The sequence below is a fragment of the Balaenoptera borealis genome (genome assembly GCF_965194805.1).
Source record: "Balaenoptera borealis genome assembly, chromosome: 7".
Taxonomy (NCBI): domain Eukaryota; kingdom Metazoa; phylum Chordata; class Mammalia; order Artiodactyla; family Balaenopteridae; genus Balaenoptera; species Balaenoptera borealis.
In genome coordinates this window covers 23,845,322-24,998,754 of record NC_138864.1, presented here as the reverse complement: position 1 = coordinate 24,998,754, position 1,153,433 = coordinate 23,845,322, and the positions used below count along the sequence as shown (strand labels likewise).

The window sequence follows — 1,153,433 nt, the reverse complement described above, 5'->3', positions numbered from 1 at the left end:
TATTGCTTGTAGATTTTTTGATGATGGTGTGAGGTGATACCTCATTGTAGTTTTGATTTGCGTTTCTCTAGTGATTAGTGAAGTTGAGCATTCTTTCATGTGTTTGTTGGCAATCTGTATATCTTCTTTGGAGAAATGTCTATTTAGGTCTTCTGCCCATTTTTGGATTGGGTTGTTTGTTTTTTGATATTGAGCTGCATGAGCTGCTTGTAAATTTTGGAGATGATAATCCTTTGTCAGTTGCTTCATTTGCAAATATTTTCTCCCATTCTGAGGGTTGTCTTTTCGTCTTGTTTATGGTTTCCTTTGTTGTGCAAAAGCTTTTAAGTTTCATTAGGTCCCATTTGTTTGTTTTCGTTTTTATTTCCATTTCTCTAGGAGGTGGGTCAAAAAGGATCTTGCTGTGATTTATGTCATAGAGTGTTCTGCCTATGTTTTCCTCTAAGAGTTTTATAGTGTCTGGCCTTACATTTAGGTCTTTAATCCATTTTTAGTTTATTTTTGTGTATGGTGTTAGGGAGTGTTCAAATTTCATGCTTTTACATGTAGCTGTCCGGTTTTCCCAGCACCACTTATTGAAGAGGCTGTCTTTTCTCCACTGTATATACTCTTGCCTCCTTTATCAAAGATAAGGTGACCATATGTGCATGGGTTTATCTCTGGGCTTTCTATCCTGTTCCATTGATCTATATTTCTGTTTTTGTGTCAGTACCATACTGTCTTGAATGTGTGTTGTTTTAATGTGCTAAGTTTGTAGTAACTTGTTATACAGAAAAATAGAAAACCAGTACAGCCCCCAAATGCTCCTTGTTACCTTTTTCTGTTTATTTTTTTGCCTTAGCACTTACAACCACTGAACATTTTCTGTTTTACTGATTTACCTTTGCTTATAGTCTGTGCCGCCTCCACTCTTGAATACAAGTTTCACTAAGACAGGGATTTTTGTCTGTTTTTCTCCCACCATTATATTCTCGGTGCCTTGAACAGTCTCAGTAAATGTTTGTTGAGTGAATGAATACTGAACAAATGCTAACTCTTATTACCTGAGCAGAGGAATTCACTAAGCTCACATATATCTCAGAGAGGTAGGACATGAGAGGAAAGGTTTGTATTGTTTTAAACTTGTTATCATGGAAATGTTCTAGCACTGCTTCAAGAGCCACTGTGATGTGTCCAGGCAACAGTTTCTTACTAGTCTGGCTTATTCCAGCGGTAAATTATACATTCCGAGAGCAGCATTCTTCAAGGCCTTTTGACTTGGCTCACATTTAAAAATACATTTCACATTATGTCTCAGTACACATATATACCTACATAAATAATTGAAACAAAGGTTTCACAAAATAGTACTTATTGTTATCACATGCTCTGATGGTTCCCCATTCCATTTCACCCTGTTGTATTTCATTTTTTAGAAACTGGAGAAGACCCACTGGTAGGTCCTAGACAAACCCTCCAGGCAATTCTCCAGGAAGACTGATCTTCTCAGCTGTCAAGCATCTCCCAGGTTTAGACTGCTACCGGTTCTTCCTGGAGAGTACGTGAGGGCATCTTCTGTGATGCCTGGGAAGCAGAAGCATTTGCCTTAGCAGATAGGAGAGGTGAGGGACGGGGTCGGCAGTGAGTATGCCCGGACTGGAAGCCACCACCCTCTGGCCACAGCTGAGCCACAGGAAGAGCCCAGGGCTGACGCTCATCTTCACTAGTTTAATGAGTGTTCATATGTTTCAAAGACTCTAAAATATCCAAATACTGTTACAGCTAATCTTTAGTCATGGTCATGTCTCAGATGTCTAATGGTCCCTGGGTCACTGGCATTTGGTGCTTGAATTTCTTGACTGAAAAGTGTTTTTGAAAACCACTGAAACATTAGCCACCTTACATGGTTCCAAATGGCATAACTTGTGAAGCTAATGAAAAATTATGGCAAAGCACTTTCCACATAGCATGAACTAATCAGCGAGCCCAGAAAATCCAATGTTGATAAAGTGCCATTAAGTTATGGCATGAAATGCCACCTGTAAATTACACCTGGGTAAATCTGGGTGTAATGTGCCTCTTTGCAAGTAGTTTTCTATTTATTTGAATGTGAAATGAATCCCAAGGATGGCAGATGATAAAGACGCTGCCTCTTCAAAACTGATTTGATTTTAAATGTATTTGTCCTTTTTTAAAAGCATGTGGTTCAAGAGAAATACTTTTTTTAAAAAAATTGCTTAAGTGTTAGCTCGACAGTGCAACCAGAAGGGGGAAAATGTCCCTGACACCTACCCCCACCACTCTGCCTGAGGGTTAAGGTGCCAGGGTAAGGAAGGGGAGGTGCTGGAAGACAAAGAACTCAGAAATCAGGAGTAAATAAAGCTTATCTAGAGTGTTTCTTCTGGGCTCTCCTCTCCTTTTCAGCCCCCATTTCCCTCACCTTCCCTGTGGGCTGTGCCCCTGTTTACTGTGATTCCTTTCCTCTGATCAGATGGCTCATTTCTCTTCCCTCTTGTTTCCACTAAAACATTCCTGACCCGTGTATCACTCCTGTAGGATAATATCTGAGTTTAACGGATTTCTCTGCTAAGGTAATACTTTTTGTCACCATGAGGAAGCAACAGCCAAATCCACAATGTGGGAAGTTCTGCAGGACAAAAGACCCAGTTTCTCTACCACATGAATAGCAAGGAGGGGGAAGTGGAGATAAGGCGGGTTGGGGGGAGACAGGAGGAGCTGTTATAACAGACAAGAAACACATGAATCAGATTCAATCTTGTCTCAAAGTAGACAAGAGTTTAATGAATTCCTAATTGCCCATCACCCAGCTCCAATATTTATCAATATTTTGCTCCTTTTGCTTTGATTATTCACTTCAACAGAGGTTTGTTTATTCTTTTGTTTTGTGGAGAATTTTAAAACAAGTCCCAGAGTTCATATTATTTCACCCACAAACACTTCAATATGTGTCTCTTACAGAAATACACTTTGGGGCTTCCCTGGTGGCTCAGTAGTTAAGAATCCGCCTGCCAATGCAGGGGACACGGGTTTGTGCCCTGGTCCGGGAAGATCCCACATGCCGCGGAGCAACTAAGCCGTGTGCCACAACTACTGAGCCTGCGCTCTAGAGCCCGCGAGCCACAACTACTGACCCCATGTGCCACAACTACTAAAGCCCACGAGCCTAGAGCCCCTGCTCCGCAACAAGAGAAACCACTGCAATGAGAAGCCAGTGCACTGCAGAGATGAGTAGCCCCTGCTCGCCACAACTAGAGAAAGCCTGCGCACAGCAACGAAGACCCAACACAGCCAAAAATAAATAAATAAAATAAATAAATATATTAAAAAAAAAAAAAGAAATACACTTTGGCAAGAATTTTTCAGCCTTCAGAGAGGGGCTCTCCCGGAAGCATCCCTGTGACTCTAAATGAGGGTTTGCTTTAAGGACATTATTGATATTTATAAAAATACACTGTTCCTCTACACACACCCTCAGGATAAAATTCCTTCTGGACCTGGCTTAGGAAAAACGCCACAACTTCTGACCCAAACACTGAAGATTCAGTACGCGATCAAATTTTCCTTTATATAAGATGTGCTAGGAAGCTTAGAGGCAAATCTGTGGCCTACCATAGCCTACGTCTGCCCTCTGTAATATGAAATTGTCTATTAGCATCATTTCCAGCTCTAGTGGGGCCCTCTCCTTGCTGTTCCTTTTTCTTTCTCATCTACTTCTTCAAATCTTACCTTATTGTATCTGTACATCCCTATGAGCAGAGGTGTGCTGGTGAATGTTCCACAACTGGTTCTCTGAAAAGAATGTACATGTATATGACAAATTTGCTGCTATAAATGACGTATAATGCACAGTAAACAAAAGGAAAATACACAATACTTCTTACTGTAAATTCCTTGCAGCCAGTTGATTCTCACAGAATGCTTTTGTTGATTTTTGTCAAACCCTTTATCCACAGCTAACCTATGGTTGCAACCAATAATCAAGAATAGTTTAGACATGAATGTTGGTTGGTATTTCCATTTACTTTAACAAGGAAGACAACAGTGAAACAACAAAGATCTATGTCATGTGTCAGAAATCCACTCATTCCTCATGACGTAAGCAACTTTTTTGCTAAATTCATTAACTGCTTCCAAATACTGGAAGAATATTTCCTCAACTTTTTGTGCTATTCATAATGCAACTACTATGGACATGACACACTTTTAGTGTTTACTCTGCACTGTTATCATTCTCTCCATCACAATATGAAGTCTAGACGATCAATAAAGCAATAAATAAAGAGTTGATTTGTAGCGTGTGCCCATTTCCCTGGTGTAAATACTCCCACTGTGGCCAATTTCAAGATACCAACATGAGGTTGCTCGAAGTGGATTTAGGAGGAGATGTGCAGTAGTACGCCTTTCTGTAGCATTTTCACCACACAGATACGATGGACATAAATAACCTCAACAGTATAAGTAATAGTGAAACATAATTAGAAAGTGATGAATTTGAGTATTTATTTTTAATATAATTTATTTAATTGTAAGTTTATATAATTTAATTTTTAATGATGGCTATGTTTAACAAACGACTTGCAAGATTCCTAAAAGTTTAACAATAAATTTCTCATAAGCCAGTACATGATGACTCTAGCATACCACTGTCTGTAAGCCACCTAAGATAATTTTGGAATTAGGTCGGGTATGAAAAATCATACACTTGTGGGGACTGTGCTTCTGGTAGGATTATGGATTGCAATTATGAAAATCCCTCCCTGAGAATACTAGATCCTGGATTAATTATAACAAACATACTCTTTAAAGTACTGTTGAATTATTTACAATAGCTAAGACATGGAAACAACTTAAGTGTCCATCAGTGGATGAATGGATAAAGAATATGTGGCATACATATCTGGTGGAATATTATTCAGCCATTAAAAAGAAGGAAATCATCTCAATTTGTGACAATATGGATGGACCTTGAAGGCATTATGCTAAGTGAAATTAGTCATACAGAAAAAGACAACTACTCTATGATCTCACTTATATGTGGAATCTAAAAAAAATGAAACCCACAGAAACAGAGACCAGATTGGTAGTTGCCAGAGGCAGGGGCTGACGGTGGGAGAAATGGGTGAAGGTGGTCAAAAGGTACAAACTCCGAGTTATAAGATAAGTAAGTTCTGGGGATTTAATGTAAAACACGATGACTATAGTTAACAATGCTATATTGTATATTTGAAAGATATACAATACAGTATTTGTATATTGCTAAGAGAGTAAATCTTAAAAGTTCTCATCACAAGGAAAAAAAATCTCTGTACCTATATAAGGTGATGAATGTTAACTTAGTGTGGCAAACATTTCGCAATATGTACATATATCAAATCATGTTATACACCTTAAACTTATACAATGTTATATGTCAATTATATTGCAATAACACTGTGAAACAATAAAATAAAGTATTGCTGAGCTCAAATGAAAATATGGGAAATCACTGAAGTTCAAGGGGCAAAATAGGAGCAGTGAGCTAAAACCAGGTCTGTAGACAGTAAATGGAAAACAAAACCAAAAATAACCCAAAAATCAAGACCAAACAAACAAGCTTGGTTTGCCCTGAAGGTCAATGCTTCTGTCACACAGAGAACCAGAGAAAACAACTTGGACTATGCAAAGCAGGAGGTGCACCTCAGACTCTCACACTGAGCCAGGACCCTCAAGAGGGGTACACCCTTTGTGAGACCTCAGGGCAGAAAAATAATTCACCTCCCAGCAGAGGAAGCCTATCTCCATCATAACCCCGGGTGGAAAAAAATGAACTATAATTTTTTTTCTCAGAATTTGCATCCTTAGGCTTTATTTCACCCTTGTGTGGAGGTTACATTTACACTACTCATGCTATCAAGCTCTACTATAAAAATTAAAACAAGAGAATGAGCTGGGGACAGCCACCACGGGCACTCTGCTCTCTGCTCTTAGCCCTGGAGCTGGTGAGGCCCAGTCCCCTCCAGACGAGAACCCGCGCCCAGATCCCAGGGCCAGGCCGCGGTCACCTCCTGAGGCTGCCAGGACCCCCGCCTCACTGCAGCTACTGTGCCTCCCTGGCCTCCCTTTGCCCCCGAGCAAGACCAAGATCCAGAGACAGGCCGAGTGGAGGCCGCCCTGGGACCTGGTCCATCCAGGTCTTCAGGGGCCTGCGGGGGCGGGGCACTATCCCGGAAGGCTTCCTGGAGGAGCGAAGCGCGAAGGATGGAAACAGTACTCCCTCTAGGCGGAGTTTAGTATCTTCATTTGACATGCCTTTTTCCTTCATAATGATTTATTTTCTTATTAATCACATGGACACCCTTTCCTCCACCTCATGTCATTTGGCTATAACTCTCCTCTCCTCTAGAACAACCTGTGGCTCCTCATGGCCAGTACGACTACATCCAAAGCCCTCAGGTCTCGCACAGGTACGGTGCCTTTCTGGCTTCTTTCACACCCCCTCCATCTGCTGCAAGCTCCATGTACAGATGGTTTCATCACTACAGCCTGAGCCCAGCAAACAGCGTGAAGAATTGCTCAAAGCAGCAGCAGGATCACGTGGTGCCACTACCTGCCTAGCTGCAGACCTACTCCCTGAACTATTTTGCAGCTCACAGCATCTCTGTCCCCCCAGAAAAACAAAAACTGATATAACATTTAAGAGCTTCAGATTTAATTTTTGATTTTTCCACTCTACACTTCCTCCGCGAGCATCAGTATCCTGTAAGGGCACTACTGCTCACATGGTTAAATGCACACTGCATGAACTCTTATAACGCAGGAAGGACCCGCCCAAGTGTGCCCAGTGTTCTTGCCAGACTGGTCTCTTCTCTTTCCTTATTCCCTCTCCCTCCCCCTTACGGTCTGTAAAAGTAAAATGAATGAATGAATAAATAAGTAAATAAATAAATATTTTTAAAATATAAATATAAATTAAAACAAAGTGGTGAAAGTGGTGTCAGGTTGGTAGCACTACCTAACGCCCAAGCAGAAGCAAGCACAAATTCTCTGGAGAAACAAAGTAAGTTCAATCAAATGTTATTCCTCAGTAAAAAATTACCAAATATAGAAGGAAATAAATCAACATGGGTGGGAGTCAGGAAAAACAAAACACAATAGATTTACATCTCCAAGAACCTCAGATGTTAGAACTACTAGGAACAAAATTACTATGTATAAAATGTTTAAAGAAGATGGAATCAGAAAAGGATCAAGGAACAGAGAACCAGAAAGATTTGAAAATGATTCATGTGAAAATTTTAGAAAGGAAAAATATCAAAACTAAAAATGATGAGTGGATTAAACAGTAGATTAGATACACTGTTAAAAAAAAAAAAAAAAAAAAAAAAGGCAGCAAACTGGAAGATAGATCCAAAGAAATTACCCAAAATTAAGCAAATAGAGGCATGGAAATAGAAAATATGAAAGTAAGGAGAGATGGAAGATAGAATGAGGTTTAACAGATGTGTGATTCAAAAGGAAATAATAGAGAAAATGTAAAGAAATATCAGCAGAGAGTTTTTTTTAAATTCATGAGATATTACTACACAGACAAGAAGCACATAGATAAATGAAAAGAAAAAGTCCTCACTTAGACCTGTTGCAGTAAAACCACAAAACAAGAAAGATAAAGATGATCCCAAAAGCACCCAGAGAAGAAAGACATCTTGGTTACAAGTAATGACAAATAGACCAATAGCCAACTTGCCTACAGTTACACAGGAAGCCATGAAAGGGTGGAAAAATCTCTGTTGAGAGAAAATAACTGTCAACAAAGAATTATGTAACCTTTCAAGAAGACAGGTGAAACAATCAAACTGAGGGAGTTTACCACCAACAGGACCTGCACCCAAAGGGAGGATATACTTCAGAAGAAAAGACAGGGCTGAGAAAAGACTGCGAATAAAGAAATTGGTAAACATGGAAGTAAATATAAATGCTAAGTATATAAAATAATAACAATTTCTAATTTTTAGGGTTTAAAAAAGACATTAAAACACTCAACAATAGCTTGGAAGTAAGGAGAGGGGTTCTGAGTTAAAAGTGGTGGAATGTCCTTATTTTTACAGAAAAGGAATTAAGATATTGATTAAATTTGTACTGATAAATATGCATATAAAAGTTTCAAGGACAAACACTAAAAAAAGTAGAAATAGAGGGTCTAACTTCCCGATCAGTAAAAAGAGGGAAATGGAATAAGAAAACAAGCAAGCGAACAAGCAAGGAAAGGCAATCCATTCAAAAGACAGTAAGAAAGATGAGAAAAAGGAGCTGTGTATTTAAATGGTGAAATGAAGGATGGTCACCAGGAGGAATGGACTGATTAGGGGGCGCTCCTTCCCTTGACTAACGTGCACCCATCCCTTCGCCCCCTTAAGCCAGGTTGTCTCCAAGTTCGGTAGCTGCCTGGGTGGGCAGTTGGGAGCAAAGGGTGGGCAAGCAGGTGCCCAAGCTCTAGACACCCTTTTTCAGAGGAGAGGGAGGCTTTGCCCTTTGGGTTCCAAATCCATAGCCTTTCAGGATCTCCTGAGCAACCCTGGCTCAGCCCGATTCTCCCTCTGCCAGCTACCTCCCCGAAGTCTGTTTAGTTGCAGTGCAGAAACGTGAAGTGTCCATTTTACAGCTAAGGTCTCCTGCAGCACAATTAATGATGAAGTGGATGGGCCTGGACAGAGTGGTGTGGCCTAATGCTAATCCCTGCTGCACCCCTCATGGCGGTGTAAACTCAGGACACCCGAGTCCTGCGTTTATTTTCGTCTGCGCAAATGAGGAGGCTGAACTAGATAACTGGCTAGGTCCTTTATAGCTCTAATATCCCTTGATTACGCTCTTCATTAAATGTGCATCAGGTATATTCACTTGTAAGCTTTATTTTCTGATAATATTATACTCTGCTCTTTGTGCACAGCCCTTATAACTTGCTGCTTATATGACATGTTCATTTGCTCACAAAACACGATAGCAATATTCCCTCTAATAACCTTGTATTCAGTTACTATCTTTCTTAATATCACTTTTCTAGGACCTCAAGTAAGAAGACATTTAAAAAATAAAAAATAAAAGAAGTAAAAAACCCTCCGTGACTCCGCTTCACTATGATATATGTCCTTTGCCTTTTCTCATCTATTCAGGTGCTTCAGGTCTGCTGAGTTGGCTCAGATCTTAAGTCCTCCACTCTGGGGACCTAATGGACCTTTATCTGCCTGGATTCAGAAGCCAAGTCCTCCTGACAGCGCACTGTTCCAAATGTCCCTTAAGTAGCTAAATTAAATGGTCATTGTCCACCATGATCCTCCTTGACTGAAGTGATGCTTCTGAAGTGATTAATCATAGGGTATTGCTTCACTAACCGATCTCATTAAACTTTCAAGGTTCTGGACTCCAGTCTCCGATGTGTTTACTCCTTTCCACACCTTTGCCTCAGACAGGGTTAGTGCCCATCACTCTCATGCAGAGGGCACCCCAAAGCCTAATGCTCCTCCCCTCCTACCTCTCGGGCTCAAATTCATCCACCTGCTCCACTAGAACAGCAGCTGGGAAGTGGAGCAGCCTCCTCCCCGACTGAGCACTCAAACCCCACCTGGCCCTCCGTCTTGTGTGTGGGCCTTGTGCTCAGTGGACAGCCAGATGCAGGAGTCCAAGACCAGGGTGCCGACCTCTCACCCCCACCACCCCCAGTTTCTGCTCTAACTCTGTGAGAGCATTCACTCTTCGTTAAGGTGTTGGGGGTATTCGCAGAATTCCCACCTCAGTCTAACCGCTGGCACCTTGTGTAATCTCAGTCAAACCAGGCAAGCTCTAGGCATCCAGGACCATCAGGATAACCCCTGCCACTTGGCATTGCTGTGCCAAGCTCATTTAATTCCTGTAATACTGTCAAGAGGGTTGATATTCAGCTGGTTGGCACCAGTAAGTCCTAATGAGTGATTTACAATCCACATCCATTATCACTGAGCTGTGCCTATGCCACACCAGTTGTGAAATGTACTAAATACACCCTGGGGGTAGACGGCACTCACAGTTTATAGATGAGGAGACTGAGGCTCTGAGTTGCCTGGGAAGAGGGGTAGGGCACAAGGCATCCATTTTGCTGGTGCGGACCATGGCAGAGGCAGGATGGTCCTGGAGCTAGAGATGTGCAGCGGCTTTCTGGTCATGGTTAAGACAGCAGCTCTTTGGCCGCCCAGGTCTATAATGTGGTCTGGAAGGTTGTTCCTGGAAGCCTGAGCTACAGTCCATTTCTTCAAACCCTCCGAATTCTATAAAATACCCCCCTTAATAAATGCCTTTGTGCAATACCTACATGTCAGAACTAAAAGTATAAAACTCTTAAAAGAGAACATAGGCATAACTCTTTGTGACCCTGATGGTTTCTTCGTACCAAAATAATACCAAAAGAACAAGCAACAAAAGGAACAAATAGATAAATTGGACATCACTGGATTATTAATAGGTAGGGCTTTGGTGACCCTGATAAGAGCAGTTTTGGAGGAAAGGAAGAGGAGAAAGGTAACAAGATTTGTACATGGAAGTAGCAACGGGCATAGAGAGACTGTAAGAGATACAGAAGGGGATGAATCAGCAAGACTTGGCAAGAGAAAAGATCTTTCCTTGTAGTACAAGAAAGAATGAAAAGTCAAATATGGCAATAGTTAGCTAATTAACAAAAATGCTTTGTATTCTGAATTGGCTTAACAAGTGTGCAACCTCTTTAGTGCCATTGAAAGAAAAGTGGCTCAGTAATAAAAAATAAGAGAAAGTACACAAAAAAATTTTACAGTGTTTCTTCCTGATTGAGGGATAATAGATCATTTTAATTTTCTTCTTTATATTTTTAAATCAGAAAAAAATTTTTAAGAAAATAAATTCAAAGAGTTTTTCAAATGTCATGATATACCATAGGAATAGAAAAAGGTCAGCTTTTCCTCTCTTATCATCTTCCCTCACTTGCCACCCTGCCTAGGTCCTTCCTTTGCTGAAAATTCGCAGGTAGGCCAAACCTCCAGAGGTTAAGCAGTTTCTACAGAGTTGGTTCTGTTTAAATCAGGAAAGAAAACTCCCAGACACAAAGTAAGAAGGTGTCATTCCACACTTTTCCGAGGGAGGTAGGACTGTGTAAGGGTTACGAGCAAACCCAGAGATCCTGAGAAGGCACCGCCCCTTACCTGTGAGTGGCCTAGAGCACGTATGTAATCTTCCTAACTGCGCCTCCTTGGGAGAAACAGGGTAATTCTATAAGGGTCTTTTGAGATAAAATGAGGTAATGCCCATAGATGGGTTATGAGTTTGACAGCTTTCAAAGGGCAGCAAAAACCTCTGAATGTTAGAGTATCTATGCCCAGAGACAGAGTACCAGAATTTAGAGTTTTAACAATATGCTGTGCTGATCTTACCTGAACTACAGAAGACTAATCAAGCCCTTCAAATATTACTCCCCGCCTGCTCTCTCCCTGATGTCCACATCCCTTTAACTATCCAACGTAATAGCAGACTTGATGATCAACGTCAGCAATGAGGCTAGGGAGCTGAAATTACAGAATTACAGCCTCTAAGATGACTTGAGGTTTTAAACCTTGCTATTTAAAAAACTGCTCAAATTTTTAAAATTCAAGCAATCCAGAGAAACAAAAAAAGAAATGTGATTTTTCATATTAGCAAAGGAGCTCAGCAAACCGTAGCCTGTAGATCTGCAAAACCTATGCCAAATGAGACAGGGGCTCCCCACCAAAATGACAAATGCAGGGTAGACTAAAGCATGGAAAGAAGGCATCCCAGGGATAAGGAAGTTCAACTCCTTCACTTGACGGAAAGGTCGGGGGCATCTCCCCGCTGGCCCATGCCCCGTTCTGCTCATGACTTTTCTCCCATCGTTGACCCACAATGACAAGCAGCACGAGGGCTGCCGTGTGGTCAGACCTCAACCACACAGGCTCTCCGCACAGGAAGCCTCCCCTCAGGGACGCTCTGGCTCCACAGGCTCCTGACGGTGGAAGTTTCCAGAGCTTATCAAAGGCCGAGAAGGTGGAAGGGGGAGAATCCAACAGCAAGCTCTCTAGTTTTTCATGAACCAAGCCCATCAACTGAAAAGCAGAGAAGCAATTCCTACAGGAAGGTTCAAGGACAGAAAAGAAAACTAGGGCTTCCCTGCCCCAACTTCTCCAGAACAAAATTATGTTCTCTATTCAAGGGCCTCCACTGGGCAGTTCCACACTACTCTTCTCATCTTACTCCAAAGGACTCTCTTCCTGAGTAAATATTACTGGAATCTCCCAGATGCTTATCCCCATTCTCCCCTCTCCCCTGAAGTGCCTTTGTCCTGCCCATTTCCACCTATCAGAATCTTACCCTTGAAAACCCAGTTCAAATCACTGCTCCCCATGAATTCATCCCTGATTACCCCGACAGGAAGCAGTGACTCTCCTTTGAAATTCAAAGAGAACCACGAGTTAAGCATCTTCTTTAGCCATCAAATGAAGAATAAGTATGACAAGAGGCACCATTCTTAAATACTGAAGAAAACTTCCTGAAGAGTAGGAGCTGTTCTTGTGTTAATATCCTTCCTCAGTACCAGGCAGAGAAGGGGCTTCATGATGAACAAATGAATGAACAAACGAACAAAAGAAAGAAAAATCAAACCTTCATGTTCCCATCTCCTCAGCTCAAGAGACAATCAACCCCTCCAAATAAGATAACTCTCCTTTTAATGACAGTTTTAACCCAGGTGCAGCTCAGACAATATACTGATGGACTAGACAGATGATCATCAAAAATGTAAAGCATGTTTGTCCTCAATATTAAGTACTAATTTTATTACTTCTGTTTTTTCCCTTCCTTTTCAATAATGAAATAAACCTCAGCCCCAGCAAATGGCAAATCTCTATTCTTAAAGTACATTTAGATTTTACTAATTTACTTTGCTTATGCATAATTCAAAGGGGGATTTTATTTCAGTGCTTTATTTGTGGCTTCTAGTTATTATTCCCTCTGGAAAAGGCCCTTCACATATATTAGGTCTAAAGTTCCACTAAAGGTTTTTGGGGTCTGTGTTTTTAACTTCATTTTCTTAAGGTTGTAAAGTGGAAGAATGAGTTTAGGTGATTATTTCATGGTGGTGTTCAATTTCTAGGACCCTATGAACCCTAGAGAGGACTGATGGGAGGACGAGGGATGAAATGTTGAATACCAGAATATGGGCCTATGGTTTCCTGGAAAAGGTCTTGTTCGGGCCAAAGTCTCTAATTGCAGAGGAAATGGCCTTATTCAGAGTCCAACAGGCACCTTCTCTTAAAAGCCAGGAACTATATTCCTCAATGCCTGAGTAAGCATGGTTTTAAAAAAAAAAAAAGAAAGAAAGAAATCCATCTTACACCAGCACTGTGATATACGGCACTCTCTATACTGTGGAGAAACTGCAAAAAAATCTCAGAGACTTAAGAGATAAGCATTGAAACCCCCTGGCAGGGCAGGCAAGAGAGCTGCCCTGTCCATCTCAACTTCCCAGGCTGCCCCCATCAAGTGGGGTGTAATCAGTGTGCTGTCAGAGTTTCCTGCACCTCTGTGAGAGCAGAGATAACCCATAAGATGCTTAGATAAAAGCTGATTTTAAAAATAGTACCCAATTGCATGCCTGGGGTATTGGGAAGGGTTTACAGACAGAGGGGACAAGGGAAAAAAGGCAGATGGTCAGACTTACTATCTACCAGTCGGATGGCTCCTCGAGAAGAGCTTTCTAAGCCACTCCAGGTGTCCTTCCATGCTGCCTTACCCAGAAGCACCCTCCCGGCCACCTCTATGCTTAGGCCCTTATCTCTGGAATTCCTGAGCTGAGTAAAGACCTGCCCTTGACAGAGAGCAGGGAGTCAGACTTCTTAGTGGCAGACAGCGGGAAGTCGTGGAGACCATGGAGAGCTTTAATGAGAATCTGTGGGAAGGTGGAAAACAGGCTCCAAGAGTGGGCAAGAACAAAGGGAGGCTACCCAGTGAGAGCACAGCCAGACTCTGGTCCCAGAACCGTCTGACCGAACACTGCCATGGAATGCCAGACGGTGTGTTGCTCCAGGCTCACCTCTACTACTGGGGCCACCGTAGGAAGCTCTACCTCTCCCCGTGTCTTCGTGCCTGTGGCTCTGCTTGGCTAAGCCCTGGCACATGCCCACGTCCTGGCTGGCCCTTGTGCTCCACCTAATCTGGGGTTGTCCCCCAGTAGGAAGGGTGTTTGGATACCCAACAGTCAAAACAACAATCTCAGGAACAGCTCTGCAAGGTCCAGGAACCTGGAGTCTGAGGTCCTGTGGGCCAAGCTGATGCCAGAAGTCCTTGGCACCATGGCAGTTACTCAGTCCTAACCTCCTTCATGGGGAGGCTGACCCAGGGCTTGCTTTTGCTGTTCAACGATGACCTCTGGCTAGACCACAGCATCATGGACTAAAAGGGGCTTGGAGACCACCTCGTCCAAGAGCATAGATGAGGAAACTGAGGCTTCCAGAGATCAAGCCCCTACCTCCTGTCCTCTGACTCTTGAAAGTCAGAGTGTGGACGCACTGCACCTCAGTGGGAGTGTGCACCTCTGGCTTTAACTTCCATGGCCATTGGCTATGAATCAGTCTGAACCTGAATGCATTAAAATGTAATGGTTTTACTATCCTCAAAATAGAAACCCAATTTCCCACCCAACATTTTCCATCTACCATTCTCCTTGCTGAGTTTTTTCTTAGTCTTCTGCTACCAAAATCTCTTGCTGAAATAACTCTGCCTGTTTGCCTGTTATACTCTTAAGGAATATGTCATAACTGCCTGGGGTCAACTGATTAATATTAGCCAAAATCTGAAGCTCTTCTGTGACTGGTTCAGAAAAAAAAAAAAAAGGGCAGGGGGATCTGGTGTTATCCCAAGGACTTGTTAGGAACAAGTGCTCAAGATGGTAGGAATGACAAAATGGCATTTCTGTTTACAAATCCTGTGAACACTGTAAGATCCAGCCAGTCCTCCTGGTGATGCCTGTCTTGATCTGCCTGATGACTGAGCCTTTATCTTATTTAATCAATTCAAGAAATATAAACTAGCTCCATTTCATTAGTGCTTAAAATGCCATTATGATTAGGGCATTCAGCGGTGAACGGCTGTATCTGTGTTGTATAACGTGGAACATCTATTTTAATTGTGATGAATTCTCTCAAACTAGTCAACTAATGTCTTTAAGTATTAACGGGAGCAGGGAGACACAAAGGATGTAAAAAAGAACTCATCAAACATAGAAGTATATACCATCTTTGACTGATTTCAAGACTCACTTTTTCAGATTTAACATCTCTCAATCAATGGCAGTGCTCTTTCTTAGTGATTACACAGAATAATGATATATTTTACAATAGACAGCATCTTAGATTCAATAAAACACTGAACAAGCTACTTTTTCAGATGAAATTACTGGTTTATGATATGGGAAAAAACAGAATGTAGCCATTTCCTTATCCTAACATCTGCATGTGGAAAATAAGATTATGCATAGCGTCTATGAAGTAATGAAAACTGCAAAGGTTATGCTTTCTTTGCTCCAGTCCACTGTGGCCCACGTTACATTTAGTTTCTGGTAAAACCAGATACTCAAAAGCTTCCGTTATCTCTAACATGATTTACTGTATTAGAGAAACACACTGATTTGGTGACCATGACTTTGTCAAGGATCGTCTTATTAGCAGAGAAGAGTAAAATATCAAAGTTAACCTAGTTACAGAAGAATATACAAAAAAGTGAGGACCTGACTTCCACCACAGGATCAGTAGACTCAGTAGGGTTGCTTTTTCTTTTCTTTCTCCTTATTAAAACAAACAAACAAAGAAACCAAAAAAACCTGATATGTTCTGAACACTATGGATAATGGTCTGACCTATTAATAGCACTTCCTATGAGTAACATGCCTAAGCCTTCCAAGGTGATAAAAGTCATCCCTGGAATCCAAAAGATGGATGCCAAGCTGTTTCCAGCTTGTGCGTTGTAGCTGAAGCATGATAAAGACAATTTATAGCTGGTTCAGAGATGAGCAACAAATGGTTCTTGGTTTTACTAACAGGTTTGATGGGAAACTTAAAGAATGGGGTTTTGAGTCTGAAAGAAATGGCTGGAAGGGGACTGATTTTGTAAACATGATTTAGCATATAATTATAACCAGAGTTGTCATTTATTAAGCAATTTCTATTGCCAACATTTCACCCCCATCTTATTTCTGGTAACCTTTCTAATAAACTACCCACACTTCTATATAAGAAATTTGTCTCAGAGCGGGTAAGTTCTGCCCCAAGATCTCACCTCTGCTGGGTAAGAGCCAGGACTCACATCAGGCCTGTTACCTCCAAGACCCATTCACGGTCGTCTTAACCTGGGCCTTATGCTACTGCTCGATGGTCAGGATTCTCTGCAGGCTTCTACCTGTGACTTTGCTCTTGAACAAGTGTACTGTGAGTCAGACTGGGTCTCAGATTTCAGTGCTACTGCGCTGCACTCCTCGTCAACGGGACTCTGTGTGCTGGACAGACCCTTCCCAAACCTGACACCTGAGCTTACAGGCACTTGGAAGAGATGAGCCAGTGATCCTGCTGGCACGTGGTGAGCACAGACGAGGTAAATGCTTGAGGAGAGGGCTTGGGAGTGAAGGGTCTTCTTTCATGGCAGTGTGCCTATGGCTCTCCCTCCCCACTTAAAGGGATATGCTCCCTCTCCCACCCCGGCCCTTACTCTCAGAAGTTGGGGAAAATTTCACTTCTTTTCGATGCACTCTGAAACCTTGAGAACTGGAGACCTGAACTTAAGCTCTAGAGTACCCTCTGGGTTTGTCCTAAGAGGCCTTATGGGGTTCGTGCAGATAGGTCTCCTGCAGCCCCAATGGCACAGCAAAGGATCCTGAGGTGGGTACACATGCCAGACCTCACTGGGACCTGTCCTGCAGAGTCAAGGCAGAATCAGAGTGCCCAGATCGGGGTTCAAGCCACAGTTTTCTGAGTGTCACTCAGTTTCATTAAGTAGCTATATCTTGCTTAAACTTAATTCGGTATATTCCAAGAACTTTCACAATTCAGCATAGATGTAATTTTTTAAAAATTATTTTTGTAAAAAAAAAGTCATCTCATTAACATAGCAAAAGACACCCTTATGGCTCTCAATACCTAAGAAATTCCAAGGGTTTAAGAGCTCTGTGCTAGGAATAGTGGATGAAGACCAAACATACATTTCTTATCATAAATCACAGCATCACACTACCTAAAAAACATGCCTTTGTAAAACTTATTTTAACTGTTGGAGGACCTGATATTGACGGACTCAATGTGAAGACGTCCTTAGAAATAATAATGCATGACAGAGAAACGGCAGTCAATGAGAAGGGCAGTCAGCGCCACCGGGTGAGAAACTGAATATACAAACAGACAATTACGAAACCGTGTATAAAAACAGAACTCTGACCCACAACTTACAGCAACCTGCCCAGGAAACCAACCCCCTTATTATACAATAATCAGCCCATGAAGCCAGCCTGCTATAAATCAGCCTTGCAGGAGACTGGATTGCTATCTCTAATAATAATCCAAGAAGCCAAACAGTAACTTCTATGATAACTGGCTCAAAATGACAAGGACTTGACTAATAACTGACAGCTTCTCTAATTTTTATCCCCACTTCCAATTTAGGAACAGTCAGAGAGACCCAAATATGTACACCATAAAATACCTTGCTTTTAGGCTTCTAGTTAGCCCACCTATGGCTTCCTCGTGCAAACAGCTTCCAATCAGGGCATACCTGAAGCCTTCCCTTTTTTCCACTATAAGCTTTCCCACTTTCCTACTTGTCTTTGAGTCTCTGCTAAAATGCAAGTGACAGTGGCTGACCCCCTTGATATATCAAGATCTGAATAAATAGCCTTTGCTTGTTCTTAAAAATAAAAATTATTTTTATTGTGAAAGGGGCATGTGCTCATTACAGAAAACTTGGACAGTAGAGAAGAGCAGAGAAAAGAATATTAATACCACCTGTTTTCACCTCTAGAGACAACCTCTGCTAGCTTTTTGGAGTATTTCTTTCCAGCAACCCACCCATTTAAATGCATACAAGTGAAGGCCAGATTCTTGTCTCTAACTGAACTGTGAGCCTTAGCTGGATCTATGGAAGACCAAGGATCTTATATTTAATTCCAAATGCAAATTTCTTTGCTTGAATATTCTAGAATATAATAACCACCTGGCAAGTTGCCTTTTCATTTTGATAGTACCAATCTAGATACAACATGTAGGTGATAAGCTACATTCTGAAATATGACTAAAATGACACTACAGATCTTATTTTTATGAGTAAACAAATTCAGACTTTACATTTTTGTTCAGTTCTTCTAGGCTGAAAAACACAGGAATGAGATTCCAAAGTGGATTAGTAGAGAGAGCTTGTTATTAAAGGCTGCCACTTCAGAGAAAACAGAGTATGTCTTGCATACTAAGCACTTCTGGCACTGTGAATAAATCCTTCACCTATGTGTTCACTCTACTTTGCCCTCCCAAAGAGCCTGGAGGTGATTACTCAACTAAACATTAAATTTGATGAGGACTCTGTATTAAGAGATCATCCTCTTTGATTTTTTATTGATTTGTAGACTTTTAATACCAACTCTGATTCTACATGTCTGTTACACATCAGGGTTAAAGAAAAGATTCAGGTAGAAAAGATTTAGAATTAAAAGGAAGCATGAATGTGTTGGCAGGAATGAAAATCACTGAGTGGGAATGCTCTGGGTGCAGCTGACTCTATTCTTGACATAACAAAAGTTGGTAAAAAGCCTCAGAGCAAAGATGAAATCTAAACCATGCAGATGAAATGCTTGAAAAGCAATAGGAAAAGAAACTGTTGCTAAGAAGAGAACTGGGGGACTCAGAAGAAAATGTCAAATTCCCAACAATGCTGTAATAGCCACATGATTGTATTTCTTTTTAAATCATAAACACATAATAGGCATAGTTTGCTTCACTTCATGACACTTTAAGGGTGCAGGCTGCAGTCTGCCCAGCACCCTTCCAGTCACCAAGCTGCCTCCGTCTCATTCCATGTGGTTCTGATGGGACTGCCAATACCAATTTATCCTCTTCTCCCTGCCAAAGGAGTGGGCACATAACCAGTCTGGCTAACCGAGGTTCTTCACAGCCCTGTCTAAGGTCATTGGTTCAAAGGATGGGCATATGGCCCAAGTCAAGTCAATGAAAGAGTCTCCAAAGGACTGGTCGGTGGATGCTGGGAGAGAGTGCATCTTTGGTTTCTATCTCTGGGCTCATGAGCTCAAAGGTCCATATGAGCTTAGAGCTTCTGGTGGCAATTCTGTGGCTGAATGGAGAACAAAGCAAACAGAGGTAAGCAGAAGGGAATGGGCAGAAAATGGGAAGGAACAGAAAGAGGGAAGAGAACTTAGAGTGAAGCCACAATGGCAGTTTGAACACTTGGCTCCAACTGTGTCACAGCCAGTACTAGCTCAGCTTGGCTTCCCAATTATATGAGTCAATAAATGCTCCTTTGTGCTTAAGCCAGTTTGATGTAGGTTTCTGTTACTTGCAGACAAAGACCTAGAAAGGCTTCTGACTCCCACTCTGTAATTGTGGAGAAACAAAGTCCCAGAGAGGTGTTACCAAGATTAGACAGTAAGGTGAGGGAAGGTCCTGGTTCTCTAGTGTGTGCCAATGAACTAACCAGTATACTAACCACAGAATCACAAAACTATAGATTCCTTTTCTACAGGCCAGACATGCAATCTGCTGGCCTCCACATGGAGCATCGTGAACGGTATCAGCCTTTGTCATAGCACTGTAATTTCTGGACTCCAAAAGAACCCTGGACTCCGAAAATGTCTTCCTTTTAAGTCTACCATAGTGTTTTAATTTTCTCCTCTAGTTTCTTTTTCCTCCTTAAGGAAAAAAAAAGATGGAATTTACTTTTAGTACTATCTCAAAAATCCTAAGTGCCGGAGGGATAACTGGGCCTTACAAATGTCAAGACAGAAGCTGAAAAATGAGGAATCTACATTACTCTGTGTCTCTTGGGAGCCAGGTGGCTTAACTTTTGCTTGATTGTTCTTCTTCCTTCTTCTATCTGCTTATGGGTCTTCTCATTCTTGTAACCGTGCCCTCCCCAGCACCAGGGTTACCCAACTTCTAAGTTCAAGCAACCCACAGTAAACACTTTAGTACATTTACATCAATTGTTCTCAGATTTTTTGGTCTCAGAATCACTTTACACTCTTAAAAATTATTGAGGAACCCAAAGACCTTTTGTTTGCATAGGTTATATCTATCAATATTTACCATGTTCAAAATTAAAACAGAAAAATTTTAAACACTTATTTAATTCATTTAAAGATAATGATAATAAATGTTATCCTCAAAATTTTTTATAAAAACCATATTTTCCACAGGAAACAAAAAAATAGCTTAAGGTGTAGAACTGTTTTAAATCTCTACAAGTCTGTTTAATTTCTGGCTTCTGGAAAATGGATGAGATTTCTGCTTCCAAACGAGACGGAAATAACAGGAATCAGATTTACCATCCTCCTTGAAACAACTAAGAAACTGGATAAGATATATAATGGTAGATTAGACATGGGAAAAGAAAAGATTAGTAAACTTGAAGATCTCACAATTAAAACCATACAAAATGAAACACAGAGAGACAAAAAGCTGAAAAAAAAGTGAACAGAATATCACTGATACTTAGGAAAGCTTTGAGAAGACTAATATACATGTATTTGGAGTCCCTAAAGCAGATGAGGGACAGAAAATAATTTTTTAAGAAATAATGGCCAAGATTTTAACAAATCCAAATTTGATGAAATTAATAAACCCATAGAAACAAGAGTCTTAATGAGTTCCAAGCACAGGAAACACAAACAAAGCCACACCAAGTCACTTCATAATCAAATTGCTTAAAACTAGTTGTCCAAAAACAAAGGCAAAATAAAGACTTTTTCAGATATAGAAAAGCTGAAAGAATTTATCACTAGCAGATCTACATTAAAATAAATATTAAAGGAAGTCCTTCAAGCAAAAGGAAATCTAGATCTAAACAAACAGATAAAGCAGACCAGAACTGGTAATTATGTCAAAAAATATAAAGGTTTCTTTTTATTGTTTAAATACCTTTAAAAGACAACCAATTATTCAGAGTAAAAACAACTACAATGCACTGTGGAATTTATAACATGTGGAAACAAAATGTATGACACAACAGCACAAATTCTCAGAGGGAAGAAATGGAAGCATATTATTACAGAGTTCTTCTGTATGTCAAGTGATATAACATCAATTGAGAGTAGAATGTGGTAAGTTTAAGATGTATATTACAAACCCTAAAACAACTAATGAAACAAAACAAACAGCTATAAGCCAACAAAAATGATAAAAAGGATCATGAAAAATGCACAACCCAAAAGCAGGCAGAAAAAAGATAAAAGGGAACAAGGAACTGTTGGGACAAATGGAAAACAAATGTCAACATTGTAGGCTTAAATCCAGCCATATCAATAATCACATTTTATGTAAATGGTCTAAACATCCTAATGAAAAGACAGAGATTCGGAGACTGGATAACAAAGTAAGACCTAACTATATCCTGGCTACAAAAAAACTCACTTTAAAAATGAAGACACAAATTGGCTGAAAGTAAAAGGATGGGAAAATATATGCCATGCTAATACTAACCAAAAGAAAGCCAAAGTGGCTACATTGATATTAGACAAATAGATTTCAGAGCAGAGTATCTTAACAGGGATAAAGAGGGTCATTTCATAATATAAAGGGATCAATTTATCAAAAGTTCATAACAAGGCTAAACATGTATGCACCTAATAAGAGGACTTCAAAATAAATGAAGCAAAAACTGATACTAATGAAAAGAGAAACAGCTAAATAACAATTATATTTGGAGATTTCAATACCCCTTCCTCAATAACTGATAGAAAAAGTAGACAGAGAATCCGTAAGTACACAGAAAACTTGAACAACACTATCAACCAATTTGACCTGATTGATATTTATCATACACTCCACCAAACAACAGCAGAATACACATTCTTTTCAAGTGTACATGGATTATTTAAAGGTGACATCACTGGGTGGAATCTGAAACCATACCTTATATATTTTAAACTGTTACATTAAAATACATTGATCCTTGGGGCTTCCCTGGTGGCGCAGTGGTTGAGAATCTGCCTGCCAATGCAGGGGACACAGGTTCGAGCCCTGGTCTGGGAGGATCCCAAATGCCACGGAGCAACTAGGCCCGTGTGCCACAACTACTGAGCCTGCGCGTCTGGAGCCTGTGCTCCGCAACAAGAGAGGCCGCAATAGTGAGAGGCCCACGCACCGCGATGGGCCTCAACTAGAGAAAGCCCTTGCACAGAAACGAAGACCCAACACAGCCAAAAAGAAAGAAAGAAAGAAAGAAAGAAAGAAAGAAAGAAAGAAAGAAAGAAAGAAAGAAAGGAAGGAAGGAAGGAAGGAAGGAAGGAAGGAAGGAAGGAAGGAAGGAAGGAAGTGAAATGCTAAAAAAAAAAAAAAAAATACATTGGTCCATATTATGCTTTGACGGATCTCTCACCCATGAAAGACCCATCACCTTGCACACCCCTGAAAGAGTCTTGGCAATCCCCAGAAGGCCCTGAAGCACACTTTGACAACTACAGATTTAGATTATTCAACTTTTTAAAAGAGTTAAATTATCAGCTGAGTTGTAGGCAACTCTTGTGGCCTAGCTGACCGTAAAGAATCTGTTACTGGGCTTCCCTGGCGGCGTAGTGGTTGAGAATCCGCCTGCCAATGCAGGGGACACGGGTTCGAGCCCTGGTCTGGGAAGATCCCACATGCTGCAGAGCAACTGGGCCCATGAGCCACAACTACTGAGCCTGCGCGTCTGGAGCCTGTGCTCCGCAACAAGAGAGGCCGCGATAGTGAGAGGCCCGCGCACCGCGATGAAGAGTGGCCCCCGGACTTTCCTGGTGGCACAATGGTTAAGAATCTGCCTGCCAATGTAGGGGACACGGGTTCGAGCCCTGGTCTGGGAAGATCCCACATGCCGCGGAGCAACTGGGCTCGTGAGCCACAACTACTGAGCCTGCGCGTCTGGAGCTTGTGCTCCGCAACAAGAGAGGCAGCGATAGTGAGGGGCCCGCGCACCGCGATGAAGAGTGGCCCCCGCTTAGAAACGAAGACCCAACACAGCCAAAGATAAATACATACATATATAAATTAAAAAAAAAAAAAAAGAATCTGTTACAAAGTGAGAAAGGCAATCCTCATGCTGATTTAAAGGCTAGATTTGGTGGGTCGTTTCGATTAGTTCAACTTCTGCAACAAACTACTATGCTTTCCTCTTTAAATATCCTCTTGGGGGCTTCCCTGGTGGTGCAGTGGTTGAGAATCTGCCTGCTAATGCAGGGGACACGGGTTCGAGCCCTGGTCTGGGAGGATCCCACATGTCACGGAGCAACTGGGCCCATGAGCCACAACTACTGAGCCTGCACGTCTGGAGCCTGTGCTCTGCAACAAGAGAGGCCGCAATAGTGAGAGGTCCACGCACCGTGATGAAGAGTGGCCCCCGCTTGCCACAACTAGAGAAAGCCCTCGCACAGAAACGAAGACCCAACACAGCCAAAAATAAATACATACATATATAAATTAAAAAAAAAAAAAAAAAGAATCTGTTACAAAGTGAGGAAGGCAATCCTCATGCTGATTTAAAGGCTAGATTTGGTGGGTAGTTTGGATTAGTTCAGCTTCTGCAACAAACTGCTATGCTTTCCTCTTTAAATATCCTCTTGGGGGCTTCGCTGCTGGTGCAGTGGTTGAGAATCTGCCTGCTAATGCAGGGGACACGGGTTCGAGCCCTGGTCTGGGAAGATCCCACATGCCGCGGAGCAACTGGGCCCATGAGCCACAACTACTGAGCCTGCGCGTCTGGAGCCTGTGCTCCGCAACAAGAGAGGCGGCGATAGTGAGAGGCCCGCGCACCGCGATGAAGAGTGGCCCCCGCTTGCCACAACTAGAGAAAGCCCTCGTACAGAAACGAAGACCCAACACAGCCAAAAATAAATAAATTAATTAATTAATTAAAAAAAAAATAAAAAGGAAAAAAAAAATATCCTCTTGAAGTACCTAAAAGACTTGCTGTATCTGTGCACCACAGATGAGCACTCAGGGGAGCAGAGAGGGGCTAAACGTCACTGACACCACTCAGCTGACATGTTCTGTCTGAACATATTGTCAATCTTTAAGTCCTTGAGGCAGGAGCAGTACTACTTACACGTGCTGTCAGCATGTAACAAGGATCAACAGGGTCTCCGGGTACGAGAAGCGCCAAGAAACTAATAAATAAAAAAAGAGAAAACAGTGGCACATCATTTAGGGCACAAAATTTTAAGTTGTCAACATAGCAGACACATTTGTTCTAGCCTCTGCAATCATGTACCCACTAACAATGTCTTCATCACTGTCTAAATGTTTTTGATAATGTAGACCAATGTTTTAATAATGACAATACTGGCTCCCTAAGAGTAACTGGTGACAGGGGGCAGAGCTAAAAAATCCTCCTCTCCTCAGAATCTCTGGGGGTGGGACAAATATGTCAGTTTTTTTATAAGTGCCCAGGTCATTCTAACAGGCAGCCAGGGTTGAGCCCATCATGAAGACATCACACTCTTAGTAAACCTTACGGTCTCCCTCTGCTGCTCCCTCTTTATTCACCCCTCAGGGAGAATGTATGTTCAAAGACCTATATTACATGTTTGGGAACATATAAAAATTGTAAGACAGACTTTGTTTCGAAGAGCTCTTATAATCTTATAATAAACACAAAGATGTTACGTTCTGTTATGGCGGCAGAATTAAGCTGGTTTACATTATGTGCCTACCTAACCTTTTAATAAGATGCTTAAAGAGGATAGAAAAAGTAAGTTGCAAACAGAAGGTCAAACCAAACAATGCACAGAGTCAAGTACAGAGGTTCTGTCGCTCTCTGGCAACATGGCATTCAGAGTTCAGTACCGTGTAGGGACTGGAGCATGGAGGGAAAAAGGAAATGGAAATCAATCAAGGATCCCATCTCACAATCTTGGGATTCACCTATTTAGAATGAGACAAGCCCATAGAAAATAAGAAAGGAGTTGCCACCATGAGCTACATTTTAGGTATGGTGGAAGATCACTGGAAGAAGAAATTTCTGTTCCCAGAGTTTTAAAATAAGGCCTACTAATGAGATGTGATCTGATTAACTCCTTGGGCAGATAGTAAAATGGCTGAATCAAGACAAACTGATTGCAAAAAATTAGTAAAACCTAAAACTGAAGAGGATCTTGTCTTAATACCAAGGCTCTGTTGAAAAGTGTGATTGCTTAATCCCACAACACCAAAACAAACGAAAGGTCACTTGGGAGCAGTGAAAAGACTAATTTGCTAAACAGAAGGGCCACAGTAAGAAACAAAAGGGTTCCAAATTACCTGCCCCATGGAAAACAGGTTCCCTTAAATTAGAACGACAGATGAAAACAGACTTCTGTTAGAATAGTGGAGCAGCTAAACTTCTCCACAAGAAAACCTTTTTAATTTCCATTTAGAAACTAGATGCTTGTAAATTAAGTATTTATATTAGGAAATTACAACCACAGTCTACTCTCTGAGAATAAAAGGAGTCTTAATTCTACTGCTCATTAGCAGTAAAGAAAGAAAATGTAAAGAAAAAAAGTCTCAGAATGGTAAAGTTCAATGGGAACAGATCAAGTTATTTTAATTCTGTCCCATCTTTATTCAGATAGAGAGTAAATGGCTACTACAGGTCACCTAGGAAATCAGCCTAAAAGCAAAGATACAAACCTAGGTTCCTGATACTCAGAGCAGGGCCTTCCTTCTATGCCGCATCTCCTGCATATTCAACTGAGATGAAAAATATTCCACTGGAGATGAGAAAATATGATTTTCAGGATCACCCACTAAATGACAATGTACTCTACACAGTATCATTCTATACGGATATGAGGAGGACCCAATGCATCAACTAAACCAGTCCCTGTTTCCAAGCAGGTGAACCCCACAGCTGCCTGAAGCGTCTCTAGAGTTGGGGTAGCCACAGTTTCTACTAACATTCTGTGTTGAATAAGATGCTTGATGCTTTTTGTTTCATACTTTTTGTGCGTGTGACTAGCCAAAATCTCACAATACAATTCAAGTTACTATCTGCTGCTTTAAATTCTGGTGTTGATGAAGAACAGCTGATTAGGGCCTTCCCTGTAAGCTGTCACATGCTCAAAGACAAATGTGAGCCTTCCATTTCCTTCATTTCCATATTGAGTAATCCAAGTGCTTTCTCCCAAAGCCTGATTTTTCATCCCTTTAACAATTTAGATTTCTTTCTTTAGACAGCTTCAGTTTCTCTAGTTCATTTTCCAGTTGGATAATTTCTTTAATTTACTGAGATCACTCTGAATCCTTGCCTCTTATCCAAAAGGGATGCTAATAAAAATAATAATGCTAATATTTAACAGTTGTGAGATGACTACATACCAGGTACCAAACTAAGCACTTCCCTTAAGTGGCAGGATTATTTGGGATATTTGCTGCTGGAAGAGACTCAAAAGAATGAGTGACGTCTTTCCCTCCCCTATTCCAAGAAGACAGCCACACAATTCTATTTTGAGCTTGAGTCCCTCCCCTCCATGGGTATCATTACCTTTGGAGCTTCTGGGCTGAAAACAGAAGTTCTCAAGGTCCACAAGGCAACTCCTCAGCCAGGCTTTGGCTTGGAAGTCTGGTGGATTGAGAGCATCTGGTGGAAAATGAGAGGGTGAGGGTTGCTGGGAGAGGGGCACATCCCCCAGACAGGCTGCAGATGTGCAATGGAGTACAGCTGTGAGGCATCTGTGGAAGGAGATGGGCACTAATATCCGAGGCCTTGAAGCAGAGGTGAGGATCCTGAAGCTGAGCCTGGGGTCAGCGGGGGGAGGACCTCTGTGGGGAGCATCTCTGAGTTGGCTGGAGCATCCATGCCCAACAGACACAGGAAGCGCTGGCCAGGCAGAAGCATCAGAATGGAGGGATAGCTACCACCAGAGAATAAGGACCAGGCCTCTTCCATCTTTTCCAGGTAGTAGCTGAATCCCCTGGGTTTTGTGTCAATCTAGGGAGGCGAGGCTCCTCCAAATATAACATACTGAATTCTTGATAGTATTCTGAGTAGGTGCTCAATGCCAGATTTAGTTTGATTGAGGACAAATAAATTGATGTTTTGCTGCATAGGAGGGTGGTGGACCAGGTCCATGCCCATCACACAGACGTTTTCTAATTTTATACTCACAAGAACCATTTTAGGCTCCAGCAGCAGCTCTCCACCTCATTTTACAGATGGGGCTTAGGGAGGTTAAGTAACTTGCCCAAGGCCATACACATGCTGCAAAGAATCCCAGCTCTGCCTGATTCCAGAACCCATGATCCTTATCATACTGCAGACGATTTGGGCTACTCTGTAATTAAAAAAAAAAAAAAAGACAGACAGATTTAACTTTGCAAATAATTATAAATTAACTACATCATCCAAACGTGGAGAAAGAAACCAAAGTCAATTTAATTTTATATATTCTTAGATACAAATTTGTGCTGTGTCAGTTTTTTTAATGACATAAAAATTCTAGCATAGATTTAACATGGACTAAAATTTTAAGTTAAAAAACTTAATTCTCAGCCTGGAGCTGTTCACTAAGTATCCAAGTGAAGAATGTGGTACCTTAGTTTAGTATTCACCAAGCAACTATGACATGCCAGAACTGTACTAGGCAGTCCTAATCTCTGAGGATAAAATTCAAATTCCTTGGTTTCACAAAGTCACCTGCTAGCATCATCTTCATCCCTTGTCAACAAACATCATCTTCTCCAGCTATACTAAACTGCTTGCATGTGACACTTACACTGGCAACTCCATTACAGCACATACCCTCCACAAGCTAAAAATTTTTTGCATGACTATCACCTCCTTGCCTCCAGGTTTAATGAAAAGAGGGACTATATTTTAATATCTATATCCCTAGTACCTAGCTCGGTGCCTAGCACATAATATTCAAATACTATTCATAGAATGGATGAAAGAAAAACTGAATAAAATTGCAATTTTAAAAGTACTTGGTCTGTTTCCCATATTTGCAAGACTAACCTCTTACCCTAAGGTCTTTCCCCAAACAGTAGATTCATATTATGAGAATCTTTCAGCACCACTAATCTGACCCAGTAAATTCTGGCTGAGAGCAAGAGTAAGGGGATAAATAGAAGGCAGGAAAGCTGCCAGCTCAAAGTCTGCATTTCCAGGCAAAATCAAGTAAATGCATTTGCAAAACTGGGTATATATCCCAAGGGATGCAAACTGGTCATAGGCTTTGGCAACAAGCCTATTTTGCTTTAAAGCACACCTCTTAGTACAAGGTTAGGAAAACCAGAAATTCCCATATATAAATAATTGATCAAAACTTGTAAGAGAATTTGACAAAAACAACCCCAAACTCTTAGAAACCAGTCAAGGAGACTATTAAACAACTACAGAAAGTAAATGATTACATTTAGCACAAGAGTCAGATTTAATTTTAAAAGACAAAAAAGAAAAGCAAGTCACTAATTTTAATTTCGATCATTGTTGAAAACACAGAATTGAATAACATTATAAAAAGGAGGGAACAAGCAAAACTTTTAGTCCTGAGATTGTTAACTATTTTGTAGACACAGGAGGCATAAATATGTTGGAAGGGTAGATAGCATAGATAGCCAAGTACTATACTTAGATAGGAGTAGAAAGATACAGGGAGAGAGCCAATTAGGGAAGAAAAATGGCTTAAGATTAAACAGCCAGCCAAATGTATGAGGCTTGTCCAGGCTGACAGTCATCCTTTGGTTACTGCAGGTGATGAGTTTATCATAGGGATAAATGGGGACATCTGAACTCACAATTCAGGACACAAGATGAAGCTACCACAGTCTGAGACCAGCTCTAATGATCCAACAGCACAGCTGGCCATGCTATCACTCAGTCTCTCTGCCTCTTGACAGTTTGGGGCAGTTGCTGCTTGTTTCTTCTCCCTTCTCCACTATGACTACTTTCTCTCTGCTTTAGGGCTTTGTTAATTCATGGTTTCTTTTGGGCCTCTGCTTTTCTAGCAACTCTTCCTGCTTACACTCTGTCCTGACTCAAACTTGCAGTAACAGAGATTCTGACTGGGTCAGCAACTCACCGTCAAGGATGCAAAGCCTCTACAGGGCAAAGCTCTTGTGCCAGCTGGTTTCATGGATTCCTCAAGGCCTATAAAATGGCTGGCTGCTTTAGGGCCAGGCACCAATTACTGACCCATTCAGCTGTGGCTGAGAAAGAAAAGTGAAATAATCCAACCAAGCTTGACCAACTTCCTGCTTTGTTCAGACGAGGGCTGAGAGTGTAGCAAGCCCTCACAGAGCCATCTAGTATACAGTGGTCCCAGCCAATCTACAACCATCAAATTTCATACTCTAGATTCAAGCACCTCTCATTGAAATATAAATGGTTTATAACATAAAATTGGAAAAGGAAAGACTGAAGATGATGACAGGGGGAAAACTGAGGAGATATTCTATATAGGAGGGCAAGGACAGAATCCTGAGCACTGATGGAGAGCTGGGCTCAGAGAGCAACATCTCTTTCACATAACTGAAGAAGGGAGAAAAAGAATTCATGCGTGATGATTTTTACCTCTTTGGTAAAGTTAGAGGAATAAAATGCCTATAGTTATAGGATGAGAGGGATTAGGAGCTTGAGGATAATAAAGGAGCTTTGGAAGAACCATTGTAGGGGACACACAAGTAGACAAAAGATTGATTAAAGAAAAAACATTGCCAAATATAGGACTCAGAATTTCCAGTAATATCTTGATAAGCACCATTTGCAGAAAGTCAAGTCAGATGTTCTCCAGCAACTCAAAGTTGAGCAGACAACTTAAGGTTAAGGGTTGAGACCAGGTAAAAGACAAAAAGTCTCTAGGATGTTACCAGTGAGGGAATCTACCATATACATGAGACAGAGATCTAATAATGAAAAGATATGAATGGAATATGCACCTGAGAATTCAGCAAAGTCGTTCATAATTGGATATAATATGTAGGCAAACAAAAGAATGAGAACACTTCCCCTTCCACATTTTAGCATGCCTGCTTATGAAGAAAAGAAATTAAACGTCAACTCCTTGTAAAAGAATTCTTCATGTATGATAATTTATATGAAGCATGATTCTTAGTTATATCTCATATTTGGCAGGGATGCTTATAATATCTTATGTAATATGAATGCTTTAGCTTGCAAATTTTTGTTAATTGTCCTAGGCCATTACTTATTTGGAAGGGGAAGAGAACCAATCTTTCTTCACACCCAATACATGTCAGTTCCAGTGCCAGGTGCTTTACATATGTTATCTTATTAATCTTCCTAATAGTCCTGTAAAATAGGTATAACTGTGAGTAAGTTACAGCTGAGAAAACCAAAGTTCACAGAGGTTAAGTAATTTGCCCAAAAATGTAAAACAAGTTTGACTCCTAAGCATGTGTTCTTTCCAAGAGGTTACACTGCAGACAGCTGAATAGGGAGCTGTCAAATGAATTCTGACTTTCTCCTATTGCCAAAAGCTTAGTAGTTTATATATGACCTTACTACAAATATGGACTGATTTAAAAATATCTTTGTTCTCTCCAGAATATTTTTCTATGTTTTAATTATTTTGATCCGTCAAGAGGTACAGAGGTGCTGTTACAGAACACACCTTCAAAGGGAATAAAGGAGTGTGGGTCCTAGTCGTGGAACCTTAGGCAAGCTTTTTAACCTCTTTTGTGGCCTCAGTTTTTTTATCTAGTAAAATGAGGACTTTGGACTAGGTGGTGTCTGGGTTGTATTTGACTCAAGTCGTCATTCATTCTTTCATTCATTCAGTAAATAGACTGAGATTAGGCACTATTTTATGTGCTGGGAAAACAGTGGTGAATGTAGTTACATTCTCATGGAATTTACACTCTCTAAAATTCCTGATCTTAAGACAGTAATTCTCAAGGTGGTGAGGAATCATAGGTGGAACAAATTTTCAAAGTCACTTAGGGAATACTTTTTTGAAAGTATACCTATACCACATCCTAGATCCACAGCCTACTCCTCACAAAGTAAGCACTGTGGGGAGCCAGTGCTATTGATAAGCATTTGTGGAATCTTTCTTAAAGGCTAGGTAGAAAAAAGGTTGAGAATTAGTGCTCTAAGTGATACAGCAAATTGAAGAGATGCAAGTCATATTGCTCTATTTGTAAGGGAGACTCATTAAGAGAGCCAATTCTAAGCTGAAAGTAAGTTGGAAAGTGCACTTGAATTAACAGTCCCTGATTAATTTAAGTCCTATGAACACTTGTACCAATCACATAACAGGAATATTAGAATGCTTACCCATGTTATTATTGGCCATAATCTCTCGCGCTGAATTCACGTGCAAAATCACTTGATTAAAAACACCACTATCCTTCTGGCAATTAATTTTAATATCCCAGGCTACAGCCAGTTTTCTGTTTTTAAATACAAACAAACAAGCAAACAAACATTAATGATGTCATAGCATTTGGGTGATGAAAAGCCTGCGCACATATTCTTCTTTCATGTTCTGAGAATCAACAAAAACTGAAATGTTGGAAAGTTTTTAAAAAAGTATTCCCACTCCTCTCAAATCTAACAGTTATACCTAAAGTTTATGCCACAGTAAATATAAAATTACCATAGAAATGTGCATGACTTGAAAATTAGAAAAAAAGAAAACACTTCTAGTTTAATACTGTCAGTCATAGAATGTTTTATTTTAAACTTGCTGTTCAAACTTTCAAATACGACATGTGTGGCAAAGAAACAACAGTTAACACACAACATCTGCCACAATTCTATCTTCGAACTGCCTTTTCTATATTATGTGATATGTTACAATTTCTTTCAATTTCTTAAATTCATTGTATTCTTAAAGGCAGCAATGTCAATTTTTCTGCTTTGAAAACAGTTCCATTAATGTTCTGAAATTACTTAAAATGACAACTTTTTCCTTTCAGTATTCTACTGCTGCCCACATTAATGACATAATTCAACATATTAATATGTTGTTGAGAGGTACACTGTACTCAATAAATCAACTCCCAACTCTAAGTTAAATGAACTTCAATCAAAACCAAGCATCTTCCTAAATCAGTTTACTCAGCTACTTTTCTCAAAAATATTTCCATTCTGAAATAAGTTTTTCTGTGAGATACAATAGTTTCATTTTTATTCCTAACAGAACTCATGCTGTACTTTTTTTTCTCAAAATATATTCGATATATTCTGTGCAAAATGTTAAGTTCTGTATAGGTATGTACCTTATTCTGAAAAAGTTTATAAAATATAATTCCTAGAAACAACCTCAACATTAGACAATAGAGGAAGAAGAAACATATCAGAGAAAGCCTAATTTTTCACAGGAGAAAATAAGTATGTTCTTAAAGCTCCAGTAATACATTCCTTGAAAAAACTCAGAATGCACTTTGGTCATTATTAAACATATTAGAACACAGGCAAATAAAACAAAATACTTTTGTTGTTTTCTACATAAAGAAAATATACTACACAATGGCTGAATTGAGGCTGATCAAAAGGAATGGTGAGAGCAAAGTGATATTACCATATGGCTCTGTTCTCTACACATTCCTGATCTTAAAATTATGATTTGGGGATTAGAACTGCACCAATCAAATAAATAATTTACAATTAATTATTTTAAATTCCCGAAAACATGGTAAAAAATGTGAGGATATTCAACATGATACACCTTGCACCAAGAAAATTCTAGACTGTCTCAAATAAATTCTTTTAGAAACTAGATACCTAGTTTTAAAAAAAAGTTTGCTAAAACATTTCATGTTTCACATAACTCCTAAAATTTCTTGATTGTACAAACATAACAACTTAAAATCAAGGCCCAATGTAAGATACCATCATATTCGCCCTATTTACCTAACATGCCAACAGGATAAGTTCTCATTTGGAAACTTGGCAAATCATTTAGGGGGGAGGGGGTTAACTTTCTAGGTTAAAAGCATCTAAAATAGCCCTTATATAATTGGGGGTTGAGGGGGCAGATGTACCAGACTAAGTTTAGAAGGTAGAATTTGCAAGCTATAGCTATTTTTCCTGAAAATTCAGATACAGTTTTACAACTAACAATCAGAAGAATATTTAACTGGTTCTTAACCTTATTCTTAAGTTGTTCATTTGAGTGTGGTATGAATAGCATATACTATAGTGTACCATAGGGAGAAAATTATTTTACTTGAGTAAACATAATGTACTTTAGTAATATCAATAGGCACTTCACTTGTGAGATGAGCATATACCTCACTCAAAAGGATACCATATCATGCCCTAGTACACTATAACATACCCCATATAAAGATACGCATTAAAAGTAACAATTTTAAAAAGTGCACATTTTGAGCATGCACAGTTGGAGCTGTGCAAACAGCCCAGTGTTTCAAATAAATACAATTATTACTAGTTAATTTTTATCAAAATATCTTACAGTATGGTAACCATTTACAATTATTGCTCTATTAAGAGTTTTATCATCAAAGAGCACTTGTTGACCTGTTGTGTAATACCATATATATTAATACTGAAGGGTGCTTAAACTGCAGCTTAATCAGTTTAGATCCTGGCATTGTTCCAAAATAATTCAAAAGAAACCCTGACTGGATCTTGATTTACTGAAGAAAATGCTTTATGTGTTTAGCTGAGTCCAATGCTAGGTTAAAAAGTTAAAGAAGTTTTCCTCAAGTAAGGCAAGTCACGGCATTGACGGAGAAACAGTGCTTAGCAATGGCTTCTCTTCTCACGATTTGTTATTTTGTCATTATTTATGAGCAATTACCAGGATCTCAAGTATCTGGATATCAGTTTTATCACCCTTTCAACAAGTAAGTACATCAAAGCTAAAAATAAAATATAAAGACTAAAATAAATGTAAAAAACAGTGAACAAGTGAAATAAATATAAGAATTGCACAGGACAGTCTGATGTAAACACTTCAATTTCCCAGCTGAGACTCCTGAAGCAAAGAGTCAGTGACTGCTTTCAGGCAGCTTAGTTGGTACTCTTATTCTGGAAAAGAGGCTACATCTTCTTTTCTCTGAATTGTCATGATTTAATCTTCCAAAGCTAGTGAAAAAATAATAGAAATAGTGACCATCAGAGCCAGTTTTGATATTGCAACTTATTAAATTATATCGCATAATACTGTTTTTATCTAAATTTCATTCATAAACAAGTGTAGGTTCTACTATTTTAAATTCTTTTATCCTTTTATTTTCAAGAAGAATTCACCTTAAACAAATAAAAACGTGAAAATCAGATTTCTCTTGCTTTTTTTTACTAGGAAGTGGCAATATACATATACTACTTGTTAATATGAATATACTACACCTTACTCACTAGCAGCTTTGCACATGTTGGAGGATGTATGCATTGCTATACAGATAAATAATATAACTTATGGCCAAAACCAGAAATAGAGCTCTTTTTTTTCTTTTTTATCACCTAAATTAGATTCAGATTATAGATGAGTAAAAATAAATACTTCCACTTATCCTATACAAGAGTCGCATTTGTAATGAATACTGTTCCAAATTAGGAGTTCCATCCGTATTATAAACCAAGAATATTTATCATTCTTTGAAATTAAATGTGAAATTATTTAATTAATACTTAATATTATACAATATAATCAAAATGACTCCCTTACTGTACATGTGAGATCTCAAGAGTGCTGGGGTAAAATAAATGTCACAAAAATGTAATAAGGCATTAAGAAATTTAAAAATACCTGCAGGCTCTTACCTTTAAATTAAATCCAAGTAAGTCACTGATAACACCAGAAACAGCTGACAGGATGACAACCTGGGTGATGTTATAAAGCAGTGGATTCATTGTAAGCCCATATAATCTAAAGGGACTGTCCAATTCCTAGCAAAAGAGGAAAAAACCACGAGCCCAGATTCATTAAGAATTATCAGTTAAATTAATTCAGAACAATATGCAAAGAGAATTTTTAGAAACACTGTTTCAAAAAAAAGTTACAAATTATGATAGTTTTAGAAAGAATAAACTTGGTTGAACTTGAAATAAGTAAATATACTTTTAGGTTTTCTTAGGAGAAAATGACTTTCATTTAAAAGAACTCTGTAACCTAAATTTGTAACTCCAATTTCTGTCCCAAATGAATGACTACTAAAGTATCAGTCTAGTAGGTACAAGGTTAAAGAATATTTTTTATTATAAGAATAGAAACTGAAAGAGAACAATGTCTTTTTGCAGAAGATTTAGAAATTTAGTTAGCCAAATTTTCAGCCAATATTAATACATATAGTAAAAACTCCCCCTTGAAACAATTTTCAAATACATGGATTCATTAATTAAGTGACTGATTCAAACATTTAACGTTCTATATGTGCCAGGCACTGTGCTAGACTCTGGGAAGTTAAGATTCAGTCCCCATGCTGAAGGACTTTGCAGTCTAATAGACATGCAAATAAATAATTCAACTACAAGAGTCCACAAAAGAGATATGCATAAAAGGCAGAGGGCCATAGAGGAAGGTGCTCCTGAAACTTAGTGCATGGGGGGAAAGCGGGTATTCCCTAAGACACACGAGAACATGGCACCTTTGAATTACTACAGGTTGTGCAAGGGAAGACGTACCTTACATACTACTTAGGTAAGGGTCATTCTTTGGGCAAACTGTGCCTAAAGACTGGCACTAAAGGAATTTAATTGGGGGAGTAGCATATCAGATGTGTGTGTGAGAAATACGGATTAGAGAGCAGCGAGACCAGAAGGAGGAACACACTAAGAGCTCAGTGTACCGAAAGCTCAAGTGAGATACGATGAGGGTCTGACTTAGAGCAGTACTGAGAGGGAAGAGGGGACGAATTGGAAGATTTTGAGAGGCTGAATCAATGGGCCCGAGAATTTCTTGGCTGTGAAAAGTGAGAGAGAAGACGCAACCTATATATTAAGTCCCAGGTTCTGACTAGAAGACTGTTGTGCTTTGTATTTTAGTTATTCTTATATTTCTTTCTACTTTGCAACTGAAGCTACTCACAAGTGTCATCTTTATAGCCTCCTCCCGTCTAGCATAGTGCCTACACTATCAAGATACTCAATATTTACTTATCAAAAAACCCACCCACCTCTTCTGAACTCTTTCAATGCCTTATACTGTGATGCGCAATCTATACCCACTTAATGCATTTTAAGACTGAAGAACTGACTGAAGAATTAACCATAGCACTGAGACACAACTAATTTCATACCATTCTATGAACACTTAAAAACAACTTTAAGAATTACATTCAATTTGTTACAGAAACTGAGATTTTAAAAAAATATTTTCCTTTTAAGAAGAAAAAGCATTACTAACATTGCAGTGATAAAGATACTTTATTAAATTACCTCCGAAGAGTTATTATTATGAGATCAGATATACTGAAATTATATTCTTTTTGATTGTTACCAAAATGCTTTGAAAATTTAAATATTTATTGGTGATACCTATTTATTATAATGATTATGTATAACTACTTTTTAAACCAACTCAGGCAGAGCAAGCAGAAGACTGCTCTGAGAAATACAAAATGAAAAAAATTTGCAAAATAACATCAAATCTTCTTTTTTAAAATCCATTTTAAGTTCTAGGATGCAAAAATTTCCAAAGATGCCAACCTCTACAATATTCTAAACATTATTAAAAGTCTTAAAATTTCAAAAGTGAATAAAATTTCAAAATGCACTGATTTGGATTACTTTGATTAGTTTTTCAATGAGAAATAAAATGTATATTGCATGAATGTGCTCAAAAATAATTTGGAAAACAGTTTCGATAATCATGAAAACCAAACACCAAGTAGGATCTACAAACAAAAAACTAAGATATAATGTTAGAGCAGCATTTTCTACATCATGTCCATTTTCAATTTCGTTTTTACCTTTAGCAGTTTAGTAGCCAGTTTTAAAACATTATTCACTAGTGTCAGTTCCTCCTTTTTGTTAGGTTTCTTCTCCATTTTCAAGTAGAGGTTTATCTTTTATTGAAAAAGAATAAATAATTAAATATACTTAAAATTACAACAAATACTTTGTTTTTAAAAGGAATTTAGAGATATCTGCTAAAATAGTAGTAGTAGTTCTCTGGCTATTATTGAGATCATAGGTGATATTAATATTCTTCTTCATACTTAACCGTATATTCCAAATTTCCTACAGTGAACATATTATTTTATAATAAGAAAATAATAACTGTTATTTAAACTTTTCAAATGTAACTAAAAGCTGAAAGAAGGAAAACTGGATGTCATTATTTAAAATGCAAAACACCTTAGTCACAGAGTCAAATCAACCCTGAGAATAAATAATAACTGGAGTAAGTAAATCAATTGGTTTGTTTGCTACTTTCCCCTTTCCCTCTAATTGACTTGGTCTGACATGGTTACCAATTTTTAAAAATCAAACTATCCCTGACAAAATTACTCAATAAGTTCACTAGAAATAAGTTTGTTTAAATAATTCCTATGAAATGATAAGGAAAACGTTTAAACAAATTCATTCAAAATAATGTTAAGCATCAAAATTACTATCCTTTATACTTTCTATTGAATGAAAGTTTATGCTTATTCAAATATGGCTCTGCTACACTGCAAAGCAAACATACCCCACTAATGGTTTAAAATCCATCATTTCTACAAATGCTACTTCCTTCTTATCAAATGAATATGCGACATAAAAACAGTAGATTAGACTTGAAGTCTGCATCAAGGCAGAAACACTGAAGAAAGGCTTGTGCCCTATCAAATTTCAAGTTTTGCTCTATAACACAAATGGTCTTAATCTAATAACATAGGTTCCTGAAAATTTTAAAGTAAGTATGGGACTTCCCTGGTGGTGCAGTGGATAAGAATCCGCCTGCTAATGCTGGGGACATGGGTTCGATCCCTGGTCCGGGAAGATCCTACATGCCGCGGCGCAACTAAGCCCGTGCACCACAACTACTGAGCCTGCGCTCTAGAGCCCGCGAGCCACAACCACTGAGCCCACGTGCCACAACTACTGAAGCTCCACGTGCCTAGAGCCTGTGTTCCGCAACAAGAGAAGCCACCGCAATGAGAAGCCTGCACACCACAACAAAGAATAGCCCCCACTCACTGCAACTAGAAAAACCCCGCGCGCGGCAACAAAAACCCAACACAGACAAAAATAAATAAATAAATAAATTTTTTAAAAATTGAAGTAAATGTAAACATTTTAGTTTAATATGTAGACTATAGACATTAATTTATAACATAATAAACATGCATTCTCACCTGTTCAGTAAGTAATATTGAGGTATTGCTATATTTTTTACTTGTTTCTGATCCAAGGGTAACAAATCTTAGGAGAAAAAGTGTTAACGAGATGCACCAGATTACCAGTTCCCAATTGTAGTGACAATCAAGGAAGATCTCATGTACATGAAGCAACTAAAAGTGTATGAAAAAGGCAATACGAAGAAACAATATGATTCAAACAATTTCTTTTAAAAAAAAATAACATTTTACTTCATACAGATAGATCATGGATATAGAATTACATTTTTAAAACATTCCACATTTATTAGGAAATATTTCAAGCACGTAAAAGGTATAATGTAATCAAAACCCATCTAGTTACTTTTGTCAAATCTTAATATTTTGCAATATTCTTTCAGATTTTTGAAAAATAGAAGATTAAAGATTCAGTTGAAGCCCCTTTAAACTTTTCCTTTCATCATTCCCCTTCTTCCCCACCCTTCTGTAAGGGTAATGAATTTTGCATTTACCTTTTCCACGCAGTTTTTATAGTTTAGCTACATATTTATCCTTAAACTATGTTATTTTATATATATTTTAGAATTTATATTTTGTTTTCAAAGATTATCCACTTATCCATGATACATTTAGCTCAAATTCATTCACTCTAACTCCTACAAAGGTATTACAGTAAAAGAATCAACCACAGTGGATTGGCCTACTCTACCAATTAACATTTATTGTGTTGCCAAGTTCCTTATTACAAACAATGTTGCAATAAATATTCTCTCATGCATCTCGTCTCCTTGTGCACATATATAAGACTTTCTCGAGGAGTTAATATCTAGGAGTAAAACTGCTGAGTCCTTGGATATTCACACATTCAACTTTAGTAGATATTACAAACTTGTCTCTGAAAACAGCTATGCCAATTTATACTCTCAGCAATGTATCAGTCTTCCCTTTGCCCTCATATTTGTCTACACTTGGTATTATTCAACTTGGTATTATTCAACTTCTTAACATCTGCAAATCTGATGAGTATAAATTGTTCTCTTACTGTTTTAATTTTACTTTTCCTGATTACTTAGGGAGAATGAATATGTTTCATGTGCTTATTAGTTATTGGGCTTCCTCTTCTGTAAGTTATCTTTCTATATTCTGTATCTGATTTTTTTCTATTACGTTGTCTGGTATTTTTTTTTATTGATTTGTAGACGTTATATATTCTGAATAACAAAGCTATTTAAATCATGTATTTTGCCAATATCTCTTCCCAGACTCTCTTTTGTTGTTTATGGTGCCTTTTGTAGTACTTACAATTTTTAGGGAAGGGCACGACAGAAGAAGAATATATGAGAGACTGCAGGTATCAGGCAAAAGTCTAAAATATTTACTGTCTGGCCCTTTACAGAGGAAGTTTGCTGATCTCTGGCTTATAGGAACAAAATTGATTCTTTTATGTTGATGTTATATCCATTTTTGTTGATCTTGAACTTCTAAAAAATGTATATTTTTAATAATTTGTCCATAAAGTTACTTGAATATTCTACAAAATCATACAGTCTACAATGCTTTCTTTTCCAATCTTTATACAATTTCTTTCTTTTTCCTATCTTCATTGGTTAGTACCCTCCATTAAAATGCTGTCTAGAAGTTATAGAGAGGGTACCCGTCTCACTCCTGATTTTAAAGTAAATATCTTGAAGATAATAAATATCATATGTATAATGTTTGCTCCAGTTTTTGAAAGATATACTTTTATCAAACTAAGAACAGTACTTTCCAGTCATTGTATGAATCCCCACTGAAATTTACCAATTTGTTTTCGGTATATATGTAGATGATTTCTCCTTCTTTAATCAATTAAAGGAGTCCAAACTAGATAAATGGCTTTTCTAAAGGTGAAAATCTTTGCATCCCAGGGATAGACTGTCTTGGTCATGGCATATTTATTGTTATTAAATTGCTGGCTTCATGTTTCTAGTATCTTTGCATCTAAGTTAGGTCACTGTTTCCTATTTTCATACTATCTGTCTGGTATTGGTAACAAGGTTATACTAAGTACATAAATGAGTTGGGGGAATATTCCTTCTTTTTCTACTCTCTAGATCTTCTGTGTAGGATTAGGATTACTTGTTTATTCGAACATTTGGCAAAATTCATCTGTAAAAACCACATGGGTCTAGATGATTTTTGTTGCTAGCAGATTTTCAAACTACTGAATCAATACTGCTTTATGGTTATAGGTTTTCTCAGCTTTTCAGTTACTTTTTGAGTCAGTTTTAATTAATAAATTATGCATTTCTACAAAATAGTCCACTTAAGCTTTTAACTTCAATGACAAAAGTAATTTATACTAGTATTCTTAAAAAAAAATTCTCAACTGTTTCAGTTTAATACTGTGATTTTTCTTTTTAAAAATGTGTTATTTGTAAGTATGTTTTGAAATTTTCAAACGTATGGTTTTCTTGTTGCTGTCGTTGTTTTCTACTTTTAACTGCATACAGCTAGTGGTCTGTATGGTATCAGCTGAGAATCACTTTGTCGCCTAGTACATGAAAAAGTTTTACAAACTATTCTGTGCCTGAAAAGAATATGTATTGTCCAATTACAGAACAAAATTTTTAACCATCTTGTTTAGATACGTGTCTCCATTGTATTTTTGTCTGCTTAATCTATCAATTATGAAAGAAATGCATTAAATCTTCCCAATGTGGTATTCTGTCAATTTCTCACTACAGTGCTATTGATTTTGACTGTATATAGGTATGTTTGAAGTTATGTGATCACATGCATACAAATTTGGAATTATTAGATCTTCCTGATGAATAATTCTCTAAATTTTTGTCAGGTTTCTCTTTATTCCCAATAACGCTTCTTAGATTACAGTCTCCTTCATCTGATATTAATGTAAGTTCACCAGCTTTCTCTTGGCTAGTATTTATCTGCAATATATTTTTCTATCTTTTTACATTCAAAACTTTTCAATGTTATTACGTTTCATGTGTCTTTTGTTGATAGCAATCGATAGATTTTATGTTCATTAGAGACAGAACTACTACAGCATGTACTTCAGGAACATGGAAATTAAACCTTGAAGAAAAGACTGAAATGCAATAAGCAATTGTGAGTATAGAAATCAGTTTTTTTCCTTTTGGTTGCTTTTAGATTTTTCTCTCTGTTTTGGTGTTCTGCAGCTTCTCTATAACGGGTCTAAGTGTCGATTTATTTTTATTGTGGCTTCTTGTTCTTGTTGTGCCTCCTAAACCTGAAAATTAATGTCTTCCACCAATTCAGAAAAACCCTTAGCCATTACCTCTCCGAATATTGCTCTCCCTCTTCTTTCCATCCGAAATTCCTATTATATATATGTTGGATCTCCCAACTGTCTCAATCTCCTTTTCATATTTCCATCTCTTCATCTCTGTCCTATATTCTGGGTAATTTCTTCCATCTCCCAGTTCACTAATTATCTTTAGCTGTCTTAAATCTGCTATTTATTCTCTTTGTTGTGTTTTAATAATAATGTCAGTGACTGTATTTTTTTACCTCTATGAAGCAATGCTTGGTTCTTTTTCAAATCTGTTTTTTCTTAGTGTTATCTACATCGTCAATCATTTTAAACAACCTTATAGTTTATCTGACCAGATCTGAAGTAGCTGGAGATGTACTCCTGCTGTGTGTTAATCTGTTGACTCACTCACGTTGGATTGTTTTTTCATGTGTTCTGAAACCTGAAGGGGCTTTATCTGTGGAAATCCTGTGAGGCCTAGGGTTGATGTCACATCTCCAAGAACAGTCTTGGTTTTGCTTCTTCCAGGTACCCAGGAGTCTAGGATTACTTTTTATATTAACTTCTTGACACAGGTGTTACAGGACAAGATCTGTAATGTACATTTGAACCCTGAACCTGTGTGAAAGGCAGACCTACAGTTATATATTCTTAGGAAAGACTTTCCCTGCCTCCTTGCCAAAATCCAGGCAGAATCAGACAAGCTTCCTTATTGTCTTTCTGTGCTGTTGGGCACACTGTTTTTCTTATTCCACCTTTTCACTCAGACTATAGCCCTTTGAGGATTCTGGCCTTATAGTGTATGTATAAGGAGGTATGGCAGGTCAAGGCCTCATCTTCTTGTCCTCATATGGGCATAAAATCTCAAGTCTCTCAGATACTAACACTGGCAATGTACCTCACCATAACATTAACACATATAATTAATTGCTGTTTTTCAGTTTTAGCTTCATTTTTGGCCCCTTACTGTCTTATAAACTCAGACATATATGTAATATGTATATAAAAAAGCTCACTTATGTATATTAAAAGGCTGTGTTTTTTCCCAGAATTGTATGATGTTCTAAAGCAGAAGAATTTTCAGGTAATCTAGTATGTCTTATTACTTGAAATGGAAGTTTAAATTTCATAGCATAGAATATATCCTGAGATATTTTTGTGCTTCCTGACTAATCTTGGTCAATGAGAATTCTTTTTCAGAGCATGAGGCAGTCAACTCACAGTGACAATTCAGATACAAAATAACAGAATTAATATTAAATGTGAAGAAAGCAGAGATTCATGGAAAATTGTCTGAAAATTTTCTTAACTCTAACTCATAAGTTCGTTTTGGGAAATAAAGATAACCAGGTGAATTATAGACAAAAACTAATTATTATATGTTCAATCAATAGACACCTGCAAATAAGCTAACCGCTGTTCATGACATAGATGAGTAACATGCATTTATTTATTCTACAGAAAAAAACCTGTAAAAAGTCAATGTCAAATTACTTATTACTTTGTTTATTATTAGAAAGCTGAATATTTATAGATCTGATTATCTAATTTCTACAGAACAAGTTAACTCACCTGGGCACAACAGATAAATACCACTGAGATAGTTAACAAGAAAGCAGATGAAACTATGACATCAACTGATCGCTGAGGACCTCGACGCTGGGGAAAAAAGGGAAAACACTTTTAAATATATTTACTAATTAGCAGCTAATTCCATGCTTTCAATTTAGGTATTGATCCATCACTGCACGTTGATCATAGCTTACAGCACTGAAAATATACCTAATTTGTGAGATGAATTTTAATTATAAAGTGTTACTATTTCCTGAGGGTTTGCAACACAGTGAAAATGGTGAATATACAGCCTAGAATTCTTAGGTTAACTTCCAAACATTCCATTTTGTCAAACACGAATCATTTATTCAACATGTGTTTTTGAGCATCTGCTCAGAATGAGGCACAGTGCTAGGAGCTGGGAACACAGCAGAGGACAAAACAGACATGGACTCTATCATCACAGGAACTTGTTGGGAGTCAGACATCAAGCTCATAGTCACAGATGTATATATAAGTTGTGAGGAGTGCTACGAAGGAAAGGTATAGAATGCTTTGAGAAAACTGGTAGGGAGTTTGGTGTAATTATCACTTCCTTAGGGAGATCTTCCCAGACCCATACTCTTAACTCCCAAAAAGATTATGTAGGCCTGGGAAGAGCTCTCCAAGGAAGTGATATTTACACCAAACTAAGGTGCAGGAGCATGATGGCACATGGCAGTGTTGTTGTTAGAAGGGAGAGCATGTGCAAGAGTATAAAACAGAAAAGATCATAGTGCATTCAAAGAATTGAGGCAGTGTAGTATGGCTGGAATGCAGGGAAGAAAGTGTTTCAAAACGAGACAAGAGGGACAGGCTATCCGCAGGAGCTAGGTCATCAAGGGCGTTATAAGCCCTGCTAAGATCTTGTTCTTCATCCTAAGATCAATGGAGAACCTTCAGAAAGATTTAAGAATATGTTCAAATATACATTTTTAAGACATCTCTGGTAGCAAACTGAAGAAAATATTAGAAGGAGAAAATAGGAATGCTGTGAGGCCAGTTAAAAGGCAGCTGCAGTAGTCCAATGCAGAAGATGATGGGTGGCTGCAATAAGGGTGGTGGAAATGGGAAAAAAAAAAAAGAGAAGTAAATGGATTCAAGATACATTTTGGAAGCAGAAAGGGTGGGAAATGGTGATAAACTGAATGTTGGAAATCCAAGAGAGGACGTCAGTACTGAGGATAATTCCTAGGTCTGGAGTTACGTATTTCCCTCACTGAAGTGTAAGCTCCTAAGGGTAGGGATTTTCATCTCGTCAACAGTGAATGGAACATGGTTAACATTAAATAAATGTTTATTGAATAAAATAATCAATGCATAAAAGAATGCAATACCTACTTAGGGTTGATAATGAGGGGAAATTTTAGGTGGCTTCTCACTGAGACAGGGAACAAAGATCATATCTATCCTTCCAGAAGTGTCACAGTGAGGAAAAAATAATCTACACCAATCTGTAGCATCTCCCAGTGGAGACTAACTTAGCTGAATTTAACAAGTTAAATAAATAAACAGAATAATGAATTTTTAAAATAGAAGTGTAGACAGTACAAATTTTTTCTACTTCTTTCCTTGTTAGTTCAAAATAAAAAGCATTAAAGACCTAAGTATGTCAGAGGATAGTTGGCCTTTAGGTCAATTTTATTAAGACGTGATTACTCCATACATAATGAAATTCACTGCTAATGCAACAAATAATCCTCAGAAGCGTTTTCCTAAAACTAATTCAGATGTTTCCCATTTCCCTCCTGAGTTTTTATATCTTAATTCCATAATTAGGAAAGTTATTTAAAAAGATTAAGGAAAAAGAATGGCATGAAAAGGATGGCTTAGAATTGCAAGCTAAAATTTCCAAATAGTAATAGGCCACTTCAGCGACTCACTGACAGATTTTTTTTTTTTATTCTTTTTTTAAGCAGTGGGCTCCCTCTGCTGGCTTGTGATAATCATTCTAGGTAGAAACAAAATCTTTAATCTAGCTTTTGAATGAGTAGAAGTTGGTAAGATTTATGAACAAAGATAAATTTAGGACAATCTGATCTTGAACCATCTACCTAAAATGCATTTAAGCCTTTCAGACTTCAGATGTTTTACTGTAAAGAACCAGTTTAACATTTATTTTGAATTTCTGTATATGGATCAAAATGAACACTAAGTATGGCCATATAGCACCATATGAGTACAAATCTGACTATAAATCTAGACATACATACATAATGACAAAGAAACTGGAACTATGAGAGGGAGCCAGCACGTTAAGAGTACTTTTATCACTACCATTCTACCTTAAGATAGGACCGGAGAGAGAGCCACATTTTTATATTCTGTACTTTCTTCAATCGGAAATGGGGAACCTCAGATTTTCGAGCCCTCCTTGCCGATGTTAAATGTCCAAAGAGTTTTGCAAAAAGTAATCGCTAAAAAAGATTAAAATAAAAATTAATTTTCAAGTAGATTACCATATAAAAACAAAAATCAACAAAATAACGATTATTAAGATTTTATTTGGCTACGTATTACAAAAACAAAATAGGAAAATAATTAGCAGCTCAAAATGATTTAATGAAATTCTAAAATACTTCAGGAATACCTTGAATATTATGAAAAGGATGAAATATTCTCTATTCAGAAGTCTATATTATACCCACCTGTTTATAAGTTCTTTCTGCTACACAGAGCAAAAAAAAGAAAATCCACACAAGAGACACACGAACCACAAAACTTATTATAACCATAGAAAGAACTATGACATCTTCATTAGAACCAAATGCAATCACATAAAGTTCTGAAGCAGAATGTGCTGTGAGTTGATCTAAGTCTGTAGCTTGGGAGAGTCGGAAAACAAATGGAGTTAAACCCAGGATTAGAGAGATTGCGTTTCCAAAAATCTGGTATCCTATTCCTGGTATATGGCTGTTTACCTTTATAGAGAGAGAGGAAAAAAGAAAAAAAAAAAAAAAAAAACTTACATAAGTTTTATCTACAGTAAAATAGATTCCTAATGAAGCATTATTTTATTTATAGCAATATGAAATAATTTTGTTAAAATATATTAGTTTTAATACATGAATAATGAAATTTAAATTTACTCAAAGTTTATAGGTCATTATTTTTTCAATTTTTAAAAACACTTCATTATCAGATCTCTAATTCACTAAGTAGATGCAAAAGGATTTACTAACCCGGTCTTACCGGGATCTTGAAAAAAATTCTATTTATCTCATTGAAAAGTCAGAAATACTTACAAATACTGCAATATTGAAAAGAATGAGGAGATCTCATATACACTTAAATTCAGCTACAGAAAAAATCTAGAATTATACTTACTCAATAAATTTATAATTTGTGTTTTTCTTCAAAGAGTTCAATATACAAATGGATATCTCCTTAAACTCTAAAACCATTTTCTTTTATATATATATATACACATATATATATATTTTTCTGAAACCATTTCAGAAGAAAGACTATGCTAGAGGGGTAAAAATTAAATAAGGGGGGGGGGAAGGGCGGGGGAATTATTAAAAAAGGAAGTTGGAAATTAAATAATGGGAAAATATAAAATTGGTAGGACTGGGAGGGATCTGAAATATCATCTAGCTACCTTTTTATCATGATATTACAGAGTATGTAAAAATTCCCAGATAGTTAAGGTACAGAATATCAACTAGATCCAAGTCTTTAGGGACTCCTTGTCAATAGCTTTTTATAGCTCACACTGAGATATGTAACAGGACATGAAGTAGATCAATTTCTGAAACCAGTTATTTTAATTCCTGTCCCACATAATGTGTGCACAAAAGTTCTAGTTAACAATACACAAGAAATTTAAAATTGCAACTTAAATCTTGCTTAGTTGTCCAGAGGAATCAGGTAAAATTTAAAAAGTAGTAATGATCTAATAAGAGAAATAATAATAGAAAGTGAAATTAAAATCCATAGTATTTGTACTCTACATCTTCAAATAACTCAAGATTTTTACTAGTTGCATTACTTCTATATATTTAAGTAGGCAAGCATCAATACAAATTTTCCAGTTTTTTTTTTTAATGTTTTGGGTAGTAATAAATAAATGAACCATGATAAATGATACAGAAAAATAAGTTTTCATCAACACTTGTATTTATCTAGCAGCTCCTAAATTTGACCCATTGAAAGCAAAAATAATAACATAAAAGTAGAAAATTTTAGACTGTATCATCTCTTCTTAATCAGAATATGAAATACATTAAAAGATGAGAGTGATTTGGTAACAAATCACTGTTTAAATCACCGTTTAAATACAAGTTAACTTTTTCAGGTTGAAGAAATGAGGTGAGTAGGTTATATAGTATTTCAGTCATCATTTAGTATATTAATAATCACTGTCTAAACAAATAAAATTTAAAAACTCACTCTGTTCATTATCATCCCACTGATCTCAAGCACAGACATGTCTGCTTTCTTGCAGTCGTTGCCTTCCCATACGATAGCGCTTATTTTTTCTAATCCCGGGTGGGAACTATGGAGCCAGGGCAAATGACTCTATAAAAAAAAAAGAAATTGGTGAATATATTAACTGCATTTCATAAATAAGATATATATGTGTGTATATATCTGTATACACACCCAATTTTATCTACACTAATAGAAACTGGTGAATGCATTTACATTTTATTTATAGAACAAATACATGTATCTGTACAAAGCTATATCGTGTACAATTTCAATGACACTAAAATTCTATCTTAAAATCAGTTAGTATATACACTGAACAGATGGCATAAGAAATTACGTTTATAAAAATGCATAAGTTTAGAACTTTCTGTAACATCTATTAGGCAACCTACTGTTCAAAAATACTTTAAAATTTGTCAGCAAAAGCACCTAGCTGTCAATCTGTCTACATAATTCTTAATATACAAGTGTTCAAAGACAAATGCACATTAAATTCATATTATTAACTGTTCATACTGACTGTCCAACTTATGATCACTCAATACGAAAGAATATGATAGCTGAGATATGAACCTCTTTGAAGGACTAAACAGTGATACAATCTCATTCAGAAAGAGATATAAACTTACCCTTAATATTTGATTTAGTTACTTTTCTGATATTTTAATCTAGCAATTCTCCAAAGGATCAATTTAACTTTTTTCCCCCTTGGAGCAAATATTGTGAACTGAAGCACCTAGAGATAGAAGGACTCTCCCAACTAGAATAACATATCTCTCGAAGTTTCAAGGAATACAAAAAGGTAAAAAGAAAAAGTGAAAGCTTTAATACAAAAAAAATCAGATACTTAAAGTTGGGGGTTTTTTTTTGTTTGTTTCAGATCTATAATTAAAAGAATAAAACTTCAAAATAGGATAGTTGGGGGTTAAAGATGGCAACAAAATTAATAAAACACTAACATTTACATTATCAGATATTGATAGAAATAACACTAAAAGATTAGCCCCAGAATGGGATAAATTTGTTTTATTACATTACATTATTTCTAAGTTATTTTTATAACATATTTCATTGAAACAACTTCTAACAATGAACAGAAGAATCTACTTCAGAATATTCTTTGAGGACAAAAACGTGATTGAAATATGGTAAAGATATGCTTCTGTAAACTTAAGGAATATATTTTCCTCTAGGGGAAGTAAAGTTGCATTGATTCATTTCAGTTAAAGATATAAAATAATAATACAATAATATGTAATAAAATAGACATGGGAAATTATTATTTTGACCTCATACATTAATTTTCTTTATGAACAATTATATAGGCAAACCATAATGCCAGTAGTTATGCTACTGGCAAAGCTCTTTTACATTTAGTTATTTGGCTATCAAGAGGTTTTCTCTAAAAATTTATCTGTTCCAAAGATATAGTATTTTAATATACATTAACCTTCACAGTATATATTTCACTACTGGAGAGCCTTAAGAGCTATGAGATACTAGTTATTAACTATCCACTTATTTCCTCAAATTATGTTTTATAATTTTTCCCCAAACAAAATACTCTAGTTTGGGATAAAAATAATTTGCACCAAAATATGTATCAAAATTTCCCTGGAACTTTAATAACTATGAAACATAATGGAACTAAAAAGCTAAGAACAAATATGAAAAGCTGAATGGAAAGAGTGTTAAGTCACAGAGGTAACAGATTAAAACACCGATATACAGGCTTTTTTTTTTTAAAGCCTCAGTCTGTAACAGTGAATTACATGAAACAAGACATACAATACCAAGAATGTACATCTAGAGACAGAAATAGGAAATCAAAAAGTTCTTCACTCTGCTTCCAAAAGTACTCATTTTGCCCCGGTACCTTCTAACTAGCATTTGATAGCATTTTCCTATTTCCAGAAAGGCAAAAGGCCAAGAGAGTAGAGAGCAACTAGAAACTGGAGAATTTTAAAAGAATTCATTAAAAGATACAGGGGCGTGTGTGTGTGAAATGTACTCAAAAATAGGGGATATGGGGATAGGTGTATAAGTATAGCTGATTCACTTTGTTATAAAGCAGAAACTAACACACCATTGTAAAGCAATTATACTCCAATAAAGATGTTAAAAAAATTTTAAAAATATTGTACAAATATGTACTGCCTTCAGTACATGAGATTTTTTTTAAAAGTTTCAAAGAAAACATCAGAGCAAATCATTCCATTTTATAATTTTATCACATAGATTCTTCTTAGTTACGTTTTTCAAACTAAAATTTGGAACTCTTTCAATGGTTGCTCTTTATCCTCATCAAAATCTCAACTGCTTTGCTCCCTGTTCATTCACAACTGCCTGGAAACCTTAACACTTTAAATGGCAGCATGTTTTATTTCAGATAAATTCACCATGACAATTGTTTTCCTGAAGTTTCCACCTGTGGGAACTGTAGCCATTAAAATACGGCTTTACCCACTGAAGAATTAATTTCACTTGAATGTGGCTTTATATTTTATTATATATTCAGCCGTGACTACAGGAGAAAAATTTTCTCTTTTAGATATGTTTCAGTAACTATTTACCAAGAAAATAAAACAAAACTACAAATTTGGTGACATACTGACTAGAACACACTGATTCAAATACTCAGTGCTTCTTCACATGAGGAGGAATTTTTCAGTCTTCATGCTAGGCAGAAAAGGGTCCTCCAAACCTAATACAGACCTTAGTCAAACAAGAAAAAAAGCAGGCAGCTTTTCATTAAAAGGAGCTAATTTCAGCTAAAACTGAAAACATGAGCTTATTTTTTAGGAGCCTGAGAATACAAAATGTGCGTATAATCAAGTATATAATCCAAAAGCAAAACCAAAGTAAACCTAGAATACTATAATTAATATGCAGAGCAGAACATTAAAAAATGTTTATTTTACCAAAAAAAGATGCAGAGTAGTGTGACAGATTTAGGACCAATTTATTCTGTAGAGCATTCATTAAAACAAATTTTTTAATCATTTAAGAAAGCCCTAATTGGCATGTTTTGAAAATTTTTGTTTCATTCATTCACTCAACTAATATTAAACACCTACTATGTACCAGGCACTGTGTGATACAACAATGAGCAAAACAACACACGGTCCCTGCCTCTGTGCCACTTATGGGATTGCTGGGAAAATAGCTCACAGGCATTTTCCTAAACCTCAATTCCAGTTATTATTCTCTGTGACTTAGATGAATACACAGATGACTCATCCAACACCCTTTTCTCATGCACTGTTCATTGTTTTTTTCACTTCTTAAATTCCAGGGAGCTTCGGCTATACCCATGGCCACGCCCTGGACCCTGTCACCACACAGAATTGCTCTACATCTGAAATGAGTCTCCAGCCACAACCTCTCATCTTACCAGGTCTCTCAAACCTTCAATTCAAAGCACACTCTTCCCTGAACATACCTATTCTTCAACCTATCAGTCCCTTCTTGGTTTCATTTCCTTCTCAATCTAACATGTCTAGATTTTTACCATATCCATTATTTCAACCAGCATATCATCCCCTCTCCTGTCCCTTGAATAGCAACTATTTAGCACCTACACTGTATGACTTTGGGTGCATTATTTAATTCTGAGCCTCCATTTTCTCATTTACAAAACAAAAAATAACCTACATTGTTATAGGTCATGTGGATTGTATGAGACAATGCATCTAGATTACTTTGCACAGTGGAAGATATATAATAAATGCTTATTAAATGTTTGCTACTATTATAATTATTACAACTATATTCCAGAGAATAGCATACAACTGTGTAGAACGGGCAACTACAAATTCATAGTTTCAGATTGCAATTGGACCCTCAACCACGTGGCAGTGTGACTCTTTTTAATGTGTTACTTGGCTTGAACACAAGCAAACACAAACTCTCTCCCCACCATCTCCGTTTCCCACAAATGAAAATGTCAAGCCTTCACCACCATCCACAAGCCCCTTATCCTATCATCTCACTTCTTTACTGTTAATAGACCACCTGGCCTCCTGCACTTCAAAGAACAGAGATCATCAGGCAGTAACTCCCTCGTGGTCTTACCTGCTTCGTGCACTCTTCCTCCTCCTATTTCAGCAGAGGACGGGTTCCTCGTCCTGCAGGAGGCTAAGCTTCCTAATCATGCCTCCCCTCCAGAACCCTAATCATTCAACAACTTCTCCTGTACCTCTTCGATTCTTCCCTACTGTTTTTTCTCCTATGCACATAAGTGCTCAAGTATCTCACATCTTCACATTTAGGAGGTGGGGACCAAAACATTCCTTCAGTTTCTCCAACCTGTCAGGGCCATGCTTCTTAAACCTCATTCCTCACTTTCACCCCTCAACCCTCTGTAGCAAAGCTTCTTTCCCCTAACAGTTTTCCTGAAGCTGAAGCCAAAATGAATGGATATATTTCTAAGAGAAACATTTCAATCAGATCGAGAATAATAATACTTGGCTTTATCATATATTTATTTTACCCCCATTTCCTCCAGGTATTTTAATTTACAAAAATTACAGGTAAAATTGAAACTTACTTTGTACCCTTCCCTGCTCTCATTCCCTTTTTAATTCCCCAGATCTATTATCCTAAATTTGGTGTTCATTATTCCCTTGCATGTTTTTATATGCTTACTGCATATGCTTTTATTCATAAACAATATATAACCTTGCATGTTTTAAAACTTCATTATAAATGGTATATTGTACGTATAATTCTGCAACTTGTTTTTATTCAAAGTTACATTCACAAGATTTATTCTTTTTGCTATATGTAACTGAGTTCATTCAATTTCACTGCTGTATATAGTTTTATCATATGCCATGATTTATTAATTCTACTATTGTTGGCTATTGCATTATTTTCCATCTTTCACTATCACATACAATGCAATGAACATTTTTTAATATGTCTCCTTGTGCCCATCTTCTAAAGTATCCTTGGAGTGAGAAGAAAGGGTCTTATAGTATGTAGACCTTCAATTTTATTATAAAGTAACAAAGTGCTCTCCAAAGTAGTTGTGCAGATTTATATTAACATCAGCTTTGAATAAGAGCATTAGAAAATTCTTTTCTTAAAAGAGCAAAAAACAAACCAGTATTTTTTGCAAGGAATGGATATTCCAGCTAGCTCAAATAAAGGTAGTGATTGGATGATGGTGTTTCTCATCAGAAACATTTTGTGGCATCCAAGGGAAATTTTACTCTAACTAGGACTTAGGACAGAGGAATCAGCAGCCCTGGGGACCCTCTGTGCCTTGTAGACCTTCAGTCAATTATTCTGCCATTAATGTGTCTCAGCTGAACCCCATGTGTCTGTTTCTCTTCTATTGAACTTTAGTTACATGTAACTTTAGTTACATGTACAGACACACATGTGTTACAATCTCATTACACATACTCTCTCACAACCCTTTTTCTGATGATAAGAAAAGAATTCATTTTGTTCCTTGGAAGGAGGAGGAAGCAGAGATAAAGAGAGAACTGTTCAACACCAAGTCTTCAGTAGAACTGACTAAAAATAAGATGTTTGATATGAGAATATTTTTTCCTAAAAATGTGTCAAGTAGTAGCATTTCAAATTTGGGTTGGTGTGAGATGAAACAGAAGTAGTACTTGCCTGGAGATTAGCCAGAGCAGGGGACCATGAATACACAAACCCGGAGAAAATAACAGATGTTATGCAGCGAGCTTTGGGCTTTGGGAGAGCTTAAGTCATGTTTTCCTAAATCTGATTAGCACTAGCCCAGATGGAGGGAGCCAGGTTCCCTCTTCTGGGCTCTGCACTTCAGAGGTCCCCTTTCTGGCTCTGCTCCAGCGGTGCCCCTCCCTGTGAAGTAAGGAGTTTGCAGAGTTGGGGATATGCATACCTGGAACCCATACCCTTCTGGATCCATGGGACCTAGAATCCCCTATCCTACTGGTCCCAAGCTGGCTTCCTAGGCCTGCACAGGCCTCTTGCCCAGGTCCCTCTGGAGAGTAGATCACCCCACCAGTGTGTATATATCTGGGCCAGAGGAGTGGCCAAGGAATTTGGTTTGGAAGGATGTGGAAGGAAGTTGGGTGTTGGACCCTAGGATGTCCATATTCACACGTGAGTCCCTCCTGATGCTGGATGAAGCTTGGGATGAAAAGACAAAAGGCTTAGTCCAAGAGCCTCCATTGGTACTTTTACCCTAGTACCTGAAAATCTGAGAAGAAAGCTTATCTACGAAGGACAGGGTGGCCCGAGCTGACATTCCATGTAGCGTAATTTGAGGGGCATCGCAAAACCCTGCTTATAATACAAGGTATGCCTTGGGTAAACCTGTCCTGAGAATCAACCATGAACCTCCTCCCTAACTGATATAGTAATGAAGCAGCGAGAAAAATTCACCTACAATTTTAATTTTCAAAAGCTCATTATGCATTATGATCTTGTAAGAAGAATATTTCATACGCAGCCACCTGTAAAGTGAAATAGGCTAAAGGCTTGGTTCTCATACAAGGCAATAATTTCTCCATTTGGAATGCTAGCAATGTTCTCTCTTCGGAAAGTTTATAGAGCTTATATCCTGCCTGTTCTCCTTTAATAAAGAAATATTAAATATTTTAAAATAAACTTTCTTTAATGAGCTAGAAAAAAAATTATTTTCTTACCTAAAGTAACAAGTATTTTTTTCCTATAATTTCTTCTAAATATTTTAAAATTTTATTTCTTCACACTTAGGAACTATCTGGAATAAATTTTTGCCTTTGGATAATTATTTGACCCACAACCATATACTGAACAGTCCATCCTTTTTCTACTCATTAGTAATGTCACTTATATCATACATTAGGGATCCATACAAACAGGTATCTATTTCTGGGTTTTCTATTCTGTCCCGTTGGTCTATCTGTTTACACACTGAGTCTGTCTGGCCTGCTATAACAAAATACCAAGGACTAAACGGCTTACAGACAACAGAAATCTGTTTCTCGCAGTTCTGGAGGATGGGAAGTCCAAGATCAAGGTGCTGGCATATTTGGTGTCTGGTGAGATCTCACTTCCTGGTTCACAGACTACTCTCTTTTTGTTGTAACCTCACATGATGAAAGAGAAAAGGGAGCTCTCTAAGGCACCTCTTTTACAGGGGCAGTAATCCTATTCATGAGGGCTCTACCCTCATGATCTAATCACTTCCCAAAGGCCCCATCTCCAAATACTATCACATTTGGGATTAGGCTTTGACATATCAATTTTGGGGGGACATAATATTCAGTCTATAGCATACAGCTGTACCATACCATCTTAATTACTACACCTTTAAAGTAAACTTTTATACTCAGTAAGAAAAGTCCTCTGTTCTTCAAAATTATTTTTGCTATTCTTGACATTTTGCTCTTTAATGTGGACGTTAAATCAGTCTAAGTTCAACTAAAACACAAACAAACAAACATGCTGGTAGGATTTTGATAGAAAAAGCAGTGATAATGAGTATCCCTTTCTTGTTCCTGACATTAATAAAAATGATCCTAAAATTTCATCATGAAGTATGATAGGTTTTTAGAAGGTTCTTTGAGTTACCTTTTATCAGATTAAGGAAGTTTCCTTCCATCTCTAGTTGCCTAAGAGTTTACTTGTTGGTTTTATTATTAAGATTTGATGAGAAGTTGGATAAGAGAGAGAAGGTAAGGAAGAGTAACCCCCACGTTTCTGAACTGGCGAGTGAGTGGATGGAGATGTCATTCATAAGAAAAACAGATTTATGAAGGAAGATGGAGTATTTGGTAACTATGAAGTACTGGGGGGACATTCAAATGAAGGTATCCTATAGACCTGTGCTGTCCAATACGGTATCCTACTCACATGTGGCTATTGATTACTTGAAATGTGGCTAGTCCAAATGAGATGTGCTGTAAGTGTTCACAACAGATATTGAAGAAAGTATTAAAAATGTAACATATTTCATTAATATTTCTCATACTAGTTATAGGTTGAAATGATAATATTTTGAATATACTGGGTTAAACAAAACATACTTAAATTAATTCCACCTTTTTAAATGTTTTTAAATGAGACTACCAGAAAATTTTGAATTACATATGTAACTCTCATTATACTTCTGTTGGATAGCATTACTATAGGCACTTGGAGATACAAATCTGATACTCATGAGGTGTGAATTTGTGAATTATAATCTTATAGATGGAGTCAAGGCCACAGGTATAGATGAATCTGACCGTGAAGTATGCTGAGTGAGAAAAGGACTAATGCATCTAAAGTACAATTTGACTTACAAAACTCTATTTACTGACAGTTTCTCAGGAATATATGTTTGCAAGGTGAGTGACACAATCATCATACAAATATTGAGATTCTATGTTCCAGTGAAGCGAGACCGCAGCTCACATGAAAATAAAAATAATATAGGAACATTATTTTAATTGTAAGTTTTTTCTTCACCTCTGTAAAATCTGTACATACATTCAAAGGAGCTGGACTTACAGCCCCACATAATCCAACACTGTAAACCAACCTGATGAAAAGGGTCGTCTCTATATTCTTTTTTCACACATGGATTAATCTGAGGATTTTCCACATCTGTCTCACTGGTACAAGATGATCGGCATTCTGCACAATGTAACAAGTCTTCCCATAATACATCTTCTGTTTCAGATTCTGGCCTTGTGCTCTCAGAATCCTGTCTGGAACTTGAACAGCGAGAGCTGCAACTAGTACCCGATTTAGGGGCATCCTGAAATCAAGATATTCTTTGACATTAATACAATTTATGTACCCTTTCCAACTCAAAGGATTCTATCAGAAACATATATTGCTACTTTTTGCTAAAACAACACACACACTGTCAAATGACAGTGAAATAAATAGCAAAGCATTAAAATACATAATATTTTTTAAGGAGAAACAAAATTTCCTCATCAAAATCTGATTTCACATCTCAGCTCAAGTGTTATTTTGCAGGCAAAGGTTGTGCCTGTTTTCTCTTAAAGTTTATACAAAGTTCAGAATTCAGAGACTAGTCTAAATCCATACGGACTGCATAGTCAGTGAATGTTAACCCACTTTAATTGATGTGTTTAATGGAGTTCTTTTCTTAGTTTTTTTTTTCTTTTTTTTATAGCAACAATAGATTTCATGTATCTACTGTTTTTGTTTTTCAAACAGAAGTTCAATAAATTGATATAAAATTAACAAATAATCTATATCAGGAAGATAACTGCCAACTCATGTTTCTTAATCTATTGTAAAAAAGTGAAAAACTAAAAGGCACAAGTTAAATAATTTCTGACCAATTTACTTTTTTCCTAAGAGTTTTTAATGTACAAAATAAATACCTTTGACTACACTTTAATTTAAATTAATTCCAAATAACCCTTCCTAAATAAAGAATGGTAATAGCCATCCTTATGTAGTCAAGTATGCTGAAATTTTTGGATTTGTTTTTAGCTATCCTCTGTCACTAAGATTTTGTCAATTCTACTTTAAAATATTTTATATTTACCCCTCTCTATTTCCCATGTTATCACCACAGTTCAGACTTCATCATTCACACCTTGTTTGCTCTAAGACCTTCCTGCCTGACCCCTATCTAAAAGGTCTTCCCCTCTTTCCAGATTAACCTTCCCACAGTGAAGCTATTCTTTCATTCCTCAGACAAAAATCTTTCTGTGGCTTCCCACTGCTCTCCTGCATAAAGTTCACATTCCTTCACCCAGCATGCTTGTCTTCAAATGTGCTACTTCGGACCCTGTTCTCCACTTCTCCTCCAGTGACACTGGGCTACGTCTTAGCCTCTAAACACAGCTTGCTCTTTGCCACTCTAGCCTCTGATCATGTTCCTACCTCTTACTGTAATCCTACTCTCCTTTAAAGCCTACTCAACAAAGTGTCAGGAAAATACCATCTCTACCCCTTTCCAGCTGTCTTACCTTGTTTCTGAGTCTTAGTTTAGCCACCTACCAATGGGGAATAAAACTACCTACCTTAAAATAGATATTAAAACTTAAATGAGCACTGTAGCTTTTAATACAAACCTAGTACAAAGGCGCTCGACAAATGTTAAAGGTACTCTCTATTTAGAACAATTACTTTGTCCCTGAAGTGAGTTATTATTATTTATATTCATTTGATGATAAATTTTGCATTGTTGTCTGGCATCTGTAATATTGTCTGTGTTAGATGTTCATGTATTTCATATTCTCAAATAAATCCTAACTCTCAAATACACTATAAGTCTAGGAAAGACAGAAACCAAACACTACTTTTTTTTGCCATCATTAGCACAGGTAACAAAATGTCTTAAATGAATGAGATATATTATTGATAATTAACTTATTGATATTAGAGTGAGATACTAAATATATATTTAGTGTACTGATAGAGTATTTGTGGGAGGAGGGTTGTTTGAGGGAGAAGTAAAAATTTTCCAAAAGAGTTGAGCAGGAAAATGAAAAAAGAAAGAAAAATAATACAGAAAGAGAAAAGGGTAAAAATTAGTCAGCTTTTTTTCATGAAAAGCACTCCAAAAATACTTCCGATTCACTAATGTCAACCAGAATATTTGAAGCATAAGCAGTTTTCATCACAACAGTTTTCATTAGATAGCAAGACACAGACTGTATTAAGTAATCAGTAATTGCTAATCCAAAATTTTTGATAAAACTAGCTTATTATCTATAACTAATTTCTGATGCAGACTTGTCAATCAGATACAGAAATAAGTAATAGGATTAAAGGCCTGATGACTGTTTAAGTGAAACTAATGGGTGATTTCAGGGATAAAGAAATACCTATAATTCTTTATAAATGTATGTTGTCAAATACTGATTAATAAGTGGACCATTTTACAAATGTAAAATCTAAAAATTATTGCCTATAATTGTTTACATTTCAAACAGAATTTTATCTGCAGTATTTAAGTAGTTAGTGGCCACTTTAAATTTCACTACAAATTGCTGAATTAAGCTAAAAAATAGGAAATTTTAGAACTGAAGAAAATAGCTCAAGTTAATAGCTCATTTAATACAATTTGTTCTGCTTATTTCAAATCTTTAGACAGACAGCTAAAACTGAGGATACAATCATATTAAGAAAGTTTATTTATTTGAACTGAAATAGATGAAGGGAATAAGCATTTATAACGTAAATGCTTTGTGCCTGGCAATTATGCATAATCTTATTTAAACTTAACAATCTGATGAGGCCAGTCTCCTTCCCTCCCCACTGTACAGAGGCAGAAACTGAGACTCAGGTAAGTTAAATAATTTTTCCAAAGTCACTTAAGTAGTCTGACTCCATGCCCATGGTTTCTTCACTATGCTTCCCATCAAATGCTGCCTTCATCAGATGAAAGGCTAATCCACAATAGGGAATAAAAATTGAAAGATACCTGCAGAGTTAAACAAAGCAAGACAGAGCTAGGAAACAGGACAAATGCTTAAACAGAGCTACCGGTTCCCCAGGACACCTCCTATATCTCAGATAACCAAGTAATTCAACCACCATCTTCCCAACAAGAGACTGGAAGAAGCCAATCAGATATAGTAGATAGTAGAAAAAGGCAAGAAGCCAGGGTGGGGGTAGGGTTTGGGGGTTGAGGGGTAAGAGGGAGGAGGGTTAGGTGAAAGTCCAACACACTGAATGGCAAGATCACTACCTCATCCCCAACGCCCTTGGTGCCAAACACCATGACAGCATGGTATAATATCTACCACCCCCATTCCACCAGAAGATTGGATGATTCTTCCTGAAAAACTAAATGCCCCTAAAAAGTGTATCTATAGATGCCGACATCTGGGAGGCTTACAACAAATGGCTGGGTCCCTGACCAGTACTCTTAAAGTGAGGCCCACCAGTCTTACCCCTGCAAAAAGTGCTTCCCCAAATGATTTCTTTGTGCCTCACCCTAAAAGAAAACAGTATCACCAGTAATTTGAAGAGTATAGTAATAAATACATATAGATGCAAAACAACGCTACAAATCCTCTGTCTGAATCTTACTTATTCAAAGGAGGTTGTGTTTTGCTTTTTCAATAAAAAATAAGAACAACTTTGAAGGTGGTTTGACTTGAGAGTAAAAAAATTTGGAACCGAAATACAGCTTTTTAAATATTTTCTAGTCTAAAGTTCCTCACTTCACAGATGAAAAATTTGAAGACCAGATTTTATTTTTATGTAATCTTTTATACCACTTTTAAAAAGATTTAAAACAACCAATGCCTACTAGCTAATTATCAGCCTTACTTAGCTTGGAATCTGGAAGATTTTAAGAAACATTTATTTAAAAGTTAAGATTAGTAGAATAATGTTCTGCCCTTCAAGAATCTCAATATTTCAAAATATAGCTGCAAACCAAGAAAAGTAAAGATTAGGGGAGAGAAAAGTACCTCTGAAGCGAAGTAATTTATTCTATAGGAGAGTGGAGACCTCCTTCTATAGGAGGTCCTGAATTCTTTCCAGGACCAACAGACTTCTACCTGTGCATGGAATAAGACTTTGAATTTCACAAGCATGGTTAACTGGCTTAGGAACACTAAACGGTACATCAGATAATGTGGATGAAGAGGCAATGAGTAGACATACTGGCATTAGTGTCTTTCTAATGGCAGCCACTGAGCGAAGAAACAGCCAGAGTCACGTAGAAAGATTAACTAGAGATAAAACCACAAAGAAGAGTGTACAAAGAACAAGTAACTCTTCTAATCTTAAAACTCTCAAGCTATTCATATTCCAGCACAGCATTAGATTTTTCGCAAGTTTGACCCTAAATCATCAATAAAAAAATATATATATTCTAATACAGTACAAAAAGAGTAGAAGGTAATGTTTATCAAAAAGTGACGTAAAAAGTAATTCATGTGCCTTCAAGCAAGACAATGTATTGTCCTTAGAATAAAATGTGAAAATACAATTGAATGAAATTTTTTTTCTATTTAAATATTTCAAGAGATATAATAACTTCAAGAGATGTGATAAAGTTGGAAAAGGGTTTGGAGAAAAACAGACATTAATAAAGAAAAACAGAATCAAAGAAGAAAAAGGAATTGAATTTTATAGGCTGGGCGACTTAACTGGTGACAGTAACATGAAGGAAGTCACTTAGAATAATAACTTTGCTACAATCTAGAAGTTATAAAGCCTTTCAAATCGTGGAAAAGACTAACACAGGAGTTCACAGATTGTGTCTCCAGGATCTTCTTTAAAAGGAAACAACAAACTCAATGTATGAGTCTTCAGAGATAACACACAAAATGAATACAAGTGTGTGGCTATTTATCATGTATGAAATACATTAATCTAAAACTGCTCCTCTGTAAGTCCAGATCATGTAACAGTAAGATATCAAGACTGATGGGAAATATCTGTTATTTCAATAATCATAAATTTGTTGAAAAAAGTTGTAAATTAAAAACATACAAAATAGATATATATGTACAGATGCAAGGCTAAAGTATATACCTCATTAGGGTAATGTTTCTTATAATGGTGTGACTTTCTATTCCGAAGAATGCTCTCAGAAGTCCTGTCTGCATGACGGCGCAATGGGTATCCTGTTTCTGGACCTTCTTCACTGGAGACTTCATCAGAGACATTTGTTACTGTCCTTTGGGTATCCTAAGTTAGGAGTATAAAAAGAGAGTTGTTGGTAATTTCTGACTAACCTTGCAGCTTTAAAACTGCAAAATTTTAAATTGTACATACATATACACATATACTTTCAAATACCTCTAAAGATCTCAGAGTAATTGATTAGTACTACCTGATTTTCTAAAAAATGTCTTAAATCAGTGACTAAAGAAACTCAATAGTCATTTGTCAAATATTGTTCTATAACATTTCTGTTCACAAAAGGATTTGAAATGGCTTACAAAATTGAGAACGTAAAATAGTATAAAAGCAGAACAGAGACCCTTTGAAGGAAGCTTGAGAGACCTAAAATGAATTACATTATTCTCACAAACCGAAAATGCTATCAATCTTAAGACCAGCACTGATTTAAATAATGGGTTATGAGGCAATGAGGAGGTGATTGGTAGCTGAATGAAACACATATCAGGCAGACAACACCATGTAAATATTGATTTTTTAGAGATAACCAGATTCCAGAAGTTCTGAAACTGAGAGACTCCAGAGCAGATATTTTACTGATACTTTCATGTTCCTCTTATATGACGTTAGTAGGTAATACATACCTGGAAATGTGTTTGAAAACTGCATGACTAAAAACTTAATTTATTTGTTGACTGATGCTAGTGATGTGAGGCTCACATTACCAGAGAGTTAAATGCCTCAAAAATCTAAAATCAGAGTAAGGGACTCTGATTCATTGCTGCCCCATGCTATTTATTATATAGCTACAGGTACTGAAAATACATGTACTGTCAAGCAATAACACATACTTCACTCAAAATAGAGAATCCTCTTTTCTTCCTTCACTTTCCTCAACACACATGTTCATGCTTACGTTCCTAAATGTAACAAAGGTAACATCTTTTAATTTGACCATATATATATATTTTTTTTACTGTAACGGCTTTTAAAGAATAAATTATTTGGGCTTCCCTGGTGGCGCAGTGGTTAAGAATCCGCCTGCCATCGCAGGGGACACGAGTCCGATCCCTGGCCCGGGAAGATCCCGCATGCCACGGAGCAGCTAAGCCCATGCGCCACAACTACTGAGCCTGCGCTCTAGAGCCCGTGCTCTGCAACAAGAGAAGCCACAATGAGAAGCCCGCCCCCCGCAAAGAAGAGTAGCCCCTGCTTGCCTCAACTAGAGAAAGCCCATGTGCAGCAACAAAGACCCAACACAGCCAAAAATTAAGAACAAACAAATAAATAAATAAAATTTAAAAAAAAAAGAACAGATTATTTAACCAAAAAACTTCAGGGAAACAAAGAGAAAGAAGATATTACATTAAGCTTTGTTACAATAAACCCAGGGTTTCTTCTGGAAAAGTAAACAAACAATTGTTATCCTTAACAAATTTCCTCAGTAAGAATTTTTTGCAAATTAAAAACAAAACAAATGTGCTGACACCAAAGGTAACAAAGGTAGGAAAAATAAGGTACTATTTTCTTATAGAGAACATTAATGGAAAACCAGGGTCCTAGTTCAGTGTCTAGAATAATTTAGATGTTCCATTTGAAATAAATTCTTACACACACACAGAAATGGGGAAATAAAAAGTAACGTTTAACAAATATCAACTATAAATTATAAAGTGCTTTAACATTTCAAAACAACTGGAGCCATCAATCAATTCAGAAGGTGCCAAGTTATACTGGAAATCAGGTTTATTCACACTACTTTATCTGATTTTCAGCTTCATCAGTGTGATTTGTAAAGGCTCACAGAATAAATTCTGGAGAAAATACATACACTCAAGGGCAACTACTATGTCAAAGTCACTTCCCATTAACTAATATAAAATCACACAAATTACTTTTAAAAATCACACTTACTTTGCTGGGAATGTTCCTCAGTGTTCCTGTGTTCCAGGTTGCCTCTTCTGGTCGAAGAGTTTCACACTGAGGTTCATGGCTTTGTACTCCATCTTCACTGCTTTTAACAGTCTTTTTCCCATCAAGGGATACATAGCCATTGTCAGTCTCAGTTGATTTATCAATTGAATTCTTTGCTTTCTTTGATCTAAAAAGGAAAATATGTGAAGCATGTTATGTGGATTTAGCTTATTTTGGATAGGTTACCAGCAGAAATTATGATCTGTTAATAATTAAATCTGGTAGTTATTTCTCAGCATTTTAATCACTACCTTATTTTTACAATAAATAATTCAGAAATATAATATCTATCATAAAATATAAACATGTAAATCAAAGTCCTACTTCAGCTTATTTTATAAGTTTTAAGGTCTTACAAATAGCAATTCTAAGAGACATGCCCTAACTTACCAAACAATTCTTGGTCAAAATCACCTGGTCTGGACTTCCCTGGTGGCACAGTGGTTAAGAATCTGCCTGCCAATGCAGGGGACACGGGTTTGAGCCCTGGTCCGGGAAGATCCCACATGCCATGGAGCAACTAAGCCCATGCGCCACAACTACTGAGCCTGCGCTCTAGAGCCCGCGAACCACAACTACTGAGCCCACGTGCCACAACTACTGAAGCCCATGCGCCTAGAGCCCGTGCTCTGCAACAAGAGAAGCCACCGCAACAAGAAGCCGGCGCACCACAACGAAGACTAGCCTCCGTTTGCCGCCAACTAGAGAAAGCCCGCGCGCAGCAACGAAGACCCAACGCAGCCAAAATAAATAAATAAATAAACTTATTAAAAACATGATTAAAAAAAAATCACCTGGTCTTTGAGCAAAATCTAGGATCAAAATTTTGCCAATTTTATTATGGTTAATAATATATTTTTAAGGTCTTATTTTTTTAAGAACTACCTCAGTAATTATTAAGTTGCAATTAGTGGTTTAACTTAGTTTTAGTACTCTCCTTTACCCAAATACTTTACCATTAGTATGGATACATAAATATCTCTGATAAATTCATTTTAATATACAATGGAGACACAGGACCTTTTGTAACACAAAAGCACACGAAAAAAGGGAAAATTTTGTACAAGATTCTACATAATGGAAGAAGTAAAAACAAAGAACACAAAGAAAAAGAAGTAACCTCTTTCACCCACTGAAATACTCTAGAAAAAATGTTCGTAATCATGTAGCTTACAAGTACCTAAAAGACTACAATTGAGGTTCTTCGTTTATAGGTATTAAGTTTTTCTCAATACAAAAAATATAACATGGAAAATAATAAACCATTTGATTAATAGGCAAATGCTTGAAGAGTCCTCTTCAGAGACTGCAGTGGGTGAAAGAATGGCTATCCAAAAGAAATATTAGTAGAAACATAATGTAAATCCCACATAAAATTAAAATGTGCTCAATGCAGATTAAGTCTGTCATAAAACATTACTAAAGAGCAATTGTATTTAATTATATTTAAATAAATTCCCTTGAATTTTCTCCAAAGTATCAGTTTTGCAAGACAGGAAAAATAAAACTAGTATATTGCCTTCAGGCAGGTCAAAAAACAAAAGGACTTTCAAATGGGGAAAAAATGTTATCTTTAACACTACAGTTACTCAGTTCTATTGGAATCTATCAGAACTGTGCAGGACCTTAGAATTCATCTACGCTAAATATTCATTTTGGAAACAAAGAATCAGAAATATAAAGAGGTCTAAGCGACTTATTTAAGGTCACACAGCCAGTTAGAGGCAAAGCTGACATGAGAACACAGACCTTCTGACTATGAGGTTAATCATATCCCCCACACTACCTCCAAACACCCACTCTCTGAGAAACTTCCTGTTAGGATTTCTTCTTAACACACTCATCAAAGCCTAGACAATTTCTGTCTCGTACAAACAGGCCCCTTTCCTTCCTGACCTTCTCCTGCAAGACTACTAAAGGGGACAGACAGGCCATACCTCCCATATGCTCTACAGAGCTCTGATGCTTTCTGGTCATGAAGAACACACCTCAGCAGAGCTGCAAGACTCAAAAGTCTAATCTTCTGACCCTTTTCTTTCTATATTACCCTAAGAGGCATGCAGAGACTAAGGGAATGAGCCATAGAACAGAGATCATTTAAGAGTGGCAGAGGGAGGGAGGAAAATGAATTACAGTAGAGAGGAGAAAGGGCAAAAGAGAAAATAAAAGGTGCAGAGGAAACCTGTGACCTTCTCTGCCTAGAGAAGAGACAGAAATGCCAGTTATTAACTGTTCCCTTTACCTCTCCCTTGAATATTGTGCAATATGTAGATGTGGAAAAAGACCAAGGGAAGTGAAGTTACTTGATATCTTAAAAATGTGAAAAACTCAAAGACAGTGAAAGTGTGTGCTGGAAAGGTATTTATGAAGCTTCATGGAAACTGTACTGGGCTGGAAAGGGAGGGGGAAGGCAGTGAATAAGGTGAAGGAAGACTGAAAAGTTGATAGAACAGAACCATTAATCAGCCAGGATATGCAAGAAGAGAAACTTATTTGGGAAGAAAGAATGTTGGACCTGAAGTGCCTGGGAACATCCTGAGAAAGATCAGTAGGCAGTTGTAACACAGGCCTAGAAGCCAATGGTCAAAGCAAAAAAAAAGTAGCTGTCAACTTGCAGAGTGAACCAGAGGGCCACTAGAACCCTAGAGGGTCAAAAGATACGGGCCTACTGAAAAGGGCTTTGACTCAGTAATAACGGCTGCTTTAAGAATTTTTCTAAGGGGAATGTATTCTTTCCTTACCAGGACAGAGTAAAGACCATGTTAAGCCAGGGGAAAGAGTACTAGTAGCACTCGTTCCATATATCGTTCGGCCATCTCCTACTTCCTCCCTACTTCCTCTCTTCCTTATCTCTGCCTCCTTCCAATCTTCTCTGGGTTGTTTCTCTCTCCCAGTATCTCCTCGAAGTACAAGTAACACTATCAGAAGATATGAACAGCAAGTTACTAAGCTACCGTAGCTATCTGATACTTCTCTTCTGCTAAGTGCAGATAACTTGCAAACCAAGCTGAAATAACAAAGAAAACACTAAATGTAAGTACCAACCTCAGAGTTTACAAAGCAGCTCAAAATACAAATCGAGGCAGCTTGGCAGTGGCTGGTAATAACAGCACTTGCAAAAGCATTGTTGGAATGGAACAGCAGGAGCAGCCCAACAACAGCCAGTAATGGCAACTCATTTGAAGGCAATTTTAGGGCAGGGGGCCAGGTACAGCCCAGAGGGGTTGGGAGATGGGATACATACAGAAGATTAATTGAATAAGTATATTGAGGACAATAGGAACCAGATTCTTCAGTGATAGAGAAGGAAGATATAGAGAGGAGAAAAGATAAAATGAACTCTGCGGTATTGTATCTGAATTGGAACTACCACTGCAAATTCATGGCTTATATCGAAAGAAATAAATATAAATGTAAAAGGACACACACACACACACACACACACACTTTCTAGCTCTGTCCACTGAGAAGGCCCCAGGGTAGCAACACCACAATAGCAATGAGCGTATCCAGCATTCAGATCCTGGTTTCTATATACCACTCTCCTTGAAGAAGTGACTCATTCCAGGCCTGAGGCAGAGGAAGTACAAGTTGAAGCTGGAAACATTTTGTTGTGCCAGAACGTAAGGAAGGGTTCAGAGAATGATAAGGACATGTCAAAAAGACAAAGAAACTGCTCAAAGGGGCTCCCCTGGCCAAATTGAAGCCAATCTAATATCAAAATAAATAATGACAGCAACAAATTAAAATAAATAGAAATCCATAAGTAAATAATTAAGGGAAAGCTCTTCCGTAAAGTAGAATGCCAAGTAATAAATGTAGAAGGAATGACAGAGTTAGAAAAATTACCATTTGGCAACCACCATAATAATAATTCAAGCAAGAATCATCAATGGATGCTAAAACCAGAAGGTGAAGGTGGGATGAGAAATAGGTTATTTTTATAGTTAATGTATCTCCACATAGGACATTTGTTGATTATAAAGGAAAAAATAAATAAATTTACAATGGAGAAATATAGCAGACACTATCTTAATCGAGTGATTCATATAAATATCATTACCAAGGGAACAAATCTACATAGTTTGCCACCTGACAGGATGCAATGATATTGCTGCCAAAAATGCATAACTGAGTTTAATTATGAAGAAATATCACACTACTAACTCAGTGGTATGCTGCTAAATGTTGAACAACCAGCTATCCAGGGGTAAAAAGCTCTTGTTTATGGTGTTCCCTTATTTCCATGGTGTAAATAATCCTACCACGGCCAATTTCAAGTACCAACTGACAACGCTGAAGACAGCATTGGGAAAAGATACACATATTCAGCTCTCACAAGTCACTTGGAGCTAGATCCAGAAAACCACCTGCACAAACCCAAATTAATAGACATTCTACAAAGTGACTGCCCTGTATCTTCAAAACTGTGAAAAACATGAAACTTGAGGAAAGACTGAAGTCTGTCCCACAATGGAGACAAGACATGACCCCTGGTGTGCTGTAAAGGATATTAATAGGGACAATTAACAGAACTGAACTGAGTCTCTGGGGGAAAGATACATGGGAGTTCTTTGCACTGTTCTCTCAACATTTCTGTAAGTTTGAAATTGTTTCAAAATAAAATTATATATTTTTAAAAGTACAAACTGATTACTTTAGATCTGAGCATCAGGGACATGCTGACAGGAGAAAATGTAGGAGAGTTAAGTTCCAATAAAGCAGGTTAGAGGGTCAAAAATTGTGACTGCTCCAGGCAAGGTTTAGTTTTACCACTGATTGCTATATCATTCATATTGTCATTAATTGCTGAAAGTAAGAACTTCACAGAATTATATTAATTTCTCAAAAGGAACATAGGTTACCAAGACTCATATGTTTAAGTAATTCTTCCCATTCCCTTACAAAAGGGGGTAAAATTATTAGGGAAAGACAGTGGGAGTGAGAGATTTATTTTTTAAATATATATATATTGTGAAATTCTACTTAGAGTATATTTTTTAAAGGGAAGTTACTTCTATTTAAGTGAACTTAAAAATATGTAAAAAAAAAAAAACTGAAGCGAGCTAAGTATTTTGATTTTTTTCCTTTCTTTTTTTTGGGGGCAGGGGATCAGTTAATAGAATTTCCTCCTTCTCAGGGGAGAGTTTAGTGGGGTTTTTTTTTGTAATTGCATTTTTTTTTTGTAATTGTATTTTTTTTTTTTTTTTTACAGCATAGTGATTCAATATTAACAGCACTTTGATTTTAAAATAAACACATGATTCTAAATCATCATTCCCTATCAAAAACAAAAGCAGGATAGAAAGAAGCTGGTTAGGAATTATTGTCCTACAATATAGAAAGAAATGGTGCTTTTTAGTATTATTCACAGAAAGATCTTACCTTCTGACAGCTACACTTTATGCATATAACACACTCACTTAATAAAACCAGAGTTAACAATAGTTTCTTAGACCAACCCAAACACTGTGAGTCACAGGCATCTGGGCAGTGAGGTTAGTAGTATGTTGAAAATGGAGACACACAAGCCTACACTGATTTTATGTATTCCATGATAGAAGCAGTATTTCCTGCATTTGGATTTTTTTAAATTGAGTTAGAGTTGATATACAATATTATATTAGTTTCAGGTGTACAACATAGTGGTTCAGCATTTATATACTGCTGCATTGGATTCAGAACAAAGAGCATTTGCAAAGATACAATGTGCAATTTCACTGCCATGGTCATGGCTTAGAGTTTTATAACCAGCTAATAACTAAGTAACACTTGAATCTTTGGATGGCATGACCTGTGTAAAATTTTCTGTAAAGTATTATGCTTGACATTCAAGAAGATTAGCTCTATGTCAAAAATACTCTTAGGAGGACATGACTTTACAAGTAGTATAATTACCCTAGTTCCTTTGTGAGATATAGTGAGAGACAATTTGATTCTTTTCTAAAAAAATACAAATAAATGTACAATCTACACCATAAGTAAATCATAAAACTGAATTTTTTCACATAAAAACTTTAGCCATAAAGTTAACACAACTTTTAAAAACTTACTAGCTTATAAAATATCAAATGTATTGTGTCAAACATGAAAACCACTGTGTTTCTATATTAAAAAACCTAGCCAGGTAATCAAGAACACTCATGATACTCTGTCCTGCCATGGAAAAAACGTTGGAAGTATTTGTTGGTGCTCTCAAAAATATTCAGAGGTATACAAATTGAGCCAACTGAAGATCATCCTTTCAGTATTAAAGGACATTAGAGTTGCTAGGGGGAAGTTAACAGTAGCAGATAACTCTTGTTCTAGAACATAGTATGAAATTTCTGGCCTTGCTCTCATTTGCACAAGGTTAGGAATCAAGGAGGAGAGGAGGTTAGAGAAACAGAATGCATAAAATCTCAGATATAAGAAAATGACACAGGGGCCTACATATAACCATCACTGCTATCTGGAGCTATGCATACACCTTGATTACATGCTAACATAGCCCTTCAAAGACTTTTGGGACCCTATGTTTCTCTAGGTATCCTCTACCACACATAAGTTTGAGAGGTGTGTACCAAATTGGGTTTATTTATAGTACCTGTAATTTTTCTAGGACCAGTCCAACTCTAAAATACAGTGACTCTAGCAAATTTAATAAGTTATCTAGTTGTGGTCATAAGATATTCTTAAAAATCTGGGATATACTGGCATTTACACGGTCTTCATCCTTGTCTGTGGAAGACATCCAATAGACCTTCACCCAGTCTATAGCTTAAATGACTGAACTTTTTAAACTACAGTCAGTAAAAACCAAATTTTAATCCCTATATCAAAAATTTCTGATGGAACTGCATACCATTTTAACTTATATTATGCAGTATACTCCATTCTGTGAAGAAAATCAATTTATTGAATCTAATTTTCTAGTGTTAAAAACAGCAAATATGGAAGCTAAACAGAACAGAATCTTCAAGGTAGGTCAGTCACGCATAGGAATTAACAAGTAACCTGGTTTTATTCTGATATCTGTCTCTAATTCACTAAGTCAATTTATATGTTACTTTTTCTACTCAAAAAAGAGCATAATTTCTACTGACTTTGTTTTAATGATATTGTGATCATCAAATGAATCTTAAAAGACATGAAAGAGTACTTAGGATCCATCTGAATTTTGAAATAGGTATTATGCTGAAGAGCTGTAAAATCTACTCTTTTAAAAATTTATTTATTTATTTTTGGCTGTGTTGGGTCTTCGTTGCTGTGCGTGGGCTTTCTCTAGTTGCACGAGCGAGGGCTACTCTTCATTGAGGTGCACGGGCTTCTCACTGCGGTGGCTTCTCTTGTTGCAGAGCACGGGCTCTAGGCGCGTGGGCTTCAGTAGTTGTGTCTCGAGGGCTCTAGAGTGCAGGCTCAGTGGTTGCGGTGCATGGGCTTCAGTAGTTGTGTCTCGAGGGTTCTAGAGTGCAGGCTCAGTGGTTGCGGTGCATGGGCTTAGTTGCTCCGTGGCATGTGGGATCTTCCCAGACCAGGGCGTGAACCTGTGTCCCCTGCATTGGCAGGCGGATTCTTAACCAGCAGGGAAGCCCCACAATCTAGATGTAATTCTTCCTATTTAATCTTTCTAGTAGCAACTATAATTATGCTAATTTAAGACAATTAACTGATATTAAAGTGTTAAATCCTTAGGAAATACGGTTGATTTCTACATCTTTTCTAATCGATACTTTGTTTGCCTTAGTTTTCTTAGGTTTGTAGAATTCTTTTACAATAATTCCCAATTTTTTTCAAATAAGAAATACTATGCCTTATTTTAAAAAGAATAGTTTTATCTTGAGAATGAAATGTACTTAGAGATGATAATAAGTAGGGCCTTTCTAACATATAAATACAGGATGTTAAAAATAGTAGTTTTCATTCTAACATCTAAAAGACCATCAAGTCACCAAATACAAAGCTTAGATATTTGTGTGGTTATGCATTTATTTTCTCATCAGTTATGCTAATTCAGATACCTTAATGGAAGTATCCAGCTTTTCAACTTGTTATCACCAGAAACAATTTTAAGTCTCAGTTGATATTTCAGTTTAAGCCCTTTCTGATTTATCAAAGCCTGAAACACCAAGACATCATCAAGATTCCAGAACTCAGTTTAGAACTTCTAAAACTAACATTTTTCTTAAGAACTTTTTGTACCCAATATTTAAAACAGTCTCATTCATATGCTGGCAAACTAGGTCCCAAATGAGACAGCTGAAAATACTGCATCTTTAAAAACATTTAGATTATAGTTGTCATGATTAAAGGGAATAAAACCAAAGGGATTTAGCCATTATAATATCAACTACTAGTAGTCAAGGTCATGCTACAGCCCCGAAAGAGGAAAATTAAAGTCTGAAACTCATTTGACTAGAGAAACATGGTAGAATTCTAAAGGCACCAACCTATTAATTTAGGAGGATTCTGAATACTACATAATAATACAACACCAGTTTCAGACAACGAAAACAACTAAATGATCCCCCCAAAGCAAAACATATCCACTATGCTATTTATAATTGCTTAACAGAAAGTCTTGAGAAATGTTTAAGAAATTGACTCTGCAGTGATAAAACTATCATATCTTTACTGTCAGAAAGTAGAGCTATTTATATACATTTTTTAAAAAGACTAACAGAGAGAGAGAGAGAGAGAGACAGAATCCAACCCAAGTTAAAAACAAAACAAAACAGGGATTTCCCTGGCCGTCCAGTAGTTAAGACTCTGTGCTTCCAATGCAGGGGGTGCAGGTACGATCTCTGGTTGGGGAACGAAGATCCCACATGCCAGCGCAGTGCGGCCAAAAAAACCCCACAAAAAGCAAAAAACAAAACCAAACCTGTATCTTCTCTGGAAGAAGACTAAGTGGCTGAAAAAGTCAGAGAATCAACTTAATGCGACATTACTGCAAACTATCAATATTAAAATTTGGGAAAATTTCCCCCAAAATTACAATCAGTAAGAATATGCCATGATAAAACTGCTTAATTGTATAATGCATGATAAACTTGATCATAAGAGCACAATCACAAACTGATAAAACAATGATATTAGTAGAGAAGTTAACAAAAGTGACCGTAAATAAGTTACTTGCAGTATCCCTTTTCTTGATTTATTAACTTAGCAACTTTCATCAGTTTTGGTAAATTTTTATTATGGTACAAACTAAACAAAAAACCCAAAGTACAAAAACAGAATTTCATATTATAGTATATATTTTATTCTTTCAAATAACAATACCTATATGTTTTATTTTAGATAATTGAGGCTAAAAAAAGTCATACAACTCACATGCCATATTAAGAAAGCCAATTTTACCTAAGTGCCGATAAAAATTAAATACCCAATTTAACAGAAATAAAATAGTGCTTGAGAAATCACAAAAGAAACTAAAATCAAAAAATCCTAACTGAATATACTCTGATGGTATATATTCATTCTCATATAGATGTATTTACATATATATCAAAGTAAACTTTATGGTCTCTATTTTTTCATTACCTAGAGCATTATAACTTATCAAAATAAAATCCATAATAGGGCTGTCATATTTAGTCATTAGTACTCATTACCTGAGACTCGAGTGCCAGAAAAGGGATAGTGCATTTCTGCCATATGAAGTCTTGAATAAATACAAACCCTGATAAAAAGAAAGCAGCATGCCAGAGATCTCTGAAGACAGCGCCAACGCTGTAAGCGGTGCTTGTACCGTGGCTCTGAACTGCTCCCTCCTGTGTGTTATCTGTGGTACTAGAACCATCTCCTTCCCTATGTACTTCCAAATGGGCTGCTTTTCTTAATTTCCTTCATTAGAAAAGATTAAGAGTGGAAGGTAACTTTAAAATTTTAACAACCACTTTCTCGGTAGTACATTTAAAAGTTTGGTAAACATAAACACAGGAACTTTAATACATAGTAAAATTCAGATTGCTGGATAAAAGTGATGCCAAATATTAAGTATATATTCAAGACCAATTTCTATAAATGTTAAGGTACTGTTCCTTGCTCATACTGACAGGTCAGTGGACATTAGGCTGTAAGGACAGCATTGGACAGATATTTACAAAAGCAGTCCTTCCCTATTTGAATGCCACCTATTGGCAGATGAAGAAAGAAGAAAATTTAAATTGGAGAGAATTGTAATCTGTGTGATCAGCAGTGCTATTTATCTAATGAGGTATTATTATTTTCAAAATAAAGAGGGCTTAAATCTCAATATCCCAAAACTGCAAATGTCGCAATCTCTTAGCAACAATATTCAAAAGAGGAATTGCTCCCAAAGACCGTTAAAACATAACTCCATTGTGCTAAGTGGCCAGTAAGACTTGCTATGCTTACTTAGTCAAAGGGCAATATTAAACAGCTTCAAATGACATTTAATAAATGGAATTTAGCTGAAAAATTTCCCTGACTTTTGTTTTTGCCAAAGTACAAGATTTTGTAAACAGTGGGAATTATTAGCAATGCCAGTTAACGTGTATTCCCTACATTGATATTAAGTGCCTCAGCAATGAGCTTCAAGAAAGAAAACAAAAACAAAAACAGGTATGGGGTCTCAAAATGGCTCTGAAGCAAATAACAGAAGCTAAATCATTCAGTCGCTGATTCTGAAGCTCACTGCTTTATTTGAAAAAGCAACTTTACAAGATAACATTTTATTCAAGTCAAGAACAAGCCTGGATTCAAATTACAAAAATCTACAAAAAACATCACTTTTAGACAGACAGTACCTTCTTCTTTTACCTCCTGTACTTAGCGGAGGTTTGGGTGTTCTCGTTGAAACAATCTGGCAGTGCACAGTTCCCAGGAGCAGCATCAGCCATGTCGGCCCAATCACTTCAGTCAGAGGTACGCTATGTGGGCTAGAAGCGGAACAGAATAATACTATTGCGGCAACTACAAAAAGGGAAAGAAAATACATTTAATTATAGATCTGACAGTCACTTCCTAAAAACTTTAAAAATTGCTCTAACATTGTTCCTTGCCAGATAATTTGTCTAAATTTAAATGAGTCTAAAAGTTACTCCAGACAAGCTCTTTCAGACTATTTTACTGTTTGCCCCTGGCTAACCATGCCATTCAGAAATAAATTCTTGGAACAGGGTAACAGCCAACATGATCTCTAAAGTACACACCTTAAGACTGCAATGAAAACTAGACACATAAATCTAAAGGCATTCTTGGTAAGATCACAGACACCCTCCTCAGTTTAGAGGAAACGGGGGACATAGAAAGAAATAATTAAAACACCTGTAATGGACTGAATTGTGCCCCCCACCTCCATTCCAAATGTTTAAGTCCTGACCCCCAATGTGACTATCTTAACAGATAGGGCCTATATGATGTAATAAAGGTTGAATGAAATCATAAGGGTAGGGCCTTAATCCAAAAGGACCAGTGTCCCTATAAGAGAAAAGAGATACCAGAAATCTCTCCCAGCTCATGCACAGAAGAAAGGCCATGTGAGGATACGGCAAGAAAGTGGCCGTCTACAAGTCAGTAAAAGAAACCTCCAACAGACACCAATCCTGACAGCACCCTGATCTTGGACCTCCAGTCTCCAGAACTGTGAGAAAATAAATTTCTGTTGTTTAAGTCCCCCAGTCTGTAGTATTTTGTTATAGTAGCCTGAGTAGACTAATAGAGTATGATAGATAGGAAAGATATGTAATTAAACTGGAGGTTTACGAAGGAATTCTGATGACTAACTCTCAGAGTTAATGTAACTCTGAGAGAATAAGTAGTTGACCAAGTACGTAGAAGGAAAAAAGGGCTACCCAGGCAAAGAGAGTTACCCCAAAAGCATAAAGGTTACAAAAAAAGGCACAGAATGTTTAAGAAAGAGTGAAGAGCTAATTTAGTCTGGTTAAAATTGGGGAGAAATTCAATAAGAGACTGACTGAAAACTTGGCTTTTTATCTTGAAGGCAATGATAATTAGGAAAATTTAGAACCTAAGAGGCTGGTTTGGATTTGTAATTTAAAAGGTAAATGGACAGAAGGTAAAAGACATAAGGGCATGATAGAAGCAAGAAGTAGGGATGGAGCTGAGAATACATAGTTGAGATACTTAAAAGGCATGTGACTGAAGTGAAAAACTTAAGTAGTTATATAAAACCCAGTCTGACTGCAAATGATTCTTTCTACTCTTCAGGAGATGAAGGTGGGACAGAGAATGAGGACATAACTCAGAGCACTATACCCTACTCAACATGCAAGGAGATGGAAGCACAGGGGTTTCTAAAAGCACTAGCAGACTGCTGAGGGTCATCAGGGTCATATCACGGCTTTGTCACTGGCTACGTAACTTGGAACAGATTAAGTCACTTTTTATTTTTAATATTTATTTATTTAGGCCGCACCTGGTCTTAGTTGTGGCACACGGGATCTTTGTTGCGGCATGCAGGATCTTTAGTTGCGGCATGCGGGATTTTTAGTTGCAGCACGCAGGCTCTTTTTTTGTCGTTGTTGTTGTGGCATGCAGGCTCTTAGTTGCGGCATGCGGAATCTAGTTCCCTGACCAGGGTTCGAACCCAGGCCCCCTGCATTGGGAGTGCAGAGTCGTAACCATTGGACCACCAGGGAAGTCCCTAAGTCACTTTTTAAACTCAGATTTACTAGGAGAGTGTTCAGTGTTCAATCCTTATAAACACTAATAATGTTAAACTTCGGTTTGGAACTGAAAATACCTCTTTTTCATGGCTGATCTAAGCTGTGTTCCCTAACCGTAACCCTATTTAATTTAGGCAAGCCAGTAAGTGAATTTCAGCCACAATATGTGAACTAGTTACACTGCACACTTGTTTGCCTTCAAATACTAGAAAGCAACAATATCAAAAAAGCACAATGCACAGTGGTTACAATGAATGGTACTGATTAATTATCACTCTAATAAGCAATTGCAATTTCTGACCACTTTAGAAGAAAGTGTTCTCCTCTAGGTAAACTAGAGAGCCTTAGAAGATAACTACAAGTTCACTCCCTCTTATGTATATGATATACCCTGGTTTAAAAAAAACAACTTTACCTAAATAGAAGTCTTTCATTTTTATTGTATTTTCATTTACTTAAAAGATATTATCTTTTACTTAGTGTTTGTTGATAAAACATATTTAAATAATCATTCAGGATTATGACTGTTTTTTAAAAAAATAAAAGACATTAAAGAGACTGAAAGGGTACCACCAAACTAAAATCGTTGCTTTGTTAGAGTGATGGAATGTGAGCGGCCTCTTCTTTTAGGCTGCAAGCTCTCAGGAGCGCTGGGCATTTTGCGCTGCGGGCTGCTGTGATGGGAGGCAGCGTCCCAGAGGTGTGACGCATGTGGCTCGAGGTCAGACTGCCTGGGCTCGACCTGGACTCTGCTACCCTTGGTGACTGTGTGGCTTTGGGCTCTTGGGTCCTTCAGGTCCTGCGTCTATAAGCTAGGCATAATAATAGTACCCATTCTTCACCGCGTTGTTGTTAAGTATTAAATGAGTGTCTGTGAAACGCACTTAGAACAGTAAATGGCACGTAGAATTCCAACACAGAATGAGGACAGTCTCAGAACACAAAGGTTAAGAGGAAAAACAAAAACACGGCTGAGAAAGGAAAAATGAACTTCAAGGCTGCATAAAAAAAAGACTGGTGTGCAGTCAGAATGGCCATCATCAAAAAATCTACAAACAATAAATGCTGGAGAGGGTGTGCAGAAAAGGGAACCCTCTTGCACTGTTGGTGGGAATGTAAATTGATACAGCCACTAAAGAGAACAGTATGGAGGTTCCTTAAAAAACTAAAAATAGAACTACCATATGACCCAGCAATCCCACTACTGGGCATATACCCTGAGAAAACCATAATTCAAAAAGAGTCATGTACCACAATGTTCACTGCAGCTTTATTTACAATTGCCAGGACATGAAAGCAACCTAAGTATCCATCGACAGATGAATGGATAAAGAAGATATGGCATATATATACAATGGAATATTACTCAGCCATAAAATTGAGTTATTTGTAGTGAGGTGGATGGACCTAGAGTCTGTCATACAGAGTGAAGTAAGTCCGAAAGAGAAAAACAAATACCGTATGCTAACACATATATATGGAATCTAAAAAAAAAAATAAAAGGTCATGAAGAACCTAGGGGCAGGACGGGAATAAAGACAGACCTACTAGAGAATGGACTTGAGGACACGGGGAGGGGGAAGGGGAAGCTGGGACGAAGTGAGCGAGTGGCATGGACATATATACACTACCAAATGTAAAATAGATAGCTAGTGGGAAGCAGCCACATAGCACAGGGAGATCAGCTCGGTGCTCTGTGACCACCTAGAGGGGTGGGATAGGGAGCGGGGGAGGGAAGGAGACGCAAGAGGGAAGAGATATGGGGATATATGTATATGTATAGCTGATTCACTTTGTTATAAAGCAGAAACTAACACACCATTGTAAAGCAATTATACTCCAATAAAGATGTTTAAAAAAAAAAAAAAAAAAAGACTGGTGTGTATGTATATGTCGGGCTGCATTTGGAAGAGACTGTAATTTTTAAAAATCCTCTCAATTTGTATTTTTCTTTAGCCATCCACAGATTCAAATTTTCATAAAATTATTTTAGAAAATAACTGCTTTGTTTTCTCCATTTTTAATACCAAACTAGTTGTGTCTTATTAAATGAAATATCACAATAAATGTTTATTTTCATACTCAGTAGTAGTTTGCATATGTTAGAAATAAAAAAGCCTTAGTAATCCTAAGAACAAAATATGCTGAAAGTTAAAAGCAAAATGCATTTCTATCAATTATACCTTGAAGAAGATAAAGGACTAGAAGCCAGAAAAAGATGACTTTTGATGTTACTTGTAACCACCACCGGAAGAAAAAGGGAAAAAATACAACTCGAACAATTCCCTTTCTAGTCAGAGAAGTCCATGGACTTTCAGGTTTTGCCTTAGCAAATGCAGACCCTGAGAAAAGTAACAAAATGACAGAGAACATTTATGACTCTTTAATTTCCTTAAAGAAAAAATTTCAACATTTGAAGAACAATAAAACATGAAATTTTATTTTGTACTATGAGTGGGAAACGTCCAATTTTGGGTAGGAGACGCTTTTAAAAACATTATTCATGTTATCATATTAACTCAGGTACTTTGAAAAAAAAACTATTTTTAACTGAGTAACAGCAAAATTTCTCCCACATATTTTATAAATACAAGACAATGTTCAAATGTCAGTTCCAGTTAGGAATTAGAAATACCACTTTAATTTTTATAACAAGCCTTATAGTTTGCTAGGCAAATACGAGCTGCTTTTCCTTTACACTTGTTAGTTCTTGGAATGATTCTTAGTGGGAGAAAAGACTAGTCAGTGATATTTAAATGCTTCCATCCTCTCTTTTTTTTATACTATTTCTGACTTCATTTAGACTCACATTGCTTCTATTTCTACAAACATATATATCTAACCCATTTTGAATTCTGTTTCTTCAAGGTCAATTTCTAACTTCATTAAACATTTGTTTATTCAAGACTCACCTCTTACAAGATCGACATCTATGAGATCTGGTTTCACATGTGCTGTTTTCTTTGGTTTATTCCTTAACCCCTGTAATATATTAAAAGTAGTACCGATAAGAGAGTAGATCTTTAAAGTCCTCATCACAAGGAAAAAAAAAACTGTAACTATGTATGGGGACAATTATTTAAACTAGACTTACTGTGGGGATCATTTCTCAATACATAAAATATCAAATTATTATGGTTTACACCTGAAACTAATATGTCAATTATAACTCAATAAAAAAGTAGTAATGAAATTCATTATACATACATATATTTTTAAAACCCAGAATCAACGCTTAAAAATTTCAATTAAGAAGGAAAACTTTAAGTAATATAATGGACAAAAACTAACACGTTATATATTTGTTACAAATGGAACACAACTGTAGTATTGTAATAAATTTTATTACCTTCCCAAAGGGTAAATTTAGGCACATATGCAACACGTCAGGCCTACTTATTACTAAAAGCATCATTCTAAAACAAAGACTATTGCTACCAATCAATTTGGATTACAGCCTGAGATGGTCCAGGAGACTGTGGTGACCCCAGTGTTGCACAGGAAAGTGTTGAAGCTGGCTAGGAGAGCAGTGGCCCTGAAGGGCCCTTAAGGTGTGATGCTGGGGGCATTCCTGCAGAAAGCAACGGATCACAGAGCTGAGAACAGACAGGGATGCAGACTTCTTAGCAGATGTCAGCATGTAGGGGTGAGACCCAGAGAGGATGATGCACATCTCATGGTTGCCACTATCTTCACATGCCAACCACTAACCAGACCACAATGCAACCTTATCACCTCATAACTTAGATGCCATGCCCAGTAGGAGGAGGAGGGAGAAGGCAGAAATCATGAATTGAATTAGTTTCAACTTGGAATTATTGAACACCTTTAAGATTAAGTTTCTGCCATCAGTGTACAGAGTTAGAGTAGGGGTAGAGATCAAAATCAATGAAAAAACTATCAAAAAACAAATTACACTTTATAACTTAAGACTAGGATGTTAAGAATTGGAGGAGCTTAGGCTAAACTCCTTGGAATCCAAGTGCTGAGCGATGACACAGTGTTGCAATGATTTGCTTATTGTTCATTCAATCAACCAAGTAACTGGGCAGTAAATCCTTTGTTTAGCCCTAATCCAAGTAACAATGACCCCTTAAATTAAAAATTTGATCAAGTACTGCTTTTATCTAAAACAAAGAATAAGACAGCATTTGAGCTCAGAATTAACTAAGATGTTTAAACCAAAAATGTACCCTAAAATCAAGATGCAATTAACCTCTGAACTCCTTCAAATAGTCTGTCCATGTGAAGTTGCAAACTACCCATAGATACAAAAACAAAAGAGAAAGAAGGGTGAGGGTTGAAGACATAGCCATGATAATCTTATATACAGTCAATCCTCATATTCATAGATTCCATATTTGCAAATTCACCTATTCACTAAAATTTATTGGTCCCTAAAATCAATACCCGCTGTGATTTTGCAGTCATTTGTAGACATGCAGAGAGTGAGAGTGGCAAAAAATTTGAGTCACTCAATGTTCACCTTCCCAGCTGAGGTCAAACAAGGCAACACTCTGCCTTCTTGTTTCAGCTCTCGTTTAAGTTCCTTTTCACAGTCTATTTAACGTCAAATCTTTTGCATTTTTTGTGTTTTGTCGGTAATTTTGTGGTTTAAAATGGTTCCCTAGATAGTGTTGACATGCGGTCCAGTGTTCCTACGTACAAGAAGGCTGTGACGTGCCTCACTGAGAAAATGTGTTAGGTAAGCTCTGTTCAGGCATGAGCTGTTGGCCATGAGTTCAGTGTTAATGGATCAACAACATATATTAAATAAGGTGTCATAAAACAAGGTTATGTATTGATCAGTTGACGAAAGTGTTGTGACTAGGGACTCGCAGGAACTTAACTCTGTATTTCTCCTAAGAGCAACAGTCAATATTCACTAATTCAGTGTTCATGGCGACTTGAAAGAACATAACTAATGCAAATAATAAGAAACAACTCTATCTGTACTTCATTTCCCATTTTAATGTCATGACAGAGTGGCTGATAGACTACAAATCATTCCCAATATTTTACAAATTGGAAAGGCAATATTAATAATACATATATTTAAACAAAAATTCATTAATCAAGCACTATTCAAATTTGGCATCAAGTTTATTATGATATTTTACCTTTATTAGTGCCAACAAATTTGAAAACAGTAACATTTTAATTTACTTCTGTCTTTTATATATTATTTTTCTAGCACTTTGAAAATAAACTTACTGCCAATGTTTATAACAAATCTGAAGCTTAATTTACTGCTGTATACCTAAAATTTTCATCAAGATTGTTTTAAGAACTTAAAGCCCTTATAAAAGGAATAGTAAATTGTTTTGATTTATGCAATTATGTTGTTTTTCAACATGCTCATTCTACTTGACCTTTTTAATATGTGGTTCATTTCCTATTTTATATTTTATTAAAACATTTATTTTGAGCTACATTGTAAAGTCATAGCATAATTGCCAATTTTGACAAAACTTCCCCCTCAAGGTAGCCTATCAGAATATGTAAAAGGTTTAAAGAAAGATAAAGAAAAATTTCACTGACAAATCTTCTAACATTAGTGACTTTATTCACAAAAATAAAAGATATTAGTACCGAGGTGTCAGCCTTCATAAAATGTGATTTTATTTAAGTAGATATTTTAAGTTGGACAATTTTTAAATTGGTTTAAACTACGTTCACACAAAACAGCATAGCTTTCAGTACTAAATATAATTATGAACCTTCAAGAAGTTTAAGTGAGTGAACAAACAAAAAAGGAAAACTAACTTAGTTTCAGAAAAAGATTTTTTAAACTACTGGTTTAACTAGAAAGTAGAAATTATCAAGTACTATGAATACAATTAATCTCCAAGAATCCAAATAATATAGTCTTTATTGCATATACACTTACACTCCTGTAGTACATTCCTAAAGGGCAATGACACAAATAGTATGAAGTTTTGAATTTTTAAAAATATCTGGGGCTTCCCTGGTGGCGCAGTGGTTGAGAGTCTGCCTGCCGATGCAGGGGACACGGGTTCAAGCCCTGGTCTGGGAAGATCCCACATGCCACGGAGTAACTAAGCCCGTGAGCCACAATTGCTGAGCCTGCGCGTCTGGAGCCTGTGCTCCGCAACAAGAGGGGCCATGATAGTGAGAGGCCCGCGCACCGCGATGAAGAGTGGCCCCCACTTGCCGCGACTGGAGAGAGCCCTCACGCAGAAGCGAAGACCCAACACAGCCGTAAATAAATAAATAAATAAATAAAAATTAAAAAAAAAAAAAAAAGAGCTTAAGCTTTAAAAAAAAAAAAAAAAAAAATATCTAAGCACACAGATAATGTTGAGCCAAAAAGCTTACAAGTTCTGTTTAAGTTTAGAAAGTACTTCTGGTCAACGATCCAGACTTCACATGCATGGAGCTATTATAATACGGAGACTCTATCAAAGGACATAACCATCAGTTTCACTTTCCGGAAATCCTGTTTAGTTTCCCCCATCCCTTTTTTCCTTTACAATGACTTTAAATAACATAGTTTGTTTTGTTGAAGCTTTACAACTCTAGTACCTACTAAAACACGGGGAAAGTCCACATTTACTTTTAAATTTGGGTCAAGGTGATCAGAAAACTGCAGTTTTCAGTTATAGTTTCTAAAACGTTTAAGAAAAAATCACTTGCAACTCACAAAAGACTTTACACTTTAGCAATATCAACTAGGGTCTTTAACATAAAAAAAAATTCCAAGAAATATATTTTCATGGTTTTCTTTGATTTCTTTAGTTGTTGCTCACTGCTTTGACAGATAATAAAAGAATCGATTACCTAAAAGGACAAACTCAATACGTTTGTTAGTGTTCTCTAAGCAACAGGTACAGTGTTTTTGTTCTTTTAAATCAAATATTAACATTAATACACCACAGTTACACACTTCCCTACCTTCCTTAGAATAAATACAAAATTATTTTACACTATAAATAATTTGCTTCCACTAGAATGTTACGCTTGTCAACAAATTAACCTTTTTAATTCAAAATAACAAAAGTAAGTTTTTATACTGTTTTTAATTCTTCAATTACTATTACAAAGTACTATCTTTAAAGGAAGGACAAATTTCAGAAACAAGTTATAAGTCTTAGCTATATATATATATATTTATATTTATATTTATATTTTGGGGAGGGGGTTAAATTTCAAAACACATCCAAATGTGCCAACTGGTAACACAATCTCTCAAGGTACTTAACATTCCCTGTCCAACAAGTTGAAGACTGTCAAAGAAAATAAAAGATTTCAAGGCATCTTACTAGACCTCTCTGCTGCTCTTTATTTGTTTAACTATTCCAGCTCTTCGTGATAGTCTCAGACCGTTGTCTCATGGATCTCTCACTTGCCTTTCCTCCTTCACTTACATCTCTTTTTTTTAACCTATCCATTAAATGTTGTTTCCCAGTGTTCTGTTCTCAGCCTTTTTCTCTCATCATTCAGTGTAAATCCACTCACTCCTATAGCTGTATCTGTATAATGTGTATAATACATAAAACACCCATATATATATATGGGTAGATGAAATACATAATTACAAATGAGATAAATTCAATTAAGAGAGGGATGTATAGTTCTCTATTGGGATGCAAAGTGGGGAAGCAGCCCTGGGGAGGTTAGGAAAGATTTCACAGAGGAAGTGACTCATGAACTGAGTTTGACAGACATTAGAGAGAATGAAGAAAACATTCCAGACAGAATGTTTTATACACACACACACTCACACACTTTACATATTGAGGACTCCCCAGTCTCTCTCCCAAGTATCACCTGGATATTTCTAAAACAGAATTCTGTATCTGCTCCTCTTCTAATATTTCCCACCATACTTAGTGCTGCCTTAGTGAAGCTGTTAAAATAGAAATTTAATCAGGTAACTTTTTCTGCTTAAAATCCTTCAGTGTCTCTCCCATTGTTCCCCAGATTATGCCTAGACTCCTGAGTAAAGCAGTTAAGCCCCTTCAAGATCTGACTTCCATTTCCTTTCATGTTTTACTCCTAATCACTCTAATCGCCCTCCTCCATCCAACCTATTAGCCATCAAGTCCCTTGAGGATTCTAAGTCAGTCATGCTCCTTCCTTCCTTCATGTATATTTTCATATGCTCTTCATTCTGTCTGGAATGTTTTCCTCATTCTCTCTAATGTCTGTCAAACTCAGCTCATGAGTCACTTCCTCTGTGAAATCTTTCCTAACCTCCCCAGGGCTGCTTCCCCACTTTGCATCCCAAGAGAGAACTACACATCCCTCTCTTAATTGAATTGATCTCATTTGTAATTATGTATCTCATCTACAAAATTATAATCTATTTTATCTTTTTGTCCCCATGATTTAATCTTATATTTAAGACATAGTAGGTGCTCACTGCAACTTTGTTAACTGTATTAATTCTTCACGAAAATAGTTCAAAGATTAAAATTAACAAATGGCAAAGAATCTTCCTCTTCATTCTAGATGATTAAGTTGTCTAAACACTGAAATTTTTAAGTAACTATAGACATTGGTTTTCAATCTAATATAAACCTTTCTGCACAAAATATAAACTGTCAAGCAACCAAAGTAACATTCTCTGGGCCAATATTAAGTTTAGCTCGTGCAGAAACACACTGATTAGTATCATCTATGCAAATGAAAAATATAAATCTTATTACTGAAAAGGTGTGATTGCTGAGAAACAGAACAAATTTAGTTAAAAAATAGTTTCCATGTTAGCAAGGTAGCCTAAGAGAATGTCTTATCAGCGTTAAATGATTACATGTTCATGAAGAAACTATGAACTACAAAAACATTTCAATTAATGCTTTACTTTCCTAAATTCTTTCAAAAAATGACCAACTTTTCAGCAACTCTATTTGCGTTCAAGTCATTCTGTTAGTAGCACCAAAAAGCAGATCTCAATTAAGCAGAGCAGCGTTTGCACAGGATCACTCAGGCGGGAAAAATCCTGAAACACTTACCAGTTTAATAAACTGTACAGAGCAATGACAGCATCAAAAGGGAGGAAAAGCAAACTAGAAGTATAAGGTGACAAGTGAAAGGGAAAAAGAGCTGACATAAAATAATCATTAGAAATTAAATTTTAAAAGAACAGAAAGATGCTGAAGAGCAAAAAAAGAAAAATCATCAGAGGTAAAGACACATGAATATGCCCTCATAATAGAGTTTACCTCTTTATTTAAAAGTTTGGATAGCATAAGTAATACTAATTTGTACCTTTAAAGGTCGACAGAGAGATATTAAATAAACTGTGGTTAATAATCAATTTATAGAATATACAAAATGAAATAAACTTGTTACCTTGATTTCTCTTTGTTCAACAGATTTTTCCCATATTTGTTGATCATATGCTCCAATCTATGAAAATAAATTAAAAATAATACTACATTAAATGATCATTGTTGGAACCCATCCAACAGGTATAACTTCATTGAATTACAAGCAACTTAATGTTTATTCAGCACAGATTAGATCCAGCGCTGTCTCAGACTTCTGTGATCAATACTGTACGGCAGTGGTTCTCAAAGTATGCTTGCAGGACCAGCAGTTTTAGCATCGTCTTGAAACTTGATAGAAATGGCAACTCTCTGGTTTCAGCCCAGAATTACTCAATCAGAAATAGGGATGTGATACTCAACAATGTTTGTAAAAAACCCTCTAGATTATTCTGATACACTACTAAAGTTTAAAAGCCTAGGGCAGTGACCCTAGGGAATTTTTATTTTGAATAAACATAATTGCTACAGCCCTGGTACATTCAAGAAAAAACTCCCAAGTGATTAATTCTTTATGGAGTTATTTTTAAAGAAAAAAATATCAATATTCTACAGAAGTAAAAATTCATAAGCAGGTAGACCACAATTACCAACTAGATTAAGGTTTAAATTGAAAAATACAGTCAGGAAAGCAATTGAAGACACAGGGAAAGCATCAAGAAGTAGAATTCCTTGTACCTTCTGTGCCGATTACTCTTAGATGCTGGGAAGGTCTCTGAACTATACCTTCACCTGGGCAGGATGAACAAACCATTCTTACTGTTCCTAACCAAGTTCTTCTCTGTTACCTCCTATTGTCTCCAGTTTCCACTTTATTTCCTATATCCAATAGGATACTGAAGTGGGTCAACAGCCTATAGTTTAAACTGAGAGTCTTCATTATTACCATTAATTGAAAATTAGAATCCTGAGACATTCAAATTACTTCAGATAATTACAATTTAGACACTGGAGACAGAGACCAGAGATAGGCAAAGATATGAGTAAGTTCAGGAAAATATTTTCTGACTCACAAAACCTTTCTACCCAAAAGTCCTCTTAGCTACATGTTATTTTTAAAATCTCATTTCAAGAAATGAGAAATTGAGAATATGAGAAGGGTTTAAAGATAGATATAAAGGAGCTAAAAAGTGATTTATTAAATCATTTTTTAAAGGTGTGACTTGTTATAAAGACTTTTTAAGGATGTACATGTGTTTGTACATTTTCTAGCAGAGAGAAAGCAACACCCAGACACCCAGTGTGGATCCGGGGATGTTCCATAACAGCCCGTCATTTCTATTATCTCTCCTACACATTACCTTATTCATTCTAATTTCTCTGGTCCTTTAAATACTGTTCTTTTTCATCACATTCCTGTGACTCCTTTCTTATTTTAAAAATCACTTTATGATATAATAATACCCTGCAAAATAAAATCTTATAATACCTAGACCAAGCCACATAGACTGAACAAGTGACTTATACTTAACCAAAGCTGCCATCAGTCTCTATAAAGCACGATTAATAAGTCCTAGGTAAGCAATAACCAAATGGTTAGACCTAATGGCAGAGCTGACCTGCGGTGACTAACTGCCCCTCAATTATCTTCCTTAAAATCAGAAAAGAAGTATGGGAACATAGATTCCACAGGAGTAATTCTGCTCTAACTTGATAATTCAGAATGACTGGGCTTGATTCAATTAAAAGTTATTTTTTAAATGTGTAACGATTTCAATGCACTGCATACTCTTCAGTGAAACAATAATCAAAACTAATAAAGAATAGGTACCAATACGTTTAATAATTATTTTGGCAGTATTTTGTTTTCATATACAAAACAACTACACTAGGTTCTCTTTTAAAAGAACTGTGGTTTTTTTTTTTTTTAATTAATTAATTAATTTATTGGTCACGCTGTACAGCATGTGGGATCCTAGTTCCCCGACCAGGGATTGAACCTGTGCCCACTGCAATGGAAGCGTGGAGTCTTAACCACTGGCCCACCAGGAAAGTCCAAGAACTGTGTTTTTATTTCAAGATGACTCAAGAATATGGACATGGAAATATATATCCCACAGTCCTAAAGTCAGGGAAAATAAAATAATGCATGTGCAATAGACCAAGTCAGAAAAGCATGCCAGTACAACCACAGCATGGTACTGAATAGCTCCAGGTTTTTAAAAAGGTATAGAAAGTCTAATAAACCTTGCAGTGAAGCAGTGACTAAAAGTGGAAAAGTTTTTTGAAGGCTGAGGTTCTTGCAAACAGCAGAATGGTGATGGGGAATATTCCTATAAAAAGGATATAAAAAGGAAAATGATGGCTTGTTTTACTGGCTAATCAACTTTTCTTCAAAGATTTGATGTGTGAGAGGAAGGACAACTTTTACTGTAATAGAATACCTTGTGGGATCTTAATTTTGTTTTTAACCAGATAAGTGTCATTTTCAATTACAAGCAATTAAATGTCTCAAAAAGTGAAAACATCAGTTCTCCTTTGCAGCAGACTTTTTTTGTTTTTAAAATACTACCAGAATGGACCCTTTAGTTACATATGCAAATTGACTACTTTACTGAAGAAAACTGTGAGGGTGCCTTTAAAGCTAAACACAGGTGCTTCAGGAGGTGTTCAGGGTTCTGCTTAGTGATGCATATGCCATTAACAAACTACCCTCACATATGAATTCAGACTGAATTGTCTCTGAAAACTGCTTCTTGGGATATGTGTGTAGTACCTCAGAGGCATCATGAAATCAGAGTGGTGGCAGGATACTAGGAGGGACAGGGAAGGAATTCAGAAGGGAAGGCTCCTTTCTGACCTAAAGCCTCACTTTCCTTCACTCTGAAAGCTAGCAAGATAGAAGATTAGAACATCTGCAGCTGGGGTCAAGCTTTTCCCTTGAAAGAAACATAATCTTATGGTCAATCATAATTGAGCAAGAAAAGAAGTGAAACAGACTGAAGAGGAGAAGAACCATCTTCTCAAGGCTTAGGGTCATGGATCAAGAATAATTTGCAGGCAGTGTTAAAAAAAAAAATTAAAAAACAAACAACTTGACAAGTTTTCCAAAGGTTCTATACTATTTCGGACACACACATACTTGGCAGACTTGACTAAATCACCTAAACTTGATAGCTGTTTCTTTTTTGTATTTCTTCTACAAAAAAATTAAATAACAAGGCCAAGTTCAAATATAGTTCTCTGTGAAAAATCAGGAAGAAAATAACTACATTATTTTTTTAATGTCATACAAAAGATTAAAGGAAGCTCAGTAGTAACATTTGTCTAACAGAAGAGGAATTTTAATCAGATAATATGTTCTTTAATTGGGAAAAAATATTATGTAACATTTTGGCCACTTTCAAATTTCAGCTACCTCCTAACTGCTCCTTCCTGACCCACAAAATGCCTCCACTGTTTGGGTGTTTAGAAACGTGCCTAACATTCTATGGGAACAAAAGGATATATATGCAAACAATGTTTTGTTGGTAGACAGAAATACCTAGGTAATTAATGTATGAGTAGTTCTATGAATTTTCAACCATATTCTTCACGTGATAATGCGTTACAAGGAGGGAAAAACATTGTTTCTACTGTATTATATAAGAGAGGACTCTGAAATCCTGATTTACATTTGATGTGCAGCGAACTGTTTTGTACATGTTAAGAAAGTAAAGTTCATTTTCTGGTGCCTGGTTACGGTAAGCAAAGTTTATCAATGCTCTGGTTATTACTCTCACAGATGCCCTGAACACCTTAAGCCTCAGGCGTACTCTTACCCAACCAGAGCTGATCTACAGTCAGCTTTTCTCACCTGGTCCCAGAAGACCAAACACTGCCCTCTACAGACTCATCCTGTATCTTCAACAACAGGTCTGGCAATCCTATATGGATCACTTACACTACTCCCTATAATGACAGCAAGGATAATTCTGAATTTTCTTTTCACAGGCTTTAATTCCTAATTACTCTGAACATAACACTTCAATTACTTCCACTTCTAAGATCGAAGCCATAAGATGCAAATGTTAAAATTGGTTTAAAAAAAAATACAAACAGAAAATATCTGAGGGACCAGTGTCCTGAAAGTGGTAAAAAAAAAAAAAAATTTTTTAAGAAAAAGATGAGAAAAGAAATTGAGATACTATAAGTTAGTAATATCAAGTGGATTAAAATTGAACTAAATAGATGCTTTCTGACCTACTTATAAAAGGCAAGTGGCTGTAGCTAATATGCTACAGTAAGTATGTATGTAAATATATATAGCAGACATTTTAGAAGGATACATGAAAGCCATTAATAGTGAAGACAGCTCTTTTACTTTCTGCTTTATATTCACTGATCCTATATCACTTTTTCTCCCTACAATGGATAAATACTATTTTTATAAAGCAGGATTCTAACCCAGGTCTGATGAACTGCAAAGTAATTTGAATTAGTTATCTAAGAAATTAACATGTTTCTGTCAATGAATACTAACTTTACAAGGAATTATCTACCTCCACCTATCATCATTCTTATTTTTTATCTTTCTATATACTGAGACAAACAAAATGGGGAAGGGGAAAAAGAGGGGTGGGACAAGGAGAGGGGAACGAGGGAGGGGCAGTCAGGGATGGAGGGATAGAGAGGGATGAGAGAAGGAGAGAACTGGGAGGTAGAGAAAAAGATTGTCTTTGTCTAGGAGTCTGCCGGAGTCAGCTGACTTTTAAGGGAAAAAAAATTGTAACGAAAATGAAGGTATCAGGAATACAAATATTAAAACCCAGGTAATTAGATGGTGAAGTGCGAAAGATGTATCACTTATGATCCTAGAAAAGAAGTATCTTTGAAAAACAATTTAAAAAGCTACTCTTGGGTGATCTGATTACTACTTAGGTCATCACATTCAGAAGAGCAGTGCTTCAGATGTCAAGAGGCTAAAGAGAAGGTGTCGCTTCAAAAAGGTAGTTACCAATAGTTAATTAGATTAAGTGCTTAGATAAGAGATTTAGAGTTCACGAATAAATATAAGCAGGGCAAATGGAGGCCCAGATTTGCACGCATATTTTAAACACTTAGTTCTTTAACTAATGAATAGACATGCCATAATACTATATGTTAAAGCCCTAATTTGTCCTTCTATTTCCATGCTCAGTTCCATTTTTTGGAATCTCATTCCAGAAACTCTGAAAAGCAGGCTATTAATTCTCACAAACACCAAACTGAATTTAAAAAGGTAACACAGAGCCCAAATCCACTCCTAGCTTGTCCCCACTCCACAAACATCAAAGGCCAATCATGTGCCAGGACAAAAGGAGACTACCTCTGTCAGCAAAAGTGTGTCTGTTAAAAGCATAAGAATACCCTCAAGGCAAAAGGTTAAAGAATCTCTTGAGACAATTTCGAAAGAAAGAAAAGAAGGGAGGGAGGAAGGAAGGAAGGAGGAAAAAGAAAGAAAAGAAAAAGAAAGAGAAGAAAAGAAAAAGTAAAAGAAAGATAACCGTCCCCTTGGTGATCCTTTCTATCCCTAAATTGATAGTAAATATATTACCTTTTCTGTGACTGTTTTTTGTACATGCATCATCAACCTTTTTAAGACCCTAATAAGCAAAGGTAATGTTGCTTTTATACCTATGATGGTCCCACATTTTAATAGTGATTTAATACCAGTACAACCCAGGATAATTAACTTTTATCTTTGAGTCTTTTTATAAAAATAAAAGTTGTGAATCAGAAAATACCCTTTGTTATATTTAGTGTGTTGGTTTCTTAATCCTTTGTTTTCTCCACTGGCTTAGTTGAACAGCTCTTAATGTTTGCTGACAGAAGTGGAAAAGACCCTAGACTGCGCAAGAGAACTGGATAGTCTTATGGTCTTGGGCAAGTTTCTTGACCTCTGAGATTCTGTAAAATGGGGATAACAGAACATACTTCACAGAACTGGAATATAAAATGATAGTGTCTGGTATACAGTCAGTGCTCTGTAAATGTTAGTTCTTTCCTTTCTTGGCAAATCTCAACCGCTCCAGGCCTCAATTACCTCATTTCTAAATTGATGAAGTTAACTATATTTAAATTAATTTATGACACCATTTATACTCACTAATGATGAGTTGGATGGCTATAGATAATTTCTTTATGTACCAGTATGGGGAGAGAAAAGATTCAGTGCTACTATGGAAAAAAGTAGAACCAAAAGTGTAGCTAGAAATATCTGGGCAGAAGGTACCAAGAAGAAAGCAAAAACAACGGTGTAAGGATAAGTGTCCTTTTCTTAATTAAAAACCAATATAATAGGTTTTTAGAATTACTTACAGTTTATTAATGAAACCAGAGCTGTCAACACCCAAAATCTCATTTGCCCGGACAACTAAACTATATGGTTTTTCACTCTCACAATGATCTACCTACAAGCATGATAAGAAACAGAGACTGAGGGGTTGAGCAAACTAACAAAATTAAAGTTACTGAACAAAATAGTAGATCTGAGAATACTGATCACCAATGAAACATATCTATAATCCAAAAAATTATGTTGTCATGGTGGACATGCTGAAATTATATGGGACTTCTGTTCATATTACTAAAACATACTGAAGAAACAATTAGGGCCATTTAAAATCATTAGGATTACTGATTAATTTTCAGACAAATCTCTTCCCAGAATTAGAAACTAATTCTTCTGACTTTTTAAAACTTTTTAAAATTTATTTTTATAATCATTTTTTAATTGAAGTATGGTTAATTTCCAATGTTGTGTTAGTTTCAGGTATACAGAAAAGTGATTCAGTTTTTTTATTTATATATATATATACACACACACACACACACACACACACACACACACACATATTCTTTTTAAGATTCTTTTTCATTATAAGTTATTACAAGATATTGAATATAGTTCCCTGTGCTATACAGTAGGTCCTTGCTGTGTGTCTACTTTATATAGAGTGTGTATATGTTAATCCCAACCTCCTAATTTATCCCGCCCCCCCCTTTCCCCTTTGGTAACCGTTTATTTTCTATGTCAGTGAGTCTATTTCTGTTTTATAAATAAGTTCATTTGTATCGTTTTAGATTCCACATATAAGTGATATCATATGATATTTGTCTCTGTCTGACTTCATTTAATATGATAATCTCTAGGTCCATCCATGTTGCTGCAAATGGCATTATTTCATTCTTTTTTTTTATGGCTGAGTAATATATCCCATTGTGTAAATATACACCACATCTTCTTTATCCATTCATCTGTCGATGTACATTGAGGTTGACTTTTTTTTTTTTTTTGAGGTTGACTTTTTTAAACTTTTAATTTCAAAGTAAAGCTCTCAACACTTTGAATATCAAATAGGTTTTCATTGTTTTTTGCTCATAACTACTGCCTCTCAAACAAATTTGGCTGTTGAATGCCTAGGAGGACTATCTGAGTCCTTGTGACTGCTCCTATGTAAAGCCTTGTTTCTAACCTACTATGTATCTTGAATAGCTCTCCTATCCTATTCTCTTGCTTTTACACAATTCCTATTTTAATCAACATATTGTCCAATGTTTCTGATTCTCCATTACACACGCGCACACACACACACACACACACAAACATTCCTATAATAGTCAGACACTCAGGTAACTTTAATGATGAGGATCAAGTAAGGAAGTTGAATCATTTAATTACACAATATAAACTATGAATGATGATGATGTCAGACAAAAAGGTATGGTCTGAAGACATGGCAAAAGCTAGTAACTCTTTTGAATGTATAACAACTACCAAATTATTTTACCAAATCTTTAGCTCTTCTGAATCCGTCTTTTCTTAGAACTCTAAAAAACATATGAGAAGCCAAACCACAGAAGCCTTCTAATCCAATAATTAAAATATTGCCCTATAATTCTAGTTACTGGGGGAAGGGAAGGACCTAAAATGGGTAAGTATTCAAAGTTAAGATACGGTTTCTCCCACTATCCGAAATTAGAGCATTCCTGTGAAACTGTTCGTAGGCCAAACTGGCGTAAAGTGAAGCATCAGTTACCTTAAGACACATCTTGCTAACAGATGCACAAAATAAATCGAGATAAATCACAGATGCTCAAAGACCTAGTTCAAAGCTACGGCAGCTGGGATGCTTCATGTAGTTCCTAGGGAAGGAGCTTGGCGATGCCACTCTTGCTGCTTGGGGTGCACGCTGCCGCTTGAACAGCTCACTCACTGCAAAACAAACGCTGAAGGCTATTTTCACTTTCACCTTTTTTCATAAAAGCAAAAATCCTCTTTGGATTTTTTTCTGGTAGCAAAAACAGGTACCAACGTAGGCTTTTCATAAAAGCAAAGTGGTGTGAAACAAATTTTCAAAAAGCCGGGGATACCTGTACCCTAACTGGGGAAAGAAGTGTAAGTCATGGAAAAAAATATGAATAATTATAAGCAAAGAGGTTTCTTTGCAATCTCTTTGCTTCAACTGTCATTTATTTCTTCTGCTATCAATTATTAGCAGAATCATATCATAACCAAAAGTATTACTACAGAAAAGCAAAGCTGCTTAAGTAGAAGGCAAATTAAAAAAAAAAAAACTTTTTAAAGATTAAGATCTTTTTGGGTGGAGAATATAATTTTTAAAGGAAGAAAACAGTTTTCTGGAATTCAATCCATTTTAAAATACTACATATCTAGCTGGCCTCTGGCATTTGGATCAAAACATCAAAGTTTGAAAACACATCCTCATCTACAGATACTAAAATCTTGTTAATTAGCAAAGATTCCATTCATTAAAAGTAATAACGGCTAAGGCCATTTAATCTCTTCCCACAGATTGTGTCAGGCTATGCATCATCTAAAACCACACTCTTCCCTGCATTAACCCTAAGAATAGTGTTTTACAGGCCACATACATATAATCAAATCATGAATCATGACCAAGTTCCTATTGCCTAAGGAAAGCCAGTTAATGATATAGTAAAACACTGATTCAAGTTTAGAAAAAAAGAAGAGTATTCTTTAATTCAACAAAGAGAGATGATCATGGTAGAATCTGCTTCTAAGAAATTATAAATCCAAAGAAAAAATATTCAGTTACTTATAATTCAAAGCAGAATGAAGTAAGGACTATTGCACTATACATCAGCAAGAGTTGGTGTGAAAATGAGCAGTATTTGTGAGGTAAAATGTACAAGAATAGGAAACTTACTGGATATGGGGACATGGGAAAGAGATAAAGATGACCATTTCTGGCTTAAGTACCTGGAGCTTCATGGGGATCATTAACCATGACATGGAATAAAAAAACAGGTTTGAGAAAAGCTGTTGGAGCTCTAAGACAGCTAGGAATTATGTCTGAGTTCAGAGAGTTGGGAAGGTAAAAAATTTGGAACTCAGCAGCATAAACTAGGTGTTTTGATATTATGTGGTCAATTTGATAATCTAGGGAAAGAGAATAACTTAATGAGATAAGAACAAAATGTTAAGAAGGATAAATATTCAACTGGAGGGGAGAAGTATCAAAGTCAGGTAAGGAGACTTAGAAAAATTAGGTAGGGAGAGACTGTATAGTATATTAATATATATGATAATTAAAGCATTATATATACTTATGTATATAAAAGCAATATAGTGTATATCTATAATAAATAGCAAACAAGGAAAGAGTTTCAAGAAAGAAGGTAAAGAGAGCTAAAAATACTGAAACATTGTGAAGTCATTATGTAGTTAAACATATTCATGTCAAATAATCTTAATCTCATTTAAATAGCAGGCAAAGTCCTTAGCTGAGATATGGAAGCTGGGGAGTTTGGGAAATGGGTGACAATAAAGAAGGTAAGAAACAACCACTCGGGGAGACAGAATACAGTACCAACTAGAGTGACTTAGAGTAAGGATTCCAGGAAGAGCAAATGCAGCTGAGTTGGTATTTAGAAGCAGTCAGCTGGGAGTCAGCTGAGTTATGTTTGTATTTTCTCTTTCACCACCAAGGCTCAACAGCCCAGGATCAGGAGGGGAAGAATTAGATACACACACACACACACACACACACCCTGCCACCAAATACCTACAATATGCCAAGCATGATGCTACGCGCTTGGCAAGGCCCGTCAGTATGTCTTCAAACCGTATAGCTTCCTTTCTCTTTCTCCCTGCTTCTCCCAAACAATTCAGTACTACAGCCATTAGATGGGGCAGTCATGGGGGACCCAAAGCAGGGTGTCAGAGAGTCTGACACATAGGGGTGACAAGGGCAGGGTATCAGCCAAAGTGGAGTGTAGAGGGGGACCTTGTGGGGTGAGGGGAATCACAGCCTAAGCAGGATAAGGAGGGTGACCACATGTGGGAGTGACCCAGAGCAGCAGGGCGAGGAGGTCATCCTCTTGGAGGATATGCTCATGTGGGGTGTCAGAGCCCAAGAAAGACGAAGAAGGTCTAGAATAAAGAGCTTGAATGGGATGGTATGCCAGCTGAGATGGGAGACTGGTTACATATATAAGGACTGATGTCTCAAAAGCCTGAAAATGTTCCTCTCTGTTTACTCAAAAATCTCTGTCTATAAAGCTATTAAAGAAGTAAGAGATTATTAGTTCAATGACATGAATGCTATATGTAAATAGGAGAAGGGTTTAATAAATAAATTATGGCATATTTATATAACAGAATATTATACTCTTTAAAATTATGTTTTAAAAGGATATTTAGTGACATGGGAAAGTACTTTTACATGAAAACAGTATATAAAAAAACTAAATACAATATAATCCTAATTTTGTTGGGGAAAATTCACAATGTTAACAGTAGGGTAATTGTGTGACTTTATTACACTTACTGCATTTTCCACTTTTCGTATTGTAGACATGTATTACTTTTAAACTATGATTGAAACATCATTAAAAAAAAATCAAGAGGAAATGGAAGCTAATATCATCTGAGTAGCATCACATATTAGGCACTGGGCTAGGTGGTTTTGAATACATTTTCTCATGGAAAAGTACTGTGATAGAGGGGGCAAGTCGTTAAGAAAGCAACTGCCACTTCTCAAAATCAATTTAAGTGTCATTATAAAAATAAATAAGGCTTTTCCTATGAGTTATATAACAGAAATTTTCTGCTAAAAAGTTATATCTTAATAACAAAACTGTCAGAAATTCTAGTACTATAAAAGGGCAGATAGATATCTACATCCTAGAATATCAAGGGAAAAAATGAGTTAAAGAGGCAAAATGCTAAAATATTTGAAGTGCCCAAGAAAACAACAACATTCCATACAGGACTCTTGTGGCAGACGGGTAACTTAAATTGCATTAGGCTGTGATGAATGAATTCAACTGATTCACACAGGAAAGGGAGGGAATGGAAGGAAGGGAACCTGGCAAACAGCTCTGTGGTAGAACTGGGAGAACTCCAAGTTCTGGAAGAAGCCAAGGAGAGAAGGCCCTCATCAGCTCTGGCCTCTGTAGCAACAAGTAGGGGCTAGCCATATGGCAGAAGGAAGCAGCCATGGACTGTCTCTTCTGAATGCTCTCTTGGTATTCCCTTTTAGTCCTCAAGAGATTAAAAAGATTAACCCTTAGAGCTAGTGATACAGTGTAATATCAGGGGTCCTCAATAGCCCCCAAGTGTCAAGCCCCCATCTTTAATTAGCAGCTGTAATCTGTAACCTAAAGATTAAAAAGCAAGTATATAGTTGATTTAACACCTCTCATTTATACTTAAGAAAAATCATTAAATCACTAAGAATAAAGGACTGAAGTCCTGCTATACTCTGAGGAGGACTTTAAAGGACCATATCTGTGTAATTTGATCCTATACATACCCCTCCTCCACAGTGATCCCAGGCTAGACAGCTGACTCAAACTGAGCCAGTCAAATTCTCTTTCCATTCCAATGTGAGGTGAACAGGAGAAACAGAGATGGATGACTAATAGAGGTGAATAAAATTAATATAACAGAGCCCTACAGAGAAGTTTCTAGAAATTCTGAGGGGCCCAACATAGTCCTGGTTTGTCTTTCCTTCCCAGGTCTTGGCTGTCTGCTGTTGGCACAGTTTACGTGTGTAGTGAAAAGTAGAAGCAGAACACAGTGGTGTTTTTTCCTGGCCCAACTTTAACGAGAACATTGCTGTTAATGCAAACCAACACCACGCTGCATAATTTATGAAGATTGTTTATTTTCCAACTTGCTGGTACATGGCAGTGTGTTCTCAGTGAATTTATTAATCAAGGTACTGTCCAATTAAAAACTTTCCCCAAGAAGTCATCTTGGCAAAGATAATTTAACTTCTACTTTTCTACTTAACCTAACCTTGCATCATGAATTGTGAGAAGATCCTGCTAGTGAGGAAAAAAAGATTATCAGTTGCTATTATTAATCATAGGAAAATAATTCAAATATGCCTTACTTTATCAATCAGAGGGTCAAAAACACATTACTCAGGGTGAATACTACAGTTCTATTTAACAATCCGATAACATTAATTCCCAGGTGTTAAAGTTTTTACAGCCAAAACCATAAAATTTAACATTACGCAAATAATAATTATTTGAATTTTTCAATAAATGTTACTTCAACAATTAGAATGGAAATTATTAAAAATAGTTTAAAGAAATTATTAAACGATTTAAAATAGCTTTTTAAAAGCTATTCATTACTTAAAATAAACAGCTTAGTTAAAAAAAAAAAAGGATTCATTTCTTTAGCTTCTAAATCATCAAAATACAGTGAAAGGCCAAATGTAAACTCTACTTTGTCTTCACTTTACCACTAACAGTGCTGCACATATTTTATACATCAAGCTTAAGGAAAAAAAAAAACTACCCCCTCCCTAAAAAAAAAACTTCATCTTCTCACCTAGTCCAAGACAAGGCATTCAGCGACAACACAGATCATAATTCTCCTAGTCAAACACGCATTTATAAAAATTAACTTACTTAAATAACAATGGCCAAAACCAAGCTAGTCAGGATACATACAAGACTTCCAATAGACTAAGCAAATACATTTAAGCTAAAATGAGAGTTGTACGAATAAACAGTAACTGCTGCTCCACTTATTGAGCGGTTGTTGCTCTGTCATGGATTACAGTCCAAGCAGGAGACAAGACGCACAGGACATATTTAAGCCACCACCCACAACCACCTGAGAGCCCACAGAAAAGGGAAAGAAAAGTGGCAGAAGAAATAGGCCAGATTTGGATATCATGTTGGGAGCAGAATCACTCTCAGTTAAGGGAGTGCAGATTCTGTAGCCTATTCCAACTGGGTTTAAATTCTGGCTCCATCATGCATTCTCTATGTGACTGTGGGTAAACCACTAGATTTCTCTGAATCTTAGTTTCCTCAGTTATAAATTCAGGATAATGGCAGTAATGCCTATTTCATAAGGTTGTTGTGATAATTAAATGCAGGTAACGTACTTAGGACAGTATGTAGCACATAGTAAGCATTCAATGAATGTCACCTGCTATTATTATTCAACTAGTTCAACAACCATGATATAGGAAGACTTGGGCCAATTATTTTACTTATACAATATCATTTAATCCTCATTTGTTAAAGAAAATTAAACAGACATAGAAAAGTTCAATAATTTTCCCAAAGTCACAAGACAGCAAATGAAAGAACCAGACTCAAACATAGCATGTCTGACCACAAGGGCCCTGCTTTTTGTTTTTTTCTCCTGGTTGATTTTCAAGTTATTAAGACTCAGAGTATCTGTATGTGGTACAAATTCAAATTGTGCCAAAGTGAAAGGGAATGTTTATTTTTAAAACTCTCAGACTCTGTGTGCGAGAACTTTCTCAAAAAACATTCAAACTTACGGTTACCAATGGGGAGGGGGGATGAGGGAGGGATGGACTGGGAGTCTGGGGTTAGGAGATGCAAACTATGACATTTAAAATGGATAAACAACAAGGTCCTACTGTATAGCACAGGAAACTATATTCAATATCCTGTGATAAACCATAAGGGAAAAGAATATAAAAAGAATATATATATAACTGAATCACTTCACTATACAACAGAAATTAACACACTGTAAATCAACTATACTTCAATAAAAAAAAATTTTTTTAAGTCAACATTTTTACCCCCATTTTGAAGATGAGGAAATTTAGTCTCCCAGGGGTTGAAATAACTTGCCCATGTCAGACAGCTTTTAAGATACAGAGTTTGGATCTCATTTACAGATACAGATACCCACAGGCTGGCATTCCATTACACAGTGCTACCTTCCAAGATAAATCTTAATTTTCTTTTCTCAAAATAACAGCAATCTGTGGAAACTACTATCTCTTAGTAGCAAAAACAATTTCAAATTACTTGTTTAGATAAGTAAACATACCACCTATTTCAGATATATCCATTCTTTGACTTGCCAAGATTTGGGTTTTTTAATATTTATTTATTCATTCATTCATTCATTTCATTTATATATTTATTATTATCAATTTATTTATTTTGGCCCTGCCGGGTCCCAGTTGTGGCATGCGGAATCTTAGTTGCGGCATGAACGCGGGATCTAGTTCCCAGACCAGGGATCAAACCCGGGCCCCCTGCACTGGGAGCGTGGAGTCTTACCCACTGGACCACCAGGGAAGTCCCAAGATTTGTTTCTAATCAATCACATTCCCAAGAATACCTATCACTTTTCCTTTGTATTCATGATTGTAGTTTTTAAAAGTCCAATTTTATTGCTTTCTTTGCATGTAAGACTTAACGCAACCTGGAAGAATGAGAAAAGATCCCACACCAAGGCACTTCGCGCAGGGTGAGGAAAAAAAGAAATGTTTTTTAAACATAAATGTATATATTTAAAATACCTTCTCAACTGTATTGTTAACTACTTTACTACTTTATAAGAGGTATGGGGTATGATTTACCCCCTAAACACAACTTGTTTTAGGTTTAAAGGTTCTGCCAACCTTGTAAATTCCCTGAACAGGGTTTCATCAGTCTAGTAAAACCATAAAACTAAAGGAGCACATGAATAGGATAATTCCATAGATGTTTTACTGTATCAAACTGTAGATTAAAATTATAATACCAAAATAATCAATTAAAAGAAATAACTATGCAAATTAAACCACCAAGAGATGGCACTTCACAACCACTAAAACGTCTATAATTAAAAAAGACATGGGACTTCCCTGGAGGTCCACTGGTTAAGATTCTGTGCTTCCACTGCTGGGAGCACAGATTCGATCCCGTTCAGGGAATTAAGATCCCACATGCCACATGGCACGGGCAAAAAAACAAATAAAAAGACAGACAATAACAGGTTTTGGCAAGGATGTGGAGAAAGTAAAATCCTCATATAATGCTTGTGGGAATGTAAAATGAAGCAGTCACTTTGGAAAACAGTTTGGCAGTTATGACCTGGTAATTCCACTCCTAGTTATTATCCCAAGATAAATGAAAATGTATGTCCATATGAAGATATGTATGTGAATGTTTATACCTGCACCATTCATAATAGTCAAAAAGTGGAAACAATCCAAATGTCCATCAACTGTGAATAAATAAAATCTGGTACACCTATACAATGGGTTTCTACTCAGCAATAAAAAGGAATGGAGTACTCACATATGCTACAACAGGAGTGAAACTCAGAAACAGCATGTTAAGTAAAGAAGCCAGACACAAAAGACACTAAAGGCAGAAAAGGCAAATCTATAAGATACAAAAAGTAGATTAGTGGCTTCGTGGTGGTGGGGATGGGAAGGAGGAGTGACTACAAATGAGCAATACATTTCTTTTGGGAATGATAGAAATGTTCTGAAATCAGACTATGGTGATGGTTGTACAATACCATAAATTTAGTAAGAATTATTAAATTGTACACTTAAAACAAGTGAATTTTATCACTTTTAAGTTACATGTCAATAAAGCTCTTTTGTAAAAAAGGAATAGCTATGTGTTTGTAAAATTTCTTTAAATAAAATAATATGACAAGCATTTAAAGGAAAAAAATATATATAGATAGTCAGAATTTGGAATGAAAAGAATTTTCCATTAAGTTTTGACTCCTAGCAGGCTTTCCATCCCTATACCTAGAAGACTGCTTCTGCTTTGTGTGTGTTTGTGTGTGTGTGTATATTCTAGATGATTAATTTTAATATTGCCCTCATATTAACTTGAATATTTACAGGATTTACTTTCCAAAGGATTTGAGATATCAAAACATTATGTAGTGAAAATTATAGTTCACTGCAACTAAGAAAATGTTAATATAAAGAAATTGTCTATGCTGTACAAATACCTGTTAAATTTATATTATTTGGAATTTCAGGATTCCTCTGAAAATATGTATATGTATATGAAACTTGTTTGAAATTATTAAATTTCCCATTTTCTAGAAATCTCTCCCCCAATCCTTCCACTCAGGAAATCATGTGATAAAAACATCAGTATCAGGAGTATTGTTTGAAAAATAATACACGTATGAAAATTATGGGAAACTTGAAAGTAAAAGTGAAGAAAGTGTTGGTATTGGGTCATATTCATTGAAAAAAACCTTTTACATCACGCAAGACGTCAATAAGAGGTATCTATCTTTAAAATAACACCTACACTGTAGCATGAACTGACTGAGACCCTAACATGGATGGAAGGCCCCACCCCTGGTTACTAAAAGATATTAACTGCCAGTTGAGGCAGTTAATGCTGTTAATAATAATAATAATAACAAGAAATAGCATTTGATATTATTTATCAAATGCCGGACACACTTTCCATGTACTAACTTAATAAATCCTCACAATTCTATGAAGTAGATATTATTGCTATCCCTATTTTATAGTTATAAAAATTTAGGTTGTACAAATTTTAACAGTAAGTAGCAGAATATAGGAATTCAAAACCACATGGACTGGCTCCACAAATGAGGCCTTACCCATCAGTAATTTCATTCACACCCTTACACAAAAACCACCCTATATTCTTTTGCCTTGGCTCTGATCACTAAGAAGTGTCTGGGAAGGGTGGCATTTAACCCCTAATCATTGTCAGATACTTCTGTCTCTACTGACTCTCCATGGCTGCCTTGCCAGCTGGGAAGCTGTCAGGCCTATTAAGAAAGCAAATGAGCCCAAGCACCAATGGTCAGCTAATCTGTGGCAAAGGAGGCAAGAATATACACTGGAGAAAAGACAGTCTCTTCAGTAAGTGGTGCTGGGAAAACTAGACAGCTACATGGAAAAGAATGAAATTAGAACACTCCCTAACACCACACACAAAAATAAACTCAAAATGGATTAAAGACACAAATATAAGGCCAAACTCTATAAAACTCTTAGAGGAAAAACATAAGCAGAACACTCTTTGACATAAATTGCAGCAAGACCTTTTTTGACCCACCTCCTAGAGTAATGAAAATAAAAACAAAAATAAACAAATGAGACCTAATTAACTTAAAAGCTTTTGCACAGCAAAGGAAACCATAAGCAAGATGAAAAGACAACCCTCAGAATGGGAGAAAATATTTGCAAATGAAGTAACGGACAAGGGATTAATCTCCAAAATATACAAACAGCTCATGCAGCTCAATATCAAAAAAACACAACTCAATCAAAAACTGGGTGGAAGACCTAAACAGACATTTCTCCAAAGAAGACATACAGATGGCCAAGAGAGACATGAAAAGATGCTCAACATCACTAATTATTAGAGAAATGCAGATCAAAACAACAATGAAGTATCACCTCACACCGGTCAGAATGGCCATCGTCAAAAAATCTACAAACAATGAATGCTGGAGAGGATTCCCTCCTACTATGTTGGTGGGAATGTAAGTTGGTACAGCCACTATGAAAAACAGTATGGAAGCTCCTCAAAAAACTAAAAATAGAACTACCATATGACCCAGCAATCCCACTCCTGGGCATATACCTGGAGAAAACCATAATTCAAAAAGACACATGCACCCCAATGCTCATTGCAGCACTATTTATAATAGCCAGGACTGGAAGCAACCTAAATGTCCATCAACAGAGGAATGGATAAAGAAGATGTGGTACATATATACAATGGAATATTACTCAGCCATAAAAAGGAATGAAATAGTGCCATTTGCAGAGACGTGGATAGACCTAGAGACTGTCATACAGAGTGAAGTCAGAAAGAGAAAAACAAATATCGTATAATATCACTTATATGTGGAATCTAGAAAAATCATACAGATGAACTTATTTGCAAAGGAGAAAAAGAGACACAGATGTAGAGAACAAACTTATGGATACCAAGGGGGGAAGGGGAGGAATGAATTGGGAGACTGGGATTGACATATATACACTACTATGTATAAAATAGATAACTAAAGAGAACCTACTGTATAGCACAGGGAACTCTACTCAATGCTCTGTGGTGACCTAAATGGGAAGGAAATCTAAAAAAGAGGGGATATATGTATACATATAACTGATGCACTTTGATGTACAGCAGAAACTAACACAACACTGTAAAGCAACTATACTCCAATAAAAATTAAATAAATAAATTAAATATTGATTTCTCAACACAAAAAAAGGAAATGAGAATATACAAAACTCCTCCTGAAGTACAAATCTACTCAGCTCTAAAAATATGTAAAATAGTTAATATTATTAGTAACCACAGGGTAACCGTAAGGATTAAATGTGCTAATACATATTGAGCTAACAACAGTAACAGACATATAAGAGCTCAATAAAGGTTAGCTATTATGTCATTTTGATGAATTACCTAATGCTTCCCTTTCCTTAATAACGCAGCACGAGACAAGGAAGGAAGGTATATGCCTTATTTGCATTCTTTTAATACTTATCATAAGATATACTCTGGTTTATTATTCTAAAACATAACCCCGACTAAATGATGCATACATATTATGAATCAAGACTACGATACCTTCCTTGTTTACATATTTCTAACAGTTTACTATAAATAGCATGAAAAGCTGTATCATATTTTTAAAGCAATTTAAATGCCAAGAGTATTAACATATCTTGGTTATATAAATACATTTGTATTTTAGAAAATACCTGAGACTTCCCTGGTGGCGCAGTGGTTAAGAATCCACCTGCCAATGCAGAGGACATGGGTTCGAGCCCTGGTCCGGGAAGATCCCACATGCCGCGGAGCAACTAAGTCCGTGCACCACAACTACTGAGCCTGCGCTCTAGAGCCTGCGAGCCACAATTACTAAGCCCGTATGCCTAGAGTCCGTGCTCAGCAACAAGAGAAGCCATCCCAACGAGAAGCCCATACACCACAAAGAAGAGTAGCTCCCACTCGCTGCAACTAGAGAAAGCCCGCGTGTAGCAACAAAGACCCAGCACAGCCAAAAATAAAAAATTTTTTAAAAATTAAAAAAAAAAAGAAAATACCTAACATATTATTGCTGCTCATTCAATCATTTGAAATAAAAAATGAGATCATGAAACATATAAGTTATTCAAAATCAAACACATTAAACTGTTTAGCTTCCTTCCACTTACCTATATAAGGTAAAATCAATATGGAGAAAAAGTTAAGATAACTTGCTCCTGGGTGCTCAGTCCAGATTCCCCAGAATTAGAATCTGAGGGACCTGGACCACTATCATCATTGGGCAAGAAAAGGTTTGCTGTAATTGCAAGAATCCAGGTAGCCAAAATTGCTACTGAAGAGTGGCTACAGGTATGCCTACAGAAGTTATACTGTTCATCTTCACTATGTAGAATTAGGAAAAACTGTGCAGAGAAAGAAATGAACCATTTATCCAGATAGTACTTTAGACTGTGCTAAAGTACTAATCTTTGGTAAGCGCTTTGGAAAGCATCTGCAATCTTATACTGTACATACTAGTACTATATATATTCTTATACTGATGAGACAACTGAGGCTGTCAGAAAGTTCTGCACCTAGTATTTGGGGGCAGAAACCCAAGTTCTGACTTACAACGCCATGCCTTTTCCACTGCACGACACTCTTTTATATAACTTGACCAGTATTTTCCTAAGTATGTTCCACAGATACTCAGGGGGAAAAAATTAAGTCAAATAAATTGAGAAATGATGTTTCTTCTATTTGCCTCATAGGCAATAACACTGCACATTATTCAAACTATGAAATTCTGTAATCATTAAACTTGTTTACCTTTGTCTAACTCAATATTTCCCAAACTAATTTGACCATAAAAATCCCTCTATTCTAATAACACCTATTAACATCATGCAGAAAACACTTTGGGAAATGTTACTATAGGCTAAAGTATTATGTTTAATACTTAATGCAAAAGATATTCAGCATACAGAGACTTTCATATTTACTACTAAATAAATTAAATCAAGTTACTCAAAATAAGTGTCTACCTTGGTACATGGCACATCATAGGCATTCAATATAATAATGAATAACTACATAAACCAAAAGTTTAATGTAAGTATTGTTTCCTGACAGCACTGTTATCAAAGCAGCAAAATTTACCAAGTACTAAATATAAGGTAAGGCACTGAAATAAATAATGGAGATACAAAGATAACAATTCCTTCCCTTACCGATTAGCAGGGGGAATTAATTATACTGCAAGTAAAACTGTGATAAGCGCTAGAATAAACAAACTACCACTGCAACACAGAGGTAGAAAAATAACTGAATTTATACAAATACTACTAGTCATGCCAAAGAGACTCAGAAGCCAACCTGAATAAGCTCCTACTGGCAAGACAACAATCTGAGAATCAATAACTGCAACAGGTTGAAACACATCCAATATCTTTAAAGCCAAGAGTTCACAATGATAATTAAAAACAGACAGACAAAGAACAGTGTTGACTTCTGGAAGATGTTAGGTAACTATCACATTACTTTGTAAAGTTGTAAAAAGAAAGAAGAAAATAAAAAGCACTATACTACTGCCATGAAGAGAGCACACACAACTTTTCTATATGAGCTCTGGCAGCAGACACCTAATCCAGTCTCCACAGGATTATGAAAGATGTCCTTGAGAGGAAGATACTAGCTTTGCCTTTTAAGGACCAACTTGAGTTAGTTTAAAAGAAAAAAAAAAAAAAAAGAGCACAAGTGGGCACCCAAGCAGTAAGTTGAAAAACAGCATGGGGAGACTTCAAAAAGTTTTATTTGTTGGAGAGGTAGAATTAGTTCAGTAAAAGTTGAAGGCTGGAAGAGGTTAGAAAGGTAACTGAAATTAGACTTTTTTTAAAATCCTTAAAAGTTTTGTGAAGAAATGTGAGTTTATACCATATGTGAGAAGTCTCTGAAGAGTGTTATTAAATATGTAAGTCAAAAAATCAAATTTTTATTTAAGATAAATCACTGGTGGCTGTGAGGAGGAAATATTTAACTGGAACAAGAATTAAGAAACAATGAAGGGGGGCTTCCCTGGTGGCACAGTGGTTAAGAATCCGCCTGCCAATGCAGGGGACACGGGTTCGAGCCCTGGTCCGGGAAGATCCCACATGCCGCGGAGGAACTAACCCATGTGCCACAACTACTGAGCCTGTGCTCTAGAGCCCACAAGCCACAATTACTGAAGCCTGCATGCCTAGAGCCTGTGCTCCTCAACAAAGAGAAGCCACCGCAATAAGAAACCCACGCACCGCAACAAAGAGTAGCCCCCGCTCGCCACAACTAGAGAAAGTCCGCGCTCAGCAAGACCCAACGCAGCCAAAAATAAAATAATTAAAAAAAAAAAAAAAGAAACAATGAAGGAAGGGAGATTACAGTAAATTTGAGAAATATTTAGGAAATCAAAGTAGTAACAGAATGGTAACTGAAAGAACAAATTTATTTTTTTTTGTTTGTTTAGAGCCTAGAGATCTTTTTTTTTTTTTTTTGTATGTTGAAGGAATCATCTTTATTGAAAAAACCTAAAACTATGCAGTGTGAAAACCACTCTTGGAAATCCTGAGCTAGGAGTAGCCATAAACCTAAAGTGTGAAATTACAGCCTTTCAGAACTGAGAAAAACCTTAGTGACCTTGAACTCAGACTCCATCCCTTCTTTGAGGTTAAACGATGTGCTAATTATTTGCACAATTAAAAGCCAGTTTTAAAATTCCTGTCTTGACTTCCCTGGTGGCGCAGTAGCTAAGAATCTGCCTGCCAATGCAGGGGACACGGGTTCGAGCCCTGGTCCAAGAAGATCCCACATGCCACGGAGCAACTAAGCCCGTGGGCCACAACTACTGAGCCTGCGCTCTAGAGCCTGCGAGCCACAACTACTAAGCCCATGTGCTACAACTACTGAAGCCCACGCGCCTAGAGCCTGTGCTCTGCAACAAGATAAGCCACGGCGATGAGAAGTGCCTGCAACAATACGAAGAGTAGCCCCCGCTATCCGTAACTAGAGAAAGCCTGCGCGCAGCAATGAAGACCCAATGCAGCCAAATAAATAAATTTAAAAAAAATTCCTGTCTTTAATTTCTCAGTTGTTTTCTAATCTTTTACTATGGTAATTTACTTTTAATGCTTATGAAAAAAAAAAGCCTCTAACATTTTATAGCCACCACTGCAACCCTGCCTTGGATTGCAGGATATCCTGAGATACACTGTTACATAGCTAATGATACAATTTATATCTTTCATTTTTTTTTCCCCACATCTTTATTGAAGTATAAATGCTTTACAATGTTGTGTTAGTTTCTGCTGTACAACAAAGTGAATCAGCTATATGTATACATATATCCCCATATCCCCTCCCTCTTGAGCCTCCCTCCCACCCTCCCTATCCCATTGTTATAGGTCGTTGTCACAAAGCACCAAGCTGATCTCCCTGTGCTATGCAGCAGCTTCCCACTAGCCATCCATTTTACATTTGGTAGTGTATATATGTCCATGCCACTCTCACTTCATCCCAGCTTCCCCCCATCCCCGCATCACGTGCCCTCAAGTCTGTTCTCTATGTCTATGTCTTTATTCCTGCCTTGCCACTAGGTTCATCAGTACCACTTTTTTAAATTCTATATATATGCGTTAGAATATAGTATTTGTTTTTCTCTTTCTGACTTATTTCGCTCTGTATGACAGATCCTAGGTCCATCCACCTCACTACAAATAACTCAATTTCATTCATTTTTATGGCTAATATGCCATTGTATATATGTGCCACATCTTCTTTATCCAGTCATTTGTTGATGGACATTTAGGTTGCTTCCATGTCCTGGCTATTGTAAATAATGCTGCAATGAACACCGTGGTACATGTATCTTTTTGAATTATGGTTTTCTCAGGGTATATGCCCAGTAGTGGGATTGCTGGGTCATATGGTAGTTCTATTTTTAGCTTTTTAAGGAACCTCCATACTGTTCTCCACAGTGGCTGTAACAACTTACATTCCCACCAACAGTGCAGGAGGGTTCCCTTTTCTCCACACCCTCTCTAGCCATTTATTGTTTGTAGATTTTTTGATGATGGCCATTCTGACCAGTGTGAGGTGATACCTCACTGTGGTTTTGCTTTGCATTTGAAAGAACAAATTTAGATGGAACTTTACATGAGCTCCCGTAGTACTTTAAAGATAACTTTGTTGTAGCACTTACCATAAAGTATAACCATTTTTTGTTTGAATTTTGGTTTCCCCATGATGCAGAGTTGCTTTAAGATAAGCACTCAGTGTCCAAATAATAGGTCCATCATAAATGTTATTTAAATGTAGATGGGTGCAAATTGTAAGAGGAAATTATTTTTTGTGGAGAGAGGGGAAGTCTTGGTTTAAAAAAAAAAAAGCCTTTAATTCTAAAAGTCAAACTGTACTGATAAAACTAAGTGTATTGAGTTTTCCCTGTATGAAGTCAATGTAATGAGGCTTCACTAACAATTTTTCCTAGTTTTCTACCAGTAAATAAAAATGAACCACATAAAGTGTTAAGTGGCCACAAAGCAGTAATTAAAAATATATCCTTCTGTCTACCATTTTGAGATTGGAAAAATAAGACTTCATTCTCTGATTCCCCAAAACTCTAAAAGAATTAAATTTTAATAAGGCTACCTTACTAACTTCTTCTTTATATACTGTCTTTTACCTGTTTAGAGTTATGCACCAATCCACTTCTCCACAAACTAGGTAAACCAGAACTCTTTATAATTCTAATCCCATCATAGGGAGTGGAGGGAAAAGACACCAAACACAGAAAGCAAACTAAAGCAATATTTCACTTTAAATGACCAAGTATAATATCTCCTAATAAGGATATTAATTTGGGGCAAAAATTCAAATAGGAAATTTTTAGACTATATACCCTCTCAGCATTTTATTCTTGTGAATCAATCCTTGGTATTGAGTTAACAGCTTTCTTTTGAAAAACTCTATGGGCCATTTGGCAAAAAGCAATTTAGTTTTTAAGTTACCCTGTTAAATAGCATTTATAAATGTCATTCTTTGTGGAACTACAAACATACAGCAGGTTAACACCAGTGTTGTAGATACTCTCAGGCCTTGTAAAAGCTGGTACATTTGCCTAATTTTAGGCTGCCAATGGCAACCTACCAACTTATTTCACCACTATGTCTGTTACCATGGTTGAAGATATACTGACTGCAAGATATTTGTAATACAACTGGCAAACATTATATCCTTGACTAACATTTCTATTTTAAATCTATTCATCAGAAAATGAAAAAGATTAGAGACTAGTTTTCCAGTATGTCATAAAATATTTTTCTTCCCAACTCCTAACAGGTATAAGAAGCTTTATTTATTGAAGAACTTCAACTCTCTTCAAGTAACATTGCTTCTTGGCTCTCCTCATAACCTGTTGTAAACAACTACTTTAATCTTTAGGCACTGTATCTAGCAACTGCTATAGGCAAATGAATGCTTCCTTTTAAAGGAATAACTAATGTATCAAAAAAAAAAAGTCATAAGCAAATAAGAGAACTGCAGCATTTCAAAGAAGTTATGTACTATGTAGATATTCCTAGTTCTAGCATACCAAAATATCTGCAAAACAAAACCAAAAACCTTCTATCGCCAAATAACTTTTAAAGAGGACAAACATAAAATACTAAGCATTTGGCTGTTTAAGTAGTCACAGTGTCTGAACACGGTGAAAGATACCTCAAAAACTTTAATAATAAAGAATTTTCTACTAATACTGTTTTTGTGAACCCAGTACTTTTATGCTCAGGAGTACTAAATATGGATCTGCTTGGAGTCTGTAAACATTACTGTGTAGCAGCCTGGGAGGACTTTGCCAAGGAACAGCGCAGGGTATTTTTTCTATTTTTCCATTTTCTTTACCCAGGGGAGTTGACTCTACTATCTCAATTAAGTACAGGTACAGCTTGTTCAAAAAGTGAAATTCTATTAACTCATGGTACAGTTTACAAATCTCTAGACTAGGTAAAGACAAACAAATAACAACAAGGCCTGCTGAGTTCCCTTATTTCTCAGGGTCTCAGTTTCCCCATATGTGTAATAAAGATACTAGAAAGGTTAATTTCTAAGGTACCTTTCCCTCTCTACATTTCTGATTCCTTAGTAATAAGATTCTAGCACAAGGCAACCTCAAATGACAGCCTCAGGCAAAAAAAAAAAAAAAAAAAAGAAAGAAATGAGGGTTTCTGAGTCACTGAAAGAGCTGTCAGCAAAATCAGTTCATTGGAATACTTGAATTTTTACCCAAGGAGAAATTTCCTTGAGCCTTCCCTCAGGTTTTGCTTCAGAGCAATCATCCTTCGGTATCCACAGGGGATTGGTCAAAGCAATTTGGGGGTCAAGCACCCCCAAATCCATGGATGCAATGGTCAAAAAGTTGGGTTGGTCAAAAAGTGCCTTTAGTTTTTTTAAAAAATAATTTTATTTATTTATTTGTTTATTTATTTATTTTTGGCTGTGTTGTGTCTTTGTTGCTGCGGGAGGGCTTTCTCTAGTTGCAGTACGCAGGCTTCTCATTGCAGTGGCTTCTCTTGTTGCAGAGCACCGGCTCTAGGCGCGCAGGCTTCAGTTGTGGCTGTGGGCTCAGTAGTTCTGGCTCGCAGGCTTAGTTGCTCCGCGGCATGTGGGATCTTCCCTGACCAGGGATCGAACCTGTCTCCCCTGCATTGGCAGGCGGATTCTTAACCACTGCACCACCAGGGAAGTCCCTAGTTTTTAAGTAAAGATAAAAGACACATTTTTCGTTTTCACCAAGAACTTCACTGCACAAGGTATTCACCGTTTTGTTCCACTACCTTCTGCCATTTTTCAGGCAACTTCATAATTCCATCTTCCCAAAACTTTTTATCTTTTTGAGCAAAGAACTGTTCCAGGTGCCTTTTACAGTCTTCCAGGGAACTGAATTTTTTTCCATTAAGAGAATTTTGTAAAGAATGAAATAAATGGAAATCCCAAGGTGCAAGGCTGGTGAATACGGTGATGAATCAGAACTTCCCAGCCAAGCTGTTAACAGTTTTTGCCTGGTCATCAAACAAACACGCGGTCTTGCGTTATCCTGATGGAAGATGATGCGCTTTCTGTTGACTAATTCTGGATGCTTTCGTTGAGTGCTGCTTTCAGTTGGTCTAATTAGGAGCAATACTTGTTGGCATTAATTGTTTGGTTTTCCAGAAGGAGCTCATAATAGAGGACTCCCTTCCAACCCCACCATATACACAACATCACCTTCCTTGGATGAAGACGGACCTTTGGTGTGATTGGTGGTGGTTCATTTCGCTTGCCCCACAATCTCTTCCGTTCCATATTATTATACAGTATCCACTTTTCATTGCCCGTCACGATTTTTTTTAAAAAACGGAATGTTTTCGTTATGTTTAAGTAGAGAAGTGCATGTGGAAATATGGTCAAGGTTTTTTTCGCTTAACTTATGTGGAACCCAAACATCAAAGCGATTCACGTAACTAAGCTGGGGCAAATGATTTTCAACGCTTGATTTGGATATTTTGAGTATGTTGGCTATTTCCCGCATGGTATAACGTTGATTGTTCTCAATTAATGTCTCAATTTGATCGCTATCAACTTCAGCTGGTGTACCGAGCGTGGAGCATGACATTTCGCAAACCACTTTTGACACGTTCGATCGGTCACGGCACCTTCTCCACGCACTGCACAAATCTTTTTTTGCATTTCAGTTGCATTTTTACCTTTCTTGAAATAATAAAGTATAATATGCCAAAAACATTGCTTTTTCTCTTCCATCTTCAACATTAAAATAGCTACACAACAATTCACCAATTTTGATGTTTTTTTTAAATGCACACTGATATGACAGCTGTCACAATACAATCTAACAAAACTGTTTCAAATGAAGTTAAAGACAACTAAGCGCTACTAGAGCCATCTTACGGAAAAAATGGGACGAACTTTTTGGCCAACCCAATATTTGCATATAACCTATGCACATCCTCCCGTATACTTTAAATCCTCTCTAGGTTACTTACAATACCTAATACAATGTGAACTGCTACGTAAGTCGTTGCTGGTGCTTGGCAAAATCACATTTTGCTTTTCGGAATTTTCTGAAGTTTTTTTTCTGAACATCTTTGATCAGAGGTTGGTTGAATCCGTGGATGCACAACCTGGGGATGTGGAGAGCCCACAGTAATTAATTTACCTACAATTTTACTAACTGATTAAACAAATGGGGATAAGGCCAAAGAAGTGAAAATTCACGGCAAAGAAGCACAGGTAAACCACAATGTATTAGAAACCAAAGCCACTATTAATAGACAATAACAACTACGGATCAGGAAAATATTAGAAAATGGTCATTTCTATTCCATTTGCAGTTAAAGAACTTTTGGAAAGAGTCAAAATTTTTTTAAAGTTTGGTTATTTAAAGAAAGATACCCAGAAAATTCATCAAATAGCATTGTGCATTCCTCACAATCACTATGTAAAATTTTAGGTGGTATTAAACTTAAGAAACTCTCTGTCCTTCTACTTATTTATTCTATCCACTTTTTAATGCATCATTTATTTTGTTCCTTCCTAAAATACCTCTCCTTAACCATGAAAAAAAGTACTTCAATTGATCTCAGATAAAGAATGACATTTTCTGAGAAAATAAAAATTATTTGTGCTAGAAATTAAAGCAAAGGGTGAAGGAGAGAGCAACTAAATGCAAATATAGAATTATCAAATATACAGAAGAAAACTGACCACTTCTTCTGATGGTGTTTTTCTATTTTAACAGATACAGAAATGTTCAATTTAGAAGAGCTATTCACCAAAACCTTTAATTATCCTAATTTTTATTAATAACAATGCTCCATATTTAGCAAGAGGGAAAAGAGAAAGCACAGAAACAGAGTGAAGAAGGCAATGTGAAGTTGAAGGCAGAGGCTGCAATAATGCATCTACAAGCCAAGGAACACTAAGGATTGTGTTTCCACAGAAGCTAGAAGAGAAGCACGGGACAGTTTCTCCCCAGGAGCCTCCCTACAGAAGGAACCAACCATGCTGACACTGTGATTTTGGACTGCTGGCCACCTGAACCATGGGAAAAAATACATCTCTGTTGTTTTAAGCCACCCAGTTTGTGGTCATTTGTTATAAAAGCCCTAGAAATCTTATACAACTTCTTATAATATCTTGACATAGCCACCAAGTTAATCCATTTCATTACCGCAATAAATCAAACCATGAAAATATATATGGAAGCACTCTGAAAAATAGATGCTATTTAAATATGTGGTGGTACTAAACATCTTAATTATCATCATCATCATCTTATCATTAATGCTGTTAAATCAACCCCTATGTACATATAATACTAATTATATCTTTCTTTAAAAAAAGAGGTAGGGACTTCCCTGGTGGCACAGTGCTTAAGACTCCACTCTCCCAATGCAGGGGCCCCGGGTTCAGTCCCTGGTCAGGGAACTAGATCCCACATGCATGCCGCAACTAAGAGTTCACATGCCACAACTAAGGAGTCGGCAAGCCGCAACTAAGGAGTCAGCAAGCCGCAACTAAGGAGCCCCTGAGTTGCAACTAAGGAGCACACATGCCACAACTAAGGAGCCCATGCGCCACAATTAAGGAGCCTGCCTGCCTGCTGCAACTAAGACCCAGTGTAACCAAATAAATTAATTAAATATATATTTTTAAAAAAAGATGTATACCCCTCCAAACACTCTCACATCAGAAATCATCTTTAAAAAAAAAAAAAAAAAACCTCTGAATATCCATGTAAAGTGCAGACAGTAAACCATGTTCCTATAGGGGTCAGACAGGCGACATAAATGTGAGGTGAGGTTGGTCCAAGTGCACATGTCCTTACCTTTAGGAATGTAGCAAACTAGACAGCACGTCCCCCAAATTCAGATTTTTGTCTGAAATGTTCTGATCTTTCAATGCTGACTTGACTTTTAAAAACTGAGCCAACTAAGCCAAAACCATCTCCAAGTCCTGTATGGCCCTATGGTTCTCCAGGTTTCTCCCTCCAATGTAAATAAAGCGCTAAGCCCAGTGTTTGACACCCAGTAAATCCACAAGAAGCACTAGGTGCTATTATAATAATGGTCTATTATCACTGCTGACGTTTGTGAGAGCACTTCCAGTAGGGCAGAGGCAGAAGCCAAACTACAGCGACTTGAGGACCGATGGCTAAAGTGGCAGTAGAGACAATGGCATAGTCTTTTCTAATTGGAAGTTGAGGAGTAGTAAGAGGGGATGAGCAAGGACAGAAGCTGAAAGAGGAATATGGGAACATAAACATTCTTCATTAAGGTTTATCTACAGATTAAATGAAGAGCTCTTTTAAACAGTCAAAAAAAAAAAACCTTTCAAATTAAACAAGTGAATTTTATAAAAGTTTCTTCAGTGTGTTTTTCAAAGCAACTTTAGTATAGGAAAAAAGAGTGGCCTAAAAGTCAGCAGATCTGAGTTTTGGTTTTATCATTAATTCATGACTATGATCAAGTTATTAGATCTACAGGCATCAGGTTTCTCATTTGTAAAGCAAAATGTTTAACAGGAACTAGATGATCTCTAAAGTCAAACTATCTTGACTACTGCATAGCATAGTTTCTTTCTTCCTTGTAAATAAAATTCAAACTCAAATTATTTATTTTAGAAATACCCAAACTGGAGAGAGGGTGAGGGTGGAAAATTTTAAGAACTTCATGACCAAAATGAGGGAGAAAAATCTTAGGTGAAAAGGTACATATTTCAGTAACTAAACTAACCAATGTATTTCTGCTAGGAAAAGACTTATTTTTGGCAAGTAAGTGACATTGAAAAGGAAATGGTGGAAAACATGAGCAGTGACTGAAGCAAAGAAAGTTGAGGCTTATAAATTACACTTAATCATGTCTCTGCTGTACGAGTGATAGACAACAAACATCAACTAAATACCCACTGTTCTAATACTGGATGGATATTAGAAGACTGACATTTTAGGTTTCTCACTTACAAGTAAGAATCTTTTTAGCCTCATGAGAATTTTTAGAATCCATGAAATAAAGCACTCTGATAAGTTTGGGGAACAATTCCTCTGATAAGTGTATGAATATGAGGTAAAAATAATAGAAATAACTCAGTTATTGAAGGCTTACCCTGTGTAGAGCACTTTGTGAACACTTTGCATATATCATCATTTTAAATATAAAAGTCAGTGTTTATATGTATGAAGAAAGTGAAATTCAGACACCATCTGTCCAGAATTATACAGGCTTTCAAGAACAAGGATTCAAATCTCTGCTTTCCAACCCCAAAAACCTATGTTCTGGTTACCATGAAGATATACTGCCTCCTACAGTGGTCACTCTCAAAGGGGTCAGGCTGTGACTAAAAGGGAGCCTGAAGGTTTTGTAAAGCCGGTAACATTCTATTTCTTGATCTGAGTCCTATTTTATAAACAGGATACAAACAGTTCTGAACACAAGCAGTTGTTCAGTTTGTAAATATATGTGTAAATATGTAAATATATTATATATAATAAATAATAATCTGTGTGGTTTTGAGTATATATTATATACCACAATAAAACTTATATATTCTCTATGCATTAGTCGGGACTTTTATAAGTAAAAGTCCAATTCAAACTACCTTCAACAAGAAGGGGAAATTTAGGGACTTCCCTGGTGGCACAGTGGTTAAGAATCTGCCTGCCAATGCAGGGGACACAGGTTTGAGTCCTGGTCCAGGAAAATCCCACATGCCGCGGAGCAACTAAGCCCGTGTGCCACAGCTACTGAGCCTGCGCTCTAGAGCCCGTGAGCCACAACTACTGAGCCTGCGCTCTAGAGACCGCGAGCCACAACTACTGAAGCCCCTGTGCCAAGAGAAGCCACCGCAATGAGAAGCCCGTGCACCACAATGAAGAGTAGCCCCTGCTCGCCACAACTAGAGAAAGCCCACACGCAGCAACGAAGACCCAGTGCAGCCAAAAATAAATAAATAATTTTCTTTTTTTTTTTTTTAAAAAGGGAAATTTATTGGCTAAACAACTCAAAGGTCAGGAGTGAAGCTAATCTCAGGGTGGAATGAATTCAGGGACCAGAGCACCTGCTGGCCTGTGGTTGTCTGCTTTTTCCCTATTCCTGACCACTCTCTGTGCTCTCTCATCCTCTTCTTCTTCTAAAACTTCTTCCATATTGTGGTAACATGCTTAGACTTGCATCCTTCTAAATGAAAGTTCCTAAATGAAAGAAGCAAAAGAGTCTTTTCCAGCAGCTCTAATTAAAAACAAAACAGAGGGGAGAAGAAGATGGCGGAAGAGTAAGACACAGAGATCACCTTCCTTCCCACAGATACATTAGAAATACATATACACGTGGAACTGCTCCTACAGAACACCCACTGAACACTGGCAGAAAACGTCAGACCTCCCAAAAGGCAAGAAACTCCCCACGTACTTGGGTAGGGCAAAAGAAAAAAGAAATAACAGAGACAAAAGAATAGGGACGGGCCCTGCACCAGTGGGAGGGAGCCGTGAAGGAGGAAAGGTTTCCACGCACTAGGAAGCCCCTTCGCGGGCAGAGACTGCGGGTGGCGGAGGGGGGAAGCTTCGGAGCCATGGAAGAGAGCACAGCCACAGGGGTGCGGAGAGCAAAGCGGAGAGACTCCCGCACAGAGGCTCGGCACTGAGCAGCACTCACCAGTCCGAGATGCTTGTCTGCTCACCCGCTGGGGCGGGCAGGGGCTGGGAGCTGAGGCTCGGGCTTCGGTCGGATCGCAGGGAGAGGACTGTGGTTGGCGGCGTGAACACAGCCTGAAGGGGTTAGCTCACCACAGCTGGCTGGGAGGGAGTCCGGGAAAAAGTCTGCAGCTGCTGAAGAGGCAAGAGACTTTTTCTTGCCTCTTTGTTTCGCGGCGCGCAAGGAGAGGGGATTCAGAGCGCCGCCTAAACGAGCTCCAGAGACGGGCGCGAGCCGTGGCGATCAGCGCGGACCCCAGAGACGGGCATGAGATGCTAAGGCTGCTGCTGCCGCCACCAAGAAGCCTGTGTGCGAGCACAAGTCACTATCCACACCGCCCCTCCCGGGAGCCTGTGCAGCCCGCCACTGCCAGGCTCCCGTGATCCGGGGACAACTTCCCCGGGAGAATGCACGGCGTGCCTCGGGCTGGTGCAACGTTACGCTGGCCTCTGCCGCCGCAGGCTCGCCCCGCATCCGTATCCCTCCCTCCCCCCTGGCCTGAGTGAGCCAGAGCCCCCGAAGCAGCTGCTCCTTTAACCCCGTTCTGCCTGGGCGGGGAACAGATGCCCTCAGGCGACCTACACGCAGAGGTGGGTCCAAATCCAAAGCTGAACCCCAGGAGCTGTGCGAACAGGGAAGAGAAGGGGAAATCTCTCCCAGCAGCCTCAGAAGCAGCGGATTAAAACTCCACAAACAACTTGATGTGCCTGCATCTGTTGAATACCTGAATAGACAACGAATCATCCCAAATTCAGGAGGTGGACTTTGGGAGCAGGATATATTAATTTTTCTCCTTTTCCTTTTTTTTGTGAGTGTATATGTATATGCTTCTGGGTGAGATTTTGTCTGTATAGCTTTGCTTTACAATAGCTTTATTTTACTTCACTATATTATAGCCTCTTTCTTTCTTTCTTTCTTTCTTTCTATTTTTTCTCCCTTTTACTCTGAGCCGTGTGGACGAAAGGCTCTTGGTGCTCCAGCCAGGCATCAGGGCTGTGCCTCTGAGGTGGGAGAGCCAACTTCAGGACACTGGTCCACAAGAGACCTCCCAGCTCCATGTAATACCAAACGGCAAAAATCTCTCAAGAGATCTCCATCTCAACATCAAGACCCAGCTTCACTCAACGACCAGCAAGCTACAGGGCTGGACACCCTATGCCAAACAACTAGCAAGACAGGAACACAGCCCCATCCATTAGCAGAGAGGCTGCCTAAAATCATAATAAGGCCACAGACACCCCAAAATACACCACCAGACGTGGACGTGCCCACCAGAAAGACAAGATCCAGCCTCATCCACCAGAGCTCAGGCACTAGTTCCCTCCACCAGGAAGCCTACACAACCCACTGAACCAACCTTAGCCACTGGGGACAGATACCAAAAACAACGGGAACTACAAACCTGCAGCCTGTGAAAAGGAGACCCCAAACACAGTAAGATAAGCAAAATGAGACGACAGAAAAACACACAGCAGATGAAGGAGCAGGGTCAAAACACACCAGACTTAACAAATGAAGAGGAAATAGGTAGTCTACCTGAAAAAGAATTCAGAATAATGATAGTAAGGATGATCCAAAATCTTGGAAATAGAATAGACAAAATGCAAGAAACATTTAACAAGGATGAAGAAGAACTAAAGAGGAATCAAGCAACGATGAAAAACACAATAAATGAAATTAAAAATACTCTAGACGGGATCAATAGCAGAATAACTGAGGCAGAAGAACAGATAAGTGACCTGGAAGATAAAATGGTGGAAATAACTACTGCAGAGCAGGATAAAGAAAAAAGAATGAAAAGAACTGAGGACAGTCTCAGAGACCTCTGGGACAACATTAAACACACCAACATTCGAATTATAGGGGTCCCAGAAGAAGAAGAGAAAAAGAAAGGGACTGAGAAAATATTTGAAGAGATTATAGTTGAAAACCTCCCTAATATGGGAAAGGAAATAGTTAATCAAGTCCTGGAAGCACAGAGAGTCCCATACAGGATAAATTGAAGGAGAAACATGCCAAGACACATGTTAATCAAACTGTCAAAAATTAAATATAAAGAAAACATATTAAAAGCAGCAAGGGAAAAACAACAAATAACACACAAGGGAATCCCCATAAGGTTAACAGCTGATCTTTCAGCAGAAACTCTGCAAGCCAGAAGGGAGTGGCAGGATATACTTAAAGTGATGAAGGAGAAAAACCTACAACCAAGATTAATCTACCCAGCAAGGATCTCATTCAGATTTGATGGAGAAATTAAAACCTTTACAGACAAGCAAAAGCTGAGAGAGTTCAGCACCACCAAACCAGCTTTACAACAAATGCTAAAGGAACTTCTCTAGGCAAGAAACACAAGAGAAGGAAAACACCAAAACATTTAAGAAAATGGGAATAGGAACATACATATCGATAATTACCTTAAATGTAAATGGATTAAATGCTCCCACCAAAAGACACAGACTGGCTGAATGGATACAAAAACAAGACCCATATATATGCTGTCTACAAGAGACCCACTTCAGACCTAGAGACACTTACAGACTGAAAGTGAGGGGATGGAAAAAGATATTCCATGCAAATGGAAATCAAAAGAAAGCTGGAGTAGCAATTCTCATATCAGACAAAATAGACTTTAAAATAAAGAATATTATAAGAGACAAAGAAGGACACTATATAATGATCAAGGGATCGGTCCAAGAGGAAGGTATAACAACTGTAAATATTTATGCACCCAACATAAGAGCACCTCAATACATAAGGCAAATACTAACAGCCATAAAAGGGGAAATCGACAGCAACACAATCATAGTAGGAGACTTTAACACCCCACTTTCACCAATGGACAGATCATCCAAAATGAAAATAAATAAGGAAACACAAGCTTTAAATGATACATTAAACAAGATGGACTTAATTGATATTTATAGGACATTCCACCCAAAAACAACAGAATACACATTTTTCTCAAGTGCTCATGGAACATTCTCCAGGATAGAACATATCTTGAGTCACAAATCAAGCCTTGGTAAATTTAAGAAAATTGAAATCGTATCAAGTATCTTTTCCGACCACAATGCTATGAGACTAGATATCAATTACAGGAAAAGATCTGTAAAAAATACAAACACATGGAGGCTACACTACTTAATAACGAAGTGATCACTGAAGAAATCAAAAGGGAAATCAAAAAATACCTAGAAACAAATGACAATGGAGACACGACGACCCAAAACCTATGGGACGCAGCAAAAGCAGTGCTAAGAGGGAAGTTTATAGCAATACAAGCCTACCTCAAGAAACAGGAAACATCTCGAATAAACAACCTAACCTTGCACCTGAAGCAATTAGAGAAAGAAGAACAAAAAAACCCCAAAGCTAGCAGAAGGAAAGAAATCATAAAGATCAGGTCAGAAATAAATGAAAAAGGAATGAAGGAAACAATAGCAAAAATCAATGAAACTAAAAGCTGGTTCTTTGAGAAGATAAACGAAACTGATAAACCATTAGCCAGACTCATCAAGAGAAAAAGGGAGAAGACTCAAATCAATAGAATTAGAAATGAAAAAGGAGAAGTAACCACTGACGCTGCAGAAATACAAACGATCATGAGAGATTACTACAAGCAACTCTATGCCAATAAAATGGACAACCCGGAAGAAATGGGCAGATTCTTAGAAATGCACAACCTGCCGAGACTGAACCAGGAAGAAATAGAAAATATGAACAGACTAATCACAAGCACTGAAAATGAAACTGTGATTAAAAATCTTCCAACAAACAAAAGCCCAGGACCAAATGGCTTCACAGGCGAATTCTATCAAACATTTAGAGAAGAGCTAACACCTATCCTTCTCAAACTCTTCCAAAATAGTGCAGAGGGAGGAACACTCCCAAACTCATTCTACGAGGCCACCATCACCCTGATACCAAAACCAGACAAAGATGTCACAAAGAAAGAAAACTACAGGCCAATATCACTGATGAACATAGATGCAAAAATCCTCAACAAAATACTAGCAAACAGAATCCAACAGCACATTTAAAGGATCATACACCATGATCAAGTGGGGTTTATCCCAGGAATGCAAGGATTCTTCAATATACGCAAATCAATCAACATGATACACCATATTAACAAATTGAAGGAGAAAAACCATATGATCATCTCAGTAGATGCAGAGAAAGCTTTCGACAAAATTCAACACCCATTTATGATAAAAGCCCTGCAGAAAGTAGGCATAGAGGGAACTTTCCTCAACATAATAAAGGCCATATATGACAAACCCACAGCCAACATTGTCCTCAATGGTGAAAAACTGAAACCATTTCCACTAAGATCAGGAACAAGACAAGGTTGCCCACTCTCACCACTATTATTCAACATAGTTTTAGAAGTGTTAGCCACAGCAATCAGAGAAGAAAAAGAAATAAAAGGAATCCAAATCGGAAAAGAAGAAGTAAAGCTGTCACTGTTTGCAGATGACATGATACTATACATAGAGAATCCTAAAGATGCTACCAGAAAACTACTAGAGCTAATTAATGAATGTGGTAAAGTAGCAGGATACAAAATTAATGCACAGAAATCTCTTGCATTTCTATACACTAATGACGAAAAATCTGAAAGTGAAATTAAGAAAACACTCCCGTTTACCATTGCAACAAAAAGAATAAAATATCTAGGAATAAACCTACCTAAGGAGACAAAAGACCTGTATGCAGAAAATTATAAGACACTGATGAAAGAAATTAAAGATGATACAAATAGATGGAGAGATATACCATGTTCCTGGATTGGAAGAATCAACATTGTGAAAATGACTCTACTACCCAAAGCAATCTACAGATTCAATGCAATCCCTATCAAACTACCACTGGCATTTTTCACAGAACTAGAACAAAAAATTTCACAATTTGTATGGAAACACAAAAGACCCCGAATAGCCAAAGCAATCTTGAGAACAAAAAATGGAGCTGGAGGAATCAGGCTCCCTGACTTCAGACTATATTACAAAGCTACAGTAATCAAGACAGTTTGGTACTGGCACAAAAACAGAAATATAGATCAATGGAACAGGATAGAAAGCCCAGAGATAAACCCACGCACATATGATCACCTTATATTTGATAAAGGAGACAAGCATATACAGTGGAGAAAAGACAGCCTCTTCAATAAGTGGTGCTGGGAAAATTGCACAGATACATGTAAAAGTATGAAATTAGAACACTCCCTGACACCATGCACAAAAATAAACTCAAAATGGATTAAAGACCTAAGTGTAAGGCCAGACACTATCAAACTCTTAGAGGAAAACATAGGCAGAACACTCTATGACATACATCACAGCAAGATTCTTTTTGACCCAGCTCCTAGAGAAATGGAAATAAAACCAAAAATAAACAAATGGGACCTAATGAAACTTAAAAGCTTTTGCACAGCAAAGGAAACCATAAACAAGACCAAAAGACAACCCTCAGAATGGGAGAAAATATTTGCAAATGAAGCAACTGACAAAGGATTAATCTCCAAGATTTACAAGCAGCTCATGCAGCTCAATAACAAAAAAACGAACAACCCAATCCAAAAATGGGCAGAAGACCTAAATAGACATTTCTCCAAAGAAGATATACAGATTGCCAACAGACACATGAAAGAATGCTCAACATCATTAATCATTAGAGAAATGCAAATCAAACTACAATGAGATATCATCTCACACCGGTCAGAATGGCCATCATCAAAAAATCTACAAACAATAAATGCTGGAGAGGGTGTGGAGGAAAGGGAACACTCTTGCACTGTTGGTGGGAATGTAAATTGATACAGCCACTATGGAGAACATTATGGAGGTTCCTTAAAAAACTACAAATAGAACTACCATACGACCCAGCAATCCCACTACTGGGCATATACCCTGAGAAAACCATAGTTCAAAAAGAGTCATGTACCAAAATGTTCATTGCAGCTCTATTTACAATAGCCAGGACATGGAAGCAACCTAAGTGTCCATCATCGGATGAATGGATAAAGAAGATGTGGCACATATATACAATGGAATATTACTCAGCCATAAAAAGAAATGAAATGGAGGTATTTGTAATGAGGTGGATGGAGTGAGAGTCTGTCATACAGAGTGAAGTAAGTCAGAAAGAGAAAAACAAATACAGTATGCTAACACATATATATGGAATCTAAGGGGAAAAAAAAAAAGGCCATGAAGAACCTAGTGGCAAGACGGGAATAAAGACACAGACCTACTAGAGAATGGACTTGAGGATATGGGGAGGGGGAGGGGTGAGATGTGACAGAGTGAGAGAGTGTCATGGACATATATACACTACCAAATGTAAAATAGATAGCTAGTGGGAAGCAGCCACATAGCACAGGCAGATCAGCTTGGTGCTTTGTGACCACCTAGAGCGGTGGGATGGGGAGGGTGGGAGGGAGGGAGATGCAAAAGGGAAGAGATATGGGAACATATGTATATGTATAACTGATTCACTTTGTTATAAAGCAGAAACTAACACACACACAAAAAAAACAAACAAAAAAAACAAAACAAAGGGGCTTCCCTGGTGGCGCAGTGGTTGAGAATCTGCCTGCCAATGCAGGGGACACGGGTTCGAGCCCTGGTCTGGGAAGATCCCACATGCCACGGAGCAACTAGGCCCGTGAGCCACAACTACTGAGCCCGCGCGTCTGGAGCTTGCGCTCCTCAACAAGAGAGGCCGCGACAGTGAGAGGCCCGCGCACCGCGATGAAGAGTGGCCCCCACTTGCCACAACTTGAGAAAGCCCACACACAGAAACGAAGACCCAACACAGCCAAAAATAAATAAATAAATAATTAATTAATTAAAAAAAATTTAAAAAAAAAAAAACAACAACAAAACAAAAACAAAAACTATAGGACAGTTTGGGTCGTCACATTTACCTGGACCCATCACTGTGGCCAAGGGAATGAGGTACCACTTCTGGTCTGGTCTTAGTCACATACCCACCCTCTTTGGTCAGATGGAAGAAGTATGTGCAGCACATACTCCTGTTGGTCATTAAAGAAACTGCAGAGTACTGACCGCCACTCTAATGTCTCATCTACTATATTCCAAGTCATAAGATGCATTACTAGTATTATTTTTAAGAGTGATACTTCATATTTATTCAACAATTCATAAACCAATTTAAAAACCTTTTCAAAAACTATACTTAAAGTTGATTCACTCCTTCATAACCCTGTGAGGCACAGAGAGGAAGCACTACCATCCTCAGATTACAAAAGAAGGAACTGAGGCTCAGAGAGATTGAGTAACACATTCAATATTACAAGCTGATAAATGTCACAAAATCGAATACAAGTGCTCTTTCAACCATATCATACTATAAGGCACAGTAGTTTAAAATTACATTAAAGATTTAATGGTACCTATGAGAATATGGTTCAAGGGAAAAAAAAGCTTAAAAGAGAAAATGTGATAAACCCATTTGTCTGAGGCTCAGTACTTCTATTTGGTAGATCTTAATTTTATATCTACTACTATAAGCATTCAGAGGCAAAAGAGCACCATACAGGAAACCACATACCATCAGAAAGCATTTCTTGTTTATCACTTAGCATGCCTTCAGCTGCAAGGAAATAAAATTAAACTTCAAGTGACTGAAAACATAAGGGGATTTATTATCTCATACAGTAAGAATTCCCAAGATAAGATATTTCCAGAGTTAATTAATTCCATGGCTCAAAAAGTCCTGAAAAACTCAGGATCTTTCCATCTTTCAACTCTGCCAGACTTGGCCTGTTGTCAAGCTCCCTTCTGGGGAGCAAGTTCATTACAACAGCTTCAGGCAACAGAGCTTCACCCATTAATGTCCAGAGACAGGAAACAGACCCTCTATCTCATTTCATTCATTTACCTATGTTAAATTAGTTAATATATGTAAAGCATCTAGAAAATGCCCGGCACATAATAAATGTTATATAACTGTTAGGGGAAACACTGACTGAAACCACCCACCCTGGCCAGGCACCACAATAACCATTTGCATGAGTTATTTTACAACAGGAGGTCCTGGTAAGGAACACGGAACTAACAAGCCACCACCAACTGGAAGAATTCGGGAAAGGTCAATAGGAGACGCCAGTCCATATGTCCTACCAACCTCCCAGAATCCTCCTCACTGGAATCCATCTTGGCTGAGTGATGCGTGCGCCACCAGAAAGGACCCTGAGTCAGAATGATTGGCCAGAGACAACCTGGAAACTAATCCCATCACCATAAAACCCGAGACTGCAATCCATGTGGCAGAGCAGTCCTCCTGAGTTCCCTTACCCTCCTGCTCTCCACCCAGGTGACCCTTCCTAATAAAGTCTCTTGCTTTGTCAGCATGTGTGTCCCCTCAGACAATTCATTTAAGAGTGTTGGACAAGAGCCCACTCTCGGGCCCTGGAAGGGGTCCCCCCTGCAAGAAAAGGACTTTTTTTTTTTTTATAAGCCTATATTTAAGAGGAGCACAAATCTATATGACCAAAGAGCAGTGAAAGGAACTCTCAGGCTGATGATAAAAGGAAATACCAAGATGGCAGATGAGAGGCATGACTTGAGAACAATCCATCCAAGAATGGAGCGGGAGGACAGAGAGTTCTAGGAGGGTTATTCCCAAGAAAGAAAAAAAAGAAATTGGTAGAATACCTGAATGTGACTGACTACAACAAAAGTTGTTCAGTTCTGTCAGAGACTTTCAAGAACTAGAAAAACAAAGCAAAACATAAAAACTGTTGCACAGACAGGAAATATTATCACAGATACTACATGATGTTGCTCTAAATACTGCATACACAAACATAAGCCCCGAATACTGATTTAACCAAAATTTTAGTCACTGGGAGGATGGGGTAGGGGGATTGGAAAGAAATCATAAAAAAGCTAAATCCTTACCATACAGTCAAAAATCAACAAAAAACATCTATAATGACATAATCAAGAAAAGGCAAGGGCCCCTTGCCCACTACTTTCTGGAGACAACTGAGTAGATTCTAAATAACAGTTACCACTCAGATCGCTAAACTGTATAACTATTTAGTGACAATTAATTGTTTTGTGGCAAAGGCTAATAATCATCTTAAATTTTAAGGCTGCCTCAGTGACCCAGATTTTCCATGGTTCTTTCTCCCTCTTGTTCCCTCATGGCGTTTTAGCATGGAACTAGCAGGGAGAACAGAGAGGAAGTTATGGTATAAATATGGGTATCTGGTCACTGATTTTGGTTGTATGACTTAATTTCTTTTGCACCTTTATAACTTGGGCAAAGTAGGTATGTATAAAAAAAAAAAAGTAAATACCATAAAAAAAACTAAACAGTGTTATCCAACAGGGCATTATTCCATTTTTAGCAGGGCAGTTCTTTTTGGTGCCCTAAGATAGCTCTATGAGGCTATCTTAGAGCACAGGTATGCAAACTAAGGGCTGTGGGCCAAATCTAACACACTGCTGGTTTCTGTAAATTAAATTTTATTGAAACACAGTCATGCCATTCACTTCATTCATTTACATATTGTCTATGGCTGCTTTTGTCCTGTAACAGCAGAGTTGAGTAGTTCCACAGAGACCTATGGCCCTCAAAGCCTAAAACACTTAACCACCTGATCCTTTATAGAAAGTTTGCCAACTCTAATTTAGAATATTGCATGATATTTTGTATCCGATTCCTACCCACAAATGTCCGTATTCCCCAAAAAGTAATTATGAAAACCCAAACTTCACACCCTATATTTGCAACCCACCCTCCCCTACTCCCTACCAGGATGAAGAGTAGCAGAACTTTGAAACACCGACTGCCTCCAGGGAGCAGAACTCAGAGATTGGATAAGGATAGGAAAGGGTACCAATAGGGGCTGTTATTTTTGTTTTCAAAAAGTCTTGAAATACTAAATCTTTCAAAGTATTCACACGTGTTCTTTAAGAAAATTAAATTTAAAAGCAAAAGAAAACAAGAGAGCAAATCAAATCTGGTTAATGGTTCTGGTGACTAACATAATATGTGATTATATTTGCTAGATATAATTTGTTTTATCTGTTAGGGTTGCTCTGGAGAATTTTTTGGTTGCACATATCCAAAGCTGCTAGATAGACGATCCTCAGATAAGAAGGGTGTTACTGTGCTAAAACTGAATGTGAGTATAATACTTCAAACTCTCCGATCTCAAGAAAGGTCAATTAATCTAACACATCCTACAAATGATCTTCAGTGAAGTTTGAAATATTTAAACATAAAAAGTCCGATAGATAAAATGTTTAATAAATATTACTAACTCTCATAAGTAGAAATTAAGAGAAAAGCTTTCAAAGATCTATGTAGGAAAAAAAAGTTTTCTTTAATTCAGCTTTCTTTTAAGTTGACTGGAAATTTAAAAGTAAAGATGACACTAATATAAAAACACAAAAGATTGAATTCATAGTATGATCAACATCAATACTTCCAATTTATTACTTTACGAGAAAAATGTGATACTGTATATCTGTGGTATGTTCTACCCAGAAAGGAAATGACACATCCAAACACAGACTGTATTCTTAGGTATGTCTAATCTTTAAAGTGTGCTAATTTACCATGTATTTACAATTCAACTAAATTTTAAAATTGTCTGATTTTCCCATACATAGGAAAAGCTTTAAATATATAATTATCTTTGTTAATAGGGACCTAATGAATAAGGCATCAAAACGTTTTAAAATGTGAAAACAAACGTAATTCACTATATAAGCTAAAAATCTAAGATACCACATAAAACAACAATACATTTTAAAGAGTGTAAACAACACTCTTCAGGAATAAACAGCTTACTGTATCTTCAAAAAAGGCATCAGAATTTGTACTTTATAAAGAAAACATTACATTGGTAAAACTTATTTTGAAACGTAGGATGACACAGCTAGTTAAGTAGTTATGACGACTATTCCTAAAACATCAAAATAAACATTTTAATATTTCAGTTTGGAAAATACAGTCTCCAAAGGTTTATTCTACTGAAAAGATTCAGCTGTTGAATTGTAACTTACAAGAAATAGATTTAAACTATAGTTTCCCTTGTTATAAAATTATAACAGCTCTGTTAACCTAGCTTTCTTCAAAAGAAATTAATGTAAGAAAAAATTTAATGCTTTCATAAAATGCTAACTGTATTCATAATCCTGGATATTTGGTTTATATTTTAACTGAAAATAATCTAGCTACTTTGATAATGTGGAGTAAAAAGTAGAGAAAAATATTTCTAAGCACCACCTTTCTTATTTTAGGTAACACTTGACATAAATCCATCGTATTAAAAAAAAAGCGTGCGTTTTTAGAATAAAAACACTTAAAAGGTTAAAAGCTTTTGACTATCAACTTACCTTCTTTTGATACCACACTATAGCATCTGTGACTTTGGACGCCATTTATTCCACTGAGATCACACATTCGTCATTTTAGGCTGTGCAAGAGAGAAAAACATACAAAGGACTTGACTTCCACCTTCTAAAAGGAGACTGAACAACATGTGTACATAGCACTCTGGTTACTTGCACAGCAAGGGGTGTATGACTATACTTATATTACACCCTTCCTCATTACTATTTTAGCAACAGGTTCCCTTAAGTAAACAAAAATCAGTTGCCGTAAGAAAAGATCCTTCTACATGAATATAACACTTAAATTTTCTTACAAAATAGTTGAATTGTTTTTTAAAAAATAAGTCTTTTAAATATATTTCAGAATTTTCCAGGTTATACTGGAAATTTTTCATTTATAAATTCTCATATGATAGGAATCAATCCATTCACTCAGTAACAGATCAGTTTTGCTTCAGCTTCTATCTAGGAACTAGCATCAATTACTGTTGCTAAAGGATGGCTTGATAGAGATTCCAAAATTTATAATCAGATTTAATTTTCCCTGATACTCAGTAAACACAAAGTTGAACTAAAATCAAATAGCTGGAGAAACCTAATTAATGTATGTTAAATACTAAGCTAATATTAAAGTTAATTACACAGGAATAACTACTATTAAGGACTTCTCAGATATCACAGTTTGCTAATATTTAGAAATTTACCACAGACTACTTCATAAGCATCTTTCTGGATACTAAACTTAATGGTTCCTTACTCCTAGAGAAAATTAATTTCAGATTGATTCCAGTTACCTCTGGAATACTTTTCTAGTCTTAATACTACACCGGCATGGAGGGCATCTCTGGCAGGTGTTAAGGATGAGCTTAAACAGGTTCAAACGCAGAATTCATTGCAGAACTCATTACAAATTAGAATCATCCAAGGCCAAACAGGATCTCAAGAAAATTCTGAGAGTAGAGCACCCTGCTCAGCCAATCCTAGCACATGCAGATCTGCAACCGGCGAGATGCTAACATTACAGAGTTTGCCCAGAGTAAACAAAATACCAGAGGTTTTATACTCCATTCTTGGGAGCATATAAGGATTCAAATATAATGACAATTATTACCAGCAAGTTCAAATATTCAGATCAACTTCTAAAATTTAAGGCAGAATTTACTTACTGCCTGTATTTTTTTAACTTTTATTGAAATATAGTTGATTTACCATGTTGTGACTGCATATATTTTTGACAGTGTTAGAGACCAGATTATTTATTACCTTTCCTAAGATACTGATTGCATCTTTAACTGATCAAATTCAAGTAAACCATGTTTTGAAAACCTCATAAATTCCCTGGCATCATGGAAAGAGGAGGAGCATAGAGTCAAAAGATGAGGATTCAAATGGTTCCACTAACTAATATGCAATATTGAAGAAGTCACTTCACCTCTATGATCTAGTTTCTTTCACTTATAAAACAGGAGTAACTGTACCTATCTATCCCTTATAGAGTTTTTGTGACTAATAAATAAGACAATATACATAAAATGCTTACCAAAGTCTAGTACATATAGATGGTCAATTATAATTATTTTATTATTAATTTTATATTTAAAAATTCCCCAATTCAGGAACTGGGAAATATTTATATTTCCTTTTTTAAACATGGCAAACAGGTAGAGAAGGAAAACGTGCAATCAGTTTTTGATGACAGTTAAAATAAAAATAGTTCCCTGATTATCCTAAGATTGCAACGTCAATTCTCAACTATATACACATGGATTATTTAGAGATTTCAAAGTTCACCTCCTCTGAAGTTTCTCAGTCAGATGTGGCTACCTTTATTTCTCTTACCAGGGTTCTGGGGGGAAGCTTGTCCTCACTGACTTAAAATCTCCCATTTTTTGTTTTTCTGTCCTGGAGGCCTTTGGGAGTAATTCATTAACTTTAACCACATTTTGTCCTAGAGGTTTTACCTTGATTCGTTCAGCAGACTATTCTTTACAACATTACACCTTCATTATAATTGTCTGTGAAGACTATTGTGTATGTTTTCCAAACTGGTTATAACTCTCCTCCCTCTCCTGTCCCCACCTTGCCAAATGCAAACTACAAAAAAATGCTACAAAAAGTATGAAAATATCAATTTTTCACTTTACTGTCCTTTAATCTCACCGAATCTTTACTGACAAAAATTCCAGCTTATCTACCAAAATAAAGTTCCTCTTTCTAATCCCCAGTGGTATAAATAATATGCATTTCATATAGAAAATGTGAAAGGATTTTTTATTCACCCAATCTATTAAATATATAAGATATTTAATATATTTGGGGACTATTTAAATGGTCACATATAAATAGTATTTATTTATTTATTTATTCATTTATTTATTTTTAAGAAAAAGCTTCAGTGGAAGTGAGGAAAACAGTACCTGGTTCAAATAAAATAATCTCAAAGTTTTTTTTGTATACTTTGGTTTACACCAAGCTACACTAAGAAATAAATTTCGAAAATCAACTCTAACAGTACACTAGGTACATAAAATGTTCTAAATATTTTAATTATATTCATTTGGATTTACGGACATAAAATTTCAATCAATTTTGTTTAAAAAAAAGAAACACAACCTTTCTTCAGGTAGTGGTAAGTTTTGCTCTACAAACTCATTTAACAGTTTTTCCACTGTGTCAACAACCTTTCAGTGACACGGAGTGGCTCATATCTATTTTTAAAACAGGTTTTACAGCATGCTAAGACAGATTCCTGAATCAGACATCTGACAAAGCACAGACACATGAGTATAAACAACAAGAAATAATAAATCAACAAATGATTTCATGAATAATAAAGATTATTTCTAAAGCTTTTCCAACTTCTTTGATTCTAACGGTCCAGGAATACAGGTTTATAGTCTCTTTTATCATGATAGTTCATGATAAATACTTTTTATGCTAAATTGACACTAAAATTAATTTACAGAGAAAAGTAGAATATTAAGCTTATTGGGTACCTTAAACAGAGGATCTTCATCTTTTTTGATCAACTAATTTGATAGAAAGATGATATTAAGATATAAAAATAATCCAATTGTGAAAACACAGAGCTAACCATAGGCATAACATTTAAATATTGCCACAGACAGTTACTCTGAGCTAATTCTCTCGATGCTGCTTTAGTCATCATACTTGTCAAAACATCTGAAATTACTCTTTACTATGTCAAGGTCTACACAAAATGCATTTATAATGCCAAAGACTAGGATAGAGGAAAAAGATGACTATGAAGAGACAGTATATTAAGTCTGCTTTTATCGAATCTCACTATCAGGGACTTGCCTGGTGGCGCAGTGGTTAAGAATCCACCTGCCAATGAAGGGGACACAGGTTTGAGCCCTGGTCTGGGAAGATCCCACATGTTGCGGAGCAACTAAGCCCATGCACCACAACTACTGAGCCTGTGCTCTAGAGCCCGCGAGCCACAACTACTGAAGCCCGCGCCTAGAGCCCATTCTCTGCAACAAGAGAAGCCACCGCAATGAGAAGCCCGTGCACCGCGACGAAGAGTAGCCCCCGCTCGCCACAACTAGAGAAAGCCCGCGCGCAGCAACGAACACCCAAAGCAGCCAAAAATAAATAAAATAAAATAAAATTCTAAAAAAAAAGAAAAAAAAATAATCTCACTATCAAATTCCCACAAGTATTCTTTGCACAGATATAGCCAAAGAAAAAGCAAGTTTTTAACCATTCCCTATGTTAGAAAAAAAAAAAAATCAGTCTATGGAATACTACATAATGTTACAATGTACTTCTCTCATAATTCTAAAACAAATTTCTCTGTTCCAGCATGACTCTCACTACTCTCAGAAAATAATTTATGCACACCTCTGACACTTCACTTGTGCTGTAATTCTCATTCGTTTTCTCCACTCATCCATCCTTCTAAATCAGTTCAAATCCTACTTCCTCTAAGATGAAGCTAGCTTTCTGTAAGGGTTCATTTGGACTAAAAAATGTTGAAGCTGGATGTCTCTTCCAGCACTAATTTGTACTAATAAATCTGGTATATAAATAAAAATGCAAAGCAATATAGCCACACATGTCATTCAATCATATGTAAACACTCTTAAGGAAAAAAAGAGGCATCCTTCTTCCTTTGTGTCTCACTAAGTACCCAACACATTATAATATGCAGAAGAGGAAGGAGAGCAGAGAAAAAGCAATGACTAAGCATCAGGAGAACTGGGTTCTAGATTCAAGTTCTGACACTAAGAGCTAGGGCTTTTGAATTAGTTACTGAATTCTCTGGGCCTTCGTTTCTCACCAGTGCCATCTAGTCAAATATTCCACAACTCAATAAAGGTTAAATAAAAATTCGAATAATGTACAGGAGTTCCTCTGAATTCCTTTACTAATACACCCAAAAATATTAACATTAGTTAAATCAGTGATACATATTTGGAATCTCATTATTACGCTATTCAGCAACCTTGTGTCACTCCCCACCGCACTTAGAATTGTATTTAGACCCTCTAAAGTCTCACACTAACCTACTTACCCAACATTATTGCTCACCGTCTTCTCATACATGTTTCAATCATACCACACTTCCTACACTTTTCTACCTCTGTGCCAAAATTAACACTTCTTCTCTTTCCAAAACAAGGAAGATTTCAAGAAGGCCTCCTAAATTCTACTTTCTCTGTAAGTTTGTCCCAAATTCCTCCATTAAATACTTCTCATCCTGTTCTGTATTCCCATTACACTTAATGTGTTCTGTTTTGTACAGACTTTTGTATACTTGTCTGTATATGTGCCCCTACCACTATCCATAAGTTCTTTGAGAGCAGTCCAGTGTCTTTGCTACCTCGGAACTCTCCGATAGCTTTTTGTATATATTAAGCACAAATGTTTACAAACCAAATTAAACAGCTGCCAACCAAAGTATTGGTACCATCACAGATGAATGAATTTAAATTTTCTATCGACTGAAAAAAAAAAGAAAAATGCACAACAATGAGAGTGGTCAGTTAAGTTTTATTTGGGGTAAAATGAGGACTACAGCCTGGAAGACTAGCCTTTCACAAAGCTCTGAGGAACTGCTCCGAAGAGGTAGGGGGTGAGGTCAGTATATATGTGATTTTAGTAAAGGTGGGGATACATGCAATTAATCACACATTTTGGCAGAAGGTTGCTACTAGTCACAAGAAGACCGCTGCTAGTCACGAGGAGCAGATGTCTCCCTGAATGATTTTAGTGCTTTTCCAGATATGAAAGTATACAAGAAATTGGGCTCATAAAATCTTCTGAAAATATCTAACTATATGAAGGCCTGTACTGCCAGTTTTTCCGAGAGCACAGAGTGCCTCATTCCTGATCTCCACAATCTCCACCCTGAACTCCTTTCAGGGTGTGTTGAAGGTCAGCGACCACAGTGGCTAACAACTTCACTCTTGTAGTGCCAGATGGAGAGTGACAATTTTTAGCTGGCAGGCCAGAAATTAAAAATTCTACCTGTCAAACTCCTGCACTACCCTGACATGCATATAAACATAGAAACATACTCTTTCCTAATACTAAAAGGTACAAAAACATTGTGAAGTATAATTAGTATGGCTGGTTTATTTGCTGACATGTCACTCAATCAACCAATATATAAGGATTTGCAGACCTATAAAGTACAATGAACAGGAGTAAAAGTCAAACCTGCCAAGTCTCGTCTGCCTCTATTCCTAAATGCTAAAGTTATATATAACTCAGTTGCCTCCTCCAAGGCTAAAATAAGCAATTTTTAGACTTCAGAAACTAGGAACAAAGCTATTCTGTCCTTAAAAAGGCAATAAACACTAAGGTTCAAACCAAATTTTTTCATACTGATATTGAAGTTAAAAAAAAAGTGAAATTCTGGTAGGAGGAGCCTGGTGTGGACAGACAGAAACCTTCTACTAGTTTCAGGGTTGCTATTTTCTAATCATATGACCTATAAATTGTTACAATTTCTTGAAAACTTACAAAATTCTTCATCTGGAACAGGATTTTATTTCATGGAAATGTTGTGAAGAATAAATACCACAAACTATATGTTTAAAGTCGTTTCCAATCTTAGAAAAATCAAATGCAAAATGAGGTCCAAGAGGTGTACACTTTCTATTACACCAGTTCATAAAAGGAATATTTGTAATTCTTATTTTCCTTCATGGAACCAACACATAGTCTGTGTATTTAAGGGCTAGAAGATAACACCTAACCTAAGAAGAAAAATTACAGCCAAGTAACTTCTGTGTAAATCTGTATTTACAAAAACATGTTGTACTATTGTGAAATCTAAGAGAATAACTAGAGTTATAATCTTAATACCCACAAAACCCTCTGTAGAACTTCCTGATGTGTACAGCCAACCCACCCCGTATGTCCTTTAAAAGCAGCTCTTTGAATTTCAAGTTTCTTAACTTTAGCATGTACCCACAAAACCTCTACTAATAGCATTCCTTTGGGCTTTTTTTTTTTTTAAATACTTAAAAGGTCCTTCAAATACTTAATTGATAGTGTATTGTGTAAGTGATTCTTGTTTTGACTGTTGTGCCATTTGGAAAAATCAATAATGAATACAATCTAAATGGTTTAACTTCCTCATTTACTCACAAGAAATTTTTTACATCAACTCTTCAGTCATCATTCAAATATGGATATGTTATTAGAGGCCTCTAGTAAAAACATTAACTAAATTAGTGTTCCAGGTACTCCATAACAAAATGATAATGCATGAAATGATAATCAAATGGTTTAAAGATTTAATAGATCGTCAAAATGAATTTATTTAGATTAAAAATTGCTACCTATACCTCATTAAAAATACCATGAACAAAATTTGAAAAACACTACTTTAGAGATGTTTCAGCCAGTATCTGATAAATACATTAATAAATATTAATTAAAATTAATGTATTAATTAAAATATTTATTTACTGAACACTTCCTAATATTGCACTGTTGTAGGCACTAAGGTCACAACAGTGAACAAGAAACAAGGTCCCTGCTGTGACAAAACTTACAATGCAGAAAGAGAAGATAGAAAATGAACAGCACACAATATAATTTTGTGTTGAGGTGGTGCTATCAAGGAAATAAACAGGGAGATATAGTTGGGATGGAGTGAGGTACTTTTGGAAAAGATAGCCAAAGAAGTCCCGTCTGAGATGACACATGAATTGAGATCTGAAGGATGAGAACAGCCAGCTATGTTAAGAATTGAGGGAGGACATTCTGAGCAGAGGGAACAGTAAACACCAAGACCTTGAAGTGAGAATGAGCTCAGAATTTTTAAGGAACAGAAAGGAAGCTTATTTATGCGTAAAATCAACAAGATCTAGAAATGGACTAGGATGGGGCAGGTTGGGGGAGGGATTAGGGAGAAGAATCTAGGTTTGGGGTTTGAACCATTTTTCTGAGAAGGACGCATTTATTTTAAAAAAATGGTTTATGAACAACATTGTAAAGTAACTATACGCCAATAAAAATTAACTTAAAACAACATTTATGAAAGTAATACAAAAAAATAGTTTTAGACCTGTTAAGGTGACAATACCTATTTGACATAAAAATAAAGATGTCAAACAAGTAGTTAGATACTTGAGTCTGAGCTCAAGATAAAGATAGAGATATGAGTATAGAAGCCATGAACACATAGTCAATATTTAAAATCAGAGGTGGGTTACACAGATATATGCATTTGTCAAAACTAAAGTATACTTAAGACCTGTGCTCAGAGATGACTTCAATAAAATCATGTGACTGACATATCAACTAAGAAGAGTATAATTAGAGAAGAAAAGGGTTCAGCCTCAAGTCGACTACTATTCAGAGAAGTGAAATAAGAGAGGCCAAGAACAGAAAATGAGTAGAAAGAAAGCAGGTGAGTGTGATGTCACAGAATCCAAGAGAGGAGGGTCTTTTACAAAGGAGTAGGCCGCTAACAGATCACTGGATTAAACAAAACAGAGGTTAGAATGAACTTGGGAGGAGCAATTTAAATGGAGTGGAGGAGATAGAAGTCAAGGTGAAATGAGAAGAAGAAAGGGCTGATAAAGAAGAGGACACCTGTAAAAAAATCACCAAAGATCGCTAATTGACTCCCATTATTCCATCCTCCTTTTCCTTTTGCAAACATTTTGCTGGACACATTGTTGCCCAAAATGAAGACCTTTCCTAAGCCAGGTGTGGCTGTGACTATGTTCTGGTCCAGATCCAGCGGTGTTAGGTGGAACTTCCAAGTTAGGCCCCTTAAAAGAATCTCACTCAGTTGGAGAAAGCCCTTGGTTCTTTCCCCCCTTTCCATTTCCTGCTCCCTGGAATGCTGTTTTAATGGCCAAAGTTCCAGCAGCCACCATGGACAGTGATATTGAGACCAGAAGCCAGGTGTATTCATAGATAGGAAGGAACCTAGGTTGCCGGATGAAGCCACCTTACCAGTTCTGACTGCCTACCTCCATATTTCTTGTATCCAAGATTATAAATCCTTATAGTTTTAGCCACTGTTATTAGCAGCCAAACCAAATCTGATACTGCTGAGTATAACACCTTTGATATATACTTTTTTGCCATCAAAACTTTGTAAATATTGCTCGAATGTCTTTTGGAATTGTACGTAACTGAGAAGTTTGCAGTCAGCTAGATTCCCCCCCACACCACATATAGCTCAGGTTTTCTTTTTGGCCAGGATGCCAAAATAATTCTCTGCTTATTTCTGAAGTTACTAACTACTAGGGTGTAGTCATTTTTCAACATTTCACAATTTTTTTTCCTGGTGTTCAGAGCCTTTCAACCTGCAAACATAATTTTTGCATGATATTTCTGAAATATTTTTCTGTTCCATTTGGTGGAGTCTCTATTCCAGGGATACAAGTTATGCTTAGGTAGGATAGTCTTATTGTTTTTTCATGGTCATTTCTTTCATTTATTTTTTTCCTGTAGTGTATTTGTAGAGTTGCCATGCCATCTTTTAAAAAAATCTTGATCGTGTTTAACATGGGGAGTGCTACACTGAGCTCCTACTTATTTTGATATCTAATGGGTTCTCCTTGACAACTTCAACATCCTTTTTACCTTAGCTGGGAACATTTTTATTTCTATGCACACATGTGCATGCACACACCACACACAAACTTCAATTTGAGATCTAGATACTGCTTTTAATCTATTTTTCTATAACCCATCAATGCAGGAAATGTAGAAAGAAAGCTAAGTTTGGACTGAGTATAGCCACTGCTGAAACGTCATTAAGTGTCCTATACCAGGATCCATCCCCCAAGTCAGAGGGCTATCCTACCTTCATGGGCTTTGGTTCTTGCCCTTAACGAGAGTACCTTTCAAAATGTCAATGTTCCCTGACAGCGTGAGGTTCAGCATTAGTATTCGGGGTCTTCTCAAGGATTTTTCGTTGACTTTTTGCTTCCTACTCATCTGTTAGATCTGCTTCCCTGCAGAGTGTTAGTGAGGATACTTCCTGTTTTGCAGGCCTCATCTTTCCTTAGTCTGGCTTCTGGGATATGGGGCTGGAATTATAACCTTGACAGATACACTCAGTATCTTCTCATTCTTTCCTGGCCTCCACTTTTTGAAGTATTTGGCATAAGGTTGTACATACCCCTTTCTCGTCCGCTTCTATTCCATTTTTTTGCCCTCTCCTTCCCCCACCTACTTTTTCCTATTTTCATTTGGTTTTTAGTGAAGGGAAAATTCTGTGATTCTACTTCATTTTTACTCATAAATACCTAAATTTATTTTTTAACACTTATTTTTTAAGTGCTAATGACAATCTTTTGAGTTACTGACTCAACTGAAAAGCAAAATTTAAATATTCTAAAATAGGATTCTAAACTAACAACAGCTGCAATTTTACTTCTGTTATTTCTAACAGAGGGAAGTAAAGGGAAGACACCCAGTTTCAATTCTTTTTATAAATTCAAGATACTAAACAAAATACAGAACCAAGCTTAAGCTCTTCTGTGAACCTGTTACAACTACCTCCAGGGAAAACAAAGCTAAAATGCATTTTTCCTCCTCAAATCTACTATTCTTTTACTATCTACTCAATTTGGTACTTAAGCAAGGAACCCTAGAATCTTTGTCTCCCTCCCCTTCCCAACACCACCAATTCTCTACCTGGCACACAGGAACCATCAATAAATATGAAGGAATAAATCAATGCATCTACCTGGCACACTGCCAAAACATCTCTCATATAATCCCTCCCTGGCCCCACTACCACAGACCTGGTGCAAGCCCATATTATCTATTACCAGGACTACTCTGACAGTCTCTTATTATTTCTTCACTTTCACCATTTATCTTTCTAAAATACTGACCTCATCATGTTTCTCTCCTTCTTAAAAATCTCTAATGATTTCCTATTACCTAAGAAAAGAGTTTAATCAGCATAGTATACAAAAGACCCTTCTTTTACAACCTTATCATAGATTCACTGCTTTTATAATCAGTAGCATCCATCATCTCTACCTTCTTCCACACACAACCTACCCACTCCAATCTGCCATCCATATACATATCCTACAGTCAGGCCATGTGGGTTACCAAATATATTTTCATGCCTGCTTTCTAGACCTGGTGATAATTCCTCTGTCTAAAATGACTTTCTCCTTTTTCTGACCTATTTGACAAGTTACTTTGGATTCTTCCAGGTCCAGATCATCACAGGAAATTAAATTGTAAGAACATATAACGAATGGTGTGCAAGTGACTTAATTACTTAAAGAGTAATTTAAGATTTAAATATTTCAAACCACCAGGAAAAAAATGGTAGACTAAACACAGGCGTCTAACAACGTCACTCCCTTATAATAAGTAACTGAAACTACAGCAAAAGCATACACATATGAGAAATGAGCTTGGAATTAGTTCTAAGAAGGTGGATGGAGGGTTAATGGTGAAATAGAAATAAGAACCAAATTGTGTCCCCTGGGTTTTCTTTCCCCATAGTTATAGTGGCCAATTTAAAATTAGGACATATGGCTTTAAATATACCAGATAACTTCTTATGGGACAAGTGAACTATTCTTGGAAACTGAGTCATTTTTAAAATAATGAACATATGGTTGGTCATCAAATCTCACTATTTCATGTAATACCATTGTTAATATGTCCAGATCATCAATTCAACGCTAATAAAAATGAAGTTTGGGGGTTGGGCTTCATATTACTACTAACTACCAAGCCAACTGGCCCAAACTGCCTGGAAACTCAGGAATGCAACACAATTTAATAGCCACTACACTTATAACATTCTTCTAACCTGAGGGAATTTTCTATAAATCAGGAAACCAACACTTCAATTTCTAGCCCATTCAAATCCATACCACAGAGGAAAGTACTTTCTAAACGTACTACAACTACTATTTAACCAGAATCATGAGCTCAACTATGTATAGCTTCTTCTTTTGATTGTTGCCTAATCTCTTCAACTATACAGTACTATGCCATTTTATATAAAGGACTTGAGCACCAGAGGATTTTGGTATCCCCAGTGGGGGGTCCCAGAACCAATCCCTGCAGGTACCGAGGGATGACTGTATAAGACACAAGGTATGTGCTCAGCAAATGCAACTATTCCATTTCTCTTCTCCCCTTCACAGCAAAATTTTGCTATCTCCTCCAATTTCTCCACTTCCTCTCTTCAATCCAATCATGCCTTTACTCCCCGCACTCTACTGAAAGTTCTCTTTAAGGACACGAATAAATTCAGGTTGCTAAATCCAATGGTCAGGTCTCAGTTGCTCATCTTATCAGCAGTATACGACACAGCTGACTATGCTTCCTCCTCCTGGAACACTATTCACTTAGCTTCTAGGAGACCACTCTCTTGGGTTTGCTCCTAACTTTCTGGCTACTCCTCAGTTTCTTTGCTGGCTCCCGTCTTCTCCCTGAGCTCAGTCCCTGATATCTTCTCTTCTTCACTCAGTCCCTTGGTGATCGCTTCAAAATATCTCAGTTTAAATACCATGTGTATGTAATGACCACTATATATGTAGATTACATCTCTAGTCTAACCTGTCCCCTAAATCCACTACATTAGAAAAAGTCAAACAAGTTTTCTTTGGACTTCCCACAGCCTACTATGTTGCTGTGCATTATAAATATACAAGAGGAAACTACGTATACATTATTTCTTACATATATTTAGACTAGAACCCTTTCCTCATGATGCATCTCATGAGACATACAATTAACTAAGCCACTAAATACAGCATACTGAGACATCTTTCAAGTAGTTCCAACTTCTCACAGCACAAATTAACTATACAAAAATGGGCAAACTTTTCTTCTGATTGAAGAGAGGTAATAACTGAGTTTGAGGCTTTTTTCAAGGCAGTTCACTCCATTAGAAGAGAGCTTGCCTCAAAAATTTCCTTATTCAGAGATAAATTGGTGTCTCTTAAATTCCATTCACCTGTATTAGTTATATACTCTAAATGGGCACAGAATAAATTTACATCTTCTACCTTCACATAAAATAATATAGTAAGTAGATGCTGTTGTAATCTCTTCTTTTTCCAGATTAAATATTCCTAGCTCCTTCAACTGTTCTTCACATAACATGCCTTTCAAACCTCTCACTATCCAGGTCATCTTCCTTATCAGATAAGATCTAAATTCCTGGAATCTAGTTGGCCAACAAAACAACCTATTTGAAGAATGCAAAACACTGTGGACTTATAACTTCTACTAATAGGGACATGATCACTTGGTCATGCAGCCTAAGAATATATTCACTTTTTAAATTTTTAGCAGCCATGACACTGGTTAACTCAATAATCCTTTCTAAAAAATATAGGTGTATTACACACATCCACACACATAGATGCTCACATATACAATGCACTTAGCTATATCCACTAAGAGGGCCTAGACACAATGATTCCTCAGTAGCAATAAGCACATCTAACAACCAAATCTCTAAATACTATTCTACAGTAAAGAATCAAGGCTCCTTAGAGAAATGTCTGATTCCAGGGCTGGCATAGAGACAGTGCAAGGTGATCCTGGAACCACTTGTTGGGTCAGAAATTAAAGTGCTCAAAGAATAATAGGGACAGTGCCAGAAGAATAAAATAAGAATCAGGGCTTCCCTGGTGGCGCAGTGGTTAAGAATCCGCCTGCCAATGCAGGGGACATGAGTTCTTTCCTGGTCCGGGAAGATCCCGCATGCCACAGAGTAACTAAACCCATGCGCCACCACTACTGAGCCTGTGCTCTAGAGCCCGCGAGCCACAACTACTGAGCCTGTGTGCCGCAATTACTGAAGCCTGCGCACTTAGAGCTCATGCTCTGTGACAAAAGAAGCCACCGCAATGAGAAGCTTGCACACTGCAACGAAGAGTAGCCCCCGCTTGCTGCAACTAGAGAAAGCCCGCACACAGCAACGAAGACCCAATGCAGCGAAAAATAAAATAAATAAATTTTTTAAAAAAGAATTAAAAAAAAATCAATGAGCCTATACTGATACAAATGAATGAATGAATGAATGAATGAATAAATAAATAAGAGAAGGAAGCTTTCTTTGTAGCAGGAAGCCTTCTTTGTACCAGGAAGCCAGCTAATAAAAACAGAAGAAATTGGTGAACTGGAAAAAAAAAAAAAAATCACTATTTGGGAACCATCATTTTTCCCCAGTGTTAGTGAGATGTAATTGACATAACATTGCATAAGTTTAAGTCGTAGAACATAATGATTTGACATATGTATATACTGCAAAATGATTACCGCAATAAGTTAACAACCATCACCTCACATAGTTACATAGTTTTTCCCTTGTGATGAGAACTTTTAAGCAACCATCTTGAAAACTGATTTGTACAATAATCATCAATAGATATTACAGCCAATGGGTAAGTTTGAGAGTAATAGGATATTTACATAATCAAAGTATCTCTCCACAAGGTACTTAATAGTTACAAGGAGTGAAATAATGACTTAGCTTTGGAGAAACCTGGCAGATACCTTAACTAAATGATCAAAGTTATCATCATCAGTAATAGGAGAAACTGCAGCATTTGCTTCTTGATATAATGTACTGGAAAGAATATTATGTCTGTGATATTCCTGCCAAAAGTATATAACCTGACTCTAGTCTTGAGAAAAAAATCAACCGAACTAAAATTGAAGGACATTCAGCAAAATAACTGGCCTCAACACTTTAAAAAATGTCAATATCATGACATATAAACATAGCTCTACAACTATTCCAGCTTAAAGTAAATTACAGAGACATGACAACTAAAGGCAGGATGTGATCCTGGATTTTCTCTTGCCATAATGGACAGTATTGTGACAATTGGTGAAATGTGAATAATATTTGAAGATTAGATAATACTATTGTATCAAAGTTAATTTCCTGATTTTTGATCATCATACTTTGCTTACGCAGGAGAATGACCTTGTTTTTAGGAAATAAAACTGAGGTTCACATAGTTAAAGGAGTATCAAGACTCAAATGAGTCAGGAAAAAAGTAACGTATATCTGTATATATAAAAATAAGGATAAAGCAAATGTAGTAAAATGTTTAATATTTGGTTAATCTCTGAAGCGTACACAGAAATTCTTGTAACTTTTCAAAGTCAAATTTGTCAAAATAAAAAAAGAAGAAAATAACTATAGTAATTTTTAATTCAGTTTTAAAATACCTCCTTTCTCATGTTAATTTTCTACATACACACTATCAACTTAATACACATAAAGCCTTCCTTTTATAATTAAGTTTATTTTCTCATGTAGTGTGGTTGCAGTGAAAGGGATGTACAGGGTAGACAAAAGAAAACTGACTATGTTTTGATTTTACCAATTTACATAATTCACCTCCATCAAAAGAAAAAGGCCATTTCAGTTGCCTATGATCAATGAGGAGACATTTTTAGACATACTCTTCTAACATCTTAACTCCATTTCCTCTACAGAGATTTTTAACAACCTTTAATACCTATTATTTCCAAAGTTAAGTTACACTGACCTCTCAAAATATAAAAGGTATTTTTGGATCATAGCAGTATTTTTAGTCTTTGTGGCAAATATTTTCCAATGATGATAAAATCTGAATTATTACACCTTTAGAGAAATATTAATACTTACGTCTCATTAATTTGCCCTAGTAATAATATAGCCATGTTTTTCACTCTCTCACATTTTCTTTCAATGAGAATTGGGTTTTAAAAAGAAGAAAATGCAATTAGTTGCTTTCCTTTTGACTCACCATACATTCCTACATTTGTTTCAAGGGCAACAGGAATGCTGAGGAAGCTGAACATAAACACGTTTATCCCGTCAAAACATATGGTATACTTTGGTTCTTGCTATCCAAAGCTAATACATTCTAAAATCATGGGTTTTAATTAAAACAATACTAAAAATGGTACTTTATGTATTTTAAAGTATTACTTTAAAATTTAACGAAGAGGGGTTTCCACTTCTAGCAACGATGGAGTATCAGGGACCAGATTAATCCTCCCACCTTTTATTTTTATTTTTTGGCTGTACCATGCATCTTGCAGGATCTTAGTTCCCCCACCAGGGATCGAATCCAGCCCTCCGCAGTGGAAGCACAGAGTCCTCACCACTGGACCGTCAGGGAATTCCCCCTCCCACCTTTAAAACTAAAAAAGGACAAAATATGTGAAATCTTTTCAGACACTGGACAACAGGCTGTGCAAGACAATAATCTTTGAAAAAGGAAACAAAAAAGTGAGCCCTATTATTTCCTAGTAGTACTGCCTGTAGAGTTTCCAGGACACAGTGCTAGGAGGGGAAAACCAGAGCCTGACAGTCTCCCCAAGTTGAGAGGACGGATTTGAGCGTTCAAGGACACCAAAACAACTAGAGTTCTCAGGGCAAAGTACCAGAGAGGAGAGAAGAGCACAAGAAGAGCTCTGGAGCTTTGCATGGGATTCCCACTGAGTCTTCAGCTGAGTATTGTTGATCAGCACACTTATGAAGAGAAACTACCTAAAGCCAGGAATAGAACCACCAGAAAGGAGCAGGCATAACAATTACCAAAGTTCACACAGGGATGGTAAGAGTTCACAGCCAGAGTGGAGAAATCCTGTAATAATGGGCAATAGCTAGAATACTGAGAAGGGCAGTGCCCCAGTAATAAGGCTAAATTAGCCTTGTACTAAAGGATGCTCAGGACTCATCTAACAAAGCTTTAAAAGCATGCCTTGAAGAACTGTTTCAAAGTAACATAACTGTGTCCCAAAACAAAGGTCAAAATATTTATAAGAATACAAAGAAAAGACAGCCCCAAACAACAAAATTCACAATGTCTGGCATCCAAACAAAACTTAGCAGGCATTCAAAGAAAAAGGAAAATACGATCCATAATGAGGAGAAAAATCAGTTACAAGAAGCGAACCCAGAAATGACAAAAGTGCTATGATTAAAACAGCTATTATATACAAAATACTGTGCATGTGTACATACACCTTATGTGTATGTATATGTATGTATATGTATACATTCACACACATGCGTGCACACACACACAAATGGAAAGAAACCCATGTTCATGATTGGAAGACTTAATATTATTAAGATGTCCATACCCAAAGCAATCTACAGATTCAATGCAATCTCTATCAAAATTCCAATGGCATTTTTTGAAGAAACAGAAAAATTCATCCTGAAATTCATATGGAATCTTGAGGGACCCCAGGTAGCCAAAATAATTTTGTAAAAGAACAACAGATTGGAGGAGTCACACTTTCTGATGTCAAAACATATTACAAAGCTATGGTAATCAAAACAGCATAGTACTGGCATAAGGACAAATAGACCAATGGGACAGAACAGAGTACAGGAATAAACCCTTGCATATATGGTCAAATAATCTTTGACAAGAATGCTAAGACCCCACTCAATGGGGAAAGGACAGCCTCTTCAACAACTTGTGTGCAGAAAAATGGATATCCACATGCAAAAGAATGAAGGTGGATCCTTATCTTATACCACATACAAAAATTAACTCAAAATGGATTAAAGACCTAAGAGTAAAACCTAAAACTATAAAACTCATAGGAGAAAATGTAGGGTTAAACTTCATGACACTGTACTTGGCAGTGATTTATTTGGTTGTGACACCTAAAGCACAGAAAATAAAAGCAAAAATACACAAACGGGACTAAATCAAACTTAAAAACTTTTGTGCATCAAAGGATACAATCAATAGAGTGAAAAGGTAACCTATGGAATGGGAGAAAATATCTGCAAACTATGTATGTGATAAGGGGTTAATATCCAGAATGTATAAAGAACTACAACTTAACAACAAAATATCAAATACCTCAATTTAAAAAAGGGCAAATGACTTGAATAGACATTTCTCCAAAAATGATGTACAAATGGTCAGCAAGCACATGAAAAGATGCTCAACATTGCTAATCATTAGGAAAATGCAAATTAAAACAATAATGAGATATCACTTTATACCCATTATGACAGCTACTATCAACAAAACAGAAAATAACGAGTGTTAACAATGATGTGAAAAAATTGGAACCCTTGTGCACTGTTAGTGCAATGGTGAAGTGGTGCAATCTCTACAGAAAATAATACGGAAGTTTCTCAAAAAATTGAAAATAGAACTACAATATGATCCAGCAATCTCACTTCTGGGTATATACCCAAAAGGAGTGAAAGCATGGTCTTGCAGACATATCTGCATACCCATGTTCACAGAAGCACTATTCACAATAGCAAAGAGATTAAAGTAACCCACATGTCCACCAATGGGTGAATGAATAAAGAAAATTATACAATAGAATATTACTCAGCCTTAAAGGAAATCCTGCCACATGCCACAACATGGATGAATCTTGAGGATATTACACTAAGTGAAATAAGCCAGTCACAAAAAGACCAAGGCTGTATTATTCCATTTATTTGAGGTACCTAGCATAGTTGAATTCATAGAGACAGAAAACAGAAGAATGTCTTCCAGGGAATGGGCAAAGGAGTAAAGAGTAGTTGTTGTTGAACGGATACAGAGTTTCAGATTTGCAAGATGAAGAAGTTCTGGAGAGCTGTTTCACAACAATATTAATGTAATTAACACTACTGAACTATATACTTAAAAAATTATTAAGATGGTAAATTTTGTTATGTATTTTTTACCACAAATTTTTGAAAACTCAGCTAGTATAGACTCTACATATACAGCTGACCCTTGAACAACAGTCTGAACTGTGCAGTTCCACTTATACACAGATTTTTTAAAAAATAAAAACATACTACAGTACTACATGATCTATGATTGGTTGAATCTGCAGATGCAGAACGGGGGATGTGGAGGGCCAACTATAAAGTTACACACAGATTTTCGACTGTGTGAACGGTCAGCACCCCTAACGCCCACATCATTCAAAGTTCAACAGTATTCAAGAAAGGAGAAGAGGGACTTCCCTGGTGGCACAGTGGATAAGACTCCATGCTCCCAATGCAGGGGGCCCGGGTTCAATCCTTGGTCAGGGAACTAGATCCCACATACATGCCACGACTAAGAGTTTGCATGCCACAACTAAAAAGCCCATGTGCTGCAACTAAGAAGCCAGCGAGCCACAACTAAGGAGCCTGCCTGCCACAACCAAGACCGGGCGCAACCAGATAAATAAATAAATATTTTTTTAAGAAGACAGAAGAAAGATTGAACATGTAAAGGAGAAATATGTAAGATACAGACAAAATTCAAATCAAACTTACAGAAATGAAAAATAAAATGTCTAAAAAGAAAAATACACTGGATGAGATAACAGCAGATCAGAAACTGAAAAGAAGAAAAGATTACTAATCTTGAGGACAGAGCAGGAGACATTATCCAAGTTGAAACAAGGAGTGAAAAAAAGATTTTAAAAAAATGAACAAAGCATCAGTTAGCTGTGGGACAATATCAAGTGGCATAATATATGCGTAACTGGAGTACCAGAATGAGAGGAGAGAGTGAAGAAACAGAAAAACTATTTGAAGAAATAATGGACAAATTTTTTCTACATCTGATGAAAATGGTAAATCAACAAACCAAGAAGCTCAACAAACCCCAAGCATAAGAAGCATAAAACACATTGTAGGCACATCATAATAAAAGTGCTTAAAACCAATGGTAAAGAGATCATCTTAAAAAGCAGCCAGGGGGGAAAAAAAAACCACTTTCAATATAAAGAAATAAGGATAACAGTAGATTTCATATTGGAAAAATGCAATGAGAAGGCAGTGGTGCAGTATCATTAAAGTCCTGAAAGAAAAAAAGTGTCAATCTAAAATTCTATACCCAGCAAAAATATATTTCAAAAATAAAGTCAAAAAATATTTTTTCAACTCTCTGCTTCTCCATCTGCCCCACAGGTCCCGTGCACCCTGAAGATGGCGGCCATGGCAGGAAGGTTGCTCCGGACTTCGCTTGTCCAACATGTGAGTCCCATTCCTTGGGGCATTTCTGCTGCATCCCTTAGGCCTGCTGCTTCTTGAAGAACATGCTTGACAAATGCATTGTGTCTGGCTCTGGTCAAGCAAAATTCGCCTTTAGCACCAGTTCCTCATACCATGCCGCTGCCGTCACCCAGCATGTGCCCTATTTTAAGGGTACAGCTGTTGTCAATGGAGAGTTCAAAGAAATAAGCCTTGATGACTTTAAGGGGAAATATTTAGGGCTCTTCTTCTATCCTTTGGATTTCAGCTTTGTGTGTCCTACAGAAATTATTGCTTTCAGTGACAAAGCAAATGAATTTCACGATGTGAACTGTGAAATCGTTACAGTGTCAGTGGATTCCCACTTCGCCCACCTGGCCTGGATAAACACACCAAGGAAGAATGGCGGTTTAGGCCACATACAAATCACGCTCTTGTCAGATTTGACTAAACAGATTTCCCAAGACTACGGTGTGCTTTTAGCAGGTCCCGGCCTTGCACTACGACGTCTCTTCATAATTGACCCCAACGAGTCATCAAGCATTTGAGCGTCAATGATCTCCCAGTGGGCTGAAGCATGGAAGAGACCCTCCGCTTGGTGAAGGCATTTTAGTTTGTGGAAACCCATGGAGAAGTCTTCCCAGCCAACTGGACACCAGATTCTCCTACAATCAAGCCCCATCCGACGGCTTCCAAAGAATACTTTGAGAAGGTAAATCAATAGACCATCCCATGTGCACCTGCAGCTCCCCACGCCAGAAAATAACCACAGCTGGAACTCATTTTTAGCATTTCAAAGATTATTATTTAGAGAAGGCAAAAAAACAATTATGCTTGTATTCGTAAATATTACTCTAAATGTTCTGTTTTTGTAACATTGGCCAAGGCTTTTAAAACGTGGTTAGTTACTAACGTAAGGAGTCATTTATTGGCAGTGTATGGCTGGATAGCTAGTTGCTATAGAATGTGCAATTCCTCTATTTCTTGGATCATGTCTTCAAAGGGAAAAGGAAACAATTCTTCTTTCTCAGCCTTACTTGAACCTTTGTGTACACCAGAGTAGTATGACAGGCATCAAAACTTCTGATCAAGGGTCCTGAGATTTTCTTCTTGAGTTTCTTTGTATTAAACTGAATTTTCTTTTAAGATCATAGTTTTAAGTTGTCAGCATCAATGGTCTAATTTAACACTTGCAGGACTTCCCTGGTGGTCCAGTGGTTAAGACTCTGTGCTTCCAATGCAGGGGGCGCAGGTTCAATCCCTGGTCAGGGAACTAAGATCCCACATGCCGCAGAGCAACTATGCCCATGCGCTGCAACTACTGAGCCTGCGTGTCACAACTACAGAGCCCACACGCTCTGGAGCCTGTGCACCACAACTACAGAGCCTGTGCACCGCAACTACTGAGCCCGCACGTTCTGGAACACACCACAACTAGAGAGAAGCCCGCCTGCCGCAACAAAGATCCCACGTGCCACGACTCAGACCTGACACAGCCATAAATAAATAAATAAATAAAATTATTTTAAAAAATTGAGAGAACGAGCAGACATAAAATATGTAAGGATAGAGAAGATCTGAAAAACTCTATCAATCAACTTAATCTGACATTTATAGAACACTCCACCCAACATTCTTTTCAAGTACACATGAATCATTTACCAAGAGAGACTATATTCTGGGCCATAAAACAAGTCTCAATAAATTCAAAACGATTCAAATCACACAACGTATGTTCTCTGACCACAGTGAAATTAAATCAGAAATCAACATCTGAAAAATCCCCAAATATTGGGAGACTTGTGTACATACCTTTAAATAACCAATAGAGTCAACAAAGAAATCACAAAATCAGCAAGGATTTTTGAATTGAACAAAAATGTGAACACGACATATCAACACTTGTGAGATGCCACCAAAGCACTATTTAGAAGGGAATTTTATAGCATTAAACATTTATACTAGAAGACAATAAATTAACAAATTAAGTTTACATTTTAAGATTCTAGCAAATCACGAGCAAATAAAATGCAAAGTAAATAGCAAAATAGAAATAATAAAGAATAGAAATCATTGAAATTGAGAACACAAAATCAATAAAGAAAACCAAAACCTGGTTCTTTGAGAATATCAATAAAACAGACAAACTTCTTGTCAGACTGAACAGGAAAAAAATGAGAAAATACACAAATTTACAGTCAGGAATGAGAAAGGGGGACATTGCTACAAATCTTACAGATATTAAAAAGATAATAAAGGAACATTATGAACAATTTTATGCCCATGAATTTAACAACTTAGATTATATTGACAAATTCCTTGAAAGATACAAATGATAGATGCTCACTCAAAAAGAAATAAATAAAAAGCCCTTTGTCTATTAAAGAAATGGAATTTGTAGTTAAAATCTTTCCCATAAAGAAAACTCCAGGCATAAGTATGCAAGTCATTTAATATTGTCTTAAGTTTAAGGTACATGGAGAGATCAAGTATTTATTAACTATCATGTGCAGGCACTACGGATATATAAGTTTGATATGGTCATGTTAGTATTTCAACAAAATCATTCTGGAAGGAAGCTGTGTAGAGAACTGGTTAGTACAAGGCTAAATTAAAAGTAAAGAGACCTGGGACTTCCCTGAAGGGCCAGTGGTTAAGACTCTATGCTTCCACTGCAGGGGGCACACATTCCATCCCTGGTGCGGGAACTAAGATCCCATATGCTGTACGGCCGAAAAAAAAAGTAGAGACTAGTGACAATAATGAAATGATGAGGGCATGAAATAAGTCAGTGGCAATGAGCATTTTTAAAATTTATTTATTTATTAATTTAATTTTTTCTTTGGCTGCATTGGGTCTTCGTTGCTGCACGCGGGCTTTCTCTAGTTGTGGGCAATGAGCATTTTTATTTTGACTTGGGATAGGTGTTGGGATAGGGCATGATTAAAAGATAGATAACTAGTAGAGAGAATAACCAGATGCAGTGATGGACTGTACATGAAAGGTATGGGGAGTAAAAGAGTAAGGATGTTCCATGATTCTTGGCTTGAACATCAGAAGAACCATTCATTAGAACAGGAAATGCAAGAGGAGAACAAGAAGATATGTTTAATTTTTCAACATATGGTACATTTAGACATTCAGTGACCAAAAGGTAGATTGGTAGGCAATGGGATAATACATAGAATCAACATTTAGGGAATCTGTGTAAATTAAGCTGCTCTATCTACCAGGATTACCTGCAATTAAAGCCTTCTCTATAACTGTACAATTAACTGCACAATGGCTTTTCTCTGGTAAAAGAACTTGAGGAGTAAGAAGGTAGTTAAAAGAGTTGAGAAGATAAGTCTCTTTCCCCATATACTTAATTCACAGTACAAGAGACCCAATTTCAGTGATCTTTTTACTGTCATTTAGAAGAGCAAAACCCCATTTATTTGCTCTATTTGGTTTAAAGAGTCTGACCTCCTTTCTTCAGAAAACAATTTGAGAATGTGAAGCTCTCTCCCTATCTTTTCCCTTTTTTTGTTGTATGTGGCTGCAATGATTCAATTCTTTATTCAACACTCCCTGTTACCTATATAACATCCATTGCCTCCTTTTAAGGTTTTCTTTGTTTGCCATTTTCTGCCTTTCCTTACTCTATTTGAGAATTGTATTTTTTAAAAAGTATACCTGTTCAACTTAGTTGAACAATTCCAGCAACCTTTTTTTTTTTTGAGCAAGTCTTATAAGCCAGGCAATGAATCAAGTGCTTCACATATATTAGCTCATTTAGTTTTCAAAATCTTGCAAAGTAGATATCCCATTTTATGATTAAATAAAACTGAACATCAAAAAGATTACATAATGAGGGGCCTCCCTGGTGGCGCAATGGTTAAGAATCCGCCTGCCAATGCAGGGGACACAGGTTCGAGCCCTGGTCCGGGAAGATCCCACATGCCGCGGAGCAACTAAGCCCGTGCGCCACACCTACTGAGCCTGCGCGCTAGAGCCCGCGAGCCACAACTACTGAGCTTGCCCTCTAGAGCCCAAGAGCCAGAACTACTGAAGCCTGCGTGCCACAACTACTGAAGCCCACGCGCCTAGAGCCCATGCTCCTCAACAAGAAAAGCCACCGCAATGAGAAGCCCACGCACCACAACAAAGAGTAGCCCAGTGCGCAGCAACAAAGACCCAACGCAGCCAAAAATAATAAATAAATAAAATTTTAAAAGATTACATAATGAGCCCAAAGTTAGAAAACTGGTGGACTGTAGAATTGAAACTTGAACCTAGGTCTGTAGAGCACCAAAACTTGTGCCACGTAACTTTCATAAGCTTTTTGTTACCTGTAAGAGACCTTTTACTGAATATACGACTAAGGTGCTTTCATTCATGCAACAAACATGTATGCCTACTACATGTCTTCAAACTTTCTGTAGATACACTTTTAATAGTCCCTTCCCCTACTGTTTCTGAAACTGGAAAGCTGCATACAGTACACTTTTTTGCCTTTACTTCCTCTCATTAAATGTCAAATTTAATCATGTTACGATTATTATCAGGTTGTGGTTCAGCCACGGCCATTTCCTGCTTCAGTTCCTGTTCAAAATGAAGTCCAGCATATTTTCTTTCCGAGTCCTCTAAAATTACCTGTTCTAGGAAGCAATTTTTTTTTCTCATCTGAAAACTCACCTCTATTATTTTGTGTCATTTTAGCAATTTACATGAAGCTAACAAGTTGGACTAAAAATGCAGCTTTCCTAAATGTCATTTAATATTTTCAACTTAGTCATATGATTCTGGTTATAAAGTGATCCACATTTATAAATCCAATGTGATATATATGGAATCTAAAAAAAAATGGTTCTGATGAACCTAAGGGCAGGACAGGAATAAAGTCGCAAACGTAGAGAATAGACTTGAGGACATGGGGAGAGGGAAGGGTAAGCTGGGACAAAGTGAAAGAGTAGCACTGACATATACACAGTACCAAATGTAAAACCGATAGCTAGTGGGAAGCAGCTGCATAGCACAGGGAGATCAGCTTGGTGCTTTGTGACCACCTAGAGGGGTGGGATAGGGAGGGTGGGAGGGAAACGCAAGAGGGAGGAGATATGGCAATATATGTATACGTATAGCTGATTCACTTTGTTATACAGCAGAAACTAATGAAACATTGTAAAGCAATTATACTCCAATAAAGATGTTAAAAATAAATAAATAAATAGATAAATCCAATGTGAGTATTTACGGTTCTGTGCTAACCTGAGGGGAAGACATAACCATGGGACTTTTTCTCAGATTTTTCAAGTACAGTCCCGATTTAAAACATTCTGTCCAACAGTCACATCTCAAGTTTCAGTTCAGAAAAGACAGTCAAAGGGTATACATATGCAAAGGGTAGTTTGAAATATTGACTCTATATGGCAACAGAGTAGGTAAGGGGGGGTGGTTAAGGGAAGGCAATCAATCACCTAAGACTCTTTTTCTTTACTTTACCTTACTTTATTTTATCTTTATTTTTATTTTTTTGGCCAAGCCATGCGTCCTGCAGATCTTAGTTCTCAACTAGGGATTGAACCCAGGGCCCCTGCAGTGGAAGCGCAGAGTCCTAACCATTGGACCTCCAGGGAATTCCCAAGATTCTTCTTCTTTTTTAAATAATCCCAAAATACATCCCACAAATTTGGTGCAATTGCCTTACTCTTCTTTTACAGCTTAGAATGAAGTATCCCAATGAAATAATGAAATAGTTGCTTGCCTGAACATGTTTGGAAATGAAGTTGTAACTGACAGTAGGGAAAATAAGTATTCAAAGGTAAATATTAAATAAAAATGTAACAATGCACAAACTCTTGAGCTATTCCTATAATTTCAGTATCTAAGTATGTAATTTATAACCACTAAAATTGCCCAGCCACATTTCTATACAATTATCATTTAAATTTGGCCTTCAAAACTACTTTCTATACAGAGCCACAAATACTCGCCATTCCCTCAACAATCCATATTCCGGTTCTCCTGCCTCCAGTTCTGTGTGTTCTGTGTTTGATGCCTTCCCTCCCCACTAATCAAAATTATCAGTCACACTTTTAGGTTCCAAAGATAGCTCCCTGCTAAACCTCCAACCCCTTCTCAACTCTGTTCAATTTATTTGTTCCTTCTTCTTTATTCAGGGCTTACCAATGTGACAATACTTTACATATTTTGTTTAATACTAATACTCCCCTTTGAAGCATTATTCTCTCCACTTAACAGATAAGGAAACTAAAGATGAAAAAGGTTTGGTATCACGTTCAAGGTCACAAAGCAAAACAGGAATTCAAACGCTGGTCTGTCTGAAATTCAACTGAATTCTCTTTCCGTGAAACCACACACTCTACGGCACGCTCTTATAGTATATATTGCATTGTGTTACCATTATTCGTTCAAATATCTCTCTCTCCCTCTAAAGGGATGTTCCTCAAAGACAGGGAAGGTGACTCCATCCTTACATCCCAGCAACACTCAACAGGGCCTATTATACAATGATCTCAAAGTGTTACTGAATATTCAGTTTATGGTTTTGCAGCATTATTTTCCATTGATTAGTCTCCTTCAACCAAATCTCTACAAAGCCATTTTTACTGTGATGGGAAAGCACAACAGCTTGGAATACAGGCTTTGTATTCAGATTGATTAGATGTGAATTCCACCTCCACCAACTTATTAGCTGAGAAATCTTGAACACATGAGTTAACCTACATTAACTCATGGGATGACAGTAATCACAGTAGCTACCTCCTAGGATTAAAAGGATTAAATGAGGTAACATAGACAATCCTAATCTTTTCCTACATGCTACCCTAAATTTTCTTTGGCTCAGTCTAGTGTAGCCTTTTTCAATACAAATTCCTTATAATTTTGATATTACTCAGCCATAATAAAGAATGAAGTAATGCCATTTGCAGCGACATGCATGGACCTAGAGATTATCGTACTTAGTGAAGTTAAGTCAGACAAAGAAAGACAAATATCACATGATATCGCTTATATGTGGAATCTTAAAAAAGGGTACAAATGAACTTATCTACAAAAGAGAAACAGAGTTACAGATGTAGAAAACAAACTTATGGTTACCAGGGGGGTGGGGGGGTGTATATTGGAAGATTGGGATTGACATATACACACTACTATATATAAAATAGATAACTAATAAGGACCTATTATGTACCACAGGGAACTCTACTCAATACTCTGTAATGGTCTATATGGGAAAAGAATCTAAAAAAGAGTGGATATATGTATAACTGATTCACTTTGCTGTACACCTGAAACTAACACAACACTGCAAATCAACTATATTCCAATAAAAACTTAAAAAAAAATTTCCTGGCAATTTTCAATGAAATGGACTAGCCAAAAAGGTACATGTTTTAAAAACTGCTCAGGTCGCTTACTTGACTTTTAGGGCCAACTGTCCAGTGCCAGTTTGGACTCAAAAAAAGTTTATTCTTGGAGGCTTGACTATGCAAGAGTGCCCCCACTGTATACTATATTTTATTTGCTCACCACATTTTCAAGCCCTACCAGCAAGTTTGAAAATTGGAACACAGACACTTCCTACTTTACTACCACCTAACTTAATACTACCTGATGCAGGAAGACAACTAACCTGTGTGGGAGGCAGGCTATTTCCCCTGCAAGAAAACACTCCTCGAACCACCTGTGTCTGGTCTCAGGCATGGCTCATTCTCCCCACACCTCCATATTCGTCTGGAATCTAGAGGCTAAGCCACTACACCTGACAGAGGATACCCATTTCCTTAAACTTAGCAACCCTTACTCCAAAAAGTTAGGATTTTATAGTGTTATGCTATTTTATGGCTCTTTAGGCTAAAGTGCCTAGTTTCCAAATTATCAGAATTTCCCCTTAAAATTTTAAAAATCTACGAAAAATCCCAGTTTTGGAGAAAAAAAGTTTTTAAAAATACATTATCCCTAGAAACAAGAGCAAACACTAAGGCTATAGCCACAGTCTCAAAGGGGAAAAAAAAAGAAAAATCTTCAAATGCCTAGTTGGCTAAAGCTAAACAAAAGCTATAAAATCAAAGTACCATAAATAACAAACTAATCTCAAAGTAAGCAGAATATACCATTCACAAAGTGAGCAAGTGTGAATAACAAAATACCTAACACATTGACCACGAATTTTAAAATTACTTGGTATGTAGATACAGAGATTAATAAACTGTTTCAGATTCTGTACTTCCCTAGACAGTATATGTTGTTATAAAGCAGGTCCTTCTTTTATTTTTATTTTTTTTTTGGCCAGGCTAAAAATTAAAAGGGTGACAGATTAGTGACAGAATAATCTCTGAAGTTCTACAAGGAGGTGTTGCTTTAGAAAGCCATGACTCGAAGGAACAATACCAGAACACTGGCTGTCAACATCAGGCAGATAAAAATAAGAAAAGGTGAAGCACGCTGATGGACCGCGGCATTGTTTCCAGACAAGAAATATCCCTTTAAGGCCCATGCCAAGGATTTCAGCGCCAGCTCCGCAGTCAGTGCTGGAATCAGAAAACTAAACTGTTGCCCGCTCAGTGGGAGCAGGGCAGCGACCCCCTCCAGTCGGCGTCCAGCGCGCGCAGAGTCGCCCCCTCCTCCCGAGCCCGCTCCTCCGGCTGCTAGCTGGCCGCTCCCCGCCGACCCCGGCTCGGCCACCCGATGACCCCGCACTCCCTCCAGGACCCGACGCGCCCAAAAAAGAGCGCTAGGGGAAGGAAGCGAAGGAGAGGGGCCTTGGGAGGGGACGGAGGGGCGGGAGGCGGCGCTGGGCTTCGGCCCATCACCATCAAGGCTCGAGGACAGCGCGGGTTCGGGAGGAGGGAGGCTGAGCCTCCGCCACCGGCCAAATGATAGTATCCCGGAGCGCAGGTGCCGGCGGCTGCCGAGGAAGTCACAGGCGGGGAGGACGACGCGTTGCCCCCAGACCCCCCACCTCCATCCCACGCGCCGCTCTTCTCCTCCCTCGTCCAGCTTCATCCTCCGCTTCTGTCAGAACCCAACGACCTCCACGCGGCCCGCCTCAGCGCGGAGGTGATGCCGGCTCTTACCGTAGGAAAGGGCGCCGCGCCGCTAGGAGGCGGCTGGAGTGCGCGCGGGAGACACCGAGGCAAACGCCGCCGCCGCCACGGGAGCCTGACGAGCCACAACGAAGCAACCCTCCGGCGCGCTACCTCCAGAACCGTCGCCCCACCCCCTCTCCCGCAGGATTTTGCGCCGGAGCCTGCAGTCTCCGCGCGCTGGCTGGGAGAGCGAGAGGAGGGGTAGGGCGCCCCGCGGAGGCGGGGCCCAACGCTGGCAAGTCTGATTGGCATCTGTGGACCCAATGGAACCACGGACACTCCCGGCTATGCTTAGACTGACTTTCCTCCTAGCCCGTAGCGGTAGAGAGGCGGGCCTACTGGCTTTTTTTATTGCCGCCTTTTTGACAAACCCGATCGCACGGAAAAGTCGGTTGGTTTGCACTGGCGGCCAAATGGTCCAATTACCGCAGGGAAGGGGGCCTCTGAACACAGATTGGCGTTCTCTCTACCTATAGGATAGGCCCAGGGCGGTGAGACCCTGCCCCGGATGTGGGCGCGGCCCCGAGGTAGACCTGAGAGCGCTTCCACTGTGGTTGTTGGGAGAGGCGGAACTGAGATCTTCTTCTTGATTATCATGTGACGGGTTCTGGATTTAATGGGGGAAAAAGCGTGGAAAAGGCCAAGGATCCAAACTGGCGAATTTCCTAATCTTCGCGCCCCTCTGCGCTCTCCAGCCAGCGGCGCTGCCAGGTGAGTCCGGGGCTCCAATGAGCCGGCATCCTCCGAAGTGCACTCGCCCCCCGCGCCTCCCACCCCCCGGTGCCCTGGCCTCCCGATGCTTCCGTGGGCCGTGTCGCCGCCCCTCATCCCCTCACCCCCTCACACTCCCGGTCCCAAACGCACATACACCTCTTGGCACCAGGATTCTGTTTGCATTGTGGATCATATCGTACAAGAACTGCGTTCAACGCCAGAATATACTGGTCCCACAGTGCAGAATGGGGGGAGTCCGGATAGGGCACCGCTGGCGGACCATCGGCATTCGAAGACGAAGGGCAAGGATAGTTTAGGAACGCCCTGAAGTTCTGAGACAAGTAGGCCCGATAATCAGGTAAGTGTAAGCAGAACGCTATTCCTTTGAAGGATGGTCAGGTTGGCCAAGGCTGTTGCAGCAGGAACCTTTAGAAAGTGACTCATTGTTTAGAATAGTTCTGTATTGGGGGCCAATTAAGCAAAACTGTCTTCGGGATGGGGCGAGTTCACTGGGAAGTGTACTGGCAGTCGCGAGAGAAGGGAAATGGGAGATGGTGTGGCAAGCACCATGGACAAATGATCGAGTCCACACACCTGGTACCGAGACGGTGAACTGTGGGCAGGGGCCTTTAGATTGCCATTTAGGGGAAGCGCAGGTTTTAACAATGGATAAGGAAGCATATACTTAACTATCTTGCAGGTGCAAGAAATAACCACCTCAAATGAGAAATACTTTAGTTGAACAAATTTTTGTTTTGGAGTATGCAGCTCCCTCCACCCTGCCCCCCACCCCACCGCCCTTCTTTAAGAAGAAAGAAGAGTACTAGTAGGAAACAAATATAATAAGTTAACGGAGATTTATTAATAAATTAATGAAATCGGAGTTGTAGGTCATCACTGAATCCCAGCATCCATAATCCTTCAAGTGTCATTTAAATATCAACAGAGTGCTTCCCAATCGAGGGCATTTTAGTAAAAGTGCATACAAAAGTTTGTTGCATCCCACATAATAGAACTTGTAGCCACAAGACTGTGTTCTTTGCAGCCTTTTCACCTCCAGTCTTCAAGTACCTGTGTTGAATGCAGCTCCCTTCCTATGACCAATTGCTACTCAGTTCTTTACAGAAAAAATGAAGCTTGACTCATCCAGTGGCTGGCTGATGGAAAAGTTACGTTTAAGCAACTGTATTATTGTAAACCTTTTAAAAGTCCATAAACATAGCCAGATCGATTGGAAATGGGAATTGAGCAAATTCAATTTACAGTGTGAAACCCATCTGTAGTTACTAATCAGTATGTACCTCTCCACCTCTTCTTCCAAAGTCAGTCCCACATTCCACTATGGCAGCCTCTGGCCGGGAAAGGAGACCAGCACGGAAAATGCCTTCCTGGGAGCAAAAGCATCTGTTTTTCATACTGCAGTATGAAGTATCTGCCAGCCAAGTAAACAAGTTGAGTGCAGGCAGATGGGTATAAGGGAAAGAAGGGAGCTAGGAGACTCATAGGTCACTATTGAAATAAAACAGATATATACTCTTGCACCATGACAGCCACCCACTGTTTGAAGTAGTAGAGATGTAGCAATCAAAGTTAGTTCTAAAATATAATTACTTAAACATGATAGTCTAGGGCATTTGATTTATCTAGCCAGTTTCCTCACCTTTTCCCTGTTTCTTATCTTCCTGCATTTTTACTCCTATCACCCATGCTTTTGTTACCATCCCCATTACCTTCTGATCTTTTCCTGTTGCCATCAAGTGTCCTCTCTCATCCTCAGTCTGTCACTGCCCAGTGGCTTATTTCCCTCTGTTTATAATCATACTTAGATTCCTCCTTTACTGAAAATTTCTTCTTGATCCTTCCTTTGTCATCCTTATTGTATGTCTGACCTTTCATCTTCTTTTCTCCAAATGCTTCAAAGGGATAAAATGTTGTCAACTTTGCATTTCATTATCTTCTGTTAACTCCTCACCCAACTTCGTGCAGCCTGGCTTCTGATTTCCCATTCTATTTACCCTTTTCCAAATGGTCACAAGGTTGATAAAAAAAACTTGAGTAAGTATGGAACATACTGTAAACTTATATGTGAAGATTAAATAAGTGCTTATACCTAAGTATTATAGATGAATGCATTCCTATCAAAATTCCAAGTTTTTAAGAATTAGTGATTTTAGCATTGAAAAACATGGAAGGTCAAAATAGTAGAAAATATTCTGGAAAAGAAAATGGTAAATAGGTACTAGACCTCTCAGATATTAGAACATATCCAGTAACAGTCATACAGTACTAGTACAAAACAGAAATATAGATCAGTAAGACAAAATAGGACTATAAGAAATAGCCCCAATTAAATCACAAAACATCAAAAGTTTTTAAAGTGGTTTTGATTATTGGATAGCAAGTAATAAAAAAGCATGATCGATACCACAAACCAAAAATATAAGTATTATTAAAAAACAAATTTTTAGACTAAGAAAACAGGTATTTGTAAGACCTTTGAGAAAATTTGATTTAAAATATCCAAGACCCATAGATTAAGCTATGTGAAAATCCAGTGTTATCAATGTGTTCTATATTATTTAACCCAATGACCTCTTTAAAATCATAATTCTACTTAATGTCTTAATTTTTTATTAACTGTTTCCTTCCTATTAATACTCTCCTCTCTTGGCTTGATACCACCCCTTCCTTTTTCACTTTGATTTTGAATGCTTTTTCTTAGTATTCCTTGAAATTGAATGAAAATGCATAGGTGTGCAAGTGTACAAAAAGGGGTTAAGAACATCTCTTAGGTGCAGGAAAAAGATCATGAGTGTCTGGACTTGTGTGACAGCAATGAAAAAGAGCAGACTGTTCTTGAGACATTTTGAATAGAGCTTACACCCAGTGGATATACTAAAAATTGTATTTTGTCACAGCTACAAGGGGTGATGGATATGTTGTCAAAGATGGCTACAGGTTTTATAGATGATGAAAGTAAGACTGGTAGAATGTTTTCAAAATTAGGAAATCTGTAAGTGGGAAAGAGCCAGCTTTGTAAACCAGGAATAGAAATTTTTTTTTCTGGTATCAAAACAATCTTGACTTTTTTTCCTTCTCTTAGGGTATATTTCCCTTCTTTCGACTCTGCAACAGCCTCTTTAAACTGTTTAAATGAGAATGTCCTTGGCTCAGAGAGTACTACTCACCTGGCTTTTCACATTACTCTTCTTGATCATGTTGGTGTTGAAACTGGATGAGAAGGCACCTTGGAACTGGTTCCTCATATTTATTCCAGTCTGGATATTTGATACTATCCTTCTTGTCATGCTGATTGTGAAAATGGCTGGGCGATGTAAGTCTGGCTTTGACCCTCGACATGGATCGCACAATATTAAAAAAAAAGCCTGGTACCTCATTGCAATGTTACTTAAATTAGCCTTCTGCCTTGCACTCTGTGCTAAACTGGAACAGTTTACTACCATGAATCTGTCCTATGTCTTCATTCCTTTATGGGCCTTACTGGCTGGGGCTTTGATAGAGCTTGGATATAACGTCTTTTTTGTGAGAGACTGACTGCTAAGGACATCATCTCATTTTATTGCTGTTCAACAAGCTATCATTAAAGTGTTCTGAATCCTTGCAAGCTTGAAGAGTGCCAGAGAACTGAGAAAAATATCAAATGTAATTTTATACTGCTTCCATAAAGTAGTCTTGGTGAATCGTGGACTTCTAGTCAACCCAAAACTTAATTATTCAATATTTGAGTTATTAGTACCCTTATTGTCCTATGTAAATAAAGTTTGTTTTGGATCTTATTTTTCTACTTGACTATTGAATAATCTGTTTTAAGTATGTGATCAACATTTAAAGTAAATATAAAGCCTTTAATCTACATATTTGGGTAGAAGTTTAATATATCATGGCCCCACTACTACCAAAGTAAATAGTGCTTCTCGATTATGAAGGAAAAACACAGTTACTGAAATAATTAGGGGTGCCACTTCATGTTTACATTCAGAAAGAATCTGAGAGTTCGACAGTTTTTAGTTTTTTTTTTTTTTTGACTGCTTTGGGTCTTCGTTGCTGTGCGCGAGCTTTCTCTAGTTGCGGCGAGCGGGGGCTACTCTGCGTTGCAGTGCGCGGGCTTCTCATTGCGGTGGCTTCTCTTGTTGCGGAGCACAGGCTCTAGGCCTGCGGGCTTCAGTAGTTGTGGCTCGCGGGCTCTAGAGCGCAGGCTCAGTAGTTGTGCACGGGCTTAGTTGCTCCGCAGCATGTGGGATCTTCCCGGACCAGGGCTCGAACCCATGTTTCCCGCATTGGCAGGCAGATTCTTAACCACTGCACCATCAGGGAAGCCCTCGACAGTTTTTTATCTAGGCTGAGTTCATTGTTACCTCTGCCTTCAATTTGAAACAAATAAATTAGAGGTAGCATATTAAAACAGAGCAGAAGCTTGCCTCTTTCTAATGTTAGGGGAACTATACATCCCAGTTATGTCAGGAAAGTCCAGTTTATGCCTATTGTCCTGGGGTCTCAGGGAGTTAGTTCCCCTTGCATTCTTAGAAGTGTCCTGGTTTGAAAAATTATAGATCACCCTACGAGGGTACTTAACCAATTCCAGTGAAGTGTAGGTGGCAGTACTTACAAGAATTCCAAAGGGTCTTAAGTGTCTTATAACCCTAAAGCAGGGTCAGGGTGATGTTCTTGCCCTATACAGCCCTCACTTAGCTTTGGGAGTATCTAAAGTACTATTTTGTTCATTTAAAAAATATCTAACAAAAAAGTGGTTTCTGGTTGCTAATACTTGAGAGGATTGCTTAAATATAGCATTTTGGTCTAGTTCTCCTTTGTAAAGACAGATAATATGACAAAGTTTCAGCCACAACACTACAAATTAATACTGCTTAACTCTTTGTTTGAAACTACAGAGGTAGGGTAAATAAGTAACAAACTGATCAGTTACAAATATTTCCCTGTCTTATAATTGGTATATATTAGTATTTGGGGTATGTAAAAATAGGATTAAGAAGGATAGTTAATATGGGGAACATAATGTTCCAAGACTTGATCAGGTATTCCTAATTTAATTGAGAGATCTAAACTATTTGGTCACTGGAATCTATTATTAATACATTCAAAGCAGAAGAAAGCTGTAATCTCTGTGAGAAACCAGATAGGAGGGTTTTGTAGTTTAGGAAAACCTGTATTTGTGAAAGTATCATCTAAGTATAATCTCTCACAGAGAAAAGAAGGAACAGCACCACATGTAAACAATCAGCTAGGCCAGGAGTGAGCAAAATACTTCTGTAAAGGGCTGTATAGTAAATACTTAAAGTTTTGTGGGCCATATGGTTTCTGTCACAACTCGGCTATTGTGGTGAGAAAGCAGCCATAGACTATGGCTATGTCCCAATAAAACTATTTGTGGACAATGAAATTTAAATTTTGTATGATTGCCACATATCACAACATATTATTCTTTTGATTTTTGTTTCAACCATTTAAAACTGTAAAAACCTTTCTTGCCTTACAGGCTATAAAAAAAGCAGGTAGTGGCCTAAATATGGCCTATTGGCAGTAGTTTCCTGACCCCTGAGCTAGGCCATGAAACAAGCAAAAGCAGAAATTCTATATGACATTACTAAGAGGAAATGTGGGACTGGTCTCCAAGGAAAAGAGAGAGAAGTTCGGTAAGAATTATATGTAAAAGGCAACACAATAACCAACTTGTTCACACATGAGGATCAATCAATTGTAATAGTATCTGAAAGAGTCCCAGGAAGTAGAACTCTTCTTACTTAACTTGGTATACTGCCACACTAAATAAACAACCTGAAGCAGCAGTAAGTTACTGATGCGCGCCTCCCCGATTCGGACACCAGAGGTGTATGTTTTTTCCCTACATCACCAAGGAATTAACTCAGTTCTGACACTATCTGGAGATAGCATCAGATCACAAGTTAAGGGTTCAATCCCAGAAAACTGCACGTGCCCCCCACCCCCTCTGCAACTTCAGATGCCAGGCACAAATTCAGGTTGTCACCTTGCTTCTGACCTACCGCCTCTAGAATGGAGGTTCCCATGACCCTCTCCTTGAATTTGATTAATTTGCTAGAGCAGCTCACATAACTCAGAGAAACATTTTACTTACTAGAACACCAGTTTATTATAAGAGGATATTAACTCAGGAACAGCCAGATGGAAGAGATTCATAAGGCAAGGTATGAGGAAGGGGTGCAGAGCTTCCATGCTCTCTGGGTACACCACTCTTTCCCCATCTCCTCATGTTCACCAACCTAGAAGCTTTCTGAACCTTGTCCTTTTGGTATTTTATGGAAACTTGATTACATAGGCATGATTAATTAAATCATTAGCCATTGGTGATTGAATTCAATCTCCAGCCCTGGTGGGGAGAGGGGGACTGAAAGTTTCAACTCTTTAATCACTAGGTTGGTTCCCCTGGCAACCAGCCCCAATCCGTAGGTTACCTAGCTTTCCAAGAGCCTCCTCATTAACATAAGCTCAAAAGACACCTTAATCACACTTATCACTTAGGAAATTCCAAGGGTGTCTGATTCCTAGGCCAGGAACAGGGATGAAGATTAGATACATATTTCTTATTATAAATCACAATATCACAGCCTACTTTAGAACAGTAAGTAATGAGAGAGAGACATAAGAGAAATTATGCTTACAGACGGAAAAAGCAAAACTAATGTAATAATACATAAACAATAAGTATTGCAGAAAAATATCTTCCCCTTGGTTTTAGCTATAGGATACCTCCTTTATAATAGAGATGTTTACTGATGGTGTTTATAAAAAGAACACATTCTGCCTTAAGAAAGAAACTTAAAAAAAAAAAAAAGAAAGAAACTTAAATTTGAAAGGTTTTAGTGAAGTCATTAATTTCCAGGTCAACACAGAGAAGAAGTAACTTAAACTGGTTTGGGCAAATACTTATCAAAAAGTCTGAGTAAGGGCTTTCCTGGTGGCGCAGTGGTTAAGAATCTGCCTGCCCGTGCAGGGGACACAGGTTCAAGCCCTGGTTCGGGAAGATCCCACATGCCACGGAACAACTAAGCCTGTGCGCCACAACTACTGAGCCTGCACTCTAGAGCCTGCGAGCCACAACTACTGAGCCCACGTGCCACAACTACTGAAGACTGCATGCCTAGAGCCTGCGCACCGCAACAAAGAGGAGCCCCGCTCGCTGCAACTAGAGAAAGCCCACATGCAGCAACAAAGACCCAACGCAGCCAAAAATAAACAAATTTATAAAAAAAAAAATTGAGTAAAAGCAACATGTGGACAAAATCACTTTTTATAGCAATTAAAAATATGAAAAGTAGGAAATATTGAAAGGAACCATGACTTATTCAACATTTCATGAACACAGAGACCAGATGTGGTGGCACCATCCATTACCACATGAAACATGACCACAAATCCACCAACGGAGCGCTTCCAAGCATTAAGAAAAATAGTTGCATAAAGCTTCAAGGAGTAGAGATCCATCCGTGGCTACAGCTTACTGTAATTTTAAGAGTTATTAACCTTAGAATTTGGTCGTCTGGTTTCTACTTTGCTTGTTCACAGTGCAGCAAATAAGAGGAACTGATATTGATTAATGAACAGAAGTGATGGCAAAAAAAGGAGAGGAAACCATAGAGCCATTTTCAGATAGGGGCAGGCATATTACTATGCACCTGCATCATAAAGAAAAGTTATTTCTCTCTATTGAGAGGAAAATTATCAGAGTTCTTTTAGCATTACATTAAACAAAGGGGTTTCCTTTAACCTTGATTGATCATGTTTGCAGAGTAAGCATCACTCCTCCTCAAAGTATTATTGGTGTCCTTAGAATTCATGACTTAGATAAAGAAGGTACACAGGAAAAAAACAAAAAACCTCCTCATGATAGAAAAACTAAAGCCCAGGTAAATGAAATGAAATTAGCCCATGGTCACTGGTAAGTGGAGAAGTTTAACTCCAAATGCTATTTCCACAAATAGGTTTCCTATAGAAGAAAAAAAAAAAAAAAACAGCATCAACAGAAGATACCAGTTATCAGATGCTAGATAAAGACAACACTGGATTAAAAGCTTGAGAGGGATCTGCACTTCAATATTTTACTTTCATTTTGCTTGCCCTGTATTAAAGTTAGCCAATCATACTGTAACCATACTGGTAATCCTATACCATAAAGCAAATTTACTACCACTATAATCTATATACTACAAACACAAATTTGTAATTCACTTATATAAGGAAAAGAGTCAGTGACATGATTTTGAATTGCCATCCCTGAGCAAAATAGTGAACTAGAAAGAAGTCCGTTTTTGATGTCCTACCTCCACCATACCTCGCCTTTGACCCCTTGATGCAACTTTTTCCTCTTGCCAGATGCCTATCCTGTGCCCAAAATTAGAGACAGGAATACATAGAAGTGATGTGAAGAAGATGTGAAATGATTAGAGTGACCCAGCACACAGCTCTTCTAACTCTTCTTTTTACTATGTTAATTCCAGGATCAGAAGCTAACATTTGTAGTGTCTATGATATGCCAAGCAATGTGCTAGATAAGCATTTGGCATGTGCTGTCATTAATTTTCACCACCAATTAACAGAATAGGTATTACCCCCTATTTTATAGATGAGAAATACAGACTAGTGAAGAAATTTCTCAACATTATACAAGTGTACTATCCCCCTTTAATGACCCACAGCTGTACTGCTACAAATGCCCTCAGCATATCATCCCAGTGAAGTGGCTTTACAGAACTTTGTCTGTGAAAATATGCCACCTGTATGTCCTTGTCCCACTCCAGTAACAGAATAAAGACAAAGAAAACTAGTGCATGTTATCATCTTGCTTCAATATTTTCAATTTTTGAATGTTTATTTATAGTATCAATAGGGAGAACAACACAAGCTTAATCAGAATGTCTCTCTGACAACCAGATAACCAGACTTTATCTTGCCAAATATGACTTAGGAATAGTTAAATTCTGCTTCAGACTATGAGATATTAAGATGCTTCTTACATTATATTTGCTGGGCTTCCCTGGTGGCGCAGTGGTTAAGAATCCGCCTGCCAATGCAGGGGACCCAGGTTCGAGCCCACAAGCCACGGAGCAACTAAGCCCGTGTGCCACAACTACTGAGCCCATGCTCTAGAGCCCGCGAGCCACAACTACTGAGCCCATGAGCCACAGATACTGAAGCCCACGCGCCTAGAGCCTGTGCTCTGCAACAAGAGAGGCCACCACAATGAGAAACCCACGCACCACAACGAAGAGTAGCCCCCGCTAGCCGCAACTAGAGAAAGCCCATGTGCAGCAACAAAGACCCAACACAGCCAAAAATAAAAAATAATTTAAAAATTATATTTGCTATTTTTATCATTTTAGGTATAGTTAAAATTTATCCTTAATTTGTAATAATTTTCAGTGTCTCTCTAGTTGAAGGGAAAAAAGTTGAACAAGTTTTATAGGTATAATTATCTTTACAAAACTTACTCTCTCCACATTGCCCAATGGGCCTAGATATCTAGTAGGTAGCTTCTTAAACTTTATATATAAGGCTGTAGTAAGTACAAAATAGAAACTTTCTCTCTTTATAGTGCCCACTGATCTAATTTTTTCCACTTTTTTCTGTTGCAATTCTAGAATTACATTACGAATTAAGTCAGAGATGGACTTTTTAAATTATAGAAACCTACATAATTTGTTTTTCCACCCCAATAAAGTTAAGGTTCAACTTTTGTTCCTTCAAATATTTACTGAACACCAAGTGTGCTATATATTAGGTATTGGGGACACAAAGGGATAAAGAAAATTTGTAACTTCTAACTCATGGTTTAGCTAGAACCTGACATACACTTAACAAATATGTTGATGATGTGAAGAAAGGACACAAGAAGCAGAGGAAATAATTGGATCTATATCAGCTGTGAGGTGAGGGGACAGTTGGAGCAGATGAGGTCAGTAAAAGATACACAGAAGAGATGATGTTTAACTGGAGTTTTGAAGAGAGAAGTAAGATTTCACCATGTTGTATACGAGGCAGAGATTTTCCCCAGCAAAGGCAAAGCATTTTAAAAGTACACAAAGGAAATGGCAAGTACTGCCATCTGGTAAAGCTGAAAATTGAGTACATCAAATGGAAGAGATTATAGTAGATAAGGCTGGAAAGGAAGGGCCACATCTTAAAGGCTCTTTGGAGCCATGGAATATTTCTAAGAAGAGTAGCAACCATATGTGTCTTAGAAAGGTTAACCTGGTGGTAACAAAATGGGCTGGAATTGGGGGTAGGGGCAGAGGACTGCAGGCAGCCTAGAACATTTTATGCTATTGTAAGAGTCTAGGTGAGATGAACATCTACTATGACTGTGAACATCTACTGTAACAAGAGGAGTAGACAAACACTTCTGGGGTCAACTCAAGAAAATCTCATGATATATTGTAGAGTTCATGCGTGAACAACATGGGGGTTAGAAGCGCTGACCTCCACGCTGGTGAAAATCCACTTGTAACTTTACACTTGGCCCTCCGGCCCTCCATATGAAAGGTTCCACACTCTTAGATTCAACCAACAACGGATTGTATAGTACTGTGGTACGTATTTGTTGAAAAATATGTGTGTAAGTGGACCCTTGCAGTTCAAGCCCATGTTGTTCAAGGGTCAACTGTACACAGAGGAAAAGACAGAGAAATCAGATTACCATGAGATGACTGCACAGAGAGAGTGATGCAATAACAAAATTAGGAAGGAATGGAACAGCTAATTCTTGGGGGCAAGGGAGAAGAATTTAGATTTGATTACATGGGTTATTAGAGATTAAGTGAGAAACCAAGGCTGATTGAAGTCATGGGGTCACGAAGATAGTTCAGGGACAAAGCCTAGAGACCTAAGGGGAAGAACCATAGGGACTGCCTTAAACAATGGTGGAGAGGTAAAAGAAGCCATCCGAAGAAAAAGAGAACAACAACAACAAAAAACCCCACAACAGGTCATGTAGAGTTTTAATGAGTAAATGATTGATAACAAGTGTTACAGGGGTTAAACAGAAGTATTAAGAAACACACCCACTGGATTTGGTAGTCAAAAGGTGACCACTGAGAGAATCACTTCAGCTAAAAGGTTAAATTTGAGGATTAAAGTGAAATTGTAGTGAGATGAGGAAGTGAAGCAGACAGATTTCTAAGAACTTTGTCAGTCAGGAAGACGGATGGAACAAGAGCATAAAAGTCATACTCAAGGTTTTTTGGTTTTTTTTCAGACAGACTTGAGATTTTTCACGTAACAAAATTTCATCTGAAGAAGAAACTTGACAGAGCGGGGTGGGACTGAACTGTCTAAATAAAATTTTAAACACTATTATGCAAAATATTTGCAACTATGTTGACTTGCGAGTCTGCACACTTAGTAGTAATCAGTAGTACAATAGCAATGAACTTTATAGGAAAGTATAAGGATTTAACATTTTCAAGACATAAATGCATAAATTCTAAACTTCAAAATGTACCGAAGGGTCCAAAGTTCTCATATTTTAATAGTGCAGTTCTTGGAAGGTAGATAATGGTAATAAAGCATACGAGTAGTAAGTTTTAATTTCTAGTTAACACAATTCTGTTTCCCACATTTTGTTCTCAGGTCATTCACATTCCCTGATTGGGTCTGAAATCCCGAAGGGAAGATAACCTAAAATGCAAGATGTTTTCCCCCTCCTTTCCCTGCTCTCCCAGTAGAAATATGATATACAATGCCTGTAAACTTAAAAAGGAAAGACATCTCTGCTTTTAGGTTCCTTGTGCTTAACATTTTAGAAAGCCGTCACTCCCATCTGCAATATGCAGTGGGTTACAGGAAAAACTGAACAGAAAAGTCAGGACAGAGATAAAGGATGTTATACCTCTCCTGAGTTGTCCTCTTAATTTTCTTATCTGAGGTATATTGCCAGAGCCAATCATATCAAACAGAACTCTTCAATGAAATAGCACCTTCTAAAACCAGTAAAATTTTGTTTACATATCAAAGTAGTTAAACAGAAGGAAGAAAGATTAAGAAAGAGCTGTTCTACCACTCTAAAGATAAAACGCATCATGTCACTTTTTACCAGCCTAGAAGTATTTTGAAAACAATGGTACTTTTGTCCTCTCCTCCTGGGATAAAAATAGTCATATCTAGAGGGAAGGGAGGCAATTTATCATGCCATCCCAGCACCCATACCTTACTAGTTTAGCGACCTTGTTTAAGGTGATCTTTAATATTCTTCTCTGTTGGCATAAGTCAATTTTTGATATTTTTAAGAGTAAAAACGATTTTCAGATTGGAATCACTTTCAAGATCTTATGGTTTCTGTTGAAGATAGAGAAACAAGAATTTTTAAATATGACAAGATGAAGGTAAAATGTCAAATATAAGAAAATAATTACAAAACATGGAAAAAGATTATGGTTATCAATTTTAGTATTTATTGAAAGGTGGAAGACAAGGAAAATTCCTCTCAAACTCCAAAAATAAATCCTGCACCTTCGCTAAAAATGCAAAATGAACTGAGATATTTGCTTTACATGACAATGAAACTATCCAAAAAATGACTGAATCCAAATTTACCAAAACAGTGCTAATCTATTATTTACAAAGATGATCCTACCTGCCATAAGTATTTGGGAAAAACCTATTTTACACTCAGGAACACTAATGAAATACCTTGAAGACTTAATCCAAGAAATAAAATATTTCCTACCCTCCATGACCACCCCCCCCACAGAATTAAAGAATGGATTAAAAATGAATATATGCGGAAACAAACAGTATTTCCAATAACCTTATACACACACGCGCGCACAGGCACATGCACACACACACAGAGTGTTGTGCTAGATCAACCTAATCTTTATTTAAGGTCAACAGCTGTAGTGACAAAGACGATAATGAATATGGCTTTAGTAAAGTTTTCAACCAAATATCACAAATGCTTAATTCTTTTGATAGCTAACCAGCTAACCTGAGTATGGAATATATATTACTTAGCTAAAAGGATATGAACAAAAATAATTAAAAAGAAAAAAATCACTGTAGCAGACACCACTGAGGTACCTTAGTTTTTTTTTTTTTGTAAAGGTCTGTATGGCAATTTAATAATTTACATAACAACTATTTATTCTATATAGTATAAGTTCACATAGAAACTGTATCTTAAGTGCTTCATTATTCTGGTCCAAGAAACTGGAAATAACAGAAAAAAAGTCGTGTTCAGATAAGAACTGGAATGTACTAACTAGGAAACCATTAATATAATACAATATTGAAATAAAAATTATTTGTATGTAACAAACGTAGCCAACAACTTCTCAGATTGCATCTGAAGAGAATTTTAAAATTATAACCCATAAGACAGGAACATAAGCATTACTCAAGGTGACAAGGCTGTAACTTGAAATCTGTGTTCACTGACTTGTATTTCACCTCCACAGAGATGTATGCATTTTACAAAACAATTAAAATGTCAAAGTATGGAGAATTTTGACTATAGGTTATATAGGAAACTACACTTAAAAGCGACCACTCTGGTTGTTTTAAGTATGTCTTTAAGTTAAAAATTTAAGGCTCATATATTTTGGAGGGATACCCTAAAGACATTTTATTACAGTATGGTCTCATGCATCTATGTGTATGACACTGGAAAACTGGAGCTAAAACGAACCTTGTTAAATATGTTACCCTTCACTTAAAGAAAGAAAAACCTAAACATTTTTACCACATTCTCTCTCAATTTTCAATACTGGTTTGTTATAAACTTTTGTCTCCCAAAAAGGCAGGTGAAAATACATAAATTTAGCTAAAAATAGAAGATAAAGGTGGTGAGGAGCAGGATACGTAATATATAAAACAAAATCCCTATTTACATTTGCATGATTTATACTTTCCTTACGTCATGAAAATTCCTATGTTGCAAATATACTGATATTCTACAAACCACTGAGATTTCCTTACAATATTTGCCTACCCTTTTAAACTGGAGGCCACAAATGACATCATTGCTGCAATTTATTTTTTCTGGTGAAATGCCTCTAAGTAAGCTTCTCCCTAACCAGAGAGATAAGCAGTTTTATGGGTACCACAAAAGAGGCTGGAGCAGAAGCCACTGAAAGTGAAATAGCAACACTAGCTCAAAAGGCAGTACAAAGAACCCCATTTGAAAGTAATCAACCGAAGTATGAGCCCAGAAAAATACCAAATTCAAGTAAAAGAAAATAGATTTGCAACCAGCAGAGTTCCTAACATCAAAGCATACACTGAAGACATTTGTTTGACTTTTAATTACAGTAGTGGAAGCAATCTGAAACAGTGCTGAAGTCCATTATTGAAGAGATTTGTTTTAATCATCTTTAGCTAGGCACTGGCAATCCTGTTTCCTATCCCAATTTTACTTTCTAGAGCTTCTTTTGAAAAAAGAAAAAAGTACTCTAAGTTGTTTACCTTGCTAGGGTAGGGAGAGGGATGCTTAGAAAGATGAGGTAACAAACCTTATTTTGTTAGTTATCTCTCTGTATATGGCAGTTGAGTCACTGCCCTTATTTTAATATTTTGTATTTGCCGTATTTTCCTCCTGTTCCTCAAGAAAAATGTAATAGAGGATTTTAACTGCTCAGAATTAAACTTTCTGTAACTGAACATTTTTTCTCAGCTACTATTAGGTATAGTATGGGTGCTGATTAGTAAGAAAATTTTCTCAACTTCTTATTCCATACACTACAAAGAAAATTCACGTTATAGGGCTACATAATCAGGTCACATAACTTCATTAGTTAAAGGGTTAAATATCACTAACTGACCTTGTTTCTCCCAACTTATAAAATTGTTTCTATTACCTAAACTGCTCTCTTAATGTTGAATATAAATATTTAAAAATGTATTCCAGGGAGTATAGGAAGTTTCACATATTCATCTTATTCAGCAATTTAAGAAGTTATGCAAAATATGATAACATATATATATATCCCCATACATACACACACACATATAAATATGCTTTCATAACTGAATCTTGGTTTTAAAAATGCTTGCACAGTGTGGGGAATTTAAATATTCACAAGATTTGAATACATACATTTGCACTCCATTAGCACTCTAAGTGGATATACCAGCAGAAACATAATAGATCAAATAAATGATTTAACTGAATTGTCAGTTTGGTGGGGTTTTTTTGCAGACCCAACAGAAAACATATTATTATGAACCTTTATTAAGTGGCTCACATTTCAGTATAAATCACACTAAAAAGATTTTTTAAAAGCTATTTACACTACAGTGCTGACACATTTAAAATGAAAAAAAAAATCAGTATAAATAAGCTCTATGGAAAAGCCTTAAATTGTCAAAAAAGAATTCTGGCTCATATTACAAAATATATATATATGTTAATGTCAGCTCAATTCTAAAACCTACAACTCCAACTCAAATGATTTCCTTAAAGACTCCTTTTGTTTAAACCTGCAATGCTTACAGTGCATCTGGCCCTAAGTGCTTTGATACTTCACAGTTATGGACAGGCACTGAGGAATGTTACAAAGCTACATAAACTATAATTTGTAACAGACTTGGGAGCAAGTTCTTGGCTTGCTTTCAGAATTCATGAATCTTTATTACATTATTAAGTTTAAGAAAAAAAACAATTTTAAATGGTATATACAAATTTAGCACAAAATGTTATCATCTTTTCTCTCTTGATTTGAATGTGTTGAACTATGTTGCCTTGTATCAACTAGACTTATGAGACTTCCAGGACACATTTCTTCCTTTAAATCTTTGTTGCTATTTTCAAATTTAGAGTCCACATCAATCTTAAATTCTGTAAATTGAACATGATCCAATTTTGCTTTAACATTCTTGCCATCCATATTATTTGGTGCTCCAGTCTTTTCAGGAATATAAACATTCACAGGTTCTTCCTTGATTCTTACAGATGCAATAGGTTCATGTTTAATCTGCTGTAATTCATATTTAGAATGAAGTTTGTCTGAAAAAACAGAATCCAAGGAGGTTTTGCTTACAGCACAAATCATGCTGTCAGTGTGAGGTCCAAGAACTGATGATGTGGAATCTGGTGACGTGCGTGTTTCATGAGTAACTGTATTCTGAGCAGTGTCCTCCTCTGAGTGATATAACTTGAGACGAACATGCCATGCTAAACTGCATACAGCTGAAACTGTCTTGAACTGATGAACAACATTCCTCGGAATAAAATAAATGTCATTATCATACAGCTGAATCCTGGCATAGCGAATGCCTTCCCTCCTCAGTTGATTAAGTTTTGCATCATCAACCCACTGGACACACTAAAATAAAACAAAACAAAACAAGAAATACCAATAAGTCTTTTCCACAATAAAAATTAAATTGAAGATAATAATAGTTTAAAATATACCTGGGACAGTGGAGGTTCATGTAAATCTAACTGCATTCGCTGAACTACTTCTAAGAAATCTTCAGCATGGAAACAAATTACATCTTTGGTTATTCGGGGTTGATCAGGCCTAAAAAAGAACATGAGATAATGAAGAGTCTGCCATTAATGTTTCACTCTGCTAAGTCCTTATTAAATTCAAAGCAAAAATAGTTTATGGTCAAAACCGAAGTATTATCTTAGAAGTAAACTGTAATTAGAAGACCACTTTACATATTTAAACGAAGGGATAACACCATGATTTTCAATCTAAATATGGATAGAAACAACTCATTTTATTATTTATACACACACACACACACACACACACACACACACACACACTACACACACATTTTGGTATAGCAGAGCAGAAACTTTATTCATTAATCAAGGAATGGAGAAGGGAGAGCTCATGCTCTAAAAACACCTTCTCCCTGAAGGGAGAAGAGTAAGGGAATTTTAAGGGGTAGGAGGCAGACATATCATTAGGGCTCTTGCAAAGAGGTGGGGATTTCTAGGAGCAGCCTCACCTCATTTTATTATAGCTATGTGTAATCATATTTTAAAAAATTAAATTGACTTGAATTGATTAATTATGCAAATCAAAAAACTAAGTGTTTAGTCTTAAAGTTAAGACTTTAACTTAAAGTCTTTAATTTGTTGTCAATACTTCAACAAATTAAGTGCTAAATTAAAAATACTACATAATATAAAATTTAGAGGTAAATATAGGGGGAAAGGAATACATTCTTTCAATACAGACATATATAACTGCAATGACACCAAAAATCCCTAAATAACTCTTAAAAATTAAGAGACATGCATTAGAAAAGTACTTATAAAATAAACTGTTACCATCCTACTTGCTGAGGTTAATAGAGTCTTTAAATATAATACTAAAAAAAATCCCCCAATTCTTCAATTAAGAATATACAAATACATGTTTATAAAAGATGCTCAAAATGGATTTTGGAATAAAATCCCAAGCAACATAAATACCAACCCCCCCCCGCCCCAAAATCATACCAAGGCAAATCATAACCAAATTTTAAAAGACCAGTGATAAAATCTAAAACTCATGCATCACATTAATATACAGGGAAGGAGGGTAAGAATGATTGCAGGCTTCTCATCAGAAACAATGCAAGCCAGAAGAGAGCACACTATCTTTAAAGTACTGAAAGAAAAAGTCAGTCTAGAATTCTATAACCCCCAAAATATCCTTAAGAAAGTGTGAAATAAAAACATTTTCAGACAAACAAAAACTGAGAGAATCTGTCACCAGAAGACCAGTACAACAAAGAATGTTAAAGAACTTCTTCAGGCTGAAGGAAAATGATATTTAGATGAAAATGTAGATCTATTCAAAGGAATGTAGCGTGCAAGTAATAGTAAATATGAAAGATATTTTATTCTCATCTTAAAAATCTCTTCAGAACTAATTCCTTAATGCCAAAGAAAGCAACATATTTGCGGCAGATGGTTATAGCATACATAAAGCAAAATGTATTAATAATAATTAGCACAAAGGCCATAAATGGGAGCAGGGAGAGATGGCAGTATACTATTGAAAGTTCTTACACATTACATAGCAGGTATAATATTATTTGAAGGTACACTATGATAACTTTAGAGTAACCACTAGTAAACAAATAGTGGAGGTATAATGAAACGCTAAAAAAGGTAAGAAAGAAAAGTGGGGATATTATAAAGCAGAAACTAACACACCATTGTAAAGCAATTATACTCCAATAAAGATGTTAAAAAAAAAAAAAAGTTAACCTGAAAAAAAAAAAAAAGTGGGGAAAAGGAATGAACTGACATATTAATAATACTGAGTCTTTCAATCCATAAACAAGGTATATCTCTAACATTTCTGTAAGTCTTATTTAATTTTTCTCATTGGTGTTTTGTAGTTTCCAGTATGTCATTTATTTAAAAAATATATCTCTAAGTATTTCATAATTTTTATGTTTTTATAAGTTGGCATTATTTTTCTTTTCATTTTCAAAATGTTTCAAAGTGTTTATTGCTAATATATAGAATTAAAATATATACAAGTGACTTTTCAATATTGTCTTATCTTGTGACTTAGACAAATCCTAGTACTTCTTTTGTAGACTTAGAACTATCCCTATACACAATTATTTTGTCTTACTCTAAGACCCTGTAATTCCATTTCTATGCATTTACTGAAATGAAATGAAATTATATGTGCACACAAAGGCTTGAAAGGGAATGTTCTTAAGAGCTTTATTCATAAAAACCCCAAACTGGAAAGAATTCAAATGTCTATCATCAGGTGAATGGATAAATCAATTGTGATGTATCCATACAATGACATACCACTCAGCAACAAGAAGGAATGAACTACTACTAATACACATAACAATATAGATGAATGTCAAAAACATTATGCTGAGTGAAAGAAGTCAGGCAACATACGATTCTATTTAAATGAGATTCTAGACTAGGCAATACTAACCTATAAAGACAGAAAATAGATTTATAGATGTCTGGAGCTGGGGTAAGAATGGGGGGAGATTAACTGCCAAGGTATATGAAGGAAACAAAATGTTCTATATTTTAGTTGTGGTAATGGTAACATGGCTGTATAAATGTGTCAAAACACATCAAACTGTACACTTATAACAAGTGTATTACTGAATACAAATTATACTTCAATAGTTGATTTTTCAAAAAACTGGATTTCAAGAAGCAACCTTAAATATATAAATCTATGTGAATTCTATCTTCCTAATACTAAAAAGTGATATAAAATTGATCAACACTTCACAAGTCTATCTAGTTTAAGATTTCTTTGTAGTCTCTATCAATCCCAGTCCTTTATCTCAAATTGGTGTTAAGCCTGGCTCTAAGATAAAGTCAAGAGTCTTGGACTTCCCTGGTGGCGCAGTGGTTAAGAATCTGCCTGCCAATGCAGGGGACATGGGTTCAAGCCCTGGTCTGGGAAGATTCCACACACCATGGAGCAATGAGCCCGTGTGCCACAACTACTGAGCCTGTGCTCTAGAGCCGGTGAGCCACAACTACTGAAGCCCGCACGCCTAGAGCCCGTGCTCCACAACAAGAGAAGCCACTGCAATGAGAAGCCCACGTGCCGCAATGAAGAGTAGCCCCCACTCACTGCAACTAGAGAAAGCCTGCGTGCAGCAATGAAGACCCAACAGAGCCAAAAATAATAAATAAAAAAATTAATTAATTAATTAAAAAAAAGAATCTAATACTCTAATGCCTAATGTCTCCCTGAGAAAAAGAGTAGAACTCAAAACACTAAGATAAGGAGAACACTAAGAGAAAGCACCAATTTCCTTAATATAGCTTAATTTAACAGCAAGAAATAACAATAAAGGGATCATAGACCACGTTTGCATCAGAGCCATGAAACCCTCTTAAAGCATCAACGAAATTATTTTCTTAACATCTTTAATACTAAGAGATTAAAGCAGCATTGGTATAGAAAGCAAACTGTATTTTACAATACTGAGAAAACTCATAGCTAGCAACATCTCATTCCAAAATCTGTCTCAAATTAAATCTGGCCACCTAATATATTCATACTTTGACAACAGTCTTTTTCACTGTGAAATTGCTAGCTTCAAGTGTTTTTTCATTCAGTAACTATTTATAGGGAACTATGATGGGCCTGTGAAGGACAGGACACAATCTCTAACATCAAATCACATATAAAGTGGAGAAGAAAGCATATACCAACAATAATTTAAAGGAGCTTAAGAGAGATTTAAACAAAGTTAAGGCCAAGAAGCAAGAATATTTATCTCTGAAAAAAAAAAATGTAACTATGTGGCTAACTTTAACAAATACTATCTATAAATCAGAGTTCACCCTAAATAAATTTTGATGCCACTCTTAAATCCTTTATACCAAACATTCAAGAAAAATCTCATTAATTTGAAACAGGGGTTTGTTGTAATGATTTCCAAAGAGATAAATTTGCCCTTACTCTTTGACAAAATTAGTTATTTTAAACCAGATTATAGTAAGGAATTAGAAACTATATGGGAACAACCACAGATATTTGATAATTACCATTTAACTTAAACACAATTATAAATTATTATTATTGAATTATAAGCTATTAATGTCATTTTCCTAAGGACCTCTTAGGGTTAGTTCAGTACTAGTTACTTTGTATATCTGAAGTTGATAAAGCTTCATTTATGTTAAGAAAGAAGGTCAGTTTACAGTGGCCTCCCCACTCGGTATTAATTTATAAAATATTACTTTAAATTTTCCCTTTTGAATAAAGGGTCAATCTTGTATTCACAGCCTCTGAAAAAATTTCCTCGTATAGAAAATACAGGCAATATTTTTCACATCATCTTAGGAATCTATGCAACAATACTGACATTTTATACTTTCAGAATTAAAAACAGTTTCTTTTTACTTAGAAAAATTTCTTGCATACTTAGTATCTAATTCAACTGCTTTAATAAGCAAAACAGCATATTCCATCTTAAGTTTCATACCCAAACAATACTCAATTTGAAAACAAAAACCTAATTGAGCAAAGTTATCTTACAGTATAAATACAGCTTTGCTCTATGATAAATGGAAATTTTTTAATGTATGGGATGACCACCTCTAAGTATATTATCCATTTTCATTAAGAAAATTATTCATTCTTCTAATCTATCAAAAGAGTCAGTGAAACTTCCAAGCAAAGCCAGAAAAAATTAATATAGTAAGGTAAACAAACACTTAGTAGATACCAAACCTTAGAAAGATAGCAAGTTAAAACAGTATAAAGAAAAAACACAAGAATTTGGAGTCAGTTCTGAAATCAGACTCAGCCCTACCACTTATTAACTATATGACTATGACAACATTACTTGATAGTCCTGAGCCTCAGTCTCCTTGTGCAATAAATACGGGCCTAAAAGTAGAGAAAATTAACTGAACATTTGTAAATGGGCATACAATAAGCACCAAGTGAACCTTACGTTTTCCATTACCTTAGATAAGTGTTCAACTCTAGTCACGTAGAAAATGAAACTACTTCAGTCAAGCCCAAAAGGTAAAATCTAGATTCTAGCAATTGAAAATCTTCTTTAGTACAATTATACAACTAGGATATCCAAATACAGGGGAAAATGAAACTTTTCCCCCCACAGTAAGAAGAATTACTGAAAAACTTCCCAAGAAAAATTTTAGAAGCCATTAAATAGCAGTAGTTAATATATACCACTCTCCACAGTGCACAGCCTTCAACACTCCAACAGCAGCTGTAGTCTGTCGTTCAAAACCTTGTCCTATATGATCTGCATGAGCTCTTGTTCTGTCTTCAAAGAGCATCTCACGAGGCTCACTAGTTCGAGGTAGGTACTGCAGGTTTTTTATCTCATTGGTAGTTCTGTTAAAACAAAATTATATATATAAAGAGACAGAGAGAGGCAGGCTTATGTATATTAAGGCTTAATTGCCTTCAAACATTTGTATTCATGTACTGACAGGTTTAACTTTTTTATATGCATTAATAGTTACAGAACACCTACTCTGTGTCAGGCACTATCTAGGCACTGGAGCTACTGAACAAGACAGGAGTGAGTAAGACAGACAAGTTCCTTACTCTCGTAGGAGTTTATATTCTAGTGAGAGATAGACCAAAAAATAAACAGCAAGAAAACACTAGGCAATAAGTGCTTCCATAAAACATGCACGGTTCACTGAAGGTAAGGAGAAAAAAAACACTTTAGCTCCACCCTGGAGGACAGACATCTCCCACTGGGCCTCTCCTCCACTGCTCACCTTCTAGAATCCATATGCATACAGAAGCTGCTGACTACCTGGCCTCACTCACTGCAGAAACCCTCTCCAATTTTGCTGCAGAAGGGGAACTGGGTGAGAAGAATTTATTTTGGGAGTCATCATCTTATTTATCTCCCTGTATGATTTTTCTGTTGCTTCCAGAGACAAATCAGGATTGCCCCCATTGTTTTCTCGTCTCATCCTAGTCTATCCCCTAGGGTCACTCTTCCTTTTTGGTTCTCTAACTTCCCACCCTCAATCTCTACTACTTTACTACTCTTTGTGCACTCGTTTTTTTTAAATTTATTTATTTATTTTTGGCTGTGTTGGGTCTTCGTTGCTGTGCGTGGGCTTCCTCTAGTTGCGGCGAGCGGGAGCTACTACTCTTCATTGCAGTGCACAGGCTTCTCATTGCGGTGGCTTCTCTTGTTGCAGAGCACGGGCTCTAGGCGTGCGGGCTTCAGTAGCTGTGGCTCGCGGGCTCTAGAGCGCAGGCTCAGTAGTTGTGGAGCATGGGCTTCGTTGCTCCACGGCACATGGGATCTTCCCGGACCAGGGCTCGAACCCGTGTCCCCTGCATTGGCAGGCGGATTCTTAGCCACTGCGCCAGCAGGGAAGCCCCTCTTTGTGCACTCTTGTCTTACAGTTTTATATAAACTTTCACACAGACACACACACAATGCTTTAACATACTTTTTTGCTGTTTGTGATTAATGTTTTACAGGTATTAGAAAGCTAGATGATGATGTTGCTTTCTGTGGAAAGCTAACAGGCTTTCAAACCAAGTCTGGTCTCATTATACCACATTCTAATGAATTAAGACTTTATTAAAGCATTTGGCACAGTGCCTAGGGCAGTGTTGTCATTAGTTGGTCAGACTATAACGTGATGTGAAACGACCACATATACCATGGATTGTAATCCCTGAGGATTACAAGTTCCTCAAGGGGCTGGTGAACTCCCTTAAATTACATGTAAAAGTTTGTATATATCTGCATTATTCTAGGGAGAGTCTTTCAGATTCTCAAAATGATTTGTAAATCCAAATTAAGAATCACTGAGATACACACCAAGTTTACCATTTACTACCAACTTAAAAATTAACTTGTAAAAATTTCATTGAACCAAAATTTATTTATTAAACAGGCACTCTGTTTAGGTGCTAGAGACACATTAGTAACAAGCACAACATTGTCCCTGCCCTCATATAACCTACATTTTACTCTGTGACCATTTCTCCCTGTTCTGTTTTTTCTTTTTAAATTTATAACCAGTGAGACCATCTTTAAACATCTAAAAAATGTATTATCTCCCCCAGGATCACCCACTCCATTCCCATCAATGTTAAGCTAGTGTACATTCTTCTACACTTTCCTCTGTGCTTACATAAATATACTCTTATACATGTTTTTTTAATTTATTTTCATAAAAATAGAATCATACTGGACATATACTCTACATTTTGCTCTTTTCAAGTGTCATGGATATCCAGCTCAACAGACAAAATTTCATATTATGAAATTAACTATTTCACCACATTCTTTAACAGGAATGTACCAAAATGTATTCAACCATTCTCCTGTTAATGGACATTCAGACCATTTTAAAATTTATCTCAATATAATAAATGCTGCAATTAACATTCTTATACATTTACCTTTAGTGCTTTTATTTCTTGGGACAAATTCCCAAAAGTAGGGGTCCTGGTTCAAGGAGTATATATATGTTAAACTTTATGAGCTATTTTAGATTACTTCTAAAAAATGATTACAGAAGCTCACCCATCGACCAATAATATATATTACCCTGTTTTCTCACGTACCTACCAGCCTGTAATATACTCGCTCTGTTAATAATTTTTGCCAATGTAATGGGTAAAAATAATATCTCATAATTCTTTTAATATATACTTAATATACAATCGACTACCTGGGGCCTATTTTTCTATTGGGTTGTTTTACATTTTTCTTCTCAATTTAGAAATGCTCTTTGTATATTAACTTTAGTCTGTCACATGTTACAAATGTTTTAGTCCAGTCTATCATAGTTTTGAACTTTGTTGTTTATGTCTTTTCTCTCACAAATAGTATTATCATTGTATTTTTTAATCTTTGCTTAGGAAGATCTCTCCTAAGCTTAAGCATTTTATTCTAATATTTTTATTTTTTACTTATTATGTTCAAATCCCTTACTTCTTGTATAACATTGGGGTTATGGCTTTGTTTTCCTTCAAATGGACTCCCATTTATGCCAGCATTATTCATTAAATAAATTTTTCTTTTCCCACTTATCTCATTAAGCTCCCAATATACTTTGATCTGTTTGTGTACTCTATCCTATTCCAATGATCTTTTTGAGCTTTACAGTACTTTTTAATATCAAGTAAGACAAGGTCCCCCTCACACTTATCTTCTTTTTCACAGTTTTCTAGACTGACTTTATTTATTCTTCCTTATGAACTTTAAAATTATTTTATCCAGTGCTGGAAGTGTGAGTCCATTTGTAATGCTAAAAATTCCAAAGGACTATCATTTTTGTCCAATCCATAACATAGATCTAAACATTTGTTTAGATCTTATTCTATATCTTTTATAAGATGTTTTAGTTTTCTTAAAATGAATATTATTTAAATTTATTTCTGAATATTTATTAAATTTATTCCAAAGCAGTTTATGCCTCTGTTGTGAATGATATTTTTTCCATTCCTAGTTACAATTTATTGTCATTTGCCTACATTTTTCATGTTTTATTTATATTTGATACTTATAAGAAATTATATCAGCATGTGTAACCATTTTTGAACTTACATTTCAATTACACTCTAAATTTTCCCTTCCTTCTTCCTCCAAATTTCAACAAATATACACATACCAATGTACAAATACCCATCCCCAGCAAAAAACATTTATATCCAACATACCTTTTCCTTTTGAAAGGTGACTTTGGCATATCAGCCACAGGGATCATTTGTTCTCCCGGGCGTACCCACATGATGGGACCATCATCACTATCTTTTCGACTCTCTAATTTTAGACTAGATAGTGTCCCCCATGGCAGTGTACACTAGAGGCAAATAATTACAGAGAAATTAATTATTTTTAAAATGTATCTTCAAATATACATTAAAGACTATTGTCCCCTTGACAAAATTTCATATATACATTTAAAATACATACCTATTTTAAATATATTCATACATATTCATAAATTTTCCTTCATAATGTTCTATTTCAAACACAACAAAAGAGTAATTATTCTTGGATGGTTTCCCCCACTTCCCCAACCCTGCCAGAGGTATGATTCACTGTATTTATCATTTACTATTCTTCCTTCTACCAAATATATGGGTCATATGATGTTAATTAGTTGGCAAAATAAGTGTCTTCCCTGAGAATCTATAAAAATGAACAACTGAGTTTAAAAAATGGATACCTCAAAAAAAAGGGGGGGGGATATACCTCTGATTAGTTATAATCAAAACCTAACAAAACAAAAAGGAAAACTAAACCAAAATCAAAATTTATTTCTGTGTAGTAGTTTCTTGAAAAGGTTGCTGGTCTAAAAGCAGGAATTAACATCTTTGAAAAGAAAAGAGAAATGACCAAGGGCCACTATCCATGGAATGGTGACAAAATGGGTATTTTTTTAAAAACCATACCCCCTTTTCAAAAAGGGGAGCTTGTCAAATTAAATTTCTCCAGAAAGAATGCATTTAGCTCATTTGCTTTTAAAATTAACATCTGAAACATAAATATTTAAATGACGGTGTTTTTAAAATAGCACTCAAAATAAATGCAACCAAATTCCATGTCACTAGTTGGGAGAAACAGACAAGGAACCAAAGGTTTAAAAGGAACAAAAAAGGAAATAAAAGGGGAATGGAGTAGGGTGAAAAAGAAAAGGAAGAAAAAGATATATATACACACATATAGACTAGAAAATTGAGCATGCAGAAGTGAAAAAAGAAGAGATGTTTAACAGATTATGTGGCAAATACTAAACTGATCTTGTCACATTTTGACCTTTGAATTACTGATTAAATAACTGACCTAACTACATAGATCAGAGATTTTTCTCTCAATAGGATAGCCCCAGCCGCCCATAAGAAGAAATATTTTCTGGAAAAAAATATGGAAAAATATTGGGAAAAAAAAAAGAGGACAGAATCTGGCTAAAAATCATTTAAAGAATTTAAAGGGGCCTTAAAGCTGCATAGTTTAAATACCTTATTTTATGGATGAGGAAACTGAAGCCCAGAAAGTTTAAACGGCTTGCCCAACCCAGCTAGGATCTCCAAGATTGAAATACAGTTATATAACTTCCCAGGCCAGTTTTCCACAAACCCAAACTGCCATTCCCTTGTCCTGAACACTTTAATTTAGTAGGCATCCTTCCTGTACCTCTTAAATCCTCTGGCACTCAGTTTATAAAAAGCTGATAAACGGATGGAACTTATTTTCCTAAAGTGGCAGCTACAGGCAAGTGTTATTTTCTGGTCCACCACTTAGCTCTGTCATTAAAATTAGTACCTGAGAAGTCACACACACACACTACACAAGAATTACTTCTACTTTGTCATCTCTTCCTTTCCTTCCTTATAATTCAAATGAAATTAAAGTTTTTATAATTCTGAAACAGCCATGATCTGTTATCACTTGTAGCATGAAAGTAACTCCCACAACTTAGACTGCTTGATATTGTTTTCTCTTACTTTTAAAAATGGTGAATCTTCCAACATGTCAAGGAACTCAGGGAAGTAATCTCCCACTTCTTCATCTACCGCTCCCACCAAGCTGATTTGTCGCATTGGGCCAGCTCTATAAGTACCGTGAGAATACGTTCTTTTTACCTGAAGGATATGGATTTAATTAAGTTAAACATAAGATAATGCCTGTTATCATTGGATAACACTAAATTATGTTGTCTGAAAATATTAGAACATAATGTGTGGCAAGCAAAACAACAAAAAAAAAGCCTTTCACAAACAGTAAAAAAAATAAGGCACTTAAAAAAAAAGAAAAGATCAGCACAAAATCAAGCTATTTTACCTTCTCTAGCTATTCCTACACACTGCTTATGAAAACACAGTTGAGATAAACAGCGTAATTCCAGACAACTAACTATAATTTATCCTTATAACAGAGGAGTTTATTATTTGATCTACAGTGCCACTGAAATTATATTCAAAAGTTCCTGTACCTATATTTTCCTAAATGGTTCATATCTTTTTGTCAGAATTTTCAAAAGTAGACCCTCTGAAAACTTTGCATTTAACCATCACCAGTAGTTTGTATGCCCAAAAGGCCACCAGGAATGATCTTCCCTTCTAGATCTTAGCATGTTAACTAGGATCCAGTTTACATTTTTCTGATGAAAATCTACTAGAGCTTGAGAACCAAAAGTCCTAGGTCCCAAATCTATCTACCTTTGCTATCTACCAGCTATGTGACCTCCAGAAATCACTTAAATTCCTTGAGTTTGAGTTTCCTTAACTGTAAAGATTTACCTCGGATTGCTGAAGAAAACAATAATTGTACAGTGTGAGCAAATGGGTATCATTTGAATATCAACCAAAATAAAACAACCTATATACCTCAAGAATCATTAGTACCTAAGTTTTCAAAAGCACATTTAAATCTTGCAAAGAAACCTCATATACTAACAGTAGTAAACAAGAGTATTTTTAAAGCTAAACAACTTCCTTTCATAAACAAACTTCAAGCAAAATCCTAATTATTTTTTTCTCTGGATTAGCCTTTGTGGCCACTAACTGTAGGGAAACTACACTGTCTCAGTTTGCCTGGGTCTATCCCAGTTTTAAAATGGAAAGTCCCATACCAGGCAAACCCAGATGGATGAGCTTTCATCACATCAGAGACACAGACTCTAAAATATTTTCATATCACAAGGTGAATTCCCACAATTGCAGCTGATACAGATAGTATTCTGTATCAATGTATTTAAGCCCCCACCCACATCAAAAACATGACAATAAAAGTTCTATCATAATAGAACATTTGACTAAAACATTAGAGAATTTTATTTTTTAGCATAATAAGCAAAACAGTATAACAATGATACATTAATTCCTTAATAAATTTACCAGAATTCCAAGGTTAAGTTTTCATGAACTATCACAAATTCACTTCTCAGAACCATAAAACCTTGCTCCAATCCCCAAGTTACAAAAAAAAGTTGGGGTCTGTGTCCCCATTTTGTACTCATGATCTGACCTTTTTCTTGTCTCCCAAAAGTTCCTAGCATCTCCAGTACTGTGAGAGCTAAAAGTTAAAATCTGACTCTACAACAATATTTAGGCTTTAGATGTTTAGATATACTAAGAGTACCGCAACAGGAAAATTAGTCATCACTACGCATTTCTGTAATTCAGTCTAACAAAGCTAAAAATATCAAGTTGAAGTTTAGCAAATTTATAAGAATTGATATCAATTCTGTTAAGTGACTCTGAGTTTGTGGCTTCAGTTTTGGATCTGCAAATGGTCATGAGTTTTTGAGAGACCTCAAGACCATTCAGTGAAATCGAACACCTTCTATTGTAAAACACAAATTTACAAGTGCTTTGAAATATTCATTTGACTTACAAGTCACATTAGGTAATATTTCCACTTCATACAAATAAGTAAATTTTCTGTGCCTCAATCTTCTCTGTCTTGTTTAAACTTAGATAACTCATCTAAATTGTTAACCAGTTCTAACAAAGCCAGAATCAAGAAAGTCTTTGCCATCCAGCTGGTTCATTCTACTACATCAACTGAAAAATTTGGGCAGTGACTCAATTATCAACATCAACAAGGATCAGCTGAATAATTTGGGCAGTGACTCAATTATCAACGAAATAATTAGGGCAGGGAGGAATGTTCAGTGAGGGAATCCTAAAATACTAAGCACAACTGAATTTATGAGTTCTCGCAAAGAAATGGGTACTTTAAACATACTTTTAAAGCAAAAGTCAAACGCATATATGGTCTACTGGACTCTTTTTTTCCAAGAGAGTATGTGCAAGAACTAAATACATGCATACAAAAGATACACCAATAAAGAAAGAATGCTCTTTAATATGAATGTTAGGATTTAGGAGTCAGAGACAATGTACTCTGAGGAAATGTAAAGTCTGAAATTATAACAGTTTATTTAATAGGCAAAAACATGAAATAACTCATTTCTCAAATAACTGAAATAGATTTTGGAGTTCTACCTAGTGGTTGCCATGCAATTCAAATAACTACTTCCATTCTTAAAAAAAACAAACAAAAACCCTACTATAACAGTATTTAACTATAGAGAAGGGATAAATACAATTAATAATCAAAAAACCAGAACTAGTAGGACTTCCCCGGTGGCGCAGTGGTTAAGATTGCTCACTTCCAATGCAGGGGGCCTGGGTTCGATCCCTGGTCAGGGAACTAGATCTCACATGCATGCCACAACTAAGAGTTTGCATGCCACAACTGAGGAGTCCACGTGCTACAACTAAGGAGCTGGCAAGCTGCAACTGAAGAGCCCACCTGCCACAACTAAGGAACCTGCCTGCTGCAACTAAGGAGGAGGCAAACCGCAACTAAGGAGCCCTCAAGCCGCAACTAAAGGAGCCTGCGTGCCGCAACTAAGACCTGACACAACCAAATAAATAAATAAATATTTTTTTAAAAAAACAAACCAGAACTAGTTATTAACAAGTTTAACATTCAGCCCTCTTAGAGTAAAATTTCTGTGTTTAAATGTTAAGTAAAAACATGTATCGTTTAGTAACAGAAAAAATGGGTAAAGCTTCTTGGGTGGTAATATTAAAGACAAATGACTTATAACTTAAGTACTTAACTAACTTTGATTTAACCAGATGTTGCTATTTTAGGTAGGAATGATCATTTCATTGATTGAAGAGAACATTACTGACCTAGCCATCTCATTTCATTCAAATTACACCTTTACATTAATTTCCAAGTTTACAAATGTTGTTCTTTGTTTACAAGTAAAATAAAATGAAACACGTCTAAATATTAGAAATTTTAACACAATAGACTAAATTAAAACAAATTTGACTTTTCCTCCTCTCCTATGTCTGTTTTGAGGCTACCTAAAAGGAGGCTATATCTTTTGATGATTTTTTTTAAAGTATATCCTATTAAAATTCATAAATATTTCAAAGGACATTTGGGAGAAACTGAATTTTAAAGAGTAAAGTAATACAGACTCTATTTGTTGGATTATAACCTTAAATATGGTATTTGAATCTTCATAGTTCTGGTCACCTCATGGCAAAATACATATATACTATATGTAAATTCACTTACACATATAATTTGCTATAATAAAATAAAAGCACAATTCTCTCCCCTTTTCACCAAAATGTGCTAGAAATGTAAAGTACATTCTGTTTGTCCACTATTAAAACCACAGATAGGGAATTCCCTGGCGGTCCAGTGGTTAGGACTCCACGCTCTCTCACTGGCAAGGGCCTGGGTTCAATCCCTGGCCAGGGAACTAAGATCTCACAAGCCACGCAGTGCAGGAAAAAAAAAAAAAAAACCCACAACACAGATATATTCCACTAAGTATGGTCTCTATATAAATTACATATACTTAGCTATCAGGTTTAAAACAAAACAGCAATTTTCTTCTAAGACATTCATTCTCCAAATATTAAAGATAATAATCTGATGACTCAATAGGATGGATATAAATAAATTTAAAACTAAATTTTAAAAATTAATCAAAATCTTAGCTTGTGAAAGTAATTTGAATTTTAAAATACAGTATAACTCAATTATAAAACGGGCAGACCTGAATAGACACTTTTCCAAAGAAGACATACAGATGGCCAACAGGTACATGAAAAGATGCTCAACATCACTAATCATCAGGGAAACGCAAATCAAAACCACAAGGAAATATCACCTCACACCCGTCAAAATGGCTATCATCAAAAAGATCAAAAATAACAAATGTTGGAGAGGATGTGAAGAAAAGGGAACCCTTGTACACTGTTGATGGGAATGTAAATTGGTACAGCCGCTATGGAGAACAGTATGGAGTTTCCTCAAAAAACTAAAAACAGAACTACCATACGATCCAGCAATTTCACTCCTAGGTATGTATCAGAAGAAAATGAAAACACTAATTCAAAAAGATATATGCACCCCAATGTTCATAGCAGCATTATTTACAATGGCCAAGATATAAAAGCAATCCAAGTGTCCATCAACAGATGAATGGATAACAAAGATGTGGTATATACATACAATGGAATACTATTCAGCCATAAAAAAAAATGAGGGCTTCCCTGGTGGCGCAGTGGTTGAGAATCTGCCTGCCAATGCAGGGGACACGGGTTCGAGCCCTGGTCTGGGAGGATCCCACATGCCGTGGAGCAACTGGGCCCGTGAGCCACGATTACTGAGCCTGCGCGTCTGGAGCCTGTGCTCCGCAACAAGAGAGGCCGTGATAGTGAGAGGCCCGCGCACCGCGATGAAGAGTGGCCCCCGCTTGCCACAACTAGAGAAAGCCCTCGCACAGAAACTAAGACCCAACACAGCCAAAAATAAATTAATTAATTAATTAAAAAAAAGAATGAAATTTTGCTATTTGCAACAACATGGGTGGACCTGGAGAATACTGTGCTAAGTGAAATAAGTCAGACAAAGAAAGATTAATACTGTATATTATTACTTACATATGGAATCTAAAAAGTAAAATGAATGAATATAACAAAAGAGAAACAGACTCACAGATACAGAAACAAACTAGTGGTTACCTGTACGGAGGGGGAGGGGGGAGGAGGGAGGAGCAAGACAGGGGCAGGGAGTTAAGAAGTACAAACTACTATGTATAAAATAAATAAGGTACAAGGATATAATGTACAGCACAGGGAATATAGCCAATATTTTTTTTTAAATTTTATTTATTTATTTATTTATGGTTGTGTTGGGTCTTTGTTTCTGTGCAAGGGCTTTCTCTAGTTGCGCCAAGTGGGGGCCACTCTTCATCGCGGTGCGCGGGCCTGTCACTATCGTGGCCTCTCTTGTTGCGGAGCACAGGCTCCAGACGCGCAGGCTCGGCAATTGTGGCTCACGGGCCTAGTCACTACGCGGCATGCGGGATCTTCCCAGACCAGGGCTCGAACCCGTGTCCCCTGCATTGGCAGGCAGATTCTCAACCACTGCGCCACCAGGGAAGCCTGCCAATATTTTTTAACAACTTTATATGGAGTATAACCTATAAAAATTCTGAAGCACTACTTTGTCACCTGAAACTAATATATTATAAATCAACTATCCCCCAATTAAAATAAACAAGCACACTGTAATGTAACTTTTAATTATATACCATTTAACACAACTTTCTAGATTAATAACCCAATACTTGAAACATGTACTAAATCAGTTTGAACCATTAATTTAATGTTTCAAAAATGGAAAACTACACATAACAATGTATTCAAATTCAAAAAGTATATACTTCTTGATGAAACATATAGATACCACTTAAGTTGTTAAAAAAAATTACAAGAATATAATCCACACATTTTTCACAAAAAAGTAAATAGTACTCCTTGATTTATGTGATACCTATTATACGGCAATATTATATAACAAATAATCCAGTTTCCTCTATTACATGGAATAAAGGTAAATCTATAATAATCATAAGGAAAAAAACCTCAATTCTCCAAAAATAATCTATCCAACAATTACAACTCAACAGCAGTGGGATGGGAGAAGGAAACAGATAAGAGTTGAAAGAATCTCTAAATAGTCAAAATTACTGTCACAAAGGCCATGATTCACAGAAGGATACTCTTCTTACATATATGTTTCTACACTAGGCATAATTCTAACTAACATCTAAAATCATAAAGGATAAGAAGCCACAAGTTTAGAAGAGGAAGGAGGGGCAAGAGGTAAGCACAGTTGCAGCTCCCCTAGGTCATCAATATTATAATATCATAATGACAAGCCTAGACCTAAAATAAAGAGATAAGTTATGTTGTATATGCTCAGGAAAAGGATAAATCTTGGTCCTTACAACTGTATGCTTCCATTATCTAGAAAAACCACTAATCTGGAAAATCTCACATCCTGATGACGCTTGACATGAAATTACTGTATTTGCTTCAGTAAACATTCATCACACTATCAGTTTTCTGATGCAGTTAAAAAATTAAATTGGAAATACCAAAAAATGTCACTGCTTTAAAACATATCCTATATGCTTCCTAAAAGGGAAATGTAGAGTTTCAAAGAGGACACATATTGTTCCTCCCAATTTAGGTATACTTCTCAAAAAACACAATAAAAGACAGAAATGATACTTATTCATATATTTGCAAAAGCTGTTGACAGATGTAACATTTTTAATCTAAACCTCCCCTAGAGTCTCCCTACCCAGCAAAAACCCTACCACCATCATGACTGTATTTTCACATTTCCCTTCATTTATTCTCTATAAATGTTTTAAAGGGGGGGTGGGGGAGACTGCAGAGCAGGAAATAAAAGACTTCTTGAACCCTCTGCCAGTAAATGTCAATAACAAAATCTCAGAAGTTTTGGTTAATGGGAAAAGAACTGTTACATTACATTTAAACCAAACCCTATTCATTTTTCTTCATGTAAATAATCTTTAAAAAACAAAAACAAAAAACACAACCTTATGATTCTGAGTTTGGCTTGCTACAAAGAAAAAAGTAGCCTTTATGACAGGAAATACATTGCCAAAAGTAAATCTATAAGTCTCAGTACTGCTTTCTCTTATTTTACTTATAAAAACTGCTGCAACAAGGGAAGCAAATATGGACACATGTAATTCAAAAAACCATGAGGAATGACTCACTTGAAATAATGCTGTTTCCCAAAATGTATTCCCTGAAGAGAGGATTCTATAGTCCAGCAAGTTTGGAAAACTCTTCCTGTTTGAGAGGTTCACCACACACTATTAAAGGCTAGGTTCTGAGAAGTCTCACAGTAAACAAACATAACTTATTCAGCCCAGTATTAGACAAACTATTTTGACTTCAAAACCTGTTTTTCTTATTTACTTGTTTTCTTTTAGTGTACCTATCAACATCCCAAGATAGTAAAAATTCCACAGAATACGTTATAAATACTTTATACTTTATACAGTATAGTTATCTGTAATAAATATAGAAGATATTATAGATGCTTCTAGCTAATATCATCATTAATCCAAAGGAAACACAAAAACAGGACAGTTATTACAGCAAAAAATTGAGGGGGTGAGGGCAGAAGAGGCTATTGGTTCAATTCTGGTGAGTTTTTTTGGGGGAGGGCAAGAGGAAAGAAGGGAGTCTCGTATTTTAAAAAACAAGACCAGCTCGCCACATTCCTACTGAGGCAATCTGAACATCTAACAAAAATAAGTGTGCCACAAGGGGGAGCCATTCCCCATCACATCTAGCATATCCTTTCAAATTAAAACATATAACAAGAAATAACATATAATCAACATTTCAAAAATATCCATATAACTATAACTAAAATAAGAATAAAATTGTTCTTAATCATTTTTAAACTAGTACAAAAAGGAAAAAGTCTCTCAATTAGAACATCTGGTACCTGCCAGAATAGATCAGTTCAAAAGCATTCAAGGAGGACATGACAAGCACAACTGGTCAAAATGAAAATTCAGTACAAAGGCTGGCAGTGGTCAAAGATGGTATGTCAAAACATCTTTACTGGCCTAGCATGGTGAACGACACCAGCATGAATTCAATAAATGTTAGTTCTCTCCCCTCATTTTGCAGACAGGCAAGGCTGACAGATCCAATCAGATTTAATTACTGTTTCACTATTAAAATATTAGCCATTTAATTATGAGTTAACACTTGACATAAGTTATTTGCTACAAGCAACTCAGAACCAGGCTAAAATAAAAAATAAGATTTAGAGTTTGGGGGAGGGAAAAGGGTGATTAGAAGATAATTGCCCCAGTTTTCATATTCTCACAGTTCTTACTACAGAGTTTGGAGTGCATGCTGATTAAATATTGCATGGCAAGACAGAAATCTCTATTGTTTCTTGACAGATAAAACTCCTGTCTTACTTGCCTTTCTGTTTCCCTACCATCAAAGGCACAGGAGAATGATCAATGTCCAAATGAGTATTTGAAGAAAATAGAGATGGTAGAAAAACTAAGACAGACGTGGATGAGTGCAAACGGCCAAAAACTCTTCCCAAGCATGTATGCTCACTTCTGAGCAATGTGACTGTGTCACTCCCATCATCAAGAAGTGAATCTGGGTTTGGCCTCATGACTTCCTTTGGCCAGTGGGACATCAGCAAACACAAAACAAGCAGAGGCTTGCCCTCTTTCTGCTCTATGAACCCTGCAACTATCAACATGTGTACAAGCCCAGGCTAACCTGCTAAATGATGAGAAAAATGTGTTTATCACCCCAATCGACGTTGCATCAAACCACCAGACAAATAAGCGAGGTCTCCTAAGACCAACTGATCGGCAAACCATTAGACATGAATGAGGCCATCCAGCCCCCAGCTGAGCTGACGAAGACTGTCCAGAGAGTCCAACAGATTGTGAGAAAAATCTTTAAGCCACTTAGTTTTGAGGGTTTTGGTTTGATTTGCAGCAAAACAACTGATATAGATGGGTTACAAACTTTCTACGAAAATCCATTTCTATTCTCAAATAGAATTTTATTTCATACAGTTTGACTGATATTATACCACTAACATCAGAAAAATGACATGACCTACAAGACAATATATAATTCTACCATGTCTTCAGATTTTTCAGGCAAGCGGCAGGGATATAGATGAAGACGAAAAATAGAATTATGCAAGTAAAAAGAATTCCAAAATCAAAGAACAGGATGTCTTGATCCTTTTGTCAGTATTGTGTGTGTGTGCGTGTGCACGTGCATGTGTGTATACATATATACATCCATACCCGCACAAAAAAACTCAAGTTAACATGTTTCAAGGATAAAGGCTAAACAGATGCAAAAATGAATTTCTGTGAAAACTACAGAGTATTATCACAAAGATAAGCATTATCACTATAAAGATCATAGAAACAGCTACATCTTAACCTATATTGTCATCTTTTAGTTTCTACAGAATTTAGGGCAAATTGTTTTCGCTGCTCTGGTTTTAATTAAACAAACAAACAAAAAAACTGGTCTGCAGAAAACAACTTCCTCAGTCTTCTAAGCTCTTAAAATAACAAGCAAAGTAAAAATCCAGTTTGGGGAAATATCAAATGACCAGTTCAGGAAAGCTTTTCGCTAGATACTCCTCTTCATACCATAGGAATGGCTGGATCTGGAGGATACTGAGGTAAAGGCACAGGGACCGTGCACAGGCAGCTTCCTGCCACGAAATCTAAAGCTGCAGAACTAAAAGCAGTCCTTGGGCTTCCCTGGTGGCGCAGTGGTTAAGAATCCACCTGCCAATGCAGGGGCCACGGGTTCGAGCCCTGGTCCGGGAAGATCCCACATGCCGCGGAGCAGCTAAGCCCATGTGCCACAACTACTGAGCCTGTGCTCTAGAGCCCGTGAGCCAGAACTACTGAGCCCGTGTGCCACAAAGACTGAAACCCGCAGGTCTAGAGCCCATGCTCCACAACAAGAGAAGCCGCCGCAATGAGAAGCCCGTGCACCGCAACGAAGAGTAGCCCCCGCTCACCACAACTAGGGAGAAGCCTGCATGCAGCAGCGAAGACCCAACACAGCCATATTTATTTATTTATTTATTTATTTATTTAAGCAGTCCTTGCAGCAGATCACATAGATACGGGGCCAGAGCCACAACTGGTAACAAAGAGGATGCATCTGCCTAGAGTTTCCTCTGTGCCATATGTATTATCCAAGAACCCTAAGAGGTAATGGCAACCAGGGTAGGTGGCTCTTCAAGGACTTGAGACCCACAACCTAGCCACACACTGGCATGATTAACAAGTCCCAGCATCATGTTGTATTTAATAAAAGGAAGCATGGTTTTCATGTTGTACATACTGCACAAGTTAGGATGAAAATTATCATTTAATAAAAAATTAATAATTCCTAACCTTAAAAGCTATCTGAAAAGCAAATATAAGTATTGTGACATTTAAAAGATGACAGAAATAACTTGCATAGTATGGCAGCAGAAAGTTTATGATACAGTGGAAACAAATCACATTGGAATTCAAGAGGCCTACCATAAAACCTAGCACTTAGCAGACATAATAAATAAAAAACAAATGAATGATCTAATACCAAAGGACTTTGGGTAATTATTTCTTCTCTCCCTGCTTCCTCATTGCTAAAATTAAATTGTAATGAAGAGTAAATGAGTTATTACACATAAAGTGCTTAGAATAGTTCCTGGCAGTCAGCACTCAATAAATAGTAGATACTATCACTAGATGCCAGTCTAGTTCTACCACTGAACACAGGTGTAATCTCAGACAAATTACTAACCATTCTGAAATTCTATAAAATGACAGGGCTAGTGACAGATGCTCTACAGCTCCCTTTCGGCTCTAAAAAATATTTAAATTCCAATTCTCAAACATGTTACATAGGCAATAAGTACCCCATACACACACATTAAAATTTTAAATACCAGCATATTTTCCAGACTTCAGTATATTACACAATATACACCAAACATACTGTGGGGTTGGGGGGGTTGGTATGAGTGGATGTTATTGCATGTCCAGACTATCAGTTAAGGTGGAGACTATAACTTGAACACATCAAAAAAAGAAATATACTCAAAATAAGGAAAAGAGACCTGGATGAAGTTTAAGGAAATTTTGTTCTATTCCTGGCACTGCTGCCAACCTTAAAACCCTAAGTTACTCCTATCTACGTTTGTTTAAGTTCAGAAAGGTCGGGATAGATGATCACTAAAAGATCCCTTTGAAACTTTCTTCATTTTTTTCCTCTTTCCAAACTAGAATGTCAATTATTACTTACAATACCGGAAGTTTAGCACAAATAAATGTGAAAATTGGCTGATCTTTGACCTAAGCAGTCTCTGATCTGAGAATGAGTAACAGTGCACCAGACTTAGATGGGCCTACATACACTTCCAAGAGCCAGTGCACTGGATTCTGCCTCTGCTTTTAAAATAATCCGTATTCTACAACGCAGAGAAGGGCAGGAAATAGAAAGTAGCTCAATATATGCACTGGTCTGCTCATTTTCTCACGTAATCACATATTTAACCGATGACTCCTTTGTATCACAATATATTTAACAGCCAACATTTATTCAGCACCTTCCACATGATGAATCCAATGCTAAGCATTAAAGCATTACTGCATAAAGCAAGAAGACAATTTTAAATGATGTTCAAGTAAGAGAACTGTTGTATGGACTGGAAAAATACATAGCGAAATTCATTTCACTTCCAAAATAAATCCACAGTAAAAAAGACAACAGAATCTTAATTATTTCACTGATTTTCTTTAAAAAAAAAAAACAAAAACACAGATAAATAGAAGCTGAAATTTAACCTCTAGCATTCAGATCAAGAAAGTAATTTATTCTTAATATTCCCAAGAGGTTTCATTATATTCTTATCTTTTTATTTCAAACCTATAGCAAAATGAGGAACAAAGAACAGAAACTTGCCTAAAACATATAATTAAAAGTTAAAATAAAAAAACTAAAAACCTCTTACCTGAGCATGAAAATTGGACATAGTTGTTGTCTCTATATCCTTCTTTCCCAATATCTCCATTTTCACTGGTGAATTGGGAAAATTAAATGAAAAGTAGTCTAAAAAATCAGGTAAATAAGTAGCTGCCCCATGAACAATACCCATTACATAGAAAGCTGCAGAGTTCTCGTTTTCACTGAACACCAGACCCACAAACTCTTCTGCAAACCTCTCCATCTCCACAGGAGACAGGTGGGAGAGTTCATTGCTGTAGGCGTGGATAACTGATGCACCTCCATTAGGCTGGTGCTCAATATGAATGAGCTGTTTGAACTCCAAAGTGTCCAACCTTTTGAGGTTGTTCTGAACCCGTGGCTCCTTTAATGACACAAATGGAAACTCACTGTTCTCTGGAATTTTGGAATCATAGTTCTTGGTATCCAAATTCTTTCCACTGTAATCCTTTATGTTATCATTTAGGATGCCTTTGGCTTCTTGATCTTCAACATCAGACAGCAATCCTGAGCAGATGGTTTGAATAGATTTGCTATACATTTTTGGACGCTTCCGTTTTTCATTCTCTTTGTGTTTCTTTTTCTTCTTCTTCTTTGCCTTCTTAATTTGTAAGTCTTCTACACTTGTTTTTGGTTTCTCCTTCCCACCTGTTGGAAAAAATTTTTTTGAAACTCTGTATTTTAGTTTCTTTAAAAACCATGCTTTAGGAATTGTTTTATAATAAATAAGCAAAATTCACTCAGAATGAAGTTTATATTTGGGACTTGTTTTACACAGTATTGATAATCATAATTTAGTCAGGTTCTTTCCCTCTCTCTCCACACACACAGGCACACACACACAGAGGAAGGCTTAAGACAAAGTTATGCCCAGAGTGCATGGTACCATTCTGACATGTAGCAGATGCTCAATCAGTATTTACTGAAGTAACGAAACGAATGTTTTAGAAAGCATAATCTTCAAATTCTAAATATAGAAAGTCAGAAATGGAAAGTTGAACAAAAGTCAATATGAACAATGCCCTGCAGATGTTTCCCATCGATATATATCATTTTTACTTTAAATTCTTAAAAATTGCATATAGGTGTCAAGAGTTACAAATCATAAAAGGAGAAAAATACTTGCATAGTGTATCAGCAACAAACATAGCAATTCCTTAGCTTTTTACCATATGTCCTCCTTGGTAAAGTACTCTTTCATCCAAAATGGGCTATGTTAGATCTACTAGAGTCTACAAAGTTTCCAGTGAAGACCTAACAAGGTACCATAAGAGATGACAAAATTAGAATCACTTATCATGTCCTAAGTACAAATGATATCCATGTACTGGTAAAGAGAGAAATTTAAAAAAGAAAGAAGGAAAGAAAGAAAAAGACATGGGTCATAGTAAGTTTATATATTAATAAGTTTCTGTAACCAAAGGCAAGTAGACCCTAGGCTCAGTAATTCAGAAATCCAAAGAATAAAAGATTAATCCACAGAGGCTATACAGCTATAGAATTTAAGCGTACACATATAAACACAACATTATCACAGTATACTTATTTCTATACAATAAGAAAAATAGAAAACAGTAAACATCCTCACAAGAAAATATTATGCTTCCTAAGATAATATGAAAAAAGCCATTAAGATAACAGTTGAGGAAAGAAGGTATTCACTGTTTCCATCTGTTATTTCACTTTTATAGATAACCTGTCATGAATTAAGTTTTCTCAACCTGCTTCTTTAGCTTAATTTTTCCATCCTCACATATCTCTATTATTCTTTTCTGCCTCTGGTGAATGAGATGTCCTGCCTACTTCCCCAAAATAAGTCCATCCCACCAACTCCAAAACCCTTGCTTAAAGTTCTCTATCCTCTTCTTTTGACCACCAAACTTCTTATAAAAAACTGCAATGCCCAATGCCTTCCCTTTATTAACTGACCATTCTTATCCCTTAAATTCTGGGTCTGCTTCCAGCCAACTCAAATTTACTTTCCCAGAATGTTCATATATCAAATCCAATGATATTCTCTCAAATCACTCTTCCTGATCTCTCCAATGTTTTATGTAATTACCCAACTCATCCTTGATTATTTTTTACTTCCATGATACTACTGCCTTAATTTTTGGTCTAAAAGCCTCATGACTATCTCTCATCCTTAATGCAGGAGCCATATTAATCATTCTACACGTTTTATATATTGCTTTGATCATGTTCATTCCTTGACTCAACTGCTTTCAAGGGTTCTCAAATACAACCTCTTCAGTCTGGAATCCAGAGTCAATGCCCTCAAGTACGCCATGCTCTGGTCCAATTTGCACTACTTACAATTTCTTATGAAACATACCTAGTCCTACTTTATCTTTCTACTACTGGCAAAGGTATTTCCTTTCCCTAAAATATCCTTGCCCTGCCTAGTACTTACTACTGAACTCTTTCTTACCCATCCTTTAAAGACTACTCTTACATCATCTTCTTCATTTTGTTTTCCCTCATCTTTGTAGTTGGAACTGAAATCACTTCACTCTAAATTCATGTTATTATATATTCTATATCTATGAATATATATGATATGGTCATATAAAGTTATTATTTTTTCATTCATAGGATGCCTGTATAACATATGTCCTTCAGGATACTGTACGAGTGAAACAAATAACTTTGATGAATTCAGAGTGAAACACTTTTCTTCACCAATCATCAAATCCCTCCTGGCATCTAGTACATTGCTACAGATGAACATTTAATGACTCCATGAATGCAAAGATTTCTCTCACCAACAGACTACCTGAAGTTTATAGGTTTTTTCCCTTGTCTCCCTTTCAGTCAGTTCTTCACCATATGAATACTATCACTAAATCCTAACCCTGAAACAACAACCATAAAAATTCTCTCCAGTTCACAGCAATTCTTGAAAAAGGAAAGTTTAATGTTAATAATAAACTACCTCTTCTAAAAATTCGTAAGTATGCAATGGAGACCAAATTGCTATCATTATGAAAAGCAAAACTAAAAATCTGTCAACATTATTGATTATGCAGGTTTGCAAAGTCATAAAATGCAACACTTAATAAAGTGTTAATTTTCTTGAGTCTACATGTAAGTAGTTTTAAAATATATTAACAAATTCATACTTGCTACCCAGGTATAAACTATCAAAACATCAGATTCAGGTTAAAATCTTAGGAAAAATTAATAATAAAAAGTTAAAACAGGGAGTTAATCAAAATGAAAGATAAAAGAGGTTTATATTCAATATATGTAAGTAAAATCCAAATGAGTCAAGCAAAAAAGACAGTAGTATATTAAAAAACAGGACTTAAAAGTTTAACGGGCTTACATATAATTAATAACTAAACTGGAAATACATGTAAAATTGTACAAATTAAATCGTTTGCCAAAATAAACAGAATTTCATTTGAATGAAAATATAAGCTTAATATCCTATTATATTTACAACTAACACATTTTTTAAAGTTAAAATAGTAAATATCCAGTCATGTTACTTTAAAATAAAATAGGTACAACAGTCTATCTATTTCTTAGTCACAAGGATGGATGAAAACAGTAGTAGTATAATAGAAACTGAAAAATACAAACTAATAAGAAATTAGTCAAGAGACTGTTATATTGAGCATCAAGTAATTAAACTTCCATGACAAACTACTCTGTAATTAAATACTAAAGTGAGCACAGTGTGCAGAAAAGAGTTAAACATAACACACCTGAGACTGCTATCCTTAGGCCTGCTTGCAAGGGTGGCCTTTGGCTGGCATCTGAGAACTTGTATTTTGGGAAGGTTACTACCATTCCCTGATTAAGAGTGGCTCACTGTACCTAAACTGTTTGTGCAAACAATATGGTTTACGTTGAACACCTGTTTTCCTTCTGGAATTTTGCTACATGCTACACAGGGCATGCCTATGTGACCAGCTCCCAGTAGAAACCCTGACTATTGAGTTTCTAATGAGCGTCCCTGGTAGACAACATTTCACATATGTTATCACAATTCACTGCTGGAAGAATTAAGTGCATCCTTTGTGACTCCACTAGGAGAGGACTCTTGGAAGCTTGTGCCTAGCTTCCTCCAGAAATCGCCACATGTGCCTTTTCTCATTACTAATTTTACTTTGTATCCTCCACTATAATAAATCATAGCCATGAGTACAAATTTATGCTGAGTCTTGTGAGTCCTCCCAGCAAATCATCAAACCTGGGGGTAGTCTTGGGGATTCCCCCCTCCATGGGTACAGGTAAAATGCATTCTTTACATTTAAATCAAATCAAGGCACTAGCCTTTACTAGGTAATTTTTTTAAAGTTTTATACAATCTCTCACTCATTTAATGTCTTGGAATGATACATGAAATGCAACAGATACATATGTAGGAAATTTTTAAATACTTGAGATAAGATCATTTTGAATGTTTTTCTCTTATACTAAAAGGTCTTTAAAGTACATATTTACTCTAAATTCATAATTCTTCAAACGGAGCCCAATAAATCAGAACTGTAGTGTTTTTTTTAAAGGATCCTGGTAAATACCCATAACGGAAAGAACTGCTAAGTAATTTGGACCCTCAAAAAGTATAAAAGTATAAGGTTGATGGGAGACCCTCCCCCCAAAGATCCACAGACATATGCACAGTGGACCTCAAACACACACATACACACACACACCAAGTAGACACACACATGCACAGATAGCCAAAGAGAGAATCTGACACAGAGAGAAATGGAGACACACACACAGTCAGAAGAAAGAGGCACTCATACAGAAACAGAAAAAACCACACACACAAACAGATAAAAAAAAAACCAGCATGTGTTGTTAATGGCAAATTATTTTTTAAAAATCTTTAAAAATCACAAAATCACTGGAATTAATTTCCACTCCTAACCTTAGTATATTTTTAGTGTTAATAAAGGAAAAATAAAGGTTGCCCAGAAATACTGGCTATGATTTCATAGCTAATATGGGAAGTAATATATATATATATATATATATATATTTTTATATATATATATAGAATTCCATTATCATACACAGAAACAAAGCAGTAATTAGCTTAGCTATTTTCAACCTTTGGTCTTTGGGGAATGACTTTCCTTTTTTGGCACAGCAACATCTTTGCTCCTCCTGTCATGAATTACCTACCTGTGACCTTTAGTACACTACCAATAACCTTGAACACCGGCTTCTTTTCATCCCCTTTCTACCTGCTCGCCAGCAAGCTTTGCTGATATGCTATAATGATAAGATTTACTCTCAAGAATACTATAGTCATAACATCCATGTTCTCACACCTTATCAATGAACAACATAAAATGGCTGAAACACATAAGTGTACTCAGAAAAAGTAGTTGGTAGACATTAGATATAAAAGGATGAGCTAAATAAGCTTATGTTTCAAATTTATTTGTTCTTTTAAACTGTTTCTAATAAAGCAAACTCCTATTTTATCAGTGAAAAACATTTACAAGATTTCTGCATTAATAAAACATTTCTGGCATGTATATAATCATGTATATATTTCTAGTCATAACACAGTTTTTAATGAAAATGTGGAAGAAATAAGACTGGTGTGGAGTAAGAGTTAGTTACTTTATTTTTTTCCCCCTTTTTAAAAAAAATGTTTTTTTTGGCCATGCCCTGCAGCATGCGGTATCTCAGTTCCTGGACTAGGATCAAAGCGTGCCCCCTGCAATGGAGGCACAGACTCTTAACCACTGGGCCACCAGGGAGGGCCCATGGAGTAAGAGTTAGCATCTACTGTCAGATATTCAAGTGTCATCACCAATCAATCAATGCCTGCGTCTGCCATAGCTTGCAATGTTAGCATTATCAGAAGGAGAAAATTTTAAGGAGAGAATAAAAGTTGAAAGCCATAAAAGGAAAAGGGACACAAAGTAGTACATAATAGGATACTTACCGCCCCCACCTAACTGATTCTCTTGTTGCTCCAGGACACCAATAACAAAGGATGCCTTTCCCTGATCATAAGGCTCACTTGGGAAATGGCCGGCCACACAAGCAGAACAAATTGTTTTTGCCGGGTAATAAGAATAGCTAACACTTACTCAGTGCTTACCATGGGACAGGCACAATTTCTCAAATTAATCATGTTTTTATTCATTTAATTATCTATATACTACCTACTAGGAGGGGAGATAGTTCTGTCACTGTTTTTAATCACAAGAGTTAATCTTTCATATGTGTTTATAAGTAACATTCATAGCTACTTATTGAATATCTGTGGGCTAGACAACTGTACTTGGCACTTCCACCTTACTTTACCTCATTTAATCTCTGCAACCCTGTAAGACAGTAATTAAATTATTATTTACCTCCATTTTACAGTAAATAGATTTTGCTATGGTCATCCCAGAGGTCACCAATTTATTTCCAAATCTATCTCTTTTTTTTCCCCTCTATCATCACTAGGTTTCAGTTTAGCTCGGTTCAAAATACCTCTTAAATTTTTCATTTACTTCAAAGTCAAGGTTACCACTGTATATTACTCGAAAATCTCCACTTTTTAGGCTATTTAAAATTCTGCTCGCATATGTAATTTCTAGGTTCACATACTTCACATTAATGGTATGTTAGGAATCTAACATTCAACCAAGTGACAGGAATTTACATCACTGTACAAACGGATAACAAAATGACTATGTGACTAAACCAATAAAAAATGACTATTTGACTAAACCAAGAGGGTAAAGATAAGAAAACATTTCAAGTGTTAATCATTAGCTGCTGTAGAGCACTAGTGTGATTATATTCAACTCCTGCCTCAAAGGCTTACAATCTATTTAGACAACACAGATAAAACACACTGGCAAAAAAAATAGAACAAAAGGACCATGAGCATTCACCAAGTAGCCATCAACTTAAGCTCTGACATGTTTCTTCAAGGTCAAAAGAATTTTATAGAAAATAAAGTTCTGACAAGCAGAAAATAGAGCTTAGACGAAGTGCCACCAAAGAACATCTGGAAACGTGACACAGAATGAAATGAAATTATAGAATCTAATATTGTTTACCTTAAATAATATAAATTAACCAGTAATTTCATTGCACCTATAGTGCTATGGCCTTTTCTCCCTTATGTAGATAGAAAGGCTTATCCACACATAAATTCAATATGAAATTAATCAAAGTCAACGTGTTCTGATCCACAACTTGTTAACTTGATGAGGCAGCAATTGAATTTGCTAGCTGTCTAGCAACCAAATGCCACTGATTCTTCTTACCTTGCTATCTGAGTGAATTTAAAACTATCCTTCTATCACAAATTCTCTCTGGAAAAGTTCAGATTTATTGACAGGATTTATATTATTACCTCACCATCCACCCCCATGTATAAACAACAACTAGAAATAGTTGCAATGAGAAAAAACAGGAAACAAAAAGAGGATATTCTTAAGCATGCAAGAAACATACAGTAAAACAGTACACCTTCTTATTTAGCTCAGAGTAAAATGCTGCCTCTAAATCCTAGACTATGCTATGGTGATTATCATCAAATATTGGTAAGATCACTTCCTCCACCATACCTATCATGCTAAAAATTTCTTTAGCCTTTTATTTTAGATTATCTAAATATGGATAAAGACTAGTAATATAAACACAGAGTTAGATAACTTATTTTCAAATAATTTAAGGAACCTAATAATTACCTTTACTACTTTCTAATAACTCACTAAATAAATATACTAAAGACATATTACTACACAAATTAGAAAACCCCACTATTTACTTTTCATAGTCTGACCACAAATGTTTATTTCCAGCAAAATTCAGCACCAAATAACATTTCTTATTTTAATCACTAAGCCAATACATACATACTGAACAATATAACACAGTACAACTGAAATCACTTAATATAAACTTACTTTTCAGCAAAATCTTTACTTCTCCATTTTCTTTCTTGATCTCATTCATTATTTTATGCTTCTTTTTTTCTCTCTCCTTTTCTTTATCTCTTTCTTTAATTTTGTCTTTGATTTTATCTAAAAGACAAAATAAACATTTAAAACTATTTTAAAATTTTATTTTTTTCATGAACTACAGTGAAATTTCTAGAATTACAACACAACAAGAAAATCAGAATGAAAAACAAACATGCCTTTTTTTCTTTCTCTAAGGTTTTAGTTATTTATAAATTTCCTTTCATATACTGAACACTGGAATACATAATACATCATAAACTACCAAAATTTATCACTACACATTTTTTTTTTAAATTAAAGGTAGTACTCTTTTTTTTAAATTTTATTTATTTATTTATTTATGGCTGTGTTGGGTCTTCGTTTCTGTGCGAGGGCTTTCTCTAGTTGCGCCAAGTGGGGGCCACTCTTCATCGCGGTGCACGGGCCTCTCACTATTGTGGCCTCTCTTATTGCGGAGCACAGGCTCCAGACGCGCAGGCTCAGCAATTGTGGCTCACGGGCCTAGTCGCTCCGCAGCATGTGGGATCTTCCCAGACCAGGGCTCGAACCCATGTCCCCCGCATTGCCAGGCAGATTCTCAACCACGGCGTCACCAGGGAAGCCCTATCATCACACATTTTATTCTAAAGATTATTCTTCACATACTTCATGTCCAACACAACATCAAACTAACTTCAAATCACTTAAAATAAGTGGCTAACTTTAATCGAGAGAGTAAACTACAGCGGAAAACGGGCTAATTTTGAAGCTGGGCATATCTGGATTGGTTAACATAACACTGGAAAAAATACTCATTCTCAATATCCTAATATGTAAAATAATGATTGATATCTTTCTCATGGGTAACTACAAGGACTAAATGAAGAAAGATATAAAATGACTACCCAGAGCCTGGTATATATATAAGACTAGATGTTAGTTCCCTTATCCTTGCACCTTTTAAAAAAGATATGACTGAGATGGCTAACTGGTGATATTATGATATTAAAATAAAGGGTATAGGAACTCTAAGAATCATTAACCTGCATTCTAAAAATTCAAACTTTGTGTGTATAAAATTATTCGATGTCCTTTTAATTACTGTTGTTCAATCAAGCTCCTATGCACCCAGCAAAAGACGAAATGTAGAGGAGAATTTTAAAATAGTGATGAAATCCTTGTCTTCAAAAAGCTTACTACTGATTACAAAGCTATGATGGAAAAACACAAAACTGCAAAAAGCCTGTAATGTAACACCCGAGATTATATAACATATATGCCAATTGCATAATTTCTTAAAATCCCTCCTTACTTCTCTTTCTATAAACACTATCCTAAGTTCAGGCCCTAGTCACCTCATGTTTAGATTACTGTCTTGATCAGCTCTGTCAAACAGAAATATAATGGTTACCACATACGTAAATTTAAATTTTCTGGTAGTCACATCAGAAACAAAACAAAACTAGTGAAGTTAATTTTAATAATAATTTATTTAGCCAATGTATCTAAAACGTCATTTCAACATGGAACCAATACTAAAAAATTACTGAGATATTTTACATTCTTTTTTTCATAATAAGATTTCAAAATCCAGTCTATATTTTACACTTATGGCACATCTCAATTCAAAGTAGCTCAACTTTAACTGTTCAAAGGCCACATGAGGACTTCCCTGGTGGCGCAGTGGTTAAGAATCCGCCTGCCAATGCAGGAGACACGGGTTCGAGCCCTGGTCTGGGTCGATCCCACATGCTGTGGAGCAACTAAGTCCGTGCGCCACAACTACTGAGCCTGCGCTCTAGAGCCGGCAAGCCACAACTACTGAGCCCACGTGCCACAACTACTGAAGCCCGCGCGCCCAGAGCCCATGCTCCGCAACAAGAGAAGCCACCGCAATGAGAAGCCCGCGCACTGCAACGAAGAGTAGCCCCCGCTCGCTACAACTAGAGAAAACCCGCGTGCAGCAACGAAGGCCCAACGCAGCCAATAAATAAATAAATAAATAAATAAATAAATAAATAAATAAATAAATAAATAAATAAAAAAGCCACGAGTCTAGGGGCTACCGTACTTAACGACTCTCCAAACTACTTAACTAGATAATTCTCAAAAAAGTTAAATCTATGTATTTAATAAACATTTTAAAACTTATTAATTTAAAAAACACAAATTCAAATAAGATATTTTCACCTATCAAACTGACAAAGTGCTTTTTTTAAAGTCATAATACTCAAAGCAGATGAGAGGACAGTTGATGGCTGAGCAAACCAAAACAGGGATTCACTGACTTAACAAATACGCATTGCTGAGTATAAGAAAAAGTTAGGGATACAGAGGTGAAAAAGCTAGATAAAGTCCTCATATGTTCATATACAACTTATTCTAAAATTCTAGAATAGATTAAGCTGTTCTCACACTTCAGATTAGCTCACTACTCTTACTTTTTGGTCTTTTAAAGTCCTTGAAAACATGTCATAGGCTGTCATCCAGCCATAAAATGTCAGTAAAAATAGCTGGAGCTCAGACATATATAAGTTAATATTGCCTAAGTAACTACACATTTTTAAGTGAACTAGTTACATATCATTTACAATCACAACTGAAGAAAATAGTCATCTGAAATGTCTCCGCATTTCTTCTCCCAATTATCCCTATTAATCTTATTAACCTAAAAGTATTATTTCAATAATTAAACTTTTAAAAGTTTATTAAAGTATAATATACATACAGAAAAAAGCACGTAAGTATACAGCTCAATTTTCACAAAAATGAACAGCACCCGGAACCCATCTCAGGTCCCCCCTTCCAGTCTTTATTATGCAGCACTGCTAAGGGTAACCACGATCCTGACTTCTTAACCCCACAGATTAAAATAACTATAGAATTTTAATGACATATATAAAGAATATGATACACTATAAACCTACCATAGTCATAAAACAAATTTTTTTCAGAATAAAATTAAACTAGTTTCTCATGAAATAAAACTACAATATAATATGACCCAATTTTTATAGACTTTATTTATAAATATACTTATTTATAGACAGTCAAGACTTTATTTTTTAGAGTAGTTTTAGGTTCCCAGGAAAATGAAACAGAAAACAGAGATTTCTCATATATACCTCCTGCCTCTACACATCACAATTTTTAAAGATTTATAATTAATATACACATTCAGAAAACAGACTGAAAGATAATAGTGCAAATCATTAAAAGCCATTACTTTTATTTTTTTAACATCTTTATTGGAGTATAATTGCTTTACAATGGTGTGTTAGTTTCTGCTATATAACAAAGTGAATCAGCTATACGTATACATATATCTCCATATACCCTCCCTCTTGCGTCTCCCTCCCACCCTCCCTATCCCACCCCTCTAGGTGGTCACAAAGCACAGAGCTGATCTCTCTGTGCTATGAGGCTGTTTCCCACTAGCTATCTATTTTACATTTGGTAGTGTGTATATATCAACGCCACTCTCGCACTTCGTCCCAGCTTATCCTTCCCCCTCACCGTGTCCTCAAGTCCATTCTCTATGTCTGCGTCTTTACTCCTGTCCTGCCTCTAGGTTCTTCAGAACCTTCTTTTTTTTAGATTCCATATATATGTGTTAGCATACGGTATTTGTTTTTCTCTTTCTGACTTACTTCACTCTGTATGACAGACTCTAGGTCCATCCACCTCACTACAAATAACTCAATTTCATTTCTTTTTGTAAGCCATTACTTTTAAGTGGCAAAAAGTTTCTAAGTTTCTGCAATAGGAGCATATTAGTTTTGTAATACAGGAAAAGGGGTCTTGAAATATGCCTTCAAGTATGGTATTAAATAGTTCAAGCAAAAATAAGTTGAAGGTGTGAAGTCATTATACAAAAAACACCTATGGAAACAAAAACAATGGCATAGCCAAGACTATAAGAGTGACTGACGACAAAACTACATTTACCTCCTACCCTATACTACAACCAAAACCTTCAAAGCAAAGGAAGCAAAAACAAATCAGTCTATATATACATAGTAGAAAAGCATTTCTTTCTCTTTTTTTTTTAAATAAAGACTTTATACCACACTGTCATGCATTCATATTTATAAGAGCCACTTCGAGGTCTTTTCACAAGGAAAAGACTCCCTGGCATCAGGTTTACAGTTATACATTGTTCTTTAACAACTGTCATTCTTAGTTTTTACTTCTTTTCATGACCATGAATTTGTACAGTTTTATCCTTCATGATTTAATCTAAAGCTTGGAAAGAATTTCTAGCTCATCTTCCCATCACAATTCTTAGAATAAAAGTGAGAATTATTCTACCGTAAGAACAACAAATTATCTGTTTTGAAAAGTCCAATTTAACATAAGGACACTTTTTATTTGAAAATAAAAAGGGGGCTAGGGGACAGACGGAACACAGATGCTAAGAGACCCATGATACGGTTGGAATTTAAAGATGCAAAAGGAATCTAAGAATGGAGGGAAAGAGAAGAAATAAATAAGTCATTATCAACTCACAACATACTTTAAATTATATATGTGGAAAAACACACATGGGCTAAAGACATACCTTATATGTAGAAGTTAAGATATAAAAAAGAAAGCTGATGAAAATAATTTCAAACAAAATATAAATGGGATTTTCAAACATATGGTCAACTTATGATTTAGCAGTATGTCACATATGCATCAATGTAACATGTATTTCACTCACCCAATACATTTCTATTGAGCATATACGTGTATGAGATAAAAATGAGTAAGAGCACTGCACTAAAGAATCTTAAAATCGACAAGGTATCAGTTGATTCTTATTATAAGTACCACTTTGGAAACCAGTTCTTAAATAACAAAATAAATTTTTTCATCTGATTATAATAAAATTCACTTGTCTCCACAAGTATTAATGTCATTATAATAATGTAGGGATGAAAACACACACACACACAAGTATTATATGAACTGCTCCAGTAAGAAAGCAAAACAAAAAGCTTTGTGAATACTTTTAAGAGACTGATCAAATAATACATCAACAAACCGTTCATCTGGAATCTTCAGAATTAATTCACAGATTTCCAGGTAACAGGAGATTGCCACCCATTTTTTAACAGTTCTAATTACTTTAAAAAATGTACTACATACATCCCTGCTTTCAAAAATATAAGAAATATAATTTACTCTTTTCATTTTGACAAAAAATTTAACTCTCACTGTCATACTCATATTGACCTCAAAAACAGAAGAAAAAATTAACTGTTCAAAACTAAATAGCAGCTGAATCATTTCATTTTTATTGTCTCAGCTGTCTCATCACTCCAGGTAAAAGAGGTGACAGCTCTAACTTCTGGCAGTCACTGATAGGCTCATTCTCATTTGTTCTGTGCTAAGAAACTAGACCAGGTCCATTGTGCTATAATATAGCAAGCAGGTTCTCTATCTCACACCGTATTCTAGTTAGTTACAAACATATCTTTCTTCTTAGCATCATTCCTAACCCCACCAGTGTACATTCCCTGAGGGTAGAGAAGGCTCTCCCTCAATAAATGCTTGTTTGATGCATAAAACAAGTCCTGTAATAAAGTAAGAAATTACTGTTATTTTCTACAGTACATCATGAGTTTCTCTCCGGTAAGGTGCTCTAGGTTGATCTTTGTTAATCCTTCCTTCTTTTCCACGGCAAAGAAGGGAATTCTTAGTCCTGAAAGCCTTTCAGTAGTAGTTCTTCAAATGTATATCCCTTTTCTAACTGACCTGGTCATTTCTGACAAACAGTTCTAAGATTTAATAAAGCTATTCCTCCAACAACAGTAGGGATCCAAAATTTTTCTGGGTAAGTCTCAATAAAGACAGTAATTTTCCCCAAAAGACAATGGGCTGATTTCTTTTTTATGCAGAGCTCTTTTTATATAAAGAACTTTCACAATTTACCACCAAAAAAAAGAAAAATTAAAAATAGAAAAAGAAAATTTTAAAAAGAAAATAAAAAATAGTAAATAGGAAAAGATACAAAGGACATAAAACAGGCAAATTTCAAAGAATGCTAATGTCAAACATGAAGAAAAGCTCAATTAAAATAACATGAAATCATTTCTTCATCTATCAAATTGACCATTTTTATTGAGATATCACTGACAAACAGCACTGAATAAGTTTAACGTGTATACAGCATAATGATCTGACTTACATATATGACGAACTGATTACCACAGTAAGTTTAGTGAATATCCATCATCTTATATGGACACAAAATTTTTAAAAAGACCATTTTTCTTAAAAATAACAGTAACCAGTGCTGCTTGGCAAAGGTGAAGCGAAATAGGCACTTCTACACAGTGATGAGCATAAGCTGATAGTCTTTACTGGAGAGCAATTTAACAATATGTTGGAAAAATATTAAAAGTCATCATTCCTTTGATCCCACAATTCCACAACTAATATTAATAAAAAGAAAACCAAGCCTGCACAAAAATACACATACAAGGGTCTTCATCGCACATTATTTTTAACAGTGAAAAACTGTATAACAAATGTTTAATAATGGAGATCGGTTAGATAAAATTGGTTATATTCAGAAATGGAAAATTATGAAGCCATTAAAAATCATGTTTAAATAACAGTTAACATCATGGGGGAAATGTTCATGATATGTTAGACGAAAACTGCAAGTTGATATATGTAAATGTAAATCTATAAAAGGATCCCAAGTCTGACATATATATGTATACTGCGTGTATATATATAAACACATATACACTCATTTATGTGTATACATCTGTATATGTATATGTATGTATACACGCACACATACACACATACAGGGATCTTAAAACAAGGGAAATTGTTTAAAAGTTTATATAAGAAAGAGTTGGACTTCCCAGTTCTCCCACCTTCACCCCAAACATTCAAGTGATCATTTCAATCTCACCCTTTAAGACAAACACTGAAACTTTCATTTTCTGGAGGAACTGAACAGGTCTCAAGACTCAGGTACCCTAGGCAAGGCAAAGACAAGCTGATTGTACTTCCCTAAAATACTCAAGCTAAATTGAATCAGGAAATTTAAAAAACGAGAACTTTTAAAAATTAAAAATACAATAGCAAAACTGAAAGGCTTAATTAAAAGGTTGGAAGAGATAAAGTTTAGATAATCTTCCAAAAAGCAGAGCAACAAGACAAAGAAGTGAAAAATTGCAAAAAATAAGGCAACACAAAGGATCTATTCAGGAGATCTAATATCAAATTAACTGAAATTTCAGAAAAAGAAAACAATTGCATGAGGAAGAAAAATATAAATAAATAAATAAATATTTCCCATAAAAGATCAGTCTCCAGAATGAAGATTCTTCAAGGGATGAGTACAAAGAATGGACTTCACCATTGTAGCCCCTCTGGCCCCAAACACACCAGGCAAACCCTCATGAAATTTCAGTACACTGGGGATAAAGAAAAGATCTTAAAAGCCTCCAGAAGAAGGGGGAAAAAAAAAAAAGATCACATATAAAAGATCAGGTAACAGTGTGGAACTGGACTCCGTCAATGCAACAGTAGACGCTAGAAAGTAATACAGCAGTAACTTCAAAATTCGTAATGAAAATATTTTTTAACCTAGAATTCTAAAATCTGCCAAATTATCAATCAAGCATGATGGAAGACATTTTCAGACAAGCAAAAGTTCAAAATTTTTACCACACATGCATCCTTTCTGAGGAAGTTACATGAGGGCATGCTAAGTAAAGGAGTAAACAAAGAAGGAAGAAGACATGAGACCCAGGAAACAAGGGACCCAGAGCACAGGAGAGCAACACAAGAAAATATCAGTACGAAAGCTGTGCAGCTGGCTTAAAGGGTAACAGTTCAGGTCGAAACACAGGAATGGAGAACTGCAGAAACAAGGCCCCCCAGGAATAAAGGGGAATTGCCAGATTACCTCTTATCACACAACAGAGAATAAGACAGAAAATGAAGCAATAAGTATATATGTAAATGAAAAAGAGAGGCAATTTTTAGCTACATGAAAACCAAGAAAGCCATAGAGAAAAGGATCTCTGATCTGCACTGAACAGTATTTGCAAAGTCACAATAAGCCCTGATAATTGCTTCAACTAAGGTTTATGAAATTATTAGAGATAGGAAAGAAGCTAAATTATAAAAGTGCTAAATTCTTATTTAACAAGAATGCAATATATGTCTAAAACTGATCGATTCAAAAATAAAAGGCAGTATGAGCATTTTATTTAGAAATTTGGAATTAAAAGGAGATGAGAATTAAGAATTACAGCCAAGGGAGAGATGGACAGGGAGTTTGGATTAGCAGATGCAAATTATCATAAATAGAATGGATAAACAACAAGGTCCTACTGTATAGCACAGGGAACTATATTCAATATCCTGTAATAAACCATAATGGAAAAGAATATGAAAAAGAATATATGTATATATATATTTATGTATACCTGAATCACTTTGCTGTACAGCAGAAATTAACAAAACATTGTAAATCAACTATACTTCAATAAAATAAATTTTTTTAAAAAGAGTTACAGGGCTTCCCTGGTGGTGCATTGGTTAAGAATCCTCCTGCCAGTGCCGGAGACACGGGTTCGAGCCCTGGTCCGGGAGGATCGCACATGCCGTGGAGCAACTAAGCCTGTGCGCCACAACTACTGAGCCTGCGCTCTAGAGCCCGCAAGCCACAACTACTGAGCCCACGTGCCACAACTACTGAAGCCCGTGAGCCTAGAGGCCATGCACCGCAACAAGAGAAGCCACCACAATGAGAAGCCCACGCACTGCAACGAAGAGCAGCCACCGCTCACCGCAACCAGAGAAAGCCCACGCACAGCAACAAAGACCCAACGCAGCCAAAAATAAATAAATAAATTTATTTTTTTTAAAAAAAGAGTTACAGCTGGACAGGTGGCTGGAGACAGGAATGGAGAGTGTTACGGCCATTTTTCACTATAAACCTTTCAGTATTATTTGATTTTTTAAATTAAATTTTATTTTTAAAATTTACAAAGCAATGGTCTTCCTCCCAAATACCCATAACCCCAGTCTAATCATGAGAAAAACATTAGACAAATCCCAATTGAGGGACATTTTACAAAATACCGGACTAGTGTTCCTCAAACTGTCAAGGTCATCTAAAGCAAGAAAAGTCTAAGAAACTACCATAGCCAAGAAGAGCCTAAACAGACATGATGACTAAATATAATGTGGTATCCTCATGCACCCCAATGTTCACTGCAGCGCTGTTTACAATAGCCAAGTCATGGAAGCAACCTAAATGTCCATCAATAGATGAATGGATAAAGAAGATGTGGTACATATATACTATGGAATATCACTCAGCCATTAAAAAGAATGAATTAATGCCATTTGCAGCAACATGGGTGGACCTGGAGATTATCATGCTAAGTGAAGTAAGTCAGACAGAGAAAGACAAGTATCATATGACATTGTTTATATGCGGAATCTAAAAACATGATACAAATGAACTTATTTACAAAACAGAAACAGACTCATAGACTTAGAGAAGGAACTTATGGTTACCAGCGAGGGAGGGTCGGGGAAGGGGAAAGACTGGGAATTTGACATTGACACGTACACACTGCTATTTTAAAATAAATAACCAACAAGGACCTACTGTATAGCACAGGGAACTCTGCTCAGTACTCTGTAATAACCTAAATGGGAAAAGAATTTGAAAAAGAATACATACATGTGTATGTGTAACTGGAAAAAATTAAATTAAAAAATAAAAATCATCTCTACAGAGCAATAATTAATTAATTAATTAATTAAAAATGTGGTATCCTCAATAGGATCCTTGAACGGAAAAGGGAAATTAGGTAAAAACTAAGGAAATGTGAATAAAAGATGGACTTTAGTTAATGATAATATATCAATACTGGTTCATTAAGTGTGACAAATGTACTATACAAGTTTAAGATTTTTAATAATAGGAGAAAGTGAGTATAGTATATATAGGAACTCTGTACAAAGTTCCCAACTTTTCTGTAAATCTAAAACTATTCTAAAATTAAAAGCTTACTGAAATCTATACTTTATATAAATTTATAAAGGCAAAACTTAGTTAATTAAAAGAAAAACATACACACAGACACATACTGGTTGGTACATGTGTATATAAATTTAACACTACGTAATGGACAGAACTCCAAGACACACTGTTAAGTTAAAAAGTACAAGTTACAGAAAAATGCATATAGGATATTTAGGTTTTAAAAAATAAACTGAATATTCTTTTCTGTGAGTGTATACATGTAAACATGTATATATGTAAATGCATAGCAAAAGGTCTGGAAGGACAGACACAAACACCTAAGGAACAAAGGGAGCTCTTGGTTTTTAATTCATGTACTTCTAAATTATTTAAAATTTCTGCAACAGAAAGGGATACATATTTATGTATTACATGTGTAAATAAGTTGTTAGCCTAAATCTTCTCCCTGAAAGAATTGGTAATTATTTTCAGACAAATATTTTTTTAAGAAAGAATTAGAATCACTTAAGCCATATTAGAAGGAAAGAGATGAGAAAAAAACACTTCAAAGTAAAACACTGAATTAATATACTAGAAACTAACAAACACACACAAATAATCTTACTTCTTCCAAAGTCCTCCCTTCATTTACAACTATTCAAATGCATTCCTGCCTCACTTTACACACATTATCTCAAGGTTATGTTATAATTAAAAAAGAGAAGAACAAAATAAAAAAAGAAAATATAACACAATTATATATGTATTCTGAATATGTATACATATATACATTTGTTAGATTTAATAGTTTTTAAGAGAAACATAGAAATCCCATACAATATTAAGACTCATTAAACCACAGATTTTGTTATAAAGAAGGATATTCATACAGGCTCATTAGGTTTTTTTTAATATTTATTTTTATTTATTTATTTATTTGGCTGCGCCGTGTATTTAGTTGCAGCACACAGGCTCTTCATTGCCTTGTGCGGGATCTTCCTTGTGTCATGTGGGATCTTCAGCTGTGGTATGCGGGATCTTTACTTGCATGTGAACTCTTAGTTGTGGCATGAGGGATCTAGTTCCTGACCAGGGATTGAACCCGGGCCCCCTGCGTTGGGAGCACAGAGTCTTAGCCACTGGACCACCATGGAAGTCCCCAGATTTTTTTTTTTTTTAAAATAGAAGTGTCATAAAAATCCACACTGGCAGTTCTTAAGAAATGTTGGTAGAATTTCATGCTAAAGCTTTCAGCTGCAATACATTCATGTAGCACAAACCTCAAAGAGGCTTCATGTGATCACAGTTTTACTTGCTTTGTTATATGTGCCATAATTCACGCTGCAATAATGCAGTCCATGAAACTAATCGGTCTGAGCAACAACACTGATATCCTCCCCTGTTATCCTTCCCCACCCAGGAATAAGTACAGCTGGAAATAGATCTGACAACAAGCAGGAAGCAGGAGAATAAGAGAAATGATACAGAATTTAAGTGGGGAGGCAGAAGGGAAAGTAAATTACAAAAATAAGAACATCAAAGGAAAGAAAAAGATGAAGGATACAATAAAAAGAGAAAGGACTGCACATACAGTGGATGGGGGTAGAAGACACTTATCACACCTACTCCCCAACAAAGCTAATCAAGACCACCAAATCCAATGTTTTCTCAGCCCTTTTTCCTCAGTCCTTAGTGCAACAGACATTACTGACCTCCAACTCAAAATTCTCCCTAAGTAGCAGTGAAACTGCACTGTCCTGCGTAACTACTCAATAACTCACAATTTATCATCCCAAACCTGCACATTCCCCTAGGGTATATCCTAGGCATGCTTCCTCTCTTCTTTCTATTTCCTCTAAAAATGCAATCCTATGATTTAAACTATAACTTTAGGCAAATGAATCCCCAAACTAATGTCTCAACCCAACCCTTCTACCCAGTTCCACACCTTCATCTCCATAAGATATATTTAACACCAAAATCATCATCTTTATCATATAACTAAGGTTCAAGCTCTCCTTTTAATTCTCTTTATGTTAATGGCACAACATCCTAACATTCAAATTCAAAAAATTCTCAAAAACCTTTATAATACTTCCTTCTTCCATTTCCCCATAACATTAAGTCACCTGCTCAGTTCAGTCTATTTTTCCATTAAAATATGTCTATCTTCCTTTCGCTTTCCATAGCTACCACCACCACTGATTCATTACCTTTTGAAAAAAAGTGATCTTCCTACCTAGAGTTTCTCTCCTCCCCACCAGTCCACTAAGCATAGAATGACCAAATATTCCTTGAAAGTATAGTTTATCATGGCACTCTCTTCTGCTTTAAACAAACCCCACCAAAAAAAGAAAATTCCCATAGTATGCCATTCAAGAATCTTAGTCAAGACTCACCTTATCTTTTAATAATTTCTTCTACTACTCATCCACATGTATACATACACAAAATTCCAGAATGTTTGATCCATTATTATTCAAATGTCTTACTCCAGTACTTTTGCTAATACCATTGAGCTGGAATGTCTTGCTCATCCCAACTCTGCCTACCAAAATCCTACACATCCTGAAAGATCTAGGTGAAATTCAGCTTCTTTCATTAAGCACTCCTAGATCCCTACAACTAGAAATGATCACTACCTCTCTCTCTTAAGATTTGAATTCTGATTGTGTAGCTGCTCCATCTGCCCTACTGGATTATAAACTCTTTTGTAGTTATCATATCTTACTCATCTTTGTTATCTTCTACAGAACCTAGAAGAGTGTTTTGCATATAAATGATGTTCAATATGAATGCAGTTTCCAGGGGAAAAAGAAGAAAATGGTTCAAGTAAATAGAAACAAATTGCTAGTGATAAGCATCTAAAGTGTCAGCAGTCACAGAAAACAAAAAAAAAGGTCAATATGCAGAAAAAAGAAACAAGATGAGCAACAATACAGAGCCTTGCTTACACTGCAGCTAATTATCTCTCCAATTAAATTATAAATACTCTAAAAGCAAGAAATATAAATAGGGCTTCTCTGGTGGCGCAGTGGTTGGGAGTCTGCCTGCCATTGCAGGGGACACGGGTTTGAGCCCTGGTCTGGGAGGATCCCACATGCCGCAGAGCAACTAAGCCCGTGAGCCACAACTACTGAGCCTGCATGCCACAACTACTGAAGCCAGCGCACCTAGAGCCCGTGCTCGCAACAAGAGAAGCCACCGCAACGAGAAGCCCCCACTCGACGCAACTAAAGAAAGACCGCGTGCAGCAACGAAGACCCAACACAGCCATAAATTAATTAATTTAAAAAATGCTCCTTTCAGAAAAAGAAAGAAATATAAATAGCTTTCCTCCTTGCATTCCCCCCACAGTGCCAAGTGTACAGCAGGCAGTAAATGCTTGTTGAATCCACATAAGAAAGAAGTACAGGACAAATTAGAGAAATCATGACATAATATAAGAAAGTACATAAATTATTTTATAAAACTCCAGAAATAAGCAGGGTATCATGGAGATACAACAAGAGAAGAATAAGATAGTGTTGGAGTGGGGCAGCTGTCAGAAAAGTTTCCACAGAATTTGTTTCTTCATAGGAACAACTTAGAAATCTCACCTACTATCCTCATTTTACAGAGGAAAAAGTTGGGTCTCAGTGCACTTAAAAGATTTTCCCAGGAACAGACACTAAGTGGCAGAACCAGGACAACTCCTAATCAGGTCCCCTTGTTTCTAGTTAAAAACTCTTATACCACACATTAGGAAAGAAAACCAATAACTATAAAGAGAATTATTTACCACGAATGTTTTTTGATATTTAAAAATAAGAGACAGTTTATAACTTATAACCTGCACATATATAAGCACTACTTCTGGCTCTTCTGCATCAAGTCTTGCCCAGTAAATAGAGTTGTATGATAGGGGAAGAAATAATGTATAAACAGGCTACAGAAACTTGGAAGGAAAGAAGAAAACTTTTCCTTCCTATTTAAGGGATGGCTGAGATCTGACAGGCATGAGGCAGACGGTATTCAAAACACCTGACTCTTCCTCCTCTAGAGTTGTTTACCCATCCACACTGAGGCAAACTGCTGAAATCAGGGGTGAATTGTCCTTATGGACATAACTGTAAAAACTGATACATTAAGAACCCCGAGATCGGAAAGATCTATGCAGACCCAGTCGACTAAGAACACAAGGACTTGTGAACTGCTGAAATGAGGGAGTGTCACGGAGCTTCTGCTGCTTGTGCTTATATAATCAGGGGCAATAATAACTGATCTCTGAAGACTCCTTTTCTAGTATTCCTTAATTTTATGTTTCTTTTTTTTTTTTTTATAAAAGGGAAATACTTAGTACAATGACTCATACAGTAACAACATCCTATGTTTTGTACAGCAGTGCAAAAAATGGTTCTGCCTCAAGATATGAAGAGGAAGTTCAAACTGTACAATTCTTATGTCTCCTACTATTCAGGAATAGGCCAAAAAAAAAAAAAAGAAAGAAAAAAAAAAGGAATAGGCAGGTTGCTTTGGCTAACATATTAGAGGCCAAAAGAAAAGAAAAGAAAAAAAAAAAAAGGAACAGAATGTTGAAAATGAGACAGTTTAAGACAGCTGGAGATTAAGAAACTTTAAATGGATTGTAATTCAGTAGGCTCCCCTTACCCTGGGGGGATATATTCTCAAACCGGTTGGATGCCTGAAATCACAAATAGTACTGAACCCTATGTATACAATGTTTTTCCTATACATACATACGATAAAGTTTAATTTATAAATTAGGCACAGCAAGAGAATATTCAAATTGCCAGCGTCACTACTCCTATGCTTTGGGGCCATTATTAAGTAAAATAAGGGTACATGAATACGACAGTAGATCTGGTAACTGAGATGGCTGCTAAGTGACTAACAGGTGGGTAGCGCATGCAGTGTGTGGATGTGCTGGGCAAAGGCATGACTAACTACCTGGGAGGGATGGAGCAGGACAGTGCAAGATTTCATCACGCTACTCAGAAGAGCACGCAATTTACAACTTATGAATTGTTTATTTCTGGAATTTTCCATTTAATATTTTCAGACAGTGGTTAACCCCAAGTACCTGAAACCACAGAAAATGAAACCTCGGACAGGTGGTCTACTGTACGGTGGAAATAACTCAGGCTTTGCAGTTAGACATATTAAGTTCAAATTTCAGCTCTACCAACAACTGACCAACTGACACAAACAAGCTACTGAATTGTGTTGTGCCTCAGCATTCTCATCTGTCAAAGACAACAGCATTTATCTTTTAGATTTTTTTTTTAGAAGAATTAAAGGCAACATATGCATTATTTCCAACACATGCCCAGTATACTAAAGGCACTTGATAAATGTAGCCATTATTATTAAAAACAATTAGTAGAATTTTATTAGTAAAGCCTCTAGTAATATGCTTAGAGTGACAAAATGGTATAGCAATAGTAGTCCCAAGAACACCAAAAATAAGTAACAGGAAAACAAAAATACTTATATACCTACATGAAAGCCAAGCCAGGCATATCATGGAAAAGTGGTTTGGGCTCCCTCTCCTGCCATAACAAAAGATTTCAAGTCAGGTTTTCTTCATTGACCTAGCAGGAAAAATTTGCCTCTAAAGCAGAAGTACAATTACTTCTTTTTTCAATATATTGTAAAACAAAGATATTAAGTAGTGAGATATTATAATTGGTATCTAGGTTACAGAATTAAACCACTCAGTCACTGAATCTTACACTATAGTTGTTATACAAAATGTGATACATATTGGGCTTCCCTGGTGGCGCAGTGGTTAATAATCCACCTGCCAATGCAGGGGACACGGGTTCGAGCCCTGGTCTGGGAAGATCCCACATGTCACGGAGCAAGTGAGCCCATGTGCCACAACTACTAAGCCTGCACTCTAGAGCCCGCGAGACACAACTACTGCAGCCCACGTGCCGGAACAACTGAAGCCCACGTGCCTAGAGCCTGTGCTCCACAACAAGAGAAGCCACTGCAATGAGAAGCCCGAGCACCGCAATGAAGAGTAGCTCCCACTCACCTAACTAGAGAAAGCCTACACGCAACAATGAAGACCCAACACAGCCAAAAATAATAAATAAATTAAATAAATTAATTAATTTTTTCAAAAAAGAAATGCATAATAAAAGACCCTTCACTATCCAGCCCCAATTTCCCTTTAAAAAAAAAAAAAAAGTGACACATAAAACCTGGGACATTCTAGACCTGTTAAGTTGACATTATACAATTATTTAGTTAAAATTATACTCTATAATGCAAACAGTAAATCATATAGTTCTTTCCGGTTAATGTAATAACATAAGTGGAAACAAATGCTCTTTTTATACACTCCTAATTATACTTTTTCATACAACCAATTAAGGTTCTAAATTTTTAAAAGTTATGTATTTAGCTAATACCACTAAATAACTCTCCTATAGGTGCTTTATCTATTTCAGTTCAATGCAGAATATGCTCTTAATAAAATTTTACAGAACAAATATACCTATTAAGGCCCTAATAAGTATACAGGGAGGAACTGTTTCAAGCTTCCAAAGCTAGGTTAGAAAAAGCCTTGCTGTTTCCACCCAGGTCTCTTGGTCTCCTTCTGCCATGTAAGAAATCCTACTATCCTGATGAGGAAGAGATCATGTAAAAAGGCGCTGAGATGACAGGAGAGAGAGGGGACCAGCTCAGCATCTCATCATCCCTGCCAAGGCAACAGGCACATGAGTAAAGTCATCATGGACTCACCAGACAAGACTAGCCACCAAATGAACACCACTGAGTAACCCCAGTCAGCCCCAAATGAAGCAAAATTACCTCGCCAATCCTACTGAACTCCTGACCCAGAACATCATTAGATACAATAAAATGGTTGTTGTTTTAAGCCTCCAAGTTTTAGGTTAGTTTGTTACACAGCAATACCTAATGCAGCCTTCACAAAATCTTCTTATACTCAAAGAAGTTGGGCTAAGTTATGTATGTGTACAAGACATGCAATGACTTCAGAGAAATGTTAAAACAGAGTATCTTATAAAAACAACTGATATTTTAAAATCTAAGATGAACGGCTAGAATAAAGATGCTTAGCAATATATAATGTCAAAGCTATAAAGAGAATCAAACATCTATAAATTACTTCCTGCCTCAGTATCTGTGACACTGCATAGCTCAGTTTTCCTGTATAGTTCCCATGAATGTTACACTTCATATAATGCTCTAACTAGAACTTCTTTAACTCTTTATTGAAATCCTACCACACTGTCTTTCAAAGTTTCTCTCAAAACACTCTCTCCTTCCTCCTGCATCCCTTCTCCCTTTCTTAACATCTACCTGCGCCCACTCCCACTAGCTACCACCACTACTTTCCATTTGCCTTGTGGTATTTAACTTACTGTACTAAATACTATAACTACTTTTTCTAGTACCCTGCTAGATTGTTTAAGTTACTTGAAGGCATGGACTGCAAATTACTGATTTAGTCATTTTTGTTAACACCTACCACAGCACCTAAGTACTAAAAATGTTTAAGTTGAATAATCATACACTCTGCTACTAGAGATCTCAGATTTTAAAGACAAACACAATGCTTGATGTACCACAAACAAATCACTTCCTGAACGTTACAAAGTAATCTTACTGTAATTCAATCTGTTCCTGATTATAAATAATTGATAACCTTTCACTGTTATAAAATTATATACACAATTATCAAGTACATGTAGAAAAACCAAAAGCTTTCTTATATACCAGTAATAATCTGGAAAAAAACCTCCCAAAAATAAAACAAAATACAAGAAAACTCATAATATGTATTAAATATCAATAAATTTTACAGAGATATAAAAGAATAGGTAAAGATATACATGTAGCTTTTAAGTACAAAGATAATTCTGTAACAAGTACAGTTTGCCCCTAATTCAATAAATATATTTAACAAAAATCTCTATTGGATGGGGGGAGGGGGTTCTTTACAAAATAACTCTTAAGTTAATCAAAAAGGAAAAATAAGGGTAAAGGAACCTTGATCCAAAACTCATATACAAAAATTTTCCGAATGCATCACAGACCTAAATGTAAAACCTAAAACTACAGAGTATCTAAAAGAAAACATAAGAGAAAACCTGTATGACCTTGGGTTAGGCAAAGCTCCCTTAGTTCAAACACAAAAAGCACAAACCATAAAAGAAATAAATTATAAAGTGGACCTAATCCAAATTAAAATTTTCTGCTGTTAAAAAGTGTAAAGGACAATATTAAGAGAAAGAAAAGCCAAGGAATTGGAGAATACATTTGCAAAAATACGTATCTCATATGGAACTTGTTCACAGAATATGTAGAGAACTTTCACAATTTCCTAATAATAAGAAAACACCCAATAATAGACAATTTGAACAGACACTGCACAAAAAAGAGATAGGGATGGAAAATAGGCACATGAAAAGATGTTCAACATCGCTAATCATTAGGAATTGCAAATTAAAACCACAGTGAAATACTACTACATGTCCACTAGGATGGCTAAAATTTAGTAAACTGACAATATCAAAGGGCTAGTGGGAATGAAAAATGGTACAGCCACTTTAGAAAAGTTTGACAGTTTCTTACGAAGTTAAACATGCACTTAACCATACAACCCAGCAATTCTACTTCTAGGTATTTACTGAAGAGAAATGAAAACATATATCCATCCGAAGATTTTAAGTAAATGTTTGTAGCAGGCTTTTTAATAATTATCAAAAACTAGAAACAATCCAAATGTCCATCAACTGGCAAACGAAAAAACAAAGTGTGGTGTCTCCATACAATAAACTAAGACTAGAAATAGAAAAGAATGAACTGATTAATGTAACAACTCAAAAGCAACATGCTAAGTGAAAGAAGCCAAACATGAAAAAAGTTAGACAGTTCAACTTAAAAGACATTCTGAAAAAGGCAAAACCATTGGGACATAAAACAGATCACCCCCAGAGTGGAAGTAGTGGGAGAGCACTAAGTGGCAAGAGGGAACTTTATTCTTAATTTTATTGGACTATAGTTGATTTACAACATTGTGTTTATTTCTGCTGTACAGCAAAGTGACCCAGTTACATATATTCTTTCTCATATCTTTTCCCATTATGGTTTATCACAGAATACTGAATACAGTTCCCTGTGCTATACGGTAGGACCTTGTTTATCCATCCTATATATAATAGCTTGCATCTGCTAATCCCAAATTCCCAGTCTTCCCTCCCCCATCCCCCCTTCCCCTTGGCAACCACAAGTTTGTTCTCTATGTCTGTGAGTCTGTTTCTATTTTGTTATGTTCATTTGTGTCGTATTTTAGATTCCACTTATATAAGTGATATCATATGCTATTTGTTTTTCTCTTTCTGATTTACTTTGATTACTATGATAATCTCTAGGTCCATCCATGTTGCTGCAAATGGCATTATTTCATGCTTTTTTAATGGCTGAGTAATATTCCACTGTATATATACACCACATCTTCTTTATCCAGCCATCTGTTGATGGACATTTAGGTTGTTTCCCAGCCTTAGCTATTGTGAACAGTGCTTCTATGAACATAGGGGTGCATGTGTCTTTTCAAATTATAGTCTTGTCTAGGTATATGCCTAGGAGTATATATGGCAACTCTATTTTTAGTTTTTTTAAGGAACCTCCATACTGTTTTCCATAGTGGCTGCACCAATTTACATGGGTGGCTGCACCCAATTAAACCAACAGTGCAGGTGGGTTCCCTTTTCTCCTCACCCTCTCCAGCATTTATTATTTGTACTTTTTTAAATTAATTAATTAATTAATTAATTTGTTTGTTTGTTTTTGGCTGCGCTCGGTCTTCATTGCTGCACGCACACTTTCTCTAGTTGCAGCGAGCGGGGGCTACTCTTCGTTGCGGTGTGCGGGCTTCTCATTGCGGTGGCTTCTCTTATTGCAGAGCACGGGCTCTAGGCATGCGGGCTTCAGTAGCTGTGGCTTGCAGGCTCTAGAGTGCAGGCTCAGTAGTTGTGGCGCACAGGCTTAGTTGCTCCGCGACATGTGGGATCTTCCTGGACCAGGGCTCGAACCCGTGGCCCTGCGCTGGCAGGCGGATTTTTAACCACTGTGCCACCAGGGAAGTCCCTATTTGTAGACTTTTTAATGATGGCCATTCTGACTAGTGTGAGGTGGTACCTCATTGTAGTTTTGATTTGCATTTCAAAGAGGGAACTTTTTGATTTTTAGTAGTACGTGATAAAAGCTGGCATTCTATATCTGTGTGGAAAGGAAAAACTATTCAGTAAATGGTATTAAAAACTAATTACTGGAAAAAAATTAATTATGATTCCTAATTTTATGTCTAAATAAATTCCAAATAGAGCAAAGGTTTTCATTTATAATTCCATTACAGATTTTGTAAACAAGCTCAGATTAAAAATATAAAATATCCTGTTTGTACAATGTGTAGTAAGTTTAATCTTTTGAGGTTAGAATATATAAAATAGCAATTGTGATAATTCAAGATTAGTCAAACATTCAATTATTATTATCCACACAGTTCATTTTCTTTCTAGTTATCATGCCATTAATACCTGCCTCTTGTGCTCACCTGACAATCTGCCCATTGTTGGTGAGCAGCTGGTCAACTTCTCATCCCATTATCACCTTCTGCTATTTTCACATTTGAAATAACCTGCCAAGATTTTCCTGAACAACAATCAGACATCTCTTCTGAGGAGGCAAAAACAGCCATAACATAGTGCAACTTATTCATTGCTCAAAGTTATCAAGTACCCAGAAGTTGAAGGCCTGACCTGAAACAAGATAATCACAGCCCCAGATTCCAGAGAGCTTACAGTCTGGTGAAGAAGACAACTAAACATGTGATTAAAATGAAGTGAAGAAAATGAAAAGACAACCCTCAGAATGGGAGAAAATATTTGCAAACAAAGCAATCGACAAGGGATTAATCTCCAAAACACAGACAGCTCATGCAGCTCAATATCACAAACAACCCAATCAAAAAATGGGCAGAGGATCTAAATAGACATTTCTCCAAAGACGACATACAGATGGTTAAAAAGCACATGAAAAGATGCTCAACATCACTAATTATTAGAGAAATGCAACTCAAAACTACAACGAGGTATCACCTCACACCGGTCAGAATGGCCATCATTTAAAAGTCTACAAACAATAAATGCTGGAGAGGGTGTGGAGAAAAGGGAACCCTCCTACACTGTTGGTGGGAATGTAAATTGATACAGCCACTATGGAGAATATGGAGGTTCCTTAAAAAACTAAAAATAGAGCTACCATATGATCCAGCAATCCCACTCCTGGGCATATATCTGGAGAAAACCATAATTCGAAAAGATACATTCACCCCATTGTTCACTGCAATGCTATTTACAGTAGCCAGGACATGGAAGCCACCTAAATGTCCATCAACAGAGGAATGGATAAAGAAGATGCGGTACATATATACAATGGAATATTATTCAGCCATGAAAAAGAACGAAATAATGCCATTTGCAGCAACATGGATGGACCTAGAGATTATCATACTAAGTGAAGGAAGTCAGAGAAAGACAGATATCATATGATATTGCTTATATGTGGAATCTAAAAAAAGGCTATAAATGAACTTATCTACAAAACAGAAATAGAGTTACAGATGTAGAAAATAAACTTACGGTTACCAGGGGGTAAGTGGGGGGGGATAAATTGGAAGATTGGGACTGACATATACACACTAGTATATATAAAATAGATAACTAATGAGGACCTACTGTATAGTACAGGGAACTCTACTCAATACTCTGTAATGGCCTATATGGGAAAAGAATCTAAAAAAGAGTGGATATATGTATAATAGATGCACTTTGCTGTACACCTGAAACTAACACAACATTGTAAATCAACTATACCCCAATAAAAATTAAAAAAAAAAAAAAATGAAGTGAAGAAAGTCAGGATATGGCAAAGTGATATGGTAAGAGACAGCAAGGGGACCTAATCTAGTCCAGGGAGTAGCAAAGGCCTCCCTTTCAAGTTCAGTCCTAAAAGATGAGTAAGTTCAGTGAAGTAGAAGTGTGGAACTAGAGATGGAAGGATAATGGATGGACAAAGTTCTAGGCAGCAAAAAGCAGTGAGGAGAAGCTGAAGAGCTAAACGAGGATATGATCATCCAGAACCTTCGGGGACATTTTAAGGAATTTGAACATCATCTCATGAACAGAAGAGTGACATCAAATAGGCATTTAGATCTCTAGTTATCACTAAGGCTGTAGAATGAAGAATGAAATGAAAGATCATAGATGTGAAGTAGAGAGCCCAATAAGGAAGCAGTTATACAATAATTGAGGTTAGAGATAATTAGGCTAGAGATAATTAGCTTTCAACTAATACTAAGAGAAAGGAAGGCATAAAAGTAGATAGATGTGAAAGACAGTGGCTAGAAGCGAAAAGATCTGGCTACAGGTGTGATAAAGTTAAAGTGGAGAATTCAGTTTTCAAACTTGAGCGCTGAGATAAGGAGCATACATGGAAAGACAAATTTGGGTAAGGAAGACAATGAGTTGTGAACATATTACTCTTACGGTTCTATGGACCACCTAATAGTGGTCATGTCAAGGAGGCAACTGAATACACAGATCTAAACCTCTGGACTAAGCTAAGATTTGAGGAGTGCTAACAACAGACATAAGAAAACTAACAGGGTCATTAGCAAAGCCAGAGAGACTACTACTGTAAAAGGGCCCCAAACTAAACCAAATGCTAAAATAGCTGCAGCAGAGATAAGGAAAATGGCAGGGGATGCTAAAAGGGGAAGGACAAATGGAATGTAAATTTTTAAACTGTTGAGTGGAATGAAGGCTAAGGGACCATGCCTAATCTTGGGGTTTTTAGAGACCTTTTCAAGACTGTGAACAGCTGGTTACCTAAGAATTAATGATCTGAGATTATTTGCTCCTCACAGAAAAAGCCCTCCACATACACACACTGAAGCACACATGTTAACTGAACAGAATCTCCTACATACAGAGCAACATTTTTAAACCTCACCCTTGGACTCACTACTAATTTGACATGCATCTGATAACAGGACTTTAATAAGGTACTTGCCTGAATCTCAAACTCACATCCATCTTTTTGAACCAGTTCTCTTACAGGCATACCCACATTTTTTCAAAAAATGCTTATTCTCTCCATCTGAAAGCATAAAATAACATGTAAGTCCTCCTTTCTTGCTATATATTTGAAAACCATGATGCCCTATCATATAATCCCTCTTAAAATCTTCCCTTTCATGTCCAGGAGTACCAATCATTTCACCACTAAAATCACTTCATTTCACTACTACAGTAGTCTCCAATACCCCTGACTCTACAATTTTCTCAGCCAATCTCTCCTATACAATGCTACTAAAGTAATATTCCTAAAATACCAGTTTGAATATATTATCACCCTACTAAAAAACTGTGCCTTGCTGTTGCCCACAGAATGAAGTCTGAACTCCTTATCCAGACAAATAGAAAGCAGATTATGGCAGACTTTCAACTGCCATGCAGTCCTATCTCACAACTTTGTACAAAATCATCAATCCCAGCCAAATGGCTCTTCTCACAGACCACTGAACACGCCAGACACACTCCTGTCTCTACAATCCTGCTCACACCATCCCTCCTGCCTAACAAGCCTGTCTCCATCATCTCCATTTACATAAGTTCTAATTTTCCATCAAAGCCCAGTTCATTTACTTGGCAAACTATCTCACAATGCAAGGTACAATTCTGGATGAAGGAGATTTAAAAATATTAACATGGTTTGCACAGTAGTTTAGAGAGAGAGCTCTGAGGTCAAACTATCTAAAGATCCGAAACCTAGATTTACTACTTATTTCATATCCTTCAGCAAGTCACTTAAATTATTCTGAGCTTCCATAAAGCACTTTCAAAGGTCTACTATCTAAACTTTAAAGAAGTTGTGAAAATTAAATAAAAATCTATATAAAGTGCTGAGTATATAATTCTATAAATGTTAACCCTTGTTCTTATTTTTGTTGTTTCTGTCCTCAAGAAGCTTATATTCTAGCTCAAATTGCCCCTAAGTACTCACTGCATCAGCTTGTGGCCCATCTCAAAAAAGCTTGACAGAATTTACTAATTCTGACATTTTCATTATCCTCAAAGGAGAAAACCAAAATTATACTGTTCTGGTTTCTACTGTATTAATTAAATTTTTTTCATGATAAAAAGTTAAATATTTTCAAAAAAAAAAAGTTAAATATTTTAAATCTACAATTCAAAAAAAAGTACAAATTTTAATGTACCTTCAGAAATAAAAATGTTTAAAGTGATAAAAAAATTAGTTTAGTTGGTAAGAGTGTACATTTATTATTAATTCTCCTTAATAACACACACACAAAGATTTTATATAAGCCACAATTATTTCATCAGAATGCTTTTTACTCTTAACACTCTAACTGAAAAAGTATCATTATTTTTTCAATATCCTATTTTAAGTAGTTTATCCATAATTTGAAACTTTAATTCATTTGAGGATGGTGAAAAATTAATGACATTTACTATAATAACTGTAAACCTCTGACATATAAACTTCTTTCAACAAGTTAGTATTGTTCATACAAATACCAAAAATTCTCAGAAACCAGGATACCAATGGGAAAACTACACAGGTTATACCTACCCATGAATTCAGTGAAACTAAATGTGTCCAATGTGTTATACAGGAAAGAATGGCTAGGAACTAATATCCCTACAAATGTCTACCATACACCAGGCTCATGTAATTCTAACAACCGTGCTGTGGATACCTATAATAACAGATGAGTATGAGCTCAAAAAGATTAAGTGATTTCACCAGTGTCCCACAAATAGGAACAAATCAAAATAAGGCTAAAATTTAAGATCTCTTCTTGAAAAACATACCACAACAATAGGGAGAAAAAGAACTAGAAACATAAATTCCACCTTTAATGTAACTAGGAGATACTGTAACTGTAACCTGAAATACAATTTATAAAGACAGAACGTTGATGGTGGAACAGTAAATGACCTGGCATAAATGGAAGAAGGTAAAGGTAAATCCCTGTAGAAAGAAATAATGACAAACAACCCTGTTTACTCTGCAGCCCCCCAGAAGGGTTTAGAAATGGGAGGTGCTGGGAGAGGCAAGATGACAGAACCACACTGCTTCACCCCCTGCCCCCACTCCCACCCCCTCACTCCTAAGGGAATGAGAGGTGTTCAGCAAAACTGAATCAGAGCGTGGCTCCAGCCTCAGGGGCGACACACACAGAAAAAGGGAGAAGCAAGTGCTGGTATGAAAACAAGGAGACTAAGTGAAAATTTAGAAACTGGTGAGACTTGTAGTAGCTTTCTTCCTCCACCCAGCACTAGAACTCTGCCATCAATACTCATTACTTCTGCCAATCCTCTCCTCGCTCCATTATTCCACTTATACAGACGGACAGAAAAATGAAGGACCATTATCTGAAGAAACTGAAAGCCTTCTTACCCACCACCCAGAGAAAAAAAAAAAAGATAAAAACAAGGGAGTTCATTAGTCACTAAGCTATGCTCATGCATGCCCAGAGAGCTTTCAATCAGTTTTGCAACATTCTCTTGAATATGAAGGAACGGCTGAGGATCACACAGATCTGAAGAAAGCCTTCAACAACAAAAAAAAGAGACCAAAACAAACAGAAAAAAAGTTAGAGGAACCAAAAACAATGCAAGGCACGGAAGAAAATGTCAAAGAAACTGTAATTAATATCCTTGAAGAGATAACAGAAGATGCTGTCCCATGAAAAAGAAACAAGATGCTATAATACAGAAATAGAGAAGAGCTCATAAAACATTTTTTTAAAAAAGATACCTGAAATTTTAAAATTCAGTGAAAGGATTGAAATCTCCCAGATAGGACAAAAGACAGTTTTTTGGAGATCAAATTTTTCAGCATCAACATTGGAAGCCAAGCAATAAAGGAACACCTCCAAACTTTTAAGGAAAAATGATTTCCAATACAGAAATCTCTCAACAGCCCAACAGTCAAGCGTGAGGGTAAAAACGAAACCCCCCAAAATATCTCATGCACTCTTTCACAGTAATAGTAAAGAAACCAAAAAGAAGGAATAAACTAAAAGGAAGGCATGGGATCCAGGAAAAAAGGGACTCAACAAAAGTGAAAAAAATTCCCAGAATGTCCCAAGATAACAGCTTTGCAGCAGGCCTAAACAGAAAACAATCCAGAATAAAGCAGGAAGGACAGCTACAGAAGGGATGACTACAGGAATAAGTGGAAGTGGTAAGTTTATGTGACAGATTTGACCATGTGGAAAATTGTACTGAGAAGCATTTTACCGAGCTGCTGGAGGATATAGAAAGACAACACTAAGCAAATGAAAAAACAAGGCATGAAAAGCAAAAGGTTACACGAGAAAACGAAATCATAGTAAACTACTATCTCAGCAGTGACAAATATTTGGTTGGAATGATGAAAACTCTCAACATGAATTTAACCTGAAATTGCAGAATAACAGTATTAGAAAGATGGAGGAAAAGCCTAGCTTGAAAAATCTTTGAACATCTATCCCTTTAAAATCATTGATAATTACATACCTCAAATTATTCAATTCTAAGGAAAGCCTCTATTTTCATTAAATTCTGTAACTACACTTTCAAGGCAAAAATTTAGTGAAATGCACTGGTTTTGTCTTGGGATACTTCACAGGGTCATTTTAAGGAAATAAGGTAATAAATGCAAAGCAAAAATGCTAACAAAAATTATAAGATCTATACAAGTTTTATTGGTTACTGGAATCAGTTAAGGCAGCTTATTATCTAGTAATATGTTTGTTCTATTGTTTGCTATAATTCTTTTTTTTTAATATTTATGTATTTATTTCTATTTATTTTGGCTATGCCTGGTCTCAGCTGCGGCACACGGGGTCTTCGTTGCAGCACGTGGGATCTTTAGTTGATCTTTACTGCAGCATGCAGGATCTTCTAGTTGCAGCATGTGGACTTCTTAGTCGCAGCATGCATGCAGGACCTAGTTCCCCGATCAGGGATCGAACCTGGGCCCCCTGCACTAGGAACACGGAGTCTTACCCACTGGACTGCCACACAAGTCCCTGTTTGTTGTAATTCTAAATGTTGGACACCTTCAGCACATGTCCACCTTTACCTTCCACATTTACCAGTTAATAATTTATTCAGTCTTACAGGAAAATGGGCTGCGAACTCTTTAGTAGTTTACCTCTTTATACACCAAAACTTTTATTTCATAGTTTTAAAAATCTAGGACTTCCCCGGTGGCGCACTCGTTGGGAGTCCGCCTGCCAATGCAGGGGACACGGGTTCGAGCCCTGGTCCGGGAGGATCCCACATGCCGTGGAGCAACTGGGCCCGGGCACCACAGCTGCTGAGCCTGTGCTCTAGAGCCCATGAGCCACAAGGGCTTAAGCCCGGGCACCTGGAGCCTGTGCTCTGCAACAAGAGAGGCCACCATAATGAGAAGTCTGCACACAGCGGCGAGGAGTAGCCCCTGCTGGCGCAACTGGAGAGAGCCCGTGCGCAACAATGAAGACCCAATGCAGACAAAAATAAATAAATAAATTTTAAAAATAAAATAAAAAATAAATTAAAAAATAAAACTAATTTTTAAAAAAATCTAAAATGTTTTGCACTTTTTCTTTTTATAAGAAATAAATTTAACTTTTACTTGATGACTCAGGCTGTCATACAAGTCGGCTACAGTACTATGACTAGATGGCCTCAGAGGTTTTAGGTCTGTAAGGCATCAGCCCTTATGCTAAATGGACCTAGACTGGTATGCTTTTATAACCTTCCTGTTCATCACTCTTAACTTTCAGATCCACTGTCAACGATCCTTCCTCTATCTGGATTGACCCATCTTTTATTTACTATGGGGTTAAAAAAAAATCATCATGCTTCTGACTCAAATAACATTTACTAAATGCCCTGCCTTTCATACACACACTTTCATTTAATCCAAATAACTTGTTAGAATGGTAGTCAATGTAAAAATTTAGCAGTTCTGACTAAAGACTTTAAAAAAAACTATTACAAATAAATACAGGAGTTTAACTGCTTAATGGAGTTTGGGGGCTGCATCTTTTGGATGGTTTTGGGGGTTTTGTTTGCTTTTTGAGAGAAGGATTTATTTTCCTTGCTTTGGTGTCTTTATAACCAATTTCCAGTTCCGATCAAAATTGGTCAATCAATGATCTATGGGATAATTGTGGGAGTCACTGAACTATCCTATGTGCTATCCTATCAGCTATTCAACTTAGAGCAATACCAAAAAGAGGTACATATTTAAAACTACAGACACGTGGTCATCCATTCACTAAGACTTTCACAAAAAACGCAGAAAAATTAGAAGTGTATTGCAAATTAGGACTTTTATATTTGCAATTATATCTATATTAAATGCATGTATATAATTTTGTTATTTTAATACTTCTGTTGCTTAAAAATTTTCTTAGTTGAATAAAACAGAACCTCAATTCAGTTAAATCTGAACTTCAGAAGGATATGAGTACTTCCCAAATTAAGAGGTAAAGATTTTCACCATTAAATGTATCACCAAGACACTGAAAAGCAATCCTTCTCATTGATTTTGTTATTCCTCTATAAAATAGCAGCATTTCCATAAAAAAAAGAAAAAAGAAAGAAAAGAAGATCTTACCATAGTGTTACTATCTAGTCACTACTCAAAAAACCTACATAAATCATGGAATAAAAGCTATCATTGCTTATATTCAGGCTTAATAATGTAAGCTGTAGCCTTCAAAAGGAGGATTCTAAATGTAGTTTAAAAGACTAGAAAACTTTCTCTTTAACAGCCATTTCACTTTAAAAGCAATTTATGTGCTGCAGAGAATTGTTAAAGAATGCTTACTTATTTATTTTCAGCCATTCCAATACATCAACAATGTTATACCCATATTCACGTTCTCATTCAAAGAACTTTGAAGAGCAAATACACTGTTTACACATCACAAGTAAGACTGATATTGAGCTGCAAATGCTGAGTTCCAGGCACTTTCAAATTTTAAATGTAATTATTAAAACAAAATTGCTTTAAAATACTAATCACCTAAAATCCCAGACTAAAAGTAGTATAAATTCCATCCTCAAAACCACTTTCCTAGAAACAACACTTTCCAAAGCTGAGAGATCCTTTACCTTGTGCCAGAGTACCTGATGCCTATGCTTAGATGTCAAAGCTTTGCTACAGGCAAAATATCAAAAAAGTAACACTGCTGCTACATACTCGTGCACAACATTTTTAAAAATTGCGAAAATATGCCATTCTAGTTCAAACATACAGATTAGTTTTCATGATCTAAGCTACCATTAGATCAGCAACGCTAAAACTGCTTGACATTTCATTTTTCCTAAAACAAGCAAAAATACTTTCACAATACTGTGTATCAACGTACATTTATAATAAAGATCACTACGTGCTTTAAGCTTTTGATCACATAAAGATCTAATTTTCAACCAGTCTCCACGTTGTACCACTGTCAAAACTACGTATCAAACATCTAAATAGGTAGGACCACCTATTTTATAGAAATACTTCCTGAAAATTATATGACTAGCCTACTTTTTAAAAGAAAACCGCGCAGTCGTGTCTGAAAAGAACGCTTAAGAATTTGCCTTTCTCTGATGCTAAAACATTTTGCAGCAAGTACTTGGTCTGGCCAAAAAAACGTCAATGCTCCTGATTTTATCATTTGCTGCAGGAAAAAAAGAATATGGCTGAAAATTCTTTCTTAAGGGTGGTATTTCAAACAGGACCACTCACAACACTTAAGAATACGGAGTGGAGAGGAGGGTGGAGGGAGGGTACCTTATGAAACAGCACACTCCGGGCCCTGCACACTACCTCATTTCCCTAATAGGGATGAAAAGCTCAGGCCTCTGGTAGCTTCCAGCTGACGCCAATGCTCTCCACACCCCTTTTTTTGACAGGATTTTCTGGCGTTGGAGCCTGTGTCACAAATACAAATTCCGTGATCACGTCTAAACGGTCTAATAATCAAGCATCTTTTACAGGACCAAACCCTTCGCGATCCCATTCCCTCCCATCTCCCTCCGTAGCGAAACACACCTAGGCGGGTTCTCTACATCGAATTCTACAAATCCTGCCGCGCATTATCGAGGCAGAAAAGATACAGAAAATAGATTTCAGCCATCCCCCTCGGTGCTACCGAAATTACAGGCTCCATTTCCTGTCCCCATGGGGACCGCAAAATCTCCGGCGGAGAACCGGACGCCTCCCGCCCCCTCCAGGCTGGCGCACGCGGCCCCCGCGCTCCCCCTGCCTGGGCCCCGCGGGCGCGAGCGGGTGGCGGGGACCCGGGGCGCCCTCCCCTCCCCCCACCCGGCGCCGGCACCCACCTCTCGGCAGCGGCTTCATCTCCCCGTTCTCCTCGCGGGCTGCCCCGCCGGCCTCGCCCGCCCCGCCGAGGGCGTGCCTCCTCCTTTCCTTCTCTCGCTTCTCCTTGGGTCTGCGCGGCTTGGCGTTGGCGGAGGAGGCGGCGGCCGGCAGCAGGAGATGGTGAGGCTGAGCGTGCAGCAGCGTAGGAGGGACCAGCAGTTTGCGCGGCACCGGCTGGGACGAGGAAGCAGAGGCTGAGGAGGGGACGGCCGTGCCAGCGGAGAAAGAGAAATTGCTCCGAGCAGAGGACGGGGAGGGGGCAGCAGACACAGCGGCGAAGCTCCAAGACCCAGGGCTGCCATAGCTCTGAGGCGAAGGTGCCGCGGAAGACTGCAGCTGCCTGCTGTTGCCGCCGCTGCCTCCTTCTCCGTTCAGTCTCCGCGGCGTCTTCTTCTCCTCAGTCCGGATCTTCTTGGCGGAAAGAGGACCCGGCGGGTCCCGGGAGGGGGGCTGTAGCTTGGAAAACGGTTCTTTCTCCGAGACGGCGGCGGGGGCGCAGTGCACTAGGCTCGGCGGTTCCGCCATTTTGCGCTCCTGTTGTATTTACTCTCCTCCGCTCCCAGGCGCGGGGCAGGGGCGGGCTCTCCTCAGGGGGCGGGGAAGGGGCGGAGCGGCCGGGCCCTCCATTGGGCGAGCCACGCTGAGGGATATCTTAAGAACCAATCAAAAGCGCAAGTCTGGAGCCGAAGTTGTGGGGGGAATCGCCAAGCGTACCAGTTTTGGAGGTCACAGGTCCGCGGGGCGCAGCTAATGGCGGAGCAAGCTGTGAGGGGAGGGTCGTCCAATTGTCGTCAGCGTGAACGCGGGCGCCCAGTGAGTGTCTGAGAGAACCCCAACTCCAGACCCCAAAGTCTGCCCCGGCCCCGCGCCCGTCTCTGCCTCGTCGACTTTGTCTTATACCACTTTCCCTTCCTTTTTCCCTGGGGAGTCCTTTTGGTCCCTCCCCTGCCTTTTCCCGCTCAGAAAGCCGAATTTCGCAGATTCTCAGCTCCGAGGAGAAAATTTTGCCGGAAATTAAATCCTTCCTTCTGTTAGGCAGTAGTCGACTGATGGGAGGAGCTAAAAGTCGCTTGGTGTCCTGACAAGATGTGTTACTCTTTTGCTAAGATCGTCATCTCTAATGCTTTGAGGGAGATAACTTCTGCACACCTAGAACTTTCGGATTACTACCGAGCTTGAAGGTAAGACTCTCCTGGAGAATTTTTTTTTTTTTTAAGCTCTTGTGATTAGACCGTTAAAGATTTTAATTTTATTATCATTATTATAACAGATTTGCTAAGAAAAATTAATTAGCGATATTTATAGATGTTTGAAAAGCAAGTTTTTTTTTTTTTTAAGTGTGTATTTTAGCGTTTAGTTAGCAGTCTGAGTGTTCGATGTTTTGTAAGCGCCGTGCTTTGGTTTGTAGCTTAGAAGATAAGGAATTTGAGGAGATGGGTTACAGTAATTGCAACCAAGTGAAGAGTACGATTATAATTTTACTCTAAGGTCTTACATGAGACCAAGAAGGCAAAGGAATAGATGTAAAAATAAAAGTAGTCAAATGAGGAGATGACCAGTCAGAGGATTTTTTGAGTCCCAAAAGGTGCCCTAAGTTGCCTATAACTTTGTGGAAAACAATTAAAAGTAACTTTCCAGAATTACCAGTTCTCGTCACCTCATGAAGTTGGAATTCTTTATTTTGTTTTCACTTTTGAGGGGTAAAGGGGATTGGTTTTAAGAATATTTTGGGGTCAAAATTTAATATTAGTTTATAGACTTTTTTTGAGGTGCGTCAGATTTTCAAAGTAATGAAAACTATTCACTGTACTTTAATGCATAGCAATGAAACCAAGTGTAAGCTGTGTAGTTGGAATTGACTGACAGTAGATGTCTTACTGAAAAGTGTGGACAGAGATTATGCGGCTGGAAATCATCTGCTACTGACTAGCTTTGTGACCTCAGTCAGGGTGCTCTTTATCTGTCTGAATTTCTGTTTTATTTATTAAATGAGTATATTTGATTACATGATTACTAAGATCCCTTCTGCGCTCTAAACTTCAGCTGTATTTAAGAAGCTTTTCAAAATCACATGGAAATCATTACAATTAAAATAACTTCTTAATTGTTGGCCCTCCAGATGTAAGAGAGTGTCTCTTATATACATAATATAGTGCCTGTAAATTTGCACCATTTATACCCTTATCTTCCCTGCAGAAGTCTGGAAGATCTGACTTCTTAAGGGCCCAGCTAAAGTGGACTCTCACCTGAATTCGTTACTAATTGCACTATATTCTTCTATACACTCTTATCAAGGCAGACCCTAAATTTATAGAGCCTGAGCAAGAGTGTGGTTATGGAGGTTCACAGACCATGTGTCTAAATATTTAAGTTATAAATCAAGATAACAAACTATTATTAAAAATATATTCTACTCTCCTACCTTGGCAAATCTACTTAAATGATGATCTGGAAGGCCAGGTTTAAATTTAGAATTCTCAGACTTCTAGAGTCCTCAGACTGACCCTGTTCTCTTCCCACTCCCAACGTCGTCACCCACCTCACCCAGCATGTCCAAGCTATGTCCACATCTTGAGCCCCCTGCAAATAGTGATATGTAATCAGCTGCTCCATCTGCCCTCAGATCTAGCCACTCTGAAAGAGGAGTGCAGGCTCAAGGGGCAGACATGGCCCCTTGACCTCATGGACTCAATGTCCTTTGCAGCAGGAGGAGGGTACTCACTCAGGTCTAAGGGCAGTACTGTTACAAAACATGCTCAATTATCTGTCTTTTCTCCCATGTAATCAGCCATTCCCTTAAAACTAGGTCATTCCTAACAACATTGAACTGGGAGAGAATTCCCACTACGGTCACCAGTTCCTACTGGCTTAATCTCTACTAGCACTAACACCATCCACTTCTCTCCATGTCCATTGTTGGTACCCTATTCCAAGTACCACCCCTCTCACCTGGATGACTACAGTAGCCTTTTTTCTGGTCTTCTTATACTCCAGTTTTCTCCAGTCTGCCTGCCATTCTACCCAGAATGCACTTTTCAAAAGATAAATCTGATCTTGTCACTTTCCTTGCTTCGGACCCATCAATGACTTCCATTTCTCTTAGGATGAAGAACAAAATCCTTAACTTTAGACCAACAAAACCCATCATGATCTAGCCCCTTCCTCTTCTATCTCAAAGTAAAAGGTCTTCAATTTCCAGAATGCACCATACTGTCTTTCAATTTAGGAATATTATATATGTTGTTTCCTCTACCCGACTGCTTTTCTCTTTACCTGATGCTTATGTGATGATTTGGATAATGGGCATAAGGGAGGCAGATGTCATTAATACCTCCTACATTTCTAACCTGCGTGACTTGATGGACAGTGGGACCATTCACTGAGCTAGGAAACCCTGGAAGAATGACAAGTTTGGGATGCTCTTTGATCTTGGACCTGATGAACATGAGGTACCTATGAGACGTCACATCCTTTGGATCTCAGCTCAAGCTAAGCCTCACTTCCTTGGAGAAGCCTTCTCTCCCTGTCAAGACTAGATTCCTAACTTGCTGGTTCCTTTTCTTCTCGTCCCCGTTTCTTTTCGCTTGTTGTTGTTGTTTACTCACTTATTATCTCTCCCACCTCTTTTCATTCCTCCTCTAACAGCTAACAGCTCTATTGAAAACATACTACCCTGTACTCTGGTTCTCCATCTTCTTGTCTGACACCTGGCTGCCCTCTGAGGACACAGACTGCACTTTTTTTTTCTCTCTCTCATATGCTCTTTTATTTTTTTAATTAATTTTTATTGGGGAGTTGGGGATTCTTAGGGATATGTCATTGCTCTTTATCTGACTCTAAATACCTCTATGTGGTATTACGCATCGCATTGTCTTCTGATTTATCAGAAATGCTGTCAATTCCCAAGTCTTTCTGTCCTGCCTTGACCTTCCGCCTGATTCCTGACTCTTATCCAGATGCCAAATGTATGTTGCCGCTTTTGTAGCCACTTACACCTCAGATTTTATACCATCCATTCTCATCCTCCCATGTATCATTCTCCGGCATTTTTTATCCACCTTATCATTCAAGCTACAAGGCTGGGAGTCTTCTTTGACTTCTTTTTTTCTCTCACCCTCTGCGTTAGTCAGTCACTGTCTCTAACCAGTTTCTCTTCTCCATTCCCTCTGCTGCCTCTTGCCTTCAGGCCTCCAGCCAGCTTGGATTTTGTCAATGATCCCTTCCTAACTGTAAGTCTTCCATCTTCTAAACTATCCTCCATGCTGCTTCCAAAATTATATTTCTAAAATATTAACCTGATTATGCCTCAGTCTCTTCACTAATTCCCTTTGGCATATGGGATAAAAGTCACACTTTCCAGTGTAAATACAAGCCATTCTTGATATAACCCCAGCACTCCTTTCTCTCTCACTCTCCTACAGCTTTCCTCTGTTTCATCTATTCTGAACTATGTGTAGTTGTCAAAAGAGTGGCACTCTTTGTCGCTCTGTGCATTCTACCTGTCATACCCCTCCAGGATTGGGTTCAAGCATCTCCCTAGTACTGCGCTTCCTGACCTGCCAAATCAGAGTTGATCGTTCCTTTGTGCCATCATCATTCTGCCTAGGAGCATTTAACTCATTGATCTCTGCTTCTAGCTTGAGAGCCTCCTTAAGAGCAGGAATGATGCATTATTTATATTTGTATGCATAGTATCTGGGACATGGTTAGAAAACAAATGTTGAAAAGAAGTATATAAAGAGCAGTTTGTGATCTTTATGATAAGATGAGGATCAGAGGTTACAATCAAATGGTCTTGATAGGTTAAAAAAATAATAAGGCAGGTTGACTATAATATAATAGGAAGTGGTGAGGACTGTGGAAACTGGGAATTATATGCCTTATCTACAAGGTACATTGCTGATTGTTCCTGTATGGAAATGAAGCAGGCCTACTTGCTAAATGTCTAGATTTTTTTAATGTGAGGTTTCCTAAGAAACTACGCAAGCCAGACAAAACATACCTGTGGGTCACATAACCCAGTCTGACTTCTGATCTAGAAAAAAGTGACTTAACCTTGGATAATGTAGCCTTTGAGAGTTTTGTTTGTTAACTCAGGGCCCTACCTTTGTCAATTGCTAGAATAGATACTAAGCAAATATATGTGAACTTGTAGCCATGATAAATGTGTGTTAGCAGTGTTTAGAGCTGTCCTCCTAGAATCTGGTTTTCTCTGTGTATAGCGTCCTCCAATATTCCTGAGCCTAACTGCATTTTTGCTCTGCAGTATACTATCCTCTGGCCTTGTCCAGGTTCCTGACCCCCGTGCTTTTTTTATTTATTTTTTTTAGATTAATTAATTAATTAATTTATTTATTTATGGCTGTGTTGGGTCTTCATTGCTGCGCGCGGTCTTTCTCTAGTTGCGGTGAGTGGGGGCTACTCTTCCTTGCGGTGCGCGGGCTTCTCATTGCAGTGGCTTCTCTTGTTGCAGAGCATGGGCTCTAGGCGCGCAGACTTCAGTAGTTGCAGCACGCAGGCTCAGGAGTTGTGGATTGCAGGCCCTAGAGCGTGGGCTCAGTAGGTGTGGCGCATGGGCTGTTATTCCGCGGCATGTGGGATCTTCCCGGACCAGGGCTCGAACCCGTGTCCCCTGCACTGGCAGGCGGATTCTTAACCACTGCGCAACCAGGGAAGTCCCCCCCTGTGCTTTATGAAATTTAACCTTAAAGACATCCCTTCTACCCTTCTGGCATGGAAATCTCAAAGTCCTACCTCTGTCACACTTACCTGCACATCTTTATGTGTCTTTCTTTTGTGAATCAACGTTGACCAGTTATAAAGGGTGGTTCTATGCTTTAGGAAAGCCTGATCTTTTCAACTTTCATGTTGTCAGTTCTAATTTAGTCCACACTTAGTACAGGAGCCAGCAAACTTGTTCTGTAAAGAGCCAGATAGTAAATATTTTAGGCTTTGCAGACCACATGTCTCTCTAGCAACTACTGCTTGTAGCACAAAAGCAGCCATAGACAGTATATTAATGAGTGGGCATGGTTGTGTTCCAGTAAAACTATAAAAATAGGCAGGATAGATTTGGACTGCAATATATAGTTTGCTGACTCTTGCTCTAGGATTTTGATTTCTACCTTTATACCATGTGAAAAGATAGTTGAACATCTCTTCCACACTCCCCTTTGCTCCTGCTGCATCAGTCACATGGCTTTCTCTCTGTTCCCTGATCATGCCCAGTCCTGCCTAAGACCCTTGGCCCAGGCTAGTTCCCTGCCTGGAACGCTTCTTCCCTCCCACCTCTAACTCTTCTTTCAGATGTCATTACAGGCCTTCCTCTTTTCATTATTCTCTGTCACAGCATTCTCTTTCTTTCAGAGCACCTATCACAGTTTATAATTATTTTACAATTATTTCCTTACTTTTTATCTTTTGTCTCCCTTAGTAAATAGTAAGCTCCATGGGGACAGGGACCACATCTTTCTTAGTCACTCTTATTCACCACTGTATCTCTGGAATCTAGCAAATGCCTTGTATAAATTAGACACCCACCAAATGGTTATTAAATGGATAAATCAATTAATGACTCAGCCTGAATTTTGATTAACTAATTTAGTTGTTTTTCACCAGAAACTAATAGAATAGTTCTATAGTGATGCAATAGTATATCCACAAAACAATCAATGGACTTCCCTGGCAGTCCAGTGGTTAAGACTCTGTGCTTCCACTGCAGGGGGTGAGGTTTCAATCCCTGGTCAGGGAACTAAGATCCCACATGCCACGTGGTGCAGCCAAAAAAAAAAAAAAAAAAGTCAAAATTTTAGCTTTCTGATGAATCTAGTTATACCTACATGTGCATTTCGGCCATAGTGACTGTTTCTTAGTTTATTAGTTTCACTCTTTCTTAATGTATTGATATTAGTACAGTGATGCATTGAAAATTCATACAACTCAGAATACATTTCTATAACTCTTTTCCAAAAGTGCAGAATAGCTCTAGCTGCAGATCTGAATAGTGAAACAATGCCAGGTTTATAGCATGAGATTTTATGGGTGTCTCCCTCATACAGGGATGGTCAGAGCTGTAAGAAAAACACTGACATAATCTTGTCCTGTAGGAAGAAAGGTCTATTTAGATAACAGAGTAGTAACAGGAGTAAGAGGGTCAATTTTGATTTTTCCATAGCTGTCTTCAGAATCTTGGAGTTAAGCAACTCTGAATAAACTTCAAAAAGAACTCTATCAAACTGGAAAAAAATGTAATATCTAGGACCAGTTTCTTTGTATTCATCTGAAAACTTTCTGTTTTACAGTTGAAGTAAAAAACCTATTGACCAGCATTGCATCCATCCACACCTAACCTGTTAAAAGAACTATTGGAATTAACTATAGAAAAGGAAACTTATTAACGTGCATAACATTATATTTTTGCCCTTTCTGCTGACAAATAAGACCCCTCTCAAGTTTGAATCCATGTATACATATATGACAAAAGAACCCACTGAACCATAGATTGACCATTAATTTCTCTGGCATCCACCAACTTTGGGCTCTGTGATGATTATGTAAATCTTTTCCCTCACCCTGGTTATAATCATTCTTAAATTTAAGAGGTAAAAAACAACCTATTTGAGGTCCCAGAGTTGAGATATACTCTGTGTTGTAAGTAGAGGTGTTGCATACAGAAATAATTAAAGTAACTCCGGTTAAAAAAATAAAAGGCAATTAATTATTATGAGATCAAGTTACAAGAAAAAGTTAAAGTACCCAAATAGCATTTGTTTAGCCATATAGTATCCAAAATAAAAATTTTTAATAAATAAAGGATGGATGTGGGGACACCAGGAGAAAATTATCATTCAAATTCAAGTGCCACTATTCACTTGAATATCTCAAAAACATTTCAGACTCATCATATCAGCTCCTTCTCACAATATTTTATAGGCTCCTCCTCTGGAGACTCAAGTTTCAATTTAAGGGCATTTTTTCCCTCACATTATTCCTTTTCTTGGCCAATCTCAGAAATGCCCATAATGTCAGTAAATTGTTTTTATAGTGACAGCTCCCCAGCGTATATCTGTAAACCTGGCTGGTCCTCTGTGTTTGTGACCTATCCACTCAGCATCTTCCACAGATATATCAAAAGCACCTCAAACTCAATATGTCTGTGGCAGAGATGTCTAGTATCTGTTTTCCCCCTTCTTCCTACTACCTGAACTTTATTTCATTCAGGTGCAATGTGCCTAGGTAAAAAAATACAAACAAACAAAAATGTAGACTGCCCAACCTCCCTCATTCCTAGGGATGGCAGTGATGTCATGGAAGTCTGGGTGAGGCTTTCAGGACAGCTCCTTTCAGGGTGGGAGGGGGCACTTAACCCCTTTGCCCTTCCCCCTTTCTCTCCTGCCTGGAACTTGGGTAAGGGGGAAAAGAAAGGGCCTTAACTATCAAGGTGTGAAACTTTCAGCCCATATTTTTTTAATTCAACAATGCAGGTGAGTTGAACTCTCACCTCTTAACCACTGATACTTTACAACAAATATGACTTAACTGCTTGCTCAATCACAGTCTTTCCAGTTCGCGTAGGTACTCAAGTCTGGGGGAAGTTGCAAATTGTAGGTGAGGGAGTGGCTGCTGCTTAACGGCTTCGCTGGAGAGTCAGCAGCCACCGCGGAGCAGGAAGAAGGCAGAAAGAATAAAAGGGACCAAACAGAGTAAATAGAAACCATCTGTAACATCTCTTGGCAGGTTAATTTTGCTGCCAGAATTCTTGTATGGAAGGACATCAGATCTTTTTGATACTTATTTATTTATTTGGTTGTGCTGGGTCTTAGTTGTGGCAGGCGGGCTCCTTAGTTGCGGCTTGAGGGCTCCTTAGTTGCAGCATGCATGTGGCATCTAGTTCCCTGACCAGGGATCGAACCCGGGCCCCCTGCATTGGGAGCATGGAGTCTTACCCACTGTGCCACCAGGGAAATCCTTTGATACTTATTTTTAAGAAAGGGATAGGAAGCCTGTAAAATGTATGACAGGAGCCTTACTCAGTGTTGTAAATCTCTAAAAAGACAAGCGTAAGTTTTATGGTACTAGTCAGTTTTCTGGAAAGAGGGAACTATTTTAGCTAAGAATTGGTGGGTAGAGGGTAAAGTATATATTATGACTTTGAAACCTAAGTGTGGCAAAGAGGTGTAAAGAAAGATGATAAATTCATAGCATTTCTAGATTGAAAACCCAGCCCTGTACCCAATTTGTGAATTTCCTTTGCCGCTTATACTTTACTTTGTTCTTGAACAGGAAAACTTCACCTCCAGAATAACTGTTCTCTGCTTCATTGTTTCAGCCACACTTTGAGACCATCACTGTGGGTAGGGGGATAATGTTTACTGAGTGCCTTGTGTAAGCCTCATGTTTGTAGACATTTTACCTCATCCTATGCTTTGAAAAGCCTTACAAGGAATTTTTCACAAATGAACTGGAATTCCATGTTCATCCGGACACTAAACTAATTTTCTAATGTAGCCTATCTTGCAAGAGGAAGCAGAAGTCTAAAGTGTCAAAATTTTAAATCTAAACATTGATCATGCCTTTTTAGAAATTTCAGTTAATTAAATTATGTTTCAAAAATACACATTCAGAAAAGATGCAGTGTTTCTTAGGGTGCTGGTAGACACAAGTGCTTTTATCTCATACTAGGCCAAGAGTATTTTTAGGGGAAGGAGTGAGAGTGGGAGAGGGTGAGGACAGGCAGACCTATATAAGCAGTGGCTTGAACTTCTCAAGACACTTTATAATGCAGTTGCCCAAAGTCTGGGTAACCTGAATATCCTGAAGCCGGTCTAACAGATTCCCAGAAGGGATGACCCACAGAAGAACAATTTTGTGCAAATGCTGCACTTGTCAGTAGAGCCAGGAAATTACAAAACTATGACTGTCACAAAGTTATCATTTCAATTTTTTGGTTTCACAGATTCTAATTTGAAAAGCTTGTCTGAATAATTAATGAACAGTGCCATGAAGTAACATGTATCTTGCCTCAGGTGCAAGTGCTGGCTTTTCTTGATTCCCGTTGGATGAACGACTACTTCTGTGTACCATTAGATTGAAAAATAGATGTATAACTAAAACAGCTAAACTAAAAAACCATCAAATAAATACCCACTTTTTAAGTTAACTTTTAAATCCAAGCCAAGCTCTGATTAAGTCTATTTACATTGTAATTTCTATTTTTCGGATTTTAATCCTAGTCTTTGCCCCGTTTTATCCCTATGTTTGATTTCAATGAGTAGAAAACACGAAATTCTAGAATAAAGTCACTGGGAGTTTTACATCTGTTAGTGATAGAGGACAGAAAAAGGAGGTACAAATCAGGTACCTGGAAACCTTGACTACCATGGCATGAAACGTGGGGTCAAGCGTTGCCACATCCAACCTTGTCAGCACAGATGGGCAATTCCAAGTGCCAAGCAAAGAGGGTAAGCTTTCTATGTGTAGAATTCTTATAACCTTGGGTGGAGTTTGCCCTGAAGTCTTAATCTTGCCATCTGAGTTTACAAATACTACCAGTGTACCTTGACCATCACCTTGATCTAGGTCAAAAGTGTGAGTGGTATAGGGACTTCCCTGGTGGTCCAGTGGTTAAGACTCTGCACTTCCACTGCAGGGGGCATGGGTTCCATCCCTGGTCAGGGAACTAAGATCCCACATGCTGCGTGGCACGACCAAAAAAAAAAAAGTGTGAGTGGAATGGACATTTAGAGATTTCAGCTTCTTCATAGTGAACTGTAAGTACATGGGCATAAGTATTAGAGGCACACAGGTCCTCTTAAATATTGTTTGATGATGATACCAAGTTAAGTGCTTCAGTGTATCATAGGAAAGCAAGCCTAAAATAATGCAGCACCAATATAAATTACAGGTATGCAGTCATAATGTGGTATGCTTGTAAATGAATAACTCCATTTGGAGATTAAATACCACTTTTGATGCCCCAGGTAGAGGTATTAAACAGGAAAACATAAATGCATAGTGGCAAATGACAGTGGCAGAATCTTTTGCAGATGTGAAGGACGTTGTTATTTTTATTTCTGTGGTCAGGCTAATGTCTATGACCACTCTGACTAACTGAAAGCATAAATCATATTTACATGAACTTATATTGCCTCTCCCCCCCAGTATTCTTTCATGTTTATAATATGTTTAGTAATTTTTAAAAAAATTTTTTGCTAATCAATGATCTTATTGTTTTCTACAGTTTCTTTTTTCCTTGATATACTACCTCTTATGCTAGAGATGCTTCTCTTATTACCTCTTTATGGATGCCTTTCTTCAGTTTATCTTCAATTAATATGCAGTCTGTTTTTCCTTATTTTCCATATACATTAAGTATTTAGTTAGTAAATATTTATAGGATGTGAGGGTGATCTGGCTGCAACATCTGTCACCCCATTAATCAACAGGCTTGATCTGGCCAATCTGGCTGGCTAGGCAGGTATCCCCTTCCTCCCTCACTACTCCATGTGTGTCCCTCCCAAAGCTGTGCGCTCGGTCGAAGAGGACAACCGTCCTCAATAGAGGTGGGCCATTCTTAGGTCAAGGGTATAGGAGTAGCTGTGCGCCCCTGCTAGAACCTCCAAACAAGCTCTCAAGTAAATACTTACAAAGCATCCACATGCTACCAGACAGTAGACCAAGTGCTAGGAATATAGCAGTAGACAAGGCAGACATGGTCTCTGTCCTCGTGGAACAGACTTTACTCTGTAGTCACAATTTCTGTTTCCAAATAAGCTTTTCATTAGTGCTTTGTTATTCAAGACTGTCATTTCATTTCTTACTGATTTATTTGTATAACAAATGGAATTGAGTATCTGTGGTGTACCCAGCACTGTGTGATAATATAATTGAGAAGATAGATGTCAACAGGTGAATTATAGCACTATGGTTAAAATAATGCAGTGGTGGCATGAACTATGTACAGTGAAAATGCAAAAGGCAGGTCAACAACAGTAGCAGGAGAAATGAGGAAGAAAATCCCAGAGAAGATGATATTTGAGCTGACTTTTTAAAAATTAGAAGGCAAAAAGATGGAAACAGATTTTTGAGGCTGAGGAAAGAGCATTTAGAAAAAGATATGTAATAACGACATGTTTAATGTGGTTTTCTCTGTGAGAAGTTCATTGTAGTTCAAGTATAAGGGGCATGAAATGCCGTAAAAGGAGAGGAGTCTCTAAAATAGACAAGAACCAGATTGTGAAAGGTGTTGCTCATGACTGCCTTGGTATGCTGAAGACTCAGTGCATGCATTTTGTTAATTTAAGGGCTTAATGAGGAAGAGTGGAAAATGTTCACGTAACTGTGTTTCACTTCCTGCTAATTTCTCGCAGGGTTCACCAAGTATTGCGTCCTAACTCTAGCTGAATACTTCTGCAGGCCATGCTTTTTAACTCTCCGTGTAATACTTAAATGTTATCTCAGTTATCACAGCTTTTCTACAAACTGAATAAAATTAGGAAAAATTTGACATTCTAAAATTAGATTTACATTAGCTCTCTAAAATATTGTTGGAATTTAAAATATCATATTCATCTTATACAACTAATCTCTTTATTTAGCTCTCCTGTTTATATTCCTTATGATTACCTGTATTTTTTGTTCAAAAGCATAAAAATATTTTGAAAGTGAAACAGTAAAATTGTAAAATATATTTATATTGATTACAAAATGATACTTACATAGCTTCTTCCTGCTTTTTCTCTGTTTTTAAAAAACGAGTGTCTCTTTTGAAGAGATTTTACCACAGACACAGAGATACAAAAGCAAGGTAAAGTAATTTAAAATACTATTGAACTACATAAAGCCAATGAAGCTTAAACCAATGGTTTATTTTATAGGAAGGATCAAGTCAATATTTATCCATTCTTGAAAAGGAAAATCTGAAAGTGGAAGGTATATGTGTAAGCCTTTCCTTAATTTCAAGAAGCATATATTACGGACTTTATGTCAAACTCCATTTTAGTCACTGGAAATATAAAAATGAATAAGACCGTCCGTGCTCTTGATGGACTTGTTGTTTAGTGAAATGTTAAGTTGAACCACGTGAAATTACATCGGTTTTTAGATCAAAAATAGTCACATTATCAGTTCAGCCTAAATATATATGTAAACAGAAACTTGCAATAATAGAGATATGAACAAGGTGCTGCGTGCCCTGCAAAAGTGCTTTGTGCTGCCTAGAGCAGTCTGTGAAGGCTTTCCAGAGATGACATTTGAGCTGAGTTTCAGAAAATGGTTGAGAGTTCACTATGTGTTCACGGGAAGCAAAGAGAATGAGCACATTCCAGTAATAGGAAAGAGCAAGTGCAGAGTTGCTGAACCGAGAAAGAGCCTGGCACATGTGGGAAACTGCAGATACTTCAGATTGGTTGGAATGCCAGGTATGTGGTGGGTGACAGAAGAGGCAGGCGAAGTAAGCAGAGGGCAGACGTTAGAAGGTAGGATATACCAAGCCAAAGAGCTTGATTTTATCCTTGAAATTGGTGAGATGTGTATAATCCAGAGTGTGTGCAAGGCAACCTGTTATGGTTCATAAAGAAAATATTACTACTTCTAGTATATTTACCTTTGTATTGTTTTTTTAAAAATTTCTAATTGTGTAGGGGTTAACAGTATATATAATTTTTTACAGTACTGGATGTAAATAATTTATAAATAAATAAATATACATGTATTATGGTGTGTTATGGGCTGAATTGTGTCCCCCCACAGAATTTATGTTGAAATCCTAACTTCTGGTATTTCAAAGTATGACCTTAATTGGAAATAGGGTCATTACAGATGTAACTGGTTAAGATGAGGTCATATTGGAGTAGAGTGGACCCTAAGCCAATATGACTGGTGTTCTTGAAGATAAAGGCAGATTTTGGGGTAATGCTTCTACAAGCCAGGGAACTCCAAGATTGCCAGCATACCATTAGGAGCTAGGGGAGAGGCATGGAACAGATCCTTCCCTCACAGCCCTTAGAAGGAACCATCCATGTTGGCATCTTGATCTTGGACTCCTAGTCTCCAAAACTGTAAGACAATTTTCTGTTGTTTAAGCCACCCAGTTTGTAGTACCTGGTTACAGCAGCCCTAGAAAACGAGCACATGCTACGGGATCGGAAAGTTTAGAGACCCTGATTAGATGATGGGGAGCAATAGAAGAGTTGGTTTATGTTTAAGAGTCCAAATTATTTATGTCCTGTAATTATTCAGGCTCAGAATTCAGTAATTTACTTAACTTGAATTGATTTCTTGACTCCCCAGTTCTTACTCTCCTTCTTTAAAACATTATAGTTTGCAAATAACTTGTTTGCATTTGTGTTTGGTATAGTTTATGGTAAAGGAAGAAGGAATTAGGAAATACCTTTAGTTCAAAACAGACGGTGATAATAATATGCAACAGTTTTAGGGAAAAAGAATTACATTTAAGAAAAAAAAGTATCATTTAATCCCATTAGGTAGAAATGGAACTAAGAAACAGGATCCTATCAACAGAAGTCATAGCTGTAAAGAGTTTAATCAGTGCAAGGAGAATTGTAGGTAAAACATGCATTATTCTAGCTATATAATCTTCAAGTATTAAGCACAACCAGTCCTTTTTATATAAGTCATATGTTAGTCACTTGCCTGAGGTTCCAAAACAGAGTGACTGAGAGAGTTTTAAAGGCCAGGAATAATATCCTAAATTCAGATGTACTTATTTGAAGCCCGTTTTTAGGTCAGCAAAATCCAGAAGTCAGCAATACATTAATTAATTAATTAAAATACAAAGTATATTTTGTGTATTATATTTTGGGCATTTTAGATCTCTGTGGGCCATGGAATATTTGATAAGTTTTGGCCTTACTTATGCAAATCAACTAAAGCATTTTGAGATACTACCTTTTAAAAAATCCACATGTATTGTAATAGTTCTGCCATCCTTTAGACTAGTAGTTTTCAGACTTTCTAAAAGAATCCACTCTTCAAATGAATTCTTATGTGGAAGCCCAATATGTAATAACTACATTCGGCAGTTTACTCCATCACAGAAGACCATATTTAGACCCTTGATGTTTTAAATCTTTGTTTCTTATATCTAGCCTGGAAGTTCTGTATTTTGTGAATATATATTCTGTATTCACTGTTTAATATGTTAGCAGAATGAAAAGAAATTTACGTGATAGGAATAGCAAATATGCTACTGACCTGTGATCGTAGGGCCTATGCTTGGAGTTGCTTTCCCATAGTGGGGTTGGATTTATAAGAATCCATCCATCGTCTCTAATTTGGTCCCCTTTGTGACCAGCACAGCACTGTGACCTATATCTACTTGGTCAAGAATATAATGTCCACTGTTCTCATTAAGGGACCTCCCTTTCTCTGCTTTTACCCCATTCTTTTAACAATTTTTGGTTTTGCTCTATTCGTTTAACTACAGCTTTGCTACCTTTGGACTCTAATAAACTCAAAAACCTGTTTGTCCAGTTTAGAACATGGTTATTTTTTCCCTCACCCATGACTTATAATCATATTGCTGTAAGCTGATAAATATTTTGAACTATGTATACTTTTTATATGCTTAGATTATTATAAAAAGTAGCACCATATGGAGAGGAGATAGCAGTGGAGACTCAGAATTAGAGTTTTCACATTCATGGTATTTATTAGATGAGTAACTTTTTTAAGATCAAGATAGGTCAGGTGGCCAATCTGACAGCCCATAAATCACAGTTTAGAGACTCACCTACCTTTTTCTGAAGTGTACTTATAAAAGGATATAAATAACAGGCTTTTTAGATAATTGGTCATCAGTGATTCTTTTCAATAAAAATATAATCAGAGTCTTTATTCTTTTAGCAAATGTTTATTGAGCCCTTACCATGTGCTAACAGTCATTATGCTAAGCTTTAAGTATAAAGTGGCAGAGTAAATGAACATGATCCCGGCCTTAGAGAATAGATGTATTACACAAAAAACTCTTTATATATATGTATACACACACACACACACACACACACACACACACACACACACACTCTCTCTCTCTCTCCCTGGTATGAGTTATGAAGGAAATAAATGGAGTTCCACAGCAGGAGTAGAAGAAACTACTTTAAACTACTTTTTTTCTTTTTTTGGGCCGCGCCCACGTGGCTTGCCAGGATCTTAGTTCCCCAAGCTGGGATTGAACCCGGGGCCACCACAGTGACAGCACCGAGTCCTAATCACTGGACCTCCAGGGAAGCCATAAGCTACTTTAAATAGAATAGTCAGAAAAGGAACGGGAAGTGTAAAGAAAAGCATTCTAGGTAGAGAATAGCCTGTGCAAAGACCCTGAGGGAGGAGGAAGGTGGGCTTGTTCAAGGAACAAGAAGAAAGTTAAGTTCCACGAGGAAAAGATTTTTCTCTTTTGTCTAGAACAATATTTTAAATAGTAGACACTACAGAAATATTTGTGTATGACTGAAGGAATATTTGTATACCTAGGATGTAGTGAGTACAAGCTGAAGTTGGAAAAGGAGGCAAGATCTAGAAGACAACAAGCCCTGTTAAAAAAAACTGGGGGATCTAATTTACATTTTATAAAGATCACTCACAACTGTGTGAGGTATTGTTTGGTGGGGAGCAAAAATGGAAGAAGGGAAACCCAGGTTCGTGAGTGCAGTAGAGGTGGAGACAAGTAGATCAAAGAAATCACTAAATGACTGTATGTTAGAGCCAAGATCAATGGGTTTAACTTCCTGCGCATTTCACCTCTTCAGCATCTTAGCAAAGTGAATGTATCTGATTTATCTTTGTATCCCTAGAACTACCACTGCCCCTCAACCCTCAGACCAAGCCCCAAAAGAAATTAACCTTTGGCAAAGAATTTAATCGAGCCCTTGAAGAAAATAATTTCAAAGTTTCTCCTGGGTCTTCGTATTATTGAGGGAGTGACCATCCTAAATGAAGTCACAAGGAAAATCAGAAATGTGGGTTATTCTGCAAGATTACAGACTTGGTTTTGTAAAAAAGTCAATGCCATGGAGGAAAAAAGGCAGAGAAACGTTCTGGTTATCTACTACTGTATAGCAACTTATGCCCAGTGAGTATCCCTTTTGAAGAGATTTTACCACACATACAGAAGCAAAAGCAAGGGAAAATCATTTTTTAAATGTTGTTGTGCTCAATAAACCCATGCAACTTAAACTAATGGTGATTTTTATAGAAGGCTTGCCCCTCTCACACCTCCTCTGGCACTATTGTAAGGGGATAGCTTGTTTTGTGGGGCCTCTACCCATAGTTCTAGGGAGTGACCAGCAGAGTTGAGTCTTGGTACTAGCAGAGAAGTCTTTGGGAAGTTAAGGAGTGATTGCTTGATGGAGAACTCAGAGGGACATTAAGACAAAACTCTCTTTTTCCCAACATATACTAAAAATAACCTTGAGTGGAGCTGCAAAGCTAATGGTTGTTTTATAACACTGATCAGCACATAGGTTCTCAGTGAATGGGGATTTGCTACCTCTCAGAGTAGTCTGTTCTACTTTTGAATTGCCCTAGTTGTTAGGAAGTTATTTCTTTCATTGAGCCAAACATTCTTCCCCTCTTATTCCCACCCATTGTATGTGGTTTTACTCTCTAAAACCTTAGCAAGTAAGGCTGACCTCTACTCTTGGAATTTTAAGATTTAATTTAATTTAATTTGGAATGGCTGCCTGGACCACTTTCAATCTTTTAATCTGTAAGAGAAAGTGAAGCTGTAGCAAAAGTTAAATTTAGTTGATGCAGTAGACAAAGTTCCCCATGTGAAGGCAAGTTTTGTCTTAAGATTTGCCAGTCTCTACAGCCTTTTTAATGAGGCAACTCAGTCTGCTCCTGTATAACTGCCAATTTATTCTCCTGGATCTTAAAGGAATCCCAGCTCCAGGTGGGCAGGCCTCTGCTGGAATAATAATAATAATAACCGAAATAATTAAAAGCCAGATCACTGCCCTATTCCCTTCCCTCTCCCCCTTTCCTAAGCCATCTACATAACTGGTAGAATAGTGTCAAGATCCTCCTTTTGAGTTCTAGGGTCCTCATCCTCTCACTACCTTGCTCTTGGTATGACCTGGTGCTTCCCATTCCTGAGATACTGCCAGGTTCTGCAGAAAGGAGTGACTGTCCCCTCGGCCACACTCTCTGCATTTCTCTACTGCGCTGTTCCCTGCCCTCTTCATTAGCTATTCCTCCACCAGATTTCCTTCTTCCAGAAGTGTAATCTCTCAGCCAGGTATAGCCTCTACCATTCTCTTCATTTTGTGGTTTTACAGATGCTTCATTATCATTGTATTGGGGCCTCTTGGGGAAGAAGAGATACATATGCATTGTCAGTCAGCCAACTTGAACCAGAGTTGTAGTTAAAATCATATTTTAATATAACTAAATCATACTCCAGTGATTTTTTAAACAATTCAGTGATTTTTAGCATATTCACAATGTTGTGCAACCATCACCACAGTCTAACTGCAGAACATTTTCATCAGCCCAGAGAAGCCACATACCATTAGCAGTCACCCCCTATTTCCTCTACTCTCCTGCCAGCCCTAGTCAATCACTAATCTACCTTCTGTCTAGAGATTTGTCATTAGGGCTGTTTGTAGAGGGGACAGGTGCAGATGGGGAGAAAGGTGAGCTCTGGTCTGGAGGGGAGCTTCTACTTCTGATCTCTGCTTATCTGCCATCCCAGAATTTGAAGTGAAAACTCCTTGCTTCTTTGAAGATTAATTTCATTCCAAAGATTCCATCTGATCTCCTAAGGTATTTACATACAGTATCTATAAACATAAATAGATACATAGATACATAGACAGATACCTAAATTTAATCTTATTTCATAACTTTAGTCTTTATTTCTTGGGAATGAGTAACCCTAGTACACACACATGCACACACACATGCACACACTCCCACCTTGTGCTGAGTTATATTTCAAAGCCTTCTTGTCTAAACGGACAATGAAGGACACCATGCCTCAAACACTTTCCTCTAATTCCCTAATTCCTAGGTTTTTCAGATCAGGCTGCCATACCTCTATCTTGTTGATTTTAGGTAAGATATCCGCAATACTAGGTGACAGTGAAGAGTGGGAGACAGTATAATGAACCATGGGGAATGACTTAGGGGAAACACCCTCTCTGCCTTGTGTACAACCAGAACTGAACATGGGGAGATGAGGAGGGGAGCAGGTCAGTGTGGGAAGGCTCTTTAGTGGGTACTTTTTCTAGCCAGGGCATCTGGGCCTCCCCAGCACCCCCAGCCCTCAGGAGTGGTTCTTTGTGATGTATCAGCCCCCCATAGCCACCATTGGCTGTCGGGAGTGCCCTGATGACCAAACAAAGCAGAACAGGTGTGACTCATCATTGTCCTGGGGAGAGGTATATATACAGAGGGCAGGCCTGGCACACAGGTAGACAACTGAGTGGCTTCAACATGGCAAAACTGTCCAAGAAATCATGGAAGCCACAAACTACAAGCATCAAGCGGGGGAAGAAGAGGAAGACCCCCTCTCAGCCTGGATCAGGAGGCAAGGTCAGATGACCCTACCCAAGCTCCTCTTCTTTCCCTTTGATGCCCTCTATCCCCCAACCCACCCCAGATAATCCTGCCCCTGCCTGGCACAAACCTCCTCCTTAGCTACCCCCTTTCCACCCAGCCCCCTTCTCTTCTCCCAACCAGTGACGTCTGGGCTCACCTTGTTGCCTTAACAGGTGGTGAAGATATATAAGAAGGTAAAAAGACCACTTCATGTGTGTTCAAGAAAAAAATACTCTTCTAAAGTTTTAGCTACTTCAAGAAGGCAGAAGAGAGCGAGAGGGGCCAAAAAACTTCAGCCAATCCCATAGACTGAGCCAAAAGCAGCCAGGCCAGGCCCAGCGGCCCCTGTAGAACGACACCACTCTGAGATAAGACCCAAGCAAACATCACCTGCAGAGCAAACTTGAGAAACCTCAGACAATCTGCTGTTTCTAGAGTCCTGGCTGCAGAGAAATGGCCAACTGCGTAGAGACTGGCTCAGACGCTAACGTGGAACATGGAACGCAAATGGTGGTTATTAAAATAAAGTCAGCAAGATGTGAGAAGCCCCTCGAAAAAATAAAATTAGACACTGTGCACAGAAATGAATCGTGTTGCGCTGGCGTTGTCTGATATTGTTTCTCAAAGTAAGAGAGTGAGATGACAGAGAAGCTTAGCATCTTTGATCCCCCCATATCCACCTGAGGAGAAAATGTACACGCATCTCACCAAGGGTGGAAAATATCCTTTCCACCAGGTTCCTCAGCTCTGGCAGACCAATTTCACCATTTCTGTACTTGGTGGTCAGCACTCATTTTAAGTGTGAGTGAAGTCAGCAGAGCACAGCAGTGCCAAGTACACTCTAATAGATTTAAAGGCAACGGAGAAGGGAAAGGGGGAGAAAGAACAAGGAGAAAGCTCTGACTTTCTCAGTCATAACGCAGAACTGAGCAGCGCTGGTCACTTGGGATAATTCAGTTGTGAGTTGAAGGCCCCTGAGCCTCATGACTCCCTCATCCTTTGTTGACCTTGTGGTGAGTTTTGTAACAAAGGAAAGGGCAGCACCAGGCCCAGCCACCAGGAGAGGATAATCACGAGGCCACACTGAGCAGAGACCTTACCAGATACTCGTTGCTGGTCTGATTATGCCCGCCTTTCCCAGTCTCACCCTCCCCATCATTCATTCTTCCCCTTTAAAGCCCAGAATGGAGCGCTCACTCAGAGTCCCCCACAGAGGCAGAAATGGTTGGGAGTCCAATATTTATAGGTTAGAACAGTGATCCTCAAAAATTTGTTTTGTGTCTCTCCAAGAATTTGAAAAACTATGCACCTCCTTACGCAGTTTTAAGTTGACGTTCAAAATTTTTAACATGAGTTTAAATATTTACTAAGGACATAATTTCTAATTTATTGTAAATACTGCTATTAAAAGTAAAACTATTACATCAGTCTTTTTTTTTCTTTTTTTAATTTATAGTCTGATGTATATTTTTATCTGGATAAATTCCACCCCAGTTTGCTATGGAATTAGGCTAGAGGGGTGCCACCAGACAGGGTTATTATTTGGCGTGTATTTTTCTCTCAAAGCTTTGAATCTTTGAACATGCACATGGTTGAGACTCAGTTCTTTGCCATGCCATATAAATGAGATGATTTTTTTTCTGTACATTTTTAAAGGCTGCTATTATGTGATATTGGCCTGAACCGTAAGTGCCTATCTGACTGCTGTGTGCTCTGTGCCCGTGGAACATGTTAGCTGCAGGCTGCACACCAGCAGTGGAGCCAGTGAACTGATTGTAGGCGGTTGTTTAGGAGTAGTCACATAAAAACCAGATGTCCAGTGTTGTACAGCATCTTTTGTGAACAGGAATGTCCTGACCATATTTTGCTAGTGAAAAATATAACAGGTATATTTCTATAGATTTGCTGAAATTTAGAATGCTTACAGCATAACACCGAAAACAGTCCCCTGTATTACCTTTTGGCTTTTTCTATGTCTTTTTATTAAATTTAAAACACGTTTCTTTGTCCCTGGGAAGATGGGTCCACAGAAGATGATAGCATTAGTTGTCTCTGGAAACGGGAACTGAGTGGCCTGGACAGGCATGAGAGGGAAACTTCTATTGTATGTCCTCTTGTATCTATTGAATATTAAGCCATGTGAATGCATTGCATGTTCATATTTAAAATCTAAAAAATAAGATTTAACTATGTGATAACTTAAAAAAAGACTTTGCTTGCCTGAATTGTAGTAAGATGTATTTATTTTGGTTTTCAATCATTAAAACATTTGTCTAGTTCTTGAAGATTTATCTAATTTATCCAGCAAGCATACATAGTAATAACATAATGGCAACAAGAGAATTACTGTCAAGAAGACATCAAAACAGTATAATGAAGCCAGATTAGGAAAAAGGGGCCCAAATAAGAAATTAAGACTCAGTACCCCAACTTTTTTTTTTTTAAACTGGGAAGGAATTCCCTGGCGGGCCAGTGGTTAGGACTCCGTGCTCTCACTGCCAAGGGCCTGGGTTCGATCCCTGGTCTGGAAACTAAGATCCCATGAGCTTTGCGGTGCAGCCAAAAAAAATAAGATTATATAAAATAATTAATTAAATAAAAAACTGAGAGATTAGTACAATGAACATCCGTATTAACACTCTTCATTTCGGTTTCACCAGTTGTTAAATATATTACAAATACCATGTTTGCATTATCACTAATCGTTATTGGTCTTCCACAGGCCCAACAGACCCCAGTGCTGTCTGGGACCTTTTTGATCTTGTTAACAGCTTCGTCAGACTGTCCTATCAGGACTTTGCCCTGTGAACTGTAGAGCATATTATTCTCCTATCACCAGAGCTGCTGGTCTGGTATCCTCAAAGATACTGCAGACCTGAGGTGCTACCTACTTTCACAACTTGGATCTAGGCCCATTTATGGTCTAAGAAAATCGTGAGAACTTGGCATTAACTGAATTGATAATTAACTTTTGTGAGGTGTGTTGTAGGCAGGTGCTGTGGAACTGGCATAGGGAAGGAAAGAATTAGGGCTCCTTGGAGAAGTTAAATCCCTTCATGGTAAACCAGTGACCTAGGAATAAAATTATTCTCTGAGTTCTGTGAACCACTCTAGCAAATTAATCAAACTGCGGGAGGGCGTTGTGGGAACCTGCTCTTTATAGCCAGTCGGTTAGAAGCACAGGTAACCACCTGGACCTGTGATTAGTGTCTGAAGTAGAGGGCAGCCTGGTGGGACTGAACCTTAACCTGTGGGATCTGATGCTATCTCCAGGTAAATAGTGTCAGAACTGAGTTGAATTATAGGACACCCAGCTGGTGACTGAGAATTGGTCGGTGTGGGGAGAAAACCCACACATTTTCATTGGTGTCAGAATAGTAACAAACAGACAACTAGATGCAGGATTCAGGTGCCAAACCTAAAGAGAGAACTAGGACACTTAAGTGAGATTTCTGTTAGAACATCTACATCTAAGTTAAAAACAAATTATGAGGCTAATAAAACAACTTTAAAGTAAAAGTGGTACAAACTTCCTGGTTTCATCTCTCTCCCTCTGCATTTAAGAAATAAAGAGTGTAAACTGGAGAAGAAATATTTGTCTACATGCTTTGCCCAACAAGACCTCCAAATAGCAGAAGTGGGGACTTCCCTGGTGGTCCAGTGGTTAAGAATCCGCCTTACAATGGGGTTGCAGGTTCAATCCCTGGTCAGGGAACTAAGATCCCACATGCTGCAGGGCAACTAAGTCCACACGCTGCAACTACTGAGCCCTCGAGCTCTGGAGCCCACGCACCACAACTAGAGAGAAGCCCGCATGTTGCAACGAAGACCCAACACAGCCAAAAATAAATAAAATAAATAATAAATAAATAAATATTTTTAAAAATAGCAGAAGTTACTTCAGAGAAGGAACTGTTTCTGTTGGACAAAGAGAAAGGATAATTAACAGGGACCATTCTGGAGAGTATCATGTATCTCATGGTGGGGATTTCTGGGGAGTCTTTAATGAGGGTTGAACCTCAAGAAACCAGACAAGCTGCTCATGACACTGCCCCCCACCCCGCACCAACACAAAGGAATTACCCTCATTCAGGAACTGAGAGACTTAATCTCAGAGCTCCTCTCTGTTCTCGCAAACCTCGGTCCCAAAGAAGGCCCCCAGATAGACCATTTTTTCTTAAAAACATTCTTCATACTTGATCTGATATTTTTTACTTTTTAAATGCAATCCATCAAAATATTTTTCTATTTTCTAGGTTATTTCTATTTAAGTATAAAATTAAATTTATTTTAATAATAGTATATGCAGAATTCTAACTTACAGATACCTCCATTCATCAATTTCTTAAAAGCTTTTTAGTTTAAGGTTTTCACAATATTTAATCCATACTTCCATGGACTTTTATGTTCTTAATCCCATGATTTTTAACTTTCTGTTTAACCTAAACCTCAAACTTGGGAACCATCTCTTCACATACTTGTACTTAATTGTTCATCCTGCCCAAATGTCTTGCATTTGACTGAACATGCCCAGTTCTTCTGACAATTTTTCATAGGTCTAATTTAACAAACCTTTAATCAGTTGCTGTTCTCTGAACACTCTCCAAGTTTTTTTTTCTGTATATAGCATGGCATGTAAAATTGAATATAGTTTGATCCAACTGAAGCCTGGCCAGTGCCAAATAAAGCAAAAGTAATTGCTTTTCTCCTTTTTCTCATATATGCCTTAATACAGTCCTATTAAGTATTTGTCTCATTTCAACATAGAGAAGACTCATCCAACTTGACACCAATCATAATTGTTGGATCTCACTTGGCTTTGTTTCACCTATGGCTGTCTTACCCGGTATTTCCACATGTTTGTTGCAACTCAATAGCATATTAAAAGTTAAATGTTAAATCCATAAGAGGATTCCATGTATTTTTCCTTCAAAGATTGTTCCATGAACAATTGGTGTAAATGTGGAATTTAGTGCTTGGGGTCTCAAGGACCCCAAGGCTTGAATAATTCAGAGCATTTCTGTGATGTGAACTGGAAAGGATTCAGATGGCTAGATACCAGGAGAGGTTGCTGAAACCTGCAGAAGCAGCAGGCTGCCTTTGCTTTCTCCTATCAGAGTTCAGCTGTAAGCATTATAAACCAATTTCAGCCAACTTAAGCAAAGGGGAATTTATTGGAAAGATATCAGTATTTTCAGTAGGCTGAAGAACCATGCTTAGAAACTAGCAAACACCAAGAATGCTCCAAAAAGCAAGAATCTCAGCCATGCTCTGAAGAAGAACATTAGCATCTGCATGTTGAGACTGTTGTTTGGTTCTTCCCTAGTCCTTCAGGGTTCTAAACCCTGGTGTTGCAGGAAAAATGCAGTGCAAGAGGATGGTCATGTCCCAGGTCTCAGGTGAGTCCCTGGGATGGGCCGCCAAGTGAGGGTCCTTGGCTTCACACAGGGAAGAATTCAAGAGCAAGCCACAGTGAAGTGGAAGCAAGTGAATTTAGAGAGATACATATTCCACAGACAGAATGTGGTCTGTCTCAGAAAGGAGACTGGCCCCGAAATATGGGGTGGTTCGTTTTTATGGGCTGGGTAGTTTCATAGGCTAACAAGTGGGAGGAGTATTCCAACTATTTGGGGGAAGGGACAGGGATTTCCAGGAATTGGGCCACCATCCACTTTTTGGCCTTTTATGGTCAGCCTCAGAACTGTCCTGTTGCTGGTGGGTGTGTCATTTAGCATGCTAATGTATTACAGTGAGGCTCAAGTTCTACTGGAAGTCAAATCTTCTACCATTTTGGGCCTAATTGGTTCTAACCAGTTTATGTCCTATCCTCGACGGCTATGTCATTCCTTTAAAGGTTGTGCCCTGCCCCCTGTTTCACTGGGCCCTGATCTTAGACACTGTGGGGATCCTAGAAGACTCAATCAGTGCCCTTTAGGACATTACAGTCTAGACAGGAGAGAAAGATATACAAATAACGAAATATAAAGCCAAGTATTTTGGGTCTTCTCTCGTGGTCCAGTCGTTAAGACACTGTATTCCCAATGCAGGGGGTTCTATCCTTTGTCAGGGAACTAAGATCCCACATGCTGCACGGTGCAGCCTGAAAAACAACAACAACAACAACAACAAAGAAAAAAACACCAAGTGTTTAACTTGCTATAAGAAAATTATAATGTGTTAAAATCGAAGTCTGGGAAGGTCCTGGACACGGAGCTTTCACTCCCTCTACCCGTAGAATCAGGGCATGTCACCCTCTCAGCATGTCAGTGTGTTCATCAACCAGGAAACTCCACTGAGCCTTAGCTTACAGAGTTTTTACTGGGGTTTCATTACTTAGGAACTAACATTGGCCATATGATTGAACTCCATCTCCAGCATTCCTCCCCTTTCTGGAGGTCTGGCTGACTCAAAGCCCCAGCCTGCTAAACACAGGGTTGGTCTTCCTGGTAACCAGGCCCCATCCTGAGCCATGTCATTAGCATAAAATCAGATGTGATCCAAGGGACTCATGAATAACAAAGATACTCTTATCATTCAGAAAATTCCAAAAGCTTTAGAGGCCAGGTGATGGGAACTCAGAACAAAGACCAGAGAAATTGTTTATTGTACAACAGAGTAGAATGAGAAAACTAAGACATTTTTTCATAATAATGAGTTAGCCAGGGGCAAGTTAAATAGCAATGATTGTGGTATATTATTGGGTTGGCCAAAAAAGTTTGTTCAGTTTTTTGTAATATCTTATGGAAAAACCCAAATGAACTTTTTGGCCAACCCAATACTTACTCCCTAAGAAGTTATGTAATGGTCATGTTACTTTCCGCTTGAACTTCATACTATCTCTGTACCCCTTATGCTAATAATTACATCCAGATAAATCTCACTTCTGTCTATAGAGATGGAGAACTGCATGTTCTCTCCTTCATTTAGCTGATTATTACTTTTCACAGTGAAGTAGAAATGTGTGATATTCCTCATTCTGGTACGATTTTAACATTTTTAGAACTCTGCTTCATTCATCCTTTAGCTCTTGCCATTCTTAAAAAAAATATTTTTTTTGTAATCTTTGGGTGATGATATACATTTGATATTTGTTGAATACATAATCTAAGAATCACATCCTTCGCATTTTTTCATCCTTTTTTTTTTTCTTTTTTCCCCTTTCCATGGACCTGTCTTTCCAACTTCAATACCAGAAATCAGTCTAGTATTAGAATTCTCTTTGGAAGTTAAGATTGATCTGTGTCAATTAGGATGCTTTCAGCTGCAAGTGATATGAATAAGTAAACACACCAACTGGCCTAAACCATAGGATTTTTATTGGCTAACATAAGTTCCGTGGAGCTGGAAATTTGGCTAGCATCTCTAAATCTCTTGAGATACAAGGACAAGGGGTAGGTATTTGAACAAAGGAGCTGTTAGGAAGGAGGAGGAGCAAAATGGACACTGGGTGGGCAGCCAGCATTTTTCATTGTACCTGAAATAACTGAACTGACAAATTGATAATAACAAAAACTACATTTACACAGTCATACAGTGCATAAATTTATACAGTACTTACTATTCTAGGTGCTTTGCATGTATTATAACAGCCCTATAAAGCAGATACCTGTATTGTTCTTCTCTGGCGGTCCAGTGGTTGGGGCTTTCGCTGCGGTGTCCTGGGATCAATCCCTGGTCGGGGAACTGAGATCTTGCAAGACGCATGGCGTGGCCAAAAAAGAATTTAAAAAGCAGTTCACCCATTTCTTTCACCTCCCACTCCCCTACCTCTGGCAACCACCAATCTATTCTCTGTATCTATAAGCTTAGCTTTATATACATATTTTAGATTCCATTTAGATTTAGATTTAGATTTAGATTCTTTTAAAAAGATCATACAGTATTTGTCTTCTTCTGTCTGACATCTCACTATTTCACTTAGCATAATGCACTAGAAGTCCATCCATGTTGTTGCAAATGGTACAATTCCATTCTTTTCTTAGGGCTGAATAATATTCCATTGTGTGTGTGTGTGTGTGTGTGTGTGTATACATATATATCTATATACCACAATTTCTTTATCCATTCATCCATCAGTGGACACTCAGGTTGTTTCCATATCTTGGTTATTGTAAATAAGGCTGCAGTGAATGGGGTGCCTTTATCTTTTTGAATTAGTCCATTTTCTCTAGATAAATGCCCAGAAGTAGAATTTCTGTATTATATGATAGTTTTATTCTTAATTTTTTTAGGAATCTAAATACTGTTTTCCATAGCAGTTGCACCAATTTACATTCCCCTGAACAATGCAGAAGGGTTCCCTTTTCTCTACATCTTCTTTGAGTCCTTTTGATAATACCCATTCTGACATGTGTGAGGTGATATCTCATTGTGGTTTTGATTTGCATTCGCCTGATAATTAATGATGTAGAGCATCTTTTCATGTACCTGCTGACCATCCGTATGTCTTTGGAAAAATGCTTGTTCATATCATCTACCCAGTTTTTAATTGGATTATTTGTTTTCTGATATATGAGTTCATTATATATTTTGGATATTAACCCCTTATCTGATACATGATTTGCAAATATATTCTCCCATTCAGTAGGTTGCCTTTTCATTTTGTTGATGGTTTCCTTTGCTGTGCAGAAGTTTTTTAGTTTGATGTAGTCCCACTTGAATTTATTTTTGCTTTTGTTGCTTTTGCTTTTGGTGTCTATTGTTCTTATTCTACAAATGATGAAATTGAGAGAGCTTAAGTGACTTGCAATGATATTGCACAAAGATGAATTACTAAGAGCTATCACAGTAATTTTATCAGCACAATCCAATTACTTGGGGGTGATGAGATGTGAAACTCAGAGTAAATTCTTGCTTGAGTTTGTGGCTTGCATATAAGATCCTCCCAAAAGTAGTAAATTATAACTTAATAAATAATTCAAGTAATTTATTAAGAATATGTAATGTGACAATAGCCAAAAGGTAGAAACAACCTAAATGTTTATTGATAAATGAATGGACGAACAAAATGTGGTATTTCCATAGAAGTGAGTATTATTAACCTTAAAAAGGAGTGAAGTTCTGATACATGCTACAACATGAGTAAACCTTGGAAACTTTGTGCTAAGTGAAATAAGCCAGGCACAAAAGGCAAATACTGTATGACTTCACTTACATAAGGTGCCTGGATTAGTCAAATTCATAGAGATGAAAAGTAGAATAGTGTTCACCGGGGGCTGGGGGGAAGGGGTAATGGGTAGTTATTGTTTAATAGGTACAGAATTTCAGTTTAGGATGATGAAAAAGTGATGATGAAATCTTTACATGGATTACCTGATTTAATCTTCACAACAGCCCTATGATGTAGATACCATTATTATCTCCGTTCTGTGAATAAGGAAATCAAGGCACAGAGTGGGTTAAGTAATTTGACCAAGATAATACAGTTGGTAAATGTTAGAGCTAAGAATTAAACTTAGGCAGTTGACTTCAGAAGCTATCTTGTATTAGTTAATTTTATTACATTCCTTGAGGGAATTTGAGATGCTTTAGGGGGCTGAGAATGGGGGAATTCCTGCCCTACCAACCAATATTTTCAACTTGTTCAGTTTCATGTCCAACACCTGAATAGGGAAAATGAATTCATAGAGTTGTTGATTATTTTATTTATTTTTTGCATTGCAGAATCTTATTTTGGAAGAGACTTTTTGGTTTTTCTAGACATTGGACTTTCATGTACAGTTAAATTTTCAAGATAATTTTGGAGACTAACATGGAGTTTCTTACTTTCATTTTTGCCAAGGTAAGTGCAAGAAAATATAAAACTATCATTCATCACCACTACTAACAAAAAGGACATCTTAACACCAAAATAAATAGGAAAGTCATAAAGACAGAGAAAAAGAAAATTCAATTCAATTGGGTACATTTACCCTTATGAAAGTGTCGCTCACTGCATGTTTCTTATTTATCTGAATGTACCAGTGGCTAGTGGAAACCTTGACATAGAGAAGCAACATTCTGAGAAAAAGCAAATGAATATTTGGTCTCAGTCGACCACCTTACACCAATATCCAGTGCTTGAATTCATCACATTCTACCAAGTGGCAGGGAGCCTCTGATGTCTCACTTGGAAGAATGTGATTTCTCTTAGGTATGTTTTAATGACAGTCATCACTGGGCTGTTTGAAAGTCTTGTGGGGACCTGCAGAGCATATGTTTATTTAGTGAGAGGGTAGCACTAGCTGTAGCAGGACATTGCTTTGGACATTTAACCTTTTATAGCTTATGGCATAAAAATTTCTCTCTATACCTATGTTGAGTATAAAATACAAGGTGTTCTTCTGGTTTTTAAATCTTTCTAATTTGCTGGTCCCTTGATTCCCATCTAGGTAGGCCGCCATTGTGATCTCTAACAGGAAAACTGATAGATTTGAAATTATTGTTTATGTTGCTCTCTATACAGACACAATAAAAAATAATTTGTCTCTCATTCTCTTGAAGAGACAAAAATATATTTTAAAAAAATCTCACAGTAGCTGTTGAGATGTGTGCTAGCTTGATGAACTTGTGCTGAATATGGAAATGCTCTTCCAGGCCAAGGAAATCTCAAAGAAAATTATCACCTTAAAAAGGTAATTTTAACATTGTAGCACATTTAAATTTCCTCAGGTATCACCAGTCTGAAAGTACAAGAGGAGAGTAACATCAACAGTAATAATTCAAATTCCACTGACTCTTGCCCCCACTGATTTACAGACAAACTTCGCATTTGTTTCTGGGCAGTCCCAGGGTGTGTTTGCAAAGTGCCCGAACAGTTCTGGGAAGTTTTCCTGTGGTCCCCATCAGAAGGCAGGGCTGGGACTTCCCCGGCCGTCCCGTGGTTAAGACATCGCCTTCCAGTGCAGGGGCTGCAGGTTCGATCCCTGGTCGGGGAGCTAAGATCCCACATGCCTCAGGGCCAAAAAACCAAAACAGAAAACAGAAGCAATATTGTAATAAATTCAGTAAAGACTAAAAAGTAAAAAAAACGAAAAGAAGGCAGTGCTGCTTCTGCCCAGCCACGGGCTTTGGCACAACCTGCCCCACAAGTCAGCTGAGCCTCAGCGGCGGGTGCACGGTAGGCTGGTGCTGAGGTTCCTGCTGCACGTATGGAAAACATGGTCCCTTCTGTGTAATTGCAGCTCCAGCTCTAGGTAACCAACCCATGCTCTTATTTTTATGTTAAGACTTATTTTTATTTTAGAAAAACTTCTTTCATTAGTAATGGCATGAAATATGTGAAGATTATGTTTGGAATCAAGCACTTGAATTCCCTCCTTCCTTCAGTGAATATGTATTGAACACTAACTAGTATGTGCCAGGCAGTGTTCTACGTGCTGGGGATATATAATAAAACACACTAAGCCCCTGCCCTCATGGAGAGTAACAATAACCAAATTAACATTGAGTTCATGAAGCCAGCTCATTTCTGCAAATATAACATCTTGATTTCCATCAAGTTTTCTGAGATTCTGATCTAAATTTAGAATTGCTACCTTCAATAGCACAAATCATTTGAGGGGGAGAGGGGCCAATTATGTATTTTATCTTTTATAATTAAAGTAACTGTAAAATGAGGAGGAGAGTTCTGAAGGTAAAGGCAGAGAGTGTTGCAATCTTGCTAGATTTCAGATTGAGTCTCTCACTCTGATTGATGCCATTTACACTCCGTGCAACTCCTTCCCTAGATCTTCGCCAGGACTTGACAATTCAGGACACTATAGACTAGTTTACTTTCTAATGCATTTTATGTCATTTGGAAGCCCTTCAGTGGCCAAATACTATATCTGGAAAAAAAAATCCTTTTGTTATGCCGAAGTATTTAGGCCTGAAGTGTACTCATGTTTGCAGCTTACTTTGAAATGTATCAAAAAATAAGATGGATTAATGTATGATAGAGGGATGCCTAGATGGTTAGGTATGTAATAAAGCAAATATAACAATGTTAACTGTAGAGTCCAGGTGACAGGTATACGTATAATTAGGTTACTGGATAGGTCATGGTATAATTCTTTCAACTTCTCTGTGTTTGAACATTTATGTAGTAAAATATTGAATAAAAATCTCTTTACTAGACTCTGAAGATTTATACTTTTTAGTTCACATTATGGAATTAAAATTTTGTGAAGACAATATTTAAATTACCTTTCAATAAAATTGTCTTCATTAATGGACATGGATTAATTTTCTTAACATGGATTAATTTTTAAATGTTTTTTAAAAACACTGGGGGGAGGGAGAATTTGAGGAAGGTGGTCAAAAGGTACAAACTTTCAGTTATAAGATAACTAAGTACTAGGGATGCGCTGTACAACATGATGACTATAGATGACACTGCTGTATGACATACAGGAAAGTTGTTACGAGAGTCTCATCTAAGAGCTCTCCTAAGAGCTCTCATCTCAAGGAGAAAATTTTTTTCTTTTTATTGAATCTATGAGGTGATAGATGTCACTTGAACCTATTGTGGTGATCGTTTCACAATATATGTAAATCAAGCCATCATGCTGTATGCCTTAAACTGGTACAGCAAGGTATGTCAATTATTTCTCAATAAAGCTGGGGGGGAAAAGCACTTCCGTGTTTCTTTTTAGAAAGTTTATACAATGGGAATGTGAAATTGCTATATGATTTTTTTGTTTTAAAAAGGTATATCTTCCTAGAATATCTATTTTACATACTCAGGCAATTATTAACAAGTTTAACTATTAATAAATTCACTTTTTAAAATAAAATCAGAGAGGCAACTGTTTGACAACTGCTGAAAATACTTTTTCTTAGAGGAGCTGTATTGGTCAGGGTTCAAAGCAGAGAACAAAATCCACTCTTCAGTAATTTAAGCCAAAAGGGATTTATTACATGGTCTATTACAAATGGTTGGCAGGGTTGAAAAAACAGCCTGCAGGCTAAGCTTCAGGAGTGACTCACAAATCCAGGCTATAGAACCGAGCTGTCAAGGGACTGTTGTTCAGGCCATTCTCGAAGGCCACCTGTTGAATGGGGAAGCCACTGGTTCCACAGCCACATGTCCTTCACTACAATACACCCTGTCACGAAGATGCCTCATAACCTGCCCCTCCCCTACTTCGTTCACTATACACAAGTGCCTCTAGTGGTGGAATTTATATCACATCAATAGCTCTAGCTGCAAGGGAATTTGAGAAATGCATTTTTAGCCTTCTAGATACTAAAGCCCAAGAAGGCATGTTAAGAAGAGGGTGGCGTTAAATGAAAGACTGTTGGAGACTTTTTGATGAACAAATCAGCCTGACAGCACTCACTGATCAACATTACCATTGAGTGTCTACATTACTAAACACTATAGCCCTTCTGCTGGGTGTGATGAGTAAATGGCAGCACCTATGAAGCCTTCTTGCCCAAAACATCAAACCTGAATCTGAGAAAGCCACCAGATCCAACTATCAAGTTTACAAGAAATAGAGGGATAGAGGCACATGTTAACACCACCACAGGGATGCAGTTAGCAAAGTCCAGTGTGGGAAACTTCATAGGACAAATGACACAGTTCAACAAATAAGTGGCAAGGGGAAAAAAAGGGAGGGGAACCTAAAATTAAGAAATTTAATAGGTGTATCAAGTAAATGCAGTGTGTGAATCTTGTATGGCTCTTGATTCAAACAAAACAATTGTCAAAAACATTTTATGAGACTCTCAGGGAAATTTGAACATGTATAATATGTGGAAAATTGATCATATTAAAGAACTGTTAATTTTTTTAGATGCGATAATGGTATTGTGGTTATGTCAACAATAGTTTCAGTCACTTAGACAATAAGCTGTTTGCTTTTCAGTTGGTTATATATTGTTTCTTTCATAATTTATGGCTTCGTGTTTTATTTATTTATTTATTTACTTATTTATTTGCTGTATTGGGTCTTCGTTGCTGCATGGGGGCTTTCTCTAGTTGCAGCGAGCAGGGGCTACTCTTCGTTGCGGTGCGCGGGCTTCTCATTGTTGTGGCTTCTCTTTGTTGCGGAGCACGGGCTCTAGGCGCGCGGGCTCAGCAGTTGTGGCGCACGGACTTAGTTGCTCCGCGGCATGTGGGACCTTACCGAACCAGGGCTCGAACCCGTGTCTCTGCATTGGCAGGCGGATTCTTAACCACTGTGCCACCAGGGGAAGTCCGTGTGTTTTATACTAAAGAGAAAGTTTATTGTGCTAGGCATTTTATGTACGTTAAATAATTTAATCCTTGTAACAATCCTTTGGTAAAAGGAAATTATGGTGTTCATTAAGGGAAACACCTATTACAGCCTTTCTGGAAGTGGATAAAAACAAATATCTATTTTAAAGTACACTTAGTATGTTTAAGAAGGAACAAGGAGGCAGAGAGTCTTTCAAGGAAGGAACACCATTAGGCATCTCAGCTAATTAATGGGTAAGGCAAATTATCAGATATCTCCTTTCAAGAAAACAGATTTGTTAGATTCCATAAAGTAAACATTAGATTGAATGTTCAAAATATTTTCAAATTTTTCCCTTGTCCCTAAAACTATGAGAGAGCGTGAAACTACTGTCTCATTTTAAAGATGAGGAAAAACCCAAAACACACTCCCAGCAGGGTGAGCTAAGGGTGAGAAGCACATTGAGAGTCTTGATATTTTCAGACATAGCCAAGGGGATGACACCTGGCCCATCAGTGCGTCTAAAACTAGTTGGGCAGAATCTTGAATTTACAGTTTTCTGTTAATGGGCTTATACCATGCATTCTGAAACTTTGTTCTTGGAGGCAAAAAGACCCTTAGATATGGCAGTGGCTTGTGCCCCTTCAAAACTCAACTCTACCCAACAAAATCTTATTCCTTATTTCTCTCACTAGGGAGAATTTAAATTTAATTTAAATTTTCTCCTGTACAGGGAGGGCAATAATAAAAAAAAGTTTCAGAAACACTGCCTTAGGCCAAAAGATATTTTATTTAGAATACAGTGATTTTTTTTTAAAACTGTCATTGATTTGCAATGTTTCAAGTATATAGCAAAGTGATTCAGTCATGTGTGTGTGTATATATATATATATATGTATATTCTTTTTCAGCTTATTTTCCATTATAGGCTATTACAAGATATTGAATATAATTCCTTGTGCTATAGTGCTATACAGTAGGTCCTTGTTGTTTATCTATTTTATATATAGTAGTGTGTATTGGTTAATCCCAAATTCCTAATTATCCCTCCCTCCACTTTCCCCTTTGGTAACAAGAAGTTTGTTTTCTATGTCTGTGAGTCTATTTTTGTTTTGTAAATAAGTTCATTTGCATCCTTTTTTTAGATTCCACATATAAGTGATGTCATATACTTGTCTTTCTCTGTCTGACTTGCTTCACTTAGAATGATTATCTCTAGGTTCATCCATGTTGCTGCAAATGACATTATTTCATTCTTTCTTCTGGCTAATATTCCATTGTAGAATACAGTGATTTTTAAATCATGTTTTCATGTTCTTAGAAATGGATATCATTGCATTTTTTAACACCTTTATTAGAGTATAATTGCTTTACAATGGTGTCTTTTTTTCTGCTTTATAACAAAGTGAATCAGCTATACATATACATATATCCCCATATCTCCTCCCTCTTGCATCTCCCTCCCACCCTCCCTATCCCACCCCCTCTAGGTGGTCACAAAGCACAGAGCTGATCTCCCTGTGCTATGCGGCTGCTTCCCACTAGCTATCTATTTTACATTTGGTAGTGTATATATGTCCATGCCACTCTCTCACTTCGTCCCAGCTTACCCTTCCCCCTCCCCGTGTCCTCAAGTCCATTCTCTACGTCTGCGTCTTTATTCCTGTCCTGCCCCTAGGTTCTTCAGAACCACTTTCTTTCCCTTTAGATTCCATATATATGTGTTAGCATACGGTATTTGTTTTTCTCTTTCTGACTTACTTCACTCTGTATGACAGTCTCTAGGTCCATCCACCTCACTACAAATAACTCAATTTCATTTCTTTTCATGGCTGAGTAATATTCCATTGTATATATGTGCCACATTTCTTTATCCATTCATCTGTCGATGGACACTTAGGTTGCTTCCATGTCCTGGCTATTGTAAATAGAGCTGCAGTGAACATTGTGGTACATGACTCTTTGAATTATGGTTTTCTCAGGGTATATGCCCACTAGTGGGATTGCTGGGTCATATGGTAGTTCTATTTTTAGTTTTTTAAGGAACCTCCATACTGTTCTCCATAGTGGCTGTATCAATTTACATTCCCACCAACAGTGCAAGAGGGTTCCCTTTTCTCCACATCCTCTCCAGCATGTATTGTTTGTAGATTTTTTGATGATGGCCATTCTGACCGGTGTGAGATGATACCTCATTGTAGTTTTGATTTGCATTTCACTAATGATTAGTGATGTTGAGCATTCTCTCATGTGTTTGTTGGCAATCTGTATATCTTCTTTGGAGAAATGTCTATTTAGGTCTTCTGCCCATTTTTGGATTGAGTTGTTTGTTTTATTGCTATTGAGCTGCATGAGCTGCTTGTAAATTTTGGAGATTAATCCTTTGTCAGTTGCTTCATTTGCAAATATTTTCTCCCATTCTGAGGGTTGTCTTTTCGTCTTGTTTATGGTTTCCTTTGCTGTGCAAAAACTTTTAAGTTTCATTGGTCCTATTTGTTTATTTTTGTTTTTATTTCCATTTCTCCAGGAGGTGGGTTAAAAAGGATCTTGCTGTGATGTATGTCATAGAGTGTTCTGCCTATGTTTTCCTCTATGAGTTTTATAGTGTCTGGCCTTATTACATTTAGGTCTTTAATCCATTTTGAGTTTATTTTTGTATATGGTGTTAGGAAGTGTTCTAATTTCATTCTTTTACATGTAGCTGTCCAGTTTTCCCAGCACCACTTATTGAAGAGACTGTCTTTTCTCCATGTATATTCTTGCCTCCTTTATCAAAAATAAGGTGACCATATGTGCATGGGTTTATCTCTGGGCTTTCTATCCTGTTCCATTCATCTATATTTCTGTTTTTGTGCCAGTACCATACTGTCTTCATTACTGTAGCTTTTGTAGTATAGTCTGAAATCCAGGAACCTGATTCCTCCAGCTCCGTTTTTTTTTTCTCAAGATTGCCTTGGCTATTCGGAGTCTTTTGTGTTTCCAAACAAATTGTGAAGTTTTTTGTTCTAGTTCTGTGAAAAACGCCATTGGTAGTTTGATAGGGATTGCATTGAATCTGTAGATTGCTTTGGGTAGTATAGTCATTTTCACAATGTTGATTCTTCCATCCAAAAACATGGTATATCTCTCCATCTGTTTGTATCATCTTTAATTTCTTTCATCATTGTCTTATAGTTTTCTGCATACAGGTCTTTTGTCTCCTTAGGTAGGTTTATTCCTAGGTATTTTATTCTTTTTGTTGCAATGGTAAATTGGGGTGTTTCCTTAATTTCTCTTTCAGATTTTTCATCATTAGTGTATAGGAATGCAAAAGATTTCTGTGCATTAATTTTGTATCCTGCTACTTTACATGCCAGCAGGGACCCAAGAGACTGAAGCAGCCTGTCCTCTTAAGGTCTACACAAAGAGTCAGCCTAGAAACACATCTGCTGCATTTGATTGGTCAAAGCAAAGCAGAAGGCCAGCCCAGATACTAGAAAACAAACTCCACCTTGATGGGAGGAGCTGAAAATATTGTGGCCATGATTTCCAACCTGCCACAATAGCTTACCAAGTTTTAACTATAAAATTAAAATTGACCAAGTTGGTAAAATTCCGATTCTGACTTCTGTCCCATACTTGTGCCCTAGAAATTTACTGCAGGATAGGAAGTAAACAGAGATACCAAGGAAAAGCATGCAGATGGCCTTCATCAGTTTTCTTTAGCATTTATTTTTCCTCTTTTTTTGTCTACGCCATGTGCCACATGGGATCTTCGCTCCCCGACCAGGGATTGCACCCACGCCCCCTGCAGTGGAAGCACGGAGTCCCACCCACTGGACCGCCAGGGAAGTTCCCTTCATCAGTTTTCAAGCCATGTATTTTAAAGCATATTAGTGACATTTGACTTAAGTAACTAGTCAGTTAACTAGCACACACGTTTCTTGCCTGCTAAAGCCTACACTCCTAGCTTCTCTGAAAACTAGGGCATATAGTAGTGTCAGTAATTAAGTGCAAGGATTTTGTAACAGGAGCTAGGTTTAAATTCTGGCTTTGCTACTTTGTGTGAGTTTAAATTATCTGAAGTCTGTATTCTGCAGATTCATCCATAAAACAGGGATGTCCATCTGGCAAAGTTTTTGTGAAGATTAAGAAAGATAATGTATTCAGAGATAAGCAGAAGGCTTGGCACTTGGTAAGCATTCCGCAAGGTTAATAATTTTTATTAGATAGGCCTGAGTCTGCATGAGGTGTATTGATGCCTTAAGATTTGCATATGACTCTTGCAAAGGGGGGCACTTGGCATTAGGGACTTCACAAACACTCTAAAATAGTGAAGCCACCCCAAGAAGCTTTTGGGCTATAGCTTTCTAAATTTTCTTGAGTGCCTTTCCGACTTTTTTTTTTTTTTTTTTTTTTTTTTTTTTGGTACCTATAAATTTCCTCTTGGCTTGCTTTGCTGCCCCCTTCTGACAGAATGGGGAAGAGTTCCATGATGTCCCACCTCTACAGCCACTGAAACTGCTAAAAGCTATCAATGTCAAAGAATCCAACTTTCAAAAGCCTTTGGCCCTAAATTCAACTGAATTCACATGAAAGCAAAGTCTAAATGTAAAATTTCTACATATAAATTTTACTTTATTTCTGTTACATGGAAATCGATATTGACAGATGAAATAATATTAAAATGGATCAATCCATTTTCAATCTTTGGATTGAAAAGATGCCAAGAATACTTTGTTATTCTGAATGGCAATAGTCAACTTCCTATAAACTTCATTTTACCTTTCTGAAACAATAAAATGTGTACATATATAATTTTAATTTAAAAAATGTTTTTCTAGGGAATTCCCTGGTGGTTAGGACTCAGTGCTTTCACTGTGGAGGCCCGGGTTCAGTCCCTGGTCGGGGAACTAAGATCCTGCAAGCCGCAAGGCGCAGTGTGGTCAGAAAAAGAAATAAAAATGGCTTTCTAATGTTAATCTCAGCTAATCTCTACATATTTCAAATTATACAATATATGTAGTGTGCCCAGATTGGTATTTAAAATTTTTTGCATAGAAGCTGCATGAAAATGTTATTATATAATTAATTCAAATACAATGAGAAATGCTAAATACTTAGATTTTATATTTAATACAGTAAATTATTTAATGCTTTCTCACATTTTAGTTTTAGAAAGTATTGGAAATATTCTAACAGGTTTACATATAAGTTGATAAAGCTAAAATTTAAAAACCACAATACTTTAAAATATCACAGATGTATTGTACATTTGTGTACTTACTATAAACTTAATCCTACTAAAATTTTTTTCAGTCAGGAAAACAATGTTAAGGAGAAATTTAGAACTACTTTTCTGTTTAATGTTTGGCTATTTGGGTATAAATCTGTAGTAGCCAAAGAATATGTTCTTGCTGAAATGTTGGCAAGAGTTAAGTCACAAATACTATTACATTAAATCACGATTATAGTACATAGGCCATCTTATCTCTAAAAAATGAAAAATGGTTGGAATCTTTGGAATTCCCTTCCCCCACTAACTCAACAAAGCCCAGATTTGTTGTAGTTTAAAACACTGAGACACATCTTCTTGAGCTACCCAATCGTAGCTGCTTTTCACTGATTAAATTGTTCACGATCTAATTGGTCATCTGCATATCATGGAAGATTTGTGCACCTTAAAGACAAATAGCGGGGGAAACAGACTGCAGCAAATCTGTTAAGAAAATACAGTTTATATTCAAAACTAGAGCTACTTTTAGCACAATATATTGAATGGTTATGTGCCAAAATTTTTGTTAAAGTTTTCGCAATTCCCTATCTGCCAGAATTGAAAATACGAGCTTCTGGCCTTTAAGAGCTGTGTAACAAAGATCTAAAATTGGAGAATAGAGTATTAAAAAACTGAAATTAATTCACATCTGATTATTTAGAAAGCTATTAAATGTGAATGTGAACTTTTGATACCTAAAATAACGTCACTAAAAGCAGGCAATTAGGAGACATCTGTGTAAGAAAACAAAAACAGCAAAAACTTTTCCAAAACTAGCACAACAGTGATTTAATTAAATTTAATTCTATATTTAGGATTAAATTAGAATGACTTCACAGATTGCAATCAAGGCCACCAGAAATGTACTTCAACAAAAATATTATAATCAGAACACATTTTAAGACTAAGTATACTTAAGATGTCATTCTTCACTTGAATTTCTCTCAAAAGCTTCAGATTGCAAATTGCATTATTTTTATTGCTTCCCTTCTCATTTAACACAAAATCGTCTCTTTTTAGTTTAACTATGTGCCCATTAATAGACAAATGGATAAAGAAGATGTGGCATATACATATGATGAATATATATTACTCGGCCATGAAAAAGAATGAAAATTTGCCATTTGCAACAACATGCATGGAACTAGAGTGTATTATGCTAAGTCAGACAGAGAAAAACAAATCCTGTACAACTTCACTTATATGTGGAATCTAAAAAACAAAACAAACGAACAAACCTAACAAAACAGAAACAGATTCATAGATAGAACAAACTGGTGGTTGCCAGAGGGAAAGGGGGTTGGGGGGGATGACTGAAATCGGTGGAGATTAAGAGGTACAAACTTCCAGTTATAAATGAGTCACAGGGATGTCATGTACAGCACAGGGAATACAGTTCAATAATATTGTAGTAACTTGGTATGATTACAGATGGTAACTAGACTTATCGTGGTGATAATTTTATAATGTATAATAATATTGGATCACTATGTTGTACACCTGAAACTAATATAATATTGTAAGTCAATTATACTTAAGTTAAAAATTGACACAGGCAATGGCATTAAAAAATGTTTTAAACAATAAAATTAAAAGAAGAATTTCATAGTTTCAGCTATTTGAAGTGACCACAGGGGTTTAGGACATACAGTTATGTAAATTTGCTCAGGCAAAAACTTAACCACATGTCCTACGAGGCTGTTACCTGAGAGGAAGTCACTTAGCTTATGACTGAGCCTAGCTCAGCAATGACATATGACTATGGCTTTACTGCTCTCTGTTTACCAATATTAGGAGAAAATGTCCATAAAGTGAAAACTACTAGAGTAAAAAATACTATTTGTGAAAAATTGCTTCCAAAAGAAAGGTAACTGATAGTGTTAGGATGGAAAAGTAAAGATTAAAGGTCTTTGTAGCATTAGCTGTAAGGGAGAGGATTTGGATAAAGTAGGATAAATTTGCCAGTGGTTTATCTCAGATACAAATGACCTTATTTATTATATGCTTTATATAGAAAAATAAAAATGAGTAACTTTATTGATTGTTCTAGGCAATACAAAAATCACTGGGAGAAAGCTAAAGGTGGAAAAAGGCAGAATTTAAAACATTATAAAGATAGGCAATGGAACAGAAAGAAAAAAAAATCTAATAATTGACTCAGATCAATGAATATATAACATATGACAAGACTATATATTTAATGGAGGAAGGACATTAACTGGTGATTCATAAAAGGAAAAAGAAATCTACCTCACACTCTATACAAAAAAATTAATTCTGTAGCTTTAGATAAAAACATAACATAAAAATATAAATAAAAAATAAAGCTTCTAGAAAACTAAAGAATATCTTTGTGATCTTGGGGTGGGCAAAGATTTCTAAAAGAGGACACCAAAAAGGAGTAATTATAAAAGATTGATAAATTGGATTTAATTAAATTCAGGAACTTCAGTTTATCAAAACAAACAAACAAAAAAACACCATTAGTAAAGTGAAAAGGCAAAGCACAGGCAAACACACATGGAATATATAAATAATTCCAACAAATCAATAAGAAAAAGACAAACAACTAAATAGAAAAACAGGTGCAAAGTTGCCGGATGATAGGATATGTGCATACTCAGCTTTAGTAGATACTGCCAAACAGTATATGCTTGAGACTTGAACAGGTCCTTCACAAAAATGAATATCCACATGGTCATAAGCACATGAGAATGTGCTCAACCTCATTAGTCAGGAGGGAAATATGTTAACAATCAGAACCACCACTTTGGAAAATTGTTTGGCAATATCTACAAAGCTGAATGTATATGTGCATACTCTATAATCCAAAAATTGCACTCCTGGATATATACCCAACAGATTTATATATATAAGTGTACCAAAACACATTTTAAAATGTTTGTAGCAACAAAATTTGTAATTTTCCCAAGCCAAAAACAACCCAAATGTCTATTAGTAGCAGAATGAACAAACTGTGGTATATTCATACAATGCAAAACTCTAGCAATGAAAAATGAACAAGCAACTGCTACACATATAATAATGAACAAATCTTAGAAGCCCAAGGGGAAGCTTCTCAGTGGCTGGTCCTGTTCTACTGCTTGACCTAGGGGTGGTCACACTCAGAGGACTGTATACTTTGTGATGGTTAATATGCTTTTTGCACCCTTCTGAATACATGTATACTTCAATGAAGGAGTTCCAAAGCAACTCCTTACCAAGAAAAAAAATCTTTACAAATGATTTTAGTGCCATATTATACAAATCATAAAGTGTATGGAGACTAAATTTTTTTTCAATTATACTTTATTTCAGTTTAAATTTTATTAAGAAAATGATATGCTGTAGAGGTGTTTGTATCTTATGACTGTCCAGGGTCCACTGTATTCACATTTTTTGAACAAATATATGAGAAAAATGTGAAATTCTAAGACCAATGAGCTTTATAAATTTTTCAACATGAAATCACAGTATTATTTTCTCTTCCACAACAATCCTCTTTCTATTCATATACGATTACTTTATCTCACTTTAGTCTCATAATTTCTTCCCTCTTTTATAGGCAGAGGGAAAATACAGATGTCTATCAGCTTTGATCAATGATGTCAAAATTCAAACTTGGTACTTACGGAAAGGACCTCTGCTCCAGGGCAGGATGGGAAGAAACCAGTTCCCTTTTCCCAGCTGCACCTTTGTTTGGTGTTTTCCTGGCATCCCAGTAGGCAATAACGAGAAGGCTAAGAAGGATGCCTCGGGCTGACTCCAGGATAAGTATTTAGGACTGCAAAGCCGTATTTCTGCAGAAGGTGCTCCCTATTCTATAATTAAGAAATTAAACCCCATTCATACTCATGACTTAAAGATAAGACTGAGCTGGGAGGAAGGTGGATATTAAGTCTAATTTCCCACAAAAGAGGAATTGAAAAACCAAAACAAGTAGGCACTGTAAAATTGTTTTTGTCTTTTTAATGGCAGGTCAAATATCCTGAAACATACATATATTCTGATAGTCTTCTAATCCCAGTTGAGTTCAAATATTAAAGTAACACACACGAGCTAAGAGAATTCAATATTGTTCCAAGGCACTTACTGAATCTCCATAACTAGATGAAAACAAGGACAATTAGGATGGACAATTAGACAGTATATAATATAAAAATAACTTTTTGCTTACAATTTACAAAATGTATTATTATTACAATCTTTGATCTCTGATAACCTGTAATGCTGGCTGCATGAATCCAGCAATTTTAAAATTCAGAAACTATTTTCTAAAACTTCAGGGCAAATAATTTACAAATAAGGTACACAAAGATTTAGACCATGCAGAAATTTCTTACATCTTCTGTTAATAATATTTTATGACTGTAACTTTATCAAATTATATACCTACTTGCCCTGTACATATACAAAATAATGCATACATGATAAAACATTAGCAAAAGAGTAGTCCTTAAACTCAATTTATCATAAAAGTATTACTATATTAACATGTCTACAAGCAGCGTGTAACAGGGTTAAGAGACATTAAGGCAATAATACTTGAAGTTACAAAATAAACCGTATGTAATACTTTTTCCTAAGTGTAATATAAGGCAGGTAGATGGTCCCAGCAAAAAACACTAAGGTAACAATCTACACTGCTGTTAGTCCCACATTTTTAAGATGGAATACTATAAATCTGGCTTTCAGTGGCACTTGAATTTTCCAGTATAATTTAAAGTGTCTTTTAGTTCCCTGAATCATGTCCATTCTGAAGGTGGATCTCTTGGTCCTTTGGGTTTTCCACAGCGATTACCAAAACCTATAATCAAAATACCACAATAATTCTCTAGTGTTCAGAAATATTTTTACACTATTAAGCTCATGTCTGTAGACATTCTTATTTTCTGGAACAAATAAATTTCCATATGGAAATTTAGAACTTAAACTAAACAAATCTCTACAAACACAAACCAACTCTTAATTTGTTCTGGGTAGTTGAAAATAATTGCTTCTTTTATAAAAATAAAATCAATTCTATCAAAATGTAAGAAAAACAGCTAAGATATTTTAGTCTTTCCAACTCAAAAGAAAGATTTGTTTACACGCTGAAGTTTTTTATATTTTAGTTTTTAACCTCAGTATGAAACAGAATAAATTAGTTCATTTGTTTCATAATTCCAAGCAACTTGGACAGTACATGTTTTATTCTTGGCAAGTGCCATTTAAGAACCTGAATAAATCATAGCACAAAGATAAACTTTGCCTTAAGGAAATTCTGGAATGATGGCAAATAACTTTTTTTCATTCTTGCCAGCATTAACTACACAATTACACTGTTAAAATTATCTAATAAATTACCAATCTCTGTGGCTTCTGTTGGACTTTCTGATATTTGATCTTTCTTGTTACTGAAAGTAGGTGGACATTCTGTACAAGTCTCTGTATGAATACCTCGTGCTGGATGGTCTAAAATGCAAATCAAAGCCATTGTTAGTCATAATCATGTGTAGCATCATAGGTAGAAGAATCCTCTAATTGTTTTAATGTGGGCAGTTAGTTAAAAGAGCAAGTTTTTTCTTGAGCATAATTTTAGAAGCCCAGATAAATATAAATGCAAAGGTAATGAACAGGGGCTTCCCTGGTGGCGCAGTGGTTGAGAATCTGCCTGCCAATGCAGGGGACACGGGTTCGAGCCCTGGTCTGGGAAGATCCCACATGCCGCGGAGCAACTGGGCCCGTGAGCCACAATTACTGAGCCTGCGCGTCTGGAGCCTGTGCTCCGCAACAAGAGAGGCCGCGACAGTGAGAGGCCCGCGCACCGTGATGAAGAGTGGCCCCCGCTTGCCACAACTAGAGAAAGCCCTCACACAGAAACGAAGACCCAACACAGACATAAATAAATAAATAAATAAATAAATTTAAAAAATAAAAAATAAAAGGAGCTTTTAAAAAAAAAAAAAAATCAATTACTTAAAAAAAAAGAAAAAAAAAAAAAAGGTAATGAACACAGGAAATTATATTAGGTGTTCTTGCAGACGCCTAGAAATCTGCAGTGAGTACTTCTGCTGTGTGACGATTCTCCTTATGCTCCTACTTTAACTGCAACTGAAATGCCTTTATATGGAAATCAATGGCAAACAAGTTCATAGTTTATTAATGGACTTAATACTTGTGCTTAAAAGTAGTAATTCTTTTCTTTTAAGATTTAGCATTGCTTAAATTTTAGTTAGTTTACATATTTAACTGCCAATGCATAAGATTAGTAACAAAAGAAATCAACTACTATGATTCAGGCATTCTTTCACCACCTTCGTCACATCTCCTACACCCCCTGTAAGGAACTTTTCTGGAAACTTGGAATACACATCAAATAACAGACAATCCTTGTCCTCAGGTGCTTATAGTCTAGACAGGGGTCGGCAAACGTTTTCTGTAAAGGGCTAGAGAATATTTTAGGCTTTGCAAGCCACGTACGGTCTCTGTCGCACATTCTTCATTGATTTTTGTTTCTTTGTTTTTATTTTTAAATACCTCTTTAAAATGTAAAAATAATTCATTCAGCTCAAGGGCAGAATAAGAAAACAAGCCACGGGCAGGATTAGGCCTGTGGGATACAGTTTGCTAACCCCTGGTCTAGTAGGAGAGCCAGACAAGTACATTACTTATTATAGTAGTGTGATAAGGTTTATAATAAACAGGGACAGAAAGGAGAGGCATGTAGACGAAACAAGTGGCGGAGGGGTATTCCTCATATTTCTATGAGGAAATGATGATTTAGGCTAAAAGCCTCAATGAAGTAAAGGGCCTACTACTGAGTAAGAGTTAGTGGGATTCATGAAGAAAATAAAGATTTGGAAAATTCAGGGGAAATAAAAAGGGTATAAACTAGAGCAGGTAAGATAACCAAGCAACGCTGAGGGCTCAGCTGTGGATCAATCCTAGAACTGTATGCTCACTCTGTAAAACTGAGCCAAGTTCCCCAGCAGTATTCCGTAATCCTGAGGGATAAAGTAAAATGGTATGGGAATTAGGGGCAAGAAAGTTAAGGATAACTGTGCGTGTGACTAGAGTGATGGATGGTGGTATCTAGACTGAATAGAGAAGGAAGAGAAACCAGAAAGAAGGAGTTAACAGATAATAAGAAAATAAAAGACCCAGGGATCTAGCCATAGCAGCAGTACTAATATAACATAGGTAATAATAACAGCATTGCTACCATTTCAGTGCCTACCGTGTGCCGGGCACTGTCTAATACTCTCCATATATGATTTAATTTAATTAAATCTTCGCAACAATCCTCTAGGGTAGGTTACTACTATTATCTGCATTTCACAGAGAAGAAAACTGAAGCCTAGAAAGATGAGGTAACTTGCCCAAATCCACATAGTAAGTAAAATGGCAAAAATGGGACTCCAATCCAGGTGGGCTTGACGCTAAAGCTTCTGCTCTTTTCCTTATAATATGTTGCTGCAGGAAAGTAAACAGAGGGTAATAAAGAGTTTATGAGATGGAATGGAGCCCCATTAGGCAAAGATCCAGGAAGAGAGCAGCTGAAGCAGAATGGAGGGTAAGGGCAGAGGTGATAGATAAATTGAGGGAACTGTATAAGCTAGGATGTTTGATGAGCTGTTTACGTAGTTACTGATTTATAAGAATTAACAAATAACTTGACCTATTTTACTATGATCGTAAAAGTAATGTAGTAGAAAAATTTTCTAACTTGGCATTATAACACTGGGTTGAGCTAACATAACCTTACTAGCCTTCACAAATGTAAAAGTCCTAAAAGGAAGATTTCCAAAACAATTGATTTTTAGGCACCCAATTCAATCATCTAGGTTAATTTGGGGCATTTATTCAAATCATTGTCAGATCTAGATTCTAAGTGTTTTTATAAACAACAGAAATAAAATACAGGAAAATATTTTAAAAATAATTTCCTTCCCATCAGCCTGTAACTACTGATAATAAATGCTGTTATCCTCCTGATCAATAATAATATCTGGTATAATAACAAATTTAAAAGAATTATACTACATAATTCAGGTTCTAGAAGAGTTGTCCTACATATTTTCACATACTGAAATAACCAAATAAATAGCATACACCATGAGACATGCTATTTTATGGAAATTAATCTATATAATCTATAGCAAAAAGGAACACAATCCAACTTACCACATGTTTCACTTCCAGAGGTTATCAAGCCCTATAAGGAAGACATTCAATAGCTATTACAGTACATCCCTTTCAGGTACAAATCATAGAAAATTTGGTCTGTTACGAGTATATATCCCAATAAATCAAGATCTATCAAGATTCTCGTGTCAAAGGAAAAGAAAACAATGGTGTTTTCAATTAGGGTTAAAAATTTTTAATGTTGTGGTGTTTTATACTGGGAGTAAAAGGATAGGGGAATTCCTTTTCCTTCTGGATGAAAACTGAAAATGCAGAAGTTACTACATAAGAGAACATACACACAACTGCATTTTGCCAGCCCTCTACTGTATTCATCAAGTTGTGATATCACTGATTGTAAGACATAGCATCATTATTAGGTTACCAATACTTTATTTACCAATTAAAGTATATCACAATGCTTTTTTAATCAATTTTAAGATATACGCCAATTTCAGAGATATTCAAATATGAGAGAAATAATAATGTTGATGAAAAATGGCATTTCCCGTGGCTAAAATACTTAGCTACCAAAACATTTCCTGAATATGAAAGGAAGTCTCACATGACCAGAAAAACCAAAGGGAGAGACAATATACCTGGTTTTATAATGGAAAGAACAAAATCTAGGAAAGCACTAGGACCCTGAAAATAGTAACTCCTGTTCTATTCATACCTCCAAAATGATTTGAAACAAGGCATAATTTACAAATTTCAAAAGCAGCTTGGGAAAATTTCAAAAGCAGCTTGGGAATATGACCATCACTCTGAAGTGATGGTCATATGTAGATCATAATGCTCTTTAAAAAAATTTTAGGGCTTCCCTGGTGGCGCAGTGGTTGAGAATATGCCTGCCAATGCAGGGGACATGGGTTCGAGCCCTGGTCTGGGAAGATCCCACATGCCACGGAGCAACTAGGTCCGTGAGCCACAACTACTGAGCCTGCGTGTCTGGAGCCTGTGCTCCGCAACAAGAGAGGCCACGATAGTGAGAGGCCCGCGCACCGCGATGAAGAGTGGCCCCTGCTTGCCGCAACTAGCGAAAGCCCTTGCACAGAAACAAAGACCCAACACAGCCAAAAAAAATTAAAATAAATTAATTAATTTAAAAAAAATTTTAGATCTCACATTTTATACACTTTTCATGTGAAATTATAGCATAAGAAATAATTATCAAAAATTATATTTAATAGTCTTAAGGTAAGTTATTATAACAACTGTAAGATAAATTAATAAAACAAAAGAACAAAATATTGAGCTATAGCTGTTCCAATCCCAAAAGGACTCACTTCAGGTTTTCTTTGTTCACACTGTTCCTGATTTTGAAGTTCACTCCACTCAGATCTTACAGGTGTATCTGAGAAAAATGAAATCTTACCATTAAAATTAACATCTTTAATTCTTAAAATTTCTTGCTTTAAGGTAATATACAAAAACAGATACTATAGATTTTTAGAAACTATCACTTCCACTAAAAAATTTCTAGCTTCTATTAATTGAAGAATATGCCCTTAAGCTTTCTTCCTTAAAATTTAAAGAATTGAGTTATCAGAGTTTATTACAAGTGCATTGTAATCTACAGGTATGACAGACTTAGACTTATTTATTTAATATTAGTGAAGTATACAGCTTCACTGTTTTTTAACATTCTTAAAATCAGTTAAAATGAATAAAATATTTGTAAAATGCAGCTCAGATAAGACTAGTAGTGTGCACCTCCACTGAGCACAAGACACTGTAAATATATTAAAGCTGTTTCTATACTCTTTTTCAGGATGGGAAGGATGAGGAATATATTATCAATACTCTGAAATATCACTTTCTCCCTCACTGATACTCTTGTGGCCTTAAGAGTCCTCAGTTAACATCAACTGAGTGATGCCTGCCTACAACAGAATTTAAATGTTTACTTACCTAAACTGGTACCAAGTGAAGCAGTTAATGTCTTTTCATAAGTAAGTGCCATTTTTAATGAATGAAAAGACAATAAACTGTATACAGTTATAGTTGCATTTAACTGGATTATAGTGTTTGATATAAATGCAGCCATTTTATTAGCAGTCTTAGCAAATAAAAAATACCATTATAAGTATTTTTCATACAAGGAATTAAAAACATTTGTCAGTATAAATTCAAACCTGTTTTTCAATTTAATTGTGTAGCTCAACAGCAACAGACTGTAATCAGCCATGTTTTTCAGAGCTTATTATTAAAGCATGAAATAGGTAAAATCAGAAGATACACTCACTATGTTCACTGGCCAATACAAAAGACTCAGGAGTTCTTTCAGGTAGGGGAGGAGGCGAATCTTCACTAACATCAACATCTAAATCAAATACATAAAATTTAGACAAATTATGAACTTGTTAAAAAATGTTAACTCATTTAAAAGTGAACTTTTTATCTAAACAAAATAAGACAGCTTTCTTGACATTCTTAAAAATCACTGCCACAAGTATCTAAGAGAACCAGTTTTTAAAAATGCAAAAATAAACAAGATATCGTTATCACTCGACTTGTTATCAAAAACAATTATAAAGCTTATTGAGCAAAGACTGAACTCCATCACTATTGCACAGAGAAAGTGACTCTCCCATGACTTTCCTGACACCGTGTAGGCATTAATCACACTGTCCTCTGAGTCTGAAGGCATCTTCAGCAGAGAAGCCAGCAGGCGAGTGCCTTCTCTACTGGGTTTGCCGATAATGCTTTGAGTCCACAAAGGAAAGCTTCAGTCATTTGACTTAAGTCAGTGTTTCCCAAACTGTAATCGATTGCTTTACTCCTTTTATGAGTTTTGCCATACTGTGGACCATATGTCCTATTTTTTTAAATCCCACTCATTTTAAACTTAACTATGTACTTCAGTCATGTTTTAAATAGTAATGACTAAAATAACAGATTAAAAGTGCTAGTTATTTTTCTAATACACAAAAATATAACCATTAAAATTTCTGGATGTTCATTTATTTATTGCCTAAAATCTTGTGAACAGTGGCATATGACCATACTTTGAGAATACTGACTGAAGCCATATAAAAGCTTTTCACCAGTAAAAACAAAATTAGCTCTTGGAAAAGATAATGCATTAAGTAAGCCTTGTCAGTTATGCCGTAATAAGGTGAAATGAGAGTATTAGATCCTTTGAGGTTTCACTGGAGGTAGAAAAAGAAATATGAGCATACAATTCTGTGTGTGGACTCTCAGGTTAGAAAAGATGGGACAAAGAAAGGAAGATGTGAGGATCCTATATTGTCTGGGCCTTGACAACTGTTTTCTTAAAACTGTGAACAACTGTGCCATGATACTTTGCTGTTTTACCACATTTGATAAGCTATGCATTAAAAAGAGAGTGAAAATCAAAAAAAGCCTTTTCAATTTTCAACGTGCATGAGCCAGGTATGACTGCTCTGGTTCCTCCTACAATTATTTAGCTGAAGACACAAGAAAATACAGCCCCTGGATCCTGCTGAGAGAAGAGTTCCAGTCCAATACTTTGTATATATATATGTGTGTGTGTATATATATAAAAATCTGTATATATATATACACACACACACACACACACATATACACATATATATAAAACATGAGTACTGGAACTCTCTCTTGCACATAAAGTTAAGCTACTAAAGAACTATCTACCCTGTCTGGTAGTAACAGTCTAAGCAATCATCGTATTTCCCCTTGCTCTTTTGTTACTAAGAGCTCACAGTGAAGAGATGGCTGTTGGAAGGAAGAGATGCATAATCTTGACATTGTGGTGCCATTTCACAATTACGTGAACAAATCAGGAAGGACAGTATGGCTTGTTTACATCAAGTATCAAGTATCTTTTGGAAACTCTATACCTCTTCTGTTACAACAGTCCTCACTCTTGAAAGACTTTATTTTCTAACTGTGGCCTTGGCTTCTCAACTGCATGTTTCTCCCTGGATCTCTGGATTGCCTTTTCTGTGTTATAAATTTGTGTTTTAGAGGTTAACCAACCAGAGCCTGCACATTTTTCATAGGCTTTTGTAAATCATACACTTTATGGGAGCCTAGTGTAGCCATGTCTGAGAAATCTTTCAGGAGGCCTGAGTCAATATTAAAATCAGAATGATAGCCAGGAATTTTTTTTCAGGCAGTAACTTATGCAAAAGTTTGTTTTAGGTATCAAAACAAAATTATTCCATAGCAAATTTTAAAACAAACAAGCAAACAGTAATCTAATCCTTGTGCCAAAGGTTCATCTACAAGGTAAATAATTACTAACATTAAAAATAGGACTGCTTGTAGTTATGCTGCAACACAGAATACTTACACAGGAAAACCATCTGTTAATACCAAACTCATTTAGCATAGTTAAGGTAGGGTGAAAAGAAACCAGAAATCACATTTACAGCTATCTTTGCTTTGAAATACAAATAAAATGGAGAGAAAGGAAGTGAGCTGGTATACAGAAGAGTGCTTTCAACTATTCTGTGCAGTATGTTGTATTCTAAAGGAACTCTTTCTGTTATCACCAAAACACTGGTCATATGGCAGTAACTTTTAATAAGCGTGTCATATCATGCATCCTTCCTGCCCTCACCAAACTCTATTTCTAGTAATGGTTTAAAAAAATTTATTTCCTAGGTACAAAACACATGCCTGATATGCTAAAAAAAACCCAAAACGACAATTTCTTATCTACATATTTTCTTGTGTAGTTATAACTTAGCAGTTATTTTTCAAACTCTGAAGTCGAGGGGAAAAAATATATTAACAATTTTAAATTATGCCAAACTGGTGAAGTAGTTTTTATTGTGGTAACCATTATCTTCTGAAGATCCTTGAAATAAACCACAAAAGAATCAAGAACATAGAAGATCATGTAAATTTAAGAAACTAGCTTAGACTCTCATTTACTCTACCAGATACATCCCCAAGATAAAAAAAAAGAAAAAAAAGTATGTGTGAGTTGAGGAAAATAGAGGCACCACAGTATGGGTGGTACTTACTGGGTCGGAATTAGAAAAAGTCATCTTTCAAGTTCACAGTACTTAATTTGGCTGCACAAATTTGGCTGCACATGTAACTACCAGTCTATGTGTGTCACTATCAAAGTTCACCAACAAGTAAAAGAGCACTGATAATCAACCTATCAATAAATAGCTTTTGTGTTTATATATTTGCTGTCAACTTCATGGTCTGTTTAAGATGGCAGCCGTGGTAATTTTTAGCGGATTAAAGAGGAGTTTCAAGACCCAATAATACATCTTGGGAACTTAGGGCATGCGTTATCTTGAAATGCTTAGACTGCTTAAAGAAGAGAGTCATTAATTAAATAGTAGTAGCACTGATGACTAGACATGGAAATATCCCACTTTCTACTGACTGAATTAAACTTCCTATATTCTGAGCAGCTACAATATTGCTCCTTGGTTAATAAACTCATTGTTGAAAGGAGCCTTTTTTGCAAGCATTTGTGAGGAGGTTTAAAATTTTAAAAAGGTATTTTGTAGTTAAAAGATCATAAAGATAATAAAATAGATATCTGTAATATACATGGGTGAAATTAAATGGCCAATCAAGCCATTCTACAGTATTTGTGTCACTGTCACTTTAAGTAATTCTATCTTCCCTAAATTATTTCTAATTATTCAGTCATATAAAATTTTGACCCATATAAATACTGAGAGTTGTAAGATATAAGAAGAGAAAATTTTCAGTTACAACAATTTAAATATTTTGGAAACAAAAAGTCCAGTAATGCAATGTGATCAAACTAAGGTAACAATAAATAAAGGCTTACTTAAAAATAAAATTAGTATCAAAAATAATGAAATTTTGCATAGGTTCTGGAGTAAAGTGTGGAATAAAACAATGAATTAATATAGCTAAAGTGCTTAGAACAGTGACTGGCACATAGTAAAAATATTATAAGTGTTAGATACGATTATCATTACCTTTTTCAGCACCTGAATGTATTGTTCCTGCTATATCATGTCTAGCAATGGACATTGATAATACTTTCCTTGTAGAAATGCTTTCAGTACTAGCGGCAGCAGAAACAGTGGCACTTGCTGTTGAAATACTGGTTTTATTCTTGGTCACAGCACCATCAGAGTTCCTTTCATCAGAGTCCGAGTCATCAGAGTGAAGAGGATTAGTAAAACTGAGGGGTGCTCTGAATAGAGGGGAACTGTTGTGATGATCTGTGAGATCATGGGTTGCAAGTTGTGTCGTGGGGCTTGGTGTTGAACTCCCAGTTTTCATTGTTTGACAGTGGGTACCTGAGGATTTGCCTTCAGAGGAATCAGGCATGGGTAGAGTATTCTCAGGTCCATGAAATGACCACGGTGCATGTCCTTTCTCATCAAGAGGTAAGCGGTCTGGCCTTGGAGGTGTGTCTGAACTCTTCTGTGATTCTTCTGGTAGGATAACTGGAGCTTTATTTGACTGTGTTGCATTGCAGTCCACACAGGAATTCTGGGAAATATCATCAATTTTTAGATCTCTTGAATTCAATTCCTGTGATTTAAAGATTTTATCAATTGTACATGGTGAAGCCGAAGCCGATTTAATTTTAATTGCATGTCCCCTATTCAAGAGTGTGTTCCCTTCAAAACTTTTTGGTCCTTCTTGAAGAGGGACCTTCTTAATCTCAAAACTTAAATTTCGCTCCAATTTTTTATCTATTTGTTCAACAGTTGATTCATTTTTCCCTGTAAGTTCTGTTGATTTATTATAGTTTCTGTTGAGGTCTGTTGAATGTTGTTCTGATGAAACCACGTGCAACACTGGCTTTGGATGGTATCTGTCATTGTCCTGCCACACAGTAGTGACTGTTGGAAAAGCTGAAGGGGGAGAAGGTGTCAAGATGGGTGGCACTGGGTGAGGTTCTGGAGGCTGCAGTATTTCTTCCTTAGCATCCCCTTCTACAAGGCAACTGGAAAATATTAAGAAAAGGGTATTAGAATGTTCATCCTTTTAAAAAATAAGTTGATAGGTAACAGTTATGTAGCTAAGCCTCTTTAAATTAAAAGTCAGTAGAGTCTGTGGTTATGAATAAAAAATTAAAATTTGCCAAACTAAGAAAAGTTAATGTTTAACAAGGTAGTAATGTATGTACATTGCTTAAAAAGGTCAAATAACACAAGAATTTTAATAAAAAACCAGCAGTCCCCTCCCACAGCCCTCCATTTACCCTGAGACATCAGGTTTCAACTTTTTAAAAACAGCTACTTCGAAGATTTGCCTCCGTGTTTCAAAATATTTCAAAATGCAGAAACGTTATTACTTGATCTTTCTATTTCACACATACTCTACTGTCTTCCTACTATGGAAATGTCTTCTCCATCTTCCTAATACTGCTAATTTTTGGTTAGTTCAATCTTATGACTACAGTTATTATTCATACCAATGACAGCATGATTTCCTATTTTTTCTTATATAACTCTTATTTTTTCCCTAATAATTGGCTTGGGTTTCCTGTGTACCATCAGTAATTCAGCCCTTCTTCAAACTTTCCTGCAGATTTGTACACCTCCTCTCAATTGGTCAAGCATACCAGGTAGCTATCAATATCACAGACATCCCTCTTAGAAACCTTGAGCCTTGCGTTCCAGTGTGGCCCCCTGGCCCCCGAGGCTACCATAGAGCTGAGACTCTCTCTTGTGTTAGACTCTCCTGTTTCCCAGGTCCCATCTTCGTTTTTCTAGGTACACTTGCTCAATTTAGTGGGTTATACCCTCCAATTGCTTCTTAAAAACTATACATAGGAAACAGATTTCCTGAGGTCTACGTAATTATTATGTTTTCAAGGTTACTGACTTTTGGAAAAGGTGTGTTATTCTAGACTAGAAATAACTTTCCTTCAGACTTTTATAACTGTGATTCCCGTTCTTTGATTGTGAGCTGTTTTTTCTCTTTTGAGCTTTTAGTTTCTTTTTTTTTTTTAAGTCTTCATGTTCTACAATCTCATGGTGTAACTTCTTTTAATCCACTATATTGAGACCTTTCTCTGCAAAAATTCATGTTACTACTAGGAACTTCTTTCCTAATTTCTTCTCTTCCAGTCTCCTTCCAGACTATGATTAGTTTTAGTTATAATTATTATTATTACTATGATTATGTGACATACCTCCTGGTTTGATTCTCTAATTTCTTTATCATCTCTCTCCTATTTTCTCTCTTTCTATTTGTTCATTTTCTTGGGAGATTTCCTTGACTGTCTTCTAGCCTTCTTTAGTTAAAATTAAATTTTAATTTTTAAAATTTATGCCATTATATTTTTAATTTCCAAGAGCTTCTTATTTATTATGACCTGGTTCTTGTTCATGGTTGCAATATTTCCTAATTACTGAGAAAACAGACAGTTGCCACCCCCCCATCTTTTTTCTATTCTGTGTTGTCTCCATTCCATCCATTTTTTCCTGCTTATTTGATTATGTCTTTCATGTTAGGGGCTTTGTCAAGTGTCTGATAATTCCTGGTTCTGTCCATTTTGAGAGAATGGAATATTTTAAATGACTGGGTAATGTGTATGTAAATGTAAGGGGGAGGGCTTGTGGCTTAGTGGCCATCTTACTGCTTGGTGACTGAATACAGTCCTTGCAACATCATTGGTGGGCCACAACCATCAATAACTATCGATTTCCTCTCTTGGGCTGGTTAGTTTTTCAAGAGAGGGATTCTGTCTCCCACCAGAAGTGGCTATCAGTATTCTGGGAGCCAAATAAGGGGTGGGAGCAATCTCACTATTCAGCATGCAGATTCCTGCTTTCAGCAAGGAACTAACAACCCCACCATCAGTTGGACCTGATATACTGAACCCAGAGACTTCCAGGTTCAACCACACCAAAGTAAATCCCTCCCTACTGTGTTCCCAGGTGTGTGTGAAGCTGTCATCTGTCTGCTCAATTTGATGGAAGGCATCTGGGGTTCTAAACACTCTTTATAGAGATATTCAAGTACTCTTCTTGTTTTCAGTCCCATCCTACACACCAGGCTTAAGGGGGACCTCCAATTTCTGGGCCTTTCTGGGGGTTCTTTGAAGACAATCATCTTGATTCTTATTGGCTTCCCTCACCTACAGGAAAGCAAGTTTTAGCTTTCTCTGTTCTAAGTCCCTTTTCACATTGGTCAATGTGTTTTCCACTTCCCAAAATTCTGTCAAAATCTCATTTACTACCACCTTCTCTTCAGTTTTTTGGTTTTTAATCTTTATATATTTTTATGTTCCTCCACTATAATTTTAGGAAGTTTAGGGAGGGACCAGAGTTAAATGTCCTTAAACTGCCTATTTAACCAACAATCCTGTAAATGTTTTTAGAAGCAGTAGCCTTACATGATGTTGATATGTACATAGTAATGAAATTCTTAGCTACTCACATTTTTAAAATAGCTTTAAGTGAGGTACAGTTGATATACAAAAACCTGAACATATATTTTTTTTAATTTATTTAATTTATTTATTTATTTTTGGCCGTGTTGGGTCTTTGTTGCTGCGCACGGGCTTTCTCTCGCAAGAGTGGTTGCGGCGAGCGGGGGCTACTCTTCAGTGTGGTGTGTGGGCTCCTCATTGCGGTGGCTTCTCTTGTTGCGGAGCACGGGCTCTAGGCACGCGGGCTTTAGTAGTTGTGGCATGTGGGTTCAGTAGTTGTGGCTCGCGGGCTCTAGAGCACAGGCTCAGCAGTTGTGGTGCATGGGCTTAGTTGCTCCGTGACATGTGGGATCTTCCCAGACCAGGGCTCAAACCCGTGTCCCCTGCATTGGCAGGCGGATTCTTAACCACTGTGCCACCAGGGAAGCTCTGAATATATTTTTTTAATATATATATTTATTTATTTATTAATTTATTTATGGCTGTGTTGGGTCTTAGTCGTGGCATGCGGGATCTTTTGTTGCGGCGCGCACGGGCTTCTCTCTAGTTGTGGCACGTGGGCTTCTATTTGTGGCGCACGGGCTCCAGAGCACGTGGGCTCTGTAGTTGCAGCATGCAGGCTCTCTAGCTGTTGCGTGCAGGCTCAGTAGTTGCAGCATGCGGTCGTAGTTGTCCCGCAGCATGTGGGATCTTAGCTCCCTGACCAGGAATTGAACCCGCGTCCCCTGCGCTGGAAGGTGGATTCTTAACCACTGGACCACCACGGAAGTCCCAGAACATATTTAATGTATACAATTTGATGAGTTTGGACATATGCATATATTGGGTTGGCCAAAAAGTGCTTTTGCTTTCTAAGTAAAAATAAAAGACACATTTTTCATTTTTACCAAGAACGTTATTGAACAATGTATTCACCCTTTTGTTCCACTACCTTTTGCCATTTTTCAGGCAAGTTCATAATTCCGTCTTCCCAAAACTTTTCATCTTTTTGAGCAAAGAACTGTTATAGGTGCCTTTTACAGTCTTCCAGGGAATTGAATTTTTTTTCCATTAAGAGAATTTTGTAAAGACTGAAATAAATGGAAATCCCAAGGTGCAATGTCTGGTGAATACGATGGATGAATCAGAACTTCCCAGCCGAGCTGTAACAGTTTTTGCCTGGTCATCAAAGAAACATGCAGTCTTGTGTTCTCCTGATGGGAGATTATGCATTTTCTGTTGACTAATTCTGGACGCTTTTTGTCAAGTGCTGCTTTCAGTTGGCTTACTTGGGAGCAGTACTTGTTGGAATTAATCGTTTGGTTTTCCGGAAGGAGCTCATAATAGAGGACTCCACATACACAACATCCAATCCCACCACATATGCAACATCACCTTCTTTGGATAAAGAGCAGCCTTTGGTGTGGTTGGTGGTGGTTCATTTCACTTGCCCCACGATATCTTCCATTCCACATTATTGTACAGTATCCACTTTTCATTGCCCATCACAATTTGTTTTAAAAACAGAACATTTTCATTATGTTTCAGTAGAGAATCACATGCAGAAATACGGTCAAGAAGGTTTTTCTCGCTTAACTTATATGTAACCCAAACATCAAAGCGATTCACACAACCAAGCTGGTGCAAATGATTTTCAACGCTTGATTAGTATATTTTGAGAATGTCGGCTATCTCCCACGTGGTATAACATTGAATGTTCTCAATTAATGTCTCAATTTGAGCACTATCAACTTCAACTGGTCTACCTGACCGTGGAGGATCGTCCAGCGAGAAATCTCCAGCACGAAACTTCACAAACCACTTTTGAAACATTCGATCAGTCACAGCACATTCTCCATATACTGCACAAATCTTTTTTTGCATTTCACTTGCGTTTTTACCTTTCTTGAAATGAAGCATAATATGCCAAAAATGTTGCTTTTTTTCTTCCATCTTCAATATTAAAATGGCTACACAAAAATTCACCAATTTTGATGTCTTTTTTTAAATGCACGCTGATATGACAGCTGTCACAATACAATCAAACAAAATTGTTTCGAATGAAGTTAAAGATAACTAAGTGGTACTAGAACCATCGTATGGAAAAAACCAAATGAACCTTTTGGCCAGCCCAATACATCCATGATAGTATCACCACAATGAAGGTAATAAACATATCCATCACCTCCAAAAGTTTCCTTGTATCCCTTTGCGGTTCTTTTTGTTACTCAAATTTAACTGATAATTACACTAACAGACTTTCCCCTTATCCTTCCTTAATCTAAGGCTTGTTGAAATAAGGCTTAATACACTTTTATAGTACTTTCATATGCACAAAAATAATATAAGCCCCATCACAAAAAAATATATGCTACATACTGACTTTCCACTATGGTATTCAGCATTCATATTTTCACGAGGTATTCTGATGGAAAAAAATTCCACTGGTGATAATGACTTGCATCATTCTTATTGTAAATATTGTTCTTAATTTCATCTGTCCTGAGGAATGCATTTTTTACTTCTCAAAAACAAAACAAAACATTCAGGACCTACCACTTGCTAGGTATTACACCAGTACCAGAAGACAGAACAATGAACACAACAGTTTGGGTCCCTAAGGAGTAAAAGTAAGCTAAAAAGGTAAGTTGGAGACATACTATGAAGGCCCAGAATTTCACAGTAAGAAGTTTGGTCTTTATAATATGGAAATATTACATTTAATTGGTGTGACAAAGTCTTAAAATGAGTAACTCTATAACTTTTATTTCAAATTGATGTGTTATAGAAACTCAGAAAATTATTTTCCTTATAATAAATTAGGCTGGATTCCATACGAGATGGAAAGATTATAGAGGTGAAGGAAATGACAACCAAAATATTAGAACATAACATTATAAAAACAAAAAACCTTCACTACTACCCTTTCTTCTAGAGAGTTAATACTATATAATGAAAAGAGTATTGGACTAGAAGATAACAGATGTGTGTTCTTAGTTGAACTCTGCTAGTCTATGCAGGTCAACACCTTTGGGAACTAGCTATATTAACATCCATGTGATCAAGATTACTGTAAAAATCACTGGGTTCACTATATCACTTAACACTTTGACATATCATTGACTATCTACAGAATGAATAAAGAATACATGTGATCTAAAAAAGATGAGAAAACATATATAATAGATGCTATACAGTGCTAATGATTACTTTTTAACCAAATGATATCTCCTAAACACCTTACACTTTGGCGTTGAGGAAGATGCTCCACTTGTGTTTAACCTTTATTTCTTGGTTTTATTATGTATTCTAATATCTATCAATAACTTTAAAAATACATCTGAGATTAAAGGTATTTCTGAACAGTGAAAAGGAACAAAACAAGAATTAGAAAAGCAGTAAAGCACAGAGAGCATAGGAAATTAGAGAACTACAGTAAGCATGCATAGCAGTGTGTTTTGCCAAAATCTACCCTCATTTATCTTAAAAAAATGCCAATTTGGATAATTCAATTAGAACTTTAAATTTTCGGTAGTCAAATAAATCAATCTTGTCCTTTGTGATTTCCTTTATCCCTTCTATTATATCCCCCTCTACAAGTCTGTCAAACATTAAACTATATTCTATGTTTCAATGATTTGACTTTTTATATTTAATTAATTTAACTATCTAAAGCTTACTTTGGTGTGTGGTGTGATATAAAGATCTAAATATATTTTTTTCCCTGAATGGTCAATAATATAATATGACTTAATAAATAACCCCTTTCTTTTTCCTTGTTTAATATATGTTAAATTAATTCATAACACAATCTATAATATTTCCTAGTTGCTTATTCAAGTCCATCAACTAACTGGTGTGTATGTATGTGTATGTGTATATATACACACACACACTTTTTTTTTTTTTTTTTTGGGGGGCCACTACATGCAGCATGCAGGATTTTAGGTCCCTGACCAGGGATTGAACCCGTGCCCCCTGCATTGGGAGTGTGGAGTCTTAACCACTGGACTGCCAAGGAAGTCCTAACTGGTATATTCTTATACCACTAACAGATTATAATGCATTTTATTTATTTGTTTGTTTGTTTATTTTGGCTGCACTGGGTCTTAGTTGCGGCATGCAGGATCTTTTAGTTTTGGCATGTGGGCTCATGGTTGAGGCATGCAGACTCTTAGCTGCAGCATGCATGTGGCATCTAGTTCCCTGACCAGGAATCGAACCCAGCCCCCCTGCATTGGGAGCATGGAGTCCTACCCACTGGAGCACCAGGGAAGTCCCACTAACAGATTGTTTTAAATATAGTTTTATAATTTTTAAAAGGGTTGGTTCTCACTCATCACTACTTTCATCCTAAATTTTCTTTGGTATTTTTGTCTCTTTATTCTTACAAGTGAACTTTAACATTATATTGGAAAGTTCAGAGACGATTCCTTTGGTATTTTGATGAGAACTGCATCAAATTTGAAAATAAATGATATTTTAAGTATCACTGAGAAAAGCTAAATTACATTTAACTTTTCCAACCAAGAACACTTAATTTTTTTCACTAATGCAAATGAATACATTTCTACTTCAGGTTCTACTTTCTACTTACGGTTATTTCCAGGTATTTATATTTTGAAAGGGATCTCTTTAAAAATTTTTTCTTCTCCTATTTGGCTGGTCTATAGGACCACTTTCTACTTTTATTCAACCACTTTGCTCCTCTTTCTTATAAATTAGTCATTTTAAGGAAATATATTTGGTTTTAATGTAATTATTTTTTAAATCAACAAAAGGAAAATAACATTTCAAAGAAGAACCAAAGGGCTTCCCTGGTGGTGCAGTGGTTAAGAATCCGCCTGCCAAGCCAGGGGACATGGGTTCAAGCCCTGGTCCAGGAAGATCCCACATGCTGTGGAGTGGCTAAGCCCATGCGCCACAACTACTGAGCCTGCGCTCTAGAGCCCACGAGCCACAACTACTGAGCCCACATGTTGCAACTACTGAAGCCCATGAGCCTAGAGCCTGTGCTCCACAACAAGAAGCTGGTGCACCGCAACGAAGAGCAGCCCCTGCTTGCCGCAAAAGCCTGCATGCAGCAACGAAAACCCAACACTGGCAAAAATAAATAAATAAATAAATTTATTTTAAAAAAAGAAAAAACAGTCAAGTAGAGTAATAGCTGTTTTATGTATATGGATTTCTCCCATCACCCAAATTTCTACTTGCCTTTTTCCCAGGGCCCTTGGTCACCTGAATCCCACCACATCCTATGCTTGATCAGAGTTCCCAAATGCCTCTATTTGAGCATACCTCAGCTCCTTGTTTTGATCCCAGAAATACCCTCACCTATCCAGGATATTGTAAGTGCCACAGATGTTTAAAAGTCCAGTTCATCCTCCCAGGCAGCCTTTAAAGGAAGTAGATAGATATTCATGTATTTCTGCCAGATATAAAACTCTCTCATTCTTGGCCTCTATAATGCCACTGTTTCCTGGTTTTCCTTTATCCCTTGATTGTTCATTTCTTTTTTTACAGCTTTCTTTTAGTTTGCTCTTCACAAATTTTGGTGCTTACCAGGGTTCCCTCCTTGGTACTTTGAGATATTGTACCCAGAATCTGAAAGATCTTATTCATGCCCAAGTCTTCTACATCAGCTATATACAGAGTCCTCAGTATATCTTTACTTCCAGCCTAGATATCAAAATGTCTAAAACAGAACCACTTTCTGTCTTTCTCCAGTCCTATTCTAACTTAAGTTTGTTTGAATTGAGAGGCATTAGAAGCATCAAGTATATTGTTTTTGTCTCTGAAATATTTATAAATTAAGAAAAATTTACTAAGGCATACTTTTGTGTCTCTGTAGTAAATTTGTTGACAGTTTATAGAAATAACTAACAATGTATACTTCCAGAGTGTTGGTGTTAGTGAAAAAATATCGAGAATATTATTAGTTTAACAACATATATATTGAAAAGAGAAAATGAAATCTGCTATTCAAAATCTACAATTTGATTTCTTTAAGTATTTATAAACCAGAATCATATGACTGACTAAATCTAATACAACAAACATAAGCCTTCCTCTCTAGATCTGTCTCCAAAAACTGCAATGTACTCTAAACAACTGATTAACTTGCTTACTGTAGCCATACTGAAAAAACAAAGTATACTATTTTTATCAATCTTATGCTCTTGGGATTTTATTTTCAGTTAATGAAGTATTCTTTGTGGAACACAATGAAATTCTGCCAATTACCTCTATTTCATGAATAAGAAAGAAGATGGACTAAGCATGTAATACAAACTCACATGCATATAAAAACTTGAGCACATATCCCGAAATAAAACCCTGACATAAGCTGAATGAACATTTTTCTGTTAACACTCATTTACCACTTTTTAGAATTATTTTTTCATTTACCGAAGAAAAATAGGAGCCAAACTTTTAAAAAGGTATATGAGAAAGGTTTAAAATTCAGAACACTGTACACTCATTTTTTTCCTTCAAAATTAGGAAAAGGCTACCACGGTTTGTTGTTGGAGGTAGATGACCATATAAATCACAAATATTAGTGTACACTTTGAGGGCCTCTACCTTGGCTCACTCTCAAAATCCAAATTAAAAGATATCTGTGTAGCAAAAGTTTCTTAATTTCCTTTAAGGTCATTACAGTTTCTTTAGGACTCTACAGAACTGATATGGGAGACAAAAAAATTAGAGAACTAACAGTTTATAGGTTTTAACTGGCTGCCTTCCACAGTAAATACCAAAATGGAAATCAAACAGGAAGGAACTGCTGAGAAGTGTTGGTGTACAGTTAACATCCTGAGCATTTAAACACTGAGACCTAAACCCACCTATATAGGCTTTCTGATCTTCCTTAGAGAAGTGTGCAAAGGCATTCCAGAGACTATAATAGCTACCACATCTTGCCTTAGTTGTTGTAAGCTTTTACTTTTGTAAAGAAGGATCTCATTAAGGTACAGCAACTCAATGCCAAGACACAACCATAGTCACCTCACCCAACTTTATTCAACTTCTATCAAACTTTTAAGGGGAAAAAATTGGTGAATCCTATACAAAGGAAGTCCTACTTTGAGGGAAGGTCAATCAGTTTGGGCAGATCTATGCTCGGGACAAGACACAGTATAAGTCATTCTAACAGTTTTATTACTGATCTTCCACTGTGTCTCCTTTTAAAAATAATTCAGTAACTCAATCTTAACTCCACATTGTAATGGGAAAACCAACATTTAGTGAAGACCAAGTATGTGCCAGGTCCTATATGTAGCATTTTCACATACTTTATTTCATTTAATTCTTAGGACAATACTTAAACAAACAAAAAAACCCCCAAGATCAAATAAATTAAGTGGCTTACTCACGACTTCAGAGCTAGTAAGTGGATGAAAAGGATTTGAAACTAAATCATTCTGACTCTATCTGTAGTCTTTCCATACTACCATCTAACTGACCTAGCTACCCTGAAAGAAAAGAGGGAAAAAGGGGGATAGGAATATATATTGATTTTAACTATTATAAATGAGAGCTTGGTATGAAAGTAAGAAAATCTAGAAAGAAATAAACTCATCTTTGCCAGTGATGTTATTAAACATCTTCACATAACCTCTTCAACATGCATACAATTTTTGACAATCATATTACCTGTTCAGTCATTAGAAAACTGAAATAAATCTTAGGAATAGCTAAAATTTTAGTTGTACCACATACCAAAAGATGAGCTATAGTCAATTCATGGTTATGCTGACTGTTCTGGTATAGTATACTACTGAAATTTTATCTATATTGAAAAGAATTTTTTATAGTACACCATTAAAAAAGTCAGTTGCCATACATATGCTACATCCTAAACAAAAGAATATAAGAAAAGTTATTAAAAAAAACTTAGAAATATTCAGAATTATTTTGTTTTAGTAACAATGAGTAAAAGATAAGTATCCTTTCAAAGAAAATGTGACGTACAATACCTGCGGGTCCTTGGTGGTTTTGGAGGGGGAGAATCTTGTTTGTCAGGATCTATGGAGCTGACCATATTTTCAGTGTTAATTTCATTCTGCCAAGAAAAAAAAAATGCTTCATTAAAGTTAGGGGAAAAATAATTTTCCTTCCTCATGTTTCAAATAAATTGTTATTGGGCTTGTGAATTTTTAAAACAATGAGAATTTTGCCAAATAATAAAATAGGTGTTATGTCCTCTATGTTTTAAGCCCGAAAGACCAAATTCAATGAGAAAAACTAATATCAAAAAACCAGTCCATATCCAGTTACCAAGAAAATCAACCGTGTAGAGCAGCATTTCAACATATTTCAAATGCTACTGTAAAGAAACAGATTTCCCAAGAAGATCTTTTTTTCAGGCATTACTACCACAAGATTTGTAATGTGCACATAGGGGGAAAAAAACAAGGTAAGTCTTATATCCTTCACCTTTCCCAGACTTTTTTGGGACTCCTATTGCTACCTACTACTCTAAAAGGGATGATCCTGAGTCAATACAGTTCTTATACAACCTGTAAGAACCTCAGGTTGTATTTAGGATTGTGAATAGAGGAGATGTGAAATTATTATATAAAACATTGTCTTGAATTAGTTTCAGCCTCAGAAAGTACCTCATTTTTATATAGCTAGGCTTTGTTAATTCTGGGCCAGAAGACAAGAATGGTTTCCACCCTTGCCTACATCTCAGATAATTTTAGGAAAAAAGCCATCTTTGCATATACTATAATCAATTAAGGAACTCTGAAACTGTAGTTGACTTTTTTTTTGTTTTAAAGTCAAAAGACACTTCTACCATGTCCATCATGGCATCTTCTTTGTCTATATAACTGTTTCTTGCCAGTGTCCTTTTTTAATAAGTACTCCCAACAATAGGAAACAGAGACCTCAAGTTTACAGCAATTTTTAATGGACCCTGTTTCCTAATATCAGATGCATTAGAAGTGTCTTACTATGCATCTTGTTCTGACCAAAACAAGAGTTACATTATGAGACTGAAAGCTTGCATCCTTAATTACAGCTACCTGTCAAATCAGAGGCATCTGTTGCAGGGATATCTGCTATAGATAGGATAACCACATAATCTATTGTCCAAATCAGGGCTTTTACACCTAGACAGCAAGCATAAACTGGTTTTGCCTCGAGTAAATCAGGACTTTGTTACCACACTTTTAGATCCTCAGATATTACCAGAATTTAAAGACTCCTCTCATCATAAAGATTCCTCTCACATATTAGTGACTCATTTGCTTATTATTTCTATTAATTAAACAATCATATTCCCATAACACTCATTAATATTTTTGTACCAGAATCTATAAATATTCTTATTAAGTAGGCTAAATAAAGATTAGTGAACCATATGAAACTGCTTCGACTGAACTGTTGTTTCTAACCTACAAAAACACATCAATTTTTTACAATTTCAACATAAATAGCCTCGTGTCACGTCAAGTCAGGTTTTGCTGACACACACACACACACACACACACACACACGCACAAACCAACTGTAGGTTTTCAGTGCATTTTAGATTTTGGAACAGCAGGTAAGGCATTGTGGATCTATATGTGAAAGGCAATGAACAGTAAGCACTGGAAAGGATACAAAAATGGACATAGCCCTTAACTTCAAGAACTGTACTGTCATCAAACAAAAAAGTGAAAGGGTAATAATAAAACCATAAAGTGGTAAAATCAGTACAATGAAGCTATGAAATAAGAGAAAGGAGATGTTATAGGTGAGAATATTAAGAATATACTTGGGAAAATATTAAGGTAGCATGTCGAATGGCATTAAGGGGTGGATAAGACACTGACAAATAAAAGAGAACAGAGGATGGAAGTATGGAACAGGTAGGAATGGAACAGGAAGAGAAAGTAAGGGTATATGTAGGCAAATAACTAACTACATGTGACAAAGGAAAGAAGGTGTCATGAAGGATTCCTCATTCTGGGTGAATGAAAGCTATTAACAGAAAGGGACAAGACAGGAAAAGAACTTCTGGGGGAGGTAAGCTTTTTGAGCATGTTGAATTTCATATGATTAAAGGAATCCATGTGGCAATGCAGAACTGCAGCTCAGAGAGCCACTGCCCACACAACATGAACAAAACCTCCTAGTCACTGGACTTGAGAATAAAACAATGTTCTTCTTGGATTCCTAGTTTTTACCTACAATAATGTTTGCTGTACTTTTATATCTTCTGATCCTCTTATATGTACAGCTTTTGTCCCCACATTTGTCCTAATGTATACAGCTCTCTTTGGCTATTTTTATTACCAGTTAGAACAATCACCAACTTTTGAAATTGAAAGGAATTTTAGAAATTAAAGAATCTACTGGAGATTAGGTTCTAGTGTGTTCTTTTGTTTCAAGCAGAGCTTGCTAAAGCTATTTTTTTTTTAACTTTTGACCACCTTTACCCATTTTGCTAAAGTGTATTAATATTTTTTCTGTATTAATATTTCCACATAACAGAGCTTTATCAAGGGCCACAAAAGAAAAAAATCAGAACCTAATTATCAAATATATAAGGTATATTATCAGCTGCAGAACAAAATAAATATTAAAACAAGGTACTTTAAATAAAAAAACTTTACATAGGAAAAAAATTTAGAATTCAATAATATCACATCTAAAATGTACAACACAAGCAAAACAGAAGGACCATAACACAAACTATTGTTGCTGTTAATCACCCTAGAACTGAAAATCCTGGTGTCAACTGGTGGTAGTATCTTTTATATACAAGATAAAAAGGCATGTGCGCATACCTTAGAGATGCTTGCTTACTGAGGTGTTTCTAAATCCCAAGTCAAATGCTACTGGATTCCAAAATAAATTTTCTCTTTACATCTTCTACTCTGAGAAATGATTTTAGTTGTAAATACCTCTAACAAATAACATTTATCATAAAGTCATATTGCTGATTAGCATTTCAAACTAAAATCTCTACAAAAATAATTTGGGGACATAGAGCTTTAAGAAGCTTTTTAAAAAAATTCCTTAACTTTACTTCTAAATTAAGTTGTCAGAGAAATAATAAATGGAGATTTATGATTGTTTTTCAGAGCATAGGTTCAGAAAGATAAGTAACATATTTCAAATCATTTTACTCAACCACATAGCTCTAAGATAATTTTCCCGAATTTTTTAGATCCTACATTTTCTCTAACTGGGATTTATGGTTTCCAACCATATATAAACATGTTATAAAAACAGTCATTTATATTTTAAAGTACCTAGAAAATAAGATTCCTTAAGAGGAAAACATTAAAAATTTATCTAGGACGATATGCTATCTTTTCTCCTATCCACTTGTCCTTCCACCTTTTTATCCATTCATGCATTGAGATACATAGTACCAGACATTATGGTACACAACCTTTGGCAAAATATTTATTCTCATAAACTATAGTTTCTCAGAATGGATTCTATAGAAAATTGTTTTTCCCTTTTGCAAAATAGGAAAAAACATCTTGTACAAATGGCAAATTCAGCAGTCATCATGTCAGCTTTAACAAAACACAAGGACATAATCTAATATTTTAAGTTCAGTTAGCAAGCAAACATGTAGTGTGTGTCTCCTATATAACCAGTCAATGAGATAAGAAAGTAGGATTGAAGTAACCGCTATCTGCTGTTGGATGCTATTTCATCTAATCTCATGTAATGTATGATTTTTCTTGTATTCCTTAGGGATTTGTAAACCTTTGACCTATCAGACATAAACAATCTATAACAAAATTGTAATTGTAGTGTGGAGTTCAGGCTAGTAAAAAGGAAGTTTATGAATAAAACCTAAAAAAATAAAAATCAGGTAATGAGAAAAACAAAGATGAGAGAGTAATGCAATATTTTTCACATATTTTTTTGGAAATAAATATAGTTAAAACCTTTAAAAATACAACATTGAACATTGCCTTAAAATTTTTTTCTAGCAAAGGCAACAAAAGTAAATTTAAGCAAGTGGTATTATATCACACTAAAAAGCTTCTGCATAGCAAAGGAAACCTCAAGAAAATGAAAAGGCAACCTACCAAATGGGAAAAAATATTTGCATATCATATATCTGATAAGGGGTTAATATCCAAAAAAAATAAGGAATTCATATAATTCAGTAGCCAAAAAAAAAAAAAAAACTCACAAACAAGTCGATTAAAAAGTGAGAAGATGGGCTTCCCTGGTGGCGCAGTGGTTGAGAGTCCACCTGCCAATGCAGGTGACACGGGTTCGAGCCCTGGTCCGGGAGGATCCCACATGCCGCGGAGCAACTGGGCCCGTGTGCCACAACTGCTGAGCCTGCGCTCTGGAGCCTGCGAGCCACAACTACTGAGCCAGCGTGCTGCAACTGCTGAAGCCCCACGTCTAGGGCCCGTGCTCCGCAACAGGAGAAGCCACCGCAATGAGAGGCCCATGCACCGCGACGAGGAGTGGCCCCCACTCGCCGCAACTAGAGAAAGCCCATGTGCAGTGGTGAAGACCCAGCGCAGCCAAAAATAAATTTAAAAAAAAAAAAAAAAGTGAGAAGATCATTTGAATAGACATTTTTCCAAAAAGACATCCAGATGGCCAACAGGTACATGAAAAGGTGCACAACATTACTAACCTTCAGGGAAATGCAAATCAAAACCACAATGAGACCTCACACCTGTCAAAATGGCTATTATCAAAAAGACAAGAAAAAAGTGTTGAAGAGGATGTAAAGAAAAGGGAACCTTTGTGTATTGTTGGTGGAAATGCAAATTGGTGCAGCCACTATACAAAACAGCATGGAGGTTCCTCAAAAAATTAAAAATAGAACTACCATATGATCCAGCAATTCCATTTATGCATATTTATCTGAAGAAAACAAAAACACTAACTCGAAAAGATACATGTACCCCCATGTTCACTGCAGCATCATTTACAACCTAACTGTGCACTGATGAACAGATAAAGAAAATGTATTAAAAAAAAGAAAGAAAATGTAGTGTGTACACACACACACACACACACACACACACACACACACACACACACACAGAGGAATATTATTCAGCCATAAAAAAGAATAAAACCTTGCCATTTGCAACAACATGAATGGAACTTGAGGGCATTACACCAAGTGAACTAAGTCAGAGAAAAGACAAATGCTGTATGATCTCATATGTGGAATCAAAAAACAAAAAAAGGGGGCTTCCCTGGCGGCGCAGTGGTTGAGAATCTGCCTGCCAATGCAGGGGACACGGGTTCGATCCCTGGTCTGGGAAGATCCCACATGCCGCGGAGCAACTAGGCCCGTGAGCCAAAACTACTGAGCCTGCGCGTCTGGAGCCTGTGCTCCGCAACAAGAGAGGCCACGACAGTGAGAGGCCCGCGCACCACGATGAAGAGTGGCCCCCGCTCGCCGCAACTAGAGAAAGCCCTCACACAGAAATGAAGACCCAACACAGCCATAAATAAATAAATAAAATTTAAAAAACAAAAAAAACAAAAAACGGAACTCGTATATACAGAGAACAGATTGGTGCTTGCCAGAGGTGGTATTGGTGGTGGGGCCCAAAGTGGGTGAAACAGGGTCAAAAGTTGCAAACTTCCAGTTATAAAATAGGTAAGTCACAGGCTATAATGTACAGTTTGGTGACTACAGTTAATAATACTGTATTTTATATTTGAAGATTCCTAAGAGTAAATCTTAAAAGTTCTCTCCACAAGAAAAAAAAAATTCTGTAACTATGTATGATGATGGATGTTAACTAGACTTATTGTAGTGATAACTGCACAATATATGCAAATATTGAATCACTATGTTGTACACCTGAAAGTAACATGTTACATGTCAATTATATCTCAATAAAAATTAATTAAAAAATTTTCTAGCTGATTCACTTTGCTGTACAGCAGAAACACAACATTGTAAAGCAACTATACTCCAATAAAAATTAATTTAAAAAAAAGAATAAATTTTCTACACATTAAAAAACTTTTTCACTTCTAGAAATAAGGAAATGGTATAACTCTGAAGTATAAAAACCTTAACTTTGAAATTAATATTGCATTTATGGAAAAAAACAGAAATATTTTTCAATTAACGTTTAAAGAAAAAGTAGCCTATTTAGCTTTTTGAAACATTAAAGGAGTCTCAATTTAGATAAAATTATACACAGTAATATATATGCATTCTATTCTATATTATAAAATACTTGGCTTCATTGAGCACAGGTTATAACAGGCTTTAGTTAAACTAAAGGGAAAACAGAGGTGATAATATATGAGGCATAGTTGCAAAATGATTTCTGTGTTAACAAAGGAAATAAGAATGAGGTCACATATATGAATCTTAAAAATCTGAAACTATCACCTGTCTAATAAAGGAAATACACTGTCCCAAAAACCCATGGATTAATATTAGATTATTTTAACACACTGATGTAAGCATTTGGTTAACAAATCTCTCATTTGTAACACCAAGAAATTTCAAATAGTCTGGGAAATTACCAAAACCATACAAAGGGGGAAAAGAAAAACAGCGGTTATAAATTTTGCCACTAATTTCCTCATTTTACTTCAGTTATTGGAGCTAAATTTGTTTATCATGCGATAGTCATCTTAGATTCAATAATAAAGATGTAAAGAAATTCATCCAAAAAAACAGCCCGATACCTTCAAGGATAAGAAGATATATAGAGGAGATAAGAGAAATACTTTAAAAAGAGACAGAAATGAGAACGCTGTGAGAAAAGAGTATTTTTGTCAGGTCAAAACTTTGAATATCCAATAAATTCTAACGCTAAAATAACAGTGAACTAAAACAAGCCCCAAAGGGACTTAATTATGGTCCTATATTTCTACATAATTAAAAAGCATGTACAAAATAATGACAAAGCTTTATATCATCATGACCAAGAACAAAATAAAATTCATGTAGAATCAACTCAATTACTTTGGTTGGATGGAAGGGGAGAGAGAAAAATGCAGTTGATTTGTTAAAAGTAATTTACACTTGAAACAATATTGAATTATATAACTTTTGACTGAGATCTACATTCATAACTATATTTTACTTAGAATATTATTTAACTTGTACTGGAGTCATTATATATCACAATAGAGATTCAAAGAGGAAGAAGGAAAGGAGTTAAAAAATCAAAGTTAAATAAAAATAATTACTGTAACGGATATTCTCAGATAAAACACAAGATGGCAATTAAAAAGCTAAATATCACATCTTGGTAAAAAGTAAAAGTTTTCTAAAATTAATAGGTGAAGAATACCTACCACTCCATCAGCAATTTTCTGGGCTCCATGAATTTCATATAGTTGTAGCTGTTTTTCAAACAGTTGGGCGATAGCTCTATGAACAAGCTCATACTGCTCCTATTAGGGAGATGAAATGATAAACAAGGGAAAAGACATTAAAAAAATAAGAAGGCATTTATAAAAATATAGTTTATAAAGTGAAACAAAAAACTATACCTTAGTTTGTACTGCAGAATGCCTCTGTGTTCTCATTTCTTGTATTAAGTTGAAAACATTAAATTCCTCTGGTATTTTCTAAAACAAAGAATTTAAAACATGAACTCTGGACAACTGTTCAGAAAAAACAGTAAAATAGTCTTCAACTCAGCTTTTCACACAGAGCTTATATACGTGCTGGGTAACTGAAAATTTATTGAGCACTATCTATCATATATCAGAGACTGTGCTTAGTCAAGAACTAATCTTGACACTCAGCACTCAAGCTAGTGAGCTAGATATGTGAACAAATAAATATGTCCAGCCAACGTATGGTTGCAGTACAGTGGGAATAAACATGCTGTGACTAACTCTGGTGTGTGAGTGAAAAGTGAAATATACATAAGCATGGCGGATTAAATGTATAATCTATTTGGGGAATTGAGAACCTTGATGTAGATAAAACTGACTAAAAGACTGAAAGAAGGAGAGCAATTCAAAGGAGGAGAAAAGATAAGGCTACTTGGCATCAGACTGCAAACATAATAGAGTCTGAACTCATTCTATAGGCCAGTGTTTCCTGGGCTGGCTACTTAATGACCAGCTAAGAGAGCTACATCTCTGGAGACTGTGAAACATCCTAGACAATTCGTTTGTACATCTGGAATTACAACTACTGCAATAGGCAGCCATGACATGAGCAGATCTGATATTTGGGTAACTTTTGTAGCAGGGAAGATGACAGAGTGAAAAGGGGAGAAACTGGTGGAGGCTTACTGAAGCAGTCCAGAAAAACAGAAAGGTAGATTTAAGGCACATTTCTGAGGCAGAATTACTAGAACTTGGTGATCAACAAGAATATTTTGGAGTGATAAAGAAGAGAGAAGAGTTAAACATGATTTCCAGGTTCACCGCTTGGGAGTCTTTATATACACCAGAAGAGTTTTATATCAATTCCTAAACTAAGGCTTAAGATTATATTTATGTTACGTCAAACTCAATCAAATGGGGACTGTGTTCAAAATACACAGCTTTCGAAATGACAAGATGTTTCTTTGCTAGTATTCAACCAAATGCCTCTTCCCACCCCAATTTTAATCTTTGACTTTTATGTTAAAATGTGTTAAAATCTAGCATTTTTGTTCACTTAAAAATTTTCACACGAGTGTTAGGAGATGATTTGTTTAGGGGGAATACAAAAATAAAATTTAACAGAGGGCTTTTTGAAAAACTATTTAAAATTTAAATATTCCGGGGCTTCCCTGGTGGCACAGTGGTTGGGAGTCCGCCTGCCAATGCAGGGGACACGGGTTCGAGCCCTGCTCCAGGAAGATCCCACATGCCGCAGAGCAACTAAGCCCGTGCGCCACAACTACTGAGCCTGCGCTCTAGAGCTCTAGAGCCCACGAGCCACAACTACTGAAGCCCACATGCCTAGAGCCCGTGCTCCGCAACAAGAGAAGCCACTGCAATGAGAAGCCCGCGCACTGCAACGCAGAGTAGCCCCTGCTCACTGCAACTAGAGAAAGCCCGCGTGCAGCGATGAAGACCCAACGCAGCCAAAAGTAAATAAATAAAATAAATAAATTTTAAAAACAATTAAATATTCCCTAAGTGAAAAATGGAACGAAGGCAGGGAAATAAAGGATAGAAGGAAGAAAGAAGGAAAAAGAAACTAAATATTTTATTATTCCTATTTTATATGACATAGATTGACAAATTCATAGAAACTATAAAGCTATGAAGAATAAAAGCTTCTCCCTAATGCATAGAAAATAAACATACTATAGAACCAGCAAATAAACCAAATCTACATACAATGAGGAGACTTGTGCTTTTCAAATCTGTAATGAGGGCTATGTCTTTATATCCTCCATAGTATCAAACCCAATTTCTTGGAAATAGTACTGGTAGCAACAATAATACCAGGGATAGTAAGAGAAACGAACATTAAATTTAGCACTTGCTACATGTCACACATAGTACTGAGGAACTTTACAAACTTTCTTAAGAACTTATTTAATTCTTTGAGTTATTAACATTATGATTCCCATTTTCAGATAAAGAAATTGTGGCACAATGAGATTAAGTAAATCAACCAAGATCCCACAGCTAGTAAATGAGAGAGCCAGAATTTTAACCTGGGAAGTTTGGCTGCAGTTAGCATTCTTAACCACCATACTATATAATGTTTCCAGTTAGGCATAAATATTTACTGAATTGACTATACTTATACATAGAATAAATATAAAAGGCAACAAGAGTGCTGTATTTGGAAAAGTCAATGCAGAGTTTACATGCCTAATGTAGGTATTAATTCATCCAGAACAAATGGATGACAATATGTTTATCTTGCTGCCCAGTGTATTACCTCAAGGTAATATGCATCATTTATACCTTTCACTGCCTTTATCTCTTACATAGCAAAGCTACTTCTAAAAAAGTAACATGTATAACAAAACATATGCTATAATTTACTGCAATTAATCATCAAGTTTGAAAATCATAACAGATCAATTAGATATAATGATACATAAAAATTATTCTTACCCCAGCTTTTAGTAAATTCCACGTATAATCTATGGCACAAATGGCACCTGTTCTTCCACAGCCTGCACTATAGATATAAAATTTGAAAAAACAATTTGATTTTTGTGATAAAAGAACCGTTAAGTAAATGTGGGTGGACATGTTAATATTCAGAAGCAAAAAATCATTTAAGAAATCTGACAAAATTCTACTTATTTAGTAAACAAACTACAACTTATAGCGTGTGCATGGCAAACATCCTTAACATTAAGATTTATATCTTGTTTTCATTTAATTTAAGGAACTTCCAAAAGTAACTCACAGAATACCTAGAAGCCTTCACTTTGTAAGTCTGTCTACCTCAGAAAACCTTGTCTAGCTAACAAAATACCTTGCAGATATAAATTTATACTATGTTCTAGATGGCTCTGGTAAGCTTTAGAGTAGAGGAGAAAACTACATCATTTCAATTGCAAAAGGTATAGGAAAGACGAAGAATGCTACAAGCCCTAGAAACTGGTTTGAACACCAGCAGTGATTTCACCAAAGAAACAAAAGCCACTAATGCTCTCTAATCTCCTGAAGAACTAATAGAACCTGGAGAATGTAAAGTAAAATACCACAGGTTAGTTATTTTAAAATATGACAGAAATACTTTAAAGCAACTGATTTTCAGCTAGAGGGAGGCATATGCACCTAAGGATTGAGAATCACTATGAGTAATTAAAGATGTTCCTGACATCACTGGAATAATTTTAGGCAGAAAAAAAGTTGGGCAGCACTTTAATGCATATTTTGAAACTTTTAGAAGTATCAGTAGTTTGTTAAACATGTAATCTAAGAATTCCTGATAAAGTACATTATAAGCAACTTAGTATGGTTTTTAAAAAGCTCTTAACAATAAACAATAATATTAATTTTAAACCACTGATACATTTGTCAATTCCACACATCAGAACGTTTCTAAAATTTTGGAGTTAACAGTTACTAGGGCTAAATGATATATATTTAAAACTTGATGGTTAAAAGTGTGATATTACAGAGACACAGAAAACCAGATCAATGCAACACAATGAAAATTCAGAAACAGATTTGAGTATATTTAAGTATTTATTACATAATGGTGGATTCTCCAATTAAAGCGGAAAGACTAGACCATTCAATAAATAGTACAGGGAAAGTTAGTTAAAGCAAAAATTAGATTCTTACCTTTTATCTTAATCACAAAAATATTCCAGATGCATTAAAAATATAATGTTTAAAAAAACCTACAAGTGTATTTTTACACGCTACTGTGTTAGGGAAGGACTTTCTAAGCATATGTCAAGGGACACAAATCGTTAATGAAGATATTCACAATTACGTATGGTAAAACATAGGCAGAATAAAAACCATGAAAAACCAGAGCACTTACAACAAGACTACACGTTAACATCTTCAACATATAAAGATATATAAAGAATTCATAACGTATAATTATTGAGATGAAAATCACTGGCAAAGTAAACAAGCAATTCACAAAAGAATATAAATGGCCAAGAAAAAAAAAGCTTGCCTGTCACACTGACACTGAAACAAAAAGATAAAAGTATTGGGAAGAATATGGGGAAATGGGCATTCCCACAAACAAACCAGCAGTGGTATGCTTAATTATAATGAGCATCAAATTTATGGATAACAAATTTTAAAATATACACTAAAAGTATGGAAAAGTTCATGTCCTTTAACTTAGAAATCCCACTTTTAGATATCTATTCTAATGAATTACAGATGTGTTCAAAGATTTCACCAGAAGATTGGCCACTGGATATTTAAATTGTTGTTTAAAATAGCTGAAAATGAATGGGGTAATAAATGAAATGCCAAGAAATGGAGGTTAAATATAAAATACAGTGCAGTCATAATGTATTCCAGAAGAAAATTTATATGACTTAGAAAGATGTACATAATATATGAAATGGGGAAACATTCTTAAAAAAAATACTATACACACATTGAAAGCACAAACACTAAAATTTTAACAATGGTCATCTCTAGTGGGATTGTGAGTGACTCCTTCCTTTTATGTTTGTGCTATCTAAGTCACTACAGTTGCCATACTATTTTGGTTGTTCAAAAATATTAAATGATCAATTTATTTTTTTAAAGGAAAATCTTCCTGTCAAATTGGATTTATAAACTATGTACATGGACCGGACAATATTAATAGAACAGGAAATAATTTCAACTAACTTGTAAAGAAGTTAAGCCAAAGCAATTTCTTTATCTTTTAGTTCTACAATTAAATAGATCTTTTTCTTTTTAACCAGTTAACTACTTAATTAAAAAGTCAACTAACCACAGAATTAACTACAGAAAAATAATTTTAATTAACCAGATTGTTAACTTATTCCCACATCTCCATCAGCAAGGCACCTTTCTGGCCCATAAATAAAAACCAGCCCTTTCACTTCACTAATATAGGCATCACAATCCAACCAACTGGCTAAGAAAACTATCTTTGGTGTTCCATTTCCACTAATATCTTTTAACTATTTAATTAACCAGTAAATCTCTGAGTCTGAAAAATTTCATTTATTGATGCTTTTTGTAACAAATGTGAATGCAGATATAAGTCACTTAAAAAGATAAATTGTAGTTTTATAAGTACTATGGTTTTAAGTTTTTTAGAAGCATCGAACGTAAAATAAAAATTAAGAGAAGAAAAGCTGCCTCAGGATTCAAATAGATTTTACTATTTGGAAACCCATATAATGACCTATCTAATGAAATTCCAAAATTTAGGTTTCAAAATACCATACATTACCCATATTATAATGCCACCTATATTTCAAAGTATTTAATTTAAATATTTAGAAAATTCTTTTGTACCTGCAATGAATACAAATAGGCACATCTTCATGTTCTTGGTATTTCCTCATTAAGCTTATCATGTCCAGAATAGAATCAAATGATGAGGGAACATCATGGTCTGGCCAGTTCACATAATGAAACTGATATAGCCTACGAGATTCCTTCAAGAATAACAGAAATTCAGCCATTATGAAAATACACTTGCAAATTTTAAAGCATACAGAAAAGCTGCAAATCTCACTTTTCTGCCATTTCTAAGATATGTAAGTCATATTTAGCACTCCGTTAAAAAAAGATAGCCTACATTTATCACATATAAAGTATTGATCTAAGGGGTTCACATGTAACAATTTACTTAATCCCCATGTAACACCATGGGGAAGGTATTGTTAATACTATCCTCATTTTATAGGTAAGGAAATTGAGACAGAAAGAATAACATGCACAATGTTTCACAGCAAGTGACAGATATGGGATCTGAAAGCAGGCAGTCTTACTTCCAAAACCTACACTTTATTATACTATGTATACTACTTAATTAATCTACAGTATTAAGTGGATGAGCAATATACCATAAGCATTATTTTAGAATCTATTGTAATCAGAAGACTAATAGACTATTTAAATCAAAAAGAAAATTAGAAATGAACTTGTCCAAACCCAAACCTACTCAAATTATGGTGTGGGCTGCCACCCATCTCCCTACCCTTCAAGGGATCTGTGAGTTTCACACTATTTTTATAATAATACTAAGGTGTTATTTGCCGTTTTCATTCTCATTCTCTCATGAGTGTACAGCAGTCTTTTCAAGGCTATATGCTTTAGGATGATATCATCACTTTGAAAGGTAATGGAATGTCTGCTTGTGTATTCATGCTTTTAAAAATACTTCTCAGTTTTAATTTCAAATATAGTAAATATTAAAAGATATAACCCACAGAAACAAGAGCTCTTTGGAATCTTCAACAATTTTTAAGAATGTAAGAGTCCTGACATCAGAATGTTTTGAGAATGGCTATTCTGATGTTTAATAGAAAGAGCACCGCTTGGAATTCAGGTAAAATGTATTCAAATTCTACTTCTGCCATTAACTGAATAACTTCAGGTAAGCTACCTAACTTCTCAAAGATTCTTTATCTTCATCTATGGGCAATAGAGATAACAGTACCTACCACTATGAAGCTAGGAGGATTGAAATGCCTGATACAATACTGAAACTCAGTAAGGTACCTATCATTATTACTATAGATTAAAAAATAGCAACCAAATGATAATAATTGACTCAACTAAAGGGAAATGATTAGTCAGGTCAGGGGTTGCTAAGAGTACTGGAACCATGTCTACTTATAAACAGTAAGGAGTTGTTAAGTATGCTTACAATGCACTGTTTGGGGAAGAATGATGAGCTTCATGGCCAAGCTTAATTACTTATAGTGATTTAAAATTTAAGATAATAACAAAGAAATTGAGGAAGAATTGATAGCCATTCTCTAATGTCATCAGATTTTTCTTTGATTCCTTCCTGGAGAAATTATCATTTTATATAGCTCTGAAACTAAACTCATGGGCCTCTAGTGAAAACAAATTATATCTAAATGAAGACAGCATTAATAGTGGCTTGTCTCTTTCTAAAAAATTGTAAACTAGTAAAAGTGGGTAATAATTATGTAAATAATACTATAATCTGTTTACTGCAATAGAGGAAAAATATTTGCAGCAAAGAAACCAACTATTCCAAATACAGTAAATTTAATTTAGGGTAAGTTGTTCTAAGTAAGTAATTATATTACTTTAATTGATAAACATAAGGCTCAAGATAATAAAATATTACATCTGATTTTCTTCTTCATTATTTTATATAACTAAAAAAATCAACAAACCTCCTTAACTATGTAAGGTAAGATAGTATATTATTTATATATATCCTCTCTTTAAAAACTATCCTTAGAATCTGTCTCTAAATGGAAAATACTTACATTTTGAAATTCAAGTAAGAGTGTCCTAATGAAGTAGTCTGTTCTTGCTTGTTCAGCTTCCTAAGTAAAGGGAAACACTTGTGAGTCAGTAGAACATTAAAACAAAACATACCAAAACAAACAATAACCTCATATTTAAAGTCCACAATATGAAATTAATCTTTAAAATTGCAGGTATGCCTGATAATTATAAAAACAATTCTAGAAGTCATCAATTTATCTAAGTTTTATTTATTTATTTATTTATAAACAGAAGTATCTGTTAACCAATTACTTAGCTAGGAGTCTATCATCCAACAAAATATTTGCAAAGTGACAACCATCCCCAGAATCATGTAACAGAAATAACACCTACAAACAAAATGTCACTCCTTAGTACTTACAAACATCTTCAACCATTTTATCTTTCCATTAAGCTTGATTTTCTCTACCTAACACTCAACTCTGAATTAACTGGATGCCTAACGTGGAAGGAAAAGGATGCACTCACAAAATCCCAAATTATTATTTTGGTTGATGACAACATAATCACTTTAAAAGTCTCTTACTATCATTTGTCTATATATTAGAAAGCTAACTATTCTTTTTGCCTTTTTAATTAAAACTACAGATAGGGTAGGACAGCGATTGTCAAGAGCAACAGGGTATGCTGCTTTATTAATTTAAAAAAATTCAATATTATCCCTGCTTTAATTTTTTAAACCATAGTAATTTATTTTGAACTTTTCAAGTAACATTGCAAGGGGACTTCCCTGGTGGTCCGATGGGTAAGACTCCACGCTCCCAATGCAGGGGGCCCGGGTTTGATCCCTGGTCAGGGAACTAGATCCCGCATGCATGTTGCAACTAAGAAGTCTGCATGCCACAACTAAGAAGCCTGCATGATGCAATGAAGGTCCCACGTGCCTCAACTAAGACCCGGCACAGCCAGAATAAATAAATATTAAAAAAAAAAAAATAACATTAAGAGGAAAGTATGTTTTTATTTTCATCGTAACAAGAGTACGAATGAAAACATTGGTCCAAGACTTAACCTTTTCTCACCTATAAAGGGTGAGATAAATACTTTTGGCTTTGTGGGCCATAAAGTCTCTGTCTACTTTATGTTGCTGTTGTGATAGGCAAATATATAAATAAATGGGTGTGGTTGTACTCCAATAAAACTTCACTCACAAAACAGGCAATGAGCTAGAGTGACCCATGGACATTGTGCTGCTATCTGATCTAAGTGGTTACACGCAGCAACATGCTACTGAGCTCCAGCCTGCCCGTTGTCCACTGTTCACCAACACTTTACCCTCCTTCTCATCCCCGAACCAAGAGAGCTACTGATACTGTCCTGTCTCAGTCTCAAACCCTCTGATTGCCAAGTATAGTCAAGTCACGTACTATGGTTATTTTCACTACCTTGCTTTCTACTTATAAATTTGATTTTTTGTTTGCAACAGTGATAATGAATCCTGAGTTGTCTGAAACAACCACATGACATACAAATTACTTTCCATTTTGAAAGAAAAATTTTGCTTCTTCAGCATGAATTCCATCATTGACAAATCAAACCAGCTGTTACAAATCAAATCAAACCTCTTATCAAGAGGACTTTTTAAAATTACCTTTTAGTGCAACTGAAAAACCAACCCAAAAAGTCAATTCATCTTTTTCCAAATTATAAACTATTTCTTACTTTTCTCTATTCATTATTATAAGTTGCTTACTATTTCTGATCCCCGACTGTTAAAAAATTTTAAGTTGTTTTGTTGTTGACTATTAATCACTATATGTGGTCTCTTGAACTGTGACATTCATTACAATTATCGTATTACATTTAAATTTACAAATGTTGAACACAACCATGCTGCACAGAACTAGGTTTCCTGGACTGTCCAGGGACTTAATATTGTAGAATACTTTCTGAACTGGTGAGGGGGTAGTGTTCCCTCACAGGAGTACAATATGGTTATGCATTGGTTTTTATTCATTCCAAACAATATGAAATGCAGTAGGATTTTTAAATTTTTAAAATTTAATCCACAAACAGTTAATTCTAACCAGGACTTTAGAGTATTGACTACACTTTAAATCCAGGCCATTTAACTATGAGTTACAGTTAACATTACAAAAATCACACTGTATTTATAAAGGAGACTGTGTAAAACAGTCTGAGTCCTTTTCTACATAAACCTAGAAAGCACTAAATTTCTGGTAGCATCAGAGGAATTCATAAGTCCTAAGTACAAATAAGTCATAAAATTAAGGACTTCTTGAATTCACCAATGACGAGTAAAATCATAGAAATTATATTTCACTTAACCATGGAAAACAAAGTCAAAAACAAGCAATTATGAGATGGGTAATGTAATGGTTAATTTTATGTGTCAACCTGACTGGGCCATGGTGTGCTCAGATACTTGGTCATACGTTATTCTTGGTGTTCCTGTGAGGGAGTTTTGGGGTGAGATTAACATTTAAATCCGTGGACTTTGAGTAGTGCAGACTGCTCTCTCTAAGGTGGCTGGCCCTCATCCAATCAGTTAAGCCTTGAATAGAAAAAAAGGACCAGCCTCCTCCAAGTAAGAGAATTCTCCAGGAGACTGCTTTCATCTGTAACACTAGCTCTTCTTGGTTCTACAGCAGACTGTCTTTGGACTGGAGCTGAACACCAGTTTGCCTGGGTCTCAGCCTGCCCACCTTCAGATCAGAACTATTTTATCAGCTCTCGGTCTCCAGGCTGATACTCTTCAGCGTGAAACTGAAGCATCAGCTCCTCGTGGGTCTCCAGCTTGCCCACCCTCCCCTGCAGATTTTGTACTTGCCAGCCTCCATAATCATGTGAGCCAATTCCTTATGATAAACCTCTTTCTCTATATATGTAAACATCCTACTGCTTCCGTTTCTCTGGAAAACCGTGACTAATATAGGGAAGTTATTTAATTTTCATGTATGTTTAATCATGGTATTTTGAGTTGAGTAAATAAGACAATGTATTTCTTTCAAGTGATTAAAAAAGACACCATCATGTGTCACCCAAAGCAAATTGTTGGTTCTATTCTAAAGCTTATATTTTACTTCTTTTTTGTTGTTCCTTCACTGTTTTTGTTCTTTAATTCATTTTCTCAGATTTGTGTTGTTAGTTTTAGAACTTGCATTTAATTCACTTCCACAGCTCATCAAATAGGTATATATTTTAAGTTTCAAATCAACTTTTCTGCCATAAAAGATCAATCTCTACTTTCAGGATGGAAGTTCTCAAACCCATCTTTGTACATAATTATAACAATTCTGGGGAGAGTAACATAGATATGAAAGATTAGCATAATAAACTATACTTCAGTCATCAAGGATCTTTCTCATTTGTTGAATTTGAAACTAATACTTTATACCACTTTTCAAATAGATCACTCAAAGCAGTTATTTGTTTATTCTTAGATACATAACACTTATGATCAACTTATATACAAAGACTAACACAGAATTAACAAAATAAGGTACAAGGAAATTATACGTTTATGAAGTCATTCTCAAAGCTTCTTAATTTAAAAGCAGTATAAAAACAAACATTATTATTAATGTTTGTTTATTAAGTGTAGATTTACATGAAAACACTGAAGGCTTGGCTTATATAAAACCAGGTTCATACCATATTATAATTTAATTACTCATCAGTCTAACATACTCATTACCTGATTAAATAATATATATAAAAATAGGTACTTACACAAGAAATTTTAAATGGTGCAAATGTTATAGGGTCTTCTCCATACAAAGGCCAATAGCGCTCACATTTTTTCTGTTTTCCAAAAAAAAGTTAGTAAATAATTGACAATTTGTTTTACTTGAACTTTAACAAATATTTTGTGTTCAGGGTGTTCTTCCTTCCCAGAAAACAGAAAAACTGCCATCAATAGGCAAAGAGCTAGGAGCTCTCAGACTTACCCAACTAACCATAAAGGTGGGCTACCATGACCTCTCCAAGACTAGTCATAAGAACCTTATTAACGTAAGTGTATAAACTGTTCATTGCTACCAGCTTGGTATATAGAGTAGACTCCAAAGATCCTCCTCTAGAAAAGAAAAATCGCTTAAAAAAAAAGTGCCTGGCACAAGGAGGTCCATTCAGTATAAAAAGTTGCCAGGCAAGTTTTAATGCTTGTAAAATGACAATCTCTATAATAACTGGCTGAATTCTTGTTAAGTGTAAAATCTGTGGCATCGTGGAAAGAGCACTCCACTTGGTATCAGAAGAATTTTGCAAGTAGCAATTTTACTGTTTGGTTGACCTTTAGTTCCTTTACCTGTAAAAAATGGGAATAATAATCCTTATCTTATATGATTGTTTCAAGTACTAAATAAGATTATATTTCAAATGTTCCACTGGTGGAACGCTATACAAGAATAATGTATTATTTAAACTATCCACTTTTGAGATTCTAGAAAGTGTAATCGAACAGTTTCCCCTTTTACTTTCCCATTTTAAACAGGTATAGATATAGTAGAATATTCAATTTTCATTGGTTTCTAATATCAAGCCCCATCATTTTAGAAACTTAGGTAAGTGAATGAAAGCCTAACTTTACAGAAGATCCAGTGATTCTGATGCAAGAAATGATGCAATTTTACCAAGACCCAATAAAATGAGACCCTTTAAGTGACAATTTAACTTAAAATAAACCTTTGGCAGTGGGAAATACATCAGTTCTTACTAAATTCTCGTAGTTCCGTATATATAGTAAGTGGAATTGTTACCTATAGGCTAGAATTAACTGTAAGCTGACAATACTGCTCTCAGGGCAACAAAGTAGAACTGCCTAGTATGTCAGTTTAGCTTAGAGTAAATACTATTAACACTTTAGAAGCCTTAAAGCCACAAACTTCATTTCCCAGTAGAAGTTTATAGAAAATGATAAAATTAAATTATTTTGAAGGGTTTTTTTTTCTTGTTGTTTTGCCTAGTAAAGTTTTAACATCTTGAAACAGAAAACAAGTTTATAGAAGATTAACTTAGTAAGAATGAAAGCTTGTGACTAACATGCCCCTCATTCAGACGAGCAATAACTGAGTAATGATTATATTGATATTTATATTTCAGGTATGAACTAATTACAATTGATACCAAAAATTATGTGTTAAACATCATATATACATAATCTATAATAATTTATCATTCGTTTCAGAGATGAGGAAGCTGAAGCTCAGAGGGGACAGTTCAATATACCATGCTCCAACTGCTAGTAAAGTGTAGGTCTGTTTGATTTTATTACCTGTGCTCTTTCCATTAGGTCACATTCTAAGTCAAAGTCAAGGTTATCAAATAAATTCATAGTCCTAACTGACAAAACAACAAAACTGACTACTAACAAAACACTATGAATCAAAAAAAATTAGCTTCAAATATTTCTGCATGCAATACAACTTAATTTTTCAAGTATTATTACTGATATACAGTGTGAGCTTATTAATAGAATGAAGAGAAACAAAGCCTAAATCTTAAAAGTAACTGTAAAAAAATTAGGAAGGTGAAATTTAAATTTCCTAACCACTGATTAATAGTAATGGTACTGAAGTACATACTGACAATACTTAAACAGATAACTTAATTACTTAACAGTTTGTACTGTAATTACAATTACTTAATTACTTTCTCAGTTTGTTCATTTTCTAATCTTAGACTGTTCATTTTCTGTCCAATATTGCTAATACTTCCACTATTTGTAAATGATATGGTTGGGCGGAATGACAAAAATTACTAGTAAAAATAAAGTTTTCCAATGATTTATACATCATAACATCTCACATAACTGAAAGATGTATTAACTTGTTTTATGCAACATATCCTTTACTGAAAATTTTAGTAAGAAGTTTTACAACTTTAAAATGACTTTTTACTTTAACTAATGAACTACCTTTGTATAAGGAAACTTCAAGTCATCACATAATTTGTTTGATTTGTTTCTCACATGTATAGAAGCCCACACTTAAAAATGAAGACTTAGGAATTGATGCTGCAGGAGATCACAACGGTTTTGAAACTAATTTCACTTGGACAGAGTTTTTACCAATGTTAAAAATTTCAGATTAAGGAATTTTCTTCTCTTTGGAGATAAATTACAAAGATGTAGTGGTATTGGCAGACAGAAATTAGAATATTCAAGCTGTAAATTGATGAAAATTAATCAGAATTATTGAATTCATTTTTATTGCTCAATTTTATTCAATCCATAAAAAGTGTTCTACTTACACCACCATTAAATATTTGAAGACTACTAAGTAACAGTACAAAATCTATTAAATGTATTTATAAAATATAAAAGTTTATGGGCTTGGAGATTATGTGGCTCCTTTTGATGAAATAAAAGCAACTGCAGAACACAAAAAAAGAAAAGAAGTAACTATTTTAAAAACTAGGGCTAAGAGTATAATAAAAGACCAGGAATATATATCCCTAGAAATGAAGTAATAAAAAGAATACTCCACAATTATTTTAAGTGTTAATAGTTATACATACCCTTCCCATCTCAAATTCACGACAGGCCATTACAATGATCTAAAAAGAAGTCAGGGTGGGATGAGATAAAGAATATATCAGTTAAACACAATTTTGTTTTTTCAATAAAATATACATTTCAAGAATTATTTTTTATTCTGAGCAAAAGTATGCCTGGCCCGTCAAAAAAAAACAGTAGGTTTAATATTAAAGTATGAGTTAAAGAAATGATCAAGATCATTCCTTCTAAGTAAAGGGCTAACTAACTAAATATCAACAAATTAAATTGGCTTCAAATAACATGATGTATTTGATTTGAATTAAATTTTTTGAAGCTTAGAGACTTATTTCTGTCTTTTGAAATAATGTTAAAATAACGCATTCAGGATATTTACCCAAAAAAATAGCAATACTTTATATACATTTAATAAAATTATCAAGGTTGAATGTATTTAACTGTCTTTGATCATAAAGGTTATTACATTTGCTTACCCATCCCAACATTTTATAATGTAATATTTCAAACATACAGCAAAGTTGAAATAATTTTACAGTAAACTCTGTATAGGTACCATCTATTCTCTACCATTAACATTTCACAATAATTGTTTTTATCACATAGCTCTCCCTCCACTCATCTATCAGTCTATCTTATTTGGTAGTTGTCTTACTAGTACTGACATAGGACAAGATTCAAAGTATTATCACACCCTATTCTTGAAATATTTCAACAAGTTTGTCAAAATTTAATGAGAAATCCTAGCCATCAGTTGCTGTTTTTTAATAAACATTAGCTTTAATTAACATATCATTATGGCTCAAAAGTCATGTCATTACATGTAATACTTACTACAACATTGTACTCCCATATCATCCTCCAAAAATCTATTACTGTATTTGCTAAAGGTCCTTGGGTTGCCACATATGCTTTTGGCCCATAAACACCCTAAAAGGGTTAAAAGCAAATTTCATATTTATTATGATTAACAAAAATATTTCCTTACCTAAATTTTAAGTTTTCAAATTTTATTAGTAATACTGCTGTTTTCACCTAAACCATTTCCAAATAATTTTTCTTTAATAGTACATAAAAGCATGGCGAAATATATTTCACTTCAGCTTCTGATGAAATGTTAACTACTTTTGTGTAATTATTAGATGTGATGCACAGTATTCATAATTAAACCTCCTTGTGCTAATTTTAAAATTATTGGTTACCTAGGAATTAAAAACAAAAGCCTTAGTACCTAGTCAACAAAGCTAACTCTAGCAGAAACATAAAAGCATGCATCAATTCTAAAAGATAATACTAGAACTAGCTAATAGTTCTTTCTTACCTAGATTCTTCCATAACTGCCTTTAGTTACTTATTCAACTTAAAGTGTTTTAAGCACCTACTATGTATACTCTAATAGTAAACCCAAGAATATATCAAACAAAATAGTGGACTAAAATACTAAACCAGCACATAATTGAATCATACAGTGAGTCAGTGTTATTAAGTGCAATTAAAAACTAGAACTTTTAACAGATGTCCTTATGAAAGAACATAAACATCAATAATATCTGAAAGAACGAACTACCTACGTGTTAATTTTTGTTTAACCTATTCGTTTTGGGTTTTGCCATAACTGTAGTAAAATTGACTTTTTAGTAAAAACAGTTTTTATTTGAAACCATGACTGTTCAATGTTGACATAGATATTAATTTTACCATATAACTCTTACCACCTTAATATTTTTCTCAACAAAATATTATATTAAGATATGTATAGGGGCTTCCCTGGTGGTGCAGTGGTTAAGAATCTGCCTGCCAGTGCAGGGGACACGGGTTCGAGCCCTGGTCCGGGAAGATCCCACATGCCGCAGAGCAACTAAGCCCGTGCGCCACAACTACTGAGCCTGCACTCTAGAGCCCGCGAGCCACAACTACTGAACCTGCATGCCACAACTACTGAAGCCAGAGTGCCTAGAGCCCATGCTCCACAACAAGAGAAGCCACCGCAATGAGAAGCCTGCACACCTCAAGGAAGAGTAGCCCCCGCTCACCGCAACTAGAGAAAGCTTGCGCGCAGCAACGAAGACCGAACACAGCCAAAATTAAATAAATAAAATAAATTTTTTTAAAAATTAAAAAAAAAGAACCTTAAAAAAAGTATAAATACCATATATAAAATAATTGAAATTATACTGCCATATAACTAGAAAGATTCAAAAGCAGAGTAACAGAACAAAATAGTCTTTTATTTACTCAAGTAGCAGTTTGAATCTCTCTTTGCTGATAAATATGTAAAAAACTTGACTGCTTTTGATCAAAGAGTATCCAAAAAAGGTTATCTATAAAGACTATATTTAATCTTGCATTTCAGCTGTCACTTGAAACATAGTGACAATTGCCAAAAGTTTTTAATCTAAGTTTATATTCTGTAATTTTAAATCAGTATTACCCAGTAATTCCAGCCCTGGTAATTTATTCTAAGAAATTATTCAAAAGAATAACAATGTTCAGGGCTTCCCTGGTGGTACAGTGGTTAAGAATACGCCTGCCTAATGCAGGGGACACAGGTTCGAGCCCTGGTCCAGGAAGATCCCACATGCTGCGGAGCAGCTAAGCCCGTGTGCCACAACTACTGAGCCTGCGCTCTAGAGCCCGCGTGCCACAACTACTGAAGCCTGCGTGCCTAGAGCCCGTGCTCCACAACGAGAGAAGCCACCACAACGAGAAGCACACGCACCACAACGAAGAGTAGCCCCCACTCGCTGCAACTAGAGAAAGCCCGTGGGCAACAATGAAGACCCAACACAGCCAAAAATAAATAAATAAAATAAATAAATTTTTTTAAAAAACTTAAAAAAAAAAAAGAATAACAACGTTCACTGCAATATTACTATCAAGAAAAACTGGAAACAACCTATACGGTTCAACAACAGAAATGACCAATGTACATTTATGTACCTAAACTCAAAGGGAAAAATGACAAGATTTAGCAATCAGTAAGGTGTTTATAAGTCTTCAATGTAAAAGAAGAAACAAAAATAGAAAAACTTTATCTCCACTGTCATAAAACCAAGCAAAACTCTTTATGAATAAGGAAGCTAGAAGGAAAGCCCATAAACATATGTCATGGCTGTGCTTTTATTTTTACTTCTTTTACTGTTGGTATCATGTTAGGCAATTTTAAAATTTTTTAATAGAATTAGTATGTAGGAAGACATTAAATATGGCAGAGAAACACCATTTAAAGTTAATACATACCTTAATAAAATTTGCATTGATATAGTCTGAATCTTGAGAAGGTGTCTTTAAAGTCAACTTAACTCGGCTGTGATCAACTACAAGAAAAAAAAAAAGGATTTCATAAATTATGACCCATTGGCAGACAGGTTTTTTTTCTAACAAACCATAAACAAGATTAAATAAATAACTAAAATTATTTACTTTAAAAAATAATGAATGGGACTTCCCTGGTGGCGCAGTGGTTAAGAATCCGCCTGCCAATGCAGGGGACACAGGTTCAAGCCCTGGTCTGGGAAGATCCCACATGCCGCAGAGCAACTAAGCCCGTGAGCCACAACTACTGAGCCTACTCTCTAGAGCCCACGAGCCACAACTACTGAAGCCCATGCACCTAGAGCCTGTGCTCCGCAACAAGAGAAGCCTCGGCAATGAGAAGCCAGCGCATCGCCACGAAGAGGAGCCCTGGCTTGCCACAACTAGAGAAAGCCCGTGCGCAGCAACAAAGACCCAACGCAGCCAAAAATAAATAAATAAATTAAAAAAAAAAAAAAAAAACAATGAATGAAAATTGACTCTAGGTACCAGCAGGGTAATTTCTAACATATTGACAGGAAGTCTGATTGTAAAGCTGTGTTTTAAAGTTGGAATCAGAATAAATCTCAGGAGCTCTTTTAAAATACAAACTCCTGGGCATCGTCCTAGATTTACTATACAAGAGTCTGAGGTTTAAGTGTCTACAGTTTTTAACAAGCATACTAGGTGATGAACACTAACCATTTATACACAAATACATTTGCCAAAGTTCTTGTAAGGAAATCTAACTTTCATATTTCCCAAGAAATTAGAAAAATTAAGTAAACTGTGACAAATAAATGAATTAAGATGATGTATGAAAAGTGCTCAATACTGCACTTCACCAGTGATACTTATTATTAGGTAATCTCCACTTAGGGTAAAAAAAATCTTTACAAGAAAGTCTCAAAATATAAATTTTATTAATTTTATAAAATTATGTAGTTTTATTTTTAAAATAAAGGTAATATCACTATGATTTTTAAAAATTAGATCTTAAAGAAAGATACAAGATGAGACTTCCCTGGTGGTCCAGTGGTTAAGAATCCATGCTCCCAATGCAGGGGGCCCAGGTTCGATCCCTGGTTAGGGAACTAGATCCCACATGCCGCAACTAAGAGCCCACATGCCGCAACTAAAGATCCCGTGTGCCGCAACTAAGACCTCGCGCAGCCAAATAAATAAATAAATAATATTTAAAAAAAAGATACAAGATGAAAAGTGAACTGCCCCTGTCCTTGAATTCCAGGGCTCTCTCTTTTCCAAAAAAGACACTATTAAAGTTCTTTTTTCATTCCGAAATTTTTATGCATATACCTATATACTTTGAAAAAGCAGACAAATACAATCATACTAAACATGTTGTTCTGAACCTTGTTACTTTTCAGTTATCAATATATCCTAGAACTCTTCCCAGAGCAAAAACAGATCACCTTACTCTTTTTTAATGTTACATGGAATCCACTATATGGACGTTTCATTATTTATTTAACTAGCTACACTACTGTTGGGCCATTTTTTCTTACTAGACACACTACTACAATGAACACTGCAGTACTTGTATCTGTTACCGGCAGTACGAGAGGGTAAGTTCCTAACAGAGGAATTGCTACTTGCCTTCTAAAAGGTATATACCAACTTATGCAAGTGTTATTAGTAAGAGTAACTAACTGGGTGTTATCATACATTTTAATAGTTGACAATCTAAAAAATAAGACATCAGACTTGCATTTCTTGAATTATGCAAATGGTTGCATATTTTCATATAGTTGTTTGTATTTCTTTTACCAAAACTGCTTGTTTATACCCTTTGAACATTATCCCCATATGTCTATGTTTTCCTACCGATTTATATGAAATCTATATAAAGAGAGAAAAATCAGCCCTTGGTCATAGGTAGTGCAGATAGATGTTTTTAAAAATTATTTATTTATTTATTTTTATTTTTAGCTGTGTTGGGTCTTCGTTTCTGTGCAAGGGCTTTCTCTAGTTGCAGCAAGCGGGGGCCACTCTTCATCACGGTGCGCGGGCCTCTCACTATCGCGGCCTCTGTTGTTGCGGAGCACAGGCTCCAGACACGCAGGCTCAGTAGTTGTGGCTCACGGGCCCAGTTGCTCCGCGGCACGTGGGATCTTCCCAGACCAGGGCTCGAACCCGCGTCCCCTGCATTGGCAAGCAGACTCTCAACCACCGCGCCACCAGGGAAGCCCAGATAGATTTTTTTAAAACTTTTCATTTAGAACTAATTTTAGATTTATAGAAAAATTACAAAAATAGTATAGAGAATTCTCATACATCCCTCACTCATCTTCCCTTAATGTTAACATCTTACTTACATAACCATAGTACAGTTATCAAAATGAGAAAACTAACATTGTTACAATACTATTAATTACACAACAGACTGTATACAAATTTTACCAGTTAAAAAAAAGTATATTTTTTCTTTCCAGGATCCCACAATACACTTTGTTATTATTTCTCCTTACTCTCTTCCAATCTATAAAAGTTCCTTTGACTGATTTTTTTCTTCTGACTGGAATGAGGTTATGCATTTTCTCCAGAACAGCAGAGAACAATCATGTGTCCTCAGTGAGAAGACACACCAAGGGGTTCATGATGTCAATATGTCATGTTACTTGTGAGGTTAACCTTGGTCTTGGTTAATTTGGTGTCAGCTGGTGTCTCCACTGTGAAGTTACTATTTTTCCCTTTGTAGTAAATAAATATTTGGGGACATACTTTGGGCCTATGAAACCCTAAAGTAGTAGGATTATCTAAGATTCATGGTCTCCAGATTAGAAAGGGCCATAACATGTAACATGCCACTATTATTTTGGTCCTTTCTAATCCAGGGACAATGACTACTAAAGGCAATTAAAATACAAAAAGACATACAGAAATGGTAACAGATACAAATAAACTTCTTAGCAAACTTTTTAAAAGGACAACTAATGAATAACTAATTTATTTGCCAATGACCCGAATTTTATACATTAGTACAAAGGCCCAGTTCTGCCGATTTCATTTATTTATTTTTGGTGAAATTTTCTTTGGAAATTTGTAGGAAGAGATATATAAGAATGACACAGTAGCTTCCAATTAAAATTATGTATCTCCTTACCATGTTTCCAGGAAGGAGAATGTTTACATGTTTATCAATGCTTTGTTTCTTATTTCACTCCATCCTACATGTCTTTTTTAAAAGCCATTTGGGATAAGAAATATAAAAAATCCTATGCTTTGGGTAAATGACAATAGAATAATTCAGTAGTTAGGACAATGACAGTTAAGTAACTGTACGAAGCTTCCTCTCAACCATGTTTGCCAGAAATGATGAGTCCCAATTAATTACCCTTATTCATGTGGCATGTTAGCCTCTATTCAAAGTATCTCAAAGCCAGAGACTTTGTACAACAGTTGGTTTACCATTGGATCCTTAGTAAATGTTTTGAGGATTGTGAATACAAATGAGAACAGTGGCTCCCAAATGATAGTCAAGACTTGTGCCAAGCTGCTTGCTACATGAAAGCTGGGAATTTTTTTCGAATTTTCTGTGATGGAAAATTTTATGCATATACAAAAATATGATAGTATAATGAATCCCCATCTATCCATTACCCAACTTCAGTAATTAACAGTATTTTGCCAATCTTATTTCACCTATGGCTAATCATACAGCAGCTGGGGACTGGGAAAAGCAAATTAAAATGCAAGATTTCCAAGTTGCATATTCTGCAGTAAGTTTGATTCAGTCAGTTCAAGATGGGGCACAGAAATGGCTTTTTTTTTTAAATGAAATAATGCCCTTTGCACGCAGCAACATGGATGGACCTAGAGATTCTCATACGAAGTGAAGTTAAGTCAGAAAGAGAAAGACAAATACCATATGATATCACTTATATGTGGAATCTGAAATACGACACAAATGAACACATCTATGAAACAGAAACAGACTCACAGACATAGGTTACAGACTTGTGGTTGCCAAGGGGGAGGGTGGCAGGGGGAGAGAAGGACTGGGAGTTTGGCATTAGCAAATGCAAACTATTACATACAGGATGGATAAACAACAAGGTCCTACTGTATAGAACAGGAAACTGTATTCAATATCCTGTGATAAGCCATAATGGAAAGGAATATGAAAAAGAATATATAAGTATAACTGAATGACTTTGCTGTACAGCAAAAATTAACACAACATTGTAAATCAACAATGCTTCAATAAAAATTTTTTAAAAAGAAATGGCTTTTTTTAAAACTCTAAAGCACAGGCAAATTTTGTAGTCACTACTTCATACTATATAATCATAGTATATATATATTTTTATAATTTTTTAAAATTTTATTTATTTATTTTTCATTTATTTATTTATTAGGCTGCGCTGGGTCTTTGTTGCAGCACAGGCTTAATTGTGGTATGTGGGATCTTAGTTCCCCGACCTATTTATTTATTTATTTATTTAGGCTGTGCCAGGTCTTTGTTGCGGTATGTGGGATCTTAGTTCCCCAACCAGGGTCCCCAGCAATTGAACCTGGGCCCCCGGCATTGGGAGCACGGAGTCTTAACCACTGGACTGCGAGGGAAGTCCCAATCATAGTACATTATTGAGAATTTAAAAATCAATATTATGCTGTGTATAACACATAATGCATATTTTAATATTCTTCATTGGTGCTGTTATATTAAGCATAAACATGAATAGAAATAATTTAAAGAATATTAAAGAAATGTAAACAATCATTCCTCTCCATGGTTTTGCAGACTGCCTCTACAATCTCCCAAGAGCCCAATTCCAAATAGATAAAACCAATATTCACTACACAAGAGGCTCTTTAAAGTAGCCACATTTTTTTCTTGAACAAACATCAACACCTATTGCAACAACAAAAATATATATTGTCGCCTCCAAGGAAACACACACCTATTGATAAATCCTAGGTCTGAGAAATAAAAGGATCTCCATAATTAATATTGGGATAGGCAGAACACCCTGATCCATCACTTCTAAAGGCTAGCCAACTCAGTTTTAGCCCTTTTCAACAGACAAAAGCACAGGTCATCCTTGACACAAGAGTACCTAGAAATTTCTTAATTGTAGGACTAGCCTCAGTGTTCTACCATAAAATAAACCAAATCTCCAAGAAGATGGCTTGAGAAAAAACTAAGTGATCTCTGAATAGTGATGAAATTACTTTTAATGGATCAAAAGCAAGGATGTCTGCTCTTGCCACTTCAAGCTAACATTATACTAGAGGTTCTAGCCAGAGCAATAAGGCAAAAAAGACACTCAGATTGGAAAGGGAGTAGTAAAATGGTCATTAGTTGCAAATGACAAGATTCTGATATGTAAAAAATCCTAGTTTTCACAAAAAAATACTAAACTAAATACTAAAATAAATGAGTCCAGGGCTTCCCTGGTGGCGCAGTGGTTGAGAATCTGCCTGCCAATGCAGGGGACGCGGGTTCGAGCCCTGGTCTGGGAAGATCCCACAGGCCGTGGAGCAACTAGGCCCGTGAGCCACAACTACTGAGCCTGCGCGTCTGGAGCCTGTGCTCTGCAATAAGAGAGGCCGCGACAGTGAGAGGCCCGCGCACCGCGATGAAGAGTGGCCCCCGCTTGCCACAACTAGAGAAAGCCCTCGCACAGAAACGAAGACCCAACACAGCCAAAAATACAGAAATAAATTAATTTAAAAAAATGAGCCCAGGGAGGTCAGTGGATTAAAAAAAAAAAAAAATCAACATGCAAATGTAAATTGTATTTCTATATACTAGTAATAAAGAACTTGAAAATACAATTAAAATAATTCCATTCACAATACCATAAAGACTTTTTAAAAAGAAATACAAGACTTGTACACTGAAAACCATAAAACATTGCTGAGAGAAATAAAGAAGATCTAAATAAATGGAGAGAGACATTCTATATATATATTTCACACCTTCTTTATCCATTCATCTGTTGATGGACATTTAGATTGGAAGAGTCAATATGGTTTAAGATGGCAGTTCTCCCTAAATTGATCCACAGATTCATCAGAACTCTTATCAAAATTCCAGTAGGATTTTTTGCAGAAATTGACAAGCTTATCTCACAATTTATATGGAAATGCAAAGGACTCAGAAGAACCAAACCAATTTTTTAAAAATAAGAACACAGAAAATGTAACACTTCTTGCTTTTAAAACTTACTATAAAGCTATAATCATCAAGACAGTGTGATATTGGCTGAAGAATAAGTCAATGAAATAGAATTAGGGGTCCAGAAATAAACCCTTACATTTACAGTCAGATGATTTCCAACAAAGGAAAGAAGGCAATTCAATGGAGAAAGGATAATGTTCAACAAATAGTGCTGGAACAATGGCACATGCTCAAAGATTATTTTAGACCCTTACCTCACACCATATTAAAAATTAACTCAGAACGAATTATAGACTTAAATGTAGGAGCTAAAACTATAATACTTCTAGGAATGAAATGAGAAAACATAGGAGAAAATCTTTGTGAGTTTGGATTAGGCAAAGAGTTCTTGGATTGAATATCAAAAACATGATCCATAAAACTGATAAACTGGACTTCATCATGAAAATTAAAAGCTTGCACACTTTAAAAAACACCATTAAGAAAAGACAAGCTATAAACTGGGAAAAAAATTTGCAAATCGTAATATCTGAAAAAATACTTGTATCTAGGGTATATAAAAAACTATTATAACTCAACTTTATAAAACTTTATAACTTTATAAAAGTTATGAACTTTTATAACTTTTATAAAAAATCAATTTTAAAAGACTACAAATGACTTGAAGGGACTGTTCACCAAAGACAGTATACAGTGGCTAACAGAACATGAAAAGATGCTCAACATCACTAGTCATTAGGGAAATGCAAACTGGAACCATAAGGAGATACCTCTATTATTCTAGTGGATGTGTAGAGATACCTCTACACATCCACTAGAATAATTATAATCAAAAAGACTGTCAATAATAAGTGTTAGCAAGGATGTAGAGAAACTAGAACCCTCATACACTGCTGGTGTAAAATGGTACACAGCTACTTTGAAAAACAATTTAGCAGTCCCTTAAAATGTTAAACATAAGCTTCTGGGACTTCCCTGGAGGCACAGTGGTTAAGACCCCATGTTCCTAATGCAGGGGGCCAGGGTTCGATCCCTTGTCAGGGAACTAGATCCCACATGCATGCCACAACTAAGAGTTCACATGTCACAACTAAGGAGCCGGCGAGCTGCAACTAAGGAGCCCGCGAGCCACAACTAAGGAGACTGCAAGCCATAACTAAGACCAAATAGACCCAGGGCAACCAAATAAAATTAATTAATTAATTTAAAAAAATAATTTAATAAAATAAACATAAGCTTCCACAGACCCAGAAATTCCATTCCTAAGTATCTACCCAAGAAAAATAAAACCATATGTCCATACAAAGATTTACCTAGAAATGTTCATAGCAGCATTATTTATAATGTTCATCAACTACTGAATGGATAAACAAAATGTGATAGCCATACAATGGAATACTAGTGAACAATAAAAAGGAATGAACTACATACTAATATATTATACAACATGGATGAATCTCAAAAACATGCTAAGTGAAAAAAGCCAGACACAAAAGACTACATATTGTATGATTACATTTATATGAGATTTCCAGGAAAGGAAAATCTAGAGATGGAAAGCAGATTAGTGGTTGCCTGAGGCTGAAGATTACAAACTGGCATAAGTGACCTTTTTGGTGTGATGGAAATATTCTAAAACTGTATTGTGTTGATGATTGTACAACTCTATAAACTTTTTTTAAAGATTGCTTTCCATTTATAGTTATTACAAAATATTGGCTATATTCCCCATGTTGTATAATACATCCTTGATCATATCATACACCAATAGTTTATCCTTCCCACCCCCGCCCCCATATTGCCACTCCCACTCCCCGTAGCCACTAGTTTGTTCACTATATCTGTGAGCCTGCTTCTTTTTTTGTTAGATTCACTAGTTTGCTGTATTTTTTTTAATTCCACATATAAGTGATATCATACAGTATTTGTCTTTGTCTGACTTATTTCACTTAGCATAACGCCCTCCAAGTCCATCCATGTCGCTGCAAATGGCAAAATTTCCTTCTTTTTCATAGTTCAGTGGTATTCCACTATATCTATATCTATATTTAAAATACCCCTTTATCCATTCATCTGTTGATGGACACTTAGGTTGCTTCCATATCTTGGCAATTGTAAATAATGCTGCTATGAATACTGGGGTGCTTGCATCTCTTCAAATTAGTGTTTTTGTTTTTTGTGGATATATACCCAGAAGTGGAATTGCTGGGTCATATGGTAGTTATATTTTTTGTTTTTTGGGAAAGCTCCATACTGTTTTCCACAGTGGCTGCACCAATTTACATTCCCGTCAACAGTGTACAAGAGTTCCCTTTTCTTAAAATGGGTAAATTTTATGGTATGTAAATTATACCTCAACAAAGCTGTTTTTAAAAATATACCGTACCTGCAAGCACTGGGCATGCTAAATACTCAAAGGAAATTGACAATTTACATTATTCTTATGATAGTAAGAAAACATTATCTCTAAATACTATTACTTTCAATATAGTTTTCCAAATTAAAATGACTAGAAATTTATGGGAAACTGACTTATCAAACCTTAAATAACTTAAAGGGAAAAAGGCACTGCTACTCTGCCTATAGCGCTGTAATTAAGAGCTCAGGCTCTAGGGCAAGGTTTCCCAGCCCCAGCACTACTGATATTTGGGCCTTGCACAGTTCTTTGTTGCGGGGAGGCTGAAGCCTCTGTATAGCAGGATGCAGTAGCGTCCCTGTCCTCTACCCACTAGATGCCAGTAGCAGCCTGCTCACCCCACATCCTAGTCGTGACAACCAAACCACCTCCGGACATTGCTAAATGTCCCTTCAGGAGCAAAATCACTGTAGTTGAAAACCAGTGCTCTGGGTACAAACTGCCTGGGTTTAACTTCTCACCACCCTATTAGCTGTGTGACAAGGTATTTAACCTCTCTCTGTCTCAGTTTTTCATCTGCAAAATGGCATATAATAGTACCTACCTCATAGTTTTGTTGTGATGACTATGGTAAATAGTCCATTTACTATGGAAATTGGCAAGCAATACAAACCAAGGCTTTTATTTTTCAGAGGGGCAGTTGAACAGCATACCACTGACCTTCCCCCTCTATCTCTATTTAAAATCACAAAGCTTCCCCCTTCTATTCTCAATTTTCTCTATGTACCTCCTACTATATTATTCTCAATAGCACTAATTACTATGAGAGAACATAATATGTTATTTGAATTAATTGTCCATCACCTTGACTAGAATATAAGCTCCACGGGGGCAGGGAATTTTGTCAGTTTGTTTCCTGCTGTATCTGCAGCACATAGTATATGCTCAAAGTTTTTTATAAAATTAATGAATGAAACACAACATATGAAAACAGAAACCTGAAGCTATTTGAGATTCATTTCCCCAGATGATAGAAAAAGAAGGTGGAGAAACTGTCTCTTTAAGAGTATGTGCATTAATTACAGAGCACAGTAAGAGGACCTTAAGACTATATTGCTTAATTTTAAAAAAACTGTCCAGAAACCTATACTATTCACTATTCTGAAGTGGACTGGTAAGAAAAGTAGAGTATATTTTCCAAAAGCTTAATGAATGGTTACTATATACCAGGGATAATTGTAAGCATTTTACATGCACAAAATAATCTTTAAAAGTATTATTATTTTAATCTCCATTTTGAAGATGAAGAAACAAAGGCACAGAGAGGATGAGTCCAAAGTCACAGACAGCAAGTGACAGAACCAGGATTTGAACTTCCAGAGTCAGAACTCTTCACCATTATGCTATGCTGCCGCTTTGTAATAATTTTGCTACTACCAGCCACCCGCAGATCCCACAGCTGAGAGTAAAGCTGAACAACAATAGAAAGATGAAGGATTAAATTTATGCAAAGAAGACAGTAAGAAAGAGAGGGAAGGAGACAAGAGAGAGAGGAGGCAATTTGAAAAAGGGATATTAAGGAAGAAGAAAATTTCAAAACTAGGGACTGGTCAATGACATCAAAATAGTTAACAGAAAGGAATAAGCACTAAAAAAAGACTACCAAATATGGCAATTAAAGTCATTGGGAAATTTTTCAAGGACATTTTAGAAGAACAAGCTTTAGGAAAGAATGACATTTTGTCAATTGTATCTCAATAAAGCTAGGGAAAAAAGGATGAATGGAGAGTTGAGGGAATGGTGTCATGGAATGTATATATTTCAAGATACTTGAAGGAAAAGAGAAAGACTACTGGTAGCTTTAACAGATAGCAGGTATGATATAAATTTTTACTTTATAAAATGGGGACCCTTATATATGCATGCTTTTAGAGGTAAAGGTATTTTGCTAGAAAACTATGCTATTTAAGAATATAATTAGGGCTTCCCTGGTGGCGCAGTGGTTGAGAATCTGCCTGCCAATGCAGGGGACACGGGTTCGAGCCCTGGTCTGGGAAGATCCCGCATGCCACGGAGCAACTGGGCCCGTGAGCCACAGTTACTGAGCCTGCGCGTCTGGAGCCTGTGCTCCGCAACAAGAGAGGCCGCGATAGTGAGAGGCCCGCGCACCGCGATGAGGAGTGGTCCCCGCTTGCCGCAACTAGAAGAAAGCCCTCGCACAGAAACGAAGACCCAACACAGCCATAAATAAATAAATTAAAAAAAAAAAAAAGAATATAATTATATTATCGTTATTAGAATATGATGTTATCAGTCTTAGGCATGCCCTCAGAGATATCCTCAGATATCATATTTAGACTACTAAGAACAGCAGACACACAGGCATGAATCATCTTATGGTTCATTTTTAATGCATAATTAATCAATTAAGGTTCTTATTGTTAATAGACAATAGGTAAGAGTTAATATTTTTAGCATTTTACAAAATGTATTCAATTATACTTATTGAATTATGTCTGTATTATTTTATTTTAACAAAATAACTTCTTTGAATAGGGAGTCCACAAAAGGTATTTTTACTTGGATTTTTCAGTATTTAAAAGTAAGTTAGTATCAGAGTAATTGTGATGCTTAAAGAAAAATTAAACAATAAAACAACTACAACAACAAAACTATTATCAGAAGGAAAGGCAAGCACAATCACAAATTATTATCATTTATTTATTTAGAATAAAGCAAGTTTAGGCTATAAAACTGCTAATTAGCATTTCCATTTGTTCCATTAATGGCATTTCAAACTTACATGGCAGTATGTCCTTATATCTGTTCTTTTTAACATTTTCTTCTTTTTCTCCAGTGGCTGTGGGATAAATCTTTTCTGTTCTATACTTGGTTGACAATCTTCTTAGTCGCTTAAAATCAAAAAAAGAAAATTCAAGTTCAGAAAAACATTAGTATTTCAAAATTTTAATGAAAATTTTAATGATAAATAGCTCTTCATTGAATTTTGCTAACCCTGATTCCTCACAACTCATTTTCTTGTTTTTCTAAGTTCACAATATCTCCCTACCCCTTAATAATTAACCCTAAGATAATTTCATTTTTAGCATAAGTGCAAACATAAGATTAATACTCCAAACAGTAGTAAAAAACAAAAGGGGGGGGGGGGAAACACTAGAATAAAAGTAATTTTATTTAAATAAATCATTAATACACTGAATAAGAATATTTAACTCAGGGTCTCAAAAAGCAAATTTGAAAATCATGCCTAAAAGATTATGTACAAGTTTCTTTATTTCTTCTCTCAATAAACCGTGAGCACCCATGATGTGCAAGCCTCCTTCCAAGGCATAAGCTAACAGTTACTTATAAGACACTGCAAAACAAAGTTCTCTGATATTGAATTGGAAATGTCTAACAAAGACCAATTCTGCTTATTCACTGCATTACAGAAGTGGTTTGTGAGTTAGTGACAAATTCTTACCACATATGGCGATAGGGATGTTCTTTGGGCTGGAATATTTCTGCATGTCAGTAATACACTTCCTGCTTTCAGAAGCACTGAAAGTCAGCATTGTGAATTGTTTAAATTCACTACTCAACTACATTGCTGAAATTTAATTTCAAAGGAGCCTACTTTCTTCCAGGCTTAAAGACATATTGAAGGCATTCTAGTTTTACTATTCAACAAAATTATTAAATACAAATGAAAAAGAAATCTGGTAATGTTTAACTTTTTCACCATTTTATTTTTGTTCCTTGTGATGCTAATAATTAAGCAACTAAGAATATTATGTCTATATTTTTTAAAAATCACAGATAGAACTTTAATTCAAGATCCTTATTCTTGTATTGACATACTTTAACATATAACACTTGAAATAATCTTAAAATAGACCCTTACACATAGAATAGTAAGCTTTCTGTTCTTCTCTGAAAAACTACTAAACTTTATCATCACAATCTTAGAGATCTAAAGCAGGAATATTCATTTTTAAGATGAAAAGACTTAACTAGAATCTTGTTCTGTACTGGCACAATGCCAAAGCAAAATTCTCCACATTTATGATGTTACTTCCTGTAGTAATAAAGTTCTCAAAGTATGTAGGTGTACTGGGGGTAAAAATTGTATTTACAAAGTAAATGGGCTGTTCGTGAGGGTGAGGGAAAACCAGAACGTTGATGCAATACTGGTAGAAAAGAACATTAGCACAACCCCTAAGGAGGGTAATTTGTCAACTACAAATACACATAACCCTTTAACCGAGGAACTGCACTTCTACAAATTTGTTCTCTAGATAAATGGCACACACTCATGAAATGATGTACACACTAAGTTATTTATTGCGGAATTGTTTATAACAGCAAAAGACTGCAAAAATTGGAAAAGACTATTAATAGAGGACTGGCTAAAAAGATGTTTCATTTATACAATCAAATATGACATATGTTGAAAACAAATGAGGAAGCTCTTGATATACTGTGATATGGAAAGATCTCAAAAATATATATTAAGTGTAAAAAAGCAGAGAACACAGTAGTGTATAACTATTGGTGTTAAAAAGAAAAAAAATGCATTTGTATTTGCTTGTACATGTGCATAAAACATCTCTGAAACTATTAACAAAAGTTGTTGTCTATGGGAAAGAGAATGAGTTGCTATAGGAAATGGATGGGAAGGAAACATTACTATACGTCCTTTCATACTTTTTGGATTACATGAATGCATTACCTATTCAAAAATAAAATGTTAAAAAAAGTAAAAGAAAAGATTATTCATAATTTCATTATTCCACATTAACAAAGATCCTCCCAGTTACTAACATATATATCTCACATATTTAACCAGAATTTTTGCATTTTCTCTGCTCAAAGATTTTCATCTTTAAATATAGTACCTTAAAGTATTACAAAATATTCTATGTGAATGTGACTAACAGAAGGATATCAATCCAAACAGTTGCAGAAACACAGGGGGAAAGGAATATAACTTAGGTAACTGTCACTGAAAACACACACACACACACACATACACACATATAAAAAAACTACAAAGCAAAGGGAAGAGGGGATGAATTTAATTATAAAATGTAAATGCACTTCTGGAATACCTGCTGCAAACACTCCAAGCATTTCTTCTTTTACAAAACAAATTATGTTATTGAGAAATGTGCAAAACAAAGTTTTTATAGAAAATGACTTCTCATTTCTCATATAATGAAACTTAAGAACACTTTTGTGTACAAATAAATATCTAATTTGAGTTTGAATTTTTATACATTCAGTTTTCTTAAAGACCAGCACAGCATGGGATGCCTTCTACTGGCACGGTTCCAATGAAGAATGTTCTATTAAAATAAGTCTACATAAGTAGTGTACTTAGAAATTTTCATACCCCTTAGAGATACTAATCTATGATGTAGTATGAATAAAACAATGGTGGCCTATTAAACATAAAAACTGTTTTGTACTTTTTAAAAAATTGGCATCAAAAAAAATTCTACCCAACTGTATTGAAAAGATATCCTCCAATAGGAACTTATTTCCTAACAAAAAGATCAGCTTTATAGTTAGTTGCTTGAATTAAAATTCTTGATCTGACACTCTCTGGCTATAAGACACTGAATTAATTTAACCTGTGTCTCATCCTCTGTGATCTGAGGATAATGCCTACTACTCTCACCAAAGAGCCTGGCATGAAAAAATGGGCTCAATAAATGTTAACTATTACTACTGAGTAATTACTGAAACTCTTTAAATGTTATTTGCTACTACAGATTTCTTTCTTTCTTTAAATAAAACCTTTCTTAGATCAGAGATCAAAAGGAGTCACATATTCTAGGCCAATTTGTTTGCTTGGGAGTGTTGAGTATTTTAAAGCAGGCTTCATTCATATTGTCAAATTTGCGCATGCTTCAGAATCACCTGGAGGGCTTGTTAAAAGCAGGATTGCAGAGCCCCACCCTCAGAGTTTCTGATTCGGTAGGTCTAGGATGCAGCCTGGGAATTTGTATTTAATGAGTTTCCAGGTGATGCTGCGGCTGTGTCTGGGGGCTGTGTCTGGGGGCTGTGCCTGGGGGCTGTGTCTGGGGGCTGTGCGTAAGAACCGCTGGCATAAGGTATGTTCAAGAGGAAGGAGTATGGTGATGGACTGCATGGAGGAATGGATGTTGATTTTCAACAATTCTTAGATTCCTCTGGATTTTATGTACAGATTGGCAGCATTGACAATTTCTGAAAAGTGATTAGGGATTTTTCTTGGGAGGAGGAGCACGGATTAGTGATGAAGAAGGAAAAATGTAATTATCAAGTAGCAAAAAAAAGGGATGGGGAGGAGATCACTGTTCAGCAGCAAGTGGGAGCAAAAAAACCACACCACCTATAAACAAAAGTACTTAAATGAAAGAATTAAAAGGTTCTGAGGGAATTCCCTGGAGGTCCAGTGGTTAGGACGTGGCACTTTCACTGCCAGGACCTCAGGTTCGATCCCTGGTCGGGGAACTAAGATCCCACAAGCCGCCGCGGCGTGGCCAAAAAAAAAAAAAAGTTTTGAGATTAAATTCTAGATAAACTGGGAGGTACAGCAAACCAAAACTCCTTCCTAAATCTCTTAAAACATCAGAATAATACAACAATGTACAGATCTGGTAGCCCTTGACACCAGCAGCATGTAATTGGTAAACAAAACAAAACACCATAAAAAGATGCTTTCGAGATTTGACTTTTAAAAATTATCATGATGATCATCTTTCTGTGTCTTTGTGTATGCTCTTTCTTTGCTTCTTAGTGGTCATTCCACTCACCTCCAAATCTTATACATCTTTTAAGTCCTAGCTCCTTCAGAGTTTCTTACTCCCCTCATGCAACAATAACCTTTCCCTTCTGAGTTCTTCTTAGACTGTATATGTACTCTTGAAACACCATTTCCTTCTCTTCATGATAAATATATAAAGAGAATACATCTTATTTCCTCTACTAAACGCTAAACTCTATGAGTACCAGATTACTGTCAGATTAAACTGTGTAATGCCCTGCATCCCTGGAGCATATTTAATGCTTATATGTTAAATAAATTAATCTTAGAATAAGATTTGAATGCTGGCCTAAACGAAAGAAGACGGGTTTGTTCTTTGAATACCACACCAAATTTAATGTCCCAATAGTACTTGGGAGGAGACGTAGCCCCACCAAAGTTCATTAACTATGAAATGGAAAGTACCTACACATATCATTTCATTTTAACTTCTGACCACCATTTCCATTGCCTGTAGTGAAGTTGCCAATATGAAATTGAGAAACATGCCATAATATACTAAGGAACATTATTCGTAACTACAGTGCTACGTGACAGTTTGTATGAGAACAGCACTGAACTAAACACTAATAAAATAATTCATTTATTAAGCTACACATAATTACACTAAAGCAAGAAAATATTTTGAATCATTTACTGTCCTAACTGGCAAAAATATAGCTAAATGGTGTATTTACATAAACTTATAGGTACTATTCACACCCCTTATCATGTGTGGCTTTTTTTTTTTTAACTAAGCAAACAAAAAACCTTTAAGAAAGACATTTTCAACTACCCTTAAAAGTCTTGAGAAAGTCACATAATAAACTCATATAATTCCATTCTTATCTCAGAGTTTCTATTCTAAAAAGCAAGCCTGATTATTTTAATTTGCCCCACGCTTAAAAACCCTCCAATGGGTCTATCACCTCCTAGATAAATTACCAAATCCTTTCATTTTAACATATTTTGAAAGCTGCCTGTCTGATTTCCCAGCTTCTTCTTTTTATAACACTCTCTTACTCAGAGTATGACGCTTCAGCCATATAGAATTATTTACCACCACCAGCAGAAGCACCCTTCCACCCCTCATCATCACAGTTCTACAATTTTTCCTCTTGCTGGTGAGTTAATATAAGGACTCTGGCTAGAGTGTTATTTCCTTTCTGAAGCCTTTCTTTCTTTTTTAAAATAAATTTATCTATTTTTGTGTCTTTGTTGCGGTGCGCGGGCTTCTCGTTGCGGTGCGAAGCACGGGCTCCAGGCACGCGGGCTTCAGTAGTTGTGGCGCAGGGGCTTAGTTGCTCTGCGGCATGTGGGATCTTCCCGGACCAGGGCTCGAACCCGTGTCCCCTGCATTGGCAGGCGGATTCTCAACCACTGTGCCACGAGGGAAGTCACCTGCATTGGCAGGCAGATTCTTAACCACTGTGCCACGAGGGAAGTCCCTAAGTCTTTCTTGAACACTCCCTTCCTCATTGCTCCCAGTTCCCAGCACTTAGTAGTCAATAATATTGTTTTATTACCACTTTGGAAAAGTATTTACAGTCTAATGTCTCACCCATTAGACTATAAAACTGAAAGAGAGACTGGACTATCTTATTGTGCTTTATAGCTAGTGCAATGCAAATCACATTAAAATGGGTGATTTCAAGAATTGTTTAATTAGCCTTCTCAGATAAGTCACAGAGATGTCTCTAATACATTAGAATTTGTGATGCAAACAAAAATGGAGTTTAATATTCACTGTTTTAAAGTTCCAAACAAATTACTTTCTCTTTATTTCTTAAAAACACATAAGTTTTATTCCCCAATCCTAAATCAATAACTGATTCTCAGAGGCCCCTAAAGTCACATGCAATATGACTATCCTCTTTAAGGTATCCAGTGTGTGTCAAATTTGGTTCTTTAAAAGGGTAGAACAGTTCCCTTGTTTATCTAAGGACCAAAGCTAGTGACAATGTGTTTGTGACACTTGTTGAATCTCTCCAGTCAAAGAGCGAACTGTCTACTCAATTGTCCACTGGGTGTCTCACAGGCATCACAACCATGTCCAAAGAGCACCACCATTCATTCAATACGTGCTAAAGCCTCAAAGCTGGGAATCATCGTGATTCCTACCTCCGCCTCCCCTCACCCCCAACATCCAGTCAATCCATCAGCAAGCTGTGTTAGCTCCACCGCTAATCTAATTCTCTTCACACTCACCAAACAAGACTTAGAATTCAGAATAAATGTAGACAGGAACAAGTGTTAAATTTACTTGTTGGCTGGATTTTCAATCAGGACAATTAAGAAAACAAATGGACAGAAAAGTAGTAGAGCTAAAATAAAATTAAGCTAACTCAAATTCCTTTTGTATAAGATGGCCTATAAATAAATTAAATATTGGAGCTCAAGCCTTCTCATATTCTGTTACTAGGTCACACACTACTGCCCCAAATTCCTGAATGTCATTAACACTTAAAAAACAGCTTCATAAGACACTAATTTTAGTAAATATGCACACACTATACACATCCAAACAACGTTACCTTAAAGTGAAATAAAACGGAATTACTTCAAGCTTCAGAGTTACACTGCTAGCAAAATATATGAATACCTATATAGTACTGCTTTTGGCATTGCTCTGAAATATTTCTGAGGCAAATACTGGAAAATCCATCTGAATTTTAAAAGGCAGGGCGTTTGGCACATAGTTGGCACAGGGTAATAACTGTTAAATGAAAAAATTCATCTGGTTTTATGCCTGAAATGTTAATGCCATCAGTCACAAAAGCCCCTCAATCGTAATACTGAGCTAATCCAACCACACAACGTGGATGATTATTACTAAGACAAAATAATTTTTTTTAAAACCTCAAATACAAAGTAACAGCAGCAAGTAGTAAAATCAGAGTATAATTTCCACCAAACATATACTATCTCTAACTTAACTGGCTGTTCCTAAATCTTTACAAATATATTTATATAAAAATGTGTATGCCTCTAATAATAACTGTTACAAGCAACTAAAATAACTAACGGGTCTTTCAACTACACAACTGCAACGTTTACCTTTAGGTGCAAAATATGAAACTCTGGGGACTTCCCTGGTGGCGCAGTGGTTGAGAGTCTGCCTGCTGATGCAGGGGACACGGGTTCGAGCCCTGGTCTGGGAGGATCCCACATGCCGCGGAGCAACTGGGCCCGTGAGCCACAACTACTGAGCCTGCGCGTCTGGAGCCTGTGCTCCGCAACGAGAGGCCGCAACAGTGAGAGGCCCGCGCACCGCAATGAAGAGTGGCCCCCGCTCGCCACAACTGGAGAAAGCCCTTTCACAGAAACGAAGACCCAACACAGCCAAAAATAAATAAATTAATTAAAAAAAATATATATGAAACTCTGCCTTTCAAAATTTAACGGTTCTTTCAACTACACAACTGCAACATTTACCTTTAGGTGCAAAATATGAAACTCTGCCTTTCAAAATTCATCTTCCTATCTTTGCTCATGCTTTACCTACTGCTGCATGACAGACTAAACTGTCTGCCGTTCTTCTTCAGAAATGCATAGCTATGCCTTCTCATTAAAGCTAAGTCAGGGCTGATACTAAAAGGACATACTTTGAAGTAAACAGGGGCCAATCTTACCAGTCTTTGGGTATTAATAAGAGTAATGATTTTTACTCTTTGATCATCCTGATTTCGATGCTTCAGTTATTTTCGTAGTAGTCTACCAAGCAAACTCCTTGCTTCTTTCTAGCTCAGTACAGATATCATCTTGCTGAAACATCCCCTGAGAACAGTCCTGGCACTCACCCCCATCTTCCACTTCCTCCCATACTGCTTCCTCATCTCTACCCGCAGCACTTGATATATACCTCTCATCTAGGACATCTCCCAATGTACAATAATTATTTATATGTGCACATATACCATCCCTGATAGAACATGAGTTCCCTGAAGATGCAGACCATATCTTCTTACTCTATTAATACCAGCTACTACAAGCATAACCTGTGACAAACTGCAGCAAGTCAATATACTCTTTAGGTCTTCTCAGGTGGTTAGGTTCAGAAGAAATGGATGCAAATCAGAATTGACCAGTAAACTTAGGAAACGATTTTCTCTCACTACTTAAATTTCATTACCACTTCACAATGAGACAGCTTTGAGTCAGAGAAGCTGGGGTTCAATTCCTAGTTCCATCAAATAACAGCAAAGGAGATCTCCTCAACATAGTAGCTTTATAATCCTCCCTGAATGGATGAAGCAATGGATCTTCATTTTGAGAATTCGTTTTTAAATAAAACTTTGTACTACAGACTTCATATTTTAAAACAATATGGCAAAACATAAAAGTTTTTAAGAAAAAAGGTAATAAAAAAATTTCACAGCAAGACTATAATCGTTTTTTGCACACCCTAGACAAGCAAATGGTTTCCTTTTCTTAAAGGAAAGGCTCCTGTTCTCTGGTTTGAAAAGAAAATACAGTACTTTCTCAAGATCAAAATATTAGGAGGATATAATCCAAGTTTATCCCCTCCCTACCTCTGGGCTATATTTTTTATGGAAAAAAAGGTAGAATCCTATTTGAACTAAGAGGACAATACAATTGTTTTAATACAGCAAATGGGGAAAAAAAAAAAAGTGTTCCCAGGTTTACTTTATTTTGTTTCTACTCACAAAGCCCTCAACTTCTCTTTCATCTGCTTCATCATCCTTTATCTCATGTCCCTCTATTTAATTCACGTAACCACTGGTTCCACATTTTCCAGGTCAATCCCAACTTCAAATATTTTGTCCCACTGTCCCCACAGCAAATTGCTCAAAAATTCCAAAACCTGGGTATTAATACTATGGCTTCCGACTATGCCTCCCTTTATCTAGTTATGTGTCTTGATTTAAGGAAACATGATCACTATAGTGCTCTTTACCCTTTAGTCTCCACTGAGGAATACTCTGCCAAGCCCAGACTCTCAAAGTATTCCAAAGCAATCCGTCACTAATATCATTATTCCAAAATATATAATATAAACATACAGTGAGCTTGAGAATATTGAGTCCCAAGTTTAACACATTAAGTTACAATAACATCGACTGTCCAACTAAAAAATAAAGAAGACCCCTCAAATTAATAGCATGGACGCAGAATTCGTATTTTCATCTTTGCAAAGATGTAGCATAGGAAGAGTCACCTTTGCAGTTTAAGAAAGCTCAATTCATATCTACCACTATATGGAAATAAATTATTTTTTGCTAGGCCAGACTGCCACAAAGCTGTGGTCAACAGACCAAACTTTTAAAGAGAAACCTATACTTCCTGGGGAACCATTAACTCCTGAACCCCCTGAAAATTTCACTCTTCCTTCTACCACTTATACTGAAAACTACTTTCATGAAGTCACCAATAATCTCCAAAAGGCATCAAAACCAAAAGCCTCAATTCCTATAAAGTATTTAACAGATGATGACCTCCTTTTAAAACTCCTTTCTTCAATTTCATGAAACAAGTGTCTCTTGATTCTCCTCTTACCCTTTCTGGTCCTTTGCATCCAGCCCCTTAAAGCATGTGTTCTCTCTTGAACTATTCTCTCCTCAGATTTTGTCTTTTAGCAAGTTTATCTCCTGCCTACCATGCCTTTAACTATTACATTTATGACAATCCCCAAATCTGTATTTCTGCTGACTTTTCTCCCCAGTTCCAGTTCCATATTTTTTTTTTAAGATTTTTTTAATTAGTTTATTTATATTTATTTTTGGCTGCATAGGGTCTTTGTTGCCACGGGTGGGCTTTCTCTAGTTGCAACGAGCAGGGGCTACTCTTCATTGCGCTGTGCGTGCTTCTCATTGCGGTGGCTTCTCTTGTTGCAGAGCAGGGGCTCTAGGGGCGTGGGCTTCAGTAGTTGTGGCTCACAGGCTCGGTAGTCGTGGCGCACGGGCTTAGTTGCTCCACGGCATGTGGGATCTCCCCGGACCAGGGCTCGAACCCGTGTCCCCTGCGTTGGCAGGCAGATTCTTAACCACTGCACCACCAGGGAAGTCCCTGCTTCTGTTTTATGTTTTGGTTTTTTGGCCGCGCGGTATGTGAGATCCTAGCTCCCCGACCAGGGATTGAACCTGCACCCCTGCATTGGAAGGCAAAGTCTTAGCCACTGGACTGCCAGGGAAATCCCTCCAGTTCCATATTCAAACTGCTTACGGAACATCCACAACAGCAACTCAAACCTAACTAGATAAAAAGAAATTCACCTGCTTCTATGTCCCTTTTTATTTCCGTGGCACCTCTGCCCTCCTTAACCATTCAGACTTAAAAACCTAGTAGTTTTGGACTCTTCCCCCTTATATGTCCACTTGCTTCCTCGCACATCCAGTCAGTTTCAAGTTCTGGTGAGTCCACCTCAGTAAACATCTCCCAAACCTGGCCCTTAACTTTCTAGTCCCACTGCCAATGAAGAAAGACAACTGTTTTAAGTATAGGATGATAGGTAACTTTTCTTTCCTTTAATTATATTGTCTTTTCAATTAAAAATAAAAAGATTTAAGAAATGCTTTGTTGTTGTTGGTTTGTTTGTTTTTGCCACGCTGCGGGGCATGTGGGATTTTAGTTCCCCGACCAGGGATCGAACCCATGCCCCCTGCATCGGAAGCACAGAGTCTTAACCACTGGACTGCCAGGGAAATCCCTCCAGTTCCATATTCAAACTGCTAGACTGCCAGGGAAGTCCCAAAGAAACCCTTTGAATGACTGAGGAAAAAGAGAAAATTTGGTGAGCATAACAAAATAGTATAATAAATAAATAACTAATTAATGTATGTCAAGGAGTAGAGACAGAAAAAAATGCATTTATGTTCATTAAACCATGCATATAAAGCACCATACCCAACATCTAGCATACAGCATGCCTTTAAATATGTAAAGACTGAGATGACCATATAAGATTTATTAACAGATGAGGAATTTAAGGAAAAATTTTAATTACCTGCCTCAGATTAGTTGACTTGTTATTGAAACTAGCAAATACCAAAATATCTTTATTTGTATACTCAAATACTATCTCTTTTTTTGTTCTTAAAGAGCATTTTAATCTTTTTGTGTGTACCCTAAGATTTGATGCCATACCACAGTACAATACTTGAGACCACACTGTTCATTACCAGCTACAGTATCTATTTAAAAATTCAGAAAGCAATTTTCAACTGTATATTGCAAGTCTATTTTAGGCTGCATTAGACAAAATAAGTTATGGGCCAAATTCCAGAATGGTAGAATAAATTGTCATTGATGTTCTCCCTAATCCTTCCATTATGGATCTACACAGAGATCACGTATGTCCCATTATTTATTCGAAAGCTTGAAAATTACCTGGCAAACCAGACTTAAGTTTACAAGCCATATTTTTGTAACTTCCCATTCCACTCCCCAAGCCTAGTAACACATAAGAAATTACTATTTAGGGATCTGCTGGGCCCATTTTTCCTATCAATGCATAAAAATGCTTTAATATAAGGTATTTATGTTTTTAAAAAGATAAAAAATTAAGTATAATAAAGGATGTGCTTTCACATAATCATTTCATTTTTCAAAAAGAAGGGAAGACCAAGGAGATATAAAGTCAAGTTAGGTTGGCAAACTTTTGTTTGTAAAATTAAGTTTTAAATTCTTAATAGAGACACAGTTTGGCAACTACTCAAAAGGTTAAATATAGAGTTACCATATAACCCAGCAATTCCACTCCTAGGTATATACCCAAGAGCACTAAAAACATATGTCCACACAAAAACGTGTACACAAGTGCTCACAGTAGCACTGTTCATAAAAGCCAAAAAGTGGAAACAACCCAAATGTCCATCCACTGATGAATGAATAAACAAAATGTAGTCTAGTCATACAATAGAATATTATTTGGCCACAAAAAGGAATAAAGTGCTGATACATGCTCAGCTGATAAATCTTGAAAACATTATGCTAAGTGAAAGAAGTCAGAAACAAAAAACATATATTATATGATTCCATTTATATGAAATGTCCAGAATAGGCAAATTTATAGTCAGAAAATAGATTAGTGGTTTCCAGGGTGCTGGGGTGAAAGGGAGTGAGGTGTGACTGGTAATGGGTATGGGGTTTCTTTTCACAGTGATGAAAAAGTTCTGAAATTAGATAGTGATCATTTCCTGCAAAAAGTATTTCATTCTGGCATTATATTAGACTTCGTCCAGAAAAGGCCAGATCACACTACTGTGAAGTTATGTGCACCCCAAGTTACCAAGGGCATGATTTTGTCTTCGAATATCTCTATGTAATAATGATAAACAGTGCTCCTCTTGCATATAACATACAAAAATCAAACAAAAAGCCAAACTTCAATCATGATAAAAACTAGGATCTACCTACATATAATTATCAAGATTTCTGCAAGAAATCTTGCACATAACTTCCTACCCCAAGTTACCAAGGGCATGATTTTGTCTTCAAATATCTCTACCTATATAGTTGTTTGCCCTAACCACTAAAGAGGAACCAGCTAGTTGTTGATAAGTGCCATTAGAGTGTCTCAGATTACCAAGCCACACAATATTCATATAACATTAGATAGCTCTGCTGAACTCATGAATTAACTGTTATGATTTTCAAAAAAACCTACTTTCTCAGCTTGCTGACATACTGGATCTGGACACCTATAATAAAAGGAAAAAGTAAGATTCAATTATCACCTTCACGAGGATGACTGGTCTTATATCATTTTTCCTAACCTACTCTATGTGTCAGGTATTCTTTTAGGTGGTACAGATATAGTGGTGAACAATATATTGCTCTCGGGTAGCATATATTCCAAAAGTAGATCTTGGTCATACAGTATTTATCATTCCTGCTTCTTCTATCCATCATTTGTTTACAAGTTTTATCCCATCACTACAACCACTGCTGCCACCCAAGATTATAATTTTCTGTCTTCCAGAGATAATCTTTTATATTTTTCTTTATTCCTCCACAATACCTAGTATCTTCCATGTATCACATATTCAGTAAAGCATGGCAAGTCTTTTAAACAAAATGGGCACTGATAACCATATTCAGAGCATCACATAGTCAATGAATTGGCACCCTACTATCACATTTATAACTTACTGAGTTCAATAAGCTGAGATAATAGAGTTTGTATAACTGGAGAGTATACATTTAAAATGCTAGTTGAAATTTGATCTTTGTGGTTTACCATCATACTGACATATGAAACTGATAAAAAATGAAGTGTAATTTAAAATAATTTATTTAAAGTAATAATCCTCTTGTCCTAAATAACATACCTGAAGACACTTTGTTTTTGATTTGCTTCTTTATTATATTAACTACAATGTCACCAAGGAAAGTTTTCAATCTTTTATCACCAGGGGGAAAATGTACAGAATAAATGGGTGCTAATACACACATATAAAAACCCATCAACATATTCTTAGAGATGAGGTATATATGTGTGCCTGTGTATACACATACATACATACAATTTAAATATGTAATATATTAAATTTAACAGTTTAAAATTTATACAAGCAGATGCTAAAACATTCAAACCATAATGTCAAGTTGTGCCATGGGTTCCTAAGACCACCCGCAGGTTCAGTGATGCATGAGGATGACTCACAGGACTATCTCTACAGTCATATTCACAGCTATGATTTATTACAGCTGAAGTATACAAAGCAAAAGCAGCAAAGGGAAAGGAGCATGAGGCAAAGTCCAGAGGAAACTAGGCACACGGTTTCAAGAGTCCTCCCCTAATGGAGTCACACAGGACCCACTGAATTACTCCAGCAATGAGTTGTGACAGCATTGGTGAAATGCTGTCTACCAGGGAAGCTCATTAGAGACTCAGAAGCCAGAGTTTTTATTGGTGGCTGGTCATACAGGTACTCTCTCTTAGCAGGAACCAAATTCCCAGATTTCCTTAAGGGAAGTAGGTGTTTAACAAAAACTATATTTGTACAGTAAAGGCAAAGGGAGCCATACTTATCATGGAATGATGGGAACCCTTCCAAAAGTCCAAGTTCCCAGACCCCAGCCAAGGGCCAGTCTTGCAAGTAGGCCTTTCTGAGGATAGCAGTCACAGGCTTGTTAACTTTTTCTGCACACAATTATAAATGAAAAAGTAATCACCTCTCCTCCATATCCCTCCCCTTTGAAGTAACCAACCATGTTAAGCCTCTTTATTAATAGATATATTATACATTGTTTCACAAAAAATTGCTGTAACTAATATACTTGGACATACTAGTTTACACACATCTGCAAATATTTTAAAGAAAAGATTCCTAGAAGTTGACATGATGGGTCAAAGAGTATACACATGATCAATTCTATTAGAAGTGGCCAAACTGCTTTCCAAAAAAGGCCTTACCAGTTTACCTTCCTATTAACAGATCTAGAATACTAGTTTTTCTATATCCTTGCCATCATTTGCTATTATCAATGTCTGAATTGCCATGATTATCAATTTTTGAATTTCACCAAATTTGGTGGAATCTGATAGACCCCTCAAAAGTTAACATTAATTTATTTGTATTTCTCTGATTATTGAATAGGTTGGTGACTTTTCCCCCATGTTTAAATAATTATTTGCATTTTTCTTGTTAATTTTCTTAGCATTTGTTAATTTTCCTATTGGAGTGTTATATATAGAAGCTACTCATATATTTTAGATAATAATCCTCCAACTGTTTAATGTGGTTAAAATGTTTTATCTCAATCTACTGCTTATCTTGCATTACCTTTTGTATTATAGATGTCTTTCATTTTTATGAGGTCAAATTTGAGCTTTATTATTATAATATTTGTGCTGTAAATACAAGTCAGGAGAAAAAACACTCTAACTCAGACTGGCTTTGTCCTTATATGTTTCACCAGTCTCTTTACACTGGCAAACTGACTCCCTTAGACAACTATTACATTAAAGAAGTTTACCCAAATATGGTGGATCTTTTTTGAACTTGCTTATTTTAAAATAAAATGAAAAACTCTTATAATTCAGCTACCATTTTAGATTACAAAGTGAAGTCTCAGGCAAAGCAGTATTCTCTTGCATTGCTTTGTGAAGTGACAATTCTTAGGTACAAGCTAATTTCTAATAGGATGAGGTCATTAGGGTGACTTGGTACTACACTGTCAGCTTGACTTCTCTGAGCCATACAAAACCTCCTGTAATAATACTTAATGTGTAGTGTGGGTACACTGGCAATCTCTGGGAGTAAAATATTTTAAAGCATATCCCCTATAATCAAATAACATTTATTATTTAAATTATAAATCTTCTGCTGGCTAGAACATTTCATGAATGACAAAGACCAAATCTACTTTTACCTCTGAAAAACTGATTTAGCAATTACTCTAAAAATTCATACTATTTTTAACCAATTCCTTGTTTATTAAGTAGAAGTCTTAATACTTATAAACTCACCAACAGCCCTACTGTATGAGTTATTTCTATAAATGTTCTTTTTTTTTAATTAATTAATTAATTTATTTATTTATGGCTGTGTTGGGTCTTCATTTCTGTGCGAGGGCTTTCTCTAGTTGCAGCGAGCGGGGGCCACTCTTCATCGCGGTGCGCAGGCCTCTCACTATCGCGGCCTCTCTTGTTGCGGAGCACAGGCTCCAGACGTGCAGGCTCAGTAGTTGTGGCTCACGGGCCTAGTTGCTCCGCGGCATGTGGGATCCTCCCAGACCAGGGCTCGAACCCGTGTCCCCTGCACTGGCAGGCAGATTCTCAACCACTGCATTGGCAGGCAGATTCTCAACCACTGCGCCACCAGGGAAGCCCCTATAAATGTTCTATTTGACTGTGCTTGTTTAGTTAATAATGCTAATTGCTGTTCTCTGAAGTCTCTTCTTTATCCCCACCTTTATTTGTTTGCTCATAGGGTTCCCTCTACTTATAAAGTCCCTCCACCAAAATTCACCTATCCTTCTAGGCTCATTTTGAAAGCACTTTCTTATTAAGTATTCCATGACTCTCCTAACAGTATATGATTTTTCCTTTTTAAGAATCCTCATTTAAAAAAGAAAAAAAAAAGAATCCTCATTGCACAACAACGTGAATATACTTAATGCCAATGAACTGTACACTTAAAAATGGTTAAAACACTGACTTTTGTTATGTACGTTTTTACCACAATAAAAAAAGTTGCCCCCCCCAAAAAAAGTAGAGGGACTTCCCTGGTGGCGCAGCAGTTAAGAATCCACCTGCCAATGCAGGGGACACAGGTTCGATCCCTGGTCCTGGAAGATCCCACGTGCCGCGGAGCAACTATGCTTGCGTGCCCCAACTACTGAGTCCACGCTCTGCAACTACTGAAGCCTGCGCACCCAGTACCCATGCTCCACAACAAGAGAAGCCACCGCAATGAGAAGCCGTGCACCGCAACAAAGAGTAGCCCCCACTCGCCACGACTAGAGAAAGCCTGCATGCAGCAACGGAGACCCAACGCGGCCAAAAAATTTTTTAAAAAAGTATAGAGTGCAAGGTAAACAGTAACACAAGGGTTGGCAGTAAGAGGGTAGAAATGGGAGAAGGGATCCAGGGTTAAGAGAGGAGGGGAGAATAATAAACCAAAACAGTACATTTATTAGCTTTCTGAGCAATCCTCACTCCCTTCCCCAACTTCTCTTTTCTCTAAAATGTCTACAGCAGATTTACCTTTCAGGACAACTCATATGTATGATAGGATTTTCAAAGACAGGGGTAATTTTCCCACTGCTTTAAAAAAATAACATAAAATCCATTCAAAAAAATTTTTAATGCAAATTTGTCCTACCCTCTTCTCAGTGCTTTTGACAAGCTCACCCATGACTTCTATTCCCAAATTCAGGGTTAAATCCAAATTCACAATTCTTTTTGTAACTCCTCAATCCATTTACCCTCTACATGACCCTCCAGGTTCTGTTCCTAACTCTCTAGCACTGAGAGCTTATCATCCTCAAGTAGACACTTAAGTGTCCCGAATGTTCCATATTCTTCTCTGTTATTCTCAGTATATATTCTTTATCTCAGAAATCTCATCTTCTTCCATGAGTTCAACGATCACCCATACACAATTAATTAGAGAGCTACAGGGCCAACCATGACTGGCCTGAGATCTAAATTCAACTCAAACTCTATACATCTAAAATTGAACTCAGTACCCAACTCCTCAAATTTATCTTTCCTCCTGTATTCCCTATCTCATCACTACCACTTAGTGTCCACATTAGCTCAGATAAATTCTTCCTCACCCTCCAATATCACCAAATCTTGTGAATGCTATCTCAGAACTGCCTTCCAAATCCATCCCTTTTCTTCATATTCATTGTCACTGTCTCCAGGCCCTCCTGCTTGAACAGCTCAAATAGCTTTCTAAGCGGTCTCTGCTTGTATCCTTACCTCTCTGCATTTTATTCTCCACACAGCAGCCAAGGTGATCCTGTTAAAATGTAAGTCAACATCATACCTAAGAGTAAAACTCATGTCATTTAGAGTAAAAGCCAAAGTCCTATCAATGACCTACAAGAACCCTGGATGGTTTGCCGTAACTCCCAACACTATTACAAATCTACTACCCTCTTCCTCACCCATCCTGCTCAAGCACACTGGAGAGTGTGCTTCCTCTCCCATCTCTTCCTCACCCATCCTGCTCAAGCACACTGGCTTCCTTGATATCCCTTCAACACACTCTTAACTCAAATACTTGGGCACTTAATGCTCTTTCTGTCTGGAATACTCTTCTTCCAGATAACCGCATGGCTCACTCCCTCACTATTTCAAGTCCTGGTTCCATGTTTTAACCACCCTACATAATAATAATATTCCCTACACCTGTCATATGGTAGACTGATCATATATTAATAGCCTGTTTTTCAACTCTTCCTATATTAAAACCACACGTGACTTCACAGTTCTTCCGACTTAAAAGGTGTAATTTATCTCCCAACCCCTTGAAGTTGAGGTGGCATTATAACTTGCTTTGGCCAACAGAATGTGAGATCATTTTGGAACATATTTGAAAATATTAGATATGGCATAAACAATATATGGTTTGCAAACAAAACTTGGCTTGTAAACAACATAAAAACTGGCATATAATAAAGCAACAACAGAAAATTAAATGTGTTGGTTAAATATTCATCTTATACTTCTGGTTTAGGTTAAATTGCATTTTCCAAAAATACCTTAAGAGTAATCTACCAGCCATCACAAGAATGTAGAGTATGAGAAAATATCAATATTTTAATATTCTTTGAAACTCTTAAGCAGCATTAGAATAATTCATGTCACTGTAGTCTATTTTACAAGATTTGCAAGATTCTCTCTTATTTTTAAATATCCAAGTATTCAATTATATTTCCCTTAAGACCTAAGAGCATGAAAAATAGAAAGTATGCTGCATCTGAGCCAATAATAGAGGAGAGAGACTAAAGAGGTAGGTGAAAAACTAGGTATAAATGATGCTTCAACATCAAGGGCAGGAAGGACTTTAAAAAAAATAGTCAACAGTGCTGAATGCTAAAGAGGCAACAAGAAAGCTACGCACTACTACTATAAAGTCATCTACTGGATATGTCCAGGAGATCTAAGGCAACCATAGTAAATGCAATTTCAGCAGAATAGCAGCGCTTGAAATCAGCTTACAGTGGGGGTTAAAGGAATGAAGAGGAGGCCAAGGAAGTAGAGCTAGCCACTGCCCACCTAATTACTCATTCAAGGAAGCTTAAGCCTTCATTTTACCATTAATAATAGTTTATTTGAATGCTGTCTTTCACCCAAAAAAAATTTCTAGCTTTTGAACTATTAAAATATCCATCCTCTTTACTTTTCCATAAAATGAAAAGATCAAAGCATCTGGTATACTGAACATTAAAACTGTGCTTCTTACTTTAATAATTAATCTTCTACTATCTAAATTAAAAGTAATGAAAAAAATTTGTTATTTTGTACAACATCTAATAATGCCAGTGAATGGGTTTAGAGATATTTGAACATATTCAATTTCTTCAAATAGTTGCAAAATCCTATTATTAATACCCACCTACTCTGTGTTCCTCCTCGGCATTTACATATAACCTATTTACAGCACTAGAAGTAAAGAATTACAAACAACCAGGCATAAATGACAGGAAATTTCTAAATTACACAGTGCATCCAGATTCATCTCTAACACCCATTAACGAATCTTAGGCACAAAGAGGCCAATGGATAGAGTAGATAAAGCTAAGAAGACAGAGGTGCACAGGCAAGCAGATACACAGCACAGACAGAGGCACACTGACAACCAGGCAAACACAGTATTACAGCACGTAAGTTTTAGATGATCCAGGAACTACAATTAGATTTATTTTATTAATGCAAAATCTTTTGTGAAGAAAATACATTAGTCTTTCAGATAGTGATAAATTTCAGATACATATTCAGAGAGAGAATTAAAAAATGACAATATAATACTTTGATAAAATTGATCTTTAGAATTACACTTCCTTGCAAGAAGGTAATGTTCTGGTTCCATATTTTAACACTGAAAAATTACAACTTAAATCTTAAGTACCATAAATATGCAGCTTATAGATTATCTTAATTTTATAGTTTCTACACAGAAACCTTAAAAGTTTGACGTTTAATATGTACTGAATATGTGAAATAACACTCTGCCAGAGCCAACAGAATGTTCTCTCAACTCACAAGGACTCTTTATGCTTCTTTTTCCCTTCTCTGAAAGAAGGTGGGTGGAGTTTATTTGGGGCTGAAACCTTAAAATAGTTAAAATATTTTTGTTGTTTTGCTTCAAAACAAATACACTTTGGGCTACCTGCCTAGTTAGGGAACTATCCCTTTTCTCTTTAAGAAAAGTACCTACCAATCACATCTGAACAAGTTCTCCACCTTGGTCAACTCCACACATTTATACTACACAATACCCATTTCACCGGTGGCAAGTGGATTGATGTGATGTGAATTTCAGGAATGTGAAAGTGAGATAGAGCAATTCTAGTCATAATGAGTTCTTCCCCTAAACTGAGATAAAGTGAATGAGATAGGTTAGATCACTGTAAGGGATGCCTTTATTCAATAACAGGTGCAGCCCCAAACAGTGAAAGTCAAATGCAGACAGCTAAGAGTAAAGCAGGTGCACAGAGAAGCAAAGACAAGTATCCAAGCAGCCCTAAATAGACACAGAAACTGATAAATATGGAGAACCACAGAAAGACAGAGGGGCTGAAATGAAGAGTCACCCAGGTTACGGATGGCTCTCCATTTCTTGGTTCCCGTCCTTAAAGCAGCTCAAGGGCAGTATTCTACTGCAATATTTTTTTTTCCACTTAAGCTGGTTTGCAAATAGGCTACAACCAAAAATCTATACCAACAAAGAAGTTTTCTATAATTTTCAGGATATTTATGCCCCCCTTTTTTTTCCTTTATTGACTTTTTCCCTAAAGAATAAGAATGCAACTCTTGGTCTAGCAACATCATGTCATAGAAAAAGCATCTTACTATTATACATCTTGCTTATTTGGGACAAACTCAGCTCTGCCAACTTCTAACCGTAAAACCTGTAACAAGCTCCTTAAACAGCTTTCATGTTTCCTTTAACATCAAAGGGTCTATGACCTATGAGTAAATCCAGTGTACACAGTGAGGGGAGAAGGTATCCAGAAAAGCCATTCTCCACATTTTCATAGCACGGGAGCTAGAACTCCTTTCCTTTCTCACTTTGGTTCTGGCCCCAAATGTGTAGTCTCAAAATCTCTCAGAGTCATCTCCTAGAAAACTCAAATATGCTGAGGAATCCAAACTAAACAGAGGCTTACCATTATAAATAACTTGCTGAGGTTCTAAAGACTCTTTTTAATGTAATTTTTTTACAGGGCACTTTTAACAGAAGCCAATGAAAAACACTGATCTGGCCACTTAAGAACTATATAAACAGAGGGTGTATGCTTTATATATCTGGGATAAGGTAAAATTACCAGATTTAAGAACACGAGGCCTTTGAAACTCCATTTTTAAAAGATCCTTCAGGGACTTCCCTGGTGGCGCAGTGGTGAAGAATCCGCCTGCCAGTGCAGGGACACGGCTTCGAGCCCTGGTCCAGGAAGATCCCACATGCCGCGGAGCAACTAAGCCCGTGCTCCACAACTACTGAGCCTGTGCTCTAGAGCCCGCGAGCCACAACTACTGAGCCCACACGCCTAAGCCCGTGCTCCGCAACAAGAGAAGCCACCGCAATGAGAAGCCCGCGCACCACAACAAAGAATAGCCCCTGGAAGGGTAGCCCCTGCTCGCTGCAACTAGAGAAAGCCAGAAAGCCTGCATGCAGCAACGAAGACCCCACGCAGCCAAAAAAAATTTTTTAAATAAATAAAAAGATCCTTCATACCAACCAAACCATACATTGTAAGAGTGAACAACTATGCCACGATAATGAGACATCAAAACACTCCTCACCAAAACATTCAGGAATGCTGAGGCCAATATTATATTCATCTCATGCTCAGCATTTAAGCTGCTCTCCCTTTGGGAATCCCCTCCTATTTATTTGGGTATATGGGCTTTGCTTCTTTTTTACACTGCCACCCTGTTCCTCTCATCTAAAACCCACAGTTCTTGTCTCTGTGTCTTTGCAAGTGCTGTTTGCTTTCTATCTCTCAAATGCCTTTTATCCTAATCCACCTGACAAACTCTTCTTTCAAGAGTCAAGTCAAATGTGGCCTCCATGCTGAAATTGTCCATGTTCCATTCAGGCAGATTTAGGCTCTCCAGCCTCTGTGGTTTAAATCTTGAATACACTTCCCTTAGAGTAATACCAAGTCTTCAACTACTATTGACCACCTTCTATGTACTACATTAGAAGCTTTACATACATATTATCTTGGTCCTTCTAGGTAGGTATTATATCCCCAATTTCCCTAGATAACCTGCTTATAATCATGACAGGGCCAGGACAGAAATTAATTACCTGATGACTCCAAAGCTGATTATCTTTCTACTAGTCCAGAGTTTCTAAGATTTTTGGAACCCAAGCCCCTTGAAAATCTAACAGCTATGAACCTTCTCCACCCCTCTCCCAATGAGCTTACACACAAAACACTATGTATAATTTGAAAGGGTTCGCAAACCCCCTGAAGCCCATCCACTGCCCCCAGGAAAACTTCTTGCTGCTTCTCACAAGTCTATTCACAGCCAGTAAACTTCTTAAGGGCAACAACCGTCATATTTTCAAATACCAATTCTAAACACAGTACCTAGGGCATAGTGGGCACTCAGTGAACATCTTTTGAATGGTGTATGGTAGGAACCATGGAAGGATGACAGGGCTGCCATTTTTGCATTCCTTCAGAGCCTACCAGGGTAGCTACTCTACTGTTGTTAAATAGCTTTTCAAATGCAGATTACATCTAAAAACAGTTACTATAGGAAATGTAGATATTAGCATACACCCCAAAGCCTCTGAGATTAACATGATCCACATTCCACATTCTCTAGGAAAAACTTTTGGGGAGCAACTACTTCTATCTGCTATAAGCCAGTTCACAGACACTATAATATTATACAAATGGAAACAAGATATCTGTGCTATTTCAGAGGGAAGGAGGTAACAGTCAAGGTTTGAATGCATGAATCTAAAAAATTTAAATACTACAGGAAATATGAAATGCTGGGAGAGGGGTTCAATTCCTGTTTGGAAGAGACTAGTAATTTAGAAGAACTGCATATCACTGGACTTGCCTTAGCAAGTCTTCAACTCAAATCTAATGAAGGCTTTTTTTCCATGGTATTAAAAATCAAATTTGCAATGGAGAACAAGTGCTTTAAGATAAACTGGGCTAATATATTTATCCCAGAAAGTGAGAGTTAATAACAATTCTTACTTCTGAGTTCTGGGTGAATGTGGTAAAGTCATTCTAAATTTTTAGTGTTTTGATCTTCAAGGTATTCATCTATAAAACAGAAGGAAAGTTTTCTAAGAAAGGGGAAAAATATGATCAACAGTACAAACACAGATAAGCAAGATTTCATTCATTCAGTGGGTATGCTCAAGGATGAGAAATAGCTCATTCCAGAGGAATGAAAGGACACACACTGCAGAGTACAGGAGTTTAATACTGGAAAGGTATGAGAGACTATGTTAAGAAGGCTCTGGAAGGCCAGGTTAAGAAGTGTAGACTTTATCCTATTGGCCTGTGATTCTAAACCAGGGCAAAAGCTACAAAATAGGCAGCGGGGGGATAGGACAAAGGGAAATTCGAAAGACAGACAGACATATAATTATAGTTTGAAAAAAAGCAGAGCTTGGGTCTGATGCTTTGAGTTGCCTTAGGCATTTAAAATTCCAATAATCTTAATGGTCATCAAAGGGAGCCTTGAGGGTTTTTTGAACTTATATTTTTCGATGATAAAAATAAAACCACGTTTCCAATACGGTTCTACATAAATGTATTAAAGAAAACCGAACTAGGCAGCAACACGGGGACTCAAACCCACATCTTCTGATTTTATAGCCCGTATGCCCTCCATTATCCCACAGATGCCAACACTTGAAAGTGATATTTTAGGAAAGTGAGCATGATATATGGAATGAATTAGATGAGGCAAGAAACCAGAGGCAAGGAGAGAACAACAGCTATTGCTGTAATCACTCCCAAAACACCCACGACTTACAAGATACCACTATTGTTGAAGAGATGCCAGTGACATGATATCTGGATTTTCTTAATGAAATCTAAAACCAAAAGTTAAAAGTGGACATTTTATTAAAATTAATCATGGGGTGGAGGATATACAAGTAGTTACTTTAAGTGGTTCCCTCAATCCTTATGCATATCAACCAGTGTCCAGAGAAAAATACGCACCGTACTATTTTTCACATTTATGTAGAAGATATTACAATTAATAAAAATGTATTTATTTAAAAGTTTTACTAAATTCAGTCTAATACTTTATCTTTTGTTTTCTTTTTTTCCGTGGATACTAAAAATAAAACAACATTTGTGCAAGCACACCTGTAGGTATGAGGAAGAAAAAGCAATTCTCATGCTGGTCTAAGAGACAAGCCCCTTGGACCACCTGAAGAGTCAAGCTCTGTCTTACAGCATTAAGCTCGCTACAATTTCTGCTATCGCAATGGCCATTAATGCTTATTAAATGCCAGGAACTATATTAAGCAATGGGAATACAGAGATAGTTAACTAAGTCCCAGTCTGTAGCCTTGGAAGCTTTCAGTCTGGGGAAATCAGAAATGTAAATGTTTATGAATCTAATGAACTGATGAGTGCTATAGAAACCCAGAAATGTTTACCATACGAACAAAAAATTTTAATCTATCTAAATGTTAATGTCTTACTGTCAGTTTCAATCTTTCAAAAATCTTTTCCAAATTAGATATCAAATATTGAAGGAAAAAAGCTAACAATATTCTAAAATTAAATACAGGAAAACATCCTTGAGAATTAACACTTGAGGTAAATTTTTATTGTGCTGTCTCAGTGAGCCATGTCTGGAAAGTCACTTAAAAGTTCACTTCCACTTTTGAAGTTAGTTAAAATATAAATATGTTTGGCTGGACACTCATCAAAGGTGAGAAAATCTTAACTAAACCAGTGGCACTGGGAAAGGACTAAGATTAGCTCAGATGCTACGACTGGAAAATATTTCCTTTCGCTCTAGCTTTAAAGACATGTTAGACATACTGCACCATTCATATAAGCTTACTGAGATATTTTAAAAACCTACAAGCCAACCACAAGATAGCACTTCACACCCTCTAAGGTGGTTATAATAAAAAAGACAAACAGTGACAAGTATTGGTGAGGATGTAAAGAAATTGGTGGGAATGGAAAATGTGCATTCTCCTGGTAGAAACGTAAAACGTGGAGCAGCTTTGGATAACACTCTGGCAGTTCCTCAAAATGTTAAACATACTTGTAGGTACATACCCAAGATAATCAAAAACATTGTGCAAAACAAAAACTTGTGTAAAAGGTTCATAGTAGCATGATTCATAAAATAATACAAAATATATTACATCTTATGTATTATTATATAGAAAATATTCCAAAATGTGGAAACAACTCAAATTGTATATCAACAAATGAATGCATAAACAAAATATGGTATATCCATACAACAGAAAATTATTCAGTCATAAAAAGGAATGAAGTATTTCTGACCACGCAACAACACTGATGAACCTTGAAAACATTAAGTCAAAGGAGTCAGTCACAAAATACTGATGCCATTTATATGAAATGTCTAGACGAGGCAAATCTATGGAAACAGAAGGTAGATCAGTGGTTGCCAAGGTCTGCGGGGAGCGGGGAGGAAGGGAGGAATGACTGCTAATGGCTATGCGGTTTCTTTTGGGGGTGATAAAAACTGATTGTGGTGATGGTTGCACAATTTTGTGAATATACTAAAACCTATTAAATTGCACAACTTAAATGAGTGAATTTTACACTAAGTGAATATCTCCATAAAGCTGTTATTAATTTTTAAAACACCTACAAGCCACAATATTGAACAGCTTAACAACGATGAAGTTTTTTATACTTACCTAGCCTGTGCAGCATTAAGATCTTGCCAAGCTTTCAGTCCTTCCTCCCCTCCTATTTAACAAATCAAATCCTAGCCTTAAATCAAAACTTCAGAGGTCTTATTTAACCAAAAGACAAGTTCTTGTTATCTGTCTTTTAAAATTATACTTAAACAGCAATCATTTCACAAAAAGATATAGATAAGGAATGCATATACGAAAAATGTCCCTATCTCATCTTTTTTTAAAAAAGCAGAGGGTGGGAGGGGATCTGTGTCTTCCTCTGGCTTCTGCCATCTCCTTTCAGAATGTTAAAAGTAAATGGAAGAAATTTATACCACTTCACCTATTTCTTCTTCAACCCACTATGGTCTGGCTTTTTCCCATACCCCAACCCCAAACTGCTTTTTCTAGTCACCAAATCACTCCTACTTGGCAAACAGAATGGGTGCTTTCTCAAGCTCACCTTACAGGTCCTCCCAGAATTACTGTATCAGACTTTGGTGACTACTCCTTTCCTGAAACTCTCCCAGGCTTTTCTGACACCCTCTGGGTTCCCTTCCTTCCTCTTTGACCACACCCTCCCGGGAGCAATCACTAGCACTTCCGTTCAGAAGCTGCTCTTTAAATGCTGATGCTGTTCAACCTAAAGCTGGTCACTCTACAGGCTTGTCTGAATAAGCTCGTTTCACTTTCATGCTTTCAAATACCTCTTACATGCTTTAATTCTGTCCCGTCAGCTCTCTCGACCTCTACATTTCCACAAGATGTCTCATAGGCACCTCTTTTTAACGTGTCCAAAGCTAAACTCATTCTCTTCGACTGTGAAATTTCTTCCAACCATCTTCTGCTTGGTCTCCTCTGCTTGTTTCTCCTCTCTTCCTCCTTACCCTACCAAACAGTACCTTCCAACTTGACTGACGGTATACCAAGCTAGAAACCTTGGAGTCATACTACAACATTCCTACCTCCTTCACTACTCACATCTAGTGACTCATTGAGACTTCTTCCTTTATCCTTATCAGATCCTTCGTACACTCTCTGTTCCACTGTCTTAGTTTAGCTCAGGCCCTCATATCTCACTCCCTATATTTCAACAGCTTCAAAAATGCTCTCCTTCAATCCGGTAATCCATTCTTCATACTACCATCAGAATCAACTTTCTGCAGCACAAATCTGTCAAATGACTGCTTACTTTTCTTAAAATATGCAGCGATCTGTAGAGACCTATAGTACTGATTCTCAGCATTTTACCAGAACCAACCTGAATGATATAAGTGAAGGCTCAAAGTAAAGCAGGCTGGGTTGGTGAGGGGACAACTGGAGGTGGGGAAACACTGCTGGAGTGTTCAAACAGAATGTCTATTTTCTTAACACCTGCCCACTTTCCCTGTAACTCTAAGACCTGTAGTGTGTTACTGTTCAAAATTACTATTGCTGGGCTTCCCTGGTGGCGCAGTGGTTGAGAATCTGCCTGCCAGTGCAGGGGACACGGGTTCGAGCCCTGGTCTGGGAAGATCCCACATGCCGCGGAGCAACTAAGCCCGTGAGCCACAACTACTGAGCCTGCGTGTCTGGAGCCTGTGCCCTGCAACGAGAGGACGCGACAGTGAAAGGCCCGCGCACCGCGATGAAGAGTGGCCTCTGCTTGCCACAACTGGAGAAAGCCCTCGCACAGAAACGAAGACCCAACACAGCCAAAAATAAAAAATAAATAAAGTAAAACAAAAAAAAAAAACAAACAAAAAAAAAATTTCTATTGCTGATCTATAGTATCCAGCATAGATTCAAGAACCTTCAAAACCTGATCCCTGCCTAGCTTTCTCAGCATCATGTTAGCCTTTATCATGCACTATTTCACTGTTTCTCAAAATCTGGTGATGGCCCACCCCCAGACCATTTCAAAGAGTCCACGAGGTCAAAACTCTTTTCCTAACAATACTAAGTTATGCTTCCTCACCTGTAAATATGCAAATGCACAGACTTTAGTACAAGATTTTTTTTTAATCATTTTCATTCCCTTTAGGAGTGTACAGCGGAGTCTTCTAGAGGGTACATGACACGTAATACTGTGAAATGTGACAATGCAACAGTATGAATGCAACAGTTATAAGAATCCAGCTCTCTTCTATTAAGCCAGACATTAAAAAAATTTGCAAAAATATAAAAATAATGCTTCTTCCCACCAATAACTTTTTGAAAAATAATTACTGGTCATAAAATATAGTATACAGGTTAATATGGAATGGTTTAATTATCATTATTTTAAAGTAAATTATTTTTTTAAATATCTTCTAATTTCTAATACAGTAAATAAACAAAAGCTCTTTGGGGTCCTCAGTAATTTTGGGGAGTGTAAAAGACTCTTAAGATCAAAAGGTGTGAGAACTGCTACATTATTTACAGCAGATTATCTACCACTCCCTAAATATGCTCAACTCTGAAACCTCCAACCTTTTGCATGCCGATGCACCCTCCGCCACCTGCCTAGTCCCAGCCAGGTCCTAAGGGACCTCAGATGCATTCTGGAGAAACAGGATAAAGAGAACAGGTTTTGAAGTTAAGCAAGATACTTAACTTCTCAGAGTGTGTTCCCTTACCTGTAAAATATAGGTTTTATCTACCTCATAAATTGCCGATATGTTAAATAAGACAGTGTAAGATATCTGGCACAGTGTTTAACATATAGTAGGGATGAAAAAATGTTAATTTCCTTTCTACTTAAAATAGTTTATAAAATCACAAACACTACTGTAGTAAGATTAAAAACAATAGAACAATTATTTAATCATAACAAAGCAAGCAAACTGGTTGTTTTGAGCAGTTCCTTCAGGATTACTATTAGTAGAGCAGATGGTTTTATATAATAAATTCCCTGAAATGCATAACTACTAAGGTAGTTCTGCAATTACTTGTGATTGATAAATTCAGATTAATTTAAAATATCAGTTATTGGGACTTCCCTGGTGGTCCAGTGGTAAAGAATCCGCCTTGCAATGCAGGGGACGCGGGTTCAATCCCTGGTCAGGCAACTAAGATCCCACATGCCATGGGGCAACTCAGCCCGCGCACCACAACTACTGAGCTCGCCCACCTCAACTAGAGCCCACGTGCCGCAAACTACAGAGCCCATGTGCTCTGGAACCAGCGTGCCACAACTAGAGAGAAGCCCACGCGCCGCAATGAAGATCCCAACTAAGACCCAACGCAGCCAAAAATAAATTTAAAAAATAAATAATAAATCTTTAAAAAAAATAAAATAAAATATCAGTTATTTTAAATAGCATTTTAACATAGGAATGCTTGCTATTATACCTCAGTTTAGCCTTAGAAAAAAATGTCCATAAATCTTCTTCCAGTGTTTCACAAAAAAGTACTACAATTCACACATCCACTGCATCCTGTTTTTTAAATACTCCACTAAGTCCACTCATTAAATTTTTGTTTTCATCTTCATAAGTAGAAAGAGAACTAGTTTTTAAACTGAAACTGCCATATTTGTAGCTTCACTGTTGTCTTTTATGATTTTTTTTATATACAAGTGTCTAGTGTATAAACTTTAGCCTAATCAGAATAAATTTACTTGTTTCAGTACTTTAATTATACATGATAAAGCTTTAAAAAGCAAAAGAAAATTACTGAAAATGGAAAGTCGAGACATCTCTTTTTCCTTCTATCTCTAGTTACACGTAACTGACTACATAGATTAGCCATTTGATAATATACAGACAGCACAATAATTTGTTAGATGAAGACCCTGAATATCAGTCTCATATTTCAGTCTTGTGAAGTAGGTATTTTTCTTCTTTTAAAGGTGAGAAAACTTAGTCAACTCATTTTCTTTCAAGTGGCCTGCCCAAGGTCAGAAAACTAGCCAATGGCAGAGATGGGAGTTAAACGTCTGTCAAACATAAATGTGCATCACCCTACCATACACATTTACTTGTCATGATCACTGTCTCCCATTTCATAAAGAAGACTAAAAATCGAGATAGTTGAGATCATGTTCTGGATCTGCCACAGATTAGCTATTTAATTTAGCTATTTATCAACTTGTAAAGTAATCATTTTGGTGCCGTAGTTTACACCATCTCAATACCTTAGTTTTCTCCTCTTTCACAGAATGGGGTGCACAACAGGCAAAGGCCAAAAACAGACAACTCACAGAATAGTTAACGACAAGAGGAAAAATTCCTACCCTTACTAGTATCAAGATATTCAAATTAAAACAAGATACCATTTTTCAACCATCAAATTATCAAAGATCCAAGATAATTATTATATGAACACTCATACAGTACGGACAGTTGTATAAACTGACAGAACTTCTTCAAAAAGTTATTCATAAACACATATTAAATGTTTATATCCCTTCATCTAGTACTTCCACTACTGGAAGATATCTTATGCAATAATCCAAAATAAAGAAGCTTTATGCATAAGTGTTCACTACAGAATTATGACGTATAATAGCAGAAAATAAATGGCCTAAACATTCAACCATAAGAAAATAGTTAAGCTAAAAGACAGTGGCTAGGTGAAATATTATATAGCCACCTAAAATCATTTTTACAAATGAAAAACACCTAAATATTAAGCTGGAAAAAAATTTCCAAGAATATTAAATGGTATTGATATATGTAGTACGGTCACAGAGAAGCATTAAAAACATTAATAGAGACAGCCTTTGGGAGATGGGACTATAGGAAGGCTGAACGGAATAATGGAAAGACCAGTTTGAATGCCCATTCCACTTTCCTACAGGTAAGGCATTCTTAATTATTATTCTATAATATCCAAATTTGAAACAATGAACATTATCACTTCATATCTGAATAAGGTTATAATACAGTAGCTAGATTACCCCTAAGGCTCAGTTCTAAAATGCTAAAAATTTTTAAATGCATTTTTAATCCACATCAGAATTTAAGAACAACAGAAGAGTTAGAATCTATCAGCTGATCTCCTATTCTCTTTCCATGGCAGAGGGGACAAAGTTTCCCTCCAGCCTTCTAGTCAAGGGAAAAAGAGGCACCAACTAGCAGCCTTAATTACAGCTATTGCTTATCAAGTCATGGAATAAAAAAAGCAAGCACTACAAAAGAACAGCCCTAGTAATCAAATCTCAAGTGTAGAATCCCCTAACTATCCCTAGGTATTATGGAAGAAAAAGGAAACTCATTTAGTCCTGGAGAAATCTCCAATAGGAATCCCTGACTCATCCCCAAAGCATGAACCCTAAGGCTACTTCCCCTGTACAGGAGTTCAGAGACTGGGCACTTGTCCTGATGGCCTGCATCACCAAACAATGCTCTTTCCTGACAGGATATGCCCATGGATAACAAGATGATTAGCATGCAAAGAATAAGTGGCCAGGGACCACACCACCTCTTCTTCCACAACCAAAATAAGACTGTGTAAGACTAGTTTTAAACATTTAAAATATTCTAAATAAGTATTTTCTTCTCTTTTGGCTGGAGAGTAGTAAAAAGGGGACTCTGTCCAATTATTGTGATACCATTCCAAAGATACCAACACATTTAAAATTCTCAATAGTAAAAAGGGAACATGTCTTCTTTTCTTTAACCTTTTCAGATCAAAAAGTAATTTTTCAAATACATAGGCTAAATATCAAGAGAAAATCTTTAAAATAAGGCATAAATTACTTAATCAACATTTTCTGCACCTTCAAAAGATACTAACAAAACCTAACTCCTAGCCTCCTCTATTATTGGTCTAGGGAGGCGGGAATCACAAAGCTCCAACAACACTGTTATAATATTGTGTGAGGTGAAGGGTTAAGAATTTTAACGCTAAAGCTTTACTAGACCGAAGTCTCTTTAAAATGTGAAAAATTATTTCAGCACTAAAAGCCATTTCACCTGCACCCTGTAAACAATTAAACTGTACTTTGAAACAAAAACTAGCCAATGTTTGCTGCTCACTCATTTTTATACACATTAACTGTGTATCCTTTGAACAATCGCGAACTTCAGAGTTAAGTGACTATTCCTGGAGGTGTATCTGGCCCGGGAGCAAAATTTTCCCTAGCCTATTTCCCATTCCCAAACCCCGCCAAGACTAAGGAGCAGCCACTTCCCAAAGTCCCACTTCCTTTTCCATTCCCCAGACCTCCAGGGTTTCCAACGCCCCAGTCTTGCGCAATATCCGTAGGAGCAGCCGCCGCAACCACCGCCTCCTAAGCCGAGAAACAACCCTAAAGGGAACATTGTCCAGCAGAAAAATACGGGGGGGGGGGGGGGGGGCAATGGAGGAAGTCGACTTCTCGTCCCACGCCTTCGGATCTGACCCCCTCGTAGTGATGGACCAAGAGCAATTCCACGACCAGGACTTTTAACCTCCTCTCCAGCCCGCCTGTACAAGCAGAGGGCGGAAGGGGGGGGGGGGGGTTGCCGGATGGGGGGGTTGGGGAGACTTCGAAGGTTATCTCCCACTTCAGGGCTTCGGCCCGCACGGTCGCCTCCGCCTCAACACGACTATTGTTCCCAAGTTCCCCACCCCCACCCCGGATAGGAAGTGATAGTCACATCCCCTCAGCCTTCGGCAGTGTCCCCTAGGGAGTCTGAAGTAGGCTTCCTTCAGGATAGCCACGCACCTCCACACCTCCACACGCTTACCCCCTCAACCTCAAGTCACGTTGACCCCAAAACCATCTCAAACCTGGGTCTCAAGAGACCAGAGATGGAACAGGGGTAAATGGAAATTGAGCAAACCACGAGATTGCTTAGGGACAGACCCTTTCCCATGCACCGGCGATAACTGCGAACCCAGGAACGGCAAATAGTCCTACCTTGCCCACCCCTGAGACCAGCTTGAGCAAAGGGACCCCACGAGTTAATTCCCACCTTAAGAGCCCCGTTCCTCCCTCAGCCGCGACACGCTCTCCTCCCTGCCTCGACCCTCCCTGGAGGGGCAGCTGGATGGGGAGGTGAGGAGAGACGAGCCCCCCGGCCTGTACCTCATTCGCCTCCGGCTCCCGGCCCAAGAAACAATAGGTGGTCTCTGGCAGCGGTGCTGAGTGCAGGCTCCGCCGGACGGCCTCTCCCTTCGCGTCCCGGACGCCGGCGGAGGGGGCCGCGACCGCGGGAGGAGAAAAGGCAGCCGAGGGGCGGAGGCGACCTCACCTCCCGCCGGCCTCCGAGTCCACCCGGCCCTTGGAGCTGGCGCGCGCCCCCTCCGCCCCTCTCCTTACAGCCGCACACAAAGCGCTGGCGGCCCGGGCCGGCCGGGCGAGGCTGCAGTGGGCTCCGGTGCCGGCGAGAGGAGTCGACAGCGAGGGGAGGGACTCACCATGAAGTCCCGGGCGAAGTTGTCCTCCCCATTGTGGTCCGGACTCTTCATGGCCTGGACCCTCTGTATGAATTTCCTCAGGATCTCCACTTGCTCCATCCTCCCGCGTCCCCCCGGCTGCGGTCGCTGACCCCCCCGCCGCCCTCCCGCCCGGCGCAGAGCCCGCTCAGTCTTCCCCAGCTCGCTCCCCCTACCCGACCCCTCTCTCCCGACCCCCGCCGCTCCCTGCTCCTCCCCACCGCCCAAGGCGGTGGCAGCGGCGGCACCAGCCCGGCTTCCGATCCTACAACTTCCAGGAGCAGCCGCCGCTCTCCCACAGTACGGGGCGAGCCACTGCGGCTAGCGCCAACCCCAACCCCCAGCTTGCTCCATCCTCCTTCCCCGCCCTCCTCCTGCTCTGCCGGAGACGCCGCCACCGCCTTAGGAACACGGCTCTCCGACCGCCCTGCCCCCCCCCCAACCCCTTCCCGGTTCCTCCTTCCCTCCCTCCCTCCCGGCTAGCAGCCGCAGCCGCCTCTCCCCACGGGCGCGCCCCCGCCGCCACCCAAACGCTCGGCTCCGCGCAGCGGCTCCGTCCCGGGTGCTACGCCGCGCCGAGCCGCCCCCGCCCGCCACGCCCCCAAGCCCGCCCCGCCGGCCCTAGCCCGGCTAGGAGTGGCTGGGAGGCGCTTCGGCAGTCGGCTGGGAGACTTGACTCCACTTCCGGGGCGTGGTCCCGTCCGGGCAGCTCGTAGGTCTGAGGAGCGCTCGTAAGAGGGAATTCGACACAGCCGGGCAAACCCTACTCAATTGGAGTAGGACTTGAGTTGGAAACTGCGGTCTCACCGCCTATTAGTGGGAAAAACATATTTCTAGAGTGCTTCCGCCCGCCGCCAGCCATGGGCTGGGACTACAAGTCCAGGCCGGCCGGAGTCCAGGAGTGGGGGCGGGGGAGGGCGGCGGTGGGAAGAGAGGCATGCTGGGAACTGTAGTAGTGTCATCTCCGCGTTCGCAGCAGGTATGTCTTCATCTTAATGTTGAGGGCAGTTAGACCTTGGCACTTTGGGGAATGGCTACGGCCAAGAGAAACGAAACGCTTCTTCAGTGATAGGACTTTTGCTTTTTGCACATCCGTCTAAACCCCGGCGAGTGAGCGCCTGAGATTCAGTTTGTCCTAGTATGAATTGAAAGGAATCTGTCTTCTTGCCTTTAGATTCGCAGCACCTCAGAACTGAATAATAGATTTTTCTCCGTAGAATGCATCTTTGTAAGTCTTCTAGTAATCAGAGAAATCCGTCCCAGTCTAATTCATCATTTTACAAAGAAAGTGTTTGCCCATGGTCCCCCAGCATATTCTTAGCAGAGCCCAAACTAGAGCTCAGATCCTTTTGCTTTCACTACAACACCATATTGCTTCTCACAAAGGAGCGTAAACTTGTGATAATGTGACTGAGGTGAAGGACCTGATCCATGGACTTCTTTTGGTCTCTTAGACCCACACACACACGTTTTTTACAGATCAGATTGGTTAGGCAATTTGGTTAAAATAGGAAATGTCAGTGGTAGGCCCCTTTTCCCAGATGAATGTTTAGAAGCACCTTGGAATTTAGTGATAAACTTGAAGAAAACAGGTATGAGTAACAAAATCCAATTTCCTATTTGTTTTAAAGAAAAATATTTCTCTTTAAAATAATACAACTGACATATACCAATCTACTCTTCTTCTCAGAAATAACCACTTCCAGATGTGCACTTCCAAATGTCTTCCTATGCATTTACATACAGGTATGTGCATGTAAAAAGATACAGTTTTGTCCTGTATTTTAAAAATTCACTTAGAGGAATAGTTTAATTTCTAAGGTAAGCTTTACTTAAAACAAGGGTCTGGAGTATTTTACTTTAATCAGATTACTGAGACTCAGTTTCACTGGATATGAGAAAAGATTAGGATCTGGGTTTGATCACCTACCAGTATAGAGAAATTAGACGTGGGCAGAGAAATGGGCAGATGATCGAGGAATGCTTCTACTTTTGATATGTCAAAAGAATGTACAAATCAGATGGTGATTGATAAAGACTATATGCTGGACAAGCTGTATATCAGTTTAGTGTCTACTTGTTTGAGTTATCGAAAGTGTTAGTTGTTTCAGTTATCGAGTCCTGTTTTCGCTAGTGGTTTTGCAGTCTTTTTTTTTTTTTTTTTTTTTTTTAACTTTTCCTCTTATTGCAAGCACTCTCTCTTTCTTGCAACACAAGTGTCTTTTGAGTTCTCAGCATCTACCTTTGGCATCTCATGTAGGTTAGGGAAAACAAAAGTAAAGTACCTTTATGGATTTCAGGTCTTTTGGAAAGACTTTCCTCTTTTTAATATATTTAAATCTTGTTTCAATCTACAGATGTTTTTTGAGCACCTCAAAATAGGAGGGGTTGTGCTGTGTGAGGGCAGGGGGAGATACAAAAATATCTCAGAGATGGCTTCTTCTAGAGCTTACAGCTGTTTCAGGAGACAGGAAAAAACACTAAAATCTTGGTTGCTGTAAGTTAATAAATGCCAAATGAGTGATACAGACAATGAGTAGTTTAGCAATTCTCAGAAGAGAGAATTATGAACTGGGTTGTCAGCATGAAGTGGTCACAGAGGACCTTGAAAGATAAGTTAAATTAGGTTTGAATGGGAAGAAGAACTCACAGGGAAGAGAAGTGACGAAACAAAGAGCATGAAGATAGCAAAGCAGAAGTTTGAAGCAGAACTTCTGTATATGTGTAAAGGCACTAAAGTAGACTAGGACTGGACTCTGGCTGAGGATTTGGACCTGATACTGTTATCAGTGGGAGCCAACAAAGGTTTCTGAGTATAAAAGTGAAATTAGGAAAATATTAATCTGGCTGTGTATGGATAAGTTATGAAGTAATAAGGGAAGAGAATGGAATGAGCCCTATTGGGAGCCAAAACATGACACGACAAAAGCTGAAACTAAGGTCATAGCACTGCAATTACAAAGACACAGATGGAGGTGAGAAGACTGAAAGAACTCATAGAACTCGGTGACTGACTTAGTGGACAAGAAAGAAGGTGGAATTTTAAAATGACTGAAATTAGATTGGAAGAGGTCAGAAAGTTTTTTTTTTTTTTTTTTAAAGATTTATTTATTTTATTTATTGATTGATTGCTATGTTGGGTCTTCGTTTCTGTGCTAGGGCTTTCTCTCGTTGTGGCAAGCGGGGGCCACTCTTCATCGCGGTGCGCGGGCCTCTCACTATCGTGGCCTCTCTTGTTGCGGAGCACAGGCTCCAGACGCGCAAGCTCAGTAGTTGTGGCTCACGGGCTTAGCCGCTCCGCGGCATGTGGGATCCTCCCAGACCAAGGCTCGAACCCGTGTCCCCTGCATTTAGCAGGCAGATTCTCAACCACTGCGCCACCAGGGAAGCCCGAGGTCAGAAAGTTTGACAGAAAACAGGGCTATGCATGGTATGAGCAGATGGGGACTTTTGCACAGAAGGTGAGAGAAATTGACACATCATCTTTGGAGGCAATTTGGCCATAAATGTATCAGAGTGGAAACGTCATGCATGCTTTGACTGAAAATTTTATAGGTAATATTTATAGCTGTGTACAAACATATATGCTTATTGCAGGCTTTTTTGTAACGGGCAAGAGTGGAAAAAATGTACCTGCCTATCAAAAGTTAAAAAACAGAATCACATATATATAATTAAGTCCTGTGAAGCCATTAAAAAGTGAAAAAAATAATCTGTATGTGTTGATGTGGAATAGGTTTCAGGATCTGCTTATTAAATGAGAAAAGCTAAACACACATTGCGTTTATCGTACTCTTCCATTTATGTAAAATGGAATGTGGATAAAACATGGATAAAATGCTTAAACACGCGTCGGATTTTCCTGAAGGATACTTCAAAAACTGTTAACTGTGATCGCCTCTAGGAGGGCCTTGAGAATCTTTGGTGGAGAGGGTACAACTTCCAATATGCATACCCTGTCATATTCTGAGTATTTTATGATGTGTTTACATTACTTTTCCAGCAAAGTTAAATCTATTTGATTGAAAATTTTTTTAGACTTTCAATCCGAGCAATAGAAAGAATGGTGATATCTTTAACAGAAACACACAAATAAATAAAAAATGAAGCAGATCTTGTCTGGGTGATGTTTTAAAATGGCACAGCTGTTTCAGAATGTCCACCTACTTACACCACATTTCTCAAGGAACACAACTGCCCTGCCCATTCACAGCCACAGCTGAGGGTTTGGGCACTTGACCCAAGTTAACCAACCCATGTGGACTGGCCAGCAGCCTATGGCCTGGTGTAGGAACATGATCTGGGAGTATCGGTCCTCACTGTGAAGAATCGGAACTTAGAAACCTGGAGGGAGTAAGTCATTAAGCCTCAAGGGCAGAAGCTGAATGCCATGGGGTAGAATTAGGGATCTGACAAGCCAAAGCCTTGTGAGAAGAGTAGAAAGTATGGAGAATCTAGTTGGTCAAGAAAGGAGCATGAAGCATGCATGCAGAGATAAGTAGATATGTCACCTTATACCCATGTGGCCATGGGAGAGATGGGGAGAATCTCTGGAGCAACTTAACTTCTTCCTAACTGTTTAGGACAAGTTCCACTGACATTTATTCCAGAAGTCAATTCTGCTTTTCCTGAAACAGAATAGGGCAGTAATAAAGAGCGTGGGCTCTGAAATGAGAGAGATGAAGATTCAAAAACCCACTCCATTTCTTACTCAGGGCAAATCACTTAACCTCTCTAATCCTCAGTTTCATCTTCTAGGAAAGCTGCCTGGTGCTGTCTTAAAGAGGTGTGTTTCAGAATTAGTGTACTACACCTTACACTTGCTTATAGAAAACACAAGAACTGGTTAAACAAAGAATTAATGATTTCCAGACCTTTTACCTTTTTACCCTACGTCTCTTCTTTTGGCTTTTTTTCTGCTCACTGGCCACCTTTTCTCTGGGTAAATACATGAGGGATGAGAGGAAAGCCAAAGACTGTTTTCAGAAATCTCCCTTATTCTTAGTATTGCAATACTTTTGTGAAGGTTTGAGTGGGAGTTTAAAACTAATAATCCAAAAGAGGGTTCAGAATTATATACCTACTTCATATTCACAGTATCCCTTCCCCTCCCAGCTCAGGTAGAAGTAATGCTTTATATCTATATAGAAATTTTAACTTCTGGAGTATTGTTACACCTGTTCTCTCATAAAAACTACCTTTGTTATGGCTTTCATGGCATTATAGCTTTTTGTGAGCTCTGTTTTTCTTTACAACCCTGGGAAGTAATTTGGCATCTTTGTCCTCATTAATAGATGAAAAACTAAATAAAACATGGGAGTGAACATGACTAGCTTATGTAAAAAACAAATGTCATGCATGGCCAGAAGCCACAGGTCCTGAGTTTCCAGCTTGTTGCATAAACCACTGAGTCACAATACTTTTATACCTGTGAGACTACAGGTGAAGAGTCAAACCATACCTAAGATTCTCCCAAAGTAGCACTTCTAATATTAACCTGTCATTTCACGCTACATTCCTCAGTCTTCTCCATACTCTCAAACTTAAGGACTCATAGCTGAGAAGTTATGGGAGCGTGGATAAGAAAGGAGGGAGGGGAATTCTTCTCTACTTCATTCCTGGTATTCTTTACTCCCTCATTCCTAGACCTAGTTACAGCAACAAAGCTGTTCACCATTTTTTTAATATGTGAGTTTATTGTTGAAATATGAAATCCATTTTATAGGGAACTGGGTGGGGGGGAAAGGAGCATATCTTTTTAGTCTAGTGTAGTATGAGAGTTTTAGAAGAAAAGCATTTAAAAATGGAGAGAAATTTGGAAAAGATGAAATTTTTTAAATAATATATATTTCTAAACTTAATATGTCAGAGTTCGTTTCACACAGTACTCCCTGTTTATTCTTATAACTCTACCCTAAAGTAAGCAGGCTAGGTAGTATCATCTCCATCTTTATTTATGCATTAGAATACTAGTAGGGATAGTAATGCCTAAGCTTAGAGAAATTAAATGATTTGCCCAAGGTCATATAGATGGCAGAACTGAAACCAAAACCCAGGTGGTTCTCCACTCAGAGTGTTACACAGCAAAGGCTAAATAGTGTAATAATAAATACTAACTGCAGGAGAATGCTGTACTTCAATCCACTCTCTTCTCTAAATTTTCTGTCTCATATTTCTCATGCTGTTTCATTTAGCATTCTAAGAAAAATTAAAATTTTATAAATAACTTCAAAGTCAAGTACTACCTGAGCATCTAATTAGTGATCCTTCAACCTAATGACATTTAGTTTCTATATTCAGGAATGGATGATTAACAAGGGCTGTGACATATGATTGCACCATATATAAAATCCATCCAGTATATTCGTTGGTCTCAGGTCCAACTATCAGCAAAAAGCCACAAAACAAGCAAAAAATCCCTTTCATTCAGTGACTGCTATTATTTTAAATTAAAAATAAATTGTGGGGGCTTCCCTGGTGGTACAGTGGTTAAGAATCCACCTGCCAATGCAGAGGACACAGGTTCGAGCCCTGGTCCGGGAAGATCCCTCATGCCGCGGAGTAACTAAGCCCGTGCGCCACAACTACTGAGCCTGCACGCCACAACTACTGAGCCCGTGTGCCACAACTACTGAAGCCCGCGTGCCTAGAGCCCTGCTCCGCAACAAGAGAAGCCACCGCAACGAGAAGCCCATGCACCGCAACTAGAGAAAGCCCGCGCACGGCAACGAAGACCCAACGCAGCCAAAAATTAAATAAATAAATAAATAAAATTGTGGACAGAGAAAGAGAAATACTGTATGATCTCAGTTATATGTGGGCTCTAAAACAAACTCATAGAAAAAAGAGATCAGACTTGTGGTTACCAGAGTCAGAGGGTGTGGGGAGGGGGAATCAGAGGAAGGTGGTCAAAAGGTACAAACTTCCAGTTATAACGTAAATAAGTACTAGGGATATGATGTACAATATGATGACTATAGTTAACACTTATATGATATGTAGGAAAATTGTAGAAAGAGAGTAAATCCTAAGAGTTCTCATCACAAGGAGAAAAGTTATTTTCTTTTTTCTTCTTTCTTTTTATTGTATTTATATGAGATGATGGATGTTAGCTAAACCTATTGTGGTAATCATTTCACAATATATGTGAATCAAACCATCATGCTGTACACTTTAAACTTACACAGTGATTCATGTCAATTATTTCTCAATAAAACTAGAAAACATAAATTGTGATTCCACTTATATGAGGTATCTAAAGTTGTCAAATTCATAGAAACATAAAGTAGAATGGTGGTTACCAGGGTCTGGGGGTGAGGGGAAAGGGCAGCTGTTTAATGGGTATAGAGTTTTGATTTGCAAGATGGAAAAGTTCTGGAGATCTGCTTCACAACAATGTGAATATACCCAACACCACTGAACTGTACACTTAAAAGTGTTTAAGTGTTGCCTGGAGGGAAGCTTTATATACGGTTGGTACCCTGGTTTTTATGTCTGTTGCCCCAGTTTGGGGGGCTGCTGCCTGGCGAATGCCTCTTGATTCGCCTGGCTCTGGTAGCCATGAGGCTTGCATTTCTGGGTCCCATGGCGCTGTGGCAATTGGAGAAATGGGCTTTGGCAAGTTACATCCCCAAGGCACTGTACAGATAGTGGACTGAGGCACACCCCCCCAGCCTTTCTGTGAAGGAGGCCTCTTTGCTTGTCCTGGAGCTTCAGCCTGAGGGGCAAGCTTCAGGTTTGACCACATTTTGTGGCATACAGAGCTGCTTTTAAGGAACATAGGCCTTGCCATGCCATCTGGGCTGTCTCCCTCTGCCTTGCTCCAGTTCATCAATATCACCCAGGAAAGACCTTATACACTTGTCTGGAGCCCTGAGTTTTGCTAATGCCACCCAGGGACACCTCCAGATCATATGGCTCTGGTGGTCAGTGGGCCTTACACTTGTGGTCCTACAGGAGTGTACATATTTGCATACATTTAAAAACTGATGCTTGAGGGTCTGGCTTCTAATCAGCCTGAATCTAGGTGCTGAGATCTTCCACTTTGGGACACTGACAGATCTTGGCACAACCTCAACAACTAGGAGCTGTTAGAAATATAATAGTCTGCTTGGTCAAGCACAAAGATTTGAGAAACAAGCAGAGGAAATGAAACAACAAATTTTGTCTCCTACATGAGGCCACACCTTCAAGACTGGGAGAGGTGGTTTCACCTACTGTTAGAAACCAACACACAGAGTCACGCAAAATGAAGAAATAGAGAAATATGTTCCAAATTAAAGAACAAGATAAACCCTCAGGAAAAAAAACCTTAATGAAATGGAGATAAATAGTTTTTGTGATAAAGACTTTAAAGTAATGGTCATAAAGATGCTCACTGAACTGGGGGGAAGAATGGGTGAACACAGTGAAGACGTCAACAAAGAGATGGAAAATATAGGAAAGTACCGAATAGAAGTCATAGAGCAGAGAATACAATAACTGAGCTGAAAAATACACTAACTGGGTTTAAGAGCAGACTAGATGAAGCAGAGAAAAGGATCAGTCAACTCGAAGATAGAGCAGTGGAACTCACCCAGTCAGAGGAGCACAGTGAAGATAGCTTAAGGGACTAATGGTACAACATCAAACAGACTAATATTCGTCTCATGGAGCTCCCAGAAGGAGAAGAGAGAAAGGAGCAGACATCTTATTTGAAGAAATAATGGCTAAATACTTCTCTGACCTGAGGAAGGATACAGACATCCAGATACAGGACTCAAGAGTTCCAAATAAGAGGAATCAAGTAAGAGACCCACATACCAAGACACATTACACTTTAAATGTCAAAAATTAAAGATAAGAAGAGAATCTTAAAAGTAGTAAGAGAAAAACAACTTGCTACATACAAGAAAACCCCCATAAGACTATTACCAGAATTTTCAACAGAAACTTTGCAGGCTAAAAGGGAGTAGCACAATATATTCAAAGTGCTGAAAGAAAAACACTTCCAACCAAGAATACTATACCTGGCAGCAAAGCTCACTCAGAAGTGAAGGAGGGATAAGGTGTTTTCCAGATGTGCAAAAGCTAAGGGAGTTCATCACCATTAAACTGGCTTTACAAGAAATGTCAGTGGGACTTCTTGGAGCTGAAAAGAAAGGGTGCTAATTAATAACAAGAACACATATGAAAGAATAAATCTCACTGGAAAGGCAAATACATAGTAAAGATAGTGAATTAATTACTTATAAAGCTAGTATGAAGGTTAAAGACAAAAGTAGTAAAAATAACTATGGTTACAATAGTTATAAGGGATACACAATATAAAAAGATGCAACATCAAAAAATTAAGATGTGGCAGGGGGAGTAATAACAATGAGCTTTACAATTGGATCAAACTTAAGTTGTTTTCAACTTAAAATAGAATGTTATAGATACAAGTTGTTATATGTAAGCCTCATGGTAACCACAAAGCAAAAATCTATAGTAAATACACAAAAGAGAAACAGAAAGGAATATAAGCATGCCACTAAAGAAAGTAATCAAACAACAACCAAAGAGAGCAAGAGAAGAATAAAGGCACAGAAAGGAACTACAAAAACAGCCAGAGAACAATTAACAAAATGGCACTAAGCACATACGTTTCAATAATTACTTTAACTGTAAATGGACCAAATGCTCCAATCAAAAGACATAGAATGGTTAATGGATTTTTTTTAAAAAGATCCATCTATATACTGCCTACAAAAGACTCACTTTAGAGGTAGGGACTCACACAGACTGAAAGTAAAGGGATGAAAAAATATATTTTCCATGCAAATAGAAACCAAAAGAAAGGTGAAGTAGCTATACTTATATCAGACAAAATAGACTTTAAAACAAACAATGTGATAAGAGACAAAGAAGGGCATTACATAATGATAAAGGGGTCAATCCAACAAGAGATAAAACATTTTGTAAATATTTATGCACCCAACATAGGTCACCTAAATTTCTAAAGCAAATGTTAACGTACTTAAAGGGAGAAATATATAGCAATACAATAATAGTAGGGCACCTTAGTACCCCACTAACATCAATGGATAGATCATACAGAGAGAGCATCAGTAAGGAAACACATTGGCCTTGAGCAACACATTAGACCTGACAGACTTAACAGATGTTCACAGAACAGCCCATCCAAAAGCAACAGAATACACATTCTTCTCAAGTGCACATGGAATATTTTCCAATATAGATCATATGTTAGGACACAAAACATGTCTTGATAAATTTAAGAGGATTGAAATCATATCAAACATCTTTTCCAACCACAATGGTATGAAACTAGGATTAATAACATGAAGAAAACTGGAAGATGTGCAAATATGTGGAGGTTAAACAACATGCTACTGAACAACCAATGGGTCAAAGAAGAAATCAAAAGAGAAATAAATAAGTACCTTGAGACAAATGAAAATAGAAATGTAACATGCCAAAATTTATAGGATGCAGCAAGAGTAGTTCTAAGAAGGAAGTTCATAGCAATAAGTGCCTTCCTCAAGAAATAAGAAAAGTCTCAAACAACCTAACTTTATTTTTTTTCTTTTCCATTATGGTTTATTACAGGATATTCAACATAGTTCCCTGTACTATACAGTAGCACCTTGTTGTTTATCCATTCTATATATAATAGTTTAAATATGCCAATTCCAAACTCCCAGTCCATCCCTGCTCCACTCCCCCACCCCCTTGGCAACCACAAGTCTGTTCTCTATGTCTGCAAGGCTGTTTCTGTTTCATAAATAAGTTCATTTGTGTCATATTTTGATTCCAGGTATAAGTGATATCATATGGTATTTGTCAAGGAGCTTTACACCTCAAGGAGCTAGAAAAAGAAGAACAGACAAAGCCCAAGGTTAGTAGAAGGAAGGAAGTAAAGATTAGAGCAGGAGTAAATTAAAATGAGACTAAACAGACAGTAGAAAAGGTCAATGAAATGAAGAGCTGGTTCTTTGAAAAGATAAACAAAATTGACAAATCCTTAGTGAGACTTAACAAGAAAAAAGAGAGAGCACTCAAATAAATAAAATCAGAAAAGAAAGAGGAGGTAATACAACCAATACCAGAGAAATACAAAGGCTCATAAAAGACTACTATAAACAATTATATGACAACAAATTTTACAGCCTAGAGGAAATTGATAAATTCCTAGAAACATGCAGGCAACCAAGACCGAATTACTATGAAATAGAAAATCTGAACAGACTGATTACCAATAAGGAGATTAAATTAGTAATCAAAAACCTCCCAAGAAACAAAAGTTCAGGGCCAGACAACTTCACTGGTGAATTATACCAAAAATTCAAAGAAGAGTTAATACCAATCCTTCTCAAACTCCTACGTAAAATAGAAGAAGAGGGAACTCGTCCAAACTCATTTTACAAGGCCAGCATTACCCTGATCCAAAATCAGACAGGGATACCACAGGAAAAGAAAATTACAGACCAATATTCCAGATGAACATAGATGTAAAAATCATCAACAAAATATTAGAAAACCAAAATCAACAATACATTAAAAGAAATCATACACCACAGTCAAGAGGGATTTATTCCAGGGATGCGGGGTGGGGGAGCTGGTTCAACATCCACAAATCAGTCCATGTGACACACCACATTAACAAAATTAAGGATAAAAATCATATGATCATCTCAATAGATGCAGAAAAAGCATTTGCCAAAATTCAACATTTATTTATGATTTTAAAAAGCTCTTAAAAATGCTCAACAAAACAAGTGTAGAAGGAATGTACATCAACATAATGAAGTCCCTTATGTGACAAGACCACAGCTAACATCATACTCAATCGTGAAAAGTTGAAAATTTTTCCTCTAAGATCAGGAACAAGTGATGTTCCTTGTTCAAGTGGAACAAGAATGTTCACTCTCACCACTTTATTCAACATAGTATTGGAAGTTCTAGCCAGAGCAATTAGGCAAGAAAAAGAAAAGGCATCCAAGTTGGAAAGAAAAAAGTAAAACTGTCACTGGTTGCAGATGACATGATATTATACATAGAAAACTCTAAAGACTCCATCAAAAAACTGTTAGAACTAATCAGCAAGTTAAGTAAACTTGCAGGATACAAAATCAATACACATTTCTCTACACAAATAATGAACTATCAGAAAGAGAAATTAAGAAAACAGTCCCATTTACAAGTGCATCTAAAAGATAAAATACCTAGGAATAAATTTAACCAAGGAGATGAAAGACCTGTATATTGAAAACTACAAGACATTAATGAAAGAAATTGAAAAAGACACAAATAACTGAAAACATATTCCATGCTCATGGGTTGGAAGAATTAGTATTGTTAAAATGACCATTCTCCCCAAAGCAATGTATGGATTCAGTGCAATCCCTATCAAAATTCCAAAGGCATTTTTCACAGAAATAGAATAAACAACCCTAAAATTTGTATGTAGCCATAAAAAACCGTGAATAGTCAAAACAATCTTGAAAAAAAGAACAGAGCTGGAGACATCATACTCTCTGATTTCAAACTACTCCAAAGCTATAGTAACTAAAACAATATATTGACATAAAAAGACACCTAGATCAGTAGAACATAATAGAGAGCCCAGAAATAAACCCATGCATAAGTGGTCAATTAATTTACAATAAAGGAATCAAGAATATACAATGGGGAAAGGACAGTCTCTTCAGTAAGTGGTTTTGGTAAAACTGAACAGTCACATGCAAAAGAATGAAACTGGACCTCTGTCACAGACCATCCACAAAAACTAACTCAAAATGGATTAAAGGCTTGAATGTAAGGCCTAAAACCATAAAACTGCTAGAAGAAAACATAGGCAATAAGCTACTTGACATAGGTGTTGGTGATTTTTTTTTAATATTATTTATTTGGCTGTGGTGGGTCTTAGTTGTGGCAGGCAGGCCCCTTAATTGCAGCTCGCGGGCTCCTTACTTGTGGCATGCATGTGGGATCTAGTTCCCTGACTAGTGATCAAACCTGGGCCCCTTGCATTGGGAGCATGGAGTCTTAACCACTGCACCACCAGGGAAGTCCCCAGTGATGATTTTTTGAATCTGACACCAAAAGCAAAAGCAACGAAAGCAAAAATAAACAAGTGGGACTACATCAAACTAAAAAGCTTCTGCATAGCAAAATAAACCATCAGCAAAATGAAAAAGCAACCTACTGAATGGGAGAAAATATTTTCAAATCATAGATCTGATAAAGGGCTAATATCCAAAAATATATAAAGATCTCATACAATAGCAAAAACAAAGAGTCTGATTTTAAAAATGGTCAGAAGATCTGAATAGACATTTTTCCAAAGAAGACATACAGATGGCCAACAGGTACATGAAAAGGTGTTCAACATTAGTAATCATCAGGGAAGTGCAAATCAAAACCATAATAAGATATCACGTCAGACGTTAGAATGGCTATTATAAAAAAAGACTAGAAATAACAAGTGTTGGTGAGGATGTGGTGAAAGAGAAACTCTTCTGTACTGTAGGTGGGAATGTTGCAGCTGCTATAGAAAAACACTATGAAGTTTCCTCAAAAAACTAAAAATAAAACTACTGTATGATCTAGCATTTCCACTTCTGGGTATTTATCTGAAGAAAATGAAAACAGTAACTCAAAAGATATATGCACCCTCATGTTCATTGCAGCATTGTTTAGCCAAAATATAGAAACAACCTAAGTGTCCATTGATACATGAATGGATAAAGAAATTGTGATATATATGTAATGGAATATTATTCAGCCCTAAAAAGAATGAAATCTGCTGTTTGGGAGAACACGGATGGACCTTGAGGGTATTATGTGAAGTGAAACAAGTCAGACAGGGAAAGATGAATACAATACTGTGTGATGTCTCTCATATCTGAAAAAAAAAAGTTCATAGATACAGAGAACAGACTGGTGGTTTGTCAGAGGTGGAGGGAAGGGGTGGGAGAAATGGTTGACCTGTTTTATTGTTGCTTTTTTAAAATTTAAATAAATTGTTTTTTTTTAAGTGACTAAGAAGGTAAATTTTGTATTATGTGTTTTTTGCCACAATATAAATAAATAAATAAATTGTATTTCTTGGGATGATGATAAAGTATTGGAGATGAATAATGGTGGTGGTTGTACAACAGTGTGAATGGACTCAATGTCACTAAACTTCATACTTCAAAATGGTTAAAATGGTAAATTTTATGTTAGGTATATTTTACCACAGTAAAAAAGATAAATAGTAATAAATTTTATTTAAAGTACCAGTGTGATTTTATCTTTTTATCACTTTCATTATTCTGTGAAAAACTTTGCATTTCACGTTCCTGCATAGGCCACTCTAAAGCTAAGATTTCTTTGAGCCTCTCAGTTACTCAGCTATAGTTAAACATAAATAATTTGTATTGTTAGGGAGCTGTTCAAATCTCAACTAAAATCTGTAGAGGGAAATTTCATTTCCAAGACTCATCATAACGTTATGCAAAAAATCTTTTAGTGCCCACAGAATTCCACAAGGCACCTTACATGCATATTATGTTCCATTCAGTGAAATCACTAGATGATTACCTTACCTCATCAGTGACTATCTCATTTCAGGATACCCATTTTGTAGTTATATTCAAATTCATTCAGTAGTAGAAAATTTGTTTAAAGGCATTTACTGTTAATAGCTAGTTACTCATTTTTCCTTTGTTTTCAACTAATAAACATTCAGGTTTTAAAATAATTTTAAAATTTCCCTTTAATATGTTCTAACAGTTACTTTTTAAAAGTAAACTTTAAAAATTATTTATTTTATTATTATTTTTTTTAATATTTATTTATTTATTTGGTTGTGCCGGGTCTTAGTTGTGGCAGGCAGTCTCCTTAGTTGTGGCATGTGAACTCTTAGTTGTGACATGCATGTGGGATCTAATTCCCTGAGCAGGGATTGAACCTAGGCCCCCTGCATTGGGAGCACAGAGGCTTAACCACTGTGCCACTGGGGAAGTCCCCAAAATAATTTATTTTAAACTTTGAGGTACGTATTTCTTTCTTTTTTCAAAGAAATAAGCTATGTAATTTATCAAAGCAATTATTATCTACCCTCTCCTTATCCATTTTTCAGTAGTCCCATTATTTCAAAATTAAAGTGAAATATTTGCTTATACCTTTCTTTAAATACTAAGTTGTCTCCTAGAGATCTTTCATTTCCTTTTCCTAGTTGAATGTTTGATATTTAATGTTTCTTCAGTAGATTCCACTTTGCTCTCTTTCTCTAATTTTCCCTGACTGATCTTTATGTTGCATGTTACATAAAGACTATTTTAAGTATACTCATAATATGTCGTGAGCAATTTGTGAGGCATAATATTAATTATGCAATGCTTTTAACAGCTAAACTTTCAATTGTGTATCTGTATGTGTGTGGGGAGATATTTATGATTTCCACTAAAGCACTCACAGCTGCCCAGGCGGCCCTTTTATTCATTCTCAGTCAACTCCCACAGCTCCTGAAGCCCTACACCCTACTTCCTCATTCCTAGAGAAAATAAAAGTTACCTAGTTTCAACTCACCCCTTTCCAAGTGAAATTTGGAAATCACAATATCCCATTCTCATTTGTTTCTCTCCAATATTAGGTTTCTTAATTCTCTCCAAAGCTAACTCCTCTCCCTGTTGATCCTCTCTATTCTTTTATCTCTTCCTAGTCTTGCTGTACAAATATTTCCTCTCCGTTATCTGTCGTCAGTCTTTCCCTCTCCACTGACTCCCCTTATCCTACTAAATGCTCAAGACTCCCACAAGCTAGTGCACAGGCCCATTTATTGCAAACCACAACGCTCTGACTACTGGCACATTTCTCCTAAAAGGACCTCCTACTTGCTAAAACCAATGACCTCTTAGTTTACATCCAGCTCAATCTTTCCTTGGCATATGACCCTTTTCAATAAATATCCTTCTTCCTGAAACCCTCGATTTCCTTAGTTTTGTTTTTAAATTGAGGTGAAATTGACACAGCATAAAATTAACCATTTTAAAATGAACAATTCAGTGGCACTGAGAACATTCACAGTGCTGTGCAACCACCACCTCTGTCTAGTTCTAAAACATTTTCATGACCCCAAAATGAAACTCTGTACCTGTTAAGCAATTGCTGCCCACTCCTCCAACCTCTCAACCCCTGGCAACACTGAATCTGTGTTCTGTCTCTGGATTTACCTATTCTGGATATTTTATATAAATGGAATCATACAATATGTGATCTCTTGTATCTGGCTTATTTTTTTTTCCTATGCTTTTGATTACGTTAGATACCTCATATAAGTGAAATCATACAGTATTTGTCTTTTTGTGACTGGTTTATTCTTCTTAGCATAATATCCTTAATATTCATCCATGTTATAGTATGTGACAGGATTTTCCTTCCTTTTTAAGGCTGAATAATATTCCTTTGTATTTATATACCACATTTTCTTTATTTATTCATCCAAGGACATTGCGCTGTTTCCACATTTTGGCTGTTGTGAATGGTGCTGCTATGAACATGTGTTTACATGTATGTGGAGCAGTATCGCTAGATCATGTAGTACTTCTGTGTTAAACTTTCCGAGGAAGCACCAACCTATTTTCTACAGTGATTGCACCATTTTATATTCTCACCAGCAATGTACAAGTGTCCCAATTTCTCCATATCCTTGCCAACACTTGTTATTTTCCTTAAAAATATTTCTTTTGCTAATTTTTAGCCATCGTAGTGGGTGTGAAGTGGTATCTTGTTGTGGTTTAGTTTGCATTTTCTGAAGACGAATGTTGTTGAGCATCTTTCCTTATGCTTATTGGCTATTTATATGTCTTCTTTGGAAAAATGTCTATTCATGTCTTTTGCCCACTTTTTAGTTGGGTTCTTTGTCTTTTTGTTGTTGCGTTGTAAGAGTTTTTTATATCTTCTAGTTACTAGACCCCTGTCAGATATATGAGTTGCAAATGTTTTTTTCCCATCCCGTAGGTTATATTCTTCCTTGGGTTTTAAAACACTGCTGTCTGCTGTTTTCCTCCTAGCTCTCTTTCAAGCAATAAATTTATTCAGTAGGATAATTTTGAGCACCCAGTATATTGTTAGTCACTGTTTTAGGTAGTGGCAATAAAAATACAAATATTGTTTACTCTCTGACACCTTTTTATTTTTTTCACTGTCTTCTATATTTCTTTTAATGCCTTAATGTGAGCATTTTCTGGAGTCATATTGCCTTCTCTGCAGAGGCTTCTTGCCCCTTTCTTTTGTCCCAGAGAAAGCCTATTTAACCTTCAGGGCGCAATTTTAACATCAGTCCCCTGGGAAGATTCTGTGATTTCACCAGGAAGAATCAATTACTCCTTCTTTGCTCCTGTAGCACTGTATACATTTAACACAATATTATAGTCCTTACATTGCTTTATAATTATTTATGTGATATGAGCTAGGATATGAGCTCTTTAATGTAGGGATCTTATCCTCATAGTTAATAAATCTCTCCCAAGCTCCCAGTAAAAGTTGGGCACATAGCAGTTATTCAACAAATATTGAATGAATTATCAGACCCTGAATTTTTTTTTTAACTTTTCATTATGGAAACTTCTAAATTTGTACAAAAATAAAGAGAACAGTGAAATGAATCACCATTACTCATCTGTCAGCTTTGACAATTATCATCATATGGCCAATGTTGTCTCATCTAAATCCCTTCCACACTCTCTCTCCACTGTATTATTTTGAAGCAAACCTGAGAAATCATTTCATTCAAAAATGCTTTTCTGATTTTTTTTGTTGTTGTTGTTATAAAGTACTTATTTATTTATTTTTGGCTGCGTTGGGTCTTCGTTGCTACGTGCGGGCTTTCTCTAGTTGCAGCGAGTGGGGGCTATTCTTCCTCGCGGCACATGGCCTTCTCATTGCAGTGGCTTCTCTTGTTGTGGAGCACGGGCCCTAGGTGCATGGGCCTCACTAGTTGTGGCTCGTGGGCTCTAGAACGCAGGCTCGGTAGTTGTGGCGCAGGGGCTTAGTTGCTTTGCAGCATGTGGGATCTTCCCGAACCAGGGCTCGAACACGTGTCTCCTGCATTGGCAGGCCGATTCTTAACCACTGCGTCACCAGGAAGTCCCTTTTCTGATATTTTTAAAGGAAAGATTTGAACATTAAGTATAAAACTTTAGTGTACATGGAATCAACTAACTAGAACTCTCTGTTAACTGTCCCCCAATTTTAAGAGAACAAGACAAATCATAAGAAATTATCTGTGATCTCAAAGCTTAAACAATTCGATTTAGTAGGTTCTAATCTTACAGCAAATCCAGAATAATCGTCTGAATTTCTACACTTAGAAAAACTCTCAGATGACAAGCTAACATTCATTACACTGAGCTTAAAGGTATTGCAAGATCTAAATTATCACAGAAACAGCCAAGGTAAAGTATTTCACTTAGGCAAGAAATATACTTTTTTATGGTAAACATTTTTTTAAAAAAACATTTTTGTTAAATCTCATTTTACCAGAAAAATGTTTCACTACATTTAGATATAAAATGACACAGCTAGGGCCACAAAGTGTTTTTTAATTGCATTGCATAATGAAGTACGGAGTGTTATAGGAGTATGGTTAAGAATATTGAAAATTACTACTCTTCTTTTAATCTGAGAAATCTGAGTTTTTGAGTTCTTTCTATTTCCTACATTACCTTTGGTGGCTCTGTTGGAAACTTGTGAAGGTCTTTTCTGATACATTTTATGATTACCACTTTGCTAAGCTACTATCATCTCTTGCCTACCTTTCATGATAGTCTTCTAATTGGTCTTTCTGCATCAGCCCTTGCCTGTCTCTGCTCCAAAGGTCAGAACAGTCCTTTTTAAAACATGTCAGATCCCATCACTCCTCAGCTCAAAACCCCCTAGTGACTTCCTGTCACACTAAGAGACAGCGTGCCATATTCTCAATGGATGTGGTATTACTTACTAGGGTGTGTTTTGGAAATTTGAGGCAAGGCTTTTGGGGTGTACCATGATTGAGTGGCATTTAGTATGTTGGGGCCTGCTAATCCATCCTACAGATTCCCTTACCGTAAAGAATCATCTTCTCACCCTGTATGATGTTTAAAAATCAATTTTAGAGGTATAATTTGTATAAAATAAAATAGACCATTTCAAGTGTGCAGTTTGATCAGTTTTGACAAATGTATACACCCGTGGAACCACCACAACAATCAAAGTATTAAAGCATTCCCATCACCAGGAAAAGTCCCATTGTGTGTCTTCTACATGACTCTTGGATGTCCTTTGGACATTCTTGAAGGTGAAAAACCTGTTTATGATGATCTGAGCCTAGAACCTAACTCCATTTATATATAAATACAAAATATTTTTTGTGTGATTTTAATGTACACTTGATCTTCCAGAAATGCAACTATCATAGAAATTGAGGGAAGATGACACTCTGGAGTGTTCAGAATTTTACCAGAGGTTTGTCATTTAGAAAGTCATGTCAGAGATTGCATCAGTATCACCATTTGTGACATTTGAGGTTCCAAGAAAGCAGTCCTTTATCATTCTGCATTTGTAGCTGCCGCATTTATGGTGATTATAAAGGTGACATGTTTCTTTATGTTTTTTACAGTGTTCATGTCTGAACATTTACATATTGAAATAGATTTATTTTGTTATAGATTACTTTCATTTATTTCTCATTTATATGACAGGTTCAGTATTATATTGATTCTTTTGAAGTTAGGTGTGTAGATAAGTTATATCATCTGTGAGGTTAATTTCAGAATAGTAAGGGAGGAGTATAAAATATTTGTTATAAAAAGAGAGAGTTGGGACTTCCCTGTTGGAGCAGTCGTTAAGAATCTGCCTGCCAGTGCAGGGAACACGGGTTCAAGCCCGGGTCCGGGACGATCCCACGTGCCGCGAAGCAACTAAGCCCGTGCGCCACAACTACTGAGCCTGCGCTCTAGAGCCCGTAAGCCACCAAGCACTGAGGGCCGCGTGCCACAACTACTGAAGCCTTCGCACCTAGAGCCTGTGCTCTGCAACAAGAGAAGCCACCGCAATGAGAAGCCCGCGCACCACAACGAAGAGTAGCCCCCGCTCACCGCAACTAGAGAAAGCCTGTGCGCAGCAACAAAGACCCAATGCGGCCAAAAATAAATAAATAAATAAATAAATAAATAAATAAATAAATAAATAAATAAATAAATAAAAGAGATCGTTGGGCCTGTCAGATTGGAGAAGAACTGTCCTATATATTCCAATCCTGTCTCTTTCCTCCCCTGGATTACCGCTCTGATTGAATCTACTATTTACTATTCTCCTCCATGCTCCCTTGCTCTAGCTACACTGGCCACTGGCTTCCCTGCTGTTCCATGAAAGTTGCAGGCACCTCTGGACCCCTGTCCTCATTTGCTGTTTGTTTCCTCTGCTGGAATGCTCTTCTGCCACATATCCACATGGCCCACTCCCTCGCTTTCTTCAGCTTTTTGCTTAAATGCCACTTTCTCAGTGAGGCTTTCCCTGGGCGCCCTGTTTTAAATTGCACCTCTACCCCTCAGTACTCCTCATGTCTCTTCCCTGCTTTATTTCTCTTACAGAACTTATTAGTCTCTTGACAGGCTTACTTATTTATTCTTTTTGTCATCTGTTGACCTGCCCTATGCCCTCTCCCCCGCACCACACTAACATCTAAATTTCATGAGGACAGATGCAAAATGTGCGTTGGTGCTGGTGAAAAGAAAGTCGTCCAGTTCCCCAGCAAACTGGCATTTGTTCTGATATGCTACATAGTCAGCCCTGGGCTCCCTTCTTATCTTCCAGCCTGGTATATTGTACTGGCTTCCCCAGCCCTTAGCCGTATTTATAAAGGCAGCAGCATCCCTAGAGTTTAGAATAGTGCCCAGCACACAGTAGGTACTCAATAAATATTTATTGAATGAATGACTGTCTTTAGAACTCCAAGAGAGGTGTTTTTGTGTGATTTTTTTTTTTTTTAATTTGTAGTATCTGCATATTGTGTAGAAATGAGACAGAAGCAGAAGAAAATGGCCAACAAAGGTGAAAGTAGGCCTGGGGGCAGGGCAGGGGTAGCTTTCTTCATCAGCCATGAAATACTATTTGATTTTTACAATTATGTCCATGTGTTTTTTTGTGTGATTTTATCTGAAAGTTTGAAGCTGTAAATATTTTTAGTTTTATATTAATATGGCTTTCTAGAGAGTAATACAAAGTATATTACCTAGAGATGTGCCATTTACATTCTCGTATGTTGTAAAGGTTGGTTGATTCATAATTAGTTCTCTAAAGGTCCTATTGTATTCTTTTCCTCATTAAGAAGATTGATAGCTATAACCTAGTGTTATTTATAAGCTATACCCATAAGGCACACTGATATGTGTCCTACATATAGTATAATTAACCTGAATCATAAATTACTTATCAGTCATTTGCCTCCATGTGTCAGAGGCAATATGTGGTATCTTCCTTAAGAATAAAACTGGGGAAACATTGTTAATACAAATATACTTTATTGATTTGAGCTCCTGCTAGTTCAGAAATTGAATTAATTTTCTTGAACCGAGCTAAAAATTTTAACCCTTGAATAATCTCCAAATAGAAGCAAATCAGTTGTGTAAAGAGGATTACAGGAGGATGATCATCCTATTTAAGAGAACACCTACTTATAAGTAATCATTTGACATAATCATTCATTTATTCATTCAAGCCAATATTTTTTAAGCAGCTGTATGCACCAAGCATGGGTCTGGAAATATAAGGGCAAATGAGGCAGAGTCCCAGCCTAATACAAGCAAATAAACAAATAGGAACAATAAAATGTCATGGTCACCAATATAGCAATCTTACAGGGGACAAAAAGGGATAGATGTGGAACTGCAATGGTCATATCTACCTGCAGAATTGGGAATGAGACAGAAAAGTCTTCAAAAAGAAGGTAACACTTGAACCAAATTTCTGGAGTTAAGAATGTCGTTGTGTGGGTTGAATGATGAGATGAAGATATTCTAGGCATAAAGAGCTGCGTGATCCAGAGGATGGAAATAACCCACCTGGTTAGCAGAACTGTTTGAAAGGGTTGGAGTGTAGACTGCTGTGGGAGCGAAATGAGTTAAGGCTGGAGTGGTGGGCGGAGGTCAGGGAATGAATGGCCTGGTACCGTGGACTAAAGGAATTTGAACTTTCACCTGTGGGCCATGGAAAACCAGTGAAGTCCTTCAGGTAGGATAATTACATCAGTTTACTTCACTGGTATGTCAGTAATCCATTAGGTGGAACTAGAGGTATTTCAACTGTTACAGTAGTCCAGATGAGCATTGCTTGAGATCCCAGAGTAAGAATGTAGCGATTGAGATGAAGAGGAGGGAGACAGATTGGAGAAATGCTAGAGGCTATAGGACTTGCTGATGGTTGTGGTGGAGGTATGGGGAGAGAAAGGATTTAGCATAAGAGTCATAATCTCAGATGCCTCAAGAGCCAGAGAGTTGACAAAAATGAATGAAAGAAGCCTCAGCAATCATTATGGCCATTATGAATACTACATGAAGCAAGAGCTATCTAAATGGGACATCTGCTACTCAGCTTTAGCCCATTATTCCGTGTAGGTAGGGCCTGATGTTGCTTCATTTTCTGATTTTTTTTTAAGTTTTTATTTGTCTTATTATTTATTTTCCTTATTTTTTTGGCTGTGTCAGGTCTTAGTTGCGGCACATGGGATCTTCGTTGAGGCATGCAGGATCTTTCCTTACGTTCTGCAGTTTCTCTCTAGTTGTGGCGTGCGGGTTTTCTCTTCTCTAGTTGTGGTGCACAGGCTCCAGGGTGCGTGGGCTCTGTAGTTTGCGACACACGGGCTCTCTTGTTGAGGTGCAGGAGCTCAATAGTTGTGGCGCGTGGGCTTAGTTGCCCCATGGCATTTGGGATCTTAGTTCCCCGACCAGGGATCGAACCCGCGTCCCCTGCATTGGAAGGCGGATTCTTTACCACTGGACCACCAGAGGAGTCCCCATTTTCTGATTTTTAAAGAGAAGTCTAAATCTGTATTTTTCTGTGACATCTCCCAAATCTTAAATGTTGGCTCAAAGTTTTTTAAAGTTCTGTCTGAACCAAATAAAAACAACTTCAGAAAATAAGCAGCTAAGTTGCAGCCTCTGTCCTAAGATGTCTCCTGTTTTTGTTTGTTTGTTTTTATGATTAGAAGTATGGTGTTATTCACTAAGATAGGAAATAGAGGGAGAGAAGCAGGGAAGATGAAATGGAGAAGGCTAATGATTAGATTTAGAACATGTTGAGTTTGAGGTGCATCAATTAATAGGAAGCTACAAATGCAGGTCCAGAACACAAGTGAAAAGTCTGAACTGGAAAATAAAGACCTGGGAGTTATTAGTAAATAGATGGTAGATGAAATCATTAGCCAATTTGCTTTAAACAACATTTCAAGAAAATTTGTTTTTCTGTTCTTGCTCACTGGCAACAATTGTTAGAGATACCTCTCCTGGCCCATTTAGGAGCCCTCCAGAATACTTGACATAGTCAAGGGCTTCAGAAAAATTCACTTTCTGACAAATGTGAGGATTTTTCTCTTAGTTTCTGTAGCACTGTCCTTATCCCAATGTCTGTTAGCTTTTTGTGTCTCTAAGCAGGATCTTTGTGTCTCTGATGGTACCAGAAGAACTGACATGTGGTAGGCTCTCTGAAGGCAAAAGTCAAATGTCTCCAAATGCCACTGTTTTTATAATATTACATGATTATAAGTTCTTAGAAGACAGGGATTCTTCTACTTTGTTCCATCGTTCCTCTTTAGCAGCTAATTTTCTCTGTGAATCCTTAGAAACTAGAATTGAGTGGAACAAAAGTGAGCTGGCATTTATTCAGAGTTTGAATGCTATGTGAAGATGAATTCATCTCCAAGGTTGTGATCTCAGTAGCTTGCTCATATTACATGTAAGATGTGGGTCAGTTGCAGCTCTATCAGCCTTCAAGTAGGTGTCATATGTGTCCTCATTTCAGGACCTAGGCTGAAGGAGCATTGCCTTTCTGGGACATTCCCTTTTCATGTCAGATAAAGATGGCTGGTGGAAACTCACCATGTCTTTTAAAGCTTCTTCTCAGAGATTACGTGTATCGTATCTGCTCACATTCCATTGGCTAAACCTGACATCTGTGGGTGGGGTTACATAATCCTCTTTCAGGAAGCCTGTACTTGGGGATAATCACTGCAGTCTACAGTAGATGGTGAGTGTATTTTCTATGCTGTGGGTGTAATGAGAAAATGAAAAGAAAGGAAGTGCCATAACTGAGATCTTACTCTTCTGATGGGATAGGAAAAGTGCTTATAAATAATTAGATATCTATGCAGTAGAGTAGAGGACTTAGTTGTACTGACATCATGAAAGAAAAGAGCCCCAGATTCCACTTGAATGAGTCTGCAATCGGATCACATGCTTGGCGCTGATGACAGCCACCAAAGTGAAAATCAGTAGAAGCAACACTGACACTAGAATGGCAGTAACGATGCAATCCTGGCATTCAGTTCTCTGCTGGCCACTCTGATTTTAGAATCTTTGTAGGCGTAGCAAATGCGTATATGTATGGACTGTGACCACCTGGAGAGCCTCCGCCCCAAGTAAAGGGAGCAGCTGCCATTTCTCAACTGCAGCAGATGTTGCCATGTGGGGACACTAAGAACACTCTTGCCACCTTCTATATTTGAAATCTCACAATTTCTGTGTTGGCTCAAATTTTTAAAAATACACTGTGAGGGCTTCCCTGGTGGCGCAGTGGTTAAGAATCCGCCTGCCAATGCAGGGGACACGGGTTCGAGCCCTGGTCCGGGAAGATCCCACATTGCCGTGGAGCAACTAAGCCCGTGCGCCACAACTACTGAGCCTGCTCTCTAGAGCCCGCGAGCCACAACTACTGAAGCCCGTGTGCCACAACTACTGAAGTCCGCGTGCCTAGAGCCTGTGCTCTGCAACAAGAGAAGCCACCACAATGAGAAGCCTGCGCCCCGCAACAAAGAGTAGCCCCCGCTCACTGCAACTAGAGAAAGCCCGCGTGCAGCAGCGAAGACCCAATGCAGCCAAAAATTAAATAAATGAATAAAAAAAAAATACACTGTGGGCCAAACAAAATATTCCTGTGGGTTAAATCAATCTTAGTTTGTGACTGCTTGTCTAGAGGAATGGATTGATTTCATATCCTTCATATAATCCCCCATGAACATGCTTCTCTCAACACATGTATTTGTTCCAGTTGTTTTCCAGGTCGGAGGTATGATTGACTTCCTTTTGCAAGGATAGAATTGCTTAAATGACATGGGTTCCTGAATAGAAGGCCAAAAAGGAAGAGAAGGTAATTCATCCCTTCTCAATTTTTATTCAATGTTCAAATGATCAGAAGAATATTAATTTTAGAGCTGGCTTTCTTCCATGGCATACTTGGAACCAATGCAGGAGAGGCCTAACTTATTGCACAGAGGCCAAAAATGATCTGGTAGCAGCACCCAGAGGGCACTTCCTTCTCATTTTTATTCTTGTATTTGTACTTCCCACCACTGACATTAGTGCTTGATGTTCTCCTACTTATATATAGCCAATTCAGAGTTCATAGACGATGGTGACGGGAAGAAGGTTTTACCCCTAATTTTATTAGAACCAAAGAGTACTATTGAAATGTCTGCATATGGATGCATGCGTGTCACAGTTCTTTTATAGTGGCTTCCACAGCTAAGCCCTTCTGTTGCATGCGTATCACTAAAGTTAAGTCACGGAGAATACTCTAATACAGTGATCTTCATTAGGGTCTTCTCAAGGACAAGTACAAAATTTACACAGCCCCTGGACCGACAAGGCTCATATTTCAAGATGACCTCAAATATTCAGCTAATCAAAGTCAAAGGGGATAAAAACTTCAGAAACCACACCCAGAAATATGTCAGACTTGTTTCTTTTTGGACTATAAATCCAGGGAACGATTGAGAGTCTTTAAATTTAAGCATAAAGCCATATGTTTTATAGAATTAAAGGAATTTTTCAGAGTATTTGGAGTATATGGCATTGTACTAGTAGTGTACATATTTCTATTTGGAGCTGTTTGACATATTTAGAGGTAACCATATATACTGCCGCTACAGTATGTCAGTAGGTTACATCTAAATAAACACACATCTGTAGCATTTGCCTCTTGTGATAGAGTATTGTTTATCAAGAGTTAAATTTAAACTTTAATATTATGTATTCAAATGTGTTAGCTTGAATTACAATAATGGTAAAACTAAGAAAAAAATTTACTAAGTTTATTTATTAAATTTATTAAGTTTAACAATGTAAAATTATTTGTCTGTACTCTTTAAAAAAATATTTGAATTAGCTTATAATTAATACAGAGGCACTTGAAAAAGAGAGAGAGAGACAGAAAGAACAAAAGCCAATTTATGAATGGGTTTGTGGGAATGGAAGCGATGTGTAGAGATGGTGTATAATTAACCTGAAACCTTAAGAATGACTAGATGTTAAAACTGAGTAGAAAACGTAACTCTGGACTTCTTGCTAAAAAGGGAAATATAAGTTGCATAGTCTTACTAACCACTAAGTTGAATGATACCAGTTGCTTAGAAGAAAGAAATATTGCCTAGCATTGAACTCAAAGAAAAATTTACTTCACAAAGCTTGTTATGAAGGACATTGAACAAACAAAAGTGTCCCCAAATTGCAATTTTATGAAAGATGCCAAAATATTCCTTGCATGGTCATTTCAACGTAGGCTTTTGGCAGAAGTCCAAGGGCATAATGTTAAATAGATTTCTATGAAAGCTGAAGAGATGTAGATTAATTTTGTAATTTGGGGGTGATGGTTAACATGAACAAAGATAAACTAAATAATTGCTATGCCTTTTAGAGTGTCCACTTAGCAAACAATGAAAAGATATATTGAAGACAACACGGTGTAAGACTCACAAACCTCCTGAGATCTTTTGTTTTCATTAATTCAGTAAGTATTTATTGATGTCACAATGTATATACTTGTTCTGCCTGTGGCCTAGAAATGTTCATGAATATCTCATTTTTAGGTGGTCCTTAAGTATTTATATATGATTTATATATCCATTTGCTTCTAAGGAAAAATTATGCTTATTGTCAATTCAGTCTCTGAGGTATATATATATATGTATATATATATATATATATATATATAAAATTCTGTTTTCAACTACTGTTTTTATGAGATCTATAGTTAGTTAGATTTTCACCTATACTAAGGTGAGGATATACAGTTAAAAAAAAAAATTCAATAAAAATATTCTATGGGCCTAATTTGGGCAATGTATTTTAAATTGTTAATAAGACAAACAGGAACTTCCCTGGCCGTCCAGTGGTTAAGACTTCACCTTCCAATGCAAGGGGTGCAGGTTCGATCCCTGGTCGGGAAGCTAAGATTCCACATGCGCTGCGGCCAAAAAACCAAAAACATAAAACAGAAGCAATATTGTAACATATTCAATAAAGACTTTAAAGATGGTCCACATCAAAAAATAAAATAAAAGACGGACAGTTCAAACAACGGGCAGAGGATTAAAAATATCCAGAAAAAGATCCAGACTCTCATAAAATTTTATCTGGCTATTTGACCTAGTCATTTATATTTCTGATAAAAGCAAAATTTCAGGTCATGTTCATGTGCATTTATTTTGAGCCTTGACTTGGGGAACACAGACAGCTAATATACATGTCAGATGATTTTGATCATAATGGGTGATAAAAGGTGAAAGAGAAAATCTTGTAATGCAAAGCCTGTATCAAACTCCAAAGCATAAAACCTAACAGTTTTGCCCTTTGTTTTCATGGGAAATTGTGTGTGACATTAGTTTGAAATGGGTGAGTAGCCTCTCAGCAGAAAGAATGGGATTAACTTTATTGAGGCTCTCCTATGAGAGACATTGTGAGGCATTATGCTAGGCTTTTTTTGATCGGTATTACATGTCTTCAAGTCCTGTCCATGGCATCTCATACATGGGTTAAGTAACTTGACCAAAAAAGTGTACCAAGTGAGGATTGTAATGATGGCAGGAACACAAGGAAGCTGGTTCCAAAGAGGCTTAGGTAACCTGCCCAGTCCCACAGTGAGGAGGTGGCAGAGCTGGGGTCTGACTCCGTAGTACACAAGCAGCAGTATCCGCTTAGAGAGACTACAGAAACATATAATTTTAAAATTGAAAGAGGCTTCATAGATCATCTAGTTAGTTCATTGTCCTTTCGCACACCAGTTTTATACATGGGGAAACAGATGTTCAATAACATTAATGTTCTTTCAAATGGAAATAAGGTGTGAAATTACTGGATCAATTTAATTCTTTGCCTAGTACATAATAGGCACTCACATTCTAATAAGTAAATAAGAGGACACTATGATACTAATTGTCAGCTTTTTTGTGAATAGAAGGATGTTTTTGGCAGTGAGACAGTCATCAGTGAACTAAATGAATAAAATCCAGGTGCTTGAACTTGGACCTTCCAGCTCCCCACTCAGACCTCCCCCACTTCTCCCACCATTTTCCTGTCAAATGCTTAAAAACTGGTTTAGGGGAACATGGAAGTTTAGAGAAATCATAAGAGCATATCTTCTTGTCTGAAGTTCCCCCAAATTAGCCTACCCTTTACCAATTTCCAACTGGAAGTACTTCTGTTACTTAAAACATTTAGGAGAGGTGGCCTATTTTTTAAAAATCAGTAGTTCTGAAAACCTGAACTCTAAGGTTCTCCAGATGGTGTGTTTACTAGATCTCTTGCAGAATAAAAATTTTTTGTAATGTGGTAAGTGTCTATTTTTGCTTTGGACAGAAATGAATACTTCACTCACCGCATTCAATTTTTAAAAAAGCAACTCCTTTGCCTCTCATTCAAAGCAAAGCTTGTCCTCCCTCAGTATGTCCAGTCATGTCCAGTCAGCGGTATGTAGTCCACAGAGATTTTTCCCATGAGGGAACTACTTCTTTCAGGATGGAGATTCCACAAACTCCCTCTCTGACTAGCTGTTTCCAGTGTTTACTCATCCTTATAATCAGGAAGTTCATCTTTGCATCTACCATATATGATTCCTGCATTTTCTCTGGCTCTGCCTGCTGTGCTGACTGGGACAAGCTGCACAGAAATTCCCTCAGCAGGGAGCCTTCCCAAACTCAGGCAGATAATGCTCAGTGGAGTGGTTGTCGCCACGTGAGGTGCAGAACAAATTGCAATGTGCCCACCATACGTGCTACGTAACAGTAATCCTACTCTGATGCTCAACTCAAACTCGCCACCGCATTAAATCTCAGTACCCCCAAATTGTTCTACCCTCTCCTTCCCTTCCCCCATCAAAACAGCTGCTTATTAGATATTGAGTGAAACAAAATGATTATCTGATGAAATGTTTTTCATTTAGGCATGATTGATTGAAAACACTTATTTCTCCAGCAGGCATTTGCTTTTTAAAGTAAGCACCTATTGATTAAGGAATAAAATGCTTATAAATGAGAGATATTAGAAGTTGGAGCTAATGTTACTCCCTTTCAGGCCTGTGTGAAGCTTAGAAATAATAATGAAGTGCTTAGCAGGTTGTATCCATACAGCAAGTAGTATCTATTATTATTACATCCTGTAGTCCAAATAGTCTTTGATTCTATAAATAATATTTCCATGGCCTTATCTGAAAAGTTTTCTGCTTTAGTACAGTCCATATTAACAGTTCTGAAATATAGAGTAAACGAATAAGCTCAGTTTCTTAAATTTGTCCTTACAGGTCTGATTGCATGTCCTTTAAAGCTTTAGATTGCTTTTCCCTGGAATCTAAGTAATTTGTAATATGTCTACAAGCATTTATTTTTCCAATATTCCTATAAGATGCATACATTTTAAAATGTAAACAGACAAAATAGAAACATTCCTGTAATTTAGAACTAACCAATGCTGAGAACAAAGGAAGAATAACTTCAAGGTTAATAAATTTTGGAATATTGTTCATATGTAACAATATTAGACACATTTCCAAATGTGCTACTGTCTTGACTCATATTTAGAATGGGAATCACTTTAATCCTCTATTCTTTTCTATTCTATCCTGATATACTTGTATAAAGCCCATCTTGTGCCACCTTGTGCTTAAACAGATGATTTTTCTTTCCTACAGTAATTAAATTACACTACTGGTATCCTGCAAAACATCTACTGTTCTTATCCATCCATTTTTCTGTCTTGTTAGAAATTTTAGTTTTAATGCAAATTTCTTAGGTTACAGCCACCCCTTTCAGTTTGGAATTACTCTTAATTATCATCATTCAAATTATTAATGGAAGTGCTAAATGGCATAGGGTTCAGGACTGATCCCTTGAGATGATCTTCATTGCCCAGATCCCTGTTAGCTGTGATAATATGATGGAAAGAAGGAAACATTGAAAAAATGGCGAAGGTTTTTTGGAAAGGGAAAGAGGCCAAAATGAGAGAGAGAGATACAGAGATCCAAAATATCCAGAAAGAAAGATATAGATGAATAATATGACTAAATGAGAGGATGTGGAACAGGGGATAACGTCTGTGATAAAGAGAGACATGTGGCAAATAAAAGTTCAGTAAGTAAATAGAAGTTCAATATATACACCAAGTCTTAAAGCTGGCACACCAGGATTTCCCTTATTTCCAGTGCCTGATTTAAAATATACTCATAATTTTAAAAATTTACCATTGGCATTTTAAAAAATTCTCTTCAAAAGTTAATCTACTTTTTATACAGAGAAAGATCAATAACATTTATATTTGTTTTTGGCTAACATATAGAAACTTATATTTTTCATTTAGAAGAAATGCAGTATGATATGCTAGAACAAGAGGGCTTTGAGATCCAGGGAGGTTTGTGTTCAAATCTTGTCTTTTCCACTTACTACCTGTTAATCCCAAAAGAATCACTGAATTCTCTTGCCTCATAGGCAAAATGGAGCTGATATTAAAAATTTTCAGGTCTGTAATAAAGTTTAGAGATAATGCACATTAAAGTGTTTTTTTAGGTAGTATGCATAAAATATATCAAAGCTATGTTTATTAGGTCATGAGTCCCATTAGTCATTGATACAATAAGTAATATTTCTTTTTATTTATTTATTTATTTTATTTTTGGCCGCGTCGGGTCTTCGTTGCTGCGCGCGGGTTTTCTTTAGTTGTGGTGAGCGGGCTTCTCATTGTGGTGGCTTCTCTTTTTGCACAGCACGGGCTCTAGGCGCACAGGCTTCAGTAGTTGTGACTCGCGGGCTCTAGAGCGCAGGCTCAGTAGTTGTGGCACACGGGCTTAGTTGCTCCGCGGCATGTGGAATCTTCCCAGACCAGGGCTCGAACCTGTGTCCCCTGCGTTGGCAGGTGTATTCTTAACCACTGCACCACCAGGGAAGCCCAATAAGTAATATTTCTTGCTTGAGTTCCTAGCACTTCATTTAGCAAGTCCTATGTATTTTCTTATTTTGAGTGCTTGGTATTGTGTCATTAAATATGAAATTTTAATATTCAGAAAACAATCCACACAAAATAACTCTAAAATTTCATCTAATTATTTCCTCTTGTCAGCCAATAATTATCTTGTTTTGCTAATGGGCATCACCTTAACCAAGTGATCAAGTTAAAATCACTAATGAGAAAAACCTTTCATTGTGTGCCCCTGATGCCATGCACCGAGGACACAACATCACCTATTAAGCATTCTTGCCAATGATATATACTTTGATGTAATAATGAGGAAACTTCAAAGAAATCCAAATTGGAAGATATTCTATAAAAACAAATGGACTGTATTCTTTTGTTGTTGTTGTTGTTGTTGAAGTATAGTTGATTTACAATGCTGTGCCAATCTCTGCTGTATAGCAAAGTGACTCAGTTCTACACAGAGACATTCTTTTTTTTTAATATTCTTTTCCATTATGGTTTATTCCAGGAGGTTGGATATAGTTCCCTGTGCTATACATTAGGACCCTGTTGTTTATCCATTCTAAATGTAATAGTTTGCATCTGCCAACCCCAAACTCCCAGTCCATCCCTCTCCCTCTTTTGGCAGCCACAAGTCTGTTCTCTATGTCTATGAGTCTATTTCTGTTTTGTAGATAGGTTCATTTGTGCCATATTTTAGATTCCACATATAAGTGATATCATATTTAATGGACTGTATTCTTAAAAAAATTTCAGTGTCATGAAAAATAGAGGAAGGCTGGGAAACTTTCCAGATTAAAGGAGATTAAAAGATACACAACTAAGTGCAATGAGTAACCCTGGATTAGATTCTGGATTAGGGGGAAATTTGCCATAAAGATCATTATTAGTGAAGTTTGAATATGGACAGTATATTAGATATAATATTTCATTAATGTTAAAATTCCTGATATGTAAAAGAATATCTATAAATATAAATACATACATAGAGACACAGATAGGCAGAGAGAGACAGAGACAGCAAGTACTAAAGCAAATGTGACAAACTTAAATACTGGTGAATCTGGATGAAAAATATCAGTAATTCTGTGTCCTATTCTTGCATTTCTTTTGTAAGTTTAAAATTATTTAATAATAAAGAGTTCAAAAATTTATCTTTTATAGAAAATAATTGATTTCTTGATGCAACTAGTTGACTTTTTAAAAAGAATTTCTTTAGAAAAGGCTTACAAGCCCAAATCACAGGCGTAAGTCTGCCCTTAGCAACCTATTAAGATTAATTTATCATAATTGATGCATTATTCTCATGAATGTGCTTAAAAGAAGTAATGAGGGTGATGAATTCTCTCTCATCCTTTTAATGGGTGGTTCCTCCAGGCAAGTATAATGTCATAGAGAGATCTGCATGTAAAAGGTTGCATTATTAATATGAACTGAATTGATGATTAAGTAGGAAGCAACAGTTATGATAAACAGTTTTGAACTTCCCTATGCAAAAGTTGGACCCAGCCAAAAAAAAAAAAAAAAAAAAATTAAACCTCTTTTGGGAAAAATAAATCTCAATTTAGCACATTGATCTTCAGAGAAAACTATAAATATATACATTTCAAAAATCATTTTAAATATTTTAGCTTTGTTTTCTCTGAGATTTTAAGAAGATATCTCATATAACTTTCTCTTGAAATCTGGAAGCAGATTAAATCTTACTTTTTGGGATTTGGTATTTCAGAAGATAAAGGGGAGTCTTGGATGTTTCATCATTTCCCTCTTTATTAGAAATGTGAAATTCTTTGTATGTAACAATCAAAATATGCTGTTTTCAAACAACATAAAAATGGTACTGTTATTTGGCTTAGCATCATTTCTATATTCTCAACTTTGTGTGCATGCATTCATTTTAGGCTGTAATTTTGGATTCTATTTTTCTTTAAAAAAATAGATTTCCTTTATAAAACTAGTAAAAAGCAAGTGCTAATTTATTTTGTGTATTCTCCAATTGAGAGTGGCCACAGGATCCAAGAGGCCATGTGTCATGAGGTCAGTGCTGCGGGGGCCAAAGAGCTTTTGTAAATCCCTGGGTGGTCTGGCCAGATTTCCGTGTTGAGTTAGAACAGTCTTTTATATCATGGGATGCCTTGCCCAGGTTGTGCAATGTAACCTTTAAAACTAAGCAAACCTGTTGCTCAGCTACTTCAGTCCTGTTTCTTCTGTATCCAAATCAGGTTATTTCCATACAAACATGGTTCAGCAGGATATTTACCACCTGACAAGAAGGACTGAAAAATTTCTGTGGACTTACTGAATTTTCTTAAAAAATTGGTTTGAAAATATGCTGTGAGCCAACTGGGGCCCAGAAAGCAGTCTGAAAAACAGGCTTTATTGTCTGGGTAAGATTCAGGTTCAACCAAGAACAGGTGACATCAGATGTAATTGTTCTTTATGGGTGGCTCTCCCCTTGCTCCTTTCTATCCACCTGGGCTACCCACAAACTCCTTTATTTCTCATCCTAGGACTATGCCACAGGTGTGGCACTGCCACTGGCATAATGCTGGAAGAGTTGCTTCTGCTTCCCACCAGGGCCCAAGACCAGGTCATTGGAGTAGGAGTGGATAGGCTGTTCTTGCTCTGGGGCAGAAGGTGGGAGAGAAAGTGAGAGGAATATATGAATCGTCCTGACAGGAGAGCATACTTCATAGTTTCAATCATTACAAATTTCTTTAGTTTTTACACAGTGACCTTAAGAGTCAGTCATCTATTCTCTTTGAAGTAGATGATTCATTTCTTATGCTTTGTGTTCTGCCTTCCAAATTTATTTTGAGAAAAATGTGCATCAACTAAGTTTGATCTCAGTTTTTACTGGTGCTTAATTTGTTAACTCCTCAAGTATCAGTCCCTCAAAGAAAAATAAAACAATTATGATCCTAAAAAATGGATTTGGAAATTTTATTTTTAAAAAGAAGAAAAGAAATTGCTGACATTTCTCTGGGTAGTTCTATGCTGTAACTTTCCACTGACAGCATCTGAAACTTCCAGGGTTTCTGTTACAAAAAATGCTCTTGCATATAAGGCTTTTCTTCTTTGCTTTATTCTGTAATATTTCAAGCCTGCAGTTACTTTGCTGCATTGTGAGGACATTTCAAGGTCTACCCCATGTAAAAATACATAGATTATTAATTTTATCTGTGTGCTAAACAAATGATTACTGAAGGCCTACTGTGTGCCAATCACTGTCTGTGTGCCAAAGACACAAAAATGAAGCTCCCAGTCTAATTGGGGAAATATATACGTATCTGAATAATTATAAAGTAGTCACAGAGATGTTAGAAGAGATACCTACAAAGTACAACTGGGACCAGACGATGGAACAGCTAATTTTTCCAGAGAGAGTCAAGGAATGTAGTAATATTTGATCAAGGTCTTAAAGGATGACTAGCGATTCGCCCAGTGAGTCCACCCAGTGGGAGTAGGCATTCCAATCACAGGGAACATTGTTTGCAAAAGCACAGAGGACTGAAATGCAAGATAAATCCTGAAAGTGGCCTGGAATCACTGGAATTTAGGGTACAAAGATTAAGCATAACTTCCTTTCACCAGTTGGCTGGCTCTCTAGCAGCTGCCTCTCACATTCTCCTCTTAGTTTCTCTCCAGCTTCTGCTCCCAAAACAACTGAGCTCTTTTTCTCACTCAGCATCTCTGGTCACTGAGGGTAATTTCTGAGCTAGTTTATGAGCATCAGACTCCTTTCATGAAAGGGGGACACACCTTGTGCCTCTGTGTATATTACTCTCTTTAACAGAACCAGTCCTTCCCAGTCTCATTACTCCCCCTATTTATTGGGGTTTATTCCCAAAGACTTTTGACTGTTTTCAAGTCAAGTCTACCCTTGAAGAGTAAAGATTTGTCATCACTTGGGATAATTAAGGAATACATTGCAAATCCTGAAAATAATCCTGAGAAGTATTCCAAAATACTTCTAAAAAGTATTTAGAAATGCTAGCATTTAGCATCATTATAGCCTTTTAAGATGATTCTTTGAAGAAAGTAATCCTGTAGATGTGCAAATTCCTATGCATTTTAAAATAGCCAGGTATTGTTAATTTTTAGGTATCATAATGGTATTGTGGTTGTGTATTTTAAAAAGTCATTTTTGGGAGATATGCCCTGAAATAATATGGTAAAACAGAGTGGAATTTGCTTTAAAATAATCCAGTGGTGGGAGGGGAGGGTAGTGTGGGGAATATAGATGAAATAATATTAGTGGATAGACATTTGAGGTCCATTGTAATAATCCATTTTTACATATGTGTGAAACTCTCAACAATAAAAAGTAAAAGAAAGTCACCTTACATTGTCATCACACTTTGTCTTGTAATTTATGGGCTGGAAAGGAATAAACATTTTCACAAACATCAAGGTATGTGGTACACTTTGTCACCAGCTCCTTACCACCCCCCACCTAAGTGGAGAGAACCTGAGTTCTCTATAAGTACCTCTGATACCTTTTGCTATAAAGATTTTTAATATATATTCATATATAAATAATCTTTTATTAATTCCAAAGACAACTAAGTAGGCAACTAAACATATACTGCAAATCAAACAAATTAATGTACACTAAAAATTCAACCTTTTACCCCAAAGAGTGTATTACTTCTTATTTTAGCTTGTCATTGTTTTTTAATTTTACAGCACAACTGCACTATGAACACTAATGAATAAATATTATCAAATGTAAAAGTAGAGATATTTTCCCCTCTATTATAATGTATCAAGTTATATTGATTTATTTGCCCTCTTTATAGTGTCCTCCTCCACCTATTTTAATAAAATTATTTAAGAACTCCAGGATGGGGCTCCAGTGCACGTTAATGACCGACAGGTCACTTCTGGAGGAAGTTTTCATTTGGCTATGGAATGGCAGGACCGAGAACAGTAAACCACCTCTCTGCTCCTGCCCACCCCCTTCTTTAGAAGTGTATTTCCTCAAGTTATAAAATGCACTGTTGATTAAACAACAGCTTCTTATGCAAAAGAAACCCTACATTTTGGGTAAAATTTTAGAAATAACTGCAAAAATATCCCTCAGTTCTAGAAATGGTGACATTACACATATGTTTACCAGTTGTCAAGTCACTTAATAGTGATCTCTTTTAAAATACATGTTTAAGCGATTAGTCACTCTCAACTTAAAAGTTTTTTTTCAAATTGTGAATATTTTATGCCAATAAGGAGATACTACTTAGGCAAGTTGTGCTGTTTGGGGGTAGCAGTCTTCAAACTGTACCTATACCTATACTATGGTACAGGTACTTTACAAGAGATACGAAGGCCAAAAAAAGTTTTAAGGGAATTAGGATTCTGGATATTTAGTTTCTCTTTGCACTCCTTAAAAGTGATCTGAAAAAATAATTTCTGGAGAGAGGACCAAAATGGCAACCTGAAAGGCTCCTGAGCTACCCTTCTCCCATGGACGCACAGAAAGTACAGCTGCATATGGAGCAATTCCCACTGAAAGAGATCCAGAAACTAGCCAAGCAATTCCTACACATTTGACAAATAAGAAAATTCCCACGTCAAAACAGGCAGGAGAGACCGAGACATTCTCTCACCATAAACCTCGCCCCTGGCACAGAGCCATACAATAAGGACTAATCCACTGACTACCAGCTTTTCCCTGAGGAGTGAAAGGTTTGGACCCCACATTCAGCACCCCAGCTTTTAGGGCTTCCATTTGACTAGCTCCCAAAACACCTAGCTCTGAAAACCAATGGGGCTTGCATCCACAAGACCCACAAGACCATAGCAAACAAAGATAATATTAGTAAATGGTGTTGGAAAACTGGACCTTTATCTTACATCGTACACAAAAATCAACTCAAAGTGGATTAAAGACTTCATATAAGACCTGATTCTGTAAAATTTCTAGAGGAAATCATAAAGAGGTAAGCTCTTTGACATTGGTCTTGACAGTGATTTTTTGGAATTAACCCCAAAAGTAAAGGCAACAAAAGCAAAAATAAAGAAATGAGACTACATCAAACTAAAAAGCTGCACAGTGAAGGAAACCATCAGTAAGGTGAAAAGGCAATCTATGGAATAGGTTATTTCACTTAGCATAATGCCCTCCAGCTTCACCCAAGTTGTTGCAAATGATGGGATTTCCTTCCTTCTTAAGGCTGAATAATATTCCATTATATATATACTACCACATTTTCTGTATGCCTTCACTTGAGGACAGGAATGGGAGAAAATATTTGCAAACCACATATTTATAAGGGGTTAATATGCACAATATACACGGAACTCATACAACCCAATAGCAAAAAAGGAAATAACTCAATTAAAAAATAGGCAAAGGATCTGAATAGACATTTTTCCAAGGAAGACATACAAATGGCCAACAGGTACATGAAAATGTGCTCAGCAGGTAAATGCAAATCAAAACCATGATAAGAGGGGCTTCCCTGTTGGCACAGTGGTTAAGAATCTGCCTGCCAATGCAGGGGACATGGGTTCGAGCCCTGGTTCGGGAAGATCCCACATGCCACGGAGCAACTAAGCCCGTGCACCACAACTACTGAGCCTGTGTGCCACAACTACTGAAGCCTGCCCACCTAGAGCCCGTACTCTGCAACAAGAGAAGCTGCCGCAACTAGAGAAAGCCCACGTGCAGCAACGAAGACCCAAGGCAGCCAAAAAAAACAAAAACATGATAAGGTATCACTTCACACCTTTTAGAATGGCTGTCCTCTAAAAGACCAGAGATAAGAAGTATTGTCAAGGGTGTGGAGAAAAGGGAAGCTTTGTGCACTGCTGGTGGAAATGTAAATTGGTGCAGCCACTATGGAAAACAGTATGGAGATTCCTCAAAAAATGAAAAATAAAACTATCATATGATCCAGTAATCCCACTTCTGGGTGCATTTCTGGAGGAAATTAAATCACTATCTTGAAGAGACATCTGTACTCCCATGTTCATAGCAGCATTATTCACAATAGCCAAGGTGTAGAAACAACCTAAGTGCCTGTCCTCAAGTGAAGGGATAAAGAAAATGTGGTAGTATATATATAATGGAATATTATTCAGGCTTAAGAAGGAAGGAAATCCCATCATTTGCAACAACTTGGGTGAAGCTGGAGCGCATTATGCTAAGTGAAATAACCCAGATAGAGAAAGACAGATACTGCATGGTATCACGATATGTGGAATATGGAAAAAAAAAAAAAGTCAAACTCACAGAAACACAGAGTAGGAAAGTAGTTTCTTTGTGTGGGGTGGGGTGCAGTGAGGGAAATAGGGAGAGATTGGTAAAGGGGTACAAAAAAAGATGAATAAAGTCTGAGGATCTAATGTATAGCATGACTTGTTGATAACGCTGTACTGTATAACTGAAATTTGCTAAGAGAGTATAACTTAAATGTTCTCACCAAAAAAAAAAAAAAGGTAAATATGTGCAGTGCTTGATATGTTAATTAACTCAATGGGACAAATCCTTTTACAGTGTATGCATATATCAAATCATCACATTGTACACTTTAGATATCTTATGATTTTATTTGTCAATTATACATCAATAAACCTGAAAAAGATTTTTTTAGCTGATCTGCCTGAGGATACAACATTTCCACCTCTTCTTTCACACACCCCTTCCCCACTATCTCATATTTTAAAGAAGAAAGGCCTTCTCTCACCCTAATCTTTCCATCATGTATTACCCTACAGTAGAAAAACCTCTGTAACCCACTGGTGTAATTCAGTATAGGTATTGGTATTGGTGTTGAGAAAGGGAGTCCCACTAAAGAATGAATAATAAATCCTTTTGCAATTAGATGGCTTCCTAGTTTGCTTTTAGTAAAATCACAGGAAGATCTACAATCAAGTTGTCAATTGATAGATCATTAAAAACAAATTTTTGGTGCTAGGTTTCCCCTGATTTTTGGCATATGTTTCTGACAGTGCAAAGAATTGAGGGCATTGCTGTAACAAAATTCCCTCTATTCCTACATATTTATTTACATGAACAAATTTTTCTCAACATCTACATTAATAATAAAACACAAAAAGTTGTGGAGATAATACTGGGGTTGAACCCTATCTCAATTTAGTCATAAGTAATAAGTAATAAGTAATTATGGCTAAACTGATACCCGACCTAATTTTAGCAAAAATTAGATATTTGACCTAATTTTAGCAAAACTAGCCAGTCCTCATCCAGCTCATTAGAAGATATATTTAAAATAAAATTTTGGTTTTTCTGTTTAATAATTACTTATCAAAATTTATAATATATTCATATGTTTTTTATCAATACTATACTAATAGTAATAAACTGATAACTCAATCTAGAATAATTTTTAAACATAGCTTCATGGTCACTGAGATAAAAAATATAATTTCAACATTTATGTCTTTTGTTGTGATAATTAGACAACTGACAAAAGACAATAATAAAAATATGTCATATTAGGATGAAATTTTTTGATAGAAGCGAATGGAAATAAATTCAAGTTCAAGGAGGAAAAGGAAAGATGCCAAATCTCATTATTAAAGAACAGCTTGTTTATGTATTTTTTAAAAATAGACGATGTGGTATTTAGATACTATTGGATTTTTTTTTTTAATTAATTAATTTATTTATTTATTTTTGGCTGTGTTGGGTCTTCGTTTCTGTGCAAGGGCTTTCTCTAGTTGCGGCAAGTGGGGGCCACTCTTCATCGCGGTGCGCGGGCCTCTCACTATCGCGGCCTCTCTTGTTGTGGAGCACAGGCTCCAGACGCGCAGCCTCAGTAGTTGTGGCTCACGGGCCCAGTTGCTCCGCGGCATGTGGGATCCTCCCAGACCAGGGCTCGAACCTGTGTCCCCTGCATTGGCAGGCAGATTCTCAACCACTGCGCCACCAGGGAAGCCCTGGATATATTTTTTAAAGTACTGTAATTTTTTTTTAGAGACAATATTTACAATACACTGGAAGTTACATCCTTTGCAACTGTTTTAGCTTGGGATGAAAAGTTTTAGATGTCAACTTAATAATGTGCAAGAGGATACAAAGCTTTACAAGATTTTTTTGGAAATGTTTGCAAGTAAAAAGTTTGAAGACCACTATTTTAGGAAATTCAGCCAGAGATCAGTGTGTAGAATGGATAGAATGGGGAAAAATTGGGCAGGACACTAGTTAGGGGACAATTGATTTTTTCCAGACATAAGGAATTTGAACTGTATTAAGTTTATAGTCATGGAAATGAAGACAAACAGACTGAAACCAAAAGCTACTAAGAAATAAGAATTATTAGTGTCAGTCCCTGCTTCATTTCATCTTAAGTTTTAAATACTGTCAAAACTGAATATCCCAGTGTTTTCCACCTATAGCTTCTGTCCGACTTGGTCCTGAGCTCCTTCCTGTAGTCCATCCCTCCCTCCCTCCCTCCCTCCCTTCCTTCCTTCTCTCCTCCCTTCCTTTCTTCCTTCCCCCACTATTCATCAGACACTCTGCAAAGTGCTGGGACTTCTGAAACAGTTAAAATCAGGTCCCTTCCCTATAGTAGGGAAGCTTACAGCTGAGTATGACGGTGAGAGAGATATCATACATGGCTCACACAGCTCCACCTCCCTCCCATTTGTAACACGATAGAGGATAAGAAGCTGAAGCCTCCATTTCCCAGACTTCCTCAGATTCCACGTGTGGCCCAGCCTCTGCCCAAGCAGACATATGAATGCCATATTTGGAAGACGGAAGTGAGACAGAGGTGGCACATCTGCTGCTTCCACTAGCAAGCAGGGACGTGGAGGATCTGGTTTTTCTATGGCAGTGTAGCAGAGGCCCCAGCGTCTGATACCTACTTTTGTGGGTGCCAGGGGTATCCATTTTGATGACGTGGATCTGGACTGAGGCAGTGTGCCTGGAACCAGCAGTTGAGACTCCCATTTCCTTATTCCCCATCTTTCTGATCATTCCCCAGTTTTCTGACCATGACACAGGCAATAGCTACCTTGGTTGGCATGTCTGGCAATCATTCCTGGAAGCTCAGACTGGAGCCTGTTTCCCCAGACTTTCTAACAATTTTGTAAGCACCTAATTTGTTATATTAAGTCCCTTTAAGTTTAAATGAGCTAGAATGGCTTCTTTTATTAGCAGCCAAATTCTGGCTGACACAAATGGAGCCCATCATTACTCCCAGCCTCCTACCAGCCTCTTGTATTGTTCCCTAGGTCTCTTTGTGGTCAAACAGAGCTGTTATCCTACAGGCCGATGATAACCCTGGAATGGGTACATTGTTACGTGAGTTGCCACTGTTCCTGTCCTGTGTATTTTAATTCTCAGAACTAGTCTCTGACAGGACTTGTTGTTGATGCTCTTTGTGGTGAACTAGAGTCTCTCCTGCCCGATCCTGGTGAAGGCTATTCATGAACAGATCTAAAAGGTGACTTCAGAAGTATTGAACCCTTACAGACTGTTTACTCTATTTGTCTGCCTCTGTGTTCCATCCACCTGCTTGGGACTCCTTTACTTCCTCTTGTGCCCTTTGGACAGGATGCCTTACTCACCTAGCTGCTCCTCCACAGTGTGTCTTTCTGTAATTGGATCATTTCTTTTAGAGCACTGATTCTGTTTAGTTGACCTAAGAAGTTCCCTGGAGAGCTAATTTAAAATGAAGATTCCCCAATCCAACCCTGATTCAGTAGGTCTGAGGTGTGTCTGGTAGTCCTCATTTTTTAAAAAACAGGAACTTTTTTCTTTTTTAAAAAATTTATTTGTTTATTTATTTATTTTATTTTGTTTATTTATTTTTGGCTGCGTTGGGTCTTCGTTGCTGTGTGTGGGCTTCCTCTAGTTGCGGCAAGCGGGGGCTACTCTTCATTGTGGTGCGCAGGCTTCTCATTGTGGTGGCTTCTCTTGTTGCGGAGCATGGGCTCTAGGGTGGATGGGCTTCAGTGATTGTGGCTCACGGGCTTAGTTGCTCCACGGCATGTGGGATCTTCCCAGACCAGGGCTCGAACCCGTGTCTCCTGCATTGGCAGGCGGATTCTTAACCACTGTGTCACCAGGGAAGCCCATGGCAGTCTGCATTTTAAACAAATGCAACAGGGCTCTCTGACCCACCCTGGCCTTGTATTACACCTTGACAACTCTCTGATGGGGTTAGGACAGAGAGTAGGTTGTAAATTTGGATGAGTAGAATTATGATTGGAGCACTGGTTCAAACAGAGAAATTAAGAAGGGAAGCCAGTTTGTGGAGGAAATAATGAGTTCCATTTGAGACATGTTGGTTTTGACATCCACGTGAAGATGATATATTGTTGGCAGCTTGTAATGGATTGATGACTCAGGTCTTGAGATTAATTAGTGAGATGGATTCTCTGTTGAATGGACTTCAGAGAATTGCTGCTGTAGCTAAATTATTTCTTTAATGTGGTGCAACCATGATTGTCTTGAAGATGACATACATCTATTGGTGTCATTCCCAATATGACATGGAGTCAGATATATTTTGTGTTTTCTATTGGGTTGTATAATAGGAAAAGTGAGAAGATTCATGGTGGGATAATCAGTGTTCTATGTAGCTTAGGAGATGCCTAAGGCCCACCTCTTTCCCTTAGAGCTCTCCTCCTCTCCCTCAATTCTTTCTCCCCAGGTGACTGACAAACATACCTCTATTGTGTAAACTGGGGAAGGAAAAATTATGTAGGATAATTGTAAGAGAAGGGAATAAAACCTCAAACTACAAGTATTATTGTAAATGTTTCAATTGGCCACAAAGTAGGTAGGATGAAATAATACTTTTCCTACAGATGTCTCACAGGTCTTTGTCTAGGCTTCATCCAACCTATTGTAGAAATTCTGTTCCGTCTCTAGGACTGAAACCCATTGTTTAAAAGTGGCTTTCAAGCTCTCTTTTCAAGTGAAATCTTACGCAGAAATAGTATTTCAGAAATGTAACTGTACTTGATCGAGTTCAAATATATACCATTTATTCATTCTAAAGTTGTTGCCTAGGTTTCATGAGGACAGTGAGGTTATTTTGATGGAGATAAAATTTTTAAACTAGGATGTATGGATGATGGTTGTATGTGAGCAAACAAATTTCTTTCCAAATGTGTATTGATAAAATCCTGATTCATTCAGAAAAGTAGTTGCAAATGGACCTTAAAAAAAAAACCCAGCATGTTTTGCAATTGTAGGATACTATAGATAAACAGATATGGTACCAGAATCCTAATTCTGAAATCTACCCTAAAATGATATGACTTTGACAGTGGATCAGTCATAAATATTCATTGAACACTTTGTATGTTCTAGATACTGAGACTGCATACTGAGAAAACAGACACATGGAATTTATAACCTAACCAGGAGGATAGACACTAAACAAATAATTGTAAGTAATTATAAGTGCATAAATTGCAAGGTGAAAGAAATTCTAAGTATACTGGGAATGTATGACAGGAGACCTAACCTTGTATAAAAGTGGGCAGAGATGTTCTTCCTAAGGAAATCATGTTTAAATTGAGACATGAAAGGTGAATAGGCAAAGGGAAGAGCAAAAAAAGTATTCCAGGTAGATGGGCCACTATGTACAAAGGCCCAAAGGTGGGAGAATCATGGTTTATTTGAGAAACTAAAAGTCAGCATGGCTCTTACCCAACAAAGCTAGAGAGACTAGTGAGCTGTTCATAGAGGCTGAAGAGTACAAGACTTTCTAGCCAATGCAATGCAATGTGGTAATTTATAAAGAATTAATGTGTTTTTAATGCCAGTACTGTATTAACCTTCAACCCTCCACCACTTGGGCTGTAGGCAAAGAGGTATTCCCCCAAGATGTGAAGAGAGTACCACAAAGAAAACCAATAACAGAAACTTCAAATTTTTGACTTTTAGGTCTAAACCAAAAAAAAAGAGGCCAGGAATTAGAAAATTTGGGGCACTATAGTTGCTGGGTAAGGATATAGTACAGGGCCTGCATAGGGTGCCGAAGAGAAGGGCCTGGCACAGCCTCACGGATAAACATGATCCCTAGTGGGCCGGTGGGAACAGCCAGATGCTTTCCCACATGGCCAGAAATTGACACATAAGAACAGACTGACCGTGAGGGTGCCGGCGAGGCAACGCAAGCACTGAGGGAGCAAGTGTCTAGAGGAGGAAAGACAAGGGATCAGTATATTGGGGTGGGGTTGGAGTCCATCAGTTAATATCTCTTATATCATCCTGACATATCTCTGTTAAGTATTTGGGCATTATTTGAACGATAACGGAAAGCCACTGAAGGATTTTAAGTAAAAACCTGACTTGATGATACCCCTCTCTAACTGGGTATAGAAAGTGCTTTGAAGGAGGTGAGACTCTTCTGGAAGGATGCTGCAGTAGTCTAGGTAAGAGATGTTGGTAGTCTGTACAAGGATGGTAACAGTGGTGATAAAAGGAAATGGACAGTTTACAGACATCTGTTTTAGCTGGCTCAGGCTACCATAATAAAATATATAATAAATACTGGGTGGCTTAAACAATAGAAACTTATTTTCTCACAGTTGTGGAGGCTGGAAGTCCCAGATCAAGGTCCACCAGGGTTGGTTCCTGGAGAGAGCGCTCTTCCTGGCTTTCAGATGACCACCTTCTCACTGTGTCCTCACATGGAAGAGAGAGATCTCTATTCTCTCTCTCTCTCTCTCTGTCTCTTCCTCCTCTTGTAAAACCACAGTCTTAGGTAGAAGAGAGTGGGAGGAGTCAAAGATGACACTTAGGTTTCTTGAGTAGAAGTGATAGTGCTGTTTATGGAGATTGGGATCACTGGAGGTAGAGAATATTTGGGGAAGAAATATCTGAACTGAATGTTAAACATGTTTATTTTGAAGTATCTATGAGATATCAGAAAGCAAATGCCAAGTGAGTTGTTGGTTTGGAATTCAGAAAAGACATCTGGGTACAGGTATCGATTTAGGTCTCATCTCTCTACAGATGGTCAGTAAGCAATGGGAGTGGGTGAGAGCCCATAGGGCAGTAGTTCTCGATCTTAAATGTGCATCAGAATCGCTTGGATAGCTTGTTAAGACACAGATCGCTTTGCCCCACCCCCCAGGTTTCTGGTACCACTGTACTTGCAGAGGCATATGAACATTTTAAGGCTTTTGAAATTTTGACTTTCAAGAGAGCTCCTAGCAATTTATATTTTTATCAGCTGAGTATGAGAAAGCCCATCCCACTGTACCCTTTATTGCATTCAATATTGTAATTTTTAATATTAGAGGCAAAAAGTGTGAACTAATTGCAATTTTATTTTGCACATCTTGGGTTTTTGGTTTTTTTTTTAAAATTCTGTCAGTTTTACCCCCCAAAAAACAAGTTCTTGGTAACTCCATCAGGTGGGATTGTAGGATGCCTCTGTGATAGTGAACATTTTTTTTCCCACATTTTAAAATGCTGTTTGCACATCCTTCAGTTTTTGGTAAAAACCTTTCTGTTTTTACATATTTATCTTTTACCACATTTATTCTTTGGCCCCTTCAATACACCATTGCATTTTGCAATCGGCATATTTGGGAGATAACTCACATTGATAAAATGTACCCTAATGTGTGTGAATTGTCACAATTAGGCAAGTCTTTAATATTCACCTCTGTGAATACGATGAAAATACTCTGCTACTGATAATAGCAGAGCATTTTCCAAGTTGAATAATATAAAAATGTGACCTAGGTAGTGCTAGAGACAGTTTCCACGTAGGGTAAGTAAAACCACGACATTGTCATTCTGATTGACCCTAGGTTGTCCTATGGCCTATTAAGGGGAAAGGGCCCAGAAATTCTTCCTCTTCTTCTAAATGTAGATCACACTTGACTGGCTCTGGCAAACTGGCCATGACCTTATGTTCCATCTTACACAATCCCACTGCCTGTGAAAGCCAGCCCACATGCTTAGCTAGACAGCAGTGAAGCTACTGATGGCAAAGCCAGATCCTGCTGGGAACTCAGCTGTCTTGTCTCTATGGCTCTTTCAGTCAAAACTGGGTTACTTTTCTGACAACCTCTTTCAGTCAACAATGTTAGATGACTTGAAATTATACTTCAACATATGCTTCAAACACTTTATTACTCTTTCCTGGCCTGTAGCCTCCCTTGTTAATTTGTCATAACATCTGCCTGGGCCCCCTGTCATCACTTGTCTTGGCACCTGACAATCTCAGTTCAATGAAGCTAGGATTAGGTCTGGCTTGATGGCTGTGAAGCAGATGTTCCCACAGTCATCATCAAATTGCATTTCTTAAAGCCCCACCCTAGAGTTAGTTAATCATAGAGATACTTTCTGGCTCTTTGAAGTGAAGGGTAGCCAGCAGATTTTGCAGATAAAGTGAACAGAGACATAATATGGCATCATAGCAAGGCCAACTCTCTCCATATCCAAAGGAAATTGGATTTTACAATATATTTTTATTCCAAATGGAGATTTGGGGATCCTCTACCTCTTGTTAGATTGGGGAAAGAGCAGAGAATGGTGGAATGGACTTGAATTTTGAGTTTAGACAGGCCAGTGTTTTGGCTGTATGATCCTGAGCAACTTTGCTCATTTCTCGGAACTTGTCCCTTCGTTTGTGAAGTGGGGTAATACATTTTTTACAGGGCTGTTGTGAAAATGTGGAAACATGTAAAACACATTGCAGGTGCTCAGATGTTACTTCCCTTCCCTTATTGACTAGGAGTAGCCATCACTTTGTGAAAGGGGTTGTCAGTACATGACTAGGACTCAGAAGGTTAGTTCTTCAGTGAATAGCCTGATTCTTTGATACTAATGTCTCAGCTTCAAGGGCTTGAGTAATCGTTTTATTGCCTTGAACTTCCTTTGGCCCAGGGTCCCACCCACCCCATATGAAAATGAATACCACTGAGCAGCCAAGTGTTCCTCAGTTGTAAGCACTCTCAGCACAAATGTGTGAAAAGGAATTTAACGGCCAGAAAGCAAGTAACTACAACTGAATATTGCATATGAATAGCAAGGTTCCCAGTAAATCCAAGGACTCTTATATGTCATGTCGTTAACATGACTATCTCCCCTTCTCTTTTTACAGTCCGTGATGATAGGGGGAGACAAGGAGTTAGATTGAGTTTGTTCCTGTTTGGGGCTCCATTGAAAGCCTCTGATGCAGTTTCCTGCCAGACCTCCACTTTCTCTTTGCTGGAGATTTTTCACAATTACAGTAGCACCATAATTAGAACTTCTGAAAAATCACAAACTAGATAGAAGCTGGATGTGCTTTAGAGCCCTTCTATGTAGAGAGAGGTAGAACAACTCAGCTTAGACTTGTGATATGCTGATTACCTGTCATCCATATCCAGTTATTAAAACAGAATCTCTAATCTTTATGAGCAAGACATGGTCAGCTCATAGTCTCATTACTGTGTTTACTCCAAAGAACAGAATATTCTAAATTTTAAAAAATTTCACTCTTTTGAATAATTCAGGCTGTATCTCCACACAATCTCTAATCTCTTCTAGTTCAAATTCGACAGGTGTGATTGTTTGAATGTATTTTCCTTTAAGCATACTGAATAGAGATATGAAAAGCAGGATTTGATAAAATATAATGTAATTTAGAGGCGGGTTATTAACTTTATGAAAAAGAGTTCCTTTTCTAGTTGAAACTTCTTTGGCCCAACTAAGGTGGTGATAAGGTCATGGAAAAGACAGGCAGGGATGCTTGAGAAGAGCTCTGGTCTAGACCCTAGGGCCATTACCAACTAGTTTTCTCTTGTTAGTTATATCAGATAATTCTTTGGCCCTCAGTTTCTTCATATTAGAGCGCTGAGCAAGATAATCTCCATGACTTCTTCTATAAATTCAAGTTACAGGAACTAATCTATTGTTTAAAACAAGGCCCAAATTTCTGTCTTGGACATTGAGTCTTTTATGGAATTGTTAGTGAAGTCAGGAATTTCCCAAACTCTATTTCCCTTTATTCCTGAGTTCTACCATTAAGTACCACTGGTAATAGAGTTCTAAATATTTTATTATAACAACAGCAATTTAACATTAAATTTAAGGGCATATGGAGAAAAAAATGGTTCAAGTTAAAAGCATGCTAATATGTTTCATGTGATAATGAGCTTGCAAATGAGCTTGTATTCAATAGGCTTGCAAAGTTTCTAACTAATGCAATATTTTGTTTTACAACTTATATCTGTATCCATTAGTTTCTAACTAATGCAGTATTATGTTTTACAATTGGTATCTATAAAGTCCATTGAGCAGTGCCTTTCCCAGTTGATTCAAATGTGTGCAAGTTGACATTAGCGAGAACACTTTCCTTCAAATCACACCTGTCATAATACATGATTTGAGTCCTAAATTTAAATTCATATTGCATGACAATTCCCTTGCGTTTCTCTGATACATTTAAGAAGGTTGATGGTATTCCTCAACCAAATTTTTAAACATTAGGATAACTCATTATTTAAAACAAATTTGAGAACCGAAACTCCACCAGTCATTACAATGACTTTAAAAGTGACTCGCCGAGTTTGGTGGTCAGCCTATTTTTTAAAAACTTTGTTTGAAAAAAAAAAAAAAAACTTGGTTTGAATGGAAAATTGAAAAAGCAAAGGACTATTAATAATGACAGGAGGTGGGTGTATAAACAGGTGTAGTAGACTATGGTGACAGAGACGTGAAATTGCTGCATTTCTAAAGAACCACATCCCCTTTTTTTTTTTTTTTTTTTGGTCACCTTCTCAACAAATAGTGGTTTTATGATTTGGAAAAATATGTACTGAATGTTGAGACTAGACCATCAAAATCATTTTTATTCAAGAGGGTGAAAAGATTTCAATGAAGAATTTTAGGACTCAAAAGTAAGAATGAGTATTATTTGTTTTAATCTGAACTTCACACCATAAAGGAGATCAAACATTTTCACGAGTGTTTATAATGACCATGACCAGAAAGTCCTTCATTTCTCACATCCAGGAAGTTATCAGATCTTACTGACTCTATGTCCTAAACATCTTCAGTTGCCTCCTCTTTTCTCTGTCTTCACTGTCACCACCTAGGCTCACGCCATTATTATTTCTTACCTGGATGACTGCACCAGCTCCCACCTGTTGTATTTCCAATATCGATTCTCCATTCTGCCAACAAACTGACCTAAAATAAAAGTCTGATTGTGGCTCTCTTCTGTTAAAAAGACTTCAATGAATTCCCATTGCCTTGGAAATAAAATTCAAACCTTCAGCATGACATAAAAGATTCTTTATGACCTGACATCCGTCCTTCTGTTCAACCTTATCTACCAGCCCTCTCTTCCACACTCCAAATTAACTTCTTGGTCATGCTGAACCAAATTTTAGCTCCCTAAATGCACCTTGCTTTCTCGCCATATGTCTCTGCACGTACTGCTCCTCTTGCTTGGAATGACTTTCCTCACTTTTTCATCTGGGAAACTGTTACTCATCCTTTAAGAGTCAGCCACCATCTCCTTTTTTCATCTCTAACCACTCTTCCAGTTTGCTCTTCTGCTGGTACGTTCCCACGCGCGTCCCACTGCATGCTGCATCCTACTCTGAATTGCACCTCGTCACCGCACTGCAGTGCAGTTGTCCACTTTCTCTACACTGAGAGCTCTTAGAGGGAGAGGACTGTATCTCGTTCGTCCTTTTCTCTCAGCACCTTGCATAATGCCTGGCACAGAGTAGGCATTCTGTAAATGTATGTTACGATAACCAATGTATAAATAACCCAAGAAAGAAAAGTTCAACATGGAGCAGCTTTAAAATAGGATTAATTATACGAGTTGTTGATTCAAATTGTTTTTAACGCTATTGAAACTGCTACGACCTACAATAGAAAGGCTCCAAAAATGCAAAAAACTCACAGTAAACATTATTTTTACTTGACTAGAAAGAACCACATTAAAACAACAACCTTTCTTGATACTCTTTTATTTTACTTGGAAAGAAAAGGAAGCTTTTTTTTCCCCTCCATAATCTTAATAAATTCATAATTTCCCTTCTCTCAAACTGCAGTTGTCACTGGCATCTTAAATCTGTGAAACCTTATCAAACCTAGTTAAAGCAGAAGAGGTAACTACTGTTTACACTTCTTCAACCACTCTGTAAAGTTATTAGACATTTTACTTACATGTTCGCAGTGTAATTCTGAGAAAAATGCAAGTCCCAAAACAGTTTGCTTTCATAGGGAGAAACAACAGGCACAGCAAGGATGAATCTTCATAAACTTGCGCATCCAGGAAATATTATCTTATTTTTTTATAGGGTGGTAATTCTATGAACTTAATTTCTATATAAGCCCTAGTTGGAAGGCAACTAGAAGGAGAGGTGACAGAAACTTAATCTTAGAATGAGAGGTGACAGAAACTTAATCTAAGTCAACTTGGACTTCTCTTTCCTTCTTGAAGTCTAGGGGCTGATGTAGTTCCTGGGTGTCAGAGGGGTGGGGGGAAGGCGTGTTTGGCCCGTACTCTAATCATCTAACTAGCTATCTCAAGTATTTTTGTAATATGCACATGGACACGGTACAGCTACAGGCCACACACAGTTGACAGTGATCTCAAACTGGCTATTACAGACATCTAAGATACTGAAAGCGAAAGTGACAGCATACAGCTTTCTACTGGAACCAAGTGATGGATATTATGATCTCAGCTCCAAAGTACGTAATATGCCCTCTGGGGAGCTCAAACCAATTTCAAATAAGTTTAAAATGTCATACAAGGTTAATGCATGTAATGAGTTCTACAGAAATTAAAATATTATATAAGGTTCAAAGTATGTAATATTGTATTGAACAATAAAGTTTTTTTATGTCAAAAACAAATTATTTTTAAGTTGTCAACACTGTATCTGCCAAACCAAGGATGTCTGCAGGCCAGATGTAGCTCCCAGGCAGTGCATTTGGACTTCTGCTCAGACCTGTTGATTCATACTTTGATAAAGTAGTTTACAATGCTTCCCAACATATTTGACACCAGGGCACACATAAAATTATGATAATATTTGTACAGCACACTGTAAAAAGCTTCTTGTTGCCTAGAGGTATCTGAACTGTGGCCTCCTAATGCCTAGGTCTCAGCCCTCCCCCCCTGAATTATTGGGGGCCTGAAAAGCTATCCTGGGCATCCCTGTAACCCATCTACTTGCAGTGCCCACTATGGCATGACCCAGTCTGCATTAGAAAGCACCGAACAGTGTCTGGAGGAAATGAGATCATACAGCTTTTGGTGGTAGTAGAATAGTGAAGGGAGGGGGCGGGGAGAAATCGGAGGATGTGGAGAAGTATTTGCTGGGAAGCAGGGAGGGTGGCTGGCTAGAGCACCTCAGTGAAGACCCTGAGTCCTGAGCAGCTGGTATAATTTCCTTGAAGACAAGGAGTGTAAAGGTCTTTGTACCCTGGGGCCTGGCACAGAGACTGACATTGAAAGTGCCTTCAAAATGTTTGTTGAATAAATGAAATGCAATACCAGGGTGCTGATTCCAGAAGAAGAGACCTTATCTCAAGACTCTACCTTTGTGGGGCCGGGGGTAGGAGTAGTCCCTTGTCTGCCCCACCCATGGACACCTACCACTCCTTCCTCCTCCTCCCCACCCAACCCCCTTCCCTGAAGAATTTTCCTGATCCCTAGGGATCAGACTCTTCTTTTTCTACAACCCTCAAAAAATATTCTCAGGTTTATATTTTCTTTCCTACCTCTTTTTTTTTCCCCCCACGACGGGGTAAGATGAAAGAAAGGAAATGCTAGTTGGTTTAAAACAACTAAGGGTGCATAAAGACTTCTAAGGGGCAAGATAGATTTACAGGATGGATTCAGCTTCTGGATTTCAACTTCCTTCATTCTCCTTAAAACTGATCTGCTTGAGGACACCCTTTCACTGTGCTGCTGTCTCCTTTCTCACCTCCCCTTGCATAATCCCATCCCCTCCAGCTCCCACATTAAGAAAGAAAGGCCTCCCTTCCTCTGAGATGTTACAGCACATTGCCCTGTGGGTGGAAGAACCTCTGAAGTGCCAGAGAATTCAAATTATTGGTGTCGACAGTGAGCAGGAGGAATAATTATAATAATCTTTTTGAAACTCAGGAGGTTTTCACTTCTTTACTTTCCACAAAATTAAAGGAGGAATTAATTGAATCGTCAGTTGGTGACTCATGAAAAATATTTTTAATTATCCATTACTATGTGATTTTAGTTCTGTAACTCTTAAGAGGTTCAAATAATTGTAGGCTATTGCTATAATAAAACTCCTTTCAGTTCCATCTTCTCATTTATGTGAATAAGTTTTTTTCAGAGCTTACATTGAAACAAAACAAAACAAAACAAAATGTATATCTAAATTCTGGCAGTAAGTAATATTAACCTATAGATACATAAACTAATTGAAAAAAGGCCCCTTCAGAGTGTGTGAGGGGTGGCAAAATAGGTGAAGGAGATTAAGAGGTACAAACCTCCAGTTATAAAATCAATAAGCCACGGGGATGTAATATACAGAATAAGGTATTTTGTCAATAATATTTTAATAGCTTTGTATGGAGACAGATAATTACTAGGTTTATCATGGTGATCATTTCATGATGTATGCAAATGTCAAATCGCTATGTAGTACACCTGAAACTAACATAATATTGTACATCAACTATATTTCAATTTATTTCTTTTCTGGTGTTAATTTATTTATAATCATGAAGCCTTGAAGAATCTTCAAAAAAAAAAAAAAATCAAAACCATTCCTGCACAAGAAAGGCTATAGTTCCTCACCCCTCCCCCTTTGCAGTAATAGTGATGATGGAATACCAAGAAACAGAATGAACACAGTGTATAGCTCAACCTACCCAAAGAACAGAGATAATGAACTATATTTCAGTTTAAAAAAGTGAAACCTCATCTGCTTTAGGGGAGTGTCAATAAATAATGACTAAAACTTTTCAAAATCAAGAAATTGCAATATAAGTATGTTATTTGGATATATGGAGTTAAAAATAGAAGTCGTTGCCTGTTGGAAACGGGAAATAGGGGGAAGCATATGATACTTTTGTTTGTTATATGTCTTCTAGGACAACTTGATTCTTTAAACCATATGGATGCATAACTTTAATATTAATAAATAATAAAGTAATAATAATAAAGTAACACATACTTATAATACCATTATTGAATTGAATTCACACACAAAAAAGAAAAAAGGCCCCATTATCTTATTAAAGATATATTTACAATAAAATTTTAACTTTCCATATTTAACATTTATTTAAATATGTCATTTATGTTCTTTGATCATCTTTATCTATTTAATAACTGTAATGGTAACTAACTACAGAAGAAAAAAATAACACAGCATTATAGAACCAGAGAATATTTCAATTCGTATGCATATTTTTATTGCAAAAAATTATGATAGAGTGATAAATCAAAGATTTTCAAGCATCAAAACATGGCATATTAGGTTAAAATTTTGTGGGGAAAATGGAATGAAAGTATGAGTTCAAGGAGAAAAAGAAATGAAGTTTCTGACAATTAAAAAAGTTTGTTCATATATATTTTTGAAATGTAAAAGATGGTGGGAATGAAATCTCTATGGTATTTACATTCCTTGATTGTTTTTAAGAGTGATTTAATAGTTTAATTTTAAACATGCCAGTAGTTACAAGACACCCGAAATCACATCTTTTGCCATTATTTAAATTTGATGAAAAAATTCAGATGCAAATTTTAAAATATGTGAGGGAATAAAAAGTTTTTTAAAGTTATTTTAGGGAGATTGCAAGCAGAGTCTAAGCACTGCTGGTTTAGGAGCCAGGCCCCAGATCTTGGGACCAAATAAAATCCTGTGTACTTTATAGACTCCATCTTTAGCATTGTAATAAATGGTCTTATCTTTTACTTTGGCAGTGGAGCAGATACTAAAGAATGCTGCAAGGAAATCTCAGTAATTAGCTATTAGTAATAGGAGAAAACATCTAGAGTATTTAGCTTTAAATAACTTATAAATGCAGATGATTCAAACTTATAATTCCAGCCCAGACCTCTTTTCTGAGAACTAGATTTACATTTCCAGTTACCTGTGACAGCTTCACATGGTATCTTCTTACAGGCAGTTTGCCAATATCATGTCCACTGTCCAGTTCTGGTACCGTGATTACCCTCCCTGAAACCCCAAACTGGCTTCTCTTCTCAATAAAGATCCTCTCCCTCAGAGTTTTAGGCATTGTGGCCCCTTGCTTCTGCCACAGTGGCAGCTGTGGATACTCCTAGATTGCCTGGAGGCTGAAACAGAAAAAAAAATAAGAAATGGAAAAAAAAAAAAGATTTAAAAACTAGGTGATTTCTTCTGTTTTCTTTGAGCATTAGAAACAGAAAAGCATCCTCTTTCTGTTTCTTGGGCCATAACTAGAGCCTTCTTCTGGAGCTCTCTCTGTCCAGGACCGGTTCCCACTTCCGGTTTCAGGCTGCCCTGAGTCCAGGCTAGGAAATACTGGAGGGAAAAGAAAATAGGAAACTCACTGCTGATTTAGCAGGACTTGACATTCTCATCTTCTTTTCCAACCTGACTACTGCTGTTTCATTTTAGAGCAGTCATGCATTCTGTCCATTTTATATCTCCATTCAGTGGGAAAGACAGGAGGGAGTCAGCTTACCCTGAACTGGAACCTCTGTATTCTGCATCTTCACTTCTTATTCTAGTACAAGCATTTTCCATTTTTGTTAAATAGTTAATAGGCACCTACCACACTCTCGATTAGACATTTAGGTTGCTTTCCGTTTTTCCTTACTGTAAACTGTGATGAGTGTATACTTAGGAGAACTCAGGAAAATCGCTCTTTTTGTGGGACCTAGGCCTTCCAAGCAGATTTCTATTATTAATATAATAAGACTCCTTCTCCTTTTCACCATCAGGCTATCTCTTAAATTAGCTCAATCTAGTAGGTGTTAAGTTATAAGCAAGGTCAAGCAACTCTGTTACAGTACAATAGTTTGCATTTAGGGGCAAATGTTGTATTTGACCTTTAAGACCATAACTGTCTTACAGCGATGTAATTCGAGGATGCAGGAGTGGTCCAGTCCATGCATGTCTGGCCATTGTTGACAAGACACTCAACTGTATCTGGATAGTCCCATAAAAATCAGACCCCTGGGCTCTCTCTCTCTCCAGGACAGCCTTGCACAATAGGATGCAGGTCAGTATGATGTGTTACAACTTCGGGAACCTAGAGAAAGCACTGCTTTCCTCTCCTGTGGATCTGAGGCAGACCCTGTGATCTTGGGAGACGCACAGACATCCAGATGCTCCCAATTCTCTCCACTGTCAGTATGCTCTGCCTCTGTTCTTGGAGTGGTGAGAGTTATAACCCTTACTCTGTCTTGGGGTAGCGACCCTCATCTTTCCATCCCACTGAGTCAGCAGAGGGCTGGAGGTGGCATGAAGCTTGCTTTTCATTTTATCATGTATCGTGAGTCTGTATTCTCCATGTAAGGGCTCACTTGATTAGAGGAAAAAGAACCAGATTTTAGTTCCAACTGGAGTAGTAGGAAATTACTCTGATTTTCTTCTGTCAGGATTAATCTCTCTATATGGTTAGATTTCTTTCCAGAAAGATGGTACCAATTTACATCTCCACTAATCATATATGAAAATGCCTGTCTCCCTACACCCTTATGAATAATTCTCATTTTTAATATTCATTAATTTGACAGATGAAAGGTGGCAGTTTCTTATTTTAAATGTGTATTTCTTTAATTGCCTGTGAAATGGAACATATTTCCATGTTCACTGCCAGTTGAATTTCTTTTGTGAATTTTCTATTCTTGTTCATTGCCCATCTATTTCCCTACATGTTTTTTTTAATTAATTAACTAATTTATTTATTTTTGGCTGCATTGGGTCTTCGTTACTGCACGCGGGCTTTCTCTAGTTGCGGTAAGCAGGGGCTACTCTTTTTTTTTTTTTTTTTAATTATTCATTTATTTATTTATTTATGGCTGTGTTGGGTCTTCCTTTCTGTGCGAGGGCTTTCTCCAGTTGCGGCAAGCAGGGGCCACTCCTCATCGCAGTGCGCGGGCCTTTCACTATCGCGGCCTCTCCTGTTGCGGAGCACAGGCTCCAGACGCGCAGGCTCAGTAATTGTGGCTCACGGGCCCAGTTGCTCCGCGGCACGCGGGATCCCCCTAGACCAGGGCTCGAACCCGTGTCCCCTGCATCGGCAGGCAGACTCTCAACCACTGCGCCACCAGGGAAGCCCAAGCAGGGGCTACTCTTTGTTGCGGTGTGTGGGCTTCTCATTGCGGTGGCTTCTCTTGTTGTGGAGCATGGGCTCTAGGCACACGGGCTTCAGTGATTGTGGCTCACGGGCTCTAGAGTGCAGGCTCAGTAGTTGTGGCTCACAGGCTTAGTTGCTCTGCAGCATGTGGGATCTTCCCAGACCAGGGCTCGAACCCGTGTGCCCTGCGTTGGCAGGCAGATTCTCAACCACTGAGCCACCAGGGACGTCCCTCCCTACATGTTTTTAAGTGTTATATATGTTTTTAAAGATTATATTTTATTTATTTATTTGGTTGCTCTGGGTCTTTGTTGTGGTAGGAGGGCTCCTTAGTTGCTTCTCACTGACTCCTTAGTTGTGGCTCGCAGCCTTTTTAGTTGTGACACGCGAACTCTTAGTTTTGGCACACATGTGGGATCTAGTTCCCTTACCAGGGATCGAACCTGGGCCCCCTGCATTGGGAGCGTGGAGTCTTAACCAGTGTGCCACCAGGGAGGTCCCAAGTGTTATATTTTTAAAGATTCAACATTTTATATTGATCATTTAGAAAAATCAGAGTGGAAGTATAGAGCGGTATAATGAAACTCTAGTCTCCAGTTCTGATCATTTTGCTACATTATTTATTCTGTGGTGGCAAAGTTTTCATTCATAACTGAAATCTAGAAAGGCTGCAAAAGCTTAAATTAAGATAGTGATCTAAGTTTTCTTCTTCCAGCGTTTTGATCAAACAGGTCACCAATGCTCTTCTTCCTGCCCTGCCTGCCCTCTGGTGGAGGTGCCAAAGAGCAGGCCAGGAGAGCAAGCCAGCCATAAACTCTGGGGGGGGGGGGGGGGGCGGGGTAGGGGGGGCGGGGGAACAGGGGATAGGGAGGGGGGGACCAAGGTATGCCTAAATGGCAAACCAGACCCTGAATAATTAAAGAGCCAGTGTTTGACTTAACAAACCTCTTTTCCTTGGTTTCTCTAACCTTAAATAGGGATGACAGAATTTACCACAAGGCAATTATTCCCAAACTGGCACTTCTCAATAGGTACTGCTTACCACCTTTGGTTTTGCTGAACTGATAATTCCTGCACAGGAAAAACATTTTTTCCCACAATTCTATATCTGGGAAAAAACACAAGTTGGTAAAGTATAAAGACCTAGGAAGTAAGGGTTCCGATCCCAGCTCTAGCACTTGCTAATTAGTTGGGTGCCATTGGATAAGTCCCGTAAACTCTCTGAGTCTGGGTTTCTTTATCTGTAAATTAAGAACAATGATGCTAATGAGTCTATTTTGAGGCTCAAATGAGATAATGGTAGTGAAAGTGCTTTGTAAATAATAACCACTCTACAGATCTAGGGTAATATTAATAGTGTTGACAGCTCTTCTCTCTCTGAATCAATGTTTAACTTGACTTAGTTGCCTTTGTATGTTAAAATAAGAAATAATCAGTTTATCCTTTTAATCTTAGCAAATAAATGGAGCCTTTGGTCTTAGATCCATAGAAGAGGCAAATTACATGTCCTGATGTGACCCAGGTCTCTGTGGGTACTCTCTAGATCTCGCTTTCATTTTGCTTTTAATTACAGCATTAAAGAGTGGAAGGTTTAAAATGACACTTTTCAGAACTAGTCATTATTTAGTGACTCTATATTTCAAAAATATTGCTCATGTCTTTAAAATAAATTATCAGTTTCTTTTATTGTTACCTTGGCCTAAATATAAATTTATTGACAGGGTGACGATAATGGTTTTTAGTTTTGTTTTTTTAAAACATTTCCTTGAATCTGTAATAATTTAGAAGATTTAATTATTTAAACATTAAATGTTTAAGTTAAATGTTTAAGTTGCATATACATTTTGTTCTGTGTGACTAAAGATAAATGTGAAGATATATAAAATTATGTAACTAGAAGATTTGAGAGTTCTGCACTCCTGTCCCTGCTATGTACACAATCTTTCCGCCCTCCTGCATCCCACTGTAGTGCGATATACTAGAAGAAAAACAAAAAAGGTAGCTATTTGAAAAGAGAGAAAACTGTCAAAGGTACCTGGTCTGAGTCACCATTATTCTTGCCTCGGTATTCACAGTAACCACCTATCTGATTTTCCTATTTCTGTCTGTTCTTAGAATAGCAGCCCCAATGATTCTGTTAAAATCCAAGTCAGATAATGTCACTTACATGCTCAAAAACCTTCGATGGCCTTTACTCCTCAGTCTTCTTTTCCTGCCCACCCCTACACTCCCTCAGTTCAGCCACACTGGCCTTCTTGACCCTCAGGTCCACTTCAGCCTTGCCCTGGAAGGTGCTTCCCTCAGGTATCTGCAAGAGTGGCTGCCTTACCTCCTTCAGGTCTATTCGTCTTCTCAGTGGCGACTTCCATGTCACCTCTTTTAAAATTGCAACTGTCACCCCACCCCTATATTCCTTACTTCTATAACACATTACCATTCAGCATACAATATGTTTACTTATTTCTTTTGTTTATTATCTATAATATCTTCTTCTTTCCCCTCTAGAATGTAAGCCCCAGGAGTGCAAATGGTTATGTCTGTTTTGTTAATTGCTATATCCTCAAAACCCAGAAGAGTGCCTGGCTCATAGTAAGTGTTCAATAAATGTTTGCTGAATGAATGGATGAATAAAACAACGATAAGTCATGGTCTTATTTAATTTGCAACACTGTGAAAATGACAAAATTTTCATCAAAAACTTTTTAAAAAGTCACAGAAACTTTGGATATCCTCTGAGGTTGAGACCTATTACTATAACATCTAAAGCATCAGTGTTCTCTTATATTTTGGGCATTCTGTGTCTCAAGAATTAAGATCTTCTTTAATCCATCACTGTCAAGTTTAATGTAAGTATAACTGTGTAAACCACTCCTAATTTGTAATGAAAGGAGGGAAGAATTGAATAATAGTGAAACATCTTTCCTTTGCTTTCTTTGACACTGTAATCTGCTGACGTTAGTTTTGGCCATCCATTTTCTGACTTCCTTTTCTCTCCTGTTTCCAAAATATAGGTATTAACAAAGAATCTTGCTTGGGTTTCTTCTTTTGCTTTGCATGCTCTTATCCAGTTTTATGGCTTCTATTTCCTCCTTTTTTAGATTGTTCTCAAATCTCCAAGCCCAATCTTGATGTTTCTTATTGGCTCCCAATTCTACATGTACCAGGCTGGTTATATCTACCTGGCCATCTTTCAAGTTCTCAAACCTCACACATCTAAAACTACATTAATCTTTTTCCTTTAAAACTGGTTCCTGTTCCAGTGACCCATTTGTGTTAATGACTCTGCCTTCTTCCAAGTTTGGAAATACTTCCAAGGTCTGTAATCGTTCATGACTTGTTTCACACTATCATTTGTCAAGCCTTGCTGGTTATACTTCTAGAATATCTCTTGAATCATCTTCTCCTTTGCTTTCAGTGGATCAGGGATGGGGCCTGAAATTCTGCATTTCTAATATTCTTCTGAATCAAGCTGATGGTGCTGGTCTAGGCTTTGGTAAGCAAGGGCCTGCTCTAGGCTGACAGCGGCCACCTGACCTAGTTGCCTGCTTCCCAGTCCATGGCCAAATCTAAGAAAGACTCAATTCTCTTTCAAAAATAGAGATTGGATATTGCCTAGTCTTGTTTGAAAAGAGAAAAGGTCTTTTCTATGTCATAGAAGATTTGGAAAGTTACAGAGACAGAAGATAAAAAATTCAAATCAGCCACATTGGTCAATTAAAAATTAATCATTAACACTTTGAGATATAGATATAGATATATAGATATATAGATATATATCCTTTTAGTTGTTTCTTTCTAAACAAGTAAAATATGTTCAGGTTATATCTGTATTTTTCAAACACCAAAGGGATCATTTATATCTTTCTTTTGTTGCCCAATGTATAGATTTGCTAAGTGTATTGAATCCCCTGACTTACAAAGTAGAATCTGCCTTTTCTTTTTTTTTTTTTTTTTTTTAATCTGCCTTTTCTATATGATAAAAACACTCAATGCTCCTTTGCTCACTCTACCTTATATCTGGGAACTGGGGACTTGGTACAACCAAGCAGATGCATCCTCTCTAGGCTCTGATTCAGGACCTGGTGACTCAAAGCAGCAGGGATGACGCAGAATCCGTTCTGACCACGGCCCAGCAGTGATGGCAGCTGCATCCGGTTTCCAGTGGCAGCAAAGACAGCTGTTCTGGGGCAGTGTGCAGTGTCCAACATCTGAGGACTTGGCAGTGCAAGCCATGGAGTCAGTCAGTGCTTGGCAGCTGTGGTGATGACTTCACAGGACCAGCTCTGCAGAGTGCTTTGGGTGTGGTTCTTGCCCTGTGGTTTGTCTTCCCAGCTTTACTTCTTAAATTAGCTTAAAAGTTGAATTAATTTACTGGCAACAAGTGCTAATGATGTTAACAATAACTAACTCTTAGATAGATATTAACAGTAACTAACTTTAGAGAGTACTTATTATGTGCCAAGCAAATTTCAAAGTGCTTTATGTATATTAATTCATTTAATTTTTACAACAACCCTATGACATATATACTGGTATTATTCCCATTTTACAGATGATGAAACTGAGTTGCAGAGAGGATAGGTTACGTGTTCAATGTCACACGACTGTAAATGGTGGCTCTGAAACTCAAACCCAGTGAGTCTGACCTCGTTCTTAAGAGCTCTGATACATGTACTGTTTTATAACCTAATTTTTTTCATGTAACAGAAATTTTGTAGGCATTTCCATGTTATTAAATATTCCTCTAAATATTTAAAGTAGCTGCATAGTGTTCAGTTATAAGGGTGATTCATGATTTATTTAACCAACTTGCTATTGTTAGACATTAAGTATATTCTGGTAGCTAAACTTCTTTTTTTTTTTTTTCGGTTAATATCCATGGCCGTTTCCCTAGGATACAGTTCTAGGAGTGAAACGCTTGGTCAAAGGGTATTTTGATTGCCTTCCAGAAATATTATTCCAGTTTACACATGCAGCAGTGTATGGGAGCATCCTGTTTCCCTGAGTCCTTATTTGCACTGAATATTATCATTAGATTTTTTAAACTTGTGGTACTGAAAATGATACATAGTTTTCTTTTAAACCCAAAATTATTTAAACATTTAAAAATACATTTATTGGTATTTGTTTAAAGTTCCTTTTTTGAATTGACTGCCTTCATCACCTATGGGATAAAGTTGAAACTTAGAAGGCAATTCAAGGCCTTTTCTACTCTGACCCTAACTACTTTTCTAACTAATTCTCCAAAACATTCACCCAACACACCAGTGGGGATTATTTTGTATTAGTTGGAGCCATATGAATGTGCTATTTTTCTAGGCCAAAAAGTGGTTGACTATTGACAGTTTTATATGGTTAAACCTTATAAATTTCCAAAACATTTGCTCTCCCACTAGAGTGTTTTCACAAATGTCCTTTGCCTTTCTCTGCTTGGTGAAATCCTTCATGTTCTTTATGAGGCTGAGTTCACTGGTCACGTTCCCTATTCCTTTGCCATCCATATCCTGTTCTTTCACTCTGGCTGAGGTTACTGTAAATCACCCCTCTTCATTATTTCCACTCTGCTCCTTTACTATCAAAGCTGTAGAATGGTCCCAGGGTATTGCAGCTGGATAATATGTTTGCATCTGCCTGGCAGAGGCCAAGGCCTCTGCTGCTTTTTGCCAGCAGAGACTCTGTCTTATTTATTTTGGCAGCCACAAAGCTACCAAAGTTTCAGGCTCATAGCGGATGCACAACAAATATCTGTTGACTTGAAGAACCAGTAACTTTAGGGCCCAGGAATTGCCTTACTAGCCACATATTAATTGCAATTTCCTTCCATGCTAAGTAAGGAAGAGCATGTGTAACACCCTCTAACATCTTCTAATATGGTTGGTTGGTATTGTGTATGGAATTGGTCCTCCTTAGTTTGAATCCTCCATCCTTATAATTTTTTTCCTATATTTTCAGATGTGGTCATTATATTGCAAATCAATGCAATTAATTTATTCCATGGCACAATTCTCAAGGATGAAAGAACACAATTCTCTTACTAGCTAAATAAGTAATCAGTGTACTTCCAAGGAATAAATTTTATTTTTTCCCTTTTAACCATATTCACCTTTTTTCTTGGTGAACTTTCAGGAACTTTTAGTGACTTCCAGGAAATACTAATGCTAATGCTAAAGTTATAATATTATGACAAGATTCAGGAATCATTAAAAGTAAAAATGTTTCTAAATAAACATTAAAAATCTTTAAACTGAATCTTATTAAGACAAAGTCTTCTGTTTATAAAAGAGATACATAGCACAGTCAATATAAATTGCACTTACAGGGAGAAAATCGTGGAATCATAGAACTTTAAAGGTAGAGAAGATCCCCAAGGTTCTCAGTATGTACTCTTTGGTGGAAAAATACCAAGTGAGAGTGGAGGAGAGAAGGTAGAGTTCAGCTTTGACTCCATATTCCCCCACCCAGTTAACTTTCAAGTGATGATTCAACCTTTGCTCATCTTCTCACATCTACGTGTCCTGCCCTCACCATGGCTTGAATAAGTTCAAGTAGAAACAGTGTCGGGATTTCCCTGGTGGTCCAGTGGGTAAGACTCCGTGCTTCCAATGCAGGGAGCCAGGGTTTGATCCCTGGTCGGGGAACTAGATCCCACATGCATGTTGTAACTAAGAAGTCCACGTGCCGCAACTAAAAAAGATCTCGCATGCCACAACAAAGATCCTGCGTGCCGCAACAAAGACCCAGTACAGCCAAATTAAATAAATAAATATTAAAAAAAAAAAAGAAGAAGAAGCAGTGTCAATGTCAGACCTCCTTTGTGTTTATAGTCAGAAGGGACTGGGTGCCCTGGCTCTGACCTTTTCTTTCCCGCTGGTCATTAGGCATGTGTGTACTCAGTTTTGCCTTTTGTAAGTGGGTTTCTCTAACCAGGGAGCTGGTTCAATTACCAGACCCAAATATCCAGAAGATCTGTTTGAGATTTTAAACCAGGGGGTAGAATGTTATAATAAAAAAGACAGATAATAACTATTGGCAAGAGTATGGAGAAATTGGAACCCTCCTACACTGCTGGTGGGAATGGAAAATGGTACAGCTGCTTTGGAAAACAGTCTGGCAGTTCTTCAAATAGTTAAACATAGAGTTACCATATGATTTAACAATTCCACTTCTAGGTATACAGAAGAGAAATGAAAATATATGTCCACACTAGAGCTTGTGCTTGTACATGAATGTTCTTTGCAGTATTATTCAGAATAGCCAAAGAGTAGAAAAAACCTAAATGCCCATTAGCTGATAAATAGATAAATAAAATGTGGAATGCTATTCGGCAATTAATAAGAATGAAGTAACTGATACATGCTACAGCATGGGTGAACCTTGAAAACATGCTAAGTGAAAGAAACCAGTCATAAAGGACCACGTATTGTACGATTCTATGTGAAATTTCCAGATAGGCAAATCTATACGGACAGGAAGTAGATTAGTGGTTGCCCAGAGTGCTGGCTAAGCAGGGTGGGGTTTCTTTTTGGGGTAATGAAAATGTTCTAAAATTGATTGTGGTGTTAGATGTACAAGTCTGTAAATATATTAAAAGCGATTAAATTATATACTTTAAATGTGTGGATTGTATAGTATGTGAATTATATGTTAATAAAATTGTAAAAAAGAAAAAAGGGGTGTGTGTTCTTTTCATTTAATTTTGTCTCCTAGCCCTTCTCTGACTAGCTGGATATTCTCAGCCTAATTTCACATTTGCTTCAACCTTTAATTCTGCTTAAAGTCCAGCCAATCGCTAATGTAACAGGGTAGAAATTTAACTCACAGTACAACTCAGACACAAAGAGAAAATGTAAGTTCTTTCTTTGGTCTGTAATTAGTCTGGCTTTCCTCCTGAAGCCCAACTGATGGATAGTGGGAAAAATGAATGGCATGTTTCATCCTCAGTCTCTGGGAGGCCACTATGGTGGAAGGAATGGCTGGGAATGATCTACCTGCAGCTAACACATACTATTCTTGCTGCAACTAGATCCACTCAGATGACCAATGGATCAATGGACAGTGTGGTGCTACATATGTATGATTCTGAATTGTTGTCTTGATTCTTGATTCTGTGCCTTACTTTGGCCTCTGTTTTTTTCTGTGATTCAAGACTTGCTTTGAACTCTGGATGTGTGTGCTCCATAACTCACAGTGGCTCTTCTGACTTCTGACTACTGGCTCTGTTTTGAGCACTGGCTCCCAAGCAATGCCTATGATCTGGGTCTGCTGTGTTCCTGTACTTGGTCACAAAGGTTCATTGTTTCATTCTCCTAGTCATGGCTTCTTATGCCATTTCTATGATCAGTAGCTAGCTAGGGTGATAAATGATCATTTTGTGGTTTCCTGAAGCATTAGAGTTTAATAGAATACAGACACATTTTCCCTTCTTCTGAAACTATATTTAAAAGCACTCTAAAGTGTTTTAAATAAATTTGCCATGTTTTTATAATTTTGTATTAATGATGCTATGAGTACTTATTTTACTAAGCTCTATTTTTTTTTTCTTTTTTTTTTTTTGGGCAAGAGAGCTATTGGTGCTTCGAATGGAGGGAGGTACAGAATAGTATTGTATAATATTAGCTGATCCAGGAGGGAGATAAACTGCGATGTATGTGTGTGCTTTTAAAATTGTTTTATCTTGGCCAAACCAAGTCAGTGATGTGACAGTTTGGAAAGGAATTTGGAGTACTATATTAAGTGAAAAAAAATCTGTGTATAAGTAGACCCAAGCAGTTAAAACCTGTGTTGTTCCAGGGTTAACTGTATTTACTGGCTATTTTGAGCAATTTTTATTCTGAAAATTATTATATTCTATAAACCAAAAATATTTCAAAATTGATATTCATTCAGGACTGAATAGTGTCCTACATTCTGAGAGCCAATGCCTGGGCAGTCTTTTTTTTCTTAACAAATAATACATTATTTTGGAAAGCACAACCCAAATTTTAAAATATTTAACATTATATGAATGCATGTTGAGTTTACAAAGAGACAACCTTGATTAAAATATTTGACTACTAAATGAATAGGGATTTGAGAATGTATTTTTTTTTGAGAACATTTTTTTTTTTAATTTATTATTTATTTATTATTTATTTTTGGCTGTGTTGGGTCTTCGTTTCTGTGCGAGGGCTTTCTCTAGTTGTGGCAAGCAGGGGCCACTCTTCATCGCGATGCTCGGGCCTCTCACTATTGCGGCCTCTCTTGTTGCGGAGCACAGGCTCCAGACGCGCAGGCTCAGTAGTTGTGGCTCACGGGCCTAGTTGCTCCGCAGCACATGGGATCTTCCCAGACCAGGGCTCGAACCCGTGTCCCCTGCATTGGCAGGCAGATTCTCAACCACTGCGCCACCAGGGAAGCCCAAGAACGTATTTTATAGGCTCTTTTATTCACTAGAAGCTATCTTTGTGTTTATTATATACATACATGTAAATTTGAAATTTGGGGATATATATGTAAATATATAAAAATAAATATGCATATATAAGTAAATAATAAATACATGTATACATTCTTAGGTATGTTTCCCCAAGATTCAACTAGATGTAATTTTCACATTATCACCTTAATCAAAATCATACCTGTTAATTCATAAATTATACCTGTTACTTCACAAAGAAGTGAAAGGTTGATAATGACAATTTAAAACAAGTGTACACTTTTGAGTATTTATTTACTTATTCAGATATTCAAAAGTATTAAGAGGTATAAAAAATGCCTGAGCCATTTCTAACAACTCTACAGCAGCCAGAAGAAATACTAATAAAACATGTGGTGAAATTACATAGATCACTAGACCTGAAAAAATGTGATAGTGATAGACAAAAAACATCCAAGAAAGAAAAGAAAAATTGGAAATGAGAAGAAGAATGAAACGCTGAAGGACTCATCTAACCAAAGCCCTGGATGGATCATTGGCCAGTCAGTGTGGAAGGGTGTAACATAGGAAAAATGTGTTTATACAACTTAAGCACTCACTGCAAGGACTTTATGTATTATTCTCACACGACTCATACCTCTCATTCCATTTGTATCAATTAGGATGCAGATTAGACAGACTGCTGTATCAAATGGGCCCAACATATAATGACAGGTAAAATCCAGGGTCTATAACGTGGCTTGACAGTGTCTGGGACTGAGGCTCCTTCTATTTTGTGGCTTTGCCATTCTTGAAGATGTTGCCTTTATGATTCACACCACTGAAGTTGGCTCACTACCATACCAACTGGTTCCACATTCCAGCCAGTGGGAAAAGGAAAAGGGGGCGCAGAAGGCCATGTGAAACCTGGCATGGTTATTAGAAAGGAAAATGAAAGAGAAAGAAACCTGACAGTGTGTCCAATATAGTTTAAGAATAGTTAGATTTGGGAATTTAAACAGTCCCTTAGGCAATGCTATGTCTTTCTAGGAAAAAATAGTCAACCTCTGAGCTATCCCCATCCTGTTTCTCTCCTTAAGGTGCCTGTTGTAAAGGGAAGAGAGATGTGGTTTATGTGTCCCCATTGATGTGGGATGAATTGAGGAGATTCGGCTGCTCACCAGGTTTCAGCAGGAGTCAGTCATTGAAATGGTCTCTTTTCAGGGCTCTACATAAAAATCAAGGACAAACTCCTCTGCCCTTGGTTTGACTTTCACTTTTTCAACACAGTGGTCCCTGGACCAGCAGCCTCAGCATCACCTGGGAACTTGTGAGAAATGCAAATTCTCGAGTCCTACCCTAGACCTACTGAGTCAGAAACTCTGGGGGTGGAGCCCAGCAGCTGGCCTTTAACAGGTACTCTAGGTGATTTGAGACACATTAAAGTTTGAGAACCATGGATTTAACGCAATTCATTGAAAGGAGAAATCAGAATGCATGCTCAACTGACTGACTCTCTTTTTCTCTTGGTCTCTCTCTTCTTTTTACAATTCCCTGGGACTAAAAAAAGTAAGCTTTCTGTTTACTTCCCCTGATGTAATATCCTACTACCAACATTTCAGAGCAACATCCCATAATAAAACAAGCAAACAAACAAAACTTGTGAGAATGGGCTCTTTGAGTTTGGTTGGAATAAGGTACTTGGAAAATAACCTGGATTGCTGCATGATTCTATTTTGAATGCCAGAAGCTATTACTTCTGCTTTTGCATTCCTTCTTTAAGATATACTAATTTCCCGCCCCCTCCCCTGTTGGATACCAGGAACTGACCATGCCAATGGTCCTGTTCTCAGAGCAGTAAGAGAAGAGCATATTATTTATTTATTTTTTACATTCATGGTAAGTTTTTTATTTTTTTTTAATTTATTTATTATTTTATTTATTTATTTTTGGCTGCTTTGGTTCTTTGTTGCTGTGCACGGCTTTCTCTAGTTGCAGCGAGCGGGGGCTGCTCTTAGTTGCGGTGTACGGTCTTCTCATTGTCGTGGCCTCTCCTGTTGCGGAGCACGGGCTCTAGGGTGCATGGGCTCAGTAGTTGTGGGACGCAGGCTCAGTAGTTGTGGCTCACGGGCTCTAGAGCACAGGCCCAGTAGTTGTGGCGCACGGGCGTAGTTACTCCGCGGCATGTGGAATCTTCTCGGACCAGGGCTCGAACCTGTGTCACCGGCATTGGCAGGCGGATTCTTAACCACTGCGCCATCAGGGAAGCCCCGAGAAGAGCATATTATTTTTCCAGGTATTAACCAGTTACATATACTCACTTTTGCCCGAAGTCTACACTTAAATTTGATGAGAATGATGAGGAGGACTGGCTGCCTGCTCCTATATGCTCCACAGAAGGAAATAGTACAGGGCAACAAAAACAGAGAAATGGCCAAGACAGAGAATGTCTAATTCTGGCTCTGTTTCTGTCCCAGCATCCTCAGTGAAGTGCATAGTTTCCCCAGATTATGAAATAGAGATAACATTCTGAACGCAACATTGCATAAAAAGGCAATTATTTTTACTCCTTCTTCTTCACAGAAATAGTCATTGGTCTTCCTTCTCAGTGCGAGTTAGAATTTATACTGCCTGAACAGAAAATATTTCAGTTTCCTTGGGAGAGAGTCGCCTAGTAAACAAAAAATGTGTGGGATGTTGAACTCATAATTATCTAAAAGGAGTAACTAAATATACTACATTAATATGGTTGTAGATTGGATGTTGTCATTTTCTGTGACTAGGAGATTGAGAAAGAGACATGATTCTTGTCTGCACCTAATCTATTCTCTATGTCTAACCTTTTGAATAATCATTTTAAAAATGTAAATTGCATACTCCCCTATTTTGGGGCTTCCCATTGCATTCAGAGTCCCCTTCAATCTCCAAGGCTCCACAGGTTCTGCCCTTGTGTTCTTCCACAGTGTCATATCAAGGCTTCTCTCCTCAGCTCCCCACCCCCGGCCCTTGCTCATATTGGCTTTCTTTCCATTTCTTGAAAGAACCAAATTCTTTCCCACCCCAGAGCTTTGCGGTATGCCCTTTGCCAGGAATGTCCTTTCCCTAACCCTTCACAAGGTTAGTTCTCACTTACTCTTAATTTCTCAGAGAAACGTCTCTTCCTCATCTCTTACTGACCATTTGCCTTCATATGGATTGTCACAGTTTGTAGTTATGTATTAATTTGGTGCTTTTTTTGGTCTAAATTAGATTATAAACCCTGTAACATCAGGGATCATGTCCATTTTGCTTCCCTCCCTACCACCAGCATAATGCCTTGCACATAGGAGGTGTTAAGTAAATATTCGATGATTGGATTACCAAATAACATACAGCAAAATGGACACTGTAGTTTGAAATATAAATGATAAATTATCCTGAAATGTTAAGATTACAATGTATTGAATTTGATTATTCAACAAATGGGTTGAATTCCAAAATTTGCAAACTGGTTATTTGACACTCAGATTACGTTTCTCTAACAGAAAAACTCACTGTCGGTTCAGGCTTGGGTCCACCGAAAGTAATAGTTACAGATCTTCTGCAAGATCAAGACCTTGGTTTCCAATCAGGATTCCTAGTTTTCAGCCTGCGCATAATTTTTAAGTCCTTTATTTTTGTGAAATTAAGATAGAAATGATGGATTCAAAAGGTGATTTTTAATTTTCTTCTCTCTCAGTGTCTCTTTCATGATTTGAATGTTTGCATGAGGAGAAACATTGCTGTCAAGCTGTGCTCAGGATAAGGGATAGCCTTAAGAAGCTGGGAAAAAGGATAGCTTCCAAAAGTAGTTTGGAAGGAGATCTGTCAGCACACCACTGTAGCTCCTGTTGTAGAAATATGTTTGTGTGTAAGTGGACTGGGGGTAGGGGTTGGGGAAGAAGAGGACGACTGCTCCAAGAAAAGGGAGTGACCCTGGAATTGGTCCCTTGTACACTGCAGTATTCAACTGTTTAGTCACAGTAGCAGCTGCACAGCCCTAACTACCATTGGAATGCTGGCTCTCAAAGACCTCGTCAGTGGCATGAAGTGGCCACCCACAAGTGCAGATGTGTTACTTAAAGGGCCTAATATTGTTGCTCTCTCCCCTAGAGGTCAGTTCAAATCAAACTCAGTTTTGCTTTCAAGTCTGTCCCAGAACTATAGAAACATATTAGGCTCGCAAAGGCCTAAGTGGCTTAAAAATTTCCTGACCAGAACAGGAATTTCCACTACAACACCCCTGACAGGTGTTCCTCCAGCCTTTGTTTGAATACTCACCTCCTTAACAGTCAGTCCACTTCATATTGGGACAGCTCTCATTGTTACATCTTTCACTTCCTTATGCTGTAATGAAATCTGGCTCCCTGGACTTTCACCCCATTTGTCTTTATTCTGCCCTTTGGAGGTATGCAGAATATGTCTAATCTGTCTTCAACATGATAGTTCTTTAGACATTTGAAGACAGCTGTCAGATCCTCTCCCCTAAATTCTCTCTATCCCAGGTAAAATAGCTTCAGATCTTTCTGTTGTACCTTTTATAAATAGTGTTATTAATGTGGAAAGTATATGAGCAACAGCCCTAGGCAGACCTGAGTTCTGTCAACTTGTTTATTCAATTATCTATTCTCTTTGCATTTATTCCCACTAATAAGTAAAATAAGTATGATAAATCCTATAAAGGAGAGGCACACTAGGGGGGAGTTTGACTAAGGTAGGGGAATTCAGCTAAGACTCTCTTAGGAGGTCAAGATTGAACCGACCTGATGGATTGGTAGTCGTTAACAAGGTGAAGAGAAGAGGAAGTGCTTTCCGGGCAGAAGGAGCAGTATGTGAAAAGGCCCTGTGGCGGGTATGGCATGTGATGGAGGCATCACTTATCCTCTTGATTTAAGTTGATTTAAGTTCTGTATATATGCAAAGATGGATTATAATAACTTCTTCTCTATGGAAGAATTTGTTCCTATGATATTATTCATAATAAGATAATCCATTAACCCAGTCAGGCCTGTTCCTTCACTGTTTCACCAACAGACATCACCACTTCTGTCCTTTTGCTTCTGCTTTTCCCTTTCTAGAAATGTCTCTCCTTTTCTGTTTATCTAATCCTTGCAATCTTTACTGTCTATCTCCAGTTCTAACTCCTCTGGGAAGCTTCCCTTCGCACTCAGCCTCAGGTCCTGTCTGTGGTATAACGGTTAAACGCAGGATTTTGTAGTCCTGGGACTTGAGTCCAGGTTTGATTACTGACTACCTGGTGGCCTTAGGCAAATTACTTAATTTCTCTGATATTCAATTTCCTTATCTGGACAAAAGAGGTAATAACAGTAACTACTTCATTAAAGTGGTAGTGAGGATTAAGTGAGATTATATATATAGATATATAATAAGCCCTTCATAGTGGTTCTTGCTTCCTTGTTCTGTACCTCCTCTGTGGCCCACACCAAACTGGCTCAGTAATTTTTTCTAAGACTGACTCTAAGGATAGAGGAGCAGCGAGGAAGCCATTTGCTTTGGTCCCAGGTATTTGAAATCTCCAGCTCTCCAGCTATCTATTGCTACTGCATACCCAGTGGAAGTGCTCTTGCAGTAAGGCTTGGTGCGCCTGCACACACAGCCTCTGAGCTACTCACTGGCTGATCCAGTTACCTTACAGCTCCCCAGGTTGTGTCACCATGTACAACCAAACCAGCCCAGGAAATTGTAGAAGGCAAGTTATATTCATGCTTTAAATGGCAAGTAAAATTATTTTTCAGAATGTCACATCCAAGACTTTTTTGAATTAATGATTCTTCTGCGGAATCCTATTTCATGAATATAGCTTGATGATTTTTAATAACAGAAAAACAAATTATTTAATTAATAAACGAACAGGTTTTAAAAGAACTTACATTCAAATGACATTAACTGTGAAATTCTAGTATTATCTTTAAAAAGATTGCAACCTATATGTCAAGACTGCTGTCAAGGTTATAGTGGAAGGATATTGAATTTCTATCTCAAAAAAAGAATGGAAATGTGCTAAATTAAGTCCATTGATTTAAGATTTTTTATGTTTACAGACTGCAGACAATTGTGTTTCAATATTGCAAGTGATTTTCTTCTTTGTAGAATTAAAAGAATCTGCAAAATAGAAACTAAATCAATGCTGCACTTGCAATTTAAAATACAACCCCTTACCAGTACCACTCTGCATTTATTTCATACTTCAGATACTTCTCATACCCTGCTGAGGTCAGGGACTATAAAAGACATTTTAATGCATGTCTAGTTCTGCAATCAATAAAGCTAATTTAGACTATCCTCTAACAAGTGAGATAAAGATTAGTATTTAAGTCTGGGATTAGCAAGTGGAAATAGGCCATTCTGTGATATCCTGAGGGACACAGCACAGTTCAGTGTTTAAGGCTCAAAGAAAATCTATTTTGAGTCAAAAACTCCATCATGGACAGGCTTGTATCCCATTAATGATGATATCTTTATCTTCTGTTCCTGAAACATCATCTCTCTATTGTGATATAACACATCTTTCCCCCATCAGCCTCAATACTATCAACTGAATTTTTCTGCCCTTCCCTTTGTTTTTGAAACAGAGCCTCCAGTCACATTTACTTTGATTACTGTTTTGACAGATACTAAAACCAAGATCAGTGTGCCTGTTTTTCTGTTGCAACCATTTTGACTATAAGTATTCAAATAGTACATAAAATCTTACTGAAGCACTTAATTCAGAATTTGAAAATTTGTGTACAAAAACACCACTACCGTGACTCTGTAGAGTTCAAAACGGGCCATTTTGCTCCTTTATAAAATTGGTCAAAATGACAATGTACATTTTGTTCTATTCATTCACTTTTCCCTGTTCTCTTTAACTTAGTTTCATTCCCTCTGTTCTTTGTAATCCGCCTGTCCCCACACTGATTTTCTTTCTACAAATCCCTTAAATAATGGATACTGACATCAGTGTCCATAGTTTTAACACCTTTATTAAATCTAATAACTTTCATAAAGAGCCTCACACACCTTAGGGAATCATGAGCTTATTAAAGATTAGCTAACCTCATTTTATGACCAAATTTCTCTTTTCCTGTTGCTCTAATATTTATTTTATCATTGTTATTATCTTTTTTTTAACAATTTTATTGGAGTATAATTGCTTGACAATGGTGTGTTAGTTTCTGCTTTATAACAAAGTGAATCAGCTGTACATATACATATATCCCCATATCTCCTCCCTCTTGCATCTCCCTCCCACACTCCCTATCCCACCCCTCTAGGGGGTCACAAAGCACCGAGCTGATCTCCCTGTGCTATGCGGCTACTTCTCACTAGCTATCTATTTCACATTTGGTAGTGTATATATGGCCATGCCACTCTCTCACTTCATCCCAGCTTACCATTACCCCTCCCCGTGTCCTCAAGTCCGTTTTCTATGTCTGCATCTTTATTCCTATCCTGCCCCTAGGTTCTTCAGAACCTTTTTTTTTAGGTTCCACATATATGTGTTAGCATATGGTATTTCTTTTTCTCTTTCTGACTGACTTCACTCTGTATGACAGTCTCTAGGTCCATCCACCTCACTACAAATAACTCAATTTTGTTCCTTTTTATGGCGGAGTAATATTCCATTGTATATGTGTGCCACATCTTCTTTATCCATTCGTCTGTCGATGGACATTTTGGTGGCTTCCATGTCCTGGCTATTGTAAATAGAGCTGCAGTGAACATTGTGGTACATGACTCTTTTTGAATTATGGTTTTCTCAGGGTATATGCCCAGGAGTGGGATTGCTGGGTCGTATGGTAGTTCTATTTTTAGTTTTTTAAGGAACCTCCATACTGTTCTCCGTAGTGGCTGTATCAATTTACATTCCCACCAACAGTGCAAGAGGGTTCCCTTTTCTCCACACCCTCTCCAGCATTTACTGTTTGTAGATTTTTTTGATGATGGCCATTCTGACTGGTGTGAGGTGATACCTCATTGTAGTTTTGATTTGCATTTCTCTAATGATTAGTGGTGTTGAGCATCCTTTCATGTGTTTGATGGCAATCTGTATATCTTCTTTGGAGAAATGTCTATTTAGGTCTTCTTCCCATTTTTGGTTTGGATTGCTTGTTTTTTCAATATTGAGCTGCATGAGCTGCTTGTAAATTTTGGAGATTAATCTTTTGTCAGTTGCTTCATTTGCAAATATTTTCTCCCATTCTGAGGGTTGTATTTTCATCTTGTTTATGGTTTCCTTTGCTGTGCAAAAGCTTTTAAGTTTCATTAGGTCCCATTTGTTTATTTTTGGTTTTATTTCCATTTCTCTAGGAGGAGGGTCAAAAAGGATCTTGCTGTGATTTATGTCATGGAGTGTTCTGCCTATGTTTTCCTCTAAGAGTTTTGTAGTGTCTGGCCTTACATTTAGGTCTTTAATCCAGTTTAAGTTTATTTTTGTGTCTGGTGTTAGAGAGTGTTCTAATTTCTTTCTTTTACATGTAGCTGTCCAGTTTTCCCAGCACCACTTACTGTAGAGGCTGTCTTTTCTCCATTGTATATTCTTGCCTCCTTTATCAAAGATAAGGTGACCATATGTGCGTGGGTTTATCTCTGGGCTTTCTATCCTGTTCCATTGATCTATATTTCTGTTTTTGTGCCAGTCCCATACTGTCTTGATTACAGTAGCTTTGTAGTATAGTCTGAAGTCCGGTAGCCTGATTCCTCCAGCTCCGTTTTTCTTTCTCAAGATTGCTTTGGCTATTCGGGGTCTTCTGTGTTTCCATACAAATTGTGAAATTTTTTGTTCTAGTTCTGTGAAAAATGCCACTGGTAGTTTGATACGGATTGCATTGAATCTGTAGATTGCTTTGGGTAGTATAGTCATTTTCACAGTGTTGATTCTTCCAATCCAAGAACATGGTATATCTCTCCATCTGTTGGTATCATCTTTAATTTCTTTCATCAGTGTCTTATAGTTTTCTGCATGCAGGTCATTTGTCTCCTTAGGTATGTTTATACCTAGGTATTTTATTCTTTTGTTGCAATGGTAAATGAGAGTGTTTTCTTAATTTCTCTTTCAAATTTTTCATCATTACTGTATAAGTATGCAAGAGATTTCTGTGCATTATTTTTGTATCCTGCTACTTTACCATATTCATTGATTAGCTCTAGTAGTTTTCTGGTAGCATCTTTAGGATTCTCTATGTTTAGTATCATGTCATCTGCAAGCAGTAACAGTTTTACTTCTTCTTTTCCGATTTGGAATCCTTTTATTTCTTCTTCTTCTCTGGTTGCTGTGGCTAAAACTTCCAAAACTATGTTGAATAATAATGGTGAGAGTGGGCAACCTTGTTCGTTCCTGATGTTAGTGTAAATGGTTTCAGTTTTTCACCATTGAGAATGATGTTGGCTGTGTGTTTGTCATATATGGCCTTTATTATGTTGAGGTACGTTCCCTCTGTGCCTACTTTCTGGAGGGTTTTTGTCATAAGTGGGTGTTGAATTTTGTTGAAAGCTTTTTCAGCATCTATTGAGATGATCATATGGTTTTTCTCCTTCAGTTTGTTAATATGGTGTATCACATTGATTGATTTGCATATATTGAAGAATCCTTGCATTCCTGGGAGAAACCCCATTTGATCATGGTGTATGATCCTTTTAATGTGCTGTTGGATTCTGTTTGCTAGTATTTTGTTGAGGATGGTTGCATGTATGTTCATCAGTGATATTGGCCTGTCATTTTCTTTTTTTGTGACATCTTTGGTATCAGGGTGATGGTGGCCTCATAGAATGAGTTTGGGAGTGTTCCTCCCTTTGCTATATTTTGGAAGAGTTTGATAATGATACGTGTTAGCTCTTCTCTAAATGTTTGATAGAATTTGCCTGTGAAGCCATCTGGTCCTGGGATTTTGTTTGTTGGAAAATTTCCAATCACAGTCTCAATTTCAGTGCTTGTGATTGGTCTGTTCATATTTTCTATTTCTTCCTGGTTCAGTCTCGGAAGGTTGTGCTTTTATAAGAATTTGTCCATTTCTTCCAGGTTGTCCATTTTATTAGCCTATAGTTGCTTGTAGTAATCTCTCATGATCCTTTGTATTTCTGCAGTGTCAATTGTTACTTCTCCTTTTTCATTTCTAATTCTATTGATTTGAGTCTTTTCCCTTTTTTTCTTGATGAGTCTGGCTAATGGTTTATCAATTCTGTTTATCTTCTCAAAGAACCAGCTTTTAGTTTTATTGATTTTTACTATCGTTTCCTTCATTTCTTTTTCATTTATTTCTGATCTGATCTTCATGATTTCTTTCCTTCTGCTAACTTTGGGGGTTTTTTGTTCTTCTTTCTCTAATTGCTTTAGGTGTAAGGTTAGGTTGTTTATTTGAGATGTTTCTTGTTTCTTGAGGTAGGATTGTACTGCTATAAACTTCCCTCTTAGAACGGCTTTTGCTGCATCCCATAGGTTTTGGGTCATCGTGTTTTCATTGTCATTTGTTTCTAGGTATTTTTTGATTTCCTCTTTGATTTCTTCAGTGATCTCTTGGTTATTTAGTAGTGTACTGTTTAGCCTCCATGTGTTTGTATTTTTTACAGATTTTTTCCTGTAATTGCTATCTAGTCTCATAGCATTGCGGTCACAAAAGATACATGATACGATTTCAATTTTCTTAAATTTACCAGGGCTTGATTTGTGACCCAAGTTATGATCTATCCTGGAGGGTGTTCCTTGAGCACTTGAGAAGAAAGTGTATTCTGTTTTTTTGGATGGAATGTTCTATAAATATCAATTAAGTCCATCTTGTTTAATGTATCATTTAAAGCTTGTGTTTCCTTAGTGGTAAGACGGGAATAAAGGCACAGACCTACTAGAGAATGGACTTGAGGATATGGGGAGGGGGAAAGGTAAGCTGGGACAAAGTGAGAGAGTGGCATGGACATATATACACTACCAAACGTAAAATAGATAGCTAGTGGGAAGCAGCTGCATAGCACAGGGAGATCAGCTCAGTGCTTTGTGACCACCTAGAGGGGTGGGATAAGGAGGGTGGGACGGAGGGAGATGCAAGAGGAAAGAGATATGGGAACATATGTATATGTACAACTGATTCACTTTGTTATAAAGCAGAAACTAACACACCATTGTAAAGCAATTATACTCCAATAAAGATGTTTAAAAAAAAAAAAAAAAGCTTGTGTTTCCTTATTTATTTTCATTTTGGATGAATTCTGTCCATTGGTGAAAGTGGGTTGTTAAAGTCCCCTACTATGATTGTGTTACTGTCGATTTCCCCTTTTATGGCTGTTAGCACTTGCCTTATGTACTGAGGTGCTCCTATGTTGGGTACATAAATATTTACAATTTTTATATCTTCTTCTTGGATTGATCCCTTGATCATTATGTAGTGTCCTTCTTTGTCTCTTGTAATAGTCTTTATTTTAAAGTCTATTTTGTCTGATATGAGAATTGCTACTCCAGCTTTTTTTTTTTTTAATGATGAACCTAAAGTGTTTTAAAAAAATTTTTTTTATTAGTCATCCATTTTATACACATCAGTGTATACATGTCAATTCCAATCTCCCGGTTCATCACACCACCACCCCCAGCCCCCACTGCTTTTCCCCCTTGGTGTCCATACGTTTGTTCTCTACATCTGTGTCTCAATTTCTGCCCTGCAAACCAGTTCATCTGTACCATTTTTCTAGGTTCCACATACATGCATTAATATACGATATTTGTTTTTCTCTTTCTGACTTACTTCACTCTGTATGACAGTCTCTAGATTACTACAGCTTTCTTTTGATATCTATTTGTGTGGAGTATCTTTTTCCATCCCCTCACTCTCAGTCTGTATGTGTCCCTAGGTCTGATGTGGGTCTTTTGTAGACAGCATATAATGGGTCTTGTTTTTGTATCCATTCAGCCAGTCTATGTCTTTTGGTGGGAGCATTTAATCCACTTACATTTAATGTAGTTATCAATATGTATGTTCCTATTACCATTTTCTTAATTGTTTTGGGTTTGTTATTGTAGGTCTTTTCCTTCTCTTCTGTTTCCTGCCTAGAGAAGTTCCTTTAGCATTTGTTGTAAAACTGGTTTAGTGGTGCTAAATTCTCTTAGCTTTTGCTTGTCTGTAAAGGTTTTAATTTCTCCGTCGAATCTGAATGAGATCCTTGCTGGGTAGAGTAATCTTGGTTGTAGGTTTTTCCCTTTCATCCCTTTCAATATGTCCTGTCACTCCCTTCTGGCTTGCAGAGTTTCTGCTGAAAGATCAGCTGTTAACCTTATGGGGATTCCCTTGTATGTTATTTGTTGCTTTTCCCTCGCTGCTTTTATTTATATTGTTTCTTTGTATTTAATTTTTGATAGTTTGATTAATATGTGTCTTGGCTGTTTCTCCTTGGATTTATCCTGTATGGGACTCTCTGTGCTTCCTGGACTTGATTAACTATTTCCTTTTCCATATTAGGGAAGTTTTCACCTATAATCTCTTCAAATATTTTCTCAGTCCCTTTCTTTTTCTCTTCTTCTTCTGGGACTCCTTCAATTCGAATGTTGGTGTGTTTATTGTTGTCCCAGAGGTCTCTGAGACTGTCCTCGGTTCTTTTCAGTCTTTTTTCTTTATTCTACTCTGCAATAGTTATTTCAACTATTTTATCTTCCAGGGCACATTACCGTTCTTCTCCCTCAGTTATTCGACTATTGATTCCTTCAGGAGAATATTTAATTTCATTTATTGTGTTGTTCATCATTGTTTGTTTGCTCTTTAGTTCTTCTAGGTCCTGGTTAAACGTTTCTTGTATTTTCTCCATTCTATTCCCAAGATTTTGGATCATCTTTTTTTTTTTTTAATTATTTATTTTATTTTATTTTTGGCTGCATTGGGTCTTCTTTGCTGCGCGCGGGCTTTCTCTAGTTGAGGTGAGCGGGGGCTACTCTTTGTTGGGGTGCACAAGCTACTTATTGCGGTTGCTTCTCGTTGCAGAGCATGGGCTCTAGGGTGTGCGGGCTTCAGTAGTTGCGGCACATGGGCTTAGTTGCTCTGCGGCATGTGGGATCTTTCCGGACCAGGGCCTGAACCCGTGTCTCCTGCATTGGCAGGCCAATTCTTAACCATTGAGTCACCAGGGAAGCCCTGGATCATCTTTTCTATCATTACTCTGAATTCTTTTTCAGGTAGACTGCCAATTTCCTCTTCATTTGTTTGGTCTGGTGGGTTTTTACCTTGCTCCTTCATCTGCTGCGTATTTCTCTGTCTTCTCATTTTGCTTAACTTACTGTATTTGGGGTCTTCTTTTTGCAGGCTGCAGGTTCATTGTTCCCGTTGTTTTTGGTGTCTGCCCCCAGTGGCTAAGGTTGGTTCAGTGGGTTGTGTAGGCTTCCTGGTGGAGGGGGACTGGTGCCTGTGTTCTGGTTGGTGAGGCTGGATCTTGTCTTTCTGGTGGGCAGGACCACGTCCGGTGGTGTGTTTTGTGGTGTCTGTGACCTTATTATGATTTTAGGCAGCCTCTCTGCTAATGGGTGAGGTTGTGTTCCTGTCTTGCTAGTTGTTTGGCATAGGGTGTCCAGCACTGTAGCTTGCTGGTCATTGAGTTGAGCTGGGTCTTAGCGTTGCGATGGAGATCTCTGGGAGAGCTTTCACTGTTTGATACGTGGAGCTGGGAGATGTCTGGTGGGCCAATGTCCTGAAGTTGGCTCTCCCACCTCAGAGGCACAGGCCTGACACCCGGCCGGAGCACGAAGACCCTGTCAGTGACACAGCTCAGAAGAAAAGGGAGGAAGGAAGGAAGGAAGGAGAGAGAAAGAAAGAAGTAAAATAAATAAAGTTATTAAAATAAAAAAAATTTTTAAGTTATTAAAAATAAAAAGTAATAAAAAAAAGAAGGAAAGAAAGAAGAGAGCAACCAAACCAAAAAACAAATCCACTAATGATAATGAGCACTAAAAGCTGCACAAAAAAACCAAAAACGAAAAAAAAACGGACAGACAGAACCCTAGGATAAATGGTAAAAGCAAAGCTATACAGACAAAATAACACAAAGAAGCATACACATACACACTCACAAAAGAGAAAAAGGAAAAATATATATATATATAATATTTAAAAAAATGGAAGAGAGCAACCAAATCAATGAACAAATCTACCAATGATAATAAGCTCTAAATACTAAACTACGATAAACGTAAAACCAGAAACAAATTAGATGCAGAAAGCAAACCCTAAGTCTACAGTTGCTCCCAAAGTCCACTGCCTCAATTTTGGGATGATTTGTTGTCTATTCAGGTATTCCACAGATGCAGGGTACATCAAGTTGACTGTGGAGATTTAATCCACTGCTCCTGAGGCTACTGGGAGAAATTTCCCTTTCTCTTCTTTGTTCATACAGCTCCTGGGGTTCAGTTTTGGATTTGGCCACACCTCTGAGTGTAGGTCACCTGAGGGCGTCTCTTCCCCACCCAAAGAGGATGGGGTTAAAGTAGCAGCTGATTAGGGGGCTCTGGCTCACTCAGGCCGGAGGGAGGGAGGGGTACAGAATGCGAGGCGAGCCTGCGGCGGCAGAGGCCAGTGTGACGTTACACAGCCTGAGGCGCGCTGTGTGTTCTCCCGGGGAAGTTGTCCCTGGATCACGGGACCCTGGCGGTGGCGGGCTGCACAGGCTCCCGGGAGGGGCGGTGTGGAGAGTGACCTGTGCTCGCACACAGGCTTCTTGGTGCCTGGAGCAGCAGCCTTAGTGTCTCATGCCCGTCTCTGGGGTCCACGCTGATAGCTGCTGCTCGCACCCATCTCTGGAACTCATTTAGGCGGTATTCTGAATCCCCTGTCCTTGTGCACCCCGAAACAATGGTCTCTTGCCTCAGGCAGTTCCAGGCTTTTCCCTGGACTCCCTCCCGGCTAGCTGTGGTGCACTAGCCGCTTTCAGGCTGTGTTCATGCAGCCAACCCCAGTCCTCTCCCTGGGATCTGACCTCCGAAGCCCGAGCCTCAGCTCCCAGCCCCCACCTGCCCTGGCAGGTGAGCAGACAAGCCTCTCGGGATGGTGAGTGCTGGTCAGCACTGATCCTCTATGCGGCAATCTCTCCGCTTTGCCCTCCGCACCTCTGTTGCTGCGCTCTCCTCCGTGGCTCCGAAGCTTGCGCCCCACCCACCCACCCGTCTCCACCAGTGACGGGGCTTCCTAGTGTGTGGAAACTTTTCTTCCTTCACTGCTCCCTCCCCGAGGTGCAGGTCCCGTCCCTATTCTTTTGTCTCTGTTTTTTCTTTTTTCTTTTGCCCTACCCAGGTACGTGGGGAGTTTCTTGCCTTTTTGGAAGTCTGAGGTCTTCTGCCAATGTTCAGTAGGCGTTCTGTAGGAGTTGTTCCACATGTAGATGTATTTCTGATGTATTTGTGGGGAGGAAGGTGATCTCCACGTCTTACTCCTCTGCCATCTTGAAGGTCCCCCCTGAGGCTTCCATTTTTAAAGCAATTTAATTTTTCTCAATGCTGTTCTTGGCATAGCTGCCTTCTGGGAACTGACTGTTGATAGATATAAGGTAGGATGTTCTCTTTTACCTAGTTATATATGGGTGCTGGACCATGCTGGGGGCATGCAAGCCCCGGGCTTCCCTGAGTCCAGGACGGTGAGTTGGAGTCCTCACACAGGCTTGGCTGCATTTTCCAGCCCCACTGGTTCTGGGATGGAGCCGCGACCCTGGGCGAGAGGTGGTGCCCTTGAAGCTCGGCAGGCAGGCTGGCCGCTGGGTCAGGGAGAGCGGGTGCCTGACAGGGAGCAGGGACTCAGGCGGGTGCACTGGACCACTCTGCACCGTGTTATTATCTTCTGATCAAGCATCCTGATAAGAAATAGAATTGAAGTCTCGTTTTTTTCCTTCACCACCCAACATTTTATTTTGATAAATTTCAAACATACAGAAAGGTTGAAATAATTATATAGTGAATATCCATACACCCACTCATACATATTCTACTATGAACATTTTATTATATATGCTTTATTATGTAACTGTGTATTTATCCATTTCTTCATCCTTCCATCAATCCACCTTAATTTTTTGATGCAGTACATTGCAGGTATCAGTATACTTCATCTGTAAAGGCTTCAGCATGCATATCATTAACTAGAGTTTTATATTAGTTTACAGTTCTTTTTTTCTTTCAAGTAATCTGTACATATAATGACCTATACACATCTTAACCTTACCATTTGCTGTATTTTGACAAATATATCACTTGTGTAACCTAAACCCCTATCAAGACAGAGAATATTACTATCACTACAGAAAGTTTCCTTGTGTCTCTTTTCAGCCAAACCTCACCCACTCTCCTCCCACCCCAGGCAACCAGTGTTCTAATATTTTTTTCCACCACAGATTAGTTTTGCCTGTTCTAGAACTTCATGCAGATGGAATCAAAGAATAGGCTTTATGGGCAAGGTTTCTTTCATTCAACATAATATTAAGATTTATCCATGTGTACACCAACAGTTAGTTCCTTTTTCCTTCTGAGTGGTATTCTGTTATATGACTGTACCACAGTTGGTTTATCCATTCTCCTATTCATGAAGAGCTGAGTGGTTTCCAGATTTTGGCCATGTTGAGTAAAGCTGCTATGAGCATTTTTGCACGAGTGTTTTTGCGAACATGTGTTTTCCTTTCTCTTGTGTCAGTACTTAGAAATGTAATTGGTGGGTCATAGGGTAGGTGTATACCTAGTATTATAAGAAACTACCACCAGTTTTGTTTCTAAAATAACTGTGCCATTTTACACTTCTATCAGCAATGTGTGATTTTGGTTGTTCCACATTCTTGCCAACATTGTGTTGTCAGTCTTTTGAATTTTAGCCATTTTGGTGGGTATATAATGATATCTCATATAGGTACTCACTGGCATTTCCTAATAACTGATGATGTTCAGTACTTTTCATATGCTTCTTGGCCATTCATAAGCGTTTATTTGTGAAATTTCTGTTTAAATCTTTGTCCACTTTTTTTATTAGGTGGTTTATGTTTTTGTTATTGAGTTGTAGTTCTTTATATATCCTGGATACCAGTCCTTTGTCAGATATATGTCTGTGAACCCATGTCTTCATTGATTTCATCCATCTTGGCCTCCATTCTGTAACATAATTGAATCAGTGTCAAATATTGTCTACATATCTTGTGCAAAGACCCTTATAGGTTTGTAAAATAAATACCTGCTAGGTGGTATCTTTCTTTAATGCTGTAGGAAGGCAATAGCGTAGTTCCAGAAAACTGTTAAATGTCAAGGACTGTTTTTCCTATTTGTCCTTCTATAATATCAGGGGTTATTTTCAGAATGGAAATTAGCGTTTTTAGTTTACTTTCAAAAATATAGTTTCATCTAGGTTTTTTTTTTTTCTATTTATAAAGTAATACAAAGTAAAAGAAATCTAAGAGTAATTGTAAAAAAAAAAAAAGAAAACCAAACAATATTTTAATGTTACTTTATTCATAGTTATCTAGGGGAGAAAGTAGCTAGTGCTATTTGTGATTTCATGGTAATAAAGTTGATAATGATATTGCAAGTTTGTGAAGACATCATTTTTTTTTTCCCAAAGTACTTTTCACATTTTTTAAATCTTTGAAATCAGGAAATAATCTTTAGAGTTCGCTTCAACTCTAAGAGAGGAATTGATACCGCAGCCAGTGTAACTGTTGTGGCAAAGTTAATGTAGTCAGGATTTGTTCTTAAAACCAAGATGCAAGTGACAGTCTGGGAGTGTTAAAGTCCTTTTGCACCATGCATTACTACACTGATTGTAATACAAAAGATTAAAAACATTTCAAGCATCCCCCTAGAGGAGACCAATTCAAATAAACTGTTTCAGTCATGCAATGGAATACTTCCCTTCTCTGTCTCCTCCTACTGAATGTATCACTTACATTGTTTTATTTTTTTCTTCATGATTTCATAACCATAGAATTTTACAGATGGAAAGAACTTTGGGGTCATCTGGTTCTATCCTCTCATTTTACAGAGGAAGAAAAAAACACACAGATACTAAAAAATATGCCCAAAACAATAGAACTCACAATTTGGGGAGTTGGGACTAGACATAGACCTTCTGACTGAATAATCTTTTGATTTCATATTTTTCCTCTGTTGTCATATTTACTCTTTTCTTTCTAGTGCATTTGCCAATATGGTCTCTAATTGTATCTAAACTGGACTGTCACTCAGACTGATCTTTTCCCCTTAGGTCCGTCTTGTACTCTTTTGTCTCAGTGAGTTTCCTAATATAGACCTTTCATCAGGCATCCTTGTACTTCAGAAACTTTAGTAGTTGCTGTTGAATCACGTCCTAAATTCTCAAGGACCTCCATACTCTAATCCCATCCTGCCTCTGCATCCTTGTTTCCCACTCTCCCCAACCTGCACCTGCCCATCAGGATGGTCTCACTGTGACCTTGCTGCATGTGAACTCCTTTTGTGGTTCCTCTGTTGGTTCCTTACTCTGGTAAACCTCCCACCCTTCTCTCCATTTAGCCACTTACATACAGCTCATAGTTCAAAATATAGCTCAAGCTCCACCTTCTCCAATTTTCTAAATTCTCTCCACTGCAGTGATTTCTCACCCCTAAATATACACTACAACATCCCACTTAGCAATTGATGTGTGTACTAGCTTTATAACAGCTATATCCCCAAATCTCAGTGGTTTAACATCATAGATGTACACTTGTTGTTCAGTGAAGATAGTGTAAGTGTTCTTGTATTGCTGATGGTGGTGGTGGGGCTGCTGTGCTTTTTGCAGCTATTTAGGGGTTCAGGGTGATGGAGGCTCTGCCATCTTTAACAGAAAACTCCCAGAGTTGCCCAGGCATTGGAAGTTGGAGAAAGAGTGGAGAAGGCATACCTGCTTCTTAGGCACCTCAGTCAAGTAGGGACATGTCAGTACTTTTGCTGGTGAAAACTAATCACAGGGCTGCACATTTGCTGGCAAATGTACCCTCTGATTGGGTGACTGCACCCCTGGAACTGCTCTACTCTTACTCTAGTCTTTGGAGGGAAGCATAAATCTTGGGGTGGGCGTGGTGGTGGTAACTGTCTAGCTTTGTTACAGTGTTATCCTGTACTGATTTTAATTGCTTGGTGTCTTTGCATCCCCAGCTGGAGTTTACACTGTGACTAAAATTCCACAAATGTATACAACAGAATGAGAGTCTGGCACTTAGCTATGCTCAGTGAATGCTTGTTAATAACAGAATAATTTATGTAGTGGTTTTTTTGGTTGTTGTTTTGTTTTTGTTTTTGTTCTTAATTCCTAAATTAAACCAGAAAGAGAAACAAAAAATAATAAATCGCTAGGGGTTCTGTCTTTGTCTTTTTAAAGGGCACATTTGCAGTGTATTCTTCATACACAGAGTGAAATTTAGCTGGATTATCTTCACTTTAAGAATAATGAGATTCTTTCCAGCTTCAAAAACTATTTTCAATTGGTGCGTCATTTCCCTTTCTTTTCCTAAACCTTTTCTGTTATAGAAAAATTGACACATATACAAAATAGAGTGAATATTATAACTAAACCCCATGTACACATCACCTGGCTTAGTGATGATTGACTCATGACTAGTGTCATTTCATCTGCATACCTCACTCCCATCCCACACTACATTTGTGAAACTAAACATAAATATCATATTGTTTCATGTGTAAATATTTCCACTTGTATTGCTAATAGATAAGGCCTAAAAGAAAATCCCATAATACTATATCTCATTTCAATAATAACAATAATTCCTTTTTACCACCAAATAATCCAGTTAGTAATCAAATTTCCCCCATTAAAAAAAATTGGTTTGTTCAAATCAAGATCCAAACGCTACATTTTAGAAATACCTCTTAAATATTTTTAAAAATTATAGTTCTCTCTCTTGCCCACTTTTTTCTTGGAATTTATTTATTGAAGAAACAAGTCATTTGTCCTATAATGGTTCTCACATTCTGGATATGGCTGAATCCATCCTTACAGTTTCTTTCACAGTTTAGTGTACCTCTTTCCCCAGCATTTCCTGTAGGCTAGAGTTAGGTCTAGAATCTTTTTTTTTTTTTTTTTAATGTTCTTTTTCTCTTTTTTTTTTTTTTTTAAATTTATTTATTACTTATTTATTTATTTATTTATTTATTTATGGCTGTGTTGGGTCTTCGTTTCTGTGCGAGGGCTTTCTCTAGTTGCGGCAAGCGGGGGCCACTCTTCATTGCGGTGCGCGGGCCTCTCAGTATCGCAGCCTCTCTTGTTGCGGAGCACAGGCTCCAGATGCGCAGGCTCAGTAGTTGTGGCTCACGGGCCCAGTTGCTCCGCGGCATGTGGGATCTTCCCAGACCAGGGCTCGAACCCGTGTCCCCTGCATTGGCAGGCAGACTCTCAACCACTGCGCCACCAGGGAAGCCCAGGTCTAGAATCTTGATCAGATTCTGGTTTGATTTTTCATCGTAAATGGGGTTATATATATCCATCAGAAAACACATAATGTCTCATTATGTTTCTTTTTTGCTGGTAACATTTATCAGTGGATTTAAGAGTTGTCACCCTGATCCATCCATTATAAAGTTCTCCCTCAGTTTTCACCTGTGGTCTTGGCTGCCACTGACGATCATTACCTAGATCCATTATTTCATCATGCACATTGTCTTTTTACAATAAGATCTTCCAGAATTTTGAAGTATTTTATTATTCCTTTTCATCTTGTATTATTAAATCTATTTTAGACATTTAAACTTTCCCCCCATCATAAAAATGGTAATTAACACCTGTTTGACACAAAGTATTTTTACATACAGTGTTGCGCAAATACAATCTGATCCTCTCAAAACACCTTAGAGTTAAGCTGGCTCTGTGACCTTGGGCAAAGGTCCTCATCATAGAGATGAGGAAAATAATAACAACCACCTCTAGGATTGTTATGAAAATTAAACAAGTTAAATACTGCTTAGAACAGTGCTCACCATATTATAGTAAGAGAGAAATAAACAGTTGCTACTGTTGTTATTATATTATGTTGCTATCATCAAAATTTTTTTCAATTTTAATCTACTATGTTGCAGCTTTAATGTTTCTTTGATTTTTTTAAATTTTAGTTTTTATGGAGATTAATAGGAACAATTTAATTACGTTTCCATATAATTTCATAGTCTCTGACCCCCCCCATCATAACCTTGATTAGCTTACATGTGATATGAACTTAGCTTTTACTGTTGCTTACTGTTAAATATTATTTAAATACTCTGTTTTCTTTATTTATAGAAGACCAACGAAAAATCATTTTCTACCCCCTAACCCCACCCTACCCCCCCAAAAAAAAAAAATTAAAAGAAGATAATATTTAACTTGCACTGTTTAGGCTATCTATACCATATTCTCCTTTATGATATGAAAAAAACAACATGCTTTCACGTATCTTATATGATAAGCTTTTAATGTATTTTAGAATAAGCCTTAATGGAATCATAGAGTCCTAGAGCTTAGAGGACTGTGGAGAGCAGTCTCAGCACTTCATTTGCAGGTGAAGAAACTGAGGACTAACTAGGTTAAAGGACTCATCCAAGTTGTCCAATGTCATGTGACCAACCAGTGGCAGAGCCGGGACTAATACCCAGATCTTAAGTCAAAACCAGCCCAGGTCTCCACACTCTTTCCATTATACTGCGTAATGCTAAACTATTTTCACTGTCCCTCCATCAATGGTCACGACACCACGCTACAAGCAACAATATCACTATTTGGAGCTAAAAGTGAGAAACATGAGCTGCAGGTTTGACGACACACAAATGTCAGTGGAACTTAGCAACGTGGAACCCGGGAACCCATCCCTGTTTCATGACACTTTAATGACAACAGACAGTAAATGTAAGACTAAATGAGTATAATGTGTATGTACATTAATACCTAGACATAAAGAGAAAGGACAGCTCCTTTCCACTGACACCGTGGAAAGGTGACACACTTGTGACACACAGTCATATATGAGGGTAGAATTGCAAGGCAGATTTTAGGTAAGTTTTGACTTTTTTGTTTGTTTTTACTTTTAATTGTGGAGAATTTTAAATATGCACAAAAATAGACATAATAGTATAATGAATTCTTATGTTCCCATCACTCAGCCCCGATCTCCATTAACCTAAGGCCAATCTTATCCCATTCCTCCCCTCATCCACTCCCCCCTTTTGTATTATTTTGAAGCGTATTTCTCTAGAAGACAAAAAGTTTTAAAATAATTACAAACATGACCAATTATCATGCCTAAAATTTATTAATATAATCAAACAGGCAGTTAGTATTCAATTTTCCCATTGTTTTATAAACATCAACTTTCTTAGTTTCTTTTTTTGAATCGGGATCTAACCTCTCACATTGTGACTATTTCTCTTTAATCTATGTTACTTCTCTCTTTACTCCTTGCAATTTACTTGTTGAAGAAAACAGATTATTTGACCTGTAGCTTTCCCCAGAGTCTGGATTTTGCTTACTTATATGCCTGCAGTGTAGTTACAAGGCAGCTTTAAACATTAAAGAAAATGTTTGTGCATATTATTAACAGGTTTCACCAATTTGGTGGTATTATTTGGGGCACTGATGATAACAACTAGAGGTCCAGGTGGTGATCCCAGCTGGCTGTGAGCGCTCTGTGATGGACTTAGGTGTGCTTGTCCACGTGAGCAGCTGCTATCAGGCTGAGAAAACTAGTCTAGTGCCCCAGTCCCTTCCTGCTCTCCAATCTAAATTGGGCCTTTTGTTATATAGTGTCAGAGCATCCTTTACTTTTCCTTCACAGCAGTTGGCACAATTTGTAATTATAGAGGTCTTGGAAGATTTATAGTCAGAAAAGTCAGGAGTACATGAATGTAACAGTGTATAACTAAATTCTTTATAACACACAAACCATGGTTTCCAGCTGGGAATGGGAAAACATAAACTTGACAATTCAGGATAATCATTTCCACTTTGGAACTTTTTCTCTTGTGATTAAGCACCAAGTCAAATTCCATTCTTCCTTCCTCTTCTGTTCTCCCTGGGGACGACTACATTCCTGGTCAGGTCATCCCGTGTACATGCTGTTCTTTACTTGGTTCTCACCTTTAACTGAGTTTGGGGCTATTTCTTCAGCCTTCATTTGTCCCAATTTCATAGGCTTGTTGTAAAAACTCTATGGTCAGTGAGTCTTCCAGACAAGAAGAGGAGATTCAGAGGAGGTAATAGTACAGATGCTAATGGGTGCTGAGAAGGGTGCTGGCACCCTGTCCCCTACCGGGGCAAAACCGAGGGAGGTAATTGCAATACCCAGATTTACTTAGGTGAATCTCAAGTTTGGAATAGCACCCAGCCAATAGGACACCTGGCCAGCAAGGACTGAGTGAGTCCTGACAGATGGACTGAGGGCAGCTTTATAGAACCTGCATATGCCTGGGTGGCGGAAGGAAATTGCTGAGAGATTTTAAGCCTCTGAAGGATTTGAGGGTGGTGGCAAAATGCCAAGAGGCCCGGGGAACCGGGAGAGACTGAGTATGTAGACCTTGAGGCTGGAAGCAATGGCAGGGACCATGGCCACCAGCAATGGGTGCCGAATAGCACTTGTGGTAAACTGTACCTCCGCTGGTGCATGTCTGTGACCCCCCAAGGATCATGTGGACAGTGACACTACAGATGTCCCCAGTGGTGGAAGGTAGTTAAGATTTCTTGGGGAAGTTGGCTCATCCTCAAGAAAAAGGGAAACAGAAGAAGGAGGAGGAAAACTTTGAATCATAATGAATATTTAGTAGCTTTAAACAGAAAGGGACTGAACTATCTTCAAGTGGCAAGGTTGAGTTAACTTTCCTTCCATCAGCAGAAAGGGGACTCAAGAGCTAAGTTTGAATTCCATGAGAAAAAGTTAAGGCAAATTCCAACACATGTGGGTGACTATAAATTTTAAACCCACTATACAACTCACATTTATGTGTTTATTTATTTATTTATTTATTTATTTATTTATTTATTTTGGCTGTGTTGGGTCTTCGTTTCTGTGCGAGGGCTTTCTCCAGTTGCGGCGAGCGGGGGCCTCTCTCTGTCGTGGCCTCTCCCGTTGCGGAGCACAAGCTCCAGACGCGCAAGCTCAGTAATTGTGGCTCACGGGCTTAGTTGCTCCGCGGCATGTGGGATCTTCCCAGACCAGGGCTCGAACCCGTGTCCTCTGCATTGGCAGGCAGATTCTTAACCACTGCGCCACCAGGGAAGCCCTATGTGTTTATTTTTAAATGTCTATCTTCACTATAATGTAAATTTCATCAGGGCACAAACCATCCCTTTTTTTCTTCTGTATTCTTAGCACCTAACCCAGTGCTCAGCACTTGACAGACACTGAAGAAGAATTTACTGTATGAATATTAGACCCACACATCAGAGCTCCTTCAGAAGTACTTGATACAGAGCAAGCACACAATAAATGATCTTTTCTTTTCCTTCCTGGAAGAATATATATTTCTTTGGGCACAGTCCATCTTGCTGTTGGAAGCCAATTCTGCCTTGGGTGGCTCTGAAGGTAAATCTGCTTTGGTATTTTTTACGGGAGCTACTTAAGAAGCTGAAGACATAGTGTTTGTCTTCTCTAGCCTTTTTCTGTATCCAAAGGGTGTACTGTATGCAGCAGGAGCCATAGCTGCAGCTCCCAAGGGTCTATTCTGTGGAAGAAGCTGACTACTCAGTAGTGATTGCCCCATCACCAACCTCATCCCGGCCCCTTAATTCCAAAACTTTCTCTCCTTTTCCCTCTCAGCCTGGGATCCAATCTGTTCTCATTCTCCTCTCCTTTTTCTGTGCCACTGCTCTTGTCTGCCCTTCCCCACTGACACCCCTAACCTTCACCCCCTTTCAGAGTAGAACTCCCAGCCAGTATTTCCTGAACTTGCCTGCAAAGAATTACCTGTGCTCCTTGTTAAATACACAGATTTCCTCAGCAGTTCCCCTGGAGATCAAGTGGGTGGGCCTGAAATCTTTTTTTCTTTTTCTTTCTGTAGGTAATTCTTTGCATCTGATAAGTTTAAGAAAAATTGCCAATGTAAATAACAAGGACTAGGAAGGTGAAGACACATGAGGAGTAGGGACATAAGTGGTGGAGAGCGGTGACAAAGAAATTTCTGAGTGAAAAGGAATTTGATCCAGCACTTTTTTTCTCTTTTCCCAGTACTAACATACCTGTGTGAATGCTGATTTAAAAAAAAAAAAAAACACACCTGGACTTCCCTGATGGCGCAGTGGTTAAGAATCCACCTGCCAATGCCTGGACACAGGTTCGAGCCCTGGTCCGGGAAGATCCCACATGCCGCGGAGCAATTAAGCCCGTGCGCCACAACTACTGAGCCTGCGCTCTAGAGCCCGAGAGCCACAACTACTGAGCCCACATGCCACAACTACTGAAGCCCGTGCACCTAGAGCCCGTGCTCTGCAACAAAAGAAGCCACTGCAATGAGAAGCTCGCGCACCGCAATGAGGAGCAGCCCGTGCTCACCGCAGCTAGAGAAAGCCCACGCACAGCAACGAAAACCCAACAGCCAAAAAAAAAAAAAAAAAACCTCATGGCATTATGGAAAACTGATGATATTGATTGTGGTAAAAGATACTGAACTATCAAAGTAAAAAAAAAAAAAGAAAATGTTGGTCAAGCTATGTCAAAAAATACTAATTACAGTCATTTCAGTGACTTCCTTCCTGTCGTATCTTATTGCCATGCAGCACAAACAATGAAGTGTAACGTCAAATGTGTGTGATTAACTAAGCTGTAAGCTTTATTTGATTAGAACAGTAACCTGTCTCCCTCTGAATACCTGCTTGTATCTTTATATAGTCAGTCTTTATAGGTAGGTGTACATGAGCACGTTACCTTCTCAGTTGTAAAATATTAAAAGGAACACGGCATAGATAAGGCCGTCCTTTATTCTCATTTTTGGAAATTTAAGGCAAACACCTGTTACAGTGACAGATTACTCATGTTATAATCTCTGCCTTTTTTGAGAATTTTGTTTCTTTTTGCCCCATCCCACCTTGAATAGGAGAATTTCACACTTCAAGCTTACTCCACTGGGTAAAGAACAGTACTTACAGAAAGGAAAACCCTGGAGCTTTGTACTCTGAGACCTCCACCCACTGAGAGCATAGTCAGTCGCCTTTCCTTCCCTGCAGTCTCAGGATCGCTGGGGAGGAGAGCTTTCAGGAGACGGGTGAGGAGACCTGGAGAACTGGAATGGGCTGGTGCTGCTGGAAGACCTCAGCGCTGGGGGTGTGCATGGCCTTGCAGAAGCTGGAGCCTTCCAGGCCTTCTGGTTCGTGATCCTGCCATTGTGTCCATTGCTTCAAAGGTGAGAGTATTAAGACTAATAATTCCTAAAGGACACGGTTTTGTAGTATGAATCTCTTCTTAACAAAATACGGCACAACATGAAAGAGGGTTCATAGTGCAGGCTTTCAGGCTGCTGTATTCTCCTCTCCCCAGTGTCTGTGGCTCTGCTGTTTCGTGTCAGGAATCTGGCTTCTGGCCAGAGACAGCATATTTTCCAAGCCTGTTGCTCTGAAAACTATTGTCATTCAGAAAAATCCCCAGTTGCTTCTCAAATTAGTACTTACCAAATGTTGGATACTTTTAGAGATTTGCAGCCTTGTAATCATGTCTGTTAGTTTTATATTACCTCCTCTTTGTGTGGTTTTATGCAAATAAAAGCATGGTGCTGGCTGATCAGGTACTGATGGAATTCAGCATTGAAGGACCTTGATCATATTACCCAGGAAAATTAAACTTTGGTTTCCATAGACTTGTACTCCGGCTTATCATTTCCTGTCTTTGGATGTCCCGACAGAGTTGGGGACATCACTGAAGAATGAAAAAACAGTGCCTTCGGAGTTTCCTACAACACATTTTCATGTATCAAAGGAAAATGGCATTGATAGGAGAGGCAGATCGCATTAGAATTATTTGGGTCCTTAACTGAATCTCCTTCCTGGCTGATTCAGTCCCTTCCTTTGTGTCTGCGGATCCATCTATGAAGAGGGGATAATTACACCTGTTCCTCAGAGGGATGTTACAGAGATTCATTTTAAAAGTCTATAAAGCTTTTTGAGCACGGAGAAATATACTTACAAGAAAATATATTGTTGTTGCAGTGGTCCTGGCAAATCTTAATTCCAGTTATCAGTGTATTGATGAATATGCATTATTCATTTTCATTACATAGAGGTTAGCTCTTCATGCTCTGTTTTTCCCCATGTGTGTATGTCTAAGAGGAGGTGGTGGGGAGAATGGATCATCAGCCACAAGTGTGCGTTTTAAATGATCCATTTTCTTTGCACTCCCTCGTGTTCAGGCTTTGAGGTAAAGGAGATGAGTTAAAGAAATGGCATGACAGGTCATGGAAGCAACCTAAATGCCCATCAACAGACGAATGGATAAAGAAGTTGTGGTACATATATACAATGGAATATTACTCAGCCATAAAAAGGAACGAAATTGAGTCATTTGTTGAGACGTGGATGGATCTAGAGACTGTCATACAGAGTGGTAAGTCAGAAAGAGAAAAACAAATATCGTATATTAACGCATGTATGTGGAACCTAGAAAAATGGTACAGATGAACCGGTTTGCAGGGCAGAAGTTGAGACACAGATGTAGAGAACAAACGTATGGACACCAAGGGGGGAAAACCGCGGTGGGGTGGAGATGGTGGTGTGCTGAATTGGGCGATTGGGATTGACATGTATACACTGATGTGTATAAAATTGATGACTGATTAAAAAAAAAAAAATCATACTGGCAAATCAGTTGGATCGTTCCAGCTGTGCCAGAGGCAGGATCTGACAGCTTTTCCTGAGCTCGTGTGTTCCTAATCAGCTCACGAAGAAAAGCTACTTTGGTGCCAGTTTGAAAGAGATTTTTAGTTTGTAATAAATTAGACAACTTGAAAAACAAAAACAAAAACAAAGAAATGGCATGAAGGAAGCAGCAATGCTGAATGCCACTGTGCAGACTCTAATATTTTTCTGGCTTATGATCAAAAGTGATCACTTGAGTCAGAAAAGATTTCATCAGGTCAGAAATGCTTGTTTCTGAAAAAAAAAATTTCCTGTGTAAATCTTGGCAAATCACCTGAAACTTTTTAATTGCTAAGTTTCCCTAAAGATTTGAAAGAAAATCAAAGTCAGTGGACATAATGCCTATAACGTCAATTGTCAATTATGTCAGAGGCAAGGCTATCACAGATATATAGGAAACACTGGTTTCTTCCAAAACATCATTTAACCCATTATTAAATTTCCATTGTCTTTCAAGGAGGAAAGCAACTGCTGTTTCCTGAAAATTGTTAAAATTGCAGTAACAATGCTAAAATTGTGTCAACAACGTGGGAAACTGAGGAAAAGTACAAACAAATCCATATTAACTCAGAAATCCAGAATGAAATGATTGCTGTTTTCTTCTATTCCACAGTACTCATCCCTCACCTCTCATTATGAAAATATACAACAGATGTCTGTTAAATGCCTGCTGTGTGCTGGGATGGTGGTTCCCAAGTGTGGCTCCCCAGTCCACCAGCATCTCCCAGAGCTTGTTAGAAATGCAGATCAGAAGCTCTGGATGTGGAGCCCAGCAATCCTTATTTTAACAAGCCCTGCAGGAGATTCCCATTCATATTAGAGGTGCCTCTGAGAACTGGGATTTCACAGGGTAATAGCGAGGTGGGGACTGGGCTGGGCCTCCTATGGGCGGTGTAGGTAGTGGTTGATCACCAAGAGCAGAGCTCATCCCCCCGACTCCTTACAGGGTGTTCCTCTGTCTGAGCCAGCTCAGAACTTATATTTTGGGAGGGGAATTATTCCGCTCTGGGATTCAGGTCTCATTCCAGGTAAAATGCTCAAATGGGAGCTGTTCCAACTTGTGGTTAATACTGTATACCATGAAAACAAAGCTTTTCTCTATTGCTCTCGTGATGTTCGCTTACAGAGATGGAGGAGGGGCCCACAATGGAGAAGAAAGGGACACGAAGGCCTGAAAAGGATTTGATCCTTACCATTACCATCTCTTGTCTCGACTACCCTCTCCCACAACTCTTTTCCCCCTTTTCCTCTTGACCTCCCTGTGTCCAGCCTGCTCTCCAGTGAACGTTGGGAGAGGTGAAAAAGTGAGGGTGAGAAATGTGCTAGAGATGGCTCAGAGAGGGAGGATGCCCAGACCAGTCCCCCGCCTCACCCGTTCACCTGCAAGAGTCTCATTCCAAGGGGCCAGGTGCACTTTAGCTAACCATAGCTATCTAGTATCCAACCCCACTTCCTTCTCCCTCTCCTCAGACAAAAAGCAATTTCTGGCGATAGAACTTGTCTTTCACTTAAACGGGATGTAACTGTGATATATGTTCCAAGTTCAGCTCTTGGTGACCCAGCTCCCAGTAGGAAGCCCCATCCCCACCCCAGGCTTTGGCGGAGAGTGCCTGGCAGTGTGGCCAGCTTCCTGAGGCCCACAGAGCACTTCAGTCCTCACACAGTCTTAGCAGTCAGATTCAGGGGACCAATCATACTTGGCATCAGTCTTCCTTTCAAGAAACCTTCCCTTAGGAAGCCTTTCATCTCTGCAACATCAAAGAGAGACTGGGAGAGAGCAGGCTTTAATTTTCACCTATGGCTTAAAATTAATATGTAAATATATGAAAGAGAAAGAGGAAACTGAGTGGACTCAGCCATCTGAGGCATCTGGGTCTTTATTTACTCCAATATATATTTTTTAATGAGATGATTATTCACAGAATACACTGCAGACTTCTGACTGAAGGATAGGACAGGAGGGTTGGATTCCATCAGTCCACAGGGAGTTAGGATTTTTCTAACACCAAAAGAAACCTTGACAAAGACTTTCTTTTTTCTTCATTCTTTTTTTTTTTTTTCTTTTAGACAAAGGCATTTTAAAGCAAAAATTAGCAACAGTGCTTGAATCTTAGAAGGGATTAGCTACCCCCAAAGAACTCTCAGGCACTTATCCAGTAGTCTGTGGGTAAACCTACAGTTTGCCTTTTCAGGGGGAGGAATAGAAGTGAACTGTTTTTTGAAACTCCCTATATTCATTAATCCTCAATTCCATTTTCCTGATTGGCTTTGTAGGATGTGTCTTATCCGACTATACAGGGTATATTTCACTGTTAAAATTTTCGTGTTTCCTTGGTTACTAGAGTTGCACTATTTCTCCTAAGCCTCTCTCCACATATGTACTTGGTGACAGAGGTTGGTGTGTGGATATCTGTTTTAGATTATCTTATTGCTACTACAGTTAAGAATCATAGAACTGTTTATAAAAAGGGACTTTGGGAATCATAGTCCAACTTCTTTTATTTTACAAATAAGAGAACCAAGTCCAGGAAGTTTGAGTGACTTGCCCAAGGTCACAGAGCCACCTGATGCTAGGGCTGTAACAAGAATTTAGGCTTCTTAACTCTCATTCGAGTACTGAGTAGGTCACCCTTTTGCTTTGCTTTACCTGAAATTCTTCACCCTCTTGAGACTCAGCTGAGCATTTGGCCAACCTGGTGTAGATATCAAGCTTTTTCTTAAGCTGCGAGGTTTTGATACTTATCAGAGAACGCCCTGACTGGGAACTGTACTATCTGCTCCCGGGGGTGGACACAGATTAGATGGACGTTTGGAAAGCTGGACACAGATTAGGAGGCCCTAAGGGGAAAGGTGGCACATTACAGGCTTCAGGCTGCCGTTAGTACCAAGCATTCTGATGGTGTTCTGATTCCACACAGGACAGAGAGATACCTCTTTCCCATTGGCTTATATTTGTCTCTAGTCTCTCTTCCAGTCAAGGCCTAGAGACCAGCCTTGACTATAATGACATAGATACAGATCATCTTTTTAAAGAAAAATTCTGCATCAGAGGAGGTAAGCTCAAAATTTGGAAAAAGTTTGGATTTTTGAGAATGAAGAGGCTTTAAATTAAATATTTCAAAAAATTAAATGAACATAAGGGGGAACGTTCATGGAACCCTCAATAAACATCTTTCAAAAATTACCTACAAATCTCACTACTTCCACCTATTAAATTATTTTCAGTAAATAACAGGGATTTTTAAGAGGACTGATGGATAGTCGTTTTGGTGATTAACTGCTTGGATCCTCTTGAAAGCGCTGGGCTTGTTTCTATTTCTCTGAAGTAGTCTGTATTATTAGCATGCACGTAGAGAAAGGTTCAGAGGCTTCCTTTTTTTTTCTTCTGTTTTTTGGTACAGTAAAATCTTTTTCAGAAAGATTTTCTATGATATGGATTTTTTTCTATGCCTCAAGTCATGTTTCCTTTGTCTATTGTGATTCATGGTAAGATAAATAAAAAATAAATCATCACCAAAATTTAAAAAGAAGCTACTTAGGGACTTCCCTGGTGGCGCAGTGGTTAAGAATCCGCCTGCGAATGCAGGGGACGCGGGTTTGATCCCTGGTCCAGGAAGATCCCACATGTCACAGAGCAACTAAGCCTGTGGGCCACAACTACTGAGCCTGCGCTCTAGAGCCCTCGTGCCGCAGCTACTGAAGCCCACGCTCTACGGCCTGCATGCCACAGCTACTGAGCCCACGTGCTGCAACTACTGAAGCCCGCGCACCTACAGCCGGTGCTCTGCAGTAAGAGAAGTCACCGCAATTAGAAGCCCACTCACCGAAACAAAGAGTAGCCCCTGCTCACCTCAACTAGAGAAAGCCTGCATCAGCAATGAAGACCCAACACAGCCAAGAAAGAAAAAAAAAAGAAGCTACTTAATGAAGAAGATCTTCAAGTAGTTAATGAGTCAGTGGGTATTCATAAAACTTTGGTCAATGCTTGCAGGGACAATTTTGTGCTGAGAACAAAGACACCAAAGAGATAGGCCACTGGGAGGAAACTGGAGGGAGGGAAAAGGCTACCATGGAACACTGGAATCAGGAAATTCCCGCCCTAATTACCAAAGCCCAGTGGAGGGGAGAGTAACTGAAAAAAAAAAAAAAACCAGAACCACAAACAGGTGAAAAAGGCAGAAAATGCGAAGTTCTTGGCAAGGAGAAATTCTTTCATTTTAGATCACCTACAACATATTTTCACTGTAAAATCTTGTCCAAGAAAAGAGGTTCGTCTGATTCAACAGCTGAGGGACAGCCTGTCATTTCCCTTCCCCATACAACTGACACTGGAGAGACACCAGAATCCACTGAATTGGAGCATTACATCGTACAGTAAAAATATTTCATTTTAGTCAAATTTATTTTCCCAGGAACATTCAAAAGAGCAGACTAACCCACCGCTTTCGAGATGGCAATTTATTTACATAGTTTTGTTTATTCAAGACTCTAGATTGGCTGAAGTGGTTCCTCCAGGAATTGCCCCTCCGAAGGCAGTGACAATAGTCTTCTGTGGAGGGAATTGCAGCTTCAGTAAAGGCAGCTTTCAGGGAAGCAGGAGCCGAGGGTGCGGCTGCCAAGATTTTAATGAATTGCTTCAGATATTCTCTCTCGTGGTTTCCACTGTGTTTAGAAATCTGAAAGGAAAACAAAAATCTATGTACAGAACACATGGCAGTGGGACATTAAAAATCTGCTGCACACACAGATATCTGTTATACATTTCTTTTTAAATGGATAAGTGCTGTTCATTAAATTCAATGTGTGCATTTTTTAATGAAAATGTATCTTAGTATATATTATTTACTCCTTTTATTATTTATTTATGACATCAAATTCCCTATGAAATAGTCATCTGATTGCTCTGAAAAAAAATGTTTAATTTTGGTAATTTTTTTTTTCCTGAGAGCAGTTAATGGAAGATTCCTATAAAGGAAAAAAGATAGTCATGTAAGAGGTGAAAATATAATTTTCCATCATCCTTCTCCTTTTATTTGACTATGGTTTCTTTTTAGCCGGTTTTGGAGAATTCACTCATAGAGCACAAGACTACTTAGTAATTTTCATTGCATTTCTGTAAGTGCAATCTAATTAAAAACCTGTGCATCTTCTGATAATTCACTGTTTTAAATCAAATCCACTCATGTCAGTATTTAAATTTCGCTCTTAAGACAACAGGAGATGGTATTTCCTTCTATGGAAAAAAAATTAATAAGACTTTAGAAAAACCAATCATTCTGATAACATTTATGCTTTTAAAAATATTTTTCATCTTGAAACAATCACAAACTTACAGAAAAGTTGGGAGTTTCACCAAAATAATTTTTTTTCTGAACCATTTGAGAGTAATTGCTGATATGATGTCCCATTATTTCTAAATACTTTAGTATGTATTTTCTACAAACAAGAACATTCTCCTACATAACTATAGTACAACAATCAAAATTAGGAAATTAACCTTGAAATGTCACTACTGCCTAATTCTCAGACATGTTCAAGTTTATTCTGTTGACCCAATAATGAATTTTATTATCATTTTTTATTGAAGTATAGTTGATTTACAATGTTGTTAGTTGCAGGTGTACAGCAAAGTGAGTCAGTTATACTTACATGTATATATATATCTATTGTTTTTCAGATTCTTTTCCATCATAGCTTGTTACAAAATATTGATTATACTTCCCTGTGCTGTTCAGTAGGTCCTTGCTGTTTATCTATTGTATATATAGTAGTGTGTATCTGTTAATCCCAAACTCCTAATTTATCCCTCCCCCTACTTCCCCTTTGGTAACCATAAGTTTGTTTTCTGTGAGTCTATTTCTGTTTTGTAGATAAGTTCATTTGTATCACTTTATTTATTTATTTATTTATTTTTAAAGATTTATTTAATATTTATTTATTTATTTTTGGCTGTACTGGGTCTTAGTTGCAGCACACAGGATCTTCGTTGCAGCATGTGGACTTCTTAGTTGCGGCATGCATGTGGGATCTAGTTCCTCGACCAGGGATCGAACCCGGGCCCCCTGCATTGGGAGTGCAGAGTCTTAACTGCTGGACCACCAGGGAAGTCCCTGTATCACTTTTTTTAGATTCCACATATAAGTGATATCATATGATATTTGTCTTTCTATGTCTGACTTACTTATTATGATAATCTCTAAGTCCATGCATGTTGCTGCAAATGGCATTATTTCATTTCTTTTTCATGGCTGAGTGATATTCCATTGTATATATGTGCCACATCTTCTTTAATCCATTCATATGTCCATGAACTCTTAGGTTGCTTCCATGTCTTGGCTGTTGTAAATAGTGCTGCTATGAACGTTGGGGTACATGTATCTTTTCAAATTAAAGTTTTCATCTTTTCCAAATATATGCCCAGGATTGGGATTGCTGGATCATATAATAACTCTATATTTAGTTTTTTAAGGAACCTTCAGACTGTTTTCCATAGTGGCTGCACCAATTTACATTCCCACCAACAGTGTATGAGGGTTCCCTTTTCTCCACACCCTTTTCAGCATTTAGACCCAATAATGAATTTTATAGCAAAGTATCCAGGTCATAATCATATGCAGCATTTAGCTGTCATGTTTCGTCAGCCTCCTTCTGTCTGGAACAGTTTCTCAATCTTCCGGTGTTTTGCATGACCTTGACACTTTCAAAGATAACAGTTCAGTTATTTTGTAGAACGTTCTTCAATTGGGTTTGTCTAATGTTTCCTCATGATTAGATTAAGGTTGTCATTTTGTTTAACTTTTTGTTTTATATTGGAGTATAGCCGATTAACAATGTTGTGATAGTTTCAGGTGCACAGCACAGGGACTCAGCCATCCATATACATGTATCAATTCTCCCCCAAACTCCCCTCCCATTCAGGCTGCCACATAACATTGAGCAGAATTTCCTGTGCTATACAGTAAGTCCTTGTTGGTTATCCATCTTAAATATAGCAGTGGGTACATGTTGATCCCAAACTCCCCCACTATCCATTCCCCCCACCCTTCGCCCCTGGTAACCATAAGTTCGGTCTCTAAGTCTATGAGGTTATCATTTTTGGGTAGTGATTTTATCCTATAATTTCTATTTGTGTCATTACTGATGTTGTTTAGTTTGATCCCTTGATTTAGGTGATATATTTGAGGCTTAATCTGTATTTTTTGGGGTGGTACTTGGAAACTAGCTAGACATCCTGTTCTGCATCAAACTTTCTATATGTGTGTATTCCCATGGTTTTCTGTTTTATTTAATAGATTTGTTATATTAATTAAACAGGGAGGCCATTAGACTGAGGCGGATCTAATGCTGTGGCAGCCTATGTAAGGAAACCAGAATCTAAGCCCGTATATGCCTCAAGATTATGAAATCAAAACCTGACAGCCAATCACAAATAGCCAACCAGGTTCGAAGCTAGAGCCAATCAATAATTTCCTTATGTTACTTCTGCTTCTTCTCTATAAAGTTTTTTCCCTAGTGGAGTGCCCTTAATCACTTTTAGTTTGGCGTTGCCCAATTTCAAATGGATTTTTGTTCAGATAAACTCTTAAAATTTTAATGTGCCTTTTATCTTTTAACAATCTTTTATCTTGTCACAATCCTTTATTATAATTGTTCATTTTGATGCTCAAATTGTCCCAGACTTGGCCAGTGGGGACCCCCTTCACACTGGCAGCTATGTCCTGACATGTCGCCATCATTCTTGAAGCACATTCTTGCTTTCTGGCACTAGGAGATGTTTCAGGCTCATCTTGTTCTTTCTCATGCCAGACAGTTTAACCGATATCGAGGGTATTGCTGCTCCCAGGCTTTCAATGGACAGAATTTGTGTATATGCATATACACATACATACATTTACATTACATCTACATTTCTATCTATCATCATCTCTCTATCTAATGAAAACTATAAATTTACACCAATACTTCCAAGTCCAATCCAACACTATAGAGTTTACTTTAGCCTTTTTCTCTTTTCTTGTGACACCCTAGCCTGCCAGTGAGAAACATGACTCACATTATTCTTAATATATTTACTTAACTGATCAATCCACATGTAAATAGCCAATTTCCCATCTCTGTTCCCACCCCTGTGCAGATGCCCTCCCCAAGCCACTTGCAATTTGATACCCCATACTGAACAACCACCCTGCCTACCTGCCTAGCTTCCCTTGATTGGATTCCGACACCTCATGCTAGGTGACCCCCCCCAACACCCTCTTCACCCTGCTTGGGCTCTGAAGTACAAATTTTGGCCAACATGCTGCCCTCAACCCTAGCTGTACAGATGTTGTGCCCCACCTGATGGTTTCAGGATGGAATTGTTTGGGAACAGAAAGGGAAAGGGCAATGAAGGAGGAAGGGAAGAGAATAAGGGGAGAAAAGGAAGAAGGAGAAGAAGAAAGGGGAAAACAACATCTATGTTTAAATAAATCACAAGTAAGCCAATTGTTTCTGTTAAGACGATAGTTTAAATAAGAAGAGAAAACTCTATGAAGCCACTTCAAAATGGAGTGTTTTCTGACTGAGATAGAATACAACAACATATTTTCCCCCTGGTCATTACAAGTAATACCAAAATCCAGGTATTAGACATGGCCACCCAACTTTCACATGATTATAAACTTCTTGGATGATCTTTTCGTATTTTTTTTATAAATGTATGTATGTATGTATTTATTTTTGGCTGTGTTGGGTCTTCGTTGCTGTGCACGGGCTTCTCACTGCAGTGGCTTCTCTTTGTTGCAGAGCACGGGCTCTAGGCACGTGGGCTTCAGTAGTTGTGGTGCACGGGCTTCAGTAGTTGTGGCTCCTGGCTCTAGAGCGCAGGCTCAGTAGCTGTGGCGCACGGGCTTAGTTGCTCCGCGGCACGTGGGATCTTCGCAGACCAGGGATCGAGCCCATGTCCCCTGCATTGGCAGGCAGATTCTTAACCACTGCACCACCCGGGAAGTCCCTCTTTTCATATTTTGTACATCCCATTATTCTTCCTATTTTAGATAGAGTAATTCAACACAGTTAATATTTACTCATCTGCTAAACTTTAAAAGGAACTTGGGGAAGCATTCTTGGTGTCAGAAATGTTTAGCACCTTTCTGAACGTTTCACCCCAATTCTTCCCTATGCCCTGATTAAATCAGGTATAATTCCTTTAGAATGGATTCAAAATGTTGTCTAGCCCGTCTTGTTAAATGTCAGCCCTTTATCTCCCTTCTAATCATAGGGCTATTATTCTCTAGAACATTTTCTTAAAAGATCTATGTCAGTTTTCTTTTCAACAAACTGCAGGGAGAGTGCTCTCACACTAACATTTGTAAATGATAAGCAAGCATATTTAAACATTTATTCTATCAATCACTGCTGCTAAACGGTGTCAGCTCTCCAAGAAAACATGTAAAAACAATATAAGACGTCCCTAAGCATACAGCCAACTACAACTACACAGGAAAAAAATTGCCACAAATTGTCAGCAAGATGTTCCTTAAAGCTTGAACAATAATTTTATTACCAAAATCAGAGTGAAGATAAAAAATTTCTAAAAATTTAAGCTAGTTTTTAAAATTAAAAAAATTAATATGTGGCTAAGGTTTTAAAAAAAACTTCATCTAGTTACCTTTCCCAGAGATAACTATTGTTAACAGTTGAGACAGTCTTTAGAATTCCATTTGTAACTGGTAAGAAATAGGACTATATCTTTTGCCTATTTTTAAACATATCTAAATAAGATTCCTTTCTTAGATGGAGAAAGTGTGTTGGATGTCAATGTGCTTCACTTTCATTTTTAGGACAGAATTTCAAAATGACTGCAAAAACATCCTATCATAACAGAACTTGGAATTGATGATTTAGGGACATATGAATTATCCACCTTGAACATCTTGTGTATTTTTTAAAATTCTCTAGAAAGGCCACATCTTTTTTCATTTCCTATTGTGTGTATCTCTAATATTATTGCTGAAGCCGCATTAAGTAAAACACTGAAAAGTTTGAACACAGATAAAGAAGGAAACCCCTCTATTTTTAGGGTCACCGTGTTGTGATGTGCACAGAGTAGGTGTATTTTGGAACACTCTTGTACTCTCTCATTGTCTCCTGCATCTTGGAGTGAAATCTCTACTCTGCACCAAATCAACACAGGCTTGGAACTCAATAACTCAGTCACAAACAAAGAAAGAAAACAACTCTTATTTAAAGCATATGGTAGCTAGAACATTGCTTCTCAAACTTTAACATGCATGTGAATCACTCAGGGGTCTTGTTAAAATGCAGGTTATGATTCACTGCCTTGCTTTACCTCTTTTCTTGCCTGTGTTTGCATTCCTCTTTATAAAGTGTTAGCACTTTAATCTTTGTCTAGGCTCTGCTTTCTAGAAGTCCTGGACTAAGATCCTTTTCATCTTCCTAAAATCTCCTCCCTTCAGTTTCTGATTTTATGTGGTCTGCTACTAGAACTTGTGGCCCATGGTCTGGTTCTAACTTATGGACTCAGTACTCACCCCCATTTTAGACTTCTCTCTGGACCTAGACCTTCAGTTCTGGGGTATCTCCACAGCTAACCCATCCAAGCCTATCCCCACCTGCCCCTCTCTGTGGTGAAAGTAAGGTAGCAATATACAGGTGGAAAGATCCTTGCATGAGGTAGCAGAACTTTGCTATTCAAAGTGTGAGCTGTGGACCACCAGCATTGGCATCACCTGGGAGCTTGTTAAAATGTAGACCCCAGCCTGCCGAATCAGAATCTACAGTTTAACAAGATCCTCAGGTGATTTGTGTGCTCATTAAAGTTGAGAATCCCCAACTTGGGGTGCTTTAAGCAGAAATAACTGAGAATCCAATCCAAACTAGCTTACATAATAAAGGAAATTTGTTGGCTCATGTAATTAAAAAGTCTGCTGATAGAATGAGTTTCAAGTGTGATCTGATCCAAAGGTTCTTAAGTTATCAGGGATCTGGAATTAACTTTTTGCTTATCTGGGTTTTTTCCCCCAAGCCTACTCCTTTAACATTATTTCATTTTATGTTAATAAGAACAATACAAAAATATAGGGCAATGTGTCCTAATGTGTTCAAAACCTATTATGATCGGAGCACTCTTTGGTGGAAGTTACCAAAATTCTGAAATGATAGGCCTTTAAAATTGAGAGCCTTGGCCTCAAGTAAAATAAAAGTCTGACTCAATTTTGTTTAAACAGTAGGGAAGTTTGTTGTCTCTAATATCAAAAAGGCCAGAGGTAGGGCTGGCTTCAAGAATGACAGGCCAAGGCCCCCTTTCTCTGCAGTTCTCTGGGCTCTGCCCACTTCCATCTGTTGACTCCCTCTTCAGACTGGTAGCAGGATTGGTGAAGTTCCAGGAATCATATCCAGCCCTTGAAATATATAAAGGCTGAAAAGGACCTTCTTTTCCCATGTCTCCTTTTTTTAGGAATAGAGAAATCTTTCCCAGAAATACCATACTAGAGGTTTCCTTGCAACCCATTGTCCAGAATTGGATTTCATGCCATGGTAGAGGCCTCTAGCATCCGTTCTCCCCACTTTCTTTAGTAATATTATCCCAATTTTTATCTGGGCATATGACTAGTCATTTAAAAGACTCCTTGTAAATTATTTCCTTGTAAGTTTAAGTAAAAATGTTATGTAGACCCTGTGGGAAGTATTCTTAAAAGGAAGGCAGCATCCTCTTTTATCTCCCTTCTTCCATTTTGACTTTTGTAATGCAGACAAGATGGTTGAAGCTTTCACAGTCACCTTAGACCATGAGGACAAGGATATACTCAAAGAGCTGATAGAAGAAAAAGCTGGAAGAAGCCTGGATTCCTGATTTCAGAGACCTGCCCTTACAAGCACTGGACTACCTACCTCCAGATAGGTGAGAAAATAAAACCTGTGTGTTCAATTCATTGTTAATTTGGGTTTTCAATAACTTCAGGTGAACCTAATCCTGACCGATGCACATGCCCACTCCCAATCAGTCACTGGCAAGAGGAACTGTTAACACCTGACTGGGGGCAAATGGATGGGGGCTGTCATAATGATCACCACCGTAGATATTTACTTAAAAACATATTAAATATATCTGCTAGAAATAGATTACTGTAGGGAAGCAGCATTCTTAATACCTACATAAGAAGTCACCTCATTGTAAGTGCTTTAGCATCTTAGTTACAAAACTTCAATTATTATTTCCTAGAAAGTTCAGAGGAACCTTACTCATGCACTATTTAGATTCTAATGGGTTTTTTGGTAACCTCTATTAATTTTAAGGAAAACATTCTCAGCTGTGCTTTCAAAGGATTAGCCTCGAAAATGCAAGGTTTGGTTTTTAGTTGATTCACTTCTACTTAATTTCAACCACATGAGTTTATTAATAAAAATGTTCTTTTAGCATATTTATTGCTCCACTGAATGCCAATTTCAAACCTAGTATTGATTTCGTTAGTCCTTTCCTTAGATTCCTTGCAGTTTTAGAATTTTGGACTAGATTTGTTAAATAGGCCATTTTCTAACTCCTTCAGAATCAACTTGTATAGTTTCCCACTTCCAGACGTTCTTTCTTGGTTAGGAGAACCGAGTGGAACTTTTCATTTTAACATCTCTATGAGATAAACTATTTTCATTTACAAATGATTCATTCAACCCACATTTCCAATTCCTTTAGTTTCCTTCAACTCTAAAACTCAAGAGGAAATCACAAAGAACCTAGACTATTTTGAGGAAACCATGTGATTCAAGTTCTGTGATTTCTCACTGTGGTCCCAGAATTCTACTCCAGTCGGGGTGTGGTATTTGGATAACTCGGAATCCTCAGGCTGTAACGTAATTTGAGTCTTCTAAGTCAGTTCACTGGACATAATCAACACAAACACCAATAGCAGGAGACCTGTGTTCTGATCCCAACATCGTGGTTAACTAGCTTTGCTACTTTAGACCAGACATTCATTTCACCATTTTGAGCCTGTGTCCTCGTCTCTAAGATAAAGGTCTTGATTATAAAATCTTTAGGTCTCCAACTCTATGCTATGCTATGATTTTAAGGAAGATGATGGTTAATTCTTAAAATCCCCAAGAAATAGAAATATTTCTATTCTATTCAAAAGCCAGTTCCAGTGCTTAACGATTCGGAGGCAGCTTTCTTTTCTTTTCCCTTTCTTTTTAGGCAAATATTTAAAGTGTACAATGTGATGATTTGATATAAATATACATGGTGAAATGATTACCACGGTCAAGTTAACACATCCATCAATGAAGCAGCTTTTTAACTAAAGAAGATAGGACAGTTTCCAGTTCTGCCTTCTTTAGAGTTCAAGGATAATCCATCCAGCATTCTTTTTCTGTTAATCTTTCACAAATTGTAAACCAGTAAGTTGCCATTCACTAGTCTTTTCCTTAGTGAATTATCTCCAAAGCTCAGCCATTCATATACTACCTTCATGGCTTTGGCCATGTCTTTCTGGTATCTTAGTTATTATTTCTCACCTTCTCTGTATTCTTTTTTACTTAAATTTATTTTGAAGGGAATTTTTATATAATTACTGCTTGATGAAGACTATAAAATCAGTCTCGCTTGGTCAAAATAGAGGTTAACTGAGAAAAAAATCAACAGAAACTTATTTAATTTTTAAAATAGGAAAGTGAAGACGTTTCTGTATGACAAAGGCAACCAGCTCCATTTGGTATGAAACATTCGTTGTAGTATCTCCCCATTATTTCAGTGGCCACCCTTCTTTGCACTAGCAATATCAGCAGCCTCAGTAAGCATTTCTGTTAAAGCTTCATGCACTTTACAGGTAGGATGATTTTCCTACGAATATGGTGGTGAGTAGTGGAGAGCTACCCGAAATCATCCACCACCGCAGCTGGAGAAACGTGTCTGTAGGGCGAAATCAAGAGTTTCTTTTACCTTTATTTAGAGAAATTTTCAAATCTTAGCAAGCCTAAGAATCACCTGAGGCTTGGGCTGAAATGCACATTTCTGTGCCTTGCCCAGGTCTAGACTAGAGCCTAGGAGTCTGCATTGTAAAACAGAGGGTAGTTTTCAGACCGTCACTTTGAGAAACATGTGACAAAGCACCCCTTAGTCCATACTGTATTGACTCACTCTTCAGTAACAGTGGAGCACCTTCTGGCTGCTCTGTTAGCCGCTGCAGAGGGGTGTGCAAGACTCAAGATTCAATTCACGGCTCCATGCAGTATTTGATTGTCAAATGAGGTGTACTAGCAACATCTCTCTAGAAGTTCAGGGTTAGGAAGGTCGCTAGGGGCTGAAGCTGTGAGAAAGCTTTGTGGATCCAGATTGGAAGGGTCTGGTGATTTTTTTCGGAGGCAAGTGGGTGGAATCAGAGGGTTCTGGAATCAGGCCAACCTGGAGCCGAAGGTCTAGGTGAAAAGGCTGGAAGGGTCCAGTAAAGTATAGGCACTTTATCCTGCAGTCAGCTGTTACTCAAAGTCTTCTGCACGGGGCCATGAGGACAGCTTTGTTTTAGGGAGAGTAATAACTTGGCATTGACGTTCAGGATGGATTGGATCTGCAGTGCCAAAGGTACAGCAAGCAACACTGACGGTACACTCTCTAATGAAAAGAAACCTGAGTGGCAAGATTAAGAAAACGCTGGACTTATTTATAGGTATGGGAATGAGATGGTGCCCCACACCACAGGTGCCCCTGGAAGGAGAGCACTTTTAAAAGACTAAGTGCAGAGGAAATCTTCAACAATTCAGCTTAGGAATTGGGCGATTGGGATTGACATGTATACAGTGATGTGTATAAAATTGATGACTGATTAAAAACAAAAACAAACAAACAAAAAAAACAATTCAGCTTCGTTGCATCCAGTGTAGGGAGCCCCGTAAATAGGCAGAAGACCTGTTTGTGTTGAGCTGATTGACCCTTTCCAGTGTCTCCGAATCTCTGTTAAAATAGAATCATCTCACATACACCTCGCTGCTACTTTCTACTTAAGTACTACTAATAAAATACCACCACCCTGAAATTGGGTTGAATAGGCCCAAGCCACCGCCAGCTTCTGCCCCGGTGATGACCTTGAACCTTCTCAGGTGACCCAGCTAGTAATACCTCTCTCTAGCCAAACTGGTTTCTAAACTTTGCTGCACAGTGGACTCACCTGGGGATTAACAAACAAACAAACAAAAAAACCCAAAACGCCTATCGCCCACATGTCATATGCAGCATAGTTTGGAAACCATTGGTCCAGCAACATCTCCACGCCTCTTTAAAAAACAAATCCTCCCTCCCTCTCTTTCCTCCGCCGCGAGGGTGCAAGCCGAGGGTTCGCGGCCAGGCTGGGTCTGCTCCCCCGCGCCCTCGTCGCCCCCCCTCCCCCATCCCCCCGCCGGCCCAGCGTGCGCAGCTCGAGGCTCACGTGCGCGGCGCGGGCCGGGCAGGGAGGAGGCGGTGCTGGGGCTTCTCCCGCTCGGCCGCGGCGGAACCGAAAGCGGCGGGCGGGGAAGAGGAAGGAGGGGCGGGCGCGGGGCGCGGTGGCGCGCGGAGGGCCGGGAATGCCCGCGGCGCAGGGCCCCAGAGCTGCCCGGTGGCCGCGTCCGGGCAATGGCCCTCCGTCTGGTCTCCGACTTCGATCTCGGGAAGGACGTGCTCCCGTGGCTGCGGGCACAGCGGGCGGCGTTAGTGGCCGCTGGGGCCGGAGGCGGCGGCCCAGGTGCTGTAGGCGTGCGTCGGGGCGGGGTTGGGGGGTGGATGGAGGGGGCAGGCAGGGGCAGCGGAGGCGGGGGAGTCGGAGTCATTCATACCTAGGTGGTTCCTGGGCTGGGCCGGGGTGGTTGGTGGGCACCGGCCAGACGCGCAGCCTGTGCCCCCTGCCAACCTGTGAAGGTTGGTGCTGAAGGGGTGACCTTCCCCTCTTTGGAGTCTGGGCTTTGCCACCCTCACCCGGGGCCACTGGGTGAAGGGCGGAGGGACAGCCCCCGGGGCAAGGTGGGCAAGGTCTCGGTGGCGGAGTTGCACTGCCTGTTTTTTTTTTTAACATCTTTATTGGAGTATAATTGCTTTACAATGGTGTGTTAGTTTCTGCTGTATAACAGTGAATCAGCTCTACGTGTACATATATACCGATATCTCCTCCCACCCTCTCTAGCCCATCCCTCTAGGTGGGCACTGCTTCTTCTAGCGAGTCCTCCAGCTTCTGGCTTAAGGGTTGCCCACAGTAAGTCACCTTCAGTAGGAAGGCTGGGACACTAGTGGTACCCTCGGCATCATCTCATCAGAGCAGGGCGTGGAGGAGCAGCTGCCCAGACTGCGCAACTCCTCCGGCACAAGGCTGCAGGGAGTGGGAGAGGGTGGTTCTCTATGCTTTATTCATATCTCACCTGCCTAAAAAGATTCATCACCCGGGTAGGGGTTCTACCAAGACTAGAGGCTCCTGGAAGTTCTCGCGTTATGAGAAAGACAAGATGAATCATGGTCACCAGGAAAACCACCGTATAAATACTTAACAGGTGCACAGTTTGTCCCCACGTTTGTGAGACGTGTTTCTGGGTGAACAGTATCCGTGATTTAGGGGACATGCCACTTCGGATGTTAAGTGCAAGAGGGTAGGGGTCTGCTTTCAGGCTGTGAGCAATGAACTGAGAGCCCACTGTTTTCCAAAGCATCAAGCCCGTCACCACCAACCCAGAGACCACCTGTGCCGGCCAGCAAGAGGCGTGAGACCAAGTGATCCTCGGGTGTCCTGCCCAACTTCCTCAGGGTGAATTGGAATACATTCTGGGCAGTTGAGGCTTTGGTTTTCATCTGTCTCAAAAATCCTTTGTTTTGATTTTGATAAGGGAGTGGAAAGTGACTTTCGAGCCTTTCCAGCATTGATCAATCAAAACTTTAAAGAAGGGGAACTCTGTGATTTCCCAGGTTGTTTTTTAAGAAGAAACATTTGCTGTAAATAATGTTGCATCTTCAGGGCTTAGGTTCAGGTTCAAAGAAATGATACCCTGGATCCCAGTTGTGCACAGGAGCTAGCCACTTCTGTGTGTTTACCTCTTTTTTTTCCCCCTCTGGTTTTCCTTAAACCCTTAGACTTGCTGGAGGGCATTTTTTGGAGAGGTCCATCAAATTACCCATATCTACAACTCCTTTCCCCTTATTGCTGGAGAAAGTTTTCTATCCTATGGCTTTAGCAGAATATTTGTAGGGTTCCTTGTCTTGGCATGTTGATTGTTGGTTCCAAATAGGGAGTCATGTTTGTCTAGCTCAAGGCTCCAGTTTGACTAGTGAGTTTGACAAATGACTAGTGTCATTATTAGTAAAGCTTCACTTTTGGGGGAAATTTTTTAGAAGTCTCCTAAATGTCTAAAGAGCTTTTGAAGGTTTATGCTTTCCACCACAAAGTGGTCCTTCCTCTGGACCTCCACCTTATATAGCTAAGTGGCAGGTGTCTGAAAATGAGAAGTTAGATGGAGTGTGAAATGCCACAGCCTTATGTTTCAGTAATGTGTGTTGTGATTGAAAAGCTGTGTGTGAGCCAGTTAGATTTTGGCTTCCTTGTGTCTTTCACTCATCTGTGAAGACATATAAACTTGTGTGTTGACATTTCTCCGAACAGCAGATACCCCTGGGTCCTCAGAAACTAAACTTCCTAGAAATACCAGATTTTTCTGATATTGGTAGTATTTTGCTCCTGCAGAGCACCTTGGCAAGATATTAGCCCTATTATACTAAAAGAAATTGTTATTTCTGAAAATCACCAGTGGGTGGTAGCTCAAAAAAACCACAAGTTAATTATTCTGCTGCTGTAATTTGTAGCACTGGCAGGGGAATGTGGGATTCTATTTTATTTCTAGCACAGCTATTACTCCACACATTTGTGCAAATTATTTTCCTTTCAAAGTCTCGGCTTTTCAAATGTAAATTATGAATAATTATACCATTGTAAAGTCTCCTCTCTGCACACTTGCTCTCTAAATTTGAAGCCTTAATATTTTTCCATCAACAAATACAATTGAAGATTTCTTAGTGGTGTTAAGTAGTACTCCTGATGTATGACATATTTCTGGCAAAATAGCCACAGAGCTGGGCTAAGTCAGCCAGGACAGAAATTCAGTGCATATATGATAGCATTTTAGTCAAAAAGGGGTTAAGAAGTAAGGAGACCAGATTTGGTTACTGCATGTGTTTCTTGTTCTAGGTTGAACTTTGGGAAAATTATTTCTCCTGAAATAAAGGAAGAAAATATTTGTTCTTTAAAAAATTAAAACAGTAATAAAAGAATATTTTAAAAGAATATTTTTAACACATCTAAGCTATAAATAATAAAGCTATAAATAAAAAATAATATTATTATTAAAATAATAAAGCTATAAATAATTTAAAAAAGCAACACTGTGTACCCACCTTAAAAATAGAACAATATCAAGACTTGTGTAGGCTCTTTGTCTCCCTATTTGATCCTGTCTCTCTCTGTATCCCTCATCTGTAAGTTGTTACCTATAACCGTTTAAACGTTTATATTTTAACATTTCTTTGATCCTCTTTGTAGTTTTAACCCATATGTATATCTCCCTAAGCAAAATATCATTTCATTTTGCTTGTTTGTGAACTTTAAGTAAATGAAAGAATGCTCTATGTATTCTTTTCATTTTTTTTCTTCTCAGTAGTGTAAGATTTATCCATGTTGACTGCTGTAGGTCGTTAATTTTCACTGCTGTATAGTATTCCATCTGTGTGACTATACAACACTATGGTGGACATGGAGATGCAGTGTTTAGATCTTCCTATCAAGAAAGGGCTTGTCCCAGGTGCTGTAAGTGTGGGCAGCAGATAGCCCTCAGCTGTCAGCCCCTTCAGGGATGGCCTCAGCAGAGGGTTGCGTCACCCAACTTTATGCCCCTTTAGTTTAGGTATGGCCTTCTTTAATGAGAGGGTGAGGTGGGGTATAAAGGCCTGGGCATTTTGACTCACATGGGACAACTCTGACAATTCATTTCAGTTCTAGAGCTTCCCCGATGGAGGACCCCAAGGTCACCTGAGGCCACTGGGCCTTCATTGTAACTTGACTTCTTCCCCAGCCTGGTCCTGCTTCCTTCTCCTTCCTGCTACAGGTGTTAATCCCACTTTAGTAAGCACTCCCTAGTAAATACCCTGCATACTAAACTGTCTCAGGATGTTTCCTAGGGAACCCAACTTATCTTTTTCCCAACAGTGACATTTGGGAGGTTTCTGGGGTTTGTTGTTACAGTCTATGCTTTTACTAACCTGGAGCACACTTTACATGTTTCTCTAGGATGGATGTCTGACAGTAGAGTTGCTGAGTCACAGGCTATGCACGTCTTCACTTTTCCTGGGTAGTGCCAAATTGTTTTCTAAAGTACTTGTACTTACTAACTACCCCATTTGTGGTATAGAAATGTTTTTGGTACTCTGTATCTTCCTTGATTTTTCCAGATTTTAAATTTCTTGTCAAACTAGTGGGTCTAAACATTACTTCATTGTGGTTTGAGGTTGAACACCTCTATATACTTACTGGCTATTTGAGTTTCCCCTTCTATGGGATGTTGGTTCATCCTTTTGTCCATTTGTCTATTGTGGGGTTTTTTTATATTGATTTTAAGGCATTCTTCATTGTGGATTCTAGTCCTTTGTTCATCATATATGTTGCAGATATCTTCCCTCAATCTCTTGGTTTTTTCAGTTTGTGATTACCCTTGATAAACAAGAGTTCTTGATTATAATGTAGTCTAATTTATGAGTCTTTTCCTTTATGGTTTGTGCTTTTTGGATATTTTAAAGAAATTTAGAAGCCATGAAGACATTTTTATATTAACTTCTAAAAGCTTTAAAGCTTTTTTCTTTGAATTTTATCTTTTTAATCCATCTGGAATTTATTTTTGTAATATGTAGGAATCAAATAGGGGGACACCAGAACCTTCAAAAGTAGTCCTGATATTTGCTATTTTTAAGCTGGGTGGTGGTTACATGATTTTGTTCTGTTATTATTTATAGCTTACAGGTGTTAAAATATTCTTTTGTAAATTGCATTGTTTTTCTGTGTTAATAGCTAGTAGTTCTGGTGTCACTAACCAAATAGCCCTACCTTTTCTCACTGACAGCAAAACCACTTCCTTCACACATCGAGTTTCCATATGTGTGTGAGTCTCCTTTTCTGGGCTTTTAATTTTGTTCCATTGGCCAATGTTAGATGAAGACATCTTAGTAACTATCTTTCTGTTAAGTCTTGATAACTGGTAGAGTAAGTCTTCTCACATCAGTCGTCTTCAGGATCATCTTGGCTATTCTATGCTCCTTGTTCTTACATATATATTTTGGAATCAGCCAGTTAGATTTCACCAAAAAGTCTGTTGGATTTTTGATTTGAGTTGCATTGAAGCTGTAGATCAGCTTGTGGAGAGTCGGTGTCTTTACAATATTAAATCTTCCCAACTATGAACAAAGTATAGCTTGTTGTTTATTTAGAGCCCCTTTATGATTCTTAACAAGTCTTAGAATTTTCTCCATGAAGGTTTTTGCCACATTTATTCCTGGGTTGTTATTATTTTTTGTTGCTCTCATAAATAGCACATTTAAAAACATTATAGGTTCTAACTATTACTGGTATGTAGCAATATAATAGATTTTATATATTAATTTTTCTATCTAATGCTTAATCCCCTCTTGGGATGTATCATATCTTCAGGAAACTAAGAAAAATTCTCCGGTGTATAAATTTTCTAAGGTTTAAATGTCACGTATATTTAAGACCAGAAATAATGTAGGTTTTCTTGCCTATATCTCCTTGTCTGCTTCAATTAGTATTAGATTTACGAATTTATTAGAATTTATTAATGTTCCAGATTGATTAATCTTTCAAATATTGTAGTTATTCATTATTTCCAGGGAAGTGATATATTTTACCAGTTAACTGACTCAAGAGTAATGCTTTTATTGTTGCCTCCTAGATACCCCCAGACAGATTTGGGGGCCAGAGGATTGGCTTAGTCACATTGTTTTTGTTTATTGTTTCACTCTTCTCTTGCCACTGTCCTTCCTTTTCACTTTTCCTTCCCCTACCTTCCTAGTCTCCTTTTCTAATTCTCTTCTCTCTTTATTGCTTAACTAATCACCCCATCCTTGATTTTTCTCATTTTATTCAGAATATGAAATATAAATCATATAATAATGTTTACTTCATATGTTTAGAAATTATAATATCTGGTCCTGTTGAGCAGGAGGATTTATGTGAATTATTTACAGAATAGAAATGTCATAGGATAATTATATCTTAGCACTCCTTGATCTCTGTTTTAGGAACTAGTTCAAATTTTTGTATAAGGCTGTGAGACTCCCCCCACCCCCATAGTCATTGGAAAGAAAAGGAATACTTTTATTTGATTTTTGTCTCATAGCAGTTGGAAACCAAATTTACATATTTGACAGACATCTTCTTTTAAAGTGAAATCACTCGTGTTTGGCAAAGAATACATTGAAGTGGACGAGACTTATCTGGCAAACGAGCTTTTTTTTTTTTTTACAAATTTACCCTAAAGTTTATTTGAAAAGATAAAAGGATGAGAATAGCCATGAAAGAAGAGTAATCACAGAGGACTTGACCACCAAATATTAAAAGCATTATAAAGCTGTAATCAAAGCAACGTGGCATTGACTTAATAATATGTAGACAGGTCACTGGAACAGGAATAGGTAGTTCAGAAATATACATAGGGGTTTACTACATTATAAGTGTGGCATTCCAGAAAAAACAGATAATTCAATAAATGGCATTTGAACAACTGGGTAACCATTTGTAAACAAAGTATAATGACAAATGTTATACTGTATACGTATGAGTTTAAATACATAAATTTTAGTTGGATCAAATATATAATTAAAAAAATAAAAACACAAAAATTGTAGAAAAATATATACCAAACATTTATATAATCTCAGGGTAGGAAAGACAATTCTGTGCATGACATCAAAGATAGAAACTATAAATGAAAATATTTATGTGGTTTTTTTTGAATTTTATTTATTTATTTTTAATACAGCAGGTTCTTATTAGTTATCTATTTTATACATATTAGTGTATATATGTCAATCCCAATCTCCCAGTTCATCCCACCACCAGCTCCCCACCACCACTGCTGCTTTCCCCCCTTGGTGTCCATATGTTTGTTCTCTACATCTGTGTCTCTATTTCTGCCTTGTGAACTGGTTCATCTGTACCATTTTTCTAGATTCCACATATATGCGTTAATATATATTTGTTTTTTTCTCTCTGACTTACTTCACTCTCTATGACAGCCTCTAGGTCCATCCATATCTCTACAAATGACCCAATTTTGTTCCTTTTTATGGCTGAGTAATAGTCCATTGTATATATATATATATATATACCACATCTTCTTTATCCATTCATCTGTCAGTGGGCATTTAGGTTGCTTCCATGACCTGGCTATTTTAAATAGTGCTTCAGTGGACACTGGGGTGGCAAACCAGCTTTAATTTTACATGAGCTGTGACTCACCAACACCTTTAATATCTAGGTACTCTCCGTTTTTTAGTAGGTTTACTTATGCAAGTATTTATCAGAATGCTACATTTTTCCTTCATGAACTCTGATTTCACTGAACTGTAAAATTAAACCACATTTCCTCATTTGAAGTTGCTAAACTTCCTCCTCTGGACTTTCCAGTGTTGAACTAGTGGCAGAAGAGTCAGAATGAATAAGCAAAGAGGTTATTGAATAAGTCTTTTAAAAGGGTGTGTCTAAAACATGAGCAACTAATCCGGAGAGGAAGGGCTGATGGGTTTATAGTGTGTGGTTGAGACACTGGTCTCTGGCTTACCAACATTGCTAAATTTATCAAATGCAAATATCCTTCAGATGAGAACCACGTACTTAACTGCAGGATTATTTAAGACTGCAATTCTTACTCCCTAACAGACCCATGAAGGCATTATTTTTATTATTTCTTTCTACTCTGGTTACATTATAAGCAGGTCCTAGTTATGCTATCTAATGAATATTGTTTAATGTATATGATTTATAAATATGTAGTTCAGTGGTTCCCAGCCCTGGCTGCACATTAGAATAACAAGGGAAACTTAAAAATACACACACCAGAGAGTAGGCCCCTCACCAGCTCAAAAAAGTTAGGATATTTGGGGCAGGGCTTGGGCATCCATGTTCTTTTAAAATCTCCCCTGATGATTCTAACACAACCAGCATTGAGAACCATTGATTTAATGGAATAAGCATATATCATGTGTTGTAATCTGCACTTGTTGGAGAATTTTTTTCTCTTAAAATTTTAGTGATTTGGAAGTAGATGTGCTTTTGCAAGGAAATTGGATTTTCTTAGCAAGAGTCTTGTAAAGAAGTTTCTTATCTTAGTTGAAACCTTTTAAGTGTACTTTTGAGAAGGTCTCTTCCAGCATCCTTATAATCTTGAAAGAAAAAAAAAAACTTCTCAAAATATTGACACATTGCATTCCAGGAGTTTTGAGTCATGTGCAGGATGAAAAGAAACTCACTGAAATTCTCTTTAGATGCCTGCAAAATCTACCTTAAAGGATTTTTCAGTAATTATCCGTTTTCCCATTGTGAGTATGATACAGGAAACTTAGTTCATTCTGTTTACCTTTTCCTAGGCTTGAAATTAGTCTGTGCCACTTTTTCAATATATGATATTGGCCAAATATCTTAACTTCATTGAAACTCAGTTGTTTTACCCATACAATGGGCTTGTAGTACCTTACACAGTGTGATTGAGATAGCAATGAGAACTCTGTAAATTATGAAGTGCTGTTCAGCAGTAAGCTAATTGAATCATACTATTATCCTAAGAGACCAAGTGATTATTCTTATTTTTTTAATCATTGAGAATGATGTGTCTGATACCTCAATATACATTGAAAGGTGTATATACCCATGTATAAGCAACACTTGCCCCTCTCTTTGCCCTGCCCCCTGAAGAGCCAGGCAGCTTCTTCTTGTGAGGAGTTGGCAAGAGAGATCTCAGGATGATTCTTAAGTTCTCAGTGAACCATCTCTAAATGTTTTCCACTCCCAGCTCCAGTGCAGGGGTTGAGCTCACCAATTATCCTGATTTTGTGTCTTGACTTTTCCTTTTTAATCAGGAATACAAACTGAAATTTGCTCTGATTTATAGGATATTTTGCATATGTTTTGTCTGAATATTGGAATTTGTCATAAGCAACATAATATTTTAACATCTAATAATACTATTCTTGTGTGGGGAAAATGAGTCAAGTTTAAGCAATTTAATTTTGAAGAAATTGGGGAAATATACTTTTCTTCCCAATTAATGATGATAATTATCAATGCTGTTTCTAACCAGTGTTTAAATCCTTTAACTGTAGAAATCGGAGGAATATCCTAAAATTTTAGAAGAAAAATGATGGTCAGTTAACTTACAAGTTAAATGTTTTATGTAAAAAATCTTTATATGCTTCATCAAATTTGGCCTTCATACCGAAAAGTACGTAAATCACAAGTGCACAACTCAGTTAATTTTCACAAAGTGAGGCACACCCATGGAACTAGCACTCAGAGCCGGAAGGAGAAAATTAATAGAACCCCAAAGGTCCCCTTCATACTCCTTTCCAGCAATCACTCATCTAGCACAATAGATTCTTTTTGCCAGGTTTTGAAACTTGTGTGTAAATTAGATCATACAGTTTGTACCTTTTTTGGGAGGGGTGAGTATGTGGGCTTCTTGTACTCATTTATGGTGTATGTTATAGCAAGTTAATTCATTTTTATTGTTGTATAATATTCCATTGTTTGAATATACCACAATTTATTCATTCTTTGCTTGATGGGTATTTTGGGTTTCCAGTTTTGACTATTATGAACCATAGTGCTATATTTATTTATTTTTGGCTGCTTTGGGTCTTTGTTGCCATGCGCAGGCTTTCTCTAGTTGCAGCGAGCGGGGGCTACTCTTTGTTACGGTGTGTGGGCTTCTCACTGCAGTGGCTTCTCTTGTTGTGGAGCACATGCTCTAGGCATGCGGGCTTCTGTAGTTGTGGCACGCGGGCTCAGTAGTTGTGGCTCACGGGCTCTAGAACGCAGGCTCAGTAGTTGTGGCTCACGGGCATAGTTGCCCTGTGGCATGTGGGATCTTCCCAGACCAGGGCTTGAACCTGTGTCCCCTACATTGGCAGACGGATTCTTAACCACTGTGCCACCAGGGAAGTCTCTGAACCAACTACTGCTGTAGATGTCATATGTGTTATTTGCCCCAATATGTGTATACTTCTTATGAGATATATGTACAAGGGCAATTTTTGAGCCATATATATTCAGCTTCGGTAGATTCTGCCGGTTTTTTCCAGTGTGTACACTTTGATTAGCAAGGCTCCCTTGAGGTAGTTGCTAATCACTGCTCCTTTCCTCTTCCCTGAAGGTCATTACTAGTCTGATCTCTAATAAAATAGATTAGCCTTGCTTGTTTTTAAACTCTGTGTAATGGAATGATCAGTATTCTTTTGTATTTGGCTTTTCACTAATATTGCATTTGTTAGATATGTTTTTAAACGTCTTCTGCTAAGTATTAACTTGCTATTATTATTGTTTCAGGTGTTTTAGAAAACAATTATGAGAGCTTACGTGTACTAAATGTTGAAAGAAATGGAAATATTATTTATACCTATAAGGTATGCCTATATTCTTTTTTTAAATTGTGGTAAAATATACACAACATAAAATATACCATTTTAACCATTTCTTTTTTTTACAGAGTTTTATGCTGTATCTTATTGAGGGGTAGTGAATAAGACCTGTTGGCATTTAACCTTTAACATATGACTTTTTTTATTTTGTGAGATTGAGTAGGGTAATTGAAATTCAGTCTTATGAAATGTTTTCTCTTTTTTAAATAAAAAACTACACAGTGTCTGACACAGCGCTCAAATGTTTTGAATAGATGAACAGTTTCATTTTCTAGAGGAAAAATGCCAAATAAAAGATGTTTAAACCTAATTAATGTTAAATTTTTATCTTTGAGAAAATATTAAATATTATTACTATACATCATCTTTTCAAACTTATATATGCTCAGACTTTTGAGGTATTATTATTTGACAGTGTGTTTTCAATATTAATTGTTCTAAGGAAAGAAAATTTAACTTTACAGATAACTTTACCGTAGTAGTGAAACGTGGAAGAATAATAACAGTGGTCACTTTGCTTTGCACAGTTGCATTACTGTACTTTTTTTTCTTTTTGCTTAAAAAAAGTTATTTTAAGTTGTATCTATGAGGATGCTGCGTTCAAGGAGTTGTACGATTCAAAAAGTTTTACTTATAAGAATATCAGGGACTTGTTCTAGCCACTTTCAGTGACCGTCATATATATTCTCTTACAGAAACAAATGGAAGTACAAAAAGATTCGCTCCTTCACCATGCTCAGTCCTAGTAGACAGGGTCCCCCAGACTCACTGAGCTGTACATTCTTATTCCCTTTCACTCTTTGATCCATATGACCAGCAGAAACAGGTTCAGTCCCTCTCTGACATGCACAGCAGGCTACCTTTAGAGTGCTTGTTGCTAATACTGGTTGAATTACTGCAGGTTTCTTTTAAAACTAGTAACTTCCTAAACAATGACATTTAATTAACATCTAGTTAATTTTTTCTTTTCAGGATGATAAGGGAAATGTCTTCTTTGGATTGTATGATTACCAAACCAAACAAAATGAGGTAAAAATCACCATAGATTATAGTTACTTATTGGTTACTTTACTGCTTTTAAAGTTTTCCTTCTTTCTAGATACAACTTCTTATTTCATTTTATTTTCTAAAAATTTAGTTTATATTTCTTTGCCTTCCTTCTCTTCTCCCTTTACCATTATCTTAAAAAAAAAAATAAGTGTAAGGACTCTTGGAACAGAACGTCACCTGGTCTCTTAGTCCTTTGAGATTTAAGCCAAGTTGGCTCAAACCAATTATCCAATGTTCTATAGGAATGTAGGAAGTCCAATGCCCTCCCCAGGATTTGTGTGCTCCCAGAAGCTTAGGATCTCATAATGACCTCTGGCTCTGAGTTCTGCTTCTGCTTAACCTTCACTGTTCTTGCTTCTCATTACTTCTCAAAGATCCAGGTTTAGAACCAGCCTCCTTTTCTTAATCTTTCCTCAAACCACTCACGTAAGACATTGGTTAATGTGACAGGCGTGTCAAATTCTTGAGGCAAATGGGAGAGAGTCACTTTGTGCCTGCATAAAAACAATTTACGAGGGACTTCCCTGGTGGCGCAGTGGTTGGGAATCTGCCCGCCAGTGCGGGGGACGCGGGTTCGAGCCCTGGCCCGGGAGGATCCCACATGCCGCGGAGCAACTAGGCCCGTGAGCCACAACTACTGAGCAGCACCCCCTCTCCACAACTGGAGGGGGTCCGCGCGCAGTGGCGAAGACCCAGTGCAGCCAAAAATAAATAAATAAAAATAAATAAAAACAAAACAAAACAAAACAATTTACCAATATTGAGGGACTAAGAAGTCTATAAATGGACACTGGCACAGAAGGCACTCCAAAACACATTATTACATGAAAAAAGCAAGTTGCCAGAATAACACATTCCATTTATGTTTAAAAATCTTGCAAGAAAAATATATATGTGCATAAATATATATTAAAAACTCATTTTGAATGATCTGGAAGGCTACAGAGCAAATTACAAACATGTTTCCTTTTCAGAGGAAATTGGAATTGGGTGAATGTTATGGAGAACGTAGACATTTTATTTGGTAGTGTTTGCATGTTTTAAACGCTGAGACTCTCCTTGTGTGTTATCTATTATTTAAAAGGATAAAACACTAAAAACTTAAGTATATACATTCATGACTCTTCTTACTTATAAATAATAATCCCTCAGTTAGAGCAAGAGTCAAAGGAAACCAAAATTTCTCACATGAATTCAGAGCCTTCTTATTAACTCAAAGTTCCCTTTTCCTGACTTTTCAACATTTTCTATCAACTTCTGGCCACTGGATTCTAGTATGTTCTCAGTGGTTCTTTAGTCTGCAGGTACTAATTACCTTCGTAATAGTTCTGCAGTCACTGTTTCTCTTAGCCTGCTCTCTCCTGAAGTCTAAGGCTCTATCTTTCCTTATCCTCTAATTATATTTTAAGAGAGTTTACTTAATATAACTGTGATTGGCTCCAGTTCCTCAATCTGCACCTCACATCCTCCTTCAGCATGACCATTTTAATTTTCTTTACTATTCCGGGAAATGGAATCTTGCAACAATCAAACAGCAAGAAAATAAAAATAAAGATTAAATAAAAAAGAAGACTGCTTTGCCAATGTTCTAAATATGGGAGTCCTTTAGGGGATGCACTTGTGGCAGTCTCTTAGACATAGTTAATGATGTCATAGTCATGTCATTTGATTAGTGTTACTTGCCTCAATAATCATAATAGCTAACACTTGAGTATTTATTATGTGTGGCAGACATTGTAGTAAGTACTTTCACGTGGATTATCTAACACACCACTTCTAAGGATCTCCTGAGATAGGTAGTGTTATGATTCCTGTTTTACTGATGGGAGGATAGAGAGGTTGAATAACTCATCTAAAGTCACACAAGCTATCAAGTGGCAGATTTAGGATTTGAACCTGGGTCTAGCTTGGCTCCAAGTTCTATACTCTTAACCACTATACTATGTCGTCTCATGGTTAAGTTTCAGTGCCAAAGATGGCCTACAATAGCAAACATTTTTCTTAAAAAATAATCCGAAACTTCTCAGTATGGATAAACTGGTTCACAGGTGGTTCTTTAATAAAATGCTTTGCCACAATGATACTTGCTAGAGAGCTGAATGGGAATTGCATTCATGAAATTGTTGTTTGACATGAAACTCCAAATTGAAAAATACTTTTGTTTTAATAGCATCTCTATACATTTGAGAAAGACTTGCAAGTTGTCAGTTGCTCGGTCAACAGGGAGAGAACTTTGTTGGGTAAGTTGAACTCTTTCATTGCTACAAGTCAAGAACTAAACTACATTTTTTTAGTTTCAAAGTATTGAATTTTTGCAATATTTGATCATTCTATAACAATGATTTTCTGGGAGAAGATGCACTTGGGAGATTAGGTTTGAAATAAAGAATCTGTAGAGTCTGTCTACGAAAAAGAATACTTTGTATTTCACCTTAATCATCCACTGACAGCTTTGAGCCCTCACTTATTTTGGGTATAAAATGTTAAACTTTAACAAGCCACTGTATGGATCATTTGCTAATGGATTATTTTTTTCTTTTTCCATTAGCCACAAGTTTAGTTCAAGCTGCTAAAGAAGGAAGAAGGAATGAGCTTCAACCAGGTAATGAAATCACAGTTTTTAGTACTTGTTGAGAGATGAAGATTTCTTGAACTACTAAGTCAAATTGCAAACATTTTTACAAATAGCTTTATCTCAGAATAAAAAGGCAAAGGTCATGTCAAGCATGAAAAAGAGGTTTCTTTACATTTTTTCCAAGTAAACAAAGTACAGAAAATAATATAACAGTGGATAATAGAAATATTAAAAAGGCAGTTAGCATCTGTAGACTGAACATGGAGAACACACTAGAAACCCTACAGGCAGAAGCTGGTACAAAAGGTTGGGAAGACGTTAGTATTGCTTGGAGAATGCCATTTTATCCTGTTATCTGGTGAACTTCTAAGCAACACATATTGCATTATGAATAGTCTACCAATTCTAAAAAAAATCAGTTCTACTCATTTACCAAGGCCCACTTCATAGTTGATTACTTATATGATTCCCTCGCTCACTTCCTTTTAACATTTTTTATCATCCATCTGTCCAGAACTCAACAAATATGGAGTGCCTGCAGTGGGTCAGGCCCAATGCACAGTGCTGGGGATACAATGGGTGCAGGAGAGGAGTGGCAATTGCCCACACGGCGAGCTATAGGGTCTAGTGGTAGGCAGGGTGCCCCATGAGGCATGTGTCCCATCTCCAAAGTTGGGCAGTAAGCCTAGTGGGACCAGCTTTTCAATTTATCAAGAGAAGTATGGACTTTTATGTAAAATTTTAATTTTTAAATGTTGGCCCAGATATTTTTTTTTTTAATAAATAAATTTATTTATTTATTTTTGGCTGCGTTAGGTCTTTGTTGCTACGCATGGGCTTTCTCTAGTTGCGGTGAGTGGAGGCTACTCTTCGTTGAGGTGCATGGGCTTCTCACTGAGGTGGCTTCTCCTGTTGCGGAGCACGGGCTCTAGGCTTGTGGGCTCCAGAGCGCAGGCTCAGTAGTTGTGGTGCACAGGCTTAGTTGCTCTGTGGCATGTGGGATCTTCCCGGACCAGGGCTCGAACGCGTGTCCCTTGCATTGGCAGGCGGATTGTTAACCACTTTGCCACCAGGGAAGTCCCAGCCCAGATATTTAAAAAAAAATTCTCTTCAGGCAATGATAACCACCTGTGGTTGGATCCAGCTTGTGGACTACCATTTTTCAACCTCTGGTCAGGTAGATCGCATGTCAGTCTCTTTCTATTCCTATCCTGCAGAGCTTTCCATCTCTTCTGTTTGTTTGGCACTTAAGCTCCTTCTTTTGTTAGCAGAGTTCCCACTCGGACGTATTTTCCTGCAGTTATGTATGATGGAAAAACCCTTTATAAATACTTTCCAATGAGGCTTATGAGGCAGTCCTGGGCTCCCACAGAGCCAGCTTAGAGTGTCAAGGGAACCAGAACTGAGTCTGGATGGGACCTTCTCAGGGACCTCAGCAGAACAGTTTAGGAGAGATGTTGGCGGGCAGAAGGCTTTCCCTGAAATCTCATCATTGTTTTACTCATCCCAACCTTCCCTCCTGCCATGTTATACTGAGAACCTCAGCAGTCCTCTTCCCTCTTCTGTGTTATGTCCTCCTCTGTTTTTTTTTTTTTTTTTTGGCTGTGTTGGGTCTTCGTTGTTACATGCGGGCTTTCTCTAGTTGCGACAAGCAGGGGCTACTATTCGTTGTAGTGAGCGGGCTTCTCATTGTGGTGGCTTCTCTTGTTGCGGAGCACGGGCTCTAGGCTCACAGGCTTCAGTAGTTGTGGCTCTCGGGCTCTAGAGCACAGGCTCAGTAGTCGTGGCGCACGGGCTTAGTTGCTCCGCAGCATGTGGGATCTTACCGGACCAGGGCTCGGACCCGTGTCCCTTGCATTGGCAGGCGGATTCTCAACCACTGTGTCACCAGGGAAGTCCCTCATGTCCTCCTCTTAGCATCCTCTGCTCCTCTTAGAATTAGGTACAGTGCTTAATTCAGAGATGACGGAAATGGACTAGCTGAAGCAAGATAGGTTCTAAAACATTGGTGTTCTGACTCCTAAAACAAGGGAATGGATGTGAGCCTGATCTCCTGGGCTAATAGTTGCTTGTGTTCATCCCAATTATGAGCCTAGGCATCTGTACAGAACCTTGGATTAGCTCCCTGTGCCTCCCAGTTCTTTTTGAAACCTTATTCCTTTGAGCCTTAGAAATTCCTTACTATGTTGGTAAACCCAGTAGGAACTATAATCTTTACATGATATTTACCATCTATGCCTAATCGTCATGCAGAAGAGTGGCGATTATGTATATCATAAAATGTACTTTCAGGCCAACTTTATTGTAAGTTTGATTTGATTACAACGTTAAAACCTATTCAGGTAATGTTACTAAGCCTTGAAAATTTGATGTACCTCTCGTGAAATTATCTGATCACATCTTTTAAAATAGTAGAATGAATAGTGTTAATTTTTGTATTGGAAACCCCATACTTTATCTGAGCTCACCTTTTATACCAGCCACTACAGTGAGAACCAGCTCTGCCCAAATGTAATTTGACAGGCAGTGCCTCACCTCAGCTGCTCTACCTACTTCTTGCTTTTTGCCCAGAGCCCTTGGGAAAATCTGCTTACCACCTGCATGTGTACCACCTGGAAGTATGTTTGGAAAGGATTTCCAATAGGATAAGCCATGACCAATCGGGGGGCAAGGAGCTGAAGGATAAATACTCCCCCTTTCCAGCCCTAAAGTGGATGATTCTGAGGTGCCCTCCATGCAAGGTGGTCAGTCAATTGACAGTGCCCGTACACTGCATACTCTTCTTCCCTATTTCACTCTCCCCACTTCCTCGTGCCAGCACCTCGTGGCTGAAGTGATCCTGTCCCCTGAGATGACTTCTTGTTTTAGTTTGGGTTTCCCCCGTAAGTAGAGTCTGAGGCAAGTATTTGAGCCCAGTTAGTTTATTTGAGGGATGATCCTAGGAAACACTATTAAAGGAGAGGTTAAACAGAGATCTGAAAGGAGGGAGCAAGCGTGCGCCACGGGGAAGCACATTTCTGGCAGAACGAACAGCCAGCGCAAAGGCCCTGAGGCCAGAGTACTTGGTAGACTCACTGTTCAAGGATAGTGAGGTCAGTGAGGCTGGAGTGGCATGAACAGCGGCAGACTGGTGGGAACTGAGGCCAGCGAGAAATGAGGGTAAGGTGCAGACAGATCATGGAGACACTTACGAGGCCTTCTGTTCAGTTAAGATTTCAGAAATTATGTGACCAGAAAGACCTGTAGGATCTATTATAATGATTCGTCCTTTGAACAAATATTTTGCAAATATTTTGCCTTTTGCAAAGACTTATTTTATCTGTCCATGAATAACCTGATAAGCCATTTGATTATAAAATGTAGTTTGCCTCAAGGTATTAACACTCTGTTGCTTATAATGAGATTTTTCCACTGCAAATGACACAAACTGTAACATCTCTCATATGAGCAAGATAGGGTTCCTTGGTCTACATACTTTACAGTAAGGTTTTTGTCCGCAGTGCTTCTCTTATTGGCTGAGGCCATGGCAGACTTAATGTTTATTTAGAAAATGGCCTTCCATAGGGGCCAGGCTTAGGTGCCCCTTTCACTCTCCCTGGTGGAGTTATGTTTGCCCCAAGGTACAGCAGGTCCCCGTGCGGAGCAGTAGGGGCGACCTCGTGTCTTGGGCCCCACTGCTGCTCCAGCACTCCAGGCACTATTATAGACAGTTAAGTGCTGGAGACGCTCCGTGGAGCTGTGCTTTGATTCCGGAGCTCTAATAACCAGAGCTTCTTCACAACCAGACTCTACCGGACTCTTCCAACCTTGTCACCGTTTCACAACATGTACCTTCACCTGCATCAGACCAGGTTCTTTCTTTTGCTCACTCTTCATCCTCCCAATGCCATACCTATTCCTGTGCTTTAAAAAAAAATTTTTTTTAATTCAATTTAAACAAAACGAAACAAAAATGTTCATCCATTTCTCCCCACCTCTCCTCTACCCCCACCTCCTGCAACCACCAGTCCATTCTCTGTATCTATAAGCTTGGTTTTGGTTTTGGTTTGGTTTATTTGATTCCACATGTAAGAGAGATCATACGGTATTTGTCTTTTATTAAAGTATAGTTGATTTACAATGTTGTGTTAGTTTCTGGTGTCCAGCAAAGTGATTCAGTTATACATATATGTATTTTTTCAGATTCTTTTCCTTTATACAAGGTTATTACAAGGTATTGAATATAGTTCCCTGTGCTGTACACTAAGACCTTGTTGTTTATCTGTTTTACATGTAGTAGCGTGTATCTGTTCATCCCAAATTCCTAATTTATCCCTCCCCAACTCTTTCCCCTCTGGTAACCGTAAGTTTGTTTTCTGTCTGTGAGTCTGTTTCTTTTCTGTAAATAAGTTCATTTGTATCATTTTTTTAGATTTCACATATAAGTGATATCGTATATTTGTCTTTCTCTGTCTGACTTACTTCACTTAATACGATCATCTCTAGGTCCAACCATGTTGCTGCAAATGGCATTATTTCATTCTTCGTTTGACTTACTTCACTTAGCATAACACCCTTGAGGTCCATCCATGTTGTCCCTTTTCATCCTGCTGCTCTCCTTCCTGTGCCTGGACCTATCTTGCCCTTCAGTGATGCCCTCCCAGTCTCCACTGATAACTGGATTCTCTGAATTCTTGAGACAACTTTAAGCACTTCATGGAATCAGCGGATTTTATGGATGAAAATGATTGTAGAAATGATCTGATTCTGTAGTTTTTCACTTTATTTTGTAAATAACAAAGCACTGGGAATTCCCTGACGGTCCAGTGGTTAGGACTTGGTGCTTTCACTGCCAGGGCCTGGGTTCAATCCCTGGGCAGGAACCGAGATCCCGCAAGGCACACACAGTGCGGCCAAAAACAACAACAACAAAAGCCCCCAAAGCACTGAGGCCTAGGAAAGCTTCATGAAGTGCTGGAAAGTATATATTAGGTTGGTGGCAGATTTTAAACTAGAACCGATGTCTCTAGAATCCTAATCCAGAGTGCTTGCTGTTACACTATGGAATCACATGGTATGTTATTGAGAGACATTTCTGTTTGCACAATTACTCTTACCATTAAACTACTTATATTAGTTAGGTATCTGGGCTGCCCTAAAGAAGCAAAAAATTAGTGTAGGAAGATGGTTTCTGACCTTGGTAATCCTCCCATTTCAAAGGCAAGTGAATTTAGCTGTGATAGCTGGTTATCTCATCTGGGAACAGATTCACTGACAAAAAAGGCCGGGTAGAAAGTGATTCCTTATTTTTCCAATGAGGAGATTCCGTTGCCTGCCCGCCAAAAACCTTTTTCCCCCAAAAGGAATATATAAGCTTTTAGGGCAAGAGATGAAACAGTCAAATATCAGCTTCTACTATTTACTATGTTAAACTAGTTATATACACTTAAAACAACATAATAAGGAAAATTACTTTTTTTCTCATTCTCACAGAACATTTTTATTCTATTTTTTTCCACAAGTATCTTTGACGTCAATCTCTCTCTTATTCTTAGAGCCATTTTTTGAGTCATCAAGCAGATTCCCAAAGTACCTCACCTTTACCTTGTTCCAGTTATTAGAAACATAGCCCCTTTGAATTGTGAATGATCCTGTCACTGGATTTTTATTCTAAGCTACACATACCCATCAACCAAGCAATATTTGTTTTTCATTTGTTCTGTCATTGTGTATTTGTGATCCCACATAATAACTCACTCACTGCTTTGCTTTTTTAGTAATCTCTAAAAAGGTGTGTTTACAGAGATATCCAGTCCTCAAAATTGTGAGGCAGTATCCCAGAAATTGTTTTATATTCTTTACCTTTTTTTTCCCTTTTTCTTAACATAAAGCAGTGCTGTTAGGTTACTTTCTTAAATAGTGAAAATAGTGAAAACTGGTACTGCTTTAATTCCAGGCTGCTGCACCATCCCCAAATTGTAAATTATTATTCAAAATAAAGTCACCAAGTCAGAAAGAGAAAAACAAATATCGCCTATTAATGCATATATGTGGAATGTAGAAAAATGTACAGATGAACCGGTTTGCAAGGCAGAAATAGAGACGCAGATGTAGAGAACAAACGTATGGGCACCAAGGGCAGGTGGGGTGGTGGGATGAACTGGGAGATTGGGATTGACATATATACACTAATATGTATAAAATAGGTAACTAATAAGAACCTGCTGTATAAAAATAAATAAATAAAATAAAATTCAAATCAAAAATAAATGACAATGTGTTGGCTCTCACCAGACTTAAAAATAGTTTTATGCATATGAAAAAAAAAATAAAAAATAAAGTCACCGAGAAAGCACCTGAGAATATTAGTCGTTATAAGAACTCAAATATAAGGCAACTCCTTTTCTGAGGAGGGGAACTTTTGGCCTACATTTGGATGTCCCCATTCTATCCTGTGTCCAACACTTCCTCCTAATTGCTATCTTTTATGACATTTGCTCAGATGTGGCACTGAGGAAATAAGTTAGTCTTTATCCATGCAGCTCCACAACCCTTCCTGAGGGAGGCCAAGCCCCTGTCCTAGTTGCTGTCAACCGTAACACATTCATGCATCAGAAATATCTTTATATTTTCCTACACAAACAATATTTGCCACTGTGCTGCAGAATTACAGTGACACTGAACTGAGTTATATTTGTTTAGACTTAGAAGCTGAGAGGGCCTGTGAAGTGATCTTAAAATGGCTGAGGAATGGGTAGGAACTTGTTCCTCATTCCGTGTACATTGACTTCTCCTTTATGATATATATATTTTTTTAATTAATTAATTAAATTTATTTTTAGCTGTGTTGGGTCTTCGTTGCTGCGCGTGGGCTTTTTGTAGTTGCGGCGAGCGGGCTTCTCAGTGCGTTGGCTTCTCTTGTTGTGGAGCACGGGCTCTAGGCGTGCGGGCTTCAGTAGTTGTGGCATGCGGGTTCAAGAGCATAGTCTCAGTAGCTGTGGCTCACGGGCTTAGTTGCTCCACAGCATGTGGGATCTTCCCAGACCGGGGCTTGAACCCGTGTCCCCTGCATTGGCAGGCGGATTCTTAACCACTGCGCCACCAGGGAAATCCAATGATGTTTTCTTTATCTACTTTGGGTTTTAAGAAGTCTCAAAGTCAATTTTAAGACAGATACTTTTGTTTGTGGAGTAGCTAACACAATAAGTAATACATTTTACATTTCCAAAGTTCAGACCTATGTGTAGGAGATAATTTGTGATATTCTGGACTTTGCTACTAAAAGCATCCTTTACATTATAGGTTCAAGGTGCTTAACTTTGTTGGTCGAGATCCACCCCATTAACAATGTGAAAGTTCTAAAAGCAGTGGATAGCTATATTTGGGTACAGGTAAGTGAGCATATCTTTATCATTTATGTCATTAATCAAAAAGCATGAAACCTAGAGGCAGTGGTGTTACAAAGTGCTTTCACACACATTATCACACTTTCCTCAAAGCAATCCAGTGAATGGGTATGGCTGGAATTAACAGCTCTTCCTCTGCAAACATGAAAATCAAAACTCAAACCTAGCTCTCTCTCTATCATGGTTTGTCTAATAGTACTATAATGTTTTTATGTGATAAAATATAGAATATCAAAACACATTTAAAAGAAGTTTAAAAATGGTTTATCTAATGTGTTCGTAGAGTTGACAGATTAAATACCTATGATTAAATGATATAATTAATCCCTGAATTTGTCAACTCTATGAATCGATGCAGAAGCACTGTGTGTATAACACAAGTAGACTAGATATAGTCAATTCTCATTACTTGCACATAGAATTTGCAAATTCTACTACCCACTAAAATTTATTTGTTACCCCAAACTCAGTACTCATGGTGCTTTCACAGTCATTTGCAGACATGGGCAAAGCAGTGAAAAAATTTTCAACTGATGCACATGTTCCCAGATGAGGTAGAACAAGGTGACACTGCCTTCTTGATTCAGTTCTCAGAGTGCAAACAAATGTTGTTTTCACAGTCAACTTAGTGCCATGTTTTTCACACTCTTTGGCTTTTCTTGGTGATTTCACTGTTTAAAATGTCCCCCAAGTGTATTGCTGAAGTGCTGTCTCATGTTCCTAAGTGCAAGAAGCCTGCGATATTCTTTTCAGAGAACACGTGTGTTAATTAGATAAACTTCATTTAGGCGTTAGCTTATAGTACTGTTGACTGAGTTCAATGCTAGTGAATCAACAGTGTATATGAAATAAAGTGTCTTTTAAACAGGAACACACATTAGACAAAGTTTTGTTTTGATTTGTTGACAAAAATGTTGTAACTAGAGGCTCACAGGATCCTATCCCTGTATTTCCCTTGGGAGCAATGGTTCAGTTTTCAGTGTTTTTGGTGACTTTATGGAACATAACTACCGCAGAGAACAAGAATCAACTATCCGTATTCATGCAGGGTTGATGCACAATTGCCTTGTGTAGCCTCCCCCTCCCCGCACCCACTCCCAGCCTCTGGCTGTGGGTCTCCGTCTTGCAATGTGTGTTGGGAGAGGGGATTGTCTCTCATGTGCCCAATCGTCCACTGTCAGCCAGTCCTTGCAGTTGTGCATTTCGCCACCACTCTGGCTTCTCTGTGGGCCGCTGCTCCCTGCCAGACAGGGCCTGGCGTGGAGCTCCTAAGCTGCGTTCCCTCCCCCAGGAAGCCACTCTGTTTACACTGTCATCAGTGCAGGGCTGACTGTGGGACACTTCCCTTTCCTGGCCTGTTATTTTGGTTTCCTTAGCATCTTTATCCAGGGCTGTGTAGGCAGTGGAGATATTATTGAAGGATGAGGGCAACTAAAAGGTAGAGTGTAGGAAGGAAAAAGTTTTTACAAGTATATGGTTGTACTACATTGTGAATATATTAAAAATTACTGAATTGTATACTTAATAGTGAAAATTGTGAATAGTGAATGTTGTGTTATGTGCATTTTATCTTAATTAAAAAAAATTAAAAGTACAAGATGCATGATGTCATCTGTAGGCCAAAGGAAAAGTCCCCACCCACATGAAGCAGACCCACACTGATGTTGTGGGCCCATCTCAGTTCCTAGCCCTGCTCCCTGCTCCTCACGCTTAGGCCTCTGGAGAAACTCCTCCAAGCCTACATCCATGGCAAATCCCCATCTTCTTCCTCTCTCCCTTCTGCTCTCCTTTGGAGAAACACCGTTCACTGTCCATGGAGTTTGGTCCTGCCCTGCGATCTCTCTCCTTTTTCTTACCAGAACGTCCATGATGATTTCCAGTAGTACATTTCCCTAAGTCTACATGTGCAGCTTTGACCCCCTTCATGGAGGAACTTCAGCAAGACAGTAGTGAGTGGGGTCTGGATCCCAATCTGGGATCCTTGGAGAGTTCCCCACCAGCATGATTGCATCTTCCAGATAGTTCCATTGGGTAATTACACACTCGTCTACATGCCTATAGTACATACCTTCCATCGATGAATATTAATAATCAGAGTCTAGCTCGATATTTACAAGATAAATATTTTCCTAATATGATATAATCTAATCTATATAGATTCCTACTCACAATGCAGACAAAACAAAACAAAACCCTACAAAATGTTGCACACTTTTGTAGAGCTCTGTCTGAACCCTGTCTATGTATATTCTCACTTCTAGGCCTTGCTTCAGGGTTGCCTCAAATTAGAAAGAAAAACAACCATCACCTGAATGGAACTTTTAAAATTACATTTTCACTGATTGCCTCACAGAGACCAGGCAAAGGTTTAGAACTGGTCAGCACCTTAGTCCAGGTCACAGTCCTAAGCCAGCAGGCCCTGGCCACCTCTGTAGACCCAGGGGAGGCCAAATCTGTAGTTTCTCCTTATTTTGAGGCACTGAGTATTTGCCCTTCCATTATCTATGTGGTGTCACTCATCATTGCTTCTCCTCAACCCCAGTACACAAAGTATCCTTTTCTATTTTTTAAGATTTTTTTTTTTTGATGTGGACCATTTTTAAAGTCTTTATTGAATTTGTTACAATATTGCTTCTGTTTTATGTTTTGGTTTTTTGGCCAAGAGGCATGTGGGATCTTAGCTCCCCGACCAGGGATTGAACCCACACCCCCTGCATTGGAAGACAAAGTCTTAACCACTGGACTGCCAGAGAAGTCCCCAAAGTATCCTTTTTAATGTGCACAATTTCACAAATCAGCAGATAATAAGGTCTATATTATTCTCGTAGCTGAATTCTGCATTCCTGTCTATTTTACAGTTTTGAGTTTTTTGCTGTGAAGAATGGTATATAGTTAAAGTTTTGTTTTTCTGAAAGGGAAACTTGAGTGTAAGCAATGTTAAAAGTTGACCAGTTCTAGGGACTTCCCTGGTGGTCCAGTGGTTAAGACTCCACCCTTCCACTGCAGGGGGCGGAGGTTCGATCCCTGGTCCGGGAACTAAGATCCCGCATTCCGCATGGTGCAGTCAAAAAATAAAAGTAAATAAATTAATTAATTTTTTAAAAAGTTGACAAGTTCTGTTTCTAATTTGTCATTATGAAAAGTTAGGACACCAGGTAGTATATTTTGTCAAAATTTTTCCTAGTCTTTAGAGAGGCTGCAGGCTTTAAAACAAGGACATGAAAAGTTATGTTCTTTCAGTATGCTTTAAAGTTTGGAGGGAAAACCCAAAATTCGCCAGTGGATCTTATCTAGTAAGCTGTCTTTCATGTTGCAAAATGAAACTGCTGTTTTATAGTTACCCTTTTGATGATGAAAGAATTAAGTCACTGGATTTATCCCATGGCCAGTTTTCCCTCATTATCACAGCTGACAGTGTCAGGCCTTGTGTTTCTGGCTGCCTGCTTTGTCCTGTGGGCTGACAAATAAGGGTGGGCACAGAGGAGGAGGAGTGGAGTGGATCAAGCCTTTTCTTCCCAGTGGCAGTCGTTCTGTGCTTTGAGGTAAATCCTCCACCACTTGCCACACTGTGATTCACTGTCCTTTCCTGGAAAGTCCCTGGTTCTATTTTGCTTTTTCTCTTGGATGTGGGACTTTGGAAGTTGTCACAGAGAGTACATTTACTTGGCTCTCAAATTAAATACTAGGGTTAGCTGCACAACAAATTATATCAGTCACTCTTTTTTGGTGCATGTGAAACAGAACTTTCTGTACAAATGTTATTTACATTGTTTCTGATTGGCTTCAGAATCACATATTCCAAATAGGAAGCACCATCCCTAGAAATGGCTTACACTTTAGCCTGTTTAAATGAATTGTGTTGGACCTGTGATCAATCCTCCCCTGGAAAACTGAGCTCCTGAAAGTGTTCCTTTTTCTTCCTTGCTTCCATCTGTAATGTATGTGTGTGAATGTGATTCGCCTAAACTATTCTGTGGTTCCCAGTCCCTTCTATGGTCTGTAGTAGTATAGTGATCAAACACAACTTTTGAAATAATTGTGTAAGCAAGGTAGTTGCTTATGATTTTGATTAATTTCCTTTTTACAGTTCCTCTACCCACATGTTGAAAGTCACCCTCTACCAGAGAATCATCTGCTACTGATTTCAGAAGAGAAATGTAAGTATATCGCGAGTACTTCATGAACGGCGCATCTCCCAGTGAAGCGTAGGAAGGGCGTGATGAATCTTCTAGCTGTCCACTCACCAGTGCTGAGGGTCCACTGACCTCGCCACTGCTGAGGGTCCACTGTCCATTGGAGACCTAGGACTCCTGTGGAAGGGCTTTCCTTCTGTTTCTACTTGTTGTTCCCTTAGGCTCTGCCTCCGTATATGATGGGCTCCTGCATATATGGATTTCTAGTTTGGGCACATGGTAGAATATTTGTAGAATAGTTGTGCAGGTCATTTTTGCCTTCTTTAGTCCATCCTTCTTTAAGATGTCTGTCACAGTGGATAACCATGATTTAAGGAGAGAGGCTTGGACGGACAGAGGGAAAGGCATTAGAAGGTAGAAGAATCCCATGGCAGAACTCGAGGACACATAGTAACTTGGTCAAGTTCAGATAGAGGCAGGTAAGATTGGGACATCCTTTAATGATGATTTCAAGTTGGGGGAAGGGTGGAGAAAGGACAGAATTCACCGGTGCATCTTATCTAGTAAGCTGTCTTTCATGTTATAAAGTGAAAGTGCTGGTTTATAATTAGAAGGACAAGTCTGAGGGGTTAGGTTTGTGTTCACTTCCTATACTCTTACGCAATAATCTGTCTCACATTTTTGGAGCTAGAACCAGCACAAGGTACATATAGCTGAATCTAAATCGCTTACTGAGAAAAATAGACCATCTACACATCAATAAAGTGTTCAGAGTTCTGTTAATGACCCCTATAAAAATACCTTCCCCTAATATCTGGCATAATGAGTTTTCTATCTGATGTTTTCATATAAAGAGGTATTGGGTATTTGGAAATTGAAGATAAACCCTGCCAAATGAGCCCTTATTAGCCCTATGTAAGACTGATGGTATAGGGGAGGGAAATACTTGTTAAGGGAACCCAGGGGAGCAGAAGAGTTAAATGCTTCATGTATTGTTGATATTGAGGAGCAGAGTAAATGCTGGACTTGAAACAGACTGTAAAGGGAGGGTGGAGAAAGGTGGGTTTTGTTTTGAACCTTGTGAGATTGCCATCTGTGATAATACTGTTTTTCAGCCGGTTGTTTAATCTGCTTTGCTTTTATAAAAAAATGTTCACAACTGTTAGGTGAAAAAAAGTACTCATATTTTTCATGAAGGTTAAACTCTCTATTGTTTATTTTTTAAAAGATATTGAACAACTTCATATCCAAGTTACCCGAGAAGATGGAAATAGAGTGGTAAATATTTGAAATTCCTTTCGCTTTAGAGTTTTTTCCCATAAAGAGTGGCATTTCTAGACTATTAAAGATGGATTGTTATAGAAACATACTACTTTATTTGGTGTCTTTCAGATTATAGTCTTGCTGTTGTAACATGTGAAATAATACAAGATACATGAAGGAGTTGATTATCTCCTTTCTATCTACCTCACCCCCCAATCTCAGTCTCCTGAGATAACTAATGACAGCCTTGTGTGGCCTTTTCCATGCCTTGTAGCTTGCTCAAGGTTAGGTGTACAGATGCTGGGATTCAGTTGCTTTTACCAAAATAGAATCATAATATAAATATTAATTTGCTGCTTTTGCTTTTTACTTAATATATCATGGGTATCCATATAGGTTTCTAAATAGAGAACTTTTTTCTCTAATTTTTATACATATATACACATACATACACATAATAAATGGGATCATAACATATATGCTAAGGTTCTATATAGTTCAGTTTTCTTTTCTTTTTTGCTTGTTTTCTACTTCTCCCTTGCCTTTTCACCTCTAATTTTTGTTCACAACCTGGTGTATATCCTTTCACACTTTGCTCCATACAAAGTGTCTCCCATCTCCACCCCTGACACACCCAGGGGTTTGTTTATTATTCACTCCTTCCTCATTCAACTTTGTGGAATTACCTACAGGCACCCTAGAGCAGCTCAGTTCATTATCTTTAGAAGTACAAATAGTCCCTGGCATGGATGTGCACAGTTTTGTCACCATTCTCCCATGGATGGATATTCACTTGATTGCCTTTTTTCCCCCTTTTATTTGTTTGCATTACAAATTGTCTCAAATGTTTTTAACTTTACATGTTTGGTACACGTGTTTTTTTGGGTTAAATCCTCAGGGATGGATAAGTGGATTGATGGTTATATGCATTTAATAAACTTCAACAGATTTTGCCAGATTGCTTTCCAAAAAACTTGTAACACTTCAGTTTTGCAATCAAAGTATAAAAATACCCTTTCCCTCTATCCATACCAGTAATAGATGTACTTGCCTTTAAAAAAATCCAGTTTGATGCGTTTAAGTTGATATCATTATTATTCGAGGTTGTGTTTCCCTTAATATTGATGAGTTTGAGCATCTTCTTTGCTTATTGGCTATGTGAATTTGTTTTTCTGAAAATTGCTTAGTTATATCCTTGTCTATTTTTTCCTGGGTTGTCTTTTTCTTGACAGTTTGTCTAAGATCTTAATATATTATTGATATTAAAATGACTTCCTTCAATATTTAAATAGTCTGCATCGAAATTGTCTCTCTCTGATTTTAATTTTAAATTATGTGAACAAAATTGAAATGGGAGATGGCATTTATTAATTATGTATCTATGATTGAAAGTGTCAAATCAAGAGGCCTGGCTGGAAAATGACCAGAAAGTATGTGGCTGGAGCTCTGGGCCACTAGTGGCTGAGTGGATGGCAGGGCAAAGACAAGGCCAGTGGTCAGAAAAGGGTCAGGCCAGAGAGGAGAGACCAAGGTGCAGAATCCCAAAGCCAGCAATGAGAATTTAGAGGAGAGAGTTAAATAAACAAGTTGGGGGTCAGGAAGTGGAGATGGACACAGACGGAGGACTGGCTGGTTAGAAGAGGGGTTGGGAGCCATGAGAGACACTGCAGAGAGCGTGAGGCCAGCAGGCACCTGTCAGAAGCCCAGGAAGGATTCTCCTGGCCAAGACAATGTGGTCTCAGCGCTCCCTCATCTACATGTGCCCTTCTGTGAGGCACTTCTGCCCTCATTCTTAAAGGCTTAGATGACAGCTTCATAAGGCCATGTGCAGGTCTGTGCAATCATCACAACATCCCTACACAATAGAGGTGGTATTATAATTATCCCCATGTTTACAGGGAACACGACAACCTAGACTCACAGAGGTGAGGAAACTCTAGAGAGGGACAGAACTGCTATGTGAACCTGGTTGCCATGTTCCGACGATCATGTTCTTGCTAGTATATGCCTTTATCTGAGAGTTCCTGAATCTACTCTAACCTAAACAATTTCAGAAAAATGGAAACAAGATGGGTTCCCCAAAGTTAAGAGTCAGATAGGTACTGTGCTCTTGGATCTTTTTCCAGCAAATTTGATGGAACTAGGCAAACAAGAAATAGAGGTGTATGATTCTGCATGCCCTGTCCTCCCTTGAGTTCCAAGTTAGCCTCATTGGAGAAATCCCATTTAGGATTAGAGAGGTTGAGGTATGAATATGGACCATTCTGATGTTCCCTTTTTTCCTTATTTCTTCTACATCAATTTGTCTTCATTATTTACTCATCTGTCCCAATATAGATTACCTTTGCTTGATGAGCATTTTTGAGGAAAGTGAGTTCTTAATTCCTTGTATTGCACTTATCATTTCCTTGGCAATTTACCCTTGCATACCCTACTTCATTTTCTTTCTTTTGATAAGTAGTCCTTGAGTACTTCTACATGCTGGAAACAATCAAGCCATTGAGAATACAAAGGTGTTGTAGAAGAGTGCATACTCACTGGGGTAGACTTATAACATTAATTAAAATGTAATTGTAATAGAAGCATGCCAAAGCACCATAGGAATACAGAGATGGGGAGCTCTGCCTTCATCTTGGAGGTGAGGGAAGGATTTCTACAGGAGGCAATGCCTAAGTTGGGTCTTGAAGGATGAATAGTTAAGTATTGCTGAGAGATGGGCAGTATCATCATACTCATTGTGGAAGACATAAAGGTAAGAAGCATGACCAAAGACACATGAAGAGTTTATGGCAGATCTAGGATCATTGCCCACAGCCCTCCTCTCCCAGGCCTGAGTTTTCCCTTGGCCAAACAGTCTCTACCTTTGGTGGTAAAGCCCTCCAGACTGCAGATACCTGAGTGGGTTATGTCCAGAACAGGGAGCTCTGAATCTTGTGTTAGCCCAGGTGTTGGTTTGTGGTTAAGTGTGGCCTTGCCTTCAGCAGCCCCAGCCTGTCTGCCAAACTAAGAATAAAAATAAGATAGTTTATTGCAGAGTGTTTGTGAAGAGCAAGTAATGAAATGATGCCTTAAATCTTTTTTGGAAAGACTTTCCATGTGTATGTATTGGCAATAGGGGCTACTAAAAATAAACTGTGGAAGTATTTACATGTATTATAAAGATAGAATAAGCAAAATAATTTTGAAACCCAGATATGTTCTCCTTTAAAATAGTTATTTATTTCTAAAATCTCTTTGCCTCCTTAGGTAATTAAAAATTCTGGCCATCTCCCAAGAGAGAGAGTAGCCGAAGATTTTGTTTGGGCTCAGTGGGATATGTCAGAGCAGAGATTATACTACATTGATCTGAAGGTAAAAACTAGTCCACTGGCCCTCCTTTTTGTGAGAGTATTTTAATTTTGACATTATTGTTATTGTAATTTATTAATTACTTCATTTTCATTGATGGGGCCGTCGACAAAAGTTGATGAAAAATAATGAAAAGGTTTTCATTACTGTTTGATTTTTGGCTGCTTCCTTTTCTCTCTCTCTTTAAACTAGTGTTTTTGTTGATTTTTTGTTAATTTGTCACTTACTCTGTTTTCTTTTTTAGAAATCGAGGAGTGTCTTAAAATGCATCCAGTTTTATGCTGATGAGCACTTTAGCTTAATGGTAAGTCCAGAAAATGATTGGACTAAGGAAATTTTATAACCCATTGCCCCTTTTAAAGAGAGTTATTATCATAAACAGCATTTTAACATTCTTGGTCTTGATTTTTACTCACTTGTATGAGCAAGTAAAATAGTTCTTGCCATCTCAAGGCTTCAATTCTGTAACAAATGCAATTAATATAGATTATTAGAAGAGCACACACAGTAAGTTTCTGCTAACTGAATGCCTCATATTAAAGAAAAATGGGTAAGAGTGAGTATCAGTAGGAGGTAGTAGGCGTGGTTAATAGTAGATAGCTTTATGTAATTATGCATCATTTGATCCAAAAGAACATGTGATGGTGGATTGAGTATAAGGTAAAAAGTCAATGAGAGGGTAGAGGTCAATCAGTACAAATCTAGAACCACTCCTGGAAAAGCTATTTGGAGTGCCAGCCTTGTAGTGAGGAGTCGCAAATATCTTTATCTGTGATGGACAGAACATTATTATTCTTCTTGACTAGGATTAATATTGGTGTCTAATACAGATTGATATCATACCATTACAAGGATTTCATTTACTCCTCCTACCCCCTTTTTTGGACTCGCTCATTCTCTTTCTAAAGACACCCAGTCCTTCCCTCCTTACGTGATCATCTGTGTCTTGTAAAAGTCTACTCCTTCCAATTGGCTTATTATAAAACCCATTTATGGTAGTCAAATCTGAAGCAAAGTTTGCCTTTTGAGAAATAAATACACATCAAGCTTGTGATGTATGTAAACTCCAGAATGTTCCCAGTGGACTTTCTGTCTGTGGATTTGGGGGATATCCTCTGAAGATAATGCTGGTTAAAGGAGCTCTTCATCATTAGGCAAGCACAGTGTTGTCAGGTTTGCACTGGTTTCCAGAACTATCATCACTTAACTAATGTCATTTTTCACATTGTTTTCTCCTGATTTTTTGACAGTTTGAAGCACCCTTGGATGTATCATTAAGTGATTCAGGATTCAAGTAAGTTACTCATAGATTACTATTAATTTTTATAGACACTTGTCAGCAGAATGATTATATAATATTTATACCTAATCTATGGTATGCAGATAAAAGGATAGTTTGATATGCTGTGTGTGTGGGGGGGTGTCATCTTTTCTGTTTCTGTTCTCTATAGGGAATATAAACAATGTTATCAAGCATGAACACAGGGTTTTTCCATGGAAAGTCAATCATATTGATTTTTCTTAGTCATTTATTTCTGTAGGGCGTCTCCATTTATTTTGATCTATGGAAGTGCTCTTCTCCCTGTGGTTCAATAAAAGCATTCGATGAGTGAGAGAGAGAACTACGTTTAGAATCAAACATCAAAACCCTTTTCTTATTGCCATCAAAGAGGATATTGCAGGTCGATCCACTTATAGCTCAGCTGAGTCTATTGCTTTACTTTTTTTCCTGTTTTCCTTTTTACACAAAAGGCGAGGTTTTTTTCCCCCAGATTATTTTACGTGTAGTAAAAACATGAGACACTTTTGAAAAAATAGACACAAGGCTATAACTGCACAGAAGAAATGAAAGTCTTCTTGAATTAATGGTAATCCCAAACTGTTACATATTTCACTACCTTTATTTCATCATATATGAATATTCAGTTCTGTCCATTGTGAAACATAATGTCAGCATTACTCTAAAATCAAAAAAAATTATAAAAACGTAAGTTGAAAGGAATATATATATTTTTCTCTGTTGCCAGGCCATGCCATTTATGTAACATGTATTTTTAAAAATTACTGTTTTATAGTTTTTTTTGTTTTGTTTTGTTTTAACAAAAAGACATCTACTGGAATTTCTCGAGGACATGTCTCTATTTCTTTGGGTAAATTATAGTGATTACTCACATCCTTTATGAGGAAACTTATTTGTAAATGCATTTATGTTCTTAGACTTGTCAACTTTGGATATGATGATCTTCAAGACCAAGAGAAATTATCCAAACACCCAACCTTGTGTGTTTTTACCAACCATACAGGTAGAACCGTGTTGTATTTATCAATTTACTTAATTATACTTGATTTCCATACATTTAGCCATTGTTTAGCTATACTGATCCTGAAAATAAAATATAATAGGGCCACACTCTTACATAAGTGATTATATGGATATTGACATACCAAATTACCTTCTCCACTGTAATTTTATACATTTGCTGTCTGTATAAAAGAAGCCACTGTCAGATTATTGTTCTAATAGTTAGTTTTTGTATTATTGTTCTAATAAAGGGGATAGATTCATATTTAATCAAGCTACATTTTCTCACCTGCTCCATTTTTAACAAATGGCATACGATGATCGGGATGCTTTTTGTGTCAGGCTTACTGATGTTTGGGTTCTAAACCTATGTGCTTAGCTGCTTTAAGAGCCATGCCATAACCTGAGCTGACAATCAGAGCTTCACATAAAGTTGTTAGTGTACAATATTCCATCTCTTAACACCTATTTATTGTAGATAGAGAAAATAGAGAAGGGAAAAAAATGCCTGAAAATGAGAGGATAGGAGTATGATTACAGTCAATCAATCTGGTGGAAAAACTGCTCATTAACCATAATAATCATCTAAATAATCAACTCTAATAACTAAATCTCATAGCCATTTTTAACATCCCAACTTGAGTGGACAGTTACCACTTAAGTAACGCTTAGACTAAAATTGCTTTCCTTTAAAGCCAAATTATGTAGTATTCATTGAGCTGACACTTACGGAGCACTTACTGTGTGCTGGGTATTGAGGATACAATGGTGAGCAAAACTGACCTAAACCTTTTTTAGTAGAGAGTTACTATTCAGTATGGATGTTAGACATTAAATAAGTGCACACGTAGTATTTGAATAGAGTCATGGTACATTTTATGAATGAGAACTACAGAAGGCCATGAGAGCATATAACAGATGTTTAATGGAAGCTACTAATATCTTCAAATTTGTTCTAGACCAGCCAGTACATTTCATTTTACAGAATGAAAACTGAAAATTGCTTCCTTTCCCACCTCACTCCTTCAAAATCCATCCTATAGTTTTTCTGTCCATCCAGGGTCTCCCTCAGCCTTGTAAGTCCCTCTATAAACCAGTCTTGGGGAGTTTAGGGCAGGAAATGATATTTCCCTTGAGACTTGAAGGATGTATATGAACTAAGAACAGGGTGACTGAAGTAGAGTGATCAAGAGGGAGAGTATTGAGAGAGAGCGTTGAAGAGGTAGGCAGGGGCCAGGTTGTATAGGGCCTTGCAGACCATGGAAGGGTTTTAGGTTTTATCTCAAGAGTCATAAGGTCATTAAAGTTTTTTTTTTTCTTATGACGACCTTTTATTTTGAGAATGCTCAAGTGTACAGAAAAGTTCAAGAATATAATGAACATCCATGTACCTTTTACTTAAGTAATCATATCATTCACAATGCTTTATCATTTGCTTTATCATTCTCCTCTTAAATAGATAGCATTTTTTTTTTTGACTAAATCATTAAAGTAAGTTGCAGCCACCATGATACTTTACCACTAAATAATTCAGCATGTATCTCCTTAGGTTAAGGATACTCTTACATAATCTCATTTCCATTATCACTGAAAGAAATTAGCTACATTAATCAGTAAACTATTTCATATTCAAATTTCCATAATTGTTTTTTAAAAAGTCCTTTTCACGTGTATGTATATATGTGTATGCATGTAAATGGATAGATGTATGCATATAACTTTTAAAAGATTCATGCGTTACATTTGGTTGTTTCGTCTTTGCAGTGTCGTAATGTAGACCGATTCCCACCTCCTATCTTCCGTCCCTTTTTTTCTCTTTTCACAACATTGACATTTTGAAGAGTCCAGGCTATTTGCCTTGTGGAATATCTCACATTCTGGATTTGTCTAATTGTTTCTTTTTGGAAGTATTTAACTTCTTTCCCTTTCCTTTACATTTTCTGTAAGTTGGAAGTTAGGCCTAAAGGCGTTGTTAGACATAGGTTAAACACTTTTGGTAAGAATATTTCATAGGTGATGTTGTGAACTTTATTTGCACCAGATCAGGAAACGTATAATGTAAGGATGTCCTACTGTTAGTGACGCTAAGTTTGGTCATTTGGTTAAGTGGTAACCACTGCCTGTCTCCCTTGTAAAGGTACATTTCAACCTTTGCGTTAGTAATCTGTGAGGTGATACTTTGGCATTTAATTACTATCCTATTCCCCAACAACTGTTCATCTGGTGGTTTTAGGATCCATTGACGGTCCTTCACTGAAGTGTTCTAAGTGGGTAGTGACATGATTAGATATGTATTTTGAAAAGATCACTGTGGCTGCTGTGTGAAGAATAGTTCAGAGGAGGCAAGAGAAAAAGTGGGGAGATGAGCAGTTAGGATAAGGTGTAGTCATATATTTGAGATGAGAGTGGCTTGATCTGGGATGGGCAGTAGAGATGGAGAGAACTAGGTGGGTTTGAGATGAATTTTGGAGATGGAACTGAGGAGACTTGCTATGAACTAGATGAAGAGGAATGGTTCTCAGGTTTCTGGCACAAGCAAATGGGTCAACAGTGGTGCCATTTACTGAGGTACAGTGGTTTTGGTGGGGCTTAGAAAGGGAGATTGTGAGTTTTGTTTTGGAAATGTTAACTAAGAGACCTGGAGCTTAGAAGGGGAGTCGGGACTGGAGATGAATAAGTGTGGAAGTTGTTAGACCATAGCTGGCATTTGAAGCCATGGGAAGGGTAAAGGGTCAAAAGGGAAGAGGTTTAGGAATTAGATCTGGGAGCAAAAATATATAAAGGTTAGGTGGAACATCCAAAGAAAAAGGAAAAAGTATGGGGAGAGAAGAGGAAAACCAAGTGAGGTGTTATAGCAGCCAAGAGCAGAGGGAGTTCCATAAAAGAGAGTGACTGTTAGTAGGTGGTGAGAGGTGGAGTCCATTGGGTATAGCTTCATGGAGGTTACTGTGAGTAGTTTGTGCTGGGTGATTGAGGTGAAATCTTGATTGTGATGGGTTAAGTGTCATGTGGGAGTTGAAAAATTATAGCAGCATGTGCAGGCATGAGAGAGGCAGCAGCTGAAAGGGAAAGTGGGATTTAGGGAATATCATTTTTTGAGACAGTAGGGACTCTAGTATGTTTGAATGCTTACAGGATATTTAGTGGAAAAGAAAAGATGACAATACACAGCAGAGAGGAATGACCAGTAGAGCAAATTTGCTTAGAAGGTGGGATGTAATGGGATCCAGAGCTCATGTGGTGGGACCAGGGTAGTACTTGACTACCTTGTACTTGACTTTAAATCTGTTGGATATAAATAATCATTTTAGGCTTTTATTCTATGAAGCTTTTATTCCTTCTTATTTTATTCCCATAGGAATTTCTCATGAACAGTAGCAGCTTATAAATAGGCTATCTATGACATATCTTAAGAAATAAAATGTTAGGTTAATCTGGCATGAGATGTGAAAGAGTCTGTTTTTTCCTTTCTCAGCAACATCTAGGAGAATAGCAAATGAGCCTTGCTTTTCACAGTCAGCTTTGAAATAGAAAAAATAAGCCTGTTTCAAATGGGATGCTTCCAGATTTACAAAGAAATAAACCAGAGAAGCACCCTTTTGCTTTTCAACTAAGAAGTTGTCAGTTCGTGTATTTCCCAAATTACTTTTCAGAAATAACTTTTTAACCTTTGTGGTTAAAACAAACAAATACCTACTTCAGCAAAGTAGGAATGGAGAAGGGAGCAAATAGTCTAATCCCTATATGGCTCCCTCTATAATAGGGAGCTTAATTTTCCACTGGTGTGAAGAACAGAAAACATGGTTCATGAAAAAAATATAGGTAGACTCAGAGCTTTTTACAAACTCAACTTATTTCAACTATTTACATTAACGCTGATGCTGTAATAACATTGGATGTTCAATTGTCACATATTGGTCATCGGGAGCTACTTTGTCCTTTCAGCATTACTTTTTACATTCTTGAAAGCATCTTTGTTCTGAATTTTCCTGACCTAAGAAATGATATCTGCTACCTTCCAGGGAGTTAGAGGTTAAAATCTGGAGGCTGCTCATGAGAGTTGGTGATAGGCAAAAGTGCTCTGCTAATATCAGGACACTTATGTATTAAGATTACGAGTTTGTATAGATTTTTCTAATAAATTTTTTACAAATCAGGGACCTCCTAAAGAATTGAAGGAAAGAAAATACACTCCCTATCCGATAGTCAACCCTGAAGCTGTACTTGGAGTTCTCCTGTGTGTTCTAAGTCCATGGTGGCTGTAATTCTTTCTTGTGCACCACCTACTGGGAGGTAGCGAGGGGTGAAAAGTGTAACTTCTCCTTCCTGTACATATAATTGCAAGAGTTGCCCTTCACAAGTTCCCAGAATTAGGCCAGTGTTTTAGCATTTTATAGAGCCTTTTACAATGAGATAATTTCCCTTGGAAAACTTTGTCCATAATAGCTTTCATTGTCCAAATGGTTTCCCCCAGGCTAGCCAACTTTGAGATGTTATCTTCATCATTGATGAATATTCATTACACATCTCTGGATACGCCATTAAGAGCATGCTTTGTTTTTTCAAACTCTGACTTCCCCCAACTTGTAAATAGCAGCAAAATTATTCTGAAATAATAATAATAAAGCAGCTAACCTTTATGACCAGCTATAACTTCTTTGCCAGAGCTTTATACATGTTACCTCATTTAACACTCACATTAGAACCATACGAAGGAGGTTCTCTGTTTTCCTTATTTACAACTGAGGAAACTGAGGCTTAGAGAATTTAATTAATATGACTCAGGCAAATTTAAAAAATACTGATGCCTGAATCTCACCCCAGAGATTCTGATTTAGTTGGTCTCAGGTGGAGCCTAGGCATCTGTGGGCCCAGGTAATTTTAATGTACTTTCAGAGTTGAGAACCAGTGCTCCAGAGCTATGCTGTCCAAGAGGGTAGCCACTAGCCACATGTGGCTATTTAAATTTAAGTTATTAAAATTAAATAAAATTTAAAAGAAATTCCTCAGTCACGCTAGCCATCCTTTAAGTGCTCAGTAGCCACATGTGGCTAGTGGCTACCATATTGGACAGCACAGATATCGAACATTTCCATTATCAAAGAAAATTCTAGAGTTGGGACAACTTTGCAGAGCCTGTGCACAGCCCATTTCCCCTTGTTGTGTCTTTTTTTCCCCCTTTGGGATTGGGAGGCGGGGCTAAGCCACAACATAACTATTTGGAGATATTTGCTTATGAGATCTGAGTATGGCTCTTGGTGTATGTAATTAGGTTAGTTTATTCTACATCTCACTTTAACTTTCTTCAGAACAAGGAAAATGATAACCTCAATTCTCTAAAGGACGGTGTGCAGAGGATTTTCCTAGAATGGAGGTTATGATCTTCCTTATATTTTTGACGTTTCACGTTCATTCCTCAAGGTAGATTCCTAAAAGAAGAATTACTGGGTCAACAGGTGTGAATATATTTAATCCTCGGCAAAACTGTTTTTCAGAGAGGTTGTACTAGTTCACTCTTTCATTACTATTATTTGAGAATGTTCTTCCTACTGCTCCATTGACAGAATTGGTTATCATTTTTAAAACTTCGCTAATTTGAAAGGAAAAATGTGGTGCCTTGTTTTAATTCTTATTTCTTTATTACTAGAGAGGATGAAGTTTTAACTCCGTTTGCTAAAAATGCCTGTGATCATAGAACGTAAAAGAACAGGATAAACCAGTAGGGTTTTTGCTGGTAGTATGTTTACTGTATAAAAGTAGTCAAAGTGGTACAGAGGACTTTTGTAACTCTTATAATTACTATTTTTGTATCTGCTTTAGTACAGTATTATTTTATTCTTAGCGAGTCTGCTGTAATTTTAAAGAAAAGGTATTATCATTGTGTGGTCATTAAGCATAACAGTAATTTTAAATCTAACAGAATTGTTACTTTTTTATCTGATAAAGTTATTCTTTTTTGTTGTTTTGTGTTGAAAATATTGCAATGAAATGACTTTCTAACAATATATGGCAGTCTTAAAAGTCATTAAAAGAGTCACAAAGGATAAATATTATAACGAAATGCTTAAATATGTCCTTAAATAGCCTTCTTAGGGAAAATGGGCCTTTTTTTCCTACCATGATTTTTGATAAAGGAACTCTAGTGGAGTATGGAAGAGGAAATACTGCAATTCACTGAAGTAGAATAATGATTGAGTTCACACAGCTAGTTAATATTCGCTCTGGGACTAGAACCCAGGTTTCCAGGCTCCTTGTCAAGTTCCTTTCCACCCTGGAAATCTCCTATTTCAGGTGATCACATAAATGCTAGCATTAGAATAGAAGTATCAGTTTAAGCATAATGCCCTCATTTGTAGGTCGTTGATGGACTTATCTAGTCTGTCCAGGTGGGAACAGCTGCTAGAGGTGATGGACAGTTTTACACATTGAAGCAGGTGGAAAGGCTGAGGTTGTTCTGGAGTGGCGGGCTAAGTGAGGGGTCAGGGCTCATCTGGAAAGGCCACTCTATGCCAGGAGCTCTACTCAGTGACCCAAATATGGATGGGGACAGGCTCACACACCACACTTGCTCTTGTTGCCCCAGTTTGCTTTCCATTCTAGATAAAGAAGAACACTTGAAACTTTCTGTAAATAGGAGACACATTTTTGACAAACTGAGATCCATAGCTATTAGTAATGGCTGGAAAGCAAGCTAAACAAGGGCCCAGGGGAGTATATGTATGTAAGGAGAATCTCGTGAAGCTTTGTAAACTTCTCCAGGTTCCCATGATTTCATATACAGAAATCTCTCTCTCTCCATTTTCTTAGCCTTCAGTAACCTACCACAGTAAATTGCTTATAGTGTGTGCTGAGTAACTGTTGAATTGAAATTTCTTAGCAACTTGTTAATAGTCCATTTCTAGAATTTGGGAATAATCTCTGAGGTAAATTGGGGCAGAACATCTAAAGGAATACCAGTAAGGTTAAGTGGCTTAGGAAACTTTCTATTTGTCTACGATTCTTTTAAGCTTTACTAAATACCTTCTTCCTTCTAGGAAGTTTGTGTGTATGTTACTGCCCGAACTTTGACTCTTGGGAACAAATCACGTATTCAGTGCTTTACTTTCATAAAGGTACTTTTCATTTATTTTTTTACTTTTACATAGTCATTTTTTCCAAATAGCAGCAAAGTAGATAGACTTTAAAGTCTTATAACCTTGTAACAAATTCAATCAGTACATTGTATATCTGTATACCTATATAATACGTATTTCCTGAAGAAATTCATGAATGATGAATATTAAGTTAGCTAATTATTTTTATATTACATTTTAAATAATATTTTGTAATATATTTTTTTCTTGACCTGTGTCTTTTTTCTAAGCCTGGAGACCAATGCTAAGGGATGTATTTGTCCAAAGTGTGTGTGTTTGCTTTTTTATTATTACTAACTGAAAGGTACCAATAGATTTAACTTACAAAGGTACATAAAGTTTTAGTTAAAAGCTTCCATGGTCTCGGTCCTTAACAGTTCTTAGACCTAAGATACATTTATTTCATTTCATACATCTGTGGCCCAAGAAATTGATATGTCAACAGTCAGTCTTGGGGACAGGAGTAAAGTGCCCAAACTTTTCTAACTCTGGAGTTGGTCACAGAGTGCCCTTTAATAGTTTTAGCCTGAACCATACTAAAGAGTATTTATTTCGCTTGTTTAGTTCCTTAAAATTAGTATTTATATAGTACATACTGTGGGAAGAGTTAAAGTGCTTAAAATTAGAATTTTCAAAATAAAAAAAAATTTATGCCAGGTCACACCAGAGTTTATTCTGCAGGAGTGCCTAATAGTACCTTCAGAAGTTAGAGATTAAAAGAGTTGAATAACTTAATAATGAAGAAAGTAAAAGTAAATTCAGAAGACCTATATATATGCTTTAATAGTACAAGTCTGATATTTGTGGAACGTTTTCATACATTTTTCTAATGATTAATCTAACGATTAAAGCCAGAAAATAAAACTTTTCTGAAAGTTTTATTAAGAGCTAATAACTGTGATTAAGAGTTAGAAGAGTGGAGAGTGAAGCCCAACACTACACTGAGTTTAGTAGATAGTCTAACACCCTTTCTGAGTCACAGTGAGATTCCTAAGTGATTCAGAGAAGCCTCTGAGGGCCTTAATGACTGCAAGAGTGTGGCAGTGAACCTTGAGGCACGAGTGAGCCACCTGCTCTCCTCCACCTCTTGGATCCTTAAGTAGATTTCTTCAGGTCCTTCTATCCCAGCACAACCCACCTTTTAAGGTCTAAGATTATCCATAAGCCCAGAATAATTACTGGCTTGTGACTGCACTCAGGTGATCCGCCTTCAGTGCTGATTTTTGGAGAATGATGGGGAACCATGAGCTCTAGGGCTCCAAAGACACTCGCTTTGTCAGTTTCACAGTTACTAAATGTGGAGCGTATGTCATGGAGTCACTGCCTTGGGTGGAATTCCAGCTCTTTTTTTCTTAACATCCTTTCTCTGGCTTCATGTTCTCTCTCCACAGGGCACAGCAAGACCTTCACTGCTACTCTTGGGCGTGTTGACTCACGTGTGACAAAGGGCATTACTTTTCTCAGCCTTGGTGAGTGAGAGGCATAGGCGTCTCTCTGCTCTGTCTCTTCCTTCCGGTACATGTTATGCCTCATTTTCCTCATGCCTCTTTGGGACTCAGGTTGTGATGACTGTGACTGACCGTTTTGAAGCCAGATAAGGGACAGTTTTCTCTGGAACCACCCCCCCCCAACCAAAAAAAAAGCCTTTTGGCAGGGGGGCAAGGTGATGCATCTCCTTTCTTAGGGAACCTAGGCTGTGGGCTTTCTTATGTTTTTAGTAGCAATCCTAAAAAGCCATTTGTTAGTATAAAAATGATGAAATGATGACAGTGAGCGAGAGGTTTCCTAAAAGCCTATGAGAAATAATACGTGATGTTGTCCCTTGGTTCTAGAGAGACAAAGGCCCTTGAGAAATTGTCCGTTCCCTGTTGGTAATTGCTAAAGGCTTCTGAGTCCCATAAATTATTTATGGATCAGCTTGATTGAGTTGTTTTTCATTGAGTAAGTATGGTAAAGGGAACTTGAGTATTTGGCTTAAACATAGTGAGTCTGTAATGAAGAAAATAAAGAAGGGGTTTATGTACCTCCCTACTGAAAGCTGCTGTTCCATGCCAGTTGGGATGAGGGGCACACACCGGTTAGCACAAGACTAAGCAGAACTGTTGTTTGCCTGCATATGGGATATGGCACAATATTTTAAAAAGAAAAGCTTCAGGTTTAGAGCAGATGGATTCTTTAATATTGTCTTCTTTCCCTGTTTCCCAGCCCATCTACTATCATGACAAAGGTTTAGGAAGGTGTTATGTGAAGGAACTGGGTAAAGTGAGAACCAAAGTGACAAAGACCATAAAAATATTTTTTTGGGGTCTTTTTTAATCGAAGTATAATTGATTTACAATATTATATTAATTTTAGGTGTACAAATAGTGATTCAATATTTTTATAGATTATACTCCATTTAAAGTTATTACAAGACAATGGCTGTATTTCCCTGTGCTGTACATTTTTATACATAGTAGTTTGTACCTCTCAATCTCCTACCCCTGTCTTGTCCCCCCCATTCCCTCTCTTCACTGGTAACCACTCGTTTGTTCTCTATATCTGTAAGTCTGCTTTTGTTTTGTTATATATATTTGTTTGTTTTATTTTTTAGATTCCACATGTAAGTGATAACATAGCATATTTCTCTTTCTCTGTCTGACTTATTTCACTGAGCATAATACTCTCTAGGTCCATCCACACTGTTGCAAAAAAAAAAGATTTTTATTTTGAATGATACTATTGATGAGGAGAGATACCTTATGCTAAGTGGGCCAGTATGTGCCAATTTTTAATATGAGCTCTGAACCTGTGGGAAGTTGCTTTAGAGAGGCCTGCTTCTACTGCTTCCTGTGGTAAGAAGGATAAATATAAGGTTTCCTGGGTCTGAGACTTGATTCTTATCAGAAATCCTTTATCAGCATCCCATCTCGAGAGTGATGTGGGAAACTCTCCACTAAAAAAACTTAGCCTTTTGTGAGGTCAAAGGTATCCTTCCTCTTCTTACCCCTGGGAATGACTCTTGAAAAGGGCAGGCATGATTTAATCTCTGGTCTTCAGAGCGTGGAGAGGGCAAAAATACTAGAGCTTTGTAAAAATAGGCTATCTCACATTAAGTCATCTTTCCTTCTTTAAACAGATTTTAATATATAGGCACAAAATTGTACCCAAGATTAGAAATATTCTAGAGGTAATTTTTATGACAACAGTATTGCTTTTTGAGTGATGTCTTTTTTGCAATTTATTGCATGGAGTTTCCCTGAATTGTCACCCTCTTAAAAGGGGCTTATATTGATTAAAATATTAAAGAATAGAGTTTTGGAGGAAGTTTTCCTTGAACCCCAAACACCTGTATATAAGAAAGATATGTTTATACATTAAAAAACTATCATTTTAAAAATTAATACTATATTCTAAGTGTTTTACTTGTTATCTTGATCCTTACAACAATTCTTCTTGGTGATGTTATCCCCATTTTACAGATAATGAAACTGAGTCTCAGAAAGTCTGTGATGTGTGCCCAAGCTTCTTTTAGTGTCTCTTATCAGGGGCACTATATTAGTTTATTGCTGCAATAAGAAATCACCACACATTTAGCCCCTAGATAAATAACACATTGTCTTATGGTTCTGGAGGTGAGAATTCTGCAATGAGTGAGTCCTGAGGTGTCAAGGTGGGGGCAGAAATGGTTCTTTCTGGAGATTCCAGGGAAGAATTCATTCTTTGCCTCCTCCAGCATATAGAGGCTAGCATTTTTTGGCTTGTGACCACATCATTCCAGTCTCTCGCATCATCATGTGGTCTTCTCTTCTGTAGTCATTCTCCCTCTTCCTCCCTCTTATAAAACCATTTGTGATTACATTGGGTCCACCTGGATAATCCAGGATATCCCCCCACCTCAAGATCCTTAATCACATCTGAAAGGTCCCTTTTATTACTTAAGGTGACATATTCATAGGCTCCAGGGCTTACCATGTGAACATCTTTGGGAGCCATCATTCAGCCTACCACAGGTCCTATTGACATTTTTGGTGAGATAGTAACTTTTGGGTGGGAGAGTCCTGCACATTGAGGGATTTAACCTCCTTGGAGCCCACTCGCTCATCAAATGGCAGTAGGAATCTCCCTTCTACCTGAATAATTGTGACGACTCAGAACACCCTCATGTATTTCCAAATGCCCCCTCTCCCAGGGACATAGTACCACCCTAATTAACTGTTTAAGTGGTAGGGCTAGGAGTTAATCTAGGTCATTTGATGCCTTTCCACTGTGCCCTACTGTATCGTTATTTGTGTTTTTCTACTTATGCATTACCATAATGGTAACATTATTGCAACCACTTGTGCTAACTACTTTAACATCACTGAATCCACAGTGACTGAAAGGACACTTATAAGTCAACTGGTTAGAGTTTTACATCCTCTTTCCTTTCCCTTCCACAGAATGCCTTCTATGTACATTATTAGCATGTATTTCTTTGCTTCTTAGGGAAAAAAAGAGTCTAGCTGGCTCACTTATAATCTAAGTGTTTCATCTATATGAAATTCACTACTGTTGTATGAGTTTCTTTGTTTTTCTAAGATCCTAGAAAAATTATTGGCAAGGGCTACTTCTACCCTGCCCCCTTCTCCAGAAACCTATTTTTTATACCTTGCCTCAATCTGTATACAAATGTTCTTTGTACAGAAATATCTAGTGCAGGGACTGTGAAGATGTGCGTTCTAGGCAGCTTGCTATGCATGGAAACAAATTAGTACTTCACAAAGTGTCAGAATGCCTGCAGAGACTGTTTTGATGAGTATCAATTTAAAGCTTCTTTAGAGAAGATGACGACATGATGAGCAGTGGGCAGATGTAGGAAACTAAATTGTAGAGCTTCCCCCACATGGCAGAAATTATGCAGGAAATTCCCATGATAAGCTATTTCCAGCCTGTCAGATTAAGGAATAATTCATGTTGCTGGATATTTTTTATTCTAACTTGCTCTCAGAGCTCACTTAGATTCCTATAAAGCCACAGTTCTCTTAGAAACAAAACTACAGATATAAATTAAGATAACCATGGCTAAATGTCTGAAGAAAAATTAGCTACAGGTAGAAATAAATGAGATATTGCTAGGAAGATGGACCGTACTGACATCAGACAGCTTCTTATTACATTGGTCAAAACCTTTGTGTTTTAAGAGGTTCAAAGAAAAATAAGGATACCGTAAAGTTGTTGGCTTTATCTGTACCTGTACAGCTCTTGCCACGTGGAACTGACTTAAATCTTTCTCTTCCACAGACTATTATGTGGCTGTTTACTTACCTGGTCATTTCTTTCATCTACTTAACATTCAACATCCAGACCTGATCTGCCACAGTCTGTTTCTGACAGGTATGGCTGTAGTTTTTCCCCTCATGAACAGGGTACATTTGGGTTCGTTTTTTTTTTTTTTTTTTTTGGGGTTCGTTTTAACGTTAATATTTATGTTTGGGGGAGAGGGGCTTCTTTTATTTGCTGATCTACTTTTTTTTTTTTTTTTTTTTGGCCAGGAAACAGTGAAGTGATTGATATGCTACCTCATAGTCCTTTACAGTCACTGTCAGGACCCCTGGTCCTGGATTGGTGTTCCGGAAAGCTCTATAGGGCGCTCCTCAACCAGTCATACTTACTGGAGTTCCTGTGGAACACCCGGCTGGACTGCGAGAAGCTGGCCTTGTTGCACTGTGTGCTCTCATGTGGCCGAGACCCACGGCGACTGGAAGCCAAGGTGGGAGTGTAGCTTAAGTTTAAAAAGTGGCAAATGGACAACACAAGACGTGTACATTTAGTGGCTGAAATGAACAGAAGTTATTTTTATTGGATAACAATTGAGGTTTATGGTCTCCATCCTGACTTGAACATATTCTTCGCTTGTGCTCCTTCTTTATGGACACAGACCTCAGACTGGGAGGGAGTGTCTGTTCTTTTCACTATTCTCTTTTCCATATTGTGAGTAAATGTTAGCTCTATCGGTAACATTCCAAGGAAGTGCGCGGTACATAGTTTCTCAAATATCTACTTTTTCTCCTGGTTTGTATTTGGTGTATAGCATGAAGAGGACTAAAATCTGGTGGTAAATAAAATCTATTTATGACATTTTAAATAGAGATAGCTCACATTTATATTTCACATTATAGTTTATGAAGCACTTTCATACATCTTATCATTTAATATTACAGCTATTCTGTGAAGTTGAAGAAACCCCCCATTAGACTTGATTGGGACCAATGGGTGGTTGGTCAATTAAAAAAAGATGGCCTAAATATTTTCTTTTAACCTAAAATATATAAATGTACATTATTCCCGTATCTTTTAATGTAGATTAAGGCCCTTTCTTTGTGTATCAGCTAATTGGAGTTCAAAATCGTTTTTCTTACATAAAACCACTAAGTAATGTCTTGGCTTTCTTTATCTGTACCTGTATGGCTCTTCCAGTTACTTTCTTTTTCTTTTCTTTTCATTTTATTCCCTAAGGAGGTCAATAGTTTAAAAATCCTTTCAAAGCAGTTTGTGTATATCAGGCAATTTTTTCTTTTATAGTTGTCTCACACCTAGTTTTTTAATAAGTGTTTTAGAGACATGTCTTGGAGTCTTTCCCAAGCTTTCAACTTTTATTGACCCGCCAGCATTCTTTTTGTATCCATATTTCACTTGTCTATGGTAATATTTTATTAACTTAACTAATTGTGAAAATAAGCACAAGTAGCTTGAGTAGGTTTGGAAATAAGAACAATTATTGGCAGGATCAGAAATGCGAGAGTGCTCTATGGCTAGGCAAGCCTCATAGCATCAATTCTAAGGTCGGGAACAAGGGGTTTCGTTCCTGCAGCGGTGAGGATGGTTATAGAGGTTGATATAACAGGGATTATACCTTCCTTGATAGCATAGCCATGCTCACAATGATTAAATGGTGTAATTGAGCTGAAATTCAAACCCAGGTCTGCTGCCTCCAAGCTCAGTGGTTGAGTTTGGTTTTCTCCTGTATCCATAGCTCTTCACACTGCGACTTTGCTATAATATGCCCTACTCTAGCAAAAACGAACATTGGGTTCAAGAAGGCTTATTTGGATCCCAGTCAAGGGCATTTATTAAAATGATGTACAAAAAGGACCTCATTTATATTTTACCCACACGGCCTTACGTTATGTATCTCAGAGACTGTGTAGAAGTGAGTGTGTTCTTAGGCAATTCTAAAAGAGATACAAAATTTTAAACTATTCATATATATTTTTTACTTCTTTGGTGGTGGGGGCAGGGTGCAGATTTAAATACCAATAGATTTGTCTTCTTACTTTTTAAAGATTATTCAGTGGATTTCTGAGAACATCTCTGCCTGCCATTCATTTGACCTCATTCAGGAATTTATAATTGGTAGGTGTTGCTGATGGTGCATATTAAGTTGAACCCTTGACCCTTTTGCTTAAGGGAAAGCAGTAAATTGATAATGCCTCAATCTGTCAAAATGCTGGGTCGGAGTGTTTTTTCATTTTTTTTAAACTCTGTTGTAGTCAGCACCTAATTAAATTTCATTCTCTTGTGGTTTTGTAAGAAGCTGTGGCTGTTCAGAGACTGATGACATATAAGATATGATCTTGATTCTATAACCTTATTAGTGATTTTTTTTAAGCATTGTGTTGGCTGGTTCTGTGTGAAGTGGTTATAACGTCATTTGGATAGATGTAAGTGCCAAATAATTTTTTAAAAATCATTCTCAATGTAAAAAGTAGAACCTGAACATTTTAATCAGCGGATAGAACCATAACGATTAGCCTTTTGCAGATGAAGGCTAAGGCAATGAAAACTCTTGTGGGTTTGCTTGTTTGGGTGAATTACAATGTCTACTGCCTTATTCTTCATATTAAAACATGTCTTTTTTCCCCCAAAAAACTTACTCAGCTTCTTCATATTGGAGCATCTATCCAGAGACAAGTAACATGGATAAACTCTTGCCATACTCCTCACTGCTCACTTGGGATACAGTAAGTTAACACTTTATATTCTTTATGTAATTAAAATTGATTCATTGCTGTGGGTCAGTTGTAGGACATTCCTGTCACAGTAACCAAGGTTGTGATTTCATTTCTGTTTTGATGCATAAGGATCTGAATTGGAGTTTTCTGGCAGAAAAATAATAGTGAGTCCTTGCTGTTGGCCAGTTTTATTTACATAAAACAGTAGAACTGAAGGAGAAGGCACAGCATACGTGTTACTCTTCCTACTACCAAGCAGAATGAAGCCTCTATCATCTTCAAATGGTTTTAGTTTTTAATTTTTTTCAAGCAGCTAGAGTAGATGAAAATATTTCTTAGGGTTTTATAAATGAGCAACGGCTGGACCACTGCTGTTATTCTGAGCTGTTCTATTTACTTAGTAGATTAGCACCTTCATGAGCTTTTTTCCCAGCCTTAGAAAGAAAATCTGTGATAACTTTAGAACGTCAAGATCAGTAAAAGTCAGTAATCTTAAGCAACTCCATGCCATTCAACCTTTTCTTCCTGTTGGTCCAGACTCCCTTCCTTTTAGTTGGGAAGAAATGTTTCAGGAGAAAACATTGTTCATTTTCTCTTGAATGTGGTTCAGTAAACTGAGCTTTGTTGGATCAGAAGTGAAAACCATGTACAGGCTCCCCCTGAAAAAGGTTCTGCCTCTCCTCCTTTCATATTTAGATGTTAGGACTACTGTGTGCTTAGTCTTGAGGCAGAGGTTTGTATCAAAAAAGCATTTAGAAAAATAAATTTAATTCAGGTAGCACAGACACAGGAAAATAAGTACTAGGATAAATGGTAACACTTCCCATTTTGTTTTTAGACTATCTAAATATAGTCCTTTAAAAAGGCATATCAGATGTGTTTGATTAATTTTTTTCCTTTTTTTTGTTTTCTCTGGCTGCGCCACGCGACACACAGGATCCTAGTTCCCCGACCAGGGATCTAACCCGTGCCCCCTGCAGTGGAAGCGCAGAGTGCTAACCACTAGACTGCCAGGGAAGTCCCATGTTGGACGAATTTCTAAATTTTTGGTATACGCAATGGTAGTGTTTTCCCAAAGACCCTTTCTTCTTGTCTCTCACTGTTAGAGTTAGTAAACTTTCATGCCTCTCTGTAAAATTATAAGGAAAGATCTGAGCTTGTTTCTTCTCCAGGCCCTCATTGTTTGAAGAACCCTTGTGAATATACATGCAGACTCTGTGGTAATGTGGCAGGAAGTTCGCAGGTTAATCCGTACCCCTCCCCCAGAAGCAGGAAATGCACATTTCATCTTCCTCCCCTCACCACCCAATGCTGGCTGTCACTGTCCTGTGTTCAGTGTCTGGGAGCCCGGGTCTGGACCTCTAGTTCCCAGGGTTGTGTTTAAACATGGAGCACGTGTTAGTTGGGTGTTGTGTGAGTGTCATCCTGACAGGCAGTTCTTCACATTTGCATTTCTCCTTCTTTGTGGGGCAGAGGAAATGTGTGGACATACAGAGTGACATCAGGAAGTCCTACAAGAAGTGCAATATGAAAAAACCCGAAGTTTTAACCACTGCGTACAGAGCTTATTTTAGGGTTTATCATGTTGCTTTAGACTTCTTGCAGTTGGAGTAGGTTACCTTAAAGGTCTCTCCTAATCCTGAAATTCTATGAGCCTATGATTTTCTTTAGCAATGATGTAAATCATTTTCTTTTCTCTAATCTGCATATGCTCTTAATGCTATACCCTTAATAAATAAATTTCACACTTCTGTATGGAGACAGATTATTTCTGTAAATAACTGAATTGGGTTATCTTTTTTAAGATACTAGAAAATATTGTGTCTTACACATAGATAATCCTGAATTATGCTTTGCAGACTGTGAGCCTTGTTATACTTATTTGAAGATGCTATTTATAACCTAGAGCTGTAGTGAAATTTCTATTGCTGAGTAGTGATAAGTGAAGCATACATAGATTTTTATTACAGGCTTTCTCCTGTCCAATGGAGGACTCAGTTGCTTGAATGTTCTGGAAATTTATTTCTCCATCCCTGTGATGCCCTTTTTCTCAGAAATATTGTATGTCATTAAAACCCAGGACATTTAAGTTCTAAACAAATACCAGGTTTTATTTCTATTTTCTCATATATCATCTACTTATTTTTTAGGAAATGAAAGAGGAATTGACTAGTTGACAGGTTAATATACATAATTAACATGGAAACACACTTTTTAAAATAAATAAGTGGCAATTTTGTCAGTTTATCTTTTTATTTAAATTTCTGTTTTAATGCTCACTAGTTAGCAGAATGTTATAATTTGGACTTCCTGATATGAATTGCATCTTGCAGATTTGCCATGGTGATCTGGCTATGTAAACACTTCATGGGGATCTCTTATTTCCGAAATCACGGTAGAGGATGAAGCGCAGAACAGTTTTCCACTGAGGTCAAAAAAGAATCCCATTACTGAGGCAGGGACCAACTATCATACATTTAAGTGAAAGAGCGAGGAAGAAGTACAAAAAAGGAAAGTGTCCACCTTATTATTATGCTTGATGGTGCAAATGTAATTTGCCTCCTTTGTTCTTAAATGGAAGTGTGTAAATAATACATTATTTACTCTGTATTTCTTCATAATAGTTTATCCTTTCCTTTAGTGACACTGTCAACTATTATAATCATAACTTTACAAAATATTTCCCTTCCCGAGGCAAGAGATAGGTTGTGTTCACTGGTATTTATAAACCCCAAGTTTTATTTAAAGTAAAGGTTAGCAAACTGGGAGCTGCCCTCAGCTTCTGTCTGCACGGAAGACACTTCCTGAAGGCTTGGGCTGGGGGTAGTTGATACGTTTAGCAGTTGTGTGTATGTTTTTCCCCCACCACAGGAAATTCCTGGAATAACCCTTGTGACAGAAGAGATTCCATTGCCTCTTATGAAGGTAAGTGCTTACAGTGAGAGACAAAAGCCCAGACCTGCGTGGCTTCCTTGCTGGCCTCACAGTCGCCTGCCCCGAGTGTCACGGTGGTTCCGAAAGGAATTGTAAACTGTCAGGGGAGGATGGTGCAAGGGGTAAGGCTAGTTGTCTAGGCAGTCCTTCCTAAATGGTAGTCACCAAGGATGATATCAGGGCAATTCTTAGGAATGCTCTTTGGAGAGGGAGGTTTTCTGAAGACAGAGAACTGCAGGGCTCGGTGTGAAGTGTATAGAAGTCATACTTTCCACTGTGCCTCAAACCAATCCATGCTGGAGGAGTTCTTGTAAATTTTCTTGAGCAGACCTAGGAGCTGTTTTTTACTTCACTTGCATTGTCACCCCCTCAAACAAACACACACACACAGAATCTTAAAACCGTTAAGTAACCTGGGCTGGGATTAACTAATTTCCTTCTCGTTCTGAGAACAGTGATTCTGTTTCTCAAGAGTGACCTGCTCGGGCTGTCCCTGTGGTCTCCGCACACACCTTCTTCCTGCCCACTAAGCAGCAGCGTTAGTGTCTCTCTACAGTTTGGTGGTTTCAGAGGAGTTTCTGAGTACAATAGGGAGGGTGGGGTGGGTGAGCAGAGAAGAATGTGTATGTAGTTAAAAACTGAGGAGTATTTTAACATAGTTTCCTTGAAGCTCCTTTGTTGTTTTTGGCATTGCCTCCTGTTAATTATAGCTTGGTGTGTGCTGGGAAATCTCAACTTTTGGCAGCAGGCAGCCTAGTATGCTGCTGCCTTTTACTATTTACATTTGATTCTTTTGGATCCACGAAGGGCAGGCCAGGCTCAGGCAGCTGAGGGAAAGCCTTGGGCGTTTGAGGTCACGGTGATGCCCTGGGGGTGAAAGAGGGCTGACTGGGGCAGGTTTAGTGGTTCTGGGTTTTGGTCCTTTAAGGGGAGATGGACAAGAGATGTATCTAGGCAGCAGAGTGAGACAACTGTGAAGGTCTATAAAAGCAGGAAGACGAGGGAAAAGAAAGGTTTGATTAATAGCTTAAAAGATTCTTATTAAGAACCTCCATCCTTTCATTTTATTGTTTCTGCTTTTACCACTAGTCCAACAAATCCATACCGTGTTTAATGGACACACAATAAACCAGCGAAGGAAATTTTAAAAAGAAAGCAATGTCACCCACAATTCTACAGTTCCTAACATATTGTCTATTTGCCCCATTTCCTCTTGGTCTTTGTCATAGGTTTGCATGTTTTACCTAGTAGTAATGGCCATCTAGTGATATTTAATAAAGATTATGAATTATAATATATCATACACATTTTCATGTTGGTACATAAACTTCATAATTTTCATAATTATGATTTCTAATGATTCCATAGGTTTCCACTGTGTTGCTGTGTCTTAGTTTACTTAATCATTCTTCTGTTTTGAGACATTTAGTTTGTCTCTAGCCTCCATTAAAAAAAATATTTTTTTGCTATTAAAAATAATGTGGCAGTGAATACTTTTATGTAGTTTTTTTTGGTGTATGTGATTTATTCCCCTAAGGTTAAATGCCCAGGAGTATTATTGGGTGAAAGGCTATGACAATTTTTATAGCTTTTGATTCTTATTGCCAAATTGATATTCAAAATATGTTGTGATAATTTACACTGTTACAAGGGATTTATGAGTTTATCGGTTTTACTATAACCTTACATTATTGTGTATTTTCATTTAAAAAATTAAGTAAGTATAACAGAGTGATGGGAAAGTTCTCAAACTTTTTACCAATTGCCTTATTCTAAGAATACAATTTGCCTTTGCTTGGGAACAAAATAGCTTATTTTTGCACTCTCTGATTTTCTTCTTTTCTTTTTTTTTTTTTCTATTTATGTGTGTGTGTGTAAAATTATGTTTTTATGTAGTTCATTTTTCTTCCTTCTTGATATTCACTTTGTCTTCTCCTCACTGTTTTCTATTCTCCCCTAGTTACCTTTAGCACTTGGCTCTGAAGAGAGTTGTTTCCCATTAACTGTTCCCAAACATGCTTGGAAGCTCTTCCGAGACTCCACATACATTCATGTGTTAGTAAGAAGTGTTATGTAGGACAAGTTTGAGCTGTAGATCTCTTTACTGTCCTCTCCACGCAGACACAATCCATCAGGGAAGGCAGAGGAATGCTGCCGGGATTTGCCTTGGGCTCAGGAGAAGATGTCACTGGGTTTGGTGGCCAGCTCCACTCCAATCCCCCACTGCCATCACTAATCATACCTTCCAGTTCACAGGACACCTGGTCCCGATAGCTCTCATTTGTTTCCCCATCTCTGCTTGCATAATACCTCTGAGAATAAGCAGCTGCCTTTGACCTAGTTCTACCGCAATTCCCAGCCTAATTATATTGCAGTGGATCTGGTTCCAGTGGCACATCCCACCTACTTTTCCTCCCTCCCCAGCCCATTATGTGACTGTTCTTGCAGCTTCCCCATAGGAGTTGGCTTTGAGCACCCTTGACCTGAAACACAAGTTACCTTTCGAAGGCATGCTTGCTGCTGGACTTTCCATGAGGCCCAAGGGACCCCAGACTACTCTGACCACACTTGCTTCCATCCTGCTTGGAAGATGACTGCCCTGATAAGGAATCTGGAGAGGGACGAGCAAAATGAAACTAGATGAGCACTTTCCTTCTGCTCTCTCTGCAAATAAGTTTAGTGTGAAGTGAAGCACTTTACAAATGTTTAACATATGAACATCGAATTTAATTGGTTTATACCAGTTTATCACCTGAAAGACAAAAGCCTTCCTTTATAGAATGGTTTCCAAAAGAATTTTAAAAAAATGAAATGAAATGTATGTTAAAACAAGGTCCTCGCCTTAAAAAGGAATGTCATCAAGAATGGCCTTCCTAAGAATGAATTTATCTCTTCCAAGGGAAGTCATGTAAGGATTAAAAAAAAAAGTAGAAACAACAGCTTACTTGAATATCAATAATGGAGAAATGGAGTATTTTTATTAAAGTACTGTTAAGCCAGACATCTTTAGTTTCATTTTATAAAGTAAGGAAGCCTTTAATTTAATCATTTGTGTAGCGACTATTAACTATCTGACCTAGAGACTGGGAAGGAGAAAGACTTCAAGCCCCATCCCAGTTATGGCCACTCCAAGTGAGGGCATGGCTACAGTGTCCATCAGGGGTCTAGATGCCCCTGAGCAATTGGGGAAAGAGTGGTTGACACCTGTGCTGTTCTCCATTCAGAGACTGGTTCACTTAATTATGCTTCTTCTCTGAAACACTTAAAAAGTGTTTAAAAAATACTGTTTTAATTGGGCAGAGCATGACTATAATTAAGCGTCTAATGAAACACAAAAGACACTCTTTCCCTTGACCCTCCCAGTACAGACAGTCACCATCAGTTAAAGAAAACGTTTCTTAGAGATCCAAAGTATCAACAATCGCAGTGTAGAAGCTTACAATTTTTAAAAATGAGAATGGTTGCTTTGACAACAGTGTAGCATTATGAGAAACGTCAATTGGTTATGTGGGAAATATTGACTTTCCAAAGTTTAGTTTGTACATACGTGATCTTGTGATATAACTAGAAATATATATTTGGTCTTCTTCCGTGGTTCCCGGCACAGAGCTCCTAAAATCCTTGTAATTTCCTAAGTGATAAAAGCTACAAGTGCATCTTTTGTTATAATGTTTAGTGTTTGTTCCAGTTCCTGAAGTAGCTCCAGAGTACAAAGGTGAAAAGAATATCTTTTATTATTCCTAACAAGCCCCTTTCAGCCACACCTGAGTTTGTTAATGAGGTGACTTTTGGAAAGCACCTAAGGATGGAGCTGGTTGCCAAGAAAACTAACCATGTGATTAGCAGGTTGGCACTTTGAGCCCTCTACCACCACTACCTTCCAAGGCTAGAGTGGCTGGAGATGGAGTTCAGTCACCAACGTCCAGTGATTTAATCCATCATGCCTATGTAATGGAGCCTCCATAAAGAACCCTAACTGAAGACCTTCTGGGTTGGATGAATATATGGAGGTGCACGGCTGGGGGTTCTGCACCTGGAGAGGGCACGGAAGCTCAGAACCCATTCCCACACGGCCTGCCCCACGCATCTCTTCAATCTGGCTCTTACTGAGTTGTATACTTTTATAATCAACTGGTATATAGTAAGTAAACTGTATTCCTGCGTTCCATGAGCCACTGTAACAAATTCTAGAACACATGAAGGGGGTGCTGGGAACCTCGGATTGATAGGCAGTCAGTCAGAATCACAGGTAACAACGTGGACCTGCGATTAGCATCTGAAATGGGGGGCAGTCTTGTGGGACTGAGCCCTCAACCTGTGGGATCTGACACTATCTCCAGGTAATCATAGGACACCCTGCTGGCATTGGAGAACTGATGGATGTGGAGAAAAACCCCCCACACATTTGGTGCCCAGAAGTGAAATATTCTGTGAATAGACTGTTGTAGAGAAAAAACAAGAGTTATTCCTATACAACATATTTTTGGGGACAGAGAGTTATGGCACGTTCAATTAATATTGTATAAACATAATTTTATGATGTTACAAAGAAACACAACTTATTAGAGACAGAGCACCAGGCTGGTAAATTCATTCCTGTCATATCTGTAGAGATGGGGGTACCTTCAGTTTACTTCTCAGATGATGAAATTGAGGAACAGACCCAGGATCAAGAATTCTTGTTTTTGTCTCTCAAGAAGGCAAAGCCACTAGGCTGTGCTGCTTTTATTCACAGTTTAGTTGAAGACATAATGTTCAATTCTTAAGGTTGAGAGGAGGGAACTATCTTAGCATTGGCTTTCTCAGGATATATGCTGATTGCGAGATGGAATAGTTTAGAGCCATATTTAGGGAGTTACATGAAAAATTACATCCCATTAAAAATGGCTAAGAGTACTACCCAGCTGTGCAAAGAAGAGAGATATTTTTACTAAATGTTGGGAAGAAGGAGAAAGTCCACTTATAAATAGGAGAACTTGGACTTACAACATGCAGTTCCCTTGGCAGGAAGCCTCAGGAGTTCTGGTGGCTGGTCCTCTGTATGGATGGCCTGCTTAGAGCATCTTGGCTTAGTATGGTACCTTACTATCTTTATGGACACAAAGACATTTCTATTTTATTCTGTCTGTGCTGAAGGTAGTAGGTCACTGTGTTTCTCTGGGCTGCAAGTAAAAGCTGATACTGAGATGGTATCCACTGAAGAGCCAAGTTGGATTGATGCTTTACCTCTGCTAGTTGAGCCCTGATATGAAGGGTAAAGGTTCTCTCTGAGTTGGCTTCTTCTTCTGTAAAAGAAGATGCTGGTTCATCAGCAGATGTAGGATCAAAGCCAGAGGGCCTTTAAGAAATGAAAGGCAGATGTTTTTTTCCTGGCAGTAATTTGCAGCTGAGCCAGTAAGTACCACAGGGCTTTTTATCTTCCTTTTTAAAGAAAAAAAATCAAAATTATTTCCCACATAAATGGGAAACAGTCCCTTAATGTAACCCTTTGGTCTTTTTGTTCAATTAATAGTTGTGATGGGCTACATTTGGTAATTATTTCATGTCATCCTAAGAGACAAAATAAGATTATTTCTCAAGAAGAGACTTGGAATAATTTTCCTTCCTTTAAAATCAAAATTTAAAACTCCCCCTGTGCAGGGAAGTGCTTCTGGGTCATTCCTTGAGGATCTGATGGCTTCTAACACCAGAGTCTCCCAGAAGTAGCTAAATTCACGGGTATTTTTCTTAGAAAGCATTTCTGTGTATTTGAAAGCTTTATAAGCTCTTTTCAAGAAGCTGGCGATGTGCTTCAGACTGTTGTGGCTTTCACTTTGCTGTTGTCCCTGATGAATATGGTGCTTAGTATTCAACTAGTTCTGTAAGTGCCGGTTGACGGAAAGCAGTGGCTTTCTGTGCTCCCAGGTTGGCTGCTAGGGTGTGATTGTGTAGCTCTCATGCCCCCCCGCCCCACCCCCATACCATGCTATAACAGCTAACCTTTTACCTTGGAGCCTCTTTTACTCTCTGGGTTAATGAGCATGCTGGTGTTACTTTGGCATTTGAGATCCTGTGAAGATTGGTCCTAACCTCCTGTCTAACCCTGTCTCCTATTCTGTCACAACACAATTGCAAGTCTTCAGACAACTGGTTCTTCATCAGCCTTTAAACCAGAGATGTAGATGAGAACCTCTGAGGGTGGGAGGGAGACTGGGATGACCTGTATATGCTCAAGCGTGTTCTCAGCCCAGGCTGAATGGTCGGCTTGCCTGGGGACCGTCGAACACTCATGAGGCTCAGGTCACACCCCACACCAGTTAGGATTCTAGGGGGTGGGACCCAGGTGGTTGCTGAGGTTGGTAAATACACCCTAGAGGCAGAAACCTTCACCACAGAGAGTGAAGGGCTGTGGGCTGTTTTCTCTGCTTTCTCTAAAGCTCTGTCTCTGATCTAAACCCAGAATCCACATTCTGCTCTCTCAGTCTTTGCTCAATTCCTCAGAGCCCCACCTAGAATATCCTTTCTTCACCCTTCATTTACATATCCGTTTTCATCCTCTGGGTCTTAGCTATTTCCCAGACTTCCAAACAGACATCCCAATTTATAATGATCTCTGTGAATTTTCATAACTTAAAAAATTACATCACTTATGTACTAGACACCAAGTAATGACATATGACACTGTTTTCTCTGTACGCTCTCAATATCTGTATTATAACATCCAGCCCAGTGACCTCCTTGAAAGACCTACACATTTATATTACAATATTTCTGGGGCTTTCGGCTAATAGTGTTCCATATTTAAATGTAAGTTGCTTTTGTTTTAAAACTTAGATCATTTTTCCTTCTAACTCAGTAGTTTTGAACTATTTTAGGCCATGGATTCCTTTGAAAGTCTGATATAAACTGTAGACCTTCTCCCCAGAAAAGTGCTCATACAAACACGTACTCCATTTTACATATAATCAATGGGCTCAGAAGCCCCTCTGAAGCATGTCCTTGGACGTGTTTTGTCTGCTTATTCTCAACTCAGACAAGGGTCTGAAGAAAGGGATTTCTTAATGGCGGTGTGAGAGGAAGATAGTTTGGGAGAGAACTTTTCTTGGGAGCCACAGTGTGAGTATGAGAGTGGGGTCTTCTGACAGGAGGATGACTTTGGCCTGAGGGGAAGAGGGCCTTGCACAGGTAGAAGGACACCAGCGTTCCTCCCCTTGCTCTGTGCTGGACAAGATTGGGTGGACGACGCACTGGGACTCCAGTGGCCAAGCAGGCAGAGCTAATAGTGGAAATGACCACTAGATGTCACCACAACACCAATTAGTTTGCTGGCTTTTGACACTAGTTGCGTGAACTCAGATGTAGAAGAGCAAGAAAGCTGTAGTGATTTCCTGTCAGGGACTGAATTCTGCCAAATGTCGGCAGGATTTGCTTTCATTATTGTTTTTTCAATATAAGGAAGACCAAAGGGTGGATAAAGGTATATTCATTATAAATATATGGAAAGGGAAAGAAAAGATGAATGAGATAGGTCAAGTGGAGAGTGGGACCTGACACCACGGTTCTGATTTCCTCTAAAAACGACAATTTCTTGGAAATAGCTTTTCCTGTCTCTGTGAGAATGGATGTTGGCTGAACGGGCCTTTCAGCCAACTAATTTCTTTTTTTTTTTTCTAACATCTTTATTGGAGTATAATTGCTTTACAATGGTGTGTTAGTTTCTGCTATATAACAAAGTGAATCAGCTATACATATACATATATCACCATATCTCCTCTCTCTTGCATCTCCCTCCCACCCTCCCTATCCCACCCCTCTAGGTGGTCACAAAGTACCAAGCTGACCTCCCTGTGCTATGCGGCTGCTTCCCACTAGCTATCTATTCTACATTTGGTAGTGTGTATATGTCCATGCCACTCTCTCACTTCGTCCCAGCTTATCCTTCCCCCTCCCCGTGTCCTCAAGTCCATTCTCTACATCTGCATCTTCATTCCTGTCCTGCCCCTAGGTTCTTCAGGACTCTTTTTTTTTTTTTTTTTTTTTCAGAGTCCATATATATATGTTAGCATAGGGTATTTGTTTTTCTCTTTCTGACTGACTTCACTCTGTATGACAGACTCTAGGTCCATCCACCTCACTACAAATAACTCAGTTTCATTTCTTTTTATGGCTGAGTAATATTCCATTGTATATATGTGCCACATCTTCTTTATCCATTCATCTGTCGATGGACACTTAGGTTGCTTCTACGTCCTGGCTACTGTAAATAGAGCTGCAATGAACATTTTGGTACATGACTCTTTTTGAATTATGGTTTTCTCAGGGTATATGCCCAGTAGTGGGATTTCTGGGTCGTATGGTAGTTCTATTTTTAGTTTTTTAAGGAACCTCCATACTGTTCTCCGTAGTTGCTGTATCAATTTACATTCCCACCAACAGTGCAAGAGGGTTCCCTTTTCTCCACACCCTCTCCAGCATTTATTGTTTGTAGATATTTTGATGATGGCCATTCTGACTGGTGTCAGGTGATACCTCATTGTAGTTTTGATTTGCATTTCTCTAATGATTAATGATGTTGAGCATTCTTTCATCTGTTTGTTGGCAATCTGTATATCTTTTTTTTTTTTTTTTTTTTTAATTTATGGCTGTGTTGGGTCTTTGTTTCTGTGTGAGGGCTTTCTCTAGTTGCGGCAAGTGGGGGCCACTCTTCATCACGGTGTGTGGGCCTCTCATTATTGTGGCCTCTCTTGTTTTGGAGCACAGGCTCCAGACACGCAGGCTCAGTAATTGTGGCTCACGGGCCTAGCTGCTCCGCGGCATGTGGGATCTTCCCAGACCAGGGCTCGAACCTGTGTCCCCTGCATTGGCAGGCAGATTCTCAACCACTGCGCCACCAGGGAAGCCCCTGTATATCTTCTTTGGAGAAGTGTCTATTTAGGTCTTCTGCCCATTTTTGGATTGGGTTGTTTGTTTTATTGATATTCAGCTGCATGAGCTGCTTGTAATTTTGGAGATTAATCCTTTGTGAGTTGCTTCATTTGCAAATATTTTCTCCCATTCTGAGGGTTGTCTTTTCGTCTTGTTTATGGTTTCCTTTGCTGTACAAAAGCTTTTAAGTTTCATTAGGTCCCATTTGTTTATTTTTGTTTTTATTTCCATTTCTCCAGGAGGTGGGTCAAAAAGGATCTTGCTGTGATGTATGTCATAGAGTGTTCTGCCTATGTTTTCCTCTAAGAGTTTTATAGTGTCTGGCCTTACATTTAGGTCTTTAATCCAGTTTAAGTTTATTTTTGTGTATGGTGTTAGGGAGTGTTCTAATTTCATTCTTTTACATGTAGCTGTCCATTTTTCCCAGCACCACTTACTGTAGAGGCTGTCTTTTCTCCATTGTATATTCTTGCCTCCTTTATCAAAGATAAGGTGACCATATGTGCGTGGGTTTATCTCTGGGCTTTCTATCCTGTTCCATGGATCTATATTTCTGTTTTTGTGCCAGTACCATACTGTCTTGATTACTGTAGCTTTGTAGTATAGTCTGAAGTCAGGTACTCTGATTCCTCCAGCTCCGTTTTTCTTTCTCAAGATTGCTTTGGCTATTCGGGGTCTTTTGTGTTTCCATAGAAATTGTGAAATTTTTTGTTCTAGTTCTGTGAAAAATGCCATTGGTAGTTTGATAGGGCTTGCACTGAATCTGTAGATTGCTTTGGGTAGTATAGTCATTTTCACAATGTTGATTCTTCCAATTCAAGAACATGGTATATCTCTCCATCTGTTTGTTATCAGCCTTAATTTCTTTCATCAGTGTCTTATAGTTTTCTGCATTCAGGTCTTTTGTCTCCTTAGGTAGGTTTATCCTAGATATTTTATTCTTTTTGTTGCAGTGGTAAATGGGAGTGTTTCCTTAATTTCTCTTTCAGATTTTTCATCATTAGTGTATAGGAATGCAAGAGATTTCTGTGCATTAATTTTGTAACCTGCTACTTTACCACATTCATAGATTAGCTCTAGTAGTTTTCTGGTAGCATCTTTAGGATTCTCTATGTATAGTATCATGTCATCTGCAAACAGTGACAGGTTTACTTCTTCTTTTCCAGTTTGGATTCCTTTTATTTCTTTTTCTTCTCTGATTGCCGTGGCTAAGACTTCCAAAACTGTGTTGAATAATACTGATGAGAGTGGACAACCTTGTCTTGTTCCTGATCTTAGAGGAAATGGTTTCAGTTTTTCACCATTGAGAATGATGTTGGCTTTGGGTTTGTCATATACGGCCTTTATTATGTTGAGGTAAGTTTCCGCTATACCTACTTTCTTTTTATCATAAATTGGTGTTGAATTTTGTCAAAAGCTTTTTCTGCATCTGTTGAGATGATCATATGGTTTATCTCCTTCAATTTGTTAATATGGTGTATCACACTGATTGATTTGTGTATACTGAAGAATGCTTGCATTCCTGGGATAAGACCCACTTGATTATGGTGTATGATCCTTTTAATGTGCTGTTGGATTCTGTTTGCTAGTATTTTGTTGAGGATTTTTGCATCTATGTTCATCAGTGATATTGGGCTATAGTTTTCTTTCTTTGTGACATCTTTGTCTGGTTTTGGTATCAGGGTGATGGTGGCCTCGTAGAATGAGTTTGGGAGTGTTCCTCCCTCTGCAATATTTTGGAAAAGTTTGAGAAGGATAAGTGATAGCTCTTCTCAAAATATTTGATAGAATTCACCTGTGAAGCCATCTGGTCCTGGGCTTTTGTTTGTTGGAAGATTTTTAATCACAGTCTCAATTTCAGTGCTTGTGATTGGTCTGTTTATATTTTCTATTTCTTCCTGGTTCAGTCACGGAAGGTTGTGCTTTTCTAAGAATTTGTCCATTTCTTCCAAGTTGTCCATTTTATTAGCCTATAGTTGCTTGTAGTAATCTCTCATGATCCTTTGTATTTCTGCAGTGTCAGTTGTTACTTCTCCCTTTTCATTTCTATTTCTGTTGATTTGAGTCTTCTCCCTTTTTTTCTTGACGAGTCTGGCTAATGGTTTATCAATTTTGTTTATCGTCTCAAAGAATCAGCTTTTAGTTTTATTGATCTTTGCTATTGTTTCCTTGATTTGTTTTTCATTTATTTCTGATCTGATCTTTATGATTTCTTTCCTTCTGCTAACTTTGGGGGTTTTTTGTTCTTCTTTCTCTAATTGCTTTAGGTGTAAGGTTAGCTTGTTTATTTGAAATGTTTCTTGTTTCTTGAGGTAGGATTGTATTGCTATAAACTTCCCTCTTAAAACTGCTTTGGCTACATCCCATAGGTTTTGGGTCGTCGTGTTTTCATTGCCATTGGTTTCTAGGTATTTTTTGATTTCTTCTTTGATTTCTTTAGTGATCTTTGTTTATTTAGTAGTGTATTGTTTAGCCTCCATTTGTTTGTGTTTTTTACATTTTTTTTCCATAATTGATATCTAGTCTCATAGCGTTGTGGTCGGAAAAGGTACTTGATACAATTTCAGTTTTCTTAAATTTACCAAGGCTTGATTTGTGACCCAAGATATGATCTATCCTGGAGAATGTTCCATGAGCACTTGAGAAGAAAGTGTATTCTGTTGTTTTTGGATGGAATATCCTATAAATATCAGTTAAGTCCATCTTGTTTAATGTATCATTTAAAGCTTGTGTTTCCTTATTTATTTTCATTTTGGATGATCTGTCCATTGGTGAGAGTAGGTTGTTAAAGTCCCCTACTATGATTGTGTTACTGTCGATTTCCCCTTTTATGGCTGTTAGCATTTGCCTTATGTATTGAGGTGCTCCTATGTTGGGTGCATAAATATTTACAATTGTTATACCTTCCTCTTGGATCGATCCCTTGATCATTATGTAATGTCCTTCTTTGTCTCTTGTAATAGTCTTTATTTTAAAGTCTATTTTGTCTGATATGAGAATTGTTACTCCAGCTTTCTTCTGACTTCCATTTGCATGGAATATCTTTTTCCATCCCCTCACTTTCAGTCTGTATGTGTCCCTAGGTCTGATGTGGGTCTTTTGTAAACAGCATATATATGGATCTTTTTTTTGTATCCATTCAGCCAGTCTATGTCTTTTGGTGGGAGCATTTAATCCATTTACATTTAAGGTAGTTATCGATATGTATGTTCCTATTACCATTTTCTTAATTGCTTTGGGTTTGTTATTGTAGGTCTTTTCCTTCTCTTGTGTTTCCTGCCTAGAGAAGTTCCTTTAGCATTGTTGTAACGCTGGTTTGGTTGTGCTGAATTCTCTTAGCTTTTGCCTGTCTGTAAAGGTTTTAATTTCTCTGTCGAATCTGAATGAGATCCTTGCTAGGTAGAGTAATCTTGGTTGTAGGTTTTTCCCTTTCATCACTTTCAATATTTCCTGCCACTCCCTTCTGGCTTGCAGAGTTTCTGCTGAAAGATCAGCTGTTAACCTTATGTGGATTCCCTTGTATGTTACTTGTTGTTTTTCCCTTGCTGCTTTTAATATTTTTTCTTTGTATTTAATTTTTGATAGTTTGATTAATATGTGTCTTGGTGTGTTTCTCCTTGGATTTATCCTATGTGGGACTCTCTGTGCTTCCTGGACTTAATTAACTATTACCTTTCCCATATTAGGGAAGTTTTCAACTATAATCTCTTCAAATATTTTCTCAGTCCCTTTCTTTTTCTCTTCTTCTGGGACCCCTATAATTCGAATGTTGGTGCATTTAATGTTGTCCCAGAGGTCTGTGAGACTGTCCTCAATTCTTTTCATTCTTTTTTCTTTATTCTGCTCCACGGTAGTTATTTCCACTATTTTATCTTCCTGGGCACTTATCCATTCTTCTGCCTCAGTTGTTCTGCTATTGATTCCTTCTAGAGAATTTTTAATTTCATTTATTGTGTTGTTCATCATTGCTTGTTTGCTGTTTAGTTCTTCCAGGTCTTTGTTAAATGTTTCTTGTATTTTCTCCATTCTATTTCCAAGATTTTGGATCATCTTTACTATCATTATTCTGAATTCTTTTTCAGGTAAACTGCCTATTTCCTCTTCATTTGTTTGGTCTCGTGGGTTTTTGCCTTGCTCTTTCATCTGTTGTGTGTTTCTCTGTCTTCTCATTTTGCTTAACTTACTGTGTTTGGGGTCTCCTTTTCGCAGGCTGCAGGTTCATTGTTCCCATTGTTTTTGGTGTCTGCCCTCAGTGGGTAAGGTTGGTTCAGTGGGTTGTGTAGGCTTCCTGGTGGAGGGGACTGGTGCCTGTGTTCTGGTGGATGAGGCTGGATCTTGTCTTTCTGGTGTGCAGGACCGTGTCCGGTGGTGTGTTTTGGGGTGTCTGTGACCTTATGATTTCAGGCAGCCTCTCTGCTAATGGGTGGGGTTGTGTTCCTGTCTTTCTAGTTGGTTGGCATAGGGTGTCCAGCACTGTAGCTTGCTGGTCGTTGAGTGGAGCTGGGTCTTAGCGTTGAGATGGAGATCTCTGGGAGAGCTTTTGCTGTTTGATGTTACGTGGAGTCAGGAGGTCTTTGGTGGGCCAATGTCCTGAACTTGGCTCTCCCACCTCAGAGACACAGGCTTGACACCTGGCTGGAGCACCAAGACCCTGTCAGCCACATGGCTCAGAAGAAAAGGGAGAAAAAAAGAAGAAAAATAATAATAAAATAAAGTTATTAAAATAAAAAATTTTTAAAAATATTAAAAATAAAAAAGTTAAAAAGTAATTAAAAAAAAGAAAAAGAAAGAAAGAAGAGAGCAACCAAACCAAAAAACAACTCCACTAATGATAACAGATGCTAAAAATTATACTAAAGAAGAAGAAAAAAAAACAAACAGACAGACAGAACCCTAGGACCAATGGTAAAAGCAAAGCTATACAGAGAAAATCACACAAAGAAGCATACACATACACAGTCACAAAAAGAGAAAAAGGAAAAACATATATATATCTATATATAAAAAAAAAAAGAAGGAAGAGAGCAATCAAATCAATAAACAAATCTACCAATGATAATAAACTCTAAATACTAAACTGGTTTAAGGTAAACATAAAACTAGAAACAAATTAGATGTAGAAAACAAACCCCAAGTCTACAGTTGCTCCCTAGGTCCACCGCCTCAATTTTGGGGTGATTCGTTGTCTATTCAGGTACTCCACAGATGCAGAGTACATCAAGTTGATTGTGGAGATTTAATCCGCTGCTCCTGAGGCTGCTGGGAGACATTTCCCTTTCTCTTCTTTGTTCGCACAGCTCCTGGGGTTCAGCTTTGGATTTGGACCCGCCTCTGTGTGTAGGTCGCCTGAGGGCATCTGTTCTTCGCTTAGACAGGATGGGGTTAAAGGAGCAGCTGCTTTGGGGTCTCTGGCTCACTCAGGCCGGGGGGAGGGAGAGGCAGGATGCAGGGTGAGCCTGTGGCGGCAGAGGCCAGCGTGACGTTGCACCAGCCTGAGGCGCACCGTGCGTTCTCCCGGGGAAGCTGTCCCTGGATCACGGGACCCTGGCAGTGGCGGGCTGCACAGGCTCCCGGGAGGGGCGGTGTGGATAGTGATGTGCGCCTGCACACAGACTTCTTGGTGGCGGCAGCAGCAGCCTTAGTGTTTCATGACCATCTCTGGTGTCCGCACTGATAGCCATGGCTCGTGCCCAACTCTGGAGCTTGGTTAGGCGGTGCTCTGAATCCCCTCTCCTCACGCACCGCAAAACAATGGTCTCTTGCCTGTTAGGCAGTTCCAGACTTTTTCCTGGACTCCCTCCCCAGCCAACTAATTTCTGAAACAGCAAGTTAGTTTTATTATGTAACTCACTTTACTGATACTTCAACATCCATTTTGAGCCCATTGTGACTATCCTTTCAATAAGAATTTGGGTGATGTGCTATTACTTAACAAAACGGCATTTTTCTTGATTGAGGCATCTTTTTTAAGTTCTCTTTTTTCCCTTGTAATACAGCCAAGTCTGTTTGCACAGTAGACATTAGCTCACTTTGTTTTATGGCCACACATTGCACCCTCGACCCCAGTCACATCTTTTTAACTGCATATATTTTGGCAAGAAAGTGTGTATCATAAATCTATCTTCATTAATTTGCAAAAACAATTTTTTGTCAGGATATCCTTCAACATTAAAAAATGTATTACTCTTGCATTTTATTTAAAAATGAACGTAATGGGTATTTTTTGCTTCAGGGTAGTACAATGATATCAGTACATCAAAAACCTAGATGGGATGGTCGCCAACTAATTCTGTCTTGGAGTATTCGACAACTGACTGTGAAAGGAGTTCATTTCACCTTTCTGATTCCTGAGTTTTGAAAAAGATCCTTTGGAAGTAAATGAACTTATTGGGAAAGTAAACCTATTCTTCCACGTGTTCCAAATCTTGTGCACATTCTCTCACCAAACATGGCATTGCTGACACAATCTGAGTCAGAAAAATGGGTCTCTGGGGAGGAAATGATTTGATGTGTTCAATGTAGGCTTCCCCACTTAGCCCTCACCCAGGGGAGTCCTACCGGCTTAGGGAGGTGAGCAGCTCTCTCTGTGTGTAAAAGGGACTCGAAAAGGAAGGGAGGAAGGCAAGCCTCTTCGAGTCTATTTTAGAATTCCTATCGGGGCAAGAAAGCCATCCTTTGTGGGAAATGTCCACTCAGAAATGCTGCCTCATGAGAGCTAAGGAAGTGAAGCGAGCCCAGCTTTGCAGCAAGGCCTGCGTGGCCCTTGCTGAGTAGTTTGGGCCACAGGACCTGCTTCTCAAGCTCACCAATGATTTTGTCTCCTACAGATGCATAGCTTTAAGGGCTACTGGGAAAAACTGAACTCCAACCTGGAATATGTTAAGTACTCCAAGCCACACTTACACTATAACAACAGCGTGGTCAGGAGAGAGTGGCACAGCCTGATCTCGGAAGAGGTATGTGTGGGTTCCTGAGAGCGGAGCAAGAAGCAGAAGCCCAGCCGATTAGGTTAGGTGATGCCCTTAGGTCATTCGGCTGGCCTGTGTTCCAGCACTCTCCCCACTTGCCAGGCACTGTTCATTGATGCTGCTGATCCCCAGGAGGGAGACCAAGGTGCTTCTCTGACCTCTCTTCTCTTGAAGAGGAAATTCAAGTGCAAAGAGGTTAAGGGACACACACGGCATGTTCATAGTAGAAGTGGGGTTAACATCCGGGTCTCAGATGTGTTTTTGTGCTACTTGTGTAGTTAAAAATTGATTTTAAAAAAACCTAGGTGTTCCCAAAGTAGTGGTTGCTAGGGGTCAGGGATGGTTGAAAGGAAAAGAGTGAACGTGACCCCTATCAAGGGATAGCACAAGGGAGATCTTCGGGGTGACGGAGCAGTTCTGTATCTTGATTATGGTGGTACATTGTGGTATGTGAATCTACACATGTGATAAAATGACAGCACTATACGCTCACTGTACCAGTGCCAGTTTGCTGATTTGCGTATTGTACTATAGTTATTTATAGAAGATGTAAACACTGAGGGAGACTGGGTAAAGAGTACATGAGCTGTCTGTAGCATTGTTGGATATAGTTGTAGTGTTGTTGTATATAATATGTAGTTGACTTGCAACTATATAAAATATGTAATATTTTCAGAATAAAACTTTTTTAAAGCAATTGTTAAAGAATCTAGGTGTTCTGATTACCTGGAAAGTACCTGTCTTTTTTCTGAACTCTGAACTATATTGTATTATGACCTCAATGTGAAAAATGTCACCCACAAAACCTTCACCTTCCACACCTTTGACGTGTTCTCACTCCTAGAAAAAAGGAAAAAGAAGGTCCACGGTGTATGTGAGAAATATTCTTGATAATGCAATAAAGTAAGTAAAATGAGGGATTATTGTAGCTGTAAGATGGTTATATTTTGCAATTACTTTCTTGGCTACCTTTCAGGGAAGTAGCTTACTTTTGTTGTGTATCCTCAGCAAGATGATGCTGTCAGCTTATGAATGCTGCCACCTGAGCCCTATTCTGGAGTTTGGAGCTAGAGTTTCTAGTGGGAAAAATTTATTTATATGTTAAACCTTTTAGATTTGCATCCTGGGGATGGATGACTTAGAAGGAATAAGTGGTAAAGAAAACACTTATTAGTTGAGCACTTCAGAGGGGTACAAACATTAGGTTGATTTTAAACAAGTGTAAGTGGGCTGGTGAGCTTGCTCTTATTTTGAAAGCATATTTTCTGGGTAGATGAGTCATCTCGGAGTGCTATAAGCATAGGCCCCATTCCAACCCCTGTTCTATTTTCTGTTCCCCTTATTTCCAACGACTGAGAGCTGTAATTGTTCTAAATTATTGTCATTGTTTGTACTAAAGAGTTTTGAGATTTTATAATTGCCTAATGTGGCTTTTGCCAAGTTGATTAAAGTTTTTGAGGTTTTCAGCAGCCTGAGAACAGTTTCTGCAGTGGTTTTATGAGTTTTTAAAGGAGGATATCTTTGTATGGTGTTGTGGCTTTCGTTGTTTTTTTTTTTAAATAATGCTTCCTGTGTGAATAACATTGACTAATTTCTTTGTAGGGTGATTTCTAACCTAGAAGCAAGGAATTTGGGTAAGAAAAGACCTGTAATAAAGCATTCTGGATTTCAGTCAGTGTTTTGTTTGTAATACCATTCTTCCACCCACTGTGGGTTGGCAGGGAAAAATCACTTCTACTAGTGCTGCGAAGGCAGCACCCTTTACTATTTTCCCATCAGAGTGGCCACCCAGCTCCTTCCATGTCTCTCTTGGCACCAGGTCCTTCGGGGACAGCCGCTCTTGCCGAGGAATCCCTGACTGTTGGTTTTCCTTCTGTTTCCCCATAGAACTGATCGAATTAACATGCCCTCTGGCTGTACTCCCAGGGTGTAGTTCCCTTGGCTGAGAGCTGCTTTCTCTCCAGCTGTCTGATCATACAAGGATCTTTGACTTGTATGCTCCTTTCATTTTGGTTAGCACTTGGGCACTCACTGGGCTAGGTCATAGGGGCACAAAGACGAGGGGCCTCTAGACAAGCAGTGTGGTTATGGGGGGAGAGCATGGGCTTAGAGGCGGACAGAACTGGGCTTAAACTCCAGCTTGGCCACCGTGTGCTCTTAGGCAAGCCATTTACCCATTTTGTGTGTTGTCCTCCTCAGGGCAAGCGTGAGAAGAAAATGAGAGTCAACGGAGTCGTGTTTACAGTGCCCAGTCCCTCGCTTGGTGCGTGGGATACCTGAGATGGCTGCTTTATCTTTAGTGTGTGAGGAAGAAATGCTAACACATAGTCTCTAAACCAGGGGACAGGCATTATGCAGCTGCAGGGTGCAGGGGGTGAGGGGCTAGGTCAGGAGTGGGGACAAAGGTTGTAAAGGCTTCCCATGGGGGGTGATGTCCGAGTTAAGTCTTGACAAAGAAGGGGAACTTAGCCAGGGGGAACTGGGGGGAGAGGATGCTGAGCATATTCAATACAGGCTTTTTTGTGATTTTGTCTGTGGAACTCTTCCACACTTCATAAAGGTCAGCCTCCGTTAAAAAAGGCGCTGTTGTTTTTATGTCCCACTACTGTTTTATGGGCTTGGATGTTTAGGTATATGTTGGGTGACCCTAACGGACATTATTTTATATGATGCGTTGCCGCACATCCTGCAGCTGTGCGCGCAGCCCGCATGAGCTGTGAAGTCACTGAGTAGCCCCGGGAACCAGGCCATCTAGGCCTGAAGCCAGGGCTCTGCCACCAGCACCAGGCAGAGGCAGTCCGCCAGGGGTGTGAATGTGCACGCAGGCTCCCCTCCTTGCGTTGCTAGGGGATTTGCACCGTGGGAAGCGTTGCCGGTCTGGCTGAGGTTTCTGTGTGTCCTCTGCTCCCACGACTGGGTAGAACTCCTGTTCTTGTACTTCAGGCCTGTTTGCAGCCCATTACTAGTCGTTCTCACTTGGTGACCTTCAGGGAACTTGCCCCTTCCTCTCATGTGCTTTGGTTGTGCTAGTTTCCTAGGAAAAGTGTCACTGTCAGAGATGGAACATTCCTTGTGAAGTTCGAAACAGCCATGAAAACTACTGGGCTCTAGTTTTGAATTGTTCACCATGAAGGCTGTGTAGGATCCAGTTAGGATTTATCTCAAGGGGTCAAGAGGCATCCGTGCCCTCCCACGAGGAGTCCTCAGCCCCCTGACCAGGGCAGTTCCGCCTGTTGACGGGCTCTGTGACTCAGGTTCTGGGAGAGGAAGATGGGGCATGAAGGTGCCGTTAGCGGGCGTTAGGGCAGAGATCTTCCTAGAGACAGCGTTCTCCTGTCCCTGCAGTCTTGCTGGTGCGGTGCAGATCAAGGTGGAGAAAGTGCCATTTGGTTTAACCTTACATGCCACTTTTCCACCTCAGTTAGCTACCTTTTCAGTCCCGTAACTTGTGCCAATTATTCTTATTTACCGCAGTAACTGACTGGTCTCCTCACCTCAGTAACTCTATAAACTACAAGTTGGGAGTCAGAAGGAAGGGAGTCATGCGACCCTTCCACTAAGTCCCCATCCCTGGGTTTGCCCCTCCCTTAGGGTTTAGAGAGGGCCCAAGCCGTTCAATCTCCTATGAAGCAGAGGATCTTAGTGGTGAGTTTTCACACTGAAGAGAAATCAAAGTCAGAGTATATTGGTGTTGGGAACGTATTCCTTGTTTTCTTTCTTTCTTTCCCAGTCTCTGCCTCTCTGGTTCACAGCTCTCTCTCTCTGCATATCACTAAGTGGTAAGCTGCAGCGTGTAGGACTAGGTCACACTGAATGAAAAATTTTCATCCCATCAGGGAAGTGTTATGTTTTCCCAGTGACTCAGAGAAGGGAAACCCAGGCTGAGGCCTCCTCCTTCTAGCCCATTCCCGAAAACCACCCTGCTTGACTGTTGCTCTGTTTAATTTCAGAGCCAAGATTAACACCCCTCTTCCAGGAGGAAGACAACCACCAGCGGCTGCTTATGGGGCTGGTAAGTGGTCTGTGGGATGTTCAGTGCTGGTGAACAGTGGGCTCCAAGGAAAGCGGAAAGGGCTAGATTGTACTTCTCATTCTGTTCTTGTTTTTCATTCACTCTTTCAACACAGGGTTGTTGCCAGTCACTCACTGTAGGCCCTGTGTGTTCAGTGGTGAGGAACACATATATAATTTCTGCCCTCTTGGTATTTGTAGTCTTGTGAGAGAGACACAAATTAATCAGTCACCCCAATAAATGTATAATTATAAAACACCATAGGGAAATGCATAGCACTGAGAGTTTTTAAAATAGGGAACAGCAGCGTCTCTGTAGCATTTGTATTTGGGTTTAAAATACAACGGAATAAAGTATTCTTTCTCAAGAGGTCCTACCACTAGGAAGACCAAAGAGGTATAAATCAAAATAAATTAACTGAAGAGCAGAATTGGCAAATAAATCCAAAATCTTAAAAAAAAACTATTAAACATTTGAAAAGTCTAATAAAATATTTTTAATACTGTGCAGGCTTAGGAATGGGATAATCTATTACCTTAAATGTAGCTAGTTTAAAAATATGAGAAAAATATTTGTAAATACATATTCATACACTTAAAAATTCTAGTTAAACAAAGTTTCCGTGGCAACTAGTAATGACCAAACTTGAGCCAAGAAGAGATAGAAAGCCTGAAAGCATAAAAACCATAAAATAATTTGGAAAAAATATCAAAGATTATCTCCAAAAAAGGCCCCAAGTTATTTAATGAGTTTGTGCTTTCAGACTTTTAAGGACCAGATCATTCTCATGTAAAGTATTTTTGAAAAAAAGATGGGACGCTTCTTAATCACTTTAAAAAGCCAGCATAACCTTAAAACCAGAATCCGACAGTGACTACTTATGCTTATGAATACAGATACTACAAGCGTAATTAAAATACTTCCCATTGCTCTATTTGAAAATACAACACAGCCACATGGGCTTCTTTCTAGGAAGCCTTAATGTTAGAAAATATATTAATGTAATTCATCACACCACTAAGTCAAAGAGGAAAAAAAAGATTCTATAGGTGCTAAAAGTTGATAAAAGTAAAATTCCACTCCTGGAATTTTAAACAAAGTATAGTCTAATACTAGTAGCCAGCATCCTTCTTCATGTCACATTGGAGGCATTCCTATTAACATCAGAAAGAAGTTAAGTATCCTTGCTATTTTCATTAAAATTTTATGTTGTTTTAGAAATTCTAGCCAATGCAATAAGAAACAAAAGTAAAAGAAGACGCTATGATTGTCTAATGCAACAAACAAAATAATCAACTGGGAAAATAATAAAATAAAAAAATAAAAAAATAATGCTGCAAATTAGTAAGCTGGTGATGCTATATTTATTTTCTTTTTGATTAGGATTAACCAGTTAAAAAAGACAACGAAAAACAGTATATTATTTCCAAATCCTTAGCATCTAGCTTTAGTAAAGTTATAAACAAAAAGCCAGTGAAATTTCTCTGACAGTTGACTGACTCACTTGACAAAATAAAGAGGAATGGGACTGGTGTTACGAGATATCTAAATGTGTTGTTGATCTACAATAATTGGAACAATATGGTGCTGATACAAAGATAGACAGGAGGCTCTAGTTTAAATTTGGATATTTGATGTATGATAAAAATGAGGCATTTAAAAATCAATGTGGAAAGAAATAATCTTCAATCAATCAATCAATGCCTGACTATTTGGAAAAGACAATTAAGTTAGATTCTTCCCACCCCAAATACCGCCACTTTATATCATAAACCAACAGAAATATCAGGTTAAGGAATCTAATATAAAAAATTTAAACTGTGTGAAAGAATTTGAATAAAATAAGTGGACAGTTAAAAAATACTGAGAAAGCCTTTTAAGTGTATTATTGAACATAAACCTACAGGAGAAGATTGACTGAAAACTTAGAAGAGAACAACAGAAAGGCAATGCGTTTAGAAAAAAGTATTTGCCACATATGTGATAAAAGAATAACATTTGGCATGTAATGTTTATAAATCAGTAACAACACACTGGAAGGGAAATGGACAAAAGCTGTGACCAGTGAATTTTCAAAAGTTAATTTAGGCCAAGAGATCTTGACTTGGGGCAGGGTAAGAAAGAGAATGCTTAACATTGCTGTAATCAAATGACAAACAGAATAAATGTTTTTATTTGTTTGTCTTTTTTTTTGTCTATCAAATTGACAAAAATTTAAAAATCATACTAGGAAAGTTCAGGGTACAGGGAATTTGACAGCCTCATGAGATGGAAATGGAAATTAATATAACCACAGTGGAAGCCATTTTAGCAGTGTCTCTATAACCTTAAGTAGGGACCCAATGAATTCCATTTCTAGGAATTTAGCCTGACAAAATAATCGAGGATATGGCAAGCAAATTTTGTGTAAGGATTTTTTGGTGGTATTTGTAACAATAGTAAAGGAAATATTGCATATGTATAAGAAGGGAATAAATAATTCAATTATAGTATTTTCATAAAATTGGACACTGTGCCGCCATTACAACTAGTGTGATAAAGAATATTTAATGACATAAATTATTATGTGAGAAAAAGCAGATTGTAAAATATTAGAATGAGTGTGCACACTGGAAAAAAGGAAAATAAAAAAACCAAAATGTTAATGTAGATGGTAGGATTATGAACAATTTAAATTTTCATCTTTATGCTTATTATAGAAAACTTGAAAATGCACAAAAATATGCATTATAACTTACACAGAAAAAAAAATAATTTTTTTTTAAAGCCTAATCATTTAGCACATGCCGGAGACTGAATTGAAATAATATACCACTCTGTCTTGGCCCAGGATGCCACGGGCTAAGGTTTACCCAGGGTGTCTGTCATAAATGTAAATCTGCTAAAATAGAAGATATACATACTTGTGTTGTCAGTTGCACAATTCCCATGGTGTTTATTGATGCAAAGATTTCTCTAGCCAAGAGGGTCTGTAGCTGAGCAGGCCATTTAGGCAAAAGCGAGAAAAAAAGGAAGAAAGGGAGAGAAAAGCAAAAAGTGAGGAGGGCTGGGCATGCCACACTGATTGGGGAGCCCCAGGGATGGTTAGAAGAGTGTGGCTATAGAAACAAGCCCATTTGGAGGCACTAGGCTAAATACATCCATACCTTTACATGTCAGGGAGCTGCGTGGAATGTCTTAACCATTGTGCAGAGAGAGGTACCTGGTGCATTTCCTTTTACTCCAGCCTCTGTCCTTGCAAACACCCAAAACCTGTCCCTTCCTGCCACCCCCATTAGCATAGTCATTCCATGTTTAGAGTTGTTCCTGTTAGCTCTCCAGAGCCAGGAGCAGTAGACTTCAATCCTTTGGTAGATCCCAAAGCCTTTGACTGCTAAGCTAGTGACTTCCACTGGCTTCTTTGGAGAATTCTCAACAGGGCTGGGAGCCTGGCTCTCAGCTGTTCACTGGACTTTGGGTGAATCATAAGTCATTCCTCTGGAGGAAAATGGTGGTGCCCCCTGATTTATGCCCATCAAAGGAATATTGTGGGTTATGCATTTCTGCTAGTGGGATCTTCAGGTCCAATATCTTTCATATTGATAGGAAGTGTTAATAAATGAATAGAATTCAAACCAGTTGCAGGTGTGAGTGGGTAGGTTGTGACTTATCTAATCTATATTCTGTTTTCAGATGGTGTCTGAGCTAAAAGACCATCTTTTGAGACATCTACAGGGTGTAGAAAAGAAGAAAATTGAACAGATGGTTCTGGACTACGTTTCAAAACTGGTTGGTTTTGCTTTATCTTCTCCACCCAACCCACCGCCCCCCTCAACCGCTTGGTCTCTGGGTGTATAGTTCTCAGTATGTGGTTCAGTAGGTTTTTCATATTAGGTTTTTTGGAGCTCTCCCATCCTCAAACCTGTATATATGGTGCTGTAGAGTGAAGAAAGGGGGAAAAGAACCAAAAAACAAAGAGAATGTGGCTCTGGAAGTGGCTTATTGCACTCCCTTGCAGTAGTGGTTATATGCTCATGGGCGCCTGGAACAGTGATGAATTCAGCATGGTTGCCAAACGTTCATGTCATCTTGTCATCTTCTAGCTCCTTATTAAACCATAGGTAGTGATTTATGTACATGGAGGTTTCTGCAAACATGAGAGAACTTGAACTTCAATTCTTACTTAGCTCCAATAGCCCAATTAGGTAAGATTCCAGCCCAGTTGTATAAATACTTACCACGTTATAGAGTCTGCTGATGAGATTGGCATCCCATTTACCTGGTAGCCATTCACTGAAATTGTGTGATCCAAATTAATAACACCGGTCCATGTGTAAATAGGAGTGATGCAGCTGGATTGAAATTTGAGGCTGTCTTGAGTCTTTCAAAACGCATATGGAGTTGAGACCTCACCCTACTTAGAACCTGGAAATAATAAGATGGATAAAATTTTTAAAGTATTTAAATATACAGAAAGAGAAAGAACACTCCAACACTCCATTTCTCCAGGTTTGCATAGGACCAGTGTGTAAATGTGAACAAATATTTTTGCATTGAATTCTGGAAGATTAGTTAAATTTATTAGATATGGCCCTGATTTAATTTCATGTTTAATTTTTAAATTTTTCTGCCTTACAGGGAACTATATTCAATAATGGAAAAGAATATTAAAAAAAGTGTCTATATGTGTAGAACTGAGTCACTTTGCTGTACAGCAGAGATTGGCACAGCATTGTAAATCAACTATACTTCAATTAAAACAAATTTAAAAAAATAAAAACAAACGAAAAAGAAATACAGAAAGAACTCTTCTATTTTGGAAAACTGGGCAGTGGCAGAATGGCTCTGTGAATGGAGCGTGAGCTCTTGGATAGCACTTGTTTATGAGTGTTTGTTGAATTAAAACAACTCCCCAAAATGCTCCCAAGTGCCACCCATTGATTTATTTCTATAGTAAAGTGCATGCATGGAAGTAACTCACTCAAATCCTTTGTTGGTCATATGGCCATAGAGACGGTTCATAGTTAATTAGTCTGAATAAAGTTGCGGAATATTTTTTTTAAAAAAGTTTTCTGGGGCTTCCCTGGTGGCGCAGTGGTTGAGACTCTGCCTGCCAATGCAGGGGACACGGGTTCGAGCCCTGGTCTGGGAAGATCCCACATGCCGCGGAGCAACTGGGCCCGTGAGCCATAATTACTGAGCCTGCGCGTCTGGAGCCTGTGCTCCGCAACAAGAGAGGCCGCGACAGTGAGAGGCCCGCGCACCGCGATGAAGAGTGGCCCCCGCTTGCCGCTACTAGAGAAAGCCCTTGCACAGAAACGAAGACCCAACACAGCCATAAATAAATAAATTAAAAAAAAAAATGCAAACCTTTAAAAAAAAAAAACTTTTCTGCCTTTATTGCAGTCATTAGTATCTGTTTTTAAATCATATATTTGATTTCTATGGTAAGGTTTGACTTTCAGAGTTTTAGTATATTAGGAGAGGTTGGTATTTGCATATACTAATGTTTACAAGCAGGGCACTGAAACTTTGTTAAATAATAATTCTTTGCAGTTGAACGATAACAAGGGGCTCACTTTATGAATGTGTTACTGATCTTCCCCATGTTGATACTAACCTACTTTCTTTGTCCTTTCATAACACACAGTTATTTAACACATCACCTACCATCTTTCTTTCTGTTGACTTTAAATTTCATCTTCCAGAGTGTTAAGGTTTTTCTTCAAGCATCATTCTTCCCTATAGTTAATCACATAAAAGAATCCCCATAACACTAGTTTGTGCTAACAGCTCCTAGAACCAATAGGACCAGAAATGGTAGTGATGAGGTCTCAGAAAACTCGTTGCCCCTGCCTTTCCAACTCAGCAGTCACTGATTGATGCCAAAGCTGCCCACCCTGCCCAGCAGCAAACAGCTGAGTCTCCCCATCTCCCCGTCCCCTCCCAGGAGAGCGGCTGGGCAGCCTTTAGAAAATAAATCCGAGGAAGTTGCTGCAAAACCTGATTATATTGCTTTTATGTGTTATCTTACCTGATTTCAGCCAAAGAGAAACTGAGAATCTATGTCACTGAGAATAAATAGTGTCTGTCTGTGCTCATATGGAAACTCTTCCTAATTTTGCCCCCTGTCCTTTGCCTACACGTGCAATGCATGGATTTGTGGTCCTGATAACGGCTCCTCGGAGATTGCCCTGTTGCTGGCAAACGAGTAAAATGCAGAACCTGGACTTGGAACTAGTTTTGCTCCGCAGCCCATGCCCAGGACCTCCATTCTATTCAGAACCGCCTTTCCTCTGTCAGCTGTCAGCTATGTCACCCTTGCCACATAACAGGCCTAGGGCGAACTCTGTTGCACTTGACCTTCACTGATGGATAAGGGCCTGTGATTGAGGGCCTGTGTTTGTGAGCCATGGGGCCGGTTAGCGGTGGGGAAGCTCAGCTGGGGCACTGCCCGCAGTGACAGAGGGTGCTCTGTTAGACGCGGCTGCACATTTTCAGTCTTTCCATTTGGGATTCCAGTGCTTGAGAATTGACCTCAGAAAGGCTGGTTCTGTGTCCGGGCACAGCGTGAATGCCAGCTGCCCGAACATGCCTGTCAGAGCTATGGAAGGATAGCTTGTAGGGGAAAGGGTATGAACAGAGGTTAACAGACTGTCTTTACCCTCTAGCTGGATCTCATTTGCCAAATACTGGAAGCCAGTTGGAGGAAACATAATCTTCATCCCTGGGTTCTCCACCTGTACGCAAGTATTTCTTGCTCTATTTTATCATGGTGTACAAAGAGCTAAAACAACTCTGATTGCTGCCTGTAGTAGCAAAGCCTTTTTGAAACTTACCAGTTGAAAGTAACTCTCACCAGCCCTTACACCATCCATCTTAGTTCTGAACTCAACATTTAAAGTTATGCCCCTGTTACTTCACCTGTCCTCTTTCCTTGGCATCTGGCTGATGAGGAGGGAGGGGCACATGAGCTCAGTACTGCCAAGAAGGGGAATTTAACTTAATGCAGTTTATCATTAATGTGCCTACCGTCTGGTTAGATTCTAGGCATTAGGCCGATGGTCATCATCACATCTGTGAACCTTTCTGTGGGGCATAGCCTTTCACAGTTAGCATGAATTCCATCTGGATGTGGCACTCAGAGCTACTGCTTACATGCAGATGGGGTTTTGCAGATGAGCTGCTTGGCTGACGTGCTCCTTTCTTCTTTGACCAGCAATAGACGGGCGAGTGCTGCTGAATTTGCGGTCTTCCACATCATGACCAGGATTTTGGAAGCTACTAACAGTTTGTTTTTACCTCTGCCTCCTGGTAAGTCTTGGCTTTTTTGTTTTTTGTTGTAATAAACTTGTTCTTTCTTCTTCACATAGTCTCTGGACTTTGGTGCATTATGAGTTTAAGAATGAGGCCTCCTGTGTCTGAGAAATTGTGTGTCTGGTGTCACTGTGACGGATGGGCCTGAGGTTGGTCTCTGCCGACCAGATCTCCTCTGATTATTAAACTATACAGTAGCTTGTCACCCACTTTAGGAGCCAAGGCTGGTCCCCATGCAACTTTCTGGTTCAAAAACCAGTGGCGCTGATTCAGGGAGATCTTTCTCTGATGTCTCCAGGCCTAGTTTATCTGATCAAGAAAGTTAACACTCAGAAGGAAGTAGGTCTGGCAGGGTGTCAGAAATTGAGTTGATTCTTATATGTTCCTTGGAAGCTAAAAATTTCCCTTAGGATTTTGAAAAAGGACCAAATCAGGCCTCAAAACACCTTTGGCGCATGTGTCTGCAGTCATTCATTTAATTGGTCATTTGTCATTCAGTCAACAAACATTTGTTGAGCAATTTCATGCCAGGTACTGGGCTAGAAATTAGAGCAATTCCAAAAATTAACAAAAGTCTAGTTGGGAAAATGTGCATATAAATCAATATTCATTATAAGAAACAAATAAGCTCCTGTTTGCTGTAAACTACCTGCCTTATGCTTATTATGTATAAGTTCTGATGAGTTTTAAGCTTTATGATAGCTATCACTATATAATATATACTAGCCAGTTTTATTTAATTCATTCATATACATTTATCCATCCATCCATCCGTCATTAATTTGTTCCGTTGTTCATGCATTTTAAGGCAACATGTATATGGTCCCCATTTTGTGCTAGGTACTGTTGTAAGTACTTTACATAAATTAGCACATTTAATTTTTATAACGATGCTAAGTGATAAGAGCTTAAATTGAACCATATTAAACTGTTAATATCCAACCAGTTTTTGACCAACAAAGACGGCACTTTCAAATGGTTCCACTTAATATTATTCCCATCTTATAGATGGTGAAATTGAGGCACAGAAAAGTTAAGTAACTTGCCTACAGTCACATAGCTATTAGGCGACAGAGCCAGTGCTCAAATCCAGGGAGTCTGACCCTAAAATCTATGCTTCTAGCTACTATTCTGTGCTGCCTCTTGAATTTTATATTCCAGTTGAATTAGTTGATATTGAAACATTGGCTATTTATGGGCCCGGAAAATCCCCACAGCACATCTCAACTTCTCTGCATTTGTGATATATCTGGTACAGTCTGGAATCTGTCACTCTTTCTCTATCCATATGCCTTATCTTACAAGATCTGCTTGTAGTGGAGGCACAAAAGGAGTTTCTTGTGACTTTGTAGGGACCTGAAAGTGACCACTCATGAGGAGAATGGATGGCTTTAAATGGAATATGAATTGTGAGGTGCCCTCTAGAAAGAGTGAAGGGATTTCATGAAAATTATATATGGCTTTCTAGCTTAAATTCTTAATTGTTTGTCATTAACACAAAAGACCTGGTAGAGAAATGGGTTGACAGTTTCAGATTTGTTCACCATGGATCTCCAAGCTCCTTTTATAAGTAAATGACACTGACTCACTGGGGACAATATTATATCTGGGAGATCATAGAAATCAACTTTCTACAGAACAGTGCATTTCTACACAGGGATGGATAAGGAGGGAAAACATAGAAAAATGTTACCCATAGTGATTGAGAATTATTACGAGTAAGAACTTAATGGCTGGTGTCCATGGGTCAAGTAAGGAAGAGCAGTTTCTCTTTCTCCTTTTCTTAGAAATGTTTGTTTCCCGAATATGAAGTGACACTGGATCACGTTGGGGGGTGGCATGTGTGTGTAAATGCAGGTATTTTTGTGTGTATGTATGTAAATGTGCTTGCTTTCCAGGCCCCCTGGACTAGTGAGAACTGTTTGAGTTCCAAGTGTCAGAAACTTGTAACCGGAGTTACTTAAAGAAAAAAGGGAATGAGGGCCACAGAAGGGAAGTCATAGTTTAGAGCTGGAGCATTTACAGTTGAAAAGGGACGTGTGTTCTCTCTGCTGCCTGGAGGAGGCCGGGAGCCCTGGAGGATGAGGACTAGAGATGGCTGGAAGAGGTCTCTCTTGCGGTACTGATGCCTACTTCTAGCCAGTTTGCTCTGTTGCTTAGAGCTGCCATGCTGAGAAGAGGCCAGGAGTGGGCTGTTGAATTTGGGACTGTGCCCTGGGAATGGAGGATAAAGGGTCATCAGGGATCTTTAGGACATGGACACAGAGCTAGAGAGGAATTTTGAATCAAGAAAATCTGTAGGATCAATAACCTATAAACTCTTCCTCAGAAATAATTTCATAACTTTTTTAATCTTGAGAAGACTGTCCAAATCCATTTGAAAAATCTCATGTTGTTAATTAGCTAGTAAAATCACTAATTTTTTTTGGAATCAGAGCAGTTAGTAGACTCATCCCATTGTCAGCCCATTAACATCTGCTTGAGGGCAGAGTCTGAACTTTATCTGACCCTCGATGTTGCCAGGACATGGGACTCCAGTCTCCCACTGCTCATGTTTCACGTGTTCAGAGAGAGAAAAGCTCCACGACGTCTCTGAATCCAAGTCCCAGCTCTCTTTGGCCATCATGTCTCTGTCATGTAAGCCTCTAAGGTTAGGCAACGAGTCTTCGTCATTCCCCATCCACATCCAATCAGTTTCCAAGCCAGTACCCGTTGCCATGATCCTATGATCCCTTCCTTCCCTCTTACTCTCAGTGCCCTCGTTCCCTCTTGGACAGGTTCACGCAGTCACTTCCCAACAGGTCTTTTTTCCTCCGGTAGCAAACTGTCACTCTGGTCCATTCTTTGCCTGTTGCCATGTTAATATTCCAAAAGTAAAACTCAAATCCTCTAACAGTCCTGCTCAAAAGCTTTCAGTGCCTCCCCAGAGTTTACTAAATACTAAATTCCTTGCTGTCATTCAGCACGCAACCCCGTGACACATGTATTAAGAGCACCCTGTACTTCCCCTTCATAGAACTGGTCATATTAAAAAAAAGGAATATTTATTTTGTGATTAATTGGTTGTCAGTCTCCCTGTCAGACTGGAAGGTGGATGGGAGCAGCAGTCATGCCTGTTCTTCTCATCACTGCACACCCAGCTCCCTTGCCTGGCGGGCCGAAGGGGTTTTGTTGAATAGATTAACCTTTCCAGTCTTACCTTCCACTGTTCCTCTTGCACACCTGTTCCAACCCAACTGGGTCATGTACTCTTTCCTAAATGTGCCCCATGCTTTCTCACCTTTGGGCCTCTGTTCATATTGTTCCATTAACACCAGTTCTTGAGGCAGGATAACGTTGTGGTTAAAAGGCTAGGCTAAAATCCCACAGCCTGCGTTCAAATATTAACTCTGCCACTTACTATTTCCCGGGGCAGGTTTCTTAGCTCCTGTGAATCTTGGTTTCCCCATTTATAAAATGGGGATCAGGTAGTTCCCACCGCATGGTGTTATATGAGGATCACGTGAGCCTGTGCGTAAATGAAAGGCCTCAGTACCTGTCTGGTGTTAGTCACGTTGTTGTTCCACGTGCCAGGTTCTTCACAGACCTAGCTATAGCTCTCAAAGCAGCCCTGCAGGAAAGGTACTGGTGATTCCATTTGAGGGATGAAGAAACAGAGGCTGGAAAGGCTTAATGACCTACATCTAGTAAGCAGCACAGCATGATTCCGGCCTCTGTCTACTCAGGTCAAACCTGACTTTTGCTGCTTTTCCAGCCTGTATGTTCTCTCACGTCATTTCCACACTCAGGAATGGCATTAACCCTTCAAAGCGCCTCTCACATGCCATCTTTTCCAAGAGGGCTTTTCTGATTCTCTCCCGGTCTGATATCTTCTTCTCCCGTGGATGTTGTTTGTGTCGGTTAGTATTAATAGTGGACTTAGAGCTCTAGCTCTGTGAGAGTTTGGGTAGCCCTGCCCATGAGACTTAGACTTAGCCCTGACCAAGGCCTTGAGAGTGCCTTTCTACTGAATTCCTATAGATTTGCTATCTGGCAATATCGTTTTAGTTCTTCTTTTATATGATTTAGTCCAAGTAGACCCCAAAAGCCTTTCTCTAGGGCATACCCAGAGATTAGTCATCTAAACTGTCCCCTTCTGGTCCAAATATTTTCTCCTGCAGCAAAATGGTCCCTGTCCATCAGGCTTTAGCCTGGGCATGTGGAATTTGAAGCTCTTCTGTTCATTTTTCTATTTTGAGATTTTACCATAGAATTATAAACCTTTTAAACTGTAAAACCATTTTCATTGAGCAGACCTTGCACTGTTTTTCTCTTTTTGCCTAGGAAGGCATACAAGGTGGAGGGAATACGTGCTTATTGGGAACTTACTATATACCCAGCACAATACTTAGTTGTGGTAATACAGAAAGAAGGAACCTTGGACCTTGTCTTCAAGGAGCATTTATTTGACTCTAGCTGCCAAGTGCTGAGCTGAGTGCTTTATTGCCATCACCAGAGTCATTCCCTCTGGGAGGCCGGAGATGATGGCTGACCGTGTCTACCGTCCCGGGTCTCTCATCCTAGGTTTTCACACTCTGCACACGATCCTTGGCGTCCACTGTCTGCCTTTGCATAACCTGCTGCATTACATTGATAACGGAGTGTTGCTTCTCACAGAAACAGCTGTCACAAGGCTCATGAAAGGTAAGGGGCTCTGAGTTTGCCTTGTTCCAGCCCCAGCACCACCCGGGCTGCCTTTGTGGGTGTGCGACCTGTGGTCACACGGGGCCCTACTGCACTCAGAAGGGGCCCACGCAGGGTTTAATGTTCTGTATTCAATCTTGACATTCTTAATAGTTGGAGAGGGGCCCCTCGTTTTCGTTTTGCGTGGGTTCCACAATTACGCAGCTGGGCCTGCAGAGTACAGTTCATTTCCCGTAACCATCCTTTGGACCGCCGTGCCTTTGCCCTTCAAGAGACCCCAAAGGGCTTCTCAATCTGTACACAGCTATTAGACTCCTTTTCTGTACATGAGGGCACTTGAGAATAGGAGACTGAAGGCTTATTTCTCAAGAAAAATGTCATGAAATGGCTTACTTTCAGCTGATTAACTCCGTCCTCTCAAAGTTAGACTTGAAATGCAAGGAAAAGTAATGAGAGATATAGTGCCTGTGGGAATTTGAACTTGAAATAAGGTCTGTAGTGTAATGACTCTTGGTTAAATTATTCAACTGTGGTATTTTATAGATGAGTTTTGTTAATATTTATTGAAGTATTTGCCATTCCTCAAGGTGCTGTATGTTTTAAGTTAGTCAGCAAAATTGCTCTGTGACTGGCCGCCTGTTACAGAACGCTGTTCCCTGATACAGAGCAGCAGCTTCATTAAGAAATCCCGTTTTAGTCACGTACCACAGTGTTCACTGCAGCTCTATTTACAATAGCCAGGACATGGAAGCAACCAAGGTGTCCATCAACAGATGAATGGATAAGAAGATGTGGCACATACATATAATGGAATATTACTCAGCCATAAAAAGAAACGAAATTGAGTTATTTGTAGTGAGGTGGATGGACCTAGAGTCTGTCATACAGAGTGAAGTAAGTCAGAAAGAGAAAAACAAATACCGTATGCTAACACATATATATGGAATCTAAAAAAAAAAAAAAAATGGTCCTGAAGAACCTAGGGGCAGGACGGGAATAAAGACGCAGACCTACTAGAGAATGGACTTGAGGACACGGGGACGGGGAGTGGTAAGCTGGGACAAAGTGAGAGAGTGGCATGGACATATATACACTACCAAATGTAAAACCGATAGCTAGTGGGAAGCAGCCACATAGCACAGGGAGATCAGCTCGGTGCTTTGTGTCCACCTAGAGGGGTGGGATAGGGAGGGTGGGAGGGAGACGCAAGAGGGAGGGGATATGGGGATATATGTATGTGTACAGCTGATTCACTTTGTTATAAAGCAGAAACTAACACACCATTGTAAAGCAGTTATACTCCAATAAAGATGTTAAAAAAATCCCTTTTTTATTCAGAGAGACACAAACTAATATTTTCATAGTGTTGTTAGACTTAGCTTGAAAAACAAGGTTGGGACATGCATTACCAGGATGAAGCTCTGAAGTATCAGCTTGCTCAGGTATTAAAATGGAGATTACTGGGTTTTTTCTTTTTGTTTTGTTTCATTTTGTTTGCCAATTTCTGACTTTCTTGTAGATCTGGACAATACAGAGAAAAATGAAAAAGTAAAGTTCAGCATCATTGTGCGGCTTCCTCCGGTAATCCTGAAGTATATTCTGTTTTCTAAGCCTTGGCATGTACCTCTCCTTCAGCTTCTTCTTGCAGGAAGAGCAGTTACTTGCTTTGGGCTGAAGTCAATTGAATTGTCTCGCCCTTCGGCCCTTTCCAAGAAACCCTGTCCATCCCTACCCGTCTGTCCGCTGCTCCAGCTGGGCCTACCGAGTGCTTGCTCCCCTGGCTGCGCGTGTGCTGCTTTGGCACAGGCCCACCTAGAACATTTAGCCATTTTCTCCTCTGAGGAAACCACAGTAATATGTACGTCTGTGAGTCTGAGGGGAGGCAGGGGGGAAACATGTGCTTTTGGCATTTAAACTGATAAGAAATTGAAGTACAGGTGAGGTCAGAAGGTTCTGGAACTGCGTTTCCTCTCACTGTTGTTTGCACCACGGCAGGAAAACATTCCTGGTTGAAGGAAAAATGAGAAACATGAGGGAGAGGGTTATACAGGCACTCCTTGTTTTTGTGCGGTATAGTAGCTCTCTGAGTCAGAAATGCTGTGAAATTCAGACATTCCATGACAAGGTCTTCAGAGCCTCTGACTCTGCGGACTTCCCGGCCATGAGAGCCTTGGCCAGCTCTGTGCCATTTACATACCTTGAGCACTTGTATCTCCGGCACGATCCTCCCACAGAGGGATGTCTGATGCCTTCCTGGACCTAATCGTCTTGCTTTATAACACCTTCTCGCCCTCTCAGGCTTACTGAGGCAGAGGCAAGAATAGAAAACAAGGCATATTTTCCATGGCTAGATCTCTCTGGGGAATATCTCTAAACATTTAGTTTGGTCTCTAAATTTGATTTTTTTTTTTTGCCTTATACCCTTAGGGAATGAAAATTTTCTGGGCGAGACACTGGCAGAGTACATGCCTATAACCTTTAGCTTCATATCAAAATATCACGTAGGGTTGGCATGCAACTACTCAGTTTTGAAGAGTAACAGATGAACACCATTTCAGAAGAAGAGTTTGGCAGCCTCAGTACACAAAATGCTTTCCTCAGAGTCGCATTTAAGGGAGTATTTATTCAAAATTCAGAAGCATACCTCATAGGAAATGGCCTTTCTCCAAGGTCATTAACCATAAAGAGTCTGTCTTTTAGACTCACTAGCTGGAACACATTTTAAAAAATTATGAATTGATATAAGATACATTTACTTAATGCTGTGAGCTATATTCTCCTCTCTGTATTTTTCCATCTTTTTATTTTTATTATTGACTTAAATTTTTTAGTGTGGAAGGTACAGAGTTTTCCTATACACCCCCTTCCTCCACATACGCACAGTCTCCCCTATTATCAGCATCCCCCAGCAGAATGGTCCATCTGTTACACTGGATGAACCTACACTGCACATCACAATCACCAAAGTCCATAGTTAACATTAGGGTTCACTCTTGGTGTCGTTCGTTCTGTGAGTTTGGACAAATATATAAGGAGATATATCTAACACTGTAGTATCATACAGAGTATTTTCACTGCCCTAAAAATCCTCCTCTACATATTTTTCAATTTGCAAAAATAGCTTACAGGTCAGAAGATCTGTCGACTTTGGGATCATCCTGTGAGTTCTAACATTATTTCCCGGAACCATGTAAAGCGACTGCTTCAGAACTATAACAAACAGGTGAGCCTGTGTGGAGCAGAGGCCCCGCTAAATGATTTTGGAACCTCTTTGCCCATTTTAACATATCCCTATGGACAGCAGTTGTAGTTCTCATCACTTTAAGTTTGTGCTTGTTTTGGAGAATCAACTGATACCACAGCCGTTTCCCTTTTAGCCCCGGAGTTCTATGATGGACAAGTCATCATTCAGTGTAGAATTTCTGCCTCTGAACTACTTCATTGAAATACTGACAGATATTGAGTCTTCCAATCCAGGTAAGTCACTCCTCTGCTCTCAGGATTTTCCTGTTTTTCCCCTGACACATCAGTCAGTCTCTATGCACTTCTGTGTACCTTTTTCTTGCCAAAATATCCCTTAATTATAAGTAGGATCTTCTTGCAATAGGTTTTAATGAGCAATACACAATTTACTACCTAAATTACCAAAGGAATAACCACCTTTCAGGTTTTAAAAGGAATTAAGAGGTTAAAAACCCATTTGGTTGGTGTGAATGGCCTTTCTTGGTGCTGAGGTTTAATAAATTTTAACAACACATTCTCAGAATAATGTGTTTTACTAAAATATAAAATAATTATGATTTCAGTGAGGCGTGGGCACAATATAATAAATGTTCTATGGCTTCATAGTAACTCTTCTCTCTCTTTTTCCTTTCAGCTCTGTATGCTTTTGAAGGACATGACAATGTGGACGCAAAATTTGTAGAGGAAGCAGCTCTGAAACACACCACAATGCTTTTAGGCTTATAAAAGAGAAAATGCAGTTATATCAGCTTCCAGTATTTTTATCTTGCTCATTAGCTCTACTTCCGTTGAGAATTCTTTAGCAATATTTTAAACTGGTAACCAAAATCAGAATACATTGTTGAGCCATCTGAATTTCAGTTTGGTACTTTGTTCAGACAGAACTAGACAGTCAAGGGTAGAGAAATGACAACCAGTCCAAGGGGGCATGCAATGGCATAAATAATGCTCTTCCTAGTGGCTGATCTTCCTAGTGCTTTCATAGGCCAAAAGCTAGTTTCTATTATACTCTGAAATAAAATATACTTTAAAAACGTAGGAACAGTGCTTAGAAAAACAAAAATTAGCTGTGTCACTGAAAATAGCATATGACAAGCAGAAAAATTACAAGTTGCAGAAAAACTCTATTTGGAAATTAGATACTTTTTAAAAAACTGAATTTGGACTAAGTCACATCTGCTAATTGTAGTAGGGAATAATTTGTAAAATACAACAATTTATACATACATAGAGTAGGATTTGTCTTCGTGCACATTCAGATGGAACTGTATTTAATATTGTAAAGTTATTTTTATAAAAGTTTGATTTAGTAATATCTTGTCATTTAAAAAAACACTGAAAGTTTTAGCCTAACTCCTTTGTTCTTTGAACATAGCCTTTTATTCCCACCAAGAATCATGACTCCATGAACATGTTCACCCAAAGACCCCCATGACATCTAACGAGTTCTCCCACTTTTCTTTTTTTCTCCCTCTCTCTTCTACAGTGACGTTCTGACCATAAATACAGTTGCTTCCTGGGGTAAGCCCAAAACCCTTTGCTTTCCTATCTTCACACCGTTTCCCTCAGTGAACTTGTGAAATTTTAAAGATTACAAATATCACTAGCCAGCATAATAATTCAGCTTTTCTAAAATCATCATTATATTCTAAAAATTATCCTCTCCTACAGAATTTCCCATTTAGGTCAAATATTTCATGATCACTGAAGCTCAAAGTCTTGGAGCCATATCAGTAAGGTGGTGCTGGTTTTTCCTCTTGATAAGGTCATTATTTTTCATTCCCTACGCTTTCCTCTTCACACCTGGGTTGTTTCTGTTGCTTTCTGAAGTCTAATTCATCCGATGCATATTTGAGATAAACAGTAGTTTGATCCTGTCACCCCTCTGCTCATAATCCTTCAGTCGCTTGCCATTTATTACAGGATAAAATCCAAACTCTTTGACATTCAAGATCTCCCAAATTCTGGCCTTATACACTTCCCCAGTACGAACGTTCTGTTCCAACCAGCCTCGCTCACTGGGCCTTGAACAGAACTTCTGTCTTCTTACTTCCAAGTCTTGCTCAGGCGATTTCCCCCTCCTGGAATCCCCTCCACTTATTAAAATCTTATTTATGCTTAAGGGCCAGATAAAAAGTTCCATCTGACTGTGCTCCCTGGCCATTCCAGTGCACATTGGCATCTCACCCTCTGGACCAGTAGCACACGTTGTAATATTTAAGCGTCCAAACCTTTGTAATTTTTAAAAATTATTTTTCCTTCCTATGTATTTAAACTTCCTATGTGTTTATTTTTTGAATCCCTAATTACTGATCCTACAACACAGCAACTGTGTGTAAGTATGCAGTATTTCTTTGCATTAAGCACACAGCCTATACAGCGTTACTTGTTACAGGCTCTCTCAAGGAATTGCTTTTTAATGACTTCACAAAGCAGTCAGGTTAGATTCAGGACTCCTAGACTGAGAATGAGATTCAATTTCCCTCCATTCTGTCAGGGTGGGGGCTTGGAACAGATTTTGTTTGATTTAGCAAAATAAATGAATGTGATATTTCTCACTCCCAGAGTCGTGAAATGAAATTCATAACTGATAACAATATGAAATAACAATAGTTTGAGCATGTTAATGAATGTAAAATCACCGGTTTCAAATCTACTTTTATATTTTTATGTGAGAAACTAAACAGAATTAGCAAAATATACTTGGGTGAAATACAATAATATTAGAGTAATGAAATCAGTGGAACTGGCCTCATTTTCTCTTTCACATGCAAAATTATAAATATCTTCATTGAAATTTTGAAAAATCTGGTATCAGAACAAAGTAATCACAAGTGTATTTGCATATAACATTGTGGAAAATATAGATTTATGAGAAAGATAAATTAGGGCATAATTGTTTTTGCCCAAAAGGATTCTTTATTTGTAAAAAGAATCACTATAACATCACTTTTAAAAAGACAAGCTTCCCTACTGCTTTTCACTCAGTTTAGTTTTACTGACATCAACTTGCAATGCAACTATTTATTTAACCAAGTGAGTTATGCCCCTACAATACTTGGGCTATTTTTCTTTTCAACCATTCTTTCTTTTTCTTAAAAGTGAGTATATTGAACAGGATCTGCTTTTCTTTCTTTAATAAACAAAGACCACTCTGCCAATTTCTGTACTTCGCTGAAAAGGTATTTATTTTTATTGCATTTTTATAGCACCCAGTCTACTATATATTTCTGAAATGTAATCAAGAGACAGAGTGAAAAAGAAATTGGTGAGTGTGATAGGAAGGAAGCATACGTTGCGGATACTCTGTAATTTAGAGCTATTATGCTGACGTTTTCCAGCTGTGGATGTGAAGAAGCCTGGTTGAAGTGCCTCCTTGAGAAGCCTGGGTTGGTTCACATGTTCAGATTTCAATCGGCTTTATAACAGGTTTCCTTATGTGCCTCATATTGGCCCCAGGTTCACTGGGCTTAAAGGGAGCCAAAGCGCCATACGGTTTTGGCAGAGGAAGAGTGGACTCTGCCTCTGGGATGTAGGCATTCGGACGCTGATCCGCAGTTGTGTAAACACCATTGGGCAGCTGGCGATTTTCTGCTTCCAAGAACTCCTGCAAAGAATGATTTATCCTTTTCAGTTTTTGAAAACTCAAAGTCGCTTCGTCCTCAGGGCCCATTAGACACAGCTGGGTCTGAGCAGCCTTCGGCTATGCTCGCTGGCCAATATTCCCCAAAGGGACAGAAGGGTGTGAGGGTGCGTCACCAAACATGCACACCCGCACACACATTTCGTCTCATTGGAATGACCCATGTTGCTCAAGCATCACTCTACTCCTGGGGTTTAGGGTTTACCATAAACTGGTTGGTGGGACCTAAATTTGCTACATTCCAAAGTCAGTATCTTTCATTAAGCACTAATTATTTCCATGTTTGTGACAAAGGCAGGATAATCTGTTTCCTTTGGTAGGTCACTGGTGAGCAAATGGTACAAAGGAGGAAATAAGGAGTAAAGTAGAACCAGTGGAGAGAAGTGGTCAGCAGCTTGCTTTGAGTCTCAAGATTCTGCCTGTGTTTCTGGAAAACAGAGGAATCTCTTATAGCATTAAAAAGAATTTGAAAAACTGGAGACAGGTAAATGACAGCTGGGACACCACAGGTAAAATCTGAATGGCTTCAAGAATATAATCCCAGGCAGTGTGGGAATGACAAATCAGACCTTGTTTTCAGGAATTCATAGTATGTGTTTGGAATGCACCTTTTTCTTGGGTTAGGGAGGGAATAGTGATCTGGGGATGTCTGCTCTGTAGTCTGAGAGTGAGTTATAGGTCCCTGGGATGTAGTCTCCTCAGAAAGAGATGCCTAATTCCACTCTAAGATTATTGAAAGGTCATGGGAGTAGGAATAAGAACTGAGCCCCCAGTGTGTAGGTGGTCAGTGATAGACTTAGGTCTTTGGTGGGAGAAGGGTGGTACTGAAGCCTAATCGTAGCTTCTGCACCAGGTGCAGAGTCTGCAGAAGCCTGTGACAACCATAATATGCATAATATGCTTGAGGCCTCACAATATGCTGTGGTGGCCACAGCAGATGGACATCGAAGAGTAAGGTATGGTCTGAGCCAGGGTGCAAAGATAGAGATTAGAGACCTAGGATAAAACCAATGCCAGCCTGGTCATTGCCATGCCAATGGGAGGTCCTGGTCTTCACCATACCAGCCCACGATAGAAGACAGTGGGGTGGGACTTGATGCCCGCCCAGTGTTCTCCAGGGAATATTCTGACCCTTTGGACCGTTGTACTTTGCTTGCCTACATAACATCTTAAAAAAGCAAAATTTATTTCTAATGACTTGCTGGGCCTATGTGTGTGGTAGAGTAGAACATTTTCATGTATTTTGGGAGGATTGACAACCCCTGCAGCAGCCCTTCCCGGCACATTTTACAAATGCAATATAGAAGCCATAGCTTACCCGAGACTTTTCAGCGATGGCCAAGGCATACATTTCTTCATCTCGAAGTACTTTCAACCACTCTCTCTCAATCTCTTTATTGAGGGGCAGGCCCTTTTCCATCCTGGAATTGCAAGTGAGGATGAAGTCTTCTTTCTCCTTCACTTCCTTCTGGAGTTCAATGGCCATAGCTTGTTTCATGGACAGCTCAGCAACAAGAGCCATCATTTTTTCAGTAGCATCTTTGATCTTTTTCTGGTAGCCATTCATCTAGAATTAAAAAGCCCAAGGCTTAGCCTATGTATACATTCCATGAAGACTTGAAGGAAATGGCAGGCTTCTGGCTGTCTCTGATGGTAGGGGGCATTCTTGCCTGAAGGAAGGAAAGTTTAAGTGGGAATTCGCAGAGAATAAGAACTGGAGGAGACCTCAGAGATTCAGCCCAACACCCTGGCTGTGAAGTAAGGACAAGGAGGAGGGAGAAGAAACAGACCTGTTCATCTAGTTACTGGATTTCCAGGTGGGTGGTATTGAGGGGAATAGTTTAGTGTCTCTATTTTTAAGAGGTGATAAGGACAAGGGAAAGGGTATTCTTGATGTCTAAGTTCTGGCCTAATTTTACCATGTTATTAGTTTGCCACTTACACAGGGGGGAAAAATCTGGTAGAACAGAATTGTATTAGTTATTAATACACTTGCTTAAGTAAGATGACCAGCATCCGTGATGATTTTTAATGGAAACTATCACACTTCATTGTGTTTGTATTATTGATCATAATTCCCAGGATGCATCATTATGAGGTCATAAGCAAGCATGAGCTGAACTGGACAGTCTGGCCAGTAATTTGAAATGAAATGTTCCTAGTTGTGTGTTGTGTGTGTGTGTGTGTGTGTGTGTGTGTGTGTGTGTGTGCTTACCTTTTCATATAAGCTATTTATTATCAAAGAATTAAAAGATAAGACTAGGTGGGAAAATTGATTTTAAAAGACAGAAAAGAAGTAAAATTGGAATTGGTGGTTCCTGTAAGCTTTCTAGCCCACAGCACAGCCTTTCAGTGTGGCCAAAGCCTGGTGAGACAGTAAGAGGTGACTCCCCCTACCCGCCAACACTCAGTGTCACATTACCCTGCCTTATTACTTCTTCATATCCTTTCAGTACATATAAATGTATTTGGTTATTTGGTTATAGCCTGTCATCCTACAAGAACATAGTCTTCATGGGGACAAGGACTGTTTGTTTTATTCATGAGGTTCCCACTGCTTAGAATATAGGAGACAAAATTAAAATTGAATGTTTGTTGAATGAAGGAATGAATAAATTCTTAGTCTCTTTTAATTGTTCATTCCTTTCAACCAAGGTAAATTGAGACACAAATACGAGCATCCAAAAACTGCACCCTACCTCAAAATACTTTCTTCTCTTAATAGAGTATATACTGGTCTGTGTGTACATTTGCTTACAGAAACGTTGCTGCTGGTGATTTACATGCTTCTGAAAATATAATGACCAATTATTATGTGAAAACTGTCTCTTTAAGGGAATAGGGAATATAAATTTCTATAACTTCTATACTGCATTAATTTTCAGGAAGCATAATTTGAATAAAAATGACAGGCATTCAAAGCTTCAATGATGAGTCATTATCTCAAATTTTATTAATTAGTCATTGCACACTTGAGTGTGTGTATAACTAACCAACCTCCCTTCTCCATAAATCAAAAAAAAAGGATGGTATTATTCTGGGTCCTCTGAGTCTTTGCTGTCCCATTTTCTGTTCATTTGGGAAACTTGTAAGAGGAGCCATAAGCTCTCTAAGAGAGATGAGAGATGAGATGTGCAACCTTGTTGAACACCCGCAAGGGCCAGGCCACTTCTGCTCAACTATGTGATGCTTGCCACCACTTTAGCTGATATCACACCCATTTCACAGATCAGGAAACTGAGTTTTAAGACCATTTATGTATCTTTCTCAATGTCACTTGGTAGTGTTGGTAAATCACAGATCTGGGATCTGAATGTCTTTCTGTCTTCCAGCTCTGCCTATTCTAAGGAGATTATTTTAAATGGAGGAGGAAGAAAGCCAGGTAGAGAGCATGGAAAGTGGGGAACGGAAAGGGAGATAAATCATGAGGACAGGACTCAGTAATGCTGGAAACTTCCTGGTCATGTGGACGGTCTCAGCAGCTCCCATTTGTGTTTCTCTGGCTTAACAGTTGACTTGTGGAGGGACTCTGCCATCAGCTTTGACAAGCAGGCCTCAGCAAAAACCAACTTCCCCCAAAGAAAGGGAGATTCATTTTGCAAAATAAAGGAAGGCAACATTTAAAGAAACTTCGGACATGCTAATTCAGGCAACGTTCATGAGCCTAAAGGAGTCTTAACATTTCTTATTTTATGAGGTAAATTGAGATTGGCACAGGTGCTGTTGGCCTCATCAGTCTATTAGTGGAAGTGTAAAGGCAAATAAAAATGGCCAAGAAGCCTTGAGATTTACAGTAGTTTAGTGTGCCAGAACTGTTTCTAAAACAGGACTGTTAACTTACTCAACAAACGTTTTTCTAGAGTTTAGCACATGCGAGGCATTGGGGAAACTAAGAATAAGGAACAGTCACTGCCCCCAGGAGCCCACAGTGGGTGACACCATTATTCACGGCGTCTTCTGAACTGCCTCCCCACACTACATGGTGTGCACAATGTGTCCCTTTCCCTTTTGCACTCAGCAGCTCCAGTGACTGTTGCTGACTGACTAAAAACCCTGGACTGTCACAGAGGGATGCTCCAAGGGGCCGGGGAGGCCAAGCAGGCAGCAGACCCTCTGATGCCTGATGGTGCAAAGTCCTGCTGCGTCCGAATCACCAGCCTCCCTCCTGCTGGCTGCTCCTCTTGCTATAGCTTCTAGCGGTCCCTGCCTGACCCTGTAGCTTTGGATCAGAAGCCCTGGTATTTTAAGCTTATGGAATTAGGAAGCCCCATGTTACTGGCCTTTCCTCACTAGTGAGGCTTGGCGGGGTGGGGGTGAGGGGCTCCACCCCAGGGAGTTGTGTGACTGCTGTTCTCTTTAATGGTCCCCTTCCATTGCTGGCTTCTGGCTGCTTCTGGATTCAGGCAGCTCCCATGCAGACCGCTGGATAAATGAGGCCCTCCCTTCACAAGGAACTAGAAAGGACTTAACATGGCACATGAAGTATGAAGATAATGACTGTCATATTTGAGTAGGTACCCTGTTAAGTGAACCTGTACACTGTCATTGAAAGGTTTAGGATTTCCCACTGTAATGAGAATTCATTCAGGGAACAAGACTGAAACTTATCTTGGACAATTCTCTAAGAGTCATCTTTACATTTTAAATTTTAATTCTTTGTCTTTATCTATTCATAAAGCCTAATCTCTCCAGGCCTTCCCCCAATTAATGAAGCAGTCTGTGGAAAATGGAAGGTGATAGAGGAGGAAGGGCAGAAGAGAGGAGGCGGGGACTTGGGCAGACCTTCTTGGCTAAGAGCAGTGTGTCCTGCTTGCAGGCCTGCGTTTTGCTGCAGAGCCTGTCCGTGAGCCGGGAGACCTGTTCATAGATGAAATCCTTCTCCAGCAACTTCTCCTCCTGCTTGGCCAGCTGTAGTTCCAGCTACGGTCGAAAAGAATTTCAATAGGAAAAAAAAGTCATGCAAGTCAAAATCTTTCCTAATTAGAGCACTATTTTTCCCCCTTAATGAAGACACCTTGCCTTCATAACTCTAGAAGTTCTTTAAACTGGACGAAGTCAAGACTTCCCCTCACCCCCTGACACCCTGCCCCCGAGAGCTGTGGCACTTCTTCCTCCCCATGGCAAAGAATGGCCCTCTCAGCTCCTTCTAGCTTCCATGTTGCCATTCCTCTGATATGCTCCCATCAGGAAGACAAATTAATCCACTCAAGATGCCAAAATTGCTCCTATGGGCTGTGAGACAGAGATGGGCATTTTGAAAGCACTCAGGTTTTAACTTTTTTGGCAAGCATCTAAAGTCAAGCTTAGGTTTTGTTACTAGATTGCAATGAAAGGACTATATTAGTGACTAGAATAATGAGGGATAAATCTGTATAACATGAAACTGTACCACAGATATCTGTGACACTGATCAACAGGGGCTAATAGATGCTATTTTAAGAAAGGACATTTACCGCATCCATTTTTTTGATCATTTCTTCTTCGGTCATATCTTTCCCTGGAAGGAAGCGTGTTCTGTTCTCACCCTCAGGATTTATAAACTGTTTCTCCAGGTCTTTTATTCTGTCTGTACACTGTGAAAACTATTAAACAAGAAAGAAACAGTAACTTTGCTCAGTAAATCTTAAAGTCACATAGCCCAAGGTCTTTAGGGTCTTTCCAGGCGAAGGTGGAAGGGAATTCTTAACACCCCATCAGCTGGGACTTGTGGTTAAGCAATGTTTCTACTCACGTGTGGTACAGTGAGGAAGATGCCTGTTAACTGAGTCTGCAAAGCAAGGCAGTGACTTCTGGGTCATCAAAAAAAAGCTGACTTTACAACCAGTCCTTTTATTGCTTCCCGTTTTGTGTTATACTCACGGGATGCTGTGTGGTTGCAGAGCTCCGACTATACAGACTTGACCCCTTTATCGCATGTTGTTACAGGGGCCAAGGTAGACAGCACAGCGTGCAGGGTACACAACATACTAGACTCCAGTTTAAAACCCTTTGCTGGCAATAGGCTTAATGGCTTCCCAAAGAAGAGTAAAATTCTTAATTACTAGGTCAACACAGCGTACAGTCTGTGAGGAATAGCCTGAACTATTTGTATCTTTTTTGGGAAACACCCAATGTAATGTTTTATATATCAGCTATATTTGTTGACTCAGTGAGACTTTGGAGGTGGATGAAGCAATACAGAAATCCTCAAGCAGGAGTGGCAACCACACTTAGCTGTTTTATAGGGAGAGATGCAGAACACAGGGAAAACCAAGTCATCACTTGTAGCTTTTCTACTGAGAATCTGTATAATCGCAGGCAAATCATTTATCTTCTCTCAACCTTAGTTTCCTCAACTATCAAATGGGAAAATAAGTCCCAAACTCATGGGATCGATCCATTAAAGGAGATAATATATTTAGAGTACTTTAAATTTTTAAACTTATTCTCCTCCTCCCGACAAAAAGAATTTCAAATGGTGACATGAATAATTTTTTTCTTCCTGTCTCTCCACACTTAATTGCCCTTAACAGGGAGTTAAAGTATCCATGTATGTGTATTCTTTTGTTATTAACAACATTTAATGTCTCCTTTTGTTAATTAGGAAATTAGATAAGAAAAAATATATGGTGCTTGCTTATCAAAGTGGTGCCTTGATTGATCTTATTTCCCCATGGGGCTTTGAGAAAAAACTGTATCCTTTTTCGATATAAAATAGTGCTCTTGTGTCCTAAAACAGTTCACATGACTTCCAGGAGCCCTAAAAACAGGCTATTATTACAAGTAAAATATTGCAGGAAAATGTGACTTATGATAATCCTTGGATTATCATATGTCCTTATGATCATCCTTGGACGATTAAAAACTTTCAAGCAATCAAAAAAAAGCAAACCTTAAGAGAATTCTGAAAATGATACAAAAAAGGGGAAGACTGAAAAAAAAACACAAAACACTGTAGCTATAGCAAATAACAGGATATGAGAGAGATCTGGCACTACATGGCAACGTACAAAAACAATGTGCTTGAAGCTTGAAATTTCACACCATATCCTTCAAAGGGCCCACAGTGATTAGTGCTGAGTATACAATTAAATAATTAGGTGCAGTCTGAAGACTAATGCGAAACTTTCTATTCCACTGTTCTTAAGCTTAGAACTAACTCTGGTAGAACAGGGAGCTGATGATAACACATAGTCTCTATGCTTCAGTTCATGTGCAGTGAGAATGATAAATGCTCACACCAAGCAGGGTGTACTATCATTGAATGCATAGTATTTTCCTCTTGGGTAAACTGAATTCATATTTTATACCAGATTACTGGTTTTATATAATAAATGCTAAGTATGTATATATATATATATATATATATTTTAAGAAGAACTAATTTTATCTATTTTAATCTATTGAATAGAAGTATTAATTTGCAATTAACACAAGTAAAATTCTTACATAATACAGAGTGAATTTTTTCTGTCATGGATCTTACTGGATTTAAAGTCCTTTTGTTCTGCTGGGCATGTTGATCATATAGCATGGGCAAAGATGGCCTTGAAAGTGTGTGCTGGGAAAGACCTAGAGAGAGCCAAATTATTCTGTAAAACAGAGTGAGACAAGCGTGGGGTGCCTGGGGGACAATCTGGGATGGTAAGGCTGTGGAGCGGAGATGGGGGGTGAAAGATGGAAAGACAAGCCAGTGAAATGGAACTAGGCTAGGGCGCTGCATGGGGTAGTACACCTGGGGGACTGTTCCCAGTGGTGGCGTGGGAAGGCATACTTGTCTGATACTTAATTTGAAGTTCTTTGCATTTCTTTAATGTACCCCCTCACACTGGTGCCCCAATTGTTCAATAAAGTCAGTTCACAGACACAGGCCTGGCATGAATGGTCTTGTGTAGGTGTAGGCGGAAGGAGGAACCAGTCCCGAGTGTGCACTGAAGTGGCACAGAAGTGGCCCAGTCTCTGTGTGTCAAGATGATGAGCGGATCCCCCAAAGGAACCACTAATTGGAAGCAGGAGTCAGAGCTGCAGGAATCCTGGGGAGGCTCTGGGGGAGACCTGGGGGAGGCCTGGGGGATGTTCCAGCCAATCCTTCTAATTCAGGGCTACACTTATTGAAGAAGTGAATGGGAGAACATATGGCTAAAGAAACAAACACTGGAATCAAAACCTTACCATGTTTGTGTAAAATGAAAGATCCTATCATCTGTATAGCATATTACACGTTGAAATGCCATAAAATATGAAAGTAGAACCATCATTCAGTTCCATAAAGTCCTGTGAATCCCATGACATGATTAAATTAAAAAAAAATGACCCAAAACTGTGTCTATAGCATGAGCTAATGAAAACCATTTACTTGTAAACCTAGAAAAAGACCAGAAGGATTTCTTCCAGATTTCTGATAATTTTAATAGTGATTATATGTTGGGGATAGAATTTTTTTTCTTTAAAATTTTTGTATTTTTTTTCAAAACTTCATTAACAGAGTATGTCTTAATTTTATAATCAGAAAAAAATCTGAAAGCAAACCTGACATTTTATTATTATTTTAAAAACTTTTGGCCACACCCCGTGGCACATGGGATGTTAGTTCCCGGACCAGGGATCGAACCCACACCGCTGCATTGAAAGGCAGAGTCTTAACCGCTGGACCACCAGGGAAGTCCCTAAACCTGGCATTTTAGAAAACATGTTATAGGTTAAAATGTATTCCTGCTACATTGAGTCAATGGAAAAAAGTTTAGGCCACAAATTGTTTAGTTTAATTTTTTTCTTCTGTTTTCATTAAGAAAAAAGTATAATTATTACATGTGAAGAAAATGGCTTTATATTTATGGTTTTATTTATTTACTTGCTATTTTATGTTTAAATTTTATGACTTTATTCCACTTTAAAAAAGGCCATGTCAGAGGCCAAGTTATTAAATTACAGGGAAACTACAGGGGTTAGTAAGGAGTCTGATTATATGCGATTACCCATTAATAAGAAACAACAATCTTGGTTCTAGAATATCAAAGAGAATCAAAAACAAGAGAGCTAGATGGTCTGCAGGATCTTTCCAGCAAGCATCAAAAACATAATTATGAATAAAAATAAAAATAAAAACAAACCAAATAAAACCAGTTATGCTGGCCGTAGTGAAAGCTTGGCTTACTGAAGTTTTGAGCTCTGAAGCAGCTGAGTTAGAGCTGAGATTTGGGAAGGTCTAAATTCCAAGAAAGGCAGAAAGTGCTTCATGGGGGAAAAAAAGACAATCTGTAGCTCAGATGCCTGAAGCACAGATTCTGCCCTGGAGCAGTGTTCAAAGGCATTTTCAAACAGGACACTTAACTCAAGAGTTCTCGTAGGTACCAGGAGTAGCATGGCTTGATTTACATGTAAGAACTTATATGACCTACAAAGCAATAAAGGAGAAAAAAAAAAGAAAAAAGCAGCAAATGTTCCCAGGAAGTGTGTCATCAACACTTTTCCCACCTGAATCTGGAGCACTGCTAAATCAGCATCCAGAGCCCTCTTGGCTGGCAGCAATTTCCGGGTCACGTGAATCTGTCTTTGCTTCTCCGCAATCTTCAGTTTCAGGAATCGGATCTTTTCTTCCAGGAAATGTATTTCAATTTCTCCATTTAGCTTCATCTTCTCTTGGATGTTTATTTTTTCATAAAAAATGCACACTTCCTCTTCGCGCTCTATCAGTTGAACACCACTATGGTCAAATTGAGAGGCAGAGGCTAAGAGGATGTTGAGGCCGCTGTTTTACTAGTCACTGTGGTTCTCTCTGGATTTGGGTGCAAAATACACATCAACACTGCATGATTCCAGAAGGCAATAGATATTCACTGCTGGCTTTCTAGTTAAACTCCACGTTTTGAATTTTTCTGGGCATGGGAGAGAGAGGGTTGTGTAGAATCTGGGCTCTGAGCTGACTATGTTGTGGGCCGGCCACAGTATCTCTGCACGTCCCAATGGTCCTCCTGGGGTGGCAAAGAGTGTCACTCCCCAGGCATGAACAACGTGATCCCAGAGTCTGATTTTCTGCAGACCCTCTTCCTGGGCCAGACCTGCCAACCGAGGGCTGGCCAGAAGTACCTAGGCAGGGGGCCAGGGAATGCGTTTCTGGCAGCTATTCGGTTCTATCTAACTTGCCAGGACCACTAAGCTCTTTTAAAGTTAAATATTTCTGATGTACATTTCCCCATAAACAGGCAAATCCCCATGATTACAGTCCTTTGTAATCATGCCAGAGGAAAGACCCCTCCTTGTGAGGAGACTATGGGGAAGAAACAAAGTAAGAATTTTCTAATTCCAGCCCCAGAACTGACCACGGCCTGGGAGCACACTGCCTAAATGCTTTGGTTTGTGCCAGGAGCCAAATAAGAGGACTTTTTTTTTTATTTCCCCAGAGAGAACACCTGCCAGCCCTTTGAAAAAGTGGTGTTCGTCACACCCTGAAGTTCTTCCCCCACACCGTGCGTATCCATTATCCCCGAGTGCATCTTAATTGCTTCTCTTTCTCTCTCTCTCCTCCCTCAAAACATGTGTGCACAGGGGTGTATTTGGCTAATCTTAGCTCTGTATTTTGTTTCATTTGTCATTCACTGGCTCATCTCATGAGCTTCTTTGCTCTCTGGACAACAGAAGCCAGGTGCGATGCTTTACCACCTTTTTGTACTTTCAGGGCCCAGCACTTAACACAGAACACAGCCTTACACAGAACAGCACACAAGCAAGGTTTGATGAAAAAAAATCTAATACCTGATGTAATTACTACAGGGCTCTACAATCTCACACGCCAGATTTCTCAGAGCACAAGCAACTTGGGAAAACTGTTAAGTAGTAATCAATTAATAATATTATTATAGCTGGGAGAAATAATGCTACTCTGAGAAAATGAACTGGGTGAATGGCTTACTTGCTGAGAAAATGAACTGGGTGAATGGCTTAATGAATAAACCTGCCCCCCAAGTGAATACAAGATCCAAAGACTTATTTATGTCAATTATACTGAAGTAATTTGATGGTATCCTGATCCTGAGTGGTAGCCCGGTAAAGGACTTTGATCCTTAAGCGAGCAACTTGCCAAACCCTACTCTTGCCTGTCTTTCTTAGGAGGACAGAGTTTCTTATTTTCAGGGAAAGCCCCCTCCCCGCCCTGCAAAGGCTAATGAAACCTGAGTGTCAAATGTCCCTCACTATCCCCTGTCAAGTCTAGAGACAAATGTGCAACATTTATAAATCGGATCTCTGGGTGCTTTGCTCTCCTATCAGGTTCCTGGTTTTTACCTTTCATTTCGACGCTGAACGGCTTTTTCGTATTTTTTGCGAAGCTGCACCATCTCCTCTTCAATCACTGTGATCATGTTGGCAAGTCTGTCAGTGTTATTTAACTGGGCTTCCTTCTTCTCTTTCATTTCCTGAAGTTTTGCTACAATTTTGCACACATCGTTTTGCATGCTTTCTCTGATGGTAATGTTGTTGGCATGCTTCAGCATAGAATTTTGTAGCTTTCTTTAAAAATAATGGGAAAATGGGTACGATTATAATTTCCTTTAGTTTCTTTAAAAACAATAAAGACTTCTGAAACACAAGCAGTGTCAAGGTAGCTCTTGATTTAGTGTGTCCCTTGAAATGATAATAGTAGTAATGATATTCATCACATGATACTCTTCAGGAACTTCTGTAATTTCCCAGGTCTCCGATTTGCCCTTATCTGGATTAGGACATCTTTCCTTTGTGCCCCAAGCGTCTGCTGCCCCGATTTATCAAAGCAAGAGACTAAAGTGATTCATTTACTGCTCTGGCATCCCCGGGAGACTCTGCTATCTTGAGGGCGGAGGCGGTTATATCTGACAATGTCCACTGGACCTAAGGTAGTGCCTGACTCAATATAGCATCACAATAAATGCTGAATGAATGCATGGCCTCTGTAAATGATATTTTACTTTCATGTAGGATGAGAAACTGATTAGGATGTTAGATTTGCCTTTTCATACCAATCCCCTCACACCTCTACCCCCACCCAACCCCTTTCCACTACCCCACACACAAGAGACCATTTTGTAATATCTCTATAAAAGGAAACTGGGCAATAGTGGCCACCAGAAAAAGTTCAGGCTGTATAGACTCTGTGGATCAGGGACTAAATACAGGTGAAAGAGTCTACCAGATCTTGGCACACGGTAAAGAATAAAGTTTAAAAACACAACCATTGGATTAATTCATTTAATAACAAAAAGTCCTATATAAAGGGCTATTTCTATGGGTAAAAAAAAGTGAGCCCAGAGAGCTAGGGTAGCTTGCCCAAGATCACACAGCTAATGAGTGGCAGGGCTGGGATTTGGGTCTAGAAAGCCCCCTGTCTTAACCACTCTGCCATACTGCCTCACATAAGCTCATTAGATGCTTCACATCTACAATCATGGGATGCTGGTCTATAAACATTTGATTGTCTTCTAACATTAAATGGAAACTGTCAAATTTGTGCTTTTATTTCTAGATGAGTAAATGAAAATGAAGTGAGCATAGTTACAGAGTATAGTTTTCCATCCACTTAAATATGGCCCCCAAACAGAAGCATAAGGAATCCCATTCAGATGCTTACCTTGTCAGCTGTAAAGGGGGGTGTGTGAGCAAGGGCTTTTCTAGTTTTGTAAAAGACTTATTTTCTATTTCATCATCCCCAGGGTATCTTATCGCTTAATGACTCCGAAGAGAAATTTTTGAAAGGACAGTAGTTATTATAACACTTACCTTTCTTGAGTAACTGCACTAGTTCTTAAAATTTCCAGTTCATTTAATGACATTTTATGCCTTTCTTTTATTTCATTGACTTTCTGGTGAGCTTTGTGAAGTAAGTTAATAAATTTGTTTCTTTCATTTCGAATAGTGTCATACAGTTTAGCAAACTCTCTGAGTCTGTGAAAATACAAGTGTTGGTTTTTTTTTTTTTTTGAGTAAAATAAGATTTATATATCTATTACAAGTGTTTTTGAAATTTGTGAAATAAATAGGTTTTTTTCCCCCCAGCCAACTAGATAAGTCCTCATGTAATTCTTTTACCTCCGATGAATTTCTCGTTTTTTCTTCCTGTGTATCCGGATTTCAAGATCCTTTGCTTTGATCTCCCTAACAATGTTGGTATATTTTTGCTGAAATATACAAATTGATAGTGAAATTTTAAAAATAGTCTACCACCACCAGCATATGGATACTCCCAGCCTCAACCCATCTCATTACTGCCCATTAAGGACAATTCTATCTTCATCAGCTGGGTCCTGCAGATCAGGGGGAAGAGGAAAGGGGGAGGGGGATGAAAATCGCCTGGCCAGCTGAACTGAATCACGTTGTCTAGGACAGAAGGTTAATCAAAGGAGAGAAAGATCGAGAGAGGAGGAAAAGAAAGGAGACTGCCCAGGTCGGTTTGAGGCAAAGTTCGGGAAACTTTTGAAGAGCAGAAGAATGATTGTGGACGGCACGGCTGGGCTGGGTGAGTGAGGAATTTGTGGAAGGTAGATGAGAGAAGGGGACTTGGAGTCGGCTTTGATAAATGTTACGAGTTGAAGGCTCTGTGGTATTTTGTGAGACTGAAGCCACGCTTTTAAAGCGCTTTTCCATTTTTTTGTACGGTGGGTGTGTTTTCCTACACAGTGAAGCGCCATGCTGAGACCAGCCCCATAGGGAGCTGAAAAACAGATTACACATGAATATTTTAAAAGACGGCAGTTACATTTCCAAAGTGCTCAATATATACCAAATGTTAAATGCGCTAGTTACGTGCTTCAAATACAAAGATGCTGGGTCCTTTATCTAGGGTGAGAAACGTATTCAAAGAAGTAAAGTATTTTGCTAGTAGAAACCAGAGGAAATAGTTTCTGCTGGCCTTCTCTTAAGGACCGTGAGAGCAAAACCCATATGGTTTATTCAAAAGAAACTAGGCATCAGAGCCAAGATTGACATGTAGCAATTTTATGTTGTTCTCAGTGAGAACGGGAGTCAGGAAGAAACTAATATTATTTAAGTAACTGCGTGTATGAAGAATTAAAGAGAGAAAAAAATGTGTCATCCACTCCATCTTGGAGGTAGTAGTAACACTGACTTTTTTTTCCCCTTCACCTTTTATCTTAGGGATATAGATGAGAGGTGAAGATAAATAAGATTGACTGTTGTCTTAAGGCAATTATAGTTTATTACAGCCGATGTTTAACAGACTAATTCCCAATGCTAAGAATACTTAAGGAAAACAATATTTTTCCTTTACTGATTTCCATATTTCAAGAGAAAATTGATCTTCTTTGAGAGAAATTAAAGAATTGAATTAGCTCATTTAGTAATGAGGTTTGGCTGACATAGATTAGTCACACATAGATAACACATGTATCAGTTTTTGAGGTTAATTAAAAAATTGTCTAGTTCATAAAACAGATCCATGTTCCTCGTAATAAGTGTCCCTCTGTCCTCTCCTCTCCTCGTTTTGCTACTGTCCCTCCTCCCCTCCGCCACCCTGTTCCCTCAGGCAGCCTTCTTTCCCCCATTCCTCCCTGGCCACTGCCTTGCCTTTCTTTACTGAAACGCAACTACCCCATGAACTCTTCTGGGCTTTGCCTCAGCTTCTGGGACCAGGGTCCAAACTGCTCAATAGGGATTAAGTGACCTTCACCACCTGACCTTTCCTGCTCGCTGGTCTCACTATTTGACACCCTTTCCCCCATCTTCCCATGCCCCAGCCATGCTAAACTTCTTTTAGTTTCTCTCTCTCAAATGTTCTGGGTGGGTGGGTGGGAAATAAACAGTTAAAGGACAATTTGAATAGTTTGCTGTGGGTTGTGTGATGCAGATCTTCACCCCAGTTTTCTCTCATCTGTACTTAACCTCATGGCTCACGAATGCTTTGATGTGAGTTCTTTCTGGAAAACAAGAGGAAATGCTACCCTGTGTGAATGCTTGCTCAGAATTAGACAAAGCTGCACTCAGAAACAGCCAACATCTGGGTCACATGGTAAATTCAGGTATTCTGTTTTCGTAACATGTCACATCGTATTCATTTTTAACAGGGCACTTCTGGACACAATCCTTATGTGGAATAAATGATTCTAATTTTAGAGTTTTAGCTAGCGTGATAGGAGGGTTGTTTTTGCTATTGGTTTCCTTGTTGGTTTTGTTTGGGTATGTTGCACTGGGTCAGCTCTGGTACTTTGTCAGGAGCCCAGGAAAGTCATGGGGTGAAGCAGTTACTAAGGGTAATTGTCCTAGGATTGGTTTAAGTGATGCTGACTTGATGAACTTGGGAAGGAGAGTGGTCTAATGCTGTGGCTTCTGAGTTGTTCTGGGCAAATCACAATGGACTATGAGATGGTGGCGAATCACAGACACCTGCGCCTGTGCGCCTGTCAGCCGTGTTCCCTGAAGGCACCCACCTTATTCTTACTGCAATTGTCATCTGTTCAAATCCTCTGCTTGTTGTCATTGACCTAGTTCTTTTCCCCTCCAGATTGTTAGCTGTTGCCAGTTGAATCCTTGGAATATTTTTCAGTGCATGATTGAGTTTTGTTTAGGGAAGCTGTATAGTCACTGAACTTGAAGAAGACTAAAAATCATAGTTTTCTGATGAACATTGTATTAAAAGGAGGCTACCCTGGACTCCTGTGGTAATTAGTGGATGGTTACAAAAATGCAGTTACCTGAGCTTTCAGGAAATCCTTGGATTTTTGCTCTTTCTCGTCAATTTTGATTTGAGTCATACGGACAAGGTTGAATACCAGCTCTCGCATGTTTTCTTGCTCCTTTAAAAGCTTGTTTTCTTCAGCAAGTTGCTGTTCTACTAACTTAGACTCAGCTTCTGATAGGATTTTCTTTTGAAAAAAACACAAATATTATAATGCATTTATTTGAAAGAATATACTGAGGCCAGTATCTCAGACTACTTTTTAAATTTTCTATGTAGAGTTTATTTTGTTAAAACACAAAATGTAACTCTGCTGCCTTAGCACCAAGTATTTGCTTTATCTTATAAAAGAATGTGCAAACATGATAACATGTTTAACGTAGAACTTTTTCTTATTCAGACTGTATTTTCAAGTAATTTTTTGAAGAGAAATAAAAGCTTGTTTTAAAACACTTTGACAGTGACTTGAATAAGCAAAATTTGAAATTAGACGTGGGTGAAATAAAACACTTATTGTTCATTTTTAACCAGTAGGGTTTTTACTTTAAAATCTCATGAATCTGTGTAATTTTTGCTGGTTAAAACACATTCTTTTTTTTTTCCCCAAATTTTAATATGCGTTTGGAGTGGACTTTGAGATAAAGAAACAGACCCACATTAAGTAGGATCATATTCTCTTTGATGACTCTCCTATTAATGAGGTTTCACGGAACACAGTTAACAACACAAGTTTGCTTTAATCATTCTTAGATAGAAGCTTAAGTGAAAGTTGATATTAACCTGCTGGGTCAAATTCCTCTTAGCCACTTCAACTTCCTTATGGAGCTCTCGCCTTCTCTCAATTAATGTAGAATCATCTTTAGGGATAGCTTCAATCTGGAAATCAGAGTTTAAAATAGGTATTTATACCTATTGAAAGAAATCTTCAGTGTCATGTAGTCAACCCTGTCATGACCTTTTGCAAATGGTAGGGAAATTATGATTCTTACTCTTAAAGGAACTGCCTATTATGCTGAATATTCTTTATAAAGTCATGGTAAACTAAAATATGAAGACTTGCCAAAAATCTGTAATTCACCAGCTGCAAATATTCTATTTCTCATTCATTTGGAAATAAAAACTCTTACTACTAACAGTTGCTAACATTTATAGAGTACGACTATGTGTTAGGCAAAGTTCTAAGTGCTTATATGTATGGTCTTATTTAATCCTCACATAACCCCACGAGGTAGGTAATATTATCTCCAATTCTCCAGATGAGGGGAATGAGGAACAAAGACATTTAAGCACCTTGCCTCAGTGACGTACGTGCAAACCCAGGCAGTTAGATCCCATGGTCCTAACACTGTATTTTACTGCCTCTCTAACTCATGACTCAGCATTTTGGAAACATGCATATTCAAATGATATTTATTATACTTTTAAAATCTGAATTCATTTATGAAACACTATAGACTTCAAATTAGGGACTATTAATAGGAACTATTAACAGAATAGTTGGAACTATTAATAACAGAATAGTTGGCTAACTATTCTGTTATTAATAGTTCCAACTACTACTCTTATGTAGTAGTTTGAGTACCTGGGAAGTTCTTACACAAAAGAAAAACCTCTTAACTTTTTTGTTGATACTTGAAACTCCACCATTGTATTTCAGTTGTACTGGCTTGTGCTTTTGTCCTCTGTTGAAGTACTTTGAAGAGAGGGCAACATCTTATTCTGTCAGTCTTTGCTGTCTTATTAGGAATGAGCTTATCAGATTCTTTTTGATGGAGAAGAGAGCAGTGAGAAAGAGGACACGCAGCGACTGATGGGGAAGGAGTACCATCCAAGGATACAGGAAGGGTTATCTGGGGGTGCTGAGTGCATACTTGACTCAGAGCAGACTTAGAGTTGGATCTTCACACCAAAAGCAATCTGATGTGGTTCATTTCCTACTGTGACAGCACACACTTCTAGGCACCAGGATTGAATATTGACTAAAATTAGTCCCAGGAAGGGAAGATCATACTCTTTAGTGATTTAAAGGTCACTAAACAGGATCCCTCTGAAGTTTACGCTACTCTTTTTAAAGTAGCTGAAGTGTCTTTGGATGCCCCACAATCATGAGCCTGCGCATCGTCAGTAGCATCTTTTGTACCCACAGATGCCCAACGACATCCTGCTTTCCATGGCCTCTCCTACCATGGAGAGCTAGCTGCTGAGAAGCACGCACTGGACTTAGGAAGATGAGACGTGGTCTTGTGCAACCGTGGAACAATATATAGAACTTGTGATTTTGATGAGCAGACCACTGCTACCGCAGGTCAGAAAATGGAGAGCTCAACGTAGAATTGAATACTCAGGAAAGATTTCATGGAAAAGTTAAGAAGCCAGCGAGGAAGACTTTGATTTCTCCTTCTGGAAAGTAGAATTAATTCTTCCTGAACAGATTGGAGTCCAGCAAGCATCTTGGTGTCTGTCTGTTTCTCTGCCACTGGTGTCCGGGAGTGGGCTGCTCCAAATGATTTGCTCCCAACTGTCGGCAAATCTGTACATGCATACTAATGGGGACTAGAGAAGCTTGTAAGCTTTCTACAGAAGATCTGATGAGAGCACATTCATCAACTACTCTGTCAACGAAAGGCTCCTGACAAATTTTCCTGGATTCAGGTCTCAGACATTCAGGTTTTCTCCAATGTGTCGAATTACGAACAATACTGCAGTGAATGATGCTAATTTTTGAACTCTGGCTAACTGCTTCTCTGACACATTTCTCAACGCTCCACAAACCCACCCCTCTAGTTTCAGGAAGGAATTCAGTATGCTTGGTTTGTGGAAGAGGTAACAAGGTAAGCCATTGGTAGCAGAGCCTGCTGGCTGCCTAGCCAATGTCTGTGCTCCACTTTGACCTTACTAACAGAACCCCAATTTTGTTCAGAGCTGCAATGTATCAGAAAATCTTCAGACTCCTTTGCAGTTGGGGGTGACGAGATGAGCCAGGACAGGCCAATAAAATGTAAGTGGAAATCTCCTGGACAGGGCTCCTGGGAAAGTGACTGTTTCCCTGTTTAAAAGACAGAGTCCGCCAAGTCATCTGCCATATGCATCTTGCTCTCTGCCCTTCCCCACTTCTGTGTGATTTTATGCCCAAAGGCAGAATGGCCATTTTGTGACCTTGGAGGAAAAAAATATACATGTTAAAGATGACAGAAGAAAAAGCTAAGAGGATCCTGGACTTTTCATTATGTGAAACTACCTGGTGTGTGCCTATCTCTGGATTTTTTATTATGTGAATAAAACAACCCTCTATTTACTTCAGCCACTGTAATTGAGTTTCTTTTACTTCTTGCAGCCAAATTGTAAACCTAATTGATATATCTTTTGAAAGGAAATCTTTCTAAGGTAATCTGGAAAATGGGCTGGAGTTAGGCTGAAGCTTCCACTAATGGGAAAGGGAAAAAACTGATCAAGTATTAAAAGTTCTAATTATGTTCTAATATTGAGGTAAAGTAATTTACCATTGTTTTTGAGCCCCAAACTGCATATATCAGGTTTTGTAAGCTTATTTATTTTAGTTCTTTGTTTTGATTTTTATAGAGTAGCATTTCATATTTTAAAAAAAATTAATGTGTGTTCATTGTAAGCAAAAATAAATAAATAAATAAAACACTAAGTAAAGTAAGAAATTAAACATCTTCTGCTCCCCACCTCTACTTCAAATGTTACTCACCAGGAGGCAGCATTAATAGATTGGTGTCTGTTCTTTCTGACATTTTTAATATATGAATAAACATCAGTAACTTTCATAAAGTTAAGAAATTAGACATATTCTGTTGTAAACATCCCAATTATTTTATATCAGTGAACCTCAGTTTCTTTAAGGCTCTGATGTTTTTCTAAAATATTTGAAATTTTCATGAGGTTTGTGGCTCCGAATTCTGGGAGAGTCTCTATAGTCAAAGGCCTAAGAGAATCAAACAACTGTCCCTAGGGGGAAACAAATTTTGAAGAATAGCCTGAGCTCTTCATGCTTATCTTTTTTAATCATTTTGTTTTCAGATTGCGTGCAAGTTTGAAATGTTCATTCAGGCTGGGAGTGACTGGCCTGACCCACTCCTATTTTCAAGTACTGCCAGCCAGCATAGGACTATGGCTGGGCTAATTATAAGTCATAAGTTCAAAGAGGAAGTTAGTCTCTCCCTGAAACTGAACTAGGACAAAAACATAGACTTTTCCTGAAAGCACTGAAGGAAAAGGATTTTAATATATTTTCATTTCTGTTAGTTCTACATTATATGAGTGTTATTTTATGAGCTTAATAGCTAGACGTATCCTAATATAAATAGCATTTCTTTATTAAAATATGAACAACTTGTGAGCATTCTACCACAATTTCCTCTTTGGTGAAGAGCCATTCCTGACATATTTGTGTCCAGTCAGATCAGTCTATAGTGGCAAACCTCATCATCAGAAACAGCATCCAGTTAGCTTTACAGTATCCCACTCTTAAATATAAGCAGATAGATAAGGATTACCAGATATTTGAGAAAAGTTTCTAGTATGAAAGAGAAAAGAACAAACAAGGACACAAAAACAAACAAAAAAGCAGGAAGATGTAATCTGAAGAAAAATGTAATTTGCAGAAAGAAGAAAAAAATAAAAAACTATCATTAACATTCTCAGTGAGATAACAGAAGATATGAAGTAAGAATAAGGATACTATAAGAAATAAACATTAGGAGAAAAAGAGATCATGGAAATTTAAAATATGATAGCAGAATGTAAGATTAAATAGAATGACTGGAAGAAAAAGTTGAGGAAATCTCCCTTGTAGCAAGTCCAAAAAACAAAAGAATGAAAAATAAGAGGAAAAAAAGACAAGAATGTTAAAAGACTCTTTTAGAAGGTCCAACATCTGGGTAATAGGGGTCCCAGAAAGAGAACAATAAAATAAAAGTGGACAAAATTGGAGAAATTATTTAAGACAAAGCCTCAGAATTGAAAGACATGAGTTTCCATATACAGAGAGCCCACTAAGTGTCCAGCACGATGGCTATAAGTAGAAGCCCCACAAGTGGGAACTTCATTGTGAAATTTAAAAATTTTAGAGGCAAGTAAAAAATCCTACACGTTTCCAGCATGGAAAAAAAAAAAAAAAAACTGGTTTCAAACAAAGGATCAAGTATCAGAATTGACACCAAGTTTCTTAGTAGTGACTTTAGATGATAAAAGACAATTGATCAATGTCTTCATTATGAGGAAAAATAATTTCCAATTAAAATGTCATATCCAGTTAAAGTATTAATTATCTATGAAGCTAGAGAGGATAAAATATTTTCTGACATGAAAGGTGTTCTGACATGCACTTTCTGACACACAGGTCTTAAGAAACTACTTTCCATTCACCTTTCTTAGGAAGCTACTGGAAGACATGCTCCTCCCACAAAAAGAGAATAAGCCAAAAGAGAAATAGAAGAGACACATGAAATAGGGGATCCAACATAGGAGAGAGGTAAAGGGAGTCACCAAGATGATGGAGTAAGGCTCCTAAGCTGGGGAGTGTACATGTAGAGAAGTGAGACCAGTTTGTTACAGATCAGAAGGCTGAGAAGGGAAAAGCAGCTTCTGAGATCTGGGAGTTGGCACTCACAGGTGGGCCTTGGTGTTCTCCTATTGAACACAAACAATTTCACAGAAAATCACCATCAGACAAGACCATTCTATGATCATAAAAAAAACAAGACCACTCTGTATTTGTCTTTGGTCACAGACAAAAACATGAACATTTTCCAAGCCACAAAATATCACGTATTCCCATCTCACAGTCTTCCTTACCAATTACAGCTTTAGCTTTAATCTAGTCTTTTCTCTTTCTATCTTAAGATTTATTAAGATACTCTATCATAGAATTACCCTAACTTTCTGACAATATTCAAATCTAGGGCAGAGTCCCATTTTCTTAAACTATCCCCCAAAACATATAACACAAGCCCAAATCCTGTAAGGCCTTTCTAATACCATGTACTGAGATACTCTACTGTTCCCCCTGGTGAGTGTTTTCCCTTGCTGCAATGAGTAATAAACTCAACTCATTGGACTTTGGCTGGAGGTTACTGAAAAGTCTCAGAAGTGATTTCTTCAAGAAGATTAAATGAATAGACTACCAAATATGTTTTAACATGCTGAGAGGAAATTTATACAATTAGAGGACAGTTTAGGGTCGAACTAATTATAAGTACACAGAAAACTACAAATAAAAAAACCAGAATGTTTATAAATTTGGGGGAACACAAAATTTTGTAAGTAATTATCTGATATTATATGACTCAGGTGTGAATAACCTTTATATATTCATAATAATGTAAATATGAAATTTCAAAATTGTTGAAATTATGTCATGAGGCTATTGTGTGGAGGGACAAGAAATGTGTGTGTTGAACAGGGGTATAAAGAAAGCTTAATCCTCATCTTTTATAGTGAGAAGTAAAAATAATCAGGTCTAAAACTGAAAAATCAAGGAGTAGCATTATTAGTATATTACTTAGACTATGAAGATATATCACAAGAATCAGCTAAAGGAAGACAACTTGATTAAGACTAGGAAATATATGGTGTATGTGCTGTCATCTACCTTTCTATACCTGAGGCAGACATCACTAATCAACCGCAGAGCTGATAAGACAGTGCTGATTCTCAGACTCCTTTGCAACATGGTCACTACAAGGAGCTACCGCCAGCTGAATAGAACTGGCACTTGCCTTCCTTGGACCATATGATCTTTATGATCCCTCTCAGTTCTTTCATTCTGTGATTATGTAAAATAAAGAACATTGAATGTCTTGGTCAGGTGACACATGAAAGTATCATTTAAAAATATTAATTTAGTAGCAAAATGGAGGATAGATTGGACATGAGAGGAACAGAACGTAGGGAGAACAGCTGATGGGCAGTGGCAGTCATTCAGATGAGGATACTAAGAGGCATTTCTGAGGGTTATCAATAGGGCCTGAAGGTGCCATCCTCTCCATTGGAATGAAATAGCCATATTCAAAGTCTTATCCTGATTATAAAATTTTCTTGAGCCTTTGGAAAAGTTTATTTGTATACAGGAAGGAAAGCAACATTTATTTCTTGGTATCGTATTCTCGGTACCACACACCTTCATATGTGTAATCACTTATATTCCTTGCAATAATCCCAGTTCAAAGGTTAGAAATGCCTAACATCAGAAGCTGTTCAATGGATCTAGGATTTAAACCTGACTCTGCCTGACTCGAAGCTGATGCTCTCCTCCGTATGGTTCTGTTGTCTCAATTGTCTTTAACACTGGAAGGGGGTCATTAAGAGAGAGATGCAGAATCACTTCTAAATCAGAGGAGAGAAAAATGAAACTTCTAGAAAACTACAAATAAAGGAAAAGTGCTGTTGGGAAAGGCAGTCTCCTGCATGCAGTCTTTCCACCCCCATTTGGCCACGTAAGAGTGGGCTTTGGGCCTAGAGCACTTCCTTACAAAGCGATAGAGAGTCCACACAGCCTGTGCTGGGTTTATCACCTTGTGTGGGAATATCTTTCCCTGTTTCAGGCACATTGAGAACTCCTTTGTTCTGCTTAAGCCTGTGTGTCAATGGCCCTCAGGCACACCCCAGTTTTCAGTATTTCAGACTCCACAAGGCGGGGGGTGGTGATCAATGTTCCTTCCGCTGCGGTAAGACAGTTGTGAGCATAGGCCAATCACCCTGAGCTGGCTATCAGGAGAGACTGCTGGCCACGGGGGACCAATGTCCACTACTGAAGCTGATCTTCCTCTGTCTCTTCTTTATGTAGGTAAAGTGTTGTTCCGCCCAGTGCTTGACTATTGTGTTTTCCTTGGTGACTCCAATACCAAGATGCAACGGGCCTCCTCCCCAGGACTGGTGAGTGGTGCATGGCATTGCTGCTCCCTTGGGATTGATGACCTGCATGGTATACTGCTTGACATGTACGTACAGAAAGTGACATATTTACTTGGTTAGAGGATTTTGTTGTTGTCGTCACAATCTTGGGCATGGTTTTGTGTTTAGAAAGAGAATAACCTTGCAGAGTCATACTATTCCAACCCTTAAAACATGACGGTGAATGTCAGAGCAAAACCTCTAGTCACTGAGGGGACTGTATTAAAGTGTAGATATGGGGTTTTATTTCTCTTCAGTGCCAAATGGAAGTCAATAGGAGCCACGATTAAATGCAGAGGTGTACTGTAATGTGTAGTATGATTTCCTGAGAGTGTGATGTCTTTGATTAAGAAATCCTCCATATTCCAATTTGTCATCGTTTTGCCTAACCCCAACAAAGTCTCTCTCCCTATGGCAGGCCCATATTCTCTTTTTTTTTTTTTTTTAAAGCCCAATAAAAATCATATATATTTCTTGGTACTGCATGACCAACTGTATTTCAACATACAGAAACAAACAGAGCCCACTCTACTTTAGTAATATAGATGATAGGGCACTTAAGGCTTCTCTTGATTAAAAGCCAAGAATCTTATTTGCATTTCTTTGAAGGAAAAAACCATAATAAGGACAAACTATTGGCAAAGTGATGGACCAAACAGAGAGGAAATTATAATTACAGACTTCAGAGTTCAGTTTAGGATGTATATGTGTGTTGCTTTTATTTTATTTTATTTTACACTTTTCACACATCTCATTTATTTATTTTGGATATATTTCATTTTTTTATTGACGTATAGTTGATTTACAATGTTGTGTTAATTGCTGTACAGTAAAGTGGTTCAGTTATACATATATATACATTCTTTTTTTTAATATTCTTTTCCACTATGGTTTATCACAGGGTATTGAATATAGTTCCCTGTACTATACAGTAGGACCTTGTTGTTTATCCATTCTATATATAATAGTTTGCATCTGCTAATCCCAAATTCCCAATCCATCCCTCCTCCACCCTGTCTCTCCCGTCAACCACAGGTCTGTTCTTTATGTCTGAGTCTGTTTTGTAGATAAATTCATTTGTGTCATTATTTTAGATTCCACATATAAGTGATATCATATGGTGCTTGCCTTTCTCTGTCTGACTTACTTCACTTAGTAGGATAATCTCTAGGTCCATCCATGTTGCTGCAAATGGCATTATTTCATTCTTTTTTATGGCCAAGTAGTATTCCTTTGTTTATATATACCACATCTTCTTTATCCATTCATCTGTAGATGGGCATTTAGGTTGTTTCCATGTCTTGGCTATTGTGAATAGTGATGCTATGAACATAGGGATGCATGTATCTTTTTAAATTATAGTTTTGTCTGGATATATGCCCAGGAGTGGGATTGCTGGATCATATGGCAACTTTATTTTTAGTTTTTTGAGGGACCTCCATACTGTTTTCCATAGTGGCTGCACCAACTTACATTCTCACCAACAGTGTAGGAGGGTTCCCTGTTTCCATACCTTCTCCAGCATTTCTTATTTGTAGACTTTTTAATGATGGCCATTCTGACCAGTGTGAGGTGGTACCTCATTGTAGTTTTGATTTGTATTTCTCTATTAATTAGCAATGTTGAGGATCTTTTCATGTGCCTGTTGGCCATCTGTATGTATTCTTTACAGAAATGTCTATTTAGTTCTTCTGCCTATTTTTGGATTGGGTTGTTTGTTTTTTTGTTGTTGTTGAGTTGTATGAGCTGTTGTATATTTTGGAAATTAATCCCTTGTTGGTCACATCATTTGCAAATATTTTCTCCCCTTTCGTAGGTTGTCTTTTTGTTTTGTTTATGGTTTCCTTTGCTGTGCAAAACCTTGGAAGTTAGATTAGGTCCCATATTTTTTATTTTTGCTTTTATTTCTATTGCTTTGGGAGACTGTGTATGTTACCTCTTAAGTGAGAGTTTGAGGAGTAGAGTTTATTTATCCATTTGGTGTGAGATCTATAGGCCCTTGTTGTGTTCCCTGAACAGTTAGAGTTACTCCAGGTAGTTCAGACTCTTAAACATATGCACTCACCCTTGGTTCTTTATACTCCTTGAAAAATTGCCTCTTCTAGTCATTGGTCATTCTTCCTTCTGATTTTTCTTTTATCAGTTTTACCTGAATACACTTTCCAGTCTACATTCATTGACCAAAAACATAATCTTGCAATGAACATTTTTTTTTGTCATTTAAACCATTATCTTCAACTCTCTTTTTCTTTTTTGAAGTAGGCACTAGGCCACTATTTAGTTTTATTTTATGAACACTCAGACTTTCCAAAATGATGTACAAATCAGTTGCCTTGAGAGGAACGCCAGACCCCTAGCTATTCTGAGCTGAGAAACCCGCACAAGGAGAGAGACCCTAGAGCATTCATCACAGCAGATTAAGTGACCAGAGCAAGTAAGGCTGGATTATTTCTTCCAAAATGACTTTGCTTTTCAGTTTGGTGTTTCAGTTTGGTGTTCCTGGGAGCAGCAGAGTCCTGGACTCGGGATATGGTCGGTCATTTCTACTTTGCATTAAATACTTACTCCTGTGTGCTTTGTGTTGGGAGCAAATTAGCAAGATTCTCCTCTCAATCCAGAATTGAGTTTAGATACTGAGCACTACTGCCTACTCCCCACAACCTCATGTTTCTTACCGTAGAGGTGGGCCTTTTGCCAATGGATGGAGGCCCCTGGCCGGTGAGGTATACTCTACTCTGCTTGGAACTTACTGGGCAATGAGCGCCACTGAGGTGAACCTTCGAGTGAAGGCAGAAAACAGGGTTCAAAGGGTCTCCTTGTTTCTAACTGTAGCTTCTCAAATAAGCTGCATTTATCTCCACATCCCCAGCGGCTGTGTCACATGTAGTTAGCACTACTGTTGTTACTAAGAGGTATCATGTCCACTTGCTGTCTGCCTGGGAAGGTGTTAAAGGTTGTATATTCATTATCAAATTTTTTTTCAGTTTTAATATTTTTTTAATTGAAGTATAGTTGATTTACAATGTGTTAATTTCTGCTGTACAGCAAAGTGATTCAGTTATACATATATATACACACACATTCTTTTTTTAATATTCTTTACCATTATGATTTATCATAGGATATTGAATATAGTTCTCTGTGCTATACAGTAGGACATTGTTGTTTCTAATTGCTTTATTTAAAAAATTTAACTATAGTTGATTTACAATATTGTGTTAGTTTCAGGTGTACAGGTTCAGATTCTTTTCCATAATAGGTTATTACAAGATATTGAATATAGTTACCTGTGCTATGCAGTAAATCCTTGTTGTTTACCTATTTTATATATGTGGATATTTATCTGTTAATCCCATACTCCTAATTTATCCCTCCCCCTCCCCTTTCCCCTTTGGTAACCATAATTTTTTTCCTATGTCTGTAGGTCTATTTCTCTTTTGTAAATAAGTTCATTTGTATCATTTTTTTAGATTCTACATATAAGTGATATCATATGATATTTGTCTTTCTGTGTCTGATTTACTTCATTTAGTATGATAATCTCTAGGTCCATCCATGTTGCTGCAAATGGCATGATTTCATTTTTTTTATGGCTGATATTCTGGGTGTGTATGTATGTGTGTGTATGTGCATATATATATATAACATCTTCTTTATCCATTCATCTGTTGATTGGACACTTAGGTTGCTTCCATGTGTTGGCTATTGCAAAAGTGCTGCTATGAACATTGGGGTGGATGTATCTTTTCAAATTAGAGTTTTCGTCTTTTCTGGATATATGCCCAGGAGTGGGATTGCTGGATCATATGGCAGCTCTATTTTTAGTTTTTTAAGGAACCTCCACACCGTTGTCCATAATGCTTGTACCAATTTACATTCCCACCAACAGTGTGGGAGGGTTCCCTTTTCTCCACACCTTCTCCAGCATTTATTATTTGTAGACTTTTTGATGATAACCATTCTGACTGGTGTGAGGTGATACTTCATTATAGTTCTGATTTGCATTTCTCTAATAATTAACAATGTTGAGCATCTTTTCATGTGCCTGAGGGCCACCTGTATGTCTTCTTTAGAGAAATGTCTGTTTAGGTCTCTGCCCATTTTTAATTGGGTTGTTTGTTTTCTTTTTCTTTTTTTATATTGAACTGTATGAGCTGTTTGTATATTTTGGAAATTAATCCCTGTCGATTGCATTATTTGCAAATATTTTCTCCCAGTCCATTGGTTGTCTTTTCGTTTTGTTTATGCTTTCCTTTGCTGTGCAAAAGCTTATATGTTTGATTAGATTCTCTTTGTTTATTTATGCTTTTATTTCTATTGCCTTGGGAGACTGACCCAAGAGAATTTATGTTAGAGAATGTTTTGCCTATGTTTTCTTTTTTTTTTTTAATTTATTTTTATTTATTTATTTTTGGCTGCATTGGGTCTTTGTTGCTGCACGTGGGCTTTCTCTAGTTGCGGTGAGCGGGGGCTACTCTTCGTTGTGGTGTGCGGGCTTCTCATTGTGGTGGCTTCTCTTGTTGTGGAGCACGGGCTCTAAGTGCGCGGTCTTCAGTAGTTGTGGCTCACTGGCTCTGGAGCGCAGGCTCAGTAGTTGTGGCGCACGGGCATAGTTGCTCCGCAGCATGTGGGATCTTCCCAGACCAGGGCTTGAACCTGTGTCCCCTGCATTGGCAGGCGGATTCTTAACCACTGCGCCACCAGGGTAGCCCCTGCCTATGTTTTCTTCTAGAATTTTTATGGTTTCATGTCTTATATTTAAGTCTTTAAGTCATTTTGAGTTTATTTTTGTGTTTGGTGTCAGGCAGTGTTCTAATATCATTGATTTACATGAGGCTGTCCAGCTTTCCCAACACTACTTGCTGAAGAGACTGTTTTTTCTCGATTGTATATTATTGCCTCCTTTGCTGAAGATTAACTGACTGAAGATGTGTGGGTTTATTTCTGAGCTCTCTATTCTGTTCCATTGATCTATATGTCTGTTTTTGTGCCAGTACCATGTTGTTTTGATTACCGTAGCTTTGTAGTATTGTCTAAAGTCTGGGCGGGTTATGCCTCCAGCTTTGTTATTTCTTGGGAGGCCCATCTTCTACCTGCCCATGCCTAGACTTGGCAAATGCTTCAGGGAGGAAAAAGCCTACCTGTCTCTGTTCACCTAGGAAGTGTTTATGCTGTTTTAGAATTTACTTCCCACCTCTCTCATATGTCTTTTTAAAATATCTGATTTTTAGTTTATCCATTTTTTCTGGCTACTATGACAGGAACCATGGTCTACTGCAATATTTCATATCTTAACTGGAAGTATAAATGGCAGAATTACATTTTATATTATGTTTATGTGCCCCTTCTACTTTATTTAATTGAGATTTTCTGGTAGAGACCAACTTAATTCTGTTTAGGGTGTGTCATATTTTAGAACCAATATTGGGACTTTTATCAGTGTATAACTGCTTTTGAGATCACTAATAGGTATATCTCTAAGTGACAAATTATCTTACTGCTTCTATTTATCTTTCTTTTTACTTTTAAGGGGAATGTTTTGTTGAGTCAGCATTAGCAAATATTTAACAGACTGACTTTACTTACTACTGGAATCACCACAATAGATTACTAAAGGCAATGATAATTTTTTTCCTATTATTGTTTAAAGAAATCTTACTTATGGGTATTTGGTCAATAAACAGGGATTGTATTATCAATAAAAACAACATTTGCTGCTCTTAAGAGCCTCCTACTCATCACATCTAGGCTTCCACTAGGTCTTAGAAGAAATGTTTTAGCTGCTAATCACTGTAAATCTCACCGTGATTGAGGTGGAGTACCAGAAGGTCTGTGTTTACCCAAAGTTCCAACTTAACATCCTAATGTGAAAGGCTTTGGGCTAAGATGGAATAGCTTGTAGTAAGCCAATACTTCAAGTAAGAATAACTTGAAAAGTTGGCTTTAAAAAATATATGTGAACATATGAGAGTTGCAAAGGTAAATAGAGTTAAAGTCTTCAAAGGTTCTAGCATTATCCAGGAAGTAGTAAAAGAATTTTTACTGGACTCTAGTAAGTTAAGGATGAATGGTGTAATCTTTAGGATAACCACTCAAGGGATGGAAAGAGAATGCAAAACTAATGCATATCAAAAATGGAGGAAATAGAACAAGAGAAAATAGAAGTTGAACAATTCATCTTTTTGATTAACCCGAAGAAGAAAAGATAGGAGAGAAAATGAGACATACAATAGATGGGACAAAGAAAAAGCATTAGTAATACGGTAGACATAAGCCCAAGTGTATCCATAATTGCATTAAATGTTTTTGGACTAAATACAAGAACTGAAAGGCATAAGTTTTCAGACTAGATATTAAAAAGTATATCCTGTGTATGAAAGACACACCTAGATGAGGACAAAGAGAGAATGAAAGTAAATGGATGGATAAGGAAATAATCATGCAAAATCTAACAACAACAACAAAAAAACTAGTGTAATGGTGGATTGTACTAATATCAGACAATGTAAACTTTTATGGAAAAAAGCATTTCTATAGTTTAAAATATTTCACTGTCATAAAAGAATCAATCTACATGCAGGAATTTTAATAAAACTATTAAAAGTAGATGAGAAACATAAATACTGTTGTTTTATTTAATAATAACAAATAACTGTTCTATTTGTTTTGCAATATTGTGAAAAGCACATTTTGCCCCATTGAGATAGAAAAAAAGGTCCATGAGTGCCATCTGACAGCAAGACCAAGCCCTAGTCATTTAGAACACTCATAACTCTAACCAATTATTTTCACACTTTGCTAAATCTTGGTCTTTCAATCAGGATAGGCTAGGTTATGCTAAAGAAACAAGCCCAACTATCGTGGCTCAAAAGCATGAAAGCTTATTTCTTGCTCTGACAAAGCCTGTGGCCAGTCAAGGTGATTCTCCACGACCACAGTTGGCTCAGCATTCCTGGATGCTTCCATTTACAGCACTTCCATGTCATCATGTACTTCCACAATGGCCACGGGATGGGGGAAAGAGCTAGAGGGTCTCACACTGCTCCAGGATGGAAGGAACATGTGTCATTTTTGCCCACAATCCATTGGCCAGAACCAATCATATGACCCTGCTCAATGGCAGAGGGTACAAGGAAGTATAAACCTTCCATATTCCCAGAAGGAGAAGAGCATTAGGCTTATAGGTTAGGATCAGAAGTGTCTACCATAGCTGGAAACTCCTGTCTAAATTTCTGAGGTCATGAACCTCTATAAGGTCAGGGACCATGACAATACTGAAGAAAACAGGTATGATTTCTGTACCCCCAGCTGCTTCATCTCAGAGATTGATCTCATTTTCACCAAAGGAAGCGCTGGCTAAGGCCTGGGCACAGGAATGCAGCCCTCTCAACAATCCACTGCCTTTTAGCACTGCTCGGTTGATTAGCACAGGGGGTGCCACATGAGAGAGGAGGGAATCAGAGGCAACAGGACCAAAACCCCTCCATTTGGGAGCGCAGAGGTAGTAAGAAAGTAACAGCTATACTGAGCATTCTCTGGTTGTAGTACACCTCTGATACTGCACAAAATTATCCAGGTAGCCAGACATTGGGTTCTGATGGCCCTTGACTAATTGGAGTTACAGGCTGACTGTCCATCTATATTTACATGATCTGATCTTGTTTCTGACTACTGTAGTCTACAGTGACACCATTCTGGATCTGACTCTTTCAACTCCTTCAAACATAGTGGTTCACTTGGTCCCACCCTGTAATGAACCCGTTAGCTCTTCCAGAGCCGGCTGGCCAAACTGCCTCCCCTGGCCAGGCTGATGCTTGATCCCAGTAAGACGTTTCTCTAATCTTGGACTAACAAAGAGATTGAAACATACTATAAGACAGAGCCTCTCTAACAGGTTTGATCCATTTTAAAGTTATCTTTTCTCTGTTCTTTTCCTTTCCCTCTTTCTCTATTGACAGCAAAAACAAATTCTTGAAATATTTTTGCTTAAAAAAGACAGCACTTAGGGAATTCCCTGGCGGGCCAGTGGTTAGGACACCATGCTCTCACTGCCAAGGGCTTGAGTTCAGTCTCTGACTGGGGAACTAAGATCCCACAAGCCGCACCAGCGCGGCCCAAAGAAAAAAAAAAAAACAACCAAACAAAAAAAACCAAAAAGACGTCGCAGAGCTTACAAACCCGAGAGTAGTGTTTAGCACCCACCTCTAACAGAAGCCTTTGATGCAGTGCTTGAGTTTGAGTGAGTGCATCCCAGGACATTTTCAAGAGTAGCTCCATTTTTTTTAAATTTCGAAAATCTCGCTCTTTCTCTCTCTGCTTACGAGAAAGCTCATCATGGTAGTTTTGCTTGTCAGTGAGACAGTTTCGTAAATTGAGATCCAAGATCCCTCTATTCCAGGTAAAAAGAGAGTATGAAAGTGATTTGTCATCAACTGCCCTTCATGTTTTTCAAGAGAGCGTGCTCAGCAGGTGCATACAGAACTATTTTCATGCTAGAATCAAATTGTAAGTAATGCCCAAAGCAATTCTGTTTGCAAGTTCTTGTCAGAGTCACAGCCACTAAAAAAACCCAAACGGAAGAGCAAATTGGCAGAGGCAGAAGTTCCTAGTCTCCCTGAAATTTTGCTTAAAAATGGAAATTAACACTATGACACAAAATTGCTCCCATTAGGAAAAAATCATGATTACCTCAGAATACAATAATTTTCAGGGAAAAACATCCCTCAATTATAGCACACTCCAGTGATATAATTTCCCAGAGCCACGTTTTAGAAACTGAAAAAAACGCGATAGATTGTGTCCTTAAGTTTTGGGCACAGGAAATTGAGGGCAGTGAAGAATAAAGGATGGAGAAATACTTTGAAATGCTTTATTTAATAATATATTTTTATTAATGGTAAAAATGATGTAAAATTCTATAAAAGTGTTTATTGAATCAATATAAATGTTTGAGATTATGTTTTGAATCCTCAAATATAAATTGAAGAAAATTTAGATGACAGAAACACATTAATATAACTAACCTTTCAGTTAGTGAAGTTGCTTCATTCTCTCTGGTTAATTCCAATTGCTTGACCAACTGGTTATACTCTCGTTCTTTAATTTCAAGCAAGGCTCGTTTGCCTTCAACTTCCTTTATTATGTCCTCCTTTTCTTCCATTACAGCATTAATTTTGGTTTCAACTTTCTTTAGGGAGTCATTTAGCTCTTTGAGTTCATATTCCACGACAAGTTTTTTCTTTTCCATTTCTCTGTGAGGGATACATACATACACATATACATATGTACACAACACACACATGAGTTTGCCTTATTTTGAGCCCAGGCTGTCTACCTATTTTTACTTTCTGACCAGGCAACAGAAGGGCTAGTCATAAATTCAGTGATCTCAGAAGTGGGGTGAAGACCACAGATGAGTGGGACCGAGGGGGTATCTCCACGGAGTGCCACTGAGGGCAGGAATTTGTCCAGCCTCCCCACTTTCTCCCCAGATCCCTGCTGCTACCGCCTCCTGGGATTCTACCCTCATCCTGACCAGCCTCCCTGAATTGACGTAAATTTCTCAACTTTGGTGCTAGTGGGCTTCGCTTTTAGAAACATTACTAGTGTCTGCTTCTTTTTTTCTCTCGTCTTTTAAGATCAGTCACCAGAGCAATCATAGTACTTCTCCAGATTTTTGTATCTTCACTTATCTTTATCCTTTTCGGTTCCTCTAAACCTTGAGAATTCCTCAGTGACTTCTGCCTCCAAATCTACTCTGAATGCTTGGGGGTCTTACACACGTGAATAGCTGGCAAGTGAAGAGTTACTGTCACTTGGGCTTTAGACATCTGGCTGGCCAACATATATCTAGACCATGAAATTCTACACAGTTCCAATAATTTATTCCATACACAGATCTGTTAAAGTCAGTTGGTGTTCTTCGTAGAGATATGATATAAAATTGGAAAGAGAATATTGTCCCAAAATTAAGACATAAATGCTAGGAATGACAGTAATGTGCTACACTACATTCTCCTGAAGAACTTGATATATACAACCTAGACAGGGCCAAATGCAGATATATCTAAAATTATAACAGTAATTTGATGTGTTCAGTGGTTAATATTCTTGTTTTCGCATGCACACATAACTTGGGGGAGCGTGGGCTGGGAGGGGTAAAAAATCAAATTAAGCCATACACTTTTTTGCGCGTTGTTTTTTCTATCTCTTTTCCAATCTGTACGGGAATGGATTGATGGTGGACCACTTCATCCTAGTAAAGAAATGGAACCATGTTAAATTATGTAGTCTTGGACCAGAAGCAGTCAAGCAAATTAAACAGGAAAGAGAAAAGAACTACAAGGTGTAGAATTCTTACTATCTGTCCTGTACTATGCAGTGTGCTTTAATTATTCCATTTAATGTTCATAATGACCTTACAAGATGGTAACGGTTGTTACCATTTTAAAGAGGAGCTAACTGAGTGTAACGCATCCTCTGGGCGCTCTGCCTAGATTCCCTTTATGGAGGTACACCCGTCCCTCAGAGGTTGCAGAGGCTGCTGACAGCTCATGCTTGTTCTCTCCACAGGATTGCCGTGGCTGGCAGAGCTGCCTTGTCGGGGGATGGGGGGTGGAAGGAGGAGGGGGGCAGGCTGTGACCCCTCCAATGTGGAGATACAGCAGCTCATCCCTCTGCCTCAGGGTGGAACAGCCTCTGTGGTGCAATTCATGGCATCAGGTTGAAAGGAGGGTTCTCCTGAAACCATATTTTGGCCCGGCTTCGGAACCCCACCTCTATCCTGTTTCCCTCACTACCCTATGGGATTCTCCTTAGAGCTCCTGCTCGGTGAATACTTGTCTTAATCTCTGCTTCTAGGGGACCCTGCCTAAGACCGAGGCTAAGTGAAGGTAAATAATTTTCCCAAACTCACACAGCTTGTAAATGGCCAGGCCAAGATCAGAAGCTAGTTTTGTCTAACGCCACTTTGCACTGTGCTCTGTGGATTCGCGGAAGATTCGCTTTTAACCTCAAGAATCTTATGTACATGGCAGGGGTTGTGGAAGAGCCCCTTCCTGCCTGAGGATCACACTGGACTTTGGGGTCTGGCGTAACACAGATGCTTGGGGGTTGAAGACATCCCTGCAGTGTGGTGCATTTCTCCCTGGGATCTTGCTCAGTCTTGAGGCAGATCTAAGTTTTGTGAGACTGAAACTTGTACAATTTGGGGAGCTCTTTTTTTTTTTTTGAGTATTATATATTTATTTATTTATAAATTTATTTATTTATTTATGGCTTCGTTGGGGTCTTCGTTGCTGTGCACAGGCTTGCTCTAGTTGCGGCGAGCGGGGGCTACTCTTCGTTGCGGTGAGTGGGCTTCTCATTGCGGTGGCTTGTCTTTGTTGCGGAGCACGGGCTCCAGACACGTGGGCTCATTAGTTGTGTCACGTGGGCTCAGTAGTTATGGCACACGGGCTTAGTTGCTCCGCGGCATGTGGGATCTTCCCGGACCAGGGCTCGAACACGTGTTCCCTGCATTGGCAGGTGGATTCTTAACCACTGCGCCACCAGGGAAGTCCTGGGGAGCTCTTTTTAAGAAAAAGAATCAAAAGTTATAAATGATAATTAGGTTCAGGGCCTTGGCGGTGGTTCGTGCATGTGAATGAAGCCTTAGTTTCATTGGGTTCCTTGTAAATCCACCTGTGCTCAGTGCCTGTGTTCCGGGTGGCAGCTGGGTACGTCTTGGCTGACTGCTCTGACTCTTAAGGAAAAGGAGGTCAAAGTGAATCATAACTGTCCTCTAAGCCAAGGTGTCTCAGATGTAATTTTAAGACATAAGTCTAGGTTACTTTGATTGTTTTGAGACCTATTATACAAAGGTTTCAAAATAAAATGAATTTTAATTATCTCCTAAAACATAAATACAGGCCTTGCATCACTTTCACGGTGAGAGGGAAGTGAAGTGGAATCAAACAGACAAAGAAGGATGCAGTCATAACAGTATACAGAAGAGGTTAGAACATTTGGTTGCTCTTGAAGGAAGTGATTGTGTTTGTGACACTCATTTCCAATATTGAAAAATGCTTGGTGAGGTTTAGAGAGGCCTTTTTTCCAGGTCAGGACTCCAGTTTAGAGTGATGCTACCAAACACTCCAGAGTCTTTTGTGAATTCCCAGAGCCCAGGTTTAGTCTGATAGGATCAATCACAATGCAGAACATTTCAGTTTGTGTGTTTCGGTCTTTGTCAAACCTTTGCAGTCAATCTTCATACCCATGCACCTTTATGTCCTTGCAGGCACAATGTTTAAATATTTATGAGCTGTGAGTAACATACCTTTAAGGTGACCTGATATTCGAACAATTCTTCTAGTTCCTTCTGCTCCTTTAGTAATTGCTTTTGCTTGGATGTCAGATCTTCCCGTAAATTTTTAATTTCTAATTTCTTCTGCATTACTTCCTTACGTAATTCTTCAGTGCTTTCTCTCAATATTCTCATCTTCTTCTCCATTTCCTTTAAAAGTCATGAAAATTATCAGATTATACAGAGTCAGAGCAAACATTTGTCTCCCTAAAAATCAAATTAAAAATAAGTTTACTCACCATTTTGATTATATTTGTTTTGAGATTCATGAATGATTTCTTGCAAAGTTAAATGCAACTTCTGATTTCTGACCTCTTCATTAAAGGCATGGCAATTATACTGCATGTGTTAAACATTTTACATTAGATTTGAACTCATTTTTAAATTAATGCTCTTTTTTATCTTCCTATGTAGATTTTAAGTGTTTCCTTTTTCTGAGTTAATATTTATTTCATACCAAAAAGCATTAGTAAAAATTTCCAGGCTCTTTTCTAGTAGCTTTGTGATTTGGCAACACCAGATGCAAATAATCTTTGAATATCTGGTTTATGGTTACCCTGAGTCACACATGAGAATTAAAGATTAGGAAGTTCATATTTGGAATATCTTATCCTTGGCACTCCTTAATCCCCTGCTCTCTTATTAATACTACTTCTCTAACTCAGGCACATTATCCCCAAATGCCCTCTGCCCCAGACTCCTAACAGGTTTCCCATGACTGATTATCTGGGGAGTGTTTGACTTGTGAGAGAGAAGCCTTCTTATACTCAGAAAGTCCACACATTACTAATGACTAAGTGGAAGGATCCATTTAGCCTGCTCTGGCCTTTCTGCATATCACCCTCCTCCTCCTCCACTGTGGCTGCGAGAGGGTAAAATTGGTGATCCTATGGTCTGGAATTAAAATTCAAAATGCTTTTTCCCACAGAATCTGTGTTGAAAATGATGGTTAGGCATACTTCTGTACTAGTATATAATATATACATAATTATATTAATATATAATATGAGGTATCAATATATTCATACTCATATATTATAGCATTTTACTCTATGCTTATAGAGTAAAGACATTTTACTCTATGCCTTGGAATTAGACCACCAACAACATACTTTTTAAATATAACCGTTTAGAAGGTGAAAGCAATGCAAAGTATGATGATCTCTGTATTTACTTTCTATGATAGATTGCAAAAAATGGGACATAAATTCCTCCTATTCTTGTTTGCATGCCTCCTTGCAATATGTCTTTGTCCTTATTCCCATTAAGAGGTAGGACCTATTTCTCTCCCCATTGATTCTAGATGTGACCATGAGACTTGCTTGGACCAATGTGATGTTACCAACAATGATTTTAGCAGAGGCTTGACAAGTGCGTGTGTTGGGGTTTGCCCTCTCTTGAGATTGTCTGTCTCTTTCCTGAGACTGGAAACCCTTCCACCATCATGAGAGTAACCAGTGACATGTGACCTTAGACCGACTAGCGGCCCAACTGGCTGACATATGAATGAAGCCATCCTAGGCCTTCCAGCCCCAAATGAGCCAGCTCAGACCAGAAGAATTCAGAACTGAGGAAAATAAGAAATGGCTGTTGTTTTAAACCACTATGTTTTGGGGCAGTTTGTTAGGAAGGAATTAATAAGTGATACACCTTTATAAAAATTTCTTGTAATAAGCTTGAGACAGTCAGGAAGCTATGAGAGTAATAGCTATAGCAAAAATAATGTTTTTAAGGGCCAACCCTTTTTTCTTCTGAAAACAAAGCAGATATTGTCCAACTAAACATAACCTGAATTAGATGCCAAATAGCTAAATCCTGTAATAGGCGCCACTTATGTTTACTGTAAAAGTTATGCAGATATTCCTTTCAGCACCATCCATTGTTAAGATTTGTGGGCCTTTCAAATGTTTCAGGGTATGGTTGTGTGATAAACATTAATATTTATCAAAAGGGATGTTTCAGTCCAGCTGTATTTAACAAAGTCTAGATCATCTAAGACTTACTCCTGGCTTAGGTATCTTCTCGAATTCCTTTATTATGAGGCTTTTCTCTTCCATTAAGCTGCAAAAAAAAAAAAAAAAAAAAAAAAAGAAAGAAAAAAACAAAAACAACTTTGACAAGGTACAAAAAAGTAAACTATTTCCACAGTAATAACTTTCTATTTTCTCTTCTCAGAATGCACTCCCAGGTGTGTTTGCCAGACCTGGTGTCCATCCTTTGTGATGGCTTCACTGAGTCCCACAGACCCATTTAGGGGCTCCCTCCCCAATCCTCCCTCAACACTGTACACACACCCATCAAAGCAGTTCTCTCATCATATTGTAACTGCTTGGGAGCACGAACTGCCCCCCAGACTCAAGTTCCTTCAGGCAGGCTCTGGACTTTTTCTTTTATTTGCAATAAACTAGTACCTGCCTGGATTACTGCTACAGCCTCTACTGCTTTCATCAAATTATCAGATCCCACTAGCCAGTAGGTCTAAAGATGCATGCATACCAGGTTTATTTTTATGAAATTGTATTTGCAATAAAGTAAATTAACATTTGTGTAATAAGTATGCACCACATGGAATTTAATATAGGTTAGTTGTGTGGCCCACAGGCTGAAGTTGAATTTTTTCAGAGTTTTGAACACTTACACCTTTCGTTTTAGAACTTGCATATAAATTGCTGTTTTACTTCCAAGCTGTTGATCCTACACCTCAGCCGTGTTGCCACCAGGGGGTGGTAGTGTGCTGCCATCTCTGGATTGAAAAGACCACCTGAGTGTCCCAGAGTTTCAAAATGGTGATGTGAAACTCTCCCACAAGATAAGACTTAACAGTCGTTTCTTTAAATATAAAATGATATTTTCTTAAACAAACATAAAATGGATAATTCTTTAGGACATTTTAAATTACACTTCTATCATATCATCCATTTTCTCTCTCTCTCTTTTTTTTAAATCTTTATTGGAGTGTAATTGCTTCACAATACTGTGTTAGTTACTGTTGTAGAACCAAGTGAATCAGCCATATACATACATATATCCCCATATCCCCTCCCTCTTGAGCCTCCCTATCCCACCTCTCTAGGTCATCGCAAAGCACGGAGCTGATCTCCCTGTGCTATGCAGCTGCTTCCCACTAGCTAACTATTTTACATTCAGTAGTGTATATATGTCGATGCTACTCTCACTTCGCCCCAGCTTCCACCTCCCCCGCCCCGTGTCCTCAAGTCCATTCTCTATGTCTACATCTTTATTCCTGCCCTGCCACTAGGTTCATCAGTGCATCAGTGCCATTCTTTTTTTTTTTTTTTAGATTCCATATATATGTGCTAGCATATGGTATTTGTTTTTCTCTTTCTGACTTACTTCACTCTGTATGACAGACTCTAGGTCCATCCACCTCACTACAAATAACTCAATTTCGTTTCTTTTTATGACTGAGTAATATTCCATTGTATATATGTGCCACATCTTCTTTATCCATTCACCTGTTGATGGACATTTAGGTTGGTTCCATGTCCTGGCTCTTGTAAATAGTGCTGCAGTGAACATTGTGGTACATGTCTCTCTTTGAATTATGGTTTTTTCAGGGTATATGCCCAGGAGTGGGATTGCGGGGTCATATGGTAGTTCTATTTTTAGTTTTTTAAGGAACCTCCATACTGTTCTCCATAGTGGCTGTATCAATTTACATTCCCACCAACAGTGCAGGAGGGTTCACTTTTCACCACACCCTTTCCAGCATTTATTGTTTCTAGATTTTTTGATAATGGCCATTGTGACCGGTGTGAGGTGATACCTCATTGTAGTTTTGAGTTGCATTTCTCTAATAATTAGTGATGTTGAGCAACTTTTCATGTGCCTCTTGGCCATCTGTATGTCTTCCTTGGTGAAATGTCTATTTAGGTGTTCTGCCCATTTTTTAATTGAATTATTTGTTTCGTTGATATTGAGCTCCATGAGCTGTTTGTATATTTTGGAGATTAATCCTTTGTCCATTGTTTCATTTGCAAATATTTTCTCCCATTCTGAGGGATGTCTTTTCGTCTTGTTTATGGTTTCCTTTGCTGTGCAAACAAAGAGTGTTTTTCCTATGTTTTCCTCTGAGAGTTCTATAGTGTCTGGTCTTACATTTAGGTCTTTAATCCATTTGGAGTTTATTTTTGTGTATGGTGTTAGGGAGTGTTCTAATTTCATTCTTTTACATGTAGCTGTCCAGTTTTCCCAGCACCACTTATTGAAGAGGTTGTCTTTTCTCCATTGTATGTTCTTGTCTCCTTTGTCATAAATTAGGTGACCATATGTGTGTGGGTTTACCTCTGGGCTTTCTATCCTGTACCGTTGATCTATATTTCTGTTTTTGTGTCAGGACCATACTGTCTTGATTACTGTAGCTTTGTTGTATAGTTTGAAGTCAGGAAGCCTGATTCCTCCAGCTCCATTTTTCTTTCTCAAGATTGCTTTGGCTATTCAGGGTCTTTTGTGTTTCCATACAAATTGTAAAATTTTTTGTTCTAATTCTGTGAAGAATGCCATTGGTAGTTTGATAGGGATTGCATTGGATCTGTAGATTGCTTTGGGTAGTATAGTCATTTTCACACTGTTGATTCTTCCAATCCAAGAACATAGTATATTTCTCCATCTCTGTGTCATCTTTGATTTTTTTCATCAGTGTTTTATAGTTTTCTGAGTACAAGGCTTTCACCTACTTAGGTAGGTTTATTCCTAGGTATTTTATTCTTTTTGTTGCAGCGGTAAATGGGAGTGTTTCCTTAATTTCTCTTTCTGATTTTTCATTGTTAGTGTATAGGAATGCCAGAGATTTCTGTGCATTAATTTTGTATCCTGCAACCTTACCAAATTCATTGATTAGTTGTAGTAGTTTTCTGGTGGCATCTTTAGGATTTTCTGTGTATAGTATCATGTCATCTGCAAACAGTGAAAGTTTTACTTCTTCTTTTCCAATTTGTATTCCTTTTATTTCTTTTTCTTCTCTGATTGCCGTGGCTAGGACTTCCAAAACTATGTTGAATGAGAATGACGAGAGTGGACATCCTTGTCTTGTTCCTGATCTTAGTGGAAATGCTTTCAGTTTTTCACCATTGAGTATGATGTTTGCTGTGGGTTTGTCATATATGGCCTTTATTATGTTGAGGTAGGTTCCCTCTATGCCCCTTTTCTGGAGAGTTTTTATCATAAATGGGTGTTGAATTTTGTCAAAAGCTTTTTCTGCATCTATTGAGATGATCATATGGTTTTTATTCCTTTATTTGTTAATATGGTATATCACATTGATTGATTTGCATATATTGAAGAGTCCTTGAATCCCTGGGATAAATCCCACTTGATCATGATGTATGATCCTTTTAATATGTTGTTGGATTCTGTTTGCTAGTATTTTGTTCAGGATTTTTGCATCTGTGTTCATCAGTGATATTGGTCTATAATTTTCTTTTTTGTGATATCTTTTTCTGGTTTTGGTATCAGGGTGATGGTGGCTTCGTAAAACGAATTTGGGAGTTTTCCTCCCTCTGCAGTTTTTTGGAAGAGTTTCAGAAGGATTGGTGTTAGCTCTTCTCTAAATTCTTGACAGAATTCGCCTGTGAAGCCATCTGATTTTTTCTTTTTTGTTAAGAAACATTGACTTTTTTCCTTTAAAAGATGTATACTTTTATTTATAGAAATACATCATTCATAATCCCACCCCTCTCATACCACATTATATCATTTTTATTTTCCTTGTATATTTTAATGAAATTATATTAAATATGTATATATGATTGAATCCATTTTTACCTAACGTGTAATTAAAATAGTTTCCCAAGTTGCAAAACGGACTTCATAATTAATAGTTTAATAGCTAGTTTCAAGGTTTTCTAGTGGGTGGATGTACCATAATAAAATAATCCTAAATATTGATATTATCTAACATATACTGAACCTACTATATGCCAGGTTCTTCACAAACATCATTTCTAAACTGCAGATCCTTTCTAAGTAGCTATTGTTACCTTCACTGTACAAGTGAAGAAACTGAGGAGTTAGGCACCTCTTCCAAAGTCACCAGTCAAGGCTGAACTGATTTTCAAACCCAGCTCTATGTGACTCCAGGGTGCTTTTCAGTATCAAGCTGCCTTTGGAATACATTGCTATTGAAATATTCCACTATTTTTTAGAAGTTAGATTGCTTTAGAGTTTTTGCTTTTATAAATAATAATGTAATCAACATCTTTATGCATTGTCTGTTTTCTCCTTTTGGGTTCTCGTTTTTGCGTGGCATTACCGGGATGAAAAAAAGTTATTGTACGTGTGCCTCTTGATATACATAAACCTGTAAACTTTCAAACTGACATTAAAATCTAAATCTGACATTTTCAGCTTTTCTGACTAAGGGGTGCTTCAGTGTCAGAGCTCCTCAGGATTCATTACTTTTCTACAGCAAGAGTCAGAACTGAAACCACGTCATCAAAGGATTTTGGTTTTAAGGACTTGTGGGTGAAGAGGGGCTGCTGGAAGCCCTGTGTGCTGCCAGGTGCGAGAGGCGTCGTCCACATCAGGAGTAGAACCAGCCTGAATGGGTGGAAGTTATAAGAAGGGAGATTTCTGAACCAATACAAGCGAAAGCCGTCTAAGAGTCAGGCTGCCCAAAGCTGGGCTGGGCTGGGCTGCTGTGGGAGGCTGTGAGCCCCCATCGCTGGAGGTGCTGGAGCACAGACTGAGTGGCCACTGAGAGAGGACTCAGGTGATTCTTAGAGTAGTCAGTGCTGAGGACCACTCTGTGGACGAACAGTTCTCAAACTCTGACACGAATCAGAATCACACAGGAAGTCTGTAAGCAATTCAAACGTCGCCTTGGGTGGGGAGGCCCGGACAGAAAGTGGAATCGTTAGTTTTAGGGTTGGATCTGCCTCGTAAACGTGTATCTCGGGTGTTTCTCTTTCAGTTATGAGGACTATACGCTGCAAAACCTGATCTAAGCTCGCTCTGTTCTTGGTTGGCACAGGGGGAGCAGGAAAGGTTTTTTTGTTTTGTTTTTTTCTTTTTATGTTTAGAAGGTAAAATCTGCTCCAGCTGTGAGTTTTTCCTCACTACTAATCCTGATGAACTGTATGGCCCTCTGTCATATTCTAACTTTCTGGAATTCTAGAGACATCACTAAAATAATCCCTCTGTTCCTTTCTTACCAGATCTGTTTGTTTCTTGGTTCCAATTTTGCTGTTACTGTTGGACTAAGAATGGAAAATGACTGCTAAATCCCTGGGTGAGCACCAACAGGGAACCAGCTATGGCAGAGGAAATAGTTACTAAGGCCACGATCACACTGGGATAGCCCTGCACACGTGCAGCACGCGTGTCCCCCTCTCCACGTCCACACCCATGACAGACAGCACTGACCGACCACGGCCCTGTTTCCCCAGCTGACGGAGACTTGTCAGAATATATCAGATTTAGCATGAGAGACACAATTGATTTGCTGTCCAAATCTCAGGACTTAACTAGTAAGCAGAGAAGCCCCCAAAACGTAACAAAGTGAAGGCAAGCAAAACCTTGAAAAGAATACTAAAAAGTCTTTTCAGGGAAAGTTTTTGGAAAGATAATGACTTCTACTTTGTTTCTAAAATAGGTTCTCAACAGTATTTATTTAATCACTTCATTACTTATTTGTAATGTATTTACTTAATTTATTTAAGTAGGTTACATATTCTTTCCTGAACTGCATATTTATCAAGAGATCATCTATGAATATTAATCCAAAACCAGGAACTGTTGTAACAGATTTAATTATTAACCAATCGTATAATTATACTCACCATTAGCATTTAATAGGAGTTTATATTATGTGAAAACATAAGAAAATCAACCAAATTATAGAGGAATATCTTTTCTCTAGCATATGTGAACAGTATATTGTTCTTAGTAGCTGCCAATGAGTCAGAAGTTCCTAAAGATGCTGGGATGGAGGACTGCTAGTTATTTGGGCTTCTGTTATTCAGGCTCTGAATAAAACGAGATTTTGTTGTGCTGATTTGAAAAATATCATCTGAATATTTGGATGAATAGTTCTGTTTTGTTTTTTTTTCCCCTCCCTGGCTTAGTTTCTTTATTTTTATGTGGGGATGGAAATACCTACTTTTTTCCTGGGGAGGGAGTGTTGAGTGAATCTGTTTCCATACTATGTAATATTAAATATGTTAAGCCAATGAAGTATACAGGCTATAATTCTTTCCTGGTATTTCTTTTGGTATCACCATTATTTTTATGAAAATAAGTTTGTTAATTCTTGAGCTGCTAGTATTTGAGAATGCAAGGGAGTTTGCTTAAGCTACAGTATTACATGTTAACAAATCCAAAAAGAATACACACTAAACATTTCTGCAAATGTTAATTTTGAATGTCCTTGTTTACTGTAGGTCACTATGTACAGTCCCCCACCTCCAGCCCCATCCCAAGCAACTCAATGAACAATTTGCCTGTCTATACCTAAAAGGCAAGAATTCTGGTCTTTTTTTTTTTTTTTTTTCTTCTCCCCTTGGCAGGAATACTTGGAAATTTTAAACAATTTAAATATCAACTGACTTATGGTCCTCTTACCCTTTTGTGGAAATGTCAAGCATTCCTATTTTCAATACTAATGAACAGCCACCAATTGTTTTAATTTCATTATTTTCTCAACTGAAAGAGTGCTTACAGAGCACAGAAATAGCTAGGCTTTCTTTTTACAGATCTCACTGGTGAGCCTGAAACAAGTTTAGACTGAAAGACAAAGAAGAACTCAGATTTCTTTCCCCCTGAATATAATTCTCCTGATTAAGCTAGTCTTCTTCATCCCCCAGTTGAAATAATAGGCCCCAAAGAGAGGATTCAAAACCAGGGTGGGCAAAATCCTCCAAAGGTCACTCAAGTCATTTGCTTATCTCTTGGCAGGACTGAGTTACATTCACTCTGAGGGAACTCTACCTACTCTTAAAAATAGCCGGAGAAAGTTCTGTCACCTTAAATGGTAACAAATTCAAGGAGAGATGGTTTGGCTTTCTCTACGGTACCCAGGCACAGCACATAGCACAAAACCTGGTTTGCAGTTGTTTTGAAATTCAATCTAAATAGTGTGATTTGCTGAACAAACTCTTTCACTGACTTGCTACTCACAGGAGGAATGTTAGAGGAGATTTTAGAAATAACATTTATCCCTTCTAGCAGTACATTTCTGCTTTAGTTCACTGAATGACATCCTCCAGATTTGAGTAAGTGAATGTGTCTTCCAAAAGGACATCACTTTCTTCCTTGATCCTAAGGAATAGTCTGGTAATAGGAGAATAGGGCTGACTATGTGGTCCCCATTCCTATATTAGAAGAATCAAGTGAAACAGATGTGACCCTCCATTCACATACGGCTTGTTTGGAAAGTGCTTGTGGGGTACTGGCCATGCAGACATAGGATCTGATATCGCAGAAGGATAAGGGGCCACGACCAGGGCTGGAAAGGCGGAGAGTGTGTGCCAAGTCCTGGTTCTATGGGGTGTGTTCTTTGGGTGCAGCTCCTGATGGGTATGGCTTTCCTGACCCACGGAACCCACTACAGGGATCTCCTCTTCCTGAGAGCATCTCCCTGTCACCTGAGCTTTTTACTGCAAGTTGTGTAACCTTCTTTTTCAGGGACTGCCTGTTCTAGGGGATCAAGGAAAGAGCTAGGCTTGTAGTCCTCTTAACACTGCTCTCTCGTACTCACTGTACCTAAAATTCCTTCTTCAGTTAGTCTAATTTTTCTCATTTCGTTTATGTGGAAACAGCTCTGCTTGTATCTGTCTTCAGCGAGCTTGAGAGAATCATGTACTTACCTATCCAACCTGTACTGATTATGGAACTCTCTTTCCTTCACTGCATTGTATTCATTTTGATACTTGAGAAGTTGTTCTCTCATTTTGGAGACCTCGGTGGTGAATGCCTGTGGAAAATTATCAGCCTGCTTCAGGTGAAACTCCTGCTGTTGTATTTGCTCAGTGAAATGTTTGGCATCCTGTAGCAGTTGGACCTCTGACTCTTGCATGCTGGGTCCCATAAAAACAGAGATTTGCATAATGAGAAGTGTACACCTTCAATACCTTTAGTAACTCCTGTGGGGAGGGTTCTAGTGAGGAGTGGAGGGGGTATGTCCACACTGCTGCCCCTGTTCCTTCCGTGCCTGGGTTCACTTCAATTCAGTGGCATTTTTGTGCCAAGTCTTGCACTAGGTACTAGAGGCAAATGGAGCTCACAATCTAGCAGAGGGGAGCAGATGTGAATAGGCAGAGGTAATACCAGCTGACAAGTGCTACCACTAGTGTCTTGATCAAGATGGTGGGAGATGACAGACAAAGGCTTAGTTGGATGGGAATGTGATGTTTGCACTTGACTTTAAAGAATGATCATGACCTTCCAAGGGTGGGAAGAATAATAATGAAACGAGTGGGTCCTCCCTCCAGCTGCCCCAGCAACCCTGGCTTTCTCAAATTCTTGGACTCTCATGACCTGATTGAAGGAAAACCTTTTCTTCCTTAGTGATAAGAAAAGACAGTAAGTTTTCTAATGACACTTTGCTAGGAAACTAGGAAGAAAAATTCTCCTGTAAAATTATGGACTTAAATTAATTTACAGATTTCTGATCATAACATCAGTGCCTGGCTACAGCTGGACGTGAATGTCATGGCAGAGGGCGATTCCTACAACTCGTTATATTCTATGGCTTTGGCTTTATCTTGGGAAAAGGGTTAAGCATCTGGCTAGAGGCAGAACTGAATGAACATAGAAACTGGACTTAATGGAATCTCCAGTAATCTTCTAGAAATCATTCACCTATGCTGCATCATACGCTAACATCAGCTCCAGCCTTACCGGCAGACTTGATTTATCTTTCTCAGAAACCCAACTTCCTCACATTTGCCATCTCTTCTGTTCAGAAGCAAGACCCTGCCAGTTCCTGTTTTAAAGGCAGCTCTCTCTTTGTGTGTGTGTGTGCTCCCCATCAACTTTCCTCACCGGGGGATATCTTCAGGTTTCTGCTCATTTGCAGAGATGCCCAATAACTTAATCAAGCCTGTCTCAACTGAAGTTACCAGCTCCACCCATTTTCTCAGGCTTCAATATGTCATTTGCTCAATAGCAGAACATTTATTGGGACATCATATGTTCCAGGCGCTACGTTAGGTACCAAATAGCAACGACAGCTATAAAGATAATAGATGCAATTTCCGTTAATGAAAGCTGGAGTTATTTCTTACAGTTCAATTTCCTTGTATATACTTTGTAAATCTGAAGTTACCTGATGTCCTTAACATGAGTCTTCAACTATGGAATTGTAAGGTATTGGCTTGGGCAATAGTGCCCATTTTCCCTCAGAAAGTAGGTGAACAAAGTGGTTAGGGTTCCAGCCAGAAGACAAGTGGTAACTTACACACATGGACTTGAAATATAGCGTCAGCAGAAGAGAATTTAACAACTCTTATAATGTGGTTTCTATGGAAGACTCATTCAATTTCAGTCCGGCATTTCCAGCCTGTATCTGTCCTGCTATGGCCCCAGCAGCAAGAGTAAAGAGTCTATATCTTCATGCCTCTCCCACCCACCAGGCAGTGGGGTGGGAGAGAGTGGTGGGTATTGGTTGTAATCACAAAAGAGGGAATTAAGGGGTCAGGAGGGGGTAAAATATGGTAGCAGAAGGGAAGTAATGGTTTTGCAACACAACCTGGAAGGAGAAAGAAAGAACGCCATAGCCTTGGTCCTGCATGGCTCTCTGACACTGGAGGTTGGTTAGGAACGGAGATGGAGCTGGGTACGTATGGGGTGGAGGCCAGGTGAAGGGAACATAGGGATGCAGTTCTGCTCTTCTCCTTCACTCCTCCCTCAGGCTCCCATCCTCAGAGTAGCCAAATGCATGGGCAAGAAAAGAAGTAGGAGTCATGGTTGGAGATCGGGGGAGAGGATGGCTGGGAAATCACAGGGTGGAGTTTCTATTCACTGTGTCTCTCCTTGGATTTTAATGAAGATGTCACGCAAAGCTATGAGGCAGAAGGCGGGGAAAAGGAAGAAAGAGGCTTGGGAGTAGCAGCGGAACAGGATTTCCCCTTCTTTCTCACTCTCCTTCCCTCTTGATTCCCAGTGGCTGATGGCAGATGCTTAGGAAACCTTGTTGAATTATTCTGTTGAAGCCTAGTCTTCTGACCTCTGCTGATTAGGACTGGGCTAAGGCAAGTAGCCAGGGATAGGAGGAACAGGTGAAAAGTAAAGACAGAAATCTCAGCAGATGTAGGCTGGGCTTGTCATAGAACCTACACCTCTGAGTGATGAAGAAAGGTGGGGAGGAGAGAATCTTACAGGAGCGTCCTGTAGCAGGTAATGTCAGTGCCTCACCAAAGTCCCCTTGGCACACTCTAGGGGTCACCTGTAGCTTCGATGGACAGTTATCATATATAGCAACAGCATCTGTATGCCTCTGCCTGAGAGCTTTCTCTGGCCATTGGAACTTGCTTGACTTCTCACAGGGTAAGCTAGAAGTGCCAGGAGCTCACCTACGTAGAAGCAATCTTTGATCAACGAAGGATGGAAATTAGTGAACAAATATGCCAGCGTCCTCACCCTTCAGTGGGAGAGCTCTGAGGCGTGTTCTACAGTCACGCAGAGAGTCCTCAGTGAGACTGAGGTCCAGTTGCCTGCAATGTTAACCTGAAGATTAACACATCCCCAGCTGGATAACTCCCTTCCCCATCTCACTTCCCCACTCTCTCACGATAATTTCTGGTATCACCTCTTAAAACGCTTGAACTCAAATCTTTGTCTCAGAGTCTGCTTTTGGGAAAATGAAAAATAAGACAGGTCCCACTACAAGTAAGAAGCAGAGATGTGAGTAAAGGTGTCTTCACATCGGTAAATAGCATACCTTATCACGGTATCATGCAGCAAGGTGTACTTGGCTTTTAACTCTGCCATCCTGGTTCCAGGAAGTTTCCCCAGAGCATGTAACTAGCAAAGAGAACACAGGAACACAAGACCGCTATTAGCCATCATCCCCTTTATGCTTTAAGCAGAGATAAAATGGATATATGGCTGTACCATAAAATCTTTCAGTTAAACATTAGGAAACATATGAGGCAATAAGGCATATTAGAAAGATGGTAGGTGTTCAGAGAAAATGGTTCTAGTTCTATTCTGCTCTGAGTTCTTGGGCACATTCTTTTACCTCTGATTTCTTTTACCTCTGATTTCTTTTACCTCTCTAGATGAAGACTGTGATTTCTTCATCTGTAAATCGAGGGAAGGAATTGAGTTAAATTCTTTCAATTCTAAAAAAACCATATTTCTAGGTTTAGCAAACAACCTACAGAGTATAGATTACTAGGATGGCTATTTGTAAGTTGAGAGAACTAATAATTATTGAGCATCTTTTATGAGCAACTGTTGTACATCAGTTATTTTACTCCTGAAAATGTTTTGTGAACAGGAATTATCTCCATTTCAAACTAAAGTTTAGAAAGGTTAAGTAATTTGTTTAAAGTTATAGAGCTAGTTAAAGACAGAATCAGGATTTAAGCCCAAGTGGTCCAGCTCCAAAAATCCATGATCATTCCTCTGTACCACGATGCCTCTGCCTCTGCTGTCAAAGAAACATGAAAATGTATCTGGTACACAAAGTGATTTTATTTATTCCTTTGTCATTTCTGGCAAAAGAACTTTTGATTTACTCTCTGAGCTAGGTGATAAGTAGTTAACAGACATCATAACACAACATCGAACACTAAAGTGTTACCATAATGCAATGAGCATTTGCATTAGGTTGGACTTAACTGGACTGCTGGTGACGTGGTATCAAAAAATAGAACTAAAGATAAGATTTGGGTTTTTCAATGCCCTGTTGTTCTTAGCTCAAAATATTTCTCGAGTCCATCCACTTTCCTCTCCCTTCCCTCGATCCCGCTAGTCTCAGTCACACCATCTCTCAGCCAGACTACAGCAAAACTCCAAGTGCCCCCTCCGCATCTGTGTTTCCACTCAGGGTCCCTATCCATCTACTTTCCATGGAGATCTTTTTAAAAAATCAAACATGGTCTTGTTATGCTTGGTGCTCAAAACTTTTCAAGTGGAATAGAATTCAAGACCCTTGGTACAACCCTGCTTCCCTCCCAGTCCCTTTTCACAGCACCCTCCTCCAGCTCATGGTGCTCCAGCCACACTGGCCGCCTTTTGTTTCCATAAATGCATGAACCTCTTTCCTTCCTCAGGCCTCTGCACTGGCCATTCCTCATTCCCACCCTCCTTCACTCCAACTCTTTCTTCATACCTCAGCTAAAATATCCATAAAAAGGCCTTCTCTGAAGTCTGTATCTAAGACGGATACCCACATACACCGCACCCCCCAAACAACTCTGTACTTCATAACGTAACATATTACCAGCTGTAATAGTACATTTATTTATTATGATGAAAAGAATGTTATTCCTCAGCTAGTATAAAGCCCCATGAGGAAAGGGCCTGGGTTACCCTGTTCTTCACTGTATCCTCAGCCAGTAGAACCCCAGGCGCAGTGTAGGTGTTTGGCATATACGTGCTGAGTGAGCAAATGAATGAATGGAACCGAGAACATGCAAATGCCTGAGTCTACATAGTGGGGTTTCATGGTTTCTCTACCAAAATCAGGGTAGGAAAACATTGTTAAATGCACTATGCAACCATCTCTTTGTGAAAGTATCCGGGATCTTTCACGAGGGCCCTACAAGCTGGTGCCAGGCCTGGGTTCCAGTCCCCACAACCCTCTTTCTTATGTATGAGTGAAATATGGGGAACAGGATTTTTAAAACCTTTGAGGAGGTTCCACTTCTCACTATATAATTTATGTGTAACTTCTTTTTTTAAATTTAATTTAATTTAATTTAATTTAATTTATTTTTTTTTGGCTGTGTTGGGTCTTTGTTGTGCGCGGGCTTTCTCTAGTTGCGGCGAGCGGGGGCTACTCTTCTTTGCAGTGCGCGGGCTTCTCATTGCGGTGGCTTCTCTCGTTGCGGAGCACGGGCTCTAGGTGCGTGGGCTTCAGTAGTTGTGGCGCACGGGCTTAGTTGCTCCGCGGCATGTGGGATCTTCCCGGACCAGGGCTCGAACCCGTGTCCCCTGCATTGGCAGGCGGATTCTTAACCACTGTGCCACCAGGGAACACCCCATGTGTAACTTCTTAAGTGTTGAGTTGCTGTTGGTGGGTTGACCTAGATTTTATAGATATTTAATTAAACACATTTATTTTGGTTCTGCAGTTTTCTTTCTGTATTTTTGAGCCAATACATAATTTATTTTGTATCACAAATATTGTCATTGGCTCCTAAAAAGGGTGTAGGACATAGGCACTGTAGGTTTAAAGTCTAACTGGTTAAAAAAAAAAAATTCTTTGCATATGGGCACTCTTAAAGGAGAAAAGTAACTGGGAAAAGGTTATGTGTGTGAGTGTGGGCTTATATGAGTATGTGTGTACTACGAAGGCCACATGGGAGCCAGCCTTGTAACTAGCCAACAAACTAGCCTAGTAAGATAGCCACTGGAGGTAAGCCATTGGGTAAGGTAATTATGGAATCACATGTTTAGAAACACATGTAGTATTTTGTTTTAAGGCTGAAGAGACCATTACCTTCCACCAACTGCCCTGCACAATGGAAACAAGTGAATTGACATAGGGCCTCCCTACAGTAGCCCACAGTTCAAGGAGAGAGACACAAAAGAGATTACAGAATGCTTAAAACTACACTCAGTAGTTTTATTATTCATAAAAAGGTATATTTGGTATTTTGCAATTATTTTCTTTATATTGTAAGTTAAAGCAAATAAGTAAAATTATAAATTATAGACCCCTTCCAGGGGGTGGAACTTCCAGAATGGTAGTGTGAAGAGCTCGATGAATCCTCTCTCTCAAAGAAACATTGATTAAACTGGTCAAAATTATCTAAGACAACCATTTACGGGCTCTGGAAATTGACCTAAGGGTGTGCAAGAAATTGAGAGGCATTTATTTAACAAAATCTACTGAAACTCAGTAAGAAGAGTGGGAGACTATGGCATTTGCACCATGAGCTGCATCCATCACCCTTAGCTCCCAGTTGTGTAAGAACTATTCTGGGCGGCCAATGAAGAGCCCCCTGCCCCCAACTTCCTATTCCTGAAGATGCATTCAGGTGGGTGGGGCAGCCCCAGAAAACTGCTGCACTCCACCTCCCCTCCTGCCCAGCTCCGTTTGTGAAAGAGCTTCACCGGGGGGCAGCTGCAGCCATTCAGTAGTGCCCACTCCCCACTCCCCAAGCTCCTGCTTTCCAAGGAGACTCTGGGCAGGCGTGGCAACCTAGGAAGATCAGAGTCCCCTAGCACCCCAGCTCCTGCGGATCACCTCCTGCCTGAGAATGCTCACTTTATTTGGAACAGTGTAGACTATTCATGCCCCAGAGCATTGTCAAAAACAATAGCTATCACAAGAATGAACAGTAAGAAGAGGATCATAGCTTAGTGATACTGGTGGAGGCAGATGAGCAGAAGTTTAACGGAGAAATCGTGGCCAGAGACAGTCAAAGAGGGCCCTGCTAATATCACAATCAGTACTGGTGGTCCAGAAGGCTGTGGATAAAGCTCAAGGCTGAGACCTCTCAGGAGTGACCAGAGAGGGTACTTCCAAGCTATCAGTCGCTGAGCTCAAGGTGGGGCAGATATGTAAACGCCCTGAACCTTGAAAGTGGTCCCCAAGCCACATACAGACTCAATGGAAAAGGATGAAACCTTTACTGGCTCGGGAGGCTTAAATACAATCTCTGACTAATCAATGACTGACCAAGCTATGGAGCACTGCCCCCAAGAAGCCAAACTTAATAAAAACAAGGAAAGATTACACAGAGACAACAGAGGCTGCACATACGGAGGATACACTTCAGAATTATTCCACCCAAGTCACTAAACAAATAAACGTTTGAACAACAATAACAAAGACAAAACAGCAACAAGAAGAAGCCTGGAGAGAATCAGAATCCGAAGTTGCTCCAATGTTTTCCAAGATGTCCAATTTTCAACAAAAAATCATGAGACATGCAAGGAAAAAAGGTTGGAAACTGCTCTGGGCGTGTAGACATTGGACTTAACAAAGACTCCAAAGCAGCTATTATAAATATGTTGAAAGAATGAAAGGAAACCACATTTAAAGAATTAGAAGTGATTATGATGCACTTCATCAAATAGAGACTATCAATAAAGTACTGATCTCGGATAAGAACTAAGATTTTTAAAATGATGTCTTTTGGGTAGTAAGAATGTATGGTTTTTATATTTTTATTTTTGCTTATCTGTATTTCCTAATTTTCTCCAATGCATACATAGTACTTTTAATAATACAAGGCTGTTAAAATATGCTTGAAAACTATTGCTGTAAGCAGTAGGAATTCAGAGCAGAATTTCAAACTGGAGAGTACTGCGATCAGATCCTAGTGGCAGATACAGCCAAATTCTAACTCAGACTTGTTGAAGACTCAGCTGTATTTTCCCTAACTTGGGTCTCATCTGAAACAGCAGTAGTTCCAAGCCTGATGGCAGGTGGGCCAAGGATGCCTGTTGGCAGGTTTTATGACCATAGAAAAAGCAGGAAGGTGGAGAGATTTCCTTTCCTATTTGCTATTTCCATCACTCCACCAGCCAGATTGCCTTTGGTACCCCAGAATCTGGAAGAAAGCTGACAGGGCAAAACATCTGATATGCCTTTGTAGTTTTTATATAACTTGGAAAAGGTTAAGTCATAGATGTTCAGAAAGAGGATTGATAAGCTATCTTTATTTGGTCTACTCTACTGAAAACAATCTCTTAAAAAGAAAAAGATTCAATTCTAGTAGATGAAATGCTTTGCTCATAAACATAAACGTGGAAAAGATAGTTGCATTTTCACACTGCATGATACAACCGGGTACAGAAACCAAGTTTGTCATGTTTTAAAAATGCAGAATCTAAGAAATAGAGCATAAAGCCCGAGCTTAAGTTGTCAAAGAGTATATACAACAAAAGGTTAGATATAATGTTATAAGTTCATAAATATGATTTCACAATAGATACTTGTATTACTGAATTGCCTTGTTCGTAATTGAGAATGGAAGGAAACATTTACTCTAGAGCTAAATGTTAAACAAGAGTTCATGATTCATAGATGACATGTAATAATATGGAAAAAATTTAGAAAATTGAAATTTTAGGACATTCCAAGGAAAGTAATAGCTCAGTAAGAGCTTTTACCAAGTGAACTTATCTGGAAGGGGGTCAGCATGAGGAAACAATTAGGTGTTTGTGTGGGTGTTTGCAGGGCAACCAAGGTGACCATTGTTATTACCTACTCTATTCCTGTTGCCTCTTTGACATTACCTACTGGTGGTCTCATCCTGAGAAATAGCTGCCATGCTGTGGGAGGTAGACAAATCCTTACCATCCTTATCTCCCTCTCACCCTCTCCCTTTCACTGCTAGAAATAAACCACATAGCCATTTGACGTCGCTCAAATGCAATTGAACTCTCAACAATGATTCATCACTCTTTTTGTTTGACTTTTCCCCTTAGTTGTTATATCAAGTTTTAGCTTTTCTGTACACCTAACTCATTCACCAAACAAAATTAGGCCACCTAAACTCATCAACGAATCCATTTATCTTACACCTACACCCACCCTTAACTTCTTTCCCCAAATCTCAAAAATAAAATCTTCCTTTCCTCCTGTCAAGTCCAACCCATCCACCTGTGCTCTCAAACATATACTCTCCTACTTCTTCCCAGGCATCAGTTATACCTTCTCTCCTTTATGACCTCTACTTGTCCTACTTTGCTGGCTCAACACATAGAAGTCAAGTACGTTACAGGTGGACTTTGGTTTGAATTCCAGCTCTGCTACTTTTTAACTCTGTAATTAGGAGTAATATTTAATCAATCTGTACCTCAGGTTTCTTCAGTTATAAAAGAGAGACAAAAATAGCCCCCATTACATAAGACTCTAGTGAAGACCAAATGAATCAATATATGTAAGGTATTGAGTATAGTATCTAGTACACAAATAAGGGCTTAATCAATGTTAGTTATTATTATTATCATTAACATTATCCTCAACCTGTAAATTTGCTCAAGTCTATCTCATTAAAAACAAACAAACAAAACAAAACACCCCTTGGACGCTATGCTCCCATGTAATTACCCCTTTCTTTCTCTCCTTCTCTTTCATTTCAGTTTTTCTCAAAAGAGTTGTCTCTGCCCTTTATCTCCACTCCCTTACCTTCCAGTCACTCACCAATCCATAGTGACCAGGCTCCCACTCCATCACCAGACTGGTAAACTGACAAATGACTTCCTCATTTCTCTGGCTGATTTTGATATTTTTCTCATGATCACCGTTTTTCAATAATTTGTTTAGGATATGTCCTGGTGTGGTTTTCTTTGGCTTGAGATTTGTTCAAAGTTTTCAATCTGTGGGTTTATAGTCTTCATCAAATTTGGAAAAATTTCAAGTGTTATTTCTTCAAATATTTTTTTCTGTCCCCTTCTCTACTTCTTCTGTGACTCTAATTAATCATTTGTTTGGCCACTTGATGTCCACAGATCACTGATGTTCTGTTCATTTTTATCTTCCAGTCTTTTTTCTTTGTTTCATTTTGGATAGTTTCTCTTGCTATATCTTAAAGCTCACTAATCTCTTTATCTTTAGTGTCTAATCTGCTCTTAATCTCATACAGTGAACTTTTCATCTCAAATGTTGTATTATTCATCTTTAGAAGTTTGATTTGGGTCTTTTTATAACTTCCACTTCTCTCATTACGCTCATGTTTTCCTCTACCTTTCCCCCTACATTCAAAATATACATAATAGCTGTTTTAATGTCCTTGTCTACTAGTTCTGTTTTTGTGTCTACTCCATTGATTGATTCTTCTCATTCTAGGTCATATTTTCCTGCTTCTCTGCATGCCTACTAATTTTTGATTGGATGCCAGACACTGTGATTTTTACACTATTGTGAAATGGATTTTTCTTTCTTTTTTGGGGAGGAGTATTCCTTTAAATACTTGGGGGCTTTGTGAGTCACAGTTAAGTTTCTTGGAAACAGTTTGATCCTTTCAAGCCTTGCATTTAAACTTTGTTAAGGAAGTCCAGAATAATCCTTTTTCTGGGCTAATTTGGTCCCACTACTGAGTCAGTGCCCTTCTACTGTGTCAACAGGTCTTTTTAACCTCCTAACATGAACTATTCTTGGCTCTGCATGAACTCCAAGTATTGTTCCATTCCCTCCTCTCTGGGAGTTCTTTCCCAGCCTCAGTAGTGTTCTCACACGTATGCACTGATCAGTATCCCTTGGCAGATTTCTGGAGCTCTCTCTCTCTCTCTTTGAAACTCTTCCATTGCCTCACCTGTATATTTTAGCCAACTTGGCCTCCCTGAACCCCAAACTCTGTCTCCTCAAATCAGCAAGACCACCTGGCTCTGTTTGGAATCCCCTCCCTATGCTGTCATTTGGAAACACTCTCTAAGTAGTAAAACGGGGCAATTGTAGTTCTCAACTCTTTTATTTGCTGATTCCTAGGGATCACTGTCCGGTGCTGTTGTCCAAAGTCTGAAAACCATTGTTTCACCTGATTTGGTCCATTTTTTAGTTGTTTCAGGTAGGAGAGTAAATCTAGTTTATGTTATTCCACCTTGATTAGAAGTGGAGCCCCAGTGACCTCTTAATTATTAAATTCAAACATTTCTCTGTCCTTATCATACTTGATAATTTTATGACATTTATTACTATTGACTTATTACAGTTCATTGTTCCTTAAACTCTCTCCTCCTCTGGTTCCTGTGACATAGGGTCTTAGGGTTCTCTCCTTACTCTTCTGTTTTCTTCTCTGGTCCTCCTTTAAAAGTTGGTGTTGCCCATGATTTTGTCATTACCTTTTTTCTTTTTAAAAATTATTCACTGTCCCTCGTCTGAACTACCTCCTACTCACAGTCTGAACCTACCTACATGCTGATGACTCCTGAACAGAGGGGCCTGCAGGCTACTGTTATTGGACAAGCTAGGACTTTATTTGGGCAAGGGCCATTCAAGACTATGGGAATTAGGGTTAGAGAACAATAAACATCTTCATCTAACACCTGGAACACATGAAATGGCTTACATAAATGATACAATATCAATGTTCATGTATTGTGACCATTTTTTTGGAGAGAAATTTGATATTATGGGGCATTTCATCCATAGATTCTGTTGAACTAGATATTGTCAGATAGTTTCTTAGAATAAACAGAATCTATATAGTGCTATACACAAGTCTTCATCACTTCTTATTGAGAATGTGGCAGTAGATAACTAAGCACTTTCCTTACTTCAAGTTGTGTCCCCTTGAATCTGTCCTTCATGCTGCCAGCAGAGTGCTTTATCTAAAACACAATTTTCGCCTTGCTTAAAACCCTTCAGAGGATCCTATCACCTTCAGGATTAAGTCTTGGTCCCTTTACATGGTTTACAAGGGCCTTCATTATCTGGCAGTTGCCACCCTCTCCAAACCTGTCTCCTCTCTTTCTAAACCTATTGTGACCATTTCAGTTCTAGACCACGTGCTGTGGTAGGCACGTGGGGGAATGATTCCCCCACCTGTAGATGTCCACGTTCTAATCCCTATCGTGTGTAGATTTGTTACTTTATATGGCAAAGGGGACTTTGCGGATATGGGCTTTAAGATGAGGAGATTATTGTGGATTATCTGGCTGGGTGCAGTCTAATCACGTGAGTCCTTTAAAGCAGAGAATCTTTCTTAGCTGAGTTAGAGATATGAAATGGAAGAAGAAGGAAAGATTGGAAGTGTGAGAAGGACTTGACCTGCCAGAGGAAGGGGATCTCAAGACAAGAAATAAGGGCAGCCTCTAGAAGCTGGAACAGGAAAAGAACCAGATGCTCCTCTAAAGCCCCCAGAAAAGAATGCAGTCCTGTCAACACCTTGATTTTAGCCCACTAAGACTCATATTGGACCTCTCACCTACAGAATTATAACATAAAAAATTTGTGTTTAAGCCACCAAGTTTGCGGTAATTTGCTATGAGAGCAATAGAAAACTAACACAGTTCCATACCATGTCTTTGCATGTTTTATTGCCCTAGCTTCAATTTCTCTCTCCTGTCCACTTGGAGAATTCTTATTCTTCCTTAAAACATCTCAGTGGTCAGCAACTGTGGCTGCCTGACATCTCCAGGCAGAATTAATTCTTTCTCTCTATTGCTTCTGTATTTTTAGATGCACCTGTTACTGTACACATTGTACACTATTATCTCTATTATCATATTACACTAATATGTCTCCTCCATTGGGCTGTGTAGTCCTTGGTGATACGAATCCTACTGTATTCATCTCTGAGTCCCAGCACGTAGCTTGGTATCTTATAAGTACTCGGCGATGTTCCTTAAACTGTGTTGACTTAAGCTTATCTTAAAACCAGTAATGTAGCTGGAAGAACTCTTGTTCATTCACTCACCTCCATTCCAACTGACCCGTCAGAGAAGGCAGGTGTAAAAGGAGGAAAAGAGCAAGGTAACCTGGCCTGAACACAAGACTTGAAAGAGCAGAGAATGTGCCAAACAAAACTGACTGCCTCACCCCACAGCTCCCCTTCTCTCTTCTGTGTGGCTGGCAAGGCTCACAGGATGAGCAGGGAGATCTGGGACGGTTTCCCACAGCTGTCTTGTTCCTCCTTTGGTGGCCGACCACAGGAATGCGAGGGGGAGGCTACAAGTGGCAAACAGGACCTCCCATAGTTAAGGTCGCAAATGCAGTGGACATGGTGGGTGAGTAATGCAGGTGGCTTAACTCTATGTAGGACTTCAAAATTAAGTGACAATAATTTTAAGATAACATGTACAGCCAAATAAATAAAAAGCATGCCTGAGCACATACATGCTAATGAGCAGCATTCCTTTAAAACACTCACACTTGTCCCAGTGAAACTGCGATTGCTTGGAATTTTAACAATCATTTATCCTTTGTTTAAATGATTTCCCCCTACTTCCAAAGATCGTGGGAAAAGATGATGGCAGGTTGGAGTGGCTGTGAGCCCAGGAGGTGGGAGACAAGCCAGATTAAAACCCAGAGGCCTCTTTCTGAACTTCAAAGGGTGAGCTGATAGGTAAGAGTACAGAAGCTAACGGGGCCAGAGTCCTGAGGGGCATTTACACGAGGGCCAGAACATAATGGGGGCAGGAAACAGAGCCAGGCTAAAACCATGAATGACTGAAGTCACAAAAACAGGAACCAGGAGAGTAGGGGTGCGGGCAGGAGGGGTGTGGGCCCCAGAAGGAACTGTGTTGCCTGCTGACTCTGACCAATCAGCTTTCAGTCCTTCACATGCAGCGTTCCCACCTCTAAGGCACCTCTACAGACCTTGAGTGGGTTTAGGCAGGGAGAGATCCAAAAGGGAGCCGGGACGTTGGAGAACAGAGCATCTCTCACACAAGGATCACAAATGTATAAAGATGGTCAACTGTTCATCTCACTATGCAGATCACAGGCCACAGCCCTGCCCTGCCCCGTCTTAAGAAGCTGTCACTGTAAACGTGGGTGAGCCCAGAGGGCAGCGGGCAGCGCCCGTGGGCCAGGGTGCTCTCTCTGCTGCTGCGCCCACCTTTCAGGCTCCTCTCTGTGCTGAGAGCACCGCCCCTCTCAGCTGGCCGTCAGCCGTCAGCCCCCAGCTCTGGGCTATGAAGTTACAGACAAAGGATATCGCCACTTCCCGCAACAAAGAAACTTGGGACCTCCGGTGCCCACATTCCTGTTTTGAAGATGCTTTTGCCCACAGTGCTCTTCCCAGTATTCATAAATAACAAATCATTTACTGTAGAGGCATCTGGGAAGCCCCAGTGCCAGCAGTGTGTGTGCCACGGCAGTGCCACCCTCCACTTCCCCTTCTAGCAGGCAGATTGTGATGCACAGTGAAGCTTTTCACTGCTAATCGAAGAACTGTTCTTTGAAGAAGAACAAAAACCCAAAGTTGCAGCTTGCACTTCCCCATTGATGCCATAAAATGGAAACTTGGGAGCAGAATATGAGGATGTTTGATTTCCACTCTTGCTGATCCCCCGTTTCGGGGGCTTTTCATCCTGGCAGCATATCTGGACAAGTCATTTAATTTTTGTTCCGTTTATTCTGAAGTATTTTATTCTTTTTGATTCTATTGTAAGTGGAATTGTTTTTGCGATTTCTTTTTTGGATTGTTTATTTCTAGTGTGCAGAAGCCATTCAGTTTTGTTCAGTAAAATTATTAACCATGAAAACGGAGGTCAATCCTTAAAACCTGGTATAAGCTTTCCTATGTGTTCTACAAATGTTTCAGATAAGGCAGAGTATCTTTGACTCTTTTATTTACTTGATATAGCTTGAGTACCTAGAAAACTGCTTGACACTAAGATGCTCAGAAATATTTAGTGAATGAGGTCACTATATCTCACACATTCCTCAATTAGAGTGCTTATCTCGTTAAGCTGAAATCATATCTGTTCACCAGATGGGAAGCTCTCTGAAGACAAGAATCATTCTGGTGTCTCAAGAACCTAGCATAGTACATGGCATACAGCAGGTGTTCACACATGGCTCAAGAATCCATCAGTATCTAGTAGACTGAGGGTGTGGCATGAACGGTTGGGCATATCACAGAAGGATATCTCAATGTATGGTTTTCTCTCTCCACGTACACATGTGAATTGGGCCAAAAGGATCAAGGATGTCACTGAAATACTCTAAAAAAGTCAGTCTAGAAGGAACACCAACAGCCTGAAGGGTGTGTGTGTGTGTGCATGTGGGCATGTGTGTATAAAGATAACAGGATATAAACTTGGTATTGATTGTGGAAGATTTATGGATTGGTTGATTTTATGTGGAATACACACTCCCCATACAGGTTGGCATGGAATATTAAGAGCCTTTGAATAGAAAAACTGTCAAACATTTTCTCCTGACAGCTTGTCACCCAGGGAAAGTCCTCAACTCAATGTGCTCTACCTCCAAGGATGCATAGCTCAGCCCATAGTTACTCTGTATTAATGACTTCAGTAGATTGGTAGGTCAAATTTAAGTATCAGAGATGTTCAAATCCGTCAATAAAGCATAAATTCCAACACCTGAATATTTGAATCCTAAAAAAAACTCTTTAAAGGGCAAGGTAATAGAGTTTTTTTTTTTTTTTTTAAATTTTATTTATTTATTTATGGCTGTGTTGGGTCCTCGTTTCTGTGCGGTTGCGGCAAGCGGGGGCCACTCTTCATCGCGGTGTGCGGGCCTGTCACTATCGCGGCCTCTCTTGTTGCAGAGCACAGGCTCCAGACGCGCAGGCTCAGCAATTGTGGCTCACGGGCCTAGTCGCTCTGCGGCATGTGGGATCTTCCCAGACCAGGGCTCGAACCCGTGTCCCCTGCATTTGCAGGCAGACTCTCAACCACTGCGCCACCAGGGAAGCCCGATAATAGAGTTTTTATAACTAAATGGGTATTATAATATGTTACGCTTAAACCCAAAGTTAGATCCTCAGAATCTTTTGGTTTATGTTCTAATAGAAACCAATTAGTCACCTTATAAATTTCTTAAAATACTGTAATTGAATGGTAACAGATGGATAGCAACTACTCGAGGCAATTATATAAAAAATTATCTTGGAATTTCCTCCAAATAGGGTGGAATATTCAGAAACTAACACAGTTTTCCAAGTAATCTGGTTTTTATGATGTTTGGAGAGAGAGTTTTTTAGCTTGTTTTAGTTTGGGAAAAAGGAGAGAAAAACCATATAATACAACCCAGTATAATTTTAACTTCTTTCACTTGATACCAACTTTGATACCTAAGCAAAGTAAAATAAAAAGAAATGAAAAAAATAGTTAAAAAAATAGATTCTAACAAACATTTCACCAAACACAGCTGTTTCTAGTTCACTAAGTCAACGATTACAAAATATTTTAATGTGCTTTCTGGCAAACAGGAGTAGCCTCATTTCATGGAAATGCCACATTTCCAGTTATTCTTGATAGGTTGTAACAATTTAAGGATCAGTAATTATTTCTACATATTTCTTTATCAGGAAAAGAAGGTAAGATACTACCTATGTCTCTTAAAATATGTTAGATAGCCCTTAATCCATGTCGCAGCAGTGTATTTCACTCCAAATATTGCAAACTAGCAGTCAAAAGTATAAATCTGCAGATGTTTTTAGTATGCACAATTATTAAAGTCAGAAAAATTAGCTGGTAATGTTTAAAAATTTGTAGATTTTGCCATAAAAAACTGAATTTTCAGCTTTTCTTGAAGAATTATTAGATTTGATGACACCGGATTCATATTCTAACATTGTAATAATCAGCTGGCATTGAGCAGAGATTGGCTTTCAGAAGTGATCGAAGAGGCTGCCCCTTTCACAAGAAGCGCAGTCGGCCCCCCACCCATTCAAGGTGTGTGCGGTGTCCTGACACCTAGGCTGTTCCACTCATTCACGTACCCTTTACGGACCTTGTAGGCATTTAACATTGGAGTCCTGCTTTGTGTCATGTTTTATAAATATATATATACGTGTGTGTGTATATATATATATATATTTATATGGACATAAGAGTGTGTGACTGCATCGTGTGAGGTTTAGAACTTAATGCTTTAAAATTTCTGAGATTTTCCTGCTATTTTTCCATTTTAGCTTCTGATACTTTTATGAAAAGATGAAATAAACATGTCTGATACTTTTTTGACTAATCGACATACTCTAAAAATAGTTAAATTGAAATATTTTATTATTTGGATATTGAAATATATTTTATTCACTTTAGTAATTCACTTTATGCACCATGGAACAAAAAATAAGCTAAAACGGTTGTGAAGACAATGTGAAAAAATGTGTCAGTCGGCTATATTTGGCGGGCAGAGGGGGGTGCTGAAAAACAGGAAACATTCAGTTAACGTAAAGAGCTTTTCCTTATCTACAAACATCATCCTTGCAGCTAATGACCCTTTGGCTCTGTATTTTATGAGCTTTGATGAAAAAGCAAATTATAATTTGTAAGGAAGTTGCAGATAAAATTCTGAACAACTTACCCTAGCAGTTATCATTTTAGTAGAGGTTTGAGCCAAATAAGAAGTGAACATTCAGTAATGTAGTCAAATGAGAAAATTATTTCCAGGCAAGTAAAGCACCAGAACATACGGGATTCTAAGAGGGGAGTTATTGGGACAAAAATAATATATTCAAAAAGAGTGTAATTTATGACTTATGGTAAGAAGAAAGACTGGAAATTCCATAAAGGTAGGGACCATGTCCACCTTTCCCATCACTATGTGTCCAAGGTCTAGCCCATGTGGAACTCACAAATACTTGTTGAGTAAGTGAAAGAAAACACACATGCAAGTGCTTAGCAAATAGTCATTCAATAAATATTTACTAAATAAATAATTCATCAAATGAATTTATTCAATAAATATTTACCAAATGAAAATATACAAAAAGTACAAATTAATAATTCTTCTCTTATATCTTATTGAAAGTAATGCTTAATATTTATTTATTTATGAGAGATTGCTATGTACTATGTTAGGTGCTTTATGTATGTTATTTAGTCCTCACAATAACCCTGTGAAATAAATATTACAATCCAAAATTTAAAAAGTAAAAGAAAACTGAAGATACTTGAGAAACTTGAACAAGGTCACAAAGCTTGTGAGAGGCTTTGTAGGAATTTGATCACAATTCTATTCTGTCACTCTAATTTTAAGTGAATTAGAGAAACTCAGAAAGGAGTAGCATAGTCTCTTGCTGATGGCATGGAGACAGCGTGAAACGCATCTAGAGAACTTAAGGTAGTACAGGTTGGCAGACATAAAAGACCATAGGAGTGGGTAATATTTGTAGAAGGACAGACACTGTGTCAAACTGATGTTGCAAGGAAGGGTAGGGTGAAGAAATAATATTGGCTAACTTGAAGTCACTTGTAGTGTGAAACCAAAAGACAGTAGTCAAAAATAATTATAAAAAAGGAGAAATGATATTATATAAAGATAACCATTATAACAAAAGCACAAACCTTCCTAAATTCAAGAAGCTATACTATATATACTTTATATAAATATAAAGGAAGGATAAACTTTAAAATAGAATTATACTATAAGAAGGAGGTGGAAATGGGGGAGGGGCTAGGGATAGAAGTAATAATTCTTTGAATATACTTCATTTTGTAGATATGACTTAGAACAGTATAGTACCTTAATTAGAAAATTAAATTTAAAATCAGTTGCTGAAAACTGAAAACAAAATAAATCAATTGAACATAACTATGTATCAAGTTGTTTCATAACTGCACAGTAATTTAAACAATTATATAGGACAATTAGGGAAGTATGAACTGACTGGATAGCTAATGACATTAAGGAATTTTTGTTAGCTGAGGGAATATGATAATGGCATCATGGTTACATTTTAAGGGAGTTTTTGTCTTTTAGAGATACATACTGAAATATTTATGAACAAAAATACTTTGATATTAGGGATTTGCTTCACAATAATCAGGAGTTTGGTGGTGTGGGAAATGAGTGGGGGATGAATCTAGATTGACCATAAATTGATTGCTGAAGCTAGGTTATGGGTACTTGGGGGTTCATTATACCATTTTCTTTACTTTTGTATAGGTTTGAAAATTTTTATTAAAAGGTTATATATATTTCTTGATAACCAAAAGTATCAGAATTTAGATATCCAAGAGACTGTTGACCTAAAATACTTTAAAGGCTATTAATTTATTCCAATAATATTATATTGTTTCTATAAATATTATAATTGTATATTATAATAATCAATATTATAATATACTTAATCATCCATATAGTCAATGTTAGTTTTTTAAAAAATCACTCTCAGTTGGCTTGTTTTCTTACCTTACTCACCAAACTTAGGTCTACAGAGAGCTAAAATGAATCTTTGACTTTCCTCAAAACCCATTCCATCCTCAGGGAATGAATATTTGCCAGCCATAGAGATGATGAAAAGAATATACCACAGAATTAGAATAGACTGTATTGACTAGTTTAAAAAGAAAGCACAAAGGAACAAAATTTCCTAGAACATCTTACAAAGACACTTTGAATATGTTCTGATATTCTTATCAAACTTAGAGACTACACTCTATTCCACCGAAGAAAACAGATGCTTAGCTTTGATTGGTATCCCATCAAAGTGGTTTTTCACTTCTATTTTTTTTTTTTTTACAGAGATGCCCCTTATTTTGAGCATTTTGAGAAAAACAGATGAATGTAATTAATAGAGGCAAATAGAATGTTAGTTATACTTACAAAGAAATTTTTGGAAATATCTGAACAATCTAAACTATAGTGTTTAGATTGTGCGTAAAAACAATATATGTCAGAAAAATATACTAGGGGCCTGGAATATGTTATCTCATTTAATTCTTCTTATAATCCTATGAAATAGGTATGTGCCAGAGAGGCTGCACTCTAAGGAGAGAAGCAAGGGTTCAGATTCATGGTGACTTCAGAGTCCATCCTCTTTTCACTACTCCACTCTGCCTCCTGCCATGTTGGCTAGAATCGGACGACAGCAGTTACAGGCTTAGTACTAACTATTGAGAATTTATTATCCTTTAAGCACTAATTTCAAACAAATAGCTAGCATCTCATTTTAATTATGGAACTCTAGAGGAATTCCCACTAAAATCAGAAATAAGGTAGGGAAGAGTGACTGGTATGAGCATGATCATTGAATATAATTCAGAAAATATATACCAAGGGATTTAGACAGGAAAATGTTGTGTACATATGGGAAAGAGGGACAAATGGTCATTATTTGCAGCTGATATAAATGCCTACATGAAAAATGCAAAATAATTTTATAATGCAGTAAGGTGTCCATCTATAAAATCAATTTATAAACATATAGCTTTCAAAATTAATAAGAAGAAGAAGTTTGAAAACATATTGAAGAAAAGATCTGATTCATAATACCAATGGGAAAGATGAGAAATCTGGAAATAAACTTAACAAGATATGTGAAAGATCCGTATATAGAAAACTACAAAAGTGTATAGGGAAATGTAAAAGAAGTTGTGAACAAATGTCCCAGGCTGATAAAAATATTTTAAAATAGGCCAATTATTCCCAAATTAATCACTAGAATTTTTGGAACTTATAGGATTGTAAAGTACAGTTGGAATAATATGTTATTTAAATTTTATAAAAGGAAGACTTCTAAGTGTGCATTTTCCCTTTCAGATTTAAGATGCATTCTAGATCTATGATATTTAAACAGTAGGACAGTAGCACCAGGATAGAGAGCCATATCAATGTAACCAGAAAACGTTTTGCTTATGGATAAGTTCAAGTCAGTGCAGGGAAAAGGTGGAATTCATTAAAACATTGTATTGGAAGAACTTTTTAAACATTTGGGGGAAAAATATAGTTAGGCTCCTATGTCACACTTTAAAACAAATTCTAGAGTATTAAAATTCAAACATAAAAAATAAAACCATAAAAATAATAGAAAATGCACATGGCATTTATATGATTGTAGTATTGTGAAGGAATCATAAGGAAAAGATTAATATAAAAATAAAACATCTAAAGACTTCCATATATGTAAATACCACAATTGAAATTCAAATGTCAAAGTTGAAAAAAAATATGCAAATACTTGATACACAAAACGCTAATAATACAAATTTATTAAAAAAGAACAAATAAGGTTTTAGAAATTAAAAGAAAAACATTATATTGGAAGAATGGAGATCATGAAAATAAAGTCACTTAAACCCAAATGACTAATAATTATATGAAAAATTGCTTAATCTCACAAACCCCGTGACAAAACAGTTCTATTCCTTGATAAATGCCCACAGAGGTGCATGCACAAGTACACCAAGAGACACGTACAAGAACGTTCAAGTTGCATTATTAGTAATTTATGAAAATTGGAAACCTCAATATCCATTGGCAATATAATGGATAAATATAATATTGGTAAAACCAAACAGTGGAAATATACATGCAAAAATATGAATGATTCTCATAAATATAACATAGAGTGAAAGAAACCAAACACAAAATAATACATTTTGTAGAATTCTGTTTCCATCAAATTTAAAAATAGGCAAAACTGGGACTTCCCTGGTGGCGCAGTAGTTAAGAATCCTTCTGCCAACGCAGGGGACGTGGGTTTGATCCCTGGTCTGGGAAGATCCCACATGCCGTGGAGCAACTAAGCCCGTGCACCACAACTACTGACCCTGCACTCTAGAGCTTGTGAGCCACAACTCCTGAGCCCGCATGCCACAACTACTGAAGCCCGTGTGCCTAGAGCCCGTGCTCCACAACACGAGAAGCCACCACAGTGAGAAGCACGCACACCACAATGAAGAGCAGCCCCACTCTCCACAACTAGAGAAAGCCCACATGCAGCAACAAAGACCCACTGCAGCCAAAAATAAATAAAATAAATTTTAAAAATAATAAAAATAATAAAAATAGGCAACACAGAAGTATGGTATATGGGGATTCATGCTTAGGTGGTAAAACTATTAAGAACAACAAGAAAAGCATTATCATAAAAGTCAGTACAGTGGCTACTACAGGGTGAATGACAGAGTAGGAGGGGAATTTCTGGAAGCTGGCAGTATTTTTTTTTTTGACTGGATGGTGGTTGAGTATTTGATTTCAATTGTATCTTTATATTTTGGACATTTTATATGTGTTACATTCAGAATTTAAAAAGATTAAAAACTATGTAGAAGATGGTCTAATTTTTATAAAATTACACACAAACATATATATTTGGAAAGATGATTTGAAATAGTCTAAAATGTTAATAAAAGTCATTATTATACTACACTCAACAACAACAACAAGAAAACAATGCCAATTCAAAAATGGACAAAGGATCTAAATAGACATTTCTCCAAAGAAGAATACAAATGGTCAATAAGCACTCAACATCACTAATCATTCTAAAATACAAATCAAAATCACAATGAGATATGACTTCACATCCAGTAGGATGGCCATTTTCAAAAGAACAGAAAATAACAACTGTTGGCAAGGATATGGAGGAACTGGAACCCCTGTGCATGGATGATGGGAATGTAAAATGGTGCAGCTGATGTGGAAAACACTATGGGCAGTTCCTCAAAAAATTAAATGTAGCATCACCATAGGATCCATCAATTCCACTTCTGGGTATACACATAAAAGAACTGAAAGCAGGGACTTGAACAGATACTTGTACACTCATTTTCATAGCAGCATCATTCATTACAGCCAAAAGGTGAAAACAACCCAAATGTCCATCAACAGATGGGTAGATAAACAAAATGGGGTGTGTAAATACAGTGGAATAGTATTCAGCCTTAAGAAGGAATGATATTCTGATACATGCTATAACATGAACAGACCTTAAAGATATTATACTAAGTGAGATAAACCAGATATACAAGAACAAATATTGTATGATTCCACTTATACGAGGTACCTAGAATAGTCATATCCATAGAGACAGAAAGTAGAACAGTTTTTACCAGGGGTGGGGCAGCAGAGAATGGGGATTTACTCTTTATTAAGTACAGAGTCAGTATGAGATGATGAAAAATTTCTGGAGATAGATGGTGGTAGTTGTTGCATAGTAATGTGAATGAATTTAATGTCACTGAACTGTACACTTAAAAATAGTTAAAATGGTGAATTTTATGTTATGAATATTTTACTACAATAAAAAATGGTAGGAAAAGATTTTTAAAAAAAGTGGTAGGAATATAGTTGTCATATGCATTTCTGTATTTTTTTTTATTGAGGTATAGTTGACTTACAATACTATGTTAGTTTCAGATATACAACATAGTGATTCAAAATTTTTATAGATTATACTTCATTTAAAGTTATTATGAAATATTGGCTATATTCCCTGTGCTGTACAATATATCCTTATAACTTATTTATTTTATACATAGTAGTTTGTACCTCTTAGTCCCCTACCCCTATCTTGCCCCTCCCCCCTTCCCTCTCCCCACTGATAACCAGTAGTTTGTTCTCTGTGAGTCTGTTTCTGTTTTGTTGTATTCATTCATTTGTTTCATTTTTTTTTAAGATTCCATTTTGAGGAAATGATTTCCACTTTTTACCACTGGATATGATGTTAGCTGTAGGATTATCATATTTGGCCCTTATTATGTTGAGGTATTTTCTCTCTATACCCACTTTGTGGAGAGTTTTTTTTTTTTTATCATAAATGGATGTTGAATTTTGTCATAAGCTTTTTCTGCATCTATTGAGATGGCTGTATGATTTTATTCTTCAGTTTGTTAATATGGCATATCACATTGATTGATTTGTAGATATTGAACCATCCTTGCATCCCTGGGATAAGTCCCACTTGATCATGGTGTATGATCGTTTTAATGTATTGTTGAATTTGGTTTGCTAATACTTTGTTGAGAATTTTTGCATCTATGTTCATCATTGATATTGGCCTGTAATTTTCTTTTTTTGTGTGATATCTCTGTGTGATTTTTGTATCAGGGTGATGCTGGCATCATAGAGTGTGTTCGGAAGCATTCCTTCCTCTGTGTAATTTCTGGGATAGTTTGAGAAAGATAGGTGTTAACTCTTCTCTAAATGTTTGGTAGAATTCACCTGTGAAGCCATCGGGTCCTGGACTATTGTTTGTTGGGGGGTTTTAAATTACTGATTTAATTTCATTACTTGTAATTGGTCTGTTCATATTTTCTGTTTCTTCCTGGTTCAGTCTTGGGAGATTGTACAATTCTAGGAATTTGCCTGTTTATTAGGTTGTCCATTTTAGTGGTGTATAGTTGTTCATAGCAAACTCTTATGATCCTTCGTATATCTGTGATGTTGGTTGTAAGTTCTCCTTTTTCATTATTGATTTTATTGATTTGGGCCCTCTTTTTTTCTCGATGAGTCTGGCTAAAAGTTTATCAATTTTGTTTATCTTTTCAAAGAACTAACTCTTAGTTTCATTGATCTTTTCTATTTTTTTAAGTCTGTGTTTCACTTATTTCTGCTCTGATCTTGATGGTTTCTTTCCTTCTATTAACTGTGGGTTTTGTTTGTTCTTTTTCTAGCTCCTTTAGGTGTAAGGTTAGGTTGTTTGTTTAAGATTTGTCTTGCTTCCTGAGAGTTTCTGTATTTTCTAACCTTTTTTTAAAAAATATTTATTTATTTATTTGATTGCACCAGGTCTTAGTTGCAGCAGGTGGGCTCCTTAGTTGTGGCTCGAGGGCTCCTTAGCCGTGGCATGCGAACTCTTAGTTGCGGCATGCAAGTGGGATCTAGTTCCCTAACCAGGATCGAACCCTGGCCCCCTGCATTGGGAGCACGGAGTCTTAACCACTGCGCCACCAAGGAAGTCTCTCTAATCTTTTTTATAATGAGCAAGTATTTCATTTATAATCAGAAATTTTTTTTTTCAGAAAAGAGATGTAAAAATATTTTTTCACTTGTCTTCTAGAATGCAGTTCTGGGCAGGGTGAGGCATAAGATGTCTTTAAAAAATTATTATTCTAAGAATTTATACTACAAGCCAGACAACACACACAAGCATAAACAGAAAGACAGGTTGAGAAAATTATAGTGACAGATTAGTATATATTGGAGAAATTGTCTGAATCATTTTCACATATAGCAAGGTATGTGAATAGCTCATTTGGTAATGCCCGGTTATTTTGAAGGGCATGAAGAAACTTTATTGCTTTCTAAAATCCCAGGGCCATTGTACTAGGAAAGTTTTAATATGGGCAGACTATATTTCTGTAGCATTTTTCTATAGTCTAGCTACAAATTAAGGGTACTGTAGAGATCAGTGTAAACTAGATGGCACGGAAATTGGGAGACCTGAGCAGCCTTGGCCAGGCATGGACAGGTCATTTAGTTTATCCTAGACCTGTTTACTCATCTGTAAAATGAAGGGGCTAGTCCTCATAACATGTAACGTCGTTTTCTGAAGTTTTACAGCACTGGAAAAGTTTGAAATAGCTGTTTAATATTAAAGTTCCTTTAATAAACTGTAAATGCTGTTTGTTCTAGATATTTCATATTAATTACTGTCATATATATCTAGTAGATTCAGCTTCTACCTGACAATGTTATTATTCTATTTGATATAGTACTGGTGTTTTAAAATATGAAAAATTCAGGAAATCACAGCGAATTAAATTGTTATGAAAGCCAGTAGTTCCACAGCAAAACTCCTTTAAACATTGGAAATTGGGTATATTGGCTAAAAATTCACACTGTTTATAAAGTAAAGCTGTTTGGAAGGTCTATGTCCTAAAAGTTTATTTAACTTCATTTATGGCAATGTAATAATATAATCTGAAGCAACTATTAACACAACTGGCCACTGCCAAAATGATGAAGAAAGCATTTATCTTTGATGCCCTAATGCTCTGATTCCAGTCATGTCCTCTAACTTTGTTCTCTCAATTTCCATTCCGGAAAAGAAATCCTATAAAATTAGCTTTCCATATGGACTTAATATCTTCTTTAAACAAGACTCTGGTACAGACCCCACCATGATTCAATTTCTCTCCCTCTTTTTCCCTCGAGTCTCTTTTCTTTGTTCTTTGTCATCTTTATCCCACCACCTTCATCTCTCTGGGCTCCGCTACATTCCTCTGTACTATATTTCTGTCTTCTGTGTTTTGGGTGGGAGTTAGCAGGAAAATTAGAGAAGATGGGCCACATAATAAGCAGCAGATGTTAGCTAGTCGTGGAGCAGGGAGGAAGGGCCACTTAAACTTAGCCTAGATTCTCCAAGTCAGGCCAGGCTCCTCTTCTGGGGCTTGCCTTAGAAAAGAGAAAAGTAAAATCCCCCAATCCATATGCTTTTAGTTGCTAAAGAACAACTTCTTCTTCTTCCTCAGTACCCCTACTGCCTCACGATGCAGAAGCAAAGATAAAACAAGAGGGAAAAAATAGGGAAAACAGCAAATGTAAAAGCAAAAAGTTTTAATATGTTTACCTCCTGTGCTCTTATATTTTCAATGCTACACAGCTATATCTTTATTCTGTGCATTCTGCATAATCTGTACTTTATTGAATTAATAAACCCTACGCTCATTATATAAATTTTAGACCTAGGAAAGCTATACATGCCATTTGTACAGAATATGGTTTTCTTTTAAAAAACCCTTTCATTCCAAACACTCTGCTTTGTAAATGGAAGATTTTGGAGTGCTGGTAGTTACGGAGGTGGGTTAAGAGGCAAAGAAATAAGCCTAATAAAGGAAACAGGAAATTCTCTTCTCTGCCAGGAAGCATATATCCAACGTAGGCATGATTATATACAGACACTGTACAACCTTTGTGGTCTAATTTGAAAAGAATGACTCTACGATTGGCTATTTTCAGAGTTAGCAAAGGGAGAGGCCAATGCCATGGCATAGTGGGAGGGAATTGAGAGGTGCAGAAAAGGCCTTGGTGTGCTTACTGACCCCCTTTCTAACACCAAACACATTGCCTCGGCCCAAGGCTGGCTCTGGCTTGAAATACTTTGCTCTGCAACTTAAAGCTCCATGAAGTGAGGACTGGGTCTGTTTTTTCACTTATGTCATCCCCAGGGTCGGTACAGAGCATGGCTCAATAAATGCAAAATAAGGACTCATTGAATGGAGGAGTAACTAAAACGAAGAAGATCTTTATAATTTTCGATTGGAATTAATGATCTAATTAAAGGACCATCTGTACTTATGACTTGCTTTGCTATTACATGACTTCTAATTAATAACATTTACAGTCATAAAGTATTACACCTGAAAAGGACCTTAAGATCTCTAATCTGACCTCATATTACAGATGAGGAAACTAATGCCTAGTTAAGGGACAAGAAAGTGGGAGTTCCCTCACTAAGATCATGGGTTCCAGAACTACCATTCTAAGGCTCTTTTCACTGTCATGTCATGCTATTTTTGAGATGATAATGGTAGTGAATGGAGACTTATTTTAAGCCTACGTTTATACATGACTTGACCACAACTTGTGCATCTGTGTTGTCATCTTTTTGTGCAACAGCAGTTGTTGCAGCTGAACTTTATATCAAGTATCAAAACACATGCCATATCATTTGTACATGTAAACATGATTGAAATAATTGTGTGTTAAATGCACAAGCAGAGGAAAGCTGTGGTAAATAATGGTGGACACTTTAAAATAAGTAAAATAAGGGCCAAGCAATTTTACATCTCTTGATAATGATCAAGAAGTAGTTTCTTGGGCTTCCCTTGTGGCGCAGTGGTTGAGAATCTGCCTGCCAATGCAGGGGACACGAGTTCGAGCCCTGGTCTGGGAAGATCCCACATGCCCCGGAGCAGCTGGGCCCGTGAGCCACAACTACTGAGCCTGAGCGTCTGGAGCCTCTGCTCCGCAACAAGAGAGGCCGCGATAGTGAGAGGCCCGCGCACCGTGATGAAGAGTGGCCCCAACTCGCTGCAACTGGAGAAAGCCCTCACACAGAAACGAAGACCCAACACAGCCAAAAATAAAAAAATAAAAAAATAATAAATAAAAAATTTTTAAAAATTAAAAAAAAAAAAGAAGTAGTTTCTTATACTCTGAAAAATTTTCATTGCAAACAATAGGATATGACTCAAATCATAGATAATATCAAACTAGAAGCAGAGAAAGAAATAAACTTAATAAGATAATGCTATACCTCAGAATGCCATACTTTAAATCATGTTTGCTATTAAAACTACAACATTTACTCCATTTCATAGATTTCCTTTAGTTACCAGCACAGTAGAAATCACCTTTAAATTAACATTTATTGAGAATTCATATGCTGACATATATATTTCATAAGATAAACTTGAGTCTTTAAAAAACAAGTTTCAAAGAGAGGAAAGAACAGGCTTTTAAAAGACATACATGCAGCATGAAATTATTCAACTGGCATGGAATTAGTTTACTATTTTCATTTTTCCATAAAAAGTTAATTGTTTAAGATGCATACTGTTTTTATGAATGAACTGAAACAAATTCCTAAGCTAAATTTTATTATTCAGTTTAAATTTATATAATTATATAACATATGATATTGCATGATATTATATAAAATTATATAACATATAATAGATATATGTAATGTTATATATTCTATAAATTCATATTTATATATTATTTTTAAATGCCAAGTAAAGGCAAACAAAGCAAATAATACCCTAAGGAATGCAAGTGATAAAACAGATAAAACCAAGTTAACACTTAGAATGAATATATAGACATTACTAAGAATTTAAAGCCTTGGATTTTGTAACAGTATACAATCAATCCTCATTATTCATGTGTTGCATATTTGCAAATTCACTTACTTATTAGAATTTATAACTCCAGGATAATACTTGTGGGCTTTGGGGACCACTTGTAGACATGGCCAGGGTGGTGAAAAGTTCGAGTTGCCCAACACACGCATTCCCAGCTGAGCTCAGAGATCAACGCTCTGTTGTCTTATTTCAGCTCTCATACTGTAACCAAGTGCTCTTGTTGTGGTCTAAGTGCCATGTTTTTCCACATTTTTGTGTTTTTTGCTGATGTTTTCACTGTTTAAAATGGCCCCTGAGCATAGTTCTGAGGTGCTATCTAGTGTTCCTCAGTGCAAGAAGGTTGTGAGGTACCTTAAGGAGGAAATACATGTGTTAGAGAAGCTTCCTTCAGGCATGATTATAGTTCTCTTGGTCATGAATTCGGTGTTAATGAATCAACAATATATACTAAATAAGATGTCTTTAAACAGAAATACATTGAAAACAAGGTTATATATTGATCAGTTGACAAAAATATTAGGACCCGAGGCTCGTAGAAGCCTAACCCTGTATTTCCCCTAGGAGCAATGGTTTGATATTTGCTAATTCAGTGTTTGTGGTGACATTATAGAAAACACATAACTACCATAAATTATGAGAAACAAAGGGAAGACAGGAAAAGCCACAATTTCATTTTTATGATTTCTTTATTATGATTTTATTTTTTGTTTTGTTTGAGGAATATAAAAGGAAACTCAAGATCAATCTCCAATACAAGAAATAAAAATAAACATATTTTGTTTCCTCAACATTGGTTATATGAAGTTTATTGAGTCTCTGGAAACTTAGAGAGATGACAGGAAAATTAGATGCCCTGACCCATGGATCTCTTAGCTCCTCCATGATCCCTGGCTTGGTGTGGGATACACAGTAAAAGATTTTGTTGATAAGATATTGACATTGATAAGATGGACATTCCAAGACTCCCATGAAATATTCCAGTTTCAAAAAATTCTAACCTGAGAAGCCCTGGATATCTCACTGAAGACCTAGGCCATTAGTGCATCAGATGACTGCATGTTTTATAGTCTTGTTAAGAGTGGACCTTTGGATATTTCTGCCCTATATTTCTCTTGATCCAGACCCTTAAGGATTCACATAGTGGATATTTCATGGTAGGTCCATGCTGGAGGGTTTCCTAGTCTGGATCTCTTAATCTATGCTAGAGATATACTTGCAGGACATAACAAAGAACCTACCAACTATTATTCTAGCTTTAACCAAAATCAGGCAATTCTCTGTGGGTTGCTGAAATCAGGCTTTTGTTTAAAGTTCTTTCCATGAAATTTATAATGAACAAGGACTAAGACCTCTAAGGAGTATTAAGATAAACATTATTTACTGTTGACATTTCAAACCAAGTAGATTAAAAAGTGAATGTTTTAATTTTTTATCCCAAAACATGTACTCCCTAAAGAACCATCAAATTTAGTAATAGAAACTACAAATATGTTAAATTAATAGGCATAATATCAAGAAAAGGATCTCAGTACTATAAATAATAATTGTTATTAAATTTACTTGCTTCCTTTGGTACAAATAGAAACATAAAGGGTTTCTTTCTTTTAAGAGAACTGTATTAAGGGAAATGAAAATTTGCTTTTGGAATCTGATCCAGATACAGTAAATGCAGATCCTCTCTTAAATATGCTTTGCGTAAGAAAAAAAAAAGAAGTTTGAATATATTGTGAATATAGACTGATGAAAGTAATTTTCATATGGGGCTTATAAAAACATATCTTGCTACTTTAAAATCCCAACATGTATTGGTGTTAAATAATTTGTTTAGATCTGAAAAACAAGTCTGTAAGTGGGCATAATGCATCAGTTCCAGGTTGAGAGCAGATATGGGGTAGAAGTTCCCGACACTGCCATGAGGAATCAGTAGACGATTCTAGGAGTCAGGGCAGGCTGGGCATGAGAAAATCCGGAAAGGTTTTCCAGCAAGAAGGAGAAGGCAGAGAGTCAAGGTCGGAGGGTGGGAATTCCGTAGGAGTTGAGGACCAGAAATCAGCTCTTCAAGTTTTTGATTATCTGATGGCTGCCTCTTTGAAACCCTCTCTCCTGGTCTTTGTGACACAGCACTCTTCTGGTTCTCATATTTTACCATCCTTTTGGTTCCTGTGGCTTCAAATTGACATCCATATCCATTCTGTGCTGTTTGTAATACTTAGATGTTTAACTGTATGTTAGATATTTCTACTTGGTGGCTTGTCAGTCTATTCAAAACAGAAATACTACTACTACACTCTCCCCAACTCACAGCTCCCTCTCTACTCTCATTGCCATGACATTACTTAACTTCAGTTGGAGTCATATTTCATGGTGCTCTCTCAACTCTCCCCTCTCCTTCCATTTTTCATCCCTTATCAGATTCTATAGATGCTATTACTCTTTGACAAAAATAGTTGCTACCCCTTCACCACCCCTCCTGCCACCACACTAGTTCACCTCTTACCTAGTTCCCGCCACTACACTAGCACCTCTCACCTAGCACAGCATTTCCTACTGGTTCCTAGCAGAAGATTCATTCCTAAAAATGGTGCTAGAAAAAAAAAAGATTCCCATTATCAACCAAAATTTGAAAAATGCAGCATATGTTATTTTCTTCTTGGCCAGCCATAACGCACATTAGCAAATTACTGATAATTTTCAGAGCCACCTGTCCTGGAACTCTGTCGTCACATAACATTTATCAACATCTAGGTACTCACGTTCCAGCAAACACACTTGGGGAAACAATGACTTGGACTATTTAAATGGCCTCTAAACTGCTCTCTCTGCCTAATCTTTCCCTTTCCAGTGCACCTACAATTTCAATGATAGATTAATTTCTCTCAAATGCTTAACTGATTATATTATTCCTTTGCTCAAAACCTTCAGTGGCTCCCCACTGATCTAAGCAGTGATTTAAGCACCAGGCTCTCCACAACATGGTACCAATATTCCTTTCCAGTATTATCTCCCTGCCCCCCACGTGGCAGGGTGGCACAGGAGAAGACGTGAACTTTGGAGTCAGACCCAGGTTCAAATTCCAACTGTCCTTTAAAAAGTGCGAAACCATAAGCAGGTGATTTATTGCTTTGAACCCTTTCTTTGCTCATCTGCACGTGCAGGAATTAATTGTGTAGATGGGAGGATGTAGTGAGATAGTATTTGTGAAAGCTTCCTGCACAACTGTAGCACAACACTCTCTGCCCCCGTGGGCTGTAAACTCATTAGGCAGGTTGAGCCTCTTTCATGTGGTGGTCACTTAGTGTCTGCCTCTGGCAAGTGAACAATAATCTTTTAAAATTAAGAACCCAGAATTCCCACTTACTAGTGTCGATAAAAACTGATTAATAAAGCTATTTTTGGCCTTTATTTGGGGTATTTTCTATGGTCCCGAAGGGACAGGAGCCAGTTCCCATAGCACATCCAAGTTTTTTAGGTGGAACTATGCCACTGGCCCTTGGCTAAGTGGGGTGTGCAGGGCCCAAGAATCAACAGAAGTGCCTGGAAAGCAAATCCCTGATTCACAGAGATGAAACAAAAGCCCAATGCAAGAGTCAGAACGCTATACCTTTGTTAGATTTAGAAAAGCTTAAAAGTGCTTATGATTTCACTTGAAAGTCCAACATGAGCAAAATACAAAGCCCTCAATACCCCTTCCTAAGAAGGAAAAGGGGATTTTTGTTTGATGTGTTCACTAGTGTAGCCTAAGTGCCTGGAACAATGTCTTGCATGTAGGGGATGCTCAATAAATATATGATGGATGGATGGATGGATGGAAGGATGGATGGATGGGTGGATGGATGGATGGATGGATGGATGGATGGATGGATGGATGGATGGAAGGATGGATGGATGGATACATCTTCTATATGCTCCAGCATAGTGCTGAGTATACCGATCTTTAATAAATTCTTGACTGGACTTGACAGGCTAAATATGTGGATTTATAGCCTATCAAGTCAAAGGCATTTAATAATGTACCTTGAACTAAATATCGTTCCTATATATTTCTACTTTGTAAGATATTTTAATCTATTATCTATATTATCATCATTCTCTTTCTTTTTAAAGTTACCTAATCATTCACTTATTTTCTCCCCTTACAGTAGGGGAGTGTCACAGTTTGAAAGTGGGTGAGGAGAGAGAAATGAAATTAGGAGATTAAATTAGATATTTTTAGTCAAAAATTTAATATGCTAAAATTGGTTTGAATACATTAAATGGAATGAAGAGAAAAAGAAACTTAATTTTTTAAAAAGCTGGAAGAAGATGGAGGAAAATGAGACATAAGATGTGTAGAACATGTTTGACAAATTTGTTTGGAAAGAATGTTACATTTTATACACTGCATTTTTTTCCTTCAGCACTGCACCACTCAAAATTTTTGTAACTATCATTCCTGTATGAGGGGAGAATAGCCAAATTCCTCCTTCACAGTTACAGGAACCAAGGCTCAGCAAAGTTAATGATCTATAGATCCAATAAGAAGTAGATGCAGGGGTGGAATCTAGGTCTCCTGAATATCCAGGAGTAAATACAGTTTGGAAGTGTAAAGTGAGCCTGACACATTTAGAGAACATGAATACTTAGGCTGAATAGGAGCGTTTGGCTGGAATGAAGGAGTATATAGAAAAATCATAGGAAATCAGGTTAAAGAAATAAATAAGAGATAGATTACAAAGCACTTTATATAATACAATAAGAATTCAGACTTTTAGCCATAATTTTATTTTTTTTAATTTTGGCTGCGTTGGGTCTTTGTTGCAGTGCGCGGGCTTCTCATTGTGGTGGCTTCTCTTGTTAGGGAGCACAGGCTCTAGGCACGTGGGCTCAGTAGTTGTGGCTCATGGGCTCTAGAGCACAGGCTCAGTAGTTGTGACACACAGGCTTAGTTGCTCTGCGGCATGTGGGATCTTCCCGGACCAGGGCTCGAACCCGTGTCCCCCTGCATTGGCAGGCGGATTCTTAACCACTGAGCCACCAAGGAAGTCCCCTAGCCATAATTTTGAAATTATTTTTAAAACAATAAAATCCTTTTTTAATAAGAAACCTTACATGAGATGCCAATATGTAAAATAAATTAAAAGGAGGTGGTTCCTTCAGTAGAAGCTGTTCCCCCTTCCTGTCCTCAGCCTCTCAGGAGAAAAGTTTGAAAACCATGAAAAAAGGTTCGAAAAGTGTGAAAAGTCATGAATGCAGACGTGTTTGGGGCAAAGCAGTGACATAGCAAGTGGCATAGAGACCAGGTGGAGGGCCCACTGCGGAGGCAGAAACACAGAGAGGGGACTGCCAGGGCTGCCAGCGGGGAGGGCAGGCAATGATGCGGGAGACAAAAGAAGAATCAGAACCGAGATGGGATGGACTAGTTCAGAGATTCGTACTTGGCAGCTGTGGAAGGACAGTACAGGCACAGAACTGGTGAAAAGCAAAGGAGGAGGCTGCTGGTTTTGATGAAAGGCAAGGATGTATTTTAACAGTGTTTCCATCAGTTAGACATTCCTCCTACGCTATGCAGTGGTCGGAGAAATAGAAAGCAGCACTTTTTTCTCTACCAGTTTTCTTCCCTTTTCAAACAGATGAAACAAAAGTCCACTGCAAGAACCAGAAAGCTTAACTTCATTATATTTAAAATTTTAAGTGCTGGTGATTTCACCTGAAAGCCCAACGTGAAGAAAATACAGAATTCTCAATGCCCCATTCCAAGAAGGAAAAAGAACCATTTCCATTTTTGTAACATTTCTGTCCTTCACATAATCTGGATAACTAGCACATTCAATTTTATCTTTAAAAACTGTTTACCCCACTGTGGAGTTAAGTATCATGAAATGATTTACTTCAAGTATAATTATTTTAAGATTCCAGATTTTTCTTGTGCTTTTTAAAAATAAAAGATGAAAGTGAAACTTGTTGAGTATGTGCATCTGACCAACTGCAGGAATTCCAAAGCGGATGGTTTTGACTGAGAACAAATAACAGTGTTGGGGCACACTTGAGTGTGATGAGGGCAATCTCCTCTTCCTCCGCGTTTCTGAGACTGGTGATGCAAAGCGCTCCCGCCCTTTTCTGAGAACACGGAAAGCCTGACTCAGGAAGGCAGCTGCAGCTCTTAAAAGAGCTCCAGCCCGGCCCCCTTCCCTGCTGGGGCGAGCACCACCGCGAAGATGAAGCTGGCGAAGTGGTGCTGGCTGAGCTCGGCTGTCCTTGCTGCTTATGGTTTTTTGGTTGTGGCAAACAATGCAACAGAAGAAATTAAAGATGAAGCAGCCCAGGACGCCTGCCCGGTGAGACTAGAAAGCAGAGCGAAATGCGAGGAGGGAGGCGACTGTCCCTACCAGGTGAACCTGCCCCCGCTGACTATTCAGCTCCCCAAGCAGTTTGGCAGGATCGAGGAGGTGTTCAAAGAAGTCCAGAACCTCAAGGAAATTGTAAAGAGCCTGAAGAAGTCTTGCCAAGACTGCAAACTGCAGGCTGATGACAACCGAGACCCGGGCAGAAGTGGACTGCTGTTACCCGGCACAGGAGCTCTGGGAGAAGCTGGTGACAACAGAGTTAGAGAGTTAGAGAGCGAGGTTAACAAGCTGTCCTCTGACCTTAAGGATGCCAAGGAGGAGATCGACGTGCTTCAGGGTCGCCTGGAGAAGCTGAATCTTGTAAATATGAACAACATAGAACATTATGTTGATAGCAAAGTGGCAAACCTAACATTTGTTGTCAATAGTTTGGATGGCAAATGTTCATCTAAGTGTCCCACTCAAGAACAAATACAATCACGTCCAGGTATGTATAATAATGTTTTCTTATCATTTGTTCATGAATGTTATATAGCTAGACAGTATCTATAAACATTAACCTGAGCATATAAGTTAAATAAAGGATGAATTATATAAGTTAAGCCTTTTATTCATCAAGGTAATACAGAAAAAACTATTATCTTTGCACATGTGCCCACAGAAAGGAATAGGACCTAATTACAAAAAATCATGAGTTCTGTATGCGTTAGAAAGCACTTTCAATTTCAAAGATCTTATGTGCTGACGCCAGAGCTACACACAAACAGAAGTGGAGGGAGAGAATTTCTTTTCTTTTTTTTTTTTTTTAAACATCTTTATTGGAGTATAATTGCTTTACAATGGTGTGTTAGTTTCTGCTGTATAACAAAGTGAATCAGCTATACGTATACATATATCCCCGTATCTCCTCCCTCTTGTGTCTCCCTCCCACCCTCCCTATCCCATCCCTCTAGGTGGACACAAAGCACCGAGCTGATCTCCCTGTGCTATGCGGCTGCTTCCCACTAGCTAGCTATTTTACGTTTGGTAGTGTATATAAGTCCATGCCACTCTCTCACTTTGTCCCAGCTTACCCTTCCCCCTCCCCGTGTCCTCAAGTCCGTTCTCTACGTCTGCATCTTTATTCCTGCCCTGCCCCTAGGTTCTACAGAACCATTTTTTTCTTTTTTTCTTTTTTTTAGATTCCATATATATGTGTTAGCATACAGTATTTGTTTTTCTGACTTACTTCACTCTGTGTGACAGACTCTAGGTCCATCCACCTCACTACAAATAACTCAATTTCATTTCTTTTTATGGCTGAGTAATACTCTAAGAGAATTTCTTAATGTTTCAGTGAGTTTAACTTATTTATCTCTTCACTGAAGTGTTTGAAAACAGTAGAGTTAAGGCAGTGTTTGTGGTTGTACTCTGTTCTTTGGAAATCAGTTTTTTTGTGTGGTCAGGTGACTGCTCCTTATACAGCGACAAGAGACCTCTGAAAGATTTTAGCAAGTAATCTGCAGTTCATAATCCCAAATGTCTAGTGGAAATGGGAGATTTTATAGATGGGATAAAAGCAGCTATATGGCTTCATATGTGTGCAAAACTTTTTGCTTTGAGACCTAGTGGCCCAAAAACATTTTAAGGGGAGTTTTGGCATGCCACTAAGGGAAGGAATACATTCTTATTTCTTCCTCTCTTTCACTAGAATTCAAGCATGTAACAATAGAACCCATCTTCCCCATCCAGATTATTTGCTGATAATCTGAATTAGCTTTAATAAATATATGTTAAAGGCCATAAACCTAACTGCCTGTTCTGCCCACGAACTGCTAGCTGTGGCACTGGTTCCCCCAAACCCTGGTTTTTCCACATGAGTTTCTGGGACCATTGCTGATGGTGGTCTTATCGCACTTTGGAAAGCCATCTCTGCATGAGTGTGAGGTTGAAGGGATATGGTGCCTGAAGCAGAGATCATGGTCCTTTGAAAAAAGCACCTCATGCATCTTCGCTAGGTAGATTCCCCAGGGAATCTACCCAGTGAAGGTATTTGGGAGATTCCAGGACCACTGTTGCTAATACTCCCAGCAGCCTGTATCTAAATGTGCCCTGAACATTGCAAGGCAGAGTTTCACATCTTAGGTGACATACCTGGGTGAACATTAGATGTGGCACTGCATGGCAATTTGTAATGATAAGAACAAGATTCTACTGTCCTTTTTTCTACTGAGTTTTGGGGAACTATCTGAATATTCTGAGTTCTAAGTACACATGAAGAGATTATTTGTGGCTCATGAGTGGCTTGTATTAAACTTGCCTGATCCAGTACCAATTTTTTAAAAAATTATTTTGGAGTAAATATCTGTATTGGTTCCTACAGAACCACATTAACTGTTTATTACACTAATCCTGAGCATAATCACCTGTGGTTTCCTTCTAGAAACCAGACATGTGAAACACTAGCTAAATATTTTCCTGGATAATAAATTCAGAGTAAGAATATTGGTATATTATTGAAGTTTTTTAAAACAACTTAAGCTTCTCTATCTAATTGTCAAGCAAGTAAAATAAATGGAAATGTTGATCAATGCTGTATTTTAGAATTTTAATAAATCATTTGGAAAAATCCTATAAAACTGCCTGAAAGTGGAGTCTAGCAGCCTCTTTAGGTGAAAGGATATAGAAGCCTGTGCTTCCTCTGTATACATGGAATGCAGTTCTAGGAGAGTTAGAATCATCTGACTTTCAGGACCGAGGGATGCAGTGGTTACAAGGACAAGCTTTGCAGCCAGCCAGGTCTGAGCTCAGTCCTGGCTCTGCCATTTAAAACTTCTGTGAAGTTGGGCAAGCCACGGATCCTTTTTGAGCCTAATATTCTTTCTCACCAGCAGGTTGTTAATAATATCTACATCATAAAGTTCATGTGCAGATTAAGTGTGAAAATGTTATCAAGTCTTTGGCAGAATCCCTAGAACACATGTGGAGCCCTCACTAAATATTACTAAGTTACTAAAACTATCACTTTTATTTCTTCTTGTTGTTGTTTGTTGGTGGTGTTGTCAGTATTATTACCAACCATGACTGTGTTGGGGAGCTTTGTCTGCTTTATGACACCAGGTTCTTTTTCTGAGGCGTTAACAAGCTTTTGCTAAACAGGTTCAAGTAAGTTTAGCCGAGCAAGGTTTCATTATCACCATTGATCAAATTATAAAACTGCTTTCGTGCATATAAAGAATTCTTTAGATGCCTAGTTTTTATTAACAAAATCCAATGCCTTTCTTTTTTTACCCCTGCAGTTCAACATCTTATATATAAAGATTGCTCTGAATACTACACAATAGGCAAAAGAAGCAGTGAGCTCTACAGAGTTACACCGGATCCCAAAAATAGTAGCTTCGAAGTTTTCTGTGACATGGAGACCATGGGGGGAGGCTGGACAGTGCTGCAGGCACGTGTTGATGGAAGCACCAACTTCACCAGAACGTGGCAAGACTACAAAGTAGGCTTTGGAAACCCCAGAAGAGAATTTTGGCTGGGGAACGATAAAATCCATCTTCTGACTAAGAGTAAGGACATGATTCTAAGAATAGATCTTGAAGACTTTAACGGTGTCAAACTCTATGCCTTGTATGATCACTTTTATGTGGCCAACGAGTTTCTCAAATACCGTCTACACATTGGTAACTATAATGGCACAGCTGGAGATGCCTTACGTTTCAGTAAACATTACAACCACGATATGAAGTTTTTCACCACCCCGGATAGAGACAACGATCGATACCCCTCTGGGAACTGTGGGCTCTACTACAGTTCAGGCTGGTGGTTTGATGCATGTCTTTCTGCAAACTTAAATGGCAAATATTATCACCAGAAATACAGAGGTGTCCGAAATGGGATTTTCTGGGGGACCTGGCCTGGTATAAGTGAGGCACAACCTGGTGGCTACAAGTCCTCCTTCAAAGAAGTCAAAATGCTGATCAGACCCAAGCACTTTAAGCCATAAATCACTAATGCTCATTCTTTTGGGTATTCATTACCTAATAGGGCAATTAATTCCTTCAGCACTTTGGAATATGTTTCATACTCTTTTTCCATGGCTTAAAATTTCTCTCTGAGCAATGGATTCTTATGCTATACAGCATTTGAAATAAAGCTGAAAAATACGCCATTTAAAGAAGTCCTTTGTTGCTGTTATGCTGTTATCCAAATAAACACTTGCGAGCAATTGGGAATTTTGAGAATCACACATTAGATTTATAATTCTCTTAATTTCTCTTATTTGAAAAGTTTTTAGTCATATTACTCGCTCTAATTAAAAAAATACTTGTTTGTTCAGTAGGCTAGATTTTACACAAGTAACCTGTATTTTGACTGTGACTTAAACACATCTTTTCAGGCTATAAATAGTTATTGGGTATTTATTTGTCTCTAAATAACCTATTCCTCATTCTGAGATAAACTTACTCAATTTATGGCATTTACAGCATTTTAATTTCCAAGCAAAGGGAAACATACGTAATTAAACCTGTTCATGCACTATTCGTGAAATGTAAAATTTTATCATTTAAAATATTTTAAAATGTGATAGCATAACGTCACTCCTAAAAGCATTCAGAAAATGAATTTAACCTTAAAGACCATGGTTTAAAGGTAATTCATTCATAGTTTATAACTCTTTAGATGTTTGATGGTAAAACCTGCTTTAACATGAAAAATATCTTCCTTTGCTCTAATGCACAATAGTTTTAAATTTAAGACTGCTCACCACTGTGCGAGACTACTGGTAGACTTTCTTTTGGAGAGGTAAGTGTGGGTGAGGAATGAAGCACTTATATATAGGCCAATTTTATATCCAAAGCGATAATATCATTAAGTGATTCACGTCATAGAAAGCTGTTTTATAGGACAAATAGATAAATCTATTTATAAAAAAATATGAATTTTGAAATATATAGAACCGTAGTTCAAATATTATATATTTCAACCCTAAATGGTATATTGCTTGTTTTGCTATCAGAAGATTCAAATACGGGTGTTTATTTTTTTTAACAAAACAAAAGTATCTGGAACTTTTATAATTCATTAATTAATTCCAGAATGCAAAAATGATATTCAAAAGATTATAAAAATAGTTTGTTAAATTTCACCATTGTAAAAAGGGACCATTTCAGAGAGAACAGCTGTATTCTATTGCACGTTTAAAAAAGTGCTCTAGGATAAAATTTGAAAAGGATACACCATACTGTATGTGAGTCATAGAAATACATTCAACCTTCAATTTCTGGTGTCTGTTTCTACTAAAGTAACCAAGTTTTCAAAAATAAATTCACAAAGATGCAGCTTTACCCATTATTTGAAAATGATTAAGGAGGATAGTAGCTTTAGGTAAGAAGTTAATTTTTCAACTAATGTCTTTTATAGAAAATTCTAATCAAAAAAAGCAAGATATTCTTTTAAAAATATATAACATACAAAGTGTTCAGGTAAACATGATGAAAACTATATTATTAATACTATTAAAATACTAAATCAAGAGAAATGCAAATAGAATTAAGTGATGACAAAAATAAAAAATATCGTTGTAGATTTCAAAGGCTTCATATCTACTCAATAATAAATCAAATGTAAATGTTGTAACTAATTTATTCTTTATTTCTCTCTCTTTTCTGTTTTCTAAAAAAGACTATGAAGATTTTGATATTATACAATGTATCATTTCAGATAAGGGCATTTTCACTTACTATATATAACTATTAATATATGTATAAGTTTAGATAAATTTCTGTGATAAAAATGGACTCCTTAAAAAAATACAGTTCTAAAGAAAAATAGCTCATATAGCAAGTGACCACTGATTTAATAGGAACTAGGTATCATTTCAGGAGAATTTGGCAAATAATTCATTAATCTACGTAAATACTTAAAAGCTTGTCTTTCTATCTTTCCACCTTATACTAAATAACTAAAATTTTATTTCCCATTATACTTTTATGGCACCTTTCTAATAACAAACTCTGTAACATAGAAATTCCTTTTTGAAATCATTTCCTGTCACTTATTATATTATAAAATATATTTTAGATTTTGATAATCTTTAACATATTGATGGAAATAGATCATATCTGAGAGAGTCTTTTACCTTAACATAACTGTTCACTAATATATGCTAATGTTCATAAATGTGGATTGACTACTAACAAATACATTATTTTAGAGTCTTGTCTCGGTTTCATTTTACTGGCTAATATTTGTTATCTTAATTAACAAATTATTTCTGCGCTTTATCATACTTTGAAAATATTGACTAAAATTAGGCCTTTAGAAATTCCAAATGGAACTGGCTCACGTATCACAGAAAAAAAATCAGATTTTCTGATAAGTAGTAATGCTCTAAATGAAATGATGACACATTCATCCAATAAATAAAGAGCTTAAATATACGACGATAAAAGATATCCAAATAACAAAATTCGCTGGTCCTTATTTCTGAATGGCTACCCAAGAAAAGGGTGGAAGGTTTAAAGGTAAAAAATGATGGGTAATGTCATCATGATAATAAGCTCTTGCTTAGAATTCTTATTTTCCTTTATGTATAAATAGGTTTATGTTTTGTGTCTTTTAAAAACCTTGTGAAATAAAGATTTAATCTTCTCAACTATTTATTTCTTCAATGCAGAAACATTAAGTATTATTTGTAAAATAATTTTTATATATTTACTCTTGGCTGAAAACTTGCATAATGTTTACCTAACTAGACGATATCTTTGACCCTGTGAAGACTTTAATGAGTACTGTTTCGTTAACAGGAAGACAGAGACAAATACAGGAACACCATTATCTTATTTCCCTCTAGAATACCTTTGACACATTTGAAATACAGAAGTTTCAGTTTCATTTTGCAGCGTTCAACTCCATCTCCCCTTTTTTCCATCATTCTTGTTGCTGTTCTAGTTTAGCCCTCATCATCCTCTTAGGATAATGCAAGCCCTTCGTAATAGTGACCTGTGCCCCCAGTTTGAATCTATTCCAATCCATCCTCCATATCACTGCCAGAGGGATTATTCAAAAATACAATTCTGATCATGTTATTTTCCTGCTTAAAACCTGTCAACATCTCCTCATTTTGTATATGATAAAATCCAGCAAATAAGCCCCTTCATGAACCGATTTCTGCCTACCCTTTCAGTGTCCTTTCTGCCACTACTCACACTCCTGCCAAACTGAATGCCTTGTTGTTCTAGTACAAACCATATTCTCTCCTATTTTCATTACTTTGTGTTACTCTTCCCTTGGTCTAGATAGAATGCCATCCTTGACCCCCACTGAGTTTTGTCTTATTATCCATAATTAAGAGCAGGGACTCAGCAGCCAGACTTAACTAGGTTTGAATTTCAGCTCCATTATTTGCAAGCTGTGTGAAAACAGGCAAAATCACTTAATCTCATTGTTCTTTGGTTCCTTCAATTATAAAACTGGGATAACAGTAGAATAGAGTTATTGAGACGATTAAATGAGATAGCATATGCAAAGCACCTAGAACATACATATATATTATCATCATCATCCTCCTCCTAAATAATTATCTTTCCTGGGCAGTCTTCCCTGATGACATCAGGAGGGGTTTGGTGCCTTGTCTCTTTGGTCCTATACCGTCCTATATATTCCTTATTATGCATTACATTATTCCATAATCGTCTAGGTTCTACCCTAAAATCAATCTGTTAGGCTAGGATGTAAAGGAAATTTGAGACAAGAGTGTTATTACTCAAAGTGGTTCATGAATATGTTACCATAGATGAAGAGCTGTAGTCTAAAGAAGCCAGAGTTACAACTGGGGAAGGAGTAGGTACCATCAAATCTGAGGATCTGGGAGATTGTGAATGTGGTTTAGAAGTGATTGACTTCAGGGGAGGATATGGCAAGACAGGATCACATATACTATAGCATTGCGTACATAAGAATGACAAACTTTTAGAAGGGGTTCTAGGAACATGCCTCTGGGTATATATCATGCAGAGGAGTATGGTTTTACTAGGCCAGACAGTGATTGTTCTACCTGGCTGAGTTCCTAAAGAAAAAAGTAGTTTTTCATACTTATACCATATTGCAAATTTGAAATTAATTTTAATCATACCAAATGCATAAATGCTTTAATTTTTTAAAAAAAATTATAGCTTAAAGACCCCTTTGCAAACCACCTTCAATTCCAATGTCCTCCCTCTCCCCAGAAGTAACAAGCAGAGTTGGCTGAATCCAAACTCGAATTTCATTCTGTGCATTGCCAATTTGCAATGTTTACTGAATCATAGCTCTGCCAGGTTTCTTTTGTTTATTGATTGGGAAGAGTTAGGAGTGAGAATAGAAGTGAGGGAAATTGGGGGTACTTGGAGAACTCGGAGTCCCCTGAATTCCCAAATGTGACTGAGCCTCCGTGACTCCTTGAAGTGGTCCCTCCCCCACATTAGATAGAGGTCTTCTTGCTGAAGGCACTGTTGTCTTCTTTCCTGAGGGAGTAATCTTTCAAAAAAAATTTTAATACAATTTTTAAAGGTGACTTTCCATTTACAGTCATTACAAACTACTGGCTATACTGCCCATGTTACACAGTACATCCTTGGGTCTATCTTATACCCAATAGTTTGTACCTCCCGCTCTCCCACCCCTATATTGCCCCTCCTCCCTCCCCACTGGTAATCACTAGTTTGTTCTCTATGTCTGTGAGTCTGCTTCTTTTTGTTATATTCACTATTTTGTTGTACTTTCTAGATTCCACATAAAAGTGATATCATTTAGTATTTATCTTTCTCTGTCTGACTTGTTTCACTTAGCATAATGCCCTCCAAGTCCATCCATGTTACTGCAAATGACAAAATTTCATTCTTTTTTATGGCTGAGTAGTATTCTGTTGTATTTATATACCACATCTTCTTTATCCATTCATCTGTTGATGGACACTGAGGTTGCTTCCATATCTTGGCAATTGTAAATAATGCCACCAGGAACGTTGGGGTGCATGTATCTTGACAGCTACATGTAAAAGAATGAAATTAGAACATTCTCTAATACCATATACAAAAAATAAACTCAAATGGATTAAAGACCTAAATGTAAGATCGGATACTATAAAACTCGTAGAGGAAAACATAGGCAGAACACTCTGACATAAATAGCAGCAATATTTTTTTGAATTTGTCTCCTAAAGTAGAGGAAATAAAAGCAAAAATAAACAAATGGGACTTAATTAAACTTAGCTTTTGCACAACAAAGGAAATCATTGAGGGCTTCCCTGGTGGTGCAGTGGTTAAGAATCCGCCTGCCAATGCAGGGGACACGAGTTCGAACCCTGGTCTGGGAAGATCCCACATGCCGCAGAGCAACTAGGCCCAGGCGCCACAACTACTGAGCCTGCGCTCTAGAGCCCGTGCTCTGCAACAAGAGAAGCCACCACAAGGAGAAGCCCATGCACCGCAACGAAGAGTAGACCCGGCTCGCCACAACTAGAGAAAGCCCGTGTGCAGCAACGAAGACCCAACGCAGCCAAAAATAAATAAATAAAAATAAATACATTAAAAAAAAAAAAAAGGAAACCATTGACAAAAAAAAAAAAAAAAAAAGACAACCTACTGAATGGGAGAAAATATTTGCAAATGATATGACCAGTAAAGGATTAATATCCAACATATATAAACAGCTCATACAACTCAACATCAACAAAACAAACTCCCCAATCAAAAAATGGGAAGAAGACCTGAATAGACATTTTTTCCAAAGAGGAAATGCAAATGGCTGGCCAACAGGCACGTGAAAAGATGCTCAGCATCACTAATCATCTGGGAAATGCAAATCAAAACCAAATAAGATATCATCTCACACCTGTCCGAACGGCTATCATCCAAAAGAACAGAAACAACAAATGTTGGTGAGGATGTGGAGAAAAGGGAACCCTTGTGCACTGTTGGTGGGAATGTAAACTGGTGCAGCCACTGTGGAAAACAGTATGGAGATTTTTCAAAAAACTAAAAATAGAACTATCATATGACCCAGCAGTTCCACTCCTGGGTATATATCTGAAAAAAACAAAAACACTAATTCTGAGGGAGTGATCTTAACTCTCCTTTAGGCTCCTCCATCCCCCTCCTCAGCATCTCCAGATCTGTAACCAGGGCAAGACATGCCCTCTGGTCAATTATAAAGTCAAACTGGCGGAGAAGCCTTTATACAACTTTGCTAATTTATATCAGCAGAAAGCTGGGGAATATGCATAAAGACAGATTTTGAGGTTGCTTGACTGAAGAAGAAAAAACAGAATTTCAGATGTGACCGAGTTCATTGATATAGGTATATTTACCAGAAATTCTGAATTCAATGGGCTAGTTTGGGCAGATGTGTTTGGTTCCAATAGTTTGATTAGTTCACACCTACCTAGATTCAACAGCAGCTTATATTAACTATAGTTGAGAAGCCAAAAATGTCTTGGAATTAAAAGATTTATGAAGATAGAAATGTTAGAGTGGAGTTTGCTGTCATTCATTTAAAAGGTATTTATTGAGTGTATATGATGTGGTCTTCAAGGAAGACCAAAACAGACAAGACCCCTATACTCAGGGAGTTTATATTTAATCAGAAGAGATGAATCAATAATATATGATAAATGCCATGAAAAACTAAGCAGCGTAAGGAGAGATAAGGAGTATCAGAGGAAAGGTGCTATTTTATACAGGTGGTCTGGGGAGACCTCTCTGTGGAGGTGACATTGGAACAGAGACTTAAAGTTACGGGAGAACAAGCCAGGCAGATATCCGGGAGAAGTATGCTCCAGGCAAAGGGAGCATCAGGTGCAAAGGTGCTTGGCACTCTTTAGGGTCAGCAAGGAGGCTGGAAAAGCAGACAGTCTCGGGTGGGAGGGGTTTAGGAGATAAGGTCAGAGAGAGCTTGGGGAGTTGGGGTTAAATAAGAAATGCAGGTGGGGCTGCCAGATCATCTACACCTTGTGAGTCATGGTGAGGATTTTGCCTTTTACTCAGAGTAAGTAAGAGCCGTAAGGGTTTTGATTACGGAAGGTACATGATTTCATCCAGTTTTGAAAGTTTAAAAGCGGAGAATAGACTGTTGGGAGACAAGATTGAAGCATGAACACCAGTTTGATGGTGTTTGCAATAACCTTGGAGAGTGACGGTGGTTGCAGTGAAGTGGATCTTTAAGATAAAGGGGTGGACAGTGGAAAGATTTAGAGTTATCACAGAAAAGTACGGGATTTTAGCCTGAGCAACTTGAAGGACGGAGCCGCTGTTAACTGAGATGGGGAAGAACTGAGCGGGGGAGCTGTCCGGAAAGTGTGTGGGTGGGCGGGTAAGGGATGGGGCCCAGCAGTTTTGAATCTTCTCAGTTCAAATATCTATAAGACAGCCAAGTGGATGGCATTTGGATGTTAGTGTGATGTTCAGGGAAGACATCTAGGTCGCTAGAATATAGACGGTAATGAATCTGTGGGACTAGATGAAATAACCTAGTAAATAGGTGTACGTGGGGCAAACGCTTTCACAGAAGGGGCTGGAGATAGGGAGGAACCAGCGCAGTCGTACCCCATCCACCCACCCTGTAAATGTGTCATTTGAGAAGTCCCAGGGTTGCTTCCTTATGAAGAGGGCAGAGATTTCTTCCTACTGGAACAGATACTTTCTCTGGATTATTTGAGATTTGGATGTGCTTTTCCTTGCTTCTGCCAGCCACACTATTTTGTTGGGTTACTAGATGTCTTAGAAGCCATTATGCTACTCTACTATGGATTTCTACAAATCATTGCTTTTGACTTAAGCAGTCACTTCACAGTGAAGGGAGGAAGCAATGACATACTGAAGCCTCAGATAGTGCATCTTCTGGGAGACACCAGCTTGTGAGGATGGAGGGTTGTCACGCAGGATACAGTGTGTGCATGCGCGTGTGTGTATGTGTGTACATAGCAAGAGAAATATGAACTAGGCCACAGACCAAAAAACATTCTTTGTTAACAGTGCAATGCCCAAGTTTGAGGAATCATGTGTGGACATTTTAAATCATTAGAGCACTAGTTTGCTATGATTATAAACCTTTAGTTAAGCAGAGACTGGTTTTACTCCTTTTCTCTATTTTTAAGACATTAATGATCTTAAAACTTGCTCCTTTCACAAACATTCTCCAATAGTTATCCAAATTAGAGGTAACCTAAGTCTTGTATTTCTAATAGCTTTCAAAGAGCTTACACTGGAATGGCTATCAATAAATATGACCGGGAATTTTCACTTAGGTTGGGTCCAGCTGCAGGTAGAAATGAGAATAGCTCTCTGCATATGGGTAGGTTTCCCTTGTGGTGTGTAGATGCATGTACATGCACACATACACACACATGCACGCACACCCCACATGTACATATATGATATACATGCATACATGCATACATATATGATATACATGCTTATATGTGGTATTTGTAACACATCTGCTATAGCACACAAGGAAACCTGCCCATTGAAATAAAATAGACATGTAGCTCTTACATGTAGTCAAAAGTCAATACAACAAAAATCACACTTGGCCAATAGCTAACTTATTTTAAGCAATGTTATATAAAACAGAACTTCAGGCAGTTTAATTCCCTATAACAAAGTCTGTGCTATTAGTGCACCTGTTATTCCTTGAACTGTTCCTTCTGTACTGCCTCTCTTCTCCTCCACAGCCCCATAGCATGGCTCCTTCTACTTTGCTCTTCTACTCCTCAACAACTTTTCTGTCAGGTCAGCAGCCTACTGTCCCCAAGCTCATACTCAATTCTGCCTGTGCACCTTTGCTCACCTAAAGTCCCAGGGGTAAACCACAATTAACACCATGATCTAGATAACTGGTGATCAGCATCTTCCTAGGCTTCACACAGTAACTCAAAACAATCTTTATTATTTTATTAGCCATTTTCAGAATGAAATCTGCACTGTAATGCTTAGAATATATACTCTTCTTTTGAAAGCAAAAAATCACATTTTAAAATAGACAGCTTTTTTTGTTTTAGCCCCTTAAAATAACTAGTACATTTATCTTTATTATCTTAATCCAATAAATATTTATCATTTGCCTACTATGTGTATAGCATGGTGTGACGTGCTTATTAAATTATTTTGAATAAGATCTTTTCCAAATAATAACTTTCTAAACTCTCAAAATATAAGTTCAATCTCTAGCATTCAAGATTTTCTCTGAGTGGCACTTCCCTGGTGGCACAGTGGTTGGGAGTCCACCTGCCAATGCAGGGGACACAGGTTCCAGCCCTGGTCCGGGAAGATCCCACATCCTGCAGAGCAACTAAGCCCGTGCGCCACAACTGCTGAGCCTGTGCTCTAGAGCCCACGAGCCACAACTACTGAGCCCGCACATTGCAACTACTGAAGCCTGCGTGCCTAGAGCCTGTGCTCTGCAACAAAAGAAGCCACCGCAATGAGAAGCCCGCGCACCACAACAAAGAGTAGCCCCTGCTCGCCTCAACTAGAGAAAGCCCATGTGCAGCAACGAAGACCCAACACAGCCAAAAATACATAAATAAATAAACTAATTAAAAGAAAAGATTTTCTCTGAGTGATTAAGGATGACACTGTTTAAGATGAATTGCTTCTCTATTACAAAAGCCCTCATACAAAGGTTCAGCATATTTGGAATCATATAGAATCTGAAAACTTGCTCACTTTCTATCTCTGGAAATTGGTTTACTCATCTTCTACAAGAGGCAAGTAATTTGTGCTTATGTTGTGAAAGTTTATCAAAGAAGGGACCACAAAACTATTTGCCTACATTTATTTCCCATTCAGTAATGAGTATCATAATTTTTTTCAGTTAATCCAAGTAACCTGTTTTAATTTTTGTTTAGCGTTTCTGCTTCTGAATACTCATAATGATAAGCAGCTGTCCCTTGCTGAGTGCCAACCATGTGCTGGACACTTTCCTAGGAGCATTTCCAATGTTATCTCTGTTTGCTGAGGTTAGTGCCACAATAAGGAGGTAAAGACTTTACACCACTAAAGTCTTCCCTGAGGAAAAAAAGAAACAAACAATCTCTGTTATCTACAAACTCTGTATCATGTGTGGGCCATTATCCATTTTCAGCTTTCCTGGCTTTCTTGGTGTTTTTCTCATGAAATGGACTAATTTTCTCTGATAAATAACCTGTGGAAATTCCATGGTAAAGTACATACATTGTGAACCTCAGTATCACCCCTGCTCTGATTTTCTGTGTGAATCTACAAAGTGGAAGATGATTCCAATTAAATCTTAATTTAAGGTGAAACATCTCTTTTGTATCTTAACAAAAACAATTACATAATATTCTGTTGACAGGAGATTTTTTTTAAAAAGAATTTATTTTCAAGGGTGTTAATGTCCCTACTTAACCTAGTGATTAAAAATTATTTATCTTCTGTAGCTAAGTCAGAATTTATAACAATTCTGACAGAAAAGGCAAGCAAGTTTCTGTACTCTCCAAACACTGTTCTACTTCCATGGTTACATGGCAGGATTCACAAGGAAAACATTCCCCTTAAGTACAAAGCACTTTGTAAGTTCTTTGGGAGCCAAAAGATTTCTCATGTAAACACCAAAGTTCTTATTTTCATTTGTTATATAAAATAATTCTTTTAAAATGCAAATATCATTTATAAATGAATGGTGCTGCCGATGATGACTTTTAAAATTTCTGTCCTATAACAAGTAAAATTTTTGTCTTTATCTGATCAAGCAAATGATTAAAAATCTAGAGCGGCTCATGGGTATATCATGGGTAGTTATGGAAGTTGAATGGTTACAGAAGTTACGGTCTTTATGGTATGGTATTTATAGGCTTGGTATTTAACAGGCTGAACCGCTATAGTAGAGGTTCTTGAACTATGTCCCCAGCGACGCTAAGGTTCTGTAGACATATTTCATGAAGGTTAAAGGAAGTGGGGTAGGGAGAGATGCCAGGAGAATGTATGCTGCATGAAACACTGTTCACCTCGAATAGTTCTGCTTTTATATCTTGGATTTTGAGGCTTCAAATTTCACTTAAATTCACTTAAATTTCACTTAAATTTCATCTTCAATTTCACTTAAAAGATTTTGTTCTGTTTTCAAAAAATATTTGAAAATCACTGCCTCCCCATTGCATATCCCTTGCTCAGTCAGCAAAAATAAAACTGAAATAGATGTACAATGGCTCTAACTTGTTATGATATTTCTTTTTTTTTTTTAGAATTTTATTTTATTTTATTAATTAATTTATTTTTGGCCACACTGGGTCTTCATTGCTGCGCGTGGGCTTTCTCTAGTTGCTGCGAGCGGGGGCTACTCTTCGTTGTGGTGCGTGGGCTTCTCGTTGCAGTGGCTCCTCTTGTTATGGAGAACGGGCTCTAGGCATGCGGGCTTTAGTAGTTGTGGCACGAGGGCTCAGTAGTTGTGGCTCATGGGCTCTAGAGCTCAGGCTCGGTAGTTGTGGCGCACGGGCTTAGTTGCTCCGTGGCATGTGGGATCTTCCTGGACCAGGGCTCGGACCCGTGTTCCCTGCATTGGCAGGCGGATTCTTAACCACTGAGCCACCAGGGAAGTCCCAGATATTTCTAACTTTAAACATTTAAGTATCTGAGAATTTAGGTGGACTTGATGTGGAAAATGCATTCAGGAACTCAGAAGAAATTTCTCCTCTTTAAGTGTGCCTTGTAAAGTAGTGATTCAGTAGTGTGATTATTTTGGTGGAGGATGTTACTAATTACTATGTACATCTATTCCTTTGAAAGTGGCATGGCTACACATGTTACAGTGCACTGAGTTTGCAAGGAATATCAAGAAGAAGAGCAAAGGCTTCCTGCTTTCAAAGATCCTAAAGCTACTATAGATTAGCTTAAAAAACAGGAAAGAAATAATAAGTGGCATATGGTACAAGCACTATGCAGGGAAGTTACAGCAACAGAAGTGTTCCCATTTTGTCAAGGAAGTGGCATGCTTTAAGAAGGTGGGGTCTGAGCTGTCCTGGAAAAAATGCGTAGAATTCTGAAGCACTGAAGTGTGGAAAGCACTCCTGGGCTGTGTAGAGGATGAGCAAAAGCAGGTTGGAAAATCAGAAGCTAGTTAGGAAAACAATGATATGTCTAATGTGGCTGGAGCATAAGGTATATATAGCAGAGAACAGTAAAAAAAAAAAAAAAAATTAAAGAGAAGAAAGAAATGGTGGATCAGATTGTAGAGGGATTTGACTATAAGTTCAAGCAAGTGATAGTTAATCCTTATGTTAATGCAAGAAAAAAATCAAATCTAAGTGCCTACAATCTCCCCCTGCCACCTATTGATTGTTCAGTTCTGTGCCTGGACCTGAGGTGATGATGGGATACTGGGTGGGGAGGAGAACTTACATGGCTTTCTGAAGCCTGGACGGCTAGTACATGCAGACCAAGGATTACAACCCATTTTTACTGAGCCACTCTTCCACTCCCCGCAACCCCCCACCAATCAGAGATTTTCTTTCCAAACCATTAGTATTTAAGATAGTTTGAACCTGTCCATTATGAGATGTAGTCTCTATAGACAGCAAAATTCCTGTCTTCTTAATCTGAGGTTGATGTCTGGTAATGCTTGTACCCCCTTAATTCGTATCTCTGATGCCACCCAGGTATACTTGTTTGCCTACACCTAGGCATGCATGGGCTGGGAATATGTAAAGAACATTTGCCTCAGAAGATAATGGACTTGGCATGAGGTTCTAAGCTTCCCGTCATCTCCTCTCCATTTCCCCTTATACCCACATACATGCCAGATAGAATAAAGGTTAAAATATGATGACTCAAACTATCAGTGTACTAGGAGAAAACACAGGAAACAATTTATGTAACAGAGTGCCAAAGTTCTTCTTAAGTATTACATAAAATCTTGAAGTTATAAAAGAAAAGATCAGTAAATTTAAGCACATAAAAAATAAACTGCCACATGGAGAAAAGCCACCTTAAGCAAACTCAAAAGAAATCCAAAATCTGAGAGAAAGAGTTTGCAGTGCATATTATACACAAAGGCCTACTTTCTGTATGTATAAAGAGTTTCTATGAATCTCTAAGAAAAACTACACAATAAAAAAAAAGGAAAAAAGGATGTGAACAAAATTTACAAAAAAAAGAAAGTACAAATTGGTCTCTACATTAACCATGCTTCCAGCTTCTGTAAAGTTGATGCTTTAACATCTGCCCTACATGCCTATGCCAGATACGCCTTGTTCAAAACAACCTGATAATATGCCTGAGTCACCTTGCCTCCCTCATTGTCCTCCTCCCCCACCTTGACAAGAGTCCTCCTCCTGGGAGGAGGACAACTTTTCAAATGGAAACCAACCAATCCAGAGTCCAAACCCTCAACCATCTCGTTTATTAGGCCCTCACACACTGGTTAACTGTACAACTGCCCTAATCATCCCAATGCCAGGTGCCAAACAACTAGGGACCTCTCCTATGCCCCAGAGCCTGCTGAAATTATTCAAACTAGCCAGTCCTAAACTGCTTACTCTGCCTCATCCATTCCTTCCCAGGGAAACAAACATAAAGGCTCTTGCCCACTGTTCCTCCCTCTCCCTCTGCCTCCTGACCCACCTGCTGCTTCCCCACGTGGCCCCCCGCCATGACATGGCATGCCTCCTTCTTTTAGGAACTGTGAGTAATAAACTATCATTCCAGTGGCAATTGTCTCCTGACCTGTTGGCCTTCCTATACCTCACATTTTCTATTAATATACTATATTTTATTTATCTATCTATCTATTTATTTATTGGCTGAACCCCGAGGCTTGCGGGATCTCAGTTCCCCGACCAGGGATTGAACCCGGGCCACAGCAGGGAAAGCGCCAGATCCTAATCACTAGGCCACCAGGGACTCCCAATACACTGTATTTTAAAACAATCTTAAACATATGAAAAGATGCTCCACTCCACTCATTTTAAGGTAAATGTAAATAAAGACTATGATGAGATAACCTTTTCCCCCAACAGAGTGACAAAAGTTGAAAAGTCAGACAGAGCACAGTAAAGAGACATTTATTGTTGAAGGGAACATAAATTATTATAACCTTTATGGAGAGCACCTTAGCAGTAAAAAAAAAGTCTTTTTAAATACACAAACTCATGATCTGGCAATTCCACTTCAAAAGTATTGAAAGTAGGATCTCAAAGAGATACTTGTACACTATGTTCATAGCAGCATTATTTATAATAGCCAAGAGGTGGGAGCAACCCAAGTGTCCACTGACAGCTAAACGGATAAACAAAATGTGGTATGTACATACAATGGAATATTATTGTCTTAAAAAGGAGGGAAATCCTGTCACATGGTACAACATGGATGCATCTTGAAGACGTTATGCTAAGTAAAATAAGCCAGTCACAAAAGACGAATACTGTAAACTATGAGGTATCTAAGAGTAGTCAGATTCATAGAAACAAAGTAGAATGTGGTTTCCAGGAGCTGGGAGGAGGGGGAAAGGAGAAGGTGTTGTTTAGTCGATAGAGAGTTTCAGTTTTGCAAGATGAAAAATTCTGGAAATTGGCTGCAGAGCAAGGTGAATATACTTAGCACTACTGAACTGTACATTTAAAAATGGTCAAGATGGTATATTCTATGTTATGTCTATTTTTCCACAATTAAAAAATTTTTTTAAATGAACAAACCCATTGATCCAGCAATCCCACTATTAGGAATTTGTCCTTTTTTTTTTTTTTTTTAATTCTTTTAGTTCAGGGGCTGTCTTATTTACTTTAATATTCCACATTGTACGTAGTATAGTTCTTTTTTTGAGGGTTTTCAGTAAACATTTATTGGAGGTAAATTCTACTGACTTAAAATATGCTCACTTTTTAAAATAAGAAGGTGCACTAGTGTTAGTATTTGGAACTATGGATAATTTTCTAAAATAATGCCAATGTTTAAGATTTTTATAGAAAATAGTTACACATTTGATTAAATCTAAGACATCATTGAATATATGACACACCATTATTTTATGTTCTATGGAGATAGGAAAAAAATGCTGTCAAATTATGACAAAATGCTTTTTTATCACTCGAATTTTTATTTTACACTCACTGAGTTTTTAAAATTAATTTTTATTGGAGTATAGTTGTTTTACAATGTTGTGTTAGTTTCTCCTGTATAGCAAAGTGAATCAGCTATATGTTTACATATATCCCCTCTTTTTTGGGATAGGAATTTGTCCTTTTAATATAATTATTTCAGTGTGAAATGAGGCACGCCTAAGGTTACTGACTATATCATTGTCTGTAAGAGCAGAAGATCAGAAATAATCCAAATATCTTATAATAGGGATTTGATTAAAGTATACTCTACCGTGCATTGAAATACCATGCAAACATTAAAAAGAACATAACAGTTGCATGTATATGTGAAAACAGCAAGTACGTATATTATACTACCACTTGCTTGTTTGTGCGTAGACTTCTGCAAGGCTATATAGGAGACTGTTAATGATGGTTGCCTCTGGGGAAGGGGACAGCGGACTGTGGGATGGGGTGGCAGGCTGACTTACTTTTCACTGTGTACTATTCTGCACCTTTGAATTTTGTACTACAGTAAGTCCCCTACATCGGAACCTTCAAGTTGCGAACTTTCAAAGATGCGAACATGCGTTCACATGTCCAATCACGTAAGTTAGTTCACATGTCTGGTGTATATTGTCACATGAGTGCATCCTCTACAAGTGGTTGTGCTTTTGTGTACTTTACTGTACAGTACTGTATTGAGTACAGTAGTACAGTATCTTTATTTCAAGCCCAGGATGTCCGGAAGCAAGTGTAAAAGCAGCGGTATATAGCCAATCGTGTTAGTTGGGTACCTAGGCAAACTTTGTTGGACTTACAAACAAATTGGACTTATGAAGTCGCTCTTGGTACAGAACTCATTTGTATGTAGAGGACTTACTGTACTGCATATTTTATGTATTAGAAAATAGTTAAAAAGAAAAAATTACTAACCTCATGGCTGAAAAAACTTTAATACCTGGCTCTCTGATATTCTATTCTTTAACTTCCTAGTCTGGCTTGTATCTCACTACTTGACCACTGAGATCCTGATCTTGTTTGGCTAATGAAGACTGTAATGACTGCTTTGTTTTAGCAGACTTTTCTGGTGTTCACTACTGCTGACTCATTTACTGATGTTACCTGTAAATCCAGTTGCTGAATAGCCAAATTCCCAATCTTACTCCCCTCTGCTTTATTCCCCAAAAATCTCCCCAACAGATAAGAGTACCATCTCCCCATCCACCTATATAAAATAGATTTTAATCAAAAAAGCATTATTTATTTTAATCCTTAAGCTTCCATCTTTAGTGACTAATATATTCAAATAGTTCTTGGATTACTAAAGGTACTTTGTTTCTCAAGATGCACATTCTCTACTGAAAACCACAAGCTATCAAAAACCAACTTACTTTCTCTCTCAAGAACTTTCTTTCTCAGAGGAAAAAAACTGTACCATTAAGTATTTCTCCTAATCCTTAATTTAGAAAGCAACATCTGTTCACAGTGACTATTAAAAAAAAACAGCATCCGAGTTTAGAGTATTATTTTAAATATTTAAATCAACTTGCTACAATAGTAGCTAAAAAAACCAATGAAAAATAAAGAGGTAATTAAAACTTTATTAAGTATATAATTAAAATAAACACACGGGCATGCACGCACACACAAACTAGGTTCTCATTATGTCAGTAAAGGAATCAAAAAAGGGAAGGGGAAATCAAGAAGCATTAACCACCCAGATGAAGGAACACATGCGGCCGAGGGTAGAGCTGCTCCCTGCTGCATTTGCCTCTGGTACCAAGCCTGGAGTCTGACGTGTGATGGATGCTCAGGAAAGATTTTCAGAATGAGTAGAAGGAGATAAGCTCACAGACAGGAGGCAGAAGAACTGCCAAGTCCTCTCTAGCCCCAATTTTCAACACTCTCTGACTCCCACTTAACGCTGATCACGTGTTCAGATAGCGGAGTTTTTTGTGACAACACCCCAGATTCCTGGCCAGAATCATCTTGAAGGTGCCAAGGGTGAGGATATCCTAACATGGGGCCTTCTTTTCTCTTATCCTAAGTTCTTGTACAGTGTATGATTTTTACTGATTGAATTTAGGGGTGTTAATCTACTTTGCAAAGTGGAATATGGCTTTTACGCCTGTAATCCTGATATAAATCTCCAATTTTTGTAAATAGATATGAGCCGTGTCAGTACACCAAATGTTTAAGTGTATGCCAGGCATGACCCACGGTCTTCTTCCACATTGGAAAGATTTTAAAATTTCCACCTTACTGTCAAAGAAAATAAAATAAGACCCTTTATGGGAAAAATGGAACCTATCTGTATTGTTTAATAAATTATCAGTCTGTTTAAAGTTTCTTGACAGCCAAACAAAATCTTGAAGAATTATTCTTGTAAGCCTGCCTCAATGTCTGAAGGAAAAGTGAAAACATGCCAACAATAGCAAGACTTGTGGAAATATTTTAAAAAGAAATTTAGCAGTTTTTCAATGCCTATTCTCTAAGTACAGCTATTAGTGAGGTGTGATAACTAAGAAAGGATAGGGAAACTGAAGAGAAATATTTAAATAGAGAGTTAAAATATTTATCTTTATTTTTTCTTTTAATATACAGTTTACTTAAAAAGTCAATTTGTAAAACCCTAAAATAGCAGTGTTTAAATGTGTGAATGTCAAGTGAAGAATGTCAGGTGAAATGTGTGTCAGGCTAGGAGACAGGAGACTGGGTTCCAGGCCTGGCTCTGCACTGCCTAGCTGTGCAAACCAGGGCAAGTCTCAATCTTTCAGAACCTTTAAGATGGAAATAATGATATCTCAAACTTTCCTATGGAATCATTATGAAAATTAAATTATATACTTGAAACTACCTTGACTGTAAGCTCCTTGAGGATGGGAATCTTACACTTTCATCTTTGTAACCAGTTACTTGATTAATTAATTCATGTATGAAAGAAATAGAAAACATTTTCAATCTTTGAAAAACATTTTAAATTTCATTACAGATTATTTCAAGAAACTCATCAGTAACTCTATAGAAGATCCAATCTTAAAAATGAAGGAAGCTTTAGTAGCATCAGAAAATCACCAATTTTTCAGAAATTAATTTAAAATTTTTATTAAAAATTCCAAAAATGTATTTAATCTGTTACCAGCCTTAAGAGATCAAAATTAATAAAAAATAAGAAAGTGTCTTTTAAACATGTGAATATCCCCCCCCAAAAAAGATATAATTTTAAAGGTAGGGAATTAGGTAAACAATGGCAACATCTTTTTATAAATATGCAGTGGTAGCCTGTGCTGTTAAATACACATAAGAAGCAATTTGCATTCCTTTCAGAAAAGCAGTCTGAATACCAAGAACCTGCTATGTCTATATCTCCAGCCCAGGGATTTCCCTAGTAAGCTTGAGATTCACATATTGGACACTCCCCTCAGACCATTGCTTATTCTGAATTCTCTGTCACTTATAGTACCATAATCCAGCCACTTTCCTAAATCAGAAATCCAAACATCAATTTAGACTTTTTCCTCTCCCTCACCCCATCCCCATCCATTCAGACACTAAATCCAGCATTTTATACTTCCTTACTATCTCTCCTATATGTATTCTATCCTTTTTTCCATGGCCATTGCTTGGTTCAGTCTCTCTTCACATCTTATCTTGATAACTGAAATGGTATTCCAGTTGGTGATACGGTGGAAATGGAAAACAGATGAATTTAATAGATATTTAAGAGAGAAATTAAACTGACAGAATACAGGAGGAGAATTAGGTTTGGGAGGAGAATAATAAATTTAATTCTGAGCATGTTTAGTTGGAGGTAACTTGGGGTCATCCAGGTGAAGACATTCCAAGTATATGCATGTATAGGTGTGGGCAAAGCTTAAGATAAGAAAAGTAGGTTCATAGTGGACACCACGGATATGGACAAAATATCCCCTCTCATGTCCTACTGCCTCTGAAAAGCTTTTTTCCGGATCATCTCAACCCACGGTGATTGTTCCTTCCATTCAGTTCTAATCACACTTGTGGCACCTCCAGGTTCTCAACGACCCATTGCCTTTTGTTGATATTTAACATGTCAAGTTTCTTATTTCCCAAATTAAGCTTCTAAAGAACAGTACCCTTTTATATGCTTTATGCCTATGAATGTCCATGGCATCTAGCACTGTGCAGCACACAGGAGGTGTTCAAAACAAAGGAGGAGCTGAAAGGATACATTTGAGTAAATTTCAGTAACTTTAATAATAATGGTAATAAACATCTCCTAGCACAGAGCCTGGCACATAGTGGGTGCTGAATTAATATCTGTTAAGCGGATTAAGACTTAATGTCTCCCACTGCTCTTCAAAAACTTCTTGCTATCTCAGTTCTTTTCCCATTGGACATGAAACTAAAACTTGAACACAAATATATTTATTACACATTTTTAAGGAGTCCAAAAGTTGATAGTTTTATATAGAAGCTGTTTCAGTGAAAAGGTCACATGTCAACAAGCCTAATCCATCTTCATCTACACACCCACAATGCTTGCATACCCCACACTCTACTTTTAACAGAATTTCGTATTCTGTACAGAGTCACACTTTTACTTCCTTAGTGTTTCCCTCCTGTTTCCCTTCACACTGTCCCTTGTGCCTCCCGAATGCTCCTGTGCTACCTTTTCTCTACCCCTTGGTTAAATCAGGTCAAAGACTTAACAACGACTGGCACAAGAATTATTTTCAGGAAATGAAGAGAAGGGAGGAGCTGACTCGTTCTGGTGAAAAATAAAAGAGCCAAAAGTCTTAGGCAAGATAATTTCATGTTTTGATTTTGGCTCTTGGCATTAAGACAAGGATGACTTTATGGCGTCCAAGTTTTGGAAAATTTCAACATCTGACACACTGACATTTGACAACCAAGGTCACCCTTAGAAATCAGTGCTACTTTGCATAACCATGCACAGTTTAGAAGTAGAAATCCTGACTTAGGGAATACCATGAAAGCTATAACTTACATTAAGCCTGAATGTGCCACAGACATGAGCTTTGAAAGAAGAGACATATGCTATTTGTTAAAAGAATGATTTTTAAATACTAAATATTTACTGCTTGTCTCTGTGCAAGGTCTTGAGCCAGGTGCTGTGTAGGATATAAATAAAATCACACATGACCCTTGCCATAGTATTAGATGAAAACAGTTACATATTGCCCATCAGGGTGTATATCTTGGTATAATCTTTTTGGAAAGCCATTTGAAGGTATCAACTAAAGCTGAATATAAACCTAAACTATGACACAGGAACCCCACTCCTAGGTAAACACCCAAGATAAATGAATTCATAAGTATAAGGCATGCACAAGAATGATCATGGTACCTTATTCATAATCATCCAAACAGGAAACAACCCAAATCTCTAAATCTCTAAACAGAATAGAATGGACAAGAATATTATGGTATATTTACACAAAAGAACACTATATAGCAATTTTTAAATATTGAACTAAGACCCACATGGTGCTATGAATAAATTTCACAGATTCATTGTTTACCAAAAAGAGCCAGACACAATGGAAAACATACTGTATGATTCCATTCATATGATTTTTGAAGAGGCAAAACTAATACATAGTGATAAGTCAGAATAGGTCTAACTTTGGGGGGAGAAATGACTGGGAAGAGTCTCAAGGGACACCACTGGGTTGCAGGAAGTATATTTTCATCTGAGTGGGAATATGGCAGGAATGAAGAAGAGATAAATTCAAGAAATACTTAATGGAGATATTTTACCCTCAAACTGATAAAGAGAATGCAGGAGGAGAATTAGGATTGGGAGAATGATGAATTTAGTTCTGAACATGTTGGTTATTGGCATATGTAAAAAATATTGCTGGACCCTGAGTATTTGCGAGGTTTACTGTGTATATGTTATACCTTAACAAAAAAAAATTTTTAATAAAAGTTTTCAATGGGACAAGAAAAGTCTGTGGAGTGCCAGGCCTCGTAATTAGGCAGCAGTGGAAGAGTTGGGGAGCAGGTGTCCAGAATTAACCCACACAGTCCATTGATGTGACTTAGTTCCCAAGCACCACTTTGAACATTAATCCCAAAGTGTGAATTTAACACAGTGTAGTTCATACCCTAAGTCTTATTGTTTAATGTGATCATAATATCAGTGAGAAATTAAATTTTCTATGCAAAATATTATATGATGAGAAGATATTCAATAAATATCTGTTAATGATCTTGTATCAAGTGAAAGGTACAGCCTACAAATGCTGTAAGAGTAGACAGGTTGGAGAAAACACTGTGAACTGACTGCTCAGGCACAGTTTTTTGAAGGAGGTGGGAACTGAGCCAGATTCTAAAAGGTTAGGAATAGATGCAGGGTTTGCAAAGTGTGGCCTATACAAGTGTTTGATCTGATTTTTTCAGTTGGGAGTAGCACAGTCTTTCAAGAGGCAACGTGAGTAGGAGGATTGTGGACAGCTACGACCTTGTATCATGCTTTGTGAATATGTGCCAGTTTCCTAGCCATCTGAATACGGGAGAGTCCATGCTAAGGGGAGTAACGTAAGCGGAAGATCATAAGGACCTAAGTAAATTATTAGATTACAAAAATAGTTTGGGCCCAAATCGCAGAGTGCCATAAATACTGAACACATTCTGTAGGCAATATTAGATGACAGCATGACATCCATGTTTTACAACTCAATAGTGCTGGACCAATTGTGTGACTAGCATTAACAACAATAAATGCTATAAGCAGCATCTGGTTCTTTCAATGTGATGCCAAGCATCTGGGCCTTTGGAAGTGGATTTCTGACTGCTTTCTTTCAGAACTCTTGCTATTCTGCAGATTCAGCTTCTGTTTAGACAACTGAAGGAGGATAGCTTTTATGTGGTAGGTTAAAAAAATTGTAAGACTTGTGAATCCTAGAGGAATGTTAAAAGAGTTAGAAAAAAAAGCTATAGATGCCAATAGGAACAATGTCAGGGGTGTTTATTATGGAAACAAAGTCGTTTGAAGCCAATAATTCATTCTGCAAGATTTTGCTGGCTAAAGGAAGAATTCTCCGGCAGTAAAATTACTGATGTAATTACTACTCAAAATGGGAGGACCATTCTTTCATCGTATAATCTAAGTTATCTACTGTATTAGGGGCTGGTCATACTCAATGATTAATAGCTATAATTTGTGCATACATGAGTATTGAGAGATTCTTGAAATATTTAATGAATTGTTACATTGAAGATCAATATGCAAGAGAAGTTGTCCTAAGTTCTCCTTTGACTTTACAAGTCAAATCTTCCATATTTCTTTATCTGTGGCTTAAAAAATTTGACTATAATTTTTATTGTTAGCATAACCTTTGGTAGAAATAAACTGTACCTTTATTTGATATAATTATTAAAGGTAGTGGTATAAAAGTAGAAATACTATTGCAAAGCTGGACATATGATGGATTTTAGCAGAAATAGAGAACGCTGATCATTTGAAAATATTAATACTAGAGATATGAACTCATCATTCTAAATATATCAAGATATGTATAGAAATAGATATAAATTTGTGTGGATAAATATATTTATGCACCTATTTCCCAGCTCTGAGAGTGCTGAGAAGCAATGACAGACCAATAGCAATGAACACACCCAGCACTGAGATCTTAGTTTTCAAATATCATTCTCCACTAAAATAGGAACCAAGGATCCTTTGAGAAATGGCTGATCCTAGAGTTGGAGCAAAGAAAATGCAAGATGAACCTGGAAAATATTCTATGACAGAAAGTTAAAAGGTACACAAAGAATCATAGGAGCATGTCAAAAGTGAGCCTTCTTGAAAGGGTGTACACTGGCCAAATCTGGGACAACTGAAGAATCAAAATGAATAATGGCAATAATGGATTATAGCTCATTGAGTAGAATAAGAACTCATGAGTCCACCCTGATGGATGGATGGATGGATGGATGGATAGACAGATAGAAAGAATAGAAGAGAAAGTTCTACCTTATAGTAGGAAGACAACTAATAAATGTAGAAAAAATGATGGAATGAGAAAATTGCCATTTGGCAACCATTGTAATAATAATTAATTTGGGCAAGAATCATCAAGAGATGTAAAACTAGTAGGTGAAAATTTTAGAAGGAATAGGATACTTAAATAGCCTCAGAGTATCTCCCCATAGGTGCTTATCAATTTCAAGAAGAAAAATAATAACTTTATAGGAGAGAAAGCTAGAAGTCACCACCTTAACCAAGTGATCAATGCTGAAAACATGAGTAATGGGACAAACTGACATCATGTGTTCCTGATATGAGGTTTATATGTATATATAAAACAAAAGCTCAACAACAGTTGTAGCAATTGTTTAAAATATTTACACCAAGAAAATATTTGGGCGGGGATTTAGTATTGCTTCTTGGTTTTAAGTAAAGTCTCATTTTGCCCAAAGACTTTTTTAAGCTTATTTTTATTATGACTATCAAATTTCTTAGATGTTTTATTCATTTATATTCACACAAGGTTAAGAGTCCAGAATTCAAATGTCCTCTAAATCATTTTCTAAAGTACAGCTCTCAAGCGTGACAGATTGCGTATGTGGTCAGTTACTGTTAAAGAAAAACTCTCCTCATATATGGATATTTCCTAAATGTTCATCTCATTTTTTAAAAAATCAGACAAAAATCTAACAAAAATCAGATTCCCCTTTTTGCTTCTCTGCTAATAGGAAACAGCATGTTTCTGTGCTCTACTGCAGTAACTACATTTGGTTAGGTAAATGTATATTCTTTCTATCGTTATATGACAAGATCTTTTATCTTCATTTTATGGATGTAAATGTAATGTACCCAGTAATAAAAGAAATCATTTACCAACATACAGAGTATACGTAAGTGGCTGCATATATGCAAATATTTATTATGCCTTAAAAGTATCAGTACCTACACTACTGCATTAGTCTAAGATTATACCATAGGCTTTTGGAAGAGAATGTAGGGGCTATTTTATTTTAAAGTGCTTCAAACAGTACACATTGCCTCCAGGTTACAAATAGTAAATTATTTTGATAATGATATTAACTTCATCTGAATTTTTAAGTAGATAGTGAGGCAAGTCTTACTGTAATATATAAATATATATGTACCTCATGCAGACAAATGAAAGCTGGAGTTGTAGATACATCAACGAATCGCTCATCTCGGATGTTAATCGTGGGTGCTACAGCATAAATGGGGTCTTCTTGATCCTTTTCACCTTTCTCCTCTTCTTCTTCTTGTTCTGTGTCTGTGGTACTGTCTTCCATTTTTCACAATTCTAAAATAAAATCATTCTATATTCAGCTATTTAGGGATGTCTTCAGTTATGGTAAAATTAATGGAAAATAATAAAAGCAAGTAAAGCAACTAGAGTAATCTATTCAATGAAATTATAGGTCAGGAAAGTTAGCTACAATCACATTATTATAAAAGACTGCCTTTTTGTAAAGATACTCTCCAATGATGCACTCAAAGCAATAATTCTAATTTTAAAGAGTAGACTATTACTGCATTAATTGGAAAAAATTATGTAACTAGAATATAAACTCCATGAAGGCAGAAAAGAAACCTAATTTTGTTTATGGAGCATTGTAGTAGGCACTCAATTACTATTCATGGATTGGGTTAATAAAAAGAAGCTTCATCCTTAAAATATAACACAAAGTTAATTCAAATTATTTTTGGAAACATAAAAACCAGCACCCTGTGGTGCCACATACTGCCTTAGGCATGCATCTGCACACTAGGCTGCCAGGCTGATTGTTCCATACCCACACTGCCTGCTACCCACACAGCTCATGCCTATATGCTTGTGTGCATTGCCAACTGGCCTGTCTGTGCTGTTCATGTGTGTGCTCAGTTGTCCCATCAGACTTCACTTACAAAGCATAAGCTCAAAAATAAAATTACTAAGGATTTCAAGATGGTGTCGCCAGAGCATTAAGCCAAGTGCAGGCCCTTCCGAGAGTTGATCCCTTTTTCTTTTTTTTTTTTTGGCAGCACCACGAGGCATGTGGGATCTTAGTTCCCTGACCAGGGATCGAACCCAGGCCCCTTGTATTGGGAGGACAGAGTCTTAACCAGTGAACTGCCAGGGAAGTCCTGAGCGGGTCCTTTTTTGACTGCACAGGTCACACACCTTTGAAGCCAGCCCTGTGTATTGGCCGTCGGTTTGCTCATGTAGTCAAGTGGACCCAGAGTAGTTTCTAAAAGGGCCCCTGTCTTGCCTGGCAAGGTCTCTGTTGGCTCATTTTGGTGGCATTGGGATGGTTACCCTTCTGAGAGAGAACTGGTAAGAGGTCTCCACTGCATAAGAGAATGCTAATCTAATCTGCTCTTTTGATCTCTGATATATGTGAATCTGCACGCAACAGAAGAGCGTACTTACTTTCTTCTCTTGCTGGAGAGGATAACTCCGTCATAAGTTTTTTTTTTTGCTTAAAAAATTTTTTTTTAATTTATTATACAATTTTTTAAAAAATATTGGCTATATTCCCCATGTTGTACATGATCTCTTTTTTTTTTTAAATTATTTATTTATTTATTTATTTTTGGCTGTGTTGGGTCTTCGTTTCTGTGCGAGGGCTTTCTCTAGCTGTGGCGAGTGGGGGCCGCTCTTCATCGCGGTGCGCGGGCCTCTCACTGTCGCGGCCTCTCTTGTTGTGGAGCACAGGCTCCAGACGCGCAGGCTCAGTAGTTGTGGGTCACGGGCTCTAGAGCGCAGGCTTAGTAGTTGTGGGTCACGGGCCCAGTTGCTCCACGGCATGTGGGATCTTCCCAGACCAGGGCTCGAACCTGTGTCCCCTGCATTGGCAGGCGGATTCTCAACCACTGCGCCACCAGGGAAGCCCCTATTATACAGTTTTTAAAGGTTACTTTCTATTTACAGTTATTACAAAATATTGGCTATATTCCCTGTGTTGTATAATACATCCTTGAGCCTATCTTACACCCAATAATTTGTACCTCGCCACTGGTAACCACTGGTTTGTTCTCTATATCTGTGAGTCTGCTTCTTTTATGTTATATTCACTAGTTTGTTATATTTTTTAGAGTCCACATATAAGTGATATCATGCAGTATTTATCTTTCTCTGTTTGACTTATTTCACTTAGCATAATGCCCTCCAAGTCCATCCATGTTGCCGCAATGGCAAAATTTCTTTCTTCTTAATGGCTGAGTAGTATTCCATGTGTATATACATATGACATCTTCTTTATCCATTCAACTGTTGGTGGACACTTAGGTTGTTTCCATATCTTGGCAATTGTAAATAATGCTCCTATGAACAGTGGTGTGCATGTATCTTTTTGAATTAGTGTTTTTGGCTTTTTTTGGATATATACCCGTGGAATTGCCTGGTCATATGGTAGCTCTATTTTTAGTTTTTTGAGGAACCTCCATACTGTTGTCCACAGTGGCTGCACCAATATACACTCCCATCAACAGTGTATAAGGGTTCCCTATTCTCAACATCCTTGCCAACATTTGTTACTTGTGGTCTTTTTGATGATAGCCATTCTGACAGGTGAGGTGATATCTCATTGTGGTTTAGATTTGCATTTTCCTGATGATTAACGATGTTGAGCATCTTTTCATGTGCCTGTTGGCTGGCCATCTGCATTTCCTCTTTGGAAAAATGTCTACTCAGGTCTTCTGCCCATTTTTTTTGATTGGGTTGTTTGTTTTTTTGATATTGAGTTGTATGAGCTGTTTATATTTGTTGGATCTCAATCCCTTATTGGTCATATAATTTGCAAATATTTTCTCCCATTCAGTAGGTTGTCTTTTCATTTTGTTGATGGTTTCCTTTGCTGTGCAAAAGCTTTTAAGTTTAATTAGTTCCCATTTGTTTATTTTTGCTTTTATTTCCTTTACTTTTGGAGAGGGATCCAAAAAAATATTGCTATTTATGTTGAAGAGTGTTCTGCCTATGTAATTTTAAGGCTTTGTTGAACATGTATCACCTCTATTTTATCAGATTAGCTACTCTTTGATGATAGGGATCCCCATTCTTTTAATGTGGAAAATATGTTCTGAAATATGAATCCAGAAGGCCTGGTAGGCTCTTATTCCTGAATTTATTAAAGTGGCCACAGGCATATCATCGATTCATTACGTTTCTTTTCTCCTCTCTAAAATGGGAGTAACTAATTTTTCTGTATCATAAAAAATACATGCATATTAGATGTGATAATGCCTCTGGACTTCTAGCTTCCACTCTGCTATCTCCAGTTTTCTGCCACAGCCATAAATTACACTTGCACTTGTCTTCCTCCTCTGCTACAAAAACACTTCATAGGTGGTAGCATGTACTTCTATCAGGAGGCACCACATGTCAGATTGTCTTTCTTTATGTGATATTAATAGTCATTGATTTTGTTTGGACTTCCCCTCCTTTAACATACATGTTTTTAATGCCATAAAGCAGTCTTTTAATAGAACCTATTATTATTAAGGCATCACAACACTTTACATTCGGCAAATAATCACAATTTCTTGTTTAAATCTTCAGGGAGTCGAAAATGGTTTGGTGATATATCTAGATTTATTTGTGTTAATAATCTAAAACGTGTGTCCAATCATTTCATGGATGAAAAATGTTAAGGGCTTTCCCAGGAAAATAGTTTCTTCAGAACATTAGATCATATCTGTTATTTTCAGCTTTTTCTTTAAGAAATATTTCAAATGTAACCATAGGAACTTCGACAAATATCAGTTCATGAGTAATTTTGTTTTATCTAAACCCTTTCACTTCCCCTCTCCACTCTCCATATTATTTTGAAGCAAAAGCTAGACATCTAGACTTAATAATATATTCTGAAGAATTTCATAATAATATATATAGTTCTCATTCCATTTCACAGCTCCATAGCACCCCATTGCATAGATGTGCCACAAACTATTCAAATAATCCCCTGTTTATAAATATATGGAATGTTTCCAGCTTTCTGCTATTACAGTTTTGCAAAGTACAGTACATCTATTTATTTTAAAGTAGATAGATTGGGAGTTTGGGATTGACATGTACACACTGCTATATTTAAAATAAAATGCCTTTCCACGGGGGAAAAAAATTATATTTTAAAGGCTCTTGGAATCTTTACAATCAAGATGGCATTAACTTGAAAGCTGAAGTTCAGGCAATCTTCTCAAAGCATGGCACCTTTAAATATGGTACAGTTTACGTAGGCAACAAAAGAAGGTGCTGTGCTGAATCTGTACAAATTCCTCAGTCTGCTGAAGTTTTCGATCTCTATTATCTTGAAAACATTCTAAATATGTTAAGGCAGGCAAAACATTTTACATAGGGAAGCAACTAAAAGACACTATAACAGAATTCTGATAGACAGTATCAGAAAAACTTCAACCCTTAGGAAAGAAGGAAGAGTAAGAAAGTAAGAAAACACAATAGAGGCAAATGCAAAAGTCTCATGTGAATTAAAATCGAAAACACTAATTAATCCAATTAAATACAGGGACAAAAGGACATTAAGTAGATACCAAAGTTTAACAGACAAAAAAAATATTCAAGGGACTTCCCTGGTGGCGCAGTGGTTAAGAATCCGCCTGCCAATGCAGGGGACACGGGTTCGAGCCCTGGTCTGGGAAGATCCCACACGCTGCGGAGCAACCAAGCCCGCGAGCCACAACTACTGAAGCCCGTGCGCCTAGAGCCCGTGCTCCGCAACAAGAGAAGCCACGGCAATGAGAAGCCTGCGCACCGCAACGAAGAGTAGCCCCTGCTCACCACAACTAGAGAAAGCCCGTGCGGAGCAATGAAGACCCAATGCAGCCAAAAAAAAAAAACTCTTTAAAAAAATATTCAAGGATCAGTTAATATAGAATTGCAGAGCCCATTATACTAATATTATCATGCGGCAGGCAATATAATTGAGAGCTATAAATAAAACAACGGAATAAAATATATTTGCAGGGCACAGTGATATAAACGAGAATAATTATAAAACATCTAAATTCCTGGTGAAAGAAGAACTATATAGCTATCAAGTATAGTAATTCTGGAGACATATATCTCCAAAATACTTAAATCAATTAAGCAAATACTTATTGAGTCGTTTTATGAAGACCAAGAGTCTGCAAAGATGCAAGCAATTTATTTACAAACTAAAGAGGAAGCAAGGCAGGGAAGTAACTAGCTCTATGTCATACAGGGTAAGGTAAAATAAACCTAAATAAAAAGCAGTATTCTTAGGAAAGTAGATAAGGCTTAAAAAGCAGCTTGTGTCCTGGAATTTAGATTTTAATCTATACGCATGGGGAACCATTACATTTTCTGCAGAGAGGACTTATCTGAGTTTGTAAAGATGTTGGTAGCAGTGAGAAGAATGGTTTGCAAAGGGTGTGAATTTGGAGGCAAGGAGACAATTTAGAGGCTATGAGCCAGCCCCCGTGCTATGGGTAAGAGATAGATGCCACGGTGAGCAAAACCAGACAAGGTCCCTCACCTCAGGGGGGCTCACACACTGGTGAGCTAGCAATTAATCAAAGAATCACAGACATAAGGATAAAAATATGAATAACTGAAATAGGTGCTGTGAAAGCATGGATGCAGAAGCAGGTTTATACGGGCACTGCCCATTCCCAGCGGGCTCCATTCACAGGGAAAGTTCTGCAGTGAAGCAGCCCTGATTGGAAGGTTAGATTGTGAGAGCCTGGACCAAGGCGGTACCACGCTACACAGTAGGAGTCCGAGAAGGACATGGTTGTATGAGGCTTTCTAGAACGAAAGGACAAGTACTGAGCTTTGACACAGAAAAGCAAAAGGTCAGTGAAGGAGGAAGGAAGATAAATAAAAGCTTTAGTCCCATTACAGAAGAACACTGAACTCCTCTATTATTCACACTTCATCTCGGGGCTATAAGATAGAGCCAAAATGGAAGCTTCACAAAGAATAATTAAGCAATAAACATTGCAGGGTATGCCCTGTTTTGTAAGACACACCGCCGCTTCCTCTTCCTAAAGCGAAAGAGATAATCATCATTTTGTTTCGATTTTGAAGGAAATTTGCCTTGAATTACAAATTACAAGAAGCACATGCAAAAAACCAAATACCCCAAGCACCAGAGAATGAGCCAGGATACACAAATGATGTGACTCTTGTAAAACAGCAGTGCTTGCTTCAAGAAAGATGTAGCAGGAAACTACCACATTGTCTTTTGATATTACTTGTCACTGAACAAGCACAAGTTTTGCTTATTTTAGAATAGTGGGAGTATAATGTAAAGTCAAACATAGTATTTCTTCCTTAGTCCCACACAGAACCTGAGCATTCTTTTTCATAATTTAGCTGTTCTAACTGCCCTGGAAACATAATCTCGTGCTCCTTTCCCCAGCACCCATTGCTATAAAAGGTTAGTTACACGACCGTTTCTGCAGTAATTCAGAGCTGGACCCCTTGGAGGAAGGGAAAATTCTGGGACATCTAATTTTTTTGTTGTTTCAGTTTCCTATATTTATTAAAAAACATAGAAATATCAAAATGGGGTTACAAAAATTGTGGTATATTTAAAGTTGTTTGACAAGTGCCTCTCAGTCCTGTCAGTGTGTCTCTGTGATTACATGCATATTCTCTTTTGAAGATGAGTTAAAAGCCTACATTGAAGGCTTTTCTTTCTGAGAAGCCTCTGGTCCCCAGCATGACAGGTTCAGAATATTGGGCAGCCAACCCGACATGGAGCCTATCGTCACCTCAGATCCAATTAATTCAACAATGACATCATCATCATCAGATACTATGACCTTGGCAGTCCTAAATACGACAGATACAATTATTGCACTTATTCATATCTAGATACTTTATGTGCAATTCTATGTACAATTATACACTATCCATTACTATCATACAAAGATTAGACTTGAAACATTTTTTTAAACATATAGATACAGATTTCAGTTCGTGTTTTTAAAAAGAGGGAGTAGAAAACCTTTGTCATTGAGACCCAGCAAATCAAACCACAACTTCTTTCTGTTCCTCAAAAAAATGAGAAAGAAAAAAACCCTCTCAAAAGAGAATCCTGCGGGGGTGGGGTGGGGAAGAAACATTCTGGCACTGAAAAAAAGCCACTGCAGTCAATGTGTACAGATAAAATTTGTCTCATAATCAAAGTGTTAAAGTAGCAATGTGGCTTGGACCAAACCTTTAATTAAAAACATACATACACATAAAAGAAAACAAAACTCTTGAGGGGAAGCTCCAAGCGCATATCTAAACTTTAAAGTAAATGTTCACAGTACTAGACAGTTAAGTCTTAAATTATTTGCATGTGTAATCAGTGAGGAACCTGTTAATTGCCCATGATCATGGAAAACCCAAGACTGTTACAGCATGAGCTCCCTTCCTTGGGATGGAAGGATGCTGAGAGAGCTGGAGCCCTACTTCCAACTCATTTCACTGTCCTTCTGCCTCCGTGTGCATACTCCCACCCTACCCCAAACGCAGACCCAAGGAAAGTTACTCTTTCTTCAAAGATTCATATGTTTTCCCCCCTTTCTTCTCAGAAACATACAGTGCCAAAAGGAGCTCTATATTACTCATTTCTGAGTGGGTATAACATATAGCGTCGTGATGGTGAGCACCATCCATGTGGAAGAACTGTCACGGAAACAGACATGATTTTTGTCTCTAACACATCCTCCTGGTTGCCCTCATCCGTGTGCAGATATTCCTGCCCAGTGGCCACTTGCCTGTGCACCTAATAGTAACATTGACATAGTCCTTCAAAATTTAAACAAAACTTTCCCTCATATTGTTTCACTTAATCCTTACAACAACCATGTTCCATAAGAATTATTATCTCCACTTTATAGAGGAGGGAATTGAAGGCCAGAGAATGTAAATGATGTGCCCAAGATCACACAGCAATAAATGGGAGTGGTTTTTCAAACCCACGTTCACTGGCTCCAAATTCCTGTCCCCTTTCCATTGAACTCTACAGGACACTTGCCGTGGCCTTAGCAAAGCCCTTTCCTCTAGGCCTCCAATAGTGGAAAGCAGGATCAAGAATACAGGCAGGCTGATTGAATACAACTTCTGTCGCCCCGAAGATGTAAGGCTAGGACCCTTTCAGCAAAGAGCAGGCCAGCAGCAGAGTGTAAATCAGTTAAAACCAAATTAATTCTTGTAGAGCAGTAATTATTAGGCAGTCCATGAGGCCTTAAGACTGAGCTGTGCAAAACAATGGGCTATAGAACTTGTTGTTACAGTTACAAACCAAAGGAACGCCTTCACATACACAAAGTATGACAAGAAATGCTGGCTCTTATATCTGCAATAACTTACAGTCATTCTGCAAGCCCAGTCAGGCTTCAGAAATTCAAAGAGTGACTCAGAAGCCCTATTGGTCTCCCTAATAGTTTGCAAATAATTTAGTAGTAAGCAGAGACTGAGTTCCAAAGCCTGTGGGAGGTGTGGAATGCCCAAGTAGCTCAGAAGCTGACAGTCTTCCAGAAGGTCTGTTAAACAGAGATTCTACATGTTTGCATGCAATCTAGAATTCTCATGTTGCAAGCCATTCCTCACTCTTGCTATGAAAATGCCCACGTTTTTCAAATTCCATTATGTTTGCTTGCTCAAAAAATATGAAGAGACCTTCAAGATGGCGGAGGAGTAAGACGTGGAGATCACCTTCCTCCCCACAAATACATCAGAAATACATCTACATGTGGAACAACTCCTACAGAACATCTACTGAATGCTGGCAGAAGACCTCAGACTTCCCAAAGGGCAAGGAACTCCCCACGTACCTGGGTAGGGCAAAAGGAAAAAGAAAAACAGAGACAAAAGAATAGGGACAGGACCCGCACCAGTGGGAGGGAGCTGTGAAGGAGGAAAAGTTTCCACACACTAGGAAGCCCCTTCACTGGAGGAGACGGGGTGGGCGGGGCGTGAGCGGTGGGGAAGCTTCAGAGCCACAGAGGAGAGCACAGCAACAGGGGTGCAGAAGGTAAAGTGGAGAGATTCCCGCACAGAGGATTGGTGCCGACCAGCACTCACCAGCCTGAGAGGCTTGTCTGCTCACCCGCCGGGGCAGGTGTGGGCTGGGAGCTGAGGCTCGGGCTTCAGAGGTCAGATCCCAGGGAGAGGACTGGGGTTGGCTGTGTGAACACAGAGCAGTAATTAGGGGGCTAGTGCACCACAGCTAGCTGGGAGGGAGTCCGGGAAAAAGCCTGGAGCTGCCAAAGAGACAAGAGACCATTGTTTCGGAGTGCGTGAGGAGAGCGCGAGCCGCGGCTATGAGCGTGGACCCCAGAGATGGGCATGGGACGCTGAGGCTGCTGCTGCTGCCACCAAGAAGCCTGTGTGCGAGCACAGGTCACTCTCCACATCTCCCCTCCTGGGATCCTGTGCAGCCCGCCACTACCAGGGTCCCGTGATCCAGAGACAACTTCCCTGGGAGAACACACGGCACGCCTCAGGCTGTTGCAATGTCACGCCAGCCTCTGCCGCCACAGGCTCCCCCCACATTCTGTACCCCTCCCTCCTCCCAGCCTGAGTGAGCCAGAGCCCCCTAATCAGCTGCTACTTTAACCCCGTCCTGTCTGAGTGAAGAACAGACACCCTCAGGCGGCATACATGCAGAGCCGGGGCCCAAATCCAAAGCTGAACCCCAGGAGCTGTGCGAACAAAGAAGAGAAAGGGAAATCTCTCCCAGCAGCCTCAGGAGCAGTGGATTAAATCTCCATAATCAACTTGATGTACCCTGCATCTCTGGAATACCTGAAGAGACAACAAGTCATCCCAAAATTGAGGCAGTGGACTTTGGGAGCAACTGTAGCCTTGGGGTTTGCTTTCTGCATCTAATTTGTTTCTGGTTTTATGTTTATCGTAGTTTAGTATTTAGAGTTTATTATCCTTCATAGATTTGTTTATTGATTTGGTTGCTCTCTTCCTTTTTTTCTTTTCTATATATGGATTTTCTTTTCCTTTTTCTCTTTTTTGTGACTGTGTATGTGTATGCTTCTTTGTGTGATTTTGTATGTATAGCTTTGCTTTTACCATTTATCCTAGGGGTCTGTTGGTCCGTTTTTTTTTGTTTGTTTGTTTGTTTTAGTAGAGTTTTTAGCACTTGTTATCATTGGTGGATTTATTTTCTGGTTTGGTTGCTCTCTTCTTTCTTTCTTTCTTTTATTACTTTTTAATTTTTTTATTTAAAAATTTTTTTTATTTTTTCTTTTCTTCCTTTCCTTCTTTCTCCCTTTTCTTCTGAGCCATGTGGCTGACAGGGTCTTGGTGCTCTGGCTGGGTGTCAGGCCTGTGCCTCTGAGGTGGGAGAGCCAAGTTCAGGACATTGGTCCACTAGAGACCTCCTGGCTCCACATAATATCAAACAGCAAAAGCTCTCCCAGAGATCTCCATCTCACTGCTAAGGCCCAGCTCCACTCAAAGACCAGCAAGCTACAGTGCTGGACACCCTATGCCAAACAACTAGCAAGACAGGAACACAACCCCACCCATTAGCAGAGAGGCTGCCTAAGATCATAATAAAGTCACAGGCACCCCAAAACACACCAACGGACGCAGTCCTGCCCACCAGAAAGACAAGATACAGCCTCATCCACCGGAACACAGGCACCAGTCCCCTCCATCAGGAAGCCTACACAACCCACTGAACCAACCTTACCCACTGGGGGCAGACACCAAAAACAACGGGAACTACGAACCTACAGCCTGCGAAAAGGAGACCCCAAACACAGTAAGTTAAGCAAAATGAGAAGACAGAGAAACACACAGCAGATGAAGGAGCAATGTAAAAACCCACCAGACCAAACAAAAGAAGAGGAAATAGGCAGTCTACCTGAAAAAGAATTCAGAGTAATGATAGTAAAGATGATCCAAAATCTTGGAAATAGAATGGAGAAAATACAAGAAATGTTTAACCAGGACCTAGAAGAACTAAAGAGCAAACAAACAATGATGAACATCAAACTAAATGAAATTTAAAATTCTCTAGAAGTAATCAATAGCAGAATAACTGAGGCAGAAGAACGGATAAGTGACCTGGAAGATAAAATAGTGGAAATAACTACCGCAGAGCAGAATAAAGAAAAAAGAATGAAAAGAATTGAGGACAGTCTCAGAGACCTCTGGGACAACATTAAACTCACCAACATTCGAATTATAGGGGTCCCAGAGAAGAAAAAGAAAGGGACTGAGAAAATATTTGAAGAGATTATAGTTGAAAACTTCCCTAATATGGGAAAGGAAATAGTTAATCAAATCCAGGAAGTGCAGAGAGTCCCATACAGGATAAATCCAAGGAGAAACATGCCAAGACACATATTATTCAAACTATCAAAAATTAAATCCAAAGAAAAAATATTAAAAGCAGCAAGGGAAAAACAACAAATAACATACAAGGGATTCCCCATAAGGTTAACAGCTGATCTTTCAGCAGAAACTCTGCAAGCCAGAAGGGAGTGGCAGGACATATTGAAAGTGATGAAAGGGAAAAAGCTACAACCAAGATTACTCTACCCAGCAAGAATCTCACTCAGATTTGACAGAGAAATTAAAAGCTTTACAGACAAGCAAAAGCTAAGAGAATTCAGCACAACCAAACCAGCTCTACAACAATGCTAAAGGAACTTCTCTAGGCAGGAAACACAAGAGACGGAAAAGACCTACAATAACAAACCCAAAACAATTAAGAAAATGGTAATAGGAACATACATATCGATAACTACCTTAAATGTAAATGGATTAAATGCTCCAACCAAAAGACATAGACTGGCTGAATGGATACAAAAACAAGACCCATATATATGCTGTCTACAGGAGACCTACTTCAGACCTAGGTATACATACAGACTGAAAGTGAGGGAATGGAAAAAGATATTCCATGCAAATGGAAATCAAAAGAAAGCTGGAGTAGCAATTCTCATATCAGACAAAATAGACTTTAAAATAAAGACTATTACAAGAGACAAAGAAGGACACTACATAATGATCAAGGGATCAATCCAAGAAGAAGATATAACAATTGTAAATATTTATGCACCCAACATAGGAGCACCTCAATACATAAGGCAAATGCTAACAGCCATAAAAGGGGAAATCGACAGTAACACAATCATAGTAGGGAACTTTAACAATCTACTCTCACCAATGGACAGATCATCCAAAATGAAAATAAATAAGGAAACACAAGCTTTAAATGATACATTAAACAAGATGGACTTAACTGATATTTATAGGATATTCCATCCAAAAAAAACAGAATACACGTTCTTCTCAAGTGCTCATGGAACATTCTCCAGGATAGATCATATCTTGGGTCACAAATCAAGCCCTGGTAAATTTAAGAAAATTGAAATTGTATCAAGTGTCTTTTCTGACCACAACACTATGAGACTAGATATCAATTACAGAAAAAAATCTGTAAAAATTACAAACATGTGGAGGCTAAACAATACGCTACTAAATAACCAAGAATTCACTGAAGAAATCAAAGAGGAAATCAAAAAATACCTAGAAACAAATGACAATGAAAACACGACACCCCAAAACTTATGGGATGTAGCAAAAGCAGTTCTAAGAGGGAAATTTATAGCAATACAATCCTACCTCAAGAAACAAGAAACATCTCAAATAAACAAGCTAACCTTACACCTAAAGCAATTAGGGAAAGAAGAACAAAAAACCTCAAAGTTAGCAGAAGGAAAGAAATCATAAAGATCAGATCAGAAATAAATGAAAAATAAATGAAGGAAACAAGAGCAAAGATGAATAAAACTAAAAGCTGGTTCTTTGAGAAGATAAACAAAATTGATAAACTATTAGCCAGACTCATCAAGAGAAAAAGGGAGAAGACTCAAATCAATAGAATTAGAAATGAAAAAGGAGAAGTAACAACTGACACTGCAGAAATACAAAGGATCATGAGAGATTACTACAAGCAACTATATGCCAATAAAGTGGACAACATGGAAGAAATGGACACATTCTTAGAAAAGCACAACCTTCCGAGACTGAACCAGGAAGAAGTAGAAAATATACAGACCAGTCACAAGCACTGAAATTGAGACTGTGATTAAAAGTCTTCCAATAAACAAAACCCAGGACCAGATGGCTTCACAGGCGAATTCTATCAAACATTTAGAGAAGAGCTAACACGTATCATTCTCAAACTCTTCCAAAATATAGTAGAGGGAGGAACACTCCCAAACTCATTCTACGAGGCCACAATCACCCTGATACCAACACCAGGCAAAGATGTCACAAAGAGAGAAAACCACAGGCCAATATCACTGATGAACATAGATGCAAAAATCCTCAACAAAATACAAGCAAACAGAATCCAACAGCACATTAAAAGGATCATACACCATGATCAAGTGGGGTTTATCCCAGTAATGCAAGGATTCTTCAATATATGCAAATCAATCAATGTGATAAACCATATTAACAAATTGAAGGATAAAAACCATATGATCATCTCAATAGATGCAGAAAAAGCTTTTGACAAAATTCAAAACCCATTTATGATAAAAACCCTCCAGAAAGTAGACATAGAGGGAACTTACCTCAACATAATAAAGGCCATATATGGCAAACCCACAGCCAACATCGTTCTCAGTGGAGAAAAACTGAAACTATTTCCTCTAAGATCAAGAACAAGACAAGGTTGTCCACTCTCACCACTATTATTCAACATAGTTTTGGAAGTTTTAGCCACAGCAATCAGAGAAGAAAAAGAAATAAAAGGAATCCAAATTGGAAAAGAAGAAGTAAAGCTGTCACTGTTTGCAGATGACATGATACTAAACATAGAGAATCCTAACGATGCTACCAGAAAACTACTAGAGCTAATCAATGAATTTGGTAAAGTAGCAGGATACAAAATTAATGCACAGAAATCTCTTGCATTCCTATACACTAATAATGAAAAATCTGAAAGAGAAATTAAGGAAACCCTCCCATTTACCACTGTAACAAAAAGAATAAAATACCTAAGAATAAACCTACGTAAGGAGACCAAAGACCTGTATGCAGAAAACTATAAGACACTGATGAAAGAAATTAAAGATGATATAAACAGATGGAGAGATATACCATGTTCTTGGATTGGAAGAATCAACATTGTGAAAATGACCATACTACCCAAAGCAATCTACAGATTCAATGCAATCCCTATCAAACTACCAATGGCATTTTTCACAGAACTAGAGCAAAAAATTTCACAATTTTTATGGAAACACAAAAGACCCTGAATAGCCAAATCAATCTTGAGAAAGAAAAACGGAGCTGGAGAAATCAGGCTCCTGGACTTCAGACTATTACTACAAAGCTACAGTAATCAAGACAGTATGGTACTGGCACAAAAACAGAAATATAGATCAATGGAACCGTATAGAAACCCCAGAGATAAACCCACGCACATATGGTCATGTTATTTTTGATAAAGGAGGCAAGAATATACAATGAAGAAAAGACAGCCTCTTCAATAAGTGGTACTGGGAAAACTGGACAGCTACATGAAAAGAATGAAATTAGAACACTCCCTAACACCATACACAAAAATAAACTCAAAATGGATTAAAGACCTAAATGTAAGGCCAGACACTATTAAACTCTTGGAGGAAAACATAGGCAGAACACTCTATGACATAAATCACAGCAAGATCCTTTTTGACCCACCTCCTAGAGAAATGGAAATAAAAACAAAAATAAACAAATGGGATCTAATGAAACTTAAAAGCTTTTGCACAGCAAAGAAAATCATAAACAAGACGAAAAGACAACCCTCAGAATGGGAGAAAATATTTGCAAATGAAGCAACTGACAAAGGATTAATCTCCAAAATTTACAAGCAGCTCATGCAGCTCAATATCAGAAAAACAAACAACCCAATCCAAAAATGGGCAGAAGACCTAAACAGACATTTCTCCAAAGAAGATATATAGATTGCCAACAAACACATGAAGGGATGATCGACATCACTAATCATTAGAGAAACTACAATGAGGTATCATCTCACACCAGTCAGAATGACCATCATCAAAAAATCTACAAACAACAAATGCTGGAGAGGGTGTGGAGAAAAAGGAACCCTCTTGCACTGTTGGTGGGAATGTAAAATGATACAGCCATTATGGAGAACAGTATGGAGGTTCCTCAAAAAACTAAAAATAGAACTACCATATGACCAGCAATCCCACTACTGGGCATATACCCTGAGAAAACCATAATTCAAAAAGGGTCATGTACCACAATGTTCATTGCAGCTCTATTTACAATAGCCAGGACATGGAAGCAACCTAAGTATCTATCGACAGATGAATGGATAAAGAAGATGTGGCACATATATACAATGGAATATTACTCAGCCATAAAGAGAAACGAAACTGAGTTATCTGTAGTGAGGTGGATGGACCTAGAGTCTGTCATACAGAGTGAAGTAAGTCAGAAAGAGAAAAACAAATACCATATGCTAACACATATATATGGAAGCTTAGAGAAAAAAAAAAAGGTTCTGAAGAACCTAGGGGCAGGACAGGAATAAAGACACAGATGTAGAGAATGGACTTGAGGACACAGGAAGGGGGAAGGGTAAGCTGAGACGAAGTGAGAGAGTGGCATGGACAGATATACACTACCAAATGTAAAATAGATAGCTAGTGGGAAGCAGCCGCATAGCACAGGGAGATCAGCTCGGTGCTTTGTGACCACCTAGAGGGGTGGGATAGGGACGGTGAGAGGGAGATGCAAGAGGGAGGAGATATGGAGATATATGTGTATGTATAGCTGACTTACTTTGTTATAGAGCAGAAACTAGCACACCATTGTGAAGCAATTATACTCCAATAAAGATGTTAAAAAAAAAAAAAAGATACCAGAAAGCACATTCATAACATTACAACAGTTGTCTATCTTATCTAGTTAGGCCATTGCCTTGCAAACCTCCTCTGTCATTTACACCTTTTCTCTTCCCCATACCACAGTCAGGAGTCTACATGGGTCTGTTTCCTTAGCAAAGATCTTCATGAAAAATGGGGTATCACTGAGACAGGCTGGGACCTAGGCCCCTTTGCTGCCGTGCTGCAGTGCTTGCACCTGGACACACCTCTCCTCTAGCAACAAAATACAAAGAACCTGTATGCGACTAAAAATAACCACGTGCATGTGCAGTTGGGGCAAATTCTGGACCCCAAACATACAAAAAGACCAAAAAACGCAACTGCCACTTTTGAGGAGCCTGGAGCAAAAACAGGGTGTTGGGAGCAAAAGCAGGGTACTGAGCATGCCCCCTGCACGCAACACCACCTAAGGGGTGGGCAAAACAACTAAGCCACCCCTCCGGCCTGACCCCTGGACACACCCCTACCCTCACCCCATATAAGGGACAAGCTCGCCCTCCCCCACCCACACCCCACGAGGGAGCAAGCAAGAGAATCTGTTGTTTGTTCCCGCTCCCCGCTGCTGCAGCAGGGGCCCCAGTAAAGCCTTGCCTGAATTTCTTGTCTGGCCTCTAATCAATTTCTCTAGACTGGGGAAGGCCAAGAACTCTGGTCGGTTTCATCACTGCCTCCCATCTGCAACAGCCCGGGTCTCTCCCTTCCTCCTCCTCCTTCTCCTGTTATTTCATCTAAGACTGGGATTAGTGGCTTTAACTCAGTCTACCAGCATGACAGCATGGCCTAATGCAATTGACTACTCGGAAGTTCCTCACTTTGGGCTTGAATCTCATTCCTCCCCTTCCTTTGTAAACTTTGGCAAGATATTTAGCCTCTAAGTGTCTGTTTCCTTAACTGCAAGATGATTTAAGAGTTGTTGTGAAGATTAAATGGGACACCGCATGTGAAGTCTCAGCCCAGACCCAGCATATAGTTCCTCAATAAATGGTAGCTTCCTCCCGTCACTGCCTGGTTCCTCAGCTTTCATGTATGATATGCCTTAGATTATTTTTATAGGGAAAAAATAAACAGAGGTCAGCCTGGGCCTGGACCAAATTATTTCAGGAATCTATGATCTGAAAAAGGCAACTTGGGTCCTCCTGAGCATGATTTTTGTCCCAGAGCTCTCCTTAGGATTTGGTGTGAGAGTCCTGGTAAACCTAATCTTCAAATCCCACTGTGACATGTTTAAATCTAGGATAAGAAAGACTATATAGAATATTGGGTACTGGAGAGGGAGAAAGGGAGCAACTAAAAATTTTAAAAGTCCTTAAAAGAATAGGTGTCAACTCTGAGTCAGGGAAGAGTCAGCTTTAGACAGTAAGTAAAGCAGGCAAAGTTCCCTCTCCCATATCTGGAAACTTCACAGGCTCCTCTTTTCATTGCATGAGTATTTCCTGTTCTCAGGCTTCATCTGGCCCCAGGCAGATCTCTCCTTTTGTCCTCCTCTCCCCGGGGAGCATCCCTTACTCAATTTCTTTCCTTCCTCTAAGGGCAAAGGTTCTTACATTACTTATAGGGTTAGAAGAATATTTAGCAAGGCAATCTTCCTACTTTACATTGGAAGAGGAAACTAAAAATAAAAATTAAAAAAACACCCTCTTTCTGAGCTGGGGAACAAGGAGAGGTGGTGAGCAAACAAGTTGACATGGGCCCCTGAGGCACCCTGTTCACCCAGGATCAAGCTCAGGAAATGAAATAGTGCAACTTGGACTTCAAGGACATCAGAGGGATAACGTGCCTCCTTCCCCAAGTGGGACTTGGGGAAAGTGGCAAGTTTCCAGAGCCATCATCAATTCTGTCCTTTCATGTGATAGCAAAGAAAACTGTCTAGGCAGAGAGGGGCCCAAGAGAGTTTACAGAGTGGAGTGGGGTAGGTGTTGAGTGTGGCTGGGAGTGCTATACCCCAAGAGCCCTTAGTGTTATGATGAAAAGACACTGCTTCAGAAAGCTTTGTGGACCATACAATTGAGCACCAGATGGGGATGCAGAATTCTCAGAAGATGCCAGCATGAAGACCCATATCTGAGACCCAGGGGGATGCATATCTCAGGAGGAGTCAGCATGGTCAGACACCAACCTCCCTGAAGTATTATGCTACCTAATAACCCTGAACTTGGGTCTCATGCTCAGGAGGAGGAGAGGAAAGGGGAAACATGAATTGAGTAAATTTTTTTAAAATTCAGCTTTATTGAGGTATATAATTTATGTTCAACAAAACTCATAATTTTAAGTATACAATTTGATGAGTTTTTACAAATATTGACAGTTGTGTAATCACTGCCACAAACATTCCCGTCACTTTTAAAAAGTTCCTTTATGCCCCTTTACAGCCAGTGTCCCTTCTACCCCCATCCCCTCCATCCCAGGCACCTGGTAACAACCAGTAGTTTTGCCTTTTCTAGAATTTCATGTATATAGAATCATATATATTTCTGTCTTCTAACATTTAAGCATAAGGTTTCTGAGGTTCCTCTACACTGCTGGATACTGGATATCAGTATTTCATTTCTTGTATTGCTGAATGCTACTCCATTGTACAAATACACCATGATTTATTTGCCATTCTCTAGTTGATAGACATTTGTTTCTCATTTTTGGCTATTATGTTTTTGTTTTAATTGTATCTATTTTTTAAAAAAATTAATTTATTTATTTTTATGGCTGTGTTGAGTCTTCGTTTCTGTGCAAGGGCTTTCTCCAGTTGTGGCAAGCGGGGGCCACTCTTCATCTTGGTGCGCGGGCCTCTCACTATTGCGGCCTCTCTTGTTGCGGAGCACAGGCTCCAGACGCGCAGGCTCAGCAATTGTGGCTCACGGGCCCAGCTGTTCCGCGGCATGTGGGATCTTCCCAGACCAGGGCTCGAACCCGTGTCCCCTGCATTGGCAGGCAGATTCTCAACCACTGTGCCACCAGGGAAGCCCTTGGCTATTATGAATAAAGTTGCTATGAACATTCAAGTACAAGTCTTCATGTCAACATATGTTTTCATTTCTCTTGGGTAAATACCTAAGAGTAGAATTGCTGGGTCATATGGTAAGTTATGTTTAATTCTATAAGAAACTGTCAAATTGTTTTCCAAAGTGGTCGTACCATTTTATATACCCACCAGCAGTGTATGAGGGTTCCCACTGCTCCACATCCTTGTCAACACTTGGTATTGTCAGTATTTTTTAGTTTTAGCCATTTTGGTGGGTTTGTAGTGGTATCTAATTTTAATTTTGTGGCTTTAATTTGCACTTCCATAATGACTTATTATGATGAGCATCTTTTTATGGGTTTAGTTGCCATTTATATATCTTCTTAGTTTAAGTGTATATTCAATTTTTTTTGCTCATTAAAAAAATCAGGTTTTCTTCTTATCATTGTTGTAAGAGTTCTTTGTGTATTCTGGATACAAGTCCTTTATCAATACGTTTCATAAATATTTTCTCTCAATCTCTCCTGGTCTCTTCATTCTGAAGAGCAAAACTTCTGAATTTTGAGGAAATCCAATTTATTGGGTTTTTTTCTTTTATGGTTCATGCTTTTTGTATCTTATTTAAGAAATCTTTGCCAAACTCAAGGTCACAAGATTTCCTCCTGTATTTTCTTCCAGGACTTTTATAGTTTTAGCCCTTCTATTTGCATCTTTTAACTATTTCAAATTTTTGTGTATGGTGTGAAGTAAAGGTTGATGTTCTTTTGGAGAGTGGATGGAGAGGCATATGGATATTTAATGTTCCAGCACCATTTGTTGGGAAAAGCATCCTCTTCCCATTGTCATATTATAATTATAGTAACACCTTTCTCAAAAATTAACTAACCATATATGTGTAGGTCTATTTCTATAGTCTCTATTCTGTCCCATTGATTTAAAGGTCTATTCTTATAGCCATACAACATTATGTTGATTATTGTAGCTTTACAATAAGTCTTAAAACGAAATAGTATAAGTCTTCAAACTTAGTTCTTTTTTCAAAATCGTTTTGGCTGTACTTGGTACTTTACATTTCCATATACATTTTAGAAGTTACTTGTCAATTTCTATTTTTTAAAAAGCCTGCTAGAATTTTGACAGAGCAATGAATCAATACATCAGTGTGGAGTGATATGCCGTCTTGAGTCTTATTTTACTTGAATATGGTATTTCTCTCCACTTATCTAGATCTTCTTCAGTTTCTCTCAGCAATGTTTTACAGTTTTCAGAAAATAGGTCTTGCATATATTTCATTAAATTTATCCCTAAGTATTTCACATTTTGTATGCTATTGTAAATGGTATTGTTTTTAAATTTCAATTTCCAAATGCCATTTTTAGTCCTTAGAAATAGAATTGATTTTTGTTATTGACCTTGTAACCTTGTAAACTTTTTAATTAATTCAGTTAGCTTTGTATAATATTCTTTAGAATTTTCTACTTAGATGATCATGTTGTCTGCACATAGACAATTTTACTTCTTTCTGTCCAATGTAGATTCCTTTCAGTTTTTTATTGCCTTATTGTACCGTATAGGACCTCTAGGACAATAAAGTGGTGAGAGTGAAAAACTTTGCCTTGTTTCAGATCTTAAAAGGAAAAAAGCATTCAGTCTTTTATGGTTAAATATGGTATTAAGTATAAGTTTTTCATAGATGCCTACATTAGGTGGAGGAAGTTCTTTCTCTTCCAAGTTTCTGGAGGGTTTTTAATCAGGAATGGGTATTGAATTTTGCTAAATGTTTTCTTTTTAATCCATTAAGATGATCATATTTTCCAAAAAATGATGCTGGAACAACTGATTTTTAACATCCTTATGTAAAAGAATGCACCTCAACTCATACCCTGCATGATTTACAAAACCTAACTTGAAATGAGGCATAGGCCTAAATGTAAAACCTAAAAGTAAAAAACTTGCAAAAGAAAATGTAGAAGAAAATCTTTGCAACCTAGGTTTGGAGAAAGTTTTGGGTTTTTTTGTTTTGTTTTCAGATGGGACACAAAACCACAATCATAATAGAAAAAAATAGACAAATTGGACTTTTTCAAATTTAAAAGATGTGCTCTTCAGGTGACAGTGTTGGGAAACTAAACAAGAGCCACAGGTGGGGAAAAAATGTGACCAAATAATGTATCTGACAAAAGACTGGTATCAAGAATATATAAAGAAATCTCAAAACTCAATAATAAGAAATCAAACAGACCAACAAAACATGGGCAAAAGATTTGAATGGATATTTCACCTAAGAAGATATACAAATGGCAAATAAGAATGCGAAAATATGCTCACTTCATTAGTAATTGGGGAAATGCAAATCAAACTCATAATGAGAGAGAACTACACACCTATTAGAGTGGTTTTTTAAAAAGTGACAATACCAAGTGTTGGTGAGGCTGTGGAGTGACTGGAACTCTCACATGTTGCTAGTGGGAATGCAAAGTTGTGGACCTCCTTAGGAAAACAGGTTAAATATTACTTATGAAGTTAAATACATTTACCACATGACCCAGCCATCCCCCACTCATATGTAAATACACATTCAAGGGAAATGAAGACATATATCCATTCAAAAACTATATACAAATGTTTATATTGGCTTTATATAGTCACCAAAAACTAGAAACAACCCAAATATCAACTTGTGGATATATAAACAAATTGTGGTACATGCGTGTAATGGAATAAAACTCCAAAACCAATCACTGATTACATACAACAACATGGATGAATCTCAAATATATTATACTAAGTCAAATGGCTATATACTATATGATTCCATTTACTATATGAGTTTCTGAAAAAGGCAAAAAGTATAGGGACAGATAGTGGATCGGTGGTTGCCAGGGGTGAATGTTGGGGGACAAGGATTGACTACAAAGAGAAATGAGGGAACTTCTGGCAGTGATGGAAAAGTTCTATATCCTGATTGTCATAGTGGTTACATGACTCTATGTGTTTGCCAGAATTCACAGAGCTGTATACCTAAAAAGGGTGAGTTTTACTGTGTGTAAATTATACCTCAATAAACTTGACTTTAAAACAAAGCAAAGTAAACAAAAAGAACTAAACCTACACAGAGTGCTGAAATTAAAACAATGAAAAAAATTCCAAAAATCACCAAAGAGAAAGAGCAGACTCTCCACAAAGCAACTAAATTAGACAGATAGAAGACTTCTCATTAGTAAAAACTGTACCTCTTCAAAGTACTGAGAGACAGTATATGTCAGCTAAATTATTACTCAAGAGAGCAGGTAAAAATAAAAACATTTCAAAGTCTGAAGAAACTACTCAGAGACTCTCATTGAATATATACAATGAATATACTTCAGTAAAAAACTGAGGGGCTTCCCTGGTGGTGCAGTGGTTAAGAATCTGCCTGCCGGGCTTCCCTGGTGGCGCAGTGGTTGAGAATCTGCCTGCTAATGCAGGGGACATGGGTTCGAGCCCTGGTCTGGGAAGATCCCACATGCCGCAGAGCACCTAGGCCCGTGAGCCACAACTACTGAGCCTGCGTGTCTGGAGCCTGTGCTCCGCAACAAGAGAGGCCACGATAGTGAGAGGCCCGCGCACCGCGATGAAGAGTGGCCCCCACTTGCCGCAACTAGAGAAAGCCCTAGCACAGAAACGAAGACCCAACATAGCAATCAATCAATCAATCAATAAATCTTTAAAAAAAAAAAAAAAAAGAATCTGTCTGCCAATGCAGGGGACACGGGTTCAAGCCCTGGTCCGGGAAGATGTCACATGCCACGGAGCAACTAAGCCCGTGTGCCACAACTACTGAGCCCGCATGCCACAACTACTGAAGCCCACATGCCTGGAGCCCGTGCTCTGCTACAAGAGAAGCCACCGCAATGAGAAGCCCGCACACCACAACAAAGAGTAGCCTCCGCTCAACGCAACTAGAGAAAGCCCGTGTGCAGCAATGAAGACCCAACGCAGCCAAAAATAAATAGGTAAATACATTTAAAACAAAACAAAACAAAACTGAATCTAGAAGGAAAGAGATGAGCAAATAAATTGGTAAATGTTGCTAAATTTAAATAACCATTAAATATAAATAGCAACAATAATAATAACTATTCATGTGGCTTCAAAAACAAGGTGGAACAAACATACGCAAGACAATAAATGACATGGAAGATGGAAGGGAAAAGACTTATGTTAAAGAATTCTATTCTTTGAGAGGAAGATGGAGATATTGATTAGCCATTTGCTAGGTCAAGTGAGTATGTGAAAAATTTAAGGATAATGATTAGAAGTAAAATAGCCTTTCATGTTACTACAGAGGGAAAAGGTGAACAAAGAAAAACATTTAAACTAAAGATATGAATGGAGAAAAAGAGGAACAGCAGCAACAAAAAGGCCAAAAAAAGGCAAGGTTGATAGAAAACAGAAAAGAAGATGGTAAGAATTATTACAAATGTAATAGTAATTACCAAAAAAAGTAAGTGGATTAAATTTACTTGTTGAGACAGATTGTTGAATTGGATTTAGAATATCTATCTGTATTCTGTTTATAAGAGACAAGTCCCAAATATAATGTCACAGGTTTGCAATAAAAGGATGAAAATATTATTATTAGATAAATATATACATCAAGATAGAAAGCAGTACTAGAGATGAGGATCATTATTTAATGACAATAAAATTTTATCAGGAAGCAATATTAATCCTGAACCTATACATAACTAACAGCATAGCCTCAAATTATATAAAATGTAAATGGAATTTCTACTCAAAGGGTATATTAATGCTACTACAGTGTAAATGGTTGCAACAATATTGCTACTTTGTAGAAATGGAATGAAGTGTTAGCACGTACAAGAACTCTAGCCTAAAGTGAGCTTTTAAAGTTTTTCTATTATAAGTTAGCTTTCTGTTTGCAATAAATATTATCTTACACACACACACACACACACACACACACACACACACACACAAATACATATTGCTTTAATGTACAAAGTACTCATATCCCCCCCAACCATGAGAATCTTCTTCAGATATTTGTAAACTAGGCAATTTCTCAAGGTGTTTAAAGTGAGGGAAATTTGACTACATTAAATAACAAGCTTTTTCCTGTACATCATCTACATGAAAATAAATAACATGTAGATTTCCAATAGGACTGCCTACATATTCATTAACTACTTCTTAGTATTGTTAGTTATTTGTTTAGATTATTGAGTTTATTAAGATTCATAAGAAGAACAGAGGTCATAAGATATATTTATTTCAAAAGTTTATAATTAAGAAAGTTAGCAAATTCCTAGGGCTTCCCCCAGTTAAACTGAATTCCAGAATCCTTTCTTTAGGTTACATTTTTTTCTGAAAACTCTCTCATGCCCTCTGCTGTCCATTTATTGAATTTTTTTAATTGAAGTATAGTTGATTTCCAATGTTGTGTTAATTACTGCTGTACAGCAAAGTGATTTAGTTATATATACATTCTTTTTTTAATGTATTCTTTTCCATTATGGTTTATCATAGGATACTGAATACAGTTCTCTGGGCGATACAATAGGACCTTGTTATTTATCCATTCTTACATAAAAGCTTACATCTGCTAACCCCAACTTCCCACTCCATCCCTCCCCCCAACCCTCTCCCCCTTGGCAGCCACCAAATTGTCCTGTGTGTGTGATTCTGTTTCTGTTTCATAGATAATTTCATTTGTGTCATATTTTAGATTCTACATATAAGTGATATGGTATTTGTCTTTCTCTTTCTGACTTCACTTAGTATGATAATCTCTAGGTCCATCCATGTTGCTGAAAATGCCATTATTTCACTCTTTTTTATTGCTGAGTAGTATTCCATTGTGTCTCTGTACTACATCTTTATTCATTCATCTGTCAATGGACATTTAGGGTTGTTTCCATGTCCTGGCTATTGTGAATACTGCTGCTATGAACATAGGGGTGCATGTATCTTTTTGAATTATAGTTTTGTCTGGATATATGTCCAGGAGTGGCATTGCTGGATCATATGGTAATTCTATTTTTAGTTTTCTGAGGAACCTCCATACTGTTTTCCACAGTGACTGCATCAACTTGCATTCCCACCAACAGTGTAGGAGGGTTCCCTTTTCTCCACACCCTCTCCAGCATTTGTTATTTGTAGACTTTTTAATGATGACCATTCTGACTGGTGTGAGGTGGTACCTCATTGTAGTTTTGATTTGCATTTCTCTAATAATTAGTGATGTTGAGCATCTTTTCATGTGCCTATTGGCCATCTGTATGTCTTCTTTGGAGAAATGTCTATTTAGGTCTTCTGCCCATTTTTGGATTGCGTTGTTTGTTTTTCTGTTGTTGAGTTGTATGAGCTGTTTGTATATTTTGGAAAGTAAGCCCTTGTTGGTCACATCGTTTGCAAATATTTTCTCCCGTTCTGTAGGTTGTCTTTTCGTTTTTGTGACAGTCTGTTGTGGCTGTCCACTCATGGTTTTGGTGACTGATGTCACTCAGAGCATCTTGTAAATCCTAGGGCTTCCTGGAAGACAGTTGCCAATTTCATGCAAGTATCATCTGTCATTCGTAAGGTGTAGGAGTTGTAGAGTTCCTTGACTTATAAAACCTACCTGGCATTTTTAAATGCTGTAATGAAAATACTTATAACAAGTTATCCTCGCCTAGGACCTTGAAGTTGCAAGTCAGTGGATCTTTAAGGACAAATCTTTAAGTTTCTTATTTTTGTAGCACAAGGCAAGTAAATTTCCCTTTCTTAAACTTGAGAGAGATCCCTTTCTGAATAGATTCAGTCCACAGAACTTAACATGGCGACCATTTCCTATCATGGACAAGAGGCCTTGGATATTTATGACTTTGCAGCCTGAGAGCCTCAGGGGCTGATGATGGGTCGCTCCGAGAAGGACTCTCTAAGCCACAGCAGCTGGCCCCTCTGAAGGGGATGGAAGACAAAGGGAGGGGATCTCCTGAGGTTGGCCAGGAGCCAGGGGACTTCAGCCAAAGTTCAGGAAAGTCTGAAGAAGAGCCCTGGGGGGGAGGGGACGCCCAGCTGCAGGGGCCTCGCCCTCCCCACCCCAACACTTGAAAAGACTCAGTCCCTCAATGAGAGAATGTAACTCACTTTACAGAATGTATAATCCAGTGTTGAACAAATTTGTTCCATTAGGCTGTCTGAAGTATGTTAAGTCTTCATGATAGGGCGAGGTGTCAAGATTTAATCACTAGGCTACTTTAGGCAACAGCTGCTTAAAATGTGGCTTTAACTATCAGAATAGTCAATCATAAAATAACTCAGACAAAATTTCAATATGGAATTTTCATTTGGTATATTAAATTGTATATTTATTGAATATTAATTATTAAATTAAGTAAAATATTCATTTAGAATATTTAGATGGCATTTAGATGGTAAGAAAGCCTCCACCTATTTCACTATTTGAGTCAGTCTTAGTAAACAGTATCTGCTAAGAAATGCATTTAAATTTTTTAAATTATAAATGTAATATATGTTCATTATTGAAGACACATAAAAAAATGAAGAAATAATTCACCTTACTACTTGGAGATAAGCATTGTTATCAAGTTGTGTGTTTCTCTCTGCAATTGTTTCTATGGAATATATGTTAAAATTCCTATTATTATTATTATAGAATTGAGATCATACTCTACATACAATTTGGTATTCTACTCATGTCACTTAACATTACTATAAGATAATAGAAATATATATATATATATTGGTCTCTGCCCTTGGCTCCTAAAAGTGGGTTCCTGAAACCCTTGTAATTTCCTGGGTGATAGGAATGTCTTTTGTTCTAATGAAGCACCTTTGGGTAGACTCCTGGATGAGGGCTGGTCACCAGAAAAAACAAGACATGATTAGAAGCTGGGAATCTACAGCCCTGCCCCCAAGTCTCTTGAGAAGGAAGAAGGACTGAAAATATAGTTAATAATCGATCATGCCTACGTGATGAAGCTTCCATAAAAATCCCACTAGTATGGGGTTTGGAGAGCTTCCAGACTGGTGAACACACCCACACCAGGAGGGGGGACACATCCCAGCTCCACGGGGACAGAAGCTCCTGCGGTCCAGACCCTCCCAGGCCTCACCCTCTGCATCTCTTCACCTGGCTGTTCATCTGCATCCTTTATCAAATCCTTTAGTAAAGTGGTAAATTTAAGTGTTTCCCTGAGTTCTGTGAGCCATGCTAGCAAATTAATAGAACCTGAGGAGGGGGTTGTGGGAATCTCCAGTTTGTAGCCAAAGGAGATAGAAGTTGTGGGTAACCTGAGGACCTACTACTTGTGACTGGCATCTGAAGTGGATGGGAGTGGTTTTGGGGAAATGAGCCCCTAACCTGTGGGATCTAACATTAGTGTCAGAAGTGAGTGAAATTGTCGCTTGTTGCAGGGGGAAAACCTCCACACATTTGATTACTAGAAGTGTCAGAAGTGAAGCTATGTGAGTGTGGTAGTTGTGTGAGAGTCAAGGAGACATACACAGAAGGAGAATTGTAGGTTTTTCCTTTACAATTATGTTATGGAGGATTTCCCATATCATTGAATAATTTTCAAAATACAATTTTAAGTTGCATAATATTCCATATGTATACTAATTTATGTAACACCCTCCTATTTTTGGACATTTAAGTTGCTTCAATTCTTTACTATCGTAAGTAATCCTGAAAAAAAATTCCGTAAATGTAAGTTTTTGTGAACATCCTTAATTTTATGTTTACATTAAATTCCAAAAAGTACAATTTCCAGGTCATGGATACACATATTTTTAAGGTGTTTTATGCATATTGCTAAACTGAACTCTGAAAGTTTTAATAACTTACACTCCTACCAGCTGGACATGTTCATGACCACAGGAATGGCTTTTTAAAAACTGAACGTGTAAAAGTACGCTACAAGTAAACTCTAAATATGTGGGAGAGTTACATATGACTCTCTATTCATTTCATAAATAACTTTCTTTTCTCCAAAGGTGTCAGGAAGATAGAAGGACCTTTTGACAAAGTGGTAAGAGGGCCAGACCTTCTAACTGTTTTTTAATCTTTCAAAACTTGTTTCTTCATCAGTAATGTGAGCATAATAATACTTGCCCTGCCAAACACAGAGTGTTTTGTGAGGATACTATGAGATGATACATGTAAACATGCTTTGAATAATATAGTGTCATACAGGTGGAAGGTAGTACTTTTATTGGTCATTATTGATATGTGGATAGACTTGATACATGTCATTAGACTTTTAAAAGTATCAATAAATTTTTAATATCTTACGTTAACCTTAATATACATAATTTTCTCCATTTTAAAACTCAGATGATCCAAAAAGTAATTTTTTGTCAATTTTCTTTTGTTTATTTGAAAATAGTAAAACAATGATTTTGCCACATATGCAATTATTGTTCAGTTGCCAATTCCACTAACTAGGTTTTCATCAGAAAAGGAAAAATTACCATAGAAACAAAATTATCTATTAGGGTTTTCTATTTAATTTAAAAATATTTGGCATGGGTACAACAAATTTAAGTGCATTCTCAGCTTGCTTAAACCAATGCCTTTTTCACAGTTATTCCCGTGGATTTTCATTAAAAAGACCGTTTGAAGATCAGTTTGAATAATTGTGACCAAATGAAACACAAAGCCAAGGATAGAACTAGTATGCAGTGGGAACTTGGTGAACCTAAAAGCTTGCACCTATTGTGAGCCTTCATAAGGAGGAAGAATAAGGAGGGAGGAAGGACTGGGACAGAAAGGAGGAAAGGATAACTTAAGAAAAACACTTAATTTCTAACAAGGTAATGGCTTGCAAAGAACCCTGTGACTTGGGCCCCTGAGGACTTTAGCTCAGTTCATTAGGACTTTAGCCCATCCCTCTATCTATTACTCCCAGTAATTCTGGTTATTGCACTTGGCCAAGGGCTTCAATTTTTTATGGCATTCAGTTTCAGCACTTGCATTTTATTGGACGTCATTGTTTGCAGTGTGTCTTTGCTAAAGAACTTAGGGAATAATTTGTAGGAGGAGGAACTGGCACAGAGAGGGAGAGATAGCAGGAAAGGAGGAAATAGATCTTTTCTCATTTTTAAATTGCCCACAAAATAATAAAAGGTAAAACAGACTTTACGGAGTCATTTAGTATAATCCTTCTTCATCTTAAAGTGGAAGAAACAGGTGTAGGTGACAGAGATAAACCAATGGCCGAGCCAGGAAAATAACCAATTCCATACTCTTCCCATGGCACTATGTCTCTCTCTCTCTCTCATCTTATTTTAGTCCTAAAACCGAGGATCATTTGTAGTCAAAGAGAACAATGCTGCTGTCAACACAAATCGTGATCGCTCAGATTTTTCTTGGTAACTTAGAGTCTATGCTATAAAATAAAAATATAATAATTTAAATTGCAACTTGGCAGCCTGTGCAGCGTGTTCACATCCATTATCTCATTTGATCCCTACAAAAACCCTTTGAGGCAAGACAAGGAAGGTATTATTGACCTCATTTTAAGAGCGAGCGGTTAAAACCCAGAGACGTTCAATAACTGACGTAAGATCACTTAGAGTCAGGAAGGAGACAGGACTCTAACGCTATTCCTACATTTGATATCAAAGAGGGAGTTTCCTCAGAAAACACTGACTGGTAGTGATCCTCTTGCCTAGGGATTCTCCATCCTAGGGTACCCCTCACTAGTTTATGAAGTTTGGAACTAACCACTCACTGAGGGTACTCCTATTTTGCATATAGTTCTCACCTTTAAAAGCGCAATTTCTTACCACTTCCCTCGGTCCTGATCCTTATTTAGGCTCCTGTTTTTCTCTGTGAGTTTTGGCTTCCTCGTCTCACTCCAAAGCTCCACCCTCTCCAAAGAAGTAGCGTCCTCGGTATCCAAGGAAACCACACAGCCTTGCCCATCTGTCGCCTTCCACGCTTTCCATTGGCCAGTTGAATTCTGGTGTGATTTCCCCACCCCCCCCGTCCCTCCAATGGATAATTGGCTAGAGGGAAGGAGCGCTTGCCTTCCGAGTCCCGTCTAACACCTGCTCTTACTAACCTTAACTACCTTGCGCATTGCCTCTTGGGAAATGTAGTTTCTAAGCCGCCAGAGCCCTTCGACGTCTGACTCCATTAGAACTACCTATCCCACCGGCCTTTGCGAAAGGGGCGGGAGTAGGCGAGGAGTCAGGGTCAGGGTGGATACTTAGAGCTTTGAAATTCCAATTTGCCGCCGAGGCGTGTGTAGCTGAGGTTTAAATTGCTGAACTAAGTGAGCAGTCTTGCTGTTGCTTCAGCACACCCTCTCAAGTGTCTCCCTTTCGACTTGAGCCGGCACAGCGGCCAAGTCGACTGGCCGTGGCAAGACTAGCCTGTGGCTGAGGTGACCTGAGGGAGCGTGAGAGCACGCCATGTTCGTCTCCTGCTCGGGATGGGGGCTGGGCTGCCTCCGGCTCTGTCTGCTCCGAGTGTGGGCCCGCGAGGTCGCGGGGCGCTGTGCGTGTGGGGCCTGTCAGGCCCGGCTGTACGGCTCAGGTGGGTCCCAGCCCGACGTCTCTCGGTCTGGTCCCGCGCGCCGGACTCTGAAGGAGTGGGCACTTCTGGTGAGCCCTTTCGGCCGCCTGCGGACGCGGCTCCCGTGCTCCCTAGCCGTGAGGCCCCTGGACCCTCTCACCTACCCGGATGGCGACCGCGTGCTGGTGGCGGTGAGCGGAGTGGAGGGTGGGGCCGTGGCCAGCCTGCAGGTGAGGTACGACGAGGCGCAGAAGGAGGTGGCCATCGTGTCTGACGTCATCGACCCCCAGGCGTCCGTGGAAGTGAACGCGCCCCTGAAATTTGGCAAGTGAAGTTTAAACGGGCTTGGGTCCCAGGGCACATCCAGTGAATTTATAGAATTAGGCCGACGTGCGTTTTTAATTGGTCCCTTTGGATCTGACTTTCCAACCTAATTTACAATTTACGCCTTCGGAGGTTGCCTCTTTTTTTCTGTTATGCTTTGGGTTTCTGGGCAGTAGTTAGGAATTAGGTTCTCAATTACAGCAATTTTATAAATTGAATGGAAACATGATTTGGAATAATCTAAGCCGAATAACATTTGTGGAGCCCCTTCTGTTCTCCTGTGGCACTTTGTTCCTATTTGTGCACTGCACTTTGTCGGTAACAATGTGGTGTATTTTTCAGGGTTAAAGCATCTTGATAATCCACCCAGTGGCATGGCAGACCGTCCGCGTTTCCCCTTGCTCACCGCCTGGCGTCTGTCCCCAAACAGCCTTGTCTATAGCATGTTCCATCGAACTTGGACCAGGTGTTTGGTTTCTAATAGGCACCCGGCTTCTTACTGAAAACGTCCCCACTCATTTTGGCCTAAGTAAATGTTCTCTGAGTAGCAGGCCATGAAGAAAAACACATAGTAAGATTACCTGGGAAACTTCAACTGATAATGGCTGCCAGATATGTTTCCTAGGTGTTTGGGTTCCATGTTATTTCTCACATGGAAACGACTGTGTACGCAGCACTTTTCTAGGAAAGTCTTCCCTGGCTCTCCGCCTTCCCGGGAATGAAGGAAGATACTAATGAAGATCGTAATAGCAACTAACACTTCTAAGATAATCTTTTCCAATCCTTACAGTTGCACTGTATTATAGACACTGTTATTGTCACCATTTAAGATGAGGGAATCGAGATACAGCAAGTTTCATATACTAAGTATTTATTGTGGGTGAACAAGTAGAAGAAATCCGTGCCTTCATGAAATTTAATTTGTAGTGGGCTTAGATCAAGAAATATGCCTATTTTCTCTCAGATATAAAGTGGTGGAGCTGAGATTTGAACTGACTGGAGTCTGCTGAACCACTATGCCTTAATTGCTTCTCAACTTTTTTTTAACTAGCCTAGGTGAATAAGAGACCCTGATCTCAAAATGTTAACAGTCTGGGGTGGGGAGGAAGATTTGCCAATGTATTATGTAGTACAAAATAGACTGAGTGTTGAAATAGAGATAAGCAAAATTTTATGGCAGCACAGATAAAAATGGAACTACCCAAACCTTATTATTTGATGATTCCTCTTTTTAGAGCCAGAATCTCATTTCCAATTTACTGTTAACATGTGGATATTCCACAGACCCCTCAAATCAACATAATTCAATTTTCCTCATACTTACTCGTGTTCCTCCAGTTTGTCTATAACCGTTTCAGTGAATGAGTGAGCGTAGCATTACTACCACTCAGTATCTAGCCTTAACTTCTCTACCCACCTACTGAGGGTAGAGTATATTTAGAATTTGTTTTCTTCTCCCCATGCCTATCATTACTGCTTGAGATCAAACCTTAAGTTGTAACACTACTTAACGGGCTGAAAGTTTTGTAGTTACATTTGCATCAATGTAAGTATGGGGTAATATTGTCTTTTTATGTATTTTATATTAATCCCAACCAAAATTTTGCCTTTATAGAGACTGCCATATACTCAACTGTAGAAATTGATTTTTATGCCATAACTATTGGAATTGTAGTGCTAAGACCCCAGTAGTTTGTGTTTGGGGCAGCATTACTTCTCTGGTCTGGTTTAAGGGAAATCATCAATATTTATTTGAATTAGGTATTAAATATCAGTGTTTTAAAGATTTTTAATTTTTATACAGAGACACCTAAGGTTACACCTTAAATTGAATTTAAAGTTAAACTTTAAAGCTAAGTATGGCTTATTTGCCAGACTTTCTTCATATATATCACTGTTATTTATCCACAATTTTGAGGTTTTAATATTATTCAGTACTAGATTTTTCAAAGTTGTTCCTACTTTTTATTACTTCAAATACCTTGTGATATAGCTGCATGATAATATCTTCATTTTTTACATATGAAAGGTTAGAGGTAGGATTTGAAAACCGAACTCAGTAGGCTTTTAACTTGGGGGAAGTTTGGGAACAAATCTTTAAACTTTCATGAATATAAAAGAGAATAAGCTAACTGACTTACCCAGTTCACCATAATGACTTGTTAACTTGCTGTACTCTTACTCAAATCTGTGTTTGTGTATTTTCTCAGTGGTGAAGAGGCTTCTATGATCTTCTATAAGAACTGGAATCTTTGACCTGCTTTACTTATCTCCTATGTTACTTTCTCTCTTTAGATGATATCCGCCAACAGAAATAACTGCTTTTTAAAAACTGGTAGAAAAGGGCTTTACATTTGTTCCTGTTGCTGTGGTGGAGATCCCTTAGCTTTAGAGAGAGGCTGCTGACAGCTGTGTTCTTTCCAGGATTCAGTAAACTGAGGAGCTGGATTTCTGCGGGACACTGAAATGCTTTGGAGCTCATTAACCGTAGTACTAACTTGGTTTTTCTTTTTTTCATTTCTAGATTTGAATATCAAGTCGTCAGGGTCTGGCTGTGTAAAAGTCCAAAATATTGAGTGTGATAATTGCAGAATTGAAACTGAACAGGGGACCAGCATCTTACAGTCAGTTAAGGTATAAATATTTTTCTAATTTTGTTTCAACGTTATTTTTTAAAACACCTTAAACTATGAACTACGGTATCAAATTAAGGTTATTATTCAAGCATCATTTATTGGAAATATTGAGTATCATTTATTCATCACTCAGAAATTCCTTGCAAAAAGTTTGTCAGTTCTGTCATGAAAGTATAGAGGTTGTAGCAACTTTGAACGTTTTCGTCATGTTCCTTTTAGATTTCATTTCAAAGTGTACAGCGATACTAATAATACATTCTTAGTATTCTCAGATCTTACTAAGTTTAAGAAATTTTAGTTTTAACGAATGATTTTCTTCCATTTATTAAGGAGTAAGGAAAAGTCATTAAGCATTATAAATTTGCTTAAAATATTAAATTAATCACAGTTTTAATGTACCAGGTAGTCATTACTTAAGGATTAAGTAGGTATCTGTGCTAAACAGCAAATGATTCATCTCACTTTGTAACAACGCTTTTATATTTAATTTTCTTAAAATTAGATTGGTCTCAGCTCTAAATGATTTCAAATACATCTCTGATAAGTTCTAGCTTACTGTTACTACTGGTACTACTTACACTTGCATATTCAAAACTCAGTACTTCTGTGAACTTTGGTGGTATGTAACTTTGTTGAAGTCAGTCATCTTTGCTTCATAATTGCAAAACATTTTCATTTTTAGATGCATAAACAGTAATTAGTATGATTAATTGGATACATTTAAAAATTTTTACATTATTTGTTTTGTCCCAGCCACCTTTATTTGCACACCTACCTTTGGCATGTCTTCACATGTGAACCATTTCAGTAAATTTAGTTGCACAGGGACTTACCTGGTGGTCCAGTGGTTAAGACTCCATGCTCCCAGTGCAGGGGGCCCAGGTTTGATCCCTGGTCAGGGAACTAGATCCTGCATGCCGCAACTGAAAGAGCCCACGTGCTGCAACAAAGATCCCACGTGCCACAACTAAGACCTGGCGCAACCAAAAAAATAAGAAAAATTTAGTTGCACAAATATCAAAAAAGATTAAAGAATACTATTACATATCCTTTTGGAAAAATGAGATGGTTCCGGTTCTTGTAAAAGATTGCACAGTGAAGTTTTCATGTTGAATGACTAAATGGATGAGAATACCATGGTTCCTTTTTGTCCTTATAAATATATTGGTCACTCATCAATGCTTGAATTTCAGAAATTCATCTAGAATATTGTTCTCTGGAGACTCAGAGTCTTAGATTTTCAATTTCACAGCCAAAATTAGAAGCTACTGTACTGCTGTCTGTCTCTTTGCAATCGTCTTTTGATCCATCTGATAATTCTGAAAGATCTATTTTGTCAGTTTTCTTTTTTCTGCCATTATGTGCATAAAATGAAAAATGACTTCTCAACTTTGGCACTGTTGACATTTTGGGCTGGATAATTCTTTGTTGTCAGGGGCTGACCTATGCACTGTGGGATGTTTAGCAGTGTTCCTGGCTTCTACCAACTAAGTGCCAAGAAACACACTGCTCACTTAGGACCGTGAAAAATATCTCCACACATTGCCAGATGTCCTCTGGGGGACAAAATTCCTTTAGTTGAGAACCACCATTTGAAGCAAGTTCATCATTCTTCTGTTGTCTTATTCTTTTAGACATTTTCTAGCATAGTTAGGAATAATTGACAAATAATAATGAAATAACTACTAGGATAATGAAATAGCAAAATGTTATGAGACATATGAAAAATAAGAATACTAAGATCCCATAATGTATTTTAGATTTACAAAGGAGTCCAGTGAACCATTATGGTAATTTAAGATAGAATGAGTTTTATTCTATTTAAAAAATAATGAGTAAAATTTCTATTTATTCTTTGGGAGACCTCTAAGAAAGAATAAAAGTCATGAAATATCAGTCCTACAAATAGAATAGCTCAAAAAAGAAATTCAGGGATTAGAATTGGGCCTGCTGAATCTTAATGGTAGTTAGGAGAATTAAGAGGTAAGAGAATTATTCTTGAGATCTTAGGATTTAACTGACTTAAATTCAGAATGGGAACGCTTCATGAAATATCTGGTTTAAGTTTTAAATATGGTACAATATCATTTTCTCTAATTAGTGATCACCTATTAATGTAAGTTTCTCTTCCACTCATTTTCAGGATTTGAAATATATTTGATCTATGTTATAAGATGTTTATAGCAATAATAACAGCTACTGTTTACTGAGTCCTTATTATGTACCCAGAAATGTAGCTAAGGCTTCATTTAATCCTTGAATTACCTCCTTTTTATCAAGGAAGAAACTGTGAGCTACCAAGAGATGAAGGAACTCATTTAGGTTCCCACAGCTAATAAATTGAGCTAAGATTTGAAGTTGGGTCTTTCTGCATTCCAAGCTCATGCTCTTTCCACCTTTCCTTATTGTCCAAGCAAAATGCTGACAGTACAAACTCACTGAATGCCACATATTTGCATTTTTAAAAAATGCAATAGTAATAGTTTATATTATACTAAATAGCTTCTGATTTATTTAAACATTTTAACTACTTTGTTTTGCATATTGAGGCAGGAGATAGATGGGCCCCAGGGTAAGCAGCTGGAGTTCATTCCCTGTGGACAGAAACTTCAGAATATCAATAACAGGACAATCGAGAGAGGAGGCTGGGCCCTGCCCAGATAAGAGATAAAAGACCACATATTCCTTATTCTCAAACTCAAGGAGACTTTCCCGACTACACATGCCCAGAAAGGCTTCTTGGAGGACCAAAAGGGAGGGGGCGCCACCCCAGAGTAAATGACGTCAACTACGCATAGGCCTCTTTGCTAGAATCCATCTTGGCTGAGAGATGCGCACGCACATGGGAGGATCCTGAGATATACCAAATACGGACTCAGAACCAGGCAAAGCAAGATGATTGGTCAAAGGAAACCTGGAAGAAATGCCCCATAAAAGTGATTCAAATGACCACAAGGGGGCGACCTTCTCTCTGAGCCCACCCATGTGTCTATCCACAAGAACTGTACTTTTTCCTCCTAATAAGCACTTTACTTGCTTCACTACTTTCCGTCTCTATGTGGAAATTCATTTCTACACAGCTGACGGTCTAGGGCCTTGTCCCTGGCCACTGGTCCCCTGTGGAATAGTGGCTAGGATTCAGAGCTCTCACTGCTGCTGCCTGACTTCAATCTCTGGCAGGGAACCGAAATCTTGCTTCAAGCCGCTGCAGGCCGAGGCCACCCAAGATCAATATGTTTTTAAATTTTATAATCTACTTTACATTTTTTGAAATTAGATGAGCTTTGAACTTAATGATAGCTATTAACATTTTTGTGCTGTAGACCTCTTTGAAAATATGATGATTATTTCCTTAGAAAAAATGCACACATATGAAATTTTGCTTACAATTTCATAAGTTTCACAGACTCTCTAGAATGTCGTGTAAACTTGGTTAAGAACTCCTGATTTAAATAAAATAACAGTTGTTTTGGAGATACTTTTTTCTAAAGTTCATCAGTTACTTGTCTGCTTGATAAAGACTATTAAATACAGTTTGACTTCTGACTCATGTTTCTATGGGCATGAAGTCTACCATGCTATAATATAGATAAACTTTTTAAGAATGATTCATTTTGCCCTTTTCACTGAACTTTTTGAACTTCATTCCTGGGCCATTGTACCCAAGGTTTTACTGTTTTTCCCCCTGAGTAAAGCAACCAGAAGGTATATGGTTGTTTTGAATTTTTTTTTCTCACTTTTTAGATACGTCTCTACTGTTGCTGGTTATGATATTGGTGGGTTTGCTTTTGCTATTTTTCTTCTTCTGGTATTTACCTATTCTTTTTCTCTTTATAGATGTGGTAGAACTGAAGACTTATGCAAATATTAAGGTGAAGTAAGCTACCCTAAAAAATAGACCAAACATCTAATGGCTCACACACAACTATAGTTTATTTCTCATTTGTGTCCAAGTGTGTGGCTGACTCATTTCTATTCAGGTATTGTAGGTTCCCTTCATCTTCTGGCTCTGCTATCTTTAAGAGCCTTATTGTAATATACATTCACCTGGTGGAAGGGACAGAGCACAGAGAAGGCACATTAATTCTTCTAAAAGCACCAGCCTGGAAATTGCACATAACATTTCTATTTATGTTCTATTGGCAAGAACTGAGCAGCACCTAAGAGGTAAGGGAAGCTGGAAAACATTGTCTCTTCATGGGCCCAGCTATACTCTTTGTACTTTGGGAAAATTGAATTTTTGTGGACCTATCATAGTTTTTGCCGCAGTTGCCAAGTGTGAAATCAAGTGTTATATACACACACACATTTTTTTTATCAAGCAGAGGAGGCTAACTGTAACTGCTATTTTCTTAGAGACATTTTCATTTAGTTCCAGTTTCTGGGCTGTGTTGTACTAGAAAGTTTAACAGTCAGTGGGTTGTTATCCTAAGTGTGAACATATACTTCTTCAGGTGACTCCAGCAATAAGAGTGTAGGATTTGAAATCATATAGAGCTTGATTCTGTTAGTTTAGATTTTGTTGTTTTCTAATGTGTCACCTGATAAGGTTGTTTAACCTTTCTGATTCTTGGATTCCTTCCTCTGTAAAATGGGAAAAATATAATACCCATCTCTCTGAATTGTGAGAATTAAATGTTCACGTAAAGTAGTGAACGTTGTTATTTGGTGCAAAGGAAATGCCAAGTAAGTAATAAATATTACTGTTATTAATAATGATGAATATTAATAATGATGAACAGTGATTATTGTTGTCATCCTCATCATGATTTATGTTTAGTTAGCCATTGTGATCTTTGATTCCCAACCCTTTCTTCAGTGAAGCTACCAGAACACCCAAGTATCTTTTTTTTTCCTTTGAGTCCAAGGAGCTTTATTTAATCCCTTTAACAGCAGTTGACATTCTTCTCTCACTGATGTTATTATTCCAAACAGTGCATTTCTATTCATTTCTACTTCCTCTTTTTCTGCTTTATTATTATTTTAAAAGAAATATATAAAATGTTGGAACATTTTTTATTAGTATAAGTCAAATTTATTGTCTCTTTTTCTATGTGTTTATTTTTGTATTTGTCTTTCAGAGTCAAAAATTACATATTCAAACAAAAGGAGGTAAAGTGATCTGCCTGGGAACAGTTTATGGAAATATAGATATTCATGCATCAGAGAAAAGTGTAAGATTGTAATTTTCTTTTTTAGTACTTGCAATTTTGCATCTGGTTGTCTCACACAGTGGGTATAGTCTACAAAATTTGTGGCAAAACATTCCCTTTTTAATGCATTTGAGTTCATTAGTAAATTCAAATTTGAACTGAGATGATTAAATATTATATAATTTAATTTTAAATTTGTGATTTAATACTTTTGATAGATATTTAGTTACTTATTTGGAATCAATAACATCTTTTTTTAACTTTTAAGTTTTATTTTTTTTAAAGTTTTTTTTTTTTTTGATGTGAACCATTTTTAAAGTCTTTATTGAATTTGTTACAATATTGCTCCTGTTTTATGATTTGTTTTTTTGGCCGAGAGGCATGTGGGATCTTAGCTTCCTGACCAGGGATTGAACCCACACCCCCTGCATTGGAAGGCGAAGTCTTAACCACTGGACCACCAGGGAACTCCCTCAATAACATCTTTAAATTCTTAATATTTCTTTAAAAAATTTTTTTGTATTGAAGTGTAGTTGATTTACAGTGTTGTGTTAATTTCTGCTGTACAGCAAAGTGACTCAGTTATACACATATATACATTCTTTTTTATACTCTTTTCCATTATCGTTTATCCCAGGATATTGAATATAGTTACCTGTGCTATACAGTAGGACCTTGTTTATCCATTGTTTATCCATTCTATATGTAATAGTTTGTGTCTACTAACCCCAAACTCCCAGTTCATCCCTTGCAAATACTTAATATTGAATTCTAATTCTGAAGAGATTTTAATCTTAATGATCGTGGGTTAAAATCAGTCATTACGTAATACCAAAATAACTGGGATTAAATTTTTCTTATTGTTAGGTTTATTTGAGTATTTTTTCCAAGACCTGTTTATTTTGCCTTTAGGCAATTTTAGGAGTTTCGAAACTCAGCTTTCTTCAGTGTTTTCCACGAGATGGCACCATTAGACAGCATTACTGTTCTCCAAAAGCTTTTATTAGCCATAGGAACTTTGATTGTTATAAGACAGTTTGCATTTTTTCAGTCAACTTTTGTTGCTTTCTGTGATTTAGCATAGTATTAAGAATAAAGGTATAATTTTGAAGTATAAATTGTCACAATTTTTTAGCATGATCAGTAATGTTTTAAATCTTTTAGAAAGGTCTAAGCCAGCCACCTTTTATTTTACAGTTAGACAATTTGCAAGGATTCTTTTGTCATAAATTTGTTCAATTCCATACTCAGCTGTATTCTCAGATAATTGGTGGGGAGGAATTGTATCTTATATGTAGATTATTGTTGGCATAATTAAACAAGGTAGGTTATAACACTAATTGTTCTACTGTTGTCACTTTTATTTTCCATCACCTTTCTCTTAGAACCTGTGGGAGACTGTTTAAACCCAAATATTCAAATTTATCTTTTTAAAAAGTGTTGAAAGACACTGCCTGGCTTTATGTGGCAGCTGTTTTGAGACAGCATTTAGTTTCACCTCTCTGATTGTTGTGGTCTTGGAGGTGCAAAAGGGAAATTGGACAACTGCAGTTGCAGAATATTGCATATTGATGTTCAAATATAACTATCAAAGAAGAATTTAAATCATCTTAATTATTTTCTATTTTTAATATTTTGACCACTGTTTCCACTCATTATTTATCCTCTCAACTTTCATGGTTTATTGAATATTCATTTATTCCTACTTTCTGTTATACTATTTTGTTTCCTGCCTGATGGAGTTTTGTGTTGTACTAAAGAATCAGTTTTTATATTTCTTTCTATTTATATTATGCATAGTGTTAATTTTTAAGGCATATTTCTAAGTTTGTGGGGTTTTATATAAAATAAATTCTTATGAAATATGTTAACTTTTAATATACAACTTCCATAGAAATGTGTTTTGGATATTTGAGAGGCAGCATAGTGAATTGGTTTAGAACACGTAATTGAGAACCAGAGTACCTGGGTTCTGGCTCAGCCACTTTCTAAGCTCTTTAACTTCAGATGAGTTATTTAACCTCTATGTGTCTTGGTTTTCTGGAAAATAGAATTAATAGTAATGACATTAACTCACACAGTTGTTATGAGGATTAAATGAGTTACTACATAATACAGATAAGGTACTTAAAATAATGTCTTGCATAGCTAACTCCATTATAATGTCGACTATAATGATGATGATAAAGGTAAATAAAACACAGGAAAGGTAATTTGGCCAGTCCTAGACCTACCAGTTAACTTTACTGAGACTCTGTTTCATTATTTATAAAATAGGGATGGTATTGTTTGTTTTTTCTGCTCAGCAAGATTGTGAGAATCAAGTGAGCATTATAAACACTTAACAGTATATTCTTTATGTATCATTTTATATGGAATGGCTGTTTTTAAATTGTATCGTTAGTTTCAGTATCCTAAGTTTGATACAGACAAGATAGAAATCCACTGTGTCTGATTGTTGAATGAACTGATAATATAGTTATCAGGTGACCTTTCTTTCTTAGTTTGGACTACAAGGCCACAGTTTTTCCTTAAAACTTCATTTTCATTTTATAATGTTGATTTATAATAACTAAACTATGAAAAAAATTTCCTCTTGTATAGAAAAGCAAATTAATTTATAGCAATATCTAAGAAAGGTATTTTTGGGTCTACTTTTTGTTCTTTCTTTAAATATCTACTTAGTAAGCAAGCTGTACAGTTTAATCTATTTTTTTGAGTGTTTGTTCCATTAGCATTAGTAACTGTAAATAAGATCCTCAATATTTTGCTGTAAACTATGGTGTCCTAAGTTTAATTGTTCTAGTTAGTATCTGATATAATGCATTATATATGGCCCTTAGTGAATTTTCTATTTCTTTGAAATTAATTTTATGGATTGATTGGTTAAAATAGCTGTATTATTGTGATGAGGAGTGTTGTACTTTTGCTTGCTTTCATTTAGTTTGGTGGGGCAGGAGAGGATATTTTTTAGCTTCCTACAGGGTAAGATATTTAGTGTTTAATGAACAAAGTAAATCCTTGGCATTTTCCTGATACTCATAAGGAGTGTCTTAAAAGCTTTATTTGGTTGTGGGGAGAGTCTAATCAAAAGCTCCCCCTTGCCAATAAAGACACAGACCTACTAGAGAATGGACTTGAGGATATGGGGAGGGGGAAGGGTAAGCTGTGACAAAGTGAGAGAGTGGCATGGACATATATACACTACCAAACGTAAAATAGATAGCTAGTGGGAAGCAGCCGCATAGCACAGGGAGATCAGCTCGGTGCTTTGTGACCACCTAGAGGGGTGGGATAAGGAGGGTGGGAGGGAGGGAGACGCAAGAGGGAAGAGATATGGGAACATATGTATATGTATAACTGATTCACTTTGTTATAAAGCAGAAACTAACATTCCAAAAAGCAATTATTGAGTATAATTATTATACTCAATTATAATTAAAGCAATTATACTCCAATAAAGATGTTTAAAAAAAAAAGTTCCCCCTTGCCAATTCAATTAAGTTTCAAATATTCTTTCAGCATTTATCTTTTGATATTCCCTAAAACAGCCTCACTATTTATAAAAAGCTAGAGTATTCATACTTGTTGTCTGCTTTATGTAAATACTTGGATAATTTTAAGCTATGCATAAAGCAACTTTTCATGAAGAAATTTTGTAGGTAAAGGATAAATTTTTTCAGAAATTTTAAACCTTACTATTACACTGAGGAATGCAAAATGTGTATTCTCACAAATCTGAATGTATATAAAATATCTATCTTTCTTTGACAGACTTACTGAAACTAGATTTTTAAAAAATTCCTATGAATCCATAATTAGCTGTAGCAGATAAGCAATTGGGTGTATTTTATGTACCTAATAAAAGTCCATTAAAAAACAAAATTATATGCTTCAAATCTGGACGGCAAAGTGATTCTAGTTTGCTTCCCGTAACAACCTCTGGGTACTTTAATTTCTCTTTTCATAGTTTATCTGTCTTCTAATATTTTAGTATTCTTGAAACTCAATTCTTATTAAATAATATTTTGAACTCAACAGTTTTTGAAGGAAGTATAACGATTGAATAATACTGGTGCCAATGTGTTGAAAAACAGTGATGTTCTTTCTTCAAATACCTCAGTGTAATGCTTGAATTTGACCCTGGGCAAAACTGTGGCAAGCCTTCCTAGGGATTCAGTTTTTATGTCAACAATTTTATATTAACGCTCACTTTATGCTTATAAAACATTTGTTTAAAATACTATAAAGATAATTTGGAATCCTTAATTAGATACCTTCATTTTACATTGGGCTCAATATTTGAGACATAAATGCATACTGAATTTTGTTAGAGAAGTTTAGGGATAAATATAAAAATCCTTCCATTTTGTTCAGTGGAAAGCTACTGACTAATTAGATGTAAAGTGGAAAAATTCTAGAAATATTAGTGTATTCACTACATTAACAGATGAAATGAGAAAAATCATACGAGAGTCCAGTAAAGTCAGATAAAGTATATGCTAAAATTTAAAACCCATTCATGAGTTAAACAGCAACAACAACAAAACAGATTTGAAATAGAAGGGAACTTCTTTAATCTAAAAAAAAGGGATCTAGAAGATATCTGTAGCGAACACCATACTTAATGATGCAATGTTGTAAGCTTTCCCTCTGAGAATAGGAATAAGATAAGGATGCTTACTTGTTATCTCATCACTTCTATTCACTGTTAAATTGGAGGCCTGAGCCAGATTGTAAGGCGGGAAAGAACAGGTAAAACAGTGTTAATATGAGGATTAGAAGGGAAGAAATGAAACGATCACTTGTAAAGAATATAATTATGCATGTAGAAAAATTGTTTTAATTCAGGTAGATTATTAGAATCAGTTAAGTGAGGTTAGTGAGGTTTTGGATTTAAGGTCAAATACAAAAGCCAGTTAAGATAAAATGAAGTTTAAAAAGCTATCTTTTATAATGACATTTAGAAAACATCAAATAGGAATAAATTTAACAAAAGATGAAGAACTCTACATAGAAAATACAAAACATTATTAAGAGAAATTAAAGAAGATCTAAATAAATGAAGGAATATAATGGGTCTGTTCCACAGAGAAAACACTGTTGCTCATAATCTTGTAATTAGAGCTGGGGAATTGAAGACAATAAATTGACCGTGTACTGTACATATTAGTTGCCCACTAATTCTGGCTTTTTACCAGTCTTCATTTTATAATGAACTGATTTGAGTCTTTCTCTTACTAGACTGTGACTGTAGATAAACTGCAGGGAAGTTCTGTTAATGTATCTACTGAAGATGGTTTGCTGAAAGCCAAGTGTCTTTACACAGAATCGTCATTTCTGTCTTCTGCTGCTGGGGATATTACATTAGGAAGTGTTCATGGTAAGGTGACAGAGGCCTAATACATCTTAGATATGCCACATAACATAAATTTTAAGAGATGACTGTGTTTCTTTGTAGTTGAAGGAGGATCTGCCATTAGGAAGCTGCCCCTCTAAATAATTAATTGCAGACTAACCATCTTTTAAAAAACCCACAAAATAAAGTGACTCATAAGGTACTGAATTTTATTTTGGCAAGAAATTGAATATTATGCTGTTATACATGAAGCTAATAATAATTCTGATTTTTAATGCATTTCTTTATAGAAGGCAACAAACAACAAGGAAATCTGTGCAGGAATATTCAGAGGAAAGCACAATGAAATAAAAGCAGTGTTAAAAAATAAAGATGGATTCTGAGTGATAGCTTTTATGTTATGATAGGAAAGCTAAGGATTAAGTAAATTAATGAAACATTTGTGTGGGATCCAATTATAGCAATTCAGTGATACTAATTCTGGCTGAAATGCTTTATGTGTATCAGTACTAGCACCAGGTCCTCCCAGTGCCCTGCCATTTTCAGTTTTCTTTAATTAAATATCATCTTGTGACTTTTAAAACATGTCTCTGCAGATATGTAATATTACTTAGTTAACTTTTGTGTTATTGAAAGAAAAGAAGAGAATGTAATGGTGAAGTAATATGGCAAAGGGCATGCTGGTATTCAGTGTCACTCAGCATGCTTCTTAAATTCCCACATAGCAGATGATTTAAGTCCAGGTATGTTTTCTGAACTATGTACACATAGAATTAAGAATCTCTTATCCTGGCAAGTAGTATATACACATCTGCTAAATGCCTTTTGGACCATTTTCCAGGAGTTATAGACAAACTTTTGCTGTACGTAGTCCACTCATTTAACTTCTATAGGAAAGCTGAATATAGTTATCTATACACTTTGGTAAAACCTCCAGATTTTAGTAGTCAGCATGAATTATTAGGTGGTATTAGAAAACCTGGCTAGTGGTAACCATGCTATTTAGCAAATTGGCAGGTAGTCTTACAGTTAAAAAAAAAATCTGAAAAAATGAGTACTTATATGCTTGAAATAATTCTTGAACCTCAATTTCATAGTTAAACCTCATCAACCATTCTTGTAGGGTTAAGGTATTATTTGAGTCCAAAATAAAGCAAATAGTTTTGTTAGTTATTCATCAGTTTTGTTGTTTTTTGTTTTGTTTTGTTTTGTTTTGTTTACTCAGGTGTGCCTTGAATAGTTCTGGTAATTTGTAACTCCATATTTTAACAATGACTTTTATGTAAGCATTGCATTTTTAACTGTTAATTGTAACTAAAAGTACTGTACTTAATATATTGAGTAATTTTTAGTGGAAAAGCAATTCCTTATCATGTCACATGTTGATTAACACCCACGATAAGAACAGCTCTGTTCTCTGCAGTGCTTTATACCATGTTTACACTGAATTCATTAATGTTTAAATTTTTTTGCTTTCTTTTAAGTAAGTTGAGAATTGAACTTGGTACATTAGTAGCTTACATGATAGTAAAACAGATGTACTTTTTTTGAAGCAGTCCTCAAAATACTCTAGGTCTCTTTTTTTTTTTTAACATCTTTATTGGAGTATAATTGCTTTACAATGGTGTGTTAGTTTCTGCTTTATGACATAGTGAATCAGCTATACATATACATATATCCCCATATCCCCTCCCTCTTGCATCTCCCTCCCACCCTCCCTATCCCACCCCTTTATGTGGTCACAAAGCACCGAGCTGATCTCCCTGTGCTATGCGGCTGCTTCCCACTAGCTATCTGTTTGACATTTGGTAGTATATATAAGTCCACGCCACTCTCTCACTTCATCCCAGCTTACCCTTCCCCCTCCCTGTGTCCTCAAGTCCATTCTCTACGTCTGTGTCTTTATTCCTATCCTGCCCCTAGGTTCTTCAGAACCTTTTTTTTTTTTTTTTTTTTTAGATTCCGTATATATGTGTTAGCATACGGCATTTGTTTTTCTCTTTCTGACTTATTTCACTCTGTAAAATACTCTAGGTCTTTTGATTACTTACAGTGGCTGAAATGGAAACAAATTGCTAGGAATAAGAGAGTTCATTCTTTAGCCTTTGTAAAACCTTTTATATTTACTGACCTTTATTGTGAAGTCAGATACCTTTCCTTTGGTGGTTTCCATCTGAGCCAGACCTAGATCCTCTTTTGAACTGTTGTCCCTGGTTGGGATTTTGAAAGAAGACTCTGAGATGGAAATTAGAGTATAGCAAACTTACCAGGGAGGCCTGTGGGGACCAACGCCATACAAAGGAACAAAGCCCAGTTTCCACAGGAGAGGTTAGACTTGGTAAGTCTCAACAACCCCAAAGGGGTGCTCTGAAGCTGGGATGGTCCTCAGAATTGTCTCAAGTTGGGGTGAGGGGAGATGGACCTTTATGTCCCCAATCCTTAGATGCAAACTGCCCCAGAAGCACAGTGATCTTGGATCAAAATGGCTCTCTTCAGATAAGGCAATTCCCTAAGAGAGCAGAGAGCTGGAGACTTTCTGCCAGCGGTATTCCCAATAGATAGGAAAATAAGCCCTGCAGTTACAAAGGGGGTTCTGAATGATGGCTCATAGCACCCACTACCATTATATTTATTCATTCGTGCAGTACATGTATTGACCACCTACTGTGTGCCAGATCTTCAGGCACGAAGGGTATGAAGTTGGGCAGGAGATGTTATCTATCCTTAAAGAACTCACGGTCTAGTGGAAGGATTGAGCATCATCTTTCTTGTTTGTAATACTAGTAGAGCAGAGAGAAGTAGGAGAAGGGAAAATTTGATCCAGTTGCCACTGTAGAAGAGGTTCCATGTTGTTCAGCCCTGCTTTCTCCATCTAGTCCTTGGCCCTCACTCTGCTTGGTTTTTCAGTGTTAGTAAGTATATTAAAGAGAGAGATTTGAAAAAAACATCTGCATTTCTTAGTCGTACTCTGTGCCTGCCTACTTTTTAAATTACCCTTAAGAGAGGCCCAAGTTTCTTGCCTCTCCCTCCTATGCCATCCCTATTTCCATCCTTGTCCTAAGGTATTATATGCACATGTTCCTTGAGTTTGGAGTGTGGAGGTGGGTTGGGTATGGAAGAACAGGCAGTGTTCTAGCCCTACATCCTAATAGGTTACAAGATTAGAGTCATGACTGGTGGAAGGAAGTCCCTATGCTCTAGCTACTGGGATTTTAGTAGGGAGAGATACCTCCCAAGGATCATCCCAAGCTGGAACTCTGAATATATATTCCACTGAAGTCTTTGTTCTAAGTGGTGATGGTCATATAACACCAATTAGATCCATATTTTGGCTGTATTTAAATAAACTAGCTTGGGAATCTTAAAACTTATTTTTACAGGAAAATATGTTGCTACTTCTAAACATCTGACTTACAGAAAACAAATTCATAAGAATATACACATTCTAAGACCTGCCTGTTCAGGATTTATTTAGTTTGGCTTCTTTTTCTTTTTTTTATGTAAATTTATTATTATTATTTTATTTATTTATTTATTTATTTTTGGCTGCATTGAGTTTTCGTTGCTGTGCGCGGGCTTCTCATGGCAGTGGCTTCTCTTGTTGCAGAGCACGGGCTCTAGGCGCATGGGCTTCAGTAGTTGTGCCTCGTGGGCTCTAGAGTGTAGGCTCAGTGGTTGTGGCACACGGGCTTAGTTGCTCTGCGGCATGTGGGATCTTCCCAGACCAGGGCTTGAACCCGTGTCCCCTGCATTGGCAGGTGGATTCTTAACCACTGCACCACCAGGGAAGTCCAAGTTTGGCTTCTTTTTCTTAAGGTAGATTTTTTTTAAACCCAACATACAGATGTTGTAAAAAGCCATTTGTACCACAAATATGATGACAATATTTGTCTTTTTCATAGATTTCATACGTATATGAGTTTGGAGCCCTTGTGTTAATAGGTTGGGGGTGGTTGTTTGAAAGCATGTTGAAAGCAAACATGTATTGAGTGCCTAAGTGAGCCAGCCCATTTTATTTAATGGATAATTGGCTGTTTACAAATGAAGAAAACAAAACTTAGAAATGTCTAATTGTTTGCTTTCAATTATAAGTTAATTAGTGGAAGAGCAAGAATTCGATCCAGGTTTCTTGACTTTTTAGGAGATGTTTTTAAACAGTGTTCAAACAAATGTGTGCACATAGCCATGGTGATTTCTTGATTGCAACCCAAATTCCATCATTGCTTTTAGGGCTACCTGGGTCACTCTAGAGATGTTTCCTCTAGACAGACAGCACTACAACACAGATGCACTGCTTCAGCTGGGTTCTAAATTGTAAACTCCAATTTCAGGATTTTTGTGCCTTATGAAAATGTGGTGTTCCATATAGTGTTCGGGTTCAGCTTAGCTCCGTGGAGCCATTCAGGGACTCGGTTCATTCTTTAAAAGTGATGCTGCTATCTTCAGTGTGTGGCTTCTAAGTCTCCCATGAAAGGAAGACAGAGCATGAAATTTATTTCTTGTCTGTATATTCTTTTTGTTCATATACCCTGATGCAAACTAATACCCAACATACTGCTGAGTACTTAAGAGGATGTCCAGTAATGAGGAAAGGGAAAATGAAAGGAGTAATATGTCTTTCCTGGCTTTGCAAATTGACTCCTATGTGTAGAGAAGGGAAAAATCTATCTTAAATGGTTTTCAAAATGAAATTTTTAAGTAGAGCTAACGATATTTTCTTGGTAAGAAAATGAGTAATCTAATTGACTAGTAATATTTACTATTTGTAATGTTGGTTGAATCACATCTATTAAGTATCTGTGCCTTCTAATACAAAAGAAACTAGTTTGTTCATTGACTCAACAAATATTCCCCAATGTTCTGGCACTGAAAACCTAGTGGGAGAATGAGTACTTAGATAGTTTGTGTTTAGATATAAAATTTTGTGACAGTTTACTATCTTGATTTCCTTCTAAATTATAAAAAATTAGATTCTATGTAAAGTACATTTTATTATATTCTGCTATTTGAATATTTGTGATTTTAAAAGAATTCTGTACATGTATATATAAGATATACATGTATTTATATGTATTCTAGTAAATATATTTTTAAAATATATAGTCTCCTGACTTAGAAAGAAAAGCTTCCTTGAAATGGTTTGCTGGGATTGATTTTATTTATGACATAATTTAAACAAATTAATTAGGGTTAATATGTAGGAGTACTCATGACAGTCATTTTAGTGTTTTATATTTAACTTATGTTATTATTTGGAATAAATGATTAATGAATAAAACTGCATTTAAAATATTTAGATTCCCTATATAACTTAGGGTCTTACTTTAAACTCTTTGGGAACATACATTAATACATAAATCGATGACTATTAGTTCTCTCATTTTTCTGTACTTCAGAAGTCCTTTGTTCCCCAAAGATTTAGCAATTTGTACATGCTTAAACTCTTCCTTAAATTATTACTTTGGATTTTAGAAACTTTCACAGAAGTAAAAGTTATACAAACTATACAAATACAGTTGATCATTTTGATAGCACTCAAAATTTCTTAAAGAAATGTCTCAACTTGCTTTAAAAGGACATATAGGCTATAGTGAATTTATAAATCTGCCTTGTGAATTTAGAAAATCAGAAGTAATATAAAATTTTAAAAGAAAGGAACTTTTATTGGATTAAATGGAACTCTTCATGAAGTTCATGAAAATGCTTTATTCTAATTCTAGTGTTTATTCTTAAGTTCATTGTGAAGTTTGTTTGTCATTTTAACACATGATAATTTATGTTAATGTTGAATCTGGACACTTAAAACTTTTTTATATGAAATACCAGAGAGGAATTACAGCTTCCTTTGTGGTGCAGACAGCATAGTTTTTTTTTTCATGATTTAGACATATGATAAAATATGTTGCTATTTCATGCAGTGTTTGGACTCCGCTCAGGTCCTTAGAGGGACTGGGCTCCTTCCATAAAGGTGATGCCGCCATTTTCAGTGTGTGGCTTCCAAGCTTCCACTAAAGGAAGAGAGATCATAGAGGATCATGTGAGAAATTTGTTAGCCAGAATGTTTTCAAATGACTTTAACTGCAGAAGTCTGAGATAAAGAGTTTAGTGTGTTCTAAGGAAGGAGAAAGGCAGACAAGTTTTAGAGTGTACTGGCAGTCTGTGTCACATCTTATAGTTATAATTGCTCTTTCTCAAATGTCTATGAGTTCCTCCTCCTTCCACACCCCCTTGCTATTCTCCAGGATTTCATCCTTGTTTCATTGTTTTTTCAATTCTTTCTTTTCCTTAGGCATCTTATACACTTTTGAGTCTCAACTACCCTTGTATATTCTGATAATTCAAATATGTATCTCTAGTGCTGACTTCCAGCTTATACATCCATCTGCTTAGTAGATATAGCCATTTGGATCTTTACAGGCTTCTCAAATGACTTCACATTTCTAACTTCTTTTCTCCTACTTTCCCAGCCCTCACCTCCCCAACCTCATCCATAATATAATCCTCCTCCTTTATTTCCATTTGCAGATTCTAATATTACCATGTACCTAATTTCCCAAGCTAGAATACAGAAGTAACCCTAAATTACTCTCTCTATCACCTTCCACATCTATCAATCCCAAAGTATAGGTATGTTTTATCATCTAAATATTTCTTCAATCTATCCCAGTTTTTTCTTTCAAACTTCTACTGTTCTTTTTTTTTTTTATTGATTATTTTTGGCTGCGTTGGGTCTTCGTTGCTGTGCGCGGGCTTTCTCTAGTTGCGGCGAGCAGGGGCTACACTTCGTTGTGGTGCGTGGGCTTCTTATTGCTGTGGCTTCTCTTGTTGCGGAGCACGGTCTCTAGGCACGTGGGCTTCAGTAGTTGCAGCACGTGGGCTCAGTAGTTGTGGCGCACGGGCTTAGTTGCTCCGCAGCATGTGGGATCTTCCCGGACCAGAGATCGAACCCGTGTCCCCTGCATTGGCAGGCGGATTCTTAACCACTGCGCCACCAGGGAAGTCCCCAAACTTCTATTCTAATTCAGATTCTTGTCATCTCTTGCCTCAACTCTAACAGTAAGTTTGCTTCCAGTCTTGCCTTCTTCAAATTCATCCTCTTCACTATAGCTATGGTTGGTTATTAGAAAGGCACATTGAACATGGCATTCTCTTACCCAAACCCTTTCCTACTGCCTCAGTGACTTAGCTAACTTACTATTTCCTTTTTTCTGACCTTATGCTTTGTCTTCTAGAATTACACAATCTCTTACTTCTTCCTGTATATATTCTTATTTGTTCTTTACTTCTGAGTTTTTGATCAGAGCCCTTGATCATACTGATCAATTATAGTCTTCCTAAAATGATTTTCCCAGCTTTCTTTATCTCATTGACTTTTAGTAATCTTTTAGAACTCAGCTAAAGCAGCCTTCCCCGATCTCTGGCCTTGCATTGACCCATAAATTCTTGCCTTATTAAAGAGCAAAGGTCATGTTTTATTTAGTTCTATATTCTTAGCATTTAGCACTGTGGCTTGCAAATAAAAAATATCTCTCTTCCTGCTCCCACAGCCCTCCCCCTAAAACAGAAGCACAAAAAGGATTTAACTTTTAAGGATATTTGATTTCTCTGTTTGGATTATGAAAGTATATGTGCTGTTTTTACCATAATTACATTTATTTTAGTGAAGAAAAATAAACTAATGTTTATCTTTAAATCGATAGCTTATTTTTCTTCTGACCACAGTAGAATGAAGAGTTGCTAGTTAAGGAGAAGTATTTATTTTCTCAAAAATTGGTGTTTGTGGAAAAGTTTCATAACTTGAAAGAAGAGTAAGCACACATAATTATTACAGACCATATGGCATTTGCTTTATTGGAAGGAAGGCTTTTACAAAGATCTACTCCTCTCAAATAGTTGATTTGTTTATTTTCGGTGGTTGGAGATGAAATAGGTGAAACCAAAATATAGAAAATTGTGTTAGTAATGCCCATTTGGTTGATTTGTGTACTTTACAATATTCTACCTTATTCCACAAAGTATTTGAGATAAGAGTTTCATGTTGTATATTTTAATGACTTTGGAATATTTCTGTTTAGGGTAGAGGTTTTCTAAATATTTTGATATAAGTGGAGAATATTTTTTTTGTTTATTGCTTTAAAAATCCTTTAGCTTTGATAAAAATATTTTGATATATTCTTTATATTTAAAATTAGTTCCATACTTTTCTTGTTCTGTTATGCTTTTACCTTACAGAACTCTAACATTCAAGAGAGATGTAGTTTGAGACTGTACAGATTCTGCTATAATGTGAACTAGTCCTCATTTTTTAATGGATCTAAAACTTCTATTTTATGGTTCTAAAACCATTGTTTTCTTGATCACTTCACTTTCATCACAAGCACTAATGATTAACTTTTTGAGAAAGACCACATTTTCTATTTTCATTTAAAAAAGTAAATTTTTACTGCATTCACTGAAGACTAGTATAAGGTAATAAAGCTCCAAAATTTTGTCTTACTCAGTGGGTGACTGAAATTACTACTAGCTAAATGACTGACTGTAGAACTATGTCATAGTTCTTTACTAATAGTTAAAATCACAAATATCAGGGGTCTGCTTTACCTTATTTTTGAAGTATTCATAAGGTGAAAACAGTAAAGAGAATTCTGAGTGTCTCACACTAGCTTAATTTTCCTAAAGATTAGGAAGGAATACAAGATATTTTTCTTGTATTGTTGCCTATCTTGAAATTCTTCACTGACTCCTTCAGTATAGGATAAAGTCAATAGACTAAGCACTCTATGGTTCTTCTACAGATTTATTTTTACCTATTTTTCCAAACTAATTTTGAACATTTGTTCAAAAAATAATAGTATTTACTATGTATTGGGCAATATACTAAGCTCTTCAAATATAACACTAAATAAGAAAGACTTAATCCCTGTCCTCATAGACTTGCCTAATTGCTCCAGCCTAACTGATGAGCATGATTTAAATAATAGCATGTATAGTTATGCCTTTTTACCTTTGCTTACTTCATTATTTTTTCCACAAAATCCTTTCCCTTCAAACATCAAATTTTACCCACATTTCAAACTTCAACTCTGGTGATATCTCCAATATCACTATTCTCCCTGTTCATGCCAGGTCATTTTAGTCTGTTTCCTCTGAATGGCTGTGGCAACTAATTCATACTGTTCCGTTACAACATTCACTTATAATTATTAATAAATTCTAATTTTTAACTTCTCATGTGTGCATCTCCCCAGATAGCCTATAAGATTTTGGATGGCCAGTCTGTTCTCTGCAACCCCTGCAAGTGATTCGGGTCCTTCCCACGTGCAAAACACACTCCCTTCCTTTCAAGGTTCCCAAAGTCTCATCCCCTTACATATCTCCTCAGAGTCCAGAATCTCTACCTCAAAATCAGATCCAGATGTAGATGAGCCTCCTTGGGTATAGTTGCTTAAGTATAACTCAAGTATTCTTCTTCTGAATCTGAAGACCTGTGAACTAAAGAGACAAGTTCTTTAGCCCCCTCAACCCACATACACCACCTACACACTCAGAATACAAGGATGGGATATGCGTAGGATAATTTCCATAGACTTTCCTGTCCAAAGAGGAGAAAATAAGGGCCACAAAGGAGTCATTGGTCCATAATGATTTTGAAATTCAGGTGGGCAAACGTTGGAGGTTACTTGATTAGATCTCAAGGCTTTGCGATAATTCTTTAGGGTTCCAGGCTTTGCCCTCTGACTCATCCTCCCTTTTTCATGAAATGTAGCATGTGTTTGCAGCTGAGGAGTTTTCTCAGTCTGCTTCCTGCCAGCAGAATTTTGGGGGTTGAATGGTCTCATTTCACTTTGTACTGTCACTGTCCCTTTCAGTCGAAGTTAGCAATGTGTTTGCTGATACACTTCTCTCAAAAATTTTGTCAGCCTCCTGTGAATCAGATTGGGGTTTATTCCATTAGATAAAAGCCACAGCCAAGAATCTCTTCAAAATATGGACTTCTGCAGAGATATTAAGGTACAACGCTCTCAAGCTTTCTAGAGGACCTGTTGTTTGACTGAGAGGATCTGTGAGATACCCATAATCTGTTTAATGGACTTTTTGTATAACTGATTAATACTGTGAGGTATCACCCTTGAGCTTTCTGGAGTCTTATCAAAAGATTTTACAGTCAATCCACCAGTTTTATTTTTAGGCCGTGTTCTGGCCATGCCCTGGATTCAAACTTTGTATAGAAGCCATTCTTACCTTTAGCATCTTTTGCCATCTTGAGAAGCTGAGACTTTTCAAAATCATTCATGTCCTGGTCTTTCTGTTGTTTAACAGTCCTTTCTTTAGTTTAGCTTATCTTTCTTCTCTTGCATGTTACTGAAACGTCAAGGAAAAATAGGCAGCACCTACCACACTTTGACTCTGCTTGGCAGTCTCCGTGGCTAGATCATTCAGTTCATTAGGCACATTTCCTACTTTCCACGTTACTGATAGTGACAGTGTTGCAGAGTTTCCAATACTACTTAACAGGGATCTGCCTTCCTCCAGTTTCCAAAAACATTTTCTTCTCTTCCTTTTGAGCCTTCATGGGAAGCAGACGCAAAGTCCAGCTTTCTACTAACACACTGTTCAAGCAATTTAGGCTTTCTCTACCATGCTCCTAAAAATCCTTCCAACCTATGCCTACTGCCAAGTTCCAAAGCTATTCCAATATTTTTAGTTAGTTATTATGGCATCACCTCACTTCCAGCTTTCAAAATCTTTTCTAGTTACCTCTTCCTGTGTAACAAATTTAGCAGCTGAAAACAACAAACATTTATTTTCTTACACTTTGAATGGGTCAGGAATCTGGGTGTCGCTTAACTGGGTCCTCTGCCTGTAGATCTCTCTCGAAGTTGTAATCAAGGTATCAGCTGGGGCCATGGGCTTATTTGAAGGTTCAGCCAAGAGAGAATCTGCTTCCTGGTTCACTCATGTGGTTGTTGGCAGGATTCAGTTTAGATTCTGTTGGCTTGGGGCCTCTTTCAGGTCCTTGCTCTTGGGCCTTTTTCATAGGGCAGTTGACAACATGGCAAGCTGGCTTCCATCAGAGCAAAAGAGAGCTGGCAAGACAGAAGCCAGAATCTTTTTGTTACCTAGTCTTGGAAGTAACATCCCATCACTTTTGCCCTTAGTATTCTCTTTGGTATAAGCAAAGCAAATCTACACATGAGTGGAGGAGATTATACAAGGGCATGAATACCGGGAGGCAGGGATCATTGGAAGCCATCTTAGAAGCTGTAAGATCTTTGGCTACTACTTGCGTGTGAATCTGCATTTACTGGGTTTGAAAATTGGAAGAGTATCTAGAGCACACCAATGAAATAATATTTATTTACTTAACCATTTAACAGGAGGATCTTCACAACCTTGTAACTTACTGAAACTTGAAAATAATTTTATAAGCTTAACTTCACACAAGCCCAATTTTATTCATATATTCACATGAAGTATGATGGAATGTAAAACTTTTAGAGGACATTTGACTTTGGACAAATGAATCAAGTGCCTTTTTTTTTTTCTTTTTCCTAGGTACTGATACATGTCAGTATTTACAAGATGCATGAAATGAAGTAAATGATTTCACTTACTCTAGATTAATTCTGAGATAAAAGTTATTCCTTTACTTTTTACTGTAGTTTTGGAATTATGGTAGAAGAGATAATATTGCCTACACTTTCAGTGCAGTAAATATAGGTAGTATGACTCTAGGAGTAATTATACATGCAAACACATATGAAGAAAAATCCTACTGTTTTTGGTATTGGAGGAAGGGCTGGGAAGAATGGTTGTAATATCCTACACGTATCCTGGAAAATATATTTTCATTGAAAGGTGGAAATATTTGAAGATTTTTTTTCTTTGTTGGTCATATTTCAGTGTTTTCATTATTCCTCCCCCAAACTTTTAAATTCTTGGCACAGAAACCACTTTAATCTAACAGATAGACATGCCAAACTGGCTTGAAAAATAATAGTAATTACTTTTTTCCCTGGATTATTTTAGTGTTATTTGGTTCAAAACTTGGCTTTGTGTGGTCTGATAAATATTGTGATGTTTAGATTGAAAATGAGTATTGAGCACATTTAAGTAATTTTTTCATTTTTGGGTTTTAGAAGAATCATTATTTTTCTTCCATGTTTCCCGGAAAGTATGGGGGTTTGTTTTTTAGTTATGCTATAAAAGATTAAGGTGGGGTGGAGGAAGACAGTTTGTATAGTTGCCTAAATCTGTTTATTTTCGGGTTGCAACTGAATCTCTCACTAGGTTTGTGATCTGAGAAAAATTGCCAACAACAATAACAATGTTATTAAATAATGTTGTGGATATCTAACCATGTTTTAGGATACCATTAACACAGTTCCTTTTTAGATTATCCCTAATGTATAAAGTTGTCTTTTTCTCTTTTGCAGGTAATATAACATTACAAAGCAAGATGGGTAACATCACAGTAGGTATGTGCTAAGCGGTTGGTAAATTTTGCGTGCTTTTTAAAATAGCTATATTTGTGATATTTAATTAGACTAAATAAAGTCTACAGTTTAGCTGATGAACCTAATAGGATCCTGATATACTTATTAGGATTCTGCCTAGTCAAATATAGGCAGACCCAATATAGGAATATGTGAAATTATTTCTGGAAGTTCATTGGTTCATCATCCTATGAATACTGTGTAATTATAGGTTTGGTATCAATCAGAATACTGTTAGAATTCTGATTTCACCACTTTGTATACATGGGCAAATTACCTAACTTCTCTGTACCTCAGCTTCCACATCTGAAAAAAATAGAAATAACAGTAAGTACCATCGTATGGGGTTCTTGTAAGGATTAAATGAGGTATATAAAGTACTTTAGCACAGTGTCTGACATATGCTTAAATACTCAATAAATAATAGCCATTTAAATTATTGTAATTGTTCTAATCCTAGGCCAGAACTAATAGTGCCTAATGGTACTTTAGACCTAATCACCACATGTGATGCTGTGCCTGTGGGAGCAAAAGTTCAGATTTCCAGATTGTTTGTTTGTTTTTGGCTGCGTTGGGTCTTCGTTGCTGCGCGTGGGCTTTCTCTGGTTGCGGCGAGCGGGGGCTACTCTTCGTTGCGGTGCGCGGGCTTCTCATTGCGGTGGCTTCTCTTGTTGCGGAGCACGGGCTCTAGGCGCGTGGGCTTCAGTAGTTGTGGCTCACGGGCTCTAGAGTGCAGGCGCGGTAGTTGTGGCTCACGGGCTCAGTTGCTCCGCGGCATGTGGGATCTTCCCGGACGAGGGCTCGAGCCCGTGTCCCCTGGCCCGTGTCCCCTGCATTGGCAGGTGGATTCTTAACCACTGCGCCACCAGGGAAGTCCCTTCCATATAGTTTAGACAGAGCTTTTCTCTAACCCAGATAGCACCTGCTTGCCTGTTGGGTGAAGGAACACTGTGAACTCTAAGAGTGTTGGTTGTTTTTTAGGTCTTAGAGGGTGGGAATTTGGGGATGGGAAGCTCCCTCTTTATTGAGCAGCTGTGGCTTATTGCCAGTGTGAATGCCCAGGCCTCCTGGTTTTGTCCTTTTTGACATTTGACATTTTCTTTTTGTGCTGATTGAAATAGTGAATATACCCAACAATCCTTTTCACTCTCACTCCTTCTGGATTCTCTGACTTAGAGTGCACATCCTTTTTTAAGTTTTCTAGACATTATAACTTTTATGTTCAGTGAGGGGTAAATAGAAGATAAAGTCTTCCTAAGTGATGATTATAAATCATTTTAACTAAAACATGACAGGATTTACCTGTTCTCCAGTGAGAAATCAAAATTCACTGCTGACTCTTCAGGCCATTTCATCAGCGGGTACATCTGGGGATAGTAAGGGAAATTTCTAGGGTGAAAGAAAGGTACAGTAGTGAGAAGCTGAGCTAGCTGAGGAGAGAAAGTCCTAGACATGGGTGGAGTTTGTAGCAGTAGGGAAGGAGGGAAAAGAAGGGGAATATTCCAAATTGGGAGGCATAAGAAGTATCATTACCCACTAGCAGGCCCTTTAGGCAGATGTGAATTTGAGGATTACTTATAATATAATATAATACGATAATGCTAGTATTATTGTTGGATGGAATTGTGGGAACGTAAAGGGAAAACCATTCTCTCTAAAACTGGAAATAAATGGGTTATTTATCCATAACCTGATCCATAACCTAATTCTGAAAAAGAATAGTAATAGCAAGGATGAACTGAACAGTAATTTACATCTTTGAAGATGGTTTTGCACTCTGTATAATTGATTAACATTATGAATTCTTGTTAATTTCCCCTATAAACTTTCCCCTTTTCCCACTATTAAGTATTAGAGAAATTTTAAGGCAAAGTGTTTTATTTTTCTTAAATAAATCTCTGTTCATGCAGAGAAAATTACCTGAGCTCAGTGTTAAGAAATATAACTGACCACAATTATAGAAGTATTTAATGAGCCTTTATAATTTTCTTCAGTGAAACATAAATGGCATCTGTGGCTTTAGGTTGTTCTTAAAAATCCCAAATAAGTGAAGGTAAATAAAGGTTGAATTTCTAATTTTGTAAACATCATTGATAAATTTTGAGTCCTATTTTGGAAGAATCTTTCAAAATAAGAGAAAAAGTATGCATTTATTAAGTTATCATGATCTGTGATAGTGTGGAAAAGCATGGACTTTAGAAGACTGAATTTTGGTCCTACCCCATGTTAGCTGTGTGGCTTTGAAAAAATTACTAAATCTCTCTGAATTTGCATTTTTATACATGGCTACCACCCATATAGCCCAAGGTTTTTGAGAAATCAAATAATGTAAAGCACAGCCCAATGCGTGGTAGTCATTCAATGTTTAACCTTAATGATAAGGGAAGTGTTCATTTCTTAAATTCCTTTAATTCTTTGAATATCTCAATTAAGACTTTGGAAGAAAGTATAAACTATGTCACTGTTTATATTGGTCTTAAGATTGTGTTAGTATTTGAAAACAACCCTGAATATGGCAATAACTAGTCTACATATATTTACCAAGTGCCTGCTTTATAATAGGAACTCGTTTAGGTACTGAGGAATATGTTGGTCAACAAGATGTCTTTATGCTCACCTTCGGGCTGAGAAAAAAAACAGTAGGTATGTAAATAACAGAAGATACTTTCACATAGTACAATGAATAAATAAGAGAGGGTAATGGGATAGAGAGAGGGGAAAAGAAAGCTACTTTGTTTAGCAATCGGGGAGGGTCTGGAGAAGAGATATTTTAATTAAGCCCAGAGTAATGGGAAAGAGGCATGTAAAATTCTGGATGCACAGCTGCTCAGATAGAGGACAGCCAGTGCAAGCCCTTAAAATGGAATGAGTTTATAATTTTTGAGATATAGAAGGGAGACTTGTGGAGAAAGTGGTGTGAGGTGAGGTAAGTGAGGGCTAGATCACAGGGCCTTGTAGATGTGGTAAGAGTTGGGACTTTATTCCAACTACAACAGGGTGGTAGCAGGGGAGATATACAATTTGTATTTAAAGAGAACAATCTAGTTGTTATATCAGAGGGGTGCCAACGTGGAAGCAGGTGACTAGAAAGCTTAGTTTGTTTATCCATTCTCCTGTTGATGGCTACCTGAGCTGTTTCTAGTTTTTGGCAATTGTAAATAAAGCTGCTATGAACATTCTTAGACAAGTTATTTTGTGGATATGGAGATTTTATATATACATATATGTATAAAATTGACCCTTGAACGGTGCAGGAGTTGTTTCAACCCTCCCTGCAGTCAAAAATCCACGTCTAACTTTGCAGTTGGCCCTCTGCATCTGTGATTCTCCATCTACGGATTCAGCCCACCTTAGATTGTGTAGTACTGTAGTATGTATTTAGTGAAAGAAATCATGTATAAGTGGACCTGCGCAGTTCAGTACCGTGTTGTGTGTATGTGTATATATTTATTTTATATGTATGTATATATGTATTATATATATGTACATATATGTATGTATATACATTTATTTATATGTGTCTATATAATATATATGTGTGTATATATCACACATACACACATATATATATATATGTTTTTTTTTTTCCTTCTTAATACCTAGGAATAGAATTGCTGGTTTGAGGGAATTCCCTGGTGGTCCAGTGGTTAGGACTCCACGCTTTCACTGTTGAGGGCCTGGGTTCAATCTCTGTTCGGGGAACTAAGATCCTGCAAGCCACGCGGTGTGGCCAAATAAATAAATGAAGGGGGCAGGTGAGGGGGTGACAATAAAATATGGATTAAATTCTAAAATACCAAGTAAAATAATTTTTAAAAAAGAGAATTGCTGGTTTGAGTAGGTATGTTTATGTTTAGTTTTGTGATGGACTACCAGTCTTTTCCCAGCGTTCCATTTTACATTTTCTTCTACAGTGTATGAGAATTCTAGTTGCTCCATATCCTTACCAACATATATTATTGTCAGTCTTTTTGTTTTTACCCATTCTGGCATGTGGATAGTCATATATCTCTGGTATTAATTTACATTTCCCTAATGGCTAATGGTGTTCAGCACTTTTTTTTTTTGAAGTATAGTTGATTTACAATGTTGTGTTTCTGGTGTACAGCAAAGTGATTCAATTATACATATATATTTTTTCATATTCTTTTTTCATTAGAGGTTATTACAAGATAGTGAATACAGTTCCCTGTGCTATACAGTTTATCTATTTTATGTATAGTAGTTTGTATCTGCTCATTCCAAACTCCTAATTTATCTCTCCCCCCCGTTTCCCCCTTGGTAATCTTAAGTCTGTGAGTCTGCTTTGTAAATAAGTTCATTTGTATCATATTTTAGTTTCTACATAAAAGTGACATCATATGTTATTTGTCTTTCTCTGACTGTTTTGCCGAAAGCCTGCTTTCGGTTTTAAGGTTCATTGGATTCGCTGCCAAAATAACCACTTGTCTCACACAAATAAACAGTTTTAATCAATTCTTTAATGAGAGGTGATTTAACTTAATTTTAATATAAAATCATTAGAAGGAGAAGAATAAGAATATTAGGAAAATGTTACAGGGTATTTACATCACCGAATTGGGCCAACACCTACTTCCAGATCCAAACAGCAGCTGGGAAGTTCCAAGTAACAGCAATCTGGAGCCCCAGTTGGGAAGGGTCCTGGGTACATCCTGGGTACGTCCACCCCACAGGTGAGACTTCAGATTAGAGTTCTGGGGGCTTCTGTTTATAATTAAAGGCCGCAATCTATTATCAGTTTGTGCTCAAAAATGCAGCTCTGGTTCAGTTGTAACTATGCTGTTAATTTCATCATGTGAGTCACAAGATTTTCCAGACCCCAGAGGACTGGCCAGGTCCCCAGGGCTCAAGAAATTCCAAGACCCATTCCCTTTCTTATCGTAAGTGCTGCTTGACTTGCTAGCAGCAGTTGTTAGGTGTGCAAGCAGGCATGCAGTCCAGTAAGGGCACAGGTCGATCAGAGGCCTGCTTCTGCCTCTGAAGCCTGAAGAAGACTATTTTACTAGTTTTCCCAACACTGACTTACTTCACTTAGTATGATAATCTCTAGGTCCATCCTTCAGCACTTTTTCATGTGCATATTGGTCATTAGTGTATCTTCTTTTGTGAAGTTTTGTTCAGATCTTTTACCCATTTATTTTTTCCATTGGGTTATTTCTTTTAATTATTGAATTGTAGGAGTTCTTTATATATCCTAGGAACAAGTCCTTTGTCAGATATTGTATTTCTGTATTTTCTCTCAGTCTGTGGCTTGCCTGATTATTTTCTTAACAGTGTATTTCGATGAGAAGAAGATTTCCATTTTGATGAAGTCTAATTTACCAGTTATTTTTATGGTTATTGCTTTTTGTGTCCTTAGAAATCTTTGTCTGCCTTCAATCATGAAGCTGTTCTCCTTTGTTTCTTTTAACAGCTTTAAAATTGTTGCTTTTACCTTTGATCCACCTCTAATTTTCGTATTTGTTGTGAGATAGGAATCAAGATTCATTTTTTCCCATATGGATGCCTAGTTTTACATCACCATTTGTTGAAAAAACTTCCTTTCTCCAATGGATTACTTCCACATCTTTGTCTGAAATCAAATGACTGTATAAGTATGGATCTATTTCTGTTCTGTCTCTCCTGTTTCATTGATCTATTTGTCAGTTCTTAGGCTAGTACCACACTGTCTTGATTATTGTAGCTTTATAACAGTAAGTCTCTTTGGGATTAGCAGATGCAAACTAGTATATATAGGATGGATAAACAACAAGGTCCTACTGTATAGTACAGAGAACTATATTCAATAACCTGTGATAAGCCATAATGGAAAAGAATATGAAAAAAATATATATATATGTATAACTGAGTCACTTTACAGCAGAAATTAACACAACATTGTAAATCAACTATACTTCAATACAATTAAAAAAAATAATAAGTCCCTGAAAATAGGTAGTTTTCCAGATTTGTTCTTCTTCTTTTTTAAAATTTATTTATTTTATTTATTTACTTTTGGCTACGCTGGGTCTTCGTTGCTGCATACGGGCTTTCTCTAGTTGCGACGAGTGGGGGCTACTCTTCCTTACAGTGCATGGGCTTCTTATTGCAGTGGCTTCTCTTGCTGTGGATCACAGGCTCTAGGTGTGCGGGCTTCAGTAGTTGTGGCTTGTGGGCTCTAGAGCACAGTCTCATTAGTTGTGATGCACGGGCTTAGTTGCTCCGTGGCATGTGGGATCTTCCCGGACCAGGGATCGAACCCGTGTCCCCTGCATTGGCAGACAGATTCTTAACCACTGTGTCACCAGGGAAGTCCCTGTTCTTCTTTAAAAGTGTTTTGAATTTGATTTTCTATATAAAATTTAAGATTAGCTAGTCAATTTTTTACCAAAAATCCAGTTGCAATTATATTTGGGATTGTACTGAATCAGTTTGGGGAGAGGAGATACTCATAAAAATTGAGTCTTTCAATTCTTGAACATAGTGTAATTCTTCATTTATATATATCTTTAATTTCTGTCATCTTGTTTTGTAGTTTCCAGTGTAGAGGTCTGACACATCTTTTGTTAAATTTATTTGTGTTTTTGTCCCTATTATAAATGGAATTTTAGAAAATTTCATTTTCTAATGGTCTGCTGCTGGTATATAAAAAATACAACTGATTTTTATACATGTACCATGTATCTTGTGACCTTGCTAAATTTATCTATTTGTTCTAATAGTGTATTTTTTAGACTCCAGAATTCTTTTCTATGTAGGCAGTCACTCCATTTGCAAATTAATACAGTTTTACCTCTTTCTTTCCAATCTGTATTCCTTTTTTTTTTTTCTTTTGCCTTATTAGGCTAGCTAGGTTCTTCAGTACGACATTGAATAGTAGTGGTGAAAGTAGGATTCCTTACTCTTGTTCCCAATCCTAGTATACAATATTAGAGGGAATGCATTCATTGTTTTACCTTTTAGGTATGATGTTAACTATACAGGCTTTTTCTAGATGTTCTTTACCGGACTGAGGAAATTCTTTTTTATTATTAGTTTTCTGAAAGTTTTTTTCTTTTCTTTGATCATGAATGGTTGTTGAATTTTGTCAAATGCATTTTCTGTATTTATTGAAATGATTGCGTGTTTTATTCTTTTTTTACTGTATTAATATGATCAACTACATTGATTTTAGCACGTTAACCAACCTTGTGTTCCTGGGATAAACCGTACCTAATCATGATTTATTATCCTTTTTATACATTGTTGGGTTTGGGTTGCTAATATTTTGTCAAGGATTTTTGCATTCATGTTTATGATGAATGTTGATCTGTAATTTTTTATTTTGTAAAATCTCTGTAGGTTTTGCTATTAGGATTATGCTGTCCTTATGAAATGAAGTTGTATAGATTCCTTCCTTTCTCTTTTCTAAATTTATGTAAGATTGGTATAATTTCTTCCTTAAATATTAGATAGAATTCACCAGTGAAACCTTCCTTGCAAGTAGGAATGTTTTTGATAATGAATTAAATTTTGTTAATAGATATTCTGTTATTCTATTTCTCTTTTATCTGGTATTACATTTTGGTAAGTGGTATTTTGAAGGAGTTTGTCTATTTCATTAAATTGTCAAATTTGTTCACATAATGTTCATAGTATTCCCTTATACTCATTTTTATGCCTATAGGATCTATACTGATACCCCCTGTTTCATTCCTGATATTGATATTTATAATTCTCTTTTTCCTGATTAATGAGGCTAGATTTTATCAATTTTGTTGATCTTTTCAAAGAACCAACTTTTCACTTTGTTAATTTCTCTATTGTTTGTTTTCTAATTTATTGATTTTTGCTCTTTATTTTGTTCTTCCTTTTATTTACCTTGAATTTCCTTTGCTCTTCTCTAGCTTCTTCAGGTAAAATGTTAGGTCATTGATTTTAGACTTTGTTAATATTAGTTTTTAAATGATAAGTTCTTTTAAGCAGTGTATCCCCCAAATTTTGAAATGTTGCATTGTTCATTATTATTCATTTTAAAAGATTTTAAATTTTGCTTGTGATTTCATCTTTGGATTATACAAGTCTCTTGTTTAATTTTCATATATTTAAGATTTTTCTAGATCCCTTGTTTTTATTTGGCTTTTGAATCTCTGTTATTTAGGTACATACGTATTCATGATTGTTATGTCTTCCTGATGAATTAAACCTTTTGTCATTATAAAATGTCTTTCTTTATCTTAGGTAATATTCACTGTCTTGAATGTACTTCATTTAATCGTAATAAAGGCACTCTTTCCTTCTTATGCTTAATGTTAATAATAATAAAGGCACTCTGGTCATCTTATGCTAAATGTTAGCGTGGTGTATCTTTTTCTGTCCATTGACTCTCAGTTGGTCTTTATGCTTAAAAAGCATCTTTTATAGATAGCATATGGTTGGAACTTGCTTTTTTTAAATTCATTTTTAGGATTCTGTCTTTTTTTAAAATTTTTTAAAATTAGTTTATTTTTGGCTGCGTTGGGTCTTCATTGCTGTGTGCGGGCTTTCTCCAGTTGCGGTGAGCTGGGGCTACTCTTCGATGCAGTGCACAGGCTTCTCATTGTGGTGGCTTCTCTTATTGCGGAGCACGGGCTCTAGGCATGCAGGCTTCAGTAGTTGTGGTGCGCGGGCTCAGTAGTTGTGGGTCGTGGGCTCTAGAGCGCAGGCTCAGTAGTTGCGGCGCACAGGCTTAGTTGCTCTGCAGCATGTGGGATCTTCCCAGACCAGGGGTCGAACTTGTGTCCCCTGCGTTGGCAGGTGGATTCTTAACCACTGTGCCACCAGGGAAGTCCCTAGAATTCTCTGTCTTTTAATTGGAGTGTGTAGTCCATTAACATTTAATATTGATTATTGTTATGGTTGGGTATTGGTCTACCATTTTGTTATTTATTTTATTTTGTCCCTTCTATTTTTGTTTCTTTCTTCCTCCCTTTTTTTGACTTCTTTTGCATTAATTGGATATTTTTCAGAATTCCTTTTTAATTTTCCTATTGACTTTTTAGCTATACCTTTTTGCATTTTTTATTGGCGTTTCCAGTGATTTCAATATAAGAATTTAACTTTTCTCAGTCTATTTAGAAATAATATTATGCCACTTCATATAAAATGCACAAGACTTGCAACCAGATAGATCCATTTACCTGTTCTTGTTCTTTATAGTATAGGCTATCTTATATCTACATATAGATCCCTTAATATTGATTCATTGGTATGACTTTTGCTTTATATTGTTATATGTATTTTAAAGAACTTAAAAGAGAGGAAAGTAATATTTTATATTTATCTAGATATTTACCATTTTCAGTGCTCTTTATTTCTTCCTGAAAATATGATTTTACAAGTGGTATCATTTCCTTAGCATTTCTTATAGTCAGTCTAAGTCTGCTGGCAATAAATTCTCTTAGTTTTCTCTCATCAAAAATGTCTTCATTTTGCCTTCTTTTTGGAAGGATATTATCATTAGGTGTATAATTCTGAGTTGATTGATTTTTTTTCTGTACGAATAAAATATAAACCAGAATAAAAGACAGGTAACAAACTAGAAAGATATCTGGTACATATATATAAAATCTCCATCCATATGTACATACAACAAATGAGAAGAAAAGGAGCAATCAGTGGGATGGGAACATGGATAAACATGAACAAGCAGTTCACAGGAGAAATAGTCCATATACATGCACAATGTTGTTCCACCTTACTGCTAACCCAAAACATCTAAATATAAACAGTCATGATTTAAAACATTGATAATGTCCATTGTTGAGAAAGTTATGGTGAAACAGAGATTCCTATCAGTTGTTAGTTCAAGTATGAATTGATCAACCATTTTGTAGGTCAGTTTGGAAACGTATAACAAAATTGGAAGTTATCTACATTTGCTTTGCTCTAGCACTTCCTCTTTTAGAACTTTATCTCAAGGAAATAATCTGGTAAGGATATAAAGATATATGCATGAGGGCATTTATCTCTTTGTTTATGATAGCAAAAGAGAGTATACATTTTAAGTTGTTCCCAGTAAGAGAATAATTATAGTATGGTACATTCATAAAGTGAATATTACTCAGTCTTTAACAATACAATAACCTAGCTCTATAGTATGCAATATAGAAAGATATTCCTGACATTTTATTAAATGAATAAAAAACAGTAAAACATTGTACTGTCATTTCAAAATATTGTGTATATTTTCATATTGAGCATTAATTCAGAAAAAGAAGGGAGGGAAAGAGAATGGGAGAGAAAGTGAGAGAGGAGCACAGCAGAAATCATCCAAAATTTATATAGAAATCAAAGCTGTTTAGATCCTGTGACAGGTTTCTTCCTTTGAATGTATCTGGACCTAAGTCGCTGATTTGTGGGAATACATCCCATTTCTACTGAAAGCTGGATCAGGAGATGCCATACAATTTTTCAGGAACCCACTCGAGCACTTTCATAAGTCAAAAAACATTGCTAAATTTTTTGTTTAATAATAGCATACTGCTTAAGAGGTTAAACAAATAAACAGAAAGTTGACATAATCTTTAAGCAAGTCAGCAGAGTCCTAGTTACCTACTTGGTGATGTGCTATTTCTCACTTTAGTAAATTGGATGGAAACAACTCTATTACCCCTAGAAAATAGTAAGCAATCAGGGTCAATGAAAAGCTTGAACTACCTTAAGACAACAACTTTTTTCATTTCTATAAGCAAGAATTGTATACCTATCTGTGTACATTACTGAAGCCTTAGAAAAAAGGGCTGGTTTCATTCGTATAAATCTCTTTGTCTTAAATAGAATCAAATTTTACATTTTGTTTTTTGGGGGAAAAAAAAGCTCAAAACAAAATGTTTTGCTCTAGGAGCAGCAGACTTTATCTATTAAAGGCCAGATAGTAAAATTTTTTAAGTTTGTGAGCCACACGGTCTATCTGTACTATGCACCTCTCTCACTTTAACATGAAAGCAGCCATTGACAATATACGAACAAATAGTTGTGTCTGTGTTCCAATAATACTTTATTAAGAAAAACAAGAGGGGGGCTCTAATTTGGCGACCCTGCTGTAGAGTCTAAAAACCATTGTTGTTATGATTCTGGAGAAATTTGGGGTTTGATGCCTTAATCCCAAAGATGACAAGTGGGTAATGTTTATTTGAAATTTCTTGATTGATTGGTTTGTGTTTTCCTTAGATTAGAAGATCTGCTGGAGAAAGTTGAAGGCAGCTCTGCAAATCATGACACCCTAATTAAAGTCAATTGAGTAACTTGGATTTTGAGAAATTGAGATCAGTAGAAGCAAAACAATTACAAAGAAACAAAAAGTGATTTAGGTACCTGAGAGGGAAATTTGTTAGATTAGCAGAGGCTTCAAAATATTGGAATGGATATAGAGAAAAGGCCATATAATAGTATCAAATTGGAATATTACGAGACTAGAGATGATTTAGGTATTATACTATCTGATTTCAGGAAAATAGATTGTGTCATCTCCATGATTCCTTTAAGAAGAATATGTGTAATTATGGTCTTTTAATTCTAGTTTAGATAATATAATTGATTAGCTTCTTAGGTAGTCTCATCAGTCACTTGGATTTTGTAAGTACATTCTAACCTACATCCCAAAACCCTGTTCTTCCTAATTTCCATAATACATATAGAGGTCTCTTAGAAGCTGAAGTGCTATAAAAAATTTGATTATGTATATCAAAACCCTGATTTTCCCTAGACTCATATTTTTTAAAATAATATCTTTCTTCTGGAATACCTGGTCATCTTCCATTTAAAAAAAGTCAACAGGAGAAAGCAGAGCTTGATAGTAGATAATAGTGGAATAGAAGTTGCTCACTCAGCTTTACTTTCCCTGCCCTATGTTGCCTCTTTTGGAAGGCACTGCCAGAAGCTGTATACTGGTAATTATATCTTTTAAAAAAGAATATCTTCATAGGTTTTTTTGGGGAGTGTGGGGAGCAGTAGGGGTTGCCTTGTGTGTCTCTCATAAGCCCAGCCTCCTATATGCTATCTCCCTAACATAGAATACCTAGGCAGGACATTAATTTAGAAAACTTTCCTTGAAGTGACCTTAAAATTCTGCCTTTGCAAATCCTTTACATCCTATATATAAAATTCGTTCCTTGTTCTTGCAGTTAGTGTAGCTTTGGAAGTGTAGGAATCAAGTTGCAGAAATCAAGAAATATCTTTTGTGTTGCTTTTCCTTAGTTATCTACGTGTTGACATTTGAGGTGAAATTATAAAAATTCAGAAGAATTTTCTGAACATGCTTGAACAATTTCAAGAGAATTCTCCCTTTATCTGAAGGAAAATAGAAAAGTTTGGAATTTTAGCCTTTTGAGCTTAGCTGTTATGCTTTGCTTAATAGCAGAGTATATATCACAAATATCTATTTATTTGGTTATATGGAGTTTTAGCTGGTAGTTGACATCAGTTTTTCTCTTTTGTCTGTGTAATTTTCCAGGATAACTCAGTGGTCTCTGTCAGATGAACAAAATCTTTGTCCAAAATTGTGGTGATAGAAAACTCTTTGTGGGAGTTTATTCCAGTCACTGTCTGGACTAATAATTTTCTGTTTACTTCTTAATCTCTAATGCATATTTCCCTTAAGTCTTCCTCCAAGAGCTATAATAGAATTTTTCTGTTTTGTGAGTCTCCAAAAAATGAAATTCTGTGAATGAAGCCTTCATTTGACTCTTGATAATTAATTTTTCTTTCCAATCATTTGTATTGTAGAATACAAAAGAAAATTAGTATTTGTCTTGCTACATAGCTTTTAAAATACCACCTTTGCTTTCTCTTTTGAAAACACATCTTGAGTTTTAATTTTTTTGACAGCCTCCAGTGGATGGGCCATGATTAGAGCTCAAGACCGATAACATGAGGATGTAATTAACTAGTGGCTTAGGATATAATTATTTAGGTGTTGTTTATGTCCCATGTGAAGGGGAAAAGAAATTAAAAGTATTGTTTATGAACCATATAAAAATCTTGTGGGTTTTTTTCCCCCTTAGAGAAAGCAAGAAATTAAACTGTTGTTTCAAATATTTTACTTTGTTCAATTTGGGATAATAGACACTTTGTAGTTCATATTTTTTTTACCATAATATATTTTTACTTGACTTCTTTAGGATGCAGTAAGAGGTTTTTAAAGGAGTTTCTCGTGGTGCCTGAGAAGAGAAATATTCATCCTTGTTCAGCTGTTCTGTCATTTATCTCCAGTGACTTAACTTCCCAGCTTCAGTGTTCAGTTTTTTTTTTTTTTAAACATCTTTATTGAAGTATAATTGCCTTACAATGGTGTGTTAGCTTCTGCTTTATAACAAAGTGAATCAGTTATACATATACAATATGTTCCCATTTCTCTTCCCTCTTGCATCTCCCTCCCTCCCACCCTCCCCATCCCACCCCTCTAGGTGGTCACAAAGCACCGAGCTGATCTCCCTGTGCTATGCGGCTGCTTCCCACTAGCTATCTATTTTACATTTGGTAGTGTATATATGTCCATGACACTCTCTTACCCTGTCACATCTCACCCCACCCCCTCCCCATATCCTCAAGTCCATTCTCTAGTAGGTCTGTGTCTTTATTCCCGTCTTGCCACTAGGTTCTTCATGGCCTTTTTTTTTTTTTTCCTTAGATTCCGTATATATGTGTTAGCATACTGTATTTGTTTTTCTCTTTCTGACTTACTTCACTCTGTATGACAGACTCTAACTCCATCCACCTCATTACAAATACTTCCATTTCATTTCTTTTTATGGCTGAGTAATATTCCATTGTATATATGTGCCACATCTTCTTTATCCATTCATCTGTCGATGGACATTTAGGTTGCTTCCATGTCCTGGCTATTGTAAATACAGCTGCAATGAACATTGTGGTACATGACACTTTTTGACCTATGGTTTTCTCAGGGTATATGCCCAGTAGTGGGATTACTGGGTCGTATGGTAGTTCTATTTGTAGTTTTTTAAGGAACCTCCATACTGTTCTCCATAGTGGCTGTATCAATTTACATTCCCACCAACAGTGCAAGAGTGTTCCCTTTCCTCCACACCCTCTCCAGCATTTATTGTTTCTAGATTTTTTGATGATGGCCATTCTAACCAGTGTGAGATGATATCTCATTGTAGTTTTGATTTGCATTTCTCTAATGATTAATGATGTTGAGCATTCTTTCATGTGTCTGTAGCCCATCTGTATATCTTCTTTGGAGAAATGTCTATTTAGGTCTTCTGCCCATTTTTGGACTGGGTTGTTCGTTTTTTTGTTATTGAGCTGCATGAGCTGCTTGTAAATCTTGGAGATTAATCCTTTGTCAGTTGCTTCATTTGCAAATATTTTCTCCCATTCTGATGGTTGTCTTTTGGTCTTGTTTATGGTTTCCTTTGCTGTGCAAAAGCTTTTAAGTTTCATTAGGTCCCATTTGTTTATTTGTGTTCTTATTTCCATTTCTCTGGGAGCTGGGTCAAAAAGAATCTTGCTGTGATGTATGTCATAGAGTGTTCTGCCTATGTTTTCCTCTAAGAGTTTGATAGTGTCTGCCCTTACACTTAGGTCTTTAATCCATTTTGAGTTTATTTTTGTGCATGGTGTCAGGGAGTGTTCTAATTTCATACTTTTACATGTACCTGTCCAATTTTCCCAGCACCACTTATTGAAGAGGCTGTCTTTTCTCCACTGTATATGCTTGCCTCCTTTATCAAAGATAAGGTGACCATATGTGTGTGGGTTTATCTCTGGGCTCTCTATCCTGTTCCATTGATCTATATTTCTGTTTTTGTGCCAGTACCAAACTGTCTTGATTACTGAAGCTTTGTAATATAGTCTGAAGTCAGGGAGCCTGATTCCCCCAGCTCCATTTTTCGTTCTCAAGATTGCTTTGGCTATTCGGGGTCTTTTGTGTTTCCATACAAATTGTGAAATTTTTTGTTCTAGTTCTGTGAAAAATGCCAGTGGTAGTTTGATAGGGATTGCATTGAATCTGTAGATTGCTTTGGGTAGTAGAGTCATTTTCACAATGTTGATTCTTCCAATCCAAGAACATGGTATATCTCTCCATCTATTTGTATCATCTTTAATTTCTTTCTTCAGTGTCTTATAATTTTCTGCATACAGGTCTTTTGTCTCCTTAGGTAGGTTTATTCCTAGATATTTTATTCTTTTTGTTGCAATGGTAAACGGGAGTGTTTTCTTAATTTCACTTTCAGATTTTTCGTCATTAGTGTATAGAAATGCAAGAGATTTCTGTGCATTAATTTTGTATCCTGCTACTTTACCAAATTCATTGATTAGCTCTAGGAGTTTTCTGGTAGCATCTTTAGGATTCTCTATGTATAGTATCATGTCATCTGCAAATAGTGACAGCTTTACTTCTTCTTTTCCGATTTGGATTCCTTTTATTTCTTTGTCTTCTCTGATTGCAGTGGCTAACACTTCCAAAACTATGTTGAATAATAGTGGTGAGAGTGGGCAACCTTGTCTTGTTCCTTATCTTAGTGGAAATGGTTTCAGTTTTTCACCATTGAGGACAATGTTGGCTGTGGGTTTGTCATATATGGCCTTTATTATGTTGAGGAAAGTTCCCTCTATGCCTACTTTCTGCAGGGCTTTTATCATAAATGGGTGTTGAATTTTGTCGAAAGCTTTCTCTGCATCTATTGAGATGATCATATGGTTTTTCTCCTTCAATTTGTTAATATGGTGTATCACATTGATTGATTTGCGTATATTGAAGAATCCTTGCATTCCTGGGATAAACCCCACTTGATCATGGTGTATGATCCTTTTAATGTGCTGTTGGATTCTGTTTGCTAGTATTTTGTTGAGGATTTTTGCATCTATGTTCATCAGTGATATTGGCCTGTAGTTTTCTTTCTTTGTGACATCTTTGTCTGGTTTTGGTATCAGGGTGATGGTGGCCTCGTAGAATGAGTTTGGGAGTGTTCCTCCCTCTGCAATATTTTGGAAGAGTTTGAGAAGGATAGGTGTTAGCTCTTCTCTAAATGTTCGATAGAATTCACCTGTGAAGCCATCTGGTCCTGGGCTTTTGTTTGTTGGAAGGTTTTTAATCACAGTTTCAATTTCAGTGCTTGTGATTGGTCTGTTCATATTTTCTATTTCTTCCTGGTTCAGTCTCGGCAGTTTGTGCATTTCTAAGAATCTGTCCATTTCTTCCAGGTTGTCCATTTTATTGGCATAGAGTTGCTTGTAGTAATCTCTCATTATCTTTTGTATTTCTGCAGTGTCAGTGGTTACTTCTCCTTTTTCATTTCTAATTCTATTGATTTGAGTCTTCTCCCTTTTTCTCTTGATGAGTCTGGCTAATGGTTTATCAATTTTGTTTATCTTCTCAAAGAACCAGCTTTTAGTTTCATTGATTTTTGCTATTGTTTCCTTCATTTCTTTTTCATTTATTTCTGACCTGATCTTTATAATTTCTTTCCTTCTGCTAGTTTTGGGGTTTTTTTGTTCTTCTTTCTCTAATTGCTTTAGGTGCAAGGTTAGGTTGTTTATTCGAGATGTTTCCTGTTTCTTGAGGTAGGCTTGTATTGCTATAAACTTCCCTCTTAGAACTGCTTTTGCTGCGTCCCATGGGTTTTGGGTCGTCGTATCTCCATTGTCATTTGTTTCTAGGTATTTTTTGATTTCCCCTTTGATTTCTTCAGTGATCACTTCGTTATTAAGTAGTGTATTGTGTAGCCTCCATGTGTTTGTATTTTTTACAGATCTTTTCCTGTAATTGATATCTAGTCTCATAGCGTTGTGGTCGGAAAAGATACTTGATACGATTTCAATTTTCTTAGATTTACCAAGGCTTGATTTGTGACCCAAGATATGATCTATCCTGGAGAATGTTCCATGAGCACTTGAGAAAAATGTGTATTCTGTTGTTTTTGGGTGGAATGTCCTATAAATATCAATTAAGTCCATATTGTTTAATGTATCATTTAAAGCTTGTGTTTCCTTATTTATTTTCATTTTGGATGATCTGTCCATTGTTGAAAGTGGGGTGTTAAAGTCCCCTACTATGATTGTGTTGCTGTCGATTTCCCCTTTTATGGCTGTTAGTATTTGCCTTATGTATTGAGGTGCTCCTATGTTGGGTGCATAAATATTTACAATTGTTATACCTTCCTCTTGGATCGATCCCTTGATCATTATGTAGTGTCCTTCTTTGTCTCTTGTAATAGTCTTTATTTTAAAGTCTATTTTGTCTGATATGAGAATTGCTACTCCAGCTTTCTTTTGATTTCCATTTGCATGGAATATCTTTTTCCATCCCCTCACTTTCAGTCTGTATGTGTCTCTAGGTCTGAAGTGGGTCTCTTGTAGACAGCATATATATGGGTCTTGTTTTTGTATCCATTCAGCCAGCCTGTGTCTTTTGGTGGGAGCATTTAATCCATTTACATTCAAGGTAATTATCGATATGTATGTTCCTATTCCCATTTTCTTAAATGTTTTGGGTTTGTTATTGTAGGTGTTTTCCTTCTCTTGTGTTTCTTGCCTAGAGAAGTTCCTTTAGCATTTGTTGTAAAACTGGTTTGGTGGTGCTGAACTCTCTCAGCTTTTGCTTGTCTGTAAAGGTTTTAATTTCTCCATCACATATGAATGAGATCCTTGCTGGGTAGAGTAATCTTGGTTGTAGGTTCTTCTCCTTCATCACTTTAAGTATATCCTGCCACTCCCTTCTGGCTTGCAGAGTTTCTGCTGAAAGATCAGATGTTAACCTTATGGGGATTCCCTTGTGTGTTATTTGTTTTGTTTCCCTTGCTGCCTTTAATATGTTTTCCTTGTATTTAATTTTTGACAGTTTGATTAATATGTGTCTTGGCGTGTTTCTCCTTGGGTTTATCCTGTATGGGACTCTCTGTGCTTCCAGGACTTGATTAACTATTTCCTTTCCCATATTAGGGAAGTTTTCAACTATAATCTCTTCAAATATTTTCTCAGTCCCTTTCTTTTTCTCTTCTTCTTCTGGGACCCCTATAATTCGAATGTTGGTGCGTTTAATGTTGTCCCAGAGGTCTCTGAGACTGTCCTCAGTTCTTTTCATTCTTTTTTCTTTATCCTGCTCTGCAGTAGTTATTTCCACCATTTTATCTTCCAGGTCACTTATCCTTTCTTCTGCCTCAGTTATTCTGCTATTGATCCCATCTAGAGTATTTTTAATTTCATTTATTGTGTTTTTCATCATTGCTTGGTTCCTCTTTAGTTCTTCTACGTCCTTGTTAAATGTTTCTTGCATTTTGTCTATTCTATTTCCAAGATTTTGGATCATCCTTACTATCATTATTCTGAATTCTTTTTCAGGTAGACTACCTATTTCCTCTTCATTTGTTAAGTCTAGTGTGTTTTGACCCTGCTCCTTCATCTGCTGTGTGTTTTTCTGTCGTCTCATTTTTCTTATCTTACTGTGTTTGGGGTCTCCTTATCACAGGTTGCAGGTTTGTAGTTCCCGTTGTTTTTGGTATCTGTCCCCAGTGGCTAAGGTTGGTTCAGTGGGTTGTGTAGGCTTCCTGGTGGAGGGAACTAGTGCCTGAGCTCTGGTGGATGAGGCTGGATCTTGTCTTTCTGGTGGGCACGTCCACGTCTGGTGGTGTATTTTGGGGTGTCTGTGGCCTTATTATGATTTTAGGCAGCCTCTCTGCTAATGGATGGGGCTGTGTTCCTGTCTTGCTAGTTGTTTGGCATAGGGTGTTCAGCACTGTAGCTTGCTGGTCATTGAGTGATGCTGGGTCTTGATGTTGAGATGGAGATCTCTGAGAGATTTTTGCCGTTTGGTATTACATGGAGCTGGGAGGTCTCTTGTGGACCAGTGTCCTGAAGTTGGCTCTCCCACCTCCGAGGTACGGCCCTGATGCCTGGGTGAAGCACCAAGAGCCTTTCGTCCACACGGCTCAGAGTAAAAGGGAGAAAAAATAGAAAGAAAGAAAGAAAGAAAGAAAGAGGCTATAATATAGTGAAGTAAAATAAAGCTATTATAAATCAAAGCTATACAGACAAAATCTCCCCCAGAAGCATATACATATACACTCACAAAAAAAAAGGAAAAGGGGAAAAATTAATATATCCTGCTCCCAAAGTCCACCTCCTGAATTTGGGATGATTCGTTGTCTATTCAGGTATTCAACAGATGCAGGCACATCAAGTTGTTTGTGGAGTTTTAATCCGCTGCTTCTGAGGCTGCTGGGAGAGATTTCCCCTCCTCGTCTCTGTTCGCACAGCTCCTGGGGATCAGCTTTGGATTTGGCCCCGCCTCTGCGTGTAGGTCGCCTGAGGGCGTCTGTTCCCCGCCCAGACAGGACGGGGTTAAAGGAGCAGCTGCTTCGGGGGCTCTGGCTCACCCAGGCCGCGGGGAGGGAGGGGTACAGAGGAGGCGGGGCGAGCCTGCGGCGTCAGAGGCCGGCGTGACGTTGCACCAGCCTGAGGTGCGCAGTGTGTTCTCCTGGGGAAGTTGTCCCTGGATCACGGGACGCTGGCAGTGGCGGGCTGCACAGGCTCCCGGGAGGGGCGGTGTGGAGAGTGACCTGTGCTCACACACAGGATTTTTGGAGGCGGCAGCAGCAGCCCCAGCGTCTCACGCCCGTCTCTGGGGTCCGCGCTGATAGCCGCGGCTGGCGCCAGTCTCTGGAATTCGTGTAGGCAGCGCTCTGAATCCCCTCTCCTTGCGCGCCGCGAAACAAAGAGGCAAGAAAAAGTCTCTTGCCTCTTCGGCAGCTGCAGACTTTTTCCCGGTCTCCCTCCCAGCCAGCTGTGGTGCGCTAACCCCTTCAGGCTGTGTTCACGCCGCCAACCCCAGTCCTCTCCCTGCGATCCGACCCCGAAGCCCGAGCCTCCGCTCCCAGCCCTGCCCGCCCCGGCGGGGGAGCAGACAAGCCTCTCGGGCTGGTGAGCGCTGCTCGGCGCCGAGCCTCTGTGCGGGAGTCTCTCCGTTTTTCCCTCTGCGCCCCTGTTGCTGTGGGATCCGCGCTGTTAGCCGCGGCTCGCGCCCGTCTCTGAAGTTCGTTTAGGCGGCGCTCTGAATCCCCTCTCCTCGCGCACCAGGAAACAGGGAAGAAAAAGTCTCTTGCCTCTTCGGCAGCTGCAGACTTTTTCCCGGACTCCCTCCCGGCTAGCTGTGTTGCACTAACCCCTTCAGGCTGTGTTCACGCCGCCAACCCCAGTCCTCTCCCTGCGATCCAACCGAAGCCCGAGTCTCAGCTCCCAGCCCCGCCTGCCCCGGCGGCTGAGCAGACAAGCCTCTCGGGCTGGTGAGTGCTGGTCAGCGCCGAGCCTCCGTGCGGGAAGTGCGGGAATCTCTCCGCTTTGCCCTCCGCACCCCTGTGGCTGCGCTCTCCTCCGTGGCTCCGAAGCTTCCCCCCTCTGCCACCCGCAGTTTCTGCCCGCGAAGGGGCTTCCTAGTGTGTGGAAATCTTTCCTCCTTCACAGCTCCCTCCCACTGGTGCAGGTGCCGTCCCTATTCTTTTGTCTCTGTTATTTCTTTTTTCTTTTGCCCTACCCAAGTACGGGGGGAGTTTCTTGCCTTTTGGGAGGTCTGACGTTTTCTGCCAGCGTTCAGTGGGTGTTCTGTAGGAGCAGTTCCACGTGTAGGTGTATTTCTACTGTATCTGTGGGAAGGAAGGTGATGTCCGCGTCTTACTCTTCCGCCGTCTTCTCTCCTCTCCAGTGTTCAGTTTTGACACTTAAAAATTAAATACACTGGATCTGATAAATGGCATTTTGATTATAGGTTAGAGATAAATTATTATAAATTATCTTGAAGTCACATTTTAAACAGTTTCTTCCCAATTTTGGGCATTATTTTCACCATACTCCCTACTTGGTTTCTACTTTGAAGTAATAAAACCTGCTGATAAAATATGCTTTTTAAGAGATCTCTCTAAAAAAATATGCTTTGCTCTTTTCAGGGCAATCAGATAGAATATTGAACTGAAAGTTCTGTTGCTGTGGGAGAGGAGGAAAAAGGAGATGCTACCTAGCACTGACTCTTCAGCATAATTCTCTTCTTTATCTGGCTGTCAGCTTTCCCTGGAACTTGAAATGTTGGCTGATTGAAAACTGGGTTCATTGTTGACATAGGGAAATTTGAGTGTCAAATCAGGACCACCTTAATTGTAATTTTCTTCCCTCGACTTAAAGATAATCTGTTCAATTCCAGAAACTTGAAATATTTAGATATTAACAAGCTTTACCCACTTTTCAAGTCATTCCTTTCCCCGCCCATCTCTGTCCCTCTGAGAAATGCAACAAAACCTTATCTAGAGTAATCTTTCACTATTAGCTGCACTTTTTAGTACTAGCAAATTTGCTAAAAGGAGAAAATATAAGAGTTTTGATTTTTGTTAACTTCGCTACTACTTATATGTGACTCTACGTGAAATAGAGTTCTTTAGTAAATATTGAAAGTTGATAATAAACTAAATGTATCAATGGTGCTTAATGGTCTTGGCTGTCATTGCTTGTGTACGGTCCTTCCTACACATTAGGTTTTAGAGTAAACATGTTTAGAGTTACGTTTTGGAGATTACTACAGGCATAGGGATTTTCTTATTAGTTATCCAGCTGTAGATTTCTAGATTTCTGATTCTGTTTTCATTTTAAAGCAAAAGATGGTATAGTTATAAGGATAATACAAAACTTTGCAGGACTCTTAGCTCCTTATCCTAATGCTGAAGTAGAGCCCTTTATTTCAAGTTAATAATTTAAGTTACTCAAATAAGACGATTATGCTTATGGTTCTTCCTTCCTCCTAGATTCGTCTTCTGGATGTCTAAGTGCCTCGACTTATCAGGGTGCCATAGATGTTTATGTCAGCCAACTGGGAAAAGTGGAATTGAAATCCCATAAAGGTTAGCCAAGTAGAATGTTTTATTTTGACATATGGTGTAAGGAAGGTTTTATGTAACATTCAGGAAACAGATGGTCAAATTATCTTATCTACACTGACATAGAGATTTCAATAAAATTTTTCTCTGTTAGAACCTGATTTAAAGACTGGTATACTAGTGATCTTTGACCAGTGATCTTTGAAACTTTTGGAACAGATGGCCATGAAGACTATCTTTCCTTTTGTAATTCAAACAAAAATGTTGTAATTTATTGACTGTTATTTTGGAATTTTTTAGTGTTAGTGTTTGGGTTTTTTCAGTTTAGTTTTATGTCGGAAATAGAATATTCTTTGGAGGGGAAGTGCTCTCATACATTCTTTTGGAAGCTTTCCTGCTAACTTGTAAGAGGACCTTCTCAGGCCATTACTCTAGAGTAATACTTTTAAAAGCGTGATTCTGCAATAAAGGTATCACCAAAAGGTCCTCTAAAGTGATTATTGACTTAGTCTCTTGTAGTATCAGGCTTATGATGTGTCTCTTTCTGTAATCTTATTTCTAATACAAATAGCTTATTCTAAGAGTCCAAGTCTTTCATTAATAATTATACACTTTTTAAGGCTGAATATACAAGTCTTTGTGTGCATGCATGCACATAGGTGTACACGTGCATGCTGGCAAGTGACTTGGGTACTTGGAGTAGCTTGGCTCTAGGGGCTTAAGTGACCTGGGTTCAGAAAGTTAAGAACCATAGCTCTGTATAAAAAATTTTTTAGAGAAAGTCTGGAAGCTCTTGCATATGGGCCAGAACAAGGCTATGTGTATAACAAGGAAAAAACCTCCACAGAGACCAGTTGTTCCTGCTGTTAGTAATTTCTTTGCCATGTTGGCAAAGTTTAAATACTTTAAACTTTAAAGTTTAAATTTTAAATACTTTACAATTTAAAGTTTTAATACTTTTTAATAGCTTTTTGTCCAGTGAGGCTCTCTTGTCAATGTCAAAATAAAACTACAAACACAGACGTCTGAAACTGAAGTTATTGCTGACACACAGGTATTTTTTGATTTCTCAAGATCACATTTTTTTTTCCTTTTAAATAGGATAATATTATGTTCTCACTAAATTTCTAAGAGCTTCAATAATACTATTCAGGGTATTTTGTAAATGTCAAAAAAAGTCATGTAATTGCATTCTTGTATTATGAAGACCCAAGGAGAATAAACATTACTACATTTGATGTAACTAGTAACAGAGTAAAAACAAAGTTTTGAATAGCAGCTCTTACATGAAAATTATTTCCTGTTTTGTATGGACGGGCAAAAAAGTAAAACAAAACAAAAAACATTGCTAATCTTCATCCACTTGAATTATTTTTAACTATTATTTGGATTGTTGTTCCAGTAACTTACTGAAATAGCATATGATGTTGCAAGATTTGATTGGGATTACAATTTTGTGTTTTCTCCTGTTGGGACTATGATACTGGCAGGAGCTTAAAGATAACTGGAAACAAAGATTTTTGTCTTAATTCAGGTCTCTAATTCTCACTACACTTGGGAACAGTAACTTTCTGGAGTGATGGAAAGTTATTCAGGATTCTATTGCTTAATAGTTAGTAAAGACATCTGGAATCCTTTCCAACTCTGCCACTGTCTTGCTGTAGGGTTTAAGAGCCAGCTACTTGAGTCTCTTAGGCTGTCCTTTCAGCTCCTGTGGCCATTTTGCCAAGTGAAAAAGAATGTCACAATGCTTGTTTCCTCTCTTCCTATGAAACTTAACACAGTGACCTTATTCATTCATTCAGAAAGGCTGTGTTATGGCTTGAGAGTCAGAACTGCATCTGAGTACTGACTTTTCCACTTAAAAATTGTCCTTGATAAAGCCACTAATCTTAATATATAGTATCACTTCAATAAATGATGCTGTTGTATTAGTTCACTTTTTAATTTTTTAAAAATGGTATTGATGTCAATAACCGTGAAGCAGTTTTTGAAGTGAAAAGAGGTTGAAGACATACAGGAGCTCTCCTTTCTAAAGAAGATAGTCTTAGAGATGGGACATTTGGGAAAGCTTTCAAGTCATGAGAATTCTTCATTCACAAATAGGAATGGAGTTTTAATAGTGATAGTTTTTGCTTTTTAAGGATGTGGAGAGAGATGGGGATAGAACTATCTGCATTGCTTAACATTTTTAAAACTCTGACAGATTTAAGATCCCTTTATTTAAGAACAGAAAAGAAAGATGTTCATAAAATTATTACATTTAATGTATTTAGAGATAATGTCCTAGAAAAAGTTTTTTAAAATCTCTTATTTTCTACTTTTTAAAGTATGTTTGGTAGAAAAAACATGTATCTTCTATTCTTCCTGACATTTTCCAGGTTTGTTTTTGTTTTGTATTTTCCTAAAGCTCTCATATCTGTTTTTATGGGTAACTTCTGTCAGTAGTTTACCTTTAAACCCTGAAAAGCAGTTTGTTTTTTAAATAAGATAAACCAATTGTAGTTATGTGCTTTGTTCCCCCCTTTTTGAGTAGTAAATATGAAACTTCATCAGTCTTAATCCCAAAGTTCCAGCTCCCATTAGAAAGGCTGAGAAGATATGGAATTATTTAGTGAAACTTAAGCTGATGTTAACCAAACTAGAAAGCACACAAAGACCCATAAATAAATGCCTTCTAAAAGGAATCTTTACAACATGCACAATGGATGTCATCCTGACCATCTTTGTCCACAGAGTTGGGTTACTGTTTTATGGGAAAGGCCTCTCTTATTTATTTGATATATGAGAAATAGAGAAAGAAAAACTTGAAACAGGAGTGTACTGGTGAGTTTGTGCTGCAAACCACATAATTGTTTTGAAAAATGATTCCTTCCCAACAGAGTACTTTTTCTTATTTCGTCCTTTAGAAGTTGAATTATTGTAAGATTGTAGATGAAATAAAGTTGAGTGTCTTGCTTCAGGTACCCAAAAAGTCTGTAGTCCATTAAAAAGAAACGTTAGTCAGTTGAAATTTAAATACTTCCGTTTTAAATTTTTGTTATTGCGCTCTCCACACCCCCAACCAAACAAGGTACCACTGAAAGCACAAGAGCTCAAGGTTCTGGTTTTATTATAATGATCAGTGAGGTTACACGTCCTGTAATACAATGAGGTAGCAGTGTATGAAACACGACAATGGTTAAGAGCATAGGTTTGTTGTCATTGAAATGGATCTTGATTCCAGCAGTAGCTGTAGTGGAAACTTGAGCAAGTTCTTATCTGTAAAATCGAAATTATAATAATACCTCATAGAGTTGAGAGAGAAATTAAAAGATAATATAATGAAGGTGTTTGGCTCTTAGTAAATGCTCAATTAATGGTAAATTCTGTCTATAAGCTGCATGTGTATTAAACTCTTCACTTTTCTGGTATTGGATGAGCTGACTAGGGCTATTGGCAAAAAGAGAAATAGCAGTTCATGATGTCCTAATGACTCATATTCTTGACGGAAGATACTGTGAATGCCTTGGGAATACCTGGGAGTAAGGAAAAGGTACAGCTATTTAAATAAAATAAGCTGATGAGTAAAGACAGTGTATCAGGAGCAATGCTACCTGTTCAATCATTTTTATAATAGGCTCTAGTACTTTTTATTTCTTTGCATTAATCAGCTCTCCTTTAAATTTATCACAGGATCTGTCCTTGTCAAGGTTGCATCTTCTCTTCAGGCTTATTTACAGTTATCAGGGAAAGAGATTGATGTGAACTCAGAAGTCCATGTTGAAGAAATGGATGAAGCCCATAAAGATGATGGTATAGTAATTACTGGTAAGGAGGCTGCGTTTTGCTGTGTGAGATGAATAGTCGTTGTCCATCTATGAGTAGAAATACGCTATATTTAACTGAAGTTTTAGCCTTTATTCTTTTCCATTGTCACATGTTGGTGTTTGACACTTTTTTCTTCCAACTACTTATCAATAACACAATTGCAGACATTTAGTTTGAAGCACTCACTATTCCTGGATAGTGAATAGTCATTGGATAAAATTTACTTGAAAAAAAAAAAAAATCCCACAAGGACTCAGAGGCAAAGAATATACAAATCAATTTTCACTGCAAAGTAAAGGAGCTGTTACAGTGGAGGATTACTGGACTGAATGTCAATATTATGACATAGTATGAGTGTGTTTCATGTTTGGTAATTGCAATCATTGTTGCTTTTGTTGTGGTCATCCATGGACAATGCTTGGTGTCAGTCTATTTATCTCTTGTAAAAATAAAATACAGTGTATGTGTGTGAAAAAAAAAAAAAAAAGATATTTGCACACTCATATTCATAGCAGCATTATTCACAGTAGCCAAGAGGTAGAAGCACCCCAAATGTCTATTGATGGATGAAAGCAAAAATGAAGTGTGATATATAAACATACAATGGAATACTGTTCAGCCTTAAAAACGAAGGAAATCCTGTCACATGCTGCAACAGGGATGCACCTTGAGGACACTATGCGAAGTGAAATAAGCCGATCACAAAAAAGATAAATAATGTATGATTGCATTTATATAAGATATCTAAGGAAACAAAGTAGGGGGAGAGGAAAATGAGTTGTTCAGCAGGTATGAAGTTTCAGTTTTGCAAGATGAAAAAGTTCTGGAGATCTATTGCACAACAATATGAATATACTTAACACTACTAAACTGTAAACTTAAAACTAGTTAAAATGGTAAATTTTATTTTATGTGTTTTTTTACCATAATCAAAAATCTGAAAACCATTAAAAATTTTTTTTTCTTTTCTGGCACAGCTGCTTTCTAATTCTTGGACTTGAAAATCAACTACAGTTGACCCTTGAACTACAGGGGGTTAGGGACACTGGTCCCCTGCCCCAGGGCAGTCAAAAATCCACCTGTAACTTTGCAGTCAGCCCTCCATATTTGTGGTTCCACATCTGTAGATTCAACCAACTGCAGATCGTGTAATACTGTCGTATGTATTTATTGAAAAAATCTGTGTGTAAGTGGATTCGCATAGTTCAAACCTGTGCTGTTCAAGGGCCAACTGTAAATACATATATTACAGTGTAAGATATAAAGTTAATTTTGTATGATTATAATAAATAGGAGTTTGGTTTGGTATTATGCACATTGTAAACTTGATCTTTTAGTACAGCCTGACCTTTTAGTACAAATTCTCAATTCCAGAAATGTGAAGAGCTTTTCCACATTTTTTCTAATTACCTGTGGATGTATTAATGGCTGATACTACTTTAAAAAAATATTTATGGTATAGATAATATATTTATATAGTAAAAAAAATTAATGCTGGCGAACTTTCTAAAATCTTAACCAGAATGGCATTGAGAAGGACATTGAAATTACCATGAGGTTTTGATATAGCAATCTATGTATATATACAAGATTGTTTTAAGTTTCTGGTCTCTTAGTTTCAAATGCATTTCCAATATCCTGAATTTGTACTGTCCTCTTCTCACGATTGCTGGTTTTGATATCATATTTGTGTGTGGATGATTTCCTACCTTTATTCTATGTTTGCCTTTCCCGTTTGTTAGTTTTCTCGTTTCTAATTGTGGCCTTTTCTTTTCTGCATACAGAAGTTCCTTTAGCATTTGTTGCAAAGCTGATCTGGTGGCGCTGAATTCTCTTAACTTTTGCTTGTCTGTAAAGCTTTTGATTTCTCTGTCAAATCTGAACATATATATCTTAAGTATATCATGCCACTACCCTTCTGGCCTGAAGAGTTTCTGCTGAAAAATCAGCTGATAACTGTATGGGGATTCCCTTGTATGTTATTTGTTGCTTTTCCCTTATCTTTTAATATTTTAAAAGATTTTTAAAATTTTCTCTTTGTCTTTAGTTATTGTCAGTTTGATTAATAGGTGTCTCAGTGTGTTCTTCCTTGGGTTAATCCTGTATGGGACTCTGTGATTCCTGGACTTGAGTGAGTGTTTCCTTTCCCATGTTAGGGAAGTTCTCAGCTATTATCTCTTCAGATATTTTCTCAGTCCCTTTCTCTCTCTCTTCTCCTTTTGGGACCCCTATGATGCAAATGTTGATGCATTTAATGTTGTCCCAGAGGTGTCTGAGATTGTCTTTATTTCTTTTCATTCTTTTTCTTTTGTTCCGTTCCACAGCAGTGATTTCTACAAATCTGTCTTCCAGCTCACTTATTCGTTCTTCTGCCTCATTTATTCTGCTATTGATTCCTTCTAGCGTGTTTTTCACTTCAGTTATTGTATTGTTCACCTCTGTTTGCTCTTTAAAGCTTTTAGCTCTTTATTAAACATTTCTTGTATCCTCAGTCTGTGCACCATTCATTTCCTGAGATCTTGGATCATGTTTACTATCATTACTTCTGAATTCTTTTTCAGGTAGATTGCCTATCTCTGCTTCACTTAGTTTTTCTTCCATGGTTTTATCTTCTTCCTTCATCTGTGACCTATTTCTCTGCCATCTCATTTTGTTTAACTTCCTCTGTTTGAGGTCTCCATTCCTCAGGCTTCAGGATTGTAGTTCTTCTTGGTTTTAGTGTCTGCCCCCTGGTGGGTGAAGTTGGTCCAAGGGTTTGTGCAGGCTTTCTGGTGGGAGGGACTGGTGCCTGCCCACTGGTGGGTGGAGCTGGGTCTTGTCCCTGTGGTGGGCAGGGTCGTGTCAAGGGGTGTGTTTCTAGGCGGCTGTTTGCTCAGGACGACTTTAAGCAGCCTGTCTGCTGATGGGTGGAGCTGTGTTCCCACCCTGTTGGTTGTTTGGACTGAGGCGTCCTGGCACTGGAGCCTGCAGGCTGTTGGTGGGGCCAGGTCTCAGTGCCAAAATGGCGACCTCCAGGAGAGCTCACGCTGATGAGTGTTCCCTGGAGCGTCCACCACCAGTGTCCTTGACTCCACAGTGAGCCACAGCTGACCCCTGTCTCCACAGGAGACCCTCCATAACCCACAGGTAGGTCTGGCCCAGGTTTCTATGGAGTCACTGTTTTGCCCTGGGTCCCAGTACATGTGAAAACTTGTGTGCATCCTCCAAGAGTGGAGTCTCTGTTTCCTCAGACCTGTGGAGCTCCTGCACTCAAGCCCCACTGGCCTTCAAAGCCAAATGCTCTGGGGGCTCCTCCTCGTGATAACAGACCCCCAGGCTGGGGAGCCTGACATGGGACTTAGAACTCTCACCCTGTGGGAGGACCTCTGCAATATAATTATTTTCCAGTTTGTGGATTGCCCACCCAGTGGGTATGGAATTTGATTTTATTGCGAAAGTGCCCCTCCTACTATCTCATTGTGGCTTCTTCTTTGTTTTTAGGTGTAGAGTATCACTTTTGGTAGGTTTGAGTCCTTTCTGTTGATGATTGTTCAGTAGTTAGTTGTGATTTTGGTGTTTTCATGAGAGGAGGTGAGCTTAAATCCTTCTACTGCGCCATCTTGTCTCCAGCCCAGAGGACATTGAAATTAAAGTGTGTACATGCACATATGCCACAGGCTTACCAATGAGATAGTCTCAAGAAAAAGAAAGTGTGATGGTGGTGTGTGGTTATGGTGGCAGTGCGGTGTCTTCATAAGATCAAGTTTCACAATTATTAACAGCCACTATATTAAATCTTGGCAGGGAGTAAAGATTATTTGGGGGAGGGAGTATGTTTTTTCTCTCAAAAATAAAGTAATTATTTAATGACCAAGAAAAAAGATCAAGTTTCAGTTTTAAATATTCATTTTATATATAGTAAAGGTTAAGAAGGCAGTCTTAAAAATCATAGAATATTAACAAAAAGCATAGCAGTAATAAAAATAACACCTGTACACTTTCAGATTAACTCAGTGCCTAATGGGCAGACTCTTAGTTATGCAGAGAAAATGTGATGAAAATTTAAGTGTATTAAATGTGGTAAGAATCAATTTCTCGTGATCTGATATCTTGAATTTGATAGGGAGCCAATAGGGTTACCTTTTTTGGCCCTGGTAATGTAAAGTAATAATACAAATTTGTTTAATAATGCTCTGAATGATAGCATAATCAAATTATTTTACATAAGTTAAGAATGTTTGAATTATAAATTATTTTTTCATTTTTTATTCTGTAACTCATAGAATCATATGCCTTTTTGAAATTTAGATTTAGTTTAAGTTGCATTTCAAAACCCTGTTCTCATCATTTCAACCATTAAAAAAAGGCCTTATTAAATCCTCTAAGAACAGTTACTAGTCCTGTCATTGGATAAAATTATTATCTGCAGACCCGATCTCTTTATTAAGTCTTGCCCATTTCCATTCCACTAAACAGGTACTACCTCAAACTTAATATATTTGAAAACAAATATTATCTTTTCCTAGCCTAGTTCCTCTTCCACCTGTCATCTCTATTTTCCTTTATTTGTTCAGTCAGTCCCTCAACAAACATTTATTGAATCGGGTACTGCTAGAAACTAGGAGTGCAGAGATAAGATAATAAAGTATGGTCTCTCTGCCATCTGAGGAGGTTACATCCTAGTGAAGCAAGACAGACAAACCAGTGAATACAATACAATAAATGTTATAATAAAGGTATGTACGTGGTACTGTGAGAGCATGGAGGTGGCACATCTAAATTATACTAGCATTGTGAGTTTGAGGAAATGAGACAAGTCCAATATAGCTAGAGTGTAGCGAGTAAGGGGCACAGTGGCATAAAAAGGAGGCTGCAGAGTTCGAAAGGGATCAGATCATATAGGGCAGATTTGGCTTTCATACTCAGTGCTTTGCAAAGGCACTGAAAGGTTTTAATCTGGGGTTCATATAATCAGATCTGTGTATTAGGAAGATCACTGAATGTTGAGTGGGGAAGAATTGGAAAGGACAATGGTGGATGAAGGAAAAGTTAATTTTAATTCGCAGGTTACTGTAGTAATTCAGGAGAAAGAGTTCAGTGGCCTGGACTCCACAGTGATCTATTTTAAACTAAACAAATGAATAAATAAGCCTTGGATAAATTTTGATGGAAAAAATTGATATAGGTATACCTCATTTTATTGTACTTTGCTTTATTGCAGTTCACAGATACAATTTGTGTTTTTCACAGATTGAAGTTTTGTGACAGCTGTGCATGGAGCTTGTTTATTGGCGCCATTTTTCCAAGAGCATTTGCTCACTTTGCATCTCTGTATTTCGTTTTGGTAATTCTCACAGTATTTCAAACTTTTAAAATTATTATTATATTTGTTTTGTTGATATGTGGTCAGTGGTCTTTGATGTTACTCTTGCAGTTATTTTGGGGCACCATGAACGACGTCGCCCATATAAGACATCAAACTTAATTGATAAATGTTCTGTGTCTTCTGACTGCTCTACTGATTGGCTGGTCCCCTGTTTCTCTCCCTCTCCTCAGACCTCCCTATTCCCTGAGACACAAAAATATTGAAATAGGCCAGTGAATAACCCTACCATGGCCTCTAAGTCATCAAGTGAAGGGAAGAGTCGCACATCTCACTTTAAATCAAAAGCTAGAAATGATTAAGCTTAATGAGGAAGGCATATTGAAGCCAAGATAGGATGAGAGTTAGGCCTCATCCAGGTAGCCAAGTTGTGAATGCAAAGGAAAAGTTCTTAAAGGAAATTGGAAGTGCTACTCCAGTGAACACATGAATGATAAGAAAGCGAAACAGCCTTATTGCTGATCTGGAGAAAATTTTAGTGGTTTGGATAGAAGATCAAGCCAGCCACACTTTTCCTTTAAGCCAAAACCTAATCCAGAGCAAGGTCCTAACTCTCTCCAATTCAATAAAGGCTGAGAGGGATGAGGAAGCTGCAGAAGAAAAGTTTGAAGCTAGCAGAGTTTGGTTTAAGGAGGTTTAAGGAAAGAAGCTGTCTCCATATCATAAAAGTGCAAGGTGAAAGCAGCAAGTGCTGATGTATAAGCTGCAGCAGGTTATCCAGAAGATCTAGCTAAGGTAATTAATGAATGTGACTTCACTAAACAACAGATTTTCAATGTAGAAGAAACAGCCTTATATTGGAAGAAAATTCCATCTAGGCCTTTCATAGCTAGAGAAGAGAAGTCAGTGCCTGGCTTCACAGCTTCAAAGGACTGAATGACTCTCTGCTTAGGGGCTAATGCAGCTGGTGACTTAAAGTTGAAGCCAGTGTTCATTTACCATACCAAAAATCCTACACGCCTTCAGAATTACGCTCAATCTACTCTGCCTGTGCTCTGTAAATGGAACAACAAAGCCTGGGTGACAGCACATCCGTTTACAACATGGTTTAGTGAATATTTTAAGCCCACTTTTGCTACCTACTGCTCAGGAAAAAAAAAAAAAAAGATACCTGGGGCTTCCCTGGTGGCTCTGGTTGAGAATCTGCCTGCCAATGCAGGAGACACGGGTTCGAGCCCTGGTCTGGGAAGATCCCACATGCCGCGGAGCAACTAGGCCCGTGAGCCACAACTACTGAGCCTGCGCGTCTGGAGCCCGTGCTCCGCAACAAGAGAGGCCACGATAGTGAGAGGCCCGTGCACCGCGATGAAGAGTGGCCCCCGCTCGCCGCAACTGGAGGGGGCCCTCGCACAGAAACGAAGACCCAACACAGCCAAAAATAAATAAATAAATAAATAATAAATATTTTAAAAAATAAAAAATAAATAAATAAAATTAAATAAAATAAAAAGATTCCTTTCAAAATATTACTGTGCATTGACAATGCAGCTAGCCACCCAAGAGCTCTGGTGGAGATGTACAATGATACTAATGTTGTTTTCTTGCCTGCTAACACAACATCCATCCTGCAGCCCACAGATCTGGAGTAAATTCGACTTTCAAGTCTTATTATTTAAGAAATACATTTTGTAAGGCTCTAGCTGCCATAGATAGTGATTCCTCTGATGGATCTGAGCAAAGTGAGCTGAAAACCTTCTGGAAAGGATTCACCATTCTAGATGCCACTACAACATTTGTGATTATGGGAAGAGGTCAAAATAGCAACATTAACAGGAATTTGGAAGAAGTTGAGTCCAACCCTCATGGATGACTTTGAAAGGTTCAAGACTTCAGTGGAGGAAGTAACTGCAGATGTGGTGGAAATAGCAAGAGAGCTAGAATTTTAAGTGGAGCTGGAAGATGTGACTGAATTGCTGCAATTTCATGATGAAACTTTAATGGATGAAGAATTACTTCTTATGGATGAGCAAAGAAAGTGGTTTCTTGAGATGGAATCTAGTCTCGGTGAAGATGCTAGCAGATTATTGAAATTATAACAAAGGATTTAGAATATTACACAAATTTAGTTGATAAAGCAGCAGCAAGATTTGAGAGGATTGACTCCAATTTTGAAAGAAGTTCTACTGTGGGTAAAATGCTATCAAACAGTATTGCATGCTACAGAGAAACAATGAAAGGAAGAGTCAGTCAATACAGCAAACTTCGTTGTCTTATTTTAGGAAATGGCCGTATCCACTCCAGCCTTCAGCAGCCACCAGCCTAATCAGTCAGCAGCCATCAACACGGAAGCAAGACCCTCCACCAGCAAAAAGATTATTCATTGCTAAAGGGTCAGATAATGGTTAGCATTTCTTAGCAATAAATTTTTTGTTTTACTCTTTATAAATTTTTATTATATAAAAAATTTATAAAATTTTAAATTATGCTTGTAAATGGATGCTATGAGGAAGATGCATGCTTACCTCATTGGTTATTATGAAGCTCCTTAGGCCATTTAATTATTTTTCTGTTATTTGTTGCTATATCTTATACTCTAGCCCCTATTTCCTAAACCGGGAAGGACCAAATTTTAGAGCAAAGTTTATTTCCTGCCCACAGCCCAAGAATCTAGGTACTGATCAGCAGATTTCTTTTGGAGAGTAGCACATGATATACAGTGAGGTTGGGCCCCAGGTGGATCTGTAGGTTGTCTCTGATATTAGATTAAATCCGTTAAAGTAATAGTACAGAGGGACTTCAGGTAAAGACAACAGTCTCCTGTGGAGAGAGCTGTATGAACAAGTTATCGGGTTTAGAGAAACTTTTATGTTTCGTTTTGATTCCAAAACTGGTGCCCAAAAGGCCACAGACCTTATTTATCAAGTGGATGGAATAATTTGAGGTCTAGAAAATTAAAGCAGATTGCTTTTTCTATGGAGATTTCCAATCTGAAACCCAAGTTTGGAAGTAATGAGCAACTTTATATGTGAGTTGTTATTATAGGTAGCTGAGATCAGCTCTTTTGGGCCTTCCTTACAGAGCCTATGAGGCATAGAAACAGAAATACTCTCACTGCTAAGAGGTCTGGATTGTATCTGTAGCATGATTTCTGCAAGAAACCATGCCAATAAACTTTAGTTCCTGGGGCTCAGGCTTCCCACAGGGTTTGATGTGTCAGCCCTGTAATTTTATTTAATTTCCTGCTCCATGGTTTCCCTTGTTGTTGCCATCACTGATAAATAACTGTGTTGTATAATTTTTTTTTGAATTTTTGAATTTTATTTTATTTATGTTTTTATACAGCAGGCTCTTATTAGTCATCAATTTTATACACATCAGTGTATACATGTCAATCCCAATCGCCCAGTTCATCACACCACCACCACTGCCCCCGCCGCTTTCCCCCCTTGGTGTCCATACGTTTGTTCTCTACATCTGTGTCTCAATTTCTGCCCTGCAAACCGTTCATCTATACCATTTTTCTAGGTTCCACATATATACATTAATATATGATACTTGTTTTTCTCTTTCTGACTTACTTCACTCTGTGTGACAGTCTATAGGTTCATCCAGGTCTCTACAAATGACCCAATTTCGTTCCTTTTTATGGCTGAGTAATATTCCATTGTATATATGTGCCACATCTTCTTTATCCATTCGTCTATCGATGGGCATAGAGGTTGCTTCCATGACCTGGCTATTGTAAATAGTCCTGCAATGAACAGTGGGGTGCATGTATCTTTTTGAATTATGGTTTTCTCTGGGTATATGCCCAGTAGTGGGATGGCTGGGTCATATGGTAATTCTATTTTTAATGTTTTAAGGAACCTCCATACTGTTATCCATAGTGGCTGTATCAATTTAGATTCCCACCAACAGTGCAAGAGGGTTCCCTTTTCTCCACACCCTCTCCAGCATTTGTTGTTTGTAGGTTTTCTGATGATGCCCATTCTAACTGGTGTGAGGTGATACCTCATTGTAGTTTTGATTTGCATTTCTCTAATAATTAGTGATGTTGAGCAGCTTTTCATGTGCCTCTTGGCCATCTGTATGTCTTCTTTGGAGAAATGTCCACTTAGGTCTTCTGCCCATTTTTGGACTGGGTTGTTTGTTTTTTTAATACTGAGCTGCATGAGCTGTTTATATATTTTGGAGATTAATCCTTTGTCCGTTGATTCGTTTGCAAATATTTTCTCCCATTCTGAGGGTTGTCTTTTCATCTTCTTTGTAGTTTCCTTTGCTTTGCAAAAGCTTTTAAGTTTCATTAGGTCCCATTTGTTTATTTTTGTTTTTATTTCCATTACTGTAGGAGGTGGATCAAAAAAGATTTTGCTCTGATTTATGTCAGAGAGTGTTCTTCCTGTGTTTTCCTCTAAGAGTTTTATAGTGTCCGGTCTTACATTTAGGTCTCTAATCCATTTTGAGTTTCTTTTTGTGTATGGTGTTAGGGAGTGTTCTAATTTCATTCTTTTACATGTAGCTGTCCAGTTTCCCCAGCACCACTTATTGAAGAGACTGTCTTTTCTCCATTGTATATCCTTGCCTCCTTTGTCATAGATTAGTTGACCATAGGTGCGTGGGTTTATCTCTGGGCTTTCTATCTTGTTCCATTGATCTATGTTTCTGTTTTTGTGCCAGTACCATATTGTCTTGATTACTGTAGCTTTGTAGTACAGTTTGAAGTCAGGGAGTCTGATTCCTCCAGCTCCATTTTCTTCCCTCAAGACTGCTTTGGCTATTCGGGGTCTTTTGTGTCTCTGTACAAATTTTAAGATTTTTGTTCTAGTACCGTAAAAAATGCCATTGATCATTTGATAGGGATTGCATTGAATCTGTAGATTGCTTTGGGTAGTAGTCATTTTCACAATATTGATTCTTCCAATCCAAGAACATGGTATATCTCTCCATCTGTTTGTATCATCTTTAATTTCTTTCATCAGTGTCTTATAGTTTTCTGCATACAGGTCTTTTGTCTCCCTAGGTAGGTTTATTCCTAGGTATTTTATTCTTTTTGTTGGAATGGTAAATGGGAGTGTTTCCTTAATTTCTCTTTCAGATTTTTCATCATTAGTGTATAGGAATGCAAGAGATTTCTGTGCATTAATTTTGTATCCTGCCACTTTACCAAATTCATTGATTAGCTCTGGTAGTTTTCTGGTGGCATCTTTAGGATTCTCTATGTATAGTATCATGTCATCTGCAAACAGTGGCAGTTTTACTTCTTCTTTTCCAATTTGTATTCCTTTTATTCCTTTTTCTTCTCTGATTGCCGTGGCTAAGACTTCCAAAACTATGTTGAATAATAGTGGTGAGAGTGGACATCCTTGTCTTGTTCCTGATCTTAGAGGAAATGCTTTCAGTTTTTCACCATTGAGAATGATGTTTCCTGTGGGTTTGTCGTATATGGCCTTTATTATGTTGAGGTAAGTACCCTCTATGCCCACTTTCTGGAGAGTTTTTATCATAAATGGGTGTTGAATTTTGTCAAAAGCTTTTTCTGCATCTATTGAGATAATCATATGGTTTTTCTTCTTCACTTTGTTATTATGGTGTATCACACTGATTGATTTGCGTATATTGAAGAATCCTTGCATCCCTGGGATATATCCCACTTGGTCATGGTATATGATCCTTTTAATGTGTTGTTGGATTCTGTTAGTATTTTGTTGGGGGTTTTTGCATCTATATTCATGAGTGATATTGGCCTGTAATTTTCTTTTTTTGTAGTATTTTTGTCTGGTTTTGGTATCAAGGTGATGGTGGCCTCATTTAGAATGAGTTTGGGAGTGTTCCTTCCTCTGCAATTTATTGGAAGAGTTTGAGAAGGATAGGTGTTAGCTCTTCTCTAATGTTTGTTAGAATTCACCTGTGAAGCCATCTGGTCCTGGACTTTTGTTTGTTGGAAGATTATTAATCACAGTTTCAATTTCATTACTTGTGATTGGTCTGTTCATATTTTCTATTTCTTCCTGGTTCAGTCTTGGAAGGTTATACCTTAGTAAGAATTTGTCCATTTCTTCCAGGTTGTCCATTTTATTGGCATAGAGTTGCTTGTAGTAGTCTCTTAGGATGCTTTGTATTTCTGCAGTGTCTGTTGTAACTTCTCCTTTTTCATTTCTGATTTTATTGATTTGAGTCCTCTCCCTCTTTTTCTTGATGAGTCTGGCTAATGGCTTATCAATTTTGTTTATCTTCTCAAAGAACCAGCTTTTAGTTTTATTGATCTTTGCTATTGTTTTCTTTGTTTCTATTTCATTTATTTCTGCTCTGATCTTTATGATTTCTTTCCTTCCACTAATTTTGGGTTTTCTTTGTTCTTCTTTCTTTAGTTCTTTTAGGTGTAAGGTTAAATTGTTTATTTGAGATGTTTTTTGTTTCTTGAGGTAGGCTTGTATTGCTATAAACTTCCCTCTTAGAACTGCTTTTGCTGCATCCCATAGGTTTTGGATCGTCGTGTTTTCATTGTCATTTGTCTCTAGGTATTTTTTGATTTTCTCTTTGATTTCTTCTGTGATCTCTTGGTTATTTAGTAATGTATTGTCTAGCCTCCACATGTTTGTGTTTTTTACATTTTTTTTCCCTGTAATTGATCTCTAGTCTCATAGCGTTGTTGTCAGAAAAGATGCTTGATATGATTTCAATTTTCTTAAATTTACTGAGGCTTGATTTGTGACCCAAGATGTGATCTATCCTGGAGAATGTTCCGTGCTCACTTGAGAAGAAAGTTTAATCTGTTGTTTATAATTGTTAGATCTTCTTCTTGGATTGATCCCTTGATCGTTATATAGTGTCCTTCCTTGTCTATTGTAACATTCTTTATTTTAAAGTCTATTTTATCTGCTATGAGAATTGTACTCCAGCTTTCTTTTGATTTCCATTTGCATGAAATATCTTTTTCCATCCCCTCACTTTCAGTCTGTATGTGTCCCTAGGTCTGAAATGGGTCTCTGTAGACAGCATATATATGGGTCTTGTTTTTGTATCCATTCTGCAAGCCTGTGTCTTTTGGTTGGAGCATTTAATCCATTCACGTTTTAGGTACTTATCGATATGTATGTTCCTATGACCATTTTCTTAATTGTTTTGGGTTTCTTTTTGTAGGTCCTTTTCTTCTCTTGTGTTTCCCACTTAGAGAAGTTCCTTTAGCATTTGTTGTAGAGCTGGTTTGGTGTTGCTGAATTCTCTTAGCTTTTGCTTGCCTGTAAAGCTTTTGATTTCTCCATTGAATCTGAATGAGATCCTTGCCGGGTAGAGTAATCTTGGTTGTAGGTTCTTCCCTTTCATCACTTTAAGTATATCATGCCACTCCCTTCTGGCTTATAGAATTTCTGCTGAGAAATCAGCTGTTAACCTTATGGAAGTTCCTTTGTTTGTTATTTGTCATTATTTCCCTTGCTGCTTTCAATGATTTTTGTCTTTAATTTTTGCCAATTTGATTGCTATATGTCTCGGCATGTTTCTCCTTGGGTTTATCCCGTATGGGACTCTCTGCGCTTCCTGGACTTCAGTGGCTATTTCGTTTCCCATGTTAGGGAAGTTTTTGACTATAATCTCTTCAAATATTTTCTCGGGCCCTTTCTCTCTCTCTTCTCCTTCTGGGACCCCTATAATCCAAATGTTTTTGTATTTAATGTTGTCGCAGAGGTGTCTTAGTCTGTCTTCATTTCTTTTCATTCTTTTTTCTTTATTCTGTTCCGCAGCAGTGAATTCCACCATTCTGTTTTCCAGGTCACTTATCCATTCTTCTGCTTCAGTTATTCTGCTATTGATTCCTTCTAGTATAGTTTTCATTTCAGTTATTGTATTGTTCACCTCTGTTTATTTTTTCTTTAATTCTTCTAGGTCTTTGTTAAACATTTCTTTCATCTTCTCGATCTTTGCCTCCATGTTTTTTCCCAGGTCCTGGATCATCTTCACTATCATTATTCTGAATTCTTTTTCTGGAAGGTTGCCTATCTCCACTTCATTTAGTTGCTTGGGTTTTATCTTGTTCCTTCATCTGACATAGCCCTCTGCCTTTTCATCTTGTCTTTCTTTCTGTGAATGTGTTTTTTGTTCCACAGGCTGCAGGATTGTAGTTCTTCTTGCTTCTGCTCTCTGCCCTCTGGTGGATGAGGCTATCTAAGAGGCTTGTGCAAGTTTCCTGATGGGAGGGACTGGTGGTGGGTAGAGCTGGGTGTTGCTCTGGTGGGCAGAGCTCAGTAAAACTTTAATCCGCTTGTCTGCCGATGGGTGGGGCTGGGTTCCCTCCCTGTTGGTTGTTTGGCCTGAGGCCACCCAACACTGGAGCCTACCCGGGCTCTTTGGTGGGGCTAATGGCAAACTCTGGGAGGGCTCATGCCAAGGAGTACTTCCCAGAATTTCTGCCGCCAGTGTCCTTGTCCTCACGGTGAGACACAGCCACCCCCTGCCTCTGCAGGAGACCCTTCAACACTAACAGGTAGGTCTGGTTCAGTCTCCCTTGGGGTCACTGCTCCTTCCCCTGGGTCCCGATGCACACACTACTTTGTGTGTGCCCTCCAAGAGTGGAGTCTCTGTTTCCCCCAGTCCTTTCGAACTCCTGCAGTCAAATCCCGCTAGCCTTCAAAGTCTGATTCTCTAGGAATTCCTCCTCCCATTGCCAGACCTCCAGGTTGGGAAGCCTGACGTGGAGCTCAGAACCTTCACTCCAGTGGGTGGACTTCTGTGGTATAAGTGTTCTCCAGTTTGTGAGTCACCCACGCAGCAGTTATGGGATTTGGTTTTACTGTGATTGCGCCCCTCCTACCGTCTCATTGTGGCTTCTCCTTTGTCTTTGGATGTGGGTTATCTTTTTTGGTGAGTGCCAGTGTCTTCCTGTCGATGATTGTTCATCAGTTAGTTGTCACTGTGTGTTGTATATTTCTTAAAGTGATTTACAAATATGTGCTATTCTGAGGTCAAAAGAAAGCCTGGAACTCTCTTAAGGTAAAACATTTACCTACTAAAGAGTTGTGCACAGTGTGTATTCTGTAATGCTTATGAGATCCTTGATTCTAAGTTTCGTGCTCTACCCATATATGGCAAATTGGATAGGTGGTGAATACCTTAGATAAGATATTTCTGGGAATAAGTTGACTTCTCTGTTAAGTTTTAGACTGGGTTCATCAACTTAGATATGAAACCTCACCATTGTATATTAAGCCATTTTTAAGACCAAAAATGCATGTGGTACAAAGTCTTTTGGTCTTAAAAACGCCCCAATTTAGATGATTAGAGAGTATGAGAGATAAAGTATGTTGTCAGCCAAATGATTGTTGTTTGTCATTGTCTGCATGGTAGGGAAGGTGGTATTACTGGGTTCACTTTATTTTAGTCAAACTGGAAATGTAAAGCATAATAAAAATAAGTTCATTTGGTATCAAAATAAACTACCAAGTCAGAAGAGAGTTCTCGGCTTGTTTGTAGGCTGGAGAGTAATACATTTAATGGTAATGTGATTTATAATGGAAAACGGGTTCATTGGTTGGAAAAGATGTTGAAATGGGACCAAGCCCATAGGATGCCACTTTTAAGAGCTAGAGACAGTATTTTCTCTCCAAACAGGCGAAAAAATCTAGTCTTTTGATTTGACTCATAGAAATAACTTTTTTTTAGAACACACTTAAGTTTTGGTTTTCTCCAAGTTCATAGCATATGGATTTGTCAGCCATGTAGGTGTGCTTCCAGATGACATGGAAGAAATTTGTTAACAGAATGAAGAGTGCTGTAGGTTTATGGCTGTCTGCTTAAAAATACTTTGACGGGGAGTTAATGTAGGAACTGCCTTCAGATCGTTTGTGCTTTTATGGTGTTTTTGTTTCTCCATTTTGTTAAAGTGTAAGATCCTGGGAGAGTGTTATAGGTAGACATCAGCTTTGTTTGTTAAGGTTTCCAAAGAAAGGAAGATCAGATTTTGTTTCCATTCACCTGCAAACTTTATCTGTTAAGGACAGATTGTAAATGTTAGACTTTGCAGGCTACATATGGTTTCTGTTGTTTATTCTCTTTTGTTTTGTTTTTTATAACCCTTTAAAAGCGTAGAAGTCATTCTTAGCTCTTAGGCCATAAAAACAGGCGTCAGGCTAGATTTGGCCTGTGGGCCAGTGTGCTGACCCCTAGACTAGAGATCAAAGTACAGGCCCCAGTCTTAGAGCATGTGAATTCTGTTTGTAATGCCCAGGGTTTGTTTGTTTTTTTTTAATTTTTGTTTTCATGTTTATTTTGGTCATACATGAAATACTGAACCACAGCCAAATCTTACCCTGACGAAATTCTTCCCAGTAATGAAGAAAAAAAGATTTGTGCACCTAAAAGTGTAATCATGTAAAATTTAAGAAACAGTACAGCCATAGAAGATATAAGATGGCAAGTAAAAACACAAAAACTTGTTCAACATCACTAGCCATTGGTATGGTACAAATTAGAACCAGAATGAGATGCTACTACATACCTATTAGAATGGCTAAAATAAGAAATACTGATAATATCAAATGCTGGCAAGGATGTGGAGAGATTGGATCTCTCCTGCATTGGTATTGGGCATGTAAAATAATACAGCCACTCCTGAATTCAGCCTGGCATTTTGTTAAAACAGAAAGTACCATATGACCCAACAATTACTTTCCTGGGCATTTATCTTGGAGAAATGAAACTTAGTATTCACATAAAAACCTGTACACAAGTATTCATAGCTTTATTTATAATAGCCCAAAACTGGAAATGACTAAAATATACTTCTACCAGTAAATGGTCACACAAACTGTGGTATGTCCATACAGTGGAGTACTATTCAACAGTGAAAAAGAACAGTCTATTAATACACACAACTTGGATAGAACTTAAGGGCATTATGCTGAGTGAAAATGGCTTGTCTCAAAATATTGCATACTGTATGATTACATTTACCTAACATTCTTGAAGTGACAGTATTATGGATATGGAGAACAGACAAGTTGTTGCAAAAAGTTCAGAAAGGAGAGGGAAGATAAAACTATAAAGAGCTATCACATAGAACTTTCGTTGTGATGATAAAACAATTCTGTATCTTGATTATAATGATGGTTATGTGAATCTATACATGTGATAAAATCTCATAAAAGTATACACAAAAACGTGTAAAAGAGTGAGTGCATGTAAAAAATGGTGAAGTCTGAGTAAGCTCTGTAGTCTAATTAATTGTATGCCAAACGATACCTATTTTTGATAATGCACAATGGTTATTATAAGGTGTCAACATTGGAGAAACTGGGTAATGGGTGCACAGGACCTCTTTGTACTATTTTTACAACTTCTTTTGAGTCTTTAATTATTTCCCAACAAGAAATTACAGAGAGCATGATGTAGGGAGGGGAAAAAAGATGGGAAGAGGGAGAAAGAGAGAAAGAAAGAAACAGTGAGGGCTTCTAGGCTAGAAGTAGAATAAAAAGGACTGACTTACCCTTCTACTTAAGCCAACAACAACAAAAATTTTTAAATAGACAAAATACATGAAAAAACAGTTTCTAAGATACTGTACATCAGGCAGTGAAAGAAAGTGATCACTAAGAGCTGGGAAACAAGCAAAATGAGTCCCTGCTTACTCCCTCAAGAGAGTCTTCAGACTGTAGTACATGGAGAAGGGACTGATGTAGAGCCCAGCAGACTCCTTGAGTTGGGGAAACCATAAGGAGAGTCCAACAGAGATCGACAGCTAGAGTTTATAAAGTACCAGAAGGAATAGAACCTAATGCTTACACAAGTCCAGGAAAAATGCTTATCCCACCTGCCAGACTGGAAAATACCATAACTCATGGAGCATTGGGTAGAGCACTTAGTAGTTGGAAACAGCCCTAGACTGCGCATTCCTCCAGAACTGCCTAACAAATCATAAAAGCAAGAAATGAAAAGTTGAAATTGTTTCCAAGTACCTTAACAGCATCCCTGAACAAAGCTTGAGATTTATAGAAATACAGAAATACCTGGCACCCAACAAAATAAAATTCGCCTTGTCTGGCATCCAATCAAAGATTATCAGACTTGCAAAGAGGCAAGAAATCATGACCCAAAATGAAGTGAATATCAATCGAAACCTTTCCAGAAAAGACACAGATGTTAGAATTAGCAGAGAAGAAAAATACAATAGTTATTATAACTGAATTCCACACGTTGGAATAAAGTTAAGTAAGACATGGAAGATATAAAAAAAGACCAAAATTGAATTTCTAGAAATGAAAACTACAATATCTGAGGCGAAAAATACAGTGGATGGGATTAGACATAAATGGATATTTCTTGGGCAAAACTGATTAATTGCATACTTGCTCAAAACCTAGTGTACTGTTGACTTTGTCATTATTCCACATAATTGAGAGAAAATATAATGATGGGCAGCATTATAACTAGCTCAAAAATATTTGCTTGTAAAAATTTGTTGTTAAGATGTCCTGGGTTGCACTTTTATCAAGGGAAGAACAGATAAAAAATGTTGACAACATTAAAATATTTGGTTATACGGGATTGTGTGTGGTGTTAGAGCTTTTGTTTATGAAAAACGTGCATTAAAAATAAGATTTCAGAGTAGTTATTTAAATGCTTTTTCAAAAGTGTATAATTTATTTTCCTAGCCAGCTGGTAAGCTTTTTGAGGGCATTACCACGTCTTTTTACATGTTTTGAACCTCCCTAAAATACTTAGCATGGTGCTTCCCATAGTGGGTGGTCAGTAGTGTTTATAATGTAAAAGAGGGAATCCTCCAACTGTGATGCACTGAAATTTAACCTGTTCCTAATAAGGCAGCACCAGAATTCTCCCTCAGAATGTAAGTAAACAAAGCCTGTTATAAGGTTTGGAGTGGGGAGTGGTGGGGTGGGAGGCAGGAAGAAGCTCACCTTAGCCAAGAGGCTTAAGCCTATTTTTAAACAAGGAACAGAAATTCTGCTGATTACTCCTTAGAGCCCTATCTTTGTCCATGGCTAGTGCTGGATTAGATCAGGTGCATTTTGGGTTAAAAAATGAGTAATGCTTATCAACCAGGTATTTGGAAATCAATCAGTCAAACTTGGATATTTATATACTTGAGTAGATTTGGACATGGCAGATTTTGAGAGCAAATGCTAGAGTTTAAAAACGTGTCCTGAGAAGAAGCTTTTCTCTCACTTAAAGGAAGCCAAGGCACATGGGGATAGGTTAGTCATTTTCCATTTCTTGGTCAAAAAAATATTGTCTGATTTTCATTGGTAAAGGGGATTAAATAAGGAACAAGGTTTCTGCAGCCCCAAGTTCCAATCTCTGTTGCAAGATTTTTGTAGGAAGGGATTTATAAACTTTACAAATAAGAATTAGAGTCTCCACAGATTTAACCCAAAGTACAGAGCTTTCAGTAAATTACTTATTCACAAGATAAAGCTATTTTCCAGCAACTTAAATAGAACTTTATAAACTGTCTTGCTTGTGAGTATTGTCCCTAAGCTAAAATCATTTGTGTGTTCATTTTGTTAGTAACAGTAGTATTGTGCATGGTCTCTACTGCTGCAGAAGGAAATGGGTAGATTTGGCTTCTCTTTGTGTAAGCAAGAAACTCATGATTGAGGAGGTAAAAGATCTTAGATATTTGGGAAACCCTTACTATTGTTGATGCTTTACTATTGATATTAAAATGTGTAAAAAAATAATAGAACAACCAATATTCAGGATTACCAGTTCTTTCCTCTACGTTTATTTGAATTACTAGAAAAAGAAATTCTGTACTATACAAAAACTGTTGGGTGTAGATACCTTGAAATCCTGACCTGCTAAATGTAGTACAGGCACAAAAAGATGAACAGATTAAAATTGATAAAGTTGAACCCCTTAATGATGAAGATTGGGGGAAAAGAGAAGCTTCTAATACAGGGATTTACTAGTTGGAATGAGAGAGATTTTAAGCAGTTTAATGAGAAGTGGGGTTGTGATGATACTGAAAATACAACAAGAGAAGTGGAAGGAAAAAAACCTCTAGAGGAACTCATTGAATACTCTGCTGTCTTTTGGGAAAAGATCCAATGAAGATGTAGATAGACAAGATTATGGCTCAGATTAAAGGAGAGAGGCAAGAATTCACAGGAGGATTTGTATCACAAAAGCACTTGACACAAAGATTGAATGGTACAAAGCACCTTTTCAGCAGCTGGGAACATCATATGATACTAACAAAGGAGAAAACTGTCCTAGAGAAGAGAGTTGTTTCCTGATTTGTGTGCTTGGATTCAACAAAGAAAATGTATATGATGAATTGAGACAGTGTATTCACAGCATTCCTCAGTTCAGATTTGACTGGTCTCTTAAGTTCAGAATTGCAATGGAGCTCCAGAGGAGGTGTAGCATCTTAACTACCTTGATTGAAAGAAAAAACAGAACTAGAAGACTAGAGATGGGAAACAAACCAGGTGAGCTCAATGATTGCCATAGCCTATTACCTTAAGAATGTTTCCAGGCTGCAGGGTGGGGATGGGTAACATAGGCAGAGCCCAACAGACTCACCAAGTGGAGGAGACCAGGGCTGCTAGAGTTAACAAGAGAAAGTTCCAGAGCAAACGGAGGTACACAGGGTGCCCATGACTGTTCAGCAAAGTACGGATCAGCATCTGTGTGAGGAAACCACCTGATACATGCTACAATGTGAATGAACCTCATAATAATTATGCTGAAAGAACCTAGATATTTTTTAAAAGACTACGTACTGTATATTTTGTATGACTCCATTTATTAAAATCTTAGAAAATGCAACTAATCCATAGTGACACAAAGTAGATTAGTAATTATCGAGGGATTGGTGGGGGGGTGTAGAGGTGACAGGCAGGGTGGGGCATGAGGGAAAGATTACAAAGGGACACAAGGAAACTTTTAGTAGTGATGGATATGTTCATTATCTTGATGGAGGAGATGGTTTTGCAGACTTTTACATATGTAAAAACTTATTACATTACATACTTTAAATACATGTATTATTTTGTCAATTGTACTTAAATAAAGCTCTTTTTAAAACCTGCATACAAAAAAAATACAAACAAAAAACAGAGTAGTTTCCCTTTCAGAGTTGTTCTGAGGAAAAGAAAGGAGAGAACAAGCCCAAGTAACCTATTTGCAACTCTTTTCCAACTCAGGTTGTCTTTACTAAGATTTTTGCAGTTCAAAAGTGTTTTTCAGTTTTAGAGATGTAGTGTTAGGATTTATGTAGTCAAATATTGCTCTTGTCAATCAAGATATAACTTTATGCAATTTTGTGTTTCAGGGCTCCTGAATCAAGCAAACAAACAAGAAAAATGGATTAAGGCTGTTGCTCCAAAAGGCACTGTAAGCTTTAGAAGCCAAAGCTGGTTTCAGTCCCTGAAACTGCAGGACTGAGAATGGTTTGAGTTATGTTTCTAAGTTTTAACAACGATTAATAGATCTGTGACTACAAAAACTCAAATACCACTGTTCATATAAGTGTTGAAAACAATAAATTGGGATGTCTTGGGGCAGCCTTTTCAAAATTTGTACTTAGCTATTAATTTTCTTCTGTAACAAATTACCACAAACTTATTGACTTAAAATAATACCTGTTTTCCCTGGGATCTTCTGGACCCTGACTCCACCCAGCAGTAACCCAGCACTAGCCCCAGGGCCTCCCAGGGTTCTGCCATCAACCATCAACCAGTGGCCAGCAGCATCTGCACAAGGCAGGACCTGGCAACCAAGCAGACCAGGGGCCAACCTAGCCTATCAGACCACCTACATAGTCAGCCTGCCAAAACAGAAAGACCCACACAGCCCTCATAGGAGGAACCCCTAGAGCGTATAACTGTTGATGAGAGGAGAGTGCGCTGCTGCAACACAAAAGGTCACTTCTTCAAGGTTGGGAAACATAACCAACCTACCAGGTACATAAAAATAAAAACAACTAGTTAGGCAAAATGAGGCAACAGAGGAACATATTCCAAACAAAGGATTAAGATAAAACCCCAGAAGAAGAACTAAGTGAAGTGGAGATATGCAGTCTAACCAAGAAAGAGTTCAGGGGTGTGATTGTACAGATGATCAAAGAACTTGGGAAACAAATGGATGCACAGAGTGAGATGTTAGAAGTTTTTAACAAAGAGTTAGAAAATATAAAGAACAACCGAACAGAGATGAAGAATACAATAACTGAAATGAAAAATACACTAGAGGGAATCAATAGTAGACTAAATGATACAGGGGAATGGTTTCATGAGCTGGAAGACAGAGTAGTGGAAATCAGTGATGCTGAAGGAAAAAAAAAATGAAAAGAAATGAGGACAGTTTAGGAGACTTCTGGGACATCAAGCTCACTAATATTTGCATTATAGGATTCCCAGAAGGAGAAGAGAGAGAGAAAAGGGCTGAGAACATAATTGAAGACATAATAGCTGAAAACTTCCCTAACCTGGGAAGGGAAACAGACATCTAAGTCCAGGAAGTGCAGTGAGTGCCATACAGGATTAACCTAAAGAGGAAGACACCAAGACACATTGTAATTAAAATGGCAAAAATTAAAGATAAAAGAGAATATTAAAAGCAGCAAGGGAAAAGCAACATGTTACATAAAAGGGAACTCCCATAAGGCTATCACCTGACTTTTCAACAGAAACTCTTCAGGCCAGAGGGGCATGGCATGATATATTTAAAGTGACGAAAGGGAAAAACCAAGAATACTCTGCAAGGCTCTCATTCAGATTTGATGGAGAGATCAAAAGCTTTACAGAGAAGCAAAAGCCAAAAGAGTTCAGCATCACCAAATCAGCTTTAAAGAAATGTTAAAGGAACTTCTCTAAGCAAAAAAGGACACAAGAAACATGAAAATCATGAAAGGAGAAAGCTCATTTGTAAAGGCAAACATATAGTAAAGGTAGGAAATCATTCATGCACAAAGCTAGTAGGAAGGTTGAAAGACAAAAGTAGTAAAATTGTCTATATCCACAATAAGTAGTTAAGGGATACACAAGACAATTATATGTAAAAAATGATATCAAAACTAGTAATCATGAGGGTAGGAGAGTACAAATTCTGCATTGTTAAAATGCATTGGAAATTAAGAGATCAGCAACTTCAAACAATCGTGTATATATAGATTGCTATATGTAAATCTCATGGTAACCACAAACTAAAAATCTATAAAAGATACACACACAAAAAAGAAAAAGGAATCCAAACATAACACTAAAGGTAGTCATCAAATCACAAAAGAAAACAAAAGAAGGAACAAAAAAGACATACAAAAACAACCCCAAAACAATGAACAATATGGCAATAAGAATATACGTATCAATAATTACTTTAAATATAAATGGATTAAATGCTCCAATCAAAAGACATAGAGTGACTGAATGGATTCAAAAACAAGACTCGTATATATGCTGCCTACAGGTGACTCACTTCAGATCTAAAGACACACACAGACTGAAAGTGAAGGGATAGAAAAAGGTATTCCATGCAAATGAAAATAAAAAGAAAGCCAGGGTAGCAATATTTATATCAGATGAAATAGACTTTAAAACAAAGACTGTAAGAAAAGACAAAGAAGGACATTACATAATGATCAAGGGATCAATCCAAAGAGAAGATATAACAATTGTAAATATATATGCACCCAGCATAAGCAAAGCTAAATACACAAAGCAAATATTAACAGACATACAGGGAGCAATGGACAGTAGCACAATAGTAGTAGGGAATTTAATACCCCATTTACATCAATGGACAGATCATCCAGACAGAAAATCAATAAGGAAACACAGGCCTTAAATGACACACTAAACAAGATGGAACTTATATAAACATTCCATCAGAAAGCAGCAGAATACACATTCTTTTCAAGTGCACATGGAACATTCTCCAGGATACATCACATGCTAGGCCAGAAAACAAGCCTTGGTAAATTAGAGAAAATTGAAATCATGTCAAGCATCTTTTCTGACCACAATGCTGTGAGACTAGAAATCAACTACAAGAAAAAAAAAACTGCAAAAAATATAAACATGTGGAGGCTAAACAATATGCTACTAAACAACCAGTAGATCACTGGCAAAATCAAAGAAGAGATAAAAGAATACCTGGAGACAAATGAAAACAAAAACAACAATCTAGAATCTATGGGATGCAGCAAAAGCAGTTCTAAGAGGGAAGTTTATAGCAATACAAACCTGCCTCGGGAAACAAGAAAAATCTCTAATAAACAACCTAACATTACACCTAAAGGAACTAGAAAAAGAAGAACAAACAAAACCCAAAATTAGTCAAAGGAAAGAAATCATATAAAGGTCAGAGCAGAAATAAATAGACTCTTTAAAAAAAAAAGTAGAAAAGATCAGTGAAGCTAAGAACTGGTTCTTTGAAAAAATAAAGAAAATTGATAAACCTTTAGCCAGATTCATGAAGAAAAAAAGAGGATCCAAATCAATAAAATCAGAAATGAAAAAGGAGAAGTTACAACTGTTGCCATGGAAATACAGAGGATCATAAGAGACTACTACAAACAACTATATGTCAATAAAATGGACAATGTTGAAGAAATGGGAAAATCCTAGAAATGTACAATCTCCCAAGACTGAACCAGGAAGAAGTAGAAAATATGAACAGACCAATTAGAAATAATGAAATTGAATTAGTAATAAAAAAAAAAAACTCCCAACAAACAAAAGTCCATGACCTGATGGCTTCACAGATGAATTCTACCAAACATTTAGAGAAGAGTTAACACTTATGCTTATTATACTATTCCCAAAAATTGCAGAGGAAGGAACACTTCCAAACTGATTCTACATGGCCAGCATCACCCTGATACCAAAAGTAGACAAAAATATCTCACACACACACAAATTACAGGCCATTATCACTGATGAACATTGATGTAAAAATCCTCAATAAAACATTAGCAAACTGAATCCAACAATACATCAAAAGGATCATATACCATGATCAAGTGGGATTTATCCTAGGGATGCAAGAATTTTTCAATATCCGCAGATCAATCAGTGTGATATGCCACATTAACAAATTGAAGAATAAAAAACATATGATCATCCCAATAGATGCAGAAAAAGCTTTTGACAAAATTCAGCGTCAATTTGTGATTAAAAACTCTCCAGGAAGTGGGCCTAGAGGGAACACACCTCAACATAATAAAGGCCATGTATGACAAACCTATGCTAACATCATACTTAGTGGTGAAAAGCTGAAAGCATTTCCTCTAAGATCAGTAACAAGACAAGGATGCCCATTCTTGCCACTTTTATTCAGCATAGTTTTGGAAGTCCTAGCCACAGCAGTCAGACAAGAAAAAGAAATAAATGGAATCCAAGTTGGAAAGGAAGAAGTAAAACTGTACTGTTTGCAGATGGCATACTATACATAGAAAATCCTGAAGATACCACCAAAAACTACCAGAGCTCATCACTAAATTTGTAAAGTTGCAGGATACAAAATTAATACACAGAAATCTGTTGTGTCTCTATACACTAACAATGAACTATCAGAAAGAGAAATTAAGAAAATCTCATTTACCATCACATCAAAAAGAATAAAATACCTAGGAATAAACCTACCTAAGGAGGTAAAAGACCTGTACTTGGAAAACTTATAAGACACTTATGAAAGAAATTGAAGGCAATTCAAACAGATGGAAAGGTATGCTGTGTTCATGGATTGGAAGAATTAATATTGTAAAATGACCATACTAGCCAAGACAGTCTACAGATTCAATGCAATCTATATCAAAATACCAAGGGCATTTTTTTTCACACAACTAAAATAATTATTCCTAAAATTTGTGTGGAAACACAGAAGACCCTGAATAACTAAAACAATTTTCAGAAAGAACAGAGCTGGAGGAATTATGCTCCCTGTCTTCAGACTATACTGTAAAGCTACAGTTATCAAAACAGTATGGAATTGGCACAAAAACAGATATGTAGATCAGTGGAACAGAACAGAGAGCCAGGAAATAAACCCACACACTTACAGTCAATTAATCTATGAGAAAGGAGGCAAGAATATATTACAGTGAAAAAAGGACAGTCTTTTCAATAAGTGGTGCTGGGAAAACTGGATAGCTACATGTAAAAGAATAAAATTATAATCTTCTCTAAAACCATATGCAAAAACACTCAAAAAGGATTAAAGACCTAAATGTAATACCAGAAAGCAAAACTTGAAGAAAGCATAGGCGGAACACTCTTTGACATAACTTGTAGCAATATTTTGGGAGATCTGTCTCCTAAAGCAAAGGAAATAAAAGCAAAGATAAACAAATGGGACCTAATTAAATTTAAAAGCTTTAGCACAGCAAAGGAAATCATCGACAAAATAAAAAGGCAACCTACTGAATGGGAGAAAATATTTGCAAATGATATGACCCATAGAGGTTTATATCCAAAATATACAACAGCTCTTACAATTCAACATCAAAAAAAAAAGAAAAAAGAAAAAAACACCTGATTAAAAAATGGGCAGAAGACCCAAGTAGATATTTTTCTAAACAAGTCATACAGATGGGCACAGGCACTTGAAAAGATGCTCAACATCATTAATAATCAGAGAAATTCAAATTAAAACCCCAATGAGATATCACCTCACATTTGTCAAAATGGCTATCATCATAAAAGGTCACAAAAAATGTTGGCAGGGATGTGGAGAAAAGGCAAAGTTCTTACACTTGGTGAGAATGTAAATTGGTGCAGCCACCATGGAAAACAGTATGGTGGTTTATCAAAAAAAACAAAAAATAGCACTAACATGACCCAGCAATTCCACTCCTGGGTATTTATCTGAAAAAAAACAAAAATACTAATTTGAAAAGGTACATGCACCCCAGTAGTCATAGCAGTGTTATTTATAATTGATAAAATATGGAAGCAACCTAAGTGTTCATTAACAGATGAATGGATAAAGAAGATGTACGCACACACTGGAATACTACTCAGCCATGAAAAAGAATGAAATTTTGCCATTTACAGCAACATGGATGGACCTGGAGGGTATTATGCTAAGTGAAATAAGTCAGAGAAAGACAAATACCGTATGATATCACTTGTATGTGGAATCTAAAAAATAAAACAAACTAGTGAATATAACAAAAAAGAAGCAAACTCAGAGAGAACACACACTAGTGGTTACCAATGGGGAGAGGGAAGTGGGGAGGGCCAGGATAGGGGTAGGGGATTAAGAGGTACAAACTACTATATATAAAATAAGCTACAAGGATATATAGTACAACACAGGAGATATAGCCAATATTTTATAATAACTATAAATGGAACATAACCTTTAAAAATTGTCAATCACTATGTTGTACACCTGAAACATATAATATTTTATATCAACTATACCTCATTAAAATTGTTTGAAAAATAAAATCAGTTGTAAAGCTGAAAAAAAAAAAATACTAACACCTGTTTATCAGCTCACAGTTCTGTAGGTCGAGCTCAGCACGGTTAGATTCTCTGCTCGGGTTATCCACAAGGCTGGACTTAAGGTGGTGTCCAGCCTGAGCTCTCATCTAGATGATCTGAGGAATAGTCTACTTCCAAACTCATTCGTATTGTTGGCAAAATGCAGTTCCTTGTGACTGTGTGACTGAGATCTCTGTTTCCATGCTGGCTGTCAGTTGGCAATCACTCCAAACTTCTAGAGGCCACCTGCATCTCTTTTCACATGGCCTTCTCTGTCTTCAGGCCAGCACTAATGCAATCAGTCCTTCTCATGCTTTGACTATCTGAGTTCTTTTTCTGCAGCCACCTTGGGATAACTCTGCTTTTAAAGAGCTCAGAGGATTAGGTCAGGCCTACTCAGGATAATCTTTGTTTTGCCATATAATGTAACATAATCATGGAGTGATATCATATTCATAGTTTCCACTTACACTCAAGAAGAAGAAATTTTACAAAAATATAGGTAATAGGGGGCAGCTATTTTGAAATTATTTGTACCAGAGTTCTTGTGTAACATTTTTCTACTTAGTATTGTGCTTACTATGACAATATAACTTTAAGCTGTGAATAAAACACATCACAAATATGATGCAGTTGCTACTGATTCTTATTTTTTGTATGTAATTTAAGACATAATGCATTGCGGGGAGGGAGCATTCAGCTACTTTATAGCCTGATGTATGAAGACAGATTTTCACTTTTACAGTGGCGTACTATATAAAGTTATTTTATGAATTCTCTTTCTTTCAAACCTTACATGTTTACTCCTGGAACATTTAAATTATACAACACTGAATAAGCCTATCTACTGAACTGTATTTCTTATGCTTAGGATAAATCAGTTCTTAAGCTCCGATTTTCTAATAAGCCTTTCCAAATATGACTTGTAATAGTCTCTTTTTGTTAATATTTAATTTATTTGGAGTTCTGCCTTTAACTTCTTATTTATGAAACAAAAAGTCAGCTTTGCGGGGTGTCTCAAAGTCACTTTTTAGTTCACCCTTCATGAAATCAAAATTTGTATGAGTTTGGACAACACTTGTTAGTATGTTTGATGTGGTTGTGGTGTGTGTGTGTTAAATTATTAAGGAGAGGAAACTGGGAAGCAATGAGGCAATTTTTATAATCTTTTTCACCTTATGCAATTATATGAATGCTTTCATGACTAAAAATAAAGTTTATGAAATTGGTCAACAACAGCCAGAAAGGTCATGAGCATAAACAGCAGTCAACTGTATTTAAAATTATTAAAGGAATGGTACATCTTTGGATAACATAGTCAAGTCCAAACAGAAAGGAAATGTCACATATTTTACTCTCTTGAACACAGACCTATATATTTCAAATGCTTAAGATCTGAAGACCTAAGTAATATTTTGGATACCTTGAGTACTTTGCACTGAGAACTTAAAGATTTCACCACCTGTTCTCTCTACTTCTTGGTCCCCTTTCATAGCCCACTTTTTCTAACACCTACCCTTTTTCTTTCATTTCTGTAACTATAAAATGTGTCTCCTCATAATTAACAAATGTGTCTCCTCTTCTTGTTTAAAAGAAGACCTTACTCAAAGAGTTTTGGAGCAAACTTGGACAGTTAAATACTCTGCCTGGTTTCTAGAGAACATAACAGGGTATGTTTCTCCTTAACCCTGGTCTTCCCCATGCAGGTGTTATTCCTTTAGAAAGCAGTTGCCCCTTGTATAGGTCTCCAGTTGTGTGCTTGAGACACTTAGGGGTCAGAAGCCAATTTATATGCAGCTGCCAGAATCTCCAAATTTAGTTAAAAATCACCCTCTGGAACAGTCATCTTATGTCTCTTGGGTTAGGTCTTAAAATTTCCTACTCGGCTGATTCTCCTGTCATCCACTTCCAGGAACCATTCTACAGCTAAATGATACTACCTACTTCAAAAACTTTCAAAACCAACCTAAGAAGGGGAGAATTACTAAAAGCATTTAGCTGATATCAGAGTACCCTATAATAATACCTTGTAAAATACCTTTTAAAAAAATAAGACCTTTAAAAACTTTTCAAAATAACTTTCATATCTTTTACCTTACGTTTTATCCTTACTTCACATTTGTGGGGTACAAAAGACAGTAACCCCATTTAAGAGATGAGTAATGGAGGGAATAAAAAGGTTAAAAGACTGATCTAATATTACCAACATTGTGGCAGTCAGAATAGATTTCTTCCTTTCCTGGACTCTATAAACATCCATGTTACATAGTATCAAATAATGATATACTGGCATGTGATCATTTGAATTCTGTTAAAATCCAAAGAGAATTATCTTTTACCAGAATGGTAAAAATTCATAGATTAAAGCTTTTAAAATTAATCTGTAGATACACAATCAGTAACCCGTATCTCCTAGCATAAAATTGGGAGCTTTTTTGATATAGCATAGTTTGAAAAATTCTTCCATAGTGCAAATTTGATTAAAAGAAGATCTTTCTGTTTTTTAAGGAGCCTCCATACTGTTCCATAGTGGCTGTACCAATTTACATTTCCACCAACCGTATAGGAGGGTTCCCTTTTCTCCACTCCCTCCCCAGCATTTATTACTTGTAGCCATTCTGATCAGAGTGAGGTGATACCTCATTATAATTTTGATTTGCATTTCTCTAATATTTAGCGATGTTGAGCATTTTTTCATGTTGGCCATCTGTATGTCTTTTTTTGGAGAAATGTCTATTTAGGTCTTCTGCCCATTTTTGGATTGGGTTGTTTGGGGTTTTTTGATATTGAGCTATATGAGCTGTTTGTATCTGTTGTAAATTAATCCCTTGTCTTTCACATCGTTTGCAAACATTTTCTCCCATTCTGTAGGTTGTCTTTTTGTTTAAGATTTCCTTTGCTGTGCAAAAGCTTTTAAGTTTAATTAGGTCCCATTTGTTTATTTTTGATTTTGTTTCCATTACTCTAGGAGATGGATCCAAAAAGATATTTCTGCAATTTATGTCAGAGTGTTCTGCCTGTGTTTTCCTCTAGGAGATTTATAGTGTTTGGTCTTACATTTAGGTCTTTAATCTACTTCGAGTTTATTTTTGTATACGGTGTTAGAGAATGTTATAATCTCATTCTTTTGTATATTGCTGTCCAGTTTTCCCAGCACCACTTAATGAGGAGACTCTTTTCTCCATTGTTTCTTCTTGTCTCCTTTGTCATAGGTTAATTGACCATAGGTGTGTGGGTTTATTTCTGGGCTTTCTATCCTCTTCCATTGACCTATATTTCTGTTTTTGTGCCAGTACCATACTGTCTTGATTACTGTAGCTTTGTAGTATAGTCTGAAGTCAGGGAGCCTCATTCCTCCTGCTCTGTTTTTCTTTCTCAAGATTGCTTTGGCTATTCAGGATCTTTTGTGTTTCCATACAAATTAAAAATTTATTTTTGTTCTAGTTCTGTGGAAAGTGCCATTGGTAAATTGATAGGGATTGCATTGAATCTGTAGATTGCCTTGGGTAGTATAGTCATTTTTAAAAATATTGATTCTTCCAATTCAAGAACACATTATATCTGTCCATCTGTTTGTGTCATCTTCAATTTCTTTCATATGATCCAGCAATCCCACTCCTGGGCATATATCTGGAGAAAACTATAATTCGAAAAGATACTTGCACCCCAATGTTCATTGCAGCACTATTTGCAATAGCGAAGACATGGAAGCAACCTAAGTGTCCATCAACAGATGAATGGAGAAAGAAGATGTGCGGGGTGTGTGTGTGTGTGTGTGATGGAATATTAGTCTTAAAAATATTGAAGTAATACCATTTGCAGCAGCAAGGATGGACCTAGAGATTATCACGTTAAGTGAAGTAAGCCAGGCAAAGACAAATATCATATGATATCTCTTATACATGGAATCTAAAAAAAGAAAAGCTACAAATGGACTTGTTTACAAAACAAAACTAGACCCACAGACATAGAAAGCAAACTTACGGTTACCAAAGGGGAAAGGTGGTGGGGGGAGGGATAAATTAGGAGTCTGGGATTAACATGTACTGACTACTATATATAAAATATATATAGATCCTTAAAGTCATTGCCCTTACTCAAACTCTTACTCTGATTTATATAGCCTTCTGCTTTCTTTTCTAAAGAGAAGCTTCTAAATTCCTTGTAAATAACATCACATCTCTCAGGATTGTTTCGTACAACTGTAACCTTAAATTTGATAATCTCATCAAAACTATTGGTTTGATTAAGGTAAATTTAAGTGGAAAATTTACATAGTAGCAGTGCTTGACTTGGCTTTTTTTAATCATGATTATTAGACAGAAGAACTTATAGATGTATTTAGAAACATTTGTAGCTGGAATAAGAATCTGGAGATGATTTGCTGCTTGTTTACATGGTTAAGATCCAGCTAGTAAAAATACTTGGACGAAATGAAGTTGCCAAGTTCTACATTTTTTGTTCTTCCTGCTTGAGGTTGAAGGTCATACTGCTTCCTCTTCACTACTGTATGTTGACTCTTTCGCCATCAATTCTGAATCTTTAAGTTGTGTTATATCTTGTTGCTCTGGAAGAGGCTTGCCTTCGCAATCATAGCCAAACCAAAGTGGAGGGTCAGTAGCACTATATTCCTGCTGCTGAACTATAGATGACATTCTCTTAGCTGCTTCCCTGTAATAACAGTGATGAGCATTAGCTAGTTGCAGAAGTAATCACTAGTGCAGAATTTTCAAACTAGATCACATTTGGAATTAAAGAACTCACTGTCACAACTTGAATTCATTTCACATCTCTCTTGCCTTCCTGAGGGGGAGCGTGTGGGTAAATTGTGCTAATAATCAGGATCCCAAAGCTTAAGTAGCTCAATAGTTCTCTGGTTCATCCAGTTCAGAGATTGACAGATACAGTAAATGGGTAAGGAAACTGCATGGCCATGACGTAGGAACACTGAGGGCACTCTATAACACTCTTAAATGAGCCCTCTGCCTGATACTTCCAGTTTCTTTGATGAGGGAGTATCCTAACCAGCCAACCTGTGAAGGCTGGCCGTGCACCAGAGCAGGAGCTCTTAACCTAGAGTCCACAGATCCCTGTTGGATACATGGATGAACTTCAGGGAGGCCCATGAACTCCCTGAAAGTTCATGCAGTTTTGTATCTACTATGCATTTTTTTGAGGAGAGGGTTTGTGACTTTCATCGAAGTCTCAAAGGTGTCCATGATCAAAATGACTAAAAATATTGTTACTGTCTCGCTTAGGAGGAAGGAAGCAAAGAAGTCATCTAAAAGTTGTTCAGGACCCCAATTCCAACATGGCAGGAGGAGGGCATTCCCAACACCACCAAGCAATTCTCAGACACCAGCTGGATGTCCTATAATTCAACTCAATTCTGACGCTATCTACCTGGAAATAGCGTTAGATTCCACAAATTAAGGGCTCAGTTCCACAGATCACCCTCCACTTCAGATACCAGGTTGTTACCTGGGCTTCTGATCTACCAGCTAGAGCTGCTCACAGAACACAGAAACATTTTACTTGCTGGATCACTGGTTTATTAAAGGATATTACTCAAGAACAACCAGGTATCAGAGATGTATAGGGAAAGGATGCTGAGCTTCCGTGCTCTCTCCAGGCATACCACTCTCCAAATATATATGAGAAATATATTTTGATCATCTAAATGACCAAATGTATATGTCTTATAAAGCACAATATTGCAGCATCAGAAAAAAAAAAGTATATCTAACTTGAAAATAATGTCATTTCCAAGACAGAAGGATTTTCCTAGAAAGTTGGTTTGAATCTTGAGACCAGTACCAAACAGGAAATGAGTAATTGGCAGCTTCCCTAGGATCGGAAATGAGTAATAATGTTTGCCCACGTAGGGGCTACTTTGCCTGTTATTGCTGTATATTACGTTGAGTTATTAATTGCAGCAGTTTGGAAACAGTCATTGATATGGAGGCTGGTATTATCATATGCTTTGACTTAAGTTTGTGGTCAGTGGCTATATGAGTTCTGGTAGGGTAATGAAATCAAAAAGGCTAAGATACATCAGTTGTTTGAAATACCGTTTCACTTGAATCAAATCTTAGGTGTTTTAAAATAATTGTAAGCAAACTCAGCAGGGAGACAACCAGAGCATTGCCAATTCTGTCTCTTACCACATTGCTTTTTGGCTAATACATTTGCACTTGCAAGACTTTAAAGAAGTTTAAAAAACAATTTGAATAAAAACAATTGTTATACTAATTTCTAGTTCTGAGCCACCAGTCCTGGTGGATTAAAACTTGGCAAACAGGTGTCTTCTCTTTCGAGAAATACTTATTCTGAAATTTGAAAATGATAAGTTTATAGTTAAATATATAAAATTTTACATTCTGTTAATTTTTTAATCTTTTTTTAAAAGTGTGATCCTGTGTTTTAAACTTCTTGTATAATCTTTCTATGTCCTCTACGTAGGATATTATTATGCAAAAATAATAGTGTTATATCTTTAGCTTTCCCTATTTTCTTCTGAAGGTTTTTCTCCCTTTTCAATTCTATGTAGTTGAGGTTGCCATATTTTTTAACATGTTTCCTGGGAGATGTTTTTACCTCAAGAACCTACCACAATATAATATACCAAATGCTGGGAGGACTCTGAAGCCGAAACATTGGCACAATCAGTTTCAAATGGTTAAAGCATTATCCTGGGCAGCAGAGGTCTATTGTTACTTACCCTTCAGCCTATCTCTGCCTGTCTAAACTTTACCCATCTTTCAAGACTCCAACCCAATCCTTTCCTCCTCTGAAGTTTTACAGGAAGTTGATCATACAATTAATTTCTTTCCAGTACATAACTTCATGGTATTAATTGTTTATAATTTTAAACTTTGTTATTTTCCTTTTCTTTAAGAAGGTATTTAAGGGTATATTGCATTTCTTTGTATCTCCCTGAAATCCAGCAATAACAGCCAAATCATGAGACTTTAGTAGCTTACACGAGGAAGTCCTTTAGCTCTCTTATCTTCTGCTGGTTTGTTTTTGTTTTTGTTTTTGTTTTTTGGTTTAGAAGAGGCATTCTTAGATTGCTGTTTCCAACATCCTAAGAGCAGAGCTCTGGACACATATACTGTATTTCACAGTTGTTGGTAATGATTTAATGCCACTGACGATAACAAGACTACTGCAGTTAGAGGCAACAGTGGTCTTGACCTATTGGACATGTTTGGGGAGTAAAAAATTTGTAAGTAGTTGACCAAATTATGTATAACTTCTGACCTCAGAGGAGCAACAGTTTTTGAGAATTCTAGATAACTGGTAAGAGGATAAGTACTCTTAATGCTAAGTTTGGGAATGTATACATATTGGGTAGTAGAGTTCCTCAGTCAGTTGTAAGCCCCGGTAAGTTAGATGGTAATTGTGATATTAAAAAATTAGCAAATAGTGGGAGTTTGAGAAAATAACAAGAAAAAGAAAGTTGAGGATTTTGACTCAATATAGACAGGCAAAGTAGGGAATGAATAGGGAGACTACTCATAAAATGCAGTGTGATGTGACAGAATCAAAATGAACTGCATATTTTAAAAAAAGAGCTGCATATTGAGCCCCAGCCATGGATGAAGTACACAGAGGTATACGCATTTCTTAGATTTGCTTATTTCTTGATTCCACGCCACCCCTACTTTAGCTTTTAGTGGTAAGCACTGCTCTCCATTTTACCCACAGTCAGCTTCAGTGAAACTAAACATCAGAGGGTCTCCTGACCATTGGAGGTGATCCAGACTAGAGAGGAGCAAAGGATCAGGTCTGAGACCTCTCTTCCCCCAGTCACAAATGCCGAAAGGTTAAGGCTTCCTCAAGTCTAGAATGTCTCTAGGTCCTATCTTAATCCTACTTACTTTCATGGCAAGGCTGGTCCTGGGGAAAAAACTGAAAATCTGAATCTGCCCAGGGCAAATCTGGTATTATTTTTTAGAATTTAGCTACTGGTATAGACTATTCCCTAGTCTACTTCCTCTCTACCCTTTAGAAAATCCTTAGGCCATGAACGAGCTGCCCTTTGGCATCCTCACATGGACTGACTCCTAAGACTCAGGACCTAACCAAGAGAACAGACCAGCATGGTGACCGCCAGTGAGTTTCTCTGAGTTCTTTTTCACAGCATCCTGTGTAACTGTGTGTTTACACACAAGCATTTTTGAAAAGTATAGGAAACTTGAAAATGTAGAAACTGAATGCTCCTGCCAGAAACACGTGTGTCTGTTTGTCTCAAACTCCCTCTCTCTCTTTTTAATAGCTTAATGCTCTAGTATAGATGGGAGCTGGGAAATATTGAAAAGAATATGTCTACTTAGGAATCACTGTGTGTTCTGAGTTTCTTCAAGTGCATGTGGAATCCTTTGAGTACCTTCTACTCAGGTACTTAGGCCTGAGTGACTCCAAGACCTCGTAGGAAATGATTTGGGAATTGAAGCAGTTTACTGCAGTGGTTAGTCATTACACATTTAACCTGGCGAGAGAGGTTTCTTTGGATCAGTATAGAACAATGGTTTTCAAACACGATATGCCACACAGTTGTAAAGTATCAGATGGTTAATAATAATGATATTTTGAAGTTTGTAAGTGATTTTTTTTTTATTTATTAAAGGGGATTCAAGGTTATCCCTGTAATAACATCACTTGCCCTCACATTTCCTTCTAGTTTCTTGAGTAAGCTAAAAGAAAGGGGAATTTGGAGCCTACACCAAAGACTACTTGTAATCAGCCTCTTATTTATACATCAGCAAGTAAATTGGGCAAATAGTACTTGTCTCCCCTTATTGATCAAATCTCTTGAATGTTAGAGCTTTAAAAAACTTGAAAATCACTAATCTAAAGATAAAAGAGCAGCATAGCAATGATAAGACCTAGGTACAGAGTATGGCTCTGTCTTTTATTTGTATGACTTTGGGCATGTTATTTAACCTGTTTATACCAGTTTCCTTATTCATTTTTATGGTAATAGTGTATTTGTGAGGATTAGATAATAAACATAAAATAGGATTTAGCACAGTACATGGCAAATGATAATTGTTAAGTAATATTATTTGTTCATATTAATAAAATTCAGTAGGTTCAGATTACAAAGGCCTTTCCACAAAGACCTTTCCATGAGCTAGAGAGGAGAACTCTGAGTTTTATTTCCTAACAACACAGATCTTAGAGTACCTAGGTAGTAATTTATGCTGCCAGCAACTGCTAAATAAGGTCTTCAAGGAATCTCTGTACTGCTGTTTGGGGCTCTGAAGACTACCTAGACTTTCTCTACTCATCTCTCTAAAGTTTAAAGTTTTGGACTCCAGACACAAAAATATCAGAAAGGTCCTTTTGCTCTTTGCTAATTATAGACTTAATGGCTCTTCTGCCTCTTTGTGGTTCAGACCCTCCTGAGTTGTGGAGACCATTGGTTGGGTCTTTCTCCCTCTTTTCCACTATGCTTTCCTTCATCTCCATTGCCTGTCTTGCTTTCCCCACAGAGGTCCATAAATTGAAAGGTTAGTTGAATACAACTGCTTCAAATGTAGACAGCTAGATTTTCCCATCAAATTTATAATCTTAGTTATTACTTATTTCTCCTTGAATTAAAGGACCTTTATTATGTCTCCACATGGGACTTCTGGAATCACTTCCTGGGATCCCTTCAGGCTCTGGGGTTGTAGAATGACAGCATATCTCATGCTGGAAGCGCTTCAGCCAATTTGCTCATTGACCAAAAGTTTGCTACTCCCCTAGTTCAGATAGGGTGGGCTGAACAGACCTCTTTGATTTGTAAAGCTGTTGCAGTGTTTTCAGATTGCATTGAGTATGGGGGAATTTGTATATAGAACAGTTTCTTCTGAGGGCTATAATTGGATTTTAAGGGCTGCACCATACACTTTTATGTTCAAATGGAATCAGATGTGTGGGAATACATTGCTTTGTGATTCAAAGTCATTGAACCTCTTCCCAAGAAAAATCTCCTATATCCTAACTACCAAATGTTCCATTTCACCCAGACAAAACAAAGCTCTTGCTGTTGAGGGAGTAAGAGCAAACAACTGTGCTTTTTTAGAGTGAACATAGGTAAGGGATTAGATGTCATCATGAGCTTGTGTCTTGAAGGGTCCACATACTCTGCAGCACTTCCAGTTCCACCCAAGGATCCCATGGATCTAAGTGGAGAAGAAGATGCTCTACAGTCTCTAGAGCTGACCCCAAACAGCAGAATGTGGCCAGGCCTTACCACTTCTCTAATCAAAGTTTTGAAGCCCAAGTATCTTGGGAGCTCCTTGACTGACAAACAGCATCCTCTCCTAGAAGCAGGATGTCAAGACAGGTGCTTCTGGAGCCTAACTAGTCTAGCCACCCTGCCGTGGGGATAGCCCTTCTCCATTGCTAGACAAGGATAGAATCAGAGAATTCTAGGCCTCTTTCTTGCTGGATCTTAGCAGGAGTGGAGCTATAAGGGAAACTACAGTGGTTTGGCCTCTTTAGACAATGAGATGGGCAGACAAGCCAGCTCCCCTCTAGGTATTAGGGCCAAGTCTCTGTCTGCTTCTTGCTGATAGGGACAGACAGGCTTAGTGGTAGAAAACAAAATAGGCCTTTTGGCTGTCCGGGATTAGGTAAAGGAATTTTCCATAGATTCAGTTAGTTAACTAGAGTTTTGCATTGGGTTTTGGGGGCCAACCCCTAGTAGTAAAATCTTACTTGTTTTATTTTCTTTGCATATTTTTATCTAAGGACCTTGCAAGAGGAGTGGGTAATCAAAGGCAGGAATTGGAAATTACTAGATATCTTGGGTCTTCTTGACCAAGCACCATATTTATTACACTTTAACATCCCATACCATGATTACGTTCACCATGTTTAGGATCAGAGAGGCCCTGGATAGAAAGTCTTCATTCATTCTACTTAAAATCCTACGTTTTAGAAGTTCAATAATATTACCTCACCAAAATAATGATTGGCAAAATACAGTCAAAAGATTAGAAGCTGAACTCCTTTGTGTATTATATTAATTCATTTACTGTCATCTTGCCCAAAGTTGGCTGTTTAACGATATGACAGGGTCAGCAGGGACTCGTAGGACCTCATTTCATGGTATACACTTTAAATGAAGTTAATAATATCCATGTCAGTCATCTCCAGACCTATCAAGAAGGGCTGAGTCTCCACTCCTCTCCAAAAATTTTTAAGAACCTGCCCCCTTTTTTCTGATCCAGCTTCAGTTGGCTGCCCTCGTCCCCGGCAAGCCTGGGCCCAGTGGGAGTGCCTATTTTACAAGTAATAGTTTTGTTTTTGTTTTGTTTTTCATTTCATTTTAGCACACACATCCTTAGATCAGAAATCATTTTCTTCCTCAGGCATCAAGTGACCAGATCTCATGGTTCAGCTCATGCCAGGGCTGCTTAATTAAGAAAGTTCTTCTGTGAAATCTACATGCTTAGAACACATTATGTACTCTGTACTTGGATAATATTAATTCTTAGTATTCATTTTTCCAACCTTCAGAGAAGAACCTGACCTTCAGGGATTGGTCAAGAATTCTCATTTGAACACTCCACAGGTTACTTCAAGAGGTCAGTTAAAATACTTGCACATTTTTACTTTCAGTCAATAGAAAAAGAAATGAACAATGGAGCAAATAACTGCTTTCTATCTAAAAACTCACAGGGTGGACACCTAATACCTTCTACCTTTATAGATTGCTTATTTACCCAACTGTTATTTCATTGGAAATATTTTGTAAATTGAGTAAATAGGCATTTGGCCTGTAGCAGTCATCAGAATACCTTACTCTGAGCTCTAGATCTTAGTTAAATAACAACTGTCAAACAAATAGCTTTGGGAGAGATGGGGGCTCTTAGGATAACTGTTAGTAATTTGTACCTAATTGTGAGCTAGTTTAGTCTGATTAGTTCCTTAACCCCTAGAGGAGATTAACTGAATGGAAATATTTTGAGAGAGGAGTAGAGGAAGAGCTAGTGATTATTCTATGAGGAGCAGAGTTAAGGCTTTGAGCATCTGCATGGTCAAAGAAGGGGAAGTACTAAGAGTAGAAGGGCTACTGGGAAAGGAATGTGAAGCCACAAAGACTATTTTAGAGGGAGCTTCCCTTGGTTCAGCCCAAAATATTGGCTTCAATTAGGTAAAAAATAAAATGAAACCTTCCTAACTCTGAAAGCCACTATGTATTATGAATGCCATGGTGACATATTCTATTTTCTCAGAAAGTAGTTCTCAAAGTTTTTCATATTCAGGTACATACTTACTTGGAAATAAGTCTACAGTATAGCATCTTTAGGATCCGCAGTTGTTTGCAGCCCATCTGAAGGTTCACAAGCATTTGGTCCGTAAGCAGGATACAGCCGGAAACATCCAAAATGTGCAGGTAATGGCATTTTGCCGATAACATCTCCATTGCTGAGTCAGTAATCTAAACACACAGCCAAAGTAACTCTGATTATTCCAACAAACTCCATCCCAGGGAAGAATAGTGTATTGATCAGTTTGGACTGCTATAACAAAATACCACAGACTAGATGGTTTAAATGGCATAAATTTATTTCTCACAGTTCTAGAGGCTGAGGAATCCAAGATCAAGTTACCCACAGGTTCAGTGTCTGGTGAGGGCCCTCTTCCTGGTTTGTAGATGGCTACCTTCTTGCTGTAGCCTCACATGGCAGAGAGTGAGCTCTAGTTTCTTCCTATTCTTTAAGGACACTAATTCCATCATGGGGGCTCTACCCTTGTGACCTCGGTCTAAACCTAATTAGCCCCCCAAAGCCTCACCTCCTAGTACTATCACATCAGGGATGAGGGTTTCAACATACGAATTTTGGAAGGACATAAACACTCAGTCCATAACAAATAGAATCAGAACCATTGCAGATTCTCTTTAACTAGCTTGTCACGTGATGAGCCTATATAACTCAAGTTAGTGATTTAAGTCTGTTTCCAGAACAAGTGGCACTAATAGAATTTGTGATCTTGCTGTTATTTTCATTTTAGAGTTCTCTGTTTGGGTTTGGAAACTTCATCAAAATTTCCCTAGTAATACCTGTCACACCAATATGAGCAACTTATGAAATGCTGCAGTAATGGGATTTAACTTTAAACTTGAAATCCACTGTAAGGCATCATCAATTTGAGAAACATAAGTTTAATGACATCACATGTTACAAAACTATAAAATATATATATCCACTGAAGTTAACCTGCAGACAGGATCAGATTGTTGTGAGAAGGGATCTGGACATCTCTGATGATTTGCTTATGGAGTAATTGGTTCTGGAAAGGGACAAGTAGGTAAGACAGATGTTTGAAGGCAGCAGGGGAGAGAAGAGTAGAAGCCACAGAGACTGCATGAATCTCACTCTGAGAATTTCTGCTCAGGGTTCCAGTATCTTGAGAGTTTGCCCAGATGTTCTGCAGAGATAATTCAACTCCACTTCTTGGATTACTTCACTTACTCAAGGTTTAGCTTTTGAATTTATAGCTGAACTGGGACTTGCTGCAAAATCAACTAGATTACTCTCCCCAAAGGAATTTTTTTCCAACTGGATTTAATTTCTTATTTTAAATGTTTGAACATTCTAAAAAAACATGCCATGAGCCTAAGCTCTTGTTTTTAACATAAAATTGAGAGAATTATGCCGAAAAACCCTTCAGTTTGAAATGTATACTTTTTATGTTTGGAAAAATAGATGTCATTGTCTAATCATGCCCTGTTTCCAGAACTTTCTCAGAACCAAGGTTTAACATTGCATCTGATTCTCACAAAAATGCTTCAGACATTCCTGCTATTCTTTGTGGGTCTCTGAGGATCTGATGTCACTGGGGGGTGGGGGTTAACCCTCAGAATTGTAGAGAAAAGGAAAGACAATGAGATGGTGGAAAAATCCTGGATAGATAGAGCTCAGAGTGCTAGGTTTTATTGATACTGGGGGAACTGAAAAGGAGCCCAACATTTCCTGTAGATCAGAATCCCAAATGTTCAGTGACTGAGGTGATGTTTTGGGGACTTATGGGAGCTGGAAACTGGAGGTAGCGATGACTGGCCATGCTCTTAACTCCCAGATACATGGTCTTGATCTCAGTCCTACTGAGCAGAGATTATGTTATTCTCATTTTAGTGCTGGGTGGGATGAGGTCACAGTACTACTCACTGACCTTGGGGCGAGCTGGTTGAAGGGACCTTCCAGGAGATGGATAAGATGGCCATTCAAGATTGACCGTTGGGCTTTTGGGAAACCTAGCCTAGAATGATGAGCCAGACACTAATGTGTTTCATGGCTCATCAGAAGCAATGGAGCTGAAATATATTAGACAGGACCACAGTCTTATGATTTCTGAGGCTGTGAGGAGTGTTCACATTGGCCCAACTTATGGTCACTACATCTTCTGAATCAGGATACTCATTTCACCTGCATAGATGGTAAAGCTAAATCCTTCTCCCTTACATTGAGGTTCTGAAATAACTACTCCCCTTCCTTTTTCTCAGCGTAGATCTTCAGTGTAGAGTGATTCATTTTATAATATCTTACTTGTGTGATATCCTCCTTAGTTTCTAGGCTGCAAGACAATATCCACCACACGATTTATAGAAGGAACTCTCTCAGTTTTCCTTACCAAAAAACAAACCAAAGTGAAATGAAACAACAACAAAAAATTCTCTGCCTCAATTCCTGTTCTCATTGGAGTCTTTCCTTTTCTCATTCTCCTACTTTCCTCCCTTATTAGTGGAGCCTCTTAAAAGCCCAGTCGTCATCTGTGCCTGCTTTACAGCCAGGGCAGTTCCCAGTGAGCCATGTGTTACCCATGTGTCCGTGTGCAATGGAAGCAAGGACCCTGTGAGCCATGACTGCTCAAGCGGCAGAGGGTTCATGGTCAGTGCTGCTAGTGTCCTGAGTTCCTTGACCCAGCTCACTTCTAGAACCAGATGATGTTGACCGGAAAGGCATCTGGTTTCCCTAGTTCTAAACAAGTACACTATTGAACAAAAAGAATTTTGCTATGAATTTTTTAGATTAATGTCATGATTCACCATGTCTTTCCCACCACTGCCTCCTTTTCCTTATTGTGGCACAGTTAATGATGGAGGAATCAGGAGTTCCTAGCATCACTTTCTTAATCTACTCACCACCCAGACTAAACAACTGAGAAGCTGAATTTTTAGACTAGCTAGAATGAAGGCATCTTGAAAGTTCAGGTGATGCTTTGGTAAACAGAAGCCCATCAGTGTGCACAATAGAAGAGGACAAGGTTGTTAATAACCTTGCAATTTCTGAGGATTTTTTTAAAGTTTTTTTAGTTTTCTTCCCTCTGAGTATTTTATTTCCTCTAAGTTTTTCCTGTTAATTTGGTTTGGTCTTTATCTTCCACTTTAGAGACTTTTCTCTTAAGTCTACTCTCTTATGTCCTTGATGTCTGCTCATGATTAATAGTGGAGAGCTAAAAGCTGATTGGAAGGTCTGAGTGCATGATATGGGCCTTCTCTACATTAAACTTCAATGGTTTAGATGGGTTATTTGTTGGAAAATCCACATATGTCAGTATTTTTCAATCTTTCATCTTGGGCTAGTCAGAGTCCCCAGAGCTTCCAATCTGCTGCCTGGAGGGAAAGATCTGGCTACCAAATTCTGAATGCTCTGTTGGAAAAGTGCTGAATGTCTCTGCGTTCAGCATTTAGTCACTTAATTCCCATTTTCACTTTTGTACCCAAGCTCTCAATTATACATGAGTCTCCCAGCTCGGTAGCCTTCTGTTTTATTATCTGGAGAGCAGATAGTAGAGAGATTTCACTCCCCACCTCCCAGAGGACATTTATCAACATCTGGAGACATTTTTTATTGTTATGACTGGAGGTGTGGGGGGCTAGGTGCTACCGACATATAGTGGATAGAGGGCAAGGATGCTGTTAAACATCCTACAGTTCACAGAACAATCCCCCACTACAAAGAATGATCTGGTCCAAAATATCAATAACGCCAAGGCTGAGAAATCTGGCTCTAGGAAATACATCTCAAATCTGGTGAGAGTGGGGAGGGGCAGTTGCCCAGAGGTATGGAGTAGAGGAGGAGATCTAGAGATCTGTCTACTTCTCAAGAACTTTTAACCCAGTCTTCCTTATTTTAGCCACCCTCTTAACCTAGTTCCAGAGGTACACAGTATTGCCAAGTTTGAAGATTATGGTGTAAATCCACTTTTTTCCCAGCTTTCTCTATGTTGTCTTAGGATTCAAAGCTCTCTCTGGTATGCTAAATTAGTCCATCTATTTAAAAGTTTCCAAAATTTCGTTGCTCTTGTCTCCTCTACTGTTTTCCCTATCAAAGTGGCCCCTCACCCTTCTTCTGCAGTTTTGGTAGGGTTTCAAGAGGGAACAAAGTTATATGTGTATATTCAATCTGCCATATTAATCCAGAACCAGAGATCTCTATTTCTTGACATGAGGATATATGCATAGTATATTAAGAGAAAAGAAAGTAGGTTACAATGTATTTTAGAAAGTATGATTCTGTTATTTAAAAAACAAGACAAAGCACAAACCTGTAACTATTTCTAATCTCTGTACATAGAAAAGAATTCTAGAAAAATAAGTATAAAATGCAACAGTGGTTATATCCTGGTTGGTGGTATGACTTTGAATTTTTACTTTCTCCTTCACATTTTTATATGTAGTCCAAAGATTTTGCAATGAGTATATATTCCTTTCAAAGACAGATGTCAAGAAAAATTATCCAACACTTGAAAATAAGACAAAAGATGATTGCATATCCTTTCAGTGTCTTACCGGAACATTGTTTTAACAGGTCCAACTGAGAAATTCTATAAGGAATTATGCTTTTGTTTGACATACTGTTTAGTATTGATTAGGGCCCAAACTCTGTTATATTTTTGCCCAGGAGAGATGCAAATTATTTCTGTCTGGTAGGAACTATAACTCCAAGGTTATGGATTTTTTACCTTGTAGGACATTAACCAATTTTGGATTTAACCTAACAATCATATTCCAACATTCTTTCTTCAGTTCCTATAAATACCCAGTTTGATCAAATGCTCTATGAACTGACTTTACCATTTTGCTGGTTCTCTCATTGAATTAAATAAATATTTGACACATTTTTATATTTGTATAAGAGTTGTGTTTAACTTCTTGCAGATTCTACTTTGACACAAATGAAATCATAAAGCTATTTCCAATTTGGGGAAAGAAGAAAACTCTAATGAATACCTCAGACATGGCAAAGAAAACAAGTTCTCTGGTGAGTCCAACTGCTAATAGCTACCCTGCCTGGGTTCTTTGGCAATACTTCAACCTGATATGTCTGAGCTGACTCCTGCACATACCTTTGGACAGCCAGCAATGCTGAGAGATGTGAGATTAATACAATAAATGGCCAGTGCTTTAATAATCTCATCTGACAGCTGGGGGCAATAAGAGACATCCAAATGTTCCAAGATCAGTGAGCCTTTGCAGAATGCCTGCAAGAAATTCCAAAGTTAAAGGTTTTTTTTCTTTTTCTTTTTCTTAGTCTGTATTCAAATGTTGTGTACATCTATAGCCATCTTACCCATAGCAGTTTACCTAGTATGCATTTCAGTTTCTGAAATATAGATGTGTTACATTTTGTTGCAAACAAAAGCCATTATGTCCAAAATTTCTTTATAACAAAAGATACTCACACACCAGTTAACAGTTCAGTAATATTCAAATTCCTGCTAACAGAATTTGGTTTTCCTGAGGTTAGCGCTAATGGAATTTTACCCATGTGGTTAGTAATTGTTAGAGTTATATTCAGTCCAATGAGTGGAGGAAAAGAAATCTGGAGATGAGAATTGGAAGGCAAACACTCTGGGGTTGACAGTATAATATAATGGAAAAAACACAGTCTTTGGAACCAGGCCGACCTGAGTTTTAATTTCATTCTACCACCTTATTAGCTTTGAAACCTTAGCAAGTCACTCAATCTTTCTGAGCCTCAGTGTCCTCTTCTTCAAATTAGGGAAAATATCTACCCTCCAGCATTTTCTGAAATGCCAAAATGTTCATCTGAAATTTTTAGGGCTAGAAAAGGTCTGGAAGTCATGGAAATTCTTCCCTTTATCTCAGTAGTTCTTAATTTTCATTCCTACTTTTCAGTAAAAACAAAAAACAAACAAACAAAAAACCTGAGTGATAAGAAGAATCCATGAGGAAATAATGGTCAAATTTTATAGTTCAGCAGTTATACAAGAACAAAATGATCTGCAGAAGTAAACCTAACAGTAACTGTAAAAATATCTTAAGTCAAGATGAGTAGAAATTGGAAACCATGACCAATTCAAGATAACATTAATACTAATAAGAAAAGTCCCTCCCCCAAATTACAAGAATTACAACTATCAACATGTGCTCAGTCACTCTAAAGGTTTAGCCTCATTGTGAAGCAGCTCAAATTCTTACAGTACTAAATTAGAGACTGCGGTATATGATAGTTTACCATTTTTAGTTACAAGTATTAGATTTTAGTAATCCTAGAGGATTACTAGTAAGGCATCCCTTATTTATATGTAAAAATGGATGTCTATCAGACATTTTCCCCTCAGACCTGAGGGAAGGACCTGGGCTGTTGGATCAGTCATGGCCATTAGAGTGACTCCAGAGGTAAAACCACCAGTGGGCTTCCCTCCCATTGAGTATGCCAATTTCCCCTTATTTTAGCCCTAAGGAAGACTGGAAAGAACTAGTCAGCCACCTATTTTCTTTAGTAAGTTAATAGAAGAGGGAAAGTTTCCTGGAGGGGCAATTTAGCACAGTAGATAAGACTAGGACTGTGGCATCAGATATATTGGGTTTAGAAGCCTTGCTCTGCCACTATGGGTTACTGAAACTCGCTGAGCCACAATGTCTCTTTGGGTAAAATGCAAATGATAACACCCATATCAAAGTTTAGTTGTGCAGATTATACGAAATAATATATGTACCTGATATGGTTCCTAGAACAAAGTAGATTCTCTAGCTAGCTATAAAATTGTATATACAGTGTTACTTGAGAGACAGTATAACATGCTTGGCATGTAGTAAGCACTCAGTAAATGTTAACTTTAATTGGGATTTGCATATGATACCAGTAATAATAAAGATGCACATTTGTATTGTACTTTGGAGAAAACTAAAAGATATTGGTTATTTTACCCTAAATCATCTTTTTCTGACCACAGCAACCCACAGTGATTCCTCTTTCCTTTGACCTCATACAGAACTTGTCTTTTTCAACCGATTCAGCACTTATAGTACTTGATTCATTCCTGTTTTGTGGCTAAATTTATATGGAGATTTGTTTCCTCTAGCAACTAAGTGATGTCAAAAATTGGAAGGAGCAGCTTGTCAGGAAATATTGAGGTCTAGCTAGCTATAAGTAGATTTAGATTCTCTAGCTAGCTATAAAGTAGATTCTCTAGCTAGCTATAAAATTGTATATACAGTGTTACTTGAGAGACAGTATAATATGCTTGGCATGTAGTAAGCACTCAGTAAATGTTAACTGTTATTGGGATTTGCATATGATACCAGTAATAATAAAGATGCACATTTGTATTGTACTTTGGAGAAAACTAAAAGATATTGGTTATTTTACCCTAAATCATCTTTTTCTGACCACAGCAACCCACAGTGATTCCTCTTTCCTTTGACCTCATACAGAACTTGTCTTTTTCAACCGATTCAGCACTTATAGTACTTGACTCATTCCTGTTTTGTGGCTAAATTTATATGGAGATTTGTTTCCTCTAGCAACTAAGTGATGTCAAAAATTGGAAGGAGCAGCTTGTCAGGAAATATTGAGGTCCCTGCCATTGGAGATAATCAAGCATAGAGGGCACAGCTAGTGTGGTGCAGAGGGAAATCTAGCTTTAAAGGATTGGAATTGGTGGTCTTGAAGCTCAGCTCAGATTCAACAGGTTTTTCAATTAGAATGCAATAAGTCTCTGAGAGGTACTGTCTGGAACCCTGCTAGCTTTTTATACCCCTTTCACAAGCATCATATTTAGAATACAGTAAGTTCTCAATAAATACTAGTTGCTTGCTCAATCCTTTATGGGTATCTTCAAGGATATAAAGAATTGTTTTAATAATACAGGAATTCTTAGGTTGCAAGGGGTAGGATAACATTGTTTTCTATTTAGAGAATGGTTAGAGTTCAAGGAACCAGAGAAAATGTAAAGCAAGAAGGAATATTTAAACAATAAGAGTAGTTTATTGAAAGATGAAACAAGCTTCAAAGGGAAATTCAAGGCTCTTGGTGTCTGCAAACCCTTTTCAGTAGCATCTGTCAATATCTTGGACTGCTTGAATCAGTTCTGCTTTAAGCCTTTTTTAAAGCTCTGATATTCTTTGAAGTTAAACTTTCTCAGAGGTTTTAAATTAAGAATAACTTATAAAAATGATTACAAGGTCTATGATACATTCATGGTAGCATTCTCACTCATGGAAAATCTGAGGCACAAAGATTAGTCCAAGGCATTGTGGTTGGCATAAATCAGTGCAGATCTGAGAAATAAGTCAGAACTTTTCCTCTCTTATAATTCATATTTTTCTTTAGAGACATGTAAGTCGTATTAAGTACTTAAGTCTGCAGGCATGTTTCACATAATCATTCATGAAATTCCATTTCTGCCCTACTGATAAGATTATTATATGCTCTTCTGGCTACAGTGTTACAGAATCACACATATATCAATGCTGTTGATTTTTTTTTCTTGGAAAATGTTAGACTGAGATTCTTAATCTTTTATAGTGAAAATGGAGAGGAAATAAAAAATTACCAAGATTGACTTCCATCCCATGTATCAACCAATTTTGCTGTGGGTTAACAATCTTGAAGACAACTTCCAAATCGCTTAGTGAATTAAATAATTTCTTCTCTGTTTCTTATGAGCTGAGTCACAGTATGGGGGCTTAATGACTGCATTCTTAAGTTGGGTATGTAGAAGAGACTGAGTTTCACTAACATTTACTGACTTTCACAATAATGTGCTTCTGCCAAAATCCTGATTTAAACCACCTCGATGGGTGGCAGCTCCCAGTCTCAAAAAACCTCACCTCATGGTGCATACTGATAACACCATCTCTTGACTATTTGCCTCATTACATTCTGATTAATCCTGCTACCAACTTCTGTTTGGGGGTGGGGTGGGGTTTCCTATTGATAATTACAGAAAAATCTTGTGCTATCAAGAACCATTTTCTGTAATGAAGACTATTTTGTGCTGCTTCAAAGGCTGAAATACAACTTCCACAATTCTAAGTTATAAACTGAATTCATAACTACAGTATCTCAAATATCCTTTCGACCACAACACTATGAGACTAGATATCAATTACAGGAAAAAAAACTGTAAAACATATAAACATATGGTGGCTAAACAATACACTGCTAAATAACCAAGAGATCACTAAAGAAAGAGGAAATCAAAAAATACCTAGAAACCAATGACAATGAAAACATGATGACCCAAAACCTATGGGATGCAGCAAAAGCAGTTCTGAGAAGGAAGTTTATAGCAATACAATCCTACCTCAAGAAACAAGAAACATCTCATGTAAACAACCTAACCTTACACCTAAAGCAATTAGAGAAGGAAGAACAAAAAAACCCCAAAGTTAGCAGAAGGAAAGAAATCATAAAGATCAGATCAGAAATAAATGAAAAACAAATCAAGGAAACAATAACAAAGATCAATAAAACTAAAAGCTGGTTCTTTGAGACGATAAACAAAATTGATAAACCATTAGCCAGACTCATCAAGAAAAAAATGGAGAAGACTCAAATCAATAGAATTAGAAATGAAAAAGGAGAAGTAACAACTGACACTGCAGAAATACAAAGGATCATGAGAGATTACTACAAGCAACTATATGCCCAAAAAATGGACAACCTGGAAGAAATGGACAAATTCTTAGAAAAGCACAACCTTCCAAGACTGAACCAGGAAGAAATAGAAAATATAAACAGACCAATCACAAGCACTGAAATTGAAACTGTGATTAAAAATCTTCCAACAAACAAAAGCCCAGGGCCAGATGGCTTCACAGGTGAATTCTATCAAACATTTAGAGAAGAGCTAACACCTATCCTTCTCAAACTCTTCCAAAATATAGCAGAGGGAGGAACACTCCCAAACTCATTATATGAGGCCACCATCACCCTGATACCAAAACCAGACAAAGATGTCACAAAGAAAGAAAACTACAGGCCAATATCACTGATGAGCATAGATGCAAAAATCCTCAACAAAATACAAGCAAATAGAATCCAACAGCACATTAAAAGGATCGTACACCATGATCAAGTGGGTTTTATCCCAGGGATGGAAGGATTCTTCAATATACACAAATCAATCAATTTGATACACCGTGTTAACAAATTGAAGGATAAAACCCATATGATCATCTCAATAGATGCAGAAAAAGCTTTCAACAAAATTCAACACCATTTATGATAAAAACCCTCCAGAAAGTAGGCATAGAGGGAACTTACCTCAACATAATAAACCCCACATATGACAAACCCACAGCCAACATTGTTCTTAGTGGTGAAAAACTGAAACCATTTCCACCAAGATCAGGAACAAGACAAGGTTGCCCACTCTCACCACTATTATTCAACATAGTTTTGGAAGTTTTAACCACAGCAATCAGAGAAGAAAAAGAAATAAAAGGAATCCAGATCAGAAAAGAAGAAGTAAAACTGTCACTGTTTGCAGATGACATGATACTATACATAGAGAATCCTAAAGATGCTACCAGAAAACTACTAGAGCTAATCAATGAATTTGGTAAAGTAGCAGGATACAAAATTAATGCACAGAAATCTCTTCCATTCCTATACACTAATGTTGAAAAATCTGAAAGAGAAATTAAGGAAACACTCCCGTTTACCATTGCAACAAAAAGAATAAAATACCTGGGAATAAACTAACCTAAGGAGACAAAAGACCTGTATGCAGAAAACTATAAGACACTGATGAAAGAAATTAAAGGTGATACAGACACATGGAGAGATATACCATGTTCTTGGATTGGAAGAATCAACATTGTGAAAATGACTGTACTACCCAAAGTAATCTACAGATTCAATGCAATCCCTATCAAAGCACCAAAGGCATTTTTCACAGAAAAATATTTCACAATTTGTATGGAAATACAAAAGACCCTGAATAGCCAAATCGATCTTAAGAAAGAAAAACGGAGCTGGAGGAATCAGGCTCCCTGACTTCAGACTATACTACAAAGCTATAGTCATCAAGACAGTATGGTACTGGCACAAAAACAGAAATATAGATCAACGGAACAGGATAGAAACCCCAGAGATAAACCCACGCACCTATGGTCACCTTATCTTTGATAAAAGAGGCAAGAATACACAATGGAGAAAAGACAGCCTCTTCAATAAGTGGTGCTAGGAAAACTGGACAGCTACATGTAAAAGGATGAAATTAGAACACTTCCTAACACCATACACAAAAATAAACTCAAAATGGATTAAAGACCTAAATGTAAGGCCAGACACTATAAAACTCTTAGAGGAAAACATAGGCAGAACACTCTATGATATAAATCACAGCAAGATCCTTTTTGACCCACCTCCTAGAGAAATGGAAATAAAAACAAAAATAAACAGATGGGACCTAATGAAACTTAAAAGCTTTTGCACAGCAAAGGAAACCATAAACAAGGCGAAAAGACAACCCTCAGAATGGGAGAAAATATTTGCAAATGAAGCAACTGACAAAGGATTAATCTCCAAAATATACAAGCAGCTCATGCAGCTCAATATCAAAAAAACAACCCAATCCAAAAATGGGCAGAAGACGTAAATAGACATTTCTCCAAAGAAGATATACAGATTGCCAACAAACACATGAAAGGATGCTCAACATCACTAATCATTAGGGAAATGCAAATCAAAACTACAATGAGGTATCACCTCACACCGGTCAGAATGGCCATCATCAAAAAATCTACAAACAATGAATGCTGGAGAGGGTGTGCAGAAAAGGGAACCCTCTTGCACTGTTGGTGGGCATGTAAATTGATACAGCCACTATGGAGAACAGTATGGAGGTTCCTTGAAAAACTAAAAATAGAACTACTTATGACCCAGCAATCCCACTACTGGGCAAAGACCCTGAGAAAACCATAATTTAAAAAGAGACATGGGGCTTCCCAGGTGGCGCAGCGGTTGAGAATCTGCCTGCCAATGCAGGGGACACGGGTTCGAGCCCCGGTCTGGGAAGATCCCACATGCCACGGAGCAACTAGGCCCATGAGCCACAACTACTGAGCCTGCACATCTGGAGCCTGTGCTCCGCAACAAGAGAGGCCGCGATAGTGAGAGGCCCGCGCACCGCGATGAAGAGTGGCCCCTGCTTACCGCAACTAGAGAAAGCCCTCGCACAGAAACAAAGACCCAACACAGCCAAAAAAAAAAAAAAAAAAAAAAAAAAGACATGTACCACAATGTTTATTGCAGCACTATTTACAATAGCCAGGACATGGAAGTTACCTAATTGTCCATCGACAGAAGAATGGATCAAGAAGATGTGGCACATATATACAATGGGATATTACTCAGCCATAAAAAGAAACGAAATTGAATTATTTGTAGTGAAGTGGATGGACCTAGATTCTGTCATACAGAGTGAAGTAAGTCAGAAAGAGAAAAACAAATACCATATGCTAACACATATATATGGAATCTAAAAAAAAAAAAAAAAAATGGTTCTGAAGAACCTAGGGGCAGGACAGGCATAAAGATGCAGACGTAGAGGGTGGACTTGAGGACACGCGGAGGAGGAAGTGTAAGATGGGACGAAGTGAGAGAGTAGCACTGACATATAAACATTACCCGGTGTAAAATAGGTAGCTAGTGGGCAGCAGCTACATAGCACAGGGAGATCAGCTCGGTGCTTTGTGACCACCTAGAGGGGTGGCATAGGGAGGGTGGGAAGGAGATGCAAGAGGGAGGGGTTATGGGAATATATGTATATGTATAGCTTATTCACTTTGTTATACAGCAGAAACTAACACAACATTGTAGAGCAGTTATACTCCAATAAAGATGTTAAAAGAAAAAAGAAAAGAAAAAGAATGTATATATAAATTTATCACCGTCATTTTGCTGTAAAACAGAAATTCACACATTATAATTCAACTGTACTTCAATAAAATTTTTTTGTTTGTTAAAAAAAAAAAAATTAGGGCTTCCCTGGTGGCGCAGTGGTTGAGAATCTGCCTGCCAATGCAGGAGACATGGGTTCGAGCCCTGGTCTGGGAAGATCCCACATGCCGCGGAGCGACTAGGCCCGTGAGCCACAACTACTGAGCCTGCGCATCTGCAGCCTGCGCTCCACAACAAGAGAGGCCGCGACAGTGAGAGGCCCACGCACCGCGATGAAGAGTGGCCCCCGCTGGCCGCAACTGGAGAAAGCCCTCGCACAGAGGCGAAGACCCAACACAGCCATAAATACATTAATTAATTAATTAATTAATTAATTAAAAAAAATTATTCCTTCTAAGAACATATTCTGAATCTCCTTACCATAGGAAAAAGAGCCTTGCCATTTACATAGATAATTAACTTTTAAAGTATAAACAAAAAGATAATTCTTTAACAAACTAATTTTTATTTGTCTTGAATATTGGCCATCATTTATTTGGTGTTAGCCCAGAAATAAATAATCTTATAACATCTCTATACACAATTTGGGCGTAATAAATATCCACACACATTGACATATTCATGTAGTCTAACAACCACTTAGATGTGTACATATATTTAATTTACACACATGTACTAGACAATTAGGTATATACTTACATGTAGTTACATGTAAATATATGTAATCTAACATATGCTAAAACTTGTAAATATTTAATTTGCACACATACTACACATAGGTATACATTTACATACATACTTACATGTAAACACACACAGGCATATTTTCAGTACGTACACACATGTGTAAGTCCTTGTGGTGAGACATAACTAAACCTGATTCTCTCCTCTTTAGTGCTGTTTCTTAATCAACTACCTCAACATATGAAAACTGAAATAATAAAACTTTTGTCAATCTCCAAGGTTTTCACTCTCAAATAACCTGCATAAAGAAAAATATGCACATTCATATGTATGGATATTGCATTAATGTATTTATAGCATACTTCATTCCCCAAAAAAGGGAATGAGAAATAAAAACTAGATTAAGGGAATGTAAAAAGCAACTAGAGTAAATAATTTTATTTATTCCTTTTGTTTTATCCAAACAACTTAATAAGACAGAGCTTCCAATTTATTTGTATTGTAACATCCCAGTTAGACCAGTTTTTTGCCAAACTTTGACAGTCTGTTACTTAAATTCGCAAAATGCTCAAGGAATAAGTTTCTTAAGAAATCCTCAATTATGACTGTATCAAACATTGCTTCCAAAATAAATGTGTCTTTCAAGAGCACCAAATAATTTTAGTTTAACATGACTGTTGAATGTCTAATGTTCTCAGAACAAAACTAAAGTTGAGGAAAGTAATTAAAACCAGATCCTAAAAAGTCAATACATCTGAGGCTCCAGACACTCAAACTGCATGTGCTGTGGTTTCCAGTAAAACTAAAATGAGGTAATTTTTTATTCCTATTATGTTCATGATTTGTGCAAAACCAAATCAGGGTAAAAATGCTCTCCTCCTTTTTCTCATTAAATCATTATGTAGTTTTCAATGTTTTAAGCTAAAAAGAAAATCTCCCATAGTTACCTTCTAAAGTAATAAGAAAAAATTTCCTGATAAATTTAGGATAACCTAAACATCTCAGTTTAACCACCTTAGTTTATTCTCTTCCCCCTCTCTTGTAAATCCAGATAAGGAATTGTGAAATTGGCTTATGTGTCACTTTCTCCTCCCCCTTCTTTGTTTCATCTCTTTTGGAACTTAGTAATTGGGCTGGAGGAGGGAAGGAGGAGAAGGATTACCACATGCCCAGAAGTGTGAACCTTGGAACCTTGGAAGAGGTAAAATGAGGTTAAATGCCACAACACTCGAGTGCACACACACACACACACACACACACACACACACACACACACACACTCTCTCTCTCTCTCCAAAAGCAAGGAGGAGAAAAAGAGGGATGATGAGAAAGAGAAAAAATTTTTTTCATGAACTTGACTAGAACAGCTGATCTTATGCAACTAATAATTAAATAATTCTGTATTTCCATGTGCTTGTATTCCCCGTTTTATTTTCTTCAAGTCACTGAAAATCAATACATACCAATTTTTAAAAGGTTACATTTTTTAAAGCTACGCCAAACTCAGCTGTATGATCATATAGTTAGCATATGGGTAAACGCTTTCATCTAAAATCTCAGAGCACCTAAAAATAGTATGATTTTTTCAGGCTCCAAAGAATGAAAATAAAAAGGCCTGGAACCTGTAGGCTCAGAGATAAATGGCAGAAAGCACTGGCTTCCTGATACGTAGCCTCAGACTTTGGTCAGCCCTCTCTCTCATCCAAAGAAGCATTTTAAAATTAATAAGTGATGGATATTAAGAGGCCATGTATGTCATCACCATGGTAGGTTTTAATACTTCTAAATGATTTGTAGTTGTTGATCAAATGTGACTGATCACCATATAAGAAATATAACCCAGTATTAGAAATGTTAACACTTAACCTTTTTATTTTAATAAACTTTATTCTATCACCTTGTCAAAGACCTTTTGAAAGCCTGACTAGATCATATTCATGGATAAAGTTTTATGTAAATGCATGTTTAATCCTTAAATGAACTGCAGTAGGTAAATCATGGTTTAGCCTTACAGGAACCTCTTGGCTTTTTCTTCTAGTAGGTTACATGCATTATAACCCCTTTTGTTATTGTAGAGTTACAGTCTTGTCCTATATGCAAGTTGTTAGTCCTCTCTGGGATCTTTGTTTTGAAAGATAGTGTTTGTTCTTTTTAACTCTTTATACAATTGAATGTACTACTAGGTAGATTTCTTAGGAACCTGCTAGAACCTTCGGAACCAGGGTCTGAAACTGGGGGAAATTGACATTGCTTGACACTAATGCCTCTAAAAGGAGACTTCTTAATGGTGTTACATTTTCCTCTTAAGTACCATTACATTGTCCAGATGCAATGAAATACAGCAAAAATCATTTGAAAACAATTTTTCCCACTGTCATGTTGCCAATCAACCATTTAGAACAGCAGTTCTCCACTTCTACTCTTCGTTTCTGTAAAACTAGATTAGTTAGATTAGTTTGCTGAGATGGCATAGGACTTTGGACTAATCATTTAAGCCCTCTGGGCCTTAGTTTCCTCACTTGTAAAATTACAGAGTGGTTTAAATGGTTCTAAGATTCCTTGAGCTTCAGAACACTAGAATTCTATGCTAAAGTCTAGAGCACCGTTTGGTCTGGCCCTCTCTATAGCCCACCAGTTCGTATAATATTTTAACACTCTCCTATTAGTAATGTTAGAACTTGCAAAGTCTATTTCAAATTCATGGAAGAGAGCTTAACTTCAAGTCTGCCATGCTCTGGTGGACTTCTCAGCTATCATTTGCAGTATCTTTCCACATGTGAGATAAATCCTTTTTTCTCAACAAGGATTTCTATTAAAAAAATTTTTTTTCTGAGTTAGCCCCAGTTTTTCATAAATGCTTGGGGTTTTGAACTCTCAGGATACTTTAAATGGAGTTTCTGATGCATTTAACAGTTTCCGCATTCCTAGATTATTAGTTCCCTTTAAGAATGTTATCTTCCATTATTTTACTAATAAGTAACCAGATTTTGCCCTAGTTCAATACATGTGTGACATATGATTACAACTTTTCTTCTTTTAACAGCAAATTGAGTTGCTTAATGTTGTGATAAACATTACATGTGGCTTACTCACAATAGCTACTTTATGACTTCCTATATATCACTCAACATGACATCTAGGAAATTTACTTCTCATGAGTTCTTAAAGTACCATTTGAGCACATAATCATTTACCCTATCCAGTTACTTATCTCATGCTTTCCATCCTGGTAAACTATGCTACCAACTATGTTTGAGTAACTCAAGTCCCTAATTGTTAAGTACCTGGTGTAGGTTTTCAAAGTCTCCCAATTGTTATGGTTAGATGATATAACACAGATTATCTACAGAACACTTCCATTATATGAGAAGACTTTCACCACATTGCAGTTCATCATTCTACAAGTAAAATGTCAACCTATCCCTAGTTATCCTGTAAGTCTGACATCTGGAAGGGAGAGAGTAGACAAGAAAAATGGGAAAGCAAACCTCTCAGTCACCTTGGGCTGTGGAGACCTGACTATTGGCAGATGTTGATCTTGGCTCAACCAAGATCACATATGTATTGTTACAATTCCAATCCACTTCTTTTTTCTGTTATGACCTACAAAGATTATTTGATTTGTGCTTAATTTTCAATCTTAATTCTTTAACAAAAAACTGTAATTATCTTACCTGAATTCCAATATCGGTGATTTTATCACACTCAGATAGAGAAAGTTCCTTTAATTTTTTATGCCTGGAAAGTGTCATCAAACCCTAAAAATGTTTAATATAAAGATTATTTGATGATTATAGTTTAGTATGGAAGGTATATTTCCAATAAGATAACAATTATGCAAACTAAAAAAATTTAGCCTCTGTCTTATATTTCTTTACACTTAACAAATCATAAAATCACTTTGGTTAGACAACATTGTTAAATAAAATTTTCAGGTTGTCTCTAATGTTTTACAAAGTGTTAGAAATCCAAGAGCCAGGAAACTTCTTATCTTGCCTTCTGTTTCCAGGTAAATGTTATACGAATCAATATAAAGAAACCTTAAAGACCCCTAAGCTTACAGCTTTGTTTTGAAGACACTTCATGTGGCTAATGAATCTATTTATCAGTAAATTCTTTTTTATGCCTAATCTAAACATCTGAAAATCTTTAGCTCATTTTATTATGTTTAACTGCTTGGAGGGAGAAGAAACATCTTTATATAAAGGCCTATAGACAGATAATCATTCATCAATAGCTCAGTTCTTTTTTCAGGCTAAAAGCTTTGTTTCTTTTTATTTAAAAAAAAATAGATTGTACTCTTAGCCCTTCATTTTTTTATGTGTGGTTTTGCTGGCCCATTTCTCCGTACCTTCCCGCCCTAAACTGGCACAACATTCAGATAAGGAACTGACTAATGTGCATTATAGATGCCATCCTCCTGTTTTGCATTCAGGATCATATTACTTTTCTATTTCTGTTAGATATGCTTCCTAGACCATTTTCCTCATTCTCTGGTCCCAGAGCTGGCTGGCGGGGAAAATGCCAGAAATGGTATATGATTTGTCCTTTTTACATTTTATTTGCAGGACTGGTTTACATTTTATTGGTCGTAAAAACCACATTTGGATTGTAATTGAGAATGGGTCCTGCAAATATTATATCCCGCTTTTTTCACTGATGTACATATTATGCCCTTTCATTTTTCAAAAACAAAATCCAGATCAAGGAGAAAAGTGCTTGAAATTCTGCTTCATTGAAGTCACTGTTTAAATTGCAATTTCTAATTTCATTTAACAGTCCTGTACACCACACAAAAATAAAATCACTCCGTTTATTCTTTTAATTTTATTGCAAATGTGGATTCTTTTGCTAGGAGCACATTATGTTTTCTGTCTCCTTATTTCAAAACAAAGAATGGGCAAACCCTGTGAAGCCATCACACGTGGTCTGGGTTCCAGATGTGGATACTGTTTTATTCATGTTAGAAGAATTGGAGTTTAGATACTACCCCAACAGAAACTAAATTGTTTGAACAAAAATATCAAGTAAGAGATGCAAAGTTTTTCTCTTTGCCCTGTACTTGATAATAGCTAAATATGTTTTATTATTCTATTATTCTTGATAATAGCTAAATATGGAATTTGTCTTATATGAAACTATCTCTGAATAGTTTCTCTGAAGTTTTCACTTTTTTTTTTTATGTCTATGTAGCCATGTTAGAATTTTTTTAAGATGAGCTGTAATGAAGTATACTTGCTAAGTACGACATTTAACAGACTATAATATCTTTACCATTTTGTTCAAAATGATTTAAAAATATTATTAATTAATATTAAAATGGAATGCCACATTTCATCACTATGGTTGTTCATTAAAGTGTATGGCCTCAAAATTTAATTAATTAAATATCATTAGCCATTAAGTAAATACAAATCAAAACCACAGTGAGATACTAAATACTACATACCTACTAGGATGGCTATAATTAAAAGGACATAATAAGAAGCCTTGGCATTGTGAAGCTTATAAATGCTCCAAATTAGAAGATGAAGCAAGTGATGGTTCCAACATTTTACAGTCTTTCTTTATACCTTAGAAAGTCTTAAATCTCAGGTCTAGGCAAAATTCATTCATTCTTAATTCATCATTCGATAAATATTTATTTAGCATGTATTATATTGTTCAGGCTCTGGGATAGAAGCTGGGAGTATAAAGGTCAATGAGGTGCAGTGTTTACTCTCAAGGAGCCCATAGTCTGGCATTAAAGACAGACATGTACACTAGATCATTACAACCCTGTGAAAGGTAAATACTGTGCACAGTGGTCGAACCAAAGAGGAAAGATGAGGGCACTACTTTGGATTAGAGAAGACTGCATGGAGGAGAGTCATGAGTGGGGGAGTGTAAATTGCCAAGAAAGCTACAGAGGGAAGGACATTCTAGGCTGAAGGAGCAGAATGTGCAAAAGCATTGAGGTATGAAATAGTATGGCATGTGTATGGAACTATATAGCATGGCATGATTAGATTTACATGGATTTTTTTAAAAATCTGATCTAAGAATTTCTCTTAAGAAACTACAGGGTTTTGTTTTTGTTTTGTTTTGTTTAATACCTTGTTAAGTGCTTGGGGGGAAAAGTCCTGGGGGTTGGCTGTGCCAAGCTTTTCTGGGAGGGATAAAAAGAGGAAAGTGGGAGGACAAGACAAAAAAAGAAGCAAAGAGGAGCCAACAAGATGGAGTGACTGGGCCTCAGTGGGGCAAAGAGCAGGTGGATACTTAAATTTTCAGGGAAGCTGTAGCATCATGAAAATGTAAATCCTCCTTCATCTCCCTCAAAAGTCAGCCAAACTCACGAATGCTTTGCAGGAAAGGTTCTGGTTTATTTTCCCAAAAGTTAGAAGGGGCTAAATTTTGTAATCAGGTAAAATGCAAAGGAAAGCAGATGGTGTGGTAGCCTGGAGAAGTCACTAGCATTGCAGGTTGTATGAGAATGCGAAGCTCTAGGAATTCATAGGAATCCTGGGGAGCACTTTGCTCCTTCATAGGCCATGGAATTGAGAGACCTGGATCTTAGGGGTCCAGGCATCCCTAGTGGAAAACTGACTTATATTGTAGCTCTGGTCCATTGAAGGGAGTGTCAAGACTTAAGACTCAAAAGGAAGCAGACACCAAGCCATGAGAGCCTCGTACATTATTCTGGAATGTGGATTTTATCCTATGCAACATTGTTAAAACTTTCCCTCCTTAGGGAATAAGTGACAATAAAGCAAAAAGAATGAGGATGTGTTTCAAAAGAGGTATAGAGACCACAGGGCAGGGGGTGATTGCTTTTAGTTGGAAGGAATAGGTGACAGTCTAGAAGAGACTTTCACAGAGGAAGAAGAATCTGAATTAAGCCTTAAAGTCTGGGTAAGATTTTGACAAAGGAATAGGAACAGTGTTTCAGACTGAGGAAGCAGCATGAACAAAGGCTTCATTTGGAAGTGTGAGTTGTTTGGAAAATAGTTCAGATTGGGGTCACTGGGAGTAGTAGGTGGGAACACTGCACCCTGCCAGGAACAGATGGATGTACACCAGATAGTTGGGAGCAAACAAATCCTTTGAAAACTGTTCTTTGTCTCCCCCAATTTTACATCTGGAATTGTTTAGCTGATGTAGATAGACATCAGCAATGAACGAGTTACCAAATGTTGGAATGGTATGTGTGTCTGTGTGTACTTACTATATGACTGAGTCATACTACTCCAGGCTTAAAATACCACCAACATAAACATAAAACATACCTCCCCCAACTCTTTATTTTGAAAATATTCAAATCTACAGCCAGGTTCAAAGAATGGTATAATGAACACTTATATATCCTTTACCTAAATTCACCAATTATAAATACTTTGCCACATTTTGCTTAATTGCTGTGATAGTTTACTGATATTTATGTGTGAATATAGTTTTATATGTATATATAATATATATATTTTAAATTCATATGTGTAGTGTGAACCATTTGAAAATAAGTTTCAGATATCATGATGCTTTACCTCTAAATATTCTATATGCATCTTCCTAGGAATAAGGACATTTTCCTATGTAACTATGTAGGATTATGTATATATAATATGATACCGAAGATTAACAGTACTACCATACTATATAATATAGAGTCAGTATTCACATTTGCTTTTTATCCAGTCCTCAGAGTTCACACATTGCATTTGGTTGCATGTCTCTTTAGCCTTTTTTTTTCTTTAAATATTGTCTTTCAAGATCCCAGGCCAGCCATTACATAAAATGTCCCACATTCTGGATTTGTCTGACTGTTCCTTATGATTAGATTCTAGGTAAACATTTTCTGTAAACTACCTAGGTGCTGTTTCATTAGAACTGTATTTTTCGTCTTTATTTAATAAATAATCCATGATGTGATCCTTTGAGACCACATGAATTCCCTGTTTCCCAACAACCTTTCAGTCAATGATTTGAGCATTAATTGATGATCCTTGCATAAATCAGTTATTTTGTTGAAAGTTGCAAGATGCTGAGTTTTCTGATTCTATCTTTCCTTCTAAATATAGAATCTGTTATTCATTTAAACCTTTTTTTCCATCACTCTTTCCCTTATTTCCTGCTGAATAGTTTGAAAGGTACTTTGAACAAAAGATTATTTTAGACATAACAACTAGCTGTCCCAGTTAATTTGTTGTGTTACCTATTAACAACCTTTTTCATTAAGATATAATTAACATATAACATTATATTAGTTTTAGGTGTACATATAGTGATTCAGTATTTGTATATATCGTGAAATGACCATCACGATAAGTCTGTTTAACATCTGTCACCATATATAGTTACAATTTTTTTTTCTTGTGTTGAGAACTTCTAAGATCTCTCTTAGCAACTTTCAGATATACAATACATTATTATTAACTGTAGTCACCATGCTGTACTCTACATCCCATGACTTATTTATTTTATAACTAGAAGTTTGCACCTTTTAGCCCCCTTCACCCATTTTGCCCACACCCCACAACCCCACCTCCGCCAATTACCAATCTCTTCTCTGTGTCTATGAGGTTTTTGTTTGTTTTTTTTTAGATTCCACATATAAATGAGATCATACAGTATTCATCCCTCTGTGTCTGACTTATTTCACTTGGCATTGTGCCCTCAGGGTCCATCCATGTTATCACAAATGACAAGATTTCCTTCTTTTTTATGGCTAAATATATATATACACCACATTTTCTTTATGCAGTCATCCATCAATGGACACTTTGGTTGTTCCCATGTCTTGGCTATTGTAAATGATGCTGCAATGAACAGGGGGGTTACATATATCTTTCTAAATTAATGTTTTCATTTGGTTTGGATAAGTACCCAGAAGTGGAATTGCTAGATCATCTGATAGTTCTATTTTTAATTTTTTGAGGAACCTTCATACTGTTTTCCATAGTGGCTACACCAATTTACATTCCTACCAACAGTGCACAAACAGTCCCGTTTCTCCACTTTCTCACCAACACTTGTTATAACAGGCAATAGTCTTTTAATTTTCCCAAACTCCTGTTAAGCGCATTTACAAAATGGAGTTACTGTTTTGCTTGGTGTAATTATGTTGTTTGTTGGCAAAAGATGACACACTGAGGAAAATAAAAACATGAGTATTTTGCCCTATTATAAGACTAAATACTTGGTCATAATTAAAAAACAAGTTTTATATATTGTTAAGAGGAAACCTTGTTAATCAGCTTCACAATCTGAAAGATTTAGTCTTTACAGCTTGCACATGGCTTTTCTTCTGAGAGTCTGTGCTTTTAGAAAAAGTCTGGAAGATGGTCTAGGCATTATGGAATACTAACTTTAGAATAAAATACAATGTAGTTTATCTGATAGCCACAAACCATCCTTGTTTATGGTATGTTTCAGTTTAGAAACTGTCAACACTTTAATACAGGCACACCAGAACAGTAAATAAGCATAAATAAATTTTATAATCTGTTCTGCATATGATTAAAGAAAGTCTCTTGAAAGAATCTGTATAAAATTACATAAGACTACATAGTTTGTCCAACTTTTAATTCATTTTTTCTTAAATACTCTTTATAAGCAGTAGCTTATAGGCTTTCAATATTAAAACACTAAAACAAACCTCTCTTCCATAGTCATGAGATAAGCCATTGTAAAGGTATGGAGAAAATATGAAAATATGACAAATGATTAATAACTACATTATTATAAGGAGTTCATACAAATTGGCAGGAATATTGAGACCCCTCAGTATATAAATGACTAAAGAATATAAACCGAAAATTCACATAAGAAAAAATACAATCACAAAGATAAACAAATATAGGGGGGAAATTTCTCTAGCTGAGAAATATATAAATATAATCTATACAATTTAGGATATTTAATATTTGAATATAGGATGTTGGAAAATACATTCTATGAAATAAGATGGAATGAGGTACCCAGGAGTCTAGGATACTGAGGACCTTGATGTAATTATTGGGGGTGTAGATCATGAGAAATCTAAAAAGAACAAAAGGTCCCTAACAGCAAACATAAGAAGCCTCCTTTCTTGCTGCTTTTTTTTGGGGGGGGGGGCGGTAAAATGGGATATAAGTTGTGATAGAGGGGATACAGTTAGAAGGTGTTGTTGAAAATCCTTTGTGTAAATTTTCTGCTTTCAGTAATGCTTAAATTGTAATATACGGAATGCCTATGATTCCTCGTCAAACATACTGAGAAACAAAACAAAACAAAGGGGAAGATTCTGAAGTCAAATGGGTGTCTGTCTTTTTTGTCAACCAGGACCAAATGAGCTCTGAGTCAGGAGAGATGTGTCCTGGTACTGGATTGAAACATGTTGAAATGGAATTCAGTATCTTGTGTCCAAGTCCTAATCCTTTTCTTAGGATTCTTTTCCTGGTTAATGGTACCACCATGTCCACAACTGACCAAATAAAAACCTGGATATTATCTGTGTCTACTCCTCTCCCCACTGCTCCCCATATCCAATCAATCACCAAGCCCGCCCTACCTATACTACCTCCTAAAAATCTCTTATGCATGCCTCATCTGCCACCACAATCAAAACCTCATTATTTCTAGTGTCATTGCAATACCTTTCCCATTCTTAAATAGATCTCCCTTACTGTTATGTCTCTGTACCCAAATCTGTATGAGTCCTACTCAGAGTTCTTCAGTGGCTCCCATTGCATATAGCACAGTCTGAATCGCTTTGCAAGGCCATGCACATTCTGCCCTCCACCTCTTTCTCCATCCTCATCTCCTGCCACATCCTCTGTCTTCTCAGGCCATGCTATGACAATGCAAAGTCACCTGTGGATCCCCCGACATATAACCCTCTGTCATGTCTCTATGCCTTCCCCCCTGCTTCTTCCTTCATTGAGAATGCCCTTCTCTTCTTTACCTCACAAACACCTACTGAAGCTCCTAGCTGCACCTCAAAAGCTGAAGAGCATCTCCTGACTCCTTCACAGAGACAAAAGCGCTCACTTTCCAACTCATCCATGCTGCCCAGATGCAGTGCAGTGCACATATCTCCATAACAGCAAATATACCTCATTATGTCATAATTCCAATCAATTACTGCTAAGATGTATTGAGTGTTTACCGTGTGCCAGACACTATGTTAAGCAGTTTACAAATCCTCACAACACTATGAGGAAAGTAATATTACAATTACTGTTTTAAAGAAAGGGTAATGGAGGCACAGAGAGGTTAAGTAACTTGCCTGAACTCTCACAGTGTTGTGACACCTGTAAGGATGTGAAGCCACACTCTGAACTCATGCTTTTAGTAACTTTTAGCCGTGTAATGTTGTTACTCTTGTTGTTGTTGTTGTTTTGCCACTAAGCTGTACCTTGAGACCAGGACTGTGTAAGTTTAGTACTCCTATAACCTTGCATAGTGTTTGACACACAGTTGACAATGAATAAGTATTTGTGAATGAATGTGTAGTCTATTTATAAAATTATCTATTTTTATGGACCCAGTTTTCTCTTATCTTGCTGGCATACTCTCAGAATTCTTGGATGAAATCTAGTTCCCTTTGTAATTGTGTGAATCAGTGTTTACATTTATATAATGTTTCTTTCTGAAAGATTTGCTCTGTTTGGTGTTGCCTACCACATTCGCTAAGGAGTAAAGAACAAAACTTTTATTGGAAGTATGTTTTATCTCAATTAACACATCCTCTTTCTAAAATCATTGATAATGCTATCTTGTACAATGTCCATGAAAATGTATCTTAACCTCACAAGTGATCTTCCCTTTTATACTCTGGTTAGCAACTACAATTTTATAAAAATAATTTACCTTTTCTTCTTAATTATTTCTACTTACTTGATTATTAGTATGAATTTTGTATCATACTTCTTTTTAAAATGTGTCAACCTTTCCACCCTAATTTACCAACCTACAAGTCTAAAGGAAAGCAGGCTTTGGTCAATACACAGAAATTGGTCCTCTATATGTTTATGGAGGGAAGGAAAATAAGCATCTCTGTTACCTGGAAATAGAACAAGTCACCTTGAGTCTACTTGCCTCCTACCTGATGGAGGTTGAGAGGAAAGTTATATCAACCAGATATTCTCCTTGAGGGAAATGACAAGCTCAGGTTGGTCACTTCTTTTTGCAGTGATTTTAGTAGGCATTTTGCTGGAAACAGGAGAAAATTGACTGGAACTTCTATGAGGAAAACCACTATTGCTAGTGATGGGACCAGCAGGTTCATATAAGGCCACTGGCTGGGAAGAAGGGCCTGGAATGGACTAAGGAGAGGTCCAGCTTCATATGAAAAAGTTCAGTAGGGCAGACTTCTAATGTGTTTTTTGTTTTTAATCCAAGGCAAATCCATTTGCCTCTGAGTTATTCTGCTTTCTTTTAACTCCCATTCTTTCTATTTCTTAAATCTCAAGTGATTTCATGTGCTTCCTCCTTTAGGGGTTGTGCTGCACTAAACCTCTGGCTTTATTTGTATGTGTGTTCCATGCAGATGGGTGGCCTCTTGAAAGCGTATCATCAGATTAAGACATGCAACTGTAAGCTCTCCCACTCCAGCTCAGATCATAGCTAAGAAAATGTAGAATTTTTCAAAGTCTAAGTGTTTGGTTTACAGGAAGGAAACGGACCCAGATCCATTCATTCCCTCACTCACTGACTCACTGATCAAATATTTTACATGCCTCTTATGTACTAAGCATTATGTTGGGCATCCCAAAGACAGGATGATCCAGCCTCTGCCCTCAAGAAACTTACAATTTGTAAGGAGACAGGCGTGGGAAAAAAATATTAAAGTATATTGAGCTGATTGCTTTATTGGAGGCATTATCAAGTACAGCGGAAGCACAAGGTAGGTAGATCCTAAGCCTGCCCAGGAATTCCAGAAGAGCTTCACACAGCTGAAACTTGAGGGATGAGCAAGAATTTACTAGGCGGCCAAGAAGAAAGGCTGTTTCAGACAGAGAGATTAACTCACAGAAATGGGAAGGCAAGGAGAGCATGACGTGTTTGCGGAGCCGTAGGAGAGTCAGTTCTATGTCTCTGGAGCACAGATGAAAGGTGGGAGTCATCTGGAAGTGAGGCTGCACAAGTAGGCAGGAACCACCTCAGGAAGAGCTTGGTTCTCCACACTAGACTATTTAGACTTTATGCTGAAAGCAATGTAGAGCTCCTGAAGAAGTCTGAGCAAGGAAGTGAAAGGCTCAGATTTGCATGCTGGAAGATCACACCGCAGCAGAGTGGAGAACAGATTTGAGGACAGTGATACTTAAGGCAAGAGAGGTTAGTAAGGAGAAATGGTGCTTGAACTATGGCAGTGGCAGCAGGGTTGGAGAGGAGGCAGGGGGACAGATATAGGAGATATTGTTAAAGTTCTCACATCGGCTTCTTTTTTTTCTTTGGCTAGAAATATCTGAAACTAAATGACCTTGTAACATACACAATTAAAATTAAGATGGAAACAACACGCCAATATTCAATTAGGATTACCGGGTTTTTTTCTTTGTTTTGCAGTTCAATTTGAAAATAATTTGGGTGCTACCCAAATGAGGCCATCTTAAAGCATAACACCGCTCTAGGAGACTATGCTGTAATGTGGCAGGGATACGATATATTTTAGGAACTAAAGAACGCTTACTTACTTAGAAAACCATCTAGAGTAATTAATCTCACCATGTGATTTAAGTTTTCTTAGAGAATGCATCAATAAAATAAAACCTATTGATATTGCCTTGAAATGACCTAGATTGAGAGTGTGATTTTTTTTTGAATTTTATTTAATTTATTTTTTTAAACAGCAGGTTCTTATTAGTTATCCGTTTAATACATATTATTGTATATATGTCAATCCCAATCTCCCAGTTCATCACACCACCACAGCCATCCCCCCCCCACCACTTTCCCCCTTTGGTGTCCATACGTTTGTTCTCTATATCTGTGTCTCAATTTCTGCCCTGCAAACCGGTTCATCTGTACTATTTTTCTAGGTTCCACATACATGTGTTAATATACAATATTTGCTTTTCTCTTTCTGACTTACTTCACTCTGTATTACAGTCCCTAGATCCATCCACGTCTCTACAGATGACTCAATTTTGTTCCTTTTTATGGCTGAGTAATATTCCATTGTATATATGTACCACATCTTCTTTATCCACTTGTCTGTTGATGGGCATTTAGGTTGCTTCCATGACCTGGCTATTGTACATAGTGCTGCAATGAACATTGCGGAGCATGTGTCTTTTTGAATTTCGGTTTTCTCTGGGTATATGCCCAGTAGTGGTATTGCTGTATCACACGGTAATTCTATTTTTAGTTTTTTAAGAACCTCCCTACTGTTCTCCATAGTGGATGTATCAATTTACATTCCCACCAGCAGTGCAAGAGGGTTCCCTTTTCTCCACACCCCCTCCAGCATTTGTTGTTTGTAGATTTTCTGATGATGCCCATTCTAACTGGTGTGAGGTGATACCTCATTGTAGTTTTGATTTGCATTTCTCTAATAATTAGTGATGTTGAGCAGCTTTTCATGTGCCTCTTGGCCATCTGTATGTCTTCTTTGGAGAAATGTCTATTTAGGTCTTCTGCCCATTTTTGGATTGGGTTGTTGGTTTTTTTAATATTGAGCTGCATGAGCTGTTTATATATTTTGGAGATTAATCCTTTGTCCATTGATTCGTTTGCAAATATTTTCTCCCATTCTGAGGGTTGTCTTTTCATCTTGTTTGTAGTTTCCTTTGCTGTGCAAAAGCTTTTAAGTTTCATTAGGTCCCATTTGTTTCTTTTTGTTTTTATTTCCATTACTCTAGGAGGTGGATCAAAAAAGATCTTGGTGTGATTTATGTCAAAGAGTGTTCTTCCTATGTTTTCCTCTAAGAATTTTACAGTGTCGGTCTTACATATAGGTCTCTAATCCATTTTGAGTTTATTTTTGTGTATGGTGTTAGGGAGTGTTCTAATTTCATTCTTTTACATGTAGCTGTCCAGTTTTCCCAGCACCACTTATTGAAGAGACTGTCTTTTCTCCATGTATATTCTTGCCTCCTTTATCAAAAATAAGGTGACCATATGTGCATGGGCTTATCTCTGGGCTTTCTATCCTGTTCCATTCATCTATATTTCTGTTTTTGTGCAAGTACCATACTGTCTTCATTACTGTAGCTTTTGTAGTATAGTCTGAAATCCAGGAGCCTGATTCCTCCAGCTCCGTTTTTTTTTTTTCTCAAGATTGCCTTGGCTATTCGGGGTCTTTTGTGTTTCCAAACAAATTGTGAAATTTTTTCTTCTAGTTCTGTGAAAAATGCCATTGGTAGTTTGATAGGGATTGCATTGAATCTGTAGATTGCTTTGGGTAGTATAGTCATTTTCACAATGTTGATTCTCCCAATCCAAGAACACGGTATATCTCTCCATCTGTTGGTATCATCTTTAATTTCTTTCATCAGTGTCTTATAGTTTTCTTCATACAGGTCTTTTGTCTCCCTAGGTAGGTTTATTCCTAGGTATTTTATTATTTTTGTGGCAATGGTGAATGGAAGTGTTTCCTTAATTTCTCTTTCAGATTTTTCATCATTAGTGTATAGGAATGCAAGAGATTTCTGTGCATTAATTTTGTATCCTACAACTTTACCAAATTCATTGATTAGCTCTAGTAGTTTTCTGGTGGCATCTTTAGGATTCTCTATGTATAGTATCATGTCATCTGCAAACAGTGACAGTTTTACTTCTTCTTTTCCAATTTGGATTCCTTTTATTTCTTTTTCTTCTCTGATTGCCATGGCTAGGACTTCCAAAACTATGTTGAATAATAGTGGTGAGAGTGGACATCCTTGTCTTGTTCCTGATCTTAGAGGAAATGCTTTCAGTTTTTCACCGTTGAGAATGATGTTTCCTGTGGGTTTGTTGTATATGGCCTTTATTATGTTGAGGTAGGTTCCCTCTATGCCCACTTTCTGGAGAGTTTTTTTATCATAAATGGGTGTTGAATTTTGTCAAACGCTTTTTCTGCATATATTGAGATGATCATATGGTTTTTCTTCTTCAATTTGTTAATGTGGTGTATCACATTGATTGATTTGCATATATTGAAGAATCCTTTCATCCCTGGGATAAATCCCACTTGATCGTGGTGTATGATCCTTTTGATGTGTTGTTGGATTCTGTTTGCTAGTATTTTGTTGAGGATTTTTGCATCTATATTCATGGGTGATATTGGTCTGTAATTTTCTTTTTTTGTAGTATCTTTGTCTGGTTTTGGTATCAGGGTGATGGTAGCCTCATAGAATGAGTTTGGGAGTGTTCCTTCTTCTGCGATTTTTTTGGAAGAGTTTGAAAAGGATGGGTGTTAGCTCTTCTCTGAATGTTTGATAGAATTCACCTGTGAAGCCATCTGGTCCTGGACTTTTGTTTGTTGGAAGATTTTAAATCACAATTTCAATCTCATTACTTGTGATTGGTCTGTTCATATTTTCTATTTCTTCCTGTTTCAGTCTTGGAAGGTTATACCTTTCTAAGAATTTGTCTATTTCTTCCAGGTTGTCCATTTTATTGGCATAGAGTTGCTTGTAGTAGTCTCTTAGGATGCTTTGTATTTCTGCAGTGTCTGTTGTAACTTCTCCTTTTTCATTTCTAATTTTATGGATTTGAGTCCTCTCCCTCGTTTTCTTGATGAGTCTGGCTAATGGTTTATCAATTTTGTTTATCTTCTCAAAGAACCAGCTATTAGTTTTATTGATCTTTGCTATTGTTTTCTTTTTTTCTATTTCATTTATTTATGCTCTGATCTTTATGGTTTCTTTCCTTCTGCTAACTTTGGGTTTTGTTTGTTTCTCTTTCTCTAGTTCCTTTAGGTGTAAGGTTAGATTGTTTATTTGAGATTGTTGTTTCTTGAGGTAGGCTTGTATTGCTATAAACTTCCCTCTTAGAACTGCTTTTGCCGCATCCCATAGGTTTTGGATCGTCGTGTTTTCATTGTCATTTGTCTCTAGGTATTTTTTTATTTTCTCTTTGATTTCTTCAGTGATCTCTTGGTTATTCAGTAATGTATTGTTTAGCCTCCATGTGTTTATGTTTTTTACGTTTTTTTCCCTGTAATTGATTTCTAATCTCATAGTGTTGTGGTCAGAAAAGACACTTGATATGATTCCAGTTTTCTTAAATTTACCAGGGCTTGATTTGTGACCCAAGATGTGATCTTTCTTGGAGAATATTCCGTGTGCACTTGAGAAGAAAGCGTAATCTGCTGTTTTGGGATGGAATGTCCTATAAATATCAATTAAATCTATCTGGTCTACTGTGTCATTTAAAGCTTGTGTTTCCTTATTAATTTTCTGTTTGGATGATCTGTCCATTGGTGTAAGCGAGGTGTTAAAGTCCCCCACTATTATTGTGTTACTGTCAGTTTCCTCTTTTAGAGCTGTTAGCAGTTGCCTTATGTATTGAGGTGCTCCTATGTTGGGTGCATATATATTTATAATTGTTATATCTTCTTCTTGGATTGATCCCTTGATCATTATGTAGTGTCCTTCCTTGTCTCTTGTAATATTCTTTGTTTTAAAGTCTATTTTATCTGATATGAGTATAGCTACTCCAGCTTTCTTTTGATTTCCATTTGCATGGAATATCTTTTTCCATCCCCTCACTTTCAGTCTGTATGTGTCCCTAGGTCTGAAGTGAGTCTCTTGTAGACAGCATATGTATGAGTCTTGTTTTTGTATCCTTTCAGCGAGCCTGTGTCTTTTGGTTGGAGCATTTAATCCATTCACGTTTAAGGTACTTATTGATATGTATGTTCCTATTACCATTTTCTTAATTGTTTGGGGTTTGTTTTTGTAGGTCCTTTTCTTCTCTTGTATTTCCCACTTAGAGAAGTTCCTTTAGCATTTGTTGTAGAGCTAGTTTGGTGGTGCTGAATTCTCTTAGCTTTTGCTTGCCTGTAAAGCTTTTGATTTCTCCCTCGAATCTGAATGAGATCCTTGCCGGGTAGAGTAATCTTGGTTGTAGGTTCTTCCCGTTCATTACTTTAAATATGTCATGCCACTCCCTTCTGGCTTGTAGAGTTTCTGCTGAGAAATCAGTTGTTAACGTTATGGGAGTTCCATTGTATGTTATTTGCCATTTTTCCCTTGCTGCTTTCAGTAATTTTTCTTTGTCTTTAATTTTTGCCAATTTGATTACTGTGTGTCTCAGCATGTTTCTCCTTGGGTTTATCCTGCACTCCCTGGACTCTCTGCACTCCCTGGACTTGGGTGGCTATTTCCTTTCCCATGTTAAGGAAGTTTTTGACTATAATCTCTTCGAATATTTTCTCTGGTCTTTCTCTCTCTCTTCTCCTTCTGGGACCCCTATAATCCAAATGTTGTTGTGTTTAATGTTGTCCCAGAGGTCTCTTAGGCTGTCTTCATTTCTTTTCATTCTTTTTTCTTTAGTCTGTTCTGCAGCAGTGAATTCCACCATTCTGTCTTCCAGGTCACTTACCCATTCTTCTGCCTCAGTTATTCTGCTATTGATTCCTTCTAGTGTAGTTTTCATTTCAGTTATTATATTGTTCATCTCTGTTTGTTTGTTCTTTAATTCTTCTGGGTCTTTGTTAAACATTTCTTGCATCTTCTCGATCTTTGCCTCCATTCTTTTTCTGAGGTCTTGGATCATCTTCACTGTCATTATTCTGAATTCTTTTTCTGGAAGGTTGCCTATCTCCACTTCATTTAGTTGTTTTTCTGGGGTTTTTTCTTGTTCCTTCATGTGGTACATAGCCCTCTGCCTTTTCATCTTGTCTATCTTTCTGTGAATGTGGTTTTTGTTCCACAGGCTGCAGGATTGTAGTTATTCTTGCTTCTGATGTCTGCCCTCTGGTGGATGTGGCTATCTAAGAGTCTTGTGAGAGTGTGATTTTCTGATAATTACAGATAGCATGCCTAATGTTTAGTATTTATAAAATTACATCCAGAATATCTTAAAAGGCATTATTAGCTTATGTCAAGATGCTACAGCTATTGTCAGGAACATCAGTGATTACTTGCTTAGCATCTACCTACTCAAGCACAAGAATGGGAGGAGGAGCATCCCAAGCAGAAAGTACAATATGTATAAAGATCCTGAGGTAGGAAAGAATTTGGCTTGTTTGAGGAGCTTGAAAGTGTCAGTGGGGCTTGAGGAAAGAGAATGAGAGGAGCAGGGACATGAAATGACATCAGAGGGGTTGGCAGGCATCTGTTTAATTAATGGTAAATGTTCTTTCAAATTTTGGTCTTTCTCCGATTTTATTTCTGTTTTATTAGACATTGTTGGTTGTTCCCTCAACATTCTACACATGACTACAGTCACCTGATTCTCTTACAACGTTTTTCATCTTCTATCTTTAGCATCCTTCATGGATTCATCTTCTTCCCATTCTTTAAATATTGGTGTTCTTTTGTGGTCTTCCTGGGTGCACATCTCTCCATACTCCCTACACTGTCTCTCAGGATCTTGGCCACATTCACACCTCCATGCTGATGACTCCTAAATCTGAGTCTCCCTTCAGGATCTCTCTCCCAAGCCTTTGGCCTGAATATCCCACACACTCTAACTCAATCTGATAAAACTGAAATCACCTTTCCCTCAAAACCTGTTACTTTTCCTACATTACCTAACTTTCTTGCAGGTAGGACTTCCATCCACCCAAAGCCAGATTTTGGGATCATTCTTATCCTCCCCCTCACCTCCAGGCTCTTATCTTCCACATCTAATCAGTCATCAAGTTCTTTCAATTTTACCTCCTAAGTAGTCTTGAATATGTTCTTTCCATACTACTTCTGTCTTCTGACCTAGTTCAAGAACTTCTCATCTCTTTCTTTAACTACTGAAGTAACTCCCACTGGTCTCCCCTCCAGTCTGTCACCCAGAGAATAACCCACATAATCTAAAATGGGTGGCTGACTCTGACTGTGGCTCCCCTTCTAGGTGCTACTTCATCATCCATTGATTCAAGTCCAGGCTCCTTGGGGATAACATGATATTCCCTCAGTGACATCTCCTTTTCACAGTATATTCTAGCAGTACTAAGCTACATAAAGTTCCTTGAACAAGCATGCATTTGCATGCTTCTGTGTTAGACAGACTGAGTTAATAGATCCTTTCCTCTGCTTCCTCTACCACTACACCTGCCACACCATAATTAAATTAGTCACACCCTTCCAAATTGGGCTGCAGGGAACAGATCTTACTCACATTTGGTGCCCTAGACCTCAGCATTTGTTCCTTCATTCAATGTGTATTTTTCGAGTGTCTACTACCCCCAGGGTTCTGGGAAAACAGCAGTGAACAAAACAAAGTCTCAGCCTCATGGATCTCACCTTCTAGTGAGGGGACTCCAGGAGATGGCCTATACAATTGGCACTCATGGTGAAAACTTTTGAAAATCAGGCAAATGAAAGAGTCTTCTTAAACCTCTGTCTAAGCATACTGTCTGGAACATTGCTCTGACTCATTTTTCCTTTAAACAAGTATGGTGGTGCCTAAAACAATTTAAGCAACAGATTGAACTGCCCTAACTGTGGATCCTGTGGTCTTCAGCAAATGATAGTTCTCCTAACTAGAGTGGAAAACATTTTCCTGTATACATGGAGATATAACCTTATATTCAAACAATCCTCTGGGGTGAGAAGAGAACAAATAACATCCCACTGAATTAGACATTAAGAAAAAGTTATAGAAAATTAAAGAATTTTAAAGATAGATAGCTTAAAATACCATCACATTAATGAGCTATTTCCTTCACTTACAAACCCTATCCTGTTTATATTAGAAGAGAAAAATTGATGTTTTTCCTCTTTCTATAAAATATGCTTATTAGATAACTTCCTAAACAACTTTTATTCATGGATGACGTAATACATTAGTCACTATTCTCCACAAAAGGAATGGCTGAAGACAATAAAATAATTATAAAAAATGTATCAATTTTGAAATAACTGTGTTCTCTTCTTGGCTTCCCCCATTTAAATTAGCTCTCTCAGTTAAACACCTTTTTGGATTTCTAAATATCTGTAGTTTTGCCTTTGCTGCTTAACTTCCTCATAAGTATCCATGATTTTCTGAACACAATGCCCCATCACCCACTGCAACCCTAGAGAGCTTTTCTACCTCCAAGGAGTAAATTTCACTGATTTCCCTGCTTATTTCCAGAGCTCTTGTACATCTCTATAAAGCTGTCTTGCCGGTGACTCAAACTAAACATGCCTATTTTCCCAACCTGTAGCCAACCTGTTCCTCTCCGTATGGAAGGGACACAGCTCAGTAAAGGACACCACCATTTATAGAGACGCTCAAGCCAAAAATCTGGCATCATCCTTGATTCCCTCTCTCTCTTCCTTACCCCCATACTCCTTCTGTCCCTAGCTCCCGTTGATTATTTCTTCTAAATGTCCCTCAATCTGCTGTGCCAGCCCTACTACCATCTCCCTGGTTATAGCCCTAATATAGAGCCTCATAATTTTTCACGTGAATTACTGCTTTATAATTGGTCGCTAGTGCATCTATCATCTCCATATCTATCCAGCAGATAGAGTGACCTTTTCAAAATGTCAGTCTGACTGTGTTACTGTCTAATTGACAATATTGAATGTCCTTCCATTGCCAACAAGGCAGAGAACAAATTCCTCACTGTGGCTTCTGGACCCCTCATGACCTGGCCCCCGCCTACCTCTCAAACATCATCTCTCACCACTCTCCTCCTAATCCAGCTATACCCAAATGTGCAGATTTCCTTGATGCAACGATACTCTCAACCTCTTTACCTTTGTGTGAGCTATTTCTTTGGCTCACCACATACTCTTTCTCCTTCTCTTGTAAAAGAAGATATTCTCTGACTCTCTGAGCCAGGTTAAGTTTCCCATCTGTTTGTTTCCCACACCCATCATGTTTTGTAACCACTTGTCTCACGCCTGTCTTCCACTAGAATGTAAGGGCTAGGAGGAGGGGCCCTGTCTGTTTTGTTCATTCCAGTATCCCCAGCACCAAGCACAATGTAATTAGAGTAAATATTTGTTAACTAAGTAAGTAGTGTGATTCTAACTAAAAACTCACTATTGAAAAGAATTGTGAGTGAACATAATTATTAGAAAACATAAATTGTTTTTTTCCCAAAGGCATAAGTGGTCACATTTGATCTCTGGTGAATATCTGTAACATTCCAGAGTTTAAATCTTGAATGTTAAGTCTATAGTCATATTTGCACTTCATCAGACCTACAATCCAGGCTGGTGTTTAGCTGCCCCGAGTTGACATCTGGGCTGACTCATTTTAATTTGACTGTTTGAGGTTAGCTTCCACAGCTGTTGTAGCACTATGTTGTCAATCATCTGACTTTTAGATCACAATTTAACTGACTTGGAGGAGGAAAACAACAGCCTTCAGAAGACTTTTCAGTCTTTTAGCAGAAAACAACTAGCTTTCTTCTCCATAGGTGCTCTTTCAGATTGTGTATATTCTTTACAAAAAAATTAAAACAGTGAATGGGACTTGAGGCTATATTCCTAAGTTTTTAACTTTTCCTCAGTTAAAAATTTTAATATTTGGTCTTCGAAAATAAAAACTGAGCTTTTCGCAAATGCTAAAAACTAGGATAGAGCATCTAAGCCTACCTTCGTTAATTCAACAAATGTTCACCAGATAGTTCAGGCTTGTGATGAGTGCTGTGGTGGAATTATATTTTGATGTACTTTATAATGTGCTTTGATCCTTCTTGTTACCCTGTGACCCTTCAGACAACAGCTGGGCCTTCTACTTATATGTGTCAGGGAAGGGTTTTTACAGAACAACACAGGACAAAAACATCCTAGACTTGTAAGCTTTAAATTCTAAACCCTGAAAGACTTGGAACATGACATTTTTAAAAACCATGTAATCAGTTGGAACATTTCTTCCACCCTCAGATTAGACAAAGAATCTGTGCCAAGAGAAGAGATGGGGAGCAAAGAAAAGAAGAGGGGAGAGGAGCAGAGGGGGAAGGAGAAGAGAAAGGAGAGAAGAGAGGAAGGGACAGAGAAGGGGGGGAAGGAGGGGAGGGTGGAGGAAGAAGAGGGGAAGGGAGAGCAGGAGGGAAGCAAAAGAATGAGGTGCTGGGATACAGGGCCCTGTTCCAGACCTCCCTGGACTCTATCTCCGGATAGGTTTGGGGGTCTAAGAGTACATGAGAACTCATTCTACTTTTCCCTGGTATGGCTGTGCAAAGCAACAAGGCAGCAGAGTTTTCCTACGCTCATCATTGTACCAGCTAAGATCTAATGAGGAAAATAAAAACAACTCTAATTTCAAACTGAGGAAATTTAATTGTGAAAGAGAATTGACTAAATAGGTGTTAGAGAACTGAGGAGCCTAATGGAATAATGACAAAATCTAGAGATTTAGCAGCAGGAAACCACTACCACCCCTATGCTGGAAGGACAATGGGAAGCAATGGTGTTTATTAGAGCCCAGAGTCCAAGGTCACGAGGGAAGCTAGAACCACAGCAGTTCTGACTAAAGGGAGTAGATCACAAAAGACATGCAGCTGATGATAATAATGAAAGGAAAGGTGGAGGAAAACCCCGGCCTCTCCCTTCTTCTGACCCTCCCATTGTGCACAAATGCCTCACAAGCACCAAACCCAACTGGAATCTAACTGACGTGAATCAGCCATTCTGTAGGAGAGTGAGAAGGGTGAGGCATGGGTCTGAGGGCAAATACACCCAGATGTAACAGCAGGAAAATGTCTGCAGGGGATGTCTGGGATTGTGGACCTAAGAAGGCCTCACAGAGTCCCCATGCCCCAGGATGACCCAGAGGGGCCCAGAGCAAGGGCCCCTATGACAAAGGAGCCTGAAGACTTGAAGGGGGGCTTAGAGCCAGGAAAGGGAAGACACATCAGGAATTTACCTGGAAGGAAACCAAATGGGCCCTCAGACATCTCACTGGATTCCACCTTGGACAAAAGACAGCATTGAGAAGACCAGGCTTGATTCCACCATGAGTTGACTACATGTAACTGCCCTGAGCTCTCACTCTGATACTACATTTAGACAACACTCCAAGGAAGGGGAGAGGAGACCACCTAGCAGAACGGAGGCTGAATCTAAATTCACTCTTAGATAAAGAAAGGAAAGAACCTGAACCAATGAACAGACATAGTTATTTAAAAGAGCCCACTGAATATGTAGGGAAGGATGGCCATATAACACAGGTGTCAGTAATGCAGTGAGAAACAGAAACAGGTCATGTTAAAGAATGCACTGTGGCTGGAGATGTACATAGAGAAGTTCCTGTACTTGCCTGTAAGGTAGGACTTCTCAGAGAAGACCTCAGAGACAGGTGATATTTGATGAGCTTGAGGGATGAATAGGGATTTAGCAAGCAGATGGGGGAGAGATCCTTACCTCTGTTGTCTTCTTCTATCCCTCCCAATGCTCTGATTTTCAAGAGAAGCCAGTACATTCCTTATCTAACTACAGTCCATTAAAGTCTTTCAGAAACATGACAGATCTCTGGGTTTATCTTCATTTTGATTAGTAAATGGGGCAGTGCTGGAATGATAGGATAGGTGTGACCTGTGTTTCAACTCTGACGAGTAGCAACAGCAGCTTGCAAGAAATGAGTTTCTTAAAATGTATCCTCTTATAGATTTGTAGAGGCCATTTTTAGACTTCAGTTTTGAACTAAGGACTTGGATCTCAAGACACTCAGGTAGTCTTATAGAATATACAATCCACAGGAAAAATATACCTAAGCCATCCAAAATATATCTCCACAATAACCAAATGTCTGTAATTGAAACACATTTCAGATCTATCACATAAAACTCTGATCTGTCAGGACTTTCCTCAAAATATTGTGTTTTGCCATTTTTTAAAGCACAGAAACAAGACCATTGATTTACAAATAACCTCACCTATCGCTATTCCAGAAACAATATTCCCAAACTTGCCCTTTATAATCCAATATTCTAAGAAATAAAAATAACTGTTGTTCTCTCCATTGTTTACAAAATGGAAAATGATTATATTACAGAAAGCAATAGAAGTCATTGAATTGTTTGAACACTTTTTTTTTTACCTCATTAGAGATGTCTGTTCCAGAGAGATCTACTGATACCAAAGAAAAGATGTTTACAATAAATTCAACTCCTAGGTCAGTCAGATGTTCACAATTTCGTAAACTCAAGTAGTTTAAATTAGAGCAACTGAAAGAAAGTAGCATGAAGAATTCATTTTAGCTTTTAATCACACTGTCAGTAGAAATTTCTTCATATTAAAAACTACTTGGGGAAAGCAAATGCTATTGAAACAAGGATTTTCCTTTTCTTGTCATAAAAGTAAGCTTAAAAGTGTAAATAATTGGGACTTCCTTGGCTGTCCAGTGGTTAGGACTCCGCGCTTCCACTGCAGGGGTCGTGGGTTCGATCCCTGGTCGGGAATTAAGATCCCACATGCCGTGGGCAGCACAGCCAAGAAAAAAAAAAAAGTGGAAATAATTGACATTACAAAGTTGATTGCAAGAGAGGTGGATTACTGTATAAAACATTCTGTGATTTCATTTCATATTGCAATTTCTAATAAAAAAATATATTACATGCATACAAAAACTATCACGTAAATACCATGATGAATGACCACTAAAAGTGCAAAGTTAAATTTCTCACTTATCCTTACAAGTTTGCTACAAGAATTGTACTTAACCTCTTAATGTACACAAGTAAACAGGGTCAAGAATAAACCCACCAGCTTGAATATCCCTTGGGAAACGCTGTAAAGGTTTACATAGAGATGTTATCCTTGAAAAGTACAGAGAAGTCACCCAGGTATAGCTATTCATAACTTCATGAGTGATTCCATCTCAAACTTTCTCCAAGTTGAAATTTAATAAGAAACGTCTTAGATATAGTCAAAAGATTAATTCATTCCATGACTCCAATGTCTTATTTCATTTTGCTGAATATTGGACCAGCTTCTGGGCATCCCTTATGTTTTCCAAATGGCTTCAAAAGTCTATCTCTGATTTGTCCTATTAACAAATATACAATTACTAATAACATGATGTAAAATACTATTGTTTTATCATACCGCTCTGATAGTTTTGCAATAGAGGCATCACCCAAGTGGATACAGTTACTTAAATTTAGCTCTCTTATCTTTGTGCTTGCAGGACCATCAAGAAACTGCTTTAGTCCCATGTCACCAATTCTGTAGGAAAGAGTAAGAAAAGCTCTACATGTGATTTTATGTATAAATATGTAGAATACTATTAAAATAATAGTTACTACACCCAATACATTCCAAAATAGCAAGGTGATATCTATATCTGGTATTTTGCCAACATTTTTAAACCAAATTTGATTATATAGCTTTTATTTTAATAGAAAATATGTAAATGATAGTAATGGGAGAAATGTTACTAAAAATGCTATTCCTATTCATTTGTTCATTTAATTAGGTGGCCTAATTATTAATAAGACAGATAGCCTATAAGGTTTCTTCCCTGGGGTTAAAATGTGATCATGTTAAACAGTGCCTGATGCAATCTCCTGCAAAAGAAAAAGACCAAAACTTAGGATAGGGAGAACCACGCCTAACAGTCAAACTACTGTCAAAATCTTGGAGGAATTTCCACTAAGTACAAGTCAATTTAGCTGGACTGGAAACCTAATAAGTTACCTAAAGATCCTTTCTTTCTGAAGCAGAGAAAATCTGATGCTGTAAGAAGATCTTGACCTCAGTCTTCCCACATTGTCCTTAATCATAGACACCTATGTGTCAATGCCACCCCTCCCACCCCTCCCATGTAAGTCCAGACTTATAAATGATTCTCTAAATTATAAATAGTCAACAAGAAACACATTTATAATAAAATGACAACAAAAACGAAGAAAATTGTGTGGTGGTATTAGGTAAAGTTAAATAAAATTAACACGGGGTGATAATTTTACATTGAGTTAGAATACTATACTAGTAAAAATATTAAACAAGACTAACAGGGTAATTTTACATTGATTAGGTATCACCCCAATGAACATAATATGGTTGGGTACAGAATTTGGGGATCATATTCTTTCCTGCCATGAAACTGCATACAGTGAAATGGTGTAATGATGTAACCATTTTAAAATATATATATATGTGTGTATGTGTGATCAAAAAAAATCAGACTATCCATAGAAATTAACACAACATTGTAAATCAACTATACTTCAATAAAATAATTTTTTTTAAAAATCAGGTTGGTTAAGACTCCATGCTTCCAGTGCAGGGGGCACAGGTTCGATCCCTGGTTGGGGAACTAAGATCCCACATGCTGTGCAGTGCAGCCAAAAAAAACCAAAAAACAACCCCGCCCCCCAAAAAAATCAGGCTGGCCTTGGATTTCTCCTCTGCAACAGAAATACCAAACATATAAATGTATATATATAATATAACAATATAAACAATATTAATTAAAATACCAATTATAAATATATTTTCTGTTACAGAAGAGAAATCCAAGGCCAGTCTGACTTTTTTTTGGTAATTTTAGTCATGAACTTTTATGCAACATATAATATAGCATAAATACAAAATGAAAGAAAAATAAAAATTCAAAAAGAACATAATTTTGTATTAGACTTAGCTTTTGACAAACAAAAAAGGGGCATAAAGTTTAAGTAATATAATTAATGTAATTTAAGTTCCATGGACTATTCATATATATTCAACATGATAAACAACATAACCATCATCTTTTTCACCAGCATTACCCCTAAATAAAGATCCCAAAAGACAGAAATTGTACAGGCCGTATTTTTGTACCATGATGTCATAAAATGAAAAATTAGTAACAATGATAATTAGATATAAACTACATGGATATCTGAATCATTTTTAATAAATAATTCTTGGGTAAAGAGAAAATCAGATAAGTATTATAAAACTATATATCTTTCCAAAATTTATATATTTAACATAATTTCAATTAATATCTCAATAGGATTTTTTCTGAAATATGACAAAATTATTCTAAAGTTCACTTGGAAGAATAAACTGGCAAAAATATCTAATAACTTAAAAGAAGACTACTAATAAAGAGAGTCTCATTCTTTTAGATATTAAAACATATTATAAAGCAGTAATAATAATAAAGGATAACATTTCTTGAGTGCTTATTATGTGCCAGACACTATTCTAAGTATATTACATGAATTAACTTATTTGATCCTCACAACAATCCTGAGTGTATACTCTTCATTTTCCCCATTTTACAGATAAAGTACTGTGCAAGATTAGACAGAAAACAGATAAATGAATGGAACAGAAAAGATAGCCTGAAAACAGACATTTATATACTAACACACACACACACATATGCTGACATGTGTATGTGTATATATATGGATGTGTATATATAGATGTATATATACATTTATATGATAATCCTGGAGGCATAAAAGTCAATAGAAAAGGACTTTTCAGGTAATGGTCCAAGTTAATGGGTTAATGCATTTAATCCTAAACCTGGCTGCGCATCAGAAGCACCCATGTTGTTTTCTAAAAAATATACAAGCTAGTGTTCCATCCCTAGATATTCAGATTCAGTAGCTCTGGGGTAGGCCTTGGGCGTATGTAGTTTTATTCAGCTCTTCAGGTGGTTCTGCTGCCCTGGAATTTTCACTTTTAAATCATATATATTTTTGAAATTTATCTTTTTATTACTGATTCCTAATTTAACTGCATTGTAGTTAGAGAATATAGTTTGTTCGTTACCAATACTATGAAAGTTGTGGGAACTTGCTTTAAAACTTCATACATAGTCCATTTTTTGAAGGGTTGATATGTGGTTGAGAAAAATGTATACTTTGACTCTCAAACTTCCTGTTTTAGGTGTATCTCTTATAGATGAATTTTTAAAATCTAATCTAAAACGCTGATATTAAACCTTCTCTGTGTTTTGTTATACTCCATCACATTTTTCTTTTTCTTTTTTCACTCTGCTGTCATTTCTTCAGTTATCTTCTAGCTTTGTACTTCTCTCTTCAGTGAGTTCTAACCTGCTGATTAGCAATTCATTTTCTTTATTTCAATAACTATATTTTTTATTTCTAAAAGTTAGTTTTTCAAGTAAATCTGGTTATTTTTATCACATTTTGTTGTCTGCTCATATTTCTGGTTCCATTATTTATTTCTTCAAATATTTCATACATAGTTACTTAATATTCTATGATAATTCTAATATATGAATTATGGAAGTTCAAATTTATTTTGCTTCATGGTGACTTATATCTTTGTACATTTGATGGTCTTTAATTGTGAGCACCTATTTATTTGACTTTAACCTATGGGAATTTTGGATGCCTAAAGAGAAGGTGCTTTCCTTCAGAAAAGCTTTGAGCTAACTTCTTCCAGGGGCCTAGGTACTATCTACCTGATACCACTTTGTCCACCTTGAAGAGGTCCAGACACTGCAGAAGTCTCATCCTGCTTCCCTATCTTGAGTCTTGCTAAAACTGATTGTCTTAATGCCAATGTTGAAATGAACATTTATGCTCATAGCAGCTCTATCTTTATGTTTGCTTGGTATTCACTGTTCGTCGTCTACTCATTGAGAAGGTGGTGAAGAATCATGATATTGGATATTTCTAGTACTCTTTGTGGGCTCAGCAATGTATTGAAAGTATGTTTCATCCAGGATCTAAATTGTTTGTAGCAAGGGGTCCTTTGAAGTGTTTTGTCAACTATACTGCTGGACGCAGAAAAACCTCCATTTCTTTTTAAAATTATGTAACCTGCAGAAGCCTGAGTGAAATATATGAATGCAATTCAATTTTATTTCACATGTTAATACAGATAGGATTAGCTGTTACACACACACACACACACACACACACACATCCTGCTTGCATTATGGTGCCAGCTTGCTCATGAGCTTGCAACCAAGATGCCAACTGGAACTTTAATCATCCAAAGGATTGACTGAGGGTGGAGGGTCTGCTTCCAAGTTCACTCACATGGCTGTTGACAGGAGGCCTCAGTTCCTTGCTGGCTGTTGACTGGAGGCTTCATTTCGTAATCCAGGTTTTACCCATTTCAAATCCTGTCTTTACCTCCCCTCCCCAACCCATGGTGCCTCCCCATTTTAATATAGGGAACATGGGTTAAGATTTTGTGTAGCTTAGCTTATTACTCTGACTTGTCTTATGTTTTCCCAAATATTAACCAATTTCATTGTAGATCAAACACTATTTTGTTATCATCTGGCCCTTTAATATTATAAGAAATTTATACAGGCAAGAGGCTGAGATATCCACTGGGGAAGAAATTTTAGCAAGAAGTTGATCCTTGCCCACCTGAGAATACCAGGATAGAAGCCCATTTGTAACCCAGCTAAAGAAAGGGTTTCAGTAAGAACTTGCCATCTGTCCATCTGTGAGCAAACCCACACAGAGGAGAAATCTAACTAGTACCCAAGAGGAAACACTTCAGTAAGATTGGTTCTTCATAAGCAAGTTGGAAAGTCCATTTGGGAAAAAGACCTATTAACTGAACTAGCTGTGAGAACCTTCACTAGGAAAGGTAGCCCATAAGTGTTCCAGCAAATTCATTTAATCTTACAAGGGCCTGTGATTCCACATATCCTGAGCGTTCCCTGACAGTCTCCCCATGCCCCCACATAACTAGTCTGGGTTGGGTGCCCCTCCTTTGTTTTACCACAGAACTCTGCATTTACCTCCACTTGCACTCCTGACTTTCATGTTTACTCTCCTAACCAATGAGCATCTTGAGGAAGTCTGGAACATTCTAGATAATCAGTGTTTCTTGACTGAATGACTCATTACCTTACACAATTTGCCAGATTCAACACAGTAAGTTGCTTCAAAGGTGAGAGTGACCTGAGGCTACCATCTGTTATTCCCTTGCAGTCCACCATGTAAATATGACTGATATTTGGAGAATTCTTGTCTATAAATTTGAAGCACGCATCAGTAATCCTTTTATTTCCTGTTTTAAAAAAAGAGAGAAGTATTGTATTTGAATTGCCACAAGATTAAAAGTAAAAATTAATGCTAAACCACTTTTTAACATCACAGACCTTCAAATCGGATCTTTCTGAGGTCACAAGTAGAAAGAGCTTTGAAAGTACAATCGGAAATATGTGGTGCACCAATGAAAACTACTGATGTAATTCGATGGCATTTTTCAACTAAAGCCTTTAGAAGAAAAAAAAAAAAAAAAAAAGATTAACCGGAGTATAGAGAACAAGCTTATGAAAGTGATGAGGTTATTTTTTTCCTTTCAATATTTTCAGAAACAGACACATTAACTATTAAATTGTCCTAATTTCAAAGAAAATGGGACTTTTTTCCAATATATTTTAGTACACTTACATTTGAATAATGCATAGGAATCAACTAAATGATGTTACAAAAGTAAGGGGAAACATGAGAAAATGGAATGCTGAAAAAAATCACTACATTTAGAAGCTTGACATGTAGAATTAGACTTAAAATTTATGCTTAAGCTACAATATCATTGAAATAAAAATATCCTAACTGTGAAACGGAGTTTCTCAGGGTATTGAAGGATTCAAATGTTCAAATGTGTGTGTATAAATTTCCTAATGATTTTCTTATATAAAAAAACTAAAATGGGGACTTCCCTGGTGGCAAAGTGGTTAAGAATCTGCCTGCCAGTGCAGGGGGCACGGGTTCGAGCCCTGGTCCGGGAAGATCCCACATGCTGCAGAGCAACTAAGCCCGTGTGCCACAACTACTGAGCCTGCACTCTAGAGCCCACGAGCCACAACTACTGAGACCACGTGCCACAACTACTGAAGCCTGCACGCCTAGAGCCCGTGCTCCACAACAAGAGAAGCCACCACAATGAGAAGCCCGCACACCGCAACGAAGAGTAGCTCCCACTCACCGCAACTAGAGAAAGCCCGCGTGCAGCAACAAAGACCCAACACAGCCAAAAATAAATAAATAAATAAATAAATTTTTAAAAACTAAAATGAAAAACCCATTCATATTTTTCAATAATTCAAGCCACTAGAAAATGTGCCAACCAAATTAGACTGAAAAGAAAATATAGTTTCCAACTACGTACTTTTACACAGTTGTCCGTCAGAGTTGGCATGTCATTGATGGTCAGATGCCTAATCCCACTGCAGCTGTTTGCAATGTTCCTGAAGCCTTGGACTGAAATCTGAATTGTAGAGTTGGTGAAAATGTGGGAGAACCCATTAGTATGACCTCTAATAAAACCCTAAGATAGTAATAACCAAAGTTATGTCATGATTTTGCTACTGTGTTTTAAAATTGAAACCATAAAATATTGCAGACATAAAAGGAAACAAAGAATCTAACCTTGATTTCTTTAATTTTTATATGTATGTTTTGTGAAATTATCATCACAGTCTAGTTAACTTGTTATTCTATTTTTCATTGAGGTAAAATTCATATAACATAAAATCAGTCACTTAAAAAGTCATTTAACCATTCATAATTTTGTATAACCACAACTTCTATATAGTTTGAAAACATTTTTATCACCCTAAAAAGAAACCTTTTACCTATTAAGCAGTTGCTCCCCATACTCACCTTTTCCCAGCCCCTGGCGATCACAAATCTGTTTTCTGTCTCTATGGATTTACCTATTCTAAATATTTCATATAAGTGGAATTATACAGTATGTGGTCTTTTGTGTCTAGTTTCTTTCACTTGCCTTAATGTTTTTGAAGTTCATCCACAATGTGGTATATATCAGTACTTTATTCATTTTTTATGGCTGAATAATGTTCTATTTTATGGATATACCACATTTTGTTTGTCCACTCATCTGTTGTTAGATATTTTGTATATTTTGAATAGTGCTGCTATGAACATATGTGTACATCTATTTGTTTGAGTACCGGTTTTAAATTCTTTTTGGTATATACCTAGGAATGAGATTGCCAGATCATATGGCAATTCTATGTTTAACTTTTTAAGGAACGACCAAAATATTTTCTACAGTGGCCGTACTATTTCACATTCTCATCAGCAATCTACAAGGGTTCCAATTTCTTCACATCTTTGCCAAAACTTATTTTTTATTTTTCCATATTTTCCTTTTTCAAAAAATTTCCTAATGAGCTTGAGGTGGTACCTCATTGTGATTTTGATTTGCATCTCCCTAATGACTAATGAGATTGAGCATCTTTTCATGTACTTATTAGTCATTTGAATGTCTTCTGTAGGGAAATGTCTACTCAAGTCCTTTGACTAATTTTCAGTTGGGTCATTTGTCATTTTGTTGAGTTGTAAGAGTTCCTTATATATTCTGGATTCTAGACCCTTAGATATATGACTTACAAATATTTTCCCCATTCTTTAGGTTGTCTTTTCACTTTTTAATAATGTCCTTTCATGCACAAGTTTTTAACTTTGATGAAGTCCAATTTCTCTGTTTTTTCTTTTGTTGCATATGCATTTTTTTCTTTTTTAAGCAATGAATATTTATTTATTTATTTATTTTTAACGTTTTTATTGGAGTATAATTGCTTTACAATGGTGTGTTAATTTCTGCTTTATAACCAAGTGAATCAGTTATACGTATACATATATCCCCATATCTCTTCCCTCTTGCATCTCCCTCCCTCCCACCCTCCCTAACCCACCCTTCTAGCTCGTCACAAAGCACCGAGCTGATCTCCCTGTGCTAGGCGACTGCTTCCCACTAGCTATCTGTTTTACATTTGGTAGTGTATATATGCCCATATATACACTACCACTCTCTCACTTTGTCCCAGCTTACCCTTCCCCCTCCCCATGTCCTCAAGTCCATTCTCTAGTAGGTCTGCGTCTTTATTCCCGTCCTGCCCCTAGGTTCTTCATGACCTTTTTTTTTTTTTTTTTAGATTCCATATATATGTGTTAGCATATGGTATTTGTTTTTCTCTTTCTGACTTACTTCACTCTCTATGACAGACTCTAGGTCCATCCACCTCACTACAAATAACTCAATTTCGTTTCTTTTTATGGCTGAGTAATATTCCATTCTATATATGTGCCACATCTTCTTTATCCATTCATATGTCGATGGACACTTAGGTTGCTTCCATGTCCTGGCTATTGTAAATAGAGCTGCAATGAACATTGCGGTACAAGACTATGCTTTCAGGGATCATTTCTATAGTTCATTGCATATGCTTTTGATGTCATATCTAATAATCCATTGCCAAATCCAAGGTCATGTAGATTTACCCTCAGTATTTTCTTGTAAGTTTTATCATTTTAGCTCTTATATTTAGGTCATTGTTCCCTTTTCAGTTGATTTTTATATATGGTGTGAGGTAGGGATCCAATTTCATTTTTTTGCATGCATATATCTAGTTGTCCAGCACCAGCTGTTGAAGAGAATATTTTTTCCCCCACTGAATGGTCTTGGCACCTGTGTTGAAAATCAATTGGCCATAACAGTATAGGTTTATTTCTGGACTCTCAATTCTATATGGCTATCCTTATGCCGGTACCACACTGTTTTGATTACTATAGCTTTATATACTGATTTCTTTCTTTCAACTATCATTATCCACATTAATGGAAGCAGCAGTGGTAGAGAGTATTCAAAGTAATTACTGATCAAAAGATCAAATATCTTCGCCTATAAATGAATTACCTTAAAATAACATTTAGGCTCCATTTCCTAACAAGTAGTCATGGATGGGAAATGATGTACTGATTCAGTAATGGGAAACTGAGACTCTATCCAGAAACAAACATCAGGGGGAACTCTCCTCCCACAGAGTCATCTTCACAATAGCATGACAGGGAGAACGAGGAACAGCAGTTGTATATATTGTGATCTTAATCTTGTTTTAAAAAAGTATGTGTTGGGACTTTCCTGTCAGTTCAGTGGTTAAGACTCCACACTTCCAATGCAGGGGGCGTGGGTTCAATCCCTAGTCGGGGAACTACATGCCACATGGTGCAGCCAAAATAAATAAAAATAAATTAAAAAATTAAAAAGGTATGTGTCACAGACAAATGGACAAAAAACTAGAAAGACACATTTCAAAATATTGTTTGTTATCTTTGGATGCTAGGATTATGGATTATTTTTATTTTCTTTTATATTTTTAAAATTTTATATAATGAGTGTATGATTCTTCTGTAATCAGAAAACAATTTATATCAAAGGAAAGAAGAAGGAAATTCAGTCCTCTTCTTCACACAGTAAGCTTGCAGTCACATACCTAAAGAAAGTGCTGCTGAAGTCAGCTGAAAATGAACATCTACTCAGAACTTCTGCTCTAGGACATGGTCCTTTTAACTTATTGAAAAGCCAAGCCACTGGGTGATACTTGGCCTAAAGGTATCTTGTTAGATGATTTCAAAGACTTTCTGGTAAAGCTCAAGAAAACATCTGTGGAATTCCTCTTACCCCCACTCCTTAGTCAGTGACTGGAAGAAAAAGTTGCTGATCAGAAGATCCAAAATGTTCTATGAGAGACTGTGGTGAGCTCAATGAGTACAGGAAGGTTTAAAATAACTACCATTTAAGTAACACTTATTGTGTACCAGGTACTCTTTTAGGCAATTTTCATATACTGGTCTATATAATCCTCACAACCACCTATTGGGAGGTTTGTTTGTTTTTTTTTTAACAAATGAGAAAAATGAGGCCCAGAGCAGTTAAGTAATGTGTCCAAGGTCATCTAGCTCATAAATAGTGGAGCCACGATAAGATTCCAGGCAGTCTAGTTCCAATGTAGTCATTAAACTACACTACCTCTTAAGAAGATCAGCTTGCATTACTGTGCTTAAAAGGACACAAAAGACCTTTTTTTTTTTTTGAATTTTATTTAACTTATTTTTTTATACAGCAGGTTCTTATTAGTTATCCATTTTATACATATGTCAATCCCAATCTCCCAATTCATCACACCACCATCACCCCCCACCACTTTCCCCCCTTGGTGTCCATACGTTTGTCCTCTACATCTGTGTCTCTATTTCTGCCCTGCAAACCGGTTCATCTGTACTATTTTTCTAGGTTCCACATATATGCGTTAATATACGATATTTGTTTTTTTCTTTCTGACTTACTTCACTCTGTATGACAGTCTCTAGATCCATCCACGTTTCTACAAATGACCCAATTTCGTTCCTTTTTATGACTGAGTAATATTCCATTGTATATATGTACCACATCTTCTTTATCCATTTGTCTGTCAGTGGGCATTTAGGTTGCTTCCATGACCTGGCTATTGTAAATAGTGCTGCAGTGAACATTGGGGTACATGTGTCTTTAAAAGGACACAAAAGACCTTTTGCCACTGGACTCTGAGAGAGATCTGCTACCTTGTTCCTTCACTTTTGGATCCAGATCCTAATGCTACTGTGTTAGTCAGGGTTCCCCAGAGAAACAGATCCAATAGGAGATAGATGGATGGATGGATGGATGGATGGATGGATGGATGGATGGATAGATAGATAGATAGATAGATAGATAGATAGATAGATAGATAGAAACATGCATACTTACATACGTAGATACATAGAGTTATTATAAGGAATTGGCTCATACAACAGTAGAGACTAAGAAGTCCCAAGATCTGCAGTTGGTAAGCTGGAGACCTAGATGAGCTGAAGGTATTGTTCCAGTCTGAGTCCAAGTCTGAAGGTAGGAAAAAACCAGTGTTCTAGCTTGAAGACAGTCAGGCAAAGAGAGTGTATTTTCCCTTTCTCAGCCTTTTTGTTCTATTCAGGCCCTCAACAGATTGGATGAGACCCCCACACTGGGGAGGGCAATCTGCTTTACTTAGTCTACTGACTTAAATATTGATCTCATCCAGAAACACCCTCACAGACAAACCTAGAAAAATGTTTATCCAAAAAACTGGGCACCCCATGGCCCATTCAAGTTGACACACTAAAATTAACATCACAGCTTCCTTGAAGACTTTGGACATTGACTTTTCCTAACACTCATGGTTGATGCTCTTTTTGCTCTTGCCTGCTTTGTCCTGGCTGATCATCTGAGCTTGCCTGGCCACATTTTTTTTTCCAGATTAGTATCTTTGAGACCATTCATCCTCTCTGGCACCACTAACTGTCCAAATCATACACAACTGAAAACAAAGCCCTAAGACCTTATTGTTGCCTCACATTTTCAAGTTAAAACAGAAACTCTCTAGCCTTAAAGTTTTAATTCTAAATGTTTAATTAAGGAACTTTAGTGTCTTAAAGTTAAATTATGAAATTGGTAGGGTAAAAATTCCATTTTTTAATATTTTATTGAAGTATAGTTAATTTACAATGTTGTGTTAATTTCTGCTGTACAGCAAAGTGATTCAGTTATACATACATATATATATTCTTTTTCATATTCTTTTCCATTATGGTTTATCACAGGATATTGAATATAATAGTTCCCTGTGCTATATAGTAGGACCTTGTTTATTCATCCTATATACACTAGTTTGCATCTGCTAATCCCAAAGTCACGATCAAAAATTGCATTTTTAATGCATGTATATGATTATTATTTAACTTGTGTAGCCTGATTTCATTATTTAAATTGTATAGCTTAATTTTTATTATTTAACTTGTGTACCTTTGTGAGAAATCATGTTTTTCAGCACTGTGAGAGTTCTCACAGAGTACATGTGATTATACCATGTTGTGAAAGGTCTTAGCTCATAACTGACTCCTCACACATAAAGACATACTATAAAATGGCTGGAGGTGGGAACAGTAGAAGAAGAGACAGGCTATTCTAAGGAGCTTGGACTTCTATAGACCGAGGTAGCCCCAGGAGATAAGGAAATGGAGACTCGGGTCTCTTGATCAATTTTCTCCAGATTACAAATTGATCAGGCAAGAACACAGATGTGCAAACTCTTAATCCAGTACTCCTTCTGATTAACATTCTTCAACAATAACATCCAGTTCAAATGTTCCATTCCAGCTTCCAGAGTTCTTCAAACCTAGTCACTCCAGCCAGAAAGACATCCAACTTCTTCAATACTCAGCGGACCTCTCTGCCCTTTGTCTGACCTTGTTACCTTTCCCTGCCTCTTTCTCTTTTCATCTAATCAAGCCTTAACTATTCCTCAAGTTCCAATGACTCCAGCCCTATTCTGCTACCTTCCTTCTCTTTCCCTTACAGGTCTATAAGTATTTTAGCCTATAACTTTCCTATAATCTGTGCATATCTTATTTCCCCCAAGGAGATGATCTTATACTCTTTTTTTAACTTCTTACTGTGTTGGATAACTATTAGGGGATGAATGAATTAAATTTAGGAGTAAGACAAAGTCTGGGAAAGAGTACAGAATTTGGCTGCAGACAAGATTGAAAATGATTCCAAGCTGAAGGTAAAGCACAAGCAAAGGCAAAGCAGTGGAAGCACTGGGCTTAGATGAAGTGGCAAGATCACCCTTGGGATGAGTAAGAAAAGCTTAGTAGGTAAAGAGGGAAGGAAGACTAATGGAAGACCCATAAGACAAAAGTTAGGTATTCCATATTGTACTGCCATGGATTCTTGAATAAGTTTTCCATAAATATTCCCAGAGAAAAGTCCAGGGGAGATGAATTAACATTATAAATCTGGAGAACAGAGGAGGGGGAAAGAATGCTGAGCTTGGAGTCAGCAGAGCTGGGTTTGAGTCTGGCACTGCCTCTTTCTCACTTACAACAAAAGGCAACTCAACCTCTCTGATGCTTTATAGATGTTTTCTCATCTATAAAATGGATATAATAATACTTATTTTAGGAGCTTCTTGAGAAAACGAATAGAGTAATGTATATAAAAGTGATTAGTTAGCACAATATCTGGCATGTGCTTTGAGAACCAGTTTTCCTGTTACTGTTCTTCTGGGCACATTGTGAGCCCACAGAAAAATAAAGATTCAAGTACTAGAGGTAGAGGGCCTTGAAAGTTCATTCTAGTCCATCCCTCACATTGTAAACATAAAGAAAATGTATTTAGAGAAATTGTGTGATTTGAGAACAGGTTCCTTATCTGTTCCTCATTGTGTGTCCCCAGTGCTGGACATAGTGTCAGACACAGAGTGGGTGCTCCATAAGTGCTGATGAATGAAAGAATGTTCCTGAGTCACACCGTCGATGGCAGAGCCAAGGATAGAGACCATTTCTCCCATTGTGACTCACAACTCCAGGGATGGAAACAGTTGTTTTTCACAACACTTCTGAATTCCTCCCCTTTATCTCAGCCCTAGTCTATTACCCTAACACTAGCCTCTCCAATAATGGCTTCCCCAAAACAAACAAAAAACTTTTTCTGTCTTGCTTTCTCGGAAACATGCTCATGACAAGATTTCCTGAACAAGGGGAAAAAATGAGAGCAGTAATCAGCCACAGCTGAGTGGTTCCTTGCAATGCAGCCAAAATCTGGGTGCTATCAACCAATAAGATTGTGTACAGAAAAGGTGGGGGTGCAGGGAGACCTCTGAGAAAAGCTTTTTAGTTTTGTCCTGGCATGAAACGCTTAGTTCTCTACACAGTTTATTTTAGAATATCCAAAGAGTTGCTTGGCTAATATTTCATGACTCAAGTATTCCTGCCAGAATCTTTTAGGCTAACCAACTATTAGCTGTCCTTTCTCTTCACTGAAAGAATGCTGATATAAGCCTGAAATTAAAGATTCCTCTCTAGGAGGAAAAAGCAAAATATTTTACCTGTTAAAATACCGGGTTTCACCACATCTGGTATCCATGCATTTTCTGTATAGGATTCTTACAAAACTTGGGATCTAATCTCTTCTTGTTTAGTTTTGAGGTGATTTGGGCTTCAATTTGGGCACCAACTGGAGCCCTGCCACTCTGCTATTTTCTGGTTTAAGTTCCCATTGATTTAGGAACTTGGGGAAGTTGGCCACACCAGTGGTGTTCCAGTCTCAAGTCCCAGCAGACTGCGACTGCTGCTAATGGGGGCAGAGAAGCCTTGGTGATCACAAGGAAATTCTCTCCATCTGCCTCGTGTGTCTCAACCCATCAGCACAACAGGACAGAGCTGTCTGTGTGGGAAATGAGCTATCACTGAACCATACAAAATGAAGACGAAAGTGCTGTGCATCAAGGTCTAGCTCAGACCCCTCCTAGCCACTCCAAAGTGGTAAAAAGAAGGAAGAGACTTGCCTCAGTGAGGATAACATCTTACCAAGCTCCCACTTTCCACTTCTTAACAACATTGTCTTTGAATCAGTTAGCTCGACAGCACAGAAAAGAGATATATATAGGGCCAGACCCTCTATGACAGCTAGAAATATCCATCTTAGGTAGACGTGGCCCACATTGTGTTCCTGTACCATTTCCAGCTGTTTCTCTCATTCTAACCAGCACTGCAACCAGTGACTAATGGGTAATGTGATGACTTTAGTCATATCCATATATCCTTCATGACTTCTTGGTGACCTCATAGAAGCCTGGCTTAGCAAGTAGAATAAATTGTTGGAGAGAAAGACAAAGATTTCTCCCAAAACATTATGGAATATTATGTTTTATTGCATTCAAATGTGCCACAAGCTTCAATAACAACACTTCCCAGGATCTGTGTTAACAGGGCTTGACAGGCTTTCAAATATTGTGTCCTCTGTGGTGACAGGAAGAGAGGTCTAATTATTATCCCTGCCAATCTCTCTCTTTGGATGATGCTGTACTTTCCAGTCTATATATTCTTCATGGCCACCCCCTCCTCTATGTTCACTAATGCTCTTCTCCCAGGTAGCCCTGGAAGAAGCTTCAGATAGAGCTATCTCTTTCTCTTACATCTCAGAGCACCAACGACCAGAGCCCTCACTTTGCATTTTGCATCTTCTGCCTTATATGCACATGTCTAATATCTATGCACATGTCTAATATCCCTGCCAAGGAACATGACCAGCATCTTATCCATCATGTCCTTTACAGTACAGCACCGTGCTTAGCGCAAAGTATGATGCAACAACCGCTTGTTAATAGACCAAGTAGTTGTCAAATAAGTTGTCTGTAGAATGTAAATTAGTAGCTCCAAAGTGTGTGGGGGTGGGGCATAGTCAATACGGTCATTTGTTAAAGATTGCCATATATATCTAAAAACACTGAACAGCCAAACATGAAAAAAAGTTTCATTTTCCAATGTGAGTAAGGAACTAGAACACAAGATTAGTAAAGCCTGCAGATGCCAGGAAGGCAAGCATGCGTGCCAACTCTGCATGTACTCACCGCGCAATGACTCAGAGCTGCGATCTGCAGAAGCAGGCTGACCCTTCCTAAACTTGACCATTCTTGTCTAGAGTATACTATGTTGTTCTCTTCCTCACCCACTGGCCAAATTACTTATAGCTTCCCCTGTGTTATAACGGAGCTTTATCTCCTTTTTATTTTTAAGATTTTTTTTTTATGTGGACCATTTTTAAAGTCTTTATTGAATTTGTTACAATATTGCTTCTGTTTTTTATGTTTTGGTTTTTTTTGGCTGCGTGGCATGTGGGATCTTAGCTCCTCGACCAGGGATCAAATTCTCACCCCCTATGCTGGAAGGCGAAGTATTAACCACTAGACCACCAGGGAAGTCCCTATCTCTTTTTTAACCAAGAGAATCACAACTATAATACTTTCTTTTTACAACACAATGATCCATAGAGCTACTTGGTTTGTCTAGATTTATTGAGCTAGATGGTGGCTTTACAGCTACAATCCTAACTACGGGCTTCACCCAGGTCCAAAGACCTAAGTAGAGTTTTATGAGCAGTTCATGAAATTCTGTGTGTAAGTCATTTCCTATGATAGGGAACAGAGGAGAGACTAAAATAAGTATGGTTTTTCAGAAAGCATTAAAATTTTTTTCAAACCTTTTCTCCAGAGGGGTAAATATGATCTTCGTCCCCTGAGACTCATCATTTTGTCATCTGATTCTTCAAGATCTAAAAATTGTTTCCAGATGTTTTATTTTTTACTACTTAATGTAATAAACATCCTTATACATTTTGGCTACAAAGAGATTACATTAATCTATGGATGCTAAACGATAGGTGTTTGTTATATTTCTTTATATTTTATTTTCAGTATGGCTAATATAAAGTTATATTCAAACTAATAATAACAACCATTTAAATTTCCATGAGTCCTATCTACAAGAAACATAAAAAGATGTTAATAAGTTCTTCTATTTTTTTTTTTCCAACACGGGTTGAAATGTGATTCAAAAAGGACACAAAGCATTCCTTTAACAGGGAAACTCAGGCACAAGAACTGACCCAGAAAAGCAGAAATTGCACTGTGACTTTTCTGATTCATGGCTCCTTTTCCACTAGAACCCCTCCTTATTGATGACACTTAAGACCACATAACATTTTTTTCGGATACAAAATGCAGCAATACTTTTTTTACCATACACAGTATATAGCACTTTATAGTTTTACAAATGATAGTCTAGTGGTTAAGAGCCTGGTCTTCAGAATTAGGTGGATCAAGGTTCTAATCTTGACCCAGACATTTTCTATGTGACCTGAGGCAAGTTACTTACTCTGTCTTAGCATCATTTTCAGTGGTGTGTGGAGCCAGCTTATACTAGCTTGCAAGAGCAGATTGTTAAAATTTTAGGAACTATGGAAGCCAGTTGTTAAACACAGCCAGTTAAAAGATTAAATCATATAAACTTAAAATTAAATAAACAATATTAACAAATGTAGTGAATACCCAAACTCATGACCTTCTAATTATTTTACCACATGTTACCATTATCTATGCTCTTGAAGATATGTATGTTTATTATATCTGTATGGTGACAGTATTACATAAGGCACATTTCTTCCTGTCTCTCTGTTCAGTGACCTCTTGTTGTTAGCTTGAAATAGGCCATGGTGAGAGTTTTTACACCATGGAAGTCAGCAACCACTGTAACTCAGGGATTTGCGTGTTCCTCTCCAGTTGTTAGATGTTTACCAACAGACCAGTGTTCAGTTTCCACATCTCAAAAATGGGAATAGTGATACTGACCTCATGTAGTTATTTATAAATATTAAATGAGATAATAAATGTAAAACACTTTCTTCAACACCTAGCTCATAGCCAATACCCAACAAATGGTAGCAGTTATTATTACCATCCATTAAAATATAGAATAAGGGAAAATGTAATCAAATAAATATGTGAATTATAATTTTGAATTTAGCTGTTACCAATTTATTTTGGTACATAACCTGTTTATTCACAACTGGTTTAGCTGGTCACATAACTCTTATTGTTCCATTTACCTCCTGCTGATAAACTACCAAATCTGTACCTCCACTCCCAGCTCTGCTCCAAGGACCAGACTTCCACTTTCAATTAGTTCTTGTCATTGACAACCAGGTATATCACAGGAACCCCAAATTCAGGTTTTCCAAAATAACATTCATTATTCTTTCCCCCCAATCTTACTCCTTCTTTAGTTATCTTGGTTAGTCATCATATAGAAACACAAAATCCTAAAGCTGAAAAAGATCTCAGAGATCATCTAGCTAACCTAGCCATTCTACAGAAGAGAGAACTGAAGCAGAAAAAGCAAGTAAATGTCCAGGGTTGCACAAGTGCTTAGTGGCATAGCAAGGACTAGATCCCAGGTCTCTTAACTTCAGTTTGGGGCTCCTTTCACCATCCCACTGCCTTCTGCTGTATGAGAGAGAGATTGCTCTGCTTATGCAGTCTCTGTTCCATTTGGCTAATACATTCATCCCTGGATGTGCCTCTGTGGCTTTCTCCCACCTCCACCACAAACCCCAGGGGTGAATAAGTAAGACCTTCCATGATCTTTGCCTCTCTGAAAGGGGAGGTTGGAATTTATGTAGCCTAGAAAGAACTGAAATGACCTTAGAATCTTCCAGTTTGCAGTTTACACAGTGTACCTTTAAGATTCATGGGTCCCAGAGAGATTTAATAGTACAGGAACTACTGATAAACCATTTAGTATATTGAGTATTCCAATCATTTGAACATTTCTGGGATGCTGTCCCTTTTCATTTCTGTTGACTTGTGTAGTAACTGAAAAATAATTGATGAAAACATACTTTCACTTTAGTGTTTTGTAGTTTCCTAGGCTCTTTTCTCCCTGTAAATCAAAAGAAATGTCAGACCCAACTCTTACCAAGAAAAGATCATCAGACCTTGCTGTGGCAAGTTGCCAACTTCTCAGATACCTAACAAGCCTCCTGAGCTTCCACCTGAAGAACCTGGCTAGCCATACCCTGAAATTGGCAGCAGTTTCATTCATTCATTCATGAAACATTGATCAGAGTTCTACTATGTGCCAGGTATTTATTATGCACTGAGGATACAGATACAGATAAATAAGGCACCATCCTGACCATTAAGGAGCTCACAGTGGGGCGGAGAGCAGACAAATAAGCAGACCATCAAATACATAGAGAATGCTTAGTGGAAGTGAAATGAAGGAATCTTAACCCAGCTTGGGTTAGGGGAAAGGAGGGGTCAGCGAGGGGTTCCTAGAGAAGGTTGTGATTGAGCAGAGCCTCAAAGAGTATGTGAAAGTTAACCTGGTGAATGGGAGAAAGGGAAAGTATGAGGGTGTTTAGTCAGAGGGCAGAAAGTGAGCCTAGTGGAAGTCCTTAGGCTGGAAATGCAGAGCACAGGAACAGAGAGGCAGAAACTGTGGTAAGCTCTCTTGCTCTCCGGTTTAACTTAAATCGTAAATCTGAACATGTAAATCTGTACCTTGGCCCAAACTCCCCACTCTTCATCTGGCTCCTTTTCCCACTCCATGTTCAGAGCTACTGGTTTCTGGGCATTTAGGTTTCAACCAGAGATTGGCTTCAGCCTAGCCTTCCTTCCCAGCATAGCTGTGATTATTCCATGCCTAGCTTCCTACATAATGCTATAACCCACTGCTACACACCACTGGAGATACATGAATCTGTAGGAAAAGTGGCTACCCAAAGGCAATATCAACATGAGAACCCTTGGAGATACACACAAACAGAGCAGAGGGTAAAGGAAAAGCATAACCGGGAATCACTGCCCTCCTAATTGGCACTTTCTCATGTACATGTAAGATAGACTTATCCTTTCCATTAAAACTCTTAATCCTACCCGTATTTTCTTCTTTGAGATTTTGAAAGGAACAAGATCATATTTTAGAGAGCTCTTATATGAACATGGAACTAATATGGATCTCTTTGGAGCATTTTAGCTGATGCATTTTTATCCACTTATTCATTCATTTGCGGGTATGTGAGAAAGACTTAAAGGAGGTGAGAAAGCCATACAGGTAGCTGCAGAAAGAGTGTTCCCAGCAAGGAAAACAGCCAGTGCAAAAAACCCGAAGGCAAGAGCTTGTGTGTTGAAAGAACATCAAGGAAGCCAGTGTGGCTGGAGCAGAGTTGGTAAGAGGAATAGTAGTAGGAAGTGATGTCAGAGAGAAAATTAGGGAAGGAGGCAGATTACACGGGGTCCTGAAGGTCCTTCCAAGGCTTTTGTTTTATTGAGTAAATAGGAAGACTTGCCAGGTATTTGAACTGAGGCAGAACATTGACTTGGGTTTTCAAAAGACCATTCTAGATGCTGCTGTGTTGAGAGGAAACTTAGAGGTTGAAGTGAAAGCACAGAGACCAGTTAGGAAGCTATCACACTAATCTGGGCAAGAGATGATGGTGACCTGGACTTGGGTAGTAACTGTGAAAATGGTGAGGAGTGGTCAGATCCTGGAGAGATTCTGAAGTAATAGTCAACTGGACTTCCTGACAGAGTGCATGTGGAGTGTGAGAGAAAGAGAAAAGTCAAGAATATTGTATTAGTTGGCTAGGTCTGCTGTAACTAAGTACCACAAACTGGTGGCTTAAACAACAAAAAAAAGAAATTTGTTGTGCAGCAGTTCTGGAGGCCAAAAGGTCCAAGATCAGAGTGTTAGCAGGGTTGGTTCCTTCAATGTGAGGGAAGGATATGGTTCAGGCCTCTCTCATTGGTTTGTAGATGGCTATCTTCATGTTTACATGGTGCTCTCCAGTATGCATGTGTCCATGTCCAAATTTCCCCTTTTTATAAGAACATCAGTCACATTGGATTAGGGCCCACCCTAATGATCTCATCTTAACTAATTACATCTGTAATGACTTTATTTCCAAACAAGGTCACATTCTAAGATACCAGGGGTTAGGAATTCAACATATTAATTTGGAGGGGATACAATTCAGTCTGTAACAGATGACTCCAAGACTTTTGGCCTAAGCAGCTGTAAACATGGAGCTGTCATTAACTGAGATAGGAAAGGCCGAAGATGGAGCAAGGAGTTACATTTTCGAGCAGGGATTTTTTTTTTTTTTAAGATTTAAGAGTCTAGGGACTTCGCTCGTGGTCCAGTGGTAAAGAATCCGCCTTGCAATGCAGGGGATGCAGGTTTGATCCCTGGTCAGGGAAGTAAGATCCCACATGCCGCGGGGCAACTAAGCCCACGTGCCACAACTGCTGAACTTGCGTGCCTCAACTAGAGCCCGTGTGCTGCAACTAAGACCCGATGCAGTCAAAAATAAATAAAATAAATGAATAAATTTTAAAAAAGATATGAGTCTAAAATTCAAGAGAGAACTCTGGGTTGGAGATACATATTATCTATCATATATATGTGTCTATGTGTATGTATATGTAATATGTGTATATGTATATATATGTACACGCATATATACATATATTACTTCTCTCTAAATATAACATATGTAAGTACTCCTATATACATATATACTCCTGTAAACACATATACATGCATTTGTATATATGCATATATAAACATACTCCTATGTACATACATTACATATATATGTATGTGTATATATGTATGTGAGCATATATTTGTGTGTGTATGTGTGTATATTATGCATATACATATGTAATGATTTTATATATACATTATATATATTTTTTATATATATACATATATGAGTGTTTGTTGTTGGGTTTTTTTGGCATAATTTTAGATTTATAGAAAATTTGCAAAGATAATACAGAGATTTCCCACATACCCCTTACCCAGCTTCTCCTGATGTTAACATCTAAAATAACCATGGTATATTTGTCAAAACTAAAAAATTAACATTGTTACCGTGCTATTAACTAAACTACAAGTTCTATTCCTGTTTCACCAGTTTTTCTATAATGTCCTTTTTCCTGTTCTAGGATCTAGTCCAGGATACCATATTACATTTTAAAATTTCTAATTGACATGTGTTGAATTTTTGACATCAGATGGTACAAAACTAGATACAGTCCAGGATTTATATATGATATAAAGCAAGGATTAGCATTCTCCGAGGCCTGTATATTAAAGATTTCTATTATTATGAGGGCTGGTTGGCTGCCCCATATTTCCTTACCTTCCATTTTTAAGTCGCTGTCCATTGCCATACTCTGTAGCCCCAGTAAAAGAACAGGAAATAAAACCATATATCCTACTTTTGAAACGCTGGTGACCTCTGGTCTGAAGACATACATGGCACAGACCAGTGTCCTCTAAAGAAAGAGGGAAAGTCAAACTGGCCACAGCCAGAGCTGGCAGATCACGTGAGAATGAGGGGTTTGTCTGGATATTCACTACTCAGTCTTCTGCTCTCATTGGAACTGCAGATCTTGGCTTTGTACAGCCCATGGCAACAGTTTTCAGTTAGGGCGCTTCTGTAATTCTCACTACCCACTTTCAATAGGGTACAGCCATGTTGTCATAAAAGGACCCGAGACACCCACATGAACAGATCATTGGTATTGTAGAGTGTCTCCGGAGGAGCACCTCAGACAGGAAGTGGAAAGTCGGACCTTACATTCCGGTCAGGAACCTGTCCTCTGAGCCTTCTCCCAGTGATGGCTGTGTTCCTGATGCTGAGTGCTGCAGCAGAGGTTGCTGGAAGCAGGTGGCTAATTCTGTATGGGTTTCCGGGCTTGTCGGAAGGAGGGGTCCCTGAGGACAGGAGGCTGGCTGATGGTTCATCTCTCACCACGGTTTGTCTAGTCAGGGATTCAGTTCCCTGGCTCCAGCTCTGGTGACAGTATACTGAAATTCCACACCTTCGCCTTACTCTTTTCTGCTAACTCTGCTCATAGCAGTTCACACACTTCCTTTGACTGGCTAGGAAGGCAGAGAAGAAGGAAGCCACTGCCGAAAAAGGTCAACCTGAGCCATACAGAGAACAGAAAATGAGTATAGATAAAGGAAAATTGTTCTGCTGTTAGAAGGCAGTTGAGGATGATGACATTGTTATTGGACTATCTTTATTGTACCCAGATGCTGTTAATACCTTTTTCACACTGTTGTTGATGGTAATTGTTGGTCTTTCATCTCTGTTTTGCTGGGATAGCTCTTTATTGGAGTTCTTTTTCTTGATTTAATGTAAGAACGCCTTTGGGTTTCCACTCCAACTTTTTTTTTCTTTTGTATGCAGAGGAGTTTCTTCCTATTTCTTCTTTATTAGAACCTGTCTTCCCAAAGGCTCCTGATCCAGTGGTCTTCCCTTTCTCTGTAGATCTCTTGTGGCAAGGAGGGAAGTCCTCCGGAGCAGTGTACAGTAGGGAGAAGGAGCTCACTGAACTCCTTGAGAAGGTGAGTGAGTGCCCAGTACTTGAAGGGAGTGTGTGGCCCTGCCAGTTTAGATTACCGCATTTTTTTCTCCTTATTTTTGTAATTAAAAAAAATTACTTAATGAAAGTTTATTGTTAAAATAAAACTAAAGAGGTTTAGAAAGTGTCTCTTTACCCAAACATAGGCGAATATGCGTAACATTGTCAAAGACATCTTCAATCTGTAAAAAAGTAAAATGTTACTTATGTTTCCAGGCTTCATAGACACCCTGTGTAGAAGGCAGATCTAAGGAAGGTAGTCCATCATTTGAGATTTTTAATGACAAGATATATTTTGTTGGATCAGAAGAGACAAAGGATGGAAACTGGGTCATAATTTCCTGTACTACCTGAGTCTCAAATCACATGATCTGAGAATGAGCAGTGGTCTCAATTATAATTCAAATAATTCTCATTTTTTGTTGACTTTAAAATTGCCTTTAGCTTTTTCCATTTCTAATCAAATTTATTTTTTAAACCCCATTTTGTCATATAAAATTGGCATTGGACTGCTTGTCTCTAAGGTCTTTGTGTTTGATTATTGTAACTATGAAACTGCCTATACCTTACTAAATGTTATAGGTTTTGCTCAGCTGTATCTTGACATAATACCCGACCTTACTTCTACGCTTAAGAATCTTTCAGTGGCTTCCCATTATCTACAGGACAAAACTCAAGCTGTTTATGCAACAGGAAATACAAGTCCCTACGTGAGCCAGCTCCCACCTAATTTTTTTCAACCATTCCTGTTATTTTCCCACGTGAACACTAACTACTGCCTTTTCTCTTTACAGAGCACACCTTGCTCCTATGTTGTTTTCCTTTCCCTCCTGTTCTTAATGATGAATTCCTATTCATGTCTCAAGGTTCCACTCAACAGATAACCTCCAGACCACTCAGGATGTTCGCTATTCCCTCTTTAAGGCTCCTTACCCTCATGAACGTATGTACATCTGGTATCACACTTAAAATAGTTGTTCCAGACACTCTACTAAGTGGTTCACATGCATTATCTTATTTACTTATGGCTAGAACCCCATCAGGTAGGTACTATGATTATCCCCTTTAGCATATGTGGAAACTGAGCCTTAGAGAGGTTATTTGACCTAAGAATACACAGCTAGAAGTGATAGGTAAAGCTAAGATTTCAAACTGGGTCTGTTTGGTGTTTTAGTCTGTGCTTTTAACCACATTTATACTTCCTCTCTTACCACATTGTAAAATAATTTTTATGCCTGTCTGTCTCCTCCACTATATTTTGATCTTCTTTATAGATTAGGGAACATATCTTACCATTTTTCCAGTTTCTATTGTTGTGTCTGATACCTAGAAACTTTTGTTTGTTGCGTGATTCTTTTTTTTATATGAGTGTTTGTTGTTGTAGGTGATATTTAAAGCCATGATCTAGGTGACATCACCAAGTGCGTGATGAGAAGAAAAGTAGACCAAGAACTGAAACTTGGGGCTCTCTGTGATTAAGAGATTAAAGGGTTTGAGAGAAGAGGTGACTTAGGCACCTTTAGAAACATTGTCAGAAATAAGAGAAAGAGCCAGAGCTATAGCACGATGTCGTTTATGAGGATTAAAATCCACACACAGAACCACAATATAAGAATGCAAGAATACTTTGAGATATATATATATATATTAATATATTCCTTTTTGTTGCTAGAGAAAGACTTTTATGTTTTGCTCATTTTTTAAGTTGAACTATAGTTGAATTACAATATTGTGTTAGTTTCAGGTATACAGCATAGTGACTCAGTTTTTTTGCAGATTATATTCCATTATAGGTTATTATAAGATATTGGGTGTAATTCCCTGTGCTATACACTAAATCCTTGTTGCTTATCTATTTTATGTATAGTATCTGTTAATCCCGTACTCCTAATTTGTCCCTCCCCCTGCCCTTCCCCTTTTGTAACCATAAATTTGTTTTCTATGTCTGTGACTCTGTTTCTCTTTTGCATATACATTCGTTCGTATTATTTTTTAGATTCATATCATATGTCATATCATATAGATTTGTCTTTTGCTGTCTGACTTATTTCACTAAGCATAATATTCTCTAGGTACATCCACATTGCTGCAAATGACAATATTTCCTTTTTTATGGCTGAGTAATATTACGTTGTGTATGTGTGTGTATATATATGTGTGTGTGTGATATATATGTGTGTAAATATATATATACACACACACAACAGATGATTGGCTTAAGAAAATGTGATATATATATGTGTATATATATATATATATATATATATATATATATATAAAATCTGTTGATGGGCACTTGGGTTGCTTCTGTGTCTTGACTATTAAATAGTGCTGCTATGATCATTGGGGTACAAGTATCTTTTCAAATTAAAGTTTTCAGAATATATTCATATATGGAACCACATAAAACAAATTAGGGGGTTTGCTTGTGTAGAGAAAGGGGAACATGAGTGGGAAATGTGGATAAAAGGGAATAAATAAAACAAGAGATCAGCCTTGCATGGACTGATGATGAAAGTGTGCCATGAATTGAGGAGTGTAATTAAATCTGTTCCTGGTACCTGAGTTCCAAAATAAGTAAAATAAAATAAATCTAGTATGAAATAAAATAGAAATCCCTGGTTATGTTTCTTCCCTTGAGTACTTTTCCTCTCCTGAAAAATACTGCAGAGAACACACAATATTTTTAAACCTCTCTTCTTATTTTCTTTTAGTGAAAGTAGTCACCAGTGATGGATTCTAAATGTTTGATTAAAATAGTTGAAAAGAGGGAAGTTTAATGAAACTTGCTTGCTATGGAAGTGAATGTAAGATGACTTAAATACTTACTGCTAATTTCTGAGAAGGGAAGAGTACTCATCAGCATAGAAACCCACTTTAGGTTTGAATGTTGTTCTCCTACCTCTCCTGTACTGCACTTTAATAATAGTGTTGCTATGAAAATAAATTATGTGGGTAAATATAGGGATTAAGTATGTGGAGCCACAGCATTAGGTTTCCTGCAGAAATCACATCCACATGAGTTTTCTAAATCATAATCATTAGGATTGACAGAGCCAATTTAGGAAACTAACGATGATATCAACAAAAGCCAAACATACACGTACTTCACACCCAGCCATTTGATTCCTATGTGTATACTCAACAGAAACACATTCTGTGTTCACCAAAGGACATATATATAGCACTTTGTGCACTTTTCTGTATATTATACTTACCCTCAAAAAAGTCATTAGGGAATGCCTTTGCTCAGTATGTCCCAGCTGTCAGTGCCAGCAAAACAGGAAGCAGATTTAATCCGGTTTCTTGGGTGTTAAGGATTGCTTTGTGGTCAGTCACAGGCATGCTCAAAGCAACAAACTCAGGTACATGGTAGAATACAAGCATGTGAAGAGCTATGAGAAACCTTCACAACTTCCTCTCTTGGGCCTTAGTTTTTTCCTTGAGTAAGGCTTTCCATCAAACTATTCAATACCCCAACTAAAAGCTAAATAGGAATCACATCCTCACCAGTTGTACCAGTCAGCTTCCTTGAGTCACAATGACCCAACATAAACTAGCGTAGGTAAAAAGGGAATTAGTGGTATCTCTAACTGAAAGTCCAGCTAAGCAAAAATATACCATCTCTCCTTCTCAAACACAGCATCTCTCCCTCTTGAAGGTCAGCCTCTTTGTGATGATTTTATTCTTTACCATTGCAGACAAATTTCCTCCATGTTCCTGAGCAAGAGAACCACAAACCAGCCTAGACTTACACATTCCAGGCCCTGCAACCTCAGAAGAAACTGAATTTATTTTTCGTAGTGTTGAGCACCTAAAAGCGTTCTGAATAGTTCTGCTAAGGTCATGCTCTTCCTGGAAAAATCATAGCCACTGCACATGGAATTTAGGAATGTCTAGGCCTGGGCCAAATGATAGCGGCCATTGGAAAATACTATTAGTAATCTAATAATAATAGCTAATGGTGGCTAAGCATTTACTATATGAAGCCATCATTCTAAGACTCTTATATGTATCAAATAATTTCATTCACACAACACACTTAGGAAGTTACTAGTATTTTCCGCATTTCATAGATAAGGAAAGTGAGGTATACAGAAAGCTTAGGTAACCTGCCCCAGTCCCATACCTAGTAAATAGAAAACTCAAGATTAAAATGCAGGTGCCCCAGAACCAATGCTTCCAATTACTGTGGTGTGTTGCTTTCAAGGTGCCACGACTGACAGCTCCCCAGAACCACAAGGGAAGGGAGAGGAGTGGTTCCTTGAAGCAGAGTATGAGATGCAAAGGAAAACTACCAACATCTCATACAGTGGTTCATTAGTTTCACTTATTTAACTAAACATTAATCCAAAAATTCAACAGATATCTGACAAATGTCTACCATGAGTTAGGTCACATATCATTCCTTAGAGCATAGAAAAAGATGGATCCATTCACTGTCGCCAAATGTCTCCCAGATTATAGATGACAAAGGAGCACAGGAAAGAGTACCTTCTTTATGTGATAAAACGATTTTGTCTCCAGAGTCTTTCCAAATTGTATTTAAACATGGTTTATAAAAAATTATTTTATGGCATAAGGTTAGATTTTATAACTTTGAGTAAGTAGCAAATATAAAAGCAAACAAATTAAATTTGTTCAACTGATTCAGCCAGAATCATTTTGTTAAATGAATGTAGATTTTTTTTTTTCTTCTGAAACTACTATAATGAAAATGTTGCACTCAGGCTCCGAAGAAATTTTTTTAGAGAAATATACTAATAGGTTTTCTTTTTTTATCACCAACTGTGTCACGCACTTAACTTACATTATCTCCAATATTCCCCAGTTTGAAAGAGACTTTTAAATTAATTTGAAAAATATTTTAACAGTGGCGGCCTGTTGGGATAAGAATGCTGTCATTCAGCAGATATTTATTAAGTGCCTGTGTATGGTTTAACTTTGCCTGGTAATCAAAGAAATACAAATTGAAAATATAAAATATCATATTCAATGTCAAATTGGCAAAATTTTCTTATATATAATATATTTATGAAGAGAACAAACTATTTTACATTTATGGTAAGTGTAAACTGACAATCTTTGTAGGGTATGGATGGCCTTAAAAATAACTATATCCTCTGACCATTTCACTTCTAAAAATTTGTACCAAAAAATTGCATAGACATATGCAAAGATATGGCTACAATAATTTTCCTCACAGGTTATTTATGATAGCAAAAAAAATGGTAGGCCAAAAAAAAAAGAATTGTAGGCCAATAATGAATGGTTAAATACATATTGGTATTTTGATACAATGAAATACTATATAGCTATTAAAAGTAAGTTACAGGAAAAATATTTAATGGAATAAAGAGATATTCACTTTATAAAACATTAAATGAAAGATATGTGTACTATATAATCCATTTCCGTTTAAAAAAAGTCTAGACAGGCATAGAATAAAGACCCTGAAATTCTAGTAATGTTTATTATTTCTGGTGATGAATTTTCAGGTAATTAAAATTTTTTTCTCCTGCTTTTTTTTTTTTAATTAATTAATTTATCTATTTATTTTTGGCTGTGTTGGGTCTTTGTTGCGCACAGGCTTTCTCTAGTTGTGGCGAGCGGGGGCCACTCTTCGTTGTGGTGCGCAGGCGCCACTCTTCGTTATGGTGCACAGGCTTCTCATTGCGGTGGCTTCTCTTGTTGCAGAGCATGGGCTCTAGGCACGCGGGCTTCAGTAGTTGTGGCACGTGGGCTCAGTAGTTGTGGCTCACGCGCTCTAGAGCGCAGGCTCAGTAGTTGTGGCGCACGGGCATAGTTGCTCCGTGGCACGTGGGATCTTCCCGGACAAGGGCTCGAACCCGTGTCCCCTGCAATGGCAGGCGGATTCTTAACCACTGCGCCACCAGGGAAGTCCCTTTTTCTCCTTTTTTTCTTGTATTTTTCTGCATTTAGCATGTAATAAGAAAAAAAAGCAGATTTTTTAAAAGTGAAAAAAGAAAACTCAAAGTGGCAAGTATATGGGTAGAAATTTGCAGAGGATAGTGAGAGAGCTCACTGGAGCAGCCCTATCCCAGTTCAGGCCAAGTGTGAGCAGAGGCTTTTTCAAGGAGGAGAAACTGGGCAGAGGTGTCACCTCAACCCCATCAAAGATGATGACATGCAGGGGAACATGCAAGTGCTGGTACTCATTAGGAAATCGGTCATATTACTTAGTGCACCCTACAGTGTTTATCCAATCCCATAAGAATGCAGAATATTTCTAAAACATATGTAATTGATTTTCAGTTTTCTTTGTAGTTCTCCATCATCCTCTTATTTATTTTTTCTAACAAATATGGTTCAAATTCTTTCACAATACTGTATACATCTTTCCTTTTTTGGGCAGCTGTGACTGCATTAACATTTAGCCCTTGACATAATTCATTTATGTTAATCCAGAGCTTCCAAAAGACAGAGATGCTATTTGACTCATCATGGTGCCCAGTATGCAGCGGGCACTCAGTAAACACCAGTGTAGAGCATTTAGTTGTAAGCTTCTATTCTCAACTTTCTGTTTTATTGGGGCCTTTTTCCTTGATCAGATATACTAACACATGACTTCATAGGGCAAAATTCCAAACATATAAAGAAAATACATTTTACTTTCCAAGGGAAGAACCTGAAAAACCTGTGAATAGTCAACTTTCCTTCTTTGAAACCATTTTATACTGTCATATCAATGCAAGTAGGTCTGGAAGGGTGAAACTGTCCTCACACCCAGATCTAGGGAGGTAGATGGAGCCTCCTCAAAAGACTTAATAACTCCCTCAGAAGCAGTAACATCCAAGATTCACTGATTCTCTGAAGTTACAGCAGCAGCCATTATTAAGATATCTGTGGTTCATAATAAGCCCGTTTCTTACAAAGTTTCAAATGGTACAGTTTCCAGTGCCTGACACCTAGGGTTAAATCTCTCAAGTAATTAAATTATTAAATGAACAAATGCAAATGGAAGACGGATGAACAAAAAAAAACCTAACGTTATTTTGCATAATGATGTGAAATACTAATGTCACTGTGGTTTGAGACTTACAAATTAAGGGTCAGTTAGGAAAAGAAATCTATTCTTTAGAAATACATTCAGACCAAACTCAAATACCTACTGAGGCAGGCAGGCAATGCAGTGAAGTGGGAGCAGTCCCAGAGTAAGTGCATGTGTGGACGTTACTGAGTGGAGGAGAGGGCGGCAAACTGAGGAGAGGGCTCTGTCTCAACGGGGTGAGGCTGACTCAGCTCCAGCCCGTTGTTGCCATGTGGGAAAGCAGGCCCAATTTTGCTAGCTCTTCTGGTTTTTTAAGAGAAGCTTGAAGTCTAGATTTTTATTTGAAAACTCCAAAATTCCAAAGGTTGGCTCAAAATTGAAAGACAGACTGTGTCTATGTGTTTTGCATATATATCTAGCCAGAGGGTCATCAATTTGAAACCTCTAATTTTGACTTTAGTGTGTCTGAAAATATTTAACCTTAGGACATGTGTATGTGTGTTTGTGTGTCTGTGCATGTGTTGTGTGTTTTTGCTACAATAGTTACCTGGTGGAAACTGAGAAGAACAAGGAGGTAAGTCACACTGTGCAGAGGGTTCTGAAGCACTGAGGTAAGCTAGACACAACTGTATGTAAAATAGATAACTAATAAGGACCTACTGTATAGTACAGGAAACTCTACTCAGTACTCTGTAATGGCCTATATGAGAAAAGGATCTAAAAAAGAGCAGATATATGTATATATATAACTGATTCACTTTGCTGGACAGCAGAAACTAACACAACATTGTAAATCAACTAAACTCCAATAAAAATTAATTTTAAAAAAAGTACTGGAGCATGTATCTTTAGGGGAGAGATTGATCAGTTAGATGTGTCAAGCACATTGAGTTATTTCTGAATTTGCAGGTATTCTTCCTTTGTGATTAGGCCGTCTGTGTTTGCTAATTGACATCCATATGGAAGGTGGGCTCCCATCCTCCCACAGAGACTGGGAGATACTGATGCTCTCTCTCTTGATGATTACATATTAAAGGCTGGCTCCCAGGTCTTTGAGGAAGACATTCCTGGGTTGTAAAACTGGCAAGAAGCTTTTTAAGGGCTTTACATCTCAACAGGAGCAGAGAAAGAATGTACAACCACAAGTTTTCTAAAGTAAACGCTCTAAGAAAAGGGAGGTCGGGGGTCCAGAGTCAAGAAGAAGCCTGTCTGAAGTTTTGTCCATCTGGAGGGAACATTAAGGCCATCTTGGCCACAGAGTGATGGTAGATGTTGATGCTTAGCAAGCTATATCGCAGTAGATTGGATGTTAAACAAATGCAACTTCTAACCATTTCAGCCCTAGCATAACGTCCCCCCCTCCTTTCCCTTACATCCTCGCCACTGCGTGGTGTACCAGGAAACCATGATATGCCAGTAGTAGTGCTATGTAAGATTTCTGTCCATTCAAGAACTTGGAGGAGAAATCTGTTCTGTCCCTGTATTCCTTCCAGGGAATCTACCTGCTTATAACTGTACCAGTACCATGTGCTTTCACCAGCCGTGCAGCCCTGGGAGCCTTGGTCTTTTCATGTCTAAATGGGCATGATAGATACATACTGCACAGCATTTATGTGAGCAGTATATTTGATCTGTATGAAACAGTCAACATGGTGCCTGGCATATAGTAGCAGTTCTCATTTGTGTTATTAGTCTCATAGAATGATGGACATTCTATGACACAAATATCAATAAAATACACAGAGAGGTGAAAGAAAAGTTAAAAGAATCATGACTGAAATCAAACAAAACAGAGCAGAAGAAACTATCAAGGAGGTAGTAACTGCTTCCAAAGTGCCATGCCCTACCCTCCACAATTCCACACTCTTTTCTGCCCAGTTTTCCTTAGTCTTGTTCCTTCAAACTTAAATATTTCCCCATATAGACCTCAAATCATCATGTTATTTAGCCCAAGGATATAATGCAGTTTTTAAAATCATAATCTTTGGGCTTCCCTGGTGGCGTGGTTAAGAATCTGCCTGCCAGTGCAGGGGACACAGGTTTGATCCCTGGCCTGGGAAGATCCCACATGCCACAGAGCAACTAAGCCCGTGTGCCACAACTACTGAGCCTGCACTCTAGAGCCCGCGTGCCACAACTACTGAAGCCTGTGCGCCACAACTACTGAAGCCCGTGCGCCACAACTACTGAAGCCCGTGCGCCTAGAGCCCGTGCTCTGCAACAAGAGAAGCCACCACAGTGAGAAGCCCGCGCACCGCAACAAAGAGTAGCCCCCGCTCGCCGCAACTAGAGAAAGCCCACGCACAACAACGAAGACCCAGCACAACCAAAAATAAAAACAAATAAAAAATAAATAAAATCATAATCTTTGTGTATTTCCTTTCTTGCATTTATCACTTGTAGCATCTTACCCAATACTATTTACTCTCTGAGAGCCCATGTGAGAGCAAACTGACTTTTCAGGAAGTTCTTTGCAAATTCTCCCCGCAAAAGGTTTTTCTTTGTTTGTATCTTGGTATCAATTCTAAAAAGTTTTCAAGATTTGGACTCTGGTATTATAACTGTGCTCAGAGTATCTACACAGAAGTGTTCTGCTTCATCATCCGATGAACTCTGCCTGTTAGTGGATGTGGCACTCCAGTGGAAGGAAGCCAAGAGCCTATAGTAGCGATCCTGGGGAAAATTTAAGCAGCTGTGGCCATGTAATTTAAAACCGCCAAAAAGTGTGCTGCGGTCTGTGCACAGCGTTAGTATAACATGAGGGCTGGATATAGCCCGTTCTCATTCTCTGGAGGACTTCTTCGCCTGCTGCAGGAAAGAGAAGGCTGAAAGACAAACCTGGGTGCAGCCGGAAAGGTCCAGATAGATGAGCTTGTGGCATCCATTCCCCAAATTCAGGTACTGTAAACCTTTGTCTGTAAACTTTCTGCAATAAGCCAAACTAAGATTCTGTAAATTGTGGAAGTACCTGAAAAGACAGGGCGAGAGAAGAGAGGAAGGAAAGTGATTATACTTTCGTTGTTTTCTCACATCTTTGTTAAGCCACTATGACAAAGAGAAGTAAAACTGTAAATTAATCTTTTCTCCTTGCAGATATTCAAGAGTTGAACTTTATTGTTAATACTCTTCCTGTTAAGTAAAGGAGATTGCAGTAGCATATCAGATAATGCATAATCACATTTCAAATGAAAATAATTAAAGATTTGTCTAGATTTTTAAGAAAGCTGATTGGGATAAAGCTTTGGGGGTGGGGGAGATTTGTGCATTCCTATTGTTTGGAAGTTGGTGTTTGAAAGCAGTTTCAGAGTTTGTGTTATTGTTGCATTTAGGTTTTATCTTTGGAGCACCAAAATAACATGCAAAATGTCTAGGAGGACAAACCCTTTGTAAACATTTAAGTGGTGATTAACTGTTACATGAGAGTTAGGATTTGGGGCAGAAAGGAGGCAAAGTTGAACATAACAGGCTCTTAAAATGGACATGGTAAGCAAATGGCTTGAAAAAAATAGATTTTTTTGGTAACAATGCATGATTTTGTATGTAACAGTTTCATTATTATGGATAAAGAAAGACATTGATATACAGAGCTTAAAAATGGGTTAAGAACAGTCTGCAAATGAGTGGGCAACATGTGAGAGGAATAAAAACTACAATCAGAGGCTATCAATCTCACTGGAGTTGAAACAGATTAAATATGGCATTACCACCGTGACCAAAATGAGAGCTTCCAGAAAAAAAAGAGGGTCTTCAGGACGAGTCTGTACTACTGTGCAAGGGCTCACAGTTTGAGGACGTTCTGGACGATTTTCAAAGCCCTCCTAAGCCTGGCATTTTTTAAAAGTGCAAGAATTCCCACTACTGCCTGCTCTTGCAATGGAATTAAAAACGTGCTTTTGGTTTGTGATCTGCAATGGTTTAACAGCAAATTAGAAAGCAAAGAATGAAAAGTAGGAAGAAGACTCCTCTCTGTCCCTCAAAAGCCCACAAATGACTAATAAAGTTTACCTTCACATAAATGGGAAATTAGATATGCAAGCTTTGACCTTTAATCAGATTTATTTCCCAAATCTGAAAAAACACAACTATATGATATGATTCACATTCCGTAGCAAATTATTTGACTCAGAAAACACATTTCCCTCTGGTAATGGCTGTGTCCATGAGATTCAGGAGAACGGAGAGGGAAGCCTTCTGGATTCCCCAGTGGCTGGGTGGACAGGCTTCTGAAGGAGAAAGGAGCACTAACATCCCGAAGACACTTCCCTTCTCCTGGGGCCCTTGAGTTAACTAAGAGCATTGCCAAAGTTTTGGAAATGCTCGATCTTCCTCTCCCTGAAGCATACCCTTGTGATTCAGCTGAGTAAGTACAATTTTCTTGGGGGTTGTCATTCCTAACAACCCTTTAGCTCTCTAATTTGGAGAAAGGAATAGTGAGGCAGGCAGCATGACACGATGGAAAATACACAAGGGTTTGGAATCTGACGAAATTGGATTTGAATCCCAGTCCTGACACTTACTGCAACTTCTCCTAACCTCTCAGAGATTGTTTCCGCATCTGTTAAGTGGAGATTTTAACATTATCTTTTTTATTTTTTTTTAACCCTCACCAACTGTGGGGCCTCCAGCTTTCCTGAACCTCAGTTTACTCATCTGTAACATGGATGTAATCCTATCTGCTCTTTCCTCTTAGAGATGTGACAATTACATAAGCACATAGATGTAATAGTATTATAATGAGGGTGATCTTTGATGATAAATATTAGCAGGGATATGGTAGAACCTTTAAATATATATATTGTTATTGTTGCTACTACTACCTCAAATAATAATTACATATGAATTATTCTTATGAAGTTTGTACTATCTTCCTTCCATTGAATGGAATAAGTACTCACCTGACAAGAGTGGTGCATACAACTGATACTAAGAGTTTGGGGGGGCCTCATATTCCATCTATACCCTCATTTTGGTCATGGTGGTAATACCATATGTAATCTGTCAACTCTAGCGAGATTGATAGCCTCTGGTGTAGTTTCTGTTCCTCCCATGTGTTGCCCACTCATTTGAACACTGTTCTTCCTAACCTATTTCTAAGCTCTGTATATCAGTCAGTCTTTCTTTAGATATAATAATGAAACTGTTACTTATGAAATCATGCATATTCAAATATATTCAAATCTGGTCCAAGCCTATTGTTCAATTTCTTTAAGTGCATGTGGTCAGTTAACAAATACCAAAAATGAGAATTGAGCAAGGAGTTCTTAATAGATACCTATGGATCTATGGCCCCTTTGTCAGCATAATGTTTTTTTTTTTTTTATTGGAGTATAGTTGCTTTATAATGTTGTATTATCAACATAATGTTTTTAGTGTATACAATAAAATACAATTAAAAAGTCAGCCAATTATATTGAAAGATATCATCAAAATATTTTTTAAAAGCCAAATGAGTGGAATAATAATATATATGCTTCTTTATTAACATATTAAAGAACAAGATCTAGTGGCAGGTCTAATAATTACCATGATTTTGAAGCAGTGGTGAGTACCAATTATATTTTGAAATATTTGTAACAACTATAAGAAAATATTTTTGATGATAAAATAACTGTGATTTATATGGGTGAAAGAGTCCCAGGGGCTGCTAATACTTCTCTGATTTTTTTTTAAACTATATTTCAGTTAGAGCTTAGTGAAAATAGAGATTTTTTTTCTCCTATCAAGATTCATGGAACCCCTGATTTCCATTCATGGTCTCCTTGGAGGATCCACTGACCCCAGGTTAAGAACCTTGAGTTTGGCAAAAGAGGCTGTTAATTAAACTAAATGACTCCCAGATTAAAAATCTTTAGATGTCTCTCTTCAAAGTGGAACCTCATGGGAACCGTCGGTTTGAAAGCAAAGTACAAATCGTGAGTGGCCCTGTTGGCCTTTCTAGGGATTTACAGTGCTGCAGACTTAGAGCTTCTGGGGATGAGAAAAATATCAGTTGACAGTGAAATCACACTTGGCAAATTTTATGCAATATTGCTACTTTTTATCCTGAATTTTGGCAAAAAATGTGTCCCTTACGTGAGTAAGATCTGGTTCATCATTTTTCCAATCCAGAGACGACTTGACAATCTAATTCCACTTTGAGACAGTGTTTTCAGACTGGTTTATCTTTTTTCCTAATTATTTGATAACTGTTTCTTATGTTTGTGGGGGTTTCTCTTTGTGATTTATTTATTTTTCTACTGTTACTATAATCTTTAAGAAATCACAGTTCTTACAGAAACTACAGAGATCATTTTTTCTCCTTTCTTTGGTCTTTTTTTCATTAAAGAATTGAGGCCCTCTGTGTTACATCTTCAATACCTGAGGTAGTTGTTACTAGAAGGAATGTAGAATTATGTATTTAAATTAAAATTTCTCTGAAAAATCACCAAGACAAGGCCCAGTCTGGAAAAGAGAGGATTTGCATGTGGATTCTTTTGAGTTGAGTATTGGGCTTAGTCTCATAGAGGCAGTTTTGTTTAATAGAATTCCTGCAGAAAATCCAAATGCAGTGACTTGACCTCCTATTTACAGGGTAAACCCTAAGGATGTCTGGTCAAGGCAACAGGTTACTCTGTCTACCCTACTCCAGTGAGCACTGGTGAGGCTATATAACACTAGAGTGCCTGTCAATAAGAAGTTTCCAAGCCAACTGAAGGGTTGATTCATCTATGTGAAAAATAATTAGACACCATGCTACTATAACATACAAGGCTCCATTAAGGAGCAAAGATCATAATAGCTTTACTCACCACTGTGTGCCCAGAATGCCTTGCAAATAGCAGTTGATCAATACATGGTGAATAAGTGAATGAATGTTGCTATTAGAACTCAGGAAAAGGAGAAATCACTGTGGAGTTCTGGTAGACGGTGTGACTTGAGGTGTAAAGTTTGTGGATTAGCAGAGAGAAGAGAAAGGCATTCCAGCTGTAGAGAAAGAGAAGCATGTAGCAGTCAGATGACCAGAGTTAAGGGCTTCCCTTGGAAAACCTAGGCAGGTAAGTTTGATCAGATAATGTTAAAGGACAGTAAGGGAAGAGTCTAGACCTTAAGGATGTCAAAGACGTGATAAGACTAAGTTCAGGATGATACGTCTTGCAGCATAAGGCAGAGCATATTGAAGGGAAGAGAGACCAAGAGTGAACCATCAGGTTGCTGCACCAAATGAGGTGCTGAGAGTGCCACCTAGATTGTGGCAATGGGAATAAATGGAGAGGGTTTAATTCAGGAAATATTTAAAAGCAAAAAATGTTTTGGAATGGGCATGAGCTGTGGGCAGCCCTCATTTTCAACTTTAGAAAACTGAGCAAGTCCCCAAAGAAGTGAGGAAAAATATTGAAATAAAAAACTGGCAAATCACTGTTGCTAAGAAAGGCAAACAAATTACATTTTTCTTTGGAAAGAAATACTAAAGACACCAGAGAGAGAATGAGAACAGCAACAAATAACACATCTCTGGTTATTTACAGCTTAAAAAATGCTTTTGCATACCCAAGCATGTTTGAAACAATAGAAAGCAGAGCAAAAATAGAGAATCGTTATGAAACGTATTTTTATTATAGATAAGAAAGTCAGTGTACATTTTTTTCATACGGCAAAAAACATCAGTATCAAGTAGTTTTATCCTAAGTGTTGTCTCAATAGCAAGAACTAGAAGTTAAAATCAAAACAGAATTCTCATTTTGGGTCCTATTTTTCTATCTGTTGCCCACTAAAGGTATAGCTTCATTTGTAAAATAAACGTCCTTAAAAAATTATGCAGAGCTGTAGTGTTATTTTAAATTTCCTAGGAGAAAAGTTTATCTCAAACTATGGTTGGAAGAGATGTTTTAAGTTAAAAAAATAATTTGTACTGTGATATATGCTACTCCCAAATCATCTACTTTGAGAGTTCAGATTTTCACATATGGATTTATGGATTTTTTAATATATATATTTCTCTCTCTTCCCTCTTCACCCCCCCACTCTCTTTCTATCTATAGATACATACACACATACATACATACACACATGCACATATATTCTCTCTCTCTATATAAACACACACATTCATACATGCACATATATTCATCACATATATATCTTAATATGAAATGTCTAAAGAAAAGTACTGAGTGATGTTCTACATTGCAGGACAAAGAATCCTGCAGAATTCCTGAAACGGTCAGGGGCCCTCCACAGTGGTGCTTCTGGAGCTGGCTTGTACCAGCCCATGAGAACAAATTGTTAGCATCTCTTCCCAATTCCACATTCAGTGGCATCATGTTGGTAGCTTAAAATTGGCCATGATGGAATTATTTATATCACAGAAATCAATAAATCCTACAAATCAAAACACACCTTTACTCCCTACCCCAGCCAGTTATTAAACATTTATCGGGACACTGCTGTCCTTGGAACACACTTTCAGAACTACTGATATAGAGAATGCAGTATGCTGAGAAAATGTATACAGAAATAAAAATGATGAGAGAGAAGATGACAGCTTTGAAGGACAAGAATAAAAAGCGATCTAAAAATAAAAGGGGATTCTTAAGATAAAACCTGAACAAATGGAATAGAAGCATTTAAAAAGAAAAATATCCATCAGATAAACCCAAATTGAGGGACATTATATAAAATAAATAACTAAACCATATTCTTCAAGTGTCGAGGTCATGAAATACAAGGAACTACTGAGGACTGGCACAGATTTGAGGAGACTAAGGAGAAATGACAACTGAATGCAATATGGAACCCTACATTGGATCCTAGAGCAAAAATAAAAGGACATGAGTGGGAAACTTGATGAAATTTGTATAAAGACTTTAGTTTAATTAATAGAAAAAAAACAAAAGAGGCCTTCCCTGGTGGTGCAGTGGTTAAGAATCCGCCTGCCAGGATACAAAATTAATGCACAGAAATCTCTTGCATTCCTATACACTAACGATGAAAAATCTGAAAGAGAAATTATGGAAACACTCCCATTTACCATTGCAACAAAAAGAATAAAATACCTAGGAATAAACCTACCTAGGGAGACAAAAGACCTGTATGCAGAAAACTATAAGACACTGATGGAAGAAATTAAAGATGATACCAACAGATGGAGAGATATACCATGTTCTTGGATTGGAAGAATCAACATTGTGAAAATGAGTATACTACCCAAAGCAATCTACAGATTCATTGCAATCCCTATCAAATTACCAATGGCATTTTTTACGGAGCTAGAACAAATCATCTTAAAATTTGTATGGAGACACAAAAGACCCCGAATAGGCAAAGCAGTCTTGAGGCAAAAAAATGGAGCTGGAGGAATCAGACTCCCTGACTTCAGACTATACTACAAAGCTACAGTAATCAAGACAATATGGTACTGGCACAAAAACAGAAACATAGATCAATGGAACGAGATAGAAAGCCCAGAGATTAACCCACGCACCTATGGTCAACTAATCTATGACAAAGGAGGCAAAGATATACAATGGAGAAAAGACAGTCTCTTCAATAAGTGGTGCTGGGAAAACTGGACAGCTACATGTAAAAGAATGAAATTAGAATACTCCCTAACACCATACACAAAAATAAACTCAAAATGGAGTAGAGACCTAAATATAAGACTGGACACTATAAAACTCTTAGAGGAAAACATAGGAAGAACACTCTTTGACATAAATCACAGCAAGATCTTTTTTGATCCACCTCCTAGAGTAATGGAAATAAAAACAAAAATAAACAAGTGGGACCTAATGAAACTTCAAAGCTTTTGCACAGCAAAGGAAACCATAAACAAGACCAAAAGACAACCCTCAGAATGGGAGAAAATATTTGCAAACGAATCAACGGACAAAGGATTAATCTCCAAAATATATAAACAGCTCATTCAGCTCAATATCAAAGAAACAAACACCCCAATCCAAAAATGGTCAGAAGACCTAAATAGACATTTCTCCAAAGAAGACATACAGACGGCCACGAAGCACATGAAAAGATGCGCAACATCACTAATTATTAGAGAAATGCAAATCAAAACTACAATGAGGTATCACCTCACTCCTGTTAGAATGGGCATCATCAGAAAATCTACAAACAACAAATGCTGGAGAGGGTGTGGTGAAAAGGGAACCCTCTTGCACTGTTGGTGGGAATGTAAATTGATACAGCCACTATGGAGAACAATATGGAGGTTCCTTAAAAAACTAAAAATAGAATTACCATATGACCCAGCAATCCCACTACTGGGCATATACCCAGAGAAAACCGTAATTCAAAAAGACACATGCACCCGAATGTTCATTGCAGCACTATTTACAATAGCCAGGTCATGGAAGGAACCTAAATGCCCATCAACAGACGAATGGATAAAGAAGATGTGGTACATATATACAATGGAATATTACTCAGCCATAAAAAGGAACGAAATTGAGTCATTTGTTGAGACGTGGATGGATCTAGAGACTGTCATACAGAGTGAAGTAAGTCAGAAAGAGAAAAACAAATATCGTATATTAATGCATGTATGCGGAACCTAGAAAAATGGTACAGATGAGCCAGTTTGCAGGGCAGAAGTTGAGACACAGATGTAGAGAATGGACATATGGACACCAAGGGGGGAAAACTGCGGCGGGGTGGGGATGGTGGTGTGCTGAATTGGGCGATTGGGATTGACATGTATACACTGATGTGTATAAAACTGATGCCTAATAAGAACCTGCAGTATAAAAAAACAAACAAAACAACTAATACTAAACTTTCATTGGGTTATTTGTATGGAAATATGTTAATATAAATGTTTCAGACATTACATGAAATTTCTAAAAATCTTGTATTTGTATGGAAATATGTATGGAAATATGTTAATATAAATGTTTCAGACATTACATGAAATTTCTAAAAATCTTATATTTGTACTTGTATGGAAATATGTATGGAAATATGTTAATATAAATGTTTCAGACATTACATGAAATTTCTAAAAATCTTATATGTTCTGGTATAATGTTATAAGTAATAATCCTAGTTATTACTTTAAAATGTATATCTCAGAAATAACTAATTTTCTTGTCAACTGCATTATTATGAACTGTCATCAAATCTTTAACCGTGGTCATTTTTAAGTCTTTTGTCATTTACAGACAGTTCTGGGTGTACTCTGATGATTTTGCAAATATGTTCCTATAAAAGGGTTTCATCTTCAAGAAATACATGGAAAAGACTCTGACAAGTACAGGTTTCTGGTAACGGACTGTACTGCTGAACTGAATGAATAAGCATTTTCAGAACTCTAATGAAAAACTGATGAACTCATAAAAGTGCTAACAAAAGATCAAGATGAAAAAAAAAATTAATTACATGGGACTGAGTGAACTGATGAGGATGAGTATAATTTTTGTGACTTTCTGTCTGAATTTAAAAAAAAAAAAAAAATTCCACAAGGACTCAGAGGCAAAGAATATACAAATCAATTTTCACTGCAAAGTAAAGGAGCTGTTACAGTGGAGGATTACTGGACTGAATGTCAATATTATGACATAGTATGAGTGTGTTTCATGTTTCGTAATTGCAATCATTGTTGCTTTTGTTGTGGTCATCCATGTACAATGCTTGGTGTCAGTCGATTTATCTCTTGTAAAAATAAAATACAGTGTGCGTGTGTGGAAAAAAAAAAAAAAAAAAAAGAATCCGCCTGCCAGTTCAGGGGACACGGGTTCGAGCTCTGGTCCAGGAAGATCCCACATGCTGTGGAGCAACTAAGCCCGCGAGCCACAACTACTGAGCCCGTGTGCCACAACTACTGAAGCCCACGCACCTAGAGCCTGTGCTCTGCAACAAGAGAAGCCACCACAATGAGAAGCCCACGCACCGCGACGACGAGTAGCCCCCGCTCGCCACAACTAGAGGAAGCCTACGCGCAGCAATGAAGACCCAACGCAGCCAAAAGTAAATAAATAAATACATTTATTTAAAAAAAAAGGAAGGAAGAGAAAAACACCTTCCGTGGCTGAGAAGAATCTAAGTTTTAATGTTCAAAAGGTTTACTATGTTCCAGGAAAAGTTAATTGAAAGAACACAGTTAAGTTTGGAAGATGTTTTTAATTTCTCAGAGAAAAGGAAGTTCATGCCAGCATCTTGGCAGAAAAAAATACGTTACCAACAAAGGAAGAGAAAAATCAGGCTGGCTTTAGACTTCTCTTTAACTTGAAATAGTAAAGATTATGTAGCAACATTTGTAGGGTTTTAAGGATAGAGTAAGGGACATGATTCAAGAACCATACACCAAGAGAATTTGTTGTTCATCCTCCAAGACAATAGAAAGTCATCTTCAGAAAGTAATGATTGAAAATCTAATACTTGCACATCTTTCCAGATAAAGAGTTTTTAAAACTATATTTCCAGTCATCATAGGGTGCATCAAAATCAAAATTAAAGAATAAGGAAATTGTGGAACAAATGAACCATCAATGAATGATAAAACTAGAGTTAGGACTACATAATCATTATAAATATGATTACAATGTTGAGTTCAAACACCAAAAATCAACATTAAAAGGAAAGTTAAATGATTAACAAAAATCACAATTAATAGGTATTTACATATAGGTGAGTGGAAGTAGAAGAATGTCAAGTTCAAGGGAGAATTAAAGTGTATCAGATCTCTTACCTAACACAGGGGGAGCCAAAGTTACTGTTTCATCATGACTTTGATAATTAGAGAAATGCATGTTAAAGCATGTTTTTAAAAAACATACAAATATCCACTAGTTAGAATACACAAGAGAATATGCATATATCTTTGAAATGCATTCAGATTATAGAAATAACACTTTTTATAGCAAAAGGCAGAAAAGATGAGTACAGTGCAGTAACATAAAAAATAAAAAAATCTAAAACATAAAGCAAGATGATAAAAATAAGACCATACACTCAGTTTTGACAAGAAATATTAGTCTTTTAAACTTCCCTCTTAAAAAGGCAAAGAGATTGACATTTTTAAAAATAGAAGTTAACTATGTGCTGCATGTAAAAGATAAACCTAAAATACAGCAACACAAAGGTTAAAAATGTGGGTATACATAAAGTTATTACACAAAACCACAAAAGAAACCAAAGGTGACTGTATAAATAACAGATTAAAAAGAATTTAAGGCAAAGAAATATCAACCAGGATAAAAAATATAATTTTATGTGAACAAATGCTACAATCTATAATGAAACATACTACTTATTAATCTTTATGTGTAAAATAACAAAAATAAATTAATAGAAGCTTTATCATAATAGGCAACTAATATATCACTTATCTTTGACATATCGAGAATTTATACATATATGTGCATATACACCTAGAAATGTTCTCTGAAAGAAACTCTCTTGTTTTAAACATTCATGGATGATTTACTGAAATTGATTATATAAACTAGTCCACCAAGAAATCTCAATCAATTTCAAAAAGTAGAAATAATTCAGTCCACATTTCTTGACCACAGTGTAAAAAACTAGAATTAAAAACATAAGCTTAATTAAGAAACTTCAACAATTTGAAACCAAAAATCCTCTTCTAAATAATTATTAGGTCAAAGAGGTAATCAAATATACAACAGTTTGTTTAGAAAACGAGAACAATATTTATCAAATCTTATAAGCTTTGCCAAAGTTGTTCTTTAGAAGTAATTTCATAGCTCTATTTTTTATTTTAAAAGGAAAGAAATCAATTAAATCATATAAATGAAAAGTTTAAAAAGATACATGTACATCATGCCCAAGTCCAAAAGTAACCATTTAGAAAATAAAATGAGAAATCATAATCAGAAAGGATACTATTCACAATGGCAATGAAAAAGACACCACAGACTATCCATATGAATAAAACAAAATTTTGAGACATTTAAGAACATTTGAAAGAAAAATTTTAGAAGTATACTATGTTCCTGATAGGGAGACTAAATATTGTAAAAATATGGATTCGTTCCCAACTTATTTTACCTTTAATTATTGACATACTGGTAAATATCTAACAGCTGGTTCTTCAAAAACATGTATGCATATAAATGTATATATGTTTACTGTAAATTTGTACATCTTACTATTTTCTTAAATAAATTTATTTATTTTATTTTATTTATTTTTGGCTGAGTTGGGTCTTTGTTGTGGTGCGCAGGCTTATTGCAGTGGCTTCTCTTGTTGCAGAGCACGGACTCTAGGTGCGCAGGCTTCAGTAGTTGTAGCATGTGGGCTCAGTAGTTGTGGCTTGTGGGGTCTAGAGCGCAGGCTCAGTAGTTGTGGCTCACGGGCTTAGTTGCTCTGCAGCATGTGGGATCTTCCCGGACTAGGGCTTGAACCCGTGTCCCCTGCACTGGCAGGCGGATTCTTAACCACTGCGTGACCAGGGAAGCCCACATCTTACTATTTTACATTAACTATTTTACATATATAAAAGATGTACAGCACACAACTTACAAATAATAACATACACAATACTGTTTATTGCTAATTTCATATAGTCAGTTCATTCTCACAAAATGCTTTCTTTTCATTCATTGACTTTTGCCTAACTCATAAATATAGCTAGTACTTTTGTCTTCTCCTATGTGCACACAAAGGAAAAATAAAATTGGTCACTCTGATGTATTTCTTTTTTTTAACCAAAAAATAAAAATAAAGTTCAAAAGCTTGAGGAAGGGGTATAATTCCAATATGAATATTTTTATTTATATTAATGGGTAAGACAAAAGTAAAACCAAAAAGATTTATGTCCAGATTTCACTCATCCATCAATGATGTGACAGTTTTCAAGTACGGAAAAGATATTTCCTCAACTTTTTTGTGCTATTCATAATGTTGCAGCTACAGACATGACATAATTTTTTTCAATATTTTTTATTGAAGTATAGTTGATTTACAATGTTGTGTTAATTTCTGCTGTACAGCAAAGTGATTCAGTTATACATATATATACATTCTTTGTTAATATTCTTTTCTATTATGGTTTATCATAGGATATTGAATATAGTTCTCTGTGCTATACGGTAGGACCTTGTTGCTTATCCATTCTATACATAAAAGCTTACATCTGCTAACCCCAACCTCCCACTCCATCCCTCCCCCGACCCCCTGCCCCCTTGGCAACCACAAGTCTGTTCTCTATGTCCGTGATTCGTTTCTGTTTCATAGATAGTTTCATTTGTGTCATATTTTAGATTCCACATATAAGTGATATCATATGGTATTTGTCTTTCTCTTTCTGACTTACTTCACTTAGTGTGATAATCTCTAGTTGCATCCATGTTGCTGCAAATGGCTTTATTTCATTCTCTTTTATGGCTGAGTAGTATTCCATTGTATTATGTATCTTCTTTAACCATTCATCTGTCAATGGACGTTTAGGTTGTTTCCATGTCTTGGCTATTGTGAATAGTGCTGCTATGAACATAGGGGTGCATGTATCTTTTTGAATTATAGTTTTCTCTGAATATATGCCCAGGAATGGGATTGTTGGATCATATGGTAATTCTGTTTTTAGTTTTCTGAGGAACCTCCATAATGTTTTCCACAGTGGCTGCACCAACTTACACTCTCACCAGCAGTGTAGGAAGGTTCCCTTTTTTCCACACCCTCTCCAGCATTTGTTATTGGTAGACTTTTTAATGATGGCCATTCTGACTGGTGTGAGGTGGTACCTCATTGTAGTTTTGATTTGCATTTCTGTAATAATTAGCGATGTTGAGCATCTTTTCATGTGCCTATTGGCCGTCTGTATTTCTTCTTTGGAGAAATGTCTATTTAGGTCTTCTGCCCGTTTTGGGATTGGGTTGTTTGTTTTTTTGTTGTTGACTTGTATGAGCTGTTTGTATATTTTGGAAACTAAGCCCTTGTCAGTCACATCGTTTGCAAATATTTTCTCCCATTCTGTAGGTTGCAGACATGACACACGTTTAATCTGCTATCTTGTCTTCTCCAGTCTAAACAATCAACAAAAAAATAAATCAAACCCTAATTTGTATCGTATGGCATTTTTCATGGTACAGAACACTCCCATTTTGGCTGGTTCTAAGCTACCAATGAGAGGTCACTGAACATGGAGTTGGGAAGAGATGCACAGTGCCGTAGTATTTTAACCATACAGATACAGTGGACATAACCTCTAGAACATAGATAATAGTAACATGTACAAAAACATTAGAAGGTGATGAGTTTTTAGTATGTACTACCTATATAAAAATTTTAGATATATAAAGAGGTATCACACATCACTTGAGAAAAGTTTTATTCAATAAATGATGCTGGAATAATTGGTTAGTTATTTAACAACTCTTTTTTTTTAATTACTGAAGTATAGTTAATTTATAATGTGTTAGTTTCGGTGTACAGCAAAGTGATTCAGTTATACATACAAGTATACATATATATATTCTCTTTCAGATTCTTTTCCATTATAGGTTATCACAAGATATTGAATAGGGTTCCCTGTGCTATACAGTAGGTCCTTGTTGTTCATCTGTTTTATATATAGTAGTGTGTATATGTTAATCCCAAACTCGTAATTTATCTCTCCCCCTCCCCTGCCCTGCCCCGCTATCCCCAAGAGTTTAACAACTCTTGATGTGAAAAAAACATATTCTTAGCTCATGGACTGCACAAAAACAGGCTTTGGGCTGCACAAGTCATAGTTTGATGAACCTGTTAGATCACTGCTTCATTTATCTACCAGAATTAATTCTAGGTTGATTATAAATTTAAATAAAAACAAATCATACAAGAAAAAAAAATAAATGTATATCAAATGCCTGGAAGGAGGAAAACACTATTTTTTAAAAGACTCACGAGAAATTTCAAAGGAAATGTTTGATAGATTTGACTGACTAGAATATGGAAAGTCAATTAATGAGATAAAGCAAATATGTTACCACCTTTTTTTAGTCTTGCATATTTCCAGAAAATGGTTAGAGAGAAAAGATAAGGAAAATTACCACTTATAATTTTCTCTGTTTAAGCTTCTCTAAATGCCTCACTGTTATTTTTTGAAGGATCTCAAAAAAGCTACATTCTCAAAAATGGTTCATTCTTTCACAGTAGTTTGAAAGCTGTTTTGAATCTCTCGCAATATGAGCATATACTCTTCCTGATTAGTCTTTCCTTGGTGAAAATAAAGAATAATTGAATGACGTAAATTTTTGATAAAATTGAATATTCTGTCAACTCTTAGTGATGTCTTATATTCTTCTTTCCCTTCTTCTCCAAAGAAGTGCTGGCTTGTCAACCGTCCATAGATCAAAAAAACCGCAAGCATCAGGTTTCCTGGAGGTGATGGGGGTCCCAACAGGTAACCAGAGCATGGCAACAGCGAACCTGGCTCTGCAGTGCTCAGGGTCTAAGGAGGCAGGATATTGGGGTTCTGTTGTAGAGAAGTCCAAACACTGGTCTGGGATTGATGGGTCAGGCTCCAAAGCCCAGGAACGAGAACCAGAAAGAGATAGGCAGAGCCTAACTCAAGCTACTGGGCAAACTGCTACAAGAGTGACCCCCAAATACCGGCCAAGGCAAGGCTAAGGAGGGAGAGGATAGGCACTAGCTTGGGGACTGGAAAGCAGTCCTGTTATCAGAATAGGGGTACCAAGGTGGTGGGGTGTTAGTAAAAGGATCACTGCCTTTGGGGAATACTAGCGCAAGTGAGAGCCCAGAGGAGCCTAACTATTTTCAGTGTAATACAAATAACACAAGCATTACCTCGGCAGGAGTCGCATCGTCCTGTTGGTGATAGTTGTGTTAGATAGATTGAGATACAGGACTCCAGGACAGCTCTCAGAGATGTATCTCATTGATTCATCCTGCATGAAAACACAGGGAAGAATCTTATCAAAGTCTAACAGGCTTTGCTATTTCCCCATTATCTCTCTATTATCTCACTCCCTGCTCCAAAAAAGTATATGCAAGTCTTGGTCTCTTCATAGTCTTTGTTATTATTTATAAATCAAATTAAGTAGAAGGTGATGGCTTTGCTTGCTTGAAGGTTCATTACTCCCTCCCGTTCCCTTTCTTTGGAAATAAAGTCCCATTCCATCACAATGACACTTGATTAAAATCTGAACCCTTGCCAGTTCAACCCTTTGAGCTCGTGTCAAAGTGTCAAACACTCTTGACTCGTTAGATACATGAAAATGATTAAAAATGGATCCATTTTTAAATTTACTAAAATCATTCTGAAAGACAGGATGAAACTCTTTCAGCTGGACTTCATTAAAAAGTGAGTCCATATTTACACATGTATATTTATATAGAGGTGTGTGTGTGTGACTAAGTTTCTGTGGTTCTGTTACTGAAGATATTAAAACAGCTAAACAGACTTGCACCAAATTTATGGTAAGTTTGAGATGTCCTGAAGCAAAATATAGGCTGTGTAAGTGTTGGACATGAAATTCAATGTAGGGGGTACTGTAGGGGAGAATATCAAAGATTCAGGCAACCCTCTCCCAGAGAGCTGAAATCCAGTACAAGAGAACAGTATGACTGCAACATGAGAAAGACAGAAAAACAGAGTGATTTCAAGCATGAGCCCTAAATTAACATTTGCGAGACAGATGTGTTTCAAGCTTTGATTGCAATGGTGCTGCTTCTTGTATTGGTAACTATTTATAAAATGTTCTAGAATGAGTAGCAGCAGGTTTGTCTTTATTTAATGATTTATGAGTCTCCCCAGGAACACTGAAGAGGTCTGCTAGTTTTAAATATTTGTGGTACATTGTCCTGGAAGAATAGGCCTTTGCAGGAAGAGGTAAACTGGCACTGGGCTAGGAGATCAGGTTCGGGGAAGAATTCTGCATGGTCAATATGGCTGCCCCGAACGCCACTAAGGATGGCAAAGGTTTACTTTCAGCAGGACCATCAATGCCTAACATTCTGTTCCTAGCTACTTCCTGGAATCATGAATATTAAAATAACCAAATCCTGTAGGTCAGAGCATCTTGCACATGGGATAAGAATTGGTTGATTTACAGGGGAAGCAAACCACACCTTAAAGAGAAGAGAAGGGTTTTTTTTTAAGTTGTAAAACTGTAGTTCTGTTGTTGGAAGGTTCTATGTGCCAATGACGCATGAGAACAAGTGCAGGGCTTTCAATAAACACTGTACTCTTGCCACTGCATTCAAGATACCAGCAATTTTTCTAGACACTCCACCACCAAAATGTAGGATTTGGATATACATGTACAGATTAAAAAGGATACAGTACACTTTTTCCCAGCAGGAATGGAGAGAACAAACATCATGTGTGGCATTATAGTTCAATACAAAGAATCTATCTTCAAAAATGTTCATGGTGCCAATCAACCGTCAAAGTGATTGCGCACCTGGTGGAAGACTCTGGCAAAAATGCAAATGAAATGGGACAAGGAGGAAGATAGAAAGCTGGTTTACACCCTAGAGAGGTAGCCACACAGATGAAAATATATGGGAGCCAGCAAGAGGAAGATGAAGTAGGCGTTACGTAACATAGAATAATCTGATTTTCCCTTTGAGATGAGGAGGAAGTTCGAAGGAATTTTGTTCTCAATATTTAAAAGAGCTCAAATTTCAATCCCCAAGTACTTGAGCACATAAATGCAAAAATTGTTTCGGTGTCTACATTGCAGGATGGTCTATGAATTTGTCCATGATGCACTCAAATCTTTCCGGATGTAATATATTCATAAGGCAAGCTTCTTAGAAATCAAAGCTTTTTGAATGAATGTTACTCAACTCCTTAAATGTAAGCCTGTCTCTCAGTCTTTGTCTCAAAGGGAAAGACAATAGTAAAATGTAGCTGGATAAAGTTATCAGCCCTGTACATTATTAAACTCTAAAACTGGAAAAGACTTTGATGTTCACAAATTCAACACAGATGGAATTGTTTTGACTTTCCTATTAGAAAGCAAAATTAAAGAATATGATCTTTTATTCAAGTGAGAACTAAAGCTCCCTGAGGGCAAGAACTGAAACTTAATTCATCTTAAATTCCCTTTAAAACCTCTATTTTATAACATATAAGTTCCCTATATATCTTTATATATAAAGATAAATATATCTTTAACATAATAGGTGCTAAAAATATCCACAGAAAGAATGAAATCGAGTAGAGATCTGAAAGAAAGAACTGTTAATGATGAGGCTGGGTAGGTAGCAAGGAGGAGCCAATTCACGAAGTCTTTCCACCTGTGCCAAGGGGCATGGACTTCATCCTGGAGCTGGTGCTTAATGAGGAGGGGGAAGCAATCAGGCTGTTCATTCTTTTCCCTCCCATCTCCAAGCAAAGAGCACAGCCGGAGCAAAGGCAAAACAGCAAGAGGAGCTTGGTGCATGCAGGAAAGAAAGCATAGCAGCTTGTGGCTGCTGAAACTTAATGTACATGCAGGATTTATAAGAAGATGAGGCTGGAAAGGGAGGCAGAGACAAGACCACCGAGGGTCTCCAAGGTACAGTAATGTTAAAGAGCTTTGACTCTCTCCAATAGTGTAGATGATAAGTGTGTGTATAAATGATGGCACATGGTAGTGAAGTGGTCAGATCTGCCTTTAAGAAGGAATATTCTGTGTCCACAGGGTGTAAGACAGATTGGAAGTAGAGGAAAGCCTGGAGACAGGGACCAGGAAGGAGTTGGCTAGAGTTACATGTTCATTTCCATCCTCTTTGGCGCCACAGTGATAGCCATGAAGACTTATAACTTGAGCCTACTGTCTCTGCTGGGGCCCAATTTTTTCTGTCTCATACACACATGGCCTTAAACGTAAATATAGTTCATTTTTGTGTAATTGTTGAATAGTTTCCACTTTCCAGAGACTCCAACCTTGGACATATCTACAGGAATAATAAGAGCATTATATAAGTTGGATAAAATTTCTTGCCAGTGTTTAACATAGTTTGCTTTTCTCCATATTTAATCCTAAATGAGCACACAGGCATGTATTTTGGCAGAATCTCTGTGTATTAGTGCTCCAGTGGAGCAAGTCTGAATCTATATAAACAACAGTAAAATAAGCTTCTTATACTCACTGTGAGTGTTGGACAGTCAGAGACATTCAGCTCTTGCAAGTTTCTACAGAGGCCTAAATCAAACAAGTTACACATTATTAAACACCATATTACAAATGTTTAAAATTTTTCCATCCTACATTCACTGCTGCGTATTCATTAGAAAACAAACCAAAACCCTGGCAAATAACTTGGTCCAAGTATATGGCTTCCTTTCCCCAGAAAAAATGATTTATTTTGGCTTTAAAAAGTACACACATGTTTATTATTGTTTGAGGATTAAAGAAGGAAGGGGGAAAGAGAAAACTACTGTTTTGGTAAGAAACTGTATATACTTAGAGCTTTCAACTTTGAAGCACTTGAAGAAAACCTGTCTTTTTTGTGGCATGACATTTTTGTTAATTTGAGGGGTTTTCCTTTTAACATTCAAACATACAAAAAAGTTGAGAGAATTGAAGAATTGTACAGTGAATGTACTCATCACCCACCCATATTCTACAATTTATGTTTTACTATATTTGCTTTATCACATATCCACCTGTACATCCATCTCTCTGGCCCTCAATCCATCTTAATTTTTTATGCATTTTAAAGTAAGTTGCAGACATCAGCACACTTCCTCCCCAGAAATAATTAAGCATGAATATAATGAATAATTCATCATGCATAGTAATTAACAAAATATTTATATTTTAGGTTAGATTTACATACAGTTTACAATGAGTTGCAGATTGAGATGTGGAGAGTCAGAAAGGTCAAGTGCCTGATTAGTTCTGGAACCAGAGACACCTGCACAGCTTGTGATCTGGCAGGGGAAACAAGACTTGTGTTACACAATCAGCTCTCTGGGTCTAGACTAACAGTAAGTAAAACTCCAAATCTGAGACAGAAGAGAAGCAGTGAGGGGAGGGGACACAAAACAGTGAATGGGAGGAATGCTTGGAGCAAAGAAGGGGAAAGGCATTCTAGATGGAGAAGACCTGTACAAGCAGGAAAACTCCAGGTAAGGGGGTGATCCTGGCATTCACACTGCTACAATGAATAGGAAACATATCTGCCAGTTATAACCAAAGACCCCCATGACAATAACAACAGAAATGTTATTAATTATAAATCCATTTTGAATATTTCTGTCTCTGCCAAGAATGGGCTATGTCCTAAGTAATAAGTGCAAACCAAAACCAATTTCAGAATTTTAAAGATGAAAACAATTCTTAAAAATGTACAGCTCTTGACAGCAAAGGAAACCATAAACAAGACAACCCTCAGAATGGGAGAAAATATTTGCAAACGAAGCAACTGACAAAGGATTAATCTCCAAAATATACAAGCAGCAGCAGCTCATGCAGCTCCACGTCAAAAAAAACACAACCCAATCCAAAAATGGGCAGAAGACCTAAATAGACATTTCTCCAAAGAAGATATACAGATTGCCAACAGACACATGAAAGGATGCTCAACATCACTAATCATTAGAGAAATGCAAATCAAAACTACAATGAGGTATCACCTCACAATGGTCAGAATGGCCATCATCAAAAAATCTACAAACAATAAATGCTGGAGAGGGTGTGGAGGAAAGGGAACCCTCTTGCACTGTTGGTGGGAATGTAAATTGATACAGCCATTATGGAAAACAGTATGGAGGTTCCTTAAAAAACTAAAAATAGAACTACCATACGACCTAGCAGTCCCACTCCTGGGCATATACCCTGAGAAAACCATAATTCAAAAAGAGACATGTACCACAGTGTTCATTGCAGCACTATTTACAATAGCCAGGACATGGAAGCAACCTAAGTGTCCATTGACAGATGAATGGATAAAGAAGATGTAGCACATATATACAATGGAACATTACTCAGCCATAAAAAGAAACGAAATTGAGTTATTTGTAGTGAGGTGGATGGACCTAGAGTCTGTCATACAGAGTGAAGTAAGTCAGAAAGAGAAAAACAAATACCGTATGCTAACACATATATATGGAATCTAAAAAAAAAAAAAAGGTTCTGAAGCACCTAAGGACAGGACAGGAATAAAGACACAGACATAGAGAATGGACTTGAGGACAGGGGGAGGGGGGAAGGGTAAGCTGGGGTGAAGTGAGAGAGTGGCATGGACTTATATATACTACCAAATGTAAAATAGATAGCTAGTGGGAAGCAGCCGCATAGCACAGGGAGATCAGCTCGGTGCTTTGTGACCACCTAGAGGGGTGGGATAGGGAGGGTGGGAGGGAGACGCAAGAGGGAGGAGATCTGGGGATAGATGTATATGTATAGCTGATTCACTTTGTGATACAGCAGAAACTAACACACCATTGTAAAGCAATTATACTCCAGTAAAGATGTTTTAAAAAAAAATGTGCAGCTCTTGGAAGTCATCAGTAATACTTAAGGGAAAAATAGATACCAAAAAATATAATAACTAAATTTATGAGATTATTAATATTTTTATAGAGTAGTTACCTGAATTCATGCAATTCAACAAATATTTATCAAGAATCTGCTATGTGCTAGAAACTCTATAGGTGCTGGAAATACAGCAGTGAACAAAATAGGGAAAAATTCCTGCCCTTAGGAAGTTTACATCCTAGTTGGGGGAGAAGGACAATAAACAAAAGAAGCAAAATATCTTATAACAGAAATAACAGATGGTGATACGTGCCCTGGAGAGAAATAAAACCAGAAACGGAGTAGAGGGCGACCAGCGAGTGGGAAGGGGTACTATGTTTAAATAGAGCAATCAGAGAAGGTTTTGCTGAGAAGGTGACATTTGAGCCAAGGTGTGCAGGAAATGACAAGGACAGTTGCCGTTTACCCTGAGCATTTCTGGAGCCCACATTCAACATGATTGGTGATTGGGAGACAGTAAAGGAAAGAAAAAAATAAGCTCAGGAGAACATTCATTGGAGTTCTACTCTTATTTGCACATCTTAAAGCTGTAAGGAGAATCCCTTTAATTTCTTGAATCCAGTTTCAGTTTTCATAATGCTAAGTCCTAACAGTGTGGAGTACTTCCCCTGGATCAGGCACTGTGAATTGTCTGATGCACATGAGCCTGTTTCATCTTCCCAACAATACTAGGGGTATCCTCAGTCCCACTTTACAGATGCTGGAGATGAGGTTAAATAATTAGCCTGAGGTCACACAGTTCAGCAAGTAGAAGAGTCTTGATTCACACTCAGGGCCCAAACATTTAGCCACCAAACCAGGCAAGTAGGAGGGTGTGGCGCCTTCTACACCACTCTTCTGCATGTGCCTTTATTAACGGAATGCCTTTGCTTAAACATAAAAGTAACTTGAAAACTTGCTATTATTTGTCAGTTGCGGTGCTCACGATGGTCTCTAAATATTTTTTCCTCCTGCAATCTAGGGACTCCACCGTACCTCAGCTGGGTCTCATTGTTCCTGAACTGCATTAGTTAAGATTACCCAAACTTGGATTTCAAAGGAATACTTTCATTGTTCCACCTGTCACACCAAGTAATTGGGGCCAGCTGGATGTCAGGATGCGCGTGGTTACCATCTTAATCCTGCTCTTCTTTTGTAAAGCCGCTGAGCGCAAAGGAAGCCCTGGCGGTGCGAGAAACCGAGTGAATCACAGCCGGGCTGGTGGGAGCCGGAAAGGCTCCAGCCTGGTCAAACGCTACGCTCCAGGCCTCCCCTGTGAAGTGTACACATATCTTCATGAGAAATACTTAGATTGTCAAGAGAGAAAACTAGTTTATGTGCTGCCCGGCTGGCCTCAGGATTTACTGCACATGCTATTAGCAAGAAACAAAATCCGCGTACTGAAGAACAACATGTTTTCCAAGTTTAAAAAGCTGAAAAGCTTGGATCTGCAACAGAATGAGATCTCCAAAATTGAGAGTGAGGCTTTCTTTGGTTTAAATAAACTTACCACTCTCTTACTGCAGCACAACCAGATCAAAGTCTTGACAGAGGAAGTGTTCATTTACACACCTCTCCTGAGCTACCTGCGTCTTTATGACAATCCCTGGCATTGTACTTGTGAGATGGAAACGCTTATTTCAATGTTGCAGATTCCAAGGAACCGGAATTTGGGGAACTACGCCAAGTGTGAAAGCCCACAAGGACTAAAAAATAAAAAACTGAGGCAGATAAAATCTGAACAGTTATGTAATGAAGAAGAAAAGGAACAATTGGATCCGAAACCCCAAGTGTCAGGGAAACCCCCAGTCATCAAGCCCGAGGTGGACTCTTCTCTTTGCCACAACTACGTGTTTCCCATACGAACACTGGACTGCAAAAGAAAAGGTTTGTAAGTTTCTTACTTTTTCATTTTCATGGATGATTAAAAATGCTTTTTGAATCTTAGGAATCTCTGCATCCCCCACCATGACTTAGAATTTTGGGAGCATTTCCACCAGAAATCTTTCCCCAATGACAATGGAAATTACTCCGAGCTCAGGGTGGTTAGTGATTTGGGGAACATTAGAGGAGGGTAGGAGGTATGCTCAGGAGGGGCAGCCATTTGGGTCCTACTCTTATTTGCTCATCACAAGCTGTGGCTGTAAGAAGTTTCTTTAATCTTAAATCCAATGTAATTTAACTTATGTAGGTAAACCAGTGGGTATGAAATCAAGTGCCAATGCTGTCCATATAACCTGATTTACACCAATTAAATTCAAAACATGGTATGCATCTGTGGGGAGATAATAACCTCAAGGAAAACCATGTGCAAAGCAGGACAGGTGAGAACACCACGAGAAGGAAGCCAAGTGGGCTGTGGTGATGGTGTGTCTGTAGTTCTTATAATTTAGTCTCAAGGTTTTCAAAAACACTTGCTAACATCCTGTATCTTAATTGTTCCCCAATTATCCAAAATAAAACATAAAAATATTGAAAAAAAACTAAGTTGAAAGTATTAATCCAAGAACTATGAGACTAAGAATAGCTTTCTAGAATATTACTTTCTGCAAATCATTACTGGCTTTTACATCGCACACAGTCTTGGGCTAGTAGTGTGTGGGATTTGTGCATACAGGACAAATTCATGAAATAAGAAAACAGATGGGAGATTTCAGTAAGGCTCTTGACATGTTAGTGAAGACATTCTCAAAGTGTGGTCTGGGCACCGCTAATCTACCCTAGGACAACAAGGCATTTGAGTGTCTGTTTCATTTCTGGCATGGGTTAATAACTTATATGTAATATTAAATTAAAGACAGATGTCACTGAATTAGGGTCATATAGAGCATGGTATCATTCCTTCCAGTTATTTTAGGAGGGTTTGTTTTAAGAACAGAAAGGAAAGGTTAAGAGAAACATGGAGACTCTGGCTCCTCTCAAGGAAACCATAGGCAGGAATCTGTGGACTTTGAAGAAGCAGGAATAAATTTGTTCATTTATCAACGAACTCATGCTCAAGACTTGCTCCCTCTCTCTGACCGTGGAAGGTGGCACCTGGTTAGATCACACCACGACTACATGACACCAAAAGGTTTGCTTACTATGACACTCTGTGAATTATATATCGTTGATGCTAGAGTAGAGCAATTACAGTATCGTAACCTGGGAGATGCCGTTGTGGGATCCTCTGAGTTTGAGAGAAAGCGCTCATTAATTGAGAACCTACTATGCTCCAGGTATTCCACACACATGCTGTCTACAGCTGCCAGCAAGGTAGTATTGATAGTATCCCCATCTACGGTTGAGGAAAATGAGGCTAAGGGAGGTTCAGTCACTAGCTCAAGGTCTCACAGGTAAGCAGCAAAACTAAGATTTGAAACTTGGTCCACCTGAGCCTGCTGGCATCCAGAATTCATCTAACCATGTTCAAACAAGCAGCTGGAACAAAGAAAGCATTAAAGAATTCCAGAAAAGTCAGTACATGAAGTTTCTCTGTAGCCAGATTGGGTAGAATTTTCCTAACACGGTTAACGGTGGGTACTTGGTGCTTCATGCCAAAGAGCATGTTTTACTAGGATTTCCTTTGTGATGCTTAAAAACTTGAATTATATATTTTAAAAACTAATACAAAGCTACTATTCCTAGACTTGAGTTAGAAAAACTACTTGATATCGCTAAGGTTCTATCCTCAAGCTAAAGTTAATTTGCACTTGCTGCATCAGGTGACAAAGAGAAAATAGTAGAGTTAAGCTCATTAATTATGTGAGAAAAATGCTATCAACACAAAATTGAAGATTTCTACAGCTATACCACACTGTAATTTAAGAAAAGATAACATAGTAGGAAATAGCTTTCTTTTTTACTGCTTTTCTACTCTTTGGCCATTCCCTCTCCAGTGAGCCTATTCCTGCCTTTGTCTTTTTTTCCATGATATTTTTCTCTTTTTTCTTGGCAAAAATCAACTTATAAAAATACAAATATATTTTTTATTGCTTTCCTTCCTCAACTTATTGTTGTCTAAACACAGCCTTCCAGATATGCCCCATAAATTCATTCCTCATGCTTTAAAAACACATGATTTAAAAAAAAAAAAAAAAAAAAACACATGATTTACTGGAAAACGGTATAAATAAAGTTTATATGACATGCACAGTTAGTACATATATACTAACCCTAAAGGACAACTCAAGTTCCTCCACTTGTTAATGATGACATAAATCAGAGCCTATACTTTTTAGATTATAAAATGAAGGGTAGTTGTGTCTTTTAATATCATCAATATAAATCATTCACTATGGTTGATATCAGTCTATTGATTCAGCTGACAATTTTCATCTTTTGATATATTGTTGATTCCCATAAGTTTAAAGTCAAAGGTCTTCTCTATTAAATTCCCTTTGATACTGCCTGGCACAGGGCCATGTTCTTTAGATTGATGATAATAATTGAGCTGCTTTCTTTGGTCTTACAAAGCAGTAATTTAAGCAACTTATAAAAATACATAGAAGTTAAAATCATGGCTGGAACTCAAGTATGACACTGAATTTTATCCATTGTAGTTTTCCTTATCCCATTCTATAACTAGATAATAAATGTCAAATACTGAGAATAAATGTTCAGCAGTGTTCATCTCTAACTCCCTGCCAGAGGGTAGTAATACTTTTGATTGTGCTCACATGTTGGACACTATGTAGGATCTAAAGAAGCCTAAAACATGCCATCAAGAGTGGAACTAGCAGTGATATTAATGAGAGCTGCCATCTAAATGCTCTGTGTGCCTAAGACATAGCAGTTTCATGCATTGTCATTTACTCCTCACAACCTTAAAAGAAATACTAGTATTATCCTCATTTTAGGAAGGAAGAAGTTGAGGAGTAGAGAAGTTAAGTTGCCCTTCGAAGGTCACATAGGCAATCCCTAAGCAGTTCCCAAGCCGTTGGCCACCATGCACTGTCCTCTCTTCCTTCAAGATTCTGGGTATGCCTATTAACCAAGAAGAATAAATAAAAGCCTTCTGGGTGCTTCCTTCCAGTATAGAACCCTCGTCTTAGGCTCTGTACAATTCATCATATACGTGATCACACTCAAGGAACCCGAATACAGATTCCCTTAACTCGGGAGTTAGTTGTGCCTTTCCCAGCTGACAGATGATGAGTCAGATGGTGTGTGTAGGGTACCTAATACATGCCAATTTGACCACATAGACCTCAAAGATCACTATTTTTGCCTTAAACATCTGACAGCAAGAAAAAGAAACAATAGCTTTATTCACTGGGTGACAGGCACTTTGCCAACAAAACTTAGTCTTTCAAAGGGAATAAATGTGAGATTAGTTGAAAGCCATGTTTATGCCATATTGAGATGGATGGATTTGCCAAAAATACATGAGAGAATTTTAAAACTGCTTTTTAGCTTCACATTTACCAGAATAATTTACCATTTTAAGGATTTATTTTACTTCTAAGATTAGGGCTGGGGAGAATTATGACCATAAATTACTCCCAGCTGCCTCTGAAGATAATTTCACCATTAGTTTGAACAATAATTAAGAATCTTTTATTTGCAATACACAGGGCCATTTATATATCTCTTTACCTACCACTACCAAGCCTTCAGAGTAGTTCTGACATTGCTGACAATCAAGGTAGCCTACTAAATGAGAAATTACATGGAAAAAATTTCCCAATTTCCTCCTCAAAATCAGCAAGGTTTGGTTGGGGGAGAGGCAGTGCTTGTCAGGGGTGATAATCAAGTAAATATGATATTTGTTGAAGGTTTACCAAAAATCTCAGATAGCAGCAAATAACCGTGTGGTGCCTGGTCTAGAAATGGGGGCATTGACCAAATTTGACTTCTGGTCTGGGGAAATTTGTATTTGTGTAATCTTTATCAAAGACAAACATACTTCACATCAACATTTGCATTTCTCATTCAGGTTTAAGGTTAAAAACTAAAGAAGCGTTTTTACTCATCAATACAACAAATAAGATTTTTCCATGTTTTTCTAAGCCTACTAGTAAAGGCTTTGGTTTGCATTTCCTGGTATTACTTGTGGATCCTATTTTTACTCAAGTCTGCCGGTAACAATGCCAAAGTTGGTTCTGCAGTTCATATTCCTCTTCCACAGGTCAGCCACATTGCTTAAGCTGGGTTTCAGGGTGTTCTCATAAACATTTTTTTCTACCCATTTATTTGTGGTTAACCCGCTTTAGCTTGTCCTACAGTGGTTGCTCGGGAGGTCTCTGTCATTCACCCTCATGTCCAGCCCAGCAGATGCGGGTTCAGCAAGCAAGTACTGATAAATAGGCTGTTTTCCAGGACCTAGGAGATACTAACTCTGGTGGCAAGGAAGACCTACAGCCCTTAATGGCTTTGTAGGGCCTTGGTGAGGACTTGGGCTTTTATTCATAGTGAGATGGAAAGCAATTAAAGGATTCTGCCATCTGGAGGATGGCAAGCCATCTGGTAAAATGACAGGATCTCACATGTTTTAACATGATCACCTGGGCTTAGGACAATATTGGGATAATCCAGACAAGAGGTGATGGTGGCTTGGACCAATGCGGTAGCAGTGAAGGAAGAGAGGAGAGGTGGGATCCTGGGTATTTTGAAATAAAACTCTATTCCTCTTTTAAAAATCTTCTAAGAAAATGCCACAGCCATTCTCAATAATTATTCCAAATGCTAAATGTCAAGAAATTATTTCTTCTGCCTGTCCTCAAGTGTCTCTGTGGTTTTCAGTTTTTCCTGGGATATCCATCTCCTTGTTTACATGTAGTGCCCAAGAGAGAATATAGCTCTCCAGTCAGGGTCTTGCTGGTCCTAAAGGGAGGATTACCTCAGCGTTGCAACATTATAATAAGTTCAAGTCTTAAAATCTTTCACCTTTCTTTATGTTGGCAGACACAACTCTAGGTCAAGCAAAACAATGTCTTATCAGAGGATGGAAATAAAATCAATCCAAATTTTCAAAGCATTTTTATTACAAGAGGGCTCAATATTCCTGAATCATTAAACTCAACACATTTAATGAGCTCATTATTTCCCATATGTTGGTTAGATAACTTTGTTGCTGCCTAAGAAACTACCCCAAAACTTTGTGGCTTAAAACAACACACTTTATTATCTCACAGTTTCTGTAGGTCAGGAAACCAGACATGGGTTAGCTGAATCCTCTACTTCAGGATCTCTCACAAGGCTGCAATAAGATGTGGTTTCACCTGGAGGCTCAACTGGAAAAGTATCCTCTTCCAAGCTCATATGACTGCTGGCAGGATTCAGTTCCTCAAGGGCTGTTGGACTGAGGGCCTGAGTTCCTTGCTGGTTGTTGGCCAGAGGCCACCCTTAATTACTTGCCGTGTGAGCCTCTCCAGAATGGCAACTTGCTTCACCAAAGCCAGCAAAAGAGAGTCTGCTAGCCAGACAAAAGTCACAATTTCTTATAACCTAATTATGGAAGTGAGCTCTTATCATATTTGCTGCATTCTATTATTAGAAGCAAGTCACTAGGTTCAGCCCATACTTAGGGGAAGTTTATACAAGGGCATGAATATCACTAGAGGAGATTGTTGGATGACATTTTAGAAGCTGGCTGCCACATACTACTTATTTATTTATGATATATTAGGCACTGTTCTAAACTTCCCTCAGGAAGCTTCCATGGCAAGGAGGGTGCAAAAATGAAAAAAATCAGTAAGATGTATGCTGTGCCTGATGCTGATAACTGCCATTGAGAAAAAGCAGGAAATGGTATTATTATTGCTGTTGTTGCCTACTTGAAAGCAGGGAGATGTCATTTTAAATACAGAGCCAGAAAGGTCTTATGGCCATTCCAATATATTGACCCCCACCCCAGTTGCTCCCCAATCCCCACTTAACCCTACGTGACAAGCTTGAGGATTCTAAGCAGATGGAACAGCATAAGTGAAGCAGGAAGGTACCGTGAATACGCAGCAGAGCATAGTGGTTAGAAGCATAGTTTTGGGGGCTAGCATGTCTGTGTTTAAATCCTAGAGTGTGTACCAAACGTAAAATAGATAGCTAGTGGGAAGCAGCCACATAGCACAGGGAGATCAGCTTGGTGCTTTGTGCCCACCTAGAGGGGTGGGATAGGGAGGGTGGGAGGGAGGGAGACGTAAGAGGGAAGAGATATGGGAACATATGTGTATGTATAACTGATTCACTTTGTTATAAAGCAGAAACTAACACACCATTGTAAAGCAATTACACTCCAATAAAGATGTTAAAAAAAAAAAAAAAAAAACCCAAACACTCAAGGCAGAGATACAGCAGCAAAATTGTCAGCTGCTTCCCTTTATACCCGCTGAGCCTGGGTGTTATTAAAAAAAAAAAAAAAAATCCTAGAGTGTGACTATGGGCAAGTTGTGCCTCAGTTTCTTCATCTGTAAAATGGGGATAATGTACTTAGCTCATAGGGTTCTTGTCACATAATACTTGTTAGGGCACCTAGAAAAAGTTCTTGTACATAGGTACTAAGATACCAAGATCCCATCAAGAAGAAAAAGCAAATTTAACAGTAATAAGGATACCAAAGAAGGAACTACCAATACCATCCCATTAACCATGGATCCTGAGCTGTTAAAAGAAAGGGGGATATAAGACTGAGTCTTTATGAAAGTAAACATACTATGAGTTAAGAAATCATATATACCAGAAGGGTTTTTTTTTTAATATTTGGAAAAAATTATCAGTAAGTCAATTATTCTATAGCAAAAAGGGAATTATGGAAAATGGATACCACCTTTCATAAACTTACTGTACCTAGTTCAAGGAATTTCTACTTATTCAGAAAGTCTTTGGGTCATGCTGTTTCTCGGGTGTGAACTAATCTGGACATTTTATTTGTTGCTTCTAATTTTCTTTTGTCTGAACAGGTTTGTTTGTCTTCACAGGCTTCACTTCCCCTACTTAAAATTGAATAAAACCTCTTCAGAATATTTTGCTAAAGATTAAAAGAAAGGGCAAGTATTATGCTAAAATATAAAATAAACACACTTTATAGTACTTTAAAGCATGATTTAAAGACAAATATAAATAGTAAGAGATAAATTAGGTGAACCTTGATTTCCTATTAACCTATGAAAAATAACTGGACTCCTCTTCCAGAGGCTTTTTTGTAGTAGTAGTCATTGTTGTCTCAGTAGTAGTAGTAGTTGTAGTAGTAGTAGTAGTAGTAGTAGTAGTAGTAGTAGTAGTTGTTGTTGTAGTTGTTGTAGTTGTTGTAGTTGTTGTAGTTGTTGTAGTAGTAGTTGTTGTAGTAGTAGTAGCAGCAGCAGCACTATTGTTATTACTGTTTCTCCTGAGGAGTACAGTTACTTCAGTCAGTACCTTGGGAAGAGTCAGGGAGGAGTGGTGGAGGATAAATTAAGTCACAAGGATTCAGGGAATAAGTGGGTGATGAGGAAGCAGGGGGAGCAAAGGAGGACGATTCTTTCTCCAGTTTTAGCATCCAAGGAAAGGAGAAATAAGGTAACAGCCTGACGGTCATCAAGGTGGAGGGCTTTTTGTTTCTTTTTTAGGATGGCAAGATCCGAGCTTATTTGTTGACAGAGGGAGTCTGAGGAGAGGGATAAAATGAAGATGCAACAAAGAGGCAATAATTAATAGTGAAAGCTCTCAGAGGAGTGGGAAGGGAATGGGAGGGGATGCAGGTAGGGTGGTTTGATTTGTGGGTTTCATTTTGTTTCAGTTTTCTGTTTGTAAGAGCATCCCAGGTGATTCTAACAGACGGCCAGGCTTGATCCCCCACCCCACCCACCCCCACCCACCCCGCCTGATGCCCAGCCAGCTGAGCTTCACTGCCTGCTGTCGTGCTCTTGATTTCTTGCCGCCTCTAGGAAGTTTCTCAGAACAGTTCAGCAGGGAGTGATATCTGCTCCTCTAAGTGCGATGCACTTGGTTCGCTGGGCTTTGGTGGAATTTAGCATATCCTGAGGCTTGTTCATATAGTAATGTTCTTCGGCTTTAGATGGGATTCAAGAGCTGACTCCTCAGTCACACAGGGATAAGAGTGAGAGAGCAAATGGGGGCAAGAGGAGAGCTTGATAACCTGAACATTTTTATTTTTTCCAGAGTTGAAGAAAGTTCCAAACAACATCCCTCCAGACGTTGTTAAACTTGACTTGTCACACAACAAAATCAACCAACTTCGACCCAAGGAGTTTGAAGATGCTCATGAGCTAAAGAAATTAAACCTCAGCAGCAACGGCATTCAATTCATAGATCCCGGTGAGTTCCACAGAATAGCCTTTTAAACAGGTGACATGTGTTCTCTGTTTTTTTGTTATGGCAACATTTATAGTAAATACAATTTAGTTTTTAAAAAACTAGTAAGAAGTTTGAATTTAAATTAAACATGATGCTTATAGTAGAACTTGCTTGGCACTCAGAAATATTTGCCAAACTGTTGCTTTATGAAGTATGTAATAAGCAACAGTTATTCAGTTGGTCCAAATAAAAGAAGTGTTTTGTAGAATGTATTTTAAAAATAAGAGTGTATGGCTAGGGCTTTCCTGGTGGCGCAGTGCTTAAGAATCCGCCTGCCAATGTAGGGGACACGGGTTTGAGCCCTGGTCCAGGAAGATCCCACGTGCCACGGAGCAACTAAGCCCCTGCACCACAGCTACTGAGCCTGTGCCCTAGAGCCCACACGCCACGACTACTGTAGCCTGCGCACCTAGGGCCCATGCTCCGCAACAAGAGAAGGCACCACAATGAGAAGCCCACGTACCACAACAAAGAGTAGCCCCGGCTCACCACAACTAAAGAAAGCCCGCACGCAGCAATGAAGACCCAAAGAAGCCAAAAAAAAAAAAAAAAAAAAAAAAAATAGGGTATGTGGCTAGTGGTCAATAATATGCTAAACATGTTGTGATTTTTAAAAGGAAATTCAGATCTGGCATTTTCTTTGCTTTTCATTAAGTCCAAACTTATTTAAAGTAAGACTTTAACTTGTTTAAAGTAAATTTGAAACAATCTGCTAAGCAGAATAAATTAAGCTCATAAAATTAAGATCTAGTGTGCTCATAAATTAAGATAATATGTGCTCAAACTAGAGCCAGATGGATTTTATCTAATCCTAGATCAAGATCAATTCTCTTTTCCATCCTTCAAATCTCTTCTCCATTTGCTAAGCAAAGCCTCTGACAAAAATGAGCATGGTAAGTTAACACACTGAATTTTAGAAAGAACTGAGAATTACTACAATGTTGATCAGATTTGTAATGTACATAATATTTGTGCCTTCACAATTTGAAAAGCTCTGTCTTTAAAAATGTGTATTATTGCTATTAATAGTGCAGTGTTAATGTCATAAACATTTTGAGTACAATTGTTTCTTGTTTTCTTAAAGGTAATTTAATACCATTAACAGAACATTAGGATTTTAACATTGTAGAAGTAAAAACCGAAAATGAATATTCTAGAGCTACCAAGGCATATTTTAGTATTAATAACATTTTTAAATATTAAGAAATCATAATTTTTAAAAATTTTCAAAGGAACAGCAATATGCTACACTCATACCTTAGCCTGTACAGATAGTGTAAACTTGGGAGTATCTTCAAATTTTGAGATCAAAAGCAATTTTCATTTTACAGTGAATAAGAATACGATAGAGATACTCTTCTCCCAAACGAAGCGATCATTGTATTAGTGTGCAGGTCAGTCACTGGTAGCCGGTCTCCACAAAGCCAGGCCACAGGGTGAAGAATCTGGAGGTGGAGATCCTCTTTTGCTCAATGAGAACCAAAGAACTACAAGACAAGCATGCCTGTCTCGGGTCCCTGGGCAAGTGTCTAATTTCCCCCCGCTCGCCCGCATGCAGCAACAAAGACCCAACGCAGCCAAAAATAAATAAATAAATTAAAAAAAAAAAAAAAGAAAATTGTGAGATCATTAACTCACAAAATGTTAGCAAATTTTTTAAAATGCAGTGTCTTCAGAAGTATCATTGCAAGGGCTGACCTTTTGCTCCTCCCCAGCCACCTGCTCCCCTCTCCCAATGACCCAAGTCATTGCTTTGCACCAAAATAGACTTCTTTTAGGGGGAATTAAAGGTTTTGTCTGAGGACAAATGATATGAAAATAGTTAATGGTATTAGTTTGAGAGCATATTTTTCAAAATCAAAATAAGGGCACTGTATGCTCTAACGAGAGTATTTTAAAAGAGCAATGAGAAAATGTTTGAAACAGAAACAAAATATTTGAAATCAGCATTGACCTGTAAATTCTAGAGTACCTGGTCAGTTTACATCAACTGAAGTAGGGATAATATAGGTTTAGATTTCTTTACTCTCAGAGGGGAAAAAAAAGCTTTTTGTTGTATTATTTTGTGTTATGTGTTTGATATTTGTTTTAATTATCCACCCTCCAGCAGAATTAAATACATATGGATTCAAAGCTGATAGCTACCATAGCTTGCCAAAATACAACCAGATGTCTTCAAAATGCTGATAAAAATTTTTTTGGTTTTGGACAATACAAGAATATAATTCCTTCTCCCTGGGAAGGAAACTGGGAAATGGCTATTTTCTAGGCATTTTCAGAGTTATATCCCAGAGAGCTGTCAAATCACCCTCAAACACGTTTCTCATTTTTTATGCACTTATGTCTTACATTTGAGATATTTTCCTAATTCATGCCTTTTTTGTGGCATCTTTCCAGTGAGTATTAAAAAATGCACATGAGCACAAAGTACATTTTTAGAAAGCTAACTTAAAACTGATTTTTCGAATAAAATATTGTATTCTAGTCAGTTTAATCAAGGGGAAAGCTTTGTCTGAGTAAAAACATATTTCAGAATTTTGCGTTTAGACACGTATACTGTTAGGGAAATATAATTAAAACCGAAGTCTTCACCCAACACAGAAATCTTCTCCACAAAGGTAGTAGAGAAAGAAGATTCTTTTATTATTGAATAAGCATTAAACCAGAATGTGATGTACATCACAGGCAATCTGCTAAGAGATTGCAGAGACAGAAAGAAATCTCACCCTTTGTATAGCCAAGCAGATACAACCTAATACATACGTGTTTTCAGGATAAACGATAACTAGTTCTTAAGTAAGAAGACTTGACAGCACCGTTTGTCAAACATTGTTCATTCTAACCTTACTCGCAAGTGAGTTGGCATCTGTGTTAGCTAATTGGCTTTATCAAGCGGAAAACAAACTTCTATCTTTATGGCAAGAGATAATTTTGTGACTTGGAAGAAGGCTCCTACCCTCCCACAGAAACTGGGAGACAGGTGTTATCTCCCTTGATGTTTCCGTTTCAAAGAGATGGCTCCCAGGTTCTTAAGAAGGACGATCCTCATAAAGCTGAAAAAGGCCTCTTTAGTCTTCTAAAGGATATGTACACATTTCAAAGAGAAGAGAAAGTACTTGCAAGTCTTCTAAAGTAAGAACTCTGAGAAAAAGGAGGGGAGGGAAATCTTTTCCTTTATTTTCAATAGAGAGAATTAACTCTCTTATTTTTAATTTAAATTTATCCTTATACAGTGCACTTAACCCAATTACTCATTGGTTTAATAAATATTTTCTGTTTCTAGCTGCTTTTTTAGGACTCACACATTTAGAAGAGTTAGATTTATCAAACAACAGTCTGCAAAACTTTGACTATGGAGTATTAGAAGACTTGTATTTTTTGAAACTCTTGTGGCTCAGAGATAACCCTTGGACATGTGACTACAACATCCACTACCTCTACTACTGGTTAATGCATCACTACAACGTGCACTATAATGGCCTGGAGTGCAAAATGCCCAAAGAATACAAAGGGTGGTTTGTGGGAAAATATGTTCGGAGTTACTACGACGAATGCCCCAAAGACAAATTACCAGCACACCCTGAAACATTTGACCAGGATACAGAAGATGATGAGTGGGAAAAAATACATAAGGATCACACGGCAAAGAAACAAAGTGTAAGAATCACTATTGTGGGATAACTTAGAAATTGTTCTGGTTGCAGCTAATTTTGTATTTGCTAAGCTGGTGTTGGAAAACCGCATGTTTACATTTTGATTAACTGTTTTACCTATTTATGCAGGGTTGCCCAGCTAAAGGAAGGTTCCCTTAATTATTATTATTGTTGTGACAGTATAGTAATCAAGGGAATACTCTCATCCTGCTTGCCTGCCTGTTTGCAGAACAGCTTTTGATGATGATTCCACACTGGTAACCTGCAGGAGTTGGGTCCTAATGATGGCGTTAGAAGGTCATAATGTTCTGTGTAAATGTTTTTACTGCTTTTTGAAAATGAAAAAAAAACCTGGTTCATTTTTACATGCTTTTCGAGAGCTGCTTGTACATACCTAAAGATGATCAAAATGAAGAGATACAAATGCTTAGTAATAATAAAATGTAATTCTCTCCCCTCTGCCCCCCAACTTTTTTTTTCAGTAAGTCAGCTTATGCATTGAATAAATTTCCATTTCCGATTCCTGTGCACTCCAAAATGAGGTCCTGGTAAACCCAAATTCTCAACTACTTTTCACTGATCCTTGCAAAAAACTGTCAAGCTAGACCTGAAGGAGAATTGCCACAGGCAATAAGCCAAGAATCTGAGAATTATATTAGAGACCGCTCAGAAGATGGGACTCTCAGAAGCAGTTGTAGATGATGTGAACATGAGCTCTGAACAGGTATAAACACTAGTAAATGTGGAAACAGCACTGGTTTTTTAAGAGTTCAGACTAGGAAGCTACCTGTTAGTGGGAAGGATCTGAGAGCCCTTCCTGCTAAGCTAATATGTCAAGGAACATGAAACAGGATGAAATTAGGATTCAGGGTCAGGATTTGGGATGAAAAAGAAGCAAACAAAAAAGGAAGTGATATCAGAAGCAACTGAGGGCAGAGGTGGTACCCAAGAGAAGCCCCATGATTTGCGTCACAGGTTAAAATTAGATCACCTGGAGAAACAATCACCAGAAAGAGAGGAAGTGTCTGGAGACTGACCCCATCAGTTTGTATTTTGATAGTACTGTACTATTAGAAAAATAAAATGAAAAGAAATATGTACATATCATTAGAAATACCACTTTTTCCTTTTTATGCAGATTTTCTTTTCACTGAGTTGAATATATTTCCATTTCTTATATCAAGGTATTCATACAAAGCTTAGCAACTGGTCTTATCTGATACTTGTACAAATTTCCAAAGTATAGAACATGGTAAATAACAAATAGTATTGAGCATTTCTTTTTTTTTTTTTGGCTGCACCACGCGGCTTGCAGGATCTTAGTTCCACAACCAGGGATTGAACCCAGGCCACAGCAGTGAAAGCACCAAGTCCTAACCACTGGTCCTCCAGGGAATTCCCTTGAACATTTCTTAAACACCTATTAGAAGCCAGACACTGTGCTAAGAGCTTCACGTATTCTATTTCTGATTCTCACAAGATCCCTCTGAGGTACATAATATTATCTGCCTTTTCTAGATGAGGAATCCAAGGCTTAGAATGTAGGTAACTTGGATAGAGCCACAAAGCTGGCAGGTGGCAGAGCCTGGATTCAGGTCCACCTAAGTCCTTTCTACTGTGCAAGGCTACAGAGCACTCTAAACGTTACCTTTAGTCATGGCTGCCTCACATCAGAACTTCCAGAAACAGACACTAAAAGAATAGTAGGTGCTTTTTCTCCTGAAACACCTATGATGGCGGGCGATAATCTTTGGGTCAAGTCAGTTAATTCTATTAATATGTATGGGAAACCAAGAGAGTGGGAAGCTGGAACAATTGCTGGAGCTGGTGGTTCAGGAAATGACGCTGGATTGTAAGGTTCTAACCGCTATGCGCATTTTATCAATGGTTTGGGTCAGGGTGGAGACTTAGAAATACTGGTTCTCAATGCAGATTCTCACATTGTTCAACATGAGGTATTGAAGGTAGCTGTTAAATTTGAAGTGTTACCAGAGAGATGTAATAAATTCACTTATTGTTGATGAGCACTCAGAGTGGAATATTAAAGAAAACATCCAAGATTTGATGGTGGAGAAAGCCAGGTGGGACCTCAGTGGAAGACAGAGGCACACAGTGGGAATGTAAGGGTTCTGGAAAGAAATAAGGGCATTAAATCTGATTCAGAGAAAGGACTCAAGTTACTCTCTGGTTTAATTTTTGGAGGCTAGCTGGGAATTTTATTGGTTTATTTTTATATTCAGGATCATTCCCAGGGATCTATTTGAAAATAAAGCTCTGGAACACATCATGATAGAAATTGATCCCGACCATCCAAAAGTAAGTCATTTAGAATTGCTAATATCTCCCAGGGCCAAAATTTAAATACATTTTTAAAAGCTTAAAATTTGCTCTCTTTTTGTATCAGAGTTTATATTTTTTCAGGGAAGCATAGTTGATCAGTGATGGAATTAATAATTAGATACCTCCTCTTCTGCTAATTTCTTTTTTTAATTAATTTGTATTGGAATATAGTTGATTTATAATGTTACATTCGTTTCTGCTGTATAGCAAAGTGAATCAGTTATACATATACATATATCCACCCTTTCTGCCAATTTCATACTTGATTGATTAATAACTTGCCTTTGCAACTTCCTTCTGTCCAAGAGGTGATGAAATTCAAGAGATTTTTTTTAAAGTATATTTTATGGTAGTCAAAAATAATACAATCCTGAGATCTGCGTATTTGAACATATATGTTTAAATGTCACTTGAGTTTTTGTCCAAATACCCAAGTGTGGTTTTTTTTCAACTAGTTCTAAGATTCTTTGATTTTTCTGAAGTAAATAAGATTTACTACAAGCTGAGTTCTCCTGAGTCCTAAGCCTGAGTCAGCTCTGACCTAATTCTTGATTATTTGGGAAAGATATTTAACATTAAACAGTTCAGATTATTCATTTACTAACCATCCCCTCCTCTGGAGTTTATGCCCTGGATCAATTAACGTCTGTTTCTGAGAAATCTGAACAAGTCTCCTGCTCTAGCAAATAGAAGCAATTCAGTAATGAGAATCTACTTGCCTAAATTCTGTGAGATGTTGGGGCTTCTTTCTGCAGGAGGTGGAGTGTTGGTGAATGATGTAATATGTATATGATGTAATATGTATCAGTCAACAGTGTAACAAGGGAACTCCCATAAGACCATCAGCCGCCTTTTCAGCAGAAACTCTGCACGCCAGAAGGGAGTGGCATGATATTTTTAATATGATAAAAGGCAAAAGAATAATCTACTCAAGGCTATCATTCAGATTCAAAGAAAAGATCAAGAGTTTTGTAGACAAGCAAAAGCTGAAAGAAACTGGGTTTACAAGAAATGTTAAAGGGACTTCACTAAGTGGAAAAGAAAAGGCCACAACTAGAAATATGAAAATTACAAAAGGAAAAATATCTCATCGGTAAAGGCAAATATACAGTAAAGGTAGCACATCAACCACTTATAAAGCTAGTAGGAAGTTTAAAAGACAAAAGTAGTAAAATCATCTATATCAACAATAAGTAGTTAAGAGATGCACGAAACAAAAGATGTAAACTATGATGTCAAAAACAAACTTGGGGGGAGTAAAAATGCAGGGTTGTTAAAATGTATTCAAACTTAAGAGATTAGGAACTTAAAATAATCAAATATGTATAAAGATTGCTGTATATACACCTCATGGTAACCACAAACCAAAAATTTATAATAGATACACACACACAAAAAGAGAAAAAAATCCAAACAAAACACTAACGATAGTCACCAAATCACAAGGAAAGAGAGCAAAAGAAGAAAAAAGTAACAAATTGGTTTAAGATGGCAGACTAAGCACATGTTTCAGTTTTCCTCTCCTACCCAAATTACAAGAAATAAATGATTTTTAATCTACAATATCCTTGGAAAACAAAAAGGAATGGTCTTGGTGGATCAGAAATTAATAGTTCCTAAAAATCCAAAGGCAGACATGACCAGATTGAATGAGGAACATGCATAAGATGGCTGCTGTAAAAGGCGGAGCAGCATGATATCTTTATGAAGGGTGTGTCCCAGAAATTAAAAGATATAATAATATTAACACCATTCTCATTAAAAATATGAGAAAAGGACTCAAGAACAAGACAAAATGGCTGCATATCCTTGCTACTGAAAAAAAAGAAGTAAAAGATATAATAGAAATGAATGGAAATAAAACTGTTAGTATTTCCAGATGACATGATAGTGTACCTAGAAAACCTAAAAGATTCAACCAACAAACTATTAAAACCAAGAAGATAGTTTAATACGTGATCAGGTAAAATAACATCATATATAAAACTACTGCTTTCTTCAGCACCAGCAATAACCAATTAGAATTATTCCATTTTGTATTTTTTCTTTTTCAATTAAAAAAATATTACAGATAACAGTTGAAACCCCTTGTGAACCTCTTCCCCATTTCATTCAACTCTCTCCACCTCAGAGGTAACCACTATCTTGCATTTGGGGTTTTTGATTCCCATGCATGCTTTTTATATTTTACTGTGTGTGTGTGTATGTATGACTGCCCTTGAATATATAGTATTGAAATTATTTCCAAATATAAAGTATATGGTATTATTTTACACATTGAAACGTTGTATACAAATGGTATTAGATTATGTATATCATTCTGCAACTTGCTTTTGCCCATTAATATCTTTAGACTCATCCCTGTTGATATTTACATGTGTTAATGGCATTCTTTCTCATTATCTGAAGTCAACATGGACGTATACTTTTTGAAATCTATTTTTTCTCTCATTTCCAGAAATACACATGGAAACTTAAAAATGTACCTCAAAGGACATATGCGTTAATGCAATGGGCTGAATGTGTCCCCCCAAAATTCATATGTTGGAATCCTAACCCCCAATATTCATATGTTGGAATCCTAACCCCCAATGTGATGGTATTAGGAGGTGGGACCTTTGGGATGTAATTAAGGTGGAACTCTCATGAATAGGATTAGTGCCCTTACACAAGGTATTCCAGAGAGCTCTCTCTTCTGCGCTCTACCATGTGAGGATACAGGGAGAAGACGGAAGTCCACGACCCAGAACAGGGCCCTCACTAGAGCCCAACCACGTTGGCACCCTGATCTTGGACTTCCAGCCTCTAGAACTATGAGAAATAAGTTTTTATGGTTTATAAGCCACCCAGCCAAAATGGAACTTTATTATAGCAGCCTGAACTAAGACAATTAAATACAGACTTCACAAAACAGCTTGGAAAAAACTGAAAATAACCTCAATGTCCATCAATAGGAAGAAAGTTAAATAAGTTACAGTATAGCCATAGTATGGGAAAATAATTTAGTAGTTCTATATGTACTGACATGAAAAGATTTCCAAGACATAATAGAAAATATAAGACAGTATGATCCCTTTAATGTTAAAAATTAAAATTGTGTATTTTTAATCACAAATACATAAATGTATTTTAGAAAAACAAAGACTGATAATGTTGAGTACCATGGGGTAAGTGAATGGGTTTGAGGGAGGTGAAGGTAGATTTCTGCTTCTACTGTCTATTGTTAGAATTTCTTTAATGAGAAGTTCTTATATTGTACTTTTTTAGTGGATAAACTAATGACATATAGATAGAAAAATGTTAGACAAAAAAAAAAAAAAAGCAGTCAATAAGAATGACCAAAGGACCAACTCCCAGGGCATACAATCCAGCAAGAGCTGACTATATTATAGGACTTTTAAATAGTTTTAGTAGGCATTCTTATGGCCTAAGGCGGTAATTGAAGTTTCCATTTTAAAATACAAGAAAGCAAGACAAACAGTTGTAATGAACATACTTACTGACAGATCTCAAAGTTTTCAATCGGAGAACACAACCACGAAAATTCAAGCAAAGCACATTTAGACGCCACCTTTGCAAAGTAGACACTATGTGTTTATCTGTGATTATATTTTTTACTGCGGAAAAATCAATCTAAAAAGGATAAACAAAAACATTAAGAAATGAGAGAGATCTTTTGCATGTAAAACTTTTAAAATATTTTTAAAGCATCAGAGAACTGAAATTTCTTCATCTCACCACTCAATTTTTTTTTTTGTTTGGGTTTTTTGTGGTCATTCCCAGGCTTAATTACAAATAGATTTTTTTTTTCACGGTCATTCCTAGGTTTAATTAAAAACAGATTCCAAATGTCCAGTCCAGGTTGACAGCTGGGAGGGCAGGGGTCTCACATCCACCCCTCAACAGAGTCAACTGTCTTAGAGTGGCCTGGATGCCCCCCTATAATTCCAGGTGAGCCCCAAGGCTTCCCCCTTCTTCAATGTCAGTGAACCCTCCTGGGTTCATCATTAATGTGTGCCTGCTTTTTTCATGAGCACAAACTATACATTGAGTCCTTGACTATGGGAAAGACAATTTAGAGTGTGTGGTCTATACTGGCCTTTTCATAACTCATAATTTGGAGGGGGTAGTTCTAGAGAAAAGGAAAGATGACCTGAGTGTACCTGGCTGATTATATGTAAAATTGAAGATCACAGAGGTTTATGTGAGCTCCAAATGGCCAGGGCTGGTTGATAAACAATAACAGAGTATTTTTTAAATTGAAGTATAGTTGATAACAATAACATAGTATTAATACTATCTTTCAGCTAAAAGGTTAGGTATATGAACATCCACTTTCTCATTGCCTTCTGAACAAAACTATTCTTTGTGCTAAAATGTTTGTTATAGTTGCGCCACATTTGAGCACTCACAAATAAAGGAAAAAATAACTGCAAATGAAGGACAACGCATAATTGAGGAAAGAGAAATTTGCTGAACATAAAGCAGCTTAACTTCCTATCCTGGCTTTGTTCTTCACTGCCATATGCTCATATTTTCTTCATCTTTACCCAATGAAGTCTTGGCAGAAGTGCTGGCTTTTTCTGCCAGTTTTCTGCAAGATTTGTCCTGATTTTAATATTGTACATGTTCTTTCTCTTCCAGATCATTTGGATTTATTTATTTTTCTTCTTTATTGCTTTTCCAAAGGAAAAGGTAACACCTAATCTGTCACATAAGTAAGAGATTTATTACTTTAAATCAGTGGTTCTTAGTGTGGTCCTGGGACCAGTAGCATCAGCATCACCCAGGAACTTGTTGGAAATGCAAATTCTCAAGCCCCAGCCCAGACCTACTAAGTCAGAAACTCTGGGGGTGGCAACCATCAATCTGTTTTAACAATCCCTTCAGATGATTCTAATGCATTCTAAAGCTTAAGAATCACTGCCTTCAACTAAAAATACATCTAAGACAGGAATACTAAATTTGGTAGCTAAGAGGGGTTAACTAAGACAGAAGCACATTTTCTTATTGCCATTGCTGCATAAGGTGAGAGTAGAGCAGTATAGCCAAGAATGGGATGGTGTTCTGATGAGATGTAAAGATTCTGAGTTGACTTATGGAGCTAGATTCCCTGTACCTTGTCAACTCCTCGTAGTTTCTTTGTCAAAGTTTCTGCAGAATGGCCCCGACCACCTATTCATGGGTCAGTCTGAGCACATGATATCATTTGTCCTCCAATCAATAGCAACTAAGGAGGGGTGGTGAAGCCAGCTATTTACTGGACTTAGGCGACAAGGAAAATGTTACCACTCCAACATTTGTTGATGGCATAAATGATCACAGTTGTTAAGATTAAAGCAATTTTCCAAGAAAAAGAAAAGAAAGGTCATCAGGGATAACACATGCTTATTCTGTTGTTGGCTAAGACCTACCACCCAATGTCTCTTTGGAATGAAAAATATAAGCTTGTTCTAGTTTATGAGAATAGTACAAAAATAGTGCAATGACAAGAACAGTACAGAGGCATGAGCCTAGGAGTCCGCATTAGAAAATTCCTGAGTGTGTGTGTGTACATGTGCATGCAAATACACTAAGAATTACCAAGCAAGCTTTGCTTACATGTTGTATATTTTAGCCCTATTTCATACTCAGTAATTTTTTTTCCTTTACTCCATATTTTGTGCTGCTTCGTTGTATTTTTTGAACCAACAATATTAGCTAATATTTATTGAGTGCTGCCTACATGCCAGGCTCTACTGTAAGCACCTTGCTTGCATTTTCTCAATATATCTCTGGAGCTCCTTGAGTAAGGCAATGTTAAGCCTAACTCAGATATAATGGAGCTTTGTTTCAATCCAAAAATAATATTCAATTTATTTCTACCATTTAAATTAGAATATACTCATATTGAATCTCTTCAAATAACATGTTTTTATCTTGTCCTTCAGGCTTGTGCCTGGACAAAAGAGAAACAAATGCACCTACTTTTTGTGGCCCCATGTTGTGGAGCAGGGAAGAAGGTAGTCCCCATTACAGGTGGCTTTATGGCAGTCTATTCTCCTTTGAGAACTAGAATAAAGACATGGTTTCAGGTCGTGTCTACTTACACCGTTCCACAATGAGCTCATTTGTGTCATCAACAACCAGGAGCGATTAACTTGACCACATATTACCACATCTCTTAAACTGAGGTAGGAGAAAATCTAAACACAAAGAAAAAAATACACAATTTTGAAAAAATATGTGAATTTTGACCTAACTCTTCAATTTACCATTTTGTGTGAGTGTGTGTGTGTGTGTGTGTTAATAATGGTAATGTAATCTGTATATTGTGGTAGCAGGGGTTTATGTGCTTGAATTTTATCTGAAGGTAGGAATTTTATCTAGAGTTCTAGAACTTATCTGATGATGTCTTTGATATAATGTGATCAAATTGATAGTTGCAGAAGGATGGTGAGGAAGATAGGTAGATTTATTTTATTTTCTGAATGAAAGTGGTATTCTGCTAGAAAGTGAATAATTTCCCTAAATAGTAGCTGGTACTACATAGAAGCCATTCAATAATTATTTGCTGAACTGGATTCTTTTTAAAGTTATAGGATTCCTGGGAAAGATCAATAAACCCACTTTGGCTTCTATTTCTAGAAAAATGGTAGACTAGAAAATCTGGAAATCCTCTTGATACAAAACATCAGTAAATGCTAAAACAAACATTTTAAAAAATATTTCCTTTTTAAATTTTTTAAAATTTCAGCTTTATTGAGGTATATTGACATAAAATTGTAAGATATTTAAAGTGTACATCATAGTGAGTTGATTTATGTATACACTGTAAAAGGATTCCCCCATCTAGTTAAATTAAACATATCCAACATCTCACATATTTATCTTTATTTATTTATTTTTATGAGAACATTTCAGTTCTACTCTGTTAGCAAATTTCAATTATACAACACAGTGTTATCAACCATCGTCATTATTTAGTTGACTTTAGATTACTTTTAATCTAAAGTGTATTAGATTATTTATCTCCGTGTATTACTTTAGATTCTCAGACCTTATTTATCTTATAGCTGAAAGTTTATACCCTTTTTCCAAACTCCCTATTTCCCCTACCCCATAACCCCTAATAATCACTTTTCTACTCTCTAAAACAAACATTTGTTTTTAAAAAATAACTGAGTTTTCAAGAAAGTAAGGAAAATACCCAGGGCCCCAGTCTTTGTAAACCCAGACGCACAATAAGATATCCATGCCATAGCTGCTTAGGATGGGAGAACGGTGGAGGTGGTTGCTGCTTTTCATAACAATTAGGTTCAGATTTTACTGGCCATGCAGGGACAGAAAAAGTTACCAGGCTTATACAAAGCTGGAGGTCATAACTGAGTCAGAGAGAGAAAGAGAAGGAGACAGAGAAAGGGAGAGAGAGAAATCCAGGATTATAAAAAAGAGAGATGTAAAAACAAAACAAAAAACTGCTATTGACAAGAGAAAAACTAAAGTACCTAGCCTGGGATGAAAAAAATTTCCCAAAGAATTTGTAACCAAAGACCAGTTATTGTGTGCATTGGAATTTGAATTTTAATTATTTGTGGGATCTAACTTGAATTTATTAACTTTGTAATTGTATTTGATACATTAACATGAAAAGAGTTTCCAACTTGGTAGTAACTATGGGGCATTTGGCAGAAATAAATACCCTCTCTCTAAAGAAGCACACCCTCAAACCTGGCCTTGTAGAATTCCTACAGATTAAGCCACAACAAAATGAGCTCTCAATAAAAATTACAAAACACAGGAAGGAAAAAAAGTCCAACAAGAGTCAACAACAGAAAAACAATAACTTCATAAATAAAATTGTCAGTAATCATGAAAACATTAAGGTGATGAAGACAAAAAAATTCTTGAGAAAAGCTATTGTTGAAAGAGGACTGGGCAGATTTATAAAGAAACCAAATAAAATTAATGGCAATTAAAAACATAATGATTGAAACTAAAAACTCAACAGATGAGTTAAATAGCAGAAGAAACCCAGCTAATACAAGAAATAGCAAACTGGATTATGTATAATGAAATTACACAGGATAAAGCACAGAGAGATAAAGAGATGGAAAATATAAAGGAGGTTAAGAGACACATTATATAACATAAAAAGGTCCAATATTCTATATATCTTTATAGAATTTCCAGAAGGAAGGAACAGAGCAAATGGAATCAAAGCAAAACTCAAAAATATTACAGGCAAAAATGCTTTAGAACTGATGAAAAGCAACAATTCTCAGATTTAAGAAGCACAAGAAATCCCAAACAGGATAATCAAGATACCATGGGTTTGTAGTGAAATTGCAAAAGGCCATAAGCAAAGGAAAACCTTAAATGCAACCGGAGACAGATTACCTACAAAAGAATGTCACTTAGCAGTCACAGAAAGCATAGTCAGCAGAAAATACTTACCAATCTCAGACACCACATGCAAGTAAATTACAACTCAAGGATGAGTATTAAGTAAAGACACTCTACGACAAAGACTGAGGGAGTTTGCCTCCAATAGACCCATCACAAAACAACTTCTAAAGGACATTGAGGGCTTCCCTGGTGGCGCAGTGGTTGAGAATCTGCCTGCCAATGCAGGGGACACGGGTTCGAGCCCTGGACTGGGAAGATCCCACATGCTGCGGAGCAACTGGGCCCGTGAGCCACAATTACTGAGCCTGCGCGTCTGGAGCCTGTGCCCCGCAACGGGAGGGGCCGCGATGGTGAGAGGCCCGCGCACCGCGATGAAGAGTGGCCCCCGCTTGCCACAACTAGAGAAAGCCCTCGCACAGAAACGAAGACCCAACACAGCCAAAAATAAATAAATAAACAAAGTAAACAATGCCTTAAAAAAAAAAAAAAAATTATTTAAAGGACATTGAAATCAGAGGAAAGGAGTGAGATGAAATAATAATGATGGGCAAAGAAATTTAATAAGCATAAGGGTAAACCCAGCAACCTTATAAAAATATACAAGGATGATGACACATGGGAGTACAAAAAACAAGGGACAAAACCACTAGAATATATTCATATTCTAAGACTGGAGAAAGTAATCAGAGTTAAAATGTTCTAAATTCCATTAATTAGTCAGGAAGAAAGTATAGCTATTAGTTTACTTTAGGCTTTATTAAGGTAAATGCACATGTCAAAAATATTTAAGAGAAGCCATCGAAATAGTGGAAATAGAATGGGTATCTTCTAACACATGAAAATGGGGACAAGGGGGTAGCTTTTAAAATTCAGTAAATAAAGGCAGGAAAGGACAAAACAGAAGCACATAAAAGAGAATAAATAGTATAAAATAAGATGAGAAAAATGAATCTAAGTATATCTAGTAATAATAAATTTAACAAAATTCACTGCTTGGAAGACAAAGATTATCCCTAATAATGCTTTTGCTTTAAAGTTTTCCCCTCTCATATCAATATAGCTATCAAATTTCCTTTCAGTTGTGTTCATCTTGTTCAGTATTGTATTTTAGGTGGATTTTTAAAATTTATTTGATAAAGAGGGTCACTACATTATAATTAAAGAAAACAATTCAAATAATTTACTAAAGATATATAACAATTCTAAATGAAAGTATTCAGTAGTATAGCTGCAAAGATGCAAGGAGAAATTGACAAATCCACAATCATGATGAAAGATTATATCAAAACTCTCAATTGTTGATAAATCAGTGTGAGGAAATAAAAATCCTTCCTGGATTCCTCAGTGCTCCTGTAAAAAGCTCTAGCCTCTGGAGACAGAAATCTATATGATAAAAAGGTAATGTTTTGTCTTCACTTCCTCTATAAACATTTTACTTTCCACATACTATGGAGATTAGATCTGTAGCTATCTGTCTAGTTAATTTCTCTGATCTAAAAGGATAATAAAACTTCTCTTGTCTCCCCAAGAAGGTCAAATGTGTATAATCTGGCCTAGTTCCCTAGGTCAAGCTCCCGAGATGTCAGGAAGATCCCTAATAATTTACATTCAAGGAGATATGTGTCCCAGGACCTGGAAGACATCTGTAGATCATAAAAGCTAGAGACACTGGTGCTTATCTGGCCCTTGGAGAGATGTATTTACAAGCAGTCCTACCTCCCTCTTTTACTTATAAGGACCCTTGTGATTACATTGGATCCACCTAGATAAACAAGGAAAATCTCACCATCTCAAGATCTTTAACTTGAGTCTGCAAAGACTCTTGCCATGTATTCACAGGTTCTGAGGATTGGGGGGCGGGGGGTGGGCGGGTAGCAGGGGGGACTGTTATTCTGCCTATCAAACTATGTAAGGAAATGATAAACACTAAATTTAAGAGAGCAGTTACTTTTTTTTTAAAGATCTTTATTGAAGTATAATTGCTTTACAATATTGTGTTCGTTTCTGCTGTATCACAAAGTGAGTCAGCTATACATATACATATATCCCCATATCTCCTCCCTCTTGAGTCTTCCTCCCATCCCCCCATCCCACCCCTCTAGGTGGTCACAAAGCACCGAGCTGATCTCCCTGTGCTATGCGGCTGCTTCCCACTAGCTATCTATTTTACATTTGGTAGTGTATATATGCCCATGCCACTCTCTCACTTCATCCCAGCTTAGCCTTCCCCCTCCCTGTGTCCTCAAGTCCATTCTCTACATCTCTGTCTTTATTCCTGTCCTGCCCCTATGTTCTCCAGAACCTTTTTTTTTTTTTTTTTTAGATTCCATATATATGTGTTAGCATGCAGTATTTGTTTTTCTCTTTCTGACTTACTCTGTATGACAGACTCTAGGTCCATCCACCTCACTACAAATAACTCAATTTCATTTCTTTTTATGGCTGAGTAATATTCCATCGTATATATGTGCCACATCTTCTTTATCCATTCGTCTGTCGATGGACACTAAGGTTGCTTCCATGTCCTGGCTATTGTAAAGAGAGCTGCAATGAACATTGTGGTGCATGACTCTTTTTGAATTATGGTCTTCTCAGGGTATATGCCCAGGAGTGGGATTGCTGGGTCATATGGTAGTTCTATATTTAGCTTTTTAAGGAACCTCCATACTGTTCTCCATAGTGGCTGTATCAATTTACATTCCCACTAACAGTGCAAGAGAGTTCCCTTTTCTCCACACCCTCTCCAGCATTTATTGTTTGTAGATATTTTGATGATGGCCATTCTGACCATTGTGAGGTGATACCACATTGTAGTTTTGATTTGCATTTCTCTAATGATTAGTGATGTTGAGTATCCTTTCATGTGTTTGTTGGCAATCTGTATATCTTCTTTGGAGAAATGTCTATTTAGGTCTTCTGCCCATTTTTGGATTGGGTTGTTTGTTTTTTTGATATGGAGCTGCATGAGCTGCTGCTGCTTGTATATTTTGGAGATTAATCCTTTGTCAGTTGCTTCGTTTGCAAGTATTTTCTCCCATTCTGAGGGTTGTCTTTTGGTCTTGTTTATGGTTTCCTTTGCTGTGCAAAAGCTTTTAAGTTTCATTAGGTCCCATTTGTTTATTTTTGTTTTTATTTTCATTGCTCTAGGAGGTGGGTCAGGAAGGATCTTGGTGTGATTTATGTCATAGAGTGTTCTGCCTATGTTTTCCTCTAAGAGTTTTATAGTGTCTGGCCTTACATTTAGGTCTTTAATCCATTTTGAGTTTATTTTTGTGTATGGTGTTTAAGAGAGCAGTTACTTCTAAGGGAGGGGGAAAAATGCAGTTAGAGAGGCTTTAATTGTATTTGTTAAGTTTTATTTCTTAAACTGAGTAGTGATTACACAGGTGTTCATTATATTATATTTCTTTGCATGCCTAAAATATTTTATTTTAAAAACCTCACTTTTGAATAAAGTACCTAGGAATAAATTTAACTAAAGAGGTGGAAGACTAGTACCTTGAAATTTCTTTCTTTACTGAAAGAAATTAAAGAAGACCTAAATAAATGGAAAAATATCCCAAGTTAATAGATTGGAAGACATAACAACAATAACAATAAAAGAAATTTAATCAGACTTTGAAATCTGCCTATGAATAAACACCAAAAACAAACAAACAAACCCACAGGCTCAAAGAGTTTACAGGACTATTCTATCAAATATCCAAGGAATAGGTAATACTAACACGAATAATATTAAGATGTCAATACTACCCAAAGTGATCTACAAATTCAGTATAATCCCTATCAAAATGCCAGTGGTCCTTTTTTTTTTCCAGAAACACAGAAAAGCCAATCCTCAAATTCATATGGAATTGCAAGGGGCCTCAAGTAGCTAAAACAATTTTGAAAAAGAAAATCAAATTTAAAGGAGACACACTTCCCAATTTTGAAACTTATTACAAAGCTATAGTAATCAAAACTGCATGGTACTGGCATAAGGATAGGTAAATAGACTGTTGTAGTAGAATTAAGAGTATAAAAATAAACCAATACATCTATGGTCAATTGATTTTTGCAAGGATGCCAAGAACATTCAATGTGGCAGGAACAGTCTCTTCAACAAACAGTGCTGGGACAACTGGATATCAAAATGCAGAAGAATAAATTTTGGACCTCCTACCTCACATCATACACAAGATTTACTCAAAATGGATCAATAACCTAAATGTAAGGCTAAAAATCTGTAAAACTCTTAGAAGGGAACATAGGGGTAAATCTCCATGACCTTGGGCTTGGCAATGGACTCTTAGATATGACAACAAAATCATGAGCAATAAAGGAAAAAATAAGTTAAGATTCATCAAAGTTTAAAACTTCTGTGCATCAGATGACTTTATCAGAAAGTAAAAACTCTACCTTTTGTCTGTATGTGCTGCAAAGGGAAAAATGTGCCACAAATTAAGTCAGTCATTGAAATGGCCTAGAAGTACTGGAAAGGTATTATGGTCAATCAGATGGCCTGAAAAGTGTACCTGTACAGTTTTGCACATATACTATACTTGAGGAAGTATTATAATAGACAGGGTTTATGCCCAGGGGTAAAGACAACCTAGAAAAGAGAAGTAGCAGCACAGAAAAGCAGTAAAAGTGTAGGGCCAAATTTCTGAGACTGTAAGCAATGTGAGAACAAGTGACTTGTGTAAGAGTTGGGTAAGAACAACTTGGAGTAAGAGGGGGCCAGAAAGCAAAGCCCTAAGGGTAGCAAACTGTAATAGAACTAATGAAGACATAAAGTCACTGAAGAGAGCACCTCTGAGTCTCCTCAACACACAAGGAAATGGACACGCCACTGCTCAGGATGGATTGAGCCTTTATTTCAGAGTCACTGCTACTCCTTGGAAGGTTACTGTCTTAGTTTCCCAAGGCTGCTGTAACAAATTATCACAAACTGTGTGGCTTAAAACAACAGAAAAGGGTACAAGTCTGAAATCACAGTGTTGGCAGGGCCATGCTCCCTCTGAAGGCTCTAGAGGTGGCTCCCTCCTTGCCTCTTTCTAGCTTCTGCTGTTTGCTGGCATTCCCTGGCATTCCTTGGCTTGTAGCTACATCACTCCAATCTTTTTCACATGGCTTTCTTCCCTCCTGTGTGTTTCTGTGTATCTAAATCTCCCTCTCCTTTCTTGTATGAAGAAACCAGTCATTAGATTTAAGACCCGGCCTAATCCAGTGTGGTGTTATCTTAGCTAATTACATCTATTTTCAAACAAGGTCACATTCTAAGGCTCTGGTTGGACATGAAATTTGGAGCGATACTACTCATTTCAATTACCTAACTTCCCTGAGTCCATTTCCGCATCTGCAAAATGAGGGTCTTTGATGAGATAATCTCCCAAAGCCTCTTCCATACTGAAAATTTTATGATTACTGTTGTGATTCATGGCCAGATAGTTAAAACTAGACTTCTAATTGTATTGCCATTGTGTGATCTTTAATGTTAAGTTTAAAAGGTTTATTTTTCCCATATCATGTAATTAAATTACTTTTGAATGAGAATTCTAACAGAATATTATTTATAACCAAAAGAAAGTCCATTTCTAACTGGATTGTACCCATCATCCAGGTGCAAAAATGGAGACAGACTTTTATATGAAAGGCATTCCTGCATTCTTGTCTACCTAGCAGAAAAGCAAGGGGCTAATAGAAAAAGACCATATAATGCCATTTCCAATATGTGGTATTAATTTATTCACTAGTTCATTTAACACTTATTGTTAAGCACCTGCTCTATGACAATCATACCTCACTAATTCTATAGAATATTACCCAGAAATATTTAAGAGGCAGGTTTTCCACATCTTAGTGTGGAATAAATTTTTGTAAAGAATTTAAGTGCAATTACCATAAACTTACACTTTCTCCTAGGGAGTCATGCCATTGTTGTGCAATATATATTGAGAGTTCTAAAACATTCATATGCGTTTACACTTGGAAAAACGGAAAATAACTCCACAAGGAACAGGGTCTGTTGCCAACATGGAAACCTGGGAAGAACATCAGGGCAGGTGAGTGTGGATTTCTAATTCAATTCCATAGAAAATTACTGTGTGGTTATTCTATGCAAGGGATTCTAACAACAACAGCAAAAAAACTGACAAGATGTGACAGAGAATAAAAGGCGAAGTTTTAAGAAAACTTAATACCATGAAACTATATATAAGTATCAAGTATGAGGCTATTCAGTCTTCCTATTTAATATGCATCAGTCAGTACCCAGTATGTGCCAGGTGGAGTTGGGATCTTTAGGAGAGGAATGAACATCTAGTGGTCGTGAAAACATAGTGAGGTGAGCTAGAGAAATGAAAGCCCATATCACAAGGGAATTGGAGGGATGTAACAAAGAAGACAAAATAAGAGAGAGGAACCTTGCACCCCTAGTAGGGGAAGAACAAAAGAAAAAGAATTCACAAGTTCAAGGAAGCCTGCTCTGCCCCTAAGCAGTCAAAACAGGTGCTGGTGGTATATGATCCCAGCTAAGGAATATGGCAGCAGCTGGAAGAAGAGTCTACCTAGAGTCTGAGACCTTTCACACTTAATGCCCCCTCCTCACTCCTCCTGACTCACGTGGTAATGAATGACACTTGCAAGAGACCAGGAATGGTTCCTGGGATGAGGAGACTATGAAATGCTGACAGTAAGCTGAAGCACCAGGTGTACAACAGATATTTTCATTTTGACCTCAAATGATAGAACTAGCATCCCTGGGTGGAAATCAACAGTTGACAGATTTCAGCTTTACGTAAGGAAAGTCCTCTAGGCTAGTCCCTTCTAGCACAAAGACTCTATGATTTTAGGATTTTGTAATTCTCTGCTTTCCCAAGCAAGCAAGTTCCAAAAGAAAAGAATGTATATTGGTCATGGTGAGAATTAAATATATTCTCTAACCCTCTGTGGTGTTCGATTGGTATTGGAACACATATCAGCACATATGTTCCACATAAGAGCAGGGAGAAGGATCAAGGAAGAGCTAAAATGAAGTGGGCTGACTAGGAAGGATGTCTGCTTACTGACTATGATAGAACATTGAGTGTGTTACCAAGGAGATACTGTTGGAAGAGATGAACTTTAAGTTCCTCCTAGACAAAGATTCTGTTATTCTAAGATTTTGTAATTCCTTGCTTTCCAAGACAAGCCAGCTCTTAAAAAAAAAAGAACTTCATGAGAATTAAATCTATTCTCTAGTAACACCAGCACTCCCTACTTATTTGTTAGATTGCCTGGATAGTAATGCATTTCATGTGGGAGTTCTTGCTGTAAGCACAGTGGAAACCAAACAAAAATAAGTCCAGACACTATTGGCACTGGAGGGGAAAAATGTTACAGTATAAATCTTCTAAATCAGACATGATTTATGCATCACAGAATTATGCAACAGTGTGCACCATCAAATAACTGTAGCAATGCCTCCTGAGCAACTGTATAGCACTCGGTTTACAAAATGCTGTAACGTGCATGCTGGCCAAGTCATTCTGCAAGGCCTATATATTCAAGTTGCTTGGTAAAGCTGAAGAGGGATTCCCTTCAGGTCAAGATATCTGTATTTCTTGAGGTTTATACAAGAGAAAAAGTAGAAATGAGAAAAACATGCCTGTGAAAGGCTGATTTCCACTAAGCTAAGTCAGGTACCACTCACTGGTACCTCTATCCAATGACTGAGTAGGTGAGTCTGTTAGTGAGCTCTAAACCAAGAGACCATACCTCAAAGCTGGAGAAATGGAAAAGATCCTTTCTCTTGATGGAAATAAGATATAATAAAAATTAAAGGTTCAGTTTTGGTCCATTACACATAATGTGCCAAAGTCTATATCACAACCTTCAGGTAGGCCTGGTCCTCTGCCCGAGAATAAAAGAACGATGGAGGGATGTGAAAACCCAAACCCTTCCTCTTTCTAAACCTATTAGGTGGGACTAACACAGTAGGCCTCTGAGTGGAATGTGAGTAATAGCCGCTCCCAGAGGAGGGTGTCCACTTAGGAGGGCTACCCAGTGCGGATGTTTGAGCTTCAGTGGGGGAGGCGGGCATCCAAGTGAGGCAGGGGTGAGGGGTGAGGGCATGGTATCAGAGGTCGGGCACCAACAGCATGAGGAAGCTGCCCTGGCACAGGGCTTAGAGCCCAAGTGCACAGGAAGGTGATCTAGTCAAGCAATGGGGACCCCAGGAGAGATAAGGCAGGTGGTCACCCTGGGGGGGTTGGGGGGGAGATGGAGCTTAGTGGTGTGAGAAGCACATCGATTCTTGAGATGGGGGACTGGCCTGTGTGGAATGTCAGAACCAGACGAGTGTAAGGAGGGTGGTACTTGCACAGGAAAGGAGGCCGTGACGGTAGGAGATTGGTACCTATGGGGAAGAGGTGGATAGATCAACTTAAAAGGCTAGGAAATTGGGAGCCAGGTTTCTCCCTCTAGGAGAAGGTAGTTATGAGTGTGGAAAGGAAGAAAACTAGAATGAACCCTGTGGTGTTACACTGGAATTGGGTATTGGTGGGAAATCATGGTTTTCGATTATACACAACTAGATAAATAGGGGAGGCTAGAAGCAGGAGAATCATCCCCTGAAGCTCATGCAGAGTGGACTCTTGAAGCAAATCAAGGTTCTGTTAACAAGAAAGAGGGGAGGGATTGACTATTCAGCAGCAAACATCTTGCCAGTCCACCACCCAACAGATCATCAAAGTAGGGAGCAAACACCTTTAGCTTCAGGACGCTTTCACCACCTCTTTGATTTCCTGGGTCTTACTCACTAACCTATAGTATTTCTAGGTTATTGCTAGACCAGGGGTCAGCAAACATTTTCTAAAAAGGGCCAAAGAGTAAATATTTTGACTTTGTGGGCCAAGAGGAAATGTCCTCAACTCACTGAACAACAAATCACCAAAAGATGAATGGTCTTTTTTATTTAACATCTGAAAATGTAAAAACTATTTTTAGTTAGAAACTCATACAAAAATAGGTGGTGGTGGGCAGGTTTGTCCCATAGGCCACAGTTTGCCACCCTTGCTGTAGACCATCCCCATCCTCAGCACTCCCAAGATGGGCCCAGCTTGGTGGGTCTTCTGGGACTTAACCTAAAAGAGCTATGGCATCTGCAAGATCCCTTGGGGCAAGCCAAATTCTTAACCCTGTTTGTTTCTTGTCACCTCTGTCCTGAGGGCAACCTGTGTCCTGGTTAATCAGAACAAATAGAGCCAAATTTAGGGACAAGAAATGAAAAATCCCCAAAGATCTTTTTTGGCAACACTGCTTTGCCTCAAAAGGGCCAGTTTTCACAATTCCCAGAGATTAAAAATAGAGTTCTGTTAGAATGTGAATATATTTAAACATTCACTAGTAATCGAGGTCATCATTAGGCAGCTTAGGCATAAGTGCTTTTAAATGTCAGAATAAACCTCTTGGGTCCATTCCACCATTGACTGTCTACCAGTGGGATTGTTTAGTATTGGTTTAGTATTGGTAGGCTCATTCGCAAACATTATAGCTCACATCAGCTTTATCTCCATTATACAAATCAGGAAACTGAAGGTCAAAGAGATTAAATTACATGCTGTAGGTTACACAATGTCTCAGTCAGCTCAGGCTACTATAACAAAATACCATAGACTGAGTGGCTTGAACAACAGACATTTATTTCTCACAGTTCTGGAGGCTGGGAAGTCCAGTATCAAAGCACTGGCAGATTTGGTTCTTGGTAAGGGCTTTTTTCCTGGCTTGTAGACAACTGCCTTCTTGTTGTGTCCTCACATGGTAAAGAAAGGAAGCTCTGGTGTCTCTTCCTCTTCTTCTAAGGGCAGCAATCCCATTATGGGGCATCTACCCTCATGACCTCTTCTAAACCTAATTATCTCCCCAAGATCCTACTTCCTAACCATCTCATTGGGAGTTAATACTTCAACGTATGAATTTGGTAGGGGCACAAACATTCAGTCCATAACACACAGTTATCCAGAGCTCAGATTCATACTTTGATTTTCTAAATTTAGGATTCATTTCCCTACACAATTTCCACTGAAACTTTACCCCATTCTAGAATGATATATTGTTCTCACCTGACTGCCACCTGCCTAGAATAGAATGAGTCATAAAACACCTTTCAGCATAAATTTTAATCCTCACCATATAACCTCTATTTTGAATATTTTTCCAAAGCCTCATAATTATTGGACATTTTCCAATCATAAACTACTTGACAGTATGAAAAGACTTTCATCATTTTTCTGACAAATTCTCCTAAGAGATATTTGTGTCAAAATTCTGCAAACACCCATTTACTTGAAGAAAAAATTTGTTTGAAAGTAAACCTCAATTGTTTAATGAAGTCATTCTCCTCATCCAAAATCAAAATGGAACTTTTACCAGTACAAGGTCAAGAGTTTTCTGTTCCCTGTTTAAACTAACCATTCCTTTTTGCACAACATCTAATGTCAAAAAATATAACAACACTTTCCCTTCCAAACAGAGGAAAATTTAACCATATCCCATTAGAAATAGAACTCCCAAGAGTAGAACACTTAACAATTAATCTGCTTCCATGGCTAAATTGCATGTTCTATTTAAACTTAATCTTTAAAAAATTTAAATATTATTTCAATTCCTGGACCATTCGTAGCAACTATCTTGTTCTGCTTACCCAAAGTAGGACATTCTAGAGAAGCTATTTGTGTTTTTAATGCAGTATTTCTGATGTATAAAATGGTAGATATTCTAAAAACTGTGAGCTTCTTCTCATGTATATAGAATCTTAAGGAAAAATAATAAATTAATGTGAGTTTTTCACTCTGTATCTTTCTTCTATTTCTCCCTAACTTAAACTTATTCTCAAAGGAGATATATGCTCTCTAGGAGACAGTATCCTAAAAAACATTCTACTATGATTCCCAAATGCCATTAAAAGTCAAAATATTGTTTTGAATATAATAAGTTCCATATGGGTCTGAACTATGGTTTGGTGGTTATAGCCTGACATTCAAGAGTTAGATCCCAGGGACATATAGACCAATATTTCCACAAGTGTTACTTAAAATATTAAAAAATATTTGGTAGGAAAAAATAATTATGTGACCAAATAAGTTTGGGAAATTCAGATCAAAGCAAAGTAAAATATTATGAAACATTTAAGCATCTAGAGGAAGAAAGAAATTAATAATAAGCACATATCCATTAATCAGATTTAACAAATATTACCCTTTTAGAAACTAAAGTCAAGAACTTTTTCTTTAGGACCTTCTTTTAGCTCCAGAAAGACAGTGACATTAACCATTTACTGTGAACCTCATTTTTGTTTTTTTAATGTAAATTCTCTATCCTCACAGCTTCCAAGATGCCACATTATCCTGGTTTTTCCCTGACTCTCCACCCTGGTTCTCTGCTCTCTCCATTTTTCTATTAGTCTAGGGAAACAATAGGATATATACATATGCATGCACACACACACACACACACAATAAGGAATTGGCTCCCACAATTATGGAAGCTGAGAAGTCGAAGCTCTGCAGTTGGCAAGCTGGCTATTCGGCCTTCAATGGCTTGTATGACACCCACTCACACTGGGGAGAGCCATCTGCTTTACTCAGTGAGCTAATTCAAATGTTAATCTCATCCAAAAACATCCTTACAGACACACCCAGAAATAATGATTAGCCAAATATCTGGGCACCCCATGGCCCATTCAAGTTGACACATAAAATTAACCATAACAGTCCCCAGTTGGCTTCCCTGCCTTTTCTTAAATCATGGGTATTTCCCAAGGCTCACCCTTAGGCACCAGCAAATTTTTAAAAATTCTCTCCCGCAAAGAGTTTGTTCATTCTTACGGCTTATATGATATTTTATTTATGACAACTACCTAATCAAAATTTTAATGCTACACTTTCAATAAGAACGGAAAGAAGCTTGTGTGAAGGTGGAAAGGGCATTTACATTTATTGTGCACTTCCTCTGTGCTAGGCATTTCATTTTAATTCTTAGAAGACCCCTGTTATGTGTCCATTGTTATCCTAGTCCAAAGATAGAGGGACCTAACTCTACACCATTTTCCAGTTCTACCTGGATTAGGCTTGCTACATAACGTACAGGATGCCCAATTAAATTTGAATTTACATAAACAACTAATAAATTTTTAGTATAAGTATGTGCCACATATTGTACAGGACAAAGTTATACTACAAAGGAAAAGAAAACTTTACCTGAAATTTAAATTTAATTGGGCATCCTGTATTTTTACTTGCTAACTCTGGCAACCCTCACCTGAATTGGGGTCCTCCATTGCTTGTTCTGGTCCCTTAGCTCTGTATACAGACCCTCCGTGTCTGCCTGACCACCTGTCCCTCATCACCTGCCTGTCGCCATGGGCACCACATGTTGACAGCTGCCATACCCCGATCCCTGTGTTCTACACACCTGCAGGGCTCTCACCAGATGGGAATTCATCCATGCTCACTACCTGGCCTGGCTGTGGCTGTTTGGCCAAATCCTCTGAAGACCATTCTCTACCACAGTCAGCTATGGAACAGTCTTCCCCTCACTCCACCCAGAACTAGCACCACCCTGGTGGTCGTGATCCTGGTTAAGTGTCCCACCAGCATATAAACCACGCCCACTTTCCATACAATACAAGGTCTTGTGGGAAGGGGGAAAATAGGGATAGAAAACTGATTTTAAAAACACAAAAAAGCAAAGCCAGAGAGGCATCTTACAGCTCAGGGCAGCAGAATGAGCCCCAGAAAGGAAGAGTAGACAGGATTTTTGTAAAGCATTTTTTCACCATTGATAAGACTGTAAGCATCATGTTTATCAAAGCAGTGAATTCCACAGGCTGTACGACATAGCTAAGGCACTGAATATTGGAACTAGAACCAAAATCAACAAGATGAAATTGAACAGGAATAACAGGAACTGCTGTGTTTAGGTTGAGAATAGCAGTGACATAAGGTAAAACTGCTGGCCAGCAGTTCAGATAAAAAAGACCTCAGCAGTTTTGTTCAACACAAGTTCAAGCACAGGCATTATGATGTAGTAGAGGAAAAAACAAGACTTAGATTCAAACATACCCTACCTCAATTCCTGATTTCACCACTTAGGGAAAGAATGGGAGCTTATGGCAGACATCTGTGCTGCATTCCCATGCCAACCCTCCTAAGAGGTGACAGGCCCCCTAATGGGAGCCCTCTGAAGGCCACAGCAACTGACCTCTAAAAAGCCTGCCTTGAGTGCCGTGGTAAAAATCCCTGTGCCCAAGCTTGGTTCAGAAACTGTGGAGCCTCCTGCCTTCAAGGGACTGAATCAACTTAGGAAGCACAGGTGTGGTGGCCAGCACTGGACTTGGTGGGCTCCAGTCCAGTGCTCTTCTCGGGTACTTGGGTTCTAAGAGACCTCTAAGACTCTTGCACAAACAAGGAGCAGGGGCCAAGGGGGATTAGGATTACATTTCATGATTGAGATTGACTTTACTGGCTGCCAAATGGGTGGGGACATGTAGCAGACTGACCTGACATAGGGGAATAAATAAATATGACATTTATTTTCATCCAAATATTAGGGAGTATAATTCACACTCTACAAAGTTTAAAGGACTTGTTCAGTCAGACAGACTCAGACCAATCCCAACCATACCACTGCGATTTAACCTACTTTCCAAGCATCATTTCGTTTATTTGCAAAAAAGAAAATATAATGCCAAATTCACAAAGCTTTTAGGAGAATTACATGAGATAACTTGTGGTAAAAACCGTAACATAGTTCTTAGTGTGGTATGGTTGCATTTTATACAAATATGAATTCTGTGGATTTAAAATAGTGCAATAAAAAATATGAGACCCATTATATGGCAAAATTTGAAAAAAATGTGAATCCCATTTTATATTTTTATTCTTATGTGGAAAAACATCTTGAATGGGTATCGTTTGCTAATCACTAATTGGATGTGGAGAATAAAAATAAAAGGGGAAGTTTAGGATGACCCTCACAGTTAAGATTTGGGTGACAAGTGATGATACTGTTTACCAAGAAAGGCCAGGAATATGGAGGGGTGGGGAGAAGTCCCCCAAGGGCAGTAGGGAGGTGATGTCTTTAAGTTGGACAAGCTAGGGGTAGATTCTGTGGAACATTCAGGTAGAGGTACTCAGCAGGTATTGCTGATAGTGGCCTGGGTCTCAGAAGAGAAAGCTGGCTGGAGATATATAGATTTGAAAGTCAGGAGTAAACAGCCTATAACCTAAAGCATGTATTTGAAATCACCCAGAGATTGAGGATGGAATGAGAAGATCAAAGAAGCAATGATGTAGCCTTTACAAATACTATCATACAAGAAGTGAATAGGAACACATTACCTCTAGAGGAATCTTAAAAGGAATGTTCAGAGAGGTGGACAGAAAACCAGGAGGGAGTGTTGTCACTGAGGCTTAGTTTAAAGAGAGATTTTTCTTCAATAATTTTTTAATTGAAGTATTTTAGATTTACAATGTTCTGTTAATTTCTGCTGTACAGCAAAGTGATTCACTTATACATATATATATACATTTTTAATATTCTTTTCCATTATGGTTCATCATAGGATATGGAATATAGTTCTCTGTGCTATACAGTAGGACCTTATTGCTTATCCATTCTATACATAAAAGCTTATATCTGCTAACCCTAACCTCCCACTTCATCCCTCCTACACCCTCCTGCCCCTTGGCAACCACAAGTCTGTTCTCTATGTCCATGATTCTGTTTCTGTTTCATAGATAGTTTCATTTGTGTCATTTAGATTCCACATATAACTGATATCATATGGTGTTTGTCTTTCTCTTTCTGACTCACTTCACTTAGTTGATAATCTCTAGTTGCATCCATGTTGCTGTAAATGGCATTATTTCATTCTTTTTTTATGGCTGAGTAGTATTCCACTATATATATGTACCACATCTTCTTTATCCATTCATCTGTCGATGGACATTTAGGTTGTTTCCATGTCTTAGCTATTGTGAATAGTGCTGCTATGAACATAGGGGTGCATGTATCTGTTTGAATTACAGTTTTGTCTGGATATGTGCCTAGGAGGGACTGCTGGATCATATGGTAATTCTGTTTTTAGTTTTCTGGGGAACCTCCATACTGTTCTCCATAGTGGCTGCACCATCTTACATTCCCACCAACAGTGTAGGAGGGTTCCCTTTTCTCCACACCCTCTCCAGCATTTGTTATTGGTAGACTTTTTAATGATGGCCATTGTGACTGGTGGTGGTACCTCATTGTAGTTTTGATTTGCATTTAGAGAGAGATTTAGTGCTAAAGAAGTTGTCATCCATGTCAGGTCACAGAAAGGTCAATAAAGTCATAACATTTTAATCAGCTGTTGAAGGTCAATGGAGAGTCTAGCTAGCACAACTTCAGTGGAAAAGTGGGAGCAAAGATGGGCTTCAGGAATGTCCATTTTAAGGGAGGTGATACTTGCACTGGATGCTGCCCTGATCAGATCACACTTGGAATATTTCTTCTAACTTTGGCACTGTTGAGTGTGAAGTACTGATTGGAGGAGACAGCCATTGCATAGGAGAAGAGAGGCAGGCAGGCATGAAGATTAGGTAGTGAAAGAGAAAAACAAATATCGTGTATTAATGCTTATATGTGGAACCTAGAAAAATGGTACAGATGAACCGGTTTGCAGGGCAGATATAGAGACACAAATGTAGAGAACAAACGTATGGACACCAGGGGGGAAAGTGGCAGGGGGTTGGTGGTGGTGGTGTGATGAATTGGGAGATTGGGATTGATATGAATACACTAATATGTATAAAATAGATAACCAGTAAGAACCTGCTGTATAAAAAATAAATAAAATAAAATTCAAAAAAAAAATTAGGTAGTGAAAATAGAAGATAAATTAGAAGGCTCAGGAAAAACCAAACAGATAAGCCATGTTGTATGGAAATTAGAAAGACAAAACAAAGGGGCAGAGGCAGGAATATGGAGTGATTTACATTTTTTAACCACAAAAGTAACAGCAGCCAGGAACACAGTGTGGATCAGACCCCATGGGGTTGAGGGTCTCAGCATGGTGCATTCTCCACACCCTATTACTCTGGCAAAGGATACCTTCATGATGCAAACAGCATTATGAGGAAATCCTCAAGCTCTGAATAAAACCATAACTGGTCAGAGCCTTAAATGACCTGGGTATCTCTATCTGGGAGACAGAGCTTTCCATGTAAAAGGATTAACTTGAACCTGGGTGCACAAGACCCACCCTGGGTGCTGCTACTCCCACTGATTCTCATCTGACTCAGTGTTGAGTAGTAAGTCACATGAGTGAATATTCACATTGTCTAGTGTCGTTTTCTCTCACACTGCTACTTGAAGGGAAACCTCAGGACCAGGATAAGGAGGGAGCTGAGTATAAAAGTACAGAGCGATCCAGGCCACCTATTTACCTGGAGAGCTCCCCTGTATTTAGAAAGTTGGGCCCATTCAGGGTGGGGAGAAAACATGGTCCATACCACTCTATGAGGGACCTACAAATAGAGAATTCTCAGAAAATGGCAACCAAGATAGTAGCAGGAGTGGAGGAGGGAAGAGTTGAGACTAGAAACTGTGAGAGAAGAATAAACAGTTGACTGAACTGGGAATTTGTAACCACATAGGTACTAGAAAATAAAATCATAGCTATGTTTAAGAATTGACAAATTTGTTCTTATTCCTTGTGGATGCAGCAGAAACAACTAGGGACAAAAGGTGCTTGGGAAGCTGCTTTCTCTGCTTTGATATGAGAAACAACTTGCTAATTACATACCTACTCCTCCCCAAAAGGGAACAGAATGCACCCCAAAGTCAACAGCCTCTCAAGCACAGAAAGCGTTAGACCAGAGGCTGGATACACGTTACTATTACTGGAGATGCTTCATTTTCTTGGCCTCATATTCCCATCTGAAAGCACTTCAGTAACACTCCAGGGCTCTGTCTCCACCCCTCACATCTCCCCAGGAGAAGAGGAGGGATGTACCTGACTGGCGAATTTGGGAGAAATAACCAGGCCTACAATTCAGCTCCCGCTCCACTCTGCCCTGACTCGAAAGCAAATGCATGCATCCTGGCTGCCCTCAGCAGCCTGAGGGAGGGCTGCGGTAGTCCAGGCTGTGCAGTGACTGAGGGTAAGTCTGCCTGATCCAGGTGTAAAGTACTAGCAAGTCACCTTGGTCAATGTCTTAAGCCATGGTTTCCTACCATCTGTATCAGATAATATTTAGCTCTCCAGCTGTCTACTTCCCAATTTTTTCCAAACTCAGACAAGGAAGAGGGTGTTATTACATTGTCCCCTAAGACTCTAAGAATATCTGTGAGGAATACTGTCCTGGGGGAAATGTTAGACCATATAACTCAGAAGTTGTTCTAAATGTAGGATTCTGTGACTTCATGACTTCTCAGATACTTCTAGGATCTTCTAACTTAGTGTCCAGTTGACATTTCAAATTCAATGAATCTAAAATTAAATTTGTCTTCCCCCCCAACACCAGCTCACTCTCCCAACATTGCAGCACATCTAAAGTACAACTGGCCTCACATTCATTGAGATTTAAAAGGTTAAAGTTCCCAAATGGTAGGGAAGTTGAAAACGTCCCTATCATGATTGCAAATCTATACTGACATAACCAAGTGGTGTTTGAAAATCTGTGTTCGCCAAGATCTAGTGAGAGTATGGAGAAAAGAGAAGGGGCCAAGGTCAATATCCACAGGTGCTGTGAGGAAGCTGGGGGAGAGGGAAGAGCAAGAAACCTAACATGAGGACAAAGAAATAATTCCCAGAGAAAACGACTAGGACGTGTCATGCCATAGAACCACCCCCTTCCAAAAAAAGAGCATTTCAAAAACAGAAGCATAATCAAATGCTACTCAAAGAACAGGGAAGAAGTGAGCATAAGCTATTGGATTTGATGATTAAGAAATTCCTGGGAATGAGACCAAGTTTGTGGCAGTGGGGCTGAAAGGGGAAAAGTCATTTCCCATTCATTTATTCAACCAACATTTATTGAGCATCTAGGGGTTATGAATTCAAAGCATGTAAGCCACTGTCCCTGTCCTCAAGGCACTTACAGTCCAAGAGGAAAACAGAAAATAGACAGTTATAACAGACAGTAAGAAATGCTTCAGGGGCTCTGGGAACACATATGAAGAGGAACTAACCAAGACTAAGGGAGAGGACAGAAGATCAAAGGTAGCCTTTCTGGAAAAGATGACATCTGAGCTGTGCCTAGACAGGAGTGAGCCAGTCAAAGAAGGGAAGGGGACCCTATACAGAAAGGGCATAATGGCTGGAGAGAGTGTCTTATACTTGAGTAGTAGACTAGGTAACTCAGTATGGCTAGAGCCAAAGATTCCTGTGGAGAAATGGTGGAGAATGAAGCTGAAAGGTAATGAGGGGGACAGAAAGGGCTTGTGGGCAATGTTAGAGCCGATGGGGAGTCAAGGAGAGATGTTAAGCAGGAAAGTAACATGAATAAATATGACTTTAGAAAGACATCTCTGGTGGGCAAATGAAAAATGAGTTGGAAGGTCAAGGTCAAGAATAGATGCTGGAAGACCCAACGAAGGGTTGGGTCTTTATATATAGATATAGATATAGATATAGATATAGATATAGATATAAATAGATATCTAGATATCTAGATATATCTATATATATCACATTTTCTTTTATCCATTCATCTGTCGATGGATACTCAGGTTGTTTCCATGTCTTGGCTAATTGTAAATAATGCTGCAGTGAACATGGGGCATCTTTTTGAGTTAGTGTTTTTGTTCCCTTCAGATAAATACCCAGAAGTGGAATTGCTGAATCCTATGGTAGTTCTATTTTTAATTTTTTGAGGAACTTCGATGTTTTTCATAGTGGCTGCAACAATTTACATCCCCACCTTTGCTTTTGTTGTTCCTTTTAGTAAAGGTGTTCATCTTTTACCCTGATATATTTTCTTCATAGCATTTAATTCTATATGACATGTCCTTGTGTATTTGTTTCCTTGTTTGCTATCTGATTCTTCACACTAAAATATAAGCCTCTTGAGAGCAAGATATTTGTCTAATCCACCACTATTTCCCCAATACCTAAAACAAAGCCTTGTACATTGTAGGCATTCAACATAGTTATTAAATAAATAAAATAAAATCTTTATTGAGCACCTGCTTGTGCCAACCTCTTAGGTGCTGAGGATAAAGAAATGTAAAAAATCAATAAACAGAAACTTCAATTAAATAGATTTGGGAGACCAGAAAGGAGAGCTCTTACACCTGCAAGGATAGCAGAGCCCAACAGGAAGAACTCCTCTTCTTTCCATGGCAAAGACTCAGGCAGTGAGAAGCCATGGGATCTTTGTTTACTTAGCCCTCCCAACTTCCTTTCCCTTCTTATAAAAGCGCTCTCCTTCCCTTGCCATTGGGGGACTTGCGCGTGACTCATAATGGTTACAGACCTCCAATTGCAATTCTCTTCTGATCCTGAATAAACACATCTTTGCTGGAGAATTGCCTGACAGTATATTTGTTTTAGGTCAGCAGAAGTAATCAAAACAGATGTAATTCCAAAACCCCAAAAGCATACAATTTAGTGGGAGAGACAGACAAAAAAACAAGAACACTATTAAAAAATAATAGTTATGTACAATGTGAGTGCTATGAAGGAAAAGAACAGGCCTTACAGCAAGGACTGATTTTAGATTGAGTAATCAGGAGAGGTCTTTCCAATGGGGAACATTCTGAGACGTAAACAGAGACCTAGTCAAACTAACAGCAGATGGAGAAGAGTTCCCTATGGGATATGAGCACGGGCAAAGCCCCCTGTAGGATTTTCGGCATTCACTTCTTACATTTTCCTCTACTGGGATGCTTGTTTTCATCCAAGAGTCATAGATGTTTAAAGCTGGAAGTGATCCTAGAAGCTATCTAGCCCACCCTCATTTTACAGAAGAAACTACGAATACATACGTATTTTTTGCTGGGAATTTTCAAAGTCTTTAAACTGAGGGTAAGAGAACTTAGATGCCCTGTGGGAGGTCAGCAAGCTGACAGAGCCAGCAGGGCTACGTTTAGAATCCAGTCTTCCTGACTTTCTCTTCAGTGGCTTCCTGTCATTCAGCCATCTAAATTCAATATATTAAAAATAGTAACTTCTACTGAGAAATTACATGTGCTGGGCATTGTTCTAAGCACTTCGTGTGTATTAACTCATTTAATCCTCACAATAGCAAGTGCAGGAGATATTATTATTATCCTTTCATTACAAATGAGACAGCTTAGAAACAAAAACTTAAGCAAGATGCCCAAGGTCATGCAGCTAGTGACCGAATCAGCTATCCAGACTCCAGAGCACACTCTCAGTTTCCATGTAGCTGCCTCTTTCTGTGCTGTAGTTTTTCATCTTACAAATGATGTATCATTTTGCAAGGGTGGTTCCTGCTAAAATTAATGTAGCATCTTCTACAATTTAAAAGTCATAAAAACTTTATATCAAATCATTTGTGAACTTCTTAACTTAGGTAGCATTACTGATTAGGGCTGAAGTGATGAAAGCCAGGTCTATGGGCACAGCAATCTTATACCCAAAATAAACTGATCCTAAAGCAATTTTTAGATGTTCGGCTTCATCTGCTTTTTCATCCACACCACAGATTGAGCCAACACACACATAGTTCTTTGATGGAGCATTGTGGTTTTGGAAGCTCCCTTATCTGAAGTTCACACAGTACATGCCTAAGAAACTTGGAACCAGTCTGCTTTAGTGAATTGAGGTCAGACTGACCTCTGAGGTTATCAAAACATAAACTCAAAAAGTCATTGAGACTACTCTTTTGTTTTAGAATTCTAAGTAGTTTAATCTAACAGGCCTGAACCATCTGGTTTCTCTCCTGCAACATGGTACAAGTTTTAACGTTTATCCAGGGCCTTTTTTCCCCAAGTGAGATGAGTCATCAACACTATAAAATCTGAAGGTGATTTTACAAGTCTTTGCAAGTCCACACACTATTATCTTTTACAAACAAACAAAAAGTTACAGTTGTTTAAAATGAAAGACAGCCCTAAGATACTACTTGTATTATTAAACTAATCAAGCACTTTTTCATTTTAGGACAACTGCATTACTTGACTAGATTATTTAGACTTTCCAAATTCATCAACATAAGGGTTTTCTCTGTATTGCTTGTCAAACTGCACACATACAAATAAAAAAGAAACGTTGCATTTTCATGGAAAATGATCTTTGCCAAACCTCCCAACTAGCTGAGTTTGACTGATAGTGTATGAGCTCTACCATCTAACAAAGCAGCCTTTCGTAATGGGTAAATGATACTAAGGAAAATGATAGTGAAACAGAACCTGACTTGTTTTCATGAGCTGATGCAACTGAACCTAAAAAGCAAGCCTACAGTTCTCCAAGTTAGGTTCAAATTGTATCGCAATAATTGAACCTGATTGCTGTTTTCAATTATTCCTTCAAAACATTAGGCAGTCTAAATATACAAATCTCTATTTTGAAAACTAACACTTCCAAAAACTTTAAAGTTTAGATCCAACTCTCATTACATTTTTATGTTTTGTTTCTTAAGTCCCTGAGAATTCATTGACCAGAGAAGTCACCAAATTAAATGCCATTTTAAAACTATGATTTAAAAAATTAATTCTGCAAATCTATTGCATTAATAAGCTTAATAAACCCACTGTTTAAGACAGGAGTGTTAGAATCATTAATTTCCAATTTTATAATATTATATAAATTCTCTCTTTTATTACCTGTACATTTTAATGGATATTCTTGACAATTTATTTGATTGGGAAAAATTTGAGACTATCTCCAAAAATAATTCTGTGCTTTAGTGTCATGTCAAGATTGAGTTATTTTTAAAAGTTACTCTTGTATTTTTTTAAGGGTAGTACAACTAAACAGATGTACTGAATATAATGGTTCTTTTTTTTTTTTTAACATCTTTATTGGAGTATAATTGCTTTACAATGGTGTGTTAGTTTCTGCCTTATAACAAAGTGAATCAGCTATACATATACACATATCCCCAAATCTCCTCTCTCTTGCGTCTCCCTCCCATCCTCCCTATCCCACCCCTCTAGGTGGTCACAAAGAACCCAGCTGATCTCCCTGTGCTATGCGGCTGCTTCCCACTAGCTATCTATTTTGAATATAATGGTTCTTAATTATTGTTTTTTGTTTCACAATTATTTTACTCATATGTACACATATTATAAATGATTATTTTACATATATCAATATAATTACATATATATGTGTGTATATATTCTGTTTCTTTAGAATTCTCCAAGAGGAAAAACCAGAGTGATATAGAGGCTATAATTTTACCCAAGTAGTCAGGAAAACCAGATTCTGGTCTCAGTTTTGTAGTTGTCTGGCTTTGGGGATGTCATTTAATTTCGCAGATCCTCAGCTGTCCCTCCTGAAAAAGGTAATAGCTCAGCACAAAAATCTCTATGTTCTTTTCTAGATCATGCTATGGTTTGAGCACTCTGGCAGACTCTATAAATGTGATCCTAAAAGGGCTCAATATCATTCCACAAAGAGGTGGGGGTGGGAATTAGGGTGGAAGGAGGGACAGGAAGGCTGATCGTAACCCATGACATGATATCATAAAGAAATATTTAAAATGCAAAAACTGGAAATGGTTTTCATTGTCCTGAGCAAACTCCCCAGTAATTCTACATGTTCCCCATATCCTGATATGAGATTTTTCCAAAGTGAATCCAAACGTCAATTAATTCAACATAAACTCGTCTCTGTATGTTTAGAGTTTTGTCGGGGTGCTGAGAATGCGGAAGTCTTAAAAATCAAGGGCCAAGAGGGTTGAAACTGCCCAAGGTCGTATTGCTAGTGAGTAGCTAAGGCAAGATATGAACCTAGTTCTCCTGAGCCCTATGCCTGGACTTTTCATCATTATATTATCAAACCAAAAGACTTCCTATGAGAAAGCATGCAAGTTCATAGCTCATCATAACTGTTGAAGTTTCCATGTACAAGTTTCTGTTAGGGCCCGGATCACATTAGAAAATGGTTTCCTGACTCTGGGTTCTGTGGTTCTTTATGAGTTGGCATTTTTAGTTTCTCTGAACTGGAAGACAGAAGAGTATTAAACCAGAGTTCCTCTGCAGCAACTATGTATTGACTTCTTAAACATCTTCTTGTTTTTTATCTGTTGTAATTGTTATTTTGCTTTTTACTGAAACCAACACATTTTTTTCTGACAAGAAGGAATGCCCTTTTAAATACTGTCTGATGACTGGCAGTTCAAATCCACCTTCAGTGAGGCTGATTGCCCAATTATCTCACCCAATCCCCCACTCAAAGTCCCCTCCTGCCCATAGCAATCTTGCAGTTAGACCTGGCCTAGTGACAAAGTTCTAACCTAAAGCACATCACTGAAATTCTTGACTGTGGGGTCTTGGGGAAACTTTGGCTTTCCTAATAAACAAAGGTAGAGAACCATTTGCCTTCTACCACTGTGATTTTCCCCTTTCTCCTGGCCTGGTGAATGAATATGAGGCTGGAAGAGGAGTAGCCATATTGCAACCATGAGACAATAAGCAAGAGGATACTAAGGACCGTGGAGTGAAAAGATAGAAAATTTCCACTTTTATTGGCATTATGGAGGACCAGCCCTGGATTGCCTTCCTCTGGACTTTGTGTTATAGGAAAAAAATAAGCCCTATTTCTTTTTTTTTTTTAATTTATTTATTTTTGGCTGTGTTGGGTCTTCGTTTCTGTGCGAGGGCTTTCTCTAGTTGCAGCAAGCGGGGGCCACTCTTCATCGCGATGTGCGGGCCTCTCACTGTCGCGGCCTCTCTTGTTGCGGAGCACAGGCTCCAGACACGCAGGCTCAGTAGTTGTGGCTCACGGGCCTAGTTGCTCCGCGGCATGTGGGATCTTCCCAGACCAGGGCTTGAACCCGTGTCCCCTGCATTGGCAGGCAGATTCTCAACCACTGCGCCACCAGGGAAGCCCAGCCCTATTTCTTTAAGCCCCACTACCAGTCAGGTTTTCCTGTACTGGTAGGTGAAGGCAGTATAAGCTGATACCTTAGAGAATTACTAGACCCAGAATGTTGTGCATAAAATAGCTACTTTGAAGCACACTGAAGTGTTTGCATCCAGTCAGCTTCTGAGACTAGGGACTTAAATGTTTTTATGCTCTCCTTAAGTCATCTGTATGGAGGCCCATAAAAAGAAAGGTGCTGTGTTCTTGAGGCCTAAAGATCTTTCAGAACCTTACCCCTTTTCTCTTCTGTTTCAATCAGCACTAGGATTATTTTTCAATTATTGAAAGCTTACCTTTTATGTCTATTCATCAATAATTGTTTAGAGATTTGACTGTCACAAGCACAAGAAACAGCCTGAGGAAAACTTTGGTGTTTTTATTCTAGATCTGCACCATCTTTCTTAACATTGAATTGGAGCAGCACAGTATAATTTCTTAAATGACATATTCATTCACTTGATAAATATTTTAAAATATTCTGTATGCTTGTAAATCAGGGAATATAATATGCATAAGACATACTCCTAGACATCCAGGAATAATATAGTGTGTGTATACCATTGAGTGCCTTGACTAACAAGCAACAAAACCATGTTGAGAAACTGTCTTGTATTTGAAGTTCATTATGCAGCTTTCTGTCGACTACTCCTCATTGACTCAAAACTGATATTAATAATGGCCTGAAAATAGCTTTCATCACTACCCATGGCAGAAATTAGAGAAAAACATCTAATATAAATATTCTACATTATATAGGCAAAATGCCCTTAGAACAGAAAAGGAAGCAAAGATGGGTATGGATGGTACACTTGAAAACAGGGTACAGAGATCAGGAGAACAGGATTGAGGAAAGGGGTCAGCAAGTAAGGTGAAGGAGTTCCTACCTGATGGCATGTATTTTCTCAGTGAAGAAGGATGGAAAGTGAAGGTGAAGGGCAGTGAAGTGGGGGATTTAGCATGAAAAATTGAAGAGTGATAATAGTCTGCTCAGGGTACCATAACAAAATACCATAGATTAGGTGGATTAAACAACAAAAGTGTATTTCTCATAGTTTTGGATGGCGGGAAGTCCAAGATCAAGATTGTGTCCAGTTTGGTTCCTGGTGGGAGCTCTCTCTTCTCTGCCTTCTTGCTGTGTGCTCACATGGCGGAGAGGGAGCGCTGGTGTCTCTGCCTCTTCTTATACAGGCAACCACCCTATTGGATTAGTACCCCAACCTCATGATTTAACCCTAATCATCTCTTCACAGGCCCTATCTCCAAATACAGTCACATTGGAAGTTAGGGCTTCAGCACAGGAATGGGGAGGGGAGGACACAAACATTTAGTCCATAAATAAGAGCTTAAACAGTCTCTGTAAGAAATGGAAGGAAGAGACCCATAGAAGGATAGACAGGCATTGTTTGGAACGACTGAAGTTAAATACCACTCAGGAACACCTTCAACAGTCTTCCACTTCCAGCCATGATAAGATAATGGTACGAAACTATCCTTCCCACCATATATAACTAGAAAAATGGACAAAATATGTGAAACTACTGCTTTCAGATGTTGGACAACAGTCATCACAATATTCGGATCTGTGAAAGAAGGAAAATAAATGAGATGAGACTTATGATAGCCCAGGCTTTCTGCATGGAGACATTTTTTGGCTGCTTGTGAGAGAAAGAGTGCCAGGCAGTCTCACTAAGCCAAGGAGATAGAACCCCAGTGGGGTTCAAGGATGTTGAGGTTGCTGGAATTGATTGGCAAAGTACTGGAAAAGTGGGAGTTACACAAAAAAGATAGCTTGAGAAGTCTGCATAGGGATCCTTGCATCTTTGCATTTTAAACAATGTGTGTGCAGGGGACACTCCATGAAGCTGCACAAAAAAATGACTACTGGGGACAAAACATCTGCAGGGAATCTGTAAGCAGAACAACTACTATAGTTCGTACGGGATTGGAAAATTTACAAATTGAGACAAATCAGAGTACAGACATGCCACAGAACACTTGGGGCATTCAGTAAAGACCCAGGAAGGTCACATGATAGGAGTAAGGAAAAACTAGCCTAGAGTATAAGTTATTCTAGTCTTTCCTTAACAAAGCTTAAGTATAAGGTGAGAAAAGATGAAGCTTATCTTCAAGTAAGTTAACTGACTACAAAAAACAAATTCAACACTTCTTAAAAATAACAACATAATATACTCAACAATGTAACTTATTAAACATCCAGCATATAATAAAAAAATTACTATATCTGTAAAGAAGGAAAATCTGACACAACACATAACCAAGAGAAAAATTTAGAATGTAAACACACAGAGAAATTACAGGGATAATAAAACTAGTAAACAAGATCTTTAAAACAGCTATTATAAAAATGCTCAAGGATTTTCAAAGAAAAATGAGAGAGAAGTGGAGATTTTTTAAATGAACCAAATAAAACTTCTAGAGATGAATACAACATCTATAGTGAAAAAATTCACTGGAATGGCTTAATAGCAGATTAGACACTGATTTTTTTTTTCCCCTAAACAAACACTGTTTAATTATTTTAGAGGGAGGCAGTCAACAATAAAAACAAAAAAATCCCTACTATAAAACTAGGCAAATGCCAGTAACGACCAATGATTTTCTTGCTGTACATTACGAGGAAGTTATCGTTTATTGTGCCCTTCCTCTCTGTATCTTTCTGAGATGTTTCTAAACTCAGGATTGACTACATGCATTTTTATCCCCTTTTAAGGTAGTTGAAGAAAAAGGAGGTTAACAAAAGCTAGTAAGAATTTTAAAATATGCTAAGTTCATCCTACTTACAAAATTCAGCAGTATGTTGCAGGCTATCTATTATGCAAATTGTTGGTGCCTTTTTTTTTGCCAGTTTTGGTGAGTAATTAAACAGAAGTTAATGGCTTTTTAAAGACAGTTGCATATTTACTGTGCTGAACTTGAAGACATAGCAATAAACACTATTCAAAATGAAGCACAGAAAGAAAAAAAAAGGCTTAAAAAATGAACAGGAGCTCAATGAAATGTGGGACAATATTAAGTTGTTTAATATATGTGCAATCATTGTTCCAGAAAGAGGAAGGAAACAGAAAAATATTTGAAGAAATAATGGCTGAAAACTTTCCAAATTTGCTGAAAAATATAAACATGTATATCCAAGAGTTCAATGAATTCCAAGAAGGATAAACACAAAGAAAACTACAAGGCATATCAAAATCAAATTGCTAAAGATTCAGTAATAAAAAGAAAAATCTTCAAAGCAACAAGAAAGAAAAAGACACATACATACAAAGGAAGAAAAAAAATATTCCACTGATTTCTCATTTAAAATAATGCAATCCAGGAGACTATGGAATGACATCTTTTAAATGGAATGAATGAAATTTTTAAAAACCTGTCAGTCTAGAAGTCAATGTCTAGAGAAAATCTCTCTCAGAAACAGAGTAAAAATAAAGAGTTTCTCAGAGAAACACAAGTTGAGAAAATTAAGCACCAACAGACAAACCTGTTCTTCAAGAAATGTTAAAGGAGGTTCTTCATGCTGAAGGAAAATAGTTCCAGATGAAAACTCAAATCTAAACCAAAAGAAAGAAGACCAGAATCAACCGATTTGTGGAAAAATAGAAAATACTTTTTTCTGAGTTTTTAATTTCTTTAAAAGATAATGAACCCTGGGCTTCCCTGGTGGCTCAGTGGTTAAGAATCCACCTGCCAACGCAGGGGACACGGGTTCGAGCCCTGGTCCGGGAAGATCCCACATGCCGTGGAGCAACTAAGCCCGTGCGCCACAACTACTGAGCCTGCGCTCTAGAGCCCACGAGCCACAACTACTGAAGCCTGCTTGCCTAGAGCCCATGCTCCACAACAAGAGAAGCCACCACAGTGAGAAGCCCGGCGCGCCGCAACAAAGAGTAGCCCCCACTCCCCGCAACTAGAGAAAGCCCGCGCACAGCAACGAAGACACAACCCAGACAAAAATAAAATAAATAAAATAAATTTATTTTAAAAAAAAGATAATGAATCCCTTCCACTACCCTTTCACTTTCTTCTTTCAATACAATTCAGTCCTAAAGCCATTAGATTGGTCCAAGCAAAGCAGGCATCCATGCCAGGGTAAGGGGCACAGAGGGGGCTCTGTTGGCCCAGAATAGGGCATCAGAGCTAGGGTGCATAAAGGGGAGCATCCACTCAGTGGAGCAGCCTTCCTTGCACAAAACAGGTGAGGAGGGTGTCCCCAAGGAGGAATGTCCCAGAGTAGAATATCAGAGACCCAGTGGAAAAAGGAAGACAAATGAGGAAGCATGGCTTACTGTGGGATATTGGAGCCCAAAGTAGATGGAGCTCAAGAAGAGGACATCTGCCCAGCACAGACAGTCAGAGAACAAGCAGACTGAGAAGGGCATTCGTCCACATAGAAGTATAATGTAAGATGTTGAAGTCTGCAAGGAATGACGAGGAAGTCCCTAAGGAGGGGCAGCCACTGTGGGATGTCAGAACCTGAGCAGGACAAGGAGGGGGGACCAAGGAAGTGAAACCCTGTATAAGATACCAGGAGCTAAGTGGGATGTGGAGAGTGGCTCTATTGGGGGAGGGGACACGGGTTCGGGCCCTGGTCCGGGAAGATCCCACATGCCGCGGAGCAGCTAAGCCCGTGCGCCACAACTACTGAGCCTGCGCTCAGAGTGGCTCTTTTGGGGGAGGAGGGTGGCATGTGGTGACAGAGCCTATTCAGTGTAAGATGGGCATCCCCAAAGAGGCATGGAGCGTCAGAGCCTGAGTAGGGTAAGGAGGACATCTACATAGGAAGGTACTCAGTGCAGGGCGTGTTAGCCCAAACAAAGCTAGAAAGGCAACTACATAGGAGGAAAAGCAACTGGCATAGGATGTCAGAGCCCAAGCAGTATGAGGAGGGCCTCTGCGTGGCAAGGGATGTCAAATCCTGAGCAGGATGAGGAAGGTATCCACACAGGGAGGGAGCAGTGGCAGCCACGTGTGTGACTGCTTACACACAGGAGTGATCAAATAAGTAAATACATGAAGAATAATGAGAGCTGGGATTCTCACTGTTGGAGAAGGACATTGCAGATATGTAAAAGGAGAAGACTAGTATGAGCCCTGTGGTGCTAAATTGGACCTGGAAGTATCTACATACAGTTTAGGTTTAGTTTAGGTTTTTTAGGTATATAGAGGTACATAGATATGGGGGGAAATATGTATATGTGTGTTCCTACTTACAGTCTCTAGCTCTGTCTACTGAGAAGGCATGGGAGAAGCAACACTTCAATGGTGATGAACACAGATAGAGTTCAAATCTTGGTTCCTATGTACAATTCTCCATTAAAAAGGATTCAAAGAGTCCTAGAGAAATGACCTATCCAGGGTGGAGCACGGAAAGTACAAGAGGAGCCTGGGACATCATGCTGTGCTATAAAGTAAGGAAGTGCTCAGAGGATGATAGTTACACATCAAAGGGACAGAGAAGGCAACCTGAAAGGACTCCCACTGAATCTGGAACAATTCGAGCACCAAAATAAATAGTGATAGTAATGGATTATAACCCATTGAATAAAATAGAAAACCATGAGTTTGATGAGGAATGGGTATATTTATATAATTGTAAAGTACCTACCCACGAAATGCACATCCATTACAAAGGGGGCAACTGAATAGTGGAGAAGCCTAGCAGACACCACTTTCAACAAGCAGCCACCGTGAAATCACCAATCCTGGGCAAATCCAAATCCTGTGCCACTGATAGGATGCAGTGAGAAGAGCACAGCATGATGTCTGTGGTATTTCCAGCAAAAATGCAGAACCTGAATCTATTCTTGAGGAAACATAAAACAAGCTCAAATTAAGAGATCTTCTACAGTAAACCTGGCCTGATCTTCATGTCAAGGGAATGAAAATTAAAGAAAGGCAGACTAAAGGAGAGGAAGGGCCATGATAATCAACTGTTCTGTGTGATTCTGGACTGCATCCTTTTACATTATTGGGACAACTGGGGATACCCAAATTAGGTCTGAGGATTTTGATGGCTGACTGTAAGAGGATGCCCTTGCTTATAGTAAATACACCAATAATATTTAGGGGTGATAAGGCATCATGTCAGCAACTTACTCTCAACTTGTTCAGGAAAAAATATTCTTTGTGTTGTACTTGCAACTTTTCTGTTTGAGATTGTTAAAAATGAAAAATACATGCTGAATAAAATATAATTGACTGTTTAAAGCAAAAATAAATTCTAATGTAGGGTTTATAAATACATAGAAATAAAATGCATGGCAATAATAGCATGAAGCACAGGAGGGGGGAAATGAAAGCATACTCTTGTTAGGTTCTTACATCATATGTAAAGGGATAAAAAATTATTCTGAGGCATAATGTGCAATAAATTAAAAATGCAGCTGCTTACAATGTAAATAAAGAAACAGTCAAAACGTAGGAGTTCAAAGACAAAAAGCAGCTGCATAAGTGTAGGAAGGAGTGTGATATGGCTTAGAAAAATAGCTAAGAATGACATATTAATATGACACAAAAAGAGAAATAATTAGGGCAACAGTAATAGACTCTGTTACTTAAAGCTTTAAAATTTCTCTCATCAAAAGACTCCATGGGCAAAATTGAAAGCAAGCATCAAGTGTAGGGGGAAATAATCTCAAATACATTCCAGGCAAAGGGTGAATATTACCAGTATATAAAGAGCTATTACGATCTGTAAGAAAATTATAAGGATTCCAATTTAAAAACAAGCAAGAGATGAGCAGGCAATTTATAAAGAGGAAACAGTGGACAAAAATGTCCTCATCCTAACTCTATGCCATACATAAAGTGCAAGATTAGATATAAATATAGGTATAGATATCTTGTTTCCCAAAATAACTTGAGCTCAAGTCTCTACATTTAGAAGGATGGATTTAATACATGGAATTTTATAATGTAAATCTGCCATCAACCAGAATAAGACAATATTTTACAACTCTTCCACCATTTATCAGGTAGCCCCACAAAGTAGAAACTGCTTATTTATCAAAATAGGAAAGAATATAACCAGTAGTTGGAATTATGGCTTATATTTCAGAGATCAATTCAATGAGTTTTAAGTTATAGATACATGATTCTTGTTGTTATGAACTCATGATCTATGGAAGAAAGATGATAGGCATAAATATTTTAACTAACTGAAAGGTGCAGTATGACAAGCCCCATTTACATTCTGGAGTGTAGGTATAACGTTAAGATGAAAAGATTAGGGATTAGAGATTAAAAGCTAAGCATTGGGTTATCTAAAATCAGCTGTACCTTAAATGACAATATATGCTTGAAGGAGGAAGGAAAGAAAGACATTCCTTTCATTCTTATTTACTATAGCTTTGATTTCTCCATTTTTGATTGTTACAACAATTTACAGCCATCCAAATTGATGACTTCCAAAAAATGAAATAGCCCAAATCTAGTTGTAAAAAATATTTTTCTTCAAAATATGGCTTCCATCATTCATGCAAGGTTCATAAAACCACTCTTTAAACAAATGTGAAAATAACTAGTTAAGACATATGAATTCGTACGAACCTGTAATACTGTTCTTTTGGGTAACTGTGAAACGTCAAATTCAGGAATCTCACCTACAAGAAAGACTTCAGACACATTTCGTTCAGGAGAAATGTATTCTTCTTTAGAATTTACTCTGAGTTTTAACTTGCTTCTCCATTTTTTTAATTGAAGTTCATGCTTTAACATCTGCCATGGAAATAATTTACAAATTCCATGGAACTCTTGTAAGGATTAAATGAGATGATACATGTAAAACACAATGCTTGATACAATCATAGCACCAATTAAACATTATTTATTATCATCGTTGTCATTATATAAATTATCATTGTCCAGAGCATGTGTAATAATGTGTAGTCTCTGAACCACCATTATAGATCATTTCCACCAGTTGTCATACAACATTGGCATAGGCAATCATCTTGAAGATGTGGTCCAGCCTTCTCTTTTAGAGATGAGGAAGCTGAATCCCAGAGAGTCAAGGCCCTGGTAATGCCAGAACTGGTATGTGGGGCATGGAAGGGTGAGGGTTAGCATGGAGGTATAGCAGGAGAGTTAGGGGAATTCCCCAGTGGTCCACTGCTTAGGACTCTGTGCTCTCACTGCCCAGAGCCTGGGTTCAATCCCTGGTCGGGCAACTAAGATCCCACAAGCCACATGGTGCAGCCAAAGATGAAAAAAATAAATTAAAAATAAAAATAAATAAATAAAAAATTATTTTTTAAAAAAGAGACAGTCAGAAGGAAAGAATTTGGAGAATTGCCTTATCTATCATTACAGGAAGTCCCCATTTTAACTTTCAATACATTCCTTAAAACTGCATAATCAAGAAAACACCCAAAGGGTAAATAAGTGTTGTACCCATACAAACACACACACACACACACACAATTTTGGTGTAATATATGGATATACTAGAGCCTAAGGAAAAACACACAGTGGAGAGCTAGCACATACAAGTGTTCCCTTCCTCTCCTCCCAGCAGACACCTGCCATCCTCACTCCACCCTAGTGAATACTGGCCTAGTAATATTGTTAGGCCAAGATATCACATGGCTAAAAGAAAATATTTTCTCTAACTATTTAATACATATCTATATTGAGGATATTATTATCATATATATTAATATATATCAACTACTGCAAAACATTACGCTCAGTGTAGGGGGATGGTTAAGAGAACAATACTGCCTGCTCTCAGGGACGTTCAGTTTAAGGGGATGTAAAAGGGTCAGCCTGGTCATGCACAGTTACCTTTTCACCATTAGACAATCAATGACCAGGCTAGGGGCCAGGTCAAAACATTAGCTTAGTACAAGAAGTGGTGGAAAACACAGAATGACCAGACTAAAACAGTGGTACCCAAAGTACAACCGTTTAACTGGCAACGTTGAAAATGTAGTCCACAAAAGGCAGGTGCTAGAGGACATCCTGTAAGAACACCAGTTCAATACCAGGGGATGATAAACTTCTAGAGAGCAAGAATGATCAATGCTTTATGCGTCTCAGTCTCCTCCGCAGACTCTAGCACTGTTTCAAGCATTATGTGAGTAATCTTTTCTTACTCTCTTGGTACATACGTAGTATCGTCAGTGTCAATATCTGAACCAATCTGGGGTGAGAGGCATTGATCTTCCCCTCCACAGGGCAACCATAAAACAGGGGGGTTAATTTCTTCCTATTTTTCTCTTTCCTATTTATCCCAACTTTGTATTTCAAAGAATATTAATAAAACATTACCTACTAAATAATGTAACTAAAAAAAATTCCAGCATGTTTCTATGTCTGTTCCTAGTAGTTACTATGAATATTCTAAAACAACATTAAATGATAATATACTGTACTGATAGCTAAAGCAAACTAGAGATACTTTTAAGTTTGGAGGAGTTTGCTTGGATCCTCTGTTTTGATTGATTTAATTCCTAATGGGTGTCCCAGTTAAGAATGATCCTTTAAATTTAGCAATTTAGTAGTTTAAAAAATAATTTAGTATTAAGATTATAATTTATTAAATTGAATGTTGAAAAAGAATAAGTAGCAATTTAATCTTATCTAGAAAAGAATAAATTTAGTCTTTATCATTTATTTCTGTTATAATCATATCAAACAGTTTCTCTTCCACTTTAGACATCTATATCCACCTAAACACTTGCTTAAACAAAAAATCTTGGTGTCTTTATCAATAAATTTAAACAAAATGTTAAAAAGATTTTTCCTTGATGTTCATAGTTCAAATGAAACAACAAAATTTTTTAGGAAATATTTTGGGTAGCTGAGGTGACATTTAAATTACTAAGTTAAAAGAACAAGGACCCCATTAAAAGTATATAATATTCAGGACTTTAGTGTTTTCCACACAGCATTATTATCTGAGGCAACATCAATGTAACAGCAAAATTCAGTTTCTAAAAAACTTGTTTCCAATATGCCATACCAGCTCATCTTCTCTCTTTTTATACTTATGTCTTGCTTTATCCCTCCATTTAGTTAGGATAATTATCAGCTTGTAGCAGTGGAACATCTGTTGTACCCGCAGTAGTGTATCTGAAGAAAGTGCATTAGATTACTGTATATAGTTAAAGCTGCTCTCAAAAAACAAAGTGTTTAATATTCTATCATGTTTATAATATGAACCAATGTTGCATCTGATAGTTTTTTATTTTAATTACATATGAAATTACTTTTGACAGCAGTAGATAGTACTCCTGAGACTTTATTAACCTGTAAACATCACCTTTGCCCTTATAAATTAAGATATAATAGATGCAGTAAAATGTCAAGATATATATCATTTCTTTTTTAAAAAATCCGTTCTTTATAAAACCAGAACTTCCAAATTTATTCATAGAAATAGTCATGAGGTAGTATTCTGATTTAGTTAAATACCCTATGATTAAATAGATTGCTATATATATGTATATATATATATATATATATATATATATATATTATTTTTTTTTTTTTTTTAACCAGGGGTCCAAAGCTCAAACATAGGGGCCAGGCCGGAAGGAGGATGATTAAGGCAGGCCTTTGGGACACCACTCTTAGATAATTGTTTCCTCTCAGAAATAGAGACCCACTACCCTTACGTTAAAACCGTCAGAGGGTCCACTCTGAGGTACCAACAGGAGCCAATCAAGAGGAAATGATTCTCTGATTTGCAGCAGCCATAAACAAATCAGTATCTAGTGAGCTGGATAAAATCTCTATTCCTGCTCCTAAGAGCACATACATGCACTGTCCACTCATTACAACTATCAAGGGTTTAAGTAAAACTTAAACTTATTTTTCTTTAAGTTTTCTCAGGTATTCATTAAATGAAATATCTATAAAGAATGAAGAGCTCTCTACAAAAAATAGTCAGTTTTGATATCTATCTATCTATATCTATACCAGCTCTCTATTATGTAAAAAAGTTAATAGTAGATCCCTGTTTATATTGAAACTTGTATATATATATCACACAAATACATATAGAATTTTATTTTAAATATGCCTGTTTTCTATTACACTAAAACCCTTTGAGACAAATCTCATTAAATATTTTAAATTAGTGGCTTTACATTTCATGACAATCCTCTAGACATAAAAATAATAAAAAATTCTTTAGTACAAATTATGTTTAACTGTTAAGTTTGTTGACACTTTGGATACATGAAAACAAAAAACCAATTGTTACTATGTAAGGATTTACCTTTAAGTCGTTCTTTTCGACCTTTCACATAAGAGTGCCAGTGATGAAATACACATTTTTTAAGCCTGAAATTGTCATATTCTATTGATTTTTCCATTTTTTCAGCCAGAAGATCATCTTCATTTGTAGGAGGTATTGCTATCTCTCTCCACGTGCTGTAAGCAGAAAATACAGAAACATAATATTTTGATGTTAGGGCAATACGTTAGTAAATAAATTGAGAGAGAGAAGAAGAAATACACTGGGCTTCCTCTACCTCCTCAAAAAACCACAGCATGAAAGAAATTGTTAAATTATTTTTATTGTTTTATTTACAGCCAGTCCTTGCATTTCCTTTAAGCTTGCACTTCCCTTGTCTACATTTCTAAAGCCCAGAAAGCTCTGAAATCCAAAAGTTTTTTTTTTTTTCATAACCTATTTAAGGGCAAAGCTAGACCTGACCTAAACTAATTTTGCATCAAAACCTCTCTGAATCTGACACATAGCTGTTCATAGTCTTTCTTCATTTTACTTAGAATATACATATATGTTTTACTGTTGAAATACTAATATGTTCAGATATGTTTGGTTCCAACATGCCATCCCAGACACCACTGAATGTTATACAGTACACAGTATGTGCAGAGATTTCCTTTCTAATATTTTTTCTTAGAAAGGGAATCTAGATTCCAAAACATGTTGTCTCCAAGGGCTTCAGATAGCGGATTGTGGACCTATACTTTCAATTTTGAAGTTCTATTAAAAAAAAAAAGTGACACCTCAAAGAAGTAAAGAACATCTTTTAACTAAGTAAAAACCAATTAAATATAAAAGAAATATATAATACAAAATGGTGGAAACAAGATTAAATAGGTAGGGACTTCCGTGGTGGCGCAGTGGTTAAGAATCCGCCTGCCAATGCAGGGGGACACAGGTTCGAGCCCTGGTCCAGGAAGATCCCACATGCCGTGGAGCAACTAAGCCCATGCGCCACAACTACTGAGCCCACGCACCCTAGAGCCCGTGCTCCGCAACAAGAGAAGCCACTGCAATGAAAAGCATGTGCACCGCAACGAAGAGTATCCCCCGCTCGCTGCAACTAGAGAAATCCCGCCGGCAGCAACGAAGACCCAATGCAGCCAAAAATAAACACATTAATTAATTAATTTTTTAAAAAGATTAAACAGGTAAAATCAGCACAACTGGCCAAAAGTGAGCTGTTCTTCACATGGAGAATGTCAAGAATAAGAACACAAAGAGGAAGAAATAGTGTATAAAAATCATGTTCTTACTAAAAGTGGGTCTTCAGTAAATGTCCAGTATAAAAAGTACATGCTTTTATCATTAATTCTGGAGTCACCTAAAATAAAGAAAGAAATGAAATAACAAGCATTAGAAATAAATGGAATGCACAGGCTACCTCTGGAAGATGTACAAGAGAATGAGAGCGATGGTTGCATTTGGGAAGTAGAATAAGGCAGTAGGGAGACAGAAACAGACTAGAAGAACTATATACCATTTATATATTCTGGAATTTTATTGTGTATACCTATTACCCATTTTTTTTAAAGTTAAAATCACAGCTTAAAATTTTCCCATTATATTGCACTTACTTTAAAGCATTTTCAGGTAAGTACTATGGCATTATTATTATCAAGTATATTGATAGGAAATATTGATAGTTGTGGGTTGACTGATCACTATTAAGCTGAATGATTTTGCCTTCTCAAGGGTAGAAAATGAGGGAGGGATAAATTGGGAGATTGGGATTGACATATACACACTACTATATATAAAATAGATAACTAATAAGGACCTACTGTACAGCACAGGGAACTCTACTCAATACTCTGTAATGGCCTATATGGGAAAAGAATCTAAAAAAGAGCAGATATATGTATATGTATAACTAATCCACTTTGCTGTACAGCGGAAACTAACACAACATTGTAAATCAACTATACTCCAATAAAAATTTTTAAATAAAAATAAAAATAAATAAATAAAATTAGGGGATGAGCCCAAACTCAAAAAAAAAAAAAAAAAAAAGAGTAGAAAATGAGATTCTCTGTTAAAAAAAATACAAGAATGCCTCACTTGCCAAGCAGGAATAGGAAAACTATATAAATTAAAAGTCTAAACTGTGGAATATGCTGAAAGAGATGCAGATATCACTTGCAGTTATTCACAATAACACACATTAATGTGGGAATGGCTCACTGAGGATTGCTGAAATCATCTGTACCTTCTGTACATTCTTTAAGAGTAAAGATAGTATTATATTAACAGTAGGTTAACGTAATATAGGTATCTTTACTCCACCTCAGTTGGACATCAAAGCTCTTAGGAAGGCAACAGCAGCAGCACTAAGCCTCCACCTTCAGATGGCTTCACAGGTTTGGGACAGAGACACTTGGATTTCTTGAATTCACACAGGACAGCTTTGAGATTCCCAGAAGCAATTGGTTGGAATTTTAAGGAGAAACCAACCTCCTGTGTTATGAAGATAGGGGCTAGAAGCAGTGAAATTTGGGATACTACTATCAACACTGTTACTATCGCAGGATGGTGAGACCTGGGGAAATTTTGTAATAAATGGAAAGATAATGAAATACCATTACAAATCATTAATGCTAACTTACAAACAGATACCGAATATATGGCTCTTTAATGTCAGTAGTAATTGGTCCCATTACTTTTCTTTTTGGCTGTGATGGGTCTTTGTTGCTGAGCATTTTCTCTAGTTGCGGAGAGCGGGGGCTACTCTTCGTTGCGGTGCGTGGGCTTCTCATTGCGGTGGCTTCTCTTGTTGCGGAGCACAGGCTCTAGGTGCGTGGCTTCTCTTGTTGCAGAGCACAGGCTCTAGGTGCGTGGACTCAGTAGTTGTGGCTTGCAGGCTCTAGAGTGCAGGCTCAGTAGTTGTGGTGCACGGGCTTAGTTGCTCCACAGCATGTGGGATCTTCCCGGACCAGGGATCAAACCAGTGTTCCCTGTATTGGCAGGCAGATTCTTAACCACTGTGCTACCAGGGAAATCCCCCATTAATTTTTAACTTTGTAAGATACTCACTTTATTATATATGAGAAAATGGATGTATTTAAATAATACCTATAGAAAAAAGGTTTTACTTCTATAATATTTGATGTACCTAGTATAGTATAAGTTAATCATTAACTTCAGATTATAATTTTTGGTTTCTGGCATATTATAACATAATTTTTCTTCTGGTGGGCAATTCCTTTTTTTGCTCAGTTAATCCTTGAAACAAGAAATTGTATATTAATTGTCTTAACATATCTTACCATATTTTTAAGCACCATGCCTTTATTTCATTCATGAGCTTTATTAATATCCCATATAGTATCATTCTAGAATAATGCTAGCAAAATAGTATGGAGTGTGCTATAGATTGAATGTTTGTGTTCCCCAAAATTCATCTGCTGAAACCTAATCCCCAGTGTGATGGTATTTGGAGGTGGGGCCTTTTGGAGATGATTAGGTCATGAGGGTGGAGCTCTCATGAACGAGATTAGTGCCTTTAAAAAAGAGACCACAGATGGGCTTCCCTGGTGGCACAGTGGTTAAGAATCTGCCTGCCAATTCAGGGGACACGGGTTCGAGCCCTGGTCTGGGAAGATCCCACATGCCGTGGAGCAATTAAGCCCATGTGCCACTACTACTGAGCCTGCGCTCTAGAGCCTGTGCACCACAACTACTGAAGCCCACGCGCCTAGAGCCCGTGCTCCGCAACAAGAGAAGCCATGGAAATGAGAAGCCCACGCACCACAATGAAGAGTAGCCCCTGCCCGCCGCATCTAGAGAAAGCCCACATGCAACAATGAAGACCCAATGCAGCCAAAAATAAAATAAATAAATAAATAAATAAACAAACAAAAAGAGACCCCAGAGAGTTCCATCTCCCCTTCTGCCATGTAAGAGTATAGCAAGAAGATGGCAGTTTATGAACCAGGAAGCAGGCTGTCAAGACATCAAATCTGCCAGCACCTTGATCTTGGACTTCCCAGCCTCCAGAACTGTGAGAAATAAATTTCTCTTGTTTGTAACCACCCAGTCTATGATATTTTCATTATAGCATCCTGAACAGACTAAGTTTATAAAGAGTTTATGTTGAATGCATTAATTTAAATCCCTCCCAACTCTGAATTGTTTATTTTTCATAGGCTATTAAAGTTAATAGTAATAACAACAATAGTAAAAAGAAACCATGTCTTTAATGCAGAAGTGAGCACAGTCTAACATACAGTACCATGGCCTGACAAAAGTATTGGATTTTTCATGCTGAGTAGTTTTCTTATTTTTTGACCTTCTGCAAATTATTGACAGACCATTTAATGCTCAAGGAGCTTTTGTGCATGGAGGGAAACACTCACTGCTATTTGTATTTTAGAGCTCTGTTTAATAAACACATAGTTAATTCAGTACAACTTGGAAAAATCAATTTTTCTTAAACATGTAAATGTTTATTGCAAATTTCATTAGGTAAAGTCCCTGAAACAACTTAAACTAAATTAAAAACTTACAAAGATGTTCCTTAGAACTCTCAAATGCCATACACAGCAGACACACATACATAAATGCTATATCATTAGCTATTATTACTTCTTTTATATTTAAACTTATCCTAAAGTAAATAATATGAATCTAGTTTGTATCTTCACTATTTCTATACTTCATTATTTCTATTCCTTCCAGATTACAGTAACACTTATTTTGATTCCTCCTCAGGAAACAGTAATCTACCCAATCTCAAAAGACTACTTTTGCAAACCAGCAAGGATATAGGATGTGGTTATCTTGTTTAGGGCACAAGATCTCTCTGCTTCTCCCAAATTATTAAAACCCCAGCCCCTGGGTTCATAAAGTTAAGTTTCCTTTTCATAGTTAAGCTTTGGTTGTTATATCAGTAGGACTTTTTAAGTCCACATCTTTCATTTAGATTTTAGAGTTTTGTTACGCAGTGCTCTCTCTGATAGCATCATTTTAAAAGTCGCATAAGGGAGTGATCTCCAAGACATACTGAGTGAGAAAAGCAAGAAGCAGAAGGCTATATGTAGTCTGCTGCTTCTCTGGAAGAAGTCAAGGGGGCGGGGAATACATGTATTTGCTCATATTTTTTCAAAAAAAACAATGGAGAGATAAACCAAAAGCTACTAAAACTGGTTACCTAGAGAAAGGGATGGAATAGAGTAGATAAAGAGGCAGGAAAGGGAGCAATACTTCTCTGAGTACTCCTCATTTATTGTTTTGATTTTTGCTGTCATGTAATGTTACAAATAATTGAAAAAGCATAATTATATCAAAGAAAAAAAAGATGACCATCGAAACACAAAAAAGTATTATTTTAATGAAAATACCGGGTAAGATATATATATCTTAAAAGCAAAAAGAATTGCATAATTTTCTTAAACTGCTTTCCATAGTTCTTTGGTTAGTGGTCTTGTGGTATGGTTATTTCAAAACCACCATATGGGTGTTGTAGGATGAAACTAATAAGCAATTAGTTAATGTCAGGCAGACCATGGGTGCCTCCTGATGCAATGCATTAGAAGGAACCCAACATCTCTGCATTATTCTTGTCATCAGAGAAAAAGAAGGAAAAAAGAACCTGAATATCGAGTTTGTAGATCTAACTGCAAACTTGCAGGAAATACAAGAAACAGAACAAATGAAAGGATTCTAGAGGAAATGAGAATGTAGGACATTTTACATGACAGATGATCTGTTTTCTTCAATAAATAAGGGGCATGGGAAAAAAGAAGAAAGGAGAACTATTGCAGATGACAAGAGACATTAGATACATAACAACCAAGTGTAATATGCGGACCCTGTATGGATTTCAACTTAACAGAGCCATATGTGAAAAGGCATTTTCGAGGCAATTTGGAAAACCCAAATATGGACTGAATATGGAGTTTATATATATCTGAATGTAATCATCACTACATGATATTCAGGAATTATTGCTCATTTCATTACATTTCATAGACAATTGCACTGTGCTATGTTCTCTAAAAACACCATTTGTTGTTTAAAGATGCACACTGAAGTATTTACGGTAAAGTAATACAATTCCTGGGATTTACTTTCTAATACTCCAGCAAAAAGGGGGAGGGGAGAATAACAAGATTGGCAAAATGGTGATTATTGTTTAAGCTGAATGAGGGGGGATCATTATATATTCTCTCTACTTTTGAGTCATATTTAAATTCTTCTGTAATAAAAAGATGTTTTTAATGTTACAGATGCCTTTTCTTCTTGTAATTAGTAGGCCTATCTGGAGATTTCATTTCCTAAGAAATGAGAATCAAGTCTGTGAATTTAGTTTCCTCCTTACAATGGTTGATTCTTTAATCTTGGAACACACAGTTAAACTGTCTTTCTGTCTACTGTCATGAGAGCAGTTTCTCTCTTTTTGTTTTTTTTGTAACTGTTTGGCTTACTCACAGTTTCTTGTATTCAATCTTCTCTGTTTGCACAAATAGAAACAAATACATATTTATAAATAGGCATGTCCTTGCTGTGGAGGACTTCATAGCGTGAGGCCATAAAAATGACTGCACGCTGAAACCATGCAAAGCAATCTTAATAATCCATGGGGGAAATTACAATTGTTTGTGGTCTGTAAAATATTTTATCAAAACATTAAAAACTCTCTGACTGGCAGTTATAACTGTATACGAAAGAAAAATGGGGGGGGGGGCAAAGCTAATGTTTATTTAGTATACTGTAATTTAAAATATTAGAAACATTGAGCGTTAAAGTGTTTTATGTCTTTGTGGGAAAAAAAAAAAACCTTCATTTTTCTCTGAGGGTGAAAGAGAAATGAATTATCTGTCCAGCCTAGGTTGAGCCCTCTAAAGCAATCCTAGGCACCTAGAGATGTACAGTTTGCAAAGTCATATCTAGTTTCTGTTTTCTCCTTATGAAGTGGACAGCCTTTCTATGCCTTGGTGAATTGTCATACTCCTTTCTAAAGCTGAATCAGCTTCCAATATTTTGTGCTTTTAATGTCATGAAATATCTCTATGAATTCCTTTTCAAATAAAACTTTAGATTTGAAGTAGCTACAGTGTCTCTTAGAATTCTGTGCAAACTTTTAAAGATTCTCTGTAGGCTTCTAGCTAGACATTGGACACGATCTGATTGTGTTTTATAAGGTCATTTTCAAAATATTGACAATATTTACCCCTCTAGATCAGTGGTTTTTCATAATTTTAGGATCTTATAGCAATGGTTTTCAAGCGTTTTTCATGTGACTTTATACTCAGTGCAGTACTATTCTAGAGGATAAGGGGTGAGGAGGGGAGGACCAAGAATCCCATCCCCTGGGTCTTCTCTCCCCAGCTCCTGAGGTTGCCCCCAAACACCTCCAAGAACACAGTTTGCAGATATCTGCACTCCATAGTGGATCAAAATTCTGTGGTTGATAAAGTCATTAAGACACCCACACACCATGATGCAGATCAACTATGATCAAACATGGGTTCTTCCCAGTGTATTGGTGCCTCTGAATCATCCCAGGCTTGGCAGAAATATCCCATCCCTCTATTTCTGTCTCTCTGTTGTAGATCACTGATTAGGATCTGGTGTTACTCTCCACCCATCCTTCTAAATGATGCTTCAGATTGTTCCTGGCTCTCAGCACCCACCGTGACCATGGCTTTGATTCTACTTTTCAGTGCCTGACGTCACCAGCAACTAGCCCTGCCTGTGCTCACTGAGACACCAGCCTGGGATCTAGAGGTATCACGCATGGTCCCACACACATCTAATTCGTGTTGCTCTTTCTCTCCCCACGTGCCTTTTGCTATTTTAGCTTCTCTCAGGTGCACAGTCTTTGTTCTGAAGTCTCCATATTCTGAATTATTTCCTTGCCCTCTTTACAGAATTAAAACCAGCTGTTGGAGCTGGTTGTTCCTTTCATTAACTTGGTCTGGTTTTTAAGTTAGGTCTCATTAATGTTTCGGCCATATCTTTGTGAGCATAATTCCCAGGCGGATGGCAGAGAGAATGGAGGGGGCGTGGAATACAGAGGAAGTAGATTAGAACGGAAAGAAAATATCCTCCTTTAAAGCTTTCCATGATGCTATTTTTGTCATTATAAAGATACAAGAGAGGAGGAGAAGGAGAAAGGGGGAAATTTAGTAGAAAGATTTTGTCAGAAAGAGGAAGAATAACTGCCTGTCCAAATGCTTCTTGGAAATTTGGGGAGGTTACTATGAGTGTGGCTTTGTGCATATGTGTGTAGGGGAGTGGGGTGGGGTGTTTGTATATGTGTATGTGATGTTCCTTCACGTTTCTGAGTGCCCCCAATTTCAAAAACAGTGTGACCTCACACCTCTCATGAAATCTAAAATCTTTTTGAGAGCTTCCATCCAAACTTAAGATGTATATGTAGAATGTTTGGTTAATAATACTTACCAGCTGATCATCCAGTCCAAAAAGTTGTTCCATGTAAGTTTCCGACAGTCTCTGAATTTTGGGTTTCATTGATGGATCAATGCACATATCCCTTTAATAAAATCATAAAATGCAGTCAAAAATTAATTTCATTTCATAGTAATTAGTTCCATAATTAAATCAGTGATTTTAATGGGTGGAGGGGAAGGGAAGGGAAGGAAAAACACTTCCCCTTGGGAGAGGCATGTCAGAATCACCTGGAGGGCTTTTTCAAACTACTCCCCCTCAAGATTCTGCTGTGCTCCCCAAGAAGGCATAACCTCCTTGTCCTCATCCTCAACTTGAAATAAACTGCCCTATGAGCACACGTTGTTGATGAGAGTGTGCTATGTTTCTAACTTAAGAACCAGTGGAGAAATTGTTCCTACTGAAGTTTGGGGGACTTAAAAGCCTATGGATAGGCAGAACACTCTGACATAAATCACAGCAAGATCCTTTTTGACCCAGCTCCTAGAGAAATGGAAATAAAAACAAAAATAAACAAATGGGACCTAATGAAACTTAAAAGCTTTTGCACAGCAAAGGAAACCATAAACAAGACCAAAAGACAACCCTCAGAATGGGAGAAAATATTTGCAAATGAAGCAACTGACAAAGGATTAATCTCCAAAATTGACAAGCAGCTCATGCAGCTCAATAACAAAAAACAAACAACCCAATCCAAAAATGGGCAGAAGACCTAAATAGACATTTCTCCAAAGAAGATATACAGATTGCCAACAAACACATGAAAGAATGCTCAACATCATTAATCATTAGAGAAATGAAAATCAAAACTACAATGAGATATCATCTCACACCAGTCAGAATGGCCATCATCAAAAAATCTAGAAACAATAAATGCTGGAGAGGGTGTGGAGGAAAGGGAACACTCTTGCACTGTTGGTGGGAATGTATATTGATACAGTCACTATGGAGAACAGTATGGAGGTTCCTTAAAAAACTAAAAATAGAACTACCATATGACCCAGCAATCCCACTACTGGGCATATACCCTGAGAAAACCATAATTCAAAAAGAGTCATGTACCAAAATGTTCACTGCAGCTCTATTTACAATAGCCAGGACATGGAAGCAACCTAAGTGTCCATCATCGGATGAATGGATAAAGAAGATGTGGCACATATATACAATGGACATATATATATAATGGCACATATATACAATGAGTAATAACTCAGCCATAAAAAGAAACAAAATGGAGTTATTTGTAGTGAGGTGGATGGAGTTAGAGTCTGTCATACAGAGTGAAGTAAGTCAGAAAGAGAAAAACAAATACAGTATGCTAACACATATATATGGAATCTAAGGGGAAAAAAAGGTCATGAAGAACCTAGTGGCAAGACGGGAATAAAGATACAGACCTACTAGAGAATGGACTTGAGGCTATGGGGAGGGGGAAGGGTAAGCTGTGACAAAGTGAGAGAGTGGCATGGACATATATACACTACCAAACGTGAAATAGGTAGCCAGTGGGAAGCAACCGCATAGCACAGGGAGATCAGCTCTGTGCTTTATGACCACCTAGAGGGGTGGGATTGGGAGGGTGGGAGGGAGGGAGATGCAAGAGGGAAGAGATGTGGGAACATATGTATATGTATAACTGATTCACTTTGTTATAAAGCAGAAACTAACACACCATTGTAAAGCAATTATACGCCAATAAAGATGTTAAAAAAAAAATGGTTCTGAAGAACCTAGGGGTAGGACAGGAATAAAGGCACAGACGTAGAGAATGGACTTGAGGACGCGGGGAGGGGGAAGGGTAAGCTGGCACAAAGTGAGAGAGTGGCATGGACTTATATATACTACCAAATGTAAAATAGATAGCTAGTTGGAAACAGCCGCATAGCACAGGGAGATCAGCTCTGTGCTTTATGACCACCTAGAGGAGTGGGATAGGGAGGGTGGGAGGGAGATGCAAGAGGGAGGAGATATGGGGATATATGTATATGTATAGCTGATTCACTTTGTTATAAAGCAGAAACTAACACACCATTGTAAAGCAATTATACTCCAATAAAGATGTTAAAAAAAAAAAAAAAAAAGCCTATGGAGGGGGACTTCCCTGGTGGCACAGTGGTTAAGAATCCGCCTGCTAATGCAGGGGTCACGGGTTAGATCCCTGGTCCAGGAAGATCCCACATGCCGCGGAACAGCTAAGCCCATGCGCCACAACTACTGAGCCTGCGCCCTAGAGCCCGCAAGCCACAACTACTGAAGCCCGCACGCCTAGAGCCCGTGCTCCGCAACAAGAGAAGCCACTGCAATGAGAAGCCCGCGCACCACAAGGAAGAATACCCCCGGCTCTCCGCAACTAGAGAAAGCCCGCATGCAGCAACGAAGACCCAATGCAGCCAAAAATAAATAAATAAATAAATTTATTTAAAAAAAAAAAAATAACAGACTGAAAACTACTTGGGGTAACTAAATGTCCTAGCTCAATAAACAATCACGATGATTATATATATATATATATATATATATAGCCTATGGAGGGATTCTTTGACAACCTTAAGATTGGAAACATTCATTAGCAAGACCTTTTTTGATAGTATACAATGAGTGTTTTACCTTCAAAATAAAATACCTTCCTACCGTAAATCAAAACAGTACTTACCAGAGAAGACTTTCAAGACCATTTTCCATTACAGCAGTGATCATTTCCTCTAAATACCTCAGGGGATCCTCAGGACATGTAACAAGTAGACCACATAACAGAGCCTGGGAAAATGAAATGGAATCAGTGTTTCTGGCTTTCCATGTTCTTACTAAGCAAGAGACTTTCTGTCAGACAAAGTCAAATAATGTGACAGTTTTTAAACTAAATGTGCTTTATAGATACCCCTCTGTATTTATTCAATGTTACCAAATAACCAGAGCAACATGCAGTTTACCTTTACTCTTAAAAAAAATTCCATTGTAAATGGCGAGTTGTTGCACAGTGTTTTGCATTATGTGAGTAGTACTTTACAGTCCAATTGAAGAAATAGTTGTGATTACCTTAGATCAATGGTTTCTACCATTTTTAAATATGAGAAACTCCTTTATTGAAGTATAGTTGATTTACAACGTTGTGTTAGTTTCTGGTGTACAGAAAAGTGATTCAGATATAGATACAGATACAGATATATTCTTTTTCATTATGGTTTATTATAGGATATTGAATATAATTCCCTGTGCTATACATTAGGACCTTGTTGTTTATCTTTTTTTTTTTTAAATAAATTTATTTATTTATTTTTGGCTGTGTTGGGTCTTCGTTTCTGTGCGAGGGCTTTCTCTAGTTGCGGCGAGCGGGGGCCACTCTTCATCGCGGTGCGCGGGCCTCTCACTATTCGCGGCCTCTCTTGTTGCAGAGCACAGGCTCCAGACGCGCAGGCTCAGTAGTTGTGGCTCACGGGCCCATTTGCTCTGCGGCACGTGGGATCTTCCCAGACCAGGGCTCGAACCCGTGTCCCCTGCATTGGCAGGCGGATTCTCAACCACTGCGCCACTAGGGCAGCCCTGTTTATCTTTTCTATATATAATAGTTTGTATCTGCTAATCCCAAACTCCTAATTTATCTTTTCCCACTCCTCCTTTTCCCTTTGGTAACCATAAGTTTGTTTTCTGTGTCTGTGAGTCTGTTTCTGTTTTGTAAATAAGTTCATTTGTGTCATATTTTAGATTCCACATATAAGTGATATCATATGGTATTTGTCTTTCTCTTTCTGGCTTACTTCACTTAGTATGATAATCTCTAGGTCCATCATGTTGCTGCAAATGGCATTATTTCATTCTTTTTTTATGGCTGAGTTGTTTTCCATTATATATATATAATGGAAATTGAATCAGTGATTTTAATGGGTGGAGGGGAAGGACCCTCCATATATATATATATATATATATATATATATATATATATATATATATATTCTACATCTTCTTTATCCATTTATCTGCCGGTGGACATTTAGGCTGTTTCCATGTCTTGACTATGAGGAACTCCTTTTTAAAGTTAAAAATTCCTCAGACCCAACCATGAAAGTGATTGAGAAAATTCAACATCAAAATCATAATCTACTGTGAATTCAATAAGTCTTTTAAAAATGCTTCTGAATTTTATCATTCACAGCATCTACAGGGTACATATTTGAAAAAGTGTGGCACAGTTCACATACCTGATAAACAAATGACTTATTGAATTAGATCTAAGGTAATGTTTAAGGCACATATATGGAACCTCAGAAAGCTGTTGCCGTCTTATTTTCTTCTGAGTTCCTCCCAAAAGCAGAAACTTCTCATAAAAGTATTGGTGAGGGGCTTCCCTGGTGGCACAGTGGTTAAGAATCCGCCTGCCGGGCTTCCCTGGTGGCGCAGTGGTTGAGAGTCTGCCTGCCAATGCAGAAGACACGGGTTCGAGCCCTGGTCTGGGAAGATCCCACATGCCGCGGAGCAACTGGGCCCGTGAGCCACAACTACTGAGCCTGCGCGTCTGGAGCCTGTGCTCCGCAACAGGAGAGGCCGCGATAATGAGAGGCCTGTGCACCGCGATGAAGAGTGGCCCCTGCTCGCCGCAACTGGAGAAAACCCTCGCACAGAAACGAAGACCCAACACAGCCATAAATAAATAAATAAATAATTTAAAAAAAAAAAAAAAAAAAAAGAATCCGCCTGCCAATGCAGGGGACACGGGTTCGATCCCTGGTCCAGGAAGATCCCACATGCCATGGAGCAATTAAGCCCATGCGCCAAAACTACTGAGCTGGTGTGCAACAACTACTGAGGCCGCATGCCACAGCTACCCACGCACCCAGAGCCCATGCTCTGCAACAAGAGAAGCCACCGCAATGAGAAGCCCGTGCATCGCAATGAAGAGTAGCCCCCGCTCACCACAACTAGAGAAAGCCCACACGCAGCAATGAAGACCCAATGCAGCCAAAAATAAGTAAATAAAATAAAATAAATTTTAAAAATGTATTGGTGAGACGTATATTGAATACCTCTCCATTTGAGACAGAGAAAAAGATTTACAGCACACATCCCACAGAAACCACCTGGAGTGCTTAGACATTTCTCTTTGCCTCTTTGGTTCACTGGTGGGTCTCCTGGTACAGGTGTGGGGATGTGTATGTGTGTATAGCGGGTGAGGCACTCTCTTTAGCCCTTCCTCCACGTAGGGCCTCCTCTTGCTGGCTTTTTTCCTACTCCTCTCTCTCATGAACAAAATAATTCCACCTCTGAGTCATGCAGAGTTCTTCCCACCTCTCTCCATGAGCCAAGTGTCAACAGATCCAGGCCTGGGGATCCTGGGTTTTAGACTCTCAGCAGTTCTCATAGTGTTCCTCCACATAAGAGGATAATTCTCCTTCCTGAACCTGCACAACACATTTTCCCGTTTGCAGTAGCTCCATGTCCCCCCCTTAGTGTGCAGCCTGCGGGCTGGGAACCTAGCCCCTAGGGCTATGGCCAAAGGGTAAGACCTCGATGTCTCTCCCTTCCCAGCTCTGCCTCCGATGTAGCCCCACCCCAGCTGCTTACAGTGAGCACTCAGCCATCTGCAGACTAATTTCCTTCTCCCCCAAACCTAAAGAATATAGTGGTACAGCAGATCAGTGTTCTCACCAAAGTTGGCAAGCTGGATTTGAATAGTCTATATTACCTAAGGGCTGAAGTTGTCTATTACCTGGAGGCTAGACTTCAGACAGCTCCCTAAATAGCCCTGATGAAAAGCCCATCTGCCGGGCTTCCCTGGTGGCGCAGTGGTTGAGAATCTGCCTGCCAATGCAGGGGACACAAGTTCGAGCCCTGGTCTGGGAAGATCCCACGTGCCGCAGAGCGGCTGGGCCCGTGAGCCACAATTACTGAGCCTGCGCATCTGGAGCCTGTGCTCCGCAACAAGAGAGGCCGCAATAGTGAGAGGCCCGCGCACCGCGATGAAGAGTGGCCCCCACTCGCCGCAACTAGAGAAAGCCCTCGCACAGAAATGAAGACCCAACACAGCCATAAATAAATAAATAAAAACAAATACTTAAAAAAAAAAAAAGAAAAAAAAAGCCCATCTGCCTTCTAGCACTTCTGTGCCTCGATCACTAGAGTACTGAGTTTCTCTACTCCCTACTCCACGTCCTCCCCTTCATCCTAGTCTGGTACCCAGTTAGTCTGGCAGCAAAATAATCTGGGGAGTGAATTGGTCTCAGAGGATGAGGTCTAGGAACCTGCATTTTGATTGGCTTCCCAGTTGATTCCTATCACACTGAAGCCTTACTGGAATTCAGCTTTAAAGTAAATTATTGAGAAAATTGGGATCTGATAAATGAATATGACAAGTTGCTTATTTCTTTATATTTCCAAGCTCCACAGATCAGAAAACTACTTTTCCTGAAAAGTTATCCTGCAGAAACCTAATCAAGTTGAAAGGATAAGTCTATGGAATGCTAATAAAGTCATATGGAACTAGCATAGTTCAAATGTTCACTTTTTGCATAAGAAATCTCACTGTTGATAGTTTCCCACTGGGCAAAATAAAATATCCTGAGGTTTTACATATTAATGTGTGAACAGTGCATAGCTCCATGCAAATATGAAAGCATAGTTAGTGAATCAATAGATTTTTTTTTCTGCTATAAAACGATTAGCTTGGTCTTTATAAGGAGAGACAAAATATGCAAACATGCCCGCAAAATGAATGTTTGACTCTCAAAAACAATTAGCAGGGCTTTATTATTGCTAGCCTTCTTAGTAAAAACTTACGTGGTCAAGGACAAAAAAAAGACCGTGACTTACTTGGCTTTCTCAGGCTTGTAAATTCACAAAACAATTGTGCAATCCTCCACTTTCTTTGGCTCTGCCTCCCTAATCTCAGTCCAGAATATTTCTCAAATATTCTGAAAAATGTCTGGGTACTGAGGACAAAGAAGGGTTTATCAAAGACGGTTGTTTCTACTCCTTTTCAGTACTACCCATCTTAAAAGAAGCAAGATAATGCAGTGAATGGAGTCCTCTGGGTTTAACTCCTGGATCTGTAATTTTCTAGTATGTAACCTCTGACAAGCTACTTCTCTTGTTCTTCTGTTTCCTTAACCATACATGGGATAATAAAGGTATATATGTCATAGGGCTATCATGATAATTAAATGAATTAATATATGTAAAGTACTTTGAATTGTTTTCTAGCACAAAGTAAGTGCTCAATAGATAATAATGATAACAAGCCATCATCATTTTTTAAACCATCCCACTGCTAATTATCACTTCCATTACAGGAAAAGACTTGGACAAAGAGAAAAGAAATTTTAAAATATTCCCTTGTACCATTCAAAGGCCAGTGTAATGACAGAGAAAGAGAGACTTACTTTATACCAAGTCTATTGAAAGAGATTAAGACCAATGCATTTGGTGGGAAATGGTTAGGAGAGAGAAGTTGATAGAACAATAGTTTAAATATAAATAGCAAGGTAGGAACTGTATATTAGAACTATGGGTAGATATAAGACACTTGAGAGAGCAAGTCTTCTTTATCTTTTTAGATACTCAGATAAACATAGGAAAAATGCTAAGGGCCTATATAGCAATATAGAAGATAATTGCTTCATGAGGGCAGAGATAAAAGTGATTACCAAATGCTTGTGGGGTCCTCAGCAGTTGGAGAAACTTTCAACTGGTAAGGAGAAGGCAAGGGTCTTCCTCTTGGCAAGAACAAAGCCTCAGGGGCACAGACCAGTTTGGCTGGAATGGAGGATAAATGTAAAAGAGAAGCAGACAGAGTCACTCTGTGACGATGTCAGAATTCCATACCGGGACCCAGGACTGGATCCTCCTCTAGACACAATAGGTCATTTATGATCAAACCCCTGCAAGATCAATCACATGGCCGAGGTCACAGATGGCCATACAACAGAGAGTCGCAGCTCAGTGTGTTTCCAAGATCCCTCTAGGGTTGACCTTGACTTTTAGAGGGTATATTCTTGCTTCTGGATTTCACAGATGAGGCAAAGAAGGGCCAAGTGATTCACAGAGCCAGCATGTTTTTAAACTACAAACCCAGGCCTCCCCCCTGGCCCATACCATGCACTCAAACAAAATTGTGTGCATGTGTATCTTCCTCCAGAGCTTGAGAGGTTTTTTTTCACGTTATCTATTCCAAAATATTTTATTCATATGCAAACCCCAAAACACATTCTTCTTTCAAGTAGACAGTAATCAACATATAGTTTACACCTTGTTTTTTTTCCAGATGAGATTGCTTTTCAAATTGCAATGTCAGCACCACATAGTTACAGAAACCCCTTTACTTAGGAAGAGGCTTAAGTTTCTAAACATTGTCCAAAGTCCCTTCAACCTCCCTACCCTCCAACCCCCAAAACAAGTCCAAAGTGACATCTCAGAAATGCTCACCATTACCATCTGTAGTGGAGACGGTGTTGGCATGCTGTAGTTCTAGGAGTGTCTTAATTTGTTTCTATGGAAGTTAGTAAGTTAAAAATTTGTAAATAAAGGGGGTTCTGTGTCTTGTCAACATTTAAATAGAGGGTGCCAAATTTTTATTTTAGAAGCTCTATAACTAAAAACATATTGAAGATTATCGAAAGGGATCAACTGGATTTAGCCATTAAGGAGGGACCCCAGGGACAGGAAGATGCCCCCAAGGCCAGAACTTGAGGGGTTTTAAGGCAGACTGGACAGGAGAGGAGACAAGGTCTCTATGACGTGAGAGCAAGACAATAAAAGCAGGATCCTAATACCTGTGGGATTGTGCCTGGCCCAACAGGGAGGTGGTCACCAGCCATGTAATCCCTAGATGAGTAGGTGAATTGTTACTGGAGAAATAATAAGTCATACGCCTTTGGGTTGTTTAAGTGTACCATGGGTTTGCCTCTGGAACTGCATCTATGAACTGGCTGGCGGGGCTAAGGGAACACAGCAAACATAACTGCCCTCAGGGGAAGCCACAATCTTCTAGTCCCAGGGTCCAGCAAAATGAGTTAGTGTGACCGGTTCCTTCTCATCTACATAAGCTTGTGGTCTCTTGCTCATATATTTAGTAATTCCTGATTCTTGCATCTCTGGCAAGTATTTGCAGCTATTAGTCTCCAAAAAAACTTCTGATAGTAGAGTCTATGTGATTTAGAAATAAATACGGTTTTTTAAAATACAGATTGGAAACTTAATCATGAAAGAAACACAAAGCATAAAAACTGCATAAGAATTTTTAAAAACATGTATTTATTAATTTCTAAAAATAGAAAACTTTGCATAAAGATCATGGTTTGTAACTTAAATATGCCCTCTGCTGGGCAGATCTAGTTTTGCAAACTCCTTTAATCTTTCCTAGTTGTTAAACCGAAACCTGAGCTAACACTTTCTCACTCGCAGATGCAATCTTTATATGTAGGGGCTTAAGAGTTTTGTAGACATTATACCCTTAATATCTTGCCCATCTTTGGTCCCTATGGGGCAGGCCTTGTTTGTAGACAGTGTGCTGACTTCTGCCTAGAATGTAGAAAATTGAGGGAGAAACAGATTTCTAAATACCTCTGATAACCTACTGTTTGATATTCTACCAGTAGGGCTTCATTGTATGGACTCCTAGCTTAATGATAGCTTTTAAAATACAAATGTCTTTTGGAAGGAATATCTCCAAGGAAGGAGATTCCAACAGTGGTGGGATGAGTATTTCAGAGTTCTCAGAGAGAGAAGCGATGAATATAGTGAGAGTGAAGAATTAGAAGGCAATATTCAGTTTCCCCACAATTGTATCGAGGCACAGGCTCTCAGTGTCTACATGTAGATAGTTTTTTTAAAAACTTTGAATTTCTGAAATATACTTTTGCCAAATCTTAGAATAATATATAGAAAGTAAATATTTTATTGACCAGATTCCCAAGTCTTTGATCATTTAGTTCACTTTTTTTTTTCAAATCTAAAATTAAAGTTTAAAACAATACTTGACTCCAAGGTCTAAAAAGATGTCTCTATGTTTATATCTGTTGTATAAATAATACACCTAGGTTGCATGACACTGTGCTAGGTGCTGAGGGTCTGAGATCTACTCACTTGCTGCAACATGGAGGACATGAACCATGAAAGAAGAGATTATTTCCTGTGATTGATCACAGTGGTTTCAAATTTTGTTTTTCAAATCAGAAAAAAAAAAATCTTAAAAAAAACCCCAAACTCAGGAGAATCCCCAAATATAATCTAGATCCTTTCTTAACCTCTAGAGCATCCCCCATAGGAGTCCTTAGAACCCTGGGATTCTGCTAAAAAAGAAAAAAAACTTTGGAAATCTATCAGTATGCAATTAGTCACACACAGGCCTACCTGAAAGCAGAGTGAGAAGATTTTATGAAAGTGCCATTGTAAGCTGGAAAAGAGGCTGACCCATCTAGGAAAGAGGGTGTCCAGGAGACCTCAGCTGGCACAACAGCCAGAGGAAAAGGGCTCTCGTCCCAGGGAGACCAGACACAGGCCTGCAAACTGACCAGCCAGCTGGTTTCCTAGAATGAGAAACCAGCACTTGCCAGCAATGAGTGTTTTTATGCTTCCTATGCTTTCTTTGTATGTTTTTTTTCTAATTCTCCATCAATAAAGTTCACTTGATAATAGTATGGGAAAGCAAAAAAGGAGGCACTTTTCCCTACACATAAGCCTGTTTTCATTATTTTGTTTAAATATATGAACTTTTTCTGATCATAAAAATAGTATATGTTCTATGTAATTTGGAAAGTTGAAAAAAAATACAAAGAAAATAAAAAGCAACCATCATACTGACAACCAGAAATAGCCTCTAATAAAAATTTTAATTTCAGTCTTTCCTCAATACATATATTTTTACAAAATTAAAATTAGGATCATACTATATATAGTTTTTTTTTAATAAATTTATTTATTTTATTTTTGGCTGCTGCGTGCGGGCCTTCTCTAGTTGTGGTGAGCAGGGGTTACTCTTCATCGCAGTGCATGGGCTTCTCATTGCAGTGGCTTCTCTTTGTTGCGGAGCATGGGCTCTAGGCACGCCAGCTTCAGTAGTTGCAGCATGCGGGCTCAGTAGTTGTGGCTCGCGGGCTCTAGAGCGCAGGCTCAGTAGTTGTGGCGCACGGGCTTAGTTGCTCCGCGGCATGTAGGATCTTCCTGAACCAGGGCTCGAACCCGTGTCCCCTGCTTTGGCAGGAGGATTCTCAACCACTCTGCCTCCAGGGAAGTCCCTATATATAGTTTTATATCTCTTTTTTTTATTCCTGGCTAGTTATTACATTGCGAACATTTTTCCATGCCACCAAAAATTCTTCAAAATATCATGTATTGAGGTTGGTTGATAACCTATTGCATAAAATTATACCATAAATGTTTAAAATTTATAAATGGTTGGACATTTAGGTTGTTTCTAACTTTTTCCCATTATTAAAAATTATATGATATACATATTGTCAATACTAATGATGAAATGTACATTTCCTTAGAATATAGAATCAAAATGTGTATTTTGAAGATCTTCATACATTTCTCAAAATTGCTTTTCTAAAAAGATATTATCAGTTTATACTTTCATTGATAGCCAACAGGAGTGTCCCATTCACCTTGCCAACACTGAGAATTAAAACATTTTTATTTTTGTTGATTTGATGAAAATAACTCATTTTCATCTACATTTCGTTTTTTTCAGTGCAGTTAAATTAGTTTTCTTACATTCACTAGCTGCTATAGACTGAACCGTGTCCCCGCAAAATTCATATATTGAGGGGCTTCCCTGGTGGCACAGTGGTTAAGAATCCACCTGCCAATGCAGGGGACACGGGTTCAAGCCCTGGTCCGGGAAGATCCCACATGCCACGGAGCAACTGAGCCCGTGCGCCACTACTACTTAGCCTGTGCTCTAGAGCCCACAAGCCACAACTACTTAGCCCATGAGCCGCAACTACTGAAGCCCGCACGCCTAGAGCCCATGCTCCACAACAAGAGAAGCCACCGCAATGAGAAGCCCACGCCCTGCAACAAAGAGTAGCCCCCGCTCGCCGCAACTAGAGAAAGCCCGCACGCAGCAACGAAGACCCAATGCAGCCAAAAATAAATAAATAAATTTATTTTTTTAAAAAATTCATATATTGAAACTCTGTTCCCCAATGTGATGGCATTTGGAGATGGGGCCTTTGGGAGATAATTAGGTTTAGATGAGGTCATGAGGGTAGGATCCTCACGATGGGATTAGCACCCTCATATAAAGAGACACCAGACAGCTTGCTCTCTTTCTTTCTCTGACAAGTGAGGACACAGTGAGAAGGCAGCCATCTGCAAGCTAGGAAGGGAGCCATCAACAGAACTCAGCCATGCTGGCACCCTGATCTTAGACTTGCAGCCTCCAGAACTGAGAAAATAAATTTTTGTTATTTAAGCCACCCAGTCTATGGTATTTTATTATAGCAGCCCAAGCCAACCAAGATACTAGCCATCTATGATTTTCTATACATTCGATATGTCATTTTTTGGGACAGCCTTCATTTAGATAAGGATGCAAGATATAACAGTAACCAAAGAGAGAATCTCAAAGGGATGGTAAAATTCAGAACGATAGCAGGGCCACTTGTTGAATCTCTACTCATGTCCCCCGAAGTCTCCTCTGGAGTCTTTCTCAGCTAAGGGTTTAAAGGGTTTTGTGGTTTGAGACAAGCCATGGCAACAGTTAGTCCACGACTTACTCTCTGTCTTAGACCATTTGGACTCCTGTAACAGAACACCATAGACTGGGGGACTAATAAACAACAGAAACTTATTTCTCACAGTTCTAGAGACTGGGAAGTCCAAGATCAAAGTGCAGGAAGATTCTGTGTCTGGTGAGCACCACTTCCTGGTTCACAGATGGCCATCTTCTGACAGTGTCCTTACGTGATGAAAGGAGCTATGGAGCTCTCTGGAGTCTTCATTATAAGTATTCTAACCCCATCCATGATGGCTCCACCCTCATGACCTAATCACCTCCCAAAGGCCCCACCTCCTAATACCATCACATTGGCGATTGGGTTTTAACATATGAATTTTGGGGAGACATAAACATTCAGTCTATAGCATGTTCATATCACTTTGTTCATTTTTTACAATATGAAACTAATCACTGTGATTCCTGAAGATTTGAAAATAGGTATCAATTTATTTTGGTGCATGTGAGAACAACTGTCCCCTGTGTGACACTGATTGCAGGTGACCGACCTGACTAGACAGCTGCTCCACCCTCCCTGTGCCACTCAGACTCTTCCTGAAGTTCCAGAAGCTTGGTGCCTGTGAAAACAACAACCTTCTCAAAGACACAATGATCATATCTGGGTCAAAGGTAATTTTCTCTGGCTTATTAAATATGTTAATGCATTTTAGACCTGCACTAATATGGCAGCTACTAATTTCATGTGGCTATTGAGCACTTCAAATGTGGCTAGTCCAAATTGAGATGTGCTGCAAGTGTAAAATACACAATTTTGAAGACTTAATATGATTTTATATTGAGTCCATGTTGAAATGATTATAGCCTGGATAGACTGGTTTGTAGAAAATCTATTGTTAAAATTAACTTCGCCTATTTCTTTTCACTTCTTTAATGTGTCTGTAGGACACCCAAAGGGATAAATGCACAGAGCACTCAGGAGAAAGTTTGAGCTAGAGACAGCTTCAGAGTCATAGCTGCAAGGGGTTGAAGCTGTTTTCTACTAGCACATGGTAGATGCACGGCAAATGCTTGCTGATGAAATGGTCAAATGTACCCTTCTTAGCTGACCACTCTTGCCATCCCCTCCAAGAAAAAAAGGCTGGCTGGTGTCCAGAGCCTAATCTGTTGTTTAAAAAAAAAAAAAAAAGTTAACCTAACTTGAATTGAACATAAAATCCAGCAGACTTTAAACTGGTGTGCAAACCTCTAGAAGCCCACAAAGGCTTTCCAAGGGATATGTGAGAGTGAATAGTACAAAGGACTCCATTTCCAGATCCTCACCTTTCCCATGTATTCTTTCCAGAACTTGATTTGCCTCAGGACACATTTTGTGATTTTCTTTTCCTGTTCTTCCCATTCACAATCGCTTTCTCCCACTCTAGAAACTAAAGGCCTGTCTCTCATCCATCTGGAATCTCACTACACAGAAAACTGAGGCAGAGAGACTTAGAAACTTGCTCAAAGTCACACAATTAGTAATTGGCAAAGCCAAGAATCAAACCTAGGCAATCTCGTAATAATAGATAATCCCCTTGTATTGCTTCACACACTTTAGGGTTCAAGTAATAAACCTCAACTAAACATGGAGTTTATTGGCTCCTACACTAGAAATTCTAAAGGTAGATCATGCTTTGGATGAATTTAACCCAGTGACTTACTGATGTCACTAGAGGCCTGATTTCTTTCCATTTCCCGACTCTACCTTCTTCAGAATCCACTCACCCTAAAACCATCTTTCCTTGTGGACACAGGAGAATTGGCAATGGTTCCCAGGGCTACATGCTTCCCCACAAACATCCAGAGATGCTATGTCTCTGTCCCAGCATTCCAACCAAGCAACCTGATCTGAACTGGTTTAGGTCACATCTTGCCCTCTCCCACGATCCTCACTACCACCCGCCATAGTCACAAACATTGTGGCCAGGAACTTGAATGTACTGGTTGTCATAAGCCAATCAGGGTCCAACCCCAGAGATAGGGATAGTCAGTTTCCCTGAAGCATATGGGCTATATGGGGAAGAGGTAGGTTATGGAATAAGAGTGTAAGAAATATTAGGAAGAGGGAAGTAGATGCTGTGTAGGCAACTTGTTAATGTCCAGTATACATCTGCTCCTGGGGAACAGAAAAGAAAGAAGAAGGGATATTTATAGAAGGGTTGAGACCCACTTACTGGGTGATAGTGTTGTAATCCACATCTTATTTGTTCAGATAATACTTTGAGATCCAACTTGATCCCAGATTCCCCTTGTATGAACAAGCCAGGTATATAGCTGATTGTATTTCCTTAAATGGCCATAACAATATCTCCCATCCCATGAGCTCTTTTTGCAATGTGACTTTGATACACTTCCTATCAAGAAGTGGGGTATATGTTCCCTCCTCCTGAATCTAGGTGAAAATAATGTTATGTTGACTTCCAAGCCTAGGTCATAAATGGTGATATAACTTCTACCTAGTTCTCTCTGGGGACACCTGCTCTTAGAACTCAGCCACCATACTGTGAGGAAGTCCAAGCAGCCCATGGAGAGGCCCATATGGAGGAACCAAGCTAGTTAGTTCACAGATCTAACTGAACTCCCAGCCAACATCTGACACCAACCTGCCAGGCATGTGAGTGAACCATCTTAAAAGTGGATCTTTAACCCTCTGCTGATCCGCCCCAGATGGTACCACATGGAGCAGAGACAAGCTCTCCCTAAAAAACCTTGCAAGAATTTCAGATTTTTGAGCAAACTAAATGAGTCATGTTGTTTTAGGCCATGAAGTTTTGCAGTTGTGTTACACAGAAATGAATAATTGACACAGCAAGCTAACAGAAAATGACTACACAGCCATATCAAGCCTGTCATTCCATCCATCCCTAGCTACATACATTATGAGAAAAAACACCCAGCCATGGCTATCATTTATTTTAACTTTTTATTATGGAAAACTTCAAACATATATAAAGTAAACAATAGTATAATGAACCCCTATGTGCCCATCACCCAGTTTCAACAATTATCACCATTCTGTGATCTTTGTATTATCTATATATTCACCCATTTTTCCACCTGTTCTCAATTATAATATTTTTAGGTAAAGTTTACATGAATGCAACACAAATCCTAGCTGTATAATTCTGACAATGGATACACCTACACCTCAGTCATTTTCCAACTCCCCAGAAAGTTCCCTGTGTAGCGTTCCAGTTAAGCCTTCTGTATCAGTCAGCGTCCAGTCAGGAGACAGAAATCACACCAGTAAGTTGAGTAAAGAACAGTTATTCTATTCTAATAACTAAATTCTAATAATTTAATTCAAAGTTATTCATTTTAACAGACAATGGTTTTAAATTAATAATAACTAACATGTTAAAGAAAACAGGAAATGATAGACAAAAATGGATGAAAAGATGAAGAATTTTAACTGGAATGTATAAAAAAATCAAATGGACATTCTAGAACTGAACAATATACCATCTGAAGTTAAGAACTCATTTGATTCATTTGATGTATTTAACAGTAGACGAGACTCAGCATAAAACAGAATCTGTAAACGTGAAGACAATCAATGAAAAATATCCAAACTTAAGCACAGAAAAGAGAATTGGGAAAAAACAGAATAGAGCAAAAGAGGCATAGGCATGCAGGACTAAGTTAAAAAAAAGCTACCATATTTATGATCGGAGTCCCAGAGGGACAAGAGAGAATTAGGTAGAAGCAGAATTTGAAAATGACCAAGAATTTTCTAAAACAGATGAAAAATATCAATCAACAGATTCAGTAAGCCCAGGGAATCAAGCAGGATTGAAAAAAAATAAATCAGCCTCTATTCAAAAGTTGGCAGGGAAATATCCTAAGTAGACAGCCAGGTTTTATTCAGGACAGGTAGGTGGAGTTCAGAAGAGGTTAAATATACATAGAAATCTGTGATGAAAGATGATGTATTCCAAAACTTGCAGAAGATGGGTTTTAGAAGAGTGCTAGGCATGGAAAATCGGGTTAGGCGAATAGATGTACAGGGATATGAGACACAATGGGATTCAGCCTGAGAGTCTCTTAGGGGAAGCAGGTAACCAGGTTAAGGTGGGTGTGTGAGGCTCTCTTGCGCCTGCTGGTAACGTGGTAGCAGAGGTGAGTGAAGGACTCCTCAGAAGAATATCGTCTTAGGCAATGGGGAGCCCTTCTAAGGGCCTCTTTTCTCTAGGGGCAAAACAGTATGGTAGGCTGCTGAGGAAGAGGTGCTCTCATCCAGAGGAGGCACCAGGGATGCCTCTTGCAGCCATGTAGTTGTTATGGCAAGTGGAGAGCAAGGCAAGGAGAGGTTACTACTTCCCTGATGTTCCCTAACCCTCAACTTGAGTCCAGTTGTGCTACCTGCTCCATGGCCAACTTGGACTGAGTCATCACTCAGAATGGCTTTATCCTGAATCTTAAATAGCCCTCTGTATCTGCAGGTTCTTCATTCATGGATTCAACCAAATGTGGATCCAAAATGTTTGGGAAAAAATTCCATTGTTTCAAAAAGCAAAACTTGAGTTCACTATGTGCAGGCAACTATTTACATAGCATTTACATTGGATTAGGTACTATAAGTGATCTAGAGATGATTTATTGAGGTGATTTATACAGTGGGATGTATGCAAATACTAAGCCATTTTATATAAGGTCCTTGAGCATGCACAGATTTTAATATCCATGGCGGGTCCTGGAACCAACCCTGAGGATACTGAGGGACAACTGTATTAGGTCCTTTGAGGAGGCTCTTTCTCCCCAGGATAGTTTCACCCCTCCAGGCCTACTTGCATTGATATGATAGTACAAAAATGGTTTCAAAGAGGGAAAATTGATGATCCACAGATTTTTCAGGTTCTCCCCTTGGAAACTAAGTCCATTTCCTTTTTATAAGTTTGGAATTTTACACTATGAAGTCATGTGTTAATATATCTGACCAAGAAAAAGTTCTAATAAAACAAAAAGATGAAGATACTGAGAGAGAACTATACAAACATTCCACTTTCTGACCCCCATCTCCTATTTTCTAGCTCCCTCACTCAATTACTCCCTCTACCCCTCTTCATTCACCTCTTACAAACTTCTCCTTTCTACCCACATATCAGTATTATGTCTTGTTCTCATTTCCCACCCAGCCCTTAGAGTCCTTGGCCCATCACTTCAGGCACTCTCAAAAGCTTAGCTCCCTCACCATTGCCCTTCCATTATATATGTCTGGCAAACTCCTATCCTGGATGAAGTCAACTCTTCTTTGTGTACCTGCATCTGATTTACTGAGTGCTGCTTGAGAAAATCATATAACTGAGAAGATGAGTACCATGCTTTCTACACATTTTCAAATATAATTGTACAGAGGTAAAACATGAATGAAACTCATCATAAAAAAATTAAAACAATACAGACGTATATGGAGTAAAAGATGAGAGTTCGCTCCTAAAACCATTCCCCAAAACATTGCTGTTAAGTTTGCCATATGTTCTATGCATGTATTATTGTCTTAAATATAGATATATATATGCATGTACATATATATACATATAAACACACATATATACACATATACATACATATATGAAATCAGATAGGTAGCTAGATTGTAGTAGACATTTTGTTAAGCAATTTGCATTTTTTTCTTTTCTTTTTAAAATTTAATATGTCACGGAGAGCCCTTCTTCTCAAAAGGTACAGGTATATTTTATTCTACATAATATCCCGTTCCCTTACTTACACTTAGGTAATAACCATTTTCACTATGCAACAATGTTATAATGAATATACTTGTACATCCTTCTGGTTACATGTGCAAATATGTCTCTAAAGTGGATCCTCAGAAGTGGAAATGCTTGGTCAAAGGGTATTCATATTTAACATTTTAATACATATTTCTAAATTACCATCCAAAAAGGAGGAGCTATACCGAATTGCCCTCCCACCTGCGTAGGAGAGTTACTACCCCAAGCTGGGCTCTCAACACCGCCTGGCTTTCCTTCTCTTTCCTTCCCTAGACTTCTAACTCTCTCTCCTTCTCCGCATAACTTTACTCAAAACCTTTTCTGCACCCTCCATCCCCACGCAAACATACTCATTCTTGGCAAATATTTCACGTAATATTAGCAGAGAAAATGGAAGTCACCAGAAGAGAACTTTCTTGGCTTCCTATCTCCAAACCTACAAAACCTATCCACCCCTTGTCCTCCTTCCCTCCTGTCACAAGGCGGGTGGGGAAGGGCAGTCCTTCCTCCCGTGTTTAAGTCCTGGTTGTGCGGTCCTTCCCTTCACAAAGGGCTAACTACCTACCATCTAAAGGTCTCAGCTTCCACTCCTCAGCCAACTTAAATCTATTTTCTGCCTTCATCGCTCTACCGAAAACCCAAACTCACCTTGGGTCAAATCCACTACACCTTTTCAGTTCCTTATCTTAGGTCACACTATTGCCCACTCTCTTCATAAAGCCACACTCTCCTGCTTTTCCTTCTCTGTCTCCACAGCACTTTATTCTCACTCCTCTAGTCTTCAGGCTCCTCTTGTCCAAAACTTAAAAGTTGGAGTTTGGGGTTTCTGTTCTGAGGCCCTTTGTTCTTTCTCTCTGGGAGATGTCACCCATTCCCCCCTTTCAGCCACTGTCACCCCTCCGTCTTCAACTCTCTGATCTGTATGTTCAGCCCAGACCGCCGACCTGCCCAAATCTGACTTCATCCTTTCCTTTTCGCTCCTCTGAACCTCCACTCCCTCTCTCCACCAAACCCCAGTCCCTCCTCTGGGAAATCTCTTCCAATTCCTTTCTCTTCTAACTCCGGCGCCACTTGTCTCCAGTACCTCGCAGACCTGAGGAATGTAGTTCTCCTTGAAGTAGTTCCTCAGCCTGGGGCTGGCAAGGCGCAGCGAGGCCATGACCAGAGGCACTACTGAAACTCCGCGCTTCCCGCCTGCTCTTCACGCCCCGCGCAGCAGGAGCCGCGCCTGGCTAGGGGCTAGCGCGTCTCGGCGTTGCCCCGGCAACCACGCTGCGTAGAGGGGAGGGGCTAGGCGCTGCGTTGCCCCGAGCGCCCACCCTGGGGCCGCGGACTGCCGGGAGGGAGGTGAACCTCGGGCCGGGGCGGGAACCCGCCTCCGGGCGGCGGGGGCGGCCCCTGGTGTGTGCTCTTGGGGCGTTTAGTCCTTGCAGCTCTTCACCGAGTCTCGCTGTCCTTCACCCGCGCCCCGCCCAGACTCGAGGAAGCCGCTGGGACGCGTCCGGGCCGACAGGGCGGTTTCCGAGAGGCGGAGCTCAGTCGCCCATTTCCTTTCTCCGTCGGCTACAACCCGGACGGCGACAGCACCCTCTGGCTTCGGACCCTCCTGCGCCAGGCCCAGCGCTGCGCGTGGCCCCAGCGGCAGCATGGGCGGCGCCCGGGATGTGGGCTGGGTGGCGGCGGGCCTGGTCCTAGCGGCCGGCGCCTGCTACTGCTTCTACAGGCTGACGCGGGGCCGGCGGCGAGGCGGCCCCGGGCTACGGCTGCGCCCCTCGCGGTCCGCAGGTGAGGCCACGGGGTGCCTGGCAGGTGGGCGGGGACTGGGGCTGTGGCTTTCCCAGAGTGGGGGTTGAAGACGCCACAGGTGCTCGTGGCTTTCCAGTGCTGGGAGTAAATAAGGAGCCCAGCCAGGGAGGGAGGCTGATGAGAAGGGCAAAGTCGGGAAGCCCAGGTGCAAAAGACGGATCTTCCACTTGATTGGGTGAGTGTACGGTTCAGAGCTGGTTCCCTGCCTCCATTTCTTTGTTCAGAATTCCGGGATGAAAAATTGCCCAGACTTTCTTGTCTGAGCCTGGCGTCACAGCGGAGGACTGTTTCTCAAAAGCGTGTTGATTGCCTCTCAACCTTAAAGCTTGCTCCCGGCCTTTGTGTTACCAGGGGGATTCTGGAGCGATAGATGAAATTCTGCGTGCAGTTAGCCTGGAAGAAGGGACGCCAGAGGGGCAGTTCTGAGGGGAGGTGCTTTGAAGTCGCCGTGGTCTATATATATATATATGCAAAGTATGCGAGAGATCGTGGAGATACAGATATAGCTGTGTATATCAAATTAGAACAGTTGTCTGCATGGAGGACACCCTCCTGGCGGACAAGTGCATGATTAGGTTTCGGTCCAAAAATTGATTGCTGCATTCAGGATTCTAACAACTTGTTGAATGTTCTAGGGGGTATTTCAGGTCATGGAAGCTGTTACAGAAATAATTAAAAATAAAATCTCCTGCCAACCAAGAAATTCCTCTCTACAAATGTAGGAAAGAACTAAATAGCTTTATTAGAGAATAAGCATTAAACCAGATTGCTGCGCCCATCACGGGCAATCTGCTAATGGGATTGCAAAGACAGAAAGAATTCTCACCCCTTTATGTATCCAGCCAGATATAACCTATAACCTATTTCATATTAAGTACATGCCCTCAAGATAAACAGTAATTTGTCCTTAAGAGAACTTGACAGAACCATTTGCTACACATAGTTCATTCTAAATTCACAGGTAGTTGGGGTGGTATTTGTGTTAGCTAATAGCCGTTATGTAGAAGAAAAATAAGACTTCTCAGTATCTATGATAACCGCGTAGTTACAACACAGAGCCAAGAACCGAGCTCTGACTCACACAGAGACAAGGAGATGGGGACTCCATCTTCCTTGATGTTTACACTTCAGATGACACCAAAGCCGCTAAGAAAGATTTTCTTGGGTTGTAAACCGGCAAGAGGCTTACTTAGCTTTTAAAAAGATGTATATTTATATCAAAGGGACAGACAAAGGATTTACAATTACTAGTTTGCTCAAGGAAATGTTCTCAGAAAAGGGAGTGGGTGAGAGGTTTCTTTCCCTTTTGGCACAAGGGGGAAAAAATTCATTTTAAAAAAGATTTGGACTTACCCTTACTTCCAAAGCCTACTTTGTTGTCTTTGTGTCAGAGATATTTCTGTATAAATAATCAGGTGACCCGAACTCAGATACCTTCTCACTTATACTTACTCAACACGATGAACACTGACAAAGTCTTACTACCCGCCCCCCCAAAATCACCATTACCTTGGCCAGGCAGCTTGCAAAATAAGTTGCTCACAACCCCTTCCTGAAGCTACGCTTTTTTCTTTGAAGAAGACTCGAGAAATACCCATTTTGTCAGCATCACCCTTACGTTTTGGAGGGTGATCTTTTTTTTTTTTAATTGAGATAAACACTGTATTAGTTGTAGGTGTACAACATAATGGTTTGACATTTGTATGTATTGCAAAATGATCACCATAGTAAGTTTAGTTGACATCCATCACCACAAATTTTCTTGTGATGAGAACTTTTAAGGTCTACTCTCTTAGCAACTTTCAAGTGTACAATACAGTATGGTTAACTGTAGTCACCAAGCTGTACTTTACACTCCTAGTACTCATTGCCCTTATAACTGGAAGCTTGTACCCTTTGACCCAGATCTTCCCATTTCCTTCAGCCCCCAGCCCCTGGCAACCACCATGACACTCTCTGTTTCTATGAGTTGAGTTTTTTAGATTCCACATAAAAGTGAGATCATTGTGTATTTGTCTTTCATTGTCTGACTTATTTCTCTGGACATCATGCCCTCAGGATCCATCCATGTTGTCACAAATGGCAGGATTTCCTTCTTTTTTATGGCTGAATAACATTCCATTGTATGTATGTGTGAGTGTGAGTGTGTGTGTGTGTGTATCACGTTTTATTTATACATTCATCCGTCGATTGACACTTAGGTTGTTTCCATGTCTTGGCTATTGTAAATAGTGCTGCAGTGAACATGGCGGTGCAAATATCCTTTCAAGGTGGTGATTTCATGGAATCACGAAGTGGAATTGCTAGATCATGTGATAGTTCTATTTTTTTAGAATTTTTTTTAAAGTTTTTTTTGATGTGGACCATTTTTAAAGTCTTTATTGAATTTGTTACAATATTGCTTCTGTTTTATGTTTTGGTTTTTTGGCCACAAGGCCTGTGGGATCTTAGCTCCCTGACCAGGGATTGAACCTGCACCCCCTGCATTGGAAGGCGAAGTCTTAATCACTAGACAGCCGGGAAGTTCCTGGTAGTTCTGTTTTTAATTTTTTGAGGAACCTCCATATTTTCCATAGTGGTTGGAAATTTACATCCCCACCAACAGTGCACAAGGGTTCCCTTTCCTCTACATCCTAACCAACACTTGTTATCTATTGTCTTTTTGAGGATAGACATTCTAACAGGTGTGAGGTGATAGCTAATTGTGGTTTTGGTTTGCATTTCCCTGAAGATTAGTGATGTTGAGCCCCTTTTCATGTACTTGTTGGCCATTTGAATGTCTTTGGGGAAAGGTCCATTCAGAGCCTCTGCCCATTTTATAATTAGATTGTTTCTTTTTTTTTTTCCTATTGAGTTGCTTGAGTTTTTTAATATATTTTAGATAGTAACCATTTATCAGATATATGATTTACAAATATTTTCTCCCATTTCATGGGTTGCCTTTTTATTTTGTTGATGGCTTCCTTTGCTGTACAGAAGATTTTTTTTTTTTTTTTAATTTTTATTTATTTATTTATTTATTTCTGGCTGTGTTGGGTCTTTGTTTCTGTGTGAGGGCTTTCTCCAGTTGCGGCAAGCGGGGGCCACTCTTCATCGCGGTGCGCGAGCCTCACACAATCGCGGCCTCTCCTGTTGGCGAGCACAGGCTCCAGACGCGCAGGCCCAGTAATTGTGGCTCACGGGCCCAGCTGCTCCGCGGCATGTGGGATCTTCCCAGACCAGGGCTCGATCCCGTGTCCCCTGCATTGGCAGGCAGATTCTCAACCACTGTGCCACCAGGGAAGCCCCCAGAAGATTTTTTGATGTAGCTCCACTTGTTTATTTTGCTTTTGTTGCTTTTGCTTTTGGTCAAATCCAAAAAATCATGTCAAGACCCATGTCAAGGAGCTTACCATCTATTTTTTTTTAGGAGTTTTAGGTTTCAGGTCTTTTTTTTTTTTTTTTTTTTTTAAAGAATTTATTATTTATTTATTTATTGGCTGCTTTTGGGTCTTCGTTGCTGCACGTGGGCTTTTCTCTAGTTGCGGCAAGTGGGGGCTACTCTTTGTTGTCGTGCGTGGGCTTCTCACTGCGGTGACTTCTCATTGCGGAGCATGGGCTCTAGGCGCAGGGGCTTCAGTAGTTGTGGCTCGCGGGCTCTAGAGCACAGGCTCACTAGTTGTGGCACACGGGCTTAGTTGCTCCGCAGCATGTGGGATCTTCCCAGACCAGGGCTCGAACCCGTGTCCCCTGCACTGGCAGTCAGATTCTTAACCACTGAGCCACCAGGGAAGCCCCTAGGTTTCAGGTCTTATATTTAAGACTTTAATCCTTTATGAGTTGATTTTTGTGTATTGTGTGAGATAGTGGTTCGGTTTCATTCTTTTTTGTGTGTGAATTTTATTTCATTTTTTATACAGCAGGTTCTTATTAGTTACCTATTTTATACATATTAGTGTATATATGTCAATCCTAATCTCCCAGTTCATCCCACCACCACCACCACCACCCACTGCTTTCCCCCCCTTGGTGTCCATACGTTTCTTCTCTACATTTGTGTCTTTATTTCTGCCTTGCAGACTGGTTCATCTGTAGAAAAATGGTACAGATGAACTGGTTTGATTCTTTGGCATGTAGCTGTCCAGTTTTTCCAACACCATTTATTGATTAGACTCTTCTTTCCCCATTGTATAGTCCTGGTTCCTTTGTCATAAATTAATTGATCATATATGTGTGGGTTTATTTCTGGGCTCTCTGTTCTATTCCACACATCTATGTGTCTGTTTTTGTGCCGATACCATACTGTTTTGATTACTATAATATAGTTTGAAATCAGGAAGCATGTGAGTTTCTGTTGTGGATTTTTGGTTTGCAGTTACCATCCTTGAGGTTTTGATATAGCAGTATATCTATATATATAAACAAGATAGTTTTGATAGTTTTGAGTTGCTGGTCTCTTAATCTCAAATACATTTCCAGTATCCTGCATTTCTACTCTCCTCACAATTGATGGTTTTGATATTATATTTGTGTGTGGATGATTTCCTAACTTTACTGTATGTTTGCCTTTACCAGTGAGCTTTACCCATTCATAATTTTCTTGTTTTTAGTTTTGGGCTTTTCTTTTTTGCCTAGAGAAGTTCCTTTAGCATTTGTTGTAAAGCTGGTTTGGTGATGCTGAATTCCCTTAACTTTTGCTTGTCTGTAAAGCTTTTTGATTTCTCTGTCAAATCCGAACGAGAGCCTTGCTGGGTAGAGTATTCTTGGTTGTAGGTTTTTCCTTTCATCACTTTAAATATGTCCTGCCACTCCCTTCTGGCCTGCAGAGTTTCTGCTGAAAAATCAGCTGATAACCTTATGGGGATTCCCTTGTATGTTATTTATTGCTTTTCTCTTACTGCTCTTCATGTTTTCTCTTTGTCTTTAATTTTTTTTTTAATGTCTGAAACATTTATATTAACATATTTTCATACATATTTCCATACAAATACAAATATAACATTTTTAGAAATTTCATGTAATGTCTGAAACATTTATATTAACATATTTCCATACAAATAACCCAATGAAAGTTTAGTATTAGTTGTTTTGTTTGTTTGTTTTTTTATACTGCAGGTTCTTATTAGGCATCAATTTTATACACATCAGTGTATACATGTCAATCCCAATCGCCCAATTCAGCACACCACCATCCCCACCCCACCGCAGTTTTCCCCCCTTGGTGTCCATATGTCCATTCTCTACATCTGTGTCTCAACTTCTGCCCTGCAAACCGGCTCATCTGTACCATTTTTCTACGTTCCACATACATGCATTAATATACAATATTTGTTTTTCTCTTTCTGACTTACTTCACTCTGTATGACAGTCTCTAGATCCATCCACTTCTCAACAAATGACTCAATTTCGTTCCTTTTTATGGCTGAGTAATATTCCATTGTATATATGTACCACAACTTCTTTATCCATTCGTCCGTTGATGGGCATTTAGGTTGCTTCCATGACCTGGCTATTGTAAATAGTGCTGCAATGAACATTCGGGTGCATGTTTCTTTTTGAATTACGGTTTTCTCTGGATATATGCCCAGTAGTGGGATTGCTGGGTCATATGGTAATTCTATTTTTAGTTTTTTAGGGAACCTCCATATTGTTCTCCATAGTGGCTGTATCAATTTACATTCCCACCAGCAGTGCAAGAGGGTTCCCTTTTCTCCACACCCTCTCCAGCATTTGTTGTTTGTAGATTTTCTGATGATGCCCATTCTAACAGGAGTGAGGTGATACCTCATTGTAGTTTTGATTTGCATTTCTCTAATAATTAGTGATGTTGAGCATCTTTTCATGTGCTTCGTGGCCGTCTGTATGTCTTCTTTGGAGAAATGTCTATTTAGGTCTTCTGCCCATTTTTGGATTGGGGTGTTTGTTTCTTTAATATTGAGCTGAATGAGCTGTTTATATATTTTGGAGATTAATCCTTTGTCCGTTGATTCGTTTGCAAATAGTTTCTCCCATTCTGAGGGTTGTCTTTTCGTCTTGTTTATGGTTTCCTTTGCTGTGCAAAAGCTTTGAAGTTTCATTAGGTCCCATTTGTTTATTTTTGTTTTTATTTCCATTACTCTAGGAGGTGGATCAAAAAAGATCTTGCTGTGATTTATGTCAAAGAGTGTTCTTCTTATGTTTTCCTCTAAGAGTTTTATAGTGACCAGTCTTATATTTAGGTCTCTAATCCATTTTGAGTTTTTTTTTGTGTATGGTGTTAGGGAGTATTCTAATTTCATTCTTTTACATGTAGCTGTCCAGTTTTCCCAGCACCACTTATTGAAGAGACTGTCTTTTCTCCATTGTATATCTTTGCCTCCTTTGTCATAGATTAGTTGACCATAGGTGCGTGGGTTAATCTCTGGGCTTTCTATCTCGTTCCATTGATCTATGTTTCTGTTTTTGTGCCAGTACCATATTGTCTTGATTACTGTAGCTTTGTAGTAGAGTCTGAAGTCAGGGAGTCTGATTCCTCCAGCTCTGTTTTTTTCCCTCAAGACTGCTTTGGCTATTCGGGGTCTTTTGTGTCTCCATACAAACTTTAAGATGATTTGTTCTAGCTCTGTAAAAAATGCCATTGGTAATTTGATAGGGATTGCATTGAATCTGTAGATTGCTTTGGGTAGTATACTCATTTTCACAATGTTGATTCTTCCAATCCAAGAACATGGTATATCTCTCCATCTGTTGGTATCATCTTTAATTTCTTTCATCAGTGTCTTATAGTTTTCTGCATACAGGTCTTTTGTCTCCCTAGGTAGGTTTATTCCTAGGTATTTTATTCTTTTTGTTGCAATGGTAAATGGGAGTGTTTCCATAATTTCTCTTTCAGATTTTTCATCATTAGTGTATAGGAATGCAAGAGATTTCTGTGCATCAATTTTGTATCCTGCAACTTTACCATATTCATTAATTAGCTCTAGCAGTTTTCTGGTGGCAGTTTTAGGATTCTCTATGTATAGTATCATGTCATCCGCAAACAGTGACAGTTTTACTTCTTCTTTTCCAATTTGTATTCCTTTTATTTCTTTTTCTTCTCTGATTGCCGTGGCTAGGACTTCCAGAACTATGTTGAATAATAGTGGTGAGAGTGGACATCCTTGTCTTGTTCCTGATCTTAGAGGAAATGCTTTCAGTTTTTCACCATTGAGAATGATGTTTGCTGTGGGTTTGTCATATATGGCCTTTATTATGTTGAGGTAGGTTCCCTCTATGCCCACTTTCTGGAGAGTTTTTATCATAAATGGGTGTTGAATTTTGTCAAAAGCTTTTTCTGCATCTATTGAGATGATCATATGGTTTTTATTTTTCAATTTGTTAATATGGTGTATCACATTGATTGATTTGCGTATATTGAAGAATCCTTGCATCCCTGGGATAAATCCCACTTGATTGTGGTGTATGATCCTTTTAATGTGTTGTTGGATTCTGTTTTGCTAGTATTTTGTTGAGGATTTCTGCATCTATATTCATCAGTGATATTGGTCTGTAATTTTCTTTTTTTGTAGTGTCTTTGTCTGGTTTTGGTATCAGGGTGATGGTGGCCTCATAGAATGAGTTTGGGAGTGTTCCTTCCTCTGCAATTTTTTGGAAGAGTTTGAGGATAGGTGTTAGCTCTTCTCTAAATGTTTGATAGAATTCACCTGTGAAGCCATCTGGTCCTGGACTTTTGTTTGTTGGAAGATTTTTAATCACAGTTTCAATTTCATTACTTGTGATTGGTCTGTTCATATTTTCTGTTTCTTCCTGGTTCAGTCTTGGAAGGTTATACCTTTCTAAAAATTTGTCCATTTCTTCCAGGTTGTCCATTTTATTGGCATAAAGTTGCTTGTAGTAGTCTCTTAGGATGCTTTGTATTTCTGCGGTGTCTGTTGTAACTTCTCCTTTTTCATTTCTGATTTTATTGATTTGAGTCCTCTCCCTCTTTTTCTTGATGAGTCTGGCTAATGGCTTATCAATTTTGTTTATCTTCTCAAAGAACCAGCTTTTAGTTTTATTGATCTTTGCTATTGTTTTCTTTGTTTCTATTTCATTTATTTCTGCTCTGATCTTTATGATTTCTTTCCTTCTGCTAACTTTGGGTTTTGTTTGTTCTTCTTTCTCTAGTTTCTTTAGGTGTAAGGTTAGATTGTTTACTTGAGATTTTTCTTGTTTCTTTAGGTAGGCTTGTATAGCTATAAACTTCCCTCTTAGAACTGCTTTCGCTGCATCCCATAGGTTTTGGGTCGTCGTGTTTTCATTGTCATTTGTCTCTAGGTATTTTTTGATTTCCTCTTTGATTTCTTCAGTGATCTCTTGGTTATTTAGTAACGTATTGTTTAGCCTCCATGTGTTTGTCTTTTTTACGTTTTTTGCCCTGTAATTCATTTCTAATCTCATAGCGTTGTGGTCAGAAAAGATGCTTGATATGATTTCAATTTTCTTAAATTTACTCAGGCTTGATTTGTGACCCAAGATGTGATCTATCCTGGAGAATGTTCCGTGCGCACTTGAGAAGAACGTGTAATCTGCTGTTTTTGGATGGAATGTCCTCTATATATCAATTAAATCTATCTGGTCTATTGTGTCATTTAAAGCTTCTGTTTCCTTATTTATTTTCATTTTGGATGATCTGTCCTTTGGTGTAAGTGAGGTGTTAAAGTCCCCCACTATGATTGTGTTACTGTCAATTTCCTCTTTTATAGCTGTTAGCAGTTGCCTTATGTATTGAGGTGCTCCTATGTTGGGTGCATATATATTTATAATTGTTATATCTTCTTCTTGGATTGATCCCTTGATCATTATGTAGTGTCCTTCCTTGTCTCTTGTAACATTCTTTATTTTAAAGTCTATTTTATCTGATATGAGTATAGCTACTCCAGCTTTCTTTTGATTTCCATTTGCATGGAATATCTTTTTCCATCCCCTCACTTTCAGTCTGTATGTGTCCCTAGGTCTAAAGTGGGTCTCTTGTAGACAGCATATATATGGGTCTTGTTTTTGTATCCATTCAGCCAGTCTATGTCTTTTGATTGGGGCATTTAATCCATTCACGTTTAAGGTAATTATCAATATGTATGTTCCTATGACCATTTTCTTAATTGTTTGGGGTTTGTTTTTGTAGGTCCTTTTCTTCTCTTGTGTTTCCCACTTAGAGAAGTTCCTTTAGCATTTGTTGTAGAGCTGGTTTGGTGGTGCTGAATTCTCTTAGCTTTTGCTTGTCTGTAAAGCTTTTGATTTCTCCATCAAATCTAAATGAGATCCTTGCCGGGTAGAGTAATCTTGGTTGTAGGTTCTTCCCTTTCATCACTTTAAGTATATCATGCCACTCCATTCTGGCTTGCAGAGTTTCTGCTGAGAAATCAGCTGTTAACCTTATGGGAGTTCCCTTGTATGTTATTTGTCGTTTTTCCCTTGCTGCTTTCAATAATTTTTCTTTGTCTTTAATTTTTGCCACTTTGATTACTATGTGTCTCGGCGTGTTTCTCCTTGGGTTTATCCTGTATGGGACTCTCTGCGCTTCCTGGACTTGGGTGGCTATTTCCTTTCCCATGTTAGGGAAGTTTTCGACTATAATCTCTTCAAATATTTTCTCTGGTCCTTTCTCTCTCTCTTCACCTTCTGGGACCCCTATAATGCGAATGTTGTTGTGTTTAATGTTGTCCCAGAGGTCTCTTAGGCTGTCTTCATTTCTTTTCATTCTTTTTTCTTTAGTCTGTTCCGCAGCAGTGAATTCCACCATTCTGTCTTCCAGGTCACTTATCCGTTCTTCTGCCTCAGTTATTCTGCTACTGATTCCTTCTAGTGTAGTTTTCATTTCAGTTATTGTATTGGTCATCTCTGTTTGTTTGTTCTTTAATTCTTCTAGGTCTTTGTTAATCATTTCTTGCATCTTCTCGATCTTTGCCTCCATTTTTATTCCGAGGTCCTGGATCATCTTCACTATCATTATTCTGAATTCTTTTTCTGGAAGGTTGCCTATCTCCACTTCATTTAGTTGTTTTTCTGGGGTTTTTTCTTGTTCCTTCATCTGGTACATAGCCCTCTGCCTTTTCATCTTCTCTATCTTTCTGTAACTGTGGTTTTTGTTCCACAGGCTGCAGGATTGTAGTTTTTCTTGCTTCTGCTGTCTGCCCTCTGGTGGTTGAGGCTATCTAAGAGGCTTGATGGGAGGCTCTGGTGGTGGGTAGAGCTGACTGTTGCTGTGGTGGTCAGAGCTCAGTAAAACTTTTGTCTTTAATTTTTGTCAGCTTGATTAATATGTGTCTCAGCCTGTTCCTCCTTGGGTTTATCCTGTATGGGACTCTTTGCACTTCCTGGACTTGAGTGTTTCCCTTCCCATGTTAGGGAAATTTTCGGTTACTATCTCTTCATATATTTTCTCAGGCCCTTTATCTCTTCTCTTTCTGGGACCCCTATAACGTGAATGTTGGTGCCTTTAATGTTGTTCCAGAAGTCTCTTAGACTGTCCTCGTTTCTTTTGTTTTTTCTTTATCCTGTTCCGCAGCAGTGATTTCCACCAGTCTGTCTTCCAGCTCACTTATTCATTCTTTTGCCTCATTTATTCTGCTACTGATTCCTTCTAGTGTATTTTTCATTTCAGTTATTGTGTTGTTCATCTCTGTTTGTTCTTTAAATCTTCTAACTCTTTGTTTAACATTTCTTATATCTTTAACATTTCTTATATCTTCTCAGTCTGTGCCTCCATTGTTTTTCCGAGATCTTGGATTGTCTTTACTATCATCGTTCTGAATTCTTTTTCAGGCAGATTGCCTATCTCCACTTCAATTAGTTGTTCTTCTGGGGTTTTATCTTGTTCCTTCGTCTGGAACATATATCTCTGCCATCTCATTGTTTTCTAACTTTCTGGGTTTGTGGGCTCCATTCTGCAGACTGCAGGATTGTAGTTCTTCTTGCTTCTAATGTCTGCCCTCTGGTGGATGAGGTTGGTCTGGGAGCTTGTGCAGGCTTCCTCGTGGGAGGGACTCATGCCTGCCCACTGGTGAGTGGAGCTGGGTCTTGTCCTTCTGGTGGACAGTGCCATGTCAAGTGGCATGTCTAGAAGTGGCTGTGGGCTCAAGATGACTTAAGGCAGCCTGTCTGCTGATGGGTGGGGCTGTGTTCCCACCCTGTTGGTTGTTTGGCCTGAGGCATCCCAGCACTGGAGTCTGCAGGCTGTTGGGTGGGCCCAGGTCTCGGTGCCAAAATGGTGACCTCCAGGAGAGCTCACACTGAGGAGTATTTCCTAGGGGCCTCCACCACCAGTGACCTTGCCCCTGTATTGGGCCACAGCCAACCCCCACCTCCCCAGGAGTCCCTCTAAGATCCGCAGGTAGGTCTGGCCCAGGCTTCTGTGGACTCACTGCTTTACCCTGGGTCCCAGTGCACATGAAACCTTGTGTGCACCGTCTAAGAGTGGAGTCTCTGTTTCCCCCAGTCCTGTGGAGTCCCGCACTCAAGCCTCACTGACCCTCAAAGCCAAATGCTCTGAAGTCTCCTACTCCCAATTCCAGACCCTCAGGCTGGGGAGCCTCATGTGGGACTCAGAACTCTAATTCCTGTGGGAGAACCTCTGTGATATAATTATTTTTCAGTTTGTGGGTCACCCACTTGGCAGGTATGGGATTTGATTATATCACAGAAGCGCCCCTCCTACTGTCTTGTTGTGGCTTCTTCTTTGTTTTTGGGGGCAGAATATCTTTTTTGGTAGGTTCAAGTCTTTTTTTTGTTGACTTGAACAAAAAACTTGGTTATTCGGCAGTTAGTTGTGTTTTGGGTGTTTTTGTAAGAGAAGGTGAGCTCAAGTCCTTCTACTCCGCCATCTTGTCTCCCATCACCTCTACAAGAATTGTTAAAATGACTTTAAGTGAAAAGGAAAAAGGCACGACTAGAAACGTGAAAATTACAAAAGGAAAAATGTCATTGGTAAAGGTAAATATACAGTAAAGGTAGTAAATCAACTACATGCCAAGCTAGTAGGAAGGGTAAAAGACAAAAGTAGTAAAATCGTCTATATCCACAATAAGTAAAGAGATACACAAAACAAAAAGATGTAAAATATGATGTCAAAAACAGTAGTCATGGGCATGGGGGGGAGTAAAAATGCAGGGTTGTTAAAATGTGTTTGAAATGAAGAGATCAGCAACTTAAAACAATCACATATATACGTGTGTGTGTGTGTGTGTGTGTGTGTGTGTGTGTGTGTGTGTTTATATATATATAGATTGCTATATATGAGTCATGGTAACTACAAACCAGAAATCTATAATAGAATCAATCCAAGAAGAAGATGTAACAATTTTAAACATATATGCACCCATCATAGGAGCACGTAAGTACACAGCAGATATTAAGAGACATAAAGGGAGAAATCCATAGTAACACAATAATTGTTTGGGACTTTAACACACCACTTACATCAGTGGACAGATCATACAGACAGAGAATGAATAAGGAAACACTGGCTTTAAATGACACATTATTCCAGATAGAACTATTAGATAGATATAAAACATTCCATCCAAAAGCAGCAGAATACACATTCTTTTCAAGTGCACATGGAACATTTTTCAGGGTAGATCACATGCTAGGCCACAAAAAAAGTCTCAGTAAATTTAAGAAAATTGAAGTTATATCAACCATCTTTTCCAACCACAATAGTATGAGACTAGAAATTAACTACAAGGAAGAAAACTGCAAAAAACAAATACTTGGAGGCTAAAAAATATGCTGTTGAACAACCAGTAGATCACTGAAGAAATCAAAGAAGTAAAAAATACTAGAGACAAATGAAAACAGAAACACAAAGATCCAGAATCAATGGGATGCAGGAAAAGCAGTTTTAAGAGGGCATTTTATGCGATACAGGCCAGCCTCAGGAAACAAGAAAATTCTCAAATAGCCTAACCTTACACTTAAAGGAACTAGAAAAAGAAGACCAAACAAAACCCAAACTTAGTAGAAGGAAAGAAATTATAAAGATCAGAGCAGAAATAAATGAAATAGACTCATAAAAAAATAGAAAATATCAGTGAAACTGAGAGCTAGTTCTTTGGTAAGATAAAATTGATAAACCTTTAGCCAGACTCATAAAAACAAAAAGAGAGGGCCCAAGTCATAAAATCAGAAATGAAAAAGAGGTTAGGACCAACACCACAGAAATAGATCATAAAAGACTACTATGAACAACTATATGCCAATAAAATGGAAAACCTAGAAGAAATGGACAAATTCCTAGAAATGTACAATCTCGTAAGACTGAACCAGTAAGAAATAGGAAACATGAACAGACCAATTACCAGTAATGAAATTGAATAAATAGTTTTTAAAACTCCCAACAAACAAAAGTCCAGGACCAGAGGTCTTCACGGGTGAATTCTACCAAACATTTAAAGAAGTGTTAACACCTATCCTTCTCAAACTATTCCAAAAAGTTGCAGAGGAAGGAATGCTTCTGAACTCATTCTATGAGGCCAGCATCACCCTGATGCCAAAACAAGACAAAGATATCACACAGAAAAGAAAATTGCAGGCCAATATCATTGAACATAGATACAAAAATCCTCACAAAATATTAGCAAACTGAATTTAACAGTACAATAAAAAGATCATACACTGTGATCCACTGGGATTAATTCCAAGGATGCAAGAATGGTTCAGTATCAGCAAATGAATCAGTGTGATACACCACATTAATGAATTGTAGAATAAAAATCATATGATCATCTCAACTGATACAAAAATGTTTTGACAAATTCAGCATCCTTTTTTTTTTTTTAACAAAACCCTCAACAAAGTGGGTATAGATGGAACATACCTCAACATAATAAAGGCCATGTATGAGAAGCCCACAGCTAACATGATACTCAGTGGTAAAAAGCATTTTCCTCTAAGATCAGGAGCAAGATAATGATGCCCACTCTTGCCACTTTTATTCAACATAGTATTGGACGTCCTAGCCACAGATATCAGACAAGAAAAAGAAATAAAAGGAATCCAAATTTGAAAGGAAGAAGTAGAACTGTCACTGTTTGCAAGTGACATGATACTATACATAGAAAATCTCAAAGACACCACCAAAAAACTCATCAATGAATTTGGAAAAGTTGCAAGATGCAAAACTACTATACAGAAATCTGTTGCATTTCTATACACTAACAACGAACTATTGTAAAGGAAACAATCCCATTTTCCATCACATCAAAAAGCATGAAATACCTAAGTATAAATCTGCCTAAGGAATTAGAAGACCTATACCTAGAAAACTTTAAGACACTGATAAAAGAAATTGAAGATGATGCAAATAGATGGAAAGATATATATGTTGTGCATTGATTGGAAGAATTCATATTGTTAAAATGACTATATTCTCCAGGGCAATCTACAGATTCAATGCAATCCCTATCAAAATACCAATGGCGTTTTTTCAAAAACTAGAACAAATAATTTAAAAATATTTATGGAAACACAAAACACCCTGAATAGCCAAAACAATCTTGAGAAAGAAGAATAAAGCTGGAGGAATCAGGCTTCTGGACTTCAGACTATACTGCAAAGCTACATTTATCAAAACAGTATGGTACTGGCACAGAAACAGACACATAGATCAATGGAACAGAATAGGTAGTTCAGAAATAAAGCAAGAACCTATGGTCAATTAATCTGCAACAAAGGAGGCAAGAATATACAATGGGGAAAAGATAGTCTTTTTAATCAGTGGTGCTTGGAAAACTGGACAGCTTTATTTAAAAGCATGAAATTAGAACATTTTCTCATACCATATGCAAAAATAAACTCAAAATGGAACAAACACCTACATGTAAGACTGGAAAGTATAAAACTCCTGGAAGAAAACATAGGCAGAACACTCTTTGACATAAATTGTAGCAATATTTTTTTTGGACCTGTCTCCTAAGGCAAAGGAAACAAAAGTAAAAATAAATAGGACCTAATTAAACTAAAAAGCTTTTGCACAACAAAGGAATCCATTTGCAAAACAAAAACACAACCTACTGAATGGGTGAAAATATTTGCAAATGATGCAACCAACAAGGGGTTACTTAATATCCAAAATATATAAACACCTTATACAACTCAATACCAGAAAAAGAACCTGGTTAGAAAATGGGCAGAAGACCTGAACAGTTATTTTTCCTAAGAAGACATGTAGATGGGCAACAGGGACATGAAAAGATGCTCAACATTGCTAATGAGCAGAGAAATGCCAATCAAAGCCACAGTGAGATATCACCTCACACCTTTCAGAATGTTATCATCAAAAAGACCACAAATAACAAATGTTGGTGAGGATGTGGAGGAAAGGGAATCATTATACACTGTTGGTGGGAATGTAAATTGGTGCAGCCACTGTGGAAAACAGTATGGAAATTCCTCATAAAACTAAAAATGGGACTACCATATGATCCAGCAATTCCACTCTTGGGTATATATCCAAAGATATAAAAATGCTTTAAGGTAGGCACTATTAACTCCCATGTAATAGATGAAGAAACTGAGGCTTGGAGAGGTTAAGTCTCTCAGCTGGTAAATAGCTTAGCTGGAATTTGAACCAGACTTAACCTTGGCTTACTTTTAACTTTTAACTTACTTTTACTTTTAACCACATTGCACCTCCTTCCTTCAAGTGAAAAGTCTAAGATTTAACAGTTTTCCCTGTAAATTTTTATTTGGCTATTTATAAATAATTTATGTATCTATAAAACTTTTTAATGGCTTTGTGGGAAAATGTATAAGGAAGTTATAGGATTTTGAAATGTTTTGGAAGTATGAATGAGTTAAATTTATCCTGTTTCTGTCATATGTATATGTATAAAATTATACAACTTCAGGGCTGTACAGGAACTTTTGGAACCAGTTATAGTGTTTGACCAACCTTATTTTACATATGAGAAGACCGAGACCCAAAAGAAGTTAAGTGGTTGTCTGCAGCTTTGTATTTTCATTTCTCTGGTCTCGGCTACTAACTCCTTTGTGACATTAGGCAAATCCTTAAATGATCCTGGTCTCAGTTTCCTTGTGTGTAAAATAAGAGGTTTGGATGAACCCCCCAAAAATCTTTCCATTCTAAAAATCTGTGTTTTTGTCATTCTTTCACTTACCTTTTCAAGTATTCTTTGGGTGAAAGTCTTTTATAAGGTGTTAATGAGGCAGGTAGTGGATTCAGGCATAAAAGCATGGTACAGAGGTTCTGATTATAAGACATGGGAGTGAGAATCTGCTGGCTTTTTGGCTTTTAGATTTTCCTAATAATTGATTTCTTGTTTGGCTTCTTCAGGACATCATATCACTTATTGGCTCCCATAATCTAAACTTGTCTGTTTACCTCATATTTGTCTGTGATTCCTCTTTAAGCAATATACTCAATTATTTTAATAAAGTGATACATGTTTACTGTAAAAAAATCAGGAAGTACTCAGCACAGGGGTAGAAAATAAGTCATTCATAATCCCAGCATCCAAAGATAACAACTTTTAATAATTTGAGAGACATTTTTAAAAACAAAAAGCACAGCTGTGACATCATACAGCACCTCTTGTTATAAACTGCCGCCTCAGCCCCACCCTGGGCAGTGTACTGTGGACACTTGCACTGTCTGACCTATTCTCATAGTTTAATTTGGAGAGAATCATGTTCTATGTTTATAACACAATTACAGCATTATACAAATGGTTTCTGTTTTTCCTGTGGTGATTTCTATAAAGAGGATTTTTTTTTTAAAGGTTAGAGCTATAAATTTTAAATGTTCCAGAGCAGATCCAGCATTTGACTACTTGACCTGTTACTCAGAACGACAGCTTTTGTCATCACCCGCAGCTGGACTGCTGTTCTTGCATCTCGGTCATCATGCCTTGCTCATATAAACCAAACAAAAGCGCCCCACTAGCAGCATGATTGGGCCACTCCCATAGCTTTTGCTCCAGCCTGAGGCACTCTTAAAACTGTGATCAGAACAGTTCTCCCTAATGCAAATTCTGTTTCTTAATGAATCTATGTCTGTAGGGAAGTGTTCCACTGGATGGGTGTGCCTGATTTTTAGAAAGAAGAAACAGAAAATGCTGTTGGCATGCAGTGCCTTACTAAAAGAGAAAAGTAACCATTGGCTAATTTCTTAACGTCTATAAGCCTCAGTATTCTGTCTGTAAATTGAGAATTATAATAGTATCCTCTTCCAAGGGTCACTTGAAGATTAAATGAGATAAGGCATTTGAAGTGCTTAAAACTGTGCCTGGCATCAGAATATGCATTCAGTATTGTTCGTAAAAAAAATTTGTCTCATATTGATTTTAAATGAACTTTAAATAACTTTATTCTTATGCAGAAGACTTAACCAATGGCTCATATGATGATATCCTAAATGCTGAACAACTTCAGAAACTCCTTTACCTGCTTGAATCTACTGAGGATCCTGTCATTATCGAAAGAGCTTTGGTCACTCTGGGTAACAATGCAGCCTTTTCAGTCAACCAAGTGAGTACCCTAGTCTCTGCAAACACGTTCCTCCTACTCTCACACACCAGCACTAATTGTGACCCTGATAAGTTACTTAAGCTCCCAGGGCCTCAATTTTTTCATCTATATAGTATGGCTATGGATACCTACAGAATAACGTTTGTTTACTTCTGAAAAGCACAGCCTAATAGTAATACGATTAGTAATAGGATTCTAGATCAAGATCCCTATGAAGTTGGTCACTGGCATCACATTTGTAATTAAGTGTATCTAATCAACACTTAGCATTGCATGGCCTTTTTAATTATTTAAAATTCAGCAGTGCTGCAGTAGAGCAACAAAAGCATCTGACATTTAAGTACATGCTTTACATTGTACACAGGGCTTATGAGGATGGTTCTGATGCAGGTGCTTCCTAGACCACACACTGACAACCACGGACCAATGTAAATGGCCTCTGCTTCCTCCGCCCACTACCCATGGAGAAGAGTAAAACAGTTTTTGTCATTATTTTCAGCTAATGCCCTTTCTTAACATTGTCATGCAGGCACAATTTTGAATTTATACTTCATTTTAGTCCATATTTATCCATCATGTCAAGGTTTACTCTAAAGCTCTAGAGATTTATAGGGAGGTACAAGGAATATTTGTCTGTTGCTCACATTTCAGTTGTAAATGGCAGAACCCAACTTAAATTATTTTAAACCAAAAAGGGAAAATATTGAGCTCAGTTAACTTGGACGTCCAAGGGTATCATTGGTTTCAGGCACAAGTGTGAATATATTTCAAGGTTACAGAAAGCATTATCAGACCTTCTCTTTCTCTGTCTTTTGGCTGCTTACCCCTGCTTTTTTTTGTGTTTTGATCTCTGTCTCTCTGGCCACAAAGAGGTTTTCTTCACAGGGATGGAAAGAAAGCCACTGGCCTCTCAAGCCTTCATCATTGTAGCTCGTGATCTGAAAGGTGGAGTTGCTCTGCTAGGATAAGTGCCAACCCTTTGGATTGATTGTTGGGCCAAAGCACCCTGGACCATGATTAGCAAGGCCTGGCTCACATGTGCATCCTGCAGCCAAAAACAACAGGGATGGGTGTGAACACAATTGACCAGCAGTCCCACCAGGGACTATATAGGATAGAGGAGGTGCAGTGTCTGCCCCAGTAGAAAGAGGGGTGCCAGGCAGACAAAAACAACAGATGGTGACTAGCTTATTAGCATGCCTGTATTGGGGTTATTTCTGATGCCATAGTTTTATATTCCTCTGAAACAAACTGTAGTCAGAGTGAGTGGGTCAGAAGCCATTGGTGAACAAGTACTTTCTTCAGTAATGGGAGTTGGTGTCCCTCGTCATCAATTATAGTGCCTTCATCTGCTTTAACAGTACAGTTTTTTTGTTTTTTGTTTTTAAAAAGGGCTGTTTTCTAGTAACCACACATTCTTTGGAAGAACCTGGAATTGCAGAGGGAAAACTTGTTTATCTCTTTTTCTGATAGAATGGCATGTTTTGGCCTGACAGGAGTCATTTTCAGCTTATTTTTCTTGTAAGAAATGAAAGTTTATGTCTCTTTCAATGTTGGGACAAAGGCACATAGTATTTAGTGTTGCAGTTGATTGTGAGAAATCTCCAGATTATTTTTCCTCTGAAAATTTGGGCACCATTTCCAAACTGTGTGGAACTTTTTTTTTTTAAGTTTGTTTGTTTGTTTGTTTGTTTATTGCTGTGTTGGGTCTTCGTTTCTGTGCAAGGGCTTTCTCTAGTTGCGGCAAGCGGGGGCCACTCTTCATCGCGGTGCACGGGCCTCTCACTATCGTGGCCTCTCTTGTTGCGGAGCACAGGCTCCAGACGCGCAGGCTCAGTAGTTGTGGCTCACGGGCCTAGTTGCTCCGTGGCATGTGGGATCCCCCCAGACCAGGGCTCGAACCGGTGTCACCTGCATTAGCAGGCAGATTCTCAACCACTGCGCCACCAGGGAAGCCCTGTGTGGAACTTTAATACTTCAAGATGTAATAAGTTTTCTTCCTCTCCCCCAACTGAAAAATTATCTTCTTTATGGATAAAGTTTATAGAAGTACTATATTCAGTACTCCCCTCTCGGAGATTCCAATGCACACGAACATAGGATTGCATCAAAATAAAGAGACATGTTTAGTCTTGTTATACCCAGAGTTTCTCAAAGTTACTCATCCATGAAAGCTCCCTTTTTTTTTTAATGGAGCATCTACTAAAATCTTGAGGGATTAGTGTTCCAAAGTATTCATTTTAGCAAAACACTACTGTAGTGTTCTAAATCTTAATGCATTTCCAAATTGGCCTGTAATAGAGATATAACTTATTTCAGAGTAAAATAATTTTGTTTGTAAATTGCTTTGAGATCATTGTAGTAGCTCTGTAAATCTTCATTGTATATCTCCATGCTATAGTTTAAATATTACATATATTAATAATTTATTTTCAATTGGTTTCTTTACCTACAAAATTATGGGTAGTAAACTTTTTAAAAAAATAGGAATTAGAGGTTGTATACTGGAACAGTATTTCCAAAGAGTCATTAGTTTTTATTTGTATTTGTAGATGCAAAGAATATAATGAAGGGGGGGTGCATATTGAAGTCATGGTCCTGTTTTTTCCCTCTTAGGTCATCATTCGTGAATTGGGTGGTATTCCAATCGTTGGAAGCAAAATCAACAATCCCAACCAGAGTATTAAAGAGAAAGCTTTAAATGCACTGAATAACCTGAGTGTGAATGTTGAAAATCAAATAAAGATAAAGGTAAGTTATCTAAAATCACAAAAGGTAAGCATTTCTGTAAATGAAAGAGAAAAATAACAAAAAGGTAAGTAATGAAATTTTAGTAGGCCATGCTTTATAACATTATAGCCAAGAATTATTTTTATTTTTTTTCCAGCTTTATTGAGATATAATTGACATAAATATTGTGTAAGTTTAAGGTATACAACACGATGATTTGATACACATATATATTGCAAAATGATTACTGCTACTGTATAGCATTAGCAAACACCTCCGTCACCTCGTAATTACTTGTGCATGCGTGTGTGTGTGTGGTGAGAACATTTGAGATCTACTCTTTTAGCAACATGCAAGTATACAACATAGTATTGTTAACTGTAGTCACCTTGCTGTACATGAGACTCCACAGCTTATTCACCTGCTTTGATCACATCTCCCCATTTCCTTCACCTGAACATTCTCCTCTCTGTTTCTGTGAGTTTGGCTTTTTCAGATCCCACATGTAAATAAGATCATTCATTGTTTGTCTTCTCTGTCAGACTTATTTCACTTAACATAATGCCCTCAAGGTCCGTCCATTTTTCACAAATGGCAGGATTTCCTTCTTTTTTATAGTGAATAATATTCCATTGTATATACACACCACATTTCCTTTATCCATTTGTCCATTGATTGACACTTAGGTGGTTATTTCTATGTCTTGGCTATTGTGACTAACGCTGCAGTGAACATGGGGGTGCAGATGTCACTTTGAGATAGTGATTTTGTTTTCTTTGGATATATACCCAGAAGTGGGATTACTGGATCATATGCTAGTTCTATTTTTAATTTTTTGAAGAATATCCATACTGGTTTCCATAGTGGCTGCACCAACCACCAACAGTACACAAGGGTTCCTTTTTCTCCACATCCTTGCCAACACTTGTTACTTCTTGTCTTTTTGATAACCACTCTACTAGGTGTGAGGTGATATTTCACTGTGGTTTTGATTTGCATTTCCCTGATGATAAGTGATGTTGAACGTCTTTTCGTGAACCTGTTTACCATTTGTATGCCTTTGGAAACATGTCTATTCAGGCCCTCTGCTCATTTTTATGGAGACTAAGTCAGGAAGGAGGGACCTGAACCAGCCAATAAGAAGTGCAGTGGACTTTTGAATTTGGGGTTCAGTTTAATCCAAGTGTGGTAAAGGAACCAGGCCAAAGTCAGATAACATCAGCAGGAAGACACAATAAATTAGGAAATTATGTTAATTCAACATTTATTGAGCTCCTGCTCTGTGTTACAGAGTTTAGAAATGAACACGATTAACTCTTGTTTTAAGAAAGCTCGAAGGAGGGATAAGGCAAGTCCACAAATAGTTGTAATTCAAGGCAGAACATGATGAAATACTTTAAGGAAAAATACAAGTAAAATTTCATTGAATACACAGAAAGGAGAGATTTCATTCAGAAGTTTCTGTAAAAGGTAGAGCCCGAGATGGGTCTTAAGACTGTCTAAGCCTTCTACGGGCAGAGTTGGGGAAGGAGGGAATCACAAGAGAAAGGAACAAGGTGAGGTGGGCACGGCTCCAGGAACAACTGAGCTGGCCCATTTGGTAATCTTGTTGCTAGAACTGAAACGGAGAAAAGATTCAGAGCTAATGAGGATGTAAATGCTCAGCACATTTTAGGAAATGCTTTGAAAGACATGAGCATCCTGTGAAAATACATGATTTATAATGATTCTAAGGAAATGCCATTTTTTTAAAGGATGAATGTATAATGAAATGGTGACCCAGGACAGCCAGATTGATTTGTAAATATCATTTAGATCTTGAAACCAGATTAAAAATTTAATCTCTCTATGCTTTACTGCCATTAGGTAACATGAATACATTTGGATATTTTTAAAAGTTAATACTGGCTTATGGGACAGTTGGTAATTCCTTAGCATTTTATATTAGGGAATTTTTCTTACCAATTAGAATGTTTGGTGGAGTTCAGACTTACGTGAATACCAATTATTTGTGAGACATAATTTTTCCAAGCTGGAAAGATCATGGCCAAACATAGAAAATAGAGTTTCAGAAAAATTTCCATCACCCTGGGTTTAGTTTAGATCTGTCATGTGTGAAATAGGAGTACTACTGGCATTGCATTACTTTTTGCCAGTGGCGGTTTACAGTATTATGAAGGAGTAGTTCATATACATATACCTCGGTAAATAAGAACCTTGGGCCAAATAGAGTTTGCCTCGGCTTACTTTTTTTTTTAGTTAATTAATTAATTTATTTATTTATTTATGGCTGTGTTGGGTCTTCGTTGCTGCGCGCAGGCTTTTCTCTAGTTGCGGTGAGCGGGGGCTACTCTTCGTTGCAGTGTGTGGGCTTCTCATTGTCGAGGCTTCTCTTGTTGCAGAGCACGGGATCTAGGCGCACAGGCTTCAGTAGTTGTGGCACATGGGCTCAGTAGTTGTGGCTTGTGGGCTCTAGAGCGCAGGCTCAGCAGTTGTGGTGCACAGGCTTAGTTGCTCCGCGGCATGTGGGATCTTCCCGGACCAGGGCTCAAACCCGTGTCCCCTGCATTGGTAGGTGGATTCCTAACCACTGCGCCACCAGGGAAGCCCTCTGCCTACTTTTGAAGGAAAGAACTCTAAAGAAAAGTTCTATTTGACTTTGTGTCCCCCCCATTCTTTACTTCTAACATGAGATAGCCTCTAGATCCTACTGTTCAGGTTCTTAACCATGGTACAAGATGGCCCTACAGGTCTTCCTCCTCATCCTAGTGTGCCCAGACACAGAAAGGCAGACTGAGTTGGGAGGCCCCCCCACTGGTGTTGGGAGCATGGTCTCTGGGGTTGGACACTGCTCCACCAGCTCGTTACATTGGGCAGGGGGTCCAAGCTCCTGGAAGAGTTTAAAGTCCTTGTCAGTAAAATGGCCATAATAACACTGCCTCATTAGAGTTGTCTTAGGGCTGAAGTGAGGTATATCTGTAAAATGCTCCGTGCCTCCCATGGGCAGCTTGAAAAAAAAGAGTCGCCCAAGTTTGAGGGCTGGATACAAATGCCGTCTTTCCTAAGGAGCCCGTCTCATCCTGAACAATCACCCTGTTCTGCTGTGCAGAAAAGTTACGGTGCAATAGCAAAATTTTGGAGATCCTAAGACGCTCACTTTTTCTCCGCCTTCAGGTGTACGTCAGTCAAGTCTGTGAGGATGTCCTCTCCGGCCCCCTGAACTCCGCTGTGCAGCTGGCCGGACTAAGGTTGTTAACAAACATGACGGTGACCAATGACCACCAGCACATGCTTAGCAGTTACATTACAGACCTGTTCCACTTGTTGCTCACGGGAAATGGAAGCACCAAGGTATGAAGGAAGTGGTCATTACTTGCAGTACAAACAGCTATTGCATCCAGTTTATTAAGATTGGAATTCAGTTTACAAGTCACCCATCTTAAGTTGATATTCCCCAAAAAGAAAGTTCAGAGTTTACTAAAAACCCTTACGTGGGCACAGGAAAGTATATTATTTTTATACCCTAATATTGAATTTCAAAGTTAACTTGTGAAAATAATTTGTTGTTTCACTTATCAGTAGATGGGTATTCATTTGGTTTTCTGAAAATCAGTTTACCTTTTACTGAAGTGAAGTAGCTAGCTTCACCCACACCAGGTACAGGACCATTGTGATTAAAAGAAGTCTTTGAGTGACAGCGCTGGGTAATTGAATTTTTTGCTTACCTCAGGGTTAACAGAACTTTTTTTTTTGATTCGACCATTATTTGTTGAAAAATCTTTCTGAAACTTATACTTTTAAGTTTCAGTAATGCATGTCTCAGTGCTCCACTTTGACCTGTTATGTATCAATAGATGTAGGAGGCAACAGAGATGGAGCTGAATTAACTGGGACACCCTGTGGAAACTGCTGGAGTAAACCCCTCATATTGGTGTGCATTCTTATCAAGCACCATTTTTCAAGAAATACCATAAAAACAGAAGGTAGAGTAATCAAACGTTCTAATTAGTTGAGTCAGTTGTTCATCAGTGTTTTACTGTATTGGCCTGTGTTCTCTGGCACAGTTGAAAAAAATGCATGAGCATTTTAGAAGGACTAAATGTGAAGCCAAACTCCAGATAATCAACTTCACTGAAGTTACTTCTGAGGTTATCAAATTATGATTACAGCAGAGCCTCACTATAGTCCTTTTAAAATTTGTTCTGAGATTTTTTTTAATTTAATTAATTTATTTATTTATTTATTTATTTATTTATTTATTTATTTATTTATGGCTGTGTTGGGTCTTCGTTTCTGTGCGAGGGCTTTCTCTAGTTGTGGCAAGCGGGGGCCACTCTTCATCGCGGTGCGCGGGCCTCTCACTATCGAGTCCTCTCTTGTTGCGGAGCACAGGCTCCAGACGCGCAGGCTCAGTAGGTGTGGCTCACGGGCCTAGTTGCTCCGCGGCATGTGGGATCCTCCCAGACCAGGCCTCAAACCCGTGTCTCCTGCATTGGCAGGCAGATTCTCAACCACTGCGCCACCAGGGAAGCCCCTGAGATGTTTTTATATGGGCTTTCCACATTTCAGGTAGCCAAACTTACTTAGATCTGGTCCAAGATGTACCCGAAGGCATTCAAAATTAAATGTAATAATCGTATTAGCAATATTTTAGGAATAATGCTCCATCCGTAGGCAATTTCCAAATGCACACACCCGTCAACACCCTTCTCTCCAGGGGAGCAAGGTAGCTTCCAGCCCTTGACCCCATAGAAACTGCATTCTCTCTACCCCATGGCATTGGAGCTGTTGGAAACTCTCTCTTCTCTTTCTCTCTGCAGCTGCTTTGCCCAAAACCTCACAGGCACGTTGTGTTCAGAGCCAAGCAGCTCTGGCCTTGGGGCTGTATATATCTGTCTCAGAGATGGTTTATATTTTAATATATTTTATGACTTTTTTTTTTTTTTTTTTTTTTTTAATTTTTTTTTTTTTTTTTTTAGTTTATTTATCTATTTAATTTTGGCTGTGTTGGGTCTTCGTTTCTGTGCGAGAGCTTTCTCTAGTTGGGGCAAGCGGGGGCCACTCTTCATCGCGGTGCGCGGGCCTCTCACTATCGTGGCCTCTCTTGTTGCGGAGCACAAGCTCCAGACGCGCAGGCTCAGTAGTTGTGGCTCACGGGCCTAGTTGCTCCGCGGCATGTGGGATCTTCCCAGACCAGGGCTTGAACCCGTGTCCCCTGCATTAGCAGGCAGATTCTCAACCACTGCGCCACCAGGGAAGCCCTATTTTATGACTTTTTGAAAGTGACTCACACCACAATACTATGTTCCATTTTTGGTTTGTTTTGTTTTTCCACTACATTGCCTAGCAGGTATTTCTGGGATAGAAAATTTGCTTTTTTCGTCTGTCTGGGAGGCTAACCACCAATTGTTTCTCCATTAAACAATGACTTTAGGGACTTCCCTGGCAGTCCAGTGGTTAAGACTTTGCCTTCCAATGCAGGGGGTGTGGGTTCGATCCCTGGTCAGGGCTGCTTGGCCAAAAAACCAAAACAAAACAGAAGCAATATTGTAACAAATTCAATAAAGACTTAAAAAATGGTCCACATCAAAAAAGTCTTTTTAAAAAAATGAGTTTAAAGTTGCAACTTGCAAATAAACTTTTGGGTAATAATCCATTTGTAAGTGGAAAAATGTATCCATTTTAGATATTTTCTTAGTAAAAAACCACCAACATGAACTTTTTAAATCTTTATTTTTAATAAGTGATCTCACTCTACTATAATAACCTCTTGGGTTCAACACTGATTCATAACTAAATACGAATAGTAGAAGGTGAATTTAAATAAACCTTGTGTTTGCTACATCTGCCATGAGAACAAAAGAAAGTAATGGCTTAAAAGAAATGTCCTAGAGCCACCACAAGATGGCATATGTGACACAAGAAAAAGTTACGGTTCAATAGGACTGACCATGGTTTCAAAACAAAATACATATACGTTAACTGTTTAATCTGTAGTTGTACTCTAACTTTATATATATATTTTCTCACCCTTAACACACGAGACGTAAACCCAGGTCACGAGTCTAAAAGCGGGTGGCTGATTTCTAGATTTCTATCTTTATACTTTTTATTTTATATTGGAGTATAGTTGATTTACAATGTTGTGTTAGTTTCAGGTGTACAGCAAAGTGATTCAGGTATACATATACATATTATTTTTCAAATTCTTTTCCCACTTAGATAAATACAAAATATTGAGTAGAGTTACTCGTGCTATAGAGTAAGTCCTTCATGGTTATCTATTTTAAATATAATAGTGTTTATATGTTAAACCAAAACTCTTAATTTATCCCTCCCCAACACTATTCCCCTGTGGTCACCCTAAGTTTGTTTTTGAAGACTGTGAGTCTGTTTCTGTTTTGTAAATTAGTTCATTTGTATCATTTTTTTAAGATTCCACATATAAGCGATATCATATGATGTTTGTCTTTCTCTGTCTGATTGACTTCACTTAGTATGATCATATCCAGGTCCATTCACGTTGCTACAAATGGCACTATTTCATTTTTTTAAGGCTGAGTAATATTTCCTTATATATGTACCACATCTTCTTTATCCATCCACCTGTCGATGGACATTTTAGTTGCTTCCATGTCTTGGCTAGTGTAAATAGCCCTGCAAGGAAGGTTGGGGTGTATGTGTCTTTTTGAATTATGGTTTTCTCCGGATAAACGCCCAGGAGTGGGATTGCCAGATCGTACAGCAGCTCTGTTTTTGGTTTCTTAAGGAACCTCCCTACTCTTCTCCATAGTGGCAGTCACCAATTTACATTCCCACCGACAGTGTAGGAGGGTTCCCTTTTCTCCATGCCCTCTGCGGTATTTATTGTTTGTGTAGACTTTTGGATGATGACCATTCTGACTGGTACCCCGTGATACCCCCTCGTGCTTTTTTTTTTTTCTATTGGAGTATAATTGCTTTACAATATTGTGTTAGTTTCTGCTGTACAGTGAAGTGAATCAGCTATATGTATACCTATATCCCCTCCCTTTTGGTCCTCCCTCCCATCTGCCCATTCCACCCCCCATCCCACCCATCTAGGTCGTGTCAGAGCACCGAGGTTAACTTCCTGTGTTTTATAGCATGTACCTGCTAGCTCTCTATTTTATGCATGGTGGTGTATATATGTCAGTACTGATCTCCCAATTCATCCCACCCTCCGCTTCCCCCACCCCGTGTCCACATGTCCATTCTCTACGTCTGCGTCTCTCTTCCTGCCTTGCAAATATGTGAATGTGTACCATTTTTCTAGATTCCATGTATGTGCGTTAATATATAGTGGCTGTTACCAATTTACATTCCCACGGATAGCATAAGAGGGTTCCTTTTTCTCCATGTGCTCTCCAGTGTTTATTGTTCGTAGACTTAAAGATGATGGCCATCCTGACTGATGGGACATAATGCCTCGTTTTACTTTCCATTTGCATTTCTCTAGAAATAAGTGATGTTGAGCATCTTTTTTGTTCCTCTTGGCCACATGTATGTCTTCTTTGGAGAAATGTTTATTTAGGTCTTCTCATTGTTTGATTGGATTGTTTAATTTTTTATATTGAGCTTCATGAGCTCTTTGTATATTTTGGAAATTAACCCCTATTGGTTGCATCATTTGCAAATATCTTCTCGCATCCTGTAGGTTGTCTCATCGTTTTTATGGTTTCTTTTGCTGTGCAGAACGCTCCTGCACTCTTTGAAATTTATCATGAACATGTATTAATTTTATTTAAAAGTTTTAAATGATAAAAACAGTAAAAAGTAGGGAAAGTCTTATATCTTTCTACTTAACAAATATGTACAGTGTGATCAAAGGAATGTATATTAGGATATGTATATGAGAAAATACCAAACTTAATATCATTTCTAGTCATGGAAATGTGAGTGAATTTCCTTTTCCTTTGTGTTTTTCTGTAGTTAAAAATAATGTTCTATAGTAAACACATAATGCCTTTGTAATTCAGAAAAGGTTTATATAATAACATCCGGGTCTCTTCCAGGGAGTAATGGAGGGCACATTTGTCACTTTTTCCTGATCTCAGTCTCCTCTCCCTGCTCCTCACTTTCTGTAATTTCAAGTATCTTGTAGAAAGTATAGTTTTACATGGCTTGCTTTTTTTTTTTTTTTTTTTTGGGCTGCATTGCTGCGCGCGGGCTTTCTCTAGTTGTGGCATGTGGGCTTCTCATCGCAGTGGCTTCTCTTGTTGCAGAGCACGGGCTCTAGGCTTGCAGGTTTTGGTAGTTGTGGCTCACGGGCTCTAGAGCACAGGCTCAGTAGTTGTGGCGCACGGGCTTAATTGCTCTGCGGCATGTGGGATCTTCCTGGACCAGGGCTCAAACCCGTGTCCCCCGCATTGGCAGGTGGATTCATTTTTTTTTTTTTGAATTTTATCTTTTTATACAGCAGGTTCTTACTGGTTATCTATTTTATACATATTAGTGTGTACATGTCAATCCCAATCTCCCAGTTCATCCCACCACCCCCACCCCACCCCACCCCTGCCACTTCTCCCCCCTTGGTGTCCACACGTTTGTTCTCTGCATCTGTGTGGCAGGCGGATTCTTAACCACTGCACCACCAGTGAAGCCCCACAACTTGCATTTTTAAAGGAAGAATTCCATTTGAATGTTTTCATTACTGACTTTTCAGTTATAAGTGATAAGATTCTGATATTTTGGCTAGTCAGCTATAAGATAACAGTTGTTTGATTATGTCACTGCGTAAATGATTGTACAGTTTTTCACATAGAAATGATAAGCTCCAAGAATCATAGAAATATAGTATAAAGCACCACATTGTTAGTCTTCATAACCAAACTATCCCCAAATTTTCATACTTGAAGTAGAAAGAAACAGCTTTGAGTGATTCCTTTTTTTGTTCCAAAGATCATATTTCACTTAACAGTAATCGTAATAAAGATTATTTATGTAACACATGTTAAACTTACTCTGTGTTAGGTATTTCTGTGCGCCAGGGGTGGTAGCTAAGATGTTCATTATTTTCTCCCTGTCTCCCTATCAGTATAATTGGAAAACTAAGGTTTTAAATAAGAGGAATTGAGAAAGCTTCATGGAGTGGAGAAAATTTGAGTCGGACATTGAAGAATAGGCAGGACTTTAAAATGTGCATTTGGTTGGGGGACAGCATGCCAGGGAGAGAAAATCCACGCTTGCTAGTCTGAAATAAACCAATGTTCTTATTTCAGGTTCAAGTTTTAAAACTGCTTTTGAATTTGTCGGAAAATCCAGCCATGGCAGATGGACTCCTTGGTGCCAAAGTAAGTTCAGTAGCTTACATATTTGTTTTGTCCATACAAATATATAGATTTGGACAGACAGATCTGGAAGGAAAGGATTTACCTCAAATATTAACAGGGATTATCTCTGAGGAGCAATATTAGAGGTGGGTTTTTTTTGGTTCTTTTTGCTGATACGAATTTCCTAAAATTTCCATAATGAACGTATTTTACTTTTAAAAATCATTTTGAAAAGTTCTCCCTAGCAATAATGAATTATAATTTTTCTGTCTCTTTCCAATTTGGGGTACTTATATATCATCACATCTTTTATATTTGACCTGCTTATGTTCAGTGTGTATCTTAGTCTCCACTGAAACACTAGTATTTATGGAGGCCGCAGTATGTGCCTGATGCTGGGCTGAGTGCCAAGATACACCAGTGAGTACAGCATTACATGGTGCTTGTCCTCGTGAGCTTACAGTCTAGGGAGAGGAGACAAAAATATGCAAGAAAGGAGCAGTTAAAAGCTGTGGTATTTTGAAGGAAGCATAGGTAGTGCTGTGGTAGAATGGACCTGAAGTCCTATAGAAAAGGGACCCTGTCATATTCATCTCTTCAGCCCTATGCCCCTGCACACAGTGTGTGCAGTTAGTGTTTGGTGAATTAATGAGTTTCCATGATGACTATATATGATGGATCTTAAAGAGGAAATGGGTGTTTTTCCAAATGACTACATTCTAGGATTCCAAGGAAATCGTATTTTTTAGCTAAAACACAAAACCTTTTTTTCCCATTAGTATATGACATAGGAGTGCCTAAGATTTTACACATTTACGTTATGCAGTCTTAGGGATAGTTTTCTATGACAAGATTTTTTAAATGTATTCACTACAGCTTTAAAATGTGAACATACACATGGAAAATGTTTTCATATATTTTTAATTTTCATTGTTTCCTACTTCAGGTGGAGTCATCATTCCTTTCCCTTTATGATGGCCATGTAGCAAAGGAGATTCTTCTTCGAGTTCTCACACTGTTTCAGAATATAACTACCTGCCTCGAAAAGGAAGGCCATTTAGCTATTCAGCCAACTTTCACTGAAGGTTCACTGTTTTACCTGTTATATGGAGAAGAATGTGCCCAGAAAATGAGAGCTTTAGTTTTTCACCATGATGCAGATGTGAAGGAAAAGGTAACAATGATACCAAAATTCTAACTGGTTGGTCATATTTTTCCAAAGAGTAATGCAGTCTAGAAATAATACACATAAACTTCTCATTTTTGACCTTCCTTACAAAGGGATTCTTTCAACTGCTGAATTTAAACAGTAAATAACACCTTTCATCATTAACACAGCTACAACTTGCCCTGGTCTCCTGGTTTATTTTGGACCATTTTATTGATACCAAATGAATATAAGAGCTTGTTCTGAAACCATTTTCTTTGTTTTTTATTTTGCTTTTTGCTAAGCTACTTCAGTTATTTCCTCTACACGGAGTGACAGTGACCTTTTTATGTGTAAGCTACCCTTCCACTGTTGGCAGTGATTTGCAGTTATTCATCTGGGACAGCAGCAGTATGTTTCATAAGCGCCCTAGGAAGGACCTTGTTCTTTTAGTAGTGATGAGATCGATCCCATACTCCCAAGGCCACCTGCCACTCTTTCAGGTCTGTTCTAATCATTAGAATCTATTCTAGTCCATGAAAACTGTATAAACTGTTAGGAGAAATGTTTCCTAGTACTCACCCACTCCCATTCAGTTTGATGTGTATAACATACTGGGATCAATCAAAATCTATCCAAATGCAATTGGTTAAATCAGTTATATAGTCTTTTTAAAAGAATGAAGCAAGTCTGAATGTGCTGATGTGGAAAGACATCCATGAAATATGGTTGTTTTTCAAAATACATATTGTAGAAAAATATGACCCCATTTATGGTTTTTTTAAATCAAAAAATTTATGCTTATATATGGACAGAACACTTCTATCAATCATTCATATATAGGCATTTGGGTATATATATCTAGAATGAAAGCCAGACTCCTGAGAATAGGATTAGGGAGTGAGGAAATGACTTTTCTATGTACACCTTCTTCTAGTGTTTGAGTTTTTTACTCTGGGCATAAATTTCATAATTTTTTTAAATAAAGAAGAAAAATGTCTGTCACAGGATTATTTTCTCCCCTTAATTGAAAGAAGTTTTATTCATTAATTTTCACCCATATTTTTACATGATTAAAATTACAAGATATGAAAAATTCTCAGCAGTTATTTTTAATAGTATTTTTATCCCATAAGCTACTCTAACAATTTATTGATATATTTGAATTCAGCCAGGTTCCCCCCCCACAGGTTTTGTAATATTCAAGTTCATAACCACCACCATGCTTAGTTATTAAGTAAATCAATTTGTAAGCAGAAGCTTTCCTATTCATGTATTTAAGGCAAAGCTTTAAGAGAAGAGTACTTTAAATTTCATTTGTAAATACATAGATTTCCATAGGAAGTCACAAATCCTCAAACAGAAAAATGTGCTTTCTCAGGGTTATCCTGACACAGAAATGAAACTTGGGAGACATATTTTTACAGTAGAAATATGAGGAAAACATGAAAATTCTAAATTAGCTACAGCAGTAATAATGTACATTATGAAGGCTAAGGATCATTTATCAAGTGATGCAAACATAAGTATTAATTCCCTGAAAGGCACATTTCTTTATAACAATTTTGCTTAATCTTCCTCCTTGTTTAATGAAAATATATATTCAAAATGTACACACATTAAAACGAAGATTTGATTTCAATGTGCGGTAGCAGCATTGGATTCTAAAATACCCTCTCTTCTTTTCCTCTATTATTAGTTTGAACAAATAACATTTCCTGGAGATCAGAGCATTGAGTTTGAAATGTCAAAATGCTAGAGAAAAAGGGGGAGTCATCCAGAAAGAATTCCACAGGGAAAGTGCACAGTTCGATCTCTACCTATGTAGGTCATGGCACATCTTACCTTTTTTAGGTGGGCTTTCTCCTAATTGATGGTCCCACCCTCTTGGGCAATGAGTTTCAAAGTGTTCTTCAGTTATCACGGGAGAAAGGGATTTCAATAAGATCTTACATGTTGGTATGGATGCTGGCTAATCAAAGAGGAAAATGAAATTGACTTAGAGGATGAGACAAACGAAAAGGCATTATGACATGTATTAGACTGAATGGAGGGAACAGAGTGGATTAGTCTTGTTTTTCAAAATTTGTTTTTGCTTTGTACATAAAACCCTTCAAAATGTAGATAGGAGAGATGAAGCTCAATGTACTTCTTAATGAACAAAATGTCAAAGTGGAAAGAATGCAAATGGTCATAAAAATTACAGCTTGGAGGAAGCCTAGAAAATGAGGCAGGCCCAATTAAGTGGAACTCAGAACATAATTTAAAGTGCCTGGAGACCCCTCAGTTAAACAGTACATGTGAATACAAAATTAGCATTAAGGCCACTCAAGGAGAAGAAATAATAATTAAGCAAGATGTGCTTGGCTTGCTTCAGAGAGCAGAGGTAAGAGATGAATTTTCCGTCTGGCGTGCAACAGCGAGGAAGGTGACCACAGAACTCTGGCTAGTATTAGGGCAGCCCATGCCAAGGCTAATCCACCATAAGCCAAACATCTTGATTCCCATCTGCAGTGCTAAATGTTCCTTTGGAGTGAAAAAGTGGGTTTTTTTTTCCTGAAGGTTTATTTTATGGGGAAATTTTTTGTGCTTTAGTGCCCACAAATCATATACATTCACCTATATTACATATACATTTCCCCTTGACAGATTTGCATCTTTGTAGATAAAAATGCTAAATTTTGATAAACATTATTTACATTTATCTTGGCTATTATTCTCCAAATTTACAAAATGTGGGAGATAAAGTTGTTAGTCCTCAATGTTTAGTGTCCTTACATGCTTGAATATATATTATCAAAAGCATTAGCCTATTTTCCACTTTCAAATCTACCTATCTGTATTAGGCAGTGATATCTTAAGATATCATTTTCTCCCTTATATTTTCAAAGTGTTTTTTTTTTTTTTAAAAAGACTTATTTATTCTTCACAGTTTTTGGAGGTAGGTGAAAATCATCCTCTTGTTGCACATGAGGACACTGAGGCACATTGAGCTTAGGTGACTTGTTTTAGGGCACACAGAAAATCCAAGGTGGAAGCAGGATTAAAATTCAGATTAAGTGGCTAACATGCATATATATGTGAAAATAAATTACAGGGCACTACCTGGGTAGCATTTGGTGTAGGAAACCTATTTTGATTATTTTGTATGAATAAAGTTCATTTCACTGAGGCTGGATTGGGAAGACAGAAGGGGCCTCTAATCAGCTCTCTCATTTAGGAAGGTTCAGAGTAATGGAGTGCATGTAGAGCATGTCTAGGACTAAAACTCAGGGCAGTGGACTCCCAGAATCACTGTCTCTTTTTTAACCACTAATATTCCACACTGGCTTAATAAAAGAACCGTGTTCAAGGATCGTGTAATATAAAAATATAAGAGAATCATGTAAAACAGAAAATATTTCTTATAAGCTCACTGACATACTGGGGTTTGAGCTAAGAAACCAGAAAAAATAATGAGTATATATATATAGAGAGAGAAGATGGAATATGGAAAGAATAAAATTTAACTCAAAGTATATGGTCTATTAACATTTAAGATCTGCATTTATCTTTGTAAATTATTTCCTTGCAGCTATATTTGTGCTGAGCAGGTCTGACTTTTAGATTAAAAATAGAACATTTCACAAATCATGTTCTCATAACCACACTTCCCCTTCCTCTGCCCAGCTCAGAGGGCTTTTGATTTGGGGATTGTAGATATGCCACGTAGTATATTATTCCTCTCTATAAAAAAAATGGTAACTTAGCCCAAACTCCTATGTTTTTATGTTTAAAAAAATAAATCACTTAACATTTGGCATATAACCATGTGGGGAATCAATGTCATCATTTGCTCTAACATGACTGTAAGAAATATGTTTCTATGTGCAGGCCTGTGAGAAAATCTAAGTAGGCAGACAGCCTTGACTTACCGTGCAGAAGGCCCCTAAGAAGAGAAGAACAGAAATGAGTTTTTAAAATCAGTTTTTCATAATCTCAAAACTCTACCACTAAAGTAGAATGCTTTAGTAAAAAAAATTCCATTGCAATGTTTATGTCACTGAGACATGACTTAAAATCCACATTAGCCTTCATTATTTAAATGACCCACCTCGAACTCTTCTCTGTTTATAAGAACTGGCAATCATATTAGTAAGCAGGTTGCAACATAGAACACAGACCTGCATAAGCTGTTTCCAAATGTAAAAAATCGTAATATTCATGAATTTCTTAGTCTTTTTAGATTTATATCAGATGATGCCTTTTTCATTAGAAGCTCCTGTGCTCACATTTACTCCAAGTTGTCATCATCAGTGTTAAGGTATCTTGACTCTCCATGCTTCAAGACAAAAAAATCTTCAGCCTTAAGTCCATATCTCTCTAGAGCCTCACTCAGTTTCACTGGAGGTTCTAAGTAATGCTGACAAAGGGCAGAGAGAAACAAAAATGGAAAAAGATTAAGCATACATATATTTGGGGGGATATTTCAAACAAGAGTTCAAACTAAAATAACCAACATAGCCTACTTAAAGTAATGCTCTTCCTTTTCATTGAAGCATTAGCAAATGAGTCAATCACACTTTCTAATATAGAATCATTAAGCCAATAGAAATGTCATATTTATCAATCTGTTAACACCATGCATGTCAAATTTGGCCAACTTAGATCGAACATTATTAGACTGCATGAACTCTGATCACTATTTCCCTACATGAAATCCCAGTCTAAATGGAATCAATGCTAAAGAATTTAGTGTTACCAATATTTTGGGAGAACACAGAAACTTAGATTATAAGGAAGAGTATGTGTGTATAAGCAAACGCTAGAGAAAATATTTTTGGCTGAAGAAGGGTTGTCATCCCCAAACCCCAACCAAATACTGATTCTGTAGTGTATGGATTGAAGAGGGGCTTGAGGAACAGAGATTTGACAGGTGGAGTTACCTTTTGTTTCCTCACCTTTTCATAACAACAAACAAAAAGTAAAGACAGCACACTGTTGAAGAATGTTTCAACATACTCAAATGTTTACCAAATAAATTGAAACCACTTGAATATGTGTTATAGTTAAAGAAAGCAAGAGGTATGAAGGAAATCATTTCACCAGTTATTTCTCTTTCGAGCTAAATCTTTACAGTGTATAGTAGCTATTTTTACAGCGAATAAAGGGAAAAAAACAGGTATTATTACACAAAGGGTTTTTTCCCCAATTTCAATTAGAAAAGCTATAAAATGTGAAAATTAAAGCAGAAATAAAAATCCAACAGTCTCTACTCTGATCGCCGGTGGTTAAGTCTGCTTCCACCCTCCATGCAGCAATGGCTGGTGAGCACCCAGAGAGCGGCCAGGTCAGTGAACTAAATAAAAACCCTTGCCTTCCTAGAGCTTTCATTCCCAGTACAGAGACAGATAAGAAATGAATAAGGAAAACAGTATCTGAGTGGGTGACATGTTCTGGGGAGAACATAGTTGGTAAGTGTCGGGGGTGGAGGTTTAATTTTAAATACAACCATCTAAGAAGTCCTCTTGGAGATGGCAACCTTTGAACAAAGACCTGAGGGAGCAGACTGCACCAGGCTTTGTAGGCAGCTGTGAGGGCTGTGGCTTTGACTGGGAGTGTGATGGAAAGCTGCAGGTCCTTCTGGCACAGGAGTGTCACAATCTGATCTAAGGGGTAAAGGTCGCTGCCCTCTGCAGCGTTGAGAACAGGCTGTAAGGGGCAGTGTGGCATCCGTGACCGGGGTAAGAGGTACTCCAAGTCTAAATACAGTGTAAAGGATGAGCTGACTGCATGTGGGGAAAAGCTGGAGGGAGGATATGAGAGGAAGAGAGTAAAGGTTTTGGCCTGAGGAACTGGAAGGAGGGTGTTGCCATTTACTGAGATTAAGAGAAGTGACTTTGAGGGAAGATCAGGAAGTTTGGTTTTAGACTGAAGTTTTGGGTACCTGATGGACATCCAAGTGGAGATGTCAAGTAGGCAGTTGGATATATAAACATGGATTGTAGGGGGAAACCTGGGCTAGAGAGGTACAGTGGATAGATGGTGTTTAAAGCCATAAGACTAATGAGATCCCCAAGGGAGTAACCAACTAGAGAAGAAACGGGGCCCCTGGACTGAGTCCTAAGGCACTCACTGCTGACGAAGACCTAGCAGCAGAGAGTAAGAAGGGCGAAGGGCCAGCCAGTGATGCACTAGGAAAACCAGGCAGGTGTTCTGTGGCTTCAGATGTACAGATTGCTAACAGTTACTGGCCACACGTGGGTCTTCTCTCCCCGCTTGCTCACTTCTAGTTTTATGGCTATGTTTAGAGGGTCAGGGATGCCTTCCCACTGACTACTGAGTAACTGAGGTTAACTGTGTATTTAGTTACCCAGTATTCCTAGAGATAGCTACTTATTAATGGGTTAGTTGACAACAGGAATCTACTTTTAGTCTTTTTTTATGCATATAGGAGATTGCTAATATATCCCCCATGAAATTTAACTGTAAATAATAGCCTAAGTCAAGAAGCTTCCCTTGCAAAATTGTTTTTAAGAGATTTCAAAATGATGAAATTCTTTCCCAATGAAAAATAATTGTTCTGTTAATTTTTTTTTCCCCTGTGCTCTCTCTACAAGTCTTGGCCAACAATACACTTACACAATTGCCCTACACTAATAATGTCTTTCCTAAACTGTAACTTTAGTTATAAGCTATAATTTAGTATGGATTTTGATGTTGCAGTATCTTTCTGAGTTTCTTCATAGGTCAATTCTTGCCTACTTCAACCATCTAGAAGGGAGCTCTAGAAGTAGGCAAGAAAGCCTCTGAGTGACTGATAGCTATCTCTTAGTGCAAGCACATTAATCCTGCAGGGAAGGTAAAAATGCCCAATAGCCATGGGACCAAACAATATGTATAAAGCAAGGTAGTAGATTAGAGACATATGTACCATGGAATATTACTCAGCCATAAAAAGGAACAAAACTGAGTCATTTGTAGTGATGTGGATGGCCCTGGAGTCCATCATACAGAGTAAAGTAAGTCATAAAGAAAAACAAATACCGTGTATTAACGCATATATATGGAATCTAGAAAAATGGTACTGTTGAACCTAGTGACAGGGCTGGAATAAAGATGCAGACGTAGAGAACGGACTTGTGGACACAGTGGGGGAAGGGGAGGGTGGGACGAACTGAGAGTAGCATTGACATATATACACTACCATGTGTAAAATTGCTAGTGGGAAGCTGCTGTATAGCACAGGGAGATCAGCTCGGTGCTTTGTGACCACCTAGAGGGGTGGGATGGGGTGGGGATATAGGTATGCATATACCTGTGCAGCAGAAACTAACACAGCATTGTAAAGCAATTTTAATCCAATAAAGATGTGGGAAAAGAAAAAGAGTAAGTGGTGAAAGTAGAAGCTCCCAGCAGTGTGGACCCACTAAGGGCCAGGCAACCAGCCCCAGACAGCTCATACATTCCCTTTCAAAGGGGTCACTGTTTTCTGATCTACTCCAACAGAAGAGACTCAAAATAAAAACCCTGGTCATTTAAGAAGTTAACACATATTATGTAGTGCCTACAGTTTGTTTCTACCAAAACTAGTCGGTTAAGTTTAAGTGCTTAAATACATCATTTAGGAAATTCACTCATCATTCCTTAGATAAATCAGATGTTGCTGTACGTACAATTTTAAAGTGTCGCCAAGTCAATGACATCCTTAAGCTGCTTATATTATAGTAAGCAGTTATTACAACTATTTACATGCAAATCATTTAAAACTGTTTGCAAAGCATAGGCTAAACATCCTCCCCCAAAATTCCATGTACTTGATAATTTATTTAGCAAACTCGTAGTTCTCAGATTTATGCAACTAATGTCAAAAAGACTAAATGAGAGTGTATTTTATATTTCATTAAGAAATAAAGATGAAGTTTAGATTTAAAACGAGTAATTCTTGAAGGCTGAATTACACAATAACTCTTAAAGACTGAGGTTTTCTCTCCTCTCCTCATCTTCCCATCTCAGTAAAGAACATAACCACCTTCCCAGTTACTCAAGTTAAAAATCCAGGAGTCATCCTTGATTCTTCTCTTTGCAAGGTTTAGTAAAAAACTATTACTTCATCTAAGTTGCTGAAATATGTTATATATAGAACACAGACATACATATATCTAAATTACCTATATACATGTGGAACACACATACATACACACGGAATAAGACACTGCCTCTAAATAATAGTAAACCAATGGAAACCAGTGTCAAACTTCCCCCTTCTCCAAATACACAGACACAGAAACCACACACACACACATCATATTCTCCTTCACCCTTCCCCTGCCCATGGACATTCATTTATTGACTCCACTCTGTCCCCCAACAGCGTGGCTCAGGGCCACAGCATTGCGGAATGGGAATTTTGATCGGGGGGGGAGTCAGCAGGGGGCAGGCAGTGTATTAATTCTGGAATAAGATGCAACTAGGGAGAGGGCAGGCCAGAAATAGGACAGAGAGGGAGTGCTTAAAACAGCATGAAAGCACAGGGTTCCTGCAGAGAGGCCCTGGAAAGTGGAAGATGCCACACACAGCAAAATAGAAGAAGCCGAGTTCAGTCATCTGTTTCTAAATTTTGCTTGGGGCAAGCCCTGGATCGAGGAAAGGAGAGAATGCTTTTTGCTAAGCTTCTGCTTGATCCCACAACCCTGGCTAGTAGCAGAGTTCCAGGGTTCAGCTACCTTAAGGAAAAATAAGCTCTTCTGTACTAGTCTAGGAATAAAACCGCCATTTATCCCAATGCCTGGCACACAGCAGACACCAAGTCAGTGTTCACTGGATGAATAACATACTTCTGAAAACTTCCAAGCTGTCCAGCCTCGCTTCCCCCATTGCCCTCCCTATCATCAATACCCTGGCTGAACCGATTCCTCACTATTCCCCGTGCTTGCTGCCTCCAATCCCACACTTTCCTCCTCTTGAAATGCCTTCCTCCTTGCCTTTTCACAGCCAAGTTCAAATGTCAGCTCTTCCATGAAGCTCTCCCTGATCCCTCCAATTAGTAACAGTCCCTGACTCTGAGACCACTTTATCTGTCCCACTTTACAACACTTTGAGTAATTACGTGCATGTCTTGTATCTTCTGCCAGAACAAAAGCCTCCCTTGGGAGGGATGACATGTTGGTTCATTTTTCTATTTACTAAGGCTACACACATTTTTGGTTATATAAACACATGCTTCATTAACTACAGAAATAAGCCAAAAGAACAACATGCAATGAGGATTTTTTTTCCCACTGTATATAAATATTGCTTTACTAATTAATATGATTTACCACCCTAATTCACTTGATGACCATGACGACCATGCAGGTTCTTGACTGTACTTTGGTTTCTGAACACAGTGCAGGGTACAGTGATCAATCCTATCATCGGTCAGACACGTAACGAGTTATTGTTACCACAGTCACACTCACCTCATTTGCTAAGGCAAAAGTTCCCCAGTGAATTGCCACAGATCTCTTTGTCTGCACATCAATGTGAATCTTTACAGCCTCTTCTGGGTCTACATGCTGGTATTTCATAAACCACCTGATAAAACACAGTAATTTATTAAATCTGGGCTTTTAAGTATACAATAAATTCTAATTACTGCTTCATGTAATCAACCTTTAACATTCTGCACAGGAATAAATCACAGTAGGCAAAACCATCTCCCTTCAGTCCACTTTTCTGCTGGAAAAAAATAAGCAAAAATCTGTCTTGTACAAACTGCTATACAGTAGCTAAGTCTCAAGCAAAACTTCCCTTGGAATAGTAGGATTTTGTTTCACATGTATTTTTATTTTACTGATGATTTATTCTGAAGATATTTTCTTATTACTTTAAAAAGCAGGTATTTTGCAATCCTGGTATGAATGAAAGAAACGGAATAATGGGTAAAGAACTAGAAATCAAAACTCCAGTTGCAAATAACCTTGCTGAAACAATTTTTTTTTAACGTGCTAAAGTGAAAAGGAAACAAAAATTAGTGTATAATTTGTAAAATCAGGAGCAAAAAAATCCAGTTACTATTCAAGGATTTTATTTAAGTACCGTACAACTGATGAGTGAGGCGTTTGGTTTGGCAAGAAGAAAGGGTACATAAGGGGGACTAAATGGAGAGAGTTTAGCAATGTGAAAGGCTGCCTCATGCCTGGGAAGAGACGGCTCTGGAGGCAGGGGGCCTGGGCGTGAATCCCAGCTCTACCGATTTCTGGGAATGCCTTTGGAGCTGCTTCAGTTTCTCCAGCTGCCATTTCCTGGTCTGTGAAATAGAAGCTATGCCCACTTCACAAGGGTATTGTGAGGATTAAACAAGACAAAATTTATTCAAAGCATGAAGTACAGCAGATACTTCATAGAATTCTTCCAAAAGAGTAGGGAGCTGACAAAGCCAACACTTTCAGGAGAAAGAATTACTTCTGATACAAAAGTAAAAGGTACTACATACAGGCAGATCCTGTGCTTTCCCAGCCAGCAGTTTATTTATTTATTTATTTTTATAAATTTATTTTATTTCTTTTTGGCTGTGTTGGGTCTTCGTTGCTGCGCGCCAGCTTTCTCTAGTTGCATCTAGCGGGGGCTGCTCTTCGTTGCAGTGCACGGGCTTCTCATTGTGGTGGCTTCTTGTTGCGGAGCATGGGCTCTAGGCATATGGACTTAAGTAGTCGTGGCACGCAGGCTTCAGTAGTTGTGGCTCACGGGCTCTAGAGCGCAGGCTCAGTAGTTGTGGTGCACGGGCTTAGTTGCTCCGCAGCATGTCGGATCTTCCCGGACCAGGGCTCGAACCCGTGTCCCCTGCATTGGCAGCTGGATCCTTAACCACTGCGCCAGCAGGGAAGCCCCCCCAGCCAGCAGTTTAGAAGAGGAAAAACAACAGTGTCTTCACATTATTTATATCCTGGGTCTGCTACTGGCAATGAACACTGCAGTGAAGATTAAGGGATCTGGATTCAGCAGAGGGGCTGCTGCACTTTGTAGAACACGTCATGGAAAAGTTCATCCATCTGCACAGCACAAGGGTTGTTATTTACTGTTAGGAGTTGCCGGGCCTGATGGGAGCCCCAAAACAAAGCCACTGTGTTCTCAACAAGAGATTAGAGAAGCACTTGTTCTGCTTTATCTCCTGACACTTAGAATTCAGGGCAAGATGAAAACAGTTTTGGCTGTTTCTCTCTCTTGATTTTTTAAAAACTCCTACTTCAAATCAAAGGCATAGACATATTCCTTTCTACCCTCATATCTGAAATAAATTTAAAATGTTTACTCTGGTATACAAATTAAAATAAAAAGTTAAAATCCTAACCGACTTGGATAGAATGCCCAATGACAGGAGATCCCAAAAGTAAGGGTGAAAACATTCTAAGCAGATTATTGAAAATCGTGTTGGGTGTGATCATCTTACATTTATAGACTACTCTGAAGTTTTGTTGATAACAACATTTCTAAAACTTTAGTACTGGGGCTTCCCTGGTGGTCCAGTGGTTAAGACTCCAGGCTTCTAATGCACGGGGCATGGGTTCGATCCCCAGTCAGGGAACTAAGATCCCACGTGCTGTGCGGCACGGCCAAAAAAAAATAAAATAAAATAAAAATAAAACTTTAGAACTGACTAGAGAACTGGAATACAGAGTAGAGGCTACTACAGTTTAATTCTTTAGAGCAAATACTGTCCTCCCCATCCTTCTCCCATCTTAGTGACAAGACAGCTGCAGTGCAAGCAGCAAGGGGGAATTACGTGAGTGCATTTGTGTACTTCGGCTGTACACATTTTATCATCACCTATATATGACAAGTCTGTGTATTTCTACATATGAAAATTTTATTTTCACAATTACAAGTAAGAAGTATTCTAGTATACTAAGAACATATATTGAATAAGGATCAATACCATATAAAATTGATTTGTAAACAGGTTGACTGATGTTTTAAGAGGTTTCATTAGAATTCAGAATTAGAATTATGTGGAAAAGTGAAATTCAAGCACTACTATTGGCTTATAATAATTTAGTAAGGTAAAAATATCTAGTCCCTTAAATGAAGAAACTAGAAAAAAGGGAGAAATAAGCACTAATATACTTAGCAATGAAATGGTTTTGGTGAACTTCAAAAGTTAATGAAGTAAGTATAACAATCTGATGGAAACCAATGATCAGATTTGCTCAATTCATCTATGTATCAGTGTTCTTCTGTTTGTAGGATCGCCTAAATAGAATGCCATCCTACATACCATTCTGTGAGAGTCTGTGCGTGCACTTCAGAAAATAAAACATTTTTTAAATGAGCCCCTACTTTGTTACTTTTAGTGTTTATTTTCTCTTAACTTGTACATATCAACCAGAGTTGACTGAAATCTAACTGAATTCTTGGAAATCACTTCTTTTTTCCTTAAATAGGCAGTATTAAGGAAAACACAGGCAGCAAATGGGTCTCCTGGGTCTCAAGTGCTCGTGTGACCTTTATCTGCTCTGTGCTCTGAAGACAGGCAATCAGTACAGAGAGGTTGCAGGGCAAGTGTAAGTAGTGCAGCAATGTCTTTAGCAGACTAACCTCAGTGCTGCCTGCAGTAAGACCGTCACAAGGGACTGATGCTATAGGCCAAGCCCTTGCCTTTTCTCCACTAAACACAGGACAGGGCATGGGTGCATTCCACTCACGGGGAGTATCCTCCATGTGAAAGAAAGACCAAGAGTCAGGTTTGAGTACTGGCTGATAGGTTTAAATTTAGTCGGAACAGTACACGAACTTCGAGCTAGGCAGAGTAATTCTTTAAACCGTCGTCCTTTTTTCTTGGTAATATAATTTCAGTAACTACAATAATTATTTAACTGATATGACTGTAATTAAAGTATTTTAAAATTCAAAGAAAAATTTTAACTGACTCTGGCCCAACAACCCCCCACCCAGTGTATAACAAAGTCCACCATTAAAACCACAGATCAGGGCTTCCCTGGTGGTGCAGTGGTTAAGAATCTGCCTGCCAATGCAGGGGACACGAGTTCGAGCCCTGGTCTGGGAAGATCCCACATGCCGCGGAGCAACTGGACCCGTGAGCCACAAGTACTGAGCCTGCGCGTCTGGAGCCTGTGCTCCACAACGGGAGAGGCCGCGACAGTGAGAGGCCCGGGCACCACGATTAAGAGTGGCCCCCCGCTCGCCGCAACGGGAGAAAGCCCTCCCACAGAAACGAAGACCCAACACAGCCAAAAAAATTAAATCAATTAATTAATTAAAACAAAAAACCACAGATCACTCGGAGTCCAGTTAATTTATCATGTAGCAGGAATGCTTTCTTTAGACACCTACATACCTTGGTTCATACGCTCCAATGGGAATAGCTGCAAGGTCAAAAGGTCCAAATCTTTTTCCTATCTCTTCAAAAGCAGAGCAATAACCAGTGTCTCCTGCGAAAAAGAATCGGTTCCAGGGCCCCAAGACAGACCAGCTGCCCCAGAGAACCCTGTTGTCGTCCGTCAGAGTCCTCTTACACCAGTGCTGGGAAGGGGTGAGCACAAACGTCACCCTGTCGTGTCCGGGGACGCAGTTCTCCTCCCACCAGTCCAGCTCGATCACGTTCTCACAGCCACACTTCTGCATCCAGTCCAGGAGCCCCAGAGGCACAAACCACCTCAGCTCGTTACCAAACCGCTCGTTCAAAGCGACGACAGAACTATGGTCCAGGTGGTCGTAGTGGTTGTGGCTGATGAGGACCGCGTCTACCCGGGGCAGTTCACCGACGGTGCAAGGGGGGCGACGGAACCGCTTGGGACCCACGCGCTGCGATGGGGAGGCCCGAGCGCTGAAGACGGGGTCAGTGAGCAAGATGAGCTCGTCCATTTCCACCATCACTGTCGCGTGTCCCAGCCACGTGACTCTTAAGCCAGCTTCCCTCACTCCAGCTTCTTCAGGGTCATCGATAAAATACGGCTTAAGCACTGGGAGTTCTTTATCGAGCTCCTACATATATAAAGAAAGAAAGAAAAGCAGCTATTAAAAAAAAAAAAGGTATTATGTGTCATCATAAATACATTTTTGACCTAAATTATAGAGAGAAGGGTTATTTGGGGAGAACTGAAGTCATTCGATAAATTTGTTATTTTTGCTTTTCTCTTGAAAGTGCATACTTCTGAATCTGACTCAATAATCACTATATAGTGATGTAAGATGTTACTCCCAAATGCAACCAACAAAGGGAAAATTAAACTTAAAACTTTGAGTACTGCTGACTTTACGAAATATTCTTCTGTAAGTGCCAGAAGTAGACCAACCGAGATGCAGTCCGTTGCTACTGCTGTTTACTCAGCTGGTGCATTTGCCACTGAAAACTGCCTCAGGAGGTCAGCCCCTAGAAACAGTAAAGAAAACTTTTGACCACATATGTGTAGATCGTGGATCTCACATGAACCTGACTTCCTGAGTACACAGAATTCAGAGCAGAGTACTGTGATGACTGCTGGGAAAGTCACGGGCTTAGACGGTTCTCCTCATCGCTTACCTTTGAGGTTTTCTACCACTGATCAAACCAAAGGGGAACACGGTCCCTGCCCATGAGAAGATGATCGCTTTTGGGGGCAAACAGGTGTGAAGCAATAACTACAACATAATGTGTTAAGTATTATTCCTTTGTTTATTCTTCATTTTATCCTTGGATTAAACTGGACCAACAAGAAGCTGTGTTCTAGGGTCACAGTCCTGGCTTTTATAAAACTTTCATAAACTGTGCTTTGGTGTTACGCCATAGAGCTGCATGGAGGTCTCTTCCTTGTGAAACCTGCCGAGCATGTACCGTGGGGCTGGCTGTCTGTCTTGAGGACTGGGTACCAGCCCACCCCGACCCCACCTTCCCACACACCCCAGAAGCATTGCTCTCGATTCCCTGTAACAGGAAAAGCTCCTCTTCTCCAGAGCAATTGGCTTTATTCCTTTGACTACCATTGGGAAAACTGACAATCCTGTTTTGACTTTTGCTTTGACAGGAAATTCAAAGTAAAAGCTGAAGACTCCTCCAGTCCATATGCAGAAGGGAACAGGGCAGGGCACATCGCAGGGAACAATGGAACAGATTTCTGTGCTAACCTCTTCCTTGGCTTTATTTTTCTACCCTAATTGTCCATTTGCTCTTGTATGTTTATCCATCTGGTTTTTTACTGCTACATGTCTTTTTATAAGTTGCTGCAAATCAGTTTTGAAAAAGGCATGGTATTCAATAATTAAAGTACAAGGCATGCCGTAGCCCAATAAGAAGGAATGAAGAGCTCAGCTGAGGAAGGCATTACAGACACAGTAACTTGTGTGGGTTCCTGAAGAATGGTGAGAAGTTCCTGATGCAGAGGAAAGGGGGAAGGGCATTTCAGGTGGAGAAAATGCCCAAGCAAAGGCACAGAGCCAAGTAGGAATGTGGCATTCAGGGGCAGAAGACAAACTGAAATCTATAAAGGATCAGAACCCAGTAAAAGCCTTGAATCCCACGCTTCACCCAGAGACAGTGAGGAAGCATCGTTAAGAAAAAAAAAAGACATGACCCAATTCATGTTTAGAGAAACCACTTTTCAAGTTTAAATGATGACCTGGGGTGTGTCACAATAGCTGCCAGGAGAGACAAAGAGCTGGACAAAGGAGACAGCAAAGGGCAGAAAGAGAGGGCAGATGGGGGAGATGCAGGTGAAGGTAAACTGAGAGGTCACTGAGCCGGTCCAAACAGGAAATGGGGCCCAGAAGGGGCAGAGCAGGAGCAGCAGAGGTGAAGGATGACAAGATAGCCCTTAGCCAGCCTAAGCCTTAGTTTCCTCATCTGAAAAATGGGTATAATAATTGCACCTACACGTCATGACTGGGGACTGAATTAGGAGAGGCTGGCACACAGTAAGCCCTCTGCAAGTACTGCAAAAGAAGAAGGAAGCACGCTCCAACCCCGACAAGCAATCAGGCACCACCCCTATCGATCCCTTACATATTTACCTGTTTCCTTACTCATAGTTAAGAGTTAAGATCCGAGTTAAGATCCTAAGTAACATCTAGACATGTTCAAGTCCTCCTGATGGCTCAACCATCTTCCTGTCAACTCATTCCATACACTAGAGCCACCTCAAAAACACTTTTCTCATGGCGTAACTCTCTCCCCTGCTGAAAAATCGTCACAGGTTCTGTACTGCTTGACAAAGCACGTCTCACCTCCTTAGCCCAGTGGTAAGCCTGTTGGTGGACAGCCCCTCCTCCTTTCCAGCTGTTTCACTCAGTTCCTGCACACGGCTCTGTGTTCCCCCCCAACACTGGGACTGCTCCTCGCTCCCAGCCTGAGCTTGGAGCCCGGCACAACACTGACCCTCTTCCTTCTCTCTCTCATCCCTTCGAGACCTCAATCAAATCGCACGCCCTTCGCAGAGCCATCCCTGAGTCTCCACAGCCGGTAGTGCTCACTCCCCCTCTCCACTTCCACGCCACCCGTTTGCACAGCATCTCTGGAGGTTCTGCTCTTTGCCCTGGTCCACTATACACAGGGTGCAGCCCATGTCTTATTCAACTTGGAATCATTCACAGTGCCTGGTTCAATGACCAATACACAGCATGCACGATAAAATTTGTTGAACGGATGAGTGAATGAATTTTTCAACTCAGTTCTCAAAGCTGATACTTAGGGTTGGTGAACAAATGCCATACGATGTGCTTATCAAGAATTATGGAAGAAAGGAGAGGGAATGAGTATCAATTGAGTCCCTAGCATGTGTTAGGCTTCACACGAGGCATATGATGATGATGCAGCAGTATCTAACGTATCAAGTACTTTCGTATAACACAAAATACATGTATGGAGTGCTTACCATGTGCTAGAAACTGTGCTAACTGCTTCATAAAATTTTTTTCATTTAATACCACAATGCTGGAGGTAGGTGTTATTAACTCTCTCCCTTTTACAGACAGAAAACCAGAGAAGGTACAGCACTCACACGAGGGCACGCCACCTGCCTCCACACATACTGCCTCACACCACTATACTTACTCCCAAGTATTATTTAATACATATTTTTTAAAAACACAAGTACAGGCATACCTTGTTTTATTGCGCTTCACAGATACTAAGGTGTTTTTTTGTTTTGTTTGTTTTTTTACAAATTGAAGGTTTGTGGCAACCTTGCATTGTCAGATGATGGTTAGCATTTTTTAGCAATAAAGTATTTTTAATTAACTACAGTATATGCAAACATAACTTTCATATGCACTGAGAAACCAAAAAATTGGTGTGACTGGCTTTCTTGCAGTGGTCTGGAACTGAACCCGCAATATCTCCAGGGTGAGTCCGTAACAGCCTGGGAATCAGGTGGGGGAGAATCAGAGGTGGATTACTGTGGACACAAGGAAGCTTTTACAGATGACGGATATGTTTATTTTCTTGATCATGGTGATCATTTTGCAGGTTTATACAGATATCCAAACTCGCCAGATTTTACTTTTTGAACATGTGGAGCTTCTATTATGTTAATAAAACTATAAAAAATTTTAAGTAGCATCGTGTTTAAACAGTGCATCAAAACATCTGAAACAAAACTCCCTGAAAATTGTTGCATTTTCTTTTTGCTCTAAGTTTAAAAGTCATTTTAAAGTTTAATATCTGGCATTATCCACTGACAACTGAGAGGAAACAAAACCTTGAGCACCTCTGGCAGCCTCAACTTGTTCTCCAAACGCAGTACCAACAGGTAAAGTGTGGAAAGAAGCCCATCACAAAGGATCATACACTGTGTGGTCCTATTTATAGGAAGTTTCCAGAATAGGCAAATCCATAGAGACAAAATAGGTTAGTGACTTCCAGGGGCTGGAGAACTGGGGGGTGATGACTAAGGACACAGGGTTTCTTTTGGGGGTAATAAAAATGTATTAGATTGTAGTGACGGTTGCACAACTCTGAATGTACTGAAAAACTGCCAAATTGTACACTTTAACCAGGTTAATTGTATAATACGGGAATTATATCTTAACAAAGCTGTTTTTTAAAAAACGTAAACGTCTGACAAGAGATCTGAATTAAGCAGTCACACTTTTCTTCAAGGTCCTTTCCTCATGCTATATTGTTTCTAAGCCCATCCATCGCAAAAGAGTAGCTTGTTTTAAAGAATTTGATCTCTTAACACTACTGGCCCATGAAACTCAAAGAAATAGTGTCTACAATTGAGATTCCAAAAAGAAAAAAAAATAGTTTTTTACTTTTTATCCTAATCAGAGTTTGAAAAAGTACGTAGAATGGGGAAATTCTTGTTTATTTAAAGAAATCAAGCACCCACTTGGCATTTTTCTTTACTAGATCAAGATTTTTCTTGGCTGGTCCTACTTTTTTAAAGCTACAAATGGGAAAATCCCTAAGCCTGTTATTCACCTGTACACTAGAGTTAATGTTTCACTTTTCTTGGGGAAAGGGAAAAATCCCAACATTTATTCAACCACTACTCTGCCAGATGCTTTAAGTACAACTGTCATCTAACTCTGTGAAGCAGATGTTACTGCCATTTCACAGAAAACCAGACCAAGGCAGAGGGTCACTAAGACACTTGCCAAGGTCATACAACAAGTAAGTGTCCAATCAGGAGTGGAATCAAGGTCTTCTGACTCTCAAGACCCTCTCTCTTCATTAAACCATAACTCTTTCCATGGCATTGATAATGATAACTTCAAAACAATGAAACCCACATTCTTGTTAATATACTTACTAAGTGTATGTGTTTCTGTACATGAATGAGACAAAGATTCGACAAAACTCTGTTCAAACCATATTTTCTAAAAAAAAAAATCACTTTTAAAGAGGACTTGAGTTAATCCTTTTCTTCCAAGTTGAAAGTATCTTTGTACTGTTTTAGGAAACTTTAATATCTATACTTTGCATGTCCATCATCCAAGGTCAATAAGCAATACATGCTGAAGAGAGCGTGGAGAAAAGGAAATCCTCCTAGGCTGTTGATGCAAATGTAACCCAGTAACAGCCACTATGGAGAACAATATAGAAGTTCCATAAAATATTAAATTTGAGGGACCACATGATCCAGCAATCCCACTACTATGTGTATATCTGGAAAAACATATTTGAAAAGACACATACACTCCAAAATTCATTGCACCACTATTTAAGATAGCAATGAAATGGAAGCAACCAAAATATCCATTGACAGAGGACTGGATAAAAAAGATGTGGAACATGAAAAGGTTATTACTCACCCATAAAAAGAATGAAATAATGCCATTTGCAGCAACATGGATGGACCTGAAGGTGACAATACTAAGTGAAATAAGCCAGACAGAGAAAGACAAATAGCATATGATATCACCTACAGGTGAGATCTAAAAACTGATACAAATAACCAAATTTACAAAACAGAAACAGACTCGTGGACTTAGAAAACGAACATATGGTTACCAAAGGGGAAAGGTGGGGCTGGAGGGATACCTTAGGAGGTTGGGATTAACACCTGCACACTAATATCCATAAAATAGATCATCAACAAGGATCTACTGTCTAACACAGGGAACACTACTCAACAATCTGAAAGAACTTATATAGGAAGGGTCCGAAAAAGAGTAGATACGTGTCTCTCTTTACCTGAATCAAGCTGCTTAAAGCTAAAACAAACACAACATTGTAAAGCCACTATACACCAATATAAACTAAATGTTAAATTAGAAAACAAAAACAAAAACAAAATGCCTACAACATTCTCCTCAGGCCTTGGGACCCAGGCAACTTCACATCCCTGGAGCCCGAGTAGCCTTGGTTTCCAAAGGCTGGATGTCATGGGGGTTAGGGAGCTGGGAAGGATGTGCCAGCAAATGAGCTCTCCTTGGACCTGCACTGCCTGATCCCTTCAGGATGGACCACAATCTCCAGATCCACGACCTCTGACAGCAAGGCCAAGCCTAGTGCAGCCAAAGGATGGTGGACCCTCCGGGCCGGAAGAGCTCTGAAAAGTCACCTGGTCCCCACGTCTCCTGGTGCTGGGGTTCCCACCTCCAGCCTCCTTCCGCAGAGTCACCCCACCTACAGACGCCAGCACCCTCAGCACAGCACTTTGGCAGGGATTGGGATTTGTCCCACGGAGAAAGGGAAGGGGGTGGAAGTATTGAGACACAAGTCCTTGGGTGTCTGTTCTGGCACATTCCACTCATTTAAAACCCAGCAGCAGGACTTCCCTAAGCCTCTCATTGCCCAAGTAACCAGAGTTGGGCAACCAGAAATGCTGCTGCCTTGTTTCCTGGAATGACAACTTTAAAACCAGTGCTTATGGGCACTTCACATTCACAAGGCCTGTGAGGCTTAAATGAACAATGCCCTCTAGAAATGTAGTGTGGAAGGTGATAGAAAGAGAATTCAAAACAGAGCCGACTTTCAATAAGCCCATTTCAGGAGGTAAATTTTACGAGGCTTTTTCTTGTTTTGTTTTGTTTTTTAAAGCACATGAGAAGATGCTTAACATCGCTCATTATCATAGCACATCAAAACTACAGGAAAGTATTACCTCGTACCAGTTACAGTGGACATCATTAAAAAGTCTACAAAAAGCAAATCCTCGAGAGTGCGTACAGAAAAGGAACGCTCCTATGCTGCTGGTGGGAACATAAACTGGTAACAGCCACTATGCAGATCAGTATGAAGGTTCCTTAAAAAACTAAAATAAATCTACCATATGATCCAGCAATCCCACTCCTGGGCATATAACCAGAGAAAACCGTACTTTGGAAAGACACATGCACCCCAACGTTCATTGCAAGGCTACTTTCAGTAGCCAAGTCGTGGAAGCCACCAAATTGTCCACCAGCAGACGAATGCATAAAGAAGATGTGGTACATATATACAAGGGAATATTAGCCATAAAAAAGAATGAAACAACACCATTTGCAGCAACTGGCTGGACCTGGCAATGATCACATCAAATGAAGTAGACAGACACAGAAAGACAAATGTCATCTGATACTGCTTGAAGGTAGAGTCTAAGGTGAAAGTGATACAAATGAACTTATTTGCAAAACAGAAACATACTCACAGACTTTGAAAGCCAACTTATGGTTGCCGGGGGTGGGTGGAAACACAGCTGGTAGGGATAAATTAGGAGTTCACAATGAACATATACCCACTAGTATATAAAATAGATAATCAACAAGGACCTTCTGTTTAGCACAGGGAACTGTACTCGATATTTAGGTAATACCCTAAATGGGAAAAGAAATTGAAAAAGAATAGATACATGTGTATGTACAACTGAATCACTTAGCTGTACATCTGAAACTAACACCACACTGTATATCAACTATACTCCAATATAAAATTAAAATTAAAATTAAAAGCAAAGAAAAACAAAAAACTCCTGCCTTTAAAAAAAAAAAAAGTAAGCTTACACTTCATTAAAGAATTCAGCTCCCACCCCCCAACTTCCTTTTCTGCCTCATTATTCCTCAAAGCACTAATCACCTTTCAGTATCCCACATCATTTTCCTATCTGTTTATTGTCTCTCTTCCATTAAATCGAAGGCCCGAGGAGGCCAGGCTGTCTTTCTGCTTTTTCATGGCTCTATCTCTAGCACCTAGGATAGTGGAGTTTAAGAACAACTGGCCTGGTGAGTTCTCAGAAACTGAACCCAGTTTCTTCAATATCTCCAAATCATCAGAGTTCAGAGATGTATTTCCGCCTTCATGTGGTCACTCACTTTCCTGTTTGAAATGAAAGAAAACTAAAGACACCATTACTACTTCTGTATTTTTAGAAACTGTGGCCCAAAAACCAGGAAGGAATTTTTACCCAACAGGTAACCTACCCATCTTGGCTTCCTGCCCTAAACCCTTCTTCTCACAGCTTGACTCCATGTTTCTCTTCATACCAGGTTCTCCAGAAGACATAAAATTTTCTTGTTCCTCCCATCCACAAAGTTGAATGAAACATACACTAAGGTTTTATCTATTAATATCCTGACTCATTCTTAAACAGTGCTGGGAAAATATTATTCATGTTACTCAACTCTGTTAACTAGGATTAATACTCTGAACATTCCTTAGCATCAAAGTGACAATATGGGGTTTTTTGGGTTTTTTAAAATCTCATATCCTTTAAAGAAAAATGGACACACTTACTAAGGTAAACGATCTAACACCACCGCCACCGACCCACTCCCCATCCTCCTGCCTTACTGCAGATCAACGCTTCAGGGATACCTCCACTCTTTTCATCCCACCCACTTCCAATGTCTAGTTCCTTATCTCTCAGTTCCCCACAAGGCCTGGCAGGACAGGGGTTGTTGGAACAGAGAGGCCAAGCGGGGCAGGAGGTGTAGAGGGGCAAGAAACTAAGAAAGGAGAAAAAAGCGCTACTGCCGTTGGGAGCCACCGACTCCCTGCTGAAGTGAAATCTCACTCATCTCATAAACCACAGGCCAAAGGTTAATAGTCTCATCCTAAGTATAACTAGCATATTGAAAGCCCAGTAACCTATTCCCAATTTTTAAAGGAGTGGAAGGTTATTTGACAATTTCTTTTATAACTTTAGCAGCTTTTTCCAAGGATGAAGAGCCAAGCGCTCCAGGCTTAACCCTTATAATTCATATTCCAAAACACAGGTTACTACTTTCTGGAACATGCCATTCACTTTCTCACCTCTGTGACCTTCCTCATGCCCATCATCCACCTGCAAAACCACTGCCAAATAGTTTTTATCTTTCTAGGCCCAGCTCAAATATCATCTCCTCTGTAAAGCCATTTCCAATCCCACCAGTCAGAATTAATTGCATCCTTTCCTATATATTTTTTTAAAATTATTTATTTATTTATTCATTTATGGCCGTGCTGGGTCCTCGTTTCTGTGCGAGGGCCCTCCCCAGTCGCGGCAAGCGGGGGCCACCCCCCATCGCGGTGCGCGGGGGCCCCCCACCATCGCGGCCCCTCCCGTTGCAGAGCACAGGCTCCAGACGCGCAGGCTCAGCAACTGTGGCTCACGGGCCCAGCCGCTCCGCGGCATGTGGGATCTTCCCCAGACCAGGGCCCGAACCCGCGCCCCCTGCATTGGCAGGCAGACTCCCAACCACTGCGCCACCAGGGAAGTCCCGTTTTCTATATTTTTAAGGCATCTGTTCCTACTTCTAGTTGCCACCAGATCAGATCTGGTTATTCACACATGTACTTCGCTGCTCAACTATGAACTTGAAGGCACCTTATTCATGTCATCTCCCCAGAACCTTATCATACAAAAGGGCTCAATCAGCTAACTGGAGTGTCATAATAAAATTCACAGCAACGTTAAGTAATACATATATTAAGAGCAAATACGCAGCACTCAAAAAGCCAAAGGCTACCTCTTTGGAGCACGGAACACTGCTGTGATCTTTTTCCATCATCAGCCATCTGAGAACATTTGGAATAGAGGGATTTTTCCATGTTGGCCAAGGGTTAACAAATCTCCCATCCTTTCCTTTCTTTGATTTAGTTACATCTTCTTCTAGTCTGTAATCCAGTTTGAAACTCTTCCTGGAAAACCTAGAAGAATCACTTCCTCCAGAATTCCGTGAATTTTGGCGCTTTCTTACTGCTTCTTTAGGATATTGGCAACTTGTCCTCAGGGACTGGTTGCTTTCATTTTCATCCATGTCCTTTCGTGAAGAGCTAAAAAAACGGGGACGGGGAATATACTGAGTTTAACATAAAGACATTAAAACATACACATAGTATTATTTCTTAACCAATAAAAAATTCTTCAAACTTTGTTATGTCTCTATTAGGCTCAAACTTCTTCCTGCAAAATACTGTTTTAGAATCCAGTATTACTGCTTGCTAAATAGAAAAGGTGTTTGCTTTACTTATTACTGCCAAACCTTTAAAATATTCCTTATGTGCTATAATTCAAAACAAACCTACTCTACCAGCCAGCATTTAAACATATGAAAATTTTCCATTTCAATGACATTCTGTAGAAAAAAGCACCTTCATGAATCTGTAATACTTTCATACCTTCATTTTAAAGTATTATTGTTAATAACATAATAAGAAGGATCGTCTTAGTTCCTCCAAGATACTTCAGTAATTCAAATGACTTACATATGACCCCATTAGGCCTAATTATTTTTACTTTGTAGACAATCTGTTACTAATGCCCCCCAAAAAGTACAATGAGTCCAAATCCCCAGAAAGGAGAGTTGAGAGTTGAGAAACATTAGTTGAGGAACATTTCAATAATGTATTTAAGTGGTTAACAATACAAATTTGAATTAACTCAGATGTAGAACTGCGCATGTAACCTAGCTCTGTGACCTTAGGCAAGTGTCCTATCCTCTCTGTGCCTTGATTTCTTCATCTGTAAAATGGAGATAATAATACTACCTGCCTCCAAAGGGTTATTGAGAGGACTGAAGAAGCAAATGCAAGTAAAGCACTTGGAACACGTATGTAAAATGTACATAGCAAATGTAACATACATGCACGCACATCGTCACATGTATCCTATATGTCAGCTCAACAAACGTGAGGGGTTGCTGCTGCCCTTTTCTTTACTGCTCCTACGCCCACTTACACCACTTAACTCAAGGCACTGAAATCCTTGCTTTTGAACTATACAGGATTCCAGACACACAGACACATGAAAGTGAGAAACAGTGCAGTAAGAATATACATTCTTCTTCCATGAATTTCATCTCTTTCCTATTCTATTAAACAAACGTTTGCTTTCTGTTTAGTTTAAGTGTATTGTGTATACACAATACACAATACTCTTTATAACCCCAAGAAAAATCAGCACAATAACAGAGAAACAAGTATTATTTTTTGACTACAGTGCTGTTTAAATAGAAATATTACCCAGGAAGAAAGGGAAATAACTCAAACCCCAGGATGAGGTACACATACATATACACTCAACCAGAACTTTTTTTCCCCCAAACTTTCTGGAGTAAATAGTCTATGATCTGGAGAAGAACAGGTGTTAAGAAACCACAGCTCACAAAAGCTGAAGCACCCGCTGCTGCTCAGGCACAGCTGTTAGTGGGACAGCCTGACAGCTAAGGCAGTCTAACCAGTTTTATGTCTTCGGCAAATGACTTAACCTTTCTAGTCCTCAATTGTCTCATCTGTAAAATACCTACTTATCTCAAGTGGGGTTTCAAAGGATTCAAGGACATAATAATGTACGTAAAATGCTCGCCACTCACCCAAGGGCTAATTCTTTTTTCCCTAAACCATCTAAATTCTTTAAATTCTATTAGAAAGCAATGGATCTGGGAGAGTTATCTCAGTTCCTCTTACAGAATGGCTTTACCTGGGTCATAATTACATTCAGGCCGAGGCCTTTACAAAGGGCAGAAACAAAGACCAGCCATTTAAACTTTACTTCACTTAACAGATGAAAATACACAGGTTTAGAGAGTTTAAGTCACCTCTGGACAAGATAATGTCCGATGGCAGAGCTGACCTCACGCCGCCCCTTGTGATGATAAACAGTTTGTGAGATTGTTTGCATTTGTTACACACAGACATAAATATTCATATACATATAAACACACATATGTAGTAATTCTACCAAATATATAATAAAGTATTGGCTCATTGTTTTAAACAATCAAGAAATAAGGGGAAAAAAAGAAAAGGGCACCCTGATTCAAAACCACACAAAAAAGTCAATGCAGGGTCTTCAGACAACATCTAGCTGTCTAGTGTACCTGGGGCATAAGAAGCAAGAGAGGCTTGTGAGAGTCGAGGTGGTAAAGGTGTAAAGGCCGGGATGAAAAGGTTGGGACTGGACTGCGGGCCTGGACGGGGACGTTAAGGGGGTTTGGCTACACTCAGGCAATGGGGAAACACTAAAGGTACTTAAACAGGGCATATGCGGGGAAGACGACTCTGGTCACAGGATATAAACAAAAAGGGAGGGTACTTCCCTGGTGGCGCAGTGGTTAAGAATCCGCCTGCCAATGCAGGGGACACAGGTTCGGGCCCTGGTTGGGGAAGATCCCACATGCCGGGGAGCAACTAAGCCCGCAAGCCACAACTACTGAAGCCCGGGTGCCTAGAGCCCGAGCTCTGCAACGAGAAGCCACTGCAATGAGAAGGCCGCACACTGCAATGAAGAGTAGCCCCCCTTTGCTGCCACCAGAGAAAGCCCACATGCAGCAACAAAGACCCAACACAGCTAAAAATAAATAAATAAAATAAAGATTAAAAAAATTAAAAAAAAAAAAAACAAAAGCAAAAAGGGAGTGGCTAAAAACTGGAGCCAGGGACATAAATTAGTAGGAAACAGAAGAAACCCAGAACATCCACTAATAGCGAGGCCCTATGCTACATGTTTTATACGGTGCATTTAAATTAACGTTCCCAGCAAAATTTCAAGGTAGGTATTATGATCTCATTTTTTAAATGGAAAACTAAGAGGTACCTAGCAGCCCAGTCAAAAGATGATGAGGCAGAGACTTCCCTGGTGGTCCAGTGGCGAAGACTCTGCACTCCCAATGCAGAGGGCCCGGGTTCGACCTCACATGCCGCAACTAAGAGTTCACACGCCACAGCTAAAGATCCCACACGCCGCAACTAAAGATCCTGCATGCCGCAATGAAGAGCCCACGTTCCACAACTAAGACCCAGTACAGCCAAATAAATAAATAAAATATTAAAAAAAAAAAAAAGATGATGAGGCAGTGACAGTGAGAAGGGAAAGAATAATTCCAAGAGACAATAAAGAAGCTGAATCCCTAAGAATTGAGAGTCTCTGGATGGCGGCAAACTTTGGCCACTTTGCAGGGCAGGTTGGGGAGGGGGTCAAAGTGGGAGGAGCACCACTAGCCCAGGAAGGGAATTAGGGGAAAGTAAGGTGGAGGAGAAGGCAGGTCTCTGCCCCAGCGAGTCTGAGGCAGGGTCTGAGACCACAGGGAAGGAAGGATCCAAGAGGAAGTGGGCACTGACACCCAGTACAAACGGATGACTCTGGGGGTGATGGAAGTGAGACAGCAGAGAGGTTTCCAGGGGCCTGGAGATTGAAAGGAGAGTGAAAAATGGGTTTGGTGACTGTTTTCTATCTGGAAAATAAACTTTTTTTAAAGTTGTCTATTCACACAGTCCCCATTTTCTTAACTCCCACTAACTCAGGTTTTCACCCTGGTCAATCCTTGGAAGCAGGTCTCTACCAAAAGCAATCCTTTCTTAACGTACCCCAGCCGCAACACACACAAAATCCAGACTTCAGGAGTGAGCTTTTTACAGGCAAATCTAATTTTAAAAAAAAAAAAGGGGGGGGGGCGGAACCTCCAGAGGATGCCCTTTACTCTCAGAATGAGGGCAAAGGTCAGTAAGATGGTCCATGAGGGTGTGTATTTCTAGCCCCGCCCACACTCTCCTCTGTTCCAAACACAGGCCCTTCATCTATTTCTTCAAAGGCATCATGTTCCCGCCTCAGGGCCACCTTGCCATCACAGGGCTTTTGCACATGATGTTTTAAAATATCCTTGGGGTGGGAGAAGGGAGTAGCATACGGACATCGATACTCCCAGGATTATGTATGACCACAAAATTTGTTCAAAACAACACAAAATGCTGGCACTATGATGCACCATTTCACACTATGCACTCTAAGTGTGAGATGATGGGAAGGAACCAGAAGGACATAACCTGAACTGTGACAACCTGGACTCATTCTTTTGGAGGAAAAGTACTAGAAGTCCGGCTGGTGAATGTGCACAATGATGGGCTCTGTCAACAGGTGGTCCCATGACCAAGAGAGCACCAGCTCGTGGAGACGTACCAAGGCTGCCTGAGGGCTGGGTCATGAGAAGGCTCAGCATCAAATATCACTCTTCTGGTCACTCGGTAGTAGATACAGCAACAATCTCACAAAGGTCATCCTTAAATATTAAAGATAAAATGACAGGAAAACTAGAACTAAGGAAGACTGGATCCTGCTATGTTAACTAGCTTTCAGCTTTGCAGATTCAGAAAACATATCTAGCTTAACATATCAAGGCTGGAGTTTCCTTATTTAAATGTAGCAGATTTCCCAATTATTTCTTGTTATATATCTGTCTCCAAAGTTAACAACGTTAAATGAAAACTGTGCCTTGACTTTAGGCCAACACTAAGCGCGAGGGGAGGGGCATACTCATGAGTACATGTACACTATCAACAACCAGTGTTTCAAAAGGAGGTTCAAAACTTGATGAAGATCTTTACGTTATACTGATTTTCATCCAATTTAAGACACCATGAATTTGTAAGGCAGTTATTTTATGTGCCACTAAGAAAGTTAAAATGTTATCAACTATAATTATGTCATGCACTATATGATTCATCCTGATATGGGTGGTGTTAAAACCAGAATAAAATGTCTGTCTTAAAACTGATGAAATACACCATTTTATAGTGTGCTCCTAGGTACTATATATTAAGTTTCTGTTTGCTTTGCTTTCCTTTAGCTTTTTAGCAAAACTGGTTGTTAAGTCAATAAACTGAGTTAAAAATGAAATTCACGGAAAAACAAAGCAGTATTTGCTTTGCCGATGCGTGTTGTGCACGAAACTCCCACAGAACATTCTCTCTTTTATTATCCAGTGTACTTCCCATGCTTGGGACATATCTGCCCTCCCATCAGTCTCCTAAATGCCTGTGGGGTTAACACCATTCTCAAGGGAAATCTGTACTGCATGCGAAGGGAGGGGAGGACAGTTTAACTTTAACCTGCAAAGCCCTGTGCAGACATTTCAATGAACTGGAATCGTTTCATTAGCTATGTTATCTAGCAGTGTATTAAAAGGACCCTTTTCTTCACTAAAGATAGGAGAGCAAATATAAAATTGTGAATTCACAGGCAGGAGACAAGATGGCGGAGCAGAGGGACTTGAGCTCATCTCCTCTCATGAAAACACCAAAATCACAGCTAACTGCTGAACCACCATCGATAAAAAAAAAGACTCGAAGCTACAAAAAAAGATATTCTACACCCAAAGACAAAGAAGAAGCCACAACAAGACAGTAGGAGGGGTGCTTTCACAATATAATCAAATCCCATACCTGCCAGGTGGGCAACCCACAAACTGGAAAATTACTATATCACAGAGGCTCTCCAACAGAAGAGAGAGCTCTGAGCCCCATGTCAGGCTCCCCAGCGTGGGGGTCTGGCATTGGCAGGAGGAGCCCCCAGAGCATTTGGCTTTGAAGGCCAGCGGGGCTTGAGCGCAGGAGCTCCACAGTCCCAGGGGAAACAGAGACTCTACTCTTCGAGGATGCACACATGGTTTCAGGGGCACTGGGACCCAGGGCAAAGCAGTGACTCAGAAGCCTGGGCCAGACCTACCTGAGGGTCCTGGAGGGTCTCCTGTGGAGGCAGGGTCGGCTGAGGCTCACTGTGGGGACAAGGACACTGGTGACGGAGGCCCCAGGAAATATTCATCAGCGTGAGCTCTCCTGGAGGTGGCCATTTTGGCACCGAGACCTGGCCCCACCAACAGCCTGCAGGCTCCAGCGCCGGGACGCCTCAGGCCAAACAACCAACAGGGTGGGAACACAGCCCCACCCATCAGCAGACAGGCTGCCTAAAGTCGTCCTGACCCCACAGCCGCCTATAAACACACCCCTTGACACGGCCCTGCCCCCCACAGGGACAAGACCCAGCTCCACCCACCAGCGGGCAGGCACCAGTCTCTCCCACCAGGAAGCCTGCACAAGCCCCTGGACCAACTTCACCCACCAGGGGGCAGACACCAGAAGCAAGAGGAACTACAATCCAGATCATCCAGACGGAAAACCAATAAGGAAACAGAGGGCTTAAATGACACATTCGACCAATGGACTTAACTGATACTTATAGAACATTCCATCCAAATGCAGCAGAATACACATTCATGAGTGCACATGGAACATTCTCCAGGATTGATCACATGCTGGGCCACAAAGTGAGCCTCAGTAAATCTAAGAAAATTGAAATCATATCAAGCATCTTCTCTGACCACAATGCTATGAGATAAGAAACTAATCACAGAGGTCTTCCCTGGTGGCGCAGTGGTTGAGAATCTGCCTGCCAATGCAGGGGACACGGGTTCGAGCCCTGGTCTGGGAAGATCCCACATGCCGCGGAGCAACTGGGCCCGTGAGCCACAACTACTGAGCCTGCGCGTCTGGAGCCTGTGCCCCGCAACAAGAGAGGCGGCAATAGTGAAAGGCCCGCGCACCGCGATGAAGAGTGGCTCCCGCTCACCGCAACTAGAGAAAGCCCCGCACGAAATGAAGACCCAACACAGCCCAAAATAAATAAATAAATAAATAAATAATCCTTCCCTAAAAAAAAACTAATCACAAAGAAAGAAAACCATAAAAAAACACATGGAGGCTAAACAATACGTTACTAAACAACCAATGGATCACTGAGGAAATCAAAAAATACCTAGAGACAAATGACAGTGAAAACATGATGATTCAAAACCTACGTGACATAGCAAAAGCAGTTCTAAGAGGGAAGTTATAGCAATACAGTCTTACCTCAAGAAACAAGAAAAATCTCAAATAACCTAACCTTACACCTAAAGCAACTAGAGAAAGAAGGACAAACAAAACCCAAAGTTAGTAGAAGGGAAGAAATCATAAAGATCAGAGCAGAAATAAATAAAATAGAGACAAAGAAGAGAAAAGATAAAAGAATTTGAAGCTGGTTCTTTGAAAAGATAAACTAAATAGATAAACCTTTAGCCAGACTCATCAAGAAAAAAGGGAGAGGGCTCAAATCAATAAAATTAGAAATGAAAAAGGAGGGACTTCCCTGGTGGTCCAGTGGTTAAGACTCCATGCTCCCAATGCAGGGGGCACGGGTTCAATCCCTGGTCGGGGAACTAAGATCCCGCATGCCGCATGGTGCAGCCAAAAAAGAAAAAGAAAAAAAAAAAAGAAGTGAAAAAGGAGAAGTTACAATGGACACGACAGAAATACAAAGGATCATAAGAGACTACTGCAAGCAACTATATGCCAATAAAATGGACAACCTAGAAGAAATGGACAAATTCTTAGAAAGGTACAATCTTCCAAGACTGAACCAGGAAGAAATAGAAAATATGACCAGACCTATCACAAGTACTGAAATTGAAACTGTGATTTAAAACTTCCAACAAGCAAAAGTCCAAGACCAGATGGCTTCACAGGCGAAGTCTATCAAACATTTAGAGAAGAGCTAACACCTATCCTTCTGAAACTATTCCCAAAAATTGCAGAGGAAGGAACACTCCCAAGCTCATTCTATGAGGACACCATTACCCTGATACTGAAACCAGACCAAGATACCACACAAAAAAGAAAATCACAGGCCAATATCACTGATGAGCATAGACACAAAAATCCTCAACAAAATACTAGCAAACAGAATCCAACAATACATTAAAAGGATCGTACACCATGATCAAGTGGGATTCATCCCAGGGAGGCAAGGATGTTTCAGTATCAACAAAGCAATCAGTACAATACACCACATTAACAAATTGAAAAATAAAAACCATATGATCATCTCAATAGATGCAGAAAAAGCGTTTGACAAAATTCAACATCCATTTATTATAAAAACTTTCCAGAAAATGGGCATAGAGGGAACCTACATCAACATAATAAAGGCCATATATGACGAATCCACAGCCAATATCATACTCAATGGTGAAAAGCTGAAAGCATTTCCTCTAAGATCAGGAACAAGACAAGGATGTCCACTGTCACCACTTTTATTCAACATTGTTTTGCAAGTCCTAGCCATGGCACAGACAAGGAAAAGAAATAAAAGGAATCCAAATTGGAAAAGAAGAAGTAAAATTGTCACTGTTTGCAGATGACATGATACTATACATAGAAAATCCTAAAGATGCCGCCAGAAAACTACTAGAGCTCATCAGTGAATTTAGGAAAGTTGCAGGATACAAAATTAATACAGAGAAATCTCTTGCATTTCTATACACTAACAATGAAAGATCAGAAAGAGAAATTAAGGAAACAATCCCATTTACTATCGCATCAAAAAGAATAAAATACCTAGGAATAAATCTACCTAAGGAGGCAAAAGACCTATACTCCAAAAACTATAAGACACTGATGAAAGAAATCGAAGATGACACAAACAGATGGAAAGATATACCAGGTTGTTGGATTGGAAGAATCAATATTGTCAAAATGACTATACTACCCAAAGCAATCTACAGATTCAATGCAATCCCTATCAAATTACCAATGGCATTTTTCACAGAACTAGAACAAAAAAATTTTTAATTTATATGGAGACACAAAAGGTCCCGAATAGCCAAAGCAATCCTGAGAAAGAAAAACGAAGCTGGAGGCACCAGGCTCCCTGACTTCAGACTATACTACAAAGCTACAGTCATCAAAACAGTATGGTACTGGCACAAAAACAAATATAGATCAATGGAACAGGATAGAAAGCCCAGAAATAAACCCATGCACCTATGCTCAATTAATCTATGACAAAGGAGGCAAGACTATACAATGGAGGAAAGATAGTCTCTTCAGTAAGTGGTGCTGGGAAAACTGGACAGCTACATGTAAAAGAATGAAACTAGAACATTCTCGAACACCACACACAAAAATAAACTCGAAATGGATTAAAGACCTAAATGTAACACCGGACACTATAAAACTCTTAGAGGAAAACATAGGCAGAACACTCTTTGACATAAATCACAGCAGTATCTTTTTGGGTCTACCTCCTAGGGTAATGAAAATAAAAATGAAAGTAAACCAATGGGACCTAATTAAACTTAAAAGCTTTTGTACAGCAAAGGAAACCATAAATAAAATGAAAAGACAACCTACAGAATGGGAGAAAATATTTGCAAACGAGGAGACCGACAAGGGATTAATCTCCGAAATACAGAAACAGCTCATGAAGCTCAATATCAACAAAATAAACAACCCAATCAAAAAATGGGCAGAAGATCCAAAGACATTTCTCCAAAAAAGACATACAGATGGCCATAAAGCACATGAAATGATAATCGCTAATTATTAGAGAAATGCAAATCAAAACTACAATGAGGTATCACCTAACACCAGTCAGAATGGCCATCATCAAAAAGTCTACAAACAAATTCTGGAGAGGATGTGGAGAAAAGAGAACCCTCCTACACTGCTGGTGGGAATGTAAATTGGAGCAGCCACTGTGCAGATCAGTACAGAGGTTCCTTAAAAAACTGAAAATAGAACTACAATATGATCCAGGAATTCCACTCCTGGGCATATATCTGAAGAAAACCATAATTCTAAAAGATACATGCACCCCAATGTTCACTGCAGCACTATTTACAATAGCCAAGACATGGAGGCAACCTAGATGTCCATCAACAGAGGAATGGATAAAGATGTGGTATGTATATACAATGGAATATTACTCATCCATTAAAAAAATGAAATAATGCCACTTGCAGCAAAATGGATGAACCTAGAGATGATCATACTAAGTGAAGTAAGTCAGACAAAGACAAATATCATGTATCACTTATGTTGGAATCTAAAAGGATGACACGAATGAACTTATTTACAAAACAGAAACAGACTCACAGACTTTGAAAACAAACTTATGGTTACCAAAGGGGAAGGGGGGGGATAAATTAGGAGGTTGGGATTAACAATATATACACTACTGCCGCAGACCGGCTGCAGAAAGCTAGAAGTTCCTGGCGGTGAGGGGTAAGGAACTGAAAAGCACCAGTATGGGGTCAGAAGGGCCAAGACAACTGATGGTTGCAAGGCTAGTTTATTCAAAGAGCATGAATGTATATATAGGTTTAGTACGGAACGAATACCAGACAACAAATCAGCAAACCTTGTATTTCCACATAATTCTGTCGCCACTATCTATGCGCCATTATCTATGCGCCATTATCTATGCATCACTATCTATGCATCACTATCTATGCGTCAGCATGCCTTATGGGCCGTTCTTTGGAGATACAGACTTCCCCCTCAGGGCAGCACGTCCTTCTTCTGGGGAGCAACCAGGGGCTCTTAGATCCAGAGCAGGCACCTGGAACGAAACTGGCCGCAAGCCATTTTCCTTTTTTACGCTCAATACCGCAGCGTCAGGAGTGCATACCAAGAAAGAGACAAGCAGTTCTCCGCAAAGCAGAAAGCTGAATAAGCTTACAGCTTGGGGGCCACCACATTTCCCCCTTTTTTATTATTTTTTAAAGCTTGATAATGTAGTTTTAAGCCATGAACATCCTGACGCAAGACAGCGAAGCGCCCCATTACAAATCTAACAATACAAGGTAATAAACCGATCACCAATAAAAGTAGTACACCAATTGATATCAGGCCTGAGAGCCCTCCATGAATCCATTGTATCGGATTTAGCCCTTGTAGTTGATCTAATAATCCTTGAATCAAATTCTGGGGTCCATCTTCGTCCAGGTGGGCCTCTTGAATAGCTTGTATTTCGGCATTTAACTTTTGAATATCAAGGCTAATGTGTCCATCAGTCCATACACTTAATATATGCATTTTTACTTTTTCCCAATCCCATTGTGAATCATTATATAAATGTTGAGTTACACAAATCCAGGTATATTTGGCATGACAAATCAAACGCATTTTTAATTTTAAAGCCATAACTTGATCCCCTATTCCTATTAGAACATTTTTTAATTCATCTACTTCCGTTTTTAGTTGGGTATCAATATGACTTTGTAGGGCTAATGCTACACTAGTATTTTTAGATAACTGATTAACATAATGAGCCTGGTGAATAGTTTGTGAAAGAGCAATCCCAGCAGTGGCCGCAGTAGCAGTTAAAGCTGCTAAGGCTAGGATTGCACATATTAGAACACCTATAAATCTCTTTGGTCGTTTTAATGCTTCAGTCAATTCCAGCCAGGCTTGCATGCCAGTGTTATGATACCATGGTTCAGACAAATTAACAGGTAACATTATATAAGAAGGTTGCTTCATAATCATAACAGATGCAGATCCTTTAACGGGCAAAACACAACTACTAAAGATACAATTAACACAAGTAATATTATAACCTATAGGATTCATAGTGTTTTCTACAATTAAATCTCCAATCAATAAAGCATAAGGAGGAGCGACGCAAGTAATCACCGGTCTATAAGAAAAGGATAAGGCAAGTTTCCAGAATTCCCATTGCTTGTAAAAAACAAGGCTGTTATTATTAACGGGGACAGAAGAAACTAGTATGGTGCCATTATCATAATCTAAAGTACACCAGACAGAGGCTTTAGTCCATGTATCATTACAAACAGGAAAATCAAACTGCGGGAATTCAGAAGCCATAAAAGCAGGAAATTGTAGTCCTGTGACAGTCTTTACGACCGTAATTTGATGTCCAGCTAATAACGTCCCTTGATTACCTATGGTAGTTTCAATACACAAATAATGTCCAGTATCTTCAATTCTCAAGCGATATATGCATAGAGAATGATCCAACGAAGTATTAGAAGCAAGCTTAGTTACTCTAGCATTCATGTGAATGGGAACGTTATCCTTATACCAAAATACAAAGGTGGATAAATCTTCTCGTCTAGGAACAGTCTGTTTGCAAGGAAGACAAATATTAGATCCCACAGCTTTATAATTTTTACGTAAATGAGTAAAAAATTGAGAATTTACAGTGGTTTGGTAAGAAATAGCATGTTCTAAAGCAACAGCCTTAACACAACCAGAATTGGTACTCATAGGACTTAAACAAACAGGGGGAGTATTAAGCCAATTAGAGTAATTAACAGAAGTATTAGTAATAGGCAAATTTCCTAGCACTCTTCCAAAAGTAGAATCATTATAGAAAATTGGAAGGTCAGCTTCAGACCATGTAACAGGTTGTAATAAAGGAGGATCGGGTACATAAGCCCAATAAGATTTAGCCTCTATAGGTGGGGCTGCCAATACAGCTATCATGGCTAAAAAAAAGGTAAGAGGAGAGCGAGGATGAGCACTCTCCTCCATAATCCTACGTGCTTGAAATACTAAACATTGCAATTGATACCAAGTAATTTGATTTCGATCTCCCCTCGCCTCCCTGACAAGTTGTCTCCTACTCCGTCGCCGCATTCTTCTCGTCCGCCGGGGGAACCGGTTGGGGTGTGCTGTGGTCGATTGCGAGAGCCTCAGGCGACGCATTCTTCGAGTCAGGGTGTTTATTGGTGATGGCATGATAATGTCGAACCAAGCGCTCCGGGAGCCACCGCGGAGAGTCTGCCTCCCTAGGGAAAACACAAACATGGCCTCGGCCCCATACTAAAACAGGGTCTGGTCCATGCCAAAGGTTAGTCATGGGATCTTTCCATTTAACAAGCGCTTTTTCAGGAGGGGTTCCAGAAAGACCTGTAAACAATCGTTCATAAGGCGTGTGACTAAATGCATCTAAAGTTAAAAAATTTAAAATAAATAAAGCATGATTAAGCATAATCTGAGGAGATCTATCATATTCCCCCTTTTTTATTTTTTGTAATGTAATTTTTAATTGTCGGTTGGCACGTTCTACAATACCTTGACCCTGAGGATTGTAGGGAATGCCTGTTTTATGTGAAATATGGAAAGTTGCACAAAAATTGGCAAAAGCTTTACTCGTATATCCTGGAGCATTATCTGTTTTTAAAGCTTTAGGAATTCCCATAGATGCAAAACAATGAAATAAATGAGTAATTACATATTTAGTAGATTCCCCAGCCAAAGGCGTAGCACATATAAAATTAGAGTAAGTATCAACAGTTACATGAACAAATTGTAATTTACCAAAAGAGGGAATATGAGTAACATCCATTTGCCAAAGATGATGAGGGAGTAAACCCCGAGGATTGACTCCAAATTGTGGAACAGGAAGGTGGGGTAAACATTTAGAGCAGGACTTAACAATGTATCGGGCTGTTTCTCTAGAAATAGAGAATTGTTTTTGAAGCATAGCAGCAGATTGATGATGTAAATTATGTGATTGAGTAGCAAGATCCTGAGGTTGAGATAAACTTAAGCCTATAATCTTTGTATTTTCGTCAGCCAATTGATTTCCCAAAGACAATGGGCCAGGGAGACCTGAATGGGCTCGAATATGTAATATGGCTACAGGAAACTCATGCTGACGAATAATCTTTTGTAGTTGAAAGAAAGTCTGAAACAATTGAGAATCAACAGTATTGCCAATTATAGCAGTTTCTATGTTACGCAAAATAGTAACCAAATAATGGCTATCTGTATAGAGATTAAAAGAACAATGTGAAAAGATTTGAAAAGCCAAGGAAATCGCATGTAATTCAACTCGTTGGGCAGAGGTATGATCTGTTTGTTCTTTATGAAGTAAGTCATCAGAAATAACCACAGCGATGCCATTGGCAGAACCATCAGTAAAAACATTTGGGGCATTGAGAATAGGAGTTGAACAGATAGTTTTTGGAAAAATAAATAGATGTTGAGTAGCAAAATGAAGGAGCTTATTAGAAGGATAATGATTATCAATAATTCCTGAATATCCAGCAAAAGCAAGAGCCCAAAAATCAGAGACAAATAATAGCCAAGAATATTGATAAGTAGTATAAGGTATAATAATAGAATTTGGTTCATATCCTACCAACTGAATATTTCTTCTACGACCCAATTGAACAAGGGTTGCTATTAACTCATAATAAGGTGTAATGACTTTATTAGGCGTATTTTTCATATGAATCCATTCAAGAATTCCTGTTTCTTGCCATAATAAGGCGGTAGGGGTATGTGACGTAGCACAGATTATTAATAGTATAGGTAAAGAAGGCTCAATTCTAGTTAGCTGAGCAGATTGTATTGCTTTGTTTACAAGCTTGAGTGCTTGTTGAGCTTCAGAAGTTAAAATACGAGGGGAAGAAGGATCAGGACTTCCCTTTAGGATATTAAAAAGAGGCTGTAACTGACCCGTAGTTAATTTTAAAGAAGGTCGCAGCCAATTAATATCTCCTAATAACTTTTGAAAATCATTTAAAGTTTTAAGAACGTCAGTCCGTATCTCTATCTTCTGAGGTGTAATATTATAATTTGTGATATACTTACCAAGATATGAGAAAGGTGGGTTCATCTGTACTTTGTCAGCAGCAATGACTAGTCCTGATCGTGACAAATGACTTTGAAGGGAATTATAAGCCTTAAGTAAAATATGTTTATCAGAATAAGCAAGTAATAAGTCATCCATATAATGAATAAAATATATCTGAGGAAACTGTTTACGAACAGGGGCAATAACTTGAGCTACAAACTGTTGACATAAAGTAGGACTATTAGCCATACCCTGAGGCAGCATTTTCCATTGATAACGTTGCATAGGTTCTATAAAATTTAAAGAGGGTAAGCTAAAAGCAAATCGCAACTTATCAGCCGGAAATAGAGGAATAGTAAAAAAGCAATCCTTAAGATCAATAATAATAATCATATAATTTTTAGGTATGGCTGCAGGAGAAGGCAAACCTGGTTGCAGAGCTCCCATAATTACCATAGTTTGATTAACAGCACGTAAATCTTGCAATAAACGATATTTTCCCGATTTTTTCTTTATAACAAATATAGGAGTATTCCAAGGGCTATTAGACTTTTCTAGTCTGCCCAAAGCAAGCTGTTCATTAATTATATTATGAGCCGCCATTAATTTCTCCTTAGAAAGGGGCCATTGGTCCACCCAGACAGGATTATCAGAAATCCAAGTTATAGGGTCAGCATGTGGTGGAGGAGAATCCAAGGCCCCTAGAAAAAACCCAAGCCTGTTTTATCCCGTTTATTATCAGTCTGTAAGGGTAATTTATTTCCCTGTTGATTTTTTCCCAAACCATTCCTAGGATCATAACCTTGATTTAACAATATATTAGTTACAGTAGGGTTGGGACTAAGCAATAGGATTCCCATTTGTTGTAATATATCTCTTCCCCAAAGGTTAACTGGCAGTCCGGGCAATACGTAGGGTTTGAATATTCCTTGATTACCTTCAGCATCCTGCCAATGTAGGTATTGCGAACTTTGTTGTGGAGAATTAGATTGGCCAATACCTTGCAACTGTGTAATGGTTTGGTGCACGGGCCAATTTTTTGGCCAATGTATAAACGAAATAACAGAAACATCAGCACCAGTATCTAATAACCCAGAAAAAGGCCTTCCATTTATTTTTAATACCAATTGTGGTCTTTCCCTACCAATTTGTTGAATCCAGTAAACTGCATCAGAGGAACCGAAAGCCCCAGTTCCTCTTTTGTTATGTTGTAAAATTTTTCCTTCTGGTATGAATGGAATTAATAGAAGCTGAGCTATTCGCATGCCGGGTGTGATAAGAAAAGATCCTTTTGATGTTTGAACCATAACCTTTAATTCCCCTTCATAATCAGCATCAATCACCCCAGGAATAATAGTTAAGCCTTTCATAGACATACTACTTCTTCCAAGGATTATACCAACTGTTCCCTGGGGTAAAGGCCCAAAAGTTCCCGTAGGAAGGGCTTGGGGTCCCATATCCGAGGTTAATAAGAATTGGGTGGAGGCACAGAGGTCCAGTCCTGCACTATTTGGCGTGGCCCTTTGAAGGGAGGAGATTCCATTCCCTGAGGAACAAAGGTCTGAGCTGGAGGCGGTGGAGCAGGTTGTGAGGGGATTATTGACATTGCTCCAATTGTTTGATGGGGCCGGAGCAGGCCCCTCCGGAAGTTTCCCGACAAGGGAGTTCCATCTTTATGAGTCACTGATCGACATTCTTTAGCCCAATGCCGTCCTCTTTTGCATCGGGGACAAATTGTGGGAGGAGGAGATTTACCTTGAGGCACAGAACTTACGATAGGCATATTAAGAGTATCAACAGTACAATTTTTTGCAAAATGACCTGGCTTCCCACATTTAAAACAGTTTTTACTTTTAGCATTTGGCCCAAATCCTGCCTTAGTTAGGGCTGCAGCTATAGTTGCTCCCTGTAAGTAAGATGATCCAATATCAGAACAAACTCGAATATAATCCTCTAAATTTCCTTTCCTTTTCCATGGACGTATAGCTGCTTGACAAATATTATTAGCATTTTTGAAAGCCAATTGTTTGACGATAATTGCTCCAGAAGGACCATCAGAAATAATTCTATTAACAGCCTGTAATAATCTATCCACAAAATCAGCATAAGGTTCATCTGCCCCTTGCCTTATTTTAGCAAGGTCTTCAGTCCTAGTGGAGGCAGGTAAATGTTTCCATGCATGTAGAGCTATATGACTGATCTGAGCATAAGCCACAAAAGGGAAAGCTAATTGATCCTGTAATAACTGATGTTGTCCTTCCCCAATCAACATCTCATAATTTACTAGCACATTATGTGCAGTATTTCTTTCAGCTTGTTCAGCAGCCTTTTCATAATATTCTGATTTCCAAAGTAAATAGTCGCCACCAGTGAGACAAGCACGAGCAATAGATTTCCAGTCTGCTGGAGGCAATGCTTCTGTTGCAATAGTATCCAACATAGTAATAGTGAAAGGGGCTGTAGGCCCATATTGTGCACAGGCTGCTTTTAAATCTTTCAAAACCTTAAAGGAGAGAGGCTGATATTCCCGATTATTTTGTTGTGGATTTTGAGGATTGGGTCGTTCCACCACCGGGCAGCAGAATAAAGGATCCTCCCCTCTATTAAGAGCTCCCCGTACTGCTTGTTGTAAAGGACTAAGCTTAGGAGGGATAGGGACAGAGACATGTAATTGCTGTAACCGCGGAAGAATATTTTCATCAGGATATTTTTCAGCCTCATATTTGGCTTCTTCATCCGCTAAATCAAAAGAAAAGTCATCATCATCAAGTGAATTAACACTCTTTATCCTCGGTGGCAACGGAGGAGCAGTATCTACTGCAGCAATATGTTCTACAGATTTAGCTGTTAATTTTGGAACTGAATCATAAATTGGATTAAAACAATCTCTTATTAAATTCCACAAGCTAAAAATGGAAACTGAAACAGAAGATGGTCCATGAGCTTCATGATATTTAGATAATTCATCTCCTACACGAGTCCAAATTGCTAAGTCCACTGATCCTCCTTCAGGGAACCAAGGACAAGCATCATATACTAATTGCAAAAATTCCAGAAGTTGTGAGGTAGTTACCTTAGTTCCACGGGCTTTTAACATTGAAAGCAAAACCTGAGCAAATAAATCACGCTCCTTAGAGCCCTTTTGTCCCATATTATTTTACTTCTGACTCTTTCTCGAGTTACCGTCCTAAAAACGAAATTATTTCTTGTGGCCACACTATCTCACTCGAGAGTTCTACTTACCTGAAATCTTCCGAAATGCCTCACGCACTCAGGTCCCTGTTCGGGCGCCACTTGCCGCAGACCGGCTGCAGAAAGCTAGAAGTTCCTGGCGGTGAGGGGTAAGGAACTGAAAAGCACCAGTATGGGGTCAGAAGGGCCAAGACAACTGATGGTTGCAAGGCTAGTTTATTCAAAGAGCATGAATGTATATATAGGTTTAGTACGGAACGAATACCAGACAACAAATCAGCAAACCTTGTATTTCCACATAATTCTGTCGCCACTATCTATGCGCCATTATCTATGCGCCATTATCTATGCATCACTATCTATGCATCACTATCTATGCGTCAGCATGCCTTATGGGCCGTTCTTTGGAGATACAGACTTCCCCCTCAGGGCAGCACGTCCTTCTTCTGGGGAGCAACCAGGGGCTCTTAGATCCAGAGCAGGCACCTGGAACGAAACTGGCCGCAAGCCATTTTCCTTTTTTACGCTCAATACCGCAGCGTCAGGAGTGCATACCAAGAAAGAGACAAGCAGTTCTCCGCAAAGCAGAAAGCTGAATAAGCTTACAGCTTGGGGGCCACCACACACTACTATATATAAAATACTCAACAAGGACCTACTTTATAGTATAGGGAACTCTACTCAAAATTCTGTAATAACCTATATGAGAAAAGAATCTGAAAAAGAATATACATGTGTATGTATAACTGAATCACTTGGCTGTACACCTGAAACTAACACAACATTGTAAACCAATTATACTCCAGTAAAGATGTTAATTAAAAAACAAAAACAAACAACAACGTGTGATTCTCAATTCTGGCTGCACAACAGAATTACCTGTGGAGCTTTTTAAACTACACTGGAGGCTCCTGAATCCAAATGTCAGGTGGGCATTCCCCAGGTAGTTTTTCAAAGCTCTGTGGGTGATTCTGATATGTAGGCAGGGTTGAGAACCACTACTTTCAATCAGCCATTGGCATGAAGGTAGCACAGGCATTTAGGAAGGACCAAAGGGACTTTCTGGTACCCCAGAATTTATGCTAGCAGAGCAGCTGCCAACAATAAAGCCTACTCTTCCTCCCTTGTCCTGCACCCCAAGTTATAAAGGTGGCCTAACCTCAAGGTGGCTACACAGTACGAGGACTTGGAAGACTACACTGCTAAGGATAAAGTTTGATAGGTCACAGGCTTCTACTCAGTCCAGCTGAGTCACAAATTCAACTCTGTGTGCCCAGGAAGCCAAACCAAAAAAAAAAGGAACCACACTCAGTAATAACTGGCACTGTCTATAGTAACCCACAGCAGCCTGTACATCATGAGTGCTCAATAACTATTTATTGACTGAATAAATGAACAGGAGCTGAAATCCTAATCACTCTTCACTGAGACAGAGTTAATTGTTTCTGAGAGAATCTGCTGGGAATAAAATTACAGGAGAAGCAAAAGTAACCAAAGGACAATGAGACAAAATTCAACAAAGGGCATTCCCACTAAGTCTACTAATTATGGAGATAAAAACTGAAAAATCTTAGGGAAGACTTCAGTAGTTAAATTCTATGGTGGTAAAGTGGTGACAAAGTGGTAGAGACCAGAAGATGCCTACCATACAATCTAGTGCCCCTTTTCTCCTCAGTAACAGAATGTCAGTTTTACTTAGGGTAGCTATGCACCAGTTAATGACTACATTTCCACACCTTCCAGCTAGGGATGGCCAATGAGATCGAAGCAGAAGTCTTATATGGGAAAGGGAGGCATTCTGGATTCTTCCTGCATCCTGGAGCCATCTTGAGCCATGAGTATCATGGCCACTTCTAGGAATAGGCATAGAGAACTAGGATTTCAGACAGAGGCCACGTACCAAGCCTGGATCTTGCAACTCTGGACCTCCCCAAACTAATCCTAACTGATACAATGACCATAACTTGGAAGCTTAGGGAAGCTATAAAAACACACAAGGTAACTATCCAAAAATAGAGCCTTCCTAATCCAAACAAGGGTACACAGAGCAACACACATGACTGCTATAGGTATATCGTTTATTGAGCACTTATATGTGTCAGACATTTTATACACATTCATTATCTCATTTAATCCTCACAACATTCCCTCAAGGTAGATAGATATTATCTTCACATCACAGGCAACATACCAGAGGTTCACAGAGGTTAACAGTTTACCTGAAGCCAAAAAGCTGGTAACAGTTGGACCTGGAAATCCAACCCAAGTTGATCAAACTCCAAAATCCATGCTCTTTCCACTAATCATGTTGAATATGCAAGGAAAATCCAATAAATTTATCTTAAACAGATGCCTAGGTTCTAAAGTTAGTTGCATACAGCCAACAGTATGGTCTCACTGACAAGGCTAGCCTTTCTTGCTTTCAACAATGTCTTTTTTCTCCCCTTTCAAAGTAAAAAGCACTTAGTAGACAATAAATACCAGTTCCCTTATTTTTCTTTTTATAAATTTATTTATTTATTTATATTTTATTATTATTTTTTTTGGCTGTGTTGGGTCTTCGTTGCAGTGAGCGGGGGCTGCTCTTCATTGCAGTGTGCCTGCTTCTCACTGCAGTGGCTTCTCTTGTTGCAGAGCACGGTCTCTAGGCACGCGGGCTTCAGTAGTTGTGGCTCGTGGGCTTCTAGAGTCAGGCACAGTAGTTGTGGCGCACAGGCTTAGTTGCTCCGTGGCATGTGGGATCTTCCCAGACCAGGGCTCGAACCTGTGTCCCCTGCATTGGCAGGTGGATTCTTAACCACTGCGCCACCAGGGAAGCCCTATAATTGCCCTTTTAATATTACACGGCGATTTCAAATGATGTCACTATCCTATTTAATTGCTAAATTATTTTTGTTTAAAGTTACACAGAAAATAATAAATTAGTCCTATACTTCAGTCATATAAACAGAAAATATACATGGGGCCTTGAAGATATTTTCCTTGCCTTGAAAAGATGCCTTTGAGTTCATCCAGCATATAACCACCTGGCATTTTATCCTTCCAGCTGGAAGAATTTTTAATCAAGTCCAATGAAGAGACACTTTCAGGTAAGAGGATCAACACCTCGGGGCTTTCCCAGTTTTAGCACTGAAAGTCCTGTATCCTGGGAATGCCCTCAGTCCTGGGAAAACCTGAAACACTGATCACTCTGCAGCCTCAGGGTACCATATATATGCATAGTAATGCCTTCAACAAAATGTATTAAAATGTGGGCAGTGTATACTAAATTGGAGATAAGCTTTATTATAAAGTATGATTTTAAGATATTTGGGCAGCTAAGCAAAAAGAAATTATAAAGCTCTACATAATCATGCTTAACCTAGAGAATGTTGCCGAGAACATCACACGTTTATGTCAAATTCTTCTGTGATGATATTCGATACACGCTCCAGCATTCACATTCACCCAGTTAAAACATGGGCTCCGAAAGGCACGCATACGTTTACACACGATGGACAGTTCGTCTACATATAAAATTGAGACACTATATGAGGAAAGAATAAGAAAGGAATGGACTTTCAAGTAAGAATTTTTAAGTACGAACGGTCCCCGACTTACAATGGCCCAACTTATGATTTTTTGACTTTACAATGGTGCAAAAGCGATACGCATTCAGTAGAAACCCTACTTCGAACTGTGAATTTCGATCTTTTCCCAGGCTAGTAATATGTGGACCAAAAGATACTCTCTTCCCTTGCTGGGCAGAGGCAGCAAGTCGCAGCTCCCAGTGGGTGACTGGGGTCGCTGGCTAGCAATCACCAGGGTAAACAACCCATACACTTACAACCATTCTGTTTTTCACTTTTACTATAGTATTCAATAACGTATATGGGATATACAACACTTTCTCGTAAAATAGGCTTTGTGTCAGACTGTGGACTAATGTAAGCTTTCAGAGCATGCTTAAAGTAGGCTAAGCTATGATGTCCGATAGATTAGGTGTATTAAATGCATTTTCAAATTATGATATTTTCAACTTCAGTCACGTTTATGAAGATGTAAGCCCATCGTAAGTCAGGAAGATCTGTACCTCATCTCTGTGAAATGGTGGAAAAGTCTAATTTTGACGTTTCACTTTTGTGGCAACATGAGAGGTTAAAAACTCTTGCAAGTGTAGAAACAGGAGAGACTTCCCTAGTGGCACAGTAGTTAAGAATCTGCCTGCCAGTGCAGGGGACACAGGTTCAAGCCCTGGTCCGGGAAGATCCCACATGCCGCGGAGCAACTAAGCCCGTGCGTCAAAACTACTGAGCCTGCGCTCTAGAACCCACGAGCCACAACTACTGAGCCTGCGCTCTAGAACCCACGAGCCACAACTACTGAAGCCCGCGCGCCCTAGAGCCCGTGCTCCGCAAGGAGAAGCCACCGCAATGAGAAGCCCGCGCACCACAATGAAAAGTAGCCCCCACTCGCCGCAACTAGAGAAAGCCTGTGCACAGCAGCAAAGACCCAACGCAGCCAAAAAAAAAAAAAAGTAGAAACAGGAAATCTATAAGTTAAGGGGTTGGACCAGCCACATACGAAGGTCCTTTCTAACTTCAACACTCCATGACCCAAGTCATCATTCTGTGATCCCTTTCTTTTACAGGAGAAGCAAGTCAGGGCAGAGAGGTACATGGCACTCCAAGGGTCCAGCTCTGTCTGGTGATGGAGCCTGGACTGCTGATTAGCCATATTCTCACCTGAATTATGCCTAGAAACACTTAGAACCAACAGAGCATGTGGTCAGCCTGGGGAGATAAATGATACATTTCACCTCATGGTGGGTATTTCACTTAGTTTAGCTCATAAACAGATAAACTGGCCTCAAGTTTAAAAAAGAACTTTGAGCTCAGAAACTCTTTAAACCGTCATTAGTTACTTCAATCACAGAATAGCACAACACAGATGGTAGTACTTTGCATGAACTCTCTAAACAAGCCAAAGGAATGAACATAGTAACTTGAAAACAAACATCTTTGTAGTTTGAAGGACCTTCAAAATACAGAAAACAACTTTCAAAACAAATTATTGCTGTCGTCCAGTTTTCCTAGCAACAGAATCTTTTGTAAGCAAATCAAGTGTCTGCTCATTTTAAGGGGTGCCAGAACAATGAGGAAGCTTGGTTTTTCTATATTCTGACCATTTCATTCTTATCACGGAGAGAGATTACAAAGGAGCACAGAAGTCTACAGGCATTTTTTACTGTCCCTTAAATCTGGGAAGGCCCTCCAATTAGATAAACAGGAAAATCTGCTGCCGCCGAGGGGCAAGGTGAATTGTTCTAGGTAGCAGGCCTATACTGAGTTGATTTTCAATCATTTCTGAATTTATGCTGATCCATCTAGATGCCAGCCCTGTGCCCCCATAGCCAATGGCACTTACCATTCACAACCAACAGGTTTAGGGCTGCAACTTATGGCTGTGATGCTGATCAAAGTTTGCTATCCCAACCACTCTTACCTTGGCTTCAGTTGGTACCCCCTTTCTAATAAGCAGCAGCTGTGTATACGCGTATTGGGCCAAAGGCCAGGGCTGTTGTGCTAAGGAACCCTGCGTAAATTACTAAAATCTTCCGGGCTCTCAGTTTCCTGTTTCCCTCGTCGGTGGAAGGGCATTAACAATCTCACATATTGTACGTCTCTAAAACCAAAGTAAATATAAATATATACAAGAATACTTGAAAGAGCTTTGTAAATTATGAAGTTATAATACATTATTTAACCAGCTGAGTTGGCAAAAGACTATCTCTGACATAACAAGACTGCCCCTGGGGATATATGAATTCATACATAATCTGTCACAAAAGTCTGTTAATAAAATATTTACTTTGTTATAAGGCAGAAACTAACACACCATTGTAAAGCAAGTATACTCCAATAAAGATATTAAAAAATTAATAAAGTATTAAAAAAATTTAAATACACAGTAAATGGTTATTAAATTCAAAAGACAAATCAAGGAAAGCACTATAGATATAGATAGGTAGAATTTTTCGGTATTCTAGCAGTTAGAATAGCACATTACTTGACTCTCATGCTGGAAATCACATGGGTGATTTTTTTAATGCCAGTTTTACATATGCCCCCACAGGCCTTCAGGATAAAGGTGCTCGTTAACCATTAATTATGTGCTCAATCCATTTCCCCAGTAATACCTCAACGAAAACATTTTTTACTTGTATGCATGTCAATCTAAAATGCCCAGATCAACACAGTCCTTCAGCTACAGCCATATTCTAACTTACAAAAAAAAGAGCAGAATGGAATGGAAAAACCCACTATATCTGTTAGGTAGTTAGACATTAGCAGCAAGGAGGTGACAGTGGCGAAAAGAGGGGACTAGTGGAATTACACCCCGACCATCTGAGGACCCTCCCCTGACTCCACCCAGAACGGGGGAAACTATAGTCGTGTGGCGAGCAATTTATCCTGATAAAGAGGGAGCACAGTTAACACAAGGGGACTTCCCCGGGCTGTGCGTGCCCGGACTAGACAGGAGTATAACCTAGAGTAAACCAAACTCATTATACCATCATTATAATAAAATCTGCAGGTGGTTTTGCCGCCCCCCTTGGGCTTTTCTTAGCGAATCAAGGGTAAGGGCATGCGCAATAAGGAACTTGTTACATAGCTCGGGACTGTCAATCAAATAATGACCCCCTGTCACTCACCCACGATTGCGCCCCGCCTCCTCGCAAAGCGCTCCGTATGAACACCCTTAAGCCGGTACAGGAGCTACTGGCTTCTCTTCGCAGAAACAGCCCGCTCTCTGAGAATGTATGCTTATAGGCTGGTTTCACTTCGCAGAAACTGCCCGCTCTCCCCCGAGAGTGTAATTAGGCTTTAATAAAACTCAGCTTTGTGCTTAAGCCCTAAGTGGTAGTCTGCAATTCTTTGCATGCTATCACAAGGACCGAGATTGCTGGTCCGGGTCTTCCGCTGACCTCCTCGGTTGAAGCTATTTTGACACTACCCACGCCAACCCGGTAACATAACTACAGCTGTCTACCACTACAATGAAAAAGCAGAATGAAACAACAAAATTAAAGGCCAATAGTACTTTGTCAAACACGGACAACATGTTCTTAAAAATTTCCCCAATTTCCCAAGCTCACTAATACTCAAAATAACATAATACCCTTTTCATACAGCATGACTGTATCATCCAAAGCATAACCAAAACCCAAACCCTATGACGGAATGCTTATATTAAAATATCAGTCAGTTATAACTAATTTAAAAATTAAATTTTGCAATACGAAATCTGTACAATATAATTTGAAACTGTGAAGGAAAATAAGAGTATGAAAAATACACTATTTTCATCCCTTGTAGACTTATGAAATTCTTGCAGCAGGAAAGCCTGCAGAATGTAATGAAATAAAATCTGAAAATTGCGACAATATCTTCAGTTAACTTAAAACAGTTTGAATTGAAATCAATCTCTCTCTTACATTTTAAACAGTCCCTAAATTTCTTCTCCAGCAGATCTAAATTTTCTTGCAACAAAATCAGACTACTGTGGGAAATAGGTAATCTTTTTAAAGATTACATAACTTCTTTCTAAATGATATCGACGTCTGCGGCTAAATCAAAACCAATGAAACTGAAAATAGAAATGGAACTGCTAGATATCCATTCTTAACAAAGATGGAAATTATTTCTTAATTTCCAGAGAGCTGTATCTCAGGAATGACTTTCTCAATAACTTAATCAGAATTATCAAATAGCAAACACTTGATGCTGGTTAGCCAAAGTAAACCAGGTGAGTCATATTACAACATATATAGAACAACTGCAGTAAAGACAAGGCCGAAAACCTAGCTACTTTTTGAAGGTTAACTTTTCTCATACTCAATATTTTCCAGGTTCAACTGAGATGTGATGCATCTCAGGCTCAGGGGCCTGTATAAGCGTATTTATCTCAACTACCAGGATTACAGCTGAAAAATAAAAAACTATCTGAATACCTGGTCTGAAAAGCCTGCAATAATATTCAATTTGAGAAACAAACGACCACCGAACTGAAAACTCAAGAAAGCGCCGGCTTCCACCACCTCGCCGCACCTTGCTCCAACCTTTCGCTCTTCATTTCCATTCCATAGTTAGTTTTCAAGATAAAAGAGGAAAAACCCGGTGGAACGGATTTTTAGAAATAAATACTACAGGTGAAGCAGAAATAAATTGCTCCAAGGAAGTTGTCCACCCACTCATTTACATACAACCAAAAAATACACCCACATGTATTCCAATCGGTGAAGATGCAACCTCGTGATTTGCAGAGGAGATTGGATTATAACAAATCCCAGAGATGGCTACTCTCCCAAGCGAAAAAAATCATGTGGCTCTTCATCCAGGCAGCCTCAGAGATGCGGGCTCCGCACCTCGTGAGGTGCGGAAATTCAAGCGAACCCCTGCCACTCACAAGTGCAGCATCTCCGGGTAGAGGCAGGGCTCGGGAGCAAGAATCCACCCACATTCCGCTCTACTCCGCGGAAGAGTCCAAGCAGCCCCAAGCTGGGGAGTGCGGTCCGGTCCACCCAGAGACCGAGAGGAAGCAAGCGGAGCCGGGCGAAGGAAAGGCGCTGGGGGGTGGGGGGGCAGGGAGGCGGGGGGTAGGGGGGGCAGGGAGGCGGGCGCTAGCGGGGGGGGGGGGGGAGGCAGGGAGGCGGGCACGGAGCGTGGGCTCACCTGACGCGACGGTCGGTCAGGCGCGCGCGCCGCCGCCGCCTCTGCTGCTGCTCTTCGGCTACGGGACACAGCGCCCCCGGACACAGCGCCCCAGGGCAGCGGAAGGGGCGACGGTGGCCAGCGCCCGGGTTTCTCCGCCCCCGGCTCCGCCGCACCGGCTCCGCCGAGGGCGTTAACAACTGCAGGCAGCGCCTCAGCGCTCGCCGCCTCACCATCCTGGGGGCGAGCCGGCGCCGCATCCGAGGCCCACCGGGTGCCCCCACGCCGCGCGGGGTCCTGGCCGAGCTAGATTTCGCTCCACGTTGCCCGGTCACTCACTCGTCGTGTCCTTCGAATCTGGCAGCCCCGCCGGCGTCAGCCCCGCGCCGGCCGCCGCTCAGGGCCTTACCAAGATGGCCGCCCCCCGCCAGGCCCCGGCGCCGAGGCCTTATTGGTTACAGGAGGCGCCGCGGCCCGTTTTGCCCTTCCTGGCCCGGCCCATGCCTCTCTCGCACTCTGCCCAAGCCCTTCTGACACCAAACTTGCTGTCCTGTCCTAGACCTAAAAGCTAACTTTCAAATCACGTGAACACCTTCTAGAACACCCGCCCTAATTGCTAAAATTAAATGGGATCTTGGTGGCCTTTCGTAGCCTGCGCGATCGTAGTAGACCAGCACCTGGTAGCAGGATACTTACAACCTATGGTGCCACGAGCCCCGTAGCGAAGAAACCAAACTGTAATTTGAAGTGTGTACAGTAGGTATTGAATATTCATGGCAAGCATTGCCTTGTCACGGTCTGTGCTCATTAACTATTAAAAAGATGTCACAGCTTCCTGGTATACACAGTTCTCATCTAAATTTGCTTTTTAAAAAAAATCTCAGGATGATGACAACAGAGCACCAAATTATGATTCCCAGCTTTTCTCAGGTTTTCCTTTTTGAACTGCAGGATGAAATTTACTGTTTCAATAAGTAATTTAAGTATAGACAGATGGAAACAGAATTCAACAATGGGTGGTTGGGCAAAGAGATTCCTCTATAAGAGTCCTCGGGAGTGTGTCCACGGGCCAGAAAGAAATGCCCTCTGTCTGGGACTGCGAATGCAGACACGACTGGTGGAAAATGCAAACCAAACTATTTTGCAATTTGAAAGTGACCGTGCCAGTGTAATAGCGTAGGAATGTAAATAAGATTATGCCAGGTATGGACTTTTACCCCCTCAGGGTAGCTTGCAGCTGTTGCTGAATCTTATTCACTTTAAGTGTGAAGAAGAGCTGCTTGCTCGTGGGCTGGGCTGAGACTGCACTCACTCAGTGGTACCTCAGGTGCAACAGGAAAAAAAGACCCAGCGCTACAAACCCAAACTGTCAATTGAAGCTACTGTTAGCTCAGGAGGTCTTCACAATGCTCTTGGCTAAGGAACTTTAAAAAGATGCCCTCTGTTCCCCTCACTCCAATTCTTTATGATGATTTTCAAACATACAGAATATAGAGATATCTTTTTGTTACACCGTTTGAATAAATTGCAGACAACAAAATCAATCACCCCTAAATATTTCAGCCTGCCTCTTCTAAAGAAAGGACATTCGCCTCAATCACAATACCATTAGCACACCTAAGGAAACAATTCCCTGATACCATTTAATGTTCAGTCCAGTTTCAAGTTTGTGTGATTATCCCAAGAATGTCTTTTATAGCCTTTTTTTTTTTTTTTCTGAACTAGGCTTATTAACTGCCTAGGCTCATGCATTGCATTCGCTTATTATGTTTAAGAGGCAATTTGAAACGTTCGCTTGATAACTCTTCTCTACACAAACTTACAGATAAATGGAGACTAATGTTTACAGCTTGTTTTTCACTGAGAGCAGGTGCTTTTGATAAGCACATTTATGTAGACCAGGAAAGTCTAGGAGGAATGAATAGTAACCTTTTAGTACAACACAGAGATTATAATTGAAGCTGTATTAATTAATGTTTATGCTTTCTAAACAAACTTTTATGTTGTTTACTACATAAACTTTATGGATTGTGTTGTAATCTCTACTTGATTTCCAAAGCTTAATTTTTCTAGACAATGAAAAGCTGTTTAGTAAAACAATTTCTATCACTCCAGGTAAAACCTCTAGCTTGCCCTGCTTCACAGTACAGAGCAGAATGAATGCTGTGCCTTTCACTCATGGTTTAATTTTAGATCCTGACCTGCTGAACTGGGTTTTATTTGTCCTTCCCTCTTACGCCACCCCTAGGAAGTCAGGCACTCAGCATATAACTGTTTGTCTTTTAAGTTGTCACTGTTAAAACAACAGGCCTAAAATGGAGTCACTTATGCTAAGCTCCACATCAACCAAATGGAGACTCAGAATGTCAGCCTCTCCCAGAATAGGAATCTTAAACCAGTCAATCAGGAATCACCTGGTCAGCACTAGTTTATCAGCCTGATAGACCCATACCATCCCCCAAAGGAAAGTGACCTGTCACAGCCAATCCACTTTCTGCTATTATAACTTCCTGGTCCACTCCCTTCTGCCTGTAAAGGTCTTTCATTTTGTGCAACTCCTTGGAGCTTCTTTCTATCTGCTAAATGGGATGCTGCCCGATTCATGTACCATTGAAAAAAGTCTCTAAGATCTTTAAAATTTACTCAGTTGAATTTGTTTTAACATTACTTCATTTTTAAATGTTAATTAATGCTGTAAAGAAGAGGGGCAAATTTACACAGTTCCCTTAAAGTGGCTGGTGGCCAAGGTAACGTTTCTGGAAACTCATATTAAATGAGCTTATTTTATTTTATTTATTTTTTTAAGATTTTTTCGATGTGGACCATTTTAAAGTCTTAATTGAATTTGTTACAACATTGCTTCTGTTTTATGTTTTGGGTTTTTCTTTTTTTTTTGGCTGCGAGGCATGTGGGATCCCAGCTCCCCATTCAGGCATCGAACCCGCAACCCCTGCATTGGAAGGTGAAATTCCAACCACTGGACTGCCAGTGAAGTCCCAAATGAGCTTATTTGAAATACTTTACAAAATGTTAGTTAAATTACTTCTGGGAAACCACATATAAACCAATTTTAGCACAACAGCTCATCTGTAAAGTGAGTTCTGCAATCAGTACTGTCCTTTCTTCTCCCAGCTCCAGGCCTAAAGGCACAGAGGACTAGAGCACAGCGTGACTACTTACTAGAGGACTTTAATTCAATGTGTATTTATAGCAGCACCTGTGGAATTCAGTGAACTACTGAGTTCACCTCCAGTTAAATCAAAATTTATTTGCATGATCATTAAGAATCTATAGATATGGGCTTCCCTGGTGGCGCAGTGGTTGAGAATCTGCCTACCAATGCAGGGGACACGGGTTCGAGCCCTGGTCTGGGAAGATCCCACATGCCGCGGAGCAACTGGGCCCGTGAGCCACAACTACTGAGCCTGAGCGTCTGGAGCCTCTGCTCCGCAACAAGAGAGGCCGCGATAGTGAGAGGCCCGCGCACCGCGATGAAGAGTGGCTCCGGCTCCCACTCGCCGCAACTGGAGAAAGCCCTCACACAGAAACGAAGACCCAACACAGCCAAAAATAAACATAATAAATAAATAATAAATAAAAAATTTAAAAAAAAAATCTATAGATAACTCCGAAAAGCAATAAGGCAGCTAACTTCTAAATCAGTGCTCTGCCATTAACTACCTCTGCGACCTTGGAAAATACCCGTCCCACCTCACCAGGCCCCACTCCTACCCTCCAAAATGACTGAGTTTCTGTGGCCACTTGCAGTTGTAACATTTGGTGACTCTATAAAGAAGATTTTGGGGGAAAATATGTGAAGACAGCATGCTGATTACAGGGGGAGTTGGATTACATTAGGCCAATGGTCAGCAAAATTTGACCTGAGGGCCAAACCTCGCCTGCCCCCTGGTTTGTTTTGGTTTTGATTCAAACTATTTTTTTTTTTCAGAATATAAAGTCCTCAACATGTATATTATAGTGATACTTTTTCACTTCTTGTATTGGGGTAAAAAACACATGACATAAAAATGGTTAAGGTGGTAAATTTTAAATGTACAGTTCAGTAGCATTAAGTATATTCACATTGTTGGGAAACAGATCTCCAGAACTTTTTCATCTTGCAAATCTAAAACTCTATACCCATTAAACAATACCCCTTCTTCTCCTACCCCCAGGCCTTGGTAACCACCATTCTATTTTCTGTTTATGTGGATTTGACTATTTAAATACCTCATCCAAATGGAATTATCCAGTATTTGTTTTTTTTGTGACTGACTTATTTCTCTTAGCGTAATCTTCTCAAGGTTCATCCATGTTGCATTGCAGCACGTGACAAGATTTTCTTCTTTTCTTTAAGGCTGAATAATATTCCATTTGCCACATTTTATTTATCCATTCATCCATCAATGGACATTTGGGTTGCTTCCACCTCTTAGCTACTGTGAATGGTGCTGCTATGAACATGCGTGTGCAAATCTCTCTTCAAGACCCTGCCTCCCATTTTTTCAAACATATACCCAGAGGTGGGATTGCTAGATCATATGGCAATTCTATTTTTTGAGGAACCTCAATACTGCTTTATTGAGCTGAAACAAATAGACTGCCAGATATTTCTCCAGCAAAGATGGACTTGGGATCAGCAGAGAACTGCAGTTCAGGGTCTGCAACCATGGTGAGCCATGTGCAAGTCTCCGTATAGCAAGGGAAGGAGCACACTTTTATAGAGGAGAAAAGGAAGTTCGGAGGGCTCAGTAAACAAAGAGTCCATGACTTCTCATTGGCTGAATCCTTGCCAGGAAAGTAGAAGAGTCTTTCTTCTTCCTGTTGGGCTCTACTATCATTGCAGCGTGTGAGAGCTCTCCCTTCTGGTCTCCCAACTCTATTTAATTGAGGTTTCCGTTTATTAAATTTTTAATACTTTCCATAGTGGCTACATCATTTTACAATTCCACCAACAGTGCACAAGTGTTTCAATGTCTCCATATCCTCATCAACACTTGTCATTTTCTGTTTTCTAGATATTAGCCATCCTAATGGGTATGAGGTGATATCTCATTGTGATTTTGATTTGTATTTCTCTGATGATTAGGAATCTTGAACACCTTTTTGTATACTTGTTGGCCATTTATATATCATCTTTAGAGAAATGTCTATTGAAGTCCTTTGCCCATTTTTAAATTGAGTTATTTGATTTTTTGTTGTTGAGTTACATGATTCTTTATATATTCTGGATATTAACCCCTTATCAGATATATGATTTGCAAATATTTTCTTCCATTCCATAGGTTGCCTTTTCACTCCATTAGCTGTGTCTTTGATGCACTAAAGTTTGGTTGGTATAGACCCATTTGTCTATTCTTACTTTTGTTTCCTGTGCTTTTACTGTCATATCTAAGAAATCATTGCCAAGTCAAATGTCATGTTTTTCTTCTGTTTTCTTCAGTAGTTTTATAGTTTTAGGTTGCCACCTGTTTTTGTATGGCCTGTGAGCTAAGAATGACTTTTTTACAGTTTTACATGGTTGGGGGAAAAAAATCAAAATCAAAAGTAATATTTTGCAATACCTGAAAATTATGTAAGGTTTAAATTTCAGGGTTCATAAAAAAGTTTTAGTAACATAAAGCCACATTAACTCATTTACATATCACCTGACTACTTTTGCACTACAGGGGGCAGAGCTGAGTTGTTGCAACAGAGACATATGACCCACAAAGCCTAAAATATTTACTATCTGACCTTTTACCAAAAAAGTTTGCTGACCTCTGTGTTAGGCTATTTTTAATCATGAAACTTTAGATTCATTTAAAAAAGAAAAGTGAAAGAGGAAACCAAAGTCACCAATACATATGTATTTTGTGATTAAGAAAAATTATTAGATTTCCAGGGTTTTTTTGAACGTTTATATTTGAGTTTCTTCTTCATTTAACTTTTAAAGCACCAGTTTTAACTTTAAAAACACTGCTTGTGTTGAATATAGACTTCAATTTTTAATCCTTATTAGACTGTCAGGAGGAATCCACTGACAAATTAACCAGAAGAATATGGGAAGACCCGCCGTGGTTTTCTCCAATGAGAGAGGAGCCCTCCTACACCTAAGTGGTTCAGAGAATATGATTTGAGGGAAGTCTTCGTCTGGGCACACTGATTGTGAAACATCACTCATTCTTTGATCCTGTACTTTTTTGCTCATGTTATTTTGGGTTCCCATGCAGCTGAATTACACAGTTACAACAAAAGATTGGAATTTAGAATATAGAATCAAATATTTTCCAAAATCTAAACATCAAAAACTGACTGTTAATGTTGAAGGCATTAAGTCTTATTTATCCTCTTCACCCTAGCTAACTAAATATTCTATCTTATGAAGGTGGGGTCCTAAGATAGATACTTTCCTAATGACTTGTTGGATTAATTGAACTTCTTTTTACATTCAGTTTGCTGCCCAAAGAAACTTGACTTGATTCCTTCTCATTATGATGCTTTCATTGCACTGCTTTGTGCAATGTGTGGGGTACCTCTGATTTAGGCGTTGCTATTCATAGCAGTGAGTGTAGCTCTGGCCAGACCTGCCACTAGCATACAGAGCCCAAGGCAAGAGTATTAACAAGGGACACATTCTACATATCTAACTATTTAAAAGTCATAAATCAAGCTGACAAATGGTTAAGTAAAACATATTCGATCCTCCTACCTTGACAAAATACACCTTCATAAAGACAAGGAAGCCCAGGTTCTTTGGCATTCTCAGCCTCCTCAGAGTTCCCCACCAGACCCTGGCCATCTGTCTGGGAGAGCTGGCCTTTGGTCCGTGATATCAGCTCCAGAGCTTTGCTCTGTACCGTGATGGCCTGGAGCTCACCCATATGAACCCTTTCCCATATCTAAGTTCCTTCCATTCCCCAAAGAGCCACCCCTTGGCCACCCGTGGGCCTTGGGGTGCACACAGCAGTGTGCTGCCTGACCTCAGGAGGACGGACATGGGGAAGAGGTTCGTGCAGGCCCTGGAAGCAAGCTTGGGACCATTTTGGCAGGACTCCAAATTCCTGGGTACCTGGAGAGCATTTAGACAGGTCCCCGTGGCACACCCGAGGAGAGGTGCAGCCAGAGGAGGCCAGAGGGGGCTCTCAAGCACAGGGCTTTTTACCTGGGTCTAAGGGTAAACGACTCAGGACGGAGTCTTCAGCATGTCCCGAACTGTACACACAGCCAATCTAGAATCAAAAACTATGAACCTCCCGCATCTGTAAAACAGTTTACTCAGCTAGTCACGTGGCTCTGCCATCAGTGATTCAGTGAAAAAATTTTCAGAAGGAGTCCCTTAACCCTTTTTAAATTGCCAACCACATTTCCAGCACAATGTTAATTCAACTTGGATGGCATTTATTATGGGCAGGGAGGGAAAAGACTTCTTCTTGCCTTCTTCCCCCTCCCAGACCCCTGTGGTATCTGATTGTCCAGAGGCTGAGCAACTGATGAGGGTTACTCGTCCCAGTCCTTCCCATCGACCCCTAAATTCCCAAGTGTCCAGCCACAAAGAGGTGTGTATCATCTGCTTCCAATTCAAGAACAAGGAATACTGCTCTCTGTGGTAAACTGAAGAATCCTCTCTTCCCCAGAAAATATTCACCTCCTAAGCCCCAGAATCTGTGAATGTTACCTATGTGGCACAAGAGACTTACACATGTCATCAAGGATCGTAAAATGGGGAGATCAGCCTGGATTATCCAGGTGGGCCCTAAACGTAATCACAAGGATCCTTAGAAGAGGTAGGCTAGAAGGTCAAAGAGAGAAGAAGGCAGGCACTTCCCTTGTGGTGCAGTGGTTAAGAATCTGCCTGCCAATGCAGGGGACACGGGTTCGATCCCTGGTCTGGGAAGATCCCACATGCCGCGGAGCAGCTAAGCCCATGTGCCACAACTACTGAGCCTGCGCTCTAGAGTCTGCGAGCCACAACTACTGAGCCCATGCGCCACAACTACTGAAGCCCGCGCACCTGAAGCCCGTGCTCCGCAACAAGAGAAGCCACTGCAATGATTAGAAGTCTGCACACTGCAGCAAAGAGTAGGCCCCCCTTTGCCACAACTAGAGAAAGCCTAAGTGCAGCAACAAAGACCCAACACAGCCAAAAATAAATAAATAAATAAATTAATTAATTATTTTAAAAAAAGAAAAAAGAAGGCAATGTGGCAACAGCAGCAGGGATTGGTGTGATGCAGTCACAGCCAAGGAAGGTGGGCAGCCTCTGGAAGAAACCAGCCTTGCTGACACACTGAGTTTAGCCCAGTGAAAATGATTTTGGCTTTTGGCCTCCAAAAGTGTAAGAAAATATATAAATGTGTATAAATCACCAAATTTAAGGTACTTTGTTACAGTAGCAATGGAAAACCAACACATTCTCCTTTAAGCAGTCTTTGAAGTGTGGTAACTATATATATATCTATATATATCTATATATCTATCTATCTATATATATATATATATAAAATATATTTGTCCATTAGCATAACATTCATGAGTAGACACATAGGTCTAAACTCTATACTGTGACTTCCAGGTTGAGTTCTGAGAGACCCAATTTCCAGGCATTAGAGGATCAAATTTCCAGGTTGGTGCTAGGAGTCATGGTTGGAAGATTCAGAGAAAGGAGCAGAAGTCCTAGTGTTGGGAGATATTGGTAGGGAAGCAAAATTTACCAACCCAAAATGTGTCTCCTAGCGTGAGGAAGAAACAGAGGACTCGGGAAGTTTTTCTTTTCAGCTCTAACTTAACTGCCTAAAAGAATTTAGATAGAGGTCCTATTCCAGGAAAGAGAACTATACTATACTATAGAACCAGAGGTATCTATAGTATAATATGAACTAGGTGTAGTAGACAAGGGAGGAACCTAGCAAAGCCTATTAAAATTCCCCTTTGTGTCCCATTGTTGGTTTGGCCCAGCAAACATTTATTTATTGATACTAAGCATTTGCTCTCTTCATTCTTCCTATGAATTTACTTCTTTACTTTTGAAGTCCCAGACCCTTACTCCCTTCTCCTTGGTCCAGGACGACATATATACCTCATTTTACTTGATTCTTTGGAATTTCCTGTGTTTATGTGGATTCCCTGTATGTTCATAATTAAATTTTTTTTTCTCCTGTTTATCTGTCTTATGTCATTTTAATTACTCAACCAGCCAAAATAACTAAAAGGAGAAGTGGGAAATTTTTTCCCCTCCTGACAGATTGCTTCTGGTCCTGCCATGAACATGTCATTAAGCACCCTGAGCCTCTGTGAGGTTAACCTGCATAATCACTAAGTAATCACTAAGATCCCTTCCAATTCTAAAATTCGGAGCTGGAGCAAAACATGGTTTACCTTTGAATTTCACATTCACATTTTACTGCTGTTACAATCGCTCTCCAGCCAACCTTTCCAGCCTCCCTGCCCACCACGAAGCCTGCCTGTCAACCACACACACGTCCGAGCTTGTGCACACATTGCTTCTTCTGCTTAAAATTATCTTCCTGGGACTTGCCTGGTGGCGCAGCGGTTGAGAATCTGCCTGCCAATACAGGGGACACGGGTTCGATCCCTGGTCCAGGAAGATCCCACATGCCGCAGAGCAACTAAGCCCATGTGCCACAACTACTGAGCCTGCGCTCTAGAGCCCGCAAGCCACAACTACTGAGCCTGCGTGCCACAACTACTGAAGCCCGCTTGCCACAACTACTGAAGCCTGCTTGCCTAGAGCCTGTGCTCCACAACAAGAGAAGCCACCACAATGAGAAGCATGTGCACTGCAATGAAGACCCAACATAGCCAAAAATAAATAAAATAAAATAAATAAATTTATTAAAAAAAAAAAAGAATTTATCTTCCCTGAGCACTCAGGCTCATCCCTCAACACTCAAATCAAGAATCACCACTTTGGAGGAGCTCTCCCACCTTCTCAAAGCAGAATGGTCATCTCTGCCTTGGTGCTGTCAGAGAACTATTAAAGCAGGTAGCAAATTATAGTGTGACTATTTGTTTCCATTTCTGTTTCCCAAACCAGAATGTGGGCTACTCATAGGCAGATACTCTGCCTGATCCATATGTATACCTCTAGCACCTACTCCTGTTCTTGGCACACAGCAGACACTCCTATTGTGTCTGTGGACTGAATAAATGAACGATGATTCCCTGAATTCTGCAGAGCCTACTTGGGGCTGGGCAGGAGTGGGATGCGGGGAGGGATGGAAAGGAAGTACAAGAGGACAGGAAATTTATGTTTCTGCAAGACTTCCAGAGCCTTGGAGAAAAAGCTGAGTCTGATGTGTGCGATGATTTAATTCAAGGCTGTCCTCAGATGCTCGTTGTACGTGCAATCTAGCATCTCTCTTGACCTTGCTTCAAAGTCAGTTTTTAAGTGGAGTTATCAGTATGAGCTACCTTGCACAGCAATCTGCCGATTAGAAGCTCTTAACTGGGGCGGATGGCAGGCGTATGATTTGTCAGCTATGCATCCTCGTGTGCCCCTAGGCAGAGGCTACAACTTTAGAATTTTATGGTAGCTAGTTAACAACTCTGGCCTCATAGACCATTCTGAGTAACAACTCATAAAACCGTCTACATTCAGTGTTCTTTCTTAGGCATAAGAAATTCCCTCCCCCTACTCCTTGAGTGATCTGGATATGTCTTCCATTTTCTTGATACAAAGTACAAAGGACAAACCTACTCAGAAAACCTCCTTAAAGTGGAAATGAGGTTATCATTTCCACACACCTTAGAACACCTATGAAGTCTTTTCACAGTATATAGACAGATGATAATTTACAATGTGTCTTTGATCATGCATCTCTCTTTATGATGTAGTCATCTCTGTATGTTCCTTTGCTGTTTCATTCCATATACTTGTGTCATTTTAGAATTTTACTTTTGAGATTCAGCTTAGTATTTAAAGGCACCACTTACTGTACCTTTTTCATGTACCAGACACTATGCTAAGGGCTTTACAAATCTTATTTAATCCTCATAACAGACTCAGGCACTAAGCATTATTATACTGCTTTTATAGAGGACAAAGCTGAGATTTTGAGAGGCTAATTAACTTTCCTGAGGACACAAAGCTAGTAAGATGTGGATGCGAGACCCAGGCCTGTGTCTGTTGGAGAGTTCCTCTTCTCTCTGTTTCAATTCTTCTTAAAAAAAATAGTTAATTTATAATAGTATATTAGTTTCAGGTGTACAGCATAGTGATTCAGTATTTTTACAGATTGTACTCCATTAAAAGTTATTAGAAAATAATGGCTATAATTTCCTGTGTTGTAAGATATATCCTTGTTACTTACCTACTTTATACATAGTAGTTTTATCAATCCCATACCCTTATCTTGCTCCTCCCCCCTCCCCTCTCCCCACTGGTAACTCCTAGTTTGTTTTCTGTCTGTGAGTCTGTTTCTGTTTTGCTATATACATTCATTTGTTTTGTTTGTAGATTCCACATATAAGTGATACCATATAGTATTTGCCTTTCTGTCTGACTTATTTTGCCAACAGGATATTCTCTAGGTCCACCCACATTGCTGCAAATGGGAGAATTTTATTCTTTTTTCATGGCTGAGTAGTATTTCATTGTATGTGTATATACACACACACAATGTGTGTATATATATATATATATGCCACTTCTTTATCCATTCATCTCTTGATGGACACTTGGATTGCTTCTATATCTTGGCTATTGTAAACAGTGCTGTTATGAACATTGAGGTGAATGTATCTCTTCAAATTAGTGTTTTCATTTTTCCAGATATATACCCAGGAATGGACTTGCTGGGTCATATGGTAGTTCTATTTTTTAGTTTTTTGAGGAAACTCCAAACTGTTTTCCATAGTGGCTGCACCAATTTATATTCCCACCAACAGTATACAAGGGTTTCCTTTTCTCCACATCTTCACCAACATTTGTTATTTGTGGTCTTTTTGATGATTGCCATTCTGACAGATGCGAGGTGATATCTCATTGTGGATTTGACTTGCATTTCTCTAATAATTAGTGATATTGAGCATCTTTTCATGTGCCTGTTAGCCATCTGTATGTCTTCGTTGGAAAAATGTCTATTCAGGTCTTCTGCCCATTTCTTGATTGGGTTGCTTGTTTTTATGATATTGAGTTTCATGAACTGTTTATGTATTTTGGATATTAACCCCTTATTGGTCGTATCATTTGCAAATATTTTCTCCCACTCCAAAGGTTGTCTTTTCATTTTATCGATGGTTTCCTTTGCTGTGCAAAAGCTTTTCAGTTTAATTAGGTCTCATTTGTTTCTTTTTGCTTTTTTTTCTTTTGTCTTAGGAGACAGATCCAAAAAAATATTGCTATGATTTATGTGAGAGAGTCTTCTGCCTATGTTCTCTTCTAGGAGTTTTACGGTTTCAGGTCTTACATTGAGGTCTTTAATCCATTTAGAGTTTATTTTTGTATATGGTGAGAGGAAATGTTCTAATCTCACTGTTTTACATGTAGTTGTCCAGTTTTCCCAGCACCGCTTATTGAAAAGACTGTCTTTTCTCCATAGTATATTCTGGCCACCTTTTTCATAGATTAATTGACCATAGGCATAGGGGTTTATTTCTGGGCTCTATTCTGTTCCATTGATCCATGTGTCTGGTTTTGTGTCAGTACCATGCTGTTTTGATTACTGTAGCTCTGTAGTAGTCTGAGGCCAGGGAGTGTGATTCCCCCAGCTCTGTTCTTTTTTTCCAAAATTGCTTTGGCAATTCTGGGTCTCTTGTGGTTCCATATGAATTTCAGGATTATTTGTTCTAGTTCTGTGAAAAATGTCACAGGTATTTTGATAGGAATTGACTTAAATCTGTAGATTGCTTTGGGTAGTATGGTCATTTTAACAATTTTGATTCTTCCAGTACAAAAGCGTGGGACATCTTTTTACTTCTTTGTATCATGTTCACTTTCCTTCATTAGTGTTTTATAGTTTTCAGAGTATAGGTCTTTCACCTCCTTGGCTAAATTTATTCCTAGGTATTTTACTCTTTTTGATGTGATTTTAAACAGGATTTTTAAAAAACTTTTTCTGATAGTTCATTGTTAGGGCAGGTGGGGCCCACATGGACCCTCAGCAGTGTGTGAGCTATGGTCGAGCGGTTGCCATCAGAGATTTGGGCTGCTTCTGATGCACGGCTTGAGTTAGCACTAACGAGAGCCACCACTGACCCACCTAGGCTCTGCCCTGGGTCCGGGTCACATCTATGTCCTATGATCAAGTCTTCTCCCTGGTTGTGGCCACCCCAGATCCAGTGCTGTGCTGTGGCTTGGAGTGAGCAGGTCACAGAAACCTGGGGGCCATTAGAGCAGACTTGTCTCCACCCTGCCTCGAGGGCAAGCCAGCATGCACGCTCCTCATGCGTGGAGTCGAGGCTTCCCACAGACCCTCTGTTAGTCTTGGCAGTCCTCCAACCAGCCAAAGGGGCTCATCTCCCCTTCGTAGGACCCCAGGACCAGTGCATCCAATCGGCGGCTCTCACCACTCACACCCCAGGGCAGGTGTCTGCCTGTGCAATCTCCCTTTTCTTCTGAGTCCCCTCCCAGGGGCATGGATCCTGACACAATTGCTTTTCTTTCCTTCCTACCTGATTACGTGTGGATCTTCTTACAGCTTTTGTTGTACGGGGGTCCTTCTGTTTCTAGTTAGTTTTCAGTGAGGATTGTTCCACACGTAGATGTATTTTTGACTTGTTCATGGAGGGAGGTGAAATCCACGCCCTCTTCTCCTCCATCTTCATTGATCTCCTCTTTGTTTCAGTTCTTGAAGTCAGAGAGAGCAAAGCTAGAGCCCTAAGGACTGCCTACATGGATCCAGGCCGGAAATGAAATATAGGTTTATGATGTACATGTAAATGAACACTGAGGGGGACATTAGTGGAAATTACAATGCTTTGTAGAAATTCAGATTAACCTACAGCCCCTGTCATGTTCTGTGCCATCATTAGGTGAAACTTTGACTGTGGATTAGGTTTTATTTATTCCTTTAAAAAAAAAACACAACAGGGCTTCCCTGGTGGCGCAGTGGTTGAGAATCTGCCTGCCAATGCAGGGGACACGGGTTCGAGCCCTGGTCTGGGAAGATCCCACATGCCGCGGAGCAACTAGACCCGTGAGCCACAACTACTGAGCCTGCGTGTCTGGAGCCTGTGCTCTGCAACAAGAGAGGCCGCGATAGTGAGAGGCCCGCGCACCACGATGAAGAGTGGCCCCCGCTTGCCGCAACTAGAGAAAGCCCTCGCACAGAAACGAAGACCCAACACAGCCAAAAATAAATAAATATTTAAAATGTTTCTCCCATTGTATCCCCCAGGCCTGGAATTCTTAAAAAAAAAAGAAAAAAACACACACAAGAAAATAAAAACAAGATCTGTATTGTATCCTACAACCTAGTTCTCCTGTGGAAGGTTAAGGACTTCTGAGAGGATGTCCAACACAACTGTAGTGAGCTTAGGATTCATGGAATGTCCCCGATTTGCAAGGACAGTCTGAGATTCACTCTTGGGTTGGTCTACAGGAAGCTACTCAACTCCCAAAGAGCAAGAATCATAGACTTCAGTGGTTTCCCAGATGTCTATGGATAAGAACAGCTGATTGCATTAAGATCACTGGGAAAGTATGTTTCAAATACAAACAGATAGGCCTCACCCAGGAGAGGTTTTGGTAATAACAACAACAACTAACACTAACAGTGTTTACTATGTTCCACGCACTGTTTTAAGCATTTTACAAGCATTTACTCATTTAACTTGCTTAACAATGCTGTGAGGTAAATACTATTATTGTCATCACCATCTATCAACAATGAAACTGAGACACAGAGAGCTTAAGGAACTTGCCCAAGGTCACCTAGCCATTCAGGGGCTCAGCCAGACTTGAACATAAGCTGTCTGGCTCCAGATCTGCACTTTCAACCTGTATGCTATATTCTCCATAATCTATATGTTAACAAGTTGTCCAGGTGATTCTGATGTGCATCAAGGCTTGGAAATCCTGACACACCTCAATGATATCTGAATCTCCTTCTCTTACAACCCTGTATCCAGCAGTCTCTCAACTAGGGTTGAAAGCCAACCACCTCAGAACAGTCTATTTTTGAATTTCCAGTCAGTAGCTAGAGCAACCTCTGCTTCATGGAGACTAAGACATATCCTGGGAAGAAGCATATGGGATGGAGAGAGTGTGGAAATAAGGTGGTGCACTGGACTGGCTCCTACGGCTTGTTAGAGCTGTTTGTGTGCATCTCTTCCCAGCACCGTGTTTAACGGCGTTATGTTGGTAGCTTGAAGTCCACGCTGATGGGGGAATTTACACCACAGAAGTCAGCACACACTACAACACAAAGCTTCTTTTCCCCCAAAGAGCCAATAGTTAAACATTTACCAGCACACCACTGGATTTATGGCCTAATCCCAGCTCAACCACCTATTGGCGACATCACTTCAGGCACATTGTTTAAAACTTTTCCAAGCTTCATTTTTCTCATTTGTAAATATGGGAGGAATGACAACTATGGAAATCAAATGACGTAAGAAATGTGGAAGCATTGGCACAGTTTTGAAAAGATGAATAAAGAATAGGTGCTTTACATATAATGTTCCTTTTTCTTCCCATTTCCCAATTGCTCCCCAACAATGAAAGACATCTGTCAAATTCCTCCATGTCTTCTCTTTCCCAAGCTAAATTTTTTTTCAATTGTTACTCACTTTTCAGTGTTTCCAGATCCTTTTTCATATTGGGATACATCAGCCACAGATCACAGCTCTAGCTCCCTTTGGGAAGTGTTCTGGCTATTTCTCTGAGTCCCCAAAGAGCACTTGTGCTCTCAGTCTGATCAGCTGCCCTTCCTGGTCCAGCTCATTCTGCTTGCCGCCCCTCTGCCTGCAGCTTGGCTGCTTGTGCCAGACCTTCTGTCGCTTTCAGTACCATTAGTGGTGCACCAGAGCCCAGGAAAATCATATTTCTGTGGCAAAGGGGGAAGACCACTCCTATTCCCATATGATTTGGTTGATTATCTTTCACAAGTACCAAGGATGTGTTGCTTAGACCCCAAAGGCCCCAAAGTCTTGAAGATTTTATGAAATTGCTGTTTAATTGTTTTACTCCCAATCCCTCTCCATAGGAATCAGGTATGAATTTAAAGGGGAGGGATTGCCTGAATCAGGAGATAAATTCAAGTGACAAAACTTAAGCCCAGACCACTCCTTGCAACACTTAAGGCTTTGCAACTGGGCCAAGGTTAGTTGTCTGACTCTTCCTTTTGGTTCTGTTCTCTCAAGAGGTTCATCTGTCCATCAACCAGCCAGACAAACCCATGCCAATCTGACTTCCAGTGGTGAGCTCACATAGACTCAGCTTGGGGGCTCCTATAGATTTCCTCATAAAGCATGTACCCAGAGCTGAATACCATATTCCAGGCAGTGTGGATGTGCAGAATGGAGAGGGAAGATCCCTTCTCCAGGGTGGAACACTATAGTTTTATAAAAGTTGCCTAAGGGCTTCCCTGGTGGCGCAGTGGTTGAGAATCTGCCTGCTAATGCAGGGGACACGGGTTCAAGCCCTGGTCTGGGAGGATCCCACATGCCACGGAGCAACTAGGCCCGTGATTCACAATTACTGAGCCTGCGCATCTGGAGCCTGTGCTCCGCAACAAGAGAGGCCACGATAGTGAAGAGACCCGCACACCGCGATGAAGAGTGGCCCCCGCTTGCCGCAACTAGAGAAAGCCCTCGCACAGAAACGAAGACCCAACACAACCAAAAATAAATATTAAAATAAATAAATTTTAAAAAGATTACTATTAAAAAAAAAAAGTTGCCTAAGATGGAATTACATTTTTAAAAAATCATCACACTGTTATTACCTGCTCTATAAAAAATAAAATTAAATTTAAAAAAATCATCACACTGTTATTAATATAAGCTGAACTTGCAGTTTGCAAGAAGATTCTTTTTAGGTTGCGGCTTACTTATATCTTCCATTAATCTCCTATTTGTATGGTTGATTCTTTGAACATAAATGGAGAGCTTTTAAGTTTATACCTATGAAATCTTAATATATTGCATTAGGCCCATCATCCCAGCCTACTGAGCCTATCATCTTAGGTTACAGTTTGGTCTCTGTCAAATATCCTTTCATGTGGCAAAAACGTGACTAAGGTGATAGGTTTTTACTGAAAGATGTAAGAAAAAGGCCTCTTGGACAACCAGACAAATGTTTATCATTTACGACCCAGCAGTGACTCCCCTGGCTCAAAACATCTTTGGTAACCTGAGCAATGCAAATGCTAGTGACACTATTTTGGAGGCCCCAAATCTGTCTTTGTTTCTCTCTCTGCTTTTTTCTTCACTTTGCTTCTACTGCCCCCTTTGCTGCTGCTGATTTCTACTGCCTTCCGTCTATATCTTGGATTCAAAATGCCCTTAATGTGAATCTGATGGGGTCTGATAGTCACCACACAATCTGTGGGGCAGATTTCTCATGCGGACCACTCACAGGCCACTGCTCTGTCGTGACTAGCTTAACCGAGGATTTTCGCTAGAATAGCAATTATTAGTCCACTCAGATGTGGCCGACACAATGAAGTCACTTGACAAAAATGTGTTCATTCAACAGATATTAATTGGTCACTTATTGTGTGCCAACTGTTGTCATAGTGGCTGGTGGTATACACCAAGTCCCTGCTCTCAGGGAGCACTCATAAAAAGAAAGACGGTAATTTGACAAAAATTTAGTGCTAAGTGCCATTATATACATATATAGAAGAGGTAATGAGAGAGACTGGGCTGGGGGAAGGGATTAGATAGAGTTGACAGGGAAGGCCTCTTTGAAAAGATAAAATTTAAGCTAAGACTTAAATGATGAGGAGTTACTATTGTCAAAAATCTCTGTAAGCGTATTCTCACACATTCCAGAGAAGTCTAGCAAAGGTCTGAGTATGGGAATGAGGCTGGTGTCCAGGAACAGAAAGAAGGCCAGTGTGGTCAAACTACGGGGAGTAAGGGGAAGAGAGGCAGAAGATAAAATTGGAAAGGCAGGCAGAGGCCAGATCATTTAGGAGCCACTTAGGAGTTTTAAATACAGAATGTGTGTTGTGGTTGGGAAGCATGATCTGGTTTAAACAAGATCAGAACGTGGTAACATCAGAAGGTACTACCTGGAGATGCCTTATTCAAGGTGTCTGGCCCTGGCAGGCACTTAGCATTTCATACGTTGTTCAGTCCACTCATCCAGAAATTCCTGTCCCTCCATCTTTCTGTCACTTATGACTTTTTTTTAAAAAATAAATTATTTATTTATTTTTGGCTGTGTTGGGTCTTCATTGCTGCGTGCAGGCTTTCTCTAGTTGCGGTGAGCGGGGGCTACTCTTCGTTGTGGTGCGCGGGCTTCTCACTGCGGTGGCTTCTCTTGTTGTGGAGCACGGGCTCTAGGTGCATGGGCTTCAGTAGTTGTGGCACATGGGCTCAGTAGTTGTGGAGCACGGGCTTAGTTGCTCTGTGGCATGTGGGATCTTCCTGGACCAGGGCTCGAACCCGGGTCCCCTGCATTAGCAGGCGGATTCTTAACCACTGCGCCACCAGGGAAGTCCCCACTTATGACTTTATAAGCGTGCTTTTCAATGTTCTCATCCAGGTTATGATATGAACATTGCTTAAGAGAGCATCTGAAGGTCCCAGCCATCAATGATAATGGAAAAATCCAAAACCAAGGTCCAGATCACAGTACAGGAGAGGCAGCTGAATGACCAAGGGGATCGCTCAACTTTCCTCCCCATGCTTTCCCCCACCCCACTGAAAGAGTGAAAACCTGTCTGGAACTAAAAGATGAAAAAAAATCAGCTCAAACTGAAAAAGAAAAAATGGGGGGAAAAAAAAAAGCAGCCCTGCTGTCATTCAGGCTGGGAGGATGAACACAGAGCCAGCTGCAGAGTTAACAGGAAGCACTGCTCCCCCAGTCTTATGGCAGCTGTAAAATGCCACACCCCTCCTCTTTGAATGGCTGCCTCTTTCCTTCCAAGGATGTCCCAACCCATCTTATTATTTCCATCTCTTACTGGGGATTCCTAATTGCTAAATAGCCCTCTACTCATGGCAGCGCCCACCACCTGGTTTACTTCTTCTCTTAAACTCACAGCAGAAACAGCATCTAATACAGAGCCTGCCCCTTGCTTCCCTTACGCCCTCCTCAGAATCCTTCAGAAGGAACCTAAGACTTACGAAATGCTTCCCTCCTCCCTCTCTTTAGTGCTCTCCCTCACCGCGTGGGGTCAGTAAATCGGGTTTTGTGGGACCACAGGTTTGTGCCTGGGGATCTTAATACCCAGCTCCCTCTGACCCCTCCCTGCTTCCTCTCCCCTAGCGACTCTGAAATATGGTCCTGGTGAGGAAGTCATTCAATTTTAAAACTGAGATACTGGAATTTGAAATTATAAATGATAAAGATGCATTCACCTCTCATCTGTGTGCTATCTGATTAGTGGAGTAGGCAGTGATATTGCTAGTTTTGCTACAGAAAAGGGGGTAGGGGACTGTGTCTCGACGTGCTCTCAGAAGCCCATGTCCTCAAATCCCACCAGGATTCCTATTCCTATTGGCAATTTCCTTCAACATACACTCTTTTAAAAACTACTCTAGGGGCTTCCCTGGTGGCACAGTGGTTAAGAATCTGACACGGGTTCGAGCCCTGGCCCAAAGATCCCACATGCCGCGGAGCAAGTAAGCCTGTGCGCCATGACTACTGAGCCTGAGCTCTAAAGTCCTCAAGCCACAACTACTGAGCCCACGTGCCACAACTACTGAAGCCTGCACGCCTAGAGCCCAGGCTCCGCAACAAGAGAAGCCAAGACAACGAGAAGCCCACGCACCGCAACGAAGAGCAGCCCCCGCTCGCTGCAACTAGAGAAAGCCCACGCACAGCAACAAAGACCCAACACAGCCAAAAAAAACACACAAAAACAAGAACTACTCTAATTTGGGGACTTCCCCAGCGGTCCCGTGATTAAGACTCCTGCTTCCACTGCAGGGGGCATGGGTTCAATCCCTGGTAGGTGAACTAAGATCCCACAGCTCGCATGGCACGGCCAAAAAAAAAGAAAACTACTCTAATTTTGTATAAAAAGGGTTCTAATAGCTACCAGCTGATGTTAATTTTTAGGGTTTCCAGAATTAGCAAAATGGCCAGCAAGAATGCTGAAGCTACTACCAGGAATGTTTATGTTTCCTTAAGGTAACGACAGAGTTCACTGTCACTACAACATGGAATTACAAATATATGCTATTGACACTACCGGCTCCGTGCTTGACCTTGCTTTTCCACGAATATAAATTTTACTGTCTAAACGTTAATCATAGGTTGCATATATGATGTTGCCCCTAAGAACAAAAAAACTGGAGTCAACTGTGCTCAGATACAGTGCAGAGTAAATATGTTCATGGAGTAGAAAGATCGTGGGTTTGGACTCCTCAGATCGCCTTTTCTTAACTCTATGACCTTGGGCTATCACTTATCCTCTGAGCCGCAGTTTCCTCATTTATCAAAGAGATAATTACACCTACCTCGCAGGGGTGTTCTGAGGTTAGTGAAAGTATATGCAAAGTCCTAGCACGGTGTCTGACACCTAGTAGGTGCCCAGCGGAGCAGCTGCTATTTTTATTACTATCAGTCCCATCCAGTCCCCAACTACGTAATTCTTGCTCCGCCTGTAGTGTGATGTCACCTCACACCCACTCCAGCCCCCCTCCCCACTGGGCGGCTCAGCTCCAGCGGTGTGTAGGCTGATCCTGACTGCAACGTCCAACCACCTTGGCTGTTGGTTTTCTTATCCTCCTGCTTCTGCTTTGAGATCTGGACCTCTGCCCTGTTCCCATAGGCCTGACTCTTGATGCTCTGTCCAGCACCAAGTCCCTCTCCTTGGGACCCTCTTGTCAAACCTCCCAACTCTCATAATCCTTCCTCTACCAGGAGGATCGAGGACAAGTCTTGCTCACAAGGCCAGTCCAGCAATGCGGTCCTACCACCAGCTAACAAGCCTCCCCGATTCCACTGCTTGGAGTTCCAAGTATCATTACCTGCTCTGTCCTTCCGAAGGCCTTGCCCCTCACCAGCTGGGAGACTCCAGTTCCTGGGAGTTAGATCTCCCTTCATCTGGCTTGGGTAATATGTCCTGCCTTCTGGAATACACCTTTCTCCTAGTACCTGTTCTCTGAGTACCTGTCCCAACCCAACTATCAGGAATCCCAACGCTGATTCCTGAATGCTGTTCATTTCTCCTGCCTATTCATAGAGGTAGATGGATCAGGATAGTAGAACCATCATACTGAAGCCTTTGACTGAGGGGCACACTGAGGTGTGTAAAATCTGGTTAAGTCTTTGACCTTGTGACCTTGTAAATGGTCAGGAAGACTGCAACTATCGGGACTGAAGTACTCTGGGGATGCAGGCAGGTCACTGCCTCTGTGGAGTTTTAAATGAATCTGAAATGATCATATGTTAAAGAGCTGGAGAGTTCGGCTGCGCTTAGCATTAATGTTCACTGGGGACAGAGTTTTCATTTAGATAGTAGATTAGTGTTGTAATTTCTATCGCCACTTCTTAAAAAACACAGCTGTCAGTTGGTTGTTGACTGTATTTGGGAGCTAGAAAGTATTAATAAGCAGGCATAGCTGGTACTATTTTGTCAACATTGTCTCCTAGGTGTGCCCAACTCGGACCAGCAAGTCACTGGGCTCGGTCACCTTTATTTCTGACGAGGCATCTGGGCAAATTTCAAGCACTGTGTGTTGTTATGAAGAATTGTTTTTCTAATGCTTCTACCTGCCTGTTGGCAATAATCTAAGTTATAAAGAAGACAATTAAAAAGAGCATTTTATATAAAATAATGCATGTTCACTTTAGAAACTTAGAAAAATACAGTGAAGTACAAAGAAGCAGATAAAAATCACTATTCATCCCAGCATCTAGAGATAAACACTGCTAACATTTTTATGCTATCATACTTGTAGTTTAAAAATAATTCAGTTTGCATATAATGTTATGTGTTTATTAGGAAATAACGTTTGGGGGAAAAATAATAACAGTAATGACCATCACTTACTGAGCACTTATGTGCCAGCTTCTGTACTAAGTGCTTTAATATGTATTAACCTATTTAATTCTTCCAACAGCACTGAAAGGTAAGCTGGTGAAACAAAAGTGTATTCAAACCAGGCAGCCTGTCTGGAGTGTGTGTTCTTACCCAACACACTATACAAAGAAAACAGAAGCTACTCATAATCCGAATGGACTCAGAGGACACCTTTAACATGTTACACTTCAAGAAACAATTTTCAAAATTCACCAGAAGTTGTATCTTGTGATTCAAGAAGCAAGAGAGATATTAAACAATGCATCAACATCAATAACATTTATTAGTTCTTTTATATGGCACTGCTCCAAACTTTAACATTTTCTCTCACAAGCAAAATGATACCATAAAAACTAACCTTTTGTCAATTATTTTATTTCTTAATGCATTTGATCAATTATATTGAGCATCAGTGACTAAGGGGAAAAGTCTGAATGAAGAGGGAGATAAAGTAAGGAAAACAGGAGCTTCCCTGGTGGCACAGTGGTTAAGAAACGACCTGCCAATGCAGAAGACACGGGTTCAAGCCCTGGTCTGGGAAGATCCCACATGCAGCAGAGCAGATAAGCCCATGCGCCACAACTACTGAGCCTGCGCTCTAGAGCCCACAAGCCACAACTACTGAAGCCCGTGCGCCTAGAACCCATGCTCCGCAACAAGAGAAGCCACCGCAATGAGAAACCCACACACTGCAAGGAAGAGTAGCCCCAGCTCGCCACAACTAGAGAAAGCCTGCGCGCAGCAATGAAGACCCAATGCAGCCAAAAATAAATAAATAAATAAATAAATAAATTTTTAAAAAAAGAGAGAGAGGAAAACAGCAGTGCCTGACTACAGTTTAAAATTAGCCTCTTCTGGACTAGATTACTCTTCCATGGACTCTTGCAATGGTTCTCTCCCTGGTCTACCAGCACCCACTCTGGCATGCTTCAATCCATTTTCCACAGCAGCTAGAGTTTCCTTGTAAAACACAAATTTGGCCTGCTACCTCTTAGAATGAAGACAAGCTCCTTACCTGGTTCACCAGACCCTGCAAACCTCACTCGCAAAAGCGTTCACAGGCTTCCGCAGGTGCCTAAGACTCCCAGGCCCTCTCCCTCCCAGTAGCCCCTGCTGCGCCCTCTGCCTGCATCACCGTCCATAATACTGCTTCTCCTTCCTCAGCTCAGAGGACCATACCTCAGAGGAGCCTTTCCTGACCTCCCTGAATAGGCCAGATTCCCGTCCATTGAGTACTTATGGCACTGTCCACCTCTCCTTCTTAGCATGTCACAATCCCAGTTTTAAACTGGTGCATTTGACCATTTATTGGGTATCTGTCTCCCTGACTGGAGTGTGAACTCTGTGAGAACAAGCTCCGTGTCACCAATAGATCCCCAAGGTCTAGCATGGCGCCTGGCACAGAGTAGGCACCCAAAAAGTTAGTAAATGAATGACTAAACAAATATTTACTGAAAAGTTTACTTCCTATTTTTATAATAAGTTGCTATGTGAAATACTGTGTAATTGAAGTGATAACTTTAAGTTATATAACATTAAGAAAAAGCAGTATGATACAGAGTGAACACTAAGCTGATTTTACTGTCCAACAGTGAGCAGAAAATTAATCCAACAGGAAGGGATTCAGCTCTGTGGGATGGAGCCTCAAGGAAAAGAGGTGATACAGGGTTTTAAAGCCAAATGCACAATGGTCCATGATCTAATGGGCTTGCTGATTGGTTGAATTCAGGAAGTACAAATTAATTCAGACAGTACAATTAAGTCACAGACAAAAACTGACTGTTTCACCATCAGGGCACTTTGCTGCTGGTTGCAACCAGTATTCTTAGAAAAGCTATTCCAGTTCTTTCTTCTGGAGTCCTGACTGCTGGCTACCTTGAAATTTCTCTTGCCCTCCAAAACGCAGAGTTCTGCAGATCCTCACTTCGGGGACTCACCCAGAAAGACTGTCTTTTCTTTTAGCTGGTTGGTACATTGGTTTGCATTCATCTCTAAAACAAGGCCGATGATATCTTTCTCAAAGGATTCTCATACAGATTATTAAGATAACTCAAGGAAGGAAGATAGTAAGTGTGTAATCTACTACTTAATAAAGACCACTTAGATGTTATTGAAAATGGTGTTAGTGGAATCCGCCTGCCAATGCAGGGGACATGGGTTCGAGCCCTGGTCTGGGAAGATCCCACATGCCGCGGAGCGGCTAGGCCCGTGAGCCACAACTACTGAGCCCACACATCTGGAGCCTGTGCTCCGCAACGAGAGAGGCCGCAACAGTGAGAGGCCTGCGTACTGCGATGAAGAGTGGCCCCCGCTCGCCGCAACTAGAGAAAGCCCTCACACAGAAACGAAGACCCAACACAGCCAAAAATAAATAAATAAATTAATTAAAAAAAAAAGAAAGAAAATGGTGTTAGTGATTCAAATGATACAACTGTTTTTGTTTAAGGACCAGTATGCCAAGCCCCACTAAATTTTGCTGTGCTAGTAAAGACTATCTCCATTTCTATATTAGTCCTCTAAAGGAGAACAGGAAAGATATCTTATGGAGAATCTCCCTGAACAAGTTTTTCTTCAATATATTGTTGACCGGGCTTCCCTGGTGGCGCAGTGGTTGAGAATCTGCCTGCCAATGCAGGGGACACGGGTTCGAGCCCTGGTCTGGGAAGATCCCACATGCCGCGGAGCGACTAAGCCCGTGAGCCACAACTACTGAGCCTGCGCGTCTGGAGCCTGTGCTCCGTAACGGGAGAGGCCACGATAGTGAGAGGCCTGCGCACCGCGATGAAGAGTGGCCCCCACTTGCCGCAACTAGAGAAAGCCCTCGCACAGAAACGAAGACCCAACACAGCCATAAATAAATAACTAAATAAATAAAATTAAAAAAAAATATATTGTTGACCAAAAAATTAATAGTCAATGTAAGAAAGAAACAGAAAATTTTATTTGAGCCAACCTGAAGATTATAACCTAGGAGATAGTCTTCCAGAAAGCTCTGAGGACTGTTCCAAACAGGTAAGTATGGGAAGATGCAAGAAACTGTGTTCTTAAAATTCTCTCCTGAAAATATTTAACTATTTGAGGGCCAATCTGCCAGTTCTCCCAGAGCCCAAAATGCTTCATCCTGATCTTTGCCCTGAATTCCTTTCAGGGTGTATTGTAGGTCAGCAACTACAGTGGCTAATGACTTGCTCCTTGTAGAACTGGATGGTGGGCTATGCTCTTTATTTTACAACACCCCCTCTTTCAGTCTTAATTTCAACCTAGGTTTCAGACCCATTTCATGACCAGTTTGTCGCACGGTGCTAGGAACGCTCATTCTCAGGTCAGGCAAGGATTTCGTTGATAGGCTACTCAACGTGCTATTACTGCACTAGGCCCTGTTAACTGTAGCGAAAAGCCTCTGGACCACTGGTCTTACTAGTCTGTCATGGTCCAGGAAATAGTTTCCTCTTGTTGCTTCTTCCCATATCTAGAGTTACACTATTATAATTATCGATCTTATAGAACTATATATTTGGTCAATCATTTCAAATCACTTAGTCATCATTATTTTTAATAAGAAGCTGGTCATACATTTGGTAATGCAAGAAACAACAATCTTGTAAAATAGGCAGAAAACAAGTAATATAGTTAGTAACATTAATAAGGTCATAAGTAATGTTATCTCCTAAGGAGTTACATGGCTGGCACCAGAAGAAAAATAGATCGTCATGGTTGAGCAGGTATTTCTGCCCTGGGGGAGGTCTGGTTAATGCATAATGCAGATGCACGATGCACACCAGAGGGGCAGGAGGAGGCCCAAATGGGCAGAGAAAAATTTTATGTTTAAGTTTTTCTTGTCTTGCCTTAAAATATGAATTTCATTTCATTGATATTAAATGAACTCATGCCTTCAGTACCATAAAATTCAAGGCCGAGGTTGTTCTGGGAAATTTCTTAGACGTCTTGTGGAAGTAAAGCCTTAGAATAGTGGAGGCCATGAAGCATAGAATTCGGTCAGAGCTTTAGGTTCTTTTCAGCATCTCACCTCTATTTCTTAGAAGCTGTGTGACCTTAGCTTCTCAGAGCCTCAATTTTCTCATCCGTAAGGTGATCATATTAACTGATCACCAGGTTATTTTAAGGACTAAAAGAGAAAGTTTTCATGGGAAACTTAACTCCCATATAAACTGAGTAATCATTATATGTGTATACAATAATATCACTTTTATATACAATAATAATAACTGGGCCTAGTTCTCCATAGAAACACGACCATATTACCCCATCTATTGGCAGTAAGTTAGTCATATGCACCTAATAAATTGAAACCAAGTTCCCTTACCAAGTTTATGGTTAATCTCTCTATCTAAAAGTTTATGTCCCCTCTGACCTCAATCCTGTGCTAACTGAACACTAACCAACCAGAGTCGGATGACTATAATGAATGATGTTATAGACAACAGCAATTTACGTACTAATAATATCTACAATACATGGTATTATAGATATCATCATTAACATACAAACTCAGATTGTTCCTCCAGGGCAAGATGAGCTAACAGACCCTGGAGCTGTGGACCACCTGGCCAGAGGCTCATAAACCAGAGACACGCTGACTCCCAAAACTACAATTAAGAAATGTCACAGATACGTCACAAGACAATGATTAATCCCAGGCTTTGTTCTTCCCCTATAAAAGAACCCCTAACTCAAAGACCAAGTTGGAATGGATATGAGGCTTGTTTCCCACTCTGTTGCTTGGCACCCTGCAATAAATCCTACTTGGCTGCAAACTCCTGCTGTCAGAGTTTAGCTTTCTGTGCCATGGGCACATGAGCCCTTTTGCTCAGTTACAAAAGCTCAACATACTAAAGAGTTATGGGACCCCAAATACAAATGTAGAAAGACGACCAAATGACCATTATGGGGTTTAAAACCTTAACGTCGGCATATGTTTGAAGATAATGTCATATCTCTAGTCAACCAGAGAGGAGTACATTAATACAATGCATAAATGCAATGTCCCCACCTGATTAAAGGCATTATATTATTGGTACATCAATGATATTCTAAATGAAAATTTTAAAGAAAAATATGTAAGATTTGATGTGAGATAAGCAGAAGTAAGTTGTCTGAAAACAAAATAAACATGTTAAATTTAGTCCTACATGATACTGGCTTTAAAGAAAAGTCTCCAGGTAGAGTTGTAGATGAGAAAGCATCCACCTTCCCTGTGTGTACATATGTTACCAAACCAAACCTGGGTCTGCTCACCCACTGTGCAGCAAAGCCAATTTACTCATGCAAGGTTGTGGTGAAGGAAAGTACAGCACTTATGTGCAGGGCACCAAACACAGAATACGGGCAGCTCATGTTCGAAAGACCCGAACTCCTTGATGGCTTTCAGGGAAAGTTTTTTAAAGGCAACATTTGGGGTGAGGGCTGAAGGGTGCATGACTTTCTTCTGATTGGTTGGTGGTGAGGTAACAGGGTGATGTTTCAGAAATCTTAATCATCAGCCTCTGGTTCCAGCCAATCTGGGGTCTAAGTGCTTGTGGTTAGCATGTAGTCACCATCCTCCACCTGGATGAAGTGGGGCTGTTAGTTCCTGCAGAACAACTCAAAGATTTCGGTCAGATTGTTCTGTATACCCTTGAGGAGGAACGAGGACTCTGTTTTATCACTGAACCATTGCCATTACTTTTCTTGTTTAACTGCTTTGTTTCTGCATTCCCTCACTTCCCTAATTAGTAACTGCTTGAGCCTGCTCTTTGGAACTCAGGGAAGGCCTAGGAGACTAAAACCTTTTTCTACGAGCAAGAAACGGGGGACGTGGAGGGCCTTTTGTATCCGGGAGGGCTCTACAACGTTCTGCTCAGTTTCAATCCTCCCCCCTTCTTTGATATTCCTCAATCCTGAAGGGAACAGGGGCAGGACAAGACACGGAATAACATTTCGAATAGAGAGGTTAATCATAAACTCAGCATGGGAACTTGATTTAAGGGGGGCTCGGTTTCCTATATATGTATGTTATTTATCTATATACATGTGCATACATATAGCATATGTTTTCCCAAAGAAATTTCCATTTATTTGCTGCAAATAAGTAAACCATTTTATTTGTCGTTCCCCTCATTTTATTTTCAAGGTGGAGAAAGGATTTCATGAATTATTCAAACTGTCTTTTTATGGCTGAGAAAGGTCCTGCTATCTTAGAAGCAGCCTGATCTGAGACACTTAAAAATAGGCCTACTTTTTGTGTGACTTTTAAAGTTCTTGGTAGCTAATGTCCAGAAGCAAAAACTGTGTGTAGACATTGCAGCCTGATCCTTCCTGAAGGAAAATCCTAAATCACCAATTTCAAAAGCCTTAGATTTGCTAATAAGGAACATTGAAATCTGCAGCCATTATGTTTTACTTTAAGCAGATTTCCTTACAATTCAAAAGTACAAAGAATCAATCTCAATGCCCTGAAGGCTCTTCAGGCTATTGCTCAGCTATTAATCATGGGAAAAAAAAAAAACTATTTTCAACTTAATTGGTTGGAAGACAACCTATAGATATAAAAAATGCAATTTAGGGCCCACTAATGAACAGCTATTTAAGAAATGCTCACATTGAAAACACTATTTATGTACATTATAAGAAATGTATAAAGCAGAATACTGCTTAATTCACATAAAATCTTTCTGGTCTTATTTGCTTGCTCTGTTTTTTCAGTTCCTATCTGCTGCTTCAATGAGTGAAAAGAACCTCTAGGCAGAAGCCATTGAAATACTCTTTTAACTCTGAGTATTTTCATTATATATTGCTGGCTGAATCATAAATGCTGATGCTGGCAAAGTAGTCACAGTAGAACAAAGGGGATTTTTAGGTGCTTCATCTTCTCAACACCACTTTATTACTATTGTTATAAAGCTTTGGACAATCAGTTACGGTTTGACCGCCTGTTTAGCCAGCTTTTGTTATATTTTGTTATAGCTCAAAAATCAGTTGAGAAACTCTCTATCAAGGCTTAGAATGATAGAATTTCAGATTCAGAAGAGATCCTAAATCAGTGAAGGTCCTATCAGAAAACAGAATTCCATGCAAAGGGTTTAACTGAAGATAATTTAATGGCAAGATGATTTATAGGGATGTGGGCAAGGTTAAGGGATCCAAAAAGGGATGAGGAACTGAGGCAGGAGATAGATGGGCCCCAGGCTGAGCAGCTGGAGTTTGTCCCCTGAGGACAGAAACTCCAAGATGAAGAGAAGGAGGAGCTGAGCTCTGCCCAGATAAGAGACCACATATTTCTCATTCGTGAGGTCAAGGAGACCTTCCCGACTACACATGCGCAGAAAGGCTCCTCGGAGGTCCAAAGGGAGGGGGCGTCACCTCATAGTAAGGGATGTCAACCTACCCATAGGCCTCTTCACTAGAATCCATCTTGGCTAAGAAATGCACGCACGCACCCCCCCCCCCCCCCCGCAACACACACACACACGGGAGGATCCTGAGATAAACCAAATACGGACTCAGAACCAGGCAAAGCAAGATGATTGGCCAAAGGAAACCTGGAAGAAATGCCCCATATAAGTGATTCAAATTACCACGAGGGCACGACTTTCTCTCTGAGCCTGCCCGTGTGTGCCTATCCACACGTACTCTTTTCTCCCCTAATAAACACTTTACTTGTTTCACTACTTTCCGTCCTTGTGGGAATTCATTTCTAAAAGCCAAAGGGCCAGGGGCCTTGTCACTGGTCACTGGTCCCTGGTGGTCTAGTGGCTAAGATTCAGCACTCTCACTGACACAGCCTGACTTCAATCTCTGGCTGGGAACCGAAATCCTGCTTCAAGCCGCTGCAGGCCAAGCCACCCAAGATCAGAACCACCCAGGACTAACAGTGGGGTTGTTACTACTTTGACCGAACAGGGCAAGGGCAGAAGACAGTGTCATGAGTGCTGGGAGGGTTGGAACTGTGGAGGGAGGGAGCTGCAGTCCTACCCAGAGGAAGACAGAACCACTGCTGGAACTGAAATGCTGAGTGAGGCAGGGAAGCAGCAGGAGGAAGGACCTCCATCTCCCGCTCTCCATCCCCTGGCAGTGCCTCCTACTGGGTGAACCCCAAGGGAAGCCAAAGGCGGGGAGCCTAGATGATGATTTCTGTAAGGCTCAGCTCCCGCTTGGGTACAGAGATCAGGGTAGAGAGCGACAGAATGGAGGAAGCGGAGGAGCAGAGAACATCCCAACAACCCCTCAGAAGCCCGCAGGCCTAGTGATCCTCAGACACGTGCAGGCAGCAAAGCATGTGCAGATCAGCTTAGTCCTCACACAATAACTTGAGTCTAGCTGACTTTAACTGCACGCCTACCACAAGCCAAGCCCTGCTAAAAGCGGGTAAATTGGGAGATGCCTAAAGCATCTCCCAATTCAATTCAACAGAATCCTATATAATTGTATATTTACCATTACAATTTAAAATTGTATATTAAAAGACCTTATAAAAATTCAAGACCTTTATGCAGTGCTATAGAATGATCTGAGATATATTGTTTTCAAACACAGGAGCACAATGTTGTATGTAATATGCTGCCGTTTATATTTTCAAAAGGGAGAAAAAAGAATACAGAGTCTAAATACATATGTTTGCTTGTACAGTTGAGCAACACAGGTTACTACACGACAATCAGAGATGCTGTGAGGGGTGGCAGGGAGTGTGGAGGACTGACTCTAGGTTATACTGGCGTTTCCAACTGCATGGAGGGTCGACGCTCCAACCCCTGTGCTGTTCAAGGGTCAACTGAATATCCTAGTCAGTCTCTCAAAGGAGTCATGAGGAAGTGGTAATGTCGATTGTCTCTATGGAAAGGAAATGGGTGGCCAAAAGAGAGGGTAAAAAGGCATATTGTTCACTTTCTTGAGCCTTTTGAATTTTGAACCATGTGACTATATTATCAATTTAAAAAAATAATGAGGGCTTCCCTGGTGGCGCAGTGGTTGAGAATCTGCCTGCCGATGCAGGGGACACAGGTTCGAGCCCTGGTCTGGGAAGATCCCACATGCCGCGGAGCAACTGGGCCCGTGAGCCACAACTACTGAGCCTGCGCGTCTGGAGCCTGTGCTCCGCAACGGGAGAGGCCGCGATAGTGAGAGGCCCGCGCACCGCGATGAAGAGTGGCCCCCACTTGCCACAACTAGAGAAAGCCCTCGCACAGAAACGAAGACCCAACACAGCCATAAATAAATAAATAAATACATATTAAAAAAAAAATAATGAAAAGTAAAAATTTTTAAGTCAACATACAATGGTAACTGCGCCGGGTGCGTGGCACCCACAGGAGGGATGTATAGGCTGGTCTGGGGGTGGGGGTGGGGGTGGGGTCAGGCCAGGCCTCCTAGAGAACGTGACGCCTGAACTGAACACTGAAAGAAGGCAGAGACTGGCAGGAGGGGAAGGCGCTGAGGCAGCTGAGATGGTTTAAGCAAGAGCACAGAGGCAACATGGGAGAAGCTTTGCATGACTGGAGCCAAAAGCTGCAGTGGAAAGTGACAGCAGAGGGGGCAGGAGAGCTGGCAGGGCGAGACTGTGGGAGCCTTGTGGACCCTGCTATAAAGTTTGGATTTCATCCTGAAAACGAAGAGTCATTGCACCAACTCACATTCCCACCAACAGTGTAGGAGGGTTCCCTTTTCTCCACACACTCCCCAGCATTTATTTGTAGACTTTTTGATGATGGCCATTCTGACTGCTGTGAGGTGGTACCTCATTGTAGTTTTGATCTGCATTTCTCTAACAATTAGTGATGTTGAGCATCTTTTCATGTGCCTACTGGCCAGCTGAATGTCTTCTTTGGAGAAATGTCTATTTAGGTCTTCTGCCCATTTTTGGATTGGGTTGTTTGTTTTTTTGATATTGAGAGGCATGAGTTTGTATATTTTGGAGATTAATCCCTTGTCGGTCCCATCACTTGCAAATATTTTCTCCCATTCCATAGCTTGTCTTTCCATTTTGTTTATTGTTTCCTTTGCTGTGCAAAAACTTGTAAGTTTGATTAGGTCCCATTTGTTTTTTTAAGTTGGTGCAGCCACTATGGAAAACAGTATGGAGGTTTCTCAGAAAACTAAAAATAGAATTACCATATGATCCAGCAATCCCACTCCTGGGCACACACACCTGGACAAAACTGTAATTCAAAAAGATACACACACCCCTATGTTCATAGCACTACTATTCACAATAGCCAAAACATGGAAACAACCTAAATGTCCATCGACAGATGGATAAAGAAAATGGGGTACATATCTACAATGGAATATTACTCAGTCACAAAAAAGAACGAAATAATGCCATTTGCAGCAACATGGATGGACCTAGAGATTATCATACTAAGTGAAGTAAGTCAGAGAGACAAAGACAGATACTATATGATATCACTTATATGTGGAATCTAAAATATGGCAAAAATGAACCTATCTACAAAACAGAAACAGACTCATAGACACAGAAATCAGACTTGTGGTTGCCAAGGGGGAGGCAGGGAGGGAGAGGGATGGACTGAGAGTTTGGGGTTGCAAACTATTACATTTAGAATGCAAACTACTACATTTAGAATGGATAAACAACAAGGTCCTACTGTACAGCATAGGGAACTATATCTAATCTCCTGGGATTAACCATAGTGGAAAAGAATGTAAAAAAAAAAGAATATATACGTGTGTACATCTGAGTTGCTTTGCTGTACAGTAGAGATTGGCACAGCACTGTAAATCAACTCTACTTCAATAAAAAAAAAAGAGTTATTGTAAACTCTGGGGTTAAGGATGGCTTTGAGGGCGGTGAAACTGCAGATACAGAAGCTATTGTTCCAGTCCTTGAAACACGGGTACACTTTATGCCATCAGGTGACCCTAGAACAACTAGGCCAGCAAGAAATCCAAAAACAAAATCATCTCGAATTACAAAGATGATGTGGCATATATATATACAATGTAATATACTCAGCCACAAAAAAGAATGAAATATGGCCATTTGCAGCAATATGGATGGACCTAGAGAATATCACACTAAGGGAAGTGAGTCAGATAAAGACAAATATATGATAATCACTTACATATGATATCACTTATATGCGGAATCTAAAAAGTAACACAAATGAATCTGTATACAAAACAGAAACAGACTCACATAGAAAACAAACTTATGGTTACCAAAGGGGAAAGGGATGGGGCGAGGGATAATTAGGAGTATAGGATTAACAGACACACACCGCTATGTATAAAACAGATGAACAACAAGGATTTACTATATAGGACAGGGACCTATATTCAGTATCTTGTAATAACCTATAATGGAAAAGAATCTGAAATATATATACATAACCAAATCACTTTGCTGTACACCTGAAACCAACACAATACTGTAAATCAACTGTACTTTAATTTTAAAAAATCATCTCCAATTTCCCTTCTTAGTCATGGTGAGATCCATGTTTAACACATTATAGGTGTTCAGTACAATATCACATATTGACTAATGGTAGTTTATAAGACTAACAGTATTTTAAGATTTATATCTAGTTTTGACATTAACTCAAAGAAGTTCATGTATTTAAACTTTTACTTATATTTGGTCTAAGATGATTTAATAAGTTAGTAGGTTGAGAGAGAAGGAAAACCTAGGAGGAGGAAAGCATGGGTTTTAGAGTCAGAAAGCCCTAGACTAGGTTCCCAGTTCAGACTTCCATTCATTTTGTGCCTTGGCAAGTGGCCTAATCCCCTTGAACTTCAGTTTTTTCATCTCTCTAATGTGAATAAAGAAACACCACCACTTGCCATTCTATTTTCTCCCCCCCTCACCCTCCTCCTCATGAGGCAAGAATGTAAATTAATGAAGCCTAGTTTTCTAAGTGCTTCCACTTAGAAACACATAAAGGAGCACCACACAACTTCCAAGGCATGGTCTAAGGTACAATATATGCATTACATCCACTGCCAGCTACACTCATCTTGAAGACAGACACCAAAGTCACACATTCATTCGTCTATTCAACAACTTATGAGCTCCCCCATGGTACCGGACATGGTGCTACTGTTGGGGATGCAGAGGTGGGTGAAACAGGCATGGCCCCCACCCTCACAGAGATCATGGCTAACAGGGAAGCAGGTAAAATTAATCAACCCACAAACAAATATAAAATCGCTATTTGTGAAAAGTGCAGTGAAGGAAAAGAGGATGTACGTGAGACAGTAAGGAATGTCATTTCTATGGCGAGCATCTTGGGGCAAGTTCTCTAGAAGGAGAACCTGAAGTGGGGACACTTGTGCAAGTGATTGATTCAGAGAGTGCTCTCTGGAGAGGCCTCTAAGGGACTGACAGCAGGAGAGTGAGGGCGGGGGGAGAATCTGGGTAAAGATGGGTTTCAGGAGAACTCTAGCCTCAGCCTGATCCTCCCAGGAGCTCTGAAGCTTCCTTTCAGGACCAAATTTGTCTCACTCAGAGGCAAGAGGACTGAGCTGTTTTACCCCCATATTACTTAATAGTTGGTTAAGGCCGCCCTCTTCGGGGAGAATAACTGCCTAGGCATCTTTCAGCCAGGCAGTTCCCATCAGCCAAAGGCAATTCTCTACAGAAAGGTGCAGGTGTGAGCAGTTAGCAGCAGCCACACCTGTAGTGGCTAAGGAACGTTCACTACCTGGGTACAGGTGATGAAGCGGGGCTTCAATAGCATCTGCTACAGAGCATCTGGGGAGGCTTCTCTAAAGAAGTGACTTTTGAGCTAAGACTTGAAGGATGAGTGAGAATTAGCCAAAAAAGTGTATTCCAGGCTCAAGAGATGACATGTGCCTAACGAAAAACAAAAAGATCAGCAGGGCTGGAGAATTGTGCTGTAGAGGAAAGTGGATCAAGATTATTTTGGGGAGAACCCGAGTCATTTTGGATTTTATCCTAAGAACAATGAAAAACCATTGAAAGGCTTTAAGTGGGGAAGAGACATAGTCCTCCTCCCCACCCCCCAGTATGTTCATAGCTCCTTGGACTGGTGAGGAAAGAGTGAGAAGAGGGAAAGGGAAGATGCTGGGAAACTAGATAGGAGGCTGGTTTATACTCATCTGGGCTCTGAGGGATGGTGGTTTCAACCAGGGTGGAATGGGGACTGAAAGGAAAAAATGGATTCAGGATATATTTTGAACGCAGAACCAACAGAATTCGGTAATGAATTGTCTGCCATGGGGAAAGTTTTATATCTCGATGGAAGATCAAAATAAGGATTTATATTTATACTATTTCCCCTCTTTTGTCTACAGTATGCAAAACACAGGCTCAGAGCCTGGTGTTAAGGGATGTTTTTTTTCCTGTCTTCCCCTGTTAGCTGATAGGGCATACTGAAAGAGACTGACGATAAAGCAAGGTAACGAAATAGCCACTCTGCAACAGCTAACCAAACATCTAGAGACTAAATTGTGTATGAGTTTTCTACAGCGGCACAACAAGTTAACACAAATTTAGGAGCTTATAACAACATCTACCTATGATCTCACAGGGTCCATGGGTTACGAGGCCGAGCATGGCTTACCTGTGCTCTCTGCTCCAGGGTCTCACAAGACTACAATCAACATGTCAGTCAGAGCTGGGGTCTCATCTGGGGCTTGGGGTCCTCTTTGAAGTACACATGGTTGTTGGAAGAATTCATTTCCTTGCGGCTGTAGAACTCCTGACATCTTACTTCTTCAAGGCCGGCAGAGGAATGGCTTACCTCTATACCCTTTTAAAGGGTTCACCTGATTAGGTGAAGTCCCCCCAGGGCTAATTAACTTAAACTCAACTAATTAGGTGCTTTAATTCCATCTGAAAAAAATCCCTTCACCTTTGCCATATAATGTAACCTAATTACAGGAATGAGATTCCACGGGGAGGGGATTATATAAGGGCATGGATCACTGGGGGTCATCTTAGAATTCTGCCCACTGCACACTGAGACTAAAAAGAGATCAATAGAAAAGAGTTTGATGCCAGTTTATGGATTTGGTAGGAATTTTAAAAAATACCTTTATCATTAAATTCTACCCCAGGATTAGCAATCTCTATACAAATTTGGTGAAATCAGCCAGGGTTAAGAAGAGAGGGATGCATACAGGAGATCCAGGTAGATAGATCCAACTGACTTGACTAGCTTCTCTCCCTGGAAATCTAAATGACTGAATTGGCAGATCATCATTCCTATAGTTTCTGAATTGCCTATTCTTTTCTCAGATATGAGATAACTGAGCAAATGTTGAAAATAGGTTCAATTCTTACTTCTGTAAGAATCTTACACCCATGTCTGAAGCATAGCATCTTGTGACTCAGGTGATTTCATACTCTTGCAAATTTGTTTTGAGATCTTTATAGAAGCTTTCCCCACATTAAATTAGATCCAAGACTTTGTCTTCTTCATCCCCTCTCTACCAAGCCTGTTGGAGTCTTCTCGTGAAGATTTAGCAAGTTTAAGTCTATCCTAAAGGTAACCACTGGAGTGATTTAGAGCAGAATATTTGTCTAGAAGGCACTGTAGGTCTTCACGACAGGAAATACAGTCTCTAGGAAGGTTTGTGGAGTGAATAGAGCCCAGGGGCAGAAACTTTCGGTACATATCAATCCAGTGTGAGTCAAGGAGCACTGAGTGGATAATCAATGGAGAAGAACAAGATGAGGAGGCAGTTCATGATTTAAGAGTCCCAGAAAGACCACTGGGTGTGCAAAGATCATCGCAATTTGGGGTCATCTAGACCAGGAGGAAATGAAGGTGAGGAAGACAGAAAATCAAATTTTGCTAGCATCATAAATCCTGGACTTAGTCTCCTATAGAAGAGAAATGGTGGCCTGAATGGAGGTAAGTGGGAGTTCAGATTTTTCAGAAATTACTTTTCTTCTACTGTACTTGATTACAATTGATTCCTAGCTAATAAACACAAACCAGAAGTTTGAGGAATGTGAAGTTGTTTGTATAAAGTGCCCTACATTTTCTTCTGCCTCTGCCCTCAAGGACAAACCAGGTAACCTATAAGTATTATACACACAGGCATGTATACACACATTCACTCAAACTCAGAAGCATTCAAAACATAGAAAAGTGCATAAGAAGGACTTTGACAATAGTTATGTGGGGGCCATGAGCTACATTCCCAGGGACTGATTGTGGCCTCTTCCCATGGTGATTATACATTCAACTCGGGACTTCCTTCCCACTCAGTGTAACCTCCATTAAGAAGCAAAAAACAAAAGGAAATAAAGCCAAAGCACTTCAATGAGTCCAGACTGGGCACAAAGACTGCCAGCATCACACAGCCAGACTCAGGGAGCTGCTCAAACTGCCACATTACACATCTCATAGCACACTAATCGCTCCTTCCTCATTAGGGGGCCATTGTAGAAAAGGCTGGATCAGGAAAGCTTTATGAAACATGCAAAGAATTTTTGCTCCAATTCATTTGCAGTTCCCTTTATTACCTTATTAGTTATGCCCAGATGAACAATTCTAAATTTCCTTTTCTATGTCAATTTGTAAGAACCTCTGTGACTAATACATCTGTGCGTGTGTGTGTCTGAATGTGTGATTGTGTTACATGATGATTAGTAGATAGAAGCAGTACTCTTCCCACACGGTTCCTCGCGCACAATACAAATTTTCTTTTGGAAATGTAACCTCATTTTTTCTCTTTAATTCAACTTTTTATTTTGAGATAGTTGTAGATTCACATGCAGTTGTAAGAAATAATACAGAGAGATCTCACGTACCCTTCATCTATCTGTCCAATGGTAACATCTTTCATAACTGCAATACAATATCACACCCTGGAAATTGACATTGATGTAATTAACTGACCTTCTTATTTCACCAGTTTTACATGCATTCATTTGTGTGTACTTAATTCTATAAAATGTTATCACGTGTGTAGATTCATGTAACCATCACCATTTCAAGATAGAGAACAGTTTCATCACGTCTGGGATCTCTCATGTTACCCTTCCACAGCCATACTCACCTCTTCTTCTCCCTGTCCTTCTCCCCTCCCTGCCTCAACCCCTGGCAATCACTAATCTCCTCTCCATCCCTATAACTGTGTCATTTCAAGAATGTTTTATAAATGAGATCATATAGGATATAACCTTTTAAGATTGGCGTAATTCTCTTGAGGTCATCCGTATTGCACTTATCAAGAGTTCATTCCTTTTTAGTGCTGAGTAATTGTCCATAGTATGTATGTACCACAGTTGGTTTAACCATTTATCTATTGAAGGACATTGGGATTGTTTCCAGTTTTAGGCCATCATGAATAAAGTTGTTGCTAATATTCATGCAGATGTTTTCATCTCTCTGGGATAAATGCCCAAGAGTACAATCACTAGGTTGTATAGTAAGCACATATTTAATTTTATTTGTTTAAGAACCTGCCAGACTAGGGATTTTCCTGGTAGCACGGTGGTTAAGAATCTGCCTGCCAATGCAGGGGACATGGGTTTGATCCCTGCTCCAGGAAGATCCCACATGCTACAGAGCAACTAAGCCTGTGCGCCACAACTACTGAGCCTGTGCTCTAGAGCCCACTCGCCACAACTACTGAAGCCCACGCACCTAGAGCCCGTGCTCCACAACAGGAGAAGCCACCCCAATGAGAAGCCCACACACTGCAATGAAGAGTAGCCCCCACTCGCCGAAACTGGAGAAAGCCCATGCACAGCAACGAAGACCCAACGGAGCCAAAAATAAATTAATTAATTAATTAATTAAACAAACAAACAAAAACAACCTGCCAGGCTATTTTTCAGAGTGACTGTACCACTCTGAAATTTTAGGGTCCCGCCAACAATGCATGAGAGATCCTGTTTTCTCTGCATCCTCACCAGCGTATGGTATTATTAGTATTTTTGATATCTCGTGTTTTTTTTAAATTAATTAATTTATTTTTAATTTTATTTTTGGCTGTGCTGGGTCTTCATTGCTGTGCACGGGCTTTCTCTAGTTGCAGTGAGCGGGGGCTACTCTTCGTTGCGGTGCACGGGCTTCTCACTGCAGTGGCTTCTCTTGTTTTGGAGCACGGGCTCTAGGCGTGCAGGCTTCAGTGGTTGTGTGTGGCTCGCAGGCTCTGGAGCGCAGGCTCAGTAGTTGTGGCGCACGAGTTTAGTTGCTCCACGGCATGTGGGATCTTCCCAGATCAGGGCTTGAACCCGTGTCCCCTGCTTTGGCAGGCAGATTCTTAACCACTGCACCACAAGGGAAGCCTGATATCTTGTGGTTTTAACTTGTATTTCTCTAATGGCTAATGATGTTGAATATCTTTTCATGTGCTTATTTGCCATCTGTATTTCCTCTTCAGTGAAATGTCTGTTCCTGTCTTTTGCCCATTTTCTGACTGGATTGTTCTTTACTGTTTTGAGAGTTATTTACATATTCTAAACACAAGTCATTTATTAGATGTGTGGCTTGCAAACGTTTTCTCCCAGTCTGTAGCTTGTCTTTTTACTCTCTAATAGTACCTTTTTTGTTTGTTTGTTTGTTTTTTATAAATTTATTTACTTATTTATATTTGGCTGCATTGGGTCTTTGCTGCTGCGTGCGGGCTTTCTCTAGTTTTGGCGAGCAGGGGCTACTCTTCATTGCGGTGCATGTGCTTCTCATTGCAGTGGCTTCTCTTGTTGTGGAGCACGGGCTCTAGGCACACGGGCTTCAGTAGTTGTGGAATGCGGGCTCAGTAGTTGTGGCGCACGGGGTTAGTTGCTCCGTGGCATGTGGGATCTTCCCGGACCAGGGCTCAAACCTGTGTCCCCTGCATTGGCAGGTGGATTCTTAACCACTGCGCCACCAGGGAAGTCCTCTAATAGTATCTTTCATCGAGCAAAAGTTTTTAATTTTGATGAAGTCTTGTTTATCAGTTTTTCCTTTTATAGGTTATGCTTCTGATATCAAGTCTAAAAATTCTTCACCTAGCCCTACATCCCAAAGGTTTTATGTTATGTGTTTTTCTAAAATTTTATAGTTTTACGTTTAAGTCTGTGATTCATTTTGAGTTAATTTTTGTATAAGGTGTGAGGTTTAGGCTGAGGTTCATTGAGGGGGAGGGGGCAGGGGGTGCTGGGAATATCCAATTGCTGCAGTACCATTTGTGGGAAAAGGTATCCTTCGACCATTGCATTACTTTTGCATCTTTGCCAAAAATTAGCTGGGCAGACGCGTGTGGGCCTATTTCTGGTTTGAGATCATCACAAAAGATGCAGATAAAAATGACAAAGCTTCAAGAGCCTAGAGAGATGCTAATAATGTGGAAGACAGATAAAGCATTGTAATTCAGCATAAAGATAACTGTTATCCCCAATAAAGAATCCACTGAGTGGAATGTCAGATGATGTAATCAAAGAGAATTTTCCTAAATGAAGGAAGAAGTAAATCTGCAGATTGAAAGAATATATTGTGTTCCCTGAAATTCTGACAAAAATCACTGAACACACGGGAATTCTCTTGCAGCCCAGTGGTTAGGACTCCGTGCTTTCACTGTGGAGGTCCCGGGTTCAATCCCTGGTCAGGGGAACTAAGATCCCGCAAGCCGTGTGGCGTGCCCACACCCCACCAAAAAAATCACTGAACACAAAACTACACAATATTAATATATATCCTTAGCTAAGTTATTAGACTTCAAGAATAAAATAAATTTTTAGGTTTTCAAACAGACAAAGCAAGCCATATTTAAAAGTGGTAAAAAAGATATGGTTAGCCTCAGACTTCTCCAAAACAACATTCAATTCAAGAAAATAACAGTGCTATGTTTATAAAATTCTGAGAAAATGAAAATGTGACCCAAGAATATTAAGCCCAGATAAAATATTAGTCAAGGATAAAACCAAAAGCAGACATTCTCAAACATGAAAGACTTAAAGGAATATGATATCCGTAATGAAACTTGCAAAACAACAAAAATAGCGACAACTGTTTGACAATGAAATTCGGTCAGTTAAAAGATTAATCAGTATAAGAACTCAGGTTTAGAAAAGCCACATAAAAGGACTGGTGATAAACACTGATCCATTTAAATATTATGACCATACCAAACAATTATGGGAATTACAGTTACAGAAGAGAGTATGAATGGTATAAATTTGAGTAATGCAAAAGTAATAATAATAGGGCTTCCCTGGTGGCGCAGTGGTTGAGAATCCGCCTGCCAATGCAGGGGACACGGGTTCGATCCCTGGTCTGGGAAGATCCCACATGCCGCGGAGCAACTAAGCCCGTGTGCCACAACTACTGAGCCTGTGCTCTAGAGCCTGCAAGCCACAACTACTGAGCCTGTGTGCCACAACTACTGAAGCCTGCGCACCCTAGAGTCCATGCTCCACATCAAGAGAAGCCACCGCAATGAGAAGCCCGTGCACCACAACAAAGAGTAGCCCCCGGTCTCCGCGACTAGAGAAAGCCCGTGTTCAGCAATGAAGACTCAATGCAGCCAAAAATAAATAAATAAATAAATAAATAACTTAATTAATTAATTATTTTTAAAAAGTAATAATAATATAACTAACAAAAATCAGGAGGTAGAGGAATGAGGTCAGAGGAAATGTAAGATTTCACGTGTCTTTATTTTTCAAAGCTGGAAGTCAAGAGCTACTGTTTAGATTGAAACATGTATTTTTAAATTTTTAGAAAGGATTTTAAAAAATACATATTTTGGGCTTCCCTGGTGGCGCAGTGGTTGAGAGTCTGCCTGCCAATGCAGGGGACACGGGTTCGAGCCCTGGTCTGGGAAGATCCCACATGCCGTGGAGCAACTAGGCCCGTGAGCCACACGTACTGAGCCTGCGCGTCTGGAGCCTGTGCTCCGCAACAAGAGAGGCCGCGATAGTGAGAGGCCCGCGCACCGCGATGAAGAGTGGCCCCCACTCGCCGCAACTAGAGAAAGCTCTCACACAGAAACGAAGACCCAACACAGCCATAAATAAATAATAAATAAACAAATAAAAAAAATAAAAAAATAAAAATTAAAAAAAAAAATACATATTTTGTTTTAAATAAGAGCTCTGAACCTCTAAAGAAGTAGCTTTTGGAAAATAATATCTCTTATGGTAAAGAAATATTTGAAGTTCAACAATTTCTTCAGTTTCACTTTAGTTTTTTTTTTCTATTAAACTAAAGTAATATTAAATGCTACTACTAATAATACTGAATCCATTTTAATCCTAATACTACTTAATAAATATTAAATGTATTGCTTATTTATACTGAGATTGATTAATACAAATCTGAAACTTTGTCATCAGTCTAGTTCCTGCCGTATTCAAATGGGGTAATTTAAAGAGGGTTTAAGACTATTTACAAAGGTAGGGGCAGGGTTTAGAGAAACCAACAAGGGAGGGTACAGTGTTCCAGAACCGGCGATAGCAGAGACCTGTATCCACTTAGTCTCAAAGGTGGAAGAGAAGGAAAGGCCATTAGAATGCAGAGAGGGCAGCTGCATGAAGAAGGCTGGGCCCTTGGAGAGATGCATCAACGCCCATCGAGGAAGCTGAGGGATCAATGCTCCCACCTCGCTTCTCCAGGCTTCTGCGTCCTGCTGGTGACTTTCATTGGCTAAACCCACTAAAAACCTGATGAATCAAGCAATCTATGCAGGTCAGCCCCCCTAAAGCCCAGAATAGAGGGGGAAAAAGTGGGGATTGGGGATAAAAGGAAGATATGCAGATACTTTTTAATAAACATAGCATCTGGGGGCTTCCTTGGTGGCGCAGTGGTTGAGAATCTGCCTGCCAATGCAGGGGACACGGGTTCGAGCCCTGGTCTGGGAGGATCCCACATGCCGCGGAGCAACTAGGCCCGTGAGCCACAACTACTGAGCCTGCGCGTCTGGAGCCTGTGCTCCACAACAAGAGAGGCTGCGACAGTGAGAGGCCCGCGCACCGCGATGAAGAGTGGCCCCCGCTTGCCGCGGCTAGAGAAAGCCCTCGCACAGAAACGAAGACCCAACACAGCCAAAAATAAATAAATAATTAATTAAAAACTTAAAAAAAAAAACCCAAACAAACAAAAAAATAAACATAGTTATCTATTGTATCACCCCATTCTCTTAAAATTATCAGTTGAGTATTCAATCAATATAGCTATTTATCCATCCATCCATTCATCCGTTCTACCTCTCAAGTCATATATATGCCTAGAAAGAGACCTGGAATGTTACCCTAATGTTAATGGTGATAATATTTGGATGGTACGATTTGGAGTATTTTTAAAAATTGAGATGTAATTTATATAACATAGAATTTAGTCTTTTAAAATGTTATACTCAATAGTTTTTAGCATTCATAAGGTTATACAACAATCACCACTATCTAATTCCAGAAAATTTTCATCACCCCTAAAGAAACCCCATATACATTAACAGTCATTCCTCATTCCTCCATGACCCAGCCACTAGCAACCACTAATCTACTTTGTCTCTATGGATTTCCTGTTCTGGATATCTCATACAAATAGAACATATAATATGTGGCCTTTTGTGACCAACTTCTCTCATAGCATGTTTTCAAAATTCATCTGTGTTGTGACTTGTAACAATATTTAATTACTTTTTGTCACTAAATAATATTCCATTGTATAGATACTCCTCATTTTATTTATCCACTCATCAGATAATGGACATTTGGGTTGTTTTCACTTTTTGGCTATTATGAATAATGCTGTTATGAACATGAGGGTATAATTTTTTGTGTGGACATGTTTTCATTTCTTAGGTATACACCTAGGAGTGGAATTGCTGGGTCAAATGGTAACTCTATGTTTAACTTTTTGAGGAACTGCCACACTGTTTTTCACAGCAACTGCACCATTTTACATTCCCACAATCAGCATTGAAGGTTACAATTTCTCCACATCTTCACCAACACTTGTTACTCTCTGTCTTTTTCATTACAGCCATCTTAGTGTATGTGAAATAGTACCTTATTATAGCTTTGAGTTGCATTTTCCTGATGGCTAATGATGTTTAACATCTTCTTATGTGTTTATTGGCCATTTACATATCTTTTTATTTGGAAAAATATCTATTCAAATCCTTTGTCCAACTTTTGGTAACAATTTTGAAATATAATCACATGTTATGTAACTCACCCACTTAAAGTATACAGTTCAATGGCTTTCAGTATATTCATAAAGTTGGGCCACCATCACCACTAACTCCAAAACATTTTAATTACCTCAAAAAAAGAAACCCCATACACTTTGCTGTCAACCTGCAGTCTTACCATTTCCCCCAACCCTACACAACCACCAATCTACTTTGTTTCTCTACATATTTGCCTATTCTAGACATTTCTAATAATGGAATAATAGAATGTATGGTCTTTCATATAATCATTGAGTATACTTCTTTCATATAATCAAGGAATATACTTCTTTCACATAATGTTTTCAAGGTTCATCCATGTGGTAGAACATATAAGTCCTTCATTCATTTTACTACTGAATAATATTCTGTTTCATGGATATAACAAGTTTTACTCATCCATTCATCAGTTGATAAACACGTGGGTTGCTTCCACCTTTTGGCTATTACGACCTATGCCTCTATGGACATCAGTATACAAGTGGACATATGTTTTCACATCTCAGGTATATACCTAGGAGTGGAATTGCTGGGTCAAATGGTAACTCTATGTTTAACTTTTTGAGGAACCATCAGATTGTTTTCCAAAGTGGCTGTACCACTTTACATTTCCACCGGAAGCACATAAGGGTTCTTATTTCTCCACATCCTCACCACTAATTTGCTATTGCCTCTTTTATAAATTTTAGCCATCCTAGTGGAGGTGAAATGGTATCTCATTGGGATTTTGAGTTTGACTTTGATTTCTGAGGGAGTGTAGGGGAGGTGCAGAAATGACTTACAGCAGAAGTGGCCATTGGAGAGCCTAGGAGTATTGGAGGCACTGAACTCCCACTGGTGGCAGTGTCGTAGGCATCCTGGCCTTCTTTGGTTCCTGCTCATTTTCAGAGCTTACTTCTCCAGTCTCTCCATTGATTCTATGAAGCACAAAAGTTTCTATTTGATGAAGTCCAATTTATCTGGTTTTTTTTTTCCTTTGGTTGCTTGTGTTTCAGGTGTCGTATCTAAGGAAACAATGCATAATCCAAGATGATGATGATTTACATCTATGTTTTCCTCTAAGAGTTTTATAGGTTTGGTTCCTTCATTTACATCTTTAATCCATTTTGAGTTAATTTTTATATATCACATGAGGTAGGAGATCCAACCTTATTCTTCTGCATGGGTGTCTAATTGTCTCAGCACTACCCATTGAAAAGACTATTCTTTCTCCACTGAATTGTTTTGACACCCTTGTCAAAAGTCATTTGCCCATAAATGTGAGGGTTTATCTCTGGATTCTCAATTCTATTCCATTGATTGTCTTTTCTTATGCTAGTACCACACTGCTTGATTACTGTTGCTTTGTAGCAAGTTTTGAAACGGGGATATGTGAATCTTTTAATTTGATTCTTTTTTTCCCATGATTGTCTTGGCTATTCTGGGTCCTTTGAGTTTCCATATGAATTTGAGGATCAGGTTCTAAAGTATACAAAGAATCTAGCTGAGATTCCGATAAAGAGTGCACAGAATCTGTAGATCAATCTGGGGAATATTGCCATTTTAACAATACTAAGTCTCCTGATACATGAACATAGGATGTCTTCCCATTTATATAGATCTTCTTTAATTTCTTTAAATAATGTTTTGTAGTTTTCAGAGTATAAGTTTGCACTACTTTTACTAATTTTTTCCTAAATTATTTATTCCTTGACTCTATTATAAATGGAATTATTTTCTTAATTTCATTTTCAAGCTGTTCTTCATTTTTGAAGGATCATTTTACTAGATATAGAATTCTTGACTGACAGTCTTTTCCTTTCAGGACTTTGAATATGTTATCTCAGTGCCTTTTGTCCTCCATGGTTTCTGATGAAAAATTAGCTATTAACCTTATTGGATCAAGTGTATGTGACAAATTGCTTTTCACTTGTTGCTTTTAAGATTTTCTCTTTCTGTAGTTTTATTATTATGATGTCTTGGTGTGGATCTCTTTGAGTTTATTCTGCTTAGAATTTGTTCAGATGTTTAGACATGTAGATTAGTATTTTTCATCATATTTGGGTGTTTTGGATCATTATTTCTTCAAAGATTCTTTCTCTCCCTATCTCTCTGTTCTTTCCTTCTGGAACTCCCATTATGTGTATGTTGGAATGTTTCAAGGTATCCCAGAGGATTCTGAGGCTCTGTTCGTTTTCCTTCATTCTTTTTTCTTTTAAACCCACAGACTGTTAATCTCAGTTGATCTATCTTCACATTTTCTGGTTCTTTCTTCTACCTGTTCTTATCTGCTGTTGAGCCCTTTTAGTGAATTTTTCATTTCATTTATTGTACTTTTTAATTCCAGGATTTTGATTAAAAAATAATTACTATCTCTTTATTGATATCCTGTATTTGATGAGACATAATTCTCATACCTTCCTTTAGTTTTTTAGACATTGTTTCCTTTAGTTTTGTGAACATTTTAAAAACAGCTTATTTTTAAAAGTTTTTGTCTTTTAAGTCCAATGTCTTAGCTTCCTCAGGGATATTTTCTATTGATTTCTTTTCCTGTGCATGACCATATTTTCTTAGTTCTTTGAATGTCTTGTAATTTTTTTGTTAAGAACTGGACATTTAAAATAATATAATGTGTCAATTCTGAATATCAGATTCGACCCCCTCCCAGACTTTGTTGTTGCTGTTTGCTTTTGTTTGTTTAGTGACTTTTCTAAGTGAATTCCTTAAAGTCATGTGTTATCACTGAAGTCTCTGCTCAACTAGCTTAATGGTCAGCTAATGATTAACAGATACTTCCATAAATGCCTAGAACTAATGAACTTCCCAGTTGTTGTTGAGGAGCTCTGGGTATGGTATACCTTCAACGCTTAGCCAGACAGTTGACAACTGTGCCTTAGCCTTCACCTCCTGCTTGCACAGAGCCTCAAGGTCAGTGCAGTGGGAGGGTTTAGGGTCTTCTCTGGTCTTTCCTGGGCATGTGTACAGCCCTGGGTATGCACACAGCCATATACATGTGCATGGCCTTCCAGATTCCCAGGAATACGTCTGGGCTTTTCAAAGTCTCTATAGGTATACCTCAGAGATATCACAGGTTCAGTTCCAGACCACCACAATAAAATGAATATTGCAATAAAGTGAGTCACATGAATTTTTCAGTTTCTCACTGCGTATAAAAGTTACATTTATACTATACTATAGTCTATTAAGTGTGCAGTAGCATTATGTCTAATAAAACAATGTACAGACCTTCATTTAAAAGTTATCTCTTGCTAAAAATTGCTACCCATCATGTGGGCCTTAGTAACATTCAAGATCACTGACATCACAGATTCATCATAACAAATATAATAATAATGAAAAAAGTTTGGAATATTGTCAGAATTACCAAAATGTGACACAGAGACATGGAGTGAGCAAATGCTGTTGGGAAAATGGTTCCAATAAGGTTGCCACAAAACTTCAATTTGTAAAAGTCAGAATATCTGTGAAGCACAAAAAAGCAAAGTGCAGTAAAACGAGGTATCCTGTATAGACAGCTCAGGCCCTAGCTTTTCCTTTTTTTTTTTTTTTTTTAATTAATTAATTAATTAATTTATGGCTGTGTTGGGTCTTCGTTTCTGTGCGAGGGCTTTCTCCAGTTGCGGCAAGCGGTGGCCACTCTTCATCGCGGTGCGCGGGCCTCGCATTATCGCGGCGTCTCTTGTTGCGGAGCACAGGCTCCAGACGCGCAGGCTCAGTAGGTGTGGCTCACGGGCCTAGTTGCTCCGCGGCATATCGGATCTTCCCAGATCGGGGCTCGAACCCGTGTTCCCTGCATTGGCAGGCAGACTCTCAACCACTGCGCCACCAGGGAAGCCCCCTAGCGTTTCCTTTTAAGCTTCCTGGTTTGCCTATTGTTTGCCCTTTACTGTAATCGACTACCCCCAGGCAGCCACCCGAAGTTAGATAACTGCCTCTAAATATTTTTGACAAACATCCCCAGAAAAAGGTTTTTTGCTTTGAGTCAGGTCAAATAAAGGCAAACTTGCAAGTGAGATCATCCAGGGAAGCATGAGACAGGTCAAATAATTTCAGTTCTCTGGATTTGAGGCCTTGAAGGAACTCCAACCCAATTTTGCCCCCTCTGGTGGCTGCCGGGCTGCTGATTTTCATGTTGGTTGTGGGAGCCTCGTTTTCAAGGCTGCCATGGAGTTAGGAGGAAGGGGTTAAGGATAGAGTTAAACACTGTAAGTTTAAACACTGTAAAGTTAAAGCACTACAAAGCTCCCTTTGCCTATTGCAATTTAGGTGTTTTTATTGGGGGGGGGGAAGAGCTCCCCAGATTACTGCAAGACTTGTTTAATTTCCAGAGTTTTGAAAATGTTGATTCTGGCCATTTTTATTTTTTATTTATTTTGGCCACGCCACATGGCACGTGGGATCTTCATTCCCTGACCAGGGATCGCACCCATGTCCCTTGCAGTGGAAGCATGGAGTCTTAACCACTGGACCGCCAGGGAAGTCCCAGATTCTGGCCATTTTTAAAACCAGTTTTCTCATTTATTTTATGAAAAGAAGGGAGGATTTTCAGAGGTTTTATTCTGTCATTTTCCCTGACGTCTTAAACTAAGTTTGAATTAAGATGTGCTAAAATTTCCCAGGTGCTTCCTGTGATTATACCTAAATATTTTTGTATATATGTATGATGTTTGTATTTCTTTATTAATGTTAACACACATTTGTTTTAGAAACATGAAGGGATAACCTTGGTTGTCCTTATTATATAATAGATCCTGTGGGCTGAACCTGTGGTTCATAGCAGAAGGGAGATGTGGAGAGAGATGAGTCTGGAAAGATAAGTAGGAGTCAGCTCATGGAGGGACCTATCTTCCATACTAAGGAGGCTTCACTTTATCCTGACCAAGGGAAATTACTGGGGGGTTCTTCATAATGGTACTATCATACTAAAAGTTGCATTCTAAAAAGATCCCTTGGGCCAAAAACTATGACAGTGGGGCTGGAGTAGATTCAAGAGGCAGGAAAGGGGTGTATCAATTGGATGTTGAGAGTGAGGAAAAAGGGAGGAGCTGAGGATGAAACTGGGTTTCTGGTTTGGATGTCTGCTGAATGGAGGTAACATTTGCTGGTTTGCATTGAATATACAGGAATAGACTCCTGCGCAAGACAGTGAAGTGCATTTTGGACAAGTTGATATTGAGGTGCCAATGGGATACTCAAGTGTAGTTGTCTAGTCACTGAGTGGTTAAGGGGTCCTGGAGCTCAAGAGAGGGGCCTGGTTGGGTAGACAGGAAAGGCCTCAGGTGAAAGTGGAAACCATCAGGGACAGTGTGCAGTAGAAGAGGCCCAGACCCAGGTCCAGAACCCTGGGGAACAGCAACTTTCAGGGCAAAATGGTGTGGTGTTTAAGTGCAAAGGCTTTGGAGCCACACAGCCTGTTATTAGTGTCCTGACCTCAGGGAAGTTATTTACCCCAGTTTCCGCATCTGTAAAATGAGCATATTGAATAGCACAGTTAGAACAGTGCTTGCGATTTTTAGTTTCACTGAGATCTGTGAATAAAGAGCTGCCCAAGAAGGTGAAGAAGAAGGGATCAGGAGAAGGAGGAGGAGCTCTTAAGATACAAGGAGGAAAGACAATTTCACAGAGATTTACCATGTCAAATTCAGCCCAGAGGACTGTACGATAAGGTCTATAAAGTGTCCATCTTTCAGCAATTAGTGGCTTCACCAAGAGCAATTTCTGTGGAATGGAATGAGCCAGACTGTAAAGTGTTGAAAAGTGAGTAGGGGTCAACACTGATACTTCCCTCCCTCCCCTCACCGCGCCTCTCTCTCCCACTAAAGGCTTCCTCTAAGGACAGTGAGTTATGGATCATATTCCCCTATTTCCAATCAATTTCGGCCACCAATGGGATAATATGTTGTACCAGGTTACCTTTCATTCTTCTACATTTGTGCCTTGCACGTCGTAGGCGATTGAAGTAACTGCTGATACAGGGGCTTCTACAGACTTCTTAATTCGCGTTATTAGACTGCTCGCATCACGTCCAGATGGATTCCTTCCACGACTGCTTAGAGGAGTGTCATTCCCATCATGGCCACTTGGTGGGGCCCGCCCTCTCGTCTGGGACCTCAGGTCACGACCTCGGAAGCACATCCTTCACACAGGCTCGAGGTGAGATGATGGCGGCTGCGGCGGTGGCCCGAGCGGTGGTGTTGCCCGCGGTGCGGCGGAGGCTCTGCGGTTTCACCGAGAGGCTCCTGGCCGGAGGTGCTGCCAGGCGGGTGAGCTTCCCTCCACTTGTTTGGGTGCCGCCGGGACCAAGCTAGGCCGGGCCTCTCCCGCAGAACTCCGCGCGGCGAGCCTGAGTCACGGGCGCCCTGCCGGGCCGCGGGCGTCGGATCCACACACCCCCCAACGGCGGGTCGGGCCTTCCCAGCCGGGACCCGTGGGGCATCAGGCGGCCGGGGACGCTTATCTCCCGCCGGCGCTGGGCTGGCTTTGGTCCCCCGCAGCGCGTGACCCGCCAGTGGCGTGTGGCGTGACGCTGGTTTACCGGCCCCCTGCCCTAGTCACTCGGGAGTCATTATAAAGGGTGCGTGTTGATCACTGAAATCGCAGTGGTTGCCATTGGGGGAAATTAAAAAGTGAGGACCCCACCCCGCCCGCCCCGAGTTCTGTTTTTTCTCAAAACTGAGTGTCTTCATCATGAGCTCCGCTTCCTGCGAACCCCGGGGTAGCTAAAGGAAAAGTTTGTCTGTATATGTATATTTCTCGTGCGAGACTAGCTTTGTCTAGAGGAAAAGAAAAACTGGGGACAGGCGAATAGTCCATAGCCAACAAATCAGTCAGCCAGAGTATATCTTGAGCATCTGCCCTTCTTCCTGCCTTCTCTTTTTCTACCTTTTTAAAAACTTTGCTTTTCTTAAACGGTGGAAACCTTAAGCATTTCTACGTTGTGTATAGGTATTTTTATACTTTTCGCTCCCTTTCTTGGCTTCCCCCACTCACCCACCCCCGCTTGTGCCCTCTATGGTGAATATTAAACATTTCTAGGAGAAGTATTGAAATAAAAGTAGTTTCTTTCAGGATAATGATAATAATTGTTTATTTTCCTTAAGGAAAGGGCATTTGTAGACATGTTGCTGGCTTTAGGAAAGTGGTTGGTTGAGGAATGTTCTCAACATAGGCCAGCAAAGGGGGTGGGTCTCAGTGGAATAAAAGTTAAGGAGGAAAGAGTACTTTCTAGAGTCTCTTTGAGATAGATTTGGTTTTCTAATCAACATTTCATATTAGAATAGTGATATGTTTTGCTTCTTCCCTCCACCCCCAACTAGTCACTATATTTTGGAGGAAACAGATTGAGAAGTACACAGGCTGCTACACAAGTTGTTCTGAATGTCCCTGAAACGCGCGTAACCTGTTTGGAGAACGGACTCAGAGTGGCCTCTGAAGACTCTGGGCTCTCAACATGCACAGTAAGTGATCTAGTCTGACCCCTCATTAGGCGAGAGAGCAAACTGTTGATTTTAATTTAAGCTTTTCAGTTGGTTGGCAGGTGGTTGAAAGTAGCAGCAGTTATTTTGCCTTGACAAGTGACTGTCACTTGTGAATCTCTTCGAGTGATACTTCCATACCACGCAAGTGTCTACATCTGGTTCTTGTAGCCTGTTGTGTCATGTAGTGTTGATAATAATGAGAGAGATATATTTGCTGGACTACTCTGTGCCAGATGTTTTTACATATATTGTCTTATTTGATCTTTAAATAGTTCTTTGTAGCAGGGATCATCACATCCATTTTACAGTTGAAAAACAAGATCAGAGAAGTTAAATGGTTTTGTCCAAGGTCACACAGCTAATACATGACAGAACCAGGATTTGAACCTAGATTTTCTGACAGTCTCTGATGTTCTTTATACTATACTTGTTAATTGACTGTAGTAACACATTGGGCTAAGAATCTGGGTCGTCAGTAAAGCTGGCAAGTAGCTATTTGTGGCCCCCAGCAGTAGCCTGATGACCAAAATTTTAAAATCTCATAGTTCATAGGACTGTACTGTCAGTCCGCTCAAGAAAACTTTAATGTTAAAGCTGGAAAGCATTTGTCAGAAAAAGGAAGAAGACTGCCCCCTACCCCTTCCCCATCCCCTCAAAAGAAAGAAGATGATGTCTTATTTAATTCTTACTTGATTGCATTAAGGTTGGGCTCTGGATTGATGCTGGAAGTCGATATGAAAATGAGAAGAATAATGGAACAGCTCACTTTCTGGAGCATATGGCTTTCAAGGCAAGTTATAAGACTTTTTTTTTTTTTAATGAATTTTTCTTTAAGAGGCAGTAAACACAAAATCTCATTCTCAGGTAAGGAGAACTATAATAGTATAGCATGTTTTCTTTTTATTATTTTTAAAATCCTTTTTTCAGGATAATTACCTGAAATAATTACTGATAATTGCTCTGTAGAGCTGAAACAAGGATTTTCTCTTGGGATGTGAGGGTCATCTGAAAGTATGCCACTATTTCTGAAGCCTGATGTACTTTAGAAACCAAATTTGGTCCTTACATAGGCTTATGTCCTCATATTCATTGTCTGAAGTGTTTAGAACAGATGAGGGATAAAGGAAGAGGTCATAATTTTTTTTTCTCTCTTTTATTTCAGGGCACCAAAAAGAGATCCCAGTTAGATCTGGAACTTGAGATTGAAAACATGGGTGCTCATCTCAATGCCTATACCTCCAGAGAGCAGACTGTATATTATGCCAAAGCATTCTCTAAAGATTTGCCAAGAGGTATTATTATTTATACTGCAGATATGTAATCTCCACAGGAATTCAGAAATAATTTAGTGCTGTTTACATTATGTTTGTTGAGAAAGAAAATGAAAAAAATGAACCAAACTTTGGGTGAGGGGGGCACCTGTTTTTATTTTTTCCTCCAAATATGAGAAACGATAAAAATATTTGTAGGCTGCAGGACTTGTGCGAACCAGGCCCTAACACTTGATTCAAATATTACTTCCTCCAGAGCCATACCTGTGTAGTGAACCATTTTTAATTGTTTTACTATTTATTTACTTTTACTGCCTACTTTTTGTTTCTGTTTTTTCTCTATCCTGTTATCTGAATATTTTATTTCTACAAGTCAGAACAGATTTTCTATCTACTGACTGCTGGGCTTTGTTTTTGAACAAAACTTGCTTGCTTCTTTATTGCATTTGCACATTCTGGTTCCTCATCCTGGAGTGCACTTCTTTCTTACTGTCCTTTCCATTAATTTTTTTCAAAATTCAATTTATTTAAACTAAAAAAAAAACAAAAACCAATACAGATCACTGATCCCCCACCTCCCGCCCCAGCAATGATCAATCTGTTCTCTGTATCTATGAGCTTGGGTGTTTTTTTGTTTTCGATTTTTTTTTCCCACATATAAGAGAGCTCATATGATGTTTGTTATTTCTCTGTCTGACTTTTTCGCTTAGCATAATGCCATTGAAGTTCATCCATGCCATTGCAAATGGCAAGATTTCATTCTTTTTTATGGCTGAGTAATAATACGCCTCTCTTTGTATGTGAGTGTGTATTTGTGTATCACAACTTCTTTATCCATTCATTCATTGTTGAACACCTAGGTTGTTTCCATATCTTGGCTGTTGTACATAACTCAGTGAACACAGAGGTAGATCTTTTCAAGTTAGTGTTTTTGTTTTCTTTGGATAAATATGCAGAAGTGGAATTGCTGGATTGTATGGTAGTTCTATTTTTAATTTTTTAAGGAAATTTCATATTGTTTTCTATCGTGGCTGCACCAGTTTACATTCCCACCAACAGTGTACAAGGGTTTCTTTTTCTCCACATCCTTGCTAACCCTTGTCTCTAGTCTTTTTGATGGTAGCCATTCTAACAGGTATGGGGTGATATCTCATTGTCGTTTTGATTTGCACTTCCCTGATGATTAATGATGTTGAGAATCTTTTCATGTACCTGTTGGCCATCTGTGTGTCTTCTTTGGAAAAATGTTTATTTAGATCTTCTGCCTGTCTTTTAATCTGATTGTTTGTTTTCTTCCTATTGGTTTCTATGAGTTCTTCATATATTTTGGATATTCGCCCCTTATCAGATATATGATTTGCAGATATCGTCTTCCATTCAGGAGGTTGCATTTTCATTTTGTTGATGTGCAGAAGCTTTTTAGTTTGACGTAGTTCTACTTGTTTATTTTTGCTTTTGATGTCAGATTCAAAAAATCATCACCAAGACTTACGTCAAGGAGCTTATTACTTCCTCAGTTTTCTTCTACCAGTCTTATGGTTTCAGGCCTTCTGTTCAAGCCTTTAATTAAGTTTGAGTTAATTTTTGTGTATAATAGGTGTCCAATTTCATTCTTTTCCATGTGGCCGATTTTCCCAACACCATTTATTGAAGAGACTATCCTTTCTTTGTTGTATATTTTTGGATCTTTGTTGTAAATTAATTGATCATATATGCTTGGGTTTATTCTGGGCTCTCTGTTGTGTTCCATTGATTCAGTACCTGGTTTTATGTACCATACTGTTTTGATTACTATTCTTTGTAATGTTTGAAATCAGGGAGCATGATGCTTTCAGCTTTGTTCTTCTTTCTCAAGATTGCTTTGGCTATTTGGGGTCTTTTGTGGTTCCATACAAATTTTAGGATTGTTCATTATATTTCTGTGAAAAATGCCATTGGAATTTTGATAGGGATTGCATTGAGTCTGTATGTTGCTTTCGGTAGCTTGGACATTTTAACAACATTAATTCTTCTAATCCATGAGCATGGACTATCTTTCCATTTCCTTGTGTTGTCTTCAGTTTCTTTCCTTAATGTCTTGTAGTTTTCCTCAATTAAATTTATTCCTAAGTATTTTATTCCTTTTGATGCAATTGTAAATGGGATTACTTCTTATTTTCTCTTTCTGATAGTTCATTATTAGTGTATAGGAACACAACAGATTTTTGCTTATTGACTTTGTATTTTGCAACTTCACTGAATTCGTTTATTAGTCCTAACAGTTTTTTTGATGGAGTCTTTAGTGTTTTTTATATGTAATATCATGTCATCTGCAAATAGTGATAGTTTTAATTCTTCCTTTCCAATTTGGATGCCTTTGATTTCTTTTTCTTGCCTAATTGCTCTGACTAGGAGCAATTTTTTTTATTCCTTGTTTGTTACAAAAACTCTGAAGCAGAATAAGCAAGTGTTCACTTAAAAGATTATTGATGATTGTTTTCATAGCAATAAAATAAAATAGATTTTATTTTTATTTTGTAGGAGTAAAATAATTATTCTGACAGCATAGCTATTTTGTAGTTACTATGTTGTAGAGTGTTTTGGATATCTTAAGGGAAAGTTATTACACAAAACATTTTCCCAATGGGAGAATTAACCAAAAAATGTAGCAGTTTTAGTGATAATTGGTGAGACTATTAATCTTTAAGGTCCTTGTATAGTTGTAGTTAATTTCATTACTTTGAAATTTTGGATTCCTAATAGGCTTTCATTAATAATGTTTGAATGCCACTTTACACAAGTACCTTTGTATATATGTAATTTGTGTATATATCATCTCATTTGATCAGCATAGTAATCAGATAAGTGTCTCCACCGTGCAGTTGTGGAAATTGAGGCCCAGCCCAGACTGTGACTTTCCCCGGATCACATAATTTAGTGGCTTACTGTGGACTCAAATGCGTGTCTTCTCACTCAGATTCACTGTGTCAGGTTGCTTTGTCAAAACAACAAAACAAAACACCTACCGCCTGCAAATAAATAAAGTAAAATTTTCATAACATGGTAGCCTAACTTTTGCATTAAAACCAATGAAAATGAAAACAGTGGAGGGTGTGTTAGTTTGAATTGCAAAAAACATTGGTTAGATTCTTAATGATTTCCCTAGAAATAGTTTTTGCCCCAGGACTAGTTAGGCACTAAGAACAAAGGGCTAGGCCAGGCTACTTTAAAGGACTGTTCATTCTAGCCTGTCTCTCTCCTTTATTTACACAGAGAACAGCAAAGAAAGCAAAAAAGAGGACTAGAGAAAGGAAGAGAGAATTTAGAAGACCTTTTTTTTTTCTTTCTGGCTTCTGGCTGGGAAGGACAGAGTCCCTGCCAGTGGGAGTGAAAATGGAAAAGAGAGGCGCTCTTTGAGGAATCCAAAATGGAAGTGCTCTCTGAAGCAGATCCCACTTTGGGAATTTGCTTGAGGCTTTTATACTCTCAGTTAGGTGAAACCTGGTGTGTGAGGTAATAATTAGATGTTTAGACAAATGGTCTTCAAACTTTTATGATCATCCATTCTTATCAGTATGAGACTTGAACATATATCCTCAGTATAGGTATATGTATAAATTAAATACATGTACTGCTATACTAACATATACAGAATTACATATACATTAGAAAGAGAGAAGATTCTGAGTAAAACATAAATATTGGGAAATATGAATCCCCACTTTAGAAGGTACCAATCAATCTAGACTACTACTTCCAAATAAAGGAGGGTCTTCACACAGGATCTCTTGTCCTCCCATCTGTCTTTGGGCTCTTCCTTACCCACCTGGGCCTTTATTTCTCTTGTCTGGACAGATAGGTTTTTTTGTTTGTTTTTGTTTTTAAATTTTATTGGAGCATAGTTGATTTACAACATTGTGTTAGACGGAGAGATGGTTTTACAGATAATTTTTTTCTTTTTGCCCAGGATCTCAGTCACAGCCTATTCTAGCAGTCTGTTTTGTCATGTTGGGTAGTCTGTAGAGGTAATTAATTACAGGAGGTCCTTGGTATTTGAACACTATTGCTTCTGAGAGAAGTCACCTTAAAGTGAACTTAAAACAAGGAACAGAAATTTACAGCAGAGTAACAAAATGAAACTAAAGTTTATAAATTTGTTTTATATTGACTAAAATTTAGATTGTGATTGCAACTATATACTAATTCTTCAAGGATGGTTTAGGTTTTCCTTTTTTGGAGAAGTATGTACTTTTTCTGATAAAATTGCTTAATAGCATGATATATCCTTTAGTTCACTTGTGGCTTTTTGCAAATTAGGGTCATTTTTGTATAAATACTTGAGGGTTTTATCAGTTTTTCCAAGGGTCACTTTTAATCCCTTGATAGTCATATTATCTCTTTTGGGGTACCTATCCTTTTTTTCAAATCTTAACTGCTCCAGCTCTGTTGGATCATCATTTATCAGTGACTTTACTAATTAATGATCAGAATCTACCAGCATTGACCAGAATCTAACCAACATTGACCATTAACTGGAGTTAAGTGGGGAAAGGTATTTGAGAGGACACTAATTCTGTAAGTGGTTCACTGGGGTTATATATTAGATTACGATGGTTCTTGGCTTCTTAATATAGTAGCCTTGTTGCTGTGGGATCTTGGGTAGTAAATATTTGGGTGATGTCGGCTCTCTGTGTGTACCTGTGTGCTCTGAGTAGAAAGATAATTTTCTCCTTACCATTGTCACAGAGAACAATATACAGTTATATGCAGATTTCCATGACCGTTTTGAAGTGGTTGTAGGCAGAGTCATTATAAGTGTTGTGGGGACTTCTGGCAAATTTAGTTTTCCTCAAGTTCATCTGTACCACAGGGGATTGCATTTCTCATTTTAATTTAGTCCTTTTAGGTATATCAAATTATAGAAACATTTCTTCCCAGTTTAATCATTTAGTCAGTATTGAGTGATGGTCACTATCATGGTTTCTGATGCTAGTTTAATAGATTTTAAATAGAGAAAATTTAAGATTTTAGTGTTTCTTCTTGTGTTTTATTTTCAATAAGCTGTGGAAATTCTTGCTGATATAATACAAAACAGCACATTGGGAGAAGCAGAGATTGAACGTGAACGTGGAGTAATCCTTAGAGAGATGCAGGAAGTTGAAACCAATTTACAAGAAGTTGTTTTTGATTATCTTCATGCCACAGCTTATCAAAATACTGCACTTGGACGGACAATTTTGGGACCAACTGAAAATATCAAGTAGGTATAATTCTCATTTTTTTTTTTTTTTTTGAGAAAAAATTTGAATTGTGAAAATTAACATTCACAAACATTCAAAAAGCATGTTTCAGAAAGTAATTTTTTACCCCCAATAATCTGAATGAAATTGTACTTAAGCTACACTTTAGCCCCACCTAACTCCCAGGTGTCTGGGTTTGTAGCTACTTCTGGAATAAACAAATGATGGTATTAAATCTTTTTTTTTTTTTTTTTGATATATAAATGTTGAAATTCTTTGATATTTGTTGAATATATCCTATTTCTGACTGCATTTAACTTAGAATACCTTTAAGGTCCAATTTAATTTCAGGTATATTATGTGAGGATCTGTGCTTTTAAATTTCCTTTTAATATTGCTTTTTTTACTCCATTTACAGATCTATAAATCGTAAGGACTTAGTGGATTATATAACCACACATTATAAGGGGCCAAGAATAGTACTCGCTGCTGCTGGAGGTTAGTTTAAATTTCTGTGACTGTTTTAAACACAGAGTGATGTGCTTATCAGTTTGATCCTATTGGGAGATGGCTTTAGAGTTTTTATTTAGAGAGCAGATTGTTAAATGTGCTGGGTAAGGGCAATGTGGAGCCCTGGAACCAGACTTTTCCTCTGTCTTCTCTTTAGTAGAGTTTTTCTTTTTTTTTTCTTTTAATTTTTATTTATTTTTGGCTGTGCTGGGTCATCGTTGCTGCATGCAGGCTTCCTCTCATTGCGGTGAGCGGGGGCCACTCTTCGTTGTGGTGTACAGGCTTCTCATTGCGGTGGCTTCTCTTGTTGCGGAGCATGGGCTCTAGGAACGCGGGCTTCAGTAGTTGTGGCACATGGGCTCAGTAGTTGTGGCTCACGGGCTCTAGAGCGCCGGCTCAGCAGTTGTGGCACATGGGCTTAGTTGCTCTGCAGCATATGGGATCTTCCCGGACCAGGGCGCAAACCCGTGTCCCCTGCATTGGCAGGCGGATTCTTAACCACTGGCCACCAGGGAAGCCCAGTAGAGTTTTTCAATGGGAAAACTTAGTGACCGTCCAATATATAAGTGTGCACACATAATGGAATTTACTTGTAAGAAAAGGGCAAATGAGTGAACTGGGAGATAATGACACTTGGAAGATGGTGTTCTATGGTTTGGGAATCTCTTGAGATTTTAAATTACTTCTTGAGAACCAGCTTCATCCTTGGTCAGGCATGGTATGAGTATGTTATGTTGTTTATTCATTCTTTGATTTGTTCGTTCTTTCAGTAACATCTGGTAGTTACTGAGAAGGGGAAGTATATAGGGGATTAGGAGAATATTTAATGGGAATCTGAACATGCAAGTGGCATCAGGACAAGGCTTCCTTGTGAGAACATGTTTGAAGCCAGTGAATGAAAGAAAATTCACATTAGATTTTGCTAGATTTCCTGGTAGTCTGAATTTAGGCAAATTGTACATTTTATTGGTTTCCAGTTTTGTGTTCTCTTTCTCTTTTTAGGACAAAGTGAAGATACATGGAATGTTCTTTTGTGTAAATTTAATTTTTCTCTCTTTAGAAATGACAATAAAAATTCTAGTTGACCTGGATAGACTTTGAGCTCATTACTTGGGAATAATGGAGAAGATGAAAATGAGGGTTAAATATCTTAAAACATGTTACCTTTGTGTGGCAGATAAGTGTGCTCTGAAGTTATCTTGAGTTAGTAACATTGTTTCTAAAATGGCTGGTGCTGACTGGGGTTCAACAATTGAAACTGCCTTGGAAAGGGGAACACTACTGGTTGGATGGGGCCTCAGCAGCTAAGCTGTCTGGGATGTCTCTGCCATTGTTGGTGGCAAATGGATGCAGTGGGTTTTATCATAGTTCATTGGTTCATTTTGACATCACCAGAGTTGGGATATCTTACAATTAATTAATGGCCTATCCTAGATTAATTAGCATTTTGTCTTATTGGTACATAAGTGATGTTTCTTATCAACAGTGGCATCTTAACGTCAGTGAAATAGGCCAGACCTAACTTCATTTAAAAAAATAAAATTTACCGACTCCTCCACCTTTTGGATAGAGGTAAGCAGAGGTGGTGCTGGGGCAGAAGCTGAATATCTGGAACATCCAACCAGGAGGGCTATAGGTGAAGGTGGTAAAACAGTGGAAGTGGTTGTTAATTGCTGAGAACTGTGTGCATGTTCATGGTTCTACACTCTCTGCTTGTCATCCTTGTACCACCAGGGTCTTCCTATTGTTTTGTCACCCCCTGGACTGATATCCAAGGCGGCTCTCCTACATAGTGATTGTGAAAACGTGTGTAATCATTCACTGTCTTGCTTTATACCAGAGATTTGTTTGGAAAATATGGTGTAAATTGTGCTTTTATGTTCTAATGGAATGTTTCATTAAAAAAAAATCTTGTGGTGATATTTTTTAAGACACTTACCCATGTTTAAATTTGTCTTGTAAGTTTAGGTATCTTTCACTGACTGAATCTGTTTGGATCCCAAGTTCGGAAAATAAGGGATATAGAATCTAAGTAATTCTTAAGTTTTGGATGGCAAGTAGTGAGTGTTTGAATAGCTATGAATTTATTCAGAAATTTATATGAGGTTATTTTGTTCCTGAATTTTGATAGCAGAGGACAGAGAATGAAGCATATCTTGTATCCGGGTTTCTTTAAATGATATATTCTTTTCTACTTAAAAAAATTTATTGAAAAGTGACTTTTCCTTGCTAGTTTGCATTCTAGGACTTTTATTTAATATAACACGATTCTGTATGGAAAATGGTATTTTCAAGCTATCTTATTATCCTTATCTGTGAATCCATTGGTATGTTATGAAAACTGTGATTGTTCTTCAGAATGAGAAAGGTGTGCAGCCCCAAGCCTTATAACCAGGGAAAAAGCGTGCTCTGTGAGCTTACTCTTGAAAAGGCTTTTAGTCAGAGCAAGCAGTCCATGTGTAACCTGTATCACATTATACCACCTTGAGCTTATTGTAAACATAAGTATTGGCAGTTCGTTGTGTGCTTTACATTGCACTGCTACTGGATATATAACATATTTTTCTTCAATTCAGGAGTTTCCCATGATGAACTGCTTGAGTTAGCAAAGTTTCATTTTGGTGACTCTTTGTCCACACACAAAGGAGAAATACCAGCTCTGCCTCCCTGCAAATTCACAGGAAGTGAGGTAGGGCAAGCCTCCTAAGCTAGTGTTTAACCCTTTGGGTTTCTTGTGTTGTATTTATGAATGTGTGTAGCAAATGTGCCTGTTTCTAACAGTAAAATGGAAGAAGCCAAAGGAGTCCAACCGAGGATGGACTCAGTTGTTTATATTCTTTCCTGTTCCATATATTTAACCACCTATTTTTCTTTCCTAAGGAAGTAAGGTTTTAAGGAAAATATAATTTGGTCTTTTTGTGCTTTTTCTTTGATACTATGCCCATTTTCCTATTGTAGGGCATAAAAGTAATCTTTTATTTTAAAAACATCCCAAATTTTGACTTTTAATCAGGTTTATTCTTGGCTAAGTTCTGCCCACAGTACCTTTCTGGGGGGTAGCTGTTAAAGCCAGAACTTGTAGAGAACCTGCTACGTGTCAGCTGTATCTTTAAGCCTCATTAGAAGCTTAGTTTGCCACATTAGGGATGATGCTCATATAGTTGTATCTGGGGAGAAGCCTGATGTTGGCAGTTGCGTAAGACTGTAGCATTGGCAGTACAGAAAGAAGCCTGTTATGGCAAGATTAGCTTAAATTTAGAGAGTCAGAAAAATTCAGACTGACAAAAGATTATTTCTACCAGTGAAATAATGCAACGCTTGTTGACCAGGTTATTATCTGGTGGCTGTGTCTGGACTATTTCAGTTGGAGATCTTTTGGTGAAATTCTTCTGGACTAGACTATACAGTGTAATGAGGCCTAATTGTTTAAAAAACAAAGGAGTGTCATGGTGAGCATTTTAACTTTGCAGTTAATGGAGCTGGTGAGTTTGTTTCTTGTTTCTTGTTAAGCATGTTATATAGTGGTAAACTTAACTAGAGCTTTGTATCCTTTATCCTAACTAGATTCGAGTGAGGGATGACAAGATGCCTTTGGCACATCTTGCAATAGCTGTTGAAGCTGTTGGTTGGGCACATCCAGATACAATCTGTCTCATGGTTGCAAACACACTGATTGGCAACTGGGATCGCTCTTTTGGAGGAGGAATGGTAAGTGATTTTAAAAGTAAATTTCCGTAATAAATGAGAAGATGAAACTCTGTACTATGAATTTTGACTTAAAATATAAACTGATCCTGGATTGCATCCTGGGCCAGAAAAAAACAATTTTTTTCTTTTGCCATATTGGCAAATTTTGAATAAGGATAGAAGGATTTGTTAATAGTAACATATCAGTGTTAATAGCCTAATTTTAATAATTGTACTGAGGTTAATTTCCTTGTTTTTCAGAAGTGCACATTAAAAGTATTCAGGGGTAAAAAGGATATCTGCACTGTACTCTCAAACAATTGAAAAATATGTTAAAGAGAATGATAAAGCAAAAAAAAAAAATGGTAAAGTAACAGGTGTTAAGGAATTTGGATAAAGGGAATTCTTTGTACTATTTATGTTACTAGTCTGTAGTCTGAAATTACTTCAAAATACAAAGTGTATATATTTGTACTCAAAGATTTTGACAAAATACATTTCATACAAGTATCTTAGGCTTCACAGCCAAAAGCTCTACAAATTGGGTTGATAATAGCTAATTATTTTAAATTTTTGTTGTTGTTCGCAAAGCATATTGGCATGGGTTATTCAATTTTTTGGTTGATATGGTTATAAATGATTATTAAACAAAGCTGGAACACAGAATTAGAAGTCATAACCATATCTCACATCAATCACTGCTAGAAGTGGAATGCTGGGCTGGATTGACCAAGGGACCCTGTGAACATGCCTGAACTTCAACATGTGAGGTCAACCCATTTTTAATTTTAGGGACAGCTTTGGCCTGATTGGATTTTTCCCTTTTTTTAATTTTAATTTTTATTTTATATTGGAGTATAGTTGATTTACAGTGTTGTGTTAGTTTCACGTGTACAGCTAAGTGATTCAGTTATATATACACATATATATCCATTCTTTTTCAGATTCTTTTCCCATTTAGGTTATTACAGAATATTGAGTAGAGTTCCCTGTTCTATACAGTAGGTTCCTTGCTGATTATTTTATACACAGTAGTGTGTATATGTTAATCCCAAACTCCTAATTTATCCCTCCCCCAACCACGTTTCCCCTTTGGTAACCATGAGTTTGTTTTCAAAGTCTGTGAGTCTGTTTCTGTTTTGTAAATAAGTTCATTTGTATCTTTTTTTTTTTTAGATTCCACATGTAAGTGATATCACTGACTTCACTTAATATGATAATCTCTAGGTCCATCAAAATGTATTATTTTAGAAGTGGGTGCAGCTACTAAATTAATTACAAGGATTCACTGCTTTAACATTATGAATTTCTCTGGGGATGATGCATTGGGCTGGTGAGATTACTATAATTCTTAGTTTCAGTGAATTTTAGCTTTATTATTGAGATACTGCTGGATAAAACTGAGAAACTCAGCCTTTTAAGGCAGTCACGATTTTCACATCTCATTTTTCTTTCTGGTAATTTAGACACGTATACCTACAGTTCTCTTGGACGGTTTTTTTTCCTTACAGAATTTATCTAGCAAGCTGGCCCAGCTCACCTGTCATGGCAACCTCTGCCATAGCTTCCAGTCTTTCAACACTTCCTACACAGATACAGGATTATGGGGAATCTATATGGTTTGTGAACCAGCCACTGTTGCAGACATGCTACATGTTGTTCAAAAAGAATGGTGAGAAAAAATTTAAATCATGCTTAGAATTCCCACTTTAGACTAGTTTCTTTTTACACTGTTGATGCTGATTAATTTTTTATGGTGATGTTATTAGCATTTTATTAAAAGAACAAGACTTACTTAAGTAGTAGCAGTTATTGCCGTGTTTTTAAAGATCACAGATGTTTCTTCTAAGTCTCATGTGAAGCTGATTTATACTATAGAAAATTCTTAATCAATCATTAAGAAGCAGATTACTTCAGAAAGAAGATCTTAAAAGTTAAAAATGTTTAAATGCCAACTAGAATTCTAGGAAATACTTGTAAAAGTTACCTGGCTTGGAAAGGCTGTGTTATGAAAATGAACCTGAAGTTGCCATTGCTAAAAGAAAAATGTAGTGTTTTAGTGAAAACTAGTACCTTGAGACAGGCAGAAGGGCCCAAAGCTTCTTGGAAAACTTTTATTTAGCTCTGGTCCCTGTCCTTCACCATTCTTAAATGGCTTACATCTCTCTAAGTCTAGTTGGAGTGTAATCATTAATTATTAGGTTTAAGTTAGACTCAACTGGATTCTTTTGAGAAACCAATGACCCACTGACCTATCTATCCCCTAGCAAGTCAGATCCTATCAGATGGGGATTCATGAATTTTCAAAATGACTGTAGCATTTCTCAAAATGTGGTCAGCCTATTTTTATATTGTATTGAATCTCTGCTAACCATATCATTTTTGAGAAATTAACACTACCAGGAAAATAATCAGTAATATTTTAACATTTGCTTAACTGTTGGGATCATTAGTAATTTCAATTTTTTACTAAATTGAAATCATAATCACTGGTACATTGTGGTGTAATACATAGAATATAGCATCCTTTCTTTCTTTAGGTCATTAACTCATGAAACGCATAACATTTTCAAACTACTTTGACATTTGATTTTTCCAAATGGTTTTTAGGATGCGACTCTGTACAAGTGTCACTGAAAGTGAAGTTGCACGAGCCAAGAATCTTCTGAAAACAAACATGTTGCTGCAACTTGATGGTAAAAGAATTAAAGACATAAGTCCTATTTTCATGTGGTTGACTTACGTTCCAGTACTTAGTTTCCCCTTTTCTTTAAAACAGGTTCCACTCCCATCTGTGAAGATATTGGTAGGCAAATGTTATGCTATAATCGAAGAATTCCCATCCCTGAGCTTGAAGCAAGAATTGATGTAAGCAGTCCTTAGATACTATTGGGTCTTGTGTAAAATGATGCTTGTTACAACACCTGGAGATAGAGATACGCATCATAAATCTTGCTTTAGCTCTAGCTCTAAAACGTCCCAGGTATAGAATGTCTTCACTACTACAAAAAGCTCTGAATGCTTGTGTCTTCAATTTTTCAGGCTGTAAATGCTGAGGTAATTCGAGAAGTGTGTACCAAATATATTTATGATAAGAGTCCAGCTGTTGCTGCTGTCGGTAAGCCTGGCTCCTTTTCTCCTATGCAGAAAGTTGGCTAAGGACCTTCCTTCTATTTACTTTTAACTGTCTTTTCTTTTAATCCTTAGGTCCCATTGAGCAGCTACCAGAGTTTAACCAGATTTGCAGTAACATGTGCTGGCTTCATGATTAAAATGCTCGTAATAAACATATTTTGAACATATATATTTATAAGACCGAGGCCTGCAAGTCCTAAAGAAAAATGAACATCTATACTGGTAAATATGAATGAAATACTATCTCAGACTTTGAAAGAATAAGACCACCACAATGAATGGTAGATCTCTGAGCTCTGAGAAATTATACTGGAACAACACACTTTAAGTATAGTTTTAAGAATAAAATTTTGTACAGTATTTTTAGTTTTATTATAAAAATGCACACACAACAAAGATTGTCATAAGTCATTTCTTGCCTCTACTTGCATTCAGCACTTGCTCTTGAGCAGCTTTCTTTGCTTTCACCATTTCGACAAGTTCCTAGGAAGGGAGAAAGATGTTACTTACACCAAGAAGTTGTCAGAATTTGCGGACATTTCTAGTGTTTGGCGTAAGTATGTAAAACATCCAAACTGGGATAAATCTATACTGAAAAGGTTGATTTTCTCTAGTAACTGCCAGAGCTGGAAAGTTTCTAAGGTTGGTTATTTCTAATATTGGCCCCACGACTACTGTGGTATTGAATAAGCACAAAAACATAATTTAAATGATAATGGAATCTATACACTAAAGATCTACAACCTTATATCGTTTCATGCAGTCCTTCTTTGTCCTGCCAGGCACTGCTTCTGCTATTTTTTCCCATCTTTCAGGTGTATTTACTGGGTACGTTTTCAAAGCTTGTTCCAAAAGCTTCTGTTCTTCTGTTGTCCAAGGGGTGAAATCTGTGCATGGACCTGTTTAAGAAAAAATTTTGTTTGGAAAATTTTATCCTAATTGATAGAAAACTGTCCTGGAACACCTTCCCAGATGAGTCTTTTGGTACACATCTTGGTAAGTGCCCATTTGAATCTGTGATGTGCAGTCTTGAACAGACCAAATTAGATGCACATATATACCTCTAGGTATTAATCAGGGAAAAAACTTTAGATAGCTCACATCCCAGAAAAATATGAGACTTTTTTAAAGCACAATATGCTTTGTATTTCTGGTCTATCACAATCTAATCTTATATTCACCAGACTTTTTAAAAAAAGATCAGATTTAACATACACAGTTGAACTGTTTGGGTTCAAAACCACAATCACAAATCATTTAAGATTTCTGATAAATCTAGTTCCTTATAGCATAGGGAAAAGAGCTGCCTCCTACTTAGAAACTTTTAGCTCGATGAGAGCCTGGAAACCATTCTCGTTTTACACTGGAAGAAACAAGTTTAACGAAGCTAAGCCAAGCTCCCATGGTTTCAATGCTGTAGAGCCAAGGTGAGATTAGATTCCATTTCCAGTGTGGCACTGTCACCACGTCCACTAAAACCTTGTGGAGCCTACGCTGTACATCTCTACTAAACCAGACCTTTATGTTTGATAGAACACCTCATACATGTATCAGAAACAAACATATTCCTTCCTAAGGATGTAAGAAGTACACATCCCACTTCTGTAGGAAAATGAAAATGTTAAAATGGTTAAAAAGCTGATTTGGTTATTCTAAGTTAATGGATTACTGACAGCTTAGTTATTTCAGATCATGCAGTGAAAACACAGTGGCACCTATCCTACCAGTAGTGAGACTACCTCTTGAAATTGTATCCTGTGAGATCAGGTACAAAGTAAAGCCTAGAAATCTAAGTTATTTCCCAATTAAAAACACACTCACAGACACAGTGAACAAGTTGAAAAACAACACACCTTAGAACAAGGCAGAGAACTCTTATTTGAAGACAGATTAAAGGCTGAAGCTTTTTTTGAAATCAGCTTTTAAATTCCAGGAACCCCTTAGTGGAATTTCCTTTTATTAGTTTGAAGCCCCATTTAACACCATTGATTTAATTCATTTCCTCTCTCTTGGAAAAAAGATGGAACTGACATATAATTATTATCTGCTACTTATTATCTGCTGTTATTATCCAGGGACTTCACAATACCAAAATGAATGAAACATGTAAAATTCCTATGAGAAATCACTATTCCAAAAAATGCGGCCAGCTTGCTATTTACTGGAGCAGTTGAAGAGAGAGGGACCTGCCCATTAAATCCATAAGAAGAGGTAAAGGAGTCAGGCCCAAGTACCATATCACTCCTGCCCTCACAGGGTCACCCATCTGCCAGAAAGCACAACCATCAGTGTCTGCCTCAAGCACGGAAACTAGTCCCACAAGAAAGGGCTGAGAATAACGCAGTAATATCTGAACGTGTCTGATTTTTGTGGATGGCATAAGGGGCGAGAGAATTATCTCCTTCTGAAATTTCCACTTTGTTACTTATCTTTCTTAAAAGAGCCAAAATAATGCCCAGTCTAGACAAAAGTCACCCGATTTTGCAAATGCAACTTGCAAATGCAGAATGATTTTTTTCCCCTAATATTTTCAAATTGAAATTTTGGGATAATGAACCAGACCAAGAGTACAGGAAAAGTGGGACTGTTAAGACAGGGACAGGTCATCATGAAAAGTCAAGGCTGTCCGTTAATCCCAAAACATACATTTGGCACTGTGATCTGGAAAGCATATCCAAGATTAGCTTAGTTTAGGGAGAAAAGGACTGGTGGCTCACAAATGCATGTAGTGAAAGAGAACTTTTCAAACTTTTGTCAGCAACTCACAGTAAGGAAAAAAATGTCACACCCCAGACACTTACACACATGAACGTAAGTTTCACAAATACCCACTTACATAATAGGTGTAATGCTCTCTGATATTTTCTATTCATGACCCATTAAACTGATTTCATGACCCACTTCTGAGTCATAATTTGCATTTGAAACATACTGGTCCAGAGTAATCAAATTAACTAGAACACCCAAGACATGTCAGCACAACAAATTGTGTCTGTATAACTAACTTGTTCTGAACCACGTAAGTTGCAGGCATGCTGCCCCTTTACTCCTGTCTTCGCTTAAAAACAAAGACCTTTCCTTATATGTAGTGTATTTTTCAAAATCAGGAAATCAACCTTCATAAAAAATTATCTCATCTATAGACCTTATTCAAATTTCAATTGTCCCAATATCCTTTAATACTGATTTGTAAAATGTGAACAAAACTAACACAACCCCTCCCCTCATGGCATATGAAATGGAAGAACTGTAATTCTCAGTGGTGCTGAAGTAAATCTGTCCTGAAAACATCTGCTTTATACCTTTCAGTCTGCTAAATGCTTTCTATTCCAATCATTCTGAATGTAGACCCTAGATCTTGTATACTCTCACACAGATACATGGTTAGCATTTTCTACTCATAGAAAAATAAAATTTCATTACCTTCAAATCGCTCTGAAGGTGTTGCATTGTCTGCTTGACACACCACGCCATGTTCTTTTTTAAACTTATCAAAAGCCTTTTTGTTTATGTCATCTTTTTGATGAGGGTCTGAGAAGGGGAAAAAACTTTAATATAATACAGATCATCTTATTTAGTCTTTCATTAAATTGCATAGATTATTTTTAAAATATGTATTCAAGGTAGCAAAAAATTGATTTGGCAAAACTAACTCACCAAGTTTTTGAAGACTCTTTGCTTTGCCAATAACATCTTTGGCGGTTCTCTTGACTCCAGAAGAAGAATGTATGTTCATGTAATTAGCAATAACTTCCCATCTAGAGCAACCGATACAAAAATAACGAAAAACCCCAAACAAAACCCAGAATGATCCCACATTTTTAATGCAGAAGGGTTAGCTATAATATCTAAAGAATTAGCTCTAAATTGGTGGTCTAATTATTACTATTGCCTGGACTATGGTTTTTGCTTTTCATATGTTTAAATCAACTGTGTATAATCTTGGTTTCAAGTTTGTACAAAACCTTACTGATTCTGTGTAAAAATCAACAGAAATAAAAGCACACATTTGTGTATACTGCCATTTGGACACATACTTAAGGAGACAGATCATTCTGAAAACAGAACCTTAGTTTCCTCATATACAGAATAAGGGAGGCTGGATCTCAAAGGTTTCTTTGAGTTCTCAGCTCAGACTCTGCAGTGAGCTCCAGTTTGAGGGTGGAAGCAACAAAGAAGGATTAAGACTGAAAGAGAAACTATGGAGCACAAAACCTAGTGCCTAGTGTAAGCCACAATGGAATAAGCCAACATGAGAGTCAAGGTTTATGTCTTACGATCCTTAATTTCCTGAGAAATTGATGAAGCATCCTGCTGTATATATGGATATACATATGTGTGTTGGTATAAGCTGCTAAGACTAGCAGGTTCAAAATGCACTCTGCTTTTCACACTTTTCTCTGCACAGAATTTAGTGTCTAGATCCAAGCACATCTCTGGAAGTTTGCTGTAACGTGCTGCTAGTTGGATGTCTACATTATCCCTAGGCTCTAGTGTGTGTTGAAGAGAAGTTTCATTAGAACCAATACCTTGAATTTGTTCCAGCAGGGAAGAGATTCACAGCTTTAATTAGTAATTGCAGATCATCTTCTGACCAGTGTTTACTGCCATTTCCACCTCCGCCAGTTGATTTCTCTGCATTCTTAGATGCTTGTCGCATACGAGCCTCAGCTTCCTCTTTCTCTTTTCTAATTTGCTCATTTATTTCTTCTATCTACACAAATATCATAGGTAAGTCAGGGACTTGGAGCATCTTACTACTCTACACTCCCTTGCTGGCTTGTGGTTCTCGACCCTCGGCATCATCCAGGCAAGGACCCTACACTCCCCCAGGCCAACCCCAAAACCACAATCAGCCTTCTCACTCTGGCTTCCAGGCTGCATATCTCTGCTTGAGGAACGAGAACCAGCCTTGTCCTGACCTACCCTATATTCCTATCATATGATCTCTATTTGCCTTGGACACTACTTGACAAGTCTACAGTCAGTGGGTTATTCACCCACAAGGCCATTTCAAAGCTCATACCCACTCTTTCGCCGATAATGTCATTTACTCTCTACAAAAAGGTAAAAGCACAGCAAAGTGGCCTTTGGTTTATCTTGAAGTTCTACCTTTTACACTGTCACTTCCAGTGTACCTTCAAACATGCACAAGTGGAAAAAAAAAATCTTTACTTGATGTTGTTGCTGTGTCAGTTGCTATCTTGGAGTCATCTCTGACTCACTTCCCCACTTCAGTCCCTTAGCACCAGTCACCAGGTCCCAAAGATTTCAGGGACTCCCATTATCTCTCACAGTCCAAGTCCTTCCAGTGAGATTCTTACACTAGTCCCTTACACTCATCCGATGCCTCTTGTCTGCAAATGCCAGATTAACAGCACAATGTTAACCCTGCGCTACTCAAAGATCTGTGGTCATGGAAACTGGTCATCTTGGTATTCAAAACCCGCTTAATTTGGCTCTACTCTTCTTAACCAACTTAATCTCCCGCTTCTTCTCCCCCTCACTTTCTACTCCTACCTGTATTTTACGCTGCTCCCCTGACCTTCATTTAACACTGTCGTCCTTCAAAACTGGCTCAAACCCTTCACTAAGCCTCCCTGACCACTCCAACCTGGTGTTGGCACTTCCTCTCTAACCTACAGCATTTACTGGGGGCCCTCCATCTTTTGGTCCTTAGGCCTTTTCTCTTTAGCATAACTGTTCCTGAACTCCTTTGTGGCAGCAATAGCATTAGGCTTTTCTCCAAATCACCTAGGCATGGGGCTATATACGGTAGGTACTAACACTTGTTGCACTGAATTGAATTTCTGGGCCTGTTTCCTCATCTGTAAAATAAAAGGTGTAGACTAGACAGAATAAAAATCTCTTTTGGTTCTAAATGTTATTATCCAACAAAAATGCTCAAGGAATAGTCAACACAATGATTTTTTTCTAACAGTGATTCTGAAAAATCTATGATTAATGTGCTAGATAACCACAAATCAAACTATATATGGTAACAACTATACACACTTAAATCCAATTTAAGTCAACCCAAAGAGAAATGAGACACTCTTTGCCCCTATAGTAACTTACATGTTACGTGGGGAAACACTGAGGTGAAAGCAATACTAAAGCAGAATTAAATGCTAAATACAGGTAGAAGTGATGTGTTCTTCTATTACCTGTTTCTCCAGAGCAGCCTTTCCTACTTCTTTTGTAGACGATGTGAGTGTTTCATTCAAGCACTGTAAACTTAAAGGAAAAAAGGGGATGAAACTTCATCCTAAGCCCAAAAGAAGACTTCAACAGCAGCTCTACAGTTATACCTCGCTAGTTCAAGCCGATCACACAGTTTTTCCACTTCCTCCATCATTTTAACACGTTCTGCCTCATTGTCAGAAAAGTGATTCCAGGTCTAGAAGTATGAACACAAACATTTTCATCATCTCTACTGGCACTCAAGAGTACATCCATAAACACAACTACCAAGCATGAAGTCCTTGAGGTTCTTAAGTTGACTGTATGGCCTCCTGGCCACCGACAAGCACATTCCCCGGGCACCGTGCAAGGCTTTCCCTGGCCAGCCAGCGATAAAGAGGCATTACTAAATGGATGGAGGCGCAAAACAGAAGCAAGGTGATGGTGCAGAAGGCCTCTGGATGATATAAAACAATGATTCCTCACAGAACCACTGAAGAATCAAGAAATTCTATATAATGACAAAGTCCCTTTCTAAAATGCCTGTTCTATTTAGTGTGTGCCAAACTGTAAAAAAGACAGTGTGTTAAGAAACAGGAAGTTCAGCAAAACCTGATATAACTAGAGATGATGCTTAGAATGGAATATTGTGATGTGCCTGGATGAACAAGAATTGGAAAGTATCAGTACTTCTCATGCTTCTTTAAGCTGCTGCTGACCCCTCTCTCATTCCTCACTTTTCCTTGCTTCCTTAATCGATGCAATCTGGTGCTAAGGTTCCAATGCTTCTTTTACTGTGACACTTCCCTCGGCTTCCAAAAGCCTTACTGATTTTCTTCCTACCTGCTTGGGTCACTCCTTCTCAGGCTCTACTTCCTCTGTCAGTGCCTTAAGTATCGGTGTTTTCCAGTGTCCATCTCCACCCTCCTTGCTCTATACTCTCCCCGGGGGATCTCCACTACTTGCCATTGAGATGTAGACGACTCTGTGATGATCCCACTCAACTCCAGACTTGTACATCAAAGTAAAGTCACCTACTGAGTATCTTCATCTGAGTATCTCAATGCACTCAACATGCCCTAAACTGAAATCATTCTTCCCTAGCCTTTTCCTCTTCCTTTGTTTTCTATTTCACTGAATAATGCCATCACCCATCCAGTATTCCATGCAAGAAACCAGGACGTGTATTAACCCTTACTCCTCCTCTTCCACCTCCAACATATAATCAATACCCAACAGGCAACAGCCAATCTTACCTCCTAAATGTTGGTTCATTTAATCTACCTTCTTCTATTCCCACCATCTCCTCTAGTTCAAGGCCCATGCTCTCACCCGGATTACACAAAAGACTCAATTTGTCTCTGCCTCTAGTGTTCTCTCAGCATCCTGAGCAAAAGTGACTGAGGATCAGAGTCACTTTTAAGGTAGCAAGACCTGGCCCTTCCTTCCTCTGGCTCATTAAACCTCACTTTTCTGGATCTCTACACTCTCTCAATGCTCGCTGATCTCTCTCATCTCTAATCCCATACACGCACTGCTTCACCTGGCTGAATCCCACTAGATCCAGAAAGCCTTCCTTGACCACCTGTTCGGTACCTTCTTGTCCTAGTACCCATCTTAAAGTGTTTCACTGGCCTGTTTTCTTGTCATTCTCCATCATTAACCAGCAGATTCTTGAAGGCAAAGACGGTGTCATCATAGTATCAACATCAATTATAACTGCTTGACACATAGTAAGTGCTCATCAGATATTTGATGAATGAATAAATGAACTCATGCTGGAAAGGAGCTATAATAAGTTACCAAAGGCCAGAACTTTAACCCTCGCTTAGGCACCATCTCTAAGAACTATTCAAGTTTTCTGTTTTCTAACTGAGCTTTTCAAGTTGTTGATTCAGTTCTCATTATGCCAAACCTAACAAGTGCTACATGTGAATGATCTCATTTAATCTTCACAACTCTATTTCTAGGTATTATTTCAGTTACTGTACAGGTGAGGACATTGAGACATAAATGGGTTGAGGGAACCTCCTGAGGACCAGAGCCAGGGCATGGGAAGTGGAAAATTACTTCAAATCTGAGTCCATGCTCTCAACAACTATGCTATACTGCATTCTTCTCAATATAATTTTCTAGGTGAAATCTGAGGAAAATCTTTAATTTTTTTCTATTTAGATTTTCCTCTTACTTACCAAAAGCCTGAAGAGACATCCTGTGCTTGTATTTTTATTAAATGTCTTTCAAAGCCTGCTAATGGGGCAGGTTAATTTCAATTTTATTAACTGAAGATTTAGGATGGCATATATTAGCATACATATACTAGTGTCTAGAGCCTCTGGACAGTCACATGAAAAAGTCTTCTATACACAGTAAACATTTACACACTTGCTGAATTTAACTACAATGGTGTAGTACACTGTGCGGCAATCTCTACTATAGCTCGGCATTTCGTTAATTTATTCATTCGATGCTATTTGATATGGAACAATACTGGCCTCTAACTTTACCAGTTTAAAAAGTAAGACCATCTCTTGGACAAAACTATATTTGAAAACTTTTGGGGTTTTTTAGTCAATATTTTTTAGTAAAAACTGTATCTGAACACAAACTACCAGTACTCAACTGAATGATATCCCTTTATTTAGATAAAAATGAAAGCTTTTAGATCCTTAAAAACAACCCAAGTTTAACTTCTTAAAGAACTTTTTCTTTGATAAAAATTAATTTTACATCATTAAGGAAGCAACCAGTCAAAACCAATTTGTGGCACATTTTCAGAACAAACGATCTGATTTCTCCAACCAGGGGAAGGGGGAGAGATGGTGATGGTAGGGGACCTGCAACAGACACAACCAGGAGACACACAGCTGAAATCTTTGATCTTATTTAGATAAAAAGACATTGAGATAATCAAGAAGATGTGAATATGGAACAAGTATTAGAATAATAAACAACTTTTTTTTTAGGTTTGAAAATGGCAAGGTGGTTATGTTAAAAAACAAAACAAAACAAAACAACCAACCCTATCAGAGTTGCATACTGAATATGCATGTGTGAAATTTTTAAAAAGTGAATTTAAAAACGTTTATATTCTGAGATAAAATGTGTACAGTAGTTTATATTTCCATAGTATAGAAATATTTTTAAGCTTAATCAGCAATTTGATTTACTTGTATGTAGTGCTTGTTCAATCACAGTCTGACGTACCTTGCATGAGTTTCGAAGTTTTTGCCTTTCCTTCTTAATGGCTTTTTTCTGGATATCTTTTTCCTTCTTTGCCAATAACGCTTGTTGTCTAACTTCCTCTTCTTCTTTTTCCTTTGCTAACCGAGCAGCTTCTAATTCAGCTTGTCTTTGCTTTAATAATGGAAAATAAAATCATTTAATAAGAAAATTAGAATTCCAAAATGCTCTATAATCTTATTCAAAAAATACAATTTTTTAATAACTTAAATTACACAAAGGTAAACATCAACTTGTCAAAGACTGAAGGAAAAGCAGATGGTAAAGTTCTATAAAAATTTATTAGAAATGTAAAAAGGACATATTACAAGTGAGTATAGTATTAAGAAATTTATATGACATTATGTTTTTGCTCAATAAGAATTTGCTGGTAAGGAAGATCGTTCTATCAACTGTGCCAAATGTCATGATTCTTTCATAGTAGCACCTAATTCTCTACTGCCAGATTACAGTGTTTCAAAGTTGTTCTGGGGCTTCCCTGGTGGCCCAGTGGTTGGGAATCCGCCTGCCAGTGCAGGGGACACGGGTTCGAGCCCTGGTCCGGGAAGATCCCACATGTCGTGGAGCAACTGTGTGCCACAACTGCCACGGGCTGTGTTCCACAACTGCTGAGCCTGTGCTCGGGAGCCTGTGAGCCACAACTACTGAGCCCGCATGCCACAGCTGGTGAGGCGCGTGTGCCTGGAGCCCGTGCTCCGCAACAGGAGAGGCCACTGCAATGAGAGGCCCGCTCACCACAACTACAGAAAGCCCACGTGCAGCAACGGAGACCCAACGCAGCCAAAAATAAATAAATAAGTAAATAAATTTATTAAAAAAAAAAAATAGTTCTGAAGATTGAAGATTTTATGAACATTTAAAATCCAACTTTGTCAAATGTCATCTTACTTTCTCTTTAGCTTCTTGCTCCTTCCGTTTTGCCTCTGCTTTTGCTTTCTTTTCTGCTTCTTTCTTGGCTTTTTCTTCTTCCTTAAATTTTTTTATCCTTGGATCACAGCTATATGCATTATCTACCAGAAAAAAGTTAATCTTTTGAATTTCTAACATTTAATTAAAGAACTTTAAAAAAACCATCAATTATCTTTACCAACTAATGTTCTTATTCTGTTCATTTCTTCTTTTTTCCTTTGGGCCCGTGTTGCTCTGTTCTGCTTTTCAATCCATCTCCTTTCATCACGACTGTAAAATAGGAAATATTGGAAATAAACTATTGCTTATGGATGATATGATAGGAAAATGTAATACTTTATAATTTAGCTACAATGCAAATAATGTCTTGAAAGGTTAAAATGCTATGTCATTATTAACATTAGTTAAAGGGTAATAGTTCTTACTATTATTTTTGGTTAATTTTTTGGGAACATTCATGTCAAAAGAATTTCCCTACACATATAGGGAAAATGAAAATAAAACTGGTTAAGCAACCAGAAGAAAAAGAATTTGCTGACTTGAGCTTTATTGACAATTACATTCCTTGGCAATTTCTTAAGCTTCATAACCAACTATTGATCTGGCACTATCAAGCTTAACTTGTGAGATAGGATCTCAAAATATCAAAAAACTCATTTAAAATGGATACGCAAAGAGAAAATGCAAAAGAAAATATATGTGGTATATTTTTACATCATCACAAATACCAAAGAACCAAACAAATATCTTCCTTTATTAATGATTTACATACATACCATTCTGCTTTTTCTTTTTCTTCTTCATCTAAATAAGAAAATTCTCTCCAAGAATCAAAATTATACCTAATATAAACAGAAATAAAATAAAATCAAGCCAAAACAAATAAAAAAAAAATCTTCCTTTTAAAATTAAGTTAGGTGCATATAATTTTAAGAAACTTTAATGATAAGTGGATGAGTTTGTTTTAATAGATCCCTCCCCTCTCTTTTGATACTGAACTAGCACTATACCCAAGTCTTTTTCTTCTTCTTTTTAAAATGACATTGTATTTGGTATGAAAGTCTAAAATACTCATGACCCCTAAACAAAATCCCAGCTCCCTGCTATCTCTTCTGAATATTAGGTTTCTCTCTTGCCTGGGACTGGATAAAGTCTTCCCTGCCTTCACCTCCACTAGTCTGTCAAGTTTTAAGGGAACCTAGTAGTGGTTACTTTATCTGGTTTGTAGAGCTAAATTTTGTCATTTTTGTCTTACAGTGATTTTGTGTTTTCATATTTACCAGATACTTAATGAGAAAATATAGCACACATAATATAAAAATGGAAAATGAATACTGCATATTAAAAATTAATGAATTAGTTATAGAGACAACATGGTCTTCGTCATATTCAAGTACTTAAATAGCTAAATGAAAAATTATTTTTTAATGAATTCAAATAACTCCTTATTTTTCATATTTTACTGCTACAGTGTGCTTGATATCTAGAAATCTGATAAATAGAAAACAGATTGAAAAAATAATCATAAAAGCCTAAATACTACATAGGAGAAAATACAGCATTCTGTGAAAACCTTTTTGATTTCTAAACAGAGTGCTTTTGTTCAGTGAAGGTTCTGCAGTTTTCCCATCCCTCAATTAATTTACAGAAGTCAGTCGAGCACTTATTGAATACTTATCTTCTTAAAAAATGAAAGCATGGGAGAAACAGTGTATTCACTCACCAGAAAGAATAAAATGCATCTACGTCTTCAAATGATGAATTCCTATCACCAAGTTTAGGGACATTTTTTTTATTTGACCATCTGAAATATTGAAAAAAAGAAAAACTCAAAACATTTTGTACAAAAAGTTCAACAAGCTAATTTATTAAAAACAACAGTTTTTACTAATCCCCTACAATATCCCTCCCCTATGTCCTCCATGACTAAGAGATGGAACTGGGAAATCAGCAGTGCAGTGCTGAAAAATGCAGGTGCAATAAAAGGGAGGGCAAGGGGAGGAGGGGTGTGAGGGGGAGAAAACAATGGAACAGTGTTCTAACCCTCAGGTTATCTTCAGTTCTGTAAATTACAGGGTTGTAGCAGCTGCCAAGCTGCCAGGAAAAACGGGCTCTAACCCCACTTTTCAAGCTCACTTAGTCCTGCCCCTAAACAGGCAGTACGGAAGCCACCGGTAGGCCTTGCCTTTTAAAAACTGTGAATACTCACAGATGGAATAGATTTCCACCCCCTTATCGCCACCACGTTCCCCCTAAGAGTCAGACTTGTAGGTTCAGCACTTCACCCACCATCTCTAAAAGGACCCTGAGTTCGCTACTGACCCATGTTTTTCCACTCTGTGAAACCATTCTACAAAAAAAAATAATACACTATATATATATTTTTTTTTTTTTTTTTTAACCATCTTCACTGTTACAAAACAAATGTGAGGAGAAAGGGTGGAGGAAATAATTAGTCTGCATCAAACCACGAATCAAAGTGCTTCTCAAACTTAGCTGCCCATTAGAATCACCTGGAAGCATTAAAAAAAACCTACAGGCATTCCAAACCAATTAAATTAAAATCACAATTTCTCCAGGTGGAACCCAGGCAGCTGGAACTGTTCAAGCTCTCCAGCTGATTCCAATATGCAACTAAGAGGCACTCTCAGGAAACCTTCCAATGCAGATGGAACCAAAAAATGTAGATTATTGGTTCACACTACTTAAAAACTAATTTTAATGAAATAAATTACATATGCTTTAATCTTAAATATAAATCATCCTTTGTCAGAGAACCTTATGATAATCAGACGCTCAAAAATAGAACAAAAGCTTTTCCTAAATGATAATGGGCCAAATGTAGCAGTGTACCCATTAACAAAGGGGAAGGAAAGAATGGGAAATTACTGTCACTTAAGTATCAGCATCACACTACATAAAGTCAACCATCTTTCCCCCAAAGGAAATTTAAAAGAAAAACATCCCATGAGTTGTAATTTCACTAAGGAAAGGAAGAACTTCCATTTAGAGAGCAAAATAAATTAGTATAGTAAGTTCACCAGAGGCGCTCAATATTGTAGAGGATGAGGAGGACAAACACAAAACTGTTACTAGCTATTACTAGAGGAAAAAACCAGAAACTTGGAACTACAAGAAGCCAACCAACAGAGCATCATAGCACAACCAACCTCTGCATTCAGTTCAATTAAAGATCATTTTTCTAAAAAAAAAAAAAGCCAGCCAATAGAGCATTATGATCACAAGGGGATGCCTTAACGCACCTGGAATTCCTTTCAAACACTGGGGAAAACACTTCAAAGAAATTGTCCTTTGCTTCACTTTTAGAAGGAACTGAGTTATCAAAAGTAGGATCTACACTGTTAAATGCTCGTCTTTTCACTGGATCAGATAACATTTCATAAGCTGAGGAAAAAAATCATAAGGTCACATCACCACAATGCTACATTTTTTTTCTTAAAAAAAGTTATTTTTCATATTTAAAAATTTTGTGTGCTTGTGGGGAAGGGAGGATTTAGGTAATAGCTCTAGCATCACTGGATACAATTGGACTTAAGAACTTCTTTAAGTACCCCTTCTGGAAGGCAAAGGACAAAACAATAAACACTCAACCGCTTTTTTTTTTTTTTTTTAATAATCCTGATGTTTATTTATCAAATTTCATCAGTGGAGTCATCGACCGGCTTTTAAAATAAGGGCAGTTTCATTATAATAGCATACTTGGCAAACCATGTAAGTACAGAAACACTCAACCCTTAGGAAAGCATGACTGAGGAAAAAGAAATAGCTAGAAGACTAACTGTTAGATCCCAAGGTTGTGAAAGATCAAAGGATCTTTGACATCCTGAGCACTATGTACGAGTGGGCCAACAAAGAATAAGTTTGAAAGGTGTGTATACAATTTTTAAAAAAATTAGCATCAAACTGTAAAATCACATTTAAGGAAATATATAGGTATGGTGGCTCCCTCTATTAATTTGCTTAATGAGGATATGGCTATTTAAATATCCATTGATGGCTGGGGGAGGTCCCTTACTGGGATAGAATCAACTTCTTCATTTAAATAAGCAAAACGTCTGAGGAACAGTTTAGCCCCGCAAAGTGTCTGAAATGGGAAAAGATCTTAGTATTCTCATCATTAAACATAACAGGTATATGGATTAACTCTAGGATGCGCTTCTCAAAAGAACCACCTGGGGAATCTTGTTAAAATGCAGACTCCAATTCAGGAGGTCTGGGGCAGGGCCTGAGCTGCTGCATCCCTGAGAAGCTACCAGCGTTGCTGACGCTGCTGGGTGGGAGAGCCTCACTTTGTGCCGTGAGGCTCTGGGGGAGATTACCAGAAATAACCAGATGTCAACTAAAGATGTTTTTAAATGTTATGGTATAAATGAAGTACAATACACATAGGACACCTAATCCCAGGAATTAACACATAATCTTCACTAAGGGAAATTTCTGACTCTAACGCGTTTTCTTACCTTTAGTTATGCAAGTGAAGTAGTCATTATCTCCTTCTTTTATTGGTTCACCGGCTGCTTTCCGTTTGTCTGGGTGATGTTTTAAAACCATTGCTTTATCTACAAAATAAGTCAGATTGAGATAATTTGTCCTTTTAGGCATCAAAGCTAAAAATAAAGATGAGCTAAATAGAGCCATTTCTAATAGCATAGTATTCGTTTAAAAAATATTTTCTCCTATAGTAAAATATATGCTGATTAAACAGAAATTACAGAGAAATTGACATAATTATTTTAAGAACTGGCCAAAGTGCCAGCACCCAAAGACAAGTGCCATTCGTATTTTGGTGTGTTTCCACACAGACTTTTCCCCCCTTAAACATATGCTTTCAAAAATGTAGCTATAATCATTTTATATATACCAATTTAAGTTGTGATTTTTTTCAGCTTAACATTACAGCAGTTCCATTTTCCACGCTGTTGCAAACTCTTCAAAGAATTTTAATGACTACTTAATACAGTATTTCAAGTAGATTTATCATAACTTATGTAACTGTTTCTCTACTGTTGGATATTTAGATTGTTTCCAATTCTTCACTACTGTAAGTTAGTCAATTTGAATCATTTTGTAGAGAAGTATTTTTCCGTATTTAGGACTCTTTCTTCTTAGAACATACTCAGAGAAGTGAATTAGTGACTGAAAATGTAGGAACAAGTCCCGTTCTAAAAGTCATACCACTGCACACCCCTATGGGAACATCCTTTTCACCACAACCTCAACACTGGACCCAATTATTTAAAACATGATTATCACTGGTGCTCAACAAATTTTTTGTTGTTCTTTATTTCTACCCTTCATCCTTCATTTATGGAGGAAAGAGAGGCTGTCTCAGTTTTTTCTTCTTAGTTTGTGTGCGTCACTTTACAATGACTAACGGCTGGCTGTTAACATCTACTGAGCATTTAATATGTGCCAGCACTATTTTTATCAGTTGATCTTCTCAGTAACCCGCTGAGGAAAGTACTATTAGTTTCTCCATTTTACAGATGAGGAAAACGAGGCACAAGGAGGTTAAATAACCAGGTAACCTCTATGCAACCTGTCCAAGGTGCTGGCCAAGCTGGGCTCCAGACCAGGCAGCCTGACTCCTAAGCCTGTGCTTGTATGCGGCCTCTCCTAGTCCGTCATGTTTGATGCTAATGCTTTCCACAACTGCTGTGATTATTCCTGTTTTCAAAAAACATTCAGTTTTTTAATTTATATTTACTGATCATTTCCTTTATAATTTATTCCAGTACTTATAAATGTAGAAGGTCCTTCATTCTCCAGAAGTTTGAGAGATATGTTTCTATTTTAATATTTTCTACGGTCAGAATTGAAAAGCTTAGTTTTTTTTCAAAGTCCTAATATCATCTAATAATCCTCCCTTCTCTACTAATTTGTGATGCCTCCTTTATCACAGTAAATTTTACCAGGCTCTGTTTCTGGTTACCTATTCCTGTCCCAGGATTATCTTTAAAATGACTATAGCTCTCTAATTTGATGGTAACTTCCAAAAACTGTGTATTATTTTTGTATATTTTTCTTGCATCTGGCTACCTGACTCAACTTTTCAGTTTTTAGGTAGATCCTATATTACCTACAAATAATATCTTTCTTTCTTTCTAATAGTTCTCTCTCCTTTAATATCGTTAATTCACTGACTCAAACTCCCAAATAGCATAAAAGTAATGGGCAGGTAAGTTTCCCCCATGGGTTTTTATGGGAATATCACTAATGTCACACAGTTAAAAGTTTGTTGGCAGTGAGTCTGAAATACTTATCTAAGTAGGGAGTTAACTGCATTTCTTTTCAAAGTTGTATTTACCAAAAAGGAGTGGGTATTAAATTGTACTATATGTACTTTCACATTCTTCTTAGGACATCACACTGACATATTTCCTAAGAGAAATCTTGTTCATGGGCATTATTCTTTTAATATACTGTTGAATTCAATTCGCTATTTTTTAAAATTAATTTATTTTATTTTATTTATTTATATTTTTGGCTGTGTTGGGTCTTCGTTGCTGCACGTGGGCTTTTCTCTGGTTGTGGCGAGCGGGGGCTACTCTTCGTTGCAGTGTGCAGGCTTCTCATTGCCGTGGCTTCTCTTGCTGTGGAGCACGGGCTCTAGGCACGCGGGGTTCAGTAGTTGTGGCGCATGGGCTTAGCTGCTCTGCGCCATGTGGGATCTTCCCAGGCCAGGGATTGAACCCGTGTTCCCTGCGTTGGCAGGCGGATTCTTAACCACTGTGCCACCAGGGAAGCCCTAATTTGCTATCATTTTAACTGGGTGCTTTTTTTTTTTTTTGGTATTATATTTATGGGTGATATTTGTAGTTTTTAAAAAAAAGCTCTTTTTGCCAGGTTTTAAAAATTAAGAGTCGTTTTAGGTTCACAGAAACATTAAGAGGATGATGAAGAGCTCCATATACCCTCTGTGCCCATACATGCATAGCCTCCCCTCCCTGCCCCTCCTCATCAACATCCCCCACAAGAGCAGTACACCTGCTACAATTTTTTTTTCATCTAGCTTTTTTTTTTTTTTTTTTTTAAATTTGGCTGCACAACGTGCCTTGTGGGATCTTAGTTCCCCGACCAGGGATGGAACCCAGGGCCCAGCAGTGAAAGCGCTGAGTCCTAACCACTGGACCACCAGGGAATTCCCGCTCTTTGTTAACAATTGATGAACCTACACTGACACATCATAATCACCCAAAGGCCACAGTTTTCACTCTTGGTGGTATACATTCTGTGGGTTTGGATAAATGTATAATGACATGTATGCATCATAATATATAAAGTAGTTTCACTGCCCTAAAAATCCTCCCTCCGTGTTCTACCTGTTCATCACTCCTCAACGCCCCCAACCCCTGGCAACCATGAACTTTTTAGTGTCTCCATAATTCTGCCTTTCAATGCCAGGTTTTCATACTAGGATTACATTAATGTCACAAAATGAATTGTTCCAGAAACAGTTTACATTCAGCATGAGAATGTTCAATTCCTTAAGCATTTGAAAAAAATTCATCTAAGAAATCACCTAGGCCTAAAACATTTTTTAGGAGATAATTCTTGGTAACTCTTTAAATTTCTTCAATTCCAAAAAAGCCAATTTTGTCAAATTTTCAAATTCACTGCATTTAATAGTGGTCTCAGTTAAAAATATCTTCTGTAATTGTTTCCATCCTTTCTGTATTTCAATATTTGTTTTTTCTTCTCGCAAATCCACTGTAAGATATTGTTTTATCTATTTTTTCCCTCCATCCTCCTTAGTACTATTCTTTTAAACATTCAAATTGAATGCCCATTTTTTTTTTTCCCTCCTTTAAAAAAGGTAACATAGGACTTCCCTGGCAGCCCAGTGGTTCAAACTCCACGCTTCCACCACAGGGGGCCCGGGTTCGATTCCTGGTTGGGGAACTAAGATCCCGCATGCCACACAGCGTGGCCAAAAACAAACAAACAAACAAACAAAAAACGTAACACAATAGTTGAAGGCAATGAACTTATTGATGGTACATCTCTAGCTGCCATCCCGTATGTTTTGACAGGCAATGATCTTACTTTCATGAAAAGAATCTATTAATACAATTTTTATTTCTGTCTAGGTGCAAAAGAGTATATTTCATTTCCCAAGTGATTTTGTTTTGGTTTGTTTAATCAGATCTATTTTATTAAATTGAGAGAAAATTTACATAGAATAAAATGTTCAGATTTTAAGTATTCGGTTCAACAAGTTGTGACAACTGTATACACTCACTTAACTACCACCCAAAAGAAAATACAGACTATTTCCATCACTCAGAGTTCCCTTGTACCCCTTTTCCAGTCAACTCCTGACCCCTACCACCTGGGGCAACCTCTTTCTGATTTCTGTCACCACAGATTATGTTCGCATGTTCTTGAAGTTCATGTAAATGGAATCAGACAGTATGTCTTTGTACCTGACATAATGTTTCGAGATTCACCACATTGTGTATATTAGTAATTTTTTGAAAACTGCTGAGTACTATTCTATTGTATATAGCAGTTTGCTTATCCATCATCCTGTTGGTGAACACTTGGGTGGTTTCCAGTTTTTGGATATTGTGAATAAGGCTGCTATGAATATTTCTGTACAAATCTTTTTATGGGCATATTTAGTTGTTTCTACATATACTGCAAGGTTTCAGAAACTGTGACAAATACACTTTTGGTTTTTTTAAGCGCCAAGATTTTTCTTATAGTCAAGTGTATTATCAGTTTCTCCACTAACAAGAGAAGACATTTTCACCTTCTAGCTGGTTTGAGCAGGAAAGGAATTTACTTAAAGGTTATTAGGCAGCTCACAGGAACTGAGAGTCTGAGTATCAGGCCTGGAAGCTAAGTAGCCAGGAACAATAATCACAGCACACCAGGCAGTTCAGAGGTGTGATGACCCCACCACTGCTGGGCACCGCAGGGACCGAGCACAGGTTCCTCCCACGGCCAGTGCTTGGGGAAAGCCACAGCTTCTCAAGGCGCTGCTCTCCCACCCCTGCTGTCAGAACAGGTGCTGCTCAGCTCGGCCTAACTCACGTCGTTCTCCTCTGAAATGCTGAGGAGTAAAACCTAAGTCACATGCCTACAAACATTCTCAATCTCAAGTCGTATCTTTTTATAATAAATCAGGCAACTTTTCTTCTTTATTTGCAATTACTGTCTCTGTTACACTCATTCTGACCTCTTCTTTAGGGAAATCTGACATCTCTTTATTCTTCTGAATCTTGGGAACATTCCTCAAGGCGGTCCTCTGCTTTACTCTGTTTTCTAATTGTACGTCAGTCAGCCTTTCTAATTCTAAATGCTGCTCTCCTGTTTTTAGTTTCCAGGCAATTCTACTTTTTTCTCGCTAGTCTCTTTCTGCAGTGCCTATGCTACTCCCCCCGCCCCCAAGGCAGTGTCTTCATCTCTCACTGACAACATGGAGCAATTAAGTTTTCCTCTGAACCTGATTATAAAGTCTGAGACAGGTGATGTCTCAGTTTTTTGTTGGATAGTCTCCTCTTATGCTACAATGTTTTTTTTCTTCATTGACTTTTCCACCTAATCACCTCTAGTCATTCATGTACAGTAGGGCATCCTGAGATTCTCCTATATTCTGTCCCAGGGGTGGGGTTGGGAGAGGCAAAAGATGTCACCCAATATTAAAAATAAGGCAATGGAGGCCAAAGAACAGCTGCTGTGTATATTTACTGAAACTTCAAAGACCTACCTCTCCGCCCTTCCCCACCAAAGATAGCTTCTGGGGTGTTTTGAGGGTACATTAGCAAATGGGCTTTTATTGTACATTCATATTTCTATTATTATAAAAAGTCTCTATGATTTTTTAAAATATTATAGTTGATTTACAATACTGTGTTAGTTTCAGGTGTACAGCAAAGTGATTCAGTTATATATATATATATGTATATATATATATATATTTTCTGATTCTCTTCCATTACAGATTATTACAAAAAGTCTCTGATTTCAAATTTTTAAGAGGCATAATATGAAACAGTTTTCAGTTTAAAACATGGGAAGTATTTTAAGCTAAAATGATTAAATTTAGAAAATTCAAATCAAAGATTTTACTTCCATGTAAAGAATAGCAAACCTACATGCATCATTTGCCAGTGTGGCAATTTTTCTTCAAGAAGAAAATTGAAATACCACTGTTAGTACTCAAGTACTTTCTCTTAACCCATCATTCAACTTTTCTAGTATATTCTTTTCAGATAATGCAGAAAAGGAAAAAAAGACCACCTACTTTATCCACACGTAACTGAATCCCTAATTTTCATTATAGCAGTTCAAAATGTCAACACATTAAACAAAATTAAAACTTTTTACAAACTCTTATGTATAAAATAACCTTTAAAGATATATTGTACAACAAAGGGAATACAACCAATATTTTATAGTAACTATAAACAGAGTATAACCTTTAAAAATTGTGAATCGCTATATTGTACACCTGTAACTTATATGATATTGTACATCAATTATACTTCAATTAAAAAAATAAATTAATTAAATAAATAAAATGTAAAAAAAACCCACCAACCTCCTTTATGTGTGTGTTTGTGATAGGATTCAAGAACTAGAAGGATCTCAAACGTCATCAGTCTTACATTATTATTAGGTTTGTCTGTGCTAATGATTATAAATTTGCAAACAATAACTTTGTATTTTTACTTTTGGACGAGATTTCAGAGAGCAATAAGTAGCAACTGTCTATTTTACAGTGATAGAGGAAAGAGAACAACAGTCTGCTTCTGAATAAATACTGAGAATATTCAGCAAGGTGGCAGAGAGTGAATCGTAAACCCACATAGCGTTAATAATCTGTACAGTCGGGGTGCAAAACTTCTGGCAACAGAATATTCAAAAATTAATCTCTATTATCCCAATAAAACAAATGGACTTCTCAGAAGCAAATGGATGTTTCTTTTACAATTATTATACATTTTTTATCTTTAGAGAAAGAAACAATTCCTTCACCTTAAAACACCAACTGCTTTCCTAGCTCTCAATCACTTCTGGTTCTTTCACAAATTATATGTGTCAAGACATATTTGGTATCTGTATGCTATTCTTTCATACAGTAAGACTTTGCAAATACTTTTCCAGGGCAAATGAATTTTCCTGGCATTTATGTATATTGCAAGGACTATTCATATGCACTAACATATGCTTAATCTAAAATCATGCCAGCTTTCAAAGAAATCCAATAATAGGTCTAAAAGAATCTCATAAATTCCTTCACCTTGTTAAAAAATATTTCCTGTGACTTTCCTAAATACAAGCATTAATGAGAAAATTTTGAGTTTATCTACTATATACTTAGGCTCAACTAGCATTTTTCAGCGTGAAGTAGGTCTCATTCAGTCATCTTCCTCCAAGTGCAAGACTTTCTCTGTCCCTGATCCCCTCCTCCTTTTCCATATGTCCACAATCTTACCTCCTCTGACCTCAATATCCATTCTCTAGAGTAGAGGGCAGAACATTGTCCTAAGACAAAACAGAAAACTCATCACCTTCACCTCTTTCATGAAACTTTACTAATCAGGTGAACCGAATGGTGTGAGGAATTATGTCCACAGGACTGCAAAGGACAGGACAGTTCGACAGTTCAGAGCACTAAGGGGATGGTGTTTCATAAGGCCTATGAAGACTGGGTTGCCAACAATTCCTGCCCCCCCCCCCAATTTTTAACCTTGTCAATGAAAAGGACAATGAAACATCAGATAACTCTTTCTTGGGCAGAAGAGACAGGGTGGTATCAACAAAGATGTGACCTAAGATCACAAAAGAATATTGAAAAACCTAAGTAACAAGGCAACTTCCACTAAGTACAGCTGGCCATACTTCCAAGGGGAGGTGAAATATTATTTTTTAAAAGCTTGCCATTGGAAGAGTGTTCTTTATCCTGTCACAAACACACACACCCACCCCCTGATTTCTTGTTCCTAATGAGAAAGTCCATTCATGAGACTGCATTTTTCTGGTTTTGAAGGTAAGAGACTGTGGTTACACATCATTATACCATACAACACATGTTAAATCTAGAGTTATGGCTATAGACTATGATCTTGCATACCTTTTCAAGAGGATAACATTTCCTACACCAGATATTTGATTATTTCAAAATAACTAAGTACTTACGAGCTGCTTTAATCTGTCTCTGTGTAGCTTTGTATCTTACATGGCCGAGTCCAAGTACTGCATAATGATCTTGGTTCTGATAAAGACACAAAAGGGAGTCAAGTATGAAATGAAGCCATATATCCTATTCCTTGTGTTGGTACCCTAAAACAGTTTCCCAAAGTGAGACTCTCATAACAGAAGTCTAGTGAGATGTTCCATGTTCCATATAAAATGGGTTCTGGGACTTCCCTGGTGGTGCAGTGGTTAAGAATCCGCCTGCCAGTGCAGGAGACATGGGTTCGAGCCCTGGTCCGAGGAGATCCCACATGCTGCGGAGCAACTAAACCCGTGTGCCACAACTACTGAGCCTGTGTGCCGCAACTACTGAAGCCCACACATCTAGAGCCCGTGCTCCTCGAAAAGCCACTGCAATGAGAAGCCCATGCACCGCAATGAAGAGTAGCCCCTGCTCGCTGCAACTAGAGAAAGTCCACGTGCAGCAACAAAGACCCAATGCAACCAAAAAATAAGTAAATAAATGAATAAAAAGTAAAAAAAAAACCAAAAACGGCTTCTGAGGTCATGGAAGTTTGGGAAATGTAGACCACTGTATATAGCCTTCTTAATAATTTGTATGCACAGAAGCCAAACAAAGGCTCTGAGAAGTCCTGCAATTAAAAAAAACAAAAATAAAAACAAGCAGACGGAAACCTATATAGCCCAGCATTTTCCAAAACTTGACCAAAGAACTCTTGGTCTTGTATTTCTCTTAATACATGTTAATATGCTATGGCCATCCTTAAATCAAGGTACAGCCAGGAAGACTTCAGAACTGAGGGGATCATTACAGTAGTCCCAGTAGGTTGGGCCAGTGGCAATGACAGGACAGGAGCCGTGGAGCAAAGAAGGCTGGATGGAAATTTTGAGAAACTGGGGATGAGGCTTCTCTGGATAGGAAGCAGCTGCTTTCATTTCTGCTTTGGTTAACATCCTTGCAAATCTAGAGACTGAGGCAGCACCTGAGTGAAGGCTCCTTACTCAAAGGGTGTATCTAGTATTGGAGAATGAGTGGGGAGAAAGAGGGGTTGAGGGCATAAAACACAGGAGAAAAAAGTCAAATAGGGTTGATTGGTTTTCCTTTAAATTCAGGACTGCAAACTCCCTAAGGATGTGCTCCTTTATTATGTCTGGCACTCACACTTTGTTCCAGTTGGTTTGCTTTTCCACTCCCTAAGACTATTATTACGTATTATTACATACTTCAGTCCTCTAGTCCTTCCTTAAACCTCACAGACCCTGCTCCACCCTCGCATCAATGGCCTTGCCTCCTGCTTAATGAAAAAATTTAAATTATCCTACTCAAATTCCAGCATCTTTCTGCCATCTTACCTGCATCCATGCATCTTCTCCCTTTCCCTCACCATTGAGAAAGCCTATCCTACTGAGACAAATTACTCCATCCCTCCTCTTGGTTCTGAATACCATCTTCTCTATGTCTCTCAAATGCTAGCATCTTTCAATTGTCTTCTAAATTTCAACTGGATTATTTTCATCATTGTAAGAAGAAGCTCTGTCATCTCTCATCTTTAAGACCCTCCCATGACCCCACTTCTATTTCTTTGCTGCCCATCAAAATTAAACTTCTTGAAAAAACCATCCACAGAACATTTTTACCCCCTCTAGCATTCATTTTCAAACCACTCCAATCTAGTTCTGCTCTGTCCATTCTCACCCCAGGGGCTATGAAGCTGCTCTCTTCAGTGTCAATTTCCAGCTGTCAAACACAAGATGACCCAGCTGCCTTCACTCGACTTCAACTCTCAGTGGCAGCACAGCTGACTCTTTTCTTGAAACATCTTCCTTTAGTTTTTTTGAATCCACTCTGTTTTCCTCCCACCTTCCAGTAGCGTTTTTCAGCCATTTTGACTGGCTTCTCGATGCCCCGCAAAGCTCAGTCCTAGGGTTTCTTTCTCTCTATATACTTTGGTCCAAGGTGACGTGACCAATGCCAGGGCTAGAAGACGGTAGGTGCCCTGTAAATGCTCGCAACTCCCCAGTTCACTCTAGTGCGGACTCCTGAGCTCCAGATGCAGAGACACGACGTTCCCCACAAACTTCCTTCTCCTGCAACCCTGTGCTGGTGACTGACACCACAGTCTAGCAGGTGACTTAAGCTGGGATGATCACGGGTCTTCTGAATATGTTCCCTTCTCTTGGGCGGCACAGCCCAGGTCTCCAAGACCTGTCAAGTCTACCTCCCCAAAAAGCAAATCTGTCCCCTCGTCCTCAAAACTTGGCTACAAATTTAGTTCAAGCATCAAGCACTCATTCGCAGGCTTAGATTACGGCACTAGCCCCATAACAGCAAACTGTTCCCTTCCCCTCCGGTCCTGCCCTCCCTTTTCAAGCAAGTTTCTGTACTGCCAGGAGAACTACTTTTCTAAAATTAGCTCAGAAACTTTTGATGACTTCTTACTGCCCCCAAAATAAAATATAAATTCCTTCCTTGGCATGGCATGAAAAGGACACTACAGTTTCATCTAGCCTCTGTTTTCAGTCTAATTTCTCACTGCCACCCCTCAATATGCTACTCTACCCTTCACCAATCCCCAAAGAGGCAGTGCATATTCTTTTACTCCTTTGTGTCTTTGCATATCTATTCCTTCTGCCCATAACACCTTTTTTCCCTTCTTGTTTCATAAATTGTCACTTAACCTTTTAAGACCAACTCAGACATGACTTTTTCTGGATTTCTCCAGCAGAGATAGTATCCTAGGGCTACTGCTCTCCCACTCAGGGCTTAACAATAAACAGGTGCTCAATCATGATTATTTTGTTGAAGCATCTTAAAACATGGTTTAATAATGGAAAACTGCATCTGACCGAACAAGATTCAGATATTAAGTACCTTCCAGTCTTTGGGATCAAGTGTTTTCAGCATGGGAAACTCTTCTAACTGCAATTCTTCATCTTCTGATTCCTCTGATAACTCTTTCTTATCCTCCAGTTCCTGAAAAGAGGCAGAAGCATTTCTGTTTCTCCTCTTAACAAAAGCTTCAAACCATCTTCCCACAGGTTCAACTTGACAGAGTGTTGAGGCTGTGATTGAAAGCGTTAAGAGAGGCTTCAATGTATTGCATGGAATAAATCTGTTCCAAGGCAATAAATAAGATCAAAACAGTGACAGCATCAGAATATAATTTTAAAACCATCAACTGAGAAAATAACTGCAGTAATCCAGTTAACATGAGGGTTAGCAATAAATAATCATTTCCTACTATTTACAGAGAGAGATTCAATCAACCTCTTCCAGTTATCTGACAAAACAAGGCACTGAGCAATGTCAACAATAAATCAATACTTTTCTGGGGATATGAAAGGAAGATGAGGAAAAGGGAGAGATGTTGCAAACTGCTTTCTTTTTAGACTTGTAATAAAGCAATAAATAATTATAAACTGTCAAGAGCCAGCCTCATCAAAAAAAACTAAAAACTCAAAATATCTTAATTATTAAAACCTGAATTTAGATAGCTTTCAAAAATTTTAAGAATTCACTAGCAATGATTTTTTTCTGAAAGACAGTTTTCAAGCAGCTAACAGGAATTTACTAATGAAACTGTGCTTTAGTGGAACAGCTTTGAATCTGAAATCAGAAGCTCTGGATTTCAGTGCAGGTCCGACAATTAGTAGCTATATGAAATGAGTCAACGATGCCTTCAACTGTAAAATGGGAACAATACCTATCTTATCTGGTTCCTTGGAAGGACTGAATGACAAACGATAAAAGCACTTTGAAAATCACAAACAGTTAAATAAAGGTAAGTCTTTATCATTATTCCTGGGAAGTGGGGTAAGTCACTATATATGTATACATTAACAATTCAAAAAAGGTAGTTTGGGTCAGGAAAAAAGTGAACATCTTAAGTTTAATTTCATATTTCAAATGAAAGCAAAAAGCTTTACTGTCTGGTAAAAACTCAGATTTAAGTCTTCCCTTGTACCTAATGGCCACAATTTTGTAAAAATAGCTGACTTTTCATGTTTTGTGTTGGGAAACTAAGATTTCTTCTACCATTCACAGGAGAGCATTCAAAAACACTATATTCAAGAAGTACTCCCTGTGTAGTGTGGGTGTGGCTTTCAAGAACATGACCTTTCAAGCCTTTCTCTCTACTTGTGAGATTACACAGAAGCTTCTGTAAGCAGGAACACAACACGTGCCGTGAGATACGTCCAAAATCACATACAACAAGCGTCTGTATACGTGGCTATGGTAATCAATGAAATCACTGAAATTAGAGACTCTTTAAGTTTACAATACCATGACTGTCCTGGGCTATAAATCTAAGAACCTACAGCAGCAGGACAAATTTCACCCCCCTTTTTTAAAAAACTGAAGATAGTTGATTTCTACAGAACAATTTCACTTAATGACTGCCTTTAAAAGTCTGTCCACACGGGCCTTACCACCAGCATACACAGTGGTGTTTTCATATTGAATATGAGGAGCACTGTCTGAGTTGGGACATTTAAAAAACGAAGCCGGAGCAAACGTAAAAGGGTAGAGAGGTGTTTAACTGAGCGCCAGCTGTAAGGCTTTGTAGGGCTCCCGGCACGTGGGGTGCTCGCTGTGGGCAGTCTCCTGCCGTAGGCAAGATTCTTATAAGAACCTTTTTAGGGTACTGGAGGGTTCGGTCCCGAACTCCTCCGCCCAATCCATGAGTCAGCAGCCGCGAGACAAGGAAGAAACTGCGGGGGCAGAAAGAAGACGCCCCCCTTCCAGTCCGGGGAAGGACTTCTGTATAGCAGGGAGCAAAAAGACACTTGTCACGGCCCCACACTCTTTAAGCTAGTTGCCAGGGGCAAGGGTAGAGAGGTTTCGGGGTCGCCAAGGTGGAGGACCGAGGCAGGGGCTGCTGAGGCTAGGCTGAGCAGGGGGTGAGTGGGCACGTACCAGAGGTCAGAGCATGGGTGATGGCGGTGCCCTGGCCGTCCGCAGCGCTGGGCAGGAGCAGCATGATGGCGCCGGAGCCAGCCCCGCGGGCGCGGCAGTTCGCGTCCCAGGCGGAGGGCTCTCAGAGTCCCGCCAGCTCTACCTCCCCGTCCGAGCCTCGCGCCTTGGCTCTACGATGTCCAGGAACCGGCGCATGGAAACGACCAATAACTACTTCCGGGATGAATCTTTCGTGGTACGTAGGCCAATCCCACCCCCGCCAACGTATGCGGCTGTCTAGGTCCCACTGACTCAGATCCGGGTGGGGACCAAGATCCACGAATGAAAGGTTCCTAGGTTTATCAGTTCCCTGGTAAAAAGGATTATTTGCCTCGTCCAGGTGGGATATGGAATACGTAGGACATGATTTTCTATAGCAGCTCTTACTATATTCTTTTCCTTTTTAAGTTAACTACTACTTTATTAGTTTGAATTGAACCGTTGATTTTAGTAGTAGCTGTACTTGTATAAATAGAGTGATGTGTATGAATTGGTATTGAGAATAACTGTTAGTATATACATTCATAGAGAATTCTGTACATAATAAACCTGTAATGCGTTTGTGTTTACCTAAATAATAATAGGAGCTAACGTTTGTGCTATTACTAATTTACCTGGGCTATCGCATTTAATACCCATATCATTTACAGAAGAAACCCCTCTGTAGTATTAGATTCTAATCCAAGGCCAGCAATCATTTTACCCTGCTCTAGCAGCATGAAGTTTCTTTCAAGATATTCCCAATTACAGGACTCTGGGACTTAACTGTTTAATGTTTAATTGTTTAATAAAATCAATTATACTTCTGCTGTATGATTCCTTCTAGGACTGAGGTCAAATGCAAGAATTAGCAAAAAGAAACCAGTGGGTGGAAATTCACAGACTCCACCTCCCATCCTCCACCTCCATACACAGTATCTGGAATAGGTTGTGCAAAAGAGAGGAATTGATGTGCCACTCTTCTGCAAAGAGAACCAGAAATTAGTAAATTATTATCTAGGAATTACATTTTCACTGTTAAATACATTGAATTGGCCTGTGTGTCTGCTGCATGACAAAATTGTTACTTCAAAACTGACATTTCAAAAACTAAGCTAATTATCTCACCCTAAAACTCTTCCTGACCTGTAACCACTGTTAAAACAAGCTCTAAGGCTCAAGGTAACCTGACTCCACTTTCTTAATAATTTTTTCTCACACCTATCCCAATTATTCTCACCATAACCTCTAAGAGCATGAAGGTTATTTTTTTTTTAATTGTGGCAAAATACACATAACATAAAATTCTCATCTTAACCACTTTAAACTATGCAGTTCAGTAGTGCTAAGTACATTCACTCTGTTGTGCAACCAGTATCCAGAACTCTTTTCATCTTGCAAAACTAAAACTCTTATATGCATTAAACAACTCCCCATTTGCACCACCCCTCAGTCCCTAGCAACCATCATTCAACTATCTCTGTGAATTTGACTACTATAGGTACCTCATATAAGTGGAATCATACACTATTTGTCTTCTTGTCACTGACTTATTCCCTTAGCATAATGTCCTCACAATTGCAGTATGTGCCAGAATTCTTCTTTTTAAGGCTGAATAATATTCCATTGTATGTACATTTTATTTATCCATTCATCTGTTGACTGGGTTGCTTCCACCTTTCGGCTATAGTGAATAACGTTGCTATGAACATGGAGGTACAGATTTCTCTTTGAGACCCTGCTTTCAATTCTTGTGTGTCTATACCGAGAACTAGAATTGCTGGGTTATTTGATAATTCTATTTTTAATTTTTTGAGGTACTGCCATACTGTTTTCCACAGTGGTTACACCGTTTTACATATCCACCAGCAGAACGCAAGGTTTCCATCTTCTCCATGTCCTCACCAACACTCTTTTTTTTTTTTTTTTTGATAATAGCCATTCTAACAAGTATGAGGTGGTATTTCATGGTTTTGATGTGCATTTCTCCAGGGCCTAGTGAAGCTGAGCGTCTTTCCATGTGCTTCTTGACCATTTGTATAACTTCTTGGGAGAGATGTCCATTCAAGTACATTGTCCAGTTAAAAAATTGGGTTGTGTTTTGTTATTGAGTTTTAGTTCTTTCTTTCTTGGCGGCTCCACAGGCTTGTGGGATCTTAGCTCCCCATCCAGGGATTGAACCTGGGCCCCTGCAGTGAAAGCTCTGAGTTCTAACCTCTGGACCGCCAG

The 1,153,433-nt window shown here is 38.1% G+C and overlaps 14 protein-coding genes, 5 long non-coding RNA genes and 1 pseudogene across 76 annotated transcripts in view; 10 read left to right on the top strand and 10 right to left on the bottom strand.

Annotated features, from left to right (window-relative positions):
- The window catches only part of LOC309632174, a 49,109-nt gene extending 19,828 nt beyond the window's left edge, over positions 1 to 29,281 (bottom strand). The window contains exons 1-5 of the long non-coding RNA XR_014246768.1: positions 27,373 to 29,281; positions 26,749 to 26,844; positions 25,896 to 25,975; positions 24,331 to 24,391; positions 3,727 to 3,789 (exon numbers count right to left, since the gene is read on the bottom strand). This is a non-coding gene — a long non-coding RNA (uncharacterized lncRNA). The remainder of the gene's footprint in view (positions 1 to 3,726; positions 3,790 to 24,330; positions 24,392 to 25,895; positions 25,976 to 26,748; positions 26,845 to 27,372) is intronic.
- Positions 29,282 to 31,885: 2,604 nt separating this feature from the next.
- On the bottom strand, positions 31,886 to 157,412 carry PHTF2 (putative homeodomain transcription factor 2). Of its 9 annotated transcripts, XM_082399345.1 has the most exons (18): positions 157,134 to 157,347; positions 128,610 to 128,689; positions 85,242 to 85,298; positions 78,836 to 78,905; positions 78,107 to 78,265; positions 74,043 to 74,208; positions 72,952 to 73,116; positions 63,229 to 63,415; positions 61,225 to 61,380; positions 56,282 to 56,500; positions 47,728 to 47,856; positions 45,981 to 46,253; positions 45,618 to 45,749; positions 43,312 to 43,398; positions 38,481 to 38,636; positions 37,110 to 37,205; positions 34,963 to 35,088; positions 31,886 to 34,284 (listed from the first exon to the last, which is right to left on the bottom strand). In XM_082399345.1, exons 2-18 carry the CDS (start codon positions 128,652 to 128,654, stop codon positions 34,264 to 34,266), a joined length of 2,244 nt encoding a protein of 747 aa, XP_082255471.1. In that variant the 5' UTR covers positions 128,655 to 128,689; positions 157,134 to 157,347; the 3' UTR covers positions 31,886 to 34,263. The 9 variants fall into 9 exon arrangements, with proteins under 9 accessions (XP_082255471.1, XP_082255467.1, XP_082255475.1 ...); XM_082399341.1 differs by lacking the exon at positions 128,610 to 128,689 and having other exon boundaries at positions 157,134 to 157,412; XM_082399349.1 differs by lacking the exon at positions 56,282 to 56,500 and having other exon boundaries at positions 157,134 to 157,304.
- LOC309632166 (thioredoxin-dependent peroxide reductase, mitochondrial pseudogene) lies at positions 128,697 to 157,118 on the top strand (annotated as a pseudogene). The gene has a single exon. The product of its transcript is annotated as a thioredoxin-dependent peroxide reductase, mitochondrial pseudogene (transcript).
- Positions 157,413 to 157,546: 134 nt separating the features above from the next.
- Positions 157,547 to 161,656, top strand: TMEM60 (transmembrane protein 60). Of its 3 annotated transcripts, none has more exons than XM_082399420.1 (3): positions 157,547 to 157,856; positions 158,099 to 158,217; positions 160,963 to 161,656. In XM_082399420.1, exon 3 carries the CDS (start codon positions 161,013 to 161,015, stop codon positions 161,412 to 161,414), a length of 402 nt encoding a protein of 133 aa, XP_082255546.1. In that variant the 5' UTR covers positions 157,547 to 157,856; positions 158,099 to 158,217; positions 160,963 to 161,012; the 3' UTR covers positions 161,415 to 161,656. The 3 variants fall into 3 exon arrangements, with proteins under 3 accessions (XP_082255546.1, XP_082255545.1, XP_082255544.1); XM_082399419.1 differs by having other exon boundaries at positions 158,029 to 158,217; XM_082399418.1 differs by lacking the exon at positions 158,099 to 158,217.
- Positions 161,657 to 170,297: 8,641 nt separating this feature from the next.
- On the bottom strand, positions 170,298 to 235,705 carry RSBN1L (round spermatid basic protein 1 like). 2 transcript variants are annotated; one of them, XM_082399339.1, is made up of 8 exons: positions 235,120 to 235,705; positions 204,637 to 204,753; positions 196,755 to 197,395; positions 184,802 to 184,939; positions 183,011 to 183,153; positions 179,528 to 179,695; positions 174,280 to 174,388; positions 170,298 to 174,190 (listed from the first exon to the last, which is right to left on the bottom strand). In XM_082399339.1, the coding sequence occupies exons 1-8, from the start codon at positions 235,682 to 235,684 to the stop codon at positions 173,549 to 173,551; spliced, it is 2,523 nt and encodes an 840-aa protein (XP_082255465.1). In that variant the 5' UTR covers positions 235,685 to 235,705; the 3' UTR covers positions 170,298 to 173,548. The 2 variants fall into 2 exon arrangements, with proteins under 2 accessions (XP_082255465.1, XP_082255466.1); XM_082399340.1 differs by lacking the exon at positions 184,802 to 184,939.
- Positions 235,706 to 235,822: 117 nt separating this feature from the next.
- Positions 235,823 to 317,775, top strand: LOC309632172. Of its 8 annotated transcripts, XR_014246758.1 has the most exons (4): positions 235,836 to 235,972; positions 236,195 to 236,340; positions 264,383 to 264,500; positions 317,069 to 317,775. It is a non-coding gene; the product is annotated as an uncharacterized lncRNA (long non-coding RNA). The 8 variants fall into 8 exon arrangements; XR_014246765.1 differs by lacking the exon at positions 317,069 to 317,775 and adding an exon at positions 264,683 to 266,815 and having other exon boundaries at positions 235,823 to 236,340; XR_014246760.1 differs by lacking the exon at positions 317,069 to 317,775 and adding an exon at positions 296,417 to 299,597 and having other exon boundaries at positions 235,824 to 236,340.
- Positions 278,083 to 368,816, bottom strand: PTPN12 (protein tyrosine phosphatase non-receptor type 12). Of its 12 annotated transcripts, XM_082399359.1 has the most exons (19): positions 368,370 to 368,523; positions 348,152 to 348,185; positions 335,536 to 335,644; positions 324,175 to 324,251; positions 321,769 to 321,864; positions 320,940 to 320,978; positions 318,153 to 318,224; positions 314,438 to 314,497; positions 312,480 to 312,622; positions 309,630 to 309,696; positions 307,101 to 307,178; positions 306,903 to 307,001; positions 299,612 to 299,697; positions 288,238 to 289,220; positions 284,553 to 284,630; positions 283,594 to 283,661; positions 282,305 to 282,335; positions 279,485 to 279,592; positions 278,083 to 278,945 (listed from the first exon to the last, which is right to left on the bottom strand). In XM_082399359.1, exons 1-19 carry the CDS (start codon positions 368,399 to 368,401, stop codon positions 278,884 to 278,886), a joined length of 2,322 nt encoding a protein of 773 aa, XP_082255485.1. In that variant the 5' UTR covers positions 368,402 to 368,523; the 3' UTR covers positions 278,083 to 278,883. The 12 variants fall into 12 exon arrangements, 11 of the variants coding, with proteins under 11 accessions (XP_082255485.1, XP_082255480.1, XP_082255483.1 ...); XM_082399354.1 differs by lacking the exon at positions 348,152 to 348,185 and having other exon boundaries at positions 368,370 to 368,815; XM_082399357.1 differs by lacking the exons at positions 348,152 to 348,185; positions 368,370 to 368,523 and adding an exon at positions 368,038 to 368,189.
- Positions 368,817 to 369,373: 557 nt separating this feature from the next.
- LOC309632175 lies at positions 369,374 to 435,939 on the top strand. Its single transcript, XR_014246769.1, has 4 exons — positions 369,374 to 370,133; positions 393,657 to 412,218; positions 423,860 to 424,007; positions 429,152 to 435,939. It is a non-coding gene; the product is annotated as an uncharacterized lncRNA (long non-coding RNA).
- A 41,804-nt stretch (positions 435,940 to 477,743) lies between these two features.
- GSAP (gamma-secretase activating protein) lies at positions 477,744 to 565,779 on the top strand. 5 transcript variants are annotated; one of them, XM_082399327.1, is made up of 31 exons: positions 477,750 to 478,033; positions 487,928 to 488,004; positions 488,992 to 489,048; positions 491,240 to 491,309; positions 491,618 to 491,671; positions 498,926 to 499,014; positions 503,117 to 503,186; positions 504,391 to 504,440; positions 507,672 to 507,776; positions 508,018 to 508,077; positions 509,024 to 509,067; positions 509,991 to 510,076; positions 517,110 to 517,187; positions 518,600 to 518,677; positions 522,471 to 522,563; positions 522,722 to 522,939; positions 524,513 to 524,582; positions 525,108 to 525,190; positions 528,053 to 528,106; positions 543,847 to 543,975; positions 544,832 to 544,890; positions 545,590 to 545,621; positions 547,938 to 547,999; positions 551,672 to 551,767; positions 554,650 to 554,720; positions 555,198 to 555,292; positions 559,859 to 559,978; positions 561,498 to 561,559; positions 563,100 to 563,201; positions 563,356 to 563,455; positions 563,856 to 565,779. In XM_082399327.1, the coding sequence occupies exons 1-31, from the start codon at positions 477,925 to 477,927 to the stop codon at positions 563,945 to 563,947; spliced, it is 2,565 nt and encodes an 854-aa protein (XP_082255453.1). In that variant the 5' UTR covers positions 477,750 to 477,924; the 3' UTR covers positions 563,948 to 565,779. The 5 variants fall into 5 exon arrangements, with proteins under 5 accessions (XP_082255456.1, XP_082255455.1, XP_082255454.1 ...); XM_082399329.1 differs by lacking the exon at positions 559,859 to 559,978 and having other exon boundaries at positions 477,748 to 478,033; XM_082399328.1 differs by lacking the exon at positions 563,100 to 563,201 and having other exon boundaries at positions 477,748 to 478,033.
- Positions 565,780 to 565,892: 113 nt separating this feature from the next.
- Positions 565,893 to 705,337, bottom strand: CCDC146 (coiled-coil domain containing 146). 7 transcript variants are annotated; one of them, XM_082399332.1, is made up of 19 exons: positions 705,087 to 705,337; positions 675,584 to 675,753; positions 615,657 to 615,739; positions 612,583 to 612,792; positions 604,762 to 604,819; positions 602,732 to 602,908; positions 600,597 to 600,670; positions 599,439 to 599,666; positions 598,618 to 598,804; positions 583,282 to 583,377; positions 582,518 to 582,688; positions 579,900 to 579,988; positions 579,591 to 579,755; positions 578,124 to 578,348; positions 576,318 to 576,546; positions 572,318 to 572,446; positions 571,647 to 571,784; positions 568,183 to 568,431; positions 565,893 to 566,828 (listed from the first exon to the last, which is right to left on the bottom strand). In XM_082399332.1, exons 2-19 carry the CDS (start codon positions 675,740 to 675,742, stop codon positions 566,625 to 566,627), a joined length of 2,871 nt encoding a protein of 956 aa, XP_082255458.1. In that variant the 5' UTR covers positions 675,743 to 675,753; positions 705,087 to 705,337; the 3' UTR covers positions 565,893 to 566,624. The 7 variants fall into 7 exon arrangements, with proteins under 7 accessions (XP_082255458.1, XP_082255459.1, XP_082255460.1 ...); XM_082399333.1 differs by having other exon boundaries at positions 705,109 to 705,337; XM_082399334.1 differs by lacking the exon at positions 705,087 to 705,337 and adding an exon at positions 687,681 to 688,742.
- LOC309632184 lies at positions 591,704 to 596,188 on the bottom strand. Its single transcript, XR_014246778.1, has 2 exons — positions 595,132 to 596,188; positions 591,704 to 594,781 (listed from the first exon to the last, which is right to left on the bottom strand). It is a non-coding gene; the product is annotated as an uncharacterized lncRNA (long non-coding RNA).
- FGL2 (fibrinogen like 2) lies at positions 647,097 to 654,040 on the top strand. Its single transcript, XM_082399396.1, has 2 exons — positions 647,097 to 647,890; positions 650,682 to 654,040. Exons 1-2 carry the CDS (start codon positions 647,275 to 647,277, stop codon positions 651,386 to 651,388), a joined length of 1,323 nt encoding a protein of 440 aa, XP_082255522.1. The 5' UTR covers positions 647,097 to 647,274; the 3' UTR covers positions 651,389 to 654,040.
- Positions 705,338 to 705,513: 176 nt separating the features above from the next.
- Positions 705,514 to 801,492, top strand: FAM185A (family with sequence similarity 185 member A). 2 transcript variants are annotated; one of them, XM_082399406.1, is made up of 8 exons: positions 705,514 to 706,165; positions 708,690 to 708,799; positions 713,883 to 713,975; positions 719,199 to 719,337; positions 731,751 to 731,792; positions 753,581 to 753,676; positions 757,328 to 757,462; positions 801,375 to 801,492. In XM_082399406.1, exons 1-8 carry the CDS (start codon positions 705,739 to 705,741, stop codon positions 801,401 to 801,403), a joined length of 1,071 nt encoding a protein of 356 aa, XP_082255532.1. In that variant the 5' UTR covers positions 705,514 to 705,738; the 3' UTR covers positions 801,404 to 801,492. The 2 variants fall into 2 exon arrangements, with proteins under 2 accessions (XP_082255532.1, XP_082255531.1); XM_082399405.1 differs by lacking the exon at positions 801,375 to 801,492 and adding an exon at positions 778,051 to 778,300 and having other exon boundaries at positions 705,520 to 706,165.
- FBXL13 (F-box and leucine rich repeat protein 13) lies at positions 784,926 to 977,041 on the bottom strand. The gene is made up of 21 exons (XM_082399421.1): positions 976,953 to 977,041; positions 960,084 to 960,187; positions 957,425 to 957,515; positions 950,275 to 950,342; positions 949,004 to 949,158; positions 947,744 to 947,853; positions 945,328 to 945,495; positions 911,405 to 911,500; positions 908,816 to 908,948; positions 886,682 to 886,734; positions 883,385 to 883,485; positions 868,481 to 868,610; positions 842,157 to 842,255; positions 841,141 to 841,258; positions 840,887 to 841,049; positions 836,148 to 836,267; positions 835,141 to 835,267; positions 813,735 to 813,818; positions 801,563 to 801,697; positions 796,486 to 796,649; positions 784,926 to 788,878 (listed from the first exon to the last, which is right to left on the bottom strand). The coding sequence occupies exons 1-21, from the start codon at positions 977,025 to 977,027 to the stop codon at positions 788,692 to 788,694; spliced, it is 2,481 nt and encodes an 826-aa protein (XP_082255547.1). The 5' UTR covers positions 977,028 to 977,041; the 3' UTR covers positions 784,926 to 788,691.
- On the top strand, positions 801,397 to 972,267 carry LRRC17 (leucine rich repeat containing 17). 7 transcript variants are annotated; one of them, XM_082399400.1, is made up of 8 exons: positions 842,158 to 868,540; positions 890,036 to 890,940; positions 899,128 to 899,283; positions 902,606 to 902,979; positions 903,458 to 905,291; positions 919,608 to 919,747; positions 956,572 to 956,746; positions 970,640 to 972,267. In XM_082399400.1, exons 2-5 carry the CDS (start codon positions 890,172 to 890,174, stop codon positions 903,458 to 903,460), a joined length of 1,302 nt encoding a protein of 433 aa, XP_082255526.1. In that variant the 5' UTR covers positions 842,158 to 868,540; positions 890,036 to 890,171; the 3' UTR covers positions 903,461 to 905,291; positions 919,608 to 919,747; positions 956,572 to 956,746; positions 970,640 to 972,267. The 7 variants fall into 7 exon arrangements, with proteins under 7 accessions (XP_082255525.1, XP_082255529.1, XP_082255526.1 ...); XM_082399402.1 differs by lacking the exon at positions 970,640 to 972,267 and having other exon boundaries at positions 903,458 to 903,699; positions 905,216 to 905,291; positions 956,572 to 956,918; XM_082399401.1 differs by lacking the exon at positions 956,572 to 956,746.
- Positions 977,042 to 977,199: 158 nt separating the features above from the next.
- Positions 977,200 to 1,026,328, top strand: ARMC10 (armadillo repeat containing 10). Of its 5 annotated transcripts, none has more exons than XM_082399408.1 (7): positions 977,202 to 977,653; positions 995,010 to 995,158; positions 997,775 to 997,909; positions 1,001,063 to 1,001,239; positions 1,007,128 to 1,007,199; positions 1,008,125 to 1,008,352; positions 1,021,320 to 1,021,412. In XM_082399408.1, exons 1-7 carry the CDS (start codon positions 977,515 to 977,517, stop codon positions 1,021,395 to 1,021,397), a joined length of 978 nt encoding a protein of 325 aa, XP_082255534.1. In that variant the 5' UTR covers positions 977,202 to 977,514; the 3' UTR covers positions 1,021,398 to 1,021,412. The 5 variants fall into 5 exon arrangements, with proteins under 5 accessions (XP_082255538.1, XP_082255534.1, XP_082255535.1 ...); XM_082399409.1 differs by lacking the exon at positions 1,021,320 to 1,021,412 and adding an exon at positions 1,025,587 to 1,026,328 and having other exon boundaries at positions 977,203 to 977,653; XM_082399411.1 differs by lacking the exon at positions 1,021,320 to 1,021,412 and adding an exon at positions 1,023,307 to 1,025,574 and having other exon boundaries at positions 977,204 to 977,653.
- Positions 1,009,422 to 1,108,492, bottom strand: NAPEPLD (N-acyl phosphatidylethanolamine phospholipase D). Of its 5 annotated transcripts, none has more exons than XR_014246757.1 (6): positions 1,058,226 to 1,061,711; positions 1,031,648 to 1,031,954; positions 1,021,641 to 1,022,287; positions 1,017,766 to 1,017,880; positions 1,012,489 to 1,012,727; positions 1,009,422 to 1,010,297 (listed from the first exon to the last, which is right to left on the bottom strand). XR_014246757.1 is itself a non-coding variant. In XM_082399379.1 (6 exons), exons 3-6 carry the CDS (start codon positions 1,031,936 to 1,031,938, stop codon positions 1,012,599 to 1,012,601), a joined length of 1,182 nt encoding a protein of 393 aa, XP_082255505.1. In that variant the 5' UTR covers positions 1,031,939 to 1,031,954; positions 1,103,227 to 1,103,361; positions 1,108,358 to 1,108,474; the 3' UTR covers positions 1,011,219 to 1,012,598. The 5 variants fall into 5 exon arrangements, 4 of the variants coding, with proteins under 4 accessions (XP_082255505.1, XP_082255504.1, XP_082255502.1 ...); XM_082399379.1 differs by lacking the exons at positions 1,009,422 to 1,010,297; positions 1,058,226 to 1,061,711 and adding exons at positions 1,103,227 to 1,103,361; positions 1,108,358 to 1,108,474 and having other exon boundaries at positions 1,011,219 to 1,012,727; XM_082399378.1 differs by lacking the exons at positions 1,009,422 to 1,010,297; positions 1,058,226 to 1,061,711 and adding an exon at positions 1,108,358 to 1,108,492 and having other exon boundaries at positions 1,011,219 to 1,012,727.
- On the top strand, positions 1,108,459 to 1,123,951 carry PMPCB (peptidase, mitochondrial processing subunit beta). The gene is made up of 13 exons (XM_082399375.1): positions 1,108,459 to 1,108,707; positions 1,109,761 to 1,109,901; positions 1,110,626 to 1,110,712; positions 1,111,085 to 1,111,214; positions 1,116,234 to 1,116,432; positions 1,116,831 to 1,116,910; positions 1,119,499 to 1,119,611; positions 1,120,487 to 1,120,630; positions 1,122,121 to 1,122,281; positions 1,123,220 to 1,123,305; positions 1,123,389 to 1,123,477; positions 1,123,652 to 1,123,727; positions 1,123,817 to 1,123,951. The coding sequence occupies exons 1-13, from the start codon at positions 1,108,474 to 1,108,476 to the stop codon at positions 1,123,879 to 1,123,881; spliced, it is 1,605 nt and encodes a 534-aa protein (XP_082255501.1). The 5' UTR covers positions 1,108,459 to 1,108,473; the 3' UTR covers positions 1,123,882 to 1,123,951.
- LOC309632180 lies at positions 1,113,681 to 1,123,449 on the bottom strand. Its single transcript, XR_014246774.1, has 2 exons — positions 1,123,353 to 1,123,449; positions 1,113,681 to 1,114,201 (listed from the first exon to the last, which is right to left on the bottom strand). It is a non-coding gene; the product is annotated as an uncharacterized lncRNA (long non-coding RNA).
- Positions 1,123,952 to 1,124,073: 122 nt separating the features above from the next.
- Positions 1,124,074 to 1,151,432, bottom strand: DNAJC2 (DnaJ heat shock protein family (Hsp40) member C2). Of its 3 annotated transcripts, none has more exons than XM_082399372.1 (17): positions 1,151,187 to 1,151,432; positions 1,149,141 to 1,149,331; positions 1,146,251 to 1,146,326; positions 1,138,561 to 1,138,659; positions 1,137,343 to 1,137,484; positions 1,135,803 to 1,135,883; positions 1,134,856 to 1,134,921; positions 1,134,258 to 1,134,349; positions 1,134,059 to 1,134,180; positions 1,133,135 to 1,133,284; positions 1,130,056 to 1,130,144; positions 1,129,912 to 1,129,981; positions 1,128,274 to 1,128,458; positions 1,127,402 to 1,127,502; positions 1,127,168 to 1,127,275; positions 1,124,489 to 1,124,643; positions 1,124,074 to 1,124,227 (listed from the first exon to the last, which is right to left on the bottom strand). In XM_082399372.1, exons 1-17 carry the CDS (start codon positions 1,151,248 to 1,151,250, stop codon positions 1,124,153 to 1,124,155), a joined length of 1,866 nt encoding a protein of 621 aa, XP_082255498.1. In that variant the 5' UTR covers positions 1,151,251 to 1,151,432; the 3' UTR covers positions 1,124,074 to 1,124,152. The 3 variants fall into 3 exon arrangements, with proteins under 3 accessions (XP_082255498.1, XP_082255499.1, XP_082255500.1); XM_082399373.1 differs by having other exon boundaries at positions 1,149,141 to 1,149,242; positions 1,151,187 to 1,151,431; XM_082399374.1 differs by lacking the exon at positions 1,149,141 to 1,149,331 and having other exon boundaries at positions 1,151,187 to 1,151,429.
- Between the last annotated feature and the right edge of the window lie 2,001 nt (positions 1,151,433 to 1,153,433).

Excerpts from the sequence above, each read along its gene's own strand:
- FGL2 (XM_082399396.1), top strand. The coding sequence starts at position 647,275 with ATGAAGCTGGCGAAGTGGTGCTGGCTGAGCTCGGCTGTCCTTGCTGCT. Across the intron at positions 647,891-650,681 it reads ACAAATACAATCACGTCCAG|TTCAACATCTTATATATAAA; the intron begins GTATGTATAATA and ends TTACCCCTGCAG.
- NAPEPLD (XM_082399376.1), bottom strand. The coding sequence starts at position 1,058,464 with ATGCGGCGCCGGCTCGCCCCCAGGATGGTGAGGCGGCGAGCGCTGAGG. Across the intron at positions 1,017,881-1,021,640 it reads ATTGGAGCGTATGAACCAAG|GTGGTTTATGAAATACCAGC; the intron begins GTATGTAGGTGT and ends GTGTTTTATCAG. Across the intron at positions 1,012,728-1,017,765 it reads CTTTTGCCTTAGCAAATGAG|CATTACTTAGAACCTCCAGT; the intron begins GTGAGTGTGACT and ends GCCCTTTGTCAG.
- PMPCB (XM_082399375.1), top strand. The coding sequence starts at position 1,108,474 with ATGGATTCCTTCCACGACTGCTTAGAGGAGTGTCATTCCCATCATGGC. Across the intron at positions 1,109,902-1,110,625 it reads CTGGGCTCTCAACATGCACA|GTTGGGCTCTGGATTGATGC; the intron begins GTAAGTGATCTA and ends GATTGCATTAAG. Across the intron at positions 1,119,612-1,120,486 it reads GCAAATTCACAGGAAGTGAG|ATTCGAGTGAGGGATGACAA; the intron begins GTAGGGCAAGCC and ends TATCCTAACTAG.
- FBXL13 (XM_082399421.1), bottom strand. The coding sequence starts at position 977,027 with ATGGCCTCGCTGCGCCTTGCCAGCCCCAGGCTGAGGAACTACTTCAAG. Across the intron at positions 945,496-947,743 it reads AAAAGAGAGAAGATGAGCTG|ATGTTAAAGCATGAACTTCA; the intron begins GTATGGCATATT and ends TTTCCATGGCAG. Across the intron at positions 908,949-911,404 it reads TGAGCTCATTGTGGAACGGT|ATTGATTTTTCCGCAGTAAA; the intron begins GTAAGTAGACAC and ends TATCCTTTTTAG.
- CCDC146 (XM_082399332.1), bottom strand. The coding sequence starts at position 675,742 with ATGGAAGACAGTACCACAGACACAGAACAAGAAGAAGAAGAGGAGAAA. Across the intron at positions 599,667-600,596 it reads AAAACAACGCGCAAAAAAGT|AGAAATGGAAAAGAAAAAAC; the intron begins GTATGGCTTAAT and ends TATCCCTCACAG. Across the intron at positions 583,378-598,617 it reads ATCAAAGGCTTCTGTTAGAG|ATTGAAGCTATCCCTAAAGA; the intron begins GTGGGTGCTAAA and ends TCTGATTTCCAG.
- TMEM60 (XM_082399418.1), top strand. The coding sequence starts at position 161,013 with ATGAGAATGTCCTTGGCTCAGAGAGTACTACTCACCTGGCTTTTCACA.
- DNAJC2 (XM_082399372.1), bottom strand. The coding sequence starts at position 1,151,250 with ATGCTGCTCCTGCCCAGCGCTGCGGACGGCCAGGGCACCGCCATCACC. Across the intron at positions 1,149,332-1,151,186 it reads CACCCATGCTCTGACCTCTG|CCTCAACACTCTGTCAAGTT; the intron begins GTACGTGCCCAC and ends TTTCAATCACAG. Across the intron at positions 1,134,181-1,134,257 it reads CAGAATAAGAACATTAGTTG|ATAATGCATATAGCTGTGAT; the intron begins GTAAAGATAATT and ends TTTTTCTGGTAG.
- FAM185A (XM_082399405.1), top strand. The coding sequence starts at position 705,739 with ATGTTCGTCTCCTGCTCGGGATGGGGGCTGGGCTGCCTCCGGCTCTGT. Across the intron at positions 708,800-713,882 it reads GCATCTTACAGTCAGTTAAG|AGTCAAAAATTACATATTCA; the intron begins GTATAAATATTT and ends TTTGTCTTTCAG. Across the intron at positions 753,677-757,327 it reads GGAATTGAAATCCCATAAAG|GATCTGTCCTTGTCAAGGTT; the intron begins GTTAGCCAAGTA and ends AATTTATCACAG.
- PHTF2 (XM_082399341.1), bottom strand. The coding sequence starts at position 157,397 with ATGCCAATCAGACTTGCCAGCGTTGGGCCCCGCCTCCGCGGGGCGCCC. Across the intron at positions 61,381-63,228 it reads TGAGGAACATTCCCAGCAAA|GATACCCAAAGGACAGTAAC; the intron begins GTAAGTGTGATT and ends CTCCTAACTTAG. Across the intron at positions 46,254-47,727 it reads GTGGGATGATAATGAACAGA|GTAAACAGCCATATACCAGG; the intron begins GTGAGTTTTTAA and ends CTCTCTATAAAG.
- GSAP (XM_082399327.1), top strand. The coding sequence starts at position 477,925 with ATGGCCCTCCGTCTGGTCTCCGACTTCGATCTCGGGAAGGACGTGCTC. Across the intron at positions 554,721-555,197 it reads CATCCCTGGGTTCTCCACCT|CAATAGACGGGCGAGTGCTG; the intron begins GTACGCAAGTAT and ends TTCTTTGACCAG. Across the intron at positions 555,293-559,858 it reads GTTTTTACCTCTGCCTCCTG|GTTTTCACACTCTGCACACG; the intron begins GTAAGTCTTGGC and ends CTCTCATCCTAG.
- ARMC10 (XM_082399408.1), top strand. The coding sequence starts at position 977,515 with ATGGGCGGCGCCCGGGATGTGGGCTGGGTGGCGGCGGGCCTGGTCCTA. Across the intron at positions 1,007,200-1,008,124 it reads ATGGACTCCTTGGTGCCAAA|GTGGAGTCATCATTCCTTTC; the intron begins GTAAGTTCAGTA and ends TTCCTACTTCAG. Across the intron at positions 1,008,353-1,021,319 it reads ATGCAGATGTGAAGGAAAAG|GGGACACGAGTTCGAGCCCT; the intron begins GTAACAATGATA and ends CTGCCAATGCAG.
- PTPN12 (XM_082399354.1), bottom strand. The coding sequence starts at position 368,468 with ATGGAGCAAGTGGAGATCCTGAGGAAATTCATACAGAGGGTCCAGGCC. Across the intron at positions 321,865-324,174 it reads TCAATGCAAATTTTATTAAG|GGTGTTTATGGGCCAAAAGC; the intron begins GTATGTATTAAC and ends TAACCCTTTTAG. Across the intron at positions 278,946-279,484 it reads AACAGAAGCCACAGAGATTG|GTTTTGGTAATCGCTGTGGA; the intron begins GTAATTTATTAG and ends TTTTGATTATAG.
- LRRC17 (XM_082399399.1), top strand. The coding sequence starts at position 890,172 with ATGCGCGTGGTTACCATCTTAATCCTGCTCTTCTTTTGTAAAGCCGCT. Across the intron at positions 890,941-899,127 it reads ACTGGACTGCAAAAGAAAAG|AGTTGAAGAAAGTTCCAAAC; the intron begins GTTTGTAAGTTT and ends TATTTTTTCCAG. Across the intron at positions 899,284-902,605 it reads CATTCAATTCATAGATCCCG|CTGCTTTTTTAGGACTCACA; the intron begins GTGAGTTCCACA and ends TTCTGTTTCTAG.
- RSBN1L (XM_082399339.1), bottom strand. The coding sequence starts at position 235,684 with ATGGCGGAACCGCCGAGCCTAGTGCACTGCGCCCCCGCCGCCGTCTCG. Across the intron at positions 197,396-204,636 it reads AGTAAAGATTTTGCTGAAAA|GTGGGAAGGAGAAACCAAAA; the intron begins GTAAGTTTATAT and ends TTTTTCCAACAG. Across the intron at positions 183,154-184,801 it reads AAGATTCACCATTTTTAAAA|TGTACACTGCCATGGGGGAC; the intron begins GTAAGAGAAAAC and ends ATTTGCCTCTAG.